A 1,101,633-nucleotide genomic window follows, 5' to 3' on the forward strand; every position below is an offset into this window, starting at 1 on the left:
AACAGGATCCAACAAAGTTAAGAATACACTTAATAATAAATAATATTAATAACATTTATAAACATAATATTTAAAAAATGCATTCAAAAAGAAAACAGAGCGGTATCTAAATCCGGAAATTAAAGATAAATTATAGCTGAATGAACCTAGATAATAAGCGAAAACAGCATACAATATTAATATTTGACTTCAACGATAATTAAAAGTAAAATAAAATAAATAAAATGATAATCATTTGAAACACGTGCGCATCTCTAAGTGGCTGGCTCTATGCATATGGCTGCCACCTCAAAACCCGCAGCCAACGATTGGACTTGTCGATTAGCCGTCAACTGCCGGTTGCCACTGCCACTGCCACTGCTGCTGATACTGTTGGTGTTGTTGCTGGCAACGTGCCGCCAACATTATTTGAAATTAACATTTTGTGTTGCCACGCTCAGACAGCCAGGAAGACAGACTCAGTCAGGCAGAGTAGATGTGGATGTGGGTCAGGACCAGTGCCAGTGCCAATGCCATTGTGGCAGCAGCGATTGAATTAAATTATCAATCTATGGGTCATGCAGCAAGCAACACAGGCAGCGACAAAAGCGACAAGAGGAAAAGGCACAATCAAATTGATTGTATTTATTTTGACACCAACTTTTTTGTTGCTTCTTATTTTATTTTCAGCCACCCACGGCCCTTAATCACGAGACTGAATGCATGGTCTGCTAAGTAGGAGCTTGAGGGTATTATTTTTGGCTTCTTTCTTGGCTCCTTCTTGCTCCTCTTTGCGCGCTTATTTTGGCTCCTTGGCATTGGCACTGCCCCCAATTGAACCTAAATACGGTTTTTGGCTCGTTAACTGTAACTAACAAGATGTCAAAGTCGTTTCGAGGCAAAACGCTTCTATTGTTTATATTTGTTTTGTTTTATTTTATTCTTTTTTATAGAAAATTTTCGGAGAACTTCAATGGGTTTGCAGCAAAAGTAAACTTTCGTGAAACGATAGAAGGTTATAAATACTGTATAATAAGGCAAAAGTTTTGCATAACAATGTAGAAATAAAGTTTTTAAGCAATATGTTAAAGAGAAGAATAAAATTAAATGTACTTCATTAAAATTACAAAAACAATGTAAACACAAATATAATTTCATTTCTTCTCTTACTTATTATTAAGTATTATTTGTATTTTTGGTTTACTTTCAGATTAAACTACATGTATAGTATATATTTTCTTCAATGCTGTTCATATCAGTACCACATTCCCCAGTTTTCTCTTCTTATCCAATAATATACATACAAGTATATATGGCCTCGAATACAAAACGCATTTGGCAGCCAATATATTATGGCGTACAGAGGCCCCTTTTTAGGGAAACATTCTTTACACATATATATACATTTATATACAAGTATGTATATAACTCCCAATAAAAATACATGAAATAAAATGCAATGCAATATAAATAAATAAAAACATAAAATAATCATGTCACGTGCGAATTGATTGAATTTCTTTTAACGCCATTTCGTCGCCTGCCAGTCCCTTTTTCTTTGTTGTTGCTTCTTTCGTGGCCAGCACTCTTCACACAGTTGTCGCTTTTGCCCGGTCGTTTCTTTTAATGGCCACAGACAAAAGGTATTTAATTTAATGCGTGCCACTTTTGCAGGTAATTTGAGCTATGTGTGTGCGCATCGCATAGCCACATAAGCTCAAAAAAAAATACCCACGAAAAATGGGCAAGCCAAGAATGCCAATATTCACGGCACAATGCGTGCAATCAAAACTAAAACCGCGACGGCGAAAAGAAAACAATCCAAAATTTCAATGCCCTGCACCTGTTCAACTGCTGCGCGTCGCGAAATTGCCAGAGTTGACAACGCTCGTATTAGGCACGAGCTGTGAGTCATTTTTTCCCTCTGGCCAAATGTTTTCAAATGAATTTTGAAATTATCTTCTTTCCTTTTTTTTTGGCATGAAATCTGCAACGAAATTGCCGAAGTCCGTTGACAAGTGTGCATGTGTGAGAATTTGTATGAATATGTTTGTGTGTGTGTGTGTGTGTGTGTGAATACAAAAGCCAACACTGCCAGCACTGTGATGCTCCAGGCCCATCTATGGACACTCCACACTGAGCTATGGGCGCGAGCCATGGGACAAAACTGCCACCGCTATTGTTATTGTTTCAGCTGCAATGAAGGTGTCATCATATTTTTCAATTTTTGCAACTTTTTTTCTCCTTTTGTTCATTTTTGTTGCATTTCTTATTGCTACTGCACTGTAAGCTCTGAAATATGGGCAAATGGAAGTGTTTGTGTTTTTTGCTTACGATTGGTAGTGGCAGACACACAAATAACCTGCTTTATGAAGGAATGTTATGTAAGTATTCAAGATCGGGCACCTTTATTATAGTCCACAAATCGTACTGTTGAAAATTATACTCGATCTAGTTGCTAATTGCAATTATTTAATTTATTTGTAACTTTTTTTATTTTCTTATGTAATCAGAAAGAAACTCCTCAAAATATTCTTAAATTCTCTTAGAAATATGTATATTGTTTCGAATAGATTTGAGTTTATTGAAAGGCAATTGATTGTGGTTTTTATTGAATTAAATAATAAAATGGTGCTTATTAATTATTTTCAAATTATTCTTTTTATATCATTGTTTAGTAATACATTTTTATTCAAACGACTTTTCTCTGTCTGTCTTTAAATGAATTTAAAAAATGCAGTACGGTACTAGTTACCTAAAATATATGTATAGTTATTTTATTTAATTTGACGATTCATTGCAACTTAGCTTATTTTGAACTTTGCTGACTTGTTGCCTTTCTAATAAATGCATTATTCTGATAAGTAAATTAAGGTTTACATTAAATAAATACTCAAATTTATTTGTGGAATTATTTAAAAATGGTAGGGAACTGCGCTACTTTGCATTTAGATGGCTTTAACATAAGCTATCAACAAGTATGTCATAATGTATGTCAAATATGTATATAATGAAAATAGTTAAAATTCCGGGATTCATCGACAATTAACATTGACTTGTTTTCGTAACTTACTAATTGCTGAGAATTCCTTTTATGCATTTAATACATATTATATCAAATTACTCAAACACTCTTTACAATTTCTAAAATAACCAACTTTAATTGCCTACCTTACATTGTTTAAAATGTGCAAACACATAAGTTTATTATCTGCACTTTCCTTTTCAATTGTTTGCTTAGGCATTTTTTAAAGTTCAGGAGCCATTCTATGAATAAGAAAACCAAAATCCCTTCTTACCGTCTTTCCCTTCCCACTAAGCACAGCTCATGGCGCATTTTATGCAGCTTTCCATCTACGTAGCGTATTCTGTTCTGTTCTGTCAGATCAAGAGCAACAAAAACAGGAACGAAACGCGCAGAAAAGTCAGCAAAAATATGGGCGTGTATCGAAAAAAGAAAAGAAAAAAATGCTTGTTGCACTTTATTGCTCAGACCGAAGCGCAGAGCGACAGTAAATCCGACAACAACAACAACAACAAGCAAATGGCAGCTAGATGCGTGAGAAAGAGAAAGTACAATAGAAGCACGCACGAAGACAAACTAAAAATGCGCACACTTGCAGTAAAAACACGAAAAACTCGTTACAAAAACCGTTAGTTTTTCAATTATGGCGCGTAGATTAGTATTTGAAAGCAACCCGAAGCTGAGGCTCCTCTCCATGTGTGTGAGTGAGTGATTGTGTGTGCTTGTCTGCGAGTGTGTGCGTAAATCTACCACAAAAGTGCGCACAACCATTATTGAATTTTGGCCAGCGAAGGTGACGGCACAAAAAAAAAATAGAAAGAAAGAAAGAAAACTTTCTGACAGCATCACAATAACTTTGAATGAATGGGGGCGCAGTAAAAAAACTTCTACAACGGCAATAACTTGGCAGCTGCAATTTTCCTTCCCAGTTTCCCGCAATGGGCGTGCCATTTCTAAGTTTTTCGCCCCAACCTTGAAGTGTTTAGGCGTCAGCATTGCCAGTGCTCTGCTAATTTGCGCGCATAGTGCTCAGGTGCGCATTGCGTATACGCCATGGGGTTATATGTATACTATGCTTAATCTGCCGAAGTGAAACATTTGTACAAAAGCGACTTAAATAGTCAAATAAAATACTAAGCGTAAAATATGCTTGATATAAATTATTTGATACTTAACTTATATATAGACGTTAATTTGCCAAAGTATTGATGATAAATTAGCTGGCCTTTTGGCAAATAAAGTTCCCCGCCGAGTCGGATATTGTTTATCTTTAGTTTTATCTAGTATAAGTTCTGTATTGTTTTCATTTTCTTTTTTTACATTGACAGCTCTGATTGCCGATAAAATAAATAAAAAAATAAATAATTTCAGTCGAAAATAGAACAAAAGCACACTATTGAGTGTGAATTTGTACTTAAACATTAATTTGTTGAGCTACAAGATTTTCATTAATATTCCTAACTAAGGCTGCAGTTCATTGCATAACAAAAGCATTGAAACTTCAATCGCACGACATCGAATTTTTCTTTCGATATTTTTACATCTTTGCCTATTAGAATCATTTTCGAAGGGTGAAGTATGTACAACATTTATTAATTTAATTAAATTAATTTAATTAATTTATTATTTAAAAAACAAAGCTAAATATTTTGCAGTGAAATATTCTTCACCCTACTTTTAAATGAAACAAAAAATCGCAAAAATAAATTTATTCGTTTCGAAGAAGAATCTGTAAGCTATTATTTCTGCTGCAGGAATGGTTTTTACTGCAGATACATCTTAAAGATAATAATAATGTACATAAACAATTAAATGAAAAAATGGCATATATTTGTATAGTAAGCTGAAATTACAGGACCATCATGTGTTAATGTGATTTTGTTTTGCACTGTTATTGTAAATAAAAAGATATATTTTTGTCAAACACAAAGATGTATCGACATCTCTAAAGTTTTGCATTTCTTCATTAGTAATAATTAAACTGATCGGTAGAAATTAAAATTTACATAATCTTTGAACTGATCGAACATTTAGGTATTACCTCTTTCGCTAATTTAAAAACACATCTTTCCCCGCCTGCTTACAAATGTTGCCAGTTTATGTCGAAAATCGAATAGTAATAGCTAATATTTAGAGATACTTGTAGTTCCATCAATGCAAAGCAGCTTTGCTTATATACTGTTACATTCACTTATGCAAAATAAATGCACCCATACTGTGCTTTTCAGTATGCGAATAGGTAATAAAAATTGTCATACATACATACACACACCAAATACGTTCACACCATAGCGACTTGCTTTGATTTCCTTTTATGAGTTTTCATTGTCGCAGCTGCTTGTAAGCGTAGCCATTGCACTTGTCGTTGCCATTCCTTTTACTGACCCTCTTGCTGCTGCTGCTTCTCCTCCGCCGCCATTTTATTGTTCAATGAACGGACTTACGTGTGAACTAGTGCCAGGCGACAACAACTTATGCCATTTCCGTATCCGTCCGTGCCACAATGCAGTCAAAGCAATAAGCAATGGCAAGAAACGGAACACAATTGTGAGGTCATGTATGTGACAAACAATAAAGGCGATAACTTAGTGCGCTTACGGAAAGACGACGAAGTTGTAAAGCACAACAGCAGAAGCAGCAGTAGCACTACCAACAACAACAACTACTACAACTACAACTACAACTACTGCAACAGAAGCAGCGGAAACGGAAGCGAACTGTGACGCTGCCGCTACCACTGCCTCTGCCTTTGTACTCTTGCATCTGCAGGTGTGTGAATAAGCACACTAATCTGCATATGTATATTGACAAACGCCAATGGCCATGCCAAATACCAAATCCTTGCCGTCATGCAGACGAACGGACAAACGGACATGGCTATACTGACTAGCGTGTACTACACATTTGCACTGAACTCTAATACCCTTTTACGTTGCATTTCAGTACAGAAGAGTCTGCATCGCAAATGAATAGGTTGTAAAGAATCCTACTGATTGTTAATAATAAACGATTTAAAAGTAAAAGGCATGTAGAAACCACGAACTTCAAAAAGTAGAAATGTTGAAAAGTATCTGAATCGACCTAATAGCAGCATTCAAGCACTTCTTATAACATTTCTTTTAAAATGTTGCAATAACGTTGTTTAAAATATTTGTATTAAATTATGATTACTCTAACATTTATATTTATATTTTAGTTATTGTATATGAATGAAATAATTCCTTTATTTAATATTCTTACACTCAGATTGTGAGTTGTTCCGCATACAATTGCCGCCTATTGTATCTGTATCTACAACAGCTCCCTTAAAAAGAAAAAATTAAGTTTTTGTCGCGCTTGCCTAATGCGCTTTTGGCTCACAAATATATTTCAAAAGCAAAGTTTATTTTGTGTGAGCGTTGAAAGAAAATATGGCTGCTGTCCTTTTCTTTGCCTTTGACTTTTGTATAGGTGCTCGGCAAGTAACAACAGCAACAACAACAGCAACAACTACTGCAACAACAATGTCAACAGCGTGTCTCTCCCTCAGTTGCCAGCTGCAAGTTGCTGCGACTTGGGCAAAAGTTTCGCTTGCCCTGACACTTAAAAAGTCGTAAAATGCACATTCAACATAAAAACCACAGTTTGGAATTATGGCCTCACTGCATAAACCGCGCCCAAGTTCTCCAAGTGCGTGTATGAATGTGTGTGTGTGTGTGTGTGTGTGTGTGTGTGTGTGTGTGTGTGTGTGTGTGTGTGTGTGTGTGTGTGTGTGTGTGTATGTTTGTGCCTCTTTCCACCTCTGTTTCTTGTATCATATTTTCTACTTTGAAGTTACGCTTCGCTTTTATCTTTAATGCATGTTACGTGCACTTTGCCTCTTTATTTTCACTCAACACACAATGGCAGTTAGTTTATCTACAATGCATCGTTGTTTGTTGTTTTGAATTCAATTTATTGGCTCTGAACGCATTAACATTTGTTACGAACTTGCTTCTTTTCGTATTCTAGGTGCATATGTTGCAAATATATTTCAATACTGCGGAACCCCATTATTTCTGATCGGCTTAATAGATTTTATTTATATTTGTTGCATTCGTGGTTTTAGAGAAACAACAAAATTCAGACAAAGGTTAATAAACTTTATAATTGGAATTTGACAGCACATATGTTTTCCATCCCAACTTTGAATTTATTAGCGGATCTTCTTGTATGTGAAATCATTCTTTAAATTTAATATAATAATATATATAATAATTTAATATAAATTTTTTACTAATGAATAAAGAAGACAATTTGAATAATGTTAATTTTTTAACTTTTTCCATAAACACTTGATTTACGTTTCTATTCATATTATATTCATTAAGTGGACATGTGGACAAATAAATTAACTCAAATTTAAAAAAACATATTTTATATTTTAAGTTTCTATTGCATTATATAAAAGCTTTCAACATGTTTATAAACATAATCATTACAAAATTTGATAATAAATACCAACAATTTTTTATATTATTCTAAGTTGCTTGCTAAGTGCTTATCAGGTTAATAGTTTCTCTCCAAACCGTCGATTTAGATTTTTCGATAAGCCTCGAGACAAAAGTTACAATCCTCTCTTTAGTACTTTACCTGAGTTTCCTGGGTTTCAAAACTTTCTGGTAAATGAACAACAATATCTTAATGTTCGATTTTTTTCTCAAAAAGAATTTCTATTGCTGGATTTTCAGCTTTCCATTACTTTTCCAAACACTCAATTGGACAGTAGTTGGTGAATAGAGATTTAATGTCAACTGAAATTGAACCAACAGATATAGACATTTATGTTTGTGTTTGGTTTGTTTTTGTTTGATTGTTACTTGGATCGGTTTTTGTGCGAGTTTTTAATAATTTAAGAATGAATAAATAACTTCTTTTTTCCTACGTGTTTTGGCAGCATTTCTTGTCCTAATAAAATTTATATTCAATTTACAAAAATACATTTGTACATATTATACATATATAATATCGTCATTTAATGCACGATTTATTGTGAATAAGTAGAGGTAAAAATTGGTTATAGTTTTGTTATCACTAAAGACTCTCTTTTTTCATAATAAAGCCAAGCAAAAAGAGAATATGTTTTCTATCGTTTAATAAAGCTAAAGAAAAAACATTTTAATTTGTGCCGGAATCTCTGAACAATATAACGGAAAAAGTGACATTATTAATTTCAATCAGTGCCAAGCTCAGCCACCATCAATAACCTGAAAATTGTTTGGACTCAATGGGCTAATCAAAACTTGTGGAAAACATTAAAACTTAGTTTAAACACCTGTCGGCCGTTCGTGGACATTGACATGGCCTGGTTAGGTAATAACAAACAATTTATGCGCCAAGTTGGCCACGGGCTGCGCCAATATAAATAATTTCAATAATGTGCTGCTAATACCAACAACAACAGCAACAACAACAATAACAGCAACCAGCAACCACCAACGTTTGCCATCAGCAAGATAAGCAACATCGGATACCTGACGCGTCGGTCAAAACAGTTAGGTGGCAGGCGAAGGGGGCTTTCAATCATGGTTTACACTCGGCCATTACCATTATGGAACCAAAGTTTTCGCTTACGTTTACGTTTATTATGCGAGAGTTAATGGGCAACAAGCGTTGGCCTGAGAACGTAAAAATCGTAATGTATTAAAAAAGTTTTGTTTTGGTGTTAGTGTCCAGGTCGGTGTTGGCTCTATGGTCGGTTGCTGGCTGATGGGGCAACAGGTTGTACAGTATGGTCGAACGAGCCCCTGCTGCTTAATTTTATGAATTCCGTTTTGGGGTTTTCATTTTCGTATCTTTTTCTCGGTGCATTTCTTGTTTATTCGCTCAACATACTTAGGTCAGCAAAGAATTAAACAAAAGTTGAAGCAGAAAAAGGCGAGGCCACGACTTGACGCGAATTTAGTTAAATGAAGTTGCAAACTTTACTTTTAACTGAGGTTACAGTTCAGTGGTTCAGTGGTTCGTTGCTGTTTGGCTGGAGCTGTGTTTGTGACTTAGCTCGTGCTTTTCAACATGGCTGGCTACATGTTTTTCGTGTTTTTAAGTTTTGACAGCAAAAATGTTGACTTTCTCAGTACTTACTAATAATGTGGCTTTAAGGAAACTGCTTGCAACGATGTTGTTCTTGTTTCCAGAATGTATTTCGAAAATGCTTAATGATGCCTGTGCACTAAATGGATGTTTTTTTTTTACAAAAAATACTTATGTTGTATAAAGTTTATTTCTTTCCTTGGCGGGTGCCGACTTAAAAAAGGAATTATGTACATTCATTTTGTAATTGAATAAAGTAACACTATTCTTACCTTACTTGACAAAAATTGCTCTTGACATATTTGCCATGGAGCACAATTTCCACAGCCAATTAACTAAAAACATCTCTAATAACAGAGCAGCCATTAAAAGTTAAAAGTGTCACCATTCTCCAGTCAATTTATCAAGCATGCACTCAATGTCGGCCCTGAACTGCAGCATTGGCCCCGAGAAAGTCAGAAAAACAGATTGTTGCACGATTTTTAAAATAAAATTAAGTGGAATTTGTCGAAGCAGGCAAAAGTTGCCTTTGTTGAAGTGTCCTTGCATGTCAGCACACACACACACTCACACACACACACTTGCATGCATATACTCGTATATGTGCTCGTACTATAATACTGACAAAAGGAGCGAGACAACAGAAAAGTTCTAACTGAAAAGTGCAAAAGCTCAAGCAGCAAGTAGCAAAGAATACCACACAAACACACTCACACACACACCTACGAAAATGCCACAATAGACACACACACACACACACACTTGCAATGTCATTGCTGGCATTTTTTTTTCTTGCCCTGGCCAACGCTTGAGTAGCAGAAAAATATGCCACAATTGCAACATAACTTTGAAGCTTATTATTTTTTATTGCAGCTAATAAGCTTGACTTGCCAGTTAATGGCGCATTTCCGTTTCCGCTCTCAGGCCCCGACCCCACCCCACGCACACACACACACACACACATAGACAGAAACCCACACATGAATTCATACACGCGGACACCCGCTCACAAAACCTGTCGTAAAGTTTATAATGAAAATATTTCCAGCTTAGTGTGGCTGCCAAGAAAGGACTAGGAATAGCACTAACAGCAACAGCAGCAGTAGCAGTAGCAGCAGGCACGACAGCAACAGTGGCAGTAACAACAACCACAACAACTTGTTGTTCAACTCCCACAGCTGCCAATGCAGGAAGACTCTAAACACCAGAGCTGTGCGGCTAAATCGAAACTTATAGTTCTCCTTACAAAGCTACTGAACTAGCTCAGAAATTAAGTAACTTAAATGCAAATAATAGCAAAAAAATAGCAATAACATAATTAACATTTAGCAGCTATACAACAATTAGTAAAAATACACATGAAGAAAAAATAATTATCATCCTTTTTAAATCTTTGTTATAAATCTTTGAAAATTTGCTCAGAGATTTATTAAAAATATTCAATATTTCATTTTGTTAAATTTGTATTTGTTTTATAAAGTTGTACAGCGATCTCTTGTTAAAATCGCATCAAAATTAAGAGAAACATTAAGTTATTATTTATTTATTCGTAACAATAATGCTTAATTGTTTATACATCATTTAAACTAATTGTTGGATTAATTATTTATTTATTAAAAAAAATAATAATAAACTCGTCCTTTCTCGGACATAGGAGAATCTGGATGCCAACTTTGGTTATTCTAGCTTTTATAGTTTCTGAAATCCTTGCGTTCACCCAGACGGACGGACAGACGGACGGACGGACGAACATGTCTAGATCGATTTCTCTCGTCATGCTGATTCTGATATACTTTATGGGGTCGGAGATGCTTCCTTCTGCATGTTACATACTTTGCACAAACCTAATATACCCTTTTTACCCTACGGGTACAGGGTATAATAATTTTCTTAATACATTTGATTTTCTTAGTGACGTTTCAATTATTCTAGGTATGATGATTGTTCAGAGTATAACAAAAATATATACATTTTACATCGAAACTTTGAAAAACTCCTTTGATCCTCAGATGTGTCGATATATATTTACATCACTATTTGGCACTATTACTTAAAATTATGTTTCAGATTTGTTGGCACGAAATGCCTTTCTTTGTTAACCTTCTGCTTAAGAAGGCTGTCAAAGAACTCTAAAAAACGCCTTTGAATTATTTTAACCAACTGTTTTTGAATCAATTTGAAGGTGTCCTTACTTACAACTTAATAAAATAATAAATAATAATTGGGAATTTAAGGACTGCAACGGCCTAATAAGATAGGTCTTAAGCAACATTATTTAAAATAAAAGTTTGCATTTAGTTCCATATACTTAACGGCTTTTAATTAGGATTACTGCACACTCTTTGGTTCCCATTCACTGCTCATACCACTCCGCACTCCTTAAAACTTATAACTAGTTAGAGCTAAACTGTCAGAAGTCAAAACCCAACCCACACACCCTCTGTCAGGGTCAGACACACAAACATCCACACAACACACACCCACTTAGTGACACTTGCATCTGTTTTTTTACTTTTAAAAGTTTGCCTCTCTGTTTTTGAATTCGTTTTTGTTGCCTTTGCTCTTTTATTTTTACTTTTTTCTTGCCTTTAGCTTATTAAAGGACAATTTTGCAATATTTGCCATTTATTTTATTTGCATATATTTCCTTATTGAAAGTTTTCCACCCAGCGTCTGCAGCGGCCTTTGTCTGCTCTGTTACACTTTGTAGAAGTGTCCTTACAAATGACCTCATTTGTTTTGCAATAACAACAGCAATGCCAACAACAATAACAATAGGAGAACAAGTCGGACACATTGTTGTTGTCAGTTTATTGTGTTCTCATTGTTGTGTTTGTATGCCTGTGTGGGTTTTCAGCTCATTTGTGTGTTTGACCGGAAGTTGTGACTACGCACACTTAAAGACACACACATACACACTTATGCTGTATTTGTTTATAGTAATGTACTCTGTTAGGGAACTGATGCAGAGACCAACAGATTTAAATATTTAAGGTTCTGAATGCCTTAATTTATTTCAGTATTATATTTATTTATTTAATTGTTTATTAATATTTATTGAAAATATCAAACAGATTCCCTTTGCAAAGCAATATTTTACATCTTTGAAAACTGTTTCTTGTATGAAAAGGAAAAAGTTATATATCGGCATTCTCCAGTAACATGCTACATAACAAATATTTTAACCAAAAATCCCTGCTAAATATTAACAAAACTCAATAACCCAGCCACTGTCGATGTTCTCATAAGAAAAGGTTACAAGCATTTGCTTTTGGAAACGCTGATTAGATTACGGTTTTATCCCATTACGACTTTATTCCATTAAACACTTTTAAAAAAGAGTATAAATGAAGAAGTCAAAATCTTCGAGCCGAGGTTTGATAGACGTCTGCATATTTTAATCGATTGAGCCATTTTTAGTATTCAAATGGAATAGTTCTTAGTAGTAGAAAGAGCTGAAGGGTGTCTCCCTAAAAGTACTGTAGGTGAAAAACTGAAATTTGACTTATTATAAATATTTTTTTCAATCACACAAAAAAGTAAATTGACCTTTCTATCTTGTTAACACACATTTTGTATTTCTTTAAATAAATCAGCACAACGAACTGATGCCAAAAATGTTATTAACAACGTCGTACAAATAAACGTTGTAACTGCAAATTCAATTAACAATTTCAGCCTAGCCGGGCTTATTTCCTATCTTAAAATACCTGTTTTTGTTTTTATATTTTTATTATTTTTTCTACACTATCGGCTTTTAATTGTGTAATTAGCCCTCATTAATGTTGCAATTAATCGTGTGATAAACACATACGAGTATATACAAATTTATACTATACTTCTATAGATACATACTTTCATATTTTCGTGGGAAAAATTAAACTTATTTATTTTCAAAACAATTTTAAAATTTTTTACACATTAAAAGTGGAAACGTTTGTTATTTATTTTGACATATATATATATATGTACATACGTGCTCCCCAAGGTTGTTTTTATATATGCACTATTTTTACGCCACAAGCAACAATATATGCGAGTCCTGCCAGGAATTCCCGAAAGCACGCGATACGAATGCTTTCTATATACAAATCAAAAAGATATAAGAGCTTTTTTCCATACAGCTGTGGGGCAATTATTTACATTTTTTTTAAATGTTGTGCATAATTTGTTTAATTATTAGGCATTCCCTTGTCCATTAGCAATAATAGTTATACTTATGACTATTGTGGTTACTGTTAGCTTGATTTGAGACAACATAACTCGAAACGTGTTCAAATTCTGCATCGAGCATACTCCAACAGGATTGAACTGTTGGCGTGCTAATTGCAATATTTTTAAATTACTAATCGTTTTAAATGCTACTCGTATAGCATCAGCAGTAAACTCTTTAGTAGGTTAGGAGTAGTAGCTGCTTTCTTGATTTCACACTCCCAGTTGCTTGAGAAATTCGCAGGTTAGTTCAGTCTTAATCGAGTGATTGAATAAAGAAGACGTTCTTTTAATGTAGTGGCTTGTATTTCATCACTAATTTAACATTTCATAACTAGCTGCAGACGTAACAGAAACAAAATGTGTTTAATGAGTATTTCAGCGATTATAGAAATATTTGAATATACCAAACAAGTGTGTGATATAATTTTAAAAATCATTTTTAAAATTCAAAATATATGATGTACAAATTTGTGGAGATGAGGAAGATGCATTCAACACATACTATTCAATAGCTCTGCACTTCTTAGATAACAAAAACGGTATCTCGACATGGGCTGGCGAGCAAAGCTGCCACTGAGGGACATGTTTTTTTTTATTCCAATAAACTAGATCTAGCAACGAGAGACCTGTTTCGTCAATCAATAAGCCAACCAACTTATGACTACAAAGTTCGCAAGAAATGAGAAAGTCACCACATTATGACTTCTCTTGGAAAAACCAACACTTAAAAAATGTAAAATTAAAATTTCAAAATAAAATCCAAAAGATGACATATTCACAACTGGTTGCAATCGGGGCTAGCAAAAAAGACATTTTAATTCAAAGCCCTGAAAAATATAGGTCATTTAAATAATTAAAGAAACTTCCTTAAGTTTCTTGCCAAGCTACAATTCATTGCACTCCACTTAACTGCCATCTCCACTTTCCACTATCTTTTCGAGCATCGACTGCAGCTGAATTGTTGTCAAACCCTTGCCAGTATTGGCCTTGAGCCAGTTACAAAACAAAAAGGAATTTCCACGAAAAAGTTTGCAATGGAAATTTCTTGTGACCGCACAGCGCAAAAAAAAACTGCAATGATAAAAATGAAAATGAACAAATCAGTGCCACTTCTAGCCATTTTCAAATTGATGTTAGCCCACGAGAAAGAAAATAATTGTGGCCTCTTGCCTCTTTGGCAGTTCCTCTTTTCTTGTGTATGCCAGCTTTTCTTTCTTTGTGTGTCAAACTTTTTTTGGTCTTTATGATTTTTGCACAAACTTTTGTCACTTTGGTGGATTTCTTTTGGATTTTTTGCCAAACCATATTGATGTTCACTGCTCTAATAAAGCACAAATTTCTTTTATTTTCAAAGTAGTTTGTAACACATTGCTTTTTGCAATTGCAATTTTGCAATTGAGTGACAAACCGGCTGCAAAGTTTAGCAACTTAAAAGGGGAACAAAAATATGGTAAGTTGAAGATATTCTCTCAGTTATATGCATTTACTTTTATTTATGGTTAGACAGACAAGCAATCAGCATTGCCAAAGTTTCATCATAAAAGGTGAAAGTCCCACTGCTCTCATAGGACAAAGAGCTTTGAATACGCATGCTAAGCGGCAGCAGCTGCAAAACTTCATGAAAATCAATTGATAAAATCACAAAGGACACACAATAAATACACCTAGTCAAGCCTCATCATCACACCAATGACCGAAACGCCTGAGACAGACAGAGAGGGGGGGCGGACTGGCAACTGGAACGCACAACCAATAACAATTTATATAGCTCCGGCAACATTTTAACTGCGGCCAACGAACGTGTCGCAATGGAGCATGGGCAGCATCTTGAATAGCGTCGTGGGAGCAGTAAGGGTGTGGGGGAAGGACATGGACACATGTAGAAGGTGCGACAACCTTGCTGAAGACAGGAGCATTTAGAAATTAATGATAATTGACACAATAAACGACAAGTTGAGCTGCCGCCGACATTGCCGCCAAAACGAAAGCATCACGAAAGCAACAGCAACAACAACACATTGGACACTGGGTGTAATAGTCAATGACATTAGAAGCCAATAAATAAGGGAACGAAAACAAACAGCAAAGCGGAACGTGCACAATACTGCGCAACATGGCGTATGCGCAATGTGAAACGAATGCGGGACTCTTGAACGAAATCAAATTTTTGCCAGCTGCCAGCTGGATATATATATATGAGCCATTACTTTAATAAACAAAAACTTAGTGTTATTTATAAAGCGTGTGACTTTGTGACTTTTTTATGTTAATGATTAAAAACAATTGTTGTATTGTATAAAGCTTATTAATTGTTGACTACAACGGTAACATCGGTCGTTTGTAGCCATAAATTTACTGTTAATTAAAAATATTTTATTTAAACAAATATATAAAAAGCTTGTTAAATATATTTTATTGATTTTTTCAAGTGTTCTAAGTCATATTTATCGCTTAATTACTTCTGAGCTCGAATGCAAATGCCACAGAAAATTTCTAATTGGACTGCGATATTTCCTGCGTGTTAATTTCAGGACCTACGACTTCCTCCTCCTCCCTATCAATCATAAACGTAAGTGCTCTACCTAAACTCTCGTCACGCTCTGTTAATCAAAGCAACGTTTGGCGCCGTTGTTCTTTTTCGTGTTTCTGTTGTAGTTGTTGTTTTTGTCGTTGCTTACGCCCATGCAGTTAGGTACGTGTGCTTTGAGTCTAATGATGGCAGCAGCAGCAGCAACAACAACGGCACTAACATCTATAAAATGGCAGCCGACACGTATGCGCCATGTTGGCTTTTATTAAAATAATTAAAACTGATTTGTTGTCAATTTTATTAGGCAGCCATCATTACCAAAGTCATCGTCTTACGCAAATTAAATCCCTACTTTCCATTCCATTTCGTTTGTCATTCACGACTTTGTCATTCAATTATGATGGCAATAGGCAGCAACGAATTACAGAGACGTGACTTGTGGTTTTTCCTGTTGTTATAATTTGATTGTTCAGATTTTTGCATTTCATTAATTACCAACTTTTGAACTTTGTCGCAATTCGCTGTATTGCGATTATACAAATTCTTTTTGTGTTGTTCAGCTTTCATTATATTTTGAACAACCATGTTCAGAAATTACATTTATTTACAAGCCAGACGATTTAATTTTTCTTAATTTTAAATAAAAAAATCATTTTCGAAGCTGAGTCCTTCCTAAGCCACATGATCATTCTGTAAGAATAGGCTTCTATGTCTACAAATGATACGTGTGTTTGAAGCCGTCGTATAATGCATGCATTATTAGGCATTCATAGGCAAATGCAACTTTCCCAAAAGTGTAAGAATAAGTATTGAATTGCAGTATTGTTTCTAAACGGATTATTTTGTCTAAAAATCAGACACAATTGTCGACCGATGAGACGAAAGAAATGCTTACTTAACAGAAGAGAATGCTTCATTCGTAGTTATTTTTGTTAAATTTAAACCGATGATTTGGAGATATGTATCTAATTATTCGCCCATTTTCTGAAGACTACGGCTGATTTTAATAGTCATCGCATTTGGAATGTAATGCAAGTCTTGCACTTCGAGGTAGTAATGGATCTAACAAAATAACCGACCATATCGATTTCTAATGGTTTCGATAGTCTAGTCTTTACTAAATAAATGGAGGCTAATTAAATAACTGAAGAATTTTAAAATATAAAAAAAAGAAACCCGTCCCAATGCATTGCAATGCTACCAAATAAGTACACTTTTATACTTTAAGAATAGGTACATTTGCAATATTTAAAAAATTATGCTCCAAGTACATTTCTATTCCATTTATAACTTGTTGCTTAGACTCATGTAACCTGCTTTTACTTACATTTAAGGCTGGACATGTGAATGTATGGGGCTGTGTGTTTTGATGCGCACAGAACCGGAAATGAAACTCTTAGCAATTGAGTTATGGACATAAAATTGCACTTTACTTTGTGCCTTGTGCCCATATGAATGCGTTCGATATAGTAGTATGAGGATAAGACATCGAAGGTGCCTTGATGCCTCCTACATTTTCGTACTTGATTTGTTTGCCTTCTTGTCTGTTGGGTGCGTTGTGGGTATTTTCTCATTTCTTCCCAAGGCTGGAGAACACTAACTTCTTATGGCTGCTTTGTTATGATTTTGGTAATTTTTTGTATACTCTGTACTTGAAATGTACAGGAGTATATTAGGTTTGCGCGAGCTGAAAAATGTAGCAGGCAGAAGATGGTTTGGCAGACCCACACAAGTATGATCTACAGATGTCTGTCTGTCCGTCCGTATGTATTAATTAAAAAATCTTCAAAGACTTTTATTACTTAAATATTTGTGTTAATATACGAGTGCATACGCAGGTATTTTACACACTTATGTGTGTACGCATAGATATTTGTATATCCCACCAATTAAATATTGCGTTTATTGTGATATATGTATGTATATAACTTTAAAGCAATATTTAATAATTAATTAACTAAATAATACATGAGTAAATAATCATTGTTTATTGTATTACTCGTGTTTGTTTGTTTGCAGTAGTATTGAAAATATTTTACTTAACAACTGTGCCTTTAAAAATCTGAATGAGAATGAAAAAAATCGATTCATCGAAGTACAATCGATGGCACTTGACGATAGATCGATTGTTTGAAACATCGATGTTTTGTACTTTATTTACCACCCTAATTAGAACAAAGTTATAAAATAATTGTATTGTCATTAGTCCTTGACCCCTGTGCAAATTTTCAAGCTGATCACACTTCTGGAAATTGGTAAAAATTACGCTGAAAGATTCCTTTACATACATACATACATGTGAAGCTAATAAAATCGTGATTAAAATATAAGCGGATTGCACAAAAGTAAATACGTAATGCCTATCTGAACTTACGATTTAAGTCACAGATGACAGCCGACTAAAATGTCAATTTAATTCGGCGAAAATGTTGAAACATTAGACTAATGAATACGGAGAAAACAGAAAGTGATATGAAAATACAGTATTATCAACACATCGGCAAGCAAGTTATGCTAAGCACGCGGTCACTGAAACCGTTATTAATTGGAAGCGTAAGATTAACGAACACGACACAGACGCTGCAGCAAGATTTTCTAACAAACATGCCGTTAGGTCAAGGCGTTGGCGTACATAGCTTTGGACGCATTATCAAGGAGGTGAGTTGTATTAGGGACTGTTACTTTTCAAATGTGTAATTAAATTAAGGAGGAACTAGAAAAGCAAAATAAAGAATGGCACTTCTTGCATAAAGCTAAGAACACAGTTTTGGTCTATTAATTCCATTAATTTACTACGTGGTAATTGAAAATAAATGCTGTTAATATATTTTAAACCATTAAAATCGTTTTAAAAATAACGAGCACAACAGTTATATTCCGCAGTCGCCTAGATGGCGCCATCCACTACGACATCTAACGGAAACAAATTGTATCTGCTATATTCACCTTTCACACCTTTAGGTGAATTTATTTACCTCCAGCAAGCTCTACAAGCGAAATATTTATCCATATTTTTCTGCGGCTCACTACGATCTTGTTTTATTTAAAATGTAAAATCTTATAATTTAAACTAATCACTCTCAGTATCAGAAATCTGATGCACCTCCTGCTCCACATGCTTATGCTTCCCACCACCAATATCACCATCATCATCTTCATCATCATCGTCGTCTTCGTCGTCATCATCACCATCATTTGAAGGCGCGCTTTTTAATCGTGCTATCAACTCCTTGGCAGGATTAAATATTCCATGGGTTTGTACCGTACATATAGCGCAACGTTGAGACTTTTTGTACTGAGCCAGAGCGCATTTCTCGCAAAAGTAATGCTTGCATCTGCAAAAGTTTTTGTTTAATAACTGGTGGAAGTAACAAACCAAAAATGTACTCACTTCGTCATCACAGGATTGACAAAACTTTGTCTGCAAATGTGGCACTTGAAGGGCAAGGACTCCTCGTCCGAGTGTATCTCATACTTGTGGTCATCCCCATCATCCGACTCACAATCGCCACGCTGCTGTGCTTCATGGTCCATTTCCATTTGCCATCCCGCCTTGTAATCGCTGCGATCGTGCAGGAACTTGCAGCTATCACCAAAGCCACAGTAGCCCGTCTCCTTGTAGTCCTTGCAAATGTCCGGCTGATAGTCCCAACGTACAGTCGCACGCAGATGGGCCGGCGCTCTTATTGGACCTCTGCGCACCATACCCGAACTAGCATTTCCTGCTGCAGTGTCCTGCTTCTTGTAGTATTGCGCATAGTTGTTAATGCCTCGATAGATCTTGTCGTCCGCCTTGCCTTCCAGCTCCTCGTTAATCTTTAAAGAGCGCGCGTGTATTGCCTGCGCATCGCGGTCAAGTTCCGTTTCGACCTCATTGATAGCCGTGGCACCCTGATCTTGCGGCCCACTGGGCAAGGCTTGACGCTTTGATTTGTACGCCACGCCTACCTCCACCGCCGCATCGTCCGCCCCACTGGACTGCTCGTCGTCATTCTTTTCACTATGACGTTCTCTTTTGGCCAGCGTTTTGGTGCTCTGGAAATTGGGATTTGTACGTTTGCGTCGATGCTCAGCACGAACCACAGCGCTCAGTTTTTGCTTTTGCTGATCATCATCACTGCTGTGTCCTGTAAATTAAATATGTATGTATTTAAATATATGTATGTATGTATATGCACGCATGTAGCTATCCAAAGATAATGTTTCATGATGCCCGCCTACCAGAATTGTTGTTGCTGCTGTCGCCGCCGCTGCTGCTGCTGGCTTTTTTACGTCGCATGGCAGCTCCTCTATTGATGTTGCGCTTCTTAAAGCCAAAGACGGATGTGCTTGGAGCCTCTTCCGACATTTTTTTCACTAATTTATTATTATTGTTACAATTTAATACAAAAAACACACAATTCGCGGCCGGTTGTTTGTAACTTCTTCTTCTTCTTAAGTATATAGCAGCGCAGCTGTAGTTTACAGTGCTGCCAGATCAATGAGATTCGCAAATGAACTGGCACAAATGAACAAAGTTCGGTTTCTATGAACTTGTAGCTGCAAACAGCCGGCGCACCCACACCGTAGTCAATTTTGCGTAAATTTCCATTATAATACGCCATTATAGGCAATACTAATATGCTCTTTATTTGCAGAAGATGTCGCTAGAATTAGTATCCACAACAAAATGTTTCGAGGGCGAGCAGAGAGTATACAAACATCGGTCCAAAGAGCTCGATTGCGACATGACTTTTGGAGCCTATCTGCCCCCGGTGGCCGTTGAAGATAAGACCGCCTGTCCAGTGCTGTATTTTCTAAGCGGACTGACTTGCACGCACGAGAATTTCATCCAGAAGAGCGGATTTCAACAGTTTGCTGCCAAATATGGCATTATTATTGTAAATCCTGATACTTCGCCGCGTGGCGTGGAGCTGCCTGGACAGGACGATGCCTATGACTTTGGTAGCGGCGCCGGCTTCTATGTAGATGCAACGGAGGCACCCTGGTCCAAGCACTACAAAATGTACAGCTATGTCACCCAGGAGCTGGTAGAGCTAATTAATAGCAATTTGCCGACCCTGTCAAGCAAGAAAGGCATTTTTGGGCACAGCATGGGCGGTCATGGCGCCTTGATATGTGCCCTCAAGAATCCTGGTCTCTATCAGTCGGTTTCGGCCTTTGCGCCAATTGCCAATCCTACAGAATGTCCGTGGGGCAAGAAGGCCTTGGCTGGCTATTTAGGCGCCGACACAGCCAAATGGGCTTCTTGGGATGCCACCAGCTTGGTCTCCCAATATGCAGGTACACCTCAGGAGCTCTTCATCGATCAAGGCACTGCGGATAATTTTCTGGTTGCGAAGCAACTGCTGCCTGAAAATCTTTTGAATGCGGCTTCATCCAACGACCACATCCAGACCGTATATAAGCAGCGTGAGGGCTACGATCATGGTTATTTCTATATCGCTACATTTGTAGGAGAACATATTGCCTATCATGCCAAGTTGTTAAACGCCTAAAAGCTTTGAGGAATAAAAACTGTACAGATTGTTCGCATCGGAAAATGGTTTTTGTTACTCTTCTTATTTTTTTTTACAAATTAAAATGCTATTGAATTTCATGATATTGCAATATTTAATATTAAAAATGTATTTTATATAATACAGATGAATAAATAAAACTGCAGTTTAAGAGCAAAGCTTTATTTACCATTTACATTTAAAAATGTGTATGTATACTTCTAAATATGTAATGTTTATGTAATTTTCATTGTAACTATTTTCCATTTCGAGAAAGAAAACATTCAGCATCTTTTCATTCAAATTGGATATTGAGAATAGCGATTTTGTTTGGAAATTTAAGGTACCTATCAGGTAGCTCAGACAATTACATATTAAAACTGGCTTAAAAATGTAAAAAAAAACATTTATCCAACAAACAATAACAGAGTACATATGGCTATTGTTTAATTTCGTTTACTAGATACGAAGTTAATTGTTAAGCCCAAACCCGAAAGAATATTGAAAACTCGTTGTTTTGATCGTTATTTGAGTTAAATTACAAGTATTTAATGAAGTCATACTTTCCTTAAAAGGGCATATTTTTTGTTATTTTTAAAATTCCTTTAAAAACGGAACATTCAATTGTCCGTAAATTTGATTTATGTTGAAGAACCACGTAACATTCACGACAGGAGTCAATATATTGGATTTACTAGAGTAAGTGAGAACGTCTTATCGTTTCGATTTACTTTAATACAGGGAGACAGCAAAGACTTACGAGCTATTGATAATACATACATACTTGCACATACGTATCTAGATTAAATAATTAGCTGGTATGTTTTAAGCTGTTCTCGAATGTTAAGTGCTTCGAATGTTAATTAATAAAGTAAATAATAACCATATTAGTATATGAAGTTAATACAAATTAATAAAGCTTCCGAGAATAATGAGATGAAGTATAATAAATTATTATACTTTCTTCAGTTTTGTTATAAATCATCAACAATTTGAATTATTGAAAAATAATAATAATATTACGTATAATTGTTGTACATTGTACATTTTTATTCTAATTACCATTCTGTATTAACCTAAAAGAGAGGTTGAGGAGACAGATTTTCAATTCTAAATAATTATTACCTATTAATCATTAACTATTAATAATCTAACAGCATCTCGACGGAGAAGCTTCTTTGAATATCGCATAGCATTTTGGCTTTTGATTAACTGACTAACAACCCCAACCCCGAGATTGTATTTGGGGTGGCTGCACCAAAAGCTCGATTCGTAGTAAAAGCTTCGCTTTCATCAATGTGTGCGTGCGTGTATGTGTGCACGTGTGTGTGTGTGTTTTGCCACAGCATCTGCGGTCCATAGCTGGCGCGCAAACTTTCGGTAACACAATGCAAGGTTGTTTAGCAATTTTTTGGTTCATTCATCTCGCAGCCAGCGCTGGGCAATCAGTTCAACAAATACCGTTAGATTGCACAGTTGGTGGCTGCCACGAGCACGCATTTGTCGACTATTTTCGACGACATTAATGACGACAAGAAGTACGTCGCCGCTCAGCTTGGCGCCATATTAAAGTGTTTGTTATAGCGCTTGACCAAAAAAAAAAAAAAAAAAACAAGAAAATAAAACGCGCGCCATTTTATATGCGTGTGAGTGTGCGTGTGCCTCTGTTTCTGTCGCTGTGTGTGTGTTTGTGTGTGTTTCGCGCGCTTTTGTGTGAATTTTTTGGTGTGTTTATCTAACGGCTTTAGCCCGGCCCTAAGGGTCCACCACAACAGCGGCAACCCGAGTAAAGGATTTGGCATATTTCAGAGGCCATTCTTTTTGAGTGAGATTTTTCGAACAGACGATTCGATTTGGACAACAACTGTTGTGACAATGTGCGGCCCATGTTCAGGTCTGGCCTGCGGCAGATAAATTAAATTGAAACCTTAATTAGGCATTTAATGGATGGCAGACAGCGCAGGACAACGGCAAGAACAAAAGTCGCTCAAAGTTCAAAACTAGCCAAGCACTCATTGTGGGTAAGTGCGAATGTATGATGGGAGCGCGTAGGTGTGTGTGTGCATGAACCGCACAATATGTTTGCAAGCTCGATGCAGGACACACGGCCCAGCATATAAATCAATTATGGAGTCACATTAATGCCACTCGTCCGCACTTAGGGATGAACACGTGAAAAGGGAAAATTATAAAAATTTTAAATTAAATAAAAGCCGACTGCTAGAATTACATTGCTGCCTTCTTTGTCAACTTTTTATGCAGCCTTATTTAAAAGTATTCATGGCAGTATTAGAAACATTTACATACTCATGCGATTGCTAATCAGCAGACAAAATCTGTCACTTTAAGTGACTCTTAACTGTCACTTAAGGTGACAGCTCTCCACAAGAAATTTGCCAGTTAATGAGCTCCTTAGGTTTGAATATTCACTTGGGACACTGTCCCTTAGTGTAGGTTATTGAAAACATCTAGTGTTACTAAATAATCGAAGATAAAATATGATTACTTTGCTTTAAAAAAAACCTACCATGACAATCTGTAGAGATTTCTAAGCAGGCAAACAATTTGTTTTATGAATTTCACTAATATCCTCTGCTTTTAATTGTAGAAAAATTTATGAATTGCTTGCGGATTTTTTAAATATATTGATTTTATAAATATTCAATCAATGCCTCAAATCATTTCAACATGCCTTATAACTTATAGATAATATAGACGTATGTAGATAATTCCCCTTCGGTGAGGAGGAAGCAATTGGTTGTTTCAGATAGAGAAACGTGCCTTACATGGAAAATATTTTGCATCATTTAAAAGCCCTTAAAAAAACAATAATGACAATAATAATTAGCACTCTTAATCACGCAATCTCCCCATCGCTAGCCCTCTATAAATACAGTTACGTTTTGGCCCTCTTTGGATAGCTGGATGTCAGTAGGCGTGTTGGAGCACACACTTCAGCGATCAAGGCCGGCGTTCACCTTCAAATTTCAATTTTTTAATAGCGCAGTCAGGCGACGTTTTTTATGGCCACCACATTTGTGCGCCTTCATCAATTTCGTATGGACCAAGAAGAGCGATAAAGTGCCACTGTTTACGCTGGTTTTATTGCATGTTGATATTTTATTACTATATTTTTACTTTTTTATTATTTTTGTATTTCTTGGCCGACATTATCGCTCCATTTGTCACATTCAGGCGCACTTTTCAGCAGTATGAGCAACAATTTATCATTCAAATGAACTTAAATGTTGGGACATTGAACCGCCGAGATTCTAGGGAAGCCTGGTTAGGCGAGCCAGATGATTAAAGCCACTTCAAGGCATTTGATTCTTTATGCTGATCATTTGCATAATATAAATTAGACATTTGGTGCTGTAGAAAACAAGAGAGAACGCTACAGTCGAGCAAGCCCGACAGTGTAATACCCTGTACCCAGGTAAACTTCCGTCACTGAGTTATATGCGCCCATAGCAGCAGCAAAAAGAGGAAGAAGAAGAGCGAACTTGTTGCTGCAGTTTGGTGGGGTTGTACTGGGGAGAATTTGTTTCGCTAATAACTTTTCTTAGAATTGACCGAATTGAATAAAATTTTGAACAACAGTAGACAATTATATATAAATTATGTGTGCAAAGTTTGGTTTAGGTAGCATTTGAAATGTGGACGCTATTGACGAAATTCTGTAGCGGGGGAAGGGGGGGAAAATTAAAAAAAAAAAAATAAACTCGTCCTTACTCGGACCTAGGAGAATCTGGATGCCAAGTTTGGTTATTCTAGCTTTTATAGTTTCTGAGATCCTTGCGTTCATCCAGACGGACGGACAGACGGACAGACGGACAGACGGACAGACGGACGGACATGTCTAGATCGATTTCTCTCGTCATGCTGATCAAGAATATATATACTTTATGGGGTCGGAGATGCTTCCTTCTGTATGTTACATACTTTGCACAAACCTAATATACCCTTTTTACCCTACGGGTACAGGGTATAATATGCACTCTTCTTCTGCGTGTCGTTGTTTTTCCCCCATTTCTCATACAATATAAACGATGATTGATGATTGGCATGTTGTTGCTGTAGCGCGGTGGTTGTAGCTGTTTTTTAGGCCAAAGGGGCACATGAATGTTTTTGTTTTGTTTTCAATTTGGGTAATTTGATGGGCATTAAAATTTGAAATTCAAAATGCCGCGGCAAGTGTCTATAATGGCATTCAGATAGCAGACACAGAGCTGGGGAAAGCGTGGGTGTTAATTTATTTATGATTTACTTACATTTTTGAAATTAATGCTACATTTTAAAATAAATTAAATGTTTTCTTCGCAAACAGCTTTTACAAATTTTATAATATTTGTGGAGATAAACATTATAAAGGAACAAAGGACATAAGTAAGCAAAAATAACACCGAATATCAAAGCAGAATAGCAGAGAATAAGATATAATAGACCCAGCGGCAAAGGTTTATAATACACTTTTATACGAGTATTAAATAAAATAATAAACAAAATAAATATATAATTTTTTAATATATATTATATTTACTTAGCCAATTCAAAGCTTAAAAAAGTTAAAATTAAATTGGACCGAAAAGAAAAAAATTGAGATTTGTTAACTATTTCGATATTTTCGTTTATTTCTCAATTTATTCTTTTGTCAAACTAAAAGGTTACAAGATGTGACGCTTTCTTATATTATATAAAAATTCTGTTAAAATTCTATAGCCCTTAGTTATTTTAAATATGATTTCCTTAAACTTTAATTTTCCTTCAGTTTTCATTTTAAATCAGACTTACAATTTTAAAAACACATTTTGAATCCCTCCACAGATTAATGGAGATATGAGTCGCTATCAAATAGCTAGGGCGTAGGCAGCTTTTACCAAAGGGGGGCCAAAAAATTAAAATTTTGATTTAATAATGCACGATGCATTTAAAAAAAAAACTTATGCATATGATCAATGAAAAAACTTCAACAAATCCACTCCAACTCCATTTTAAGGCGAAATAATAAATAATAATAATAATGAACGTGTGGTCGACTTTAATTGGCAAAATTTTGTGTGGGGGGCAACAGCCCCCTCCCCCCTGCACCCCCTGCCTTTGCCCTTGTAGCTAGTTATACTTTGTTAGGTAAAATATTGTTTATTTCATATTAAAATCGATTTTTTGAAGACTTTAAATTCTACATAAATATTTTAGTCCTGAACGCTGCTCGTGGGTAATGGGACTGAACCTTCATATATTACCCCTTCGTGTTCATTTATAAAAGCAAGCACTTAAAGTTTTTTATTAGCATGCACATTTTGCTTTTAGTTTCGCAGTTTTCTGCATTCAAATTTATGACGGCATCGCTCAAAATATTTCATATTTTATTGTGCTATATTTTACTTTAAATACGCTGTAAGGAAATAAGAAAGTATGGCTTCAAGTGGCTCCTTAGAAAAAAATGCACTGCTTCCTTCGCATCTTGCCCAATTCGTTTCGCACATGAACGAGTAATTGACAGTGTTCAGCCAGCTTTTGGAAGTCTAATTACAATACACTAATCCCTGCCGGAAGCTCTTCCCTTGCGATTCGACAGCCATTAGCTAATGTAGTGCAAGCAAAGAGTGAGGGTGATATGTACATATGAGATAGATTTCTACATCGTAGTTTTATGCCAATATGAAGCGTGACTAGAATGGTAGACATCTAGTAACCAAGTAATTTGTAAGCCACAACGTGACTAGTGACTTAAACCGCTGCTCCTACAGTTAAAACAAAGTTTACATACAAGTATGTTAGACAGAATAATGAATGCAACCGTGCATTGATTCGAAAAATTCGACCTTAGACTACAGGTCGGCTTCAAATGAAGTTCAACTTTTTTAAGGTGAAAGAGAAAAATTTAATGAGTTTGCTTTAAATTGAGGATAAATTTTTGGAATAAATATAGTAGTTCATACTTGTATTAGTCTCTTTTCAACATAAATGAAAATTCAAAAATGTAATAATACAAAAGTTCGACAAAAAGTCATTTATATAAATTATAATCTCTCCATTATTGTTGCTTATCTATTGAGCTTTTTACATTCCCTCAAACATCTCAATGACAGCTAATAGCAAATGAAAACAAAGGACGAATGACTTCCAAGGGCAAAAATCATTAAGATACATGCTCGGAAAAAACAAAGTGAAATGCCATTAACACTCCGGCTAATGTAGCGCGTCGGTGACAGCGATACACACATATCTACGTATGTTTATATTTTCATGTTGAATCCATGACTGAGACACAGATTTAGCTGGCAATTAGGCCAATGATGAGAAATCACTCTTAATGACAAAGTCGAACGGATGGAAAAATCCCATGAGAAAGAACAACAACGACACATTTCCATATGCTCGTACATATAGAAACGTATGTTTAAATTGCTGTATTGTTTTAGCATTTCAATGGCAAATAAGTGATGCCGCATGGCTTCGCCATATGCCGAATTCCTCCACATGTAAGCTGCTGCAGTCCCAGACAGGAACGCGCGCTACGAACAGGGCACGCAAATTCAAAAGCAAATGTACGCCATCAAAATAATTTAGACAATGGCACTCGTGCGCACACGCCCGTTATCCCTGGCATCCAGTGCCAGTCCCTGTCTCCTACTGCTCCAGCCACTCGTGGGAACTCTCCTTGAGGGGCACCGAATGTGACTGCTGACACAAACATGCACACTTTCACGCACACTCACACACCCCATGTGTGTAGGAAGCAAAACAATACTCGTATAAATGCAAAGAGGCGACAAATTTAGTGCTATTTTTGGCCATTTACACACACACACTTACTCACATAGATGCACAAAAGGATATGGGAAGCTATCAGACAAGTGTTTTTGGCAACTGACATATGTGTAGAAGCCATCACATGCACCTATTTCCTGTACAGTGGGAACTACAAATTAGTTTCGGGTTATAAATGGATGCTGGGCAAAGCAATCTCATTCTTCGATGAACTTTTTTAATCAATTATTGAAGAGCAAAATTGTGTTTTCATACTTTTTCTATTTCCTGTACACCAAAACCACAAGTGAGGTCCGAGTTCTCAAATAATATAGTAATCAATCAGTCAAACTAATAAAACTTTATTCATTAAAGGGAAATTAATGTTATGCAAGTATTTCTCTTCTCTGTTAACTTCAGGACTTTGGAAATGATTGTTGAATGATTGACATCTAATTTTAAAAGTACAGCTCGAATCCTTCAACTCAACTCAAAATTCACTTACACTCCTTCTACATAGATAACAACAAACAAATATAAAACCTTTAACTAAATGCATTTTACAATTTGTTAGTGTATAAGTTTTGCTATTCATTTCACAATCAATCATTTCAGAACTCTACTAGCTTTCAATTTATTTGATTTCTTATGGAATTCAATTTATTCATCTTCTTATGGAAACAACTTAAGAACATGGGACGTGAGTCTCATTTATTATTGCTATTTTGAAGTGTAACGAGTCTCTACATCAAAACCCACTTCACAATTAATAATTTATGATTGTATGTCATCGTTAAATACAATCTTCTTGTCATCCCAAATATGAAATGCTATCGATGACAGCTAACAGAAATGTTTGATTTATTTAAAGAGACTTTCTTAGTTGCTTCTTCACAACTTGTGAATGTATACTTACAAGTTATTGCACTAGTCCCAAAACTTTGAAACTAATCCAATTAGAAGTGGCTTTAAACTAATATTTAATACAGAAACAGTTGCATGCAAATGATATTCCTTTCCTTTCAAGGATTGAACTTTTTTCAGAAAAGCTGTACTGTTGAAGTGATAGTCCGCTAGTCCATCCGGCACCTCAGATATCTTACAAGCCTGTATGACAGTCTTGCTTGGGATGTTTGCCGGGCTTGAGGATAAGAATCAATCTCTACAGCTACCACTTTTAAGCTCATCATGTGTCTGTGAGACCTGATGGGATCAGTTTGCTGCTGGGAAATGTCAAATAAGCAAAAGATACTACTCAGTTCTGCATAGTCGATATTTATTCCTCTAGAGAGTTCTACGGCTAGTGGCCGTTGGGAAACAGTCACCCTCTACCGAATGACATATTTATTTATCAATTTTCATCTATTTATGTTCAATATGTGCCATTGATATTGTGCTTTGATAAAATTTCGTTTTATTTAATGTTTTACTTATGAAACTTTTCGCTAATTCGACATCGCTCGTCCCACAATATGGCTTCGAACATGTTGGTAATAACCACATAGCCTTATGCTACCGGATGTACAACATATGTTTGCAACTCGGCGCTTCCTGTGCAGATTACGGGGAAAATTATCTTGTTGTGCCCTACACTCAATATTCTAACGCCCATGCAACGTGCAGGAGTTTACAAACAAAATAAAAAGCAAAAAAGGGGCACAAAAACTTTTGTTATTTACAGCTGTTATTGTTGTTGTTGTAGCTGTTGGCCGGTGTTCTTTATGCATCAAGTACAGTCGTTCAGCTTGTTAAATTGTTTTTTGAACATGTAATTGAGTTTGTGCGCAGAAGTACGTGCATAAAATTAAAAACGAAGTCAACATTAAAGCGCAATCAAATTTTAAATATTTATGAACTACACAAATTCTTTACAATGCGCAAAGTTGTAAATTTGTTCTGGGTTATGTCGATTAACTCTTGCTACATACAACAAAAGTTTCGTCTCGTAATTGTGTATATAAACAAAGAGTTTAATTCAATTAAGTTCTTGCCCAACTTTCGTGATTAGGTGGTGAGCATGTTTTGGGCCATTGTTAGGATTATGTGAGATTTTCTGGCAAATCCAAAACAAAAACTATAGAAAATACTTGGTATACAGCTACAATAAGAGAGACTTTAGTTCAGTGCTTTGGCAAAAATACACAATAATATTTGGCCAGGATTTGGTTGAAAAAGCGGAAATATTTTAATGTTTAATTCACATATTAAATATTATTGTATTTTATTTTACGATTTAAATAGTAAACGACATGCGCTTTCAAGTTTCCATGCTCAACAAGGCAAACAGCTAAAACCAACATAGTTAAAAGTTTATACAATTTATTTGCGCATACAATCAATTTTGTTTGAAATTGTAAACAAAAATGCTTCACTTTTGTACAACTTTTAATTACTTTAATGCAAGTTTGGTGTACACTTTTTGGGAAGTGTTTTGGTCATGAAAGTGTTTGCCTTTCTAACACCTTCCAAAAAGCATTTAGCGTTTCCTATTTCCATTTAAGTAATTTAATAGCTTTTTATAGGTGCTTCAAACTTACAATTGCTAATCTAGGTAAACGATAGCAAGGCTTCTTGCCATTCTTTTCTCAGAACTGGCTAAACGACGTCAACAAATTTTATTAAAGCAGTTACCATAGCAATTTATGGTTCTGCTATTTCTTAGCTTAAGCGTTGAATATGTCAGAAAAAAAAAAGTTCGGTATTTTTAGCGTTAACCTTTAGTTTTGTTTTTAACGCCAGTGCCACTTATAATTATTTCCTGTTAAATGCACCCTTATTCGCATTAAACTTGTAGTTGTTTACGTCCTGTGTAACTGAATTTGCATTTTCTGTGCAGGCGTCGGGAAACAATGCTACCAAATTGCATTTGCCGCGATCCATTTGCCTTCCACGTTTCAAGCCTGGCCTGTGTGCGTGCCTGTCTGTTATCCTGGCAGCCTAACAGCCTTAACTACCTGAAATGCAATAACTAAATTGCTTTATAAATCAAGCTATGCTCAAGCTTGTCACCCACAACCCCACTCGTTATCCATTGCCAGCTTTTCGCCCACGTTGCCATTGCACTTGCAGGGATTCTCGAAGGGCCCGCAGCTAGCTGCTCACGAATTGCTTTCCTTTCATTGGCCACACATAGTACGACACTTGACACAAACATAGCCTCACATAACCTCATGCATAAGTGATGCGAACAATGAGAGTGGCAACAGCATTAGCAGGAACCAAAGCTACTTACACTAATTACGCAAATTGAACGCAATTACTTATTTGGCACACACACACACACACACACGCACACTGGCACATGTTGCCAACAGATATTCTCAAAAGGCGTCGGCTCCAATGGATGCTGCAATCTCTGACTCTGTCGCTGACGTCCTCAAACGCGGGGGGTTCAAGGGTGTAGACTGCCGGTTAGGTGACAGCAATTTTGTTAATATAACATGCATATTAATTATATGCATAATTACACGATGGCTGGCGTAATTAAAACAAGGCTGACGTGGCGTATACGCAACATGACAGCTCCACTTCTACAGCAGTGTGTCTGTGCGTGTGTGTGTTTGTGTGTTTGTGTATGTGAATTTGTGAGATGGAATCGTGATAAATTATGTATATTAATATTCCATAACAAATTAAAACGAACTAAGTCGCACTTTCATTGAGCAGAGAAATATAGAATTGTTTTATCGAACAATTTTTAATTAGGTCTGTTCCAAATTCCTCGAGTTTTTAGCAAATATGGGTGCTATTATGGGTGTTTTAATTACACTGCACAAAAACAACGATTTTTAAGCACTTCTATACTTTGTTTTTTAAAACAAAAATTGAATTGAATTAAAGTTTTATTTTATTTTAATAAATCAACAAATTGTGCTGATGATACAGATTACTCTATAATATGTTTAATATTATATTATAATATATGATATTACTCAATAGAGTTATAAAATAATATTAAATATGCTATAAATTCAACTCAAAAAAAAGTAAACCTTAAAAATAACTATGTCTTTAAATGCCTCCGTTACGTTAGAGGAATGTTATTTGCCATTTCGCCTGATATGCCTTGATTCACAATCATATGTGGGCAGAGACATTATAGACCTAACAAACTTTAAAAAAAAAATAGACCAGAATCTTAATTTTACTTAGGAGCTAATTAGATAAAGTAAAGACAGTAATTAATTTTCTTTAAAAACTTTAAAAACAAATGGATTTTGAATTTTTTGTATGAAAGTTCTTATACGAATCACTTTAAATCCAAAAAAAAGGACAAATTCTATTTCCCTTCAACTTTTGTGTAAGTTATTTATCTTATCTTTCAATACCATCTCTGCCTATCACTTGTGGATTCTTGAATGCACCGAATATAACAATATAATAGGTCCATCTCTAGCTTGATTATACGTCAGTATGTTTATACTATGATATATTTTTTTGCCTTATAGCTTTAACATGCTTTTGACAGAGTCATTAACAAGTCAGCCCAAACACCCAACATTTATGCTGATTTTACAATTTTTTTTTTTATTTTTCGCATCTTTACAGCGCACTTGAGAGCTCAACTTCCGACAACAATAACAATAACCATAAGCAGATCAAGAGCGCATCAACGTTGAGTGTTTTATAGTGGCGACCAGCAACACAGGAACAACAACAAAAACAACACGAACAACTGAAACAGGAAGTAGCGGCAAACGAGTCCTAGTCAAGAGCATTTGCAGGCACGCATCATAAGAACATTTCAATTTCAATATGGCCGGCGGTGGCAGAACGGCCGGCAAATACGGTTATTCAGACAACAATTATTACAGTGGTAAGTGGCATGCACAATAAACAGACCAACAGACAGGACCGGGACCGGACACGGTCCAGAGCAGTACAAAACAAGAGCCGAATGCTTTGTGGTGGCATTGCCGCAACGCCTGTTGTGAGTACTTTGCACTGTGCACACTGCTTCATAAACTCGAAAATGTGTATAAACGTAAACTTTTCTTAGAATTGACAGAATTGAATTTTAAACAACAGTATATAATTATATATAAATTATGTGTGCAAAGTTTGGTTAATGTAGATTTTGAAATGTGGATGCTATTGACGAAATTCTGTAGCGGGGGAAGGGGGGCGAAATTCCAAAAAATAAAATAAACTCATCCTTTCTCGGACATAGGAGAATCTGGATGCCTTATAGTTTCTGAGATCCTTGCGTTCATCAAGACGGACAGACGGACAGACGGACGGACAAACGGACGGACGGACGGACATGTCTAGATCGATTTCTCTCGTCATGCTGATTCAGAATATATATACTTTATGGGGTCGGAGATGCTTCCTTCTGCATGTTACATACTTTGCACAAACCTAATATACCCTTTTTACCCTACGGGTACAGGGTAAAAAATTCCAGCTCTCTACTTAGAAAAAAGACCTTTGAACTTCAAAAAATTATAACACATAGGTTCGTTTTTAAGGTATTTAAAAACTTCTTTCTTTGTTTTCACCATTTTGTTAGGTTTGTGCCTTTAGTGAAACAATCAAAATTATTAAAGAAATATAATTTAAGTAATTCAAAAAAATTTTCAAAAGAATATCTATGATTCTTTGACCTGACAGATTTTTACAGATTACAGATTTATACGAAGTTGGTTATGGCTTCTCCACAAAAACTTGCACCTATTTCAGAATATAAGTAGATTCTAGAGAGAAATTTCTGCTTTTTGTTTTGTCATTGCTGATGCCCCTCTGGTGGCTTTTATGTACTTTAAAACTTTTGTACTATTTTTTTAATAATAATTCCAAATGTTTCCAATCTTCTTGCTTCTGTCTTGCTCTTTTTTTCATCTTTTTCGTTAACAGTGAATGTAAAATCGTCAAACATTAAATAATTACTGAATGTGCATCTTAACATCTATGGTTATTGATTACAAACGGAAACCAATAACTTATAATTTGATAATACTTTCTAGTCAAGAAATCTTTCCTACGGAATAAACTTCTCAAAAAATATGTCTAAATGTAGAGGTTGAGACTCTGTCGTAAATTGTTTCCTACTTAATTTCTAAAACACGTCTTCAGAGATTAAAACAAAAGTGACAGTATCCTCTGGCGAAAAACCGTCGATTGAGTCGATTCTCAGAAAACGAATTCCGTGGTCTAAAGCATTATTAAATCGTCTTATACATTTTTTATTTTACAATTTCAAAGTTGGTGAACCCAAAATTCGAACCGCTAGCTAAATGAAATTATTAGCAAACTTTATTTTCTCATTTCATTTCTCGCATAACTTTCAAAAGAAGGTATGGAAAGGCACAGCGATTCTAAAACGATTTGGGGTCATTTTTGTAAATTTATAACTTTTTCATATTTCGAATTTTTCATCTCTGTGTGGGAAACACTGTGCCGTAATGCCCAACTCCTCTGCATCCCTCGTTTTACAGTTTGTTTACGCGTGCGAGCGACGCCATTGTCTATTCCCTCGCCATCGGCGGTTGTTTCTTTTCTGCCTTTCCTGCTACCATTTCAGCATTTGGCATTTGCTTTGTTTGTTTCCTTGGCGTCGCCATAACCGTCTTCCTTATCATCATCGTCTTCATTGTCGTCCTGACGTCTATGAAGTCCTGCATACTTCGCAGTAATCAGTGTTGAAAAGCGTCTCTTTATGTGTGCGTGCCTCCGTTTCTGCCCTGCTGCCTTTTTATTACATTTATTTCGGTGCGTTTCTTATTCATGTGTTTTTCTGTATGCGTGTGCGTAAGCGCGTGTCTGTGTATTGAAATGTCTTTTGTATGCATGCTAGGTGTGCGGGAGTATGTGTGTGTGTGTGGTATTTGTGTACGTTTTTATGTAACATCGCACACTTGAGAGATCATTTGCATGGGTATCGGCAGCAGCAGCTTCGGCAATTGGGGCCAAATTTGTGCCTAGTCTTATCTATCCTATACAAATAATCTAAATTACGAATTATATTGAAGTCACGCGCAAATGATAAATAGTTTCTCAGAACCTATACATACATGTATAATCCTCTGATTATACAAGACGTACTCATACATAAAAGGTATTTTAATATAACGATTCGATATTAATGCATTCGAATAAAATTTATAAGCAAATTTGTTAATTAACAATAAATTCCCTGCAAAAAAAGTCTCTTCATTTTATGGAAATAAAATTTCAGTTAGAATTTAAAAACTATATTCACAAGAAACAGTTCTTAATAGCTATTAGTATAATTTAAACTCTTCAATAACTCAACTATTGCATTTCAAAAAATACTGCCATTTCATATTTTCAGCGTGCATGATATGAGTTCAGTATTCTAGTCCAATATCTGCTCACAGCATCATGCATAACGACTTTATGCTGTGTTTGCATAAAGTTTTTCTTCTTTGGCCCGAAATGCCCCTAAGAGGGCTTAAGCCCTCATGCACGTCCCACAATGCCGGAGGCGGCAACATTTAAACAATGTGCAACGCTTCTGTGGCCAAATAGAACTTACATTTGCAGACGTATCCTGAGGAGAAAACTTTATCATAGTTTTTGATTGCCACAAATTGTCCGTAATTTATGTGTTTTGATCTCTTTGGCCACAAAATATGAAGAGACCACCTGCCAAGTAAAGTTTTGTGGTTTGTGGGTGAGGTATTAGGCTGATCCTTGAAGCTTCCCTCTAAGCTTGGCATATTTGCATAAATATGTGGGTGTGTGTGTGTCTATGTAAGGACTTGTGGGTGGCATAAAAATCACATTCCATACGATACATATATATGCAAATAGCTACGTTTATGTGCGTGCCTGTGGATGGCAAGTTTGCAGCATGTTTTCCATATAATTGAAAATAAATATTTATTATGCAAGCATGTATTGGTAATGTAACGATTCATATTTTATTAATATTTAGACTTCTGTTCGTCTAGTATTGACTTTGATTTACAAATTGAAATTGTTGATGATTGCATTTTGAGTGTTTGATTGGCATTACGTGTTGGCCACAAATTAAGCGTGCATGTTATATTGAGTGCTGAATACTGATAGGTCCTGTGAAATATTTTGCTCAATTTGGAAATCCTTTACAATAATAATAGCTAGCGCATTTATTAGAAGCTTAGTTAATTTAATTTAATTATTATACCCATTCTAAAAACCATTAATTGCGCATTAGTGTTGGGCTTCTTTGGCCCAGTCTGGAAATGATTTGGTAGCCGGAAAAACAACTATTCCCCAAGTAGTGGCATTCAACAAAACCATTGCAAAGCCCCAAATGGTGGGTAGAATTCCGGCTACCGCCTGAATTCGATTGGAACACAATTAGAAGCAATTCAAAAATAATTAAACATTCGAAAAAATTACCATATACTTGGTCTTGATGCCCGCATATCCCGATATAATCGCGTTTGGTGGTGTGCTGACAGGCAAATGATAAGCCATACTCATCGCCAGAGCCGACGGCAGTGTCAGCTTTAATGGATGCATTTTAATTTTAAGTGACTGGGAAAATATATGGACTAAGTAGGATAGATGTAAATTATCGTTTGGTCGTACTTACCACTTCCGACAATATGGGAATGAGCACATTACAAACGGCTACGTTCGAGCCGAAAGCCGTACAAAATATACTTAGAAAAGTGGCCACACCTTGAATTACAAGACCCGGCATGTTTTCGGCAAAACCCATAACATCGGCCAACATCTTAGCCATGCCACTTACCGTGCTGCCTTCAGCCAAAGCAAAGCCTCCACCTATTAGATAGAGTCAAATAAATATACACAATATTAATTAAATTTCACATCAAAATTTAAGTATCTTAGTAACAGACTACCCATGAATGAGAGCTTTGAGGTTTGATTTGTACTTACCAAGTAAAAAGGCCAAACCAAACGGTGTATGCTTATCAACAAATACCCAAGATAGCAAAGCATCCATGGCACGCCCAGGAAATGGCGCTATATAAGAATTGTAATCTCAAATTATCTGCTGGAAGAAGCCCTCTGGACACTCACCTGATCCGAAACAATATCTGAAGAAGGTGTACTGTGTTGGCAGTGCAAAGCATAAAATGAGGGGTAACATGAGTGGAGAAGAACTTCCAACAGATCTGAAAGCATAATATGTAGATATTTTATCCAAGTTGTAGGAAGGCCAAAATTGTCTGCCAAGAAATACAATTCAAACAAATATTTTATGAAATATTACATCCTAAACAATCCGAATTTACGAAATTAAAGTATTTAGAGATTTCGTTTTAGTTATGTAGCTGATAACCAAATAATTATAATTATAATATAATTATATAATTATAATTGTTATATATATAATTATTTGTACAGCCAAACGAAAAAAGCCATGACAACTTACGTAGCATTGAGAAAATCTCCCCAGCCTTTAATGAATCCTGGCTGCCGGGTGAATAAAAGAAAAATCATCATCGAAAACAGGATAGTCAGCTAAATGGATGGAAAAGTTTTGGATCAATGTATATTTTGTTATCTTAAAAAATTCAAAATATGAAAAAAAAAAAAAACTGAAGGCGGCAGAATTTAACGCTCGTGTTAGTATTTATAGAATTCAACGCCATATACCTTCTTCTATCTATAACCCTAAGATATGTTCAAAAAGTACATAAAACCTGAATCTCATGACAAGTCATTGCGCCCAGCTCCTTATAGCGTTCCTTCACAACTGCGTGCAGAATTGCCTTATTTACCGTGCCTCGTTTTACTTCCTGTCCAATTTTGCTATTCGGACGAAATAGTCCCATGTGTGTAACTTGTAATGATATATATAATAAGATCGTATTGGCTACAACAACCAATGGAATTGCGTACGCCATGAATATGGGAAAATCAACATGCTCCGTAGACATCGGGAAGCGACTATAAAATAAAGAGGAGTTATTACTTTATACGAAAACGCCTCATTCATAAATCTTACGTATCATATAGACCCTTAAAGGTGAGATTTGTTCCAGTGCCAACGAGTGTTCCGCAACCACCAATTGTCGAGGCATAGGCAATGCCAAAGTAAAATGCCATTGCCATTTTGGAAGGATGTGGATTTCTGCAATAAATAAGTAATACATACGTATCCTCCCTCTTTTTATATTTTAAAAAGAAATAAAAACCTTGAGTCACATGTTAGATAAAAATTTCACCACATGAAACCGACCACACATACATATATTATTATGGCGCACTATTTCGCCTTAAAATGGTACTGAGTTGGATTTGTTGAAGTTTTTCATTGACAATATGAATAAACTATTATTTTAACACATCGCGCATTATTTAATCAAAATTTAATTTTCTTTTTTGCCCCCCTTTGGAAAAATCTGCGTACGCTATTGTTAGAGATACAGATTAAATCAGATTATTGTTTTTAAATACAAGTGTACTTGATTTTTAATATTTTCGTTTCGAGCATTGTCAATGCTCTGTTAGTTTTGGATTAGGCAAAAAATTCTTACACTATATAGTATACCTATTATAAATACTGAATAATATTGTTTTATAATAATTCTGCGTTTTTCAAGATTTCAATTCATTTCTTTAATACTCACTCGCCCTCCTCGACAGGCTCCTCCTCCTGTGTCATGTAGACCTCGAAGATTTCTTGCTGTAATACCCCCGAAAAAATCAATAACAACATCAAAGCTAAGTAAAGCGATACATACTGTCTCCATTTCGTTAAGTACCGCCTTTACAATGGGACACATCATGGCTGTGGCCGCAGAATTGGATATCCACATTGATATAAAAGCAGAAACCAAAATTAATCCTAAATGCAAACTATAACATTATGTTATTCGATCTGTTTGACATTATTATAAAGCTATGACGACTTACCGGCGCGGACTACAACCGACAATCAAAATAGTTCCCAGCGCTATGCGTTGATGCAGATTGCTATATTCTATGGCCAGTGCTAAGAATAGACCGCCTAGGAACATAACCAGTGTATCCGAAAAATAGAGACCACAAGTGGTATCAGAATCCTGTAGCACAACAGCAATATGATTAATTGTATGCTATAGATTGTGGTTTAGTCCTTTCTTACCAGAATGCCGAAAAATGGGAGAAAAACAATGGGAAGCAATGCTGTCATATATAGTGGTATGCACTCAGTTATCCAAAAAACTGCCATAACTACGACCAAGAACAAGCATTTGTATGCCTGTCAAGCATAAGGCTGTCAATGTAATAGCTCATTATTAATACATCTTACAAACGTACCGCTGAATCTATCCTATAGGCATATATTAACAGGGGTGCTAATGCTAATGGTATCAAAATCGATGCTTTGCCTTCCCAATGATGGATACAGCAATGTCCAAGACTTTTGCCGAATGACAGTTTCCTGATAACAAGAAAAAATATAGATATTTATTTGATATACTAACGAATACCGTACTCTGGTTCTTCCATTATGCTTGCCTCAATTTTTTGAGGCCACTTTCAACTTTTTTAGGTTAAACTTTGACACTTGAAAAGATGTGAATGATTAGAATGTAAAAGCACCTATAAGTTTTTTAAGACCAGGTGTTTCTCAACCCAATTTATTTTTTTAAAGACCATTTCCGGAAAATGCGTTAGGTTCTTCTTTGTGACCAATGCGCCAAAAAACAAGACGCATATCGCTTCACAACCACGCAACATTTTGACACAAATGACAATAATCGAGCCTAAACGAAGAAGGTACTTTCGACTGCTTTGGGAGTTCAAACAAATGGAGAGCTCATGTAAAGAGTGTATGCATGTCTATGCGTGTCTATTCGTGTCTGTGTGTGAATATGTATGCAGTACAATGATGAACCAAAGCAGCAACAACAACAGCTGTGCATTTATGGCTATAACTTCCTATTAAATCGACCTATCACAATGAAACTTGGCACACGGACACGTTATCAGTAATTGGAGGTAATTGCTAAACTTAAGTTCGAAATTTTAGGAACTGCAGGATGAGGTGGGAGGGAGGGTAATTCAAAAATACAAAGTTTTTTCATTACCCGTACTACCCGCAGCTGTTGTTGTAGTTGCTGCTTTACAAGCACATACACCAATACACACAAACACGCATAAACACGCATAGTTATACTACACATATGTAAAGAGCATTTCAATGTCGGGGCACCCGACCTTAGCATCTTCACTTTAGCTTCTCATTTTCTTCACTGTTAACTGTTCACAATAAAAGTATACTGCATTTTTCCTTTAATAATTAAAATAAATAAATTATTTTTTCAATTTTTTTTTTATTTTTGGAATGTTCATTTAATTAATTTAATAACATAATGTATTGTCTGTGATTTTATTTTGGCTTATAAGCCTTCAGCCCATTCTGGAAATTTAGTGCTACCGGGATAAATTATTTTTGCCCATGAAATGGCATTGAGTAAAACCAGTAGAAAAGCCCAAATAGTGGGTAGGATGCCAGCTATTGCCTAGTTAGAATTGGGACAGAATTAAAAAGAACTCAGATTTGAATACAACCCCTTACCAAATACTTTGTCTTGATTCCTGCATATCCAGATATTATGGCATTCGGTGGGGTGCTAACAGGCAAGTGATAGGCCAAGCTGATCGCCAGAGCGGGTGGCAGAGTCAAGTTCATTGGATGCATTTTAATTTTCAGTGCCTTTTTAAAAATTAAAAGAGAAATCATTTTTTAATGTTCTGGTCGAGATTGTTCAGCTTACCATTTCACAAAATATGGGAATGAGTATGTTACAAATGGCCACATTCGAGCTGAAAGCGGTACAAAAAAGTCCAAGGAAAATTGTCAAAGCCTGTACACAAACATCCGGCATTTTTTCAGCAAATCCCATTGAATCGCCCAACATTTTAGCCATGCCGCTTAACTTGCTGCCTTCAGCCAAAGCGAAGCCACCACCTAAGAAGGAGAATGCTAATTGAATTTCTAGTCACACAGACTATTTTTTGGACGTACCTAGCAAGAAGCACAAACCAAATGGTGTATTGTTATGCAGATATTCCCAAGATAGTAGAGCATCCATGGTACGACCCGGAAATGGTGCTACACAAACACTTCGAATAATAAACCTCCAATCAACTAATGGGAGCCTTATTCGAACTCACCTGAACCGCAGCAATACTTGAAGAAAGTGTACTGTGTGGGCAGCGCAAAGCACAAAACGACGGGTAACCAGACCGGACAAGAACTTCCAATAGGTCTAAAACCAAAAACAATGGTCGCATGAGAGCTATAAACTCAAGACCACATCCACTTACTTGGCATTAAGTAAATCTCCCCAGCCTTTAATAAAGCCTGGCTTACGGGTGAATAAAAGAAACACCATAAAGGTGAACATAAAAGCGACCTGAAAATAACCGAAGGTGTTAAATTATTCTGTTCTGTGTGTTTTGAGTCTTTTGTGCCCTTGATTACCGTATAAAGCATACAGAGGACTGTTAAATCAGAAATAGAGACTTATAAATTATGAAAGCCTATGAAACAATCATTTCAAAAAATAGTTAGCAAGTTTTATCTTAGAACGTGACAAATTCGAACAATTAGCGGAGGAAGTCTGAAAATGTTATTCATTAATTAAGGACCTATAGGCCGAACCTTGTCCTGTCTATTAATCTAGAAAATCAAATGAATAACCTGAATCTCATGGCAAGTCATGCTGCCCAGCTCCTTATAGCGGTCCTGTACAACAGCTTTTACAATGTCCTTATTATCAGTGCCTCGTTTTACTTCCTGTCCAATTTTGCTATTCGGACGAAATAGACCCATGTGTGTTACTTGTAATGATATATATAATAAGATCGTATTAACTATCACAATTAAGGGGATCGAGTACGCCATGAATATGGGAAAATCAACAGCCTCTTTAGACATGGGAAAGCGGCTGCAAAATAATGTAAATACTGAATCTAGATAAGTACGTAGATATAATTACAACTCTTACGAATCATATAGACCCTTGAAGGTTAAGTTTGTTCCTGTGCCAATGAGAGTTCCGCAACCACCAATTGTGGAGGCATAGGCAATGCCAAAGTAAAATGCCATTGATATTTTGGAAGGATGCGGTTTTCTGATAAAGACAAGCAATAGTACCGCAAAGCAATTTATGTATGCGGTATGTTTATTAATAATTAACTTACTCTCCCTCCTCGACAGGCTCCTCTTCCTGTGTCATGTAGACAGCGAAGATATTTTGCTGTAATACCCCCAAAAAGTTAAATAAAAACAGCTACTTGTAAGTTGAGCGATACATACGGCCTCCATTTCGTTAAGTACCGCCTTTACAATGGGACACATCATGGCTGTGGCCGCAGAATTGGATATCCACAATGATATAAAGCACGTTACCGTGATCAACCCGCAATGTAAGCTATCATAATAGTTTATCAGATTTTGGGACTCACACAATAACTTCTATATGTCGACTTACCGCCGCGGACTACAACCGACAACCATAATAGTTCCCAGTGCGATGCGTTGATGCAGATTACTATATTCAATGGCCAGTGCTATAAAAAGGCCTCCTAAAAACATAACTAGTGTATCCGTAAAGTATAGACTACAAGTGGTATTTGAATCCTGTGGGACAGTGTTCTTTCAATTGGTTTTTTTTTCGATTTTAGTATTCGTTGCAGTCTTACCAAAATTCCGAAAATTGGTAGAAAAACAACTGGAAGTATCGATGTCATATATAGTGGTATGCATTCAGTTATCCAAAAAATTGCCATATTTCCCACTAGATACATGCATTTGAATTCCTACCAAGCAAAAAGTTTTAATTCGTTACCACTATTTACTAAAATTACACACGCACCTGTGAGTTTGCCCTGTATCCATGTATTAGAAGGGGTAACAACAATATTGGTATAATAACGGCCGCCTTGCCTTTCCAATGATTTCCGCAACACTGGCCAAGGCTTTTGCCAACCGAAAGCTTTCTGTTAAATAGGAAAAATTTAGATTATCGGATATGAACTTTTCTTTGATGCCCAATCAATCGTACTCATCCTCCATTTTGGCTGTAGAGGGCTTTTAGTTCTGCTGCAAATTGTCACGGTTAGTAAATGTATTTTTGAGAACCAACTTTTCCCAAATATTTCTAATAATAATATTCAATCACAAATTTGGCAATGACTCTAAACAAATTCAACACCTACTTGCTTTTAAATACAAATAAGCAGTAAATAAAAAACTAACTGTCAATAGTACGAAGCTTAACAAATTGATTGATTTGGTTTCAAAATTTAAATAAAATGTAACTCTAAAGTATTCAATAATGGTCCTTCCGCTTGCTCTTTCTGCCTATAAAAGCTTCAAATGGAAAAATCATTCACTTTGAGAAATATCCCATGTCTTTTTTTAGGATTATCGATGCATTTACACTATGATTTAAAAATTTTAATTTTTATTCATTCTCTCACAATTTAAAGATTATTTATGAGTTTTTTTTGGGCAAACAAATAAAACCTACATTGTAATGTTTATTCTTTAAGTTTGATTATACCCTGTACCCAAAGGGTGAAAGGGTCAGCAAAAATAAACTTCAAGTTGTAATTATTCCTGCCTTTTTCATAGAGCATAAGGACAACATTTATTTATATATAATAACACTTATAATGATTACAATCCCTGGTTTCTTTCTTTTTTATAACATCATTTCATGTTTTATGATGCTGTTTGGCTTATTTTTAGCATCTTTGATATGCTTTTCTATTTGCTGTCATTTTTAAGCCCTCCCTCTGGCTACAAAGCTTTGAAGTTGTTTTACAATTTCCTGTCGCAATCGCTGCAACAAACACCAAATGGCAGACCCTTCCTATATTGACTTCCTTCCCAATAATCCCACCTTCCCCTCTCTTCATGGAGAGCGAAATTAAAATTAAGGCTGCTATACAGCATGAGTGACATTCAAGAACAATTTAATTCCCCATGCATATGGAGCGCAAAACACACACACCACATAGCTTCAATCGGAGTATGCCAGGAACTTTAAATGGAATTCCTTAATGTTTGCTAGCCGCACAAGCCATTGGCCACAAAAGCGTTTGCCAAATGACTGGAAAGTAAATGCCAAAGCACCAGTCGCCAGTCAAAGCAAATAAATGCAAATGGTTTATTAGAGCTGATATTGAACAGCAACAGAAGTAAAAAAAAAGCTAACGCAGTTTTTTTTTTTTTGTTTTTTTGGCAAAACAAAAGTAACTCCTGTAGAGACATGCGAGCAAATAAAGAAAATTCCGCGCCTTTTGTCTGGCCCGAGGGCGACATGAAAAATGTAGCATACTTTATTGACTGTGTGACATTTTATGTGTGTATTCTTGGAAAACAATAAACGAAATTTAATACAAATCTCAACCCACGCACACCAACAAATACACATTAAGGAACAGAGAGGAGCACGCCACTGGGCCGTTGTCAGGCCCATATAATCGGTCTATATTTATAATTCACGATTATGTTGGGGCATGCCAGTTTTCATTTGGATTTCAATTTCTCCACTCGCTTTTATTTCCATTTGCATATGCTACTGCGCCGCCTATGCTTCGTTATCCCTACAGCAGTGGCCCATCTCAAGTTTTTACGTTTGTCCAAATGCCTTATGAATTATTTCGTGTGCATGTCCGGCTACAAATTTTCTATGAACCATTATTGCTTACATAGCCGAGGGAGCCCCACTTGAAAACTTTTATTGCGCATTTGATATTTTCGCAAAGAAAAATAAAAGAATTGCCATACATAGTACTATTCAAAAGTTTCTGCTGGCAGATAGGGAAATAGGAGAGGCAGCTGTTTGGCCTAAAGTTTAAGTGGCTTCAATTTGATTTTTATACAAGCATTTGTTAATTGGACATGTTGCTAGGCAATGCAAAGCGTTTCCATAATATCCTGCTGTATGTATGTATATATATATTGCACCCCAACTTGACATCAAAGCATCCAGTTGGTTGGTTAAGTTTTGAGTGCCAGGCAATATTCGTAGACAGAAAGCGACAATTGAAATTCACACTTAAGTGGCAAAGTGAAATTGTTAAATTACAAAATGCGAAACATAATGCGTTTTGGGCACGAATTTGTAAATTTATGCTAATGTTGACAGCAGGCGGACATTAAAAACAGATACTATTTACTTTTCATTAAGAGGGCACTACAGAGTTCGCTATTTGCAAAGCGTTTTCTAGTTTCTAGTTGTCGGAGAAACAAACTGCACATTTGGGTTACAAATTGTTTAAATTACAAAATTTTGTAAAACTTACCAATATTGATAATGAATAGGAAGAACATCTAGAAATAAAAATTCATTTCATTTCATTTTATATTGAAGCTATGATTTTTAAAAGCAGTATGATGGATAGCCTTGTTTGGGAAGAGACATCTCTTAATGCCAATTATTTTTATATCCAATGCCATTTATTTTATTTTATATTACACCCGACTTTAATAACCAAAGAAGAGAATAAATGGTTATTAGTTATATATTTGCATTTAAAGCAAGGTTGTAGTTTATTTTATGGTCATTAAAGAAACTTAAACCGTTTTTCAAATGAAATTGCATTGATATAGCTCTGCTGGAAAGAATTTAAAAGAAAACAACTGCGGTTTTTTGCTATATTTTTTGAAAACATTTCCAAATGCTATATATAAAAAAATCTTCTTCGAAACGGCAATAAGAAGAGTAATGATCAATAAAAACTGAAATAAAAAAGCAGTTAATATTCTAAATTTATTTTACTTTAATATTACCTATATATGTATGTATGTATAATAATTATACAATTTTTTTTTAATTAAACATGTTATATTGTTAAACAATAAAGGCGATTGATTTGATTCTTATTTTTGCTTAAAGATGCTTGAAGTTTGTTAAGCTTTCCAGCTACAAGCAATTAAAAGTCTCCACACTTAATTCGTGAATAAATTAATTTAACTACAACGACTTAAGTGAATAATTTATTTCAGACTTTTGAATAGCTTGACAGATTTCAGTTCTTCTCCCAACCAAGGAGCTTACCATAAATTACCCTGAAATTTGGAGCATGTAATAAATACAAATTCATATTAATTTATTAAGTCTTTCAGACCGGTTGACAGCTTGTAAAAAAGTATTGCTTACATTTTGGGGCGCCCAATATTGTAGCTCATTAAAACACTTCATGGCGCCACTATAATCAAACGCATTAACCACACCATTTCCCCAAGATTTATGTCAACACACACATACACACATTTTGCGTCAAGCGGGGCTAAAGTTTGCGTTGTAATTAAAGCCTTCCAATCAGCGCACAAGAAAATGTTCGAGTGACTCGGCAAATATGTGCCTGTGTATGTGTACATATGCGAGCGTGAGTGTGTGCTTTGACTGCTGCTGTAAACAAGATTTTAATTTGTCCTTAAGGCAGTTCTATTGATTATGTGTTAAATTACGCAGAACAAACATTACAAGCCAAATGCTTGGAAAGAAAGCTTTAGCCCCACTATTACCAAAGCAACTGACAAGCAAAAATATAAGTATAAGTATTCGAGTATGTATGTATGCGTATGTTTGTATAAACACTCATAATTACATACATTAATATGCACTTAAGGAAGAAAAATATACGCTGAAATGTTTTGGCAACGGTAATGTTCGAGCTGTTGAAACAGCTGTTGTAATAAAGGCGAATTGCAAATCCGATTTTCATTTTATTTTTATTCGCTTTACTGCTTTCCTCCTACTGCTCTTTGTCTGTACAAATACGTTTATTGCTATGAAGCGTACGCACACATACATATATATATGTGGCGGTGTATCTGCGAAATTGGTTATGTATATGGTCGATATGTATGTGGCCATCATTTTTATTTATAACAATGCATTCATCAGGATTTATGCGGTATATTGTTGTCTGAATATGCATGAGCCTTGGCAGCAACCCAAAACAATGTGAACAAAAATATAAAAAATCACAATACCAAACAGAATTACTTATTGACAAAAAACGGATGTGACACATGCATAAACACACACACACACATACACTTGTACACAACATGACAATGGCCACCTGTCTGCCAAATGTCGGGGGGCCTAACAAATGAGTGCCTAAAAGTATGCTGCGCAAAAGCACAGCCAAACAACAACAAGACTAATTGACTTACATTTATCAATTTGCTATCAGATATGTGCACGTGACACAACAAATGGGCGCGTGAATTACATTTACTTTTTCCTTAACATACGTAAAGAAAAACATAAAAACATAGCTTAACTCATCAATTCGGCTGGTTGTGTCTTTTGAGATGGATAATGGAGCGACCATCAGAGAGGTGCCTGGCCAGTCGTTGTACCGGCTGGTGAGCCTGTTAATTTGGAGTTCCACGGCCTACAGAATTTTGTTTTAAATAAATTTTCAGTCTGCAATATAAAAACATTAATTTAGCAGAATTATACATAGCCTCTTGTCAGGCATTTCAAATAAAAAACACACATAATAAACAGGATTATACATATATAGACTTTTCTCCAACTTGTTAGATATTGCAAATGAGTTTAATTGTATTTTAAATTGATTTGAAAACTTAAAAAACAACAACATATAAAATTCTAGAATATTTTCATTGTTTATATATTATATATTAATATCGAAGTCTTTCTAATTATTTTTCTCCTTCAATTATCTTTACAGGTCACTCGTATAAAAGCATCAACGATGAGATTATTCTGGTTAGCATCATCATGGGCATCACAATACTGGTGTTAATCACCATTGCCCTTTGCTACATTGCCTATGAGAAATGTCACAAGAAGCGCGAGTATTATATCAACGCCTAAAGAGGCTCAAGTCTTTAAATAAATAAACGCCCGCACACACTCTAGTTTTAAACGAAATGCTAAGTCAACAACAACATGAACGACAACAAAAAATGCGTGTCACAACGCCTGACACTCGCCTATACCCGACCCCAACCGCAAACCTTTTCCCACCCAAACTCAAACCGACATCCGCAGTCGCACATTGGCTGGCAAGGTCAAGCGGCAGCGCTCCATCAACATTGTTGACGTTGACGATTTAGTTTTAGCTCACTGGCTGACTGGCTAGCTCGTTGGCCAACATCAGTGGCTTGTTTTGCCACTATCTGTGTATCTGCCATGCAGGCATCACGCACGCACACACACACACACACACACACACACACACACACACACAGAAACACACATCCACTCAACACAGACACAACTATACCTACATACTCGTACATGCAATTTTTGTTCTGTTTAAACGTTTTTCATTCTTTCCCATGCAATTTCAAGTGCCAGCAGAAAAGTAGCGAGCAAAAGGATACAAAAAAGTAAAATAGAGGGGAAAAACTAAAGCAGAACATGACTTGTTTAGAGCGCAATGTGCACTGTGTACTCGAAATGGATGAAAGGCATGCGAATAATCTACAAAGGTTGGGCTTACAAAGATATATGAGTTTCCCAATTATTTGTTCGCAGCAGAGTTTCGCCATAAAAACGAATTTCTGTTAGCTTTTTCAAAAATTTCATTTAATATTGCATGCAGAGGTCTGAAGTACAACAAGTTTTGGAAAATTTAAGTCGGAAATGCATGAATCAGAAGTACAGAAGAATTTTTTACTCGCTGGAGAAAAAACAATTTAAAACTTTATACTTAATTTAGCTTCTGGTGTTTTTATACAAGGACCACCATCGATTTAGTCTGCGACTCACTTTCAAAAACAATACACATCAACACGTTTTACGAGCGTATTTCATTCTGGATCATTCTACATAAAACCCATAAATATTAAAACAAACTTAATATTAAAGGAAAGCAATATTTAAGCCATGCCTTACTCGCAATTCGTTTGATCACATACTCGTATAGTCAAATAAATAGATCACATTTAGAGCCAATTCTAGCAAGTCAATAACAATCGACTCAATCTCTGATAATCATGGTGTAAATTGTACGCGTACATTTTTATTAAGGACGTGGAAATTTAATGGCTGATTTTTGTAGATTCTCCAATTATTTTCGCCAGCTAAAAGCTTTTCCAAACAGAAGTTTTGTTCATTTATACAGTTTTAACCACTATCATTGATCCACAAATTATTCCCAAGTAAACTATTCCTAAAGTAAACTTAGCCCTAATCAAACAATTGGGTGTGGCCTCCAAAACAAATGCGTGAGCAATTTTATAGATTTAAATTTGGCTTCAAATCAACGAAAAGTTCTGGTTACTCCAGAAATTCTTGTGCTCTTATAAAATTGTTTCCAACTCAATAACAATATATAAGTTATCGCAAATAGCATTGAACAAATTTGTAACCATTGGTAAGCTTTTAAAATGAAAACTTGTTTTTTTTTCCTGTTCAACAACAGAAATTCCTTCGATATTGCTCTTTAATATAATTTCGATGAACAGGGATATTTTTTTCTTGAATCCAAAGCTTCAGCTTAAGAATTAATTAATTTTTGTTTTATAAAAGCGCAAAGTTTTTTGGAGTTTATTTTTTTACCCAAATTAAAAAGTCGTCGGTTGAATTTAATACCCCTCTTGGAATATTCAGAGTAAATCACAGCAATCAGCAAATCACATCAGCTTTTGTAATTTTGCACAACATTTTTTGTATTGTAGATAAATTTTCGTAAACTTTCTACCATTTTGTGAGCATTTTCAGGCAATTAGCTCAAATATATACACGCAGAAGATTTCTACCACCAAACTAACAGCCATAGAGTAAAAATTCAAATTTGCTGCCTGGCACATCCTTTGGGGTTTTTTAATTGTGCTATTGCTTGCGTTCGTAGCTTCAAAGCTTGGTCTCTTTTATAAGTCAGACTAAGAAATGAGGGAGGATGTAAATTAGCCAGTGCAAATAAATGGCCTTCAACATTCAACTTCAATTGGGACGCACGTCCAGGTGGACTTAGTGATACAACATTTCCTTCCGGGATGTGTTTATTCAACGTAAATATAACTTGCTTACGTTATTCCTAATTGCGTTATTGCTTTAATGGAGCACTCATTGAATACACAATTCAATTAATTAAGCACTCAATTCAAAGGTAGACAACAGTGCACTAGTATGTACGAACACATCTATTTTAAAATTAATACCTATCATGAAGAGCCATAAATATTCATTCAATGGCCAGTCAGCATAATAATACCATAAAAGCAATGTCTCATTCAATTGTGCGGCGCAGCTCTATTTCGGGTCTTCTCCTACCCCAACGACTGCAACAAAAACAACAGCCAAAGGGAAGTGAAAGGGAAGGGAACTTTCAGAAAGAAAAAAAAGCTAGCATGCAAGTGTGTGCAATGTCGTTCTGTGTTGACTGCTCGTATATAGATGCCAATTTCGAATATTGACAGCGTGGGAGCATTTAACCAAACGAACAAACCAAGCCAGAAAGCAAGCTCTGCGCTGGCTTTTCCACTATTTTGTATGTAGGTTTGTGAGTTTTCTGCTTTTTCTATTTGTGTGGGGTTTGAGGCTATAATAATAGAAACAGTAGCGGAAACTTTGCCACCCCACTCATGGGAACAAAGCGAGCAGCACAATCGTAAAGAAAAACTATAAAAAAAAGGAAGAGAGAATCGCATAGCAATTGTGCGATAACAAAACCTTAACCGAAAGCGAAACCAAAGCGTATCCGAAAGGAAAACCCCAGATGATGGGATTCAGCAAAATCAAAACCCACAAATGAACTCGAAGGCAATGACCAAAACGAGTTGTCATTCAATTAAGGCACATGAAGCACTTTTATGTTTGAGCTTAAACCAAAGTGGACGAACACCCACATCGTGTTGAAATGTGTTGCCTACATTTCGGCGCAAATTTAAGCTTACTTTTTCAAGGCTTAAAATCTAGCTGTCTAGCAACAGAACATAAATCTTTGGGCCAAAATTCTTACAAGACGCTGTCACCCATACACACACACACAGCACAGCTCGTGTAGAAAAGCAAACACACATGGGGTATGCTTAATGTTAATCAGCTTAACAAGCCAGTCGTGTCGATTCAACGTGAAATGTGTTTTTAGGACCATAAACAGTGTTGATGCCTATAAGAAGACAACAAACAAGCATACACCCACTCTCTTACAAGCCCACACATACACACAGACTTAGAAAGAAAATGTATTCAATAGATATTGAGGACATATATGCTTTTAAAAATTAACCAAATGAAAAATGGCAAAGTTCGTTCGTTGTGGCCAAAAATTATCGGTTGACAAATTGTCAAGCCATCATATGAGCTCATCAACTGCAGATGCCTATCAGCACTGGATCTAAAAAGTTTATGTGGGGGCAATGAATGAACAGAAAAGGCCATTTTTTCTATCATTAATCTTTCTCTTTAACACACTGTATAGCAAGTAAACGGATTTATAGCACACACATTTTTAACTATAAAAAGTAAGAGTGTGCCAATCCGTTTCATTTTATTATTTGTTTATATAAAATTGTTAATTGTTTTTTATTTGTTTATTTTTAGAACGATTTAACATTGGATTACTTAGAATGCACATTCTGTTTGACAACAATCAGGTTTATTTAATTTTTGTAAGGATAGTAGGTATACTTATAAATACATTTCAATTATTTGTTCCTTCGTGTTCCTTTTCATTTTTGTTTTCTTAAAAAGCTGTCTTTTTTTTCAAAATAAATGTAATATAGATTTATATTTTGGCAGTATGATTTCGATGGTATAATTTAAAAGTTTATTGAATTTTCGTCAACTTGGTTGTTGACAAAATTATGCCGCATTTTGTTGGCCAGTTTTTGAATATTTATTCATTTGGCTGCCCCACATAAAAGGCATTTATAAAACTAATTTATGGGTTCAAAACAAAAACTATCGCCCTCTGCCTTCTGCCCTCGATGCCAATGAACTTTGCTCGTGAAATTCTTAAGCTTTTTTATGTCCAAGATTATGGGTTTCTTTCACTACTTTGTGCAGCTCTGTGCATTTGCAAGTCACATCCACTTTTTACTACATAATGTTAAATTTTTAAAGACGTCATATACGAGTTGTACTTGTATATTTGTAGATAACCCACTATCGGGCGGGCGGACGTTCGGAACTCATAAAAGCCCAAAAAAACAAAGAACTTTACTAATTACACGTTTATAAAAGGGAAATCCATACATAAAAATCCAAACACGCGCACAAAAAGCAGCAATAAAATTTATGACAGCTATAATAACAGTACATAGTGAAGCACAGTGGATGATAAAGTATGTAAGAGAAAGAGAAAAGCATGCTGCACTATTCTGAGCACGCGGCGTACATCCTTTGGCGGAAATTTAGTAAAGTTGCGTTCAAAATGAATGAGTCGTGCAATTTTTAATGAAACCTGCACACAGACACAAACACTCACAAAATCAAAAATACACACGTATACACATAGTTTATGCTCCTTGCGGCATCGCATACAACTGTACTTTACGTCCATTTTTATAGGTTTTTTTTTGTATTTATTTTTGTGTTGCGTTGTAACTTGAATTGCCGCATCAGCTGACGAAGGAAAGACAAAAAAAAGGAAAGCGAAATTAATTTATTGTCGCTGGAGTACGTGCTAAAATGCACAATATATGTATGTCTATGTGTGCATGTACTCTGTATGCATTTATGAGTAATAAATTGAAATTCACAATAGCGTTTAAATATGTCTATAATGCGAATAGATGTGACCAGTTATACACCCAATGAACAGTTAAATGTACTCTACTTATACACATACTACTTATAAATACTTACATATACTACTTATATACTTTATATATATATAGTAGGATAATGTGCAACGCGCTCTTTTCTTCGTGAAAAAGAGGGACCAACGACGATACCACGAGATAACTAAAGTAACTAAATGTAATCCAATTGAAAAATATTTACTTTATTTTAACAAACGGAAATCTATAAATGTTATAAGCAGCCATCTTTAAATGTTATTTATATTGAATTCAACATAAAATTGTAGTAAATTGTTATATTTAATATAACTATATATGAATGTATAGTATGTATAGATGATGTATAACACAATAAAAATGGTTTGTGCATGTTAAATAATTGTTTTCTTTATTACTAGCTAGCTTGTTATGCAATAATTATTGTTGGATCCTTTAAAAATAAAATGTGGCGAACTTAAACTGGATTATTACTTGAAATTACCATTATTTACTTGAAATTTAACAAAAAGATTTTTTTGTCTGGCCTTTAAAAAGTAAATCTTAAACCCTTGCTACTAAACTTTAAACTTTGAAAAGTGTACAGATTTAATTACAACACATTAGTTTAAAAGAATTGAAAATGTCATTGCATAAATGCTTTCGAAGAAAAATTCAGAAATCAACACACATTTTAAATGTTAAATTTTAAATAGTGTAACTTGTTTCAACAGTATTGCCGACGATCAATCAATACTATCGCAAAACATTCCTAGAATTTTACAATAAACTGTTAAATTGTTTTATTATATAATTAGTAATGAATTAATTGAGAGGAAAGCTATTTGAAATACAATTTAAATTCATTTCAAATATTTTATAGCAACTTGTGTGGTCACATTGGGGCATTCGAGATTTCTCGATAACAGGTCTATCGCTATCGCTCCAACTGCCGTCGCTTATACGAACAACAAAAACAACAACAACACACGACACGGAAGTCGCGCACAAATGTAAATAGACACTTCTTGCTAAATACATGAAATTTAAAGCGAAAAACGGCCAACAAGTAAACGCCAGAAAATATACACGCTTAAATAATTGAAACGCATATTTGGCTAAAGCGGCAGTGTGCAACAAAACGTGTAAATTAAATGCGCATTAAAATGAATTGTGCTGAAGTGCAAGAACAACAACAAAAACAGCAGCAACAACAAAAGCAGCAGCCCCAGATTAACAACAACAACAAGTTGGAAAGCAGCGATGATGACGCTGACGATGAGGAAAGTTGCAAGACGGCGAGGCAGGCAACAACAACCGGACCAACAGTTACAGATGATGAACGAAAAAATCTGGAATTTGCACAAAAGTTGGGCTACAGCGAGCAATCTATACACACGGCCCTCACACGCCTTGGAGCGCAGGCAAAGCAGAATGAGCTACTGGCCGAACTCATCAAACTGACCGCGGATGCGCCCCGACCAGCAGCGCCAGCAACAACAAATCACAACAGCAACACAAACAACAACAGTAGTGGAAACAGCACTTCACCCGCCCAGCAGCTACGTCACATAGTCATCGATGGCAGCAATGTGGCCTTGGCCCATGGGAATAATACGCTCTTCTCCTGCCGTGGCATTCGCATCTGTGTGGATTGGTTTCGTCAGCGCGGACATCGCCACATCACCGCTTTCGTACCGAATTGGCGCAAGGAGTCGGCGCGCACCAACATGGCCAACAATAATATTACGGAACAGGAGCTACTCTATGAGCTGGAACGTGAACGCGTGCTGGTCTTTACACCCTCCCGCCATTTGGATGGTGGCAAGCGTGTCGCCTGTTACGATGATCGCTATATTCTGAAGCTGGCGGCCGAAACGGATGGCATAGTGGTGTCCAATGACAACTATCGGGATCTGTTGCTGGAGAATAGCGAGTATAGGCGTGTGGTGCAGGAACGTTTGCTGATGTACTCGTTTGTAAATGATCGTTTCATGCCGCCAGATGATCCCTTGGGACGTTCCGGACCCACGCTGGATATGTTCTTGCGCGCACAGACGCAACAAAAAATGGCCGATGCCCAGCAATTGTGTCCGTATGGCAAAAAATGTACTTATGGCCAGAAATGCAAGTTTCGTCATCAGTCAATGGCGGGACGCGTGCCTCTGCAGGCTTCACATAGCGCTCCATTGCACAGTAATGGACATCATCTGAATGGCGGTCTACCGCCACCTGCCACAAACAACAACAACAGCAGTAGTAGTGGAAGTGGCAGCAACAACAACAATGCCAAGCTATCGGTATTGAGCAATCGCGAGCCATTGGGACGCACCAAATCGAATACGATTGAGCAACAGCTTTGCCAAGCCTTTAGTAGTCAATTGGACTGTGAACCCATGGAGAATAGGCATAAGAAGGTGCACCGACAACAGGCGCCAGCAGCATCTTACCGTCTACTCGGACCAACATATAGCGCTCCCTTAATGCCACCGCAGCCAGTGCCGCCATCGAATAACTATTCTCCACAACAGCACCAACAACAGCAGCACCTGCATTCTCATCAACACTTGACACGCACACCCTCGGCACCAGCCACAGATGCTTCATCCGCCTCCAATCAATCGCCATCGCTCGCTTCGCTCTCGCCAGCCCATAATTTTGGTCACCTCTCCGCCTCCGATTCTCGTCTGAATGAAGAACTGCAGCGCGAGGAGAAGCGACGACTGTTGCGCTACCATCTGAGCAGCCTCTTTCCCCAGCACCAAGTGCATGCAGTGCTCCAAATGTATCCCGAACAAACGGATGCGAAGGCCATTTGTGCAGCTATACTTAATTTATTTCCGCATAATTAATTAGACTAGGACTTAGTGTTAAAGTTATTTAAGTACATATGTGTATCTTTATTAATGTGCAGTTTACAACTTATAAGTGATGGACGCTAAATCGAACTGAAGATGGGAAGTTTTGCAAGCTATCGATATTTTGAGACTTAACCCATTCCCAGCCATTGTACCTGCTTGGGTACAAGAAATTGAACATTTTCGTAAACTGTATTTCCAAGCAGAAACAAAAATTGCACAAATATATTACGCAGTTTTTTATATACAAAATGTGCTCTATAGGGATATGAAAGGAAAGTAGAGATTACGTATAACGGCAATCAGAATTTTGCGTTTAGTACTTCGATCAATTTTCTAATTTTGAGTGTATCAGTGTGAAGTTGATTGCATGTGAAGCATGTGGATCGGTTAAATAAAAACAAATCCTTTGATTTGCATATTAAAAAACGTTTATTTTTCAAATTTGAAATTTTTTAAAGACTGCGAAGTCAAAAGGTAATGTACTATTTATAAAATTTTATAGAAAGGCATCAAAACACAACCTTCTATGCCTTATACTTATATTTCACCAGATTGTAATACAAATGAAGAAAACAAAACTGTGTTGCAAAAGAATTGGAAATATTGTGTAGAAACACAATATCACCTAAAAATTGTCACGTAAATCTTCTGAGTTTAAAATGTCGCAAATCGAAGAAAATTGTAGGAATTAGGGGAAAGCTACTGATTGAAGTTTTAGACAGAGTCGCCCTACGCATTTCGACAAATGTCCATGACTTTACTTTTGAGGAAAGCGCGTTAAAAACCTTATTTGATAGTTTGTTGGTTATCCTCCAATGACAAGAAAAAAGAAATGTATTAGACGAAGATACATAAATAGCATTTCTTACAAACAATGTGTCGCAAAATATATTAACGGTATCAAGAAATATGTATATCGATTTTCCTAACCATAATAACTTGATTTCCAACGATATTATTATAATATATATATTCTATGAGACATTCATTGAAACAATTAGTTTCATTGCACTTTTATTCGTCATTACATTACATTTTAGTCAGAAGACGGTGGTTATTCAAACACTCGGTCATTTCTATCAAAACTATTTCGACTAGAAGACAAAAATGAACGTCCTTTTCGCTGTCTTTGATTAATATGTGAACAATGTGACATAGAAGAGACGAGTTTCATACCCCGTGGGGACAGGGCATTAAAAATCTACACATTTTGGTTTTGAAAGATCTTGCACTTTAATGGGCTAACAATTTCGTGTCTTTAAATATTGATGAAAATAGAATAACGAATGAGACATTGATCTTAAATTTAAAAATATATGTGGAAAGTCTCATTTGCTGCAAAGTACTTGAAGGCGTTATCTCGGCAGTGGCTTCATCATCATATCGGCAACTTATTCTTCCGTTGAGATTTGTTGAATTTGAAGCGTTCCTTCTATTATCTTGATTTGTATAAAGAATTGTCTACTTGTAGAATTGGCTACTCCAATGATTTCTTTAGCTGCTTTGTAGACAGCACCAATCTCTGATTCTGTTATTGAAGTGGCTACATTTAGGCTAAGAATAATTTAAAGAGCGTACACGTAAGTTATTTATTTCAAATTTTCTCTTGTAAGTCTGTCTGGTTGTGTCGTATGTGTGTGTGTGTTTGAATATATTTATATCTGTATGTGTGTGCGTCTGTCCGTCTGTTCGTCTGTCAATTTTCTTACAATTAGGTATTTTATTGGAAATCTTAAAACATGCCCTCCACTTTATCAATCTCCATTTTCATCGTCTCCATAGGTGAGGAAATCATTTCGCAATGAATATACGAATTGTCCAGTGCCTCACGCACACCACGTCGCTCGTGCGTAATCCGATGATTGCGCAATTTGTAAGCCTGTGGAAAGCCTTTGCCGCAAATGTCGCAACTGTCGACGAAATGATAAAAAACATTAAAAAATATGAAGTGTTACGAAGACAGAAAGAAATTAGCCCCAAAATAATGCCGATCTAAGCGGTGTTCCAAATATCTAATATTCCTTGCATCATTTTCAGGCTAGAATAAAGTAATTGGTGGGACGGAATAAAAACTAAACTTGATTCGTACATTTTTAATATCGTGAGTTCTAGATTATATCTGATATCGACCATTTTATATACAAATATAGAACTTACACATGTGGTTTCTCGCCAGTGTGAATCATCTTGTGAAACTTCAACGTGTTGGTATAGGTAAATGTCTTATGACAGACATCGCACTCATAGGGTCGCTCATTGGTGTGTATGCTGTAAATGATTTTGCAAAATAATAACAAATGTGATTTAATTAAGTCTGAAAAATCAATATCTAGAGTGTTTGACTTAAATGTTCTCACCGCTTAGTTGCTAAAGTCTAATAATTTTATGATTAAGAGTATTAAAAATACCTAATTTGATAATTATAGACCATTAAAAAGCATTTACAGAACCGCCGAGAACGAATTTTATGAAGCACAGAAATTCTGGACATTTGAACTTTTCTTTAGAGACATTGAAAATATATTGTAATAAATGTAATTTGTAATAAAATCTAATCTAGTTGACTTTTCTCAAAAGACATTTCATTTGAAATCTGTTCTATTGAAACTTTTCTCTGCCGAATTTCCTTCAATTCTTGTATCAAGTTGTTAATTTCGAGTTTAAGTTCATCAATATTAATACTTTTACGGTTTCATTTATCTTCATTTTACTCAGAAAAGTAGAGATTTAACACAAGTTAAATTATTTTTAATGGCGAATTTGCGTTTTCTTTATAAAAGTTTTCCATTTTTATGATATTAAAATGTTCAATATTATCAACAACGCGCATAAAATGAATAGCGATATATCTTATCAATTTGTTGTACAACAAATGTCTAAATTCATGACTTACCGATGATGTTTATTGCGCGTGGAAAGATCCGCAAAGGCGGCCGGGCAATAGTTGCATTTGTACGGGCGATTACCTGTGTGGGTGTTCATGTGTCGCGCCAGCTGCTGCGCCTGTGCAAAGGCATGACCACAGATCCTGCGATAAAGCGGAGAAATGAATTAGCAATAGCAAAGTTTGATTGGAATGAATGGACATACTCGCACTCGTGGGGCTTTACGCCGGAATGCACTTTGATGTGCTCTGTGAGACGACTTTGTGATGGGTACATGTTGCCACATATATCGCATATATACTTGTACTCCTTCTTATCACTACTGTTGCCGACAAAGATTTTGCGACCGCCGCGTGTCTTAATGCCCGGCATTTTACGGACAATTGTGTCGCCAATAGTGATGCTCTCATCGGGATTTAGGATGACATTGGTGCTCACCGTGGTACGTTTTATTTTGCCGGTCTGCGCGCTCTTGGCCTTGGCGGCCGCATTCTTGCGATGTTTGGCGGCAGCGGCACGTGTTGTGAGTCCCCGTTTATTTGAGGCACGTGCGCTGACGGGTATGAACTCCTCGTCGGAGTAGCTTTCCTTCTTGTCATCTTTTGATTCGAGTTCATCCTCGTGTGCACTTTCTGTCAGTTGATCCTGATCCACCTGATCTAGGTATTCGATGTCGCCAGAGAGACCTGATAGCTCGGTCATATCATTTTCGTCATAAACTTGCATTTGTTCGATTACCACTTCCTCTTCGCCTTCATTCTCGTACGATTCATAAACGCCGTACAGCTCTTCGGTAACTCCCGTTTCCTCACCATCACCCTCCTCGCTCTTCACGTGTACTATGAGCTCCTTTTCCAGATCAACCAAGATTTCATGTTCAATCTCATCGGGCAATTCTTGCGCCTCCAGTTCTGCCAGTGATTTTGCCTGCAACTCTTCCACCCCCTCATCCTCAACGATGTGTTGTTCCACTACCACAGGTGCTATAAATTGACTTAAATGCTTGTAGGAGCGCTGACAATTACGTCGGAATTTAAAGGCAATGTGCAAACTTTTCAAACATTTGTCACAGATTTTATCTGGATAATGGTCAAATTTCTTGATCTGCCAAAACAAAAATCAATTAATTACAATTACCCAGTACACAATTTAAATCAATTTTCTTACGGGCACACCACCACACTCCAGTATCATGTTAGTCAAATCTTTGGAGGCATCATCATGAAATATGACGGCCATTGTTTCCTTTGGCTGTTGCAAACACACTCTGCACACAATCCACTTTTGCGTGACAGATGTCGCCACTGTTTGTGTTGTTGCAATGTCTTTCATTTTGTATTTGTGTATGCGCGATAATTTTATAACGATTGGTTGTAATTTTTGTAATTATTTCGTAAAATAAAAGAATTAGACGCCAAGTGAAATGCTGGTAAAACAAGATGCAGTTCACTGTGAATGGTTTCTACGCTTATTCTATGCATGAGGCAAGGTTACCATGCGCATGTCCACAAGCAAGTATTGGTATTTTGGTTGGTATTTTTTCCCAGCCGTTATCGAAGCCCTACCGTTTCTATTCATTACAAATAAAACTAGTTTTCTTGCAGACTATCCATGATTAAATTGATAAGCTGACAAATAATTTGATGCCAATTTACAATAGATACATTTATAAAAAATGAAATTACTAAGCGCTTTATTAAATGTACTAAAAACAATCAAAAAATCATCTCAATACCTTGTTAAAATGCAGGCTTCAGAGCCAAAAAATATTGTTATCCATAACAAAGTTATAAAAAATTAATAAGATTTTAATCTTAATTGATTTTAAAGTTTAATTATTATTATTATTTAAAATGATATTATTTCACATGTTCACTGTGAATGATTTTTTTATTTGGTATTTTTCGCGATGCCACATTATTAAACAAATCGTACGAGCTGATGTGAATGGCAATAAAAAAACAACGCTCTGACTTCAGCTGTTGGAATCCCAATTTTAACAAGAAACGTTAACGTAAAAGTATCATGACAACTGACCGTGATGAGAAGTGGGTGGTGTGCCGTGTGTGCTTGAAGAACCCGAACGATGGCGATGGGGAGCTGCAGGATATCTTTAGTGCCAGTGCCGCAACGCGCCTCGATCAAATGCTTCACATTTGTGGCGACATACCCGTAAAAAACAAACTTTTTCATGCTTTGGACGATGGGAATCGCATAACATTATTTTTATTTTGAATTGCAGATCAGTGAAGACGACAAGCTTCCGGACAAAATGTGCAGCAAGTGCGTGCGTTGCCTGCGCCTTGCTTACAAGTTTCGAATGACCGTCCAACGATCACATCAGCATCTCATGGACATGATGAAGATCGATACGGATCAGGCACATATCAGCGATGAGCTGACTGTTGATGATTTTCCCGCAGAAACCATTGTGTGGGACTGCGACGAAATGAAGGTGAAAATCGAGGAGGAAGAGCTTAAGGAACAACAACAACACCAGCAGCTGGTGGAACAGTTGGAAGTGGATGAGGGTGTGCGCTATTTGATTGCCAAAGATGTGGGGCATGGTGAAGAAATACTCTTCGATGAGTTTGTCGAAGAGGCCGAGGCTGTCGAGAATGTGATTTATAGCAATGCTTCGGTTGATGCCATTGACGAAGATGCTGAGAATTGCACAGAATACGAACAATTGGAAGTACTCTCCACAGAAGCATCCGCGCTTAACACAGCATACGAACTTCGCACCAGGCAAAATGCCCACATTAGCGTAACCGATGACGAGGCCGATGTCCTCTCGTCAGACGATGAGGAATATAAGCCGAATGTGAGGGCAAACAATACAACGCAACAGGCCCGCAAATCCAAAGTAACGATGGTAACGCTGACAGAAGCCAAGAAAAAAGGACGCAGACCACGCGACAAGAATTTAAATTATATCTGTGATGTCTGTGGCAATATATATCCCACACAAGCCAGACTTACGGAGCACATGAAATTTCACAGCGGCGTTAAGCCCCACGAATGCGAGTAAGTTAGCTCTATAAGGGGTAATTGTGATTTATTGTTTTTAAGTTCTATGGAGGTAATAGTTTTCGATTCACAATACAGGATATACCGCAAATATAGATAAGTAGTGATGTGTTTGGTTTTAAAAATACATTTTAGACTACAATTCTGAATTCTATAAGGCATAAATAACGTTTTATTTAAGATATGTATCCCTTTTAAATTTCATTTCGTTAAAGGTTTCTTTTAACATATAAATTATTTCCTCCCATTATAGGATTTGCGGACGTGGTTTTGTTCAAAATCAGCAACTCGTGCGTCACATGAACACGCATACGGGTAATCGGCCATATAAGTGTAATTTCTGTCCCGCTGCCTTTGCCGATCGCTCCACAAAAACTAAACATCATCGGTAAGTTTTTTTCATTTCATTCATCCATAGACCATTTATAGTTACAATCGAATTTTTAAACTCACAGCATTCACACAAAGGAGCGTCCATATGAGTGCGATGTTTGCCATAAGACTTTTACCTATTCGGACAATTTGAAGTTCCACAAAATGATACACACAGGCGAAAAACCGCATGTGTAAGTTACCCTTTTACCTACTCTCCTTACCAGTTATTTCAATATCAAATCGATTGCAGGTGCGATATTTGCGGCAAGGGATTTGTGAAGGCTTACAAAATGCGTTTACATCGCGTGACGCATGAAAAGCGTCCGTGGAAGCAAGTGAGCACAATGGACGTTTTAGAGGATGAGGAATATGTAGATGAAACACCTGAAACCATTATTACTTAGTCCATCGGCTTTTAACATTCATTAACAGATTTAATATATAGGCTAACAGATTTATTTATTAGGATATTGTGAGATTCTTTTGCACGCCTAATTCCTCATTAGAAATCAACGCGATGGGCACATTCAACTGAGCATGATTTATATGGGAACTGGGAATATATCCACAGCAATTTCGTTTTAATCAAGTTCTGCAAAAAAATTGTACATTTCTATAACTGTTTCTTTTTTTCAATATTATCAATTACCAACAATCTGTTGAATAATATTTCTATAACCTGAACAGTCAAATATTTGTATTTAGAATTAAAGAAATACATTTAATGAGATACACGTTTCAGTTTTTAAATTGTGGATTTTTTTTATACTTCTCCCTAAAAGTTGGGTTAAAGAAGTGAACGTTTGTTATAAAAAAAAGATCTCCGAAGACGACAGAAGCAGATATATTGAGAAGCAGAAACTTAAGGCACTATTTACAACTGCATCAATTTCTTGAAAGTTTAGTTATAAAAGAAAGAAGGCATCGAAGCCTCGATTAGCTTTACAGTGCAAGAAAAATCAATTAAGACCTCATCAAATCGGCATCAACATTTACCTGCAATAGAAACGCTTAAGCTTTGGTCAGACTGACAAATTATTTGCAAATAATTTGGTCATATTTATAGAGCGATACTATAATCAATGATTTATTTATAACAATACTAGAGTTTCCTGACAAAATAAGCATCTTTAGAGCTTGACAATTTAAATAGGACAAGTCCGTGTGCAAATTATTAAACTGTCTGACCGTCAACTTTACAGAGAATTTTTTAAACAAATTTATGATAAGCTTCATGTTATTACGCATTACATTTTTGCACAATTCAGGACTTAAATATTTTATTAGTTCTCTCCTTAGACTATAAACCCTTTGCGTTACGTTCGTGAACGCGCTCGTGTGCTTTTTTATGGTGCAGTTGTGAAAAGCGACGATCGCAGAATTGACAGCTGAAGGGACGCTCACCCGTGTGCACCATTAGATGCACATTTAGGACATTCGAATAGGCAAAGGACTTGCTGCAATACTCACATTTATACGGTCGTTCGTTTGTGTGAATGCTGTGGATAAGCAAAAATTATAAAAGTACAATATTTGATACTTTATTTTAACGCACCGTTCATGTTTTTTATGTGTTGAGGGATCGGCGAAACGAGAGCTACAGAACTTGCATTTATAGGGTCGCTGGCCAGTGTGCGAGTTCATGTGACGTGCCAATTGTGGTGTCTGCCGAAATCTTTTTTGACAGATTCTGAAATGACAAAGTAATAAAGAATTTATTTAGAAACAATAGATTTATATTGAGAAACTTACTCGCATTCATGTGGCTTGTATTCGCTGTGCAGCTTCATGTGTGCCGTCAACTTAACTTTATCTGAGTAGACATTGCTGCAGAATTTGCAAACGTATGAGACGCCCAGCAGGTCTGGAGATTTGGCTTCTAAGGCAGCATTTTGAACAGCGATTGAAATTCGTTTGATCTTTAAGTATTTGTTTGTTGTATCCTTAACAGGCGATTTGTTATTTTTTAATCCATTTAATTTTCCTTCTGCTGCTGTTTCTGCATCGTTTGTATCGCTATCGCTTTTTATGCTTATGGTCAGTTGTTCCTGGGATCCTTCATCATCCGTGTTCAGATAATCCAAGTGGATTTCGCTTGCGCAAATATCCTCATCATCGTCCTCCTCATTTTCGCCAAAGGCACTACTTGCCTCTTCCACCACCTCCTTTAGATCAGGCTCCTTCTCCAGCAGCAGAAATTCTGATCTTAGGCGCTTGTCAGCCTGTTCGCAAATTGTGCGCAACTTGAGCGCCGCTCGCAAAAGCAAAGCACAACTGGTGCATATTTTGGTGGCTGTTTTGGACGCGTGCATCAACTGTAAGGCATTAAAACAATTTATATAAACAAATTGTAAATGGGTTTGTAAGCTTTGTTGTTACTTGCAGTCGCAGTCCCGTGCAGAGTTCTATCTGTGTATAAAACTCGTCATTTGTGGCCATTAGCGATTCATTTTTTGGCTGCTCCAGACAAATTCTACAAACAAGCTCCAAGTCCATGTTAAAATCCACCTTATCCTAAGTTAAACTCGCCTCAAATATTGGCGCTATTGAGAGGCAACAAAAGACAGCTGAAGCTGAAGTACAGCTACGTTATGAATGCGTTTCATTGCGAATAGCAAAATGAATTGGAGTGACCACGCTGCAGGTTTTTCGGTATATGGTATATGACATGCACTTCCATACATATGTATAAGTATGCTATATTTGTATGTATTTATTTGAATAATATATTTAACATTTGTTAGTAAACAATTAATATCTAAAATAACTTAATATAAATAAAAAACGCATTTTTAAATTTGATTGATTGTTTCATTACACAAACGGGCTCATTTATTATAAATGCAATACGGCAATTTAGTTGTTTCTTCGTGAAAAATTAATTTACGTTACTCATTTAATAAAATGATTTAAAAAACAGATTGAGACCATATTGTACGTAAAAATTCAATATGACAAAGGAACTGGATACCATCTACATTTTATTAGGGATTTAAACGAAGCTAAAAATATACATTGTTCCTTTTATAAAGGAATACCACTAACTGGTCACCCTGCCAGTAACACACACCATTTATTTTAAATGCGCCTTCAATTGTTATTGTTCTTAGAGCTGAAGTTCTTCAAGGACAATGGAAACAAATGAAATAATGGTGGACTTGTTCTCGGTTTGCCGGATTTGTTTGCAGGACAGTGAATCAAAAATGGTGTCCATATATGAGCGAGACGGTAGCAATGAATTAAGCATTTCATTATGCGAGAAAATCGAAAACTGTAGCGGCATAAAGATCGGCGATGCTTGCACAATTCTGCCAACACAAATCTGCGTAAAGTGCAGGGCATTTTTAACACTGGCCCACAAATTTCGTCAGATTTGCAGGCGTTCCGATGTCTTCCTTCGCGAATTTGTCTTCAAGGTGTAACGACGCTGGCAGTGAATATCGTATTTTTTTTTTATTGCACTACCTTGGTCAAGCAGTGCTTCGGCTGCTTATGTACACACACTGCTTGTGTAGTTACGATTTGAATTAGCGTTATGTTTTAGCGTCAACTGCCTACGATCACATTTTTTTTTTGGCCTTAGTTAACAAGATAAACAAATTTTCTCAATTGTTTTTACTTATTTTAAAGGGAGTTAATTTTCTGCAACCGCACGGCTATCGGCCACCTATTGTTTATTTTCATTGTTGCACAGTGGCAATATTTGCGAGTTGTCAGTGGCCCTTTCTTTAACCTTGACCTGTCGAAAGGAAATTGTCAAAAGAGGTGTGAAGCAATTTCCGTAAAAGAAAGTTTTCTTGCTTGGCCTTAGCATCCGGATCTTTCTTTTTACTTCGAGATCGCCTAGAGGAAGGTTGTGCATTATCCACGCTAACGGGGTTATCAACTTTTTGGTTATACAGATTATATTTGTACCTATAACCTACAACCTAATACAGCAACGATAGTATTAACAGCGAATAAAAAAGTATATAAATTGGCGAAAACTAAATTGGAGGATTCTATTGTCGAAAGGATTTTTCTGCATGGTGCCACTTCCGGACATCGGGTAAATTTTATTTTTCTCGTTTCTTCGCATTTGGAATGCAAATTCTAATTCACATTTTTTTCGATTTACATTGTTTTCGTGCAGAATTGGCACTTAATAATTAGTCCAATCCAATAGGGCATTAACCTTTGCCTGTCGCTTTGATGCGCGCATGCTAATGCAGCGACTAGGCTAAGGGAGGGGTACGCCAGACGAAGGCGTGCCAGAGGTAAGATCGGCTTTCCGATCAGGCCACTGGAACGGCGAGAAGAACCGTCTCTGCAGTTTCGTGGGTCATATCGTCTATGACGGACGTCGCCTAATAACGGAGTGCGAGTGATTTTTTTGTGTTGTCTTCGGTGAAACCTGTGCCTGGGCAATTGGCAAAGCCCCGTTGTGTTGGTTGGAGGCCCGTGGGAAAGAAAAAGGCATAAATTAGCCTACCCCAACCTTTAAAGGCAACATTATATATATATCCACATATATATTTATATATGTGTCCAGCGCAAAAATGAACTTCTCTAGTGCGCTTATTATTCTTTAATTTTTTTTTCCCCTGTGTTAAATCCAAATTTAAATGTACATATGTGTAACCACGCGAGCAAAGCAACTCGGCATGGCGTGATGAAGTGGGAAAGAATATACCTAAGTGAAAACAAAAAAAAATAATACACAAAGCAAAATTCGTTAGCTACAAATGTGTATGTGCATGGCGACAATTTTTTTTCTGGTTTGTTTAAAAAAAAACACGTTAAAGCCCACCCAGTAAATATCGAACATAAACTTTAGTACAAAAAAATTATGCATGCAAGCAGCGGTGAGCCCACACAGCGCGTCCCCCCCGAAAGATCTTTCGACGTTGGACAAAAACTGTAAGTACAGCCGTTTTAATTTTTATTTTTCATACTTACTTGCGTGCATGCGTACGGAAGTGATCAGCTGTTCAATTGGAACACAGGCTTGCCTGCTAGGCATAAAAACAAACTTAACGCCTTTATGCCAAGTCTTGGCTTTTGTTTCATAATTCTCCTATTATCGGCACGCACATAAACATCCCAAAAGGGGAAAATGCATGAATTTATATAATTCAAATATTTGTTTATATTTTCTTACCCTAATTTCTTTAATATTTGAATATAAATAACCATTTCTTCCAGCCACGCCAATTGCTCTACTCACTTTGCTATACCTACTTATATATATATTTTTTTACTACTAGATATTTAATTAGAAATGTTCATAGGCTTGATTTCGTCGTAAAGGTTAAGGCGAAAGACTTGAAAACTAGTTTTAACTTGCCGTTGGATAAAGTTAGGTTATATATGGAACTTCGAAAAGACAAGGTGTTCAATGAATTTAGTTTTTAATAAAAACATTATAATGATTGCTTAAATTTTCCGGTCTTATGATTTCCGCTAGCCGCAGCATGTAGAGGTTTGAAGGGGTCATTCGCATAATTGTTTTAGGATATGAATGACCAAGGATGGGTGGGCCAATACTTCCTCAACGTCAACAGAGGAATACCAAAGGTGTGTCCACTTGTGTCCTGTGATCTGCAAACCCAGCTTTCTTCTTTTTGTCCTATTTGTGTCAACTTACCGATTTTTATGGCTTTTCCGATAGCACGCTTTGTTTTTAAATAATAAGCTAATTAAAAGGCCGTAAGATATGAGAGTCATCGAACACCACCCATTAGCCGACGAGCCCGAGCCGGAACATACTAGCGTGCGCTCTCAATCTTACACCCACCACCTCGCCTACACTAATGGGCTATTGTCTATACCCGTTACAAAGGATCTGCTGAAACCAAAACAAGAGCAGGAACAGGAGCCGGATACGGACATTCATTATGAACAGCTTGAGGTGCTGGAGGAAGATCTCTGGTCGAATGATGATCTAGTGGTAGAGGTGGCAACTACTGAAGCTGCACCACCTCCTCCCCCTCTACCACCGTCTGAAACAATCGTCGCAATGACTGAAGCAACTAAGGCAACTGAGGCATCCTCGGGCAAGCACATCTGTAATATATGCGGCAATATCTACCCACGGAAGAGCACTTTAGACGCCCATATGCGACGACATCGCAACGAACGCCCCTACGAATGCGAGTAAATACATTATTTGCTACCTCTATTATTGTCAGAGAAATTTAACATTTTTCACCCTCCGTTCCAGAATTTGCCATACAAGTTTTCATGTAAACTATCAGTTGATGCGCCACATACGCCATCATACTGGAGCTCGTCCATATAGCTGTCAGTATTGTCAGCGCAGTTTTACAGATCGCACGGCGCAGGTAAAACACGAGCGCATCCATCGCAACGAGCGTCCTTATGCCTGCAAGACTTGTGGGAAAACCTTCACCTACGCCAGTGTTCTAAAGGTTCACTATAAGACGCACACAGGTGAAAAGCCGCACGGGTAAGCATCAAATTGAAATCATCCGACTGCCAAGTAAAACACCCAAATCCTTATCCTATTCCGTAGATGTCAACTGTGTGATAAGCGTTTCGCCCGAACACACAACCTTCTGGCCCATTTGCAGACCCAGCTCCATCACAATGATCCAAGAACAGCAGGCTATATACAGGCCCTCAAAGCTGGCGCTACTGCCAGATAGCCAATAAGCGGCTTTCTTTTATTAAAAGATCGGTTGCAATATTAAATGTGCTTTTTGTTGTGCAATTAAGCTAAAAAAAATCAATCCATTCAAAAAACAAATCAGTGTTTTTGATTTGATTATATACATACATCGGTAGAACCAACCCAACTAAATAAATTAAAATTTTTTTTTTTAAATAACTAGTGTTTTTTTAATGGCGGCTTCGGTTGTAGATGTGTAGGACCAATTGATTTTATATTTATTTTGTAGTTTATTGTAAATAAAAACCAAACACAATTCATTTCAACGTTTATTGCGCTTTTGTCAAAGCTCTTCACAATTTTACAACTCTTCATTGTTGTAGAAAAAATGCTGAATTGTAGAATTGAAAATTTGTGTAGTATATAGAGCTAGAAATTTGAACATCATATTGGGTAAGAATCGTAGACATTTTTAAAAAATTAAATAACAAAACTTTATGCATTATGCACGCTACGTAAATAGTATGAAAAGATTGATTTTTTTGTTTGTTGTTTTTTCGGGTCTGTAACTATGGGATATAATTTAAAAGCTTCAGCAGTGAGTTTAAAAACAATTGGACGCATACTTTGCACAGCAAAGATAGCAATGACTTTTCCTTCCCTATCTCCCTTCTACTTTCCAACCATACGTATTTTGTCTTTTAACAGATTTCTCAGCTCGGTAACAAGAAGTTCATGTGATTCCTTAAATGTGGACGAGACATCCCCAATAAGCGTTGCCTCCACTTCCGGCTTCAGCGACATGTCTGCCATAAACGAGTTGAGGTCACGAGGTAGTGCGGGCGCTTTCCAGTTGCCTGAATAATTTAAATAATTAATCAATTTTGGTGCCTTTAAGTATTAGACGAAGTACTCACGTATGGCAGCATCACAGTCCTCCAGCTTACGTTTCAATTGACGCATAAGTTCCAATAACATTTGACTGCGCTCTTTCTCGCTGATTGGCTGCGGCGTATCGCACGTTTTATTATCCGCATTTGGCTTCTTTTTAATTTTTGTCTTTCCACTGCTTTGAATCTTGTCATTAAGAACGGAAAGCAAGAAGGCATAGAGTGAGAGTATCTGAAAATGTAAAGAAGATTATTAGATATGTTGAGCTTAAAAATTAACTCGGTTGGGGGAAACAACGTGGCTAATTTTATAGATATTTTGTTAGATAAGTTATGAATTATTTCAATTAATACGCACCTCCAAACAAGCAGCAACCTTTTGTTGTTGATTTCGTCGCAGCCAAAGGCCATCGGACGCCTCATTGCTTGCATCGATGGTTTGCACGCATAGATCTTTGAGCCCTAACACATTGTCGCTGACGGCTTTACAATGCAACGTCAATTGGGGATCGCCCGTATAGAAGTCTAACACCAATTGCGCCAAATCATCGAAGAACTTTTCATAGGGTACCTCTAGCAGCAAATGCAGGCGTGTGGGTAACAAATTGACTAGAAACCGATTTGAGAGCGGCTTATAGTTCATGAGACGCAGGCGTTGAAAGAGACCGATCCATGATTCGCGTAACAATTCCAGTGTTGCGGTCTCTGTTTTGTGTGGTCTGTCCTGTGCCTGCTCCTTTGCATTTGGAGCAGCAAACTTGGCACTTGCCGTGGGATGATACAAGTCCACGAAGGAGGCGAATAGACGCAACATAAGGGAACGTACTTGCAGCACCTCAACCTCCTGATCAAAGGATTCTTTGCGTTCCGCCGTTCCATCGACCAAATGCAATGGATCGAAACGTACAACGGCATCCAAATCCCGATTGTCGCTCAATTCATGCCACGAAATGCGATCATCTGCCGGCTCAATGCTCATGGCCACATAGGCCGACAGGTTCTGTTGGAGATTGCCATAGCAGGTGACCAGATCGCATAGTTGCGTTTCTACCGAGCATGCAACATATTGCAAACTATTGGTTAGACGTTCCTTGAAGTCCATAAACTCCTCCATTTTGGAGAATGTGTAAAAACGATAGGTTAGTGCTATATATTCCAGGCGTTCCTTGTAGCTATTCGTAAAGAACTTAAGCGTAGCATCGTAGCAACTTCGAGCGCCCGCAAAGCGACCGGACAAGGGCAACAAATTACAATGAACATAGCCCATGGAATCCAGCTGTATTTGCTTAATATCCAAATAGTCATACATTTCCTGAGCGCCCAGTAAACAGCCAAACATGTGATATATCTTGAGACTCAGCAGTTTCACATGGAAATTGCTCGTGCTATTCCGCAAAACATATTGTAAAAGACAGAGGGCCTCAAACAGATGATCCGATTTCATTTCCCGTAACGTAATATCGTACATAACATTTGCTGCCAATAATGCATAGGCATCTGATGGTCCCATTTCCGTTGCCAAAAGATTTTTGCCAAATGTACTCAATCCGTGCTCATAGTGTAGTTTCAGAGCGGTGTAAAAGGCCAACAGATGATCCACTGGCAGTTCAATATGTGAACCACAAATGCGTGAAATCTGTAGCGCACAAATATGTTTCTGCATTTGCTCCTTCTGCAAATAATCAAGAAAAATTGCAACGATTAATTAAATAGACTTCAGAGCTAAGGATCTGAGCTAAAGTTCGAAAAGCACTTTTTGGAAATTAGAATTTTTAATTGATGACTAAAACTGTCGATTTCTACTCACACTTTGTGGCAGCGAAGTCGAGCTAATGCCGCTCTCCAAGAGCAATTTGCTGGCCAGCGCCTGACGTTGCTCTATGCTAATGGAGGGTAGGAAGAGCGCAATGTCGTGTGTACAACAGGATTTGTCGCCAAATAAACGAAAGTATTCAATGATTAACTCATCGAAATCGCCCACCAATTGCTGCGGCTGCAGCTGAGCAACACGCATGCGCTGAAGCAATTCTAAACGGGCCAGATAAGGACCTCGTTTTTTGCGCTCCGAAGACTCAATGATTCGCAAAAGAAACTCATGGCAGGAGACGAGTGTAAACTCGGGCTCTGTGGAATCCGGTGATGGTGGCACTTTTAACAATTCAAAACAGCTTTGCAAGTATTCCTTGTAGTAATCCCAACGATCGTGACTGCCATTATGGAAGGACAATAGATAACCAGTTCAAAAAATAATCAATAAAATAAACTCACTCTGCTTCGAGTAGCTGCATGAGTAGCGTATTTAGCTCCTGCCATTTGCCTAGCTCCTTGAGAAGTTCAAACTTCATGCTTACAGGGGCGCCAGGATATAGTTTAGCACAAAGTTCGCCATTTAGAAACTCCCAGGCCTCCTCGTATTTGTTTTGCAGCTTCAATATGTGCAGATAGAGAAAGGCTTCCTGTTCCGTCTCCAGCTTTCCCTCCTTTATGTGCTTGTCAACCATACGCTGAGCCAACGCCAAGTACAATTTACGCTTCTCCGGGATCATGGACTCCGGGCCACGTATGCCTTGAAATACGACGCTTATGACGGACCAGAAGTAATAGGCATTTTTGGGTTGCACTTTGTAGAGCTGAAGGGCCACCGCTTGTTGTGCTTTGTAGTCCTCCACTCGCACATGAGAGATAAATAAATGAGCGAGCATCTCCTCATTGCCAGGATTCTGTTTGACTGCATGCTTATATAGTTCAACAATTTTGTCCACTGCCGGTGAAACAGGTAAGCACAAAGAAATATATATAGTATATACATATATAATTGGCTATATATAGACAAAAGCAGCTGTTTTTCTTGGCATACGCACATGGGCAATCATTATCTGAAAGTGACTTGGGCGGCAGTTTTAATTACCCGGTCGTGTGCGAGTGCCAAAAATACACCACAAAGTATACAAGTATACACAAAATATGAAGAGCCCCCGTGTGACAGGCACAAGTGTGTTAGTTAGTACGTACATTGTTCCGTTTCCCGGTAGCAGAACGAGAGCACCTGCAGCGTTGAGTCGTCCACGGGTTTCTCTTCGGCTACTGCCTCCAACCAAGTGTGGCTCTCCTCATAGCGACCCAAACGAAGCAGCGACAGGCCTTTCAGCGCACGTGCGCACAATAGAGTTGGATGCTTCTTTAGCAGCTTTTCTGACTCTTGCAGCGCCTTGCGATTGTTCCCAACCTCCAGATTATCTTTAATTGAGGGGAGTTCATTTAGATTACGGCCGGCAGTAGACCTCGGACTCACCGTAAACAGGCCGAAGCCGTCGCTCAAAAACTGCCGAGTCCATTTGCTGTGCCATGTAAATCGTCGGATTTGATTAACAAATTCTTCAGGTCACAAGAACACGCGCACACACACGTACAAACGTTGTCGTTGCAGTTATGCCGCTGCTTCTGTTTTTAACCTAATTACAGCGCGCCGCATGCACCGCCACACGCTTTTGGCCCCAAACGCTGCCGTTTTAATTACCAAGCAAGAAAATGAAAACTGCGGCAGGTAGTTTGCTCTCTTCGCGTTTGGGGTGATGCGTGCGCTTCTTTCCAGCGGACCTTTTGCAGCAGTTAGATGTTAAATAACGTACTAAAACAATAAATTATAACTAATTTCATACAAATTGGTTCAATAATACTACAAATTTTATTCAAAAACCTCGTCTCGGTCTTGGAAACTCTGTTATTCCGTTGTCGCTATGCACACACTGGCAATATGTGAGTGATGCTTGTTCAGCGTGGGAGCAAACGTCAAAATCAGCTGTTTATTTTTAGGGCCCACCGTGCTTAAAATATGTTTTAATATTAACAATACTGATTAATTGTTTAATCTGAAATCTCATATTAAACTTAAATATGCCCTTAGACGTTCTATAAATTGCAAATAACCCGTTGGTTTAATGCAGCTGCAAATTGATGTTTTCGAGCACTGTTCTGCCGGTGTGTACACATCAGAGTAGGGGAAAGGGTCCCCGTAGAAAAACGAAAACACGCAGAGAATGTTGAGTTTATAATTTAAGAGGTGTGCGGATGGATTAAAGCCGTTTCAAGTATTAAATTACACCGTCGTTTTTTAGTGTTTAACCTAGTGAAATTCATTCTTTAGGACGCCAAGCTTTTTAGGTACCAATTTATTTTGTTCTCATATGTCCATTTTTGGCAAACATTTTGGCCAAAAGAAACGCCAAAAAAACAACGTCAACGCAATGAAATGAGATTTAACTGGCTGAGCGAATACTTGGCCCAAATTAATACGAGCGCAATTTACGAGGCGACAACCCAACGCTGGACGCAACTGAGACATAACGCTGAAGAGTTGTTACAACTTCAACAACAATTGAGCCCTCAAGCCATATACTGCCGCATTAAGTCAACGTCAGCCGAAGCGCTGGAGCATATTTTGATTGTATGTGCGGTATACTTACTAGTATGCCTGGGCCTATACAAGTTGACCTTTTGGCTGACGCCAGGCGCAGGCACCGGCAATACCAACACCAACGAACAGAACAACCGCCAACATCGTGGAGGAGGAGAAGGTGACGCGGGGGCCAACAGTCTGCGAAACTTTCTACAATCGGGTCTACGCTTACGTAGCGTACATCTGCCTCATGCAGCGAAAATGGGGCGCGTGCTCCTTGTTACAGCGCATCCCGATGATGAATGCATGTTTTTTGGCCCGCTAATATACTCGTTAACGCAACGCGATGGCTGCCAGGTGTATGTGCTTTGCCTCTCGAATGGTGCGTTTAACACTTCCACGTCACGTTTAGCATACACACATATGTATGTGCATACTATGTGTCTGATCTAAAACAGTGTCGGCTCTCTTTTTAGGAAACTTTGAGCAGCAGGCGCAACTGCGTCGGGAGGAACTTTGGCGCGCCTGCAAACATCTGGGCATTCCCGAGTCCAATATTGTGTTGATGAATGCCACAAACCTTCCCGATGATCCCAATGTTGAATGGCGACCGGATGCCGTAGCTAATTTGATATTACATACGGTCGAGAGTCTCGATATACAAGCAATTTTCACCTTCGATCGTGACGGCGTCAGCTCGCATCCAAATCATTGTGCCGTTTATTATGCAGCAGCATCATTGTGCTTGGCCAATTTATTGCCTAAAGGTGAGTCACGGGTTGCTAGCCAACAACAATATAATCAACAACAGCAACAATAATAATAGCTGCAGCAGCAGCTACAAAACAGCAATCACGATCACACACATGATAATTGGCATGTTAATTGCAGTTTGTTGTTGCTATTATAATCTAAATTTAAATCAGATCTGTAATTTTTTGTGTGTTTTATCTTTTTTATGCCATTTTAATGCAGCCTGCAAGTTTTATACGCTAGACACAATCAATATTGTGCGCAAATATTTGTCCGTTTTCGATTTGCTGTGCACCTGCTTTATGTCCACGCATTGGTATGTATAGTAATGTTTTTATTTTACTATTTGTGTGTGTAAACAGCAAACACTCGATATTGTCCATGCTGTTTTCACAAAATATTTGAATTTACAATATCGAGTGTCTGTAGACCTTTCCAACTAATTATATTTCTAATTCCGTCCCACAGGTGCATCTTAAGCTGGAAAGAGGCGGCCATTGTCAGGCGCGCCATGCTGGAGCATAAATCACAAATGAAATGGTTTCGTTGGCTTTACATTTATACATCGCGCTACATGTTTATAAACTCGCTGCGCGAAATCAATCTCTCGGATGTTGAACTGGAAATGCAAATACATGATAATTAGTGAATGGATTTTCCGTTCGTTGTTTAAATTTTTGTTCTCTTTAGGTTTGTTTAAAGCTAAAAACAAACAGAACACCAAAAAGACAAACTACCTTCGTAAAACGAAAGCTTGGCCCTTGCGTCAAGCCTTGACACTGACGATTCTACTACTACTTATTAGCAGGTACTACCTAAAACTTTATAGGCATTACAAATAAAAGCGCTTTGAACTAGCCAAATTCTATAGAATTTTTTGTGGTAGCGATCATAGAAAATCCAACCAGGGAGCAACTACACATAATTATGATTACCAAACCCAATAAATATCATTGTTAGTCACATATACATACACACACACACACACGTACACACATATCTATAAACTAGACTCACTGCAACATTATTATTTAAAGCAATGTTCCAAAATGTGCGATAAACTTGTAGTCATGTGTAAAAAATGAAACTGTATGCATTATGATTGTTATTATTATTATTATTATTATGAGTATAATTAATTTATGTTTTCATGTACATTAAATAATTACCTACCTTAGCATACATTCTGTGAGCTCTCTAATTAATTTGCGTATGTAAATTGTAAAATAGTTTGTTGTAAGCAGCGAAGTACAATAATTTTTATATATATGCATAAAATACATACATACTTATGAGCCAGGCCGTTAAATAGTCTATAATGAGAGAATTAGAGATGCTGAGAACGTGTTAAATATTGAGATATTGTATTTTTAACTTGCATAACTATGAAACAAACAAAAAAAAAAGCACTTTTAAACTTAATGTTTTTATTTATTCAACAACATGGAATGGGACAGTAGGGAAATCGGAGAGGACTACAAAACTGGACTGACCAAAGATTGTTTGGTGTGACTTACGACCCATCATGTTTAATTCATATATCCAATGAGATTATATGATTGCAATGAGACGTAAAATTCAAAACTTATGTACATTCTTCAAGAAAAATGAAGTATTCTTAAGATGTTTTAAATATTTGAATAGTCCATCTATGAAGCATACTTGTATAATATACATGAAGGAATTTAACTTCTATTAGAGTTTTTCTATCAGTAGTAAACAAAACGAGATTAAAAGTTAAAGCAAAGCTTATTTCCTTTCTAGCAAGTACTCCAGGTTTCTCAAAAATGATTTATTCATTTTAGTTTTCCTCAATGTTTTTGCTCGAATTACATGTACATCTTACAATTTTTAAAGAAAATATCCCTAATCTACAAGGTGCGGCTCAAATCGTAATAATTTAAACAAAGTGTCAATTTTTTTATAAAAATATTTATCAACGTTTATTTGTCTTGTACACAGCATATTTGGCTACTTCCATCCAACTCAACAGAAAAAACGAATCCTTTGGGGATTTAGCATTTTCCCATTGTTTTGTACAACTTCGCAATATCGCCCTCATCCGCACTGTTTATAATAATCTTTCGTAGTCCCACATTCGACTCGTGCTGGGCACATCTGAATGCCTCCTCCGCCGCAATCCACTTAAAGGTATTGGCAATGAATTTGTGCATAGGGGCACGACCCGACTTCATGAGTTGTAGGGCAGTGGGGAACCTAAAAGATATATTATAAGGATTTTGAATAAGGAAGAATCTGGAATTGGATTTACATGTTGGTTGAGCGAAAGCTTGGTATGAGTCGTATGTTCTTCATTAGTATGTCCAGTGCATTAAAGCTTGCGCACTCAGATTCGCATTCGGCGAGGACACAAACTCCACAAGGCTGTAGTGCCATAACGGCCAGGTTCATGGTCATTGCGGATATCGCACAATTGATGACACAGTTTGGCCAATCCTTGAACTTGCTGTAGATGGCTTCCAATACTTCACCAAAGAGCGCGTTCGAATCGAAATGCACACTCTCAAACCCAAAATCCTGCTTCACAGTGTCTAGCATGGAACACACAGTTCCAGCAATGGCCACACGTTTCGCTCCAATGGCCTGAGAGCACATCGCTGCCGCCACCGCTGTGGGACAGGAGCCAATGATTAGCACATTGCTGAGGGGCGTTATGTTGGCCTTGAAACAAGCTTGGCAGCCCATGGCCAGTGTTTGCGTGAGTGCTCCCTCCTCCATGCTAATTTGGTCGGGCAGACGATGGCACAGATCCGCCGGATGGGCCTGATGCGTGGCCATAAACCCATTGTAGATCAGGCCCCCGCACATATTGTATAGACCCTGTTTGCAGAACTCACAAATGCCACAAGAGAGTGCCGATTCCATTACAACGCGATCACCACGACGCAAGTGGTGGACACATCTGCCCACATCCTCAATGAATCCGGTGGCATCGTGGCCCAAAGACATTCCATCGACGTCCTTGTTGCCATTCTCATAGACATGTATGTCAGAGCCGGAAATAGCAATAGACCCGGTGCGTATAAGCACATCTGCGAATAAAGTGAGAGACAAGTTGTCGCACTGGAGGCGTTACGAATAGAGAACACCTACCGAAATCCTTAGGGCACGGCCTAGGCACTTGAACCTTGCATATTTTATAGCATTCCGGTATTCGTAGAACTTCAGTTGCCTCTTTCAGCTGAGTGCATTCGGAAACGTCCTTTTTTTCCACTTCTGTGCAGGCGCATGCCTTCGACATACAGCGATTGTGTTCCTGGCAGGAATCGCTGTAGCTCCGTATCTGGATCTGGCAGACTGCTGATGGATCCACGCCTAGCAGCTTATTTCTTTCTACCTTAGAATAGAAAAAGAAACGGTGTTAGTTGATTCTTGTTCCTTAGTGGCTATGTTTCCCATCCACGCACCCCCTCTGCCTTGGTCGTTCTTTTTCGACTTCTTTTTGGGTTTGCCGCAAATTTGTTCCTTCTTCTTGTCCCATTGGGTCTTCTTTGCCTTCTTCTTGGCATGTCGCTTCTTGTTCTTGGTTTTCTTAACGGGCTCGCACTTCTTGCGTCGCTTTGGTACTGGTCCACAGGCACCACTGCAGAAGCTCTTTGGACACTCGTCGTCCTCGAAACAGTCTGTGCGCAGCTCTGATCTCGCCTTCTTGTCCTTGCCACGTCTCAGGGGGCGCTTCTGTTCTAGGGCACGGCACTTACCAGTGGGATCGAGTTCGTCCTTCTCCTTTTCGCTAGAGTATTGGCGGCGGACTCGCGTCGAGTAAACCACAAATCGAGGTCTTTGCATTTTCACCATTTTCCGCAGATCTGCCAGGTGGCAGCTCAGGCGACGCGGGGTCTTGCTGACCATGTCCACGTAGTGGCGACGCAGACGCGTTGAGTAAACCGGGAAGCGTGGGCCCCGCAGGTGCTTTAAATTATTAACTCCAGCTTTGAAGGTATGACTAGCGTAGGTTGAGTATTTCTTTTTGCAGGGGTCCTCCTTCTTGTCCTTATTGAATTTGGCACAGGGATCCTTCTTCTTTTTGTCTCCACATTTATCATCCTTTTTCTTGTCCTTCTTGAATTTGGCACAGGGATCCTTCTTCTTTTTGTCTCCACATTTATCATCCTTTTTCTTGTCCTTCTTGAATTTGGCACAGGGATCCTTCTTCTTTTTGTCACCACATTTATCATCCTTTTTCTTGTCCTTCTTGAATTTAGCACAGGGATCCTTCTTCTTTTTGTCGCCACATTTATCATCCTTTTTCTTGTCCTTCTTGAATTTGGCACAGGGGTCCTTCTTCTTTTTGTCACCACATTTATCATCTTTTTTCTTGTCCTTCTTGAATTTTGCACAGGGGTCCTTCTTTTTCTTATCATCTTTTTTCTTGGCGCAAGGATCCTCTTTCTTCTTTGCGCAAGGATCTTCCTTCTTCTTTGCACAAGGGTCCTCCTTCTTCTTCTTAAATTTGTCACAAGGATCCTTCTTTTTCTTATCATCTTTCTTGGCACAAGGATCCTTTTTCTTATCGTCTTTCTTGGCACAGGGGTCTTTTTTCTTATCATCTTTTTTCTTTGCGCAAGGATCTTCCTTCTTCTTTGCACAAGGGTCCTCCTTCTTCTTCTTAAATTTGTCACAAGGATCTTTCTTTTTCTTGTCGTCTTTCTTGGCACATGGATCCTTCTTTTTCTTATCGTCTTTCTTCTTAAATTTGTCACAGGGATCCTTCTTTTTCTTGTCGTCCTTTTTAGCACATGGATCCTTCTTTTTCTTATCGTCTTTCTTCTTAAATTTGTCACAGGGATCCTTCTTTTTCTTGTCGTCCTTTTTGGCACATGGATCCTTCTTTTTGTCCTTGCCACAATCACTCTTTTTGTCACTACATGTTATCTCAACTGTTTTTTCTGCCTTGCGTTTGCGTGGCTTGTCCTTCGGCTTCTGTTCATCTGGTCGCTTGCAAGGGTCCTCTTTGCACGGATCATCTAGCAGGGGACATTTTCCCGGGCACTTCTTCTTGGGCTTAATTACGGGATGTTTGCAACCGTCTCGCAATTGCGGTCCTTCAAACTCGGTCTCATAGATCTGAGGTACGGCGGCGGTGGCCATCGTTCGACTCTTCGGATCATATTTCATGGTGGAATTATCACTAAGCATGGTGGCCTCGTCTATCTTCTTCGGCCTGGCTTGCTCGTTTTTCATGTGCTTCATCGCCTGGCTACGCTTCAGAGCCATTCTCGACTGAGCAGACACACGCATGGCATTGCCCACATTTGAGGAGGAATCACACTTTGTATGTTCTTCAGATGGTTCGTATTTGGGCAAATGGGCATTACCTGGTGACACACAACCTTTCTTTTCTGTACCAACGCACTTGATGTATTTGCTGCGATCCTCATCGCCCTTCTTCTCGTCAGACTGCTCCTTGGCACACCTGTCTTCATCACTGCTCTCGGTGGAAGAGATCGCACGACCTAATAACATTTGACGGTTCAGATCAGCGGGAAAACCTTTTTGCAGTGCCGTGCTACAAATGTTGGCGGCCAGAGAAGTCACGTTGTCATGGAACTCAGGCACCTGCGAATCTGACATCTGATCCAGGTGAAGTTTCTCGGCATCGATGTCCACCTGGCCCGTGATCAGCGCATTGAACAAGAGTGGCAACGTATTTTCCGGCTTATAACCGCCATCCAGCTCGACTTTGGTCTGCATAGAGAAGGTAGAGTCTTGGCTTTCTTCCGCTTGCTTCTCTTCGTACTCGAATTCGCGTTTCATCAAAGCATCCCGTATGTTGGTCATGTCCATCTCAAACGACAATTTCATGGAGGAAATGGCCATTTCGTTCAGACGTGCCTCCAAATTCGCGGGCACATTGATATTCACCTCGTGGTGCTTCTTTTCCTCAGATTCTTGTTCTGCTGCGGCATTGATTTGTGGTGCCACCTTTGGCTCCTCGAGCGGCAAACCAGCAGGTTGTGTCGGCACAGTTGTTGGTGTAACGCTTGGGCTGGTGTTTGGCATTTGCGGTATATTGGGGGTGGAGGGGCTGTTGGGTGGCTGGGACCATTCCACATTGCATAAATTACCACTGGGCTCCGTAGATGCTGAGCTCAGGCCTGTCGTTGCTGCTTGCTGTTGATGCTCCTGCGGCAGCTTCTGGGATGCAATATCAGAGGCACTTGCCTGGGCCACAGCATCCACTTCCGCATTCAGCGGTGCTGCTGTGTAGGTTTCCCAGAAATTCAGTTCGTCGGTGGGTGGTAGTGCAGGTTCAGGTGCGGGGCTAGCGGCAGTAACATCTTGCTGTGCCTCAGCTGTTTCTGTATTCATGGCATGGTAATCATCGATCATGCTGGTCGCAAACGTATCGATCTCGTTCGCGTATTTGCGCAACATATTGATCGATTCCAGCGTAGTCTTCAATGATTCGCTATCCATGCCAGCAAGATCCAGCGGCACGATGACAATTTTCAGATGCTTATCATCCTTGCACTCGGGGGTTATGATGCCACAAGGCACTATTCGCTGCTTGTCCGCTTCGCACTCACCGGAGCCAGCGGGTGTGCCCGAGAAACTAATCCTCTTGCGCAGCATATTCATCCGGGCATTGAAGGTAAAGACGTTCGTGGGCTTCTGTGAATAGAGCTGGACTCGCAGAACAATCGGCAGAGGGGTCAGTAGGGTGGATGGCGTCTGCAGCATCTGCGACTGCAACAGGCCCGGTCGATACATGACGCTGGTCCCGATACTCCTCTTCAGCTGCCTTCCACTGCTGCTACTACTACTGCTGCTCCGGACATCCCGAAGCAGTGGGGCCCTACATAATGGCGCATGATAGCTTAGGCACCGCGATATCTGTGTAAGATACGGCGCCATGCGATTAGTACGACCGTAGGATTCGTGGACCCAGCCCAGAATCCCTCGCATAGTTGGATGGTTTGTTTTTCACTATTCACAAATAATTTTGATACACTACTGTAGGAATTTTTGAGAAACCAAATAACTTGAATGTTTACATATGAGAGTTAAAACACAAAAATTTTTGTTCACTTTCCAAAAAAAGGAATAATAAAAAAAAAAAAATTTAGAGCACTTTTCGTCTGTGCCCTATGATGTGTACAAGACGAATGAATTGTTTTCGTATTTTAAATCCAAATAATATGTGACCTTAATTGTGTGGCCTACTAGGCCTGCCTTTGGTTTTTTAATGAATCTAAGCATATTAGTGGGGCTACTTGTTTTCCTTTTTTTTGTTCTTGAGAGAACTGAAATTTCTACTTAACACACCCACTAGCTATACTTTTAGAGCTTAAGAGATTAGGCGACGTTTTCATCATTGTCGGAGCTGACTATGTGTTTAACACTTGACATTGAATTTTGTCATTTTTTTATCACCCTAATACTGTATTGTAGCTATTTTATACAAAAAACACTTTTTAGCTTGGAGTGAGGAAAAGCTTTGCAATCCATTCACGGATAGGAAAAGGTTGGGCTTAACGCAGATCATTTTTTTTTTTAATTTTTGAAAACGTTTTATAGTTACCTATAATAATATAATAATACATATTGTATTTCCTAGAATCATCCTTTAACAAGAGAGAACGCTACAGTCGAGCAAGCCCGACAGTGTAATACCCTGTACCCAGGTAAACTTCCGTCACTGAGTTATATGAGCCCATAGCAGCAGCAAAAAGAGGAAGAAGAAGAGCGAACTTGTTCCTGCAGTTTGGTGGGGTAGTACTGGCGAGAATTTGTTTCGCTAATAACTTTTCTCAGAATAGACCCAATTGAATAAAATTTTAAACAGTAGATAATTATATATATAAGATGTGTGCAAAGTTGGTTTAGGTAGCATTTGAAATGTGGACGCTATTGACGAAATTCTGTAGCGGGGGAACGGGGGGAAAATTCAAAAAATAAAATAAACTCGTCCTTTCTCGGACCAAGGAGAATCTGGATGCCAACTTTAGTTATTCTAGCTTTTACAGTTTCTGAGATCCTTGCGTTCATCCAGACGGACAGACGGACGTACAGACGGACGGACAGACGGACGGACGGATCGATTTCTCTCGTCATGCTGATTCAGAATATATATACTTTATGGGGTCGGAGATGCTTCCTTCTGCATGTTACATACTTTGCACAAACCTAATATACCCTTTTTACCCTGCGGGTACAGGGTATAAAAGGAAGAATTTTTTCTAAATTATCATTATATTTAGCTGACTATCCTAAGACTACATAGGTAATGGGTATCCAACTTTCATGAAATTAAAGATAGTATATAATACAAAAAGCTACCAATTGGCTTATGGCGAAGTAGTCCAGATCATGAGAGATTTGCTATTCTCTAATGTATTCCTAACTCAACGTTACTTGGCTTAAGAGGCATACTCCCAACTCAATTTTCATCACCTTTCCCAGTTATTGTTCAACCAATTAAACAATCCATAATATAGTAGTAGCCCCAAACACTCACATGTAGAATACGCGAAATTTTGCAAAATAATCGCATATTTTTCGGACTCGAGCAGACTTCTATTGCAACCGATGATTTTTTAGTGGTATGGTTTTTAGTTTTTGTCAAAAGGGGCCAAAAAACTGCATCTATGATAATTGAACTAAAATTTTGAAATTTTATCGAAAAAATGTATTGTTTTTACGAAATGTGCTTACTGCTAGGCTGTGTACACAGAGACTGAATAGCTTGACAGATTTCAAAGGCGACTTTCATTAAAAAGCATACTACATAACTAATATTAGGGATTATGGAATTTATGGTATATATATTTTGTCAGAATATGTAGGTGCTACTGCCAATAGCTAACTTTTATTAGATTCTTCTGTTAGTTTTCCTTGAAGGCTACTGTGATTTTAAATTCTTGTAGGTATTGTAGTCTTTTTTTTATGTGCAAGGAGATATAAAGGGGGAGAGTTGGAGGGAAGCTCTAATCGAGCTTTGTAGAGTTCTGCAAGTCTTTTGAATAAACAAATAACTTATTTTACCTACAAAAATTGTTTGTACATTTCCAGCATATTAATTAATCGAATATTGCTCGAGCTGCCTTCAGCTTTTGGCGTTCAGATCGATTTTAAGTCAGTCTTTGTGCGGCCGTCGAGCACTTGACTTAGTTCGATTTTTGCGTTTGTTGGCAACGGTTTTGAATTAAAGCTAACACTAAGTATTAACAAACCAGTGACATCAATTTTCATATATATATAAAGACATTAATTTACATATATCATTGACAATGTCGCGTTTGTCCAGTTCCACATATAGTTCAATATGTTTTCTGGTGCTTTCACATGTAAGTGCGTTTGCGTTGTAGTTCAAGGTATCTCATGTTATATAATGAGTTATACAATGAATAAAAAATATTAAAATCAAATAATTAGTGCTCTTACTTCTTTAAAGTCTTTGTTTAGGATTAACTTCATACTCTTCTGATAGATATTCCTTACTACAACTACTTGTAGAAGCATAGTTCGATATACTTGTAGGAATAATGCCTCTTGGAACCCATTGCTAAATGATGAAATGAAATAGTTTTCAAATAGCTTGATTTATATATTAAGAATATGTACATGGTTTCTATTTCTACCTTTTTTATAGGAGTGCATATATTCCTCTCTGAACCACTTGGCAGCCTAAAAAAGGAAATTTCTGTTTAAATATTATACGAAATAGTGTTGTCTCTAATAAAATGGAGTTTTAAATTGAATTGGTTTTCAAAACACAATCAACATTCACTTTTGCTTGGCATAGACCTTGACAAACAGACACTATACATACATATTTGTATATATGCTGATTCTATGTATGGTGTAATAGTATTCCCGACTTTCATGGCATTAGCTGCAATTTCATTAAAGCTGTACACACGAACCGATCACCAGCATTGCATATAGAATGCCTCATTATAAATCATGCACATACCTAGATACGCACATGTTCTCTTTGTCATATTTTTTAAAAATTAATAAGCAATGAATGAACAAAAAACTCTATCATTGAACAGATCGTGTGGTTGTTGTTGCTGGCAATTACAGCAACGGCGAGACCAGCCAGCGCCGCGCCCGCCAATCAACATATCGTGAGCTTTGTCAATCAGACGAATACGATTCCGGTCCACAAGGAGTTCGATTTTGAGCAGAGCGAGGCGGAGGCCACAAATTCTGTGCACGTACAGCAGCTCTTCAGCAGTTTGTTGTCCTTGACAGCACCTCAAACCAACGATGCACTGGACAATAATTTGGATATGGATCTGAGCTTGGACGATGCGCCGATCAGTTCCAAAAATACGCTGAACGATGAGCTCACGCTGGAGATGGCCAGTGAGGGCTCCACGAAGGCACCCGACACTCTGAATCGGGTGAAGCTGAACATTCCCGTTCTGGAACCGGTTAGGCATCTGGTGAATGCGGTCGGCGGTGGTGCCGTCAATGACACGCATGTCCGGAACAATCATCATCGTCTTTTGGGGCACAGTGGTGTCCATCATGCACCACATCATAGTAATGGCAACGAGTCGTCGGCCATTGAAACGGAAGAGGATCGCGAGACGGCAATAGAGAGCACAGGCTTTGATCTGCTCGAAACATTGGGCACTACGGGTACAGTACTTTGGGGCTTCCTACAAAATCTGCGACAACTGTTTGCAGCGAGTGTGGGTGGTGCGAGTACCGCTTCGTCAGGTGGTGGTGGCACCAGTGGTACGGGCTCTCAGTAGAGTACGAACTTGTCTAGTGTTCTGTGATTAATCTCCTTGTAGGGCTCGGATATGTTTTACTAATTTTGAATAAACCCAGCAAATAAATTGTAAAACTAAAATTATAAATATAATTTAAAAATGTTCAACTTGGTGTTATTTTTCCTTTGCTGGAGCAAATAGTGAGAGATTATTATAAAATATGCCAAGTGTGGTGTCTCTAGGTCTTATGCCTACACAGTTGTAGAGGTTCATACAGACAGACATACTTGTATTTGGTGATTACAAGGAAACTGGGTTTTCACATTTATTTAGGAGTTTGAAAAGAACAGCTAATATTCTTAAGAATTGCCTGTTTCCAATCTTCATTCGTAGCATCTGGTGTGGAGATAACGCAAAAACTCGGGCATTAGTTGCTGTCTCCAACGTAAATTCAGCTGCACCTGCTCCTTGGCACGTTGCGCGCTACGCGGAACGCGATTGAACAGATCCCGGTGCTTATTGAAAAAGTCCTGGAGTACCTGATAGTCCCGACTTGTACTCATGTGCTGAGCGATCTGTATAACCAGTCCAGCGAGCTCCCGAATATTCGGCTCAAAGCTATATGAAATTGAAAAGGAATAACCATGCAGGCATACATAAATTCGAAGTATTGCTTACAATTTGCGCAACATTGCAAAGTTGCTAAACAGATAGTCTCTAGCGAATTGGCTGCCGACATCGCTACGTACCACGCCTCCAAAGGCCAGGACTGCATCGTGTTTGCGTATGAGGGACGGTGGCTCGAATATCAACTTCATGTAGCGCTGAAGCAACCATAGCTGGCGAGTGCAACCCAGGCTTTGAAGGATAAGACGCCTCTCGCTGGCCACTGTAGCGCTCAGATAGCGCTGCCACAGAAAGTTCCAGTCGTCGGCATCGCCTTGATGCATGGCCGTGCAATAGATGACGGATCGTAGATTTTTTGGTGTTGGATTCGATTTGTCCGGTGAGTCAGATGTGTACCAACGTTGATAGTAATCCATGGCGACCTGGAGGCAATTTTCCTGAGCCATCCGACAAGCCCATTGGGCAATGAGGGTTTTGTGCGGAACATGCTTTACGCTCTCGTCATCATTTATGCCCTTCAAGTGGCAATAGATGGGCTCCAGCAGGTGTTGCATAAATTTCTACCAAAATATAAACATTTTTCATTCATTTAGGCCTGACTAAGTTATAGACTTACCTGCCTTTGCAGTCAGTCACCCACCTGGAAGACATCGAAATCAGAAGTTTGTCGCATAATGCGATAAATGGCTATCAATTGATCCAAGGCAGCACGCCAGGGCATAAACTCGTTTTCATGTTGCAAATATCTCAACAGTTCCAGAGCCTGTTTATAGTCCATATGACCGCTCCAGGCGAGCGCTAAAGCATCATCTATTAGCTGTGCACGATTCATGACATGTATGCGTCTAAATTCTTTGCTATATAATGATTTTGTAATGAGATCCCAATTGCAGGCATCATAATTAACACGATACGGAGTCGTGAGCTGTAGATTGAAGAGCAGCCATTCATCCTCCTCGGGGAGCTTGTAAAGGCGAAGGGGTACAGCCCGGCCAGCATTGTTACAACGCAGCCAGGCCTTTGGAGTTGTATCTGAAAAGTTGGCAATACTTTGGATTGTATAACTAAGTGGTATAAACCAACAATCGCCAGCTTTCCTTTCGAAGGGCTCAGAAAATGGTTCATGCAGTCTCGCAGGTCCATGAATCACGAAACGTCTTTGGCTGACGTTCGCTGCATTATGGATATAATCCCTTTCCACAGTGACAAGCGGATAGCCAGACTGCAAGGTCCAGGTGTCCATGATGGTGCCAACCGAGAGCTTGGCTGGGATTCTGTGGCATTGATGCGCCGCCTGAGTGAGCGCTTGCCATAAATCCCTCTGATTTGCATTGCCATAAGCATGATGTTGCAAATAGGTCTTGAGACCCCTGCGAAAAGCCTCATCTCCAATAAAATTATGCATCATACGTATAATGACAGAGCCTTTCCGATATGTGATGGGATCGAACAAATTACCAATAGTGCTGGCACTGCCCACAGCCTGCGATATGGGACGCGTGCAATAGAAGGCGTCAGTTGCAAAAATAGCCAGAACATTATCGAGGGATTCCTCCTCATAAGCATGCCATTTCTTGCAGAGCCTCTGCATGCCCAGTGTCGCTACGTAAGTGGCAAAGCCTTCGTTTAACCACAGATCGTTCCACCATTCCATTGTTACCAAATTACCAAACCATTGATGGGCCAATTCATGGGCAATTATATTGGCTACGCGTTGTTTGTCCTCCAGTGATGAGTCTGCACGTGCATAGAACAAAGCAGCCTCACGGAAGGTAATGAGACCCCAGTTCTCCATGGCGCCGGCACTGAAGTCGGGTACCGCCAACAGATCCATTTTTGGTAGTGGATAGGGCATATCAAATATCTCCTCATAGTAGCTGAGCAAGCGAGGAGCAATCTCGGCTGCATAATGGCATTGCTCAAGGGCTTGGGAACGAGCCCAGGTGGTAAATTGTACTGGATGCGAAATTTTGCTGCTCGACGCGGTATACCCTTCAAAATTATTAATGCTGTAGGCCACCAGATAGGTAGACATGGGTACTGTCTGTTGGAATTTGCTCCAATACCAGTTGGGACGACCACAGCTGTAAGGAATTTGAATTTGATTTACTATAGTTGAGGGAATTTAAAAGACCTTAGATAATGACTTTAAAGCGAAAAAGAATTCTAGCCATCTCTTTAAATAAATATATTTAATATATTTTATAATTCAATAAATTAGACAAAACCCACGGCTTACTACTCACATGGGTATCTTCTCTGTTAATGGCATATTGCTAAGCGCGTTAAAATCCGATGGATGACCTAAAATTATATCAAATGTTGCTTTAAAATGGGGCTCATCGAAACAAGGAAAGGCACAGCGTGCATCCGCAGGCTCAAATTGGGTAACAGAAATATAACTATTGAAGGAAAGGCAAGTTACTTTTAAGGACCAAGCCCCAAAGGTCTTACTTGCCTGGTTTCATTCGTTTCCATATCTTTATAAGAACTGACATAGTAGCCAAAAAGATTTCGATTAAGTGGGGCCCAAAACTGCAGCTTTATCACATAGAATGCTGCCTGCAATGGTTTCACGAGATGAATTATATAGTAATCATGTTTCTTATAGCGTTCCACGTTCTTAATCCCAATAAACCCCTTTTTATCCCCACTTCCGCTACAATGTTGCAAACGCGTGTGATTATCAGCAATTTTTAGCATTGAGGAGGCGTGCAAAGTAATATTGGTGGTTTCCTGCAGCACACGCAACTTGATCTGAACATCACCTGTAAAGGATAAACGTCGTGCATCTTCCAAATGCGTGAGTACTCGCAATGTATAGTGTAGAGGTTGCACAGAGTGGGGCAGTCGATAATGGTCGTAGCAAAAAACAGTAATTAGGGCGCTGAATAGCACTATGAATTGAATTCTCATGACAAAATTCTACTTTTCTGATTGAAAACTCACAGCTGTGCGCATTTGAATTGAACTGAAAAGTGCGCGCGCAACAAACGGAATCAGTAGGTCCGGAGCGTGCTGGTTCAATGGTTGCGAATGAGCTAAGACAAGAGAAAGAGCAATAAAAACAAAGCCGCTCACAACATTTCAGTGGATTTTGTGTGTGACAGAGCAACAACTAACAGTGGCATTCTAACTCTCTGCTGTGTGAGAGAGATACCGACAGCTGTCGTCGTCCACACATGTGGAATTTAACTCAGCGCCTTCTATACAATACATTGTTAAAATTGCTCTCGAACCGTGAGGGTCGGCGTTCGCAAAACGGGCGCAAAGTTGCGGCGTGTTTATTAATAAAATTCTAAATTAAATATACGCAAATCGTTAATAAATTAAACAAACTGCATTATAATACATTTTAGCAATTGCGTCGTGTGTTGAAAACCTTTTTAAGCACAGTTTACCTTTCCTATTTGTGTTTTGTTGTCTTACGAGTGGCGCGGCGCTTTGCGACTGGCGAATGTTGTGCACAAAGCAAAAAGCAAGCTAAAATTGCTGGCTAATCTAAAAAATATACAAAAATTTAAATAAATTAAAGTGTCGTGCATCACATATTGTTTATTAACATAAAGTCCAGCTTAGTTAACTCAGAGTAAGTGAATTATGCATCAAATTTACCAAACAATTTCATTAAAACTCGTCCAGTGCGACACATGAACAGCTGTTTTTTACGACTGCGCTGCTTTGCGTCGACAGCAGCATAGCAGCACCAGCGGCAGCGGCGTATTCACAGTTGTTGTTTTTGTTGGCAGTGCGTGTGTTGGTTTGTTTGTTTATAAAATGTTTAAATGGTTAATTCTTTTACATATATCTTCATGGTGGGCATTTTGTTTATTATGTTACGTCAGTGGCTGGCCGTACGCAAATGCGATTTAGCTTTTAGTGTTAGCCTTGTGCGCTTCTGTCGTTGACGTCGACGTCGACAAACGCTGCACGTACAATAATATTAACACTTGTTTGTTGTTATTTAAGCAATTCAATGAACTAACAACGAGAAATGCATTAAATAAAGTGCGTTTTTGTTCTGAAAGTCAAACATATGTTTGTGAATGCCTTTAGCAATAGAGCTGCAGTGCTGCATCTCCAGCAGTGTTGTCGCTTTAGCTTTTTTCCCGTCAGTTACGGATTTCGAAAGTTAGAAACGATTATTGAAAGTTTAACTGACTTTATAACAAAGAAGTAACAAAAACCTGTATCTAGGTGTATGTGTATGTATGTAAGTTGACAGTTTTTACTTATCAGAGTGCTAAAATATCAGTAGCAGATATTGGAAGTATTAGGTGAAATATTTATTTTCATGAAGATAATACATACAAAAGTAGTGGATCTAAATTTGTTTATTGTTCCTGCAAACCAGCGGTATTTCATTAATAAAACGGCTTTATTTCAGACGGCCTGTTCAAATAACTTCATCATACTTTAGTTTAATTTCGAAATATTGTCATTTCAGTTTATCACTAAGGTGCTATGTTTATAACTACCACATTAATTGCATTACTCCATATAACCAAATACAAATACCCCAAATTGAAGTTTCATTAATGTTAGCTATTTGATTAGCTATTATTAGCAAATGGAAGCTATTTTTAGCCTTTAGTTTTTGCTGTCCATTCAGCTATTTGTTGTAATCGAACGTTATTTTTGCACATGTAGGCAAAAATATGAACGAGTAAAGGGAAATGTATGGCTGCGTACTTTAAACAACTAAAGACAGAGGTTTATATTGATATTGCGGAAATTGGAGCAGCCCACAAAGAAACGAGACGACGTCACGCCGTCATCATTACTCTTGCTCTTGTTGTTCTTGTTATTATTTCTGTGGGCATCCACATTGGGCGTCAAACAGACTGCATGTTGGCGACTGTGGCTGCCAGTTTGTCGCTACTGTTTAATGTTTATTTTTTCATGCTTGTTTTTGTTACCAATTTTATGATTTATGTACTTTTATTATCTATGGCCTGTCGCGTAGTTCGTCTTTTGATATCAATTTACAAGCAACATTTGGGACACCTCTGCATTTTGTTTGTTTAACTACACTCACAATATATGTCTAGATTATTGTATACACTTCATTAGTTAATTGAAACTGCCAACAAATTTTGTTTGTTTGCTTTTAATTTCCTTTATAAATTAATACTGCAACGTTATTGCGATGTTTGATTTTCACCACATATTTTATGTCTCTATATTTGCTGATCATAATATATATGGATGTTCTTTCATTCAGTTTTCCAGCTTTACCAACGTATATATGTTTTAAAGTTGTCTGAGCAAATTTGATTCTATTGCTACAATAAGTCGAAAACCCTATTTTTTTGTCCGTCCGTCTGATCACCGTGTACTTTTGAGCTGTAACAGCTAGGGACACTAAATTTTGTTTGTGGAATAGTCCTATCCATACTAAGAACAATTTTATAATAAACCATATATGTATATGGGTAGGGTCATTATTTTGTTTAGCTGCCATTGAACCGATCGGTGGAAAAATCATTTAAAGAGTTAATATGTATGCTGACCATTTAAATCAAAGTGTCAATATATTATTGAATGCTTATCAACTGAGCGCACCCAATTAGAGGTCTTATCAACAAAATTTGTTAAAGCGCTCATTAGGTATATTTATATTTTTTTTCATTTTTAATTATTTATTTATTTATGTACTCTTTTTTCACACTGCTCGCTGTTTGAGTCAAACATGCGTTTGGAAAAACTCTCTTATCTTTGTTTATTTTGTATTCATTGTAAGCAGAAACTGAAGTTTTTCTGTTATTGTTTTTACAGCACAACTTCCTGTGGCGGTACTAATTGCATTTTGAAGAGGCCAACTCAGACGCCAGCTACTGCGGCAACTTTGTGTGGAAGCATATATAAATCGATCGTTCAGATTGGTCGCCGTAATGTACGCGTACGTGTTGAGTCGATGATGTGATTGTGAAGTGGCCGGTGGGCGGCGAAGTGCGGTTCTTTCGTTTTCGTTTTTTTATTTTTATAATTTTTGTGTTTTTATCGGGCAATGACATTGCATCGTGGAGGTGGAAAAACTGACCACATTGATGATGATGAGCTTTGAGGTTCGATTTTAAGTTAAATGTTATTTTTTTGTTCAATCAATTTTCTTACTATCCTAACCATATTACCGCCTTTTAAAACTTGTCCGACTATTTTTGTAAGTAAAACGCGTTAAAAGCTAAACAATTAAAACACATCATAGTTTTTGAATGAAAAATATTAAGCCACATGCTATGGAACATGCCCGTGGATATGCATAAGAACGTATCCGTACAAGTTGACAGTGATTTTGCCTTATTACTACCAAGCGGCGTTTATGAAATTAAAAAAATGGAACCACGCTCCAAAATACGAACAATTATAGTGTTTTGCCTATTTCTAGCCATAGCTGGCATTATCGGATTTGGCTACTTCTGTCAAGATCAGGTAAGCGATCTGTTTTATTTTTTCCCCCTTCAATTATTTGACGTAAATCCATAAATTCCATTGGCAATTTTTTGTTTGGCGCCAATGCAAATGGTCTAGCAGCCCATGAAATCAACCAACAACTGTTAAATTTCATAATTTATATTGCCGTTTGCATTTAATTAAAATAAATTTGTTTATGAGACATAAGCGAGGTTTTCAGAAATTCTTTAGACAAACTCGTTTAGTACTTTTCAGCTATTTCAGTTAATTTATTGGCAATTTGTTAAATTTGTTATTCGTTTTAAATAATAGCAAACATTTCAAGAGGCTTACAAGCTTTAAATCGCGATTTTTAGTTATAACAAACCATACATATCTCTGTAGATATAATTATTTATAACTTTCGAGTATTGCGTGTTTCAATGCCCATCATTCAATTTGTTTACATGCCAAAGTGTTAAAAATTTGTTTACTTAATGCCCAGTTCCGTTCTGTCTGATAAATCTCATCATACAAGTAAATTTGCGAATGTGCAGCATCACAACAAATTGTGATTACTTTTTTGGGATTTCTATTTATACAAATTAAGAAAAGAATTTATAAGAAAGACAAAGCTCTACACAAATATTGTATAATAAATTAACAACTTTTGTTGTCTGCCATCATTTAGTATCAATGCCCATTCATTAACAGAATGAAAGACCACAGAAAGAGTTCACAACAACAATCTTCTACGCATGGTTGTTAATACTTGTATAAACTTGAAATTTACCGATCAAAATACGAAACTGAGCCTTTCTTTGTAAATAAATATAGAAATTTGTTATCGATTCCCTCTTCTCTTCAAATACAATGCATACTTTTCATTCATGTTAACGCTTTTAGGTACAAAGAACTGTTATTCAACAATTAACCATCTGTAATCTATAGAATTTAGTACATGTAGATTACTTATTTGTATATTTATATATATATCGATTTAGTAACCATTATTAAAAACAACAATTACAATTGTGTAGACTACTGTAAGTACTATATTATTAGTTTTAACTCTATAAAATCTATAAATGCATGTGATTATGATGTTAATATTCAATTTTTGGAATGCACATGTATGTGATTTTGGATATGATGTAAACAGGACCCGCCCTTTCTGGTGGACCACATATATCTAATACCGGCATTCGGTTCAAATTTGTACGCAATCGAATGGATAGAAGTTGATTTTTGGTAACACTGTGCTTATGATATGGGTGCAAAACATTGTTAGAATTAGAAAAAAAGGAGAACATAACATCTACACAAAAGCAACTCATGATGAAATTTAATGTTTTCAATTTAATTATTTTATTTCATCGGATTCGCCGCATTCGGCCCGATAAACAATCTCCATATTCCCCACATGTAACTATTTTGCTTTCGGAACATTTTTTTTTACCAATAAACGGCAAGAGCTTAACATCTTGTATCACCACTCTGAAGGACACGTTACACTGAGTCGTATGGTGATTGTTTTGCATTAAATCTGTGTTCTTATTTTTGAGATGCATCATGTAGTATTAATTATAATCATTCCAAGTTGCATTAATTAAAGTATTTGAATTGTAATATAAGAATGATGCAGTCGGCGAACACGCAAGGCTAAATTAAAACATATATGCACGCTGCTCCGATGCACCACCGGCTTTATCTCTCTGCTGACTTCTGCTTCGAACGATTCACGGCTGATGACTTACTACAACTTGGGGGTGACAACTAACTACTTAGTATATTTACGATTCAGTTCTTAGAAAAAACTCATTCTCACTGCTGCTGGTTGTCGCTGCCCTTCCTTCCCATCTTACATGTCCAAGTATTTCTGCTCAATATTGAATGACAAATTTGGAAAGTGCTCGTTTATCAAGTTGATTTAGGAACTATACTCTGGGATTTTGCATAGAGTGTGTAGCAATAAATAATACATAATTCTTTCAAGTCTAATCTCTGTTTTCTGTTTTCTAATTGATAAGTCTTTCCACTATTTATGTTCAAGTTCTCCATATACTTTGCTTGATTTAATGGCCGAAGTGTAAAGTGCAATGGCTCATAAAAAGTGTCATCATTGGGAATGACAGTCGTTTGAATGGCGCCCCCGAGGCACTCCATAAACCAATACAAATGCACAGTCATTAATGAGATTTATGAAAATGGTTTTCTCCGGGTATGTGTGTGTTCATTTATCTCTGGCTCTAGTCAAATCTAATATTAGCATTTAAATGTGTTTTGTTTTAGATCATCAATGCAGCATTTGCTTCATAATTAAATAAGTTTATATTTGGAAAGCTATGATTTCATTTCAATTTGCAAAAATGTTTGCAGCCTAAAAAGAAAAGCAGAAATATCAAAAATACAATTTTGAATATGATTGAATCAAATTGCTACAAAAGCGCTGAAAATATCAATCGGATGAATTAAATAAAATTAAACATGCCGCCGGCATGCGCTGCTCACATTTGTTGGTGCCTGTCAGAAATTTGGTTGGAAAAATCAGGAACATCTAAACATAAAGCCATTTTATATACCCTCGACTTTGTTGCCGACGGCGTAATAAAATCTATGAAACACAAGTGAGGGGGTTGAGTTGGTTTATAAATATAAAAATCTTAAATTGGTTCAAGGTCAAATATAGACGGATTGTTAAAGCGATTCAGGTTTTATTTCTGACTTCGATAGTATATATAATTATTGAAATATTTCCAGCCTATTTATTACTATTAAACTTAATTAAGAAATATTCGGCGAATACACATTTATATATGCTGGGGTTGCTGAATTTGCAGTTAAATAATGAATGTACAGTTAGCCCTCAATAAACAACGAAGCCAGATTTAAATTTCTTTTTGGTTTACCCAATTAATATGGAAATATTGGAAGGGAACAATTTAATAAATAGGCCTAATATAATAAGTAAGCAAAACTATTTAGTTAGGCAAAGACGTGCAACACTTACTAGTTCATAATTAAAATTGTTATTTCTTTAAACTAAATTTTAACGGAAACGTAAACTTCCTATGCTTAGGCATGAGAAAAATCTGTGTAAAAAGTTTGGTGGTTCCACCTTTTACTTTTAATACTAAAATAGGCGTTCAGACCTTCGAACAGAATAATAAGTAGACCAAAAGCTCTTATAGACTTCTTTATTTTTAGAAATGTTATGTAATCAATATGTTTAATGTTTGTGGTTAATTGTACGGAGTTTAGACTGTATAGTTTATTTTTCGGCATTAACAAATTGTTATAGTGCGCAAAGTGACATTAATTGGGCACAGCTGCCAGCTGCGTCGGCGATTGTTACACGCGATCTTAAATGCTCTGAATCTCTCCTTCTCTGGCGAGACATGTTGGCAGACAGAATGACCAGAGACGCAGACTATTAGACCTGAAAGAAGAGCGGGGCGTGCCAGACACGGGCCCTGACAAATGGGCACTCCCAGATGTGTTTCTCTGTGCATGCGTGCTTCAGAAAATGTTGTTTCAAAAATAGCTTAATTAGTGGCGCGTTACGAAAATTGAAAAGTGTAACGAAATAAACGGCAAGTAGTTGGGAAAGTGCGTGGGTGCGAGGCTTGCGTGTCCAATAGGCGACTTAATTTTCATTAGTAATTTATATTTCAGCTCACTTACTCATGTGTGTGCATGCAATTTTGTTTCTGGTAACTTGCCTTATTAGTCGTACAGCCAATAAATTTGGAGTAGCTTTAAACTAATTAGCAGCGATTCTGCAAGTTTGTGCAGGGCTTCCTTAATAAAAGTATGTTGGAATAATTCAAGTTGAATGGAAAAGAAAGATGATCAAGCTAATTTTTAAGAAGTTTGTATTTTTCTATTGTCGGTATTCAAGGGATTCCAGATGGCTCACTATGTGACGCATAAAAAGTAAGAAATATTGAACAGATACATATAGTATATGCAAGTTTTATTAATTGAGAACAAAAGTGCTTCTTAACGAAAATCTGCGTCAATAAATTTGATAGCTCCGCAACGGAAGAATAAACAGATTGGGTCAGATTAGAAATGAGATTTAAATTCCACAAGATAATACATATGTATATAGTTATGATAACCATCGATTTAGTATCAGTTCAGTTCATTTATTCAGTATTCATAAGTAATAGTTTTCCATTTCTTATCGAAATTAATATTCCCCATTGGCTTGTACATAAATGTAGCGCCAACAAAGAAATGTGTTAAACTTATCAGGCAGTAAACAAAATCGAGCACTTTTATCGTATTTTGAATATATTTAACTGAGCTGAACTATGCAGAGCTGACTTTACGATTCCCTGTTTATGGATATATGCAAATGAAAGTAAAAAAAACAGCAAAACAAACAACCAAATGATAAAAACAAAAAAGCAAAAGACAAAAAACGCGCTGAATATTTATATTGTTTTTTTTTCTGAGTAACCAACAACTCATTAATTAAATGCTGTAGTTTTTGTTGTTGATGTTATGAAGTTGAGTGAACGTCGCAACTTTACGTAATAATACCAAAAAACAACAACTATTAATAAATAAACAAACCACAATGCACACGTTTGTTTCATTACGCCAGGTGTGGCTGTATATTGCTCGCTTTGTTGTAGTAGTTGTTGTTGTGAAATCTATTTTCTATGTCAGCACAGTCGACTGCATTTTAGTCTATTTATGCTGATTATTTTGTTGTTATTGTGGCTGTTAAAATAAAATATTTGACACATATTACTTATAAGCATCTGCATACCAAGTTTTGTAGCCCTATTTCCCGGACTTTTCAAGAGTCAGTCGATCAGACATGCAGACATCTATTAAATGCTTCCTACTCTACCAAAATAAATCAAAATATCATAAAGAGTGCTAGACTTACAAAATTTTTAAACCCCTCGAGTCTCAAACTTTTCAAAAATTATTCGTTCAGATATGCAGACATTGAGAGTTAGTTTTTTTTTTTTTTATATTAAACCAATCTTATATTATCGTGGAAAAAATTGGTGTTACATTTAAAAATCACCATAACTAAGCAATTCCCTACGCCAAGTTTTGGGGTCGTAGCCCCCAAAATTGTCAAAATACTGCCGTTCAGACATTCAGACGTTTATGGACTGCTGAGGCAAAGCCGCCTCTTGTTTCGTGTTCCACACACCTGCATGATTTCGATATACCATTTTATGTTTTGGTTAGAGGGTGTAAAAATTATGGCACACCCGTCAATGATTTTGTTTTGTTTTCTGTTTTTACGCAATTTACAACTGTCGGTCGACCCGCCGACCTAATGAAATGTAAAACTATTTACGACTTTTGTTTTGTGTTTTAGTTGCTTATCGTAAAAAGCTGAATGTGTGTTTGATTTTTTGAAATATGCGTGCACTCTCATAATGCAAATGTTTTGTTTTATTTCTGCCTAGCTTTGCCTTCCGTTTCTAATACGTACAAATTTTTATTGCCTGTACATATTTATGTGCCGAACTTTTTTGGTGTTTCATTTCTGTGGGCCAATTGTAACCGTCAGTCTTGACCAGTTCGATTGGAGCCAGAGTTTCCAATATTTATTACGAATTTATTGCTCTATTAAAACTACAAACACTTGTTCGATTCGATATAGCACGCAACTGGGTTTAGAGCTGCGTCATAAAAACAAAAAACAAGGAACAGCAGCTAGCGAGCATGATTTCCGATTCATTTTAGAATGGACATATATTTCATCTCGACATTTTATTAGCTTGGATTTGCTGTTCGGAGCTGATATGTATTTTACGATTCAGTCGTATTGGAATCGCGGGTAGTGTCGTCTTTAATGCTTGTGTTAATGTGACATAATTCTAATCAATTTAATGAGCGTGGGATTAACATGCATACACTATATGTATGTACGTACGTACATATGTTTACTTTTCTTTTTTAGTAGCAGTGCTAGAATAGCTGAATGAGTTATGGGAAAGCGCAATCACCATTAACATGTTTTTAATTTTTTTATTTTTGCTATAAATAGTCTCCACTTTTTGCGATATTTTGTGCTCCCATTCTCTCTCGAAAGCTGAAAAGATTAGCAATTTGTTGACCCACTTTTCAATTGAAAGCTGATTATATGAGTATACGGCCTTTGTAAATTAGAAATCATTTCTTTTCATTTGATTTGAATAACAATGATTTTAATAATTTTATAGCTATTAAAAGATGTTTTGTTCTATGGTTAAGTCTATGCTTATTCTTGCGGTCAAAACAAGGTCGGGTCAATGTAGCTGCAAAGCTGTTGTAAATAACATTCGTTCTATGGGTAGACTTTAATTAAAGCTGCTTAGGTTTTTAAAACACAGAGAACTACGGCTCTTTGCTTCGCTTTGCCATATGATGATCAGAACAATGAGAGGAATTTCTTTAGACCAGTTTCCGACACAAGAAAGGGATGAGAAATAAATTAATAAACTAAAACCCAGATACATATGTATTGTGATACATAAATATGATCTTTGAACACTTCAAGTCGTTTATTTTCATGGAAAAATTGCATGAAAATTATGAAATTGCACGTTTAAGTAAATAAAATATTTACGAACAAACAAAACAATAATAAAGTGTGTTTGTATTGAAGCTCGTAATGCTTCAATTGATCGCATTGCATAACTCGCTGCTACTTCCTGCACACACACTCTATAGTATTATTCCAGACACACCCATTTTCGCATGCTCATACAATTAGCATCAATATCTTCATAATGAAAATAATGGGTAAGCATACTCGTAGTTTGCCAAGCGACGATTCATTTGAAAAGAGCCAACGCCGCGACGACTCAAGACCAGTAGCGCAGAAGAACACAAAAACAAACAAAACCGCAAAAGCCATAAAGTCAACACGAAGAAAACTCCACATACTACTATACAATACATATCAGCAATCTAAAATATGTGCAAAGAATATATGTATGTTAAGAAATGTGCGTCGCAAAAACGGGCAAACAAGTCAGTTGGCGAGTAAGTAGTTATGGGTATTGTAGGGAAGGGGAGTGCAGGTGGTTTGGTGTGGTGCGATGCGGTGCTGTGCGGGGTTATAGAACACAAACCGCACATGTCATATATGTATGTAGTCGAATGCCACAGAGACGCGTGTCAGCGGCACTTTAATGTGGTGGTCGGTCGTCTAAGATAAATGAATTTAAGATTAGCGCCAACCTATCGTACTATACATATGGCCGGCCGGCAATGTCAGAAATACAGCCAGTGGAGTTCAAACGATGATGATGCTTTGAAAAGATCACTGTACATTATTCACGCTCGTTGGCGGCTAATTCGTGTGCAGAAGATCAAAAGCGTATACGCCGAAAGGACACAGCCCCCATTTTTTTTTTTTTTTTTTGCCTCAAAGATAATGCATCATATCGGCAGCACAAATTAGCCAAAAAAAAAAAAAAAAAAAAAAAAAAACACAACGAGTCAACTCATTTATGGCACAGGCTGTCCCCGTTTGAGCTGAACGTTTTTTGATAAAAGTTTTTCGATAGCCCGCAAGCTGGATAGGACGAAACTGGTTTTTCTGTCTGGCAAGTTATAATAATGCCTGTGTGTTTTGAAGTTTTTATTGAATGCCTGGCGCAGGTTTTTGTCGAAAGCGCGGTTAGCTGATGGCTGTCGTTTATGAGCTCAAATGGAGGCAATAATGCTGCGGCAGGTACAGACAATGGTCAGACAATAGCTGTGGGGTGTACGCCTCAAGGGCAGTTTATCATAGAGGGATAACCCAAGGTGAAAGGAGTTTTCAATATACCATTAGGGTAGCATAAATTTAATAAATGAGCACTTAAACAAATGATAGACACAAATTTCTAGAGAACCAATAACACTGAAAAAAATTAATTTGATTGAAAAAAAAACAGTAAATATTTTATTATAATAAAGAATTAATAGAGCTTTCATAGTAAAGCTATGCATGCAAATTATTTGCAGGCAACTTTGACCTATTATGAAAAGTAAATGCCAAACGAGCAAAGAATTCTCAATGGATTTAATTGAAGTTGCATCACTTTCCTGATATACTCGTTTGTAGTTTTGCAATTCCATCAATGATATTCAATTTATCTTCAAGATAAATTTCAAATTTGTTTGAATTTTTTAAATATTCGTTTAATTTATATATATATTTTTAATAGCAATAATAATTCATAATTAATGAAGACGGTAATTATTTCAATAGTTGAATTTAAAATTAGATAAAAACTGCAACTACATATTCCGAAATTATTAAAAATTTATTCAATTTAATGATGCTCCTTTCATTGCAGTTTTCATCCATTTTACATTTGATTTGTTCAAATATTTGTATCATCATTTATGCTATTTGAAAACCGCTTTCCACACATTAGAAAATGTTATCTATAATTTATTAATGTGCAAAAACTGTTTGTTCACAATTATGAACAAATGCCAATTGGCAATTATAAATTCAATTCAAATGTTTTGTGCAAATGTAATTAGTGTTTTGGCATTAGTGTTTCTGACAACGACATCGATTTTAATTGCAATATTTTCGTTGGATGTTGTGTTTGTGCAATGTGTGCATTTAAGCCATGGCTAATTGGGCAAATTTGAGGTCAAAAACATGAAAACATTTCGCCGCATTCGTGTTAATAATATTGGACGCTCCATGCAAGCACAACATGAATAAAGGTTTATAAAAATAGGGACATAAACTGTTCATAGCAGCTTATGTGTGAGTGTAGAGTCCATTGATATGATGTGTGGGCTATTTTTGCATGGCATTGAACATGGCTTAAAGCGATGCAGGAAAACAAAAAAATAGTACACAGTACATATTAGTATAGAATATCATTGATAGAATAGAAGCAGAAAGGAGCGTGATATTTGTGTAGCAGGTGGATGGAAAAATAAATTTATTTGTGGTCTGAGAGCAAGTTTGTTTCTGATGTTTCTGAAGATATTCTCACTATAAACTAATTGGCGACTAGAAATGAACAGAGAAAGTATGAGATATATCATTTTTTGCATATAAAAATTTTTTTTAAATAAAAATTGCGTTCAACCTTAGGGCCATGGAATATTGGAATTGGAATATACAATTTCTTTTTAAATTATAACTATATCATAATAATAATTATATATAAATTAACAAATTATACGCACAAAATTTGGATACTTTAAAAATTTAAGAAAACAGCTTTCTAAAGGTAGTAAAAGTATTTTTTACAATTTTGGGGCATATAGTGTGATGTTCCAACTACTTACGAAAAATGCTCATACATTTTTTTATAAAGCGTATCTATTTGTGCTAGCTCCAAAGTAATACTTTAGATCGAAGCGTACACTCTTTAACAACTAAACAAAATTTGTTTTAAAATAATAGTCTTCTTGTTCGTCAAAGTTCTTTCTCATAACTCTATATAGATCTGTCTGATTTGCCTCATTATTGCTCTGCCTGATAACTATGATAACTTTGAAAGTTCTTTTACGGGCTACGAAAAAGCAAGTAAATTTTCAAATAAGCATCCAATTAAAACTTTCTGCACACAATGCAACCAGCTGGCAAAATCTAACCAACACAGTGCCGAGAGAGACGCACAGCTAGATGGTAGGGACAGACTTGCATCAAAGAAGAGAACAGGGCAGGGAGTAGGCAAGTCTGGCGGCTACTGTTACAAGCAGCAGCAGCAGCAACAACAATAAGAACAACTGTAATAACATTCGTACAAAATCTTTCCATTGTTGTTATTATTCTATAACTCTCGCACTCTGTCGCCTATTTAACGAGCTGCAAAAATGTAGTGAGCTGCAGAAGCGAGCGCATTATACTCGCATACATATACTATATAGTATAGTCTGTATAGAGAAAGGATTTCCGCTTCGCTGCTTGAAATATGAGCGGATTTTGACAGCGTTACACTCTGTGTGTGTGTGTGTGTGCGCTTTTCTATGCTCCCAGGTCAGCTAAAACGGCACAAAATTTATTATTCAATGGAAAATGTGTTATGTTTCTTGTAGACAGCGCTAGACAAGAATGATAATCTGCACGGCCTATCATAATGCGAGCGATGGTGATGATGATGATAATTATAATAAGCCCCCTAAGTCCCAGGCATCTATATATAGAGAGGCTTGTGTCAATGTGAGAGGCGTGTTTGGATTTCACAATTGTGCAATGTTGTCCGCTAATACGTTTTTATGTCTCTAGTGCATGTGATAAAAATAAGTAGCAGAACTTTTTGCACACCAGTGACTGCCCGCTCCCCCCTTCGAAGGCTATAAAAGTTTTGGATATCGACTTACGGCTCAAGCCCGTCGCGACATTGAATGTCTCGTTAAAGCCAAGTCAACCACTTGGTTCCCTTTGTGCAGACACATACATCAGCCAGTGGAACATTGTTTTGCACTTGGCTATGGGTTTCGGGCTTGAGGTTTTGGGCATTGGGCTTGACTCCTTCGCTTTGTCACATTTCCCAGTTTGCTCACGTATTAATTGCTCGAGTGGAAATGGCCGGCGACATACTCGTAAAAGTTATTGACCGAGACATGTTTTTGATGTTTCGCTCAACGTTGAGCAGAGACAGGCAAAGGAATATTGAAAATATTTACGAAACTCTGCCGTCGCAATAATATCCTTAATGGTTTTTTATTCTGGGATTGATTTATGAACATTTGTGCCACCTTTCTGATACGTGAAGGCAGCGAAATAGCCGTATTAGTCGTATTTGCCGTGGTCATAAAGATTCTAAAAATAACCAAATACAGTACTTCTTATTTGCAATTACAAAGGTTCGATTTAATGGTGATTAAAAAAGCATATAAATTAAAAAGGATATGTGAGGGAAAGTGGTTTATTTTAAAATGTATTTAAAAATACACCACCTATGTAGATGTAAACGCTTTATAGCATAGGAATAATAGGATAAGATTAATAGCACAAGTATCATAGGATGGGAATGATACTATAGAAATGATAGGATAGGATTAATAGGATACGTATGATGGGAATGATACGATCAAAATGATAGCCTAGTAATGATGGGATAGGATTGATACAATAAATACGATAGAAATGATATAATAGGAGTGATAGGATAGGATTAATACGATAGGTATAATAGGATGGAATTAATACGATAGAAATTATAGGATAGGATTTATATGATAAAAATCAAAGGATAAGATCTAGAGTAGGATAGGAATGATGGGATAGAAATCATAGGACAGGAATTGGCTTTCATGAGACAGACTTCAAAATTCACCGGAGATATTTTGTATTCCTTAATTTTAATTTCCTTAATTTTAATTCAGGGGGAATTTAACATGAGCATTAACTTCATGCCATCAAATTGCCATTAAGCGAATGTAAAACGAGTATAATAAACAAATTTTATACTTTCCGAGTTTATTAATGATAGCTATCGTGGGAACTATCCTCTTCCATGTATGTATTATTTATTACCGTGTAAATCATTTGCCAAGCTCGGCTAATTTTAATTGTAGACACTATTATTCATGCTCCTCTTTCCGCTATATTTTTCCTATACCCCAGACGTGCCAACCAAACTGACTTTATTCTTAGCATTTTTGCAATTTCCATCATCTTATAAAGCATGCGTTGCATATCAAATATACACCCATATGCACACATTTGTATTTAAATCCAAGTCACTTCATGAATGCCGATTTTTATGTGCATGGCCAATCCCAATCTCAATCAGACACACACACACACATACACACAAACACACATACTTAGAGGGCGAAGTTAGCCACTGAAATTCTTCACGGAAGTCGTAAATCCCGGCCAGACATGTTGACCGACAGTTTTGTCGAACGTCGCCGCATCCCTACTTCAAATGTCATAGTGCGAAGTAAATGTTTGTGCTAGCTATTTATATGGAAATATCAAAAGAGTCCAGATAGTATTTAACCCATTAATGCCGCACACACTCGCACATACTCGCACACATCACACGATGCATTGAAAGACAATCTGTTGCGGTTCAATAGCTCAGCGCTTTCATCTTGACCGACTCTATGCCATAAACATCAGCTAAGACCAGCTGCCGAGATGAATGCAGCACAAACAATTCATCATCAGCATGAGATGTGCATTTCTATGCCATCCGTGAAAGTTCTTCTATAACACATTTCAACGGTCTATTACATAGCACTTAAAGGCTTAAAACTCACACCCGCATCATATGTATACTATATAGTATATGAGAAAATGCCACACTTTTGGGCACGAATCTTCAACAAAATGTGGTACAGAATGTGTTACGGAAATGTGTTTGCATATTTAGCATTCAATCAATTCAAGTGCCCATCCGCTAACAAAGACAAATCCGCAACGGGCTCTACTCGTAGAAGAACCAAAAACCAAGCAGGCAGCCATAGCAAAGTGCCGTCTACAGATTTTAAACCCTTTACAAAAATAAAAAAGACTTTGTTTCGTCTGAGTATGTTTATGTAAGAGTAATACAAGACTTGTTTCTGACTATGTTCAACACATGTTGACAAAATGTAAACTCTGGAAAAGGGGCTGGCCGAGGCACAGACAGACACACATGTGGTGCAAAGGGCAGGCAGTTGCAGCAGTGGCAGAAACAGAGAGTGATGAGAGAGTTTGTACACTCAGACAAATAAAATGGTGTGATGTTGAACTTTTTTTAAGGGACTTTTGGATCTTGTTAAGTAAAAATTGAAGATTGAAGTAAAAACTATAAAATGCTTTATCATTTTTGTTTGGAATAATACCATAATACAAATAACGTTACGTATTGTATTTATAAATACAAACAATTTTAGCACTATATTTTGAGTAATAAAAATTGTTAATTCCAATTTTTTATTTTAAGAATTCCAATTTAATTCTGAAAAACAAACGTACTTCTTACGACTACGATCGAAATATGTTGTCAAGATAACCACAAAAACGGCTATAAATAAATATAAAGTTGTTTAGTTTTCTATGAATTATTTTTCTTACTACATATGTGTGAATGAAAAACAAAATATAATTTAAATGCACCAGCAGAAAAATATACATATACAAGTATGTATGAGTACATGCGGAAAAATATGGGGTCTCGTAAACTGGAAATAGGCCGATTAGACTATCACACTCCAGTTATTACACAGATTAAAGAAATTATATATTTACAGTTTATAGTAAATAAATTATGACTTAACGCCTTAATTTTTTAATACAATAATTATTCTGGCTATTTTTTGTGAGTGTATTGCCGGGACCGCACATGAGGTACATACATGTGAAATGCAATTGAAACCCAACGGAAGCGCGTTCATGGCTGTGTCTGTGTACTTAAGTATGTGTGTGTACACTTATAAATGTGTTTCCTATATGCTTGGCAGATTTGTCGCTTAGATTTTACTTGGCATTATGAGCTTTAACGTTTTCTCTCTTGTTGCCTATAAGCTGACAGCTTGGCAAAACGCATTATAATAATAATCATTAAATTTAATTTATGTTAATTTTTGTTTCTTTTTCCAACATGTCAATGACAAGAGCCGATCCGAGATCTCTCCCTCCACTTCCCTCCTCCCTTCCCTTCAGCTAAAGCACAAAAGCTTTACAATAACACGCGCTTTGCCACTTACAAAGCCCATTCATTCACTTAACAATATTTTGTGTTCTTCTGTACATACTATAGTTCATTATTATCAGTGGTTTGCTTGTCTCGTTAATCGTCGAGTTGAAGGCCAGCTGTGCGAGGGTGGGACAGAGAGACATAGAGAGAGGATGGGAGGTAGAAAGCGAGGGTCTAATAATGAGTATGCGGCGATGTAGTTACTGGTAATGTGGTTGACTCCGGGGGTGCGGGTGCTTTCAATTACAGCCAAATGTTTTGGTTTGGTGGTCACAAGAAAGCTTCTGCTTGTTAATTTTGCTTGGATGCATAACAATGAATCCGGGGGAAAGAGTAAAAGTATTTGTGCTTTATGTATTAGAAATGACTATAGAGCATGCACAACTCTGTTATACACATTTTAATAGTCTTTGAGAAGTAGTAACTTAAGTCGCTACTTATCAGGAATGAAATTTTTTTCAAAATAATGTGGCTTTTAACGGACCCCTTATACCACGATTTGGATAGTTCTATTTCAAAACTGCACCGATACCATGATACTTATTTGTAGAGGATGCACTTGCCACAAAAGATAAAAATTCCCAAAGGGTAAAAAAAGTATATTTTTTTGTGCAAAGTATGAAAGAGGGAGAAGGGAGAATCTCCGACCGCATATGCATATATATTTTCAATCAGCATGACGAAACGAATAAATATAGCCATGTTCCTCTGTCCGTCTGCCTGAATGAACGTCTGGATTTCGCAGAGGACTGAGCTCACATTTACAAAACCTGGGATGTAGATTCTCCTAATATCCAGACAAACCAGATCAAAATTAAACCTCCTCCAGTATGGCTATACTGTCCACATTTCGAATTAAAATTATAGAAACTTTCCACACGTAATCTAAATTGAATACAAATTATTATTAGCGAAACAATTTACGTCTACAAACTGCAGGAAGCGGTTCGCTGTCCTTCTTCTTTTTGATTCTGCGCCGGATGTTTGTTTGGGTATTACAGTGCATTTCATTGTCGGGCTTTCTCGACCGCATCATTCTCCCATGATTATCACATATTTTTTCATATCTTAATCAGTCCATAACTAGTTAACACATACAATTAGTTCCATATAAGAAACAAATTGCATTTATTTGCCGTATGCGTATATTTTAAATACATTTCCTATGCCATGCTAAATTGGATCACTTAGTACTGATATTATAACAGAGATGTCAACTTATTGGCTTCACCTGACGCTATGGATTTTCCTATTCTTTAAGATGTTCGTGTCAAGCAAAGTTGCGACGCCGATAAAGAGCATTAACCGTAATCGATTTGAATACATAGCTAAGCCATTTAATAACGTACTGAATACACACAGGTTGTTCCCCTACGGAAATATACACATGTCGATTTTGTTTTGAGCCCTCTTGTAAGCAGGTGCTATACGATAGTGAACCATGCCCCACAAAATGTGAAATGGTTTGCAACTGTTTGCCTGGTTATGTGCGTAAGAAGAAAGAATGCGTAAAAAAGGAAAAATGTTGCGTTGGTCACATATGCATTACCAAAAAGGAGGAGGATATGAAAACGAAAATTTCAGCTATAAATTTTATTCCGAAAAAGCCATGAGTATAAACTTTTTTTTAAACGAAATATAGCAGATTTTTCAAAACTCGAATGTTTGGTTCTTTTTTAAGTTCTTCCTTCCATATAAGTTATATATATATATATATATATATATATATATATATATATATATATATATATATATATATATATATATATATATATATATATATATATATATATATATATATATATATATATATATATATATATATATATATATATATATATATATAGCCTACCGATGGGAAAAAAAGTATTTTTTAAGACTTCTGTAGAAGTTGCAACAATTAAAAAAAAAAAAAAAAAAATTTCGTACTTTTCCAAAGCCCAATGCTATGTCACAGAGCTTGTAGATCTAGACGCTGGCACTACTAAAGATTTAACCGTGAGTCGAAGCAATGTAATTTGAGTAAATTTAATGTTATGGTGTGTAAAATATTTTGCAAAAAGTAAGGCACCCCTCTGCGCTCCAAGTTGCATGAAATTGGCATTTATTTGCTTTTATTTAATGCACATTTTTGAATAACTTTTCCTATACCTTCCCATATTTGATCACTTATTACTGATATTATAACAAAGATGTCAACTTATTGGCTTTACCTGTCGCTATGGATTTGCCTATTTTTTAAGATGTTCGTGTTAAGTAAAGTGGGAACGGCTGTAAAGAAACCTTTACGTAAACGATTTGAATACACAGCTAATCCATTTATTAACGTACTGAATACACACAGGTTGTGCTGCTGAAGAAACTGACGGATGTCGGCCTTGCTTTGAGCCCTCATGTTCCCAATTACTATACGATGGTGAACCATGCCCAACAAAATGTGAGCTGGCTTGTTTCTGTTTAAAAATTTATGTTCGTAAGGCGAGAAATTGTGTGCCTATAGAAAAATGTTGCGTTGGTAACATGTGCTTATCCAATAAGGAGCAAGTTGTTAAGGCGAAAGCTTTATCTTTAAATAAACCGTGATTATAAACTATTTTTATACCCTGTACCCGATGGGTAGAAAGTGTACTATTAGGTTTGTGCAAAGTATGTAACAGGCAGAAGGAAGCATCTCCGACCACATAAAGAATATATATTCTTGATCAGTATGACGAGAGAAATCGATCTAGATATGTCCGTCCGTCGGCGCACGTTAACCATACTTGGTATGCAGACGCTTCTAGTCCCTAGTCTATACGAGTTTATTTTATGTTTTTGATTTTCCCTCCTCTTTCCGCTCAAAAGCTACATAAACCAAAATTAAATTAATAAATATACAATAATCTACTTTTGTTTTGTATTACATCCAAATCGGTCAATTCTAAGTTATTAGCGAAACAATTTTACTCCAGTATTACGCCCACAAACTGCAGCATCAAGTTCGCTCTTCTTTTCAATTTTGCTTCTGTTAGAGGCGCATATAACTTACCCAAAATTTAAGCAATTCCGAGCAGTGGGTACTGTAGCGTTCTCTGTACTATATTAGTTTAGGACGAGTCGAGGCGATGCCCGTCCCTCTCTTTACGAACGCACGGATCTTAAAAAGAGCTAGAATTAGAGCTAGAATGACCAAACTTGGTATCCAGGTCCTCCTAAGATCGAGAAAGTTCAAAAGTACGCTACAAGTAATTTTCCATAACTCCCATAAACCAGTTAGTGCTTATTTGCTATCGTGTTAAGTTTAATCAAAATGTAGCCTCTGCCCAGATGGAAATGTATGCTATTAGAACTGTTTATAAACATGTGTATATCTCTGTGTATTTACCCAAAGGGTAAAAGGGTACACTAGTTTTGTACGAATGTATGTAACGCACAGAAGGAGGCGTGGCAGACCCCCCAAAAGTATATATATTATTGATTAGGGTGACAAGCCGAGTCGATAAAGCCATGGATTTCAGAAAGTATAAGAGCTAGAACTACCAAACTTGATATCCAGATTTTCCCGAGTCCGAGAAAAAACGAGTTTTTGTTTTGTTTTCTGATTCATCACCCCGCTCCCCCGCAATTAGTGATTTTTCATAACTCTGGTAATTCTTGGAATTATTAGCTAAAATTTGGTACCTTCGCCTATTTAGTGCTTAGTGACGTACGTATGTCAAGTTTCATCATGATAGGTCAATTATGAAGAAGTTATAGCGATAAATATAGTCTCTGCTCAAGCTCTGCCCGCAGCTGTTGTTGTTGTTGCTGCTTTGGTTCAACTTTGTGCTGCATAACATACACATATATAAATAAACATGAATACGTATGCATGTGTTTAATATTTTATATCATTTTTTAATTTTTTTTTTTAAATTTGTTTTTGTGGGGTGGGAACAGGGTATTTAAGAGTTGAGCCCGCTCAAGTCTAACATTCCTTTCTTGTTTTTATTAGGTGTGTATATATACCCTGATATAAGAGTTGGGCCTGCTCAGAACTAGCCTACCTAAAGATTATAATAGGAGCAAAAATAAATATAAATATAATATAAATTACAATCTTAGTAAAAGTTGCATACATTGAGTAGTGATACAAAATTCGGCTACTTCTTCCAATGCTTTGTCACAGAACTTGGAGACTTATGAAATACTTCTTTGATTATTTGTAATCAAACATTGATTTAGCTTGACTAAACTTGAAGTTATGGGCAGTAGAATATTTGGCAGTAATTCCAGATTACGCTTTTTTACACACATCTGCACTTTCCTTCTTTAGCAGCACTTTAGACTACACAAGATTTTGGTTTTGCTTCTAGGCCGGTTTTGAAAACGGAATAGAGCAAAAAAAAAAACAAATGATTGAATAAATCTGTGTCCCTTTTTACTGATGAGTGCCAGCTAAAAAAAAAAGAAGTAACGGTAACAGGAAAAAATCAATGAAACAAAGCAGCTAAGCCTCGGCAGGATACGTGTGGATTGTAAACTCAAACTCAAGATGTGCTGCAACACGCGCTCAAAGGGCGACGCGTCGGCACAAACAATAAGCCACGTACCACTGCGTACGATGGGCATAGAAGTGGTGCCCCGCAGATCTTATCGCCAGCTATCAATCCGAGTTGTTTTGCCACCTCCGTCTTCTTCTCATCTCCCTTTTAGACAGTCTGCATTGTTGTTGTTGTTGTCGTCGTCGTTGCCTTTGGTCTTAAGGTCCAGGTGCAGGCGTTTCGACAGCGCCAAACCAAAAACGTGTTAATAGATATTGCCATTGTCGCTTGGGATACGCTTATGGTCGATTGTATTGTTGTTTTTGTTGTATTTCTTCTGCTTGGCTGCTAATACTTTGGAAACAGGAAATCAAAGCGTGACAGAAATTTATAAATGCTTTTAAACACAAAATATATGCTGGTTATTTTTTTGTGCATTAATAAACAAGTTGCTGGGAGGTTTTGCTTTCGTCTCGGTTAATTGTTCGCATTGTTGGTAAGAACTTTTTCATTTTATTGAGCCCACCTAGTTGGGTGTTATCCCAAGCATACGAAATTATTACAAGATGTATAAACTCTTCTATGGAATCAGGCATGTTTCAATTTTATTGATTTTATTCGTGGGACTCTTTTAATTTTTATGCGTTACGTGATAAATAGCATCAATGCTTTAGTAGCTATGGATTCATTATTCTATTGCAGCACACAGCAATTAAATACAACGGAAAAATTTGGTTGCAGTTCAACATTAAATTTTATGATTTCTAACCATTTTCGTTCTCAGAATATGGCATCTAATGACCAATAAAATAATATATTTACCCTGCATAACTCGTATATAGAGACAGATTCATTGGAAATATAATCTTAATGTCGATCGAGATTTATACATTTTAAATAACAAATTCTAAAAATATTTAAATTATTATAAAATGTCAATAGCTTGATGGAAATAAAATCTGATTTCCGAGCTATTTAAGGCAGATACAGAAAAGTAGAATCGATATTTGAAACTTACTTGTATTTGCTATTGTTTTGTGATTACTTCTATGAGTTTTTCTTTCGAACTATCATGATGCCGATCTTTAACGAAAATTAGATCTAATTACTATAATAATAATAATATAATAATAATTTATTTGAGTGTATTTTGAAGTATTAGCAATGTTTTTAGCTATATTTCCCCCCTTAAAAAACTTCTTTTTGACACATTTTCTTTATTATTTATATTTTATTTATTATTTATATTTTATTTGTTATTTGTCAAAAAGGCGCAACTTTTTCCAATTAACAATTGTGTCTGGGTTTAAAGTTTTTTCTAATTTATTTTTTTTTTCACATAAAAAAATTAGCTATGCTGAAGTAAGAATTGCGTATTTTTTAAGACGTAAATATCCCTTCAGCAATAAAGCTAAAATCATTTATAAAAAAGCTTATAATCCGTTTTTAAAACCATTTAATAATAATTGTATATTTTTGTTAGTATGAAGATAGTACCAATTTATTGAATTTGAAAATATAAGTGATTTTTCCATTCGTAATTTGTTTTTTAATTTTATTTAAAAAAAATGTAATTTTATGGTGAATTTTCTTTTTTTTTTTTAGAAAATTGTATGGGAAATGAGTATCTTAAAGAATTTTACTCACTAATATTAGTAATGCTAACGACTCAAATAGAACTGTATTGAGCGGAGCAGGATTGGTGGGAGGATAATAATACGCGACAAAGTTTTGTGGATGAATGAACAACGTCGATAGCTCGACTGCTTTATTTATATATAAATTCTTATCCTAGTTCTTATGCTATCGCCTACATACTATCATCGATTCCTTATCTTCTACCATGTGTGCGTACTTTATCAGGTAGCTCATGTTAGCCAGCCGCAGCATGCTCATCCAGCGCGGTGGCGAGCCTGAGCTAATGATTTGTGTACTTACACATCCTTATCTATTAAGCTGGCGCCTGCCAGCTACGAAAATGTTGGTGTTATGTTCGGCATCTAAGGCCGAACTCATTATTATCTGTATAAGAGAGCATGTCTGTTTATCGAGGTTTTATCTATAACAATATGATAATGTACCATTCGTGGTCTAGACAGAGCAAATCTAGCTTATCAATTAATTTACATTTACTTAGGATCTCGTTAGAATTGAACATGCTCCCCACCTTGAAAGGACTCCCTTTCAACTAGTATTGTTTCTTAAGGTTAATTTTAATTATACACGATTACATATATTTTCTTAGTTTTTAGGATAAACGTGGTAAGGCAAATGTTACGGGTAGAAATTGGGTAGAAAGTTGACACATCTTTTTAAAGATGATAACGATCGCCACGATGAGACAAAATCCGACAATCCAGGAGGTGATGCTGATACCGTAAAGTGCCATTTGATGCGTATCGAGATGAATCGGGAAATCGAAGATTGTTTTGATCCTTGGGATATCGCGTACCTTATATGTTTTGATTTCACCCTCTACCTGCATATGGCTTATTTCAGGCAAATGGCTGGACAGATTTACTGTTGGTAGACGGAAGTTAACATCCATAGTAGTATCCTCGTATGCCCACAAGTTGGCTTCTTCAGTTTGTAGGAAGCATCCTGTATTAAGTTGAAGGATCCCTTGACCAAATATGGTGAGGCTTGTGATATTTTCCTTGCAATGCATTTCCGCTGTTATTTTATTTGGCAGTGAAAATATCCAGGAGTTAGCCTTGTGAAGTTGAGCCCAATAATTTCGCGGGTTCATCACGTTTACCTGGCAGGTCGGCGGTAGCGTTTTTGTTTTTTGTAAAAGTAATATGTCGCAATTTGTAGCAGCGTTAACGTTGTATATTGGGTGGATTTGCGGACATAATAGCAGCCTTTCCATCTTTTGGCAGTAATTCAGATTTCCTTCTGTTAGTCCATAGAAACTGGCTGAGTTGTCATCGACGAGTATTTGAGTAAATTCGGGCTGAATACTGACGAATTTTCCATCGTGTAATGTGGGATATGGATAGATTACATAAGCTCTCATTTTATTGTGATTTATTAATGGGATTCTTATGTTAAATAACAGTGAGGTACTTGTAGCCCTCGTCGTTATTTTTGCAATTTTACCCAGCTCGACGGGATCCGTATCTGGTAATTGGACGCCCTCAGGCATATTTAGAGCCATGACTTGAATCTGCTGCTCAAATTGCTTCAACGGCATCAAGCTCCCCAGAAAATTCCCCTTAGTGTTCCAGACTACTGCGATGATGTCCCGCTGCAACTCTTCGAAGGCATCCATTCCAATTGAAAAGCTTTCTAATGCGGAAAGAATGTTATCGTTGTCTAGTTTCTTATTTATAGCACTTGACAACGTATACATCGTGTTGTTAATAACTTTGAAATTGTCCCAAATGACTTCATTCTGTTTCCGCATAATGGTTATTGTAGAATCCTGCACTGATGACTGGTTACGAATTAGGTCCCGGAGATACTCCTCGTTGTCTCTGCTCTGGTTGATTTTGTTGAGCAATACGTCCGCATGGTCTTCATCCATTAATCCAAATACGGCGTGGAAAACGTTGCCCATGAAACTGAGCGGCGCTCGAGGTTGTCGTTCTTTCTTGCTCCTCTGATTTTGAACAATAATGTCATTATTTTGTTCTAGCCTATTGAATTTGTTTTCTAACAGCTTCATCGTTGAGTCTAGAGTTGTGTCTTTTTGAATCTTCTCCTTAAGATGTAGTAATACGGACCAAGATGCTTCTATTCGATGCTTAAATGCCCAATACTCATCCAGATCTGCGTGAATAATTATATTCCATGATGTCCGCGTTAATCCCACGTCGCCAACGTTCTCAAAAAATATCCCTGCCTTATTTTCTAAATATTCTATTTTTTGACTCTTAACATTGTTAAATATCGACAAAAATGTTAAAATATATAAAATTACATTCTTATTTTTTAACTTTACAGGCTTGGGTTTATACTGTTCATTTTCATAACTATTTTGTATTTTATTTGGGTTACTTGTTTGTATTGCGGTTGTAACTACCGCAGTTGACGAGTTATCCTCGTCTTCGGCAGGAAAAGGACAAACATTGTGCACCGACCTCAGCGATATTCCATTGCTTGTCCTTACTTCTACCATTCTACAAAGGCCATCTTTACCTACAATGGTCTTTGTGACCCTGCCCCTCTTCCAATGCATTTGGGCCAGATTTTCTTCCTTTAATAATACAAGGGTTCCCGGTTTTAAATTTGGCATTACTTTATCCCACTTGTAACGCTTTTGCAATTCGGACAGATATTCTAACGACCACCTTTTCCAAAACTGTTCTTTGTTTTCTTGAACTGCCTTCCAGTGGTCTCGCAACCCTTTATAACTTTTACTGTCTACTGAGTCTACTATTGTAGAAAAAGACTCTCCCAATATAAAATGCCCTGGGGTTAGAACCTGAAGATCATTTGGATCTTCTGACAGCGGAGTTAATGGTCTTGAATTTAGTATCGCTTCTATTTCTATCATTAGTGTGGTCATTTCGTCAAAGGTCATTATTCCTTCTATAGAACGCGTAAAATGTTTTTTAACGGACTTCACGCATGCTTCCCAGAGTCCCCCAATGTGGGGAGATTTAGCAGGAATATTTACCCATTCAATTTGCCGCTCCACACAAAACTTGTCTATTGTATCTATCTGAATTTGGTCTTTGAATAATTTATATATTTCATTCAGACTATTTGCTGCGCCTATAAAATTCGTTCCATTATCGCAGTAAATTTTTTGTGGACAGCTCCTTCTACCTACAAATCTTTTCAGAGCCCCTATGAAGGCTGCAGAAGTCATATCTGACACAACTTCTAAATGCACTGCCTTCGTAGCAAAACAAACAAATACACACACATAGGCTTTGTCAACTCGTTTTCCTCTGATTTTATGATGAATGGCTATGGGCCCGAGAAAATCTATTCCAATATTCAAAAACGGACGTGTTCGAATTACTCGATCTTCGGGCAGGTTTCCCATAAACTGATGTATCTGTCTTGGGTGTGCCTTAAAACAGCGGATACAATTTTTTGTAATTTTGCTGACTATTTGCTTCCCTCTCAAGGGCCAAAACCGCTGCCTGATTATTGCAAGTAACCCTTGAGGTCCTATGTGCAAATGTTTTTTATGAAGTTTAGTTCCTAGGAGCTCCACCCATTTATCTGCATACGGCCAAAGAACTGGATGCTTGGCTTCAAAACACAACTGCGAATTTTGAATTCGTCCCCCTACTCTTATTATCCCTTTGTTATCTACGAATGGAGCCAAGGACTTGATATTTGACTTTCCTGGCAACTCCTTTTTATTCTGCAGAAGAGATAACTCCTTTGGAAAGTGGTTTTTCTGCACAATTTTAATTATTAGTGTTAGCGCTTCCTTTTTATAGCTTATCCATGTTTTTACTTCTGTTTTTCTGCACTTCTCTGTAAACATTATTATCATTGCCAGCACATTTTGTAAAAAATCAAAGTTGTTTTTGTGGTTGATCTCATGAAATATGGATCCTGTTTTAACAAGTAACGCATTATATGTAATTTTTTTTATTTCCGGGATTTCCTTTAATGTAACTGAATTATGTCGAACCTGGTGATTATTACTTTTTAAAAATAATGGCCCTTGAAACCACAGCTGGTTTCCTATTAACTCCGATGGGTATTTACCTCTAGCCACGATGTCCGCTGGATTCTGCTCTGACTCAACAAACTGCCAACATGCAATTTTTGTTTCTGTTTGAATAAAGTTAACTCTATTTGCCACAAATGTTTTTAATGACGCTGGGTCAAGTTTTAACCAGCTACGCACAATCTGTGAATCGCTGTAGTAGAAAATTTTGCTGAATTTGATTTTCAAACTATCTCTAACCTTTTTCGTTAACTCAACTAAAAGTACTGCGGCGCATAATTCAAGCCTTGGTATTGTTAAAAGTTTAATTGGCGCTACTCTGGATTTGGACGCGGCTATGTTAATTCTAATTTTATTGTTACAATCTATTGATTTAATATAGATTACTGCACCATATGCTTTCTCAGATGCATCACCGAAACCATGCAACTCTATTGTTTTGGCGTTGTTTCCAATTAACATTCTGGGTATTTTCATTTCATTTAGTATTGGGAGTTCTTTTTTTATTTTTTCCCATGCCTTTACACTTTCTTCTGAAGGCGCTTGGTCCCAGTCTAACTTGGATTTCCATAGATCTTGCATCAGAATTTTCGTTGTCCCTGTCACTGGACTTATTAAACCTAAGGGATCAAATATTTTCGAAATGTCTGACAGAATGCTGCGTTTGGTTACCTTACTATCACATTCCCAGTTGCATTTAATCGAGAAGTCATCCGTTTCTGGTAACCAGGCAACTCCTAATGCTTTAATGGGATTAGCTTGCTCTATATTAAATTCTACTTTCATCCCTCTATCTGCTACTGACATTGATTTTAAAAGGTCTACGCTATTTGAACACCATTTCCTTAAATGAAATCCATCTTTTTTAAGAGTGCCAGTTATTTGTTTTTGTACTTCTTTTAGTTCTTTTATTGTATTTGCCCCAGTCATTAAATCGTCCATGTAGAAGTCATTTTCAATTGCTTCAGCCGCCTTAGCCCATTTATTTTTTATTTTTTCTGCGGATTTTTTCAAACATTTTACTGCTAAATATGGCGCAGCTTTTGTTCCATACGTTACTGTTTGCAAAGCGTATGTATTTAAAGGCATTCCCTGTTCCCCTCTCCAATATATAAGCTGATACTTTTGATCCTCTGGCTTAATCCAAATTTGTCTATACATTTTTTCTATGTCTGCTGTAATGACATAAGTGTGTTTTCGGAACCGAAGTAATATGTTAAACAAATCTTCCTGCAGTCTTGGACCTGCATGCAATACGTCGTTTAATGCTATACCATTAGACGTTTTGCATGATGCATCAAACACGACTCTCAGCTTGGTAGTAGTGCTTTCCGGCCGTAAAATAGCGTGATGAGGGAGATAATATTTTGATTCCAACTTTTCCGCATTTGCAATTATCTTCATATGCCCTAATTCGATATATTCTTTTATGAAATTTGTGTATTGTTCCTTTAGGCTTGGGTCTTTATTGAATTTTCTTTCTAATGCCGAAAAACGTCTTTTTGCTTGAGATTCAGAATATCCTAAGTTTTTCGGTGTATTTTTAAATGGCAGAGCAACAATATATCGTCCATCCGCTCCTCTTGACACATTTTGTTCAAATTCCTGTTCACATTCTACCTCCTCCTTTGATAATGTAATGTTTTCTGTCATTTTTTCTTCAATTTCCCAAAACCTTTTAAGTTGATGTTCAATTCCAACTCCAGAATAGGTCACTACTCGACCTTCTTTTGAAGGACTCTCTAACTCTATTTTACCGTAAGCAGCCCAACCAAAAAGCGTTTCTCGTAAACGCAATCTTCCTTCGTTCAATTGAATCTTTCCGGATTTTTCCGTTTCATGCACCAGATCTATACCGAGAAGCATATCAATACCTTGTGGAATGTTGAACTGTGGATCCGCTAACTCTATGTGATGTTGAATATTTCCAATTTCAAACCTTTTCTTTGGCATATTAGATACAATTTTTTTACTAATTAATACCTCAATTTCGGTGTTGAATTCTGTGGTTTTTGATCTAATCTGAACACTCATACCTTCGTTTATTTGAGAAAAGTTATCTGAAAATCCTTCAATTGTTTCCTGTACCTTTTCTGCCTTTAATTTTAATTTTCGCTTAAACTCTGTAGTGATGAAATTTACTTCTGAGCCACTGTCTAATAATACTCTACAGTTTTGCCATTTGCCTTCTCCATCTAATACTTCAACGACTGCTGTTGATAGCAAAACACATTTTTTCTCCTTTTTGAAACATTTTGAGCTAGTCACTACTGAATTGTCTATGTGTAAAAGCATATGATGTGGACCGCTGCATGTGCGACAAACCCAATTACAGGTAGCAAAGGAATGTCCCATCTGCAAGCATTTTCCACAAATTTGGTTCTTTTTTATTATTTGCCATCTTTCTCTTATTGTTAGTTTTTTAAATTTCTGACACTTATATACGGGGTGATTATAATTGCATTCCAAAACACAAGTCTTTTTTTCTATTTTGTGATATAAACTTGGCTTTTCATTTTTATTCTTCTGCGCATTGCTGTTACCATCCATTTGGCAAGCTTCTAATGCAGAACATTCATGCTCTAAGAATTTTAACAGGGGGTCAATTTTTTGAACAGTTTTAGGGTTTTCCAGGGATTTTTCATATCTAGTTCTAAGATTTTCGTTCATTTTTTTTACTAGTAATGTGTTAAAAAGGCTTTGTAGGATGAGTTCTTCAGACAACTTCATTGCTTTTATAGCCTGAATATTTTTGTTAATTATGCATAAAAATTGCTTTACGCTGTTTACGGACTCACTAACCGAGGGAGCTTCAATTATGTTGTTCAAATAAATAGCCAATGTTGCTCTAGGGTTGGTAAACTTGCTATCTAACAGGGACCATGCTAAATCAAAATTGTTCTCTGTTGACGGCAAATTTTCTATTGTTGCTGCAGCATCGCCCTTTACTTTGGTTTTCAAGGCACACATTTTTTGTGTGTTCGAAATGTTTGCTGAGCCAATCAACTGCATAAAAAGTTCCTTGAACGTATTCCACTCTGTATAGCTTCCATAAAAACACGGTATTTCAATTTTTGGCAAGTCGAAGTTCATATTTTCCTTTTTTAATTCCGGATTCATATCCAATTCGTAATATTGGTCTGTTAACCTCTCAAACTTTTCTTCTAACTCTCCTATACCCCATTCATTTGAATATTGATAATAAAGATCATCTGCACGGGTTTTAGCTGTTTTGATTTCACTTAAATCTTTTCCATCATATCTTTTTAAGGACATCTTAAAACATTTTAATGCATGTTCTATCTTTCTAACAGCCGTACTTTTTGTATTATCTGGGCCTACTAATGACTGCGATTCTAGCAAATCAGCATTCCTATTTATCTGTTTATTCATTTGCCCCAATAATGAGTAAGTAACTGTAAAAAGTTCACTTACCTTTTCTCCAAATTTTTCTTTAAAATATGGTGATTTCAATATTGTCGCTGAAGGATTTTGCAGTCCGATTTTATTTGCCTCGAACTGGATCCTCAGCTCTTCTACCTTGCGGTTCCACTGGTCCAGCTGCTGACCCGATCCATCCCACTTTGCCGCTGCATTGTAAATGGCCTCCAAAACTCTTCCAATGCCCTCTTGCTCTTTTATTATTTGGGCTTCGTTTGCCATATTGATTTTTAGTGCAGTACTTTTAAATTTCCGCACAATATTTAATCATTTTATATTGGTATAAATGATTTTATTATTATTTTTATATATATATTTGGTTGCTGTTGGTACGGGTGCTGGGTGTTTAAGTCCACTATTTACTTTTTAGGGACACACGGCAGCACAACACAACACAACACTTTTTAATTTTTTGGCTGAAATTCGCACGGGTGCTGGGCTTATAAGTCCTTCTTTTGATTTTTAAGGACAATATAAATACACACCGCACAACACAACACAACACTTTTTAATTTTCTTTGAGAGCTGGATGTTTTAGTCCACTATTTTAATTTTTAGGGACACAACGCAGCACAACACAACATAACACTTTTTAATTTTCTTTGAGAGCTGGATGTTTTAGTCCACTATTTTTATTTTTAGGGACACAACGCAGCACTTCTTACACTTGTGTCCTTTTTATTTTTTAAGGACAATATATTATCACAGCACAACACAACACTATTTAACTCGCGTGTACTTTTCGAGGGGTCACCAATGTATTGAGCGGAGCAGGATTGGTGGGAGGATAATAATACGCGACAAAGTTTTGTGGATGAATGAACAACGTCGATAGCTCGACTGCTTTATTTATATATAAATTCTTATCCTAGTTCTTATGCTATCGCCTACATACTATCATCGATTCCTTATCTTCTACCATGTGTGCGTACTTTATCAGGTAGCTCATGTTAGCCAGCCGCAGCATGCTCATCCAGCGCGGTGGCGAGCCTGAGCTAATGATTTGTGTACTTACACATCCTTATCTATTAAGCTGGCGCCTGCCAGCTACGAAAATGTTGGTGTTATGTTCGGCATCTAAGGCCGAACTCATTATTATCTGTATAAGAGAGCATGTCTGTTTATCGAGGTTTTATCTATAACAATATGATAATGTACCATTCGTGGTCTAGACAGAGCAAATCTAGCTTATCAATTAATTTACATTTACTTAGGATCTCGTTAGAATTGAACAAGAACTATTTATGAGATCATACCATATCATTAAAATACAACCTCTTCTTATTAAAACTGCCAATTTGTGCCGTAATGGAGCAACCATTGAATTCAATTTTGTTCATTAAGATAAGTGAGTAAATGTGCAAATTTTTTATTTATTATTCGATCGCTCTTTTTGTTTTTTTTTTATGTCATCGATGATAATAAAAAAAAACAGCTGTGCCATTTGTCTTCAATTGCAAATTCTTACTCAATTTCAGACGTGCCACTTAGAGGTGCCTCCGCCCTGTCTCTCAACCATTTGTGTCACTATTTTCTGTCTATTTTTGTATGCGACTAAAGTGCATTGACATTGGCAGGCCAAGCCAATTTTAATGTTTGTAGTTCCTTTTTTTCTTCGTTTGTCTCTTTTTTTTTCTTTTTTTTTTGAAAATAAATTATTTTCTTTCTACTCAGCCGGCATTTGTTGCGCTTTCGTTTTGCTCTCAAGTGACGACATACGGCTGAATGCCAAATGCCAGATCAGGCCGACGGGGCAACGAGTCAACGCTCCACTAACTACTTCAAATGCCGCGTGACGCATAGAAAATGTTTCGACGATTTTGATGTACTTATATATACGGATATTCCATATACATATAGTATATGTATGTATGTATGTATATTTGCATGCATTTGCTCAGCATATTTAGCATGCCTGCTATGGGGCTTGTCGCGTCGTCGACTCCACACTTGTCCAGTTTTGTGGGGCGCACATAAAGTGCACACTATTCATATTCATGTGACAATTTCTTTGTACTGGTACTGCTTCTAAATTTGCATACGAAACTATGGAGTGCTATAATAGACGACTTGGGTTTTTCCATGCGATTGTTTCTAATTTGTGTTACGCTTCAAGTTGCAGTGAAAGAAAGGGAGAAAATGCACAGAACTGCTGAATCGGTTGAGAACGGAGGTAGATTCTAATGCCTCGTGGCTTTAAAGCTAAGCAATTTCTAGGAAGGAAGCACATTGTATGCTTCAATTGTGGAATTTGTATAATAAACACCCAACAGAAAATACATTTAAGGTAATGAAACTTTAGCTGCAATCATTTTACTTAGTAAAAACCGTTTTTTAATTTAAATATAAATGTTTTTTGGCCCCATTCAGCGCATTCCACGGAACGCATATTGGAGTTGCGAAAACACGAAGCCAAGTCTGCGAGCACAGTTACCTTCACTATTTCGATGTTATCGTCATTAACATCTCTGTTAGACAACTTGCCATCTCGAACTATTCTGAAATATTTGAAATGTTTCTACGGAAACATTAAGCCATCTATTTTTTCGCGTCTTAAACAAATAGTAAATGGACAATTTTAGATCAAATATCATCTGATAGTATACAAACACCGATTTCGTATTAACATTTTCAAATTCTTAAAATGGTACAGCATTTGTTTTTTATTTTTTGTATAATAATATGCATAAATAAATGCTTTTAGGCTCCCTTTAAAAAATACAAAGTATCGAATATTGTATAAAAATGTTTGCATTTGCTTGTTAATATAACGAGATTGGGTCGTTTTTTAACAGTTGCCTAAGTATGGAGGTCACAGATTTGTCTAAAATTAAATCTGTCTGCAGTCTTTAGTAAAGAGTTCCACAACATAAATACAACATGATTTTTCCGCCTCAACATCATTCAAAATGTCACTTAACTAAGTGTCGCGCCGAACGAATATTTGTGTGTGTGTGTGTGTATTAGAGAATTATATTATTGAAATGTCGATTATCTTAATCTTGCACTCAGGCATTCATCAATCATGGGCCTAATGCCACTTCAACGTGTCCGTTGCTGTTGTTGTTGTCGTTGTTGTTGTTGTTGTCGTTGTTGTTGTTGTCAGCGTCTGTAGCATTTGTAGCGGCAGACTCCCTAGAGAGACTAGCGAGGCCGGCCGACAGACCCATGGGTCTCGCGCCTCTCGTCTCGCTCCGTTTGGTTTGGTGCCACAATAGAAACAGAGCGGGTTAGCGTCCACACAGAGGCAGGCGAGCACATAATGTTGACGTTTGTCAGCATTAACTACACTTAATTCAAAATGTCAGCAGTGTCAGCGTGCTGTTGTTGTTTTTCTTCTTGTTGTTATTGCTGTTGTTGTCACTCACGCACTCAGAGGCCTAAATTGCTGTTTGGCTCTAACAAATGTGCTGATGTCCATTTATTCAAGTTGCAAACTTAGTTTTTGTTGCTGCCCAGTTCCAGTCGCTGGTCAGTGTGTGCGTTGCATAAATTACGCAATAAAAATGTCCAACAATTGGAATGCTATTGTTGGTGTTAGTGTTGCTGTTGTTGCTGCTGCTGTTGCAGTGGCGTTGTGCGTTAAATTGCATAAAATGCAACAATTACTGCATGTTATGTGCGCCCTTTGCTGCATTTTGTGTTGCAATTAATGACAAAAGTGTTTTATTTTGCTCGCTACTTGAACTTTTTGCCCACTTCTCTTTATGCAAGCTGATGATTAGAGTTAATGCGTTGCAACAGTGAGTTCATACGTATTTTCTTTTGAGCATATACTCGTACACACTACATACTTATATAGTTTTTGCCATAATGCCGATGGTGTGGCGGCATTTGCCCGAAGGCTTCCATTTTGTGCGTCTTTAATGAGGGTATAAGCGACTTAATTGCTTTTCATGTTTGTTTTTGGTGCGCCCAATCCACAAAACGCTTTCATAAATACAGACATAAGTGTTAAAATGCAGTTGCTGGCTGGCTCTTTAAGTGCGGGCATATTAAATGGTCCAACTAATTGCATGCAACCGTGTTTATGGCTTGCTAGTTAAACTTTATTGGTGTTGTTTTTGTGTTTTTTTTGTTTTGTTTGTTGGTGCCAAGACGAAAAAACTACGAACATTATCTTTGGAAACTTGCTGTTTTATTCTGAATAGCGCTCCTTTGGAGTTAAACTGTTTGCTTAAATTAAATTCAAAGCATGTTTTATCTGTCTATAGGCTCGACTGTTGATAGTTCAGACTTGATTCATTCATTTAATGCACATTTTAGACTTTTTAGTCCGGACTCCAAAACCGAATGTTGTTTTTTGCATTTATTTACTAGGCTAACGATTTTGAATTGATTTCTCAGTTTATCGGAAAATGCAAAAATCGAGTCTAAACGTAACTCTTTAGTTTCCAAAGGTAAACTAAAGAAGAAATCGATACTAAAATGTGGTACAGGAAACTTTTCAAAGTCGACTTGCGGATAAACGCAAATTTGTGTGCAAATTATTTAGATGTCTGACCATAGTATATATTAGATTTTTTCATTGTTATTGTATACTATGTATATGCGATTTACACATTATTTTATATTTTATATATTGTTTTCATTATCACATTTAATTTACACCCCCTTTATACATGACATACCCCTCTGTTTTCAAACATTTTGCCGTTCTTTTCAATTTGCTTTATTGGCGATTTATTTTAAGCCCATTGACATATCTTATCTATAGATATATTGTTGTTTGCTTCGCTTTTTTATATGAGTATGTTAATATTGATACTTCTTCAATTTATGACTGTGTTGGTGACACTCTCTTATCAATAATGGTCTTAATGGGTTTCGGCAAAATTGGTTCTGTATTTAAAAACAGACTAGATAAGAATTATCTATTGCGGCTTTATTCTTTCGTTCTGCATTCGCTGTTGCACGAACTGCAAACTATTTGCTTCCTTTGTGGGAAACTGCACAAAACGTACATTGTGGCTTACAACTTTAATGGCTCGATAGGATGATAGAAACTTTAAATATTTCTTTTTGCCAAACAAATTCCAAAAGATTGCAGTAAATATTATACAATGTGGTGGGCAACTAAATTATTACGATATGCCATACCATATAGCTGTCCACTTATGTACCGTAAGTACATGCATATTTTAGCCAAAGCACATTGAAAATGTTTGCCCTCTCGAAATTCTGGGCAAATGAAAGTTCACGATGCCTATCAAAATGACAGGCAGGAGTGGTGAACTGCGGACGAAAGGACGGACGGACGGCATCGACCCGAATGGGGCTTGGCACGCGGCCTTTTGAAAATTATCCCATGCTTTACGCGTAATAGCAATTTTTTTCACTGTCGTAAACCAGGCGTAGGCTATTAATTTTATGGGACTTGAGACAAACGGACAGATAGACGAAATGAAGACGGGCAGGTGGAAGCTATTGGCGCCATGAAAATGCGCAAACGGTACAAGAAATTTTAATAAAATCTCCATCCTTAAAGCCGTAGTTCTCTTCTCTCTCTCTCCCTCGCTCTCTCTCTCTCTCTCTTTCTTCCCCTATGTGTGTGTTTTATTTTTTTGTATACTCTTACGAACGGCGTAGCATAGGTTTACAGCTGCATTTTGTGACTAACACTTAAAATAAAACTTAAGGCAACTAGTGCCTTTTCGAAATGTGTTCAATTAAGACAATAAGCTGGGAACTGAAAAATATTTCTTAAGACCAGAACGTATTTTTTTTTTTTGCAATGCAGATATTTATTTTCTTCAGACTATGAAAACTATGGGGGAAAAAGCCATGATGTTAGAAGTATTTATTGCTTTATTAAATGGAGCATATCAGCACGTCCTCGTACCTAAATACACTACTTACTTTTAAAATATAATGAGATATTTTGTATGAATCAAAGAGTTTTATATAGTTTTAAATATTTTATATATATATTTTGAAATACAATTCTTCATATTTTATCAGTATTTGTTTTTACTTCTAAGTAGTTCGAAAGCGTATGTTATATTCGGCACTCAATAGCAATAATTGCTTAACACTTTTCGTTGCTTTTTTTCTAGTTGTTTCTAAAGTAATAGCATGTTAAGACCTAGTAACGTTTTTCATAATGTACATTTTATGCTGATTTAATGTTATTCTACTCGATACGGCGCAGATTGAAGTTGAGCGGCGCGTTAAATGAAATGCCGCCCGCTGGTTGTTGCGGCATCGTGAAGTCTAGGTGGCAACCCTGACCAATCGATGTGCGTTAAAGACTATGTGTGTGTGTGTGTGTGTGTGGGAATGGTTTTTTAACTCACTTGCTGGCTTGGACGCTGCCTCACACTTTGTGGAATTTTGTCAATCAGCCAGGGAATTGTTTTCTGTTTATGCCCATTAGCTACAAAACCTAAAATTGTTAATTAGAGCGCGTAACAAAGTTACGGCATAGATCTTAAGGGAACACGCCCGCTACTATTTATGTGTGTAAGTTTGTTATGTTTGCTGCCACCAAGAAGGTTATGAATATTGATAAGACGACCCACAGAGTTTTCGCCAAGAAAATCTCATAATTTGATGCTTTGCTTGTCGTTTGTCGTAGTCGTACGCTTTTTGTTAAAAGACTAATAAAAGCTTTCCAAAGATTGAGTTTTGGCAATTTCATTTGGGATTACACCCCCCCTCCCAGAAGACAAACACCCCCGAAACGGTCGGGCAAATACTTTGAGGGGATGTGCGCATGTAAAACTAATTGCCTTTCGCACAAAGGTAGAGCCAGCTGGAGGCCGACCAGCAAGCAATACAAATGCAAATACATACATATATACATGCAGAGTATATGTATATGTGTGTGTGTGTATGTAACATGTTTAAGCAGTGACGAAATTACCGTTGTGTGGCACTTAAAGGTGTTTAATATGTGCAGCTCTTAGGAAATTTGTTTAATGCGACATCGTCAAGTAAAATGCTTGAGGCACAGGTGCCTGCTTGCATTAAATAAACACCCTTGTGTGTTTATATGTATATACTCGTACTCGTATGTATGTAATATAGTATGTGTGTGTTTAAATGTATTTGTAGATAAAAGGCGCATACGCAAATTACAACACCATTTAGTTTAATTGAATTGCCTTTGACACGTGAATTGATAAGATGTTTCAATATTTTGCTATGCAAATTAAACCAAAATTGCAGCTCATTGTAATTGGCCTCAAGTGCGAACCAAAAAAGGTAAGCAAGATCTTAAAGCCATATTTGTTAAAGAATTAGATTATTTGGATATACGTATTGGCAAATGTAAAATAAATTTAATTAACATGGTGTTTGATTAATTTTTATAGAACTAGATTGGGCAAAAAAAAAAAAAAAAAAAAACATTTGTACATACATTTGAATGTATTTTCTAAAGAATTTCAGTCGTTTAAAATTCTCTGAACCATTTGTATAAACTAAATGCCAAATTCTACAGAGCAGTTTCAGAACAGTCGACAGTTGCTTCAGTTTATTTATCTGCCTTTCTCGTCAGTGACTTTTGTGTTTTCGTTAACAACTTTGCCTGACAAGCCAAACTTTAGCTGCCAATGCTCATTAGCTTCAAAAATGTGTAACAATTAAGCTTCTAGTTGGCAGCCATGCCAACCACATTTTGAATACCACAAGCACTTTTCCATGAAAACCTATATACATACCTATATAGTATACATGTAGTATTTGTATGCAACTCAAAGCAGACTAAGCTAAATGTTGCAGAGCGGAAAGAGTGTGCAAAGCCTCACTTCTCCATTCCATTACAATAACAAGCTGCACATGCTCTTCAGCCTGAGCCGTAAAGTAGCCCACATAGTCATTATGAGTAAAATATAAACACCTCAAAGTGCCAAGAACCCTAAAAAATTAACCAAATATACAGTACAATATACAGAGAGTAAAAGCGATGCAAAAAGCAGTAAGAATATAAGAACTGAATGAACCAAGTCAAATACTTTTACTTGTGTATGTGCATGTGGGTGCTGTGTAGTTGATGCTGGCGAGGCGTTAAAACGAGCCACAGTTTTGGTAATGGTCTTGGCGTACGCTTAAGACTGGCAACGTACAATGTGGCGTATGTGTAATATCATGTGCAAGTGCATGTTGACTTTGGCTCTAACACAAGCCCCTGGCAGCTAGAAAGCAGGCAACTAACAACAACACCACCCACACGATGCTGGCTTATATATGTATGCTGTTAGGTATGTGAGCGTGTTTGTATGTTGGTATATTGTTTGGCCACACACACGCATATACACACAAACAAACACTCGCTTGACCTACATAGTTCATGCAGAGCGACTCCACATGGAGAAAAATTAACAATAAACTAAAATATTAATTAATAAGTATTAAATGCCTTTCCATTAATTTGTAATTTTTAAATAAATGTAACTTTTATTTTATATTTATTAATGATTTGTTCTTTATAGAACTATTATGATTTTTCAAAATTAGGGAATAAAAACTGATTTATTTTTGTTATATTTTTTTTAAAATTATACCGTTATATTTATAACTTATAGTTAAAAACTGATATGTTTCATGTATGTAAATTGCATTATGTCTATACCAAGATTTGTTAGTTTATATGCAAAGATAGGTTCAGTTGATGGTGCTTGTTTAAACGACTTCGGTGTGGGTTATTGTCGAGCAATTTTTATTTTGTATTTATTGAATTGCAATCCTTAATTCATTTTTATAATCTATTTTTCTAAAATATTTATAATTTATGTTATATTAAAATATTTTATTTATCAGTTTTTAACTTTCAATTTGAAATATCACAATTTAGACGTAGACCGTCACAGATTTTTCAGTGTACGCTGCTGGCATTCATTTTGAGGCACGTTGCGAACACTGTTCTTGCCATGTTGTTGGCCCGCATGGTTGCTAGCGCATTTCCTGCTACAATTTTCCTGCTCGACTTTGTTTTTTTCATATTGCATATCTTACGGGCTGTTTGAACTGCGTTTTCTTTTCGTTGTTGTTTTGTTTGCTTGCGTTTGAATTTCTTTTATTTTCAATGCGCCTCCATCGCTGCAGCGAGTTTTAACTTCTGCCGCTAAATGGAGGTCATGGCTTCCGGTTATTATATTTCTACTTGTAGCTTTTTGCCAGTTACTTTTTTTATTTTCCGTCCGGTTCGCGTTGCAATTGTAGCTAGTGTGGAGAAGTAGAGTGTGTGTGCGTGTGTTTGTGTGCGTGTGTTTGTGTGCGTGACGCGTATTTAGTTAATGGAAATTATTAAAAATGAAACGTAGCAGCTGGCAACGAGCGTGAAACGCGTGCTGGAAGGCCAAATTTGATTTTTCCATTCTGCTAGGCACTGCAGAAATGCAACGAGTCGTAAAAAAGCTGAATTCGAAAAGCGGCCACTGGGCGACGAGCTTATTGCCAGCGCCTTCGGGCAGGCAATAAAAATGTGTAATAAAGGGAATTCAGTGCAAACATTTGTATACGGCGCGCCAATTCCAATTTGAAATATTTAAAATAAATGCTAAAGTCTGAAGACTGATTAAACAAGCGGAAGCAAAGGATTGCCTTCGAAAAATGAAAACGGTTGAAACGTAAGCAGCTTCTGTTTGCTTATAAGCCTTCCATGATGGCTACTAAATATTAAAAATTAGTATGACTGTAAGCTATTTGAAAAATACAGCTATAAGTTTTAGAGAGAAAAAAATGTAGGCCAGATATAATGTAGAAATTCAATTTAGGAACTATTCATACATGTGTTAGGAAATGAGAAGAGTAAATGGGAAAAATAGAAGTGATTCAGAGCAAGAACTTTTCTACTAAGTAGAAAAAGTAATGAATAGTAATTTCAATAATAAAAAAATATATATAATAGAAAAGTCGAAATTCAATACTGAAAATGGACGATAGGAAGTAGAGTGTAGTGCCAATAAGATAGTTCCATATAAATAAGAAAATGAAGAATATACTTTAATTATTAAAATTTATACTATAAGCTTACTGCATGTATTCCGCTTCGTTTAAAAATGCTTATGTTAAAAATAGTTTTCTATTTTTTTCTATCTTCGTTTCAACGCATTTTATTAGTTTATTTGTGAGATGTCGATTCCCGTTTTTTCTCTTTCTATGGAGTTTCTGTCACTGCATGTATGTTCGGAAGAACTTATATTTTTTTTGTCCATTTTACATTTCCTGATGACACTGTGTTGTTGCGGTCAAAGAGATGCCCGCTGCTTAAATAGACATAGAGAAGTCCAAAGAAACCAGAATCCAAACTCAATATGCCAAAATTTGACAACGAAAAGAAAAAGGAAAAGCAAAACAGAACTGAAACATAAATTATGTTGGCGCCAAGCCTAAAGCTCCCGACTCTATTTTTTGTGTTACGAGACATTCATTAAAATCAAATAAAAGCAGCTAGAAAATCTCAAATAAAAGCAGCAGCGCAACAACAACAACAACTTGCCGCAATCAGCAAAATTGTGAAAATGTGTTAAGCATATGCAAAAACTCGATAAGCGCCACGATGACTAACCGACCGACTGACTGACTGGCTATCTGACATATAGTATAGTATAGTATAAGCTGACTGTCGTTTGAATCATAACAATCAGAGACGAGACGACGAGGACGTCGCGACAGTATCATTAATTTTGTTGTTATTCTTGTTGCTGTGGCTTTAGTAAAATATGTTTAAGCGATGCCTGATTGCAAATGATAATTTATCTTTTAAGATGTATGCATTGATAGCGAGTGAGCGAAATGTGTGAAGTGATAAAAATTAAAAGGAGAAAAATATCAATAAAATTTAAATAGCTGCTATCAAGTGTGGACATTTTTTAAGGTGTGGTGAGGGGGGATGGTTGCTTAATAAATCATTTCGTTTATGGTGGCGTTGTCGACGACAGCGTCACTGTCTTCTCTGAAACATTGGCGACAATGTGGCAGCGATTTGCAGACGACAACGGCGACGGCGACAATGACAATGATGATGACGATGTCGGCGACTGGGCTGTGCTGCATGCAAAGCAAAAAGTCAGAGTTAAAGAACATGTGGCTGTCTGCTGGGGATATACTCGTAGTATGTACGTGAATACGAGTATTCGCCGGCTCATGGGGATTTGGCTATTTCTGAGAGTGTGCTTTTTGCCATACGATTCCCAGACTTTGCTATTAAAGTTGAATGACCGTGTACTTTGCTAGTTTTAGCCAAAAACAAAGAATTAGCATCAATAAACGAATAAGGCCTTGATTTAACCATCTAAAATAAAATATTTCTTTCTAACAACTTTGACTAAAGTAACATTTCAAATGAACATTCTTGACTAGTAAAGCTAATGGTATCATAACATTTTACAATATTAAGCCCCTATTAAAATTAATTCCTTTCAAATACGTGCTTACAAATATATATCTATTTTTTGCAATTAAAACTCTTTTTTTGCTATCAAGTTCAGGCACAAAGTTCTCAATGGCACACCCTTGTCTGGATGTCTCTTTCATCGGAAGCTTGCCAACCATTTGGGCGAAGTGAACCCTTTGGCTTAGGTTCGCCGCTTGTTTATGGCCAAACTGAGCCAACAGAACCCAAAAAAACTTTTTTGTTTTACCTTAAGCTCTTAAGTACTTTGTAAAGTTGAAGAGCAGCTGCCTATTATTTTGGTTTTTTTGTTCGACTGTGTTTTAATAAAACGCTTTGAAATAAAATTAATTCCTTATACTATACATCAAGTAAAAGAGTTTGTGTCTCTTTGCTTTCAACTACGCACCAAAGCCAGGCCTGTCAATAGAACTAATTAGAGTTGCCTTCTTTTTTTTTGACCTACCTGACAAAAGTTATGTTAAATGTAAGGACTTATGTAGCATAGTTTTAAACAAACGTAATTACTATGTTAAAACGCAAAGCGGACACAGTTGCCAACATGTTTTCAGTAGATTCTGTTCATTTTCCCGCTGCCATCCTTTTCCTCTTGTCCGTCTGCCTGCCTGTTTGTCGCTTTGTCTCTTCGGGCTATTGTTTCCAATGTGCAGTTCTCAACCCAAAGCTCAACTCCCTCTCCCAAAATATTTTCAACAACTTGCTATAGTTGTAATGCCATTTGCTGGCTGTTGTTTTTGTTGTTACCGCTGTGGCTACACTAACAAAAATATTTGGGTTATGTTTTTTTTTAGAAAATAATGTAATTGTTTAATATTTTGTAAAGTTGTGTTCGATATTAATTTATTATTATATTTAATAGAGTAAGGCTCAAGTAATTAAATGTTTTTTTTTTAAAGGACGAAGTACGACTTTCGCGTAGACTGCTTTGTCGATAGCTAGTAACGATTACACTTCTTGCATTGTCCTGTTCTGTAGATTTTTTCATTCCGGAAAAATCTCAATCCTTCTCACTCCTTTTATAAATTCTGCAGCTCTTGTTAGCCTTCCTTCTCTACTTCATATGTTCCATGGATTATTTTCACAATTTTTTCTTTGCATAAATAACATATTTTTAATTTTCGAAATTGTAAAATCTATGTCTGTTCTTTTCACAAAAATAGTTTTTGTATTTTAGACAATGGGTGCTAAACTTAACAAAAAGTTTTATCTAATTTTTTCGCTAGATTTAAACACAAAACTTGGTCTAGATTTGAATATATCTTCTCAATTGTGTATTCGAAAATTGTGTAAAAGTCCTTTTTCTCACTGTACCGCTATTGTTCTTGCTTTTTCCTATTCAACTCGTTATTTCTGTAGCGTTGTACGTTTTCCTTGTATTTGGTACGTAATTTAATTTGCGGTCAACCGCAGTTGGCAAACGTGGCGCAGGAAAAAGGAAGCATAAAGAGCACTGACAACGTCGGGCTCAGCTACTTTGCTTTAAGTAGCTCCCTGGTTTGGGTCGTTCAGCCTAATTTTGAGCTTTCGTTTTTATATTGTTGCATTCTTGTGCGCCCGTGTATGTCTGAGGACTAAAAATAGCAAAAGAGCACGCCATTTGCCGTTTTACGCGGAAACTCAGTCAAGTGCGTCGATGTGGCACGTGCGCGGACATTTTCCATTTTTTCCACTTTTCTGGCACATTTTTCATTTAAGAGCGCTTTGTTCTCTGCTACGTATACGCGTGTGTGTGTGTGTGTGTGTGCGTGTGCGTGCGCCTGTGTGTGAGGGCGTGATTGACACTCTTTCTGCATTAATGGTATTTCCCGTTACAATTTTCTATGTTGTGTCATTTTATAATCACATTAAAATTTAAATATGCCCAAACACAAGCTTAGTCTGTTTCAAAGCCCCTTGATGCCTAAATATGCTTTGTATAGGCACTAAATGAGTATACCTTACAATTCCTAAAAATAAAAAAAATAATAACCAAAAACAACCAGCAACAACAGCAGCAGTTTGAAAAGAAAATATTACAAAAACGGTCAGGCTGCCAAGCGTTTTATGCCTCCTACAAAATTAAGGGTCGTTTAGGCTCTTGTTCTTGCCCCCGGCACAATGCTTACCCCCGTTTTATCCTGCTGCCGGACTCTTGTTCCTTCTTTCATAATAGGCTTTTGTGCCAGTCTCAGTTTTTGTGCTTATTTCTAGCTTTAATACGCTGTCTCTGAATATATATATATATATATTGTTTTTTCTTCTTTTATAAACAACATTTTTAATGATGAATTTTTCTTTTATCTATGCCGTGTTTTTCTTTTCCATCTTTTGCAGGTAAGCACGAATTTTGTTTTTGGCTATATTTCATGAGATGCCGTGAAATTGTGACTAAGAGTAAGTAAATAGACACTCGTATTTTGTAATATGTGGGGTGACCGTTTGTGTTGATTTGATACGAAAGAAATGGTCAACAGTGGGTGATAATCTGCCAACACAAAGTGTATTTAATGTAGTTTCAAGAAATAAGTTCGTTAGAAATGATAGCAAAAAAGGTAACATCCAAATAATTAGGACTAATATAAAATACGTTGTTTGTAAAAGCATAATTTTTTTTCTACTCCGAGTTTTTGAACGAAATTGCTCAACACTTTCGAACATATTTATCGAATTTACACACTAATATTCCATGTTAATAGAACATGCTTATAAAGAATGTGTTAAAAAATTTACTATAGTTAATAATAATATAAAATTAGATCGAAGTTAGTCCTTGTTTTATTTATGCAACATTTTCAGAACAATTTGTCACTCAACAATACTAATGTGACGCAAAAGTAGAGCAGTAAAAAAAACTCTGTTACAGATATGTTCTGGTACTTCATATCTGAAGAAATGTGTATATAGGCTTTTAAAAAAAATCATGTTTCACTGAAAATCAAATCGTCTTCCGTTTGATAAAATGATTCGTAATTAATTAAGGGCCAGTCATTCAGTCTCTATGTGCATTATAAGCACTTATAACCATAAGCTGCCATTCCCATATATACATATAGTACAACCTGAGGGCAGGGTAATTTGACGCAACAATCCAAAGTCAAACAATTAGGGGAATCAGAAAATTGAATTTCGCGCGCCCTGCATTTCATATTAACATCGTTGACTTGTCAAATAAAACACCATGCTCGAGTCAAAGGCAAACAATTTGCCAAACGCAGTCATGCTCACTTACACACACGCACATACACATGCAAACATATATATACATACATACATACATATATTACGTACATACTATACCCAATTAGACCATTAAACCTAATACCAACACGATTGCAATTAATTACCAAAGAAATTAAATTCTATGCTCAACACGTACCGCAAATATTAAGCTGACTTCCCATTGGCTCTGCGTGTGTCTGGTGCTGGCGCCTGCCGGCAATGGGAAGCATAGCGACATGATGCCATAATGGTCGCCATCCACACCCCCTGCCCCCTATGCGACCGCGCAAAGTGTTGTCTGCGGCTCGACATAGTCGCGTTAATGACGCCACATGGCATGAGGCAAGGCTGCACTTAAGCGTGCTTCACATGTTGTACCATTACCATTTGTTCCCGCGTTTTATCTAAATCGACCAGCACGCAAAAAATATTAAACTTTTAATATGTTTTTATTGTACTTTGGGTATACTCGTATAGGTATGTGTATTCCCCCAACAAGCCAAACTGACACTCGATTTGGTGGTATACGCAATTTTTATACTCTGTACATGAAATGTACAAGAGTATATTAGGTTTGCGGGAGCTGAAAAATGTAACAGGCAGAAGGAGGCGTGGCAGACCCCACAAAGTATATATATTCTTGATCAGCATGACGAGACGAGTCGATCTAGCCCTGTCTGTCTGTCTGTCCGTCTGTCCGTCTGTCTGTCCGTATGAACACCTGGATCTCAGAGACTATAAGAGATAGAGACACCAAATTTTGCACGAAGATGCGTTATGTGTGTATTCTATACGAGTTTGTTTTATTTTTTTGATTTTCCCCCCCACTTCCCCCCTATGGGGGTTTTCCCGATTTTCCATTCGTATAATCGCCTATATCTCGGAGACTATAAGACCTAGGAACACCAAATTTTAGTCCCAGATGCCTTATGTGAATACGCAGAAAATGTATATTTTGGAATTCCCCTCCCTCCCCCCTCTACCCCGCAAATCGTAACTCCCGTAATTCTTGGAATTTCGAACTAAAATTTTGGAAATACCCCCAGTTAGTTATTATGTGTCCGTATGCCAAATTTCATTATGATAGACCGATTTAACAAGAAGTTATAGCCATAAATATATTTGCTGATGCAGCGCTGCTGCAGCGCTGCTCAAGCGCTGCCCGCGGCTGTTGTTGATGTTGCTGTTTGGTTGACTGCGAAAATGCTTACACAGACACGAATAGATGCGCATAGGCATACATACACTCACACAGACGCAATTGCTATGTAAATGTGCAATTATACACCCTTTACGTGAGTTCGAATACCGAGAGAGGTAAAATCGATCAAATTTTTTTTTTTATTTTCTTAATTTTTTTTATTTTCTATAATTATTGTAAACATATGTACAGAGTATTTCAAAGTCGGGACACCCGACTTTAGCTTTTTTACTTGTTGTAATTATATTTCAGTGCAATAAATAACAAACAAAGTTACATTAGCGTACATGTTTAAGCAGCAACATAATATGGTCATAGATGGCAGTCCATGTAGTAGCGAATGCATTATAACATATACTCGTATTAGCATAATGTGCTTAAATGACTGTACGTTTTTCACATTTTTCAATTAAATGAAACGAATGCATTTTATATGCCTAAATGCACATTTTTGCCAGTTTATAAAACTAAACTAATAACTAACCTAATTACAAATTACTATAGTTAATTATTTTCACTCGCAATTTTTATTTATAGCTCAACGAGTTGACAGGAATCCCACAATGTGTGTTCCTATTATTGCTATGGAATTGGTATATTCACTTCATATGGTTTACATATTTTGTTCTGCTTAAACAAAATTTAATTTAGATATGAATAGGATTGGTAATAAGAAAATATCTTTTTAGAAAAAAACGAATTTATAAAATTAATCTTTGCTCACAATAACAAGTATTTATAAAAACTCACTTCCTTACTGATTTTAAATAACAAGAAATTATAAAAAAGTCACTTCCTTACTGATTTTAAAAAATTTTAAAAATAATTTTCCAACGCTTTTAGTTATGTACAAAAGTCAACTTTGAAAAATTCGTAACATTTAATGATTTTGTCGATAGGGATTCCACAAAATAACCGCACAAGCGTATTTAAATAGTGTTTTTTAACAAGCCTATTGCTTTAATTGATTTGACTTTGTGCTTAAGCTGATCTTAAACCGGCTAGCTTTCATGTCGTTAATTAATACGTTGCTGGCTCTAATCAGTCGCGCTTTGTGCGCAGTTTAGCAATTGGTCAACACGTTCTACAATACTTATCTACATATACTTGTAGTGCATATGCGTGAGTACGGCCAGACTTGAGTGCCAACTACTGGTTGGCTCGTTCCTAATGCGATTACAGTGATTAACATTAATAATATGTATGTATGTATATGTGGCTAGTTTGTTTGATTTCCGAGCTTCAATGCCGCAAATTTGTCAAGTTGAGCGCCGTGGGGTGGAAGTGCGGTCGATTCTACCTCAGGTCTGCTAAGTGTATAATTGAGGGTTTAGCTTTTAACTAGATGTGCGTGCTTCATGGACTTTACTCTGGCATATGTCTAGGCAGGTAGGCAATGCAAATACATGGGCTTGACTTGAAAATGTTATAATATTAAGATTTAAAAAACAATTTCTGTTTATAGCTAAGCACTTCTAAAGCAACTCTTTTATTGCACTTTGACACGCGCAATGATCGCCTAAAAAGTCACAACTTAGGTAGAGTAGTTTTTGAAATTTACATTTTAAACTAGTTCCTAAATATATATACTCAGAGAAAATTGATGGGAAAATTTTGATAAATATTTTTAATTGATCGCTATTGTTCTCATAATATTAAAAATACACATCAATTGCTTTTTTACCTAGAACCATAAATTACGAATAAATAATACAAGTCTCTAAAAATAAACAATCGTAGCTCTCTTAAAACATTTGTTTTTCACGTACAAATACCGAGGCGCTGAATATTTGGCCTATGACTTTTTGGTTTTTAAGTTTAGAAAATGTGCAATAAATTGAAAATGATTGATACATATCGAAATTAATAGAAAGCAAGTAGCTTTTATTTCCTGCGTTTTAATTTATAATACTATAATTAGTCATGGACAGTCCTACAACTTATATTAATATTTTCAACTGTTGAATCAAAATATTCAACCACATTTTATAAAAGTTTTCAGGCCAAGCCCGAATTCAATCGACAATAAGCAATAAACTGATTAATTTTGAAATGAGTAACCAAAATTCATTGAAAAATTACAACTAAGGCATAATTGAAAGGGCAAATGATGCTAAAGGATTGATAGGAACTGGAAATGGCAACATAATAGGCACATGGATAGGCTCTTAGACCGGCAGACAGACAGGAAAGTGGCAACTATTTGCCAGACTTTTGACAGGCCTTGAAAACCTATTTACAGTTCATTTGCTAATGAGCCAATGACGCATTTATGAGCACACGCGCCACTCACAGTTAAGGATTTCGAAGACTTTGCATAGCTCTTTCTTCCTACTACCCACCTATTATGGTGCCTGGATTGCGGGATTTGTGGGGGCATTGTGGGCTGTTTGAAGCCTGGAGTTTTGTGTCAAATTTAACACGTTTGACAGCGTCCGACACTGACTGCCCACGGCCGCAAGTGGGGGAGACCGGCTGGGCTCAGTTTTTTGATTGGCAAATACCAGTTGGTATTTCTCTGGCAGCTGCAGCAAAAATAGAAACGGAAACGAAATATGCGGCACGTTTTTTGTTTGGCACTTTCTGCGTGAGTCTGTAAAAACTTTTGTGTGTAAACTGCTCGTAGCTTGCTGCGCTCCCATTTTAGAAACGTTGCAATGTTTTGCTGAATTGTGCACATGTGAACAAAGTTGATGTCGAAATGAGGTTGCTGCCATAAAAGCTTATGTGTCTTGACATTTTGAGGGACGGGTTTAAAAAGTATGACAGCGGCGTATACTTTTTGCTTGTAAAATGTGGGGTTAAATAATTATACAATTTTGTGAATGTATCTAAAGGATTCGTTAGTTGGAAAGGAAAAACACACGTTATTTAAGGAATTGCATTGCAGTCTGGAATGTAGATATATTCCTCAGTATATCCTCATACATGGAAACAAAATTAAAGAAATACGAGTATGATTGTACTTGAAGTTTGTAGAACTGTCGATAATACTTACTGTGGCATGATCAATGGAATGTGAAAATATATTTAATAGCTGTTCCTTTTAATACAGCTATCAACGTAAATAATAACATTTTACTTTACTTATTCCTTAAACTACCTGAAGGCATTTTGCCAATCTTCAATGAAATAATCAAAGTCAAACATAAATTCACGAGCTGTTATTCGGCCAAAGTAAAGTGTTCATTTAATTACTACCAAGCAGGCTTAAATGCCTGTAGGTAATGGTAATGGCTAAATGGGCAACAACAACAGTCACTCATTTAGCTAACTTTTTATGCTAATTGCACAAAACATTTTCCATCAAATTAATTGCGAACTTTTACGTTTAAGGCACAAACACACACAAGTTGAGTTGGTTTTTGCCTTTTGCTCTTTTCGTTCGCAGGACACCGCATCCTGTTGTTCGAGTTATACACAAAATACGCAGCGACTGTTGATTTATTAAATTACGTCAAAATGATTTACATGCACTTGAACACACGCATACACATACATAGACACATACACAATCATTTTCACGCATGTGCGAAAAGTTGATCTAAGTGGTAAATAAAAAACTTCATACGGCAAATGCCAGACACCCCCCACATACTTTTAGCTTCAACGCTAAATTAAGCATTAAAAGTATTTAATTAAATTTTGCTAAATGCAAAGCACAAAAAAAGTTTTTTGTGTGAAAAAAGACTAACTTCGAAGGCAATTATGTTGAAACGCAGAAAGGAAAAAGAAATTTCATTAATTTCATACTTTTCATGCACACTTTTTGACACGCCCGCCAATCCAATTCTCAAACAAAAACACACGTGCAGGTGTGTGCCCGACAGCTGTATAAACGTGAAAAACAACAACAACCAACAACAACAGGCCAGTGGAAATCTAACAGCAAAATAAAAATGGCAACAAAAAGCGTAAAGCACACAATTCACGGTAAATCATGTGAAAAACTCTTTGAACAAAAATTGGCCATAGAAGTATATATACTGTATATTTCTCTTCCTATATATGTCCATACAAATAAAATATATAGAAATAGCAAAGTGAATGTTTGTGTGTGCTGGTGTGTGGATGACTTGTTTGTTTACTTGCTAGAATTCAATCGAGTTGGCAGCAAAGAAAGTCCGGCGTTTGTTGACAAGAGTTTCTGAAGTTTCTGCAGATTTCACAGCATACTTTCAGGGGTACGCCTTGCAGCCACAATATGTCGGATGATCGATGTAGAAGTGTTATTAGAGAAAGACTAACATAACAAAACATATGCTTATATTTATAAGAACGTTTAAGAACTTATGCTACAAATGTGGCTGTCGATAAAAGCGAACATAAACAATACAACAATAAAGTAATTTTTAATTCAATTATTGATAACGATTTAATTTTGAAAACCAACAACAACAAAGCTTAACAAAGTAATAAAAAAAACCAACAATTAATTAAAATTAAATAGAAAACATAACAAAAGTTAAAAATGTAACAACAAAATTACAGCTATAAAATACAACATTTCAAAAATAACACAAAAAGAAATAAAACATGATGAAATATTAAAAAAAATATTGAAATATATAAAAAAAAATATTTAAATAATATTATGTAAAAATTCCAAAGTGAAACCAAAGGAATATTTTTTTTTATTTAAATGAAATGAGAAGCTTGTTTTATTATTAAGAAACATGCAAAATAAAAGGTAACAATAATTCGTCGAAATGAAATACAAATGTAATTTATCGTAAACTATCTATAACTATTGTAGCCAGTATTAATTATGTAATCAACCAAGAAAAACTGAAGAATCATGATTTGACGTACCAGAAATTCTAATATTGATCATTTATTAAAACTAATATGATTAATTAACAACAACAAACTTAGCACAGCATAACAATAGAAAAATTAAGCAAAATTAAGCACTGTTTACTAATTCTGAAATTTGTGATAGTTTTGAAATTTTTCCACATATTTAAAGCTTAAATTGTTGCAAATAATAAATTATTTATTTTTCTGTTTTTCTTTTTAATAAATCACTTTCATATTTTAGCATTTGCCCCATCAACCATTCGTTGAAATTGTTATTTATGTATGCTTTTAGTGTTTTTGAAACATAAACTTTCAAGCTGCCCTGTTTTTGCCATTCTTCAGGTGTCACGGCCTCATAAATTATTATTACCAATTTATCAACACTTGCACGTTGCATAAGTGAAAATGGTTTTGGGTGTGGCCTACAACACAATTAAAGTCATTTATTAACTGAGCGCTCATTGTTTCCCTCTCTAAGTACGAGTAAATGCTCAGGTCTAACACAAACCTGAACATTTATAACTGTCCATTTTGTGGCCGGCAGCTCGCAAAACCTCGACAATAAATTTTATAGTAAAACCTGAGCGACAACCAACAAAATAATTACCAGCATATTTCGAATGTCTCACAAAGACAAGAACAAGGAGAAATGAGAGCATCGTTGAGGCAAGCGCGCACATTTATCTTGACTCTGCCAAGACATTTCATAACTCAGACCCTCGAGTCATTTATAAGCTGGTGTTTCCGGCATGACTGCCAGGCCAAGTGACTTGGCGGCCGCCTAAAGACTTGAACTTTTCATTTAACACTTTAGCTGCCAAGCACCGCAACGCCCCACAACGCACAATGGGAAAAAGTCAAACTGCTGAAAAATGTTGGACCACTAAGTCAGAATGGTTAACTCGCTCGCTGACTGACTGTTTGCTCTTTAATAGAGATGGGATTGAGTGTAAAATGTGGAGGGAAAAATCAAACTGAATGCAAAAACTCATACGCCAATACACAGAAGTTATCTTTCTGTAGTTTAAGAAAAGTTGCCTTAACTTTTCTCACGCTTAGTACACAATTATACCTTTATCTCGGAAGTATCAATTGCCTGTATTGGTTTTAGATGTTTTCAATCTTATTCATGGCTAACAATATCCAATTAATATCACATTAATATCCAATATTCGCCCGATTAAGATTTCCTCAGCATAACTCTGCTGCTATCTTCTTCGTTTCTAAAGCTATTTTTCTTACCAAGAAGCTATGGTTTTTAGCCTGTGTGAGCATAGTGTAAGATGACTGAACAATTTTTTCTTAGCAACTATGAGTCCTGCATATCTTTCTATGCCGTCTACACCGTCTTTCTGAAAATCACGAGTAATGCTCATGTCTAAGTGCTCTTTGGTGCAACTAACATAATCATTGAAAGTCAGTCATTCATTGCAGTGCGAGAGAAGTCAGTGAGACAAGCTGGCTGGCAGACAGACAAACAGACAGACAGATAGAGCGAGAGGCAGTCCGACATTTAGATATTCAGGCAGCTGGACCTGCATACACACATACCATATGAGCGCACTAACACACTTGCACATCCGCTCTTGAGACGATGGCGCCAAGTGTGCGTGCATGAGTGAGTGCGCATTGCCTGAGTGTATGCAATGGTTTTGTTGCCGCTTCTGATGCAACTTGAAGTGCGAATGTTAGTTGGTGCATAGTTTAGCGCTGTCAGCATTTGTGCTGATCTGTGTATACATCTATGTATGTATGTATGTGTGTGTGGGTGTGTGTGTGCACAGTTAAGCATTGCAAACACGTATTTAGTAATTAATTACACTTGTGTCGCACACACACACACACACGCACATGAGCATACGCACACATGTGGCAACAAACTTGTAGCTCAGTTTGACATGCGATTATGCGCTTTTAGCATATGCTGGCAAATTGTTCCCATACAGGATGCGAAATGCGGCTTGCCAGGCATACCAAACAGTCACACAAATGCTTAGACATAAGCCAGCTGCAGCCCTTGCTCCTTCTTGCTATTTGTCGACACACACTAATGAGTGGCGTCATAGTTGTTAAATCATCTTGTTGCCCCGACGCATAATGACATGTTTTATAATTAGTTGAATTTCGTTTAATGCGCACATTTGTGCGTATTTGTTGGTAAACTTAGTATTTTGGCTTTGTATGGGGGTGAATGATGTGAATTGTGAGTTCTGAATGGGTGTAAAGTTTGTGGAGCACGACTTGCTTGCACTCAGCTGACAAAAGACCCGGCGACCTTGTGGTAGTAGCAGCTATGGGCGGTTGAACAAAGTGATGCTCAGCTTAAGCATGAAATATGAGCTACTATGGAATTTGTTGACAGCTTAAAATAGTTTCAGTATTTTCATAATTTAGGAAGGAGTCCGAGTGCATTTAATGGGCATGTAGGGAACTTGTGATACTAGTTAAAGTAAAATTTGGTGAGCGGAAATGCTTGAACTAAAAGCATGAAGAACTTTAATAATTGAGGAGCATGCCTGTGCGAAACCTTTAAATTTAACTCAACTTCATACTATCTGTTTTCTTTAACATTTCACAAAATGTAATGGAGTATCAAGGGTGCCTTATATTTATTTATTGCCCTCTCATGACCAAAGGAAGACTTTTGTGTAACTGACTAATAAACAATATATATACAGCTTTATCCTATAGTTGCCACTCAATAATGCCAAAGCCAAGTCAACAACTGTTACTGTTCGAATGGGGAAACGATGGCTACAGTTCATGACAACGGCCCTTCTGGCTGCCAAGTCACCACAATGACAACCCATGCCAAGTATTTGGTCAGGCCATTACCAAAATTGAACACTGGAAAACCAAGTCAATTGCTAATTTGTTCGGGCCACATTTTGAAATGGAACAGGTTGCAATGTGAGCCATTTGCGTTTACTGTGCTCGAAATGTCAGAATGCAATTACAACATATTGCCCCGACACGCCCGATACTTGACACTTTGCGGGCGCAGAGATGGGAGAAAGTGGTGGACTCGCCCTAATGCCAAGCGTCAAGTGCAGGCAAAGTCAACGGGCAAGCAAACAAACAGACAGACAGACAGACATGAAAATAAAAAAAATTACAGGAACGGCAACAGCAAGTAAAGTGACACTTGAGGCAAAATTGTGTGTATTGTGGTTGACATAAATTGTACAATTTTAATCATACTTGTAATAACATGGTGCTTGACATTGACAGGTGGACGGGCAGAAAAATATACAGAAAATGAGAAAAATAAATAAGACAAACTGCGTACATAATAAAAATGAAACAAAATGCCACGTAATTAATATTCTTTAAGGCTAAATCGAAACGTGCAAATGACAGTTGGTTTTAAAATTGTGCTCGACAAAAATGCAATTAACATACCTGTCGTATGCGTAATATAAATACAAACTGTATCAGAGGCATGAAGAGCGCCTAGAGGAAATTTCATTGTAAAAGAAAAGCCAATTCATTATCGAAAACTTCTTTGAATAAAAAAGGAACGTAAAGAAAGAATAGCCACGAAATACAATTATATTGATAACCGCAAGTGTTGTAATTAAAATTAACGTCGGTGCAAGTAACTTACGAGTTCATGTACATGTTATTGATTGCACATGGTTACAGAATTGTTGTTATCCGAGGCGGGAGACTGCTCCTTTGGTTGCAACAAAAAAGTATTGGGTGATAGGGCTGCCAAAACGATCATCGCAGTTGTCGACCAAATGAGGTGACAATGCCTGAGATGGTCAATAAAATCCTCATAATGGTAATGGAATGTGCGCTTGCTAAAAAAGTTTCAATTAAGTTTTTGGGTGTTCATTGCAGCGATTTATTCTTTCTTTTAAAATACTTGTAAGTTCATTAATATGAGTTTATAAAAATAATAATTTATATTTGATCATTAATTAGGTCAAAGTTAGGTTTAACCATCTATAAAATTCCAGCAAAATAAATTATTAAATATAAATTATTAAATATAAATAAATTAAATAATATATACATCTTAACAACTGCAAAGGCTATTCAATAAATTTTGCATGTGACATCATTTCGCTTTATAAGCATTCTTAAATACTTACTAAGCCATCACTTTAGATTCAGAGCATGCTAATACTCTTAAGCAAATGGATATTTAACAAGTTCCACTTGTTTAATTTCACACTACAGTACATTAAAAAGTCTGGTCATCAATATTTACGAGCCATTTAGAAAAAAGCATAGCACACTTTTGAGCGTCGCTGCATTGAGCATAAAGTTTTGTACCCACGTGTCGGGCAGAAAAACCGCATCAATTGCTGGAATAAAAGTTTTTAATTTGCCAACCAGCGAGCCGGTCAACCAACCAAATGCCCTACTCTGTGCCCCAAGCCTTGTTCGCATTTTAATTGCTCGACTAGCAGCATCAGAGCACACACACATACATACATAGACAAAAAAAGGAGGTTCAATGACTATGCGCTGGAGATTGGGCGCCAGCTGCCTCTACTCTGTATGTAGGTCGCCAATTGGATTTCAAGCAATTAAAAACGGATTAAACCTGCAGCGCACACGGCAAATGAAAACTTTTCTGCGCTCTTTGCAATGCAATTGTGAGTCTCCCACTGGTTTTTTATTGTTGTGTTTTGTTAAAGTTGTTGCTGCCTTTGCAGCAGTCAACGTTTTGCGTAATCTGATTGTGTTATTGTCATGGGCCAAGGCTTTGGCTAAGCAGCAAAACAAGCAATATGCTTGGCATTGGGGGCGTTCACTTCGCTTTGTCTCACTTGTTACACATTTTATTCGCATTAACAAGGTAATTGTAGCAGCTTTGAATGGCTTAGTGGAGCAACGTGCTGCTTTTCAGCTTGCTGGCCATGATATACTAAGTATATACGAATTAGTGACGCGATTTTGCAAAATTTGAATGCGCAGGCAACGTTGAAGTGTTGTGCCGAAAAGATTTAGGAGCAATTGGTAGACGCTCTTTGGCTCACTGAGTGGGCACGTTTTTGAATGACGCTTATTGATTGGAAGGATAAGTTGAAAGTCTTGAGGAGCGTGTAATTGAATTGCGTTCTTGGGTATTGCCACTTGAGTAGAATGAGCTTTTATGCTAAATGCGAAATGAATTGAAATGCAATCGCATTAAAAGATATCACTTTTGAATTGGGTAGAAAAACTATTAAAATAGATTAAAAAAAAAAGTGTAATCCGTGTTATTCAGTTTTTCATTAATACTCAATGGAGTGAAATTTTAGATAATTATGCCTTTAATATAATTAATAGAAATTATTTATTTCGTTGCTTTAAATGTACAAGTACTCTGCATTCATGTAATTTGTATACATTTGCAAAAACTTAAGCTGATGTTTGTTATAAAAATAAACAGGAAAACTTTTATGCAAAAATTAACGCAATTAATTCCTTAAGTAAAGACTTCAACCGAGCAAGTTGTTAAAACTTTGTTTGTTTTTGTTATGAGTGCAAAAAAATGAGGCACTTCATTTCGAATTGGAGCAAAAGTAAACACACATTTCAGCAAATTTTCCACTTGTTTTTCCAACGCCACAGTGTTTTTTAAAACTATTATTTACGTCGACTGGCTACCACTTTTGAAAAGCACTTAAAAGTGAGTACTCCCTGATTCAATCAGTTTATGATTTACTATTCTCCATAATGTTCAAAAATAAGGAAAGCTCTAGAGCAACACACTCGCACTCAATTCTGATGGGAAGTTTTCTAGCAATTATTGAAAAGTTTCCGGAGGGTGTTTTTTTTTTCTCTCTTAAAGCTATGGCAGAGCATTAAGTGTACGCAAGGCATAATGTTTATGCATCTATAATACGTTACAGAATATGCCTGTGCCGATGTGAGCAGCGGCCCACAAAAGTATGCAACAAAGTTATGAAAAGAGCAGACGAGCTAGGGAGCCAAAGCAAATGCAGCCCCACTTCAAAGAAAAACTAACAAAAGTGCAAAATTGATGCAAAATGCTTTAAAATGGCAACGAAGGCGGCAACGGCAACGCCAACGCTACTGTTACCGTCGCCGGTACTGACAAACACACAATGTAATGGGTTAAAGAGCAAGTTGGAATGCAGACACGCCTCAAGCGCTTACACAAACAACATCACATGCAACATACCAGCTGGGAAAAAGTTCGAGGCACTCGAGACATTGGCAGTCAACGGCAAACTGGTGGCGCACGGTGGTAAAAAATGCTTGAGCAAAGTGAAATATTAAGTAACTTAAGCTATGTTTGTTTATATTAAAGCTCAAAATTTTTCATCTTGTAAGCCGCTGTTTTACCTTTTAAGAAAAAGTGTAGCTTGTTCTTCAAGAAACCACTGACCTGCGTAAAGTGTATTACCGTAAGAAAAAATTATGAAGAATATTTATCGTACAAAAAGTAATTTTATACAATGCTTTATATTTGCAATGCTATACACATATGACATTCTATGAGACGTTTAAATAGAAAATAAATGTGTTTTCCCATTTAATAGACCTCGATATGTCAACATTGTTTACATAACCATATGATGTGTTAAGTTGTTTTGTTGACATAAATGTGCTCTTCTTAAAATTTTGCACACTTATTTACAAAATCCCACCACCGTCCTGTTTACGGAAGCAAGGTAATGGCTTTGGCGACATTATGCTGCCATGTAACAAGATGCAGTTAAAGATTTTTTCACGCCAACGTCACACACAGACACACTCACCTTTGCTAGGAAAAAATTGCTGCATGTTAGCAAAACTATTTCCAGACATGGTTTATGATCCTCGTGCGGCAGCAAATGTCAACTTGTTTGATTTAGTTTGCGCACGCGCTTGAGAAATAATCAACATAAAAATATGTGCATGGCAATTTCTCATGTACCAATCAGTGCCTCATTACATGCAACTTTCTTGCAACTTGCAATGTTACCTGCCCTCGCTTTACTTTGGCTGCTACTTGAGGCCACTTGACTGCCTTACAGCAGAGTATCAGCTTCCGGTGCATAACACGCTGCCGTGTTTCCGGCGCACGGAGCACAAACGTAACGCATGTACTTCTTCCTACATTTTGTGTGATTTATGGTATCCCTCTTTTTGCACTATTTTTTTTATCACGCTGCACCCATTTCGCAGGTGTATGTGTGTATGTGTTAGTGCAGGGCTTTGGAAAAGTTTGCCACAACGTGTAGCATAATTTTTAGGGTCTCGAGAGTAGAAATGAAGCAATGGCAGCGAAAATGTAGTGAAGCGTTCTTGCATTAAATTGGCATTCATCTTGAGCAAGACAAGCAAAGACACCTGAACTTAAGATACACTCAAAATATTCTCCTGCCCCTTCTTAAGATATAAATCTGCCAATATCAAATGAATGGTTTAATCATTCATTGTTAATCGAAATGTGGTTAAAATATTTATTTAATAGGATCTTTTATTTAGCTTGAAATTTTATTATGAAGTGTTGATCTGCAAATAGAAAAACAACTATACATATGTGTACGGAAATAGTATTAAAAACATTTGAATTATAGACGTATATGTTAAAGTTAGTTTTAGATATTCGAGGATTTTAAATATTATTTTGTTCAACACTATAAAAGATATTATAATATTGCCTTTTAGTTCAGTTGGAAAATTACATTTTTAAGTAAATAAAAACTAAATAATAAATTTAGTGTTAAAACGCAATTTTATGTAAGAAAAACTCTACATATAATTTTCTAGTCACATAATATATAAATACGACACGAAGAGATTTGTCATTAAAATATATTTGCGCAATTATTAAAACATTTTGTCTGAGTGCAGTGCTATGTAGCGCCTCCTGTGGGAATTTTGGCGCTGTCAACGTGTCGTATGAGTTATGGGTGCTATCAGTGGCGACAGGCTAAGGACGGCAATGCACCCGGCAAGCGATGAAGTCACTTTTGCCTGGCGTTTTACTATTTTCCATTGCTCATAATTACATTGTCCATTGTCTTTGCTTTTTTTCCATATCACGTTTCACCTTCGTGCCGCCTGTTAATTAATTTTTTGGCCTGGTTCTTGCTTTATCAGCTGTTGGCTTCATCAGAATTGAGATACTTAAACAACTTAATATATCAACTTCATGCCAAGTCAGCGCCTTGATTTTGCGCTTGACTAATTTAAACTTTCGTTTTTGTTGGTTTTCTGTTGGCTCTTTTGTTATTTTTTTATTTTATGGTGATTTTTTTTTTTTTTTGCTCTACTTGTGTTGAAAGTTTGTGAAAGTTTTTCGCGCCTGCGTTTCCTTGTAAAATTAGTATTTGTCGTCGTTGTGCTCGTTGCTGCCATCGCTTTATCTTCAACCTCATTGGTGGCTGCCGACGCTGTCGCTACTGTGGCACAACATTTTCCAGCAACAATTTGTTTTTCGCTTTCGCAACGCTTTACATTTGATAAGCAAACTTTTGCCAGCATTTGTGCTTGTTGCCATTTTTCAATGTCTTCTCTAAAGTGGCGGTAAAAGTTACGCTTCGTTTTTAGTCACTTGTTTAGTTTTGGTGCTCTTTGTAGCGAAAAATAATATTATCGTTAATTTTAATTGCATTGTTGGCTGGCAAAGCACTAATATTGTATCTGATTTTTTTCCAATTTTGTCTTTCCAGGTAAGCGATAACTTATTGGGCAAATGTGGTTGCTGCGAGCTGTATATGTGATTTTGTGGTAACGTATTTGACCCTTGTTATTGCTTTTATACACTAATGCCAAATACATAAATGGTAGTAGAAGTCTTTTGAAGTCTTTTGTAAATGACCGAAAATGTGATAGTTACATGCAGATAAGTCAGGCGTTTCAGGGAAGTGATTGTTAATTTTGATTATCAGCCAACGTATTTTCAACAAAGCATGAAGGAATTATAAAATTTTTCATTTTAAATATTTATTTATGTTTTACAATTTGTTGATGCTGTGCACCTCCAAAGAATTTGTCTGATATCGTTTTCAACAAAAGTCAGAGTATTTTTATTATATTCTTTCCAAGAAAAATGTTTTTTTGGTTTTTCTGTTGAATCGGTGCTTTAAAATAGTAGTTTTTGAAGTTCTTCGCCATTGAACAAAACTTGCCATTAATAAATCAAGCAACCACAAAAAATCAATTTACTATGGCACTGCTTAAGTTTTCTCAGCTTTGCCTGCCTCTTTCCTCCAGGATAGTTTTTCTGTTTCAACTTTTCTTTACTTTAACTGACTTGCCACAAGCTGTAATTGGAAATCGGATTTTTGCAAATGGCATCAAATTCATAAATGCAAAAATGGACAGAACTTTCTTTGTTTTCCATTGAAATTATTAGGAAAAGTTGGTATGCTCTTTGTTACGCGTACATTGAAAAATCATACATTTTGATTCATTATGAAAAGTGCATGATATATTTTGGCTCAAATTTTAAATTCCGACTAATTGAATGCCAAGGCAAATATTTAAAGCAGAAGTTTCGCAACAGAAAAAAATGGAGGTGGGAAAATAAAAAAGAAAAGACAAAAACGTGCTGTGTGCGCTGTAATTAAAAGTTTGAGCTTTTAAATAAAAAAATCAAATAAATGGCTAGAGTTTTTTAACCCTTTAACAAAACAAAAAGGAAAACGCACAAAAGGATGGAAGTTCGAGTAAATATTTGTGTGGCTTGGCAAGGCATGAGAAGAATCAGCATAATGCTGCTGATGATGAGTACGATAAACTAAATGAAAGACAGCAAGGACGATGATAAGGATGAGGATGAGCAAGGCAAGCATGTGTTGTCGTATGCGAGTGTGTGGATGTCTCTATCTCTATCTGTGTATGTCTCTGTGCATGAGTTTGTTTGTTTTTCTAGGCATGTCCTTAGGGAGGGAATCTGAAAGTTGTCGTCGTCATCGTCGCTGATACTGTCGTGGGCTGTGCAATTAATTAAAGCCGCCGCCATTGCTTCCCTACCGTTTCCATCAACGTCATCGTCAGAGGCGTCGTTTTGGCGCTTGCATAAATTATCAAAAGCACAAACCTTTTAATATGCGCGCGGCTCTCGAAGCGCGCTTCCTGTCTCCCAACCCCTTGCCCATCCTTTTGCCTTTTTTTTTTAAAGCCACAACATTTCTACGGCTGTACGAAAAAATGGTAGCCCACGAATTTTAAAATGGCACGTAGCGCAAATATGCATAAAAATTAGAATAGGAATTTAAATTATAGATCAACAACAAAAAAAGGCTTTGTACTTGTTTCCTAAAATACATTTTTAAGCAGCCTTTGGCAGCTTACTTCTTCAGTATCTAGGCAATTAAGAGAGGCGCCCAACATTTGCCACCAGATTTAAAACGCAAACTGCGCTAGAAATGCGCGCCACAGTATTTTTGTCTTAATTGCCACGTTTTCTCTGCCCATTCACCAAGATTTTCATTTGCTGCCGCATTTTAGGCTGTCGTTCGTCGCATTTTTCACGATTTCCACTCACTGCTGCTCACTGGCTTGGCATTTAAAATATGCACGACATTTGACATTTTAATCAAGCATGGCAACACAAAATGTAAAGCAAAAGTGCAGCCAGCGAATTGTGAAACAAACTAGAAAGCGAGAAGGAGAGAGAGACAGAGAAGCAGGGAGACCAAAAGGAGAAAAAACAAACGAAGTGAAAGAGCATGGCTGGCAGCCTGACAACAGGAAAAAACTTGAAAAACTTGCGGAAATTTCTTAATGAATACAAATGCGCTTGAATGTTTGGTGCGCAGACCTATTGCTAAGAGTCTTTCCCTCCGACTCCACTGCTGAGCAAATGGCCACTGGCCACTGCTCTGGGAACCCTTAAAACCGTCATAAGGCTGTCAAGTGGCGGAAATCGATGTGGTCAACGTTGAAATTTGAAGTTTTTTGAGTGCAATTTTGTTTCTCAGCAAAAAGCAATTTCGTAAAGTCAAATTAATAATTTCATTTACATTTTTTCAAACGAAGATATGCAAATAGCTTTATCCGGCTACTAGGAAAATAAGTTTTTGATGAAAGCAGTTTGATAAAAAACTGTATTTTATTGATAAAACATTAATAAAGAATGATCAGCGTTTCTTCCCATAAATAAGTCATATTCCGATTTATTGTCTGCTTCTAAAGTCGCTTAAGTGATAAATTCGTTCATGCTTAATTTATGCTTAAGTAGCTTTTAAAGCTTAGTAGTCTTTAGTTTATTTAATAAACAATGTACATAATAACCAAGATACATGTTTAAATGTATTAAATTTAAACCTGTATATAGCTCATGATCATGTCATTAAAACTATGGGTTCATTCGCCCTATAATCACATTCTTTTCTACAGTAATGATATGTATTCGAACCAATTTCATAGCATATTTTCTCTCCATTTCTATGGGCTTTCTTCATCGAGTTCGGCACAATTGGTGTTGGCAGCCTACTTGCAGCTTTCACCATTTTTGCGTTATCTGTATCTAATGTTAGATCGGAACAATAGAAAAAGAAATTCTTTTTCTCGCACAGTATTTTCAAACGCGGCCTACTTAGGGTACTGTTTTTCTCATTTGGGTTTTTGTCATCTATAACCATTCGACATTTTACTTTTACACATAGTGTCCAATAGTTTTTATTATGATCGTAGCATATTTCTTTGGGACGTTTGGGAAATAAGTACACGATTTGCGGTGGTATCGGACTTATCGAATTGTTTGGATAAAGCATGAGTGAGTGGGAACGTTTCTTGGGATCTGACATAAGCACTGACAACTTCAGTAGCAGTGGAGCTCTATAATGAAAGAATTCATTAGTTTTGATTATGGTTTTTATTTATATACAGATATACTTTACTTTGTAGTACTACTCACTGTTTTCCTTGCTTTTATGGGTGATGGATGGACTATTCGCTTTACCACAGCTATGTTTGTAATGAAAGTATTGGCTATAATAATGAGAGTAAATAATTTAAACATTGCAATTGCTTCTGAAGTGTGTTGTGGAAATGTAACGCTCGCTTCGCTGCATTGGAATTGCGAAGAATATGAAATGGATTCGATGTGGTCTTGCAAAAATTGTACGATTTAGTATGCGTATTTGTTCCAATTTCAGGAGACTTGAAAGAAATTTTACGGGAGCACTGTTATAATAAATTCTCAAAATATAAGGTTTTTAAAAAAATTATAAATAAAATAATTTGTTTCTGATAGATTTGAACAAGTAATAATGTTTATTCAAAATTTAATAATCAATTCAATGCCAAGATGATAATTCCTCTAATGTTAAAAAACCCCGGCTTTTAACATAACTCTAGGGCCTGGCATTGCTCAACAAGCTAGCAGGAATCCCTCTGGGCTCGAATTACGCCGCAACCATCATGACAGAAGCATGATTAAAATTTTAAAGCTATAAAGTGCTATATTAAAGTGTAATAATCGTCCAATCCGAGACACATCTTAAATAAAGATTAAAGTTTAAGAAGAAGGCTTTACTAGTGCTGTTACATATGTATATACTTGTACTATGCTATTTCGACAAATCCGTCAACTCAATTTAAAAGTCAACTCCCTACTTACCTGCAGCTCTACTGAAAGTTGTCTTAAACTTAAATATCAGTGTTCTTCGACTATTTCATTACAAGCTTGCCCAAAATACATTAAGTGCTAGAAAACTAGTTGGAAAAGTTAGTAAAAAGCTGCTGCTGTTGCTAAAACTGACATGTAAAAGTTGTTCGAATAAGTGAGTGAATGAATGCCATTAAACCAAGTGGAGTGTGTGCATTCGTAGAACTGCTGCTGTACACAGCCATACTAGCATACAAAAAAGTGTCTAAAAGTAATTTAATTAATTCCAGTACAACAAATTGAAGTGAAATCAGAGCTCAAGAGTGTTGGCAAGTGATTTTTTGGTTGCTTGTTTTTTCAGCAATTTTTGCTTGTCTTTACGAGTAATTTCATTTTGTTGTGCAATTGAGTAGCACAAGTGTTGGTAGCATGGAAAACTTTTAAGGAATCGGATATAGTTGTTTAGCCTTAAGTACGTCAAGTGATCCCATTAGCAAACTATGCTGCAGTCAATAAAAAGTGCAATTATCTATAAAATTTTGATTGTCGCCTGTGTCGCATTAAAACTTTACACATTTTCTTTTCAATTTTCATCGTAATACATTCTACTAACCTTGACCATTTTGGCAATGGCCAATGGCCAATGACCAAATGACTTTGACTTTTCGCAGTGCCGCCGCCGTCGTTGTAATTTATGCTATCGCTTTTCTATTTTCTTTCATTTTTTTTTTTATTTTTATTTTTTTTTTTTTTTTTTTTGCGTTTCGTATCGTACAACAAGTCGTCGAACTTAAGTGCTGCCTTTTATGTGAGAAGCGCGGCGACAAGGCAACTGACGATAAATGCAGAAAATATGCGCTATAAGGAAAAGCCATGGCAACAGGCACATGATTATAAAGCCATGACACATAAGCCGCATAAATACTATACTATGCACAATGGTTGGTTGCCAAGCGCTGGCCTTGCGAATGACATTGAGCTCGACAGCGGCGTGATTGATGCTCGAAGTAGGCTGCTTTAAGTGCTTGTTTTTTTCTCTCTCTTTTTATCCATCAATTGCCAATCCAGTAATGTGTGTACAATAGCCATGAAAATTGTGTGTAAAATACTTGATTGGTAGTAACAGATATTTTGATATCAAAATAAGTAAGTTCTTGTAGTCATTGTCTAGCCGTGTGAGATTTATAGAATGAAAGAAATATCCAAATAGAATAAAATAAAATGCTCCTTAGAGCGCTTTAATGTAACTGACAGCTGGGAGAACCTCAGAGAATGACGTATTAAAGTATACCAGCAAGAACCATGTATATGCATATCCGCTTAATTTGATATGAAAAGATTTCAGTGTGAGAGCTAGAAGGTCGCATATCCAATATTGACAGCATTATTGGCAGGCAGCTAATGTCTCTTGTCGTTTTAACAACGTGCCAAGCAAATGTCAGTTCAGAGGAAATGCCTGTCTGTCTAACAGACTCTGTGAATGTTTGTCTGTGTGCAATTTGATACGAAAATTTAATTACGTGCACATTGTGCGCATTTGTGATATGTGACGACAACTGGCGGCTGGCGACAACTGCTGACTGCCGACTGGTGACCGGCGAATGGAAAATGGTAAACCGGCGACGTCGCTTGCGAATGTTAATTTATGGATTAGAACAATAATGGCTGCCAAATATGCTGCCAAGTGATGCGGAGAGCATTTGCTGTGCCAAGCAGATATGCCATGCATTGTTGATTGCATTAGAAGGAGTGTGCCATTAAAATAATCATTATATGAAATAGTAACGCCTGTGCATATGCAACACATTGTGATAATTTGCAGAATTTCACGACAGCTGCAAATGAGCTACCATTTAAAATTTTTCATAAATACCATTAAAATTGAGTAAACATCATTTATATGCTTAATTTGTTTTTATTTAAAATGTACAATAATTACTTCAATAAAAGCATCAATATGTAGGTAATAGGCCTTAAACATTTTCCATGGGATTTGAGTTCGGATGAAGACACCATCCAAGACATCATTTCACTGCTTAATGGCATCTTCTCTATTTGGCTCAACAAAAGCAAGAGGACTTTTATCCAATATATTAATATATTTCCTACCTTTTGTTCGGTATAGATGTTCCTATTTAAAATTGAATTGCAGTCGAGGGATTCCCAGAGACAAAAATGTGTAATCTTCGTATTATGCAAAAATTGCGGCTTTTATAAAACTTTCGCTGTTTTAGTTTTATTCTTGAAGTAATATTCTTTAAGTATATTCTGATTATGAAGCGCACCTTATATTTGTTTCTTAAACTTATTATTTGGCTAGAAAGACGTTTGTAAAATATGCTGGCTTGGATTTAATCCAATACACATTAATGTTCAAAAATGCAAAAAGGACGACTGTACTTGAACTGGCGTGTCCGCAGTGCGCCTGCGCAGCATCATTAACGGCGGTTTATGTCACCACAACCCACCACATGTGACATGAGGCGTGGAAAGTTTTACATTATGTTGCGCTGAAAATGTTAGAGTCCATACCCCCTCCCCCCATGGACTGAAGCCCCACTTCTCATACGAACTTTTTGGCATGACTGAAAATTTCCTGATAGAAACGTTTGCAACACAGTGATAAGCGTCGTGGTTGTGGCCGCTGCCGTTATGCTGTTGCAACTTTGCAGTTGCACATAAATCACGCGGCAACGTGTGGCAGGTTTTGGCTGCTTGCCCACGCCCTGCTTGACTTGTCAGTCGCTGACATTTGCGGCCTGACACTTGACATTTGTCAGTGCAATGCTTTTTTTCCCATATACTTTTTCCTTCGCTCTTCCTTCCTTTCCTTTTCTTTTCTCCTGCAACGCTGCTCTGTAATTCCGTTTTCTTTGCTGCGTGCCCATTTTTTACCATTTGTGTGTGTGTGTGTGTGTGTGTGAGTTGGTTTGGTGTAAAAGGCATAACACAAAATGACACCGTGACGTACAAAATATGAGCAGTCATCATCGGTTTGGACATGCACACAAAGCACTGCCGGCAGCTGTAATGGTGTTGGCGTGGATTTATGCATTTGAGGATAACAGCTGAAGAGCGGTCGCAGACGTGATAGGGACGGAGGCAGGGACAACAACAACAAGGACAGGAAAATCAGCAGCACTGACATAAACTGACAGAAGTGTAAGTTTCTGTGCTTGTGGCTGCTGCTGCTGCTGCATCATGAATATGGGCGACAGTGGCTAGAAAAAACGGATATCAAAACAAATTTCGTTAAAAGTGTGGCGTTTAATCTAACGATGAGCAAATTGTTGACAAATCTGTACATATTGGACTTTACAAATTAGATAGAAGTACTATTTTAAGACTAGGTGTTGAGGTTAACAAAAACTAGTAGAGATAAGCTGTGATAATATGGTAGATAAAAAGAGTCAATTGGGGCCTGGCATAGGTCAACGACTCGGTTCGAACAATGCTATGAACGCATTAAACATTATTTAAAATTATTTGCAGTTTGAAAAATTCTGTATTATAATAATTAATTAAAAAACATTATCTACAGCTGAAATATAGTATAATCGATATCTAATGAACAGTTTCAACAGTCTGCTGGTCATTAGGTAAATTTTTTATAAATATTATTAGCATTTGAAAAAGAAAAAAGCTTCTGAAAATGTCATGTTATTATTTGCGGATTAAACGCACAAAACAAGGTCAATTATTTATTAATGTGATGCACATCAGTTAATTTGTATTTAAATTATAATTCTATCGTCTGCATGAAAATCATCTCAAATGAAAAATTAAATACCTTTCGGCACTAGTTGCAAATGTTTGTACGCAAATACGTTAATCAACACTGCTAATTTTTCATTTCGCCAATAATAACACTTTTAAATAAACAAGAAGTCCCGAGGCCCTAGATCTGATTAAACAAAATAAATGCATATTATTTTATAATTACGTACTTTTCACGTGCTTCTACAATACGCATTATTTACCTGCATTTATTTACATTTTGTTTCGCTTTGAACGCTTTTGCATGTATTCAGAAGCTGCTTATAAGCAAATAAGTAAACCATTAAAATTAATTACAATGCTAATTGTTAATTAAATCATTGTGATGATTGTGGCATTTACACTGCCATGCACAAAAAAAAACTTAATAAGCCATGCGATAAATATACGCTACACTGCATTTAATGCCAAACATAGTGTGTAATTCGCATGCGTTTACACGGCGTATACGTAATGCAAATGCTGTACTGCCTTATTTTAATTTGAAATAAAATGAATATTATTGCAATGCAAACGACGAAGCAGGCAGCCCTTCCACATGCCACTACATTGTCAAATATATATATATTCCACAAAGACACTTAGAGAAAATTCGCATTCGGCGTATGTCGAGTCGATTTCAAATGGAGAATTTGGAGACTGGAGGTATTATTTATTATAAGTGATTGATTAACAATTTCTACTACAACTTTTTAGTTAAGCTTGAAAGTTTTAATAAATTTTAATAATTTCAAAAAACAGGAATGCTTGCTGTTTTTTTTGCAGTTTATCTAAAGCAGCCTACATATATACACATAGAGCTCCAATGGTATTGATTATGTTATGAATTGCGTTGCATTTGCAGAAGTTTTGTTGCAATATTTTATTTGATTAGCTCGCTGTGGTTGGGTGGCCAAGAACCAGTAGTGTGTCCCCATATATGGATGTGTCTGTGTAGGTGTGTTTGTGTTGGTGTTGCGGTTGACCACACATTGCCATGCGCCGCTTCATCCAACGCAAGGCATTGGCAATACAAATTGCTGGCGTTTATTATTACTTGTTTGTTGCTGCTCCTGCTATCGTTGTTGTTGTTGTTGTTGCCATTTATGTGCGCTTATTGGCAGCTATTTATGCATTTTTGTATGTGTGTTTGTGTTTCTGAGTATATCTCTCTCTGTGTCTATGTGTGTGTTTGCATAATAAATTTCTTATAATTTTTTTTTTGTGATGCCACGCGTCTGCTTTTGTTTCAGCGGGCGCCACCGCACAACATAAACAAAACAAATTGTGGCATGCAGCTCTGTTTGGCATATTTATAGCTAATTTTTTATAGAGGAAAATATTCGTATAATTAATCATCCACGGCATGTTAGTTGCAAGGCGTTGTCGTTACCGCCGTTACCGTCGTTACCACCATCGCTGGCGGCTGTTGTGGCAATCAATATTTGACTAGGCATTTATTGGGTTCGGAAAATCATGCGGCGACCCTGTGGAATGTGCGGCATTCGTTGTGGAAATTATGCGCAAATATTTACGGCGTGGAGTTGAATGTGAACATTTTCATTAGCTGTGATATGTGAGGGTGGAAAGACTCTTATTAAATATTCAATTTTATAATGAAGCTGGGCAATTAATGCATTTAAATAATGAACGCTTTAATGACTTTCAAAATACTTACGCATTATAATGAATACTTAAGTATTTAAAAGAACTGTCTTTTCGATAATTGGAGGAGAATTTATAAAGCTTTTAAGTAATATACAAGTTTTTCGAATTTGCAGCAAAAACAAAAAACAAAAAAAAAAATAATGGATCCATTAAAATTTCCCCCTTTTAAAAGGTTTTAATTACCTTTAAAATAAATTTATTTTGTATGTTTTTTTAAGGGGAATGTTTTGTATTTATAAACAAGAGAGAACGCTACAGTCGAGCAAGCCCGACAGTGTAATACCCTGTACCCAGGTAAACTTCCGTCACTGAGTTATATGCGCCCATAGCAGCAGCAAAAAGAGGAAGAAGAAGAGCGAACTCGTTGCTGCAGTTTGGGGGGGTTGTACTGGCGAGAATTTGTTTTGCTAATAACTTTTCTTAGAATTGACCGAATTGAATAAAATTTTATACAACAGTAGACAATTATATATTAATTATGTGTCCAAAGTTTGGTTTAGGTAGCATTTGAAATGTGGACGCTATTGACGAAATTCTGTAGCGGGGGAAGGGGGGGAAAATTAAAAAAAAAAAAATAAACTCGTCCTTACTCGGACCTAGGAGAATCTGGATGCCAACTTTGGTTCTTCTAGCTTTTATAGTTTCTGAGATCCTCGCGTTCATCCAGACGGACAGACGGACGGACAGACGGACAGACGGACGGACAGACGGACGGACATGTCTAGATCGATTTCTCTCGTCATGCTGATCAAGAATATATATACTTTATGGGGTCGGAGATGCTTCCTTCTGTATGTTACATACTTTGCACAAACCTAATATACCCTTTTTACCCTACGGGTACAGGGTATAAAAAAAGCAACAGCTTTTCTATTTACACTTTGTTTACTTAGACAGTAAGTACTTAAATTTCTTAAATTCAGAAAAGCAAACTTGTTCATATTTGTAGGTAAAATGCTATATTTTGCATATTTTAAGCCACAACCAACACATGGGTTTCAGTTACTAAACACTAATGCATTACTTTATATCCGTGAAGTCCATTCAAAAATATATTTTTTTATTTTTCATTTTATTATTGTTGTAATCGGCTTGAACATTTGGCCATTTTGACATTTTTGTACATCTGTATATTATGTATCCGCATTAAGAGAATTTTTAAAGCTGCAAGTAATTTTTAAATTATGCTTTATGCGATTATCGTAGCGGCGCGATTCCAGGCGAGTCCTATACTCAGGAACGAACTCACTTTGTGGGATTCCAGTTTCATAAATAATGAAAAGTTTTTTCCAGACATTATAATTTTTGCATTATTGCTCTTACAGTTAAGTTTACCAGCTACGTATAAGACTGGTTCGACTGTTGTTGTTAGTACTAAAAGTTAATCAAGATTGTCATATAAATGAAATTTATTACCGAACCGTTGATAAATTGCTAGCTACCTGCCCTGCGCTCTCATAATAAATCCATCTATTGTCGGACAAACAAGCACTTTGTTGAGAAATTCAATAAAAGCTTAGTCCACAAGCTCTAACAATTTGGGATACAAGAAAATGCGACACTAAAACCTCGAGTACACAGTGCAGTGTGAATGTAAATGTGACAATTGAGTCTGAGCACGCAGACAGTATATACATTTTTTTTAATGTATTGCCTGGTTTGTGTGTATGTGGGCCATGTAGCCCGTCTGCGTCAATTTCAATTTGTTCGCCAAATGCAATTGTAGGTTGGTGTGTGTGTTTGGCGGCACACAGATGCAAATAGATTAGCTTAATTAAATAGTTGTATGCTTAGTGCAGCATACTTTTCAGCGTTGCCTTCATATCGCCTCATCGCATGAGTGCATGAGTTTGTGTGTGTGTGTGTGTGTTTGTGTCTGTATCTGTGTCTGCTTTCAGCTCACGACATTTGTTCAAAGGCAAATGAGCGCAAAATTGCTGGCTACTTACAAACAAGCAACTCGTTAGTGTCTTTTGGCATATGGAAGTGAATGCAGGGACTGCCATTTAAGCGCTCTGTTTGTCCGGCTATCTAGCACTGACCAGGCTGTTCTCCATGCCTCTGTCTGCTTGCCGGACTATCATGTGCCTCATTTGTAATTCCGGCTTAATGGAATTCGTTTGAGATTGGACAGTTTGAGGTTTTGTGCCTAATGTGAGTTGGCTATGTTGTTCTATCCAGTTTTTGTGCTGCATGCTAAGTGGGTTAATGAAATCGAGTACTCAACAACAACAGCAAAGAAATTACTCACAAATTGCCGGAATGCACAAAGTACTTAGTAAAGGAAGAGTCTCTTAAAGTTTTCAAAAGTGAAAATAATGTGAAGAGAACTTTTGCATCAGAATAATTTGGGAGATTGCTTTTTTTTTCTAATATGTAATTATTTTTGCTTGCATTCTGCTTAAAGTAAGATATTTCTTATTAAATTTCGAACTGCAAATCAATTTTGTTTTAAACATTTCCTATCATTATTCTTAGTATAACTACAACTGTAATTATAATAACTTATTACTAATATTATAAAGATGATGTTATAGATGAGGGTTTCACAAATATATTTTACACTTTAAATATATATTTTAAAAACAATTTATAATTAAAAATTAAAAGAAGAAATAATAGACAGATTGAAAAAAAAACATTTACATTTGGCTGCATAGGAATTCGGTTTCACCTTTTTGAAATTGTTTGTATTTAAAAACATTCTTTTAATTAAACACGTAGGAACTTCTTGTTATAGGGACATGCAACTTGGATGGCATATTTATTGCTGAAATATATTTTTAATATAAATACAAAAATTTTTATTATGTATCAATCTCTAACAATTTTATTTCATTTTATTTTTTATTAATCTCTAACACTAATTTTGTACTCTAAGGGTGTAGAGGTCAATACATACTTGTTACCTTTTTAGCTAAGAACATATTGTACTAAGCATGCATTATTCACTTTCCCCTACACCATACTTTATTTATTGGAAAACTTTTCAAATAATCTTATATATTACACTATCCTTTCTAAATACAATTTACATGGATGAAAAGGTATGCGTAGTATACAGCTGGAATGCATTGAACGCTAAATAGTATTCGTGCTGTTGCAGCTTTAATAAACAAATGGCAGTTTGCTTTTACTGAGACACCCGAAAGCAGGCAACAAATTTTGTTAGCCACTAAACTAACACACTCACACATACAGCCGCACACACATATTGTGTTTTTGCGTTTTACAAACGCAGCTGAGAGTGTTACGCCCACAAAATTCGGAGCATAACAAAAATAAACAAACACTTTATGGCCTTGCAGCCGCGACCAATATATAGTCAGTAGAGTGCGTAACACAGACATTGGCACATAAATTGCGGCATTTTGTGGGCAGGAACATAACTAACTGTAATTAGCTGGTTTATGTGACACACTCACACACACGCCCACAGGCACATTTCATATGCGAGCTAGAAGTGCGATTTTATTGCGCCAGACCGCAGTTTATGTTCACTTACTACTATATAGTGGCAACTGTGCCTGCTCTTTTGTCTGTGGTCAATTGGGAATAGCAATTAACGCATAGTTTTATTCTTTATTGCTTCGTTGAGGCCAAACGCCGCATTTATTTTGCCATGAAAATAAATTCCTTGCACCGTCTACCCATAAGGACATCAAGCTTAAGCATTTATTTGTCTTTGGACTTGAGGTTTTCCCTTACACTTCAGCTTAACTAGAGTAGTGCTTGTCGTTGTTAGTTTGGCCGGACATATCTTATTTTACTCTCGTTTCTTCCTTTTGATGTCGGGGACAACTCATAAATATTATATGTGGCATAAACTGTCTGCAAATGCAAATTTTTCTCGTTGTTTTTTTTTTGTTTGTTCCTTGTTTTCGTTTATGTTGCTTGCCGCAAAAAAAAGAGCAGAAAAACATGAATATAAAATAAATAAATAAATGATGCCTGGCAAGCTGCGTGCTGTGAGTAAATCGGATTTATGTTGCATTTGCATTTTTAAATAAAACATTAAATATTTTAATGCATTTGCATTGCCAAGCAATTGCTGTTGTTCTCTTTTGTTATTGTGGTCAGTCTAAAATTCAGAGCCTTAAGACTTTAAAGGGGTTACGTAGAGAACATTAAATTGACATTCTAAAGTCAATGTTCTAGTTGCAGTTTTTGAGGAATTTATATATTTTTAATCTACAAATATTTACTCACAAAAGCACACAATTAGAAATTTATTTATTTCCAGGAAAAAATTGGTAAATTCATAAAAATGAACTGAAGATAGAAGTTCAACAGCAACTTATGATTGTGCAGTAAATTGTTAATCATGTATATAAAATACAAGTATGCTTCCTATAGACTCCGAAACCATTCAGCTTCGATTCGATTTGGATCACATTTTGTGGCAATATTCAAAATAGTCCTGTGTGTGATCCTGTGAATTTTCGTTGTGATTGGATAAACATATTTTTTTTTTTTAGATTTTTCAATTTTTTTTTTTAAAGACTTGGCTTTTCTTATAAATTACTTCATTAGTGAATTTTTTGTTTGTTTCAATACAGTTTAAAGCGGACCAATAAAAATATCTTTTAGGGAATAAAACCAATCCAAAATCTATAAATCTGAAAACTAGTTATGCTTGCAACTTGTTGATATCGCAATTAAATAGACTGTTTTCGGTATGCTTCAAGGATAAAATGCAAAAAAGTAACTTTTTTTCCAACGTGAAGGTGTTCTTTTATCAAAGTTGTGTTCTCATCTGGATCTGAACCTTTACAAATATTGAAACGTGAACAGCCAGTTCATTGGCCTAAAGCGAATTATATTGATTATGTTGCCATTTTCCATTTCCACACTTTCATTTCCGGGCTGTGTCAAATTATTCAAATACTATACATTCCAGCTAACATAATACGATATAAATGCACATAATCATAAAAATTACCAGCCATAAAAATTATATTGTGTGCACATTTCGAGGCATATAGTAGTCAAGCACGTGCTTAAATTTGCAATACAAAGCAAACACATTTAAATGCAAATTCAAATATTGCAAATACCATAAATAAAAATGCAAATACATGTGTACAAAGGTAAAAAAAACTGCACAATGCCCAATAGAACACACAAATGATGACGTTAAAATGCAAAAATATTTTTTCGCAGCTGTCGAAAGCAGACAAAACTTCGACGCTTCAATTACAAGCAAATTTCATGCGCATAAACTAAAAGGCCGGCAACGCCGGCAAGGGATGGAGATCAGGTCACAGGGCACTGTGCTGAGGAACATATAAATTTCATACACTCACACACACATACACATAGAAATGTGCTATGGACGCAATGCCCAAAGATAACATTAAATTTTTAGACACTTGCGCGGTTTTTATTATGTTATTTTTTTTCGACTTTTCGCACGGCATAAAAATGCTCAAGCCAAGGCAAGTGCGGGAGATAGCCGCTACACAGTTGAGCAGCAAACGTTATAAATTTTAAAAGAGAATGTGGCGTAGAAGATAAAGCGGGGGTGTCTAAGACACAGACAATAAAAGTTGCGTACAATGGGCAATTGAGGTTCGTAGATGTTATGAAAATTTGGAGAAGCTATTTCAAAACTAACCTAACTCAAAACTTTATTCTCGCATTTGTACCACTTCTGGATCGAAATGCCTTACAACAATGCGCTTCAGGGGTCTTCCATATTAATCTCTTTTAGTAAGCTAGCGTAAGATTTTATCACTGGAATATTTTAATAAAAATATATTGTTTATTTCTTAGTTTTGTGAAAATTTGCCGTAATACGCTTATATAGTTTTTACATTTTCTCACTTTTCACAAATTAGGTGGTTTACATTGCGTACAGTGCGTACTTTTTCAAAATTTGCTCACGCGTTGCTCGTGGGTACCAAATGAGCTGCTCAATGAGCAGTTTCTACACCCCGAACCCTTCGTTCCACAAGTTATTTATGAAATATCAAAGATGAAAAGGAAAGTTGAAATTTAGTCCTAAAATTGATGGTTGATAGAATATTTATAATTTCAGTAGCTCTATACTATTAATAATGCTTTAAATATGATAATTTGTCAAAGCTTAGGGCAAATAAAAATTACAAATAAACAATTTCCTCTTAAGATAAAAATAACTTAAATATTTGAAGTTTTTTGCATTTGTAGTTGTTTTAAATGTATTTCTCGTTGCTGAAAATGATTATAATTTGAACGAAAGCAAATTAATATTTGCAGTTTTGACTACCAAAGTCCTTCATCAGTTGAAAGTACAGGGTGCGCCATCTTTTATGTATTAATATTATGTACTATATAATATTGAATAACTTTGTCATTAGTGAACCGATTGACTTGAGTAGACCAGTGTTGAAAATCTAAGTTCAAGAAATTGTACAGAACCAAATTAAATAAAAATATCTCATACTTGAAAATTGGTTGTTTATTTTCAAAGATATTCAATGTTTACGTTCATGTTCATGCGAGTAGTAAATGAATTGCATAAGTGATTTAACTTTTACAATATAAATAATGGAATTAAATAAATGCAATAAAATAAAAGTTTAGAAATACGGTATTAAAATTGAATATTGAAATTGTATCGCAAATTGCTAATCGAAGAATTAAAGGTATATATTTTCAAACTGTCCCACTGTGCAACGACCGCAGCACATTGGCACCTGGCTGCTGAAGACGCATAAAAAATGTACTAAATGGAGTCTGGCGCGCGCAAAAGTGTGTCTATATATAGTACAAGAGTATGTGTGCATCGCGATGTGAAGCTATTGGTGGCCACATTTTCAATCTGTGAGGCCAACGGCTTGGCCATGAAGTGGGCATGGCAGCTGTTAATGCATTTTATTTTCGTATACATAGTGGGGTCGTTCCCGAATTGCAATTAAATGTTACGAAAAATTCTAGCTGCAACTAAAATATTTTGTTTTAATTATAAAGTTGCTCATTGCAAGAGAGCTGACAGTTTGAAGTTCATTAAAAATAGCACAGACACAGGCACACACATACACTTATACATAACAAAATATACACATAGGAATACTACTACATATATGTGTATGTATGCGTGGGCATGGCTGCTTTATTTGATGCTCATTTAAGTTAATAAAATGGTGCGCAGACGACAACATGCTGGAATGCAGCTGAAAAAAAGAGAATAAACCGGATGCAGTCTATGGCTTGTGCGGGTATTTAGTTTCTAAATTAATTAAATTGCTGTGAAAAATAATACCAAATTGGACAATAGCCTTGTTCAGGTTTCATTGTTGCCAGCCTGTGTGCGAATGAATCCTTGAAATGTGCTTTAACATAGAGGGAGAACTTTAGTTAATGGTCGCATAAATAACTGCATTAGCTGAGTTAATGATTGGATCATTGATATAGAGATTTAAAAGGGGAGTGAATAAAAAGGGGATGTTAAGCTTAATTATTTGAGAATTTCCATAATTTTACTTTGACCACTTCTACCTGTTAACTGAAATAATAGGAAGCATAAAAGATGCGTTCTTTTAAGAATTTGCAATGCGAGTTCAAAAAGTATTTCTATTAAATAAAGTTGAGGTGAAGTAGTCTTATCTGGATTCTGGATTTAGAAACTGATAGAAAATTTGGAAAAAATCCCAACAAATTGTAAAAACTTTTTCTAATATTAATTACATTCAACTGTTTTATCATTATTGTTAACTTAACTGCCTTGAAATCCTCAGTAACATGACTTATAGATTATGTAATAGGTATCAAATAAATACACAAACGAGTTGTTAACTAATGAGTTTATAATGAATTTGAAATCGATTACTAAGTATTTGAAATTTTCAATTCAATTCAATTCAGTTTTATATTGTGGAATGTGTGGCTTAATTTAGATGGCTAGCATAAGATTGTATGATAAAAGAACCCTTTTTCAATACCTTTCCAAAACAATTTCTAAATACTATAATTAATTGCAGCGGTGAGAGCACAAATCAGTTTGATTTTCTAACTAAATAAATGTTACTTTCCAGCAAATATGTTGCCATCTCGTTTCACGCTCTGTCTTAATTTGTTGAAAATGCAATTTCCATACGAATAATATCATATGCATATATCTATATATCTTTATGTACGAAGCTGTCACAAATCAAGCAAACTAATTGACTGGCAGTAATTTGCTTTTAGCCTCGAGTGTTCAGTGCGAGGAGCAGCAGTTTTTAATTCAATATGTCAAACCGTTATCATGGTGCCGCGACGTTCTCATGCTCATCCATTTTGTTGTTGCCATCGTCACCAGCAACACCAACATGCAGGCGTTTGGAGTTTGTGTGCGGCATGCAACAGCCGTGGTGGCCGATGCCGTGGCCGACACTGTCGTGGCAACCATGATAGACGCAGTCAACAGCTGTCAGTCAAGCTAGGCGCGTTTTGTTCGGTTGAGTTGGCTGCCCTGCTCGTTGGCCGGCTCGCTCCCAGTGCGCTCGCGTCAAAATGCCAGTCAGAGTAGTAGACATTCAGTCAGTCACTTAGTCAGTCACTCAGTCATTCAGTTAGTTAGTTAGTTAGCTAGACTTGCCACAAAACCATCGGAGTCAGGCATGGACGGCAGCAAATGGAAAAACTGTTGTCTGCTGCAGTTGAAGCCTAATTTAATTGCTGCACGCGCAACTAAAAGTCCTGCCTTTAACTAAAATGCATGGCTTATTATAGTTGTACTCCGGCTGTCCCAATTAAGGTAGTGCATCAAAAAAGGTTCTAAGGTTTTAAAGGTATAAATACATTTTCAAATAGATCTGGGGTTTATCTATAATTTGAAGACAAATAGGTGGTGGTTTCGAAAATATTGGTTTTGTATAATGTACACAAAAACGAAATAGGATTGATATTGCTAAAAATAAGTCCTTAAAAATGTTTATTTCATTGAGTGATGTATCAATATTATGTTTCATATTTTATTCGGTTGTCCATGGCTTCGTTTTTGGTCTTCAAAGTATAACAATAATATAATATAGTTATATATATACTTATTTGCTGTTCAAAATTAAAAAAAAAAAAATCATATACCATGTTTTGATTGGACTATTTTGTTTCATGTGTATTTAATCAAAGTATTAAAAAAAATATTTATAAAAAACTCGCCACTTACAGGATCAGTTTTTAGCATAAATTTGTTTATCCCAAATGTAATATTTTTATTATTTAATGAAAATGCATCTAGTATTTCAATTAAAATATTGGTGAATCCGATTTCATGAGCCCATTTCATAATACCTATAAAATGGGCAATGAGCCATGAATGCCGGCGTTTAAGTCAAAGGCACTCTGCAAAAATGTGTGAAAAGGCTTCGGGTAATAAACTAGACTGATAAATTATGGGGTTTAATATAATCAATAATCTCAATTCCACAGCCATTGCCATCCATTGTTCATAACCCGCATATAATTTGCACTGCCTTGCCACAATATGCAAAACATTTAAACATTTAAATCACGCAACACTCGACACAATGGGGCAACATAATTTGTATAAATCGCTGTCGCATAAACAGAAGAACAAAAGGAAAAACTGTGCATATTTATGAATGTGTTTCCACCGCATTGCGGCGAAAACTTCAACAAACAAACGAAGCGAATACATTTTATAAAATATGCAGTAAGCGCTGATATTAAATCATTATCAGCTAAAGGCAGGAGTTAAAGCAAAAACAAAAAACAAAAAGAAACATAACGGACGGGGCGGCCTGACAGTTACAAACATATTACAAGTAATTCAACAGCGTCGCCGACAAGAAGCAATAACAAAAATAACACCAACAACAAAATACGTGGAAATGATGCCAAAAGCAGTGTTGTCGCGTCTTTGAAACGGAAAAGAACGGGCGTCGAAATCGGGCGGACATTGTACGATAAAGTTGTCATAGTGTAAAACAAACAATTCATCAGCGTCAATGTGATAAATTATATTTCCACCGCACAGAAATTACTTTAAATTTTTATCATGCCGAAGAAGGAAGGGTCGACAAGGAGACGAACGGAGTGAGGCACTGACAGATAGCAACTGTGGAGCTGCAGCAGAAATATCGAAAAGTAGCCCATGATAAATGACTTGATTCAATTGAATTATAAGCAGAAAAACAGACGAGCAGTCAAACAAGAGACGAGAAATTGCTGCAACAAGCGAATATTACAAACAAGTTCATGTACGCAAATGGAAAGAAATGCTGCGAGAACCCAAACAAATTACTGTTGAATTTGTGTGGGAAAATACAAGTAATACAAGCAATAAAAAATGCTGCCAAGTGTAAAACCGTCAATTAAATAAATGCCAAAGTGCAAGATTTCTTGAGACCGCAACTTATTGCCTCGAGTTCAAATTATACTAAGCTTGAGGGAGTATGTCGGTTGTTTAATGAAGGATGTAACGAAGAGCATTTTTTTTGTTTTTTTTTTTTTTTTGACAATTTATTTATTTATTTGTAACTATTTAATTGTTTTTTTTTTATGTGTGATTGTTTGCATTTCTGAACACCCCAAATTCATAGGTATTTATAGAGCTTAAATTTGTTGTAAACATATAGATAGTTATCATATAACGATCATAGAATGAATTATGGGAAAATTTAAAATATCAATGGTCGTGTTGACGCCTCGTAGTGGTAGTCATTAGTTACTTTAATAGCTGCGATTTGCGAATATTTGCAGCTTGGCATATTTTGCATATTTCTGGGGCCTTTATGCAGCTCATATATGCTTCAGATTTAGCTATTATATCATCTATCGGCAAATTATTCTTGAATTTGTGAGATCAAGAAACGATCAACAACTAAGTTAGGACATTAACAAACAAACATATACAAAGAATTTTTCTATGCCCTATTTATTCTTCCTTCAAAGCTTATATTAAATCTTTTGCAACTTTTGTGTATTAAGGAAATATGTTTATTTATTAATTTAAAATAATTAAACCAAACACAAATTACGTTTCAGGTTAACTCAACTTTCGTTGTTTTTTTTTTTTTTTTCATATAATACTTAAAAGAGACATTACGTTTCCAAATATATGCAAATTGTTTATGAAACTGTCTAGAATAATAAAGAGAGAGCATTATATAGTCTAAACTTTTGTATTCGCACTTTTCTTTTGGACAGTTTTCGCAGAGCTGTCAAATGCAATTAAGCTGGGCGAGTTCTCCAAACCACAAAACGCAAATAAGATGAGGCAATAACAGCAACACCAACAACAATAACAACTGTCTAATGCAAAAGACGTTAAGACAACAAAATGTCCTTTATATATATTTGTTTGTTTGTGTGTGTGTGTGTGTGTTTTATCATGACCGTTCCAATTAGATGATGTTGCCGCTTCTTATTGTTGTGTATCCTCGCTGCTGTTGCCACCATTGTTGTTGTTGTTGGCATCATCTCATCGTCCTTGGTGTTTATGTAGCTAAAGTCGCTTTTAATGGCATTCTCCTTGTTTTTTTTTTTTTGCTTTTGGCTTTTCTTTGAATTTTTAATGTATTTTCATTTTGAAAAAGTCAGTGAAAATGACAAACAATAACGTGGCGGCTGCCTTTGCCATTGCCGTGGCTTGATTTTTTTTCACCATCGAAAAGTGGCAGAGAAATAAGCCCTAATGCGCATCAGCTTCAAGTTAAGATTTTAATTTGGCGCATAAATTATAATAAGTGGCGCATTTATTTATTTATCGCCTGATTTTTGTGCTACTTAAGGGATTTGTAATTTGTGAGCTAACAAATTGTTAGCCAACAACACAGCGGAAGCAGTGAAAAGAGAAAACCGCTTGTGGCTTAAATGGCGCACTAAGATTCAGAACAAAAGAGCAGATACTGATGGTTTTCCTATACCACGTACATCTACAAAGTTTGCATGTAGTTTAATAGATGTTCGCCATGCCAAGTTGTTACAAGTTATGGCCTTTATGATAAAACAAAAGTTTCTGACGAACTGTTGTTACGCTGAACATATTGCACAGATAAGAAGTTTCTTGCAAAATGTGAAGATTACAGCAATAATTGGAGAGCGATGGAACAAGTGGAGTGTCAAATTGGGAATGAAGATATGGATTAGAAATGCGTATTATATGCTGTAGAAGACTAGAGTAAATTATTAAATTTGAAATGTTAAATAGTGGACTGTGCTTCACATTTAACTCAATTCACAATGCAATGTTAAAGCATGCAGCAAATTAAGTTTTTGTCACACCTAATTACGTGTGGACTCGTTACGAATACGACAAGTATATAAAGGTCTGTTACACTCAGTGTCGAACATTAGTGGCTCTCAAGGAATTTTTAACAATGCATCTCTTTCGTCTATTCTTCATATTGAGCTTATTTGTGGGTTTCGCTCGAAGTCAACTGTGCACGTGTTGCGTCAAAGGTAACCGACCTATTGTTGTACTCTGCTCCGACACGACCTGTAAAGGAATTACTCCAATAACTAAATCGTTAAAAACACCGATCTCCGCATTGTGTCCATAATGAAGCCATTTGTTATGACTTCTAAGAAATAGTCCGGAACTTGACGGCAGGACATGGCCTTTTAATTTATATATTTTATATAATATGTATGTTAAATCAATTAAATAAAGCTGCTAGTGTTGCGCATCAAAATCAATTCATGTGTTATCCTATTTAATTCCAAAAGACTAGACTGATTCGGCAAATGTGAAAAGCGAAATCATATTTAAATATTTGAAAATCCGCTTGTTACATTTAGTGAGCAGAACTTTCACTTTTTCATGCAAATTATATATTTTTATCACGCTATAATGATCCATTAGACTCGCTGATGAGATTAAATTTCCAGACTATATCACAAACCCAAGGAGTTGAACGAAGTTTTGGCTGTTTCTTAAAATTGACAAATCCAGAAACAAATCGAGCTGGTAATTTTGATCTAAATCTTTCAGTTTATGATCAAAAGAAGCCTTCTCTCTACCCTCGGTCTCTCGTATTTATCAATGCATTGTTGCCTCGTCTAGTCAATAACAATTTGCAATGTGCGTAACTCAATTGAAATTGCCAAACTGTGAGGCTATAAGTATGTGCTTCACAACCTTACACATGGCAAAGGCAACTCGCGACCAATTTGTCGACGCATAAGCCATACATGCCACATGCCGCAAGAAAAATACGAACAACAACGATGACAGTACTGAAGAAAAAATCTCTGTGAACAACATTGAGTAGAAAATTCAAATTCTCGGCAGCTTCAAAAACTTCAATCATGCATAAATTTTTATTGAGAAGCATTAAAGCATATGCTGTCTTCTTTTCAAACATGACGTCAAGCCATTACCAACACGCCCCATGCACAAATTTATGATACCGAGTACAGTTCTTACGAGTATATATATATAGATGATATTGCCTCTTCGTCGTCCTCCCCATATTTGTTGCTGTTGCTATCGTTCCTTCTGCCACTTGTTCTCAATAGACTTGTCTGTCTGGCAGGCTGGTCCGTCATGTCACTCCTTCTGGCGCCTCACGCAGCATCATTGTCAATGTTTTTACATAGTTTCCTGCTGTGTTTGTTATGGCAACTGTTCCTTGCTGCCGCTCCTTGTATCGTTTAACTTCGTACACACACATATAAACATAAACATATTCAACAATTTATGCGCACACAAAAAACTTTAGACAAAAATTGATATTTTATGGTTATGAATTATTGCCTGCGATTATCTGCCAACAATGCCAACAACAAAAAGATTCGCATAAAAAGCGATTTATGAAAAAAATGTGACAAAATATGTAAGTAAAACGCTCAAAATATAAAACAATCTATATATGTACTTATATATACATATTGAATGAGCTTTTGAATAAACGGCATAAACGTATGAGCTGATTGTACAATACACCTGCAATTTATATGAATGTGTGAGTGAGTGTCTGCGGGAAAAGTTTCAATTGAATTTACGCAAACAGTTTTGAAATGCAATACAGATATGGAACAATTGCATAACATATTGCAGTACTCAAATGTAATTGTTCCATGTATAGTGTGTGCAATGGATTAGAATGGATTTTGTGCTAGTAGTTTTTTATTGTTGCTGTAATATGCGTATTGTCTGTGTGTATGTGCCTTTATGATAAATTTGTGTTCGAAATTGTAACTGATCTCAGTTGATAAATTGTTCTCGTCAATAAATTTTCAAATGTCAATAATGTTGCTTGCAATAAATTGATGGAATGTGTGCTGTTGAATAGCAAGTCAGTAAGCAATATTTACAAGATTTTTGTTATTCTTCATATTTTTATTTAAAACAAATATACAATTCGTTATTTATATATTTAACCACTCGCTTAAGAGCAGTGCACAAGCCACTATTAATCCGTGTATTAAATGTATTAAAGAGAGATATTGTCAATAAATTAGATTCAATAAGTTTTGTGATTTTCTGACATTTTTTAATGTGATGTTGGAATAAAAGTGCAATTGTTTTGAATACAAAATCTAGTCTTAATGGATCCGTTTGTAAATAAATAAATACTCATAACATTTTTCTTATTTTTCTTACAGGTACGTCAAACCTTTACTTGTAAATGTAATTCTGATGAGTGAGTAATTATCAAATGCCAAATCAATGTGCTTTTAAGAATACATTTTAATCGTGTACAACATATACTTGAATTTAAAACTAATTTGGACTACTATGTCATAGAAACAATCTAGTTTGATTCTGATTTAGGACAGCTATATCATTCTGTGTAAATCCCAATTGACACAAATTGATATACAATGTCCTATATAAATTGTTAAATAAATACATTAGATCTGAATTTGAATATAATTCGACTAAAAATATATTTAAAAAATTAAAGGAGCCAATTTTTTATATGATTTATAAAATCTATTAAATTGATAGCAATTGTGTATCTTTGTCACACATAATAGCGTGTTATTTAACGCCGAGAGTCTCTTGCTTCTATTGTAAAGGTTCCTGTACACTAATATCAAATTGATTCTAATAAAAAAACGAATCAACCGCTTGGCGCCTGAGCTGCGTGATATGTGCACTAATATTTAATCACCTTTCATTTGTCACCCCCAAGTCGTCACCCCAAGCCGCATTCTGCTCTGTAAAAATAACGTTGCCTATTTATGGGCTGCAATTTAGCTACTCTCTGGCCTATTGGTTCGTGCCTGCACTCCATAAAGCTTTACAACAACCCTCGTTTGTGCTCGAAAATGCGACTTGTGCCAAACAATGTGCGTTTACTTTCATATGCAAAACCTTTCTGCCAACAAAGTCGCCTCCATAAATCACGCTAAACATAAAATTATGTGCACAGAGAAAAAATTGAGGAAAGCAAGTAAATCCTTGGTGCGATGCCAGCCTGCCTAAGGCAGACAGAAGCAAAGCGAAAGCTGCTACAATTATGTGTTTAATGCATAAATCAAAAACTCATTTAAAATTAAATCACGGCATTCAACAAATCACAAAAACAGAAACAAAAACACACATGAAACATACTACACATACTATGCGTATATGAGTGTGCAATTATATAATACAAGTGTGCCTAGGTGTGTGTATATGTATAGTAAGTGAGTATGAAAAATTCAAAAGCTGCGTACAAGTTGAACAACAGCACGAAAAGCAGCAGTCAACGACTGTATAAAATGTTTATGCAGAAATAAATTGAATGCCGCTAAAAGTAAACGCGTTGAATGCCTCGCATTCTATCTCAATGTTGCTGTTGCTGCTGTGCTGCTGATGTTGCTGTTGCACGGCTATTAAAAATAATGTGACTGTATTTTATGCCAAACACCTACGCACATGCATACTTATCAACAATGTTCTTTATATACCCTGCTGCCAAAAATATGAAATTATACAAAGTATTTACATTTTGCATTTGTGTTCTATTTATTTTTATTTTATTTTATTTGTTTAAGGTTTTTATTTAAATTTTAAATATTTTTTGTTTTTCAAATTTATTTAATATTTTTCAATTTTTTTTTTACTTTTTTAATTAACAATACAATGTTTCATGTCGTCTGGTTAGCTGCTGAACTTATAGCGAACCAGTTTTTTTCCATTATTGGAAATCCAAATGAAATAGAGACTAGATTTTAAAATCCAACTAAAACTTTACCAAAATATATTTCCTTTTCGGAAAATAATTCAACATGTAAATCAGTTTAGCAAAAAAGAAATGTCGCTGCCAATTATAATTGATAAAGAATAATTAAAAATAAATTTATTGAGCTTGATCAAGAAATTTTATTTGTTCCTCATTAAAAAAAAAAAATTATGTTAAAAAAGCAATAAGCCAAAATTTATGTTGTGTTATGCCATCTTTATTTTTTTTTTGCCTGCTTAAAGGTCCGACTATAAGACAAAAGGTATTACGATGTCTACCCGACTCGACCTTAACATTCCACGTTACATGTTTTTATTTTTAAAGAAGCAACATTGCTGACGCCATTACATATATTGCCATATATAGTTGAGTGTTGGGGCAGCTTCAGCTGAAGTCGAAGGGTAGGCATGAATATTACAGCGCGAAGGGAACAATGTTGCTGTTGCTGTTACCACCGCCACTGCCACCGCCACATGTCAACTGTCAGCAGTTGTGCACATGAAATTCATACACTCACACTCACACACACAGAGAGAGTGACGCAACACCTAGACAAATGAGTGTATGTGTGCGTTTGAATGTGCATGTGTGTCTCAACAGGAAGTGAAACGTGGAATGCTCGCCAAGGGGCACTTGACAAGGCTTGCTGATGAATTGGAGAAGGATAAGGAGAGTGGACGGGTAAGAGGTAGAGTTTCAGGCTCATAGACTGCAGCTGTGCAACTTCAGTTAAGACTTAAGAGTGCGTGACTCTGCACTTTGGCACAGTGGCTGCTGCTTTTGCTGCCGTCGCAGTTGTTGCCTCTGCTGCAACTTTTTGTTGCTTAAAAAATGTACGCAAACATGATGACGCCTGCACATGGGCGTTCATTCGTGTCTATAGCATATATATACATGTGTAAATATATACTTTCATGAGTGTTGGCTTAGCGCATTTTGTGCCAGTTAAAGTGCTGCAACAAAAGAAAATAAATGAAGTAGATATTAACTAAAGCCATTTATGCGTAAACCTACAACTAAGTTCTTTAAAGATCCACTTAGCAGAAGAGAGCTTTAAGAGTTAAGAGTTATTGCTGACTTATTTAAGCTGTTGTTTTAATTTTTGTATCTCAATTAGCCTTTTTTATAGCGCATAGTTTAATTATAAATGAATGATTACATTTCTTTGTCCATTTGCAAAGTGTTCTATCAAAAATAAAAGCAAGCAGCCTAAGAAAAAAAGTTTACAGCAAATGATTTTTTTTTTAATTTATAAAATTTGATGAAAATGAAACTAATTTCATGAAATAACTTTTATTAGCAGAAATACTTATAAGTGATGGTTTTTCATCGCAAATATTGAAATTCCAAAAATGTTGCATACCATAGGGCGCTTGATGCACAGAAGGACTCACCAATTCAAACAAATTCCTTTACGAACAAGCTGAAATCATTAGTGTTTTTTTATATTTTCTTAATTTATATAAATTGCTTCATCATTTGATTAAACGATAACCATCTTAAAATATATAGGTACAAAAATGCATTCATTAGTTATGAAATTTTTCCTAAGCGCAGTGTTATTTAAGGCATTTTCTCTATCTATGTATTTAGCACACTGTCTTCCTGCTGAAAGTATTTTGACGCATTCTGTCAAAGACGCTGACGTTGCCTCATTGTCTGGCTGCCTGCCCCTCCTAGCTGTTAGCCAGCTCGACAACCGCTGTGCTTGCAGTTATATGCTCGTATATATACTTGCTTGCTGGCCTGTCAGGCTAATACTTTTAACTCAACTGCTGCAGCATGCCGCCTGCTTGTCATTTTTCTCTAAACCGCACGCAGTTTGCAGTTTGTCTGACGCCCGCTGCCTTTTGTCTTGTCTTTACTTTACACACACACACATATCATGGTTATGACGAAGACGAGAACGACCTTCTCTCACATGACAATTGAACTAGATATGCTTGTAGGGGAAAGTGCAAAGGGGAGAAGGAAAATCTATTATACGAGTATAGTAAGTGCTTGGCTGCCTCAATAGAGCTCAACTAGTATCTAGAGCTAACATGAGTTGCACAACATGTGACCATGTCAAGTGTTTTCCATAAGTTTAAAGGGTGTTAGTGTCAAAAAGGCAAGCGACAGCATTTGTGCTCGATTGCAAAGAGCAAATGCTTTGTTTGATAGTATAATAAAATATATATATACTTGTATATTTTTACAATAGAAGGTGTAAGTATATGTAGGAACTTAAAGAATTCAAATGATGTGAGTGTATTAAGAAATATAAAATTTTAAATTAATAATGATTTGTTTCTAACAGCATGCATAGATATTGATACGGATATACAATAAATATACGTAATCTATTACTCCCTTATAATGATTAGCAGCCTCATTTAAATAATACATAATTGGGACTACTCTCCCCCCACTTTCAGACTTGCTAGTAGTTTACTCTTACTATACATACAAGTATATGCATAAATATACGTATTTGAGTTCCATTGCTAATATGCCATCAAATATTATCACAGAATTTGATGACAAGCAAATATTCTTGGGTAAATAAACACTCCTTTATAAATTTGTAATTTGTGCACTGAATTGGTTGGCTGGCTGGTCAGTCAAAATTTAACTTACACCACTAATCAAACACAAGTCAAGTGACATATGAACCATATTCGTACGAAAATGCCAAGTAAATGTTTGTATACAATTTGATCATGCATATTGAAATGGCAACACTGACACCATAGTTTAGAAAATGTTTGCTCAAGCACACACATCCTTACATAATCCTATTAAAAGTATGCAAATAAACTGACATACACCTTACCAAAATATTCGTTTTAGAGACAGTTCTATCTCTGCTGCCCTGTCACATAATCCTAACTAAATACTGGGCAAGCCCAAGGCGTGTCTGACAGCAATTAAACTAAAAGCAATTAAATGCACAAGCAATAAAAATTAAAATTAAAATATTCAAATTTTCTCAATGCAAATAAACGCAGAAAATTGGCGAAGAGTGAAACCCAACCAGTTGAGAGGCGATGGGTGTACGAGCTCAGTAAAATTGCTCAGATTAGCATATCAATGCTCTGCAGTGCTTAGTGCAGGCGTCTGTGTGTGTGCTATAAAATTTGTGTTAAGCCTTCATTCAACTGTGCAAATGTGTGCGTGTGTACGTATGGGTGTGTAATTGAGTGCAAAGCACACGAAAATGTTGCATGAGGAATATTTTCAAAGGCTTTTTCCATTCGTTCGTTTATTGTTTATGCGCTGCTGCCTCTAAGCAGCATGCTAAGCTAAACGGGTCCTAAATTTTGGGTGTGTTTAGTTCTCCTTTCAACCTCAATCAAAATCATGTGCGTGCCTCGTTTCACAAAAGCAAAACTATAACTCCGATCCCTCGAAAAAAAAGAACAGAAATACGAATAATATGAACGGCAATAAAAAATGAACAAAATATATTAAGTAGCTACGTGAAAGTAACCCTCGCAAATACTGACCAACAAATTTATGAGCCGCAAGCCACTGCCTGCAAAGTGATTTTGGATTATGACATTTGTCAAATAAATTTTTTATGGGCTAATGCATGGATTAGTTCTGATATGCTACGTCATAGTGGTGCCGGTAGTAGTAGTAGTTTAGAAAGGTCAACGCAAAATGTTGGCAGACCTAAATAAAGCAACATACGTATACATATGTGGGACGATAACGCCAAGAAAAAATGTGGATTTAAGAAAATCCTCTGTGTAGCACTGAACCAGAAAATATAAGCTTCTCAGCATTTCAATAAATTTTCAAAGGGTCGAAGCAAAACAAGTTACCTTTTTTTTTTTTGAATTGAGCTGAATACTTCAATTCTATGTATATTATATTCTTTTTCAAAGTTGATACCGATCGGTATTATACACATGTACTTGTATAATGTTAGACAACCCTGCCGACAGGGCTAAGCAGAGGTGATAAGTGCAATTGGGGATTATTATTTGAAATCATATTAAAGGCCTAGATGCATAATTTCTGATAAAGGTTTTTTTTTTAAAGTGGCAGAATTTCATAAATTTCTCAGGACATCTCAGGTCGTCCGCTTTTATGTAAAGAAATTTTAAATGATAAAGCAAGTGCTTTCTTTTTAAGTAGAATTGTCTTAAATGTATTTTTAAAAATCATTTAACTTTCGTATTTCGTTATAAAGTGTAATAAATATATTATAAAGCATTTCAAATATATTACTTGTAGCTTGGAAGTCTCTACAATTGGTCTATGTACTATAATTGACACTGCCCCGTATGCAAAAACTTTTATATTTTCATCAAAAATGGTTTGACTGCCTAAGCTTCAATTTCTATGTCCATAGAAAGGTCAACATTTGTATATACTTGTATGTATGTATGTGAAAGAAGCCATAAGCTGATTTTGGTGCATAACAACATTTTCATTTTCAATTTCCAATACCGTTGCTCTCTTCCCCGAAGTTTATTTATGCAACTTAAAATGTTTGAAACATTTATGCTTTATTGCTATTTTGCATACATAAATACAAAACACCGTCTTGCCAGCCATCAATTTTGTGTGTGTGTATGTTTGCAGGTTTCACAAGCTGTGTTCATCGCCTGCAGCGATAGTAACATCGGGAACAACAAGTACAACAACCATAGCTAGCAATGCCCCCCAACTAGGTCACGTTTCTTCCTTCTACACAAACTACATAGAGCTTTCAATTCGTGCTGCATACTTTTCGGCTGCTACGTTTCATATGTATGGAAGATACGTTTTTCTTGTTCATTGATTCGCACACTTTTCATGCGCTTTGCCATCAGGTTTCTTCTCTTATTCGTACACACTACTTGGTCTTTAGATTTTCTTCTTTTTCAGCTTTCTTTTTCTTCTTTCTTTTTTTGTTGTTGTGATGTTGCAGCGATAAAAATTCAATTTTGTTTATAAGCAATGCTTTTCTGTTGCTCTAGGTAAGAAGCACAAGGGCTGAGCATATTTCTGAAATGAATCTTGTTATTCATGCACTGCACATTAGTCGATGAGCTGGGAGCTAAGTGCTCAGAGATGGGATGTGTTGTGGCTAAACTCATTTAGTGAGTTTGGAGAGAAAATAAAGCGAAAAGCTGGATGAAAATGTGAGTGTGCTTATGTCTGTATATAATGCTATTGACTCGCTGCTACTCATTTGATTATCACTTGAGCATCATGGAAATGCTATTTTGTCTCTAGAGGAAAATTCAGCAGTGCGGCAATTTAATATGATTAAGCAATATAAGACAAATTGGTCTTGAATGGTCGTATAGTCAATTGAATTTGAAGTTTGAATAGAACCGAAAAGTACTTGCTAGAAAAAATGATTTATTTCTGAGATTTACGGGCATTTGTCGACGAAATTATATTCGCAAAAATCTTCGCGAATATTTTGAGCACAATATAAGTATGAGATGAATGTGAGCATCAATTTACAATTGCTATACATAGCTACCAAATTTCTAATTGGAAAATTCAATTAAGAAGATCACGCCAGAAAAAGTACAAATTGTTCACAATTACTGCACAGACAATAAAACTTAAAAGTTGGCGTCAATATTGTCTAAAATATTATTACTGTGAAAAATATTCAGCTTTTCTAAAACGAAACTTAAAGGATAAATAAAATTGTATGTTTCCAATTTTCTAATTAAAAACGTATTAATTATTTATGAATCGGTTAAGTTGGTTCAGTTTGTTGATATGTCAATTGTGAGGCATTGTATCTTTTTTAAAATACGACTATTTAATCCTAATAATATATCTTTTGTAGGCGGCATATGTTGTGTTGTTGTGCTATATTTCAAATAAAATGCAGCCCCTACATAAGGCATTAATGAAATGGTTCTAAAATTCAGTGGCAGGACTTGACCCAATTGTTGCTATAAAACAAAATGAATGTTATGGTTTAATCATTTTGATAGCATGAAACACTCTATTTTATTTGCGTGAGAAATGAGTTTATCATATGCGAAATAATTTATCATATTGAATTAAACACCTTCGAAAACAATGTGCTGGCCATCAACTATACACTCACTCACGTACACACACAGACACTTTAGCATACCTATCAAAATATTTATTTAATTTTAAATAAATGTCGGAGTCAAAATGCGACACCTTAATTAACATGTTGCGTGCACAATACGTAATAAATTTAAATAAAAACAAAAAAGAAAAAGAAAATAGTTACAGCTTCATACAATTGATTTATGCCGCGTTAATTACATGCCAATAATATGCCAGCAAATACATAATTTACATAATGCGTCCATTCAGACATAAAATAAAGTGCAATTAATTAAATGCGTACATAAATTGTCAATGTGTTAAATAAAAAGGAAATAATCAACGATATGTTAATGCATTTAAACATATGCCAAATACTCGTACTTGTCAATTAAAAAGAAAACAATGCAAAATGGGGAAAAGTGAATTCAATAGTGAGCCCTCAACTAAAATGGGTCATAAAGCGAACTGAAAAGCTGCAGAAACGCAATCAGAAAATGCGAAAATGGCCAAAGTCACACCATTTTCATTTTCAAAAGCAAGCTGTGAAAGTGTTCGAAGTGCCACTGGAATAATGTGTCAATAATGTGCGATTATATCGAATACAATCAAGCACGACCTAGCGGAAGGCTAGCAAAAAGGAAATGCCAAGGAAAATATCCTATAAGAGGGTGTTGCAAAAAATGGCACACACAGCACTTGGTGTAAAGCAGCTTTTGAAGTTAATAAAAGCAACGCGCCTTGTGGGCCTTTTCCATTTTCGCCTTTTTGCTTGCCATTCATTTCGCTCATTCGTTTGAGTACTTATACTTATATGGTGCTATACCAACATATAATGTACATACATATATATGTATTGTTTTTCTACAGTCAAAAGTCACGTATTTATTTTTATTTTTTCGCAAGAAAAAAATCAATTGCGCGCAAATTGAGTAAATGTCATTCAGACATCCGCATCCTGTCAGCAACCAACAAACAGGCGCACAAGAGCATTAACAAACAATTGTTAAACACACACACATATATATATATATACAGATACATATATGCACATCCACTTACTTACTTTCTTATTCGACAGCTCAAGCTGGAAAAGTTGAAAGGCAAAGCGAGCTAAGAAAGTGTGACAATGTGGTGGCATATGATCTCCAGGCTAGAGATGGGCGCGTGAATTGCTCTGAAGAAATAAAACTCCACGACTAAATTAACAAGAATAGGTTTCAAGGCCTAATTTTATAGCTAATTTCAAAAGCAGTTTATGTTTTTTTAAAACCTATTAAATGTAATCTGAGCTGTCGTGTGTAATGTAATTTTAAAATGCTGGAGACTGAGGCGTTTTTCAACATTTGCTTTGTTTTGGAAAGCTAGAAATCGAAAACACAAGAACATCTGGCAATCCTTAAATACGTAATATACATAGCTCGTCATATAAAGCTGTGCTTTGCTCTCATTATCATCAACAGCGACAAACAGTTTATTAGAAGCATTCACAACATTGGGTTAAAACAAAATTTTAAATCTTTTTCAAAATTAAGAAGGCTTTCTAATACATAAATTGATGCCATCTTCTTTATAAGTAAACTAGTATGCCTAGTATGCTTTTTTCCTTTGGGTGCAGAGTATAAAAATAAAGTAAAAGCCTTAAGATACTGAAAGATATAGTAAATGATTATTATCGAGGCAACTCCTGGGTCCTTTTTAAATGATGTTGTGGAAAATGTAAAATTTAAAACACGTTGTAGCTTAGTTTTAAATTATATTTTAAATATTTTTATAAATTACAATATTCTTTTTTTTTTTTGCTAGAAATTATTCAGTAATAATCCACATTTCATAAGCATTCATAATATGACCAAAAATCATGGAAACATTTTCTCAAGTCACTTACTATATAGTACACTTAAGGTTACATTCTAGACCCATCTCTTATTACGACACATATGACAACGCATGCATAAATATATAAGTAGACAATTTCAGAGCATTATATATACATACATATGTATGAGGCGTGTCTAGCTGTATGGGTGTATGCCTAACCACTTTAAACACAATCTAATGTCAACAAGACACACATACAGCAAACAGACAAATAGACAGACAGACAGACAGACATACATACAGAAGGACAGAGAGACGGAGAGCTGTACTTATAGAGCTGCAGAGCAGCGAACATTTCATTGCATATGTATGCCGACTTATAAATGTGGTGGTTTAACTTCTATTGGTTTGCATGTGGTGTGGTGTGATGTTGATGTTCATGGTGTGGTTTCTGCGTATCAATGAAGTTGTTAGTTGGATAGATATATGCAGACATATGTGTGTCTGTGTGTGTGTGTGTGTGTGAGCGTGGCTGACTTTATTGGATTATCAGGCAAATTTTATAGCATATACAGTTTATGCAGGCATATTGAATTTCCTGTCCTTTTGCTGCTCCAACTGGCTTTCGCATAAATGGCTTCACTTTAATGAGTTTTCTCGCTTACATTTCAGCTCTATTTTAAATGGATTGTGGGTGGTTGAATATTTCTGGCTGCTGACATTGAAGCATGTCATGAGGTCGCATATGCATTGCGAGCCTTTTGTGTCTGTTTTTTTTTTAAATTTTTATTTAATACTTTGAAATTGGATTAAGGCAAGTTGAGCAGGGATAATGCGGAAACGCAAGTAGTTTGGGCATATGAAGCAGGAAATTAAATGCTATAAGGGAAAGAGAATTGAAATGCGTTATCATTTGAATCAGGGATAGCATTTAAAAAAAAAAAAAAACAACTTTGGTATAAATTGAAAGCAGTAGCTAGAGAAGTGCAGTAAGTTGTGAAAGGTTTTAATGGGCAAGATTTTTGTACTATCATAGTTCAAGTCGACAGAGTAGGAACTTAGTGCTTTAGCTTTATTAAATGAAAAAGGTGTCTATGATAGTTGATTCCGCAACTTCCAAATCAGGTGCGGATCGAAAAATCTCGCAATAAAAAGCCGAATGGCTGCTGATTCGACTAAGTCGGAAAACGAGTTTTATTATATTGATGATGCTTAGCCTAGGTGTGGGCGTGTGCCTTTTTTATGCACACAATCGATACCTCCAATACATTCGATATCTGCTACATTTCAATTACATTTGTGGGTTTCTTATCAATCAGCTATTTACATAAACCACGAAATATCGGTTGAGTAATTCAATTCTGTTTACAATACTACTAATTATAACAAGGCAATTACATAAATATTCTCCCGGCCATGAGGAATTAATGTAAATTTAACTTATATCAGCTTTCGGCGTCAATAATAGTGTTTTTGTGTATATGCGCTTATTGGATTATAATAATAATGCGACACTTTTCAAATCTTATCCTCGCCATACTTCTGCCGTTTACTTAATAATTGATAAACCTATTAAGACCTTCTTCAGATTCAAAATAGAGTACGCAACAAAAAAAAAAAAAAAAAAAAAAACTTAATAATATATAGCAGCGCTTGGGCATCAAAAACCCGATCCACAAATCTGAAAACTGGAATTATCAATACTTTTCTAAATCATATGCTGTACTGGTTTTAACAAAGTATGGGAGGGATTTTAAAAGCGTAGTAATTATGTTACGTACTCTATTTTGAATCTGAAGAAGGTCTTAATAGGTTTATCAATTATAAATTTAAAAAAGTATGTCATCTTTTTTAAAATAGTTCACATAGTAAAGCATTATAACAGTTTTCAGAATAACAAAATTGAGTAATACTTATGCAATAAGTATTTTAATACTTTTATGAATGAATGCCGCTCAATTTAAAACCTTGAATTATTCCTTTCTTAAATATTATTAATTTTTAATACAATATTACAATGAATTATAAAAATGCAATATGCTATGGCAATAGTTTTGAAAACAAAATAATAATAAATAAATACACTTATCAATAAAAATTGAATTAATCCATTTAAATAACACTTAAATAAATTACTACTTGTAACAATCGAAATGTGGCTTATAATAAATGGATGAGTTAAATAAATGGTTTCATTAAGAGTACGTTTAAAATTTTAAGCAAAACAAAGCATAAGCAGAAGCTACTTTGGTTAATTTTATGATTTGTTGGTCCTTTATTACTCGTTCATTATTATTTGATTGACAGTGGAAGAAGCAGTAAGAAAAATGAAATAATAAATATATATTTTATAATGCAATAAATAAATTAAGTCGCTTCATTGAAAATGCATTAAATATTATTCTGCATAAAAAGTCAAATTTGAAACCACAAGCCAACATTTTTTAAATACCGTTTCATTAGACTAAACAAAAGTCTAGGGAATAACCAACGCTGCATATAATGCCAGTAAAAGTAAGCTAACATTTTGTACAGATTTACACGTACACAGGGGTAAATACCAGTACACACACACACACATACACACAAACACTCCCACATAATGACTAACAAACGCCCAGCACGAAACGGTTCGTTTTAATTGTTGAGCCACACAAGTGCTTACACTCAGACAGACCAGACAGGCAAACAAACCTACGAGCTGGCTGGGCCACAACTCCACCGAACACAACACACACACAAACATATCCTAAATGCACTCACATACCTACACACATATATATATAGCGCCAAAGAGCAAACGAACATTTTGATTTCGTGGCATTTTTTTCTGCTCTTTTGGCTACACTTTGTTTAACCCAAATGGAGAAATCAGCTTGAGCTGCATTTTAATTTACACACACATACATAGAGTATATATATAGGAAGCGTAATTTTCTTACGACAAAAACGACAAGGACATAAATAAATACAGCCAGCACTAAAAACTAAAACAAACTCTCTGCTTGACTGTGTCTGTGACGTTGGCAAATATCAGGCTATGTCTGTAAGGTGGTATGCTACAGAGATGTATTTGTGTGCAGAAATTCGTTTTTGGCCAAAAATGGGGGGAAAAAGCAGATGAATTGTGCGCAGCAAGGATGCATTGCATTTGAAGCTAAATCGTTGGAAAAACAACGCCAGCAGCATGTAAATCAGTTCGAACGCGCAAAGGTGTAACGACACAAAGCCAAAGCCCCCAAAAGTGAGAGAAAGCAATTGAAGAGTGTTCGAATAAGTGCTCCTAGAGATGAGCAACTTTTGGTAAAGCTAAAGAAACAAGTTAATAACATCTTTATTCGCGAAGGAACGCGACACAGACAAATTTGTGAGACTAAAATAATAAAAGGAAGATAATTTTTTAATAAACATATATTATTTATAATTTAATCGGCAAATAAAGACGGTCGGCATAAAGTTCTTTAAAGTATGCTTACGTATTATAGAAAGCATATAAGAATTTATCAAAAGACAGTAATAATAAAACAAACAAAAGTAAACATAAAAAGCATTAAAGACTAAATAAGATAGCACTTTTTTGGGGAACCTAAGTCGAGTATTCTATCTGATTCAAAAACAATTAATATAAACGATTCCAAACGCCTTGTATTATAGTCGTTTTTGTATTGTATTCGTTTGAAATTTTGCAAAGCAAGTTAAGGAGTAGGAAAATTATAAATCTGATATCGGCAACTTTTATGAATATAAGTAGTAGGTGTAGTTGGACAGACAAACGGAAATCCAGGCTAAGAAGCCTCAAATCTAATATGAGGGTCTAATTGAATTATAATTTGCTTATTTTAATCAATATTTAGGTTTTGTGTTAAGTACTATGTTAAAAATTGATATTTTATATATATAATTATAAATCAACTTATACTTTTTAAACGAATTGGATTTAAGGAGTCAACTTCTCGTGGTTCTACGAATTATCACGCTAGCATCTCTAATGGCCACCGCTCGTGCATCACCTGCAATTGCCAAAGCCACGCTGTGCATGCAAATCGGGAGCGCGCTATAAATTATAGTCCCTGCACGGTGGCTGGCGACTTTCTGAAGTCCCTTGTTGCCCTGCTCCTACCTTTGGTTGCCACCAATTCCCGCCGCCCTTGTTCACTCACTCGTTTATTTGTACTAACATTTCTTTTTTTTTGGCTTTATTCTGACAATTTGTTGCTCAATTGAACTCGGCGCCAACAAAATGCCAACGGTTGGCAAAGCGCGCTTCTGCAACTGTCGTTGCATTCAGCGACTGTTTTGCATAAGTTTCGACAGTTTTCTATGTATGGGGGGCACTAACGAAGTCATTCAGCGTTTGTCAAAAAACGTGACAGTCACGCAACCGGCAGCCGTATAAAAAGCTTTTCCACACATACACACAAACACACGCACGCACACAAAACTACCCGAAAAAGTGTCACGAAGTTGCGTTCATTATGTTTGCCGTGTGGTTGCAGCTTCCAAAAAGTGCATGTTGGTTGTTGTTGTCATTGTTGTTGTCGTTTTTATTTGCCTTCCATTGTTGCTGTCAGAGTGCGGTGCTGCTGGTGTTTTACAGTCCCTCTGATTTATGTTGCCAATCAGACATTTAGCTTGTGGTTGACTCGGCACAGCGTGACGTTTGATTTGTTACTCATACGCCACGTAAACAAAGTTGCAAATGAGCACAGATAGTGTGACAGCCGAGCATGCAGCTGGCAATTTGAAACTATCTGTGCAGTTTTAAACAATTTGAAGTACTGATGCTGTGAATGCCTTTAACATCTAATCATAAAATATAAATATCAATATTGCAAATTTTTGCTACTTACTTGTAGACTTATCATTTGGAATATCAAGAGGTTTGATTGTTGACTAAGCAAATATTATTTAATGAAAAATTGAAATGGAGTAAATTTCTTTTTTTAAATCACGTCTAATTCGGAATAACATTCATTTAAAAAATAATTTGTTCATGTTTTTAGAACCTTTTTAGTTTATTTATGCTTTTTTGAACAAAGTACATTATTTACACAAGAAAATATTACCTGAAGCAAATGCATTTAACTTTTGCTCATAGAGAAACTATTTACTTATAGAGTTTCTTAATGCACCTTTCCTCAATAATTTATGCTGAAGATTTGAAAATTTGAGCATTGAATAACACAACACCTCTTAATATTTTTAAACTATTGTGATATTATTTTATATATTTCATGCAAACTTTCGCACGAAATACCTTAAACATTGATCTCAAATAGCAAACTCCAATGCATTGAAGAACAACAACTTATGAATATTAAAAATTTTTCTATAAAAGAGTATTACTTTCTTTTTATGAACTATTGTTATTTGTTTTGTGCATAAAATATTATTTATTTTATTATTTAAACAATCATTTCCATTTTTTTCATCAACTAAAAAAATTCATAACCCTAAAATAGATCCTTCGAATAAAGCACTTGTTTCCATATTTAATGCAACCAGTATGAATTAGCGACAGCCTGTACTAAAAAGAATTGAATAATCTTAGGCAAAGTCGAAGTCAGTTAATTTAAGTTGGCTGGCTTAACTAACGGATTTAAGGCAATATTAAATATGGTATAGAAATTAAAGAACAGGCACGATTACCGTTCTCCTATGTAAGCATTGTTTCGCAAATCTTGCACACAGCAATAAACCCATAATTCAGAAGTTGGCCTGAACACAAAATGCTGCTTGGCAGCCAAGCTATCTGGATGCATATCATCAGCGCTCACAACACGCTGCCACAGTTCCTGGCAACCGAAACCTGTGCACCAAGTTCTTGCCACAATTTTCATCCTTCTTATTGCTTACAACGAACAGGCAAAGTGCATTAGAGTGCAACAAATTGAAAAGTGTTGGCACTATAATGGCGCCATCAGCACTTTAAGGCAGCAGTTCCAAAAAAAGTGGCTATTAAATACTAGCAAACTTTTAGTGTGCCTAAAAGTTCTCTTTACTTTTTTCACTTTATTTGCTCACAGCACAGCATTTTGATTAGAAATATACTATATTTAGATAAATCGCCGTCATCCGATATGTGGCTACCATCTGTCACGTTTACATGCATGGGCGCACGTGTGATGAATACGACGGCAATTAGGCGGTCTGCCGCTTTGTCAGACACACAGTCAGTCAGTCAGTCAGTCAGTCAGTCAGTCCGTCATTTAGTCCATCTAGCTGCCTTGTCTGCCTTTCATGTTGACATAAGCAGCAAGAAATCAGTTAGGCTACAGCGTTGTCATCAATTTCGGCTGCCAATGCAGCGTACCTATATAGATTCTATATATAAATATTTTATTTATTTACTTTGCTGATTTGAGTCATTTTTTCTGTGTACATGTGTGTGTGTGTGTCTGTTTAGCTAACGTATTTACGTGTTTTTTTCGGGATGCTACGTGCGTAAAATGCTCAAACGTTTTAAATGCTTTTAGTCGACATATTGTCTATTTTTTTTTTTTGGGCTAACGATAAAACGAGTGCAGGCGCCCAGATTTTTGGAAATTAGTCTGATTTGGAGGCCAAAACATTTGTAAAAAGATTTTCTATTATTGATTTTTAAAGTGCCAACAAACTTGCAGAAAACTTTATTTATTTTTATAACTTGAAATCAAAGTTAAACATACACGTGTAGTATGTTGTAATTCAATATATTTTCAGAAAATTTTATTTTAAAAGATTTCGATTGACAGGAAGTCTTGAGATGAAAGTGAAGTGAATTAAAATGTATTATACAAGTATTCTCGAAGTATTCGGGTTATTTTATTAAAAATAGTAGTTCAGAATTAAATACAATTTAAAGATTCAGTAAACAGATATAAAAGTTTACGAATAGACTTCAAATGAGGCCTTTGCCTTTAATAGTTTTGAAAATAAGTTTATACTGTATGAAGAATATGGTTTCTTGACATTTTCAACTTAATAATTATTGCATTATTACAGTTTTACAGTTCATTTAATTATTACAGCTTAGGCCTTTAAGATTAATTGAAAAGAAAACTGGTCTTAAAAGTATTGAGAAATGCTGCACATACTTGTACATACGAATAAACAATAAACCAACTATGACTAATGCTGACAACATTATTCATTATTGTTTTTATAAAAATGTACATTCTTCATTCACGATACTATATTTTCTTACTAATTGTATGAGAAACTTTTACAAATCAAAGTTACAGTAATCCCACTAGTAGTATATCAACATTTTACAACAAATGTATATAATAATAATATCACGCCACCTATGCAGTTTAAAATATGTATTGTTAGTTTTTGTATGTATTTGGTTAGTAACATGTGTAATAATTTTTCTTCTTTTTTATTTACAGGTATGTTCTGCTCATTTGCATTTCTGCTCATTACACACACATGTAAGTTCTTATCTACGCTCTAACAAGCAACTACAATTATAATATTTAACAATCGACACAAAAAACGCATAGAACTCAAATCCACAAGGCATGGTTTAGACACACGCAATGGGACCATGTCAGCAGGAAAAACAGGTAGATGGATAGCTAAAGAAAAAAGATAAAAAAAAAGAAAAATGAAAAAACTGAAACTGTGTGATTCCCATAAGCTGCCAGTGCAGATGTTAATCCCAAAGCATTGTTACGCACAACGCCATGTCACGGACCACCATAAGCGCAGCAACAACAGAACATGAAAACATTACTCAGACTACCAAGTTGATGATAATGATGAGTGCCTGCACTTGGGGATGGGAGGAGTCGCAGTCGTTTAGTAGCCACACACCCTCCATCCTCACACAAACACAGACACACACTCGCATGCACACGCACACACACACGCAGTTGTAAATTGTTGGGTAATTCAATTTGTGGTTAAACGCAAGTTAGTCGTAAGCAAACACACAAACACAGACACAGTCACACACTCATATGTATGTACGAACGACTCATATATATAAGCAACAAAAACAACAAGTCGGTTACGCACAGCTTGAATAATGACTAAAAAGCTCGCGCCAGACGCTGTCGGGACACACCGTGTAATTGGGGAATAGAAATAGAACGCAAGTTTCGCAAAACCAAACCCGAAAAACTCAGCAATAGAAAAGCAAGTTGTTGAGCAACTCTAAGTGGTGGAGTGGGTTGGCGAAGAAAAGTTGGAAAAATGGAAAACTAAATCCCTCAAGTGCAGCTATCGCTATCGTTGCTAACGCACTAAGCGCAAGTGTGTGGCAGTGAGCTCAATTGTTTTTGTTTCTGTTTGGTGTTGGCATGCACTGAGAAAAAATGGAAGTGAACTAAATTATTGACAGCCATTTTATTTTAATATGAGTTCCATAAGTGGAGACTCTAATCGCAACTATATTGATTAGTGCTGCAGAAAAATACTGTAGTGTTATCCAAATGCAGTATATAGTCCTACAATATCTAATTTACTTTTATTTTATTTTTATTTTTTTAGAGATGTAATGCAAATGACTGTCAGAGAAGCCTTGATAGTAGGGATAATGCACGAGTTACCAAACCAATATAGCAAACAAATAATAGTTGTCAACAAAATTTTTGAATGTTTTAGGACTCAAGCAGCATCTAAAAAGTTGTGTATAGAACAAGAAAGTAATTTTTATTAGGAAATTTAAATTTAACACAAATAAGACGGATAACAATACATATTCATTTGTTATATGGATTAGAACTAGAAAGTTTTTAATTGTTAATTTTCTTTACAAAATCTCGTCCCTAAAACAACCATCTCACAAACTGAACAGATGATGAGTAATTTTACTTAAAACTATATTTCGCCCTAGTTTGGAAGTATTCAAGGTGTTTTCACCCAAAACACTATAACTTTCTTAATATTTAAAGAACTTAGAGAAAAGTAAAGCAATTGCTAGATTTAGGTTTTTCTGCTTCCTGAGGGTGTATGCAGAATAAATTGTGATCACGAAATAAAATCTGAGCTTAAATTATAACTAATTAATAATTTCATTGTGCTTACCAAATATCTAGAATTTTTAGTGGAGTGTTAGTATTTTAGAATATTTAGTTATTCATCTGCTGTTTTTGTGTCAGTGTGCCAGCGTATTTGTTGTCTCTGCTCGGTGTATTGTATTTGTTTTTCAGTTCCACTTCGCTACTGCTGATGCTTTTAGTGCTGCTTTTGTTGTTGCTCTTGTTAAGAGTACGTTATTTTATTTTTTATGAATTTCGAGTTCCCTTTGCTGCTGCCACACATGACGTATGAGTAATCGCTTTAGCTCCGCCACGTTTACCAAATACTCAAACACACGCAGACCCACGTAGTGCATTGTTTATTTTTCGGTGAGCATTGCTTTCGATCGTAAATGCAATTCTTTGTGCATAACTATTTCTTCTTTTTTTTTGCCAAATTGGTTTGTTCAAATTGAATAGTTTTGTTAACCAAAAGTAGCAAACATTTTGTGTTGCATTGCTTTCGCTTGCAAATTGAAATATTTCTTGATATACAACTGCTGTTGAAGAACGGGTATTAAGTGGAAGTATATACAAATAGAAATGATTAAGAAGTGAAAAAGAAAAACCTGCTGTTATTGACACAACAATAAACAAATTAATTGGGAAAGTCGATAGGATGCAGTCAATATAAACTTCTTTGCTGCAGCAAGGTATGCAAGCCTTAAATATAAATGCATTTATTTTGAAAATAAAATATCCTTAAGCCATGTGCTTGAACATAAACTGCTACAAAATTTGATAGGATTGTTGCGTGACGTGCCAAACCATAAATGAAGCTGAAGCTAAATCTGAAGTTCTTGTCAAAGCCAAATGTAACCCCAAAACCCCAAGCGAACTTTCAGTAACAGTCAAAGCAAAGGCAGAAAGTTTTTGGCAATTCTCGTTAGTACGCAATACTCGTATAGCGTTTATTCCAGTTCCGTTTCTATTCTGTCTAGGCGAAAGCCTTTTGTCTCATTTCTTGGCAAGGTTCAAGCCTCCTGCTTCATATTTATATAATAAGTTTATGTTTGTTCTGTAGCTTTTGGGTATTTTAAAATAAAGGCAACAAAAGTAACAACAAAATACTTGCGAAAACTTTGGTAAAACAACCCTAGGACAAAATAACAACAGCAGAAGTGATGGCAACAGTGACAAGAACAACGACAACAACAGTCAAGTGAAAAAATATAGCTCGGCGTAACAAAAGGCGCGCGACAACGCACAGTGATACAAATCTTAAACTTTGTTGTAACAATCATTCCTTTGACAGATATGCGATATACAAGCAATGCTCAGGCATGCAAATTTTCTCCAGATAGCTTGATAAACAAAAAATGAAGATATAAAAAAATTAGTTATACTTGTAATAAAGTCGATCTGCTTTTATATAAGACACGTCTACAATCCAAGTTTGTTGCCCCTAACTGTTATGCGTTGAGAGCTTTCGGTGTTCATACGGTCGAAGATCCTGACAGACGTACATTGCTAAATCGACTCGTCTCGTCATGCTAAACATACCTATATACGATTATCTATACTATATTTTCTAGGTTAACTTTAACGCTTCAGATAAAGGGTATAAATATATTGATTTAAAAAACTTCAGTTTTAAAACGAGTTTGTTTCTTAAATAAATCTGCAACCAAAGAAAATTTATGAAATATCAACCACTGTGCCTCAACTCTAGTTTCATTTCTTAATGCCTTGCTGCCATTTTCTGTTTGCTTAGCTTACGAAAATAGCAACACATGTGCGTGTCAGCTTACGAGTATGTGTGTGTGTGTGTGTGTGTGTGTGTGTCGGTGTTTGCTTGTAGACAAGTCAAAGTTGGCTGAGAAGCGCTCAGAAACGCGCAACTTGAAAACAAGTAACAGACATCATTGCATTGGCAGCCAAACAGCCTGAAGGTAATTTACACTGAAGTTGTTTATTTTGAAACACTTGCCGAGGCGAGTAAGAGAGCAGCAGCCGAAAGAGCTAATATTTGAGTGTGCCAGTGCAGCGCAAAATGGCGTCGATATTTTCACAGCGGAAGCGGAAATGTGCATTATTTGATATGACTTTTTTTTCGTCGTTTTTCGTCTTGTTTTGTTGTGCAAACACATTTTCATTATGCTCGAGTCAAGTGAGTGCTTTGTCAAGTGGCTGTAGGCGTTTGTCGAGAGCGTTGAGCAAGGCATCGGAAAATTTTTCGTTTCTCGTTTGTGAGTTTCTTTTTTTTCGTTTTTTTTTTTGTTTTTGTTCTTTCTGCTTTCATTTCCTGCGGTTGTTGCGGCATTTGTGGACGCCGGCAACTGAGCGCGAGCTGAGGATTTGGGTCATTGAACTGAACTGATTTTTTTACACTTCATTGTGTAATTTAATTTTATATCAATTCCTTTGATTGTTTCTCTGCTTTATATTGATGTTTGGCTGTTTGTTTGGGATAAGCTAAATGTTCGTTTTTAAGAGATTTATATAAGTGGACTATTGAGATTGTTGTCAGTACTTTAAGGCATTAATAGACCCACTTATTTATTGTAATTGAATTGCGTTTTATCTGATAGTGTTTCTTTTCAATTTTAAATAAAATAGGCAATTAAATAACACCTGTAAAATCATTTTAGTCATTTATTTATCCATAAGAATAGTATTACAGTGAATAATTGTTGATAGACATTCGTCATTCATTGATTATTAACAATGATTGCCTTTTTAGGGCATGCAGTAGTTTGCACCAGTAGTTTGCTATTCTATTTAATAATAACAACTACATACTTAGAAGTTGCACTGATTGTTTTCGACAAATCCTACTAAAGAAGTTTAAAGGCAATCGAGAAGCGCTTCCCACCCCAGCTTAAAGCAAAGCAATAGATTTATATTAAAATTATACTCTACACATACACGCCACACCCAAATTGGTTGGCACTAAGCGACCGAAACTAATTAAAATCTGTAACTTTTACCTGCGTTGAAACTATTGTGTAGTGGCAAAAGCTGGAACCGAAGGAACACGGCAACTTTTACCAACTACATAGCCAATTTAAGGGCAACTTTTGCGGCCAGCTTTGGCGCGCAACTGAAACTTGTACAATAATCCCAAAGCCAAATGCAAATACAAACAAACTCATCTGAGCTGAGCGGAGCTGAGCAGAACATAACAGAACAGAACAGAAACTATGTAAAGTTTTTAATCACGGCAGGAGCAAATCAAAATCCGTTGAACTTTATGGACAGGCAGGCGAACCCACCCCCCTCTTATATGTGCACACAATAAATTTTGCGAGCTTTAAACGTTTCAGAAAAATATTTTGAAGCACTGTCTGTTCTGGCATGGTTCATGGCAAGAATTTTCACGCAAACACGCTAAAGTCGCAAGCTCACAAATTTGCAGCGGTACCTGCACCCGAAATTCATTTTGGTTTTGAGTTTGTGGGTAACTGTGACACTTTAAAAAAAATTTGTTGAAGAAAGTGCCCATATATAGTGTAAGAAAATAAAACTATAGAAAAACATAAAAATTCATAAGTTAATCTATTGTATTTGTTCTAAATTTCTGGTCAATGTCGGAAACTCGAACTTCCTCTGAGAATGGGGGTAAACGATATAAGCTATTTCTTTTTAAATTATCAAAGAATTTACATACATTTTTAATTATTAAATGTTATTAAAAATATTATAAAAAGTAAATAACAAACAACATACAAAGCTAATTTGAGCTATTTGATCTTTCGGATTTGCTGAAGTGTATGCGTATGGACGGGTTAGTGTAATGCTTGAACAGCGCGTGGTCGCTTCGGTTTGGGGCGAATCCAATTAAAACCTACCACAACGCCTCACACGTCGTATGCGTAACGTGGAGCCAACATTTTGGACAGGAGGTGAAGGCGCCGAGGCGAGACACAACTGTGGGAACTGCCAGCCAGCATTTAGCGCAGAGTTTATTAAAATTGCGCGAAAAACTTTTAATTTAGAGCCGTGCCACAAAATAGAGCGATTTTGATGCACGACGAGGTGCATTCCGTAAAAGTTGCCGCTGGCGTATATTTTTTTCTTCTATCCTTTTTTGCATTCCTTTTTCTTTTAGATTTTTGTTCCTGCATTCTATTTGCTCTTTCCTTCAACTTTTTCATGTTCTAGTGTATTAGTGTAGTGGCCTGCCAAAGTTTTGAGGTGCTTCACATTTCCGTTATGTACTCGACGCGCCCACAAAGTTTTGAATATCAACTGCCGCTGCGGTTGAATGAAGTCGACTGTGCTATCAAATTTCGAAGACTGTCAAATGCAGTCAGCGCCGCAAGCCACTCAACGAATCTGTTCAACTATGTGTGAATGTTTGTGAGCTTACTTATACATATAAGTAGTTACACAAAAAAGTAAGTTTTCCAGCCACACAACAGCCATGCAAATTTTCGTGATGAAAGTTGAAGCCTGGGCGGAAAAGCTTCGCCACGAGTTTGGCGCATATTGACTTTTATTTTAAAATACGTTTTTGAAGCGCAAAAAAAAAACAAAAACTATGAAATTTAGTTGCGGTAATAAACTAGTTAGGTTGCTTACATGAGAGAAAATAAATAAACGGGGTGAATTTTAAAGCAAATATAAAAGAATGTAATAATGGTATTAGGGGGTAAAAACTAATATAAATGAAAACCAAAAAGTAAATAAAAACAAATGAAATAAAATTGCACATAAAAAAACTACGAACTACTACGAACCTAACATAATTCATTTAAGGAGAGATTTAAAATTCTAAAATAACATTACAATGTTGCTTTATATTTTATGATAATGAATCAAGAATTTAGTGGGCCTTTGAGAAGAATAAGAAAAGAATAAGTGCGACTGTAGCCGATATCGATTTAAATAAACCACTCTATATTTAGTTTGAAGGTTCTCTAATCTCCAAGTGGTTAGCATGATTCGAATTATACAACGGAACTTAAAATATAGTTGCAGTAAGCTAAAAGACTTGAGTTGTTTTATTCTATTTATATACAAAGAGCAGCAACTGGCAAATAAGCTGCTAAGCTGCGGTTTAAAATTATTGTTTAATGTAAGATTTAGCTCTAATACATGAAGAGAACTGAATTGGAATTTTGCATAGAAGTAATTCTTAAGAATCAATAAACGTAAAGAGAAGAAGCTTTTGTTGCTTTGTGTTGCTTGAAGATGATCTTTTTTATCAGCTTGATGAAGTTAAACAGATCAATTATCGATCAAAAAAAGTACCAGGGAGCATTCGAGAAAAGTAGAGACAGAGCAAAAAAGGGAGAAGACTAAAATAGCTACGAAATAAAATTAATTTCTGTTCATCTAACAGTTATCAAAAATGTTCAAGATATTGTATTTTAAAGTGTGCGGCCAATAAGACTGAAATTTTAACTGAGCTCACATTTTTTTATGTTCACAGGACAAACCATCCAATTCGGCTACTTTTTCTTTAAATTAAACGAAGTAAAATCAGTTCTAAGCTAACAATAGTTCATTTATTCTTTAATTTATTGCCACAGCCTAGTGCTCTTAGTGTCTTTTTCATGTAGATCTAATCAATCTTATTGAACAAACACATTTTACTTACTTTTCTGAACATAAAATTTACACACAACCTATCAGTTGTCTTACTTAATGCTAAACACACATTTCATATTCATTAGTAACGAAAATTTTAAGGACAAACGAAAGCCTTATTTACGTTAGTTTTCTGTTGTATAATTGCAATTCTCGAGATTTCATATGCACTAATGAACTTCTTAGATGCCAAACAAAGAGCTCTAATTACATGAATTTGGAAAATTGAGAATTAAACATGTTCAATGATTTTCTATCGTTCATTTACAATACACACACAATAACTTCAATTACAAACTAGAAAATAGATTAAATATACAAGGGGCAAATTGTAACTAAAACCAAATGCACATAAAGATAACAACAAAAGCAAATACCTTTAAGTAATCAGTAATGAAAGGCATTTGTTTGTCTGTTTATGATCATCGCACTTGTTGTTGAACAATGAGATTAACACATATTCGCACACAAAGTCAGCCACACATTAGCAATTAATTAATCATTTTCAGCAATAATTCATCGAAATGCTTGTGCTTTAATCACTTTTAATCACATCAACACAACGCCGTGCGGACCAATCACTCTTCTTTGCTCCCGATTTCTCGCACCCTCAATTTCCCAATCCTGCTCATCGCCTTTGAAAGCATTCACATATATGTGGCATACTTTAGGGCGTCGCCTTTGCTTGCGTTTTTTTTTCTGTTGAATAATCCCAAGGCATATTATATGGAACGTTTCTTTGCGTGGCCTCTTTGCGCGTGTCTGTGTGAGGCCAATTGACGCCACTAAAACAGAGGAAGTAGAAGCGGCAAAAGCGTGAGCAGCAGCAACAGCAGCAGCCGCAGCTCATTTGGCTCGCCTTAGCTTTTGTATTTACTTATTGGATTTGGGATTTTATGCTGATGCAGCATTGGGATTTATATGCCTCCTGCCTTTTTATTTTCCCAGCTATTACACGTAGAACAATTTGTTGTTTTGTGTTGAAACTTCGAGAAATAGTAAGATTGGTTGGAAGAACTGTCAATGAGCACCCTATACCTTCATTCTATTGATAAGAATTGTCTTTATTTATAAATTATTTCCTTAAATTCTATATTTTTCAAAATTTGATAAAATTCATAAATTCAATTGATAATAGTTTTCAATGCAATCTAAAAAGTTTCATAACAAAATTAGGAATTATTTTATTTGAGATTGTACTCGTTATCAATACAAACTCTCATTTTCTAGCTTTGACCGATTTTTGTTGGATGCTGTGGCCATTGTTTAGAAATGTTGTTGTTTTACTATAAATACTTGCATAGTTTTCAAAATATTTCAGTTCTTAAATGCGTTCGAAAATGAAAATAAAATAGTAAAAGTTATCAGTTTTTAGTAAATTTAAGAAATATTACTATTTTCACAAAATTAAATCTTATTTTATTTCATCTACGTTCCCCATTTCATTCTCAGCTAGATTCCTTTTGGAGTTTGTTTGTTTGTTTGTGTTTTTGCAGTGCATGTCAATTGCGAGTGCTCTTTTGCTTCAATGTTTCCTCGCACCAGTCCCTCTCATATGTAATGCATATAATTAAGTTTGCTTTTTGATGATATATTTCTTTTATACGCTCCCTAGCTGCTTATATTGGCCTGACACACTCCTGCGGCATTGGCGACCTCGCATTTCTATGCAAATTTGTGCAAAAAAAATAAAGGGAAGAAAAGAACAGCACGAAAAATAAAATAGGTAGACGTTTTTTTGTTTTGTTTGCACACATATGGCAAAATGTGAAAGAACGTGCGGTCACGTTCCTGAAAAACTTGCGACTGTTGTGACTACTTCATTTCATTCCTGACAGTTGCTACACAAAACTCGAGCAGAGTCAAGAGAGAGACTGAAGTTCCCCCTCATATTCAAATGCATATTGATTCTGCGGTCCATCAGGTTTATGCTGTGTGATTTTCCTGCTGCTTACTGCTGACTGTTTACCTTCCCTTCCCTAAATATCTCTCTGCCATCTGTCCGTCTGGCTGTCTGTCTGTCTGTTTACAAGTGCCGCCATTCACGATACGCATCGGAGAATAAAAAGCAGCCACGTTATGGCAACCAAGCCCCCAGCAGCAATGGACATTCACCTACCAAAAGCAACAATAACAACAACTACTACCAGTTACCAGCAACAACAAGTGCAATAACTTTTTACAACAACTGCGAAGGGAAATGTGGGGAACATACGGCCACGCATTGATCCAAGAAACTAAGGAAACAAAATCCCAGTCAAATAGACAAAAGCTGGAAAAATTTGCATATTTTTCTAGTGGTGCTTGCATCTCATTCGGTTTGCCATTTCCACTTGTGTTTTGTGTTTTGTATTTTGTGTAGCTTTTAAACCCAATGCCCCAAGTTGATAATACTAAAAGGTTCTTTTGGTCGCTTAATGACAACAAAAGTACATGTGTGCCAGCTTGAAAGCATGTAGAACACAAATCAAAGACCATGCCAAATGACATGGGTTAAGCAAATAATGATTGACACTTTGTGCTTCCAATCGAAGCGAATGCCAATGGTAGAAAATCGAATAAGTTACTGAACCTTATCTGATGAAATATACTTAGGATGAGCTGTGTTATGGTGACGAAGTAGCAGTTGTTTTTACAATTTATTTATAATTTTATTTGTAAAGGAAACCTGTTTATTGTATGTATCTTTGAATTGAATGCTTTTAAATCAGATGTACGCATTTTTCAGACTTCGAGAGACAGTTTTTCTTATCGGTGCGACGAATCTAAATAATTAAAATTGAAAAGTGCTATTTATATTGTCACTAAAGTTAGATTTCGTAAAGAGCTGACAGAGCAGCTCCAGAGTTTTGTGTTGTATCTAAAATTCTTGTCGACCTTCATTTCTTTTGGTCAATATAAATATTTTGCAAGATATGTATATAAAAATATAATGAAATATATTTTGCTATGTATTGAATGCTTTTAACAGCTACTTAGCAAACTGAAAACTGAGACTAGATTATAAACAATAATGCATTCCTGCAATGAATTTTGTTTACCGCAAACGATTGTGTTGTGTGTATAATTAATTTTATTGTAGATCAAATTTCAATCACGAGTCAGTTTTAAAATTGAATCATCATCAGATGCTTCTGCTGCTGTTACTGAAAAACAAAAACGTGCTAATTGCACTTCAAAGAACCTCCTGTCCAAGTATGCGCACATGGCCATAAATTTGCATGCCACTTGATCATGGAAAAATCGTGTGCGTCTGCTTGTGGGTGTGTATATGTATGTGTGTTTGTGTTACAATAAATCAAAAATCTGGTGCAATTGCGAATGCAACTGCAACCACAACTGCCAGCAGTTGTTGCAGCAGAATCTGTTATTCTCGTTGTTCTGATTGTAGCCGTGGAGCTGAATTCACGCGCAAACACGCACAAGAGAAATGCATTGCGCATGCAAACACTGAACGTTGCACACATTATGTAAACAAAAGTGAGATGCATAAAAGAAGGCAGCATGCCGTGATGCAACAACAGCGAAAATCTACCAACCCTCTCAACTCTTCAGAAGGGAGTGCCTACCATTCCGAACAATGACGACAATTTCTTTGCATTGCCAATGGCTCATAAGCATTTACGCCCTGAAGATGACACTTTTTTTCAACTGAATTGCAATATAATAACACATTTGCTTTAATAAAAGATAAACCTAAGTTGAAATCTGTAGTTCAAACAAGTCTGGCATTTACCTACATAGATATGTTTTACATTAATACTCGATCTGCCCCTGTTCTTAAAAACTTATTTATTGTTTTAACAACGTAAACAATTGCAATTTTATTAAGGAAATACGTGTTATTGGTGGCGAAAGGGCATTATTGATTTTAAAATAAAAAGCTGATATATTTTTAGTTCTTGGTGAACGAAATGGGTTTTATTTATGGGTTTTCAAATTGTAATTCATAATAAATTTAAAACTTTTATTGACTTCACATTTCACAATAATTATTAATTAATAAATAAACCATGCAATTAAATGTTAAAATCATAATCTAAAGACCTTATTGTTTTTTTTTTTTTTTTCTCACCCACCCATCTCTAATGCGCGCACACACTCCAAATTGAATTCCAGTGACTGCTGCTGCCGCTACTACTTCATGGCGCAATAATTGTTAAGCCGGCATGTGTTGCATACTTCAAGGCGGCAGCAGCAAGGACGACGACGACGACGCAATGCGCATGCCATTGGGCCATTGTTAAAGACGCGCTTCGTCATGCACCTTTGTTGCTGCTGTTGCTTTTGTTCTTGTAATTGTTATTGTTGTCAGCCCTACATGAAACCATTATCGCCAGATCTCCCAGAGCGGAGACTGTTCAGGATGGGGGTGGTGACAACCCTTCTCTGGGCATGAAAACCCCCCAGCATTTTGGGCACACGTGTAAATCGTAAATTTCCGGTATAAAACGAATGGTAGCGACCGTACTGCGGATATAGACGTCTGAATATCTATAGCTACCTCAATATACATATATGTATATACATGTGTGTTTCTGTGTGTGTGTGTGTGAACAAATACATATAAACTCTATTGTGCATGCGTTGCAATTGCCCCGATGAAGAAATGCAAATTTTATGCGATGCAATTTTGTTCGGTGCCGTAACGGATTCACTTGCTATCCATGATTGGGTAACGGTAACTTACCGTGCACTGCGCATCGATTTAAGCTGAGTGCTTGTGTGGGTGTGTGGGTGAGTGTGTGGCATTGTCTGTTCATGTTTGTGGCTGTACGCTTGTCGCGTAACTCACAGTTTGTGGCCTGTAACTGTGGACAGTTTGTGGCAATTGCCGATTTTCAACGTTTCTGTACTCTATAAAAAATGCATTACCATATAAGCTTCAACTGATGCGCTTCAACGAATTGTTTATTTATTTGTTTAAATACACAGATGCATGAATAAAAATATATGTACTACATACATACACGATGTAGTGCAATTTTATTTATGTTCAAATGTTAAAAGGAAATATTTAATAAGTTGTGGAGGTTAAGGAAGAAAAACTTGTTCAATTTTTACAGATATTGAAAAATATATGTAGTCACAATCTGGATTATAAAAATAGTTTCATATAATAAATATTTTCATGGCAGTCAAATTTGAAACGAACTTCTAAATAGAAATGTATATTTATTACAAACATAATTATTGGGTAATTTAAATTTTACAAATTGGATTCGAATCTAATCGAATCTTGAATGGTAACAAATAATAAAATGATAAACAATAATTAAATATTAATTAAGTTGTGGAGATTAAGGAAGAAAAAATGAGTTTAATTGCTACATATGGTATAAACTGGTTTCTAAATATTATCATTAGATAATGGAAATTTTACAAATTGGTGTAAATATTAAATGCAACTAAAAAGTGAAAAATAATTGATTTAAATTGAACTTAAATTAAATTAATTATTGAATTAAATACGAATAAATGCATTGCTTTCCTTAAGTTCAAAATCAAAAACTTACTTTCGAGGACAACATGGTAACAACCCCGTTCATGTTATATTAAAATGTTGTATAGTTTCAAATTCCATTGCTCCTTTAACGACTGCCATATATACAAACCAACTTTCTAGTGTCACATTAATCGTTTTGCATATTTCACCACGCAATCAGAAGAACAACAGACTTTAAAATGCACAACAAAAATACATGTTCTTACCTTTTTAGCCATTACTTCTCCTGCTCGTCATACTAAATCCAAACGTAATCCTTTGGGGATGCCAAGTTGCATTGATGCTGTTGGTCCTGTTTATGTAACTGTTGTTGCAATTCACTATTATTTCCATAACTTCTGTTCGTCCCTTGACTGACTGCTTGTGTTGCTTGTTATATATTGTCAACTATGTATAATTTTCACGCTATTGCTGTCGCTATTGTTGTTCACACCATTGTGTTGTTGGTGTTGTCTTTGCCACTGGCATTTCACTACTTTCTCTCAATTTCTCGTTATGCTTGTTATTTTAGTTGAGCTATTGCTGTTGTGCCTTATGCCTGATTTGATTGCATAGCTATTCGTTTGTAGCCATCATATGCATAAAGATTTTGTCAAATGCTTAGAGACTGAAAAACTCTAAGCTAGGAAACTAGGATACTGAAATGCGCTTACTTCTGTAAAATAACCAATTAAAAATCTTTGCTAAGTAAATAGAAAATATATTGCTAGTAAAATACATTAAAGTGTTTCAAAAGTTTTCAGACGTTATTTGCTCTCACACAATTCTCAACATATTTTCCATATGCATGGCCGCTGCTACTGATATGTATACGGCTGCTGCTGTTGTTGTTGTTGCTGTTCGTGCTTCTGGCTGGGCAAAACAATTTCAATTTGCTGCCAAACGAAAACCACATCGAATGGCAAAAAGGATTATTTGGCACTTTGTTTCAATATAAATATGCATGCATGCATGCATCTTCCTCTCTCTTTCACTTTTTGTGTGTGTGTGTTTTGTGAAAAATAGAAACAACCAACATTTTGTTCATTGCTTTGGCATTTTATTGCCTGTGGCTAAAATATGCTTTGATTGTGCAACAGCAGTTGGAAACTATTTGAAAATGCAGAAATGCAATGTCAATCTGATTGATTTCAAAATAGTTTCCATACAAGATGTGTGTCTGTGCTTTAAGGCCTTTGAGTTGACAAAACTTGTTAGAAAACAAACAAAAACATACCAGATAATCCAAATGGAATGTGAAACTGTGCAAAAACTCTTGTTTAATACACAGAGCGCAAAAATGTAGTAATTACAAACTTGCTAAGAAATGCCACGAAAAAAAATTTCACACATTTTCACTATGAACGCTTCATAGCTGACAACGCTGCGTATGCGTCATATTAAAAGCAAAAGCAAAGGCAGAGACAAGAACTATAGCACGCCTTGGGGCGCACTCACACAGAGATGCACGTTTCATGTGGACTATGCACGATGGGATAAATGGGAGCCATCAATGAAATTATATAACACATTAGCAACCAAATAATGAGTTTTGTTGATTTTTAAAACAAAACATGGTTTCTTCAAATGAATATAGTATATATACAATGAAGTCAGAGTCATTGCAGATCAGAGCTGAAGTGTGAATAGAAAATGATGAGATTTCAGTATGATTCAAGAAAATTCAAAAACACAAATCTTTGTGTTTTTAAGAATATATTGGAATAGAATAAAAAAAGGCTTTAGGAAGTTAGACAAAAAGAAATCATTTAGAAATTGTAAATACTGGTTCATATTGTATTGTACATTAAATTCCAAATTAAAATAATTCCAAAACGTTAAATATTTTTCAAAAATATTTGCAAAAAAATGATAAAGTGCAGCAATGAAATATCTTTAAAAAGTCATAAATATTTAAATCCAAAGAAGCTGTAATTGTATGCCACAGAAAAGGTTCATGAATAAACTCTTTGCCATAGTACTTTTGCAGGCATGTGTATTATGCCAAGCTCTCTAATTTCTTTAGTTTCTCTTCCCATCTCTCTCCTGTTCCATAATAATTTTCGAATATTTGCAGAATGCTTTTTGTGTTGTTTCTCTCGTTTTGTTGTTTTTGTTAGCGCCTTGAGAGTATAAAAACATTTGCTGGAAGCATGTTTTGACTTTTCATGTTCTGGCCTTAACTTTGCTTAGTAAATTATTTTTTGTCCTTTAACAAAATTGACTCCTTTCAGCACAAATACACACACACACACACGCATACTATATTTTAGTGGCATTTCTATTGTTGGGGCTAAGCTTGTAGTTTTTCTCGGCGATTTCAATAGCCTTGACTTTCGTAAGTACTCGTATATGCATGTCCTGGCGACTTTTCTTGCTTATGCGCCTTGCATTGCATTTTAATAAAACCAAATGGAACAACAATGGGCCCTGTCAAAATCTTGGCTGTCTGGGCTGTCATGATATATACAACATTTATAATAATTTGGACTGGTGCTCCCTTCGTTTCATTTATTTTTCCTTGTCGCCTGTCCCGCAATCCCATTCCATAAATTATTTCATATTTCATTTCCTCTGCGTGTGGAGTCAGCAAAAAAAAAAAAAAAAAAAAAAAAAGAAAATGAATAAAGAACTAAAATACTGTATGCAGACTGTCTGTCGGCCATCCCCGCAGCATTGCAATAAAATGTCTGCTATATTCGTTGCTGTTACTTCTGTTCATTTCTTCTCTCCGCCACTCAGTCAGGTTGCTGCCAAAGCAAACATAATACATAATAATTTCAACTGCACAACTTCAATTTCTTTCTGCACGCTTAAACTTGTCCATATTGCAGATGTGCGTGGCTTCAGTTCTACCCTCATTTTTTCGCATTTAGTTAAAGCAAAGAGCAAAGAGGAAAAAATAATAAAATGAATAAGCTGGCAAAATGAAAAATGTTTATGTGACGCGAACTTAGTCAAGGGCCCTTTAGTTAGGGTCAAGCCAATAAGCATTACATGTTTCGGTGAAGCAAAAGCGATTTGCAAATAATCATAAATTTCATATTTTACCGCCTCTGCAAGATTACCTAGCAAGCTCAGACATTTTAATAACGTTTGTTTGTGTGGCTTATAGCTTTTAGCGCGACTTTTTAAAATTAGCTTTTGATTAAAATGCCACTAAAATAATAGTAGGTACGTGATTGTTTTGTGGACTAAAGTGTTAGACTCTTCCAAGTGGTAAAAAGAAATTTATATTTTTCATTGCAGAACAAACCATTTCAGTTATTTGTTTTGTTCTTATATTTTTAATAGCTTTTAAATTTATTCTGCAATACTTGCGAGAGTATCGATTTTGCATAGCTTTTAGAAGCTTTGATTTTTGAAAGCACTCTGAATTCATCGCTGCGGCAAAATCTCACCTTTTTATAGGTGTTTCCTTCATTGTTTTATTTTGTAGTTTTAATTTTAAATACATACAAGTGGTTTTTTCAAAATCGTTCTATGTATTATATGCTCAGCGAATATCTTCAACAATCAAGTTTTATTCAAGCAGTTTTGTAACAACAAATAAATGTATGTATATTAATGTAAAGTAATGCAAAAAATTATGACAGAACTAATCCTTTTTATACCCTGTACCCAAAGGGTACAAGGGTATATTAGTTTTGTGCGAGTGCACATGGAACACACAGAAGGAGGCTTGGTAGACCCCACAAAGTATATATATTCTTGATCAGCATGACAAGCCGAGTCGATATAGCCATGTCCGTCTGTCCGTCTGACCGTCTGTCCGTCTGTCTGTCTGTATGAACGCAAGGATCTCCGAAAGTATAAGAGCTAGAATAACCAAACTTGGTAAACAGATTCTCCTGAGACCGAGAAAGGACGAGTTTGTTCATTTTTTCTGATCCACCCCCCCACTCCCCCCCTATTACCGATTTTCTATAACTCCCGTAATTCTTGGAATTTTGAACTAAAATTTTGTAGTCATATTAGGTTAGTTATTATATAACCGTATACCAATTCTCATTATGATAGAATGATCGGAAAGAAAGTTATAGCCATATAACCAGGCCCAATGCACACATACATACATATGTACAAGTACACAAACACGCATAAGGCACGATTCTGATGTAAATGTAAATGTATGTATGCATGCATGGAATATTTTATATTTAATTTAGTTAATTAATTAAATTAATTTAGTTAATTATTTAAATTAAATTAATTAATTAATTTAAATACTTTTTTATGGGGTGGTACAGGGTATTTAAGAGTTGAGCCTGCTCGACTTTAGCATTCCTTTCTTGTTTGAAATAAGTACCCATGAACACGTTTTCTGTCCACCTATTTAACGAAATAATTGGGTTGGTATGTGTTATGTGTGAAGCTGCTCATGCTGTCACATAAACCACAATGAATTTCCAAGTTAATTGCAAATTTTTAACCACATTCTCTTGCACTCTGTCTCACACACTCATGCAGACACCTCCTTTAGTCTAGACTTGGTTTCCTTTTGCGGTTATTGTTATTTGTTAACGCCTTGGGGTTTGACCAAATTATAGTTTCCATGCTCGTAAATCCTCTTGACACAACCTTAAATCGCAATTTATTTACTCGTGGAAGTGGTTTTCTGCGGTTTGCAAAGCCATTTAAACAATGTACATGCTGTTGCGGTTGAATATTTTAAGACTGAATTATTAAAGGAACTCAGCATTCAACATTAGAGACTTTAATTATACGAAAATATAATTAGAGAATTATTGCTCAATTTTGTCGAATAGTATGTGCAAATTATAACAGACAGACATTGTTTCAGCATTTTGTTGTTCGTTTTGTGTCTAGTTGAAATTAGAATTTTGTCATTATTGTCATTCGAATTGCTTGCAGTTTTATTTAATTGTTAATTTGTTGCTAAATAATGTAAGCTTCTCATGCTTACAATATTCAATCAATTTTTCAACATTAAATTCGACAGCTTCTGATTAATATACAATATAATTTAACGCTTCAAACACATATTTTTAACTCCAAAATTTATTTTTCTTTTCAGGTATGCATATGACAAGAATTGTGCTTCTTTTTTATTTCGCTCGTAAGTAAGTTAAATAAAAATGTGCTTAGTATGTATATATATTCTCCACTAATTCAACTTCAGGGTTATTTTATGTTTCGTGTGAGACTGTGTGAATAAAATCCTACTTTCTAATAAGTATTTTATGCTTCCTTTTTAATAAAAATTATTGACTTAAACATCTACAAGAGAGCCCTTATTTAAGCTTCAAAATGATATCTTTATAAATTTCGAATCGCAACCCTTTTAAGCACACACAAACACCTATGTCCTTGGGCATTCGCATAGAAAGAGACAAGTAGTTTAACCGAAGCTTCGAAAGGAAAAAAAAAAAAATAAATTTATTAGATAAACACTTCGAATAAACACATTATAGAAGCTAAAAGCAGCAGCAGTAAAAAGAGAAGTAACATAATAGAAGGCCAACAAAAACAAGAAAACAACATCATATATGGAAGTGTGTTTTTGTTCGTATTCGTATTCGTGTCCGTGAGCGGCAACATACTATATAACAAACACGCACATGCATGCTAAAATGTACAGACAATTGCATGCCTGCTTGCTTGAGCTCCTGCGGGTGTGTGTGTTGGTGTATGCTTTCGAGTATGTGTGTGTATGCGCGTAGGGACGAGCACTAAAAACGCCTAAACAAATATGTTTGTTTTTGCGCCTAAAACGCCCACACAATTTAGAACCAACATACACTCGGAAAAATATTGCCTTAGACATAGGCAATTCAGAAAGGAAACTAGCAGTTAATTTTTCTTATACTGTAAGTTTTTTGTGCTATTGTTACTGTTCCTTATTTTAATTGAGAATTGTTTTAAGCACTGTGCCCATTGAGACTTACTTTATATAACGCACATCTTTCTAAATTCTGGGCTTTGATGTCTCTAGAAAAACGAGCGTTTTATGCCTTCAAAATCTACTACAACATCTGCCACTCGTATCTGTTTTACTAATAAATTTTTGCAGCTTGGAGTTGTAATATAAGGGGGGAGTCCCAACAGTTCTAAACACAACAATATGCGCTAGATTTCAAAATAAAAAATTAAATCTTTGTCGCGTTCTTTAAAGATGTACGCAAAGATGTAGGAGACATCTTGTCATATTTATTAATACAATTTGTTTCAAGTGTATTATATTTACATTCCCATCCTTTCGCTTTCTAGTTCACCTACTTGCTTTCTTTATTTTGGGCGCCTGTTGTCATTTGTCATGATTTGTTGCGGCATTGCATGCAATGGCATAATAAGCTAAATGCACACATTGACACAGTATATGCCTAGACAGACACAGACACACAAACACACACACACACACACACAAACACATATTTGTGCACTTGACACGGCATTCAACACTCATACGCCTCGTTGCACGCCTTTGCTGCACGACTCGCTTTATTGTTTGGCATATTGTTTCAACATTTTAAGCAACAAAAACAAATACAACTACAACTATACTATAGTTGAATATCAAATACAACTACAACTATAGTTGAATATCAAGTGACTGGACTGCTTCGCATGTTTGTCTGCAGATATGCAGATATGCTTAAACAGAGACAGTCAGACACACACAGAGAAGGAACGTGTCTGGCATGCAGAAACTCAATTTCTGGCAGCTTTTGTTGTTGTTGTTGTTATTCTCTGCTGCAGCAGACTCAGCTGCAACTTTCTGCATGTACTGATATGTTAACTCCAATATGTACACATGTGTTTGGATACTCTGCTCCGAATTTAATTAAAGTATAATTGAACAATCTCAACATTTGATGTCCAGTCTTTATACGCTTTCATGTCTACAGTAGTCGGCAGAAATAGTTGGACATGCTTCAGTATTTAAGAAATGATAAACGGCTTCTTTTATGCACGAGATATGGAAGGACTTTTAAATGCTTGTTGCCTTTGCATCAAGCTTTCTATTTAATTACTATTTTGTAGGATTTAGTAAAAAAGATAAGCATATTGCATGTGGTAAATCAAATGATAATATGATGTATAGATTGGTTAGCGGTGATGTGCAGATGCTCTTTACAATTTCAAAATTTAGTTTAATAACTGTTAAAAAATTCGATTTCCAAGCTTCTCTACAAAAGTAATTAATTTCATTTCAAGCAAAAATCACAGTCGAAAACATCTGTCAACTAATATATATTTTATTTAAATTTAGAGTTATTTTATAGCTATACAAAAAATTGCCCACCCCTCTAAACACAATTTTTGATTTTCTCGCTAAATTTCTTAATGTCAATTACTTTATAGTTCTTGTTTAAATTTCCAATCACATTCCTGTCACATTTTAATATATAATACTTTATACTTCCTTCTCTAAAGAATGTTTGATCTTACTCTATTCTGGATATTTGTTTATTTTGTATCTACACCTTTATATGTAGACCTCCCTTGGACTGGACTGCGATTCCTCTCTCAATTTTTTGCTGGTATTTTTGGATCGATTTATCTCCTGAGTTAATTAAATTGTGAAGCTATTTAAAAAAAAAAAGTTCTTGAAAAATAATATATTTATAAATTGAAATTTTATCCAAATACATCTGTTGTCTAATGTTATATTTCTTCTGCTGCCATTTCCTTTTTCGCAGTTTAAATTCAGTTATGCTTAAATGTCTGGATTGCTAGCTAGACACACAAGTTGGTTCGTAGCAATCGAAAAAAAAGATCTTAGATTTTGTTTGTTTGGCCTGTAAATTTTATTATAAACCACAAAAAAGAAATCAAAACAGGAAAACACTTTTGCCATTAGACCACATGGCGTATGAGTAATGCGTTAAGTGCTTTTGCTTTTGCAACAGCCTCCCGGCCACCGCCTCACCGCCTGTCAAAGCCTAAGCAAACAAATGCTCAAAGAGGACACGCAGGACATATACTGGCAGCTGCTTACGAGATTAGCCTGCATTTGATTAAAGTGCGAACATTCACCAAAAACGAAACGATCGGGGACAATAGGCCAGCAGCCAAAAAAAAAAACAACCAAGACATAAAACCAAATCAAATCAAAGCGACAAAGAAAGAACGAAACAAAAGCAAAAACAAAATATATAACCCGAAATAAAGCAAACAACAAACGAAGCGTCATATAACAAAGGCAGACATCCGCTCGTTTTTTGCTCAATTTCAATCAGCATTTTTCATCACCCCCCAAAAAAGTAAAATAAAGCACACAAACACAAACACTTCCGTCAGCCATAAAAAAAAACCGTCAAGAAAATGTCATTAAAACAAAAAACGTTTGACCAGTTTTGGTTGTTTTGTTCATGTCTTTTATGTTTCTGTGTATTTGCTTGTGTTATAAAAAATTGAGTTCCTGAATGTATGTATGTATGTGTAGTATGACCTGTGCGTGTGAAATTAAATTGTGTTTACGAGGCGTGTGAGTAATATTGCAGGCTACGCGGGCAAAATACGTAAGCGGGCGGGAAAAATATGATGTTCGCTTAAAAAATAGTGTATGGTTTTAATTGCGTTTTTCGCCGTTTTGTTAATTGTTTATAATAGTCGAATACAGTATAGCTGCAATATAGTAAACTCATCAAAGGCTGTACATCGATCATAGTTGAAAGGTCTTGAGCACCATGTCCAATACTTGGAGTTTTACTTATATGACCTGAGCTCCTTATTGTCTTGGTGGATGAAAGATTAATAGATGTAAACAAGATGTGTGTATCTGATGGTAGAATTGTGTAATCCTATAGAATATATTTCAACAAGCACCGTTTATTACAGCTTATAAGTTAAAATAATATAGAAATACACTTTCAGCTGTAAATGAATTTAAGGCTTAGTTAATGTTAAAATAAACTCATCAAACATTTTAAAAATCATTTCATTTTGGATTATAAATGGTTTACGATTAACTATTATGTTAGCTTTATAGATCTATACATATGGGCATTTTTTCTTTATAAATCCATGTATCGATTCTTGAGAGAAATAAATAAATTTGTTGGATAAATATACAGTATGCAGTTTAATCTCTAATGCTTGTAGCAAGCCAAACATTTTAAAGAACTTGTATAAACATTTACACTCGAAGGTAAACATTTCTGAATTACAAATGAATAAATTATTATTAAAGCATAAGAATTTTTATTGTGTACATTCCTCTCTCATTTTATGAAAGGCTTAGAAATCAATAATTTTTGTTTATCAATTTTACACAATTTTATCACAAAAGCCTCTGAATAATCCCATCACTTATATGGATTTATACTAGTAGCCACTACATCAACTTGTATTTGTTGTTGAGTTTGTGTGTGTGTGTGTGTGTGTGGGTGTCTGTTTCAATAACATGTTAAAATATTTTTAATAAATAAACTTGCATTTTCTTTTTGAGCTTTGTAGCTTGGTCAAGCGATAAATATAATAATAATAATATAATACGTTATCATACATGTGCATGTATATGTGTGTGTGTTTGTGAGCGTAATGAAATTCCAATAACATTTATAAATCCACTTTGGCTTGTAATATTTACACTTGAATATTGTATGTGTTTGCTGTTACGTTTTTGCAATAACAAGTAAATTGTTTATCATGAATTTGTGAACTGCGCTAAAAATTCAATTTCAATTCTGACAGCTTGACAATATTCATAGCTATTGACTTTTAATTTGATTGAATGTATACTGTTTGGTTATTTATGGCTAATATACTAAATAAAGTTTCCGCAACTGCTCTTGTTATAATTCCAATTAGGTACAAAACAAATGTTTATGTAATGTGAATTGAATTGAGGAGCTCAAGAAAACGCATTCTTAAAGCATGTTTGTAATTGCAGATGAGCTCAAATATATTGCAACAAAACTCTGCGAATCTAATACACTTGTAGATGCAAAATAACAAATGAAAATCGTTCTTATAATACAGAAAGTCAAAAAAGTTTTATTTAAAAAAATAAGTTTCGTTTGCTTGCCCATACAACTTTTTGATTTATAAAGTAAAACGTGAATTTCTTACTGAATTTCCTTAAGCTTAATTGCAAATATGAAACCAGCAAGCTAACACATACTTGCCGGCAAACAAAAAACATTTTCATAAAAGTTTATGTCCCCTTGACGGAAATATTTGAAAAATTGTCTGATATCTGCATCAACTTTAAGAATCTCATCTGAATTCGTTCGCCAGCTTAAGTGCAATAAAAGCAAATATACTATACTTACAAATATATACACAACCAAGAAAAAAAGAGAACCAAACCAAAACTGAAGCCAAAACCCAAAAGTCCAAAAGTCCACTTAACAAGAAAATTATTTATATAAGCTCGCAGTTGGGCTTTTTGCCGGACGCATTACAGGAAAATTTCACGCCCCTTGCCTGCTTATTAACCTTAAAACCGGGTGTGTATGTGTGTGTGTGCGGGTGTGGTTGTTTGTGTGTGTGTGTGTGTGTGTGTGTGTGTGTGTGTGTGCATACTTTCATACTTTGCACATTTTTATGACGTTGACACCACCGTGCACCACTGCGCCGCTTATTATGCCGCACATTTTTCACCGAGTTTATGAGCGTGCAAAAAATTGTGCGAGGAGTCACCGAAGGAGTCGCCGAGCAGTGGCGAGTTTAAGAATTTGTGTAAAATAAAGTAGCATATTTATGCGTTTGCCGCAACCTGAAAAAAGTGCACAACGGGAAATTATGTAAGACGACCTCCTACAGCGAACAGAAGAAGGCCCGTGAAGCAGAAGAATGGGGAGGAGGGGAAAGCCAGAATAGAGCAATTAAAATGTCAGGGCGGCTGTGGCAATAAAAATGCCGAGTTGTACAAGATAAAAACTCATTTTCGAGCAGCTTTGACAACGAAATACTCTACCGACATTTGCGGGTTAATATTACAAGTATTTTATTTTTATTTTATAAACAAAATATGCAATTAGATGATGAAGGGAGTTTTTTATGTGGTTTCATCGTCAATATCAATCAACCAAATGGGCAGAAGAAAGTGTGACTCGGAGTCTTGATCCAATGCGATTGAAAACAATTAGGTATATAGTACAGCCAGTAAGATGCCGTTTCGAATGGAGCAAAGAGGAAATTTTCTGATGAGAATTAAATAATATTGGTATTACTATAGAATTATCATAATAGATGCACAATGAATTGTATTATAACTATAAAAAAAGGAAAACCCAGTTAAACTAACCAGCAGAGAAATCCCACAAACAATGTTTTCCATTTAGTCCAATAATTATACCGCTGTAAAAAGAAAATATGATATTGGCTCTATTTACATTTAGGAATATAAGAGTGCTTTCAAAATTACTAAAAATTAAGAATGAAAACTTCCTGCAGGTCTTCATACAAATGGAACAATAAAAGCATCAATGAATCAAATGCAGATTACTTGTTACATATATTGCCTTAAAACGAATATACTCTTCCATTTTTTGAGGGAAAAGATAGCTAAATGAAATTTAGAGGCACCACAAATTTCAACAACTGTTGAGAACTGATTGCAATATTTTTCTAGAGTTTCATGACGTCGTTTACGGTGTTGACTGTGCGACTTTTATGCGCCATTTCAAATGCAAAACAACAATAAAACGAGAGAAGCAACAAGAGGGAAATGCGTAAAATGTATATTTTAGCAAAGACATGCAAAAATATGACCATTGATTTTCTTTATCATCTGTTTCAAGCCATTTCACTTCATTTCGTTCGTCTTCAGAGTTGCCAAAGCCACAAAAACACAGACAGACGAACAAACGAACAGACGCGCCAGAAAGGAAACAATGCCAAATGACGGGGCAATAAGTGAGAAGAAGGCGAATGCCAGAGGCCAATGTTGAGGAAATGAGGCGCGCTGGGACGGAATAACCTAGAGGGAGAGTGAGAGATGAAATAACGCAGCCAGAACGCATTAGGCGTCAGCATCAGTTGCGCTTCATTGTGTTTTATTTGAGAGCCTGGCAACGTTGTGGTTCCTGCCTAAGATGTTTTTGTTTTTGTTGCGGTCTGCTGCTGTTATCGTATGTTAACACTTCATATGAAATGCGCCTCCATCATCATTGGAATGACCTTTATGTAACTGGTAAGCATGCTACTTGCTTGCTTGCTTGCTTCTTCTTCATCTTCATCATCTCGCTGTTGTTATTGTTATTATTGTAAGGTCCTTTTGGGCATTTGGCACCCAATTGCCAAGAGACTACGAGAAAAAACAGAAGCGCAAGATTTTGCCATTCAACACGCTTAGTTAGTTTTTGAAACGTTGGCGTGCAAAATGTCAAAATATATTTTAGTTGAATTTATGGTCATTCTCAATGTGTGTATGTGTGTGAGTGCTTGTAAGTGTGCGTGTGTGCCTGTTCGTGGGAAATGGATGAATGAATAGGCTCCTAGGTTAGTGCTTTGCTAGAGATGGGTGCAACATAAAATATGTTGTTTTTCTATTTGACATCATGTGTTTTTTTCTTTTTGGCACACTACGAATGCCTAATAAATAATATTAAATTCTCAACAAATAACAATCCTTCATGGGCTTTTTCAAAACAACAATAAGTATATGCGACAAAAATTCAGAAAAATGTAAATCTTAAATCATTGCAAGTCCATGTTATTTCCTTATTTTCGCTTGAGTTGAGTTGACACGAAATGAAGTATAGGATTAACTTCTCATTAAAGTGTAAAGTGGTTTCAAAAACAGCAGAATACCCGATAGAATGTATATTCTTTTGTTAAGCTGCTTAGTGCCTCTAGTGTGTTTATTAAAAACTAGAATAACAACTTTGCACCAAATTCATAAACCATCGCACCTATATGGATAAATCGTCCGTCAATGTCACAACATTTACAATTAAAAATAATTAATTGAAAGCGATGCAGTCAAAATGTATTGCTACGATTCCTTTCTACAAGCATAAAAGGACATGCGAAAAAAAATTTGTATAATTAAGATGTATTAACCTGATTTTAATAAGTCATATATTAATTAAATGCCAACTTAACAATGTTATTTGAGTTTTTTATGTCTTTTTTTGAACGACTATGTATTTTTCTGAAAACTCACTATTATAAGCTTCACTTTATGAAAAAGTTCTTTTCACACTCACGATTAACGTACATCCCCACCTTGAAGCTCTTTCTTGTCGTGCTTGACCATGCCCTTGTGTGTGTCTTTTAGTTATTTTGGGGATTTACACGCCGCTTATTATACACACACACCATAACATGCTCGTATCTAAAAAAGAAAATATTTTCTACATTTCATGAAGGCCCACATACACACACACTCACGCATACACACGCACACACATGGCAACTTTAATTCGATTTTAGTAACATGGTTAGCAGCCATATTAAGTTTGCTCAAACGTTCGTTTCACAGCCACTTAAAATAGATTAGCTCTCAACAAGGCTGCCAGTAAAAAAATAATAATAAATTGCTACCATAACTCTCATCTGCGAACGCTCTATGTCTTTATTTCGTAAGCAGTTTTTTTTATTTTATTTTTTTGTTAGCCTCCTACAAATAATAGAAAATCCATTGAAAACACAAGCAACTGTCAATGATTTAATGCTTGAAATCACAAGTTTTTGCAGCCCAAAGTCAAAATGGCAGAAAATATGCGTGACAGGAGAGAACGCAAAGTTCAGAGCCCACAATTTGATAAATGAAATGACAAACGCTTAAACACAACATTTCAATAATGGATGAAAGGCAAACGAAAATGAGAAATTGGAAATAGGCGTATAAATGAAAACATCAAGTGGACGAATCTGCTTTGGGATTGTGCTCCATGTGTGCCATATTGAAGAGGTTCGAAAAGGCTAAAGGTTTTGAATTTTGCTTACCTTGAGAAATGAACATACTACAAGTTTACAATATTTTTTGAAGATGTATAGTATAGCTACATATATTGTGCGTCCTCTTTTCTGAGTGCTGTACTTGACGTACATTAAATTTTGAATTTAGTTTTACAATTTTAAATTTTATGCTTACTAGAGTGTCAGTTTAGTTATAATTTCGTTTAGTTATCATTTTGTAAACATACATAAACATAATGTTATAACTCTTCTAAACTCAGACTTTAAAATACATATTATTACAATACTATAGTATGTAGTAGTGTTACAAAGATTATTGTTGGACTCTGTGGGATACATTAATGTGGTTGAAGTAAAATTTTTGCCGTCGTTAAACATATCATTAAACTAGGAGTGCGTCAATATTCTTTTTTAAAACCCATGTCTCCATTTAAAGCTCGCTTTCATGTTGGAATAGTGAAAACGCAAAATTTAAACCTTCGCAAAACTATAAACTACACACCAATGAGGACCTTTGCTGGTATATTTTTTATTTTTCTTTTCACACGCTAGCATCGCCTTAGGAGCCTTGAATTTATCTTTGACAATACATCAGCATGCTTAAAGAAAATAGGCTAAAGGCAAAGGCATTGCTCCTCGCTCCATCACTACCACTTTTGAGGGCAATCAGTATACAGCTATGCCGGCTGTTGTGGGTATAATGTTCACCTAAAAGGAGAAAAATCACTCATTCCGTCGTTTGGTCGTTTTGCCAACAAAAGGTCAACATAGGCAGCCCAAACCGAAATGCCAAATTGTTTGCTTATGCAAATTTTCGGGCTGGAGAAGAGCAAGAAAATGCAGAGGCCTCTTGCTTTCGAGCGATTTGTTTTGTGGCAAAGAACTGAGACGAAATGTTGCTTAGCAATCTGTGTATTCGCTCCTCATGACGATGCTAATGATAATGATGATGATGCTGATGGTGATGACGATGATGAATATACCAATATCATCGTTAGGTCTACGCAAATGTTTAATAATGGCCTAACACAATATTTTTGTAGGCCAGGGCAGAGACAGCACAGCACAATTCTTATTTATTTTATTTTAAAATGCGCTCAAAAGCGCGCTATGAAAAATTTGCGGTTACATCTAATGGACTGATAAGAAAGCAAGAACAACGAAATAAAACATTTTGCATGTAATGTGCACACTGGCATGCCTTAATATCATAAGCAGCCATGTCATGCAATTTTTATGTCGTTCCTCGTTATTTCTACTCATTTGTTTCGCACACAGAAGCAGAAACAGAAGCAGACACACTTTAAAGAGATGGAAAATTATGGTTTGGGGGCATGCTTGTACTATATTTTACTATTTCCTTAAACGATAATAAAATGCAGACTATGCCATCATTTATCACTTGCATGTGTGTAAATTTATGATTTAGAGCTTAGTTATGAGCGGGTATTGCCTGCGCTGACCAGTTTATAGCCTACCTGGCCTACCTGGCTACATAAATCTCTATTTTAAAGTCGCCTGCATTGATTTGGATGCAGTAGCTTAACTAAAAATGGTAAACAAACTGTTTTGCGGGTTTTGTAGTTTGATAAACACAAACTACCCTTTTCATTTGTTTTAATAGACTATCAAAATTAATGATTTTGGAAAACCAAAAAAATATGAAGTGGATGAACTTTAATATAAATATATTTTGCAAGTAACTATGTTGAATCTTTTGAACAATTTGTGTTGTAACTTTTGTTAAAAACGAAAGGACAAATTTTCGAAAGCGAACATTAAATTATATATGTGTATAAAGAAATAAATATTTACAAGGCATCGAACTCAAATATATTTGGAAAGGAGCTTTGTGGCCTTTTCAACAAAAGAGTCAAAGTATATGTTGTGCTTAAGAGAGTTGAAATGAGGAAAACCTATTGTGTATGCAAGCCTGTATGGAGAGGTATTTATATCAGATCAAATAATACTTAGCTACTTATTTAAGAAAGACTCTTCATAGCAGTTGTCTAAACCAATTTAAATTATTCGCTGTAAACTAAATAATACGAGATGTGTGTATTATTGCAAACATTTCCACTACTAGTTTAATTAACTATCGGCGCTTTTGTTTAAGATATAATATTGTTAATGTACTAATCCATTTAATCCAGTTTCGATATACACATAAGCTTTAAATGTTGAGCTTCAAACATGCAAACTTTTGCCGCCCTTTTTGTTGTTTTCTATCAAACTCTTTAAAATGTGATTAAATGGGGCGTTGATGGACATGCTTTCTCGTCGCATTTTATCTGCTAGTTCAGAGTTTGTCTTTGAAGTCAGTCACACGAGCGTCAAAAGGGCGACCTTTTTGTAAATTTCTTGTAAAGGTCATTGAATCACCATAATTAACACGCGCTCTGCTTTAAATTTAATGAGTATTGCTTAACATTTTAAATAGGACACATAGATACGTCTTACTCGTTTTTAAAGCAACTATTTGTCACACTTAACGTCACGGTCACGGTGTAATTTAGTGGCAATTTAGCATATCCCTAACCAATTGCATTTACACACAATTTAATTTGTCATAAAGTTTTCACTAAGAGCTCGCAAGTGCTATTCAGCCAAATAGTTCAAATGGCGATGTTTGGCGCACATAAAACTTCAACTTTATCGCTGCTCAGCGGTTGCTTTTACTGTTGGCTTTTATTGGTACTTTTAGCGCATGCTGCGCCCCTGTCAGAGAATTCTGGACGTATGTAGAAATAATGAGAAGCCTAGGCTATACTCTTAGTTTAATTAAAAGTGTTCACCGTCTTCAAACAGCTTGTGGCAAGAATGAAGAGCGCGCCTGTGTAGCATGCGCAGAGCCCTCCTGCAACGTGCCGTACATATACGATCCTGCATGTCCGTATTTCATATTCTGTCGCCTCGGGTGTACCTGCAAATTTGGATATTTGCGGGACGACAATACGAACATCTGTAAGTCAGCTCAGGAGTGCAATATCTTTGACAGATTTGACAAAAATGACATCGATACGAAACGAGGCATGAAACTCTCGCTTGAAGCAGCCGAATCCAATTAATTTATGTGAAGATTATAAAACATCTTCACACTTGCACTGCATTCCAAATAGAAACGTCTTAAGTAGTTAACAAAATGTCAGCACAACAATTGCTGGTCTTAACAATATTCCTTTTTATGTTTGTGAAATGTTTGTGGGCACAGGAAGGAGACCCTCCCATATACGAACTAAGAAATAAAACACGTGAGTGATTTGCCATTAAAAAATATCTGGAATCTTATTTTCCTAAATGCTATTTCCATATTCTTTGATTTAGTCTGCATTGATGAGGTGCTGGGCTATGTGATGTGTTACCGATGAGCTTATTCGATAAAAACCCTAATTATTTTGTAAAAACAAAAGCGAAATGAATGAAATAAAAAAAAAATGAATAACACAACTTTATCTTAATGGGCAGAAAAGTCAGCTTTAACACTAAGAATTGCAGCGTGAAGATAAGGTCAATGCAAGGCAGCATTTGTTTATTATTATAGTTTTTAATTTTTTAGACTCTTTGCAACTTTTTCTCTACACGAAGAAATTGAATGTACAGATTTGGAATACACTATCATACAGATCTTATACACGTGAGAGTGTTGTATTTAATTACTAATTGTGTAACTTTTCTTAGTTTTGTGTCCGTATTAATTTTCTATAAATGGTAGTAGAAATTAAATTTCTTCCTAATAAACATAGAGAAAAGAATGTAAGTTTGTGTTGCTTGATGTGTTCTGACTTTGTTTATAGTCTAAATTATTTTTTTTTTATGAATGAATGTATTGCGCAGATAAGGTGAAAAGTAGCTCGTGGGTCTGGAAGCTACTAAAGAACTAATACAACCTAAAAGGACAGAGGAACCTACACTTCACGCAGCAATTTGTTGAAGAACACAACACCACAAACGACAGCAGGTTAAGAAGCAGCAGTGTGCTAGAGTAGAGTGAAAAGACTGCAATACGTATCGAGGGACAATTTAAAGAGCAGCAACAGTTGCCACTCTTCGAGCCCACAACTAAATAGTAATACTGTCAGGCCCACAGGGAGAACGAATGTGTTTTCATATCATAAGTATATCATTGGGAATACAAATGTTGTTCAGCCAATGAAGTACAGATAAAAGACGCAGAAGAATACGTGAATTTAAAGGAAATTTTCAAATAATTCAATAATTTCTCTAATCGAGGTAGTTTTCACGGGTCTGCCTTATCATGGGAATTAAAAAGGAAAACTAAAAAGTATGCAATAGAATTTTTCTTGCCAGAAATCTGTACTTTAAATTAGAAACCACATTTTCTTATTGGAAACGACAATGGTTTCCTATGGGATTTATCAAATTCAAATTGAGAGAGAGCAGATCTGCAATTCCCCTTCGGGTTTGTGTCCATGCTAAATAAAAGTCGGTTTGCAGAAGCATTCGCTGTTCCGTCATTTTCTGCCATTTTATTATCGCGTTTTTATATTTCTCGCGAACACACACAAGCACACACAAATTGTCGTGGCGTTCCGCAGCACTGACACACATTTACAGACATTTTTTGTTTATGTATTTGCGTTTGCTACTCTTTATGGCTGCCACAGTCAAATTGTATCTTGAGTTTGTTTCGCCAAAGTTTTATTGTTTATTTTTGTACGCTTAAAAATTTATGTGTGCCAAGCACTTTGACACAGTTGTGTGTACGTGCGTGCGTGCGCATGAGTCTATGTGTGTTTGTGTGACTAAGTAAGTACATAAAGCATTCAGATATATAGTATGTACGTAAGAGCTTGTATGGCGATCTTAAATCTCAACGCACTCACACAGACAGGCATAAATATTAATTTAGTTGTTGAAAGTTTCGACTTTTGTCGCTCATTTTATTTGACTTTTGCTCTGCTTGCACTTTGTTTATATACATAGTACATAGATAAAAATTATGTCTTGGGCATAAAAATTGATGTGCTCTGGTTTGCACATTGCTTTTAAGCTTGTTTTTATTGCCGTTCGCTTGTGGCTTCTTCTAGGCATTTGTCTTTGTTTGTGTTCTTCTTTTGTTGTGTTGGGCATTTTAGCTTAATGGGCGGCTGGCAAGTGGTTTACTTGCAACATTTTGCCAATTTGTAAACTGTCCAGGCCTATTCTTAGCCGACGAGGCAGAAAATGGAAGGCATTAATGGAACGCAATTATTACAAGCCACATTTAGTTTGAAATTAAAATTCTCGAAAAAGAAAACTCTGTTTTCTTTATTATGTATTTTTAAAGTGAGGTATATAACTACTTAAAATACTATTTTGTATTCGACCAGTATGCCCGAGGGGATTAAACGATGCCCAAAAGCACGCTATAATTTTACGCTTCTAGTATTTCGTGTTGACTCGTCAATACATGAGCACGTTGGTCAATTTGAAAATAGTTTCGCGGTAAACATTTAACATCATTGTGGTACAGACAGACCTAGACAAATGGCGCTCGCTAAATCAAACACCGTAGAGTATTATTACACATCCTGTTTATTTAGGCTGTCGATCAATACTCATCTAACGAGCAAACATTACTTTTGAAGTGTGAGCGATACAAGCAGCATTTATGCATGTAATGTGCTTTGCAATTTTTTGTTTTGCTATTCACTTATAGATCAGATAAGTTAAAAAGTTAAAAAACTAACAATTAATGTCAACATACAGACCCAAAAGAGTCACTTCTTTGTCTGATATCTTGTTTTTGTTCCCAAATTATTTACATGTATCTATCTTTCATACTTTCAAGTTATAAGCTCAGATCTGGTGATCTCCAAATAACTCAATATAATTCAATATAACTCTTTCAACGGGATCCTACTTAACTGGAAAAAGAAATTTGTTAAAATTGTGCTCTTTGTTTCCAAATTTAATTGTTCATTTCATTATAAAAGCCACGTCAGACTGTTAGCCAAACTACATACAAGTATATATTTAAAAAAATATATATTTACACAATGACCTGATTGACTTGCAGTTTTCGTTTCCCCTTTTCAAACGAAATTCGTTTTTTTAATTTCTTAGAAAGTATGACAGTAAAATCCGCTATAAAGTTAAATAATTATATAAAAATACATTGGTTATAATTTTTATGAAATATAGAAAAACAATTGTAGAAGGTACGACTGTACTTTGCGTTTATGGGCATGTTTCTCTGCATTATGGTTATGTTCAACACACATGCTTAGGCACATATTTCATTTAATAAACTTCAACAGCAGTTTAACGGCAGGGTGGCTATGAGTGTGTGTTTTTTTCGCACGCCTGAGTTTCTATTAAATTCGCCATAAAATGATTATTATTATTATTATTTTATTATTTCGTCATGTTGCCAGCCGTTTAGGCAACTGTTCAGTTTTTTTTTTGTTGTAGCCAAACATAAAAAGCAATTAAGGCAGCTAACACATAACAAGCACAGCTGTATATTTTTATGTATATGTGCTGAATTTTGTGGTTATTTGAGTTTCATGCTCATGCAAGTGTATAAAAGTCTGCATTGGAATCAAATCAAATGACCAATTAGTGGTATAATTTTTTTTAATTTGCCATTAGTTGTATCGAAAATGCTGTGAAAAATATATTAAATGTTTAATAGTATTCTAAAAAAAAGATGATTAATTTTTATGCAAAGCTAATTTGCTTATTATTATCACAATTGCAATAATGAAGTTCCTGAAGCTTGATTACAATATCTATATCCACCAAATTGTTATAATCGTTAAAAGAGTAATTTGTAATTGATATCGATCCAAGAATATGCACTACTTTAGTTACTACTTTATAGTTACTATTTGTGGACAAATGAGCAAATCACAGCCTAAGAATGAAGCACTTCACAGCAATTCAGCAGAGGCAGCTCATCAAAGACTCAAACGAGAGGGGACGGGGGTTTGTGAATTCGTGCTGAAGATATTCGCACGTCCAGACACTCTACACAATAACTGGCTGCAAGGTCGTTAGAAATAGGGCCTGTGGACTAATACAAACAGGTGAAGCCGCTGCCTAAGCACTACATGTTTTCCATTCATATACAAACGTTCGCATTTTAGGTTTATGTCAAAAAGAAATCAAATCATCAAGAGTATAATTTGCCATTGTTATTTAGGGACAAAGCAAAAGACATATCTTTCTTTAATTTACAATTCAATTTATTCTTAATATTTTCATGCCGCACTGCTCTACGACTTATTAAGCTTAATATGGTAATATCGAATGGCTTTCATTTCAGTGCCTTGCGATGCATGGAATTTTGTCTTTAGCTTGTCCCTTGAGTTATTTGTTACCAAATTACATTCATATTTAATTCTTTATTAGTTCTTTGAGGTTCGACTGTATCTCAATATGTTGGCATTGGATTACGTGCGAAACTTGTGCCTTACCTTCGAACAATTCGACGCAACTCTCAACGCCCTCAACGCGGTGACGCACTAATGTGAGCATGAGGGCGTGTAAACTTGTTTCATAAAAACTTTCGCATTTAAATTGCCACAAAAGTTGAGCAGCAGCAGCAACAACAATTGTACACGTTAAAGGTGTTTTTTTCGTGTGGGCGGCAAAGTTTTGAATTTATTGGTGCCATGTTGAGGCCAACAGCAGCCAAAATAACAACAGCAACTAAGTGGAGCAAGCGAATTCGATTATCGGCCCCAAAAAGGAAACTGCGAAAGCAATCGGCATTGTTAGTTGTTCACTAGCCAGCCAGGCCCGCTTAGCCCAGTCCAGTCCATCCTGCTTGATTCTAGACTACCAGCCTGCCAATACTTTTTCTTACACTTTCCTGCTCTAATCCCCTGCTGCGAATGCGGTAACAACAACAATTGCTTCGATTTATTTGTTGTTGATAAATTGTTGTCGAGCAGCTCAGTGGATTTGTTGTGCTTAAAGTTGAACCATTTAAGGCTTAAATTGTTGCAAAGCAGCAGCGATTAATACGCGTGCATGCAGCCATTAATACTCATATGTACATTCTTGCCTCAGGGCTGTTGATAGATAGTATTGCTGGAAATACCTACAAGTATACTCTGAAAATACAAATAATATTAAAACTGAAAGTTCAATGAAACACCATCATTGTGTTTTAGAAATCTGCAGAAAAGTTTTCCTTCTTTGTCTTCCCGGCACATAACACAACAGACGCTTTTTTCTGTGTTATACGAGACTTTTCAACATCTGCAAGAATAAATATTAAATACACAAAGCTATGTTTATTTATTCTTGATTGTACATTTATGATATACAAACAAATGCAAACTCTTTCGCGTAAATTAAACCTTACTTTCGCATTTTCTCATCTCAAAAAAAAAACAATGCATAAATTTCTTGTCAGTTGGATTCCGAAATACTTGTAGTTTTTTTTAATGTCTGATTAAATCTAAAGAGTATCTCGTTTACCGACACAGGACCTCACAACAAAAAAGTATCCATATCCACACTCTTCCGAAGATTAACCCTGAGATTAATTGAGTGTGATTGCGACGCCAAAAATATTTAATGGAAATTGCAATCTTTTGAATCATATTGGTTGGTAATAAGCGTACACCGATTTTTAAATTAAATATATCTGTTGGCATCCCTGAATAAAGATTGTTAATCTAGTGAATTTTTAAATCAAGTTGGATAATCAAATACATGCTTCCAAAACGATGTAAAATTTAAAGTAATTGGAATGACTGTATAATAGATTTATTCCCTGATTTTAAAAAGGCGGTTTTCATTATAAACATTTTTGCGATTTCTTTCATAAAGCCGTTGTGCTTTAGAATTAGTTTACCAAATAGTTTTTAAAGTATCATAAAGAAGTGCTTGGGGAAATTAACTTTAAATCAAATTAAAGCAACTAAATGAAATATTATGCGCTGACTGCTGTCTGCTTGCCAGGCATGTATTTTATTTCATTCGCAATCATATATAATGATTCAAAAAATATGTACAAATGGGCAAGCATGTTCGTATTTATTAATGAATGCCAAACATAATAAATAAATGGACAGCAGGAAGTGTGGCTGACTGACAACGGCAAACTTTAAACGACCGCTTGAGCAGCATAGCTGCATTTTAAAAGTAAATATATGCCTTTAATCCTTAAGAGCATTTAATTAATACTCACAAAAGCACAACAAAAACGTTAAACACCAACACACACACACCAACACACACCCACACACACCGACACTGCACTTTGAAGTTCTCATGTAATTTCGCAGTCAATAAATTTAATTTAAAGCCAGCGGTCAATAATGGCAATGAAAAATGTAATGACTGTGAACATATTACACTTCCCACCATACACTGTGAGAAATAGTTATTTTGAAAAATTTGTATTATTATCATTATGTTGCAAATCGGCCTTAGAATCGGAAACTTAGAATATTTATTTAAGTAACATTTATTACAGAATTTTAAAACTGCAAGTAATTTTAACTCAGGAACGAACTTACATTGTGGGAGTCTTACTAGCTCTTTGAGTTATGCCAGGCCACCATTAAGGAACTCAATAAAACATCTTTGGGAGTGTATGGAAAAAATTCAGGGAACATTAATATTTATATATATTAATATTAAAGTAATATTTATTACGGTTTTGATAAAGCAGTTCATCATTCCTTGATTTTAATTTGGTTAAAGCTTAGGTATATGGTATTAAAATTTATTTATTAAAAAGTACATTATTGTTTTGAGTGCATATCTCGTTGAGAGATGACCACCGTGTTTGTTCTTTGCTCACTTTTGCACATTTTTGCCGCCCGCAGGTGTGCGCATTATCGAAACGCGCTGTGATATTGCAATCCTCGGATATGCTGGCGTACAACGAACTGCAGCCGGCGGCGGCGTCGCTTCATCAGAGCAGCGGAAGCAGCGGCAGCAGCAACAACAACAACATAGGAACCTCAATTTCAGCCAAATCGGCAGCACCACAGAATATCATCGCAAATGCCGGATTAAGTTATGAGGATGTGCTCAATGATGACTTCCAGTTCGATATGGATGGCCACGATGTGATGGTCTTTCTGCACATCCAAAAAACAGGTGGCACCTCATTCGGCAGGCATTTGGTGCGAGACTTGGACTTGAAGGTAAGTCTAAAATTTAAATAGGAAAATTTCAACTACTTGTATTTACACTTTTTGAAAATATATTTAAGTTTGCAAAGATTATGTTCCATCGAGGCTGTTAGGAATAACTCAAACTAGAGTTGAAAGATATTGAAACTGTCCTAACAAATTTAATATATGAAGCAGAGAAAGTATAAGAGTAAATTCTGTGCACTTTAGATAGTAGTTCTAAAGCTGAAATCGTTTTGAAATATTTCAATTATATTTCTTTTCTGTAGCTTAGCAGCCCTAGTCCTAGCTTCAACTTTTAAAAAATATTTTTTGTTTTTGTAAATTTTAATTACCAACTCGATTGATTTGCCTTCAAAATAAAACTGCTTTAAATTTTAAGAATTGTAATTACTCTAAAATTGAAAAATATTTCAAATTTCCACTTTTTAGAAAATACTTATTTGTAATTTTATTAATATTTTTAAAATTGGCCGACCAATATAATTGCCAATCATTACTTACATTTGTGGCTGCTTAGTCAAATGGATTTATAAAATCTTGTATGTAAAAAATATGCATTCTATATTGAAATATTTCTTTTTTAAAAACTCTTACACAATTTTATTCAAGGAGAGATAATTTTCAATTCTCAGCAATTATTTTAATTGATCAATAATACTGTCTGAAATAGTATATATACTTTTACCAAAAATCTGCTATTCCTTGTTCGTTTCAACAAATAAAGCTTTACTTTTCCTTTAGCGTCCTTGCGAGTGCCAGCGTCAACGCAAACGCTGCTACTGCTTCCGTCCGCACCGGAACGAGAACTGGCTCTTCTCCCGGTACTCCACGGGCTGGAAGTGCGGTCTGCACGCCGACTGGACCGAGCTGACCAGCTGTGTGGACGTCGAGCTGGACAAGAACGAGGGGGAGACTGCGAAGCGACGATATTTTTATATATCGCTGCTGCGCGAACCGATCTCACGCTATATGTCCGAATACCGACATGTGCGTCGCGGCGCCACCTGGAAGGGATCGCGTCATTGGTGTCTGGGCCGACAGGCAACCGCAGCCGAGCTGCCGCCCTGCTATAAGGGCAAGGACTGGCTGGATGTGGATCTCGATGAGTTCGCCGGCTGCGAGTCAAATCTGGCAGCCAATCGACAGACCCGCATGCTGGCCGATCTGGCGCTCGTGGGCTGCTATAACAAATCCTCAATGCCGACGCATGAGCGCGATCGTGTGATGTTGGCCAGCGCCAAGCGAAATCTGGCCGCCATGGCATATTTTGGACTGACGGAATATCAAAAGGTATATGTCCTGTAGTTGCACCCAATTGTTGGTATATTGTAACTGTTGTTTTTTGTATTTTATTTGGTCTGGTAGATGTCCCAATATATATTCGAGGAAACCTTCAACCTGCGCTTTGCCATACCATTTGAGCAGCACAATACAACAATTTCGGCAGCTGCTGTGCAAAATCTGCGACCCGATCAGCGACGTCGCATTGAGAAGCTCAATAGTTTGGATGTTGAGCTCTACGCCTTTGCCAAGAATTTGCTCTTTCAGCGGTAAGTAATGAATTCTATTCATAGCTGAAGAACCTGGAGTTTTATTGCAAGTAACTCTAAAATGAAGCTATGACCTACAAATTCTCGTCTATCATTCAAATCTATAAGTCTGTCTGGATGAACATAATTATCTAGGCATAATCCAAATAGTAGTCAATAAACTACGTATGAAGGCAGAAGTAATATCTAGGTTGGTTTACGCAATAGAATTATTGTTTTATTATTTTTGAAGACTAAAAGTCTAAATTATCAAAAGCCAGGCCAGTATTTCAAGAGCTGTCGCCTGCCTGACCATTTGTCTGTCTGTATGACCGCTAAGATTTCGGAAATTTTATGAACTAATGTCGTAAAATTTGGTATGGGGGTTCTTCTATAGTAAACGCAAGTGCTGGCAAGTTATTAATCGAGATATTTGACTTAAAATGTTCTTTAATTGAAATCTAATTTAAAAGAGTGTTAAATATTCTCTTTGAAGTAATAGTGTTATTTTTTGCATCAAAAGAATTTGACCTACCAACCCAACCTGGCCTTTATGCTTCGCTATATTCTAAATGCTAGGTCGATGACACATCGTTTTCTGTCTATGGAATAAACGAGGAGGGTGCGCGCACCCTTTGACTCACCTTTTGTGGCTTTGAACAGTTGTGTTTTGTGTTGTCGACACGGCCTATTGTTGTCCATAAAATGGTCTACATTTCACAATATCCTTGATGCATTTTCTGCAGAGTAATCTAATTAGCATTTGTTATGCACAAACATGGCGTGAGAACATAGAGACTGCCCTTCAAATCTAATGGATTTTATTTGTGAAAATACTACGTATTATACACGTATAGCTAACAAATTGATGTTATTTAAATGATTTTTAAAATGTGAGAAATTGTGATTTGGTACTTGATTTTTGAAAGAGAAGGCCAACAACTTTAAATATAATTACCTGTGTTTGTATCCAATAAATATATGATATTGGTAGCTTTTACTTAAAAAAAAAATGGTTTTATTAACTATAGTAAAGTATCTTCTTCTCATATGATATCTTTGTATAGTCAGATCTATACTTTAAGTATTTTTTTCTTCATTATTTGAATCCTTCACTAGCAGATATATACCAAGATTTTCCGAGCTTTCGTCTCTATTATAACCATTAATCTATATAGATTAATAAGAACTGTATTATTGTATACTTTTCTGGCCCATTTACACCTAAAGATAATGAACAATAATTATTTTACGATTTTTATTAAGTACTTTTTTAAGATTTTCTAATCAACAAAAGATTCTTGAAGGTCATGTCTTATAAAATATACAAGTTATGATATTGCATCTACGAGCTACTACAATATCTAGATGATTTTGAAAAGCAATGTGCAGAAGATATGTCTGTATAGACTTTCCTACAAAAAACCCTCGTAAATTTTCCATTTAATCAGGAATTTTTGATTTATAAAATTTAGAAAAGTTACAACAACTAGAACAAATTTAAAGTTGTTAGTTTTTTAAAGAGCGCCAATCGGGTGTCAAATATAATTAAAAATAATAAGAATAATAATAAGAAAGTTGAACTAATTACACGATTAACGTCTCTAGGTCTGGGCCTATTCCAGATAGATTTGTTATACTCAGCTATTAAAACGAATAAACTAACATAATCGACTTGATTCTTAGTCAAGGGCTGTGCATAGCATTTCTTGCCCAGCAACTATATTATTTGCCATTCATACAACAAGTCAACAAAATATTAATTTAATATGCATTTTGTTTATTCACACGATTAAAGTTAAACGAAATGAAATATATTGCATTTATTTATTTAATTCTATGGTCTGCCACGTAAATTATTTGCGCAACAAATTTGTTCATTTTCACAAATACGCCATATAAATAAATAATTATTGTAAATTCAATTAGAACTACTGTCTCTTGAATACTAATAGAGTTTTGTACTCCAGCAAACCACATGTGTTTGGTTTGGATTTTCAAAACCAAATATTGAAATAGAATGCCTTGTTGTGCAAATATTGTTTACTTGACAATAATATTAGTTAGAAGCATGCTTTACGGATTGGGGGTCAACCATTTCCACAATATTCATGCAGTTGCTTTGTGAACAGCCGAGCAACAGCTCAGAGAACCAGCATGGTAGCTACCACAGGATCAGCAGGCACCATCCGCTTTAACCACCTATATACACACATTCTATGTACACACGTACATACTATACTCGTACATGCGTGTCTCACATACACAAATCAATTTACCTTTAGACTGATTATTTTCCATGCAATTCAATTGAGGAACAGTCAGTAAAGCGGGAACAGGGACGCGCCCCTTTCCGCTCCGATCACATTATTTTCCTTCCTCGCTCTCCTAATGATGCGGGTCGAGTATCAAATGCAACTTTATGCTGGTTGCTAGTTCCCTAGACAGCTGGTCCGTTGTTCTATTTGGCTTGGCGACTAACGCACAAAATATGTCTAGGTTGGATTCTTAATGGGTTCCACTGCATTTACAAAATGTGGCTGATGATGGTGAGAAGTTTCCTTAGCAGGTTAGCAATTTAATATTACAATAATTCATAGATATTTTATAGATGTAAGAACAGTCTTCAGATTTGAAATTGCTTGCCTAATAATGATAGTTGAACTCAATGTTTTGTTATCCAAAAACGAATTCCCAAAGATATATTAATCGTCAAAAATTAATAAGGATACTCAAGCCAACATAATCTATTATTATTATATTACTCCTATAAATTTTTAGTATACATGAACCAGCCTACCAATGGATCAACCGCACAAACTAAGCCCAAACTACTAAGATATTCAAAAGAAAAAAAAAAAAACTAAATGCAGACAAAATTCCAACTTAAAAGATCAGAGAGATCCGCAATGATATGTAATGTATAATAATGTCTATTAACTTTTTTTTTGCAAACCAAACGTTGTCAGAGACATTATTAGACCGAGAATACGGTATTAGTTCAGATTAGCATCATTAACACCATTAATTTGATTCGAAGTTTATTTTGATAATGAAGCATTGCCGCCAATACTTAAATTAATCAAGTATTGATGATACATTTGATAAATGTTTTTCCAATTAACAAACTAAGAAACAAAACATTATGAGTGCTTCGTCACTGCATTGATTTTAGCCACAATATTGAGCTAACTTCCTTGACTAATGTTGTAAGCGCTGTTTTCTTTAATGAAACCGAGTGTTATCTTACCGTTAAGACATCGAGGAAGATATCTAGGAAGTATTTATTTTAGTATTTTAGCAATTAGACTGCAGAAGAATAATGGATGTTGATGCTTTATTTGAAAAACTAAAACCAAGGTTCTTTAATGCTAGTAATTGAGAAATATATAAATTGTAACTATTAAACAATGCCTGCCCTCAGTCTGAAGAGGGATTCTGAGTATAATTTTTGTTAACTGCCTTCCTATACTTATTTGTGGACCAAATACCAGAGCTTTTCATTATTAATTGTCTTTATTATATATTATTTTTATTCCTAAAATGAAGACTTAAATGAAATGCCAATTCTGCAGCGTAATACATGTATACTGCAATTCTGCCTTGAGTTCTATGTTTTCCAAGACCACCTTTGCGCGTGATGAAAAAAAGCACCTTAGGGGAAGGTAAATAAATCTTGCTCACATTGAAATAAATTCGTTACAGGCAGCTACGTCTGCATATAGAGTATATACAAGTATTCTATACTTTGGCAATTGCAAATGTAACAAGCAGACGGCTAAGACATAGCTGTGTACATATGGAACATGCGAGTATATATGTAGAATATAACATAGATAAGGCAGTCAACCCTCCCAACCAGCTGTCTCACACACACAAACACATTAACACATTTTTGTTGTTGGTTGGATGGTTGGTTGTTTTTTTGGTGCAATAACAAGCGACGTCTTTTGATGACAATTGCAACATTTGCGCGCGCTAATACAAATTTCTATAGTTCACCGACATCGTCGTCAACGTCGCCTCGTCTTGACGGAGGGAACAATAACAAGGAAGATAAGAAGAATGGATGTGGCACGAACCACCACCAAATCCCATGGCGATGCATTTATGAGGGGTATGCCATGAGGGTTGGTTCTTACCTGTGCGCCGGCGCGCCGTTTCGAGACTTCAGTTAGGTTTTGACAACAGAACGCGTAGGTACAGCAACGATCGACGCTGTAACGAGCACAAGTACGGGGGATAAGGAATCGGGCGCGACGACAAAAAAAAGTGACAACAAAATTGAAACGGACGCGTTGAACAGACGAACATTTGTTAAACAATTTAAATACGTTGTGTTTGCTACTAAAGTTTAAATTTATATTATTTGTTGCTATTATACTCGTGCGTATTTATTGAGTTTTTGTTATTGCAAATTAAAGCTGAAGAAGAAGAAGTTATTAAATTAGCAACTAAGTGAACTTGAAACCAACTTGAAAATGTCCTTCTCGAAAGCCAAACTAAAGCGCTTCAACGATGTGGATGTGCTGTGTGGCTCGCCAGCCGCTGGCAACTCAACTTCGACCACGTCGAGTGGCTCCTTGAACTCAGTAGGCACAACATCAACAACCACTCCAACAACAGCAACGACGGCCACATCTGCGCAGGCGCCGCCACCGGAACGCAAAGAACAAATTGAGAAGTTCTTCAAAGATGCCGTGCGTTTTGCCTCCAGCTCCAAGGAGAGCAAGGACTTTGCCATACCCAAGGAGGATAAAAAGTCCAAGGGCCTGCGTCTGTTTCGTACGCCCTCCTTGCCGCAACGCTTGCGTTTTCGGCCGGCAGCGCAGACATCGCACCACTCTGAGGCTTCCAGTGGAGCCTCTACAGCAGCCTCGACGCCACTACACTCGGCAGCCACCACACCCATCAAGGAGGCCAAGTCAGCCAATCGCTTGAAGGGCAAGGAGGCGCTCCAGCAAGAGATTAGGTCCAAGAACGAGCTCATCGAGAGCTATTTGAGTCAGCTGGATGTGTTGCGTCGTCATGTGGAACAGTTGAAAGAGACCGAGGCTAAAATGCGAGAGGAGCATGAGTGTGCGTTGGCCAAAACCGATCAGCTGGTGCAGGCTCTCACGAGCGAGAATCGTGAGCAGAAGGAGCTCAATGAGCAGCTGAGTGCCGAGAATACGCGCCTGCTGGAGCACTGTTCGGGACTTGATGCACAGCTGCAGCAGCTACGAGAGCAGCATGAGAGTGAAGTGCATGAGTTGACGCAAACCACTCTACTGCTGACGTCACAGAACGAGCAACTGAGAGGCGAAGCGGAGGAGCAGCTGCAGACGCAACAGAAGCTTCACATCCAGCTCCTCTCCCTGCAGGCTGATCTGGAGCAGTCGCGCTCCCACTGCGAACAGGAGAAAGAGAAGACGGCGGCCAACTTGGAGCTGGTGGAGAATCTGAAGAACTCCAATGATTCGCTGCTCAATGACGTCACACAACTGAAGGAGCAGATCGAACATGACGCGCTCAGCTACGCTCAGGAGACGAAGGTTACGCAAACAGAGTTGGAATGCCTGCGTCTCGAGCGCAACACGCTCAAGAACGATCTGGCCAACAAATGCACACTCATTCGCTCCCTGCAGGATGAGTTGTTGGACAAGAACTGTGAAATCGACGCCCATTGTGACACCATACGCCAGCTGTGCCGTGAGAAGGCCAAGTTTGTGGAGCAGGAGCGTGTCGAGGAGCAGGCGGCGGCCAAAATGCAGCAACTGGAGAGCGATCTAGAGAGCGCCATCGAGCGCGAGAAGAGCTACTGGCGTGCCGAGCTCGACAAACGCCAGAAGTTGGCCGAGAACGAGATCATCAAGATCGAGCTGGAGAAGCAGGATGTGATGATCCTGCTCGAGACCACCAATGATATGTTGCGGGAACGTGATGAGAAGCTGCAGAAGTACGAGGAACAACTGCGCAATGGCGTCGACTATTACATCCAACTGACCGATACGCTGCAGAAGCAAGTGGTGGACCTGAAGCAGGACATGGCCAAGACCATCACCGAGAAGTACAACTACCAGCTGACTCTGAACAACACACGCTCCACAGTCAACATACTGATGGAACGCCTCAAGAAGTCCGATGCCGATGTGGAGCAATTCAAGGCCGAGCTGGAGTCCGTCCAGCTGGCCAAGGGCGCCCTAGAGCAAAGCTATTTAACGCTGCAGGCGGATGCGGAACAGCTGCGTCAACAGCTGTCCAACTCAGAGGCCGCGCTTACAACGCTACGCACCTCCTCAGAGCAGCTTCAAAGCGAGGTATCGTTAAAAGAAAGCATGCTTCATCAAATACTATCCAGCGAGGCGGAAACATTGGCCAAATTCAATAAAATTGCTAACTCGTTCCAGGCGCGCATCGATACTGACGCCGATGTGGCCCGCTACTACGAGCTCTACAACGAACTGAAGCGCAAGGACGATACCCGTGAGCTCTACATGGCCGACATGAAGAAGGCGCTCGATGAATTCGCCACAGTTCTACAATTCGCTCAGCTCGAGCTCGACAACAAGGAGCAGACGCTGCTGAAAGTTCGAGAGGAGTGCGAACAGCTGAAGCTGGAGAACATAACCCTGAAATCCAAGCAATTGGATGGCATTGCTCTGACACCCAGCAAGGCGGCGAACAAACCGAATACCACAGACCTTGAGAAAATCGAGGATATGCTCATCGATTCCGAGCTGCGCGCCGAATGCGACAAGATTACGTCTTGGCTGCTCAATTCTTCGGAGAAATGCGTTCGTCAGGATAGCAGCAACGAGTTCTGCGAGTTGCTCAGCAAGCCTGTAACGCCCAACAAGGCGCGAACCCCCAAGGCGGCCACACCCAAGGCCATCACCCCCAAGGCGGTCACTCCACGCACTCCGCGCACCCCTCGCACCCCCAAAACCACCCAGACAACGCCCAAGAAGACGCTCCTCTTCGCTGCCACCGGCAAAGAAAACGTCCCCAGTCCCCCACCGAAGCCAGTCCTCAAGGCACGAAACGTTTAGCTGCAGGCATTTTTAGACGATTTTCTCTACTTTTACAACTAGGCTAAATTTTACACTAGTCGGCATATGTATTTTGATAACTTAATTGAAATTAATAGCTAAATATCCTAATCCATAAAATATATATTTAAAATTGAAAGAATATTGATTGGAAAAAAATATTATAAAATTGTAAATAAAAAAAACATCCAAAAAGATTTAGGATTACAGCAGCTATGTTTCAAAATATTTCGATCGACAAAACCACATTTTTCCATCAGAAATGGATTTAAAAATCTGACAGTGCAACCTGAAAACTATCTTCAAATATTTGAAAAGAGTTGAAAACAAAGACACGAAATTATTGTATAATATCGAATCTAAAATTTTGAGAGTTATACTATTTTTCAAAACTTTGAATCATTAATCTAAAATATTAACTTAAATGATATTTTTGGCGTTAATTTCATAAGTCTTCATATTTTATGAAAACAAAAAATATATTATAAAATTTTTACAAAAAATATTTTAAATTTAAAAACTAGTAATGAAACAGGTGTAAAGGAAAATTTTAAAATAGTTTCAATTCGAAATTTACAATTCCGTCACTTAATAGCAAAAGTATTATAAAACCAAAATTTAAAGAACATTTTTTATATTTTTAGCTTTCATTGCAAAAGAAACACTTTTCAGAAATCCCAACAGTTTTTTAAAGAATTCCTAAATTGAATGCTGTTACATTAATCAAAATTCGAAAACATTTACCTAAAACAATTCTTTTGGTTTCTAGATTTTTAAAACATAATTATAAATTATTATCAAAAAACTTAGACAAGGCAAAAAAAAACTTTAATTTGCAATTTTTTGTATATTTCTACTATATTCGATTTAAAACCATTTTCTAACACAAAAAATCATTCAAAAATGATTGTTAAATATTTCGATAAAGAATTTTGGAAGCTGCAAAGTTTTTTCAACACTTCAAAAACTAGCTAAGATTTTGAAAAATGATCAAGAATCATACTCTCTTCAAAAACGCATTAAATATATTTGCATTTCCGCTTTTTATTTGCAAAATTTATTACGCCATTAAAAACCTAAAACATATGTTGATATGCAAAAATATGAAATATGTATTTATATATCGGTACCTGCTATTTTTCAAATTGAAACGAAATTATATCAAAAACAAATAAATAAATAAGAAAGTTAAGACGTAGAAAAAAATCTATTACCCTCTTAAGACCAGCGAACAGGTGTCGAACCTTTTACGTATGCCGACTAGAATATACGTTACATTATACCAAAACAATCTAGAGTTATACTTTTAGTTAAGATCTATGCAGATGGTGATGAACATGAAATATATTATATGAGTGCTGGGAATGGAATACCCGTAACAAGCAGAAACAAACAAGTTTTGATTTCACATTTTCCCAGGCTCGACAAAAAAGACGTTATCCATTTTGTTCTTCTTTCGGTTCCGTTTTTTTTTTATTTGTTACCTTCTCTATTTCTAGTAAGCCACCCCAAGCCAATTGCGACGCTGATTGCGCACACGTGTGAAGTTATGTGGATTGAGGAAAGAGGAGCGACCCCTGCGCGTCTTCCTCTTTCTCTTCCTGCACTTCAACTCAACTTTTTTACTGTGTACGAGTACGAGTATGTGCGCAGTCAATGGAAACTTGGCAACTTGCTCGACTAACTCGCTCCCTACTTGAACTTCCTTTCCTCTCCCCGTCTTGTGGCTGTTGCTGCTGCGCAATGCACCGTAACGGCAGCTGGCCAGCTGCGCATGCGTCGTGGCGCGTCGCCTCGCTTCAGTTCTGGCGGCCGGGGGCTTAGTTTTCTTTAAGGGTGGCTCGTGTGCATTGCGTCTTAAGGTTCAAATTTGCTTATAATGTGCCATTAACTGTGACTTAAGCCATGGGCGAGTATCGGACCGCAGCACACTCTGGCGACTCAACGCACAGCTTCTGTTTTGGAAATCCCGCTGCCTGTGCTGCCTTGGCTGCCTTGGTTGTCTTTGTTTTCAATTTTTTGCCTCAAGCCATTTCAATTTTGCCTTCGGGTTGTTTGCGACGCTCGAACAATTGAGGCTTATGACCTTTGACATTTTGCTTGGAAGAACCAAGACAGCCCAAGATACCAAGTATTTGTGTGCCTCACAGCTGCGCCTCAACTGCAGCTGCATATGTGCGAGTATATCCATTCAATTGAGTTTTGATTTGTTGCCTTACATAAGCAGCAACTGCGCTTACATAGCTCACCCAGTGTGTAGTAAATAGTCTTAAGTAAATAAGTACATATGTACATAAGAAACCTTTGCAGGGGCTGGCAGCTTTTGAGAAAACACCCCTAGAATATTAAAATGGAATTTCTGCGAAGGGTGTCGCGCAAAAACTCTGAGGTACGACTTCAAGTTATTACAAAGAAACAGGTATATGGGAAAGGGTCGTAGGTAAATTTTCACTTGAGTTCAAATCCTACTTAGTTGCGGATCCACAACAGGCCTGCGGAAAAAACGCTTATCTTATATACGTACCTGTAATGGGAAAAGAGATCCGCTTGATTTAAAAGCTTTGTAAGCTATTGTTGGTTTAGACCCTTTCATTTCAGCCTTCTTTTCGGAATTGGATTCATTTAAATCTGTTTAAACCTGCCCAACTGGGATAGATAGTAATAGAGTTAAATTGTTTGTTAGGCTTCATCGATTTGGAAGAGTGTTTTACATGAGGGGAGAAAATATTAAAAAATAAAGTAAACTCGTGCTGCCTATAGCCTAGCAGAGTCTACATATCCCGTTTGGTTAATGTGGGCTCAGTAGTTTCCGAATTCAAGACGTTCATCCAGTCGAACAGGTGAAGGGACAGAGGGACATGCCCAGAACAATTTGTCGTATTATGCAGATTAAGAATAGAAACACGAATATATGAAGTCGGGAACGCTTTCGTTCTATTCGATATAATAATACTTAGCAGAGAACTAGAAATAGACTTGAAAACCTCAGCTGAACTAAAGCTCTGGCTTCTTGGAAGATTTATATCGCTTTGAGAGAAGCTGGTGGGTCCAACTGGTGCTCATTTCTGCATATGCTGGTTTGGTTGTCCTTTAAGGATTCATAATAATAATGCATTTGCTTATCTACATATGTCGATTGATTAAATAAATAATTGAATATTCCCGTCCCATTGAAGATGTCATAAATAATGTTCCTTTACATACCTTTTCCTTGCAGTTTTGAACATCTGAAGGCGAAGGATGCCAATTTTGAGCAGCGCTTCGCCAATCTGGGCAACATTTTCTATAAGCAGGGCGTCACGGAATTCAACTGGGACAGCAACATTGAGGATGCATTAAGCACGGATCATTGAACTCGAAACCAAATATTAAAATGTAGCATTTAGAATTAGAATAGCAATAGAGCTGATGGAATCAATGCATAACTATACATACATACATACATACAAGTAAGAGGAGCTAAACGGAATCCAGCATTAACAGCCCCACACATACACACACACACAGACTTTGAATTAGTGTTTAAGCATAAAGTTAATTAACATAAAATATTAATAATAAACTAAACTAATTAAACGGAGGGAGGAGCAGCTGAAAGATTAAAAGAGAGAAAAGTTTGGAACAAATGATGATGATGTATAAATTAATTTTAATGTATTCAACTATTTGTTTAACAATTTTGGCTTCCGTTTTGTTGTCGAAAACGAATGAAGAATGATCGAAAGAATGTAATCTCGTAGCGTGTATTTATTTAAACAAATTGGATTAAGAAGAGAAATTAAAATCGCACTTGAAACATCACTGAGCCGCTGACAACAATTGACAGATAATTTAGTGTAAATACTACGATCCACTACTAAGCTTAAAGTTAGTTACTAACTGCATTGAGTTGTGAGGCGGGGCGGAAGCACATAACGCTACTCGAAACTCTTCACAGCGCATCAACTATGTCATAATTAAGTTAAATTAGCATTAACAACAATTGAATTTCGTTTGTATTTATGTGTTCTTTGTTTTTAATTATGTATGAATCGTATGCCAAATCCAAATCTAAATCTAAATTTAGTCCGTATCTAAATATAAATAATTGTTAGCTGGCCAGATACAGATACACATTATCGATCTAAACACATGCATTTATTTTATTTAATTGTTTAGAGACCCGCCAACTATGTAAATATCGTATATAAGCTTCAAATCTACTGTAACTCTCCTTTTATTTTATACACACATTTTATACCGACTTACTATATTGTTTGCAAACATTTATAAACCTATAATACCGGCATTACATTTAAACAAATGAATGTTACGCGTTAGTATTGTTAGCTGACCTAATTGTTTAAGACAATAATTCATAACAAATTACAAAACAAAAAAGAAAAAAAAACCAACCACAAACCTTAACGAACAAAGAACAACCATTTAATGAGTGCAGTGCGTAAATTAAATTTAAAGGAAACAAAACAAACAACAAAACAATTGACAAGGCCAACGAAAAACATACAACAAATTGCGTTAAAACGAGGCAAAATAATAATAAATTTATGAAAATATTGAATTATACACATTTCGAATAAACCGCACACACTACATCAAATAAATGGCAGCTCAGCAGTGCCATTTGAACGCAAATCAAATATAAATGTATATTTAAACACAAACAAAGAATAGCAAATAATTTCCAACAAACAATTCTCAATTATTTTCCAACATTATTTTTACATTTCACATATTTGTAAACAAACAGAACGAATTGTGCAATTTGTAGTGAACGGACACGCATTTTCAAAAGCATAACAACAACAAATTATTATGCAGCAACAAATTAAATAACTGAATAAATACACTTACAAAAATATTCATACAATTGTTGAGCATTTCGTGTTTTAAATTATTTGGCTATATTAGACAAATTTTGATAAATTGAGTTAAAGATGGAGATGAAAATGAATTCAAAATGTACCCGAGGACTTAAAGCAAGGAGTTTAAAATACAAAATGCTTGTTATGACCATAATCAGGCGTAGCATTACAGCATTTAGTATCAGCAGGACAAAAGGAATCGATATAGGCATTACCTTCAGTCTGTTCGTTCATTTGTCCCTCTGTTCGACAGTATGAACACCTAAAACATTTGAACAATAGCAGCTAAGGACTCCAAACTTGGTATGTCAACTTGCCATATCCGTATGTAAAATAAGTTTATTACAAACGATATATAGTGGCTGCCATAGGACCGATCGGAGCAAAAATCACACCTCTTTAGATAACTAAGTTACTACGACAGATTTCCCAGCGCTTGCACGTGTCGAACACCAATAATGAAGGCATTGACAGATATTGAAGCGGTAATCGAATATGGGATACTAGAACCAAGTAGCAATCACGGTTTGTGCTTTGTTTTATTTGCAACGATTGAAAGCGGACTAAAGTGAGATTATCCTGATCTTAACTGAGTATTTTGTTGGCTTTCGGACAGGTATAGTCGAATCAATTGAATACGACGAATAAAAATAAAGTAAAACGTCTGTGGTTTAATCGTCTGTAAGAAATATGATACAAATTTAAATGGCTATTTCATCAATAAAATAAATAGGAATTTCAATGTGAATGCTCTATTATGCATAATATATACTGATAATTTACCCATAAAGACAATTAGGGTTATAAGCTTGCGATCTCAATCGAGGTGGATAGCATTCTTCTCAAAATCATTCCTACACCTATTCTTCTGGATCCGCAGTTGTGAATCTCTTAATTAGTCAGTATTCTTATAAGTAATCTCTTCCTCAACTTTGTTTGCTTGATAGCTGCATTAAAATGGTTTCCACAGTCAAATTGGTCAGACTAATACCAAATCATAAATAATGTGATTACAAAAGTTGTTATAATATTTGTAATTGGCAAATCTTAATATAACTAATATAATACATTACGCTCTTGTCGTTAATTAATAATCAACAACTAAGTAAGTAACTGAATATTGAGTAATTAAAACGTTTTGAAGCTGTTGAGTTTCATCAACCTTAGAGCGTCAAATTAAAGATTAATCTATTTTAAGAAATGCTAACTATTTATTATTATCTCTCTTCCCCTTTTGTTTACTATTTGTACAATTTTTCGCAAGTCGACACGAAATTTTCTGCGTCATCGATTGGATAGGAAAGATTGTTAAATAATTTGCACCAATTTAATGGAACTAACGAGTAAGGTAAACGCCGTTTTCCACCTCACTGTCAAGTTGCTTCGATAAATTAGCGGGCTCAGTACGCACGGGAACGGCTGCGTGTAAGCAGCGCTCTGATTAGGTCTCAGCTCCCTTCTTCCCCACCGGAATGTCAGCAAAAGGTCCGAGTACGCACCCACGACAGAGTGAGGATATTGTGCAACAGATTAATGGAAATTTTGGACCTTGGCAGCTGCGCACAATATTGCTGATATTTCTGTGCAAGATACCAACGGCATGGTTTATGGCCTGCATCGTATATACGGCACCCACGCCCCGAAAGGGCGAACTGGTATGTCGTCCTGCTTGGAATGAGAGCCATTTGGAAACGAGCAATCAGCATACACAGGTGGATAGCCATTGGGCTGATGAGCGCATCACAGATCGGCATTTCAATCTCGAGGTGTGCAATGCCTATGCGGAGAGCTTGTCCAAAAGTTTTGTGCATGCTTGGAATGCAAGCGGAAATTCCGGTATTTCCACGACGGCTCTACAGTGCGCCCATGTGGAGCACAATGCTCAATATACCTCGTTGGTCACACAATTCGATTTGATTTGCTCGCGACGCGTTCTGGTGGCTGTTACGCAATCCTCTCATGCTCTAGGCGGCCTCATCGGCGGACTGATCGCCTATCAGGCGCTAAAGCAGTGAGTAAATGGAATAAAGAAAGTGGTAGAATTAATGGGAATTAATTTTGTGAAATAAATAAAATTATTTAGTTTTTTCTGTAACCAATTTTTAAGCTTGATTAGTAGTTCGCGTATGAGTTAAATGTTGCGATTTTTCAAAAACCATTCTGTTTTCACAGTTTTTTGAATTACACTGGAAATAAAGCTAATTTTTCATTCCTGAGGAGTGTCTCACAGAAGCTAAAGCACCAGGCACTGCGGCACTATATATTCTCTTATGTCCCAATTTGTATGCTCCCTACAAGGAAGAACAGTTCCCCTTAGCCACTTTCTTCCTTAAAAGAATCAGAAATCCATAATCAAATGCTAATATGTATCTCGTGGCGAAGATAATTCGTTCTACTCCCAGAAGGTTCCAGCAGAACCTGCTTCTTTAGAATTTATAATTTGACAAGGAATTTTCAAATTGATTTTTTCCAAAATATAAAGCTTTGTAAAATTATTTATAAGAATCCACCACAGGATCTCATGGGAATGAAAACACCGCGGATTTAAATTTTTTATACATTTTATTTGATTAATGAAGCAGGAAACATATGCCTAGAATATTTAATTATTTATTGTTAATACATTTCACAACACTTGTTGTTACTTGATTTATAATCAGCTATGGCTTATATTGAATTTAAATTTGTGCTTTCTGATTTAAATATCTTAGAATTAAACCACATTATGAAAATTGTTAAATGTTAATTATTAAGAGGAGAAAATTAAGAATGACATGAACGCGGACTATGAATTTAAAAAGGTATTAAAGTTTGTGCATCTGACTATTTCCATTTAACAAATAGTAAAGCAAGCACAAGAGTCAAAAGTGCGCCTTAGAAGCCTGGTAATGCAGGAATAGGTAGGAATAGCAATAGCAACATTTCGCTCTCAAAGTCCTCTCTATCTAGTCTACATTTTAATCAATCGTATTCAACTTTAGCTTCACTTTCTATTTGCAGCTTCAGTCCTCGTCGTCTAATGCTGATGGGCATGTTGGGGCAAATCTTTTGCGGCAATCTCACCGGCCTTGTGGACACATATCAGCTACATATCTACTTTCGTTGCCTCACCTCCGTCTTCTGTGCGCTCATGTATACCTCGGGCCAACATATACGTAAGTGAACAAAAGACTTAGAAAACAAACTTGCAGTTTCTCACTACATTTCTCTTTCAGTCAACGACATCGTTGCGGGAAAGGCGCGCATAATTGTAGTCACACTGTCTGAGCTTTTTTGGTCGCTCGGCCTCGTTCTATTGCCGGCGATTTCTATATATTTCGATAGCTGGAGCTATCTGTATGTGGCGATATCCTCATCGCTGTTTGTGCTTGTCTGGCTGCACCGTTGGATAGCCGATTCGCCCCGTTGGCTGCTGCGGCATCAGAAAACAGAGCAGGCGCTGCAACTGCTCCTCGAATCGGCAACTTATAACAATCGAAAAATTCCCCTCACACTTGACGACGAGTTGACTGCCTACGCTGGCCATTTGGCAAACGAACAGAAACAGAGCTATTGCCAGATTTGGGATGGCGACACAAAGCGCAGCCAACTCTTCTACATTCACTGCAGCTGGGGATGTGCGATGGTGTTGTATAATCTGATTCTGCTCATGATACGCTCCTTGGGCGCTGCTCAGGTCCATGTGAACACGGCTGCCTTGGGGTTTGCCGAAATGCTGGGACTATTTGTGGGCCTCTATTTTATACTCTACACGCGTCGTCATTGGCGTTGGGCAGGCAATCTGATGATCATAGCCGGTCTCTGTAATTACTTTGTCTGGCTGTTGCCGAATACACGTGAGTAAATCAAATGTTTTCTCTACTATTAAATTTTTCTTTATAATTGAGTGGCTTATAAACGTTTTTAACTTTTGAGTCTAAAAATTTTTCTAAGCGTTCCAGATACTAATTATTTTCAAAATATTTTAACTTTTAATTTATTCTAAATTACAATGTTATTAACACTGAGAAACTAAAGCCTTTAGGCTGTCATCCAAAATAATCATAAACAAATCTACATAAACAGGAATGTGTCGAATTTTCTTTTCCATATTCCTATGCTCATAAAGACTGTTTTTATTGTCAAGAAGCACTTTATTTAGGCAAAAATTTGAGAAATTTCAGCCTTAGGCTTTGGGCAGACAGGCAAATAATTTGCAAAAAACATCTATTAAATTTCGCAAGAATGTTAAAACCAATTTGTTAACAAAGCTCTTTACCATTGAATAAAGAAATATAGACGTCGAAAAACACATTACAGTTTCGGGTAATTGAATTTTTAATCAATTATTATTTTTTATACAACTCTCTCTCACTTAAAAAAAATATTTTGTACAAGTAATTGAATATTTATACACATTTGTATATTAAATAATTAAAACATATCTACCGTTGGAAGGCGACATAATTCTTTATCTAATCTAAAAACATTTAATTTAAGATTTTGTAGACTTAACATTTATATGAATGACTAATACATTGCAACACTTTTTTAAAAGCTACACTAATCTTTTATCTTATCACGAATAATACTGTTCTCATTTATTAAGAAATAATTCTTTCAACAATAAATCATGAAATATATATTCTCCTTTTCAGCTCGTAACTCACGTCGCGTGGGTCTGGAGCTCTTCTTCTGGCTGCTTCTCAAGTTCGCCAATGCGGCCTCAATTGCAGTGCTCAGCACCTGCACCGGAGAAATGGTGTCTCCGGAGAAACGGGTCTTCATGCTGCTCTCCGTGGTCACTTTTAGTCGCCTGTGGCTGATCTTCTCCCCATTTATATCAACGCTCACTGTGGTGCATCGACTGCTGCCCATTACAATTCTAGCCACCATGGGCTGGATATATGGCCTTGCTTTGCGGCGTCTGAATCGATATTATTGGAATACGGAGCAGCCGCATAAAAGCCAGGTGCCCACTCCTCGCACCTATCGTCGCTGCTCGACTACCCTAATGCGACGCTGCAGCTCCACGGGCTCAGAGATCAGTGGCAGCAGCACCGAAATAATTCCCATTCCCGCCACAGCTGTCAGTATCTCCGATCTGTGGCAAATCAATTTTCAAACAATCACCGAGTGTGAAAGTGGCGCTGAAATGGATGAGATGAGCTACAAGAGGAATAGCTCGAAGAGTTAGCTTCTGGGTGCGATTACGAATCTCTCGCTACTTATTGTTGGTCACCTGTATATTCCCTATAGTATTTCTTGCCCATTTTTAGAGGCCACAGCCATATGAGAGAGTTGACACATTAAAGTTGAAATAAAAATAAAGTAAGTTAGCAAGCAATTTATTTTATTTTTTGATGAAAAGCAAATGAAAGAATGAAGAACTATGGGTTGAAAATATATATGAAAGGAATATTTGTAACTCACAAGCTTTGCTTCCGTTTGGTTTAATGCTAAACATAAAGATATCTTTCTTCTATAAATGTCTTGAAGAAACCAAAATACGATTATCGAACATTCTGATGACCTCGTTAAAAATAAGCAATAAAAGTATCTACATATAGAAAAAGCTTCATAAGAATTGTTTCAACATACCTCAGTAAAATAATTATATGTGTCTTATATTTTTGTAAGTTTAAAAAAGTACTCGTGCAAGTAAAAAAATTTTAGGTTTGCAGTTTTATTGCTTATAGTAATGGAAAGCAAAAAATAAGAAAAAAGTTAAAGAAATCGTATTTCAATACATATAAAACTTAATGTAAACTTTTTCTTCATTATAAATAATTATATGTGACTTTTCATGATATGCTCAACTTATTGGGATTAATCAACTTAAATGAATTGAATTCGATATAATTAAGTAAAATTAATAACTAATAGGCTTTCCACTATTCATTATTACAGAACTTAAGCGAAATGGCATGGAGTTAATTAATGATTTTAAGTGGGATAGGTCAATTTTCATTCATTTTCATTTCAGTCATTCTTGCTCTATGGCCAATTTAAGCTCTTTTGCTGTCTCAAACTGCCGGCAATTTTTGAATACTTCAGCAGATAGAATACCCCAGAGATCCCCAATTGGATTAAGGTCCGGACTCATTGCTGGCCACTTTAAAACTGGAATATTTTTCTCGTTAAAATATTCGGTGGTCAGCTTGGCACTATGTATTGGAGCATTATCCTGTTGAAAGGTCCACTCATCGCCGTATAACTGGCCGCCAAACTCCACTAACTCATCGTCCAATAGGTCAACATACATTTTGGCATTCATCCTAGTGGATATACAACACATTGGACTCTTTCCTTTGTAGCAAAACGCAGCCCATACCATTACCGTCCCACCACCATGACCACGCTTATAACAGGTGCGTCGATCCTGTCGCATATCGCGCCAATATTTTTTGCAACTATCAGGACCGTCCAGATTAAACTTTTTTTCATCACTGAAAATGACATTACGCCATTCCTCCTCCCAGAATTGGTATCTGTGTGCCAACTCAAAACGTGCCTTCATATGGCGAGGTAAAAGCTTAGGTTTAGATACCATGGTATTTGAATAATTTTACTCCTTGTTACATTGAGTCCCAATTGAGCCTTAATCTGTCCACTGCTCATTAAATCCACGGCTGCAAGTCGCTAGATTTGACGCTTGCATCGGGTGTCAGTATCAGTTTTCCGTCCGCTGCGTGGTGTTGTTTTATATTCACTCGGATTTTTGAGGAAATTACTAATAGTATTTTTATGACAATTGAGTTTTTTAGCAATTTCAACATTTTTGGAACCGCTTTCATGCATTCCAATGATTAATCCTTGCTCATACTCCGAAAGGCTATTTCCACGCGGCATTTTGCACAGTCTAATACACCAATATTTAGGCAAACGCATTTTATAACATATATGTATACTCACGTTTAAATTTAGAATAAAATTCTTGTAATTAAACCTTTTAAAACCAATTAATGAAGCGGAGCAGCGAGCGAATTGTAAAAGACACATATAATTATTTATAACCAAATACCAAAGGCACGGGTACTTTTTAACGGTAAACCAAATATGCAGAGAACAAGGAAATGATAGTTGTGTATACATAAGAAGAGATAAACAAAACAGACTGCATTCTCAAAAATAAAGTGCCGTTACCTAATACGCAGAATACAGCAAAAATAGTTTGTCACATATAATTATTTTACTGAGGTATAATCGGCTTGACCGGATGTTACACTGCATACTATATAGCTATTATGTTGTTTATTGAAGAAAATCACTTTATAACAAATTATTATTTATAAATAACTTCAATTGAAAATCAAATAGTTTGTTGTTTGATTAAATGGATTGAGCTGGCAAGTACCTTTTAAATCATTTGAATTCTGCTCAGTTTTTCCCTTGCTAATAAAATTAGACGGCCGCCTAAAAGTATGCTGCAGTTCCCCGACACTGCATAAAATCAACTGAAACAAAATCTGAAGCCATTTATAAATTTTATTTCATGCACTCTGGCGTATACACATTATACTACATAAAAATAAATAATCTTTTTTTTTTACAAATAGGAACAAAATTACATTACTGCCTTATTTGCGCTGCCATTTAACGCTTATCGACATATAAGCAGAGTACAAACAATTGTCTGACAAGATTATCATTCCGATAGCTGTCTGAGACTGATAAATAAGCCTTTATAGCGCACAGATTACAGCTATATGATATATTAATCAGTAAATGACAACAATTGTATTATTACATACCTATTAGCCCATGCATTTTTTGACTAAGCCCGCACAATTCTAAAAACCTTGCCTGTGAGTCGCCGATTCCACTGCATTTGATAATGGACTATATCAGAATGATTGCAATAATATTGCATTACAAATCAGGTCACTTTTCTTGTGAAATTGAGGCAAGTGGCTCAAAGTGTCTTATGTGATCATCAGTGTTGCGATAATCCAATGCTAATGAAAGTAAATCAATTTATGGCTCACATTTCAATTAATTTCGGCCTAATGTTTATGCATTCACTTAGCATTGCTTAACTAATCGAAGTGGTACAGCAATGATACAGAAATTCGCGAATTAGCAGAATATGGGAAGGTGTGACAAATCCGAAATGTAAAATACAGAGTTTAAGAAATGTAAAAAAAAAAACAAGAAAGGAATGATAGAGTCGAAAGGGCTCAACTCTTAAATAACCAGTGTGCAACCAAATTTGATGCCAAAATTCCAAGACTTAGGAGAGTTGTAGAAAATCGCGATCAAGAATATATATAATTTGTGGGGTCTGCCACGCCACTTTTTGCCTGTTACATTTTTCACCACGCACAAAACTAATATACCCTTTCACCCTTTGGGTACAGGCTATAAAAATTATGCAATAAATATTTACTAGAGAAAGAAATCACAATAACAATTGTTATGAAAAGAAATCAAAGGCGATCACATTTATTGCTTATAATAACAAATGTGAAGGAACTCTTTCAGAGCTTACAGAATATTCCAAAGTAATATTAAAGAACAAAAAGTTAATAAAGGGAACATATTAATTATCATTTAAAGTTTTTTGGCTAAAAACCAATCAATTAATTTCAACATCAATTTGTGTTAAATATTTGCTTGCTATTCATATTAATTTACACTTTTTTTGTTTTATATTATCATTTATTTTTCATAAATATTGTGAAATGTTTACTTTCTGAACACTTTACAAAAGTTTCTCATTTTATGTTTACTTCAAGCAATTTGTTGATTATACATAGTACATTCATTTAAATGAGACACATTTCTTTCTGATTTATATTTTAATCTGTCATTCGATTAATTACTTCTTTGAATTTGTGCATTTGCATTGCAGTACTTGGCTGCAACGACATATGTGGGCCATTAGACTACAAAACAAAGCGATGCGTCATTAAATAAAATAAGAAAACATAAATAAAGATCCGAATCGAAAATAAGCCTTGCGCGATCAAAAATAAAACGTATACGTTATTTACTAAAGAAAGGGAAATTAACATAAAAGAGAGACGTTCAACCAGTCGCCTATATGTCTCAGTAATTGAAGTGCTGATAATGTGCCTTTTAATTACAATTACAAGCCATTAATGCAATTAAAAGAAAAGTAATGCGCTGCCAAGTATCAAACAGATAACTGATAAGTCGAAACATATTACGATAATAAAAAAGAAGGGAAACAAAAAGGGAATAGCCGCAAGTGGTGTCGGCAATAAAACTAAGTAGTTTATTGATTGCTGAGTCACACTGCATTCAATTAAATTAAATATTAAAAGCGCAAACAAGACGGAACTGGAAGTGAAGCGTAGGAAAACAAATTCCTAGGTCCCGAACTTGAAAGGCTAGGCAATCGGTAAGTGTTAAATGTAACTGAAGACAATGTAAATAGGGAATGTGAGTCAAGACATGCGATGCAGGCGATAATCACACTAGACAACAAAGGTTTACGAAAGCTTTGTTGTGGTACCCTATTTAAATAAATTGGACAAATAAAAACAAGAGAGAACGCTACAGTCGAGCAAGCCCGACAGTGTAATACCCTGTACCCAGGTAAACTTCCGTCACTGAGTTATATGCGCCCATAGCAGCAGCAAAACAAGAGAGAACGCTACAGTCGAGCAAGCCCGACAGTGTAATACCCTGTACCCAGGTTAACTTGCGTCACTGAGTTATATGCGCCCATAGCAGCAGCAAAAAGATGAAGAAGAAGAGCGAACTTGTTGCTGCAGTTTGTGGGGGTTGTACTGACGAAAATTTGTTTTGCTAATAACTTTTCTTAGAATTGACCGAATTGAATAAAATTTTGAACAACAATAGACAATTATATATAAATTATGTGTGCAAAGTTTGGTTTAGGTAGCATTTTAAATGTGGATGCTATTGACGAAATTCTGTAGCGGGGGAAGGGGGGGAAAATTCCAAAAAATAAAATAAACTCGTCCTTACTCGGACCTAGGAGAATCTGGATGCCAACTTTGGTTATTCCAGCTTTTATAGTTTCTGAGATCCTTGCGTTCATCCAGACGGACGGACAGACGGACAGACGGACGGACATGTCTAGATCGATTTCTCTCGTCATGCTGATCAAGAATATATATACTTTATGGGGCCGGAGATGCTTCCTTCTGTATGTTACATACTTTGCACAAACCTAATATACCCTTTTTACCCTACGGGTACAGGGTATAAAAAGAGGAAGAAGAAGAGCGAACTTGTTGCTGCAGTTTGTGGGGGTTGTACTGGCGAGAATTTGTTTCGCTAATAACTTTTCTTAGAATTGACCGAATTGAATAAAATTTTATACAACAGTAGACAATTATATATAAATTATGTGTGCAAAGTTTGGTTTAGGTAGCATTTGAAATGTGGACGCTATTGACGAAATTCTGTAGCGGGGGAAGGGGGGGAAAATTCCAAAAAATAAAATAAACTCGTCCTTACTCGGGCCTAGGAGAATCTGGATGCCAACTTTGGTTATTCTAGCTTTTATAGTTTCTGAGATCCTCGCGTTCATCCAGACGGACGGACAGACGGACAGACGGACGGACATGTCTAGATCGATTTCTCTCGTCATGCTGATCAAGAATATATATACTTTATGGGGTCGGAGATGCTTCCTTCTGTATGTTACATACTTTGCACAAACCTAATATACCCTTTTTACCCTACGGGTACAGGGTATAAAAATAAGTACAATATAAAATCCAGTACATATTGCAAACTTTTTAAAGAAATACTGAATTAGAAAGTGGGAAATATTTCAATTCCAAAAAAGGACTACCATGTAATAGAACAGTTTTTTATAAAACCCAAATGTGTTAAAAGCAACAAAGTACATACTCATACTCATACTCCTAGATCAGTTACAGAAAAAGTCGTGTAAAAAAAGACATTGATCATATGCTAATTTAAATCGTGTTTAATATTTAATTTTCAAACCGTATAAAAACAGAATTAGGTGTATATCCTTGTGATCATCATAACAACACGGGTCCTTCTGGATGTACCCGTCTGTACAAAGACAAACAAAAACAAGAAAGGAATGCTAAAGTCGAGCAGGCTCAACTCTTAAATACCCTGTACCACCCCACAAAAAAGTAATTAAATTAATTAAATTAAATTAATTAATTAATTACATTTAATTTATTAACTAAATTAATTTAATTAATTAACTAAATTAAATATAAAATATTCCATGCATGCATACATACATTTACATTTACATCAGAATCGTGTCTATTCGTGTTGGTGTACTTGTACATATGTATGTATGTGTGCATTGGGCCTGGTTATATGGCTATAACTTTCTTTCCGATCATTCTATCATAATGAAACTTGGTATACGGATATATAATTACTAACCTAATGTGACTACCATTTTAGTTCAAAATTCCAAGAATTACGGGAGTTATAGAAAATCGTTAATAGAAGGGGAGTGGGGGGGTGGATCAGAAAAAATGAACAAACTCGTCCTTTCTCGGTCTCAGGAGAATCTGTATACCAAGTTTGGTTATTCTAGCTCTTATACTTTCGGAGATCCTTGCGTTCATACAGACAGACAGACGGACAGACAGACGGACAGACGGACATGGCTATATCGACTCGGCTTGTCATGCTGATCAAGAATATATATACTTTGTGGGGTCTACCAAGCCTCCTTCTGTGTGTTCCATGTGAACTCGCACAAAACTAATATACCCTTGTACCCTTTGGGTACAGGGTATAATAATACTGCTATAGTCACCAAACTTCGAATACGTACTTTTCTTAGTCGAAGAAATGACTAGTTTATCTTTATTTCGATGAAATTCCCACAAGCCTTTTTTCCCCTCTCCAACGCAAAAAAGTAATAAATAAAGCAATAAATCAGATATCCAGCAAATTTAGATTTATCTAAATCTAATAATCCTTTATAGCTCGTTCTCAAATTTTGTAATTTCTAAACAAAATTTTCTGTTGCCTAGTGTAATCAAAACCGAAGAAAAGAAGCAAAAGCTTATGTTCTAATTGTCTATAAAAAAATATGGAAGCTGAGCGATTGTCAGTCAATTAATAAGTTTTTTTTATTATATGTGCAAATTCATTAAGAAAATTAACGCGACGAGTTGCCGCGAGTTTTTCAACATAGTCTGCTAGGCGGGGCCCCAATCGCCAATAGCCTCAGTTCCCATTCGATTCTCAATCGGTCGAGACGCGTGCCCCGGTTCGGCAGCAAAGGCAACGGGCCGTGCGAGTTGCAAGCCACATGGCATGTTGTTTATTGTTCAACAATTCAATTCATTTAAATTAATTAGTATGCAATAAAAAATAAATCAAGAACAATTGCTGTGAAAATATATCAAAACGAATAGTCCCCCAACCGAATATTAGTTTTAATAGAAAGGAAATTCTTTGCAAAAAGTAAGACCTTATACTTATAATATATTAAGAATATACTGTAATTAAAATGGAGGCTATACATCTGAGCCGCTAATTGTAATGGCTTGAACAATTATTTTTAAAGTGCATGATTACAAATTAAAATGCGAAATATATTAACGATGTATGAGCACATATTTCGTAAACTTAAAAAAAAGTGTGAAATTTTATAGTTTAGATATATTTTACACTTCCAAATTTAATTTTTAATTCGCATATTTACAACTTTTTAGTATCAGAAAATAAAGCATTTGGACTAAATGGGGATATACATTGAGAAAGTATATGTAGAATGTATATTATAAATATTCCGCTTAAATGTATAAATTAAAAGGAAGGGACTACTAATTTCAAAGACTGTATATTACATAGTTGAGGCCATTTAAAAATAATAAATGGAAAATGAAATGAACAGAAAACAAGTAAAATAAATTAAAAAATTAAAGTTTATAGGAAATTAATTCAACCACCACAGTAGATAACCAAATGAGCAGAACTCTGTGTATCTCTAACAATGAAAACAATTACTATGTTTTCATTTTTTCCAAATTATTACAAAATGGTAATAGTAGTATATTATTATTATTACATTATTATTATTATAGTATTCTTAGCAATTCTGAGGAGTTCGGCGCTAAAGCTTCAAAAAATGTTGCTATCAGCATTGCTAATTGATAAGAGTTTTTGATGCAAAAGTGATTTCTTAAATAAATTAAGACTTGAAAATTTCAATTCGGGCTATTCGCATACCAAAACCATGATTGAAGACTCAGTAAAAACTAATTGCTTACCTTCTATATTTCCTTAGCCATAAACATAGAACAATATTTTTAAAGAACGCTGATGAAATGAAGTGATAAACTACAAAGGCAGTAAGAGCTCGAGTTAAGTAATTATTTATGTACTTTATTACTAAGTATAAGTCACAATTTTTAATGAAACCGTTAAAAAGTTAAATAGGCCGGCTTTCTACCAAAAGTAATGCAAGAAACAGTTTCAAGTTGAAGATATAATTGAAGTTCTTACTTAAAACAAAAACTTTTAATAAATAGGTAAGAGTCTTTTAATGAAAAAAGTATATAAATAGTAGACAGAAATTCAGCAAATATTGTTTTTTTATTGTATTAGAGATTTTTCCCTAATGAAATTATTTATTTAGTGATAGAATTCGCCTTAAAAAATACATAATTTCAGCAATATTTATTGTTTTTAATTGTTATATGTGGAAAGGCAGGACCAGTGCATGGTCCTCGCTGTTTACCTTTGCCGAACAGTTTTTGCTGAGCGTTGTTATCTAAGAGTAACCTATTTTGTAGTTGACAGACAATAAATCATGTTTCCCTATAGGTTTACTTCAAATCTATAACAAAGGAGAAGAATTTATTGCATTTGTATACTTTAAGTGCGTAGGGTTCTTATTTTTCTGTAAGTGCAACATTTTTTTATTGCACAAACAATGAAGCCACGTGTATTTTTGCAGCTTTTGTGCTATCTTTGCTATAGTTACGATTTTATAAAGTCCGCGATAGCTAATTTACACCTGCGGAAAATCACAAAACAAGTCATTCAACTTATTGCACGACCCGCCTCTTAGCACCAATCCGTCATGTCCGGCCCCAAATTCAAATAAATATGTATCGACTATATAGTAAGTGACCAGTTCTGCCTTCCATCGAATACAACCAATATTGTCGCCCATACAATTAGCACCCTGACTTTTCATACTTGGTATTAAATAACGTACAAATTTGCACGCCCGAAATGTCGTTTGACAGGTCTGGAGTAATGCGTCTGGCTTGTTGATTTTCCGTGGCAGCTGAACTATGCCGACTATGTAGAATTAACACCTAGCGATGGGTTGGGGTTGGAGAGGACTTCACAACACTTATTAGCACTGTCGTAACTTGGTTAAAACAAAAAGGAATTGTCAATATGAACAGAAAATTAGTAAACATTCTGGTGCGCAAAAAAGATGAAAAACTGAAAAATGTGTGGTTAGAATTTCTTTTCCAATCGATTGAAAAAGTTATGCCATAAAACCGCAGATTCTTTAGGATTGACACAAAAAGTAATTCATTTTGATTCCATTTCAAAAATCATAAATAAATGAATTCCTTCACTTTGTGCTCTTGATATGTGATTAGAATATTGAATTGCGTTGTGTTTTGTTGATTTTCAATTCATTTTCAAATTGCATTTAAATATAAAAATAAATATGCTATTATTTTCAATGTGTACGATAATTATAATAAATAAATTCCCCAATGCATGATTTGGTGGAACGTTGCGTGTTGTACTTTTTAGGGAAGAAGAGAAAGTGGAAAAAAGTCAGAAGTGCATTTTCAGAATTAAAAGCAGTTGATTATTTTATATTTATTACTTATTTTTACAACTATCTGCTTATGTATCAAGAATTCAATTTACTAATGAAAACCCAGTTTTTTTTTAACATTTCCCATTATTAAGCTTTCTTCATTGTTTCATAAACTTAAAGGGTAGAACCCGTCTATAAAAGTAGACTAAACTTATTCTTAAATATGGATTAGTTATACTTGTAAATAAAAACCTAACTGAGGTATAATATAGATTAGATTAGGTTAGGTTAGTCCGGTGCCTGTTGTCAGGCATTGGAGATCAGCTTAGAATGCTACCTCTTTCTTGACAATATGAAGAGTGCTTATGGAAACCATTATTCATGGTATTATGGATTCCTTGCTTTTGAGATGCCCCGGTGTATGGGAATCCGTATTGTCTGCGCATACCTTATCTAGTGCCTCCCTGCTCGCCAGGATTCTTTTGTGAACGCCTGCAAATATCTCTCTCCACAAAATGATGATATGCTGTTCGCAATTGGTAGCTTTAGAGCCCCTTCCATTGCCTTTCTAATGGCAAATACATCCTTTCTCTTTATCTCAATTAATGTACGAGCACATCTTTTTGACGGTTTCGCAACTTGACACAGTTTGGAGAGCGATTGTAGTATCTCCGCTATAAAGTGAACTGTAATACAATACTTCTGCCTTTCAAGATACAATCCAAGCTGTCGATAAGACTGCCAGCAATTTTTTATAGATATAATTTATGACTTGAATTGTTATGAACCTAACAAAAGAAAAAGAGGAAATCGACATTCAGTCTACATTATAAAAAATAAAACTAGAAACGTCAATATATTTTTTCTTCCTCATTGATTATGGCTTTTAATTCAGGTATTGATTCGTTTTATTTCTTCAACAAATATAATAAATGCTTTTAAACTTTATCTGTGCCAGGGCCAGGCAAACACACATGTAAAGAACTTTATGATTAGCCTTGAAATCAAATTGATAAGCTGCTGGAGTTAGGCGTCACTTTCTCCCTTTTATTGACGGCAGCACAACTTGCTGTATAAAAGCCAACATATACTCATATATGTATGTGTTCTGCTATTCCGTTGGGCATTTGAAGAATTTTGCTTGACATTCAATGCCGTTGTCATCAGATTTTAGCTGTAAATGCCTTCAATTGATATCAATTGAGTGGCAGTCCCCAAATGTTTACACTGTCCACGTTTATTTATTTATACAAATGTATTGAATGTGCTTCAGCATAACAGTATTAACAACAATAACAAATACTGACTATCAACATGAATGGTTTTGCTTTCAATTTCCAATATGCTAATGGTTTGGTGAAATGTTTTTAAAAAGGGTTGAACAAATTGCGGGCCCAATAAATTGCTTAAATAAATTCAGAAGAAATATACATTTTTATGAAAATACATTTCATTTCATGGAATTGAGTTCGGCTCCTAAATACCCTTTCTCCACTATCGCCATTTTATTGAAATCAACTTTGTTGTACCAATCAGTTCTATTACAGATGTGTAGATGAAAACGTTAATCTTTTTGGTAATTAGTATGTGGCCCAATAATTTTTATTTATTTTGCTTTTAAGTACAAATTTTCAACTCCCAAATGAGGAAAAATGAGAAGCGAAGTATAAATTTCTGCAACCCAGCCTAACTAGTAAGGTTAAACCTTGTCCAATCGTCATAGTTTCTTAGCAAAAAACAAGCTATACACTCTGGAAAACTATATGCGAATCCTCCTCCTCCTCTTTTTCAAATGTGTGCTGATTTTTGTGGCATTTGGGAGTTAGCTTCGCTTTAACTGCTCACTGACTATGCTCTTTTTTTCAATTCTATTTCCCCAGAGCCCAAGCCAATCACAACATGCGTCAACATGGTTAACCACTCAGCAACAGCAACAACATCAACAACACTGGGCGGGCATTGCAACAATTTGGCGATAACGCCAACGCCAAGCCCCCAATTATCGAAGCGCAAAATCTCGCACATTTACGGCGCTACGCCCCCACCGACGCCCATCAACGAAAATGACGGCCCATGGAATGCATCGCTAACAGCAGCAATACCAGCAACAACAACAACAACAACAACTGCAACAACTACAACATCAACAACAACAACAGCTGCTGCACCAACAAGCGATATCATTGGAGATGTTGTGGGAAACTTTGGCATTTGGCAGCTGCGTACCATCCTCATCATATTTCTATGCAAAATACCCGCCTCCTGGTTCATGGCCTGCATAATGTTTACGGCTCCCGAACTGTATCCGGGCACGGAATATAGCTGTGACATCAGCCAGTATGGCAGCAGTTCCGCCAACCTCAGTGTCACTTCCAATCAGTGCTTTGTAATAGATGCGTCCTCGGGCAGTCGCAGCGAATGCGAGCATTTCAATTATATGTCCAGCTTCGACTCGCTTATCATGCAATTCGATTTGGTTTGTCTGCGCGATATCTTCATTGCCTGGACCCAGTATTGGCATCTGTTTGGCGTCCTTGTCGGCGGACTGACGGCCACTTGGATGATGCGCACCATAAGTCCGCGCTCTACTTATTGTGTGGGTGCTGTGGCCCAGATTCTGTGTGGAGTGGTCACAGGATATGCGCGCGACTTTAGTCTCCACTGCGCCTTTCGCTGTCTCTCTGCGGTCTGTTGTGCCATTATGTTCACGGCCGGACAAACTATATGTGAGTGTTAAAACAATTGTGGGTTGTAATCGATTATTTATATGTATACTTGTACATATGTACCTCTCTTCAGTTGTGGACATAACGGCGGGCATGCATCGGATTGGCGCTATTATTCTCTATGACACCTTCTGGTCGATTGGTGTTATTTTATTGCCTGGCCTGGCATCATTCTTCAGCAGCTGGACCTTCATCTATTTGGGCATTACGTTCCCCACAGTTCTGCTCATTTTGTTGCTCTACTGGACCCCAGATTCGCCGCGTTGGCTCCTCAAAAATGCCATCGACCACCATTCCATTGACTTTGTGGAGCGAATTGTGCGCGAAGGCGCTGAGATCAATGATCGATCCTTCAAAATACCGCCCGATTTCAATCAGCAACTACAGCGGTTAAGTGAGAGGCTTAAGGCACAGCCTCCAGCGGCTGCTTGGCGCCAACTGTGGAGTGGAAAGCGGGCCAAGACGCACATGATCGCCGCTCACGTGGCCCTCGCCTGCTTCATCATCAACTTCATGGGCATGCTGCTGAATATTCGCTCCTTTGGGCGCGAGTATGTTGTGCCCAATTCCATTGCCATGGGTAGGTTGTATTGAAGGGAGCAAATGTTTCTCAATATTATTTGAAAAATTTGCACTAATCTGCAGGTTTCTCGGAAATCATTGGCTGCTTTCTGGCCCTACATTTTACGCTGCAACACAATAAATGGAAATGGCAATGGGCGGGAGGCTTCAATATCATTGCGGGCCTGCTCGGCTGTCTGGGTTGGCTGATCTCAGGCTCCAAATCTCGTAAGTTTTACAGTATTATAAAATAATTTTAAAATTTATAGAAATAGAAGATAGCATAGAATAAATAAATCTACTTTCGAAAGTCTTGTTAGTATATTATTTTAAAATTAAATTAAACTTTACATTAAATACCTTAAATAATCCCAAAATTTAAAATAGGTTAAGTAGGTAATCAAATCGTCTTAAATGTTTTTCTATTAAAATTGTTTGTTTTTGTGACTAGTGCAGTAATTTATAAGAATTTTCTTGTCACACTAGGAAATAATAATAATAAATAAATAAACTGTCATAAAATTGTAAAATTGAAAGTTCTTGTAGAAGCCCTAAGCTCCCAAGTGGAGTAAAAAGGAATAAAAATTTCACAAAATTAAACTTAAATTGAAAACATTTTTTGTCGGTTCTCCCTTTATTTGTTTATTTACATAAATGCACGGATTCAAATAAATTTATATGAGTTTAAGAATTTACCAATTATTTACAAAATATGCCAAATATGAATATGTATGGGGGAACCAATACAAAAACACTGGCCTTTAATTACAACTTTACTTTATCCAAATAGTTTCTTACATTTTATTTGACGCTTTACAAACGGTTTATCACACTTTCATAATTTATTTCAAACAGTTTCTTATAATTTTATAATATCTTTTCAAATAGTTTTTTACACTGCGTCTGACTTCGAAACTCCGTTAAATCAGGTCATCTTTTAAGACTCTATGAACCTTTTTAAAAATTATGGCTTAATAAAAGAGCTTATATTGAAATTAATTTTTTTATTACAAAATTGTATTATTATTAAACAAGTAACCTACTACCTATCTGACAGTTTAATTTGGTTGCATAATGTTGAATCTGTTAAATAGAAACAGTGGCATTGTTAACAAATCAACAACAAAATATATACGAGTAATCTGAAAAGAATGTGCCTAGCTATTTTCATAAATTAAGACCTATTATAACTTTTAATACTACATATTATTGGGATTTTTCCTTTTTTTTATATGTACATATATATTTTTTCAATCATCATAGCTTATCTTCTCTTTAATATTTAGAATAGTAAAGAATATAGTGTAGTTTATATAATCTTCCCCAATATGATAAAATTTTCTTCTGCCTTGCAGTAAATGCTGAGCTGGCCGTCACACTCTGGATGATCCTGGCGACGATATCCAAGTCGGCTGTCTCCTGCGCTCAGTCCATGATCCTAGCATGCATGAACGAACTAGTGCCGGCCAACAAGAAGCTACCCTTTGTCCTGTCCGTTGTCACCTGGGCTCGTGTCTGGCTGCTCTCGGCACCCTTTTTCAATGTACTGAAGAAAATCGACACGGCCCTCTCCTTGACCTCATATTGTATCTTTAGCATTATTGGCGGCATCTGCACGTGCCTGCTGCTAACGCCAAGGACTCACGTAGCCCCAGTGTCCACCCAAGCAGAGCTGTGTAATAATAAAAAGGAGCAGTCGCCATTGAATGCGCCCGTCTGGACAATCGAATCGGATGTTCATAATACGCGTTTGTGAATGACTCAAAGTACAACTTTGAGATATAGCTTTGGTTCGGTTCATAAAAGACCATTCTCTGTGATTAGTTTAAGTGCAGCTGCAAATTTCAGATACCCCTGTGAGGCATTATAATAAAGTACTCAATATGTTCGAAAAGAATTGTTTTACTTTCTGTTAAAGCCACAAGTTGTTTTAATAATAATATTGAAAAGTTCAATGGAAAAACTGGGCATTTTGAGAATTCCATTGTTCTAGAATTTCAGCATTTTTTAAGACAATTGTATATGCCGCAAAAGGACTAAATATTGGGTTTGATAAGATTTCTTTGTTTACACAGTGTTGAGTAATATATCGACTGCATTTCCTTAAATATATAATTCATTAATAAATAAATTTGACAAAAATAACAACAATATAGTTGGAATTCAGTGGAAATCGATAGACAAATGTCAGATGTATTGACTCTTAGGTATAAACTGAAAGATCTTAATATTACTTCATATAATATAAAATTTATTATTTCCAACCACTATTTTTTTTAAATTTATTCTTAAGTAAGCTTTCGCTCTCAAACTAATATAAACTTTTACCAGTTGTTTGCGATCAAAAACAATTAAAAGTCTATACATTTTTCTTGTGCTTTGATTTGAGTGTGTTTCTTATTATTTCCAATTATATTTATTCAATTTTTAACAATTTTTTTTTTTTTAATTTTCATTGCTTGTATGTTTTTCATTTTCCAACTCTATACACCGAAAATGTTTAGTTAGCTTCTCTCACCATAGCAACCTTTCGCTAGAACTTGTTGTTAATTCCAGCAAACAAAAAGCACAACTGAATTATTGCTATTTACGAGTAAAAAAAGAGAGAAAAGTACATTTTTGGAAAATATCTTAAAAGGCATCATGAATATCAGCTCAACAGTATCGTAAGTTTTCCATAATCGCATCAGATGGCATTGCAATTCATTTTTCTTGCTACTCAGTTGGGTTAACACGTGGGAAAGTAAGACTTTGTGCAATGTCGGGCCAGATGTCCTGTGTCTACGACAAGGAAATGTCGTCAAGTTCATTAATCTGCAAACGAATGCGACAAGTTATTTCAAGGCTGAGACTGTGGCAACCGGTGTCTATATATCCGCATTTGCCGGTCATTATCGTTTTCCACTTTTCGCCTTCGCTGAGAGCGTTCTCCATCCACAGATACATGTCTACAAATATCCCGATTTTACTAAATTCAACACCCTTTCACGTGAGTAGCATGCGAAGAACCACTTACCACTCTCTAGATACTAAAATATTAGCAATTCTTTACATAATTCCATAAAAATATTTACATTTTCATAAGGTCTTTAATTAATCTTTGTTTCCCAGCTTCTCTGCTTAACTATCATGATATAAGCTTCTCCGAATATGATTTGCTTGTTGCCATTGGCGGTCATCCAAACTATCCGATATGTGTCTTCAATTATCGGACTGGCATGGTTCTGGTCAAGCAGGAAACATACATTATGGTACTTAGGCGCTCCTTTGTTCTGTCGAACAACAATTTTCCCACCATTGTGCAATTCAATAGGGAACATTTGAGTCTGGCGTGCTATGAAATGTGCTTCTTGGAGAAGATGTCGTTCCTGCATAAAATATCAGAGGTGGAACTGGGAAATAATTATATAAAATCTGCCCAACACTTCATGACCTTCGGCGATGACAACGGACTGTACGTGGTCAATGACTTTGGGGTCTTCTCCCAAATCGATATCGCCTGCTTTCTAATAAAGCAGCGCTGGGCGCCCGCATCAGCCGAGTTTGAGGAGTTGGATCAACATCCCCGAGCCCATGGTCTGACTGCACACAAGATGGGATTTCTACTCTATAATAGCAGTACTGCCTATTATCTGAAACGGAGGACAGGACAATTTGCCATCGAGTGGAAAATTGATGAGCTCATCTCTAATATCAATATGTTCGTGAGCAACTCGAATGGAGAGCTCTATGCCGAGAGAGAGTTGGGCAGCATTTATCATGTGCACGTGACGGAGACGGAGGGGCGACTCGAGCAGGTGGTGAAGACCGGTGTTCCCATCAAACTGTTTCGTCAGATGCACGGCCTGAAGGAGGAATGCATTGTGCTGCTGCACGACGATGGAGTCTCTATATTGGATCTGATGCGGAATATCATTGCAAGCGATATTCATATACCCCGAACCAGCTATATGTACGCACATCATGTAATGCCCTACGTGGTGGTGAGCACCTTTGACGCGCGCCTCATTCTGTTGCAGTACGAACGAGCCAGTCAGGGCAGCATTGTCTTTGATCTTCAATGCGATACACCGGCCATTCTTTCCCTGGCATACTTCGACAGTTGTGTGGTCTTTAAGGACGAATTGAAGATCTTCCATATAGTGTCCGTGGAGTATCGGCCTGCCAAAATGTCACACTTATATTCGTTTCAGGACGATCAAATAGTGAAGCACGTATTCGTACATTCTTATCGCCTGCTCGAGGGCAATCGTCTCATGGTGTTCATCGCCCGGGACAAGCACATCAAGAAGCCGGGCCATGCCGAGGAGCTGTGGCTCTATCAATGGACTCGAGATAATCGTCTGCGCCGACGCGAATATATTCTGCCCCACACCTATGCCTTCACGTACTTGCCCTTGCCCACTGGACGTTGGGTGCAGATCGAATTTTTTGGCGCCATTGCGGAGAGCACCGCCTTCGATCACCTGATACTGACCGATCACAACGAATTGCACCTGCTGGCCACCATTAAAACGCCCCACTTCGGGTATATTACGGGCCTGGGCATGACCAAGAATTTGTTGAGTTGGGGCGTCGACGGCATTATTATACATTTTCGTACCCACAAACGCTCCCGGAAACCGTTCATGATATCACGCTTCCTAAAAGTACTTTTCGCGCCAATAAATGTGCTAAGGGCCCGAGAGATATACAACTCCAAGTGAGTATGGTTGGGGGAATGATTGGGACTTATAAAAAGTCCGTTAATCTCAATTAATAATAAAATGTTTAGGCATGAAAGATATTTCGACGAAATATAATTAGCAGATCAACAGTTTGTCCATCCGTCCTGCCTTCCCTCCATCCGCATAAAAACTTAAAACGTTTGAAACATTACTACTGGGACATCGATTTAGCTATAGAGAGTTGTCTTATCCAAAGGAAGATCAAGTTTATTAAACATAAACATATAACTGCCACGGGATCAATTGGTCCAAAAGCATCTCTTGATCAATTTTATGTATTTATGCTTTACACAATCATTTAGCTACCATATTGATTGATTCATTTAAATTGAAGGACTAAGGCAAAGAGAGAGGTGGGAACAGGCAATACCAGAGTTAGACTTGTCACCCTTTAACATTCTATTCCCAACTATTAATAGATATCTTGTGGTTCACCTACCCGGCCGGCACTTGCGTGTCATGCGTTTACCATCTCTGGCCGATAATGTGCGGGAAAATAAGGAATTGCCTTTACCGCAAGAGGGTGTGAATATTATTGAACAAGCGAATGAAGTTATCTTAACTGTCATTCCGCTCGCCACTAAGACGATGGTCAAGGAAGTCGAGTTCACTCAGGCGGATTTTATGAAGCGCGAGCGTGTCTTCACCATGATTGCGGAATTCGCAGCCAAGGTGACGGCTCTGATAGACTATGACATGGAAGTGACTGGCAAGTCTCAGGGTATTTTCAAAAAGTTCTGCTTCAACTACGAATGGTTGGACGCAATCACCGATGAGGCCCACAAATTGTGCGGCCTGGAGCGGGAATCGCTGGAACTTGCGATCAAGGATCAGTCCCGTATACGTGACTGGATCATGCGATTGGTGACTGCGATGGCCAGTAGCATCAACTACAAGGTACGTTCCATATTTGCCGATGCCAATTTCGAAAGCTTTGCCTTGCTACGTAAGCCGAATATGGAGCTATTGGACAAATACCGATTCTATGACCTCGAGGATCATATGCGCATGTCTATTATGTCGGATATGGAACTAGAGGAAATAGGCCCTCCACAACATGGACCGCCACCTACCGATTTCGATGACGAAGGTGAAGAAGAGGAGGACGAACAAAAGAAGGGATTCAAGGAAATGAAACCATTTGTGGTGGAAGGCGACAGCGTCTATGAACACATTATGGCGCCAATCTTTCGGCTCCAAGATAAGAATCTAGTCACATCCAATCAAATCTACAATGTTGCCTGCAAGTATCGTCACTACTTGAATCTGCCACTGAAGCAAGAGTTCAATAAACTGTTTCACGAGGCACAACAAATGAAACAGGAGACCATTGACAGTGTCCTGAACACTAATTCTGTCCTCTATAAGATTTATGATAACATGAATATAATGCTCCGTCTCTTACAAATGGACATGTTCGATCCCCCCGCACTATCAGTGCCCCAGCTGGCCAAAGACGAGGCCATCAAATGCATTATGGAGGTGGATGATTCGGAAATCAAGGCCGTCAACCGACGTAGAAAGAAGACGATTGATCTGGGTGGGAAACGAGGCCGTCTACTGCTCTGGTCCATAGAGTTTTGGGCCCGAGCTCTGATCATCATGATGGATGGTGTCATAGAGAAGCTGTGGGAGGAGGAAATAAAGAAGGATATACCCTTGCCAGAGTTCATGGTGAAGAAACAGCCGCATGAATACAATCTGGAGGATCAGAAGATGTTTCGCGCCTACGAGGAGGCTGTCCGCCAATTGGGCGAAGATCGCCGCAAATACCTAAAAATTTTGCACGAAAACGAAGCCAAAACCCTGGAGCTGAAAACCCAGCAAATCCTGAAGCTGAACAAGCGTGTAGCCGAGCTCATGTTACTCAAGCTGAAGTATGACTTCGCCATTAAACAGGAGCGCTTACGAAGTCTGAATCTGAAGCGCATTAACTTCCAGCGCGTCGAACTGCGCAAGCGCATAAATCTGTTCTACAACGATGTGGAAAAGTTAAACCAGTATATCACTAAGTACAACCAGCTGCTGGAGTTCTGGGAACGCGGGCTGGCGGACACTCGCATTCGCATGGACACCCAACAGACCAGAGATCGTGCCGTGGAGCGACAATTTCGCAACAATTTTCTAAACACTGTTCCCCATGCCACACACGAGATGACCAAGCTCTTCAAGAAGCGCCCCAAACTGCCTGCCAAACTCTTCCCCTCGGCTCTCATCTGTATGGAGACGGCCCATAAGTTGAGCGGCAAACACCAGCAGCGCATGACATTCCCATTGCCAGCGGAAGTGCTCGAGTTTCTGGCTCTTATCGATGACATCGATCAGCCCAAGAATTGTCCGCAACAAGTTGACACCAAAAATTGGGAGGCATTCATCAAGCTGCGACGCCAAAAAGTCGAAAGCGAGCTGAAATTGAAGGGTCTGGGATATCAGATGGTAGACTGCCAGGGATATTTGAATAACATCACCAAGGACATCGCCGGACTAAAGGATGCAAAGCTTTTGACTCAAAAGCACTTGGAGGACGCAACACAGCAATATGTGAGTAAATTTTTACTATCGATAGATCGGATCTTTTCTATCTCTAACTATTCTCATTTACAGCTGGAGGTTATGCGAAATAGAACGCTGCAGTTGACGCTATCGTTGGGTCAAGTAGAGGTCTCTGTCATGAGAAGTCCCAAAGCACTCGCCAATAGTGTTCTCATGCATGTGGACGATATCAATGGTGTGAATCGTATGATAAAGGTGGGTATAACTCAGACATCTAGTTCTGGGCAAATTTATATTTGCAGGCGACTAATTTTTATCTCGAACCTTAGGAAGCTGGCGACAAGAAGATCAAAGCCATGCAACGAGTGGCCGTCTTTAGGCGTCAGGTCATCTTCAAGGAATGGGAGCACAAGCTCTATAAGGCCAACATCGCATATTTGAAGTACATGCTTGATGCCATAGAGCATTGCAAGGTCACCATTGAATTTCTCAACATCCTACGCAACTGGAACAAAGTTAAGGCCGAGCGTCAGAAGTTTATGGCAGCTGGTGCCATAGAACGTGTGATAGAACAGAAAATATCGGCCTTCAAGAAGCACATCGAACGCGTGTAAGTTTAATGCCTAAATGCCTCATTCAATAGATCTATTATCATCCACATTTACCCAACAAAGTAATGCCAAGATCGATATTTGCAAAGCGAATACGCTGGACATGAAACGAGATAGCCATGCGATCGATTCCAAAATCGAACGATTTCAGGTGGAGGTGTGCTTTAAGGGTTCGCTGCGTGATACCATGATGGAGGAGCGACGCGATCGCGAACGAGATGAACGGTATATAGTCCTATAAGTAATAAAAATCTACAGTATCCTAACCTAAAATGTATTCAATTTCTAGCATGGCGCAAATCATAAGACATCGTCAGGCTCTGGACAAGGTGCGGCGCCATTATGTGCAGGTCCTGGAATTACAAACCATATTGGAGCTTTTACGCCTGCGCACCTATCCTACGTTGGGTCCACCATTGCCCCAATGCCATCCTCCTGTGCCGGAACATATACTTAGCTCGGTGCCAAATAATCCATAAATATTAATTGCTATTTATTTGTGACTTTTGTAAATACATGTAAAGCGCTAAATCAGCACATAAATCAGCAGCATATAGGAAATTAGGTGCAGGAATATCCAAAGCCAGTAGGTTCTGAAAGCGAAGAGTCAATACATGAAAGGGGACAATACGCGAAAGACTTGCCGATATTGCTTACTTTGTCACTTGGATTTTATTTGCATCCACATTAAAGTTTTCACGATGCAAATATTTGTTAATGCCGATCATGTGACGCCGCACATAGTCATCGTAGTTAAGCTCATCCAAATTCCAGTACAGCATGGGAAAGGTGCCATTCTCAATGAGCTCTTGAAAGTAGTAGCGACTGCTGTTCTGGAATATCCATTCGTTCAGCGAGAAAAAGCTTCCTGAAAATTAAGATTGGTGGTTAGAAAGGAATAGCATTTTCAAAAAACTTCGAATTGACAAAGAAGCCAAATGAAAGGTATTTTTTAATAAAATTTGATTCCAATTCTTCAAGAACATATATTCAACCTAATGAATCAATTTAAAAAGTTTTGGAAAATGATAATTTCAGCAAATTTTAGATTATAGTATTGAAGTAACTCAAATGAATCTCTTGAATAAAATACAGAACCAATTGCCTAAGTTGCAATCTCTTCAAATATAGTGTAATGGATAATGACGCACCTGCTAGACATGCCTGTCGAAATTTCTTGGCGATCGGGGTCACCAAACGTTTCTTCTGGCCCAAAAGCAACGTTCGCAGGTCCATCAAAATCGCAGGCCCAAAATGTAGCATCCAAACCGCCAACTCGTGTCTCAGAGCACCTCGACGATATTTGAAATTGGGAAACATAATCATACGCTTTGTGGGATAGATACGCGACCATTTCATAGTCAGATTGCCCAAACGTTGCCAGCTAATGGGATTTGTCACGCCCGAAGTGGCATTACAAATGCTAATGCTGCAAAGAATTCGAAAAGCTATATACATACGATTACATTTCTACAACTAGGATCTTTCACATACCGGCCCACCACAGCCTTTTGGGCCATCATGATCATGGCATTCACAACAAAATCGACGGGGATTATATCACATATTAAGCGGCCGTCGCCCAAAATACTGCTGATGCCACCTTTGCCGATTTCCATCATAATGCCACTAATCGCCTGTATATTGTCAATCCAACCGGGATACGGCTCCCGATAGGCTGCTGTCACAATCGAGGGACGCACAATGACTATGGGCAGCAGATCCTTGTAGGCGTTCACAATCTGTTCGGCTATGGATTTGGTAAACGTGTAGGTGTTCACATGCGGACCCGTAATATAGTCGGCCAAACGATTTAAGTAATCGTCGGGTATTTTGCGAGTGCAGGTCAAAAATTGCATCCAATTTACAGGCGGCAGTGTGGGATAAATGCGCTCGTCGACATATTTACGACCTGGATTGCAATACGCAGTCGACACATACAGGAAGCTCTGCGGACAACATAATTAATGTAATTGAAGTAATTGAATACAGTGATTGAATTGTGGTTACCTTTAAGCGCGTCATTTGTTTGCAGAGCTCCAGCAAATTGTAAGTAGCCACGGAATTGACGCGCGCTGCCACTTTCAAGCACTCATTAAAACGCACCTGTCATTTGACGAAATAATTACGTTATTGTAGGGTATTAAGAGGGGTCTAAGTTACTGCCCTGTAAAAATAGTCATGATAACCCACCAGGAATAATATTTAGAGAATCGAAAATGTATTACTCTATGGTATAAAGGAGGTCTTCAGCCATTGTAATTACTACCCTATGGTTTGAGTACTTCTTCATGTATGCTTTATGAGCTGACAAAAGATGTGGTGACCCACAGAAATAATACTGGCGAATAATAGCAGAAAATAATCTTGAATTACAGTCCACTTAAAAGAATAATCAGTATCGTCTGCTTAAATATATTTGAAGGCACTAATATTTTTTTTAACATTTATAATTTTTATACATCTATTGGGAAGGTTAATAGGATGTGACCTTTTCAGCCCCCACTATTCTTCTTCTTTTTCTTGACCGTTTCAGTAGGCGTCTTGCTAATGCTTTTTCGTGGGGGCACTAATAAAGATCTGTATTGTTATTTAAAACACCTAGAATAGATCGTTTCCACAGTTTTTATAAAAAAATCAATTAAATTTTTGTATTTTTATTTTAAGGTAAGACGCCTATCCGTAGCATTATTTATGTTCAATAATCAAATAAGAACTCTGCCCAAGTACAGATTTCACAGATTTTTCCAGCACATTCTTAAGAGTAGGCCTTTTTGCAAAATCCAATACTTTCTCTAATTTTGTTGTTTGTCTTGGTTCTGTTGCCTATTCCCTTACTATTTAGTAGTACTCTAATATTTTAATGCTACTTACCGTTGCCGCGCTGTGGAAAATAATGTTCACCTCAGCACATAGCTCAGCTCTGTCCAGCTCATTTAAACCTGTCCAGCAGATGGCCATTAGTTACTATTTTTTATTGGTATGCCACTAACGGGTAACTCACCAAAGTTGTCATCCTCTATGTTACCCGCAAGGTAGGAAATTTTATTTAGCCGTTCCGGATAACTTGCTCGCAAACGCTCGAATATGCCATTCAGCAGAAAGCTTTCGAAACGCTCCCGAACGCCAATACCCGCCTTGGGCCGTATGAGCATATAAATGCGATTAATTTGTGGAAAACTCCAGAGCAATTTCTCCAGCAATGCCTTGCCCACAAAACCTGTGGCGCCTACGAAGAATTTGTTTAGAAACTTATAATATTGGAGAGGAATGGGTTTTTGGGTTTGGCAATACCTGTTATAAACACCACAGCATCGTCGTAGATATTCGGCTTTTGTTCCATCTCAGCAATTTGAAATCTTCCAATGTGTTTGCAAAAAGTAGTTCACCGTTGTTGCCGCTTTGGCGCCATAAATGCAACTGAGGTCCACACCTTTCCACGCATGCCACAAACCAGTTCGCTTCGCGTTTACTCAACTGGGCAACAACTTATGATGGTTCGCCAATGTGGAAAAGTGAAAAGCGGCTTCGCCTCGCTCCTGGGAAAACAAGTTTTCATGCTTTCTGCGGCCGCTTGTTGCACTTTGCTGCAAATTCGCTTTTGAATGAAGTCGTCCGATAACGTGCGAGTAAACACCACCACACCAGACACGTAACCGCTATTGCCAGATCTTACATCACTTTCCGACTACTCCGATTGTTGATATTGTTGTGAAGTTCATTCAAGAAATTGCAATTTCTAGTCCGCAGCAACGGTCTGCTTAATATATAGGAAACGAGGCAGTAAAGTCTACGGTGTTTACTTCAAAAATCAACAAACCATCAAATTATTACATGAAAATTCGCAACACATTATTTCTGGGTTCCCCGTTGTCTTCAGCGCCTTAAATATACGTTGACTGGGAATTTCACCTCTAATATTATCAGCACTAACTAAGAGTTGTCCAATTTAATAAAAAGCGTCATGGTTAACATAATTCCAAGACAGACCGCACATTTTGTAACGCCATTGATGTAATTTAGCAATCATCCCACCCAAGCCAAATCGTGAATTTTGACAGGACTGGGTCCCAAGCGCCTCTACAAAATCAACCACAAGATGATGCTTAGCACTGTGCGCCAAGGATATTGATACGCATATCGAATCATTGCCCAACGAGGATAGCTCTACTGAGCTGCAGAACCGAAGCTTTTCTAGATTGGAAATTGAAAATCAAGAAACCGCACAGGCTCTACTGGGTACACAAATAACATTAAAGCCCAGCACAAATTCTAAATCTATAATTACTACATACTTAGATTATAATAGTTATTGAACAATTTTAGGTATCTAGCTTGGATATATCAAAGTATGGAATGTATAAGAATTTCCCCCTTATAAACACAATCTTTAGCGGTTTGTAACTAAGCTTGAGCTTTCTAAAATGAAGTTGTGATTTAAATAATTAAGATATTTCACATTACACAACAAATATAACAAAAATTACATATAAGGATTTGCAGTTGACAATATTTTAAGATTTAATTCAGAAATTCTTCAAATCTTCTTACAATTCACAACTGGTTGAAGCCAATCTTTAGGAACTGTTTACCTTTTGCAAGTAATTTATAATAACTTTACTTTACTTTTTTAATTTAATTTAATTTATTTTTTAATTGGAAAATTCTTTACTTTCATCTTTTTTATTTATACGAATGTGTGGAAAATGCTGGAGAATTAGTGTCTTTACCAACAATTTGTTTTAAAATTTCGTTTCACAACCAGGTTTTACCTTAAATTTTAAATATTTGTCATTCATTGAAAGTTTATTGCTTTTTAAAAATCCTTCAAGTTAGTTTTAAATGAAGCTGCTTGAGAGAATAACAAATTAGCATTAGAGAAATAATAAATATGAATAAATTTAAAAGGAAACTATTATGAAATAGGAATGTCACATGGAAATAAAGAAATAAATTGGTAATCTGAGCTTTAAAAACAACTCGTGCCAGACACATACATACAAACAAGCCGCTATTTACACAATCGTTTAGGAACACAAGTACGCTATATGTATATACATATATGCACATATTTGTACAAAATCGAACAATAGAAGCGCCAATTTGATTAACGACGATATCGTAAAGTGGTACGGCATTATGTTTACCTGCTTGAGTAAGCCCCAAGCGAAGTCGCAGTCATGCTGGAGGATTGAAACTATTAAGACGTCGCTACAAAATTCTATATGTACATATGTATCTATCGATAACTGAGACATGATGCAGAATCAAGGCTTCAAGCCCAAAACGAGACGCCTATCTCCGATACCGAACTCACATTGGCACATCCTTACCCATCCCGCGGCATCCACGGAGGATGTGCGGCAGACTGAGACAGTCCCCAAGGACATAGTTCACCATATACTGGGGGATTTCGGAATATGGCAGCTTCGTGGCGTTCTCATCATTCTGTTATGCAAAATACCCATTGCATGGTTCATGGCCAATATTCTGTTCACAGCCCCGGAAATTTATCCTCGAAAGGAGTTTAGCTGCGATGCCAGAGCGTATGGCGTGAATAGCAGCATTAGTGGGGATCAGTGTTTTGTTTTAGTCTCCCATCCTGGCCGCAACTACGTCATGCATCATTGCCATAAATTTCAATATGCTCAGTCCTTCCACTCCCTCCTCATGGAGTTCGATCTCGCCTGTCTGGGAGACATCTTTGTAGCCTGGTCCCAGTATTGGCATCTCTTTGGCTTACTCGTCGGTGGCATTGCGTCCACTAAACTCCTGCGAGTGCTCAGTCCGCGCACTGTCTATGGCCTGGGCGTTGGTTCTTTGATCGCATTGGGTCTAATCATGGCCTATTTGATACAGGATTTTAGTCAGCATTGCGCCCTCCGTTGTCTCTCCGGCGTCTGCTGTGCGTTAATGGGAGCTGCTGGACGAATTGTTGGTGAGTTTTTCATTAATTTACTTCAATTGGTTTTGATGTCTTAAGGATAATATCAGATATACGAAAAAATCACAATAGCTTACATTACATATTTCCTAGGGAAACAGATCGTAAAATCTAAAAATAAAAATAAGGGAGCAATTTTATATTTTTCAGAACGTTTTCAAGAAGTTATTAAATTATTTTTAATTAAGTGTCTTTACCAAGATGTGAATATCTCCGGTTAGAGTTTGTTGATTTTGAAAGAAAAATTTGTAAAAACAAATTGTTTTTTGGAATAGAAACAAGCTTAATAGAGTTAATAAATTGTTTATCATCTGCAACAGTTTATTAGCATCCAAGTGTTATGAATATAATATTTTTTCGTTCAAGATCAATTACTGTTCTACGAGTATAGTAAAAACAAGTTGTCTTCAGAAAGATACTTCCTTGGGATTTACATTTCGTGAAGAGAAGTTCTTCTTACTTGTTATTTCTGTACAAATTGTTTGCATGTCTGACCGTAGCTTCATGTAAGGATTAGCTTGACATATGTTTTGTATTAATTAAAAACCGATTGATCATGAAAGTTTAAATATGTTTACTTGAATTTATTTAAATATATGTATATTTTTTAGGGCGTCTTAATAAACTTGTTTAACAAAAATGTCGCTAATAAAAATACAAATTCTACGGAAATTTAAAGGTTTACATATATCAGCAAATACTCAATCAACGTAAATGAATTATCACTTATATATGTCTAGACAGTTTAAATAAATTTACTTCAATTTATTGGCAAAAATGTCGTAATACTAATTCTATGTAAACTTAGCAGAAATAAATGTTTACATATATCAAGAAATACTCAAAGTAAATTAAAATATTACTCATATCTGTCTGTTTGCTGAATAGGTTTAAAAAATTACCTGTAAAATGTTAATCGTGAATGCTTTTGGGGAACCGATTAAGCTTAAAAAGTTGGTGCTTTAGCTTTAACCTTTTCTTTTTTAATTAATTTATTTCATTTTTAGGATTCAAGTTGTGGTTGATTGTTTTGAATACTTTTGTGGTGTGTGTGGAACGAACGTTCAAAAAATTTGTCTGTAATACTTTTGATAGCAAACTCAACTCAATCCAACTCACTTATTGCCGTTGTTCATCATTCAAGCTATTTCTAAATCTTCCTTTGTATATTTAAAAAATTTAGAAATGTTTTTTTTTTTTGAAACCATTTAAAAAAATTAAAAATCTAATTATTATATATTTATATATTATATTTCCACAATTCGTTTTGAATTTCTAAACATTTTCATTTCCATATACCAAAAAATCAATATTTTTTTATTCAACCTCTTTAATTTTTTATGTTTTTCATTCCTTACTTTCATTTCAGTTGGCGACATTATAGCTGGGCGGCATCGCTTAATCGCTCTGCTGCTCTACGATAGTTACTGCTCATTGGCTCTGTTGCTGTTGCCTGCAATGGCCTCCTTGGCTTCCAATTGGCGTCAAGTTTATCTTTATATCACCCTGCCTCTATTTGTGTTACTTATTCTGTTGCCATACACGCCCGAGTCGCCGAGGTGGCTGTTGCAGCACTCCAGATATCCGGAGACACTGGAGCAGGTCGGCAATCTGGTGTTGCAGGCCGCGCACGTTAATGATCGTTGCTTTAAGATACCCGCCGATTTTCATGAGCAACTCCATCAGTTGCAAGCACATTTGCAACTCGCTGATCCGCCACCGGGTTGGCTGAGCCTGTGGCAAGGGAGGGGCGCCAAGCTGCAGACATTTGCGGCACACGTGGCACTCGCCATGTTCTTCATAAGTCACATGGGTCTGTTGTTAAATATACGCGCCTTTGGACGGAAGAATATGACGGCAAATATGCTAGCCATAGGTAGCTATTAATTAATATCTAACTCTCCAAATTCTATCTTTTCAAATAATTTTCAAACTATTTTCTTGCCTTACACTTAAACATTGTTTTTGTTTTTTCACCTATTTACAGGTCTTTCCGAGCTACTGGGCTGTGTTTTGGCCTTAAATCTGAGCTTTAAGCGCAGCTCCCACAAATGGAAATGGGCCGGCGGCTTAAGCATTTTGGCCGGCTGCCTGGGCTGCCTGTGTTGGCTGAATGCGCATCTGCCAGCACCTTATGTCCAACTCTCTTGGCTGCTGCTCTCATCCCTGCCCACAATTGCAGTTTCTTCGGCCCAGGCAATGCTTTTGGGTAGTCTGGAGGAGCTGGTGCCTTCAAAACTGGGCGCTACTTTTGAGTTCTCACTGATCACATGGTCGCGTCTCTGGATGCTCTCTGCCGCTTTTCTTACGCTGCTCAGGCAATGGCATGTGGCAGTGCCTCTCAGCATTTTCTGTACTCTACTCATTGTGGGTGGCATCTGCACGTGTTTTTTGGTGACGCGGCCTCGGGAGGAGCGGCAGGTGAAACAATTGACTGGGCAGCGCGCTGGCAGTGACTGCTATAGCTCCGATACACACATATAAATGATGGCATAGTCTAAGTTACGCTCCAAATACATAATAATAAGTTACTGACTACTGAGCTAGAAATGTGATTAGTTTCATAATAAAATCGTGCTGAGTCACTAACTTGCTCTTCATATCTATCCACTTTCTTCGTACCTCCAACAAGTCTACGAACAGCTTATCGTCAGCTATGACTAACCAATTGGGGGTCCCAGTCTAAGCTCTATAACAACCTAATAAGTATGCTATATATATATATATTTATCTACATACTCGTACATCGTAGAGACACTGATGCGACGTTAAATAGTAACAGTTTCATATTTTCAGACTCCGCTTGTTTTCTTCTATTTTGCTCAACCTGTTTATTTAAGGTTCGAAATCAATAATAAAAAAAAACATTGTCAAATAAGAGTATTTTTTCATTTTTTTGACATATATCATTTATTGTTATTATTTGCAATAACCTAAATTTAACTTATAGAATAGTACAAATTCAAATTAAACTAGGAGCTTAGATTTATTGTATTATTATTTATATTTTATCGAATTTAATTGACAAGCCTGACGGGATGTAGCCTTTTCGGCCTACTACTGTGGATCCTCCTTTCTTACAAAATTCGTTTCACTAAGGGTTTAACATGGGTTTAACTTGCGCAGGCTGCTCGGCAAGGACGTCATTAACTTTTGGTACTCCAAGATCCTTTTCGATGTTTCCAGTACTCTTGTACCAGGCGGCATCAGTCAACAAGCCAAGGGTTTTGACTTGCAAGGTTTGAAATCTCCCTAAGTGGAATTTCGCAGCGATTGCGCCAGATAGGAGCAATGTAGGACTTGTATATGGGAATTTTGTTGTTGAATGAGAGCTTTTTTCTGGTTAGAAGTCATCTTATTTGGTTAATTTTGTCACTAAGTGTTTTATAAATAAAAAGAGTTGAATAGGATATGTTATTTATTAAGCTTAAGCTTCTAATAATAATTTAATAAATTGTAAATAATTTTTTATAAATGAAAAATCTAAAAGTGTGCTACGCTCAGTTTTAATTATGTTTCAAAAACAATTGTTATTCGATTAAGTCGTCTCTCCAATAATATTAATATTATTGCAAATACATATAATTTTTTTTGAGTTAATGGAAACTTTTAATGAATTTCAAAAAATTTCATGATAAGTACAATTTTATTTAACAAATACTAGCCTGCCTTTTATTATATTCCTTATTCAAAAAAATCTAAAAAGAAAAGGGTAAAGCGTAAGATATAATGGGTTTCATTAATAGTAATTGAAATAATTATTTTCATAAGGATCCGCTTTATTTAACAACTAATCCAAATCTTATAACAATCTTCGCTATTAGCTGTGGCTTCGATTGTAAAGCAGTATAGTTAGAGCTAGTGCTTAACTTTCTACCGATTGAACTGTATTCGTAGCTTTATTAGGCCAAGCTTTCTGTTGCGCCGAGTCCTTACGCTGTCTTCTTCGCACGTAGGCTTGCATAGCTGTCTGGAGAAGCAAATGTTCAGAGCTTTCTTATAATACCAATATTTGCTTAAATAGAGCTGTATTCAACAAATTATAAATCGTACTTAAAAAGTTGTAAGTCTAAGAACTTTGCGTTTTTTGCAAATACTTATTTGAAGAGAATCTTTAACTGAAAGTATAGTTAAAACATAACATTGCATAAAACTCAATAAACTTCTGTATGTTCTTATTCAGTTGGCAGTTAGTTCATACAATTATGTAGTATATAGTCTATTGTATTTTAAGCTCATTGCTCTGCTCTGGTATGCAAGCAATTTTAGCCCCCACCTGCAAATTTGAAAATCGATTGAAGGGAAACCTTACAACCGGCACACTGACACACAAAAGTCAGAGCCCCTATATTGGTGGAACTCTTGAACTCATTGTTAGATCAGCAATTGCCAAGCGACGACGTCGTCGCCAGCAATTTGGCTTTTGAAAACCGCCTCAGCTGTGCCATGAAAGCCAAGAAGTCGGCCTTTGCAAACACATCCACAGGCTACGGCAGGAATAAGCACAGCAGGACCAGCAATTCCAACTCGAACTCCAGCAACAGCAATCCCAACTCCAAGTCGGAAAATAGCAAAAAGAAATCGGGAAAGTCAGAGGCAGATGGCAAAACCACAGTCGACCCCAACAAGGATGAACACGATAAGGATCTGAATTCCGGCTTTGGGGATTACCTACGCACGCCGGAGGGTCTGTAAATGACTTACCTTGCTAGTACCTTGCTTTTATCCTTAAATCCTTACAGCATTTGAAATGATGAAATTGTTTGTCTTCGCCAACACGGTTATGTTGATTGTGACTATGGCTTGGCCAAATATTCGTGAGCAATTCTTTTGGCTGCATCAGTGGTGGGAAAGCGTGCGTTACGAGCAACAACTATAGGGAATACCTTACGTCTAGTAAATAAAATAAAGAGTAGAGTCTACACAATGGTTGGTCCATTCATGCAGGGCTTTCTGCTCATTGGCATCATCTACTGGTATTCCAAGGTAAGCTATTCGAACTAAAATAACAGTTTTATTATACTTGGACTTATGTAATTCATGTAGGGCATGATGTCCATGATCAATGATTATTATCGCAGCGAATTTCAACGCAAGATACAAGTGGAAACGACGGAAAAAACAACGGAGAAAGCCCCTCTTAATGTTGATAATTTTATGGATTATGTGCGAGAATTGGATGAAGGCGTTGTTGGACAGAGTGTGAAGTCAATTGAAGAGTGCTCCATTAAGAGGGATTCAGTCTGCAAATCCCCTTCCCTGCAGCTTTGGACCTTTTTGCATATAACTGGCGCCTGGCCAGCCAGGAATGTTTGTCGCATAGACAGTTATCCTGTAGAGGGCGCTCTAATCTAGTTAGGAGTATATTTTCTAGATAAACTAAGTTTATAAGTTCACATAATACTTGTATGTGTGGTTTGGTTTCAACTTACGATTTTCAAACTTCGTTTAAACATAGGGAATAGTGATACTACATATATAGCTATACATGTGTGCTACGATTTCTTTCTTTGATTTAACGAAAATAAAGTCCACTAACATGTGTTCCAAACATTTTATTTTGCATTGTTTGGGCACAATTTCTTTTAATTATTTATTCAATACAATTGGTAGCAGAATATACGGTTTTTTTTTTTAGTTTTCAACTTTACATTTTGAACTCACAAATTACAAATTCTTTTTGCCAGAATGTTATACTCTATACTATTCAATTCTGTAATATTTGGTATATAAATTAGCTTCCACTTTTGGTCTGTCCTATATATGTAGATAAATTTCCTTTTGACATCAAGTTCCCTGACATTTCTAAATATGTGTTCATGTTAATTATGCTGCAGAAATTTTAAGTGTTTTAGTGGTAGAAAAATAGTGAGGAATAGGATTGTAGTAGGAATTTGAAGCATAAAGCAAATACGTGCAGATATTGAATAAAGATATCAAGAGCGAAGAATTACTCATATCAGGTAGTTAATGTGGCATATTTACTTTTCACCTGAATAATTCCAATTAATTACTACTTAGAAATATTTATTTAGAACTGCAGTTCAGTTATACAAATTTCCCATAAACCTCAGCAATATCTTAGGTAAGTTTGTTCATAAAAGTGCTTTATATGTGAATGAACCCAAAGGTTAACGAGACGAGTTCATTTCAACAGCGAAATATTTAAATACTCGTTCTGCTTAAGTGGATTATTTAGACTTGCTCTATGATTGCACAATGCCGATCACTAATTTATATAAATGCCTCAAAAATTGCGATTGCGATTACCACCAAAGCTCTGTAGCATGCATTTATTTAAATAATATTTTGAGGTTTTAAAACAAACAACAAATCAGATGTAATTGTTTTCAAAAATCATAAATTTTTTAATGTATATTTCATATACACAACAAAATCTTCATACAGTTTTCGATGCTCATTTTTTGTAAGCTTCACTATCAAAAATTAATAATACAAATAATAATAATAATAGCATTAAAAGTTAATAAAGCAAATTACATCGTACATAAATAAAATTGATAATTTTCATAATACACAAACATACATACACATAACACACACATGTTAATGCTCCGAATACGTATTTAGAATTTAAATAAAATAAAATATTTTAGAATACATTGGTTCCATGTTGTATCATTCGCCCGAATTACACATTAAAGAAAAATCAATTTTCAATTCAAATTAAATTCTTTCCTCTGCTTCACTAAAAATCACATGAGACGTTGTCTTTCATCGTACAATGTTACAAAAGCAAAGCAAAAATTAAAGGAAACACAAACCTTTTTGCTTCTTCTGTTTTCTATCACAACCTTAAATAAGGGATTTTCATTGTTTAACAAAATTAAAAACTGTCGACTTGGGGTTTGCGTTCAGTGGGCAGCAGCATTTTAAATATTAAGTTTTGTGGATTTTCCACAAATGAGTTACAGACTACATACTATGTATATATATTTGTAGGTATATATATAGATAGATAGCGATATCATTTGATATATGCATATAGTAGTTATATGGCTAAACACATACAAATTAAACTGCAATGCAAAGCATTTCAAAATACAAATGCAAAATGCACACAAAACTAAATTTGTTGCATTCTATTTAACAATTTTTATCTCCTTGCTCCTCTTATTCTTGTTATTGCTGTTGCAAGCGTTGGCGTTAGCCTTTTTATTATAGTTTGACTGCCTTTTAAAAAATTAATTACATACTGTGCGTGCTCGAGTCTGTGGCCAACGCAACTTCATTGCGGTAACAACAACAAGTCTGTTGACTATTAATATTGTATATTATTTTTTGTTTGCCTTGCATGAGTCTAAATACAAAATTAAAGTTTTTTGAAGAACTAGTCTGCCTGCTTGCGTATTGTGGGCGGTGGCGGCGCTGGCACCGTTGGCCTTTTCGGCGTTTGAAATGAGTTTGGCGATATGGGCGTGGTTGGTGTTGGCTGCTGCTCCTTATTGCTTGTCGTAATTGTAGTTGCTGCTGCTGCTGTTGTTGTTGTTGTTGACTGTTGTGGCGGCTGCTGCTCTGCTGACAGAAATTGTTCATGGTTATTGTGATTATTGAGCTCCTTTGTCTCCTTTTTCGTGAAAGCGCCAAGTAATTCACCGCCACCTCCATTCGTATCACAATTTTCCTGCCGCAACTTATCAATAAATTTTTCCGCCGTATACCTCACCAAGCCGCCATTGTTATCTATTTGTGCCTGCGTAGGTGTTGTTGTGCCTTCATCATCGCTTTTGTTGCCACTGGGCGCTCCACCAAAGTTCAGCACTGCGGGTCGCTTTGGCAGTTGTGGTTTCTGTGGCAAATCGGGCTTCAGCTTGAAGGAGCCAATGCTATCTGTGCTCTTCCGATCTGCCGTTGGCGAAGGCAAATTGTCCAGGCCAAAGAATTGGGTGCGGGTCATTGGCACGGGTTTGGCGGGCGTTAAAGGCGGCGGTGCTTGAGCTTCCAGTTGAGTCTGCGAGGGTTGTTGCTGCTGCTGCTGCTGTTGGTGTTGCTGGAACTGCGGCAGATTTGGCAGCGGCGGCTTGGCGGGCTTCTCTGGCTGTCGCTCCTGCTGCTGTGGGAATAGTTCCTTGGCATGCGGACGATGTGCGCTATCCATGCTGCCTCCATTTGTATTTGCATGTGGCGTGGCATCATTCTTGTTCGGCGGCGAGGGCGCATTTGGTTTTTGGCGACGCAACGTGCCATAACGCGGACTCTCCAGAACTTCTGTGGGTTAAGAAACTTACAATTAATAAACGCTACAGCTGTGTTGCGGGAATCGCTTCAAAGAAACTCCGACTAGAGGCCAGAACATTGTAATAAGCTTCTGATTTAAAACGGGTGGAAGGTTAGAGTGAAACTAATTAAAACCAAACCAAGCCTATAAGATATACTTCACCAATTTTTGCAATAACTCATTTGGTTACATTATCGTTATATACAAATGTTCCTATAGTAGCTATATAATTTAATGATGCGATTTAAGATTTGCCTTAAACTTGTTTTGCATACGGTTAGGATAAGTCTGTATTCCGAATTTGAAGTCGCTAGCTGCTATAGTTCAAAAGTTCTCGACGTTCATACAGTCGGACAGACCTACAGCTTATCCGCCATTGAGACAATTTATGTATCTACAATATAAGGTCTGCTACGCCCCCTTCTAACTGTTGCATATATTTCTCATTCTGTGCCAATTAATGGGCTATCTGACCATAACTTAAGTATACCCTGCCAACATTCGGCTGATCAAACGCTTAAGATGTTTTTTGACACGGATTCTACTAATTCATTATTATATTTATTTATAAAGTTCACAAATATACAAAAATTATAATAAAAACATAGCAACTCTAAGAAACTAAGCAAATAATACAATATCTAATAACGCTTCTGACTCGTGGGGGGAATTGTATTTACAGTCGGCCCAGACCTGGTCAGAGGCGTATTAGACCTAACAAATATAAAGTTAGTAATTACAATAAAATATGAATGCAAGTACAACAGAATAATAAAGTACTAGTTGGGTAAAAATTATATAAAATTCCACCCTCTGTACTCACCACCGTCATGTTTATCTAAATGCTCGTTCGATGAATTCGATTTGCTTTTGCCCTCCACGAAAAGTTTAAGTCGCTGCAGCGTGACAAAGAAATCGACTTCGCCATCAAAGAAATACTCCCACTGACTGATCAAGAGCTCGACAATAATATTCGCCGCCGATGAGCTATTCACTTGACCCAAATAGTCCGCGGGGGCATTACTGCTCTTGTCGACGCGTGGCCACAGCATATTGGGGGACATAACAATGGCCAGGTTCTGGGAACTCATCTTGTTCTGATCGGAACGCTGCATGACTAGCCAGAGAAAGCGCGTGAGATAGCGAAGGTTCGCATAATTCTCTTTGGGCAGCTTGCCTAGAATGGCTTTAATCTCCGTTTTGCGTTCCGCCTCGCTGTGGCGCTCCGCAATCCGTATGAAGTCCTTGTAGAGGGCATAGGTGAGCAATGGCTCGGGCAGCTCCCGCAAATAGAGCTTCAGTATGGAGCCAATCACATGGGGGTCTTGATATTCGACTGGTAACGGGGTCTTTACATGTTGCGCCTCCAGCGCATGCTTCATGCGTCTCAGCTTAGTGCTGGCACAGCCCACGCGCAGCAGCCCCTCTTCATCGAGTCCATTCTCCAGCAGGCAGCAACAACAGAGCTCGACAATGTAGGAAATCTCACGATGCGTTGAGCTGAGATGCTCCTTCAGTGAGGTGCCAAAGCGTGACTTTTCGGTGCCCTGTATGGTGTCCTGAATGCGCGCCAATGAGGCATTCACATGCTGCAACGCACGCTCGTGATAATTTCTTTGGTTCAGCACATAATCACGTATGCAATTGACAATCTCATCCTCTTTGGCAATCAGCTCAAGCATTTGCGCTGCCCAAGCATCGCGCTCCTTTTCCAGCTTCAGTTCACATTCCTCCTGCTGGCTCTTAATGTGATTCACTTTGGCAGCGGGCTCATCCAGCTTCAGGGCGGTCTAAAAAATAAAGAGAGAGTTGTTATTACAATATTATTTTAACTATGAATTGTTTATAGCAAAAGGAGTGTGGAACCTTAACTTTTACAAATTATCTTCAAAAATTACTTAAACAAAAATTTAATTACTAATTTGTCGAGGAAAAACGAATAATTCCATTATAGTATGAAATTTGAAAACATAACTTCGTTTCAGAAACGGAATCAGGCCTGTCTGGCTTTTCATCGTGTCTTAAATGAATGACAATTTTAACTTAAAAGTATTCACGTCTATGAATCAACTCTAGCCCCATTTCATATTTTATAATATTAAATCATCTTTTTATTGGAAAGCATACATAATTTACTGTTTCATTGAACCCCAGCAGCAGTCTGTCGGACTTCCCGCCCGATAAGACACGAATGTGTGACGTGCTTTGTTTGATCGCCGCTTCTTATTTTAATTTTCTATTTGTTGTTGGCTTTTGTTTTTTGTTTGTTGGAAGACTTTGTTTTAATTGCTCAAATGTCAAATGCGTTGGCATTTCACGCCTCACTTTCACGCACACACAACTCTTCACAATTGTCTGTGCAGACTGCAGCTGCTGATTCTTCAGATTCTCGCTGCCTCAGTCTTTGCCTCTATCTTATCGTTGTACCACCCACCCACATAATAGAAAGTTGGAAATGACTAAACACAGCGTTTGTCGATTGTAACTGGCTCTATATACTACATACATATATATGTTAGACTTGAAACCTTTGTTCCCATGCATAAAGAGCGAACAATCGCACGTGTAATTGGGAATTTAATATGCATCGTTAATGGTTGTCGAGCATTTTTCAATTACTGGCGGTTCGTTATGTGACTCAGAAACAGAGATAAGAAATGGTTGCAAGGGTTTTAAGAGTTTCTGTTTTGTTCTTATATGCAAATAATAAGCATACGGGTGGAAATAAATGGAAATAATAATTGTTATCAGTTTTGTGGGCAAGCCAGTTGGATATGATTTCCTAAAATAGTCCGCCTTACTATTGCCACTTTAAAAGCTTATCAAGGTTATAAGCAAACATCCAAAATTCATATAAACTATTAAATGAACGTTTTTTCAACAAAACTATATATTACTATACTAACAATAATTTTTATATCAAATTGTGCAAAATCAGAGCTAAATGGCTATTAAACATGCCATTTGTAAGCCATAAATTAGACCTTTTTAACCCTATACAAATATAGTTCAATTGATAATGTATTAGTTAATCAAGAGTTATATAAACTGACTGGCCGAGTAGTAATTAAGTGTTTGTAGCATTGGAATACTCAGTAAATAAACACAAGCTTTACTTTTCATTTTTCTACAATTGCCAAAACGTAATCCATCTATAAATAAATTGTAAACAAATCGTGACAAGTTGATGTTTTGACGTTTTGATGTCTTAACAAACAATAGCAATCAACGATTTATTTATGCCCAATACAGAAACAAAATCATCTTCAACAGCTTCGTGACTCACCACCACCACCACCACAATCCCTGAGTGCAACCTCAAATCACTTAAATCAGAAACAGGCAAACCCACAATACACACATACATATATACTCGTACATATATATATACATATATAAATAGGTACATAGTAGAGCATACCTAAACAAATTCCAGCATATCAAGGCTTTGCACATTACACATTCCCAACACACTTGTACATAGTTAGCACCACTTTAAAGGAATTCCGTGTATAGAGCCACTCAATTAGACCGCTGCCAGTTCCACAACTAGACATTTATTAGTTGTCGGGCCAATACTGCTAAGGTGGACAAATAGGCTGTCAATAAATACATCAGACTGCCGATAACAACAATTAGAAAGACGATTATTTTATTCGACTTGATTTCAGGGGCATACTTGTATAGGTAAAGGCAATATATAACGCAATTCAGCGAATTTCGATTATGATGTCACTACAAACAAGTCAATGAACGTCTTCCGACACCTTAAAAAGCAGCTGAGCCAACAGCAACAACAACAACAACTACCTGGCGACTCTAGTCATGTCCGCTGTCATCGCCTTTATATGGCACAAGACGTCGTGTCGAGTTGTTTTGAGTTATAAACGGAAAGCAGAGCCAAAACAATCAGACATACTCGCAAAAGCAGCGCTTGAAAAACTGTCTAGTAATAATGCACCCATACAGACGAGTTCGAATTCGAACACGAACACGAACGCCACTCCGAATATAATCCAAAGCTAACGGCAGATTGAGCGAGCAAATAAGCAGAGCCAATAAGTGGCGCAAATCAAATGTCAATTTTCTGATACCCAAAGAAATTGGAACGCCAGCTACAACACAAATGAGCCAGCAAATGAAACGAGAGAAATAAAAAAGAAAAGACAAGGAGAGATGATTGATAACACTCTTCTCCACTAGACAAAAGTATATCATCAGTTGACGCCAACGTAACTGAAACGCTTGCCAATAAGATAATTGCAAACTATAGATAGAAAATAAAAGTAGATTGCTCTATATTCATAGACACTAGTTGATCCAAGCACAGTGGATGAAAATTGAAAGGGCAACATAAGTATCCAGGATGACGAAAATAGATATAATCTAAGAATACCACATCCTACATAAATGCAGTTCCTAATTGGACGTCATATACGGAACTATATGGAAATACTTAGAGCTAAAGAACTACCAATTTTTAATGATTTTATTTCATTTCATAAACTATAGATAGAAATTTAAAGTAGATTGCTCTATATTCATAGACACTAGTTGATACAAGCACAGTGGTTTAAAATTGAAAGGGCAACATAAGTATCGTGAAGATGGATTACAAATAGGTACTTAACCCAAGAAGACATCCTACTGGTGGTTGAATAGCTCACAAAAATTTATACATATATACATACATATATTACAACTGAATAAACCTAAATTCATTGCCTTATCGGACGTAATATATGGAACTATATGGAAATACATAGAGCTGAAGAACTATCAATGATCTTGTTTCAAAATAAAAAAGTATGTAAATATTTGCAATTCATGGATTGATCATAAAAATACAGCAAATATAAGTTTTAATCAAGTTTTATTAATTTAGATAGCTTTGTCAACCAATTTTTTTAAATACCTATTAAGGTATAATTAATTAACTTTTCGACAAAGTGTCAGCTTTATGATTGAGTAGAATTGGATCCACGAAAATCAGTTTTATTTGTGTGTAAGTCTTTTAAAAATCTAATTGCATAGAGAGAGTGAATTTTCTCAGTATAATCAAGAAATATGGGCTTTCCCAATTTACAAATTTGTTTCACAGTTTCACAATAAACTCTACTTAATGGCAACACATAAACTTCGAAGCAGTGTGCCATTTATAAGCCCTTAATCATTCGACAACAACAATCCCAACAATCAACACAACAGTAGTCTTAGACAATGACCATTTGTATAAATAAGTATACTATGCCACTATTGTTGTTTGTCAGTTCCACTTTTATTCTGTAATCAAAGTAAATTTCTCAATTGAATAAGTTTCGGTTATCGCAATGCGAATAGGAACAACAGCAACAACAACTAACAGGGCACCTATGGGGAGACTCCCTTCATCTCTACCGCAACGCATTCACTAATTAATTGGCCAAACCGGTTGGTCGTAATGAAATGAAAAGAAATGGGCGCCTAATCACCAACAGACAACATGAGGCGGAAACTCAACATTTGCCAGCTGGCGTACAATCCCCATAATTCATAAGCGAGAGATTTATGCTCATTAATGCTCGGACTTGAACTCGGACTCGGACTCACCTCATAACTGCGCTTTAGTGATGTATATTCCTGTAATGTGCGCGAGACATTCCGCTTTGATATTGAGATCTCTTGTATTTCTTTTTCCAAGATATGTCTTAAACGTCGCACAACTTTGGTCTCCGTTTCCAACTCATTTTCGATGATGCACTCGGCAATTGTTTTCTCCAGCTCGCCTGCAAGGAAAGAAGCAAAGCATAAAATTACACTATATGCTAAAATTAGTTGGACAAGCGGTTATTAAAACATAAACAAATTGTTGCCAAAAACAAACTATAGGCAACAATATTATATGTTGAGTTTTAAAAAATGCTATTCTATACTACGGGTATATTTTTGTTAAATAAAGCATATTAGATCTCGATATAAAAAAAACGGGAACAAAATATATATATTGCTTCTAAGTCGCAAGATCTATTTACTTTATCGACATCTGTACAAATAAAAAAAAAAATAGATTTTACAGATAAAAGGAACCGCCAGCAGAAATTTGGAGTCACACAAAAATATTCGGATTTAACATTTTTATTAATCTTAAAATACATGAATGGAAAAAAAGGTTCGCCCACTACAAATTATTTTCGGAACAATCTGTCCTGGGAATTCATTTGGTTTTTAAAATGAAAACCTAATATTTATATAAAGATCTCTTTACGACAACTTGATTTCATTTTCCCTTTCCGTACATTTCAAAGGAACCATTGTTTACAGAAAACTAAATATGTCAAAGTACAAATGAAGGGCAGTGTAGGCAGCTCGTCTGTAGGCAAGTCATTTAATAGTTGATGCAAAGTCGTGTGTCAAAGCATCTTCTCTTCTTTTTTTCTCTCGCTTTATAAGTGCAACTCCTCGGCACAAGTGAGGAAGTCAATGCTTATTTAAGACCTTATAGCAGACGGTAGCAAAGATATAAATGGGGAGGGGATAGGGAGGGAGGGCAGGCGCTTTGCCGGTTGTTGAGGCAGTGCGCTAATGTGGGAGTGTGCGGGCGCGCTGGCGAGCTGAGTAAGCAAAATTGTGATAATTGTGTTGAGTGCGACGTTGGCAGCACAACTTGAGGCTTCACAACAGCAGTGGCAACCAACTATAGGGAACACACATACAAACAAGCCCCTATATAAGCGTGTGAGAGTGTATAATTTTGAAGATATGTATGTATGTACTTTGGCGATAGTAAAACGAGTTGAATTGAGAAGCATCGTCTGGCAGGCAAGTTATGTTGCTTGCAAAATACAATAAAAGGGTGCCCCTTTGGCACAGTGGGGCAACAATAAATCAGCCATGCATTGCTCATGCTATAAGTATAGGTATGTCGTGGTTATGCAATGCTTCTTCAGATAAGCTTTGGCATTCAAGCTGCGCACGTATTCACACAATTGAGGCACACATTTGCAAAAGATGCTTATTCTTCAACACTGCACAGCATAAATACTTGTTTTATATTGCAGAAATAAACGAAGAGTATTAAGTCTGTTCTTTTCTTAAAGGTAAAGGAAAACATTTTCAACTTTATTTCGTCCAAATTAGAAAACTAATCTAAACTTATTTGGAAAATTTTGATTAAAATAGTGAACGGGAAACGACCTGATAATTATTTTATAGACATCAATACAATAAAATTAAATTTTTTTATTACATGTTCCATTTTATTTAGTTTGGAGCAAAATCTTCCGACAATTGTCTTTAGGTTTTTTGAGATTTTATGGAAAATTGTTTACCTAACTAGCTACATGCACTTCAAAGTCTAGTTTGTTGTTGTTTAGTGTAATCAGTTGTGCAAATAAGAATACTCATTAGTTCTACACCACTGTGACTGACACAAAACTGTGAATTATTGAACAATTGATGTGTATGTATGAATGAGTAATAAGTATGTATGGGTGTATGTATGAATACGGGCGCCAAGTACATAAACAAACGAACAATTTTTAGAGATACACACATACATATACATAAATATGGATGCATGTGTGTAGGGGGTTATATGATTAGGTTTTTGGCTCAACTTTTACTTTTTCTGCAACATATTTTAATTATTACAGTTTACTTTTACTTGGGTATCGTTTTGAGTGTTTGTTTAAAAATTCAAATGAAATGCACAATAAATTTCATAGAAAATGGGCAATCAAATTTGCGCTATTTTGTGTGTGTCTATTAGTATGGGTGTGCGTGTGTGTGTCTGTTTATATTAAGCAGGGGGCGCGAAATAAGCACAAATAAAAATACAAAAGTCGAAACGCCGCAAAAAGTCAAAACACACGCACACAGTCAACAGCCAACCGCAATAGCAGCGAATGAATTATAAAAGAAAGCAACAACAAAACAACGACATAATAAAAATTATTATAATCATTAAAAAAAAAAACGCACACCACATAAAGCAACAACAACAACAACAATGCATCAAAAAAGCGACGTTGAGAAATGTAAATGCCACAAGGCCAAGCGCAGAGACAAGGCGAGGCCGCAAACACACACACACACACACCAACATTCGGCAAAACACGCAAGCCCATGACACACACACACACTTGTCATGTAAAGCTATTTTCATATACACATGCATATAAACATGCATATCTATGAACACACACCTTCTCTTCTATGTATATATGAATGTGTTTTCTGTTGGCGCCCAAACAATGGGCACCACTGTGCAGTCGCTACGCCGCTCTTATCACTAAAACTTAAACGGCGCAGCGCGGTCGACGCCAACGCCCACAAACAACGTTGCCGACTGCAGCGGCAGCCTCTAACAGTAATTGTAAATCGTTTACTACTCACCGCAATTTGCCAGCACCTTTTGCAATGCCATATCCTTGGACAACATTTGAGCGGACTCATCCAATGTTTGGCCTATTTTGTAGTGCGTATTCTTTTTGATGCGTTTATCGTGCTCCTCAATGGTAACTGTTCCATTGTTGTTGCTGCTACTGCTACTGCTGCTACTCAGCGCTGGCAGCTTACGAACTATTTTCTCAATGGTATCACGGTATCTATCCACCTGCTTTTCAATCGTCTCCAGTTCATAATCTTTGCAGTCCGTTTTATTTGACCTGGCCAGTGGAAACGGAAATCAGTACAAATGCCGTTAGGTCATCAGCAGCGGCAGCAACAACAATAATAGCAGCTGACAGCGACGTAAGCGTTGTGCTTTATTTTGGCATTGATGTTTGTGCTGTTGTTGTTGCTGCGCTGCGCCGTTTCGATGAGGCAATAACAACACCTGCCCGACGTCTTCGTCGTCTTACTTCTTGGCCTTTGAACTTACCTTAAATTTTCAGCGGCAATTTTTATTTTTGCAAACTGTTTCTTCATGTTGTTTTTGTTGTCGTCGCCTTGCACACAGTGGTCGTCAGTGTTTGAACGTAAGATGCACTTTATTGTTGTTACTGTTAGTGTGTAATTAGCTCGACATTCAATATAGTTAACAAATTAGTCATTCTCCAGCGACGTTTGAACGAAAAATGATGTAAAGCAATGTTGCAAGCAGTGATGTGCGCTACCTGAGCTATCGAGAAATTTTATTGCTGTGGCAACGCCCTTTGCAGCTGTGTTTAGCGGGCTGCCAGCTGTTTACTTTTATTGCGGTTGCACGTGTGCCGCGCACAGAGCATTAATTTAATTTGTTTTTTAAGAATTGTGCTGCCAAAATGACTGATACGGACATAGTAAAACGCATTAGAGAATACTACGATCGTGAGAATGGACTGGAAAACTCCAAGAATGAGAATTTAATCACAAACGTAAAAAATTTCCAGCTACAAGTGCTCAACATATTGACAGACCATCTCATACCTTATTCTTATACCAATAATGGTGAGTGCATCCGAAATTAACTTAAAAACGTCGATCCAACAATTGCTAAAATTCTCCCTTTAGATGAAGAGGAAGACGATTATGAGGAATACTTACTACCTGACGATGAGAAGTCGGCGAAAAAGAAACGCAAGGCGCATTTGTTAGCCGTCAAAAAAAATGGGAAGAAAGCATCTGCAGCCACTTCAACAATGTCAGACAATGATGGAGAGGATGTTGACGAGCGTATAGCCTCCATCAAGAACAAATTGCGTCAAAAGAAACGACCGACTACAGAGCGTGCACAAAGGAAACGCGAGGCCAAGAAACTTAAGCGCAGTAAAGGAGTACAAAAAATACTGCTATCTTCCGCGAAGTCCCTGAAGAATGAAAATGTCAAGCAGCAAAAACTGAAAAACGGTTTCGTCAAGCTGGAGGAGAACGGTGAGGAGGCGGATAGCAAAGCTCAAATTAAACCTGTCAAAGTGCAACCAGTCTATAATGAAGAGGCAAAAATAGTCTACTCGAAGGTGGACTTCGCTGCAAATCCCGGCGGCAAGACAAAGAAGTCCCATCAAAATCCTCGCGAAATACTCAAAAAGTTAAAAGACACACGGAAACAAATCAACGAGTTGAAGGAGCAGGGCGAGACAGAGAAAGCTGCTGAAATGCAGAATGAAATAGCCTGGAAGAAGGCTTTCGAAAAGGTTGAAGGCAAGAAAGTCAAAGATGACACAAAACTTTTGCAAAAAGCCATCAAAAAACGCAAGGTGGAGAAGCGCAAGTCTAAGGTCAAGTGGGTAGAACGTAAGGAGCGCGTCGAACAGGACATTGCAAAGCGACAGAAGAAACGACAAGAAAATCTAGATAAACGCAGCAAGGACAAAAAGAACAGAAAGCTGAAGAAAGCATCGAAGAAAGGTCGCATCATAGCTGGTTATTAGAATCCATGGGATCTAATGCTAACATTGTATAATTGATTAAAATAAGTTAAAGAAAAATAAAACTGTTTAACCTCCAAAAACATATTTTGCTTTGATTGGATACTTGCCGATGGAGCCAAAAAATCAAATTATATTTTATAACAAAACGCGAACTTTTTTACATTCTTCTTTATATCAAATTTTAAAATAAATCTATTAAAATGGATGATTTTTAAGGTTCCTAAAATAAATATGAAGTTATAGGAAAACAAATATCTAAGATGGAATTTTATTCGTTTCAAGGATGATATAAAAATGTGTTTGTTTACTTCACCAATGTGTCGGGTGATTTTGAAACTCGGAACAGACAAAACTAGCTCAAAGAATTTTAAACAATTCGACTCTAAACCCGCCGTTTTTTAAAATAATGTAAAGAATATAAAGATGGTTATGTAAATTTCATCTAAATCCTGCAATCTCATACCACCCACACTTGATGCTATCCCCAAGCAAAACTAATCAGCTCGACAATTAGAAATTGAAGAAAATCAATTGAATTTACTTGTTTTTTGAATTACTTGTTTTATTTTTCGTTTTCTAAAATTATACATCTTCCGGCATAAAAATAGTCCAAATTCCATGTGTGCGATTCGAAAACAAAATTTTCACATAGCCCAAAGAAATCCCCCGGCCTAATGTTATTGTTTGTACCACGGTACGTACCGCAGTCAAGAAGAAGAAGAAGATATAAAAGCAACAGCTGCTATTGAACAGCTGGTCCGCGATACTGCTGTACTTTGAGTGCGCACCAAACACAGCGTGACTTGCACAGCTAATTAAAGACAAGCGCTGAGATTTTCATGTTGTTGCGGATTTAACAGTTGAACAACTTGAAAACGCTGAAATATACAACGAAGGGTCGGACAACACATATGACCAAATAAAAAATCGCGATTGCTTAGTGGGCAAGAAGAAGCAGCTGGTGTGCAGCAGCAGTACCAGCCGAAACAGACGACAACGAGCAGCGCGCACGAAACGACGTGTGTAGAAGAAATCAAGAAAAATCGGCACACACTCACATAGGGAGAAGAAGATAGAGCGCAATCTATTTTATTCACATTTCCACCGAAAAAAGGCAACGGTAGCGAAAGAAAATACACAATTGCGTCGTACAAACAAGCCAAATAGAAAAAACGGTGGAAAAGTTAATACTTGTATGGAAAATCTGTGAAAATCAGTGTGCAAACGGCAAGAAAAATCAGCAACGGGAACTTACGCACCTCCCCTCTCACGCATGTAAAAGACTCGCGCGTATTTATGCAACCAAAATAGTTAAAGAACAAACTGGAACACAATAACAGTGTGTTTGCGTGCGTTGCGAGCGTGTGTGTGTGTAGGTGCGTGCCAGCTGAGACTTCCGTAACAGCGGCACAAATAACAGCAACAGTGGAAACGGTCTAAGCCGGATCAGCCACCACGTCGTCCAACACTATGAGTATGGTGCGGCGAATCATTTTACTTGGCCCAAAATACAGCGTCTGGGCCAAAGGTAAGCGAATAACACCAACAACACACCACACACAAATTTTGATTTGATTTTTGTTGTGCAAAAATCGCATACGTAACTGCGTCATTTGCGTCGCGCGGGCGTCACGTATCTACATGCATACATACACGCATATGTATATGTGTTTATTTGTAGCTGCTTTTCGGCTGTGCAGTGTTGCCAATTCTTGAGCAGCAAAAGCTAGATCAATTGATTAACAAAAAGCTAGAATGCTTATAATATTCCCAGCTTGTATGCGGCTTCAGAATTGTTGTCACACTTAAATCTACGATCATCAAAATTATTTCTTATACATAATATGCTTACTTGATTTAAAAAAAAGCCAGCTGATCTGCCGAAAAAGTCAACCAGCTGCAATTTTTCAAACAGAAACAGACAGAACTATCGGGAAAATAGCTTTATTTCGAGCGCGATGGCGTCTTTGTCCATAACAGAGTCGTCAGTTTTGACTGTGAGAGTGAGAGAGAGAGAGGCAAGCAGACAAAGAGGTAGGGACGCCTATTTGCTAATTGAAAACAATACAAACACCTTGCTCTTGCTCTTTCTCTTCTCGGTCTTTTCTCTCTAGCTCGTTTGCTTATCAGAAATTTCTAGCTTGCTTTTATTTTATTTATTTTTTTTAATTGTTACATTTAAACACTGTTTGCCACAGCAAACGCTAAACGGCTCATGGCGAAGGTCGTCATGTTTCGATATCAGACAGAAACAGCTTTTCTCTCTCGAACTGAACAGCAGTGCCTTAGTCTAATGGGATAGATAATTATTCTTCAGATAAGTCGAATACAATATTATCAACAAGTAAAAGTAATTTAAAATAAATTGGGCAATATTGTTGTCTAAACACCACTAAGTTGAAGGTCAAGTCTACGGCGCTGACAGCATTATTGCTAATAATTTTGCTTACGTTTTTCCAATCAGAAAACGCACATAATATAAGTCTACAGCGATTGTTATTGTTGTTGTGGCCGCTGCTGCTGCGACGCTTGCTTGCGCATTTGAGCTGAACTTGAATTGTTTTATGTTTGGCTTTAATTATTGCGTTTTCTTGTTGTTGCTGTTGACGCAATGATCTGGTTGGCGCACTTTTTTCATTCACGTTCGTAGGCCAAGTTTATTTCGTTTTGTGGCTTGTTGTGGTTGTATTGATAATAGATATTAGCTAGTCATAAAAAAACTGAAATCGTTCGACAGCATCAACAATGCGGAAGTTAGTTTTCTTCGATTGATAATCTTGCAGACAATGGCTAAACACTGACAAAAATAACAGATGAACTTTGAAAAAAGAATAAAGTCCGCAACATTAAAAAAAAAATTATTTTATATACATATACATACATACTTATGTACTTATGTACATACTTATGTATGTATGTACATATATTTAAAAGAATAATTAAAATTTAAGTTAAAAAACTGAGTTTTCAAGCCAATCATATTGTATCAAATAATTCCATGAGAGTAACTTGAAGTAAGCCAATTGGGTTAAGGTTTAGGCCACCGAATGTATGTATCTTTGTTGTACAAATCCAAAAACAAGCTTTAAAAATAATTTTAGTATCGTAAGCGTTGTGATGTTATAAGTATGTATATAAAAATGTTGCCATTTTTTGTTGGCAATTTTAAAATTGTGTCTCAAAACAATGACTGGTTTTTATTAGGGTTAACAGGTTTTCACTGTCAATTTCGCTACCGTAACGAAAAGTAGCCTAAAACATTTCTCACATTGAGAAATCACTGAATTCAAAAAAAAATTACGTATCTACATACATATGTATGTATGTAATAAATAAATAAATTAAAAATAAATAATTGTTAATGCCAACTGCTGAGTGCTTCCCCTTCTCTGCACTATGTAAGTGCTAATTGACCTTCGCTTTCTATTTTATTTTCGAATAATTTCTTAACCATTTAAGCACAATCGATGTGCGGCCATATCTCGCAGAAAGTGACCCCTCAAGTCAAATTGAGTTTATTGCATTTATTTTCGCCCTTAATCACTGGCACGAGTATTTATAGAAACAATTGTCGTCTACTGTCCACGTTAATGAGACATGACACATATAGTGGCGTTGTTGACCTCGAGTTCAATGCGCTCCCATATACGAGTACATATGTTTGGATGCATATATGGATCTAGAGATGGGTGTCTGATGTGCATAACAAAATTGTTGTATTTAAATTCAAAATGGGAGTGATGCAAAAATTGTCGTTTATTTCGTGACCGCACAACCTAACCGGTTGATATAATTACATTAATGTATTTAAACAACGCAAACTTTTAACTTGAAGTAGAATATGCGGCCCCAACAACATATATGTTTGACGCTGGATATGTGCATATACTTACATAAGTAAAGTGTGTTGAAGCCAATAGAAGATGCATTGGAAGAATATGAAAGCTTTCCACTTCCAATGTTCCGAAGCTAAAAATGATATATTTATTTTAGCTATAGATATCCAACAAATAAAGCCAATAATTTAAAAGACCATTTTTTTAATCGCTGTACTGTTCGTTGGAAAAAGGCTTACAATCCCTAGTTATTTACACAAAGATCTATAACAACAGATTAACTTATATCAGATAAATATTGCTACCCTTACAAACTTCTCTGCAAATTATGTTTTCACGCTTCCATTTCCATCATTCACAATTAAGTTGTTTCTATCAACTCATCAACAACTGAAATTTCATTCAATCTAATTCTCCTGCACTATCTCTTTTTGATTTTAGGCAGCAGCGTGAACAACACACAGCATGCCAAATACGTTATACTGAGTACACGGGCGATTGGTGCCCGAGGATTTCATCTGGCCACTCCAACATGTGCCGCAAACAGGCAACTGAGGCTCGAACCGGCATTGGCGATTCCGACATACATCGATATAACAAATGCGGTGACCATCAAAGGGTGCAGCAGCAGCAGCAGCAACAGTTCCAGCAGCTCACTAGGCTCCGGCGGCGGCACAACATCGTCTAAACCGCCAGGTGTGCCAGGAGGTGGTGGTAGTGGCGCCAGCACCACCAGCAGTGGCGATCCGCCTGGTGGCGGCGATAAGATGCTCGCATGCCCGAAATGTGGCAGCGCCTGCACTCAGGTCGAGACATTTGTGAGCTCGACTCGTTTTGTGAAGTGCGCCAAGTGCAATTACTTTTTCGTGGTGCTCTCCGAGGTGGAGACGAAACAGCGCGTTAAGGAGGAGCCAAAGAATCAGCGCAGGCCGCCACCACCACCCCAGAAGATCATGGAGTACTTGGACAAGCATGTGGTGGGACAGGAATTCGCTAAAAAAGTGCTCGCTGTGGCCGTTTACAATCACTACAAACGCATCCACCACAATCTGCCTCAACTGCAACATCAGGGTAGTTCGGGAGGTGGAGGCGGCGGCATGGGCCTAGATGGCATACCCCGACCAGATCTGCTGCACATCACAGGCATCGGACACACGCTTAACAGTTCATCGGGCAACGAGCTGCCGCCCAAGACGCCTGCTCAAATGGGTCTAGGTGGTGGCCCCGGTGTCAATGGCTCTGGTCTGGGTGGCTTTCACAATAGTGGCGTCCATGGTTCCAGTCGCGGGGAAAGTCGCAGTGGCTCTGAGATACTCGATAAACAAACGAATGACGTCAAGTTGGAGAAAAGCAACATCATTATGCTGGGACCGACAGGTTCCGGCAAGACTCTCATTGCGCAAACCATTGCGCGCTGCTTAGATGTCCCCTTTGCCATTTGCGATTGCACCACGTTGACGCAGGCCGGTTACGTGGGTGAGGACATTGAAAGCGTGATCTCCAAACTGCTACAGGATGCCAATTACAAGTGAGTAGACAGCGTTCACCAGCCGATGACAGAGCTAAACTATTCTATCTGCAGCGTTGAGCGCGCCCAGACTGGCATTGTGTTTCTGGATGAGGTGGACAAAATTGGCGCTGTCCCCGGCATTCATCAGCTGCGAGACGTGGGTGGTGAGGGTGTGCAGCAAGGCATGCTCAAAATGCTGGAGGGCACTGTGGTCAATGTTCCCGAGCGTAATTCGCCGCGCAAGCTACGCGGAGAGACCGTACAAGTGGATACTACAAATATACTCTTTGTTGCCTCGGGCGCATACACCGGGCTGGATCGCCTCATAGCGCGTCGGTTGAACGAGAAGGTAAGGTATTATAAATAGGTAGTGATAGTTAATTAAATGATTGGCAGCAAGAGAACTAAATGGTTTTTATGACTTCCACCTTTAAGTGGGTTCAAACTAAGTAAAGTTACGAATCGATGTATCTTTGTTCGTCCGTCTGTATGAACCTCGAGATCGTTTGAACCATAATTGGTAGAGACACCAAACTTGTCATAAAGACTTATCGTTTACAACTACAAATCATATATAGCTTCACTATTTTATACAGTTGTTATGGGAACGATTAGTGAAAAAAATCACAGAAGAAAAACATTTTTCCTTATTGTTAATTTTATAAAAGTTTAAAAACTGAAAAATCGGTCAAAAGTATTGATAAATAATAGTACTCCCTTATTTAGATAAAGATTACAGAGTTAAATATTGTTTCTATAATATTTTGAAATAAATATAATATTTTTGTAGTATTTGGGCTTTGGTATGCCCTCAACCAGTGGTTCCGGTCGCCGCGCCGCTCAATCAGCCGCAAATCCCATGGACAATGATCAGGAGGAGCGTGATAAATCCCTGACAAAGGTGCAGGCGCGTGATCTCGTTGAATTTGGCATGATACCTGTAAGTACATATCGCAAACAAAATATAAACAATCACTGAATACTGTCTCATATTTGTTTAGGAATTCGTTGGTCGTTTTCCGGTTATAGTGCCCTTCCACAGCTTGAATATAAATATGCTGGTGCGCATACTCACCGAACCGAAGAACGCTTTGGTGCCACAATACAAAGCGCTCTTGGGCCTGGATGAGGTGGACTTGACATTTACTGAAGAGGCGGTCAAATCAATTGCTACACTGGCCATGGAAAGGCACACGGGCGCACGTGGCCTGCGCTCCATTATGGTAATTAGACGTCAGCATCTATTACTTAATCAATTATATATCTAAAAAATGTTTTATAGGAGCAACTGTTACTCGATCCCATGTTTATTGTGCCCGGCTCGGACATCAGAGGTGTGCACATAACGGCAGACACAGTGCGCGGCAAATCGACACCCATCTACAGTCGCGACACAGACGACGCTACGGCGAGTAGTGGATCAACGGATGCCAGTTCGGAGAATTCAAATGATGATAATAACGATAAGAACTTTGAGGATAGTGAGAAAGTACGACTTAAGCAATAATTGCAAAAAGTCTAAACACAAACAACAAACAACAGAAACAAAAAAAAAGCTGCGTCGCCAACCAAAAAAAAAAAAGCAAATCAAGCATTGCAATGCTTTTAAATTTGATTTAGTTATTTAGTTTGCGCTGCTATTAATTTTAGACTATTCTTGTTCGCTTGCGCATAGAAAGCTCTGATGTTACACACTTAAATGCTTTTATTTATGCGTCATTTACAGTGCTGTGCAAACTACAAAATAATTACCAACATACTAGCATATACTGTTTTCCACCATACACTATTAATATGTTACTATATTTTTAGTCTTGTGTTTCTGATACTTTGGTTGGTGCGTAGCCCCGACTCCCAAGAATGCGTTGCAACTCATTTTGAACGGCTCACTGGCGCATTGTGAATATTTGTGAGATGCTCTGAAACTGATGCAGCGAGCCCCTTAAAGCAAAGAAAACCAATTATTTTGTTGCGCTTTCAAGCCCTTCAAAAATCGAGTGCAATGTTAATAATTATTAACAATTTCTCTGTGCTAAGCAATTGTAAAAAAAATTTTCACTAGAAATTTATACCGAATAATAACAATAAAAAAAAACATTTTTAATTATATAAACAATTTGATAACAAACAAAACATACGTATGTTGATATAGCAATTATAATTATCATAACTCCAAACAAATGCATTAGTTAAAGAGTTCAAAATTTTTGCTAGTGTATTGAACGACGACGTGAGATACAAATATTTTAAATTAATTAATAAGTTAAAGAAAATGAGAGAAAAAACAATAAATAAAAATTATAAAATTAAATTAATTTTTGTTACATTTTTATATCAGCTCCCAAAACATCAAATGAACATTTTAAACAGTTTTTTTTTTTGTTTTTTACTCTACATGAAGAATTTCTTTCAGCCTTCGGCACATACGAACTTGACAATACATATGTACCTTCTAAAAAAGCATACCGGATGGGACTTTTGCATATCTCCCGGAGCCGGCATTATACAAACGGCATTGGGCCAGCAATTCTGGAAAATGTGCAAAGTAAATCTATTGTCGAGGCTGAAAAAGCTTGTCTTCTCCAATACCCCAAAGAAAACAGATATTAAGAAATAGGCGCTGCATGTAAAACGTAATTGCATTGTTTTTGAATTAAATTAAATTTTTATTCAACTAAACAAATTTGCACAAATTCATTTCACTAACTACTACATCATAAAAATTTGCTCGCTTTTTTATTTTCGTTTTTCAACTCATAATAAATAATATTTTAATTTATTGCACATAAGGACTAAAGTTGATTTATTTTTTGGGGTTTTTTCCGTTCATTTTTCTCGTAGTGTATAAATTTGTATAAAAATTTGTAAGTAAATAAATATCTTTGTTGTATAAATTCGCTGGCAAACAAAAATTCAATTTCCATTGCGAGCTCTAATCATTCTCTTCGGTAATGAGCAGTTCGTATTCTTGTGCCGCAAAACGATCCCAGTCCGAGGTCTATAACGAGAAACAATTTTAATCAAATTTCCAAAAAGACTTCCTTAATTCGCCTCCACTTACATATTCATCACGCTGCGATGCAAATGGATCCCGCTGTTCGTGATCCAAATATTTCTCTAAATTGAAGAACGTATCGAAGAAGACGTGCGTCATTTTACAGCGCTTCAGATCGCCGAGAGTAATGCAATCACGATTTGCTGGCTTTATCATATCGAGCATCTGCAACAGATAACATATTCAGTTTTAAAGTAACTCAAAAATAAATTGAACAGAAATACACTGTGTGCAGACAGGCAGATAATCTGCACATACTATAAATTGGAAGAGTAAACCTTAAGGAAAATGTAACCAACACTTAATAATAGAAAACTTTCCTTTTGTATAGAAATTGGAAATCACAAAATTAATTTTGTGTCACGGCATTTGGAGATTACAGATTATAGATCCTTTTATAGCCTTTTCAAAAATTAAATACTTCTTTACCATGTCGAAATAGTGTCACTTCATAAAATTAAGTTTAAAATATGTGTTTGAATATAGAGTGCGTTTTTCGAAAATGTCGTCGGGATGTCTATTTTGTTCATTAAATAACAATTTGCGTTATTAACTAAAAACTGCAAATCATTATGAGTTTTATACAATTGCTTTATCTTGGGTGTGCCTGGGAAATTTTTCAAATCAATATGACAAGCATTATTTTTTTACACTTTGTAGTTCCCATCCTTCGAGCAACTGCAATTAACCGTTTTTTAATGTCGAGAGACATTGGCTTCAGCAGCGGAAAAACTTTAATTATGTGGCGGCCAAAAAAAAAGTACAAAAACCATATCCCCAACTTGTACTTCATATAGACAAAAGTAATATTTTGTAGATCCAAGGGATTTTCAATATTTTTGTTGTCGAAAATTTGCTAAGCTGGTCTTTTTTTAAAAAGATAAAAACAATGTAGACAACATTTGAAATATCTCTAATTCTAATAATGCTTTTATTATTTTGTAGATAGAAAATATTGTGTGCATTGGAAATGAAATGTTTAAATAAATATTTTTCCAATTGTCTGCTATATTCAGAATTAAACAGCCTTAATTTGATTGACTTGATATATTGAGAAGTCTTGTGAGTGGCAATGTTTTTTAATTTACGCCTCAAATTTAAATCACAAATTTTATTTTATTTTCGTCAATAATTACTTATTAATTTTTAGCTTGGATCAGAGAAAATATTCTCAAATTTGATATGGTTTTTTTCTAATACAAACTTCATTTGTAACTTTCTATAGCTGTCTATTATTCCTAACAAATAACATATTTAGTTTTTTCACTTTTTCAAAAATTTTATGATTGCACGCAATTAGACGCAACTCTAATAAGCCTTTTGATTGATGCGGCATTAAATAATAGCTCAATATTTGAGAAATTGATATACTTGTACTATTGGGATCAATTTCTCAAATATTGAGCTATTACACATTATTGCCTGAAAACTTAATCAGTTTCTCTCCCAGTTTTCTCAATTCTCACCTGACACAGACAATCCTCAAAGGGCAAACACTCAATGCCAATGCCCTCCATGCGCTGCTGCTGCTCCTCGTAGAAATATTCCAGCTCGTACATGGAAAGCGCTCCATCGCCATCGATGTCCATGCATCGGAACCAATACTCGATGGCCGTGGCTGTGCGTTTATCCTCCTCGGAGAGTATAAACCAAACGAAATCTGTGTACGACATTTTGGGCTCATCCTCGGGCGCCTTTTTATTATCGGTGCGTGTCACACAGCCCGAGAAAATGCGCTCCACAATGCGGGTGGAGAGCGCATGATCACTATGTCTCGCCAAATCCTCCTGATTGATGAGCAAATCGTGATCCTTATCCAATTCCCAGAACTTGCAGTAGATCACATAGAAGTGCTCATAACTGAAGAAGGCCATTATTTGATTGATGTCTTCTTCCTCCTCCAGCAAGCTAATCATCTGTCAAAAGAAATTATATTTTAATCATTGGCATAAGATCAATGTCATCCATTTTTGGAGAAAATAAATTGGTAAAAAATCGTGATTTCTTGCTATTTTTAGTCGTACTTTCAAAACAAAAATGTCTATATTTGTTTTTGATCGAATCGATTGGGTTTGAAAGCAAATAAATAAGCTAAATGGCAAATGTTATTTTTGGCGAGAGTCTCAAAGGGATAATAGCGTATTAAATTGAGTTTTAATTTAAATTTAAATTAAACCAAAATTTTAAAACCCCAACAACCGAAAATCCAAACTTTTCAATGCTTTTTTTCTTGAAAGTTCTTAGATACAGACCCACCGAAAAGTTTCAGATTTAATTTTCGTTTCATCAACAAACAGCTACAACATTTTCGAATTTGCAAATATTTCATAAATCATAAGCTTGTGCTATCAGTTTACGATTTAAACTTAGAAAAGATTCTTTGTTTATATAGAATCGATAATATATTAACAAACAGATCTATTACATACACGTAAAAGTATCTAACTCTCAATTCAAATTCCACAGCAATGAAGATACTTTGAGGATATTTCAATCAATCCACAATTAATTTGGAAACAAAGCATAGTTTATTGATTCATTTTTTGCAACTTAGATTTGTTCTCAGAGTGTTTCCAATTTGGCCTTCAAGTTTTAAAATCTTTTAATGTTCGATTTTAAGCTACGCCCCAACTGTGTACTATACTTTTCTGCTATTTATTGCTATATTCAAATATGAAAATGTTTTAAAAGAGCTTACCTCCAGCAGATCAGAGCGCTTTAGCTCTGCGATTGTTATCCTTCCGCTCCAACTGCGATTCACCGAATAAAAGATGCGCGCGATGACTGTGTGCACGTATCTGGAATGAAACTCGGTGGCTTCTTTGAGAAAGGCCAGTCCCGGATGCGTATCGACCACGTCCTGCACCATTGGCACCAGATCCTCGCTCACAATATAGCTGCGAAAGCGTTGACCCCGCGACAAAATGTAGACAAAACGCGAGGCAGCCTCATGGCAATAGACGTTCATTCTGTGGAATAGAATAGTTACTCGTCACTGAAGTAATTTTTTAAAGGGTATTTAGAGCTGATCTATCAGCTCTATCAGAAAAGTAATCCTGTCATATACTAATCCAATATGGGTTGAGAAAAAAAATATTTCCAACGTAAGGAACAGTTATCAGAACTACTTTCTTTTTTGTTAGGTTCTGTCACTGAAGGACAATTTACGCATTTAGAGTTATCAGAAATCAATATAAAAACAATGTAAAGGCATCAATTAATTTATAAAAATGCTGACACATTAAAACAATTTTTCATTTAGAAGAGAAGTTTTTAAAAAATGAAAAGAGAAAAAGAAATGTCCGTTTTATCGAATCGGCTCAACAAACTCTATTCAATTAATATGAATTAAAATAATAATAAAATAATATAATGATGGAAAACATTCCATTTTAGTAAAAAAATAAATAAACAAATTTACAAATTAATTAATAAATTAATTTTAGAAAATATTATAGACTTCTTTTTGGAAAATTTAAAGCTCTCTAGTGGAAGGACTTACTGTTTCCAGAACTCCACGAATCGCTGACGCTCCACCAGACCCGTGTTGCCTGTCTGACAGAAGACCATGACCGGCATGCGCCAGTAGAAGGGCAGTCCGCACAGCTTGAGGATGCGCGGCAGCTCGTCTTTGGTTACCTGATTGTTCGGAAAGGAATCGAAGGCGGACAGTATGCCGCGCAGCACCCGCTCCATCGCAATGGTGGGCTGTGGCTTGCCATGTGGAAAATAGAATCTGGATGAAACGAAATTATTTCGATATGTTATTGGACTCGATCGACTCTGGGAATACTTGATGCACCTACCTGGGTATGTAAACGCTCTTTGTGTTGCGTATTTGCTTTTGTAGCGAGTTCTGTTCCTGTGGCGGCGGTGGCGGCGTTGCGTGCAACTTAACCTGTCAGGAAGCGGGGCAACAAGCAACAACAAAGCCAATTAATGTTTATCGACGCATCAACATGCCTACATACTTGTACTATATGTATTCTATGTATAGTACCTATGCGTGTTTTGTTTACAATTGAAATCGCAAATAATTCGCATGCCATCTGAAGTCAAAATATTTGCCACTCAATAAAATTTTGAAATTATTTTTTTTTGAAAAATTCTACGAATACAATGGTTCCTAGAATTATTAGCAGCGGGAATGGAAGAAGAATCGTAGCACAAGAATTCGACAGCATTGAGTCTGGGACTGAAATGCCACGCCCATTTCAAATGAATAGCCTAAAATAACAAACGCCTCTTTTAAACACACACGCACACCCAGGTAGACAGACAGAATGCCCAAATTAGAATTTATGCTAAAATGCGCTAATTAAATAAACATATTTCCTCTGCATCTATATTTAGGTATAGTACGTAGGTGAAAGGCACAATTAAATTTGTTTAAATTTACTCGTCAGCCTGTCTGTAAATATTAATGGGGAAATAGAAGAAAACATCGCTCGTGTCGAAAGTGCAATGTGTGGCAGCGAAATATAAATATTGATATACATACTATATGTACACATGTACATACATACATACATACATCTGTACATGTTAAGGTGCTTCAGACAAGGGTCTGGTTAGTAAACATTTTACAAAACCCTGAGCACGCAAAACTGAAAAGCAAAACAAAAATGTGTGTAAAAATGCATTGAAATTGAAAATTTGGAAAACGAAATGCGATTGCAAGGGGATTGTGTGTGTTTTTTGCTTCATGTAAAGGTATTGACGAGTTCTTGGAAGTGAATTAAAGAGCTCATTTGAAAATGATTGTGTATTACAAGTATTGTTGTGACTTGTTCTACAAATGAAAACTCACAAACATCAGAATGGGTTTTCCTCAAAGGTCAAATTAACTCTACAACCTTCACTTAAAGCTTTTAGTCAGTGGATGGCGAATAGTGGTCATACCAAGAGTAAGTTGTTCCCCTTTTGTAGAGCCCAACAGACAGCTCACTTGTGGCATTAGGCATTAAGTAAGATATAAAGGAATATTAAAGGGACTAAGAATAAACAATATTTGGAAAGTTTCTGATATACTTGTAGGTTGAAAAATAGGTTTTTTGATATTTAATGGTATATTTTATTTTAAGCAAAGCCCGCTGGCCGATTCATGGAAATAGAGTGGCTGTAGAGGAATGACTGGCCAACTGGCGCCTCGAAGCCACTGGAAACTAAACATGTTGCTTTAAAACTTAATATATGCGATTGCCCTTCGCTATGGTCTAAGGAGTGCTATGACCTACAGTCTTATAGTACCCGTGCATATAAAACTCAAAACGTACATTCTCCACTGAAATTTAAATATATAGTCCCTTTGTCTATATGTATGCAACCATAAACCCAATTCGGACCCAATTTGACGTTCAGCTATAGAGAATGAACCCAATCTAAAATTCTGAAAATCAATACTAAAGCAAATTCGCAACAAAAATTCCCACAAACACCTAAACATTCGAGCAATAAAAACATAAAAAGCCTCAGACTCAACGTAGATCATTCGACAAACTAGGTACGCATCAGATCCACTCTACAAACCCATATCGAGGCTGCAAAGAAATCACCACCCAGTCTAGTACCTGAATCTAAGAGCCGTTTAGAAAATATTTCTCCAGCGCAGGATAGTTTGAATGACTCCTATACTGATTTTTTCAGCTGTAGACTAGGGATTAATGCAACACATTTTGCATTATTATTCACATATGTACTCGTATATAAAAGAAAAGAAATATACACAAGTGAGATTTGGGCCAATTTAAAATAATGGAAAATTTCTAATTTGGTAGACTACTGTCGAATAGTTTGACTTATAATCTGATGGATCTGCATTATTTATAGCTTGTGCAAATAGTATTCAGTTTTAATATTATATATATATTTTTGCAATTGTGTACATTCCTCAATTATTCAATCGTACAACAAGTCACGAATGCGAGCTTAAAGGTACTTAAATGTTTGGAGTGAAAAGTTGAATAATTTTTGATTAATTAATTAATTTAATGACTTGATTGAACTTATTTCTGAATTGATTGATATTGCCGAGGGTTAATAAGCGTGCATATTCGATTTTAAATATAAACTTTAAATAGTTCTGTGCAGTAATTAGATTTTTGTACAAGTGCTATTTGAAAATTTAATTATATAATTATAAATATATTTTCAACTTTTATACAAAATATTTCACTTAGGTTGAGCTGTGATAGGAGACTTATAAATCAGCTCATTTATAATTTAAGCTTCAAATCTCTCTAAGACTCTCAAAATCTCCAAATATACCCGTAGTTCGCATTCAAACTTACATAGCGACCTCAGATGTATGGCCAGTTCTTAAATTTATGCACGATATTAAAACTGTCAGCGGCGACATTAAAATTAATCTTCTTTATACGTAATAATGTGAAACGAGCCGGCACAGTATACAACTACAACAATAATGGCATGTCTGTGTACACACATTACGTATACGTTGTGTGTGTCGATAGCAAAAATATTGCGTATACGCCTAGTTGAGGAGCTCGTAGAAAATATGTGTAGAACAAACAAAAACTCAATTAAGTATGCTAAAAGTTAATATAAATAACAGCAAATATAGCAGCTGTGAAGTATTTTGAGGAATGTATTGATTTAGAACTACTCGCAAAACCCAATCAGCCATGGAGCTGGGAAGAAAACAAATTGAATTCATTTTCTGCACTTACTCGTAGATCGCCAAGTTCAAGTCATCAGATGTGTTATGTCATACTTGTAAGCGTCAGAAATTTCATATTATATTGGACATCATCATCATTAATATATGAAAGCATCGACAATATTTAAAATGTGTTTTTTTTTCGGGGAGATACACTCATACATACAAACGTGCCTAATGCATAACAAAAATGTTGTACGGAGAACAAATCAACGTGTAATTAAATAATTAAACAATAGCAAATAGCAGCAAAAAGTATAATGCGCTCAGCAATTATATGTGCAGCTTGCTTTGCTCAAATTAACAATTACCTATATACACATAGAGTGCCTTTTACTTGTATTGTAGTTAGGGTGATTACACATATGTACAAGTATATATATAGTACGTATATATTTATATTTTTGTTGGCTTTCTGTACTTGCTGCTGTTGGTGTTTTGCACGATCGTGCTGATCGTAAATGCTTGATTTGTTTGGTTAGTTTGTTTATGCATATAAGTGGCCATAGGGGCAGTCAGAACGGGGGTCTTTATCAATCAAATCCTATACAAAACTAAACACTACACACTTATTACAAAGAATTTGTGCTAAATACGCAAAAACCGTTTGTTGTTGAGCAAGCTTAATAGCTCTATAAAAAATCTATTATAGAAAGTTTTTAGAAGATAAAAACAGATTTTTTTTCTGTGCCATACATTTTCATTTAGCGAGAATTTATTTAGTAATCTTCTTAAAAAACACTTATGTGAAAATATTAATTTATAAAGTTATGTTCCTCTCCCCAGCCAACAGATGTTTCATTTTGTTTGTAAAAGTTAATAATAAAATTTAGTATGTTAAAAATTTGTCCTTAAAAACTAAATAACTTTAAAACAAATGATAATTAATTTTAAAATCCTTTTTAAAATGCAGCTTTTTAAAAAACTACTTTTCATCAATGGACATTATTTTAATAATTTATTTAATTTGATTAAATTAGTGAATCAAAGATCTATTAAATTTCATAAACACATATTGCTTCAACGGTCCCTATCAGTTATTTTTAGGAACTTCAATGTTTGTAATTCAATAAGTTTCATTTGTAATTTGGAGCAAATGTGAAAAGTTTCGCTATTAAGGGCTTCTTTCACTAAATGTTGTACGTTTAAATTCTAATAGCTAATGTAAGCATCTCTTCGCTTGGTTTTCATTTTGGAAGTCCGTTGTCCAAATATTCATTACAAGTCTCATTCCATTGTTCTACTCTAACGAATATTTTTAACAACAATTTTTTAGGCATCTCTGAACTACTTAAAATTCATAAAAGTGGCAAAGGTTCACTTTAAATCTCCTATTACATGTGATTCGGAAATATATACTTAAATTCTACAAAATTCATAAACAAAACTATTGTGCAAGTAAGTCCGAAAGGTTGAGAGTTTATCAGAAGACTCGGAGTTTAAACATAAAATACAACTGTGTTAAAGGGGAACCCTTTCAGCCTACATAAATTCAATCAGTTTTCGGACATTGACCTAATTCTAAAAAATTTCAACAATAGATGCCAAAAATTCTTTGCAAGAAAACAAACAAATTTTTAAGTAGTTCAGTTTCAATTTTTCAAAATTTAATGAATGTCTCTCAGTTTTCTCAAATATGACAGCAGGCATATGTCACAAACGAAAATGATACCAAGAGGTGTACGGATGTTTTGTTGCATGTGCCTGTGTGCGTCGGTCAATAATTGGGTTAGTCAAGGTTAATACTGAACTGTTCCAATTCTTGATTTTTGGGTATCATTCTGCCATCAGGTGTTGTTTATTTAATCTCTTGCCAGCCGGCATTTTTTGGGTATCCCTAATGCAATTGCTGCCCAATACTTTGCCACTTGGCAATTGTATCTAAGTATGTAAATATTGTATGTATGTATGAGAGAATCTCTGTGTGTGTGTGTGTGAGTGTGTGTGATCGTTTGGCAAACGAAATAAACGTGGCGTTTTGGCGTAACCTTAAATCAATCAATGATGTTGCTGCTGCTGTTGCTGCTAATGCTGTTGTTGTTGCAGCGATAACGAGCGATGGCGACTAAAGCACATGCCATTGTTGTTGCTGATATTGTTGTGCCGATTTGCACAATACACACACACATATATACATATTATATACATATATATATATATGTACATATATATAAATTTGCAATTTCAATTGTTATCTAACACATTTCACTTAAAAGTCGATCAAAAATCTTGTATTTTTGTTGTTAATATTTAATTTTTTCAACACCTACCTTAAGTAAACTTTTGGGCGGTGTGTCCACTTCGGGCCGTTTGATATTCAAAAACGAGTTGCGAACATCCGGACACTTTTCAAACATAAGCACGCGCTCAGCCACAGAACCGCGCGTCAATATCGGACGACCCACTAGAAGGTAAGAGGGGGGGAACACACTTATGAGTTTTCACTGAAATTTTCATATATTTTTTCATTCAACAATTACAATTCTTATCCTGGCCATTGGTGAGAGCTGCACGGCTGCCGCTTGTTGGTTTGACTTTATTCAATGTTGGCATCGTTGTGTTCGCCGATGTTGCTGACGTCGCTGGCGACGCATCCATGGATGTTGCTAAGCTGCTGGCAGCCATGTTGCTAATGTTGGTGTTATCAGTGGGGGTAGTACTGTTGCTATTGCTGCTATTGCGATTGCTCGCTCTGCGTGCCACGGCAGGCTTCTCCTTAGTCGCCGGCTTCTGTTCAGTGCTGCCACTTTCTTTGGTACTCTTTACTAATTTACTAACTGATGCTGTTGCCTTTGTTGTGCTGCGACTCATGACCAGAGCTTCACTATTTTTATTTTTATCAGTCAACGGCTGCGCATCCACAACGTCTACATTACTCGGCACTTGCGCATTATTCTGAATTATTGCATTATTTCCTTTTGTTGTTACTTTCTGCGCAGGCTTCGTAGATTGCTGTTGCTGTTGTTGCTCTGTTAATTTGTTGGCAACAGTGCTGTTTGCAGTCGCAACATTTTCTGTTAGCTGTTTGGCTACACCATTGCTGCTCTGTTGACGTTTTTTCGCAATGCTTGTAACAGTCGTTGGCTCTTTTTGTTTTTGCTGCAGCAATTCGCTGATTTTGAGCAAATTTTGCGTCTGCTCTAAAGCTAAATCTGTTACCTTAGTTGCGGATGCAGCTGCTACTTTTTTCGGTGATTGCAGCGGCTCTGTTGTAAACTTTGCTCCTGTTGCAGCCTTAACAGTTGCAGTCGATGATTTGTTGCCGCTGCCGGCTGTTAATGAGGGGGAGCCTGACTTTTGCAGCGTTGCCGACGATAATGAGGTCTTCTTTGGCTTGCCATTAGCTTGAGCTGTCGCTATTACTTCCGCATTGCTCGCCGGCGACTTTTTCACACTATTTTTGCCTCTTTGTTCTTTGTCCTTGATCACAAAGCTATTGACCAACTTCTTCAAGTCTTCTGTGCTGCTGCTGTCAGCGGAAGCGGCCGAAACCGCAGCAACATCGGAAAAGTCGCCAACAGTCGCCGCATTTGTGCACATCTCGAGCAGTTGCGCCGGTTCTAGGCGATGGGTCTTCCATGTGTGATAGATGGCATCGGCATGCTCATTAATTTTCTTGGAGAGCTCGGCAATTTCGGCGTTGGCATCGCTGGATGTGGACGTTGGAGAGGTCGCTGCAGTCCTTGGGGATTTGGGGCTGCCTGTTGTTGCTGCTGTTGCTGATGCTGCTTTGCGTGTGTTTGTTGTCGTTGTTTTTGTTGCACTCGTCACTGCCACAGAGCTGACCATGTTGCCACTGCTATTGGTGCTTAACTTTTTTGTTTTTGTTGTTGTCGTTGTTGTTGTTGCCGCTTGCATTTTGAAAACAGTGCAGCGAACACGTTAAATATGTTTCTCGTTTTTCTTGCTGTTTTTGCCTTTATTTATTGCCTTCAGTCCGCAATGTTAAACACGTTAACAATTTTCCTTTTCACGCACAAAAATTTCGAATTTTCGAAATTCACATTTCGTTTCATTGGATTTTATTTATTGTGTGTGTTTCAAACTTAATTCAATTTCATTTATGTTGTTGTTTTTAATGTAATAAGTTTGATGTTTATTGATATGTATGAATATATGATGTGTTGTGTGTGATACAATATAGCTGCAGCGAATGCGTCTGCTTCGATCTACATTCTTAGAGAGACTAACTTTGTTAGTGATGGACAGATGAGTCGATACATATGGTTTGATACATTTCAACACTTCCCCTCAAATCATATGTTCAAGAATTTCATTTAACATTTTGTTAGTAATTCAAAATTTTATATACTTAACGTATACCCAAACCCATCATGCATTCGATGTGCTTCTTTCTCGTTAGGTTTTTAGTTAAGGCGTCGGCTCGCATCTCTTCTGTGGGGATGTATTCGATGATGATTTCGTCTTTCTCCACTAGCTCTCGAATAAAATGGTGACGGATATCAATGTGCTTCGTTCGGCTGTGAAATACAGGATTTCTAGTAAGTTCGCCGGCACCCTGGTTGTCGTTGAAGATAACGATAGCGCCTTTCTTGCCCAAAACTTCTTCTATGAACAATTTCAGATGAATTGCTTCTTTTGCTGCGTCGGAAATCGCCATGTACTCAGCTTCGGTTGTGGATAATGAAACTGTGCGTTGTTTACGGGATTCCCAACTGACGGCTGCGTTAGCATACATGAAAGCGTAACCTGTGTACGATTTTCGGTCGTCGACATTTGAACCCCAATCGGCGTCGGTGTAGCCGAATAGGTCCTTGCCTGTTCTTTTGAAAATGAGTCCTTCTTCTGCGGTGCCTTTGAGATATCTGAGGACTCTTTTCGCTGCTTCCCAGTGCTTTCGGCCAAAGCATGAGTTATACTGACTTAATACGCTTACTGCGTGGGCTATGTCTGGACGAGTGCAAACTGCTAGATACATTAGCGAGCCTATAAGACTTTGATATGGGACGTTCTTCATATTCGCTTCTTCTGCCGGTGTACTTGGTGACATTGTTTTTGATAATTTTTCACCTGGTAACATTGGGGTGGATATGGCTTTCGCATCTTGCATGTGGAATCGATTGACGACTTCATTTGTGTACTTTCGTTGGTGAATCTTTATCTGGTTTGTTTCTGCGTTCTGCTCGAATTCGATGCCTAAACAGTATCTTAGGGGTCCCATATCTTTCATGTCGAAGGTTTTTGCAAGTTCCTTCTTAAGGTCGTCGGTTGCTTCTTTGTTGTTTGATGCTACCATGAGGTCATCAACATATATAAGAACAACTGTAAGTATATTCTCACTTCGCTTGGTGTATACACAAGGGTCTGCGCTGCAAGGTTCCAAACCAAGCTCTTGCAGCTTCTCGTCGAGCTTCTTGTACCATTGACGTCCTGATTGCTTTAGACCGTAAAGTGCCTTTTGAATTTTGCACACTTTGTCTGACTTGTAGGCCTCTTGTTCGTGACCACTGAGAATATGCTTTAGTTCTTCAGGTATTTCCACATAGATGTCTTCGGTAATTTCACCATTTAGATATGCGCTTACGAAATCGAGTTGTTGAATTTCCATTTCCAATTCAACGGATAATGCCATGAGCATACGTATGGAGCTCATTCGTGCAACAGGAGCAAATGTTTCTGTATAATTTACACCTGGTGTTTGTGCAAAACCTTTAGCGACGAGTCTTGCCTTTCGTCTCTGGATTGATCCATCCGCATTTCGTTTGGTTCGTAATACCCATTTCGTTTCGATGACCTTGGTGTTGGGCGGACGATCTACCAACTCCCACGTGTTATTTTTCTTCAGTGCCTGGTATTCTTCTAGTAAGGCTGCTTTCCATTCTTCACCTTCGGGACGAGCGAGTGCTTCTTCAGCGGTTTGCGGGTCCGTCTCTTCAACGTGGCCTTTTTGTTTAGAGGTGTTACGTGTTTCTGCTTCTTCAATTATACGCCTTGGCTTGGGTGGTCTTCCCCTTTTCGGCTTGGTGGTGACTGGGGTACTTATGATTCCATGATCCTTCGCATCTTCAACTTCATTTTTCATATTCACGGCATTGGTTGGTTTATTTAAGATTTCGACCACTATTTCATGGTTTCCCGTGATAAGCTGCTTTGCGTCGATGAATTCGTCATATTCGGAATTTCCTTCAAAATGATCTGTAAATTTTACATCTCGGCTCTTGAAGATTTTTCTCTCATCTGGACTCCATAGTCTATACGCTTTAGACTGGTTTTCGTATCCAATAAAAATACATCGTTTTGATTTTGGCTCGAATTTTCCTTTTCCAGGTTTCTTTTCTAGCATGTAGGCGATTGTGCCAAATTTCCGCAAATAGTTAACGTTTGCCTTTTTGCCGGTCCATAGAGTGTAGGGTATTTCACCATTTAGACTTCGTGATGGACACCGGTTTCTGATGTGATTCGCCGTGATGATCGCTTCAGCCCAGAAACTTGCTGCAAGTCCACTTTGAAGTAACATGCAGCGCGCCATATCGATTAGAGTTCTGTTTTTCCGCTCGGCTACTCCATTTTGCTGTGGAGTATATTCAACAGTTAATTCATGCTTTATACCAGCTTCTTTCAGCAGCCGAGAAAATTCAGAGTTTACATACTCTTTACCATTATCAGTACGCAACGTTTTGATTTTCTTTCCTGTACTATTCTCGACCATGCTTTTGTATTGTGTGAACTTACTTAATACTTCGTTCTTTTGTTTGACAAAGTATACTTCACACCACTTTGATTTGTCGTCAATGAATGTGACAAAATACTTCGAGTGACCATTGGACTGGGTGCGCATTGGTCCACAGACGTCGGAATGTACTAGTTCAAGGAGTTCATTTGACTTTGATTCGGAGTTCGGAAAGCGATTTTGTGTTTGCTTCCCCTGAATGCAGACCTCACACTGCTGCAAATTCTGTTTGACATCGGCCTGGATGCCTACCACTTTTTCAGTTTTGATCATACCTTTCAAATCGGCCTCGTTGAGATGCCCGAGTATTTCGTGCCATTCTTGAAGATCCTTCTTTTGCTCAGTTGCTTGAGCGACGTTGCTGCGCGATGGCGGCTCATTTATGTAGTACAGATTTGATTTTCGCAATGCTGTGACTATTTTCTCGCCTGTTTTGGGATTTAGTACTACTGCTCCGTTACGACGAAAGATGACCTCGAAGCCTTTATCTGTAATCTTAGAAACAGACATTAAATTTGATCTTAAGTCTGGTACATATAACGTTTCCCCCAAACTTGCAGTTCTTTTTGAGGTCTCTAATAAAACTTCTCCGCACCCTGCTATTTTAGCAGACATGTTATTTGCGAGCTTCAGTTTTTGGTTTTCACTATTTCTGACAATATTTTGAAATTTGTCCTTTTGAGAACACATGTGCGATGTGGCTCCAGAGTCTAGACACCACATTCCTTTTTCACCACATATTTGAAAAGCAATAGCGGTATTACTTGCGTTTTCAGGTCTTTCACGCTTTTCTTTGTTTTTGTTATTGTTTTCGAATTGATTTTTCGGCCTCGATCGGCATTCTCTGGCTTTATGGCCTATTTTTCCACAATTGTAGCAAGCTAATTTAAACTTTTCAGTAGGTTTGCTACTTTTCACTTTAATATAACTTTTTCGTGCAAACAATGCGTCACTGGACTCGACATTGTTGCGTTTTCGCGCTTCGTATTCTTCGAGCATTTTCGTTTTTAACGATTCCGGATCGGGTAGTTTGTCTTGCGTTTCGATCGCGACTCTAAACTGTTCGTATTCGTCTGGCACACTATACAATAGTAATATTGTTACAAGATCATCCATGATTTCCATGTCCATTTCGCGAATTTTGTCTACCGTGTCAAAGAAATTTTGCAAATGGGTATGCATGTCCCCACCATTTTGCATTTTCAACAAAATAAGCGATTTCAGCAAATGAGCTTTGCGCGCGGGACCTTTTGATTGGTATACACTTTTTAATTTGTCCCATAATTCCTTGGATGTCTCACAGTTTTTCACTTGTCTCAATTCTGTCGTAGAGATTGACAAAATTAAGTCGGATTTTGCTTTAGAATCATTCAATTCCCATTCTGCAACTTTTTCAGCAGAACTATTAGTTGGCAGCACGTTCTGGCCACTTACATATTTCCAAACATCGTTTTTTATTAATAACGCTTGTATCTGTATTTTCCAGGTATCATAATTGTCCCTTCCGAGGGGATCAATTTTAATATTTGCATAACTCATATTGTCGCACTTTTTCAGCGATTAATACTGTACTTTTGTTTTTCTAACACACTTCTTCTTACTTTTTTTTTTTTTTTGCGTTTGTTTACGTTTCGTGTTTTCGTTGATCGATTATTCGATAGTTTCACCGTGTACTTTTTCAACACTTTGATTTTTCACACGCTTTATGTGCTTAACACTGATTTGTGGATTTCAAATTTAAACGACCACTTTGTTGGCGTCAGTCACCAATACACACAAGATTTTTGCACATACACATGTACGTATGTACGTCTACCACATACACACATTTACATACAATTATGCGTCTATTGCATTGATTATTTCACAATGAATTCGGCATCACCAAAACTTTTATTTATTAGGTTTCACTAAGGTATATGAGCGCAGTGGAAGCGTGCTGGGCCCATAACCTGTTGTTGTTTTTAATGTAATAAGTTTGATGTTTATTGATATGTATGAATATATGATGTGTTGTGTGTGATACAATATAGCTGCAGCGAATGCGTCTGCTTCGATCTACATTCTTAGAGAGACTAACTTTGTTAGTGATGGACAGATGAGTCGATACATATGGTTTGATACATTTCAACAATTTAATTTCTTTAGATGTTTGCCAACATAATTATTTGTGTTTTTCACATTTTTTCCACTGCTTTACATTTGATTTGATTGTACAATTTCATGCGTTTCATTCACTTTTCACATTTTCCGTCTGCTTCTTAACTTCTCTCCGTATGGCGAATTCTATTTATAATATAAAATACCAAAATTTCCTATTTCGTTTATTTCAGACGCCGAAATGCTGAAGCGCCCAGAGACGCACACACAATTATATATGTATGTATTTATATGTATATACCCAGAAGCATACGTAAAAGCGCGCACACGGTGGACAGTGGTTGAAAAGCATGCAACATATCCTGGCACAGGAAAAGGAAAGTCCCCGCACTTATGAGAGATATGCCAGAAACGTAATTTTTCAAATCCAATTTTGTAATTTGCGTTTTGCTCGCATATAAAATTAAAATATGCGAGTACTTCTCTCTTTTTTTATATTCTAATAGACCTAGAGTGAGATCTTAATATTCTAATATTTAATTTAATATTTATTATCCAAAATTGTTTACTATCTATGGTGGAATCTAAAACTAGTATAGCCTTTCACCCTTTGGTACAGGCTATAAAAACAGCTATTTAAAAACCTGATCCTACTGATTAAATTAATAATATTTATATCTGCTTTATTTTCATTTAAACATTACAGATTACAAACACTTTAAATAATTAGTATTGTAATGTTATATTTGTTATGCTGTAAGCGTTTAAATAACAGATTAAAATAGGAGGATAATATTATTTGGAAAAAAGAATTTTGTAAGAGTTTTCTAATATAAGACTATTCTTTATAGTTTTCATTTAACTTGAATTTAAAGCAATTATAATTTAAAAACTTTTGAGCTAGTTTTGCATAATCGCTATTAAAGTATGTACGGTGTATATTGTATTGATATAATATTTGAATATGACTCAGTTCTACAACACAAATCCAAAAATTTATTACATTTCAAAATGTTACATAAAGGTATAAAACCTTGAACGAAATTGATAAACATATTGAAACTAATTAAAAACAAACAAATTAAATACACGAAAATATTCCAATCTACAGCACAAATAAAAACAATTCTAAGCAATATTATAACATAATGTTTATAATAATAAAAACTACAATATGATGAATTAGTTGTACTCCTCTAATAAACTACAAATCTCGAAAAGAAACTAGAAAATAAATGGGATCTAACAATTTAAAGTAACCATAATTTTTTATATACTATATTTGCAATGGAAGCTCGAAGGAATTTATGAAATTATCAAATTATGTTGCTCTTTTATTGCCAAAATAGAAAGAGCCATTAAAGAGCCATTAGTATGCATGCCCATAGATGATGATTGTTTGATTTCCGCAACATATCAGTTTTAATTGCGCCTCTCTGTAGAATTTCTAATCAAATTACTTAATCAATTGAGCAAATGAAATGAATTGAATAATTTCATTATTGCGACCCAACTGCAAGACTCCCACCCACTGTGCCACGCGTAGGAAAAAAGAGGAAAGAATTAATGCCGACGCAGCTAGTGTTGTTGCTATATGGGGTTGGGGTTTGTTGTTGTTGCTGTTGTTGTTGTTATCGTTGGGGTTTTGTACTATTTGCCGTTTTACGTGTGCCGCCGCTGCTGCTTCAACTTTGTACTATTTATTCGAAAATAAAATTTCGAAGTAGTTTTGCGATCGCCCCGCTTGCCACACATTTGTATCCGCATTTGTAATTGTATTGCACTTTACGTACATAGTATGCATCCCACAGATACTTTCGCATGAGTATCTTGATGTCTTGTCTGTTTTTATTAATGATTTAATTGCTTGTATCTACGCCCGGTACCGTCCGGTCCGCTTCGGTTCATTATTATTATTATTATTCTTTTGAAAGGCTGTCGTCATTAATTTTGGACAGAGGTTAACAAAAAAATTTGCACTTCATTTATGTATGCATAAAATATACTATGTACATATGTATGTATGTACAAGTATACTGTTAGCGAGCTTTGACACGTTTTTCTATTATTTGATTAGCGCATTTCTGCGGGCACTTGGCTTGAGAACAAATACCGAATAACAGCATGCGGCTGCAGTTGCTCGCGTTGGAAAATCTTTTGGAAAACTGGGCGCGCACATCAAACTCGGGAAAAATTAAAAAAATAAAAATACAACATACACAGGCACACGGCTAAATTTACGTACAACAACAAGAACAGCTCGTACTACCACATAGAAGAGCGAAAACGAAAATACATCGAATTTGAAGGAAAGAAAGAACCGAGCGCATTGCACGCGGGCCGCTGCCGCTCAGCTTCGTGTTGTTACTGTAAATTTTGCCGTGCGCGCTTGTTCTGACAGCTGAAAATAACATCACTTGCTGTGAGTGAGAGGCTATGTGTGCCTGTGTGTGTTGTTAGTGTGAGTGAGCAGCAGAAATGATCTCACTCTCAGCTGTTGCTGCTGCCACCACTCATGTTATTTTGTTGTTGCTGCAATGCTGCAACGCTGCCCTGCAGTAACGGGCGACAGTCCCTCCATAAGTGGAACAACAAATTTTGTTTGCAAGCGTTCGTTAGCAATCCGATCGATCAAAAATACGTCCCTTTACTTATTTGCTTTACTTATTAATTACCTCATGTTTTCTTTATTTTCTTTATTATTTTATTACATTTGAGTCCACGATATGGCCCTATAATTATTTGAATTTTCTCTATTATTTATAAATTTCCTTATGTTTTCTTCATTTTCTTTGTTATTTTTATTATTTTCGAGTCCACGGTATGGTGTATAATTATAATTTTTATACATCAGACCCTAAGCGCCACCAAACAATACATTCATTGTCATTAAATTTCGTCGTGCCAAAAGGAAAAAAGTTCTTTCTTTTAGTTTTACATGTTTACTTTTTTAAAAATATTTTTACTTTAAATTTCGCTGTACTGTCGAACCCAAGACATGAAAATTGTTTGCACAACATTTTAAGACGATCTAAGCAACTATGGTGATTTAATGTTTTAATTATTTTTACCTTTATAATTTTTCAGAAATATTAAATTATAGACAATTGCTTATATCCGCTTACTTATCGTCCCCCAAATTGCAATCTCTTTTAAGTCGATGTTTGGAAGACACTGTCACCAGTCACTTGGTCAATAAATTACAATCCCTTTAGTAGACCACTAGTTTTCGCCAACTACAGTTGTCTTTTTCAGTACTACAGGGTAATGACACTCATCAGCTCTTGCACCCACACACTCGCACTCGCATTCGTACGATCGCACGTTTAAAATGTCTCGCTCGTCACGCCATCGCCATTACTTTGGCGTTATTTGAGCGCCATTTACTCAGCTCCAGCTTCTCGCTCACTTACACATACCCCCCACACGCACACACACGCGCACACACACACACAAATACACGCACAAGCAGACGCAGAACCGACCGCCAAGTGCCAAACGCAATAGCAGACACGACCACGACACTTGCCGACGCCGCTGCCGACGTCGTGTACCCACACATGCAGTTGACGTCGACATCGACGCCATCAACCCATTGCCATTCAACAAAAATCAAATGATAGGTGTTTGCTGATCACATACCCTCACCTATTAACAGAGAATGTTAATAAATCGTAGTACTTAGCATTTTAATATTCATTCATTCATGAATGGGCTTTAACAGAGAATGTTAATAAATCGTATTCGTTAGGGCTTACATTCATTCGCTTAACTTTATTGAATAAATCTTTAAAAACTTTTAAAAGAAATATATTAAAATTTAATATACATATTTACATATTTAAAATACATTTTCAATTTAATAAAATTGATACACAAGTGTATTATTGGGATTCTAATAACCTTTTAATACTCAATTAGAACTAGAATTAAAATTAGTGTTTAAAGATCATAAAAGTATTTTCAAATAATGTATGATATTTTTACCATGTTTTGATAGGTATATTTACAATTCTAATTTGTTTTCTGATTAGTCTTCTAGTTTTAATGCCTAATATTTCCGGTTACGTATTAAATATGCATATTTCTTAATGTAATATTAATATTTCTGTTATTCAAAATTAATATTACTCAAAACAAAAAATTGCTAAAGAAAATGATAATGAGTTAAGAGTTGTTGAATATAAAAGGATTGTTAAATAATAAGGTTAATTTTATTACTTTTTAATAACTTGTTATTTTTACAGTTTAATGACACTTTTAGATATATGTATTACTTTATATGGGAATCAATAAATCTTGAAGGTACAGAAATTTTTTGAGAATTATAGTGAATCTGGTGGTTGTTTGTTTGTTTTTTTAAAGTAACACAGTTCATTCAATATTTGATTAAAAATGGTAAGTGTATTTAAGCTTCGCATTAGTTAATATACATAATTCGTACAGCCCAACAAAATGGAATTTTAGAATCAACAAAAAACTTGAAACATTTATTTCGCTTAGCTAAAAAACTATTTTTGTCGCGTTTTTTTCTCTCATGATGATGTTTGCTGCATTGTTTGTACATATGTGTATTGTAGTTGTTGTTATTGTTGAACTTGTCTATATACTAAATGTGTTGTATAGTATATTGTTGTTTATATTAGTATATTTTGCAGGTGGGCGCTATTGTTTATTTGTCGAAGAAAAACGAACTTTTTGTATCTGTCTGGCTGTCACATAAATTATTTGTGGCATCTTTGCTATTTACCTGTTTGTTGTTAAATCTAACAAGCATACATACATACATACACCGAGTATATACACACTTACATATGTACTTGTACATAGAAATGGCAACCGCAAATGTTGCTACTGTGTGGCGAACGGAGTGCAGCTTCCGGTTTTGCGTTTGCGCATTTGTTTACTTGCTTAACAAAATTTTGTATTCGGTTTTTTTTTTGCAACATGCTGTATATATGTAAGTACATATGTGTGTTTGTGTTGTTGTTGCTGCTGCTGTCATTTTTTGCGGTAATTGATTTTAACCAAAAGATCTTAACCTTTACACATGTTGATTGTCACATCAACTGACAGTCGTTTGTTTGCTCGTTGCTCTGCATTATTTATTATTTGGAGATCAGCCTTATATGGTTGGATGGGCCATTAGCTCGAGCCCGAGCTGGCTGGTCGAGCGTGGTGGCGCGTGAGCGTAAAGATTAGCTCTATATGCAGACATAGATATATATAATATATACTATACTTAAAGGTACATAAATATTTGACCCATTTTAAGCATGCAAATGCGTATGTGGCGAGTGACGTGTTGAAAGCGTGACATAAACAGCTAATACGACAGCCAGACAGAGAGACGGACACATATATAGTAGAACACTGTTTGCGACAATTACTCATGCATATACGAATACATTAATTTTTTGTACTCTTCCGTCGCACTGATGTGCAAACAATTGAAGTGTGAATTGCTCGATCTGTGGGCTGTGCAATGATATAAGCGGCTTAAGCACAATTTTTAGGATTGGTTGGATTATGGCTTATGGCTTTATGCATAATCAAAACAAATTGAAGAATTAGTGCGTGAATTACTGAAAAATACGCGTGCGAGGAGCTTATTTTATAAAGCACTTTAAAAAAACCGCAAAAAGTTGGTTTACAATTAAGTAAATTTTAGTTTCTAGAATCCCGTAAAGCCCGGCAACTTATTAAAATTTGCAGCTTTAGAGCTTAGAAATTGGTGCTAGACAAAGGTCTTAGGGAATCTAAAGAAACTAAAAAAAAAACCGTGTAACGAAATTGTATGCCCACATGGCTATGAGCCACGAGCTATGTCTAAAGCATTACGTATTACTATCTGGTCATCTAAAGGCGCCAATTGCGATCCAAGATGCATCGAAATCAGATATGACTACAACGTTCTTTTATGCACTATTCTTGAATCAATTTTATATATCGCAAACAATCGGACTTACATATTGTACAAATCAGCTGTGAGCTGCAAATTTAAAGATACTAAATGTAGTGTTAAGTCTCAAAAAAGTAAAAGAAATGTGCCCGTTTATATGGAGAAGATATTTTAATGATTTTTCCAAGTTTGGTGTGGCTGAATTGAAAAATATGTTATTGAAACAATTGCAAGACGTCTAACATTTTAAGTTAATTAAGTTGTAAGTAAAGCTCTTTCAGGTTGAAAATTAAATTGCTTTTGCTCTTAAGCTTCGAAGAATTAGTCTCAATTTTTAATTAAACAAGCTGCTTTTATTCATAAAAGAATGCCTCTCTAGGTTACAATAATATCTTATAACAAAACCGATCTGTTGGATGAAATTATTTGGCTGTTCGTCTATTTATAGCTAAATTCATATCACAATGTAGTTAAAGGCATAAAGTAACGGATAAAATAAAGACTTAAATGGTAAATAAATTTTAAAGTATGTATTCCCCGAAAGAAAACAAAAATATTGCTGTACGAATTACAATTCCTTTAATTTATTTTCTACAAATCGAATTACAATAAAAAGTTAATAAAAAATATAATATGTGGATAATTTCTGACTACTGGGCAGATTAAAAAGCCCATCCAACAATTTTAAGAAATATATATACTATAAGTATTAGGCAGCGCTCGAACTGAGAGCCTCTGCTCAGCCCAAAGTTGGGCAATTAAAAAAATATAGGCATAGATTAAAATTAATTCAATAAAGAAAACGATGTTTTATATATTTTAAAAGTATCTTTAATGGTGTAGCTTTCTTCAACTATTTGGCAAAATTGAAGTCTCCTCGAGACATATCGATTCTTTCGTGACATAATGAGCGTTGCATTGACATATTAAAGGCGTCCACTTCTTGAACTGTATTGATGGCAAAAGATGGCAATGTCAGCGACCAAGTCGCTGAATACTTAAACACTTGCATATTCTGGAAGCCATTTAAGTATCTCAGCTATTGACATTGGCCCGCAGCGTTGTGCATATAATTTTTTATATTTTATATTTTCACGATGCTTATATTACAAGTATTAGTATTATAAGTCCGGTGCGGCGACAGTATCGGCGTGCTTTGCTTTCAACGCTTGGACATGTCTCTGGGATATTTTTAACCATAGAATGTGAATGCAACGAACGCTGAGCCGCGTGCGATGTCTAATTGAATTTGTGGCAGGGTCTATAAAAGCGTCGAGTGGGGCAGGTGAAGCCGCAGGTTTCTAACGACCAATCGCCGCGAATAGTCCGCTCCAGTGAAATATTCAGCTAACCGAAATTTGTTGTGTGAAAAGTGTTGAAATTTTTTAGTTAATTTGCTGCTTTTCACACAGAAAACGGTTTAATACCTCAGCGAGAGCCGGGATATAGTGATATACGTATAAAATACAAACTCAAAATTTAAATTCAAAATGGAGAGGTAGGGCAGGGCATATCAATATTTACATATGTATGTAAAGCATTGGCTAATGGATTTATGTTTGGGTTAGCTTTGCAGCAGCAGCCACACAACTGGGGCCACATTTTGCCCCACTGTCAAATGGATCTGTGGTTGACAAGGTGACACCCGATATGGCCCACCTGATCAGCCCATATTGGAATCAGTTTCCCGCTATGGATCCGATTTGGGCGAAAATTCTCACCGCCTACATGATTATAATTGGCATGATTTCGTGGTGCGGTAATGGGGTGGTCATTTACATATTCGCCACCACAAAGTCGTTGCGCACGCCTGCTAATCTGTTGGTCATTAATTTGGCTATCTCCGATTTCGGCATTATGATCACCAATACGCCAATGATGGGCATTAATTTGTACTTCGAGACATGGGTGCTGGGACCCATGATGTGCGACATTTACGCCGGTCTGGGATCGGCCTTCGGTTGCAGTTCCATTTGGTCCATGTGCATGATCTCGCTGGATCGTTATCAGGTTATTGTCAAGGGTATGGCCGGCCGTCCGATGACAATACCCTTGGCATTAGGGAAAATTGCGTACATTTGGTTCATGTCGTCGATTTGGTGTCTGGCGCCAGTATTTGGCTGGAGCAGGTGAGCGAGCTACAATTTCCAAGTGAAGCTGAAGTCTTCAAACCTTAAATGATCCGCTAGGTATGTACCTGAGGGTAATTTGACTTCCTGCGGCATTGACTACTTGGAGCGCGATTGGAATCCACGTTCATATCTGATTTTCTACTCGATCTTTGTCTACTATATCCCACTGTTCTTGATCTGCTACTCGTACTGGTTCATCATTGCCGTAAGTACTAACTAGAAATAGAAAAATTATAAATAGCCTCCAAAAAATGATTATTAACTAAAAGATAGCACAATTTTTTGGGCTTTCGTTTTGTGTGTGCAAATCATTCGCCTATTTGACGGTATCTTTATGGAGCTGCACAACACTGATGCTATTCTTTTTTTTAATACTCATTTAGGCCGTATCTGCCCACGAGAAAGCCATGCGCGAACAGGCCAAGAAGATGAATGTCAAATCTCTGCGCTCGTCCGAGGATGCCGAGAAGAGTGCTGAGGGCAAGCTCGCCAAGGTTGCTCTGGTCACCATCTCACTGTGGTTCATGGCCTGGACCCCATACTTAATCATCAACTGCATGGGTCTATTCAAATTCGAGGGTCTAACACCATTGAACACCATCTGGGGCGCTTGCTTTGCCAAATCGGCTGCCTGCTACAATCCAATTGTTTATGGCATTAGGTAAAGCATTCATTCAAATTAGCTATCGAATTCCCTACAATATAGAGTTTTCCTTTATAATAGCCATCCCAAATACCGATTGGCACTGAAGGAGAAATGCCCGTGCTGCGTCTTTGGCAAGGTCGATGATGGCAAGTCGAGCGATGCTCAGTCTCAGGTCACTGCCAGTGAGGCTGAGTCCAAGGCATAAATTGTTGGTTCTTCCACAATAACAACAACAGCAACAACTACAACAACATACGACAACAACAGCAATAAAATAATAACAACATCAATACCAACAAAACAAGAACAACTACAACAACAACAACAGCAAGAACAACTGCAGCAACAGAACGAAACGCTTTCGAATAACAGCATATATAAAAAATTTGTTAACACATATGTAAATGGCATATGTGTAACTGCAATGTCACTAAAGACTAAAAATCAAAAAAACAAAAAAAGAAATTAAAGGCAAAGAACTAAAAAAGTTACAAATCGATCAAATCAATGATCAGACGTTGAGTCGGGTTGGGTTGAATCGGTAAGTCCATGCCACCCATTCTTTATCTGCTAATATAACTGTTGGTGTGTCTGTAACTAACACTAAAATGTTAAGCATTGCAGTCGCTGCTAACAGTCGCTGTGATTGTCAGCTAAGTTTTAGGAAAATTGTTTGGCAACCGATCGGTCGAATTAATGATCAAACATTGGGTTGGATTAAATCGCTAAGTCCCCCTACTGTTTAGCAGTAGCCTGTGAGGAACCCAGGAAATGGAGGGCTTTTACAGAATATAACAACATTGATGTAAATGCCGCACATTCTTTATCTGCTAATATAACTGTTGGTGTGTCTGTAACTAACACTAAAATGTTAAGCATTGCAGTTGCTGCTAACAGTCGCTTTGAGCTAAGTTTTAGGAAAATTGTTTGACAACCGATCGGTCGAATTAATGATCAAACATTGGGTTGGATTAAAATAGCTAAGTCCCCCTACTGTTTAGCAGTAGCCTGTGAGGAACCCAGGAAATGGAGGGCTTTTACAGAATATAACAACATTGATGTAAATGCCGCACATTCTTTATCTGCTAATATAACTGTTGGTGTGTCTGTAAGTAACACTAAAATGTTAACAGTTCGTGTAAGCGCTGTTAAGGTAACGGTGGAACTGTTAGGGGCACACAGGCTGAATCCTGTGAATTTTAAAATCGAGCTTATGAGCTCCGTGCTTTGAAGCCATCAGTAGATTGGTTGAAAGGAGAATAGAAAAACGAAGAGGTAAGTTGTCTGGTCATCACACATTTGTTAAAAAATGTTGATATATTCCATTATGTATTAAACTAACATTACCATTGATTTTTTGAGGTCACTTGTGGAATGGAATGAATCAGCCTGTTCCAAAAATTTGGATCGTTACGTTTTAAATGTAATTGTTTATATTACAGTTATTCCGCTTTTCGACATTCGGCTACATAAATAAAATAAGACGCCGTCTTAAGTTCAAATCGGGCGTAGTCCGATTTTAAATAATACAAGTATACGCATGTACAGAGTATAGAAATTACTGGCCATCTGGATGATGATTAGTTTCGAGCTCTTCACTAAATGCAAAATGAGGTATAAAATGATGGAAGATACATATTGTGTTGGTACATTCTGCAAACGATACCCGTTTTGAAGTAAAGCGAAAGCGGCAAGGATGGCTACAAAGAAAATAACCCCGATCATTATTACGTGTCTCTAAATGGACGAATAGTATTTTGGTTAAAATATCTGTATCTAATGACGATATTCTAAAACATCTCACAAGCTGAGGTTTTATTGCATTTCATTTTTGAGTAACGCGAACTTTTGTTGTTTGGAGAAACGATAAAAGCCAATGCGAACAAATGCCAATTATAGCCATTATTTGCATATTTCATATATTTATGAGAAATGTTCTTTAATGGTGAGTTTTCTTAAAACTTGAGTTAGCTATTCCTTAGGGCATAGAAAAAAGAAATAAACAAACGATAAATCACATTTCAAATTCTTCACAATATATTTTCAGGTTTTGTTTTTGTTTTAAATTAAAGGCACTTAAAAGTTAACAGCATTCTGCAATAAAATTCATTTGCTTAATATAAGTTACGCGTAACATGCAATTTGTAAGGCGCTTCAGGCATAATAAACCATTGCCAGCGGTTAGTAGCACAAATATTTAAATTAACATTAATAATTAATCAGTTGAAATAACAACAATAACAACAACTACTGGTATTTGGGTAAATATTGCAATGGCAATCAATTAGCTGCCTTCTTCAATCGTCAATCAGTACACGAATCATATTCGCTTTCGCTTTTCTTAATTTTAGTTTTAAGCAAGTCATCGACGCTGGATATTGTTGACGTTGTTGTTGTTGTTACAGGCTTGCGGCATACTTGTATATCCGATTGTCCACTATCCGTAAAATCTGTGGTGCAGGCACGTTCCTGTATGATGAGTTTCCAAATACGCACCTCAACGCCAATTCTAAATAACAGAGGACAGTCAGCCTAATATAGGGTAATTCTTAATTTCCACGCTTACCGCAAGCCCAGACGCATGAGGTCCATTTTCTCCATATTATATATGAAATCCTCAAATGTGAAGGCTTCGTTCAAGATGACCGTTTTTGAGAACTCGTCAATATCATGCTGGGACAGCCACTGCTCCAACTGCTCGTCTACTTCGTGTAGACCAAAGTTGTGCTTGCTCAGAGTCCGAATATTATTGGAATTGACATTGGCACCATTATTATTGCGCTGCACAGCACTGCTGGGATTCATTCTATGGCACTTTTTATTAAAGGTGTTAAAGCTGCGTCTGCAAAGAGAAAGTCATCGTCATTATCGTCATTATAAATTTTTGATCATTAAAGTCAGTTTACGACTAGAGGTTAAACTTTTTTACTGGAGAAGCAATTAAATGTTATTTTTGTTTCCCAAAATTTTGATTAAATTTAATATTTTAAATCGATACGATAAAAACTTTACATTTAATTCGTTGGGCAGTTAAACAGAGACCTCAATCAACTCAATTAATTGATTCGATGGAGTTTTCAAATAAACAAGTCAAGCTATTTCTGCATTTCCACGACTTAACAGTTTAGTAAAAACAATCACCTGGATCGCTTGCGTCCGCCCATATAGATGTGCGCCAGCTCATGACTGATATTGTGGAGGGCACGCAAATTCTGACGCTGATGCTCAATTATCTGACGACGCAGTAGCTTCTGATTGTCGCGTATGTCGCGTAAAATGCGCACACATTCCACTGAAGTGTTCATAGCACCCGCTTCGCTCTCCATTTGTGTCAAGCCGCTGGCGCTGTGACTGGCGCTAATGGGCAACGGCTTATCTAGACCTATCTGTGGCTTCTCCTGACTGTCCGTTGACGTTTGCTGGGCTGTGTGCACACTCTCATCATCGTTGCCAGAAAGATCCTTGTCGGCCAAATTGGCGCCGAGTTCGGGTGAGAAAATGGTGACGGCTGCTTGTACAGCACGCTTAACCAAATTATCCAATGCAAACATCCAGTGGGGCTTGATGCAGTGCAGCCGCAGCACCGAAACGACAGCATCCTGAAACGAGTATAGCGCCAAATGCAAATGATCTAATGCCACAGCATCGTTGTTCAGCTTCTCCTTTAGCTCATTGATTGTGCCTTCCAAATGCTTCTCATTTTCATTGATTATATAGTCGCGTAGTCCACAAATTAACAGCTGCAGATCACTTTTGCGTATGACTATGGTTGCATTATGATCGGCACTGATCTTCTTTAGCCAAATATCGCAGATTTTGGACTCATCTAGCGCCAGCACTTTGGACAGCGTTGTTCGACGTTGTGAGTCCTTTTTCAATCTATAAAAGCCATCTGTTTCGCTTGTCTCACCAATGCTGGTACGCAATGAGGGTGTGGTCGCTTCAATTTCGGGTGACAATAGAAATCCAGACGAGTTTCGACGATCGAACACCAACTGATTGGTGGTCAACTCATCAATGTCCACCGAGGAGGTGTGCGTGACACTGAAAAAAACAATTTTAGGTATTATATTACACCAAAATATATAATTTTTTGATGCACTTACTCCAATTCTGGCGTTGTCGGTGTGTTGCAGGTGGTATTGTACATCAGAGGTGGTGTCGTTTTGTGCACTAAACGATCGGCAGGCACGGATATGCTACGTCCGAAATCTGTATTCAGAGGGGGTATGGGTCGTTTGCGCTGCTTGCTAAAAAAAATAAAGAAAAACGAAATAGATATGTTAGATACTGATTGGTTTTACCTACAATTTAAGAGCTTTCTTTAAGGGTGAATATACAAATATTCCAAAACTTACTCAACTAGAAAAGCGTCAGCAAGCAGCTGCGCGGCTGATGGTCTGTCATTCACGCTGATAGCAAAGCAGCGTAGTATAAAATTCTTCGCATTGGACGACAGCTCCTCGGGTATTCCAGGATGCTTTTTATAGAAGCCCACTTTAAACATTGCAGCCTGCGCACTGCCCAGCTCAATAAATGGCGGCTTGCCCGTTGCCATTTCCACATTGGTGCAACCAAACGACCAAATATCAGCCGCCGGTCCATAGCCACGCACACCCTGATCGATGACCTCGGGCGCCATATACTGCAACGTGCCCGTAAACGTTTCCGTCATGGGATTGATGCGAGCCAAGCGCTTGGAGGTACCGAAATCTGATATTTTAACCACTCCGCTGTATGTGTTGACCAACACATTATCACCTTTAATGTCACGATGCACAATATCCTGTTCGTGCAAATATTTGAGGCCCTCCAGTATTTGCTTCGAATAGAAGGCCATTGTCGACTCGTTGTCCTTCAGGGGTCCCCATTTGGTTTTGAGTAAATCCGATAGTGAGCCGCCGGGCACTTGTTCCATGAAGATCTTGAAGAAACCCAACTCGGAACGTGAGCCCAAATACTGTACAATATTGCGATGACGGAGTTGGGAGTGCAGCTTGATTTCCTCGTGCAGAGGCTGTACATCCTGTATGTTCTTCTCAGGCACCTCTTTGATGGCAATGCGAACCTGGGTCTGCTTATCCCGAGCGGCGTAAACGGTTCCATAGGTGCCCTTGCCCAGCACTATTTTACGATTCTGATCGTCGTAATCGTACTCGAACTGCAAGCAGAAGAATCGAAGTAACAAATAAATATAATGTAACTTTTGACACTTTTGTTTTATTTCGTACCTCTATTTGGGCTTCATCGTTGCTGAGATTTACAAACACTTCCTGATCGGCAGTCATGTCTAATATCAGATTGTAGAACTTCTTTCGGCATTCGGTGGACGGAAAATAGATTTGAAAATCATCTGAGTTGTGGTGCACATATAAATAGGCGCATCGATCGTCCCGTTTATAAAGACTGACTGATTTGATTTTGGACGCAACAAATAAAAAATCATGCAGCTTTTTGCACTCATTTTTTGAATGCGCGAGACATAAGTTAACTATCTGTATGGACTTTTCGTCCGCATCCATGTTAATGGTCACATAACTGGGCATGTAAATTTTCTGCGGTTCGAGTATCTGTAAGAAAAACATCATTAAATAACTATCTCAAAAGTGTCATATTAGGCCATACCAATATGGGAAAGCGAATGCTATTAATCTCCTCTGTGTTGGTGGCACCTAGAAAGAAGTCCATCCAGAACTGAAATATTTGCTCCTCAATGGTGGGCAGACGATCCTCTGGCTTCTTACGAAACCGATGTATGAGGGAAATGTTGCCAATTGTGGACTTTAGATACCAATTAGGAGGCTTCAGTTTAAACATACATTCGGCTGCTTGTATAGCCTTTGCATAATCCTCGGCCAGCACAGATATCTCGAAGAATGTGGCCACATCCCAATACTCGGTCAACGATGCCAGGCTGCCCTTCTTCCCAATGAGATTATTCAGCGTCATGCCGATGTGTTGCAATTCCTCTGTATTGCTGAACTCCTTGCCCTCAATGACCAGCAGTGTAGCCAAATTAATGCCCGCATATTCATTTGGCTGCACTTCGAAGCTCTGGCGATACCATTTAATGGCTTGGGCTAAGCTGGTGGCATCTGTGCAGTCGGATTCCACGAAAATATCCTTGTAGATGCGACCGCACAGGCACAGCATGTCGGGAAAGTGATTTTCTTTCTTTTCTAGTGCGCAAAGGGATGATTCCAAGGCCTTCTCGCGGTCACCCTTCCGGTTGCGCCGATTCAAAGCAAAGGCGTAGAGAAAACTCATATTTCCTGTCTCCACAAATTTTCTGGTATTCGGTATGTTTTTTAGATCATTTACCAATCGCACCATCGCATCGTAGTCCTGCACATCCCGAAGGGAGCACATAAAACTGTGCACCACTTCACCAGACAGCACATGTGGATCGTCCAAACGCTTTCGCATCTCATACAAAACAGCCTGTAGCTTGACACCATTTGTGGCATGAATATCACGTGCCGTACGCAAGTCGCTCAGAAACTTCTCGCGCATGTGTGCTCTAGGGAAGAACAGATAAACTCGTATTGTAGAAAAGCTTCGATTTTTTACTTTACTTATAGCACTCACTTAGACTGTATTTCGACGTCTTGCAGGATGCGCTTGAAGCATGACTGTAGCGTAGGCACACGTCCTTCGCTCGAGGACTCTTTATTGCCCAGATTAGTTAGGTTACATGTGTTGGTCTTTGTGTTGAGTTTGTAGGACAGAAATATGTAATTGGCACAGGAGAGCTGAAAAGATATAAAAAATGCGTTAGTCATGAAATTCACTACAATTTTCATACAACTTAATTCAATTATAAACTGCAATATTAATGGAATTCGAATCTTAGTAATACTACTTAAAATTACGATTTATTAAATTATGGCCTTAGACTTAAACCTAAATCCGGCAGGCAATGGCGTCTTAAACTTATTTGGTTTAAAAAAAATCGTTTAAAAAAGTCCAATTACATATATAAATGATTTTTCTCTTTTAAGTCTATAACAATAATTTTTAGTGATATTAAATAAAATAGCTGACTAAAAACACATTTTAAAATGAAATTCTATTTGAGCTCTCCTCCGCGCTTCTCATACGCAGTACCTCAGTTTATGTTATTATTGTAAATACGTGGGTGCTCCACTTTTTATGGCGGCTGCTGTGCTGCACCACAGTTTGTGCGTTTATTGGTGCCGATATGTTGTGTGTTTATAGTATATGCATGCATGTGTATGTGTGATTATAAGTGTGCGTGTGGTTTCGTGTTTTTGCGTTGGCGGGCCCGATTTTGTTATTGTTTTTCTCAGGTTGCTGTTGCTTGCATTTTATATACCAAAACAAAAATAACACATTTCAACGGAAACACATCTGAGAAGCAAAATGTAAACTAACTACACCAACAACAAGAACTTATGCGGTTTGGAAAAGAAAAGCAAGCATTAAATTGCTTAGTATTTATCTTATCGCAGAAACAGCGTCGATTATGTGATATGTTTTTCTTGTTGCTGTCGCGATTGCCTTTTATTGCCAATAACAATATCTGACAAATCAAGAGCAGCTGCTTAGAAACACAATAAGTATAAATATAGGCATATGCATGTATTAGTATCCATACCTTAAGACTGAGGGTCTGGCGATCGTCTACATCGTTGTAGATGAGTATATTTTGTTTCATCCCGAAGCTTTCGCGCACACCATAATGATAGGATAGCGTGCTTTGTTGTGTCAGGATGCTTAAGTCTATGATGGCAACATCGGCATTATAGAATATATCCAAATTTTTCGTCTCGCCAAAATCCAATCTTTCAAACTGTAAGACGCGTTCAAGATCAATGTTATTGTATAACATAATGTTAACAAAAAATGTTTAAGCTCTAAACAAACGCACCAGCACCCGCTGAAAATTAGCGCCAGCTGCCTTTACGGCCAGCTTCACCTCCTCCATGGCGCAGGTGCGCTGCTCCAAATATTTATCGACGGTTGTATCAATTACACAAACAACATCCATGTTCTTGCTGTAATAGGCACTGGGACGCAGTCGCGAGGCACAAAAAATAAAGACGCAGTGTTCTAGCCTGATTGCTTTTGCCTGCGGTTTGCTTGTGTGATATTGCTCGCAATGCTGCTAACTGTAGGCAGCTTCATTACCACATACTTGTTGCATTTGCAAAGTGTTAATTGCTTGCCGCGAATATATACACAAATAAATATTGAATATTGTAAAAATGTGCACGGTCTACGCCACAATCACAATTGGCTGCGGTGTGGCCAGTTTGTTGCCGTTTGTTTCGCGCTTCTTGCTAAATGGGCAACTCTGACCGCCCACGCAACCTATGGATAGTCCGATTGCCGTAGAGCTGCCAGATCAACGTATGCGAAGTGATTCATTAAATTCAGGTTCATTTATGAGCTGAATTTTATTCTATTTTGGGTTTTCAAATCAATCTTTAAGTTGTGTTTAGTTTGAATAAATAAATAAGTTCCGATCACGCAAATCCAAAGCCATATATAAATAATAATATCGTAAATAACACAGCCCCCAGAAGACTAAAATAATGGAACATCCTCCCTATTTCAATTCAAGAAATAAGCTATATTTTACTTTCTTTCAATGATAATGTAACGTCAAGTTTGTAATGACAAGGTTACATCTATAAATATATGTAAAGAAAATCGTTATTTCAAACCGAAATATCGATTCATTACTTTTCAAAAAAGAATCGACCCAACCGATTCTTAATCGAATCGTTCCCAGCTCTAGTTCATGTAGTTCATTTGAGAGAATAGCATTCGACGTGAGCTGGCTTCGCCCGCTGCTGTTACTGCTGCACGAATGAAAATTTAAAAAATTTAACTGCTAATGTAACGCGCTCAACGGCCAATCGTAAATTAGTGAATTAAGCTAAAAGTGTGTTTAAGAGTTCAAAATATTATCCCACTTGAGTGTGGAGAGTGCAAGAAAAAAGTGCATTGCTGCAAGCGCAGCTTCAATTTTTCTCAATCACTGCTGTGTTGTTGTTGTTGGCAGCAGGAAGCAAGCAAAGTATAAACGAGTGGTGGTGGCAAAATAAACGAAGCATTTTTTATATAAAATAACGCGTAACCAAAAAGGAAACAAACAAAATGGGTCTTAACGGCTGCTGTTCGTGTGTAAAATACTTGATGGTCCTTATAAATCTTTTATTTTGGGTATGTATCGGAGACAACCAACAAACACAGGCAGCAAGCAGTAGCAACAACAACTGGAACACACATATGTACACACACACATACATACATATATTTATATACCTCATTCATTGCTCTTCCTGTGTGTGTGTATGTGCAAGGCAGCAGCACTCCCTACGCATCTTTTGTAGGCTGCCGCGCACGCTCCGCTCTCTGCAAGGCATTTATATTGTTGTTGTTGCTGCTGCTGCTCCCTACTCTAATAAACAATAGAAGTTCCTCTCTTGTTGTTGTTCTTGCTAGTTGTGGGAGCATGCGACAGACACCCACGAAGTTATGCAGCCGCTTCTCCTTCCCCTTCTTCCCAGGTCTCTTGCCACAAATTCAGGCCGTAGTATTTGTTGTTGTTTTATTGTTATTTTTTCTTTCCTATGCGTTTTCCTGCTGGTTTTTATTTACGTGCATGTGTGTTGGTGTTTGTAGTTAAGTTTGATTTGATTTGATTTTTTTTATAAACCGTCTCTTTTCCTTCGTGCTTTCGTGTTCGTCTGCTCTTATCTTGAACAAAGTTAGTGTATACGAACATATGTATGTATGTATTGCATATATGTGGCTATGTGTATGTGTGTGTAGGACCTACATTTGGCGCCTTTTAGGTGCGCCACCACCAAACTCCCACTTTTCCTTTTTGCGTTTTACAATTCTTTCGTCGTTCGTTTTGCCAGCAATTGTAAACGATGATGGGTGGGTGGGGAAGATAGGAGGGATGTCTGCCTTTCAACAACGCCCCGCATGAATTTTAAACATCAATTGCTTTAAAATTTTACAATTTTTATTCTTTGTATTTTTTGTTGTTGTATCGTTTATGTTTTGTTTGGCAATATACATACATATTGAACATTTTTGAGTAACAATTTAATTTTGTGCTGCCTTTTCATGTTCTACGTTAGATATTCATTTAGTTGCCTTTTCGATTTTTTCGTGGCTATAGTATTTATTAGTCAAAATCTATTTTCGAATGTTAGAAAAACAACAACATATGTATGTGCCGCTATTTCGTGCTGTTGTTGATTTTTCTGCTGCTGCTGCTAAGGCTGCTGCTGCAGCGGCCGTTTCTACGCCAGTGGCAGAAGCAGCGACGACGGCAGCGGCATCATAGTTGTCTAATTGCACTGTGGCACAAGTTTCAAGTTTGTGGGTGTAGGCGCGCGTTCACATGTTCCTTTGAGCAATTTATAACCATTAAAGTCTATATTTAAATACGTATGCATATATGTACATATGTACATATGTTTGTATGTGTGTGTGTGTATATGATCGATGATGTGTTTTAGATCTATAATAACATGTTGTCGAAAGCATCAAGGCAAGTGTTTATGATAGGCATAGCATAGACTAGAACTAGATAGCACTATGTGCATGGAAAATGTAATGAAATTTAGAAATGGAATAAACAAAATTATATCAGTTTAAATGATATAAAATATGTATGCTAAAAAAGACCACAGCCATGTGCTTGTAAAGATATTAAAAAGTTTATTTTAATTCGTTCACAACTCTCCAGTTGTAGTCTCAAATCGAATTATTAATTAATTATTAATTTTCAAGTTCTGAATCGTGAATGACTGAAATTTAAAAAATAGAACTACCTATTTAACAATGTCCATGCTATTACATCAAAAATGTGCAAGTTTTTGGCGCGCGCGCTTGTCTAATAAAAACTTTGTAAGCCCCACACCACTGTGCCAAATCCTCGTAGTTTGGCGTAGTGCTCTGATCAAGCGCCACGAATGGGTTGACGTTCCAATGCTGATGCCGTCGTGACTGACGCTGATGCTGACCGCCTGGCCATCTTAAAATGAAAGAGCGTCCGCCCACCCGCCTGACAATTAATTTCAATGTTTTTTTCCATCCATATATCATTATGTTTAGTATTTCACACAATTATTCAAATTGGAGCTTGCCTCAACATTTTTCATTTTTCATTATTTTGAAAAGTGCTGCAACATAGCGGTTAATCATTGCTGTTAATTTTGAGTGCAGTTTGACATGCAACGGCTTAACGACGGGGTTGGGAACTTTGTTTATTTTAAGAATTTTTGCAGTCATAGTAAAAGTTATGTGCTCCTTTCTGCACTCTTCTCTACCTATCTTTCTCGCATTGTGCAATTTAACGAGCAGTAATGTAGGTCAGTCAAGGACTTTGCACTTTTATTAGCCATTTGGCATACATTTAGTACACACACGCAAGCTGTGTATATGCATACACTATACGTTGTATATGTATGTATGTTCATATACATTTCATATGTTCTATGTGTGTGTCACATGTTAGCCACATTTCGTATTTGTTGCCACACAGGCGTGGTGCTATTCCATGTTTTTCAGTCAATTTGTAGCAAAAAACTGCAACATGCAACTTTGTGTTACACGTTTCGTGTAAAACTGTGCATATGTGTGTTTTTATATAGGTACATATACATATGTACATATGCGTGCATTCACTTGTGTGTGACTCCTCCATTCAGCAACTAACATACAAATCCATAGTCCGCAGTCTGCACCATGCAATTTGCATTGCCATAGTTTTAATATGCGCTCTCTGCAAAGCGCGCTCTTTCTCGTAAGCTCTCTTTATCTAACAGTGCATTGACAGATGTTGGCAGAATATGTATAAGTGTATACTTGTATGTATAAGCCGGGCTTATGTTGCGGTTGAACTAACCACTGTTAATGCGACGGCGCTGTTAACGTTCACATTACATTACATTGTATGTAAAGTACATACATAAGTATTACATTACGGGTTTGTCTGTTATTTATTCCCTTTTTTTGTCCTTTGCGCTGCTTACAGTTTATTGGCTCTTCCTCTCTCTCTATCTTTCCTTCGCTCCGGAGCACTGTTTGTAGTCGTTGCCTTTTTTATTCCCTTAGCTATAACATTTTGTGACACAGCAAAAATGTATTAATTGAATAATCGAAAAGCACAAGAGAGATTGTAGATTACCGAGCTGCTTCCCAGACGACCTTCTGTCTCTCTTTCTATTTGTGCGCAACCGTTCTGTGTATTTTGTCTTATCAGCCACAAACTGAGCTTGAATGCTGCAGCTTGAATTACAAACATGCCAACACGCATGCATACATGGTATATTATCAAATGCTGCGAAATTACGTAAGGAACTGCAGAGCTGCTTATATACATACATACTTGTATGTACTTACGTATGTATGCATGTATGTATGTACATACGTATATAATATAAATATATTGCGAAATGGTAGCTGATAAATGTAATCCCACGAAATATACGACCGAAATTTGTTTGCACAAAATGCTTTTTATCTGAGTTTGAATTCCTCTGGTACTAAAACAAATAAGTGTTTTGAGCTCACCAGAAAATAAATATACTGAAATGTCTCCAGATGAATCAAAAGACTTGTAATCTTAAAAATTTACAGTACCTCACTCTTAATAATTTAAACAAGTAAAAAAGCTAAAGTCGGGTGTCCCGACTTTGAAATACTCTGTACATATGTTTACAATAATTATAGAAAAAAAATAAGAAAATTTAAAAAAATTTGATCGATTTTACCATTCTCGGTATTCGAACTCACGTAAAGGGTATATAATTGCACATATACAAAGCAATTGCGTCTATGTGAGTGTATGTATGTTTATGTGCGTCTATTTGTGTCTGTGTAAGCATTTTCGCAGTCAACTAAACAGCAACATCAACATCAACAATGGGCAGCGCTGCAGCATCGCTGCAGCAGCAAATATATTTATGGCTATAACTTCTTGATAAATCGGTCTATCATAGTAAAACTTGACATACGGACACATAATAACCAACTGGTGGTATTTCCAAAATTTTAGTTTGAAATTCCAAGAATTACGGGAGTTAGAGAAAATCGCATTTGCGGGGAAGAGGGGGGAGGGAGGGAAATTCCAAAATATACATTTTCTGCGTATTCATTCAAGGCATCTTGGACTAAAATTTGGTGTTCCTAGGTCTTATAGTCTCCGAGATATAGGCGATTATACGAATGGAAAATCGGGAAAACCCCCATAGGGGAGAAGTGGGGGGGAAAATCAAAAAAATGAAACAAACTCGTATGGCGTACACACATAGGGCATCTTTGTGCAAAATTTGGTGTCTCTAGCTTTTATAGTCTCTGAGATCTAGGTGATCATACGGACGGACGGACGGACGGACGGACGGACAGACGGACAGACAGACAGACAGGGCTAAATCGACTCGTCTTGTCATGCTGATCAAGAATATATATACTTTGTGGGGTCTGCCACGCCTCCTTCTGCCTGTTACATTTTTCAGCTCGCGCAAACCTAATATACTCTTGTACATTTCATGTACAGAGTATAAAAATGAACTTCGTGGAAGGAATTTTCTTGTATCTTACGATGTTCACGCTAAAAAATGTTTCAAGAAGCAAAACTTCAAAGTATGTATGTACATCCGGTCAAAAAACAAGCTTTATTATGAAACTGCTTGTTTTTGAAATATATGTAGGCTAATGATAGCGAATTAGTTTTAAACAGAAGAAGAAAAATTTAAAATTTTAAAAGCATAGCTCAATCAGAAAAAACAGTAAACAAAATAAATACATTCTTTCTTGGCCTCACATCATTCACAGTGTTCGGCGTAATTATCTGGCCTTCTGCTTCATTCACAAGCTGAAGGGAATTTCTAATTTATTGTCGCATTGTTTCTGGGCCCCGGCACTCCCTACATGGAAATGTGTCTCTGAAAAATTAATGAGCTATTATACAGTTCGGTTACATGCCAATTACTTTTCCACACTTATATACAGCTGTTTTTTTTGCCCTCTGCTATGAATATAAAAATCTAATAAAGTTAACCACGCCTACAACTAAGTGTGCCAGTTCATCAAAACCTATTTAAGCAATTTAATTCTATTCTTAGTTCGTTGGGTCTCGCGAGGGAACTGCTACAAGCTCTCTGTATGCGTTTTTTTTTTTCATATATAAAAATATAATAATGAGCAAACGCTTTTTCCTGTCGAATGACGCCAGCTGAAATGTATGTAAATGCAAATTTGCTGGGAAAATGAATCAGTGTATATTATTTACATTAAAAATGTTTAGGACATTGCTCATTATAAACCAGAAAAGCGCAATTATAATAATGCTATATTCATAAGTAAGTGCAGTGGTTAATCAATAAAGGCAACAACTACTTGTATTCATCAGAGCATTACTGAAATGCACAGATATATCATAATAATATATAAGAGTCCCGATACATAATTAGAGAGCTGAAACCTTATCGCAAATTAATCAATGAACCTATTTAAAAATGTATATAGATTCTAGAGGAATTACATTTTTAGGCATCCATTTTTTCTATTTACTTAAAACAGATTTGCTTTTATTCATTGTCTTTATATAAGATCAGTCCTTAATGGATCTTTATAAAATTTTATGTAAGCCTTCGCTTTCAAAAAACCTAGCAATTTTTGATAAGTGGGGAAAGATAGTATTTAGTATTCAAAATGTTGACCTAACTATGGTCTATTGGAGTCAATAAACGTCTATTCAATTATTACGCAAAACTATGCCATTCACTTATCTCATAGCTTGGGCTCTCTGAAATACCATATATCTTAACTTGTATCTTCGATTTTTACTGTTTTTGAACGATTATTATGTATCGTTGAATGAATTGTTTATTGTTGCTTTTTGAATTCCTGTTAATAATCATTTAGTTTCCGTTCAGTACACAAAAAGAGCTTGCATCTAAATATTCAGGCGAACAACTTAGTATTTAATTGAGTTAAATTGTTTTCTTACGCGAAATCCAACAGCTACGCCCGACTATGCCCGACTCCCAGTCAACACTTTCTTATATTATGTGTGTCAAAGTGTTACTCTTACCGATAACCCCGGCGTGATAATGATAACAATGGCTTAGCGCTGAGTTCAATGCCTGGGCAGATTGTTTTTTACTACTATATAAGAGAAAAAAAAACGCACACATTAAATGCATTAATATTTTGACTGAAAGTATTTGCCAAACACAAGACTACACACACAGGCAACATGACAGAAAGGCAAACAGACAGTTAGAGACAAACACAAAGAAACTCATTTACGGCCGTCGGAACGGAACACTTATTAAAGATTGATATAGAAAAATTGTGTCTGTCTGCTGACATCATAAGTTACATACAATGCTTCATAATGCTACTGGTGATGCCTCGAATTCGAATATGCTTGGGAGGAGGAGGGAACTTGGGAGGTAGTTGGCACGACTTGTGCTGCCGCCACTTTAATTGTCGGGCCAATGAGCAAGGCACATGGCGTCATTGAAGCGCGTAACTGCAGATGTGTGTATTCGATTCATTGCCCGAGATACCGAAAATGTGGCAAAGTTAGCTAATTATTTGGGTCAGCAGTGATAACCCATAACTTTGACCTACTTCCTCAACTGCAATTCTAATTTGAACTTTCGTTTCGTTACAGATTATTGGCCTCACAATTGTGGTCACCTCCGTTTGGATGCTCACGGATCCCACCTTTATGCTCTCCATGACGCAATCGTATAACCATTATCACATAGCACTCTACGTCTTTCTTGGCATTGGCATTCTAATCACATTGGGCGCCTTCTTTGGCTGCCTGGGCGTTTGTCGCGAATCGCAGTGTCTGCTGATATCGGTGAGTAAATGTACTCAAAGTTATTCTACCTACGCTCAGATCTCGCCAGACTGCATAAAATCCAATTAAAAAAGTGGAAGCCCACACCAGTCTGCTGGGCTGTCTGCACAGCCTACGCCTCACTGAAGTTGCAATTTAGTGGAAAATTGCTTTTTTTGAGGGGCCTTTTGACGCTATCGTGATTTAGTGATCGAAGAAAATCAGCTTTTGTTGGTGTAATATAGTTCCTACTAAAAACGATCTGAACATTCACAATTATTTACAATTTATTCGTATGCCTGAATTCTCATATTTTTTAACAAAGTGAAGATTTATACGAGTGGGTAAAATATAATAAAATAAAGATCTAAAATAAATATCTGATGCTTAGATAACTGATGTTTCTTTTCATGTTACACCCCACCATGAGAGAGATTTGTATGTTAATTAATATCTGTCTGATGAATTTTGTATTTTTAAAAATAATTGAAACATCTTATACCAAGAAATTAAGCTATCATTGATTACAATTGAATATTTTTGTGACAAACAAGAGAGCTTTAAAAAAATACTATTGTTTTAGATGCATTGCATAACAACAAAAAATTTGTAAGATACAGTTCGTTCGACATGATCGAGTGACTGTACACTTTTGTCACGCACTCATCTCTAGCCTAAGAACACCCACAACTTACATAAATCTCTTCTATAACATACCCTTTTTTCTCCCCAACTCACAGTTCTTCTCCGTCATACTGATCGTAATGGTGGCACAAATAGCTGCCGGTGCCTGGGCCTTCCATAACAAAGATAAACTCGACGATATTGTGCGCGCTGCAGTTAAATATTCCGTCCAGGAGGAATATGGACAGTCGAGCATGAGCTCACGCACAGTCACCTTTGATACGCTGCAGAAGAATGTAAATATTTGTAGCACTGTGTTGATTTATTGACTGACTGGGATTTATTTGTTTTACAGTTGAAGTGTTGCGGAGCGGACGGACCTGGAGATTGGGCCACGAGTCGCTTTAATAATGTCGATCGCACGAACATTGTTGACATTGCCATCTCCTCGATGAACGTCTTCTATAACATACCCGAATCGTGCTGCAAGGAGAACCTTAAGGAGAACGATTGCGAGTTGTCGCGTCGTTTGAAATATGGTGGCCCTTTGAATACCGCCATTTATCAGCAGGTAAAACAATATGTGTTTAGGTGATGACATTTTATCTGCTAACCACATGTAAATATTCCGAAGAGATAGGCATGATTTCGAATTTTGATTAGGGTGGATAACAGGGCTGTTCCGAGCTCTGAAATATGTTTCGTTTTTCAGAGAAAACTGATAATATTTGAATATTTAAATTCAACCCCAAATCATATATACATTCAACACTATTTGTAAACAATATGTTTCAAAAGCTAGAGCGCCTCAAGCGTTTAAGCTATAGTACAAATATAAAAATAAATAATTGATTGATTTAAAGTGGAGTTTAAATAATCTTTTTGTTCTTAAGTGGCAAGCATTATAACAGAAAAGGTTCATTAAAAAATCGATCAAATCTAAATCGGTAGGTGTGTCTGAGAACAGACTTTATCACACAATTGTTGCCCATTGATGGACCTATGGCGACAGTTGGGGAATCATTAAGTGCCGGGCCATAAAACTTAATAATCCTTTACATTGGCGTACGATGTGGGGTCGTTCGACGTTTTGCTAATAAAAATTCTCCGCCTGTCATGCACAGAAAGGCAATAAAAATAGTTTAATTAATATTGATATTCTGCACGCATTTCTTAATGTGTGCATGGTATGGTGTGGTGTGAGGGGTTGCAAGAGCTAGCGGAACAAACAACAAACAATACAAAAGGCAATGAATAAACAAATTTAGACTTCAGGCTACAGAGAATAATGGAAGTTGAAAACGCTCTGCTTAATTGCAAAAACAATTGCTAATGCGTGCATATCTTTGTCTTTTCCAGGGTTGCGTCGACAAACTAATCGATATTATTTACGAAAATTGGATCACGATCTTTGCCATAACTGTGATTATTATTCTATTAGAGCTGATATCGCTGACCTTTGCCCTCACCCTGTGCTGTGCGGTCAGACATCAGCATTACAAGGCCTGAGAATTACAGAACTCCCATAGGGAAATAACAGACGATGAGAAGTACTAACAAACCAAATGTAAATTAAAGCATAAGCGTTACTAAACCAACAACAAGAACAGCAGCAACAATAAGAACAACAACAGTAAGGCGGCATAACATGGTTTGATGGACAAAAAAGAAGAAAAAATTGAAAGAATGGCAATAAAAAGAGCCCAGTGTGAAAATGCATTTAGCGGAAATGGCAAAAGAAAATAAGATGTTTGAGACGATCAGCTTGAATGGAGGCAGAAGAATTAAGCGAAATACTTTAAAACCAGAACAATTTTGTAATACTTTAAATAGCAAAAAGCAGCTAGGAATGAATTGTGTGCGAAGCCCGAGGTACGGAGTCAAGCGATATAGTTTTGGAAGCTTTGAGTACCTCACAAAAATAAGAAGTAGAATGATATATTCGGAAGAATATAGGAAATTCTCACAAGTAAGTGTTTGTCTCGATGTTAATCGTTGTACAATACTATATTTAACCTTACAATTTGGAGCCATAGAGCTTTAGAGGTCCTGCAATAAAACTGTGACTATATCGAGTTGTTACTGTATGTGGGGTTTTATGTATATATTTTAAAATACAAGCAGAGGCATTAAGTTTTTAATGCCAGACGATTTGTAAAAGATTTGAGAAAGCCGTTGATGAAAGCACAAATATTGTTAGGAGGCACAGTAAAGGCCGCAAACAGACATACTTACATACATAAACACATAACGACTTAGAAATAAGACAAGCAAAGGCAGAAACTTTATATGCAACAACTTTTTCTAAAATATTTCTACATTCAACAAATAAAACCAAAAGCAAAACCAATACAATACAATATGAGAACATAGACGCGTTTTTACATAAACATCTACATACACGTACATACATAAAAGCAAACTCTGCATTACTTAGCATATAGACATAAATAAATAATAGAAAGAAAAAAACAAACAACAGCAATACATCACGTTTCAACAGCATAACACTTTTAGATATATATAATAACATACTACTATAAAAAATATATCTAGCAAAGTAAGAGAATGAAATATGAAAATTGTCTTTTGCCAAAAATTGATATTTATAATTTGTATTATTTAATCTACTTGCTTTATTGACTTCCGTTATTGATTTTTGTGGCCATTTTTTAAGAGACAATTAGAATTGCCAAATTGCTAAAACATTGCATTCCACAAGCAAAAATGATGAGTTATACATACATACATACAAGTATATAGGAAAATATGTTTATTTCCATCCAAAGACCCAACAACAACATGCAATCATTTTTCTTGTGCAAAAAATGTTGTGCTAAAGAATCTGAATAAATTCGTTGAGCTTCGCGAAATTATATGCCAAATATTTTATGTACTATTTAAACAAGTTTCTTTTATTTTTGTAATCCAATCCTGAAAGCCAATTTCAGAGGCGCACCACTCACATGTTAAGCAACAGCGCTCTGTTATCTGCACTGTTATTTAACAGCGCCATACCATGCCCTGCCATTTGTTTTATGCAAACAAACGCTCGAATTGTTAAACCTTTAAGAGAGAAATACAAAACGAATGAATTTCGAACGAATCTACTTACCTGCATTGAACACTTTAAAAATAAACGTTTATTTATTATTTATATATAGGAAAAACTATTTATATATTAAACATCAAACAACAACCAACCACATCACAAAAATGTCAAAGCAAGTACTAAAAACAAAAGCAAAACAAAAACAAACAAAACTATATTTACTAACACAATTAAACATGCAATACATACGTATACGCATGTGTATATGTAGTTTTATCATACACTAATTTATAAAGAAACACTCACCTGCATATATTTTTTGTACAATTTTCATTTTTTTCCACACAGAAACACACACACTCGAAACGAATTTGTATTTTTTTAATTGTTGTTATATGAATTTTGTTGTTAGTTGAAAGTAGCCTGAGCGTCATACTTTGTACCCTTCGATGAACGTTTTTTAAATAAATCAAATCTACAACCAATCCAATGACAACATCAAATGCATTAAATTAAATTTACAATATACATACATACACATATATAAAAGTATATTAAAATTTACATTCAACAAATATATATATATATATATATATATATATATATATATATATATATATATATATATATATATATATATATATATATATTTGTTGAATGTAAATTTTAATATACTTTTATATATATATATATATATATATATATATATATATATATATATATATATATATATAGACTTATATATATATTTAAATAAATTTTTAATACGTAAGTAAATTAAAGTTTATTTACATTTTTCTAGTACCTAAGCGTAATTTCATTTTAGTGAGGCACACAGTTAAATGTTTGCTGTTTAAAAACAAAGCCTAGCATAAGTGAAACATTTCATAAATGATTAAAACGCATATGTAAAGGGTGTTGAACAAAAATGAACACCAAAACCAACGTTTATGTGTTGAATTTGTAGCGTTCACTATACGTATATAAATATATTCGAATCCAATTGACTCATGTAGCAATGAAAAACTACCAAATACCACAAAAGTAAGATTCAAATGTAGCTTAAAATTTGAAGCAGAGACAACATTTTCCAAAAGCCATCAATCAAATCATATAGAATCGTAAAAAAACATTCATAAATCAACTTCATTAAAACAGAAATAAAATTATTACGCCGATGTGCAATAATTAAAATGTTTAGTTTTAAGTAATTGGATGTTAAGAATGTTCTAAGGCCCATTAAAGCAGCTCGACTTAAAAAGAGGAGCTTAATACAGTATGGAAGGAGGTACGAAGGAATGTATTTGCAAGCTATATGTATATCGAATAAGCATGTAGTACATTTATATGAACAAATTTCGGCGATGGTCAATATATACTATATCTTCCAAATCTATTCTATCCCTTTATGTTTTTATCGTTGAAATGAGAACAAAACTTTATTACACTGTGTGTGCTGTCAATGGAACACAGAAATAAAGAAACCTTTTAAGATAAAAGTGTGGATAATTTTTCAGAGCAATAAATCTGAGAATACTTTTAAAATGTATTAAATGTATTTACTTACATATAAAATTTGAGACAAATTTAATGTTTAATGTACTTGAGTCATTCAGGTCCATTCGTTTGAACATTTAGTCAAAAAAAGTGAAGTATAGTAAATGAGTAATGAAAAATAATGAACAATTGCTGAGCAATAAATATATATTCTGTCATTATTCAATATGAACTCCTTTTGGATTCCAGCGACTTCTACAAAAGATAATTTTTTAGAAAGAGAAAAAGGCAAAATGCAATAAATAGGAATACAAAAATGTTGATATAATTTCGTATTTGTGTATCTGATTTCAATTCTTAAGACTCAACTTTTCTGTGTCCTTGGGACACTTTTTCTCACAGTCTTGTCGGAATAAAGGCTTATTGTAGTGAAGGGCCAGATACATACCGAATTATCATATATACGAGTATAGATAAAATATGTGTATAAAATATCTCCACAGTACATCAGTTTTGTCTCAAAAAGAAATCTATGATTAATTAACATCCCCTATTTCTATTTCTTAACACAGTTTTGTTCATTGTAGTCACGAATGCCTCGACACTAGAACCGGTCTATCAAAACTCACCTGTTCGACTGAACGTCAGAAGGTTTTTAATTCGATTTCAATTCCTGAACATTTTAAAAACATTCGATGCGACACTTTAAATTGTTTGAAAACTGAATTTGTTCTCCTATAGAAGTTTAGTAACATAAATCTAGACACTCAAAACTAAGCAATATGAAATAATCTTGAGAATAATTAAAGATAATGCTCAATTTAGAAACAAGAAAAGGAAAGGAAACACAAAAACAAAAGCAGCAAAAGAGTATAAAACTTAAATTTAAATCACAATACTTACCATACCATTAAAGAAAAAATTGCATAAAATTCACTTCATAAAATTTCAATGAAATAAAAAAGCAGCGGCATACAATTGATATTTAAAATAAACTAACATTTATTAAACAAATGTGTGGAATGTCTTTTATCTCTATAGGCATGAATGATCATAGGTTTCTAAAGCATTGAAGTAATTATTAGGAAGTTTATTGAATCTCTCATGCTGGACTCAAGAGCAGGAACCAATGATAGTTTGCACCGCAGTCTACTTTCATAGTCGTTGGAAATAAAATACTAAAGTTTATAGAAACAAAAAAAAACTTTCTTACATATAACTGTTTTTTGCGTTCCAGAATTGATTTTTGCAACATGAGGCGTAGCAGATCCCATGTTGAGACGAATGAATATAGACATGTCTGACTGTCTATCTGTCCGTCCGTATGAGTATCGAGATATTTTCAACCACCACAGACATCTTGGTAATGTAGGTTTTTATTCGAGCGCATATTTATATACCTGCCAAAGGACGATCGATGTAGGAATCTATCATAGTACCGTTTTCTTTATAGCGACATCTTAGTCTGATTATTTGGTTGGATGTAGGGTATTCAAGAGTCGGTTGCGCACGACTTTGAATATTTTTAAATTTTAGATATAGCAATATTCCGTAAAAATTAATAATTGGATTAATTTTTCCGGGAACAAGTATAAAAAGGTGTGCCTGGAACTCAACCTCTTGCTTGTCTTAGAAATCGGTTCACTTTTTTCGGCATTATTGGATTCGCATGACCAGATGGCTTCCGTTGCACAATGAGCTGCAGTTTCTAACACAATATTTAATGAACATATATATATACTATATAATGATAATCAAAATGAGACCAGTGCTGTGAACGATCCAGAGCTGGACAAAGGCTGCAAGTTAAAAATGTTTTGTATAATGATGAACGCAAAGGTTTATCTTTCTGCGCTATATTCGATTTCAAAGGCAATGCAAATAATTATATCCAATAAGATATTCAGAATATTTTAGCCAACACTGTGCCATCTGTTTTGGCCGCCAGCTTCAATATATAATGATAATCGCAAGGACAGACAGGTGTATGTTGCTGCTCTCTAATCGATTTTAAAGGCAGCCATGTGCTTCGGCAGTTCCCTGTTTAATTTCCTGCGACCATTGCTGGGTAAGAAATAACAACCGAAACAACCTATGCACATATGTAATTAAATTTTATTTTTATTAAAATGTGTTTTTCTTTTTGTTCATGAAATCATACAATAGCACAAGAAAGTACATCTTCTAAACATTTTCTCCACTTATTACTATTATTTTTGCTAAAAACTAAACGTTTTATTTGAAAGTAAACTGCAATGATGCCGAAAATAAGAGTCTCTCGGTAACACTATATTTGAACTAACAGTTAATAATGGGAATGTTCGAATAGTCTGTGACTAATAAACTGAATAGCAACATTAATGCTTTGCCATGATAATAATAAATAATAGTTCTTTTATGTACTTTTCATGCAATTAGTTTGTTATTTGACAAGGAGCTGCGGACGCGTTCTAAATATTGAACGGGATTTCATGTTTTTTGTTGTTATGTATATATGTATTTTTGTTTTGTTTTTAATTATAAGACAATGAAATAAATGTAATTTAAAGATGTCGCATATTATAATAAGTAGTATGTAGTTTGCTTTGTTTAAGAATTACTTTTAGTTCGTTATTATGTGTATGTACTTATGAACAATCCAAATCACTAACCACGTTTGCTGTTGTTTTTAAATTGTATTTGTTTTGCAAAATAGTTCTTTTGCAATATTTGTAATTCGTAGGTTTTGAATTGAAAAGAGCGTAAATGAAGGACTTTGTTATCTTTTGTTATCATGATAGAAGTGATGTGCAAACATTTTGAATATCATTTAATTGCCTGCGCTCCAATTGGGTCTATACATTAAATTTAATTTAAATAGCTTACATTGAAAAATTATTATCATAATTTACATTTACTAGGTACATTTTGATTTAATTTAGTTTCAACTAAACGTACGAATTTAATTTAGTTTAAAATTAACTTCCAATTCAAAGGACTCTCTATCCAATTTCGAGTTAGGGCAATGGCTAAAGTCCCTGCTAGCTAAAACATGACTAAAAATGTAAATAGTATTTAAATATGTCGGTTATTTATTTCTTTTGCTTAGCTAAGCCAATACGAATTAGTAATTGGATTTCATTTTAATTTAGTATTTATGTTTTGTTTTCTTTCTTTGGAATAGCTTCTTAGACACTTAAACAATTTGTTTATTTTTTTAATATAATTTACTCATACTAAACAATTAGCTGCTAAAAATAATCAAAGTTCCATATTTAGTAAAATAAATTTTGAATTTCTTATGTAAGCGTTTCGTTTTCAGTATAGACGTCATAATTTCTTTATTTACTTTACTAGACATTTAGGTGTATAGTAGGTGTTAATCATTGATTCCATCAACGCAATCATGTCATCATACCTAGTGGACAGTGTACAAGTACGTTAATATTGCATAAATTTGTTACTAGATAGAATTTAAATTGCCGGGTGGTTTACCAAATAGGTCGCATAGTTATCCATTGTAGGGGTTAATACTTATACATATTTAGTCGGTATGTACTAAGTAGGTATGTATGTGCTAAAGCGTTCTCTCAGTATTGCCAATTATTTGACTTGATCATGAAATTGCAGAAATACAGTGACCCTATAGACTGTGGATTGATGTGAAGGAAATGAGTGAGGGTGGACTTAAGTTAAGTTGCTATAAAGCTATTGTGTGCCTAAAATTGCTTTAAAACAAATATTAGGCTGTCGAAAATGGTCGATCAACTGCCTTGAAAAAGTTGAGTCGTGGTCAGACATGCGAATAATGTGTAAACAAATTTGTTTCCTATTCAAAGTTTGTTGCAGCAGAATGCTTCATTTTATTACATTTTTACTTGAAGCTGCAAGTTAAGGACTACTATGCAAATCATTTGTCAGTCTGACCATAGCTTCAGTAATTTTCGAAGCGGGGAAGATAGTGTATAGAGAAAATAGTTAAAAGAGTTTTGAAATAGTTCGTATGGTGAACTTTTAGAGGAATGTGTATTTCATATTTGGCAGAATTTCTTTTAGAAATCTAAGCTAGACCTTAACAAGATAATAGCGTTGTAATGAGTATTGAATGTTAAGCTGGAAAGTTTGAAATAGCACAAAATATTCCACAAGGTACATAAAAGCTGATATAGTGCTTTCAGGAATTGAATTTCAGGCAAAGATCTCTTACTTAGTTACTAAATTGTTGTAATACTTCACATTTTGGACAGTCAATTAACATTTGTTTCAAAGCAAGCTTAGATGGTAAACAATTGGCAACATAGGAAGTTAAATGCCAGTATCTCAGGCAGCACACAAACATTTTCCACCTAATTTGTAGTTCATTTAATTTATTTTCAGAGTTTTTGTAGTTTTTTGTTTTTGTTTTTTTTTGTTTTTTTTTGTTTTTGTTTTGTTTGTTAGAGATAACAATGGAAGATCATGTGTATGTGTAAATGAAAGGAAATATCAAACCACATTGATTGTCTTGACTATGTGTTAAGTACATGCTTTGAATGTAAATATTGCTAAAACCTTTTGTTTTGCAACTGTTTTTTATTATTGCATGTCTGATATGCTAACTTTGGCCAACAAAATGAATAAAATACCTTTGAAAATATTGCACAAAATGTGCGATGCAAATAATTGATGATGTGTTGTAAGGATCATGGCCTGGGCGTTGATTTTCACACAACATGAAAAATCGAAAATGCAAATTGAATTTCATGGTAAAGGCAGGCTGTGCAGTGCTTTTTGTAGTTGTTGTTGTTCTGTATAATAACAAAAGCTGCTTTATAAATATTAAATAAACTGTAATTGTCAGGTGCTATTTCATATACTTAGTATCGGTGGTTGGCTTTATTTTTATTTAACAATATTGTTTTAATACATATAAATATTTCATAGGAAATCTGCGGCTATTATTTTTGCAAAATTTCCCCTTCAAGTGGTTGTCGTCGTATTTTGCATAATTCATTGAATTGTGGCGAAAAAAATGCAAACGTTTATGTTGAAAATTAATTTCGCATATTTCTGTTATTATTGATTCGATAATGGAATTGATTTCCGAATGTCAAATATGTTATTTATGCCATAATTGACAGCAAAGTTGCAGGAAAGTGAAATAATGGAAATATGTGTTAAATTTGAAGTGTAATTAAATAATAAAATGTTACTTTCTGCCTCCCTTCATAAGTACATATATCAGCATAATAATTTGCTCTTTCTTTTTTAATTCGAAATATGAATTATGAATTTTATGAATTAGTTTCTCATAACGAAATTGTAAGTTAAACTTATGTTATGATTATTTGTTCAGTATGACAAAATTAAATTGAAAATGTGGTGTGAAATGCATTCAATTCAGTTGAAATTTAAGCTACTTTAAGTAATTTAAATCACACATATACGTTCTGTTCTGTTTTGGTTTTTCTTTGCGCTAAATTACACTTAGTATTTATGTAATTTATTCATATTTTAGCGAGTAAAGTAAATCGTGTTGCGTATTTTGTTAAATTTGTTCTCCAATTTACCAATTCCTCTTCTGAACAATTCATTTATTTATCTTTAGCTTAGTGTATTTGTTGTTGTTGTTGTTGCTGTGTTGTTCTTCATTTGTTGGTGGTTTCATTTTAATTCCATGAAATTAAGTTCACATAGTTATATATATATTTTTTTATATATTTATAATAAATACATATAAGACCAATTCGCTCTTTACGGCAGGATTAAATTCATAATATGCTCAAAAATTACATATATATATACTTATATATTTTGTTAGTTTTATCATTAAATTTGTTTTTCATTTTACTGTTATTCTTCATACTCGTCTTTTCTTCTTCTTGTTGTACAATTACACACACTCATATATTTTTAGTTTCGATATTTCGATTTGTTTACGTAGCTGCCTAAACTAATGTTAATTTCTATAATGTTTACTTCTCTGTTGCATGTTTCTGGTGTTTGTTTTGCATTTTGTTGCACATTTTGTCTTAACTCACTATAAGTGCCTGTCTGCAATACGACATTGTGTATTAGATTTAGAGATCTATAAGCGATATTATAGTCCTGGTATTGCGTATTTCCGGCTCATCTGCTTGTCATCAAAGGTCGTTGTCGAACATTTGCAATGAACGCGTTACCAAATCATCCTTAAGGCATGCTTCGAGAAACTCTTCAATGGTTATAATGCCATCCTGATTTAAGTCCAATTTGCGAAAAACACGATCGACCTTAAAGAAAAATGTGTTAGGATTAACAAAGTGTGTTTTAAAAATGAAAGATACAAGGAAATTTCATTATTTCTCGGCTAAATAGCTATTGAATAGCAATTCTCAAAACTTTTTAGAGCTTTATATCTCAATCATCACACAATTTACCATTTGTAATTCTAAAAAAAATATTCAGGGTATTGTAAAAATTTGCATTGCAATTATTATGAAAACTAGTCTAAAATTGATCCCAAAAAATGAATTTAAAGCTCTCCTCTTTCAGCATACAAATTATAAAGGAAATTTGTTGTTGAGTTTTTAATTCATTTCTTTTCCCTAAGTCCAACATTTCGTACAGATCGTCTCTGGCCTCGTTTAATTCATTTCTTAATCAAGAATTCATAAAACGTGAATCCTTAAAGCAGAATTTTCTATTTTTGCAATATTAAAATACCAATCCAAATTAAATACCAATCCAAAAATGACAAACATTTGTAATTGCACAAAGTTTTCTTAAAATTATTTTCCATTTTGACCTTAGGATAGGTTTTGGAGATACTTGATTTAAGGTTATTATTTGCTCTTAGAATTTAGCTGTTGGTATTGTTTTTGATTTATCAAAATCGATTTGTGATTTACTTAATCATACTATTCAATGAAATCGCACTTTATTAGAAATACCCCAATATCGAAAAAATCAATCCAAAAAGCTAAACTTTTTAACGCGTTTATCTTATTCAACAAATAGCTGACAAGCTGACAAATTATGTAAATAAGCTGATAAGCATTTTATCTATTCAAATTATATAAGCTCAGATTGCTGCATCAATCAGAATGTCAATATATAATGCACATGGATTTTTAGTGTAAACTTTAACCTTTCAACCAGAGCAGCATTCGCATTGCAATTCCACTTCACAAGCACACTTTGCATTTATCAATAAAATGGCGTAAAACCTTCGTCATTAAATAAAATATCCGCTGCAGTTTCCGCACACACACACACACACTCATACACACACTCATACACACACTCATACACACACTCATACACACACTCATACACATACTCAAAGCTTCCGCTGCGTCATTGAAATGCAATCCTCTTGAGTGAGAACACACATGAATGCATGATTATTCCTTTCAATGTGCTTTAATGTGTTTGTGATTGTGTGTGTGTGTGTTTGACTGACTATGGGTTTGTGTTTATGTCCGCGGCGCACACAATTATAATTACTCATACGCAACGTGAGCCGCCCTGTGACGTATGCTTTATGTTATGTCAAGTGTTGTGCCTGCATAAAAAATGAAGCATGCAAAAGAGCGCCAGCATAATGCAGACTCTGATATCGAAATACACACAACTAAACCAACCCCCACCCCCATCTATACAAATACATATATATACAAGTATATATATACATATATATATAGGTGTGTGTGTATATTCGTGCTCTGCTCATAACTGCGGACATATCCTTTCACATTTAATGAAGCTCTTTGTGCGGCCAGCTTGAAATGCACTGAGGCGGCAAAGCTTATCAATGGGCGGCATTGTGCTTATGTCTCTGACTACTTGACATCCCAATGACGCCTGTGGTAGGGCATTGTTGAGTCCAACCTAATTGGATTTAATTGATTAACAAACATGGATACAAGTGCATCTGTGATTGTGTTAATTAAACAGATTTATGTGGGCATGAAATCGCGAAATTCATAACAAACATTGCAAATTTTCATTACCTCTCTGCCTGAAATGCATACAGATATATTATGAAATATTCAATGTTAAAAACTTCTAATCAATAAGCACAAGGTAGGGCAAAGGTAGCCAGATCCGTCTGCCTTCCAAATAAATGTATTCTATGTTAATGAAAATTAGCAGGGCAAACTTTTCTGACCTGCTTTCGCTGTCGACATTTTTAATTAAAAAGTGAGGCCGGAGCTAATATAGTATTTTTATTGCGTGTATATCATTTCAGATCTTTCAAAAGATTTTGGAAAGTTGCAATAGCGTTCTGAGAGAGTAAATGGAAGAAAATAGCTTGTAGTTTGTATTTAATTGAAAGGCGAAACATGTAAAGCATGTTAATTCCAAATTTTAGAATTGTTAAGCTATATGTATCCTCAATATTTTATATTGCTGCCTTAGATTCGATTGCTGCAGAAATCGAGTTAAACTCCAAAAAGTATCGTAACAAAATTAGTTATTTTTGAGTTTTTAAAGTTCTTCATCATAATCTGAAGTTCAACCCATATCGGGTTACTAATTCATATGATTAGTTCAACAAAAAGCAATGATTATAGCTGAGGCTAAAGGGCGAATAAAGTCTATTCGAGAGTCGGACTTTTATTCACAATAAGGTCTCATCATATTACAAAATTATCAATAATGAAATCCCCTGAAATCACCCAATGGACTCAAAAATGATTCACACCATTAAGTATGTTTCGAATAAAGTCTATAAAATGAATCTATAAATCTATGAGTATTTCAGAAATTTTAATTAAACACCTTTTTCGAGATATTTAAGGAAAAACAAGATAGAACACTACAGTCGAGCAAGCCCAACAGTACATTCCACAAAAAAGAAAAATTAAAAAAAAGAAAAATATTAAAAAAAAATTAAACTATTTAAAAAAAAATGTAATTAATTTATTAAATTAATTAAGAAAATGTATTTAATACATACATAGAAGACATCTTTATGTACAGTTTTACATTTACATTACTTGCTTGTTTATATACGTGTATATATAAGCAACAACAATAACAGCTGCGGGCAGCGCTGCAAGCAGAGCATGGGCAGCGATTTTATTTATGGCTATAACTTTCCTCAGAATTGACCTATCCTGATGAAACTTGGCATACGGACAGATAAGCACTAACTGGAGGTAACGACTAAAACTGAATTCAAAATTCCACGAATTACGGGAGTTATAAAACAAACGTGAATTTAAATTTCTAACTATACGTCAATGTGTTACTATTTCTTGTTTTTAATTTCAAATGACTTTACGGTTCATGAGTTTCTTTAAATAATGATAGCTATATAGCAGCTATGCAAATTGTCATGTAATTCTTTAACTTGAATAAACTGTGAAGCTTTGCAATCCTTAAGAAATATCTGCAGAGTGAATAGAGCTAAGAAATATAGAGAACGTTTCAAAAATTCTAAATCATTCTCTTTGATATAAAAAACAACTAAAGCCCTATCTAAAAATCAAAATCTGTTAACCATGTGCTGATATTGGAGGATAAAGGAATTTAAATTTCTAAATATAGGCCAATGTGTACCAATTTGGTGTTTCTATTTTTTAAAGCCCTTACGGTTAATGAATTTCTAAAAATATGAGTGAGTAAACTATGAAGCTCTTTAATTCCTTAGAGGCAGTAAACTCTTACCTGATCCCTCGCTTTGCGATCCTCCTCCGGTTGGTGCGGTCTCCTGCCCATAAGCTCGTGTATAGCTAAAACGATTTCGCTCAACTCGCCGCGACTGATGCGTCCATCGCCGTTCAAATCGTATAGCTTGAAGGTCCAACGCAGACGCTCGTAAACTGAGCCGCGCAGCAGTGTGGACAAGGTGACCAGTAAATCCTAATGGAAGGGCAAACAATAGATGTATGTATAATAGGTTTAGCAGATACACACACACACACACACACACACACACACACATCCAATAACATTATGAGTCTCATTTAATTACCCGAAAACTAATGGCACCATTGCAATTAACATCGAATGCTTTGAACACATAATGTGCATATAAACTGGAATCTATAACGAAAATAGAAAATTTGGCAACACTTCGTTAGTAATGAGCATATGAGTGTGAAGAGTGAGGGTGAGGGGCTCAAGCGGCTGCAGGGGCTCATAAATGAATTTTATTTAAGTGGCGCTTTATGGAGCGCAACTATAAAAAGCAAAAGCTAAAAGCACTGAACGAAGGCGACGGACACAGTCAAGGAAATACTCACTGCCATGTGGAAAGAATTTGGCGTAAATATCCTTAAAACAATCCTCGTGCACCACACCCTCAGGACATTCCTGCAAGTAAAGAAAGTGCTATGAAATATATATGTGACAATATAGTATGTTGGTGTGTGAAAGGCGAAATGTAATGAAAATGAAAGGCGCGCCAACTCAACCGCATCCAGGAGAGTTACTCTAATGCTGAGTTATGAGTGCGGCGACAGGAGAGATGTAACGAAGAGAAAGAAGTATGTGATTTGATTATAAAACAAAGTGAAATTAATGATAATGATTATCAGCACCGATTTTAGGCAAAACTTCAATTTGTAAACCAAACATTAATTGTGTTTTATATTCATTAAAAAATATATAATATAGTTCTTGAAAATTTATATGATTTTATATAAATTATTAAAAACAAAGAAAGAATGGGACGCTTGCTTTTAACTTTTTAATGCGGAAATGTGAACGATTTGGCAACAATTGTGCTTGTATATGGTTCTATTTTGCAACTGACTTCAACTTAGGCTTACATGCTAAACTAAGCCTAAGGCGGCGAAAAAAGGGCGCGAGGCGACGTCCGCAAACGGCCGCTCTCGCGCTCTCTTTTCGCCCTAAACTAAAATTCAAATAATTCTCTTAAACTATCTTAATCTAAAGCAGCATCTGCGCCAACAGTTCTTTAAAAAAAAAAAATAATGATATGGCACGATTCTTTGAAAGTTTTTACTTCCAAATGTTTAGACATTCAAAAAGCACTTCGGATAGCACTCTGCCTGTGAAGTTATACTTGGAATTTGTGAGAAAAGGCGATCCTGGATAGCATCCCGACTTAGGTTTTGTTATAGGTTCTTGTGGACATCTAGTATCTCAGCTTAGTGGCAGTTTTTGGAGCTCTTGTTGTAGCTTGGAGTCAATAAATGGTCGACATCGGTTTTTCCAGAATAACATTTTGGTTGGGATTTGATTTTCTTTGTTGTTGAGGATAATTTATGAAGCCCCATTTTATTATTTATTAAAATTCGAAATTTTTTCGAAAAGTGTCGTACTCAGAGGTTGTTTAGTCAGCAAACTGATTTGAATTTTGCCTAACCGGAAATGAGCGAGCGTATTTGTAAGGTGCTTTAATTCCACGTATTTTCTTAAAATAATAATCCAAACATTAACATATATCTTAATTTATAAATAACTAGAGACTAACTTCCACATAAATAGCCGTGAATGGAAATTTGTTTCAGAATCTAGAACTAAAATATAGGACAGTCGAACGAGGTTTTTTAATGCAATTTAAAAAGCATTTTATTTAATTACATAATTTGACTAAAATAGTTTTTTTTTTAAAGAGAATTTAAGGAATACTGCAAATAATTGGGGCGCTAAGATAAGATAAGATAAGATAATAGTTTTATTTTCGCTAAAAATAATCCCTTCGTTGCCCTTTTTGTGGAAAATTATTTGTTGTTGATCGCAGCATGAAACTGAATATAAAGTTTAAATATCAGATGGTATAAATTAGAATTCTGATAAGAATTTATAGTTCTTTTACAAAAGTGTATAGTACATGGAAATATGTACATCGAAGCTAAATGTGAGAAACACAATGCACACACGAAGGTGTGTGGGTTTGTGGCTTGAGTGTCTTATTGTGGTGTGCACACATATACAGATATACTTGTACTTATATCTGCAGTATATCTGCAATGAAATTCAAAACGCACGTGCATTAAAATGACGGCCATTTATCGCTCGTTCTTTCCCAACACGGCCAGCTATCGCGCTCATGGACCACATGGCTTTGGCTTTTGTTTCCAGTGCGCTTTTTGTGTAGCGTTTTTTTTACAGCTTCTCATAAATTTGAGTGCTTTACGCTTGCAAAGAGTTTTAGTGTGAGTGTGTGTGTGTATGTGAGTGGGTGAGTGTGCAAATTCCCATTTACTACTCGTATATGAATTATGATATATAGTATGTGCCATATGCGTGTATACTGTATCTCTGTCTGACAGAATCTCTCACACTTACCGTTTTAAATCCGCGATACATGACGCGGATTTCCTGTTTTGTGAATTTCGTTTGGCGGCACAAATCTTCCAGGGCTACAGGAATGGGTTTAGGCACGCGTGTGTGTTCCAATTCATAGACCACCTCCTCGATGGGACTTTCCGGTGGTGAGGCCATCTTAATTTAAATATTTCAATCAACCTTTCCCAATTAATTTTATTGTTGATTTCTCTCTTTTCCTTTCTTCCTTTTCTGGGAAATACTCGTAAGTATCTACAGCTTTCCTTTTTATCCCTTTTTTTTAGCTTGCTGGCTTTTATTTACAACCTAATATCAATTTCCATTTGCACGCTCGTAAATTCCCATAGAAAATATATATTAATAATAACTCATTAGCTAAATTCGCTGGCAAAAATGTATTCAGTTTCCTGGGCTGTCTTCCTGCGCCCCTGTTAGCTCTTCCTTTTCGCCTCGACCATTTAAAGTCGACGGTTTTTGCTTTCACGCTGCGCTAAGTCGTTAATGAAGCGAACATCTGCGAAAGACGAGGGAAGAGAAGAAGTGTGTTAGAAGGGAGCTTGAGAAATGTGCTGGAATACAAAATTACATAAATCAGTGTGGAGATGGAGGGCTAAGAAAATTGCAAACTGCGCGCTTGCTCTTGGCTCAAGTAATTTCCCAATGGGGGGAGGCTGTGGCTACGGCCACAGGGATGGCAGCGTGATTTAATATTTTGCCACGCTCATATCCTTAAAGCTTACAGCTGTATTACAGAAAAATAGTAATTGCTTTGCTTACAATGTACAGCACAGTTTAATACCTTAGAAACGAATTTTGTAAATGTAATAAGCAGACTGCACCTCTTCAACAAATGAAAGGCAAATAATCTGAGTTCTAAGCCGACGTCTTTATACTATTGATAATATCGGGTCAGAGATGTGGAGTTTTATAAAAGTAATTAATTTTGGCATTTATTGACAAATCAGAGGCAATTTAAAAATAATATTTCCCCAACTTTGAAGTATAGATAGTAAAAAATCTATAGATAGATTTTAATTGACAATTTTGAATGGTTCTATAAAAATATCGTTTTTAGTTAGTCATAGCTACAAATATGTAAATTGTTAAGATCTGCTCAATTTAAAGTCTTTCTTTATTTACGCTAGAATTTTTTTAATCTGAGCACACAACATTCAGGTATATTCAAAACTGTTTATAATCAGAATTTTTAGTAAAACTGTGAACTATGTTTTGTTGTTTTTATTATTGAAGAAAAATAAATAAAGTAATTATCAATTGTTAATGCTTATAAAATTGTCGACTCATTTTCAATTACCTCTCAATGAATTGTCTAATAAGAGATATCTATAGACTAGAAATATAATGCTCCCAATATTTAAGAATTTTAGGTGAAAAAGAATTACTTTACGTACTTTATCATAAATCACTTTATTTTACGACTATTAAGCATTTTTATTTCATTTAAATGTTTATGTTTGACTTTATTTTCTAATTTATTGTAAATAAATAAATAATATACTTGATATACTTTGGTTCTGAAGCGAATTGATAACTTAAGGGCTTTCCAATAGTTAGTATTATGCACGACTATGGCTTCTGTGCTTAACATCAACGTAAATCTAATAATTTCCATTTTTTCAAAAATTCGAATATATTCATATGCTTGTTTTTAGTGTAAAGTTCTTTCCCTACCGGGAAAATCAAGTTTTCAATCCAATTCACGAACTTCTCGCTCATCTCCAGCGAATGGAGCTGAATTCACCGCCGCCTCATCATTGCGGTGAATCTGTATGTGTGTGTTTGTTTGTGAAAAGAGCAACTTGCTGCCGGAAGTGCAACTTGTTGTTTTTGTTATTTCTGCTGCCGTTTCTGCTGCGCTTGCTTGTTATATATTAAGTATACGCCGTGTTGTTTGCTCTATTCGCAAATGCATAAAGTTTTGTTGCCGTCACGTTGTGGCAGCCTCAGTGCATGTGAGCGTGTTTGTGTGTGTGTATGTGTGTGTATGTGTGTGTGTGTGTGTGTGTTGGTGGTGTATGTGCTTTGTAGCCAACTGAAACATGCAAATGAAGATTATTATTGCGCGCCATAAATCAAACTCAGGCATCGACTTATGCTCGCACCATGGCGAATGCAACAGCTATTTTCGCACATCGTCTATTGCTCGGTTATTTGGTCTACGACTTAGCTATTAGTTAATTAGTTGGTTAATTGATTGCGCGGATTTAATGAGCTATACTATGTGCCACAGCATTGCACATCGAATTTCAGGCTTAACGAGGGGCTTGATATAAATAAAAGCAAAGTAAACTAAAGTGGAGAAAAGAGCCGCACTGTGTAGTGTAGAGTAGTTAGTTGTTGCTAAGTACAATGCACTGCTTTTTTATGAATTACTAGTTAAGTAGCTTAGTGAAAAATTCAATAAATAACAATTCTATTTCTTTTGTAACAAAAATACTAAATATTAAATAAAAGCTGAAGCTGATTAATTAATGCTCACACATATAGTTTGTGCTTTTCATTACCTCCTATTAGAATTCTTTTCATAACAATTTAAAGTATTTTGATGACATTACTTTAGCTTAACACTGCGTGGAGTTTTAAATTTTGTTCATACATTTAAAAAAAAAAAATAATTAATAAAACTATGTGTTTCATGAAAAAGCGTACTACTTAATATTTATTCGTACCATTCAATCAATCATTCCGCAATCTGCTCAATCTTGTCTCTTTTGGAAGCAAACATTGCTATTTTCATTTCTGTTTTGACAACAAATGTATATTGCATCTTATATTTAGTTTGTTTCGTATATTATGGTTATGATACATTATATATATATATTCTGCATGGACTCTCTATTCTCTCTTCAATTTTGAAATTTGATTGAATACTTTGAAGGCATTAGTAATATCGTATATTATGGTTAAGATATAGTGTATATATTCTGTGTGTACTTTCTATTCTCTCTTAACTTTTTAAATTTGACCGATTTGAAATATATTTTGAAGGCATTAATTATATCACTTGTATTTCAGCATGCCATTTGTAGCATAGTAACAGCTGCTATTCTTAGTTATTCTTTATTTTAATATATGTTTATAATATCTCTAATTACTATTTGCTGGAATTATAAAAACAGTGTGCTGGCGGGACACATAATTTATTTTTTCATTTTCATTTAGTTTTTATCTTGTTTTTTTGTTGCGGGAATTTTAATTTATTGTTCCTTGTGTTTTTGTGTGCTTATGAAATAAAGAGAGATATATTAATGAACTAAATATAAGATGCATTTTAATTTATTGTTCCTTGTGTTTTTGTGTGCTTATGAAATAAAGAGAGATATATTAATGAACAACATCTTGTGGTAAGATTTTATAAAGAATGTGGCAACAATAATTTTTGCCAGCTTAATAAAAACATGTCTTCTTAAAATATCTTGAAGTGGCCGCTAACTGTACTAAGAAACCGAAAATAATTTCAATTCCCACCTCTTTAATAAAGTTGAATATCATTATTGAAATGCCACTCATTTCACTGTCTGCCGGCCAGTCTTTACAATCCACTCGGTAGAGCTCGAGTTCAGTAAAGTGCAATTTATTGCTGGCCTTATTGCTTAGTTGCAACGCGCCCCAAATTCGCTTGAAAAGTTCTTGTCCAGAAGTCAGAAAGTTTTACGGCCACCCATTTAAGTTTCTTGATATATATATTTTTTTTGCCATTCCATTTGCACGATGTTCGCACACAGATACATACACTCGTACATACATACCAACATAAAAGTGTGCTATCAAAAGCTATGCAAACACACGCGTTGCAAACAGAAGTTCCGGCGACGTCAGAGCGATTTTTCAGTTTCAGTTGGAATTGATTAAGGAGCTGATACACAGAAATAGGTCACAACGGAAATAGCTTTGACAGCTTTAATCCAGACGAATATTTTTCGCAGCTCACAATTTGTTAGCTTCGATTTCCTGCTGTGCAATGCAAATACAAATGCGATTATATCTTCATTTCGGAATGTAAGGGTGGACAGATAAATGCCAAAAAGTGTCTCCGGCCGAGTTAATAATAATTGCCTGAATGAGTGTCGACTCTAAATGCTTTGGCCAATCGGCTTAGCCGATGCGATTTTAGCTTTCATGCAATTTAAATTTGTTGCAACACTATAATCGGCCAATCCTTTTAAATCCTGAATAATTTATCTGTCACGTCAATGTCAAAGGAATTTTGTAGCGTTTCAAGGCACATTAAGTGATAAAATATTGAACGAGTTGGAGCAAACAATGGCACGACAATAATAGTTTGCATTCAGAATGAGGACATCATTATGAAAAACTATATAGAATGAAGTATTCTTCAAATGTAATTGAAATTTCTGAGCGACAGTTAAACACAAGAAACTGCCAATGATAATAAAATGAAGAAACTCAATTGAAATTCAAATGGAATTGTTTGAGTTAAGCATAAGAAATCCTTAGGAGTAATTTATAAAAATGAATTGAAGTGTCACGACATTTATACTTCATATATCATTAGAGCCGTACACTTAGGAAAAACATGAATTTGAGCTGGAATATTTTAGACAGATTGGCTTGACGTCTGGGCAGTTTGTAGTAATTTTATAATTCAATTTCTCAGCAAATATGAATTTTTAGCACTTGCTGTGTGCTGCAAAATTATTTAGATCTGGTATGAAGTAAGTGAATTTTAATTAGTTCATGAATACAATCGATATCTATATATATATTTACTTTCTGATTGAATATAGAACTTAAATCGACATACTATATTTTTATGGAAGTTTTAAGTGCCATTAAGCCGCTACTAGTTTCAGTTTGGGAATGAGGGTGGAATTGCGAACGTATGTAATATTCAGTAATATTATTGGGAAATCGGCTCTGAAGAACCTCGATTCGATCGAGGGGTTTTGCCAGCCGTACCGCAAATTTAAATGCCCTCTCTGTAAGCAGGAGTAAATATCGAAAAAATAATTGTATTTTAAAAGCTAAAAATATTATAAAATAGAATTTTAATTTCTAAGTTGCTCTGCCTATTTACATTTGATTTTAGGTTGAATTCTAAACTACAATAATGTTAATAAATAAAATATATTAAAATACAAATTTAGATTGTGTGGTAATGAAGATATATGTTTGTTGTGTTGTGAAAATTCTGTTCCATATGCGTTATTTTATAGTAGCGCATTAGTTTGTTCACAATACAGTACAATTTTGATTTATCCGAAAACTAAAGGCAGAGCTTCCGATAACGGAATGTTTGAAGACTAATAACAAGTTATGAGTTTTACACACGACATACGTGAGGTCATGCCGAACGTAAAGAATATTACAACGCCTGAATTTGTTAAAAATAATATACAATTACTCATTTGGAAGGCAAAAAGGACCAAAAGATATTCGGCTTGGCATTTGAATAAAAAAACCGGGAAACCAAATTATATAGAGCTACAGCTTACAAAGAAAAGGTCGACTTAAAGTAATGGTCAATTGTTTCTCAGAGCTTAAACATTTTTAATGGAAATGTAAATATATATTTGTATTTTTTATAGACAAAAGTTTGATAATAATAATTTAAAAAAGCTAAGCATTTTTATACCATTTACAATTTACAAAATACACACAAACCATTTTCACAAAACAACATAAATTTAGATTTTGAAGGAAGAGACAAAATACGAAAAATTAATCAAAACTTATTTGACTTAGTTTTGAATATTGCAATTTTTAGAAATTACGTTTTGTTTAAATTCCAGTAAAAGAATAATTTGACTTCATCTAGGTATAAGAGTATGGAAAGGAATATGGTAAGGAGCTCAAAAATGTTACAACATTTGTTGAGCAGTGCTCTTTATCGATAGGTTTAACAATATCTTCAATTCCACATTTACTTTATTATTTAAATTGGCTCTGAGGAATTGCCCTAGTTATTGTAATTATAATAAGTGGTTGTTGCAAATAGTTGTGGTCTTTATTTTAGAAATGAGCTTCGTTGCATATACTTATTATGTAAATAACAAATTTATTTACCAAGCATTTAGATAAGGGCCTCAACAACAATAATAAGCTGTGTCGCCAATGTGCAATGCTATTTTCCTTGGCCATAAGTACATGATGCTCTAAATATAGCCATTATAAGCTAGATTCAAATTTAGTTCAACAAACGGCAAGGTGCTGGGAAGCGTTTCCGGTCGTCCTGCATGCCTCGCTTTGGCCCACAACTAATTTCATGACTCTATTTGCACAAAGTGGTTGGCAGAGAAGGCGGTGTGCATACATATTAGAGCATTTTAATGCCGTTTAAAGAGCGGAAGCAATGCCAAACGCCCCTTCATGGCAGTTTTGACTCGCGACTCCCTACTCCCTGCCTTCCTCCCTCCGCATCATCCCACGCTCTTTTACAGCTCAGTGCATTTAAATTGCAAATGCATTTTAGACTGTTTGCAATGGCGGCAATGTTGCCCTTTTTGCCTCTCGCCTTTCGTCCGCTCTGCCGCTCGCCCCTTTTTTCGACTTTCCAGTTCCAATGCAAACGCTGTGCATGTTACGTGTTTGTCAAATATCACGTATACGACATGTGCTTCCGCACACCACGAGCATGTGCAGCAGTCAAATATATAGCATATATGTATGGCAAGCTGATAACATAAATGTGCCATTACGCAACATTCGATAAAAATCCACACTAATTAAGTATTCAATTGGGTCAACTTTTTGAACAATTTAATTTTGCAAAAGTTTGGATTGTACATTTTAAGAGCTGGCCGAGGTGCAAATATTTGCATTGCAGCATTCAAGCTGGCATTGTTTCATTGAAATGCCGCCCGTCCGCTTAAATAGGTGTGGCCTGCATGCTAAACCAAAACCATTGTTGTTAGCATATGCAAATTGAAAAGTCAGTCCCGGCTGCGTCGCACTCGGACGCTGCAAAAAGTTATACAAAGAAGCTAGGCCGGCTAGAGATGGTAACGTGCTCTGGCCGTGACTGAAAATGTGCAGCTTTCTAAGTAAAATGATAGAGCAACGAATCGATATTAGCTTAGGGATTGTTACAAAAGTCCACATGAAGACAAGAAGCATCATTTCTACTCATCAGGAGTTGTTCTTTTGCTCATGATTAGCAAAAATTGTCATTCCTTTTGCCAGCACGCTCACTTCTCTAATGCCAACTACTGTTATGTTTATTCATTTGTTTAATTGTATCGGTGTGCGGGTGTAAATGTGTGCGTGTGCGCGCTTTGGTGTGCGTGTGCATTGTGCATGTCAGGCTTTTAACTTCTAAATAGCAACGACAGCAGCCACATTCACAGCCACAGCCACAGCCCCAGCCACAACCAAATGAAGGACAAGGCTCGGCCTGCTGCTGGGCTTGCATGCAGTCATGCAATGCTACTCGAACTAAACAAAAACAACTAAAACAAAAAGAAAGAGCGAATAAATAGCAGCACAATGCCAATGCTCTCGCCCCCTCTACCATCGCCACGGAGCGCGCCCATGTCCTTTGGACGGTCCCATTGCGCGCCTTTGTCATTTCCTGCTGCTTTCATGCCATTTTCATGGACACACAAAAAGCAAAAAAAGGAACAAAAAATAGAGGAGTGTCAGGCAGGCAGCCAACTCGGCACATACTCAAAAGCAACTAAAACTAACTAACTATCTAAATAGAAGCAGACGCCAACACGCAAGCCTAAAGAGACACAAGCCCCCAAGTCCTGTTTGCCAAAAACCGCATTTGTGTTATTAAATTGCGGCAATTTCGCCTTCTTTACAATTGCACAATTGAATTCTAGTTGTTTTTATTTTCATTCGTTTTTTTTCCATTTTTTTGGCACGAGCGTGCAAATCTCTAAATCTAAATTCCTTTGGCCCACAAAGACAATAAATCAACGCCAATTATAGGCATTTTTTCGAGTTAAATGATATACGACTTTCGGCGCCTTTTGCCAGAATGCAAAATGTAGCCAAGAAAATATAAAGAGTTGGCAAGTTTTTACATTTTTCGGGATACTCTTTAATGTTTAATTATACAGCTGATATAGTAGGCTTAATAAAGTTGACGCAATTTTTGCAAATGCAAAGATACCTAAGTAAATAAGAGTATATGCATAATTTAGTTGACTAAATAAGGTTTATAAGAATGGATGTATTTTAGGTATAGTTGGATTGTTTTGACATTCTGTAGTCAAATAGAATAAAACTTCATTAGCTTTATTATATTATTACATATATATAATATATATTTTATTATACTTCTGACACACTATAGCTGACAAAATAATGTTGGAAAAGCTGGAATAAATTCTTTCAAGGTCTCCAATGACGTACATACTATATATACTTGTATTATATTGCATTCCGATCTCGATAACAGTTTTAATAACTAAATTTTTAAAATTAAAAGTACCTTTCAAAGCAAAAAGCTACTAAATCTTCAGCAATATTAATTACACTATTTTTTTGATTTTGAGCTAAGAATTTTTGTCAATTTTTCAATTTTTTGTAGATTGTATTCGTTACGTGCGTTTGCTTTTTATAAATGTTTAGTTCAACTTTAAAAAAATTGTGCATTTAATTTTTATGTTAGCAAGAGGCTTAAAATCCTGACTCCACTTGATATTTCTTTATGCCTTCAGTGGCTGGCAACAAAAGGACACGTCCGTTTGCTTCCTGTTTTTCCACTTAACTACATAAAATTTCATTTACATTTTATTTCTTCTTACACCTACACTAACTAACTGCACTTATTAGCTATGCTTAAGAACTTAACCTATGGTCGTCAGCCTATTTAATAAGGACACAGCAACCAAGGCCTCGTTACATCAATTAGTATAAAATAAAATGTAGGATTTGATTTGATTAAATGGAAATGCTATTATTGTATTTTTGTTTTGTGGACTCAATTTTCTTTTAAACACTTAGATTTAGACTTAGTTACTGGACTGCTATTTTGATTGATGGTTATTTGAAATATACTCGTACTTAAAATTAAAATACATTCTTTTTTTTTTGCAGCAATTTGTATTTTAAGAAAATAAATGAAACTTTCGATTTTTATTTAAATTATCAAGCTATTCTATCCTATTCTAAGTAAAGTGGTGTTTCCATTTCCGAGTTCAAAGCATTTTGAATTTTATAAAAATAAAAAGCGGTAATGGAAATCAATTAAGAGGCAAACATACTCAACATATGGTACGGAGACATTTAAAGAAAACAAACATAACTTATTTGCGAATAGTACATATTTAAGAGCTATATTTTAAGCAAAAGCAAAGAAGTTGTTAGGGGAAAGGGAAGGGAAACAGATTCAAGTTTGTTCCTTTATTTTAATTAAGTGGTTTCAAGTATGTTACTTTATTTTAATTAAATGATTTCCAGAACTTATTTTGCTAAAGTTAAGTTCTCGGATATTTTTGGTGTTATAGGAATGAAATCAAGTTTAGAGGAAATTCCGTCAAAATTTGAGCCAACAGTGAAACAGAAAATCAAACAGACATGTCTAACTTCCTAATATGTGTAACATACAGAATGATAAAACGAATACAATCTTCCGTTATGTATTTGCAGAGCATATATACACGTAGTAGAAAAAATGTACAGCTAAGCTGCTCAACACTTTTCAATCTGTTCAATGGTTTTTTGTTATTTTCTGCTGCAGTTGACTTGTTTTTGTAGAGCTTAACTGATGTTTGTCTGATCCAGTTGGAGGAAAATAAATAACAAATGAAAAACGAAATGGCTGGAGAAGGAACTGCAAAATAATGAACAGTTGGCACTAAATTCTCGCGTGATGACATGTGAGAAATATTTTTGGTTTGGCTCGCATTAGCATATATAAGTGGATGCCAAGAGCTTTAGAATAGTATTAGAAATTGAAATGCTAATGGTTGGGAGTGTGTGTGTGCGTGTGAGTGTCAAACATTTGCATACGCTTCGATGCAATGTTGTGTGCAAGCAGCAGAGTGTGCGTGTGTCTGCAAGTGTGTGTTTGTGGGTGTGTGTGTGTGCAATGTTTGTGTGTTTGTATTTGCGGGCAGACATTTCGCCAAAGTTTGCTGCTGATTTCTGTCTGCGGAGACTCGACATGATGGTTGTTAGCTCAGGTAGAGAGCAACATCGAAAACAGCAACAACAATGCCATCAATGAGTGCTTGCAGGTGTCTGTGTAATTGTGCACCCGTTTGAAAGATAATCGCTAATTGTTAAATAATATATGGCTACATGCGGATTGAAAGCCATTAAAATGAAATACGTGTAGTGTGCGTTGCAGCTTGATTATATGGAATTTAAAATGCATTAGCCGCATGTTGATTTGCCAGCTTATGTATATGTAGACAAGCAGAGCACATTAGTCATTTGAAGGCAGTCATTGGATGGCAAATGGTCGTTGGGTGTTTTCATCACTAACATAATACCGGATCGATAAACGTTGCACTGTTTCAGAGTGGATGAGCGTAGCTGTGCTTATCAAATTAAATGAAATCGTCACGAAGCACTATAACTATTTAGAATACCATTGATGTTCTTGCGAGAATGAAATGAATTCTTATGGCTTTTATTTTATGCTACTTTCCCCTTTAATCATATTTATTTTTCTATGATTCCGTTCTTTACATAAATAAAATCCAATAATATTCAACATCCGATATCAAGACAACTATCAACAGTTTTCTGAACTCGAAAATTTACACTTTTCAACAAAGTTTAACAACAACAAAAATTGATGCGGAAATTTCAAATGCAACAAATATTTCTATGTGATTTTTTTGATAATTGTTTGCTTTCTTTATGCCGTATTTAACTAGTTTCTCTTATTTGTTTTAATAATTTATTTCAGTTGTTTTAGTTGTTGTAATAAACGAATTTGAGTTTTTTTAACGATTATGTTTGCTTAGACATTAGTGAACCTGTGTTTTAGTAAATCAAATCAAAAAATATTGAAAGAAAAATGTAAAATTTGTAATGTTTTTTTTTACAAATGAAAACATTGGAAAATACACAAACACAATTTAAGTAAAGCACCGCTCTTCCAAGAATTGGAAATTCAGAAGCAATGGGTCTAAGCCATTGTTATAGATAGCTGTTAAAACGTTAACCATCACTCCTTTTGAATAAGACAGGCACTATGTATAATCTCTAAGGGAAATTATGAAGTCTTTACAAGCTAGATAGATCAAATATTGGACTATATGTTTATCACAATAGAACATTGTGAGATGTTTGCTCTACATTCGAGTTATTTGTTAAAAAACTACCGCTATTAAGAAAAAGGGAAAAACTTAAGAAAGCAGAAATATTTAAGCAAATTTAATGTTGGAATTAGAATAAAGTTTGTACCACTTAGACCGATATAACAAATACCATACAATTATATGATAAAGTTATATAAAGTAGTTGTAAAAAAACCGGTTCATGTAGGGCCCTAGTTGTTGCTGCGATTCTTTTATCTTTTACCCAAAACAGACTGACATCATGGTATTTGATTGCAACAAAATACCGTTTGATTGAATATTTTATCTGCTGCAAAAACTAAATAATAGAGATTGTGTTACCACAACTGACCACATTTAAAACCGAAAAAGTAGTTATACTTTAAAACAACGCGCACTACCATTATTTCGCTTACATTTAATGTCGAACACATCCATTACAATCACAACATATCATGTTATTTTCTTTTTGCTGGTGTTGCCAAAACTATATATCGATACTATAGTGTTCATATCGCCAACACTATTGACTTGCGTAGCATGAGTTGGGCAATCGACTATTATACTAATATTGTCATAAAACAACATGGCGTGCAATTAAATGCTGCACTTGTGCCAAAAAGCCATCGAGCTCCCAATCTTTGTCTCTCTGGTTATAGAAAACCATAGATAAACTGTTGGTTATTGGACGTTGGCCAACTGAAGCAATATAAAATGAATGGCCTATAAAAGTTCACGAAATAAGCTGCCAAATTTATTGTGCGTGCCAAAGCAATTATTTAATGCGAGTTGCTGCCAAACTAAATGAATTAGAATGTGCACAACACTGCGTATGCGGAATGTTTCAAAGCTCATTATGCAAATACACAATGCTTTAAAAACTATGCAGACTAACACAACAACAACAACAACAAATGTAACAGCAACTATATAAATAAATGCTGATAAAACTTTAGTTTGGCGACGCTCCAGGGAAATCAAACTAAAAACCGTTGTTGCTGATGAGAATGCAGAAAAAACAAAAATTAAAACGAGAACGCACATGAAAATTTTGAACAGAATTTTGCGTGCATTGTTGCTATTGTTGTTGCTGCTGTCGCTGATGTTGCTTTAAGATATAGACAATCAAAAGGCAACAAATGATTATTTAAGAACACTTTCAAGTTGTGCTCCGCACTTTTCATCCCATTGGGCCCACTCGCTCTTCATATGCCGATAAGTCCTGTGCAACAATAACAAATGACTCCCCTGAGTACATATGTGTCTGTCTGTATGTTACTGTCTCCCTCTCTCTCTCTCTCTATGTATGTATATATCTGTGTGTGTGAGTGTGTGTCCTTGGCTTGTGCACTAAAGTAAATTTCTGGTAATTTTTTAGTTAAATATTGTGGCAAGCCCTGCCCCGAAAAGTATGCTATCAATAATGTTGGACGCTCTTATTAGCAGTAGTAGGAAATTTGAAGAAGGCATACCAAATGCTATAACGACTATAGCATGCACTCATTAATCAATTTCAAAGCAGACAGATGTATATTATGAACATTCATATGAATATTCTATATATTTTATTCGATAATTCAGCGTACAAGTTAAAAAATATGATCTCTATTCAAAATAGGTTTATTTTTCCTAAGTTTGTCATTCGTTACTGAGATATTACGTTAAATAAGCAAAGTTTCAAATTAGAATTATGCTTTTATTTCGATTGCATTGTTGGGAAAACTATTCTGAGCACTCGAGTAATTTGATGGCCTATGTGTAACTAAAGACTGCAAATTAGATTATAGATTTGAAATGCTTGCTGTGTTACTTTTTTAAGTATACAATGAAAATGATGCCAACTTTACGGACTTTCTAATGGCAAGAACTAGGTCTAGAACTAAGAGAGAGTACCTTTACTAGATCTGCTCATTCATTTACTCAACCTAGAAACTTTCGATTTGATATTTGAAAACAAATATTGTCCATTATTTGTTTTTGTTTGGTATTAATGGCTCCTTTGCTTATAATACAAACATCCATAATTAACTTTTAAGGCCCCATTTGTGAAGAGTATCATGAACGCTAATGTCCAAACGCACTTCCTAAAGCATAACATATAATTGCTGGCCGCGCCCCAAAGGGCAGTCAAGCGAATGTTGATTTATTTTTCGCTTTGGATGTTTTTGTTTCTGTTTACAAAAATAGTTTTAGATTCTTGGCGCAATTATTTCGTCAATTTCTACGCCGGGCGACGGAAGTAAATTAAAGCAGCCCATAAATTTAAGCAATTCAAGCCGAAAAACTAACTGTCCAGTGTGACTATTGTGCTCGCACACTTACACCCACACACACACACACACTCACACCAACACCAACACACCCACAAAGGCACATAAATACAAGTTGGCCAAAAATTATTGTAATGCCAAGTCGGAAGGCCCTGCTGTTTTGCTACCCAAGCCAAGTCAGCAAGCAAATCGCACTTACAAGCCGCTTGCGACTTTTGCTTTTTGTTTGGCCACCAAAAAGAAATAAAGCGAAAGAAAGAAAGAAAAATGATTCTCTAGAAGTTTGCGCATATCGTTGAACCGGAAGTGCTGAAGCCATAAAAACTAGCGGGTGGGTGTATAACTATACATATATAAAATCATATATACATGCACTTGAAAAAATAGAATATATTAGTATTGAAATTGTATTACAACATTTCTATTGAAGAAGAAAGTAGAAAGTTTTACAAAATGCCGCTAAAAATTAAAACACAAGTATCCTAATATTTTATGGTTCTGATGTGGAACCAAAATGTATTGAAGATGCAAAACTACAATCGATTTATGAAGAATTTAGTCTTAAAGAAATGTATAAAATTGAAAATAAAGTCAATAAAATATATATACGAATTGCTAGCTGTGAGAGTCGTGTGAATATACTTAGGGAGAATATACCTAGGGAGCTTTCAATGAGAAATTGTTAACTAAAATCCAATCGAGGGGAACAACTCCAAACGGCAAAATGAAAATATAATGGTAAAAACTGTCTTCAAAATGTTATAAAATTAGAAATTGTTTTTGTAAGCATATTAACGTGAATAAGAAATATTACAAGGCACTGCAAAATTGCAACAAGTTTAGAATTAATTTCAAGTTATAAAGATAAAAAAAATGTGTCTTAAAAAATAAATGAACTAATCATGAATAAAATATTAGTAATAAGCTTGAAACTTAAATAAGTAGGTATAGTTTTAAAATTTGTTACTTATATCCGCCATTCGTTCATAACTGAATGTTAACTTTCCATTTGGTTTTTGCCATAAATATATATCACGCAATATTTTTAATTATTTCTCGCACTTATGTGGATATAACATAACATACATGGTTATGAATCGGTTCATAGTTGACCGCAGTTTCGTTAGCACAGAAGACTCGGATCGTTATTGTTATTTAAGGATCTATCCGATCGCAAAAGGAATGGAAATGGTTCACATTTATCGACAAAAAGTTAAAAAATTGTATTGATGGTGATTTCTGTTATCTTTTTAATTCTGATGAAAGTTCAGAATTTATTTCCTAGCATAAACAAGCAATATATAACAAACCCATTCTATTGTCAATCCGTAATTTCCATTTCCTTTGTAGAATTGACAATAAATAACTAACTGACTAATATAGCAAGTAAAATTGTATTTTCAAATTGTGCTTCTCTTTTTATTAACAATCTCAAATTGATTTTCTCAGTGTATATATGTATATACGCATATGTATGTGCACACTATATGCATGTCCTTATGTATATGTGCGCTTAGCCGCCAAAGCGTCGGCGTTTTATGGCATTTTATTGTCGTATATTTCGCACAGTCTGAATACCAAATGGCCGCCGTGCAAACTATTTTGGCACTTGGCCGCTTTTGAGCCAGCCACAAAATAAACTAGACTGCTTCTTTTTTTAGCCAACTTTTTAGCCAGCCAGTTGCAGGCAAAGTTCTTTCTACAGTTCGGCTGACTCTGTCAGTTGTGGGAGTTTCTGCTGCATAAACTTCGAAAACGGAAACGACTACCCTGCATTAGATTCGCCCACAGATATTATTTGGCTTTAATTTTTACTGACCTTTAATAGTCCTGCTAAATAGTTCTGCCTGTCTGTGTCTGTGCGGGCAATGAACAGCTCTTGGATTGCTCAAAAATTACGCTTCAATTTATATGTACGGCCAGTTGTTAGTTAACTTATTCTTGTTGTTGTTACTTTGCAAACACACACACATACACACACATATACACACACACATTAATGACTTTGACATTTGCTCTTTTTTCCTTGTTTTTCCTTTTTTGTTGTTTGCTTGCAGCTGTTGTTTAGTTTTCTGATTGGATGCTTAAAATACTTGCATGTACATTGGACAAGTGTTGAGTGCTTTCTCTTGAATTCCTTGAGCCTTAACATAGAAATAAGCGCTTTTAGATTAACTAACGCATATGTATCCGCTTCGAAAGCTTTAAGAGCCAATCTGCAATGTGTATTAATGCCTAAGAAGCACTTCCGACATTTGCCATTAATGCGGTTATAGGATGTGAGTCTGGTTCGATGTGTGTTGATATTTTAACGAACTATGAATCCACTTTATACGCATGTTGTATGCACAGCGAGTTGGAATATCAATCAATCAGAAGCATGGCATATGACACTGTCAGAAGCAATAGAGTGCATATTAAATAACATAAATTGTCAATATATTTGACTTCATAATGCGAAACAAATGCAGTACAAATTTGTTAATTTATGTACATAACTAAAAGAAAGTAATAAGTTCATAATGAACAACAAAACTAGAGTTGATCATTTTATATTTCAGGAAATAAATAACCGTTTCCAAATTAACCAACTTTATGAAATAAGTAGAAACTAACTTTCAAATACTTATTTATTTTTACGGTTTAAAGGCTTTTGAAAGTATCTAAATTATTCAAAAAAGAAACATAATTGACGTCGAATCAATTTTAGAGCAGAACATATTTAAGATTGCTAGATCACCCTAAGGCCATGGCCAAGACGCGAGCTCTTCCGACTTCATAAACAGCCTTTTACAGTTCAGGTCATGAATAACTATTATTTTAGGCCAAACCTATTAAGGTGGGTCTTTTAATGCCAAATTTAAATGCTGCTTTCAACATAATTTTGATATTCTTTATATCTTAATATAAGAAAGTAAAATTATATGAAAAAACAACTATTATCGACAAAAAAGCTGCTTCAATACTTTACTATAAATTGTCCATTTTAATTTAATGAGCTGATGGTTTAAAGCACCAAAAGCACCTCATCGACACTAAGAAGCATTGATTTGTGTAATCGTTGGTGGTATTAGATGAGTTAGCAAAATTAATTTTTGCATATTACATTATTTATTCAAATTAGCTTTTAAGCAAACATTATTAAGCAGAAATGCTTGCATAATCGAAAAAGGAATCTTAAACATAGCCTTTAATTATATTTGATTTTTTATTATTTAAGTATTTAAATTTAAGTTTATTATTTTAATCTTATCTTACTTCTTCTCTATTGCTATTTCTTTATCTCCAATTGTTTTTGTTAGGTCTAATATCGGATCTGACTACTCTCTGCTGTGAATCGGGGCATACATAGATGGCCGTTTGGCAACTACAGTTCCCCAACCGAGGCGAATTCATTAACATTTTTATTTTTATTTTTTTTATTTTACTTAGTTTAAGTTGTTTATTGTATTGATTTTTTTCACATTTTTTAATGGACAGCTTTGTTTGTTGATAAAGTAAATAAATAAATGTGCGATAAACCAATGCCCCCACATGTTAGCAGTTTGCTTTTCCCATTTAATTAAATCTTAATCAGCCCAGCTGACAATCTCATTAACGTCAAGTGCCAATTTAAAATAAAAATTCTTCTGACACAATTTTATGCAGGAAATTAAAAAAGGGCAAAGTTTATAAATTACTTTTTGTTTTACGGATATTTCATAGTTATATGAAAAGTAATTTTTAAAAAATCAAATGTGTCACAGAAATGCACAAATCTGTAACTATTTGACTTATTATATAAACTTTAATTGCATGACAAAACTATAAATGTTTAAGTGCCGTGAAAAGCTTTAAGAAAACAGAAAGTTTTCACACATTTTTCCCTAACAGGATGCCTTAAGAAACTTTTATCAAGTATCTAGTATCTTTTAACTCCGAATTCCTGAAACTAACTTTCTGTTACAATTTCAGTTCAAACTTTAATTACGTTAACGCATTTCTATCCATCAACTGAGTTCTACGAGAGCTGCAAGTTTGCAAATTGTCAAGAGTATAGTAAATGTACATACATATATAGTACTTGTGTAGGCAATGAAACACGTGCTCGTAGATATGTATATATTTGAAGGTCAGTAGTGTGTGTTTATTGTCCAGCATATGTGTTTATTTATTTTTTGTTCCCTAAATGACTTCATATATTTCACCACTAACAGAAATGGGTAGTTTTTTTGGAAATGTTTGTTCGGAATTGGTATGAAAGAACTTTTACATACTTTACTTTACTGTAACGAAATGCGTTTTTTGTGTATTTTTGTGTGTTGAATATTCGCAACAACACTACAGACGTTCAAAGACCGGACGCGCCCACGCACTGCAAATATTGTGTGTGTTAAAAAAAAAGCAAATGAAAGAACTGTGCAAAAGTTTTTACCTAAAATAAAGCAACAAAAAACAACAACTATGTACAGCAGCAGCGCACACAATAATAAAAGAGCCAACAGCCTAAAGGAATTTCATGCAAAAAGTATGCACGGTGTGCCCAAAAAAGTATGCTATATATTTTTCTCTCAAAATGTCGAATGACTGGCTTGGTTGTTGCTCGGTTTTTGTTGTAGGCTCGGCGCAGTAATTAATGCTTGTAAGTGTCACTTGTCATTGTGTGCGTGCGTGTGTGCGTATGTGCGAATGTGTCAGTGTGTGGGTTGCTGTATTTGCACAGCGTTGCCACATCTCGGTGCGTCATGTTTTGCTACTCTTGCTGATAGAGAGGGCCACTCGTCGAGAGATTGGGAAATTGTTCATTATCTTTGTGTTTTTTTTCTTACAAATTTATATACAATTTATTAAACCAGATTTCTGCTAGTTCATTATCTTAAAAATGTTCGTTATAAAAACATAGGGCCTCCCCAACAGCACCACAACATGTTCATTTGTAAGCTTTAATAAAATAATTCAAACAAAATTGGCATGAAAAGAAGTTAGAAATAATATGAAAAATACCTTTTTTTTTGAAAACTAAATAAATAATAGGGTAGTTTAATTTGTATTGAAATAAATAAATAAATTATTGAACTCATAGAAATTGTGCAGCTTGAAATATTTAAACAAATAAGCTACAGAATAATTTTGTTGAATAATTGATTGATTGTTAAAATCAAGAATTACGGATATTATGGAAAAAATTTAAACTAGTGGAGTGTGGAAAAGGAAAGAAGGGAAGGGCGAAATTTTCTCTAGCTCTTATAGTCTCCGAGATAGAGATAATTATACGAACGGCAAACCTATTACACACTTCTATCTTTGGAGTACAGAGTATAAATATAAAAATAAAGCTTGAATGAAGGCATAATTATTTGGACTGTGGCTTAGCTTAAGCTTGGAATCAGAAATTGAGATTATTTCCTATACTAGGGTCCAAACGAAGGAGGGTTTTAATTTATAAACACCGATAGATATTTCTTTATATTGTGATCTTCAAAAGATATTTATACGTATACCATTACATCTGCTAGTGATGAGCTGGAATGGCTATGAGCTCGTGAATTATTTTCACTTTCTTTCTAAGTTCTCATAGGAATTTTAAAATTTTTAAAAAATGACCAACACTAACTAATGTGAGTTGCAAATAGGGGTTGAGTCACGCTGCCATCGCTAGTTGTCATCAAGATTTTTACTCGAGCTTGTTAATTGCACACTGCGAACATATGTTCACTTGTTTCTGTGGATTTCTCTGTGACAGCAAAATGGGCAGCAATTAAAATGAAAAAAGCCATTTTACAAAATCTTTTGCGCGCAATTTTCTTCCCTCTCGAAATTGTTAAATGCAGCAGCAGCAACAACAATTTACCAGCTAACAAGAGCAACCGACAGCTATTAAAAAAAAAAACGAAAAAAGTCAAAAGACATTTAACTTTGGCGCACACATGGCGTATGCGTGTTTCGGCTGCAGGCGCTAACTTCGACAACTTTCCTTTATCAGCTGGCGATAAAACCAAGAGAAGGAACAGAAAAAAAGCAGAAACCAAATAATCGAAACCAGCAGCAGGCGCTGAAAATATATATAAGTTTTATAGACATGTGCCGTTCCATACGCATTTTATGTGGGCAGAAAACAACTTTGTTCTTGTTTCTCTTGTTGTTGTTCCTGCTGTTGTTGTTAAAAGTTAAACGTTCATTTTCTAGCTGTTGCATATGTTTTATGACTCGACACACATGCGTGGGCATTGAACAGCTTCATGTTCTTTGAATGCCATTTGCTTCATTTTGTTTTTGCTGCTTCGCTTTGATAAGTTGACCAATAATGGACGATATATTCCAAGAATTTGGATTATATGCGTGCATATACTCTGTGTGTATGTGTGTGTGTGCGCGTGTAGCCACATTATGGCTTTAGAAGTGTGAGTAACTGCTGTTAGAGCTTGTGCCTTGATGAATGTTTGATGTCAATCTATTGCTAGGCAATGTTCATTTATTAGGTCCTTTGACTGCCCATAAACAAAAGGAAATGCAAAAAAGTGTAAAATTGCGAAGGACAGCAATACGAGGGATAAGAATTGAGCATACATATGAGAAAGATATGACAAAAGTTTTAACAATATGTTGTTCTCCTGAGTTATCTGTGATTAAACACTGAAATACAAATTACGGCAAACAAATTTACATTCAAACGAAGTGAATTCAATACTGGAATTGAATATTTAAAAAAATGTTTAATGCATTTTAAACAACTATTAAACTATTTTATAATACACATATAATTCAATAATATTTGCTCAGGCTTTAATAAATATGAAAATTTCCGTCAAACTTTTTGAATTAAAACGAAGCCTTTATTATTTCTGTTTTATATTTGTAAAGTATTATTATTGCAGCAATGTCGAAGGCCGCTAAGGCTATAGTTAGTTAGTTCACCAGGCTGTCAAATCTCCAGAACTTAAGGCTTCGATGCAATCCCACGAGAACTACCAAACTCATACGGTTTGGAAAGATCGATATTCGGGTAATATCAGGAGTTCTAAATAAGTACAGCACTTTCGGTCGAATGGCCAGCGGGATGTAGTGAGATGAGAAAGATTTATAAAGCATCCAACACTTTCTATGCGACTGCCCTGCATTTCTTAGAAAAGAAAGCCAGTATCTGAGCAAGCTATTCCATCAAAACCTAGGCTGCCTGGAAAAGCTGCCACTGATGAAACTGGGCTTTTTATTGTTGCAAAGGGGTACTAATTTAGAAATCTATACTTTGAACTAATATAGTTCGAGGACTCGAGGAATTGATTATGAATAAAGCAGAGATAAAGATCACATCTTTGAGAGAGGGCACATTAAACATGCCAAGACCTAAACATCCATGAATAGTAAAAATTGAAACAATAACAAATGTAATTATTTTCAATCTCTACACTGAACCATGCATCATCTTTTATTCAAATTATCATTAGTTGTGAGCCTCCGAGATAGTGAAGGAGATAGACTGGAAATGTAGTCTATATTTTAAATCAAAACCATTTTTCTCTCCTCTTATGCATTGATCTACTTGATATTCATGCATAAGAGAGTATCTGTTCTCGTATTTGGATTACTATTTGTTCAGTTTGAATAATGTTTTAGTTCATTAGATAACAATTAATGGTTAAATCATTTGACAACTCATCACCACAATTTCCAAGTGCCTGGAAGTTTACAATCAGTGCCAGAGCCCAGCTGTCTGGTCTGTCCTTCTGTCTGTCTGTCTGTCTGCCTGTCTGTCTGTCTGACTTCAACAGCATTAATACAATACAAATAGAAATAGAAGTAATTGTGTGCTCCCTCGTCTTTTGCTATTCCATTAATAATAATAAGAAAGCAATCTAAATATATTATGTGTTTGCTCAACTGCCGTCCACTGGTTATCAAATGAAATTGTAAGACACGCCTAATTGATTACAAACGATAATTTAATTATTATTGTTATCACAAAAATTGCCATTAAATGCTGATTAATTTTGTTTTAATTTTCATGCTCGTCCTGCCCAATGAGACGGCAGCAAACCATCGGGCAAGCAGGCAGTCAGGCTGGCCGGGAGGCACACACAAGCAGTTATTCATTCAATTTATTTATCATTTTATTTTTAACATTTCCATTTATTGTATTTTGCACTTTTGTGTTTTGTGTTGCATACCAACAGGCGCCCACTCAAATCAGAGGCAGCCACTTTCCTTCCTACAACTATGTGGGTGTGTGAGGGCTAGAATAGAACGCACCTTGATGCTATTTATAAATGCCATACAGAGCAACAACAAATGTCGCTTAGTTTCGTGCTAAGTGTTTTTTCATTCTTTCATTCGCTTGTGCAGCTTCCCCCGTCTTGGTTTTATTGCTTGGCCTTTTGTCATTGCCAATGTTGTTGCTGTAGCTGTTGTAGGTGTTGTTGTTGTTGTTGTTGCTAGTGGCAGCACTTAAAATAGTTGGGCAAATAGCGCTGAGCGTTGTATAAATATGTCGCAGCGACAGAAACGTTTTCTCCCCATACCCTAAACATTTAAATGCAGCTGAAGAAAAAATAAATGCGGTGCCTTATTCATAGGAATGCGAGCACATGTGGGTGACAGAAACACGTGACGATAAAAGTATGCGCCTTTCAAATAAAATATATGCATTAAATTGTTTATTAATCTACTCATCGTCAAACCAAAACTTTATAAAGAATCAAGTTTAAAAGCTACAAATATAATTGTGTAATAACTAAAAGAATAAATTAATAATTTTAAGATTTTTGGCTAGCCTTGCAAAAAGTGGAAACAATAGATTTATTGTGACAGTAAAATAAAGTAGAATGTAAATTATATAGAGGAGGGGCTGTTAAAGCTAATAAAAAAAGACAAAATAACACATACACTATAAATAATAAATAATTGTTGTTATATTTTGAATGAAAACGCGTATAAAAGCCATTAATATTAGGTCTTAAATCCTTCGTATTATATGTTTTCAAATAAGGATTCATAAAGGCTTTCTAGTTTCGAAGAACATATGATTTATTTGTATTTTAATTAATTAATAAAATCAAAGCCATTATTTTATTTAATAACTATTAGAATGAGAGAATGCTTATAAAGAAAACTAAATACACAACATTGTGTGTTTCTTGACATTTATTATACAAAATGAATATTAAAAAAATAGTTCGTGCATTTATTTTTACCTTATATCTTAAATAAAACTGTATTATTCAATATGTTATATTTAAAATAACTGTCATCGCATGAGTATAGGCCTACAGAGTAAACCAAATAAGAATATACAAACATCAATTTCAAAAAAATTATTTACACTTTATTATACATAGCTTTTTCATGGCCATTAATACATTATTAAGAGACTTAACAAAACATTATTTTTTAATTAAGATCTTTGGTTTCTAGGTCCATTTCTTCTAACCTCATTATTGCAGTGCAATGATCGAAGGTTCTTCAACTTTGCCGTATACGTATACTTTGTGGTGTGAGTGTGAACGTGGGACTTTAGAGTGGCAGGTGATTTGTGTGAAAGGTGTGTTCATGCACATGTGTTTTTCGTGGAAGTATGTGTGACTGTTTCTGTTAGTTTGGCGCCTAGTCAAATAAATCGCATGCGATTAAATTTTTATATAAATAGTTTCAGACGCGTGCGTTTTGCTTCGCGGCTCATTCCTTTACCAGGTTTGTTGTTCTCTGGTTGCTTTCACTTTTTTATGGCGACTGGCGTCAGTTAAATGAGTTGTTGTTTATAGTTTGTGTGTGTGAGTGTTTGTTATTTCTGCTCACAAAATAACAACAACGCAAAATTTGCATATGTAGTACGTTAAGTTTTTGTTTACTTTGTAGGTTGGCTTGTTTGCCAAGTACATATATACTTAAGTAGCTATACATAAATATAACTTTACATACACATATATATGGTTATATGCATGTATGTGTGTGTGTGTGTGAGTGTGTGTGTACATATATTTACCTTGGATGCCGACGACGACGACAAGAAGACGACTACGACGACGAGTTAACCTCTAAAACATGCTTGACTCTTAAGCAGCAGCTCTTGACTTTGCCTTCCCAGATTTCTGGCCTCTGACTTGTTATTATTTTTCTTCCACTTCTTCCTCTCTTCTTCTTCTCTATGTGTTTGTGTGTGTGTGTGTGCGCGCGCTTTGCGTGTTTCGTTTTAATTTGTTAATGATTTTGCTTATTAATTTATTTGCATTGTTGTTACACTTTTTTGTTTTTGCTTCCTTGCTGTTGTTATTTCTGCTCTTTATGTTGTTTGCTTGTTGTTGTCATTTTTGTTGTTGCTGTCGTTGTTGTTGTTGTTGTTGTTGGTGGTGGTGGTGTACTCGTCACTCGAGCCTGTACAAATTTTTGGCAAGCTCCCACAACTTCAATTTCAAGTGCTTTGTCTGCCTGCTTATACAAACACACAAAGCACACACACACACACACACACACACACACACACACACACACACACACACGGATACACAGAAACACACGCACACGCACATACAAGAACGGGGAAATTTTCTTTAGTGTGCTTACGGGCTGCTGTTGCTGTTGCTTTTGTTATAGTTGTTGCTTTTCTTGCTTTTACAACAAACTGAATTTAAAAAATTGCACAAATGCAAAGCAACGAAAATTTGGCAAACAAAAAAATGTTTGCCAGCCTGTTTGTGCAAAAAACCAGCAAAAAAAACTGTAACTTTTAGATCCGGGTATATCCTTTATCTCTGACAACAGCAGTAGCAGCGGCGGCGGCGGCGGCGTTGTAGACGTCGACAGTGCTGTTGCAGCGACGTCAACAGCAACTGTAACTGGCTTCTTTTTTTTTGTATACTGGCGAAAAAAAATCAACGCAACCGTTTAAACAATTTGCAAATGAGGCAGCAACAAAACCAACAACAGCAACAAGAACAATGTTGGGGCAGCAGCGCTTGTTCGTACCATAAATAAACATGGCCCAAAGGCAGAAGCAGAGGCAGCAGCAACAACAACGGCAGTCACAGCGGCAGCAGTGAAGAAGAACAAACCGCGCAAGGAGCAAAAAGGACCAGCAACGAAAAACAATTTACCGTTCCGCCTTCTCGTTTACGACCAGGACGCGCGCGTGTCCTATACACAACTGATTACAGTTGCCCACGACAGGCGCTATGTTAGCATCGGCATCGCCATTGAAGTCGACGCCGATGTCGACGTCGGCATCGGCGTCAGCGTCAGCGTTGCTTCGTCGTCATCGGTTACACTTCGTGCGAAGCTCTCGCAGAAGAGGCAGCCAACGAACAGTTTCTAAAAATTTGGCTAAGCACAGCTTTGAACAGCCGCCACAGAAACAGAGACAGAAGCAGAGGCCGCAGCGCTAGCTTCTCATTAAGCTCTCACCAAACACACACAGAGACGTGCAGAAACTAAATCTGGCTGGTGCTTTTACAGAACGACTGGCGCGTGTTTGTTATTGTTGTGTGTGAGTACGAGGGAACCTTGTGTATGCGTGTGGGTGCGCATTCTCTCGGGTTCGTTGGTTTGGTGGATTTGTTGCTGTTGTTGCTAAAAGTGCTGCCAACGTCCCGTACAGTAGACAGTTGTGCGGTTTTCTGAAAAAAAAAACAACAACTAGATAACAGTCTTTAAAAGAGATAGTAGTACACTATTTAAATTATTGAAACAGTTACGTTACACTATTTCAATAATAAAAACTATTACGTTACACTACGTACTACGTAATAACTTTATTAAAACAATAACGTTACAATTTATATCGAAATTCTTTGAATTTTGTTTTCTTCAGTTTTTTCCTAAAACAAATGTTAACGGACTTGCAGAGATAAAGTAAAACATTGAAAAGCTTAAATTAAATTTGAAATTATTTTGAAAATATGTATAATTAAAATAAATAGAAATGTTTAATGACATGAAAACTAATTGTAATAGTTGAATTTTCTAACTACAAATAATTACAACTTTAAAGTACACCTTATTTTGTTTTCACATGATTCCGAAAAAAGTCGTGTAAAAAAAAATGCGTAAAGAAAACATTGTCCACATATTATTTTTAATCGTGCGAAATGGAACAAAGTATACAATTTTTAATTTTCAAACCGTGTTAAATCTAAATCGTGTAAAAAAAGACCGTGTGAAAACAGAATTAGGTGTACATAATTACCATCATTTAATGACTTTAACATATTTAAACATATACATACTATACTTGTAAGATAAAATTCTATACAGGCATTATTTGTTTTTAATGCATTATTTATTAGCTGCAGCAAAGTATTGATTCATTTAAAATGTTAAGTTACTAGAGGACATTATCGTATTTTAAAACCAAGAAGATACGTTATGATTGGATTGATGAACAAATCAAATGTCAAAAATAGAGAACAAATTTAATATGAAGATGAAGGTAGGATTTTTTCAATTTCAGTTTAAATTTATTCACATTTCTTAAAAATATTATGAATTAACAAGTAAGGTAAGGATATCTTAATGTTAAGAGTACAGGCAGCTTAGTCTTTTCTACTTAATTAAACCAAATGGAGGAATAAAAATGGTTAACAACAGTCGACAGTGTAAAGCGGGAATAATTGAACAAAAAAACCAATAAAGCTTAATGACTTAAACCTAACTTAATACTAAACTAACTTATACAAGTTGTTTAATATTTATAAATTATATAAGATAGCATTTATTTGAATACATATGCACATAAGTAAGTAGTACCACCTTTAACTGAAACTGTGATACTGTAAACTTGATATAAATAACTTCATTTCGCTTACCGCCCACTGTTTCGACATTCACCCAGTTTTAGAAATCCAAATTCTGCTCCCCACTCTTAGCAACGCTCACCAAAATATAACAATCTAAACCACCCACTAGGTGCCTCTTTATCTCGGCCACTCTCTCTTTCTCTCTCGCTCTCTCTCTCTGTGTGCGAGCTCCTTCGAGTCAAGCAGTCTGGCAGCACCTTCGATGGTTCCTGCTTGTCTGTGCATTGCGTTGGCGTTGGCGGCATGTCCCGTTCTCGTTGTTGGGTCTCCGTTTGGGTCTCGTCTTCAACTCGGGCATATGTTGGCTGCTGTTGCTAGCGGCAGCGACGCTGCGTTCTGCGCTTACGTCGACTGCGCTGTTAATGTTGCTGCAGGCGCTGTAACAGAAGCTGAAGGACCTCTCTTTCCTCTTCCTGTTCTCGTCGTGTTGTCGCATCCTTCGCAGCCTGTCGCTTTGCCTGTCTACGCTGCCGTTTTTGCCAGTGCCTGAAAAATTACACCCAAGAGCTTAGAAGCGCAGCAACCGAGCAACCCGCAACCCAAGCCCCCGACCCCATCTCAGCCCCTTTTCTCAACATGCTGGAGTGTTGGGCATTGCCACACTTTTCACCAACGACAGAACTGACGGACAGACATCGTTTTACAGCCATATGACAAGTGCTTAGTGTATGACTGTTGTTCTTGTTGCTGCCGGGCCTGCTGCTGTGCCTGGTGCTGTTGTTACTGTTACTGTTGTTGTTGTAGTGGCTCGCATTTTCATTTATCAACCTTCTTGTTGCGCTGCCAACAACAACTACAAACAGTTACAATAACTAGGGAGGGAACAGCGGCGTGATCGTCAAAGGATAAGACAATTTAAAAATAATGCAAATTGTTTTTAGCAAGTTTTAGTTTGAGCTTGTTGAGTTATATTTATTTGTTAGATATGTCTATTATATTAAGTATTATAATAAAGAATTATTATTCAGTTGCCTCTTCTATTAATTAATTTTTTTTATAAGTTAATTTCACTTCCTCGTTACATTACTCTTTTATTTATTGATAGTCTGTGAGACCTCACCTCTTCTCTGACCAGATGGCAAATACTAATTCTCCAGATATGCATGGTTTTCTAAACTTATTTTTTTACATTTATTATATGTTAGGCTTCATTCCAAGAGTTTAATGACCATCATGATTTTAATATTAGGATTCCCCTTAAATTTGTTTACTTATTTTTATTGAAAACAAATTAATGAATAAATAAAAATATACAACTTGTATTCTAAGTTTAATCAAATTTATATGATTGAGTAACATTTTCTTTCATTTCATTTGACTTATCTATATTTTATTTTTGAGTGATTTTATTTTAGCTCTGCTTTGAATTGTGTTTATTTTTAGACTTCATAAGCATTTCTGAAGATATAATGGAAGCTTTCTCACCTCCTGATTATTATGTTTTTTAAAAAAGACATTTAAATTCTTCAGTTTATATTGTATAATGTAATGGCACTAAAAACATTTATTTAAACCAATATGGGCGCTTCATTGCTTTCAGATTAAAAAGTTTTACTTTGCCAACTACAGCCATCCAGTTTTGGTATCGCCAGCAATATCTGTGTTTGTTTGAGAATAAAACTCATTACATTATCGGCGCTCCATACACGACCTGAACTGACATGCCAATTTTTCACGCGAGTCCCAACTAACTATGTATGTAAATAAAGAAATGTCCCCACAAGTCACAGCAGGCATGCAATTTATTTAAACGCCATTATCGTTTACACACACCATTTGTTTTACAAAATGCCTGCTAGTTCTTATTGCTGTTCTTATTGTTGTTGTTATTGTTGTAGTTGCTGTTATTGCTGTTGTGGCGCAAGTTTTTCAAGTCAGCTGCTGGCAATGTGTGCCTTGATAAATGCAAAGAAAGGCAAAACTTGCCTGCAATTAAGTTTGCGACGCAAACGTGTCGTATACTTAATGGCGTTGCAATTTGCCGGCGCGATGCTTGCCAAGTGGCCACACACTCACACACACACACACACACGTTCTTATTACGCTTTAATAATTTTAAACACGCAGCTGTCAATTTAATGCCTTTTCCCTTATTTTGCTTAGTTATTTATTATTATTTAGTGTTTAAATATTTATACGCTGGCTACGTGGCGTATACGTAACGGCAGCAAGGCGCTGGCTCCAAAGGCCCAAAGGATTGACCCTCACACACACACACACACACTTCACATGTGCTTAATGAAGCCATTTTGCATTTGTAGCAGCACTAAAATAATTACAGAAATTAATTTAAATTGCAAAAAACGCACACTTGACCACAACACTGTGCCATGGGGAGGGCTCAGGGCTGAGGGCGTGTGAAAAATGCCAGCCACACTGCACATATGTATGCACAGCTTACACCCACACCCGCCCACAAACACTAAAGTACGGGTATCTGAGTGTGTGTGTGTGTGCCGGCCACTAAGCAGCTTCAGGAACATTTAATGAGTTAATGCGTTAAGTTTTGAAATTCGCGCAAGCGTGCGGCAAGTGGGAAAATCTCTTATTTCCTAGCATTGTTGTAGTTGTTGTTAGAGATGGCAGCGTGACTGAAGCTATGAAGCGCAATATAATGCGAATCGCACTCAAAAGTTAAGGAAAGATAAAAGCTTAGAAATCGGGTAATCCTTTTATTATAAAATTCAGCAGAAATGTCAACTCAACGAACAATCAAAGACTTTTTTCTCAATCTATAGTAATATTTGAATAATCTCGAAAATTATGGTTTTATGTAGAATATTCTACAATTAAGTACATTTGTTTCAGTCTCAAAATGCAGATTTAATGCTGATGGAATACCGGGGCGACTAAATCAAACTAATCATAGCACTTATACGTTTTGACCTATGAGGATTCGATAAGAGGTTTATTTTCATCCGCATATATAAATATGTTACACTTTTGCTATTTTATTGATATACTTGGCAGCATCCAAAAGCTATTCACTTAAAAAAAAGGAAATACAATTTCACGGTAGTTCATTCGCTCCCTGCTGCAAGGATAAATAGAAATCTAAAAAGGCCAGATTACAATATATTAGACTTCCTCCCAGCTTTAATTAATAACTAATCTTGAATAGAACACGTTTCTTTCAACTAGGCATAGACAGCATATTTGAATTAGGTTCGTTTAAAGTATTGTATTTTTAAAACAATAGATCTCCATTAAAATAAAAAAAAGCTGAAACAATCCTTTCAAAAATGTATATGTTAAATACTATACAGCCTTTCATTTGAAAACTAATATTCCACTATTGTTGCAATGAAATTCCATATATTGTGGTTTTTATCTCTAAAGGGCATATTCTCAAATAATAAAAAAAAAACGGTTGTTTGTTTTTCAAATAAATGTATAAACTTTTACTTAATTTGGATTACAATTACTGCAAAAATCTGAATAAATAAGTACGTATAAAATACAATAAATAAATAGTAGTTGTTCATGTTATACTGTTTCCATTATTATTATTCAAATTTGTTGTTGCGCTAAAGGTAAAGTTGAGTTCGAAGCACGTATGAATTGAAGAATTGAGTGCTTAGTTCTCTCAGCCTCATGCTTGGAGGCGGGACAGTCGTAGGCATGGCAAGTATTAGTTTAGGATACTAATCCGCATCGATAAGTGCCGGCACTTCCGACAAATCAATGGGCACTTTTTCGGCAATAGCTGCAACATCGGCATCGCCGGCAGCTTCAAGAGATTCGGGCATGTTGTCCTTAGAATCTGCAACGGCTACAACAGGCACAGTTTCCTTCTCGCCATTATCTTGAATGGCATCGCCAGCAGCGGCAACATCCAAGGCAACATCGTCGACAGGCTCAGTTGGCAAATTTGGCGATAGTTGCCCCTCCCCTTCCTCCTCATTATTGTGTAAATCATCCGCCACTGGAGGACTTCCATCCTCCACTGGTTGTGGCTCAGCTGTGAGCAAAGCATTGGCAGCTGCTGCCTTGGCCTTTGATTTGGCCTTCTTTTTGTTGTTGTTCTTCTTCTGGGCATTCGTTGTGGGCTTGGGCTGCTCCTTGTTGGCCTTCGAATCGGCGGCATTGCTGCCACTGGCACCCGATTTGGACGCCGGCGCCTTGCTTTCAGTGGTTGTCAGCAGCTTCATTTGATTCTGCAGATTAGCCAGCGTTTGTTTCAGTTCTGCACAATTGCGCGTCATCAGCTCCATTTTGTCCTTGTCACTGTTGATGGGCACAATTTTCATGGGCTCGGGCTCTGGTGGCAGTGTTGGCATCGCTGGAATCTCCAGATTATTATCCCGCAACTGCTTGTGCAGAGCTGTTCGTTCCAGCTGCAAGGCTCGCAGCAGTTTCTGCAATTGGTCCACCTGCTTGTTGCAACGCTCGGCATGCTGATCCCGCACCTGTTTCTCTGTGGCCAACTCAATGACGATGGCATTCGATTTCTCATACCTTTGACGCCATTGCAGCGCCTCCGTTTCAATCTTCTTCGTGTATTTGGACATTTTCTCCAGTTCCTGTTTGTAGCTTGTGAAGACATCGTTGGATTTCTGCAGAGATTGCTGAAACTCATCGTATTTGGCGGTGTAGATATTCAACTGCTCCTTCAGCTGATGCTCACGATCTGTCAGTTCCTTTATGGCACGCTGTGCCTGCAGCAATTTTTCCAATCCAATTTGGTTTTCCCTATAATTGACAAGTTCTTAGTAACTGAAAAATATGTTACACATAGCTGCAGAATTTGAAAGGGCTATAAAAAACTAATCTACAAACTATAAGTATTTCGAAATAATAAAAAGCCATAATTTATCCCGCTAGATGCGCATTAAAAATTTCTAATTTCCCAATAAACTTCTAAATATAAAATGCCCGCCAACGAGCATTATGTTTAGGTATGAAGCACCACCTACTTTGTCAGTATTTCCTTCTCCATGGCCGCCTCCACCATTGCCTTGTTGAGCTTGGCTTGATGGAGTTGGGTCTCGAGCTTGACTTGCTCATTGAGCTTCTCCAAATGTTTCTCACGCGTCTGATACTGTTCCGCCAGCAGTTTTAACCTAAAAGCCAAACACACACATATAATTGTATATAGACAGATATAACACATGGCATGCAGTGTCTATAAATAGACAGCGCACACCGGTGATCGCCCCAATTGGCGCCCCCCGCCACTTACTTTTTAGTCATTTCGATGTTGTAATCACGCAGTTTCATGTTCTCCTCATTGTTTTTGGTCAGCGACTGTGTGATCTCGTTGAGGGAGCTCTGGAACTTGGTCTGGCTCTCCTTGCGCCGCTCCTCCTCCACCTTGATCTGTAGCATGCTCTCGTTCTTCACCGACTTGATGATGCGTTGCTGCTCGCGGCAGACTTCCTGCAGCTTGTCCCTCATCAGGACGCTCTTGTTCAGCTCCCGCTGCACTTGCTCCTTTTCCCGTAAGTGGGAGCGCAGCTCATTTGTGAGTCGGTTCACATTTTTCTCGCTCTCTACGTGCCGCTGCAGCAGTAATTTCAGTTTATCCTCCGGTGTGCTGCAGTCTTCCAAGGTTTTCAGCACCTGTCGTGTCACGGACACCATACGTGGTTGCCAAGAGTGTGTGTGTAAATGGTGGACATGCATAAGGACTACAAACTTACGACTTCCTCCAGTTTCTGATCGCGTTGCTTCTCCTCGCGAGCCTCTCGCTTGCTCTTGCTCAATTTTTCCATATTACTTTTGATGCCGTGTGTATATTTGCGTAGTTCTTTACTTCAAAATTTTATATCTGGTCGGTTCCTACGATTTTGTAATGGGGATGCCAACACGGTCAGTTGCGGCTCAAAAACGCGGCGCTGCCACACAAGTAAAAAGAGAACAAAATGAAGTTAAAAGGTGAGTACGGCAAGCAGTGCTTTGGAGTTGCCGCATAGTCGAAAAGCAATATTGTGGCCACATCGAAGTGCTCGTGTGTATATGTGTGTGTGCGTGTGTGTATTCGTCGTCATATGACAATTTTCACAGTTCGTGGTCACTTGTCTTTTTTCGCTTGTCTTGTGTAGAACGCGCAGCAATTAATTCCGCAACCATTAATCGCAGAATTGCTGTTAATTTATAGAAAATGGCCAGCCAAACGCAAGGTATCCAGCAATTGCTTGCTGCTGAGAAGAAGGCCGCCGAAAAGGTAGCTGAAGCCAGAAAACGTAAGTACGCCCATAATTTACGTTGTATTTTCTCGCAATCAACGTTATGCGCTTTCGGGTCACATGATACCAAAAACCAAAGTGTGACTGTAAATATGAATCTTATAAGAAGAAATGTTGTGACTTATTCTTTGGTGCAGGCAAGGCAAGGAGATTGAAGCAAGCCAAGGATGAGGCCACTGAGGAGATTGAGAAATTCCGTCAGGAGCGCGAGCGAGCCTTCAAAGAATTCGAAGCCAAGGTTGGTAGATCAATCGCTCATTGACAATTGTTGTATCCACATAAGCTAACCTCTCCCCACCCCACACTCCTTTCCCTTAAACAGCATATGGGCTCCCGGGAAGGTGTTGCTGCAAAAATCGATGCCGATACGCGTGTCAAACTGGACGATATGCAGCGTGCCATACAGACGCGCAAGGAGCCCGTCATTCAGGAGATCCTGCAGTATGTCTACAATATCTCGCCTGAGGTGCACAAGAACTACAACCGAAAGTAATAAGCCCGCTTCTATTGTAAATTTGATGTCCAAGTTCAGCTCTACAAATCGTATAATAATAGTGAATGCTACAATATGTTAAACACTGCTGTATTATTATTCCATTATATTAATTAAAAAATTTGTTGTCGTTCCCAAATTCATTCGTAAAAAGTCAAAGCTTAATCTGTTTATCCGTTATGCTGGCTGTATGAAAGTAGCTGGCGAATGTATTGTTTTTGTTTATGTTACATTAGAAACAATTTGTTATACTAGTTGCCTAACTATTCTTATTTCATTTGATTTTTAGTTGAATTTAGCAAAATCGAAATCCAAAAATTGATTACATTGTCAGCTGATAAAATTGGGTGTGGGTGTGTGTACACGTGCAGTCTGTGCATGATGTGAGCAGGCAGGCAATGTTAAGGTTTGACAGCCACTGAACAGTCTACCTTGATAAGCATCATTAAGGTCTTGAAGCGACTGTTCTCTGCCCTATGTTGTGACGTCTGATAAGGACTGTTAAGTTTAAGGCATCCCTGCAGCTCATATGGTGATAAGAGCATATTAGAGTCCTTATTTATCATCTACTTCTTGAGTAGGAAGGACCAATCTAATACTTTTGAAGCGAACTTACCTCTTAAGTTAACTTATATTCATATTTCTGTCTATAAATCTATAAAAAATGTTTTTAAATGGATTTTTTGGATTTCGGATTGCAAGTTTTAATTTTTTTTTTGTTATTCAGAAATTGTAATTATAGTATTGAAGTGGCAAGCAGTCAAAACGACAGTATCGTTACAATAAACGATTTCACAGAATTACTAAATGCATTTGCCTTCCTCAGGGCTGCAGGGGATAGACAAAAACTTCCTCAACAGCTGTTACTGTTACAGAATTATTGTCTCTGTTACTGCGCATTCGTCGTTCTGTTGTTTGGCTGTTCGGTTCGCATGTGCGGATTTCTCCTTCCCGTTGTTCGATTTTCGTTATTTTTTCGTGCTAAAATGTGTTGTATTAAGCCCACATTGTTGTGGCTGCCTCAAAATTAAATACATTTTGAGTGCAAAGTGCAATGATTACATTTTCTAAATGTTAACAGCCATGCCGGGCTCAGATGAAAGTTGACCTCGCGCGGATTTTTCTTCGCTTGGTTAACAAATATTCTGCCGCTCACACACACACTCACACATATTACACACACGCAGTCAGATAGAAGCATATGCCATGTGAAAGCAAAACCAGTCCAATAACAACAAATAGTACAACAACATTCGCGTGAATTTCGGTTAAAACAAAATGCTAAATTTAGACAACGCCACTGCGACCGGCAAAGGCAGCGACAGCAGCATTGACGATGATGAAGCGACGTCGATGGAGACGTTAACGGTAGCAGAGAATGCAGCGCAAGAGCCAGAAGAGGAGTCTTCTACGCTGCTGGCAGTTGAAGCTGAGGACGGAAAACCCGCCACCACCATGAAACCCTTAGATATAGAGCCGCCTTTCAGCGCTCCTCTCGCTCCCTACGACATGGAGCTAATGCAACGTCTCGGGCTGGGGGCCAAGCTGGCTGCTCGTGAAAGCATCTGGGGTGGCGGTCCGAGCAACGGAGAGGATGCGGACCCCACAACACTCTTCATGCAGCGCGAGCGGGGAAAGGCCCCAAAATCGGCATCGAATGAATCACTGAGCTTGAATGATAAGCGCACCAGATTCGCCGAAAGGTGAGACACAACGAGACAACGTCCAAGAGCCATAGAGTGTGTAAGGTATCACATGTGTATGTATGTATGTACGAGAATGTGAGTGTGAGGAAGTGATCATTAAACTCAATTACACGTTGCTTTAGTGGGTATTTGTGAGAGAACGAAGCACAAATAGAGCATGAGTAGTAAATAAAATTCAAGCACATGGATGATGTACTATACATATGTATATTTGTTTTTTGTTCATTTATGAATGTCTGTATGCACGAGTATGTCTGTGGATATGGAGTTTTAACAGCAATAAAGAAGAATCTGATGTAAAGAACAGGCAAATCAAAAAGCAGAGGGCTGTGATAGTTGAAAACAATAAAAGTCTGAATTAAAAAACATGCTCACCACAAAAATAAAATAAGTTTAAATATAATTCCGGCAATGATTCTGGAATTATTGGCAAATACTTGCTTCCGTACTTCTCATTTACGCCCCCCTGGTTGCTTTATAAATATTAATTTTCATATTTAAATAACCTATCAAGTACCGAAGCATCCAACCTTGATTTAGGTATAAGTATATTTATCTGTATCTATCTATAAATGTCTGCAAATCTGTACTTTCGTATTTATTGAGTATTTCTTCTTCTATGGAAATTAATTTAATTCCAATACGCTGTTCAATAAATGATTAATCAATATTTTCTCCAAAGCTCATGCTTTAATGACCTTTATGTGCACACAATTAATATTTAATTTGTTGGCACAATAAAAAAAAAATGTATTGATTATCAAGCATATAATCGACAAGATTATTACATTTATTGGCCAAACAAAACACACCAACTAAATGATGGGAAAATTATACCTCGGGAGAATGTAACGCATACATAGATAGGAAAGTACTTGGAATAAAATAAACACATACATACAAGTATGTATGTAAAAAATCAAAGGTGTGTGCGCACGCCGCGGAGTGCGGCTGCACTTTGCTCCAAAAGAGATCAATGCTCAACAAGTGCAGCTAATCCTCTCTCTAACTCTCGCATTGTCTTCTGCTCTCTCTGAGACGCCAAAAACAGCTGTTTGGACACTATGGGCAGGCGTGAAGTGAATTAAACGGCAAAAACCGGCAGAGACCCCAAAGGTGTATTTTCATTGACAGACGCTTGACTCATTGCTCCCAGCTGTTGCTCTTGGCCTGCGTCAACGTCAGCGTCGTCGTTAGCGTCATTATCGCTGCCGCCTCCATCTCTTCTTTTCAGTTTGTTGTCGTTGCTGCCTCGCGTCGGCTGCTTTTGTTGCTCCGTCACTTTTGCCGTCGTGGAATTTGTTTAATTTTCTGTGCACGGTCTTGACTAAGTAATATATATGTATATATACATAAGTATATTTATTTAATAATTCGTGTGGGGAAGCGGGCAAACATTTCACGTATTTTATTGGTTTTCTCAATATTCTGGTTATATGTACTTGGTAGGTTTTTAAAAATTTGCCAAAAGTGAAAATCGCGTATGCTTAAAAGAAGAAGTTTATTGTTTCAATTCCGTTGAATTTGTGTCTCATTCATTGTTGTTTTTGTTGCTGCTGTTGGTGTGTATTATTCATGCTTGTCCGGGTTGTCAAGACCGGACAAAACAATTGGCTGCTCGTCCCTTTTCTGTATACTTAAGGAATTATGAAAATATGGTACTTGCTGATTTGACAGATCAGTACGGAGGCTGTTAATACTATATATCTACAGTACATATAGATTGGGCTTATCGGCTCATGCTCATCAGTTTTGTGTGTGGTGGTGATTTCAATATTTGTAAACAAACTGAACGCTCGACTTAATAAACAATTATATATGTAAATACGAATATGCATTGCGATTTGTAAAATGTAGTGCAGATTTTCGACATAAATTTCATAGAAATTATTTTGGCCGTCTGTTTGGCTTTCGGCCTTGATTAAGCATTGAAACAAATGCTGTGGGTTTCGTATACTCATATAAGAAAAAATAAAAATGAAAACGTGGCAACCAAATTATATGTAAATAAGTATTTAAATATAATATGCGTGTATGGCTGTAAATGTGTGCGTATTTTTGTTAAAGAAGTTAAAGTTAATTATTGTTCGAGTTGAAGGTCAGTTATCTGCGGTATAGGCCTATAAACAATAACAACATATTAGTGTTAAGCTTTAAAATCTACACAAAAGAGCTTAAGTAACGAAACGGAAAAGCCGCAAAAGTACTCCGATTTTGTGTCTGCTTTGAAAATCAAATGCATAGCTCAGAATTGTTTTTTTTTTGTTTTGTGAATATTTGTCACAAATGTGAGAATAAATTTTAGGTATACACATTTTCTTAGTTTGATTTATAGTGTTATTTTCGTTCAAACAAAATATAACAATATGCGAATGTTAATGCTGTTAGCACGGTCGGCTATTGGATTTTATGTTATTCTACGGCTTTGCTGTTTAAAAGTAAAGTACAGTTTTCGCTCTAATGTTGAGCAATTAAGGTCGATAGTATTTATGAAATTCATACATATTACATGGATATTTTAACGAGAAAACAAGTGTTTATTTTGGCTGGAATATCTGAATAAATCAAATTGCTGCTTTAAAGCTATCCGTGTTCGTTTCAATAGCAGCGAAATAAAATGATATATTTATCTTGAGTTATAAATTAAAAGGATATTTTATATATATTCAAATTGCAAACGCATATTATAGATTTAACACCTTTTTGGTATAATAACGATTTTTCTTAAAATTGAGGGTAAATTTAGGATGAAATTAAATTGTATAGATATATGAAATGTTATTATTCAATTTTTTTTGGCATATTAAACATAGAATTTTAAGTTTGTTTAATAAAGACAACAAAGTAATTTATAGCTAAAGGAAAATAAGAAAACAGAATATTAAATATGAAATAAATTTTAAATAATAATACATTTTAAAAATGAAATCTTTACATATAGTATGTTTGCTATTAAAAACAGATTAAAATAATCGGAAATCACATAGCGCTCATTTTTTCTTATCAATAAAATGTGTTAAAATGTAAATAATATTTCAATTAAATGTTCATTAATCTGCAGCCACTGATAAGCTCCAGAAATCTGCATTTTACAGCTGTCAATACAAAATGCAATTAATATAGTTTTTATTTTTATATTTTATTAAATGTGTAAATAAACATGCAGAATTTTTTTCACATTACTTTTCCATTTTTATCGCATACATTAAATCTCGTAAGAGAAATGAGATGTCATTTGATTCCCAATTGAATAATAAACATTTTGCATGACTGCCTATTCTGCTAATCTTGACTACAAGTTACTCAGCTTTTAATGATGTCGGGGTAAATATTTTTCATAATGATTCATTAGAGATTGTGCTTAACTGGGAGAGCTGGAGAAACTGAATCACATGGCTATTTGCGTTGCCAATATAAAAAAAAAATTGTTTTACAGGTGAATGTTAGATGTAGTGTTCCTACAGTTCGACTTATTATTCGCGAATTAGCACATCTAGTTTATTTTTCCACATGATTCCCCGACTCTTCATAGAACAGCTGTGCGAAGTGCTTTCAGAGTTCGGTGCATGTCAGCAACAGGTTGTTTGGTTTTAGTGATCCATTTTCACATCTATCTATTTTAGCTATGAAAACAGGGCTTTTTATAGATAAACAGCTGTGTGTATGCTGGTATGTTTGTTTTCCCCGACTGCCTTATCTTTTGTACATATACAAGTATGTAATTTAATTTGGCGCCTACTTATGAACTTCCAAAACCTTCTATGTAAACTGTAAATGGGTCAAGCCCAGCGATTTTTATGCGTCTCGTTAAAATTATAAACATGCTACTTTATTATTGACCCATATGGACGTCTTTCTGTGTGGGGAAGTGGTTGCTCCTATTATGGCGCTCTCCTTCATTGTTTGGGACGGTTGATTATTACGGGCGCTCAGCACGCTCAGTGGTAGACGGTCATTCATCGCCCGAAGCTCGTTAGGTGCGAAATGGGACCGTCAAGTCAATAGGGAGCCACAGTTAGAGATGGGAAAGCGACGTGAAAGTGAAAACACATCATGTATGGGAACTCTTTATAATCTATTGGATAAGGAGAAGTTACAAGTTTAATGCTTAACTCGATGTAAAGTTGTATCTTAACGAAAAGAGGAAATTTTGTAAAGTTTTGAAAAGGAATGCTGTATGTCGTCGTATAAAAAAAACCGTGTTAACAAATTTGTTGAACAAAATAATTTAATTTACATTCAAACCATGTTTCTTATAAAATGTTGTATTATTTAAAGTGTTTAATATTTAGCAATTACTCTTTAATTGTTATAACATAATACATATATGTAATGCTTAACTGCCTTATTGGACCCCTCCTGCTCAGCGAATATGTCCGCTTTTGGATTATCGTACCAGCTAAACTACTTATAAACGTATTAGTAATAAACGAATAGTTCTATCATTTTTAAGATTATTTGCAGTTGGTCTTAGCCGTTGTGTTTCTAAAACATTTTCTGTAATACTTGAATCTTGTCAATGTAAAAATTAAAAATCTTTTTTCATGTACTTGTAGACCTTTTTCTTATAAATGTCAAGTTTCGTTTGATACTATTATAGCCTTACTTTAGAATAAGCAGCACAATGCATACTCGTGAGCCTTGCGTGTGTCGTTACGGTTGTTAAAGAGCATATCGATATTTTAAATATAAGATTGTATTTGTTTACGGAGTGCCTTTAATATTTAACGATAATTGATCACGCACTCATCACTAACAAGTCCCAAAATTACAATTTATTCATCAGTGATAAAAAAGTTTACTGAGTCAAAAGCAAAGCTTTAATTCGGCTGCGTGAGTTTCTAATTATTTCACGAACTCATTACTAGGCACACATTTTCCATGCTGGGGTAGTCTTGGGTCTGTTAATGATATCAACAGCAAAATATTGTATTATTCTCAAGCTGCGTATGCTATCAACATTGAAAGCATTCTAGTGTAAACGCTCCGCTCGCCAATTTGTCTAATTTTATGTCGGCCTATATAATATGAAAAGCAACTAACGCACATCTCATTACTCTGCAGCAAACACGACGACTTACAACTGCCATTTGTAGCCGGGCAATTGCCAAACGGCAAGCATAGGACACCCAACCAAAATAGCAATCGGCACACTACAGCCACACCCTTGCTGCCAATGACTGAGCCACATCTGGGTACCACCATCAACAGTTACGATGAACGCGAATGCAGCTGTCCGCGTGAATTCTACGAAAGAGAAGAACTGAACACCTCATTATTTTTCGATGACTGCAAACGATCCATTGACTTCGTGCTGGGATATAAAACCAACGCTCATGATGAGACGGAGGCGGAGAATAAGGAAAAACGTCGAGTTTTCGAAACGAATCTCAGAAATCAGGGACTGGAATTGGAGGAGGTGCACAAGCTGAAGGAGCAGTTACACTTTGTAAAGGTAAAGAAGAAGAAGATGAATGATTGTTGTTGAGAATGATGATTATAATTAAATTTTAATTTCAGATACATGCGCCATTGGAGGTGCTGCGTAGATATGCCGAGATACTTAAGCTACGAATGCCCATGAAGGAGGTGAGTTTTGGGAGAGTTGCTGACCCGCTTGGGGTGCATAGACTGGATAGTTTGAGAAACAGTTCTCAAAAAGAATTTATAGGATTAATCGAAGATTTACAAATACTTCTTTTAATTTTTGGATGACAACTCAAATTTCTCCTATTTTTTATTTTCCCAAAACTATGAATAAATCCAGTCTAAGGCATATCTGCACATCCATTTAAAATGTGGCATACTTTTAGGCTGCCTCTGAAAAGTTTCTTGAATGTTGGGTGAATGATAAAAGTGATAATACATTTATATTTTTGTAATATCTTATCTGTTTTTAGTCCTTGTGTATTATGCGCATTAATGAAAAATCAAATCGTCTGCACAATGCGGCTCATTATCTATCCAAGAAGGTTCGCCCAAAATAATTCTTTATACATATGTTATTGTAACCCGTAATTTCGTTAATGCTCAGCTATACGCCAACTTACCTCTAAATGCAATTATCAGCAACTGTAAATAATTCTAAAATAATCTTTGTGTTTATTTCTGTTTATTATTGCTTTCCCTAATGCATTTACTACTTCATCCTCTATATATCATTTCTAGATACCCGGCATGTCTGTGGTAAATCGCTCAACAAAAAGCGTCCTCTCTAGTGTCAAAAGCGTTTTTAATTTTTTTTTACATAACATTTACGTGGACGATGAACATTTCCCTAAACGTGCACATCGTTTTACAGCCATCTATAGTCGTGATAAGGAATATTTGTAAGTATCACGATGCACTGTTAAAAATTTGAAACTAATGTGTGGCCATTTTTGGAATAGGTTTGACATACGTCAGGACTGTTTTTTCACCACAGCAGTACGTTCGCGCATTGTGGAGTTTATTTTGGATCGTCAGCGTTTTCCTGCCAAACACAACAATGAAATGGCTTTCGGCATTGAGCGGCTGGTGGCCGAAGGCGTTTATTGTTCGGCGTATCCCCTGCATGATGTAAGTCAGGTTAAAGGAAAATCATAGAATTAACAATTTCTTTTCTCCTGTCATTCCGACTATCGTTTGTCTGTCTGTATGAACCACAACATCTCTTGAATTATAATACCTACGAGCACCAAACTTGGCAAGCAGACTTATTATTTTCATACTCAAATAAAGTTTATTGCAAATCGCATTATTTCATAGAAACAATCTGTGCGAAAATCATTCATTACCATTAATTTGTTTGTATTTCAGTGTATTTATAAATTGTTTACAAAATCTTATTATACTTTAAAGAGTGGTCGGAATTGTTGCACTATTAGCTTTATTCATTCTTCTATGATTTCAGGGCGAAATTACGGAGTCTGGTACGATGCGTGCGCTGCTCTATAAGCATTGGGCCTCGGTAAAGAAATGGTATCGCTATCAGCCCTTGGATGATGTCAAAGAATACTTTGGCGTCAAAATTGGTAGATTGAAGATAATTTTAATAGTAATAGTTTGGTGACTAAATCTGTATTTGTTTTATTGGTTTGCAGGTCTCTATTTTGCCTGGTTGGGATATTATACCTACATGTTGTTGCTGGCCTCTATAGTGGGCATAGTTTGTTTTTTATACTCCTGGCTCTCGCTCAAAAACTATGTGCCTGTGTAAGTATGTTTTGTATTTTAATTGATTCGCTCCGCTAAACAATTATCTTTGATCCCATAGAAAAGATATTTGCGATCGTCCGAATGGCAATATCACGATGTGCCCTCTCTGTGAATGGTGCGACTTTTGGGACCTGAAAGAGACCTGCAATTATGCCAAAATCACATACCTCATTGACAACCCGAGCACAATTTTCTTTGCCGTCTTTATGTCCTTTTGGGCCACATTATTTCTGGAGCTGTGGAAACGTTACTCCGCAGAAATCACGCATCGTTGGGATCTGACGGGGTTCGATGTGCACGAGGAGCATCCGCGACCGCAGTATTTGGCGCGCCTGGAACATATACCACCGACTCGCACCGACTATGTGACAAATATGAAGGAACCCATTGTGCCGTTTTGGAGAATGAAACTGCCGGCTACAGTTTTTTCCTTTTCCGTCGTACTACTGCTAGTGGCGCTCGCATTTGTGGCGCTGCTCGCTGTCGTCGTCTATCGGATGTCCATGATGGCGGCCCTGAAATTGGGCTCCGCTCCCATGACGACATCGGGCGCTATTGTTGTCGCAACCGCATCCGCTGCATTTGTCAACTTATGTTTGCTTTATGTGCTAAATTATGTGAGTAACTATAGCGTGTGAGGACATTTTAAGGAGAGGTAAATAATATCCCTTATATACTCTACTCCACAGCTATACAGCCACCTGGCCGAGTATCTCACCGAGCTGGAAATGTGGCGCACACAAACCCAGTTTGATGATTCGCTGACCCTTAAAATCTATTTGCTGCAATTTGTCAACTACTACGCTTCCATATTTTATATAGCCTTCTTCAAGGGCAAGTTTGTGGGTCATCCGGGTGAGTATAACAAAGTCTTCGACTATCGACAGGAGGAGGTAAGTCGCTGTTTGAAGTTTATGAAAACAAAACAGAGAACTCTAATTTGCCTTCCTTTTCTTTCAGTGCTCCTCGGGTGGTTGCCTGACGGAGCTTTGCATACAGCTGGCGATTATAATGATTGGCAAGCAAGCCTTTAACACCATCTTGGAGGTGCTTATGCCTATGTTTTGGCGCAAAGTGTTGGCCATACAGGTTGGCCTGTCGCGCCTCTTCAACAATGAACCCAATCCACACAAGGCCAAGGATGAGCGTTGGATGCGCGATTTTCGACTCTTGGATTGGGGTGCGCGCAGTCTGTTTCCCGAGTATTTGGAAATGGTGCTCCAGTACGGTTTTGTCACCATATTTGTGGCTGCCTTCCCATTGGCACCCTTCTTTGCGCTTCTCAACAATATACTCGAAATGCGTTTGGATGCCAAGAAACTGCTGACACATCACAAGCGACCGGTTTCGCAACGTGTGCGGGATATTGGTGTCTGGTATCGTATCCTGGATTGCATTGGCAAGCTGAGTGTAATAACAAATGTGAGTTTAGAAGGACAGAGGAGCAGAAGGGCGAGCTCTCTGAGTAATTACTTATTTTACAGGGCTTCATTATTGCCTTCACTTCGGACATGATACCACGTTTGGTTTATCGCAGCATAGTGTCCAAGGATCATAGCCTAAACGGTTACTTGGACTTCACCTTGTCCGAATTTCAAATCTCCGATTCGCCCACGTTGCGCAGTCTAACTGGTGATGTATCGAACAGAACCATGTGCAAGTAAGAACATATATCTATTACCTCTTATTGAGCGTTTTTTAAGGCAGAGTTTATTTTTGTTTTCCTGCAGATACTCGGACTATCGCCTGCCGCCTTCATCGCCTGAAAAGTATCATTTAAGTAGCATGTTTTACATCATACTGGCCTGTCGTTTGGCCTTTGTTGTGGTATTCGAGGTGAGTTCTATTTTTGCTTTATTGTGTACTTTATTTTTTAACATAAATGCTCGATTTGACACTGCATTGTATTGAATTCCGTTTAACATGTAATCCGCTTAAATAAGTTTGCTCTCTGTTCGTTCAAACAAAGCGCCAATTAAAAGTTTGAACCACAAACACTTAAACCTTGACATGCTGAAACATACCCGAGGTCTCCACAATGCTCTCCTGCAGCGCTCGGTTCTCATTTGTTGATGCTTTCAGCATGCGATGCAATGCATAAATGGCATAGATGAAGAGCGCATTTAACACTAGTGGGGGAATAGGGCATTAATTGGGGATTTTATAATTTAAAAAAGTATGTCACTTACCCGTAAAGACGCCAAAGAGCACGCTGCGTGCTATGCGTTTGTCCAACGAGGCATCAACTTCGTCTATTTTCATCTCCAGACACACGAATATGGCAATCTCAATGACCATCGATACGCCAGTATTGATTAACCATGGGGCAATACAAATTAGACGTCGCTGCAAAAGGTATATTAACAGATCCTTGTCGAACTTTTACAATAGTTTGAGTTACCTTTTTGATGCCTTGCACTAATATGCAGGCCACCACCAGATTAATCAAAGCCTTGATCCAAACAGTAACCGTTAGTATCATATAGAAGGCTTGTGAGAACTCATGCACCAACACATAGTCCACTAAAAATACAAGTAGGTCCTCTAAGCCTCCCATCCACATGTGAGCACAGATTCAATTCACTCACCCAATGTGGCCACATCTGCGCCGAAAGGACTGAGAATCTGCACGTCGTCCTTTTGCCATTGGGAGAGATCCGTAAAATCATTGTACAAATGATAGCTGCACAGAGCGAGAGTGCCAGCTGCTATCAATATGTCCACACAGGCTATGCTCAGGCCAAAGGCGCGCAAGTTTAAGCAGGCCAGCCGTTTCATTGTGATTGGTTTAAAATAATATTCGTTATTAAGAATTCGAATGTTTAATTAGGAGCTTCAATGAAATTGTTTTTAAATATTTTCTTTAAATTTATGGTTCTTTGAAATCATTCTATTATCTCATATTATCCTTTGGACAGCACTGTTATCCTTTTGATTCTTATTTTATTTTTTTTTATTTAATTTGCTTAAATTATTTAGAACGCGTGCGTTCGTTTCGAAGTATTGGCCACTACTAACTAACTAGACGCAGCAATAGGCCAACCATTAGGGCCGCTTTCCTCATTAGTTGTTGCCATTTTCGCTTTGTTCTCAGCTCATGGCATTTGCGAGTACGGAATTTGTTCTGATTATGTTGCGAATCGATCTTCGTATTGATATTGTTGTGTTTGTATCTGGTTTGTGCCTTAAACATAATCTGGTTTTAATGAGCTACCATAGAAGATTAATTGTTGTGTTCTCGTTAAGTAAATTCTATAAGAATACTTCATAACTATTTAGATTCAAATGGCTTTTGATTCACTCATTTTATTTTTATATTATTAAATCATTTTAGATTTAAACAAATTTTAAATAAATAAATAATGTTTCTGGTAAAAATATCAAATATTTTGTTAAACATCGCCACTTAATTATTTGTATTATAAAAGTGAAAAATGCTTGAGAAATTTGTTTTCTTATTTATTGTGAGTTCCTATCGGGGTTTTAAAATATCATAGGTTAATAGAATTATTTTATATTTTTGAAGTCAACCAGTTCGAAGTGAAGTGAACAAAGCTCTCATGGGGCATGATCTAAAATCGAAGCTGTGGTAAACCAAAAAGATTATCACAACAAATACTAAAGTTATTAAATATTCTCTTTTTTGTTAAATTAAAATTTAGTTAACGCAGTGAATTATATAAGCTGTAACATGGAATTAGACAGTATTTTGTTTTTACTCCATATTTTAAAAGACAATAGAACTTCTGTCAATTTATATCTGTCTCGTTTCAACTGACTATCTTATATAGTTTAAAAAATATGGCGATTCAAAGTTTAAAAAACCAAGGGTTCAAATTAGTCATGATCGACTGATTTAACAAATAAAGCGACATATTAAGAATCGACATCAGTGTGAGCAATAATTTAGGAATTTCAACAAATAACTCGAAAAAAAATGGATTTTTTCCATTTTAATATTTGTTTGACCGCAAAAATTTATTTGACTATATACTTACTATACAAGTACATATACATTTGCTAACATTTTGTTAATTCACACCTCGGACAAAGGCAAGAGCTGGCCCCCAGCCCCCAGCCCCCACATGACATGTGTCCTAAATACGCGCAACATTGGGGTTGAGGCTAACACTTTTCTAAGCCTTTTAATGTAGACTAGTCGCTCCAATTTGGCGCATCAACTTACTTGGCCATTGCTGTGGCTTCCGAGTGACCCCAATTCGAGCAAATGTTGGTAACTGAGAAATGCTGACGAAATGTTGCAGAGAAATAAGTGTTAGTTCAGTGTAGACAAGGGCCTTGGTAGGCGACATCGAGAGCATATAATATGAAATGAATCATTAATTTATATATCTTCCCTCTCTGTTGTAGAACTTTGTGGCCTTAGTGATGATATTGGTGCGTTGGTGCATCCCAGACATGAGCGTAGAACTGCGAGATCAGATCAGACGCGAAATCTATATAACCAATGAGATAATCATCGAGCAGGAATCGCAGCGCGCACGTTTCGGTAATTAGTTATTACCAAATATATTGAATATCAATTAATTAATTATGCTTTTTGTTCACAGAGCGCGCCAAGCGTAGCAATTCAATGCTACAGAATCGTAGCACAGATGATCTGGATATGGCTGCCGTGCAAGAACCCAATGCACAATTTATTAAAATCGAAAAGCTACTGAATGCCAATCTGTCGCAAATTGAAATGGACACAATAATTCATGGCGACAATAAGATAACTGGCATTGCGGGAGCAGATTGTTGAACGTGATTTTGGAAACTCAGAAAAGCAAAATGTGCTACAAAACTTGACTTGACTCTTAGTTTTAGGTTTTATTTGAAATGCTTCATTGTGTTATGCTCTAGTTCCTTTCGAAACTTAATTAGTTTGTATGGAAATTATATATTTTACAAATGGTTTTAAGCTTTACTCATGCAACACAAAATAATCAAATTATTGACATTAATCCTGTACCAGTGCCAGTGCAGGTCCTCGCTGTTAATATCACAACCATTAAAGTCCAGTGAGTGCCAATGTGTAATACTTAATTGCGACATTGCGCTTATTTTATTGTCATACTTTTAAGTAGAACATTTTATTTCGACTAAAAAGCACCTTTTTAGAAGTATTTTGAAAGTGAGTTGCATTACCATTTGGAAAATGGTAAGCGTTTGTCAAAATCTCTTGACAAAATCAATCTCATTGTCATTATCTTGAAATCTCCTTCATCGTCTCAGAAAAACTATCTCACAAACACTGTGCATAAATGTGAATTCAATTTACTTTAAAACTTTAATACCCTAAGTAGTTTCAAAACGTATTGTTATTGCTTTGAATGTATTGTATATTGGTGTTGAATATTGAAAGATATACAGCGTGTTGAAATATTTGAAAATAAATGAATTTCGATTTTTATAGAAATACAGAAATTACTTATATTGTTTATTATTCTAGCTTGACTTAGAAATATAACATTATTGTAAAACGAAATTGAAAAAGAAATTACTTGGCCCAATGGACCGGCCAGAAACATATCGGACTGCCCTCGTAACTATAAAAAATAGTTGTGTAACTGTAATTATTGTTTTTAGTTAAAAGGCTGTATTCATTCTGCCAATACTTTAACGTTCTATTCTTTTATAATTGAAAAACTTAATATTTTATTTCTATTTCGAATATGTATAGATTCAAAGATGTGCTTATTTTTTTGTTAAAAAAAATAGAGGATATTATTCCTGGATGTAAAAAAATGATGGAGTTAAAAAAATAATAGGAAATTACTTTATTTGTCTACAAAATATTATTTTTTCCAGCAGTTGAAAAATAATATAAAAATAATATAAAAATTGATTAAGATTAGCACACTTTAAGTTAATTTTTACCATTTGGGATTGGGTTCTACTTAATTTTTAAAATTTTTTTAGTTATAGTAAAATTTGGAATTTTGTGGATCCACCACAAGTATTTATTTTTTAAGCAATAATTATTTAATAATCAAGTTCTTGTGGCTTTTTAAAAATTACAGACATCAACTTTAAATTGCTAATGTTTATAAAAAATAATTGTTTTTATTCAGTTATTTAGTAAATAATACCAAAACTCTATTAATATATTTATCCTTGTTACATGTGTTTGATTTGCAGCTAACGATGTTGTTGGGCTTTCGTGAATATAGATTTCCCTTACATGTAGATATATACATGGAATTTGTAGAATAAAGTCATGCTCGTAGTTTATTCATGTTCTAACGAAATAATCTCATTAAAATGTACAAGAAACAGGCGAGTAGGAGAGTAAGCAGTAAGCCCTCAGAAGTAGCGCACCGGATAGCAGCAACCTCCACAATTTGCACCCTTTTTTGGGGTAGAGACCAGGAGTAGGAGCAGGACGGAAGGACCACCGGTTGATGGGGCATGGTGCGCGGTGGCAGCGCAACAAGCATGCACCTTATGCGCTCAGATGTGCGGAGCACGTTTCAGAGAGCTTGTTGTTCTACCAATATACTTGTATAGTACAAGTATAATATATTCAGCCACGAGTAAGTCGCGTGCCCGCAGAGGGTGCGAATGAAATGAACGATGCTTGTTGGCACGTTGACGAACTCTGAAGCGCATGTCACAAAACTCATGACGTCATGAATGAAAATTCTCTCTCTCCCTCTCTCTCTCTCCCTCTCTCTCTCTGTTGTGTTGGAAAAATCATTTTCTTGCAGCTGATTTTGCCGCCATCGGCATCGTCCGCGTCGTCGTCGTCGATGTCGTTGTCGTCGTTATTTCCGCCGCTGTTTGTGGCCATAAAAATAATAATGATTTTCATTCGCTTGTTTCATTTTCCACAGTGCGGTTCGCCGGGCATTTCGTCGAGTGTATTTCCCTGTGTGCTCTTGCTACTTACCTCAATGAAAATGTGACGCTTCAGTTAGAAGTACAAGCTTCGCGTGTAAACAACACAAAACAGGAAAAAGGCGTAGGCTTCACAGCAGCGTACAATGGCTTGGCCAGAGGCTGCCAATGTGCGTTTCATCCAAAAGCCTCGTAAACTTCTCTGAGTGCCACCGACGGCATTAGCATTGCCTGCATTGTTTGCATCAATTGAGGAACCCACGCGCGGTTGTCCTGGGAAACGCGACTTCAGACGTACTTTATTCGAACACTCACAATTCTGAAGAAGGAACGAACTTTGTGCAAATTAAATTCCAAGACTGCGGCTGGCGAACATCTCAGGTAGCTAATTAATTTCGGTTTATTGTTTTGATAATTAAAAAGCACTCGGTGGCTGACAATATCCAACTCAAGCTGAAGCTGGGCTGCCACAGCTCAAGTACCATTGTCATCGCCCGCCCTCCCTTCCCCGCCGCTCCCTTCCACTTGTAGTTATAATATCATTGACCTTTTCGGCTGGCTATCTGTCGCTTGGCGGGTGCATTTGTTCCGGTTACTACAACTACCACAACTATTGATTTTTGGCGCCGGCGCCGGTTGGCATTTGAGGAAGTTTCGGCGATTTTGGCGACGCTGCATTGTGCGAGGAGAGGCGCCTCTTTGTTCGAATGTCTCAGTGGGCGGTTCAACACCCCCTGCTGACTGCATTGTAATTTGTAGAAATTTCGTTGTCAAATTTTTGCAATTTGTCCTTGTCTTGCGCTTTGTCGCGACAAAGATTTCTATTTTAGAGAATCAAAAGAAGCATAGATGGCTAGATAGCGTCAATACGCATAAATCTGATTATAATATTAATTTAGAATTTTATTGTTGTTGACAAGTGCTTCTTGCTATTCGCATTAGGAATATTAAACAATGGTCAGGCGGGCAAACAATTTTCACACAAATCTTACAAAAATACATAGAGCTTATTCGCAAAACAGCAAAAGAGTATTTCACTAACAGAAAAACTAGTTTAGTTTTATTCTTTCTGGATAATTGAATAATTAGACAAATGTGTGTGCTAATTATTTGTGTGGATTAATTCATAGACAGTTCAGTAAATAAAGTATACAATGGTGGCTGATTTTTGGTATAAAATAATCGTTTTGTTTTTATAATTTTGGCTTATAAAAGCAAATTGATATTAATTTAAACAAATCTTTCATCGCAATGGCGGCGCTTTATTAATGTCTATATTGACTTGTTCTTCCAAACAAACTGCCCAAATGGTTACTATCTATATTAAGATACATAATTTAAGTTAAGATACATTCCACATTTTCTTTTTTTTTTTTAAATTATATGAATTATTTGTAATGCTATGTTGTTCATTTCTGCTTTTCACGTACCAAACAATAAGGCAATGCATTTATTTATCTCTACTCTAAATAATCGTAAGAAAATTGAAAAATCTGGTTCACTCTTTATAGTTATAGTTCCTTTTCTATAATAAGTTTAAATCCTTCAGTTCACTCAAGTGGTCCTTTTGTTTACAAACAAATTTTTAATTTTTTAATTTTCCTTTAGCAGCTTAAGCTTAAACGGACCAGTTTTGTATGCCTTAGAGGTTAGAAAACGATTTAATTACAATAAAGAGTAAATAACGAGGGACACATATATACATATGTACATGTTTAAATGTTATTTAAAATATAGGTCGGCATCATCATCACCCCCGCCATTTCAACCTAACCTAACCTATTTAAAATATAAACAGTGAACTTTTTCCCACAGCAAAGGGGTTCTTCAAAAGAAACTTTTTAGCCAGAAAGGCACACAATTCTCCAAAATCTTCTGGCATGGCCACCCAACTGTAGAATAATTCTTCCTTTCCTCTCCATCACTAACTAAGCCCAAAGACCTATTTGAGTAGTTTATTTCAAAGCATCGATCATTTGAACTAGTTCGAGCGTAAACTTTGGTAAATAATGAAGAAAGAGAAGAAGCACACAAGCTATGGAAACTCTTCAGCTACCTCAACATGGCCTTCGGCTATTATGAATTTATTTATTTGCGTATACTTGTCGACTATTGTTTGTTTGTCCCAAGCCTTTGCCAAAACTTTCAGACCTTGAATTAATGACATTGTCAGCAACAATTGTTGATAACTTTATTGATTTAATAAACGGGCGGGTTAAGCAAATATATATCGCACGCAACACAAGTATGGTGTGTAGGCATATTTTTCGCTGCAGCTATTAATAGTTGACTTATGATCTGCCCATATTTAACAATATTAATTATACGAGCTCACAATTAATGACTGGCATTAATTTCGCTTCACTCTCTATCAGTTTTACTTATGTAAATTTGTATATAAGTAAGTATACACACATATATATATTTAGTAATTATTTACTTCGGTTTTGGTGTGTGACCTGAAAACGGTTGTCTGTGTTTAATTGCCATTGTGTGGCATATGTCCAAACACGAGCACACACAGAACAGAACCTTCAACTTTTGTAGGCCATCGACGGCATCGAGTTACAGAGTGCAGCGAGCGTTGCGCCCTCCAGCACCTGCCACCCACATCCTGTCACTGAGTCTTGAATAAGAGTGTTACGTGAAAGTTGTCTGTTATTTGTTTGCATATTCCGCTCTATTTACAGTCGCTCATCTGTGATGAGCATAAGTTGTGTAAATATTTGTAGAATGGACATAACAGAAATGTGCGAGCTGTACTTGAACCTAGATATATATTTCTTTTCAATAACATTTGAAAAACGATGCTATGAAGCAGCTCTTCTGCACTAAAATCTCACCAAATTTGGGAAACGTTGCTTAAATAGGGGCAATATATTTAATAGTCTATATAACATATATGACATCATTACCCACAAATGTACATTCATGCATGTGCCATTCGTTCGAATTGTTCAGGGTCAAGTCGTTTTGGGGCAGGCCTCCTGCAATTCCCCCAAAACACGGAAATCAATAGAACGTTGCGTATACGACACGTGAGCCGAACGCATATATCACATATACCCTGGCATATTCTTCATTCTGTCACTGAAACGCTTACACGGTTTTGATTAATGGCCAGTGCTTTATTTTCTTAAGCATATTTGTATCCACGGATTTTAATATTGGCTCGTCCTTGTGACTAATTTGAACAAGAAACTGAGTCATAATATTGCCGCAAGTTATTTTCGTATTATTAATATAATTAACAACAATATAGGCTGACATGTTCCTATTAAATGCGCAACGGGTTGCACCAATTTATGGCTTTCATTTAGCCAGTTCGAGTGCTTTCTACCCTTCCTTACTCTTAGCAATTTAATTGGCAGGAAAAAGTTAGTTCATAAACAAATATTTATGAGCTTTTATCTGCCACTTACAAATAACTAACTTTGACTTGGCTTGAACAAATGAGTGCACTAGAATTAATTTTGCGTAAACAATCGTTAGAGTATAAAAGACAAACTTTACCTTAAAAAACATTAATATAGATTAAATTTGTTTTCTTTCTCTTTAACATTGTCAAAATGTTCAAACAAGCTGTTCAAAAGTATAAATAATTTGCATTTTACAACAAGTACAAATGTTTGTATATTTAGAAACAAATAAATTATTACGTATACGCCATGTTGTTGATTTGTGCATTTCCGCTTTTGGAAAACCAGTGAAAGCTTGTGCTAATTTGTTGGCATGTGCGCATAATTATGATTTATATGCATTCTGCAGTTACATTATGCTAATTATTAATTTTAACTTTAATTGATATATGATTGTTTCCATTGCATTTCTGTGTTTAAATGAATGAAGTAAAAAATGAGTTAAGATCGTTCATTTAACATATTTTTGTTGATTTGCTAATTAGTTTACTTTTAATTAGAATATCACGCCGCATATTTTATAAGTCAGTACTCTACTCATTTCGAGTTGCTTGAGAAGTGTATTGTTTCTTTATAATTGTGCATAAATTCACACATCTTAGAGGCATATTATTCACGCATTTGATGGCGTTCTATAGAATTTTTTGGAATTTCAAAGAAAAAATTTCCAAATTCAAATATAGGAGAAGCCAAATAAATTCAAATACATACCGGAAAAGCATTAATAAATTTCAAACAAAATGCGCATACTATGTATAATAGAATCGTCTTAGCTTTCGCGTAAAGGAAGCCGCAAAGTCAAGTCATTTTTCTAGCAGCATATACACATACTCTTACATACATATGTACATGTGCGAAAGCCCAACAGGAAATTTGACGAGGAATGATGAGCTTCCATTTATCTCACATGGTAGAGTACAGGCCAGCCAGTCCAGAAAAATGCAGATTCAGGTTTTTTACATTTTTAATTTTACATAAATCGTACAGTAAAAGAGACATTTATTTATTAATATCGCTTATTTCTAAAAGAGAACGTTTCTGATTTATATGTTTCCATAGTACTCTTGTAGATAGCTTTTACATTCAATTGATTTTATTTATATGTTTTATTGATTCACCTTTGCTTTACAAATAATTTTAATGAAAGTATTTATTAAGCATGCTTAATTTTGATAACTAAAATCTGCGTAGCGCAATAAGATTAGTGAATATTTGTAAATTTTTGTAAAAGCTACGTAAATGATTTAAACAACAAAAATAGATAACAGATTTTTACAATTAATACAAAATATTTAAAAGTATGGATTTGTATTATTTTGGATGAACGAAAGCTAAAAAGTAAAATTGTTTGGTGATGCCGAAATTGACAAAAAGGAAATATTGGGAACCATCAATCAACAAAATGGAGTGAATATAATCAGCAGTCAAAAGCTCATATTTTAGTAAACGAATTTTCGGTTTTACGGTCGCAGTGTAACTTTTTTAAATTATAGTTAATGTTTGTTAGTTTGTAAAATGTATATTTTTAAGACTGAATATCTGCTTTAGTTGTGAGTCTGTAATGGGTTTTGCATATTTAAAGAAACGCTGTTCCAAGCCTCCTTGCTCAAATTTTAATACTATTAGTCAAACGATTTAATTAAATTAATTTAATTTTTTTTCCATTAAAGTGCATTTCAAATCGTTTTTAAGCAAAATTTAAAAAATTGTGTTTACGAATGAGAAGAAGTCTTTTCACTTTTTTTTATTATTACTATTATTGCCTTTACAAAACTCTCTATCCGAATCAGTACATGCCAGTCTCTTCCCCAGACTTAAGTGTGAGGGGCTTATTAAAATAATTGCAGAGCTGAGTACTGCAATTATTGTTGAATGAGCTGAACTTGAAATAATCCGAATTAATGAGAAAAGAAATGCCTTGCTTTGCTATTGCGTTCTATTAATAATTAAAACGTCTAATTTCTGCAAAAAGTCTCGAAGGAATAGTGTGGAGTCAAGTAGTTGAATCGGCAGTAAAGGGTGTCTTAGTTTTTCATTGAAAATTTCAAGTAAATAATTTATTTTCAGCAAAGTTTTTTATGTTAAATATTTTCCAAAATAAAATGACGCTAGAATACGCTTTCATATATTTAATCAACCTTAGCTTTATGTTTTTGGTTTGTATTTTATTCCAAGGTGTTTCTCAAAAAATGTCTCTAACATTCCAGATAATCAGTTATGTGCTGATTTTATTTCATGCGGCATAATTAGCTGTCATTGAAACATGAGGTTTTAATTTAAAAACAGAAATGTTTAACAAAAATCATGGGCAGGTATTTTCGTTCACCTATATACTTTACTATATAGTAGAAGGCACGCGATTTATGTGTTCGTATACTATAATATGCGACTGTGGTTTTCTGCAACGGCACATACATATACTACATACTTGTAGTATATAGATATCTAGATATCTACTCGTAGTTGTCCTTCGGTTTTATAAATAGATCCAACGCCAATTTCATTTACATGCTAGAGTTGTCTGGCGATGCGACTCTCGGCCATTGCCAATGTCTGTGCGTACGGGTGTGCATTGACATTTGTAATTTGCACTTCTTGTATCGTGTTTGTGATATGATTTATACACTTCTAATTTGATTAATTTCATGAAGCGTACGACGAGCCGTAGAGAAAGTGTCCGGTTTAAATGTTCGGTCGGCGCATGGAAAAATTGGATTATGTGCGTCATGTGAATGTTTTGATTGAAGTCGTAATTAAAGTTATGGGATTGCTAAATCACTTTCGAGTTTTTGTTTTGAATTAGCATGCGCATAAACCGAATTTAAGTTACGAAATTGCGCAAAAGCAAATGCCAATCCCATTTGATTTGGAATTGAGCTGCGAAGACTGGGAATTTTCCAAGCTATTCGCACAGCAATTCAGAGCTTACCTTTAAAATTTGTTTCATGAGCAGCATTTAAAGAGATTCTTAAGGAAATTAATCATAGTCCCCCTTCTGCAGATTCATTTCATTTACAAAGATTTAGCAGCATTTAATGATAAATGCTTACGGGTTGATTTTTATTGCAAGCTTCAATTGCTTCCTTTTGTCTCGGTAATTGCTTACAATTTTCTTTACCCTTGGCAACATTCAGTTGTAATTTAATAGCTTCAAACAATGTCTAACCAATGGGCAATTAAAATGTTATAATTTCCGCTGAACAAAATTGATAAGCCTCAGACCCTAAACATTCAAATTGGAATTCTTATCAGGTAGATATTTTTTCTTTGGCGTGTTTTGAAATTGTTGATAGACAAGCAGGTGCCATAAAATGCAGCTCGTGAGCCTCAGTCGCCGTCTTACTGCATTTATTTATGTTGTTAATAATACCTTTTGATATGTTTTTGCCCATTAGCTGTCTCTTAAGTTATTGCGACACACGAGTATAATTGACGTACTAAGTCTGTCGCATTTAAATATATTTCAAGCAAAAGGAAATTAAATAAAACGAATGCTGACACATTTCATTAATTGGCTCTGTGGTTCGAACCTTGTACGAGTGACTTACACACACACACATACATACAAACTATGTGTGTATTTTTAGTTTTGCATTGAGTTTAAATTTCAATGTTAAGTAAAATGCACAAATGGGTTACTAATTGTTTTGTTTATTCTTCAAAGCTAAATAAAACTAAGTGTGTGGCATGAGATTCTTTCATTTGCTTTTTTCTTAGTTTAATGCATTTTTATGTGACGAAGTCTTTAGAAGGATAAGCCCTGGTGGAAATATTCTATTCTTTATTTGAGAATTTAAAGTAATGAATTATTTTGCAGTGTTAAGTTAGACGCACAAACGAGTGGGTTACTAATTGTTGAGCGCTGTTTTTTTTCAAGCTATAAATAAAATAATTTGCAGTGTGGGATTCTTTTATTTACTAAATGTTTGAATATATATTCGTGACAGTTTGTTGGTGTTTTGGTTAAATTCTTTGCTTGTGTGCTCTGGGATTAATTTTCATCGATGCTTTACGAACAGATAGATACATATAGCTTCCATTAAAATCCTCACAAATGGACCAGGATGCATTAAGTTGAAGTGTTGGCCAGCAAATGAAGATTTCTGCTCCTGAGAACCTGTTATGAGTTGTGTAGTGTGATCCACATTTGAATCACTATTCTCCTACATTCTTATATTTATATATATTTATATTTTTAACTATATTGCATCGTTGGTTGTTAGAAGCGCTCTAAAACGAGATAGATATTTGAAAATGGGCATATTGATGACTTCAAAGCAAATAGTGTTAGCACAAATCTAGCTTTTGAGGATTGCATTTATTATATATTATATTTATATATATTACTTTCAAAGAGAATTGATCTGTTGTGTACAAGGTGTAGAAGAAAGTAAACAGGACTTCAAGAATAGAGTATTTTCTCCTATAGACTATCAGTACAATTTTACATTTGCTTCAGACGAACAAAGGGTAAGTATTTAGTACGTTTTGAAGCTCGGCAGAAGTTTCTATTGTGTTAATTATATATACTTGCATATATTTACGATTCAAGAGTCGTCTTGATGGCTTGGTTTTTCTGGATTATCGAAGGTCCAGTCTAAAGAGTGCGTTTAAAATCTTCAGTGAAATTAATTGAAATGCAATTAAATATCACTAATCGCATTTAAATCCAATAATTGGGTCTGGTTGAAACTATGAAGTAATAATTTCTGCCAATGTTTTTAGCATTCATTTATTTATTCAATTCACACAACTTTTGTAATTAAATAATCAAAGAGACGGCATTAATATGTTTTGATATATATTATCTGTTCACAAGCTATCTTTTTTTAGTTCACATAGAAACTACAATACTTGTTGCTATGTGAAAGGCAATGAAAAATAAATGAGTCTCTAAAACGCCCATGCAAATAAGTAGTCACAAAAAATTGCAAAACAAATTTGCACATAGGCATTTACAGACATATAGACTACATGTACTATATACGAGTATAGATATTGCTCGAAATATGTATAAACATATATATATCTACGAATACATATATAGGAAAGTTTTTAAATGCCAAGAGTTGTTACTGAATTTCACAAAAAAAAAAGAAAACAAAAGAAATAAATAATTTAAATGTGTCTGCGGCACATTATACAAATTTTGTTAAATATGCATAAATACATACATAAGTAGATCGGTATGTTTGTTTACATATTCGGTAAGACTTTACCATTGATCTTGATCATTGACGCACCCCGACGAATATACATACATACATATGTACATATATACACACAGATATGCAGACATAATATAACTATAAGAAGTGTTGAGAGGGAGAAAACAACATAGCATGCAAAATTTAATTAAGCGCAGGCGACAAGTGCCCGAATCAACAAATGAGTAATCAGAAGGAGCTGCCAAAGAATCAGCAAAAGAGTGAGGCCAGAAAAAAGCTGTCAAAAAATAAAGACAACAAATTAAGTTGGCGAAATGACGGGGAAGGTCGTCGCCATTATCGGAACTCGTTGGTGGGAAGAGAAAGAGAAATCGAGAACGGAATAAGAGAATTGTTCGAGCTGAAATCGAAGGCACATAATAAACAGAAAACATATATAGTACATATGTATGTATATGTATTTTATGAAGTACTTGTGATGTCGACTGTAGGTACCCTACCCTTGAAATAATAGTAGCTGTTCCTACAGTTAGATTAAGGCGGCTGATTCCAATGCCACTAATTTCCATACATAGACAATATTTGACATTTACATTTGATTTCACATGTAATATGTAGAACAAAAAATATATATTTGCATAGAAAAACTAAAATGCTAAAGCACATTAAACCGGTTCAGATTGGTTATTGCGATGAATCAACGCAAATGAAAATCAGAAATCAGCATTAATTTGATTTATTATATATATGAGTATGTGTGTATATTTGATTCGATTTTCCATCCCTTTTCGTTTGCATGTTCATTCTTCGCCCGGCTTCGTGATGCAGCAAGATTTTCTTTATTAATACTGCGGCACATTTCCTCTTTTATTGATGCAGTTTCCAACTTGACGCATCACACAAAAGGGGGTTGTTGTAGTGCCATTGTTGTTGTTGATGCAACAAGCAGGCTATTCAATTGGAAGTTGGGTCGTAATGGATTTGCAGCTAATTTTACTTTAATTCTATTGCCAGACTTCAAAGAGGATCAAGTTATTGCGACTCATTTTCTTTTGAAATTCTCCCTGAGAAGGCAAAGCGTCTTGAGAAAAAAAGAAACGATTGTGCGCAATTGATTCCTTGGGGTTATTTAGGGTTAAAGCAGCAGCATATTTCCTGATAATGTACCGTAGAAGAAGAGTGTAGAAGCAAGGCTGGCCAGGAAAATAAAATTTAATACTTTAATTACTTATGTTGTTTTTCAGATATCGGACTTGATATATTAAAATAATATTATGGCATACTGAAAGCTTTGAGAAAGGGGTATATTTATCTAAAACAAAAATAGTTTTCACTCTAATTTATGAAATTTTCGTAATAAACTAATAAATTGAAACTGTGCAGAATATAAAAATATTTGGAAAATAATTTGGAAACATGCAAGGCAAACCTAATAATAAGAAGAAGTTACTGTTAGACAGCAATTTTCCCATATTTTCGAATCTTCAGGTATACAAGCACAAGAAAATAAAATTTTTGCCGAAATTTAATTTTTCTATTTCCAATGAGTGCGGAATGCGGATACTTATAAATAGAAATATTGGCACATAAAAGCAGTAGATACATAGATGTGACAATGCATTTTTACTTTCTATTCATTTAATTCTTCTACAACTTCTGATGTTAGCTGTAATAATTTGGGAATATATTCATTTTTGTTAAAGCCCCATGGTCCTTGAGATACATATGTGACCCACTCTTGAATGTATATTTATATATCTGACCCACTTATGTACATTTATGTAATTATAGCTACATATACTCGTAGTACTATATGTCCACATTTATGTCACTTCGCCCTATTAGCTGTTGGCAACATGCCAATAAAAGCAGCAACTACTCATATGATAACAATTGTCAACCCAAAAGTATAAGAAATTCCCTTAAGAGTGATGAGCTGGGCGTTCAGAACCGGTTTATACTGACCGGGCTGGCGCAGTGGGGCCCCTCTACGGTATGCACCAAATGCACTCAACAACAATACAAACAACAACAAGAGCGCTATTGTGTGCAGAAAAGACAAAAAGCAACAGCTGAGCTGCAAAAACAAAAGCAAAGCGAATCCGGCAGTGGAGGAAAATCAAATCTGAACAAGGAACAGTTTTGTTTTGTTTCTTCTTGTTTTTGCGCTGTTTGTTTTTATTCATTGCTTTTATTTCTTGTATGTTGTGTGTGTGTTTCAATATGTTTTCTATTTTATGTATGTGTTTCATTTCATTTCATTTTATTGTATTTCATTTATTTTCGTTGCCCAAAGTCATGGCCGATATTCGAATACCTGAGGAGCATGTGAAACAGTCGCACGACAGCGCTCGCGCAGCAGACAAGACCCGAATACGACTATATATACTTGGTATAGTATGTATGTATATTGAAATAATATAAACAAAAATGAGTGCCGCTGCATCTGTTAGTGACAGAAAATTATAAAATGAAATAAAAAATAATAAATATAAATTTCAATATTTGCCAAAATAAACATTTCATAGTTTTGTGGTGTGGTAACAAAAAGTTGAATAGAATTGGCGAGCAAAATGTGCGCTTCATTAATTGCTCAAGTGCAGTGCAGCAGCAGCATCAATTAATTGACGACAATTGAAGTGCAATAACAACACCAGCAGCAACAGCAACAACAACAACAACAATAGACGGCTCTTATTGCAAATTTCTTGGTGAGCGGAAAGTTTTTCGATATTCGAATGTGTCGCTCCCCATTAAAATAGCAATTAACAAATTTTTATGCAACCAACTGGCATAACAACAACTGTGGCAGACTAAATTTTATGTGCATATACATATGTATATTTGTGTGTAAGTGTGCCTCTTGTTAAAAATAAACAAATACATATGTATGTATAGATTATATATAGTATATTATTAATTTGTTGCAAACTGCAGCTGCTTTAACGCTTCCTATTCATGCATTTTCTCTTTCAATTGCTTTACTTCTTGAATAGTTTATTCTTCCTAGTCTTTGTTCTTTCTGTACCGCAACATCAACAACAATAACCAGGAGGAATGGGTGTAGGTGAGGAGGGGGGCGAGGGGAAACCACAGCACGTTTTATTTGGCGCCAACACATTTCGTTATATAGTATTATGTTCTGGCGTGTGTTTGTTGTTATTGCCATTGTCCATCGCTAAAGTGGCGCATGTTGGAACGAAGTGCAAATAAATGTGTAGAATCCGCAGAGCGCACATAAAAATGTTTAATGCCAGACCTTGGTCGTCTACACAACTTTACAAAAATATTACTCTTCATTTCTCTCTTCCCTCTCTCGTTCGTTGCACCCCTCGGGTTGTCCGACACTATCGTCGCGGGTGTGCTTTCTGGGCGTGTGTTTAAAGTTGGCCATTAAATGGAAGGGAAAGAGTTAAAACGGCTGTAAAAGTTCATAGTTCATAGCTCATTTATTTAAATGAAACCAGTTATTTAAATACTTTTTTTAAATTTTTTATTTAAATATTAGACGAAATGTCTATGTTTGTAAATTATCTTCAACTCACCAAATTTTGTATGAAGTTATTTTGAAACACTTATTAAACTAGCTGTTTTACATTTTGGAAATTATTGTTCAATGCCTATATAATAGTATTTCCTTTCATCCGAGACGGACCAAATATTCTTAATATAATTTATTAGCTCTAGTGAAATCGAGCCTATAAATATATCAGTGGAAATGGAGCTATCTACTTTTTCTATCATATTTATTATATCATATTATTTATTTACTTATTCTATTTATCAAGTATTTTATAAACCTAAAATTATTCGGCTTAAACAGTTGTAATATAAATTTGTGTAAAGATATTTCGAAATAATGCTTTGGGTGTTTCTATGAATCTTTAAATGTAGTCTACCAAAGATCTTGTATACCTAAAATTATTTTAATTAAATTATGTGAGCTTACATATTCAATAAGCTGCCGGTACAAAATGTGAATGAGAGATATTTCCCAGTTTCTTTTATTTTTTTGATCAAAAAGTTGTGTAGCGGAAATTTTTCAAATGCTTTGTAAAAGTAACTGGTTAACAGATATTTAGATATTTACTTTATCATCTTTGGATGATACAGCTTATCGCTTTTTAGGATTTGTTATCGTTTCAGTAATTGTGCTTGATAAGCATTCTTCTATACTTACACCTCTCCTACACTCCGATTCTCCGTTATTGGGCCTCGAATTTTGGGAGGCTTCAACATCAAAATTTGTTATTTTTGCAGATAAAAATATATATAAGAGTATGAAGATAAATACTAATTTGTATATACATACATACATACCTAAAAAATTGTTTATTGCAGTGCTCAACTACTTTTCAAGCATTTCTACAATACAAAATATTCAAAATTTAGCTACAAACTCTACTGCTTTAAACAATAATAGTTGACAAACATCTTTGGGTCAATGGGTTGCCAAGTACGACAACAATAGCAGCATTTATTTAGCCACTTTTTTATTGGCGAGTTCAATGACCAAATTGCAAATATTTTAAAGTCATTTTATGACTTTTGGAGGGCTGACATACTTAAATGAAACCGGTAAGCATTTCTCAGAAACGACTGTAAAGTTAGGGTTCATAAACAAAAGCATTGCATTTGGTGTCTCCTTAACCTGCTCGGTTGCTGCAATTCTTAACACCTGCCCGGCACGTGCACGATGACACTTCACATTTACGAGGCTGGGGAACAAAGAGGCGGACTCACTATTCGAGTATACTCGTAGCTGTGGAATTACAATGTGTTCTAGGTAAATGGCAGGTGAAGCGCAATCAATTATTTCCGCAACGGAAAGGCAAAACACAAAGAACGAGTATTGACTTTGATAGTATCTCTTACAAACCAGTTGCAACTGGAATATGAAAATGATAATTTTGTTCTTGGAACTCAGACATGTACGAGTAGTAATATGTTCGCATATATGCAGTAATTATTAAACGATAATGGCAATGACTGACTTCTATTTTGTATTCTACAAATCACAACTGGTTTCTTAGCGAATAAATAACATTTGATTATTTAATTTTTATTTTAAGTTCATCTATTTGAGCCGATCATTAAAAATACATTTGTTGAGGAAGGTTGATGATATATTTCATTTTGAATGCTGTACTTTTTGTTTAAATTATTGGTCTTCAAAATTATATAAATATTTTATAGCAAATATTACCAGATCTGGCTGAAAACTAATAACCAATAGTTCTACTTACTGTCTTTGCATTTTTTTCCGCTTTTTAAAAAACATTTTTCAAACAACATTTTACCCACTTTTTTCATTCACTCCCCGAAAATTTCAATAAATTTGTTGCTTAATTTAATATTAAACTAGAAAAATGCCATATGCCATTAGCATAGCTAATTTGCAAAGTAGTCTATAACATTTGTAAAGCCCCATTTATTGTCAACAAGCGGCATGATTTTGAATACTTGTAGAAAAGAAAATTATAAATTCATAAAAATGTATTGTCAACAAGCGGCATGATTTGAAATAGAAAATAAGAGAAAAGAGAACTATAAATTTATAAAAAATACTTTAGTCACGTTTTTGACTCGTTTGTATAGAAATCGATTGAGCAGACAAAAGCAATAACAATGTCAGCCCCTTTATTTATTTTGTATTTGTTGTTTGATGAATAATAAATATTTATCAACTAAAATGGAAAAAACGATCGCCATATTCTAATGCTTCAAGCGTTGTCTACATGGGCCCCAAAGTGGTCCATGGTCTGCCACTCGCGTCATCAACTCATATGACACGCCCCCCTCCAAGTGCACCAATTCTGCAGTGCTGTTTCTACTTCTGAGTACCCTTCCCAAAGAGGTATTATGGACTTCTTAATATTTCTGATACGTTAAGTATTTGAAATAAATGGTGATCGGAAAAATAAATACTGTATCTAAAGATTCATTCTCAATATTGGCCATGCTTTTTTTTTTTTTTTACTAAAAAGCTACTTTTATGAATTCATTTGCAGAATGTGTGTTCAGGACCTTCGGATTGAAATTTGATCAATCAAAACGTCAAATTTAGCTGCAGGGACTTATTATAATTTGTTCAACTTCATTCAAACGACTGCTTTCAAATCGATTTAGCCCTGTATAGTACATCTTTTTGTATATTTGTTTCAAGAATCAAATAAGTTTCCTAAAGCTTAAATGCATGTACTGGCTTCGATTTCATCGGATGCATCAAAAAAGATTATTTGTAATTAGTTTTAAAAAATAATACGGTACAATTTCAGGCTAAAATTGGCAGGCCTATAAATGAACTAAACAAATTTATAATAAAACTTGTAAAAGCTAAGTTCAAGTTTGCGATTCTGGAAAACTGATAATATGATAACAAAGGATTAAACTAATTGTATTTAGTTAAAACAAAAGTATAAATATTATTTTCAAAATGTATTTTGATTGTAAAATATACTTATGCTATAAGCAATTATTAATATAGTATAAGTATTGGAAGCCTATTTTTATATATTTCTACTATTTTAGTTAGTAAGAGGGGCTTTTAAAAGGTTGTTAGAATGCAAAGTTTTCTCAAAACAAAACCCGCATATTTAGAAGAGTATTTTTGGTGTGGTGTGGTCGAAAAACTGCATTTCCTTTTCTATTTTCGTGATCGTTTCTTGATTGAGGGTCAGCGGCTTCAATTATTTTGTACTATTTTCTTGCCCCTGCAACCTCAGTTGGTGCAACCACAGTCCCTCCTGCCTTCCGCCACCCCTCCGCCTATTCCTATCTATAGCTTCAATTGAACTTTGGCCGAGTAGTTTAGACTTGGTGTGTTGAAGAGTTGTTTAACGTGTTTGCTGAACTAGCTAGCTGCCTAGCTGAACTAGCTGGCTGGCTAGCTGGCTGTCTGGTAGACTGGCTGCTTATCAAAGGCAATCATTGCGTGAGCCGGCGAAGCCGTTGCTGTTGTTGTTTTCGTTGTTGTTGCTGCGGCTATCGTGTGTCGGCCGACTGGCCGATAGTCGCTTGTTTGGCTAAAAAAAAAAGAAGAAAGGAATGCTAAAGTCGGGCAGGGTCAACTCTTAAATACCCTGTACCACCCCACAAAAAAGTAAACTTATTTAATTTAATTAATTTAATTAACTTAATTTAATTAATTAACTAAATTAAATATAAAATATTCCAACATGCATACAAACATTTACATCAGAATCTGTTCTATTCGTGTTGGTGTATTTGTACATATGTATGTATGTGTGCATTGGGCCTGATAATATGGCTATAACTTCTTTCTGATCAACCTATCATAATGAAACTTGGTACACGGATATATAGTATAATCACTATCTGGATGTGTCTACCAAATTTTAAAATTCTAAGAATTACGGGAGTTATAAAAAATCTCGAATAGGGGGTGAGTGGGGGGGGGGGGTGCATCGGGGAAAATGAACCAACTCGTCCTTTCTCGGGCTTAGGAGAATCTAGATCCCAAGTTTAGTTATTCTAGCTCTTATACTTTCTGAGATCCTTGCGTTCATACAGACAGACGGACAGACAGACGGACATGGCTATATCGACTCGGCTTGTCATGCTGATCAAGAATATATATACTTTGTGGGGTCTGCCACGCCTCCTTCTGTGTGTTACATGTACACTCGCACAAAACTAATATACCCTTGTACCCTTTGGGTACAGGGTATAAAAACATAATCTGTGCTGTCTGGCTATCAGCTGTTGTTGTTTTTGTTAGTTTGCTTATTTCACTTTATTTTATTTGCTTGCGATCTTGGCGAGGATCATTTATAGTTGGCGTTTTTTGCTTGTTTTTTAATGTTGTGCGTTATTGTTGTCGTTATTGTTGTTAAAACCGATTTATACCAAACCCAAGCGGTTGATTCGCAGTAACAACAACTATGACAATAACGCTTGCTGAATAAAAGCCGATAGGCATTTCTCTTTCACTGCCAATTGATTTTGTGATCTCGCCTTTTATTGTCGCATTTATTTTTTTTTAAGTTTTGTATTCATTTGTTGTTCTTTCCGCATGTGGCGGCTGGCTATACTTTCTATACTCCTTTGTGGCTCGATTTCAATTTGTTTATGTTACGCACTTTAGTTCTGTGGAATATTCCCAGCACTTAAAGTACTCGAACATCTCGCCAAACACCATGAGATCATTTGCATACACGTTTAATTGGTTTATTTTGATATTTGGCGACACTTGGCTCCACGCTTAAATTGTTTGTTTATGCAATAATTGAATGTTATTCTGAATGAGAGCACACATCGCGTGTTTCGATAAAATATTAGTCACGCCAACTGATTGCTTTAAAATCGCATAAAGCCAAGGAACAACATAATTTTTTGATCCAAAGCTAATAATAAATACTAAATCCTCTTTGAAAGGTTCTCATAATTGGATCATTAAATTTCTTATTGTGGGCAGTTTCTCACATCTTTAGAAGCGGAAATTGTTTTTTCAAAAATATTTCTTTCAAGAAGTGCTATAGAAGTGGAATCTTTGGTTTCATAAAAAGACTATATTGATGTAGTTGCTTTCATTACAAAAGTTGGTTTCTTATAAAGACAGCTATCATAATGAGATCTTTGGTTTCACATATAAAAACACATTTGATATACCGTTCCTATTTATAGAATTGGCAAGTTAGCGACATTTCTTAGCAGCTGTGAGATATTTTCATTAACTCTAGTCTTGGAATAGTAATTATAATTTTTCAAAAATTATTATTCCTGAGGCAATAATCTAATGGCATGAATACGCCATTGTTGGAACTGTTTCCTTTAAAGACAGCTCAGATGTGGGATTTTTCGTTAAAGCCTCATTGATCTCTGTTCTTTCTTATTGCTGAGATACATGTCTAGATAGTCAATTGTGTCATAAAAGAAATTGTTTCTTCTTAATTGCCAAAAAAAAAAAATTTTTTTTAAATAATCGCTCTATCAAATCGTATAAATATTTATTTGCTTCTAAGACAAAATCTACAATATAAGGCATTTCAATAGATTTTTCTTCTCTTATCAGGCATTTATTTTTAATATTATTATATACGAAACATTCTGTTCGGTGTAGAGTGTACTTGAAAACAACAAAATAAATGTCAAGGTCTGTTGACTAACATCCAGAAACCAGAACACAATCAGACTTTGAAGAATTGTGTAACAGCAACGGCGTGCTTTTCAGCAAGGTCGTCATTGTTTATTATTCCGGAGCCTCAAGGCTTCCAGATCTAAGATCTTAGATTTTCCCCAATTTCCCCCAATTTTAGAAGCGCACGTTCAATGGTGGTTGGCAACAAGCATATCGACTCGAGTTCCTCCCACGTGCAGACCCAAAGTTTGTGTATACTTGTAGATATCGAATTAGCCGGCGTGTGCCGACAGTTTATCGCGGCATTATCGCAGTGTCAGCAAAACTGAAATGGGACCGAATTTCGAAGTAATAGTCTGAGACGAATCGTACTACCATTCTGCACAAGTGACGCCATATTTGCGTCTATGAGAGTTCTCCAAAGTGTGTGTGTGTGTGTGTGTGTGTGTGTATATGTGAGCGTGAATGTACGACTCATGTATATACAAGTATATATAGTACGGATACGTCTGGTAATTGGTTACGACTGACGCTAACCAGTCTGCGGCAGCCACATTTGGTAGTGTTTTTTTTTTCGTACTACTCATACATACAGATGGCCCGTACTTTGCTATATAAGTACTTACACATGCATATACATATATGTAAATATGTTTGTGCGAGTATGTATGAACATTGTTGGCATATTTCAAGCACGGCCTTATCAATTCGTTCGAGGTGTGGCAGCCAATGCGAAATGCCTAGCAGCAGACTTCTTATCAGCGGGATCTATTGTAGTTTCCCTTTTATATTTCAAGTCCACTTATTTAGACCCATTTACAGCAGAATTAGCCCCATTTTGGATCTCAAGTATGTGTTTGTTCTGCACTTCATTGCCTCGCAACAGTTGCCAACTGCCAGGGGAAAATACTAGTGTACTAGGAACTCCATACGATATAATCGTGTATTATTATTGGTTCCGGCATTCGACACCACATTTCTTATCTTATCGGACGACGAGGTACGGAACGCTGGTTAAACAAAAGTTTGCGTTTTACGAACATCATTTCAACATAACATAAAATAATCGCAATTTCGCCAATTAAATTTATTTCACAAGCTGTCATTGGGCTTTGAGGGGCATGAGATCATTGAGGCATAATCGTGTGTGGATATAAAATGTTATGATACCATTAGAAGCAAGGATTTTTGTTGTTGTATATTTTGGTCTTAGAGGCAATTGGGTGCGGTTTCTGTTGATGACTTCAATGCTTCATTGCCCTTTTGGTTCACAGATCAATGCAATTGTTTATATTTGCATACTTTTATTTAAAATATGTATTAAATAAAATACAAAATATTATATCTGATATATTACGGAACGATTTCTTCATTGAGAGCTTCATAAGGACTTGCTTTCATAAGTTTATACCAATAGAATCGGCATTGTGTAGTCCAGTCCTACTTACTGGCCTTGTGCCTTGATAATTTTCTTTATTGGTATTTAAATACTCTGTGCATTTTACATTGCTTTTGATTTTGCTCATCTTATAAGCTATCTTCTTAAGCTATTGAATATGTTTTCTATAATAAACTTGAACATATATATGGACCAACCGCCGTTCTCTCCGCTTCTCAAAGTAGTCACTCTTGTTCAGCATTGGAAGTTTTGTGTTCCTATTTTCTCATTCAGGTCTGTATATTGTTATACCATAAAAAGTCGAGCACTGCATTCATTGAAGTATTTCAGTTTTCAAGTCAGATAACCCGACAACCCGCATTCGCCAGTGTTTCTTGGATACACCAGCATTAGTTTTATCGCGGCATTACATTTCAATTTGTCGGACTTCAGTCACTTTATATCTCATGCAAATCCAAACAAGAACGTGCCGCCATCATAATGCAGAGCTCAAAGAAAATAAATTTACCCAATTCTAAATGAACAAACAATTCTCTTTATGCGCATATAAGTTTAATTGACACCAACTGAATGGCCATTGTTGCTATTTATATACAAATGCATAATCATTTTTTGTGGCCCCCTCATATGCAGATAATAAATAGACAAGGGAGGCAAACAAAAACAAACAAACATCATAAAAAATTTATCAGAAATAAACAAAAGCAAACATTTACCATTTAAAACAATTAAATATTTATGGAAGAGAACATGGGGAGCGAAATGTTTGGGTGAGGCTGACTGCCAAGTGCCTTACACGGTGACAAATAAGAGTCGAGAATAAGAGAGAAGAAGTTGTTATTACTTGTATAACTAGAAAGATGGGCAAAAAGTATGTACATATGTACACGTACGTATATTTGCTATGCAAATCGATTGAAGGTTAAGTAGGTCGATAGGAACTTGGACAAATATATATGTGTATAAATAAATATTCAGCCTGAGTGGAAGAAAAAAGTTACCACCCATATTCAAATGTATGGATTAGAAATATCGAATGGTAACGTTTCCGCAAAAGCACGTACTATACGAACCTAAATATATTTATTAACAAAGGTACGATGAACGATAAAATTTTCAATTTTAAACACAAATCAGCTGAACTCTGTAAAACTTAGTTCTAATTTTGAGAATTTGAGTTGTTTATATAAACACCAATTGAGCCAGTTTCCTTTTTGTTTTTGCAACACCATACGTACCCTTGCCGTCTATCGGTCTTGGTACCCATTGGGTATGCGGGTGCTCATCAAATATTTTATCAATAATTCAAAACCATTTTAAAGAGGTTGGCCGGCGTTGTCTTGGTACAGAAGCTTAACTACATCTATGTTCAGGAATCAGTTGCTCCTCTTCTCATAAATAAAATTAAATGTTCATTCGCTTCAGCATACATAACATTTAATAATGTGCGTACGGCAGCACGTTGCATGTGCCTCAGCATATTTGAGACATAATGACGCCATATCAATAAAAGTCACACAAACACACACACACACACACACACACATATATACACAGATGCAATTGTCAACGCAATGCACTCTTTCAATGCAACTAAGTCGACGTTATGTTTGTACAGTGGACGCACAAAAAATAGAAACAAAGCTAGATTATACTTTTTAAAAGTGAAAGAGCATTTAAAGCGTATTTAAAAAAACGTGTGAAAAATGTATATGTAAGAATTTCACATTGCGTAAGAGCTATTGAATATTCAAAGCCTATTTCGAAACAAATTTTGTGTATTTAAAAACATGCTATTGTGTTTTTCTTAACATTGGGATTTTTTAAAATCTTTAATACGATTTTTCTATTTTCTAATTTTGAGAGAGATTAGTGAGAGAGATCAGTCAACAAAGCCAACTTACTGTAATTCAAAAATGATGGAGTATTTTGCTCCAATGTATAATACGATTCGTATTTTCGTTAATCGTGTTAAATAAATGCAACGATGATATATCTTCTAAGTCTCGATTCATGGTACTTATCTATATTCCAACACTTAATATAAGCATCATTAATCCGTTACTCTCTGCCATCAATATTTAAAAAATATGTTTTGAATTTTTAAAATAATTGCGAAACATCATTTACGTCATCATCTAACAACGGATCACATATAAACTAAATTGAATTTATTTGAAGAGCTTTGTAATTAAAAATATAAAGTGCAAATCAAATGTAGAAATATAAATTGTATAATAAATTCAGTTTTTTTTAAAGAAATAACTCTTTTAATATAACAGAAAGAATGTTTGAATATTAATAATAATTAGAATGAAAAAGGTAGTTCAAAAAGTTAAACCAATTCACAATTCAAAACTCCGTTTTAACCAGTCCTCGGACATTCAATGCAACGATTCTAAATTCCGAATATCGATTTCTGAGCGACCACTGTATTTGTGTTTGTGGAACTGTTAGAGGCGCCAACTTTAACAAGTTTTTAATGAAAAGCGTGCCTGGCTCTCGAAGTCATTGATTTGCTTGGCCCGCATAATGCTTGAGCACACACACACATATATGTACTTATATGGTTCAAATAAATAATGAAAGAACCATTACACATACATATGGTATATCTACATATATTGTTTTAAATACATACTTGTATGAATAGAGAGAAGCATGGCGAGCCATGTGCATGGCAATTTGAAGAAACTGTCACGCAGAGCATTTAAAACCGAAGCAATTCGTTGAACTTGAAGTCAAAACGCTTCCAATTGTCACGCGAGTAGCAGCAGATCTCGATTCCGACTACGAGTGCGATTACGAGTGCGAGTACGAGTCGAATCGAATCGGAGTGTGTCCATATGCGTGTGTGTGTGTGTATCTGTGTGAGTGCTCGACAAAGCGCTGTGAGATACGCTGCATACGCTTTTGAATTGCCGTTGTTGTCGGTTGTCGGTTGTCAGCGCCGGGCTAGAAAATTGCTGGCTAACATTTTCGAATTGGAATTGTACTCGAATATAGGCATATTTAATTCTGGTGTTCCTGCTACTCCATTATCAGATTGTCAGAGATGTGAAAAGTGTGGCAACTCTTACAAAGGCCCAGCAAAATAAAAAATAGAATAAATTAACAGCTGGCCAGCAATTGTGTCCGCTTGTGTGCTAAGCATAATAAATCGAAATTGGCAAGGTAAATAAGAAAATTTAGACTGTTATAAAATACGAATTATTTCACAAGTGTGTGTGAAAACCAAACCACAATAATCACCCATCACCGAGAGGTGTGCCAAGCAGCAAAAATTTTGTGTGTGTGTGTGGAGAGTTAAAATGTGTATTTTTATTTGCGTTTTAGAAATCTGCAAGAGCGCCAGATTATAAATTTAAAAGATACATATATGTATGTACATACATATAAGTATGTTAAGCATCCACCAAAGCCTGCAAAGACCTCACGGTTACTAATCAGTGAGCAATAGAATTAAACTTATGCCTGCGTTGTTTTTGTAAAGCGATAACCAAATGTGCGTGAAGATCAAATGTAATTCATATTTCCGCTTTTGATGTAGAAATTTCCTAAAAGCAATTGCCCATTATTGTTTACTTCATACTGCTGTGAATGCTAAAAAGATCTGCTATTTTAATTACCTTTTAGTGGAATGAGCCCCTAATTAACTAAGACTAAGGCCAAGTATATTGTTGTTTGGTTTCAAAGGAATCGCAATTTTAAACAATTCCCCTACAGCTCATAAATATGTCATTTGTGAAATGCTTGAATTTTTCGAATATGAATAAAAAGCAAAGTGGAAATCCTTTTGATGCTACATTAAAAAGGCAGTGAATGAAAAATAATCAATTTAGAAGAAAAGATTGTAGACTTTATTTTACTGTACTGTTCTTAAAACATAATTTTTATTGTTGGCGTAAGAATTGCTGATCTTTACGTACTATTGTGATTCTTATCTTAGTATATCGTGTATTTGACTTAATTTTCAAAGTTGCATTTGAAAATATATTGCCAGGCTTTGCTATGCAAAGAAGTCTTAAACCAATTAGATATCAAAGAATGGTTTGGAGCATAAAGCCGTGATGGTATTACCTGATAATGAATATAAATTGAATTCATTATGTTATATACAATATAATTAATAACATCTAATCACTTAATCCATGTAATGTGGTTGTATAGAATATTTTGAAGCCTACAGGCACATTTATGATTTTTCGTTGCTTTCCAAAAAGAAAACTGATTGATTAATCAATACTTAAGTGCTAAATATAATACATTTAAATGTTATGTACTCATTGAAAATATAACTCGTTAATGTAAAAATGTCAATTGGTGGGAAAATATAATAAATGTGTCGCTCTCTGTACCAAGTACGATCGGTTATTAGACCATAATAAAGCGCTATTATTAGCTATAGAAATTAATATATGTTTCATAGTACATGCTTTTGTATCTGTGAATTTTTTGTTAATAGTTTTCTCGTGTTTGATTCATCCTCCACTATTGGCGCGCCTATACTATTATTATGTAGGTGTAAAAATTAGCAAGCTGCCGGATGTGTAAAAACGATGTGCGATACCAGAAGTGTCGATTGGAGTCTATTCAAGTGAACTACATATGGTAATGGAAAAGGAAACTGTAGCATCAGTATTAATCATCACGAAACTACGACTCTTTTCGCAATGGCAACGCGTCGTATGTGTGATGGATTATGTGTTATTTATTCGCCATGAATCATTGGGGGTATTTACCATTTGTCGCGACATTTGATAAAGATTTGCGTTCTTATCTTTATCGAATAATTTGTTGCAGTAGCTCTTTGTTGTTGTAGTTTTTGTTGTTTTGTGGAATTCCTCGTAGGGCTTGCCCTCCGACTTCTTTGTTCTTTGTTAAACAACGGAACAAAGAAAGTGTAAATATTTGTCTGCGCAATAAGGAATCTGTCTGCAGAGTTAAGCAACACAGTTGGCCTACAGTCGCGACCGGTACAGTTGGCCCATAAGTGCGGCTAGGAAGTGGCTAGGAAAGGCAAATGTAGCGAATTAATATCGCTTTATCACGTTTTAGGTGCCTGTACTTCTGGTCATAATTTGCTACTTAAATGCTTACTGAGGCTGACTATGTTTATGGCTCCTTCATTATCTAATCAATATGCTGATATCGGCCACGCTTTTTTATTGAGCTTTAATTATGTAATTAGGGTATTAGCCATGAGCTTTGATTTAATGCGGTTCCCCTGAAAGCGACAATAACAATTATCCACGAGATTTTGTGTTTTAAAATTTGAGTGGCGATTGATTGCGGTTATCAAATAATTGGTATTTTTTGTCGGCCCGCAGTGAAAGTTGGCTGTCGGTTTTTAATTTGGTGTAAATTAATCCACAATCTTGTTGACAGCAGAAAGAAATTTGGAATTTAATATTAAGTTGCTTTTAAAGTTAAATAATTGGAGAAGGGTTGCTAGAAATTATAACATTGGTTCAAATAAAGAGAATATTTAGAAGAGAAGCTTACATCTATTTACTTGTAGAACAATTCTGGGCAATTTTTTGCATGATTCAACTTTAGATTGGCGCCCTCAGTAAATAAATTAATATTTATTAACCACAAAAAACTCGTTGCAATTTTAATTAAAAGCCATTAATTAACACTTTAATCTTTACCAGGTGATCCCATGATGCAGTGAGTAATTTTTTAACTCTGCAATAAGTTGGATTTCAATCGAATTGGCGCACACGCACTAAACAATGTCAATAGCTTAACAATTTTCACAGCCATATTTTTTGAGCCGAGATCTAGAAAATTCCCCACTTGCAAAATTGATTTTGCAACTGTTGCGTGTGCCTTAAATAAATCGGAAATTTAAAACTGATTTTCAAAGAAATCAATATTTATTTTTAGGCCAGGCCAACAATCATCATATCAATATTAATAAAATGTGGTTTTTGTAGTGTTATATATTTATATACATATTGTATAAATTTAAAACTGGCGAAGCAATTTGCAGACTAATTTCTCACTTGCGAATGAAATCGTATCGAATCGGATCAAATCAAATCGAATTGCGCATGCGCCATGTGGTCGGTCAGTCGTAAAGTGAATTAAAAACGTATTTCGTTTTTGCGGCTGTGCGGTTGTTTGTTTTTCGCAGCTTTTGCCATTAATTAGGACCCCCCGCCAACGCAGATCAGGGCCCCAAAACTTGTTCAAACAGAGCAGCGTTTACAGTACAGCCACGACCCGGGACGCGAAATCGGCGCCACACATTATATGGCTGATGTTATTGTCGTTTTATTTCGGGGCCGAACAGCTGTTTGGCATTTTTAATAAACAAACTTTGGCGTCTGTGGGCTCAGTATGTGAAAAGCATTTCGTGGATACACATCGATATACATCAGAGCTCGTTCGCACGCTAAGAGTGCGCGCTCCGAAGCGTCCGCCTGACTGCCTGCTTGTCAACCAAAAATTAAACAAACTCTACTTAAATAAAAAAACATTCAACTGAACAAAAACATAGTGTTTGAACAGTGATTTTGTTAACAAATTTGTTGTTTGCCCAACAAATATTAGACTGCTGGCTCTGAAAGTTTTGAAAACAAAAGAATTTGTGTCTACTGCCTGGGCAAGCCGTTGAACTCTTAAAACAACAAAGTAAATATATTTGTGAAAAAATAAAAAACAGAATCAACATATTCAACAGCGAGCAGTGCCAACGGAATTTCATTTGTTTTGATTTTGTGGAAAACGCCTCGCAGGCAATTCGTTCATTTTGCGCTTCAAATATTGCCCATACATTATACTATACATATCTGCTTATATGTATATAGAAGTAGTATAAAGCAGCATTCAACAGGTAAACAAACTCTTTTGTCTTGATGCTCAACAACTCAAGAGAGCTTTTGAATTAATTGAAGCCAACAAAGTTTACCCAAAAATCAATACAAATTACAAAACACATAGAATTTCTGTTAAACTTGTAATTGGAAAACCTTGAAGCGCTTTTAAGCAAGTGCCTTGTGATTTATACAGAAATCTCGAAACCAGTTGCTAAATTCTGACGGCGCTCACTAAATAATTTATACAAAATGCGTGTCTATGGCCAGACACTTTGATTTCCACTTCGGCCAAAATACGTGCCTGCAGTGAATTGCAAAATTATTGTAAATTATGCTCAGACCCCGGCCATTGAAACCATGCCATTGAGGCAGCCCCACACGTGTTTAGACTCAATTAGAAGTCGATTGTTTTCGGACTACTTGACAACAGTCCCAAGTCGTAGCGCTCTCGGCCCCGCTACCAGCTGCTCTCTTCATGCTAGTCGGTCGTGTTAGTCAGTCGTTACACATTAGTCAGCGCTGTAGTATATCAGTGCTAATATCTAAATTGGCGCCAATATATAAATATTTTTTTCACTGATAAGCCACAAAATATGTGCTGCCTGAATAGTTGATCTTACTAGCCAGCCAGTTGAAGTTTCTCAGTCTTGTTCAGACACGCGGGTTGCTCTGCCTTGTCTGGCGGCTGTTTCAGTGCGAAAGTGCGTTTAAATTTAATAACTAGGAATAGTACAGCTGTGTCAAAGCCATGGAACTTCCCAGCAACTAATTATTATTATTGCTGATAGTTATTTTGTTCCTAAGCGACACCAAGTGTTTCTGCTGCTGTTTCTAATTTGTGTTTTACGGCTGCCTCAAAAAAGATAAAACGAGCAAAATAATCAGTTGCCGGAATACACATATTATTTGTTTATATTTTTTAAGAGCCGTACGTGATCGACATTGTCTGCAAATCTACAACAATTAAGTGATAAAGATTTTAAACAATTACTTTGAATTTTTTGAACGTGTTCAGAACGTGTTGCTTCATAAATATTTCAATATTAGATAAATATTAGAAGTGGTCTAAATATTTCAGACTAAATGAGCTAAAAAGTTAGCTATTTATCCTTCACTGTGTCAACACTTTATTCCTTCATGGTTTTTTAAACAGCATTTCGCAGGGTCACCACTCGCGACCCATTAGTGATGTAGAACCTTCAGTTATGACTACATTGACAGTATTGTCAATATGCCATATGGTTTTCATTGGTTTTTGATAGAAAACTATTTCTTTTTAAATATCGTTTCAATGACAGCTCTATGATATAGTGATCTGGCCAGGTCCGTCTCGACATATAACATTTTCCAGTGAGGGGCATATAAATTCTAAGCTAGAGCCTACGCAAACGTTTAGACAGGCAGGCAAAAGAATTAGTTCTATTTTAAAAGTATGCCATGGAATGAACAAACCTTCAAAGTTTCAAAGTTTTTTTGTACGATGCACTTTTCAGAACCTTTTTGTAAATACGTCAAATTTGTGTGCAAATACTTGGCATTAATTGCTTGCAGATTGGCCGCTTGTGTGCCCGCTCCTTGGGCATTAGATTATCTATGAGAATAATTTCAAATAATGATTAGCCTGCAAAATAATTTGTGTCAAAATATTCATATTTCATTAAAGAAGTTTTAATTTTCTTATTGTGTTTATATTTGAAATATCAGATTTAAATGTTTTTTTGATATATATTTTTATATTTTTTTTAGCTTCAGTATTTTTATGCGAATATATAAAACTTTTCTTAGCTTACCAGTTTTCGGATCAAAATATTTATTTTAGTTTTGACATCTTTTTTTTTTTTTTTTTTTAAACGAAACTTTCTCTGCGCTTTATTATGTACAATTTGATTAATGTTTTTTTTTTCTATTCAATATTCAAAAACCACATCATTTGTCAGCTTAATTGACTATTTTTTAGAGCTTCTCAGAAATCTTTTTTGAACACTTAAAGCAATTAATTAAAGACTTAGCATATAGTGCAGCTATAGATTGCTTATACTTTTGAATTCATTATTTATTTCTAATGTATGTCCAGTGTTTTGTCACCACCAAAAAAAAAAAAACAAAAAACCAGTAGTCAAATGAGCCGTGTTTTCTCATTCTCTTCGCTTGCGCATTTTTAATAAGTGTGTTTTTGTTTAACTTTGTTAAGCAGGGACTGATAAATAAACCGGCTTTATTATCTAATCTGGGTCTTATTTAAATAAGGCAGTTGGGTTTATTTGTTTGTTTCTGTATCTCCAGGGCTGTAAAGGAGAGCAGAAAAAATGATTGGATGTGCATGGTTTATTATTGTTTTCGCAATTCCAATGCGCATTTACAATTTTATTATTTTTATTTAAACAAAAGGGAAAGCATTTGCATAGATATTTATTTATGTAGATTACACTGTCGGCTTGATGACCCCAATTAATGACCCCAATGCGCTCTCTCTCATTACAGCAAATGTGAAACATATTACATAGTGCGTGACCCCCCAAGCTTCAGAATATAGCCGAACACAATACAACAACTAATTGCTGAGCCATTGACCAACAACATTGTGCTTTATGTTTAGCCCAAAGGCAACAACAGCGACTAGCGTTCGGCATTCCGGCGTTCAATAAATTGGCTTCCCTTAACCACAACAAAAACAACAACTGTCTGAGAACAACTGAAACAAGTGATTGCCAGCGTCACAACAACACACCCCGAAAAGAGTACAAATAACGCACTTATAGTAAAGCTCACAAAAACCACAACCACAACAACAACAACAAAAAACAAAAAACAAAATGGATTTCGATCAAATTCTTGCCAAATGCGGCGATTTCCATCGTTATCAGTTCATGATACTCGCACTCTTCGGCTTTATCAACATCATCGTATCAATGGTGAGTTTGAAAAGGAAATATCCCAGTGCCAGGACCTCTTAAATGATAATTTGTTTTATGCCGCAGCACTACTTCACCCAAACTGTGATAAGTTTTGTGCCCGACCACTGGTGTTATCACGAAAAACTAGTGAATATGACTTATAAGGAAATAGCTGAGATCTACACAAATCCGAATATCACAAATCCCTCGTGCACCCGTCTTGACGACATTATTGGTCACAATGTGACTGTCAGCAACAAGACTTGCGAGAAATGGATCTATAACTATGATTTCGGCTATAGAAGCATGAACACCGAGGTGAGTGAGAACCCAGCAAAGATTACTTGTATGTACCCCTAGTTCTTAATAGAATAGCAGGGCATGGCTGTAAGAATTTTTAATTCGACGCCAAACAAGTTACAAGATTTGCTTTTACACATTTTGTTTTTTTTTATGAATGGGTTCGAAGAACTTTAGCTCGAACTTCAAGGCAACATTAATCAACCTTAACATTTGTTGTTCGTTTAGCTACAGACCTTCTACTCTAAATTGCTCGCATTTCGATGAAATAAATAAGGGACAAATAAATTAGAAAACAGCTTTTAAAGACATTGAAATTTCAAATTCACTTTTTACCAAGCCATAAATAAATCAAAGTAAAAACATTTTAGTTTTTCGATTTGTTGAAGACTGCTTAGATTTGTAATCTTTATGCAGATACTTATATCAATGTTAGTCGAAAAAGTATCCTTCAAAATAAATAAAAGAAAGAGATCAAATGATATGTGACACTAATAAATAAACAGCCTTTATGTTAAAATTAAATTCGTATCAGAATACATTATTTATCACTCTTTACGATTTCTAGCCATAAATAATATCAACTTGGTATTGAAAAGTGGACTGGATTGATAAAGAAATATGATAATTTACTATTTAAAATGTTTTACAATATTCCAAAATATTCAGAATGTTTAGTGTCGAAATGAAGGAAGAAAAAAAAAAGATTAGAAGGTAGATTACAAGTGTTCATATAATGAATAATGACATTTTACAAACAATGCTTAGCCATTGTTGTTAGAACAACCAAAAGCTATAAACTGACAATCATTTCTTGAGCACCTCATATATTGTAAAGTTAATTGATTAAAAAATGTATGTATTATAAATATTTGCTCTCTTCACAGTTAAACTGGGTCTGTGATTCAGCTTACAAGGCGCGTGTGGGACAATCCTTGTTCTTCATTGGCTCCGTTGTAGGCACCTTATTCTATGGCCTGTTGTCCGATAAAATCGGACGAGTCCCTGCACTGATATTGTCAAATTTCTGCGGCTTTGCCGGAGATTTCTCAACCATATTCACAAAGAGCGTGGCGACCTTTACGCTCTGCCGTTTCATATCGGGTCTGGCTGCCGATACCAACTTCTATCTCATGTATATTATAGGTAAGTGTCGCAAGTATAAGCCTCTGACCCGTTTAGATTTTTATTATCTTTGCTACGTTGCAGTTCTTGAATATATAAGACCCAGCATGCGCACACTTGGTCTCAATATGGCTGTGGGTCTGTTCTACTGTATGGGTCTGGTGGTGACACCCTGGCTGGCTGTGTGGGCCGGACACTGGAAGATATATTTGGCCTGCACCTCGCTGCCCATTCTGCTGGTCACCCTCTACTACTTTGTGGTGCAGGAGAGCGCCCAATGGCTGGTCACACGCAATGACATCGATGGTGCCATCAAGCGACTCAAGCGTGTGGCTAAGTTCAACGGTTGTCGTGTCACGCAGGCGGAGTTCGATGAGTTCCGGCGGCATTGCCAGATCACCAGAGAAATGCAGGGTGGCGATGATAAGAAGCATGCGACCCTGCTGGACATGTTCAGGACGCCGCGCATGCGCAAGAATACGCTTATTCTGTTCTTCAAGAGGTGAGCTTATAAGAGGGGCTTAGCCTTTATTTTGGATATAATTGAGATTTTGTCATAGGGAGAATAGCTGAGCTTTAAGTTGTGTGGGATTGATCTAAAATGAGCCTTAAATCTAATATAATTGAATGTAATATAATTGTTATTCATTATCAAGTGATATTAAGTTGATAAGTTTAATAGTCAAACGAATCCATTTAGATACATTTTTAAAAGCATGGTCAAGGGCTCCAGAATAAAAGAAACCTACCTACCAACCTATATTTCGATATGTACAATGTATAAGTTCTTCATTACTTTTCTTTATTACTTACTCTCAATCAATGCCGGGCTATATTTTATCTGACATTTTCTTAACTTATGAATGAATTAATCTTCAATCATTAATTAAATGCTTAAAAATAGGAACTACTTTTACTCGATTTAACCAAATAAGTGTAATTTATTTATAAATTAAGTATGAAGTATTAATGATAATGTTTTCAATTAAAACACTTTTCAGAGTACAAGTATGTCTAAGAATTCAAATACTAAGTTTTATGATTTTTATTTTCCAGCATGGTCATCACCCTCTGCTACGATGCGGTATCCCGAAATGTGGAGGGCATGGGCATCTCCCCCTTCGTCATGTTCTCACTGAGCGCGCTGGCCGTGTTGCCGTCGAGCATTTTGTTGGTCCTGCTACAGGATCGCATTGGACGCAAGGGCATGGCCTCAGGCTCCTTGTTGGTGGGTGGCTTGTTCACGGCAGCTGCCGGCATTGCCATTGCCTACCAGCAGCATAATCACAATGCCATATTGCTGGCCTGTCTGACGATTGCGGCGCGCTTCGGAGTGGCCATCTCGTATGAGTCGGGCAGCCAATATGCCACAGAATTAATACCCACTTGTGTGCGAGGGCAGGGCGTGGCGGCGGTGCATGTGGCTGGATTTGCGGCCTCCTTCCTGGCACCCTACATTCTATGGCTGGGCACGTTCTTCAAGGCAGCGCCCTCCATCATATTGGGTGTGCTCTTCTTTGCGGGCTCCTTTGTCTGTCTGCTGCTGCCCGAAACACTCAACAGGTAAGTGGCTTAGAACTTAAGCCAATGGATGATTCAATTAATTGTTTGGCTTTTGCAGAACGTTGCCCACCACCATTGAGGAGGGCGAAGTCTTTGGCAAGGGCGAACGTATGTTCGACTTCCCATGTCTGAAGCACCATGATGATGACGATGATGATGACGATTCGGAACTGGAGAAGTACAAGCGCAAGCATTCACTCATTGATGCCAAGCAGCAAGTCGAGTCTGGTCAGTACAACAAACGCAAGCAGTCACTGATCGATGCCGATCGCGAGGAGCAAGCCCTCAAGGATGCAAAGCATTGAGAAATGTCGTCAAATGTAAAACCCCTAGTTTATAGTTTAGTTAATCAATTTTTGTCTAGACCACACACAACTGAACTCAACACCAGAATCCAGAATGCAGAAGCAACAAGCAACAAACAAACCAACAAATCAACCCAAGCAGCAAGTTCCATTTAAATGAAACAATTCAAAACTTTTTCTCATAATATTCAACACCTTCAAAATGTGCTCAGTATGAGGTGAAGACGCCTTTTTCTATACATATTATATACATATATATATATATATAGGCTTAAGTAATTATATATTCATATATATTTATACTTGGTACGTATTTAGGGAATAACTGTAAATGCTAGCCACAAACAAGTGCATACAATATATAGTATTCGCACTGTAGAACCTTTGTTCGTTTTGTATAGAGAAACATTTTTCCTTTTCCTTTTTCCAAATTACTCGTAAAAAGTGGAGGTGTAAAGAAAGAAATCGGATAGTTAACATTTAAGCGGCACAATTTCACTTAACGATTAATGAAATACTTATGTACTATTTCTTCATAAGTAGTCCCTAGAATGTACACGATTTTGATTTGATGCAAAACTACGCTAAACTCTAATACAAAATTACTGATAATAATTAAAGAAATAGGAAAAAATACATAACTACAAAATGATGAGAATGGTGTAATCTCTTTAAAGAATTAACATTTTCTAATTAAATTGGTTATGGTTTGTTGTTTTTCTACAAAGTGTTGGCATACTTTTAGGAGCTGTTGGTGGAAACAGTGACTATCGATAGTAGACAATTATCGATACATACTACTATTGCTGTTTGTGATGAGAGATTAATACTTATTTGGTCTCGGAAATTATTACATTTTGAAAAGTTGGAACAGGTTTAGTGATGTGTTGATGTATTGTTGTTTTTAAAAATTTGCTTTTAGCTGAAATGCAGCTCCGTAAGCGATTTAATAACATATGTAAAAAGCCATGGTTATTATAATTCTTCCAATCGTTAATTAAACCATCTTCGTTCGTTGGGGAAACAAGCTGTCCCCCGTGTACTTACAAACTCATCGCTTATCCCAAAACCCCAAAGCTGGCAATAAATCTTCAGATGGTACAGAAAATTTATGGTGTGGAAAATTTAGCTTATGTTCCTATAAAATGTTTAAAGCTATATGTGCTACGATAACACAAAGCTAGAAAACGATTACCAAGTTATTGTGTTGAAGTAGAGTAGCTTATGAGGCATTTTGGTTGTTTAAATGCATTAGACTGATGCAATCCTTAGATCAGATATTCCTAAGCATTGCATGGAAACGTGCTGGAATAAAAGTTTCATATTTTCGCTCAAAGTCAAAGTCTCATTCTCTTTCGTAAGTTCTCCATAAGTTCTGTTTAGTGGATCTATACTATAATCTCTCGGAAGTTCTTTTCTACTCTGTATTATAAATTTGTTATTACACACTGTTGAATTTCTTTAGACTTTTATTCATATTTATTTAGATTTAAATTAAGAGTGGAATACAAAGTTTAGCATGATCAGTATATAGGATTAATATATGTATATATGTATAACGGTAACGCTTTAATTACTATGCATTCTCTACATGAGTAATTTGTATCAGACCATTGAGTTACAAGAACTAACTTGAAGTTAAGCTCATCATCAGTTTTCATATCAGGTTCATTTGTTTCAGTTTTAGTTTTAGTTTCAGGTTGTGGTGGTTCTGGTCAACAGACCCTCTGGGTTTCAGACTTATCAATAAAATTCGCATTCTTTGTCAAGCTCTCGCGACGTTTCCCTAAACACGGAAAATAGGACCAACGCTCATTGAAAGCAAATCGTTCGCCATCGGCTAGAGTTTCCGGCAGCTTCCTAAAAAGATAAGAAATTCATTTCGTATTTAAATAGATCTTCATTCCTCCAAGATAATTTCCCCACTTACTTGTGTAAAGTTTCCGGCAGCGTTAGACACAACAAAGCACCTATGATCAGCAAGCAGCTGATGAATAATGATGGCAACGGCTTATAGAACTTGGCCAAGTAGATGACATAGAAGGCTAGTGAGCTGGAGGCCAAGCCCACGACATGCACATTCGACACGGCACGTCCACGTACGCTGGTCGGTATTATTTCGGCGGCATATTGAATTTCGGCATCGTAGGAAACCGTCACACCATAACGGCCTAGTGCCACCATAATGGCCAGCAGCACGGCATTCTCCTTGGGATCGAGAATGGCAATGAGGAAGCCCGTCACTGCGGTGATGATTCCACCGGTCAAGAGTGAGGCGCAGGCCATGCCCTTGCGTCCGATTATATTCTGAAGTAGGAGAATTGTGCAGCCTGCCGGCAAATAAACCACAGAAGTCATCGAGAAGAGCTTGAAGGGTGAGGTGCCCAGACCCTCCAGATTACGACTGATGACATCGTACGAGAGTGTGATGATGACGCTATAAATAAAAATATTAATTGAAATATAATTTAAGATAGTTGTTAAGTGTTGTTGCTATCTCGTCTTACTTGAATCTCGTTTTACATACTTATGAATAAAAAGTGTTTCAACTTCAAGTTTGTAAAGACCTTTATACGAACGATAGGGATTCATCATATTATTCAAAAAAGTTCTTCACAAACATTCTATCATTTCTCTTCCTTCAGGTAAATGTTATAAATATTTACGCAAAGGCAATGACATTTCTACAATTCCTTCAAGAAGGCAAGAAAAATAAATGATAAGATAATGGTGTAATTTGCATCTCATCAATGTGTTTAGTTTTTTTTTTTTAACAGCTTCTTGAATCTTGGCAATAATTTCCGACCCTTTACAGAATTTACTTAGAGCACAATTAATTTTAAAATAATTGTTGGTTTCAACGCCAGTCAAGGTTAACACTTTTTAAAATTGGTAGAATAACTTACGATTTAATGAGGAGCGTCAGCGTGAAGCGTCGCAGTCTTGGCGTTCTAAACATGCCCATGAATGTGTCCTCTTGGGGACACAGTTTCTGCTCCTCATTAGCCTTCTCGCGGTAATGTTTGACGAACTCATCGAATACAGAGTCCTCCACTTGGCGGCCATTGAATTTGGCCACCCGTTTCAAACACTTAACGGCCCGATCGTATTTTTGTTTGGTCAACAGCCACTGAGCACTCTCGCATATGAAAACAGGATAGAGCATAATACCCAGGGTTGGGAGAGAGGCTAGCCAGAGGTACTGACGCCAATTACCAATCCAAATAGCGCACCAGGGTGAAGTGATCAGACCAAAGCCATAGAAGGTTGCAAGTATGATGTTAAGCCCGAAGGTGCGACGCTTGGGACTGAGGTACTCAAATACTGCAAAACAGCTTCAATGAATGTGCGGATCGGCAGGACAAATCTGTATTATTTGCTTACCCAAAATGTACATTAAATAGTACATGGTATCGGTAGACAGGCCCGACACAAATCTCGAGAAGGCAAACCAAGGTAGCGTATGGACAAAGGAGGTCATAAAATCACCGGAAGCTCCAGCTAAGGATGTCATTAGCATGGCAGGCAAGCGTCCGATGTGATCCGATAGGAAGCCAAAAGTTATAGTCCCCAGAACAGAGCCCATGAAGAAAAAGGACTGGCCCACAGCGGGTTGAAAGGACTTGTCGCACACCCATTTGAGCTAAGACCAAAGGAAGCCGTTCAGCGTTCATCCACTACTCCTTCATTTTCAAAGCTTTTAAGCTCACCTCCGTTGTAATGCTCTCATAACCATTTTCACGATCAAAGATCCAATCGTTGCAGCGCCCCACATCCGCCACAACTGCTGAGCCATTGATAACATCGTCCAGAAGGGTGCAGGAGGGTTGGGATATATTTGCATAGACATCTCTCACCTCGGCCAGACTCAGATTACTGAGTTTATCGTGTGAGCACCTTTTGGAAGTACCAGAAAGTCTTGATAATATTCAAAGCATACGAGTATGATGACTTACCAATGCTCTGGCGTAAAGGTAATTAGGGTTTGTGAAAAGTAATGCAAGGAACTTATTATGTTTGTATAGCCATATAGAAGCAGTAACACGATTTGAAAGCGATTGAAATTTCCGCACTTCTCGAGCACACGATCGAAATCCATATTGAAGACTTTCTTTGGAATTACCCTAAGCGCAACTTTTGGGCAGAGAAAACACGCAAAGCACTTTCAAAACTCAGTCCTGCTCGCTCAGCTACATACTCGAACCGAAAACACTTTGACTTGATCGGTAACCAGCCTCCTGTTGCTGCTTAGACGCGTAGAGTTTTGATGTTCGGACCTCAGTGATACCTCTATATATAGTACAGTTAGCTTAGGAAATTGACTCTGCTTATCTCAGCCTTATAATTATACGTAAATCCTATGTCAAATAGATGCTACGCCCGAACATCTCAGCAATTTTGTCGCTACCGACTGGTATTTGTTCTAGAAAGGCGTTTCTAGTTGAAGGTCCCAGCCAGATTTCGGTAGCAGTGACCGTTTCTGAGTTGAAAAACTAGCATCGTGGGGGGCCGGGCCCGCTTAAGGGTCTTAAGGGGGCTTATGCGAAACGTCAAACCGAGTGGGCGTCTTCTGCGCACATTTGTTGCCAACGCCTTATCAGACATTTAACTTTACTTTCGGCGAAACACAGCTACTTACCCACATAATTGCCCGGATTTGAAAAATATGTACTCAGTCTTAGGTTTATAATACACAATCGTAGAGTTAGCTGCTGTAACTCACGCCTTACGTGCGCGTTCGACTTTTTCGCTTTCTACTTTCTGCTTTGTTCTGTTGTCGGGATTTGTCGCACCCAAATCTTTATTGAATAGCTTAGGTACATAGTATAGATTAGGTATACAGGTTGGCATTACAGCTGGCCGAGATGGCTTTTGCCAAACTCAACTCAAAAACAAAATAAAGCACTCAGACTGAACAGTAAAAGTTCCGGAACCATAAGCGCAATCCTCATATCATAAAGCCCCGGAACCACTCGCGTGATCATTATATCATATCATATTTTAGTCTAGGCAACTATAAGGTTGCTGTCAACAATTGTGATATATAAGCAAAGTATAAGGTTTATATAGAAGATTCTCGGGATAGCTCAACAATATTTGCGTTTGGGTAGTTGCATAATATTAAAAATGTGCTACAAGAACTATTGCCGGTACTATATAGGCTGAGGAGAGATCTGACAATTTTGAAAAAAAAAACATAATAAATAATGTAAATGAATTTTAAAAAATAATAATTGTATAAAAAATAATCAAAGGAATATTAGCAAGAGTTTCAAGAACATCGCTTATTAGGTCGGAATAAGTGTACTATTCGAAAAATCATAAATCAGCCGTTTTAGGTGTTCTTTTTTTTTATTAAGTTATCATTAATTTTACAATATTTGTTGATTGCGTTGTTCAAGTGAAACTCAAATTAATATTAAAATTTCCAATCCTGATTCCTGACTGTTATGCCGCAAGCACAGGAAACAAATATCATAACAGTCACACAGCTGCTTAACAGCTGTTCAATCACACCATCATTCACAATATAAAGGGCATTCGAAGCAGTTTCCACAGTCACAATAGTAGTGTCAGTTACAGCTGTGATTTTAACAGAAGTCTCAGTAATCTTGGTAATTTATAATCTGAATAACCATACATATATATGTATATTATTTCATTTCGATCATTTCTGAGAACAAAACAAGATTACGTCTAATTAAAAGTTAATAAAATAAGATAATTCTTTGGAACATTATAAACAGAAATGAAGCTTAATGAAAAATAATGTAGTAACATAGTCACCGTTGTGGACGCTCGTCAACAATATAGGGGGATTTAGCTATACTTATAGTTCAATGATCGGCTAGAGGAATCTTAAAAAATGTACCACAATACAGACTAGTGAGACGCAGTTGCTGTTGTGTTTCAGTGATGCTCTCAAAAATTATAAATAATTTTCACTTTTAACTTAACCTTTATTTTTCATAATATTATACAAAACTTTTGTGAGATTGTCAATAAGGCCAGCCTTAGTTGAGTCAATATTTATCATCTTTAAAAGGTAAAAGTATTAAACTTGTTTAACTCATTATTGCCACTTTTGCTTGCACTTGAGATAATAATGGTGGACACAGCAGCTGTTGGGAATTGCTCTTCCTTCTGCCGTCGTCTGCGGCTGAAGCAGGAGAAGAAAAACCATTTCTCCCCAATGCCAAAGATTTCGCCATCAGCTACAGTCTGCGGCAGCTTCCTATAAGTTAAACACATAATATTTCTATAATTGTAATTTAAAATACAATATTTCCACTCACTTGTTTTGAGTTTCGGGGAGTGTCAGGCACAGGGCCGCCCCAATAAGCATCAGCACACTGATGAAGAGCGCTGGAAGGGGCTTATAAAAGGTACCCAAATAAATAATGTACGAGCTGCAGAAACCAAATCCATATCCTATGACATGTATGTTGGCCACGCCACGTCCACGCACACTTGTCGGTATGATTTCGGCAGCGTACTGGGCCTCGGCATCGTACGCAACTGTAGCCCCGTAGCGAGCCAGACCTACCATGAAGGCCATAAGAATGGCATTCTCTGCGGGATCCAAGGTGGCCAACAAATAGCCTGTGACGGCAGTAATAATGCCTCCAAAAAACAGGGAGGCACAGGCCATGCCTTTGCGTCCAATGTAATTTTGGAAGAGTATAATGGTCAGACCCGAAGGTAGATGTGCAATGCCTGTGTAGGAGAAGAGCTTAAAGGGTGAGGTGCCAATACCCTCCATGTTTCGACTGATAATGTCAAAGGCCACGGTAATGATTATGCTGTGAATAATAGTTATAAGTCAAATAATCATCGATAGTTACATTATTTTTATAGGTAGCTTACGATTTGATCAGCAGTATTATTGTAAACTTGCGCATGCGTGGAGTTCTGAACATGTCCATAAAAGTGTCCTTTTGAGTATTGAATTTTGCCTGCTCCATCGTTTTGTTTCGATAAAAGTCCTTGAATTCCTCAAACACCGACTCATCGACCTGTCTTCTATTGATCTTGGCGATGCGTCGCAGACAATTTGCAGCTTTGTCGTATCTTTGCTTGGTCAACAGCCACTCGGCGCTCTCGAAGACTAGACAGGGATAAGCTAGCACTACTAGGGCGGGCAGTGAGGCCACCCAGAGATAATGGCGCCAAGTGCCAACCCATATGGCCAACCAGGGAGAAATCATCAGCGTCAAGGTATAGAAGACGGCCGATACGATATTGAGGCCAAAGGTGCGACGTTTCGGGCTCAGATACTCGAAAACTGAAAGCAATTTGAATATTATGTTGTGTGGATTTATTAATGTACAAGTATTGAGTACTTACCCAATATAAACATCAACATATAGACCGTATCTGTGGAAAAGCCAGATATAAAGCGGCCCAATGAGAAGAGCTGCAAATTGTTCACGAATGAGGTGATAAAATCGCCAGTCGCCCCCATTAGGGTGGTCAACACACAAGCAGGCAAACGTCCAAATCTATCGGCCACATAGCCAACGGATATAGTACCGACCACTGAGCCCAAAAAGAAGAACGATTGACCCACGGCCAGCTTGTAAGCATCGTCACACACCCAATTCAGCTGTGTACACATAAATGGGGGAAGCGAGTGTAAGTTAAGGCCCACAAAGTCCACAAAATCCTCTTTTTACCTCAGTTGTTACGCTCTCATAACCGCTCTCTCGTTCGTACTCCCAGGCCTGGCACTTCGCTGCCATGTTAAGCTCTCCAGTATTTTCATTTAGCTCGATAAAGCTGCATCTTGAGAGCGTGTTGTTGTGGAAGATTTGAAGTCCATTTGATGCTATTTCGGGTTGGACGCAACTGTATTCAAAGAGTTAAAGAAATTAATGAAATGGGTGCTTTAAAAACTAATTTCATGTTTTTTAACAAATGTAAAACCTATTCTTAATTAATTACAGCATTAGATATAAAATCGATCTAGAATCTGACCAAATCTGTGCATTTTAAATTTTAAAGTGGGAATGAAACGAAACGAAGAAACAAAAACCTTACAAAACACTTATTTGCAAAAGGCCACATTTGATATGAGATCCCATTCGCATTTGAGAGTTAAGAGTAGATCCACAACAATATTTTAGACTCATTATTTTAAAAAATATTTAAATTCAAAATCACAGAAATACATTTTTTTACAAGGGCTTTGTTGTGATGGAATGGCTATAAGTGGGTTGGTTTATATAATTATAGTAATATGTCTGGTGATTGCAGCTGTGCAAGCATAAGTTAATGTCTTTCCGTGTTTCTTTTATGCAACAAAAAAGAGAATCCCTTTCAAAAAATCATCAAAATACGGAATGAGGATAAAGCGGTAAGTAAGGAGAATTACAGTACAAGTATCTTAATTTTATGTTGAACGCATCCATAATTGGAGGAAAGACTCATTGCTGTTCTTTTCAAATATTTGAGAGCTTTCATGGCATCACAAAATTTAATTTGTTTTTTTTTCCATCATATTTCAAACAAGACACTTGAAGCGTTTTCTTAATAATATACGTATTTTGTTTAGCGCTCACCTGTGCTTTGGCGTAAAACTGATGATGGTTTGTGCAAAGTAATGCAACGAGGACAGTATATTTGAGCAGCTAAATAGGATCAGCAGTAATATCTGATAGCGCCCGAAGCTGCCACACTTATCCATAACCTGCTCGAAATCCATTCTGTCGCACAATTTCTCACCAGAAAGCCAGCCAGTTCTAAACGCACCGATGCTCACATCGCTTGGAATGCGACTGGCGAAAAGATTTGATAGCCACTTCCTTTTATCTGTTCCTCGGATGATTCCTATAGCAATTTCTTTGTTCAAATAGCGTCTGCTGCTAAAGTAAATAATGGTCGGGCGTCATGCATTTTTGATACTACTTAGGAAACGCCAAAACAAACGTCTAAATGAACTTACTGGGTGGAAGCATTTTTTAGACCTTTTGTTTTGTTTTTTATCTTGATGACATAGTCTTAAGGTTTTACTGCTCGGTTGTTTGAGTACAGCCTAGTTGCTCCATAAAACTACTATATATTATGAATAATGCGGCTAAGGTTTTAATGTCAACTCATTCTGAATTCATAAAGCTCTACTTAATCCTAGAAATGGGCGTCAGAATGAATGAGTCCTCAAAAACTGTTGCACTGCTAAGACCCCATTCGCTTTTTGTAATAAAGCTTAATAATTGTAATAATCTTTTATTACCAAAACATACTTGTATGATCTTTTGAGTTCATCTCTTGCGAAATTATTAATTTCATGGTTAAATTATTAATTGAATGATGAAATGTTTCGAATAATTCAGTAGACATATTTATACTCTATATATGTGTGTAACATAATAGCAGGCTTGGCAGACCCTCTCAAAAGTATAAACTTATACTCTTGGGCAGTATCCGCTGTCTATTCTGGTTGTTCATCTGTAGGAACAAAAGCATGTAGGGTATTCATATTTTCCTAACTCCTAGGCAGATCAAGTTTATATTTATTTCTTTTGTTTATTTCATCTAAAGAGAAATGTAAAAATGTGTTCCAATATCATAAATAATAACGTCAGCTAATAAGCAAAGAATAAAAATTAAAAAATGAAAGCATAAAGGAACTCTTTTAATTTAATTTAATATTTTCATGCTCCGAATTTTTATTATATTTTCGCTTTGATGGAAACGTACGAAAATGTTGCCTTTTTAAAAATAGAGGATTTATATCTTACTTTATATCTGGCTCTGGTTGTTTCAAACATTAATAAACATTTATTAATGAATTGGTTACTAATAAAACAGCTTCATCTAAACTACTGTCTACAATATTATACAACAACTTGTGAGAGATTGTAAACAAGGTAAATATTTATCATTGATAAATAGTTGTATTTATTTAGCTTAAGGTTTGCTGGCACTCGAGATAACAATGGTAGACACAGCAGCTGTTGGGAATTGCGCTTCCTTCTTCCGTCGTTTCCTTTCGAAGCAGGGGAAGTAGAACCATTTCTCCCCAATGCCGAAGGTTTCGCCCTCCGCTACAGTCTGCGGCAGCTTTCTAAGAGATAAAATATATTATATTTCTATAATTGCAATTTAAAATTCAATATTCCCACTCACTTGTTTAGAGTTTCGGGAAGTGCCAGGCACAGGGCCGCCCCAATAAGCATCAGCACACTGATGAAGAGCGCTGGAAGGGGCTTATAAAAGGTGCCCAAATAAATAATGTACGAGCTGAAGAAACCAAATCCATATCCCACAACATGTATGTTGGCCACGCCACGTCCACGCACACTTGTCGGTATGATTTCGGCAGCATACTGGGCCTCGGCATCATAAGCTACCACGGCCCCGAAGCGCCCCAGACCCACCATGAAGGCCAAGAGTACGGCATGCTGCGTCGGATCCAAGGTGGCCACCAAATAGCCTGTGGCGGCAGTAATGATGCCACCTATAAGCAGAGAGGCGAAGGCCATGCCCTTGCGACCAATGAAGTTTTGAAAGAATATTATTGTGAGGCCGGCAGGCAAATAGGTAATGCTTGTGTAGGAGAAGAGTTTGAAGGGAGAAGTGCCAACGCCCTCCATGTTTCGACTGACAATGTCAAAGGCAACGGTGATGATCATGCTTCGAATTAAAATATATACAAGTATATCGATAGATACAAATTTTTGAAGTGTAGCTTTAGTTGAACTCACGATTTGATGAGCAGTATTATTGTAAACTTGCGCATGCGTGGAGTTCTGAACATGTCCATAAAAGTGTCCATTTGAGTATTGAATTTGGACTGCTCCATCGTTTTGTTTCGATAAAACTCCTTAAACTCCTCAAACACCGACTCGTCAACCTGTCTTCCATTGATCTTGGCGATGCGTCGCAGACAATTTGCAGCTTTGTCGTATCTTTGCTTGGTCAACAGCCACTCGGCGCTCTCGAAGAGCAGACATGGATAGCAGAGCACTCCTAGCGCGGGCAGTGAGGCCACCCAGAGATAATGGCGCCAAGTGCCAACCCATATGGCCAACCAGGGAGAAGCAATGAGCGCCATGCAGTAGAAGACGGCTACCACGATATTAAGGCCAAAGGTGCGACGTTTCGGGCTGAGATACTCAAAAACTGTGAGCATATTTAATGGATTTCATTAACTGGCTTTGCTCTTAGGGGTATTCAGTACTCACCCAATATGAACATTAAATAATAGACCGTATCTGTGGATAAACCAGATATGAAGCGGCCCATTGAAAAGAGCGGCAAATTGCTCACGAATGAGGTTATAAAATCGCCAGTAGCTCCCGTTAAGGTGGTCAACACACAAGCAGGCAAACGTCCAATTCTATCGGCCAGATAACCAAAGAATATAGTACCGACGACAGAGCCCACAAAGAAGAAGGATTGACCCACGGCCAGCTTGTAAGCATCGTCACACACCCAATTCAGCTGTGTACACATAAATGGGGGACGCGATTGTGAACTATTGAGCGATGGCGGGCAAAAGTCGTCACATACTTTTAGGCCGAGAACTTACCTCAGTTGTTACGCTCTCATAACCGCTCTCTCGTTCGTATTTCCAGGCCTGGCATCTCGCCTCCTTATTAATCTCCCCAGTATTCTCATTGAGCTCGATGAAGCTGCATCTTGAGCGCGTGTTGTTGTGGAAGATTTGAAGCCCATTTGATGCTAATTCGGGTTGGACGCAACTGGATTAGAGGAGTTGAAGTTTTTTGATTAAAACCATATTTTAAAAAGCATTAATAATATTACAAGCGAAAGCTACTATTGTAATGTAATTTTCATCATTAATAATTGAATTTTAAGCAACAAATTTAAGAAGATAGTGCATATAATTAAAACATGCAATACTTTGGAAGCATACATTATTGTCGACGATATGTAGAATATAAGGAATATAGGCAATGAGTGCAATAGAAGTCAAAAGCAGAACCTTTTTGCTTATGAAATATAATAAAAGTCTCATTAAAAGGCCTGTTTTGTGGTTCACGACGAAGAATGTAAGCAGAAGCATGTTCAAAATACTATTTGAGCTTTGATTTTATTAGAAAAACGTCCTTCGATATGCAAAGAAAAAAACTAAATAATTTTAATTCAATTTATTTAACGTGCGTGCTTTGATGTAGTCCCGTAGGTCTAGTTCATACTGTGCTTGTTCATAACTCATTCCACAAGCTGTTATCAAATGTCTAAGTGCAGATTTCAATCTTATCACAAAATTTAATGCAGCTTGCTCTTGTTTTTATCATATTATAAATTTAAGTTGTTTCCTGCTTGTAAAGTTATATTTTACAGATTTTATTTAGTACTCACCTGTGCTCCGGCGTAAAACTGATGATGGTTTGTGCAAAATAATGGAATGATGACAATATATTTGTGTAGCCATATAGGATCAGCAGTAATATCTGATAGCGACCGAAGCTGCCACACGTATCCAGCACCTGCTCGAAATCCATTCTGTCGCACAATTTCTCACCCGAAAGCTAACCAGTTCTGAATGCACCGATGCTCACATCGCTCGGCCTGCGACTGTTAAAAAAATTGTTGAGCAGTTCCCTATATCTGAATCTAAGTGGATTCCTATATCAATTTCCTTGGGTAAATAGCGTCTATGGCCAGCCAGAGACAAAGGCAAGGTAAACAATCAACTGCCTACTGGGAGGCGTCTGTGCATTTTGGAGACGTCTGTTTACGGCCGAGACGCTACTTAGACGATGGCAATACAAATGTCAAGAGCAGCATGCTGGGGGCCTTCAAATGGCAAGATTTTAAAGCATATTTTTATCTTGATGACATAGTCTTTAAGTTTTATTGCTCGGTTGTCTGAATAGAGTGTATTCACTCGTATTAAACTACTATATATTTTGGATAGCGAACTTGAAGTTTAGAGCGCCAATTTATTTGGATTTCGTATATCGATATTTCTCACTAAGGATTAGCTTATGCTAGACATGGACGTTTTTAAATAATATTCTAAAAAGCATCAGTAAGGTTATATGATGTTGGATGCGTTTAGAAAATTCTCGAACTAAGGCGAATTGGAAAATGATTTATTTGATAAAAGTTTTAAAATGTTAAGATTGTTACGACGCCCAGGTGACCGTCACAAAGTGTTGGCATCAAGGAGTAGGATTGTAAGGATAGTGTGTAAGTAGAATTGGGTATAAAATGGACTTGTTAGCTCATTTCTGAGCTGCAGGGAGGAATGCTGACTGTGGACGCATTACTTTAGATCCACACTAATCTGCTTCTTGACGCAATCTGAATGGCTCTTTCCAAAGAAAGGCTTCCCAACATAGGAGAGCATACCCTGGCCGGAGCATCGTTGCAGCATCTAATAACGCCTTTTCTAAAAAACTTGCCCCTACTGTATTTATTTTCAATAATTAAATAATAATAAATCTGTCGTTAAGGCATTTTATGCCAATTTTCTTGAAAAAGCGACCACTAATAATAATTATATTTTATTAATATTAAGTAACCATAAAGGTTTGTAGTAAATACAAAATTTACGTTTTGCCACATCTTTGGAAATAAGCTTACAATTAATTACATTTATTTACATTATCTATAAAACAAATATCACCAACGAAGTAACAAAAGAAAATAAGTAGAATGCAATTCTGAAGATGTTGTTTTTAAAAGTAAGCCGCCGAATCGACAGAATTGGAATGTGATTTCATTGTAGAATTCTGCGTGGCTAATGCAGCCACTGACTGAGTCCGCTTCTCCATAAAACTGAACGTGTACCATTTCTCATTTTTGCCAAACTTCTCGCCATCCTCCAAGGACGTGGGCAGAGTCCGATGCAGTGTCTCTGGCAGCAGCAGACACAGGCCTGCGCCCAGCAGTGAAATGAAGCCCAGAATAATTTCGGGCAGTGGTGAAAATATAGTCCGGGTGTACAAAATGAAGGCGCTGAAGAATGTGAAGGCATAGCCCATGACATGGACAGCACCCACGCCCTGACCCCTCACACAAGTGGGAATCAGCTCGGTGGCGTACTGAGCGGCCGAGTTGTAGGCGACCGTAATGCCAAAACGACCGATAACCGAGAGTGTGACGAGCAAGGTGGCACCTGGAAAGTGAAAAGTTACAAATATGTAGAACTAAACTTATTTAGGAAAATATATAGGAGGAAAATATATAGAGGGACTAGGGAAAGCAAATACAACGGAACCAAAGCTTTAAAGTCTTATTGTCTTATTTAGAGCTGCGTTTGTTTTAAAATAAAACAACTCACAATATATTGGTTTCAAATGTGTTTATCTGTTGATAGGTAATTTTCTTATTTTTTTTTTTGTCTTAAAAAAGTTCTTAGTTTTATTACTTTTTAAAAGTATTTAATTTATTTCTTACAAATTTAAAGAAAATCACTTGATTCCATTTGATAAATTTTGAAAAACTAAATCTTGCTTGAGTTTTATTTAAAATTTAATTAATTGATTATGTAAGCTAGACATTTTAATATCTGAATAGAAATGTGAACTTATAATTGAATTAATTTTTCTTACAAATTTTAACATTCCATTAAAAAGATAGCATTACTAAATTGCTTGAATTTTGTTAAAAATCTTGAATTCGTTTATTTGAACCTTCGAAAATAGTCGTAAGCCATCGAAACAAAAATATTTTATTATGGAAAAGTCTAGAGAAAATTGATTAAAAAATAGGTTACAATAATTTCGTACAACATTTTTGGATACTTAGTATAGCCTAAGGGAAAATGTTGTGATTTGTTGCAATTGCAAAAAAAAGTGAAAAAGTTAGCAGACTTTTAAAGATGTAATTGAAAACAGATTTGATTTCAGAGTATTTTTATCAGTCGTGGTCCAAATACCAAAAAAAAATCCAATATAGAATATCATCAAAAAAATCGACTCATATACTACTCAAATACTTAATGATCTGAATTTTATTTACAAAAATATTAAAGAAATTACTTTTAATTAATTCGACTCAAAGAAGGAGAATAATATTTATGAAATATCAAAGAACGTGGAATGAGAACCATAATTGATATTAAACCAAAATCTTGCACATCAGTAAACACTTCAAAGATCTTGTATTATAATAACTACTTGTAGTTTAGTAACTGTTCGACTTACTGCGTTCTGCGCTGGAGGCAACAGCAAAGAGTATGGCGCCCGTCACCGAAATGAAAATGCCACTCAACAGCAACGAAATGGAAGCCATTGCCTTGCGTCCGATCCGATCTTGCAGCAGAATTATTACCAGGCAGGCAGGCAGTATGGTCGTGGCGCTCAGCGTGAACATGACGAACGGCGAAATGCCAAGACCTTGGACATTGCGGGAGACGGCATCGTAGCAGAGTGTAATAACCATGCTGAGTGGGTTGGGTGGATAATTAGTGGAGCATTTGTAATCGATTTGGGGGGGCACTCACGACTTGAAGAATAAAATTAACGTGTTGCGGCGCAGGCGCGGCGTCTTGAAGAGGTCCAGCAGGTTGGGTGCCACCTTCAGGTGCTGTTGACTGAACTTGCATTCCTCAATAAACTCCTGGTAGGCGCTCTCCTCCACCTGGCGCCCATTGATGCGGGCCACTCGCTTGAGGCAGGCCACAGCCTTCTCGTACTCCTGCTTCGAGATCAGCCACTGAACGCTCTCAGGCACAATGAAATAGAAGAGCGGCACCAGGGCAAAGGGCAGCGAAGTGGCGATCAAGAAACCACGCCAGGTGCGGGCCAGCACCGCGATCCAGGGTGCGCCCATGGACCCCACACAATAGAAGATGCCAATACAAATGCTGAGGCCTACAGTGCGCAGCGAGGGACGCATGTATTCCATGACTACAAGTAGGTAGGAAAGAAAGGAATAATTTGAATTTAAATTGCATTTTGTAGTGGAACTTGTTTCTCCATAGGATGGTGGCTTCTATTATCACCAGTTTTGGATTTGAAACTGTGTTTATTTAAATTTGAAATGCATTTGAAAGCTAAAATATCAAAGAATGTGGGAATTGCATGCAGTCTTGCAATCAAAATAGGCCATTCATTATATTCTATTATACGGTTTTGGGGTTGAAATGTTTATCAAACGTTAATTGTAATCACATTTCAATGAGAAACTCTTTATATTTAAATTTGAAATGCATTTGAAAGCTAAAATATCAAATAACCTGAAATTCAATATATTCAGAATTCGCTCATAATCTGTTAAAAGGATATCTCGGATGTAGCTGTCATCAGTTCCAACCGGATAGCAGAATTCTTTAGAGTATTTGCTTGAAAACCCCCCCCTTCATGACTTAAGACTAACCGGGGAAAAGGGGGATAAAGGAAAAGGTGTCCTATTGAGTGGGGTTTTAAAACATTCTCAAGTCAACATAAAACCAGAAGATTTGATTCAGCTTCCTGCCACTTTACTCACCCAATATGTACATCATTACAAAATTGCTGTCTGTGGCAAAGCCCGATATTAAGCGGAAGAGGCAGAAGAGGGGCAAGGTGGTGCCGAAGATGGTCAGCATGTTGCCCCCCATGGCTATCACATTGGCCACAATCAGGATGGGTAAGCGTCCGACTCTATCGGCCAGATAGCCCAGCAATAATGTGCCAACCACAGAGCCGACAAAGAACATGGACTGGCCGATGGTTAGCTTCCAGGCCTGATCGCATATCCATCCCATATCGCTGGCATAGCTCTCGTAGCCCATGTAGAGTTCGTAGTCGTAGCGCTCACAACTGTCGGAGGACGTTTCGTTGTAGTCTATGGGCAGGCAGCTGGACTTTGAAGGCGCCTCCTCGGCCGAGGCCAAGCCATCGGCACACCTGTAGATGAGCGTATAGGGTGTTAGGAAATTGGAATGGGCTTGCGGTGAAGCACTACTTACCAATATTTGGGTAAAAATGTGATGATTGTCTGCGAATAGTAGTGCATGGCAGACAGCACGTTGATGAAGCTGAATAGGAAGAGCATCAGGAACTGCAACCGATTGCAGTCCCCGCACTTCTCCAGTATTTTGTTGACCTCCAGCATGGTGTTCTTTCGTTCGCGGGCCACCACTTGCATTCACCGCCGGGGTATCCTTTGCCGCAATCTGCCAAAGGGAAAGTCTAGTGTTAGTGGCAGTCCACTGCTACGGGTACGTCCGAGTCGGACAATGGGTTGCTGTCTCTTGAGGCCGGGCCTGTAGCTGCAATTGCTCATCCTGCACATTGCGCGGCATTTAATTTGCTTAATTGCGCTGCCCCTTGCTTAATTACTTAAGCAATTAGTGAGCTGGCCGCCTCGGAGACTCAAAGTCTGCACAGTACACCAGAACTGTGTGTTCCTCTGTTTCTGAGCTTATTTAAGTTTCAATCTAAATTGTGTTTGACAGCTTCAGTTTTAAGAGTCTACGTCTGAGATTTCTCGCATACGCGCATAATGAGATCGAGCGCTGCGATTTCAATTTTCCAATTACGAGCGTGTGGCGGGAGAGGAAAGCTTCGTAATTGCACAGCCGGAAAAGATTCTCTGTATTCTCCAGAAAAAGTTTGACTGGTGGAGATTTGTTATGATAAACAAAACTACGGGGCTATGTTAAGACAAAAACACTACAACTGGTTAATAAGCACAAAATATATATTTAATTTTATAAAAAAAATTAATAGTCAAATGAGTTCTTTTAAAATAATATTTAGGCTTTTTGTTGAAGTCTTGGTTTCATTTAAAAATGATTCGAAAAAAAGTTTATAAAGCTTTAGAATAAAAACCATGTACTATAATGTACCATATCTGTACCATATGAAATGATTATTTCAATATCGACGTTTTAATCATGGCAGTGGTTTATTTTCCACTGATTTGGAAAAACATTACATTTATGCCAAAAGTTGTTTGTTCTTTATTTGAGGCTTCATTCTCAAAAGTGTTTATTTAAAAAAAATCGTACATAGTAAAAGATATTTCTGTGTCTGATACATAATTTTAAAAGCATTTCAATGGACACGAAGGTCATATATGTGATAATTTTATAGAATGTAAAAATGAAATAAAACAACAAATATGAAATGTGTTTATATTCCAAATGCTATAGACCTTTCATTATCAGTCATTCGCAGCAGTTGTTTCTTTTTTTTTCATTTTGAAAAGCTTAATACGATAGAAGTTCATAAAAGAATGGTAATTTAATTCCTATATGATTGACTTCGTATGAGAAAATGTGGAAAAACGATGATTGTTTAAAACAACAAATAATTAGATAATTCTTTGCAGAGCTTTGTTAAACATTTTGCACAAAATAGGCATAGGGAATAATAGGGAATAATAATGTTATGCTTAAATTGAAAATTATGAAGCATAGCTCAGCACATGTACATTACGAGTGAAAAAAATTAAACTCAAATGTTCTTTAACTCCAAAAATATGTTTAGTGCATTGCCGCCAACGCAATTCACCTTCTTGTGCGATTCCAAAATCGTTTTGAAATACAGAGTGAAATATTCTTTCACACTTCTCTATTTTTTATATTTTTTATTAGGCAATTGTATGCGATTTATAAAATTCGAATAATTAGCTGCGTCACAAAAGGACTTTCGTGTTTATAAAAAAGTACAACTGGAAACCTTTTTTTTAACTAAGTACAAGTACAAAGGAAAGTTGACAATTTAAGTGAAATGGATATTTGGAGCTAAGTAGCTAAATATTTAAAAAGTTTCAACTAAAAACTAAGTGCTGCTGGAATCATCAAGTTATTAATAAATCACTCTGGAATGGCTTCGCCTAATTTAGTTGTTTACTTGTTTGCTGTTTCGTTTATTTCGCTTATTAACTAGCTTCGCATGTAATGAATTATTCCACTTATACAAGCAGACACACCAAAATATACACTATTTATAGTTATTTAACTATTTTGCTTTGAGTAAACATGCATGATGAAGGGTATCAAATTTCGTTTAAAGAGGAATATCAACTATTCATTTCAAAAGTCAAATAGTTAATTGGAAACCACACAAGTATTAATATTCACAAATTTAAAGGCACCATGTGTGAGCTACAGATTCACTTGAATGGCTAAAAAGCATCTTGTTGGACAGTTTTTGAGTTTCATCAAATTTCGATTAAAGAGGAATATCAACTATTCATTTCAAAAGTCAAATACCTAATTGGAAACCACACAAGTATTAATATTCACAAATTTAAAGGCACCATGTGTGAGCTACAGATTCACTTGAATGGCTCAATAGCATCGTGTTGATCAGTTTTTGAGTTTCCTTATAATGTGTTATATATTTGTACGTTCAACAGTTTTGTCAATTAAATTGTATTCTTTTTGTTTTCTTACTGTTTCTCTAGCACCGCAGCTTCTCTCTACACTTTTCTCATTGGCTATTTCATTGTAAACAAATTCAAGCACACGGAATTACAAACACAACACAGCACCGCACAATTAGAATGGTTTTCACAATTTCCTTATGGCACATGCTCTTTGCCAAAACGTGGCCGAGAGGGAGAGGCAACCTACGCGATTCTAGGGCAACTGACGACTGGTCGGTGGTTCGGAAGCCACTTGTTGTGCCACCGAGCCGCGAGGAAAGCAATGCTGGGCAATTGCTTAATTGCTAGCACACGCTCGAAATTTTGAACGATAAGAAACAGATTTTTCACAACAAAACAGCTGAGTGGCGACCCAGCGGTAATGGGCACTAAAAATCAACTGCTTTTCATGATGGTGTGGCGGTGCTGCTGGTGGTGCTATTGGTGGTGGTGGTGGTGGTGGTGGTGTGTGGCACCCAGACTCATGTCGTGCTAGGCACAAGAGTGCAGTGCCTGCCAAATTATTGGTGGAGGGGGTGCAGAGGTGGCTCTAATCCGTAGTCAGACTCACTCCGTGCCTGGCACTAGAGAGCAGTCCTCGGCAATTTTTTGTTCGTCGACTCTCAACCGCAGCGCTCGAAAGTCAAGTTCGATTTGGAGGCGAAATAAGAATGAAAATAAAATGAAAATTTTGGTTGCGCTTTGTTTGTGCTACGAAGAGATAAATATAGCTTTCGAGCATTCAGATTGTTGGCCCCCCAGTTGCGCGCGATGTCGGAGATTGGCAACATCGGCGATGATAGCGTGCAATGCAATACGTTTACAGTTATTACGGCGGCATTTGTCATTTGTTGACGTACGATGTATATATATATATATATATATAGTATACATACATACATGTATAGAAATATAGCTGGGTGGGTGGGCAGCTCGCTGATTATAGCACTTTATCCCTGGCTATTGTAAAGCTACTTATAATCGGAGGTGCAGGCCAAGTCAATGGCTTTCATTTCGCATGTCATGCCAAGTGACGAACTCAGCCCTGTGCGTGCTTCTTCATTTGCCCCTTCCCTCGCAATATCGCACTGGATTTTCTTTATTCAAATATAGGCAAATCAAGTGATACGACGCATATAGATTACTTAACAAGCCCCATAAATAAGTGTAGTGTTCCCTCCCTGCAGAAGATAAATACATATAGCAAGACAATTAACAAATAAAAGAGTATTAGGGCAGTATTATTATAGTGATTATGTTTATAATTGTAGTATTTTAGTGCTAACAATAATTATTAAAAACAATTTCTTTATGGTGAATATTTATTGTCGATTATTTCTCGACTGATAAATTCTATATTAATGAGTTCAAAATACTGATAAAGGAAGAGAAGGAGGGGTATAATGATATGAAATAGTTCCTAAACCATCGATTTTATCATTTAGTTAAGATGGTAAAAAATTTAACCATTTATTTATTTATTAGTGTATGTCATTTCTTTCTGTATTATATTTGCAGTGAAAATGTCGTTTTGTTGTGAAATATTGTTTATTAAGCTGGCCTTTCATCTTTAATTCCCTCTTTCCTTTAAATTATGATTTAGAATTAAAGGATTGTTTTACTTTTTCTGGGTCTCTTTTTGACTCTCTTGACTCTCACTATTAGAGTTTTATAAAAAAAAAAATATAAAAACTTGTAGATTTCACATTTGAACACAATAGGTTCGGCCGATAAGTACGGTGTATAATTAAAAATCAGCTCAGAAGCTTTCACTTTCAACAGATACCTAATATAATGTGAAGCCTACTAAGTTAAAGAAATAAAAGGAATTACTTAAATTTCACAACAAGAAGCTAGATTATAAAAGCTGCCACTCTCAGTGCCAACACACTATGTTGTTGATATGAAATGTTACTTAGAATTAAAACTAACACCCCATAAAGTAGATATTTAAATACCCAGTTATCAAGCCATTAAAGATTAAAGTTTGATAAAAGTGAACATGTTTGTCAAAAATACATAACGAGGTCAATGTTTCATGTTCTGACAACATTAATGTGTATTCAACACATACAACTAAAGCACTCACTAGCTATTGTAATTAAGCTAGAAAATTGTGCAATTCAGTTTATAAGTAAGCTATGATGTTAGGCATAATCCATCGATCCATAATTCCATAATTCTTTATCTAATTAGCTCTCTTCTCTGCCTGTTTGTCTGTCCCTATGAATGTGAAGGTCTTGAAAACCTTAAACCTAAAACTAACAGATACTGATAAAATCTTCTAAGCACGAAGGGCAAGCTAACAATTTGTTTGTAAAAAGATAGAAATCGGCACTACATTTTTTTACAAATTACTTAAGGTTTGAGAATAATTGGAGAATGTGTCTCTGTTTCAACTGCTTGAGTATACAAGTAGTTTGAAGGTGTTCTTTAATATTTAAATGAATTATACTTGTATTTAAAATTTAATGCTGGAAACTGTAATACTGGGCTGCCCCAACCACTGCAGAAGTCCCCAAGTCCTTAATCGAAAAAGTAACTTAGTTAAGTTGGGAAGTGTCCTTAGAGTCCTTGCATTTTCTAAAATACTTTCATTCGGTGTGTTGACATACTATATAGTATGTATTTCTTGATCGAAATATGTAGTCTCATCGATTTGGAGTGACATTTCATTTATGGATCCGAAAGGTCTTAATTTGATTTTCTTTGAAATTTTGCACATCCTGCCATAAATTGAAATTCTTTGATATTTTTTCCGTTTATGATTTATTCGCGTTATTCGTAACTTAAGCTTGGGATACAACAGCACATACTTACAAATATACATTGTAGATAAAACTTATCAGATCTTTTAAGAATAAGGCTTAAGCTTGCACATTAAACACATAATACTTGCAACATACATTCCCAATAATTAAATTCTGACATCGCAGATAGTTTCTAGAACAGCGAGAGTTTAGTCAGACAGAAAGACAGTAAGAGGGAGAATGAGAGACGAAGAGAGTGAGAGAGAGAGAACAAGTGTGAGAATGAGGGATGAGATTAGTTTATTTGCAGATGTGAAGCAGATGATAATGACAGCTAAAGTGGATCGTCGTCGTTGTCTGGAACTTGCCGAAAGAAGCCTAGTCGCGCTCATCAGTGGTGATCAGTGGTGCGGATGATGATAGTAATGGGCATGGGGGTCAGCAGCGGGCCCGGGCAAGGCGGCGGAATAATGTGCATAGGGGCTGTGGGCTAGAGCTGGGTAGGCGGCATGGAAGTGCGCCGAGGGCAGTGGAGCAGCAACGGGCACAGGCACGTGGGCTGGGGGTGCGGGTGGCGCAGGCGCACTGCGATGGTAGGCGGTCAAGGCCAAAGGATATGATAGCACTGGTGCCGGCGCCTTTGGCACTGGAGGTAAGGGCGGTGCTGGGGCTGGCGCTGGTCCTGGGCCAGGGACATGCAGCGAAAGAGCATGAGCTGGCTGTGGACGAGGCGCAGGCGCTGGAATCGGCTTATAGGCTAGCGGCTCCTTGCGCACCACCGCATTGAAGCCATGATGCGGGTCGGCGGTATAGTCCACGGTGCGTTTGGTGCCATCGGGATCGACCACAGAGTAGCTGCCCTTGACCACGTCACCGTGGCGGGTCTCGTGCTGGCTCTTCAGATCGCCGGTGTAGCCATCCTGTATGTCATAGCCAAAGGAATATTTGGGATCAGCATCGTAGGGTTCCGGAGCAGCGGGCTTGGGCGCTAGAAGGGAAAAGAAAATTCATGAAATGAAGAAGAGATTCGGTCTATACTTGTACAATAGATTTTTCCAAAAATAATGAAATGCTCGAATGGAAACCGATAGCTTCTTATATTTTAAAACCGAACAAATTCGATTCGGATACGAAAAAACTCATACAAGTAGAGCTCAGTTCTGAAGATCAAGGCCGACTCAAAACTAACATCTTCTTTTTGGGAAAAACCGACTATATTTTAAAAATTGGCTGTGGTTTGAGTACTTTTGCTTTGAAAATGAATTTCTATTGAAAAAGAGTGGATGTGTAGTGGAAAATATTATTTAACTTTTAGATAGATAATTCATTCTTTAGTAAAAAACCCATCACGCCCTAAGAATTCGATTTCAGCTGAGAAGTCGAGCAGATTTGCAGCTCCACAAAAGGCTATCCTTAGAGCAAAGTATCCTTATTCCTGTTGACTTACCAGGCGCAGCATAGGGTGCTGGTAGGGCGGCATGATGCGGTGCATAACCTCCATAATGATGCAGTGGGCCGGGTCCTGCTGGTCCGCCATAGTAGGGGCCGGGCCCAATGACTCCCGCGTACGCAATGCCGAGCACAGCGCTCAGCAAAATTATCTGCAAGCCAAGAAGTTAACACACAGTTAGCACTTTTCTCACATTCACACACACACACACACACACACACCTTTAGCATTAGCATGCTATTTAGTTGTACACGCCAATCCTTCTCGATCCAATGCTAACTCACTGGCCACCAACAGAGTGTGGCAGTAACTTGGCCAATGGAGCTCGTGCAGCACAACGATGGGCGCGCAAGTAGAAACCACGACTGCAAACAGCGTCTTGGCGTTCTGCCAATTTATAGCCAAAGCCTGCCGCCAAATGTCGCCTGCTTCACATGGCCAAAGACCAAGCGCTGAAGAGAGGCGCGCAGACCTATCGAGCCAATGCAGCCGGCGCTCTGCTCATTGCACATGGCAGCAGCCGCCACAGCAATAGCAACAAAAACAATACCTACAACTGCAGCAGCAACAACAAAAACAATACCTACAACTGCAACAGCAACAACAGCCACAGCTTCAGTTGTTGCCAACAGTATGCGTACAAATCGAAGGCAGTCTTTAGTTTGCCAGAAGAACTGTAGAGTTGGGATTAAAATAAAAAAGTGTTACCAACAGGCTTGCCCACAAATGTTCTAAATGATTCTGATTTAACATTATTCAATTATTAATAATAATAAATTATACAGAGATATTGTGAAACATTCTAGAATACAGATATGAGTTTTAATAAATGTGTTCCCATATTTGTATAAATGGAAATTGAATTGCCAATCAGTTAAAAATATTTATATTATTCACCTTTTAAAACATCATTTTTTTGTTTATTTATAGTGTTATATTTATAACCTAAATTAAACTTATAGTTTAAGGCAAATACAGTCTTAATTACAATTTAACATTTATAATTTATATAAATCTGTTGGAACATCAGGGTTGCTTTTCTAGATTATAAAAATTTGCTTTGGTTTCAATTAGAGCTGCTGGTGGTTGGAATTAAAAATGAGTTAAAATGTTTAACTTTTATTTAAAAAAAATAAAAATAAATTAAATTTTTTAAATACAACTCGATAATTCCCTTGCTTAGCTCATGAAGGGATGCCTGAAACGAAATCGAACTTTCAACTTGCGAATTGTGCTTTTAATTAATATCAGAATAGTGGTATGCAAAGGTTTTACGAATACTATTCAAAACTGCTGTAATTAACCAACAAGCGGGAATGGAAAAGTGAATAATACATTAATAACATCAATAACCAAAAAATTATTAAGCAAAACTGAACCAATATATATAATAATTCTAATTGGAAGTATTTCATTACAAAATCCCACATAATTATAGCTCTAAACAGATTCTCTAGAGGATGATAAAAGACGTCTGGCCAGAATGAACTTAAGTCACAATTTGTAGATAAATTTGTGATATTTTAGGAGTAGGGCTTAAAAAGTAAATCCAAAAGAAGTTTTTGGAGCACACAAGTATTACAGTGCCATCGATTGTTTTTCCACCTCTAACAATTATGTTTAAGTAGAGAACTATTTTGGGTATTACTTGAACTATCATGCCAGCCCAACTGTAATCAAAATAGAGGACGAAAAAATACAGCGTGTTTAATTGTAAATGTTGCATGAAGAAGCAAATGCGGTCCACTTACGTGTAGCGCTCAGTGTGCGAACAGAGTCGGCGGTTGGACGGTGCAACAGCAACCACCTGGCGGCAAGTCGTGTGATGTGTTGTTGTTGCTGTTGCCGTTTCAACTTTGGCGTCGTGTCGACTTAGAAAGGTTATTCTTCCGCTAAACCATTTAAAGGGACCCACTCGGTGCTTGCCCTTTCACTTTTCTGGCTCGCAGACCGATTTGCACAATTATGTGAAAACTTATTTCGATTCACACAATTGAAATGTTAAATTATTATCTATTAAGTGGCCTCGTTACGCGCTCGCCTCGAACTCGTCACAGTGCGGCATGGCTGTTGCAGTTGCAAGCTATTGATTTGCATTGAGTTGCATGCATAATTAGTGGCAGCAACAGCAGCAGCAGCAGCAGCAACAACAACGGCAGCCAAACGGAATGACAGGCGAGTAGTGACGATGTCGCGCATGCGCAAAAGGTCAGACAACCGCCTGCGCCAATTGAATTAAAATGCCCGTCTCTGTCTGTAAAGATCAGCCAGCCAGTAATATATATCTATACTTATATATATCCAACAAGTTGGCGAAAGGTCAACGTGCCCGTCAGCCTCAGGCCCCTGCCACACATTATTGCCGATCAGCCGATCTGCCGACCAAATAATGCCATTAATTTGATGTTCTTCGGCGCTACTCGCGCTCTTAATTTATGGCCACAAATTTGTACTGAACTCGTAATGCCACAAAAGCGTTGACAGCCAACTATTGCAATTGTTTTGCGACTCGCGGAGGCGACAAATCTAGCAACTACGAGAAGTACTTGTATATATGTTTGTATCCAAAACAGTCGTGCAGTTTAGTTGGTCGTGTCATGTTGCAGCTATTTTTAGTTTTAAGATCAAAACCATAGATCAAAATAATGTCAGGCAATGTTGTAATTTTGCAGTTAAAGATCGAGTTCGAAAAAAGAAGTTGGCATACAAGGAAGTAAGACAACTACTTACGTTACCACTCGTACATACATATTTCCAAGTGACAGTTAACGCTAATCGGTATTTTAGCAGACAGCTGGAGAGATAGGAACATGTCGGCTCACAAATGGGAAACAGTCGCTCGAGCCAAAGGTATTGCCAGAATTTAAGCTTAAGCCAAAATACAAATTATGGACTAAGCAATAAATAGGAGTAATTATAAAAGAAAACAGGAAAAACGTTAATATTAAAACTGAATAAATGTAGAAGTTGATTCAGAAATAATCAAAAATTAGCCCTGCTTTAAATTAAAATGAAAAATAGTTTTAAGTTCAATTACATTTTAAATATATATTTTAAAATATAAATGTGATGTCAAAACGGACTTTAGAACAGACCAGCATACTCACGATATAATGGAACACATATCGATAAAAGTCGTAGATAGTTAGTTAGTTGATTCAAAAGTGAACTTCAATTTTCACATCCCAACTACTCTAAACAAGGAATTTCTAGATCCTTGTCTAACTAAACGTCTGGAGACTGCTCTTGCTACTCTGTGCTGGAATACTGCTCATGCGTTTGATGTCCACAGTATATTCATGAAGTATCAGGAACATATTTGTCCAAAGGCAGTTCTTACTCGTTTCCCGGTGGCTTTTTCTCAACTTTCGTTTTCCATCCTTAGCAAGGACTGTTCTTGGTGTAGTTTTTCTGCCCAAGTTGCTTTTTGGCGATTTATACTTTCTTAGTAATTATTTTCCTTGTCTTACTTACTCGCAGCAGAACTCTCTCCCTACTCTCTCTCTCTCTCTCGCCATGTCAACAGCTCATATTTGTAAACCTAATAAAGGATAAGAAAAGCTAAGCAAAGGATAAGTCGTAGCTTTAAATGCTTAGAACAGAAAAGGATTAGTTGTAGTCGTAGCTGTAGCGTTTAATCTAACCATAAGAATCAGGGTTCTTAGGTAATCTGTTATTGTGTTCGGTTTTAATTAACTCTGGCAGCTATATCAGCTATTTATGTAAATAATTTCGTTCAATCCTCTTATTAGGCTCTGATTTTCTGCTTTCAAATGCAAATCTAGGTAAACTCCACATTTCGCATGAGCATTCAATATTAAAAATAGATTATTTCTTATTTATACTTATTTATTCAAAAAAGCACGCTGAGCGTCAAATCCACTCTAATCGCTGTTTGCACAAATACTTATTTCCCAAGTAAATCAAATGTGTTTGTACTTTTGTAAAATGTCATTTGATTGCCTTTAAAAAAAAAAACGAATTTTAATAATTATGGTCTAGGCTAATCTGCTATAAGCACAACTATATGTATTTCAAATGAGTGTTGTTTTTTAAAAACTCGCCTCAGTCTACATAGTTTGGCGCATCGGGCAAAAGCTAATTGAGAGCGCTATAATGTTTCGAGCGGCAGTTTTAGTCTATACTACGCTAATATTTAATAATATACTTCGGCAGATGTTTCGTTGCCCTCAAATGAAACGGTAGGTGATTGCAACATCAAACAGCAACATAGGTAGATTGGTTCTAGAAAAAGTCGTGTAAATAAAACCCTCTAAAAAAGACATTAAAAATACATTTAAGACCTATTAAAATCAGTGGAAAAAACAAGGATCTATGTATATTTTATTAAATCATGTCCATAACGACCCATATAAGAAGCTGTTTTTTTTTTTATTTTTCATTTTTTTGTGTTATTTTGAATCGTGCTAAATGAAATTTTTAATTTTCAAACAGTGTTAAATTAAGACCGTGTAAAAACCGAATTAGGTGTATAGATATAATGTAACTTATTTTCAGCTGTTGGTCAAGAGCATCAGCAATGATGTCCTTTCAGTGCGGTTAGTGGGGACGCGTCGGAGGTAGAATTTGAAACACATAAAGCTAAGGCACAACCAATTAAATTGCTTGCCCTTTTCAGTGCGGCAATTAATGAGCTAATGAAGGAGCGTGACAGTTCTATCCTGGTCGAGAAGTACTGTGACCAAGCTGCGCAGCCGCAGATCTACGGCCAACTCGCTTCGTAGTGGCATCTATCAGTTAAACATCCTGTGCTATAACATGCCACCATTTATGGTGGTGGAGACGCAGGGCGGCGCCTGAAATGGATTGCCTTCTTTTTTGTAGCAATTTAAACGGCCAATATTTGCATGGCGCCTACAATGAGAGCCTCTACGCCAAAGGTGTGGTTTGGCACGCATTTCGTGGACACTATTACTCATTAAAATTAGTTCAAATGATGATAAGACCGAAGAGGTCATGAAGGTCAGATATTACGCCTTTTTATCTTGGACTCAGCATTTGAGTGATGGATTAAAATTTAAATACAATAAATAAAAAAATAAAAAATAATAATAATAATACAATGAACTATAGGCTTTGGACAAGGAGTGTCCCTCTGCCTATTACATACTTTGCATGAAGCTGATATACTCTTTTTACTCTGCGGGTGTAGGGTATAATCATCGCTAGAATTCTGAGTATCGTGTATTTTGTTTTTGCATCAATCTGATTGGCTGGCGACGACTGCATGTATTTTGTTTTTGTAATCTCAACAGAATTCTCTCACGTATTTATACCCTACATAATGGGTAAAAGGGTATACTAGTTTTGTGAGAATGTATGTGACACACCGCCAACTTTTAAGAGGTTAATATGTTTATAATATAGGAATTACATAAAATACTATTAGAAAATTATAAACTTGCGAGCATTTAGTTTAAAGCATTGCTTATTGATGTCCTGCTCCCAATATAGCCAACTTTAAGTGACTTGCAAGTCCTTCATATATGATTGACTTCCACTTACTCTTTTAATCCGCGATTATCTGTACGATCTGTCATTAAAAGTCCATTACCTTAACGCAATTTATTTGGTTTTATTTATTGTATCAACTTTGCTTACTTGTCGTATGTATATGTATATATAATATGTTTTATATATATGTGTATATGCATATGTATAATTGTTTCGTTACATATATATATATATGCATGTATATGTGTGTGTATATAAACGTTGAATATGTCTTGTTGATATTAGTTAATGCATAATTCTTGCTCGATATATGTTGTATTTAGTATATGAATGATGTGTGCGATTCATTTGTGTGTGTGATCCATAGAACAATTCATGGTGAATGAAATGAATCCATTTGCTTCGATTACTACGATTATAGTCCTTAGTTTTGTAATAAACGGAATCAAAAGATAGGTACAATTGAGTTCGCTTGTGCCCAGGCGCAAGCTACTAAATTAATTTTGAAGCATTTCTCGTTAAATAATCATTGATTAATTAAAGCCTTGTGCCTAAGATTGTTACACATGTACATAGTAGTAGGGGCAGGGTAACTATCTGTTTGTGTGTAGGTGTGCACCCCTTCGTGGTTCTACATACATATGCATGTATATAGAGAACGAAACCAACGCATATTGATAATAGAAGAATGCTTAATACATACATACATATACAGTACGTACAAGTATGTATGTAATCATCCACTGTTTAGCTTAGTATAAGAAGCCAAGGTGCTTGGGTTCGGGGTGATGGTCATTTAACTAAGGGTAAAGGTTTGCCGAGTGCCGTGCTCTTAACTTTTACAATTTTGGACTCAATTTCGCTAAAGAGAGTTAGACATTTAGGTATAATTTTGTAGATTTGCTTTGTTTGTAGAAAACACTGACATGCAATTGTATTTCATATTTAGAATATTTGATATATGCTTGTGTATATACTCACTATATACTACTATACGTGTATATAGTATGTGGGTATATATTTATGCAATAATTTTACGAAATAAGGGGCTAATATAGCGCACACAATATTCCTACGATTAGTTTACGATTTTCATTTATAACTAATTAAGTTTTCGTTGATTGTTTGGCTTTGTCTTTAGTTTTATATGATTTATAAAATGCATTATCCATAATCGATAATTCATATTCCATAATCCGTATCGTAGACAACCACTTGATGATGCACTGAAGACTATTTTGGGATATGCTTGAATTGCTTCACTTGATTTTTCTCATTTTTTGTATAGTTACTAAAATAAATTTAAAAAATTGGCAGCTTTAGTATTTCGAAACAAATTTGTGGCTTTCGTATTACAAGCGGCAATATATATTTATATATATTATTATAATTTTTCTTTTCTATTTTGCGATATGTAATCAAAAATGCGACCTCCCCAATTATCGGCTATTGTTTGAGTAATGAATGCATGCATGCTTCTAAATTCGTAATATTTAAAATGTAATTTCATATTTTATGGATATGTTTACTAAGTTTTGTTTAGTTGCTTCCTTTCTATTCGTATCATATAATTAATTTTGCATTTAATTTAAGCAATTTGTTGCATTTTTGGTTCATTTGTTTATAACTTGAAACGGAGGGCTTACAACTCTTGATTATTGGTAGGTTATTTTCTTCGATTACAAAAATATGCATAGTGGGGACATTTTACGTTTAAGTTTTTAGTTTTATTCGCTAGCTGATTGTTAGTTAAATAAATTATTGGAATTTCTTTAGGTGTAAATATTTCGTACTAGGCTTTTATTGAGCTTCGCTACGTGGTATCAGTTACAAAGTTAATAAGTGTGGGGAATTGTTAGTGCGCGAAATGAAATGAAGTTACAGTTGGTATGAAGAGTGTGGGATTTGTAAATCTACTATCAAGCTCTACATAGTTTTTGGTTCTTTTTCTATTGTTTCAATGTTTCCAGTGTTTCTTTCGAATTCATAATTTTTCATTCCACTTGTTTCTTATTGACAAATTTATATGAAATAGTAAGATTTAATTTCATTTGACGCTTTGAATTCAAGGAGATTTTTTTAATAGTACATGAAGGATGGGTGAAACTCTTTCCCAAAGCAATTGAAATTGTGGAGTTTTAATTTTAATTTGTTTGTCATCATCTGAGACGTATCGCAATTGAGTCTAAGATTGATTTCAATTTCAAACTCTTCCATCGTTTACTCAACTGGGACATATGGAAAAGTAATTGAATTGATGACTGATTTCAATTTTTAGCTCCAAAATGCGTCAATTCTACTTGTTCCTTATTAAAGGCTTCACTTGTAACGGAAAAGTTAACTTTTAAAACAAATTACTTGTTTCTTTAACCTTTAAACGCATTGGAATTGTTGAAATTTTAATTTCAATCTTCAACTGATAAACATTGGACTTAAAAGTTGATCAAATATCAGATAAGGTAATACGAATTGGTGCCTTGTTGTTATGAAGTTTCTTTTTAAGAAAAATCGCCTACGTTACGTCTACGGACTCGGAAACTATACAGTTATTCCTCCTTCTTGCTTTTATGAAATGTCTAATTTTTAAATTGTGGATCTTTTCTTCATGTTTATTTATCAGCTATTTGTTTTCATTCCGCACACTTAATCGGATGCCACCTTTAGGGGCCTACTTGTAGTTAGCACGTTTTCTTACAGCTTTAACAAATTTTAGATAAAGAGTTTTATATTGTCCTGGATTTCGTTTTAAATTATAAAATTTCTGCTAAAGCCAGAAGAAGGTGGAAATCATAGATAGTACCAAGTAGAGTGAAATTTTAATTGTAGTTTTTCTAGCCCACATCTGTTAATTTTTAACAAGTCACTAATCTTTGTTTATAAGTTATCTACTTAGAATAAAGGTATCTGAATCCTATGAGTTTATATAGCGGTCTCTTGTGTGTTCAGCACCTCAAATAGATTTGAAACTTTTGCTTAGTTCATTTATTTGTATTTAATTGTAATTTGTATTTGAATTATTTGATTGATTATGTTGTTAATGTGTCTGTTAAGGTCTATTGATATTAATGCTTTTGATTGTTTAAATGGCATATAAATATAATTATTGTTTATGAATTATTACATTTGATGTAAGTTATAGGTGTGTTATTAGTTTTTAGACATCGAAAAACGTTGGATTATTTGTTGTGGTACATAATTGGTATTTTAAAGCGACTTGGGGGTTATCGCATAAATAGAGTTGCACATTTGATAAACACGATATATATGGCATATATGATATATCTTTATATCTTTTTTGGTAATTTTAGCTAGCACGTTAATCGTAATGAGAGGGATATTGATTTATCTACTCTGTAGGCTTTACGCCTTTTAAGAAGATACTTTATTGATTGGGTAAAGAGCATATAGAAAAGGTGGTCCATTTAGTGATCGTATTCGTCAGCATGATTAAGTTCAAGTGTTTACTGAGTTCGGAAAAAAACTTGAAAAAATGAAAAGAAAACACAAGTCAACAAATTTATGTAATTATGTATATATATTCTTCTCAATTAATATAGTATGTATATTTTGTTTTGTTTGCAACTACGAGTAAAAAACATTTCAGCACACTGTTTAGTTAGCATAAAATTGTTTATAATATAATAATAATAATAATATACACAAAACGCAAAAGAACGTAATGGAACTAAAATAAAAGTGAATAATAGTAATTGTTTATTGCTCGATAAGTAAGCGATTTAGCATTGAAATGCTTCACAAATTAGCACTAAAATTTCTAACTGTATTTATTTGTTTTGTTTTATTTGATTCGTTTCTTTTTTCTTTTGATATGAAAAACACAGTAAAAATTCCGTTAGTTGCCTGCCAGCCTGCTCGTAAAAACTAATTTATGCCAAAGGTGGAAAAGAGTTCATCTCCTTATCTTCCCTTCTTCTTTTAAAAATGAAACTTAAGTTTTCTTGTTTTTTTCTAGACATATCGATAGAAAGTGCTCGTTTTAACAATCTTGCATGTACTTGTAGTTATGATAGATATATTATTATTATTAATATTAATGTTATAGTTTATTTGTATTCGTATTTAAGACTACGCATGAATTTTCTGCATTCCTTCCAGCTTTACTTATTAGTGTTACACATGTGGATTATTTCTGCTCTAACCCGCTGCCTAATTACAAAAATGTTGCACATCCTTCCTTCCTGCTGTTTAGGCTATGCATATCGTATAAATATATTGTAATATGAACTATTTGTTTTTGTTGTTGTTGTTGTATAGGTATATATGTATATGTAAACTGTTTGGAATTCGCATGCACGCCCTTCCCTTCCTTTAAGTATTGCCTTGCATTGTAGTTTAGTTGGTTTTGTTTTAATTTCCATTTAAGTAGCGTGGATTTATTTGTTTAGTTGCGTTCCAAGCAGGTTTTCTCAGTTGTGGCGGTTGTCGTCGTCGTTGTCGTTGCTGTTGTTGTTGTCGTGCTGCTCGATTCGTCTATATCTTCAATGCTGGGCTCGATCTCCTGCTCGGTTATGACAGTCACCAAATTACTTGCAGCTCCTGTTAAATATTGAATAGCAATAAGTTAATAATGGGAATTCATTTGAGACTAAACTGCATGGTATTTTCAAAGACACAACAACTAGTTTTCAATTACCGGCTGTTCAGAAATTTCCGCTCTAGGCATGATCTGCGCAGGCATTCGAGAAGAATACAAATCGGGGCAAGAGAAAAGGCAAATTAGTTATCTTTTTCATCAACAAATAACCACAACGTTCAACATTTAGACGACAATGCAACTCAAAGCAGGCAATACACTTATACTATATATACAAACTACTATATGTATAGGGGGAATCAAAATTAAAAATCAAAACTGGAACCGAGGCAAATGACGAACTTATTTCCAAAACTCAAAAGCAAAGCAATTTCCGCACCGTTCAGATGTTGTTGCAACAGACTCGAGTGCGGCGGCGGTGGCGGACGTCCGTCGTCGCCCAAAAAACCGGATATGCCGTCAATGCCGCCATTACCCGTTAGTAGACCACGCTGTTGTTGTTGCTGCTGCTGCTGTTGTTGTTGTTGCTGATGCAAGGCGTTCAAAGCGCCACTCAATTGATGTTTGGCAGCCAAGCTGGCCAGCTGCTGTGGATGTGGCGGTGCATGCGGATGTTGTTGTTGCAACTCATTGCTCAGACCGGGCAACATAATGCCCTCTATATAGGGTTGGCAAGACATCATCGAGGCAGAGGGGTGTGCGACAATATGGCAGCGAGCAGGACAAACAGAGAGAGAGAGACAAAGTGAGGCAATGGGAGAGAAAGAGAGAGAGTAAACGTGGAAACGTGTAGACATTAATACGACTTGGTTCGCAACTGTTCCTCATTCACTTGAATAGGTAGAAAAGTCTTAAATCGCGCGACAACACAATGGAGATTTGTTTAAAATTTTAACAAGTTGCGTTCCAGCATCCCACTGTTTTTATTTGTTCTCCATGGCCTTCAACTCATTTCCCTAGATATCTGGTGTTTTCCTTCGTGTTCTATTCAATTGTTTTCAAGTATTCTCCACGGCGTTAGACTCATTTCTTTCTGGATTATTCTTAACTGATTCGATATTTGAAATAGCATTTAGTTTTCATTTTCAAATGTTCTTCTATCTATCTGGTCTTTCCTCAATGTTCCATTCCCAAGCATAGATACAAACTTTAGTTTTAAAATAATTAACTTTACTGTAAATGAAAACTATTTTGTGGTACAACTGGAACTCCTGCTTAATTTAATTTTTTATAATTCTTTCGTACTATTTTATGCTTCAACTTTTTCTTACAAAAATATATTGTGTTCCAGTTTTCTAGGAGGAGCTTCAATTCCGTTTGTTTCAAATAATAATTGTCAATTGAGTGGAAGTGGAACACATTTTAAGCACACCATGCTGCCTATGGTAGCATGCAAGAATTCATTTGCAAACGTTTATTAAATACTAAGAATAGAAACAAACGATCTTTTTTTCCCCCATTTAAAAAAAATATTTAAAACGATTCTATTAAGCTATCATAGACAACTAATTGTCTTCCATTACCACTCAAAGGTTATCACTAAGTAATAAAAAGTATGAAAGAAATATACAATTTATTTGATAGCAAACATTGATATTATCTTTTACGATCTTTTACGATTCCGCTATTATTCCAAATTCAAAATCAATCTTGAATTGCCAAATTTTTGAGAATCTAAAATCCCATCTGAATAAAATCTTATCCATAAAATGTCAAGGTCCTTGACAAAGTTAATAAAATCGATCGGGTATACAAACGTTTATCTTTGAAGCTAAAGCGACTAACTTTTTATCTGAATTAATATTGTTTTTATTCTTTGCCTGCCTTTTCCATTCAAGTGAACAGCTTCAAAGGTTTTGTACAAATGGTGGCATTCCAACATTTATGGGTCGTACAGGCTCTATATAATTATTTGCACTTTATACCTATAAGTCCCCCTTGGTCCATGCATATGGACACTGCTGCAGTCGTTCGTATTCTAGAGATATAAGAACTGCAAAACCAGTTAGGGACCTTTCATTATTGGCGCACGCAGCGAAAGCAGACGCTTGGTTTGTTTGTTTCTTTTTTCTTTTCTGCAGATCGCTTGGATCGGTACTCACTTGAATTGTGCTCGTAGTGCCCATTCTGTTGGTTCATTTTGGCCGGAGAGTCCGTGTTGAGTTGCGAGGCAGTCACCGATCGTGTTTGCAACGTATTCGGCTTCGAGTTGAGGGCTGAGCCGGGGGCGCTTGGCAAGCCGCTGCCCGCTCCGCCGCCGTTGGGCTCATCCAAGAGCTGACGCAGTCGCTGGAGTTGTGCCTCCAGCTGGCGATTGTGATCCTCGAGTATCTGCATACGCGCCTCCAGACGACCTTTGTGCTGACGCAACAATTTGGCTTCAGCCATCATGTCCTGAAAGCAGAAAGTTATCAAGTATTATCAATCAGTTTTTAGTTTAAGAATGTATCTAATTTTGAAATAGATATTCTTTTTAATTTCGATTTTAAGTAACAAATCTATTTAATCGATATGGTTAGTGGAACGTTTCATTCATTTTCAGAAAATCTTTTCATAGTTTTTGGTTGAAGCAGAGGCAATTTCTTTGAAGCGGTAATTAATATTTGAAATCTACAAGTGATTTTTTAAAATTGTAATTTAGAATCAATGGACTGCGTTTAAGTCTCGGGAAATTGGTAAAGCTAGTTAAAGTGTGAGCTAACCATGTTAATTTTTGAAATTTTATTCACACATCCTTTAAGACTTTGATTATTTCAATTGGCACAAAATTCTTATTAGTTTCGTTAAATCTAGAACACAATACTAAAACGTTTTAAAAAGTATTTTTGGAAGCAAAATGAATGCTAGTCTTCTAAAAAAATTCCATTTAGTTCCGTAAAATTTTTGAGGACTCTCAGCAGATCATTGCTCGAGTAATTTTTTTTTTTTTCGATAAAAAGTTTCATTTCATTTCGATAAAAACGCTATTTGTAACAAACACAGTTCGCAAGCTTTTTATCGATCTATACTGTATGCTTAAGAGTTGCCACATAGTTGAGAGTACTATTGCCTTGCCTTACAGACTGATTACTAAAGTAGTTAGTCTCGTTTCGTTTCGTTTCGATTCGTTTCATTTCATTTCCACCCACCTGTCCATGTTCGCCTTGTGTCGCCAGTCCCGCCATATTTGAATTGGAATGCTGCATGCCATTGGCGGCATCTTCGGGCGTGCCACTCTGCTGTTTGCTGCACAGCTGCTGATACTCTGCCTGTAGGCTGGCGTTCTCCTCCTCCAGGTCCCGTATGATGGCCTCCAGTTCTTCGCGCTGTTCCGCATCCATGGCGGCCATCACTTGGACGGGCGACTTGGGCGCACTGCCATTATTGGTGGGCAGGGCCTGACAATATTGGGCGATCAGCTGATGTTCATCGTCGCTGTCGGGCGTGGAATTGGAGCCCGTGCCGCCATACTCGACCTGGGCCAAGCGAGAGGCGTACATTTCCAGTCGCGAATGCATGTCGTGCTGCAACTGATGTGTGGTGTGTTGGGGACTGGGTGCGGGGCTTTCCAGAGCATCGCCTGAAAGGTAAATATATCTCTCTAGCAATTCTGAATGGTTGTGATAGTTTTGTCTTACCCTCCAGTACGCTCTGTACGGGCAAGTAGCCGACGCGTGGGTGTTTCTTAAAGTATTTGCGACTCTTGAACTTATTTTTAAGCGCGCGCGTAAAGTCGCGCACATCTTCGGTGGATGTGGTCTGTGAAGAGAGGCAGCGAATAATTAATAATCAGATTACTTTTCCAAATAAAGTTTGTTAAAGAAGTGCTTTGCTTAGAAGTAGTTTGTATTTTTGAGTTGTTAACATTTTTCCCTTGAGATTCTACGATTTCGATTATTCATACGCACCGTTGTACAGTATTCGTGCATGGGATGCGTTAGCTTGTGGTTTTTGGCATTGCGTCCAAAGAAGAAACACTTTTGGCACATGTCGAAGTTGAAGCACTTGAGGCAGCGATAGCGAAAGCCGACAATGGGATACTCTTTGCAAATGTTGCACTTGGCCTGCGAATAGAGCGAACAGCATAAGTGATGGCTCGTCACACAAAATGGCTGCCAATCCGCTTACCTGATGCTTGGCCGCCTCTGCGGCAGCGAGCCGATGCAGCACCGGCAGCCAGACAAGACTCTGGGGCTCGTGCTGCAGCCAGCCCAGAAAATGTTGCAGCTCTATTGAAATATCCTGATTGGCATCAATGGCTGTCAAGTGGTTGGGTTGGATGAAGGGGAGAGCAGGGCAGGGCAGGGCAGGGCAGAGAAAATTGCGTTAGTAGTGCGGCACAGCGTTCAAAAAACGAAAGCATATTTACCTTCCTGCGAAATGCCAGCCTGTTCGAGACACGAACGCACCGATGGCTCTATGTTGGAGCCCCCAAAGGCCGCCACCTCGCCCAATTGACGCGGCACCTGCGACAAAGTACACACAATTAGACCGAGCGGCAGTGTGCGCTTTTCCGTGGCACTCACCTGTATGCAGTCATGCAACAAAAGTCCCAGACGACGTTGATCCGCTCGCCGTTCAGTGTCCGCAACCAAGCGGAATAAGTAGCGATACTTCTCCTCCAGATGACCCCTGCACAGGAGGACGAGTCCCACCTTGAAGCTGAGCACGCGTATCTGGCCCGTGCGCTGCGAATCGTAAACATTCAGTATCCAGTTGATGGCCAGGTCGAGCATTAGCGTCAAATCAATTTTATCGATTGTCACGTAGAGCGAATGTAGCACCGTAGTCATATCGGGTATATCGATCAGTTTATCGTTCTGCGCACGCAGCCCATGGCGATCGAAGGACTCGCATGCCGTGGCCATGGTAATGCGATCGAGTGCTATTAAATAAAAGCGAACATATATATTTTTGGGAACATTATGGGTTCATGGAATTCGACGCACCCAAACGCTTCTGCACGGACCGCAGCTTCATGGCCGTGCGATAGGCCGAGAAGCGTATTTCATTCAAATCGGCCAGGCCCTTCATCAGCTCAATCATCTCGGGGTGGTCCCAGTGTGTGGTCTCGCGCTCGTGGCTGCAAAGCAAACATTTGAGTACATAGAACCCATTATCGCGTGGGACGGACACTCACTCAATGTAGTAAGGCACATTAGCGGCCGTTGTGGCACGCTCCCAGGGCGGCTTTACACTCTGCCCTAAATTCGGCAAAGGTCCAATTGTGCCGCTGTTCGATGTATTCCGTCCATCATCGCCATTCTCGTGCGTGTGATTAGCGCCGGCTGCGCACAACACCTTCTGTCGTTCATCCATCGCAATTTCCAGGAGTTTCATTCTGCAACAGAAACAATATTAACAACATAATGCAAACAGTTCGCTCGCTAATGGAGGGGGGACTACCAACCGTGTATTGAGGTCCTCCAGCTTGGACAAACAGGGCGTTGGCACCAGCACCTGATTGGCTGTGAAGAAGGCCTGTTGTTCATTGCAGTCGTCCAGCAAGGCGCTGGCCGTCGTCATCTTATCCCGGAGCCTCTGCAATTGCTGCATCTGCTCGTTGGCCTCGTTAACAGACGCGGGCGTTTGCCACGCATTTTTCGTCTGCTCCGCCAGGGCGACACGTGAGCTCAAGTCCTCGAGTATCTTTTGGAATTGGCGCATTTTCTGCAAAGACGAGAGCGAAGGGAGCGGGTTAAGAGTGTTTCGTTACTTGCATCATAAATGAGAAGTGAGGAGAGATGTGGCAGGAGAAGAGAGATGGTGGGGTTTTCAACGATTTCTTCCCATATCTGTATCCGACTTAATTATTAAGCCAACTACCAATTACTTCAAATAAATAGCAATAAATCTGTGGCTTAACAGTTTGTTAAGAAAAGAGTGAAATAATTTTGTGTTTGGGGCTTTAAATTGTTTTTAAAAAAAGTACATTTTCTTATTTATTTATATACAGCTTAAAGATAATTCACATTACAGATAAGATTATTCTTATGAATTTATTATAATGGAGTTATTTACGGAAATAAATGTATGAATTTAATTATTTCGGAATTAAACTTGATGCTTTAAGAATCTTAACGAATATTTTGAAGTTAACTTTGGACGAACAAAAAAGATAATAGGTCGATGGTTGGGAAATAATTCTGCTGGCAGCAGGGGGGGCCTTCAGATAAAATGTTCTTTACTGAGGTAGGGGAACTGGTGTTGCAGAATTGGAATAAAAAGTATTACTATGAGTTGTTTTTTTATTTATGCAGCATCAGAATTATGAAAAAGTTGATCATTTTTTAAGAAAGAGAACTTAATACTCAACTTAAATTTTTGAGACAATTAAACTTTCACTTCGTTTTTATAAGTTGGTATCATAGTTGGTATCAGCATTGCACATCAATATTTATTATAAAAAATAAATAATTACAATTAGAGTGGATGCCTTTTTTGTTAAAGAATGGTATAAAGTTGTTTCTATACATTATTCAAGGCATCTTTTAAAGAGAAGAGAGAGAGGAAAACGAACAGAAAGAAGTCCAGCAACGAGAGTTCAATTTCCACCGCCTAGTCGAGCAATAAGTCGGCGCGTTTCTTTCTTTTCATCGTAGAGCCAAAGCATGTGCTGGCTTTAACTTTTAAATTTGTTACTAAAACAGTCTATGGCTTATTTTCATTTGATCATTAAATATAAGCCGATATTTAATTATTATAAATAAAGCCCCCATATACTTGTAGGTTCAGTTCATTAATACTACATACACTTCTTATTAAATAAAAGCCCCTGAAATTCTTTGCATTTTTAACTCAAAATGTGTGCCCGGCATTGTTTGCAAGGCATCCTTTGAAGCCTGCACACATCCACCAAGGCACACAGCCAACGAAGACGGGGAAAGACAACACAGACAGGATTTGCCGCTCAACTTTAATGGGACTTAGCGTGTCTCACTATATTATAATTAGTTTTGAAGGCGCCTTTATTACTATCACTACTATTATGCTATTATGCCGAGAGCGCTTTTCATTCCTTTGCTGCTCTATTCTCTTCTGTGCGTTTCGTTGCGTTGCTTTGCGTTTGTTTTAATATTTAGTTTATGTCATAGTCGTATGCACAAAACTTAATTTGGCGCACGGCATTGCAAGGGTTTTTGTGCTCAGACAATGCGAGTGGAAGGAAGAACAACAATAACAATTACAATAACCATACAATAGCCTGTTACTTAGTTTTTGGCAAGCGAATGAGTTTAATTTTCGAATGCCTCGACGTTTGCTGCAGTGGGCGACGACTTTGGTCGACTCGAAAATTTTGCATTGCATACTTCAGGGCGGGCAGTTGATTTCCGGGTTTGTTGGCATTCTGCCACACATTCTGTTGTTGATGTTGCTGTTGTTGTTATTGTAATTAAATAACGTGCTCATTTCTGTTTGAGAACAGACGCTTCCCACAAGCTGTGTTTAAGCTTGGAAGCTTGGTTTTAATTTCTGTCGACAAACATAGGCTTTATGATATGTTAAAAAAAGGCTGAATAGGATAGATCTAATAAAATTACAGGAATATCAATTTATTTGTTATTCGACCAGCTATGCCTCAAAAAATCCCTCATAGGGATGTTATCACTACTAAGTTGATTTTTAATCAAAGGCCGATTAGAGTACTATTGAGGAGAAAACCGAGGAATCTCGGTTGTTGTGGAGGTAGATTTATTTGATTTATTGTTAATATCTGCAGATAGCTGGAAAGCAAGGATTTTAGAGCGGTAAGAGAGGATTCGATTGAAAGCAGGTGGGAAAGATCGGTAAAGAATTTTGAAATGCATAACCAGTTGTGTATCTTTTAAGGAAAATATTTGGTGGCTTGATCTGAGCAGTTAAGACGACTTAAAAGATGAGAATCATACAGGATCTCCCCACGTGGTTCCATATTTAATCTACATTCATACTATGATAAGCATATTCTATAGTAATTTTTAAAATATTGTAAATTTTTAAAATATTGTAATAATAAATTCAATACGATAGTTTTATTTTATGGACAAATTTAGTATTCACTTTTAATGTATAAACTAGATTAAACTGTTAAAAAAATAGAGTACAAATTCTTTATAAAAAAAAGATCGCAGAAATCTACCAGTAATTTGTAAAGGAACACAACAGCCAGAATAGTCCTGCGATAGGCCAGTAAGAGGAAATTTATTGGCACAAGACTGCCTTTCTAGCGTGGAATTTTGGACCCCAGTTTAAGCCAAAAAGTGGATAAAAGAGTTATTGTTCCGGAGCTGACTTTTTAAAACATTTTGAAAGAATTAATTTAAAAATAAAAAGTAGACTTAAGTATCTACTATATGTAATGTACTTAGTATTTTTATGAAGACTTCAATGAAATAATTAAATATCTACTTTCAAAACAATTTTTTTTTTGAGTCTCACTAAATATTTGTTGTTTAAATTCAAGGCTAGATTATTTTATTTATTAAATTTATTTCATTTTAGCGCCAGCATGTCAGCAAAATAGTAACACATTTCCATTTGTTTATTGAAAAATAAATAAAGAAATCAAATCTTCATATTTGAATAATTAAAATTAGTTTTTAAATTGTAAGCAATACCAGCTGTTTTACTTAAGAAATGTCGGCTTTATGATGATTCTTAATTAGAAAATTATATAAATGCAGATGAAATTGAAAGTTACTTATGTTTTACAAATATTTTGTATCAAATGAAATAGAATTTGCACTTTCTTTTGAAATAAATAAAGAAATAAATAATTCGGAATTTCTTTCGCTCTTCCGTTTCCTTCTCCCTTCAGCCTTTCATGGCACGCTCTTCATTAGCAGTAAAATGCAAAAAATATCATATAGAAGTGGAGAGACCGGGAAAGCGAGACAAACGAAATGAAATTTAAGCTTTTCTATGCCCTTTGCATGCGTGTACCCTCACTTTCGTTCGAGCTTTGCCGCCTTTTCAGCACTCCCCGCACTTTTCACAGTTACGCCACTTTCCGCGTTTCCCGTCGTCCCAATTTGTGAGCTTTGTAACTGTAAACTGAGGCGGCAGCTGAAGCAACAGCCAGCACGTTCAATTTGCCCATTTTCGCTTTTCAATTCCAACTACTACTCTCCTTTTCCCCATTATTCAGTCTCAACAGAAACTCGGTGCTGGCGCCTTCAAGTATGCAACGCGCTGCGTTTCCCTACGCTCTTCTTTCACCACCACCACCACCACCACCACCAACAACAACAACAACAACGAGAACAACAAGAGGGGCAGCTAAAAGGTAAAACTTTTATTGCTGTCGTTTTTGATCAAAGAATATAGTATATATGTATAGTATGCATGCAGGCATGTATATGGATGCGAGTGGTATGCATATAAAAGGCGAATGCATTTTACCTTCGCAAAACTTTAAAACTTCAAACGTGATGCTGGCGGGTGCCTGCCACGCCCCCGAACGCCCTAGTCGTTCTCGTCGCCCGCCATTTACTTTATTATTTCATTTAGTTATAGTTTTCGCTTTGTTACTGCCGCTCCTGTTGCTCCTGTTGCTGTGTCAGTTATTTTTTAATTTAGTTTTCTTCGAGTTTGTGTTTTTGATTTTGAACTTTGTTCGCTTTGCAACTCCCAGGCGTAAGTTTATGCTTCATAATGCCAGCTGCACGCAGGATATACTCGTACTATATTCTTCTCGGTGGTAGGTCGGCAAATTGTAGTTCAGTTGGGGTGTTTCCACTCCAAGGACTCTGCCCCACACTGTCCATTGGGGTTAGTATTGCTGCTCCTTGAAGTAAGGCAGACCCGTCTGTTGTTTCTTGAATTCCTATTTGATTTTTAAAGTCTTGAATTATTTTTCTTTCACGCAATTTTGTCGCATTGTCCATTGCAACGAATATAAATTAACTTTAATTCAAGCTGCTACAACAAACTTCATTGCCATAAGATTAGACAACTTGTTTAGAAATGGTTTGCATTTGTGACTGTAGCTTTAATATTTTAAGCGAGCTTTCTAAAAGCCTTTGCCATCTGAAACTTAATGCTACAATAGAGCTACGCTCTTTGGAAGACCTTTTCTAACTTCCTTCAAGATTGAAAAATGTAAATAATAGTAGAAGAACTAAGTTGGGATTTTCTAAATTGTAGCTTCAGTTGAATATCCACTTGATTGATATTGCATTTATTTTGTGCTTTTCAAACACAAACTGAATATTTAATGATCATTTTAAAAGATTTCTCCACTAATTATTTGTAATAAAATAATTTTAGGATATAATGTGTAACATGTAGCATATTTGTCGGCCTCCAATTAAAAAGGCCTTCAAAAAACTATTGATCCTTCTTCAGTCAAGTATAGCAAAGCTATTGCTATATTATATTATTTTATTCAGCTAAAATGTAGGGCTAGCCAATGCGACTTATCTATTTATGAAAATGGGATCCAAAGAATTCAAAACTAGGAAACGATATTTCGAAGGTACTTAAAGAAACGGCTATATATAACTATTTACTAAATATATACAGTATTCGCGCTTGCTATCTTTATTTAGAAAGCATATTATTGTCATTAAGGTTCAATATTCGTGAGGTCTTTGAACGATACATGCATTTAGAAGAAGACAGAAGGCAGCTCATTTATAAATGAAAATGAAGGAGACCTTCAGGTACTCAAGCAGTTACTTAAAGACATTCAAAAATATTCGGCTTGACATAACTTTTAAAAAATACTCAATAGTAGCGTGTTTTCATATAAGTTTTGTTTTCGGGAATTCCCGGAAGAAATGCCAAGCAAAAGTATTCATTAACACGCATAAGAGATATACTGAAATGAGAGCAAACGAAAGCTAAGTTGTTCCTGAAAATCTAGTACATTCTAACTATGCCACTTAATTAAATTTGAAAAGCTTCAACTAAGACTTTTTAAAAAACCTCAGCTCATCAATTAAATTCTCGTTCTTGTGTTTGTGGCAATGCAGTCCCTTTGCCAGCTTTCTCTCCCAATGCCCGATGCTAATGATTAGCTTTTCACTGCCATAGAAAGCCACACCCTCTGACAATTTCCCCTCTTGATAATTATTAGCAAACCTTTGAGGCATGTTGCAATATGGAGCAATAAAGTGGCAGCTGCCGCTTTTGATTTGCCACTACGTTGCTTCACCTCAAACGCGTCTTTCTGTTTCTATTTTTATTTTCATTTTTTTTTAGAGGCGTTCACTTGCCCGTAACTGCAACTGCAACTGGAATTGCAACAGCGAGTAGAGATTGGAAGTGGCCCTCGATTCTTGTTTATAATAAGTATTCAACATTCTTTGTTCGAGGGGCCGCAATCAAAGCAAGGTCTGCAACGCACTTCATCTTCATAGGAGGGCTAATTAAGCGTAAAAATAATTTGCAGTTGCAATTTGCCGGCGCTTTGCCTTTCTTTTTAATTAAGCGCGTCATGGGAGTCATGGCAGAGTAAGGCAGAGCCCCGTTGACGCAATCAATAATTTGATGTTTACAATAAATAACGGTTAATGTGCACAAACACACACACACACACACACACACACACACCCACACACACACAGTTACAGCATTGCACGCATACATGCACAAAGTTGCACTAATTAGTGGCAACATGGCCACAACAAAGACAAGGCCTGGGTTGGGGTGAAGGTGATGATGATGATGAGGAGGGGGGCGTGGTAAGGGAATTATATCATGACTGGCAACGAAGTTGAATGACTATCGTCCAATTACAGCAACAACGCCCACTAACTGATAAGAGTGCAATGCACTTTTAAAGCCTCGCTCGCTGGCTTGCCAGCTGCCTAGAACATATCCATAGACTTCATTGGTATGTATACCTCGTACATATGTATGTATGTACATAGCTAGTATATGGCTTTATAGCTATGTCTGTACCTACAGTACTGGCGTTCATGTCACAGCAAAAGTTTTGCAGTTTTAATCAACGAACAATGCACATTCAAAGAGCGCGCCGCAAAATCTGGGTGGGAATCCTTTTAAAGCCAACTCCCAACGCCCAACAGGTGTGGGTGAGAAGTTATTCCCGCTGTTGTTGTTGTTGCACTCTAGCAAAAAAATAGCATTAATTTAGTATAGAAAATAAATTCTAGATTTCAACATTTGAACAAATTTGCTTAAGATTTGTATCGAAAATTACTTAAGGCTCCATTTTTTGAAGGAAATCTAACATTTTTATTATTGTTGCCATTTTTGGATTTGAAGTTTTTCCTTTTCTATTTAATGCACGGAAATACAAAGTTCTACTAGCATTATTTTTAAAATTAAGAAAAGGTTTTAATTTTAAATAGAAACTGAAGAACATTTTCGTCCATATTTCTTAACATATTTTAACATTCTTTTAAATTTATTTCTCTTTTTGTCCATTTAGTAAAGATTTAACTTATCTTTCTCATTTAGTTCACCAATCAACAGTTTTTGAAGAACATTTTTCAGATTTTTCACTCTGAACACGGTTTTCAAAATTATCAATTAAATATTGTGCAGAAAGTTCTCTTAAAATATTAATTTTCATGTGTTAAGCCGGACTAAACAGAAATGTAAATAATTTATATACAGTTGCTTTAAAACTAATGATAGGAATAAATCTTTTGTCCTGAAATTTGTTTCCTTTCTGCCTTGGCACAAATGTGCACTAATTTTTGTACAGTGTACTTGTTAGTTGGCTTGCTTGCCTTCGTAAAAAGGGCAACAATGTGGAATTTAATACCTTTTGGTTGTCGCGGCGTTGCCAAGAACAGCAGCAACAACACCGCATGTTTGAAACGAGGGCTGCAGGAAAGAGGGCTGCTCCTTTTGGGAGCTACAGGGGGTGTACATAAATAAGCAAAGTTGTCGTCATGTTTTCTATGGCATCCTACACTGACAAAAACAAAGTGAAGCAGGCAATTGGAATTTCAACTAAAGACCCACTTAATTTGCTCACTTAAACACGAATTTGCCAGATACTTGAGTTACGATTTTGGGTTTGTAATTCAATATATTATAAATATTTATTTTTCAGTACTCGTTTCTAGAAAGAATATGAATATATGTGTGCAATTGTTATTGACTGAACCATGAAGCTGTGTGCTTTCCTACTATTTTTACAATTTGTAATGAAATTTCATTTGAAAACCACACTATTTTGTTGAAGTGTATAGCTGCCGTTATCGCGTTTTCTGTACTCCCAGCGAGCAGCTTATTAAAAATGCCGTTATTTGCTTTTTAAATGCGTTCTGGTCGTACAACATAAAGGGTATGTGTGTAGGTGTGAGTGTGTGCCGCATTTTATGGCCTGCACTTGCAATGTCAACTGCATTTAGAGTCCCGACAGCACTGTTGTGCCATAATTCCCGGCACGGCTCTTGAGCCCCTCTAAAGTCAGCTACAGATCAAAAAAAAAGGTGAGCTGGAGTGTGAAAATGTAATTGACGTGCAATGCTGGTCGCTAGAAATGACATGCCTTACGGCTATTTTTCAATTCCAATTGACACTCTTTCGCTGCTAATGGTCGAAATTTGAAATTCAATAGAGAGTGTTTGTGCTTTGTAATAAAATGATTTGAAAACTTGCAACTTTATAAAAGAGAAACACATGAATTCAAATATTTATTTAAAAAGGCAGAAAACGAGTTACAGAAAAGTATATTTTTTAGTTTGGTTTGAAGAAAAAATTATTATTTGTTTAATACTTTGTTAATGTTTTATTTTAACATAAAACTTTATGAAAAGCCGAATGAAATGTATTTTGTACAGACTGTTGATTTCAATTCCAGACTATATAATTAATTATAAACCAATTCAGATTGTTTTACAATACTTTTCAGCTTAAATTGTATTTAAAATGTTTCATTATAAGTAATAAGGAATTCTGTTTATCCTGCTCTATTACAATATACGACTGGCATTTATTGTGAAATTATATCGATGTGCTTTACATTTCCTTTGGCATTTCCATAAGCATGTAAATTAAATGCTGGCGACACGACATACATGAGAAACTGTGTCGCTTAAAGGCAGCTTCGACGGCCAATGAGCAGCACACACACACAGACACACATACACACACAAATGCACGGACATCAGTGACAGATTTAATTACATGCGTAAATCACAGCTATCGCTGCTATCGCGTTATGAATGCACGTGTATTTAAGCATGGCCCATCATTCAATTAAGATTAAAGTAAGGCTGCGATACGAATTGCATTGCAGTTGTTAAATTAAATGTAAATGTCACAAAACAAACCTCATTTTCGTCGCGCAACATGCCGACAATTTGGAGGAACATGCGTTCCGCATCATTCTGTGGATCGCATGTGGAATAGGTGTCGTCCATGAGTGTTATGTCGCCCAGATTGCAATGCAATTGCTCCTCCGAGGCTGTTGAGTAGATCGATAGAATGTTGCGACGTCGTTCGTCAGCAACATGTTGCAGCGCAACATCTGCCGTCACATTGAGTGAAGTTGTTGTTGCAGTTGCTGTTGAAGATGAAGGCGCTGCCTCATCATCGGCTTCCTCATCAACATCCACATCCACATCTACATCAACATCGCAGCTACCCACGCTCTCATTGCTGCTGCTCAGCTGAGAGTAACTCAGACTCAATTGGCTGCTCTCCGCGGCCGAGGTGCGACTGTAGTCGTGTTCGTGTCCCAGCTCTGTGCCGCCGGTGCCGCTGTCGCCGCTCTGAGAGCTTGCCTTGGCAGCGCCATTGGATGTTGCTGCTTCCGCCGCTGCCGCTGTTGCTGCGACATTGGCTACCACTACTAAATTGTAGGCTTGTGAGTCGCAGCGACTGCGACTGCCGCCGCTACTGCTGCTGCTGCGACTGCGCCGTTTCAAGGAGCGAAAGGGCGCAAGCAGGCGACGGCGTGCGCTCAAAGTGGGCGTGTAGGGCGGTGCTGCTTCATGCTGCTGCGGCGGCGCACCGGCATAGCGTTCCAATGACCTTGACTTCAGATTGCTGTAGATCGTGGCATCGTTGATGTTGACTTTGCTGCTCCTCTGCCTGCGGCTCAAACTGCTGTTGTTGCTGTTCGCGTTGTGGCCAACAACAACAACAACACCGCCACCACCATCATCACCAATGTGAGAGTTCTCTATAATCTCGCCAGCCTCATCGCCCGAGCAGCTGTGTGGCGAAGCTGCTGCCGTTGCTGCAAACAGACGCATTGTTGTTGTATTTTTGTTGTTGCTGTAGCTGTAGCTGATGCTGCACTGCTGCTGCTATAGTTGTTCTTGTTGCTATTGCTGTGGCCGGTGTTGTCGAGTTAATTAATCTTTCTTTATGCAGATTTCAGGTTTCGTTGCAATCTTCTGCTCGTGTTTCGTTTAGTTACATCGTTTTAGGGCACATTCTTGCGTAATGAATGCTTCTCTTCTATTTATATAAACATTTTCAATACCAGTTTGGCAGGATTCACTGTATAGATACGGAACGAGCTCGATATAATGCACAATTACACTCTTAACTTGTTAAATTTTCTTAGCATTTGACGTCGGAGTCACTTTTGAGTTTCTTAATCAAAGAATGTAATTGTTATAACTATAGTACTAGTTCAATATTTTTACGCAACCACTTCAAATTATAGTTTATAAGCACTCAAGCACTATTATTTGAATTAAATATAAAGGTTTATTTAATGTTATTTATCTTTGAATTATTTATTTATTTATTTATTGTCTTGGAATTATTGTAATTGACTTCAATTAAAGAGGGAATTCATCAAGATGAGGCATATTTAAAAGAACAGAACTGAATTGCAATATTATTTGAACTTTTTATTCTAAAAAGCCAGCTGTTTTGGAATAAATTTCAGATATGTCTAGGCAGTGAACTACCATTTATTCAAATTGATTATGTTTTTCATAATGGCGGTTCTTTCACAGAATAAGAGATCGCAGCTTAAATCAAAGCTGAAGGTAAATTTTGTCCATTAATTCCAAAGCTATATTCAATATTTTCAAAAATTAACATTAAAACATCAATTCTATTTGTTTATGTTTGTGGTACTCTGATTGTAATACAACTGTTTAACAATTCAATTAGGGAAAAAAATTGTTTCTAAGCATTTCAAGCTCTTCATTTGGTTTCTTTTGGCAAACATACAAGTATCAAACAACTCTCTGTGCAACTCTAATTCTAAACGCAAATAAGCCACCAGATTACGCCGAAATCTTTAAACAGACACGCCCTCGCCTTCTCGCCCGACATCAAATGGAGCGCTTGCCCCACCTGTTAAAACCATTGCCCTTCCCCCCTCCCATTGACCGAGAAAAGGTTAACTGCATTTTGTGTGCACAATTGCTGGGCGTGTAAATTATGTTGAACAATATTTGTAGAACTGAAGATAAGGTCTTCCTATACATACATACATAGCTATAAGCAAATGTTTAACAGGCGGTTGAGCTGCATTGTTGAGTTTTAAATCGAAGCCATGGCATTGTTGCCAGCACTGTTTATATTTAGATGGCGAGGTGTGTGAGTTGTGCGGGGTAGGAAGGAAGTTCAATTTTATGGAACTTAGATTTAATGAGTTTTTAGGAAAAGCCAATAGAAAGGTGCGAAAAAAGAGGACAAATCCAAACTCAAATTGGAGAAATAAGAAAGCGCAGGTTGTGTCATTGTGATAAATGTATGAGCATGGAATGATGACTTAAAAGCAAATCAAAAAAGTGTCTCTTTAGGCAGCCAATTAATCAGCTTAAACCCTTAGGGGTTTAATTCCGCCAATTATCAGACAAAATTTCATCTGCTGAGGCGATTGAAGACAACAAAAAGAACAACAACAACAAGCCCGCAAGTCAAAGTCAAGAGCAAGTGAGGCTCATTAATGAAACCTCAGCGCTTAGCGGTGCAAAACTAATAAACAACTTCTAGTGAACAACTTTATTTTCCACAAAAGACCAACAACAAAATGTCAAGAACAAGCCACAGTAGTAGTTAAAAATTAAGTAAGCAAAGCAAAAGGTAGAAAAAAAATGCGACAAAGATGACATTTCAGAAGAAGTAAATGTTGTGTGCCGCAGACGAAAGCTCATTAAAATTCTAAGCCGTAAAGCAAAACAAAGTTTTGAATAAAGTCAAGAGAGGGACGGATACGGCGAGTATGAAGACTTGCAGACAAGAAGGAATGAAAAAATAAATAAAAACAACCACAACAACTAACAATCCATTGACGGCCGGTGTGCCATACGAGAGAGCGAGCGCGTGCGAGGGATAGGGAGAGAGGAGGGGGAGGGCGAGAAAAGAAAACAGTCAAGTAATGCTGGTAATGACATTGTAACGGTATTTATTACAACATTACGACGAATGACAAGTGTCTAATTAGTTGTGGCAACATTTTAAACATGACCGCTCTCTCCCCCCTCTCTCTCATTCTCTCTCACTCTCTTTCTTCACTGAACTCCACAAGCTCGCACACAAATTCGAGTTTTTGTAACTGTCTCTGCGTTTGTTCGTTTGACTTGTCTGGCAGCTCCGCGCAGTAATTTCTTTTGTGTAATTGAAAAATAGAGAATAATTTATTTTCAATTTCGCACAAATGTATGCAATTTTTTGCACTTTTTGCGAGCGCTTTGATTGCAATTTATGTGCAAAACATCAACATTGTGTGCGGTAACAAAATTATTTAATATTATATATTGTATTACAAAACATTTGCTCCAACTCCCAGCGGCCGTCAATATTCAAAAAGCATATGCGAGCGCATTGCATTTTGCATATTGAAAGCGCAGATTGAAAGCGGGAGGGGGCGGCGGTGGGGAGAAAAATTCATTTCAATATGATTGATGTACTTTGCGGTACGTGAGGGAAATCTCGATGAATTTCATTATAATTTTCACTTTTTTTCCAAAGACTATTTAGTATATGGGGGGAGAGAGAGAGAAGTACGTTCTGACTTGCATACAAAATCTGTGCAATTCATGTTTGTAGTGCTATATAGATAGGTGGATAGATTTTTAGAATGTTGTCGTTGTTGGCCGACGGTTGTCAGTTGATGTTTATGTGATGTCGTTGTCGTTGCTTTTTGAAATGCAAATATTTTTGCTGCTGATGCTTTCGATTTATTTTTTTCTCCATTCCCTGCAGAAGTTGTGGGGAAGTTAGCCATGTGTAGTGCTCTCTGTTTGTGTTTTTGTAATTGAAATGCAAAAGATGCGCTTTCTTTATGGACGAGCGCTAGAGTTTTGGCATACGCCATATGATTTGTAATGCATATTGAGCGGTACTTTCGAAACCGGGAAGTGAGAGTTGCACCACCAAGGGAATACATTTCAAGATTTAATGCTGGGAAAGCAAAAATGCAAAAATGAAATCTTTTAACAAACACGAATCGATTCCCGAAGTACGAATTATGCTTCCCATATCAAGCTGAGAAAGAGGAGAGCGGAGTTACACATATGTAGATAGACAATTTATGTAAATTTTTAACTATATTTATAACAAATTTTAATTTCCATTAGAATCGCTTGAGCATTCTAGCATTTAAAGCAAATGTCTTAAAGAATATATTTCAAAATCAAAATAGTTGTAGGCAAAGCCTATATAGATAAGTATATAAAGTAAATAAATTTAATAAAAAAAAGAATTCTCTTTGAATATATAAAAATGCAATATCTTATTAGCAAAGAAAAATATTCTTTCTATGTGCTATATACTATATATCGATATTAATTATATATTATATATCAACAACCCTGCTTCGAATTCAACTCTGTGCTCAATCCTACCACTCACTTACTAAATGCTTTAAGAAGGAAGCGCATAAACAGAATATAAACAACATTTTATAGCTACATATATAAAATCTGTCTAGATCGTAAATTATTTCAAATCGATGTAGTATTTATTAGCTGTTGACTGAAACTGAAATTGTTTTATGTAGTATTAATTGCTTCATTTCCCATTCTCAGCACAGTTTGTGATGCCCAGCGGGTGTTAGTTCCGCAATTTCGCCAATTTAACGCTCGCCAATTTCACTTTCGATGCGATGTGAAACAAAAAACCCGCTAATGCGATATTCAAAGCACATACGGGTATGCCAAAGTTTTTAGTGATTAAACGACTAAACACAAGAAATAAAAGTATACAACAACAAGCAAATAAATAAATAAATAAATGGACTTAATGCGGTAATTTATGAGCAGCGCCACAATAAAATCATTTATTTAAGCCACAATTTCAGGCATCATTCCACACGCCACACATATTGTACACACTCGTATGAATTGTAAATTGCGTAGTTTGTGGTTTATCAAGAAGAAAAGGCTTGAAAACTAATTAAGTGGCCAGTCTTAGAGAGCAGTAGCCTCGATTGAAGGCCCGCTGCCGCAGGGCACACGAGCGGCACAATGGATAAGAAATGAAAGCCCTCTACAAATGCTCGAAATCTCCGTCGGTTGTAGAAGTAGAGCCGATTCGTGAAACTTTCAAAGTTCAAATGTGCGAGATCAACAACCGTGACAAGAATTATAATAAAGGCATAAGAAGCAACAAAAAGAAACAGCAAGTAACAAATAAATAAAAAAGCCAAAGCGCATGCGTGCAATTGCCTGAGATTATAAAATGCTGATTCATGGCTCGCAATGAAATCGTAACAAAAATTGTGCACATAAATCACCAACCACCAAGCTGTGGTGCGGCACGAATCGAATTTGTGGCGGCGCATGCGCCACAGTCTCCAAAATAATAATAAAAACCACACCAACTCTTGTCGGTAACCAACTTCTAAGCCAGCCACCGCTTCCAAAACTTTTTGGTTAAGTGTTCCTGGCGTGTCTGTGCTTTTCAACTCTTATAACTCTCTCTACTACAGATATTTAAAATCGTAATGGAATGGGTTTGGTATTTATAGAATTGTTTCGAGCTTTTGTGTATTATTTTAAAACTAATTTAAATGTTTGCATTTAGCAGAGTTGACAACAATTCATGCCACGGAGTAGAATGCATTCCCTGTTCGAGTTCTCTTCCACAGATCGTTCCGTAATCTGTTCGGAGCTGCATTTTATGTCTAAAGTCACTGATAGGGCCTAGAACTAGCTGCGCATGCTCACATGGCTCAGGGGCACGTGCTGAAGATAATTGGGGATTGATTGAGCTGCCAGCCAAGTTAATGAACGATCGCTTCAACGGCGCTATTGAAAATTGTGAAAAGCTAAAAATGATTAACAGGCATGTGGCGTGTGCTTTGCATTTCTGATTCAATCGCCCCAGCACTGAGTTCTTCTGATAACTGGCGAGGCATGGACGTGGAAGACAGCAAGCGATGGCAATTCTTTTAATTCTTTCAAGACAGACAACGCATGCCGCCAACAACTTTGTCGGGCATTCAACTTTAAAATTAATTTGGCAGACAAGAAAGCGTACAAATAAACATTTTGTCGTACATTTAATCGCAGATTATTTATTTATATGTGTGCCAGTGTGTGTGGGTGTGTGTGTGTGTATGTGTGCCGGAAATTTCAACTGTTTTAATTCACTTTTTTCTTTTCTATGGAAACTCGCTGCGAGGGAACAAAGTAAAAAAAGTGAAAAACTGCATAATGGGCTGCTGACCCTCATTCCGGCTTTTGTTCGTCGTGGTCGTTGTGTTCCGCTTGGCGTTTGTTGTTTGTGCATTTCAAATGAGGCAAATGACATCCATAGGATGCCCAGTTTTATGCATGCATATGGAAATGGAGAGTTCTTTCGGTTCGTTCAAACACTTCTCTCAACTGCTGCTGTAACAGTGCGTAGATTTTTGGGGAGAAGTGCATGGGAAAAACAAAAGCCGAAAAGTTCATGTGGGCGAGACATGTGTAGCACGATTAGGTCTGCTGCAGCATGGTTGGGAGAACTGCCACAGGGGAAATGATAAGCCATCTGCAGAGTTAGTTTGATGTCAACACAAATGAATGAAGCAGTGAGTTAATGAGTTCGTCTCAGCATAACAGTCAAAATTTATTGGGATTTGTTAGGCGCGTAAGCTGATGACCTAATTGATAAATTGTATAAAGTATATGTATAGCAGACATGCGAGATGAATTCATTAAATACGAGAATATACATTTTATTTTATGCTAAAATAAAATCAAAATAAAACAGAAGCGAAAGTCAAAATATGCTTCTGATACAATTGAGAGTGATAGGCCAGGGATCGAAAACTGACAGGTGTGCTAAATAAATAAATAACTATTATTGAAAGGGGCTGGATATTATCATTTAAACACCGAGTTTATTTATGCGATATAATCGTGAATATTAAGAACTGATGCAAGGAAATTATTTATTTATTTATATATTTCAACTATTTTGTGGAATTTTAATGCAGTTTTATATTAGTTTTGCCAGCATTTTTGGACTACACTAAATCCCAATAAAAAATCGGAAAACAGTTTTCATTAGCAGATAAGTGTAAAAAGAAAGACAAATCTATTCTATTTGAAACAGTTATGTAAAATACAAATTGTCTTCTAGTCTTCTTTGAAACAATCGGCCATGAAACAAATACCACAATCTTTTAAAAGGAATTGCCAAAAATGCTTGCAAAATGAACGAAAATGATGAATGCATGGAACGATTGGAAGTAGAAACAATAGCTCTCGCAAACGTTTGAAAAACGAACCAATAACTAAGTAGTAGAACCCATTCAAGGCATATATCTCCAGCAAAAATACTGCAAGCATCAAAGGAAAAGTTTTATAAGAGCAATTTTTCATTTAGCACAATTGAGTTTAAAATAAAACGAGAAGTAGGTGTATTAGAAATAGACTACTCTACTAAGTAAATACAAACGATTTTATTATAATTATTTGGGAATTTAGGGAAACGTAGTCTTTGTAGTGGTAGATCTCCATAGAGAGAGAGATCATATAATTTGTAATAATTAATGATGTTCTGAAATTAAAATCAACGGGTTAATGATAAATAATTGCCACATTGCTCTAAGAATTGCATTTATGTTTGCAGTAATGTAACAAGCTGTTTTAAATGATTTTAAAGTGATTTTATTTATTGAGTTGCCAACTTAAAACTCTTGTCAATTATTTGCAAATCCATTTAAAAGCTTATCATGTTTCAAAGTGTGCTCTGCCAGCCATTCTTTGTGCAGCTCTGTTGCAATTGCCGAGATCGGAAAACAATTCGCCATCAACGCACGCCCAGGCCACCCAAAAAACAGAGAAACAATGTAGAAGAGAGCTCCGCCCATTTTTCAGAACAAACGCACATTTAAATCAAAGCCATTTATGTCCAGAATAGGCAGACAAATTGCTAGCCTGGAGACCTTTTCTTTTTTGTTTCCTGCACGGCTGCAATTCAATAAACAAGTCTTTAAAGTTCTGGGCCAGTTTCTAGACAGCCAAGCCAGGCGTGACTTTGTATATGGACCTTCGATTCGAGCGCAATGCGTTGCAAGCAATTTGAGGCAAATTGCAGCAAACGCACACACACACATAGATAGCTATATAGGAGTGCTGGTATGTATGTAGCTGCTATGTGTGCGAGTCGAGGTGTGGAGTGGCAGGCAAGCTGGGCTGATGGGTTGTATGGAGGCAAATCGCATTTGCAACTTTATTTATCGCAACGAAAACATCTTGTAAATTTTCCACGTTATTTTCGCCTCAAGAAGCGCCAAACCATGGCGAACGGAAGGACGAGGAGTAGGAGCAGAAGCAGGAGCAGGAGTAGCGAGCGAAAATGGGGGATAAGGTACCAATGTACCATGGAAAATGCAACAATTGATTTCATTTTATTCCACCCACCATTTTGTGGATGGCATGGCAAGCGAAATTGATATGAAAATTCGTTTAAGCAAAAGCCTTTTAAGCTCAATGCAAACGCAGACCGCCTTTTTTGTGTGCCACACCCCCCACTTCACGGCCAACATCCTTGGGCAACAATTGTGCCACGCTCCGTTGCAGCCTTGAATTCTGAATTGACCTCTTCAAAGGCACTGTGGCGGCGGCGGAGCTTGTTTCTCAGATCATTTGTCAGAGATATATATTTCCAGTCATGTCCCTAGCTTGGCACACTCTTCGACTTTTATGGGCCGAGGGCCTTTTCAAAAATAGTTTGCCTTACATTTCTATTTCTATATCCACTGTAAGTATGCCTGTCTGTCTGTCTGTCGCTATGTGTGTGTGTGTGGGTTTGTTGTTTAGAAACTGGGTAAGTCGGCCCAAGTGAGTCACTCGGACTCGACAAGTAGTCGAAAATATCACTTGCCTTACTTATACGATATCATTTTTCAACGCCAGTTTCAGCGCAACTTGCATTTTTTCTTCTCCTCCTGTTGTGCTACAGATGTACAAAGCAGCATCTTATATATATTTCAGATATATACACATATCTGTATTCTAGTGCATTTGTCGCTTGCAAGTTGCGTCTGTTTATACTCTGTACATGAAATGTACAAGAGTATATTAGGTTTGCGGGAGCTGAAAAATGTAACAGGCAGAAGGAGGCGTGGCAGACCCCACAAAGTATATATATTCTTGATCAGCATGACGAGACGAGTCGATCTAGCCCTGTCTGTCTGTCTGTCCGTCTGTCCGTCTGTCCGTCTGTCCGTCCGTATGAACACCTGGATCTCAGAGACTATAAGAGATAGAGACACCAAATTTTGCACGAAGATGCGTTATGTGTGTATTCTATACGAGTTTGTTTTATTTTTTTGATTTTCCCCCCCACTTCCCCCCTATGGGGGTTTTCCCGATTTTCCATTCGTATAATCGCCTATATCTCGGAGACTATAAGATCTAGGAACACCAAATTTTAGTCCCAGATGCCTTATGTGAATACGCAGAAAATGTATATTTTGGAATTCCCCTCCCTCCCCCCTCTACCTCGCAAATCGTAACTCCCGTAATTCTTGGAATTTCGAACTAAAATTTTGGAAATACCCCCAGTTGGTTATTATGTGTCCGTATGCCAAATTTCATTATGATAGACCGATTTAACAAGAAGTTATAGCCATAAATATATTTGCTGATGCAGCGCTGCTGCAGCGCTGCTCAAGCGCTGCCCGCGGCTGTTGTTGATGTTGCTGTTTGGTTGACTGCGAAAATGCTTACACAGACACGAATTGATGCGCATAGGCATACATACACTCACACAGACGCAATTGCTATGTAAATGTGCAATTATACACCCTTTACGTGAGTTCGAATACCGAGAAAGGTAAAATCGATCAAATTTTTTTTGTTTATTTTCTTAATTTTTTTTAATTTCTATATTTATTCTAAACATATGTACAGAGTATTTCAAAGTCGGGACACCCGACTTTAGCTTTTTTACTTGTTTTGCTTTCATTTTTTTATTTTTTTATTTCATACTCCTATGGCTTTGTTTTGTTTTTCTTTTGGGCCTGCATATTGATGGCGCATATTTTGTTCAACTGTCTTGTTGGCTTAGCTTTTTATATCACTTGCTCCTTTTGCTGCTACAAATGCTGTGGTGGTTGCAAGCTGCGGCGCATTTGTGGCATCTGAGTTATGATAGAAGCCGATACGAAAGGCTAAGTTTATTTTTAAACAAATTGCAATGTCGAGCACTTTTTTTGAAACAGAGAAACCTCTTAGTAATTTAAAAGAAATATCTGACGCATGAACATCTGACGTATTGCAAATCTGATGCCTTTTCTCTTTTCTCTCCCATCACCATTCACTTTGCTTTAATCAAAAATAGTAATGAAATGCTTTGTCTATGAAGTCTAAAAGCTATACAAAAACAATAAAACAATAACATGATTGTAGTCTGGTTAGGCTACCAATTAATTATAACTAACAAGGCCCGATTTCTTAATAGCAAGTCTGATTACTTTCGATAAAATAGGGTTCAGCTAAATAGCAAACACAGCACATCTATTTTGTTTGTTGCAACAAAAGAAAAGAACAATTCTTTCTGCTTAAATTTTGAATTAAATGTATAATTAATTTTCATTTTCATTATCTTCTTCCATCTCGTACATTTTGCTTTCCACTTTAAGAGCTAATTTGCAAATTCCTTAACTCCTTTCGCATTGGGGCATGCAACAGACAAAAGGCTTCGGCTTCCTTATCAACGAAACTGCCAGCTTATGCAGCCAGAAAGTAATTCTCACAACTTTTATAGCGTCGCATTTTGATTAATAATAAATGCAAAGGCAAAAATTATATGCCATCAGACATTCGACATCAGCTATGCATGGCAATGTTTATTTTTATGAGCGAATGCCGTCAAGTTTGTTGTTGTTGCTCCTTGTGTTGGGTGTTAAGAAACGAATAATATGCGAAATTTATGACAATAGTAAAATGTTATACCCAACAAAAATGCCTGTGGGTCGGTGGGCGTGGCAGGCACACACACACACTTACACACACACTCAGCCATTTATGGCTGCAGCTGCATGCGAAATTAGCCGCCGAAAAAGGGAAGCAGAAGTCGAAAACTTTTGACGAGTTAAGAATTTAAAGTGCGCCTTCAGAGAGCGAGAGAGAGGTTGGGAAATTTAAGAGCTTTAACAAATTTAAGCTCAGCAATTATGCAATAAACACTTAAAGTGTAGTTGTGGACAATGAACGGCCATTAGAAAAGTTTGGCCAAAAGCCAATATGCATGGCTGCACGTATCAAAGAGTTGTTGAGGCTTCTGTGCATCCTTCGAGTCGATTTGTACGTGCAGGCGCCGCTCGAATGCATGTCCCTTTTGTTTGTGGAAATTATTTTATAATCATTTTATCACATTTTCAAACTAAGTGCACAACCAGCTGCCAACAACAAAGACAACAAGTTAGCTGGAAAACTTTGAATGGCACACCTGATGCCTTCTGCCTGCTGCTTCTGAACAAAATAGAGCAGAACTGAACAGAAACGAACAGGGTTGGGTGGAACAGAGCAGAGTTGCCAACAAGTTTTGCTGCTTATGTGTGTGCGTGCGAGGGATGGAGAGCAAACATGTGTCTGTGTGTGTGTGTGTGTGTTCAGCACACGTACAATTTCTGTTGCGCGTTTATGGCATTGAATCTTCATTTTCGTTAGACAATGACAAAAAAGGGAGGATAATAGATTAAATGAAGTGCAAGGCGAGTGCAGTAAACAGCACTCTAGATGCTCGGCATCTTGGCATGCAGCATAGACATGGCCGTCGCTTCCCTAATAGCCAAGCACATAATGCCAATAATAAAGTGTTGTCTATGGCCTTTTGAAATAGCTGTGTTGATGCTGCAATTGCATTCTAATCGCCGATGTCTTTACCGAAATGACTGTTTGTTGAAGTTTTGTGCAGTGCAGTGTGGCAACTGTACGAAAGTGTTTGGCTGCCGGCAGGATATAAATTTGGATTTGTATTGACGCCATATATATTAATAGCCAATTTAATGGAACTTAAGAGCACATTTATTTAAGACAACTTTATCCAGACAAACTTAAATGCTAAGTGTCTGCAATGCTAGTTGGTGGCAGCTGCTCTGCTCATAAGTATATCGAATGGCAAGCCACTTATCGTTTGTTTTTAGACTAACAGATGTCCTTAATATCAAACGTTGCGAAACAGCGCTAAAAATTGAAGTTGACTTTACATATATAACTCTTTTGTATATAATAGTAGTACTCGTAGGCGTAAAATTTATGCTTGCACTTTAGTTTTGAAATTCTGTTTAGTAGATTTAATAAAAAACTGACTTAATTAATTAGAAATTAATTTTGGTTTGGTTTCAACTTTCTCTCTTTCCTTTTCCTTTCAAATTCAATCCATAATCATTAAACAAATTGAATTAAACATTATGTCGAAGCTCTTTCGCTTGCAAACCGAATAACTTTGCATATCTAAAGGCTGCCTCCTTTCCAGTACCTACTATTAAGTATGCTGTTGCCTAAAGCAAAGTTTTCAACTTCAATAAGAGTAAAATATTCTGAAATGTTCGATAAACACCAAAGCCACCTCCTTTTTTCATCAAATGTATCCACAAATTTAACGCAAATTTCGTTTGAATAACTTTAAAAGCAAACTTGCTGAAAAGTGCTGTGGGAGTCAAAAGTGTATCGCCCTGACCCTTAAACGTTTCACACCTCAGATAAGTGCGTCCCACACCACATCCTACTAGACTTTAACATTACATTCCATTTCATTTCGTATTATTTCGGCCACAGTAGCCAGTTGGCAAGAAAAAACAATAATAATTTTAATGAGTGATAAAAGACGTTTTTACAACTCCTTCAAATAAGCACTTTGCCATTTCCATTGTTGTTGTTGCTGTTGTTGGCCGCGCTGTTTTTACAGCCAACGCGTGTTGTGCTTTTCAAAATACTTGCAATATTTTCATTACTTGTACTCTGCGAGAGGCATGCAGCCGGGCTGGACAAGGGAAAGTGGGCCGAGCGTGTTGCCTACTTTGTGGCGTGGTGACGAGCCGCACGAATCGGCACAACGCCTCGCCTCTCATTTGGGTTAAGCGCCTTTGGCATTTTATTGTTGCGAATCGGCACACAAATGCGGGTCGCATTCTGACTGGACCCGCCACCATTAACCATTAAGCCAACAAAAGGTGCCAGTTGTATGCCATTGTCTTAAATACTCTGTGGAAAGGCGCTGTAAGGCCTTGTCCCCCAAATGGGGCGATTGTTTTGGGTAATTGGGGAAGAAGCACAATTTACAAGAAGAACTTTTACATAACAAATATGTGTTTATGTTTGAGTTGAGAACTTAGCTTGGAGTTGAGGCTCAGCACTGTTTTGCGTGTAAACACGTCTTAATGGACACCTCTTTTATCCGGACGCTCTCTTCGGCGGACACTTTTTCTAAAACATTCGATCGGTGTGGAAAGTATTTAAGTATCCCCTTAAGCGAACACTCCCCTTGGTGTCCGGCCAAGGGAGTTTTCACTGTATAGTAGTGGCAGCTACAGCAACAAATTGAAAGTTGGTGCAGCCTGGGCGCGCATTTATATCACATTGCCAGTACACTTTATAGCTGAATGAGCAAAAACTTGCAGTCATTTCCGTTTTTCCCACTTCCGTGCCACGCTGGCCGTCAATGAGGCGCGCCCACAAAACAAAAAACAAAAAAAATAATAATAATAATAATAACGCTCAGTGCACCCTGAAAGCAATGAGCCTGTTGGGCCCGTTTCGCCATTGCTGTATTTGTTGTTATTGTTGCTGGATATGCGTGATTAAACACTGGAAGTTTTCAGCACCAAGCCCTGTTTCGCGCTTGGCGGCTGCTCAAAAATGATAAATACGCCTGAATTCTATTTCAATATTGGGTGTTTGTGGCAAATTGTAGGCGGGTGTGTCGCTTAATGGCTTTTTCAGTTGTCGAATGCCTAAGGAATGAGCTTGTCAGCCACTGCCGTTTCAACAGATTGTTCATAGCAATTGGCTTGGGTGTACGGTGTTATTGTTAGATACTTCGGTTGTGCGCGAGTTCAAGGCAATTGAAAAAGTTGTAGAGGCAGGGCAAGGTTAAAAAGTTAAAGTGCGTCTTCTGATGTTAATTTCGGAGAGACAATTGAAAACAGATTAAAGATATACTGCATAAGCAAAGCATAAAGAGAGAGGCTTGGCCGAGAAATTCGAGAGTAGCAGTATCGATAATATTGATCTTTACAGCACTGGCCCAACGATAACGTATCGAATTCAATTCGCTGGAAGTTGATGAAATGAAAACATGTTAAATATTTTTCCGTTCCAATGTAATAGATTTTTGTCAATACTTGTATATCAGAAATAATTATTTAGTTTTTTTTTTTAGAAATTATCAAACTGAAATCAAAACAGAGTTAAACTCGAAATTTTAGAAGCTACAGCTTTTATAATTTCAACTAAATTTATAAATGTATAAACTCATTAAAAATGAAATTCCTATTGCTATCTCATGTAGCTTTGTTATCTCTTATTTAACTCATCACATTACATTTCCTATCTATTCACAACAGAATTAGTGTGTTAAGAGTCAGTAGACGATTTCAATTGCTTAGCTGTGTAGAGAGGCTTAAAGTGTTTTCATTTTCCACTGATTCAATAATTAAGTAGCTGTAAGCGCTTTTCAAACAGCAGATACGCAACTAAACCGAACAGACGACGGAATACTTTGAAAACTTCATGGCAGCGATACCAACACACTCGTAAGCACTCACTCATACTCGTACTCGTACTCGTACTCAGTCGACTAAGTATGTTACTCGCTGGCAACTAGGAAGCAGACAACGAACCGTCTGGCTGGCTGGATGGCTGGCTAGATGGCCGTTCGTAATATATTTGCATTAACCCAGTGACACATTTTGACATAATCTGATTAATTGGCGTGTAAAAGAGAAATAAATTGAGCGAGCTAATGAAGCGCACACGGCACTAACTAACAGACCGATATACTAAACTACGTATATACCAGGAGTACTTGTATGTACAAGTATGTACGGGTACGTCGCTAAATTGAAGAAGAAATAGAGCGAAGCAGCTGCGATGCGAACCCTGCCTGGACTTTCCATAAAGCAAACTTGACTGGCGCCAAGCGAAGCCAACGCCCACCACTCATCTATATTTATGCACTGGCGATCAATTGAATAGAAGCAATACATATATATTTTACTTTACAACAAATTAGTAAAGCAATAAGCAATATTTTTTAAACATTTGGCGCTTTCACAATGAAAAGTAGGTAACAAATAAAATTGTATAACTCATTTGTTCGTTAAGCTTTATCACGGACTTGCATTGTAGCAACAATGTTTTAAGCTCTCCAGGGGGAAAAGTGCAACAATACCAAATTTTTGAAAACAAGAAAAGTTTTGAAATAATGTTGAAATTTTCGGAGCATAAAAAGTTAGATTAATTTAGAAGCTTTGTTCAACTTTAATTTACATTTCATTTATATTTGTAATGAAAATAAATGATTGCAGAAAATGCGCTCTCACACTGAAAATATTTACATAGTGGCGCAAAATATTATTGCGTCCTAGAATTAAGACTAAGATCTCATAGAGTCGAACTACTTGGGATTTCAAGGATACATATGTTCCATAGTCCCAACACTGCCATAGTTTCCCTGACAAAAAAAAACTTGTGTTTCCGAATTAGTTTTGAGCTGACTAATTATATAAAGGAACATTGCATTTTTCAAAGATATTTTCTATATTTAATTTAATTGCATTTAGAAGATATTTCAATGTAAATTCTGGCTAAGAAGAAATTTTGTGTTCTCAAGTCCTATATAGCCACCACAGCAGAAGAAACCAAAAACTCTAGTAAAATCCCTGCATTTCGAAATAGCCTTAACTGCACATTTTATCAGCACAATACTTTATTGTGTGGTTTGTCCCAAAAAGATTCAGTAGTAAATGAATTATCTGCGTGTGTAGAGGAGAAGGTGTTAGGTAGTTATAATTCATTTCCAATTAGGATTGAAGCTGAAGAGAATAGCCCGATCGCGATTATTATGAACTGATCGATATTGTAGACTGGCATACTTGTATAACAATAATCGTAACCGAATTGCTATAAATAATTATACTAATCGACGAGAAAGTAGGATTAGGAAAGAGTATCCCACAAGGGCAAAACGATATTATAGTAACTAAGAAAGAGAATGAATTGCAAACCGACTTTGAAAAACAAAGAAACCCTATATGGAATAAGTTGGCAAGTTGGCAACAATTGTAATCAACTCTGTTCTAGACAGCTGCCCCGTTCAGCCGAATCTATTCAAATGCCCGTTGCTGTGGCTAGATAAGCGTTTAATAGCAATGCGGCAGCTGCTGAAGATGAAGTTAAAGTTGAAGATGAAGTTGAAGAAGAAGGAGCAGCAGCAGCACGTGTGGGAGTGCTATTGAAGTGGCTATATAGCGCAATAATTTGTGGCCGCAGCGCAATAATTTGCTTTAATCAATGTTTTTACAATTAATTTATGTCAACGCGACTGCAACCAGGAAGATTGAGCAACAAGCAGCGACCACAAAGCGGTTGTCGTCTCTGTTGTTGCAACTTCTTCAAATGGCTTTGCTGGCGTTGATGGCGTCGGCGGCATTTGGCTTTCTTGTGGCTGCCATACTCGTAAGTCTGCCAGCTTTGCAGTCTGGCAGTTTGGCGGTCTGTCAGTCTGTCAGTTTCTCAGTTCGGCACACCAGCGATGCGGCCGCAAAATCAATCAAGCATCGCATGCCATGCACACTTTCCATGTGAATTAGGCGCAGTAAACTCCTCGTCCCCACACCCCACTAAGCATTTGCGCCCCTCTTTTCTAATTTATTAAATGACATTTGTTTGTTGGCGCTGTTGTTGTTTTTTTTTTAGACATATTTCTCCGCTATGTGCCCTCAAAGCATCAATTTTTAATTTCATTAGCGAGTGAGGCCGCAGGCATTACGCCCACGCCCCCATGTGGCCCTCTTTTCTAGTAAACTTTGGTTTTTCATTATCTGTTTTTCCAATTGCATTTTGCCAGTGTTTTGTGTTTTCCGGTTCATTTTTCAGCGCCGCGCATTTGAATTTAAAATGCATATTGATTTTCCTCTTTTCCCTAATTTTTTTGCTGTTGTTGTTGTTTTTGTTGCTTTCGTTATTGTGGTTGCCATTCAGCGTATCAATAGGGCTGGGAGATGGGAGCAGATGGGGCATAGTTCGTGGCACACTTTTGTTTATTTATAGTGGCTCGGCAGAATTAAAGCAACACCGAGTTCAGGGCCAAATAAACTTAGTGACTGCTTTAAATAGCCGACAGCAGCATTTAAGGGCTTGTATCAACAAATTAAAAAACGCACGAAATAAATGGCAAACAAACATGTTTCGAATTTAGTCAAGTCTTCTAAAATAAACAAATACATACATATGTGGCATATGCCCATGTAGGCCGTATGCCACAAATGAAGGTTAAAACGTATGTACAAGTATGTGTGTGTGTCTTGCCAATAAACAGAAACGCAAATAGACAACCACAGGTATTTTTCATGTCCATCAGTGAGTGAATTAGTCATCGAGTGTGTCTGCATTCTGATTGGAAATAAACACAGTGTCTTGGGCGAGAGTTGTTCGGCACAGTGGGAGACTTGGGATTCGGTGGAAATGAATGCCGATTCAGAGCCAATTCAATGGCTATTGAAAAGCAATTTCTGGATATGCGCTGGCGTTGCTACGACTTTGTACATTCAAAGTCTTACTAATATGATGTGAAGTACATAACTGAATATTGCTACGTTTAATGGAAGTACGGCCAGTATCCCCGCTATGGGTATTCAAGAATATTTCCGCCTGTTCATCAAGTCTAGCTAAAACGTTTTCAGTTCCTGTGGTCAAAACTTGCTAGGATGTGGAAGTAGTTTTTATTTTTATTTCGTCTGCCTGTCATTGTTGTTGACAATTGGAATACTATATTCATACGATATGAGTATATATGAGAATATTGGCTATACCATTTTTTTTTACCATCCATGTTTGTGTTGGCTTTTGTGACCATTCCACAGGGGTGCTAGCTTTCTTTGTAGGAATTATTTTTCGATTGTAAATAAGCAAAGACTTTATGGTAGGCGATTTCTAGCTATGATAATGGCATTTAAAAAACCATTTTCTGAAAATCTACAAATAAAGTCATTTTTCCATAATCGCCTGTCTTTTAAAAGTTTAAATTTGTTTCTAAGCTGAATAGCAATTTTTTTTTTAGTTTCAAATCTGGAAGTCAATTAGACTTACAAACTAGCAGCAAACCAAACGGCTATCCAATCCCTTATCAAGGCCTTCCATATTTATTCTATAAGCAAAAATAACAAAACAATATCTGCAGAAAATAGTTAAATGAATTGGCATTTAAATGAAAACGACGCGTCTTCAATACTATACTTATTGCTTATATGAACTTAATTTCTCAGTCCAATTCTCTTGTCTGTAAAACTGTAATGCTAAATGAATAACACATTTTCAAACCCTAAGCAGAACATAAAGTAATGAAATCAAATCGAAGTAACATATAACATAGGTATATTGTATTACAGTATTTTAACAAAAATTTCCAATACTTTAGCCACTTCTATCAAATTGGCTGTGATGAACAAAAAAAAAAAAAAAAAGGAAATCAAGATTGCCTAACCTACGCACCTCTGTCTGATTCACAAACACACATACGAGTATAGTGTGTATGTACAGATGGACCAATCATAATAATAACAAAAACAAGTTCGAGAATAATTTCAATGAAGGTAATTCAAAATGTTTATAAAATAAATAAATTGGAAAATTGCGCAGCACATTTTTCCGAAAGCAAAACAAAGCAAAGCATTGTGAATATTTATTGTTGGTATTTATTCAATTAAAATAACCATAAAGGAAAATATTTATATAAATGTGTTTGATTAAAATTTTGCACGCTTGTGCGCCATTTTCCATGCCCTCCAGCCTGCTGCTGGTCAGCCATGCAGGGCAGTTTCCACCTGCAGTCAGCCGGGAAATGAATGGCATGTTTAGTTTTTATTTTTTGATTGCTGCATCGATTGTGCGCAACCAAAAAATTGATATATATGCACATATATACATATATCGGTTTTATTGGCCACATAAATTTGAAAATTTGCATACCAGAGCGGCCAAAGTGGATAAATACGAATATGCATTGATTTCATTTGGCAACCAGAGTGCGGAATAAAAGACGACTAAATCAAGCAACTACTTGTAGTCCTTCCACTTACAAGTACTGTATTGTGTGTTTGAAGAATGTTTAATTTCTGAGCCACAGCAGCATCTGCAGTCAGGGTCTTAAGCTGGTTGTTGGCGATACGCCTGATGCCCTTTTTCATTTCACGGAATTAGGGAGCCAGCTGTGTTGGCTCATTAAGTGAGTTTTAGTGCGACACACTCATTAGGGTTTGTGTCTCGGCTTACAATTCGTTGTACTTTCAAAAGCAACATAAATATATATACACTTATAAGTATATATGTATATAGGTATGTATGTACTTGACAAACTTCAAAACACACTCGCAGCTGTCGCAGCTCATTAAAGTCACATTAAAGTGACATTCGAAATGCTTTATGCGCCTTTTCTGGTAGCGCGGGTTCGGGTTCGTGTCCACGCTAAGGCTTGGCAGTAATCTTTTGCTTTTACTTTCTTCTGAAAAGAAAAGAGATTTCGTCTTTGTTGTCGCGCTGCGACAAAGGCCATAGAAAATAGTTTCGTTTTTTAAAGCTGTTGTTTCTTTTTCCGCTTCTCTATTTTGTTATTGTTATTCGATGAGCTAATTGTTGTTGTTTGAAGTCTTAAGGCTGCGTGCCAGCTGTTGGAGCCAAAGCGCACTTGACGTTGATTAATGAGGCATTAGTGGATATATATTTCTTTTTGTCAGGCATTGACGTGACACAGACCTATAGGCTGAGCACAGATTTCTATTGAGCTTTCAACAGGAATTTCTAGAAAAAATTAATTCATTTAAGTCTCTTTTTTGTATTAATTTCGAGTGAGTCTTGAGATTTATTTTTTTTGATTAATATTTCCAAAGCGCATATCTTGAACAATTGGAGAAATGGTTTTATAGAATATTATTGACTAATCGCATAAATAAGTCCAACAATAATGATAATCTATACATTTTATACATCAGTATTTATTTCATTCAATATTTCTTTTTTAATCAGACAACCAAATAATTTGTCCCACAAAATAATCCAATTTTACAATAAAGACATGCATTTGTAATCCCAAAAAGATTAGTTGTAAGAGAAAAGTGTCATTTTGTTTTATAAAAGTTTGATAAATTCGATAAATTTGTGAGTAAATATTTTATCCGTGTGACTATAGCTTTGCTTTCCTTTGTTCGTTGGATTGACAAATAATTTGATTAGCTGAAATGCTTATTTGCCTTTTACGATGTAGATATTGTTGCCCAATTTGTTAGTCTCGCCCGATTTGTTGCCATATTCTGTCTAAGATTAACAATTCTTTAGAAAAAGTATAAAGCAAGTATTAAAGAAGCAAAGAGGAGTGAAAAAAGAAAAGAAGGGCGGAATAATTACATACAGCTTAACAGTGTTTTATCTTAACAGTGTTGTAGCTTAACAGTGTAACAGATTAACATAATTGCAACTGAACAGTGTTACAGTTTAACAGCGTCAATCCTTAACAGCGTAACAGATTAACAGCGTTAACAGTTCTAAAGGCCAAAAAATAAACAGCATAAAAGTGCTTCAGTGTAAACAGATTTTAGGCGAATAGTATTATAACTGAACAGTGCTTTCAATAGCTTCACTATGCTACTTCTGAAAAGTTTCACCAGATATCAGCATTACATATCAGTTGTGTTATGCAGAAACAGCTTTAATAAAGCCCAATGCGATCGAGTGAAATTAACATTATTTTATAGCTCATGAATAGTTTCTCTGGTTTCAATTAAAACTGCAAATAAGATTCCACAAAACAGAAGAGTTTCATTTGATTTCCTGTTCCCCACAGATTTAGTGCAAACTCTTCTTAGAGAAATGGCGCACATTTAATCAAAGTTTGCAGCTTATACTCATAGTTCTGCGTATACTAGTAGTTGGTTTAATTTGCTTTGCATTTCTTCACATTCTCTTTGTTGTTGTTGTTGTTGTGTTTGTTGTTGGCCATGTACATTTTCTGCTCAATTAAGTTGTCAACATTTGACAAACATTTGCGCTCATTAGAGCGACTGGAATTATTAATACATGACTCTCAAATGAAGAGGCATGGAGGCAGGCAGTCTGCCAGTCCGCCAGTCTGGCCGTCTTGCCGTCTTGCTGTTAGGCTGGCAGGCAATTTGACTCAGAGTTGAGGACTGGCTGCTGCTTCAGTGATTTGCATAAAATGCTCTGATTTTCTTTACTGACTTCTTGTGTTCGTTTTTTTCTTCACTCCAAGGAGTGGATGGCTACCCTCTCCCTCTAGCGCCTCAACTTCCATCATTGTGGGCCTTTTGCTAATGTGGCAGGCGCGCCCTTTTGTGTGAGAATGCTAAAGACTTGAAATGTTGGGCAAACTCTCGGGCTGCTCTCCCCCTTCGGCCCTGAGACATGCCTTTGACTGACTGCTGATTTGAATTATTTCATTTGTTTGCCTGTTGATTTCTTGGCGTAGTTCAATGAAGCGCGTCAACTGTGCGGCGTGGGTTTAAGGCAAATGTTTTGATAATTCGTTCGACTGGGTTGCTGGTTGCTGGAGTGCTGGGGTGCTGGGGTGCCTTGAGTGGCATTTAAGTGACGGCCAGCAGCAGTTTAATGACAGTAGCAGGGCAGGGCAGGCCAGGGCAATGCAATTTGCAATTCAGCCTGAGGCATTTAAAAACGATAAGCTCAACCGATCTAATTGCAGCATAGCACTTTTTGTTGCACTGTCTAATGAAAAGCGCTTTGAGCGAAAATTTAATTGAGTGCAATTGTTAAATGCGAACTGTCAGCCGGTCATTTAGTCGCTTCATTATTGTTCATTTGAAATGATTGTGTCAGCTGTCGAAATTCAGTGCTACGGAGAGTATGATAAACATGCGACAATTAGTGTGGCATTTTTTAATTGATTGCAATGGCGCCGCGGGTCGAGGCATCGAATTTCATTGATAGTCGCATCGCATTGCGACTACTTAGTGGCGTGCGTGCGTCCAAGAAGAATATCGACTATCAGCGGAAATTGACGCGCAGCTGTGCGGGTTCTTGGCCAGAACGCCGATAAGTAGGCTTTAAGGTGTTATTGGCAACGAGTACGTGTTTATTGCTCAATTAAAGGCTAACCACTGTCCACTCAAAACACACAACTGCACCTCGATTATTATTTGATATATCTTATTGCTGCGCTTCATATTTTTCTGTTATCGATTGCACACGTAGCTCATTTATGGTCATTCGAATATATACATATGCGATTCCATCTATGGAGAGATTTATTTTTGTTTAGACCAGAGTGAAGGAAGGCAGAGTAAATAGATAAAACAGCTACAAGTTTCATTAAATTGTGAATGCAGTTTCGATAAAAAGAATACGACAACATCGATTAATTGCATTGAGGCCAGAACTGATAAGAACATTGATTAAATATGATATGAGTTTTAAAATTATCATAAATATATGGGGCCTTTATAGATAAGTTTCTCTTAGTTTCTCCAATTTAGACTAGATTTAGTCTGTTTTTAATAAAAAATTAGTCTGTTTTTAATAAATACAGATATTCTAATACAGAAATTCAGAAGAATATGATACATTTTTGCATAAAAAAAGTGTTAGCTTAACGTTTTTTTTTTTTAAAATCAGCATCGCCATCTATTGACGAACTATATGATTTTAGATCTGTGCTTAAAGGGGAAGAGATATAGAGTATAGACTCTATTTGTTTTATAAAAAACTCGAAATTCATTTCTAAAAGCGAAATTGGTTTCATTCATTACTTTAATAACGAACTTTATTTCAATTATTCTAATCACCCCTCATTTTGCTGCTTTTTCGACATACTTGTGTGAATATTAAAAAGCGATCTAAAATCGAATCTTTAACTTTCCATTTCGTAGGAAGAGTCTTTGGTGAATGCTGTTTTTTTCCTCAATGGAGAATTTATAGTTGTGTTGAGACTAGTACGCTGAGCTCAGAAAGAATAGGGAATAATTTCCACAATTTCTTCATTCAGGAAGAATCTTTTGATAGGAATGCTTCAATGAATCTGTCTGAATATATAACATGTTCATTCTAGGTGCATTCCAATCTTTGAATGTTCACAAGATTATCAAATTGAAGTCTTTGTAAATGATATTTAATAATTTAAATAAATATTAAGGAATACTTTTTGAGTTTGGCAATCCTGCTAGGTAGAAAGTCTCTTTTTCTTTGAAAACAGCTGCACTTTTTTGTAGAGTATTGTAACTTTAATTTGTAAATGGTTTCTTAATATATTTTTAAATCCATGCAATCTGCATTTATGCAGCAACTTTTTTAACTGTCCTGCCACCATTTTTTTCAACGTTGCAGACCTACATTTTACGTTTTATTTATTTGCCGACAAAATACGTTTTGGCAGCCAACAATCAATGCATTACATGTTTGCCATTACCAAATACTATTTTTGCCAATGACAAGATACTTTTTATGCAATGAGAGCTGCAGATACATTTGTGTTTGATCTCTGGCTATCGCAGTATTTGCAAATACGTAACTTTTCACTTGACATGCAAAATGTGCAGAGCCCGACACATGAGCTGCCATTCTTTTGCTGTCGCCTGATGTTGTTGTTGTTGTTTGATGGCATCGGTGGCACCAATCGACTGCAATTGAGTTGCATCTCCTGCCTATAAATAAGCATGTCAAGCAGTTAACACCATTAACTGCATATTAATTGGCCCGAAACAAATGCCAACTTGAGGCTGGCGACGCCATTTGACAGGATTAAACGCCAGCCCAGACTACCAACTACTGATGGTGGCGACTCTGGCGTCGTCGAGACATTTGCCTGACATTTATACCAAATAGAAAAAAGCCAACAACAAAATTGAGGAATAAAACCATAGAAGGAAGGCGTCACACTGCCTCATGGTGGACGCTGCCAAACATGAGCGTCCATACACGCAGAGAAATAATCGAGGCTTCAAGAACAAATTAGAGTCTAGAAAACTTTCAACGCAATTATCAGTTTGATAATTAAAGTCCATATCCATATTGCATTTGTGGGACCACAACTATCTAACTTATTACGAAAACAGACTATGAATCCGTTTTATTTTATATCTATTTATAACGAATTCGAACTTGATATGATATTTCTTTTGCTTTGTAGACATAGTCTCTGGTTTCTGTTCGTGGACTTTAAATATTGATTGTATATCAATGAAAAAACATATGTAGAATTACAATCTTTGCAGAATCGGCAATATTTTTGTGAAACCTGTTCGAATTCGGTAATCAAATTTGTTTTTACAAACATCTTTTTGTAACAAGTGTGGAATTGCGTTGGTTTTAATTGTAATTTAAAACCGATTAAGGGAGGAATCTACTTTTGAATGCTATTTTCAAATATTTCGATGTTAAATATGTTAGCAGAAAATAATTGATTTGAGCTTAAAGTGTTTTTCACAGTCTTCTCACATTTACTTTGCTGTTTAATATGATATTAGAAATTCATACAATTGTTTTCCTAAGAAAGAGCTCTTTATATTCTAATTATTATGATAAATAATTTTTCAATCGACATAATTGTTTAAAAGAATGCAGAAAGTTATTGTAAAAAGTATCAAAATACGATTGAGTATTCAAAAATTCGAAATTAGTTACTAACATTAGTAGAGTATAAAATCGAATTGACAACAACAAATAGCCAAGTATGGAAATAATTTTTAAAAATGTTTGTTCTATATTCGGAAAAGCATCGATATTTTGCTGATTATCGATAAGATTTTCAGTAATGATGAATGCAAGTTTCTAGGAATATATTCAAGGACGTCCAATATTTTGAGAAATTAAGACTATTATGTAAATTGAGTTTTGCCATAATTAGGACTTCTTTATTCGCAAGTAAATGAAACGAAATTAGTATCGATAAGTGAAGTATCGAAATAATTGTCAATAATATTGGGTAGAAGATGATTGCAAGATTCTAGAGCGATGTTTGAGCAGGCCCAATAATTTAAAGTCAAGTACTGACCAGTATGTATAGCTTTCGAGATTGGGAGAGCTTTGCAAGATTTTATTTCAGTGTAAACGAGGCCTCAGCGTCAGATGTCTGACGTGTCTTTTTTTTTTTTGGTGCTTCGTGTGAAGAGCCTTAAATGGCTTTTGGCGTTTGCATGCCACGTCAACTGTCTATGATGTCTGCGTCTGTGCGATAGTTGCATTCTGTTGCGGAGTGCAGAGATAAAGAGGTGGGGCACAATTGCATATCACATTACCGGCGACGCCAGCGCTGCTAGTCCCTCCTAGCCACCCACCCAGCAACCCGCCGCCCCCCTTCGAGCATTGGCAGAGCATGCAAATGTCAAGCTCTGTGGACAGTTTGGCCGCTTCGGCAACTTCGATAATTGCACATTTGAGGCACGCAAAAATTGTTAGACTGTTGTGTTGTTGTTGTTGTTGCTATTGTTGTCGCACTAATAAATATCAATTGTATGTGCACGCATTTGCCAACAACAACAACAACAAGTTGAACAGCATGTTGCCTTGCATTTGGTTTTGCTTTTATTTTTCGAGACACACAAAAGATTCTTACAACTTGTAGATACATTTGCATACACACACTAGAGCATAACTACATACATATGTACATTTGTAGATACATATGTATGCATGTATGTATATGCTGGTATGCATTTATGTACGTTGCCGCAACGCATGCATAAATTAAACGCAATTAGCATAAACAATTTTCTGCTTTTAACTGTGCGCCAGACGTTGTTGCAATCTAGAGGGGGGCGAGGTCTGTGGTTCCTGTGGTCTCGAGCAGCCTCAGCAAAAACAGCAACAACAAGAACTACAGAAACTGGGAGGCACATGCTTATATGGCATACGCAACTATTTGGTGTTTGCAGCCGGGAGTTGTAGGTAAGATTTTCAGTTCGGTGACTGGCTGGCTGGTTGGCTGCTTGGCTGTTTGGCCCGAAAATTCAGATTTGAAAGTTGGCAAATAAATGTGCACAAAAGCTGTAAATACTAGTAGGTAGTTGCGTTGATGTCCACAGAGTGTGTGTGTGTGTGGAATTGTTTTCATTTACATAGGAAATTATATTCTCATTAGTTGAGGTAAGAGATGAAACATTTGAACATACTAGGCAGGCGATTAACTTCCTCTTTAAATGCATTTAAAAGCCGTCTACTAATTACTTTGTTAATAAGTTGTCATGATATGTGTTTTTGGACTTGTTCTGCTGCGGTCAGACAGGCAAATAATTTGCATACAAAAGCTTCAAACGTTGCAAGTAGGCCATGCATATATTTATTTTTTGAAATCGCATTTAACAAAAATTAAAACAGCTCATGCATTTATTCGAATTTTTAATGAAACCCAAATGAATTCCTTTTTGAAGTATTACAAAAGGGATTTAAACATATGCAAACTATTTATTTTAAACACATTTAGTAACACTTTTGTAATTATTTCAAGAAATGTATGCCGTTCCTAATGCCACAAAGAACAGCATAAAGAGCTCCTCACTTACAATCAGTTGTATATATCAGATGCGCCCTTATGTTGCAATGCGAGCTCTATACTTTTGGGGTCCCACTCATTTACTCACACACACACACACACACACACACACACATGGTAAGCATTATATGAAGGCATACATACTACTTATATGTATGTACTTTTATGTACATACAGACAGCGACTGATGATTTCATAACGCAACTGCTTTCAGGCGACACAAATCAAGGTTTCGCATGACACAGTTCCAGAAGCTCTAGAAGGAGGTGAAGGAGGTGAAGGAGGCGGGGGAGGAGCAGGAGGAGGACAGTAGCCCGCACATGAAGCTCTCGTCTGGATTCCTCCTTTGCGTCCCCTACTCGGTGTTTATTTACAGCTCTGTGTGCATTATGGCAAAGCCACTTTTCGTACATCTTTATGATGTTTAAATAATATTTAGTAGCCTGAAAAATGCAAAGTAAACGAGCTCACAGCACATGCTTCTGTGCCAGACCCACGGCATATGGACGGCAAATAATCGCCAACGTTAAGTAAATATTTTGCAAAATAAATTTGTGCACAGGTACAGCTTTTTATGTCTTGCCAATATATACACTATATACAAGTAGTATACATAGTTATGTATTTCAGTGTCAGCCAACGAACATACATATATTTCTGATTAAATTACTTTCAAAAGCAAGCTGATAAGCGACATCGTTGGGTGGGAAGACAGTGTTTAGTTACTAAAGAGGGGCAAGCCTTTGAAAATTGTGCGCACCCATAAAAAATTGTGGGTCGCTTTTACAATTCATGCGTTTGTCAAATTGTTTAGCTGAAAATGATGCATTTAGTGCTATTACGCCAGACTGTTAATTATAGCTTCATAGCACTTGATTATTACTCGTATCAGTGGAATTTGGAGGCAACAATGAGCTCCGTTTCATGCTCAATCATTTAAATAGAGACTTGTTTGCACACATGTGTCCGCATGTTGAGTGATTAATGCCAGCTGTATTAAGCATTTCATAAATTCCAAGCCTACTACAGCCGCTCTACTTCTCCGCTCTAATTAGTCATTGTGCTGCGGCTGCTGCTGCTGCAATTCTTAATAATTAAAAGCTTTTGCGCCGAAAACTTAACAAAACTAAACAAGAGGCTGACTAGAAATCAAAATGTTTTTAGTGCAATTGACTTTTTGAACTCGATTCAGTCTTAATTGGAAGTTTGGCGCCAGCTTAATAAAACGCAACGAAGCTCCAAAGCAGTTGAGTCAGCTAAGTTTTTTAGGTGGGAATGAGACGTTGGCTACAGTGGAAACGTGTAGAATTTGAATACTCTGTAGTCACACTTTTCCACGGTACGGACATTCAATTAAAATGAAATTTGTTGAGCCAATCAGATTAGGAAGAAGGACTGTAGAAATCGCATAAAGACCAATTTTGGTTACGATATTATAATAAGCAATAGAGTGGTTCTATGATTTGATTACTGCAGCTATCGTTCCTTTAACAACTTAAATATATAGTTAGCCGAATCACATCTACAGATTAGGAAGAGGAAATATTCAATTCATAATTATGAAATTTGTTTATGATATCTTCAAAATAAAATAAATATTTTAATAAGTGTGAATTTCGCATAGATCGATCCTATGGCAGCAATATATATATTTATGAAGCTATATATCATTTATAATAAACTAGTTCTGCACATCAATCAGACAAGTCTGCATATCAAGTTTGGTGTCCCTAGCGCTTATGACTCAGAAGTTCTCCGTGTTCATACGGACGGACAATCGACTCCGATTCGTGGTCGCATGCTGATCACATTTTTTGCATTTTGAACTATTTAGTAAACCCTTAAACCATATTTCATGTTTGCAAACTCTGTTAATTTTTTAGATCATTGAGAAGTCTGTTACTATTTCTTATATTAAAGTTCTATTCAACAAAATCTAATTGCTTTTATTTGGTATTAATTGAATAATCGAATTGGAAAGACAGTGACGAAATTTAATTTGGATTGTTATCGATAATGCATTTATGCAACCCTGAATTAGTTTTAAATGTGATTATAATATTGTTAATTGTTGTAGAGTATTGCTGTGTCAGTAATTACCAGCTCTGCAACATCTCTCTATTCGTTTAATTGACTTGGCATGTCTGTGAGGCGCTTATCTCGGCCGTTGCTGCCACAATGTGGCACCCATAAAAAATGGGTCAAAGTGTCTGCTTGTTTGTGAGGATTCCAGTCCCTCCTGCCTGCCCCAATGAATAAATGTGTGTCGCAGCATATGGGCTTTGGCCATAAAATGCAAACATTAAAACGCGGCAGAGCTTTCCATTTCGTCTGGTGGCTTTAATTCTATGTCTCTCTACTTCACAACACCATCAAACAGATCGTAAAAAGCAATATACTATATCTACAATATGCGAGTACGAGTATGGCAACAACAAGGGACAAACGAATGAATGAATGAATGAGTGAGTGAACGAGTGAATAGCGATGTGTTATCTAAATGTTAGATAAAGTTGTTGTACTATTGTTTGTTGTACGATTGAATGAGTGAGATGTGCATTATTATTATTGTTATGATCGGAATTGATTGCTGCTGCTGCTGCTGCCGCTGCCGCTGCTGTGTGATTTATGCGCCCAAGTTAATAGAAATGTGGGAAATTATGTGGGTTTTCATGTAACAATAAATGGCGACAAGTGAATTAAAAATTAGGAAATCAAAACGTACTTTGAGCGTGTTGGAAACAAGAATTTCAGATACAACTGAATTTGGCTGCAAAAAGATAAAGATATATTTGTATAGATAGCGAGAGAAATAGATAAGCAAAACGCTAATTAAGGAAGTACGAGTATGCTAAAACTATAAATAAATAAACTAAATTTAATGTGTTCAACCACAAACATTTCACAGAATCCGCCCTTTTCATCTCCCAGATGCGTTTATTTGACACATTACTTCAGATGGCTGGCAACACCATATGTGTTGGCCATTTGCCATCCAAAGCGGCCAACGCAGCCATCAATGAAAATTCTTTGCCACTTCCATGCCACACATTTCGTTTAATGAACTGCACAGACTTCGCTCGAAATGGCCACAAAGATGAGTTCAACGATCAAATAAATGTTGACATCATCGATGTCCAGACACAACTCTGATGTGTGGAACAGCAGGCGGAAATTGAATTGAAGTCGGGCAAGAAATGGAGCAGAGGGGCGAGGGGACGAGTACCCGTCACGTATTAGTGGTGGCTGCTCGATGAACGATTCGGCAGATGTGGCAAAGAGTTCAATAATTTACAAAATGGGCGTTTTAGTAGCGTTGGGCAGCTTAGAGTTTCGATGGAATGGCAGCTTTAATTTGTTAACACAATCAGCGAACGATTTCTAAGAGACCATTTGGAAGTGTATTTCAAAAATAAAACATAACTTTTATGAGTCATAAAAGAGGCAAACTACATTTTTGAACAAGGAGGATATAAATTGTACAATGAATGTATGTATAGGAGATAAGAAGTTGTGCATAATGCTATATAAGGTGTCTATATATTAACAACAAATAATACATAACATCTCTGCTTCATTGTATATTCAGAATACTTGAAAGATATGTTGCAAATTCAATATCATCATTGAAAATGTTGTCTGAAGAAGGATGTTCTTCATACTCTTAATTCATGTATATAAGCAATAGAAAAATTGTCTATTTAGATTAAATAATTTATTTATAATATATATATATATTGACAGTGTTAGAATTAATTAAATAGAAGAATTAGTTAGGCAAAAATATTCCAGCGCATTATGACTTGAGAAATCCAGAGAAATTTTAAATGTTTTCAGCCAATTTCGAATTTTCTTTTCTTTAGTAATAAAAAGAGGATTTTTTCGTCATTGACGGTAATGCTTTTAAAAGAAATTTTCAGTTCAAAACATAATCACATTCAACTCTTTGCCAAAACTGCATTTATTGACTCATGCAGAATACTCATCGAAAAGAAACCTATTGGTCTCAGCTGATTCTGTCAATCCAAAATATGTTTACAGTTAACTTTTTTCTAAAACTGCAAATATTAATTGACATATGCATTATACAGAAATCATTCCTCTATTTATTTAAAAGCATAAAAACATATTGCCTCATTTGCTAATTGCTCATTAAATTGCTTCTGAAAGCTCACTCATCAGCACAAACATAATTCATAAAGGCCTTGAGTTGAACTGAGCTGAGCAAATTCCCACATGTTGCATGCAAATTTTTGAGTCATATTGTCCCAATTAGCCACCGACAAGGAAGACATGCGAGATCGGGGTCTGCCCCTTGCTCCCTTGTGTCTGGGTTGGTTTTTAGTGCAACAAAGATTGGCGGAATATGCATAAAGATAAGCAAACAGAAACACACTGAATGAGCAACAACTGTGGGAGATAAAAGATAAAAAGTTGCCATTGTAAGACAAGACAAATCCACTTATGTACAGCTCTCTATATATAGAGATGCACATACAGCGTTGTACAAGTATATGAGAGACGAGGCGTTGGAGTAACACGGCTCCCAATGCCGCACAAAATGATGACAAAGATAAAGCGGGCTGAGCGCCTCTGACAGGCCGACAAGCAAATAAAGCGACAACTTTAACAAATAAACTGCAGGCAACAAGATGATGCCGATGCGAAGCCTTCGACTGTCTCCTCCCTCTCTCTACCCTGCCTTCCTGCCACGTCTGCCAGCGGCGGTCGACAGTCGACAGTCGTATCTTGTATCCGTAAGATATATGCGTGTAGCGGGCCCAAGCATTTCGGCAACTAAATCTCTGCTCCTGATGCGTGGCGGCGTTAAACAGAAAAATGACACACAAAAAAAAAACAATACCGACAACAACAACAACACCGACAACAACAACAACACGACAACAAAAAATTCAATAAAATGCAAAGCAAATAATAATAAACGACCTTCGCTGGCTGCCACTGTTGCCGTCACCTTCCGAGGGTTTTCAACGCCAGCCAGGAGGGCGGGCAGGCGAGCAGGCGAGTAGGAGCAGCGGCCCATTGCCTGAGGCGTTTGACAGCAGCGTGGGACATTCAAAGTTTTGGCTGAGCTTATTGCTGATTTCTGTGGAGATTCTTGTTTTTTTTTTAAAATTATATGCACGCATAAATCTAGTGAGTAGTTTTAAGAATTCCTTTGGTTCTCGTCCTTGCACGTCATGCCGGCGAATCAGATAGAGATGTTTGTATAGATTATCCCAATATTTTTTTAAATAATTTTCAGAAATAGTATACCCTTGGGCTGCTTGTTGCCAAGACTGTTTTGCATACGACGAATTTTGTGGACAATCGCCTAGTTTGATAAACCTCTCGATACGAAGATTTTCTTTTTTGTCTAGAGCCAAGTTTTTATGATTGGAAGGAATATTCTAGTGCTGTTTTGTAAAGAATATTTTGGCAACTATGCAGCAGCCATGATTTGCCGAAATTATTGTACATTATTTCTAGATCGAAAAAAACTACCAAACCACAATTAAAAAATGTGTAACTAAGATGTTAGGCCGCTTGACGGCACTTTTTAAAGCAAGTGTGTATTTAATATGTTCATTATTGATATTCAAGTATCATTTCATGGAAACAAATACAATAAAGTAGACTCCCCGAAGAAGGCAGTAAATGTGCTAAAACGCGTAGGAGGATACCTAAATGATTCTACTTCAATTATTAAACGAGAGCCACATACTCGTGCCTCCATAGAGGCCCAACACAACAACACAAGAAACGTAAAACAAAGCTGGTTCTATCTTTATCCAAATAAATATAATATTTAATATTTACAAAATCAAATACTCAAAAAATGATACTCAACAAAGGACTAATATGTGTGAGATCCAAATACAAAAGTGGAGACAACATCCATCCAAAAACAATGCAGTATTGGAAAAATAATGGTATAATGTAATTAGTTAAATTAGTCAATTAGTCTATTCACGCTGTTTATTTAAATATCAGATTAAGCCCTATACATCGATGGCAAGGTTATCAGCATATTATTAATCCTAAGAGCTGGACCAATATTTAATTATGTTATTTCTGATAATAGTTTCAAACTAATACACAAAATGCACAAGTTTAAAATAACTTCAAAGCTGATCCACTATTTTCAATTGGAAAATGCTGCATAATGCTCCCATATAATCATATCTTCCAACCCTGAAGCCCGACTTTTATTTTCTCAATTTTTGATATTTCGAGAATATGTTTCAAACTTGAAGCTGCTTAATGCTTGAATTTTAAGAGGTTGTTAATCCAATTGAGTGTTTAGCACTTCAGATGTGGCCAATCAGAAAGGGTTTATTAAGAAAAGTGTGTTCCCACTGATATTGTAAGTATATATTGTTAATAAACATTTAAGCGGAGTTGCACAATTTTCGCTTTATTGTGTTTGTGTTTGCCATATATGCTGCAGGCTTGAAAAATGGGCATGATTTTTAATTTATTTCACACGAAATTGTTGTTCGTTCTCTGTTTAATTTAATTATAAATTCATTGCAGTCGATGCAGGTAGTAAGTGCAATCGAATACATATTTATGCCTGTGCGATTACTTATTTATGTAAACGAAAATAAACTGGTAGCTGTAAAAAGTAAATTTTCGCGCATGCAGCAATATTTGTTAACGCCGTCGCCCAGAATATTCCCAAAAAATAAATATATCTGCAGCCAAAATACAGTGTATCGCAGATAAAACAACAACAATGAGAGTGTGGCAAAAAAGATGCAACACAATATACCGCAACGCGCACGAAAAACAAACGCATTTCGGACAACAAAAAACAAAAAGGGCGCACAATTTTAAACGTGACAGTTTCAAAGAATTTCGTATCATTTATCACTGAGGCACACATATATACACTCGTATTTTAGAAAATTCTGCCCTGTCGCCAGAGCCGACGTTGACAAAATTATAAATTCGACCTTATTACTCTTGTTACTTTCGTTTGCATGTTATTTCTTGTGCATATACTATATGTATGTTTTCTTATTTTATTTTGGTTGCGATTATTTAACGCGGCTTGGGCTTAAGTTTGGGGTTTCGTTTTACATTTCTCGAATGCACATCTTGAACTTGACTTGGGGTGACTTAAATGCGCTAAAATTTGTAATATTTTTTTTTGGAGAAATTCTTTGTGAGTAAAGCAATTCCCGTGGTATAGTTACTATATGTGTAGTATTTGGTTTTCAAGGGCACTAGAGACGCGAAGGGAAACACTTAAGCACTTGAGTTGCATCCTTTGTGGTGCAAGGCAACAACACTTGCCGCTTAATCGCATGCACGGGCACACAAGTATCTGGCGAATACAATAATTGTATCTTTTGTTAGTTGCCGGTCGTTCGGATCGCATCGCTCTGCGCAGCAAACGCAACCAACTTACGCGCCGACGTTTCGTAAACTGATCCAACAACAATGCCGGCTCCCGGTGCCTCCAATGCGGTTAAGTGAAGTGCCGTCGTCGACAGCGCTGCTGGCGTCGGCGTCGTCGTCGCTATCGCTGTCGCTGCAGCCACTTTGCGCTCACAACTCCAGCAGCAGTGTGGACGAGGGGTCGTCCAAATGCTCAGCATAACGAAACTTGTTCTGCACTCACACACACACTCACACACACTCATTCGCACACTCATTCACTCACTCACGCACTCACTAACTTGTTGCTCGCTGTTTGAGTTTTGTTTACGCTTATTTGTTTATACTACTATGTTCGTGTTCTTTTTTGTTTCATTTCCCGTCTGTCCCCGTCCCTCTCCACCATCTGCTTGTGCTCATTTATCTTTGCTCTCTCCGGCCACTCATTAAGTGCTTGTGTTGTTGTCATGTTGAGTGGCTTGTTCGAAATCCAATTGAGTGCCACTTTTGAGTGTTGTTATAATTTTTCAATGTGCTTTTCGATTTGCTTTATTTATTGCCATCGCTTGATACGAAATTTTAAATGCATTTCAATGGGCTGTTTGTCGCCTTTTTGGTTTATTTCCCGCATTTTTGTTTGTTTGCTAGGAGTGTGTTGTTTATTTTATTTGATTTTTATGGCATTTTCACACAAACATTATGTTTTCCATGTTTTATTTTTTTTGCGTGATCTTTGATCATTTTGTTTTATTTGACTTGATATTTATGAATGTAGTTTTGTGTGTTGCTTGTGAGTCATGGCACGGGTTGATTGATCTTTAGGAGCGGTGCGTAACAGCAGTTTGTCAAAGAATTTATGCACAAGTTGGGAAAAGGAATGTGAATTTGATTGTTGAGGAGGAATGTTGAGGCAATGGGGCTTTGAACGCTCCCCCATATGTTTCCGCTAGCTATGCTTCATCAGAATTTTGTAAGAGGCTGTAAATACCCATTAACATTAAAATGATAAATTTGAAAATATTTAATCAGGTATATAGCCGCCCACAATTTGCGAGCTGAATCCTCGTAGAGGCTGCTGATTGCTGTTGATTTTTTTGCAGTATATATAGAACCTTTCAAAAATTCTTTTATGGCAATTTTGACGTATTCTTCTTATGGTTGCTTGGCGAAATTGTCGATCGAATTTTGCCAAATTTGAGTCTGTGCTTCAAAAAACTTAGTAAAGTAAATAGAAATGTGAAACATATTTGCATGATTCATTATGAAAATATCATCTTAAGAACATCCATTTTATTTTATTTAATGTAATATACACTTCATGTGCATCGAATTCAACATGTTTTGCGAACAAAGCTTCTTATCTCCCATTCTTACAATATTTAAGATAGGGTCGTTCATACAGACAAACAGTCATATTTTGCTCATTTTTTCTGATTCTGCTCCCGTTTGTTTTATTTCTACCCAAGAAGCCTGCAAATATTCCTATTCCTATACAAAATGCGTTTATATCTTAATAAAATTGTATTTAATTTGATCGATTAGTAGGCTTGATATAAATAAATAAAAAATAAATAAATAAATTTATACGAAATAATAATGTTACTTTCTAAAACGCTCATAGCCATATCTGATAATAAAGCATGATGAAATGGTCGATGGTTTATAGTCAGTACTAATGCGTATTATGTTGGGTTCTATGTCCTATAAGAATAGGAGATCAATGGGCAGATACATGCTTTAAAATTCGTTTCGCAACACTGCTCTTGGACTTTTATTGTTTTGCTATAAGATAAAAAAGAGCGCGTTAAGCTATTTATGTATTTAATTTCCACTCTTCCTTGGGAAAGTAGATGCTGAGAAGTATTTGTAATACATACTTATTTAGTACCTAATGTTTTTTATTTCATTTATGTGCATTCAAGTTTTTCAGTTATGCATTTAAGGCAATATAATTCTAAGCGTGCAACGCATATCGGAAATGCCATTGAAATAAGTTTCCAAAAGGTCGCTGTTGTTGATCTCGCTGACAAATTGTGTTCACTTGCTGCAGATACTGTGCTCGGCTCATCGCTCAATTCAGCTCATTTATTCTTCCGAATTAATTGCCGGCAGCCTTTTTCAACTAAATCCACCACAACAAAATGAAAATGAAGCCCGTAACATTCTAATCTAATCTCGTGCACTTGGATATCCATTTCCTGTACAAACTGTTGGCTCTATTATTTTTGCATTTTTAATGCCAACTGCAAAGAGTAAAAGACGAAAAGACAACCACAACTTCGGTTCACACTCTACACTATATACGTATGTATATACCCGTATATATGTATCTAGTGTCTGCCCAGCCTTTATCCACTTGCTGTGCACGCCCAAAAACTGAAATCCAAGCGCATAATTTTTCTTCCGCACGAAATTGTTTTATTAAATGGACAAAAAACAAAAAATGGCAGGAAAGAAAAGCAAATGTATTTTCTTTCTTTTTTTCCCATTTCCAGTGCACAGTTGCCGGCAAACGTGTGACAAAGTGTGAATAATGTGGTGCCCGTAGTTTCGAGTGCCGCCGAGCGAACGAGTTGGTATCATAAGTGAGAAAATGTCTCTTTGATTTCTGCATTCGTTTGCGTATTCGGGGATTTGCATGCGAGTTGGCGACAAGGCTAGAGAGGCTGGAACGAGCCAGCTTTTGCATTACATGGTAACAAATTTATTAACTGCAGACGCGAAGGACGGACTACAGGACTAGCCGGACGGACTTGGCTTGTCTGGCCTCTGTGGCCGCCAGTTTTTTCCTTTATTTAAATATTTTTGGTGGAGTGTCGCCTGCAAATCTATTTTTGAGCGCATAATTTTTCACACTGCCACTAGATACGAATATATATACATACATACATATATATAAATATATATATATGGACATGTTTTCCTCCCATTTTCTTGTGTCTATTTCTTCTCCATGGAGAAGTTTGGTTATTTATCTTCGGCAGCAACGATTTGTCGACTGCATGGCAGATATAAACATATATATAGTATAGGACTATGTGTGTTTGTCTTTAGCGTTTATTTGTTTGCTTGTTTTTGTTGTGACTGTCGGATTTCCTGCATTTGTAAATTGAATTGCATATTGCATTGTTTGTGCTAATTGTCCGCTCATTGTGTGGGTGCTGACTCGACTGGGAATTATGATAAGTGTGTTGGCAGTTGAATGTTGAAGTGCCTCTGTGTCCTGCACTCGTAAGCTGATTTGTTTAATTCAGTTTCAGTTGATATTTGAAGTTAATTAGAAGACTTGCAAATTGTAGTAAGCCGATTAACTGATTGAAAGCAGCTAAGAATGTGAATTGATTGCGTAGCAGTGCTTAAGTAATTTCTACTCGCCTTAGACACTATTACAAGCTAATGAGAGGCGTGTGTCAGTGGCAAGTGTTTTCATTTATCGTTGCCAATTGAGAATATGGCAAGATTTAGGCTTTTAATCTAGTATTTTAAGACGCCAATTAGGGACTTTACTATGCTTGAGAGTTTATCAAAATGTGAAAGGAGATTGCAAAGGCATTGAAAGGCTGTTGGCTGGCATTTGCTTAATTATTTGGAAATGTATTGAACTTGCTTTCTTTAATAAATTTCACAATAATATGGTAAATCATTTAAATTCATCATCTTCAAAAACTGGTTTACTGCTTTTTGGCACTATATAGTGTTTCAATAATGGTTAGATTCTTATTCAATTCAGTTCCTTTTGAATTTCGATACTGTTTGATGCTGTATCGATACCGCTTTGAGTCTATTTTGATTTCGTTTTTACTCGGTTTTTATGCCGATGCGATACTGTTTCGATACTGAATCTTTTTGACACTGTTTGTCAACTGAATAGTTAATAGCAATCAGAAGTCAATAATAGTTGAAAGCTTTAACTTATATTGAAACATTTCTTTTCGCTTTGGTCTGTTAGCCAACTCTGACATAATTAGTCTGTAAATTAATTGGTGTTGGATATGTCCTTTTCATCAAAGTTGCATTGAAATTGCTTGTAATTCCCCATTTTCCTTTATGTTTGCATACCCTTAGCTCTAATCCACTTGCCGCCCGAATGCGCTGATCTGTTCATGTGAATTGTAAATGATAATAAATCACTATTTGGAAACCCCACTTGGTTGCCCGCACAATATTGGCTCCAGCCAATCAGCACAAAATATTAACCCGAAACACACAGACGCCCGTCAAATGAACAACAAAATATTTATGAAATAAAAACCAAACTTGACACATTCGAATGCTGATATTGAACAAAGTTGCCAGGCAGACAAAAAATGAAATCGAAACAAAAAGCGAGAAGAGTGCAACCATGACTGTGCAAATGAATTGGCCACATGCTGCCATCCAGGACCAACACAGACGCTCTCCCACTTCGCCACTCACCCACTCCCCTACTCACCCACTCCCCTACTCCCCAACTCCCCTACTCTCCCACTCCCCTACTCGCTGTATGCCAATATATATACTCGTATAACGCAACAACACGTTTGACAATTATACACGGTTGCATTTCGTGCCATATTTGCACAACACAAACAAAATGAAAGACAAAAAATACAAATGGCGGTAAAAAGTCAACGGTTTGGTGGGCGCGCAATGCAAAGCGCAATATGCGGTTTCAAATTGATTGCACAAAATGGGTGGCAAATGGGCAAAAGGGGTGCTAGTGCTACGAAACGGACGATACGCGACTGGGGGACGTTCCGCCCGGAAGGGGATATGGGTAACGACAGTTTGCCGCCACATGACAGGCAGTCATAGCCAAAGTAATCATACGCAAATACACACACAAACACACATACACACACACACAGTACAGTGGAAAGTGCACTCACAAAAGAAAGTGTTAACTTGTTGCACTTTTGAATCTTCATAAGACATGTACAAGAATAGAAAGTTCAGTTTTTAAACTATTTCGGTCAATGCCGATTTGAAAGATGTTTGATACTGTTTTCATGCTGTTTTGATACTATTTCGATATACTTTTGATTCCGTTCCGATGCTCTTTAATACTCTTTCGATACTTTGATATAGTTTTTGGATACTTTTACGATTCTGTTTTGATACTTTTTTGGATCTTTTCAACAGTGTTTCGATTGTTTTGCTGTTTTTCTTTCTTAATAATCTTTCTTTAATATAGTTGTGATACTGCTTCGATTCTACTTAGTTTCATTATAGTTTTGATAGCATTTTGATTTTTTTAGTGCTTAGATGCTTTTTAGTTGCTTTTAAGATGCTGTTTCAATATATTTTTGATACAGTTTCGATGCACTTTCGATACTGTTTCCAACTCATTGATTTTAAACATTTCAATGACTAAGTAACTTACTTTGTTGAATTAACTGTCAATACCTTTATAATAGCTTTGCGATAACAGATTGTGGAATAAGATTAAAATCTGTTGACTAGGTTTTTAATGGAACTGACAAACAAAAAAGACATTAAGCCTTTAACTCTTCATCAAATTTTAAAGGAAATAATAGTAAAATGCATTATGTAGATTATAAAACAAATTATAAATTTCGTTGCCCGGATAAAAATAAAATGAGTATCTCTGTGTACCTTTGTATTAGAAATAGGAATAAAGGGAGTCCTAAAAATCGCTTTAAACATACATTAGTAATCGAGTCAAGTTAGGTAAGCAGGTAAGGAATTGAAATAATTTCTCTGAGTGTGTCGTGAAACACACTGACTGTCAGAGAAATGAGAACCAAACCAAAGCATTTCAGCGTGACAATCAATTGATTTCCCAAGCGGTGTATGAGATTTTTTCTCCACTTTTTTTCTCTGCAAGTCTTTGTTGCTTTGCTCACTTTTTCGAGCTTTACTTGCGGTTGTTCATTGGCTTTAAGTGTCGCCATTTTTCTTTGGCATTTGCCAATATTTTTTAATCAATGTTTAAACATCTAATGGCCTCCAATGTGTACGTGTGTGTGTGTGCGTGTTCGTTGACAAAGTGTTCAATAAAAGTACACATAAATCATTTCACTGACATATTGCTGCGCGGCATTGTCGTTCCAAAAGCCAATTTAGAAGCACAACAAATGCGCGGCAAATTATCAACACAAACAGCAAAACAAAGGAGCCCCAGAAACGCTGAAATAAAAATCCAAAACAAAAACAAAGGATACGGCGTAAAATTAAAGAGCAAACAGTGCAAAAATAAAAGAGAAAGAAGAAAAGCCGTTGACATACTGGCGGTGGCTCAAATGAAAAATGGCCAGCTGGTGTTTTTGTGTTTATTTATTTATTATTGTCATGAGCGCCATTTGTTATGCTGCAAGAGTTTTCACTGTGTGTCCAAAAATATATATTTCACACAGAAATTGCTTTGGTTAAATGCACATTAATTATGTATGTTAATTTAATTTAAATATCAGTTTAAATAAATAAATTAAGTATGTGAATTGCTTTTAATGTGTTTGTTTTTATGGAAAAACAAACAGCTTCTTAAGTGTTTATTTATGGAAATGGGAACTGATGTTGGTGGATGTCTGTGCTGCTATAAATGAGCAGCTGCATTGCTAGCCCAGACAACAACCTGAAGATCAGCTAATTCGAGCATCAGAACAGAGCAATCGGTTGTGGAACCTACATCATGATCGCGATCATTTCGTGTGTGTGTGTGTGTGTTGATTAAGCATTGATGGAGCTAGAACACACATTACAAGTAGTGATCATGATTCTATAATCAAGGCGTTTTTGTTTAGTGAACACATCGTCGAATTGTCGCTGTTGGTAGAAATGTCAAGCTAACTATGCTAAGAAAAATGATTTGGCAATAATGGAAATGATATCATAGCGATAGCATAGCAAATATGCAATTGACAAGTACGAGTAGGTTGTAATAAATATGAAATATGAAATAAAGTTATCTTTGCTTTAATGTCCTAACAATTTATCAGAGAGCAGTGTTTCAATAAAAGGTATTATTTTTCAGTCCGATGCACAGCAGTCTTGGTCTTCATATGAAATACACAGGACAAATAAAAAAGTTGGATGCTCACAAATTATGATCAACAATTTCTGGGACCTATTCTTTAAAAGCTATTGTTATCATTATATGAACGCTCTTTTCAATTGTTATTGAATTGAATTTTGAAGTTTTCCATTATTTTTGTGTTATGTTTTCGTTTAATTATTAAGGAACATAATATCTTAAGTATGCAAGATTTTTGTTTAGTTTTAATGTAACATACTAGTATTGTTTAATAAATTGATGCATTAAAATGAATAAATTTTGAATGGAAATAATGGTAAGTATATCTGAGTAGCATTTGCTGAGCCTATTGACTTTTTTGTTCTTTTAGGTCCCTCTGTCTCTAAGACTTCATGCTGCCCATATCGGATACAAAGAAATTTAATCATCATTGCTAATAAATTGTTAATAATTTTATAAGCTTTGTTTTTAATAAAAATATAATAAATTTGTTGTAGTTCGTGTAACACAATAGAACCCCATTGGTTGCTGTCATTGCTAAATGAAAGAATGAATAAATTGAAAATGTTGTAGCATGCTTTTAGGCAGCAGCTCTTTACAGAAGCTGCAATTTTTCAATTAAAATGCTTACATAATTGAAAGAAAATTTTAGATTACTGAAGATTTTCATGTCATGTAGTTGGATTTCTGAGCTCGACCAGAACATTATTCTCTAGTTTGGCCAGACAATATAAATCACAGCTGCCAGTAGCATGCAGTGCTCTTAAATTTCTCACGTTGCGTATGAGTGATTTATTAAATGATTTTCTACAAAAATAAATTGATTTTCATTGTGCGGCGAGTGATGAGGCCACATAAAAGATGGCAAATGCAGCAAACATCCATGGAGACATTTCTCACAGACTTAAATGACATTTTTAAAGCACAAATATAACCGCAAAGGCAACAACAATGACAACAATAACAACAATAAGAGGCACAGCAGCAGGAACAACATCAACTAAATAAATGAACTCAAGGACAATGGAGAATAATGGCAGCTGTTACTACTTCTGCTGCTGCTGCTGCTCCTTAACAGCAGGAGTGGCCCCATGAAACCGAACACAGCAGCATTTGGTCATAAGGGGTTAAATGAGTTGACCAGCTGGCTGCAGGCCATGCTGTAAGGGTGTATGTGTGTGTGTGTAAGGCTAGCGTCAATATCGACCACATGCGGTTAAATTATGGGAAAAGCCAATGCAGTGCGAGACCAAAGGAAACGACGTTCCTATGTATTGTGCGCGTCATTGAACGCATTACAAACTTGTGGCAAGCAAGTGCGGCGCTCCATCACAGTGTGATAAATCTCATATTTGGGTGAAGAAAATAAGTGCTAATGGGTGTTCTGCTAGAAATTCTAGACAGGGCAGGGTCTATTTATATGAATCATAGTGTTTTTGCTAGCGATATACCTATGACGAAATCACAACAAGTTAGGATAAAAAAAAGATAGCAACAGGGAAAATAAATATTATTACATCACAAATCCAGAATTAGTTTTTAAGATTAGTACAGTATTGCTGTATTACTTATAATAATTCATTCTGTTTTAAAATGTTTCAAGATTCCTCTTTTATAAAAAAAAAAAAAAACGACAGTATGATTTGCTATTAATTTTCAAATTAATAAATATATAATCCCTTTTGATTCTGTGCACTCATCACACAGAGTATCCGACGGAGTGCGACCACTTTCCCAATCAAGCAATATTTTCATTTTGAATCCATTCTTCGATCTCAACAATTTCAAAGAAGGTGGACACTCGAAGCTATGATGAATTCAATAATTGATGATACACCCCAACTAGAATCCTAAGCTGCGTTTACCACCCTACTCCAGTAGACTTCTTCTTCTGCTTGCGTTGGCTCACCATAGGATATTTTTTGGTATTCTGTTCTCCTCCAGAAATCGTTTGTCGGAAATATTGGTTTCTCTATGCTTTTGGATTTTATAAATTTTACTGTATCTTCCAGGCCAAAAAGAAAATGTTTGCCATTTCTACTCAACAGATCGTATTATGCGTTGATTATAATACTTTTTACTTTTTACTTTCAAGTGAGCTTTCTCTCCCCTCACTGAAATCTTCTATTATCAGCTACCTTTGGAAGAATCACTGATCCGATTACTGAGAGTAGGGGACTTGCCGGACTGGCTAATAAGCTTTCCCCCATGGGTTCAGTGATTCTCCATATTTTAGCTGTTTATTATATTTTATCTTTTGTTATTTAAGTATTTAAAATTCCCCCACGGACTCGGAATCGTTATTAGATATTTTTGTAATTTATATAGGCTTTTTATACTTTAGTTTTATTTAGTCTAAGTTTCTATTGTACTGTATAAATACAAGTATATTGACAGCTTTGGTTGTGGAATAAATAATTAAAATCAGATCGAAATACGGGACCCCTAAGTTACAAAACTTGCTCAAAGCATTAAACAATTCATGGGGGAAGTGCAAAGAGAGAGGTTTAAATGTTTCTCTCACCCACATTGGAGCCCACTTCAATGCAATACTCTCTCAGGGCTTTAAAGAAGGCTAAATATTTATAGAGCATGCATTTCATTTTTTAAATCATTTTAGCCACTTGTTTGTGCAAATGATCACATCGTGCATTGTTGTTAGTGTGCCCGGGAATGCGATGCTTTATTTTTTTATTTGCCACAATTTATTTGTTTTTTGTTTTTGCTGTTTTTACAGGAAATCAATGAAACATATTTCAAGCTGAAAAGCAATTGCTTTTTAGCGGCTAGCCGTGGCGCTGAAGGGCCCGAAGAACGATTTTTGTGGTTTCATTTGCTGCTTTTCAACGCATTTAACTGGGTTAAATGGGCCGACCCTGTTCGAGTTCGAGTTCGTGTGTGTGTGTACTCTCCCTATGTGTGGGTGTGTGTATGCGTGGTTTTACGTAAAAGGTTAAGTGGCAGCACAATCGGGTTTTCGTCGAGTGCGTCCAGTCGACCGGGAGGCTCGGAGACCAGAACACAACACAACAGAGCAGAACAAAATTGAACAGTGGCGAGCCGAGGAGGATGCCACGATGTTCCGCACATTTGTTGCTGTTGCCATTTTGAAATGCTGTTGTTGTTGTTGTTGCTGCTGTTGTTGTCACAGTTGTTGTTGCTGCTGGCAAGTTAACTCCATAAAATTCAGCATGCAATCCCCCCATTATTTGCTAAATGAGCCAGAAGTAGTTTTGTGGCTTTGCATGCACATGATGGAGACAATCCCTCCAACTAGCTTCCACCTCCCCCTGCCACTTATAGACCGGCAATGCAAGTTTGAATATTTTGGCACACTCGTCTCGGCCATTGATGAGCTTTGGCTGCTTGAGTGATGTGTTGTGGCCAAGCAAGCTTCATTAGCATTGGCATTGGCATGCATTTTGGATCTGGCATTGGCTTTCGTCAGAAGCAGCGTCAAACGCAAGTGAATGTCAATTGCCTGAGTAATCAGTGAAGGAACGAAACATCAAGTATTTAGAAGGACTCGTATTCGGATATTATTCCATTATCGAGTATTTGTTAAGGACATATATAGAGTGTAGTATCGCATTTGAGCTTATTTTTAAAAATTACTGATTTAATTGATTCAAAGTTTTTACCAAGAAATTAAAAAAGAAAAAAATTAATTGTAAAAATGTTGAAAATAGAAATGTTGGAAATTGCCAAATCTCTTTGTACTATAGGTTATAACATAATGTTACCAAACACATAGCTAATGAGCTTAAATTATATTTAAATAAATAAGATGAATATGATAAGTATTTATATTAAGTTCCATCATTCAGCGAGAATTTGAATATACATATTATTTGAGTATCGAAATCATAGTAAATACTTAGCTTCGATTATGAATTAATTATTTAATAATAATTAAGCGGTTCAATGTTGAATATTAGTGATAACTCAACTATTTTATAATACTCAATAACATTCATAATAAACACGCATTAAAAACGCTCTCTTTTATGAAAAAGTTTAAATATAAAAACAGTATTAATAGTTTCTATTCATAAGTAATAGAAGTCGCAAGAAGTGGAAACATTATTCAACTAAAAAAATTACATACATAAATGAATAACAAACTGTTACTTGTATATGCATTGCAGGAGCGAAAAATATATAAATACTGTTAAAAAAGGTGATTTTACGTTTGAATTGAGCGCGAACACACATTATTAAATAAATATTCTGTAATAAAGGCAATTAAAAATTAATGAATATCATTCATGCCATGAGTTCATTAAATTGATTCAATATTAATTGCATAAACAATTACATTTTAAGCTGATATCATCGAATTAACGCATTAAAACTTTGCCACTTCGCACATACAAAGAATACAAAACCAACCACTTTGTATCTTTTACAACTCAGCAATACTTTCCCTCCCACACACACACACACACACACATGCATATAAGTATATATATATTAAGTGTGTAATTTTTAATTACCACTGACATGGCTTAATGTTAACAATGCCTGGCAATGCATAACCCTTGCAGATGCCTCTGGCACTGCAAGCCTGCCACAAACAGTTGTTAACAAATTTTGCTGCCTGGTTTCTTTTTTCTCTCCACTCTGCTTCACTTTTGCCAACAAAACGTACATCAGTCCGTCACGTGCAGAGTCTCTGCGCCTTTTTAATTTCATTAACATTATGTCAGCAATGCAAACAAGTTGGCAGAAAGTTAACGGCGGCAAAAAAAGGGAAAAGATAGGGAATGGCAGCGGGGGAAAGAGCATAAGAGCCAAAAATATGAAAGGTGCAAAAAGCTGCGCACGTGGCATGCCATTGACGTGGTAAATTATTTTATGTCAGCGGTTTTTTTTAACACCATGCTGCTCTTCATAGAACGAAATCCGGCTGCAGAGCACACAAATTTAAATGGATACGCATCCATGGCGTATGCGTGATATTAAAAACCTATGGCGGCCTGCAAGCCAGCATTCAAATACATGCAAAAAATTGTCAAATGCAAATTGCATTGAAAGTTTCGGAAAAACGTTCGTTTAATTAATCGAGGGCGAAAAGAATTCAATTTCCCACGAGATGCGGTCGTGCGGTCAATGCACAGTGTCGGGAACGATGGCAACCCTGGAGCAATGGAATTTATATGCCAACTAGTAGTAGTTGAAGGCTGCTTCATTTAACACACTCGCCAGCTCCGCTGCCTCATTTACTTTCTGTCTTCACAAACTACGACTATAAACCGTTCATTTTTCCCAACGACAAGTTTCCATTTTATTTAATTTTCTGCTTCTCCTTTTTGGCCACATTTCCTTGTAATTGTTTTAAGTTGCATTTATTTAAACTTTTTGTATGCATTCTCTCCCTCTCTCAGCTTTGCCTTCTTTCTGTTCTTTTTTTTTTTGTGCTACAAACTTTTTATTTTTATTTCTGCACGTTGTTAATTTTGTTAAAGTTTTTCTTATCAGTTTTTGTCGGTACATGTCCAGAGTAGTCGTAGTTTCTGCGGCCCAACGACCTCTCACACACACATACATTGAATACACACACATACATATACAGCCAAAGTTCCCTGCCTGGCGTATGCTTTTCACAGCATAAAATTAAAAATACATTTTTGTGAAGCACGAAAAAAAAAGGATGTTTGATGCAAAAATAGTTGAAAAACTTTGCTCGTATTTTCATTTTTCAGGTGCTTTTGTTTGCATTTCATAAAAAATTAACATTAAGTAGTATTTTCATAGTCAGTTGCACTGCAATGGCTGTAAAAACCATAATTTAAATGTTACTCGTCGACATTAAACCCATCAAAGGGAAACACTTAAAATATTTCATAATTTTTCCAATTAATGCACGATTATAGAAAATATGCATTTTCTGCCATTTTCAGTAATTTGTGATGTCTTCAGCAATTGCTTTGCAGTTTTCTTTGAACATTTTCATATCTATTTCCAAAATTTAATTTGGGCAGCATAACCAACTGCCATATACTCGTATATAGGTCAACAATTTCTTTTCAATTGAAGCCAATTTCCCAGCCTAGCCGACTTACAACAAATGCCTAGATTTGTCTCTAGTCTTCTCGGCACATAAAATTTGACCCAATAAAATGCAAAGTGCTCCCCAATGTACAATTTATAAAAATAAAAGCTGCTTTTTGAGCAATGAATGGCTGCAAATATGGCAGGCAGCAAAAAGTAAACACAAGTACATACCTAGGCCTGCAAATGTGGGGAATTATTTGTGTTTCGAAAAGCTTTACTTGAAATATCGATTTTCGTTTTCAGAGCTAAAATGTTTTGTTTCGATTGCTTGGCAAAAAAAAACAAAGTACCAATAAGACTTGACTGAGAAGCCTTTTACATGTTGAAGCCTTAAACAAAGCATTTCAGATTTGTTGCAAGTAATTTTCACAAAAAAAAAAAATACTTTTTGCATAACTAAGTCTGCTTCTGCATGCCGCTTAGATGCTGAAGCATTTGCCATGCATACTTTTTCTTAGAATACAATTTATGCTAGGGAGTATGGAATGGTTTTAATATTTTAACGTAAATCTAAACAAAATTGAAAAATAATATAAATTCCTGGGTGGATGTCGATACGATATATCGATACGTTTTCAATCCTTGATTTTTAAGGACAACTACTACTTTCTAATATATTAATATTAATATATTTGATGAGTGTAGAATACTATAATAACATTAATTATTTGATACATTCGAAATTTTATTTTTACATACATATTGAAATATCTAATGTATATGAGTATGGAATAATAGAACTCTGATGCCAATTATCAATTACCCAAATCGATAATTTATATGATGTCAATTCAATACTTTCATATAATCGATTATAATGATAATGATTATTTATCGATATTTGAATAATGTCTTTTAAAAGTAATACGAGATATTACTTTAAACCTTTTTGATATTCAAACTGGATATATAGTACAATATCATCTCAATGTGATATTAATTTCTGACTAATACCGATGCCTAATTGGGAGACGATCAACTTTTCAGTATTATTTCTTTTGTACATATTTCAAATACTACACTACTTTCTACACATACTATAATACTTGTTTGCTTTTTCCTATATTATAACGTCTTTCTTAATAGCTTTTCCATTTTTGATGCCGTTTCAATATTTATTAATTGTTTTTTAATGACAAACCTCAAATAATATTTTTGACTTTATAAATTTATCTTTTTGATTTATTTATTTATTTAAGTAGATTTTCTTTGAATATTTTTTTATTTTAATGCTTCATCTTTTTAAATTTTGAATACGATTCAAATCCATAATTTTGAATGTTTCATTAATGGCAACACTTTGTATGTACGATCGCTTTGTAAAAGATTAGAGATTACCAAATCTATTATATTACTATTTATTTATATATTGACACACATCTTGGAGCAGTGAATTGATTTGTTGTTTGTCCCCTTCTTCAGCAGACCACACTCTAAAACCATCAGTGGTCCTATTTATGCGCACTTATGCGTACTTTGTTGCAAATATTTTTCTATTGCCTGATCTGCGACCTCCCCTCGCCAAGTCAGCAACACTTTGTGTTTGTCCGTACAGATGTCTGTCCGTCTGCATATTTCTTCGTTTTATGGCATTGCCTTTTGTCATTTCTCTCAGCATGTATCGTTTTTGTATTGATTTTCCTTCAGATTTTTTTGCTTTGCGTTGCCTAAAAGAAGCACATACAGACAACGCATACAATATGTGCATTTTATGCGCTTTGATATTTTATACATTGTACGTATGCGAGAGCTTGGAATGCCCCTGGCCACGCCCACATCGTGTATATATGTATGTGTGTGTATATATATAGCATTTGCCATTGTCTGCAAGCGCTGTGACATTTTTATGCGGCAACTTTGTATGTGTGAGTGTTTTCATCAAATTCGCGCTGGGTCTGAGTAACGAGTTGAGCTTCCCTTATGCTGTCACATTTGTGGCAAAATGTTCTTGTTGTTGTCTTTATAAATCCAATCGCAGTTAGGGGCAGGGGTAGCCGTAAAAAACACACTTGCATTTATTGGCCATAACAGAACCGAATCAAAGCCCTTTGCTGTAGCTTTTTCTCAATGTAGGATAACAGAAGCAGCCGCTTCTCTGTATGTTGTGAATTGAAAATTGTTGTTGTTTTTCTTTCATCCCTGTTGTTTGCTTTTTTATGTGTTTATTTAAATGTAATTGAATAAAGAATATAAGAATTTTCATGATAAAATCAAAGCATAGAAAACATATTTATGTATAACTTTTTGCTGATGTGATGATTCAATATACATACAATATACAATGTACATTTTCTAAACAACTAACTAAGAAAGACTGCTCTGATTTAGAAACCTATAAGTTGTAAATCAGGCTAGTCTGTGTTTAGAATAAATAACTGTTACAAAGCTTGTTGGAACTGCATGTTCGATAACTCGTTATCGAGGATCATCACAAAATTTTATGTTTTTTAGAACTGTACATTGTACACAGATACTTGTCTATACCTGAATGTGGTTGCTATAAGTACTAATATAACATAACATAATTCCTATATTTTCTCCATATAATATCGATGCTTTTGTCAGAGAATCTAAGAATATAAACCTTCCTACCACTATTCAATCATTCGCCGAGTGGCTGATCAATGAAATAACATTAAAATGATAAATTTTGTGATAGTTGCAATAATTTTAGAAATATATTTTTAAAAATCTAGAATATTTATTTAAGATCTGGACAGTTATTAAATTTTAAATACATAAATATTAATAATTTCGATTGCTACTTGGCACTCTAGCTTAATAAATTATCGATAAATTATTTAGAGCAGGTATCATTGAAAAAGCAGGCGACCAGAAACTCGTATATAAATACTTGTATACAGATAAAAATAAACGAAGATAATTAATCTTCTGTTTGCAGCTCTTGAGAATTGCTTCAGGGGAAAAACTTAGCCTATAGTTACTATAGACTTTTCTAATTGTAGGTATAAACTCATCAAATCCTACAGCTACGGTCACACAAGCATATCATTCGCACGCAAGTCTATGGAATGTTACAAGTATACTCGTGTCAAGAAAATTATGTTTTTTGACTTGAAACCAGAAAAATTCTATACTCAAATATTGCTTTCTGTTGCAACAAAGTATGTTTCGGTTTACTTTTAAAATACGCTTAACTTACACGAAAATTATTTGCGAGTGTGACCGTCACTAAGTAAGACGTTTGGAATATTTAGAGATTTCAAACTATTTTCTTTGATTATATACTAAGAGCGATACTAAAACGATACTTTTTCTGCAAATACAAGTATGTCTCTCTAAGACATTCTTAAAAGGAGAAAACGAATTGTTCGAATTTAAATTCTTTAAGCCTAAGAAGTCAAATTGATTTGGTTGTGTCGAACAGAAAATTGAATTACAAATATACGTAAATTGCTTTTTAAATTGCTGCTTCAAAAGTTGAGGGCGTCGCAAATAATTGCACCGAAAAGTTGCTCGCGTTTCGTGCTCGGAACTCAACTTAACTTAAAAACAAATTGCGAGCTATAAAAATTATGCCCCGAAAAGTCACGCCGGCGTGCGCCCCAATGACTCAATTCACATTTCAGTTGGGTCCAATCATGAGTTTGGCAAAAACAAAAAAAAAAAAGAGAGACACGAAAAGGAAAACGGCACATTCAAGTCATAAGAAAATTATGAAAATGTAACTTTTATGTGTAGCAGCGTGTCAGGAGGACGGAAAGGCAGACAGGCGGACAGGCAGCCAGACTGACAGTCGGACGAATGTAGAAAGGAAGAGTCAGGCAGACTTACCGTCATGTATTCGTCCAAACGATGCTTCCAATTGTCAGATCTATCGATTAGATTGTTCCATTGCTCCGAAAGTTTTGCCACCTCGCGCCGTATGCTGCGTGCCAGCTCCCGGCTTTGCTCCTCAGCCGACAAGTAACGGGAGTCTGAATCATGGGCGGCTGTAAGAGGGAGTAGAAAATTGACAGCAAAAACAAAAATCAGTAAAATCGGCAGACAGACTGGCAGGCAAATGTGTAATGCACGAAAAAAAAAAGGAAAAACACAATTGCCGCGCACAATTTGAAGGCTCAATGCCCGGGCACGTTCTGTTCCCAGCCAAGTTTATGAATTAGAAATGATATTATGACTTTTAATGCCAGACCCGATCCCCTCCCCCCCCACACACCTACACCATAATTGTTGGCTAAAACAGGAGCCACGATGATTATGCTGATGAGCAGTGGCGTCGATGTGCCAGCTCTGATTACTCTGATTGCACGCAGTGATTAAATTTGCAATAAAATAATTGCACGTTGTGTAAGTGTCGAGTAAATATTTGAATATAAATTGCTGTTGCGGATGTAATGGATGAGTGAGCGAACAGCTGAAGAACAAAGGAGCGGTCCCTCATGTAGCTGATGAGGAATTGCAAAGTGATTTAATAGCCGGGCAGTGGTGAGGGAGTGATTAAAGGAGGCAATTGAATCAGGAAACATCAATTTAATGCCACTGCATTGAATATTGTATTGGGAGTCATCTAACAAAAGAATTGTTTTTAAAATATCTTCATTTACATTAGTTTCGGTTTTTATTCCATTACCCGTGCAGAGCAATTGAAAATATGGCACTAAGCAGTGTTGAGAGATCGATGAAGTGACTTTTAAAATCCGTGCTTGAGAATTTTCAATTCCAAACATCTGTATTTCATTTTCCGTTGCAATCTAAACCGAATTCTAAACTCTATTTCGTAAAAACACAGATGTTTCCGGAAATGCTGTGTTGATTTGTATCTTAGGGGCCCCGAATTCTAAATATACAATTTTTCATTACTTTATTGTGGGAATTAATGGTAATTTTAAAACTCTATGTTAAGACAAAATCCGTTCAATTGAGTTGAATAGCCCCAAATATTTACATTGATATTTAATGCATTTTAATGCTTGGTGTAACTTGAATATATTTTATTGCAGAACCAAACACAAACGTACAAGTATTTGGTCCACAAAATGTACTGAGGAGTTGTAAGATGAAAGGAAAGTATAAATCGTCAGTCGGAAAAATTACACTAAAAGGTCTGATGAACGATGAGTAGCCAAGCCTCATAATGATCTGCTGATTGAGATTAAATCTTCGTCTATGCCGACATCATTGACTAAATCGGATCTGTTTTATCTCAAAATATTAAATACACAGTTAATTATTAATTATATTTAAAATAATTGAAATCTATTACATGTACGAATGAGTCTGTCTGACAATTGTAAAAGAACTGTGAAGAGAAAGGAAGAAATTATGCATTTGAATATATATAGACCTGATTATCTTACTATTCCATTTCGATGAAATTTTAATTAATTAATTAATTTTAATGAAATATTAATTAAATGCGCTCTATTTTTGTTTGAAAAATGAAAAAGAAAAGCATTGTCAATCTGTAATGCTTAATTTTTCGACGATAGTATTACTAATTTGCATATCTTCTTTCTTTAAGTGTATAATTGTTAACGTGAAAAGCAGTAGTATCATAAAAATATTTTCTTTTATTCTGCCCTGCTTGGACGGGGTATTAGGGCTCAACAAAAAGCATACACTTTGCGGATTAACTGTAGCTGTTTTAAGTCACTTTTGAATATTTCAGTGGCTTGTGAGTGGCCACAAAAAAGTGAAGAGACGAATAACAAAGGACTGAAACGGAAAGGGGGGGAAAAAATGTACAACCCATACGATGCGAAGCCAAACATTCGAAAAGCCATTTTTCCCATCGCTTAGTAAAATAAGCATTGGCAAGAGGAAAAACCAAAGCTAACCAGCAACCAATATACAAGAAAAATGTCATGAAATTTGAAAGACAAACTGATGCGCATGTGGTGGCAGCCCAAGACGAAGCTACACACAGTCCTGTCCCAAGGATGAATAGGAAGAAGGGGACGATAGTATGGGTAAGAGAGTGACAAGTGGCAGCTAGAAAGGCAAGCGAGCGCAACGGGCAGTTAGATGGCACAGTGACACGAAAAAGTACGACAACAGCAAAGCCAATACAAACATGCACGAAAGTCGGATGCCGGCAACTTCGATACGAGCATCAGGATAAAGTTGAGCAAATCTGAATTTAATTTAATGCACGGACGGAGACGAACAGCCAGCTAGTCAGTCAGGCAGTCAGGCAGACAGGCAGACAGTCCAACAGACAGTGAGTGAACAACTTTTAGGACCCGCTGTTACGTCTGTGGACAGCTGGTAATATGACGCTAAGCAAATATCGAGTTAAATTCTTTGCCAGCGACAAGTTTCGCGGGCAGTTGTTGTTGGTGTTGATGTTGGTGTTGCTGTAACATTCAAATTCAATTTAAAGATTGAGTTTATCGTGTCGTTGTTTTCTACTTTTTGCTCGCTCCACTGCATGACGGAATGACTGCGGGACTGACTGACTGACAGACTCGCTGAAAAGAGCTGACAGACAGTTGTTCAACTTTTCGTTTCGCATGGATTTCAATATTTTATGCGACTTTTTCTTTCACAGAGACAGCGGGGCAGGGCATAAGTTGGACCAAGAGGACTGACTTTTTAGTGAAATTTAATTTCGTCACAGATGAAATTTGTTATTTGTGAGTTCGTGTGGAAATCAATCGGGAGAGTGCGAGAGAGTGTAGAATAGTTACCAATGCGTAAAATATTCGAAGAAAATAAAAGTACAACTTCAAAACAAACACAAGTTTAATTTTAAAGCTCTACAGTTCAAGTTTACGAAAATAGTGTCTTCACATAAATAAATTTACGAAACTGAAGCAACGACAAGTAGTGCGAATTATTAGTCAAAATAAGCAGCGAATAATCTTAGTTTAGTTACTTAGTTCGAGAAATACCTAATAAATAAAAATCTCTGATCTAAAAAATTGAAACATAATCAATAAAAATGCATAAAATTGTTGTCCGTAAATAAATTCTATTATATGCCAACTAGAGGTATGATAAACAAAATGGTGCACCTTAAGAAATATAGGCACCCCTTTTGAATAAAATTATGTTCCACAACATAGTGACGAAATCTGAATTGCTTAGCAAGCATACCAAAAAACAAATTATTTAAACTATTTTAGGGAAGGGAAGATGCATACAAAAACACATTTATCAAATTAAAATCAGAAACATTAAAAAATGAAGCTAAATTGCGAATTAGTTGCTATTTATGTATGTATAATAAAGCAATTAGTAAAGATAAATAAGATTTATCAATCAATCAATCAAGGCATGTCGTAAAATGTCAATCTTATTCTCTAAATTATAAATAAATCAGTATGGGAAACGAGAGCTTGAGTTCGTATATTGAAACACCGCCAATACAGATTCCAAAATTGTTGTCAGGAATAAAGTCTGATAGTCCTTGTTCAATAATCTCTAATCTCTATGCTTAAAAAAGAAGGAAAGTCACATCTTCTGGAATATGTGCAATGATTTGATGTAAAGTTATGTTTATTAAGATTTGAAGAAGCTTTATACTATAGAGTAAAAAGCGAGGAGGACGACAGTATTGCAAAAGGAAACTCAAAAGCCTATACACAGTTAAGAAATGATTTAAAACCCGAAGGCAATAAAGGGGAATTTCAAATTCAAACTAAAAGCTAAGATACGTTATTTTTATAACAATATAAAATGATTTTGAAATTAATTTAATTATTTTTCTTTGCAAGAACAACTTTTACAAAATAATTTCCATAAAACAAAAAACTTATTGTTATGGCTGAGCTGAGAATAAATATTTAGTAAATAGTAAAAGATATACTAAATTAATTTGTTTTTAACATTTCAATTTGTCCACAAAAACGATTTTAGGAACCTCAATTGAATATCAAAAGCACATATCAGCATATTAAAGGCCTATTATCCACAGACAGATTTTGGGTAATGATTTCTTCTTTTGCGTTGCCAGAGATATTCACCTAGATATTTCCTTTTTGAAATTTGCACTGTTTTGAAATAATTTCTAAACTTAATTTAAGAAATAATTACAACATTTTCCGTTAAAAGTTATAATATAATTAGCAATATAAATGAGACGAGCTTGAAGATGTACGAAGAAAACTACAATTTCTTGCCATTTCTACAATTTTTTATATGCTTTAGTTGTCACTACAGTGAGTATTTAATATGGAATTAGTTGAATCATTAAAACAATTCTCATTGGAAAACTTTTCAATTGCTAAAAAATTCAATTAATCGCAACAGCATGTGTCAAACCACAAAGACCACAGAAAAAAGCGAACAAATGAAATAATTAGTTCGTGCTATAAAACCAACGATGCTCTAATATTTAATTGCAATAATCATAAAAATTAATACAGCCCTGTTGGTTGTTTGCCACGGAAATGCAATGAAAACTTACAAACTCACACACACACACACTCGGGCACACACAGATACAGACAGCCAACAAATGTTGAGCCACAAAATAAACATCAATGGCTAAAATCAAATGTTAGATAAAACCAGCTAACAGTGAATATATACACACATACATATACAGACACACACACACACACAATGATGCCAGACTGGCACTAATAGCGCACTAATCGCACTAATTGCTTTGGCCGCAATTATCGTTGACGCCTTTTGCCAGTGGCTGTAACTGTAGCTGTGGCAACCACTAGGGTGGCTGTTCCTGTGGCCGTCTCTATTGTGAGCTCGAAACATACACACACACACACATAGATAGACATCCATTTGGTAAATTGTTAAATACAGCTTACACAAAAATAAAACTAAACCGAAACGATCTGAAAAAAGGAAGAGGCGGCATTAAAAGTGTACGATGGCCAAAATTGGGTGTCGTGCCTTTTGGGGCCTCGAAATCAATTGGCAAGGCGGCTGGGGGCTTAAGCCTTGCACAACAGTTGTCTACTTTTAGGCGAAACTAACGGCTTTTCAACAGCGCTCACGTACCAGCCACCGCTTTAGCTGTGAATGAATGAGTTAGTGTCTGCGTGTGTGTGTATTTTTGCGTGGGTGAGTGTGTGCTGTGTGTGTGTGTGTGTGTGTGCTGTGTGCTGTGTGGATTGTTGAGCTTTTTGGTTGCATAGTTCAAGCGAATCCTTACAGCGAGTTTGTTTTGTGCGTGTGCTGCTGGGATCTTTGATTTGTTTTTATTTCTATTTTTTCATTTGTTTGCTTGCTGTTTGTTGTTTGCTTGTTGTTTGTGCTCTTGGCATTTAAGTGCACACAAATTCTTTTAAATTGGCTATGGGGTGTTTAGTACGCTCTAATTGTTGAATGCTTACACAAGCAGCAAAGGCTACCTGATTGATTGGCTTATAAAAGCAATCATGTACAGCAAACAAATTGAACGAATGTGAAAGCCAATCAATAATATTAGAAGCTTGCGTCTAAGCTTATTCTAAAAATAAATAAAACAAACAGGTATATGTTTTTATACCTGTATTTGTTTTTGTTTTTTTCTTATAATATAGGTATTATTAACATTTATTAGGATTTCCTGTTTAATTTAAAATATATAATTGGGGCTAGTACGTTCCAGCGATACCAAAATCACATCTCTAAACAATTCTTTAAACTTGAATCAAGTCTTGAATTTTGAAAATATTAATTAATATGCAAAAAACACTTTTGCTGATTAGATTCTTTAAAAAACCAAAATTTAAAAATTAGTATTGCGAAAGTTTAGAGTTCTTAACTAATGCGCAGTACTCAGTTCACAAAAAATCTTCCTACTGGGCTTGGACAGCCACTAAATCTGCAAAGCTAACGATGTCATAATAAGATGGATAAGATATATAATTTTACTGAATACGAATATTCCTATAAAATATAAATTATATTATTATATATTATTATATAAATTCCAATAGTAAGAAAATCTATAAAACTAATCCATACCTAATTAATAATTAATTGGTTTGTAATTAATAGTTCGAGCTTTGTTTAGAGTTTTTTAAAGAATATAACCAAAAAATAGATCAATTGATGATTTTTTATGTTTTTAGTAAGAGGTCTTCAAATCAAAGGCTTTAAATATGTATCCGCATATGCTTGCCACAGCAGCAATATTTTGTATTTTGTTCATTCTATTCTTTATTTAAGATCTTTCCCAAGAACTCTTGACTTTGATCTCATGCTTCTTCGATGATGATTGCGGCTCTAATATGGTCAATGGTATTTGTTTTAAGGATTTTAAGGAAGGATTACCGTATAATATTTTTCTATAGCGGCACGATATTAAAATGAAGGCATAACTATAACATCAGAGTGGTGCTTTTAAGTGAAAGAAGGCTAGATTCTACACCTGTTAAAAATACGAAGCAAACACTATCCTGCAATGCTGGGCTGGGCAAGTGCCGCTGTTGTGATCACAAGTGTAGGTGTCGGGGGGCATCCTGGAACTAGGCTCTATTTAAATATAAGCCTCAACTCATTTAATCAGACCAAATGAGCACGTTTCATCACATGAAGTTCTTAATATTTTTTAAGCAAAAAACATTTGAAATTTATTTCCAGGTGATTACAGATCAGTATTATATATCTTTAGCTTCTATCGATGCTGCTGAGCTTCAACTTAAATGCTGCTGTATTTATGCTTGATTTATAGTGTCAACTTTTATGGCTGACTTACAATTTCGATTAAACTTACCCTCCGTATCGCTGGCATCCGAAACGGGCGCCTCGCTGGCTATATACTGACGACCGCTCGTTAAATTGCTCTCAACAATTGGGCGTTTATCTTCCAATTGACGGCGAAAAGCTTTATGATCGTCCTGCAACACAAAAAAGAACGAAAAGTCATGATGAATAACAAGGATAAAAGAAGAGGCAAGTTGGGCGGAGAGAGGGGTACCGCGAGTAAAATGCAGTCAGCGCTAAAGAGATTTATTTATTTGAAAATGAAGCAGCCATAAATATATAGAGAAAAGAAAAAGTATGATATATAAAATAGTTTCCTTGCGGCGGCTCCACAAAACAAACTCAAAAGGTTATTTCTGTGCAACGAACGTCATAAACTAAAATAGCCCAAAAGTACGAGGCGGCAATAACAACAATAATAAACCAACCAACTGCTACACAAAGACACATACCCACATTCATATACACTATAGTACTATATACTATGTATTCGTGGCAGCAACAATGCGCGAGTGGCCGGTCAAGCAATTCAAGTGGTCAAGTGGTAGACGTCGCCGGCCTCGGGCTCCATAAAATATCATAAAATAGTCAAGAGTCGAATGCGCGTTGCAATAAATTTCGCATTTAATGCATTTAGTGTAGAAATAAAAATGCAACAATATAAAAAAAGCGAGCGATATGCTATTGCCTCGATACCAACTCAAATATGTAAGGCGGTGTGTTTGTGTATGCTTTGTATGTTGAGCCAAAACAGCCAAGGGCCTTCGGACCATTTAGTGTGCTCAGCGTCCACAATTTGGCCGGAAAAAAAGAGGAGAGAAATCTTCAAACCGAAATGTAAATGTCCGGCAGACCGTAACTTAGTGGCTGGCAATAGATTTACAGGACTGGGGGTGAAAGTTGCCTCATTTTTTCATCGCCAACGACCACGGGTGGTGCTGAAGTGTGTGGGTGTTGGTGTTTTGTTGGTGTGAGTGTGTGTGTGTGTGTGCATGAGTGTGTGTTAGGGGTAAGTGAATTTCGAGTGGCCCATGCTGTGTTAGACAGTGTTTTTCCATTTTTGGTTGCTGCGCCTGCCTCGCATCTTGGCATCTTTTTTCTTTCCTTCTTCCTTAACAAACCCTTAAGTGATTTCCGGCGCGCGAGTACCAAACATACCTACATACATATGTATGAGTGTGTAAGTGGGCGTGCGAGTGTGCTAGTCAGTGTGTGTGTGTGTGTGTGTGTGTGTGAGAGTGCTAGTGCATGTTTTTGACGTAACAAGCATCATTTAACAATTATTTAAGAATTCTAAGGACCACTAGATCTAGTAGCGGGGAAAAACAGTCGACAGTAGAGGGTCCAGTTAGCTGGGCAGTTTGTTCAATGGAATCGCCGGCCGGCCGGCCATCCATCCGTCCGTCTGCCTAGAGATATGGCCCCTTGAAGGCGGTGCTCGCAAATAAAGTAAACTAATGTGGATATGGATATTAAACCATTTGATATGGGTGCTAGTGCTGCCATAGAAGAGGAGGCAAACACTTAGAGGCTTCTCCACAAATTTTGTATGCTCATATGCTGCTCACGAACGAGCTGCCCAACTGTAGTTTGTGGCTCTTAATTAATGCAGTAAGGTTGTTTAGACCGTTGCAGGCCAATAAATATGATGTTGGCAAGCTCTTGTGAAGGAGTAAATAAATTATAAATGCCAGCTTCAATAATGTCTAGATAATTACAATTTACAAAAAGTTTTTATTATACTTGTACAAAAAAAGGTTTGATATTCGAGCGACACTTTATTTGAAATCCTTTTTAATATACGAAAGCATTTAAATCACACACTCAGACTTAGTTTTGCAACTTCTTGGTGTTAATTACAAAAGGGTGGGTGAGCTGCATTCCAAAGCTGAACCTTTTACTAACTCTAGAATATATTTTTAGCAGAGTCATCAAATGTTGTTTATACAGAAAAAATGCTTGTCTCTTAAAGAAACTCAGAATCTAATTCAATTGTTGGTCTTAATTCTTACTAAAGATATGCTGCTGTTTACACAGAAACATGAAAGGCGACCACTTTTTTCGAGTATGGATCACATTTCGAATCTTAAGCTTTTATTAAGCTTTAACGCTAATTTGTAAAAATAAGTCTAAGCACACACACCTTTTATTTGCAACTATGCACAAATTAATACAAATTTGTTATCAAAGCTACATTTCATGAATTAAAATAGTCGAAGCCCATCAATGTTCATTAAAATGTTTGCTCTGCACATCACCAAATATTTGCATGGGCTTAACTGGCTCTGAAACGTACTTGGGACAAATATGTTTGAATTATGTGCAGCAGCTTAGTTGTAATTAAAATAATGATTTGGTAAATAAACTGCTAATTCCATTAAAAAGCAACACTTAAATTACTGCCCTAAATATTTGTTTAAGCTGTTACTGTGACTATTTAACCCACTGACCTGTTTAGTGCATTGCTGAGGCATACAGCAAGAAACGCTTTGGCACTCACTTTATGGAACATAAAAGTTCCCTTCTGGAAAAGGGCTGACACTCGCAAACAATTTGCAAATTGTGCCAAAAGAAAATGGCACTGAAACAGGCAACGCCTAAAATTATGCTACACTTAGATGTGTGTAAGTGAGTGCTTGTGTGTGTGTGTGTGTATGTGTGTTCTTCTTTCCACACAATTAGGTGGACCACACAAATTGAGGTGCAGTGCCTTTCTTCATTTGCTGGCGCTCTGGGCATGACAACACAAATGAATTTTGGGGCATAAGGACAAAGAAAAGGTTAAGAGTGTGTCGTTGGCACAGATTTGAACAGTACACTGAGAACATTTATTACAGCGAACACTTATAAAATTGGTTAAATATAGAATAGAAGGCAATGTGTTTTGTGTAGCATTTTTGAAGACTGTTTGTTTCAATAAATTTGATTGCTTATTTCAATTAAAGCTTTTGTCCAAATGTTTTATAAATAACGGCCAAAAATCGTGCAATTTTTATCATTAAATTAAAATCAGCAAAACATATAACGATTTCAAATTTCTCTTCATTACAAAATATAAAATAATTTTCAATAGGGACTACCAATTAATTGATACAATTTTTTCTCCAAGTGCAATTGTCCTCCTCTCCAACTTGGCCAATTATGCTGTACTTACCAACTGTTTTTGCAAACTGGCCGCATCGCCACGCACTGGTCCCAGACCCAAGGTGCTCAGTTCCGTATCCTTGCGTATGACCCATTCGGTTAGCTCGCGCAAGGACAAAAGCAACGCGTTCCAATGTTCCGAATTTGATTCCAAACGATTCCTGCAATAACAAACAAGAAAATCAGCATGAACAAACTTTCTAGACGCTTTTATTTTTTATTAGCGGGCAACGTTTGAGAATATTGTCCGCCATGAACAGGATTTAAAAAAAATGTAATAGGAGTGTTAAATTTAATTTGCACTTTAGCGGAGCTGAGGCCAACTTGTGTTGATTATCAGGCCATGCAACGACCGCAAAATGTCAGTGACAATTTGTCTACGACGAGGATGCTGACAATCCCAAACCCAAAGAGATCCTCCAGCCTGTCTATTAAGCACGCTGTGCCAGAGGGCATCACAATGGGAAGGAACGACGATAAAGAGGACGATGATGTGGCAGATGGGACGGGACAGGGCGGGCCGGGCCGGGCCGCGGAGTAGGACAGGAGCTCAGGCCCAAGTGTCTGTCGTCTATGCTAAATTTCAGCTGTCGCCATAATTGTGAAATGCGCTGCAATTTAATTTGGCCGCGCCAGCCCCCACCCCCACCTCCCGTCCAACACTTGTAGCCATATCTCGGGCATATTTTTCGTTCTTCTTCTATTATTACAGGAAAAGAAATCTGAAAAATCTTGCGCCGGTAACCAACAATAGTCCGCCGTCCCACCATCTGTCTGTCTCTTGGTCGCCTTTGTCGCATTGTGCTTTTGTCTGTTTATCTTTGGCGAAATTCTTTGCTCGTTTCCTTTATTATTATATTTTTTCTTTTGCTTTTCGGCTGTTTGCGTTCGTTTGTAATTAAAGGCATGGCAATGGCAGGGTATGTAATTGAGGCTGCCCCAGAGCCGCGGGTGGGTGGGTGTAGACATAAAGGGGAATCCACAAAATGTAGATGTGGGTTACGCTGCTCACTTCCAGCGCTTTCAATTTCTCGGCTGTCCCTCTCGTTCTCTTTCTATCAGTGTTTTCATGCATATAATAAAAGAAATAACTTGCGGCGGGAAATACGCTGGGAAATAAGTTATATTAAATATTTTTCGCATTTCCATTCTCACTAAAGTTTTTCTCCTCTTTTCCTGAGCTCATGGTAATGCATGGTCGGATTTTAATGTGCCAACTTCTGGAGCTGACTGACAAAGACAATTAGTGAGGGGATACGACTGCAAATGACAAGCAGGAGAAAAGTATAGAGTTTTAGAAGAAATAAAGGGACTTAAGTAAAGTTTTCTAAATAAGATGTTTCCCTAAATATATGTGTAAGACGACTCATTATAAAGCATGAGCGTGACCTTTTAATATAATTTAGTTTAATAACAGACTTTGGAGCATGAACAATTTTACAATAAAACACAGCAGAATTTTTGACAGCACCAAAGGGGTGAACAAATGTGAAGAAAATGAGGTTAAAGTAGGGAACATTAAATGAAAGCTAAGACGGTAAACTTCAGAAATGGAAGTAGAATATAGTAACCCGAAATCGTTGGAAATCCATTCCAAAAAAAATTGTAACTAAAACTGATAACAATGCACAAATGTAAACAAAACTAAGTTTTCCACAACTGCAGCAAAAAAAATAAAAATTAAAATAACAATAAGTTAATATTGATTTAAAAATTCTATTTGCTTAAAGAGCTTTGACTTAAAACATTAATATACTTTTATAATAATGCAGTCAATTAAATAAATGTAATGTACTAATATGCTATATCTAATGAAAAATATAATATAAATAAAATAATATATAGACATTATATAAAAAGCAAATTGTTTCTATAGCTGCTATAAACGAAGTTCAAAAATTTCGGAATATACTCGAATAATACATATAGTACAAACGTTGATAACACCCTCCGCTATAGAACCCACCCTTCGTATGGCAGGAATACAAAATAATGATGCTATATAATAAACCTGCTACGACTACGCAATTCTATGCTTTAATATAGACTAACAAACGGACAATCAAGCGAAAATGGCTACGCAGAAATGTCTGTATGGCGTCTGCCAAATAAATTTTCAAGGCTTAGTTTAGGACAGAGCTTCAGACTTCCTAAAGCGAATAGTTTATACAATAATGTATTTTTTTTTTTTGAAGAAACCTTTAATACGATGTTTATTATAGGAATAGCTCACATCTAAGCGTGCTGCCAAAAGCTATCCACCACATGGGAAAATTTCACATTAATTCACCAAACTTTTGCAAAATACGTAAAAGATATTCCCAAAATCCTAACCAAACAATCCGCCCAAATGCAATCTAGAGCTAACCAAACATGACATCGCCATCCGCCAAGCCAAGAAAAACAAACAGAGCAGCATCATATCAAGCGGGTTCATCAATCTTCACGGCAATCAACCCGACAAGCCATGTGCCCGCTCACACACCTGTAGCCGCCGCTCAACAAAAGACAAACGACACAGTTCAAAGTTTCACGATAAACACACACACACACACACACACACACACACACACACACACAATCGCCGAAAAAAAAGAACAACACAAAAGTTCAAAGCCAAAGAAAAACTTTACACATAAATGACCCAAAGTCAAAGCAAAAGCTTGGCTAATACAACACAGCGTAGGAATCGCAGAAAGTTTTCAAGTGTGTCCCTGCTGCAACAGCCGGGGAAATATTTTATATAGGAATTTATAAGCTAGAAAATCTGTGCAATAGCAACACAAATAGAAGTAAGCGAGTGCGGCTCTGCTGCTGGCTAAAACGGAAGCGGCCAAGTTTGGCAAACGGAAATATGCCAAAATGCCAACAATGGGCGAATAAATAAAGGAAGCGGCCGGCGCTGACTGACAAAGAAAAATCGCGCAAGCATTGGCATTGAGAGTGCAAACAAAAGCGTCGAAAGTGTCCAGAGGCGACAACAGAAGCCAGCTGGGGGGCACTTACTAGAGATGGACCAATGACCAGAAAGTGAAATGGAGGCACTTGAAAGGTGAAATTCAAATAAATATTAACTGCCTAAGAAATCAAGAACTAAACTAAAACCAAGTAAAACTGACTAAAAACTTCGCAAAAACCACACAAAGAAATGTCAAGAAATTAAGGAGCATGGAGAAAAATAAATATCGAACTTGCCAATAATTTATGTCCCTGACCTAAACAATAACCATCCGCGAAACCTCCTATGAAGAACAGAACAAATACCTCACTAACACACACATTAGACAGACAAACCTCTATCTAAATACTGCCCTTCCTGCAATAACACGTTATAAACGTTGAACACATCCTCACCTCATGCCCTTCCACATATATCATTTGTTCTCCCAAACATTAGCCCCAACACTATAATTACAAACCCATCGATACACTACTCTAATCTCAAATTAAAATATTTAAAAGCTACAAACACATCCCATAAAGTCTAGGACATACATATGTATCCTTCTATTGTTTTTTCTTCTTTAAAAAGTTAAAATCTACATACCTAGTTAGCTGAAGGCCCTGAAATTTTAAGCTAGCTTTATTTAAACAAATAAATAAATACCGAAATGGCTATAAATTAGACAAATTTAAGATTTAACTTAAACTAATTTAAAGTTGTATTAAAAATATACAAAAGTAGAAGAATCATTCAGCCAACGATAATTCTAAGTATTTATAATAAATAGAAAATGAACGAGTATGTTAAGCCAAGCTATTATTTCTATATCGTGAGAATCTCTATTCATAAATAAATTTCGAAGTACGACATTAATGTTGCACTGGAATTAAAAAATTTTAAACATAAAGTCAAAGACAATTCTAAATAATTTTGATAAATAGATGTATATTAAGCTAAGCCTTCATTTCTATATCGTGAGCATATTGCCCACCGTTTTCATCTCTAGTCGGCTGCCAACCATCATTACTCATCACAGTCGAATACCAACATAATACCGATGCTGCACGGCCGTGAGCTGAGTTGTTGTTCACATCTACGTTGTTCGCGGCACTTAAGGTGTCATTTGTCAATATTATGACAGTGGTCGCTCAAATTGAAAAATGCTTGAAATAATGTAAAACATCCAATGTCGAAATGGGAATGTGAAAAAAGCATTGCCTACTTTTTTGCGTTGGCGGTCAAATTGAAAGTACGTAAACGTCACGTTGAATTACGGACATAATTGGCATTGATATTCATTATAATGGCACCGCTTGTTTTTCAACATACAGCAGCAGCGACGTACTTTCCATCACCATGATTCCACAAGCATCATCATCATTATTCATTTCAACCCATGGCATACAGCGGGCTTTGACTTTGTTGGTTACAACAGCAGCAAAAACAACAATATTTGTATAAGCCAGCGTGCTTTATTTATGAAATGTGGAAATTACAAACACAACAACAACAATACCAACTACAACAGTGACGTCCATGCTGACACGGACGATGTGGACAACACATCAGCGTTGCTTGTTTGCACTCGATTTCATCATATTGTTGGCAGCTGCTGGACTCCATCAGCCACCGCCACAGACTCAGCATTGGCCACATCAATGGCGCGTGCAGCGAGAAACACAGTGACACAGTGCGATAAGTTCCCATTACTCTCTCCTGCCGTGCCCCCCATCCACCATGTGGCCACTCATCTATGTAGAGGGCTGTGTGTTTCCGGCACTTTTCACGCGTTTCGTTTTTATTGATTTTCATCTCGTTGTCACAAACGCCGTTTGACGGGCAGACAGAGAGAGACAGGGACAGAGATGGCTTTCTGCCCGACCAGGCGTAAAGTGTTGTTTCTGTTGTTGTTGTTGTCAGGCTGGCTGCTCTGCTTGTTTGTACTGTTATTTTCGCATTTTCATCAACACAAAGTCTCTTAACCCGCACCCGCCCTTAGTGCCTGTCCAACAAACGGCGACGTTGTCTCTGGCAAGTGGCACACTACTTGACTTTAATTTGGTTTAATTAACGCGTCAGCTTGCCAGGCGCCCTTTGAGCCGGCCTGAAGAGCCGGGCCAAAACACTTTAAGGCTATTTAATAACAGACAAAAAAAAAAAAAGAAAAAACGTGGGCTCAAGGAAAAGCAGCCAATTCAATGCAAAGAAGAGCTGTCCAAACGAAAAATTCATTTATAAAGAAAAGCCTCGTGTTCATATGTGAGGGATGTACTTGTATGGTTGGAGGCAGCTCGTATTTACGCTCAGCATAATTAAATATTGGCAAGTAATGAGTTTTTATGCAGTAAGTTGAAAAATGCTTCCTTTTCTTTTACATCTAGAGCATATATAATTGAATTTTATAGCTGCTGGGTATTTAACAAAAGAAATCAATATTGCGAGGATCTTTGATTAATGAAGTAAGTCAAATAACTTTTTGATAAAATTGTGCTTTCTTTTTGAACTTACTTTAAATTGAAATAAGGATCGAATTGTGTTTTTAAAGCATGAAGAAATTTTAATTTTTTTCATAATACTAGTGCTGGAAGTAATTACATATAGTTTTTGCAGGATAGGCCAATAGATCATTTCCCTAAGAATCTTATATTCAATTCTGTTAGGGTTCTTTTAATATTTCTTACTGTATCCGTACATAATTTGTTATTTCTTTTTATGTATTTTGTAGCTTCTTTTCATAAGAAATGAAAAAATAAGTGGTTTTCTCATATTTCATCTGCTACGTCAAGCTAAAACACAATAGGAAATACAAGTGTATACACTATAATCACTTCCTATTTTATCCTTCAAATTATTTTGGCAGCATTTGTCTAGTGAAGTCGCACGTTAGTTTAAATATTACAATACAAGTATAATTTTTGTTGTGTTTTGGAAAAAGTTGAAGCGATTTTACAATATAAATATCAACTAATATCAAAACGTATTTCAAATCAAATATACTTGTATTGCAAATATAGCGCAGGACTCCACCTCCATTTATAGTGCCTGCTTTGATATTATTCATACGCCCCGTGACCGAGTTTTGTGTACAGCTTGCCATTAGCCACTTTATGCAAACTCTCAACTATACGTCCGTTTAAGCAGAACGAAAAAAAATAAACTAGAAAAACTTCCTGCAACTACATACAACTACTTAAACGTTAGGCATTCGTTCGTTCGTTCTCAATATCAAGCATCATCGACGGTAACATCGAAACTACTGCAACAACAACAACAACAGCAGCAGCAGCTTCGGCAGCAACAGAGGCTGAGGTAACAAAGGCAGTTCGGCATGGCTAGGAAAATGAAAAAAAAAAAAAACGGGTAAAAGCACTTACCTGATTGCAATACTTTTCGATTTTAAATTATTCCAACGTTGATTCATTTCATCCAGGCGCCTCTGCAGCATAACCGCATCCTCTTGTGAGGTGAGCGAACCCAAAAGTTTGCGGCCGGTGCCATCGAGACGATCGTAAACAACACGATGGGTTTCAATTTCCGATTGTAGGTCCTGCAACGAACAAACGAGCCAGAGTGGCACCAATACAAAATAAGTGAGTGGGAAAAACACGGAAACGTTAATAAATTAGTATGCGAATATTTATTCATAAGTGCGATTGCGATGGCGATGGCGACGGCAACATCTGTTGGCCGCTCGTTTTCTCGCTTTGTTGAATTTCATTTGGTGGGGAGGGCGGAGGTGGCTTCTAGAAAATTCAATTTTCCGAATGTTTGTGTGACTATTTGTGGCGCCTAAAAGTATGCAAATGCTTTTGAGCGCATGTGCCCGTCAGGCGACTGGCCTTAAATTGATATTAAAAACATGATATGCAAAGCTGTTCTTAAATCAAAAACAACATGCCGGCCCCCGAAAACATGCAAACATTTTTGACAAAACAATCTACAACATAGCCGTTAACACACACATACATACACGCATACATATATGTATGTATTTGTGAGCAGACAAAACAGCTTGTCGGCAATGACTAACGGCAAATGCCCCATTGCCATGAAAAAGATTAAACGGCTGGCATTTAGAGCAACGAGCGAGTCATGAAATTTTAGCCAGGGCACACACACAGGCAGAGGCTGGGCATCAATAAGCCGAATAGGCAGCTTACTAACTACACCGAGCATAAGTTTGTATTCAAAAAAAATTCTACTTGTAGTATATGAAATATAAGTTGAAAGGTTTTTTGTTTTGCATATCTTTGATCGATAGATGGATGGATGGAAAAATACTGACTACACTGAGCCAAGTTTATTCAATAAATAATATATTTGAGAGCTTGTATTCATTTCCAATGTAATATTAAATTTAAATATGCCAATGAAGATCCTTTATCACCCAATAGAGTAAATATCCTGCAGTTAATTAGCAGTTAATCAAACAGCTAAGCTTTCTGGGAGAAGTAAATGTTTAACATGAATATATTCACAAAAATAAATAATCCCTTTCTGAATGAGAAAAGCCGAATTTTGAGTCCTAAAAATACTTCCAAATGTCGTTAAATTTATGAACTGAAAACTTTATAAACAAGACCCAAAAAACATAGGTTTGATAGGATTTTTAATTTGCATTACAATATTCTAAACTATAAATTGGTTATTTTTTGCAATACTTTTGTATTCAGGAAGAGTAATTGAAAACTTTTTCCAAGTGCATTTCGCGTGGCTCTGTGTCTTTGTCATGCTGTGCTGTTCGTGGAACACTATGGGACGCACGTGAGTGACAAGTTTTTAAGCTCCATTGGTGCCATGCCATGCGCTGGGGTCGGTTTTCAAATTATTAACCGCATGTTGCTCGTTGGCCGAGCCTTCTCTCATAACTCTCCAGCACAGTACAGCCCGGCACAGCCGTCAGTTGCCCAGATCGTAGCGTCCACTTTTCATATCTGGTTGTCATGTTTGGCTCTACAACTTTCTATTTGTGTGCATGTTTGTGTTTATGGGATACCAGGTGTTTGTTTCCCTGTTTGTCAGCCCGTTGTTGGAGGCTTAAAAACATTTTGCTTTTCAGTTTCTAGTGAAACAGGGAAGCGGCAAAAAAATGTTGCCGCTAGTTATTTGGTGTGGTTTTGTTTGCTAAGTCGCTACGGCCACACGTTTGGCATCTTCAAACTAGATTTTATGGCCTGAAAGTTTTGTGTGTGTGCATCACCCGGTCGGCTTTAACTTTGATGTGGCTAGGTACGTGTGAGTTGTGAGTTGGGCCAGAGGATGCGACTGGAGATGTGAAATTTAGATTATGCTGAAATAATTTTTGTCTGCAAAACTTTGTTGCAAATTTGTTTTATGTATTCTGTGGCATTGTTGTTGTTGATCTTTCAGATTTATGGCAACTTGGGGGACAGTTTGTAATTTAAATAATTTGCTTTTCAATATAAGAGTGGTCGACCTCACAACTTTGAATTGCTGCAATTTAGAGCGTTTTTAAAGTGAATGTTGCTGAAGAAAACTGCAAAAGATATGCATTTCATTAACTTAATAATTAGCATAAATGTCTTGGCGAGCCCCTGCTTGTTGTGGAAAAGTTAACTGCCGGGAAAATTTTAAGTTCGCTGGAATATTAGCCAGCGGGACATAGAGGGACTCTCTAGCAAAAATAAGGAGCACGAAAAGAAACTGATCTCCCCTGGAGCGTTCTCAACAGCTGGAAGCAATGCTTGGTAGCCGCCCATGCAAAAAAGGTTGACATAATTGCAGGTTACAGAAGCTGGAAATGGAGCCCAGGAACAAGAAGCAATCGAACATATAGGATTGGGTAACTCCAGGCTCACTTAAGAAAACGGAAAATAGCAACACTAGAGACCAACTTGCGTATACTTAATGTTGCCAAGGGGTATAAAATGCAATACGAAATCTTTCTTAAAACGTGCTTTTGAAGACAGAATTCTGATGCAAGCAAGGATATAAATAAATAAATTGTGATTTTATTTAATTTATATTCATAAAATAATATAAATTATTGTGTACATTTTTAAATTCGAAATAAATAAAAAATAACAAAACTAAAAAGCAAGAAAAAACACAAGACAAGAAATTAATGTAATATTACTAAAATATTAGATGAAACCATCTGCGAGTGTTTGACAGCACTGGGAATTCTGCAAGAAAGTGCGGCAATTCACAAATAAAGCTCACTTACAAATCAACAAGATTGTAAACGTATTCAAACAAGTTTTCAATGTTTTCCCCACTTAAGCCCAAACACATTATATTTGCGGCAACCCTGAATTTGTAACAATTTTATTGCGTAGCCTTGAGTTTAACCTTAACCGCCTTTTTTCTGTCCCTAATACCAGGCATTTGGTTATGTTGTTTTTCTTGTTGTTCGCGTTACACATAAAAATGCGCGCATATTCAAATTCTAACCCTAAACCCTTAAGCGCTCACAGGGCAGCGTTTAAAGCTCTCTCTCTCTCCTCAATAAACAAAAATTCTGTAATGGCCACCGCATAAAACACCCCTGGGGATAGAATCCCAACGGCAACAACTATACCGGCAACTAATACAAAATCCGCCTGCAATTTTTTTCATTTCTCTACTTTTTATACCCTGTACCCGTAGGGTAAAAAGGGTATATTAGGTTTGTGCAAAGTATGTAACATACAGAAGGAAGCATCTCCGACCCCATAAAGTATATATATTCTTGATCAGCATGACGAGAGAAATCGATCTAGACATGTCCGTCCGTCTGTCCGTCTGTCCGTCTGTCCGTCTGTCCGTCCGTCTGGATGAACGCAAGGATCTCAGAAACTATAAAAGCTAGAATAACCAAAGTTGGCATCCAGATTCTCCTAGGTCCGAGTAAGGACGAGTTTATTTTTTTTTTTTTAATTTTCCCCCCCTTCCCCCGCTACAGAATTTCGTCAATAGCGTCCACAATTCAAATGCTACCTAAACCAAACTTTGCACACATAATTTATATATAATTGTCTACTGTTGTATAAAATTTTATTCAATTCGGTCAATTCTAAGAAAGGTTATTAGCAAAACAAATTCTCGCCAGTACAACCCCACCAAACTGCAGCAACAAGTTCGCTCTTCTTCTTCCTCTTTTTGCTGCTGCTATGGGCGCATATAACTCAGTGACGGAAGTTTACCTGGGTACAGGGTATTACACTGTCGGGCTTGCTCGACTGTAGCGTTCTCTCTTGTTTTGTTACTGAGAAACTTGTTTTTCGGCCAACGCGCAAACATTTTTAATTAAAAAATATTTTTACAACAGTTTCATGTTGCAATTTTTTGTATGCATGTTTGGTGGGCACTGCTCCATATTTGCACTTTTTTGCTTCATTTTTTGTAGTTTCTGCCCTTTTTTTCCACGTTAGACAACACTTTGGGGGCTTATACCCTTATGTTTGATAAATGAGTTGCATAAATAATGGTAGCTCGTGTTTTTCGGTAAACATTTTTATTTGCAATTAATTAAGTTTGCTTGCAGAAAGGAGAGAGAAAAAGCATGGCGGAGTTGAAAATAATAATGTCAACTCTAATGTTTGACCAATTTAAATGCGCACGGCACACGTTGCGTATGATTAATATGAATTTATATTTTATTTATGGGCACTGCCGTTGAACTTTCCGCTCGGCACTTGACGGGCGTTGAAGTCGGCATTGTAGACGACGCATTGAGGCATACAATATAAAACAACTGGCACTCGGGGGATTTGGGTTAATAGCCGCGCCAGCCAGGCAGCAGTAGGCAACTAGGCAGCTGGCAGCCCGTCTGGCTACCAGGACTAGCAAAGACTTTATATGAAAGGCAAACCTGAATGGGCAGCCAAGGTGCTCGGGCGTACGTGCAAGCGTCACAAAATAATAATGCTATTTTTTCCTATGTTGCTGTTGTTGTTGTTCCTGTTCTTGTTGTTGCTGTTATTTGCTTTTTGTTGCTTTGGCGCTCCATAACAAAAGCCGAGAGGAGCTGTGAGGCTGTTGGCAGCAGAAGCAGAAGCAGCAGTAGCAGCAGCAGGAATAGCAAAAACTCAAGTCAAAGGCAAATAACAATAAGCTGTCGCTATGTGTGTATATGTGGAGGAGGCAAACGTTGTAGCAGCTTAGCAGTTGGCTAGAAGTTGACACACTGAGCCGAAAGCGCAGCCCAAGTCGAGGTCGTAGCCAGAGCCGCTTAACTGCTGCAGGATAGTAGGCTCTGTTTGGGAAAAACCAACATGAAAAATGGTCAAGATACAAACAAAACAACAGCTGCTCCGAAGCGTGAGTGGCTTAGGGCTAGTGTGAAGCCCATACCAGAGAATAGGACATCAGGGCAAGAAGAAAGCAATTTTTAAAGTTGCTGACAACGAATGCGCAAACTTTATTCAACGCACCATGCGAAAAAGTTCGAAAAAAATAAGACAATAAGACAACCATTTTTAAAGTTGTTGACAGGGAATGCTTAGAATTTATTCAACGCACAATGCAGAAATGTTCAAAAAAGTAAGGCCTATTATTATTCAATAAAATTAAATGAAAATCTCAAACAACTTTTGAAGTATTTCATAATATTGATATTTTTTAAGGGACAAAAAAAAGGCAACATATCAGCAGCAGCTCCAATATTATGAAAAAATCATAAAACGAAAATGCACTATAGATTAGGGATCGATCACTATAATGAAGGTTACGTTTTATAAAATGTATGCTTAATGTTTATTAATTTAATATAAATTTTAAAAACCAAAAAGAGAGTTCCTGATAATCGTACTGTTTGAAACTTTTGCAAACATAACTCAATATTTTTCAATGAGATAAAAAGCTGATTCATTTGCATAATGTACAATAATCAGACAACTAATAAATAAAATACAATTTTATGGGAAGGACTTTATTTTATAATTGATAAAAAAGTGATAAAATAATGCTAAAAAGTCTAACAATTGTTGTCCCTTTCACTCCTTAATATTCTACAGAGCTTAATCCAGTCTAAGAATTCCACCAAATTATTATTTATTTATTCATTGACAAGCACAGCCGTCGATGTAAAATAAAACAATACAGAAATCGAGATTATTTGAACAATTTACTCGTACATGTAATTCACAATTGTTTTATTGTTCGACTTTGTCAGCCTTAGTTTAAAGGCTGCCCTGTTGTAAGCCATAAGAATCTTCAAATTGGGTAAGCAGCAAAATAATCTTATTATTAATTTAAAACTTCCAAAGCTCTTTGTCCATCTACAAATATGTCAGCTTGTTTTGAAAATACTTTAACAGATATTGTTCTTTCTGTATACATACCTTCCAAATAGCTACTAAATGATGTGACATTTTGAGCCACTGTAGTGCATTAAAACTAGCAAAAACAATAGCAGAAGCTATAAAGAAAAGTGAGAAGCAGCAACACAGAAGGGGTAGCAAGGACTCCACAGCTGGGTAAAAATGACTACAGTTGAGGCAAGGAGCTACGCAAAGGAGTCCAAGCACATAACGAGCTGAAAAAGATGCTTTGAATACAAAACAACGATATAGAGGGAGCAAACAACAACAAAAACAACAGACGAATATGCTAAAAACAATAAAGGCGACACAGAGCAAACAAAAAGCAGAAAAACAGAAAAATATGCTGACTAGAGGCACAACATAAGAAACAACTTGGTGTCTAAGAGGGTGGCAAGTCAAGTCTTAGTGGAGTCGAGTCGAGTCGAGACGAGTCAGTGGCAAGGTGCAAAAAGGATTACAAGCAAAATGAAGACAAAAACAAAGGCGGTGAATGAGCAAGAGAGAGGATTGAAAGAATAAAAGACTATATGTGGACAAAACTATTTGCTGAGGCTTCTTTTTTTATGAGCTCGGTGTGTGGACTCACAACTGCTACAAAAGTAAGTTAAAGTTTTGTGTGGGTGTGAGACAGGACATAGGCTAGAGGGAGAGAGAGAGAGAGAGAGAGAGAGAGAGAGAGGGAGAGAGAGGGAAAGAGAGGGGCACTGGGAGGGGTGGGGAGCGGCAAAGTAGGGATTTTGTAAGCCAACACCAACGCATGTGTGCAGCTGCATAATAATGTAAAGCTGCAACAAAAACAACTTCTACTACAAAGCCAGGCACTAAAAACCAAAGGTATTTAGCGTAGCTAACCTAAACGGAAAGTCCAGTGAGTTACAGATGGGATGGTTGTGTGGTGTGGTGTGGTGTGGGGGAGGGGGAGGGGGAGAAGGAATGGGGAATGGGGCTGTCAGCAACTCAGCGAATGCGCTTAGCATGCTTAACCGCATTGATTTGGTTTGGTTAGGTTTGGGGCTCTTTCACCTTCCCATTGACTCTGTTGCTTTGCTTCTTTTTCCTCTACCTGCAAAGAAAAACCACTTGCCAACGTGGTTTGCTTCCTGATTACACTCATATGAGTACACTATCTACATGTATACCTATGTATATACATATATGTATGAGTGTATTTGTGCCCACTTGCCTGTCTACATTATGTGCCCAGTGCAGCGTAAAGTTAGCAGATAAGTCAAAGCCAAGTGCAGCAGCCAACTTAATATTGCATGCGTTCAAGAACTTCTCAACTATAGTCATACTGGTACTCGTATTCTTATTCGTAGTCTGCCCTCAGCTTTTGCTCAACTTTCTGAGTTTATGCATTTCTGATTTGCTTTGGCTTAGTTGCGTTCGCAACAACAGCAACAATAATAACAACAACGATGCAATTTACCAAATTGACAAACAACTTGTGCATTTGCTGGCTACAACTTTTTTGCCTTTTGATGGAAAGTTATCGCAAAAGCTATGAATAAATACAAATAAACAGGCTTGGCTCGGATTTTTAAGAGAAAAATAAATAAAATATGATTCTGGCATATGTTACGTAACTATAAAATACAGTGGATATTTTCATAGACATGTCCAGAACAGGTAAAGGAGAGCGCCTTTTGAGTCGTCGAAAAGAGGGATAAAAAATGCCAATCACGACTTCAATGAATGGAGTAACATTGTAAAACTAAAACGGCCCTCACTTAAAAAACATATTTAAATTCAAGTAAAAATATTCTTCAATAGAAAACCAAAAAAAATAAAACGAAGCACTATGGAATTTTATATATGTACTATATACTTGGAAAATATACTTCACTACAACTTGTATACCAAATAAAATGCAGTAATATTTTACTAAATTAAACAAGTTTAATTTTAGTCTTTATAAAGACATAATTTAAATAAAGAAAGTGGATGCATTTTTAAACAAGATTAATCTAAATAAAGCAGTATAAGGAATAAAGCAAAACCTTCAAAAAATGTTGAACTTAACATTATTCAATTTAGAAAAATTGAACGAACAATGTAAATGGTCTTGTACATATAAAGTGTGATGTGTTTTTTTGGTCCATGCTCGCTTATGGAGAACATTACTGTTATATATGTGAAATTCCTTAGAAAAGGTTGTTCTGGAGTCCAAGTCCGAGTCTGAACAATAACAGAGAAGTGCTTTAAGCTTTTCTACGTCTCAGAATATTTACAGAAGAAATCATTGAAGGAAATGTCAGGACTTAACCAATTTCTATTTTCAACATTTTTAGTTGTAGGTGTGGTTCTCTACAATCTTGTACTTTTCCAGCACTTTTGAGCCCTTATCTGAGCGTGGCCTAAAGGAGACTAGTGGCATTATTTCCAGTTAGTCTGTCCTGCATTTCCCCTCAACGCATCAATTTGAGGATATGTGGAAGAAATATGGGAATTGGCATGACATTTGCCATGAGTGGAGAAGGTGTTCTAAAGCTTCCTGTATTATGCTATATAAGCTACTTGGCAATAGGAAATTTTTAAATAGGAAAGAGCTAGCCACACTTGCCTCCCATGACCCAAAGCCGCTTAAAGCTATGCTTAAATGAAAAGTTATGCGTGTATTCCCAGTAATGAGCTAACTTTCGAATGTGTAGGTCAGCATTGGAAAGAAGTTTCACATTATATATTCACATATATATCACATATATTCTCCAAAATGGCTGCACAAACACTAATTAGTAGTAAGGGCAAGAGATCGTAATATATATTGTCATTCAAATTTCCAACCTTAAAACAAGAGAGAACGCTACAGTCGAGCAAGCCCGACAGTGTAATACCCTGCACCCATGTTAACTTCCGTCACTGAGGTATATGCGCCCATAGCAGCAGCAAAAAGAGGAAGAAGAAGAGCGAACTTGTTGCTGCAGTTTGTGGGGGTTGTACTGGCGAGGATTTGTTTTTCTAATAACTTTTCTTAGAATTGACCGAATTGAATAAAATTTAATACAACAGTAGACAATTATATATAAATTATGTGTGCAAAGTTTGGTTTAGGTAGCATTTGAAATGTGGACGCTATTGACGAAATTCTGTAGCGGGGGAAGGGGGGGAAAATTAAAAAAAAAAACATACACTCGTCCTTACTCGGACCTAGGAGAATCTGGATGCCAACTTTGGTTATTCTATCCTTTATAGTTTCTGAGATCCTCGCGTTCATCCAGACGGACGGACAGACGGACAGACGGACGGACATGTCTAGATCGATTTCTCTCGTCATGCTGATCAAGAATATATATACTTTATGGGGTCGGAGATGCTTCCTTCTGTATGTTACATACTTTGCACAAACCTAATATACCCTTTTTACCCTACGGGTACAGGGTATAACAAGAGAGAACGCTACAGTCGAGCAAGCCTGACAGTGTAATACCCTGTACCCAGGTAAACTTTCGTCACTGAGTTATATGCGCCCATAGCAGCAGCAAAAAGAGGAAGAAGAAGAGCGAACTTGTTGCTGCAGTTTGGGGAGGTTGTACTGGCGAGAATTTGTTTCGCTAATAACTTTTCTTAGAATTGACCGAATTGAATGAAATTTTAAACAACAGTGGACAATTATATATAAATTATGTGCGCAAAGTTTGGTTTAGGTAGCATTTGAAATGTGGACGGGGGGAAGGGGGGGAAAATTCCAAAAAATAAAATAAACTCGTCCTTTCTCGGACCTAGGAGAATCTGGATGCCAACTTTGGTTATTCTAGCTTTTATAGTTTCTGAGATCCTCGCGTTCATCCAGACGGACGGACAGACGGACAGACGGACGGACGGACATGTCTAGATCGATTTCTCTCGTCATGCTGATTCAGAATATATATACTTTATGGGGTCGGAGATGCTTCCTTCTGCATGTTACATACTTTGCACAAACCTAATATACCCTTTTTACCCTACGGGTACAGGGTATAATGATGCGAGTTTTAGGCCTTTGCTTATGAACGAGCACTGTAGCTCTCGTAAGCACTTCGGCTGCAAAGTATGCCATAAATATGCATCTAAATCGAATCAAATAAATGCTCCCATTTACTCACATCATCGACCCAATCAGCCAACCACAAGTGCGACACGCAAGCTTACCCATAATTTATATTGCCTACCACAGTGCGTATGATGAATTTTCCTTTTCTCTCGTCGGCCCAAATCAAAATTGGTAAGACGCATGACACAAAAAAAAACAACATCAAGAATATAAAGGAACACACGAAATCATATGATGTCAGCATGAATTTGAAATCAAATTTTTAAGTGTGCTGATGGCGAGAAAAAAACACAATACCTTTGGGTGTTTTTGTCATAAATAATAGCGTGCGTAAAAAGCAACAACAACAACAACAACAGGAATAAGAGCGAGCCAAATAAGAAAAACAGCATCAAGCGGCAGCCGGCAATACAAATAAAATGAAAATGCGTTTATAACGCGCTCATAAATATATTAGAGGTACATAATAAACACATCAACGAGTGATGCTGACAGGGCGGGGCGGGGCTGGGCTGGGCTGGAGAAAGCGTCCCAGGGTCGGCGACGTATGGGAGTGACGAATGTTGTTGTACAAGGCAGCGGCAGTCACAACATCCCCTTTGGGGCTTCCCCGTGCCCAGACAGACGCGATCCGCTTGTCAGCGGCGACAGCGAGCTGTCAAGTGGGCAAAAGGCCCGCAAAAGGCGTTCAAGCGGCACTGACAGGCGGGGCGCCAAGTGGGCGGGGCGGTACTAGGACTCGTGTGTTTGTTTATGTGTGTGTGTGTGAGTGTTTGTGGAGGTGTGGGTATACATATTTTGGGGGCAGATGCCCCGAAAACAAATATACCAGTAAATTTAAACAGACCCCAGCTTAGGCGGGCAATCTTTGCATGTGGGTGAGACTACACTCAGAGAAACAATTACTGCAGATATTCAAGTAGGGAAATTGTAATCAAAAGTAAGCAGGCGAACTTTCTAATTGAAATGCGAATGCAAACTTCTAAATACACTCGTAAATTGAATTAATAGAATATATACTATTTATAAATATAATAAAAAACTTGCTTTACTCAAACATTTAAACATGTTAAAGAACGATTCCTACAATCAATGGTGCTATACTATACAATTATGTATATATATGCTGTATGTAGATTAGTTTAATAAATAATTAGTATCATATAACTTTATTAATAACCTGGATGTGCCAGCTCTTGTTGGTTATAATATGTAGATGTTCAGTTCAGTTCACCAACATGGCTCCATTAGCTCTGGACATAGCACAAGGACATATTGTGACAAACATTTTTAGTTGCATACATATTTTAAGATATGGGGTTCTTAAAAATATTATAGCGCCTCACCATCACCTGAAGTTTAAATAAAATCTGTATACCATATTATTCAGTTGCTATTGAAACTACCTCTACAACTAAATAAAATTTAAATTTAAAATTTTAATAGTTTCAGCTTCTTTAAATGATGTTTTAGAAGTGTCCTTCTCCCAAATATTGCTCTTATTCTGACATTTTACAAATTTTCATCACGAGTGCAAAGAAAAAAAAAACATCATCTAACATGCGCCTTGCTCCTGTTTACAAGCATGTAAATCCTTTATGGTTGGCATTGTCAAAAAAATAAGAGAATACTGGAAAAAAAACAAAATACAAAATGAAATTTGATTTCCACGTAACAGCAAAATGTGTTGAAGTTGTTTGCTTTGCCGCACGTTTTTCCTCCGACAGTAACTTGTTTATTTGATTATGTTTATTCCTCGTGTTACCTTTTTGTCTGTAGGTGTGCGGATGTTTGTGTGTGCGTGTTAACCCTTACATTATCACGTGCATTATGAGCCATCAGACAATTCTCCTCTCTTTGTCAGGAGCAAACAATGTACAAGTTTTTGGGGTTTGTGGGCATGTGTGCCTGAACTTTACACTCGTGCATTTGAAATGCTAAACAGGCGTATGCGTAATGTGCCTTGAAATGTGTGAAGGTGAGAGAGGGAGAGGAGTGTTTAAACAATAATTATACTTAAATTTGTACGCAGAGCTTGGCTTGAACTTTATGGAATGGAAACCAATTTGTTTTGCTAACAACAGTTTGTGAAAACATTTAAAATAATTTTAAATCTTTTGTTTGAAAATGATATCGCTCCAACAAATTGCAATTTAAATGAAGGGCAATGAAGAAAAAGCAGCAATTTTAAATGAAAGGAAATTTTTTTTGTATTTATGTCCAACAATTATAGAAGGATGTTAATAAAATTACCTAAATCTAGTAGCCCGCAAGCAGTTTTAGCTGCCAAGAAACGTTTAATATTTTACCAATTACTTAAAAAACAATTGACAATAAAATTAAAATTATTAAATACCAAAACACCACATAAGCTTTTCTAATTTACTTTTCTTATTGGATTAAAATACATTAAAAAAAATTAACTATAAGTGGTTCTGTTTAAATAGATAATAAAATATGTAAACTTTTGGTCAACTTTTTAGAAAACAAACCTCGCCTCGACATCCAAAACAATTTGCTAGCCAAAATTTATTCAAAACTTATTCAATTTTCTCGTACATCGCAAATAAAAGCAAGCAGCAAACTATTTAAATTTCAGGACGTGACATCAACTTAGAGGAGGCGTACAAGCAGGCCTTGCCACGCCCACACTGCATTTGAATTGCGTCGCGCATGCATGACATAAGCTAACAAGTCCATGGCATTTACTTAATAGGGGCCTAAAACTGCAAAATGCGGCGCACACATTCATATAACATACATACATAGCTCGTATAGGTGGGTGTGTGTATGTCATGTGCATATGTGTGTGTGAGCTTAGTTACGCTAGCAAGGACAAGCGGCGGAAATGTGAAAAATGAGCCAACAACAAAAAAGAAAAGAAAAAACTTAAAGCGTCGCAGGCAGTATGGCATTCAGTGAGGCAGACGTTCTAAAAAGGTACACCCACGGGCATAACTGACACACATACATAACTGCAAACACATACATACAGCATATGTATATAAAGAGCTATATATACAAGTATGTATATGAGGTACATAGGGGCAGTGCACAAAAGAAGCGCTCATGGCCCTCAAATGAACGCATTTTTATGTGTAATTAATAAAATAGAAGGGCAAACGAAGTTGGAACGCCAGCCAACGGAAATGTGGGAACAAACACACACACACACATGCATGCATGCTAGTGATGGTACGAAAACGTGAGTGGGGAAAATATTCAATTATGTGGAAGCATAAACGCCCCCAAAAATGTTTGAGTTTGCTTGTGAAATAATTAGAAACGGAGAAATCGTGAAATGTATAAGTTTTTAAAGCAGGCTAATTGTGTTTCCCTAAAAATTGAAGTATCGATACCAATTCAACTTTCTATACTTTTTGATATTCGAATATTTAATAATTGTAGTGAGAGTTTTCACAAATATTTTTATTTTTTCTCTTAAAGTGAAATGAAATAGATATAAATAATAATATTATGTTCCTCCTTGAGAAAAGTAAGAATTCGTATTGTTCTTTATTTGTAAATTAATCAAATCTCGCCAATAAATATACAAGTATCGACATAAATATCATTTGCAGCTCAAACTACAGCTATAACGATACTTATTGATACTACTCGAGAACTATCTCAGTCCTCAGTCATATATATTATGTTTCTCCCTGAGAAAAGTAAGAACTAGTCTTCTTCTTTACATGTAAATTACTTAAATATATAATATCGATATAAATATCATTAGCAACTCAAACTACAGCTGCAACAATACTTTTTGATACAACCCAAGTAGAAACTCATCGCTAATACATGTATGCAGCTCTCTGAGAAAAGTAAATATGTGGTCCTTTGCATGGCAGTAAATTCTGGGCTTTTGGCACACAAATTAGCAGCATTATGGGGCTAAATGAGTATGTGTGTGTGTGTGTGTGTGTGTGTGTGTGGGAGAATGTAAGCTCGTTTAATGACTAAATGCAGCGCCTGAAACTGTGACTCATTATTATATTTAACCCACTTTATGTGATTTAATCAATTTAATTGATTTAATCGGCTTTTAAGCACGATATGGTGACCAAAGCCAACAGAAATACGAGTATTTCCAAGTCTCTGCGAAAGTGTCGCCATTTTGTCAAATACACACACACAAGTATCCACACACACACACACACACACACACACACACACACACATTTGCAGCTGCTGCTAGCGCTCATTAAAAATCCTACGGTGCTTTATTTATTTGTTGTTTGTTTTGTGCTATTATTTTAATGCCGGTCGATGCGCATTTCCGCTCTATTGGCGTATAAACAATTTTTCGCATTAATTGAATTGGTGTGTGTGTGTGTGTGTGGGAGTGTGTATTTGTTGTGTTGTGGATGTGTTGTGTGGCCCATGTGCGCACAAAATTAATTGGGGCTCCATTTTTGCAGCCCCCCATTGAAGAAGAAGTCGGCGTACTGGAAGAAGCCGAAGACATTGTAGGCGTATTTGTGTTGCGTTTGATTTGTTTGCAGCTGCACACAAAAGCAACAAAAACTGTGATCGCCTAATGAAGGTTTAATTAGTAAGCACACACACACACACACAAATATAAATACAAATACATATGCACACTCATAGACGTCAAGTGGCGCACAGCATGCATATTTCCATTGCCAGGCAACGTATTCGAAATGGAGAAAAACAAAACGTCAACTCCTTCCTTGCTTTTCTACAATTTCCTTCCTTTTTTCGTTGCTGTTCTGTTTTGTGTGTGTCACTAATTCCACTTTTAATTAGTTTATTTGGTACATTTTGCGTGATTGATTGATGGTTTGATTGAATTAGCAACTCTCTGGCTTTTCTTTTGGTTTGTACTTCAATTTCGTTGCTGCTATAAAATGAATGCTTGCCATTGGAATGAAGCAGAAAATGCATGCTTTAATAAATTAATTGATGCTCTTGACTTTTGAGTAATTGATTATGGTATTGTGAATGGTCGCTTATATTTTGAATAATTAAACAAGAAATAATTTTCATATTTTATATTCGAAACTGTGGCTTTGACTTTTGACACCATAATGGAATTAGTATATGTTTCAAATTCAACAAAAAATCAACAATTAATTTTAGCTACGAAAAAAAAACTTGTGTGAATGCAAGATGTTTGAAAAATCCATTTTAAATCGTGAAATAGAATAAACATAATGCTGGCTAACAAACTAACTTATAATTTTCAGAAAATAAATTTAACACCTACCATTTATTTTTTTATGTATCCTAGTTTTTGATACTACAATGAATTAAAACTTCGAAAAAGAAACTTGTGTCTGTAAATATGTTGAAAGTAAACAATATGTTTGAAGAAACCATTTGAAATCGCGAATAAGAATAAGGACAAGGAGGTAATCCAGGCTAGGTTCATATTTTGTACACACTCTAAAGTAAATTGTTGGTTTTACTTTTTACAATTCTATTAATAATCTCACACACACTTTTGAAGTCAATTTCGTAGCCTCTTCCACAACAGCTTACATATTAAAATGTAGTTTCCTTAAATGTTTACATAGACAACAAATACAATTTAGTAGCTATGCAAATATGCAGTTGACAAAAAAAGGAAGGCTTTGCCTTGTTTGCCAACGAAATTGGTGGCACGTTAACGAATATTTAGCAATGCTAACAAACAGTGTTGGCAACGCCGACGGTAACAAGAATTGACGCTGGCACTTTTGGCCAAGTTGGCAACAATTTTGTGGGCTTGGCACACAATTCGCCCTCGACTGCAGAAATGCAGAAACGCAGGAGTCAGGCAACAATACACTCTTGTACAAATGAATGGCAAGTGCATGTGTAAAATGCTAGAAGTGGAGAGAGAAAGAGAGAAGGGGCTCCTGTCATATTTGCATTAAAGATTTCGCGACATTTTTGCAAGGCAAACGAGAGAAAAGCACCGCAAGGCATTCGTTGATTTGAAATTCATAAGCGTTGCATGTAAATCGGGAGGCGGAGAAGAGAAGCCGTTGGAACAAATTGACATCGTGGCTTACACCAAAATAAACTCAAATAAATAAAATGCCGACGACTTCTCTAATTGCGCAACAACAACAAAGGCCATGCTAAATTTGGCGCATATCCTGTAGGGATAATAAAAAATTCCACATGCTGAGACTCGAGACGGCTCCTCACTGGCAACGACAAAAGAAGAAAAAGAGGGGGAAAAAATGGTAGAATATAGTATAATATAATTGCGAAATGTTTGCTGTCAGTGGCAGAGCATGTGTGGGGAGGCGTGGCACTCTGGATTTCCTGGCATTTGCTGCAGATGTATGCGCACAAGCCAAAATAATAATCCTCAGCAAATTAGGAATTTATGAAGGCGAAGGCTACCAAACACACATCTTCCTCTCTTCCTCCTATCTCTGCTGCTGTAGGTCGGGCATGCAATTAGAAGGACGTATGCGGTTGCCTTAAAGCAAGCACTCAAAATTGAGCAATGCAATTATGGCCAGCCAGTGACTTCTAAAGGAATTTACAAATATTTGCCCCAAATTTAAAAAAACAACGCACAGATAAGGAAGTTCAGAGTGAATAATGAAGGATGGAAGTATTAGGAGAGTGAAATAAATTCAACGGGAAGAGAATTCAAATATTTCTACAAAAAAAACTCATTCCAATCATAGTACAATAAGAAAAGAGCTACAATTAATTGCAAATAATTGGAATCAAAAAAATGTTAAAATTAAGTAACCGTTTTTCATTAAACAACTTATAGAATTTGTATTGAAAAAATAAATTTCATTTGAATTATACAATTACAAAACGTTCACAAAAACATTTAAATAGCAGCTTATTTTTAAACAAATAATAGGAATTAAGAAATTGATATAATTGTCCTAATTTTGATATCAATGAAATAAAATAATCATCCTTTAAAATTCTTACAAAAATATGCAAATGTCAGTTTGTTTTTCAATGTGAAATATTAAACACATTTAAATGCCAGTTTGTTGCACAACATAATGTATTTTTTAATAAAGGGAAGAAACAAATCCAATTTTTTAGTCAAATACAAATTGTCTATATTAAATATTTTATTTGTGTAAGACAGGTTATGCAAACAAATGAAATACCAGTTTGCTTTTTTGAGGTATAAATTAATGAAGAAGGAACAAGTTTGCCAATTAATTTTTAATACTAATAAATTTTTGTAAATTTTCAATTTAAAAATAGTTTACGACGGCTCAAGGTGGCAGGAACTGGACCGGAAATATACTCAGCTTATCCAAAGCTCAAGTTATCATATAAGTTATCATATAAGTCTTGTTCTTAGTAAGACAGTGAAATAAGTTCTGAAGCTAATATTTACAAAGAGTGCATCAATGTCCTAATGGACGGCAACGATATGGCGGATCCTCTACTTAAAGAGACAACAGAGCGAGTCCAAGTAAGCAAGAATAGTATAACTGGTGATCAGTAGGAAAATATTGTGAATTGGAAAATTTTTGCACCGGAAAAAAAATTAACCAACAATGCTTGCTGCTTTACGGAAGAAAATGCTCTTCCAGCGCCATTTTGACTTTTCTAAGCACAGCAGGATTGCTCTCTAAACTGATCTTCATTATCCAGCCACACTAAGGAACAACTTGTGGCCAACAATGGCCATTCTTTATAAATTCAAAGTAAAACAATTAATGCATGCTATAATAGTAATTGCCATATCTTAAAATAATCTAATGATGCTATGTAAGACGCTCTTTTTATATTTAAATAAAAAGAGTATAAATAAACATAACTTTCCGAATAAAAACTAAACCAATTCGTGTACTTTACTTTTAATTTGCTTTAACAGAGTTATATAAAATTAAAAGGCAAAGCCTCACTGCAGACAGCAAGTTTAATTTGTTTATTAAACTTAAACGAGTTTTGCACGCTTGTCGTCAACGCTCAGGGCTTGAAGCTTGCCAGGCTCATCATCGCCCATGAGAGCGAGAGGTGCAGGACACTTTTAAACTACTTAAACTTTTCTGTCTGTCCTGACTGCACCTCCTCCCCCCACGTCCGCCTCTGTGTTAATTTTGACCCATGCTGAGTGTAGATTTCAGCCCACTTGTGCATGTGTTACCAGACCTTACGAGTATACGAGTACTTGCTGCTGTCTTTATCTCGCCTGGCATTTAAACAGCATTTTTGTGCCCATAAACAGAAAAGTTTATGGTACAGGTATGTACTTGTACCCCAAAAAACGAAAGAGAGCAGCAAAAAATCTGTGAAAAAGTTTACAGCTCATGTTGCTTGGGGGAACGGCTTTTTAAATTAGTTGCATGTAGGTACATAGGTATTAAATAATTAAGCATATGACATATGTACACACACTCTGTTTGGCTTTTGGGTTTGTTTGGTTTTCTGCTTGCCGAAGCGCAAATGCAAATTGCAGTTGCTCCTTTTTGTTGTTGCCAAAAAGAAAACTTTTTCTGCCACCGGTAAATAGTAAACAAAGTTGACAGCAGCATCAGGAACAAACAAGTTGCAACAGCAAATGCCATCAAAAACTAAAATTTTAAGCCAATTTAAAATTATGCCAAAGTTGCAACATTTTCCATTAAACCACATAATAGAAAGGTCACAAGATGAAATAACAACCCAAAATGAAAGTTCAAAAATATGCTGAGGAGTACATGCAATAAATAAACTAGCAAGTTGTTTTTATTTTGAAATGACAAAATTTTATATGCAAATGAATTCTGTTTAACGCAACAGACTGGAATATAAATTTCATTTATTTTTTAGCTTCAATCGCAACTAGAGCGCTGATCAAACCTACAGGCACAAAAAAAGCTGCCTTCTCTGTATGCGCGCTAGATAAGATAAACAAATGCATGATGATTTGCTAAGACTTCCAATAATTGGAAACATCAGCGAGAGATATACTTGAAATACGTAATGCTTCACCAAATTGATCAAAATACAAGCTAAGGACGCAGCTAAGAAAAGCGCATGGATCTGCAAAAGTATAGGCTTTAAAACTGAATTTCTGTTCTTCGTTATGTATTTTGCTCTCTGTTTCCTATTATTCAAGGTATATGGAATGTGAAATTACAATACACAGGAGATCTGTGTTATTGTGAGACCAATAGCTCGGTGGCAGCAAACGATGAGTCTCAGCATTTGTAACTGAATTTGTCATATACATAGTATATCCTTTCTGTAACCTTATATATAGATTGTTCAAATTGTATTGCTATTGCCGTTGAGGGAAAAAGTGCTTGATCCTTCGTAAAACAATAAATCATTTAACATTATTTTTGAATTTAAATTATAACAAAAACAAACAACAGAAACTAATTTTGAGCTTATTGATGATAACTGCAAAATATATTACACAAGAAGTTGCTCACAATTGCATAAAAAAGTAGTTTAAATTTCAATATAATTGGATAAATACTTTTAAAAATTTAAATATCGAACCAATGTATGCTTAAATTGACAATAAACAGTTCAAAATTGCATTCCATTTCTACAATTAAAATAATGCACTTCTCAAATCAATTATAAAAGCGAACAAATAGTTAAGTCAAGTAGTTTGTTGAAAGCCAGCTCCAATTTAAATAAAAGCTCATAAATATACATTTCTTCATTTCCCAGCAGCAAATAGTACCCCATGTTTTTTTTATGAAACCCCAGGCACGTTCGCTTGTTACTTATTGCCCAAGAACTGTTCACTTTGATTTCTGACATGCATTTTGGACACAAACAAATGCCTAAAGGGGTAGAGTTGTGGAGAGGGGGGAAGGAGAGGCGCATGCACTTCATTACATCGTTTTCATTTAGTCAATTTCCACATTTTGTCCATTTGCTCAGAGACCTTTTTTCTTGCTACTTTTTCGTACTTGTCCAGAAATTGAAATGTATGGCTATGCTTTCGTTGCTGCTGCTGTTTAGAACTGTCGGTATTCTTGTTGTTGTTTTGCTGCCCACTGGCAAGCTGAAACGCAGTCCCAGGCACGAGGCACGAGGCATGACTTGCATGGCTACAACCAGTTGCACTTTGTCTTCCGGGCCAGTTTATGCTGCCAGTTGGGCCTGCCAGTTCGTCCTGCTTTTGCCATTCAATATAGTTATTGTCCACCCCTTTGCGGCCCCTGCTTCCTTTCTGCAGCTCCTGCTTCTGTTTGCATGCTACTTAATGTTCCCTTTGTTGCTATTACAGTTGTTGTTGTTAGTGTGGCTGCCACTACGTGACTTTGCTGTCATCATAGCCGTGAGCGTCTGCCAAATGACTACAATGTGCCTTTATATCGCTCTCGTTCCTCCTAACTATGTTACTCGACTTTTGCTGCTTTCCTTGCTTGCAGCCATCATTCTTCGTTTACATGTTTAGTAAGTTAATTAAAATTTTTTAACAATTAGCTGCCCTTTTGGCTTCTGTGGTCCTCCTAATGGCCATTATTTTAGTGAGTTATCTTCGTTAAGGAAAATATAATAAAAGCCACGGGATTGAATTATCAAATAATGTTCCTCTATTTTTAATAAACTCTGATTGATTGCTGTAGCTTAAGAGTGTTAAGCTCATTCAAATAATTTAAAGAGAGACATAACAAAAATATAATATTTGTTGATAATTGTGTTATATTGTGTTTAAAAAATATGTAGACCCGTTTTACTTTTCCTTTAAAATGTTCAGAGAACAAATAAAACCAATATAGGCAGTTGTGCCGCCTTATGCAGAAGAATAAATAGCGTTGCTATGCATATTTTAGCAGTATTCGAAAGGACCTAAAACGTACGTGAAAAAAAACTCATAAATAGTTTGAAAACAAAACTTTTGCTCTTACGCTTAAACGTCTGTTTAATCGCCTGTTGTGAATCCAATAGAAACTCGTTGAGCGAATGTAAACAAGAACTTTTTGAGTTGCAGCTAAGAAGTTTTGGGGAGCGGGTACAGTAAATGGTAGAGATTAATGGCAACAATCAAAACGCCAATAAATATTCAAATTAATAGGCATTTTACAATTAAATACAAATAAATATGCCACACCACTGATACTTCTCACATATGTCATTTCATTTAAAAACTATTTATATGTCATTAGACGTGTACCGTTTTTTTGTATTGTTATTTTTGTGGCCTCTTTAATTTGCCATTGCATTTTAAAATTGTTGGATTTTGTTATGATACGGTAAGAAGTTATGTGGATTGCCGTATAAAAGATTTCAAACATCATCAATGAAAGATTCAGATAATAGGGCTATTTTCTTAACCGCAGCTAACATAACATTTTATATTTAAACATTAACTGATTTCAAATAGGAACGAGTTTGTTCCTTTTCAATTTGAAATATGAAATACATATGAAATATGAAATAAATAATATGAAATAAATATGAAATACATTTGATAGTAAAGGGTACTAGTAATTGCATATAAATATCATAGTCTGATAAATAAAAATCATTGTACTTATATTATCAGCTCCGTTTTAATGCATTCACGTAAGAAAAAACACAAACATTTAAACTAAGCCTCAAAAAGTGTCACTTTCCATTTTCCATTTCTCGTTGCTGTGGATTGCACAAATATTTGAATTAAAATTGCTAACACGTACATATGTAAGTATATGTGTTTCTATATATGTGTTAGTTTTCTGGTTGATCGCGCAGTTACAGCTGAACGCATAGCGTGCATTGTTTTGTGTCAATTAAGCGTCATAATAATATTTTCATAGCATACATTTGTGCGCGCCATCGAGAAACAAAACGAAATAAAATATTCGCAACTTAGCATCTCCCTCTGCTCTTCTCTTTCGCCCGTGCTATTAAATATGCAATTCAAATTAATTTCGCGTTAATTTGTTTTGTTCGCATATGTTCATGAAAATAAATACACACACACACCAACACAAATATATAGTACGTAGTATTTATATGTTTAACAACCACTACAACAATTTATGCAATTAAAGCGCGCACACACACAAGTGCAATACATGTGAAAATGTGCGCGCACAGTTGCATGTGTTGATAATATTTATTATTAATTGCCCGCATAAAATTACATGCACGATTTTATTCAATTTTTTCGCACATTTCATCCACCAATGATGGGACTCTTTGAAATATGCTAATAAGCTCGGCTCGGTGTTTGTTATTTCAAAATTTGGCTGCATATTTTGATTTTGTGTTATATTTAGATTATGTTTCGTAATTTTAGTTGCATTTATAATTAGTTAGCAAACAATTTTCATGCTATATGCATCATGTTTTCAAGCATTCTTCACTCCTGGCACACAGCTTGCTCAGCAGCAAAAAATTAAACGAAGCAAATGATAAATTATTATGACACGTAAAAGGCGTTAACTAGGAGGAAGCGCATCCAGCATAAATACAAAAAAAAAATCTACGACGACATCAATGCAAACAGTGTAAGGAGATATGTGGGGGGAGAGCGAGCAAAATATGCAAAATGGCGTTAATTAAAACGGACAGCTGTCAGCCATTGGGTGGCTTTTTATACCCTGTACCCGTAGGGTAAAAAGGGTATATTAGGTTTGTGCAAAGTATGTAACATGCAGAAGGAAGCATCTCCGACCCCATAAAGTATATATATTCTGAATCAGCATGACGAGAGAAATCGATCTAGACATGTCCGTCCGTCCGTCCGTCCGTCTGTCCGTCTGTCCGTCTGGATGAACGCGAGGATCTCAGAAACTATAAAAGCTAGAATAACCAAAGTTGGCATCCAGATTCTCCTAGGTCCGAGAAAGGACGAGTTTATTTTATTTTTTGGAATTTTCCCCCCCTTCCCCCGCTGCAGAATTTCGTCAATAGCGTCCACATTTCAAATGCTACCTAAACCAAACTTTGCACACATAATTTATATATAATTGTCTACTGTTGTTTAAAATGTTATTCAATTCGGTCAATTCTAAGAAAAGTTATTAGCGAAACAAATTCTCGCCAGTACAACCTCCACAAACTGCAGCAACAAGTTCGCTCTTCTTCTTCCTCTTTTTGCTGCTGCTATGGGCGCATATAACTCAGTGACGGAAGTTTACCTGGGTACAGGGTATTACACTGTCGGGCTTGCTCGACTGTAGCGTTCTCTCTTGTTACATTTAAATATATAATGCACTTTAATGTTGCCGGACGTTCATTTAAGCAAAATCGCTCTCATAACTAATAAACTCTGGGGTGAAGATAAACAGAGCCAACACAAGGCAGCCACAAAAATCAAGACCTCATTTCGAAGAAGAAGAAATAATTATCATATAATAGGATTATCAAGTAATGAGCAACTATTTCTGTGAAAAAAGGATTGAGTGTGGAAATTGTTCTACAAAATATACCCGTACAAGCAGGGCTTATTTTTTGGTTTGATTTTTGAGTGTGTCTGTGCATCAATTTCTTTCAAATTTGAAATGCATTTTATACTCTGCACATGAAATGAATACGAGTATTAGGTTTTCTGGAGGTGAAAAATGTAACAGGCAGAAGAAGTCTATATAGCCAATTGCCCGTTTGTCTGTTCGTCAGTATGGCAAGGATCTTAGAGGGTACAAGAGCTAGAATTACCAAACTTGGTATCCAGGTTCCCTGAAGCCCTAGGCAGATTAAGTTTGTTAATTTCTTCTGATGCGCCCCCATTTCCCTGCTATTAATGATTTTTTATAACTCCCATAATTTCATCCTTTTTTTTATTATGCGTGCGGCTCATGATAGATCGATTATCCTTGTTTTTTTTTTATCAATTTTAGCTGAGAACACATAATACTAACTTATTATTACAGCATAAATAATATTACTTAAAAGACCAATGATTCATTTTTTTCGAAATTTATTCCTTACATTTGTCTTCCACCGAAAACTAGCTGCAGAAACCGCCCTATATAATAAAAGAAAATAATAATAAAAGTAACTAGCATGAAAAGCATTTTCAACGCCATTGCCAACCGCACTTGGAGTAGAAATAAAACCGCAACCACGTCAGAGTTGGAATATGAAAAAAAAAAAAATTCTCTACGACCACGACACAATAATAATATTTTTCTTGTAAAGTGGCAGCAAGGTTCACGCTTTGCATTTTGCTTCGACGCCATTAAACAGGCGCCGACCCGCCCACTCACACACAAGCAAACGAATATATAAATCTACAAAAAAAAAAAAACTTTCACACACAAACACTCACACAAACATATTGTAATTGTTGTGTTTTTGCCTGGCTAATATTGTACAGTGGGTCAACTTTAGAAATGAACTTTTTACTACTTTGCTACGACTTTGTTTTAAGTCAGTTTAAAATTTTTTTATTTAGAACAGATTTTGAAATTTAGTTAATGACAGTTTTCTATTATTTTTTTTATATTTATTTCTTTGCAGTTTTTTTATTTTCTTTTTATACATTCTTACCACCTGAATCTCCTTAAGTTTCTCATTCCCTTTTCCAATACAATTCATTTTGGATAACTTATGTTAATACCGATAATTTTATTATTGCATTTCTATAATTATTCGATACCTCATGCATTATAATTACATTATTTCAATGCATTCAAACGGATCTCTCCGTACTTAGCTAACGGGGAATATTCCGCAAGTATTAATTAAAAACAACAAAAGAAACTGTCTTAAAACAGTCGACAACATTTCCCAAGACTTTATACAACAGTTCCACTGTGCATTTTCGTCATAACGTGCTAAAATTTATTTTTCCCACTATTTTCTATGGAATGTTTCTTTGGAAAAACTTTACGCGATTATTTTGTTGTTATTGCGGTTCACATTCTGTGCATCTCACACTTTCATTCTCCCTTTGCCCATCTCCTTTTTTGTTTGTTGCGATTATTTGCACAATTTCATTATGCATTTTTTATGTAACCACAGCAGCCGTTTAAGTTTTTTGTTGCTGGCCACATTTTCATATAAATTAAGTTAATGTTGCATGCATTTAGAGGCATGGTTTTTGTGTCCTGTTCCGTTATTTCCCATGCGTCAAATCGACAATTTATTTTTATAAATTTAATTACCTACATTATGTGACCCCAAAGTGCGTTTTACGCGCTTTATACTTCCCTCAGTGCATGTGTGTGTGTGTGTGCTGTTCATGTGTTTTGTTGTTGCTGCTGCTGTTGGTGGACAACATTAAACTATTTGTCTTTTTTAATTGCGTTGCTAAGTGACCCAAAAGTTGAGGCCGCAGAGCGCCCATCGGCACGTGGCGAAGGTGTTGACCAGTTTGTAAAACTTTCATTACATATATTTGTATTACATAATTGCACGCGCATGTGTGGACGCGTACAGACAAGCACACACGCGCGCCCTCCTTCCGAAACGTGTTTTCAAAGTTGTGCGGCAAAAAAACTTTTAACAGCGTGTGTAATTTCTGTTGGTCAGGCCATTTTATAACAAAGTTTCATTTACTGTCCGCTTGTCTTTCTGTACATATGTGTGTGTATGTGTGTGCGTGTGCAATAATTTGTAAAAAGTTGGTTGCCCACCCTCGCCAATTTACGTGTTTGTTTGCTTGACTGCGGGCGCAATTCAGTGTGGGAAATGACCGAAGTCAGTGTTGGTGAGTGAAAAGTTCGCTCAAGTTCTGCTGTTAACAGCAAGGAATATTTTTTATGACAGAAGTAATCAGTAATTCTGGGATTGTAGGAAGTTTAAAATTAAAGCTGAAAATTTAATAAAAATGTAATGCACTACGGTTTGCAGAAAATATTTGCCACAAGTCCATCAACATCTAATGACATTTAAGCAATACAAAATTCATGAATGTACAGGCTTATAAGCGACTAAAGTAATGCGAGCTTGGACGATGGCTCATAACTGATACAACCAACCAACTCCCCTCTAGGAAAGGTGCAGCCTCAAAGTACCACCAAATAGTAACAATACTGTTTTATTCTCATCAATTGAGACTGGTTCAGATAAAGATAAAGTTATAGCGAATTTCTTTGAATAAGTTCATGATAACAATAATATATATCATTTAAAATATAAATAAATAAGTCACATAAACAAATGTTATTAAAATATGATTGTTTTTTTTTTACTTTTTTCTATTTTTTTTAAGGTTTCCCTTTTATAATTAATAAGTAAATCGTAAAATATATCAATATGATTGTTTTGGTAGGGGTCCTTCTGTTTTATCATATACATATTTGTTATATAAATAGCAATATATACTTAAAGAATCCTAATAGCGCTAAGACCATTGAGACAACCGCAAAATTGAGTTAGTAATCAGCATTCTGCTGTTTGATAATTACAACACAAACTAAATGTTTTACAGAAATATTTATTCATAAAAGTGGAATAAACTTAAAAACTACTTTTCAAAGTAGTAAGCTTGCAGGAAAAGTGCATTTAAGCAATTAAGTAATCTCTTTTTAGGAGCAAAAGTTTATTCATTAACAGCCACATTTCCAAGTACAAGAGAGCGTAATTTGAAAAGTAAAAATAGTCTGGCGTTGAATGACAGCCAAAATGTAAATAATTCAATTTCGAACTACGGGCGGTTTTTCAAAACAAATAATTTTTAAAAGAGGAAAAATAATAGCAAACTAAACGATGCAGCTTGACGGCAGCCCAAGGCTGAGGAGGCTGGCAGACAGACGAACAGAGAGTTAGACAGAAAGGAAGTTATCAACGGCAACAACAAAAACACTTATTAGCTTCGAATAAAAGGAGACAGGCAATTGCGACATAAACAGCCACTTGAAGCAGCAAACGAAGCAGTCAGCAGCAATTGTATGCTTATCACAAGGATGAGGAGGGGGAGGAGGAGGAGGAGGCGGGATGAGTAGGCATAAGGGGCAGCTGTTGACAAAGTGCGACAGAGCGACGATGACGATACCAAAGACGAGGACGATGTTGGCGCTTTAGCTCTGACAAAGTTTGAATTTGTGTTTTGCAAACCGCAAAACTTGAAGTGTGCCACTTAGGCAAACAACTTTATCGCTTAGACAGAGGGAAAGAGTGGCAGGCAGCGGAAGCACGAGCGGGGGTAAGAGATTGAAAAAGCGAGCCTGATGCGGAGGAGAGGAAGAAAATCCAAAGGAGTGGCGGCCACTTTTGGCTTTGTAGCCGGCAGGCATCAGACGACGCTAGTTGATTGCCAGGATTGGCTAAAGTTGTGACTGCAGCCTACCGCCCCCTCCCCCCGCTCACACCAATACATCACACAGCAACACAAAGCAGTGAGTCATTCACTTAGTCAGTTAGACGGCTCTACGGCGCTCGAAAGTAGACTAGCCAGAGTCAAAATGCATGCACTAGTGATGGAAGTGCGATCGTGAATGGGTCTGAATAATTATTTATCAATGTATGAACTAACTTTAAAGCAATTACTATATTTGAAGTAACAGAGAAATGTTAAACTATACAGATTATGAGACTTAAATGCCGAATGGATGGAATAAAGCTGTTATTTGTAGATTTATTTGCAAGACCCCTGAATCTCTTCCGAGAAATTTAATAAGAACCTTTTTTTTATTTTGCCCGAAACAGGCGAAACAAAATTAGCTATCAAATTATGCCAAGCAAAGTTAATATTAATTGTTAAAAAATTTTCGTTTTTACTGAACTGCTAATAGTCTATATTTATCGGCAGATCTTGATGAAATGAATACATCATCATATAATTATAGTAAGTTGTAAATAAATGGAAAACTTTCCTTAAATGCTAATCAATGATTTCGATACTGTTCTAACTATGAAATTTTCTTGTTAATCAACAATCCTTAGCCAAAAATATGTACTTTTTTCAGGCAAAAATTTGTCGAACTTAATTGTCGGTTGGTGAAAACAAGAACTGAAGATAATGTCAAGTCTCGCAAATCACTTATAAACATATATGTATCTGCTTCTTTTTTTTATTTTTTAATTGCTTCTGCAATAGAGTCAGCTACTAATAGGGAATTCATTTAGAGAAGGAGAACTCTACGTTATTCATTTGCGAAATAAAGTATTTATTTTTACATTTTTGTAGCACAAATTGAACGGTTTAATTCAATTTTCTATAAATTTTACTTCAAATCTGTTTTAGCTACAATTTTCATTTTCAATTGCCTATCAACACATTAAAACATGTTTTTTTTTAGGAAAATACTGTTGAACTACAGCAAAGCTTCTTCGAAATTGCTTACCAAAATGTGTGCACATGACGTTTTTAATTTTCTTTGCTTTCTAGAAAAGGTTTCCGAATCCGTAAATTTGCAATTGTATTTTCATTAATTTTCGATTTGTAATACATTTATAGTAGTTGGTCGGGGCTCAAAAATAATGTACGATTTTAGGAATAATGTACAAAAAGTTATACGCAATTATACAATTTTTGAAAAAGCTTTTAAATAAAGAGAAAATGAAAATCTGTTTAAAACATCCTCTAGCTGTCTCGGCAGCACTTTTTCCTTCCCATCTTTGGCATGCAAAGCAATTGCTAAAGAGCTGGAGTGCTGAATTATTTTCCCGGCCTGGTTGCCTGCTTGCCTGCCTGCCCAGCAACGCAATTTGTTTATTGTTTTTATTACCATAATTGATTGCCTGATTTGTTTTGTTGTGTTGTGTTGCACACAAACACATACACACACAGACACACTCAAAATTGTTATTAAGAAAGTTGTGCGCCTTGGCTGTCTGACTGGCTGGCTGTTCGTGGAGCTGCAGCAGCTGATGCTTTTGGGAAGCTGCAGCGGCGAACGGCAAAGGAAGTGAGAGACTAGGAGACAGCACTGGCAGCTACTTAATGCCTAGGAAATCAGCGGGAAATCAGCAGCACGCTTACACTTCCTGAAAGCTGTGGCTTCAACTGCTACTCTTGTCTCGCCGCTTTACTTCCGGCCGCAGAATTAAGTTAGCTGTTTTATCCTTCGCCGTTCGCACTTTGCACGTTGCCTTTTTCTTGCGTCAGCGTCACGTGATTGATGATACTCATTTGTGTGTGTGTGCATGTGTGTATGTGTGTGTGTGTGTGTGTAACACATTTTTCATCAAGCTGCAGAGTCGCCCTTGTCGCGCTCCCTGCCCCCTTCGCCCTGCCAGTCTGTTCAAGTTAGGCAAAATAATTTTGTTTAATTTTAAATCAGTTTGCAATTTGTTGCCATACGCGTGCACACTTTCTTTCTTCCTCACTTGGCTTTACTTCGCCACACTCCTGCGGCTTTTATTGTTTATTGTCTGTGCGTGTTTCACAGGTTGCGGCTAAGGCGTAATTTAGTCGTTTGTTTGCCCATTTGTTTGTTATTTATTCTGCTGTTCCTAAAAAGCTTGCGCATGTTTATAATTTTTAAGCACACTCACGGGTAAAATTCTCCTCAAGCTGCCAAGTTTATTAATGTGCATTTATTTTTTTCCTTGATAGACTTTTTGGCGTTTCAGAGACACAATTCTGCTTCCCTTTTTTGTTTGTGGCCCCAAGCATGAGTAAAACAAAAGAAAATTTTAAATATTTACCAAGTGGCAAGGGCGGGAAGTTTTCTAAACACATGTTTAAATATGTGGCACATATATCAAATGCCTTGGGGCTTTTGTAAGCTGAAAGCTATGCAAAATTAGGCACGGATGTTAATAAAATGTTATATTTCTTAATACCACACCATACTTAATATATAAACATAATGCTTTATCGGAAGTCATTTAAATAATTTATATCTCTTTTATCTATGCCATCAACTTTGACTTCCATTTATTTCAGTATTAACGCAAATTATATATAAATAATGTTCTTGGTTTTCTCCAACTTTTTTTGGGTCTGCTATATTTTTGAATTGTGTTAGATATCCGCAACCTTAAAATTGAAATTGTTCCTAAGCAGCTCATATTAGTATTGTAGTGTTTCTACTTCCATAACTATTAATTGAAAATAATGTTTGTAATATTAAATGGTCATCAGAAAACTAAAGCTTAAGTTCTTTAATTTCAGGGGACCATTCAATAAATGTTCAGAAAATGTTGAGGACTTCTTGCTATGAACATCAATTTACACTTCACAATCATTTCTGAAACTTTATGTAGAATGCATAGACAGTTTTAGGTATTTTCGATATTTCCAACTTTCAATTCATTATATTAAATTTAATAATTGTCCAACAAAGGATAGATCTTAAAAAGGGACTAAGCAGATAAAACAACAAATCTATAAAGTCGTTAAGAATAAATATTGAACTTATTTTAAAACACTTACGAAGGTATTCATTTATTAAAAAAAATATTCTTCAACTTTGAAGCTAAAATATTTTGAGTAATTTGGGAAATTCAATAGAGCCTATGAGTTTCCCTTGATTGACATGACCAAGTTTGCAAAGGGATCTTAAGATAAGTACGATGCATAAACTTTGTACTTGTGATTATATATATTCTAGTCTGAGTCTATACAATCAGTGCTGTTAAAGTTAAAGTTAATTGTAGTAAAAATTATTCCTTAATAGAACTTGTTAAAATTCATTTCCATGAGCATCAAAGCAATTTTGTTCTTTTATAATAAATTCCACAATAAATATGTAGCTGGTTACAACTCACGCTGCTCACCTTTCTTTTTTTTCTACAACGCCCACATATTCCAATTAAATGCAACACCTCTGCTGTCAATCCATAGCTCAACAGCACTCACACATGACTCAAAGGCAGAGCGACAATTCTCGTAAATACAAGGCCTATGATATTAAATCATACATGCAAACAGATTAAACAGTGCTCAAAGAGCACATAAATTATGATGAATGGCTGGAGAGCTCAAAAGCAGAGCGCAATACAAGCGACATGCAAGCGTGTGGATGAAGTAAATCTTACAACTCATGGAACAACAACAATAGCAACACCAATAACAGACAGTTCTGTGCGACTATGTGTGTGTGTTTGTGTGTTTGTCTGCCAACAATGACAAATTGAGCAAAGCAAAAAAGATGAGGAGCGTGGCAAGTGTTGAGCGCATGCAGCACGCAAAGTAACTGGCAAAAAGACAAGGGTAAAGTATCTCACAGATACATGTTAACAACGACAATAACAAGTTACGAGTATGAAGCAGAATAGACAACAAACAACTAACATACAACACAAAGCAAATGGCTTAGCACATAACAATAAAATGCAAAGAAAAAGTTGGCAAATTTATTTCGAAAACTATTTCGTAAATAATAATAAAGCGTCTAGGGAGTAGAGGCGAGTGGGCGGGGCCAATGCAAAAAGTGCCAGCCGAAAGTTATAAACATAATTCATAAGCGAATGAACATCAAATGGGAGTAAAGCAGAGCGAAGCCAACAAGGAACACATGTTGGCATGTTGATTATGTGAACGCATTAGGTTTTCGCAGTCTACTTTTGGGCGCGACACACACCAACACACACAGACACACACACACACAGATATAGAGAGGAACATGAAACATGTCACGAGCGTGGCAGCTGCCGCCAGCTCAGCTCAGCTCAACTGCTGCTGCTTTGTGCAGATTATCCGCAGACGCACGACACACTCCCCATTATATACACACATCTCCTTACAGTATACAGTTAAACCTTTCTACAAAGGATGTTTCTGACACTGATCCGAAAAACCCTAAGGGAAAACGCATGTGCAGTATTCTTTGTTTTCATCAGTAGCATCGATTATCAGTGTTTGCAAGCATTACTGAGAGGCTTGCATTTTTATTGGCATTTCAATATAATTAAAGAAACTATTTCGCCACTAGTGGACATTTAAAATTTGCTAGTCAGACCTGGTATAGCTTTTATCAAAAATTACGATCCTTTTTCTTTTCTCCGTTCACAAATCGATAAACTGTAAAAGAAAGGTTAATTCGTCACTAGCGTTAATTTAGATGAAGCTGGTCGGACCGCATTACAAAAACAATTGTAATGGCCATAACCTGATTTTCATGATTCTTTGGAGGGTCTTACAGTAGTTGGGAATAAATATATATTTGCTCAGAACAGTATTGGAAATGGATTAAATAATTTTATATTTCCAGAAATGAACAATTTCCGGTTAATTTTTCGAACCTAGACTTAATTTCAAATGTTTGGTCTCTAAGATTTTATTTCAATTATGAAATATATTTTAACAATTTTTTTTGATTCAGAATGAAATTTATATTTGTTTAAATGTTTTCAAGTTTATTCTTTATCTAAAGCAAATAATTTGAAACCAAACCATAAGATTATTAATTATAATGAAATTCAACAAAATTTTTTTTTGTTAACAAAGACTCTTTTAATGCAGAAAATGTTTGCAGAGCTTCTTTTTCTTGAATTATTTATGCACTACTATTTTATACACTCTTGTGCTACATTTTAGCGTTAGACTATTAATCAAATGCCCTATTATTTATGAATACAAATATGATTCGACTTAGACTACCAAATGTATATTTTTTTTGGATTTCTAATACAGCACTCGTGCTTATTCGTTTTAACGAAATTCTACTTGATACGGTAGTCCGAAGCAGGGCTGTCATGCAATACATGGAAAGCCACAGTTGGCGTGTTTTGTTTGTCCTTGGCTAAAAGTATTTGCCAACTAGATTTTTGACTTAACATTTACGACACCGTTAAGCGTTTTAGCGACACCCACACTCGCACACATATGCACACATACACGGACGAACTAGTGTACATTTGAAGTGTATTCGCTGTAGTTGCCTGCCAGCCGCCGTCCTGTCTTCTGCTACTTCTGCTTCACTAGCGCGCTAAGTCCTTTGACTTGTGAATATACGAGTATGTGAATGAGTGTGTCTGTGTGTGTGTGCTAAGAAAACTTTTAGTGCAAGGCAGATCCTCATATACACGAGTATGTATGTAAGCATGCATGTATGAGTGAGTGTTCAGCCCTTCTCCAAACCACAGGCAGCACATTAAGCTGCCCATGTATGCGGACAAGTCTAGTATGTGGGAAAGCATGCTATTGTATGTGTGTGTGTGTGCGTAAATCTTTGAGTTCGTGCGCTTTTTATGCGCTCGCGCCAAGCTTAACTTTGATTTCTGAGCAACTTTCGCACTTAAATGTGCGCCGCACGAAAGTTGAAGCTGTCACGCCATGGAATTTGCAAAACTTGTCAAGAGTTATCATAGACTCAGGGTCTTCCAGTATTTCGGGGTACATTTGAATGGGGCGTGAAACTGAGTGTATAAATTAAGTCGAGACGCTAATGCTAGTTTGTAGACCAAAGCTAAGCGGGGGAGGACAGTGCGGTCTATGAACGATGAACGCATAAGAAATGCTGTTTAAATAAATGTATAAATTATCTATTTCTTATCCAATAATACGAATGAGTAGCAAATTAGTGACAAATGATTCAGAAAGTAATGCACTTTGATAAATTTACACAATAAGCCTAATAATGAATTACAATCGAAGAAACAATTCATAAATATTATAAAATAATGAATAAACGAAATGCGACTGCATACCAGTTAATAATGAATATCATATGAATGAATAAACAAGCCAAAATGATACATATTGAAAATTTAATATAATAAATAAAATATAATTGAGCTCGGTGAAATGAATAATATAGAAATTATGAATGCATTCAGAATAAATTATGAGCAAATGAGACGTAAATTAGCAAAGGAATGTATAACTAATGATGAATAGCAGATGTATTATGAATAACTATTTATCATATATACATCAGTTATAAATAAAAAGCTATTTAAAAAATTGAGTGAATGAAAATTAATGAATGATGAATGCATTTGCAGTGAATCTAATACGAATCATGAATTTGTATAACATATTAATTATAATCAATATTAATTGTAAATCAAATAAGCTTAAAGAATCGAGTTGATGAAGAATGTATTACAAATAAATAATGAATGAATTTCCAATAAAGCTATTATACGTGCCTATATACATCGTGAGTAAATTAAGAAATTCAAATGAGTATCAAATGACAAATGACTTTGAAATTCTCAAAACAAATAAATTCATTTTCTTTCTCGAAGAGAAAATTAATTAAAACACTATTGTTTAAAAAACTATTGTTTAAAAAACTATTCTATATAACATGAAAAGTGAATGATTAATCGCTTAAATATATAACGAATGATGGATAACGGGTGAATGGTCACTTCTATGAAACCTATTTTCTCAGTGACACAGCTTAAAAGAGTCAGCTAACCATGCTCCATTTATCAATTCCTCGAACTTTGGTTTGCCAAATCTGTAACTTATCAAACGAAAAGGTCGAGCAAACATAAAAGAATGAATTCTTGTTCATCAGGTAAAAAACCACTGAGTAAACTGGCAGAACAGATGATCTAAAATCTCTCTGACCCATGAAGGAATACACACGCACACATACACCTACCCTGGTTTCAATAAATTCGTTGCCTTTTTTAAATATTTATCATTGGCATGGACAATGTCCAAGGCCTTTTAAAGGACTTGTGGTTGCAGCTGGGCTTATTGATTTTACCAAAAATATTTCGATGCGGAGGATGCGGTGTGGCATAAATGTCAAAATAAATACAAATGTAACACAAGTAAAAATGAAATTGGACATGGATGTAAAAACAAGAAAGCCGCAAGGAAATATTTACAGCAAAACTTTTGCCATTCGAAAGTAACGAAAACCGAAAAAGGAACTTGAAACAAACAGACAAGGACGATGAACGGATACATTTGTAATGTGTACATTGTCTCCTGCGTGTTATAAGGGTCGACAGGGGGGGGGGGGGGGGGGGGGGGGGTGGAGGCGGGCATGGGTAAATGGGATGCCATTTGCGGTTTTTACAAGCAATTGAAGTGTGGCAACTACCAAGTGAGCAGATAATGTTGTTTATCGCCTGCTGAATAGTTTTGTTGGCAACCCTTTCGATGGAACGAGAACAACAACGAACAGCACAACAAGCCAGATGGATAGAGTTTTGTAAGCTCGACAAAACAGCAGGAGCGACCATTTTGAGGGGTCAACTTGCTTACAAGAACCACTGAGATTGTCTGAGCACATACACTCAGAAAAACATATCTGTAATGGCTTTAAAATTTTAAATAGCCGCCTTTTAGATACAACCAAAGAAGGAAAGCCATTTTTCTAGCCCCGAAAGTTAGGGAATATTTTCCATTTTCTTAAAAATTATTTGTAAATAATGAATTTTTTTTCAATATAAAAATTAAATATTTTCCAAGTGTATGTACGAATGTATAGATGTTTATGTTTGTACATATGTGTTTGTGTTGGCGGCCTTTAGAAAATTCTTTAAATATTAAAATCTTGATTAAGTTAAATGCGCATTCGGGGCCGCAACTTAAGTACATATTTGGTATGCACATAAAGTGATTCCTTTGCCATATGCCCACTCGCCCACCCACCCCCTCTACCTTCGCTGTGTTTCTGAAAAGCCTTAGATGTTCGACCAAGCCAGAGGAGTCCGGAGCATACAAGAAATCTGCGCCCACATTGGATGCATGTGCGGGCGGACTGGCGTGTTTTTGTTTGCTTCGTGGCTTTTCGATGCGTGGGCGCACGGACTGGGCGCAACAACTTTCTTGTTGCCACTGTTGTTGTTTTGGGTATAAATTTTAACAATTTTATGCACGATTTGGGAAATATGCTCAACAGCCGCAAAGCACGGCGCGCGCACTCGCCCAACTCAACTAAAGCACCTTCGCGTCCCTTTTCAACCGCCTGCCTGCCTGCACGGAACCTTTAAAAAAACTGCCCAGTTAGCGCTGCCCACGGCCACGCCCACGCCCCCTTCAGCCACTTGCTGGCACACTTGACACAAAAAACGAAAGTGCCAAATGCGGTTGCTTGGCTGCCTGCTTACTTGGCATACCAAATTTTCATAATTGTTTTGCCCAGCCGGTTTTTGGGCCATCAATTTCAATTTGCATGAAGTTAAGTTGAACATAGTTGTGGGGGAGGGGACTGGGTGGAATAGTTACGCCAGATTTAGGGGGCTACCAAAAAAAAGCAATGAAGAAGCTAAAAAGCAAAAATAAATAGAAAAAGAACTAAAATTTAAGTGTAGGGCTTAAACAAATTAACAGTAAGTTGAGTATAATTTAATAAAGTCGAAGAAAATGTTGTGGAACGAAAACAAAAACTTTACTTTTTCTATCTTTCTGGGAGCAAACATCGACGGCATAATCTAATAATCTATAATCCCCAAAATATACTACACGTTGAGGTAGGTTCGTTAGGCTTGTTCCCATCATATACAACTGTATTTAAAAAAATACACTATCCTAAATACACCTTATCCGAGCCACTTAAGATAGAACTTTGTACTCTCGAGATGTAAATAAAATATTCAATTTTTTTTTACATTGACAAGTAAACAAGCTCTATTCTCCTTTTTTAATTTCATTTATTTTATTTTTTAATGTTAAATATTATTTTTAATTTAAAAATTTGATTGAAAAAGAACACTCTTTGTTTGGCATAGAATTAAAATATTGTTTGCTTAATTTATAGCTAATTGGCAACTTTTTTGAGTAATTAATAGTGATTGATTATATTGTTCTCAATTCATAATCTTTAACACAAAACGAATTGTTGAAACCACATACTCTATACAAGTAGTATACGAATAAACACATAACTGTCAATTATATTTCTATATTATTATTAAAAAGATAAATGTTTAAAATAGTTGCAAATAAAAGCCTCCTTAAGTCTAATCAAAACAATATGCCGTAATTCTATTTGCTTCTAGAGTTTTTTGTCATTTCCCATTTTATTTTGCATTTTATTTTAAACTTCTCTCTCTGCCAGCTGTTCTTTACTCGTTGCTTTGGTTCAGCATTTATTTTACATTTTCCCATTCGTGTAAGCGAAGCCCTACTTAACTTGTCATTCTGATTACTTTTGAAGCTTTTTGAAGCCTACGCCCATTTCTCATGACCCCTGTCTTGCCAGCGTTTCTATCCATGCATCCATCATTTTGCCAGACTGTCGCGGCAAACACAATTTTCATTCCCTTTTCACTTCCGTTTTGCTCACTTTTTTTGATTTTATTTGAAAGCGTTGCCTTTTCAGATTTGCAAAAGAACAATGCAAGTATGTTGAATGTTTAATGCCCTCACAACATTTTTAAAGAAATTTTGAATGAAATTGAAGAAAAATATATCTCAAGTTCTTCGAAAATATTAGGAGTGTAATTGACGAACTAACATACTCGTATATACTTGTATGTAAGTAATTTTATTCTTCTACCCAATTTTCATCGGCTGATCATTGAGAGCTATTTTTAATTCAATCGTGGTCGTGTTTTAAAACTTCCACTTGCACAAATCTTTCACATTATATTTGGGGCATTAACTTGTTTAGAAACAGATGGACAGCGGAATGGAGCGACGGATGCGTTAACAGCATCGGATTTGAATTATTATGCCCCTAGCAATGGGTATCAATGTGGAAGAGAAAAATGGCCGTTGGCAAGGGGCAAGCAAATTTGGCCCGCAGTGCAGCCCACATTTCAATGTGGAATTATTGAGTGTCACGAGCTGCTTTCAGTTTCACTTTTTTCCAATTGGATTGAGGGCAGCTACGAAAATCTGTGCTGGCCGGGCAGCACTCGTTATTTTTTCTTTCCCCTGCCAGTTGATATTAAATCCGATTTAAATTCAATTAGAGGAGAGCACGAAAGTTGACTGTGACAGGCATAGATTTCTAAACTGGCATTGCCAGAGTGGTTTCTGGTTTCTTGGCAGCTCAAAGACATGTCAAATTGTGTTGTGTTGTTCTGTATATTTGGAATACACATATGTTTAAATATTAGATATGGTAGTAGAAAGACTCTGATTATAATATAAAGTTAAGCTCTTTAGAATCTATTAGGTAAAGTAAAAATGCCATCTTAGGCATTGGAATTTTGATTTAATTTAATTATAGATTTAATCAACTTGTCATTACCACACATAAGTGTAAACAGAAGAGATTGAATTCAGGAGCAAAGGGAGCTTTTCTTTAAATGTGTGAATACTTAGCTCGCTTTGATTTTCCACTCCACAACCCCTGTTAAAATGCTGTTCTGTAACTTGAGCTTTTCAATTTAATATTGAAAGCAACATTTAAGACACACTCTTGGCTTACCTGTAAAGAGAAAAGGAAAAATAAAGTCAATTTATCGTACGTTTATCGGAAAACATTTATTAAAAAAAAAAACTGCCAGCTGTCATAAAAAAAAATTGACCAAAAAATCGAAAATGCGTACAAGCATTTTATAATATGCCGCCTTGCTCCGGACATAGCTGAAGAAAAATAAATTAACTGCTTTGTGAAATTCCATTAAAATATTGAAGCTTAAAATGGTGTGAACTTTGATTTAAACAAACAATGTCGTGGCATACAGAAGAAGAGGAAGAACAGTTGACATAAAAGCCAATGAACGATAAAATAATGGCCAAAAGCTGGCCACACACGCAAACATGTCAAAGACATCAGCAGCGTTCGAGACTTTCGGTTTTTTGTGCATGTGCCATTCAATTTCCTCAAATTTCCGTTCAAGCACGAACCTAACGAACGCCTTAAATTAATTTTAGAGTTGAGTTTGTTGTTGTTGCAATTGTATTTAAACTTTGTCTTTTGACGGGTATTTTTGTTTTAAAAGGCAAGAACTTAAATTTAAATTCTATCGTAAACTGTCCATTCTACTACTTGTATTTCCTCAAAATAAGAACAGTATAATTAAAATTGTACATTTCCTCAGTAAATAATGCAACAAACACCACTGCAACCGAAAGTGTCATTAAATTTCAATAAAATATTTGTTACTTTCAAATTCTTCAATTCGGGCAAACAAACAGCCAGCAGAAGATGGTGACAAATATTTTTATAGAGCACCATAGCCTAAAAGTATGCAATGACAGGCGCGACAAGTAACAGTGGCAGCTAGAAATGAGCATGCGGCAAATGAGATTTTTAGGTCAACAAAGTCGGCGATGCTGAGCAACTGCAACTGCAACTGCAGCAGCAACAGAAGAAAGTAAAGCAAACCACCGGCATGTGTGTGTGTGTGTTTGTGTATACACATGTGTGTGTGTGTGTGTGTTTGTGCGTGTTACCGGTTTGTGTGTCACTACTCAGTGCGCACTTTCTGCCTCGTTCATTTTTTTTCTCTTTGCTTTCCATTTTCAGCCTGAACGCTTTGATGCTGTGCGCGCACCTCGTTGGCCACGTTTTTATTTTGCATTTTTCCCTTGATTTTTACATTTTTTTTTTTAACCAACTGTCGCTTTATAGGCTAAATAAATACCGCAACATTGTAGACCATGCGGGCGGTCGTGAGGGGCGTGGCACTGTTTACGGCCTGACATCACACTTTTGTGTTGGTTGCCCGCAGGCTGTCAGGCAGGCAGGCAGGCAGATGGAAATGAGAGCACACTTTGCGGGCTCTACTCTGCTTTTCTTCCATCTAAAGATGGGCGCGTGTTGAAATATCAAGAGTGCGAAAATTGTTATCTCCATACTCGTAAACTCGACTGATTGGTGATCAACAGCGAAAAAATGGTAAGAGCGCTAAGAAAATTATTCAAATGGGAGAAAACGGGCTTTAACGTTTGAATGGAAAGTCTAAATATTTTAATCAATATAAACTTCTTCTAGTAAAGATGTATTTAAATATTCAAAGCATTTTTAAGTGTAAAATAATTGTTTTTTAAATACAAATTAAATATTTTTTCATTGCAGCTAAAAATGATTTGTATAGCTTCAGAAAAATATGTATGTTGTTATTATTACATTTCTACTATTATTATACTTTTTTTCATAAAAAATGTGTATACAATTTATTAAACCAGTATTCTGCTACCAATATGGCAGCTTAAACTAGTTGAACATAATATTATACTTTAAATTAATTGTAAATTTATTTTTGAGTTTTTCAAACTGAAACGCTTTCACATCTCTAACACTTTTCTGCTCAGTGCGTTGGTTAATGAAACAAAAAGCTTTGGCTTGCCGTAATGTGCCTTACCTGAGCAGCAACAATGTTGTTTGCTTAATGTTAATGTTCTTGTTGTTGCTGCTCGGGCTGCAAGAGAAAGTGCATGGCATACTTAGAGGCAGTCAGAGGCTAAGGCAACACTTATGTGGCACATTAGGCAGCTGACCTGATTTTTAGCTGCTAATATTTGAATTGCCGCCACTTGCAGTCTAAATCTGCGAGCTATCAAGAGCAAATGGATTTTATTTTATACCGCAATGCACAGCCTAAGGGCAGGCAGGCAACGATTTTTGCAAAGCGATACCAACAGACAAACATGCGAGTACACACATACAAGTATATAGTACATACATATAAAGTAGGTTCGTTGGTTGCCTCATTCAATTTGCAACTGACAGAGTTCATTATAATTTCACATCATTACCAAGTCAGCAGTTACAAGGCAGACAAGGCAGACGATGAGACAGAGAAGGCTATCGAGGTGCCTGAATGGTGGGTGGGGTGGGGAGGTAGGAAATTGGCAGGAGCAAGAGCCACATACAGACACTTCTGCTATAACTATGCTAATTTTAACTCGTTTTCAAAATAACAAACTCACACATACACCCCACCAATACACATGCATGCGAGTATCGCTGACGAGTCTTGTTAGCGTGCGTTGCTTGTGCATTGATGGCAACCAGCCAGCCAGTCAGCCAGCCAGTCAGTCGGTAGGTCGGTCGGTCGGTCCAGGCAGCCACAGACGTCTAAACTGTGCACAACTGAGCGTGATAGACAGACCAGCATACACCCCAGCTATATACACATTTGCATGTATGTATATAGTATGGGCAGCGTGCGCTTGTTCAGATTTCCCATGTTGCATGTTTTGCAAGATTTTTCTTCTTTTTCCATTTTGGCTACACGCTTCCCTCAAGTTTGATTTTCTTTATTTTTTTTTTTTTTGTAGCTTTTTTGCAACATATTTGCCTAAAATTTCATGTTTGCTCAACGGTGTACAACGGCACGTATGTGTAATATTTTTGACCATAATGAATGCACAAGCCTGGCAACCGACTGTAAACTGGCTGTAGTCATTAATGTGCAGAAATGTGCGGAGCCTCAGAATGTTATGTGTATATACACATGATTTTGTGAAGTCATTAAGAAAAGCTGTAATGAAGCTGAGGATTTGAGGTTTGCATTTAAGCAAATATTTAATGACTGATGACTGACACTACACCTAAGTACTACTTGTATGGAAATGAAAATATTAAAAAACAGATTCTGCATTTTCACAAAATATTTTAGTTGTTTAGAAAAGTGACACTAGATAATGATATGGTTTCTGATTTTCATTTAATTCGTGAAATTACTTTTAAACTTGTTTTTTCATTGAAGGAGTGTTTCATAAATTTCTTTGCGGCTTTACAAGAAATTGAGCAGTTCGTAAAAGTTCAAAAGAAGTGTTGATTTATCGAAAAATGCAATGTAAAAGCAACTCAAACAAACATGAGTGTACAGCCTAGAGCTGTAAGAACTCCAGGAACAGGAGTTTTTATTATGAATCCCCTTCATAACAATAAAAAGAACTCGTTCTTTAGGTGAAACAAAATTTTCATTAAAAAATAATGTATAAATTATAATAAATTAGAGCACCTTTTACAACATTTGCAATTAAAATTTTAAATTGATTTTCATGCCAGCACAGAAAGTTATTCGATCGATTAACCTGATTTACTTAACTAATCAAAGCACAGGCAAATGTATATTTTTTTTATAAAAAAAAAAATTTTACTACATACTATGCGTAGTTCATTGCAACCAATTCAGTTACACAGCCTCACTTATACACACACACATGTTTTTTCGCCCACATTCGCAGTTGGTTTTCATCTGATTAGCTATATCGTATATGTCAGACACAAATTTGTGAGTCTGTCAGCTTGTCATGAAACCCGCACCAGAGACCCGAGTCGACTCGACCGGTCCCGACAATACTCAACCAAAAGGCCATAAATAATTGCAACTAATTTCGGCACAACTTTTAGTTTAGCTGCCACAGACACATGTGAACCCAAAAAAGTATGCTACACGCACATAACTAATAATGCCAATGACACACCGACATTTTTGGCAGAACACACACACTTATATATATACACAAATATAGAGAGAAGCAAAGACACACTTTCATGGCATATAATCACATAAAACTAATGAAGTCCGCAGAAGTGGTCGACTGTCCACAACAACAAAAAAAGCTGAAGGCTACATGCGGAGAGAAACGCCTTTCATTCATAATGGTTATGTGGGTAGAAGTGCGTATGTGTGTGTGTGTGGGAGAGTGTGTGTCTTAGTGTTGGTGTACGACTATCAAACGCAACTCAAGCGTAAATGCAACACAACTTTAATGCAGTTAAATAGCAAGCAAAAAAAAATTAAAATAAAAATCACTTGCCAGCATGTTTTGCTCAGAAAAGTGGCAAAATAAAAGTATAGGGTGCCTTTTTTCTAGAAAGGATACTGTTTCTTTCTAAAAGGAATAGTTAATGCAACATCCCAACATAGTTGCAAATGTGTAGCGAAAATTGTAAATTAAATTAATTTGAATCAGTGCCTCCTTTTGTGAAGAAAGTAAAGAAGAAAATACGCAGTTAAATAGGTTATGTTTTAGATAGAAATATGGGCACTTAGTATCTTTTCTGCTGCAAGTTTTCCAAATTATATTAGAATCATCACTTCTTCTATTTCCTTAGCTTCTACCAATTCAAATCGTATTTGTGACATATAAAAAAACACCCTTTATATAAAGGAATATATTCTTTATGTTGACAGCAGACAAGAAAAGAATTTTGTGTAGCTTTATTAGTGTGTACAGTCACATGTCAGTTGCGAACGTTGTCGTCATGTTGCGGGCAGTGGCTTTTGGACCCTTTACCCCTCAGTTGTTAGCCGTCCAGTATCCCCAGTTGCTGTTGACCATGTCCGTGTGATGTGGTCATGTCATTGCTTCAACATGCTGATAAAAAATGTCAACTAACTTTTGAGCTAACGACAACATTGTGAATGACACACACACACACACACACGCAGCAACAGCCACACACTTAGTGTGCATCTGTGTTTGTGTGTGAGCGCGCGTTGAGTGTCTAACGAGAGTGTGTCCAGAGAGCTATCCCCCGCACTGTGCGGTCTCACACGCTTTTCCACCAATTTTCGTGCCCGCCAGACGCCAGTCATGAAGCAACTAACGTTGCCGCCATTTTGAAAAATGGCCAAACACTATTAGCTTTCTCCTGATGTTGTGTGGAGAGAGAGGTGGAGGTGGAGAAGCTTGACACGGGCTCGCAATACAACAGCTAAAATATTAGTTGCAACATTTTTCGTGTCATAAAAGTTTATTTTTGTTCCTTTGCTCCTTGTCCTGAGTCCTGCAGACTGCTTCACAGCTGTGACAACGAAAATGTTCATAAATTTTTGCCACGTTATTCAGTTGTGGAAATTCCATACAGAGAATGTTGTAGAATGCAAAAATGTGTTGCAAATATTTAATATAGATTTATGATGCGGCAAGGATTGATGGATGGCATTTTTCCAAATACACTAAATTCAATCAGCGGCAATGCATAAAAATCAGAAATATTTGAAAAATAACAAATAGGGGAACGTAAAAAGAAGCAATTAAAATATTAACAGAACGAAATAGGATCTAGGAACGAATTTGAAACAAATAAGCTTAAGTATTTAATATAAATATAAATTCAATGAGATATGATTGTAAAAAATATGTGTTAGCTAAGATAACAATTTTAAAAATACTAATTTAACAATTTAACAATTTTAGTAAAAGAAATACAAACTAAAATTAATTTCAAAACATATTTGACAAATAAAAAAATGATATGAGCTAGGATTTCTTTCTTTTTGCGACTGTGTATCATTTTTCAGAATCTAGATCTCAATTTATTTTGCATGTTTATATATATATACATAACTCTGGTAATCAAAGTTTATGTTTAAAACTTGTTTTAATTTATTAAATTGGCAAAGTTTAGCTCGTTGCTTTTAAGAAAGGAATGTCTCTTTTGTTATAACATTAAACAAATTTCTTGTCTGATCCTGCAGTGCCAAATAAAATCATTCAGATGGGCCAAAACAAAAAAAAAGCAATACGGAAAGTAGTGAAGTAGAATTATTTATCGGTAATTCGTTCCAAATAACCAAACGATTGGGGCCGTGTTTGCTGATTTGTCTGAATACATTTATTTTATAACAAGGAGTAGTAAGCAAGAGCATGATTATTCAATGAGACTTTTGCTCAAATAAGTTCTTAGAGCTTCACATACTTATTAGATGGTGCCTATGAGTGTTGAACTTGTCAAATTAATTAGTCAGTCGAATCACAGTACTTAGACTATTAACTAAGGGCAATGTTTAAAGTGTTTTACCACTGAGACACCCTTCACACTACTCTCTTGTTCAAGTGCTGCGCAATCAGCTCATAACTTTAACGCCAAAGTCTTGTTGGCGGCTCATTAACACTTTGATATTCCTCAGCATGTACGAAAAGTGTAAGCAAAACTCTAAGATGACAAGGCACCGCAAAACTTTCGAGCAGCCTTTTCAATTTTCCACACAATCAAGCAAAAGACTAAACAGAAAACTATGCAATGTGTTGATTGCGCACACAAGCTCCTTGCTGTCTCCCGCTCTTACAAAGCAAATCCCTTACTTCAATATGTTTCTAGCACCCTCTTCAATCCCATATATTGCCATAAATAAGCAGACTTTTCAACACATTAAACACAATAAATCCCAAGCAGAAGGAAATCCCCCCCCCCCCACACACACACACACGCGCACATGCTGTCGCAATGTCTGTGTAATATGAAATGCTTGCATTTGGGGGCGTGGCAAGGGCGTCCGGCAAAGTGCAACAAACTCGCACAAAGTAATCAAAAATCTCTGGTAATGCTCAAAATCCAATTGAGTTTCGTTCCCATTGTCAGTATCATTGTCATCAACATCGCAGCAACGTTCTCAGTTTTGGTCTTTCTTTAAACAAAGTTTCGAACCGCAACACATTTGCCAGAATTAGCGAAATGACAATTATGTGACTGCCTGCATCCGCCTGTGCGCCCGAAAAGTAGGCAACGTAGCTAGCTTTGCAACGCTTTGCCAACAGTTGAGCTGCAACGCTTAAAAGTTGGCAATAGTTGGGGGTAGAGATGCGGCCAGGTTCGTGCGTGAGCGTGAAGTGCCAATACTGCCTGTTGTCACGAACTTTCAAAAAATATTAAAATAAAAAGTAGCGCTTTTTGTAAAAACAAAACATATCATTATTATCATCATTAAATTGTTTTGTTGTTAATTAAATTTGTCAAACCAAATAGTTATTCAAATATTTTATTTATTTTTTTATGAATTTATTTATTTATTTATTTATTTATTTATTTATTTATTTATTTATTTATTTATTTATTTATTTATTTATTATTAGGTCCTATCGCGACAAGAAAGAAAAATTTTAAAGCAAATAAAACTGGCGCTCGACTAAGTACAAATAAAAAGTAGCGTTCAAACTAAATGGGTTTTTGAATTTTGTTTTTCTATGAAATACAGGTTTAAATTTATTTCCAGATGCAGGGGAAGCTACGTGTATTTAAAAGAAAAGCTGCCTGTATTTGAAAGGCAAGCCACTTATATAACCCATTGAGCCTACTTTATATAGTTTTAGGGTGTGAATAACTTCTATTTACGCTTAGTCATATTTGGTAATTGTGTTTTTTTTAATGACGACACTTTTTAAATTGAATATGTGGAAGGAAATAGAGGAAAACAAACCTAAAGTAATTTCTGTTTGATAAGTTACTTCTCATTCTATGGGCCACAATAACAAGTTTACTTAATTTAATAATAATATAATATATTTATCTGGAATCCAAGAGCTAAAATAATAATTTTCTTTTAATTTCTCATTGTTTTTAAACCAAAAATGCTTAATAGCTTCCCTTTGATATTAAAAGCAATCTTAGCATAACATTTTTCGTATTTCGATAAAGGTGTACACAAAAATCTTTTGCATATTGTTGTTTATAGGCGCGAATGTTTTAAAGATGAAATCTAAATATCCTGCTTGAGACTCACGGCTTTTTTGTGTCACATGCACATCCCTAATTACAAGAGTTATGCACGCGGAAGCAGCAACGTAAATAAGTAAGAAATATGACAACGAGCTAAGCTGCCAACGAGATGATGACACACTCACACACACACAACCACAAAGAGAGAAAGACACACACACACAGACACACTTGTCATGCACTCACTGGCTTTAATCAACACACTCGACCCGTCTTGACTTTGATGTAGTGTGTGCACACTTGCAAAATGTCAAGTTTTTCATTCCCTTTGTTTGAGTCGCTCTCTGGCCCAAACTAATAATGCTAAAGTGTCAACATGCCAGGGCTTAAAGCGTCAAAAAATAAACTGGCACTTTAGTGAAAGTTATTTAAGGCATCGATGCGACCGTAATTGCACACCGATGCAAATTTTCGACGCCTAACAAGCAACACCCTGCCAGCAAGCCAGTCAGCCAGTCAGCTCATCAGCCCATCAGGCCGTCCAACCCAACTTCCACTTCACATAAAAATGGAACCGTGTTGCCATAGACTCGTACTCGTATTCCCCAAACTGTCAGACCACCCCATTGTCTGCAGCTGAGCTCCTGCTGACAACGAGCTCCAAATACGAGTACGAGTACGAGTACACATGAACATCAGTTCATATGTGCACAATTCAATTTAGCAAAATGTAATCGATGCTAAGATGTGCAGCGAAAATACACAACACGACTGAGGAGAATGTATTTTTCACATTCTCCAATGCAATGCGACGAGCACTACATGGACGGGGTGCCAATGCAGGAGGGAGGGTGTAATGCAGGAGCATTTCTGTTATTTTGCTGAGCACTGGGTGTGGCTTAGTTTGCTATTTTTATTTCAGATGAGTGAATAAATTTTGTAACATCGCAGTCTATATCCGTCGTTATGTAAAAGTATTGTAAAAATTGAAACTTGTTACTACACACAATCCATTGTAAAATGCTTTCACACCACAATAACAATAAAATGGACAGAGACTAGACCATTAAGCCGATGTCAGTGAAGCTATTTTTTTTAATAAAATACAGTATTACGCCAACCCTTTATGGTTATTTGTTCGTGACTATCTTGGGCTTTTTATAAGGGAGAGAGGATTTCGCCACTTTAAACTATCATCGAATACCTTACCTGAGATGTCCACCCACAAGAACAAGTATTTCTATCAAAGTCTACTTATTAACCAGAATGTCGGTTGTTCCATTTACAAGGCCCTCTCCAGTGTCTATGTTTAATAAGTATAAGTACACAGATCTCGAATTTCTAAAATCTTCAAAGTATTTTGAAAATTATATCTATTAGATAGTAAGTACTTAAGGAGTGCAATACAGCCCCAAATCTTTTCGTGGTATGGCAGTACATTCTACACTTTCCATCTACTTCACTAAAGTCCCAGGAGAGCAACTGCATAGCCGACGAGCTGGCAAGACACGGTACCACTGTTTCTCTCCTTCCGAATAGGGAAAGCATAATAAGCCGATGGCCAGACTTCGACTTCCCTACAACGACGATGAGACCCATTTTTTCTGCGACTAACCGGCCCTAAAACCAGACACCGGTTTTAAGAGCCAACTTCCACTCCAACTCTTCAGCACTATCCTAGAAAAAACCGAAGAATATATCTATATTGATCCAAGCTTCTGGGTGTATTTAAGATATGCGTAGAAACGGAAGATAGCAGCAGCAATGGGCCTATCTACGCTACGCAATAATAAAAGATTTTATATACGTATTTCTTTTAAATAAATAAGTAGCTTTTCTGGTTATAATGCCGGCAAGTACAATTTATCTACAAAAAGGTTGAGTATTCTCATTGGTCACTTAAGCAAATATCATATTATTTAATGCTTGAGCAAAAACTTAATTCCCCTGCTAACTTCTGTAAGTTATGTCTATCAATGAAATGTTTGCAATAATCATTTACTGACAAAACTTCTATTATATACATACTTGTATGTATTTCTTTTTCCACACATAGGACTACTATTTTGTTTATTAGCGGAGAGAGGATACGAATATCTTAGCTATACTTTTTATTCGAAGCTAAACAGTAATTGACAAAAAATAAAGTAAGTAGTAAGAACCACATTTTTTTCAGTTTTAAAATAATGTTTTTCAAATAATTAAATAATAGATTTAAGGTCAGTCCAAAACATTTTATGATGGACACTATTTAGAGACCTGGCAAACTATCCCAAAATAATTAAAATATTTTAATTTTGTCAATGATTGGCAGCTGTGTATTGTAAAAAACTTACTTAGAACAGCGTTTCATTAAAATATAAAGTTTGAGTATATTGTCGAAGCTTGAATTTAAATTTTTTTACATTATTCATTGTTTACAAATTCTGTAAGATATACACTTTTAATAAAGTAAATTTTAACTTCAATTGTAATATTTGGGTGATTGTAATTTTAATGACTTTGAAACCTGAAAAGTGTTACCAAATCGTAGCCAAAATATTCAAATTCTGATTTCCATTTAAAACTATTTGCACATGTGAATGCAATCTGTAAAGTACTTTGAAGCTAATTTTATCTATCGACGTTCGAAAAGGACTCTGTGTGCAGTTCACAATTTAACACTTTCTCTCTCACCCACTTTCTCAAGGCAAATAATGTTGCGCCAACTACTCGTGCTATGGTGCTGTTGGCATGAAATGCAACACAAACAGCTCCCTGCCTATCTACTTTCTTAAGGGTGGAGGAGTAGTTGGAAAAAAGACTGTTAAGCAAACAATTTCATTTTCGCCACGTAACGCTCTCACTATAAAATGAAAACGAAAATCTAAGCCGACAGCAACGTTGCAGACAAAATGTTTGCATACTTTCAGGCGCTTGTCTGTCTTGACATCAACGTCGACGGCAATGCATGGTGTTGCACTAAGTCGCGGTGGCAGGCTGACAGAGTGCGTGTGTATGTGAAAATTCGTTGCTGTAGGGCCAAAGTGCAAGCGATTGAAGGCAGATTTTCCTTCCATTTTCATGTTTGTTTTTGTTTTCGTTTTCTTTTTTTTTTTTTTTTTACTGATTTTTGACATATTTTCTCCAGCAGCGAAGAGCAAACAAACTAACAAACTTCGGGGGGTTGTGCGTGGCATGTGTGCTTGCAGGTGCAACTAGGTTAACAGTTATCTGTGCGAAGGAGAAGAAGCAGCAGCATGCCAAAAAAAATGTTACATGGAAAAATTGGAATCGCTCGATCAAAAAAAGAAAAAAAGAAATCAGAGTATGCCGTCAGTAAACGAAATGTGTTCAACGTTTTCGCAATTTGTTTATTTTTTTCTTTCACACCCAGCCGCCCAATCCCTCCCACTTCCCCAGGTTTATGCAACTTTGTTACCGGCATATGCAACAGCTCAATTTTTGCATTGTAAGGCACACCCGCATGTACAGTCCATCATTTGCCGCTGAGGATCCTTCTGCTCCTTCTTCTGTCTTCCTGCCATATTGCCATCGCTTTTGGCGTTTTTGAATGGCAGCTTCATTAATCAAAATATGCAGGCGCTGCATTCAACGCGTTCATTGAGCCGCATCCATTTTTTTTTTATATCCACAGCTACGTCACAGTTGCCAAATGAATTTATAGCGAAAAGTTCATACAAATAAATATGTAAACAGTGTGTGTGTGTGTGTGTGTGTGTGTGTGTGTGTAAGTATGTGAAATAAAATTGCACGCAATTACTTTAATGTCTTTGGCAGCTGCAGCAACGACTGGCACACTCGTTATAAAAAATGCAAAATAAAAACCGCAACTCGTTTGCGGTTCGCTTGTAAATTTGTGGCTGCCATTATGTATTGGAAAAGGGGCGCAGGATTGGGGAAACACACTCGCTCGCTGAAGTTGGAAAGCAAAATAAACCAGTTTATCACATCAATTTGGCCATAATTCAGTTTATTGATTGCATGCTTTCAATAGCATGCTTATAGGCAGTGTCGACGCTTCAGGAATGCAATTTATGCAAAGTGGGTGCAGCAGCAGCAGCCAGTAATGGACTGCTCAGGAAGATTAAAATACCAGACACCTCCAACACCACCCACCTATTCATCAAGGAGTGGGAAATGGATGCGTCTTCTGCGATGCATTGAAATTTTAAGCAATGTTATGATAAGGGTATTAAAACTGTACAAAGGCATCGAAATGAAAACGAAAAGTGTTCAGGTTGAAGTATGGAAACATTCTTTGCTGTTGTTATAGTTACATTTTCTCCAGATAGCTGTGTTTGAATACTCTTATCAATAAAGTGTCACTTTTGAGCCATCGATCTTGCAATGAAAGCAAATATAAGGAATATACTTTCTCTCAATAGTGGACATGCCTGTTCAGCAACGACTGCCAATTAATTAAGAGACAGAATTAAGAAGCAAGATTTTTAATAAGAATTTTTAATTTTGTATTGCAAAATTATTATGCTAAATAACGTGATTAATTAAAAAAGCAAGCTTACAAAAATACTGATTATAAAGCAGTAAAATTTAGCGTTTAGGACATCTCTAATTTAGCTAACATTTTCTTACTGGTTAGGAAGCTGTTTATTACTTTAGAGATCAATAATCCTACATCTTCTTTTCAGTTGAAAGATTACTAAATTTAATGTGTCTTTGATTTGGGTAGCATTGTTGTACTTTCCACTGATTTCATGCTTGAATAACCAAGCCACTCCAGAGTTAATTAAGTTCTCATGTAAATTACTTAAACCAATCTGCCAGCAGACTCCCCCTCCACTCACTAGCCTCATGCGAGCTCTGGAGCCAAGCCTGATTAACTACTTCATGGTGTGTACTTTTTTTTTACCAACAATCCCAGCTCGGTAGTCCTTAAAATGGCGTGACTATGTTTCACTTACTTTTTGAGGCCTTTAGCCAACTTTTCTGTTGCTGAGTAATGAAGTGCTTTAAATATTAAAACCAATTTACGCGACAACATACGCGTGTTATGACGCTTGTTAAACGCATTGTTGTTGTGGCTCGGTCGAAAAAACTGCGGAAAATAAGAAGAAAAGCTGTAAAATGGACAGCAGCTGACATATTTTCAAGAGGCTTGCTGCTGGGTCTGTGTGTGTGTTTGTGTGTCTGAGTATGGGAGTGTGTGTAGAGTGCGCCTGGCCAGTAAACTTTTGCAATTAATCAAGATAGGCAAGTGAATGGACGGCCAGGACGAGGACAGTAAAGCGCATTTACATGAAGCCTGAGCTGGCGGCACGGTCCAGGTGTATGTGTGTGTGCGTGTGCGTGAGCGTGTGGCTGACTGCTGGTAACAAAGATTAATAATAATAATAACTGTGACTAGCGGGGTCGCATGGAAACGCTGGCATTCGTTCACCAAGTGGCATAATCATGATTTATGACATGCAATTAATAAGCGAGACGCCTGCTAGGATGCATAAAGGACCTCGCAGCAAGGAGCCTTATTGTCGTTGGCCAATTGAAAGTTGTTGACAACCCGCCAACGCATATACGCGCTTCCGTTGTTAGCCATAAGCAATCGCCATTATTTTAAGCACCATCAGTTGAGCTTGCATGCACAGTAGGCGCTAAAACTATGTGTACATTGGAAAATTTCCAAATATAACTTGTATTGGCATAGAATCTATTAATTCATTAATTGAACGATAATTAAGTCAAGCTTAGCTTAAGTGGTTGTTTTCCATATTTTGCTTATTTTTTTATTAGAAAATGTATATGTACTATATCTTATCTTATAATGTGCTAGCTTAAGCCAGTTGTACATTAAAGGGGAATACACCAATTGTCTATATCATATACCTATAGGATTGCAATTAAATGTACATAGCTATACAAAATACTCAACTAGCTTAAGCTGCCATATTGGTAGTAGAAAACTAGTTTAATAAATTATATATACATTTTTTACAAAAAAATATACAAAATACGAATTATTTATTTTATTTTCAAATTGTTAAAGTCATCACCAACCTTAGGAATACATAGATCCCTCTCAATTTTAGCTTGAGCAACTTTTATTTATTTAGTTTATTTTTCTTAACTTAACTAATCAAAATTTGTTTAAGAATTTAGTAAAATATTTCCTTGCTTTGCTGCGTTGTTTTATAAACTCCTAATAGAAAAGGTTACAGTTTAAAGAAAATCGTTGCCTGCTTATGAAGGCTAGTCTCAGCTCGTAGCATTCTTTCTATTATTCTATTATTCTTTCTATCTATTATTATTACTGTAAGCTCTGGCATATTTTAAAGTAATTATAAAGCTGAATAGCTTAAAAAAACTATAAGAGCATTAACTCTTTAATGCAAATAACTTAATCGCTGTACTATTTCTGTCAAAATAATTAAAGTATTGTTAAACAATACACTTCTGTGGCTTTAGAACAGATTGAAAAAGTTGGACGGACGGACGCATAAAAATGTTGTTCTTTTTTATTGATATTGTTTTTATTGTTGTTATATAGCTGCTAAGTAGGCATTAAAAAATCAGTTGTTTTCACGCCTAGGCCTAGGCAACCACAAAATTGCATTTATTAATTAAAGCCCAGAAGTGAACAATGCAGATAGTAGTTGCTGCTGTTGTTGTTGTGTTTTCACAACTAATTAAAATAAATGGCATTTGACAGCGGAGTCAGTGAACTGACAGACCGAATCGGACAGATTGGTGGGAGGAGGGTGCAACTGTCGCGAGCCTCATTTTATAGTTCATTTGGCAAAAAGTTCATTTGCGCAGTTTGATGGCCGGTTTTATGGTCAGAAACAAAATGGCCGTCGACAAACATGTGGTTGGGCATTTGTTGTTGTTGTTTCGGGCACTCAAATAGCTGAAATAATTGCTTTGTAATGTAAATTTGAAAGGCAACAAACATTTTCAATTGTTTGCACATTCGTTGCCTACAAATGCAATTACTTTACTTGCAGACAAGCCCCTCCTTCTGCTCCTGCCCCCATCCTCCCAAATAGTCCTTATATTCATATTCTTTGCGTGTGTTTGTGTGCACGTAATTATTTGCAATTACATTATGAAAAGCATACTTTGCGGGGCAGTCCGCACATTTAAACTTAATTGTTAGCTTCTGCACAGATACGAGTGGAATGCACAAAAATGTTTGCAACGAAATTAAAAATGAAATTAAAAATGGGCATTCAGAACTCATTTCGGTTTATTTGATGCAGTCATAAATTAATTATTGCCCGCAACTATGCAATTATTAAATGTTCATTTGCATTATGCGCGCATTGTTGTTGTAATTAAGCATGCAATAGCGCCTGGGCAATACGCCGTTGGGCATAATCACAACTCACACTCAAATATTTACTTGTGTGGGTTTCAATTATTTGCACATTTGCGATATTACTCGTAACTGTGTACATGTGTAAGGCTTTTTTGGTACTTTTTGGACGCACAAGTTATGTAAATGAAGAATTAGGTCTATTATAAATATATAATTTGGTTAATTTTACGTTTTAGAACAAACATTATAAATATATAATTACGTCAATTTTGCAAAGAGCAAACTTTTCTAATTATATTTATTCGAAGCACTATTTTGAGATTTTACAAAGGAAAATGCAAATATTTATTGAATACAAAACCCATGCAGAATTTTCAAAACTATACACAAGTAACTTTTTCCCTCTTTAATCGACAAATTCTGTTTTGTTTAGCTTTAGGCCTGTAGAGTATTTTTTGAATGGCCTACCGATTTATTGTCTGCTTCAGGCTAAAGAGGTCACATCCTGTTGCCAATAGATATAAATTGTAAATGTAAAATTTAAATACGACTAAGCTCCTACTTTATGTTGTAATCATATTTCTCTTTAAGTTTAATTTAAGTTATTGTAAATAGTAGCAATATAATTATTACATTATTACAGCATTATTATTACACAAGTGCGAAGATCGTGGAAGCTCGTTCTGCCGCATTTAATGACAGGGAAATAATAATATGTTATGTAAAGGATTTGCCAACAATGAAGAGGTGGTGGTGAATAAACATAAATTAAGCGCTAAAGATAATGACTATATCTGAATCTAAAATACAAAAATGATTAGTGCTAAATATTTTATATTTGCAAAAAATTAATTGCCTTTAATAAATCATTAAAAATTTTGTTTATGAAATTCGTACTCTGCCATTAAAGGATTCTTTGAAATTCGACAAATTTATTTAGATCGATCGGAACAGCTTAAAACTGTAACTTTTTTTTACCAATAAGTACAGGCCTCATATCGACTGCAATTCTCATTCATTTTCTGATTCACAGTAAATATGAAGTTATAGCTTTAAAGAGACCGATTTCAGGACACCATTCGTCTGAAATGTTACTTTTTACTGCACTTATCACACATCTGTGAGCAATAGCAACGTAATTTGAAACTGCACATCACGTTAGCTATTAAACTGAATCATAACTAGCCAGTAGTGTACTGGCACATGTATTTGTAAGCCCCAATTAGACTTTCGAACTTGGCAAGAAACTGACACGCCTCGTGCATGTTTTGATAATTTTGAAATATATGACACGTGCTGAGCTTAAAGTTCAGGGCCGATGTACGAGCAGTCGTACGGAGCTCGTGTGCTCTGCCGGATGACTTACAGCTGATTAGCATCAATCAGACGGCTGCAGGACGAGACTGCAAGAACGGAATTGGAGCTCGAGTCAGAATCAGGTTTAGGTTGGCCAGAACCAGTCAGGCTCCAATTAAGCTTACACAGGAGCAAAGGGCACACACAAACACACACACACACACGTTTGTCGTCATTAACAATATTGTTTTACACACACACATACAAGTATATGTATATACATATGTATATTTACCACAGAAGTGCGTGTCCTGTATGTCAGACTATTTGCCTAAAGGGGTTGCTGGTACGAGTATTTCCATTTGCCGCTTCATAGGCGTGCTAAATTGTACGAAATTAGCTCTCTGATTTATTTTGCATATCAAATTTTAAGCACACACACACACACTTGCACTCACACATACACTACACGCCCTCAATGGCAAGTCAAATTTCATATGTCAAGTGACTAGTAAGTCCGGATAGGAGGCGCAGGCGGTCCTAGCCATGATATGCTCACTGATTAGCTACTTTTGGGAATTTTCGTGACTTGTCGGTTGATTACTTTTCCCATTGCCTGACTACCAGCCTGCCAGTCTGCCAGCCTTGCCAAAATTTTACGACACACCCACACACACACATACATATGGGAAGTAGGGGGCAGGCACATCATCCACGTAGACTCATCATCATGGACTTCGTTAAAATTTACTGCCTTTACAGAACCCACAAACTACAGCGACTTACATGGCTTGTGGCCGTAGTTTTAAACGCTTTGCCTTTTAATGCAGGCAAGAAATTTGATTAAAATTTCAATTTGTTGGCTGCGTTTTATCTGCTGATTAGCATTGAAATTAGTTTGAGGTTTCCCAGGCAGAGGTTTCGCTCTGGGCTTTTGATGTTCAGCTCCGGCAGCTTTCGCATCAGCATCAAAATGACTTTGTAGTTTATTAAAATTAATTGCTGATGTTTTGCTTAAGATATTTGAAAATTGATAGCTTTTGCGGTTAAAGTTTAAGCTTTATGGGTCATTAAGTGATTTGTTGGCATTCGCATCTCCTTCAACGCAATGGAGCGTACGTGTATTGTGCGGGCTATTTGAAAGCCATTTGGTTGGTTGGTTGGCCCAGATAAGCTAGACCGGGTAGCATAATAGGCGATGGAACAATATTGCTAAATACTTGGCGCTAATTTATTAGAGGTGGGGAAAAAACAAACCTTGACCATTTAGTAAATGGGAGGGCAAATCTATAGCTTTCTATATAAAGGCCCACTAGCACTTGTTAAGACATAAAATTTGCTTAATTATGCTTAATAGTTCAAGTTTCTAGGCGTTGTTTGTGATAATAATTTTGTCTATGTAGAGTATTTCTTCTATATTTGACAACAAAGTTAAATTTGTAAATTGGTCAATTCTTTTTTACTTACTTAGCGCATGAATACGAAATGTTTGACATACCTGCAAAATATATAAAAATATGAACATTTTAGAGATAATTCGTATAAATATAAATAAATATTATATATAAGTTCATGGCATAAATTTCGAATCTGTGATATCAAAATATATATTTTTTTATTCATTGTGTGAACAAGTCTTAAATTTATCACTAAACGGATTTAAAAAGAAATGACCACACCTGCTGACTCCTTACCAAATATTTTATATTAGTTCACGGCATTAATTTTGATTCTGTGAGATCAAGAAAATATTGAGCGCTAATACAACTGATCACTTCTTTGGTAACCTCACACATTATAAATTAATTGTGTGAACAAGCCTTAAATTAATCACTAAAGGTATTTAAAAAGAAACGACCACACCTGCTGACTCCTCACCAAATATTTTATATTAGTTCACGGCATAAATTTAGATTCTGTGAGATCAAAATTTTTTCACAGATTATAAATTAATTGTGTGAACAAGCCCTAAATTTATTACTAAAGGGGTTTAAAATGAAATGACCACACCTGCTGACAACAAACTTATACGTATATATTTACGGCATAAATTTCGATTCTGTGAGATCAAGAAAATATTGAGCGCTAATACAACTAACTTAAGTGTACATGTTAAGAAAAAAATCATAATCCTATAATGACTTTGTTCGCTTCCACAGTATCGTACTCACCTGGCTCAACCGATCCTGACTATCGATAATATCGATAAAGAGACGCATGCGATCGTCCAGTATTTGAAAGCCATTGCGTGGTTGCAGAAGTAAATTTTGCACCGCCTCTCGAATACTGCCCGGAGTGGTGCTGCAGGAGCTGCTATCATCGCTGCTCAGGGCGCCGAAACCATTTTGTAATTGATGCTGTTGCTGTGGTTGCTGCTGCTGCTGTTGTTGTTGGTGCTGCTGCTGCTGCAGATGTTGTTGGTGCTGTTTTAGCTGCTGGGAGTGTTGCCGCAAAGCCTCCGAACATTTGCGCAAATAGTCATAGGAACCTTTCGATTTGTACTTATCGGCCATGGCCTGGAAGCTATCCAGTATTTCATTGAAGTCAGTCAGCAGGGGTGCGGTCGAAGGTGTTGTTGTTGCACTCGAGGGCGTGGTCCCCGTGGCCGCAGACGTGAGGGAGCCATTCGATTTGGACATGACCATTTGTGGGGAGGTGCTGTACGGTGAGCTCGTGATGACCCGCAGTTCGGAGGTGAGGGAATTGGTGGTTCCATTGGCCGCCAGGGCCTTGAGACTGCCACTGCTGGCCGAGCTGGGCACCACTCTGCTGGGACTGAGCGCCTGCAGGTCCTCGCTCATGAGACGCAGATTATCGGAGATTTGATGGAAACTCTCGGAGGTAACGAGCGAATGTTCGCGCTGCTCCAACTTGTTCGCATTGGCCGGCAGTACGCTGCTCTTGGGTCTCCGACGCGTCGGTAATCCACCCGCTACTCCAGGTGTACCGGAAGTCACATCCGGCATTTGCAGGGGCTTCGAGATGAAGCTGTCTAGGGTTTGGGAGTTACTTAGCTTGGGCTTATCCGCATTCTCAGGTATTTTATTGGCGCGTATCGCATCTAGAAATTGACGCAACTGATCTGAGGGTGTGGGTAGCTCGGCCGCTGTCGAGGTGGCGGAGGCGGCGGAGGTGGCTGGTTCGCGTTGTGGTGAACCCAAGTTGGCAACACCACCTCCATTACGCTTCATGGTGGCGGTGAGTGGTGCTGGCGCTGGCGAGGGCTTCAAAACATCGTCCGGCATATGTTGCTGGTATTCCTGACGCATGCTGCTGCGTATATTATCCAGGAAAAGACGCAGCTGATTCGAAGGCGTTTGCGCCTCACCTGCACTATTGGTTGCGGAGAGCGAAGCTAGCGATTTGCTGACTATTTCCGGCGAGATCATATTCGATTGAAAGTTGTTGTTGCTATTCGTATTATTACTAGCATTGTTGTTGTTATTGGCACTGGTGTTGCTGTTGCTGTTGCTGTTAAGCGGATGGCTGTTGGGTGTCAATAGATTAAGATTCGTTTGACTTTGCTTCGCCAGCTGCTGTTGTCGCTTCAATTCCGACAACAATTTCGCCTGCTCGGAATATTTTCGCACACTCTCGGTGATGGTGCGTAATTGTTCCGAATAGGCGCGCAACTGATGCTCCAGATAGGCCTGATCGGGTCCGGAAACTGGCGCAGCACCGAACGCATAGCTCAGTGGTCGTTCCTTGGCTGTGGCATCGTTGTAGCTCGCACTGTCGCTATTACCGGCGGCAACATCTTGTGGATTGCTGTGAAAGCTTAGTGAGTGACGCATAGTGCCGCTGGCGCTTGTTGTTCCTGCTGCTGTTGTTGTGGTTGTTGAGAGGATGTTGTCAATGCTGCTGCTCTTTTTGGGGCACAAGTCATTCAAGTTGCTGCCGCCAGTGTTGTTGTTGCGCGTGAGCGTGCCACCATTGCCACCATTAGTTGATTGCTGCTGCTGGCTGGCCATGAAGCGACGGAGCGGTATGGGTGGCGGCTGATAGTTAGCCTGTCTTGTGGGCGTGACCGCCTCTGTCTGACTGCCATTGAAGCGATCCAGGCTGCGTGGACGCTGCACAGCATTGGCATTGCCGTTGCCATTGCCATTGCCATTCAGTTGGGCATTCAAAGGCATGGTCAGTGGCGTTGCTGTTGTTGTTGCTGCCATCGCCGCGGCAGCCGATGTGGGCTCCATTGGGCGTGGCGTGCTGTGAGAGCGACGTGGCACTATCGGCACTGCAATGGCGGGTGTTGTGTTGGCTGCTGTTGCTCCTGCAGGCTTGCGATGAAGCGGTATTGGTGGTGCTGCCACTGTGGTGGGACTTTGACGATATTGCTGAAATATGGCCGCATACAGCGCTTCCTTATCCACACTGCTAGTTGTAGTTGCTGCTGCTGCTGCTGCGGCATTCGTTGTTGCGGATGCGGATACTGCTGTACTATTGGCCACCATACTGACGGCATTACGCAGCTGTTGCTGCTGTCGCGAGAGCTGCAGCAGCCGTTGCTGTTGCTGCTGTTGCTGCTGCTGCTGTTGTTGCTGCAACGTACCATAATCCATGAAGCCGGAGCGTGTAGCACTGGCGCCAACTGCAATGCTATGCGGACGCTGCTTGAGTCCACGCAAGCGCTGCGGTTCCGCATATTCGGGCATTTCATAGGCCATTGTTGTTGCTGGCGCTGCCACGGTCGCTGTTGTTGCTGCCGCTGCAACACTTGGCAGGGCTTCTGTAGGCGAGGGACTGTTGAGGAACGGATTGTTACCTTTGAGCGCGATGGGCGCAGGTGGGCAGGTGCTGGACGTTGATTGCAGAATGCTGGTCAGTTGTGGTGGTGCCCCCGGCGATTGATGTTGCTGTTGCGTGCTGCCAGGATAAAGCAGCGTTTCGCTAATGTGCAGGTCCAATTCGTGTTCGCCATTGCGCACGGGCTTGGCATAAATTTTGTTGATGCCGCTGCTGCTACTATTGTTGCTATTGTTGTGCATTTTACTGTTGGGCGTAGACGAATTGTTGGTAGTCGTTGCTGTTGCTGCTGCGGCTGCTGGATATCCTGTAATACGAAAACCATTCATGTTGCTCGTAGCCGTTTGTTGTTGTAGCTGCTGCTGTTGTTGCTGTTGCTGTTGATGTTGTTGCTGTCGATGTTGCTGCTGTTGTGCGCTTTTTGCCGTTATTGTCGTTGTCATTGCGCGTTTTTATATTTTTTCTTGCCTACTCTTATATATTTGGCTTGTGTTGTTTATTTTCGGGTATGCGGCCATTGTTGTTGCTCATATTGTTGCCGCCAGGGTTGCCAACGCCGACGACTTCAACATGAATCGCTCGCATCCGCTTGCAACGACCGCCATTTTATTGTTAGTGTTGTATTTTTCGTTTTTGTTGTCTCTTCTTTTTTCGCGTTGAATAATGTAATCTGTGCGTCGGTCTTTTTTGTTGTTGCTGTCGCTGGTTGCTGTTGCTGTTGCTGCTACTGTCGCTTTTGCTTAATGACACTTGCACTTAAGTTGTTTGTGTAAATTGTTCGATTTGTGCGCCATCAGGCAATCAATCACTCGCTCACTTACCCAATTGGGCAATGTATTTGAGGCTGCTTGCCTTTGCTTATCAATTTAACTGCACTTCAAGGGGCAATTAGTGAAAATGTTGGTGCGTGAGTTAATGTCCTGTTATGCAAAATGCAGAGTTGTCGAGTTATAGTTAAGAAGAGAGTTGGTCGCGAACGTTGTTGCACGTATTGCGACAATGTCTTGTGTATTTAAGTGTGTGCATTGCATAATTGATTAAAGTTGTGTGCCAGTTGAGTAAAATTTCTAGAGCTATATATTGCTTGTAAATATTAAATACCAAATTTTGGAATAGGTGCTAAAACACCCGACTTCAGGTAATTAAAAGGACTTGAATCGTTAGAATAGTATATTTTTTATATCTTTAGAACAAAACTCTAGTAGCTTCCGATAAAGAATGAAATAAAAAAGTCTACACGTCATATATAAGCCCGTCAGATGTCTACACTTTAGAAGTCTACATATCTACATTTTAAATGTCTACACATCAGATATCTACCTTTAAGAGAATTAAGTAGACGTTAGATGTCTACACGTTAGATGCCACATCAGCTATCTAAATTTAAGACGCTTACACGTGGATTTTCTACGCAACAGATGTCTCCACATCAGATTGTTACAATATATATATATATATATATATCCGAATTTAATTCTAAAACACTATATTTGAAGAATACTATTTCTTTGAGAAAGAGAAAACACATGCTTAGGAGTAAGAATTCCTGTAATTTGTCCATTCATCTTTTATACAAACAGTAAAATGCATTTGTTTAGCTGTCGGCATAATGCAAATATGTGCCCATGAAATCAATTGAGCCAACTGCCTATCAGAGAGATAAGCAATCACTTCAATAGCTGAGCAATTTGTAAATTCAGGCCGTCACTCTACTTGAGCCCACTCAATCAAAGCGACCACACTAAGGCAAACCAATATGACGCACACAACCAATACATATATGAATGGAAAAGTTATACTTATACAATGCCAGTGGCAACTAGCCGACCAAACATAATGAGCACCACAACTGCATGGTAAATCATTAGCCAGCATTTGGCACCACTTGAAAGGATCTGTGAAATGAAAACCGGCATATAAATATGTTAATTGGAGCAAGCCAAATCATCGTACGTTCAAAGACCGATGCGTGTCGTTGTCGTTAAACAATAGAATCAGCATACATATATTAAATATATAGTAGTATAATCGCCATGCAATTTATATCAAACGCTCAACCAAGGAGCCACAAGCATATCGAATGCATAGAGGCATGCAACGAATTTCGTTTCGAAGCCTGAAATGCAAATTGCCATTTTGCATTAACTGCAAATAACAAATAGCACAAATGCTTTTACCTGCACTGCACAAATCGAAAGAGACGAAGGGAGAGAGGGCGAACTCCATTATTTATGCTAGCCAACAATTTGCAGGCTAAATTCCAAGTGAAATGCCAAAGTGAAAGCACACCATGAAAAAATGTATGCGGGTTTTTGCAACAATTTCATCAATAAATTAAATGTAAATTTATTTTAAATCAACCGAACATTCCAAATTCGGTATATTATTCTAAACATTCCGAAACACATTCGAAAGGTATGAAAACAAGTTACATTTTCCATAAACAAAGCTAAATTAGCGCAATTTCGACATTTCTTTGAATAAATATGAAGCGATTTAATGGTTGGAATACATTTTTTTCTTCTGTTTAATCAAAGCATTGAAGCCGTTCATTCAGATTAGCACCTTAACAATACATTTTTACAAATATAAAATAGCCAAAGCTCGAGCACTTCCGCGCGAGGATTAATAAGTTAGTGGTGGCTTATGCTTATCTAAATGTTTTGAAAAAACCTAATCGTACATTACAAGAATGTGATCCAAAAATATGTTTTAAATAAAATCGAAAGCTATTCAATTTCATTTTAATAACTTAAGCTTGGTGCATTCTATTTTGTTTAAATTATAAAAAATTTTCCATTATTTTTTCCATTCCCTTTAAATTTATTTGTTGTGCAATAATTCGAAATTAAAATACGCTGGAGGACTTCTGAAATTGGAAATATTTTTAAGGTAAAAGAAGTAAGACCTAAATTAAAAAATTACTTTTTTCAGTTTTCATTCATTTTTTTAAGCCGTTTTTAAAAGTAATTAAAAGCCTTTCCTATTACAATTGTTGGCAAATAATTTTTGCCAAGCATACACTTGGTTGAAATCTGATAATTATTATCACATCGTTGGTGCTAACATGGAAAAAGGTTTTCCAGCAAACTTGATTGGCTGACGTACAAAAGAACATTTGCTTATGCTATCTTTAAGGAAAATTTGCTCTGTAACAACAACATGCAGAGATTGTATACCTTACAGAGAATTGGGATCGTCTGTTAGAACGGTAGCATATAATTTTAATTTTAACAAACACAAATTATCATTTAAATTTAGTCCAGAAACTTCTGGATATCATTTTTAACTCTAGTACAGCCATAGTTTCTTAACTAACACGAAACATTTTTTTTCTGTGCACGAACACAGAGTCTGAAAGCTTGAGAGCCGGGCGTTTGGTTAGACAAAACTATTTATGACAATGTGCCACTGCAGTCCTTGCCCCCATCTCATGACAACTACGTGTCAACAGCATTATGTGCTGCCACACAAATAAAAGACACACACACTCACACAAACATAGACAAAATAAAACAAAACCATCAGACAGGCGGCAAGCAAGAAACTGAAGAAGCATTCGCACGCGCTTTAGAGCATAAATACATCATAAAGGGAAATGAGCGCGTGGCAACAAAAGGATAAACATATACAGCGCTATATGCATACAAGGATATGTGCGCGCGTTTGTATGTGTGTGTGTGTGTGTGAGAGAGAGAGTGCATGTATGCATGATATATGCCCCGTGTGCCGGGCTAAAACTCAGCATAAACATAAATATTTAATAAAAAATGCGCATAAATTATAAAATACAAACTTCGTTGAAATATTAAAACAAACAAACCAATGCGGAGTGCGATGAGCAGAAGTGTTTCTCTGTAAAAGAGCGGGCGAGCGAGCGAGCGAGGGAGAGAGCGAGATGGCTTTGGAAGTGAGTGATACATGCCTTGTGGGAAATATGCGAGAGTTCATGATAAATACACATGTGTGAGCGGGTTGCTTAATTTTCCTGTCCGCTGATACATCGCAATTACACTGCGGGAAATGTTGGGGAAATGTGTGAGAATGGGGGACAAAATTAAAAACGTAGCATACTTTTGAGCGCATTTTAAGCGTTCGTCCCTTCCATTATTTCTTTTTTTTTTTTCATATTTAGTTGTATATGTTTTATTATTTGTATGAATTTGAATTATTTTCTGTAATTTTAGAACTGATGTCTGATTATTAGGCTAATAGTCTAGGTCTGTTTAAATAGTTTTTCTTTAAAATTTTATTTATTTATTTTATCTACTCTATTTTAATCAGTTGTGCGTTTTCTATTATACTTATCTTTTTTATACGTATAAAATGTAATATTTATTAAAATTGTATATTTTTAAAGATTTTTGGAAGCAAATAAATAAAAATATAAGTTCTAAGAACTACTTATGTATATTTGCTGAGAAAGCATACTAAGAAAGGTTTGACAAAGCATAACAATTCATGAAATTTCTTTCAATGCAAACGATAAGGAAAAGTGCCTTAGAATAGAGACAAAAGTGTTGTAAGACATCACACATCGTAACTACGAATATTATTATATATTCTATTATCTAAAGCATTCAAACATCATAGCGTATTATTTGTTGGCAGCTTTTTTAATTGCGAGAAAGTTTCAAAATAGTTAATTTGCATTGCTGAAGCAACACAATAATTTCCTCCTCTGATATAAATTTTAAGCTTTTAAACAAAGAGCTTTCATAACAATAAATGCTACATTTCGTTTGAAGTATTTGGAAATTATTATTATTTTTGTTTTATTCAAATGGCTGCCAAGCTGTCTATCCTTTGTGCTCGTCATATTTTGACATCATTTAACTATTTTCAAAATATCAAATTTCTATTTGCACAAAATCCTACAGCTTCTATAATTATTTGTGCAACCGCACGTTTTAATTACAATCTTAATGCTTCAATGGCTCGTCAATTGTTTGATTATTCGCAAATTTATTAATTTGGATTACATTGCAGGCATTTCGGGCTGTGTAAACAATGTTGCAAACTAAGTTGCAACACATCGTTACTGCAACTACTGTTGATGCTGCCTCACTGCTGCTGCACTTTGTCAACTCGTCATGCTCAGCTGTCTGTTGTGTGCTCAGCTGTCGTCCTGACTGCCTGGCAGACTGCCCGATTGTCTCTCTGTCCGTGAGTCTGTCGTGGTTTATGACTAGCTGAGTTAAGCTACAATGCATGCAAAACACACACACACATACACACACACACACACACACACAAGCACTCATTCAGTGAGTTCGTCAGTCAGTCACTCACTCAGCCAGTCAGTCAGTCAGTCACGGAGCTCATCACTCTGTGAGTGTGTCACTGTGCTAAAATGTACGGGACAGTAATAGCAAAGGGCCAAAGTAACTTGTATCAACACTTTAGCACATGCACGGACATGAAGTGCGCCACTCACACACACACACACATACACACAAAACACTTGTACACCATATAGATTCACCTGCCTTGGCTGACCCTCAGAACATTGCCCCCTAAAGCCGACTAGAAAGGGCTGAAGCTAGTGATGAAATGAGCACATAGAGGTTCAATCAAATAGTTTAAGGTGACGAATATTATATGGAAAAAAATTACAAATATTACATAAAATTATCAATATGAAAAGTTACAAAAGTAACTGACAATCAAAGCTAACTTTAGATGAGATTTTTCAGCTTAGACTTTTGCTTATAACTTTAATATAACAATTAATAAATACAAAAGTTATTAAACATTTGTTGATAATGATTTGAGATGCCTCGAAATATTCGATATGCACGAAGCTTTTTACGAAAGTTTCGAAAAGTACCAACCAAAACAAATAGAGCAATATAAATTAGTATATATAGTACTTGTATGTGAATTATTATTTCCTACGAACAATCAACTACTGCTATATTTTCTACATTCAAAGAAGGGCTTCAAATTACAAAATAAAACGCATATTGGCTTCATAAAGGATCAAAGGATATATTAAGTACTTTGTTATGCAAGTCATGATTACGCACAATTATATGTTCATTTAATTAATTGGTTATCGATTAAATTTGTATTTATTTTGTGTAACTTTATCTTTTGACATCCACCACAATAATTTCCCAACAAATTTCTTTTAGAAAATAATCAATTGTTCAGTTCATAAGATCATCAGATTATAAGGAAACTATAACGTATGGGTGCTATTCCAATATTTCATGTCCGTGCAGACTCACGAAAAATGACAAAAGTGTCTTCCATTTCTCCTGTTAGCCATTCTTATGGACGACTAATTCTGGCTTTGTCAGCATCTCATAAAGTATGTTAAATGATTTGGGCTCATAACTAAAAGTGGTGTTGAAAATCACGCGCTCATCTCTAATAGAGAACGGTGGAATGAGCAGAAATACGCAAAATGCCAGCATGCTTTATTTTGGCATATTTAGGTTAGCTGGCTTTTCTATTGTTTCTAGTCTTTCGTTCTCATCATTAGACATTCCGCTTAGCTGCGTGAGAGTGTGTGTGTGTGTATGTATGTGTATGTGTGTGCGTATGTATACGTGCATGCGGCAGCCAAGATTTGAAAATGCTTTCGAATTTGCTAATGAACATAACTCAGAATGCTGGCGCACTGGCCGTGACTGAATGGCAGGGGCAAAGGAAGCGGTGTGCGGTGTAGGACGCCGGAGGGAAGTGAAGGATTGGGACTCTGGACCGAATTTGTGTTTGTTTAAGTTTAAAATTAATGACAGCATATTTACTTGCGGTTGCCTCTATACCACTCTGTTTAACTTGCACTTGAGACACCGACCAAGACAGCTGAGACCCACGAAAGAGCGTAGAAGTAGAAGTTGAAAACTGAAGACGAAGGTGGGATGGGACGGTGGGCAGAAGGAGGAGGTAGGAGTGGAGGTTTCTTCTGTCACAGTTGTTTGCTGGCTGACTGGCTGACCAACTGACTGACAAACGTAAAATAGATTAACAAAAATTAATGTTGCGCTCGGCGTGGATGGGTGGGTCTGGAGGGTGTGGAACACTAGGGCCAGTTGAAATTAAATAAGATTTGTGTGTGTGTGCCGTTGATGAATCTCTTTGTTGGAATTTGATTTAATTTGTGGCTACTGAAAAGGCAGCGTTTACTGTTGTTTTGGTCGAGGGTTTTTGTGATTCCATGGAATTAATATCATTTGTTTGCTTTCTATAAACATGCTATAGCTTGACAGGGTCACAGTTGGGGTCGCAGTTGGGGTCACGCTTAAGGGGAATGCGAGCCTGGCCTTAATTTTAAGCTTCCATGCAATGCAGTTTTGCATTATTCTTCAAGAAAAGGGTATAATAACTATAACGTATTCGTTTTTAACTTATCAGAAAGCTAAAGTAAAAGTCTGTTTGAGCAAAAGAAAAATAAACAATTTACAAGAAAAATAAACAATAAATACAAACAATACAAATTTACTAATTTTAAAAATCTTAAGCCAAATTATGAATTTGTTTTAGTTATTGCATTATTTAAGATCCGTCCTAAAATAAAATGAATAAATTATTTCATGTGCCTTAAGTGGGGAGATCTTGCCAGATACAATACTGAATTGGACATCTCAGAATAAAGTTAAAGACTAGTTGACTAGTTGAATGGCAGGTCGAGCGGATGGAGTCTTTTGGAACGTCTGCGATGTTCGCTTTTATGGAGGAGATTTGATTATTTGTTCTAAAAATCTTTAGCAAAGATTTGAATTAAATTCGGCAAAGGTCAACTGTGTATAAGCCATCGCGAGTAAAGATATCAGTGGCCTGCCGGTGATGTAGAGTTTAAATGTTCAATAAGGTGTAATTATCATTGATACATTCCCTCACATTCCATATAATTACTTCCCCAATTTCTTGTTTACCAATTTCGTAAATAAACTGTTATCCCCAGCCAGTATCTAGTCAAGCAGATAGAAGTGTAATGGCTTATACAGGGAGCCATAAATTAATTGAAAGACAACAAATTACACAGAATACAGCAGAAACCCATCCAATGATTTTCAATTAATGTTAGAGTGCAATCAACAATAACAAGAACATCGCCGCTGACCACCAGGAAAGGCAAAAGCAAATCCTCACTGGGCTTAGTGCAATTTTTTATTTTAAAAACAAACTATCGATTGAGGAGCATGCAAGCAGCAGCGAGAAGCAACATTCAAAAGTGAAAATAGCACACACACACACACACACAGAGAGAGAGAGATACATTTTTATGGATGGAAACAAAAGCAAACAAGGATAACAAATGAACAAGGAGTTGGGCGCTTGTGGCGTCTGGTCTTGTATTACGAGTACATACATACAACACACACTAAACAAATAGACATGATAAATTAAAAAGCAAAAGGAATGAAAAGCAAATAGCGAGCCGGGCACGCAGCAAAAGCCCAAGAAAAATTGCAGCCTCCAAATGTGGTGGGGTGCGGGTGGTGCGGGTGGTGGCGGCAAGTTTTGTAGGCGTTTGGCACGAGCACGTTGTATGTGTGTTAAGTGGCATGCCCCGGAGGCGGAGGCGCCACTGAAAGCAGCCAGCTCACGAGCTGAGACGCGCAAGACACGCAGATAAATAACAAAACGACACTGATAGAAATAGCGTGACTGCAAAGGGATAAGCTGCACGAACAAGCAGAGGTGAGCTGTGGGCGGAACGGGGCGGGGCAGGTCGGAGGGGTTGTGTGGTGCTGTGTGGCGTGTTTGGGGTGAGCGTCGGGGCATGCAAAATAGCCAGGCAGCCCTGCTTTGTGGTTCTTGTTGTGGGCGGTTCTCCGTCTCCCTCTCTGTCCGTGGGTATATGTGTGTGCATGGTTTAGTTGGGTGGCAGGTGTTGGTGCGATGTGCAATTTGCATATTTAGTTGTATAGAGATGTCACAGGGTTGTCAACACAACGAACAGGTCAAAAATAGTTGCAAATGTGTATTTCGTATGGAAAGGAATTCGCAACTCATAACATAAATTGCCAGGAAAATGTGTTCTTTTTGAACTCATTTGAGTGTTTGGAAATATAAAATATTTGTGGCGCAGAATGCATGAAAAATAATTCGAAATTTTTATATACAAGTTCTGCTACCCATGTATTGATTATTTGGACAAAAAAATTGCCTTTAGAGTTTAAATGAGAATTCTTTTATCTATCATGTTCAGCAAAATAGTTCTTACAAATTAAAAATATTTTGCCAAGGGATACATTTTGAATAATATCATTTACACATACACATTATCGGTAAAGACAGCTGCAGCACCATAAAACATTTCAGGTGATGAAATGAATTGTTTTACAAAATGTAAATTGTAAATGTAAATAAAACGATTAATTTCTGCACTCTAAATCATATTTTTAGTTCTATCTGAACTTTACTCATAATTAATTAATTTATGGTCTGCAATAAAAATCATCTCATTATAGTGTTTGATGGACATGAATAATCTTATAACAACAAATTTTCACTTATATGCGAGAACATGCGGACTTCATTTGAAAATAATTAAAAAGGAATATTCGGCTTATCGCACCAAAGAAATATTTCCAAAAACCCTCTATTTTGAAATTAACTTTCTTTTTAGGCAACATAATTTTAAAGTAGTTTTGAAAACACCTGGCGTATTATTTTTCAGAATAAAGTTAAAAGCTAGTTGACCCGGAATGGCAGGTCGAGCTGAAGGAGTCTTTTGGGACGTAATATTTTTGTACCGGTTCATAAATGCAAATTTTTGTTTTGCAGCAGCCGAGACATAATCCTACCCTCATCATTTAAATATGCTTCTCTGGATAAGTCGGTCTCAATCGAATGTGTGCCTTGTTCCTCTGCACTTCATAGCTCTTCGACAGCCCTAAGACCCAGCTCATTGCCCGGCCATACATCAACATCGCACCTGTGTGGGCAAGCACGTCCTCCTGCCTTTGGTGGCAATGGCCAATAGACATATCCAACATTGCCAGCATAGAGGCAGGCAGACAAATAGACAGATGGAACGACGGAGAGACAGTGCAAATACGCAGCCAGGTGAGAAATGAAGACGAGTTAGTTAAGGTGGCCCAGAGATAAGCACGCTTCGTTGCCTCCACAGCGTTGGCGACCGAGCACAAGGAACGAGGACACGAAACGCAGCAAGCCATGTGCTAAGCCTCAATAGCCCCAACTGTGGCTGCTAAGACGACAGCATAAATCAGTTTGGATGTAAGTAGCCAGCGAATAGGGGCTGGAGGTAGAGCATAGAAGTTAGCCAAGAAACTAACCAGACAACGAACCGGAGCACTTTGCGGGCAGAAAGGTAACCAACACTGACAACAACAGCAACAACAACGGCAATGGCAGTGGCTACAAACCCAGTACCAACACTAATTGAAAAGCAAGGTGAAATTAATGGCTAGGGAAATGGTGGAAGCCAAAAGTTGGTTCGCATAAGAAAAATTGAAAAAAGTAAAACTGACGCGTAACGGTACTTAAGTTAGCCAATTAGTAGGGACACACTGCTCTCCCCTTCTCTCTCTCTCTCTCTCTCTCTCTCTATGTCTTTCTCTACCCTGACCAGCTGCTGATAAAAGGGATAAAGCATTACGAGTAGGACACAAGAAAGAGAATGAAGTTAGGGCAGTCGGATGAAAAGAAAATTTGTGGCCAGACAGGCAGACGATACTCGTATCATGGTGTTATAGAAAAACAAGATAGCAGATATGTATGTGTGTGTGTTACACTTAGGCAAAAATGTGTTATCTTCAGGAAATAATAATATTTATTTCTTTCGTTGTTGAAAATAAATAATTCTTATGAATAAAAAGTTTAAAAAAAAATAGTTCATTTTTGAACAGAAAGGGTATAATTTATGGGACAAAAAGAAAAAAAGTATTTTTTCATGAAGATTTCTGTAAAAAGTAAACAATATTTATGTAAATAGAAAATAAACATATTTTTATTTTGAAGTTTTTAAACTCGAAATTGTGTTTTAAATCTTAAATAGCTTTTGTTTTTTGGACCAAAATTGATTGACAACCAGTACTTATGGAGCAATAATTGGGTTTCATAAGGTAATATCTCTAATGACAGAGAACATAGAAAGAAAGCACTAATTCTTTTCGGGCCCAATCTGCATTTATAAAAAGGACAATAAAGAAAATGTGAAGTTGCAGTAGTTTCAAAAATATTCCAGTTCTCATTCCTGCAAAGTTTTAACTATAAATAAAATAAAACTTAATTAAGAAAATAACAAACATTTATTTATAATTCAAAACTGTTTCTGATGGAACTCGAGAGAGAGCTTTCATATGATTTCGTGAGACATTTGGCCAAGTGTAGGCGGCCGCCACATAATAACTAATTCAAGCGCTTGGTTAAATATAAAAATGAGTTCTTCCTGCCATGTCCCCCACTGGTTTTGTGGCGAGACAATTTTGTTAAGGCCTAATTGACACACCAAAATGTTGACGCGCCCTTGGCATTTAATGAACAAAATCGTAGCTCTCTGTCTCTGCATGTGCACAATAATTAAGACTTGGCACTAATTATAATGTATTTAAGTGTTAATAACATCGCCCGAATGGTCGAAAGATAGACAAGCAAGATGTGTGCGAATAATACTACATGTTGTTAAAGCGGAAAAGCTTCTGGCCTTACACTAACACTTTGATTTCACGCCATGTCGTAAATGTTGCGTGTCCATTTGATAGCCACTTACATTTCTGCAGCTTTTATTTGTTTCTACTTGTATTTGGTTTCTATTTTGTTTTGCGGTTTGTGAAAAGTTGTGGCGCGATTTTCGATTTAATGTACCTGGCACGCGAAATGCCGAAGAAAAGACTTTCCTTGCTTTTCGTCTTTCGTATGAGAAACATTTACATTTACTTTCCCGACTCCACGGCTTATGTTAATAATTTGCAGCTTGAAGCCCAAAGTTTTAATCTGCTAAAAGCCGATAGCGAAGGGTGCTTATATGCTTTTGGCATGCCATTGACACTCGTGTGACGAGCATCGCATGTGGCATTTTTTGTTGTTACCTCATTTTATGGTGTGTCGTTGTATCGCCCCTAATGTCGGGGTAGGTGCGAAAAGCTAAGTGCCATAAAATGCGGCTTAATGCTACGCGCCAGAGCCCCAAAGAAGTTTCGAAGCAGGCATTATCAAGACATTTGTTATGGGATTCCGTTAACGATGGGTTTTTCATGAGTATTATGGAAACACAGGAAAAAGTCAACAGTGGATACAGATTTATTGCAAGTCAATTGTTTCTATTAAGAAATTTGAGCATTATCAACAGCTGAATTGATATTATATTATATTTAAATTGAGAGAAATATATGAGAGAAACACATTATAACTACATTCACTATTGATGTTTTGGATTTTAGATAAGTTTAAGCTTTTCATAGTTATTACTACAACTTTTTGGACAACCTTTTAAATTTTAATTAAATTTTACAAGCTGCTTCAGCTTCATTTACCTAATTTAAAAAAGGTTATTTTTCAGACGTTTTCTTCTCTATGACAAACGTTTTTGCCACTAGAATTCGGACAGTGATATAGAATTTCGCACAAATATGAATACCATTGTGCGCATAAGACACTCGTCTGATTTTTTACTCTATAATAATCTATTACAATAATCTTTTTGTAAATCTGCATTTCTTTTCAGAAGAAACCCAAAGGTAAGGCATCCATCTTGGCTTAGAATTCGGATCAAATTGTTTCCTATTAGCTTTGATCTCCTTCGATATAAATAATTTAAAAGCATCGTTCTTGATTCATATTCAAGCTAAATTTTTGCTACAAAGTTTTCAGTTTCTAGATTTTGATAGAAATTTAACCTGACAACCTACACGGCGTTAAAAGAAGAAAACTTTTCAGTCATACTAGTTTTAAATAAGCTTTTAGGAGGTGGACAAATAAAAGGGTATTACAATAAACATTCTTTGCGCCCACCTTTCTTCAATTCAACTTTCTGCGTTACTTCAAAATAATTTCCAGAAAGTAAAAATTCCCATGAATCAAATATATATTTATAAATATAATAAGGACTTCAGGCAACTTGAAATATTATATTGCGTATACGCCATGATAACATTGAGGGCAGCATTCAGTTTTAAATTACACAAAGCGACTGCCCCCTTACAACAATAACAATAATAATCATAATAGCCATCATAATAATCTTAGTAATTGCAAAAGTTGAAAGAAACGCTACAAATTGTAACCTTAACCTAACCCTTTTTAGCCCGCTGGCCGGCCCTCGCAATGCATATGAATATAATTTATTTATGCCGCCTTTGAAGTGCGTGCTCGGCCCTTGGCTATCGCATTAAAACTCTATTACTTGGCCAGACGTGCAAGGCAAGTAAATACAAAAAAATTATATATATACTTGTATATACATTTTAGAAGAAAATATATGAGCTTCTGGTGCTTTTTTTTAGACATAGACGCCATAAAAACTTTTCACAAATAGCGTTTAAATGTGCGTTGCGCATTTTATTGAACATTAACTATTTATTTGAGCAACCATAATTGAAATTGAGAGCAAAGTAGTGCGCATTTTTTTATTGAGGTCCATTAATTTGCAAGCAGTGGCACTGTGGGAGCAAAATAAAAAAGAATGGGTCACATGCCTGGCAATTGGCAGCTGGCAAACGGCGAGCTAAAAGTTTTGGGCCGCCCGAAAAGTTTCGTTTCATTGTAACGCCCTCAAACACTTTGCCAGCCATTTTAACGCTACACCCACACACACACCCACACAAGCACACACCTACATTGAAGGGAGAGCAAAAGTTTTGCGCAGCTTGTCGAAGGAATGCCAAAAATAAAATCAAATAATGTAATTGAATTTAACAAATCGTCTACAAAACTGTTCGCAATGAAAAGAAAAGTCAAGTAACAAGGGCAGTTGGGTGAGGGAGGGGTACAGGGGGTGTGGGGACTGTGACGTACTCTGCGTCAAATTAATTCCATTCACTAACAATAATAATTTGCACAATAAAAACGGCAACAATTGAATGGACAAGCAGCAGCAGTTTTTGTTATTCCTTCTGCCGCTGCGCTGTTTTTGTTAGCCCGTCCCCTCCCCTATATAGTATTTCAGTTACAAGGAGGAAGTTGTGCAAATGGCTGAGATTTAATCACACAATAGCTGACTGGGTGACTGGGTGAGTGGCTTTCGGGCTATACTCCCATATTCTAGACCCTGCTGAATGCTGCCGAGCAACCAAAGTAAATGCTTGTGCGACGTGCCACCAGCATTCGAAATGGCGGCGTGTATTTCGTATTTCGCATTTCGTGATGGGTAAGCAAAAAGTTTTCCCAGTAGTAGTTTGTCGTTGTTCTTGTTGTTGTTCTTGTTGTTGTTCTTGTACTACCTAAATTAATGAATTTGTTATGCAAAATCGACAACTAACAACAAGAAGTACACCAACATCGAACAAAACAGCAACTGTAACAAACAATTAAGCAATCCGATTTCGTTGGGTGAGTTCCTGGGGGCTTCGGATTCGAGTTAAGTAACTTTCTGCAAATGTGCTACCTGAGAGTTGAGCGAAACTATGCTAAATGACTCAAGTTGTGCAGTGTGCAGCTGAATGCAGAATTAATGAAATGAATGTTGCAATTGAATAGCAGTAATGCAGTTGACAGTTAAAAAGCTACAGATTTATTAAGCAATATATAATTGAACTGGGTGTATTGTAGAGGTGGCCCAGGTAGAAAACAAACACATTACAATAGCATCAAATTGCTCTTAAATGTTGGCAGTTCTTAACTACTTATAAGGCATTATTCGTATAATGAATACTTGTATAATAAACAGGAAATTATTATGATGTCATAAGACATCATAAAGGTTAATCGACGTTTGTTGCACAATTTTGTCACAATTATATTTCAAACTAGATCATATCCAAAATTATATGTGCACGATTGTGTCTTCTTTAATGTGAAAAAAGACAAGTTAAGTACGATTCCTCTTTTCTTGGCTTAACTCTATATAAATATGTTAAATCGGGAGGTTTTTTTTGTACATATACAAAAAAATATTTCAATTTCCCTTCACGGTTAACCTATCCCTGAAAATGCACCTGCATACACACATATGTATACATACTTATATAGTATAGTATATAGTATAAATAATATAATAAATAAATATTAAATATTTTATTTGGAAATTAATTAATACTTGCACTATTGTTTTTAGAAGTATCACATTTTTTAACTATTAATTTGTACGAAGTTAAAATAAATCTTAGGTGCTGGATGGCGGTAGTTCTATTAGAATATTATTTAAAATTTTTTTACTTTATTGAAAATGAATAAAATTTGCTTTTTGCGCCACATTATAAATACATACTTGTATAAAAACACCATATTATTGCCCCTTAATAGCAATGGTGCCTGATTAAGCCCAGCTTAGTTCAAATTAGAGCGCTTTTATTTACAAGAAGTCGTTTTAGTTAAAGCATGAATCCAAGCAGAACTGCACATCTTTGCCTTTCGAGCAAACATAAGCTGTTTTCTATTGAATTATATTTAATTAAATGTTTGCAAATCATTCTAAAAACTATTCTTTGTGAATTTACAATGGCATTAAAGTATAGAAGTAACAATAAGCCGCATCTTCTTGTACTTTCAGTTCCCTAGCGCATCATCGCAATTCTTTGTGTATCAGTATTCATCATATTAAAGATTAAACTACAGCCCATTTCCACTTGAGTGGAATTAAGGAATTGTTATTAAGTGGAAAGCAGGCACAACTAGCATCACGCGGATAAGCAATGCAGCGGAAAATAATGCGAAGCAAATAAGAAAGGCTTTTGCTTGAAAGCGAAAGCAGCAGAGAGTTTTCTTGAATATATATAAATATATTTAAAATATATTAATAGGCTCATGGCTCTCATTTTTTTTTTAGACATCTGCAGCGGTAAATCGTTTACACATGAATACTAAGCAATAATTTATAAGTATATTTAAGATAGGCTGTTTTTTGAAAGAAATTTTTGATATAACTTTTAATAAATAGTTATCCTGATCTACTATATATGTCCTTTTTTGATTTTTTTGTATAACTTTTTCTTGAGGCAAATGTTCTTTCAAGTATCGTTTCTAATTCATAAGATTAACTATTTTCATTTCTCTCCTTTTAGAAGCTGTCTTTCTAGAATTTAAAACGACTTATTAGATTAAAAAAAATTCACTAACAGGCAAAATTTTAACGGTTTTGTTCTGTTGCTCTTTCGTGAATTTATTCATAAATCTTGACAACAGGTGTATATAGTCGTAGAGCTCTTGCCATTGTTAAAATAAATAAGAGTCTTTTTCTAAACAGTACAATAATTAGCATCTGGATTCAGTTTATTTTCGACGATTTGCTACAACTTTAAAGGCGAGTTGTACACACATCGCGTATGCGTAATCTGAAACTTTCCAGAACATAAAAAATACGAATACGCACTGGTTTACAAGCATGGTTTCGTCGTGTTGCAAATTCCTCTTCCTTGCCCACGGCACGTTTCAGAACTGCTTACAGGCACCTCGACCCTCTCCACAAGTCCCCACTTTATTTTTATTTCATACCGCACCACAACGTCTTGTACACACACACACAGACACACACACACAGCCACACAGCCACACAAACACTACACTTAAGTCCCAATTCGTTTTGGGTGCCAACAACAACGTGAACAAGCAACATAATGCCCCAGGAATCACAGCAGTGACCGATACATGAATGCCAATACACGAGAGAGATGCGTCGACGGGAAAACGGGAAAAGGGCTGGAATTGTTGGGCGCACTTACTTAGCATGCATGTATGGATATTTTATTGATACGCAACCAAGTGTGTGTGTGTGTATATATATGTGTTTGTGCAGTTGGGTGTGTGTGCGTGTGAGCAATGTTCATGTGCGTATATAATTCTTGTACGGCTTTTAATGCCTTTGCAATGCGCCGCTGGCATACAAGCCGACAAACAAAAAGGAGGCGGCAGGCACATGTGAAAAAAAACAACATTTTTATACAACGAGCCAGGAAAAAAAAAGCATCCAATGGCCATGAAAGTAGGAGCTACACGAGGAACGAGCAGGGAGAATAGCTAGAGATGAGCGTTAAAATAAAATCAATAGCGTAATAATCAATTAGAAATGGACTATACAAGTATAGGCAATTGCAGAAAACATTCTATATTTTAAAAGTTGTATAGAAATATGTATAATTTAAGTTCAGCAACATGTTATCGATGGATGGATGAGCTAACAGTTCCGAAATTATCAATGCTTTTATATCTATCTATCTATCTATAATTTTATATTATTATCATACAAGTGCTTGCAACATTGTTGATGTTTTAAATTGACCTTTAAAATAAATAAATAAGTTTCGCTTTCTACTACTTATTAGGGCTATCGAGCTGTCTGAATCCTTTCAAAACAAACTTTCAAATATCTTACAACAGCTATGAAAATGCGAAAGAAAAACATTTAATAGCTTCATCTATCTAGGATTGGCAGGGTGGAAAGTGATTTTCCTTATATGTTTTGAACATAAGGGATTGCGTTTTAAAAAGCACAACGGTTATGCGTTTGGGCAGCCCGTCTTTAAATCTTAAATCTTAAAAATCTTTTTAGGTCGATTTATAAGAAATTGAAGAAAAATTGAAGAAAGCTGACAATGAAAGCTTCAAATAAATATAATACGTTAAATTTGCAGCATTAAGTCAATTAAAAAATGCTATTTAGAATGTCTGTAATTTACTTCTAAAGGCAAATAATGCTAGAGCATAAGCATTAAGTCTGATGTAAATTAAAGCACTCTCTAATATCTAACTTTGTTGAAAGCCTAGTACTAGTACTTGAAGAGGAACTTAACTAAAAGAATAAAAAATTTAAATGAATTTCTGGCAAATAAAATTATGAGCAGAAATAAGGCGTTGGGAGCAGCTCTAACGATGAGAAGGTTAGGTGCAGAAATCAAGTTTTGAACAGAGATCTTTAACGTAGCTTCGGTATGGGGAAGAAATTAAAAATGATCTCGTAAAAGCGACAATTATTCATAAGAAACACCGATTAAAATCCATTATCAGAAAATGATGATAAGCCAACACCAAACCTTTTTTAAATATTTCAGAATAATAATTTCCTATTATTGATGACTTCCATTTCGGCACAGTTCCGTCACGCAATCCACTCTGAATGAAAACTGATCCAAAATTGTTGCTAGCCAGTCATATGGAAATCCCTTCGCTTCGAGCTCAGAGCTCGCTTTTTCTTCACCCCTTACCCCTTACCACATTGCTGACGCCATTTTCACACTTGCGCTGCCCATTTTCGTTTTTCATTTCGTACGTCAAGTGATTCATTCATCTTCTTTGGCATGGATTTCAGCGTTCGTGTTGCACAGAGAAGGAACGATTCGCATATAGCCTGCTGGCAATCAATAAAATTCAAGTTGCCTTTTTTGTGCGAGTGCGAGTGTGTTTGCAAAAGTCATGTCGATGCTGCCTAGTTTAGATATTCCTCTAACACCCCCACACACCACTGCGGCTGTCTGACTCCTTCAGTATATTGAATGTCAGGGATTTGCAAATGCCGCCTGATTAATGATGCAATAATTGTTGGCACACGCTGGCAAACGAAAAAGGATATTCGGACCAACAATGGTAGAGTACATATACATAGATATAGGGTATATGTATGTGTAGGTTTAAGGTTTTGTTTCTCAGCGCGTCTCATTGACAAAGTGCTAAAAAATTGACTTTTGTCCGTCAGATTTTGCAGAGTCCTCTTGGCCTGCTACTCGTAGTGAGAGCACTCCGTCTCGGCTGCCTGTCTGCCTCGCCTACTTGATAGGATTATTATCGTGTTAAATGCGCCTTTTGGCATTTGGTAGTCTTCGATTTTGTGGCTGCGTTGATCGCATTGTTGGCGTTCCGTACAATTTAGCAAATTGCTTGAGTGGAAATTTCAACTATTTTTCTTGCCATTATGTATTTGATTTGGAGATTTAACGAGGCTTGGCCACTTAAATGGGTTCCGTTTGGCTTAATGATGATTTATGCGCCAACATTTCGGGATTGTGGACTGGCACTGCCTGTTGATTGGCTGATAGCTTGAATTGTCTAGATTGGTTGGGTTAATTATGTGAGAGTGGCAAATGGCTTGGGTGTGCACATAGTGATATAATTAATATCAATAGGCCACACGCAAGCAAATAGTTTGAAAATGCCTGGCGGAACAAGTACTATTGAGTTTTGAAATGAAAATTGGAAGACTTTAAGAGAATATACTTACAATAATTTAGAAATTGAAATTCCTTAGCTAAGTTTAGAGGCTTGTAAAAAATATTTCTATGTATATTTTAAATAGACGGAGAGTTGCTGAGATAAATATTATAAGATGTGAATAATACCAAACCAAAAGATAATGTTATATTACAGTAGGATCGAAAGAGAAGAAAACATATCTGATTGAATTGAACTCCTCTATATTTGTGTGTAGTTGTAATGAAATCTAACACTTTAAAATTTACATATTCGTAGTGAAAAGGTATCAGAAAAAGATTAAGTAATATCATTAAAAAAAGTATGTGGAATTAAACGAAGAACAAAATATTTTGCAATAATGATTTGTATTCTTGAACATTTTTATGTCAAAATGGCATTTAAAATATAAACTAATACATACAATACAATTACAAAGTATCAAAAATAGCCTCCTCACATTATGAGAATACAGCTAACTTGTTTTGCTATTCTAGGCCCCAACTATATAAATGGTAAAGGAGATGTTTAATATTCATCTCAAAATATACCCAATCTGTTAAGAGAACTCTAAGTTATCCAATGAAGATATTATATTCTGATCAAATTGGAAAAGTAATTATGAAAGGTCTAATACAAATGGTAGAAGCCATTTTTCAGAGCGTCCCCAATAAGCATGCAGATAAACAATGCATTTATTTAGACTAAGCAATAGAGAGACGCACAAGTAAAATATTTCTATTTCTAAATGTACGCACAATAATTATTTTCCAGTTTTTAGTGCACAACAATATTGAAAATTGAGGCACGTCTGCGAGCATACGTCGGTATATAAAGTCGTTATCCATTCAGATCGTAATGCACATGCACAATGGACTCGCACTTGCACACTTTCATTATTTACTGCTGACACAACATTTTAGAAAAATATGAAAATTTTTACAATAAATCAACAGCAGAAATGCAACCAGAAATGTCCGACCGGCACTGAGTTGAGCTGAGCTGAGCAGCGCAGAGCTCGTAAAGAAATGTTCGACACAATTCACAAATCACAATTGGCAAACGTGTCATGGCAGGAGCAGAACCAGCAGCTGCGAATGGTAATGGAAAATGCAACGAGCACAGGCAGAAATATTGGAATTGAAAAATTATTTGGATGCCGAAGAAACGAACAATAAAACAGAAAAATATTTTGACAATGGGGACATGCGCTTGTCAATCACATAGGGAGGCAAATAAACAAAACTGGAGGCAAGACAAATACACACAATCACATATGCATATCATATTTTTTTGATCTAAATATGACTGCAAAGATGGAAGATAATAAAACCGTGCCCACAACAATATTTAACATAATGCGAAAATGTAAACAAACCATAAATATGTTGAAAGCCCAAGCAGAGCACAAAATGTTTGATGTCTAGGCCAACAATATTTCGACGCTGCTAACCAAATTAGCGCGCATGACAAAAACAAAAACAAAAACAAAATACACAAATTTTCTGCACTTGTCAAAATGTAAAAATAACTAAAAACCATAAAAACCGCACACAAACCCAAAATGTCAGTTTTACAGCCACGCAGAAGTTACAGAGCAAATTATAAGCGGCATGTGGTTGTTTGGTGGCAGTGACTGAAAAGGGTGGGGAGAGGGAGGGGTGTAGCGTGCCACAAAATGTGGCAAAGTGCTGTCATTTTTAAATAAGTGAGTGTAGGGGGAGTTGGCTTTTCGCTGCTGCCAGTTCGCCAGTTCGTACACTCTTTCTTCTACTGTTTGTTTGCGCGATAAAGTTTACAACTATTTGTAAATGTCGGGCAACAGACATAACAAGAACAACAACCATTCCAACCATTCGAGAACTACACATATGTCAGCAGCTATAACGATAAAGCTTATCAACAGCAGCAACAAAGCACAGATAATAAAAGCTAATAAGATAAAACTCGTCAAAAATAAAGTAGAAAATGCAAGCAACAGTTGTAGAGTGTTTCCTAATATGCCTAGAAACTACACTCAGCGAATTAGTTGTGATATTTCAATTTAATTCACTTTCATTTTTAGCTGAAAACACAGGTAGCATTATATTATGATAATCAAGAGTACAGGTTCAGGGCAAATTATCTACCATATTGGCTACTATGTCGCCTTTAATGCCTGCTCCTGTACAGGCCAATCATAAAGACCTATTATAGACCTTTGGCATCAATCATCTGAAAAGATTCCATCCACCTTATCTTCTTTCTTTCAGCATACGGCTGTTTAGAAATTTTATCTAAGCGCTCTTTAAGGCAACAAATGAAAGTTTCCACATCGAGAAGCTACATTTTAAACATTTTCTGCCCTATTTCTAACAAAACTGGAGCTAGAGTGGGGGGGAGTTTAGTTTACTTAACCCAATTTCTAGCACTTTTCCATTGCTCGACGCAAACTAGTATTGCGGTTAATTAAATATGCAGTCAAATAACGAAACAAAAAAAAAAAACAAAAATTAATGCGCCAAAGAAAGTGAGCTGCTTTAATGGGAAGGGAGCCAACACAACAGCAGGCGGCAAAGGGTAAATAAGCTCATAAAAAAGGCCAACGGGGGATGGGTTGCGGGGCAATGGAGCAAGGAATTATTTAAACACGACCAACGGCAGCAGCCAAAAGGCAATTTAAATTCTAATGATAATGCCGCAAAGCCGCCTTTGGGATCTCTTGAGGGATGTGCTCACTGATGTGCTTTGTGTGTATGTATGTGTGTGTGTGTCTATGTGCGAGCTCAACAAATTAGCGCACACCTTCTACTACTACTTGTTCTTCTTTTACTTTCCGGGCTCTTTGTGCGGGACTTGCCGTGGAAAGGACCTGCTATAAATCGCGCTAGAAATTTGTACTTCATTTCCGTTTTGCATAATTTCCAGCGCCTTTTTTCCTTTGCTGCCTGCTGCGCCTTCTTTTGTTAATTATGCTTTGTTTACGCCGCTTATGCGCATTGTGGAGCACAGTCTTGATGGTGTGTGTGACTGCTTTTTTGGTGCTTACTTTTTTTTTTGGAAGGTTTTTATTTTGGCAGACAGCGACATTTAATTTTGCTTTTATCCATGTTTTTTCTAGCGTATCTGATGAGGGCTTACTTTTTTAATTCGATATTTAAAAGTGCATTGCATAATTGAAAATTCATATTTGGGTCAATGTTTTCCCCTGAAATGGTTGGCTTTCGTTAATCACTAAAAAATCAATAATCGATTACGAACAAGATAAATTACACTTTTTAAAGTCTGCTTATACTCGTAAGCAGATTAACGTTTTTATATCCTGTACCCAAAGGAATAAATTGGAATTCTAGTTTAGTTCAGTATGCGGCACAGCTTTGCTCTCTCTACTACATGGTGTACATATAGAGACATGTTCAAATGTTTATTTCTAATATTTTAAATAACTTAAATGTTCTCTTCTTACTTCTGTCATTCCTGGAATCTATCTGACAAACTCTTGCCACATCAAACAGCCCCCGTGGGGCAAAACTATACACTTAGATTTTATCTGCATCTCAATAATAATTACTTCCATGTGTAATTCCTTCCAACAAACACCACCATACACCTCACCCAAGTGCGAGAATGAATGAGAACTTGCCTTGCCGCATGTCCTGATATTCTGTCTGAGTTTCCGTTGCGGCAACTAACAGACACAACTCCATTTTGTTTGTTGCAGCAATGCTGCCACGTTTTATTTTTGTTGCTGCATGTTATTGCATTTAATTTGTGTGGCAGTGTTGGCTGCTGTTGCTTCCTGTTGCCTTTGCCGCATAGATGGAAACAAAACAAAATACAGAAAAAACTCCGAGTGCGATATGTCGAGCGATGTGAAATGGAGCTGGAGTTGATATTGCAGACAGAGCACAGACAACACGACACATTTACAACATTCTTTGTTATCTGGCGCTCTTGCTTCTCCATTCACCATTCACCAGACACCCACACAACACACGCACACATTCACAAACGATGGCGATGATAAGTCGCGGCCAAACATAAAACAAAACATTGCACCAAGATATTTGCGAAAAACAGCGAACGAAAAAAAGAGATGATAAAATAATGGTAAAAAAGCAGCAAAAGAAATGCTCGCGAATGCAACAAAATTAAATGCAAACTTTATGCAAACAGATACAACACTATCTCATGCACACACACACACTCACACGCACTGTCTGTGTGCTGTGTGTGTCTGTTTCACAAAGAGATGTAGACCTAGAGATGAGAGTGCAGCGATCAATTCAAGATTTCCTGATTAAAGAAACTAAAAGTAACATTTTGTAGTCAATCGCCCAAATGCTAATAAAAATAATTCGAAATTATTCCATTATTATATGTACTTTTCACCTGATAGTTAAATTTATAATTCAAAATTAACTTTCAAAATGAAGACGATTGTATTTCATTAGACAACAGAAATATCGAATCTAAAACACGTCGGAATCGGAAACTGGAACTGGAACTTTGACTTTCTTCACAATTTAATAGCATACAGGAACAATAAGCAAAAGACGTTATTCAAATACTAACATTACAGCTTGCAATTTATAATAGTTAGCTTGGAAATATATTGATCAAGTATTTATCAATGGCCGCATATATTTTTTTTGTGAAATTTATTATAATTTCTTAGCTATAGAAGGCGAAAAAATTTAGTTTGCAACACTTTGCAACTTGAGAGCTAGGCCTAAGTCATTCTTTAATTTAGAAATTAAAAAGCAATTGGCTAAATGAAAAAAAAGAGAAAAATTGTTGAACTGGGAAAGCGCTTTTTTCTTTCTTTCGAATTGAGAATTGGAAAATGCATGCAAAGGCATAGTAAAAAAATCAGTAAAATTTTGAGAAATGTAAATCAAACACTTGATTCATTTGCAGTTAAATATTAAATAAAAATATGCGTCACGCGCTCATCGCTATTGCAATGATTGCACTTGTTTAGTTATTGCAGCATACTTTTGTGCGCTTCGAGTTTCTTCACACACACACACACACACACACCAATACACACTTGAACGCAGACACACTCGCACACACACCATTGCATGTTGTCGTCTGCCGTCGTTTCCGTTTTGGTTTTTCAATTCCTTCCACTTCATTCGTTACTGCACATATATTTCGTCCTCTCTTTTTTCTTTTGATGCCATGCTTTAGCTGGCAATGTTAACTACCATTTCGAATGTTTTCGCTTGCACCACATGCATCGCAAATGTTATTTATTTATTCCTCTCTATACACACACACACACACACAAACACATTTTTCGGCTCAACTATTCTGTGTTGAAAGCGGCAAGTTAAGCGTTACATGCTTTATACACATTTTGTATTCTTTTAAGCAGAACATGCAATGGAATTATGCGCATATTAAATTGCATTCACATTGCGGCCGACGAACTGCATTTCCATTATATTTTGAAGGACAGCTGGTCTAAAATATAAAGTGCTTAATGGTGTTGCATTTTCTGAACTTCATTTGAAATGATAATAGGCGAACAGTTTTTAAAGAAAGCATGAACATACAAATATTTCTAAAAGTGCAATCAAATGAAATAAAAACCCTAATTAAAAGTTCCTACATTTATTTGTTTAATTCATATCATATCATATTTCATATCATACTGCCATTTTTTAGAGCAAAGAAAAATCTTTAAGCAATATTAAACCGAATTAAATATTAATTAAATAATATTAATATTTTAATAGCCGAAATAGGCCGCTGTGCCCCGACTTATGTTACAACAGAAGTGGCAGCGATAGTGAAGGTAGATATTAGAAGGTCGATATTGGAAGCAGACGTCGACTTGTCGACTTGTCTTTATTCTGGATCAATTTAATCCGCCGCAACACATTTTAAAAATTAATCATCATAATAATGAAAAATCGCAAATTATAGCCATGAGAGTGCTCAAAAGTATTCGATTTCTGTTTAGGATTGAACTAACAGCAAGTTTTTGAAAATGTTTTGAAAATCAAGAGTTTATTAAAAAAAAACACAGAACAGCACATAACGCGATGAAGGCCACTAGAAGCCGTTCATAAATTTTCTTTAAACGTTGGATTAATATTTCTAACAGTTTCTTTTAAATGAAAACTCAATAACTCAAGTACTTAAAAGTTTGATAAAACTATAGGAAAATTGGTGGAAATGGAAAATAAATAGAATAAATATTTAATACCCAAATTAACAAAAATTAAAAATAGACTTTTAAGCGAAAGAGTGGATGTTTAGTAAAAATTTATAACTCTACAACCCTTTATCATAAAATTGCTTTAACATTTCAGGCTCAAAACAGTCAAGTCACTAACTAGACAGGCACAATACCGAGCAGTCCAATTTTGACACATTTCCTCAGGCGTTCCAATTGTAAACATCACTTACTAGGAGTCCTATGTCCTAGTCGTTGGTGGCTTCATTTAGAGGGCGCAACAACAAACGCACACTACTCGTTCCCCTTGGGCATAGCAAAGCGAAACATAGAGAGAGAAAAAAAATCAAATGCCGGCAAATGGTGTCTGTCTGTCTGAACTAAAAACTAAAGCAACAAAACTGCAGAAAAGAAAACCAGCGGGCCAACAAACAAACAACCAACACACACAATGGAGAAACAATAACAAAGGGCTTTGCCAAAAACAGCAACCCAACAACGACGCAATGCAACAACAAAAACAATAGCAATAGCAACTTGTATTCTACAAAACGAGACACCTCAGCCGAAGGGACGTCGAGGATGCTGAGAATGCCGGCAACGAGGACTACTGAATGTTTTCCTGCCTGCATGCCTGCTTGTGCATTGTTTATTGTTATTGTAGTTGTTGCAACATATATATCAGCGTGTTCAACATTTATGTTGCATGCACACACACTAACACACACACACACACTCAGTTATGTATCGCATACATGTTCATGTATTTAAGCAACTAGACAATCAAAATATATACAAAAGTTACATATGTTTAATGGAAAGCCTATGCATATTTGAATGCAGTTTGAATGGGAGTTTTAGGAATAGTTTGCTAACAAAGCTGATTAACTTTCTATTTATTCATTAAATGCGCGAAAGTGTCTGTCAATCAAACAGCTGTTCTGTTTCTGAATGAGGAAAATGTTCAATTGAGGATAATTTAAAATTGTAAATAATGCAATTATAATTTTAAAAATATGGAAATCATGCTATTGAAAAAGAGTAGAAAACTAAGAGTTCAAAATAAACTACTGTTTAGTGGCAACACAATATTTTGTATTACTTTTTATTATTATTTCAACATGAGTTCTAAGAAAGAAGACGTTCAAAAACGTATTTGGCACAAACAACAACGAAATTGCAAAATCCCTATTAATTGGAAAATCACAAAACTCCTGAAAAAATTAAAATAAATTGATTGAAGGTTCGCCACCCTTTAATTAGTTATAGCTTCGAAATCATCATAAATATTCGCATGTGACCATATTTTCAATTCCGCAATTCAATATATTGTTAGGCACATTAAGAAAAATATATTTTGATTCATACCAAGAGATTATTTATAAAAAGGCAAGCATCATCAGCTTTTCAACATTCGAAAATATGAAATATTTGTAGCAATTAGTACAGAAAAAAATAAAGGTGCCATACAGTCTAATATTAATAAATTTTGTATTTTGTATATCCTTATATTCAAAAAAAATAAAAACAAAATAAAAAAGATTGAAAATTTAAATAAATACATTTTTAGTATTTAAATATTTACTTTCCATTTATATAGCATTTTATTAAGCAATTATTCTTGAAATTGCATTTATATAAGTGGCTTCTTTTTTAAATATTTAATTTTATATTACTTCCCTTACTTATTGTAAAGAAATTTCTTAAATTTCTCGAGTCAAGCTCTTGCAATTAAATTTGAAGGCTTTTCAATTTAAATGCCATTCCTTACCCATAAATTTTAACGAAACACCAAACACATTGCGCGCCTAGAATTAGGCAACGCACAAACAGCAATCAAATAAATCAAAATGGCGACACGAGCATGCGGTCTGTAAACTGTCATCCAAAAAACAACCGACAAAAAACAGAAAGGAGAGGAGGAGAGGAAGTTAGAGGCGAATTTTTGCAATTTCATGTCAAGCAGTTGGGCATTGTTTTTGCAATTTGCAATGCACAGACGTCTCTAGTACGATGCGCCCAGAAGTGTGCTACAGTTTTCTTTTTTGTTCTCCCACCCAACGCTGACTGACGGACGGACTGGCTGCCTGCCTTCCGCAATGGTTGACTGACAAGTGCTCTTGAAACTAGTTACTGTAGTCAGCGACGCGAATGTTGACCGCGGCACACGTACACACACACACAACCACACTTAAACATACACCAACACACCTCACACATACATACTTGTGCATTGTGTTTGCGGTTTTAATAGCCTTTGCCACTTGTACAGCTGCTGACCAGAGCCAGAACTATTCTTCACTCTCTCTCTCTCCCTCTCTCCCTCTGGCAGAGCAGAAGTCAAGTGCTCTAGTCTCTCACTCGTCTGGTCCTCAAGTGCTATTCCATCGTTGTTATTTTTTTGGTTTGTTTCTATATGTATTTAAAGTTTTTCCCCACTTTCCCGTTTGCATTTTTCGTAGACTATATTTGTTTTTTCATTTTCATTCCCATTTTCGGTGCACGCTTTGCGCGGAAATGTAAATTAATTGGTCTAACAAAGTGCACTTGAATTCTGCTGCGGTCATGCAATGCTGTCGTTGTTGTAAATGTTATTGTTGTTGTTGTGGTTATTGTTTTTGGGGGTTGTTGCCACTCGCGTGGTCATTAAAATAGTCGAGTGCAGCGATAATAGGGAAAACGCAGTACATCCCAAAAAGTTCGGCATAGAAATTTGTGTTTGTTTGACTCTTTGACATTCTACAAAATAATTTTAAATAAAAAAACACTTATGGGAATTGGTCTTGAACTTCAATTCTTATGCATGCTGGTAGTTGTAAACTCTTTTGTAAATCATCAATTGTTGTAAGTGCTTGGAATATTCAAAAATTGTCATCATCGAAGTAGAATATTAAGCCCGAAAGAATCATTTCGGTTTCACTTAAAATTGCATTCCATTTCAAGTTGGCTTTAATTTACATCAAATGTTTCATAAATCCGTAATCTTTTACCCAATATGTCAGAACACTCATCATGCTGCACATTTAAGTCTCAGAAAAAATAGCATGTCTGCTCGCTACCCGATCTAAAGGCCACTAAGTAATGTTTTTTCGGAAATAGTTCTTAAGTGTATAATAAAAGTATTGATTCAATAAACGAAGTAATTGTAACAAATATAACATGTTTTTAAAATGCAGTTTTAAATATTTCTCATTTTTATACCCTGTACCCGTAGGGTAAAAAGGGTATATTAGGTTTGTGCAAAGTATGTAACATACAGAAGGAAGCATCTCCGACCCCATAAAGTATATATATTCTTGATCAGCATGACGAGAGAAATCGATCTAGACATGTCCGTCCGTCTGTCCGTCCGTCTGTCCGTCCGTCTGTCCGTCCGTCTGTCCGTCCGTCTGTCCGTCCGTCTGTCCGTCTGGATGAACGCGAGGATCTCAGAAACTATAAAAGCTAGAATAACCAAAGTTGGCATCCAGATTCTCCTAGGTCCGAGTAAGGACGAGTTTATTTTATTTTTTTGGAATTTTGCCCCCCTTCCCCCGCTACAGAATTTCGTCAATAGCGTCTACATTTCAAATGCTACCTAAACCAAACTTTGCACACATAATTTATATATAATTGTCTACTGTTGTTTAAAATGTTATTCAATTCGGTCAATTCTAAGAAAAGTTATTAGCGAAACAAATTCTCGCCAGTACAACCCCCACAAACTGCAGCAACAAGTTCGCTCTTCTTCTTCCTCTTTTTGCTGCTGCTATGGGCGCATATAACTCAGTGACGGAAGTTTACCTGGGTACAGGGTATTACACTGTCGGGCTTGCTCGACTGTAGCGTTCTCTCTTGTTATATAAATAATAGAACCCTATAGTGAAATATAAACTAAATAAAACTACCAATGATCTTTCCATTCTAAATCGATATGCACATTAAATAATAATTACAATTAGAAAATTTTCATATTGTCCGAAAATTGTAGACTGATGAATGTATAAAATGTTCATAATGATTAAAATTATTATAAAATGACATAAGACTGTGTATAACTTTAGCCAACAAACAATCAATTAGCAACATAAACTGAGCTGTTTAAAAAGAAAAGTTGCTAAAAAGATCTGAGTATATATTTATAACAAAAGAGTTATTATTTGCCCGATACATAAGAAATGTTTCTGTAGCCTGCTAAATAAATTATTAGTTGTAGCAATAAAATACTAATTTAAAACGAAAATTCATTTACATGCTGTAAGAATTTAACTCTTTAAACTTGAATTCCTATTTTTATCTAACAATATAACAACCTTCAAACAAATAACAACGTTCTACTTTCTAAATAGTTAAGTGGGGGCCTAAAGGCTTTAAAGTTATCATAAATATTACTCAAATTTTTAGAATCAATAAAACAAAACTCAACCAATATCCCTTTTTAATACATATAGGTATTTTAAATAAGAGTATTTTAACTAAAAGCAATAGCGAGAAAATAGCTTACAAAGTTTCCAAGAAATCTGTTAGACCTTTTTTGACTCCCACTAACATTTTACGAGACTTGTGCCCTCGTTAACTAATTAGTTTTGTTTTTTTTTCTTATGACATGCGAAGTTCACTTTCCATTTTATGGAGGGGCTACCAAAAATTTTTTATGAATGAATGCTAATGCGTTGAACGAATTCGATTTTCTTTTCAATTTAGGGCTGATGTGAAGTGCTTGCAGCTGTGCGGCTTCAGATAGTTTTTTGACTGCCGCCAAAACTCATTCAAGCTTCATAATTTTCGAGCTAAATAGACAATTAATACTCAAGTGGCGTTGTCTAAAAAAATATATTGCCGCGTGTTAAGCAAACCACAGCTTGAAGACGAAGAAAAAAACAAACTCTTGTCTATAATCAAACAACTTTGAGAACCCACGCAGCTTCAAAAATGAGAGACGCTGCGACAGAAAGACAGACTTGCAGTCAAGCAGACAGTTGGGCAGACAATGTGAAGTGTTTCTAAGCCGCCAAAAGACAGAAATAACAACGGCAACAAAAACAACAACAATAACAACGACAAGTCTAACAACAATTTTGTAGCCTACGCACAATTTTTGTTTTCGAGCCGTTGCGTTTGGCTTTGTTTGCGTTGCTTTGCTTCGTGAACTTGTTTATTTTTTTGTGTTGTTGTTACTTCTTGTAGCCATGTACAATATTTTTTGATGTTGCTGCCGCCACCACCGCCGCCACCAGCGCCGCTGTCGCCACCACAGCCAAGCGTCAACAACTAAACATGCAGCGCGACGACGCATGTGTGACATATTTGTTGGCACAAAGCAGACGAAGCTGCGCAGGCGCATTGCTGTTGTTTGTTGTTATTGTTTTTGTTGTTATTGACCAAGTTGCATGCCCCCAAAGCTCATAGGGCTTGCATATTAGCTATTTGACTTAACCCTCTAACGCCATACTTCAATATTTGATAATAACCAGCTTCATACAACTTTTACACAAATTTAGTTTTTGAAATAAAGTTTCCTTCTAAAGCTTTATCAAATTATGAAAAAAAAAAAAGTTTTTAACAACAAAGAATAATCAATTTTCCATGTATAAAGACAGATTTTCAATACAAACTCTAATCGAAAAATATCTTCACTTTCAAAAGCACAGAACCCGCCAATTATTTTTCTTCCCCAAAATCAAATCGAATGGTTTCTTTCTAAGCTCCTTTTAAGAAACCGAAACTATGTATTTCCATATACGACACAGCGATTAATGGGTTAATGGGATATGTCGCTTCGTTCCATTGACTTTTGTGTCAAAATTGTAGCCGTAACCGAAACCGTTTTGGAAAGTGCGGAAAACACTTCATGAATGAAAATGGGGCCTCCACAGCATTTCATTCAACACTCGATAGTCTTGTTCATCGGGCTTGCTTTATTTTAGCTATTCATGTCTGCCTTTGTCTCCCTTCGTGTTCGATGGTCTGTTGTTATTTGATAAATAATCGGCTTTAAGCCGCATGCTAAATCTTGTTAACATAAATTGCCCAACCGCAGCACAACTGCAGCTCAAATCTCTTTCTATTTGCTGTCTGCACATTGACGCATTATATTATATATATTTTAGTTATAATAAACTGAATCACAGATTTATTGACATAGTAAGAAAATTCATTTCCCAAAAATAATAATGTGACTGATTAGTAAGTGGGAGATGTTACAGCCTGATTCCATAGCAGTTCACAAATATTGAAACAACTTGATTGTCAACTAGAGTCAAAAGCCAAGCAGATAAAGCGTTTAAGAGACCTTTAACTATATTTCCCAGTAACGAATTTAGGTATAAACCTGCAGTAGGAATCTATACAGAACAGCTCGAAGCCGAACATAATTCATTATTCATAATGAAAAAAATGCATCGTACTCGTATAATCGCATATACGAAGCCCTAATTAATGTGCTTTCATGAACTAGCTGTTTTCGTTTGCTGTTACGTCATATAATTTAAAACAGAAAATGCCAAAAAACAGGTATATTTAATTTTTTTAATAATGGCATAAGCGATTCGAACCGATATGAAAAGGCTATATATAAAATAAAGTATATGCTAGGACTAATTAATTAGATTTACTTGTGAATTAAATTTTCATTTTAAATACATTCTTTCCAAATCTATTTAACGTTTTTAAAATATTTGTTTTTGTAATGTTTTATTTTTAAGTAGCTGACCTCAAAAATAATAACGAGAAGTTATAAAAATAAATTGAAACCCAAATAAATCAGGAAAATTTCGTGGTCAGTGGTGCTCTTTCGAACTCTAGAGTTAGGAAGGGTATAAGTGCGAAAGCCTTGAATAACGTTGGACAACAAGATTCCTGCTCTAATATATATATAAATATATTATTGTATATATAAATAGATTTAATAATATCATCGTCAACTTCAACTCAACCTTGAATATAATTTAAAGGCCTTATGTGTTCAACTCATCTCTTATTTTCCTGCTGTCATAAATTAATTGAATTTCCAACAATTAGATGAACAATTCCATTAAAATGATTACAAATTTCGAAACAAAGTAGTTAAAGCGTTTTAAACTACACTCGTCACAATGGCAATCACCTTTTCACAAACTTAACTTTGTTTGGGAAATCTAAACAGCTGTTGATATTTGTGAGGCCCTCACAATGAAGCAATTGTTTCATTTGATTTAAATAGAAAACGCTTTTAAGCATTCTCAGAAATTCACAATTATTAGTGCCATTTTCAGATGGGTTTGTCACAGCTTCTAGTTAATTGCGTAGTTTTTTGCGATTGATGACTGTTTAGAAAAGAAAAAAAAACAATAAATGTTAAAGCCTACTTAGACGTAGAACTTTAAGAATATCATAAAATGTTTAATTGCCGCTTTCCAAAAAAAGGCAATTGACGTTAAGAGATGAAATGTGCCTATAATTGCTTATGTATGTTGAATTTTTTGGAATTATATACTTAGGTTAATCCCTTGTGTATTAGAATTTGCCTATTATTTCGTATGTGCTGGAAATAGAAAAACGGTTAAATTTATGCAAATTATATGCTGATTGCAGCTTCCTAAAAGAACGTTTCCTACAACAATCGCCTGCCATTATAATAAAGTAATGGATCTGTTATTCTCATTTAATGTGTCCCAATTTCGTATTCCATATGCCCAACATGGCATTAATTAGTATTAAACATGTGTGCAGAGATTTGTTTATGAAAAGGGACAGCATTTCTTTTTTCAATTTTTCATAATTATAGCTCAGAAAATCCACAATAAATTGCAATACTTTTACTCAAATGACGGCACAACTTTTGTCAATTAGGCATACGAGTAAGCAAATGAAACAAAAAATTATTCAACACATTTGTGTGCGTAAACACAAGTCAGTGTCATTAATATTCATTAATTATGCATTAAAAACAAATACAAATATAAATACATATTTGTGCGAGCCTTTACCAACAGCTCTTCCTTTTGTTGTTGTTTTTTTTTTTTATCTGTCTAGGGTAAACATTTAATTAATTTGCGCAGAAAAACATCTGTATATAATTTTTATGACACTGTCGTGTGTGTTTGCGTATTTTTGGCACAATTTTCATTTAATTTTCATTTCACTTGTCGTGTGTGAATAATGAATGCATTAATTTCACTTTAAAATGCACGCACACTAATGCACTAAGACGTTGCCGGCTTTAAACAAAATGGCGACGATTGCAATGCTGTTGTGGTTGTTGTTGTTGTGGCTTTTACACTCTTTGCCTTCGCTGCTGTATTTGCTTTGTGACGAGATTTGCGTTTAATTGTTGAATGGCGGATTCAATTTGCATGTGTTTGTGCGGGCACACATTAACAATGTATATGAGTGTGTATGTGTATGGGATTCCGTGGGTGCAATGCACGCCTGCAAGTATGCAATGCACTTCTCTTGTCGTTAGTGACAAACTTTTGCCTACCATTTAATTTATAATTAAAATCCATTAAATTTTTCGTGTCATTCTCGTTGCAACTTTTTTATGTGTGTTTTTTTTTCGTAAGTAATTTCCTAATGAATTTTTAATAACCACAAAAAAGCGTTTGTTCTTCTCTTCAATGTGTCGAATTAAATTCTATGACTATGCGTCCGCAAACCACACGCGTCTCGGCGCATCTCAAAACACGAACTGAAACCAAAATTTCGAAACGGCAACCACAGCAGCCGACAGTGATGCCAACGATGTGGACGACGACGACGACGACGCACACGAGCTCCAAAGCAGCGACGCTGGCGACGGTGATGCCGACGCCAGCATCCAACAGTCCAGTTATCCAAAACAGACGCCACACAGTCGACGCGCGACGAGATAACAAAAACAGAGAACAAAAACAAATGCCGCCACCGTTGCCGATATAAGCGCGTGTGCAAGTGTAGAGTTTTCTCTCTCTCTCTTCCTCACACACACACACGAGCTTGCATGCTGGCTCTCGCGCTCTACACTTAGCCGGCATTTAACGGTACTTATGATGTTGCCGGCACAATGCAAAACATGTTTGGCTTGCATTTTAACAAATGTGCAACAAATTTCGCATTTAAGAACGATCTTAAACAGATTTATTCGTTCGAAATTGTATAATTAATCGTGCGATTTTTTATATACAAACTGGAAAGTAATTCTTCAATTTTTAATATCGGTCAAATCAAATCCAATCGTCGAAGAAAAGGAAGAATAATAGCGAGACGGAGGCTGAAGAGGGCACCCCTATTGACCTTCCCAACAGATTTATATAAATTATAAATGTTGAATTGTAATTAAGACTGAACACCTAGTTTAAGTTGTATTTGCATTTAACTATAATTTAAGTTATATATATATAACAGTATAATTTAAAAAATAAATCGGACCATATACAAATATTGAAAAACCTGCATTTCAGCCTATCTTTATTAACAATATTGTACGTGAAATTGTTACTTTAATTTTTATAATGTCAATAAATGAGGTTACATAGATAATTTAATCTCTGCTAATTCTGCCCCCATTCACCCGGAATGAAATATGACGTTTAAAATTTGAATTTTTAGATAAAGATAAGATTAAGAGACCTTAGTAACATCTACACGTATATAATTTCTGTTTCAGTCAAAAAATTGTTTAATGAGCCCAAGTGGTTGAGATACATTATACAAATGTAATATACGGCCTAGTAAAGCTATCAGTTTGAGTAAAAACGCGCCAAAAATTAAACGTTTTGTAGACTTTTTACATACAGCTGTTATCAATAGACGGCATTGCCAGCACAAAATGAGAGACAGAAAGCTCTTTCATAAATAGAGAGGCAACGCCGCTTTGAAAGTAGATGCGCATGAGCAGTGTATAATGTTCATGGACAACTATTTTCAACTAGCATTATAATTTTTAAGGCTTTATCCTGTACAACAACCAAAGCTTTTCAACACAAACGAAAGTTAGCTGTTATGAAAACAAGTTGTTTTGTTCTGATTTGATAGAAATTTAGATTATAAATTCATTGACATATAATTTCAAAATATTTACAATTACGAAAAAATTGGATTATGTTAAAAATATGAATAAATATGAAAACTATTTTTATAGTAACTCAATAACGTATTAGCTGTTTATACCAATATAAAAATAATATAATTTAATCAAATAGTATACGTGTATATTCTACAAAACGATGATGGTGGAGTCAAAGTAATTATATTTAATTACAAAAATTTGTTTGTTTAGGCTTGTCTTATTTTTGAAATTAATCAAATAATGCCTAACCGAAATTTATAAATATTTTGAATTTCAAAATTTTTACTGCGCTGTTTTGCATACCAAAAATGATACAAACTTTAGTGGAATTATCGGAATCAAGTACCCGGATAATATGATCAAATGGAAAGAGGGAAATACGCTTAAAGGCTTTTTGGATTTGATAGAATTCGAGCATGAAAAAACATGATTGTTATTAGACAGAATTGGGTGAAAATTATTTGCCAGTCGTATATACAAGTATTTGAAGAATCCGAGATAACTGAAAGACACAACTGTAATATGAATTCTATTCAATAAGACTACATTTAAGAGTACATAGTAGTATACAATTTCTATATGTATGTTTCTTTACAACACATTATTGTATGTTCCACGAATTCATTTATCATCAAACCAGAGAAGTAAAATATGATAATCGAATGTTGCGGCTCAACGAACTTTCTTTAGTAATTCAGCTTTCCCTATTTTCGCGTTTGACAATTTCTAGCCTTCTCTTGAAATTTAAAATGCTTTATGGCTCGCTTTTTTCCAGCTCGGCAATTTTTGCAGCCTCAATGATTTTCAATACATGCCGTTGGCCGACAACAACTTAAAGCAAATGCATTGTGGAAATCAAAAGCGTTGCTCAATTTTATTTTGTTTTATTCGTCGTTGTTGTTGTTGTTGTTGTTCTCGAATAAGAAGCCATGCAAGAGTCGAAAGATTTTCCGCCATATGAAAAAAATGAGTGCGCGAGCAAAAATAAAAAGCATTGAGAATAATTATAATTGAATTGCATACTTGAATGCTGAATAAATGCGTGGGTGCGCTGAGCTACAACAAGAAGCGTATTGAATGAAATAAAAAACGAAGAGGAAACTGAAATGGAAAAAAGAAAAGGGAACACGCATTTACAATAATTGCCTTAAATAGGCGAATATGTAATTACAAGAAAGTGGAGGGGATTCTGGTGGATTCTGCGCTGACCAATGATGCTGCAGATGATGATGTTTGCTGCGGATGATGATGTTTGCTGCAGATTATGATGAAGCTGATGATGCCGTCCAAACAAACAGACGCCGCACTGGCCGGTGATGGCGACGACGACGACGACGACACACAACACACAACACACTTGAAAAACACGCGTCGCCTTGCGCACGGAAGAAGAACGCTGTTGGGACAGGAAGGGGCAGGAATGAAAGGGAGACTGGTGTTGCTGATAAATGCCGAGGCATACACGCAATGCATAAGAGTGTGTGGTGGCATGTGCGGCATGCCCAACTCATTTGTAGCTACAATTGCAATTCTGATTGGAAATGCAATTGAGCCATTAAGTGGCCATCCAGCCAGCCAGCCAGCTAGCCAGCTCTTCCTGCCTCCACTTCCTCACTCACCATTTGCTCATCCACAACACACGTCACAATGTACGCAAATTCAAGTGGATTACGCTGGAGGGAGCACTTGAAATGCAGCTGATAAGACAAATGGGTTGCCCAGCACAGTGGCGGTGGCTGTATCATTGGTGGAAAGGGAGTGGATACCAAATTAACTGATAAAGTTCAAAGAGCTCATTAGGCCCGGGCAATTAGGTTAAATTTTGTAGCAACTGCGTCTGCCCCGGCGAGGCGATACAGCGCAAGTGAAAAGAAAATTGTGTTCTTGTTTGTTTATGGATCTCAATTTGGCTATTTTGGCACGTAACTGTAGTCCGGGCCCACCCATGGGTGCCAGCGACAACACAATAAAAAGGCGGAAAAAGAGGCGTCAAAGCAGCACAAAAAAAAATAATAAACAAAACGACAGCTGCACAGTGAAGCAAAATTGCAATTAAAGCAATAAAAATAGATCACTAATTAAATTACATTTTGAACACTTGCGTATAATAATAAGAAAAATTCTAGTCAATTAGTGGATTAAAAATTGCATTAATCGATAAAGTTACCAATACGATTTTATCGATAAGAACGATTAATTTAATGGCACAATTAGATATTGAATTTTAATATTTATACCCTGTACCCAAAGGGTGAAAGGGTATACTAGTTTTGTGCGAATGTATGTAACAGGCAGAAGGAGGCGTGGCAGACCCCACAAAGTATATATATTCTTGATCAGGATGAGAAGCCGAGTGGATATAGCCTTGTCCGTCCGTCCGTCCGTCTGTCCGTCTGTCTGTCCGTCTGTCCGTCTGTCCGTCTGTCCGTCTGTCCGTATGAACGCAAGGATCTCAGAAAGTATAAGAGCTAGAATAACCAAACTTGGTTTCCATATTCTCCTAAGACCGAGAAAGTACGAGTTTGAGTTTTTTTTCGATGCACCCCCCCACTCCCCCGCAATTCATGTTTTTGTCCATAACTTCCATAATTTTTAGATTTTCGAACCCAAAATTGGCATATACCTCCAGTTGGTGATTATGAGTTCGTATGCCAAGTTTCATTATGATAAGCCGATTTTAAAGGAAGTTATAGCCATAAATACAATCTCCTGTTGTTGTTGTTGCTGCTTTGGTACAGCCTTGCATGCACATACACATGTATGTATGTATGTAGCCACGCATAGAAATGGATGTAAATACGCAATTATATGCACATGTGTATGTTGCATGCACGATGAAAAATTAAATATAATCATATTTACACAAAAGCAACTCTGTATACATACACATGCGTAACCACCATATGTACATATGTATGTACTAATGTACGTATTTATATATTACAAAATAATTGTTATTATCGATAAAATGTCATAGTGCGGCGCAACAGCTGATTACGCCGCAGCAAAAGACACAAAATTGAAAAGAGCAATACAAACACCCACGTGTGTACACTCTTCACATTGATATAATATTGTATAATTGTGGCTACACTTAATTTGCCAGAGTAGAAGATTATTCTCTAAAACAATTTCATCCAATGAACTTAAACCAAGTCTGAATTTATTTAAATTGAATTGTTCGCTAATATTGATATATATATAATTGCAGAGTATGAATGCTTCCCCAAAGGTTTGTTGTATTTTGTTGTGGTTGCCACGTGGTCACTTTGATATTGTTAGCTGTGTCGAAGTGCTGCCAGTTCTTAACCATCCAAACAGAAGCTAGATCAGCAATTGAAAAAAGCTTACAATAGTTAAATGAATTGGGTCAGGTCTAAGTTAATATTAGTACTTAGAAGTATTACGGCCAAAAACACAGCGTTCCTTATGTTGGGATATTTTTGCTTAGGAATGTATGTTTTATAGGGATATATTTTTTAAAAATTTGTGTCGCAGTAGCCATTAGACATCACCAGAGCTAGCGGGAAATGAGCTAAACTGGCAACACTGACTACAGATGGCACGCGACAAGTGAGAGAGTAATTAACAGAGAGAGGGAGTAGGTCAGTTGCATTGAACTTTTTCATGCAAGCGCATCTTCATCTCGTGTCGATTTTGGTTTTTGGCATCGAATTGTTTATAATTGCATTTAGATATTCCGAATTAGTTAATATTTGTTTTAAATCATATTTCATTAAGCCGATTACTCATAATAAGGCCTATATTTGTTGCCAAGTGATTCGTTTGAAAAAAGCACATATTTTGGCGCGAACTCTTGGCGCAAATTTGTGGCGGGTTGTAATACTGTGCTGTTTTTTTTTTACACATTTTACGGCATCATAATTTTACGGAAACGTAACCCCACGGGAGTGATTTTATAGTGTGTCTTTTAGGTAGACGGTAGCATCAACATACTCTTGCTGAAGCTGACACCCCTCCCCTTTTCCCTTTGATGTCGTCGGAGTAAGTACGCTCCAATTTTATTTGCAACTAGCGGTGAAATTAATCAAGTGTGTGTCGACATTCATTGTATTTGTTGTTAGTGAAACCGTTTTATTGGCAACGCACGTGTTAGTGCATTAGTTTGTTTGTCTGCTACTGTCTGTTTACTGTCTGTCTGTTTACTGATTTACGTGTATGTGTGCACATCTATGTGTACACAAGTACAAATTTACTCAAACAGTTTCAGTATCATTTTTTTTTTTTTTTTTGGCTAATTTTGTCCGCTTTAAAACAATTAGCACATATCCAGTTGGACCGTCATATAGGATTTTTGTAGGAAATAGAACAGCTTCCCAATTTTTAATAAGTCTTTTTAAAGACTGCTTACTATTTAAATTATAATTGTTAAATTAGTTATACGCTCTATATTTATATACTAAATTCTTATTTCATTAAATTACAAGTATCATTTTAAGTTATTGTATTTATTGTTTATAATATAAATATTTTAATATAAATATATTATATAAATATAATATAATTATTATAATATTTACACGTATTTGTTTTTTGTACATTATAATACATAAATTATAAATATTTTATTTAATTATGCCTCGCGTCAAGAGGAAATCTGCGTTAAGTAGAACACAGAGGCAAAGAGAGAGAAACCAGCTAAATAGGTCAAATTTAGAATATAGGCAGACCGAAAATCATGTTAATGCAGAATCCCAAAGAGCCCGTAGGATAAATCCGCTGTATAGGGAAGCCGAGCGTCTTCAGAATAATCAACAACATACAGCTCGGCGAAATTATGCAGAAGTCAGAGAACAAGAGCAGGCAGTTGATAATGTGCGTCGTGCAAATCGTAGACAGGACTCAGTTGTCAGGCGGCAGGAGCAAATAGATAATACTGCACGACGTAGATCTCGTAGACAGGACTCAGAAGTCAGAGAACAAGAGCAGGCAGTTGACACAGTGCGTCGTGCAAATCTTAGACAGGACTCAGTAGTCAGACAACAGGAGCAAATAGGTAATACTACACGACGTAGATCTCGTAGACAGGACTCAGAAGTCAGAGAACAAGAGCAGGCAGTTGATAATGTGCGTCGTGCAAATCGTAGACAGGACGCAGTAGTCAGGCGGCAGGAGCAAATAGGTAATACTGCACGACGTAGATCTCGTAGACAGGACTCAGAAGTCAGAGAACAAGAGCAGGCAGTTGATAATGTGCGTCGTGCAAATCGTAGACAGGACGCAGTAGTCAGGCGGCAGGAGCAAATAAGTAATACTGCACGACGTAGATCTCGTAGACAGGACTCAGAAGTCAGAGAACAAGAGCAGGCGGTTGACACTCTACGTCGTGCAAATCGTAGACAGGACTCAGAAGTCAGAGAACAAGAGCAGGCAGTTGATAATGTGCGTCGTGCAAATCGTAGACAGGACGCAGTAGTCAGGCGGCAGGAGCAAATAAGTAATACTGCACGACGTAGATCTCGTAGACAGGACTCAGAAGTCAGAGAACAAGAGCAGGCGGTTGATAATGTGCGTCGTGCAAATCGTAGACAGGACGCAGTAGTCAGGCGGCAGGAGCAAATAGGTAATACTGCACGACGTAGATCTCGTAGACAGGACTCTGTAGTCAGAGAAAGGGAGCAAGTAGATAACACTGCACACCGCAGATTTCATAGACAGAACTCAGAAGTTAGGGAAAGGGAAAGAGATAACGCACGCATACGACGGTCCCACGCTAGAGCAGACCCAGTTCGTAGAATTATAGAGCAGGCGCGCAACACACTTGCAAGACGAAATTTACGTTTGCAAATTAGACAAGAGGGCCTTGTAGCCAATAGAAACTTAGCGCAAAGAGTTAGTCAGTACAGAAGAATTGAAGAAAATAGAATAGCAGTGAACCGGCAAAATGCATCTCGAAATAGGCAAGAGCGAATGAATACTGAACAGAATGTCCAAATAGCCTCTTTAGCATCTCTCATTCGCGTGTTTAATAGGACAGTTAAGCAAGGTCCAGATCAACTTTGCCTCTGCTGTAAGGGCTTGTGGTTTCCAAAACAAGTCCAAAAATTAAGCCGTCATACTATTGAAAGCAACAACAGTTTTAGTTCGGAAATATTATTTCTCTCCAGTCAATTTCCATCTTCTGACGACACTTATACTTTTTGCAGAACATGCGCAGTTTCTATTAAAGGTCGTAGAAAACCTTTAAATTCTATAACAAACAATTTAGACTTTCCAGCGCTTCCCGAATGTCTTAAAAGCTTGACGGCACTAGAAGAAAGATTAATTTCGCCCCGCCTTCCATTTATGATAATAAAGTCTCTAGGGTATGAACGCCAAACAGGGCTAAAAGGAGCTATAGTTAATGTCCCTATTCCTGTTGCAAACATAGTTTCTTCTCTTCCGAGAGCTTTTAATGAAGCCGAGGTTGTTCAGCTCCACCTCAAACGTAAAATGGAATATAGGCATTCTTTTATGGTGGAAACCATAAGACCTTCAAAAGTTTATGCAGCAATAAACTTTTTGATTAATACTGAGGTTTATAGAAAACATGCATTAAGTATTAATGACCAATGGATGGCTTCCTTTAATTCTGATGTGGTTCCATTTGTTGCATCACCACTTGATAGGGAATTAGTTCAGGAGTTAGCAAGCACCCGGTCAGAGCAACGCGACCAATCCGAAAATCTAGAAGAGGAAGAATTAAATCCAGGTGGGCAAGTAACATTGCTAGATAATATTCCTGTAGAAAATATAGATATTGGTAGGGTTATTATAGCACCTGGTGAAGGTCAAAGGCCTTTGAATCTTATTACAGATTCCCATTCTAAGGAGTTGGCTTTTCCGACTATTTATGCAGGTAACGAAAGAAAAAGCTCTAGAAGCTTAACTAATATAGTACGATCAGAACTTAGGAATATAGATAGAAGAGCCTGTAGGCCAGATAGTTTATTTCATGACTATAAGTCATTAGAAATGATTAATATTAGAAATAATATTTCTACTTGCTTACGTAAGCATAGCGCCATTATAGGGATAACGGCTGGAAATGCCCTTAATGAGGATCATATGGACAATATAATTCGCCACGATGATGGCTATAGAGTTTTGAAAGGTGTTCGTTCGTCTCCAGCCCATTGGGAAGATGAGAAGAAAAAGGTACTGGCCATGATTCGACAGTTCGGCCTTCCTACCTTTTTCATAACTTTGTCGGCTGCTGAGACTAAGTGGCCCGAACTGCTAGTTATTCTTTCCAAGGTAGTAGATAATATTGTTATAACTGAAGAAATAGCAGCAGATTTAACTTTTAATGAGAAGGCGCGATTAATTAGAACAGACCCGGTCACTTGTGCTAGATATTTTGATTTTCGTTATAGAGAGGTTTTAAAATTGATGAAGAAAAATGGGGGAATATTTGGTTGTCATTATGTTACTAAATTTTACTGGCGTGTTGAGTTTCAACATAGAGGTTCACCCCACATACATGGTATGTTTTGGCTTGAAAATGCCCCAAAATTAAATTTAAATGATGACGCTTCAATTCCTCCTGTCATCGATTTTATTGATCAGTATATTACAACTGATATAAATGACGAAGCCATTGGTCCGTTCATAGGATACCAAAGTCATAAACACAGTAATTCGTGTAAGCGTAAAGTTAAGGAACAGCTTATTTGTCGCTTTGGTATACCTTACCCTCCTATGCCTAGAACAGAAATTTTAGTTCCATTGCCTGAAAACTTCCCCAATATTTCAATTCATAAGGCCACATTTGAAAAAATTAAAAAAGTATTAAATGCTGATCTCGATTCAGAAATTGTCAATTATCTTGATACATTTGACAACTTTCTTTCACACATCCCTGTGAACTATGAAGACTATAAATACGCGCTAAGATCGAACCTTAAGAAGCCCCATGTTTTTCTAAAAAGATCTTTTAAAGCGCGTATGACTAACGCCTACAACAAGCACCTTCTTTCTCTTCAAAGGGCTAATATGGATATTCAATTCATATTAGATCCGTATGCTTGTTGTAGCTACATTATTAATTATATTAATAAGTCTCAAAGGGGTATCTCAAATTTAATGCGAGAGGCTATGGACGAAGTTAAAAGGGGAAATTTTACAATAAAGCAAAAGCTACAGCACTTAGGTCATAAATTTATTTCGGGTACAGAGATATCCGCCCAAGAAGCCGTATATTGTTGTTTAGGAATGCAACTTTCAGCAAGCAGTAATGCTGCAAAATATATAAATACTGGCTTACCTAGAAATCGAGTTAGAATGCTCAAATCAAAACAACAATTGCGCAACCTTCCGTCTGATTCTACAGATATATTTGTTCTTGGTCCATTAGATCATTATGTTCAACGCCCCAATGATCTTAATAGCTTGTGTTTAGCTGAGTTCATAGCATTTTATACATTCAATAAAATTGAGCCAAAACGAACGCCTAATGACACCGTTTATGCCCTTATTAATGGTAGTGGGTTTATTAAGAAAAGGATAAAACCTCAGGTTATTAGATATAGACGATTTAATTTAAATAGTGATAGAGAGAATTACTTTAGGGAAATGGCAATGCTGTATTTGCCATGGAGAGATGAGCAGGTAGAACTTATAGATAGAAATTGTGAAGAGGTGTGTAGTGAGAATCAAGAGTTGATAGATGATAATCGCAAACATTTTAATGTTATTAATGATCAGGAGCTACAGGACGCACTCAGGAGTGCAAATGAAGATAATTTAACAGAACAAAACATTGAGGAAGGTAATTTAGAAGGAAATCAGGCCGTTATAGATGATCAATTCAGAGTTTTAGGCTTGCCTGAAATAAATTCTCAATTAAATGTTTTAAATTTAGAAACGAATAATGAAAATTCAGATTTGTCCGATAATAATAATATCCGAATTATAAAACTTCCTTCTTTGATTTCTTCCGAAAATTTATTAAATATTATTAAATCCCTTAATTTAAAGCAGAGAGTTTACTTTAACCACGTCATGCACAATATGAGAACAAAATCAGTTTTTCTGGAGATTGTTGGGGGTGGTGCTGGCGTTGGTAAAAGTCGTCTAATTACAGTTATTTTTCAAGCCCTTTCAATGTACTTTAACAAAAAGCCAGGTTGCAATCCGACTTCTACTAAAATTCTTCTGTGTGCACCTACGGGAAAGGCTGCCTTTGGCATCAGCGGTTCCACATTGCACTCAATGTTTTCTCTTCCGATTAATCAGTCCGGTTCCAACTTAAGACCATTAAGTTCCGACTTAGTTAATACTTTACATTCGAGATTAATTGATCTCAAATTACTCATAATTGACGAAATTTCTATGGTAGGTGCCAAGATGTTTGCTCATTTAGACTCACGACTTAAACAAATTTTCAAAAGTCCAACAATATTTGGGGGAATTTCCGTCATTGTTTTCGGGGACTTGAGACAGTTGCGTCCGGTAGGGGATAATTGGATATTCGATTCCAATCCGTCCGATCCTTATAGTGTATTAACTACACCTTTGTGGGATAATTTCAAATTCTTCGAGCTAACAGAAATTATGCGGCAAAGAGGAGATCAGGGTTTTGCCATAGCATTAAATAACATGGCATCTGGGAAAATGACCCCTGTTGACATTGCATTAATTCGCACACGGATTGTCGAAAATGCAAATGTACCTATAGATGCCATACATCTTTTTAGTACAAACGCGGCCACTGACTTTTTTAACACATCTAAGCTCAACTCAATTCCCACTGTTCAACATATTTCCTATTCCGACGATTTTATCAAAGCCACTCATCTAAATAGCGCAAATAGGAGTCGGATTTTAGAATCCATAAAAAATTTCAAAACTTCTGAAACTCAGGGCTTATGCAACTCTCTTATTTTAAAAACCAGCGCTAAATATATGATGACGGTCAATATAGATACTGCAGATGGCCTTGTTAATGGAGCAACAGGCATACTTATGCAAGTAGATTTCAATGAATCCAATAGCCCTATTACTTTGTGGATAGACTTTTTGGAGGAAAGTGTAGGTGCAGTTGCACGTTCGAAATGTAGAAATCTTGCACAACCTTCTTGGACCCCCATTCAGAAAGCTCTTCGAAGCTTTCAATATAAGAAAAACGACAACGTTAATATTGACCGTAGGCAGTTTCCAGTTGTACCTGCAGAAGGTATAACTATTCACAAAAGTCAGGGAGCTACTTATAGCAAGGTGGTGGTCCACACATGCGCTCGTATGCAACGTGCATCAATATATGTAGCTTGTAGTAGGGCAACTAGTGCGTCCGGTCTTTTCATAATAGGAGATTTTCATCCTCCATGTCCTCCTCACGCTGAAGATAAAGTGGAAAAGGAATTAAGTAAATTGCGTTCAGCTAAATTGCTCCATACACACTTCGACTATTTAATAAATAGTCCCAATTTTAACATTATTTTCCACAATACACAAAGTCTTCATTGTCACCTTAGCGATGTTCAGTCCGATAAGTTGATGCTCAACGCGTCCCTTCTATGCTTCGTTGAGTCTTCCACATTCTCTAACGAAGTATACGAAATTCCTGGATTTAGCCCAGTCGTACGTTTGGACTGTCCTGTATCCAATACAGTACGACCTAAAAGGGGCATTTTTATTTTTATAAAAAATGAATTGTTAGGAAATGTTAGTCTTCAGCGTAGTTATCGTTATTGTAGTGGCTTAGATGTGTTTGAATATGCCGTTTTTAAGTACATGTCTTTAGGGGTTTTAGTTGTTTATAGAAGTCCCAATTATCTATTTTCTAAATTTAGAACTGAATTTGAAAAAATTTTTACTGACCATCCCTTTTTATGTAGCGATTCTTCAATTGTATTAGGAGATTTTAATTTGTGTTTGCGAGATATGACTTCTGCTAGGGATACCTATAGTTTTTTGCAAAGGACAGGCTTTAGTTCAGTGTTAGATTTGAGTACGTCAACAACCAACTGTGATACACACATTGATTGGGCGTTCTCAAATATTAGTGATAGGATGAGCGCTAGGATTTACCCAACTATTTATAGCTATCATGATGCGGTATCAGTTAGCGTTAGGGATATTACTTAGTTTTAAATAGATAGATTATGTGTATATTATGTATATATATTTTGTATTTGTATGTTAAGTATTTAATGAAAAATTTTTGTTTAATTTAATTATTTTAATTTTACTAAATTATATTTTTGATTATATTTGATTGACTTTTTAATATATTTTGTTTTTAATTTATAGTTCCCTTGTGGCAGACCGCACAAAATATATATTTAAATTTTTGGGGAATAAGGGGGTGCTCCAATTATAAAATAAATTATATAAATTGGGGCACCTCAAGTCGACTCGTAGGTCCCAAACTTTATGTCAAGGTGACCCTATTGCTCTTGCAGTAGCCTCCACGTGGTATTCCCTGGGTATCGATACTAGCTTTCTAAATCGGTAGCGAATTCGAGCGGCGCATTACATAAGTCATTTTTAACTATCCTGTAGAAAGGAAACTGTTATTCCAAATTATAAAATTACGATTTTTATTTATTTATATTTTTTAATTTTTTGTTTTCTTTTTTGTGGGAGTGTGTACAGGGTATTTTACTGTCGGGCTTGCTCGACTGTAGCGTTCTCTCTTGTTTTGTTATGGAAATGTATTTTCCATGTGCGTTCCCAAATAAGTGTTCATTCTTTCCTTGAATTTAGTGGCATTATTCACTAATCGAAATACACCCAATCCTACATAATACTATTATAATTACACTACGACCATAAAAGGTCTATTTTATGGAATCACAAATACCCTTCAATATGTAGAATACGAAAGCAAACTAGGGGAATATATATTTTGATTAATAATTAAAGTTTTAACCAAATATACAAGAGAAATACGAAATCATAGATAGCAGGAAATATACAAATATTAGTTAGAGCCTGAGATGTTTCGAATAGTCCCCCAAAAAGTGTTTCTTCTAACACAGTTTGTTTCTATTTCAAAACAAATTTTTGATTGATAATGGATTTCAATTATATTTTAATGCTAGTTGTATTGATAGTTCTGCTAAACTAAAGAGAAAATATTAAACAATATTTCTAGTTGATCGATAATGAATTATATAAATATATAATAATGGACAAATTAAAAAAATTAATGGACCAGAATTATATAAAATTGCCATAATGGACAAATTAAAAAAAATTAATGGACCAGGCTTTAAAACGCTTATATTAGGAGAGAATACATAATTTGCGCATTGGGTAAAAAAGAAATCTGGAATATAAATGTGTGCAAAAATATTTCAGGGTAAAAATAATTAATAATTGGAACTGAAAATCTTAACGAGAAATTCAATAATTTTCTATCGAGCCAGACGTTTTTCTAGAATAGGCAGATTTTAAATATTATTGTTATGTCCAGTAAGCACCATCTATTGCTTTCTTCACCTGTTGTTTATTTTTTTAAGCAATGCATTAGTCTTAGATATTATACACATTTAAATATAATCCTTAAATAAGTGAATACCCAAAACAGCACAGATTTGAAGGAAATAATAATCAGTTGTTTCTTTTTAATCTTTTATCCATATCTTACAGATTGTACCCTGCATTCATCCCAGCAGTTAATTTATGCCACTTTTCTCGATTCCCATTCCACTGTGCGGCAAGTGTGCGGGAGTGTTCAGCATCTTTCACAGACAGCTGCCGACCAGCCCGATGGTTATTGAACTCTATCCCACATACAAATAACAGACACACTCGCACCCAGTGGAATGTCTATTCAGGGCATAAATCTGCCACAAGAGTGTCGGCAAATTGTAATACAAAAGGCCTATATAGTATGTGCTGATCTGCATATGCAAAGCTCTAGCTTGTCAGCGGTGTGGTCAATTAGTTAATAGAGGTCAAGATTACTAACTATAGTATAGTTCGTAGAATAATAATCGTGGGAGGATGCACTTACCTTGAACATTAATGGATTGCGATCTATATCTGCTTCAGCGTTTTCACATAAAGTTTCCGTCTCAGATAGAAAAGCGAGGAACTGCAAAGAAAGGAACCGTTTAGGTTTCTATTGCTGGCAACTTTGGATATAATAATCGTACGCACCTGATCCATAGCACGATCGAACGATTGCAGACTATGCACGGCAGCATGCAACTGTTTGCCACGATTAATCACACCATTATTTAAGTTGGAGTAGCTGTGAAGGAAGAGGCAGCAATTAAGATTAGATAATAAGTGATTTTTTAATTTACATCCAACTTGTTAAAATCAATTTGACTTCGTTTTCCAATTGCTACATAATACAAAACTTTCTGGAAATAACTTTTTTCAAAATTTGTATAAAAACCGGAACGGAATTTTGAGCTTTTATTTCATTTATTTCAGATACGTAAAAATTCCACATAATCTTCCCTGAAATGGAAATATCTCATTTCTTAAGTCCCAGTGACTTTCTTAACTTGGTACGAGGCCTATATTTAAGTATGTACATTTTTTAAAATCAAACTTCTATTATAAACAGCTTTAATGTTTTTAATATTCTTTATCAATGTCAAGAGAGAATGCTACAGTCGATCGACGACCACAGTGGATACCCCTATATATAGGCGTCCATAGCAGATGCAAAAAGAAGAAGAGCGCACCATTCTTACGTTTCTAAGAATTGACCGATTTCAATCAAATTTGAAGCAGCGGTAAATATGTAAGTATATATTTATTATGTTTTACAGAGTTTGGTTTATGTAGCTTCAGAATTATGAGTATTGGTGAAATTTTGTAGCGGGTGGAGGGGAGAAAAATAAACACGTATTGCTCAGGGACTGAGAGAGTCTACATGAAAAGTTTGGTCAATGTGGGCTCGGCCGTTTCTCTCGATTTCTCTCGTCATACTGATTAACAATATATGTATACACTTAACGCGGTCGGAGACTTTTCCTTCGAACTGTTACATACTTTTCAGAAATCTAATGTTCCCTTTTTACCCTACGGCTATAGACTATGCTTTAAATAAAATTGATAGAGCTATGCTTTAAAGTAGTTATTCTATCAAACACATATCTATAAAGTCTTCTAATATTTATTTTTTTATTTAAAGGTGCGTCTCATTAACTCATATACTCGTATACATTGTGAGTTATTCCATCCAGTCAGCTCATTTAAATATAAATTGCACAACTTTTTGCATATCATTAGGCGCCAAAGCAACTTCGCAGCACACTCACCGTTGATTAATGGCTTCCGTCATCTTCTTGATTCTCGAAGTATCATCGTTGGGATAAACTGCAATTAGTTTCTGTGTCAAATCATTGAAGAGCTCAAAGTGCTGCTTGTTTTGATGCAACTCGGCATGGAAGGACTGTGAAAGAGAACGGGAGGGAGAAAGAGAGAGAATGAGAGAGTGGCATGATTTCATTTAGGGCTCCACTCACTTTCTGCTCCTTTTGCTGCGCCTCAAGGATATCTGCCGTAGTCGCCACTGTTCCCATTCGCTCGGCTCGCTGTTCCATGCGCGCCAACCACTTCTCGAGCTCTAAGCGCTTGGCCTCAAAGCTATATTGCCAGGAAGTTAGACATTAATAATTAGGTTGCACGGTAATGGAAGTGGAAATAAAAATGGAAATGGAAATGAAAATGAAGTGCCACCTACCGCTGTGAGTCGCTCAGCATGTTCTTCAGCTGTGCCGCTCGCTGCAGCACGCACTGTGAGGTCTCATCCCAATGCTCTCGGAGACGCGTGACTGTGGAGGAAACCGATTCAGACCAGACTAGGGTTAGTTATGTATGTACTCGCTTGTTTACAGTTGCTTGGTTAATTCAACAAATAACAACAACAATAATAACACAAGATTATAAGTACAACTTTAAAAAGTAACAACAAATATTAGCTCAACTATTGCTTCGGGGGGTTTACATAGCATACGGGGTCTTGGATCTGGTGGGAGGTGCCACCGCTGCAAACAAACCCTTCAGTGTTTCAGTTTATTGATCAGGAAATAATATATAACCAAGGTAACACCATGCGATTGAGATTAGCGTTGCGTTAGATAATTGCGATTCGAAGTGTTGGTCAGGAGTTTAGATTGAGTTTGATTTGGTTTGATTTGTTAGCTGATTGCACAGTGTGGTTAAAGAAAAGATGGCATTTGGAATTTGTTACCTTTCAAGCAGCAACGCATATAGTCTAAATCAGCTGAACAATGCGGTGCTAGAGTGAACTGTTTTAACTCTACAGTCGTCGAAGAAGGAATAAAAATATAGCAGAGTTACAGTAAAGAACAGTTGAATTTGGCATTACTTAAGTCGATATAAAGCTAGACAAGTTAGTGAAGAGTGAAGTTCTGCAAAAAAGCATTGCTCTTAAAAGATTTCAATGATTTACATTTAAATTAAGCATAATAAATAAAATGCGAACTTAAATAATAATTGGTAGAGACTTATAAAGTTGAGTATAGGGTGCTCAAAATTTAATGTGTAGTAAAGAAAATGTACATTAATCTTTATATTTAAATTATGGATACAGTGCACTACTGTAGGGTTGTGTAGGTCTATTCGCAATACATAGTTTCGATAACTTGTATATGCCTTAGATTATCTTCTGCAAATTAAAAATTAAATAATAGGAAAAATAAACAAAATAAAGCGTTTTTCTCACTCGGTATGTTTATTTAAATATAAAAAAAAAGATCCAACACAGTTATTAAATTGAAAATAAGTCCAACATAAAATGAACATGAAAATTTAATTTGTATAATCTTCATATTTATTCGAGGTTCTTATTAAATTAATCTATTTATTCGCTCTTTCGAAGCATTGATTTGATGTTGTTGATCGAATAAAATACTTTTTAATCGATATAATTAATTTATGTATTAAACTGATATAAATAATTGACGATATATTATATATTCAATCTTTATTTTCGACCTTTGCATTCATTCGTTATATTCAATAAAATTTTCAATCATTACATTCTGTTGTTATATTGTAATTTATTTTGAACTTTATATATTCATTGAATAGGCCAAATGTGTAATTTTTTAAAAAATTTAATTTTAATTTATCGTTAAATTCAATCTTTATTTTCAATCATTACAATCAGTGTTTACATTCAAGCAATATTTTTGATCGTTTAAATAATTATAATACTTAGAAATGAAAAAAAAAAATGAACAGTTTATTGAACGAATTGATTCAACTCATATATAGAATGTTGGTTTATTTAAAATATAAATAGATGCAATATATTTAATCATTATATTGAATGGGTGTCATAAATAAATATGATATTGATAAACAGATTTATTAAGACCTTTTTCATGCAATATAATGATTCTCCCAACCAATGCAATTTAACCAATTTATATATGTTTATTTATTAAACCTATATTGATTTTTTATATGTATTTGTTCAATTTAATATTTATTGATTGTTTTAACCATTTAACTATTTTTGAGATTTATTAAATATGTTTAATCGAACCGTTTACTCAACACACTTATTAAATATATTTAATATTATTTATATTTATTTATTATTGAGAAAATCAATGGGTGCTTTATTAATGCTTTACGATCATTTTTAAATTGATTCGCCTTATTTAATCGATTTCTTCATTAATAGATAAGAATTCGATATTTTATATACACATCACATATTCAATGTTTACAATGAATCGATAATTTTAGATAACCAGTCGATAAATTTACAACACCTACCCTGCATTCCGCCACCGGCTGCTTGTGTCATCTGGGTCTCATCATGGGACGAGCGGCGACGCATACGCAACTCCTCGCGCGACAGTCCAACACCTCCAGCGGCCTGCGCGGCAGCAGCAGCGGCTGCGGCAGCGGCCGCACGCGACTGAGCCTGATGCTGTAGGAGAGCGGCAGCAGCGGCCGATCCGGGCGACTGGCCCATATTGTGCATCACTTGGGGGGGTATGTTGCCCAGCAGTTGCTGGCGAATTTGCTCTCGAAACTCGCTGCTCAGCGGCATGGGCGGCTGTTGCGACTGCTGCTGCGACGCCTGGTGACCACCGGCGGCATTACCGGCGGCAGCACCTGCACCACCAACGCCACCAGCACCCACAACTCCAGCCAAATTGTTTTGCATGCGATGCCGACTGTATTGGAGTTCTAGCGGCAAGTTGCGGTCCAGCGAGCGCATGTGGTGCTCAATGGTGGAGCGCATCGATTGCTCCACCTGCGAAGCGGAGGTGGAAGAAACGGAGGAAGAGGAAGAGTTGTGTAGGGATTGCTGCTGGGCTTGCGCACGCAGCTGCTTCAGCTCCTCCAATGATTGTCGTGAGTCTCCGGCGCGACTTTCATCCAACGACAGATTCCTTTCGTAATTGGCGGTGCGCAGATTTACGGAACCACCGCCCAGGTGGCGGGCACTGGCTGCCAAACTGGCCTTAAAACTCAAGTCAAAATTGTTCTGCACCACCGCCTCCATGGAGCGCAAATTCATTTGTTCCTGCATCGCACGCTCCATGTTCCGTAAACCACTCTCGATGCCTCGCAGCGCATCTTCCGAACCAAAATCTTCTGTGGGTGAGACAGCGGTGCGTTTTCCCAAAGACTGCTGTTGTAGATTATTCTTTTTGGCCTCGCTGGCACGTGTGGGCGCTGGCGAGGGCACCGGAATTGGATTTGCGGCGGCAGCAGCGGCGGCGGCAGCGGCATTCTTAGCAGTTTGTTCACTCAATGCAGCCACCGCAGATTGTAGCACCAGCGGCGGTGGTGGTGGTGGCATCTCGAAGGGATTGGAGCAGCGACGTGCAGCCATGGCCTCGGCGGAGAGTGTGGAATGCTTTTCCGGTGGTGGCGGTGGCTTATCCTTGAATTTCAGACCTGCCAGTGGTGAGTTTTGTGCGCTACTGTGTGCCGAGCTATGTGCTGATGCAGGCTTCTTGGGGAGTGGCGGTGGTTGTCGCAAGGGCGGGGGCAGACCAGGTACCACCATTGTGCCACCATCGGGCAGACTCTTCAAACTATGTCGCTTGGGTGGTATTTCGGGAGGTGCTGCGCCAACAGCGGCCCCACGTGCTGGTATCGCGGGCACAGGGCGCGCATTGTGATGCGTCTGTGGTGGCAACGGTGGTGGTGCACCACCCGAACTTTTGTGTGGCAATGTGGCAGCACCGTGTTCCTGTGAATTTTGTTTGCGTAGAATCTGTTGAGCACGTAACGCCGCCTGAGCTGCCAACTCTGAATTGATACGTGGAATTTCCGGCCCCAATTTGGGCGCCTGTGCTTCATCGGGTAAAGTGGGTGGTGGTGGTGGCCTGGCAGTCATTTTGTATTTAGTAAGTTGTTGTTTTTGTTATTTTTGTCACTTTTAATTATTTTTTATTGTGCGCGATTATTTTGTGCGTTCATTTAACAAGAACCGCTTTTTTTGTTTTGTTTTTTTTTCTTACTTTATTTTATTTCGTTTATCACGTTTTCGGCCCATTTGATATGTAATTGTGGGGTAGTTGTTGTTGTTCTTTGCTCAATTAAAAACGCGCACTGCCTACTTTCGGGCGCCCGCAATACGCTCGTCGCACGCCAGCTGACATTTTCTGTTGACATTGGTAAACATGTTGAAGGCGTTGGCGTTGGGCAAATGAAACGACAGACCGGCATGCCAGCGGGCCGGTTAGTTGCATTCACCATTCGACCCCCAAAATGGGCAAACACTGTGGTCTGGGTTTGTTTATAAAACGTGCCGCATTCTCGCCATGGGCTGAGCGCAAACCAACACAATCCAACTCTCTGTCTATTCCTCTCAAACTCTCTCCCTCTCACACCCTCTCCGTACCATACAAGCTTGCCTCGCTCTGAATACATTACGCTCTATTATTAGTTGTACTAGCGCTAGTTTATTTGCTCTTAAGTCACACTCTCACGCTCTCTCTCTCTCTCCCTCTCTCTCTATGTGTATGATGCTCTCTGTATGTTGCTCTCTGGTTCTTTCACCACACTTTGTCTATCGTTCTGCGCCGGCTAGGCAGGCACAAAACACCGCCTGTCCAACTTTGTATACTTTTTGGCGCTGTTTTCGTATGTTTTTCAAGCATCTTAGATCTTAAAGTTGAAAGGCGCGTCTATAGCAAACGCACAAACATTCCAGCTCACAAGTATTTCGACAAATCTAACTTTGTTTTCTAATTAAATCTTAGAGCATTACTTAAAGACACATGGGCATCAGCTGTTAAAATATTTAACAAAAGCAGATAACGCTCTAGAACTGTTCAATGAAAATTACACTACTTTGCAGAAAAATTTAAATTATTGTAGTATTAAGAGTTTTTTTTTATACAGTATTCTCTTCATGGCTTAAAAAAATGGCATTTACTGTGATTTTTTTTTAGGAAGGTATTGTAGAAAAAGAAGTAATTAATTCAACATTTCAAACAATAAAATATGTTTGAAATAACATATTTTTAGTTAAATACATATAAACATATACTAACTACCAATGATTTAAAGAGATTTGAAGTGACACAATAAAGGAATTGTTTCAACTGTAAACCTAAGAAAGCATAGTGCTGATATATACTATATACATATCTAGTATTCGGTAATGTATTAATGTTGGTCGAATATCCGTAATTGTATTTAAAACGACTTCATTTTATACATTTTGTCAAAACCATTAGCCTTCGAGTCTATACACCTAATAGGACATTTATTAAAGAAAACTAAATTTAATGCAATTCTGTACATAATTATTTATAACAATAAATAGTAGTATAAATTGAAAAAAAAAAAGATAAAAATCTTCTTATTTATTTTAACATCCTATATTCAATTTTTCTTCATTTTTTGCTAAGCACTTAATTTTGATTTGTCCAAATACTTATGGCTCATGCTGTAAACAGCGACACACAAGACAGTTCAGTGCACGCTGAGCTAAACATGACTGCGCCTTAAACCGTGCAACAGAAACTTCACGCACAGCAACCTAAAACTTTGCATTCACACCTGCTCGGTACTATCATTCGCAACAACAACAATAACGGCAAAAACAGCAGCAACAATAACAGCGACAACAACAACATGCTGCATGTGATTGTTGTGTTGTTGTTCGAGCTATTGTTGCTGCACTTCTTTTTTTATTGTTATGCCCGCGTCGTGCAATTAAACGCCAGCAGCTGCATTTAACTTCTGGCACACCTTCAAATGCACACATACACACACACACACACAAAAACAACAACAAGACCGATTTACTTAGTTGTCGTTGTTTTCAGGCATTATTTGTTAGACAGCGTGCGCTGCACATTTTTATTGTTGTCTGCCACTGTTGCATACTTACAGGCGCCTCCTGCCCATTCTTTCTGCTTGTCTTGCCTGCTGTTGTCTGCAGAAATGTTTGACTTCAGTCAGCGCACACTTTTGTTCCCAGTTAATAGCTTTTTAAACAACGTCGTTCCTCGTTCTTTATCTCCCCCCACACATACATACTTAGTACTTTCTATTTATCTATCTGTGAGCTCAAAAACAAGCAATGGCCATTTTTTTTTTTTGCTTTTGCTTTCCTAATTAGTTTCTACCAGCCAGCTGTTAATTTATGTTAAAAGTTGCAAATATTGTTGCCATACTATGGCCGCCAACTTTTAGTTTCCGACTTTGCAGACAATTGTGGAGAGAGAAGGAGAAATAGCGCTGGCTAGCCAGTTTGAATAGCAAGTTGAAAGCAGCTTAAAAGTAGGCTATACTTTTCGCTGCAACTTGTCATTTTAATTAGCAGCAGCAGCGGTAACGATAGCGGTAGGTTGCTTGAGTAGAAGGCTTTCAGCTTTAATTGCAAAATTCATAAATATTCATGTATGCAGATAAGGATTTGAAATGGTGGAAGTTCCAAGGAAATAGCTCTGATTTGTTTCTAAAATATTATAAATAAAAGAAAGCACTAATTAAAGCCCGCAATATCTTCATTTGTAGGTAAATCTTGAAAGTTGTCCCATGTAAAAAATACTGCCTCGAATAAATTTATCATTCCAAAGGAATAGAGAACATTTTTTTAAATTTAAATTAAACTAGTTCTAAGTTCTGTAGCAATGGATATAAATGGAAATATCAGGAATATAGTAACATGACAAATAGGTGGAATAAAGGACATTTTTAGAACAAATGAGCAGCAAAATGCAAAATGTGCAGCAGAAAATTAAATTTCAGACATTCTGGAACCGAAACTACTTATTACAATAAAGCTTTATTATGAAATTCTTCTGAAATCGAAGAGAATTAAAATATATATATTTTTAATGAATTTAAAAAGCAATAGAAGTAAACAAAATATTAACTTTATTATCTGTTAGCTGCAGCATCAGATTAAGCTTAGTCGAAACGAAATAGAAATGCAAAAACTGTTCGGAAGTTAAAGTATTTGTTTTTTTTTTTTTTTCAATGTATCAGAGTTTTGTTGCATTCCCGTTCAAGTTTCATTTTGCTTTAAGCTTTGGTCTGATAAAATGTATATGAAAACGGCAAATATAGAAAAAGACCTAGAAGTGCAGAAAGATCGTGACAATACATGGGTCCTCTACGAACAAATGTACTACGGCGCAGCAAAGGAATAGCTACAATGAGAAGGCTAAAGAGGTCCAACCAATAGTTTTTTTTATATAAATACAAATTTTAAGAAGCCTAAACTTCTAGTTTAAGCAGTAATTATATTTTTCCTTGAATTTAATTTAAATCATTGTAAATAGCTACAGTATAATTAAAGTATAATATGAAAAGGATAAAAATTTGCTTCGTGTGTTATGAAGTTGTTGTTCGACTTATGACTGGCTATTTCCCCATTCTACTTTAAGGCAGATCTATTTGATTGAAGCTATCAATTCCGCTTTCTTCCAGTTCAGTTCCATTTCAAGTAATTATTTATATGTGCATTTCATTCATTCCTTTTCCGTGTAGCCATAAGTTTCCATTTGCAATGCCACTACCTGGTGAAAAATGTCGCTGAGCTTTCATCACACATACACTTTTAATTCCATAAGTAAAAGAAACCGCCCACAACATCGATCCGAAGCCAGCTTATTGACACTAAGCACTTTGTGGCTGACTCTCTAGTTGTACAACATTTATGACCTCAATAATGCGAGTAATTTTTCTATGACACCTAATTGACACATCTATTGTTTTCGTATAAGACTAACCATTAATCATGCTTGCCGTACAACTCGCTACCAATCGCCCGACCCCACTACACTCTATTCCACTCCATTCCAGCCACCAAACGCAGGGCGCTCGCAATAAGGCTAACAAGTGTCGACGTAACACTTGTACTTTACTGCTTTTATATTGTGGCGCCTTTGTTGCTGTTGTTATTGTTGTAGTTGGCGTTATTACTAAACAATATTGACAGTTCTGAATTAATTGTGGCAAAGTTCAGAAAAAGTTCAAAGCCAATGACCTTAAAGTAGACCATAGATTATTGAAATGTTCTGCCATTATAAAAGAAAAAAAAACTATTTTGCATTTTGGGCATAAACTTTGACAATTTGCGCGCCCCTAATGCGCCCGAAAAGTATGCTAGAGTTTATGTTTAAAGCCTATTAGGTCCAAATATTGTTGCAAAAGAGCAACAACAGAAAAGTTGAAAGCATAGCGAAAAACTTCATTGTCTTGATTCGAGTTAACCAACAATGTTGGCGGCGAAAACAAATAAACAACCAGAATGCGCAACTGTGAATGAATGAATCGAGCAGTCAGTCAAGCAGGCGAATAGCCAAGCAGGCGTGGCATGTAAACGACGCTAGGCACAGTGCTTTCATATCAACAAATGTAGGACAAAAGGAATTATTTGCGATTATGTTGCACTCAACAAGTTTTGTCAAACAACAATGTCTTCACAAATGTTTAAATTTTGGGAATTTTTGATTTATGGAGATACTAAATGAAGTCTTACTTGAGTAATTAACGAAAATCTTGCTTTAGGCACAAAAAATTGATTTTTGGTTAAAGCTACAAGTCATATTTTTTAAGATTAAGGGTTTGGAATGCTGGATCGGCAACCTTTTCTGTGACGAAATCAATATCAAGGTAACAGGCGCACAAAAATGAACAGCAAGTAGACCAGCTGGCGAAACTGAAATTATGAATGTATACAAAAATCAGCTGTGGTATGAAAGTGCGTACATGAACCTAACGGTATAATCTGAAATGTAATCAAACTTGATGTTCCCCACCTATTGGTCATATTTCACAACACATGGTTGCACGAACCTAAATGTGTTAGGTCTTTATATTTAAGGATCGCCATTTCTTTTTAATGCGAATTAGAATTGCGTTATCTGAAGCTCTAGAAAGCAGGATCGGCAATCATTGTTGACGGCCGGTTTTCTATATATTTTAATTGCGGCGGTTCTAGCCATTTTCTACCAAAGTTTCCATCTATTTTTATCCTACACCTTTTGTGGAGGCTCCCCTCACCAATCTATAAAAAAATTCGCTCAAAATTAATCATTCCAATACAACCATTAGGTTTCACTTCTATCGTGTCGTGTCGCCCTGACACACACACTTTTTTCTAAGAAATTCATTTGAATATTTGCTTTCTCCGCTGATACAGTTTTTGCACCACTGTGCGCCAAGTGTGGTGAAGGACTGGTTGTGGGAGTTGTGCTGGGACTGATGGTAGCATCCGCAGTCGGTGACGGCAAACAACTTGAAAACTATTTTCATACACAACACGTTCGCCAAAAGGCGGGCGATATAAATGAAATGTTGTTTTCCGCCTAAATGTATGCAATCAAGTCAAATAACTCGAGTGTGTGTGTTGTTGTTGCCATTTGGGTGAGTAAAACTTTTTTTTTGCTGCTGCTGGCTTTGCTGTTTTTATGCCGTTTTGGGAGCTGCTGCCGCCAATGAATTGCTTCTCACTACAAACATACACACTGCCACGCATACATACACGTGAGGATACGCTCCACGCGCCTTAAGTTATGCTACAAATTTTTTCTACCTTTTGGGTTATTGTTTTTGTTGTTGCTGCTGCTCTCTCGCTTGTGCGCTTGTATAATTTATTGAAATACATTCATTTCGCTATGATGGAAAAAAGCCATAACAACAACAACAATGCCAACAAATGGCGCAAAAACAGCAAATTGTTTGTTGTTGCTGGTGGTGTTGCTGCTGCTTCTGTTGTTATTGTTGTTGCTTATGTTATCGCTACACGCCCATTAGATTTTTCCACAGTTTTTGGTTTGTTTTTGTTTTTTTTAGCTCTCTCGCTTTATTGAATATTTATGTAAATTTTTTTCTGAATAGAATTAAAACGCGTACGCACATTAAAATTAATTATAAGCCAAACAATGTTAGTCATTATGCTGTTCTTTTGGGCTGGGTCTGCATTAAAGTTTTTAGCGAAAAAGTCAGAGCATTGTCAATAATACAATGGATTTAAATAAACATATCCTCTTATTGCTTATTCAATTCGCTTTTATGTTAATGATTTTTATATCAATGCTGAGGTTATACGATTTCCGAAAGAATTATTGAGCACGAGGCTGACATCTGTTCGCTTCCCTGCACTTTTGATTGTCTGTTTATTAATTTATCTGTTCCTTTGTTTTTCTTTCTGTTTGTCTATCAATTTATCTGTTGATTTTTCTGACAATTTTTCTGGCAGTCTGTTTGTCTCTTTTGTGTCTGTATCTTATTGTCTGTCTGTCTATGTGTTGATCTGTATGTTTGTCTGGTCGTTTGTTTGTTTCTTCTACCTGTTTGTTTGTCTGTTTGTTTATATGTTATTTAGTCTTTTTGTTTGTCTACCTATTTCTTATATATCTCTGTTTCTTCTCTCTGTCTTCCTGTCTATATATATCCATCTGATTGTCAGCATTTCTGTCTGCTTTTCTTCCTTTCGCTCATATATCTTTTGTCAATTTTCCTGTCATTTGCCTGTCAATTCTATTTTTTTGGTTGTTTTTTTCTGTTCATTTGTCTGACTGCTTGTCCATTTGTTTTGTCACGAGCTAGACCCTCAGTTTTAAAGTTAGCAAAAGAGCAGTCATATATCAAAAACGGTTTTCATTCTCGAAATGCTTCTTGGGATAAATATTTCATGAATTAATAAAATCCATTAAAAGCAATAGTCTGCTGTTATGCGTAAGGCTTTTTAGTCAGGCAACCCTTATTTTCTAGCATAGAGCAGAATATAAAAGTAGAGTGACGGAATTTTATTAATTTTAGATAAACTAGAAAAAAGAAACTTTTTGGTCTGTCGAAAATGGTAAATACTTGAAAAGTTTTTCAGTTGAGTTTTATTTTGAACATTAAATCATGCTTTTAGTTTAAAGTTGAGAGAAGACTTTTAAAACAGTTTTGGTAGAATTGGTAGAACCAAGAAGTTAAGTTACGTTAAGATGACTCTTTTTAAAGCTAAATGGTTAGATTTTGTAGAAAACGAATTTCGTTTATTCAGATAAGAAAATAGGGTGCCAAAATTCTACTCTAAATCTGAGTAAAATGTAAACAAATCTGTAATTAAATTATATATTTATTTGATATGCAATAGTATGTATTGAACGTGTTATTAAATGCTCCATGGGCTTAGGATTTCAATTATAATAATTTATTCAATTGCTTTCCCAATTGCTTTCCACACTACTTGAACGCCTTTTGAATTATTTGCCACATTATTTTAATTAATTAATACATTTTCTTATCAGCACAATTAAATAGCAATTCATTACAATAATAGCATTGCGATTAATGCCGCGCACAATGCTCAATTTATACTATATATGTACATATATAAGTACATCATCAGTTGTATTCATATATATGTATAGAGATATCTGTACTGTTGTTTCTCGTATATTTTGGTTTCTTTTGCGTTTCGTTCGACAACATTTGCGGCTTTTGCCACCCTCACGTTTATTGATTTACAAAGCAGAGACAGCAACAACAACAACAACAGCACGTTGGGGTTGCAGCACGGGGAGCCGAAGAGGTTGAGGGGCTGGGCAAATAAGCCGCCGCAGACGAAACTTTAAATGCCGTTTTATGTGGTTTGACTTTTGCTCGCTCAACTAAACTGCTCAACTAACACACACAGGCACAGAAAAAATGCACACACACACTGGTGGATTCGATTTAATTTTAGGCATTATTTTAGTAAATACATTTGCATTTTTACGGCATTTAAAATGTGTTTTTTTTTTTGCACAAGACTTTTTCACGTATTGGCCGAGAATGTTGGAGACGAGAACGGCGGCGGCGGCGACGACGACGACGACGCGGACAACGCTTTCGAGTCGAAATTCACAACCGTGTGTACGCAGTTATAATCCACGAATGTCTGCGCCGCTCTGTGTCCTGTATGTCCTGTGCACACTGTCCTGGCTGTTGGCTTTCGGCTAAAGCTTGGCCGGAACAAAGAGCGCGTTTTCAACACGGCGACAATTTACTACGAACTGCTTTTCGCAGTTCTCTCCACGCACACCACAAAAAAAAAGAAAAAAAAATTAGAGACAACAGAGCAACAACCCCCAAATGGGTAAACAAAGATGCGGGTATACAGGGAGAGTGCGTGTGTATGTATGTGGGTGTGCAATAGTATGTGTGTGTGTAGAGTGTTGAACAACCCCAACATAATTACAACTCACTCGGCCCCCAACACCAACTAACCGCCCAACTAGCTCTCAATTTTCTTCTCTCTCTCTCTCTCAACACTTTTCTCACCTGTCATTTTTCGCTCTCGCCGGCATTCCACCACAGCGAGAGGAAGAGAGTGACAGAGAGAGTACTGCAATTTTTTGACGTTTCTTTCGTCCGTTTTACGCTTTGTTTTGCTTGATGTTTTTGGCCGTCCATCGTCATGCGCAGAGCACCGACCTCCAAGGGACCCAGCCATCAACCTCGCACCACCCGCCACGAATGCCACATGTTGTGCGTGTGTGTCCAAACCTTGACAACTGATAAGAAACTTTTGTGCTTGTCTACACCCGCACCCCTCTGCAACAGGGTTGCATTACAGGCGGCGAATCATTGATGGAATTTATGTTATGACTACTACTACTTTCACAACAACAACAAAACCAGCAACAACAACAACCAAACCGGAGGAGATTGTGTGCCCCTTTTTGATGCCGAAAACGGCAAATGCGGGTAATAATGCGAGATTTATGGAACTTCCGTCGTGTGCATTGGCCCTAATGAGCACACGCCAGAAGGGGTGCGCACTGAGAAATATACATAGTATTAAGTGCTTGTCCAATTTCCTGGAATAGCAGCACGTTAAGCGTCTGCTGAAGCTAAAGGATCTGGCACGCTGACAATTCTGCATTAAAGTCTCAGAGATTAATAGCAAGAATTCCAAAACACTAACTTCAAAATATTCTTGTCTTGGTATTCAGCTTTAAGCTTTCGTTTTGTGAAGAATGATGAATGAGGATTCAATTAAATTAATAATGTAACTAATGATTTGATAATTAAATGATGTACGAGTATACACGTATTTTAAAATGTAATCTAAAATCATTCTACAATTTCTATCTTCTTAAAAATCAGTATTTTTATGTAAGCTTTGACTTTAAGAATGTTGAAAAATGATTCGTAATAATAATTTGATTGATAGCAGGCATAGTTCATTGCTTTGTTGAAAAATCCAAAAAGTTACTTAGTATATTACAGTAAGATGCTCACGTCATTGTCCCTTCAATACGATATATAGTATGATGATACCGACACCATGCTGGGAAAAGCATTCACAAACCAAAATTGACACCCCACTTAGTAGAAACTGCCATCACTGTTCTTCGAACTCATTGAGTGTCGCAGTTAGGATAAAAAAAAATGTTGAATTTGGTCTCATGCGAGCACAGGTTATTGCGGCGTTTGTTTAAAGGCCAGAAAATTTAAGGAAACTTCCTATCAAAATTCTTTTTCAAATGAACAGGCATTTTCCTGTGACTCTTTGCTTTTAAATTGTTATAATTCACAAATATTAACATATATATTTTTTGAAAGAGGGTGAACTATTTGTTCGTTTCTTTTGCCTTTTTCCCTCTGGTTTTAAGCTTTCAAACACTTCAATAATTCGGTTATTTAATAATATTTCTGAATTCATTTATATAATTGGTTAAGTAGGCTTCAACAATGTTAATCACTTAATACTTTCCAGTTAATTTGACGCAACAATCAAAATATAAGTTTTTAGAAACATATTTCAATATTGAATTGCGTATTTAATTATATGAATGACTGTTACGATGTACTTATGTTTCACTTTTTAGCTAACATGTCAAAAGAATTCTGTCGACAATATCAATTGTTTATTCTTTGATTCACTAACTTTGTTAAAAAAAAGCAAAATAAAATCAATTTTAAAAATATTTCATTAAATTGTTTAGTTTGCTTGAATACATTTTGCAAATATATGACTTATCTAAATTTGTATAGCTTTTAATGTTTACGTTATAAGCGACGCTTTTTAAACTTTAATAGATGATGACACTTTTGATTTTTCTTGCTTACTTTATCAAGTGCATTATCAACAAATTGATGTTCCTACTCCATTACACTTATAATTGTAATTAAAATTCAATGATACTTATTATACAAGCGGCATAATGCGATGCTAAAAACAAAGCACAGAGCAAAAAACTCACAACCAACTCGCCATCCACTTGCTCGTGCACAGTGTCTCGTTTGAATAAAAATGGTCGAAAAAATTATAATTTTGCTGATGATAAACTATAATTTATTGATTAATGTATGATTTGATTGATACCCATTTAGTTTGTGATGCTATTAAATGCAAAGCTGCAGAGCTCACTTTTCAGCTCCGTGGTTTTTCTTATATCAAAAGTTTATTTTATTAAATGAGTCAAAGGACTTGATTATTAAAAACAATTCAAGTATTCAAATTCATATGAATTTTATATATATTCTTTCATGTTTTTATTTTTTTCGTCAGGCAAGGATTTCATTAGAAGCTATTTACGAATAAAAAAAAATCGATTGGCTTACCAATTATTTGTTTTTAAATAAAAGTTTGCAGATAATAGGCTCGACCTTTTTAAAACAATTATTGAACAAAAATTGTGGCCACAAAGCAGCAGTATATGAACCGAAAAGTATTTAAAACCCCATTTATAGCAAAAACGCTACTTAAACTGACAATGAAGCTCAGCGGCACTGCTCAGTGAACCTTGAAAACAGTTGCCAAATTGTGTGACATACTTATTTGGATTTCTGTTTCACACCGAAATTGTGGGCACTCAGCCAAATGACAGATTCAACTTTGGGCTTTGGGCTCCACTTTAAGGCCCGTGATTCATGATGGCCACTTAAAACTGCCATCGTCGGCTATTATCACAATATCATGAGACCACAGGCACGCACACACGAACACGCACACACATACTCGTGCACACAAAACAAAATCAATTAATTACGTATTTTGTAACCTGACGCTTAATTAAACCATTATTTATTATCTCATATGGCGAACGAACCGTAAAACGGGGCCAATAAGGTGGGTGGAGTGTGGCATGTCGGGGCAGGAAACTCTGGTCATGGGGCACGGCCAAAGTTTCTTATCACAGAGGCAACGGGGCAAGCGGCATAAATAAAATGCCAACACAAAACAGAATGCACCTCCTCCCCTCCCCCCTCCCCCCTTCCCCTCTCCCACTCTCCCATTTTCCACACAGAAAGGACAGTCGAAAAACCAAAGCACCGTGTGCTGTTGGTGTTTGTGTTTCTGTATTGGTGGGTGCTGGTGTTGGTTTTGTTGTCGTAAATCTGTCTTTGACATGCAATTTCAGCTGTGAAGCAACAGCAACGGCTGTTGCTGCACTTTCGGCTCCCTTACAACAACAATAGGAGCAACAACAACAACAACAACAACAATGGTAATAACAAATATTATCTGAGAGGACAACGCACTTGTTTAAGAGCAGGCTAACCAGGCACCCAAACCAACAATACGACCATTCGAGCACAAAACAACAACTACAACAACAACAAAAACAACAGCAGAATTACAGCTACAACAGCGATAGCAACAACAACGTCCAAATTGCCTCTAATTGCAGTCTGTGCGGCATTTGCAACCCCTGGTGCACAGTTACACGCCCGCTTCACGCCATTACACGCTTTAATAGGCCTTGCCCAAGCACCCTATGCTCCTTAAGCCTAAGCTTGCTGCCACCATAGTCGATAATAATAGAGATGGGCGCGTGACTAGAAAACTATTACGTGTAGTGTCACGCGCTCAGCGTGTAAAACTAAACTTGAAAGAATATTTTCGAAACAAAGTGAATCTAATTAGCTTTCTAAGTCAATTACCGCAATTATTTGCCAATTTCGAAAGTAAAGTAAAACTCTTATTTTGTATAGAATTTACAGATATACAGCTTACAGTTATAATTACTGACATATACCTTAATTATTGCTTTCAAAGAGCACTTATATTGACGTTGGATTCACTTCCCATCTTTTCTTTTTCATTTATGTAAAATTTAATTTTTGTAAGGTATTGAGAGTCGTCTGTTCTTTTTTTCGCAATTTCTAATATTCTGCGGATTTCAAGCCATTATTTTAAACTTTACAAGAGAAGCGAGAAAACAAATAGAAAAATCTGTATTTTCAATATTATTTCATTAGTTTTTGAATTAATTTTGTTATTTTTTCTATCGATTTTAAGTGTAATGCAGTTTTTCAAAACCTAAAGTTTGCATTGTTTTAGATAATTCTCCCTTTCTCAAGTCACGTCACGCACCCGTCTCTAAACTGTGTAGCTGTAATTGTGTCTGTGCGCTGTCAAGAAGTTCTTTTTGTGTTTTTTAATTACTTAAAAGTGTAGTCGTGTTGCCACCGTCATTGTCGATGTGGACGTCGTCGTCGTCATCGTGGTTGTCGTTGTTGTCGTTGTTGTCGTCGTCTTTTTCGAGTTTAGTGGGCCTGGCCCGCTTAACCTCAGACCTTTGCTGGCGGCAATTTTGGCTTTATGGAACTTGAGCTGCCTTTCAACCCTGCCAGTCTCCACCTTCCGGCAACAGTGCACACTCAACTTAATTTATCTAATAAAAAAATAACGTCTTTAAGTGAAGCATAAAAGAGATCTAAACAATTTTCAAAATATATTTAAATTTCTGTAGCATTCCTCTATGTGTTTCCCCTTTATAATACGGAGCAGTGTTCACTCAATGGAGTATTCACTGTCTGTGTATTTAAAGCAACATAAAATTAAATAATTGTGATGCCAGGGCTTTTATTTAGCATCTGCTTAACCCCTAGTTGCCTCGGCATCTCTCTTTTATCTCGCTTCTTCTTTTTTTGGGTTATGCCAAACTATTTGAAAATAGTTCAGCGCTGACATTTTTGTGCAGTGAGTTATTTGCTGTAGGAGCGCATGCTTATATAGTATACTATATAAGTCGAGCTTGTTGTTCTCAGAACTCGCTTTTGTGCATTTTATCACTTGAGTTATGTCACCAACATGCTAAGTGGGAGTCCGGGTCCCATGGGTGTGCCTGCAGCATCATACAAAACTTTGCCGGCGCAGTGAGCTTTTTTGTCTGCACTTTCCTCTTTGCAGTGCCTGTCTATTTAAATTCATACGAGTTTAAGCTGGGGAAACACTCTCGGTCATTACGCAAATTGTCTTGAGTCAACTGTACCCGTTGCTCCTGCTGTTGGGGACCTCCGACTCCTTTGACTCCTCTTTGGCCGTTTGTCCGCTCTTAACTTGTGGCTGCATACATGATTTATAGTTCATTATAATTAAATTCATTTAAGGCTTGTGACTTGAAACTTTGCGGTCAGTGATATCTACATTGTGTGTTTGTGCACGAGATTAGATTACACATCCTTATCTGCTGCTGAAATGTGGGGGAAGTGCACTTTTGTTGCATATTAAAACTAAAATAACCAGTTCCGATATCTGTTAACATGGGGATGGAAATTGTTATTTATACATGTATATGTATTTATACATTTATACGAGTAGTTAAAATTGTGCTGGGGCAAAATTTTAGTCAACATTTTAATCAATTCTATTGAAGTTATGCAAGATATTTGAATATAGAAAGGGGTTTGAAAAGTATATTAGAAAATAAAATAAACTCGTATTACAAAGGGACTAGAATAGTCTAGGAATCTAGGCGTTCATACAAACGGACGAATGGACAGGTGGACCAGTCTAGTTCAATTTTTTTCATAATGCTGATTGAGAATATATGCTTGAGCTTTCTTCCAAATTTGAAATAAGAATTATGCATTGGATATGATAGTATTTTCTTTATACAGCGGAAAAAGTAAATATTCAGTTTAACAAAAATATTCAAATGTAAACAATTGGAAATAAAAAGTTTAAAGCTAGAACTGTTGATAGACACTCAACTTTCTTTAAATTCAGATTTATGTTCTAGAAATAAACAATTTATTGCCCCCATTACCTGATAAGGAGTATAGAAGTCTTTTGTCACTACATCGAAATAAAAGTTAAGTATTTAAAAGATTTATTTGTCTAACGAAGATGAAACAATGGACTCATTCACCAGGTAGTTTCGATTTACAATTTGTGGTTAATGATTATCGATTGATATTAGACTCTGCAAAATGGCTAGGATTACTGATGATAATATTAGCATTTGAACATTGTCATCATATTCATGTCGAAAACATTATTTAAAAACAGCTTTATATCACAATCTTCCGCCAGATCACGTTCTGCCCAATCTGAAATCTAATCACGCACTCGACTGCTGCTTCTTTCATGGTACATTTCTTTTACCAATTTCTGCGGCTCTTTGTCTCATCACTCACAGCCAAGTTGTAAGCATAAACGTGTCCATAAACTGTAAGACAAATTGCAACCTCAGCCAGATTCCTGCAGCCAATGCTATGAAAAATTAAATTAATATCAGAAACAAAGTGCATACCCAAGTAGCCGGCAGGGCCAACAAACTCCTCCCACCCCCACCCCAAAACCACAACAATAACATACACAAGCCACAACAATGCAATTGCAAGTATCAGGGAGGCAACAACAGCGGCAACAACAAAACACGAGTACAGCCGGTCACATTTGTAATCCGTGCAGCGACATGGACTCACGTACGATATAAACTCGTCGAGTCCTCGGCTAGAGAGTCGGTGCAAGTAACAAATGTTTATGACAAACCAAACATCATAATAATCTGTAACAACATGCATGAAAACGACAACTCGAGGCAACTACAACAGCAACAACAATAGCAAAAATATGAACAACAATGAACACTGCAACGGAATGTCCAATAGCCCGACCCTCGACAAACAATGACATAAACAACAAAACTATGTAAGCTCCTGTTTTGCACAGCAACAACAACAACAACGACAACAAGGATGCATAAAAATGTGCACCACATGCCGCATTGCTTGTCAATTAAATGTCAGCATTAAAATCCCCTATGGGGCAAGCGCAAGGAAATTACAGAGCATCAAACTGCAGCTTAGCAATACGAAGTATGAATACCCTTTCAAAGCCAGTCTTTAAAAAGACAAACCCAATTGTTAAGCACAAAAAACCATCCTTAAGGGCAAATACTTCGTTTTTCAAATTACTTTACAAAAATGTGTCAAAATCAGAGGATCTTCAAAAAGAAATTAGAAAATAAATATGATAATTGGGAATGTTTCGATTAAAAATCGATATGAAAGCCGTTTTTTAAATATCGATAATTTTTTGTTTTGGTTTCATTACAAGCTGGGAATTCAAGGAGTTTAACTTATTTCTTCGATAGGAAGATGGATAGATTTTTTGTTGTCATCTGATAAATACTAATGATGTAAAGAAGATTTTCACAAGAACGATGAACTTTTATTTTACTCTAAGCTTTGGAGTGTTGAAATCTCTAAGATCAATAGTTTTAGAAAATTATCGAACATTTCAAAATAATATACGTAAACCAAACAATTTATGTTTCAATTTAAACTAATTCTAATTAACAAGCCATATCTACATTACTTTCGAAATAAAACTAGAATAATAAAGAACGGAATATTGCATTGAGAAGTTGTTTCGCCAAAAAAAAAAACAAATTTTATCCGCCTCATTTTTTAAAGATTCAAAGAATAAACGTTTACGGTTTAATACTTACTTTCAATTAAAAAAAACAACAAGTAAAAAAGCTAAAGTCGGGTGTCCCGACTTTGAAATACTCTGTACATATGTTTACAATAATTATAGAAAATAAAAAAAATTAAGAAAATAAAAAAATATTCAATGATCGATTTTACCTTTCTCGGTATTCGAACTCACGTAAAGGGTGTATAATTGCACATTTACATAGCAATTGCGTCTGTGTGAGTGTATGTATGCCTATGCGCATCTATTCGTGTCTGTGTAAGCATTTTCGCAGTCAACCAAACAGCAACATCAACAACAGCCGCGGGCAGCGAATATATTTATGGCTATAACTTCTTGGTAAATCGGTCTATCATAGCGAAACTTGGCATACGGACACATAATTACTAACTGGGGGTATTTGCAAACTTTTAATTCCAAGAATTACGAGGGAGGGAAATTCCAAAATATACATTTTCTGCCTATTCATACAAGGCATCTTGGACTAAAATTTGGTGTGCCTAGGTCTTATAGTCTCCGAGATATAGGCGATAATACGAATGGAAAATCGGGAAAACCCCCATAGGGGGGAAGTGGGGGGAAAATCAAAAAAAAAAAAAAACTCGTATAGAATACACACATAACGCATCTTTGTGCAAAATTTGGTGTCTCTATCTCTTATAGTCTCTAAGATCCAGGTGTTCATACGGACGGACAGACAGACAGGGCTAGATCGACTCGTCTTGTCACGCTGATCAAGAATATATATACTTTGTGGGGTCTGCCACGCCTCCTTCTGTCTGTTACATTTTTCAGCTCCCGCAAACCTAATATACTCTTGTACATTTCATGTACAGAGTATAATAAAACAAAATTTACTTTAAATTATAATCAATTGGTATAAAATAAAAATTAAAAATAAATTCATATTTGTATTGTAATCGTAGAAAATCTTTTTTTAATTTTTTCAAATTCTCCATAGCAAGACTAATGGGTAAGCGATTGATTTATAAAACGAATATAATTAATACTTGTTAATTCTGTATTATTAAATGTAATATGGAGCTTTTAGAAAGCAAGAAATTCAAAAGAAAATTTAAAATATTTATAGAAAGAAAAATGTATATACAACAAAAATAAATGAGATGTTAACTTCGAGACGTTCTGCTACCGAATGAGATGATTTGGGGAAAGCATCAATTGCTTTATATTGTGAAAAGGCAGAGCATACTTGGTTTCCAAAAGTTTGAAAGCTTTTTTTTTTTTAATGTTGCAGAAGGTGGCATCGCCTCAGCGTATGACGGGGGAACATTTTAAGGCTTATTTTATTCAAAAACTAATTCAATATATCACTTTTATTAGTTGTAGTGCATAACTCCCGGTAAAGGACACTTTGAATAAACACATTAAACGGACTGCACTCATCTCTCTTGTCAAAGAGAAACTTAAAGGAATGACCGGTTATTACAGGTGTTGGAGCACCATGTATAGTTTTTAAGTCTCTCTGTTGCGCTCTCTATCGCGCCCTTTACTGCGCTCTCTTTGTGCATTACCTTTTTTATGCCGGCCCGCTGACTTGTAGCGGCAGCAGGCAAAATCACTTGCTAAATAATTCTCGCATATTCAACGTCGTTTGTACAATTATCCAAGCCATTAAAAGCCATATTAATAATCGAAGAATACCGCGTCTCATTAATAAATAGTTAAATCTTGTTGTCGTTTCGCTAAAAAGCTAGCGATTTTTCATTGGCGCCCGAGCAGGGACATCGGTTTTCAGAAGATTATTTCTTTGTTTGTTTGCGGTCTTTGTGGCTTGGTTTTTGTGCGCGGTCGTGTGATTACCTCGTTTGATTTGGATTTGGATCTGGATACCATATACATACATTCGTTTGGACTGTGGAGCTGCTGTCTGCCCTACTTGTGCATCGTTTCGCTTGGCTAATGGGTGATCGTCGCTCGGAATCCAGGGAAGTTTCGGTGGACTCTTTCGAGAGCTTGCAGGTATTCTGTGCCAACAATTGAGCATAAAGCACTAACAAGTTTAATTGCTGCAATTCGTGCAAGTGCAAAGTGGAGAAAAATCTATTTACATACATACATACGTATGTACATATAGTACGTGTGTGCTGCCGACTCAATTTTTGGCACTTGATTTATTTTGTGCAACAACATTACATACACAAATTTTATTATACATACATATACACACATACACCACACCTTGCATACATTAACATAATTATACACCCTCATAAACATAACTACTAACAAAACCTCGAGGCAAAACAAACCACAACAATTAAAAAAGGGCTACTAAGCTGATTTTAACATAAACAAATATTTTGAAGTTATTTTGTTTGTATTGTGTTGGTTTTTGGTGAAGATTTGTTGCATCAGCTGCATACATAGAAACGTAGCTTTTGTTGTTGCTTGCGCCGCTAGCGTAGCAAAAGAATTTTGTCGCTCTCTCCTTTGTGCGCGCCTTTTTTCGGCTACACTTGTCGCTGGGCCAACGAACTTCCCCCCGCTACCCGTTCGGATTAGCGTTGCCTACAAGCGTGCTTGCGGTAATCGACGCCTATTTTCTGAGTACAGCTGAGACTGCTTGCAGATTTCGTTGTTGTTTGTGCGGTCGCTTGGACTGCTACTTTGCTTGCGTGCATACTGTATTGAGTGCGTGTGTACGTAATCTGTGTGCATCTCAGTTGGTCGCTGGCTGTTAGCGCGTTGTTATTTGCGAGGGCTGTTAGGAAAGTTCGGTTTTCAGTGTGTTTGATTTGCAACTTGTTTAGAGTTTATTTGGTTATACTCTACCATGTCGGAATCTGAGAAGCACCAAGTAGTAGCTAAATCTAGTTCTAAACTAGTACAATGCTTGCAGAAATTTGATAAGGTTAGCGCTGATATTGCTCGTATGAGAACAGCATTTCAGTTAAAGACAATTTCGTTTGAGCAAACAGAACTCGAGTGTCGTCTCGAGCTGTTAGAAGATTACATAAAGAAAGCTATGGGGCTTCAGGCAGATTTGGATAGTCTCAATCCAAGTAACGATAGTAGAGGGCCACTTGAGGATTTGTGCATTTCAACTAAGGCGTTGTATGTGAAGGCAACGAAACAAAAAGTTGAAAGTCAGACGTCTCATGACTGTTCTATGATGGCCAGTCAACGGTCCCAGTTACCCAAAATGCGGCTGCCTACATTCAGTGGAAAGCATGCCGAATTTAAGAATTTTATGTGCTTATTTGAAAGCCTAGTTCATGACGATCCTTCGTTGACCAACGTCGAGAAGTTTAATCATTTGGTGTCGTGCTTGTCAGGTGAGGCTCTAGGAGTTGTGAAACCGTTTCAGTTAACGGACTGCAATTACTCGAAAGCCATTGCTAGCCTCAAGTCTGTGTACGACAACAAATGTTTGATATTTTTCGACACTATCTCGCAATTGTTTGACATCCCAAGTATGACCAAACCTAATGCGTCTAGTTTGCGGTCCATCATTGACACTGTTTCTGCCATTTATGCGTCTTTAACTTCGTTGGGAAGTGAAAAGGACATTTCGAATGCAATGATCATACATATGGTTATGGCCAAAGTTGATCATGCAACCAAATCTCGTTTTGAGGAACAGCTCGATTATGACAAGTTGCCTTCTTGGGATGACTGCGCTAAGCAGTTAAACAGGCGTTACCAATATTTAGCGGCTGAAGAGACAACTCGGGTTAAAAATAAACCGCGAGCCGAACCTGCAAGAAACAGTAAAGCTTCGTTTTCTTGCACAAAGGGTCCTTCAAAGCCTGCAAAACCGATCTCGAAGTGCACATACTGTAGTTCTGCGGAACACAATATCTATACTTGCCCTTCTTTCGGATCTATTCCCGTTATGCAGCGATTTGAGTTCGCCAAGACTCAAAAAATGTGCCTCAATTGCTTGAATGTGGGTCATGTAGTTTCCAGTTGCAAAGCTTCCAAGTGTCGGGTGTGTTCAAAACCACACCACTCGTTGTTGCACAGATACTCTGTAGCTGTGCCAAATTCACCCGTTCTACAAGCGGTCGCACCTCCAGAACCATATTTAGGTCACGTTTTAAGTGCCGACCAAGTCATTCTTGCCACAGCATTGGTGAATATTAGAGATAGATTCGGCCACTACCATCCTGCACGTGTGTTGCTTGACGGCGGCTCGCAGTTGAATCTCATGACTGAGAACCTTGCGCAGCGCTTGCGACTAAAGCGTGAAGACACGGCAGTGAGTATTGCAATGGCAGGTGGGACCACAACTGATAGTAAGCACAAGGTGTGTGCTGCTATTCAATCTCGTTTGAATGCACACAACTTTGCCACTGATTTTTGGGTTCTTAAATCCATATCCACTTGTCAACCTTGTAACTTTTTGCCCACAACGAGCTGGAAAATACCCGAAAATCTGGAGCTGGCTGACCCAGAGTTTTACAAACCAGCCAAGGTTGACATTCTTCTAGGCGCTGAATTCTTTTACGGCTTGTTGTGTGTTGGGCAAATCGAGCTCAATTCTGGTCTTCCGTTGTTGCAGAAGACCTTGCTGGGATGGGTTGTTGCTGGTAGGTACACAGGACAAATACCTCGTCAACAACTTAGTGTTAATGTTGCCGCTCAAGTTAGTGAATGTTCTCTCGACACATTAGTTCAACGCTTTTGGGAACTCGATCGGAGCCCAAATGAGTCGAAGGCTGTGAGCCAGACAGCTGAACAAAAGGCCTGTGAAGCTCACTTCACCAAATCAGTACAGCGCCTGTCTACAGGACGTTTTCAAGTCGAACTTCCGTTCAAATCCGATCCCACTGTACTAGGGCTTTCCTTTCAAACTGCTGAAAGACGATTTATGCAACTTGAGCGCAAACTCGCAAGAGACAAAACTCTCCATGACATGTACCATGACTTCATGAGAGAGTATCGTGATCTTGGGCATATGTCTGCTCTTGAATCCCCTCCTCCAGGACAGCACTACTATATTCCTCATCAGTGTGTCCTGAGACCTGAAAGTACCACAACCAAATTGCGTGTGGTGTTTGACGCTTCTAGTAAAACGTCAACGGCCCTGTCATTAAATGACACTTTAATGGTTGGGCCGACTATTCAGAGGGAGCTTTATTCAACACTTGTAAATTTTCGGTTGAATAAATATGCAATTACTGCCGACATCTCAAAGATGTACAGGCAAATAAACGTGTCTGAAAAAGACAGAAATTACCAGCTCGTTCTTTGGCGAGAAAGCGCCTCTCATGAGCTGCAGTCCTTTAAGTTGAACACTGTCACATACGGGACTGCGTCAGCGCCATTTTTAGCTGTGCGCTCGTTGTTTGAATTGGCAAATATTTATGCTCGATCTCACCCTGTAGCTTCAAATGTCATTAAAAATTGTTTTTATGTTGACGACATGTTGGCAGGAGCAGATTCTGTAGATGAGCTTAAAGAAATCTGTAATCAAGTACGAGAGGTACTAGATTCCGGAGGGTTCCCTTTGGCAAAGTGGGCATCAAATTGTCAGGCCTTGTTCGGGGATGATGGCAACATCATCGAAAAGGCAATTAAGTTTGACGACTCCACTTCAGTGAAAACGCTTGGAATGCGCTGGGCCCCTCAAGATGATGTATTTCGGTACCATCTAGATGTGGATAGCTTTATTTCATTAAAGCCAACAAAACGAAACATCTTGTCGGTAGCGTCTCGTCTGTTTGACCCACTTGGGCTGTTGTGCCCCATCGTCACAAAATCGAAAATTCTGTTGCAAGAGTTGTGGCGGTTAAAACTAGAGTGGGATGAAACTATTCCAACGAGTATGCATACTTCGTGGAATAAGTTTATTGAGACTCTGCGTGATCTACACAAAATTCATATTCCGCGATACGTTTGCTTAAACGTTTATGAGACAGTGCAAATTCATGGTTTCGCAGACGCCTCAAGTCAGGCATACGGTTGTTGCATATACATTAGGACTTGCAACAATGATAGCGTAGGCGTTTCGTTGCTTACAGCCAAATCCAGAGTGGCACCACTCAACGTAAAGACGATTCCTCGACTCGAGTTGTGTGCGGCACTCTTACTAGCGAAACTCTGGCAGCATGTTTGCGCCACGCTGAGTAAGTTTGTTATAGAAAGTGTAAACTTCTGGTCAGATTCTCAGATAGTGTTGTATTGGTTGGAGAGAGACTCATCCACGTTGTCCACATTCGTGGCAAATAGAGTGGCTGAGATCCAAGAGGCTTCTGAGAATACTGTTTGGCGTCATGTGCCTACAGACTGCAACCCTGCTGACCTAGTTTCTCGTGGGACTGATATAGACGAAATTGTATCGTCACTGTGGTTTAAGGGCCCTAATTTTCTAAAGCTCGGTGAAAATGATTGGCCCAATCTTCACCATGTTGAATTATCGTCAGACGTTAAGGCATCTGAAGATAAAAAGAATGCGACTGTACTTACAGTCATTCGATCAGACCTAGAGTCAAATTGCATATTGGACCTTATGCTGAAACTGTCGTCCTTTCCTAAATTAATTCGGATATTGGCATATGTTTTGCGATTTTGCTACAGGAAAAATCGCAGTGATTCTTTAATTGTGTCAGCTTTAGAACGAAGATTATCGTTTTTTAAGCTGATTGAAGTGCTGCAAGCTGATATATACAGCCGTGAGATCAAGTCTCTACAAAAGTCGGCGCCACTTCCCCCAAGTTTGCAATCTCTTAATCCCTTTATACACGAGTTCGAAGACACTGGGATTAAGTTTCGTTTGGTTCGAGTAGGTGGACGTTTGTTGCATGGTCCAATTCCTTATGACGCAAAATTTCCACTATTACTGCCTAAAGATGCACCAATAGTAGCATTGTATATCCGGCATTTACACCTCAAGCACTATCATGCAGGTGCAAAGGTATTAATTGGGCTTCTTAGGCAACAGATCTGGGTGGTGAATGCTCGTAGTGCTTGCTCAGCAGTTGTACGTAATTGTGTACACTGCTTCCGATACAAGCCCAAGTTGTTAGGGCAAATAATGGGAAATTTGCCAGGTGATCGCCTTCGAGAAGGTCGACCATTTAGGGTTTGTGGGGTCGATTTTTGCGGTCCTTTCCATGTAAGCTACCGCATACGAGGAAGACCGCCCGTTAAAAATTACGTCGCCGTGTTTGTTTGTTTTGCCTCGAAGGCCGTTCACCTCGAGCTGGTAACAGACCTATCGACTGACGCCTTTCTTAATGTTTTTAAAAGGTTCATCGGGAGACGCGGCCTGCCGGAGACGGTTTACAGCGACAACGCGACCAACTTTGTAGGAGCGAGCGGCGTGCTGAAGGAGCTGACGTCGGCGTTCGAGAGGAGCAAAGCCGCCTTGATGGACTTAGCGGCAGAGCGAGGGATCGATTGGCGGTTCATTCCTCCCAGGGCTCCCCACTTCGGAGGACTGTGGGAAGCAGCGGTGAAGGCGGCGAAGGCTCGTCTAGTCAGGGGCGCAGGCAACGCGAACCTGACCAGAGACGACCTGGAAACGCACCTGGTGGACGTGGAGGCAATTCTCAACTCCAGGCCTATGGTGGCAAGCGGCAGCGATCCCAACGATGGAGAGGTGCTCACTCCGGGCCACCTGCTCATCGGACAACCGCTTCTTACTCTGCCGCACGAAGGCGTGCAAGAAGGGTCTTTGAGCAGAGCCGGGTCCGGATTTTTGAAGCGGTGGCGGCAGCTGTCGGAGCTCAAACTGCAGTTTTGGCGCAGGTGGTCCAAGGACTACCTGCTCAGCCTGCAGCAACGGACGCAGTGGGCCAAAGGCGAGGCCAACCTGGACGACGGAGCAGTGGTGCTCGTCCACGACGACAACGCCCCCCCACAGAAGTGGCTCATAGGGCGCGTGGTGGGCGTGATTTCCGGCGAGGACGGCAAGGTGCGGGTGGCCGACGTACGAACCAGGACCGGCACTATTAGGCGACCAGTCCACAAGTTGGCGGTGCTCCCAATGGACTTGAAAGACCGCTAGTCTTTCAATGGGGCCGGAATGTTGGAGCACCATGTATAGTTTTTAAGTCTCTCTGTTGCGCTCTCTATCGCGCCCTTTACTGCGCTCTCTTTGTGCATTACCTTTTTTATGCCGGCCCGCTGACTTGTAGCGGCAGCAGGCAAAATCACTTGCTAAATAATTCTCGCATATTCAACGTCGTTTGTACAATTATCCAAGCCATTAAAAGCCATATTAATAATCGAAGAATACCGCGTCTCATTAATAAATAGTTAAATCTTGTTGTCGTTTCGCTAAAAAGCTAGCGATTTTTCAACAGGCTTCGTTAGAGGCGTTGACTTGACGGCTTTTTTACACTTCCTCACATTTTCCCTATATATGTATTTACTTCCGGTATCTTGAAAGTCTTCTAACTGATCATCCGCATATCTTATTTCGCAAGGAATTTGCTTGTTTTATTTTCTCAAAGAAAAGAGAACATTTACAAAATAAGCCCAAAAATTAGAATTCAAAATAAATTACATATTTTAAAAATAAAATTAGGTATAACTTTTGCAGTCATTCCCTAATCATTAACCATTTCACAGGTTTATTCGTATTAAATAATTTGCCAGAATAAATGTTCATTTTTTAGAGTTTATATACGTATGCATTTATTGTTTAGAAATAAACATCTCGATAAAATAGACATACTCTCATTTTAGCAGTGCATGCACCGCAAATGAGAACAGGTTTGGCAAACAACAAAAAAAGTACCAAAATGTAATGCAAAATAAAACGCATCAAAAAATAAAGCGACAGAAAAGAAAGCCAAACCGGCGCTTGATGTTGAGCATGCGCCTTGAATTGTGCTTAAAATGTTTGTGTACTCTCTTAAAACTCCCATTGCAGCATGCTCTTTGGCAATGCAGCTCAAACTGTGCCAGCACCCGTCTAACTGTACGGAATATTCACCACACCACATGCCGCTCTAAACTTCTTTCTACACGCCTTGTGGCCCTTGATTTGATTTCGTGTGCATGTTTTTCCGGCATCTCATGCGATTTTAAGTGTCAAACTCAACTGAAAGCAAGTCAGGAGGGTGCAAGGACATGGCTGTAAGTGTGTGTGTGTGTGTAGGTCCGTGCATTTGTTTTGAACTTTGTCTTTGTCTTTTGCTGCATTTGCCATTTGCCAGCGTTGACTTTGTCGCCTTGTTTTCTGTTATTGTTTTGCAAGGATGTCACCCAGCCAAAGGACTCAGCATCCACATCAGACATTGGGAGCGACCCCAGCTCAGTGTCAGAGGTGCGCGGCCCATTATGTAAATGTTTACTGTGCAGCAGCAGTAGCAGCAGCAGCACCAGCAGCCGACAACAGCCGAGTAGGGACAGTCAAGACTGAGGCTAGCACTTTTAAGTGGCCATGTCTGTGTCTGTTGCTTGTTTTCCTGCAACGCTTTTTCCATTCGCGTTACCTCTACATGTCCATGTGAATGGTAGGATATACTCGTATGTCTGTGTGCGTATGTGTGCATGTGTGTGTTGTCTCAACTAGCGGAAATTTGTTTGCACTAAAGTGATTTGGGTGAAAATGGAAAATGTATTTGGCTTGTTCGTCGCTTCTGTTGCTTTTCCCCCTCTTGCTCGGCTCGGTCCCGCAGGTGAACAGCAGCCGCATTGCACTGCATAAATGAATTTTAGCAGCAGCAACGACAAAAATTCATAATTAAATTTCATGTGTCATCAAATGCGTCCAAATAGCTTGCAGATAAAAGCTTTTCATTCGAATTGTTCATAGTTTGATGCAACAGGAGAGATGGTAATGGAATTCATATGCATGTTAAGCAAAATTAAACATTTCCACTCAATTTTTGATTTCCGTGCCATTTCTGTTTTTGAAAATGAGGGACAAACAGTACTCGTTTGTGTAAAGAGTAAATATTCCTCGAATTCGTGGTAGGATTTTCTTTAATTAAAGTCGAACTAACAGAAATGTTTGGCGATACTAAAATTTTATTTTTAATAATCCGATTTCCTTTCAATTTTATTCGTAATGAAAAACTGATAAATAAAAATGTTATCTATTACCTGATAAAACTATAATAATAGAAATGTATTAACAACGGGAAAAATAAATTAATTTCAAAAATGATAATATTTCACAGTAGGCTTAATAACTTTAAGAAATATTTCTACATATATTTATAATCCCGTTTTTATGTTTTGTATTAATGTAGGAGACATTAATTCAAATTGTAAAGCAATCTTTAAAATATGTTTTTTTTATTTTAGATTTATTTATTTTAATGTAAATTTTAACCTTATTGAAAATATTATTTTAAGGTTTATTTTTAATATTTGATCTATTTTTTTCAATTTACTATTATTTCTTATACTTTTCATTGAAAAAATGAATTGTATATAAAATTTGTTTTCAATATTTTGATAAATTTTGTTTTAATACTCGTTTGTTTAATTAAGTTAAAACTAAGCTCATTTCTGGCCGATATCTATTCGCATTTTTCCCAAACAAAGCCTTCTTTCTACCTACCCATATTATGCTGGCTATTCAAACACATAAAAATATCAATTTGGAAAACAAAATCAAGTCAAGGTGGCTTTTCTCTTTGGGACCATCAAGTTTGCATATTTTGATTATTAATTAGGAATATCTTGTGTATGTAAGTATGTTACATAGATGATTAAATTCTTGTTTTGGAAACCCGAGCTCACGAGCATTTCCTTTACAGCAGAAGTAATTCCACTACTTCTTCCCCTTTACCCACTTATCGCTTAAATCATCAAACTACTGTTGAGTTGATGGCAATACTCTACACAATCACAATCCCATGTATGTGTGCATGTAGGAAACATTTTCATTTTATTACGCTGCAGGTGGAAGAAGTATTCGTTAGGCAGAAAGCCTCAGAGCACTTAACTTCCTCTCAAGCTCATGTTAAATTGTGCATTGCGCAGTCGTTGATTTGCACTTTAAATCAACTGCAACTGTACTTCATAGCAATATAGTATACTACATATATACTCGTTTATACGTGTACATTCACAGTGAAGAGCATCGTTACGGAAAATAAATATGCGCCTACCTTTTTCCTGCAACTGCTGCCGCTTGATATCGCCTTTGAGGACTTCCGCGGTATGCACCAGCTCATTGAGTTGAGGTTTTTTCATTTTCAGTTCACGCAAAACTTTCTGCAACAGAAGAGAACAGAGCGCAATGAATGGAAAGGAGAAAAGAAATAAAATATAGTATGACAGTGGATGCAGGCAGCCATGCATACTCGTATTCGTAATGTTCAGATGCCCACCTCCTGCTTTTCGATGGCCAAACGCACGCCATCGATATCGTCAACGAGCACACTCTGTATCTTGATCATGTTTTGTTCCCAAGTCAGCCAGTCGGAAATTTGTAGAACGGACTTATCGAAGCTGCCGGCAAGAACTCCAGTGCCGCTCGGTTCGTTGTTATAGTCTGCAAGAAAATAGAAAACATTTCTAAAATGAGGCTGCGGTGCAGGATTTGGGTTAAAAAAAAAATGAAAGCATGCTAATTAGGAATGGCTGCGGCTGTGTCACAATTACGCTTCGCTTTCCACGATGCTGGGACATCATTAGCAGTCCGTCCACATTGCGGTTGGGCTAGTGCGGTCAGCTTGACCAACATTTGCACTTTTGTTGCATACTTTACGGCTTGTCTGCACGCTTGTCCACTTGCTTTCTTGCTTGGCATTGACAAACAATGGTCGCTCACTCATTTCACATGCCATTGGCCGCATAGTAAATGGCTCTACACCATCACTGGGCCACACACACACACATACTCGTGTATATATTTGTAAGCTTCTTTTTTCTCACCACTGTTGTTGGTCGATCATTTTGAAATGGCAGGGCAAGCAAATAATGGAGAGAAAAAGGAAAACTATTTCAATGAACCAAAGTTTCAAGTGGCTTCATTGAGCGACTAAAGTGCGCGTTGGGTGTTGGCAAGAGTGCAGCATGCACTTGGCACAGTGGGCACCAAAACTATTCCCAGAAAATATGCAAACACTTCTGAACTTTCAAGTGTAATCTCTTACGCACAATATGATAGACATTTAGATATAAATCCTTTTTTTCATTAATTCAGCGTTGTTGGGCGTTTCTTGTTACTGTGGTATAATACATAACTTTTTTTTTATTCTCTTGCTTCAAAAATGTAGTATGGCCGCTTAATAACCTTTAAATTGTTATGACAATTTTTCAAAATTATTTATTAATAATCATTGAACTTACTATTTATTAATAGAAAGTGAGGAATTTAACATTTACTATTCAATTTTTTTAAGGATTCCATTCTTTTTTGCAAATATAATATGACCCATGTTAACCGTCGATAGTGTAGCTTCCCAACAGTGAAAGAATCCAATAAATCGGTCCAGTAGATTCGGAGTCTTTTCAATTCAAACAAACAATCAAATCTTTCCTCTTTATAATATTAGTATAGATAAAAATATTTGCAATTTAATTATTTATTTGTGAGTTTTCTTCTACTTTTGAATACCTATAAATACTTTTAATATTTTCTCCATTTTTTTTTATAAATTTTTCCTATAGTAAGCGAATAAATGTGAAATTAATTGGTTTTTATTAAAAAACAATACTGACTCAATTCTCTAACTATTAAGCAGTCAAAGGCCTGCTAATAATAATAATTTGTATAAATAGATTTTTTGTTGGTGTTCAGCTCCACTGTGCTCCATTGGCAGTCGCAACAACTGTCAGTACCGTCAGTTTGTCAGGCCCATTGCCTACTTCAAGGCGAGTGGCACTTCTGAATGCACGTAATAATATTATTACATCTCATAATTTTTTTTGCGTCCGCACTCGTTTTAAATGACAATTTTGGATTGAAAGCCGCGTCCCTAACAGGCACATCCTCTGGCATAGGCACAGTGCACAAAAAATACAAATAGAAGGGAAAAAATGTGCACAAGTATTTGAAAAACTCAAAAGGCAAAGCAGTGAAGGAATATGAAAAGGAAACACTTGAAATACTTGCAAAACTGACGATGGGCAGAAGCGAATTGAAAGAAGAGCTTAAGAAGTAGCAAGTTTTGGCAAGCCTGCCGGCTGGTCTGTTGGGTAGGCGGCGGGTAGGCGTGGCTGTCTAAGTATTGAAATAACGTTGGCTTTGCCGGAAGCAATGAAAGTTTTTTGGGTTTGAGTTAAGCCGTGAAAACAAAACCAAAAACTATTGGACCCCATGTGTTGCCTATGGTTGTTGTTAGTTAAGTTGTGGTTGTTATTCTTGTAGCTCTAGCTTTCGCACACAGCAGGATTAAAGCTGTTTTTACGACAAGGGATTTTGGTGACAAATTCAAGACGTCTTAAGAAGGGGGGAAAAAATGCCAAACCTGTTCGTTTTTTCATTTTTTTTATTTGAGTAGGCTCCTGTCAAAGTATGCGGGCATGTCTACGAGTAGGTTGACTGAAAGCATTTAGAATGAATGAATGAATGAATGGAATCTAACACATACACACCCACACACACACACCCCCCCACACACACACCCGCACAACAGACGCTGTTAGGCAAATATATAGAAAAAGAGAAGAACGAATGCGCGTAACAAGCCACAAACAAACAAACACACTCTCATGTGCTCATATATACAATACAGACTGAAGTAGCAGAAGAGGAAAAACACGTTAAGTGTAAAATTTTCTTTTCACTCATTTTGACGTATACAAGACACACACACACACACACACATCAACACCCTTCAACGTCTGCTCGGCGTCTTGGCAGGTGCAAAATGGTTGAAAATCAAAATATACGCTCCTATGTGTATGAAACATGTTTAAACAAATTGAAAAAGGAAACTTTTGGCCGCCCTGATAACGTAGTCATCACATTTAGAAAAGAAAAAAAAAACATGTCATAATTCATTAAAAGCCAAGGAAAGCGTGAAATTTTCCCCTTGTCGTCTTGCTGCTCAACGTCAGTCAACGCCTCTGTGTGTCACACCAGAGGGACAAGCGTGCGTGCGTTCTGGAGACGAACAGTACTTTTAGGCATTGCCTACAAAAAAAGGAAGAAGGACAGACAGCCCGGCGATGAAAAACATCCAATCAGAAGCGTTAAATAATTTATTTTGTCTAGCGCTTTTTCCCGCATTTTGCCTGCGTTTTAAAACGCGTCTAATTTATGGTGTGTCCCTGACCTTCGCCAATTTTCGTATCACTTTCTGCACAATTTTCGTTTTCATGCTTTGTTTGGCACTCACTTCAGACGATGCTACTTATTATGCCTTTAAGAGCTGAATAGCTTGTCCCAATCGTCATTTTGTTACTTTTTATACAAATTGGTTAATCATTTAATAAATAAGTGTAATTCCAAGCTGAAACAATTTGCTCGCTGCTCACATCTTATGAGGAACTCGTTTTAAGGTGAGAAAAAGAAGTACTGAGGTTTTTGTTTTTAATAACACATTTCTGTATTAATTAATTAATTATTCAATTCATTTCGTTAACAAATTTAAATTTTATACATTATTATTATTTATTATTTTTAGTTGCTTATAATTTAATTTATTTTGTATTGCATTTTTCACCATTCATTTTTCACATTAATAATAATTCATATAAATTTTTTATGTTTTTCGTTTGAAAACACATTTTTAGTTTCGAAAATTTTTGAAATTTTATTTTAAGCATTAGTTTATTTGTCAAGATTTCTTTTTATTTGTCCATTAAGGTTTATGATTTTATGTTTAATTAACACTTTCATTCATTTCTCATTTGTCAACATTTATTTATGAAACCATTGGAAATAAATTTGTATGCTTGTTATGACTTTTATGATTTGATCTCTTTGAAGCGCAGGATTATTAATAATAGCGTACATTTCTAAAGAGGTTAATTCACATATTTTTAAAAAATTTTCCACATTTTTTAAAATCAGTTTTAATTAGATTTTATTTTCTTTTCAAAAATATTTTCATTAATTTCTGACTTCAAGTCCTTTCAACTTATTTTTTAGTTAATACTTGACCGTTGACTCTTTTCGCCCTTACTGTTTACTTCCTTTCCGCTGAACGTTTTGTTTTGAAATGTTTTCCGCTTCGTGTCGGTGCCTGTCTCTGTTTTGTGGCACAGCTGTTCGCAGTTCACAGTTAAGGAGAGAAGCTCTTGCTCGACTTATCATTGACAACCAAATGTAGAAAAGCTAAGGACGAAAGCTCAATGCCAAACTAAAGCTCTCAAACGCGAAGCTGTTTATCTATGTTGTCCTTACATTTAAATTTAGGCAATTGTTTGAAATTATAACTAAAGGAAAAATACATTATTTTTGATAATTACTTTAAACAACATCTATCCTTTACTACACACATAATTTTTTATATCAAGAAAAGCTTTCAAATGGGGTCATGTGTTAGTGCTATCACCACCTAACGGTAAAGTACAGCTATTTCACCACACGGTGAGTTCTCGTCAGCTAACATTATTTTTGATCTAGTATAGTCGTCTAGGAGTTGTCAAGGAACTGTCTAGAAAACATAGAATATAATATTTTTGTTTTCAACATTCAAACACAAGTTGTAGTACACCCGCACAGTATACCAAATACATCTTACAGTTCCGTCAACATGTTGAAGCTGCCAAAGAGATCAGCACTTAAACAGAAAAAGGAGAAGGAAAACATTCGCAAAGCCTTCGCAAAAGAGATTAGCTTTGAATCCCCAGCTGATATAAATATATCGCTCCGGGATTATGGCTTCATGCGTGTTACTTCAGATAAACGTGCCACACCCTATCCTCGTGTCGAAGTGGGCATTGATCCCAAATTGCTGAAGGCACGACTTCAGGTGGAAAACATGCGGGTTACTTCGAAACACAAAGTTGACATTACACCAACTTCGGATTCCAAAGCCCGAATGGTGGCCATAGGTGCTCTATCACCAAAACGAAATGACTATTTTATTGGAACGCCGCATCCCTCAAAGAGTGTGGCTGTAGATCCGCGCCGCCTTATCAAAAAGCTGAGCCACATAACAACAGATTATATTGATTCCGATAACCCCCCATCACCGACAATCACCTTTAATACAGAAGCTGACTTTGCAAAGGTCTTGGAGAAACGAAAGCAGAGAACTCCAAAAGGTCTTTTAACACCAACACCAAGCTTGGTGAGGCGCGTTTGTGTCAGCCAAATTGTGGAAGATATGGATGACATGATTGGGAAACCAGGTTCACTCTTTCCACAACAATCCAATATTACATCAGAAAGTGTACATTTGTTTGGTATGCGCGACGAGGACCAAGACAGCAATCAGGATTTCTACGAGCGTCGTCGCCTATTTTATGAGGCCGAATACACAATAGCAAAATTTGGTAAGAAGATGAGCGATTACGTTATGGCCCCGCCCAAACAATCCCTTGAATTCGAGGAGACACAAGGTTGGCTAAATAATGCTCAGAAGGCCAAGACCGAAATTGAGATATATATGCAAAAGATGGGGCTTAAGCGAACCGAAAATAACAACCTGGCAAATATACGCTCTATATTGCGAAATCAAAGTGATAATGAAGATGAAGATGATGTTCCAGATGAATGAAAACATCACCAGAAAATTATAATTCAATAAATATTTTAGCAAAGAATTGCAAGCGCGATCCAAAAACCAAAGTAATAGTCCAGAAGACGCCATTTTTGAAGGAGCAACATTTTTGAAGGAAAAATAATAAAAAAAAAAAATGTTTGGTATAGAGTAAATAGAATAAATAAAAAAAATGTAAAAATTATTTTAAATAAAGTATATGTAAATACAAATTTAAATTATTCAATGCCAATAAAACTGCCATCAATTTAATAATAAATTTAAATTTTTCATTAACTAATTTAGCATTGCCTCGCAGCAAAATTGCTATTTTTTTTAATTGGGCAGTGGTAAGTAAATTTAACCCGCAAATGAGTATAATTTAAAACAGCTGTCAAAGTTTTACCCTAAATCTTACATAGAAAAGCGCTAGGAAAAAAGTTTGGCATTTATAAAAAAAATATATATAAAACTTGAGAATTAATATAAATGTTTATTGTTGTACTCTAAGGACCCTTTTGTGGATGGAGTGGTTTCTATTTCCCTCACTTTCGGGTCAAATTGTCAAAAAATATCGCATTAGTAGGAAACTTTAGGGAACATTTAATTTAGTGAATGAGCAGTATATTATTTCTTACTTTAGGTGACGACCAATGTAGTATTTCTTTGCCAGTTTGACTCCAAGTGAGAAATAACTCTCTTGCCTGTTGTAAGAGCTTTACCTAAAACTTTGTGAAGCTATTGGAGGGAACTCTAGGTGAAGAAACTAAAGTACGAGCCAATTTATATACTAGAAGATACACAGATACAATATTATTAATTGCATGAATAAGCTTTGTTAAAGAAATAATAATAATTAGCGCTAATTTAATTAGCGTTTAAAAAATAGGGCTTTGAGGCGTCCTGTTTCTGCAATCAATTTATTTTTAATGACATATTTTTGTGACAGAAAAAATATATCTTGAAAATAGTTTATATGTATTTCTTTATGTTTAAATGTGAATGCGCAATATGGCACCAGATAGATAAATCGTTATATATATACAAGACTATTTTTGGATACAAATTAAAATTTATAGAGTCCCATATACTATATATTTACCATGAATGGCATAGATGTATGTGTGTGTGAGAAAAATGCGAAACCACTTCATGAGAAAAGACTTTTCAATAAGAAAAACGTAAGCCTTTACCCACACACAGGCTAATAACTCATTCTGAAACAAAACTAATATCAATTTTTAATGCTTGTGTAAGTTTTGAAATTCTTTGATTTCGATAACAACAAAAACAGCAACAACAAAAAAAAATACCACTCAAAGAAAGTCAACACCTAAAGCGTGCACACAAAATGTCAAAAGTGCCATTGACATTCCGCATTTGGTTGACGCCAAACTGTTCGGTCTGTTGTTGCCCCTCTCGAAAGTGCAGATACAAATACACACACAGAATTTGTAGTTGAAATATAAACAACAACCGGAGAGGGTGAAATCGAAATTGTAGCAATAAAAACAGGAAAAAATGCAACTGCAACCAAACCCACCAACCGTTTCAAAATACACGCAATAAAATGCAACAAAGTGCTGCCGGCTGCCTGTTAAGAGCAATGAAAATAAACTTTTCCAAAACAAAGCACAACAACAAATATGCTGGAAAAATACAAATTGAAAACAAAATTGAGAGATTGGTGCGTGCACTTTTCAAAGTTTTCAGCCAAGGAGCAGAAATCAATTTGAAAATTACATTTGATTTTATCGGAAAATATTTTTACCGTTGCCCGCCATCGATGCATAAAGATGTTTTTGCAAACACTTTTAAAATTCATTGCATGCCTAAAATTTGCATGCAATTTCCAAAAGGCATAAACGAATTTATTTCCATGCACATTTATCCCTTTGTTCTTTTTCCCTCTTACAGTTTTTCTGCATAAAAACTTTAATTAATCATTGATAGCAACATTCGATCGTAATTCAAATAAAAATAGTACTGACGACGCAATTTGATTTGAACTTCTCCTAACGTTTTAGAGATATTTCTTTTATTTATTTATACAAAAAATTTTAATTAATAATTGAAATCGACATTCGAACGTAATAAAATAAAAATAATACAATCCAATTTTTTTCAAATGTTTGAAAATGCATATAAAAAGGACACACGACTGACTAAAGAGTTACATGGAAGGCAGCGCCGAACAGCAAATATGTAGGTACAGGCGCTTCAGAATATAGCCTTATGGCTCATTATTGACTGCGAGTTTATAGTTCTTTGTGGAGCTCCAAGCAAGCTTCCACACTAGCAGGTATAGCTAGTCCTCAAAAATGAATTCACTAGACTGCTATCAGAAACCCACCTGAATAGTATAGTCCAAATCGTAAACATTCGGAGGGTACACCTTGATCAGAAGAATACAGATGCTGCTGCTTACACATTTTAGGATCATTACCTATTTCGGGGCCGGGCAACAGGAATCCCACAATATGTGCGTGTTCCTGAATATATGTCTCGAGTTCTGAGTTCTGTAAGAGTTCTTCCATTCCGTAAGAGTGGTCTTATATATACAAATGTCAAGCTACCGTGATATGGCGAAATATGCATGCCGATTCGCAACATAATAATACAAACTAAAAAATAAATTATCTATTTCATTGCTGGCTTTGAGTAAATCCAATAAAAGCATATGCTTTATTGTCTAATTTCATCGAGACATAGAAAATTTGCGGCCAATTCGTTGTCGCTTGATAAGGTAGATAACAAAATGCATTTAGCGACAAACTATCATGCACTTTTCGAACAACTAAGCTAAACGGAATTGCACTTAACACATTAGAAAGTTTTTTCACTTGACATATAGAAACAACAGGGGAAAGGAGAAGAAAAACTTACCCTTGCTGCCGCTACCATTGCCAATTTTCGCGCCATTTTTCAATTCGGTCAAAGAAAGCTCTATTGAATCCGCATGAGCAATCAAATTGTTTTTAGTCTGCAATAAATTCGACAAGAAAAAAATGTTAGGTGGTGGTGCCATGTACTTGTAGTGCCACTTGAATGGCACTCGCATCTAAACCGATAGTACGAACCTTTTCAATTTCATTCATCATGACGGGCGTCACCTTTGGCATTTGGGCGTTTTTGCCAATGGCGCTGACAATTACCTGCAAATCGTCGCGGCGTTCCTGCAAAGAGCATAAGAATCAGTTGGACAAACGGTGATATTTAAGTTTTTAAATTTAAGGTGAACAGCACACGTACTGTGATGAAAAATTAACGACGATATGTATGCCGGCCGTATTGGGACACAGTGTGTGCAAGCGGAAGCGGAAACTGCAGAAACACAAATGGACACACGCACACCCACACACACACACACACACACAAAGAAAATGGCAGTGGAGCTCTGAAGCAGTGCAGAGAAATGCAGAAAAATTGAATTCAATTTCAACTGCAATCGAGCACAAATTTTTCGCAACAACCCCCTCCGCTTGCTTCGAATTTCTCTTGGGAATTCGCTTCAAGCACTAAAGTGGGCGTATCGATGGCGGTTTGGGGCGGGAACGGAGGCGGAGGCGTGGACGGTATTGTGCTCGTTGTTGACACTCTCTACCGACGCACTCACAGCTTGTGTCAACCAACAAAATTGCATTTATGATGCAACGTTTTACGCAAAATATTTTGGCGCCAAGTGAATTTTCCGCGCGTAAAACAATGAGCGCATAAAAAGGGCGAGAAATTCCGGAAAATATAGCGGGAGGGTCCTCGGAAAAATAAACACGCGCGTTGTTTTGCCAACCGTTGCGTATTTAAGACGCTCTACGACTGAAAACAATATAGTGCCGCCGGCTAAGAGCGACCAAAAAAGATCTGTTATGCTTTAAGTTTACCTCGCTCTTAAATTTTTCATCAGGAAAAATTACTGCCCCTCTTTCACATTGGAAGTGGTCTATCTCTTTGTTTTAGAAAATGCTTCAGCATCCATCTATTTTTAGCATTTCCCCCACTTCTGTGTTTAATTTCGTGAAAGATATTTGTCGCCCATTTTCCGTTGTGCGTAAAAAAACTAACAAAAAAATAAACAAAAAGACAACGGCAGCTACAACAAACAAATGATCGCAATGATTAATGGCTGCGTTGCTCGGTGGGAGTGACGATAGCCAGGCGTTGGGGCTAAACTTGGGTTTATCGAACTATACATGTTTAAGGCGAACCGCACCGTGGCATACAAAATATCAAGAAACTAACCAACATTTATTTAATGTGTACATTTTCGTTATTTCATTTGGGAACTAGGATATTGCAATTTATATAGATTTTAAAATCATTCTGATTATCAAGAAATATATTAATTAAATGAAGAGCTCATATAGAAGGATATAACAGCTCCTTACATAATTTAAAAGTAAAAAAAAATGATTTTCGATATTGAATTCATTTTTTAAAGCTACAAGTATTTTTATCAGACAGGCTGTAATTCCGCTTTCAATTTAGCTTACAGTTCTAATTATAGGTGTTCTTAAGGTGCTAATCTGAATGCACGGCTTGAATGCTTTGATTAAACAGAAAAAAAGTTGTTCTTAAAATTCCACCTTCATCTGTCGTTCCTCCTAGTCTTCTACATATGGGTTTTCTTATACCATTAGTTGAATTAAAGTGTTACTTATTATTACTTATTAAAATTACCTACTTCAATTAGTCCATATACCCGTTACATTTTTAATAATTGACTCATCTTCTGTTACATTATTAAAACAGCTTCTTCTTGGGCCTTCTTCATTTCTGGCATTAAAGAAATATTTTAATCATGGAAACACTTTTTGCATCGTAAAACTACTTTCATATCGTATTTTGAAAAATCACAATTAGAATCGAGAGTCTGTACTAAGCAACTACTTGAAATGATTGTCGATGTTGAAATGAAATGAAAATATTTTGCAGAAAACTGTTTCAGTTTGCAGCACCAATAAAATAACTTGGTAATTTGTTTTTATTCTATGGTCTTTCAGTGTCAACTGTGTGCATGTATGAACTTAAAGATTTCGGACAATATACACACAAGAGCTAGCAAACTTACTAGTCATGTTCTTTGAAGCCTGTTGAATAAGCAGTTTGTTTGATTTTTCTATAAACTTTTGGTCAAAAGAAAACAAGATCAACAAAAGGTAAATGCTATTTGACTTAATGTTGTCGGTTCACTTTTACATTTTAAATTTATTTAAATTAAATGAGAAGTATGGCACACCACTATTTGTCGAATGCTTTATTTTTATGACAAGCTCTTGTTGCTGTTTCATCAATTTATTATTTTTCTTTTGTGCTTTATATATAAACTCATTAACTTTTCTGTAGAATTTGTGCATCTGTCATATTTCTGGGGCTGAATTTTTTATAATTTGACATGACATTGTGTGGTAAACATTAAACAAAATACTTCATCACACGGTGCCAACGACAAGCCTCATTCAATTGATAGATCTCTGTGTTCAGAGCACTACCCATGCCACGTCACTGGCCTCCTTCTGCCAAAGCAAAGCAACAATTACAGACATCTCTTCATTCATGCTCTTGTGGGATGCCAATCTGCTCTTCTGACCCACATAGCTTTAGAAAGAAATGCAACACAAATATGTACGTACTCCCCCTTCTGTTCCTCTCGCTAACTACACACAGATGTTGGCACGGCACACGACACATCCACGACATGGGCGTGCGTGTAACTATGTCAAAAATTTTATTTTGGGCTTTTTAATGGCAGCATTTAGTTTCTAGCTTCTAGCGGTCTGCCTTAAAATTCTCGAGAGGGCAATTAACTTGTCGGCGCAACAACAGAAGGAACAAAATGAGCGAACGAACCGTGTGGAGAGCACGATGTGCACGTCACTCGGTTGGACGCCGTCAAAGATTTCTAAATTAGTGCGCAAAAAAGCTTAAAGAAAAATATCAGTTTTGAGTTATGGGTCCGATTATAGCAAAAAATTATTTAACTGCGGTTGGCTATAGGCAATTAGTTTCTGATTTCTGGCCAGATGTTCGCTTGCTGTTGTTGTTTTATTTAAATTTTTCTGTTCTCATTGGCTCGCTGCCATATCCACTCACATTGATATCCTCCATGCGTTTTTCAAGTTCGCTGCTGGACTTCACATCCACAGGCTTGTCGATCAGGACATTGATGCGACGCAGACCCTTTGTGACCAGCTCCTCGATATTAATGCTGTCCAGAGTGGCGCGTGTAAAGGCTGTTGGCGTACCCGAAGTTTTTGACCTGTCAAGAGAAGAATGTGTTGATGAAGCTGAAATTTTGAAAGCTTATATTTAAATCACCTGGCCTGTTGCACCTTGAGGAATCCTTCGCGCAACTTTGCTTGCGCACTCATAACCAAATGCGATAGGTTGCCCGGCTTGCCATGAGTCTCCAGAACCAGCGAGTCACCCTGTGATATGAGAGTGGCCGCGTCGGGCGCTATCAACAGTCTCAGATCCTCGCTTCAATAGATATTAAATATTTGCAACTTGTTTATTATTGGTTTCAAGCAATTTTGATTGAAAAAACTTTATAAAGCGGAGGGAGTTAATTTAATTAAGGACTCTCATAACAATCTTTAAAATTCGCAGTCTTTTCGAGGATTGTAAATGCTCCAAATGTTTAACAAATTATTTGGGAAACGAATTCCTTGCTGTTCTCAAGCCAGTTATACGAATGCCTTCAAAAGTTAGGTCCCCGAACTAAACAGATTAAAATATATTGTCAAATTTTGCCCCAAATTTAAATTTTTCATTGAAATTAATTTGAACTCAATAGCATTAACTTAATAAAAAAAAAAAAAAACAAATTAACAACCTATCGAAAAATTGCTTGTTGATCATTTTACAACTAGACTCTGTCTAGTAAATAATTGTTATCGATTCAACAATCATTCCGAAAAAATCATGATTGTGTATTAAAACTAGAAAACCAAAACTGGAATATCTCTGGGAGATTTGAAGTAGTTTATTAGTTGTTCACTTTTACTTACGCTTCGCTCTCATGGCATTGTTCAATCTTAGCCTTGGTCATCTCCAATTTATATATCATCTGCTTAGCTAGCTTATCGAATTCCCTCACGCACCTCTCCAAAGGGGTTATCTGTTCACTCAGTCCGATGCAATGCGTCAGATTAGAATCGTCCGTTGGTGAGGGCATCGAGCTTAATACTTTGTTCGCAAATGAGTTGGGCTTCTTAATCGTTGGTGTTTCAATTCGACTCTGTATGTGATTAATAAAATTAGAGGAAAATTGTATTTTGATTACCCATACTGCATCTTTATAGACCGAGAAAGTGCAACAAAATTACCACATCACTATCGGATTCAAAGGTTGGTGTCATTTCCAAGGAGAAACGCGGTATTTCCTCATCGTCGGAGAATACCAGCGGTTCGATATCGAAACCTGCCTCCTTGTCGGCACTATAGAAACTATTTCGACCCGGCGATTCCGGTTCCGTGTCAGGTGTGGTGGCGTCCAAAGACGGCTGCAACTGGCGCCAACGCTTCGCTTTGGGCCTCTGCTCCGTAGCTGCTGCATCTGGCTGAGAGCTTTCCTCCTCGGAATCACGCAAAATATCGCGTTCATTTGCTATGCGTTTGCGTTTCTCATCAAAGGAGATTCGTTGCTTTTCCACACGTAGAAAGGGAGTGCTTGTATTTTCCGCGGATGGACGCAGCATAGCCTCCTCATCCGGTTCGTCCACATCATTTGACTTTGTCAGTGGAGACTCAGCCAACGAATTTTTACTTTTAGTTCGTCGTACTTCACGACCCTCGGCATCGACCCGCATGGAAGAGTCGGACTGTGAGTCTTCTGAGAGATCTACTATCTGGACAGTCTCCACATATTCGGGTACAAATGGTTCGACACTCTCCAAAATGTTGACAGTGTCTACAATTTCGCCCACTTGCGGCTCAAATGCAATGTTCTGAACAGACATTTTATCATTTTGTATGTTTTTCACTTTAATTTCTACGACCTGGGCCGCATCTGCCTTGCGCTTGTTCTTTGCTGGCTTAGGAGGCGGCATTGCGGAGATTTTTGACTGTGCGCCTGGTGGTTGGAGAGATATTTGAGAGAAGAGCGTACTAGACTCGGCCAAGCGAAAAGTTTGCGGTGGCAGCAAATCTGGAAGCACATGTGGCTGGGAGTTTGCATTCGAATCTTCGGATTTACTCTCCACTGATGCTTTTGGCGACTCTACGGTCGCACTTGTGTTTGCCGAACTGGTTTCTCCCGATTGTGGCGTGCGTGCACGGCGCTGCCGAACTGTGTCACTAACTACAACGATTTCTGTATCATCTTCCGGCGTTGTAGACTTTTGTGTAGAGTTATTGTTTGGTGCATTGAGTACGGACTGTTCATTGAAACGCGTTTTTAGTGTATCCTGTGCAATAAATGCATAGTTTTTGGTCAATTACAAAACTCTACAATACTCTTAAAATTAATTTTGAAAAGCACAGGAAGACTTATATGCGCCCAATGAAAAGGTAAAAGTAATATTTTTAAGTCTAGCTCAAACTCTCCACAACAACAGGGGGGTTTTGTGAGCATTGTGGGAATGTGTTGAATTATTTGATTTAATTTTTAATTGGTAGTATTGACTATGTGTAGACTTTCACAGTTGTCGCAGCCGCAACCAATACAACGCCATTTGTTTATACAGGAACGCAAAAACTCTACACAATTAAATTGAAGCGTGAAAATGACACCAACTTAAGCCCCTTTGAACTAGTGATACGGTGATTTTGTGGTTGTGGGTGATGTTTGATGGTATTGGTATTGGATTCTTTTTACGAGTATATATATTTTGTATTTATATTGGTGGTTTATTAGCTTGGTGGAGAGATTAATTAAGTATGTAATATTTTTATGGGTAGCGGCATGATATTGCAAATAAAACATATATATAAAGTAGTATAAAGAATATTGTAAAAATGAACTTATTTTCAGTTAGATATAATTAAGTAGAGCACCGTTGTTAGCATTTTAAGGAATGTGTTAAGGAATTCCATATGGCTGTAATACATACTTAGTTAGTTACTTTAAAAGTAAATAAGTCTTAAATTAACATCGTTACTTTCACACTTAAAAACAGAGGTTGTTAAAATTGCCACAAACCAAACAAAATCGTATAAAGCTTTTAAAGAAGGACAACCAAAAGCAACAGGAAAATTCGATTCCATTTCATGGCGAATATGTGCATGTGAAAATGTATTTGCAAAATGAAAGAGCAAAAGGTGTTAAGATGAGGAAAAAACCACAAGGCATGCACTGTAAATGGAAGCAACGTGGAGGCAGCAGAAAAGTAAAAGTATGATGTTGAGTGAAATGCAAATAAACAGAAGCTCAAAGGAAGGAACGTAAAAGGACATGATAAGGCAAATAATTTGATGGAAACTAAATGATAGACCCGCAGAGCAGGCAGACATCAGAGACAGACAGACAGGCAGTAAGGACGGCAAAGGAGACAAATCGATAAGTAAACATTTTTGTACAACAACTTAAAAGTACTTTAATAACATTTTCAAAACATATATACAATATATACATACGAGAACATAGAATGGCATAAGCTTGTTTTGTACTCACCACAACAATTGCAATGACTTGTTGCTGCAATTTTTCAATTTCCGGATTTGATGGCACATTAATCTGCTTCAGGTCATGCTCCATTGTCCTGCAATAAGAGACAACAAAGATAAAATGCAATCCGCTGGTCAATAAAGAAAATGGCACAAACTTTAAGGTATCCAGCGAAATGTTATCCAAATTTTGTAGAGTCGCTTTCATCTCCGTTAGCCGTTTAATAATATCAGCACTGGTTAATCGATGGTAGGTGGCTTTGAGGCCATCGATGCGCTGGCGTGTGTCCACCATGCATCCTTCATCACAGGACTTGCTGTATTCCGCATAATACTCCTCACAGCGTTGCAGAACATCCTCAAATTCTAGCAATATGGAGTTGCGATCGTGCATCTCTTGCGGCGACTCGAACCGACGTATTAGAGTATCCGCGGCTTCAAAGCAATCCTCCAACTGACCGGCCAATGTTAGCAGACCCTCCAGGAATGCCTTCGATTGGGTGACATTCTCGCCAAGCGCATTATAGAGATGCTTCAAAGCGTCGATGCGCTGACTCAGCTGCTTCGGTGATCTGGTATACTTGTCTTCACAGACCTTACGGCCTGTCTTAATGGTGCTCTCAATCTCTGCTTTTATTTCCGATAGTGTTCGGTAGATTTGCTGTAAATGGCAAAATATTTAAAATAAGTTATGAGGAATAATTTATAAAAGGATGAGTTCTTACCAGACACTTTTGATATTGTGCCTTGACTGTGCTGGGACCCGCGGATGCTACATCCAGCACCAAGGTTGAACGTTCCACATTACGCAAATCGGCATGGGCGCGATTCAAACGCGACTCGTATGCGGGTTGAGGGGCAGTGCACTTGTTAAGTTTCGCTTGGCAGGCCTTAAAACGTAACTCCATAAGATTGAGCTGTTCCTGCAGGCGGTTTGCCGCTTCGATTTTGCCATTACGCGTATGCTCGGCGATTAATTCCGGTATTTCTTTAAAGTTTTGTTCGTTGCTGGTAAATTCTTGAGCCAAGCGCTATAAATAATTTATTGGAGAGATTAGTCAGCAAGCTGTTGTAAGTGGAGAGTTTAGACTTACTTGAAAATCATCGGGTAGATCCTCAATAGTCACATCATTTTCCAGATGTTCGCTGAGTATCTCATCCACACGCGTCAACCAGGCCTCGAACTGTACAATGCACTTTTCCGACTGCTCTGCTTCGCTCACTTCTTGCTCCAGCAGTTCGGTGCGCTTTTTGGCCTGTTGCTGCAATTGTGTCCAGCGCGAGACAATGTTATCTATATCGGCACGCATCTCCTTCTCCATAAATTCATTGTCAATTAGCTCATTGCCAATCTCTTGAATTTTGTCGAGCCATTCGTCAGAATGCGCACGCAACACGTTCTCTAGGTCCTGGCAGATAGAAAATACATTATTTAGCTTTGTATTAATAAGTAACTTTTTGATTACTTACGTCCAGCTCCTCAATAATTTCCTCTGCATCGGCCGCGTTCTCTGGCGTATTTCGTATCTTATTCTCCAAACGATCTAAATATCCAGTCTCGCTGACCATAAACTTCTTAAACTCGCCCAGCTGTGTGGATATATGCTCCAACAATGCTGTCTTGCCATAGATGAGCTCTGTAACCGCTGTCCAACGCGCATTGAGGCGCGTAAACTGCTTCGCCAGCGTCGCATATTTTCCATCCTTGGCTTGTTGCTGTTGCAGTTCATCCATTTGGAGTAACAGTTCACCTCCAAGTTCGTTCAGTTCGCGGAAATTGGCAGTTTCACGTTCACAGGTCTCTTTAAGGGTCTGGAATTTACTTTTACTATGGAAGAGCTCATTCGAGCTGTTTATATCGGATATTTTCGTCTTGGGCGTATTCGTTTCTAGTTCGTTTAGCCAATCCTCGGTTTGCTGCAATCTCTCCACAATTGCTTGGGCTTGGGCTTCCAGTGCCGTGTGTTGCTGTTGTTGAGCTCGATGTAGGGTCACAACCTGCTCGTAAAGTGTGTTCAGTGCACGTATTTGGGACTGTAGGGCTTCTCGTTGTGGCACCTCTGCATCTTTTATCAGTATTTCACTGAAATTTCTCGCACTAATCACATCAATCTCTAGTTTGCGGAGATCGTTTGCTTTCAGGGTAGCGGCATTGTTATCCTCTGATGCGGCGGTTCGTAGTACAGCAATAATTGCATTATATTCGGAAGCAAAATGATTCAGATTTTCAATGGCGGTAGTCTGTTTTAAAATGCGTTCGCTTAGTTGTTCGGGTAGTCGCTGCCAACTGGCCACGAGTTCGGTGCTCAGCGCTGAGGATCGACGCTGTTGCACTTGGGTGTATATGGGCTTCAGTGCCTCGAGCTCATCCACGAGCTGATTGAGTAACTGCTGCTGCTTCTGCATGCTGGAGAGATCGGATACACGCACCTTTTCCTTTGAAACGCGCTGCACAAACTCCTGCAACTGTTGCAGTTGCTCTTTGATTATGTCTCCACCCCGTTGTTGAATTAACGCTAAAAGGGCCTGCTTCATATCATGCCAGCTATCGTAGAAGATGTTAAAGTCCTGTTTCCATTCCATCAGATCTGCGCTCAAAGCTGCCGTTGTCTGTTGTGCTTCAGCTATTTCACTGGACAGCGATTCCATATGACTAAGACGTTGCTCCAGCTCCTGCACGCTAGCCGTGCCTGCATGTTGTTTATACCAATCTCTCGAGTCGGCCAGCACCAACTTGAAACCAGTTAGACTGTTATAGTAACGCTCCTTGGCCAGGAGTTCGTTGCTATCTTTCTGTTGGCTGGTCAATCGCTTAGCCAGTAGAGCGTATCGCTCATCCAGCTGCTTTATGTGTGTGGCTTCCATGATTAAATTGCGTGTGGGCGCCTCCTGCTCACACACTTCGTAGAGCTTCTTCAGCTCGGGCATTGCAGTTGCTCGCTGGCTTGACTCTGTAAGTAAGTCCCGTATAATTTCACATTGATTTCGCAGACTCTGGCGTTGCAGCTGCTGCAGTTTTTCCTCCACTTCCTGCACGTAGGAAAAATGATCCATAATTTGCGTTTCCAGCTCATGGAAGTTGTCGGCATTGCGCAGCTTACGCTTTTTGCTTGCCAGCGGCTGAGCATCTTCCTTTCCTTCCTGCTCCTCTTCCCCTTCCTCGTCCTCCTCGCCGAAACGTATAATCATTTGATAGTCTAACCAGCCGTCGGGTCGCACTACCCGACTGTCATCGTAGGACGCTCGGTCACGGCCAAAGTTAAAGCCTTTGGTTTCAATGCGCAGTGTTTGAACCTCGACGATTTGCTTTAGGGCATCCAGACGATCCTCATAGCTCTCTAGCTGCATGAGCACGCGTTCACCCTTATCGTCCCCATCCTGCAATGTGGCTGCCACCATTTGACGCAAGTCGACAAGATAACGCTGCAACTCCAGTAAATCCTTGGCACAATAGTTCAGGTCGTTGATGCGCTGTGTAATGCCACCAACATCGGTCACATCTCTGCTCTCCATGTGCTTCAGATCCTGTTCGCGAGCGTCCAGCCAGCGAGAGATGCATTTATATTGCTGTAATTTCTCGGTGCGCAAGTCACTCCACTTTACAACATGCGACCAGCGCTCTCCCAATGCGCTTAACTTGTCCTCCAGATCATTGAAATTGCCCGACGTATCATTCACAATGACGACCATGTTACTCAAGCTATCCACCAGATCCTGTTGCTCGCTGAGATCTGCTTTCAGCTGCCTGGCCTCGGCCAATTGTTTCTCTGCCTCAGCCAGTGTCGGTCCTATGTCTGTCATGTGTGAAATGCGATCCTCAACATTGGTAAGAAACTGCCGCAGCTTCTCTAGCTTCTGTTTTTGAAACTCAGCCAGTCGCATCAGTATCTTTGCCTGCACGTCCAGAGCACGCAATCGCAAAGTTTCCCAACGTTCGTTGAGCAGCACCATTTGCTGTCGCACCTCGTTCTGATCGTCCTGCGAGAGGCCCGCACCCAATTTCTGTGATTCGTTGATTAAATTGCTGCCTTCTTCTAGCGCCTCGCCCACATACTCCTGATGTTCTGTTAGCTTAAGCATGAAATGCTCATTCTCGTGAAATTGCACCTTGGCGCTTTGAAAGTCCTGAGGCTCCGGCATATCCTGAGATAGCAGCTGCTCATCCTGTAGCAGGAGTGTAAGCACAGCCTCCAGTGCATCCTGATAACTACTTATCTCCAAACTAGCATTTGTGGCCGTGCTCAGCGGTCGCAGCGAACTGTCGCCGGCTCCAACCTGAGGCAAGCTCGGCTTTACATTCAAACTGCCACCGCTATCTGATGTATACAGCTCCTGGTTGCAGGGCGTATATTCTAAGGGCACCTCATCCAAATCTGTGATGCTTGTGCAGGGTGCACTCTCCGCTTGAGCTCGCATCGATTCCATTGCATGGTACAAGCACATCACATACATTTGTATGGACTTGTTATCTGGCTTATGTGTGTGCACATCTTCAGGATCCAGTAGCTTTTCGATCTTGTAATGCCGATGCGCTAAATCAAAAGCTAAATGCAATCGCTGTAGGGCATGCTGCGACAGCTCTTTCTCCAAATCCAATTCCTCCAGATGCGCATCCAGTATCATAAGGAAGGCACGTCCGTCTGCCCACGAGCTGGAGAAATCGTTGAGGGCCAAGCCGTGTGGTTCTGTGTATTGACGCGCCCATGCCAGCAAGGATTTCTCAACGCCATTGCTCGAATGACTTCTGACTAGATGCTGGCCATTGAACTCCAGTGCTATAAGCCAGATGAGACCCAGCGTAAGCTTGGGATTTCCACCGACAATATCATCACTGGAGATGTTGACCAATTTAACGCCATGCTGTTGTATCACCTGAAGCACCTTATTCAGATTGTTAATGTGATGCACACGCATGCGACCTTTTTCGGGTTTCTGTAGAGAAAAGACAAAATCAGTTAAAAGGAAACATTCTTATTTTGTAACGTGGTCGAAGCAACCCAATATCTTATTCCGTTTGGTGTCCCTAGCTACAGTAGTACTTTTTCTAAATTTAATTCAAATATACAGCTATATATCACATTTGTCGCAAACTTAACACTGTCTCGAGACTTCCAGAGCAGCTTTTAAAGCTCCTCCTAAAACTTGATATGCTACTCACCAGCTGTGTTTGCGTTAAAGTGCTCAGCAATGCCAACAAACGATGTCCATCCCGCAGATCCAAAAATAAATCATCCACTGGCGTGCACTGGGTTTTGATCAGATGTGAGTTAATCCATTTCGTAAAAGTTTTCTTCTGTATATGTTCTCGTTCATCTGCAATTAAAGAGAGAGGGGTAATCGATTAGCTGTGTATTTCAATTGATTGTTTACTTATTTCAGAGAGCACCTCTGGCGACATCCGCAGACTTAAGACTAATATTGTAGGCCTCCATTTCAAGTCAAAACGAGGTGCAGATAATTCAACATGCGTTGTGGTAAGCCCGTCAATTCAAACTGCGCCCAACCCAAAGATCCCAACTCTAATGAACTGCGCCAAAAACGTGCAAAATGGCTCAAAATCAATTAGCAGGCAAGTCTCAGCGGTTGCAATTGCATTCTCTGGCCTAGGCCCGACTCTGGTCGCTCTCATGTACAAGTATAGTATGTCTACGTCATTTGTCAGTTTTGTGTGAAACCGCATCGCAATCATAACTACAACGATGACGGTGATGATGGTGCAGTGCTTATGACTTGGAGCTCAGTCGCTTGATGGCTCGGTCAGAGTGTTGATTGATGGCGGTTTTTCTGACGCCTCCGTCTCGACGCTCCACTCGAGCCAACTACTATTAGTTTTTAGTTTACTGCATTTGAGACACCGAGACAATTAAACAAAGTGGCATGCGTGTAATTATTGATAGTTTTCGGGTGAGTGATTACCATAAAGCCATACAGGATCGGCTTTCCCAGTGTTGTTTGCATATAAACCAGCAAATGGCAGGTGTACTAGATGATAATTTGATCAATCACTGCAAATTACTTCAAGAGCGGATAATCGTCGCAATTTGGTAAGTGTGTGTTGTGTTGCGTGAATTGCAAAAATTTCATAGTGGAGTTGATTATCCGTTAAATGATATACAAGTTTTATAACAAGTAGTAGTAGTGTGTTGGCGATTTAAAAATTGTTGGCTTTTTTCCGCACAAAAACATCTATTTATGGCATGGCAGCCGATTGTGGTCAGAGTTGTTATTTAATTAAAAATAAGAGAAAAAATGTATATCCAGTTTGTTTATATCAAGTCCTAGAAGTTTAAGTTCGCATTTTATGAAAAGTTATTATTAAAATTAAATCACACACATAGATAATGTCTGTCGAATTTTGTAAAGCTTGTTTAAGTTTCCTATTCAAGCTCATTTCAAATGATTTACTTGCATGTCAAATTTTGTACCTACAGTATTCGCGCAAGTGCTCATTAAAAATCCACAAACAAGGCAAACATTTTGAGCTTAATCGAGAAGCACTTAGAGCACTTTAACATCCTGCAAGGCCGGCCCAAGGTCGTGCACGCGATTGAATATGAAATGCTTAAACTCTTAGATAAAAATATGGGTTGAGGGGCGTTGCCGCCAAGAGCGCAGGCAGCACTGGGCACGTCACACGTATCAAGCGCCTTTAATTGTCATATAAATGAAGGCAAATGCTTCGGCACGAAGCTGCCTAATTGCTAGGCAGGCCAACACAAACACAAACATGCACACACACACACACACACACATACATTTAGCACACACACTCATTATTGATTGACTGCCGCACTAATTTGCAACGTTTCGCACACAAACAAAACGGGTTGGAAGTCACGCCAAACTGTTGCACTGGTACAGGGGCCTATATATTCGGGACCACCAACGCCGTCATCGCACATTTGACCCATAAATGATACGAGCTGTAAGGGAAACACCAGTGAAGCGAACCTGGCCATCGGCAGCGCTAGCTAATGGCCTTTGACGTTGCACGTACAACTGTCGTCAGTCAGTCCAGTCCGGTCTGTCAGTGAGTCCCTCGTCATACAGTGGGAAGCATAAACACTTAACTAATTGAAAACTATATAAATATTTAAAGATATTGAAACCATTTAACTCGTTATGTGAAAAGGGGTGTTATATAAGCGTCTTCTTTTTATAAATAGACAGTGTACTCATATATTCTCATTTTGTCCATCTATTCAATTTACTATGTTCATCTCTTTCTTTAATCCAAAATCTATAAGTTTACAAAAATCCAAAAATACTTTTGAAGAATTACCTAAAACAATGCACACTGGCCGGATTAGCAAAAGATGGGGCATAAAATAAAATGGGGTTCGCAGTGACTTCCAATTTGATTGTAATAATATGAATAAAAATTGGAAAAAATTGTATGTTGATCGGACCACGCCCACTCTTATCTCCCATATTAACCATATTTAATTACTTTGTATTTGATACTAATGTATATATATTTTTTATAATCTATAAAATTTACATTTTTTAGTATTTATTTTGAAAAATTTGGAAAGACTGTATTGAAATTTGCAGTATTTGTAGCAGCTTTTTGGTTTTAGTTTCGATAAATTGAAAATATTGTAGTGATTACTTCAATCGGTTCGTGTTATATAATATTTCAATTATTTACAACTCTCTCTTATTACATTTTCTATTCAAATGTTATTGGGCACATAAATGAATATATATAAATTATGGTAACTAATTACTTTATTTTTTAATTAATTTATTTAAAGATAACATAAAGTTTTTAAAACAATTTTTTAATTTTTTCAATATAAAAGTGTTGAATTTTTGCCATTTTTTTAAAAGATGGGGCCAGAAAACTTTGTTTTTGCCTGCCAAAGCTGAGATTTAAATAATATTAATGCACTAACTGTCCCTTTTCAATGTGGGGGTAATACTGGGTCCAGCTAGTAAAAAAAATGATTCATATGAATATTTTCATTATTTATAGCTACCATTACTTTCTCAAGTCGTTTTTTAAGTGTTAGTATACTGTCTCTGGAGTTCAAATTGAACGCATATAAAAGTTTTGTATTAACTAAGCAGTTTCATATTTAGGTTTTTTTAGTTTTATAAAACATTTTCAGGTTATCAGTTCTGATAAACAGAATGTGTCTACAAGCCAACTAAAATTGACTTCCTCCTTAGTTCTCTTGCTTCTTACTCCACTGTGCTGTGTCTTGTGGCCATGTAGCCTCACTGAGTCCCAATGTGAATGTGGCAGGCAGGCAGGCAGTCGGGCGTTGCAGCTCCATCATTGGGAGCAGCGAGCAAGGCTTGTTCGAGTAGGTACGAGTACGAGCTGCCATTATGATTTTCAAGCGCTTTTGGATAATGTCATTGAGCAGCAATTTCCACATTTCGCATGCACGTAAACGCAAGAAGCATACCAATTAATTAGAAGCCCTCTTTATATCTCTGCCATCGCCCTCCTCTGTCCTAGTTGGCCACTCAAGTAAGGTTTTGGGCTGGCCACGTTCTACTTTGTCTGTAAGTAAGTGGCTGTGTATGAGTGTATGTGCGTGTGTGTGTGTGTGAGGCCCCTTAGGCGTCGACCTGTGGGTGCTTGAGTTCACATTTTGGACGCATTCTCGTTTGGCACTCGTTGTGCTAATTAAATGAAATTTCATTACTTGCATTAATTGAGCTCGAGTCTTTGCATAAATTAACTATGAACTTTTGCATTGACGGTGTGGGGGACGCACAGTATCCATGGTCTGCAAAATGGTCGAGCAATTAAGTAAAATTTGTTGTAGAAATTTGCTGGCATCGTACGTAGAGAAAATGTCCCGTCATCAAACAATGACGATCATGACGACAAATGCAACTCATCGAAGGCAGTGGCCGTCGCTTCCACAACACCAACAACTTTAGCTTCAGCTTCAGTGTCAATTACTGCAATTTTTTGCAGCAATCTTCTCCACTCCTCTCCTCCCCCTCCACACCCCTTATAATTTGTGTGCTCGTTTTTGTTTACCCGGAAATATTTTTGTGTGTCGGTTATTTGGCCCGATCCAATGTCTGCTATTAGCAGCATCTTTAACTGCAGCTCCAACATCGTCTTCTTCATCTATTGCTGCTGTTTGTTTTCCAAGTTGCTTGCAAATTGCTTTCTGCTGCTGTTGGCATCATTTTTCTAGGAAAACTCCTTCAATGTTAGTTCAGTTGAAGTTGGTCAATGCTTTTGTTGTTGTTGTTATTTTTTGTTATTGTTGTTCTTGTTGCATGTGCAATGTTTTGTTGACAGCTCGATTCGTTTTATTATTTTACAATTGTTAGTGAAAATAGCAAATTGCTTGAATAAACTTGTATTTCGTAATAGCAATTTATTGAATTCAACGCATTTCAGTTTTTAAACGATAATGCTTATAAATGTTTACTATATGTGTGCTATGGAAAGTCTTTGGTAGGACTTTTATAAACCTTCCGCGGCATATTTATTGTAAATTGTGGTGTAATTGATATTACACTTAGATTAACAATTTGAATTATTATTTATATTATTCATTGGCTGAATGGCAAAGGACACCCTTCACCCTTTAATAGTATTAAACATTTTAAAATGTAAAAACATAAAAATCAATTTTAATCACAATGAACATCAATTGCCAAATACGACGACAGTTAAATAAATACTATATCCATGCAAATACTTGTGTCAAGAATGCGGCAACAACAATTAAAAAAATCATCACATTTTAAATCCCGTTTCAGACGAGCGGCATTCGATACTTTTCTTTACGACTTACAAAAAGTTATAATGCGACATTCAAAACGATTTTGAATACCAAACACACAAAGCCATAAAATATCAATTTATTGTTTTATAATTGAAGGCAATAAAATTGTACAAAAAACAGCTGACGCTGCGTGGGTGTTGCAGGGCATCTGCGGGAGTGGGAGGGGCAGGGGCAAGGCACAGACTAGGGGGCCGTGACGACAAACCAATAAATAAAATGTGTGTGTCTGTATGGCGACAAAAGAAGAAAAAAACGACATATTCGCACAAATATTGGGCGTAATGACATCAGGCTGTCAATTTCGCAGTCTGTCAGTAAGTCAGTCAGTCAGTCGGTAAGTCTGTCAAAATTTCAATTGTATCGAATGGAAGTCAACTTTAATTATACAGAGACCGGCAAATTTGTAGTGTCTCTGTAGTGCATTGTTGTTGTTGTTGCGGTTGGTGGAGCGTGTTTGCTTTTCAATTTACAATAAATTTAAACTTGTTGAAATTTAAATTTAACAGCACAAGCAGGCAAAAAAATACACTAAACTAAAACACAATCGCAAATGTGAATTGCAAATTTTACGCTGTTTTTTTCTTGTCTGGCGTTTTTTTTTTTTTTTTGAAGGCTCTTGTTGTTTTGTTCATTTTCCGTAAAGCTCCAACGCTTTAGCTTCGACGTAGTTCATAGCTTGCCCTTGAAAAAAAGTAGAGTTCTGAGATATAGCAACTCAGTAAGTTATTCATAGACAAGTCGTATAAAACAAATGCACTGTATTTCATGCTATTTTGTGATTTAAACTAAACACATATTCATTCCTCTATCTATTGGCAAAACAATTATCTCGAAAATATTTGAAATATCATTTGCAATTGAGCAGAAATTAGATTAAAAATCAAAAGGAAATACTTATTCTGGTAATACTTATACTACGTTGAAGCTGTAAGCCCATGGAGAGCTTGAATGCGTTTTTCAATGCTTTATGGAATATCTAGAATATCACTGAAAATATATTTTTCAAATGCTGAATAAGTCGAGAAGCTTAAATAAACATTAGGTTTAACAGCATGGTACTCGAAATATTATAAACAAATCAAAAGCAGCATTGACAAAGCAATCCATTTATTTTACTTTTAAATATTTCTTTGAAATAAGATTTTATGATTCTTCTCTTTAGTATTTATTTTGCAAGCAATGTGTAGCAAAATATGCCAAATTGAAGCTTCAATATTTTTTTGGAGTTTATTTTAATTCATTGCTTTCATTTATTAACTTATTTATTTAGTAATGAGATTTTCAGAAATAACATTAAAGTGCAAGCCTTCCGCCTGAATACAAAAGAGCTTAATTTCACTTATGAATCAGAGTTTTATCTCCATTTCAATTCGTATCTAAATGTTTTTTATTTTTTTTTAAACTCTATATTTTTCTGGTATTAAATTTGATAAGAGTGTAATAATTTACAATTGGCATAACACGCCCTGAGTTTCAAAGTCTTTTTTAATATATTTATACATTAATTTCCAAGCGGGCGCTCATCTTTCTCAATTGTTACAAATATTTTTCAAATTCTCAATTATTTTATGTAAATATCTCGCTCTTCGAAATCACACTTACACTTTCAAAGTATACAAGTATATATCGCATTATTGAAATGTTTTCACAGCACGTTTTCACACGCCTCTGGTCATAAAAAAGAAAAAACAAAATCCGAACTCTGCTGTACACACACACACGCAAACACACACACACACATACACACACAAACGCAGACTGTATTCAATACCCCTATCAATCTAATTATTTCAGACTCATTTTTTGTTATTTATGCACGCTCCGCTTTCAGCTGGGAAATAATAAAACTAATAACAGAAATGAAAACAAAACTATGTGCGTTTGCATGTAAACAAAACAAGAAATGTGAGTGTGTGTGTATGTATATGTGTGTGTGTGTGATATAGGCCTGTTTATAATTGGAACCCCCATTTGGCATGTGCCTGGGTAGTCGCTTTGGGTCAACAGCAGTTCTCACACACGCACACGCACAGTTCGAATAAGCAAATATTTATAGTCGTAATACCCACATAGTCGCAGACGTACATACATATATACGAGTACAGTCATATGTACATACATATATACAAATGTGCGTGTGCCAGCCTACATGTGTGTCACGCACTACTTTGTGCCATCAAGGGTGAACCAATACTAAGGAAATCGAATTGGGTTCAAAGAACTCTTGATAGCTATGAAATTGATAAGCGCCAACATATAGACTTATCAGGCTTATGATTTAAATGACTGCACTGATGAGAACAGACGTAAACACAACACTGTCTAGTGTTACGCACCATTCAAAGCAATAGCTTCAACTACAATATCAAGCAGTACGATGGTGAATGAATAAAAACATTGTAATGAGTATGCTGGTCTTTAATTATTATGCATTATATCCAATGTCTTCCCAAAAAGTATAATAATACGAAGCTTAATAATAGATGTCATTTTTCTCTGACCTAAAACGTAAACAATATTAAAGTCAGATTATGATGAAGAACTATAAAAAACTGATGAATATCAAATTTGGTTAAGATATCGAAATAAATAGATGAGCTTTTTGTACTAATAATGATTTTTGAACCATTTATTTCCAACTTATAAATAAGAAATTTTTAGAAATTAAAAGATGAGCTAAGTTTGATTTCCGCACCGATCGCTATATGATATTATAGAGAATGTAATAACCAAATTTGTTAGAATATCTTTATAAACAAAAAAGTTATACTTGTAAGTGCGATTTTTCGTTAGATCGAACGGTTCAGTGGCAGCTATACAAAATAATGAAGCTATATATGGTTTCTAATAAGCTATATACCAAGTTTGGCGACCCTAAGTACTATGGTTCTAGAGTTTGCGGGGGTCATACTGACGAACATGTATATATCGATTCGTCTCATAATGCTGATGAACGCCTTCATTTTTCTGTTACATACATTTGGCGTTTACACTTTAAACTTTAGATCTATTGCTCTTCAATATCAAATCATGAGTTTTCTAATCCTACAGTAGCCACATATACACGTCTATACTCGTATATGGTGTCAACTAATCTCTAAAAACACCTAAAATAATATTTTATATACATATTGGGCTTAATTTTCAATAATTATCAAATTCTATCTACTTTGTTTCACTTCAACATTTAAACATAAAATTGCATAGGTTTTCATGTTAACTACATCGGCTTTTCTCACCCATAGTAGTAAGTATTCTATATCTCTGGCATACGCTAAGCCTTTTTCCTATTTCTTGTCTTCGCGTCGAAAACGATTTAGAATTTATAAACCTTCAAAAAGATAACGATAGATAATGATTATAATATGATTCATATGATTTGCATTCTATATCTAAGTAGTTGTCTATCACATGCGTTTTTGTCACTCATTCCAACCGAATTTCTCGACATTTTATGAGCTTCCCCACCTCGAACTGTTTACGGTTTTGTTTAGCACACTTAACGCTCCGGTGATTTTGTTGCTTTAACTTTATAATGACATTTCTATCTAGCCCAAAACATGGAGTTGAGTCGTAATCACAATCACATTTTGTGACTGTCGGGAGGCCTCCAGTTTTAATTACCTTTATATGGCGCATAGGGGAGATTTCAGTTTTAAAATGCGCTGCCATGCATCAGACTCAAATACAAAGCAGTATGTTTTGAACAACAAATGTTTCTCATTTTGTTTTTGATCAGACTTATTGCTTTACACTTCGATTACCGGCACTTTGTGTCGCATACGTGACTGTCTCAACATTTCGCCTGAATGTGACCGGCATTTCGATTGGCGACTCCACTTTATTTATTCCCATTTATTATTTGTGTAGTTGAGAGCTGCTATCCAATATATAGTATGTGTACATATATATTTCGATATTTCCATGTTATGCACTTTAAGTGTGCACTTCATCAATTGAATTTATAAAAGTTTGTCTCTCGTCTTTGGTAATTACTTGCGCATATTTTATTTACAAGTCAATAAACAAGGTACCTTAATATGCGTTCGTTTTGTTTGAAAAGTAAAAAAATTAATGATAAAAGAGACTTATATGTGCTTTATATTCGTTTGAAAGCATTTGAAAAGTTTGTGCACAAATTTGTGTTACAATTTTACAATTTGGCTTTGAAGAGTCAATTCTTATAGTATATATTGGTTTTAATAATAGTTAGCTTTACTTTCTGTGCAAATTACTGTCATGTTGGACCATACATTAAGTAAGTAGTAACTCTAAGCTTAATAAGTAATATAAACTAACTAACCATATACAAGGACAAAGCTAGTATTTCTAGTTTTCATAATTTATATTTATTTTGTTTTATTTTCATTAAGATGTTTCTTACATTTCTGTTATTTTAGATTTCTAACATTTGATAATCTCCAACTATATATTGCCGCTGCCTTTCTGATAAATTAAAGCGATTAGACATGTCCAGCACTTGCCCCTCCCTGCGTCAATCCTTTAAGCAATGACTTAGAATCCTTGCAGGTGCACCGATAAAACAAACTTTCAACTGATCGAAGGCGAGATCATCAGTTGCTCTCTGAAATCTAATCTGCCGTGCGTTCATTGCAAAATTTTGGAACTATTTTATTATTACACAAACCCAATCTAATATTACAGCTGCAATATAATTATTTTAAGCATAATATAGTTTATAAGCCAACAAGTATTTAGGATAGCTAGTTAGCTTCGTCTATAAAACTATACCGCATTCTTTCTCAAAACAATGAAATTCCCGACATTCCTGCATTTTCAATTAGAGTTCAGTCGAATTTTGTTCAATGCTTTCTTATCTTATGGCGCTAATCTTAGGCATATTTCATTGGTTATGCATAACCTGTTAATAGGCCAACAACTTTGCGCCTCTATTAAGACAAGAACAACAACTGCAACAGTAACAAAATTAAATGCATCATTCCGGCAAACATTTGAGAAACATTGGCCCGCATAAATTAGAATATTATGTGAGTGTTTTTTATAACCAACAATGTGAGTGAAAAACCTGTTCCCAACAACCGCCAGCATGTTCAACGAGCCACTTTCCGAGTGTTGGACGCATGCGCGCATGCAGCTGACGATTTGATGGAGACTGAGTGGCACACAGCTCTGGCTTATCAACGTGGCAAATTGCGGGGGAACGGAGCAGGCCACTGCAACACCACTACCAACAACAACAACTGACAAACAACAACTAACAGCACAAAATAACAAGCAGACGTCAAAGCCCCCACAATTGCCCACGTCGCGTCACAGACTTGCTGTTGAATCTCGGGTCGAGAGCGCTGCATTGTTGGACGCCCGCGCAGCCATCGGCTAGCGCTGTAGGGATGAGCGAATTATTGAATCGAACAATTTCAAAAATACACCAATTTGATTCTCAATATTCATCACGTAGTTAGAGTTATATATACAAGTATTTATACCCGTAAAGGGTAAAAGGGTATATTAGTTTTGTGCGAGTATACATGTAACAAACAGAAGGAGGCGTGGCAGTCCCCACAAAGTGTTTATATTCTTGATCAGGTTGACAGGCCGAGTCGATATATCCATGTCCGTCTGTCCATCTGTCTGTCTCTCTATCCATTTATCTGTCTGTATGAACGCAAGCATCTCAGAAAGTATAAGAGGTAGAATAACCAAACTTGGTATCCAGATTCTTGGAATTTGAAACTAAAATTTCGTAGTCACATCCACATTTAGTGATTATATATCCGTATCCCAAGTTTTATTATGATAGGTTGATTAGGAAATATATTTTATATTTAATTTAAGTAATTATTTAAATTAATTAAATTTTTTTAAATATTTTTTTTTTTTGTGTGGTGGTACAGGGTATTTAAGAGTTGAGCCTGCTCGACTTTAGCATTCCTTTCTTGTTTTAATACTTGGTCGTTATATGCCCTTCATTTCCACTTTTAAAGTTTGTTGATGCCCAAAAATCGAAGTACGCCAGCATGAATGAATAATTGCAATGTTAAAAAAATAAACTATTTTAATCAGAGTTTTACCAGAGATTATATTCAGATAATAGGTAACATTTGTCTTCATTTTCAATACCATATCTCCTTTTTTTGCAGCTCCTTTTTTTCTCCTTTTTTTGCAGCTATAATAGCAAATACTGCTCCTATTGATAAAACATAATGAAAATGGGCTACTACATAATAAGTATCATGAAGAATAATATCAACTGATGAATTTGCTAAAACAACCCCAGTTAATCCTCCAACGGTAAATAAAAATACAAATCCTAGGGCTTTTCAATTTTCCGTTTATATACATTTCACGCGCCCACCGTTAACAAAAAGTACCGCTTGCTAGCGGAAGTTTTAATTCATTTTGTTGTTTTACAAATATGTATTTTTATTCGTACCACCATCGCCATCGTTTGGCCAACACTTTAGGCGCTGTCGTCGGTCAGTTTGGGCCAAGTGGTTGCGCTGTCGTGACCGCTTCCGACATTTTGCGGCATTTGATTTGCATATGCAGTGGAATTGTCGCGCCTGACGGACGAATGCATGGTTGGCTTCTTGGTTGGTTGGTTAGTTGGATAAGTAAACAACTCGAAAAATTTGCATGCTACGATTTTGCTTTTGGTTAAAAGTATGTTCAGTTTTCACAGCTGTTGTCTGACCTTTGAAGCAAACAAAAGCAATATTGTTTAAAGAAAAACGTGTCTACATTAAAGTTTTCTTCACCTGTGTAATTTGTGTCACTTATCTGGCAATATTAAATGAATAATTTACCTCATATCTGTGCCAACGTCCCACTCAACACTTACGCCTTATTAAATTATGGCTGCCTACTCTGTAGTACATAGTATCTGCCAGCTATTTCTTTTTATTTATTTATTTTTGCTTCTTTCGAAAATTGATTACAAAACCACTTAGCTGCCGGTTTGACTTTGTCAGCTGGCAAAATGCCGCTTAAATTTTACGCATTCATTAATGTTGCGGATAATTGAATTTACTTATCGCTAAATTCATTCACTCATACATACATACATACGAGTACAACATATATTAATTGCGAGTCAGGCAATAACAACGTCGCCAACAACATTTGCAAATACTTGTATGGCACAACAACCAAAGATGATGACGCTGCCGATGATGTCGATGGCGATGATGGCTACCCATTACGTATATATATACTTATATAGTATGTGTGTATGTTTGCAGAGTCGGCAGACAACGGCAATTGACTTTAAACAGGTTATTCTTGCAGTTTATAAGCATATGTGTTTTGTTGTCGGCTTCTTATACTCGATAGGCAGAAAAAGACATGTTGGTAGTGCTTATAGCAGAAATTTTATTGTAGGTGGGCTTCGAAGGCATTTTGAATATTGGGAAAATATATCGTTTTTAAACAGATATACGCTAAAATCTAAAAACGAAAAAATCTAAAAAAGAAACTCGGTTTTGGTTTGTTTCAGTTCAGCTACGAATTTATTTAACTGATTTGGAAACTAATTGGTGTCGGAATTGTTCGCCAAATATGGTTTTTAAGGGCCAGCGGCAGCGGCAGCGGCAGCTGTGGCAGCTGTGGCAGAGCGTGAGAATAGCGCCATTCATACGAGTATGTTATTAATTTATGCGATGGTTCGCTTGCGAAATTATTGCAGCATGCGTTGAACAAATAAACTCAAAGTGGCCAGATATACACAATTATAACGAGGCTGTCTATATGTATGGCGAGTGTGTGTATCGCACATTTAATTCATGACAATTAACTATATTTGTTTGTTTGCTGCCAGGAGCAGTTGAACAACAGTCTGATAATTGAAGCGGGACTATCATTGACATTGCCTTGGCTCTTGAAACTTTTATGAGGCCTTGCGAATGGAGTGCGTTTTGTTTACTGTGTAGTTTGGGTTCTTCCTCATCAATTAAGTGTTATGTTTTTGTTTGGACATTGGACAAGCTTTTTTACCAAGCAATACATTTAGGTATCATATACAAGAAATGAAAGTGTGGAAAATGCGAAGGATTTGAGATGGTTTGTGGTTACAACAGCCGATTATCAAGAGATATACACGTTTAATAGACACTGTAGAGTGTTTTTAGGACACTCAGCAGTTTGTAACCTGTGGAAGGCCTTGAAAATTTAAAAAAAATTTAGATCATTGGTAATGTTTTATATCTTTTCTAAGAGAAATAGTATAATGTTTCTTTCCTTTGGAAGATATTAGAGAATTAAGATAGTTTGAGGTTATTTTTCTTACAAGAATACATAATATCAAATTATAAGGGGATATACATATAAGACATATATGTAGAGTATTTTCTGTCTAACTTTCATTTGTTCAAAAAAATTAAAATCTATTTAAAGAATAAAACATATCTCTAAATTGTGCTCTTTGTTTAGATAGAGGTATGTCTATAGACAAAGTATTTCTTAAAACCTTGTTTAATTAATTTTCCCATTTTTTCCGATACAGCTATAATTTTATCCTCAAACATTGAACTTTTGCACCAATTTTAAATTAACAGAGTATAGCGTGCTTTTAGGAAGAAATGACGTTATGTTTTTAGGGGCGATTTCATATTGAGTTTTTGTAAAGTGTGAAGTGATTTCTTGTAGTAAATAACTTTAGTTTTGCTAATCGGCAACACTTGCTTCACTCTGCTTGATGGCCCCAACAATTGTTGCTCGGATACTTTTATAACCAGTTGCTTCTCTAGAGCAACAGACTCAGCTGCAATGGCAGCTGCTTCCACAAGGGACTTCTTCATGCTCGAGTCTTGGTTGTGCCACAGCATTAGTTGGTTTTTCTGGTGTCTAAGGACTTTTGCCACCGACTACTGTTGAAATATGCTGCCAGAGCCAGCAGGCATGTCTTTTCACTTTTTCTCAGCTCTTTATTCTGTTATGACCATTAATCAGAGATCTATTTGGAATGTTTAATAATCGATCATGAACGAAACTATTTACTATTTAAGCTCAATTATGAGGCAAGGGGGCAACTACGTATGCCACAAGCCTAAACTAGTTATCACGCTTACACATTTATTTTGGTCATTGCTAAAATTTGAGCAAATTTTTCAAGTTTTTAGAGAAAATTGTCATTAAAAGGTGAATAAAGTAAATTATTCCTTACTTGTGCGTAGATATGTTTAATTTATACCATGGGAGTAATTAGGCTTTGCAACAAAAAAGCAGTTGCTGTCATACTCTTTGTTGGCTATTGCACAATGCCAACAATAAGAGGATTTTACCTTTAAACTCATTTGAAATCGTATGCAATGTTTAATAATATTATTAAGATGTTAGGCCATCAAATGAAACAAAAAGGTGCATTGTGGCTGCAACACAGTGTTAATCGCCCGTCAGGCAATACTATACATGAGCTCAACAACTGTCTCGTGCCTCACTAACATCACTCACGCAGTCATGCAGTCAGCCAATATGCTGTTCACTCCATCAATCTGTTAGAGAGGCTGATGCTGCACTCACCACCACATACAAGTTCGATTCATAACTCAAACTGTCTTATCAGTCACATTGATCGATGTTGCTTGCGTGCTTTTAGAGAATCGATGCAAAAAATACATAATAAATAAATAAAAGAGAAAGGGCGAGCTTTACTCAGCTGTACAATGTACTATATGTACATATTGTATGTCAGTCAATATTTTTATATATAAGTACAAGTGAGTGCATTGGAATGATCACTTGCATTCGTCGTCATCATCGTCATCGTCATGATCATCATTACTTGTATGATCTTCATCGTGATTTGTAACGCTTGAATGCGGTTTTTCATTTTCATTCGCTGTAAGTATTTTCATTTGTTTGCACAACTCCTTCACTGAAAAGACAAAACCAGCTCGCGTTTACGGTCAAGTGAGTTGCAAACATTTCGCTCTCATTGCCTCTTGACTTTGAGGAGCTTTTGCCATCATGCCACGTTGATAAAACTTGGCCACAAGATTGTTTTACTTTTCAATTTGCCATATCGGGCGGGCAGCGGCGCTAACGAATCGACAACTTTCCAATTACCTCAAATAGGTATTGACAGCAGTGAGAAAACCCTGGTACAGATGTTGAAAGAGAGAACTTTACTTAACTGACATGGCATTGCATGTGTTTGCTTGAATTGTCGATGACAATTTTGCAGTGTTTATTTATAGTTCCTACTTTAGTTGTTGCTGTTGTTGTTGTTATTTGTTAAACAACAGCTCGCCAGTAGCTGCACTCACTGATACTAAATGCTATTTATATGTATGCATAAATAACCGCACTCGATCGACAATATCATGTGGCCTGATAGTATTTACGTTCAATTTTGTAACTGGCCTCTCATTAAATAACAAAACAATTTATTATCAGTTCTTAGCAAAATATAAGTTAATCAAGCCATACTCGTATATAAATTAATTAATTAAATTAACTTCTAAAGCTGTTCTCATTTAAAATCTTGTATCAATTAATTATTTTTAAATATATTGATTACTCATTTAAATCACTTTTGAGATGAAAATTCCAAAATAAATAGTTAGTTAACACTTATAAGGTTTATTTATTTATTTCACACAAGGTTTTCTTTTAGACTAAATAGGCTTGAAGGCATAGCATTAATTCGGATAATTTATTTACTTTGGGGCGGGACAGACCCGCCTCCTTCTATTATATAAACAGGGCTGGGCAGAGACAGGAGCCAGACCGTCACGCCATCTTCTACTTAGTACAGAATTTTAGTATACCCGTTTAGTACACCGTTTTACTGGTTATACAAATGTAAATGTCTGTTATTTGTTTTGTAGTATGTATCTTTTCAGTTTTCTTAATTACATTGAATTTTCTTTTTACAATTGTATAAGGCGCAATGAGACGTACACTGAAAGTAAACTTATCACTTATCTGGGGAGTTATAGTCATTGAAGCGCTTAGTTGGGCCAAAATTAAAGACTTTGACACGCTCGTGCCCCCATTTCGTTATGCACACACACACACACACACACAAACACACACTCTCACACACACACACACACACATGTGTATTGAATTTCTTTCAAAAAAAAAAAAAATGCATGGCTTTTCTTTTCACAACTTCGAGCGTCTGTGGAACAACTGACAACTGTAGCCTGGGGCGGTGGCGGGTTAAGGCGTTTGCTTGAGCTCTCGCTGTCGTTGTTGGTGTTGGTGTGAGGCACGGGCGGCGACCACATGTTGCACACACACCCCAACAACAACAACAACAACAACAACAACAACAACGAAAACAGTAACAAAAACCAAACCTAGTCAGCCAGCCAGGCAGCCACATGCCGCATATATGCATCTCCCGAGCTCATTTGGTTAAGCATTTAATGATCAAACAAGCAGACAGGCAGACAAGCAGACAGGCAGACAAACAACCAGCAGCGGGCGTGGTTTCATTGATGGTTGGGGCAGCGTTCGCTTCTAAGCGGGCCGGAGGGTGGGGGCTCTGGCGGTTTCACTTTATAGGCATTAAAGCTATGGATAAATTCTACTGCATACTACGCCCGCCGCCAATAAACCGCGTAACCCGCGCGGCGACTCTAATGAGATACAAACAATATACATACACAGATCCAGCAAAATACTATATATATATATCGCATATGTATATGTATGCATGTATGTATGGTTCGTTTGTGTTCATCAGTAATTGAGACTCGATTTAAATCGAACCGCACCAATTTGTGCGACGCGCACATTGTCCGCCGCAGAGTCTAAACCACTGGCAATGCAAATGGTGTGTGGGTTCCAGTACCGTTTCCATATAAACACACACTCCCACAGACAGATAATATACAGTACATTTTCATTATAGGAATTCAGAATATGTTGATAACTTGATTTACTTAGGAGCAGATTAGTGACGATATTCTGCTCCGAACTCATAAATCACATCAATTTGGAGAGGAAAGAATGTTCTTTCTAGGAAATCATTCAAAATGAACATAAAAGAATTTACTTTCCAGCATTATCAAGTTCTTATATTAGGTAATGTTATCGGACTGGTTGACTTTGGTTAGGATTATGCATAGTATTATAAAAGTAAAAAAAATTAGTATCTTTAGTTAATAATTTATTTAGTCTTTATAAGGTTAAAGCTTGTGAATGTTATTTTTATAAATTACAAACAGTTTTTGAATTATGTATATTGATATAAAAAAATGTCGTGCTCACTTTTTAAATATTTTCGAAAACATTCTTTACAGCTATTTTAAAACTATTTTATTTGCAGCTATGTATTTCTTCAGAAAATAATCCTTTTATTATATTTGATATTGAAAAAAGATATCGAAACTAGTCTGATCTAATAGCATATTTACAGAATATACTATATATACCCATAAGTTTGAGATGAAGTCTGAAAAAAATAATAAAAAGCAGTTCTTTCACGAATAAGACCGATATATTTTGATTGTAGCAATATATCATACATATATATATCTACCATATAAACTATGGTATACTATGTACCTTCAATTCTTTTTCTCTGTATTTTTTTAGTATTTTAACACAGCTTTAAAGAAACCATATTTGAATCGCACTAGTAAAAGAGAGATGTGCATTAGAACGTTGTATTAAAAGAGAATATCCAAACATTTTTCAAACAGGTCGGATGACTATATGATGTATTTCATATGTATTTCAAAAGCTTAGTTGTTTCTACTAAGTGTGTTGTTATTTCCATTAACTGGAAATAAGTCTAGCTCTGTTCGAGCACAACTTTGGCTTCATTCAGCACCTGGACTGCCTTGTTGTGCGCGTCGGAACCCAAGAGATCAGCCTCGTCCTCCATGAACTTTTGTAGCAGTTCACACTCCCGTTTGAGCCTCCTCTTCGCGTCTGGCAACATAGCTAGGCACCCATTTATGACAACCTCCTGTTTGCGTAGCACAAACTCATCGACACCATCGTCTCTATATCTGTCCAGACGAGCTCTTTCGGTGATCACCTCCTTATCGTACACCGCCTTCTCCTTGGACAAGCGCTCAACAACACCAGTTTTGATATACAACTGCCTAATACGTGGATCAGCCATATTAGCGAGCTTTTTTTTTTTTTTTTTTTTTTACTTCAATTGACCAACGCTGACACGAAATATTTTTCAGTGTCAACGCCTGACATTTTTCGCAAAGCCATCTTTGTTTTTTAGTTTTGGAGGAACAAGAGGTCATAAAATAACACTGGAGTAATGGATGGCGATTTTTTTAGATAAACGACAACTTTTTGCTGATCAATATGAAGAAATCGACCTAAATATACAAATCTACAAATGGAATTTTACAAATTCTGATGGAATATAATACGATTGTTTTCATGTAATAATTTAGATATTGAAAATGCCAGGGCTACCGAACTTATAATTACAGTTTATTTTTAAAATTCTGATGGAATTTATTACTATTTGTATTTGTTAAAATATCACAACATGCTAATTTAGTATAGAATATTTTTTTAAATTGATTAAATAATAATTGTTGCTTTAATTACAAGCAATTTCTTTAATCGTTATAATGATTGTGTACTGTGCATTCACATTTCTCTGGTCTGTCTACCACGACGACCACGGCAACGACAACGGCCAAGAACTACCGACCAGCTGTTCTTCTTGGCTTCTGACTCGGAAGGCGCATTTGCATCTGGCCACATGTGGCAGCGAACCCCAAATCTAGAGCAGCACCACATAGTTACGAATGTGAGAATGTGCCACCGGACCCCAATTCGGTGCAACGAGTGAATAATGTTCACGCCCATAAAAATTACTCAAGATACAAGTCGCAATTTATTATTGCAGCACATTTAATGGACTTCAATTTGATATTTTGCATTGCTTCAAGATTGTTTTTCTTTTTTGTTTTTTGTACATGTTCGTAATTTCATTTCTTGCTGGCATTTTTCAATTGAAATGGAACGACAGCAGCAAAGCTTTAGAGCAGAACTCTACAGATGACAGCAGATAATTCTCATTTTTAAATGGGAAATATGGTAAGTGGTTTTTAATGTGGTAGAATATGATTTATATGGTCAGCTGATATATATATATATTTTTTAAATAATTGTGTACAACATTTTAACTGCAATAAAGTAATGTCTATTCTTTATAAATAAGTTTTCCTTTATCTTTAAGCCTCACTTGTTTTAATAATTTTATAAATTATTGATAATCAAATTTTTCAAATATGTTTATAAGTAAATAAATTATGTAACTTTCGCAACATTATTTTGTACAATTCCATTTATAAGTTATTTATTAATTACATTAATTGTTGTTGGGGGCATTACAAATATATATAAAGAACTTTTATTTAAAACGAAACTTGAGCAGATTTACGTGCTCTTATTAATATTTCCAGATGATGCCATTTCGGATTACTTTTCAGATTATGCTTACATATTCTACACTACAGTTCAGATTAAGCTTTTTATAGAGCTCATCATATCGCCCGAGCTGGATAAATTGAATAAAATATTAATATATACATATTAATACGTGTATACATATACGTTTGTTTATACAGCCCTTAACTACTGACTAAAAGAAAACGGTTAATCTTATTAATTAAGCTTTCAAGGTAAATGTTGGTGATTGACAGACAGTTAAGGCCAAGGCCATTAACTTAAATTATATATGCATGCAATTAAAAATGTTCGTTAGCTTAAACTGCAAATAAAAACTGCTTATAAATATAACTTTAAGCATAGTTTTTACAACTTATGTATATCAAATTCAATATTTTGAAAAATGTTCTAAGAATTGCAAATTGTAGCGTTGGCCGTTCAGAAGCGTACCTAGCCAGCTTTATGGCCTCATTAAACAACACTTTAACTATAGAGCCGATGATCTCATCTGAATACTTCTATGACTAATGATCATCAGCTTAGCTGAGGGCTTGTACTTATTTACTTACTAAACGTATACAGATGAAAGTATACATACATAAGTGTTCCAGATAATGCTCTAAATTCCCAAGAAAAGGAATCTAGATTCTGGTTCGAATTATAAAAGTAGTAATAATAATAATCTTAAGAACCGTGGAACTCACCAATTAAAATCGTTGGTTCCATTTTCGTTGGCTTAATCAAGCGTAGTCGATAATCCAAAAAGTCGTTTCGTAAGTAAAAAAAAAATTGACAATTGTTTCCAAATTAAAATACTCGTTGAATCACAGAGAAAAAATGCGCTTTATTATTGAATTTTATTTTTAAAATGCGCTATCGAATGTTTCACACACTCTGTTTCGTAACATTTCTGGATAAGTATTGAAAATTAAGACAAACACATCAATTATAATTCCGGATAAATAAGGTGTTAACAATATTTTAAAAAGTGACACCTGTGGCCGAATTCTGGCTTGCATTTTTTCACTCGACGATTTGTTGTTTTTGTTGTTTTTCTCACCATACGTTTGCGCGTGCGCAACACAAAACACAATAAACATGACGCAGAGACAAAATAAACAAACAAACACAAAAGCAAATGGTACGGCAAAAAAAAACTACCGTTAAACGGAACCATCACAACATTTTCGTTTTAATGAGTTTTCTTGTTTGTTTGAATTTTTGTTGGTGTTGTTGTTGCTTTTAATTTAACATGCTCTTTATTGTTTATTTTGATTGTGCACTGCTAGAAGTGCCTATGTATGTATGCATGTGTGCGTGTGTGTACTATTAACGTACGTTTATCAACGCATAGTTTGTCTTTTACATTCCTTTTTTGGCGGTGGCGTTCTTATCGCAGGCAGAGAGCACAGGTGGTTAAAATAAACAACAACAAGAACAGCAATAACGAAATTACAAAACAAACACCGGTTGAAGAGAGCGGAACGTTCGCAAGTGAAACACGCATAGCGATCGGAGGGAGAGTCATCAACCAATGTGCTATCACCATCTCGTTTGTTCCAATGCTATAGGAGGTACACGCGCATGGAAAGCGAAAACCAGAAATGCCGCTAACAATGGAACAAGCAACAGTTTAGTTGCGCTGACGTCGGCGCTGACGTCGTCGTCGTGGTTAATTTGTGAGTCAAAGAATAAGCCAGCAGCACCAACCAGTGTTGTCAATAAGCCTTCTTTTTCCCGCCAACTGTGGCGGTTGCGGCAAAAATTGTAAGGGTGAAGCAGTCGGGATTTCTATCGTTTTTTGGAGCTAAAGAATCAAGTTAAATAAAAAATCCTCTGCTTCATCATATATACAAGTAGTACTAATGATTCTAGATATAGTTTCATACATGAATGGGTCTATTAATTTGAACTTAGTAACTGCCTCACTTATCTATGATATTTGTTAAGTACTTTTTTTGTGTATGCAAATTTTGAAATATGCTTTGTAACCCAGAAACCGAAGCAGGGTAGAGGCCCAAATCCATTAAGTTCAGCCAGATTATAATAGTGATCATGATTATGCAGAAATAATTCATATGATGTATATTAAAAAGAGTCTTGGTTCGATATTCCATAACATAATAATAAATAATATTTCGCAATAAATACGAACAACTTCAAAAATAATTGAAACCTATTAAATAGGCAATGTTTTATTAGAATTATAATTTATAAAGCTAGTTCTAGCTTGATTCAATTGCTGATCTAGCCTTCTCTGACTCATAATAACTGGCAGCACTGACACCAACAACTGCGCGCTTGGCTTTGCCTTCAGTGCGCGTGTGTTTATGTGTTTGCTTGTGTGTGTGTGAGTGTATGTTCAGCAAGAAAAAGAGTTAAAGGCAGAAAGCAGAATGTGTGGAAAAAGAATTGTGTTGGGTGCGCAGAGTCTTTCCTTTAATTACTATACACAAAAAAATAGGAAGTATGTAACTAAAAACAATGGCAATTGTTGTTAACTTTTATTGGTACAAAGCTTCTTAGCTTTTTCTCACAGCCATTCGCGTCACTATACACTTGAACTTGTGCTGCCGCTGCCACTAAGGTGGACGTCGACGTCGACGCTTTTAATTGAATTTTGCACTGCGTTTGGCTTTGTGGCTGGCTTGTGGGCACATTTTGCTTTATATTGAAATTTATTTTAGGCACTTTTGTACACGAACGCGCCAAAACAATTCAACGCAGTTAAAACATTTTTTAAAGCTACCTTTTTGCGCTGCTTCTGTTTGGTTTTTTAAATTTTATTTTGCAGCAAATAAAAAACGTTAAACTCTCCGCGTTCTACTACGTTCGAAGTTGCTCGCGCGACGGCGCTCTCGTGACTGACTGATCTCTTGGAGTCGTCGGAGAACGGCTCAAAGGTTTCAATATCACGCGTTCCATTGGAAAAAAAAACCAATGCTTTGGCGCGTAATGGAACGAATTCAAATTGGATTGTTATTGAGAATGTAAACAATTGGAAAGAGTACGACAAAAAAATATAATTAAATGGTAATTTTAATTGCGATAAATTACCAAATGAAGTTGCCTGGTAATTAGTGCATGCTTAAGTCTTAAGATTGGATTTAAATGTATATGGGGTTTTATTTAAATAAATAATAAATAAATAATTTAATGTTCTTACTGGACTTTCATTAGTATGGGATTTACTAATAGGATTTTTGAAATATTGGACTTGTATACAAAAACTTGTTAAATAATTTCTTGCCCAAATATTGAATGGTCTCTAACTAAACAGAAGAAAAACAAATTTTTGTGAAAAACAAAACAAAAACAAAAAAAATTATGTTTTTTAAGCTTCTCTCTTCCTCACTAAGGATAGTTAGTTCCTCAATCAATTCATAAATTTATAATACGATATTTTCTTCGAAAAATTAAGTATTTTACGTTCGTATTTGCCTTGAAAGTAGAAAACGGCTCCTTTTTTTAGGAAGATTTCGTAATTTTTAATACTATAAAAATACATAAATGATATAGCGTTTCAATAATACTTGTTTGCTCTAAGTTCTGGAGATAATTGCTTCCACATTTACTGAGATACTCCCACACAATAATGATGAGATAGACAAAAAAAAAAAAACAGTCGAATTAAGGTTCATCCAACTGTAATAGCTATTCTTAATTCTGTTGCCTGCCGAACCCCACTTCCAAATTATATTGCACACCCATTTTTGCACTAATTATGCATAATTTGTGGGTCTGCCAAAAAGTGTTTATCAGAACGCTGATATCAGAAATGTGAACCCAAACCAAACAATGTACGTACAAGAATAAAATCATGCATAAGCGATAAGCGTAACAGGCAATGTCTATATATAGTATATAGTAAGTAATGGTATACCTAAAAATAGGCATGGGCCGACTTACCCATAGTTCTGACCATAAACTCATCGTAGCCCATGAGCGGTGGCCAGGCACCCGATGGTGGGGTAATAGCCCCGACGATCCGCTCGAGCTCCAGCTCCATGTCGCCGCAAACTGAGTCATAATCATCGGGATCGTGCATTATACTTATATCTGAAGCTCTTAACACTGTTATATACTTTTAGGCGGCTGCTAATTATAGCTTAAAACACAATACCAAGTACAGCAACAGTCGGTTGCATTAAAGAAAGTCGAACGAAGAATTATTATATGGCAGTTGGTTTCAAGCACTCTTCACTTGGGAAGCTTATGTTGTTTGCTTCTTGAATGGCATTTGAGGGCGGCTTTCGCGTCAAGAACTTGGCGAACCGCACGCGTTTGAATTTAAAACACAACTAAGTGAGGGCAACCAATGTTTAAACTGAGCCAACTGTTTGCCTTCTCTAATCAACAGACGCTTTAACAATAAACGGTGGCTGCCATAAAAAATAAGCAAATGTCTCGCTCAACAACTGATTAGAATGAGTATAAAGAAATCCAAGACAGTCTGCCTGTTGTATTTGCACATAGATTGTAATGCTGAGATCTCTCAGGAGCGCATTTTGGGAGGCCAGTCGATCGTCAGTCAGTCAATCAGTCAGTCAATCAGTCAGTCAGATAGTCTGTCAGTTGGTAAATAAATAATAAAACAAAGTAAGTGGGTCTCTCGCCCTCTCTCAACTATACTCTTGAGTCGAGTCAAAGTTCTGCTCTCCCATGTCTGTTGTGGCGAAAGTAATGCCGAGCTGTGCGGGCCAAAAAGCCATATCTTATCAAGTGGGCACAAATTTTGGCTTGTTTGGTATGTGGGGAAACAAGGAAAAGTGGCAAACAGCTCACTGATAGCGCTATTCTTTCCAGCAGCAACAACAACAACTACAACCTACTTAACTGAAATGCATTTGATGTGAAATAAATCAACAAATCGCAATTACTGTTTCAAACTACTTGCTATACTGAAACTTATTTATTCAACGCGACAATTAGAATGCATTTAAAGTTTAAAGTTCGTCGATGCCCAATTAAATTGTAATTGTAATTGTGGTTAAGTGTTATAACCCATTTTATACTTGCATTAAAATGGCAAATTGAGTAGCAGATAAACTTTTCTTCATATACTTCTCCATTAAGGGCCTTTCAAAATCAAGAGCTATTCTTATATGCCCAAAAGCTAAATAAATGCACACACAAATTTTGGTGTCTGTAACCATCATAGTTTTCTAGATCAAGGCGTTCATACAGACAAACAATGAACAAGTATTCGAACGGCGATTTAGTTTTTTCAATGCAGACGTTTTCAATAAGATTGCTAGTTTTAGTATGTTCTTGGATTCATTAAAAGTTAGTTCAAAATTGTCAAAAAACTCTATACCACTAGATTCGTACCGCAGATGGTTGTACACTCCTGATATGTTTGGGATCGGTTTCAAGTCGCTTCAGACGCAATTTCTTCTTCCAACTACCATTTGGTAATTCCCCCCACTTCAAGTAATTACACATAAAATAAATAAAAACAGGCTTAGTCTTTTTTTTAAAACGGCACACCAAAGAAATACCTTCATTGGAATGTTAAAAATTTTTATTTAAGTTGTTGCACTTTTAATCTTTAATCATATACACATAGAGATGTTGTTGTATTTTATAGTTATCGTGTGTATGTATTTTTGTCCTTCGTTTTTTTTTCATTCTCGCATTTGCTGCAAACATTAATTGAGTTACTTGAAATTGTTGTTAATTAATTGCGGTTGTCTTTAATTTAATTACTTTTTTTTTTCTTTTTTGAAGAGCATTTGCTCTTGTTTGCTGTAGAAGTTTTGCTAAAATTGTTTGATATGTTTATTGATATGTAATATATTTGTTGTAGTTGTTGCTGTGTGTGTGTTTGTCGAAAAACTATTGTTGGATTTACTTCGAATTACTATAATTATATTCAGCATAAAAGGGCGTTAAAAAATGCCAAAAGTTTGTTTCAATTTAAATAAAGTTAAGCTTAAGTTTCCATTTCCATTTTCAAGTAACAAAAGGTATTTCGAATTATTGGCTGATTTTGAAAGTTAAATAAAAATTGTTTAATTTCTTGTTGATAATAGTTTTGTGAAATTGTTTCAGCATTTTAATGGTTTATTGGGTCAGTTTTGGGCTTAAAACACTGAAACAAGTTACAAAATTTGAAAAAAACAGAAATTTTTAAATCAATACTTTTTAGATCAACGTTTTTTTTCATCTATACTTTTCACCGATATCATATCTGATATGTTTTCATTTGTTCAATCGATATGTTGCATATTTTTTTGCAATAGTTTATTAACTTGATTTCCATCCTTTTTAGCGGCCTGCTTAACTTTCTAAAACATTGTCTGGCAAGTCCGCCGATATGTATGCGATATAGTTTGTTTGCTTAACATTTACTCTCAATATCGTTAATATATAGTACGCATATATAGTGTTTATATTTTGCTTGTATATTGAATTGAAAAATTTTAAAAAATATGCACAAATAAACGCACAAATATGTTGCACAAATCGTAAGGATAATGTTTAGAGAGTTTGTTTTTGGGCTTCAAATAAATGAGGTGTAAAAAATTTGTTTTTGTTTAACAATGTATACATTTAAAAATACTCGTGTATAATATAAGTAGGTAATAATTTTCTTTGAAAAACTCAAATTATCACTTTGTAGTTTTCATGTTTTTTTTTTTATCTTTTGTGTTTTTGCGTTCAACGAACATTTGCATCCTCATCGAATCTGTAGTTTGTCTCTCTATTTACACGGGGCATATACACACATATAGATATTTGTTGTATGTGGATATATAGTATATTTACTTTTTAAGTTATAAGTTAATATTTGTAGGCTTACATTAGTAGCTTCTATATATATGTATACATATATTTATATATATATATATAGTTCAATGGATCGTTTTCATCTTTTATTCATTATCAATAAGTTTACTCTTAATTTGTTTAGTTTTCGCATTTTGGATAAAACATATAGTATATGTATGTTGTTTGTGTTTGTTTCAACTTTTAAGTAGACAACTAGTAGTTAAGGTTTGTTCAAATAAATAAGTATAGTTTACTTGTTAAAATCTTTGCGTTCTTCTCCATAGTTTCATTTATGTTACTAACAGCTAATTCAAGGTACTTATAACTCCATTATTTTAATTTTTTTGTTTCTAATCAGTGTTTGTTTTTTAACTTTTTGTTGCATTCATTTTGCTGCATTTCTCTATTATTTCTGTTAGGTTGTACTGCTCGAGAACGTTGGGTTCGTTTACTTTCTGCTCTGTTTTCTGCATTCTTCAACTTTCATTTGTGCTCTTCTTTTTAGTCACTTAGTCGCAATTCCATGCTCTTTTATTCTTTGTTTCAACAGCTTGTTTTTGGGCATTTGAATATATATTGTATACTATATATATGTATATTTGATTCTTAATTTTTAAAATAGTGCAACGACTTCCCTAGACTTTCTATATAATTTTTTGTCTGGGTTAAATATTTTTGTTAGAGTAGCCAATTTTGTCACTCGATTTGTTCGGTTCGTTGGGTCAGTTTCCTGCCACAAAATTGGCTGCTCAAACTTTACAATGAACTCTCGTTTTGGTTACCAAATTTTCTATATTTTTTTTACTAAATAGAAAGTATTTAAATAAAACTAATGAGAGTGGTCGGAAAAAGCAGCTTAGGCTATCGATTTAAGAACGTTAGTAAAGCGGTATAATTTTTTTTATATATTTTTTAAAAACATTTTTAAATTTTTTTTGTCATTTTATAGCTTGTTTTTGATTGAACATAATAATATTTATGCATATTTGTAGACACATTAGTTGGTTTGAATCCGTGAATTATGCAACCCAATTGTTCTTAATGGGTGTCTGTGTCTCTTCATTATTTGGGGGCGTTAGATGATTAGTAGCCCGGCGAAATTCTAGGGGGTTCCAAAAATGTTCTTGTTTTTTGGGGCGCTTTTGTCATTGAATAATTAACTTCCTAATATTTAGACAATAAATAAGTGCTGTAAATATGTATATATAAATAGATATGTATGTATATATCAACATTTATAGGTTGGTTGCACGTTGAAACACCGATGCCTGTTTGACAATCGAACAACAATAGCTGCAGGGCTTTCTAGTTACACTACTATGCTTAAGAATAAGACTAGTACGGGTATGTTTCTAGTGCTTCTGTTTCTGTTTGGACACTGATAGTAAAAGTTATCATTTAAATAGATAGTTGCTCCAAAAGATACTTCTCTAGTGGTTTTGGAAGGTTCATTACTGATAGCCTCGGTTGAAACATACAATAGGATATCTGCTTGTCTAGAGGTTCTTGTAAGCATTGTGAAACACTCGGATATACATAAGTACATAGATTGAGAAAATTACTTACTTATCTGTTTATAAGAAATAAGTCTGATATATAAACATTATACAATATACATATATATTTTGTTCGTTACCATTTTAGTTTTGCTTTAAGTTTTTGTTTTCCATTTTGCCGAACGATCCTGCTTCCACATTTTAAGTTTGCATGAAGTTTTTCTTGTAATGTTTATTTGAAATATTCGCGCATTAATTTTCTCGAAGTTTGACAAAAGTTACTTTATTTCCAACAAAATCAATAATGATATATAGCAGAGTATAGAAAAAACGCAGATGAAAAAGCGCAGAAAATTGGGAGAAAGCTTTTCTTTATATAATTTTGTAAAGAGCATTCGATTGGCTTATTTTTCTTCAAAACTTTTCTGATAAGTAGTCAAAAGTAGCATAAATAATTTTTTTTTTTTCATTTTTTCTATAGGTTTTGCAATTTTTTTTTCTGTTTTGATTTTGCGTTTTTTGTTATTTTTGTATAAAAAGTGTTTGGTGAGGTTTCGAAAAAGAGCAAATAAATGAGAAAAATGTTGTTGGGTAGGCTTAGTAAGCAAAAACTGAAAGTTTCCAAAATTGATTAACTCAACAAAATTGCGAAGAGTTTGAGAAAATATCGTGTGCATGTTTATGAAGGTCTGCTTATGTATGTGTGTGTGTGTGTGTGTGTGTGTGTGTGTGTTTGATGAGTAATGGAATTCGTATTTGGGGGAACACCTTCTAATAATTGTAGTTATCATAGGGTGTACCCAAATACGAATAGAAATTAGGATTGATGGGCTGTGAGTGTGCATAATAAAATCCAGAAGCCGGATCTGGCGCTACTCAGTCGAGGAAACCGGTGTTCACCAATTTCTCCAAGAAGAATTTCACATCACCGAGCTCCGAGTCCTTGATGCCAAGCGATTTCAACATGCCAAGATCACCATTTTCAACGGCCATAAAAACGGAGCGCAAGTGTTCTAAATCCGATCTGTAAAAAGGTAGAATAAGAATTCGTTATATTAGACAAACTAATTGAAAAGCTGAGCTATTTTAAAATGAGGGTCTTGTTTAAAGGTTTTTATGTTTAAAAATGTCAGCACTTTTATAAATTGGAATGGATAATCACCAAAAATAAAGTCGATGCCACGACATGACTATACTAATGATATATCTATACTAATTTGCAAGTGGTTCTCAAGGATAAAGCTCTATATAAGATGTATTTTTTTTTTATTTTCTAAAAACTTGCAATCAGCTTGACCATTTTTTAATTGTTCCAGGCATGTTCACAAAACTTATGTTTAGAGCAAAGGTGCACAGAAATCGATATTTTCGATATTTATTTCCTAAAAATAAAATCGATAAAAAGTAAAGTTTTATTCTCATTTTCGATAAGCTAATTCAAGTAATTATGTCCTATTGCAAGTTTGTATTTGAATTTATACGACTAATCACTTCTACAAGAATAAATCGATTTTTATCTCAGACATCTGATAAATTGGTTCTGAATCATTTTATTGCAGCTTGAGTTTAGTGTACTTATGTATAACAATCTATAACGATCAGCTAATATCGAAACATTGCAAAATAAAAATACATCTTATTTAAATTGAAAATGTTTACCCACATCGATGTGTCTATATTTTTGGGGGAATAAAATCGATGAATCCAACTTCTACTAATGGAAAATTTTCAAAAACTCTATATTAATGCTAATACATAGTGTATTTCATATTAAATAAATTAAAATAATTAAAAAGCCTAATGTTTCTTATTATACTCATCTTATTCTTATCCTTCTTCAGGTTTTCTCTCATCTCCAATGGAGTTGCTTTTTCATAATCTACATGCAATAATATCCTTCTATATTTATTAATTTTTTTTTATTATTAAATTAGGTTTTTTATTAGCTTTTCCCGCGACGTTTTTTTTTCAGTGAAAAGGTAATGAAAAACATCGCACATCAGAATAAAAAACATCGCTGTTCGAAATAAATTACAAAACGTATATCGTAGTATAGAGTTGAGGGAAAGAGTATGCATTTACTGACGTCATCAAGGTTTTCGTTTAATTACAAGTTGTTGTTACATAGTTGCCGAACCACTGTTCACAACTACCTCTAATAGCAACCTCTAAAAAGCAACATACACACACGAGGGAGTGCACACAACCACAGATAACAGCAACTACCACAATAACAATAACAACAAGAACAAGAACCAAACTTTTCTACCCGTACCCCGTACTCCTACTAAGTACAATGCCTGTCTGTCTGTACTCGTATGTGTATGTATGTATGGATGTGTCTCGCTTAATTAATCCCTGCAGGTGTCGTTTGTCGGTTTTGTGTTGTCGCCACAGTTCTTGTTTTTGTCCTCATTCCCATACATGTTGCCACATATTATGGTGGCTGTTGTTGTTATTGTTGTTGTTGGTTTAGCTCTGCAACTTCATTATCCTCATCCTCAACAAAATTACCCAAAAACAGGACCGAAATAAAAGGGAAAAACTGTGCAAAATACACATTAATAAAATTTGCGGGCTTGCGCTACAACGCGAACTGACTTTGCCGTCAGATTCGTCCCTCCTTCTTCGTCACGCTACAGACAACTTCGTCACAAAACACACATACACACACACTCACACATACATACACATTTACACAACACTCTAGCAAATGGCATTGCGGCAACTTATGCGATTAATTGTGTTGATGAAATTTTGTAAAATGTGTTTGGAGGACCAAGTCAAGCGGTTAGAGCTCTCCTAGTCCTTTGCCGCATCGAGGACGTGAAGTGTACGAACGTTTTTGCTAATTTATCAACATGTGCGTGAACTTTACGTGTCTGGTCTGTTACCTTGTTATTTTCATTATGCACGCATCTACATATATATGTACATATACACACCTACCCATACTATATATACGAAGTATACGAGTGTATTCGTATGTGGCGAGATTGTCTGACTTGTCACTGTCATTGCTATTATTTTTATTGCTTGCAGTTGTGGCCATTTCTTGTTGTATTAATGAAATGAATGTTTTCTTTTCTTTCTTTCTTTCTTTTCCTTTTGTCTGCATTTGTTGGTTTTGCTCGAATGTTGTTTTCGTACGAATTTTATAATTAAATTAAAGAGCTCCCTACAAGAAATAGCTTAAATACGTTTTATACTTTAGAGGATCATGTAAAAAAAAAAAATTCTATCTATCTATTTTTATTCTATACTCGAAAAGTTTAATCACGAATTATGACATTATTTATAATGTTAATCTTTCCATTATTTTTGATGATTAGAAAAATGTTTCATCACATTTTTAAAATATACCCCTATCCAATATATATTTAATATCGTAACAAAAATTAAATGTTGATTTTAAAGAACGTCAAATTTAGAATTAATTCAGAATTTATTTATTTTTGAGCTACAAATTTTCACGGAAAAAAATGTCAGTCAAATATTTTATAATAAAATAACAATTTTATTTTATCTTTTATTATTATATAATCAATTCTTTTATCAAATTAATAATAATTTACCTTGGTTTTCTTCTTTAAATTTATACAAAATTAAATTTTTACTTGGAATTGTTTAAAATAAATTTAGAAAGAAAAGAAAGAGTCTAATGATTTATTTTTAACAATATCAAATACCAGCTTGCAAAATTGACTTACAAAATTCAGTTCAAAGACATTCCAATTGTTACAAAAACTTTATGCAAACAAAAACGTTGACATTCCAGGCAAATAAAAACAAATAAATCCGACCATTGTTGCTCTTAATTAAGAATAGTTTTTATTATAAATATGTAAAAGCCTTGTTGCCATGCATTTGGTCAACGAAAAGCCCTAACAACAATCTACAACTAGGGTGCAAAATTTCTAAAATAAACACACTCGCGCAATAAACCTAGGGAGACAAATCCTCCGGCTACAGAAAGAAGACACTTTTCGAGCACACAAAGTGTAAGCATAATTCAAAGTTTTATGAATGTATATACATATTTTTAACTTTTGGTTACCATCCCCGAAGCGCTTAGATACATGTGAGTGGATGTGTGTACATATGTTCATAGCACACACACACACAAACACACACACACACACATATGTAAGTGTATAGTGTACATGTTGCGGGCACATGTGGTCAGAGCATTCAAGAGCATAGTCAAGGACATTGGCTTACGACACAGAGCAAGGAACAAGCAGAATTCCGAGTAGGTTGGATTTAAAAACTGGTCCGAGTAAGTGGGTAACAATAGCCAGGGGCCCCATAGGATGACAAAGCATGTACACACATGTGCTTGTACATGTCCTTAAATATCCTGTGACCCGTACGTACATAGCCAGACAATAAAGCGAGTAACATGGTAAGCCAAAAAATAGCTGCCAGCATTGCCAAATTTATTTAAGAGCTTTTATTATTTATAATACATTTTTGAATCTTGCTTTACATGTTTTTATTTCCACCCAAGGCGCCGAATATAAAACTTATCTCGTCAAACAAAAGGATTTCAACACACGACCAGGCCAGTCGGCAGTCGCAAATGCTTCATTAAAGCATCTCGGGCCCTCAAAGTGTACCCTCGGGTATTTTTTAGATTTCAGGTGCTGTTCGGGCGGCAGCTTCATTAAAAAGGGCCAAGAAGTTGCAGTCAAGGATATGAATTATGCAAGGATACAAAATCTTAATTCTTTAATGCTGCAAATAACAATAAATCCCCACTAATGCATACAACTGAATATGATATTTTAGAATAATAGAAAATAATTTTTTTAACAGTTAATATTAAGCAAGGCACAACATGTTAAGCAAACTTAAAAAAAAATCACACTTTTCTGAAGGCTGCTTTGAATTGGAAACTCTATTTTGAAAACACATTAAATTGTTAAATTTATTTAGCAACAAGAATAACATTTAATTCGTCGTATGAATATATCCTTGAGCTGTTACACTTTTCTAAAAGCAACAAATACTAATACACATGTATAATATAAAGAATTCGACCTTCAGAAGGATATGCACAAATTTAATTCTTTAGCTAAGTATTGACTGTTTTGCGTTTGAAGTGTAGTTGGAATTGTGTAATTGGGTTCGATTTGGTTCTGGCAGGCTTCTACAACATTTTATAACTCTAGGTAAATGCTGCAGATTGCTTTACATAATGCCCTTATGCCCTATCACACTTTCAATCTGCTCGATCTTTGATTAGTTCTGGCCGTTTTAAGTTAAGTTTTTTATAAATTTTTAAATTTAAATTTTTTCTTCTGGTGTAACTCTTTGAAGCCTCTATCAACCCATTTACAGACTTAATAAGGCAGTGAAGCAGTCCGACCATAAACCACACTGTCGTTGTTGTTCATATAGCTCGGGCTATTTGCTTTTACAAATACTATAAATATGAACAGCACAATAAAGCTGACGCTATTTAAAAATACATATTTAAAAGATCTATTAGTTAAGATGTCCCGCGCTAACAAATGTAATTTCTGTGTCTTTTTGGAATCGTTAATTTGTTTAAAATACTTGGACAAACCATTTGATCGAAATTTATTTCGTTCCAGAAAAGCTTATTCTCCTTTTGTAGAGCTAAGTATAGCATTTAATTTTCTTGGTAGCTGTATACAGAACATTGCTCTGATGATGAGAACCCATTTCGATTTAAAGTCAATAGTAAAGTCTGTCCTCACTTACCTCATTAGGTGCAATGCAGCGCCAAAGTCCTCAATCGTTTGCGATTCACTCAAAGCGATGGCGACCTTTTCGACCCCACCCAAAGGCGAGAGGGCGTCACGTGCCTTGCTGCCAAAAAGTTTCTCCAAATAGTTGGGGCCATGCGAAGCGATTAAGCTTTGCAAGAATGATGCAGTTTCCTCGACAGGCGGGCGTTTGGCTACAAAAAAAAAGGAGAAGAAATTTAAAAAAAAAGGTCAGTCAAAGTTGAGGGATTACAAAAAATATTCACTAGGTAAGGGTTATTCGTGAAACTGTGATAAATTTCTGGTAATTAGATTAAAGTTAAGTTCGTGTAAGTTCTCAAGTGCCGACAAGGGTAGGGATTCTTCAAAACTTCTTGGGCTTGGGTTACATATTTGAGACACTTTCAAACAAATGCTAACTGGACTAAGTGTGTACAGTTTCTGGAGTGGATAGAGTGGTTTTTCCACAAATGGAAGCTACTCTTGTGGTGTGAGAAGCGTTCAAATTGCTCTGTCAAAGTTTTAAATAACCTTCGATTTGTTTCTGCCAGTCATGCAACATTTTTCAAAGACTTTAAAATCAAAATGAAAATAAATGCAGTTTTTCTGCCCTCAATTGTAATTGGATTAATCAGTTTTTAATAATTAACATACGCATGAAAAAAGGCTGTTAATTTATTTTACACATCAATAGCATTTGTTGTTTTACAAATTAAATGTAATTTCATTTGATAGCCATATTGACAAGTGCATTTTTTTAGTTCATTATGGAATTCAATGGGGTTTTTTTTTTTTATTAAGTATGACAAGCTTTTAATGACACAGCTCATGATTAGTAAAAACAATTATGTTTAAGCCCTAGGATACTTAAAAGTTTTTCATATTTTCTGTATGTATAAATTCAGGTTGGAACGTTAAAGAACAGTTTGCTGATGGCCGTTTTCCTACTTATATTTATGAAAAAAGCAATTACGATAAAAGGGAGCGGCTCCTAAGTAATAAAGAGCACTAAATAAAACAAAAATTAAACAACTTAGAAAAACTTCCCTTAAATTTGAGCTTCAAAGAAGTTTTAGATTAATATAATTCTAATTGTGCAAACAATGGAAAAGAAGCAAGATATTTAGACATATTTGCATGGAAAATGGTTAATTTAAAGGAAGAAAGGTATTTTTCAATAAACTTCATAGATATCTTAACAGAAAGTTAATGTCAATATACAGTCAGCAATAAGTTGATTCGCAGTCTCGAAACAATTTTTTTTGCCTCTCCAAAAGCAAATTCATACTAGCTTACAGCTGAACTCTTTACAGCGAGTATGCTCTGGATTCGTGAAATTAAGCGAAATAATGTCCTGAATTCAATTTCGATTAAGCTTTAGAGTCTAGTGAGGATATATTCATGAACCACAAAGTTATCAAACTGAGTGAGTTTTTCATCGATAGTTTCTACAAAATAAGTACAATGTAATGAGGCTATATTTGGATTGAAATAAGCTTGCTCTGTGCAGGGATAAGGAAAGTCTATACACCAAGTTTGGCGTCCGTAGGTACTATGGTTCAAAATTTGCTTACTATATGTACCCTTCTTCTATCTGTTATATACATAAGGCATTTAGTTATATTTCAGTATACCCTTTCTGGTATATGGCTTTATAGGTTTTAATGATCAGACAGCAATTTAATTTTTACACAAATTAGTAACATTTTTCATTATAAAAGTTGTTTATTTTAAATGAGAGATTGCCCTTGATTTGCATTATTATTGTTGGCTTTTGAATGAAAGAAAATTGATTGAACAAAATTGCTGTAAAAACTATTTGTATAAAAAAAACATTGACAACTAAACATGATGGCAAAAAATTGATATTCGACAGTAAAAAACACGAACGTTCGACGTATTATAGATTTACATGAATTGCTTTTTTTATTTGAACATTTCTTTCGGTTTCGTGCAACATTTTCATTTTATTCCGATACATCGCCAATAACGAGTGTCTGTACTTGTTTTTTGTTGCAATTAATGTAAAATATGAATGTACATTTACGAAAATGAAGTACATTTATGGAAAATTCCATGAGCATGTTGTTTTCTTTTTTTTTTTTTTTTTTTTTTGTAAAAAATGTATATATAATTTATTAAACTAGTTTTCTACTACCAATATGGCAGCTTAAGCTAGTTGAAATTTAGGGAATACAAAAGTTGTCTATAGTAAGCATCTATAGGACGCAGTTACATCTATGTACATATATACAATATTTACAATGTTTTACATGAAAAATGAAATTATATTTTATGATATATACTATAATTTTATACAAGGGATCTTGTGGGGAGATCCTTTGGATGGCACTTCTTCTATGTTTTTTTCGATTGCGAATCAAAATTGTATTGCATACTTTCAGGTTCATAGTTTTTGTTTGGTCGCCTTTTTATCGTTAATTCTCCCATTTTATGAATCTTTCCATTCTGTTTTTTTGGGTATAATTGCTATTGAGTTAAACTTTTCCTTAATACTAGCCAATTAATAACTCTAATACTAATTTTTATTCCATAATTTAAATACAAATTTCGTCGAAAAAGAAAATAATGCAAATAATTAAATATATCTTTTCACCTAGTGTTGAATTTATAAGATAGCTTTAACAATTTAATATTCTCATTGCCAACAGCAGCCTCGAATAAATGGCTCTAGAACTGCAAACACAGCACGTTATCGTTTTCTTATATAAAATGGCATTAATTTAAGAAAACTCATTTAATTTTATGGGTTTCTTTTTGTTATTCCCACACACCTTTTGGATTCCCATGCGTGTTCTAGTTGCCCAAACAAAATGAAGTGCAGGTCAGCAAATAAAACTTTAATGCATTCTCACACATACTCGTACGGGAGTGTGGAAGAACTGAATGGGGCTAAAGGTCGGCAACTCTATATACTATATATTTTTTAAAAAAGGTGTTTTAATTTTTAAGCAGCCACGAAACGATGTTAAGGCCAGCAAGTTTAAATGCAACAGCAAGAGTGGCCAACAAGGCGTATGGGTAATGGGAAATGTAAATTAAAATTAAATAAATAGCTCTATATCAGCGTGCATTTATAGGTCATTCAAGTAGTAGATATGTCAGTCAGTCACTCAGGCAGTCAGGCAGTCAGTTTAACATATAAAAGGGCACATGTCGACTTCAGTTCACTTTTCACGTTTTTCTATTTCGGGGCCCTGCACTTGTTAACCCCTGTTAACCCCCACATATGTGTGCTGACTGTTGTTAGCATTTTTAATGGTTGCAAGGACACGTATCTAGATGGCAGCATACATATGTGTGTGTGTGTGTGTGTGTGTGTGTGTGTGTGTGTGCTTCTATGGACGTGTGTGTTGATTCAGTTACTGACTGTATTTGTTATGCAAATGGCCCCGTTTGCAAGTATGTCTGCATATGTATGTGTGTTTATTCGTATATACACATCGTATATGTATGTATGTGCAAGTACTGTTCGTCTATACGCTACACACTTGGGCCGACGCTTTGGGAACTCCATGTTGTGCCGCATGTGGCGTGTTCGTGTGTGTGCAGTGTTTGCCTTTAACTTGTTACATATTCCACCGATGTATATCTGTAGTTTAGATAAGCCAAAGGCAGTTTTGCATGAAACCCCTGCAGCTAACCCACTTTGCTCACGTGTGCTGCCACAGACAGCATATTAGTTACTTCCCAAAACTTGTAACAGTCAGAATTGGAGCAAATTAAATAATCAGTTATATCCGTAAATTAATGCAGATCTAAACAAAGTGCTTCTACCAATTACACCTTGTTTTTAAATGAATAAAATATTCATATCGGGAAGTAGTTCTCATTTAGTCAATCAATTCCATCGTTTAATAATTTGTTAGTAAAACAAATATTTAGAAATGTACATGACAGCAGTTGTGCAAGCGTTATATATTTGTTATTTTGTTGCAGTTAATTAATATTTCATGAGCAATTAGTATATTCATGGGCCAATTAATAATATGGTGAGGGATTTTAGTCGCTCTCTTTTTAGAGATTCAAAGGCTATACATTTCTTAAAAATAAATAAGTTTAATTTCAATCAAAATTGTGTAAATAAAAATAAATATTGATATTAAATAAATATCCTTACTTCATGTCTCTACCAATTTCGTTAATCTTCTTAGATGAATAGACCATTCGAAAGTCGACCTCACTTGACTTATGTCATGTTTATTTTCTAGCACTGCAGTATGTGCAAAAAAAAGCAAAGTTTCTTGTTGATAAAGGCGTACATTTGCACAATGTTCAGCCGAATTCATGTTAATTTCCCCCGGGTATTCGAGTGCAGCGCATTAAAAGTTTGTGTTACATTTACTCCTTTTTCTTGGAATAAAAAATGCTAGTTGTTTTGTCAAAGGCAATTTGGTAAATTCTATTGTCCTCAAGTTGAAGGTACTTATTGTGCAGACTTTAAATGCAATTTGTTCTATCAATTTAAAGTAGTGCTCTGCTAGCTAACTACCAGTTGTGTGGGAACACTTTATATTACAAGTAATCCTAAGCCACATTGTTTCAGGCACGAAATTGAAGAAGCCTTCGGAATACACACCGCAGACTGCGCTCTGCCCATCTCTAATTTATAGCCGAAAGCGCACATAAGCTCTGCGTACTAATTATTAGTCATTAAGAAACATTTTGGCTGCCCCCGCAAGACACACTCCTATGCAATTAGCCCGCAAGAACAATGGCCGCGGGAACAACAACTACAGCCGTAGGAAACATAAACAACAAACTCGAAATGCGTTAAGCTGCGAGCCAACAGCAGCAACAGTAATGACAACAAGAACAAAAGCTTGGCATAAATTGTTGGCACTAAAAGCCAATAGAATTCGCCACTTTCGACTGTTGCCGTGGTGTAGCCCACATTTTGGGTAACTTGAGATGCACGGAGGATGTGGGAAGCTGGCGCATAATTTATCAAAGACATGAAACGCAATAACTAATGCCAACACCAAGCCGGCACTTCCTAAATGATTTCATTGTCGAAAAATAGTTATTTTCTCTTTCATTTTCTTTGCCAGCAAACGCAACGCCACACTCTGAATGTACAGTGGTGGCAAATGCATTGTGGTCACAGTTTTTATTTAAATAGAGTGTTGCCATTACTTTTAGGCTAGAGTGCGAAAATATTAAAAATCCCAAAGCCTGAATGTGGTAGTCAACAAAGTATAAGAAGAGCATAAAAGGAATGTTATAAATAAGCCGATAGCTGAAATTCTTTTTTTGTGCATATTTGCAGAATCTTGAAAATTTGTAAAATGGAAATTAAAAACGGATCCAAGATGCTAAAGTGTTTGATTTGACCTGACTTAATATGAATAGGCCCATTTACTATTTTAGTGGCTCACTAGTGTATCAGTCGCGACGGTTGTAGGCCCTAGATGCTGGGTCATCCGAAAATTTTAAGGCTCTGCTGTTTCGAACTTTTCTTTCAAAGTTTTCTCGGAAACCTTATGATTCTGGCTAAACTTGAATGGTAAACTGCAGCTGTAGGAGCTGAGCTTAAGAGACAGAAGAGTTTCGCCATCAATTGTTGGACTCTAGTTCTCAAGTCGGCGGGCGTTCTAATAAATGGAAAATAGTTAAGAGAATTACATAATTACAACAAGGAAAAACTTTTTTTATTTTGTGGATATTTTCTTTGTTTGATAACAGTTTCAACTCAAGCTTTTCAACATCTCCAAAAGCTGTAGTTTCTTAGTGAAAATATATTTATGGCCACCACTGTTTCTGACTGACACATACATATGAACTATAAGAATAACAATACGTATAGCATTGAACAAAGCAAAAATGTTGCGCCATTGTGCCGGCTGGCTGTCTTTGCCTGCTGGCCTAAGTCCTCTCGTCCGCTCCAGTCTCCCCATTGTGTACATGGACTTTTCTGGGTGGATTTGCAGTCAAGTGTATTGTGGCAATTAGCCAGCAACAATTTGCTGTTTGCTTAAAGTTTCGCTTTCCGTTTGTTTTGTTTGGCTTGGCCAAAAAATTAGAAGCACAATTTGTGGCTCTATTGTTTGCACACAGTCTGGATTTTAAATTTATCACAAGCGCCCAAGTTATACGCTTCGTTCCACGTGGCGTATGATGAATGGAATGAATGAAAGTTGAATTTTACGTGCACATAACTTGCTTAATTGCTGGTTGGTCTGCTGCTCTTTCAAGCCAGTCGGCCGCTTTATAAATTTCATTCACAATTTTGTTCTTCATTGACTTAAAAGCTATAGGTTTTCATTTTGCCGATTCTTTTTGATTTTACTGCAAATTCATAAATTTGTTGTGCGAAAATTTCATTGTCATGCGACTTGTTTTAATTGCACAGCAATTTATTTAATTACTTTACTGATTGCATGCAATTGTGGGACGCTACTGAAAGTGATAAATCAGAGACAGAGGCTTTGCCAATAAATTGAATGTGTGCGATTGCCGAATACTGAAAAAGTTGAAATAATTGAGTGTGGGAAGCTGGGAAAAGTTTCAAGAGTAGTATAGTTTATGGAAAATATTCAATTATTAACGCACGAGCTCAATTAAAACTATCAATGAAGTTGTGGAATAAAATATAACAATGATAAAAGGAAGAACAATTTGTTGAAAGAAAAAGTAGGCTTCTTTATACCATAAAGAGTTAATGTTGAATAGGGTATCAAAACAGACTAAATATGGCTAAGATAGTGAGTATGGCAGTGAATATATAATTCACGTATTTGCTTTAATATTACTAGCCCAAATAATTAAGGCTTTTATCAATATAATTGTATGGCCTATCATTAGTCAGGTAATTCCTTAGCTATGGCCTTAAAAGGCATGAATTATCCTTATATGATTGAAAGCAGAAAAAGCGCCGAGCGATTAAAATTTCATTCTATATGAGATACAGAATTAAAATAAATCGTGGTAGTATTAGAAATAGGTATTGCAATTGCATCGAATTACAATAAAACTAAACCGACTAAACATCGTATAGATTAGCATTGAAGCAACATAAAGATGTCTGTCGATTAGCTATAATCATTATGGCGTCAGATGGCGAAAGTATTGCCTAGAAAAGCCATTGAGTTATTAGTGTTCTTATATCAGACACCGATTGAAATCAAATTTAAAAAGTAATAACAATTTGTACTAATTATTAATTAACTCGCAAATTACTTACTAAGATAGAAGAAAGTATCTATAAATATTTTTTGTTAAGCACTTTCGTTTCAAAGGTAACTTTATGCAGAAATTCAATCAAGTTGAAAAGATAATTTTATATACAAACATATTTCTTGTAACCACACACTATAATGTTGAAAAAAAACCCCTTTTTTGGTTGTCAGTCCAGCAAACTTCTGCAATCTGTGCCAGCTGAGCAACAATGTCAAAACTTTGCCGCATAGTTTACACGGCTATTCCCTTTGAAAAACTTGACCGCTCAACAATATGACAAGATGGAGAAACTTTTTGATTTGCCACAACTTTGCTGCTGCAGTTTGGCTAATTTAATTGGGTTCAACTGAGCAGCAGCATGTCAAAACTTCTGTGTGGAAATCTTGGAAAGTGCAGCAACTGCAGAGCCACAGACTCGGGTCTGACACAAACTTGGCTATAACTCATTTCATATTTCAAATAACCTTGGCAGATGAGGCACACATGCTTACCAAAATTGAACATGAATTTGTAATTTCCGGCTACATGTGGCTATAATGGGAAATAACGTAATGCTAGCAACTTGACAGCAGGCAGACAGCATAATAACCAAGAAGATGAGCACCAGCTAGGATGTGTGTGTGTGTGTGAATTGAGCAAATATCAAAGATTGCGCTGTCATAAAAATAATCCAAATTGCCAAAGGTATATAATTTTTAAATGGAATTACTTATATTTGGTGAAGGCAAGCAAAAGTGAAGAGTATAGTTTTGCTTTAATTACATGTACTTTTTTGATTTGGTTTGAAACTACAAATTTGCAATTTAAAAAACACTTTTTTTTTCAGTTTAATTCTTTATTATAAGTGGCCAGCAGCACTTATAATACTTGTATATTTTTGAAAACACATATATACTATATAAGCAGTTGGTGCGTTAGTTCTGCATTCGGCATTACTTGAAACATTCCTATACCTCGTAACCACACAACAAACCCACTGTTTATAAATTACAACAATTTCAGAAAATATTTAGAATATATATTCGGTTCCGATTTAGATGATATTTTTCGCTCTCGATTTGATTTATTTATACCATTTATAAAAACCTTCTTTAGGTTTTTGCGAAATTTAAAACTCAAATTTAATTCAAGCACTGCATTCAATTGATAAGCATTTACAATTTTCGCGAAATTTGTTTAAAAAGTGCAATGGGAACAGGTCTGCATATTTAAGAAAAGTAAAAGTATTTGTTGTTGAGGCATAAGATTTCTATATTTCCGAAATAATGTTTGATCTTATGTTCACCTATTCTTAACTACAACTTGGCTATTGAAAAATAAACATGGCTTTTGATTTCTGATTTCAGAGTCTAGAATAGTGATGTCTTTTCATCAACATTGAATTTATAGTCGGCTTCGCTGAGAATTTGAAGCTTCTAAATCTGTAATGCTCATTTGGAAAAGCGTTTTGGCTGAAACTCTATTAAAAGACTACGAAATTTTCACCTCTATAGTAAACATGCCAAGGTTTCTGAGACTTTAAGAACTTTTAATGGCAGTTAGCTTTGAGTGCGTCTCTCGAACTAAAATTTAAGTTGATCTCAGTGCTCTCATTTCAACAAACTATCAGGTGATATTGTTGCGCAAATATATCAACAAACAACAGCATGAAGTTCTGCATTCATTATTGAACAATTGAAACTGAAAGCAAACGCCAGCTTCTTAATAAGTTTTGCCATTTTCTTAAACTGCCACCATATTAAGAAAATAAAAGTAATAAAATCAATTTGCTCATTTAAATTCTTGAAAGCTAAAATAACTTCCTGATTAAACATCCTCTCAAAGTAGCCATCTTCTTTAGAATAAACAAAGAATATCCTTTCATTCGTGCACACATTTGCACCATCTATCCGGTTTAAACTGCCTCTTGACTCTCAGAGCTGCTTCAGACAGTTCGGTGCGACCACAAGACCACAAACTGGTCTATTTTTTCAGACTGGTGTTATAAATTGTTTTGATTCTGATTTGAATGGGGCGTCCCGTTAAACATTGCCAATTATTTACGACTGGCAGTTTGCATTCAATTAGCAGCAACTTTTGGCCCATAGGCAGCCTAAGAAGCCGAGAAATTCACACAATCTGCATAAAATATCTCCGACAATTGAAAAACACTTAAACTTACCCGCTGTGCAGAGACGCATGTCCTCGTCGTAGCCGTCGGAGCAATCGGGCGCACCATCGCATAAATATTGTATGGAAATGCAATTACCATCGCCGGGGCATTTGAACGGTTCGTACGGATGGCAGGCATCTGGAAAATAGAGGAAAGCCAACATGAGCACCAAACTTGTTCAAAAGCTTAAAGAGCAAACAAGAATTCTTGTGTGGACGGAGATTAAATTGTGAGCCCCGAGTAAGACATAAAAATGCAAATATGTATGCGCTCGAAAATTGCAATGGTCGTAAAGTAAGGAAATTATTGTTTAAGGATGAGATGGGATTGTCTCTCAGTGTGTGTGGCGTCAAAATTTAATGGCTGCCCGGAAAATTGTAATATTGTACGCCCATTTGTATGCAATGTTTATTTATTTTCGCCCCCTGTAAGCGGATTTGTAGGCTATCGATTTTTATCCTACTTTTCAAACAGACAGAACATACCTTCTGTCCTCTCCTTTTTTTGTGGCTTTAATTTGTGAGCTCGGGGTAATGTATATTCGTGTGCGACATTTGTGTAACAAGCAGGGGGAGACATGTTTGCTTTTATTTCTGTGGGGATTTGTGTTGCATTGGGATTATGTTATGTGTCTACTTGTGGGCTGAGTTGCGCTTCGGTGCGCTCAATTGATATTTGCAATCGAGCGCAACAGTTACATCTATGTGGGGATTAAAGTGCTTTGCTCGTTAGTTTAACTGCAAGCCTTCATTTTAAAAATAAAAAAAAGGTGAAGTCTATTAGAACCATCCTATTTCTTATGCAAAAACTGCGTTTCATTAAACAGCTTACTGACTAGATGCTGATGGTTTCACAGTGTATCAAAATCGATATAAAATAATACGTGTTTCCTTCATATTTTTAATAGCTTTGTAAATTTTTGTGTGTTCCTGGGAGGACATAAGATAAGCTATATTATTGCCGCTTGGAGTAGAAAAGGTTTCTAAAGAGTTGTGGTGAATAACAATATATTGGACTGAAATATAAAACGCGCAGTAGTTGGCCCTATACGGGAATATAGCAAACGAAAAACAAAAAATATTTATATATAATTTTAAGATATGATTCTTCCAATCACTTCCATTCGTTGGTGATTAGAAATAACAAAAAGGAAGAACGTTCGTAACTTGTAAGTATGCAACACTTAAGGATTAAGCTATTAGGGCTGAATTTTATACACATTTGATATTGAAGAAAAATATTTCTCCCAAATTTGTATTTGAAAATAAGGTTTTTAAATATTATAAAATAGCGAACGTTAAAAAATGTATCTCCGTTTTTAAGCACAGCGTAAATATTTGTATTAATGCATCAAGTAATTACCTTAACTACTTGTATTTACCCTTCATAGAGATTGCATAAAAACTAACTATGATTGAGCAAAAAGTTAATTTATGTTAATAAAAACAAAAAATATAATTGTATTTTATTTACGGCAGCGGAAACAACATAACAATAAGCTCTAAATTGAATATGTAGCTTTAAACAAAAGCTCATTAATTCACTGAAAAGAAAGCAACCTCGTTATTGTTTGCTGGAAAATAAGTGCAAAAAACAAGAGAGTAAACAATATTGTCTACGCGTGCCTAACCGAAAATTATCATACAATTAACAAAATGATTTTATTTTCTTGCTTGTCGGACTTTTTATTTCCATCTCTCTTTTTTTTTTATACTAATTTTCGCCCTTCATAAAATTGTGTTTTATGTGAATTTGTTGGCGTTGCTGTGCCATTTTGCTGTGGCGTGTCTGTCAGTCTGTCAATCTGTCTGTCTAATGGCGGCCGTCTTGCCAAACAAAAGCATGATATTTAAAAACGAAATACAAAGAGGAGCAAAAACATGGAGCAAGTTAATTGAATTTATGCTTTGTTGCTGTTGTAATTGTTTTGCTTGTGGTGTTGTTGTTATTGTTGCTTCCCTATACATATATACTCCACACAAAAGCTTGTGCCATTATAAAATTTTATTTTAATTTTCGCATGTTATTTTTGCCCCAATGTCCACACAAACCAGCCGCCCACTCACAGTCGACGCCATTTTTGTGTTCCTTTTGTTCAGCGCTCTTGTGTGTGTGTGTGTGTGTGTGGAAGTGTTGCTCTTGTTTGTGGGTATGTGTGTGGGTGTGTGTGGGTGTTTGTGTTGTGATTGTGAAATTTGCGGCAGTTCTTTTTGTTATTTGGCTGCGTAAATTGGTTTTATTTTGCATGGCACGTCGGTCACGACCACAAACCAAATGCAAATACATGCAATACACAAAGAGAGCTCTACGGCTTTTAGAAACAATTTTCAACCATTTTCAACAATTTTGAACAATTTTCATTTTTAACGCCTTGTTCTGCACTTGTTCGCATTTGTATATGTGTCCGTGTATGTGGTTTCGTGTGTAGGCTGCAGGTTGTTTATGCGTGTGGGTGCGCATTTTCGTTTTCACTTATGCTTGGCTTCAATGTGCAGCCCAAAGGAGCCACTAATATGAGTTTCTATACACTGCGAGAAAGTCACATACAATTGTTCTTGCAGTAATTATAATTGATACTTTATTTTTCCTAATTATTTGTTTCCCTTAATCGCAAAAAATTTGCAATATTCAAGCAAAAAAATGACTGTTTAGAAATCAACATTTAAATTGTTCCGACAACCAGCAATCTATCTAAATATCAAATTAACTGCATGGGATAAATATTAGTCTTAACTCACGCATTAGAATATTAATTCAACCGTTTAAGAAGTTCAATGATAATTATTTTGTATAATTTTTCAAGGAATTTAAAACCAGTTATTAAATAAAACACTCTTCATTAAAAAAGAACAGAAAAGCTGAAAAATGTTGCTCGGGGTAGATATATATTTAAGGCTGATGTCAATACTAAACAAATATAGAAAACGCTTAATTCCTCCAAATGTCGTTTTAAATAACATTAAACAAATATAAATATTGAAGAAAATATTTCAAAAGTTTTTAGAATTATAATATTCATTAACTATTTCTGTTGCCAATAATATCAATGAATTATATGAAATTGTTTTCAAACTAGAAACGCAAATGTAAAAAATTTAATAACAAAAATTTAAAAAATTGTTTTATTTTCTTTTCCGATTACCTAGATTAATAATAAAGGGTACACGGTTTTTTAAATTATAGCAGAAATCAAAATATAGAATTAGGATAGGGCAGGGCCTTGAAAGTGTAAGATATTAAAAAATATTCTCTATTTCTTAGACATTATTTTAAATGTTTTAGTCTTAGGTTGAAAATAAATATTTTAAAACAAAAACCAGCTAAGTAAAATAGAAGAAATTTTCCATTCTTAAGAATCTATGAAGAATTAAATTTCGTATAATTTTAAACATTGAAGCTTTGTGGGAATAGATTATTAACAAAATGTAGAATAGATTATTTTCAGAATAGGCCCAAGCTTTGAATTTTAGTTTGGAACCATTTAAACTTTAAATTTTAAAGCTTAGAAGTTAAATGTGACTAAGTTTACTCTACCTCTTAGTTTAAGTATACAACTATTCTTTAGAGTGTATTTCGCCTTCTCTGCAGCTTGGCAGCTTGGATGCCTGCCTAACTTTTACTTTATGGTTATGTGAGGTTCTTTTGGTTTCTGGCGAAAGGCAAAAACGTCTTTCAGAATTATTAGGCCACATTATAAACAACTTGGTGTTAACTGCTATGAATTTTATGAGCCAGCCACGCAACTTTTATTTAATTTGCTTGTTTATGCACAAATAAAATTGAAAGAACCAAAACCTTTAAAGGCAGCCAAGATAAGCGAAGGCAGTACTGCTTTTTGTTGCAAGTTTTTCATTTGCCACTTGACATGTTTTCTATTAAAAACTTTTGTGTAGCTGCCTTTCCATCTCTATGCTTTATTTTTATATTTTTTGCAGTTTGCTGCAAGTTTGTCTGCCAAGGGCATAAATAAAACGCCAACGTGCTGAAAATTGCTTATGCAATTCAGATTTATGTAACTCAAGCTTTAGAATATCAACAAAGACAAATGAAAAAGAAATAAACAACAACGTCAATTTATATGGAAGGAAGAAATTTTTGAATGCTAAATAAAATGCATATTTAAACTAGGAAGAAAATAAGTCAAGAAAGTGGAAGAAATGTTTTTTGTTATTTTCTTAGTTCGCTAAATGGCTCGGAATGTTAAGTAAAAAGGAATGGTTGAAAAGGTGACAATGACTTAGCTGTAACATTATTTTTGTTTTCAGTTAAGCTAATGCTTTGATTTCGTAATGTTTTGTTTCTATAAAAGCGAAAGCGAAATAAAGCTTCTTCGTGTAAAACCAGTCTTACAATTCCTTTTAGCTTGTTCAAATAAATATATTTATAATCTAAAGTATTTGATGGCAAAAAGTCCTAAACTAATAATGAAAGATTAAGTCTTTTATGTCAAAAGATCTCTGGGATTCTTAGAGAATAGCTGATCTCTAAAAGAACTCTCTTAACAAAAACCTTATATAAATCTCTGCCCACATTGTCAAATTAACAAAACCTTTAACAAAGATTTTATTCAATTTCAAATGCGTATACTTTATTCCTCTACCTCTTCAAAAGGAACTCATTCAAAAACAACCATTAATTTCATGCTCAAAGCTTTTCATTTCCTTCCGCGCACACACACACACACACACACACACACATCTTCATTTATTATTAAAAGCTGCCGTGTTCGGTGCCCTTTCGATGTACAACAGAGAAACAACGCATTACAAATAATAAAGAACATGTTTACAAAATCAAGTGGTAATCAATAGCTATATAAAATCAACTGCATATAAAAAAAGGGTTCATGAAAATAAGCAGCCCCAACAACAACAAAAAATCAAAAAAAAAAAAACGACAAAAAACTGAGTAAAATAAAATAGAAACTGTCCAAGCCATGCAAACGCAAATGCTTTCAGAGGGGCAAACAAAACCGAAAGTTGCTCCCCTTTTTGTCAGATATTGACATCAAGACGACTTTAAGTGGCGGCGAAAAGTGAAAGCATAAAACTCTTTATTCCCTTCGTCGTCTAACCCTTTAACCGCTTATTGTACCAACGACTTTTTGACCTTTCAACAAGCTCGTTAGCAGCGCACATTTTGGCAGCTCACCATTCATTTTCTCCTCAAACTCGTATGTACTTATTTTTCTTCGTTCTGCACAACAAAGAAAATCAGTTTCGTATGTGTGCGAGTATGTGTGTGCTTTGTTTGCTTTTCATATGCCAACGTAAAAGTGTTTTTGGCCATTACTGTGCATATCAACCGACGGCAAATGTCTATATATAGTATGTATGTTTGTATATCTACTTATGAATATACTTTTATATGTGTGTGTGTGAGTGCACGCGTCAGCCGTTTTGCGCCTGTTAGCCGTGAAAAAATGATTGGAGCTTCCCCTACGCTAGGCACAGTGGTGGACATTTGGAAATACATATACGCTGTAATCTGCCCAAGCTCGAATACGATTTAATGTGTCATTGCCTTAAAAAAATCAATTTTGTTCCCTTATAGATGCAACGAGCTGCAGGGCTAGCTTTTGAATTTTGGCTTTTAAATATGTGCGAGCTTAGTAATATTTTTGAATACTCTTAACAGTATATTCTCTATGTTTTCACCGTTATTTTTAGGACCGTACACTTGCTAATTAAAGACAGTGCTGCAACATTGCCTTTACACGTGAAACGAACTCCCTAGAATTTAACGCACAGCACCCATAGCTACTCTGAACAGCGTTGAGTATTAACGCTTCACCATGTCATAGCCCTCTCATGAATCGCAGGGCATAGAGATATTGAAGACAGCGAAAATTTGAAAGTTTAATAAAGACGTACGGGAACCACTGATCTGATCTGCTAAAGCCAAGCCAGCTGCACTTCCTACATTATAAAATAAAATAAAATTGGTGCTCTCTGCCGAATACACAGAACGAATAAAAGACCGGAAAGCTTTTCCAAACGTACAATTGATGAAATGACTGAAGAATCTTCAGTGAAAATAGAATCTATCTATTTTGCCACTCCTACCTTTATTTAAATTTAAATGTTTATTCAAATTTATAATTATGTATTTAAAACTATACCAGAAATTGCATAAAATTTTCATAATATCTATATTATATCAATGCCCTGTTTTTCTAAAGCCCTTGCGTTGCCAAATTATCCAAATTAAACGCTTTTTAAATGTTATGTTTTTGCAAACATACATATTTACTTTTCCAACATCAGTCACATGTTATTTAAATTAAAATCGTTTATACAATTTAGAAAAAAGCTTTACAAGTCTTTACAAGTCTTCTGCTGTGTCTAATCAAATGGATAATTGAATCATTTGCAACCGTTTAGGGCACAAATAAAAAACTAATTAATTTTGTTCAACTTTAAAGTAAGTTCTTGCTCACTGTGCCTTTGGCTGCTTTTCAATTAGCATGACGCACAGTCCACATAAATTTCAATTGTTGTGACGGACAATGAGAGCAAGAAAAAAAACCGTAAAGAAAATGTATAGCTTGCGGCTTACTTACAAATTGCTTTCCACGAAACCTGCCCGCTTCTGTGCATTACACTGACTGGACAGGAAAATTAAGTAGTCTGGCATGTGTTAAAATCGGTGAATAAACGCTACCCCACATATAGTAAGTACATATGTACATATGGATGTGTATGTGTGTGTGTGATATTTAGTTGAAGTTCAATCGATGTTCTTGTCTACTGAATGCCTGCCATTGAGTCCATCATGGATGTATGTGTTTTCCATTATTGAATTACTGGCCTACGACCGGACACATTGACATTTAAAGGCACGTGTTCAAGTGGGGCTTGACAGGTGTTATGTTGAACGAACAATGAACTGCGTAAATGTCAATATATATTTAATGCATTTTGAGCGTGTGTGAAGAGCAATGAAAGTACCCTTTAATTGAATCACTTTGTTTGATACGCAGAGCATTTAAATAGTTACGTGTTAAGGGTTCTAATGGAATCAAAGTGTAAAAGTATGTAAAAGCTAAAAAAAAGTCGCGTGTGGTCAGAAATTCCAGCAATTTCTGAAGAGGGAAGCTTTTAGAAAGTTTTTTCTAAAGAGTTCAATTGAGAGCTATTGGAAATGCATTTTATAAATTAAGTATAAAGCCTGAAAAGAACTGTGCAATGCATAATCAGTTGTACATCTATTAATAATAAGAAAAAGATAATTTCTCGAACTGACTCTGAAGCAACTACAAGACCAACTGCAACTCAATAAACTTTATTTCTTGGCATGCATTTCTTAGTTTTGTAATAATAATTAAATATTAAAGAAAAACTATTTTTTTATTTAAATCAATCACAGAAGGTTATCGAAAATTAGGCCATATATTTTTATTTGTCATTATTTTTTCATGTGTTCTGCAAAATATTGATTTAAAGGGCAACCAAAACATAAACTAAACTTAATTTGTTGTTATTAAGGTTGCCCGAGTCCAGGACAAATATTATTTGGTTTCAACATAAATTCAGGAGTTGAGCGCTTAATTATGCTAAGCTTAGATGATAATAGTGAAAAGAAAACATAAATCAAGATAAATCGGGTCGGCTTATAACCAGAATGTCAGGTCCGTAGGTTGATAAAGTTTCAGCTTTTTGTTGTCGAGCCAGTTTATGCCATTTGGGTCTTCCGCAAACCTTTTAAGCGTTCTTCTACAAAACCTCCGTATGTTTCATGGACCATTGGTAATAAGTATATTGGGAGCGCCAGTAATATGCTGAATTACCTCTATATTGAAATGACAGAGTGGTATGCTACATGGACTTTAAGACTTTAAGCCTTGTAAAGCAATAATTTATTTCCTACACTTGTGTGCACACGTATAAATATCAAAGGGTGTTCTTTCTACTAATCAACCACACTGTCATCACTCCTATTTGTCTTTCTTATCATCTAAATCAGGGCTCTGCTGATTTCTTTCTCTTCAAAGAGGGCACTCGACTATTTTTTAATTGCTTGCATTTCCGTTTGCTTAGTGCCGCATTCAAATGTTGCTTAGGTTCCGGTTGTTAATCTGAATATATCATCGTTGGCGTCGTGCCAGAAGGCTCACTTTTCATTTGCACAAAGTAAACACTTCGCATATAGATATGTGTGTGTTCGCCTAACCACAATACTGACGTCGTTCGTCGGAGCTCATATTAACTTTGAAAAAGTCTGCCTTTCATGCTTGTCAGACGGTTGCGTGCCGTGTGTTGCACACATAATGAATGTTGCATAAATGTCATAAATATAAAAGCAACACGCAAAAGCACACACACACACACACACACACACACTTGCACACCCAAGTCAAACACCAGCACACACCTGAGCGCCAAGTCTGTCTCTGTGGCAGACTTTGTCAACTACAGGAAAAAATAATAAGCCACCACTGTGGTTCATATTGTTGTTGCTACTTACTATGGCTGTTCTTGTGCGTTAAATTAAGCGCAATGGCGCCAAATAAATTATTAATAAAATATGTAATATAGGAGGCTTTAAAAATTAAATGCAATGCATGGTCAAATGAATTTCCTAAATAGCTTTATTTAAATAATTATAGATTATAAATAAATACTATTAATTGAAGGTATGCTAAAAACATTTTAATTATTCTAGCTATAAATACTTTAAATAATTTAAAAGTTTCAAATTTTAAACAATGATTAGAAAACAAAAGCAATATAGAGCTAATGCAATACTTTTAATTTTAAATTGGTGTCAAAGAAAATTGGAAAAGGCAACGCAGTCCTTCGTATAACAGCAGTTTTCCGCACATTTTTTCAGACCCTAGACACGTGGAGATTTACGAGTAATTGGGCAGCATTATTGGAACATTTTAATGATAAAATCAAGAAAAAACATGCTCGTTCAGCAAAGAAACACGTTATTTATTTTCACGACATAATTGGTGCCAAAATTTCATGAATTGGCCTACGGATTTCTGCCCCATCCGCCAAACTTTCTCGATCAAACTTTTAGCTATTTCCACACTTTCTCAAAAACAATGAAGTGAAACGCGAAACATATGCGTATGTTGAGTAGTTCTAGTAATTTATCAAAATTTTCATCGAAAGGTTCCAAAGTTTTCAGTGCAAAGTTTAAATCTGTCTTATAGTCACACTTAAAACATTTAGAGCTCTCAGCTGAAATGGAAAACTCCCAATTCTGCATCAATTATACAAAAACGGTATACGTGTATTTAAGAATGACACAAGTATTACAATTCTTTTGAATTAAAAGTGGTCGATTATGAAACATTATATGAATAATAAATTTAAAAGAAAATTTATACAATCAAGTTTAAAAAAAATTGCACAATGTCTGACTGAAATTTTTGATTTCAACCTCAAACTCTTTAAATTATTTGTATCCATAAGGGACAACCAAAATTGTTGCATTCTTTTAAATTGTCAGACAAAAATATTACTGACACTTTCGATTTCACCTGCTCAGCTATGTGGAATTAACAAATAAAGAAGAAGAAGTAGCCAATATAGTTCACGTAATAATTCAAGCATTTGCGAAATATTTAACATATATTCTACATCTACATAATTATATTCAACATCAATAAAATGAAAGACTGATTAAAGAATCAGTTAAGACCACAACCCTCTACACATATTATTATAAATCAATAAATATGTTAATTATCCTCCATGATTTCTCATATGTAAGATTCTTGAGACGCTCAATTTTAAGCGCAACAAACACATTTTCGCTTTCAGTGCACGCCGACACAGCACTTACTCATACGCTCATGAAACTTTTCCTTATGCGCGCCACGCATTTCGAGGGCCAACTACGCCGAAGTTGCAACAACAGCAGCTCGAGTGTCAGTAGCAACACGGCAGCAACAACAACAATAGCACTAATAACAGCTTTTGCTTCGTTCGCCACGGGAATTCATGGCACAGTTTTATTTTTACGCGCCTTATTCTGCAACGTCAACAAAAGCGTTACAGCACGGCACACGGAGCGTATGTGTAATGTGTTTGCAATACCAGCAGCTGCTGCCATTTTCTCTAGACTTATATGTTCTAAGCGGATGCCAACTGAACAGCAGCAGCAGCACCTCAATATGCTTGTCAAATGCAGCAGCTTACCTGGACACAGCAACAATAAAAGCAACAACAATCGCCCGGGTGTGTCTAGCACGGTGGGCGTGGCAAAGCCATTTGCAATATGTGTCCAACACTCGCCTCCACAATGTTTCAGTTGCTTTCGCACACCACGCAATAGTTATGGGCACAACGCAGAGCTGTCGGTGGGGGTGGAGTCGGGGTTTTTGTTCAGCGTGGCCTTAATTTATGCAACAGTCGAAGTGATGCAAGTGAATGCTGAGTAGATGAACGCCATTGAACGGCAACCAACGATGAGTACTTATGAAGGAATAGTTTCGTATTGGTATAGTCGGTTTAAAAGTTAGATAATTCCTATCTCAATTCCAATCTTGAGTAGTTATGAAGGAATAGTTTCGTATTGGTATAATCGGTTTCAAAGTTAGATAATTCCTATTTCAATTCCAATCATGAGTAGTTATGAAGGAATAGTTTCGTATTGGTATAGTCGGTTTAAAAGTTAGATAATTCCTATCTCAATTCCAATCTTGAGTAGTTATGAAGGAATAGTTTCGTATTGGTATAGTCGGTTTAAAAGTTAGATAATTCCTAGTCCAATTCCATTGGTATTGGTTAGTTAGATAATTTTTATCTCAATTCCAATCATGAGTAGTTATGAAGGAATAGTTTCGTATTGGTATGAATTATATGAGTTACTTAAAAATAAAATTGATAGAAAAGCAGACGAGTTATGGAATGAGTACAGCACTTGATAGCTTTAATTGCAGTTAAAAGATTATGTCTGATGGGAAACTTTACCCATTAACTGGTACTAATTATTAATTAAGTACTGCAAAATATTTGAAGACTGCATTATTTGCTTTCAGACTTAATGTTATAAGAAATAATTTTGAAATATCATTAAAATTGTTATTCACAGAGCACTTCGTAATTACTTAATAGTGTTTGTTAAAATAATTTATTTAAATTCATTCTCTCTTCATTTTCAATCACAATCTATTTTTAACGAAACCTTCATCTTCGTAAAGAAGGAACGGAAACTTAGAGGTATTTGTTTACAAATGTAATTCATAAATTTAGTAAACAAGCTGCCTCAGTTGGGGGCTACTTGTTTATTTAAAGCATTATGCTGTTTCGTCAAAATGTTATTATTAATAAACTCTCTAACATATTTAGCTTAAATCAGCAACAACCACTCCTACCATATTTCTAGTTTCATGCTCATCCTTAAGCAGAGTCGAATTCAAAAGCTGCCGCACAGAAGCCAACTGCTTTCTGTACAACATGACGTATGTGCAATATAAACAAAAATAATTGCACAGCAATCCAAGCCAACTAATGAAAATTACTTCATTCTACAAGTAAAGTAAACAAGACTGCAAAATGAATGTGCATGAATGTGTGTGAGTGTGTGTGTGTAGGATTACTTGTTTTTGTTTATTTCAATGCTTTGTTACTTTGCTGAACTAGTTTGATTGTCGAGAACTAATTGTTTTGCTTATAAATTAGCACATTTGTATGCAATACCACGCACACACACTGCTGACGTAATTTATTATACCAGTAGTGTGTGCGGCAGAAGGGCAGGGGCAGGAGCTTGGAGGTACAAGTAGCAGTATCACACGCAGAATTGGGGCAACATGCGACATCTTTTCGATTGTCTGTCTGTCTGTCTGGCCAGAGTTATTGACTGTGAACGTGAAGGATGTGAATGAGGGCCATAAAGCCGGATGGACAGTAAGCTCAGATATACATATAAATGTTTATGGGATTAGCAAGGGGCGAGGAGCAACCGAGCCACAATGTGCAATTGTGTGTAGACACATATGCTTGTCGACTGAGCCTAACAACATAGTGTACTAAAAATTTATAGCTTGGCGGTGGGTTTACGTGTCTTTGTGAAAAACTGTTCCATTCAAATGCTATCAAATTTATTGAAGTGAAGCTTGCAAATGAATCGACTGATTATATAAGCAACTTCGTTTACAAACTTTAAATGATTGTCATCCGAAATAGTTATTTATATGCAAAAAAAATTGCAGCTATATTTCAAATCAGCCGAGAAGTAGGTTTATTTATTTACTTATAATTTATTTATCAAATAAAATAAGTTAAGTTCAATACAATATTTTATTTCACTATCTATCTACCATTACTATTAGTGCCATTAAAATTTATGAATTCCTTTTGACATATCTTGTGCTGCCATAAATATTTACTTTTAAATTTGATTTACAAGCGGAAGCTGAAATTATTTATCTTTAATTCGAGATTTCCTTATGCGCAGTCAATTATATTTTGAGTTATGTATTGCAAAAATTAGCTGTATTTTACTTCATTCAATTTTATTTATTTTTGCAATGAAATAAATAATATAAATGGTTCTATTTATTTTTGATATTCTGGCTAATATTTAAAGTGATTAGAAGCAATTGATGCTCTCAAATATAACAAATACTTGTAGATTATATGCAAACTCACAGTAAGGCGATAATTGTAATTTATTTTGAATTAAGCCAAAAATCTATTCTTATTTGTTCATTAATCAAATGAGAAGGTTACTATACTCGTACTATGTTTAATATAAATAGTATATGCATTGACGTCACGTTGCGTGTTGTTGATGCAACTTTTTAATTAAGGCATTCGCTAAGTGGAAAATGTTTTGCAATCGACGCGTTGCTCGTGTGACAAACTACAAAGCAATATTCTGCATTTAATTATGCATTAATGGCCACAAGTGGACCATAATGTACAGTCAAATGACATTGTACACTAAAATATGCAAAAGTTTGTCACTATACGAGTATGAGTGAGGGTTTGTTTATCTATGTGTTCTGCTGGCCATGAGCAGCTTATTGTAAATTAATTACTTTGTCATTGTCTGTACACACTTTAATTAATTAAATTGTGCTTCTAATTTATAAAACTTGAATGTGTTTTCAAATGTCAGCATGACATGCCTATAGATATATAGCAAAACATTTCTATTTATAGACGCCAAGTTAGTTAATTAGCTGGCTTTGCGACTTGTCGTCTGAACAACTGTTTGTGTTAAGAAGTTGAGGAGCCAATTACGTTCAAAGAGCTTTAATTAAATGCCAGACTAATATTTGAACTATTTTATGCCATTTGTTATGGAAAGTTGGAGAACACTTCGTGTTTAAATTAGCAGTTTTCAAGCAAACTACATAACAATTTATTTAAAATAAAAGACATTTTTGTTCAAGTTCCGTTTACAAAAGTGAACTTTGTTAGAGATAGAAAGTACAGACAGTTTCTAAGCACAGCAAGTCTGTGCTAAAAATAATCCCGAGAAGCATCAGAACATTTTCCAAAATATGGAAAAAACTAATTGACGAACAAAAATGCTCATACATATAAGAAATCGACCAGAACAGCTAAATGGAAAGAAACCTACAAAACATATACAAAAGCGATTAAATCGTTAAATTTTCTCAATAAGCAGATAAATATTTTTATTTAATTATTTTCCAGTTATTACGTTAGAGACAATAGTTAGTAACAAGAATAATCAGAATTTGATAATGGCCCAGCCATTATTTTCATTCACTAATTCGTAACTAAAATATTCAGCAATTCCATTAAGCACTCCTACAAACAAATGGCACCATATTTTCATTGTAGTTGTTGTTGTTGTTATTGTTGTCACCATTTTTACACATTTCTCTGCACAGTTCTTTTTATGGCAATTTGTTTACACTTGTTTATGGCATTTGATGTTTTTCGCGTGCCCCTGAGCATTGTTTAGAAAAGCCAAAGCGCTGAAATGTATGCTATAAATTTTGCACTTTTATTGGCACATAAAAAATGCATTGCAGAACAAATTTAAATGGTTTCCGAAGGAAGGAGCAAGAAAAAACCCAAAGCATATGGCAAACTAACACCATAAATTACATTTTCTAATAGACTGTGGAGCGGAAGTGTGCAAAAATAATGCGATTTGTTAGTGAAAGGAAGCAAATTTGCCGCTCAAACAAATGCAGTTAAAAATGGCACATGGAGGTGACAAACGAGGAGTATTTTTTCCACCGATGATTGCTATGTGTGTGGTGTTTACGTGTATATATGTATGTGTGTGTGTGTACGCAAATCGTTGACAGGAAATGAACCGGAAATGAGCGCAGCATTAATGGTGCAAAGCAATTGCCGCATGCCACTGGCAGTCTACCTGCATAATAAACTAAGCGGAAATGCAAAATGGTTGACGCGTTGATAGTCTGTTCAGAGCTCATATTAAAGTTATGGCCAAGAATCTGATTGTGCTGTCCTATGAAGTTTGCAAATAATAGAGTTATAAAGGTAGTATTGTACTTTGATATTTTCAAGTAGATACTTGTAAATAAAGAAAAACGTGGTTGGAAAAACTAATAATCGATGCATTAAGCTTATAAGTAGTTGTAATATATTTAGGCGAAATAACCAACCAATAATTGTGATTGGGATTGCATTCCTATTTTCATTAGTATACGTGTATATAGAACGTTAACTTATTTGTGCCGCGACATGCTTACAAGACGATATGCTTTAGAGAATAAATTAAAGTTTATCCGTGCGACAATAAAAAGGTGATAGCCAACCTTTGTTATGTTATAGCCATAGGTGGCAAAATATAGTTAAGGAGATTGAAGGCAAAACAGCAAAAATTTGGCTACAAATATGTGCAAATGAACCTAAACCTAAAATGGTTTTGTAAACATAAGCAAACTACATTTGTGCATTTAATCCGATAACTTAAACAGAGCATGACAGATTCTCTATTCAAATTAATAAACTATCAGTTAACTGTTGAAAGATTTTCCATTATATAATAAAGCAAGCAATCTTAATAAAATGCACAGCGTTATTTAAAGTTTCAAATAATTTTGAAGTATTATTAAAAATTTTTTTATAATTCAAATAGCAATTTCTGTGAAAGTATAAACTCCTTAAGATTTCTCTGCAGATATGTTTGTGGAACAAAGAAATATTTCATTGTGAAATCCTTCAGCTAGATATCTGCTATTCGTTGGTAGTTGTGTCACATTGTGTTATGAATATAAAAACGTGATAACATACTTGTCAAATCGGCATTCACATAAGTAAATCTCTAAGTCATTTAAAATTCTTGTGACATCTGTCAAAATCGCAACCACTGCTTGTTAGAAGAGTAAAGATATCGTACTCACGTGAATATGTGTGAGTGATATCATGAGTTTTACTTGTAAATCAATAAATAGTCAATAGTTGTCTACCTAAAATGTGTAGAAAATTTCTTTGTATATGAATATTTTACTCATATACTATTTCCAGTAATTTAATTCATGAATTTTGTTTTCATCAGTACTTAATAAATGAATAAAAAAAACACCAACCATTTTCAATTATTTCTGCAAACACCATTAACAATTTAGCTTCAAAATAAATGTATTTTCCCCAACAATCAATATTTTTTAATCCAATTAAATTCCTTCAAATTATTCTATATATTTTATTCATCACAATAAAAACTTATCGCCTAAAAACATTTTGTGATTCATTTGAATATGTGCCACCAAATGAAATTAAAAATATTTGACTGAACAATACAGAAAATCCGGGCGTAATTTTCATTAATTTATTTATACATACGCGTTTTTATCAAAACAATACCGTCACATAGACGCACAACATACATACATATGTGTATAAAATCATTTGTTCTGTTGTTTTTGTTCGTACGAAGTGCAAACTTTTAACAACTGCCGGCTGTACTACAAACAACAAGCATTTTCAAAACATTTCGCTGCCATTCGCTACACACATCCACAAAAAATGTGTCATTAAAGTGAAAGAAGAAAAACAACAAAAAAGTAAGCGTAGACAAAAGTTTGTGTGTTTTTTGACTGCTCATCTCTGTGGGGCGTGTTTCAGACCGCAAATGTAACAAAAATATGATATGACTATATCATGACGAGGCAAAAGCGTCTACACAGGCAAAAAAAAGGTCAGTCTGTAATTTCTACATCTACATAGGTAGAGGATGATTTGGCAAGCTTAGAGGTTAAACCATTCTCGATCTAAGGCCAACCTCAAAACTGCGTTGTTTCTACAAAAACAAATGAGGGAATACAGAGTTTCAAACTGAAGGCAACACCTTGCCTGAACAGCAACAGGAAATAAAATGAAACGTAATTAAATGTTGCGCTTCAATATAAAAAGTAGCATGCGTGTAAAGAATTCATCTCGAAGCGAACTTTTAGTACAGAACGCAATGGATAGTCCAGAAAAATATTGATATTAGTAATTACTGGTGGGGAAAACCTACATTCTATTTAATGCACATTTCATTTATGTTTTAATAAAGGATAGGGACTTTTCGTTCAAAACGCAAGGGATAGTCTTGAAAAATATTGTTATTACTAATAACCGTGGAGGTACCCTAAATTCTATTTAATAAATATTACATTTATGTTTTAATCAAATCATTGTCTTTGGTCGCTCATATCTTTTCTTACATTTTTAAAATTGTAAAGTACTTGCTTATATCCCTATCCCTTCAGTATTTCTCCTCCATTGTTAATTAAATCCGAATAAAGAATTTCGAGTATAATGTGTTTTTAGTTCAGGAGAGATATCTCCGGTCGTACAATGTTAGTGTGGCCTGGTGGCTATACACAGGCTATGTGGCTGGGTTATTGTAAAGCCAACGGCTAGGAGCAGACCCCGGTGCTAATATCAGCATCAGAAATACATCAAAAATACGACATCGGCAATTGCCTAATTGCGTAATATTCAATTCATTTTATAAGACGTTGCATTGAAAAGACGTACATTTAATAATTTATACTCCCATTAGGTATTTGATTAAACATTCGTTATAAACTCATCCTTTCATACATATTTAGCTTCATCAATGTGCTTCAGCAGGCAAATGATTTACACACAAGTTCTTCAAAACACGGCAACTCAATCAGCTTTGTGATAGTTGAAAATTTTGATGAGGCTTCTTTATGTTCCTAATTATGATAACATACATGAAGAGTGAACGAATTTGTGTGCAAATTATTTGAACAGACACACAAAACTTTCTAGTCCCGCCCACATAACGTCAAGCGTTTATTGCTGCAATTTAGTTCTAAGCGATGGGATTCTGACATATATAGTATGTGCTGACAAATTAAATGTACTTAGAGAGACACATCGATCTACCTGAATAAATTGATAGGTGCTTCATCAATCATTTCTGTCAGTGCATAAATGCATTTTGTCTGTGCGAGTCATTTTCGACAATCATCAGAACTGTCAGCTTCAGCCACGGCTTAGCTCTACAATTGTCATTGTCTGTGGCCCGTTTTGCTTGTTAGAGTGTGGAATCGACCGCAGAGTAAATAGAACATACGTTTATCAGTCTGTGCTCACATATGTGAGTACATATGTACATACAAGTATGTATGAGCCTTACTGCAGTCAAAGTTCGCATTAGGCGAGCGCGTGGCGAACGAGCTCAAATAGAAATCCCTGGGTAGAGGGCAGAGGGACGAGCCATAATGAAAGCTAAACTCCAAACCGCAAAATGTAATTGTGAGTGTTGCTGTAACTGTGGCGATGGCTGGCGGCAATGGCGACAATAACAACAACAACGACGAACTGTAAAACGTTTCACATGATCCTAATCACCAATTTGTTCGGTCGGCCCTCTGGCGTCCCGGACTTTTTCATCATGCGCTACACAAAGCGAACGTGAAATGTGAAGGACTCTTACGTTTTCATAACAAAATGTTATGAAATTTTTGAAAAACTCATGTGCTATCAATATATAGAGCATCGAGCTTCGGACTTGATATAAATGCGAACCAAACGAAGCTCACACTCTTCATCTAAAATAACAAGATGTCCTCCATAAAAAGGAGTAAGCTATCTCAGTACAGTATTATACTTGTATAACGAACTGAATTGAAGCCCTAATGTTAGGAAAATTGTGTAGAAAAGTTATAAAGCCACTTTCCACATCAGAAAAGCAGCTATACAACATTTTATCTTTATTTATAATATAAAATACCTTCGACTTTTTAGCAATTGAAAGTTTTCTTGAAGTGAGGCCACTGTAGGTCATTGTTTGCCTTAAAGAACGGTCCGACACACAAGCAACAAATGTCAGACACATGCCTAATGTCACGACCGTCCATTTGCATTCTCGTACGTATGGGTATGAAGGTATGCCGAGGCAGACAAATGAGTGCAGCATTTCATTTGCATATGGGGAGCATTTTGTTTGCATTGCAGTTTAGTTCTCACTTGATATGCGTGCTGCGAGCAATTATCAAAACAATTGACAATACACACACACACACACATCCTCGTACATAAAGATAACGGTCTATCGCATTTAAAAGCATAAGTGAAATGACATTAAGTGAGCCCTGACGCAGCATTAACCACACAGGCACGATGACATGTCGGTCAATGTCATTGTCAGCTTTTTTGTTGTCCGCAGGATGTCGTTTAATTGATGGAATTTCCGGTTCCTGCTTTTACTCGTGCCTTTATGCATGTATATATTCGCTGCAGCCTTTAATGCTTTAATGCTGACTTTAATTGTTATTACGCCGCTTTCTCTCGCTTCTTCGCAGAAATAAAAATATTAACGACGCCTCAATTGTTTTATCCTGACGCGATAATGTGGGGGGACTGTGGTGCAATTGCCACTCCTTGTTTTATGTTTAACAGTTTATTAAAAGTGTTATTAAATCGATTCATTGAATAAATGACAATCGTTTGATCTGTCGTCAGTCACTAGATGACGTGCCTGCCTCCACAATTCCTGTACTTGGCAGTCATAACGTCGCCTGTTATTTGCTGTGATTCGCCATTGAAAGATCGAGTGGTGTAAACATTTATTGCCCATTTAATTGTCGCTTTATTTAATGGGATTGCAGCACTTAGTGAGACATTAAATGCGGGTAACGATGTAAGCAGTACTTACAAGAGTGCAGGAAAGAAAACTAAACCAAGGCAGTTGCAGAGCATCTAAAGGAAAGGTCAAACAATTCAATTTCTTTGCTAAGTTAAATATGAACTCTTGCTATGAAATATTTCTTTATATACTTATAACCTTAACCTTTATCAAATAATTTAGGCAGCTGAGTAAGAAGGCAAAAAATGAAATGAACCTTTTAATTTTGATAATCTTTACTTCTATCTATTAATAAATATTAACTGATTTGTTGGGATAAGCGACGAAAGTTTGATGCAAAGATGTATTGGAGCTCTCATCATGTGCTATAAAGTATTCCCAAAAATATACATACAAGTATTTGTAGTTTTGCACATTTATTTGTACTGAACAGATTCCTACATAAGTACGTATTTGTTTGTCAAAAGCGAATTTTAACTATGGCCGTGGCTTCTAACTGATGCCGACCGTCTCGAAATAGATTGTTGTTTCATATTCATGGGATACTCGTACACACTATATGTATACCTTGACCGACTTACCGCATTGTATGCGTTTAGCAATATGCCTCCACATGCATAAACATTTTGCATTTCACACGTTTTGCATATGCGGTATTTTCCCTTTTTGTGCATTCCGCTCACATTTCCATGCAAATGTCAAATAAAGGTCTCCAAGGCTGTGAGCCCTGTCTTAGTGACACATTTGTGGGGCCCGAGTTAATTGCAACCACACTGTGTCAGCCGCAATTGCGTCACTTGTGGAACTGGGAGCCTTGCACTTGACGCCATTGTAAGCGCCAGTGTCGACCAGCTTGTGTTTGTGGAAAATGCTGAAATAATTACCACTTGAGTTGGCTTGGAGCTGGTCCTCGCCAAACGACGACAGCGACAACGATGGCGACATTGTCGACGTGCAAGAAATATGACAATTAAGTCAGCCCAGCAGCGTACAAAAATAATAAATGCTGCAGCTTTAAGTGATGTTGTCGAGCAGCTAATGCATAATGGCAGGGCAGCAAGTCTGGGGAAAATTGCAGGACAGCCAGACGGGCATAATTAAAGACAAGTGCCCCGAGGCATTATCATTTATTCACAACGCATAATGCGATTAAATTGCAAGCAATTAAAATACTGCGACTTAATGCTGCAAACATTTTTATAAAGGCTACAAAAGTACTTATAAGCTAATCGCACAACTTGTTGCAGAACTCATTTTATTTAAGCTTGATTTATGAAATCACTTCAAAGCCAAAGACTTATGAGAATTAAGTATACAAATGAGCGTTCTTAAACAAAAAGCACAGAAAAAGAGCTCTTAATAAATAATAAAGTTTTTAAATGAAATTTCAATTCTTTTTTCAGTATAATTTTTCACTAGAAAAAGAAAGTGCCCTGATTAGAGACTCTATATTTTTTGATTGAAGATGTTTAAGCTCCACAGAAAGGCACTGATTTAATACTTGAGTTTAAAATTTATACGTTGGATCATTCTTACTATATCTGCAATAATATTGATGTATAGATCGAACAAGTAAAGGCATCTCTGTTGTCTAATACAGTGTTTGATAGAATATCTAGACAGACAAATTTATCTCTAAATAATATACGAATAGTATATATTTTGCCTGATTAAAGTCAAAGTTGCATGGAATTTAAAGCACAAGTTTTAAGTATAAAGTCGAAGTTATCAATATATATCTCTGAGCTATCAATTTCCATGCCGAAGCTCATTCTTCCACTTGAATCATTTCATAGCTTTTTTTATAAAATTTTGAATTTGGAATTTCTATTTTTCGCACCAAAATTCAGAGTTTTCTCTTTTAAGTTATCCAATGTTTGATTTTCTCACCCACTTCTGCTTTACTTCCCACTCCCAATTAAAGGCAAGAGCCTCTTAGCTTTAAACATTGATGGCCAGCTCGAATTAGTACTTCCGGCTTGTTTAGCGTTAGGCTAGGTTATGTGTAATTAGCTATTCAATAGCAATCGATAAACATTTCGTGCATTAACATGAGACAACAAACTGCCAAGTCCTTCGCAAATATATGTATACTTCCTGAGCTGCAAGACATTATGGCATGGTTGGCCAAGCTAACAATTAATGAGCGGTAATCATGAATAATGTTTTGCAAATAACAAGCGGAACATTTGCAACCATCCCCCATCCAGTAAATGGTTGTTTCATCCTGCCTTCCTATAAATTCTAGCAATATTTACACGAGTTTGTCAATTGCCGAGGCCGCACATTCTTTTAAATTAGACCCTAATTGGGGGAACGTTCAGCATTTTCTGTAGATTCCACAGTTGCTATAATATTCATGTTGGCACGGTAATTGATAAATGGGCCTGACATTCATTTTGATTAGAGGCAGCGGTTTTTAGTAAACACAACCAGCCAGCAATGCCAAACGATGGCCATTTTATTTTGGCATTTCGTTTATTTGCCTACTAGCCTTTTGCACATTTTGTCGCAGACAGGCTTTTAAAGTTTGTCGCACAATAGAATAAAAACATGAATTTCCAGTCAAATATTTAGAATATTTGTGTCGTTATCAACACTGATCTTAAAGTTCTTGCGAGTCATAGTACAAAACTAAATACAGAGAACTAAATACAAAAGCTATTGAGTCGCTAAGAAAAACTGTTCTCAATTGGAGGTGAGTTTTAAGATAAGAACTGTCAAATTTTGAAGAGTTTTTATGTATCTGAGTGAATTTATTAATAAAGTTAGTGTAGTATTAAGTTAGGCTTAATTAATTAAGCTTTATGGGTGTTTTGTATAATTTTTCGCGCTTTAAACTATCAATTGTTGTTTAACGTTTTATATTTAACCATTTTGTTCAATTAAGTAAATAAGGCTAAGCTGGTTGTACTCTTTAGATAAAGTATTTTTATCTCACTTGCAAATACTTATTGTTTTAAGAAAAGTGAATAAATTAAACTTAATTGCATATGGTGTCGATTTTCCGACATGCATTTGAATATTTCAAAACTCAACCAACGCTTAAAAATTATAATAGAGCGCCATTAAAGATCTTATTTCTTAGAGCGAAGAGTTCCTTCAGACTATGAATTGTTTAGAACTTCAATACTAATCTAAAATCTTCACTTAATTGATATTTTAATTTTGTAACTTTACCAATCTAAACTTTGTAATTCACTTATTACTAGACTTTTAGGCTAGTTCATAACTTTTTATTCCACCGTTGATCACTCGGCTTGGCAGGTGTGGTATGGTGTGGTGGTGGCATGTTTTTGATGTGTTTATGTGGCGTTGCCTACTTTTAGGCGCAGACACTTGTCGCCTGAGTGCGTGCCTGTGCCACTCGGACCCTAATGAAATTGGCTTAATTAAAGCCAACTTAATGCGGCGCGTCTGCCACGTTTAAGTAACTTCCACAACTCACTTGCTCATTAGATGCGCTTTGGGTCTGGGTATTAAATATTAATCATACGCCATGTTTGCTGGTCGTGCGTTTTGCATAAATTGAATTGGCTCTCTTCTCGTTTTCTCTCGGCTTGTCTGTTATTTTCGCCGCTGAAGAGTTTTGCGCAAACAAGCGCATAATTTATATCGATTCAGTCGCTTCGGTGCGGCTTTTAACTTTTCAATTTTCTGGAAAACCCTAGAGCCACAAAGAAGACGCCGAAACAGAAGAAGTTTACGTATTGTTGCGTTTTATGCATCGCTGGATCAAAATTAAGTATATGTATGTGTATATATGTATATGAAGTATATGTAGTATGTGTGGGCTTAATTTTTTGCTCTCTCCGGCTGGCACCTGCCCGTAATCATGCGCCTGAATAAACAAATTACAAACGTCCTGTGAGATTTTGCAACTGTCATTAAAACGCGACTCATGTTCGGCTTCTGTTAAAGTCTGCTTGTAGGTATTTACTTTCACTTTTCATAATAATGAAATGCTTTTGACTCTTTGACATTTAATGCTCTTGTGACAGCAATTTGAATCGCGTCTCTAGGGAGCCGCCCGTCAAGCAGATGGCTGCCAGTTGAGCAACGGCGGGAGGGAGCTCAGTCTCCGGTGTTGATTTACTTATTTTGCTCAAGTTCAAGTGTCAGCATTTTTTAATAGCGTGCAAAGAGATAGGATGTGTGTTTACGCAAAAAAAGTCAGGCATGAGTTCAGTTGAATTTAGAAACAAAGCATAGCCTTGAAGTCAGAAAAAACAGAACTACAGCTGATGGTAGATGCAAAGGAAGACAAATGTCAAGATAATGAAGGAATCATAATAATTCCTCATATTATTTATGCAAACATATACGGTTAAGTTATTTCCACGAGGCGAGTAAAGATCGTTTGGCTGTGACAGTGACAGACAAGCTTTAGATTAAAAGTAATTTACAATCGATGTGATTCATTTCTTTTCTGCTTCTGTTTACTCTTCACCTTCATCGCGCGTTGAATAAATGAACTGCAATCCATAACACAAGCACCTGCTGTCCAACTAAAATCAATCCAATCACAAATCAGCAATCCCTTGTTTCACATAAGACCCCACACTCAACAAATCCATCCACTAAATTGTCAGCTTAATGCTGTGCAGCCTTCAATGCCAAATTTAAGCACCTGCCCCATACCTGATGCACATACTGGATAAAAATCAGCACTTCCCCCTCAGAGTCAGTCTTGGGTATGCCAGCAGCTTATCTCCGTGCATTTCCATTGTCATGAGTGGGTGTTAAGACACCAACCATATGCTTGCCGGAGGGATAAAAAATATATGTATGTACTCGTATATACAGTGCCTGTAAATATGTAAATTAAATCCGAATACAGGCAAGCAGAAGCCACAAACCAGCAGTTCACACAGACACCTGCACGTTTTCCTCCGTACATGTGGCACGATTGCGCGAAGCACACAGGTGGGCGACAATAGCAACAAAAAATTGTAAAACAGTTTATAAATTATTTATATTAAAATGCCACGCAAGGCACCCACACACACACACACATGCACACACGCATATATACGCACATGAACATGATAATGTCGGGGGCGTGTTTGAAAACAGCATTGATGTAACAGCTCGCGTGCTCAGAAGAAAATCTAGAAAAACGTCCCAGCTGTGTTGGTCGCGCATAATCAGCACAAATTTGGGAGACAATGCACACTTGAAATATTAATGAGAGCTAAAAGCAGAGTATCTGTTTGGCAATGAGACACAACAGCTAGCAATTGATTTAAGGGAGAAGAGGTTCGAATAAAGTAAACGCAAAATAAAACCCAATTAATTTGCAACTGGCAAGCCATTTTTTGGAAGCATGCTTTTTTGACACAGGTGGTTTAATAAGCGAAGCAATAGATAATTGATTTAAAAGAAAAGAGGTGCGAATAAAGTAAACACAAAAAAAAACCCAATTAATTTCCAACTGGCAAGCCATTTTTTGGAAGCATGCGTTTTTGTCAAACTTATGCTATCAGTTGGTTTAATAAGCGAAGCAAAAGCTAACAATTGATTTAAGGGAGAAGAGGTGCGAATAAAGTAAGCACAAAATAAAAACCAATTAATTTCCATCTGAAAAATCATGTTTTAAAAGCAATGCTAGGCGTTTTTTCAAACTTATGCTATCAATTGGTTTAATAAGCGAATCATTTACACATTCAATTTCATTTGTTTAAACAGAAGAAATGGCGCTTATAGGTGAAATGAAAATGAAAATAATTGTCACAAGCTGCATGTGCGACGGCTTTTCTAAATGCCAAGCCCAAACAAACGTTCTGTCTGACAAATAAAACGCTGCAAAAAACTCTGAATCCAGGCTAATCAGCCACACATAAACCACAACTTAAACATCAACCAATGCTTAAGAGCATAACCTCCTTCACACTCCTTAAATTTAAAAATTTAACTTGCAAAAAAATTAATTTACTAAAGAAAATAAAAAATTTTAAGGCAGAAATCCTTGTTCAATAGCGTCGAAATAAAGCATCCTTACCACACCTAGAAGCCAATCGGCCCTTTTTCTCTACTTCATCAGCTAATCATAATTTTTGTTTCACTTCATAATTTTGTTGCCTACTTTGGGGCTTTTCGGTTGCAACAAAAGAATCGGCAGACACGCGCCAAAGCATAAATGATTAGCTGCTCGGCACAGGGCAAGACGCGCTCAAATATTTATGACAAATTCATTTAGCCATAAGCAAATCAATCAATCATTGAACAACTGTGCCACATGCGGCTGCTCGCCCCGTTGCCCCGAAAAGTCCCTTCTGCCGCCCACATTGTCAACGCATAACGCCTGCCAGCGAGCATGCCACGCCCCCTTCAGTGCGACATTGCGTGCCAAGCGGTAGTCCCACTGCAAATGCCGAAGGAAAACGGATTTTTTCGTGTATTTATCATATCATTCAAACATCAGCATTTGTTTCGCGTAGACGCACATCAGTCTTCTTTCGATTCTGCTACTACTCGTAGTACGTTGTATTTGCGTTTCATCGGCTGGCATTCGTCCTGCCCCGCTCAATGCCTCGAGCGCTAAATTTTGCGTTCACAGCACATTTATCAGGCAATTACTAAGTCCCCAATTTATGGCTGACGCTCGAGCGCTGACAGTTGAGCCAACAGTGTGTACTTTGTTGTTTATAAATGCACTTTCAGAAATAAGTTAAGATTGAGGTTTTTCTTGTATCTGCCACCAAAATGGAGACTACAACCAATTGATGCACAAATCTAGGCATCAGATGGAAATCTAAAAAGTCCAATTTAGTGATATCTAATGAAATAAGTCTATAGATTTTTACAAACATCTTATATACTCGTATATTTATAAATAATTTCTATATATTGAAGTGAACACAAAGGGTTCTTAAATCTAAACTATGAAACACTGAAGAAACACACCTAACACCTTCATACAGTCAAGCATAGGGTTACAAAAGTTAAACATGCTTACAATATAGAGTCTAAGTTTTCGGACTACTTTTATTTTTAATTTAAAGCTTTCGATATTGTTGCCAGGCGACAATAATGTCTACTATATTGACTAAAAATTACTTTATTCATCAGATTATTTAGACAGCTTTTCTTCGAGTGTTTCGAGTCACTTTTTCTTACCGAATTTTTCAAATATGCTCGCCGCTGTCAACACAACACACAGATATATCCATCATTTAGTTTATATATGAAATTTGTTGTCTCTGTAACTTTTTTGGTGCGCCTTTTAATGAGCCCGTTCGCTTGCCATTTGCCATTTCAATATGTCGCACTGATTGAATTACATGAGTTTTGTGGCAGTGCGGGCGTGTTTTATCCGTCATTTTTTTCTTTAGCGCGCCATTTTGATTACCCAACTTAATGGCTTTCTAATGACCTACGCTTATTGGCCGGGTTGGCAACACTTGCTTGCACTTTGCCAGCAAAAAAGGAAGGAAAAAATAAAACAAAAACGATGAACAAGTTGCTCAATCAGCGATGGGCCAAAGGTGGCCTCTATTTGGCAATTAGTTGTATCGCCATTTGTCATTGTGGATTACTGGGAGGTTAGACAAGAAAATTGTATATATTGATTTGACATTATCGTTGGTGCGGGCAGTTGCCTCAAAGGCTGACCTCAGTGGTCGGGGGTGGATTAGTCGCTCCAGATTGACTTTGGTTTAGTTTGAGGGTGAGCGGTTGTTGGGTGTAGATGAAAAATCAATAAAACATAAATACAAGTATGTGGATGGCCTAAAGTTCAAAAAATGTAGTACGGCAAAGCTTTTATATTGAGTTGATTTTGGAGTTACTGGCATATTGTATTGTTTTGGAAATTTCGATCACCATCGACTTAATAAATTTGTGTTACGAACCTTGGTCAGTCCTATGCTTACCCAGCTTCCAATCTAGGCACTCCAACTGAAGTTCTTTACAGACTATTTCCAAACTATTTGAGGACACCTATTATGATCAGCACTTGCCGACCAAAAGTCAAAAACGACCTAATAAAATAAATCCAATTGAAATGAAATAGCAACAAATTAAAAATTTTTTAAAACCCCTATAATTTTCATTCTAAGAGAACTTTTTTTTAGCAAAAAATCTCGTTTACGAATCAACAGAAAGTTTCTTTAGTCTCTAAGGCAAAGAAACTTTCAAGCTGAATGGCTTTGACAAATTCAACTCTCTCTTTATTTTCATTCTTTTGACCTTTATATACACTAAGTATCATAGTTAAAGCAATTTTTCAATGCGTTTACCAATAATCCATTCTTAGTAAAATGTGTAATTGTTATTTTTTGAAAATGTGGCCAACAATATCTATCTTCTACTATGTAAAAGCCATTAAAATCGTCTAAAACAATGATGCGAACAGCTATTTAAGGCTTCATACTAAACATCAGAAATTTAGAAATTTAGACCTTCAACTTTGCCTCTCATTCAAGCTGAAATCAAATTATTCATACCATATACGGTTCATTGCGGTTTCAGAATGTGAACGAAAAACAAATCGCTTTATTGGTGCTCCTCATTAAAAAATTACATTTCATTCATCGAATAGCTCATGCGAGAAACTCATTTCATATTTAAAAACCGCTAATCATTATCATAGTAAGTATAACCAGTTAATACTTGCACAATTATTACGAGCATTTTACTATTTCCACAACATTCTTCTAGCCACTTGAATACGTATCCTTTTTGACTTATGCAAATTCCGTTTAGCCATAACACAGAGCCACTGAGTCGGAGCAGGGGCAGGGGCATGAGCAGGGGCAGGCAAGCAGCTCAACTATAAAATCCCATCCAGACTATCGCGCTGTCTAATAGTATAGCACCGAGAGATACGTTTTAACCTTTTGTGTGTGTGTGCATGAGAGGGGAAGTGTACTTTGCGCTTCAGCTTCGTTCGCGGCAAGAGTCCGGCTTATTTTTAATGCATAAGCAGCTTTGTCTGTCAGTGGCATGTTGCCTTAGCCCTGCCAATCTCATAAAAGAAACGCCCGTCGGCATGCACTTACATGCTGGTACGCACACAATGCAACTTTCTTTAAATCGTGGCATCTCTCATAATGAAGCAGCGAGAAATGGAAGGAATAAAAAGCAGCACTACTAGTAATAAAATTTTTAAAGCTCAGCTCAGCACTACGAAGCTCATAAAACTTGAGCATTCGCGCATAAATCTACGGCAGACAAAATGGCCAACTGTTGTCTGTGGTGGAAAAGTTTCTCTATTGCCTGCGTACGCAATAAAAGGCAATGGCGTGCAGCGGACCCGTGAGTAGTGGAAAAAAGAGGCGGCGATTCATGTAGTTTTAGAGTTACTCGCCTAGTTGATGGTAGTTGATGGCCAGCAAGCTAAAACTTTGATTTACATAGATTTGAACTGCGCCTGAATTCTGGAAACACACACCTGCCATGACTTGCCAGAGGCAACATTTTTTAACTTTTGCAGAAAACTGTTGAAGCACTACAACAACAAAAAAAACCTTACATGTTTTTGCAAATTTACAACAAGGAACAACTTTTTAATAACAACTTGTGCGCAATGATGAGACAAGGAAAATTTTAATAATTAATGAAGCAAAATGATGGAATTTAAGAACAAATTGTGAACTAGCTTTATACTTGTATTTATCTGAAAGCTATAAAATGGGAGTATATTTGAGTAGTGTTTGCAATTTATTGAGATTGTTCTAGTACCCATTGAATAATTCACTTGCAATCATTGATATCTATCCTGCCTCCTGCAGGGAGTCAATTTATTGTTTCCAGTGTCATCATCAACACTGCATCTATATTGCATTTTTAATTTGTGGGTTTCTTCCCTGTATCGTTGGTTTTTAAATTTAATTTTTGTCTGCTCATTGTACGTGTTGCTGTGTAAATAAAGGCCGCCCTTGCAGTGTTTTCCTTTGGCTCACAGTCTCTGTACCTTGCTGCTATATTCGTACAAGTAGGTTCTCTCTTCTTCCCCAATGTCGGATATTCATATAGTCCCTTGTTTTTGTGTGCTGTTGTCATTTTTTTCCTTGTTTACATCACCTTTGTGTCCAGCAATTCTTGTGCCCAACACTCGTTTCCACTCTGTTACACGTCTCCTCATTCTTTCCATTGCACTTGGTCTCGTATATTACATTTTGTTATTTTTCTGTGCATATCTTGTATTTTGTGTTTGTAGACATTTTTCTTGCACATATTTTAAAACACTTTATATGCGAGCATTAAGTGCTTGGAGTGGACGTCTGTTTTTTGCAACCGTTTGTCTGCTTATTATGTTTTAAATATATGAGTTTATTGTTATTATCTTGGCTATGAATATTGTTGGTGACGTCCGTTGATAGCATTATATTGTCTATTAGCTTATCCGAAATTTATATATATCCGTATTTATATAGCAGCCTAGGGCCCAATAGAATCAATAATCGAAAACCTAACAATACAAATGCATACAAGGGAGAACAAAATACAAATGGCTGAAGTAATAATTACTTTTGAAGAGAGCACTGAAATGAATCGCTCGCCCAATAAATGAGAAGCGGATATCCAAGATGAGGGCTCATATCGAATCAGCAGGAAGAAGATGAGAAGGGAAGAGGAATCTGCGCTCCAAGAATGCCGAAATATTCTTCGCATAATGAGAGCTGCTACGAAAGTCCAAATAAATATAAGCAGGAATGTCATAGAAAGAAGTTGACGCTTATTGACGCTATTCGTCGTTAAATATAAAGACGTTTTTAATCATGGTTGAACAGTCTTCATTTTATTGTTTTTTGTCACTTGTGTAGCTCAGTGTTCCGACATTCAATCGTTAAATAATAATTAAGATTTTTATTGTAATTATAATATAATGCCCAAAAATTTTTGCTTGAAATCTGCTGAAAAACGTGTTAAACTGTTCACTTGCGAGCCTTGATTTTTAACTTCAGAACAGCTCTCATGTCTTTTAAGTTCACCGCACGCATGCACATGTGAATACGCATACTAAATGACTTTTAAGTTCCGCTTGGGGGCATACGAGAGGAGAACTCCCGCCGTCATGCACATAAAAAATTCCTTTAATGGTTATGCAGGCACCAATTACCATTAAAACGGTCAGCATGCACATGCACAAAAGTCAACAAAAAACAAAAAAGCGCAAACAAAAACATTTGCGAAAAAAAAATCAATAAATGTTCACATATAGCGACCAGTTGCAGCTGAGATTAAAATTCCGCACGGTTCGCCATGAAATACGGCCCCTGTTGGCGTGCGGGAATTTCATTCTGTTCTTCCTTTTTTTGGGGACATGCAGAGAGGGAGATAGAAGGAGCACTTAAATCAGCAAATGTGATAAATGGTCATAAAGCATAGCGTAATGTTTATTTAAAATAATGATGATGATATGCGAAAGCAGAAATGCCCGCACATTGCCTTCGTTACTGTGTCCTTTTTATGAGTACACGGTACCCTCCCCCATGTATTTTTTTTATATATATGCCCTCGTACAGCACATTAGAGCACAAATTGCTTGTGTGTGAGTGGATGTGTGCATAAATAGCTCCTTCAGTCACAACCTTTCAACTGTCAATTATGCATAAATTGCGCATACGTCTGCACTCATTACGCATACGCAGCGTGGTCGCGTTTTATTTATAACTTGAAATAACGTTTGCGCTCACAGAGAGGCAGCATCTGAGAAAAGTGTATGACAGACATATTAATTTGATTTACACATGCCAGTTATCCTTTGTCGTTTGTCGTTTGTCCTTTGTCCTACTTGGCATTGCCCCGGCATTAGCATAAATTTCCATAACTTAAGTGTTTGACTCCGTTCTATGCTGGGACGTCCTGCTCGTCATCATCTTTATCATCATCCCGCTGATGCGTTATACAAATATTTTAACACACACACACACCCACATACCTGTGGGTATATCTTTTGTGCATTTCAAATTACTTACACAACACTGTGTAACTTTTGGCTTACTTCTTCTTTTTCAAATGCTCAGCAGCCATATAATTTACGCACGAAATCGAAAAACTTTTGTTGTTGTTTGTATTATTTGTTTGCCCTGCTGCTGTCCGTGGCTGCCGCCGTAGTTATTGTTACGCGGATTTGCATAAGTTGGCTTTACGCTTGCCGCATTATTCGAGGTAGTATGATGAATATAAATGGCCATTTGAAAGTGACCAAAGTTTGCAATGCATATTTATGTGTGTACTTTAGCTTGTCTTTTTCTTTTTCTTTTTGCTGAGCAAAGTCTGCACAGAAGTTGCAGATTAAACAAACAAAATGATTGTATAAATATCAGTATACAGAATACTTTATATTAAGTAAACACCTAAAATATAAACGTATTAAAGGCTTTGTGAAAGGTTTTCAAAATTTTTTCCTATGTGGCTTAAAAATGATTGATTTGATATTTATAATATTTTAATAATGGCACACTTTAATTAATAATTAATTGCTTAATATTTTAATTTAATAGTACACATTTATATTAATTTATTAGCAAAGTTATTGTACTTCTAACATTTTTTATAATTTTAAATATGTATTTCAGTTTTTGATATTTAAAGAATAATTTTTGTTGTGTTTGGAGGAAAACCAATCAATCAGTCAGTTTGTTTTGAATACTATGTGTATTTATTAATTTATGAATGGAATCAATTAACTTATTATTTAATGTATTTTTATTTTTAATATCAAATTCGCATTATATTTCTGTTGTATTCTCTATAATATATTTTTAAGGCAGGCTTTCTTTTTATGCAGTATTTTACAGTCGCTTTAAAGTAACAACTTTGTTATCTATAGCATTAAATCTAGAAAATCAAATGTCTCAGTATTTTTTTTTCTATAATTTTAATTTTCGGTTAATTAATTTTCATTCAAAAGGTTAAAAAATCAATAGTTTTTAACAACAACAACAGACAGATTTATTTATTGATCTCCTCACAGCATTTTTCCCACTCGATTTTCTAAATAAATGTTGAAAAAGCGCACAACTTTCAAATTGATTTAAAAATATATAAACCTTCTAATGCAAAGAACAATTTACGTGCGTTGCGTTAAAACAAAACAAGACATTAAGTGCTTACAGACGTGCTTCAAGTGCCTCATTCAGCCTTCGTCCTTGAACCTTGCCACAGCACCCTCCCCATCTGCAGATATACTCGTATATCAAACAATGACAATATTGACCACAAATCCAAAAGCCGTAACCCCGGGTGATTGGTCAAAAGTAAAGACAGCAGAACACACCGAAACTGTTGAAATATTTGGAATTATAAGCAACATAAATGTCAGTTAATTTGAATTTGCACTAAGCAACCCTGTCATACTAAGTTTGATATATATTGTAATCTATCGATAAGATGCGCGTCGATTGTATGTGAAAATCGCGCGCAGTTCGCCTTATGAATTCAACCAATAAACACCTACGTTCCTTTCATTCAAACTAATAAACTGCCAACAGTGGTTATGGGCCCAGGTACAGTTACTCACGGTGAATAAAAGGCTTCGGTGAAACTGGTGTTTTTAAACAAGTTAATTTAGCGTCCGATATGTCCGGCTAAATAATACAGAAAAATTAATTCTTGGTGTGTCCAAAGTTAATTCGGTGTTAAACAATAAAGAATAAAAATTAATTCTTGGTGTGTCCAAAGTTAATTCGGTGTTAAACAATAAAGAATAAAAATAAATTCTTGGTGTGTCCAAAGTTAATACGGTGTTGTTAGTTAAAAAAAAAAAAAAAAAAAAAAAAAAAGAAAATTGCAAAAATGGCAAGCAATTTGTACGCAATTGAGAAGTTAGACGAAAATAACTATGACGTATGGTGTGTGCAAATGCGTGGCGTGTTAATTCACTCAGAGTTATGGAAAATCGCAAGTGGCGAAGATGAAAAGACATTGGAAAATAGAGTGATATGGCAAAAGGCAGACGAGAAAGCACTCGCGTCAATAATTTTATCTGTGAAACCAACACAATTAAATTATATAAAGCATTGTAAAACGTCGGCGCAGGCATGGAATAAACTAAAAGAAATATATGAGCCAAAAGGGCCAGCTCGAAAAGTGTTGTTGTATAAAAGTTTAGTAAACCTTCGTTTAACAGAGAACACGTGTGTCGTGCAGTATTTAAATGAGTTTTCAAGCGTAGTAGATAAATTAAATGAAGTCGGAATTTCGCTAAGTGACGAAATTGTTGTAATTATTCTATTATCGAGTTTACCAAAATCTTACGAGAATTTTGTAATTGCAATTGAAACAAGAGATGAACTTCCAAATTACATTAACTTGCGAAATAAATTACTGGAAGAAGCAAATCGTAGAAACCAAGCAACAATAGATAAACGGTCAAACGGTGAACAACAAGCGTACATGATAAAAGGGAATAGCAAATCTGTCCTTGAAAATGACCAACGGAAAAAGAACGGTAAATGTTTTGTGTGTGGCAAAATCGGTCACTATGCAGCCGTATGTCGGCAGCGGCCGAGCAACGTAAAAAACGAAAAAGAAAAGAATGTGCATAAGCAAAAAAACGAAAGATCGTTTTTGGGTGTATCAGCAGCTAACGTCAATTTATTTTGTGGTGATTATCCGTGTATTCGCGAGGGTTGGTTAGTTGATAGTGGTGCTAGTTGCCATATGGCAAACGATCGTGATTTATTCACAAATTACACTGAAACAAAACAAAAAGTGGTTATTGCGGGTGATCAAATGTTGAATGCAATCGGAATTGGTACGGTGCATATAAAAACTAATAAATCGGAATTTAACCTTAAAAATGTTTTACACATACCGGAGTTGCAAACAAATTTTTTCTCAGTGGCTAAAGGTGCTGAAAATGGACTACAAGTAATTTTTTATAATAAATGTGCGATTTTAAAAATAATCGATGAAAACTTTGTTATTGCGGTGGCAAATAAACAAAATGGTTTATATTTTTTCAAAAATATCTACAATTCGGTGAATTTAGCAGCGAATAAAATCATGGTGAAATGGCATAATCGATTCGGACATATTAATACACAAAGTCTAAATAAACTTGCGTCAAATGAAACGGTGTATGGAATGGAAAAGCTACAAGCAAAAGAAAACTTTAAATGTGTATCATGTATGAAAAGTAAAATTTGTTCTCAGCCATTCGAAGAATCAAAATATCGCGCTAATAATTTGTTAGAGATAATACACTCAGATGTGTGTGGACCTTTTAACGTAAAGTCAATTGGTGGATCGCAATATTTTTTGACATTTATTGACGATAAATCCAGATATGCTACGGTGTTTTTTATAAAAAATAAAAGTGAAGTATTTGAGCATTTTAAATCATACAAATATGAGGTAGAAAAGCAAACTGGCTATAAAATAAAAGCACTCAGAAGTGACAATGGTGGAGAATATGTGAGCAAAGATTTTAGTGAATTTTTGCGTGCCCAAGGTATAAAAAGACAACTTACAGTGCCTCATACTCCCCAACAAAATGGTGTTTCCGAGCGGTACAATCGAACAATTGTAGAAATGGCTAGGTCAATGATGATACATGCAGGATTAGAAGAAAAGTTTTGGGCTGAAGCAATTAATTGTGCAGCATATATTAAAAATCGGTCTTCAACAAAAGCGTTAGAAAATACTACACCTTTTGAAATGTGGTATGGTCGGAAACCAGGGGTGAAACATTTTAGAACTTTCGGATGTTTAGCAATTGGGCTAGATAAGACACAGAAAGGGAAATTCAAGGCCAGGGGCAAAGAATACATATTTATGGGGTATAGCAGTCAAGTAAAGGGATATAGGTTATATGATCCAGAACTAAACACGGTGGTAATAAAGCGAGATGTAAAGTTTGATGAAGATTTATTTATGGGAAACAAAAATAACATTGATTTTTCTTACATAATTGGGCGAGAAAATGGGTCAGAAATTATGGAAAAACCACCACGCACTCCCTCCCCACAAACAGACTATGAAGATGCTGAAGAGTTTATCCAGTCGGATGAAGAAGATGAAACTCCATCAGAAGAAGATTCACAGAATGAAGACCAGGATGATACAATGGTAGATGCAAGCAACCAGGGCATCGACACTCCAAGGTATGGTCCAGGGCGACCACGTATCATTCGAACTGGCACAAGCGGTAGACCGGCAAAGCAAAAGCACAGGCTTAATGTCATACAGGAAATAGATGAGGTACAAATACCTACAAATTGTAAATCGGCGATGACTTGCAACGAATCGGATAAATGGAGGAAAGCAATGCAACAAGAATATAATTCACTAAAAGAGAACCAAACGTGGTCACTGGTGGACCTTCCTCCTGGCAAGAGAGCTATAGGCAGCAAATGGGTGTACAGTTTAAAAAGAGCACCTAACGGCAACATCGATCGATATAAGGCAAGACTAGTTGCAAAAGGTTGCAGCCAGCAATATGGAATCAACTACGAAGAGACCTATTCACCTGTTGTACGTTATGCGACAATACGCATGGTATTTGCTCTGGCGGCGGAACTGAAATTACATCTGCATCAAATGGATGTATGTACAGCTTATTTAAACGGTGAGCTGAGCGACGAAATCTATATGAAACAACCGGATATGTTCATAAGCAAAGAATATCCAAATAAAGTAGCAAAACTAAATAAAACTATCTACGGGTTAAAGCAGTCTGGCAGAGAATGGAACGCGAAATTGGATGCGGTTCTTAAAGAATATGGATGTGTTCCATGTACCAGCGAGCCATGCTTGTATACGAAAATGGTGAACAACAAATTAAACATTATTGCAGTCTACGTGGACGATATACTAATCGCAAGTACAAGCAAAGAAGACATGAAGAGCATCAAAAACTACATTGGTAAAAAGTTTAAGTCCATCGACAAAGGGAAAGTAGAGAACTTTCTGGGATTTGATGTTGAGCGCATTGGAGAAACTGGAGAGATGTTTGTGAGCCAAACAAAATACATTGAAGAGTTGTTGCAACAATACCATATGCAGAACTGTAGAGCAGCAGCAACACCACTAGAACCAGGATACCAGATAAAAGCTCCTTTAGACGACTCAAAACTGGTGGATGCGACGAAGTATCAGGCGTTAATTGGCAGCCTGATGTATATAGCGATATCCACGCGACCCGACATACTGCACTCGGTGTGCAAGCTATCCCAGATGAACAAAAATCCAACTGTCGAGCACGAAGTAGGAGCAAAACACGTTCTTCGTTATTTGTCAAGCACGAAGAACATGAAGTTACATTACCATTTGACAGGAAGACCCATGGAAGGCCACGCTGATGCAGATTGGGGTGGTAATTTGATTGATCGTAAATCTTTCACAGGTTATATGTTTTTCCTTGCTGGAGCGGCATTTTCGTGGGAGTCACATAAACAAACGACTGTGGCTCTAAGTACTACTGAAGCGGAGTACATGGCGTTGGCAGCAGCGGCTAAAGAGGCGGTGTATCTCAGACGTCTTTTGAATGAGCTCAACTGTTTCCAAACCGATCAACCGATATGTGTATATGGCGACAATCTCAGCGCGCAACACTTGGCCAAGAATCACATGTACCACGCAAGAAGCAAGCACATCGACATACGATACCATTTCATCAGAGAATTAGTTAATAACAATGAAATTATTTTAAAGTATGTTGATACAACAAATATGATAGCAGATATTTGTACTAAAAATTTAAGTAAGCAAAAACATATGAAGTTGTTAAACATGACAGGCTTAAAGTTACATTTTTGTTGAGATGAGGTGTTGAAATATTTGGAATTATAAGCAACATAAATGTCAGTTAATTTGAATTTGCACTAAGCAACCCTGTCATACTAAGTTTGATATATATTGTAATCTATCGATAAGATGCGCGTCGATTGTATGTGAAAATCGCGCGCAGTTCGCCTTATGAATTCAACCAATAAACACCTACGTTCCTTTCATTCAAACTAATAAACTGCCAACAGAAACATATTGAAGAGGGAGAGAGAAACAGAGAAGAGAGCGGGAATGGCGGAGTGCCAATAAGGAACATTTGCCAAATGGAAACATTTTAAAATAAAAACTCAAGTCAGGGCACGATTTATGAGATTTATTTATGTTCTCGACGCAGCAACCGCAACCCAAGGCATTTATTTTATGGACCACATTGTTGCCAACCTTCGAGGCTACTTTCCCAGTCTGTGGTGTGGTGGCTCGGCTTTTTAAGTGAGTGAGTGAGTGTGTTGGTCAGCAGGAGCTTCATTGCCTTTGCTCGACCCGTTATTTTATTTGACAAACTAAATACTGAGCGACATAGCGAATATTTTCCAACTACATGAGTAATGGCAGCTATATTGCTCATTTCTGTGCTGGTGCCCAGGTGGAGGAACGAATGCGAGGAGGGTGGCAATCGCTGCTGTTAATGGTGACCAAGCATTTCTTGGCGACGTGCCACCGAAGCTACACTCAGAGAATTACATTTTAGGAAATATAATAAATTAATTATATAGCAAAGAGTAAAGAGCAAAGAGGAGTAAATAAAAGCTCCAGGTCCTTGAGTGAGAGATTTGTCAAAATCTATTGTTTTACATAATTAAGGGAGACCCGAAAGTTGTGACTAAACGACTGGCTACAATAACTAGATATACAGACTATACATTAGTAGATTTGATGTTAATGGTTATTATGTTATTTGCAGGAAAAATGTGCTCTAATAATCTCTTCGTAACACTCATACTATAGTGGATGGATGAAATAAAGGTATTTAGAGTGCAGGAATATAGATAAATAGATAGAAAATTAGTTAATATGTAAAAAGTCGGATATTTACAGATGTTCCGACATTTGATTTTAGCATCTGAAGTGGAGGATATCTCCCTCTTTTTCGTATCAGTTACCACACAAAGCAGACAGAGTTATGATTGGCCTTTCACCGAGTGGAGGGGCTATAAAAGGAAGGCAAGCCAGGTAAGATATTTAAGAGTAAACCTAACGCAATGGATTTTATAGACATGCAAAAGGCGAATTAACCCATTTATGTTTAGAAAAAATGGAAACAGATCTAAGTATTTACTTAAATATTACATGTTCATATATTTTTATCAATTTTAAAAATGTTTATAATACTATTTAAAATAGTTTGCAAAAATTATTGTTGTTGCTTAAAATTATTGAAATATAAATAATGTAAGAAATGCTACTTGTTTTGGAGAGTATCTTATTTTTCTCTGAGTGTACGCCCTGCTAACTTCAAGGCAATGTCTTTGATTCTGTTTGTCATTTCTGTTTCTGTTATTTTTGTAAATATTTTATATTGTTTTTTCTTTCCATATATTTTATTATGTTTTCCCCTGTTTGCAACTTGTCAACGGAAACGGATATTGTGGCGCCTGTTGACACAACGCATGCTTAATAAACTCAACATTGATGTATTTGTTTAAGCTTAAGTAACCAATGCTGACGTCTAAGCAACAGATATTGCGAAGCGCTCTACCCTATCCCCCGGGAATGGCATTTTCTATTTGCTGACATTTTCATATACTCGTATGCCATTAGTTTATGTCTCTATGTTGACAACTCAATTTTGCATGGCAGGCCAGAGCTCTTAGCGTGTCACAATTCAGCAATCCATCCAATTAACAATAGCCCTTATCACCCAATGGGAAAATGTTGCGAAAAATTGTGCATGAACCCTATACTATATTCATGCTTATATTCAAAATATTGCATATTTATAGCTGTGGCAAAGCGCTTGTCTTTACTTGTGGCTTGGCATGGGCTAAAAGCATAGCTCAAATATTTGACTTGTAGACTTGTAGACATTTTATGATATGCAGACACACTTCAACACCCACGCATGTATCGCAGCTTGTTTGAGAATCTTTTAAGTTCGATGCTTCACAAACTTGTTGAGCTGATAAGTGTTGCAGCCACAATTTATACTTGTGTTCAAGTCAATGTAGAAAGCAAATATTTTTGCTCTCTACTGGTATATCAATCAATAAAATGCAAATATGAGGATGGAAGAATGCTGAGGTGGTTGCTGGCTTGTGGCTTTTAAATATTAAAAGGTTTTTAGTATACATTAAAGGGATGAGCAACTTTTTGAGTTTACATTGAATTTTTTTAATCTTACAAGTTTATCTTCAGATATTGTGTCCCTAATAGGTCAGACTTGAAGAAACATCCAAATAGCTTGAATTCACAAATAAAATAAGTTAACCCAATTTTCCACAAGTCAACTCCCACAAACTTGATTTTATTAACTTTAAATAACTTCCAAATACAGTGAATTTTGTTCTTAAAAGAAATATAATAAAATATAATAGATTCAATTTATTGCCACTTGATTCGATAAAAGAGAATCAACTCATCCGATTAAACAGACATGCCTTTGCGCCTAACTTCATATTTTTAGGAAATGTTCAGTATTTCGTTTTACATTTGACTGTTTGGCTTGTCTAGATAAATAATAAAAAAAAAATAATACAAAAAAATTTACACATTTCTGTTTTTTCATTCATGAAATTCAATGTTTTAAAAATTAAGAAGAAAAATTCGCAAAAAATTACAAATTTGTAAGAAATGCAGGCACACCATGCCATGCCCGACTTCCGCTGTCGCAACAATTGCCAGCACAAGGAATGCCAGCGCCATGCCCCGCTCGGAATCGTCGATCAGCATACGCAATGCAAGTGTCTGGGGGAGGTGAATGCCTCGTCCATATTCCTGGAGAATGTGCTGGACTTGGCCAACACGTTGGCTCAGGTCATGATGATATGTGGATTGCACGAATGCAAGGCCAGGTCCACGATAGACATCATCAGCTACGCCTTTCTGCATTACGATCAAGTGTGCTATTGTCTGGACACGACGCCCAAGAAGCGACTGAGGAAGGAGGATATATTCCACGAGCTGGGCAAGAAGTCGCTGATGAACAAAGTGGAGGCCCATTTGGCCTATTCGATCATGAAGCGTGGCTTCAAGGCCTTCTACTACGAGCCCAAGCAGGAGCTAACCTACGATGAGCAGGGACGACCGAGTTACAATGACGAGTGCGTTTGGGTGCATGCCGCACGCAAATCAGCCGAGAGCTTTGCGCGCTTCGACGGTCTCTCCTGCAATGAACAGATGGCCGTGGAGGCCAAGGTCAAGATTGTCTATAAGAAGTTCTACGATCGCATGCAGACCCGTAAGCGTCAACCGGAAGGCGACGACTGCAACTGCTGCTTCTGTGCCAAGAAACGCGGACATCTGGTGTATGCCAAGGAGCCGCCACCATGCAGCACCAAACGCAAGCCCAAGCATGTCTGCCCCTATTGCTGCAAGAAGAAGAAGAAGTCCACCTATGTGCATCCAGCCCGCCAGCAGGCCAAGTGTCCGAAATGCCACAAGTCGCGCAAATTCTGTTGCTGCGCCAAAATGGACTTCAATCTGGAGTGGGTCAAGAGCATCTGGGATCGTCCGGACTTCAATCAATACTATAAGAATGAAATTGATGCGATTGAGGAGCGTCTTGTCAAGGGCGCGTGCTGGCTGCCTCCTGAGCCGGTGCTGGAGCACCTTGACGGCGAGGAGGGTGAAGAAGAGGGCGACGACATGAATATGCCACCCGAAACAGAACTGGCCTTGGCCGGCAAGAGGGCGGCTCCCAAGGACAATGCAGATGCCGGTTCATCCAAAAAGGGTTCTCTGGGCTCGCAAGTAGCGTTCGAGGGAGTCACTGCCTCGGCATAAATAGCAGCCGCCATCAGAACAAGCACAAAACTGTCGTAGCTACTTTGCCAGCACACTAAAGAAACTAAATTGAAAGTAACAACAAATCAAAATAAAACATTTTTAGAGGCTCTACAGGCCTACGAAAGCAATGTCAAATTATTGGCTTAATAACCACTAAGGTTGGGTTATATCGACGAATATAAAAATTCTTTAAATAAATAATAAGCTCTCCACATACCGATAGACTTTTCTATCCTAACTGCGTATAGATGAAAACCACGCGATGAATATATAATATTGATATATTCTTACCGTTTGAAAATTCAGGTTTACTTTAAATTTCATTCAAATTGGCAATATTTCTATATGAAATTAAATAGTATTCACCATCAACATGCATATTAGCAGAAGGCTCTAATATTAACAATCATTATAAAGAAAAGCTATAGTATTCGTTAGAAATCATACTACATACTTATATATAAAACATAAATAAGAATTTTAGAGATGTTAAAATTAAATTAAATGTTTCTTAAAATCGTAATGCGTTATTTATTTCTATAAATATCTCAAATAAGCATTTTAATTTTCGTCTTTTTACAGATGATATATTTTAAGTTTTCCATTCTAATAGTTTTCTCCAATATTTCTTATTTATTTAATAACAGAACTGTCTCATTATTTTTAAAAGAGATGTATTTTCGAACAGTAGACTGCCCTAAAATGTACAAATCTGAGTAGACATAATGAATTGAAAATAATCTGACAACGATTTGTTTAAGCAAATGCCTTTGTAAGTGTATTCTGCGCTGGAAATATTTTTAAAGATATAAATATACATATGTAAGTATTTATAGAATGGCAATTATTTGTGTGACGTCCTACAGCACTTCAAAGTTTGCGCTGTAGCAGAGTTTCCCTTACCGTGTATATGCATCTACAATTTGTTATTAAAGCAGACGTTTCTTTGACTGCAATGCAGACAGCTATTCCGTGCCACATAAAGGCCAGTAATTTAAAACACATTTCAGTAACTGACTCTATCTCTCTCGACCTAACTCTCTTCGCTGCACGTAATAATCCCCTCATGTCCTCAATGCACTCGAGTACGCTTTTCAACACTGCCACAAGCTACACCGTCTCCAGCGACCGTTTGTACTCGAGCACAACTGTACCAGCGTCTGCTATATATATGAGTAGGTAAATAGCTGTGAGGCTCTCCTGCGTGGCTCCACATTTCAATTTCACTTGATGGCTAAGCTCGAGGTGCTCTATAATTGACCATTGTACATAGCCTAATATTACAGAGTTATTGATGCTTACATAATTTTGCCTCTTGCCATATTTGCTCGCCAGTCGGCGAACCGAAGCACAAGATTCCCTTCAAACTCACACCAACACTCATACTTGGCTGCACACTAATGTGGCAGCTGCCTTTAAAGTCGTTTGCTGCCATGCAGCGGCGAAAGTTTTTCTTCGGTTTATGTCGCTCATTTTCACCCTTCTTTTATGCAAAGAAAACAGGAAAAAAGAAGAACAAATCGCAAAGTTTGCTAAGTGCATTTGGTACAAGTTTTTCATTGCTGGCCATTTGAAGTTTTTGTTTACGCTGCATTGAAAGCAAATGTTGGCAGGTCTGTCAAAAAGCGAAATATGCTTTGTGGCATCAAAGCGGAAGTTTTTCTTTCAAGCACTGCATTAATCATATCCCATCCACTAACAGCATTTCCACGAGTATTTGCCAACAAATGTTTTCATTTCCACACAATTTCCACAACGAAAATGTTAACAAGTTCGAATGCGTTTTGTGGCTTTTGCTGTCCAACTGTCTAAAATTTTGGGCCATAAATAATGGATTTGTGGCTTTTGAAAATGTATTGCGTGCTAATTTGTGCGTTTCGACGCTCACCAAAGACACGAACATGAACATTTGAATAATTTACAATTGTTCTGGGAATTAACGTTTCAATGCACATGTCGTAAACGGCTCAAAACTACTATGGCATTGTTTTGATTTATTATTATTTTATGATGCTTATTAAGCGCAGCGAATATTAATTAAATTTAATGATTATCAGAAACACAAATTACAAATTGCTGTTGACATATCAACGAAATGTGTTTTAATGATGGCTTAATTTCCATGAATTGAAAATTTGCATGAACTCTGGCATAAAATATTCGTAATAATAGAAAAATGTTAGGTTTTGTTTTTGGCATTCAACTGAAACGAGCGCTTAACAGCATTTAGCTTCAATGTCTGACCTAAGTCAGTCAAGGCTGAAATCCTTTGCAAATATTATACAATTTTCTTGGATTTTCTGATAGTCAGTGTCTCGTCCTACTTGGTGTTTTCTACTCTACTTTTATGCTTATAATCAAATTTTTATAATATTATAGACGAACATCTTCCTCTTTTTGTAACTAAATAATATTGTCAAGGGTTTGAATTTGTCATGAGCTATAAAACTTTGAAAATTATCATCAACTTGACAGTTCAGTTCGGTGTCAGCGCAGCCCTCAAAAGTATACTATATTATTTAGTTTTCAATACAACCTAACTTAATGACAACCTTTTAATTTTGAGCGCCTAATTAGAAAAGTTTTTATGCCGTTAGCATACACTTGAAAAGTTCAGTTCAAGAGGTTACAAAATGGCCACTCAAGGTAGAGCTTATTAATAATTAAAATCTAATTTCAAGTGCAATAGTTTAAAATCATAAATTTAAACAACTTTGTTTCTCACACGAATATCATTTGGAGTGGTGCCAGCAGAGAAACGCACAACAATATTTACAAAGAGACATCAGACAGTTACCTTTATTTTGCACATGAGTGCAAATTGTCTAAGAGTTTGGAAAATGTGGAAATATTGTGCAAAATGATGGCACAGGCATTAAATATTCGTTTGGTTGTCAGACAAAAAACAAAAGTGCCTCTCGAACTAAAATAAACCAGAAATTTGACAAGCGTCAATCGGCAAATCAATTTGCCAACAAATAACAAAGTGTTACAAATGTTATGCGATATATGTGTATAAACCCATGCACAAATCGGCATATTGTATATATATATATGTGTGTATATTGAAAAAAGAGATGGCAAAAGGGATTCCCATTCGCACACCTGACCATCGCACGTGTTGGCTTATAAGCTGTCATTGCATACCACAAGGTTCGCAGCCACTGAAGTTGGCAGCCAACTTAGGCGCCACAGATAGATATTGAATTGCTTTTAATGCGCACAGCTAAATTGGATATTCAAACCCAAATGCAGTCACCTGCAGGCATGGCACAGTGTTGCAGAAATTACCATAAAATTCGTGTAGTCTACATTTCTTCATAGACTCTTAAACGGTTTTTAAATTAATTTTCAGCATTTCGCAATTAAACTGTTGCTTGGTGGCTTGTATAACTTCTGTTCAGATAGAATTTAATTTTTTCTGAAAAGAAATACTCACTTATTTCAAGTCATTTGATTGATAAAATTATTAAAAGTGATAAACAGGAGTAGCAAAACAAAAAATAAATTTTAAAAATGTGTTACGCATTTAAAGGCCACAAAATATAATGGTTATATTTCACTACATAGCTTATAGACTTTAGTATTGATGGTAGGAGTAAGTACTGCTTAAATATCTTCAATATTTAGCGAACCTATTTTAATTATGAATCGGTTTTACCAGACAAATCTTTTAAAGTATTTAATAATATGGAAGACAAACAAGGTTAAAAACCAATCAAAGCGTGTTCTGAAAAATTAAGGTCATATGCAAAATCTCAACGCACTAAAGATCGCAATAAAGTATTGTATAAATGAATGTATTTGCAAAGAAAATTTTGCATTACCATCGAAACAAAAACAAAACTTAAGAGTGAAAAGAACATTTCGAACTCAATTACAAACAAATGAATTAATTGCAAGAGCGAAAAAAGCAAATCGTAGATAATTGTTAGAAAATATATTTGATAACATTGAGAATATTCGAATGATGAATTGATAAAAGTGAAAATAAATTCCAATCAAATGAGACCGCAGGAGAGCAAGTGAACACAAATAGACTTAAGAGGAAAGGCCATGTATAACAACAAATCCATATATGTACTGTTTCAGGAACAGGTAATGTATAATTCTTACAGTTGTTGTATCTAACTAATGTAAAGATTTAAAATATAAATATTTCTCTATGTTTTAGATAACATCTTGGAAATTAACTTTTTGTTGTTGGCAATTTTTCACATTTAAGGCCACACTGTGCAGCAGCCTTGGCATCCAATGTAACACGACCATGAATGCCAACAACTTTGCATAACTCGGCAAATGCGCAAAAGTCACAAGTGGATCTGTTTGGAGTGCAAATGCAGCTTGAAAGTTGGCTACGTGGTGAGCGTTGCGTTTGCATCTCTGGCTATAACATTTTAAGGCGAATCTGAGATGTGCTCCGCAACAAGCCATTTGAACGGAAACAGAGCTTACTCCGAAGGGTTATGTAAGAGTGAGTGTGTGTTCGTTCTAATGTTTTAGTTTTAGTTTTGGATTTGTTTTTTTCATCCTTTTTTCTTTTCATATATTGCACAAATTGGATTTTATCCCACAAAGAGCTTCACATTGCATTTTATGTACATACAAGCATGTATGTGTGCGTGTGTGTGCAATATTCTAAACATACATAGGACTATGTACATACATATATAAAATGTGCATAAATATGGGCATGCATGTCGTTATGGACCGCATGCTGTGCGGCTTTTTGCAGCAGCTGCGGGATTGCCAAATTAGATTTTGACTAGCTTTGGAGAGATTTGGCAAATTCTTGTTACAAAATAAATAGTCAATATATTCGTATGAATTCAAATTGAAACGAGATTTTTAACAATGCGGCAATGTTGGTGAAATGGCTTTATTTCAATATTCGTATCATTCATCAAAATCGTTGAATGAGTTTTGTCCAATTTTGTTTTGGCAATTGTCAGAAAGTCGTTCTACTTGTATGTTGCTGGCAGAGAAATGCAATTGTTATTCACAAAAAATATATTGAATATATTTGCATTCTCCAAATCTTCTAAATATACTACAGCTTGATTCATTTCAACAGTTCATACTGCATGCAATTAATATACCTATTAAATGGCAATCTATTGAATATAGTACAGCTCGATTTTATTTAATATTTGATACAGAAATGAATGCAATTATTTATTAATTGGCAAAAGGCTTGCCATTTACATTTCTTTGATATTAATTTAATTATTATGTGCATATAGATTTCAATTGTTTGATGGAAAGTATTGATTGCTTTGATTGCTAATTTAATTAAACTGAAAATAACAACAACTTGCAATCCATTTTAAAATATTATATGCGACATGTTATCGAGCGCGACTCTATCTTAACTGCTTAGGCGCTAGTCATCTCAAATGCCTTGGGACAATTTGTTATTTGGACGATGGCCCAAGCAGCTTATATGATAAAATTGTCACCTTGAATGTCTATTTTCCCCTTTTTCCCATCAGAGCCTTCGCTATTGAAAAAAGAAATAAATTTACAATTTCATAAACGAGTATGTACTTTGGTTAATAATTAATAATTAACTGACAAATGTTTTGCACAAAAACTCTGCAACGATGTAACTTGAAAACAGGAATTTTGTTTCGCATTTATTTCCCTACCCAAAACATTGCTTCCTTCTGAGTCTCATTGAGTTTGAAACGCAATGACGTTAGTCCTATCCAATTTGCATCTTATTAAAAATTTGTTAGCAACTTTGTTGACATGCTTCGGAAATCGTTTTGTAAGTCAAGTTCTAAGGCCAGAGGTCAGCAATTATCGATTTTTGCACATGTCTCATTACTCATGTCTGGATATAGGTTCCAGTTTGTATCCAGTTAGTATATGAAATTACAAACTGAGTGGAGGGTGCGACAGCACTCAAGTAGGCACATTAGTTCCAACTTTAGGGCTTGTACAAGCAGCGTTTAATGAGCGCAAGGAGATGGTGACGCAAGACGCCACATAACCAAATTGCTAGAACATGAGTTTCACTTACCACAATGTGCCTTTTGCTATTTTTATTGCGCAATATTATTTTACGATAGACATTGGATGGCCACAACATGGGCAAGTTTCTGGCCTATTCATATACCAACACTACAAGTATAATACCAATACTCTACCAATACTATAAATAAATGCACAAACATACATACTTATTTTATGACTTGTCAATTTTACGGCCAGCAGACGAACTTGGAAAATAAAAAACAAGTTATAGTACATGTGTCTAGTGCCTTGAGCTTCATATTTCATGCTCAAGCTGATGGTGTGAAGAGTGCAAGTAAAATATTTATTTATCATTGTTTTTGTTGTTGTTTTTGTTATTGTTGCTGTTGCTCCTTCTGCCTTTGTTTCGCATTTATTATTTATGTGACGCGCTCTCGCGCATATCACTAGAAGTTTCTGCGCGCAAGAAGCAGCAACAACAACAAAATCAACTCATTAAATATGCAAAAGCGCCAACGGACAGTTCATGAGTTCGCTGTGTCTGTCCTACAGTCCGGCAGGTTGGCGTTGGGCAATATTCTGAACCGTTATAAATAACATTAAAGTGGAGTGTGCAGCGACCGGCGGCATTTTTCATTAGTAGAAGTGACGTAAATGTGGGAATCGATATTGATTTCTCCCATATAAAATATGTGCCCAAAAAAGTATGCAACAGTTTTTGAATAATATAATAAAATAATATAATAAAATTCTAGTTTAATACTACTGTTCTGCTACCAATCAGGCAGCTTAAGCTAGTTGAAAATAATATAATAAATACATAATTATATTCGAATATAGTTGTTTTTTTTTTTGTGTAAGTTGATTTTTTAAATATTTCAGTTATTGTTAAGTTTAGTTTTTAATCACCTTTCATTCACATTTGATAAAAACTAACTTACTATTTTCGTGATCATTTTTTTGCAATATCGAACAAGAAAAAATAAAAGTTTCAAACAAAAAAAATTCTTGTAACTAATATTTTTTTAAGCCCATTTTCCCCCATTGCAGGTCGAATTTTCCCAAAGCCTTTCTTAGTGCTCACATACACCATCAAAGAGAGCTTTTGTCCAAATTTCAGCTTCCTAGCTCTTACCGTTTCGGTTTGATTGCGAATCAGTCAGTCAGTCAGGACAAACTGTTTTATATAAATGTATATAAATGTATATATTTATGTAGTTATAATATAATCGGATTAATAGAAAGTTTATTTTTGAATAATTTTAAATTCAAACGATATTCATTAATTAGCTTCCTCAGCTAGTTATTTAAGTTTATTGGACAAGAACTGTGGCAGAGGTTTAGCTCAATCAATCATACAAGTTGTCTGACTACTGCAGTGTTTGCCAAAACGAAGAGGTTCTAAAGCTAACAAAACTACCAAAGAGCACATAAACAATTTTGTGAATATCCAGGCAGCTTTAAAGTCTTTGCAGGCGTCCATCATCTGTTCGAAAACTTTACAGGAAGGCAGAAGATAAGCAAAGCAACGATACAGCGGTGCATTCCCAGCCACAGAGGCATTTAGGGCGTCGAGGTGATGGACACTCTGGCAAAAGAGGGCGCCGTGCATGGCGCAGCAAGCACGTACGATATGCTTATCTCTGATGGCTGGACGCACAACTTCTGAACGAAGGCAGGTTAGCAGTGGAAAAGCCCTGTAGATGGGTAGAGACAGAAAATTCACACAATATTTTCTGCAACTGCAACGAATGGAATGCAGTCTCATAATCGGCCTAATCACAGATCCATCCTTGATGGCCGCACAGATGCACAAAATGCAAGGACCCAGAAGTGATTGGAACGCGCGAAAACACTCCCTGCACGGTCAAGCAATTATAGCAAATGGAGCAAAGCCACTCAAAGCACAGAGGGTGGTCTCATTAATGATGAGGGAAGAATGCTCTCGCGATGAAGCACAGCAGGATGCTGATGGACTAATAATCACTCTTCAAACTGATATTCAACACAACTGGCTAACATTTCTTTACTAGTGTGTGGGGCTGCCAATGGCGATTCATCGTTATTTAATGTTGTGTTTTGTTTATTCCACATTCCTATAATAGTTAGCTGTTATTCTGTAATTTAATTTCGTCTCACTTAAATGCTTATAAAATAATAATTTCATTAAACAAAGTAGTTTGCTATTCGAGATCTTGAAATGTAATTAAAAGTTATTTCAATAAATGCCTGAAACAAAAATGGCTAAACAGTTTGTGCAAATACTTCCATCGAGTAGTGTGTGCTGTAGAATATATTCAATGAGCAGTGATTTCTCGATACTCATAGACCGATTAAATGACATTGATATGCAGAACAAGCACGTGAACAACAGCAACAACAATGGCCGCCATGATGTATGCCACATAATTTGCATACGAAATGAAAGTAATACGCCATGGGCGTTACTTTTGCCCAATTTTTAATGCCATGCGTGTGTTATTTATGTGTATGTGAGGGTAAGTGTGTAAATGCCACAAAACCACACGTTGATGACAGCTATTTTGATGAGCGCCTTCTGCGTTTCCAGTTTCAGCAGAAACGGCAACAATAACAACAATGTGGCAAAGGATATACCAGTCGCTACAACAACAAGCAGAACATCAACGTAAATAAGCCAACATTGCAGATTGCAGTGTTATTGTAGGTGCGGTTGTAAAACGAGCCGCATTTAATTACGGGCAAGTTAACACGGCGTATACGCAACATTCGTTCAAATGTTTTGGGGGTCAACATTTGCATATCAAATATTTTCATAGATTTGCATATCAATTGCCGGCCAGTCAGCCAACGAAGGGGCGCGTTCGCATGCATAAATCATTGCAGGCACCATAATTAAGCTGTCGGCATAATTAAATTTATGCTAAATACTTATAAGCCAGCAATGGGCAGCATATTGAAACGTTCATAACTCAAGACATAGCAGACATTTTTATGACTCGATAGCGCCCTACAAGCCCCACTCCGGTTGGTGGTGGCAAGTACATGTAATATCTTGTAGCGCTGCCACAAAAATATATTGCACAATTTATAGGTTATTATATATGTGCTGTCTGTGCAAATTAGAGAGCTCAAAAATGCTGTGCGTGCGCCCTGCAATGTTTTCTCTTTTTTGGCAATAACAATAAATAATTCCTGCGTTTGTTGCTGGAGGCTGTGAGGATGGGCAATGACTGTGTATGATAAGTATGAGTGGCTTTGATATTAAGGTACATTACCAAAACAGTATATCTTTAGACTGTCTTGGCAGGGCTTAAGAGATATGCTTGTATTTATTTGACAGAACACGTAGCACATGCTGTGATTCTGTATTGAATTATTTTTTATGTGATTAAGTGTTTGGCAAGCCATGCAGGTGAAAACCTTTATTCTATACATCGATCGTAGTTTCCTGGGGACTATTATTTATAAGAATATCCAAATAAAACAAGAATTATGACAGGGCCAATCTATCCAGGAGATGAACAACTTTAAGGCAACAAGAAATGCACACAAAATTCAACAAATTTTGTGTACAGTTAATTATAAATGCAATTAAAAAGTTGAACAATTTGTGTGACAACGCCTGTTTTATTTTTTAAATGATAATGGAATTCAATTCAATTGAATTGAATAATTTAATTAAATGAACGAATATAAAACTTTATAAAATGAAGAGTTTTTGTGCAACTAATAAAAAAAACTTGAATTTGACTTCAGAAACGTATTCAACTTTTTAAATCCTAATCAGTTTACAAACTTACATTTGACAGACCTCCACAGACAAATCTATAACATTTGAAAGGCAATATATAGCACGACTTTGTTACATTTCTAAACAGTCATTTGTTTTTATAGCAAATGAGATGCTTGAAGTATTCGTAATAAATGTAAATATTCTTCAAATTAGTCACTGCACAGCGACATAGCGATTCATCATCGCAACAACTTTGTTTGTCTTGACAAACCAATTAGTGTCACTTGTTTGCTTAATAAGCCCACTTGCCTAGCTCTATGAAGTATTTAGTACAGTCCTCTTCACTGTTTTAATTGCGATTGACCAAATTGGAATTAATATGCCATTAAAGCAATTTTACGCGCAATGAGCAGGTACATGTTGCAGGCCCCACTACCCAACCCTTTTAAGCCTCGCCAACACACTCAGAAACAAATACACACACGCACACACAGAAATTCATTAAAAGTTTTGCTGCACGAATTTCGTACGGTTTGCTTATTTATACTTAATGAGGCACGCAGCAAAACTTGGCAATGCCACACACACACATATACACATACAAACACACAAAAAGAGATATAGAAATTTTGGCTAAAAATACGAGCAAAGAAAATTAATTACAAAGCATTTGCTGGCAGAACTGACGATGATGGCGACGACGGCAAAAATCATGCCATGCTGAAGTTTTTAATAAAATGATGGCAAAAATGCCAGGCAGTATGGCCAATGAGCCACTACACAATGGCTGTGGCCAAGGCGTCCGCTAATAAGCTTTATAGTTATGGCCAGTAGCAGCGGATATTGCAGTTCAGGCCTTATAGCGTGGCGTAGCCAACGGAAATGGGCGCCATAATGCGCGGTAAGCACGTTTTACTTTTTGGCAAGAAAGCGGCTCGCTACTTATTTTATATTTTTGTGGCCCTCTCTCCATTTTTATATTATTATTTTTTGCTCGAACACTGCACTGCTTAATGCAAATTTCATTTTGAAAAGCGTGCAAGTTGCAGCTGCAAATGATCACGTAAATGGGTTCCGTCGTTGTTGTTGTTCCATTTGCTGGAAACAATCGGCAGCTGGTCGTGCAGAGACGAGGCACGAGTTGGCCCTCGAATAATGGCAATACAGTAATAACTCGATCAGGCAAATAATATGCTAGAACTTTGGAAAACATAAGAGTAGGATAGCTTTGTTACTGTTTCATATGAGATGCCTGATTCAAGTAATAAATTCAAGTAATAAATTAGAATTTTTCGGAATTCTGAAAAGCATTTCCGTTCATTTCACATTTTCCAATTACTTCAGCTACGCTTAGTGAACAAGTCAGTTGAGATCATGAATGTTTACTGTGGCCTTGTCAGGGGAAATTGCACTAGAAGCCGCACCACGTGTGTGACTGACTGTAGTAAGTATTTGCATGTGTAAGTACGTGCGAGTGGCGCCCAAATGCATGCTACGTTTTGTTTGCCATTTGTTGCCGCAATACAGTTTATGAGTGCGGCTGGAATAGACGCTAGGGCAACAGTTAGAAGCCGACAAGCACGAAGTGTAGGATGATGAGTTAGTCCCAGACGTGGCTGCGGCTTTTGTTGTGGCCAGCATAGAATTGTGTGCGGGTACATATTTGTATAGTTGTGTGTGTTACTGGCACAATAGAGAATGCTCAGCGCCATGTGCCGGACCATTGTTTTTGCACCAGCATATGCGCGCAAATATTGGCTAGAAATAAATTAAAGTTTACATAATTCATGGCACACATGTGCTGCTCAGCTTGTCAAGTTAGCATCGAATTTGGGCTTACGAGCTTCAGATTGCCATCAGAGCAGTCGAGTTAATTGAATTGCTAAATGAATGCATACATGTATGTATTTATTGCGCAGCACTGTTGCTCGTAAACAAATTATTAACAGAGCGCATACATAATAAGTCAACGAGAATATAAGTTTCGTTTATGCACACAAACAAGTTGTAATTAAACGATTTTGGCAGGCGAAGAGTAAGACAGTTCTGGGCATTAAAAATTAAGGACTTATCTGTGTGACTTGCTTAGCCTTACCATAACTCTAATATATGCAGAGGCATTGAATAGCAGTCATAAATATGAAATCATGAAGTGTCGTTCTTACAAAACAAATTTTGCTGAAGGTTGTTTGTTGTTAATTACACAATATAGTTATAGTTCATCGGCAAATTTCTTTGTAAGTAAAATAAATTTGTGAGTTTCCACATAACTTTAACAATATTCTTTAAAACAATAGACAATGGAAAGCCATCACAATAAACGCACTGATATAACAAATTTAGCTATGTTATTAATAATAAAAAGTAATGTTTTTGTGAAAAACTAATGAGCCAAATTTCGTTTTTCAAAAGCAATAAAAAGTTGAGTTCAATTTAAAGCTATCAGCCTGAAATTTGGTAATACATACATCAATTGGTCATAAAATGTATGTAAATGTCATAAAATTCTATAGTAAAAGGCGACTTAAAAAAACTATTTTCATTCATCCAGATTGGAAAATTACATAACACACACATATACACATAACATTATAGCTGCTGTAAGAGTAGCTCGCTTGCTAAAAATATTAGCACTAAAGTTTTTGTTCAATCAAAATTAATTATAATTACCTTTGACATTCATATAATCGTATATGTTCAAATAGGTATACTCGCTGGGTATTGCCTTCCTAAATGTCAAAAGTTTCAATAAAACCACCAAATCTTTTTGTTAAATTACTTTGATCTTTTTGTTGAAACTCAGCAGAAAATTTAATTAATTTAAAGCAGCTCAACAAGGAACACATCTATAACCTTAAATGTGTTAAAAGTAACCAATACGGTTATGCAAAAACCACTAAATATTATTCTTTGTTGTCATCTAACAAGCTGTTCTTTCAATCAAGCACAGGAGTATGGCGCATAATACCTGACAGGCCACTTAAATGTTAAAAATGCTAAAAGTTGCCGCAATTACCTTTTCCAACTGCCACAGAAACCCTTTCAAAACTGTCAACCCTGCCGCTTTGTTGCACCAAATTGTGCGGTCTGGCGTATATTTATTAACTGCCATTGCTGTTGCCGTTGTTGTTGTTGTTGTTGCCATTGCTGTGGCTGTCGTTTTCGCATTGTTGCAGTTCAAAATTATTACCACCGGCCAGCATGAGGAGCAGTCGCCAAGAGTCAGTAACAAAGGCAGTCAAAGCCAAAATGTCACAAGCACAAGAGCAAACCACAATAAATAAAAAATACAGGGCAGCAAAAAGCAAAGAAGATAAAGCACAGGGAGCAAGGACATTGTCAGGGCTGAGCAACAATATTGCATTGAACCGATTCAGTAACGAAACTAGCTAGTTTTTATTTTTTTTAGTTTCGACTTGATCTCCTTAAAGTTAAAGGTTTGAATTGTATTTCCTTTAAAACCAATTAATTGACTTAATTATTATTTGTCAAAAGCTCGTTTAACAACGAATCGAACAACTCAGCCTTTTGTAATGCAAATAACTTGAAATAACTTTGTAAACTACTTTAGTTTTCGAAAAAGAAGCTGTCGAGCCGTTTAAATGCAAACAAATCTATAAACTAGAAATCTACTTTTGTTACGCATGTAGTATTATATAAATCGAACCTGAAATCACTTTGAAGCCCTTTTGAGTCTGTCGCATGCCTGGTAATACTTTTACTCTACTGCTTCAGAAATATGGCCAACTAAATAAATTTTAAACCGCAGGCACTAACCGGCAAACGAGCAAGCCAAGAAGCTGCTTTTTTTTAGTCAGCCACCATTTTGTGGTGCTGACAGTTTTGTGTAATGGATTTTCGCTGAACTGCAATTATGAGCTGCATTTGACGTACCGGAAAGTGAAAATCCCAGCCAGGTGCGCTTGGAATGGGTCGGAGGTATGCAATGGAAAAAAAAATGCACGCTATTGCGTTGACAGCTTAATGTGCATAAAGAAAATTCTATTCTTGTGCTATTCTGGTCTATGCTCAGTGCTATATTTTCTTTTCGTTTGGTTCTGCTTTTGAGATTGCCCACATGCCCGGAAATTTAATTAAATTAGTTGTACGGCAAGAGAATTGTCGCTCAGCAGGCTGCGTGTCCCACAATTTGTTTAATGAGTCAGTCAAGTTCCGGCGACGGCGTCTGCAAAGTTTACCTTTAATTTGTACAACCTGAGCTAATTACTTTGACTGTTAAATCAGCAGGCGCGGGCTAATGATGCCGTCGCTCCTTCCACAGCTTGGGCAAATATTAGTATTGCCGTTACTCATACGCACAATTAAAGTTTATTTTTACAGCCATATACTCACATGCCTATATTGCCAGCCGTGTTCGTAGCAATTAAAGCGCAACAAAATGTGCAAATATTTGCCCAATAACTTTTGTTTATCTTTGCCTTTTTATTTCCAAGCTGGCGGCTATTCTGCAAAATGGTTCACTGCATGGCTTCAATTGCTTTAATTGCTACCACAGTCAAGCAAATGTCAATTGTTTTGGGACTTGTTCATTTGTTGTTGGCAATTAAATGCACGAAGTTAATTAAACGGAGCTCAAATCCCGGATAAGTTTGGGAAAATTAATAGCATAATACAAGTTGTTACTTATGACTGGAAGACTAACGTAAGTAAGGTAAGGTAAGTCAGCAAAAATATAACGATAGCTAATATTTTAATTTTCCATGAAATATCTGAGTAATTGTAAGACTTTTCTCCAAACGTTTCTTAATGCTCTTTAAGTTTAAGTTCGATTCATTTCTGGGAAACCTTTCTGCAGTAAACAGTTGGCTTTCTGGGTATTAATACATATGAGCCATTTTTAAGAAATATACGATTCCAGAAAGGAGCCTTGCTTATTTGTAAGCAAGCCAGACAAAGCAGTTTGGCAAGAACATGTTTATGAAAAGTTGAAATGAAGCTCAATTTCTTCTCCAAAAACTTTAATCTTTATCTTTTTTAAAAATAAAACTTTATCACTTCAGTGAATAAGTTTTTATCTATCTCCTTTCGTTCAATCAATCACTGTCTTCAGCTAATTAATTTCCATTTATGCCCAATTCCAATACTTCGCTCTAAAAAACATCAATATATTATATTCTTTATTTAATTTACTACAAATCTTTACTTTTTTCTTTTTGTCAATAAAAATATTTAAACTTACTTTAAAAATATGCAAAATGTATTAAATTTTGGATTATTTTTCACATAGCCACCTTCATTAATATAATAAAACTACTGCCATGAATTAAGAATTCCCGCCCTCTTCTTTCTCAAAAACCCATAAGTTACAAGGCCAATTACTTCGGACTTAAAATGCCTCAGATGCTTGTCCATTTTTCCATTTTATTGCACTGAGTGTTAATTTAATTATATAATAAAACTGCGACCTAACTCTGAAATTCCAACACGAAACGAGCACTAAAGGAAATCGTCTAGAAAGGGGCAATTAAAGAAACTGCATAAGCCAGCGGCAGCAGCAAAATGAAGGGCTTATAAAAGCGAAAGCAAAGCTAATGCTAAAACTGATTTATATCTGGGCGGCTAGGCTATAAACACGCGACTGCAAAACTTTTGCGCATTTCGCCTGCCAACCAAAGGCGTAAGAAAAAGAAAATGAAACAAATACAATAAATAAATAAAAATAATAATGCAAAGCCTAGGCATGAAACAGAGTAAAAAGATCTGCACGTGCAAATAAAATGAAAATTTATTTAATGGCATTAAAGGCTCAGTAGCGACATCAATAAATGGCCGGAAAACACTGCAAGCAACAATACGTGCGGATTAGGGATAGGGGGGCAGACAAAAAGAGAAAAAACAAGGTGGAAAAATTATGTACAGTGACTATGAATTGCACTTCCAATTTCACTTTTTTTAAATACTGCAGGTTTTAAAGACAAAGTGCAATAGGTTTATAGCTTTTAGATGAAACTTAATGTTTACGATTAAATTGAATCGGGGCCGTTTGGCAAATAAAATTCCCCCACCGAATTGGATTCGTTATTAGACATTTTTGTTATTTCTATAGGCTTTGTTTTTCTCTAGTTTTATCTGGTTTCTGTTCTGCGTAGATAAATAAAAAAAAAATTAAATTAAAAAATTAACGACAGAAGCCACTTTAAATTATATTTTGAAATATATATCCAGTTCTGTTGTTGATGGCATGATAATATCGAATATATCTTTTGACAAAGTATTGTAAAAGGCACAAATTTTATTAAATTTCCTGTCGCCCGCAATTAAAAACAAATTGTGTACCTTTTGAAAACAGTTGAACAAATTTATGCTGGAAAGAGAAAAAGAGTCTGTATGTCTCGTTTGATGTCTGTGTTTCTGAAACAACGACCTCATACCTTATATACAAATTGAAGCACAGATGAACAAGTAATGGTCAAATTTCTGAGCAACTAATCTGCATTGATTTGGTTTTTTTATATTCCAAGAAGTTAAGTCGATGGCTAATTCATCTTCACTAAAAGACACGAATTAATGCTTTTGCACTCAATATATTTAAGATGAATGTTTTCATCTATAGGAGAAAGCCACAATCTGATACAAATAAATAACTTATCGTTGCAGAAAATTATATATATTCTGTTTTATAATGTATCAAAATTGTTCGTTATTGTAAAAAATGACTTGAAGATTTGCTATTGATTTTGAAATAAATAAATATCGTTCTATCTAACATTTATACTTTTCGAAATCAAAGAGTTCACCCAGCTTAGACTTAATTTGCTTTTAAAATAAATGAAAATGGACTCTAAATATGTTTCCAAATGTAGACTGAGCAGCCAAAAAAGACAGAGTGAATATTTATACGTTGTCGAGACTTGTGCTTGAATGTTACCAACATTTTCAATAGTTGAACATACTCTTTCAGTATGCAGGTACATGAAGCTAAGGAAACAACAAAAAGGATAATAAGTGGCAAAAGTTGCCCCTTTGCTTCATTGGTTTGCCACAAACACACACAGAGAGAGAGACACACAAACATCTAAGATATGCATGGGTACGAAAATAGTCGTGTTTTATGCTTTGGTTTTATTCGATTACGTATAGGGCAGGTGGTATTGAATATCTTAATGACTTTGTTGGGTTGTTTGCACACTTACCGCTACGCTTCTGGATCGGATTTGCCATATGCCCGTACAAGCGACTCAAGTCGATGGCATTCGCATTGCTGCCAAACATGGGCAGCAGCAGCAAACAGACGAAAGTTGGCCAAATCAAACGGCCCATGGCCAGGGGTGATGCTGGTGGCGGTGGTGCCACTATTGATGACGACATGCTCCTGAACAGCTCAGAGTTCCCCAACCACTCACAAACACTTGGAAGTTCTTGAAGAGCAGCGAACGTGTCGAAATTAAAACACGCGCTAAGTTTCTGCGTTGCAGCAACTTCTTGAGTTTAGTTCACGCTCCCTTATTTGTGCTTCTTCCTTTTTTTTTCTCAGTATTTTTGTTCACACGCGCACGTCTGCCACTTTATACGAGTGTTTGAAGAAGTTTTCTAGTTATATTCAACGTTAAACTTCTTGCACAATTCTCAGAGGCCGCCGTCGGCACTTGTGTACTCTCTCTTCTCGCTCTCCCTTGCTCTCAACTGTCTGTCCACTTTGTTGGGTTGTCTCGCTCACTCGTTTAACTCGCCGACTGATTGAATTATCCTTGACGTTGCTCTGGCTCTGGCTCTGGATCCAGTCGAATGCAGTTGCCGGCCGGCTGGCTCACCACCTTGATTTGTGGCCTCCAGTTGTCTCTCTGGACAAAACTTTGCCCAGTTTCGTTGGCTGCTCCTCCGTCTCGCCCGTCCTTCCTATGCTAATTGAGTTCTAATGGAGTTATACGCACCAGAAATTAGCTCTAATCCTAATTTACGTTCGTTACGTTGCCTTATGCAGTTGTTTGCTTAAATATTTTTGTTGCAGTTGTTTCGTTACGTTTCGTTTCGTTTACTAAATAGCAAGCTATTAACGTTTCGTATTTAATTATTATTGGTTGTATTTTATGTTTCGGTTGTCGTTTAAAATTAAAATCGAAAAGAATTTGTAGGCAAACAAATATGTGTTAGTCGACTTTTTACATTTTTCTACACTGAAATGAGAAAAGGAAATAATTGGATTAGCTAAATGCAAATTAATTAAATAATTTAAGAGCTAATTAATTGTGATGTTTTGTTTAAAATTACACATTAACAACAGTTTTTCCCATTGACATTCAGTACAAGGGATGCAAATCGGGCCACAATTCTAAGTGAAAGTTCAAACTGAAAATTCCAGTCACATTTCATTCAACACATCGCACTCAAAATATAAAAAAAAAAAATCGTAGTATATTGGTTTTTCAACAAAATTTGAACGTGTTTAAATGACTTAGATTTCGTCATTCAAAATATCAGACAGCGTATACTTTAAATACCAGGAGGTCAAGCTAGGCCTAAGAATTTAACAAATTAAATGATTACAAAAAAGAAAAAGTATTAAAGGAAACAAAACAAAATCAGCCAATAATTAGGCAATTAACAGACAAATTTTAAGTAAACGTTTGCTAAAAGTTTCGCGCTCTTCTCAATAAAGAAACACCACCCCTTCAATATGCAATTGCGTATAAATTTAGTGGCTGCCAATAGGTAATCAATTAAATTTAAATCTTAATCCGTTTTTTAGGCATATTAGCATACGATTGTCCCCCACTTACCCCTCTACGGCGTACTTAGTACCTATATTAGTTAATTCCAAAAGAGAATTTTCAGACTACTAATCTAATACTCAAAATTATTCAAGCCAATTGCATAATTTCTAGCTGCTTTCCTTCTCTTGTTTTATACTTCGCACCTAGCTTTATTTAAATAATTCTCAGCAGTTCTTTCTGCCTGCAATCCTCAAGCACTCAACTAAGCAGCCACAATAAGCAGCTGGCAGAGAATTTATCTTGTGCCTCGCTTGAGCATCTCTACTGCAGCCACTACAGCTAATTCAGCTAATCAACTCACCAGCAAAAAAGGAGCAAGACGAAAAGGATAGTTGGCTTCGTGCCAAACACAATAACTCAGCGAATTGTGCAAAGAACAGCACGCTTCTTCCTTTAGATTAGCTCTTGTTTTTATTCCCATGAACTCTTTTTTTCAGCTCTCAGGTACTTAGCGCGATTTAAAGCATGTTTTGCTACCTTTCGCCTTTAAACAGTTTTAAGGAAAGGGAGACTGGGAGACTAGTATTTGCTCTCTATCCGGTAAAGCTACTCAGTTTTTATTTCTGTCTAAAACATCCTTTGCTTAATAACAGCCAAAGCTTAATAATTCTTTAACTTGATCCTTTTAGAACTAATATTCTGAACACTCCTGTTGCCCCGACTATTGTTTTTAGAATTGGTCCAAAACTTTTGATTCTTTTGTGCTGTTGGAAGATCTGATGGTGCTTTAGTTTCCAATGGCCTGGCCAGATCGCTATGGTAAAACCTGACGAAAAGATCTATTTACTATCTTCCAATTTTCATGTAAATAATTCTATTATATAAAATTTCTGATGAGCAGAAATTTTTTGATCAAATCGACCACGGTTTACTTCATTATATGCTCTGAAACATTTCGAAATAGGTGTTTAATTTAAAGTAGTGTTGTAAGACTTTAGAGCTGAATCTGGATTTCCTACAATCTTGTTCCCAATTATATTCAAAATCCCGCAATATCTGGCCGCCCTCTTATGGCATCATAACTTTTCTGTTTCCTGTTCTTTTAGTTCGCATTTACTCTACTCTGCCGCTTAGAAAGGTTTCTCTATAACATATCGCTATGGATAGGGGCATAGCTTTCTAGACAAGCATATTATAATGATATATTAAATTCTGAAGCTGGCATTTTTTGACGAATAAATAAAAATGAAACTGCATATTGTTTCCAACTAAAATTGTCACCAAATTGGTTCTCCACAACTCGTGCTCGCACACTAAAAACCTCTCTACGATTCATGCTTGACTCGAGGAACTTTGGGTCAGTATACGAATATTAACACTCACACGGCCAATGCCAATGCCAATGCCAATGCCATTTGCATAGACAAATAAATAGTTAGTGGGATAAGTTACTGCCAAACTGCTTGTAGGAAACAATTGAAACTTTGGCAATTTGCGGTGCTATTTGAGGCTCCAGCAAACATTAAAACAAACAAGCGCTCTTAATTGCAACATTAAGAAGTTCACACCAAATACGCACTCAGCACGCACCTGAAGTGTAAGTCAGGCCTGCGAGTATGGCACACATGTGAATCGACAGCAATTTACACACCAATGCGAACTCAAAGAGGCACCGGCGTCTAATAAGCCTAACGAACTTTAACATTTCAACAACAATTTGGGGAATAACACATTACACACCCGACCAAAGATAAAAAAAAGAGTTTAACAACCCTTTCAACACTTGCTACACTCACACACGCCATTTTGTCATACTCGGGCGACTTTTAATGGCTCTCCCGGGTACTCCCAACACGCCCAGGCTAGATTTTAGTTAAAGCCAGGGATGGTAACAAATTCAAAACTAAAGCAAAAAGGCACATGGTTTGAAAGGCAAATTTATTATGCCTTCTTTTATAATTCTATTTTAATAAGAAATTTTAAACATTTTAGGGAGTCCGAAGCGTACAATTCTTGAAAACTACAAACCTAATCTTTAAATGCATAATTCTAAGCATTGTACAGATGGGTAAAAATTTTGACTATATTCAAGTATTGAAAGTTATGTTCATTAACTAGAAAACAGTAGCTGTTTTTATAAAAATAATGTTCTTTTTTTTGAACACAACTTCAAACAAATAATTTAAAATCAAATGTTCGATATCCTAACTGCATTAGCTGGATTTACAGGGGTTATACGATTATTGTGGTCCTTAGGCTTTATTAATAGTGTTTATATACATGCCTCATTCGTTCAAGAACCACTTAACTGATTGCATCTTGAAAAATTCTCCCATGATTTCAATGACAAGATATAAGTAACAGACTTGAAACTAAACAGAATCAAGCTCTTATTGATTATAAAATAAACGCTTTGAATCAGCTATATTGTCAACTCTAGAATTTATTACCTAATCAAGTCATATTTTTTCTAGATCACAAATTAGTTTGCAAAATTAGTTCAGAAAAAAAGATAAAATCCCAACAACTGCAGTGCTTTATTTTCTAATCACTTCGTTTTCGATTTCGCTTCCATCCCTGTCTGCTGCTGTCCGCAATTTTCTAGATTCAAAGAAAGTAATGAAAAGGCTCTCTGTTGGCCAAGCTGCTGGCAAAAACCTTTAATTATAGCCAAGTTAACCCTTTTTTCCCATATATAGCCAAATGGGACACTGGGTAAGGGTTCTTTGGGGGAGTATGAGCTCAACAGCCTCAACAAAGTGAAGTCAAACAAGTCGCAACTTTTATCATACTTTCTGGCAATCAAAAGTAGACATGAATTTTTTGTGCACTTTATGAATTCATGCAAAGAATATAAAAACAAAAACAAAAGGAGCAAAAAAGTTTTTCCTACCCCAACTGGGATTAAATGGTGGGCTTGTGGTTTAGGAGGGTTGCTCAACAAATGAAAGTCACCTTCGACCAAAATAAACGGCGGCATATTAATTAGTCTGCTTTCACTCTGAGACTTGCTTTTTACGCATCTACAGAGGCTGGCTGGTGAAAGTGGAGATTTTAGTCATTTTTCCCTCTTTTTTTGTTCTTTTTTCCATTTGAATTAAAAAGTTCTCCACGCTGTCCTTGACGACAGCATAGAGTCTGGTCAAGGTAACTTTTTTCAGCTGCCGAAAAAAATGGTTTCATTTGCATTCCAGTTGACAAGGAGAAGGACAAATTTGTAGACAAACTTGATATATAGCTTGATCATTCATAAGGGCTGTAAGAGTGTGGGATTTCGAAGCTGACAATATGCATTAAAAAGAAAACAGAGTGCGGAGCGACAATTTGGTAACACAAAAGAGAAACAAGATGTTAAAAGAATGCAAAAAATAGTGACTAATATTTAAAAATGAGTTAATGTTAAAGCAAGCAAAATTTTCACAGCTTAGAAAGGTTATGGTTCCTATGATATCTAGAAAAGGTATTATATAAATTAGAGAAAATAAAGTACACTGAAGAGCGCTCAGAGCGGGCTTAGGTAAGACGAAAGTGTTGCGTTTTTCAAATTCCGAAAAACAAATATAAAAATAAATTACTTTATCGTTTTTCGTTTTCATTTCACCATAAGTTGATCTAATAAGGGACCGGAAACAGGCCTGAATATGATGAAAAAAGTTTTTATATATACGTAATTGTGATCCTTTTCTTTGTTTTAAAGGCCAAACAGGCAACTTCCTCCAGGGCAGAGAATACGGCAAGCGAGCCCCAACGTGTCTTGATAAGACAAAGTTGGATTCTCCTAAAAATATTGTTACATACTTTTATGTAAGTACTCAAAAGGACTTTCAGTAAAATTATGTGGGCATAACAACATGGGTCGAAGCCCATAGGCACAGAACATACTTGTATTTGCAGAGGCACGCAACAGAAGGTGCTTATATAAAATTCCATGGGTATGGGTCCACAGGTTGAGGAATGTTTGCGCAGCTAAGTAAGTAAAATTAATAATTAAAAAAGCAAGAAAAAAATACACAATGTTTTCAAATTCGTTTCATGTCTGAGAACTCAACAATCTCCCAAAACAAACATTTCAATGAGATACATATTTTCATGAATAAATCCCGGCAATTTCTCACTCAACTCGGAGCCGTTGTCATGTCCCTAAGACTGCATGTAATCCTTTTAGGTTTACACAAAGTTCAGCAGAATTTCCATAAAGTTAAAGCCAACTTAACATAAATAAATGAAGTTGGGTGAATGCAGTAGCGCGATAATTACTATAAACAACCCCCATGCAAGACATTTTAGCTGGAAATTTGTCGCTCATTCCCCGCGAGGGCCGCATCGTAAAGCTTTCTTTGACAATTCCCTGGCAAACATAAACTAAATACTGTAAGTAACTTCGTCAGACCCTACCCCGCACACACACACACACACAAACACACACATAAAAGCGAAATAAAATACTTTAATAGACTAAAAATAAAACTTTTGCGCAACCGGTTTATAAGCAATTTCAAATAAGAAGAGCACAGAAAACAGCGGCTGCCAAGCGACTGGGGAAACACAATTTTCCACTAAATTATATACACTAGAGAGACAGGGAGTCAGAAAAGGGAGAGAGAGATAGGGTGTGAGACAAGGAAAATGTTTTAAGACTCGTTTCAGCGTTTAACAGCCAACCTAGACGACCAATATGGCCAAATAGAATGAGTGCGTAACTTTGTCAATAATCCACAGCCACCAGACACACACACACATACATATAAGTAGTATGTGCGAATAGAGGAAAACAGTGCTGTATACTAAGGAGGAGGGCAAACGAAAAGTATGTGAGATATGGACTCGGCAATGGCGGCAAATAAAGCGGCACAAATTGCTTTAATAAGTCGGAATGGACTATACACAGAGACAAGTGTGACCTTTAAAAAGTAAATGAGGCGACGAATCCGTCATAAAGTCGAGCATCGGACTGGAAACAACTTATCAAGTTGAATGATGAAAAATTCTTGACAAGAACAAAGGTGAAGTAGTGCTAAGAGGAACTCAATTTTCTTGACAAGCCGACTATTTGATACCTTACGTACGAGTATTTACTAAGCTAAGCCAAAGAATTAACTTGTTTTCATTTCACTTTTCATTAGCAACTATAGCCAATTCAATATATTGCAATCTTAATATCTTAATATATTTTCCAAAACTGAATTGAAATTACGTATGCGATTCATTAAAGCAAGATCAGATCAAAAACTTTCTAACTTGGTCAATAAATTTCTTGAATTGTAATGTAAAACTATTTTTCAAATAAAAAATATTTAATGATTTACAAATAAAAAAAAATGTAAAAGAAAGCTAATTTTCGCAGGATACAAAATTCGTTTTGGTGTGCCCAGAAAATTGTGTTACAAACGAGACAACAATAATAACAATACCTTTTGGGCGAAAATGCATGAATAACAAAAATAGGACAGAGACCGGCAAAATCACAAACAAACATTAATTTGCATAATTTACTACGTTTTCTGGACAAACGCAACAAAAACAACAAGAACTGTGACTACTGGCCACAATATTTTCACCGGGCTTTTCCATTACGGCCCCGAAAACCAAAAACAAAGGAATGATTCTTTTGCAAAATGTTTTTCTTCGACTTTCTTAATGCATAATTTAACAGCAGCAGGATGTGCGAGGGGGCGAGAGGGGTCGCCGTAGGCTGCCGCCTGTAACCTAAATGTAGACATAGCAACAGCGCACAAAAGTAGGCAACAATAAAATGTGTGTTGTTATTCAAAGCACACGCACCCCACACACACACACACACACACGCACACATATTGTGCGTATACGCAACATGAATCATGACTTAACTAACGAAGCTGTGTGTGGACTGGGACGATGAATGTTATGTGTATATGTGTGAGTGTGTAGGTACGCTCATAAGAGCAGTCTACTGTCGTTAAATATTTTCACACAACATAGCAACATGCTACCACTCACACAGGCACACCACCACACACACACACACACACACACACACGCCCACAAACACACACGTACAAGCCCTTATGCTTGTTGTAAAAATTTTGTGTTAATTTTGTCACTTGATTTTGCTCTCTACGCTGCTGTTATTATTTTTATTTTTTTGTTTGCCTTTGATGAGAAGCGGCATGTAAAATACTTTGTACAGGCACACTAACACCAATGCACACACACATATACGCATTTAAATTTATACAGCGCCATGAAATGCTCGCCCTTTTTTATGTGTTTTATTTTGTTTCTTTTTTCTGGCGTTCATGTCTTCATGGACTGTTGCGCGCCTTTCGCTTCAAAGTATACAAAACACACACACCGATGTATATATATATATAAAGACACACACACACACACACCCATATATATATGAGAACACACGCGCCTCAATTGCAAATACAAAACATAATATTTATTTATGCATTTCTTTGTGTTTGTATAATGCAAATTTTCATTTTTCTACTTATTTGTTTGTATGTGTATATAGCCTATGTAATAGTTTCTTTAAATAAAATTTGTTACAGTACGTTTGAGTACGAGCCAACAACTCGAACAACTATTTACAACTCCGCTTGAGTGTAAGTTTCAAACTCGACTGAAGCATTGAGCGCTTCGCATGCGACTTTTAAGCATTTCTTTTCACTCAAAATGCCGAACTCGACGCTCCGATGCTCGACGCTCAACGCTCAACGCCCACGCTCTACTGTCGTTTGTTTCTTTGTTTGTGAGAGTGTGTGTTTGAGCGTGCGTTGAGGCGTCCTTACGGCTCAGAAACTGCTGCCTTTTTGCTCTCTCACTCGTTCTGGCAGATGTTTTTTTTTTGCCCGGCAGCTTTCCGTTTCTTGTGGTATTTCAGCCACTCTTCGTGGTTTTCTTTCTGTGAAGCGCCAAATGTGATATATGAGTGTATGTTGGTGCTATCTGCATATATTACAACAAGTTGTTACACTCAGCGAAATTAGTCATAACGATTATTGGTTAAATTTTTTGAAATAAACTAAGAGAGACACAAGCTAGTAGCCGCCCTTAATATGGATTAATCCCGTTTTTAATACAAATATATTTAAATATAAGTTTTATAGAAAATGCATTGCACAAAAAAAAAAGTAAAAACTGAAAAACGATATATATTTTTAAGGAAAGCAGAATTTGTTATATAATTAGACTTATATACGCAGCTTAGCCTAAGTGCCGATACACACAGAACTCAATGGAGCTTAAAAAAACTGAAATATGTAAGCACACGGGTTTTATTCTTTCCAATAACTAAATAAAAATTGGAGTATTGGAAAGAAGGTTTTTAAGATTTAGATTCTATAAGAAATCAACGATTTTCGGCAACTAATCGTAAGCTACTTATCTGATTTAATTTTTATTAAGAAGCTTATTGAATGACTATTATTTATGGTTGCCTCTTAACATGATCCACATTTTGAATGGAGATAAAAGGAATTTAAATATAGTTCTACAAGAAATTAAAGGTTCTCTGATTTCAATTGCTTGGAGTTGTTGGTTTATTTGTTTATTTTTTTAATGATAAAGCAGAAAGTTTGTCTGCAAAATTGGTGAAAAAATATAAAATAAATTATAAGGTAAAGTTGAGTATAATAAGTTAGTTGAGACATATATGGCCTAATCTAATAGATCCGCCTGTGGTATGGAAAAGTCCGAGCGAGTCTGCTGCAGTGAGCTATTAGCGGTTCGTTGTAACGACTGGTACTATTATTTATGATTGCTCTTTAAATTATTCATAATATTGTGTAATTTGTGAAAGAAATAACAAAACCATTTCAAAAATTAACTCTTATAATTGATCTTGAAAGCCTAACTATCGGAGATGCCTATTTTTAAAGAGTTACATTTAAATATATTTTTCAGCGATATGTGAGTATATATTGTAAGTAATGCCTCGACATTTTAGCAGGAAACATTTTACTAATCATATAATTAAACCATTAAATAAGTAGACTATTGCTAATAGTGCTCTTTCACTTTCCACAATTTTTGAACTCTTCTCCTGCATAAATTAAGTCTCTCAATATTTAAGAAGTCAGTTAAAACCACATCTGTAGGTCTCGTTAATGATGTGGAAAAATGTCAAAGTAAAAGGTCAAGTCCTGCTCCGCCAATTAGAGGCTTGTGGGCGAATGCGATAATCCTTTTGCAATGAAACCAGAGAGTTTTGTCAGCCTTGATGTCGTCTACACACACACACACATACATGGCAAGGAATGTTTCGTGTAATTTCGCAAATAAATGAACCAACATATATTAATTAGTGTGCACATTTCTGGCTCTCTTATCACAAACATACGCTCGACGAAGCAACGCGTTCCATGTTATTACTTCCTGAAAGGCAAAAACCAAAACACATGCTGCTGCTGCTGCTTCTGGTGCTGGTGCTGCTGCTATCCGGCACACACAATGAAATGCCTCACAATGAAATATAACCCAATGCTATCTTATAATTTCGCCCCACAGCTACCACAATTGGCAACCAGGAGCGTTAGAGCGCAAAATCCACTCACCGTGCAATATGGCAAGAAAAAAGAAGGCAGCAACGACTAAAAAAGGCAGCCAGCAGTAAGCGCATAGCTGGCCACCGCCCCGCCCCGTTTACTGCCCACGCACACTTCTCCAAGCCGAGCTGTATCCAATAGTTTGCCAACGCGGCTCCCTCCGAGGCGCCCACGCAATGCAAATGTTGCCGCTGATTCGCTCAAAACGAAATGCGCGCTCAACTGGCGATGTTTCCCCAACATGTGCTGCCAACTGAGTTGACGTTTCACTCAAAGCTGGCAGGGGCAGAGAGAATGAGAGAGGAATAGGGAGAGAATGTGAGAGTAAAGCTTTAACCCCAGCAATGTAATCCCCACTCGTAAGTTGTTATAAACTTTTAAATGCTTGGATTGCAAATGCAATTCTACTCATAGTTATGTTCACTTTTTGAAATCAATTTTATAACAATTGGCAGGCATTTAATTTTGTAAAATAAGTACTACAGTGTTTATTGTTTAGTTTTAGAAACAAAATAAACATTTGTCTTCCGCACTAACGAAATTGTAAAAATTCATAAACCAAATCAAACGATTTGGTAGTTTAAAAATTATTGTTTTTAAAAAGAAACCCATGTATTTTTACAAAACCATGCAAAACCATAATTTTGTAAAAACTAAGAAGTCAATGCTTTAAATATACTCGTACAATTGAAATAAAAAATATGCAATGCTATATGCAACTTTTATTTTATTTTATTTTATTTTTTTTATTTTGAAGGAGGCCTTAATATTCATATTTTATGGAAAGAAAGTTTTACATTATTTATGCAATAGGAAGTCCTAATATCAACGTTTTTTATTTAAGATAGATAGAAGTTGGTATTTTATACATAATTATTCATATTTTATGGAAAGGAAGTTTTACACTATTTATGCAAATGTAAAAACTCTAGCGTACAGCACGGGCAACAAAAATAAAATGCAAAAAAAAAAAAAAATTTGCATGCTTGTGCGGCAGAGCTTGCTAAGTAGTTTTTGTTTTTAAAAGTTTCAGTAAAATGTGCAATTTAATGTTGCGTTAAAGTGGAAGTAAGGTATACTCCAAAAATAAGTAGACATTTTTGTTTAATAAAGAAAAATATGATAAAATTATTTTACAGAAATTCAACAATACCCGATTGCTTTGATTTGTTGATTGCTGTGAAAAAGAAATCAATTATGTAAGAAAGTCTTGCACTATATTTTAATAGAAAGGAAAGGAAAGTCTGTTTATTCTACTCCATTCATTTTTATAGCCAAACTATGAATATTGTAAGGCAGCTTTTCTTCATAGCTATGTCAGAACATATCTCTACAATTTTTCGTTATAAGTATCCTCGCACTGGATCACAGATACTCTGCTTTAAATCTTAAGTACAATATTCTTACTTTGTCCCTCTATTTCCATATTTAAAAACTTTCTTTAAGTTTTTTTATTTTTAAAATATAAAATAAAGAGAATAGATTTTGCTAAAAACTGTGGATATATTCCCACTTTTTAAGTTTTTCTTAAACAATTTTGCTGCTATATTCAATGTCAAGTAATTATCTTTATTTAATTTCAGCACCCACACAGTTTTCAACTCATCAGCATTCAACTGACCTTATTAGTCTATAGTAGTAATTGGCAACCTTTACTTAACATCATTCATCAATATGCATATTCATTATAAATGTCATAATTAGCATAACAACATACTGACATAAGGGTGGCAATCGCTTCATTTGGCATAAAAGAGCCACGCGGCCCCACTGATATGCTCAGTTCAAGCTCTCCACACCATGAAGTGCCAATCTTTGTTGCTGTGCCTCCTTGGCTGCTCTTTCGCCGAATCAGCTTCCAATCCTTATCGCCGCAATTTGGAACTGCTGCTGCAGGAGCCCAGTTCTGGAGCCTATTCGAAGCACGAAGCAGCACAGGTGGAGGAACTTTGGATGACCCAGAAACTGGATCATTTCGATGAGGCAAATAATCAGACCTGGCAAATGGTATGACCTCCACCTACTCGTGTGAAATGCTTTACAACTCTTCCATTTGCAGCGTTACCTTCGCAATGCCAAATACCATAGACCCCTGGGCCCCATTTATATATTTGTGGGTGGTGAATGGACAATATCGCCGGGTTTTTTAAGCACAGGACTAACACATGACATGGCTGTGGAAAATGGCGGCATGCTGTACTATACGGAACACCGATATTACGGCAAAAGCTGGCCATTGGGGTAGACTGTAAGCCAAATGAGATTGAAGCTTTATTAAATGATATTTCCCAGCAGCAATGACAGCTTAAGCCAGCTGGAATATCTTAGTGTGAGGCAGGCTTTAGCCGATCTGGCACACTTTATAAGCTATCAAAAGTCCCACTCAGCCCATCTCGCAAATGCCAAAGTCATCTTGGTGGGTGGCTCCTACTCCGGCAGCATGGTGGCTTGGATGGCGGATCTCTATCCCGAGCTCATCGATGCCAGTTGGGCTTCCAGCGCTCCGCTCTTGGCCAAAGCGGACTTTAATGGTATTCCTTAGTGTCATTGAATTCCACATATAATGACTTGAATATTTTCAGAATACATGGAAATGGTTAGCAACTCCATAAATCTGAGATATGGCCGCAAATGCACGCAACGCATTCGTAGGGGTCTACAATACTTGGCCCACATACTCAATGGGAATGAGTCGCGTGAGGTTCTGGAGCAGCTCAATGCCTGTCCACATTTTAATGTCTCGGATCAGCTGGATCGCGCGGCATTCTTTAACGGTATTGACAATTATTTTGCGCTCATTGTGCAGAGTTACAGGTGAGGAAGTCCTGGGCAGCCTAATTAGATTTAAATGAATCTAAAGAGTAGCACGATTTCTTCTATTGTAGCTCCTATATACCAGACCTGTGTGAGACGCTTATGTCCCTACATCCCACAGATGAGCAGGCCATGTTTAAGTTTCTCCAGCTGCTCTATGGCAAGAATGGCAGCAATTGTTTGGACTTTAGCTACAAGGCCATGTTGCAGCTCTTCACAGACCTGAGCGATCAAAATTCAGGCAGTAAATTTAATATTTTGTTGAACAAGGGCAACAAAGCACTCAAGATATCCTTTCACACAGCACGTGCCTGGTTTTTTCAGACCTGCAATGAGTTCGGCTGGTATACGACGACCGCTGGCAGTGGGAGCAGCGACTTTGCCAATCAAGTGCCTTTGTTGTTCTTCGAGTGCTTGTGCCGGGATGCATTCGGGCGGAGGCAGACGGCAGCCCATTTAACCGACGGCATTGCACAGACGAATGCGCAATTCGGTGGCCTCAACTTCAACCAGACCGTAAGGTACCGGCAAGTTTTCTTTACGCATGGCGAACTCGATCCCTGGCGCGCCCTCGGCAAACAATTTGGACATCAAGCGCTGCTCATACCGGGTGAGGCCGTCCGCAATTAAAGCATGGAGTTGCATAATAATTTTAACTGCCTGCAGGCTACTCACATTGCGAGGATCTGGGCAGCATAAATGTCGGGCAGAGCATACCCATGAATCTGGCCAAGCTCCGTGTCATGTCCTTCCTGCGACGCCATTTGTATTCGCAATTGCATTGAGGAAATATGAAAATACAAGTGCTCCTTGCAACTACATTAATAGAACTTTTACGTAGGCGTCCATTCATTTTGTTGATTTCCATGCCATTGTTATGTCCGAGCACCGGACAAATTGAGTGACACTTGGTCCTAACTAAGATAAGTGTGTAACGAGCAACTGTGGTGCAACAATGGCGGCTGGCTGGCAGGCAGACGATGGTGGACGTAAGTTCAGGTAAACAATTTGTTCAATATGTTGACACTGGGGATTCTTAAAAGCAATTTCTCTTGATTAAGAAAGTGCACTTGTTGAGCAAAGTGCAGCACTTGCTTGTTGTTCTTTTCGTTGGTAGTTGTGTCAATATTACTGTTGACTTAGGGTGTGGCAGGAAATGAGTAAAGACAAATATCTGGGTTGCTACAATCTCCCAGCTTGGTAACCAATACACGCTGCCGACCTATAGGCATCCATATACAACACCTTAACATCAATAATTCAGGGGACTAGTCCCTGTGAAAGCGGTTCTTTAATTAAAGGAGGACACTGCTTATAAAAAAGTCTCTTGAAAATCTAGCTATCCAACGCAACAATGGGTTAAACCTGGATTAAATCTAATTTCAATTAAATCTCATGCCTGTAACTGCTTCTGGCTTAGTTTTCGGAAAAAGAGTGGAGGAATCTGCAAAAACTGATAAATAGCCTGGAGAGAGTCAAATATATTAAACGATTTACGGCCAACAACGGAGTCAATATAGATCAGTAGTTTAAAAATGATTTGAGTTTCCAACGGCATCTAGCAATTTTGGAACCCTTTCTTCAAAAAATAAAAGTACAAGGTGCGTTCCAAAGTAAACAGCGCCCCTGGTGGCGCTATCTATATGTCGACTGGTGCGTTAGAATCTGCTATCTTTATCGATTGTCCAGATTGTCCAGATTGTCATAACATTTCATCGATTGGAAGTGAAGTTATTGCGTTTTAAGTGTCAGTACAACTATGTTTGCATTTCCAGCATCCATCTTTCATTTAATGTAGCTAAACAGAAGTGACAGAAGATTGTTTCGAAAGCGCGATAAGAGTTTGAAAATTTAAAAAAAAAAAAGCAAAACGAAGTGATTTTTGGCGAACAATACCAAAAATATATAAAAATTATACAACTTTTTGCATTTTTTTGAAATATAGAATGTTTCATTTGAAATTTTTAAAAATGACCAATTTAGTCAACTTTGTACTTTGCTATGAGAATTCGGTACGAATAGGTTTTCAATCATATTCTATATCCAGAATATCCACATTACAAGAAACTCCAGACAATAACCCATATTCTATTAACTACCTTCATGTATTTTTTCAATATTTCTAATATTTCCAACTCAATTGTGCTTAGTTGTATATAATTATTTAATTTATATTTACGTAGGTAGGTAGGTAGACCCTAAGAATTGGCCCGTTCTGATACCATTTGTCTCTGGTTATCTTCGTTTCTTTGCATATGTTACATCCATCCAGATGCTTGGTTGAATTTCTTTTTTGTATGTAAAAGCGTTATTAAATTATTTACAATAAATTGCATAATTAGAAAAAATTATTATACTGCCGAAATCTTCAACAAATTGTCTTAAAAGAACCATTTTTTAACAATTAAAATCCAAAATAAAAGCTGTTTTCTGTCAAAATTGTATTATACTTGTAATTATTTTATTTGCCATTGATATGCATAGCAACATTTAAATACCTATACTATATGACTAAATTTCAGTGAGGCATATTTTTTTAAAACAATTATTACGATAAATTCTGCTTAAAAATTGCTCATTTCTATCCCAATTTTCTAACTAGATCCTATTCCTGGCCTGCACTCATAATTAGCCGTAACTCTGTCAAGTCATAAAACGCAGAACACAACAGAACTTTATGCCTTGTTAGTCCTCGCCGCATTCCCTGTACAACATGCGCCACTCTTCCTCCATATCTGACAGCATTACACGTTCTCTGTTCCTTAAAACCAACACCCACACACCTGCCAAAGCTACACCTGCAGCTACTTCTTGGTTTAACATTTTATCACTTGCGGAAAAAAAACAATGTATATCACTGGCTTTCAACCTTTGCGCCAACACGCTTCTTCTCTGACGCCACGTCATCCAATGTAAACATTTGCTTGTCATTTCGCTAGGGTTTAGTAGCTTTAAGGACCGCCGACCGCGTTGGCGTATACGCAATGTCAATGCAGTCGCAATGTCGCAAGCAAGTGACACAATAACCGACAGCGCATAAAATATTTTTACACCGCTGGCAACGAGAAATCATAAAAAGAAGAGCGCGAGAAAGTGACAAAACGCAACAGGAGAATGCAAGAAAGGGAAATTGGCATATTACTCATACGCCACGTAGCCGCCCAGCTGCCGCCCATCAAATTTAAGTTGTGTGCGTTTGTTGCGTGTCGCTGCTGCCTGCAGGCACAGAAGAACTCTACGCAACATCGGGAAACATGTGTTGTGCATTAAAAAGGATTGCGCCTCACGTTCTGCATATGTATATGTAAATGTAACATAAATTGCGCCTTAAGCCGCGACAATAGCATAAACGGGATTTACACTGCACAAAATCAAAGCAATTGCAAGTATAATTCTACCGTTTAAAACAATTTGAATATAAAGGCAATTGTTATGCCGATATCTAAACTAAACATACGCTGAATAATATGAACAAATCAGCCCGCAGGCTTTAGTCGTTCTGGCTATAAAATAACATAGGAATTTAGGATTAGTTCTCTAACTACCGATTAGGTAAGCAAAATAAATGAATAATGAGTTTTGTATTATTCAAGATATGTGTCTAGTGTCAAAAAAAAACCCCCCAATCAATTATGAAATCAAAAGCGGATTTTATTTACTAACAAAAATATTAATAATATGCATTTGGGGATAAAAAGTAGTAATTTATTTGAATATTAGTACGATTTTTGATTATAATTGACTAAATAATTAAGTTATGTTAAGACTTGTTTAATATTTCTAGGTCTTAGGTGTAAGGTCTAAGTTAAATGACGTCAATGTGATGTTTCTTTTCAGAATTCAACGGAGTTACAAAAATTATAACAACCCAACATTTTTGTATGGAAATTATTATTATATTTTCTCAGGACTACAAATGGCAAACTAATAAATGACGAGAACTCTCAGACTATTTCAATTTTGCACACTTGAAAAAATGGTTCTAAGAGATTGGCAACAATAAAGGGATGGAGTCTGCGGTTGAAACGCATTCTGAGAAGCCCGATGTTTTAAGCAATAAACAGGCCATCGAAGCTATTGAGCATTACTAATAATCGAACTATCGAACGAAAAGGAGAGAAAAGGGGGAAAAAAAGGTAATTTTTGCCAATTCATCGCTGAAATAATGTCATATCGATGTCATGGCTACCAGGGCTGGGCTGCCGCCTTTTTGATTTGGAAAAAATTCTGTAAATATAGAACAAAAGCCGACAAGCATTTTTATTTTTTCTTTATACATACTTCATTAATTTGACAAATTCTTTAACTCGAATATTAGAACCATTGAAAATGTCCACACACCAACGATGCCTGAACCATATGGTTTACTATTTTACGCGCTTTCCAACACTTTTATTTCCTAGTGCACACATAGACAATGCAGAGGGTAGGGTAGCCGGGAAATGCGCAGAACAAACAATTGCAGAGCAAATGGCAGGGCAGTGTTAAATTATTGAAGCACGCCCATGTAATTCAGAGCAAGTGGTATGAGACCCTAGACATATGTATATATATCTTCACACTCATGCACACACACACACACACTTCGAGGCTTCCTCTTGACTTCCATAGCCGTTGTGTTCATTGGGGGGCGTTTAACGAGAATGACGCGCTATGAAAAGTTATTACTATTGGCACTCTTTGTTGTTGTTGTTGTTGTTATTATTATTCTTGTTACTGTTGTTCTTGTGCAGAATGTGCAAATTGCTTAAATCGCACAGTTCATGTTGTTGTCGTTGTTTCTTCCGTCCTTGTTGTTGGTTTTTGTTGCCTTGTCATAATGTGCCTCAAAAAAGGATTATCTGCTATAAAGCCAACCCACAGGCATTGTATTTCCATCTCATATATACATATATATGTACATATATGTATTTTTTCTCTTGCTATTTTTGCAGATGCTTCTGTAAAATCGGCAACAAAAATCATCAGCATATAAATAACATTTTATATGGCAGGCACAGCTCGCCTGTGCATCCAACAATGCCAACTGCAGAGTACGATGGTTCGATGGCACGATGCTGGAGAGGGGGCGGCATAACAATCGAAATTTCCATTTTTGAATATTTAACAGGTGGCAGTGCTCATGAGTTTTCATGTTAAAATGGTATAAAGAATGAGTGAGCATGTGCTGCTGATGGCCATTTAATAAATGCGTTTATGTGATTGTTTGTGGTTGTTTTTTTGGAAAGTAAAAACTAAACACTGCCTTTAAAGTATAATATTAAATGCAGTTTAAATGTAAATAACACTCATTAATTATGTTCACCACAAATGTGAAACTATGTGGTTGGCCTTAATTGAATTTAATTTAATTTAACATGCATGCCAGAAAAAATTAAGTTTTGTGCATGAAAACTTGTTTTAATTTGAATGCAGTTGCATATTTATATTTGTTTAAGTGTTTAAATAAAAACAATTTGAATTTGATCGAGGCACTAAGTAATGTCACCAATATTTTTAAACTATTGTACGATTTCTATAGCATAAGTGTCGGAAAAAATAGACACTGCGTAGCAAAGGTAGCAGGAGTTTAAATAATATGAATTAAATGTTGTTATATAAGGCTAGAGTTTCAAACAATAAGACCGGTGTTTTCATTTCAGTTAGCATTATTTTGAAGAGCCTGATTCGATATAAGTATTAGATTTAGAAAATAAAGCAAAGAAACTTTTATGGCACAAGCAAACTTTCGTTTAATTCGATCAATTTCTGTAACTAATACTAGTTTTGTACATCAAATACTTATGGAGATGGCAATTAAATTTTGCTCAGTATCAACAACATTAATAAATAATTATTGCATCTTAGTTTTGCGAATGAAAGAGGAGAAATTGACGGCACTAATAGCATTTTATTCTCAAATATAATAGCGTAACAAACTTTTTAAGAATTTCTTGTTAGCTAGTACTAAAAAGCGGATTAGTTGCTTGCTATCTTAACTTTTAAAACCATTGCAGCTTACAAAGTCTAACATTTAGCTTCTTTAACGATCGCCTTTTTGGAGCATAAAATTTCCATATATTGTCGATTGTTTGTTTGAAAGGACCCAAGGTGGACTGGAATTACTATTTAATACGCGCTTTTGTTGGATTTTATAAACTGACTTGGTTCTAGGTTAATAGATAATACTGAACCACGACACATCCAATTTCGCTACAATAGTAAAAGGGAGAAGAAATTGTAGAATCGGTAGATCGTTTCTATGTCCGCTACTTACAGGAAATACTGGATCTAGTTGGCCGATTTTAACAAATTATCTGCTGGCAGACTAATTAGAGTTTTATTTTTAAGTTGAGAGTTTTATTTTTAAGCATTCCCATGCAATCCAAAGTTTTCGTTATTCATTTTATAAATAAATTCTTTTTATATCCTTTAATTTCTTACTTCCCTCTTGAGTAAATATCAAACAATAATTCATTTGAATTTTAAAGTAATATTTGTGCGCTGTTACTTACTTTCTAGTTATAATATTAAACTTAATTGCGTTTTAAAAGAACCATTTTAATATCCTAGGTTGCGCAACATAATTTAATTGCGATAATATCAATTTAACCTTTTTTTGCGCCGACATTTGAAACCGTAATTGTAATATGCTGAAATATGGCAACGTTGCAACACCCACACGAACATCCAAATGTTATCAAGACACCCACGTGCTCCGTGACATTTGAAGGTGCGAAAGCTGTGCGATGTTTTTCCACTCGAAAGCTCAGCAACCCCTTTCGAAAGCTTGGGAGCGCTCACCGCTGGGCTCTCTTTCACTCAAAAGCACAGTAAGGCGCGCTTTATGAATGGCCTGTTGCTTGGAACAGATAACAAACAGGTGGCAAGGCTTTGTAGTATGCGCCAAAATGTTTGCTCGGGCGTGGAAGACAGCTTTAATGGGGCTGTTGATGGGCAAATGTGGGGGTGCTCCTCAAACCATAAATGATGGGACTGCTCACATTTTTTGAGTAAGCTTTGATTCGCCCTTTTTTGCTGCTGCCGCTGTTTTGGTTCACTTTTTCTTTTTTTTTTTACCAGACACCTTGACACTGTGACACACAAACACATTTGAGAGCGTCGAGTTTAAATTACAGCAGCAGCAGCAGCAGCAGCAACAACAACAGCCAGAAAAGTAAAGTCAGCGTCAGCCTTGTCTCAGGGTTGTTGCCTTGAATTTTGTTTATTGCGCACACAGCGGGCAATTTGTTGTTGCCGTTGTTGCTGGAGTTGTAATTTTTGTGTACGTGCTCTAAAATGCAAGCAGGGATTAGACGACATGGCTACCTGGTCGTAGCTTATTGTTTACAAGATTCTAGTGAAATAACACACCACCAAGTGGATTAGTTCTCATTTAGTTTATACAGCGCTCGGCTTTGTAAAGTCGCAAAGTTAATGAAAACGCTGAGCGCAAATTTGCCGCTGGCCATTTAACAATAACTTAATGGGCCAGCCGTGGTGGCCTTTTTAAAGGGCTCAGTGGTCTGGCTCATGGAAGCAGGCTGTATTGACAGTTTACATTTTAATTAACTAAAATAATGTAGGCCCGTTTCTACATCAGCATTCGATCAAGCTTTGAGTAACTGAAACTGAAATAATGAGCTATTCGGTTCACAAAGTGTTAAGTCGAACAATAGTGTGATAACAGTGGAATAGCAATGAAATAGTCGTGAAATAATAAAATATTATTAAAGGAATAATGGTGTAAAATTATATTAGCTTAATACTGCAACAATAGAGGCCTAATAGTGGAATGGGCTTAGATCTGCGTATCTAATATTATTGAATCGCTTTTTATCGTATAATTTAAAAAGTTTCAGCGATAAAGATATATTTCGAAACACTATGAAAACTACAATAGATCTTATTACATTATTTTCGGATCAAGCCCCTACAAATATCTTAAAAGTAACAAATTCTCAACAAAGTTCTGTTTCGTTTCTTTCAACGAAACTTACTCTTTATTGCTGAGCTATCTTCCTCAATTCTTCAATTCGTTGCTTCCATTTACTACGGAAATATTTTCAAATCCTTTAAACACTCGAGTTACTTTGTTACTCATTTTATAAACACACGTTTTAAAGTCAACAGATTTTTGTTTAGCATTTTTATATATTTTTATATCCTGTACCCAAAGTGTTAAATGGTATACTAGTTTTATTATATATTTCCATTGTTGCTAATTTATAAAGATTTGCAGTGAAAGATTCTCGCTTGCAGACAATTTCTTCTATGTATTTGCCTCGGTTCCTAATATCTGCACAGCTTTTAAGTTTAAAAGATAGCTTCCCCTCTTAAATTAAAGTAAAGTATTCACAATTTCATTCTCATAAAATGGAATCTTTTCGAATCCTAGTCGCGCCATTGGCTTCGATTTTCATTCATCTTGATGAAGATATTTTTCAAATGTTGTAAATGTTTCTTGAAACTTGAAACTTCACCCTTTATCCTCTTGGCTTATAGCATTTGAAATTTCAACAGTTAATGTTTAATTCAGACTTCCGTCTGCTTCAAAATTGTGTCAAGGGCGTCAGCACTTTAAATAATTTATTTAATTTAAATAATTTGTACGTTTGGGGCCCAGCTACTTATTCGGAAGAGCTCAGCGTTTTCAGTTCATTTTAACCTTAAATGCTAATGGGCTCATAAGCAGCTCTAAATTTAGTTGAAGCCTAGAACTTGACTATGACATTGGCTTTGAAGTTAAGTTACCTCTCACCCAAGGACTCACGCACACATACACACACACACACACACACACACCCACACAACGTAGAGTAATAAGCAGGATTAAATGCGTCCCATGCGAGTTAACAGAGATTGCTGTTGCCTCTGAACTTGTTCGCTGCCGCGTTTAATTAGCCATGTCGGCGGGCTAGCCTGGCCATACATTTAGCCATTTTTATGCCTGCCAATAATTTCAGGGATTTTAAATAGAATCTTGTTGCTTTAATTGAACATTCAAATTGCTGAGAGGTTGCCTTGCTCTTTAACTTTTGTTATCCACATATTTTAAAATATCTAATCTTTGCACATAGCCCGCGGGCTGGCCAATTTACTTGTAAAATTTTTTTTAAAGAAAAATCAACATTTTTTTAAGTACACAAATACTTATTTTGCACATGCAGTTTGTTTAACTTGTTCAAGTTTCTGAACAGAATATTTATTGGTTCCTTTAGGGAACACGCATGTGGACGTTGATTCTGACAGATTTAAGAAACGTGTTGCTGTTTTTAATTAAACAGCTGAACAGTTTTGCCAAACTTTAAATAAACCCATTGGCCTTCGATGTATGTATTTGGCATATATCAAAACTTTGAACGAAACTTACGCTAAATTTATGCCCATTGGCTGGCAAGGTCGTGGCACTGAAGATATTATGTCGAAGTAGCTGACCGGCTATTGACTTTGTTCTGATTTTCATAATGAATATAAAAATTGCTATCAATTCAACTGCCTAGAAAATCACATAAATACTATTGAAAATCTGAATGCAAATGATTTTTATTAGAAATCAACACATATAGTATAACTTCATTTATGTTTAAAACGTATGCTGACAAATTCAAATCAACTTTTTGGAAAACGTTTTAATTAAATTTTTCATCTTTTAAAAAATATTCATGTTCATTCATCGTGCAATTCAGCAGTTCATCTCCAAAATAAATATCTTTTCAACTACATATCGTTAGAATTCTTTAATCTATGTTTTCATGTTCATCATGTTTCTTATAGGAATTAATCTTAAAAAAAACTTCACAGGAATTCCAAAATATCTTGGCAAGTTAAATTTTTCAGTTCAGATTCGCCAGAGAGATTATTTATTCTCCAGTTAATTTCGTAAATAACTTTATGAAACAGTAAATATTCCAAACATCTTGTGTTTAAAATGCAAAATAGTTGTATCAGTACACGATATATAAAAAAAAAGTAACCGGAAATCAGAATTTAGATGCTTAGTTGCAGTCTGCAATAAAAAGGAATCAAGAACGTGGAACCGTTTCGTCTCAATAAGTGAGTGTTCAAATAAACGTATTTCGATTATTCAACATTTCGTTTATGTTTTTGTAGAAAACTATTCAAGCATATAGTACTTACTTATCTATTAATAACTAGGTCAAAGCCTTTTAGCTCTCTATAATGTTCATATATTTGAGAGTTGATTACGGCTAGCTTTCAGCTTGCTTTTCAGATGGCTTTTCCACAGTTTTTGTAGCGGACGGTTCCTTCTGCTGAGCTCCAGCTTTTGGCGATGCAGTCTGTTCTTGCTCCTGCTCTTTCTTTTCATTCTTTGGCTTTGGTTTCCATTTCTTCTGCTTGAATGGTGTATGTTTTTGAGATCCGGGAGCATTGCCATTTGCTTCCTGGGGTTTTGCAGAATAATCCTCCTGCTTAGGCTGTAGTTTCTGAGGCTGATTTTGGAACCCAGACGGACCCCTCTGTTTCCAATATTGCTTGCCCTTAATTACATTAAAAAATCCATTATTTGTCTAAAGTATAGTTAAGGCGAACCACATTTACCTGAGCGGGATGTATCATTGGCCCGGGCTGCTGCCTAGCGGATCGCCAGTTTCGGTGATGGCCAGTTGGGTTATCCAATTGCATTTTCTCCAGCATCTCCAGTGCTTCAGCATATTGCTCGCTAGTCTGAAGATTTCGTTGCTCCCAATGGAAACCAATATGGGGTTTAAATGCAAAAAAATTATCCGCAGAGAAATCGCATCCCTTTTGATTGCATTTAATTGGAGCTGAGAGAGAAAGTTCGTGCTGTTTTTTCGCAGGCATAGGCTCGATAAAGCCTCGACAACACAGCTGGGCGCAAGCATAATCAAAGTTTAAGAAGAGCTCTGTATTAAAGTTATTCCATTGGAGTTTGCCACGCAATAAGGGAGAATAGAAATCATTTGAGATGACGTGCATATTGAGGCGATCCATAAACTGATTCATTTTGAAACCCACTAGAAAATTGCTCAATGGGAACGCGCTGTACTTCGCCACTGCCTGATTTGCCAATTCTTCCATATGATCAAGTAAATCCAAGTGATCCCGTGTTAGCTGCAACAATATAAGTATGTAATACAAATTATTATCTGCACCCAACTCATCATTATCTTCATTAGGAACGTATTGTTGATATCTACCGCAGTTACATTCGCTATATCCTCCTTCGGCAGCACGAGGAAATGGTATTGTGCTTTTGGTTTTACGCTTTTCATCACAGCAGCGCGATCGGTTTCCATAATTATATGTTTACCCTCCAACAAGTCGCGAACCAGCTGGCCTCGTTCGTGTGCCAGATTTTCTTGTTCTCCAGCCTCTGCCATTTTATTTTTCGTCTTCCCGTTTATTTAGCTGGAAATCACAGAGTTTTATTTTAGTTCGGGCAGAACTTCATGCAGGGCTGATTAGGGATGTAAATCGAAAGAAAAACATCGGTGTTGATGTACATTGATGTCTCTTTATAAAAAATCGATGCATGGTCGAGGCATCGCATACAAACATCGATGCACCGATGTTTTAATAAATTAACTTTCCATAGAAAAAAAGGCTATTAGGGAGAAAATCAACACAGATGTTTAAAATAAGAAATGTTTATAATATAAACTTTATATATCAGAAGAGAATGTCATAGCAATTTACTTAATGTTTTTAATCAATTAAGTGCTCGTAATATTGACTTTTAATGAACTTGTATGGCTTACTTAAAAAAAGATTATATACAGTTTTAAAATCAACGACGCGTTTTAGCTACGCTTTTTAATTATATTAACTGTGACATTATATATGAAAAACGAAGATCAAATGTTTTACAATCTAAAATGTATACAAGTATTACAAAATACACATTTTAATGAAAGCATCACCCAAAAAAACATGAATAATGTTCGATGTTTGGACAAACATCGATGGATCGACGATGCATCATTAGCAAAAAACCATCAGAAAACATCGATGCATCGTGGTAAAAAAAACATCGTCGATGCTCGATACATCGATGTTTCTTTACATCCCTACTGCTAATGCATTGAGTGTATCGATAATGCATTGGTCTTAATCGATAATTCTTATCGAATATATTTATAGAGTAATGTTTGTAACGCATTCATGAACGTTTTTTCTAGCTTCGGCCTAATACATATTATTACAAATTAGAACTAATTCACACTAATTCGCCTTAGTAATAATGCAGGCTGGGGATGTAAGAAAAACATCGATGAATTGACCATCGAAATGTTTTTAACACGGTGCAAATTTTTTTTTCTTGCGATACATCGTCGATCCTTCGATGTTTGTCTACAAATCGAACATTGTTCATGTTTTGTTGGGCGGCCACATTTATTTGTGCAGTTCAGCGGAGAAGGTATATTTGTATTTCAATTTTTTTTATGTTTTCATTAATATGTGTTTTTTTTGTTATTCATTTTAGATTGTTAATAATTTGATCTTCATTTGTATATAATGTCACACTTAAACAAACTTTTAAAACTGTATATAAGTTTATTTTTAAGGAAATCAGACAAGTTCATTAAAAGTCACGATTACGATTACTTTATTAGTAAACAACATTAAAATACAATGACAGCCTCTTTTGATTTCTAAAAATTTTTGATTTAAAACATCTCTATTGATTTTCTTCCCGTTATGACTCTCTTTTTACATAAAAATTTATTTTTTTTAAACATAGATTTTTTTAAAAACACATCGATGTTTTCCCTTTGATTTACATCCTTAATGTATGCTGCATTTCCCTCTAATTACAACTTTGGAAACGAGCTTTAAAAGCTTTTCTGTGTCACTTTTCTCTGAGAGCTTTAATCTGTTAGATTCGAGAGAGTTAGATTAACTGAGCGAGTATATGAGGCGACTTTTTGATCTGTAGAAATGTTTACAGTAACTTGAGCGCGCCAAAAATGATTACTCAGCGATTTTGTAGCTGAGCTGCATGTAAACATCTGTTTCTACAAGCGAATACGTTAACTATAAAAAATATTTTAAAAACGCAGAAAAAGAAAATTGTACATATTTTTTTTGGTCTTATAGTCTCCGAGATATGGGCGATTATACTAATGGAAAATCGGGAAAACCCCCATAGGGGGGAAGTGGGAAATCAAAAAAATAAAACAAACTCGTATAGCGTACACACATAAGGCATCTTTGTGCAAAATTTGGTGTCTCTAGCACTTATAGTCTCTGAGATCCAGGTGTTCATAGGGACAGACAGACAGACAGGGGATCGATTCGTCTCGTCAAGAATATATATACTTTGTGGGGTCTGCCACGCCTCCTTCTGTCTGTTAAATTTTTCAGCTCCCGCAAACCTAATATACATTTCATGTACAGAGTATAAATATTAAATATTTGTAATTTTAAAATATTTAAATTGGTCAATATAAGAACCGTACACTAACCTAAAAAATTTTTTTAGGAAAATATTACAAACGTAGACAAATTCTTTTGTTAGTACCTCTATAACAACAATAGTTCATCAAAGTGTAAATTTCAATTTATAATCATTCGAAAAGTGTTTTGGAATTTCACTTCTTGGTATTGAAATTCATGGAAGATGGTCCATGGGTTGAACTTTGACCCTGATGATTACCATCGGATGGAGAGTTTTCTTGTTTGTTACCATGGGATGATGGGGATCCTTTAGCTTGATTTTTTTTATATGGTTGCTTCGGTTGCCACTGTTTCTTTATAAAGGGTTTTCCGTTTTGACTTCCGGCCGTATTTTGATGTGCCTGCTGCTGCTGTTCTTGCTGATTATTAAATTGTCTTTGATTCGGTCCGGGCGGACCTTTCTTATATTGATTCGGGGGCTTCCAGTTTGCTCCGCCCTTAAAAGCATTCGGATTTCCATTGGGTGCAGTTGAATCAGAGCCTTTCAGAGCCATATATTGCCGAAAGGGTCGGAAACCGGTAGGCGGATTTCCAATAGGTGTCGCCGCATTTATTTGAGCTGAGTGTTGTGGAAATGGATTGAACTCGGAATTCAAATGATATTCATATTGTGGGGTCTGTTTAAACGGATTGAAATGCGTAGGTACATGTGGTTGATTGGGCTCGAACTGTTTTCCATTTGGCATATGGTGATGAATCTTCTGAAATTGCTGCTGTTTTGGAACCGCACCTTGCATTTGAAAGTTCTTGCTAGAACCAGATTGCTGACGAAAAGATGCCTGATTTTGCTGTTCATTCTGCCCAGCATTTTGATTGATTTTGATTTTTTGATTGCAATTTTTTGGCTTTGTAGTGATTTGATCATTTGGCATAATGGCGTTGGATTTATCTATTTCACTCACTAGATCTTCCGCTTTCAGTGTCGTTGTAGTTGGTGCGTCATTCAACTTGACTTCATCCATCATCTTCAACACTTTATTAATGTGCAATTTGTTCTGTCGTTGCTGCCAGTGATATCCCAAATGGCCTTTTAACTGCACCAAAGTGTCTGAAGTGAAATCACATTGATTGCATTTCAATGGCAAGGCCTCCCACAGCTGCTCCACTTTATCGTGGGGCAAGGGTTCGATAGACCCTTTGACCCTCAACATAGCGTAGGCAGCACGATAGCTTAGAAACAAATCCGTATTGAAGATGTTCCAATGGCGAACACGACGCAACGACAGTGAAAAGAAATCATTTGAGATGACATGCATGTTTAGACGACACATAAATGGTTCCATTTTAAAGCCTATAAGGAAGTGGCTCGATTGTATCTCATCCTGCCTTTCAATCACTTTATTCGCCATTTCCATCATGTGATCAAGCAAATCCAAATGATCGCGTGTCAGCTTAAAAATAAACAAGACAATAACATATACATATTTGCTTCAAATTTGTGTAATATATTTACCTCTGTTACGTCTTTAATCTGCTCTTTCGTTAGCACCAAAAAATGATACATTGCCTTCGGGTATTTATCTTTTAAGACTACGGTACGATCGCTTTCGAGAATTATATTTTCTTTTTGTTTCATTTCGCGTGTCAATTTCTCACGTCTATATTCATATTTCTGTATAGCCCCCATTTCGAGATGGGTTACAAGTATTTACAGCGACAGGAAACAAAAAAAACTTTACAAACTTAATAAAATGTTCAGTGCTGTAAAACGACCAATACAGTTTTAGAGTGACTGAGAGTGCTCCAATAGATGATTCTTTAGAATTGGTATATTTTTCGCTAGAAACGCACACTGATTGCATTTCAAAGGGGTCGCTAGTAGTTCATCAATTAAACTTTTCGGCAGACTGTGTATAGAGCCGTTAGCAGACAGTTGAGCGTAGAGGGCTGGGAAACATTTAATTGATAATTCATAAGATTCTTTTTTAAAAAACAAACAGTTGTTTTCTTAGAAAATGCAGGGCGTGGTGCTGAGCACGTTTTTCAAACGAAACTTACCATCGTACGATAAAAAGAAGTCTGTATTGAAACTATTCCAATGCTTTTTGGTTTTCAAACCATCCAATACAAAGTCCTTTGAAATGACGTGTAAATGCAAACGTTGCATACTCGGCTGTGCATGAAATCCAATTTTAAAATTATCGAATTGTTCACCGCGTACCTCGATAATATTGCAAGCGAGCAAATGCAATTCCTCCAGCAGCGGAAGATGCGCTTTCGTTAACTTAATGCAATAAAGAAAAGCTATTAGTGATGAGAAAAACTGTGAATTATGCGCTGCTACTATAAAGTGCATTGCCGGCTAACTGCGGCTACTACGCAGTGACTTTTAGCAACTCATCACAGGTAGTGATTTTGGCGCATCTCTAATTGGTTATTTGTTTCAGACTAATGTGCAACATGTTGCAACTTACTTGGAATATGCTTGCAATGTCTTCCTTTGGCAGCACCAAATAATGATGGCGCGCCTTTGCATATTTGTCGGCAATAACAACAGCTTTGTCTGTTGATATAATTAAATTTTGAGCATCCAAAATAGTTTTTATTAAGCCGGTTTGCCAAGCCATTGCCACAGCTGTTATGGGTCGGTTAAGAGTGCTGGAAAGCGTTGACCAAATTAATTTAATATTGCCAGATGGGCGCGTAAGCACAATGATGCGCGCGCGCGTTCATGCACTATAAATAACATTTGTTTGAAATCTAACTTCAGAATGCAATTTTTATTAAACGAAAAACATTTAATGATGAAAAACATTGGATGTAAAAACAATTGAGTATTAGTAAATGCATTAATTCATATATTAAGGCTGAAAAGGGAATTCAGTTTAAATGATTTTCAGCACTGTAGAGCCAAAATGCAGCTCTGTCCAAACGTCAAACACGAAGCATTCGGCAAAAACAGCTGACTCGCGCGGAAAAATGTATGAAGAGAATTTATATTGTTTGCCATCCAAATGTGGGTGCGCAGCGTGGTACAAAGCAGAGGTGCAAAACATTGAAAGCAGGGCGAAGCAAGAAGAAAAAAATTGTACGCATCGTATGCGAAAATTGTGCTATTACGTGATAGAAATTTTCGAATTGCGATTCGAAGTGCAATTTGCAGCGCCACAGAGTAACGGAAATTTGCATCGGGGAAGCGTGCAGGCCAATTAGACGCTATCGTGAAAGTTTTAGGTAATCGGCAAAGTCCAGAGAGTCTCAAAATGCATGCCAACAATGTAAAATCACGTCAAATGGCCGCCCCATTGCACATTCAGGTAACTTTAGCACACTAGCTAACACATATTAATTATTTAATATGTCAACGAATTTCCAAACAGCGTCTGGAGGCAGCGCTAAATATGCGTCCGTTCATGGCCATGGCACGAGAAGTGCTGAAGCAGCCACTGAGCAGCGCCGAGGAGGAGGAGGAACCGGAACGAATACCCACGGAGGCCGGCGGTGTTCCCGAGGATGCCGCTACTGGCGACACAGACAACTCCTCCACAGTGGGCGTTGTAAAAGTTAAGAACAAAAAACGACGCCGTCAACTGCTGGGCACTAAAGAGGGTGAGTGTGCAATTTAATATGAATTTGCAATTCATAAAACCATCTTAATGGTTGATTTCGCAGAACGGCAGAGCGTCAAGACGCAGCTTTATAACTTCAATGATTTGACCAGTGATCGGGAATGGCTTTATGATTTGCTCTTAAGTGACACAGACAGCGAAACGGATTTGAGCGACGAGGATGCGTATGTGCAGCAGCTGCTGCGGGAACACATGCGGGACCAGCGGCAGCGCAAGAATTACTACAAAAAAGCAACGGTAAGTAAATGTCTGTAACAACCCGAGGACTGCTTTTACCGATTTACGTATCTTGTGACATTGCTCAGAATGCGCAATATGCGTACTATTCTGGCGGATTGCTGTCAAATCATGATATTTTCGCTGAACGCCAGCAAGCTACGGCGGGCGTCCGTAAACGGAGACGTCGCACCAAGCAAGAAATATTGTTGGCACGCCTGGCAGAGGCGCAGGCGGGCCCCAAGCCGCCCAAGCAGCGACGAAGGGGGCGCAAAAAGCGCACTTTGCTCGATTCACCGGAATCGGGAGAAGTGCCACCCTCAGAGCTTGGCAAATATACGTTTGGGGATACACTGCCCGGCAATGATGAGGACGACGAGTTCGGTGACATTGATGGCGAGGTTGATTATAATCGTGAACTTGCCGACTATCCCGAAGAGGAGGAGGAGGTCGAAGAGGAGGTGGATGTGGTGGGCGGCCCCGATGGTCAGGTGACGCGTGTGCGTCGCAAGCGAAAGAATCCGGCGGCCTTGGCTGCTCGCCGACGTCGCATTTGGCAAATCATGTCGAAGAAGGAGTCAGGTCGATTGCAGCGTATCAAGAGCACAAATCACAAAGAGATGCTGGCTAATTGCAAGCGTGTGGCTGGCATGTGCGCCAAGGTGGTGCGTCAACGCGCCATCAACTCACAGCGCACTATGAAGGAGACAGTATGGCGGGCAAAGCGACTGACACGTGAAATGCTGACCTATTGGAAGCGCTACGAGCGTGTGGAACGTGATCAACGTAGAAAGCAGGAACGCGAAGCAGAGGAGCAACGCAAACAGGATGTGGAGCTCATCGAGGTGAAGCGACAGCAGCGAAAACTCAACTTCCTTATCACTCAGACCGAGCTCTATGCTCATTTTATGTCTAAGAAATTGGGTCAAGGCACGGAGGCGGATCAATTACGCATTCTAAATCAGTTGGATGAGGAGCAGAATCCTCGCTTGGCTGCCTACGATGACTACGATGCGGACGAGATGAAACAGTTGGCGCAGGCTAATGCCCAAGCTGCTCTGCAAATGGATTTGGATAAGGCGAAAGCTTTCGATGTACCTGTAAAACGGGAAGAGATTATAAAAGAGGAGCCACAAGTCAAGGATTTACCACAACCGAAGCTCTTTAAAGGCACACTCAAAGGATATCAGATTAAGGGCATGACTTGGCTAGCCAATATCTATGATCAGGGAATTAGCGGCATATTGGCCGATGAAATGGGTCTGGGCAAGACAGTCCAATCGATTGCCTTCCTCTGTCACATCGCCGAGCACTATGGCGTCTGGGGACCCTTTCTAATCATCTCACCCGCCTCCACACTGCACAATTGGCAACAGGAAATGGCGCGTTTTGTGCCCGACTTCAATGTGGTACCCTATTGGGGTTCGCCGAATGAGCGCAAAATATTGCGTCAATTCTGGGAGCAAAAACATCTGCATACACGCGAGGCCAGTTTCCATGTGGTTATCACTTCATATCAACTAATTGTCTCGGACTACAAGTACTTCAACCGCATCAAATGGCAATATATGGTGTTGGATGAGGCGCAGGCCATTAAAAGTGCCGCCTCACAGCGCTGGAAACTCCTGCTGGGCTTCAATTGTCGCAATCGCCTTCTGCTAAGCGGCACTCCCATACAAAATAGCATGGCAGAGTTGTGGGCTCTGCTCCATTTCATAATGCCCACGCTCTTCGATTCGCATGACGAGTTCAATGAGTGGTTCTCCAAGGATATTGAATCGCATGCCGAGAACAAGACTGGCATTGACGAACTGCAAATTTCTCGCCTGCATATGATACTGAAACCCTTCATGTTGCGTCGCATCAAGAAAGATGTGGAGAACGAGCTGTCTGACAAAATTGAGATCATGGTCTACTGTCCACTCACAATACGCCAGAAACTGCTGTATATGGCATTGAAGCAGAAGATACGCATCGAGGATCTGCTGCAGTTGGCCAGCAATGGAGGCGGTGGCACCTCAGCCGCTGATGGATCACATGTCGATCGCAATTTCACCTCAAATCTGATGAATTTGGTTATGCAGTTTCGCAAGGTTTGTAACCATCCGGAGCTGTTCGAGAGACGGGATGCCAAAAGTCCATTTAGCATGCGTTGTGCAGAGTATGTTTTACCCCGTCTGGTCTTCAATGATGGCCTGCTTCAGCATGCGTTGCCTAGCAAGCGACATTTGCTATACAATCGGTGAGTGGTCGAAAATATATAAATCCATGGAAATAATATGTCCTCTAAGGAACTAAATCCTTTATAAAGTCTAAAGTCTTCCTTTAAGAATTGAATGCTAATTTTTAACATTTTCTAGGAAACTTGAATTAGTTTGGTTATGAAAATGGTCTAAGCGTACGAGCTTTACACATAAAGCTAGTTTTTTGGTAAATGGGAATTTAGTTCGTTATTCGTTATTAATTTTTTTGAAACCCGGTTTTAAGGTTATTTTAGTATCTACGAAAATTTAAAAAAAAAACAGCAAGTCATTTTTTTGTCCAATAACTCGGCTTACCCTTAAATACCGAACATAAAGTTACCTTAACAAATTTGTCAATAAAAACAGTCTATAGATTGTATAAATTAATACTATGTTTTCTAAAACATCACCAGCAGAACAATATAATAATTTTGATTAGTTGTATTGCAAATAAAATGACAGCAGCTTATTGAAAACAGAACATAAAGTCATACATACGAGTTACTTCCCTATTAAATCAGAACTGAAGAGTATTATATGTATATGTAAGTTCTTAAAAGAACGAAAATAATAATGTTAAAGTAAAAGTTGTCTCAATAACAAAGAATCCTTTGAAGCTCCTGCGCAACTAATTATGATAGCCTCTAGTTCTTTAAAGATGACAATATTGCTTAGCAAAATTTCTAAATATGTTATTCATTTGCAGGTTCAACATCTTTAAATCGGCCCACATACAACAGTCCCTGTTTGGTGGCAGCTATGAGGACAGAAATGTTAACAGCTGCTTTAGTTTTACGCGATTTTGTGACTTGTCTCTTGCCGATATGGAAGATGTCACGTTGAATGGCTTAATTACATTGTAAGTCTTGATAGTCTTGGAATTATAGAGTATATACAATTTTTGATACAATTCTACAGTTTGCTGCATTATCGACGAGTTCTGGTAAAATACGCGTTGCTTGCCTATCGTCGCCAATGGTGGGCTTTCCAACATAACTCCCGTTTTCAACTGCTGGAGCCCACATTGGAACGCACACTGATGACGGATTATTTGGCTAGTCACAGCGACTTGCGGCCTTTTATTTTTACAGCAATGGTGGGTGTTTAAATAGACAACAAGCACAGCTCTCCTAATTTGTCTCATCTGTTTAATCTGTAGACCGCTAATGAGAGCAGTGTTTATGCCTTTGGGGACTATCTCACTGTCAATATGCAGGAGACCATTGAACACCGCGTTATACGCTCCAAAATACTCAAGCAAAAGACCAAACTGATTCAGGAAATGGGGAAGGACGAGCAACAAGCGCAACAGAGTGAAGATTCCATTAAACAGGAATTGGAAATTGAATCTGTGGAGGTTCAAACGAAATCCAACACCAAGAGTGATGTTAAAGTCACAACTCTGCATTTATTACCCGAGTTTCCGCATCGACCACGTAAACCTCGACGTTACGAGTGCGAGCCATTACAAATGCCACGATTTCTCTATGGTCTGGGACAGCGTGTGCAGGCTGTGCAGCGTCATCTCTAGTAAGTATTGGTTAGACATAAATAGGATAAAAGCAAGCCTATCGACAATACTGAACAGTTATAAGCAAATGAATTAGAATTTTCCGTAAATTAACGTTTTCGTCGCGATTCCAAATCCCAAATATATGTTAAAACCAAAACAGACTCTTAAAAAATGTAAAATTTAGGTGCTTTTGTCACTTGTGAGTCTAAATTAATTTGTCAAATATATAGTAGCTTAGGACTTAGTAATGATTAACTATTATTTAAAGGTATTGTAAAAGATCGTATTTTAATCAAATATTATTCCCTCAGCTGTGAAAGTCGCGCCGCTGCTTGGACACAATTACGTCATCTACAATGCGAAAATAGTTTGGGACGAGAGCTGGTTACCACCGGATTGACTCTATGCAAGCCCCGCAGCGGTTGGTCATCGATTGTAGTGCCGGATAAGGAGACGTTAATCACGGATGCAGGCAAACTGTTCGTCTTAGATAGTCTGCTGACGCGTCTTAAAGCGGAGGGACATCGTGTACTGATCTATTCGCAAATGACCAAAATGATTGATTTGCTGGAGGTGCGTTTGAATAAGTTTCGAAAAAACTGAATTACTAAACTCTGGGTGTGGTTCTTTGCAGGAGTATATGTGGCATCGCAAACATCGCTATATGCGTCTGGATGGCTCGAGCAAAATATCAGCGCGTCGCGATATGGTTGCCGATTTTCAAACGCGTGCCGATATCTTTGTGTTTCTTTTATCAACGCGTGCCGGTGGTCTGGGCATTAATTTGACCGCAGCCGATACGGTAAGTCAAAGATAATTACACTATGCATATTTTATAAAATACATCATATTTAAAAATGAAATAGGTTCAGTTGTATGTGGTTCGAAGAACTTGTTATAAATTATTTGTGTGTGCTCTAAGCAAATATGATTTTGTTTAGCTACATACATATTTTAGGTGCATCTTTTTAAGCAAAAGCTAGTCTCAAACCTTTAAGGATATGCTATATCTGCAGAGGTATATTTAATTGATAATATCAGCAATAACTCCCCGATCAGATATCTTTACGTTTATTACTTTTATTCCAACTTTAAAATGGTAAATGGTTTCAACATAAACTAAACATTGAAACAAATCAGAACACTTTTCATATGTCATATCGAAAATAACAGAATAGTTACATAAGAGTCTGTGTAAAATAATGGCTTGTTTTATAAAGCTGTTAAATATTTGAAAGGCATTTGTGCTAAAATATTTTGCTTAGTTAAAGTCTGATTATTATATAGCTGCTGTAGAAACTATCGCTTTTGAAAGGAATCGGTGTGCAAAACATCTCCGAACCTGTCGTGTATATATGTATATTCTTGGTTAGCATTACGAGAGAAATCGATCATGTCCGTCCGTCTGGATGAACGCCTGGATTTCGGAAACAGTTAAGCGCACATTAACCAAACTTGGCATGTGGACGTTCCTAGGTACTAGTTTATACGAGATTATTTTACTTTTTTGAAATCGTGTTGTAAAGTTAGTAAGTGTATCCAATGACGAGAACTCTGTCTGTTCACGTGCGTTTTTTTTAAAAGTCTTAAGAATACTTGAAGCTCTTATTGCGCCCATCACCCCCCATTCAATTCAATATGATCTCCAAGAAAATTGTCATACATCTCTAGAAACACCTTTAAACAGTCAGTAAAAAGTTACAATTATTTGTTTACCTGCTGGCAGGTAAAAATATTATTCCTAAACAAAAATGCTGTAAAAAACTTAGATAGTCAAATCAAAATTCTTGAGTCTTAACAATCAATTGTGACAAAAACTAAATTCGCCTTGCCCGTGTAACATTGGCCAGGAAGTTGCTGTTAACTGACCCAACTGATCTCAAATCAAAATGCTAAGGAGCCAGCCTATTGGCCAATGTCAGCCATACAACCTACGCTATCTGCCAGCATCGCTGACATCCCGTCGAGCGGTGTCAGCGCCATCGGTGAGCGTTGACATGCCCTTGACATGCGATGCCGCAGAGCTGAGGCGCAATGGCCTGGACATGCAGATAGGACTGACTACACCAACATCAACCAAAGCACCACCGACTAAAGTAAAACGTTTGGCAACAACCACCGCTACTGCGCCACTGGTTATTGATAGAAATCCATTGGTGAATATTTTGAAAAATCCCGCGCTGAAGACAACAGCAGTGGTGCCCACAACCACAATATCAGTGAGGGTGGAACCCAAACGCATGTCTGGGTTCGAGCGCATGACTGAACCTAAGGTTGTGGATATGGGAAAGTCTCCAAAGTGGTTAGCCGGTAAACAGAGACAGGAACAGCAAGGCCCTTCAACGGATGGTGATCGAGCCTTTTTAACGCCAGCTAGCACCGAGAGGCTACATCTGAAGGGCCTATTACCAGAGCTGGGCTGGGCCCATGAATTGCGCCTGGCCGTGCACACGGGCGGCGGTTCCATCAATTTACAAGAGAATGCTCTGCTGCGCACCAAAGTCTCCGAGTTCCAGCGTTTGAAACGCTTAACCAGCAATCTCATACATCGCATATTACGCGAATGTGAATACTACGAGCGCGAGCATGCGACGTATGTGATATATTTGGATTTTTGCCACCATGAGGCCTCATTGGTCTGCACAATACGCACCGATAATTTCCTGCGGTTCAAACGCAAGTTGAGCGCCACCTTGCGTCGCTATAACGCCCGATTCCATTATCCCGGCGATGTATTCGAAGAACTGGGCCTCATCGAGGTTATAGTCTCGTATCAATTGACTGTCGAATTTAAGGACTTTATACGAGTGCTAACTTATGATGTCGCCAGATGTGGTGCCCTAGGCTTCGATATTGTAGACTACTCCATGGGGAAAGTGCTTTTCAAGTGCAAAACAGCAGATATGAAAACAATGGCCGCCGACTTGAAGTCACGCGGCTATAAGGTTCTACAACTGGAGAGAGGTTTCCAGGCTAAGCAGTACATAAGCCTGGCGCAGCGCCATTTGCGTCGCTATCGGGAATTTTTGGACGCGCTGCGTGATCAACCAGACATTGTGCATATCTACGATAATGTGAGGCAGGCGGGGACGACAGAATTGGAAAGGCCATTGGAGCGTCTGTCGCTCAAGTGAGGACGACAGCGCCGAAACCTATAGAAGTGACAACACATAAATGCCAGAGTGTCCATCTAGAGATGGGCGCGTGACTAAATTTTGGTTCTCAAAATATATTTACGATCAGAACTTAAAATTATGTACCGTTTTCCGATATTCAGAAATTTTTTAAAACATGTTTAGAAGGTTTTTCAATATAAACATAATTGTTGAAAACATAAAGCTTTTCATTTAACAACATTTAGGAAATAAGAGATCGTCAATAAACCTTTGCGCTCACTTAGGAATAAAAGGTTAGATTTCTTTCTATATATTTTTAATATTAGAATACTCGTAAAAAAGAAAATAATTCGATGTTCCCAATTATCATACAATGTTTTGTCTTCCGTTAATAATGTGTTGAGAAAGGGTTATCAAGTGTCATCGCATTCGACTGAGGCGACTGTTATCGATCACGCCTATTTACATAGACCATCTCTAGTGGGATCCATCGGGTCGGATGTGATCTGATCTGTTTTGTGTGCTAGCTTGTATCATTTAGCTCGACTACTTGTTTATGCATGGCGCAGTTGTTGGAGCAGCCGTGTGCAGAACATGATTTACACATGTGATCTTTATCGGCCACCAACAGCAGCGACAGCAATAGCAACAACGACAGCAACAGCAACAGCAACACAGCAAAAACACCAACAACACCAACAACAGCGTCAGCAACAATGCCAATGCCAAAATCACTAAGAAATTCTCAGGCAAAAGGATACAAGTTTTCAATGTCTCTTTGCATGTTTGTCTTTGTGTTGTTATTGTTATTGCTTTTGTTGTCGATTCACTCGATTTGGTCGCTTTGCTGCGACTTTTGTGACTTGGGTTCTGGAAACCATTCCCAACTACTCGCAGCCTTCGGCTTCGTGTGAACATTTTTGTTTGGTTCTTAAATCATTTTGTCACTGATTTTGATTTGTTATTTGCTGGCTTTAAGTAATTTGATTTGTCTCCTTTTTATGGTTGGTTCTCAGGCTTCTGCGAGAGTGTTTGCAAACTTTTCCGTTGACTAATTCGTTGGTATTTGGCCATGCATAGCTTTGAATGCATCATTAAGTTATTTGACAACGGATTCTGCTGAGAAATCTATGGGATTATGCTGGCGGGTATTTATACGCTGTACCTAAAACTGGAGAAGTATGCTAAGGTGCTCGTAATGTATGTTACAGGCAAACCTCATTTAAGACGACTTATTCCTTAGTCCGACTGTATGAACATCGACAGATTTTAAACCGTAACACCTAGCAACAGGAAACTTGGCATGTACACTTGCCTTTAAAATGTACAAATGAAGTTTAGTGAACATCATATATAGCTTCATTATTTTATATAGCTGCCATAGGAACGATCGGTAAATAGGCATTCTATAACATAACTTTTTTTCTTATGTCATTAAAGTCATTATATATCTCTTATACAAACGGTTAATTATTTCAAATAACAAACATTGGATGTTTCAGTGCCAACATCAAAAAGTCATTTCATTATGGCCTGACTTTGGCGTTCCACTTTGAATACGAATCCACAAAGAATGTTCTTTCATTTCACAAATACTCCAATTTCCAACAGCTTTTTAAAGAATTCAACGCATTTTTATTTCGTGTTCCATATAATTTCCTTAAAACATGGTGTGAGCAACTTGGTAAGCTGAAAGGCATTTCCAGTTCATGTCTCTTCGATGCATACCAATATAATTTGCCATTCGAAGCTCAACAGCTTGGCATTTATTTTTTGCTTGTAACGGAAATTGTTGTCCCAAAATGCGACAGTTACATTTCAAATTATATGTTGCCGCCTCTTTAATTGTAATTTTTGTGCCATTTATATACAAATCGTATAGAAATTTAACTCGATTTTCATGTCATTGTAATGCGTGCCTTGATTTTGGCTGCCTTCAAGATTTATGACATTTTCGAAATCGTAGCGAAACCACAAAAGTCGAAATGTCTTCAAGTAGCCGCTGGCCATTGTCCAGCACTTTAATATGCGATGCACGTTTATGAATTTAGTGCAATTCACTGGGTGTAGTATAAGTTTTTGTCGCGTCTATTTCGTCATGTCTGCGACGACTCCATTGGCTACCAATTTACTGTCTAACTGGTCACACCTTTTTGAAAAGAAAAAAAAACATTGTGATGGATTTGTTGGCCACATAAATTTACGTTTTTTATTGCATCATATTTGCTCAGTTTTATTTGTCATCAACGTGTTAAACAGCCAAATTTAAATACAAGATCATAAATTCACAGATTTGATGATCGTCAAAGTAGAAATAGCGTCACAATTTTATATTTCTTTGACAGTCTTTCAAGAATATGTGGAATGTTAAGTTCTTAACTCCACTTTGCATTAAGACCTAAAAATGGCTGCCGTTGACGGTCAGACAAGAAAATAATTTGGATCGAAATGTTTACATTTTTACAAATAGGCTTTGAAAAGTAGATCTCACCAAATTGTGGAAAAAAAGTAGATTTTTGCTAATGCATTTTAATTCAAGTAAAATTTTAATCATAGCACATTTGCTTAAATTATTTGCTTTACAAAGATCAGCAGCTGTTACTCAGATTCTAACTTTTAAAGAGACTTCATTTCATGACTTTTAACCACCGCTTTTAAAATATTATTGCTTCTCCTTCTATCTATAATCAACTCATCTGGACTTGGCTGCCTAAAACGCCTGGCCAATCCTGATAAATATTGGAATTTTGAAATAATTTTGAATATCCCTGAATTTGCTAGACACTTACTTTTATTTGACAGTACATATTTAGAATTTTGTTATTATTTGTTCCGAATTTCCAACTTAACGCATTTTTTAACCGACTTCTGTTTTTTTTTTACCTCGGTACACTCGACTGGGTGAACCGTTTTTGTTGTATTCAGTGGTGCCTATCCCCCAATCAATAATTAAATAAATCCCACTTAAAATGGGCATATCATATCTGGCATTTTTTGATTTGTTTAACGACCCTTCTGTTAATTGCCTTTAGATAAGCGTTAGACTTTTCAATTAATAATAAATTGATGTTAGAATTAAATAGCTTTATGAAAACCAATAGTAATATTTTAAACCAGATCGAATATAAAAGTATTGTAAAACTGTACTTTTTAAATCATGTTAAAATTGTAAACTAAACTAAGCTAGCCACTTACGTACCAACAGGGCCAATCGCAATTTGGAGGCACGCATCTCGGGACTGTCGCTATCGCTAATCGAACCGAAGTCGGAACAATGCGAGGCATAGGGTATAATGGTTGCGTTCTGTTTGACACCAGCACCAACTGTATGCCAGGGATCCAAGCCACCTTGGGTGAAGTAAACGTTGGTCACATCGGGGCTAAGGCCACCGAATTCCTCGTTGGTCTGGTTAACGTTTGCTTGAATTTGCACGGCGGTATAGTTGGTGCTGAAGACATCGTGGCATTGGTCAGTGTATAGGGTAGCAGGGAAAGTAGAACCGAATGGTTGCTGGCTGCTCCCCGATGACTGGTACCAGCCGAACTCATTACAAGTCTGAAATGTCCAAGCCAGACCAGCTGAAAATGTCAAATGTGGTTAATCCCTATCTGAACTAATTCTACAAACTCATATCAGTCTTCACTTACTGCCATCGTAGTTGTCCATGGACCATTTATAGTAGTTTATAGTGCTCTTGTATCTGGCACTGACACATTGCGGATTATGCAGACGCCATTGTATGAACTTGGATAGCGCCGTAGCATCATCTTCATCGAATTCACGGAGCACAGAGCAATAGGCCCATAGGTCGCCGGCTCTTAAGAACACATGGAATGTTGAAATTCATGTCTCTTGGGTTGACAGAAGACTTACTTTTGATATTGCGCAATGCCAGCAAAGATATTGGCAATGCTGCTGAAAATTTGCCAGCGATCCTGTTCGCTGTCCGGGTCGAAATTATCGCACAGATTTAGTCGCTCCTTTGCCTCAGCACCTTTGCCAGCCGAAAACAAATCCTCGTAATACGAAGTCGCGTTTTTAATTATATCGTAGCATCCCGGTGTACCCAGCTGGTCATAGGCATCGCCCACCACTTTCATAAACTCTACACATGGAATTGGAAAGTAACATTTAAACTGATAACAGACAGATCGCACCCTGACATACCCTGGAAGTCCACTTTGGCAACCAGGGGCGCACTGGATGCCCAACCACCGACTATGTCGTTGGGATAAAGACGTCTGAACCACACCACCATAGTTGCAGAGTAGGAACCACCTGAGATCACCACCTTAGAATCCTTGTACTTGTCCTGTTGCTTTAGTGTTCTTATAATATTGCGCACATCGGCCAGAGCCTGGTGTACATTCTGATACTTCTCCAGATTCTCGGTGGATAGAGGTCTGCAGATATAGTATTTCTTAATTGTGCATCGCTCGGCAATTCGTGACGCTTACCTTATCGGTATGCTCAGGCCAAAGAAACGATGTTCCGTATAGAGGAGCGAGCCATTGTGTTCCTTTGCTATATCCACCCAATGTCCTGAGTTAATTCCGCTCTCATCGATGGCCCACTCACCACCCAAGTAAATAAATATGGGCGAACCATCTTGGAAGTACGCTTCATTGATCATGACTCGCTAGATTTCAATGAGATTTTTAGATGCAAGTACGATGTAAGATTCCGATTCTTGTCCTTACGTTGTACCAGACTCCTGTGTTGTTGTTGTCAAAGTTGTCCAGCCATTGGGGGAACCAACGGGTCTCCACATTTGAAGTCATTGTGGTGGGAGGAAGCGGTGGTGCACGATTTAACTCCTTCAGTATTTGTATGGAGGCCGGCACCGACTCCTCTTTGGGCAACAGTCCTGGATCATGATCAGGCAGACTGGTTTCATCAGACAGAGTCACAAAAGAGACTAAAAGCACTGCAAGTGAATATTTCATATTGTTAGTGGGTTGAAGACTTTTCAAATGATTTCCTACCTCAATAGGCGGACTATTTATTGAAAAAAATCTGCCCTGCAAGAATACTTGTAGTATATAGTTTTGTGTGCAGTTGAGATAATGTTTTAGAATCGTTTATTTAATTAAAAGGCAAATATTAGCAATGGGTTTAAGTTTAGAGCTCCCAAATGCATATACTCGCATAACAGCGATAAAATTAAGTGGATTCGCGGTGGTGCTCGGTAGCTCACGTTTTACATTGATAGGCTAGGTGGTTGCGTCCAGACCTTGAATGATGCAACCTCAAAGAAGACGCACAAGCTGGGAATTATTTGTTCTTATAATTAAATTGTAAGAAACTATGTTAAACAGAAATTTAACATCATTTGCTATAAATATATAAGTATTTGCATTAAATATTCTTCTGAATATTTGCCATTTAATCCGAGTTTGAAACCAATTCTGTAAGTTAATTATGTTATGACTAATAAATGAGGCATTTTTGTTGTGAAACATTTTGAAAAGAATGCACGACTTAGTGATAGAAGCCCTCTAGCGGCTGAAAAAAGAACCACAGAATTGATAGACTTGATTATCAACTCGATCTATTTCAATTTAGTTATCAGGTACAATTCTACTCAAATGCTTTGCTTATTAATTTCTCTTTTGTGTACTCTTTTATTCTCTTAGTTGTGGTGAATTGTGGGTCTTACCTATCTGAGGTATAAACAGTGCTATCTTAACTTTATGACCTTGTATGATTACGTTTGCGCTATGTAATACTCTGCAGATAGATGGATTTGGGAAGGTCTTCGGAAATGATTCCTTTAAAAAGAATTTCTTTGTTTTTATTATGAAAACTATGACTTTTTAGAAGCCTACAAATATAGGCCTGGATTTACTGGAGACTTTTATGTAGTACTCATTTACCTACAATTTCTGGAATTTCGTTCTCTGATTTCTAGTATTCGAGTCATTTTTTCTATTTCTTGCCAACTCATAAATTATATGGAAAGACTTATATGTTTTCGAAGGAATTCCCAACCCCCAAAAGATTAAACCAAAATTACGCTATAAGGCTAAGGCATGATATCAAACCATAATTTATTTTCCAACATTATCAGTTGAAATGGAATTAATCTCGATCATATATTAAGCCAACCACTCGCGCACTAATTCGGAGAGCCGTTCCTTAGCGGCACGCATTTCTTCGCTGTCCTGGCTACTGATCGATGTAAAATCGTTGCAATGTGAAGCCTTTGATATAATTGTGGCCCCCTCTGCAGTCCCCAATCCCATTGGGTGCCATGGGTCCAAGGCGCCATGGGTCACATAGATATTCTCAACTTCGGGCTCCATGCCACCAAAGTCTTCGTTCGTCTGAACGGTGTTCTCAACAATTTTTTCATTGCCGAACTGATGGTCGAAGACATCGCTGCAAAGCTCAGTATAGAGGGTGGCCGGAAACTTGGTGCCAAATGGTTGATTAGATGAGCCCGAGGTCTGATACCAGCCGTACTCATTGCAGGTCTGATAATACCAGGCACGTGCTGTTAAGAAAATACAATTAGCAACACTCCTTTAATGGAACAATGTAGGAAGATTATTGCCTTGGACTGGGTTTACTTTTCAACAAGCAGTTAAGGCTAAGCGCCACTTACATTCATCCAAATTATTAATGCCCCACAAGTAATACTCCACGGTCTCCTTATAGGTCGGATCAAGGCAATTGGGTGAGCCCCAAGCATAATAGGCGAAGTTAGCAATGGCTGAGGCGTCGTCGTCAAAGCTAAGCAGATAGTTGCAGTAGAATTCAATATCGCCCTCCCTGCAGTTATGGAAAATATTGTGAATGCAAATCTCTATAAATCCCTTCATTATTTCCAAGACTTACCTTTGTGTCTGTGCAATGCCCGAAAATATGTTAGAGATACTTCCAAACAGCGACCAGAGATCCAAATCGTTGTGCTCATCGAAATTGCTGCACAGACGCAACATAGCGCGAGCCTCGGCGGCGCGTTTATTATCGAATAATTCCTCTAATTCGGCAATTCCATTCTGTATGCGATTGTAACATTGTTGGCCGCCCAATTCCAAGAAAGCCTTGCCCACCACCTCTTTGTATTCGACGAAATTCAGCTTGGCCAGTAGAGGAGCGCTCGAGGCCCAACCACCCACAATGAGTTCGGGGTAGAGACGTTTAAACCAAACAACCATGGTGGCCGAGTAGGATCCACCTGACAAGAGTACCTTAGAGTTGGTCAAGTTTGGATTTTCAGCTTTAAATGTCTCAATGAAGTGCGCCAGATCGGCCAATGCCTGCTTAACATGCAGATATTTTAAATTTTCCGTTGAGAATGTGCTGCAAAAATAGAATTCCATATATTTCCATATTTGAAACTTTTCATAACTTACGTTGTTGGCAAACTCTCTCCGTAGTAGCGGTGTTCGGTGTAGACTAAAACTCCATTGTGCTCCTTGGCCAGATCGTACCAAAGACCGCCCTTTACCATACTTGGCTCTATTTCCCACTCACCACCTACGAAGATAAAGATCGGACTGCCTTCCGTTTCGAATTCATCGTTGACCAAATAGCGCTGTGTGGAAACGAACATTTATTGACCTAAAATGCTACCCCAAGTGGCTTTCTACTTTACCATTTGATAGGTATCCGTATTGGACTCATCAAAGTGATCTATTTTCTGTGTAATCCAACCGGTTACTGGCTCAGCACGGCTTTTCATTGGTAATTGAGGCGGTCCTCGATGCAAGTCCCTCAAACTCTTCACAAAAAAAGGCAGATCTCTACTGGAGGCCAAACTGGCCAATAGGACCAGCGTTATAGCGACCAAACCGAATGCGGACATTTTCCCAAATGAAACGTGCTCCGACCAGCACTAAGCATTTAAGTCAATTCGTTGATTGCTAAAAATTATTTATTACATCGCGGGTTTTACGATCACGATAAGACTTCATAAATTTTTGGTATTGATAAGTCCAATGCAGAACATCGATTGCTACCGTGTTTTATAATGAGCCGACAAATTGAGTTGCCAACGCTTTAGGCTCTAAGAATTTGATTTTTTTTTCCAAATTCTTTAAGTAAAATCAAATCCCTCTAATTTGGCTCGCGCTGCAATAAAAGAGACACAAATGTACCCCCACTAGTATAGTTTTCAATCACTGACTACCCATGGTTTGGCACTTAACTACAAGATTGCTGTAAATAGTAGTTTGATGATTAAGTTCAAAACCACAGCACTTCACCTTTACTGAAAAGCTATTGTACCGCCTTTGATATCCTTGATACGTATTATTCATTAATAAAACCAATTAAAGAGGGTTTAACCTGTTAAGTTTGGGGGTGAATGTAAAAGTACAACTCACAACTTTTCGAATACTTGTGTATGCTTTTCTTTTTTATAGATTTCTTTTCGAATTATACAGATATCATCCATTTAAATCTTCATAACTGCTATAACAACTTCGTAGGCTTTATCTCAAATTAAATATTCTGAACAAAACTTATAATAAATTCTGATTGAGGCATCATACGGAACTGGAATTTTAGAGCAGTCCCGCAATAAAAACAAGTGTGTGTCATAAACCCATAAATAGAAACCATCACAAGCTCTTTTGATTGATGCAGAATTCATCGGATACTTAGGTGTAGGCAGATATAATTCAACGAGCAACCAATAATTTAAGTTGGTTGTTAAATTTGATTTTTTATTAAATTGCGGGTTTCCCATTGAAGATAAGCCGTAAGTGATTGTGTGCTGATAGGTTTACCAAAATGTGATAATGAACAATTTGATTAGGTGTAGTCTTAGGTAATGCCACGATTGAGAAAGGAACACCATTTTAAATAAATCACATTCATGGTTAATGTGAATAGAGTAGTTTCCTTTACATTCACTTCAACCACTCACGCACCAATTCGGCTATGCGCTCCTTTGAGGCACGCATTTCAGACGTGTCGCTATCACTGATCGAATCAAAGTCCTTGCAATGCGCATAGTTTGGAATCATTGTGGCCTGACTCTCATCCTTTATGCCCATGGCATGCCAAGGATCTAGCAGGCCGTGCGTTAAGTAAACATTCTCAACTCCTGGCTCTAGTCCGCCAAACAACTCATTTGTGGCTGCCACTTGATTGTTTATGAATTCATTGCCATACTGCGAACCATAGGCGTCGGCGCACATAGTCGTATAGAGGGTGAGCGGAAATTTGGTGCCGAAGGGTTGATCACTTGAGCCCGAGGTCTGATACCAACCATACTCATTGCACGTTTGATAGATCCATTGACGCACTATGATATTGAAGAGGTTAAACATGCTGGCTACTTTGCAATCAACTACTTGTAGTAACTTACTTATGTTGCCCGTGTAGGTTGACTCCAAGAGCGAGGAGATGATGGCATCGTAGCTTAAATCGTTACACTTTTGACTATTTCCAAATTCTCCAAGTATATAGCTGCTAACGCCTCCGACATCAGTAGACTCGGCCAGAATTTTCTGACAAACACCTTCGATTTGGCCCGTACTGCAAAATAAGCGAGACAAATATAGTTCAAGCAGAAGTATTTTGAAATAGAGTTTGCTCACTTGTGGGTCTGCACCACGCCAGCAAATATGTCGGATATTTCACTGAACAGGGTCCACACATCCAAATCGCTGTTCACATCAAACGGTTCGCAGAGCTTCAGCATAGCTTTGACCTCGGCACCACGCTTCGTGGCGAACATATTCTCCAATTCTGCAATGCCGTTTTCAATGCGGTTATAGCAAGCATAGCCGCCCAACTGACTTATAGACTGGCCGGTCACCTCCTTGTACTCTAATATAAGTAGATATAGACGTATATTGATTTAATAGAAGAAAGGTACTGAGTATTTTTGAAGGACTCACCTACAAAGTTCACCTTGGCAAGCAAAGGGGCACTGGACGCCCACCCACCAACCACCAAATCGGGATATAGTTTCTTGAACCAAGTCACCATTGTGGCCGAATATGATCCGCCCACAATAATAACCTTCGAGTCAGCCAAGCCCTCGATGGTTGCCTTTTGTGTAGTTATGAAATGCGCCAAGTCTGCCAAAGCCTGCTTCACGTGTAAGTATTTGATGTTCTCGTTCGATAGGTTCCTGAAACATTACGAAGGGTGAATCATTTTATTGGAATACCCATTACAGCTAAGTCTGTTTCTACACGGTTTTGATTGAACACGGCTTTGAAAATTAAAAATTGTACATATTGTTACAGGACTTTATTCCATTTAGCACGATTCAAAAAAGCACACAGCTGGCAAACAACTAGAAACCACATGCTTATATGGGTCGTTATGCACATTATATATGTGATTTAATAAAATAAACATAAATCCTTGACTTTTCACTGATTTTAATAGGTTTTAGAGACAGGGAACCAATCAAAAACTTTTTCACATTTCTTTTTTACACGATTTTGATATAACACGGTTTGAAAATTAAAAAGTTCATATATATTTCTTTAGATAGAAGGAACCAATCACTTCTTTTTGCATAAGATCAATATATTTTATACACGTTTTATTTTTGGAACCAATCTATCGTGTTGAAACAGAATTAGGTGAACTTTGCTTTACTTACGGCAGTGGTCGACTTTGTCCATAATAACGGTGCTCAGTGTAGGCCAGCAAACCGTTATGTTCCTTGGCCATATCATACATGTGCCCACCGGTTATTCTACCCTGGGATATTTCCCATTCTCCGCCCAGAAAAATAAATAGCGGCCCACCAGCTTCAAAGTACTGTCTGTTGAGCATGTAGCGCTAAAAGAGACTCTGAATTGGATTGTATCGTTACATAATACAATTGGCTTACCATCTGCCAGGTACGGATTTCGTTTTCATCGAAATGGTCCAGTTTCTGTTCGATCCATAGTGTTTCTACAGTGTCGTCACGAGCCTGTTTGAGCGGTAGTGGCGGTTCCTCATGTAACTTCTGGAATGTACGCTTGAAAATGCTGTCTCTAGCCAGGGCTTGAGTCAGCCCCAGTAGCAACAGCATAGACCCGATCAGTATACGGTGGTTCATCGTTGCGAATTGTGCGAATACTGAGAACTCTATGGATTCAACTAGTGCCATTCAGTCGTGACCCAATAAAAGTTTTAAGGCTCAACGTAAATCTTATCGCCTTTAATTACAGTTCTATCATTGAAATACGCATAATAGACCATAAATAAAGGCAACAATCAAGTAGAATGCGGCCTAAAACCAAACCAAAATTGGAGTCCAGCGGCGCTTTATCAGAATAAGTTAGTGGGCCAGCTACTAAGGCTGTTTAAAGTACTTATCGCTCGTGTAGTTTCACTCAAATACTTCAAGTTCTCAAGTGCTAATGAGTGGTTGTAGTAGTAATATGACAAATTAAATTAGTTCCCCATATTGTTATCACAAAATGAGCAATTGATACTCAGTCCTAGCAAAAAAAAAAAAAAAGTTTAGATTATAAAATAAATAATGCAGATAAAGGTCTGTTCAGACGAGGAAAACATTCAAAATAAATGCTTATTTAGACTAATTGTCCCTTGCTTCAATAATAAACTTTTCTGGGGCATAAAATAAAAATATTTAAAATGTATTCTCAATGAAATCTAAATTTTAAGTATACACCTAATTCTGGTTACACGGTTTTGATTTAACACGGTTTAAAAATTTAAAATTTTATATATGGCTACACGACTTTATTCCATTCCATACGATCAATGTATTTTTTACACGGTTTAATTTTTACACGACGTTTTTAGGAACCAATCTACCGTGTGAAAACAGAGTTAGGTGTAGTTGCGAGCAAAAAAATAGCATAAATGGGGTGAATAATTGGCTCAATTTCGTAGAGAGATGTAGTAATATTTACTAAAAAGAAAAACTCTAAAAATTTGCATTTTGTTTAACTTTAAAACATATTTAATAACATGGAAAATTTGGGGTTATTATTTGTCTGTCTAACCGTAGCTTCACCAAAAAAGTATTTGAAACCAAAAACTCCAAATCAAATGAGTTTTTGTGTCGACTGTTATTAAAACTTTTTTGCACTATAAAAACAAAATGCTTCATTCTTATATTTTAGTCATTTATATTTAAAACTTTGTTCATAAACAAACATGTTTGATGCTTACGTTTTAACTTCAAGCGCCTTAAATTTCTAAATACAAGAGTTCATTTAGTTAAATAATATTGTAATTTTAGAGTACAGCTGCTGCCGCTAATATGCTTTCTTTAAAGGCTCTCATCTGCTTGGAGTCATGGGGACCGATGGGCCTCAAGTCTTCGCAATGTGAAGCATCTGAAATTAGTTGGAAATGGAATATGTATCTAACTTTAAATGCTGTCTCCGTTTTAACCTTTTAAAAGCACAGCCATTGAATTATTTTGCAAGCCGACTTCCACCCAGGGATCCAAACTGGCTCGGGTAAAGAATATATTTCCTTTTGGGCGATTCTCATCATGTAAATGCTTAAAGATCGCATTCGTGCGTTGCACATTCTCCTTTATGCGCTCTCTAGTGAACTGCTCTCCGAAAACCATGTAGCAGGTTCTTATGAAATACTTCAAGGGTATTTTGTTGGTCATATCCTTATAACGTTTCTCGCTTGTCGGAAAATTCCCGAATTCTTTACATCTCTGATAGGTCCAAAGGCGTTCTGTGACGGTTTTAAAAGGTGTATTCGTTGTAATTTCAATACAGTCATCCAATTTACCTGAATCTGTGGTATATTTTAGAATTTTATGATTCTCCACACGTGTCTTAAAACTGTAGTCGATGCATTTCTGGGATTTATCCTTAAGTTGCTTCACAATATATTGACTAACTGCCTCCACATCATTCGAACCTTGCAAAATTTCCTTACAAACTGCTTGTATGTTAGTGCCACTTAAATTATATATTTTAAAATTATTATATAATTACATTGTATCCAATTAAGCATCACTCACGTGTTAAATTGGACCAGCGTGCCAAACACAAGAGCCATTTTGTGATATACATTCCAAAGAGCAAAATCATTATTAACATTGAACTTGTTACATATGTTTAGTAATCTCATGGCTTCTTCAATTTGGTCCTTATCGTTTAAATAGTTTGCCAACTTTTCAGTGCCATTCTGCAGACGACGATAACACTCTTGTCCACCAATTTGTTCCAAAGTTCTCGCCACTATAATATTATAGCGCTCGTACTCGAGATGAAATTGAAAGGGTGCACTCGAGGCCCAGCCACGATCTATTAAATCCGGATATAGTTTGGCAAACCAAGGCACTAAAATGCCCGAATATGAGCCACCAACTACAAACAGCTTTGAGTTGCCAAAACGCGATATATCCGATTTAAGACTTCTGATGAGAGCTGCTACGTCTGCCAGAGCCTGACGTGAGCTTAAAAACTTTAGATCATCCAAAGAAAGCTCGCTAAGTGCAATAAAAAGTTGTTAAACAATTGTTGTATAACAATATTTTTTGGGGGATATAAGGAACGGATGGAAAAGTTATTGGCCGTATCGAAAAGGGAGAAATTCTCTAAGGTTTGTTTACAATCTAATTTTTAGAATCTGTATATAAAAAAAATATTCTTATTGAATATAATATAATTATTATAAAATAATCAATCAATTAGATCGAAGTCTCAGTGTTTTTTTTATGGAATCTGCATAGTTGATTGATAACATAAAATATTGATCGATTACATTTAAATATCACGGGTGCCGATGGGTTAGGACATAAGGAAATAATTAACAGAATCGTGCAAGGATTATTAATGAATGAAGCTGACTTCCATATTATTTGCAACTGTTGGCTCGTTCATTCGCCATATTAGAATTATGGAGGACTTTGTGAAAAGATATTTAAGGACTGAAAAAAACTATAAAGCAAAACAAAAATTGTGCTCAGAAATAAAAAATAATTAACGTATTAAACTGTCCTAAAAACTAACAAATAATTATCGGTTTATGCGAGTTTGCGATTGTTTCAAAATTTCTGAATATACAAGTGTATCTGATCTTACGCGGTTGGTTTACTTTCTCCATAGAAGCGATGTTCGGTGTGTATGAGGTATCCAGCATTTTTCTGCGCCGCATCATGCATCAGACTGTTGGTTAACATAATGTTGGAAGCATTGGTATTGGGCGAGAGTATGGTGCTCTCGCCACCCAAAAACAAATATATCGTTTTATTTGGCTTAAAATATTTCTCATTGACCATATAGCGCTAAAGAAAAGAGTTGTTAAGGATGATTAGAAATGGAATAATATTTTGGAGAAGATCTCACCATTTGCCAAGTTCGTTTGTCGCCATCGTTAAAGTGATCCAACTTTTGATCAAACCATAGAATCTTGATGCCAGCATTATCGAGACTAGGATTAACTTGCTGGGCCTTAGCCGAAGGGATAAGTATAATCGAAATTAAAAATATATATTTCAGCATGATCAGAAATATCTACAAATATCTATCTCTGTAGATTAGACTGATATTATATTTCGAATATCGTTGCGAATTTTAATGTTCGGTATTACTTAACACATTGGCACTAATTCGATACGAACGGAGCGTGTAAATTGCTTTAAGACGTACGATGCGAATAGCCTATTTTGCAGACAGTAGTAGAATAGCTTCCATTGTTCAAAGATGAACTTTTATTTCATTTTACTGGCAGTCGCATTTACAATTGCCACGTCTGAAGCCCATCGTCATCCAGATGTTCCTCCTCAAGCTCGGGATCAGCTTCAGCCTAAGCTTCATTCTCAGTCACATGCTCAGGCTAAAGCTCAGGCTCTGCCTCTTGCTCAGCCTCATGCTCAGCCTCATGCTCAGCCTCATGCTCAGCCTCATGCTCAGCCTCATGCTCAGCCTCATGCTCAGCTTCATGTTCAGCCTCAGCCTCATCCTCAACATCAAGCTCAGGTTCTTGTTCAGCCACAGCCTCTTGTTCAGCCTCTTGTTCAGCCTCTTGTTCAGCCTCTTGTTCAGCCTATTGTTCAGCCTATTGTTCCGCCTCTTGCACAACCTCAAGCTCAGATTCCTGTCCAGCCTCATGTTCAGTCTCAACCCCAAGCTCCACCCCATGGTCAGCTTCCCTATCCTCCACCATACCCCCATCATGAGCATAAAGTAAAAATTCTTTGGATTGAACAAAAATTGGATCATTTCAATAAAAGTGATACTCGGGCCTGGTTTATGGTAAAGTTTTAAAAAAATAGATAATACTCAAATGTTTTCAATTTGCTTTCTCCAAACATTTAGCGCTACATGGTGAATGATAAATTTTATAGACCGCATGGTCCCATATTTATCAATATTGGTGCAGAGTGGCCCATTGTGAATAGCAGCATTACCAGCGGCCATTTCCACGATATGGCCGGAATATATCACGCAATTATATATTATACTGAGCATCGATACTATGGAGAAAGCCGACCCACAAAGTAGGTGTTCACTGAAGTATTGAAAGGGATTTCTGATTGCACTATCTCCATGCAGCTCTCTGAGTACGTCAGATCTTCAATATTTGACTTATCAGCAAGCTATAGAAGACTTGGCACATTTTATTAGAGTCATGAAATCACAACCGGGGTTTTCCGCCTCAAGAGTGATAATGTTGGGCTGTTCGTATGCAGGTAGCTTGGCCATCTGGCTTAAACGAGAATATCCCGACTTGGTGAATGGTATATGGGCAACTGGTGCGCCCGTATTCTATAAATTTGATTTTTCGGGTAAGTCGGGTAAATGTGAAATGAACATTCCGGGTACATTCTGTTTCTACTATTAGATTACATGGTTAATGTAGGCCGATCCATTCGTATAGCTGGAGGGGAAGCATGTTTTCAGCGCATACATCAAGCAGCCTACGAATTGTATCATCTGAATGACTCAAGAATTAAGTACGATCTATATAGACTTGGCTATTTGGAGCCGCTTGAGGGCATGGAAAATGAAATTGCGTCCGTAGTCCAACATTCTAAGTGGGTGAGCTGGAATCAAGTCTTGAGTAAATCACTAATTTTTGGTTTTTTGTTTTCAATCACACAGTGGGGACGGTACACGGGATTTTTGCAGAAGATTGTTAGAAGGGCACAATGTCTTATTTACTTTGGGAGCTCTCTTAAAGGAAAAGAGCTATGACGCGGCAGGGGAGCACGACGTGAGAAACCCAAACTACACCAAATACATTGGTATAATCCATGTTATATATTTCGCGTGTCAAGATATCAGATATTTCGATTTTTCAGGACGTCAGTGGATGTATCAGGTCTGCAGTCAGTTTGGTAATTTTCAGACAACCTCATCCTTTTATCACCCCTTTACAAATTCCGCACCTCTTAATTATATGGCTGCGGAATGTAAGGCTATTTTTGGTCCACAATTCACAATGGACTTTATCAGTCAACAAATTGAAAAAGTCAATTCTCTTTACGGTGGTTTTCACCCAAACATTACGAATGCTTACTACACGCATGGCCAATTAGACCCATGGCGTACGACGGGAATTATCCACGACTTGATGTCCTTCACACTGCCAGGCAAGTGGTCGAATCGGCCCATAAATGACAGATTCAGATATGTACTATGTTTTTAACAGATGTTTCACATTGCGGGGATACGAATTCTATAACTATTGCGGACAATAATGAGTTGCGGGCTTCGAAGGAACGAATTTCTGCTTTGGTTGGTCAATGGATTCGACAGTGAGTGTCGCTAAATAAGCTGTCTGTGTATATATTTGTGTTATAATTAAATCTGAAATTTATAAGCTACTTTTTTTTTTTTTTTTTTGTGAGTTTTAAGTAGTTCCAAAGTAAATGAATAAACATTTTACTACAACGATTTCGTGTTTTAGTTAAAGCTTCAAACCATGCAAATGTTTTCAAATCCTCATCTGTTGTTTAAAATATGAGGAAAGGTTAAACAAAAATATAACAAACAAAGAAATTCTAGTTGCAATTTGCATTTCCTCTCGCATTGAATCCGCTTCCAACTACATCTTGCACTCATCAGCCCTTACATTTGGAGGTGCCTGCCCATTGTAAAACACGTGTTCCATATAAAATACACCCCAAGTGTTCAATAATTAGGCTCATCATCCTCAGCCGGATGTGTCAGTCTTTGGAAAAGTCCTCCAACTAGAGTGCTGCACACTTGCAATCCAATCACGTACCAAGTGCATGCTAAAGGAAAAGAGTTTTCCCCACTCTAGATAATAGACGAAATGCCGAAAACAGGAAAGGCGTAAAATTCGTGACCCAACAAAGTGGATTACTGAACTCATTTGCCAAGGAGGGAATAATTGATATGCGAGTTGGCAAACACAAAAGCGCAAGATATCAAAGGATATGGAAAGAATTTGCATAAAATTGATGATGCTATTGAATTTTCGAAACGAAACATAGAATATTTGATCGTATTACATACAACTATGTTAATTTATAGTGGAAACGGAAGTTTGAAAACAAAACAATGTTAAGGTAGCACACTCATTATTCCTATTAAAGAAGCATTCAAAAATTGAAGCCATAAATGTTTGTTCTTACAGAAGTATAATATTAAGTATAGAATTGTTCTTATTGCTTATCTGACCCAAATTTCAGGAAATATAGTTTTTTATGTGTAAGTTCTAGGTACAGAGATAACAAAATAAGATGTGTATTAAGCATATAAGCTCCTTATGAGCTTGTAACTTTATTAGAAAGTAGTTTATATTCAGTTTTATAGCAAACATTTTAAATTATTACTGAACCATTTGTATATAGCTTAGACAACATCTTGGAATTCCAGGATAGGTAAGAATAGAACAGCAAGAGGCTTTCAAAGAATTGTAGCAAACAATGGAGAAGAACAAAGAGAAGCGACAAACCTATTTATATAAATATTTAAATACAATATTTTTATATTTCCAATAATATTAGCATTTTAGAGATTTTTGCAATCCATGCCTAAGCCACGATTTTCATTTTCTACTTTTAGGTCATTTTCTATGATTCCGACTGGAATCCCACTGTCGATCAGCAGGCCATGGACCGGGCACATCGCTTGGGCCAAACCAAACAGGTGACAGTCTATCGTTTGATCTGCAAGGGGACCATTGAGGAGCGCATTTTGCAGCGTGCGCGCGAAAAGAGCGAGGTAAGTGAGGAAGACTCGTACTCGCATAGCCAGGAAACCGCAAGAGCCGCAACAAAACAGAAACAAGTCGTAATTGTTGGTGCTGCCTCGGTTTCTTGCTTTTGTTTTGCCGCATATTAGGCACGTGCGTCGCCATGAATAGACTTCCCCATGCCATCGACAGGCATGGGCCGACGTATTGTTGCGCCTCTTTAAAAATGCTAAATGAAACATGAGCAGCGCCTCAAAACACTTGTGGAACACACTGAGCATTGTCTGTCCCAACTGGCTGTCGGGTTAGGGGGTAAGACAACACCGGAAATTAATTGTACAATTGGGTAGGCGACATTTTGGTTACGCCTTCGAGTTCAATGCAGTTGTGCATTTATTAGTTTAATTGCCAAACCCACGATTACCATATAAAAGTGCAAGGACCGACACAGACGGAAGTCCTAAACAGCCCTTTAGGGCGCTGCGAAGTGTGCGTGTTTCATTTCATTTCCTGTGTGTCTCGCTTTGATTGCTTTTATCAATGCATGTTTTAATTGGATATTTGGGATATGTTCTTGGTATTAATTTTCTATGATCTTATCATTGCAGATACAACGCATGGTCATAAGTGGCGGCAATTTCAAACCCGATACGCTAAAACCCAAAGAAGTCGTCTCACTGCTGCTGGATGATGAGGAAATCGAAATGAAATGTAAGTTTCTCTTATGAGTTAAGTGATTTTGTCTCAAGACTGGGCGAAATTGGGGCAGCTTCCGAAAATGAACGTGATGAATCAATTAAGTCTAAATCAAGATTAGGAAGACCATTTCAGTTGTCGAAATGTGTTCAGTTCCGAAATGATGTTACGATTTGATGGTAGTGTTGAAAACCGCGTCGAAGTCTATTTTCTACTACATAGGAGAATACTGATATTTTTCATATACATAATAAATAAAAGCCATAAAAGTTAGTTATGTATTGCTTTAGCTGAAAAAACAATCAATCCGCATTAATGGTTTCATTGATGAGAAAATTGTAACGCATTATAAAGTTAGATAAAACCCGCATAATATGTGGCAAAAAATTGAATGGTTAATTGTTTTCTTCGCTAATTCATGCATTTGATAACATTTTTAAAATTTGTTTTTGCAGATCGCCAGGAAGCTAAGCTGCAATGCAAGCGGGAGCCTTCAAATTCAGCCTCACCTGTGATGACAGCCACAACAACAACAACTGGCAGTGAACGCAAGCGGCGTAATCCAAATAAGGTAAGCGCGTAGCCCAAATGAGGGCAGCTAATTGCTTAATTAATAGGCACACACACACACACTCACAACTACACCCATACACACAAATATACATACAAACAACTTATGCAAATAGCTGCGCGTAAATCTTAAAGACTTCCGTTGTGGCTGCTCTTTATCTGGCATAGAAATCTCCACTCAGCTTACTTTTTCACGCATGATCCATTTACGTTTACCAACACTGACGACAACGACGACGTCGACGACTAATGGCCGCTTATTAGACCAAGTTTACACTTGTTACACGCAAAAGAGCAGAAAGCAAGCAATGCTGCACTTGCAGCAGCACTTGCAACAACAACAACAACGACAATGATGACGACAACGACAACATTTTAGTCTTAATGAAAGTAAATGATCTTCCGAGTGGAGTTCAAATTGCGTTCGCCATATACAGAGAGCAGAGGCGAGACAGCGTTGAGCCTGTCGTTGGTTGTATGTTGGTTGTTACGAGCTTTGCTGTTCTTAGTCATTGCTGCCTCGTGGTCATGGTCACGTGATTCATGCAACATCAGCAACAATAACAACAAAAACAGCAACAACAACAAAGACAATTCAATTTGCTACAAAACTCTCAACTCATCGTTGGTCTTGGTCTACTACGTAGCGTGCTTTGAACTTACTGCTTTGGCCATATTTGTGCTGCCGTTGCCATTTCTTGCTTATATTCATTCATCTAAGTGTTGTGTTCCCCATCTAGATATGGGATCGTAAGCGTGAAAAGCGTGAATATCTACAGAGAGCAAAAAAAGCACCGTAACGCATGTTGTTAATGTTATTACACAACCGTCACTGTTTGACAATTATCATGAACAGGAACTTTTCTCTTCTCCCTATAGAGTCTTATTACGCTTTTAGCCCAAATAATGCTGTTACTTAAATTTTCATTTAATTTATTCACGAAAAATTGGCTCATAAATTTGTCCGTTTCTATTATCAATTAAAGATTTCAGACCTTTTCTATTAAATAGATACTTTTTTTTAAACATTTATGAGTGAAGGAACAATTTCTAATATAGAACAAAGATGGAGGAAATTTATTTAAAAAATCCCATACTAACACTTAATTTTCTTGCTATCTATTAGTTTCATAAAATTCAATGCCTGTGACCTCATTTCATACCCAAAAATTCTAAATCTTTTTAAAATTAGTTAACTAGCTATAACTTTTAAAAAGTAGCCTCTAATGTCCTCCTTTAAAAATCTTAAAAAAGCTAGTGATTGTTTACTGCATTAAAACTTAAAAAAAAAGGTTATAGGCAACTTTTTTTGTAATAATATTATCTGATAACATTATCAATATTAGCCAAATGATGATAGATCTAATCAATAATTTAATGAGAAACTACATCTGAGATATAATTTTTAACATCTAACAAATATTAACAATCTTTATATAACGCATTTTATTAAAGAAAGTATTCTAGTGTCTTTTACAACATATTTCCTTCCATAAAAAAATAAAAAACATTCGAAATGTAAACACTTTAAAAATTTTGTTGCAGTGCAGATTTTATAAATTTTTGTTTTATTCCCAAGCATTAGCTGAAAAAACATCTGCATCCGATTTAATATTTAAACAACTTACTAGCTTTCATTACTATTCTTTCTATACGAGTATGATGACCACAATCAAATATTTTGCTCTATCTGTCCGAAATACGTGGCGTTTATAGGTTCCATCTCTATTCCCTATTATAGCTATATATCTATACCTACACCTTTATATGTATGATGACCAAAAGCAAACACTTTACTCTGTCTGCTTACCCTACTTGGTGTTGCTCCTCGCACCACACACAAAGAGTAGACCTTAAAAAAATAAAAACAAAAACAAAACAGTTTCAAGTGCTTTTGTGGGGTGCAGTTCGACTCTTCCTCCAGTGGTGGTGATGCTTCTGCTTCTTCTTCTTCTCCTTCTTCTGCTTATGCTTCAACTTCTGCTTCTTCACCTTCTCCCACTGCTGTTGCTTCTTTTCGGTTTCGCTAAATGATTTTGTGCGTTCAATGGAACACTGATTATGGTCTGTTGCGTCTTTTCTCTCTGTTTTTGGTTCTACTTACTACCGGAGCGGTCTTTACCGGCCGGCCGGTCGCCGGTTGGCGGCCAACGGACGACTCCGACCGACCGACCGACCGACTCTTGCATATGCCACATCGGAGTCCACTTTTATGGCACGCAGCCATGTTTTTGTCTCATTGCTAAGGCAATGTCTGCCTGTCAATTCATTTACGTTGAAGTTCAAGTTTCAAGTTTGAGGTTAAGTGCATTGGCCATAGGTATTACTTGTTGCCGCTTGACAGACTTATTCGTTTGGAACTGATTTCTTCTGCCTGTGTCGCAGTTGTTTATTAAATTTTCCAACGGTTTCACATACACTTATAGCAATCATATCATTTAATGAACTGAGTCCTCCTCATATCGTCCCACATTGTTCAGTTAAGTGCAATAAACAGTTATCTATATATGTGTGTGTATGATCGGGGATTTGCAATATATTATAAAATCACTTGTGATTTATGGAAAAATACTTTAAATGTTCACATTTTGTGTTTCAAAAGAGTTCAACATTAGTCTAAAGTTTAGCGTGGTGTCATTAGGTGCTAGGGATTTATATAGTTTCCTCAATAAATATTACGGTTTCTAAATATTACAATACAATGTTTCGACCAAGTCTTTCTATCGCTTACAAAATATTGCTATTATGGTGGCTCTGCAACTATATTAAAAAGGGTGTTCCTTAAAAGTTGACCTATACTTTTATTAATACTTTTTGCCAAATGTATGAAAACATGGAACATAAAGATAACTTCTGTCTCAAGGCATTTAAGTTTATTAAATTTATTTAATATTTTTTAGAAAGAGAAATATGTACACTTGGGGCAACTAATTATAAATACATTTATTATTTTGCTATCGTAAAAAAATCATTTGATAATTTTTCCATTTTGTCTTCATATAAGAACCCTAGAAATAATTTGTCATAAACAGAAAATATTATTTAGCAATTCAATAATTTTAGTACATTTCACAAAAATGAATATCCCTTAAATCATTAGATCAGTAGTTCTACTTTCTTCCTTACTTCTAAACCCTCCTGTCTTTGCCTTGCCACCCACAACATGTTGTGGTAGCCCAACTTAATTGGCTACTGTGCACCTATCTACCGCTATCCATTTGAAATCTGTGCTAAATTTATGCAAAACTCTTTACCCTACTTCCAAAGCATTTCCTCAAGCATGGCAATTAATCGCGCACCCTCTGAAAACACGGCCTGGTCGGCCCATTTTTAACACGACCAAACCCTAAGCACGCCCTAGACAAGGGCCATAATTCAAGACCCAGACGCGTTCCTCGACTCTTTGCCGTAAAAGTTTGGCATGAATGAGTTTAAAATGCAGGAACAAGAAGAGCTACCAACCGTTTTAGAGCTGCACATAAATTATAAGACTGTCCAAGGCTACTTGCCCTAGAGGGTGACCAATATGTGGCTATATGTAAGATAAGAAGCGGCAGATATCACATTTCCGTTGCTCATAAAAATGCTAATTGATTTTATTTGTAGTCGAAATATTATATACATAATATATCCTATCCTATATTTTTATTGACCTTCATTTGCAGGAAACCAAACCGGGCGGCATCACCATACCAGCAACAGTTAATGCGGCCGAGGACGATGTGGCCAGTTGTAGTTCGAATGCCAAGCGAATCAAACAGGAACTAGACGAGGACTCGATAGATGTGGGCATTACCTCATCCACATCGAGCATCGGAACAGATAGCAATAATCAAGCGACTAGCCAAGAGACTTATGTGCCGGGCGCGACTTGTGTGCAACAGACCGAAGATTCCGATAACGAGGCTTTGGTGGTGGATGGCGAGAGTCCAGAATCAATGAGTAAGTGCTCCGCTATTATAATACTATATATATACTATATAATCAGATGAATATAACAAAAACAATGATGTTGATTGTTGGATCTTTCGAAATTGCCGATTTTGTATGTAAGTTTTCTCTCAAACCATTTTCATAATTTATGCAATCATATTACAATTTTTAATCGCATGCATTAAGCCAACATCGAGCCAACGTGTCTGGCACTTGTGGCTTTGCAAACAAGTTGCTGGCTTGTATGTTGTTGTTGTTGTTTTTGCTGCCGCTGCTGCCAATCGCATGTGGGATGTGCAACAAATTGTTGCGCAAATAAAAGCAACAACTGCTACATGTCTGCATGCGATTTGCATTCGAAAATGTTGAATATCTTGAGCAAACATTTGAAATTTGTTTTACAATTAAAGGCAATTGAAAGTACAAGACGTTGAAAAGTAGGCAACACAAAAATGTGATGCCAAATCGAGACAACAAGTGGCAGCAGTAACAGCAGCAACAACAACAACAACAACAACAACGTGTGCCACTTTGATGCCATCTGTGAGTGGTTTGGCCAAATTGTTTGCTCACTGATTGGCTGTTCATTCCAATTTTCGAACGCAACGAACAAATTTTTCTCCTTGTCGCTGTTGCTGATAACATTTTCATTTAGCTGGCAACTGGCAGCTCTTTTTTTTTTGCTGCTCAACATTTCCCAGCCATTTGTTGTCTGGCTTCGATTTCAATTTAAATCGTACGCAACCCAATTTAATATAAAACGCTGCAGTCTAGAGTCTGTTGGCTGCCTGGAAATTGCCACAAGTTGATTATGTTGGCCAATGGGGCGCGCTTGTCAGTCAAGCATGTAGGCAAGGCTTGGACGTATTTGTTTTTGTTGTTGTTGTCGCTGTTGTTGTGGTTTCCTATTGATTTTGCTTTTCCTAGTGCCTGTTTGTTTGTTTGCTCGCCTTTTTTGTTTACATTAAAAAGGCCGCAGCGTAAAAAAACAAACAAATAAAAACAAAAACCAAAGCGCTCATAAATATTTTTTCTATGCCATTTCTTTTTTGTTAGTCAGGGTCTGCCTGCCTGCCTGCGAGCCTATCTGCCCGCCTTTGATAATGTGCACAAAAACATTTACTAATTTAATCAATGACTTCACGTGCTGCGACTACATAAAAAGCCTTGATTTGTTTTTGCTTCCCTCATTTTCTTGCATTGGTTTCGTAATTTATCTTGACATTTATGGGCTGTTTATTATGGCTGAAATGAGATTTGTACATGAATCAAAGCGAAATGGTCTGCTTTGAAGCAAATGAATCAAAGTTTGTCTTATTAAATAACAAATAATGCACATTTATTTGCCGACATTGTTAATTTTTTTTTTGTTTGTTTACCAAATAAGTAAAGTTTGGGATCAGTAACATGATACATAATATAAAAATTCTTTTGTCCTTCCTTATTGCAATTGAAATTAGAAGTGTTGGAACATGCTCGTAGATAAAGCTTTGAATTGTGGTATGAAGGACTAAAGATATTTTTGTTTATACTAATTCTTTATTTATGATTTGATGGTCCTGGATCTTGGGTTGCCTTTATCGTCCAGTTTCCTTCTCAATACAGTGATTTTTATTCTAGATTTGCTCAAACAGTCTCTTTGCGTTAACATTTTTTTTAATAGAAACCTTTTCAATTCTTTGTACCGCAACTTGTTATAAACAATTCTAGTGCGTTGTTTTTTTCGGTTAAGATGAAGTTCAAATATTATTGAAAAACAATATTCTATAAGCAAATAAAACTCAACTCTTTGAATATTGAGTAGACTTTTTTAAAAAAATTGTGCTGTTTCCCAAGAACAGATGAAACCAATAGGATGAGCTTTATAAAACACCCACGGTTTGGAATTGGTTTGGAATTTTGTTGAAAGAGATTTCTGTGCCATGCCTGATACGTTCGATGCTTCAGAGGCTTATTTCACAGCAAAAAGAGTATGTAAAGAGAATTCTGTGCCATTCCCCATAAGCTCAATGTTTCAGAGGCTCTCCGATACGAACTACTGACAATATCGATAGTTTTGCAGTTATATTGATCCTACTTAAGTTTCTATAACAATTCAGTAATACATTAATGTTTCAGAGGCTCCCTTTTTGCTAGTCGGACCTAAAAACTGCAGCCCAATCACTTGATTTTCTAGCTCAGTTCATTTGTCGAGACAAACGTCAATAAACACTTGATGTGGTGCTCTGTTTTTCCTAGCTCACATTTTTTTGTTCGTTTAATTTTATGCAGCTGCATTTTGTTTTTTCCGTCTCCTTGCCACAGCATTTTTCCAGCATTTGCGGGCAATTTTCCACATTTTCTTTGCACCGAGCAGCGGCAACAATGCCAGTTACAAGTGCGCTGTCGATTCAGTTCACAAATCATCTTGGCAGTTGCGTGTTTTGGGCTTTTCCAGTTGATGATGGTTGTATAACATGAGAAAAACTGCTCAACTATTTGTTGCTTAATTGATTTTATTTAATTTCATTATCCGCGTGGCACGTGCCATTTAATGGTGGTAATTAAAAATGTTACTCCTTACTGCCTTACACAAGCTACTTTCACGAATGCCAATACTTGAAACTTCGGGCCAAATATTGAAGTGTTTGTTGCTACACCCAATCGAGAAATGTTTAACATTTACATGCAATATTAATTAGGCGCTGTTGTTCTTCTTGTTGTTGTCATTGATCCTTGTCCACTTTGTCATACACATGTCGTTACATATAAATAATTAAGCGAACAAACGCGAAACATTTGTAAACATGCGAGCTTACTTAAACTTCACATTAACTCTGCCAAAGAATCGAAGCAAAAAATGTATCTCATAGAATACAAGTTAGCCATGAGTTACAATTACGTTGCAATCTTAACAGCAAATCAAAACTGCGAACAAAAACGCGCTTATGGGCCACAAAAATTCACACAGAAACAAATAATTACACGATCGCATGTGAAGAAAAAAATAATAATATATTATATACTATAATCGCAACACTCAAATGCCAATCAAAAGGCATACGAAAAATGTGCGTCTTGCTGCGCTTTTATAGAAATTAACAATAAATTGCACAGCATTGCTGCTGCTGTGGTTGTTGTTGTTGTTGTTATTGTTGCTACCACGGCTATTGCTGCTGGTGCTGCTGCTGTTGGGGCATAAATTTACACCTTATTGGCCCCCATAGCGCCCAACTGAGCTCCAATAAGCGTACGTGCCTCCAACAACTTCTATCGGAGCTGCTGAAGGGGAACGGCGGGGATAGGGGCTGCCTGCCACTTGTCCATTTGATTTATAAAACTATATAATTAAAGTGGTTTTGACTTAAATTGGTTAATCATATTTATACTATGTATGTGTGGTATAGGTAGATTTAAAAAAAAAAGCTCAACTGCAAATAAATTGCAAATTCAATAGAATGTTTGGGATTGCTAAGCGCATAATTTTAATTCAAAGGAAAGAATTTTTGTTGGCTTGAAATGTTGGGCGTAATGACTCAGGCATCCATATAATGTAGAATTTCGATAATGGAATGCACTTTAATTTTCAGTTATGTAATCAAAATACTATTTTTATTTTTTTGAACTTTTTGCGTTGAAAAGAAAGGGGGCCTGACTGATGAATTATTACATACCTTATATAAAAACGACATTTTTAGACTTCTTGAAGCCCAAAAAAACAGCAGATGGCTTTTTTAATAAGGCCTTGTAAAACAATATTTTAAATGTAGACAAAATATATATATATTTACTTGTATTTATATAGGCAGGTGTTCTGTAATAATCGCTGGAAGCTAAATTATTCAACAATTTTTGGAATAATTTTTGACTCTACTCTTAAAAATATTATGAAGAGTCTATGAGTAAATTGCTATAACTTCTCTTAAAATTGAGCCATCACGGTGATCGGGATGTAATGTCAAGAATAACGGGAGTTATGAAAACAACACTTATAGCAAGAAAAATACTAACTTGTCCTTTCTCGGGCTTGGGGGAATCTGGATAACTAAGTAGTTTAGTTTGGTTATTTTACTTGTATAAGACCATCGATACATAAAAATCAGAAATTATGATCTCTTATAATCGAAATTTATTTGTCTATGTTGTGTCGAATTTTACCTCTGTTGGAAAACCTCTAGATAGTATTAATCATTCCGACACCAACTACTGACAATATCGATAGTATTGCAGTTATATTGATCCTACCTAAGTTTCCATAACAATCATACATTTATTTAATTTTCCAATTAAAATTCATCGCAAAAGTAGTCTAATTTCGTATCCTTCTGCTTTGAAATGCTTTCTTCACGGCATATTTCATTTTCTGAATAAATAGTGTTTTGCGGCATAAACTCTCGATTTGTTTTAATAGAAAAAGTATATTTCTATGGGAGCCATAGTGTTTAAATAAGGCTCTCACATACTTGTATATATTTTTTCACCTAACTGCTAGATTCATAGTCTTCGAGTATAAATGAATTAATTCTTTCGACATCAAATCGTTATCAGATATTTTGTGGGTGCCTGTGTAATATCCGCTATTAGTTGTTTGGCCAATAAGTTCTTGCCTCGTCAAGAGGTATTCCTCGTATTGATGTTAATTTTCTGCAATAAATACTCTAGCTTCATCTTATTGTTCAGCCTCAAGCAAATGATTGAAATGATCATTATTTGATTGGCCTGTGGCCAAGTCACAATGAAAACGGCTCAATCATGGCGTCAATGCCAGCCAAAGTGCAACATATGCCATTGCGGCAAGCGCAACACGCATTTGAGGTCATAACCCAATTCCTTTCATAGGCTAGCTGCCTGACTGCTTGACTGCCTGACTGAATGTCCAACATCGGGCCGCCTGCCCAGTGAGTCCAATACTGTGTTTGTTTGTCGTCATCAATAGCAACTGTATTTCTCGAATGCATTTCGTTGCTCCATCCATTACTTGTATTGTTGTTGTTCTTGCTGTTGTTGTGGTTCTTGGCTGGTTTCCCCAATTGAAATTCGGTGCGCATTGCAATTGATCGCACTTTTTGCCTCTCCTGATTGTCGTTGCGGGCATACCTTTCTAACATTCGTCGTCGTCTCTGGCGCTGGCGACGTCGTCTTCGTCGTCATCGTCGACATCGTCATCGTCATAGTCGCTGGCATTGTCGCCCATCTTCATTATCATCAAGAGCCGCGTTCGGTCGGCTAGCAGCCGCGTGTTGCATTTGATGATGAGCCGTGCCAGCACCACACTGCACCACCGCTTCGTAGAGCTTGTTGTTGTCGCCATCGTCGGCATTTTGTACGCTGCCGTTGTCATGATTTGTTGTCGCCAGTTTCTAACTTGGCCGTCATCGCCATTGTCGTCGTCGTCGTCTTCTTACCACGATTTTTGTCTAGCTCTGCTCTTACTGTTGTTAGTATAGTATATTGCGTTCCGTTTGGCGTCAGCGTTGAGCCAACGATGCCGCAAGAATTTCAAATGATGCTCACACTGAATGCTGTTTGGCATTGAAGTCATTCCAGCGGCATTTCCTGTTGGCTTTGCACAGCCGGAACAGGACCCTCCGAAACCGCAAAGTACTCATAACATGTGTGAAATTGACACCCAACCATACTATACTTTACTAATTTTACGGTACATTTGCTTAATGCAACACAACCCTCACCAGCACAGGCAGCTGCCCGGATTCGAATTGGGTAAAAAATGTATTTTACACAATTGGATTCTTTATTTTTTTCCAAAAGTGTCAACTATCGCAGAAAACATTTTTCAACGGCAATGAAGCAGATCTTTTGGGATTAGTACGTTTTTGGGAACTATAGAAATTACATGACAAATAAGTATTTATAAGAGGAATATTCTATTTTATCTTTAAATTTATTTCAATTGACTCAAATAATCACTGCTATATCTGGCGTCTAGTTTTTAAGAAACAATGCAAAGTTCATTCTCATATGTAAGAAACTTGGACCATTTAAGATAATTTATTGGTATAGTTTTAATTATTTCGGCACAACGTATCACAAATTTAAGCACTTCAGTTTATTTCTTGATATTTTTTGCAATAAATGTGTTTCTCTGAACTTTTTATTTTCCTATATTCAGATTCTAAGTATTATTTAAATAAACATTCGAATGGTAAAGATTTTAACTTTTCACAACTGTTCTGATGCCACATAATATGTTCTTATAGTTAGATTTATAGATTTTTTTACATTAATCGCTTTATGGTCAAAATATTTCTGAGAATCTCAACCAATTCTCTTCTTTCACTTTCAACTTTTGTATCTTCCTTGTATTTTAAAAACTTTATATTTTTCTTATATTTTGGATAGAGATCCTTCTTTCTTTTTACAATTTCACTTTATACAAATTTAGAGTTATTTGTTTTCATCAACCATGTTATTAGTGTTCTAAACAGATGTGTTTCAGAAACATGTGCTCTAGGGAGCTCTGTTCCAGAAAGATGTGTTCTAGAGAGATAAATTCTAGAGAGATGTGCTCGAGGAAGATGTGCTATAGAAAGATATTTTCTATAAAAATGTGTTTCAGAAACATGTGTTCTGGAAACATCTGTAATCTGTCGATTTTATTCATTTCGGGCTAATTCTAAATCTCAGCAACGAATGCTTTTAAACTCCCTAGGGATAGCATTGTTAAGTCATTTGTAATCCTAAAACAATATGAAATTAAAGACACATAGCTGCTGTAAAAGACTTTGTCTAGAACTAAATGTTTGAATAGATGTAGAAACACATAACACTCGTATATAGTAAACCATGACTTCTGCGTTAACTTCGAAGCTAAACACTCAATATTGTACAAAATATTATTCTCCTGCCTGAAATCCAACAATCTTTGACAAACATGATTAAAAGCCAACGCATACAAAGCACCAAAACTCTAGCACAAAATTATTTAAGCCACAATTATAAATTTAAGCGTAAACTCTTGAAACATCATTTTAACCAGTTTCAAAACTTTTCGGCCCACTACGACCCACAAAATTCCTAGTAGAGAATGTCAAAGTTTTGCAGTAGTCTCCACTCCAATCGCAGCGGTAGCCGGAAACCACCATGGAGCGATTGGTGTGAGCGTAACTCGAGGCCCAAGCCCAGGTTTCTGCCGCCTGCCCGACCGGAGCCGACGCGTTGGCAAAAGCCCGGCCCAATGAGACGCCAGGACTGGATCAAGTTTTACAAATGGGCGATGGTGAATGCCCAGCCAGTGGAGTTTGTCCTCCCACCAGAGGAGCACCACTCTGAAAGGCCAAGAGCCCAATGCAGTGAAGAGACGCTAGTCAAGCCAACATCTTTGGCCACATTAAGCACACCGCGTTGGCCGCGTCAAAAGGTTGAACCCTCCTGTCCACAAGACTATCCCTATCGACCTGTTCAGAGTGCAAAGAACCTGCGACCTCGTCGTCCCGAGCCCACACGGCCAGTTTGTAAGCCTGTGGTACCCTGTTGTTTCCAGCACGAGGAGCTCGAGGCCGATTTCTGGTCAGAGTTGCGTTTCCCCGTCTCGAAACGTGCCCAACATGCAACGGCCTCCAAAAGAATCGTAAAACTGGCCAAGCCCAAACAGTATCCAACGAAACCTCTACACGAACAGTGTATTCCAAAGAAGGAGGAGGTGAAAATGCCGAAACGGAAACGCATGAACTCCCGGCAATGGCGGGATCATCAACAGCGACTCCAATATCTGTCCAAGCCAAATGCTCGTGTCTTGGCCGAGCTGGCTGAAATGTATGGCGAGTGCGAGGAAGATTCCTATTGTGATGAGTATGATCCGTATGAATGTTGTTACAACTAAGTTCTGCGGAAATTAGCAAGTAGCGCTACCTTGTTAAGCAATTTCCCCAATCACTTTTGATATGAGTGTGAAGGAGCAAATTGTTTTGCAGTGTAGCGTCGCTTGCTTATGGATTTGCTGCCACACTAGACATTTTTAATATTTTAGTACACTTCGTTTCTTTTTTTAATAAATACGGACAGTTTTAATACAAGCAGTATTATTGCCGACTACTTGTAGAGCTTTCAGGAAATATCTTCAACAGTTTTGATCTATAGATTATTTTTGTAGATTCTTAAAAATCTCTTGTGTCTTAATTATATTGTACAATAACTTAGCTTGTACGATTAGAATTTGTAGATGAGTTAGAATATCATGAAAGTTATATATTCTCCATTATCAATTAGCTTGCAGAATCAGAAATTGTAAAAAATTTGGAATTTCTTTACAAATTAATGTTCTCTTCGCGTCTTTAAATTAGCTTTTATATTTAATGAAAGCGAAGAATTTTGTTTTATTTCATCTTGTTCTATTCCATTACAGTTCAATCTACTTGTATTCCATTGTAGATCGTTCTAGTCCATTTTATTTCTCTTTATTCCAATATATTTCATTCTATTCCATTACATTTCAATCTAGTTAATAGTATTCCTCTATTATACATATTCCACTGTGTTCTGTTCGATTCCATTATATTTCATTCTATTTCATGGTTTTATCTAAAAAATGTTTCAAATAATATTCCATATTGTATTGAATTGCCAAAACATGCCTTGCCTTGCCCGTCGTACCATTCCGGTTAGTCACAGTTTTGTTTTTTCCGTAACAACATCAAATTAAACAATTTAAAAAAAAAATTAAAAATTTATATTTTTAACAATTGGTACAAAATTTCAAGTAAGCATTTTGTAAATTCCAAGTTAAGCCATGAGCACCAATATAGTGCACAACACACACGATGGTGGTGTTGATTATGTGGCTTCTACGGAGGAAAAAAAGAAACCGATGCCCAAATGGTACGCCTGGTGTGAGCGCAACTCCAAGCCCATCAAACGCGTTAGGCCCAAGGTAGTGAAGGAGCCAACGCCATGGCAAAAACCCGGTCCCATGAAGAAGAAAGATTGGAAACGATTTTGTGCCTGGGCCGATACAAAAGCGAGGCCGAAAGAAAAAGAATATCCCCCATTGCCGGTACCGTGTGAAGCTGATTATCTGCCATGTGGCCGTACGCCCCCTAAAAAGGAACTCGCCGATCTCCTTGACAAAATGGAGGAGCTGTCGAAACCGCTCGAGCGCAAGAAGAATCAAAAGCATGAATATATTTATGACAAGCCCACCTATTCCCCCGTAATAGTCTGGGGAAGGCCGCCTCTTCATGACAAGGGGCGTCCGTTTGAGTTGGTCAAGAAGCCAAAATGTTTTGTCAATCCAGATGTGGAGAATGAATTTTGGTCCAATTTGCGTTTTCCCATACGGCCAGGAGCTCTAAAATTTCGGCCCTCTCCACGCATCCTAACTTTGGCCAATCCGCGCGTAACGCCGCCCTTCCCACCACACTGTGAGATACCACCAAAGACCCTATTGCCGCTGGAGGTGCCGCCACCACCGCGAAAAAAGTTTACACCACGCGGCTGGCGCCTACACCAGATACGTCTTATTTATCTGGCGAAGCCCGTCTCGAGACCGGACTACGAATATTTCTATTTATAATTGGGGCCCCAAAGCATGTTGCAGAAGCCTATTATTTATTGGTAAACCCGTTTGTAAGCATGGCTTTAGTTTAAGATTTGGGTTGCTATCTTCGGCTTTCTCATATTGCGTATTAATTAATGACAAAACAAATACAAACAACTTAACTGCAGTGTGCGTCTTTCCTATATTCTTTATTTTTTTTTTACAAATCGCCAAGCAATTACAACTGTAAAGTTGACAATACGAAATGGCATTGGGCATGTGCTTAAAGCCAGCGCAAATCCCCGCTAACAAATTAAGAATTATTCTCACATGCAAACAAAAACGTAATTTATTTTCTTTAGACACACACATGCGAGTACAGTGGGACTTCTCTAATGATAGTTAGATGGGAGATAAAACAACTGTTCGCAACTATTTTTCTAATCAACTCTCTGAAACTCTCTGGACGATGGGGAGAAAAGCGAAGGCTATTTTTCATTGTGCGTAACTCGACCGAAACTTAAACTCTTTGGGCTACTGACAGGATATAGTTACACTCAATTGTAAAACTCATCAATCTAATATTGCAATTTATATATCACTTTTGTCACTTTTTCAACTACGAAAACAGGAGCCATACACAATTCGTATATAACGATATCCAGAATGTACCCCTATTAGTAAATGTCCTTTACACAATCGCATGTTTTTAAAACCCAAATGTTTATATACATTAACCATAAATAAAAATAGTTGGTAAAACAAGTTCTGAAGCTAAAGCTGCTATGCTTTCGAAAATCCAGACGTTCATACTGTCAAACATCTAAAACGTATATTTTTGCACATTTCATTCCTTTTTTTTTAACGCGTATATTATTTTTAATAATTTTTGAATTTATTTTCGTAAATAATAATTATTTTTCTTCTTCGGTTTAATATTTTTGTTTAAAAAAGTATTAAGAAACAATTTGATAATTTGCTTCCTGAATTGAAGGAATGAATTTGTCAACAATACAGTTATCTATCGATCTACAATTATCAATATATTAAATTAATAGAAAATGAATACACTTTCTATTAAAAAAAATCTATTTAACTGCACATGCCAATTGATAGTAAACGAGGTATCTGGTTAATAAGTTACAATTCATTTCCGTCTCCATCGAATAGAAATATGTCTATATGAATAATAGAGATATTTGTTTTTGAGTTATCGACTTTATTTGCATTGCATCGGCAATATGGGAGATATAGATGCAGAAGAAGGCATAACACCCACCTTTGGACTGGATAATCAAAGCTAACTAATTTGTTGTAAAAAGTCTATTGTTCAGTTAATCAGCGTACCCTAAATTAGCAATGATTGATAGAGAAACGCTTTACTTAAGACTTTGTTACAAAGCCGGTCTCTGCAAATAATTCTTGTACGAGGGACTTCCACTGTAGCCAAGCAAAAACAGTAGCCAGCTGAGCCGTCAAGCCAAAGTTGCGCAAAGTAATCTAAGCGCCCAAATCTTTTGCTGCTGCCCAGACAGCCGCCCAGCCGTCCAGCCGCACAGCCGCCTGCCAGCCAAGCGTTGCACAAAGAAGACAGTCATGGTCGCACAGTCAAAGGTGAATAAGATATTGCCACAGTAGTGGAGAGCGCTCACATCTTGAGTCTTTGCTGCTGCAGCAACGGCTTTGATTGCCACTTCGGCTTCTGCCGCTCTGTGCCGCTCTGTGCTGTGCCGTGTGGCTTATGAAGCGTAACAAACATGCGTCACATTGACTTTGGTTGTTGGCCGCAAACGATGTTGAGCGCAGGGCAGGATCAAGGTTCAAAAATGATCATCAGTCAAATCAATTAGATAATTGAATGAATGATTTGTAAAATCCGATTATACGCGCATCTCCATGCCCAAAGAAGTTTGCTTTGGCTGCCTGTTTGTGCATCTTAAAGATATTCTTCTCTTTTTCTTAAGCCTGCTCAGCTTTAGTCACATGCATGAATTTACGGGTATTTCTGGTTGCATTTCCATATACTATCTGATATGTATTGCCATGCAGTTGCCTGAACTTTTCTATCGTGCTCCTGTGCAATATGGTAGAATGGCGGCAGTTCCACAACAACTATCGTTGTTGCCAGTAAAAGGAGAAACAAACATATTTGTTATTTATAACGATGGTTGCAACTGAAATAAAAAAGGAGCAAACATTTGCGTGCAACATACATTTAAATGCAAAAGTTGTAATATACTATAACATGAAATAGACTTACAGCTGTATTGGAAAAAAAAATTCAGCGAAAAAGTCAGTTAAAGCCATTCAGCTAAAAAAGCTTTAATACTTCTATGGTGCTTCGATAATATAATTTGAACTTGAATTCCAGGCCATTCCAATAGCTGGCGTTGAAACAACTGGTAAAACGAAATGAAGGAAATCCTTTTAGCCTACTTACTATTTCCCACAATAAATGAAACTCATTTTTTTCGTTTTTGAAATGGAAAACCATTTCTTAATCTCAGGAGAAGATGACATTATTAATTTCTTAAGTTATGTTGTCATATTTCATTTAAAAAACCTCAGCTTTACCCTAATTTTATGCATTAATAATATAAAACTATACCTATGTTAGTATATATGAAATAGTTTCTTCAGACTTACGCACTGATTGCAGATCGAGGTATTAGCTGTGAAGCCAAAATTTGGATACAAGTTTAATATCTCAGTATAGCTGAGCAGCAAGAAAATTCACACTCCAAAAGGAGTAAAACGGACTCCCTAGTTTGTATGCAAAATCTGCATTATTCAGTCGATTAACTTCAATTTTTGTTTGTTTCATTTAAGAAAGAATTCAAAAACAATTTCATTCGCTGATTATTGAAATAATTATTGGGACCAGATTTTTTCCCTTGTTTGGTATAATTGAAATAACACTAGAATAATACGATGACAATCAAATGATAGACTAGAAGAAACTGCCAACATGTGTAGACTCTTTGAAATATCATTAATTTATAATTTGTTCAATATTTCAACTCAGTTTTTGACATATTTTTAATGCCTAACAGAGCTATGTTTGAGTTTAACTCGAACACCACATTTCAACATAAAGTCTTACGACCTATTTTTTCGGCCATTTGCATTGAACTTTACGTTTTGCTTTACATTCCTACCTCCACCCCCCCTTTTTGTGTTGACAGGCGAAATATGCTAAAAAACGAAACTTTGCCAATGTTTTATTATATTGTGTTGTGTTGCTGCATTGCCGTTACATTTGACCGAAATACATAAGTATAGAAAAAACAACAGCAACGAATTGCCAAAAAGTCGCATATATATAGTATTTGTTGTTGCTGTGTGTTGGCTGTGTATGAAAAAGGATTCACTTTTGGATTGAATATTATTGATAAAACTTATGCCGAACCGAATGAAATTCAATAAACTAGCACGTGCTGCCTCTGCAGTGTTGTTGTTTCTTTAAAGGAATTCATTTGTTTTGTTTTTTTTTGGCAATTGTAACACAGTTTTAGTTGCAAGTGGAATTATAAAAGAGGGTCAGTCGCAGCACTAAGTAAGTCGATTGATTTATTTCGCTTTGAAGCGACTCATTAAAAAAGGAGGAGAGAAAATAAAACTGTACAAGAGCTGTAAAGCACTGGCAACAAAGTTGTTGACAATTCCTCAAAGACCAACAATTCTTGTTGCTGACGGTTGCTGCAACCTTTTGGTTACATGATTATCGCTGGTGGTGGTTGGTTGGACGACCATGTCGATCATGCGGTTGCGTCTGTTGTTGCGGATGATGATGATGTTGCTGCACTTGTGTTGCATACCAAAATAGCAAGCGCCACGGCAATGTCGCCAGTGGCTGTAGCAACATCTGCAGTAGCAACAACAACAGCAACATTGTTGCTATTGTCGTCAGTCGGTCGCTGCTGTTGTACTTGTAGTTCTTCTGCTGCTGCTTCTTCTGCTTCTTGTCGTGTTGCAGTTTGGTTACTTTTTGTTTTGCTATGAATGTTGCTCGAGTCTGTTTTATTTATGCGATTTACAGTTAAGTTTGCCGCAAGCAAAAGGGAAAAAAACGACTGCCACCGAAAATCGCAACAGCAACAAACATTGTAAACAAACCAGTGAGTGCGCCACTCAAAATAAAATATGCACATTCACATTGTTGCTATTCTTGTTGCTGCTGCTACTGCTCCTGCTGTTGTTGTTGTTGTTGTTGTTGTTGCTGTTCTCCCCGCACGACAACAACTACAAAAAGGAATTCTCATCAGTTAGCTTGAGAATTTGTTTGAAATGTAACACATTCAAAAATCAAATATGGTCATGACACAGTTAAATGTGTCAAGAAGCTGAATTCAAATGTTATGACGACGGCAGTCAAGTGAGAGGATTCTGAATGCTCTATTAAGTACAGTAGGGCAGCAACTACAGGGTGCGCCACCTTTATGTCGGTATGTAAATATTGAATAACTTTGTCATTAGTGAACCGATTGACTTGATTGATGTTGTTTTCAAAAATTAGTCTGAAGAAATTGTGCAGAACCATATTAAATAAAAATATCTCATACTTGAAAATCGGTTGTTTATTTTCAAAGATATTCAATGTTTACATACCGACATAAAAGATGGCGCACCCTGTATGTAACAGCTAGGTAGGAAACATGAAAAACATAAATACTAATCTTTAATCTTTTTCCAATAAATTTACTAAAATGAAAACTTAATCCTAATCTCATGGGAAAAATATCATACTCATATACGATTTTACGATTAGTTCAAAGGGAACATTTTTCAATACTATACAAATAAATAGTAAAACAAAATAAATTTATTAGAGAAGATTTTTTAATTAGTCCGTTAATCCAGACCACCAGCTCAAGCTATCTGAAGAAAATCATAAAAATGAAATAAGACATAAATTATAATATACTAGGTTTTTAGGAAATAAAGTGTTCCCCAAATTTTGGTTTTTAAAATTTAGGAAGCTACAGTGTTGTGTAATCTGACGCGATTCTAGCTTTAAAAACTCTTAAACAGAAAGAAGAGCTTAGAAAACTCTTAGTGTTGTATAATCATGAACGATCTGAAGCGACTCTAACCTTGAAAAACCCTGTAATTAAGTAGGAAGGAAGTAAGGAGTAATTCCAAAGGCATAAACGCGCACCTTAACCACTTTTTTCTGTTGCTCAAGAAGATAAACCGCGCACAGTGTCTGCCACAGATCCTTATCAAACACAAGGCGCACATCCCGCTGCCATCTTACACACACACACCAATAATTACAGAGCGTTGAAATGAAATTTTACGGCATTTTTATGCCAGCGCTAGAATATAGAAAAATTAGATTAATGTGCGGTAGAAGGAAAATGGAAATGCACAAACGTCGCCAAGAAAAAGCAAATGTAACAATTTTCGACAATAAGTCGTTGAGTTTTTTATGTTTGTTTTGCGGGCGAGCGGACAACAGTTGCCAGTTGCTTCGTGCCAGCTGCTTGGCTCGAACCATAAACATAAACCAATCGAAGCATGTTCGTAATTAATCAATAAAACCATTATTCTTTTGCCGTTTGCAGACTTCCTCAACGATTTTAGCAGCTTTTCGCCAGCCCGGCGACGCCATCATCCGCGCGGCACGAAACGCGGCCGACCACGTGGCAGCACCAGACGCGGAGGTGGGCATGGATCGCTGCAGCGTGTCCTGACGCCGACCTCCACAGGAACCTCGCCGTTGCCGCAGTCGGAAGTTGAGGGCGCTACACAAATGCCAGCCAACGAAGAAGGTAAGTCCTAAGAACTCCTAAAAATACAGACCATGGCTACATAAAATGAATTTTAAATTATTTTAAAACACTACTTCAAAGCATAATGCTTAATTCTTTTATGCTTACAAATATCAGACTGTTGTCCATGCTTCATGGTGTGTGGGGTGTAAGAACCCTTACCTTTGAGTGTCACTTGTCTCACTAATCGTTGTCATAATCACGTTTGTTGCATCGCGCTGCAGCGTGGCGTTCTTTCACATTTCCGGCAAGCCTTCAAGTACAGCCCCGCCCCCATACCGCCACCGCCGCCCTCGCAACAACGAACAATCGAGCACTTGAGAAGCGTTATCTGAACCGCTTTGTGGTTGCGGCTCCCCCTCTTTTTCAGTTTTACTTTTCTTCCTCCTTTTTTTGTACCGTGCCCGCATTATGTTTTTGGGGTTCAACTTTTGTAGTACGTGACAATTTTAGCGCATGCCTTTTGCGGCTTGAAACACAGCACTTTTATTATTTAACTGCACTTTTCTCCCCCCTCCCCCCACAAGTGTATATCTCATTGCTCTCCCTTTTTTTTCGGGGCATTATTGGCTACCCCTGCTATGAGAGCTCAAGTCAAGTTAAATGTTTGTTTAAAGATTTACATCTGGCTTCTTATCGTTGATTGAAATCGCCCTTCGGTGGAATGTGTTTTGAGCTAACGGTAGAATTTCCAATGCTCCGAAATGATTAGAAAAAGTGTGCTTTGGAGAGGGGACTGCAGCAGATGATTATTGTATTCTAAGAATGCTAGAATTTATTTGTAAACTTTTCGCTGAAACTAATCTGTTTAATGCAGGAAATCAAAAGATATACAAATTTGCTATACTCTGATGGCAGATGGAAAATAGGTTCCTTTAAAAAAAATAGGTGAAAAATAAAGTAGAAATTTGGCTGAATCAGCTAATTCCGAGATATAGACAACCTAATTTTTTATATAAGCTGCACATTAGTTTCAGAAAATATAACGCACCCTGTATTCCGAAATATATTCTGCCTAAAAATGTTGATCAGGCGGGAATAATGATCGTTTGATCGGTTCTTTTGTCATAATACTTTCATCCAAATACTTTTTATTTTATAAAACAAAACGTTGCATTTCATTAATTTATTTTTAAAAGGTGGGAGATAATCTGTAAATGTTAGCTTGAAGGTTTAAGACCTTTAATGCTTTGTGGATCCGGTCGATTCTTGGCAATTACTAGTCTCAAACGGTTTCATTGTTAACACTAGAGATTCGAATCCAGTGTTTCAGCCCATTTTCCATCTACAGAAATGAGTCGATTTTATTCCGTTTTGCCAATGATTCGCAGATGGAAATTCAATCCCTTGTCTTTTATTTGCGATCCAGCCTCTTCTGGACTTAAGCTCTTTTGTGGTCAATCTTGATCGAAGTTACCAGTCTGCTTCCTTAATTTCCAAAATTTTTGACAGCAAACCAACACAGCGCAGAACTGGCTGAGACGCGTCTCATCTTTTTAAATACATATTGTATGGCAGATAGTGTAATATTTTCCAGCCATTTTCCATAGGCCATTTAATTCTTAAAGTGTTTGCTCAAGCACGTACCAATTACGTAAATAAACGCGTTTCCAATTCAAATACATTTCTGCAATTATCGATGTTTGTTAATTGAGACAACAACTAACAGCTGCCCATTTGGCAAATTATGCGGGCCTGTGTGTAAAACCGTTTAAAGCCAAAAATTAATGCACATAACGGAATTGAATGAAAATTTCCCATTTTTGAAAAATCTAGAGATTTTTCGTTGAATATGTGCGCGTTTTAACTTCTTTTTTTTTGGTGCACATGTCAAATTGAAACGACAAATGATAATTGCGTAAATCGGCTTAAAACGGCTCAGACACACTGCTGCGGGCGTCAGTGGAAAACACGTGACAGAAGACAGGAAAACAGGAAGAGGAACACTTTGCCGACACATGCCAAATGGAGGCATAATCGCAACGACAAATACGCAACGTTGCATAAATGCCACTTAACCACGATGTTGTCGGCGTCGGCATTTGGCAATGTGCCAGCAATTAAAAACTGCACAAGTTACGCACAAATGTATGCAACATTGTTTGCCAAATCCGTTGAACAAACAGGCAGGGGTGCAGGATACGCGCACAGGACGAGCAACGTGGCTTGGCAAACACTGACGGCATTAGCGACAATGTTGTCGACTCCTGTATCACTTCTCTTCTCTTCTTTTTTGTGAAATTTGCATGCAACTGGAACGACAATAGTTGCTGTGTTGAAGTTGGTGGGAAAAATATTTGAAAATTTGCTGAAATGTTGCGGGAGAGCAGGCATGTTTTAGAGAAATGCTAGCTAGCCAGGACTTTCATTTAAATTTCCTCATTCGATCAAACAATGTGGGAGGAATTGATTGCCCTGATGGTTTTACAGTCCGTTTTTGTAACCATATAAGTTAATTGTTAATTTAATATAAGACTTAAGAATTAAGATTTTCATGAAACTTGAAATTTGTGGGAACAGACCGGATAGAAGATAGATAAACTGATAAATAGAAAATGGAATTTCTTCTTGCAAATGACAGTAAATTATTAATTCATTAAATTTGATTTTATTCAATATAAAATATTTGTATAGCAAAAGGGGAAAATGGTAAACTAGTTTATTTACTATGTATTAATTCTTTTTTACACGATTTGGATTTAACACGATTTGAAAATGAAATATTTTTTATATGGTTGCACGTCTTTATTCCATTAAGCACGGTGTGTTTTTTACCCGACTTTTTCTGGAACCAATCTACCGTGTAAAAACAGAATTAGGTGTACTTATATATTTCTAATATTCCACTTATTGAAAAGTAAATAAAACCAAAGTATTGGCAATTGTTTGTTCTTTAATTCCCTTCTAAATATCGCTTTTTTTATCAAGAGCTGATTTCATAGCAATAATTATTTATTTACCATTTTCAATCTTTCGTTTTAGATGTAACTGCCGTACTGCTAGCCCAGCCCAGTGTCACAGCTCTGACAAGTTCTGCGGTCAAGCGTGGACCTGGACGACCGCGTTCGAAGACTGCAATGCCCGTGAGTCGTGGGACACGTGGTGCTCCGCGCGCTCGTCGCCCAATGGGTCCCCTGCTGGTGCCGATTGGTTGCAGTCCGGACGCCACGCCCCCCGGAAGCAGTCCGGCCACTAGTCGGGCGCCCAGTCCTGCAACTCTCATGGAGAGAAATGCTGCCAACTTTGGAGATACCTAAACCTAAAATACTCGAGATCTGAACACTTTCAACGCAATTCCACAATAAACACAATTGAAATGTTAATCAGTGTTGGGACTATCAGAACCAAATGTAGTTTTTTAAATTAACAAAAAGAAGAGATACACGTCATTAAATGTAGAAATGTTAAATCGATAGCATTTTTTAATATTTTAAGCTAAGCTGTAATAAAATGATTTTAGAAGCAAATTGCGGATATGATAATAAAAGACAATTTTAGCACAAAATTGGAAGAGTTTTTAATTTGGAAACTGAAAAGTTATGTGTGTGTGTGAGGGTGTTTTAAACTAAACTGAATCGTTTACAATTATTGGTTCGCAATACATTCAAAGGCAATACCGTTTTGAAAAATAAAACAGGCAGTAAATTATAAAATGTGGAAAATTTAAAATGATAAAAAATAAGGCAACTCACCGAAATAAATTAGGATTGTTATTTAACTTTCCTAAAAAATTAAAATAAACACGACCTTAAAACGAAAACACAAAAAAAACAATAAAATCCCCTTCCAGCTTGCTATGTACACATTTTCCAGCGATGCTTCGATGAGTTCTACTCTTTATAATGAGAAGCGTCGCGCTTCTAAAAATAGCTACCAGCCATTCTTTTCATACAACAATAGTATTCAATATTTATCTTTAGAATTTTTCAGGATTTCTAAGGCAAGCCATCCAAGTCATCCATATTTCTTATTTTGTTCTTAAACTCACAATTCTTCTTAAAAATGATCAGCTTGGGTTTATGTAAAACGATAAATAAACTATATCATTTTTTTGGATCATAATTATATGTAATACGAAACTTTCATAGCAGAATACTTTCAATAAAAGTTGAAATTGTTATACCTTTTAAGAAAGTTGAAGAAAGATAAACCTCTAATCGATTGACATAGTAAAGAATATTGAGAGAATTATAATATATTCCTTAATTTTTGTATCACTAATATTTGATTGTTGTCTTCAACTGCTTACGTCTCATGAGTTTTCGTAGTATGTATATCATATTTAAGAAAGGATTAACTTGTGTGCGTGTGAAACGACAACTATAGTGAGAAACGACGTAATATCTAAAAAGTATTTATTTGGCGAGTCATATTTTCTAGGCGTTATATCAAAATCTAAAAAGAAACGACGTAATATCTAAATAGTATTTATTTGGCGAGTCATATTTTCTAGGCATTATATCAAAATCTAATAGTTTTTGCTAGTCATCTTGTCAGAAATGAATCGTTTTAAGGAACTTAAATCGCTTCCGTATCAGCGCACAAGCAATTTGTGAAGCCTGTCTTCGTTCATACCTCCCGCTGCAGCCTTGACTGCTGACAATGACAACAGGCGAATAAAAAATATCATCAAAGGACAGCTGCCACTCAACGGAGGCAAAGTTTGTTCAAAAGCATAGACAACAGCTAAGACGATATAGGCTCTGTGGAAACCATTATATCCATTATGAGGCCATGCGCCAAGGCTGACTTTGTCTAAAATAAATTGAATTAGAGACGGCGAACGCGCACATTCATCATCGATGACGGGACGACGGCATGTGTGATAGATACTCGTATGTGTGTGTGTGTAGTTGGAGGGTTGTCTTAAAAAACCAAGACGAACCCTCGCCGGCAAATAGTAGGAGTAGACGTTTTAATTTCCGAAAAATAGCCAAGATGAAAATAGACTGAACCATACGATCAGTATGATGAATGGGAGCGGAGTCCATGATGTGTTTTCTTGAGCGTTTTAAGTGCCAGGACTTTGATGAGGACGCGGGGCTGCGGCAACTGAAGGGTAGGAGTGGGGGAAACTAGAGCATGCTGTGTTTTTTAAAGACAAAGCGAAAAAACGCTGCTGCATGCCAACGCAAACATCTTTGAGATTCTTTCGGGATTCCTTTTTTTGTGTGTAAGCCTAAGCCGCAGTAGGCTGGCCGTCTGTCTTGTCTCCTTTCTAATAGTGTGTTTGTGTGTGTATGTGTGTGTTTGTGTGTGTGTAGGCAGCGGATGCATTTCGTCTAGGCGTAAAGGATTTAATCCTCAGACAATTCAAAAAAGAACACAAAAAAGGTGTATGCTAGAACTTAAATTTCCTTTGCGCCACGTCTGTAGGAGTTGCCTTAAAGAAAATTTAATCCTTTTGCTTATTTTTTCAAGGTGTGGCCATTCAATCTGCGCTCCGGCGTCTGCTTCGTTATTGTTTTGATTTATAGACCGTACCGCTTGTGTCTTGGATATTTTGGTAGCAGAAATTATGTGGGGAGCCGAATAAAAGGATTTAAGTCAGCAGTTTGTGGCTTATTAGTTGCGCTGGATTTAATCACAATGAGTAGAAGTGTGCGGAAGCAGCTGCAGATTGGGTTTATTCCTCCTGGCCAGACGCTACAGCTGGGCAGCGGCAGCATTAACAGCAATGTACTAAGATTATAGAGACAGCACTCGTTTAGGCTGCCGAAGGGCAAGCTGAAGCTAATAGAATATGCTAAAAATAATCAGAGTGTTGAGTAGTATTTAAAGCAGCCTAGATCCCTGATGAGCAAATGATGGACTATTCATCACAGCAGCCTAATCGTGTCACTCATTAATGATGAAAAATTAAATGATCCATTGCTTAATGAGAAGTGATTGAATCATAGCAGGTTTGTGGCTTATTTGCATGCAGCAGGCTCTTTAGATCAAACATCTGAGCACTCAAATGCAGCAGTGTGGGTCTTATTTAAAAGATTAGCTCTCAAAGGTCTGAGATGATATCAATGTGCATATCATTATTTAAATATAATTATTAAAATGTTTCCTAAATCCATTTTAAGTATGTTGCAAAGGATTTTACTATTAGTTTAAGTGTATTTTTTAACGCTTTCATGGAATGATTATTTACTTCCTGATTACTTAAATTTTAAGCATAATTAAGTAATAATAATTTGCTTATTTGTACATAAATTATTGTGATCCATTTTTATTCAGAAAAATATCTAAAAGAAAACCTGGAACTATGACTAACTATTCGAACTGATCATGTGATCGAAAAGTTATCTATTTCTTTAATTTTTTATTATGTTGATTGACATTTGTCATAGTATTGGTTCTTACTCTCAGAAAGGAAGATCTGCAAATTAATATTTAATTTGTCTAAAATTGTTTGTTACGAAAGAACTTTTTATGAGCCGATTCGCTTAAAATATTGCAGGCAACCTACACAGAAGGACTTTCGAGTGGTACAGATGGCTCAAAAATGGGTTTCTTCAATCTGGTTGTTAACATATTATCAATAAAGTGAAGAAAATGTTGCTCTACAAACGGCATTCGTGAAAGTGCGAAGATATTTTGCTTAAATATTTTAAGGCATGGAACGCGTCTTGGCTCGGATTGTGTCAAAACTTTCAAAAAGAAGAGTGATGCGTGCAGTTGGAGATAATAACGAAGGTACTTGTTCAGATCCCCATATTCTGCAGATATAGCTCCATGAAGTTTGTTCTCTTCCCAGAACTCCAATTTTTTCCAAGCAGAAAGCGACGATCAGTGAAGAAGCCCAAGATAATCCCTCCCCTGACTATACATATATAGATAATTTTGTCAATAGTTAGCATACGTACAGAGTCTCTAAAAGTGTACATATACGCGCATTTGCTTGTGTTAACATTTTCAGAAAAAGTGTGTAATGTTCTGTCCCGCTCATTAACCCTAAAAGGTTTTAGCCAAACTTACTTGTTGAGCTTTCTCTCGGAAATCAAATAACCTTAGCCTTTTCCTTGAATCTATCGTTACATGCATCCCCAATCAAATTAATGCTAATGCTCAGAAATTAAACATTTAAATGCTGAATTAGCGCTGAGCAATGACCACACCTGTGTGCCTGGAGCCTCGCCAAACTCCCAAAAGGCAACAACAAATAGCGGCAATTGGAGAAAAAAACTAACAGAAGCTGCCAACTGTTGGCAACCTGTTGCCTTTTAAACAATTTCTTTTCCTGACTGACTGGCTGACTGACTGACGACGGCGACGGCGACGACGACGACGGGGCAGAGTCTGAAATGCTGTTTGTGATTTTTAATTGAAGGAAAAATGTACAAGTGTGCCTCGCTGTCTCTGTGTATGGGTATGAGTGTGTGTGTGTCTGTGTATCTGTGTCCACTTGTTGGCTGACTGGCTGCTAATTAATAAACGCACAGTGGAAAAAAGAAGAAGTGAACGACGACATCGAAAATTGCAACGACAACTGCAACTGCAACGACGACTCCAACTCCAACTCCGACTACTGACTGTCGACTGGGCCGCCAAGAAGATGCCACTTGGCATAAATGCACACTTTTAAAATTGTTGAGATTCTCCAACTGTAGCGTAAAACGTGCAGCTTATGACAGTCGTCGTCTACTTCGCCGTTGTCGCCGTCGTTGTCGTCGTCAGTGTCGTCGCCAACTGGTCGCTGGCTGTTGGTATTGCCAACAAACAATAATAATAAAACAAAAAAAAAAAAAAAGAGAAGAAGTTGCAGCAAACAAGTTGCAGGCAGCAGCAGAATATTAAGAATTGTCATATTGAAAAGTCAAAGAGATGCCAAAGCCAAGTGCCGTCGTCTGCTTCGGGTAATGCCAATGCCAGCGTACATCTGTTGACAACAACAAGCAAGTCTCTGCAACAACAACAACAACAACAACAACAACAATCAAAACTGCGCCAATACATTTGTTGCACAACAAGTTTTGGCTCATCCCGGAGAACTCTCTTTGTTTTGGTTTGTTTTTCGCTGTCCTCCAATAGAATTGATAAAGGGTATATGGGTTTTTGATGATTCGCATGCTAGCATAAGTAATAAGTATGACTGTGTTTTTTTTTTTTTTGACAATGATGTCCAGATATATTAGATCAGGTTTTAGGACTGTAATGTTAGAACTGTGTAGATGGCCAACACAATTTAAACTTGTAGGCCATATTCCAGGCTGCTTGAGTACCGAACATTGATGATTGTTCCAGTAATCTCCCTGCCCTGCCCATCTTACATTTATTCTTGAAAGTCTTATAATATCTTAAATTTAATAATTGCTATATCTAAGCATTATTAACCAACAAAATAGTGAATGCAGAGCATTGTAGAGTCGTTTTGACACTCGACTGCTGCCTTCTAACTTGTTCTGAGTTATTGTTTGGCACAAAAGCGTGTCCTGTTTATTTGATTAGCGAAACGTCCGTTCGTCTCTGCCCCTCCACTTCCATACAAGCATTTAAGCATTAGCATAATTTCACCGTTAAAATATGCATAATACATATGTCTGTATATGTTTTGTTTATGCTGCTGTAGAGAATCACATTTGGAACTACAGATACTCGCATACACATAAAAATCATGCGCTGTAACTAATTGCCAACGAAAAAGTTTTCACTGCCTCCAAAGATTTTCACACACACACACACACACACACAGAAAAAGCCAATGGCGGCGGCGGTCAAGGCGCGTTTCAGTTTCTTAATTTAATTACAAGTTTGCTGGGTTGTTGTTGCCGTGCTAGATTGTTGCACTAATTTAATGTCATGCACACTTTAATGCCCGCGCCTCTTCACCTGCCCCAGGGCTCGACGGCTCGAGCGGGTGTTGATTACAAACAAAATTATTTTGTTGCTGCCATCAAATAACAAATTTTTTTATTACACTCATTTGACGTTTGTAGTCTACAATTATTTTACCAGGCGATGCGTGAATGCGTCGAAAACTATGTGTGTGTGTGTGTTGTGAAGCAATTTCTTTGGTTTGTTTTCCATTTTGTTGGTACAAAAGACTTAGGCAACGAACTTGCTTTAGCTAGCAAGGCCTTGATTTCAATTAATGTTGTGCAGCGCGAACGGAAATACTTTAGCAGCTTTACAAGTTTATTAATTTATGTTTTACAATAAAAGAGGAACAATTTTCAAAAGTAACGAACTTTTTTATGAAACCAAAGTAATGCTCGAATGGTTTTATTGTGTGTGCCGAATTTTCAGGTTTCAGGTTTCATGGAAGACGTATTTAAAACAAACCAAATTGTAGAAATATTCAATACCAGAAGGAATAGTCTGCCTTGGCGGTTGAAGAACAATTTGCTAGAAATTAGAATTTTGTTAGTTGGTTGGTGCTTGTATACAAAATGCTAGAAGATAGAAAAATGATAGTAGAAATAATGCTGGATTGACATCGGCATTATAATCCACATATCTTAAGACAAGTTACAGGATCTTTTTGCCGTTGACGAAACTAACTCAGGCTGGTCTATGGTACTCACACCAAACGATAATATTGATATTAATAAATAAATTCTACAGAATTGCTTAAAAGCTACACAATTTTTCATAAGAGAATAAAGCATAAAATTGTTTTAAATCTGAATTACAAACAATATGTGCATATGCTGAAAAAAAGTTACATTCTCGCGTTCCTAAAATGGTATTCTGATGAATTCGATGAACATTTAAGCATATATTAAATATGTTAATTTTGTATTTGTCTAAATTATTAACATCATTTTCTTTATCCATATCTCCAATTTGTTATGCGTGCAATATGCAATATCGGGATAAGTTTTACTTCAATTATATGTGTTTTCACTGTTTTTCACTATATTAATGTAAAGAAGTGAAACATAAAGTTTCTGATTTTACTTCTGTGTATACAATTAATAATGCAAAGGAAGGATTAACCCTATTTACTGAATTTTTATCATATGTTTTTTTTTTATTGAAAACTGTCTTGAGAACCCAAATGAATTATTTTCAATTCGTTGAGCCAACTTCAACATCCCGAGTATTAGGTGAACTCGACTACTTGCTTGACCTATCATTGCTACATTTGCTTCACAATTGATCACAACTTCGGGCGTTGTTCACACATTATCAATAGTAACACCCCCTTGACGTTACGCAATCGATTATGTTCGCTGTAGAAATGTGTGTCCAGCATATCGTCATCAGTCATGACTGGCCGAGACAATGCATTGACATTTTGGCTCATGTTTTTGGGCGTCGGTGAACATTAACTCGCCGACGACGATTGTCAACAAGCCGAAGCCAACATTTATAATGTAAACAATCAATAAGAGAATGCGCAAACAAAAGCCAGCAAAAATAACAACAACAGCAACAATAACGCATGCCTTGTACATTGTGCGTAGTAGTAGTGTGTGAATATCAGTCTTCATGTTGACTTTGGCTTGCACGTTTTTGTCGATGTTGTTGCTGTTGCTGTTGTTAGCGTGAAATAAACGCAACAATAGCGTCATATATTTTCCCAATATTATAAACGTTCGAACTCCTAACGGCCCTCTGTGCTAGGATTGTTGTTGTTGTTCGATGATGCATGTGCGCCCGCGCGCTTTATCTAACGGCTCGCGAATACAAAGGACTTGGGAAACGAACTTTTGCCTTTGCATAAGTTCAAAATTGCAATACGGGCTTTGACTTAAAACAAAAGACTCCGGAAGCAAACTTACTTATTCAAAGAAAAGTTCTAAGGACTATAACTGTGGCGGAGTCTTCAATATTATATGTGTCTACAAATGTACATACTTCAGATAACAAAATTATATATATAAATACGAAAGAACGTACTAGTATATGTACAAGTATGTTGGTTTGGAGAATAATCTTAAAAAATACAGCTAGATTGCAAAGCTGAATAAATATACGATTGACTTAGTCAGCAAAGTTTCTTAATATTAAAAAACTTAAGCAAGAAGCTGGAAAGCTAATAAGTTCTCTAGGATTTGAACTAAGATCAAGCTTATAATGCCATTAAATGTTGATTGGTTTTTATAGAACAATTAAATAAATTGGCTTTGAAATTTTCATCAAACCTCCCATAGAATTTCATTTAATTGTAATTATTTATTTTAAAATTTATTAAATATTGACAATAATAATTCTTGTTTTTACTGACAAAATTTATTTCGTTTTGTTGAATCAATTCTTGTTAGCAATGTTTTTAAGCAACACATTTTCAACTCTAAAAACATTAATTTTTGCAAAATTGTAGTATGAGAGAAATTATAATAGAATAGCACATTTTGAAAGCTGAAAAGTTTAGGTTTTAACGTTTGCCATTACATAATCCAGCATTTTAAGCTCTGCTCATTGCACTAAACTCACACACACACAAGCACACACTTCTTACCGCTGCTGTCAACCCTTTCACTTGGGCCATGGCAGGCACTCGAACGCGTACGTGCCCGGCCACACAAAACATGGCTTAAATTCGGAGAGCTGGCCAGAAGAGGCAGCAGCAACACAAAGCCAACTGTCAGCAGCAAAACGCTGAGAGATTTATTATATTAAATGCACGCATTTAGCGCCACTTAAGACGCCACCATGCAACGAAAGCGCGCCACGCAACATTTGTTCGAACGTTCAGCTCTAAAGCAGGAAGTCAACATAATTCTCATCAATATCAATAGTGATTTTTTCCCCTTCTGCAGCTTTCATTACATTTCGTTTTTTGTGCTGTTGTTGTTGTTGTTGCTGCTGCTGCTGACGATCGTACACAATGATTGTTATGTTTATATTTACGTAGAGAACGCCGTGAGAGCAAACAGTGAGGCTGGAAGCACAGCTCGTAGTCGCCAGTTGGCGAGCGCGTGCAGAGCCAGCGCCAGCACCAGCGCCAGCACCAGCTCCAAACTTCAAATGACAGAAAGCGGCAGCACAAAAAACGCGGCATAAAATAATAGTAATAATAACAATAATAATAACAACAAACAATTTCATAAAATGCTGCACGTTCGCGGACAAAATCGAACTTCAATGACGAGGACAGACAAGACGAGACCAGAGGAGACCAGAGGAGATGCGGTCGTTTAGGCAGTGCAAGAGCACGACACTGGATTTTCCTTGTGGACCGCACCAGCAATTGAAGTCAATAACAACAACAATAACAGGAACAGCCCTAGCAACTGGATTTGAAATTGAATGGAGTGGGAAGTGGAAAGCAATCATGGACATGAAAATTAAAAACAAAAAGGGCAGCGTAAATTGTTTTAAGCAGCAAATGAAATTAAAATACTTTCTTTGTATTTATAAATCAATTCAGAGGAATTTTACAAAACAAATTAGAATATAAAAAAAATCGAAATATTTAAAGATAAGCTTTAAATTAAATTAAATGGAGTGGGAAGTGGAAAGCAATCATGGACATGAAAATTAAAAACAAAAAGGGCAGCGTAAATTGTTTTAAGAAGCAAATGAAATTAAAATACTTTCTTTGTATTTATAAATCAATTCAGAGGAATTTTACAAAACAAATTAGAATATAAAAAAAATCGAAATATTTATAGATAAGCAGCATAAGCTAGACTAAACACAGCGATTATAGGAAACTTCAGCACTGGCACTCTGGCACTGGTAAATATATCTTTATTATTCACATTAATTCCTTCTTAGAAGTTCCAAATTATTTCAATTTTCAATGTTTTTAAACGCAAATTCTTTAAATTAAATTCAATGGTGTCGAAATTGAAAAGCAATCATGGACATGAAAACTAAAAACAAAAAGGGAAGCGTGAAATGTTTGAATAACCAAATGAAATTTAAATAATTTCTTTGTATTTGTAAGTCACTTTTTGATTTAGCAGAAGTTGTTAAAGCAAATAATCCAAATATATTTAAATCTAATCTGTCTAATCTAATCTTAGCACACACATCGATTATAGGAAACTTAAGCAAATAAGCGAGTAAATATTAAATAATATATAGAAGAACTATTATACACATTTATTCCTTAGTTATAATTAATTATTTCCATTTTTAAAATAAACGAAAATTAGCTGCAAAATAAACAGTCCATATGCAGCTTTTTGATAGCAACTGTAAATATACTTTAGAGTGCGATTTTTTCTATTTTCCAATTACGAACAACTTTTACTTTCTAGTGCCGATAATGGTGGCAATTGGTAGCTGCAACTCATTTCCTCGATTTCATTTCCCTTTGCCCATTTTCAATTAGGCATGCAGCGCTAAGTTGCAACCACCTTTCACACCAGAGTTGGTCGTGCGACTTTCAGCCACATTGACATAACACCTCATAATTTGCGTTACATGTTGCAGACGGGGGCCACGCCCCCCTTTGACCAGGCATCGATGCACGTAATTCACATGCACTTTCGCCTTGAGAATTCTGCTAAATGACCAGCGGCTGCCACCGACTGCAAGTGCAAAAGAAAGTGTCGTCATCATCAACGTCAACACTCGCAACCTGTGTCCAGGCAGCTGCTGCCGCTGCTGGTGCATTGTCATTGAGACTGCATCCACAGGCAAGCCAACCGCTCAGTCCCAGTGGCAGGCCCATCAACAGCTACACCTACCGGTGTGGTGGGGGGCGGTGCGGCGTGGTGCACCACGACGCTTGGCGCTCTCATGTCGCAATACCACACCCCAAAAACATTTTACATGTCCCGCGGCTACTGCAACGCTCGCACTTTCTTTTGCGCGTGCGAAGTGTGGCGCGTCTAGAGGTGGATGCGTGATGCACTGTAATTGAGTTATTCAAGGTTTTGCAGCTTCTAATACATACATTCTATAATATAAGTTATTTACAAGGCCTTACTGTAATTAGGACTTACTCTTTTAAACTTGAAGTAATTTAATTTAAGAACTTAGTTGTACAAATAATTTGTATCCATCTGAGATTAAGGACATATGCTTCATATTATCTCATTTTCAATGATTTGCTCTTAATTTTAACATTTTATATTTTTGTTAAACTTGAATAACAGTTATACCTCTCTAGGCTGGCCACTCACCGTCTACCAAATTTTGCCCGCTTAAGAATATACCAAGAGACTTGGTAAGCCAAAACGAAAAAGAATCTGTCCAAAGATATGTGCATCTAAAGAATTTGCACTGAATTTTTTTTATTTTATTTATTTTATTTATTTATTTAAAAATATTTAAAATGATCTTAGCATTATTTTTAGACTTCTACAAAGTTTCTCACAGTTTTTTAATTGTTTTGTTCACTCGTCAGCTGTAGAATATTTTTATAAGATTACGATAGCAATTTATTTATTTATATTTATGCCCACAACTGCCCAACTGTCGAAAAATCATAAATTAAAAAAAACCCTTTAAGCTGAAAAGCCTAAGTAGGAGAAATCTAATCAAATTACAATAATACCTAGTAAAACGCCTCTGACCCGGTGGGGGGATATTGTTGGCATTTTATTATTTAATTTGATTTAATATTATTTAAAAATTGTATTCCTCTACACAAACTATCTAAACACACTTTGTGATGAATACTTTATTTTATAAAAAATTGAATCTTCGATTGGTAAAGTACTTATACTTGTATTGTATAGTTTATGTATTATTATAGATATAACCGACTTTTGGATAATTATTTAATCAATTTCATTACGTAATTTCATTTTCTGCATAATATTCATGATTAGTTTGCCATCATTAGTTTTTTTTTTACCTTAATTCATCAAAACATATGCATGCAATGCAATTAGTTATATGCCCGCTCACGATCACATCACTAACACATCTCCTGCCCATACCCATATACGCATTGTTTGGTCAGTTGGTGTTTCGGGGACCTCGACTGATGTTCACACTTTAGGAAAGTTGGTTTTCATGGTCGTCGCTATCTGGCCAAAAGGTGCGAAAACATTGCGAGCATCATTGTCGCCATCGTCGTCGTCGTGTCCGTCGCCATGGCCTGAAGTGTGGCTGCCCCATCGACTGGGATTGCGCACATTATGTTATCGGGGGCATAAGTGTATATAATTTGCATGGAAATTGCTATGCACGCATGAAAATAATGTTATGCATTTAATGGTTAATTTATACTGATTTTTTCCCTCTTATTTTTGCGCTGAGATTTTATTTTGTTTCAGGGAAAGGGAAATGTTATCCCAGGCCATACAAAAGACTTAAGCAACGAACTGACATCGAACTTATTGTGGCTTGAACCATTTGCGATGCCCTCTGCTAGATGTGTATAAGAATGAATAATTTGGACCACCGGGTAGCTGTCCCTACTCATCAAACATGTGTATAAATATTGCTGCTTTTGGCCTCGTAAACATACATATTTAATTGTTCATTTACATTAATATAGAAAACTTAAAAAGTTGCATTAATGCCATGCCAGGCATAGCTTCATAAATTAAGACACCACCGCCAGCTCCAACAACTGCCAAAAGTCATTAGTTGGCGCCGCTCTAATAAGCACAAAACAGGCAACCGAATCAGAAATGGTCAACTTTACAGTGGAGTTGAAAGGAAAGCAATTAAATAAAAACTAAAGAGCGATTCAAATATTCTTATAAGTATATACTTGTATTAAGAAAATTAAACATTCCAAAACTTCTTTTAAGCTTTTGGAGACGATAATTTTACTAGAATAAGGAGTCGATTTAGTTGGTATTCAAATACTTCTTTGGAACTTTTAAAAATAAATTTATAATAAATGAAAATTTGTTAAAATCACATTAATGTAGAAATAATAGGATAGTTTCTATTGCCTAATGCCTTGAAATAAATAAAACAGAATTTATTTTAGAAGTTTGAAGAAAAAATCACCTTTCTTTCTTCCGTTTCTATAATTTTAGAAATCCATTTACCACTTTAAATACATAGTAGTAGCAACAAAATCTTATTAAGCACAACACAAAGAAGTTTACCAAAATGTGAGCCAAAGCGCACCATTTCAGACCACAGTGCGGCAAAATGTGCAAATGTGCAACAATTTCGTGCCCAAAAATAATGTAAATAAATTTGTTATCATATTTTATATGTAATTAGAGAGTCGAGAGCGTAGATGAACAAAGGGGTAGCCCTTTTTTTCTTTCTCCGGGTTTCAATTTTGCGCACGCGAAAGTTTCGGTCGCATTTCAAATTTCATACGAAAGAAATGGTTTTCTTCATCATTTATTATTTTAATTAAATTTCTGCGGAAAAATTGCATGTGGCGCCAGCTCGACGCTGGGACTGGCATTGCCAAAGCCAAAGCCAGAGTTAAAGCCAAAGCTAAAGCCAGAGCCAATGCCAATGCATTGGATGAGTTGGCTTTGACAGTTCTGCACTACGTGCTTAGCATATGCGTGAGGAGCGCTATAATTAATTATATGCGAGTATTATGAAAGCCGGCTGGCTGTTGTTCGACGACTAAGTTCAACAGCGACTTCATGAATGAAATACACAAATATAAGCCGTCTAGGAATGGAAGAGAGATGACAAAATCGAAATCAACATTGTGTTTGTGCTGCCTTTTTTTTATGGACAATTCAGGAAATATTAATTTCAACTAATTGGGAAGCAACATGATTTTTACGATGCTCTAAAAGTGATTAAAATATTGTACAAAAGCGACAAGAGGCATTAAAACAGTTTCAGAGACGCGCTCGCCACTAATTTGGCGTCATTTCTCTAGCATTTGTTTTTATGCAAATGAATGTTGACTCTTTTTTTTTGCCTATATCAAAATTTTTAACGACCGAAAACAAGATTTTCTATTAAGATAAAGCAGTCACCCTCGACAGCACTGAATTGAAATGTTCGGCGAGTTTTGGGAGAGTCTCAAACATCTTGGCTCGAAATCTTTGGCTCATTTGCATGTGGTCAGCGAAATTAGGCGCCACCTGAAAGGAAAGTTGCAGCTTGATTTCAAATACTCTTATACTTGTGTTATATATTATTTTGCAAAAGTCACACGCTAAGGCTGCAGTCATAAAAAGAGACAATGTGAATACAATTTAATTTGCCAACTTTGGATGTGCAATGCCATTCACATTTTTATTTGGCGTAATTACAGCAAACGCCCCGATACGTGTCTGAAGGGTTACCGCAAAATTGGGGTCAACTTATTGCTCGTTGTCCTTCTGCTCAATGGGCATGTTGCATGCAATTAGAGCTGGAAGCGTATTTGTCAAGTTGCATGCACTCGCAATTTGAATGGATGGCCAGGCGCGTCTCCTCGCTTTTGTATCCACTGCCATTCAGATCAACAGGATGCGATATGTTAATGATAAAGAGCGTTGCAGGGGGCGCAGCCAAATTGAGTAATTGTTTTCTTCTTCTTCTTGTTGTTGTTGTTGTAGTGTATCATTGTGGGGCAAAATATTCAAGTTTGACTCGGAAGAGTGCACGTTTTGAGGCAGAGAGGCACGAATTAAGTGCAGGACATTAATGTTGGTTATTGTTAAGGAAACCTTCTGACAACCGAAGTTGTCATGGAAAAGCACAGAAGTACATATTCAAAAAAATATACAATTAACATTTTGTAGACTACTACTTCAGACATACATATATTAATGGTGCTACAAGGTTGTAGAAGAGAAAAATATTTTGCGTTAAAACGAGGCTGCAAGCCCTTTCACTTTTCTATGTATTCCGTTAAAATCCTGTCGATGCAAAACAGAATGCTGACGGAATAATAAATCATTATCCAAACTGATATCCAACAACACTAGGGACCTACTTGTGGCTGTCTTTGGGGGTTAGTTCGTTGCTGATCGATTTTAGTTAACAAATATTGACAATATTAATCCATAATAGCGTTATTTACCGGCTTAAATATTGATGCGATAAGTTAAAATTCTACAGTATTTAATGAACCTTCATAAAATAAATGCAGAGCTCGTATTTTCATTGCTTTTTGAAACTATTTCCATTTTTGGTTGAATAGTATTTCCTAATTAATTTCTCCTTCTCCTAATCTATAATCTAAGTTTATTTCGTGTATTATACGACATCGAATAATAAATCATTTCATATTATTATATAGTCTTAGTTTTAATTGTTTCTTGTTTCTAGGCATAACTGTAAGGCTCTTCGGATTAATCTTTTAATATAAAAGAACATATTTCTTACTAACTATTACTAGCTATGTGGTTATTTTGGTAGTATACATCGTATACCGGATCGTATACGGCTTCGTTTTACAAAGAAAGGAACGCTTGAGAGTCCCATATTCGAGTTAAAAGCATTTGTAATCTTAACTAAGTATTTATTTGCCTTAGAAGTAGTTGAAATAAATTTACATTTCAATTCCACTATCTGCGCTAGAAATAGTTTAGATTTATTAAACATTAAATTAGAATGAATAAAATATGCAGCAAAAGCTAATAAATAAATTTGACTGCAAGTTGTTGGTGGCATTCCTTTTTCTATTTTTGAAATTCCATTAAACAGTAGTCTAAATTCAGTCTTGAACAAGCACAAATTCCATAAAAGTATAAACAAGTCGTATGTAAGAGGTAACTTATATAAAAAATATGTTTTATGTTAATAGGAGGACATCTGCCGTCTAGAGTCTAGGAAAACTCTCAATTTGAAATATTTTTTAAGCCGTTTAGTTCCACTGCCTCCCCCGTATACTCATCACAGCTTCCAGTTGTTCGACTTAATTGATTTCGTGTTTTTGTTTTTGGCTTTTACGCTAGCCATAAAAACTAATTTAATAATGAAAACATATCAATAAAGCAACACACACTACACAACAGGCGCCGACAAGTGACGGCTTTCAAAAATACACGATGCCTCATCTTACAAGTATAAGCCACGGCTGCGAATCGCAAGTTGCGAGCTAAGGAGAAAAAAAGAGCACAGCATGCAGCTGACAGGAGCAGGAACAAAAAGCAACAAACAGGCAACGACTGCAACAACAATAATTAAAAAATTTAATTGATGCATTAAAACTGCCGACGTGTTTAGTTGTTGTAGCTATTGCTGTTGTTGCTATTGTTGTTGTTGTTGTTGCATCGCAGCAACTTTTTATGCAATGCCTGGCGCCCGTACACAAAAACTTGCCTAGAAAAACAAAAGCAACTTTCTTGTTCACATTGCGCCAGTTGTCTGCGTTTTTTTTCGCTCTCATTTGTGTTATAGCAGTGCACTATTTTTAACTAGAAGTCCAAGGAGGAACAGGAGCCAAAGTATCATTAGCCAAGTGAACTAAAAGCCGCATAGTTCGGACACACGAGCAGACAGACGGCGCCGCCCAGTACGGGGCGACCTTTACTCGTATATGCCTGAACACGAGGCTCTTAAATATTTACTTTATCGCTGTGCACACATTAAAATTGTTCACTTTAACTTTGATGTTTTTGCTAACCAGGCAATTGCCGTTTAAGCTTTGATGGCTCTGCATGTAATGCCCTGGGATGGCGGCTGCTTCTTAAGTCTGACTATGTAAATGACTGAAATAGTTGTCTGGGTATTTGAATTCATCCTGCTAAAGAAACATGTCAAATGATTCAGCGTTTAGAAATAAATGCAAAGAATGAATGAATGCATGAATTTAATATTTTATGGAAATGACACAAATACTTATGCAAATTCTGAATGGTGTTCGTATTAATAAGGAGCTTAATTATTGTGTTAAAATACTTGTAATATTGAAAATAAATATATAATATTATTTACAAAGTGGAGCTGCTTGTTGGACCAACGACTGTTCATATTAAGTAAAATGCATACCACAATTGGCAGCCTATCTAAAATATAATAGCCTGGCTCCCGAACACGATGCTTATCAGATTCTTCGCTAACATCCCTCATGTGGACGATATCATATCGGCAAGCCACATGTCCAACTACATCTAAACTACATTTATTGTTGTATATGGATTTCAGATACATATTCAAGAAATGAAAGAATTTCAGACTTGTGGCTGGAAGGATGTTTAGGAAAGCTGTCAGGATTTATTGCTGTTTTAAAAGACAGACACGCTGAATTGAAATCATTTATCCAAAAAAAATGGACACTAAAAACTTAGTTACATATTTATGATTCTCTTTGTAAAATTGAAATAATATATTACAAAGCTTAAATGCAATAAAGGGAAGTAAAATCGTTGTTTTTATGGCAAATAAACATGGTTTCTAAGTTTAAGTTTTCGACTGATACCAGAAAGTGGGTAACCATTATGTACACGATTGATTACCAACTTAATTTAAGTTCAAAAAAATGCTCGAGGGTGAACATTATTTGCATAGCTTATTAATCAATTCTTGTTTCTAAAATGCCTTAGATAAGCTATCTGTTTCTACTAAAGTTTCCGAGAAATGCATGAAACCATGAAGCCGAATCCTCAAAATTAATAAGGTACCATAATTTATAATGATTTATTGAGAATTGCATTTTCTTTAATCAATTTACTTTGTTTACAAAAATATGGCTTAAAGCAATTTGTAATTAAATCTTTTTCTTTCTCAAAATCAGCAAATGACGTGCAACTTTCAAATGAACACCAGGTACTAGTGTTGAAATTTTCCAGTTCTGGCCAGACCAGTATTTAATAAACATTGCTGGACTGTACACCTTTGTTTAAACATAACTACGGATCTAAGAAGCAAACTAGAACTTAAGGAACCCAAGAACATACATATGTCCCTTCACAACAAAGACGAGGAATGAAATGAGGAATTTCTTGCCCAAACAATGTTTACAGTTATCGGGCAAGCAATAAATATTCTACCTTTCCCCATCATCGCCGCCATCATGAGCACCCGCGCACCCACAGCTGTGTGTGTGTGTGTGTGTGTGTCTACAGAATGTGCCCAAAATAATGTCAACACAGAAGTCAAGAGAACAAAGCACGCGTTACAATGCGCTGCCAGCAGAGAAATGGAAACGGTGGCAATATGTTGCCGTTGTTTACAACGCCAAGCCCTCGCCATGGGATTCTTGAGAAATTGGCGCATGCTGTGAGTTGCGCAGACATATCTATTTTCTACACACACTCACACACACACAGACACACACAAATTCACTGCGATTCAGTATTGTCCATTGCGTTTGGCTATTGCTTTTGTTAGACTTTTGCATGCTTTTTTTTATTTTCATTCACGCCAACCAGCCAACACCGTTGGGATTGGGATTTTTTGTTCTTGTTGTTGCTGCTGGTTTTCTGCTCACAGCAGCAGGCGAGCAAACAAACGAAATCGCCTAGGGGCCCCTTTTTATTTTGGATATCAACGATGATACATTATGCGAGGCGACGACGACGACTTTGGATGCGGCTCTGGCATGCCGAATGGTCATGCTCCTTAGCTCTCTAATCTTGGCTAGCTGGAAAGTGTCAACAGCATGGCGCGCTACCGTTCTACGTAACTCGTAAGTCAACAGCAGCACAGAAGCAGCACAACAGCAACAACTTTTTGCATTTCTTCATATTTTGCAAGCAAACAATTTTTCGCTGGAATTTATCTGATTCTGTTGAGTCATGCAATGTCTTCGCCACCGTTTGAATTATGGAGATGATAATGCGTTTGAATATGTGTGTCTCTGACTATGACTTCGACATGAGTGTCAAGCTATAAGCCAGCTAGGGAAACACTTGGAAACATTTTTCAGCATTTTGACAAAAATCGCAGAACAGTTGTTAGAAATATATATTTTTTTTATTAATGTAGAACATTTAACTAACTAAATAATAAACAATAAGCGCAAAAAAATTACAAATTATATCATTAAATTATATATATCCTCTAATTTATTTCTTTTTCTGATAGTTCCTTTTTTCTCAGGCTATAAAATATTTTTAATTTTTTCTAGCACCATTTACTTTCTTAATATAACTTCTTGAAATATTTTGTTGTTTGTTTGTACAAATAAATTTCTAATATCAACAATATGGTTACAAGCATTTCAAAAATATTGATAAATTGCAAAATATTTTTAAAACTAATATTTTTAGAAAAAATATAATTTGTATGCGAATATTAATTTTTTTTTTTTGTATTTTAGAAAATCCTTCTCTAGAAAATATAGTAACCTTTAAGTATAACTAAAAGCCTCTTACAAATAAATATGAAGAGAATGCTCTAAGGCTACTAATTCAGACAACCAAAAAGGCAGAAAGATGAGAACAAACCGCACAGCAAAGACCGATAGACGAGAAAGGACAAAATAGGAAGAAGTACGGCAATATGGGTTAGATCGGGACATATAAGCTTCAGTAGCACCTCTTATATATATTCTACACATACCAGACTACTGTTATCTGAGAATTTCTGCATTTAAACGCAAAATGTACATTTTTTCTAATATCTAATAGAATTTGAAGCAACTTTATTCAATTTAAAAAAAAAATTTGACTATATTCTACGATAATTTTGCAAGCTCTAAATATTTAAGGATATTTTGTTGCTTATAGTACTCCTTTTTAAGAAATTTGTAAAATAAATAATAGAAATGTTCTGGAGAATTTCCCAAATCAAGACAACATATTTTTTTGAGTGCAAACTATTGCTCTATGCGGACCACAAGACGCAGCAAAAATTTGCATTTAAATCAGTAGCCAACGAAACGCAAGACTTAAGCAACGAACGTTTCTTTTGTATATTTTGTTGTTGTGGTGGGGTTTTTTTGTTTGCCTAAACCAAGTGGCTGCTTGAACGGAGCAGGCAATTAAATGCCTTGTACTTGGGCACCCCTTGCCAGCCTGCCACAAACATTTTTACCCAAAACTGGGCACTCGGACACGCGCACTGGCAACTTAATTGAGTTTATTAGCTCGCTCCCAGCCATTGCCGTCGTCATCAGTATCGTCGTCATCTCCACCACCATCGCCATCGTCATTGCCATCGCGGCTGTCCTCGTCAAAACCGAAAAAATGAAGAAATTGCCGCTGACATGCGCTTGAGAAAATAAAAATATATGAATTCACATTCGCAAACATGCTACGTGCATATATAAAGCAAAAATAACGGTAACATCAAAAATATGTATTTTTTATTTTACAACTTGTCGGTGGCTCTTGTTGCTTGACATCGGCATCGGAGGCGGTGTCGGTGGCGGTGGCGGTGGCGGCAGTCCAACAACATTGGCAGCAATCAACGGCTGTCCAACTGTAGAGGCTACCCTGCCTCCTACTTTCGACATATCAGCGCAAATGTTGCAGATGTGCGCGTGACTCAACATGTCAGCTTAGAATCACGCAAGTTCAGAAGTCCGACTAGGAATGTACCTTGCATTTTAAATGTATTTTCATTTATGTGTTGTGGGACTACAATATCAGATAAAACATCGGTATATCGGTATTTGTTTTGAATAGTAAGGTATTCTCAGTTGGGCTCCACATTGTTATTCTGCTCTATTATCTATTCATCTACTTGTATAAAAATCCTTTTAACACATTTAGTCGAAGATATAGTTATAGTAATTTAAGGGCGTTCAGAGTTCTTACGAAAACATTTTATCTGGGAGCCTTGAAATACCTCTTTTACAATATCTTTCAAGTTTATTTGCTCTTCACCAATAGCGTCGATCACGCACGAATTCGTGCACATCTCTATTAGCTGCCCGCACTTCGTGTCCTTCTCATAAATTAATGACACTCGCGCGCAATGTAAAAGGTGTGTGAGTTAACGTGGAATGGAATGATATAAAATAAAATGCAATTTTGGAAATAATTAAATATGAAGTTCGTTTTGCAAAACGGGGGCAATGCAACAGTGCGTAGTATTCCTTGGCACGCAAAAAAAAAAGAAAAATTCTTTAGGGCACACACATTTCAGAGAAAAGTTTATTTACAATTAGCTAAAAGAGAAACTTCAACTTCAATAACACAGTGATAATTTTTTTATGTTTTCTAATTGAAGCAAGTAGTTATTTAAATTATTTGTATATTCATTTGATGTAGCATAGCACAGAATATTTTAAAATTTCGAAATGTACTTTCTAGTTGTATGTATACCCTGTAGTTGCAGGAGTGAAAGTCTGAACAACAAATGCATGTAACAGACAAAAGAAATCGTGGCACACTTTATGTTATAGGTGCTTAAATTAATAACAAATTATTTATTGTCTAATTATTTATTAATCAGTAAGTATGGTTGTGAATACAATGAAGACACCATTAAATTAGAGTTGTTATTTGAATTCCCAATCAGGTGATTGAATGAGCAAATCTTGTTGAATATTTAAATGAAGGGATCCAATTGGAAATAATAGAAAAAGTTGCTTGTATTTCGTTGTAAGTTATAACATTTTTAAAATACTTACAGTACATGCAAGATATGATGTGAAATTTTTAGGCATTCTTAGAAAAAAACAATAAAAAATATACTATGTGAATTAGCTTTGAAAAAAATTAAATTAGATATATGCTATATATATACTACTTTTTTTTGGCAATTTTAAGAAAATGTTTGTTGTACAGTGATCCCAAATTATATATACGATTCGAAGCACACAATTGTATGAAGTAGTTCCCTTTAATAAATTAAGTCTTTCAGCGATAATAGTTCGATTGCTTCTCATCAAAATCCAGAGCTCAAAAGAAAGTTTAAAAACAAACGGATATGGATATGGAGTGTTTGAATTGAAAGATTTTGTTTTATCTTCGTATATAGTATAAACATATTCTATACTGCAAGACTAATTTGTTTAGAACAGCACGTTTCTTTGTAAATCACATTCGCTATCGTGCTTCATTCATATCCGCCACACCCCATTAGACGCTTTTCTATAGCAACAAAAGATTTTCAAAATATTTTCATATTCTAGTCAAATCGGTCAGATGATTCGCTACCTTGTTCTGTTTTACGTAATTTTTCTCGTATTAATTCAAGTCGGAAGAGGTCGGATGTATGGCTGCTGCGAGTGTAATAAAAATTGTACATTGACTTATTACTGTTGTCACTATGGCAAATGAATGGAAAAATAAACTATTTTAATTAAATTTCATAATATATTGTTCTGAGTAGAAGTAAGTCATCTATAATTGGCATTGCAATAGAGTTAATGTAATCAGACTTTGCATCCATAATACGTTAAAGGTTTCGTCACACCCATAAGGGTATATAAGATCGACAATTGAATAAACTTTGAAAACTTTTCGAGGACAAATTGTTGTTAAATTGTTGTTGTGAGTAACGGCTTAAAATAAGTTCTTCAGTAGTAAATCATCAGAATTAAATCAGAATTAGCTTTGCAACAGAGTTCGCGTGATCAACTTTTGCATGCATAATGCGTAAAAAGGTTTTGTCCCACATGCGGGGCTATATTAGTTCGAGATTTGAACAAATATTGAGCAATTGACAGGATGAAGCTGTGTATATTTTGGATCGTTGGAGTTTTATTATTGGGCAGCACAAACGCAATGACGACGCTCAAGTGCTGTGAATGCAATAGGAATTGTATGTTCTATTCGGAGTGTTGTGATGTGAAACGTTAATGGATTATTACTATTAAACGAGAATTAAACAGCTTTTGTTGAATTACATATTTCTGGGATAAGCAATAAATATTATGAAAATTGAAAGTCTATAGAATAATTATAAACACTGACAAAAATTAACAAAAGTGGCAAAGCAATAATAATAATAAGTCTTAAGATGTTCTGTTGATCTGTTATTCTAGAAGTAGAACTTGAATTGAAATTGGAAGGATGAAGTTGTCTGTCATCTGTGGTCCTTGGGTTCACGTGGGTTCTGCTGTGATTGCGATTGTCGTGTACATATTCATTAATTGCTGTAGGAAATGAAATATATGTTTGAAAATTAAATTGAGCATGACAAGATTAAAGTGTAAAGATTCGAATATTACTGATTTTTAAATAAGTAATTGAACATGTTTTAAGCTAAATTTACGTTATTTGTTTTTGATTTAAATACGAAATACTCATTTTAAAGATGAAATTTTTTTATGTGTATAAAACGATACACATTTATAAAGCAACTAATAAATAAATAAGTGATTTTAATAAGTTTTACCAAAACATCTTAGCAGGTTAAAACTTAAATAAACTAACAACGTCAGTTAGTCATGAGTTTGAGAAATAGAGTCGAAATCGCTGTGAAAACGTTCGTTTCTCATCTTTTAAGCGCATACGAAATAGGTTTAGGGAAATTATGGTGTTACTAATGGTTAACTCTAAATTTTTGAAATTTTTGTCCTTTTGGTTTTCCGTGTGATATACTTCTAATGTTCTATCAAAACCACAATAAGATTGGTTTATCAGATGAAACGTTTATGTAAAATGCCTATCGAGTTTTTTTTAAAAAGCTTAAAATTGGTTCTTTTTTCGACGCTCATTTCATTCTCCATTTTTGTGTTCGGCTATTAATTCAATTGAAACTCCACAAAGCTGGAAAATCTTATAACAAGGGTATTTTCTACGCTTTCATAACAGTTAATGTAAATCCACGGTTAATTTATTTATTTTCGGTACAGCTTTATTAAATGTTCTTTCTAGGTATCACTTAGTGTCATCGTGGCCCACCGACAATATGATTTGGTTCGTTGCTCTTTTCTGCGGTCTTCTACTTCAACAAGCCACACAAATTCAAGCATTTGCGTGCTGGAACTGTGATGCAAATTGCACGCTGCCCTATTACTGTTGTCATCGTTACTTTGAGTGATACTATTTAAAAAATACAACTATACTATTTTTATCCTTTTGTCCTTTTGGCTTTCCGTTTGATATACTTCTAATGTTCAATCAAAACCACAATAAGCTTGGTTTATCAGATGAAACGTTTATGTAAAATGCCTATCGAGTTTTTTTTAAAAAACATAAAATTGGTTCCTTTTTCGACGCTCATTTCAGTCTCCATTTTTGTGTTCGGCTATTAATTCAATTGAAACTCCACAAAGCTGGAAAATCTTATAACAAGGGTATTTTCTACGCTTTCATAACAGTTAATGTAAATCTAATGACAGAATTATGCCGTAATGCCGTAATTTCCACGGCTGATTTATTTATTTTCGGTACAGCTTTATTAAATGTTCTTTCTAGGTATCACTTAGTGTCATCGTGGCCCACCGACAATATGATTTGGTTCGTTGCTCTTTTCTATGGTCTTCTACTTCAACAAGACACAAAAATTCAAGCATTTGCGTGCTTGAACTGTGATGCAAATTGCACACTGCCCTATTACTGTTGCCATCATTACTTTGAGTGATACTATTTAAAAAATACAACTATACTGATTTTAAAAAAATGTATGTGCTAATATCGTGCTGAAAATTGCATAAAAAATTTACAAAGAAAATACCAATACCCAGTGTTCTTTCTTAAAAAATTTAATTTAAATTTATGAACCAATTTTTACAAATTCTCAAGAAAGCAAAGGAGTTGGGTTTGTCTTAGTCCATCATGGGCATATATATATTCGAATCTATTATAAATGTGAAGTAAGAAGAGCATACTTTTGGGAGTTACGTTTAGATTTAACAGCGAAGTGTGAAGGTACTTCTAAAAAACAAATATATTTAAAAGGCATTAAACGAGAATTCCTGCAACTAAGTTGAATTTGAGAAACGATTATGTGCATTAAATATTTGAGAATTCCTTTTTAAATCACTTTTTTCCACCGTAACGTTTTAACCTAAATATTTTAATAATACTGCAAAACGGTACTTAGTAAAATATTTCACACGCGTATTAAAAAGACATTTTATTAAATGGCGACCATATCAGAATGTGATGATAACTTTAAAATGTACGTTGAAATAATTAGACATAACATAGCGATATGCATTGGGAAAGTAAGTGTCAACACATTTCGGATTTTTGTTGTCAAGGTCAGTCAGCTTGACCAATCTGTCGCATTCCAAATTTATATAATTTTGGATACGTATCAACGATTATAAGAACTTTTACTATTGAACTTCGCAAAACTTCACTCTTTTTGGTTTTTTATACAGACAGACCAAAACACAAAAGGACAGATGGATAGATGGATATAAGTATGTAACAAAGTCCACACCTCGCATACCTTCACTATTAAGTACATAGTATTATTTTCAAGCCTAATTAGTTAACAAATATATCTACGTATCAAAACGATGGCAACTTTCAGACTGAACACAGTTCTAGAGTTTTCCTAGAACATTCGTCTTCTAAGACAGCAAATTCCTAAATGACAAGACATCTATTAAGTTAAGGAAAAACTACAAATTAATGAGTTCAACTTTAAGGAGAATGCTGCAAACTAATAATAAAAAAAATAGACAAAGCACTTGCCTCTTGAACCTTAGCACACATTAAACTACAAATACACACATACAAGTATATAGAAACATACGAGTACATACGGAGCAGCTGCATGAAAAAAAGCATCATAAAGTAAGCTGAGAGTGGAGTTCAGCGACCAAAACTCTCACTAGCCACTTAAAAATTAACGCTTTTGACAGCTAAACGGACTTTCAAATGTACAAAGAGCAGAAAGCCAAAAAAAAACAAGAAAAAATCTAAAAAAAATTATATATAAAACTGTGCGCAGCCGACACAGATTGTAACGAAGCGAATGCGCAAGCGCAACAAAGTGTCAATGCGACTGGCAGCGAAGACGTTAACAAGATTGGCAGCGACTGCGTCTGCAGCGACAGAGTACTGTGGTCAGCATTGAATATTTAACAAATTCAGAAAAAAGAGAAAATAGTTTCACATTTTATACAAAACTTCTGTCAAAATGTTCAGTGATAATAGCTTAAAATAATTTTTATTTTGACAAGCCGTTGAAGGTAACAATGTGCTCAGTCAGATCAGAAAATGAAACCATAAGTTTATCATCTTATACTACATGTTCAGATGTTTATATTCCTCCAATCAAAAATAAAGCTAATATATTCTTTTTTAAGTTTGAAGAGTTTGTGGTCAATTTAATATTGCCTGTGTTCTTTTTAAGCATTTCAAAAATATGAAAAAGCTAAGACTGAACTGTTTGCTGTGCTATGATAATATTATCTTGAATGTGGTTAAGCATAGCTTCTCAAAATGTTTGAGTTAAGTTTTAGTTTTTAAATACACTGCAACGTAGAAATAGGTGGATATAAAATTTCCTACTAAAAGGTTTGAAAAATTTGTTTGTTTAAATAAAATGTATGCAAAAATTACAAAACACTTATGTTTCAATATTTTCTCTTTTGTAGACCTAGAAAAGAATCATATCATATCATGATATCAGTTTTTAATTTATTTTCACATAGCTTGACACTTTATATTAATATTGTTGATCTAAAGAAAGTAATGCTCTATTCCAGCATTTAGCTTTGTATTCTTATTGCTCCATACTTTCGAAATGTTTAAATTGTTTATGTTTTGTACAATATGTTTAGAATAAGCTCACCATGGATATTTATAGAAAATACAAATAATTTCAAAATTCAATTAGAATATATTTGATTTATGAATTAGATTTTATATGATTCTGGTTTTTTTAAGTTAAGGGTGATGATGACCACCTGTTGCAGCCGAATTAATTTTATGAAACTTGTTTCAAAAAAACTAAGATGTTAGGCGTCATTTGTAGAACATTTATAAAAACAAACTTGAGTAAAAATAATAACAAAAAAGTTAAGAACATTTTCCACTTCAGTGCGTACTTTCTATACCTTTCAGTTTTCTACATAGTAAGCTAGAATTATATTAATAATAATATACTCTGGGGTTCTACATCATAAGAGTATTGTCAAACATTTTATAAAATACTTTAACTAATTAAGTGAAACTTAATAACTAATGGACTGATGTTTTAAAATAGTTTTTTGATCAGTTTTGATCAAAAATACTGTCATAAGTATTACTTTAAATAGCATACAAAAACAACTGAAAATAAATCATAAAACCAAATAGTTAACAGCAAAGAAATAGCAAAAAGTTAAGAAACAGTTCATAAGGATTATATGATTTAAGAATGAATTTATTTCAACTGCGTTTTAAATGTTAACCACTGTACGGCGCCGTCGTCTACGAATGCGGCAGATGAGACGGCGAGCAATGTTCAGATTTTCTCATAAGGTGCAAAATCTTTCAACATCGTAAAAAAAGTAACAACAACAACAGCACAGAGAAAAATACACAAAAATTAAAGCATTGTTGTTAACACGACCGACAGTCGACGCCGCTCATAAAAAGCCGGGCCGCCTCTTTTCTCGTAATTTTGGTTTGGTCTTCATCTGCTGCTGCTGTTGTTGTTGTTGCTGTTGCTTTTGGGGCCGAAGTTTGCTCCTAATTAGTCGGAGACTGGCCATGTACCCTGCGGTCAGTTCTGCAGTTGTTGCTGCGCTTCCAAAACACTCACAAATACACAAACATCTCGGCATACTTGTATGTATGTTCTTGAAAATTGTATTGTACGCTTATTCTGCAGCAGAAAAAGTGCCAAAAACGCGTCGCACCATGATTCCAATTGCTGCGCTCAACAATGGACCACTAAAAATCTGCAGTAATAAATAAATTAACTTCTTTACGACAACAACAATCTGATATTGCTTTCATGTCCGACGCCGCTCAATGACTCAATTATGTTGAAGCTCATTGTTTTTAAATTTTTCTTAATTTTGTTATGGTTATGGCTGTTTTGTTGCCCTCTTCGCGTTTACTTATCTGCCTTGTTAGCCGACCAGCTGTGTCTGTTCAAATTGCGGAAATTTGTAGCTTCCAACCAAAAATGAGCAACAACAACAACACTACACAACAGCGAACAAAAACTCAATTTAAATGGGGTCATAATTGCCAAATGCTTGCGTTGAGGGTTACTAACCTGAAATTCTGACATTGTTGGAACCATTTCGTTGTAATTAAGATTGTAATAATATTTTTGTTAATGCTCTTAATTAGCTAATTTGCAAACAATAAAAAATAGACTCGCTTTTTTCCCCTTCCTACACGTACCTTTATTTGTTGTAAATAGTTTTTCATTTTTTTCCTTTATTTGTTTAAGGCGGCTGTAAAAATTGCAAAGTCATTTGATGGACATTAGATAGCCGGGAAGCATAACATTATGAATGAACGAAAAATTTGCCAAGAAAGTAAAATAATTAAATGCGTAGCTACAGATTTTTCATTTCATACAAATGTGGAAAGTTGCACAGATCTTTAGATGACTTGCGATTAAAAAACTAAAATATGCAACCGAAATAATAAGTTTATTAAGAAACGAAAGTAATTGAAAAGCTCTACATAAACATTAGAAATCCGACCATAGGGACTTCCATTTGGTATATTTTTTACTAAATGGAAACATTTCTATGCATTTGAAGCCACTCTTCTTTACTATACGTTCGTTACCTTAATTGCTTGAGGTCCTTTCAATGTAAAATAAATAAGCCATTTGGAAGCCATTTTTCAAGACTGTTAAGAGGATAAATTATTAATATTAGTCATAAATTTAATTGTGATGGATGGATTTGTAAACAAATATGATTCTATTAACCTTTTAAAGAATTTTTAAACACTTTGAAGAGGTGCACCTAACTTATGGGAAAGCTCTACTCTAAATACTAAACAATTAAGAAAACGTTCAACGTGTGTAAATGAAAAAGCGTGAGGCATCCAAGCCTATACTCGAGCTCGATAGCATTGAGCACAATCCTAGGTAGTGCTACACACATACATATGTACATATAGTATGTATGTACGAGGTTGTTGTATATGTGGCACATAGTAGTGTTGCAAAAATTCAGCTCAGTTCCCACGTTTGGCAAACTAAAACACTTTCATGCTATACAATATAAAGACATAAAAACCTACCCACACAGACACGCTGCACTCGCCTGAGAACATTTTATGCTGTCCACCTGCAAAAACGTTCACTAAACGGAAAGAAGATCTGCCAGCATATCTCCCAGCTGCGTGCAACTCACAAACAGTTACGCAGAATATTTCTTTTTTTCTGTATGGCAGGTAGCTCGTCTCTCTTTCTCCAGTCTAGAGACGGGCTCATTTTCCCAAAACATTTCCGAACAATTGAGTTTTCAAAATGACAATTTTTTCTATTTTTTTTTTATCATGTACAACGAAATAGAACAATGCCTTCTGACATTGCACCTGAGAGTCTATTGTGTCGCTTTTTATTGTCTATAGAGAAAATAATGGTTAATATAATTATAAAAAAGGTGGAGTGAAAAACTGCGCGTATAGCTCAAGCACGAAGCAGCTGCCAAACAAAAACAAAAATGTGTCGAAAACAAGTTCGTTGCTTAAGTCTTTCGTATGGAAGGAGAAGAAAAAATGAAGTTTTTTGACTAAGCACAAGGGGCTGTGCCCAAAACTCGATTTAACGCTTCACTACTGACAAATGAGCAGCATATCCTGTTGATCCTGTTATGAGGAAATAATTATAATGCCGACATACTTGGGGCCAACGTGTGAATGCTTCGAGTGCGCAGCGAAGTTTAATTGCAAAAATAATTAAAAACTCATAAATTACCAGAAATGACAAAAAGCAACATATATTTAGGCGCAAAAACTGGACAATGCGCAAATTTAATTATGGCCAGCTTGACGCTGCTTCAATAAGCATTAATTAATTCATTAAACAATGCGCTCTGGCCCACTGGAGCAGCAGCAGCAGCAGCAACAACAACAACAACAACTGCAACAACACCACGCGCAGCTAAATCAATCAACGCCAAATTCAGCCAACATGCATATTCCCTAAGGACATGGACTGCTCTGTCAGATGTATATACACTAAAAAAAAAGATGATATAAGTCATGCACTGGTATTGAGAATTTTTTTTTAAAGGCTGAAAACACTACACGCTTGGATAAATATTCCAGCACAGAGCCCTTTGTACAATAGTTAATACTTAGATAATGGCTTCATTTTATTAAAGTGGAGTCTCAACTAATTCAGAATCTTTTTGGGACGTAAGATTCAAAGGCAACTTAAACTTTATTTTAGGCCACGTTTTTATACTCCATCAAATATTCCAGAAAATATATTCCAAAAATAAAATATTTATGTCAACTAAAGATAAATAAATAAATATTTAATTTCTTTAATTTAGCAAGAACCTTTTTAAAATTAAATAGATCTACAAAATAAGAATTTAAATAAATTAGCAACATTCGACTAATGGAGGATTTTTGTTGTTGTGTAATTCTCGCACAACCCAACCGGTTTGCCCAACACTTGCTCCTGTCGCATCCTGAGCTCGCTGGCACTTAGAATATGTATTATGCAACTTGCAGTGGCGACTCCGTCTCTCTGCTCATAATTTATTGATTTTATATGGCGTCACATTTGTCTCGTTGTCTCGTCTCGTCTTGTCGCCCCAGCTCCAACTCCAATTCCAACTGACCGCTGACAGTTTTTGCCGCCGCAGTTGAGACTTTTTGACAGTTGCAGGTTGTTGCAGTCGTTCTCGTCGTCGTCATCGTCATTTCATACTGAGTTTGCTGTCACTTTAATTGCAACTGACGCGTTGCCAAAAAAATAAAAAATATATATATATATATATATATATATATACAAGTATATACATTCATGCAGTGCTGGCAACGCCAATGTCAGTTGTCAGCCAAATCAACCCTACAGCCACAGTCACATGTCCTTTGTGCATCATAAACTCGCCTGTCATTTCAATTTTTCATGCTGCCAAAAATGTGCCGCAACTCTCGCAAGGTGTATGTGGCTAGGCAACTTTTATGCCGTTTCCCTTTATTATTTATACTTGTATTTGCATGCGTTGTCGGTCAATGAGGGCGATCCTCCACGTGGTAGTTGGTTACATGTATAATTAACAGAATTGGGAGCAGGAAACATTAATATCTGAGTCTGAGGTCTCCATTTAAGTTGATGCTAACTATGCAACGACTATTGAATTAAATGTATTTTTAAGGTAATTGTAAAAAATAATATTTATCTGTGTTGCTAAAGAAAATCTATTTAAATATTATACTGGAGCAGTTGATTAAAGTCGATCTTCTCTACGAGAAGGGACAGGAGCTACCAAACATAGCGATTAAGCCACTTTAATACAAAAATCTGGTTTCTTTCCGATCCAATCAGACACTTTTTTTTATCTGCTCATCAGTATTCCGGAGCACTATTTTAGCAACATATTGAACAAAACGTTAGAAATATTTACTTCAAATACGCAACCGGAAAGCCCACGGCCTACTGTTTATTGCAGCAAAGCCATGAAACGGTAACAACTATTACTATTTGCCACAGGACTTTCAACAGATTTATATAAATTATAAATGTTAAATTGTAATTAGGACTAAACACCTAGTTTAAGTTGTATTTGTATTTAAATATAAGTTTAATTGTTGTTCGTGCGTTGCTTAAACTCAAATATTCCTCGACTTTGAAGATAAGCACACAATGAAAGCAATAGATGCAAAGTTTTTCAATTTTTTAAAGTTATTTTTTTATTTTTTTTATTTTTAATTCATTTAGAGTCTTTCTATGTGTCACGTTTAATCCTAATAGCTCAGAGGTTAGGGTTATTTAATTGATTACTGAGCCTAGGACAAGCTCTGGCATTGTACTCGTTTCAGCAAGATCATTTTGTAAGAAAAGAAAGAAAGAAATACAAGTAAAGTTGTTAAGGTGACATTGTCCTACTACTGTTGCATTTTTGTACATATCTAACCAACTAAACCTCCTTCTGCAGGAAAAGTATTTAAATGTAATTTCTTTTGGTCATATTTCATGAAACATGTCGGGTACCGCTAACATTTTCGTTTAATTATATCGCTGTATTTAATGACATGATATGATAGCACCTTTCCCGACCCTTTCGCATTTTAAATACATAGCCGCCTAGCCGTTAGTTATGCCTCACAATAAATTTGACTTGCACGCAATCTAAAATTCAGAAAAGCAACCCTTTCACTAATAGTTCTGATGAGCAGATAATAAATTACAGAAATGCAGACGAATTTTAATTAAAAGTTTAATACACACAAATGAACATCAAACAACCAACCCCAAAACCCTTTTAGAATTATTGGTATTCTAACAGAAAACCTCTCGCCCATTTCCATGCCACACAGCAGGTGCAGACCTCAAGCCACAACAAAGAAGTTAAAGAAGTGATAATGATAATACAGGTATATATAATAAAACGACGCGACTCGACCCGACGCTTAACAATCAAAAGCCATTATCAAAATGTTAAGCCCCAAAATGCAAAAGGCAAGTAAACAATTAAAATGCAATTTCGTGCAAATCCTTTAGGTTAAGCAGCCCCCACGAAAACTGAAACTGTAAGGGCGTTGCAGCTGCCGCAACCACTGATGCAACAACTGCTTCCGATGCAGCAGCAGCAGTAGCAGCAACTTGTTGCAGATGCATATCGCGCTGCTGCTGCCTACTCATTAGTCGCTTAAATGTGTAGCGAAGCGCAGCGTATTTATTTTATTAATTTTGATACCGAAATTGTTTTCTTATATAACTTGTCGCGACAACGCGCATGCAACATGCAACACACAATGTGCCAGTTTATGCAGCGTGACCATTTCCAAAAAGTTGTATTCGGTCAACCCCCTCAGGAAGCATTGGAATAAAGAGACAAAACAACTCAGTTTGCATGTCCGTCTTACCCTATCCTTAATACGGAGTATATTCTTTAATTTTGTATTATCGCCGGTCAGTCGAAATTACATTAAAAACTATGAGCGTTTCAATTTTGGCAGCGTGTCGGTGTCGTGTCCCGGCGCCATTTCCACAGTTCGATTCCTACACGCTTTCTGCTCACCAACAGACCCGCAGACCTGCAGACTGGCAGATCTTCATGATCGAACAGGTGTAAAGATTTTGGTTTGCACCTTGACTTCTGCTTCCGTTTTGGAAACGCTTGTCAATATAAATTCTGTTTTCTTCCTTTAATTCTGTTGTTGTTGTTGTTACTGCCTCTTTTTTTCGGCTGGGGGATAATTTTTGCGCATTTGCTGCCTCGCCATGAACAGTTGCATTCATTTGTGAGTCATACAGGGTGCCCAGCTTTAATTTTTCTGGCCCTCCATTGATTTGGCAATGGTTATAGATTTTCTTTTGGCCTTTTCTGCATGCAAAGCGTTATAATGTGCTTTGATTTTAAAGGTCGCACCATCTTACCCAACTCCTTCAAACGCTTGTGCTCCTTGGACTCGGCATCCACACACAGTGAGAGCACATAGTGCAGTATTGGTATAACAACAAAGAGTTTTGGAAATGTGCGCCAGGAAAAATTCATGTTTTCAACTTTTCTGTGTGCTGTCATAAAATAATTTATAAAATATGGTCTACTTATTTAAAACAAAAAAACATCTTTAACATATATTTATATTATTTATATATTTGATTTTTAAACGCCATAAATAACTTATTTTAAATAACTTAATATATATAACAACTTTTGACTTTCTTCAATAAATGTAAAAGTCTATCCGTTCAAGTGGTTATCTTTATCCTATCCATCGTTTTCCTATTCTTTCTAAATTCTCCAGTTTTAAGAAGAGTTTTGTTCGAATAAAGTATTGACATTACTTCAGCAAAAATATTTTAATTTTGTTAGTTAGTTTTTTGTTCCCTGTCTGATGATAGCTTAATCCTCTTTTCAGTCATTAATCTATATAATTTTAGTATTCTAAATCAAAATACACACACAAATGCCTTTCAGAACTCTACTATTAAGACACCCGGTATAGCTCTCCCCTTTTTAATTGTTAACTTCATATTAAGGACTTCATTATCAACAATGTAATGTAACCAAAGGAAACCAGAAACATTTAGCAACACTGAGAAAAAGAATTGGACTACATACGAAATATTATAATGAACAATATTCATAAACGTTTTAAATGTGCACTTTAATGTAATGAATAGTAATTAATTAGAGAAAGTGTTTAAAATTGTGGATTTTGATTAAACAAAAGTTAAGAACAAGCAATGCTTTAAAAACAAGCATTTTATAAATATATATTTTTTAAAGATGCAAACCATTTAATATTATCACAAACTTATCGAAAAAGGAATAGTTTCATAATTTATATTCGTGCGATGAAATCGTTTCATTATATAATCAGTTTCGTTGTAAAGCTTTAACAAATTAGAGGTACTGGTACCTCTTCGTCTTACTTAAAGTAGAACGCAATTGGCAAACCCCACATATATACAAGGTAGTCCTTATTTTAAGGAGATATTGGACATTAAATAATAAAATATTTATATGTGCAAAGTAAGAATATAATATACTCGAAATTATTATTATTATTATTATCTACATTTATTTCCGGTGTAAAACTGCTAATGCAGAGCTACACACAATACAACCACAACATGACTTCCTCAATATAAATCATTGCGCCTGTTTTAATGTCTTTCCTACCCCCATAAAGCAACTTTCTTCATAAGGCCTCCGAAAACTGCTGCAACAGAAAGCTGCTATCTTCAGGTGTTACCAGAAATAAAAAAGCTACCCTTCCATTAAAGAGGGGGAAAAAATGATATATTTAATCCGTTCGCTCGTACATTCGTTCAAGCGTGTATTCGTCTTCGATACAACAACGACAGCAATGATAAACCTGATATGAAACACATTTAAGGGCTTAACTTGGGTAATCTGCAGTTTGTTGAAGTAGAAATAACAACAACAACAGCAACTACGGCAAGCAGCGAAATTAAAACATGAGAGTAAGACGCTGAGATGGACGTGAGAGGGGCACTTGGCAGGCGGGTGCTTGAAGAGACGTCGTCTCGTCGACACATGTGTGCAGGTGGATTTCTCAAGTGGCCGCGTCCGCTTTCTTATGTCTATATAAGAGAGAGTACATATAGTATATGTTTATATATGTGTGTGTGTGTGTCAATACAGCTGAAGCCAAATTGAGAACAAGAGCAGCACTAAAAGCAACTGAATACCGCATAGAGGGCAAATCTGCTTGTACTTTTAAGTGGACACAAGTGTGGCTACATACATACAAACGAGCATATATACTTGTATATACTATATGGTGGGTATGTAAGTCCGAGTAGTAAGTAATTCTTTGACATTTGATGTGCTATGCCAGAAAATGATTAACACATCTATACAAGTATGCGATTATAAAGAGCAGCAAGAAAAGAGACTAATAAAGTTGGCTGTATTTCTAATTTAATCATATCGCAATTATTTGTATGCATTTATTATCTTATAGCGACATTAATTGGATTATTGTTGAATTGTTGGACAGCTTGGAAGCCAAAATTTGTCAAGCAGCCTTTTAGCGGGATTTGAAATCTTTTGATACAAATTAATTTATACATCAGTTTTTTAAGTAGATATTCACTGTAAGACAAAGATACCTATAATCTATAAAAGAAATGTATATTATATTTATGTAATTTAATTATGAATTGAATTATTAATGAAAACAGATGTCTCGATCAATTTGATTGTTTATTTATTATTTTATTGAAATAATTTCAGTTTTAAATCCAAATATGAAACAAAATTAAAAAAATAATAAAATCGAAATCCTGAGCCCTTCATGTTTAAATGATTTAATTTCATTTCTGCTAACAAACAACGTTGTCGAAGAATAAAGAAAGCATTGTTAAAGAAGTCTTATAGTTAAAAATAAATGACGAATAGAAAATCAATAAGAAATTAAAAAGGCTGTCTAGATGGAAGAAAATTATTAGCTATTGCCTATTTGTTCTTAATATTTTATTTTTTGAAGCGCTATCTACCTCATATTTAATAGACATCTCAAATCAAAGTTCAATAATAGGGTTCTTAATTTTATATTCCATCGTCCAGCATTACAAACAAATTAATTTCTAATCGTAATCATATGTTTGTTGGCGCCAAAAAGCGGATTTTATTTAAGGCCACACTCTGTCTATAAGGCCAGGCAAATCCAAAAGCTACATTATTATTGTTATAAGAATAAAATTTCTATACCTATACTTACCTGGATGTAGCAACATTTTGAGCTTTCTATTTCGGGATTTGTGATTCGAAACTGGTGTAGCGGAATCATTGTTGATAGTTACCTGGTAAGTAATAATTAAGATTTAAATAAAAACGGATAATTTTAACGATTAATAAATAAAGTGAAAATCAGACAATAGCCCCTGATTGTTTAAGTGTAACTTTTATATCACTTTTAGGGTATAAGATCGAAAATCTAAATTTTTCTTGTTACAAAAATTATTTTTTAAACACTTAAAAGAAATGTGTGCAGCTTTAAAATGACAAGTGATCGGCCAATTTTAACAAACCAACATGCTGATATTCGTCATCTATTTAGTCAATCGAACAGCCTTGGGTTTTATTGGCTCTTCCATTTATGCAAAAGCCAAATTTCTAGATCTCTAATATGCAGAAATGTAATATTTGAAAGATGTTTTTCATAAATTCAATCTTAGACAACTATTACAAATAAGTTTGGTAACGCAATCGCAATTTGTGTGCTGAACAACAACAAAATAAAAGTGCTGCTACATGCTTATAGAATTTCGAAAAAACATTTTGATTGACAGCTGGAAATCTCAAGACCATAAACGTTTCCTATTACCATTTACAGCATCTGTGTAAGCCTCATCGCATTTATACTATGCTCATTAGCGTAACTTTTACGAGCACGCTGGCTGGCCGGCATTCCTCAATAAAACTGCCTCAGAGAAAAAACAATCCCAGAAATAAATGTCAATTTAGCTGAAGCTGAGCAAATACATTTACGACAGCAGTTGTTACCGACATTATGTATGCTAGCTTAAGATTTGGCAGTCAAGATTTGGTCCAGAATTCAGCGGGGAATACACAATTGTGTGTGTGTGTGTGTGTGTGTGTGTGTGTGTGTGTGTGTGTGTGTGTGTGTGTGTGTGTGTGTGTGTGTGTGTGTGTGTGTGTGTGTGTGTGTGTGTGTGTGTGTGTGTGTGTGTGGAGTGTCAAAAGTCGCACAGCAATCAATCAATTTAACAGCCATAGAAAATCAACAGAGGCACACAAAAAGTAGCACAGCGCACAGAAAATAAATTGTAGAAAATATATCAAAGAAAGTCGAATACATACAAAAGGACATTCGGGCAGTGGTTGAGAAGATTTCCTTCGAGCTGCTGCTGCTGCTGCTGTTTGGCTTGGCCTCTTGCTCTCCTGGACAAGCATAGGAAATGCGACAATGAATTATAAAAGTCATCTTATAAAGGAAATCAGCATGTAGTCGGCAAGGAAATGGTGGCTTGTTTGCGCAATGTCAACAAAAATAGTTGGCTTGTGCAAACATTTGCCCAAAAAATTTGATACAATTTGCCCGCCAGCTGTTGCAAGCAAGAGTCAACAAACTGTGCGGCAAAACGCGTGCCATATGCCGAGCTCGCAAAAAGATAGTCGCTAAAATAATGCAATGCAAAAAAAGGGGCAGGTTGACAAAAACTGAAAACTGGCCGGCGTCCTGCCTGACGTCATGTAATTAAAAACCACACGCTTATCATTTATTTATGCATGCCCGAAAATCGAGTTCCAAATCAGTCGGCGATACTTTGTCGTCAGCGTCGTGTGTCGTCGAAGTCCAACCTGCTGCCCTGATTTTGATTGGCTTCGCGGCCAGCATTAAGTGTCGCATATAAGATCCTGGCAGCCGGTCGCTCCACTCCACACAGTCCATCATCAGCGGGCATTGGAGTTTCAGGTTATGCTTTGCTTCATTTTCGGATTATTTTCTTGTTGCAGTCCGCTCTTTGTGTGGGGCAGCGGCAACATGCCACAAACATTCCACTCGATAAATTTTAGCAATAAAATTTAAGCTGTTGTTTTCTTGTTTTTTTTTTTTTTTTGGTTACTGCGTATATAATTTGCTCTTAATGTTGGCTGAGTATAATGCGCTGACAACCCCTTTTGGGCAATTAAAATGTTGTACCGATGGTAAAATAATATACAGAGAGGTTTCCCAATGACAACTGTTCATACAACTTGGCTAAGGGCGTGTCTGTAATGAAGTCGCCTAATTGCGCCAGAAGCAATGCAATTACGGAAATTCGAAGAGCCCGTGGCATGGGAATCTTAACAATTATTTTTATTGGCTCTGCAAAGTTGCGCAGAGTTGCTCAAATGGAAGTTTTAGTTCAGGACTTTCCAGTGCTTTTCTTTATATTTTTGATTCCAAATTGAACTTAATTCTTCGCATCTAAACTATTAAAAATGGGACTAAGGGGTACTTGGATTAATTAAGCGCTCGTCCAAAGAATTAAACTAACCATTTGCACACTTCTCAAGTACGCCTTGTGCTTGTATATTGCTTAAGAATTTTGTGTCTGCGAATAAAAGGAAAGAGAAGAAATTTCTACATTTTGTTCGCCATAATAGTTACAATTGCTAGCAGATCATTGAAGATTGACTCTGTATTTAATTAATTTTTTTTAAGCCTGCAAAAATATATTCTTCAGAAGATCGTCCTGACAACTTCAATTCACATTATTTTATTAAAATACATATGTCAATAGCGAATATCTCTGCTTCTTTTAATACTATTATTTGATAAATTAAAATGGTTATTAAACTGTTTCTTACTAAGATAGATCGAACATTGAAACTAAAACACAACTGGTTAAAGATCATACCAATTGCACGTCACATTTCATTTATATTCGAAACACAAAGAAGAAAGAAATTCCAATTCAAAATGATTATTATTAATAAATAATAATTAAAGAAAATAATAAAGATACTATATAATTATATATTATGAAAAATATAATTTGATATTATTTGTGAACATGTTTCTGTTTTATTTGAAACATTAAATCGAAATCAAGTTGCCTTCAATATTATAAAAACTAAGAACAAATTACACACAAATTAAACATTTTTTTTTGCAAATTTTAATAATTTTTCATTGAAAGAAAAGCAACAACAAATCCTATTATGATCTGTTCGCTGCAAAATATTTGTACAAAGAAATGCATTTAATTTAGCGATTCCTGATTTAGGGCCCAATAAATTTATTATAGTCTTCTTATTAAGAAACCTCACTGATAACAAACTAACTAAATCCTGTTCGCAAAACTATCACGATATAATTTCCAAGGCGCTTACATAACAATGTAGGCTTTAAATAAATTCTCAAAAGGCAGAGCACGCAAACGCCATCAAGACGCAGTCGTCGTAAATTCAATGGAATCGGCAACAATTTTGTTTGAACGCTTTTAAATTGTTGGGCGGGCAACGCATGCGCATTATAAACAGCAGACGAGGAAGACGGCGACATTCTAAGACTCAACATCGACAACAACAACAACAACAAATTAATAATGTAAATAATATTGGCATGTTATGACGAACTCGGCAGACGATGAAGCCAACGTACGACAAACTGATGGATGACATGCGAAATGAGTTACAATATTCAAATTTGATTTTACAGACAAGACAGTTAGACATTCTATAGCATAAAGCACACACACACACACACACACACACACACACATACATAGCTACGAATGGCCCAGCACACCCAACAATGCATAATGTGCGCAGGCATGTCGCTTACTTTAAGTGACACCAATTGAGTGTGTGTGTGTGTGCTTGGAAAGTTAAAGCAACTGTCTGCGATGTTATCTGGCAAGGCAACTGTTAGACAGACACGATATCCAGCTATAGTCTATAGTCTTTATCGTCATCGTCATCGTTGTCTGCTGTGATTGCGACCATTTTCTAAAGCGAATGCAGCAGCTGTCCAGCAACAAAGGCAACCAGAGTAAATCTGTCTGCTAAAAAACAAAAAGGACTAGCGGCTGCTGCAGCCTGTTGCACGCAGGATGCGACTGTGTATTATCCTCACAAAGTACCTGCTGTGCCAACTGGCAATACAGCATTGTGATTCGTTTCATTTGTTGCATTTGTAGAGACCCATACAAATGCTCAGGCTCAGACTCAAACTCCGGCTAGGGCATCCTTTTTGGGACCTGCCTGTACCTGCCTGCCTGCGTGCCTGCCAGCCAGCAATCTGTTGCTTTGCACATGTCCCTGATTCGTCGGCTGCATTTCCTCTTCGTTTTGGTTTTTTTCCTTTTCCATATTTTGATTTAGCACAGCAGCACAGCGTAAAAAATTTGATGCCCTCGCAAGGTGTTCCACTTTACCACACTGACCCTGTTTCTCGGCGAAAAACTTGAATTATTTGTAAACAACATTTGGTATTCCATATGGGCATTTCAATGAGCGTGCAATTCGAATGCTGAAAATGAGTTTCGCAGAAAGTGCAAGCGCACTCAGATATGATTTGTAGTTGGCCATAGAAATTTCCAGCATATTGTCTGACACACCAAAGCACATGTTGCACGAAGCCATTAAATGGATGGCTGTGAAATGCGATAGGATAGTTGTGGGTACAGTTTCACGAAATAGTACCAATACAACTGTACTTTTAAGAGAATAGTGCTTGATATCGATTTTTTGGGGCACCTTATGGTGGTGTACTTTGCAAGCCGAAGTCCACTTCGACTGCATTCGATGTAAATATTTTAAGGTATTTGATAGAAGAGATCGAAGCCTTTCAAGGCTACGATTCTCTTTATAAATTCTTATAGATATATATAACTGTACAGTGTAAAGATTTTTTTTCGATTGCATTCGATGTTAATGTTATTTGTTTGCTTGGAAAGTCGAAGCATTTCAAATATCACCACTCTTCACATAAATTATTATAGATTGAAGCAAATAATTTGGATATTACCAGCTTCGGTAAATAGAGTTTTTTTAAATCTCAAAGAGGAAACCTGAACTGCTAGTGCCACTCGTGCCACAATAAATTTAATATCAAAACAAACATTAAATAGATATTTAGTTTTCAATTAAGTATGTATTATAATCAAGAGTTTAAACAGCAATAGATCCCTATTTTGAATTTAAGCATATTGCAAATCCTTAGCTCGTTTTTGACCCTTTCATTTCAATAGAGTTTTAAATGAAAAAGTTAGGCTTGGAAATGAATCTGGTGCAATGGAAGTATGGTTTGTCACTTAATAATGATCAATTTCAAGTTCATTTATTGCTTCTTTTCTAGTGGCTACTGATTTCATCAAATGGTGTGTATTCATTGAAAATATCTTTTACTTAATTACCTCAAATATTAGACCAACATTTCAGGCTATAAAATTACATTAATTTGCGTTATAATTGAAAATGAATATATGTACTATGTATCCTACTTTTAACCTTTGAAGACGTTTCTGATCATTATTGTTCAGCTGGTGTAGATGTTGGAAAACTATTACAATATTTTCACAAGTAGCGATATCGAATATTCTAATAGCAGCTATAAGAATCATGCGTATCTTTCTGCTCCCTTAAAGTTAATTTACAGTTATTTCAATTCAAAGTACTTTATATTTTCATAAAGCTTATTTACATGCATTTCAAATCTAGTATTTGTGTGTTCTATTATTTGTTCTTTCTATAAAGTAAAGCTATTGATACAAGTATTTCAACAGACATCATAGGCTTTAGAACAATTGGAATTTATAATAGCTGCTTGAGTCTAATTAGTAATTTACACATTATGTCCAGCTAAGCACATATCTGTGGCATATCTTTTATGCAATGCTCTCTAATTTATAGTATATTAGACTGTTAGCTCTTATCACGTGGTTCTTCCACTTTTGCTTTCTAGATCTCAGAAGCATACATACTTGTATATCAAATGTTTCTTCATGCACATCCTATTAATTATTTTGCATAAAGCTGCTATTCTGCTAATGAAGTTGTCATTTTGGCACGATTAAGCAGTTAGCTCTAACATTTTCTCGTTGGCCGCACGTACGATGCCACCAACAGCAAACAACAATTACCGGCAACAGTCATTACAACAGTGGCAGGCAAAAGTTGGCCATTAAGCTAAGCGGTGCTATAGCTCCGGCTATATAATCATAGCCAATAGTCGGTGCAAAACAAACTGAACAACAAGCGCAGACACAAACTGCACTCTAAATCAATTAACAGCACGTCAAAAGTGTTGAAAATTGGAGCAGCAGCAGCAGCAACAACAACAACATAACCAAGTCCAAGAGCATGGGTATGGGTACGGGTATGGGGCAGTTGCTAATAGATATAGTGGAGTCCAAGTTGAAGTCGCTGGCTGGGAAAGTGAGGTGCAACCTGTCTGCGTCGATGGCTAATCAGCATGCAAATAGTGTTGCCGCCTCTGCAAGAAGATTAAAGAGGCATGTAGCAGTGATAGGGAACGAGACCGAACCGTGTTGGGGAGACTTGGAACTGGCACTAGCACTGGCACTGGAACCAAAGCTGTGGCTGACGCTCTGGGACGTGCTTGGTGGCAAGTAAACCAGTTACACGTCGTTGAGAAAATTATTGAGTGAAATGAATTTGTTAACACCTAGCCAGTCAACGAGGCGGGCGTGGCTGCCAACCGAAATGCCCACCAACAGCCTCAGCTTGATAATTAGGCACACGTCACGCTGGCACTGAAGAGTAGAGATGAGACCGTGACTTAAAGTGGATGCTGGGCACTTGAATTATAAATTGTGAAGATTTTAATCAACATTTTATAGTTTTATTTAAAAAGCAAGCCAACAAAATTAAAGCTCGTGAACAACTATAGTTCAGAACGATTTTTGGAATTAAAACTAATTTAAAGGACTTAGTATAAATAAAGATTAATTATTAATTAATTTTTAATATGTATGGTTTAATTAAATATCTTCAAGTGTTAATTTATATTTAAAACTTAATATACTTTTATGAAAATGTTCAAAAAATAGTTAATTTAAAAAAAATGGAGTTTTAAAAATGGTTTCTCATTTTACGAATCATTCCGAAACGTTTCAAAACGAAAAATTTTTATTTGTAATCTCTATCCTGACGTTACAAGCATTTGGGTACTTTTAAGTTACTACGCTAGTCAGTAAGTGTTGAATTGTAAGGCAAACAATTATTTTCAATCGAAGGTTTTCGTTATAAAATAATTCAGCTTAAAACAATCAAGGCATTCTAAAAATTTTACACATTAAATAAAGATAAGATTAAACGGTTTCGTATAATTTGTGGGTAAAAATGTTGAAATTTTTGCAAATATTCACATTAAAATGTATTTTATAAATTCAATAATGTTGGAAATGACAGAGTCTGCCATTTATCTGGCATTATGATTTAAGGAATAATAATATGGAAGTTGATCACAAATAAAAGTAACAAGGAAAAAGTAACCAAATGAAAGCTATATGTAAGAATTTAAGTCATAAATAATTCAAAATTAACATTTCACTTTAGGATTTATAAATATAAGCTTATGCTGGGGATAAACCCCATGAAACACATAGCTTAGAACTGAAACCGAAATATCTAATTTAATCATAATATTGTTGTTAAAAGCTCATAACTACAAACACTTTGAATCGTCTTGAAATGATTTGGCATTTCTTCAATGAACATTTTTCCATCAATTTTGGCCTATCATGCTGCCATCTCTAGGAGGAAGCATCTACATATATGGAGCTGCGGTAGCTGAAGCTGTAACTGGCGATCGGACAAGCAGGTTCTGTCTGTTTGCTGCCACATTAGCGGGCGTGCGCGATATTTAAGCGTAATTATAACAACAACATAAGTATTTATGTACAATAGGTATGTATATCTGTGTATATACTACACTACATACGAGTATGTAGTATGTGCGGATACGTATGCAACGTCTTCATTAACGAGCCGAGCTGACCAACTCAACTGGCCGTTGATTTGTAGCCAACAGATACTGCATGTAATAGAGTTGTTTAATAACATTGTTATTGTTATGATTATTTACCAGCATCCGTATTTATTTGTTTGTCATTTTGATTGGCATTCACTCGCCACATTGCCACATTGCCACACGGTGCACGGTGCACGGTGGCAAGAGAAGATGGAGATATCGAGAGGGCAACAACGTTGCCGTGGAAAACTGTAGCGAACATTTTTGTTGAGTTTTCTCTCTCTTTGTCTGACTGTGTCGCGCTAACAAGTTTTTCACTTTTATTTATGATGAAGATGTCAATCTGTAGGCCGAGGCTGTCGCTTTTTCTATTTGTTTTTCCAATTGCTACTTAGGTGGCTGTCATTGTCAGTGTCGCAGCAAAAAGAAAAATACTTATACGTTTATGTGTGTGGGAAAAGTTGTGAGTATGGAGAAGGTAATGCATATATTTTGATGAAGCCATTGATTTAGTTTTTATTTTTTAATTGGATGTTCGCATTGTGGCCAGATGGACCAGACTACAGCTTAAAGGCGCCATTTAAGGTGAAGTGATTTGTAGATACGAGTACTAAGCTGTTATTTATCGCAACAATTGCAACATTTTCGCGAAAATGGGGTTTGCATTACTTAAATCTTTGGCTTTGAACTTGCGTGGTTGCCTGGGAGTACAATTTGTTTTGTTTTGAGAATGAATTGAAAAATTACTAAATTTATTACAAATATAGTATACAAATATAAATATTGCACTTAAAGCACATTGTAAGGATCTTCAAGATGCAAAGATGGAAAAGTTGATAGTTTTCCATGAAAAGTTTAAGCCCGAATGATCGATTTATGCCAACATTTAAGGTACAAATCTCACTTACTGTGCAGGCTTTGGCTTTAAAGAGAAAACAGATTAATTTTCTCATGTTTTTATAAATAAATATTATCCCTATTCAGCCCTTAGTTAGAAATTAACTGTATTTACGTTTATAGTTAAATACGTATAATGCTATTTCTGTAGATTTTGAAGAATTTTGAAAATGGAAATTCTATAACAGTTTGCAGAGTATTATGGTTTTCTATCTGATCTCCCGAATGATTATATTTTACAGCCAATATTCACTTTATTTCCTTAGGAAAGCTAATTTGAAGAATTAAATCTAAAATTTGCTGTTGCCATATCTGTTAAATCAAATGAAAAGAACATTATTAAAATATTCAAGAATCAGATATGAATTCAAAATTTATTATTTAATATTCAGACAAATAACTGTTTATGCTTCTTTAGAAATATTTCTCATATAATGAAATTTGGCCAGTTATTTATTTTATTTAACTAAAATTCACTATAAAAATTTGTTTAAAAGAAATATGTATAAATAAATAGCTTAGCTTTGTTGTGCAGAGGGTTTTAAAAAGAAATTAAAACGCCCCCGTCCCTATCTGTGAGTCGAACATGTCTGTAATGTTATTGAACTCACGTCAGCATTTCGGAAATGCAAATGTGTTCATTACATTTACGATAAACAACTTTTACGGCCAAATTTCATTGAACAATTTCGTATTGAGTGGGTAATTTTAAGAGGCCACTAACTACGCCAAACATGGCTTTTGAAGGGGCAACCAACACGTGTCGGTTTTACAAATGAATGCGCTGGGACAGCCGGCTTAGGCTGGGACTGCGACTTGAACTGCGACTGGGACTGGGTCTGCGACTGGGTCTGCGACTGGGTCTGCGACTGGGTCTGCGCCTGGGTATGGGGGCTATTAAGTGAAGTCGCTGGCAAACGGTAGTCCAGAAAGCATCGCCGAAAAATGCGGCATCGTCAACGCCATGTAGTACGTGTTGTCACCACTCACGAAATTTGGTGTGTGGGGCCGTCGGTCGTCACCAAAGAGGCAACTCTAGAGACCCAGCCAGATAGCCAAGTCGCAGCGCACGGAGTTGAATTCAAGCGTGCGGCTATTTTATGTCAAAATAATTGTTAATCCGCAAGGCGCAGCTTTGGAAGCTTCGTCATCGGCATAGCTCTCAGATATATTTACGAGTAGCTGTTGCACTCGAAACGTGACAAGCTTATGAAGATTTATGGAGTTCAGTGCCGGCTGGCGAACGCCAAGCCAGCAAGGCAGCCCAGCCAGCCAACCAGCCAGCCAGTGTCGCCTTCCTTCATCGACTTCTGCTGTTTACTGTCTTCTGTCTCTTGTGCCTGCGCAACCCTATTTTGCGGTCTTCGTTGCCATTTCCATTCTCACGATCGGTGTTCGATCGACAGCTTATCTTAGGCGTACAAATTTTTTCGGTTAATTTAACTTTAAAGTACGTGTCATTGGCAGACGAGGCAAGGCATTGATTTTTAATTTGTTCATTAAAATGCAATCATCACGCCCCACAACGTCGTCGTTGAAGTCGAAATCACAGTCCAGACATTGACGTCTTTGGTGTTTTTGTGTTTTGTATTTTTTTTAAATGTCTCATTATTTGTTGCAATTTATGCCTCATTTCTTTGCCTTTTTTATCTCTTCTGCATAATTTCCCCTTTTGTTGTTACATTTAATGTTGCCTGCATTATACGAGTATTTACAATTTTAATCAGACATGCATCGTATGTCTGTAACGCAATAAATTCGCATTAACCATTTCAATACATTAAACTGCTCCATTTTTGGGCTGTCGGGAATGCAAATCAGCAGAATGTGGACGGACTTTTAATTTGTGTCGAGCGATTCAAGAGAGAAATAGAACTGTTGGCTATTCTGGGGAAATGATATTTGATTTAAAGTACATAACATTTTATCGAAAAGATTTTGAAACCTATAAATGATTTGTCTACTGAAATTTTAGTTTTTCGTATTCTGTGTTTGTCCAGTATAGCTGTATTATGAATTTGACGAAATACCACATGATTAGTATATATTTTTATTTGTCAGAAAATATTTGCAAACTTTCTCTAATCCTAATCAATTTTCTATGAAAAATATTAACCTATACTTTCTCCAATCATAATCAATTTTCGTTGAAAGATATAAGCCCTTTATCAGTGGATTCTAATATGTTAAATATTGTCAGAAAATATTTGTATACTTTCTACTATCTTAATCAAAAATATATACTTGTTGGATTTTAATAAAATAAATAATTTCATTAATCTTGATATTCAATTTTAAATATATTTATATCTTTTAAATCCTTCCTCTTTTGAAAGGATAACTGAATTTAATTAACTTTTTAAGGCCAAATAAATGACAGTTGTGTGCAAAACAGCATCTTGGCAGCCCTTAATTCTTTTGATTCATTCGTCTGCTCCATTGGAGTTTTTTATTAGACTTAACACTTACTGACCCAGCTGCCATAAATCCTGCTGGAACCTTCTGCTCATTAGCCATGCATAGATTCAGGAAACACACATGTTTGACATTATCGAACCGCAACATCCTCTACAACTGCTTCTGCCATATCCACCTACAATATGAATTCCCTACGCACAAGGCAGTGGCAACAAAAATTGAATGCTAAACAACATGTTGCATGCAGCAGCAGAGAGAGAGGAACAGTGCAGGAACAGTGCCAGGGACAGCCGTAAAAATGGAAATGAATTCAAAATACAGTCGAGAGCAGTTGTGATTTCGTTGTTGTTGTTGTTGTTCTTGTTGCTTTACGGAGACAACTGTTGCACAGACTGCTGTTATTTCCGTTTTCTCTTCTTTCATTGTCGGTTTTGTTTTGATTCTGCGACTGCGTCTGCCACTGCCTCTGCCACTGCCACTGCCACTGCGACTGCTTACTTCCGCATCCCCATTTGTTGTTTTTGTTGTGAGCCTGTAGTTCAGTTTTTGCGCATCTGTCGCCATGACAGGTACAGTGAAAACAACAACTTGCTTGTTCGAGCATTTCCTCTATTTGGGCAGACCGGAAGCGTTTATGTCTTTTGTAACTAATCGTTAGGGATCACAGATTTCGGCAAATTACAACTAGGCGGGTGGTTAATGTGCACGAATACTGTTCCCAAAATATCAGTTACAGGTTTTTCCGGCAGTTCAAAGGTTGGCCTTTTACCAAATTTGCATAGTTTGGCCCGAACCGGAAGTGCTTGCTCTTTTGCTCTATTCATTGTTTGCCAAAAGATTGAAAATTGATCTGCCAAGTCATGTTGTTTTTCATTTATTGAATATGGTAATGAGATTTCTTGAGGCTACTGAGAGGGAATATGTCAATGAAAAACAACAACAAACCAAACCACACAGGAAAAAAGAAATGAAATAATGATCTGGAATTTATCAAAAATGAAGGGGTGCTTTTTTTTACTGAGACTAGTGTGGTGTTTTGTGAAATACGTACTTGTGAGATTTTCTCAAACCATTTCCCATAAAAAAAGTTGTCGTGCTATTTAGTTTAACTTCAATGATATCCCTTGAAATGCTTTTTATACAAAAAATATTTCGTATTGCTGAAGTAACCATAGGTAGCCAGTAATAGTCTTTAGTAATCACTTTTTAAGCCATTTATTGAAAACCTGTAATACACTAAAAAAATTCAAAAATTTCATAAATGAAAGTAAGAAAGAATGAAATAAAAGTCATTAAAATATGTCATGCTCAATTAAATGGTAAACCATATATTTTATTATTAAAATGTGGCTTCTTTGTGAATCCTACAGCAATCTATAAAGAGATGACAATTGCATCCACAGCACCCATTTGATTGAGAACGATCTGCATTTGTAATGCCCAAAAGTAAAAGTCCAAGGACCACAGAAATAAACAACTTCATCCTGTCAATTGCACAATTCTTGTCTTTGTAGGGTTTGAAAATTAGCCAAAACATTGAACTTATATAGCCCCGTCACACAGTATGTGTGACGAGACCTTTTAACGCATTATGCATGCAAAATCTGATCATGCGAGCTTTGTAGAAATGCTAATTATAGATGATTTACTTATAAGTTGTACTTATAGAAAAAGTAGAATATAATTCGAGGCCGTTACTTAACGGAGCATCTTAAAACTTATTTTATAACAGAAAAATGGTTTTTATACCCTGTACCCAAAGGGTAAAAGGGAATTTTGGAATTTTGTACTCAGATTTGGCAAATTCCACCATTTAGACATTATGGGCCTGCATGCCAAATTTCATAAGGATAGGTCAATTATGAAGAAAGTTATTGCCATCAACATAATCTCTGCCGAAGCTCTACCCAAACAAACCAAACCACACAGGAAAAAAGAAATGAAATAAATATCTGGAATTTATCAAAAATGAAGGGGTGTTTTTTTTACTGAGACTAGTGTGGTGTTTTGTGAAATACGTACTTGTGAGATTTTCTCAAACCATTTCCCATAAAAAAAGTTGTCGTGCTATTTAGTTTAACTTCAATGATATCCCTTGAAATGCTTTTTATACAAAAAATATTTCGTATTGCTGAAGTAATCATAGGTAGCCAGTAATAGTCTTTAGTAATCACTTTTTAAACCATTTATTGAAAACCAATTTGTATAATGAAATAAATGTTGAATACTAAGAATGTTTCTTGTTCGAAGTACATTTGGTACTTTTTTTTTTTTTGCTGTCAATTATATTTATCAACAAGATAGAGATTGAATGCAAAGTTGATAGAATTAAGTATTGGCGAAGTCCCACAAATAACCACTAGTTATAAGTTATTCTTCAAGTTTTCTATAATAATAAGTATCAGAAGATGCTTCTGAGATATTAAGCCGAAATAAATACTGCATACAAATCTTAAAGTCTTTTTAAATTTCCAAAGTAGCCTCCAGTAACCACCAGTAATTAATTTTATTTTAAATTATCTAGCAAGCGCTTGCTTGAAAATGTTGGACACCTATAAACTCATCAACTTGTGTTACGTAGATTCAATTTTAAGGATAGCCCTACTACGAATAGTTCCCCCTTTTTAAAGCTGGAACACCAACTACAAATCAATCGATTTTAATGCCCTTCTAAACGGCTTCATTTTGTCCAGCAGCCCACACGTAAACAACAAGGAACTTGCGTCCGTCTGGTTGTGGCACAATTGAAATCAAGATAAGCCGTGCAACAGGATAAAGCTGCAGAGTAGCGAGCACATCGGCGTAAACACAGAGAATGGCAACAAAAGCGGCAGCAGCAACAGGCACATGTAGAGGAGAATTATGATATAAATTATACAATGCACATTGCAACATTTTCAGTGCAGCCGGTCCTATGGCCAGGACTCGAAAATCGAGCAGGACAATAGCGTGTACAATAACTATTCTCCACGTACCTGCTAGCCCCTGCCGGTTTTCAACCTGCCGATGCTTATCGTTGGTTTAAAGCGTTTCAAATGAGTCGTCGCCATTACCGCAGTCCTTTTCGTCCTCAACCTCGTGCTCGTCCTCGTTCCTTGCCTGGCCCCAGCATGACGACAAGGTGAAGACTCCGTTTGCCAGCGTGACGTGCGATTAGAGATTAGAGCAGCGTCTGCCCAGACCCAAGGACGATACAAACCGGCCAGTTGACCCCTAAGTTGGTTACGGCTTTCATTTGTATTTTTTTGTGCGGGGTGATTTCTTAAAAAAAAACTATGTCTTGCTGTTAAGACAAATGCCCCTTTGCTGCAATTTCCACGAACACGATGTGTAGTTACAAATGGAATTTCTTTGATTGTTTGGTGATCTTTTAAAGACCATTTTTCAATAATATCGTGATAAAAAAGAATTAATGCTCGCATATTCTGATATATGGGCATATTGTCACATGTCCTTAATGTCTTTTCACAATGGATTTATTTATATGCAAAATCTTATACTATACTACGTATATTTTAGAATTAATTCCGCACCACAATAAGCTCTACAGTAAATAGAACTGCTATACACTAATGGAAATTGAAAATTTTAAGTTTAAAATATTCTTGAATTTAAACTTGAAATAGTTTCGGGAGATTAATTTGAGAACCTAAATCTAAGGACAACAATCTGAAAAGTATGAACAATCATTATTGTATTTACAGCACCGCGGCCCTCGCTCAGAGTTTGTGCTGCCCAAAAATAAAAGTCCAAGTATTAAAGATATACAAAACTTTATCTTGCCAATAGCCGAATTTTTGTTCAAACCTCGAACTTATAGAGCCTCTGATGAATGATGAAATTTGTTAGGTCATTATGCATGCAAAATCTAAACACGAGAACTCCGTTTTCCATTATAATCTCAGATGATTTTCTGCTTTGTTTTGCTTATGGAATCGCCTCTTAATTTCTACAAATGTCAAATTTAGTGATAACCGTTAGTCATACTAGTATATTCCAAAACCTATTTCGTCTGCGCTTAACCATAACTTCCACTAAGAGTCAAACGTTTTCACAGTAATTTCGACTCCAAACTCATAAGTAAGGTAAGAATTTGTTGGTGGTGCAACGCCCAAATGGGGTTGTTAGTTTATTTAAGTTTAAAGCTGCCAATATTTTTTTCTAAAACTTTCTAAAATCACTTAAACACTTTATAAATGTGTGTCCTGTAATACACTAAAAAAATACAAAAATTTCATAAATGAAAGTAAGAAAGAATGAAATAAAAGTCATTAAAATATGTCATGCTCAATTAAATGGTAAACCATATATTTTATTATTAAAATGTGGTTGCTCTGGTAACCTTACAGCAATCTACAGGGTGATGACAACTGCATCCACAGCACAAATTTGATTGAAAAATATCTTCATTTGTAATGCCCAAAAGTAAAAGTCCAAGGACCACAGAAATAAACAACTTCATCCTGTCAATTGCACAATTCTTGTCTTTGTAGGGTTTGAAAATTAGCCAAAACATTGAACTTATATAGCCCCGTCACACAGTATGTGTGACGAGACCTTTTAACGCATTATGCATGCAAAATCTGATCATGCGAGCTTTGTAGAAATGCTAATTATAGATGATTTACTTATAAGTTGTACTTATAGAAAAAGTAGAATATAATTCGAGGCCGTTACTTAACGGAGCATCTTAAAACTTATTTTATAACAGAAAAATGGTTTTTATACCCTTTACCCAAGGGGTAAAAGGGAATTTTGGAATTTTGTACTCAGATTTGGCAAATTCCACCATTTAGACATTATGGGCCTGCATGCCAAATTTCATAAGGATAGGTCAATTATGAAGAAAGTTATTGCCATCAACATAATCTCTGCCGAAGCTCTACCCAAGCTCTTCCGCAGCTGCTGTTGTTGTTCCTGCTTTGACTTATTTCTTTACTGTAAATGTATGCTGTTGAAATTGTATGTATGCATGTGTGGAATATTTTATATTTCTTTCAATTTTCATAACTTTTATTGCCTTCTGTTTTCGTAGATTTTGAAAAGTTTGCCAAACCGTCGAGCTTATATAGCGCCCGTATGTGTGACATGACCTTTTAACGCATTATGCATGCAAAATCTGATCACGTGGACTCTGTTGGAAAGCTAATTATAGATGTACAGATAATTTAAGCCAAATTTAACATTATGGACTTTAATGCTTTTCATTATACATTGAAATATAATTCAACATTATCGCAAGCCTGTGATGGAACTAAGCTAAACTGAAGTAATAGATGCCTAGAACATGCTTTTCTTCTTCTTGTGCTTGAGGTTTAAAGTACTTCCAACACGGATTAGTGTCTTGTTTAGAAAATGGTTTCAACCAGCATATTTTTGTATGAATCTATAGTTGTTCCATGACGATGTTGATGTTGGTCTTTAATTCCTCATAATAACTCATCGTACAATTCTATACATCCTAGTACGTCCATAGATGGCAACTAAACTGACAGACAGCAGACGTCACTATCGCACACCCGCAGGCATCTGCCGACATGATACCTTGAAGGCGTCGGAACAATAGCCAAAAGATTCTTAAGTCGGCGGGCATTGTGCGTGGACAACATCCCATGCTCCGCCAGAAATTGTTCAAGATGCGTGGCACGGGGAACAATGCTCCACAATTTTTACTGTGACGCACTAAAAAACGAGTGAGCGAGTGTGACAGAAAGGTAGAGAGAGCGAGAGAGAGAGAGAGAGAGAGAGAGAGAGAGAGAGACGGAGAGAAAAGACGACAACTAAGCATAAAAAGCGAGCAAGCGGCAGGACGAAATGAAGGACTGATCATGCGTGGTGTTATTTCTGCTTGCAGCCTGTTGAGGAAACATCTGCCCCGCTCAATTTTTTGTTGCTTCAATTCGTGTCTTCTTGGCATTGTTGCTTGTGCTGTTGTTGTTGCTGTAGCTGTAGCTGAGCGTACGCATGCACGCAGGACATTTGGAACAGGATACTTAAAAAAGGCGAAGAGCAACACTAAAAAAAAGAAACGAAGACATAACTAGAAAATAATAAGCAGCAGGCGTTCCAAGACAATTTCTAGCTAGGTAGGCCGCACTATAAGTATGTACATGTGTGTGTACTCGTACTTTTGACTCCAGGACTGGGCAGGACCGGCTGTGTACAGTCTCGAGCTCGAGCGCCTATTAACAATGTCAAGGTCAAGCGCTAAGGAACGCGACGTGTGCCGCCTGCGCGTTTTCTACTCATAGAGCTGGCATTATTTTTTAATAGGAAAAATCTGGCACTTTTAAAAGTGCAGGATATGCGTATCCGCATCCTGCTTTAGTTTAGTTACGTCCTGTGGCATGTGCTACGCCAACGCCAGCTGTCACTAACGATGATCGTGTTGTCCTTTCATTTGGAAGCGTGTCATTATACGCTTTGGCACATTTTTTTTCTCCACATCTTCATCTTCTTGATGAACAACAAAAAGCGACAGAATAGTGAAAAAATAATGTGATATTTTTTAATAGAATTTTTGAAGCATTTTTTAGGCTATTTCCTGTTGCAACTATCAGCTGCTATCCCATACTGCGTATACAGCTTTCAAGCTTTTGACGTCATATGAAATATTGTATGTTTATAAGCCTATTGTCCTGCAGGAGCACCCACATAATGTCCCATTAAACTGAAAGCAGCTGCCGAAGGGCTTAGACATTTTGCCAACAATTTTATACAATTTCTGCACAATTTTTGTGTTCGCTAATCCTTTCGGCAAAAGGTGTTCTCAGCTGACAATTCACTCGCTTGACGACAGGCCTGAAATTCAAAGCAAACATAATCCTTCGTTGCGCACACTCCATAGAGAATATTGTCACATCAATCCTTCTATTGTTTGCAAAATATCGCTTCGCTGTTTACTCAATTCGCAATCCTTTGACGACATTGCATTGAATATCTTTTGTGTTCATTGCGTTCATTTGAAACCCTTTTCAATACACATATGTGGATTAGTTAAAATATTCAATAACTTATGCAAGAAGTTGGAATAACAAAGTGCAGTTGTTTGTCTTTACAGCTTCAGGCTAATTGGATTTTAGACACAAAAGAGATTGGGGTCTTCGTTGTATCAAAAGGAATAGATATACAAATATTTGTAGAGAAGTTGAAGGAAACTGCTCTTTTAAAGTCGAAAGCTAGTTTCGATCAAATGTAGATTATAGTATTGTGTAGTTTTTTGTGTGCTCGAAGCTATTGAGAAATTATAGAGAGATTATAGCAAAATAAAAGGAGACATGGGAACAGAGTAAGCACAATAGAGAGGCTTTTCTCATTCAATCAGAATAGAAAGAGATATTGTAAGTGTTTTACAAAATTTGTTGAAGTAGTTTTAATCTCAGCTAAATGGATTATCTAAATAGACTTCATATAAATAAATCCAATATATAAGTTTTGCGTTTAAGCCGTTTTCGATATAAAGACGTTCCCATTGACGAAAACCATTAACGGAAATATGAAAAATGATTGTACCCTTCTGCTGGATCTACTTCTATGTATGTATATCTAATTTAAATATTTAGAATTAAAATATTAAATACTATCTCTAGCTTTTGTAGTTGCCAAGATCGAAACAATGAGTTTAATAAACACATCGACTCTCGACAGCTCTCAATGATGATTAATGTTTCTAGTTCTTTCAATAAAACCATAATACCCTAGTAAAACGGTGTCCCTGAGACAACGATATGGATACTATGTCTAGTCTCAAAAATATTTTTAAATTAAGAAATAGGCATACGTTGTCTTGCCTCGAGCATAGTTTATTCGACAAGTACTGTAAATTCTTTTAGGTGTTTTCATTTTTAAAAGATATTAAAAACACAGCCATACTAAAACATATCCTATTCAGAATTATTTGGCAACTATCGAATAAAAGTGGTACTGTATTTTGCGAGTATTGGAATTTATAAACTCTTTTACTCTAATTTTTAAATATTGAAATGAACAGGCATTAAAGTACGGCAAAACACTTCCTCTTATGAGGTATAGGTTTATCTAACCCCTCCGAACGAAACCTTTATCATTAATATCAGCTGCATTTTCCAAACACATGCACACCCCCACAACACATACATATAGGAGTTTAAACACTAGTCATAGGGGCGCTGAAACTCAATTAACCCCTTGCCATTAATCTAAATTACCAAACCCGAACAACAGACGCCCTCAATATGCAATTCGCCACAATTTTGCGACAATTTTGACAGAGTTTTTGCAGCTGGAAGCTTGATTCGTCATATCTATGGTTGTCAAGTATGCACCTTTTTCAACTAAGTATGCCAATTGTTGGAAATCTATTGCGCCTGCATGTTTGCGCAAACATGACCTATAAACATACCCTACGGCCCCATCTCTCGCATTGTCACCAAAATTGACAATTTCGCTTTGTAGTCAGAAATCCTTTTTGCCTTTATTTTGATTTCTTGTGCCTTATGTGTGCTTGTGTGTGTGTGTATCTGTGCTCTGTCATTGATCCGCCTTTTGATTAGCAGTTCTTGTATTGTCCGATTGTTGAAGCCTTTCGCCATGGCTTTTGTTTAGATTTTTCTTTTTCTCTCGGTGATATGCCAATAGATAGATAGATAGACAAGAATGAGCGCGAGTTTTGTTTGTCTTATCAAATTGCTCGAATTCTGTTGATTTTTCGACTCGCCATCTGCATAGGCAGTAGTTTAATTTTCTTGAATTTGAATCGAACGTGCTATTCGTGCATCCTTTGGTATATGTCAGCAGCTTCTGAGAAGCCACAGAGGACTCTATTATAAAGCCATTGCGTGCAATAAAAATGCCATAAATCGTGAACACCAATTCACATGCATGCGTGATTTTTCCTACAATTATAAACAGGCGATGTGTGAAGACTCAACTCTAGCATAGCCTCATTATTATGCAATGCTCTCCACCAGTTGTTTATCCTTAGGCCAAAAGACAAGCAAACACATCTGTTCTGGCCACTTCACCATTAACCGAATTCCACTCAATAGGTGAGCGCTCAGTGTGCGAGTTTTCCAGAAACAAACAAGAAAGCAGCATCTTTATGGCTAAAGGTGCAACACGATGCAAAGTACGCACAGTGGCTCGAAAGTAATTTACATTTGGATCTTAAAATGTTTAAAGTTTTGATATAAGACTGCAACTACATTCTTTAAAGACAAATAAGTCTGTTAGAGTATTAGGAACCAACAGAAAATCTTGAGCATTTCTTGAGTTACAAATTTCATGTAGATTTGCTCTAATTTATTTTAATTTTAATCGGAATACGAACAACATATGTTTTTGGGCCAAACGTTATTGTTTTTTGTTTACAGCAGAGTTTAATTTCTTAGCATCATCAGGACAAATAAACGGCTATAATATACCTATAACATATCTATAATCTGTAACATATCCATACATCTGAATAATATTCATCTATCGACACATATTTGGAGCATATAATAATTTATAATTTAATGTAGAACAGAATTTAATGAACATTAAAAACAATATACAATTTTTAATTCCTCGTATTAAGAGCACAGTTTATCTTGTTATTCTCAAATAAATTGGTAATACTTGTATAAAAATGTAACATATTAATACTTCCTTTATATTATCGATATCCAAAATGGATATGAAGATATTTCCTTTCTCTAATCGATTGAAGATTACTTAACCTATTGAGCTTGCTTAAACCAAGCTGTTTTAAAAACTTGTCTTCAAAAAGGACAAATCGGTTCCTTTCTTTAAAAGTGAAATCAAAAATATGAATAGGTCTGTAACTATTTAAAATTTGAAGTACTAGCTTCAAGATCACATATCTTAACAAAAATTAAACAATATTTAAGTGTAGTTGAATGATTTAAAATAACTTTATAGTTTTTGGTGTTAAAATACCTGCAATAAACAAATAAATTAGAAAATATGTACTCATTATATACATTTTTAATAATTCGTTTTAGAATATGCTCGATATTACTACAAAAAATACTATGAACTGTAGAAACTGTTCCATTTGAAACGAAATAATTAAAACTAAATTCTAAACTTTTTAAAAAATTTTAACTTGACTACAAATAGCATCTAATGTTTAACCATGGTCCTTGACTACAAATAGCATCTAATTTTTAACCATTTTCAGTTAAAATAATGAAGAATACCCAATTCATATTTAATTATTTATTGAACCACTGTGCAAGACGCCCACGCTGAGCACAGACACACATTATCCTTGGCAATGGCGAGCAGGTTCAATGCGTGCTGCTATTCAAATGATCGTCTCGGCTTTTTGTTGGGTACGCACTCTGTAGACTTATGTATTTGCTCTATTACTTTGCACTGGTCTGCCTCAGTCCGACCCTATTGTGTATTTGATCCTGTCGCCAGTTGCCGGCTGCCTGTTGCTTCGCCTGCGGTTGGCTGCACACGGCCGAGCCGGCTATTGTTTTAACAGAAATTTTGCAGCTGCTACGCACTTTCTGATATTTGCATATGCGTACACGCACCGTGGGTGTTGGCCCGACCCTCTGAACAATGCCCGACTATTTTACTTTTTACGCTTCACCTGCCCGGACACAATGGCACGTGCTTTGCTGACCTTTGTAGCGTGCAACGCGAAGGACAAACAATGCCAAAGGTCACTTCATTTGAGCCCAAAGCCAGCTCAACTTAGTTACCATGGTACGAGGGCGATTCGTCGTGGGTGTTTTCCACTCAGATTCTATCTATATTCAAATTTTGTACAGCGAGAGCTGAAAGAAACTAATTCGGAATCATGTGATTTAGATAAAAAATCTAAAGCACGGGATATTTGCAAATTTAAGAATACAATTTGTTAGCAGTCGATTCCTAAGAATTCAAGATATGATCAGCTATTTTTCCAGGCAGCTGTTAATCCAGAAATGTTAGCATATTATGAACTTCAAAATCTTTTGTTATATTTTCAAAATAATTTTCAACTCTATTTCAGTGAAAACTTGTACTGGAACTGCTGTATTATGATTGTGTATTATAAAGCTCGATTCAACATAGAATTTCGTATTCAAAGTTAATAATAATAATTATTATTATTGTATTCCGATGTCTAAAAAATATTTTTCTTTTTCGACGTTGAACGTTGAACGGTAATTTTCAAATTTGTTATGATTATTAACAACAAAATACAAAAATATATCATAGAAATTCACTTAAAATCATTTTCTTTGACTTATTTTTATACAAAAGAAAACAATTTTGAATTTTTTTGAAAACTTTTTTTTTTCATCAGTATCCAAATTTTAAGCTACACGAGGTTTTGCTTCAATTAATGATGGAAAGTCTACTGCTATAAGCAGTTCCCACTGTTCTAATGCTTTATGCAAATAGTTCATAACCGATGTTTTTTTTTTAGAATCGTAATAGAAATATGAACCAATTAAAAGCATAATTTTATGGTATTTGGAAAACCAGAAATATACAAATAATATCTATACTTTCAAATTGAAATCTATTTCTACATTTTCTTTTATTTTTTATAAAGAAATATTTGAAAATAAGTATGTGTTTTTCTATTAAGCAACATTCTTTCCTTTATTCCTGTTATTCCATCACATAGATTATCTTTTCAATAAAGCTGCCTGCACTTTTTCTTGTCAACAACATTCCGCATCGCCACTATTTCTTTACAATCTCTGGCATTTCAATGGCTTCCTCATCACTGCCTGCTGCTACCCTCATCAATTGCCTACGATTTCATAAATTGTAGCCCCAACTCCAGACTTTCTTCTATTTTGACACCATTAAATGGACATTTTCGGTTGCACCCATGATGTCGTTGCACATCGTGCGAGTCGTGCGTTCTAATAAATTTTATATAAATTTGACAAACTGAATCACAACAATGGGCCAGGGAGCAACAACGACTAGCGAGCGGTGCAAGGACACGCACGAAATGCTAAACAATTGCACACGACAGGCGGTGGTGTCGGCGTCGGCATCGGCAGCGACATCGGCTGGACAGAACCGACGACAGCAAGGACAATAGGCCCAAGTACTTGAGTATTGGACAGCCAACTGGACAATGCAGTGACTTGATAAGAATAAGAAAAGGCAACGGTGACGTGATGGCAGCGGCTGCACACAGGAAAGCAGCACGAGTCCTGTGCCTGCCATGCAGCACCTGGTGTTTGTTGTTTACAGTCTCAGTCTCAGCCTCAGCCTCGGTCTCAGTCCGCGTACCAAGCACGCATGCAGCGAGGACAAACGAGTACAGTTGACCAAAAAGCAGACAAAACGAAGCTCAAGATGTACGCATGCGCACGTGCTGTGCAAGTCAATGCAAGGATCTGCTAAGTGGCTGCCTACGCAGATGGACAGCTGTCTCCGTGAACTATGAAGGAGTCCGGGACACTGTTAGGCAAAATATTCAAAGCGAAATATTAAATGATGGTTTTCAGAAGTACGAAACCAGGGTTTTATTGCATTTAAGAATCACACGTTTCATTATTTTAGTATCCAAGTATCACATTGTAATTATGTGTTATTTTCTTCTATATTTTTGATTATTTTCTATTAATTATTGATATCTTCATATTGAATTAGAAGTGCTTCAAGAGTAGAAAGATACATATTCCCAGTCAATGCAATGTTTGCTCTTAAAAGAGGCAACTGTCTCCCAAACAGCCTCCCATTCCTGTGGTGGAATTAAACAAATCTTGATCTCACTATTGCTCGAAGACTTACCTGGAAGCCCCACATTGTTGCTAAGCGGAAAGAACTCAACAAGCAGCTTAAGAAAATGAACTAACTGTTGGGTAGAAAATCGAAGCTTTAGCTAGGATACAAGCTTTAGCTTTACAAAATATCTAATGTTACAATCGGTCAAAGAATTCAGAACAAAGTACTGCTGACAGCATCCCTTCATGCCTTCATTACCCGATTTTGTAATTTCTATAGGCTTTTTTACTATTTAGTTTTATTTAGTTTAAGTTCTCTATAGTATTGACGGCTTTGTTTGTTGATTAAATAAATAAATAAATAAACAATTAATGAAGATAGTAACTTGATATTCTTTATATCATAGACGAAACAAAAGTACCACTATCAGAAGACTAAAAAACATTAGAACATTAAACTAATTACTACTAAACTAAATACATGTAGTCCTATCCTATTCTATCTTCTATATACATATCTGTCAATAAACCCCTAATTGTATTATCAAAAACGGGATAATGCAGTGATTAGATATTATTGTAATTTTATTAGATTTCTCCTTCTTAGGATGAGATGTTTTTTATAATTTTTATAGATTTTCCTCTAATGTCATATGTTTGTTGACATAAATAAATAAATAAATAAATAAGTAAATAAATAAATAAATAAATAAAAAAGTAAATAAATAAATAAAAAAGTAAATAAATAAATAAATAAATGTACAATTTCTTCAGTTCACTTGTAAAAAATAAATATTGAAATTGTCAAGGTATTGTTAGAAACTGTGCCCATAATTTAAGTAAAAATCACAAAAAAAAACATTTTTTTTTATTATTTTATATAGTTTTTTGTGCTGCCTAATTTGACTGCAAAAGTTAGCAACAATTAAAGGAGAAGTCCTTTGTATTACCTTTCATTAAATTCTGTACTGAAAAGTAATAAAAATAAATGGAATACCTAAAATGAAACTGAAGAGTTGTTGTGGAAGAGGCATGACATTTGTTTCTAATTGAAGAAAATATAAATTACATAGAAAAAGTGAAGAACAGACGTCAGTTGCTTTGTGTGTGAGAGGGCACAGCTCAATTATCTGCGTTAAATTAAATTTTGGTAACACGTTCCCCAACCCTTGCTTTGGGCCAAGACAAGTCAAGCTGCTGTCTAGCCTTCTGCCGCTTATAAATAATCCTGCCGCTGGTCAGTCCAGGTGGTAAATCCCTAACATCATGCTGCCGCTGCCTCTTCGTCCTCTTACCATTCTTCTGTCTTGGCTGTCTTGGCCAGGCCCGATAATTGCGCCATGCGCCGTTTGACTGACTTTGACTGCTGCTGCTGCTTCTGCTTCTGCTGCCCTCGAACCCTTCGGCAACTGTTTCAACGATGCGTGTCTCAACTCCAACTCTTTGGTTTGAGCGTCTGCTGCTATAATTCGGTGGCATCTGTAACCCGAAAAGTTGTCGAGGGTTTTTTCCTCTCTTTCTCTTTTTTATTTTTTTATTTTTTTTTGTATTATTTTTTGTAGATTTTCAACAAGCGTCGTTCATTAGTTTCTTGTGGCCAGGCCCAGGCTCAGGCCCTGGCTACTTTTTAGCCCTTACCGACAGTATATTCTTCTTCTTTTTTCTGTATTTTTGGCAGTTGGTCATTACGCATGCATTGGCAGATGCTCTTTGGATTTTTTCTTATGCCTTATGCAGAAGGGTCAACTGTTGGCCGCCTGTAAACAACACCTTTGATTTGGCTTGGCAGCCAAATTGAATTTCTGCCGCTGCCTCTACTGATCGCGCGTCTGCTGCCTTGGCAGTTAGAAGGGTTTGCTGATATGTTGTGGGAGATAAAACCAAAGGAGTTGCAAGCTGGCAAGCTGGTCAAGCAAATTGAAACAACTTGCAGCCGTTGCCTCAAAAGTCTAAACTGCCGTCCTCATATGTTAGCCAGCACTCATTTAAATGGAAGCTTTTAATCCAAGAAAAACGTATTCATTAGTAAAGGCTTAAAACGTTTTGAAGCCAAAGTGTTGTGTGCTTATTGGCTATTTTAGAATATTGAGACAAACTAGCGCTGAAAACCTAACGGGAGTTGTTGCTGTGCTTCCATAAATAGTCGAATAAATTGATTGTTTATTGTGTTAAATCTTAGTAGAAGCATCCTACGAACAGCAATTCCATTACGTACCTTAAGCAAAAACAAAGAATGTGAAAACATGTTAGCTCCACGACAAAAAAATACTTGAGGGTCAAAGGAATTTCAATCGCTCTTAAAAATGTCTTTGCCTTTGAAGCCAAATCTTCAAACTTGCTTGGCGGTCATACGTTGCTTCAGATTTTTAGAAAGCTTATCGTTTTATCTACTTTCTTTAAAAAAAATTAATTTAATTTAGAATGTAATTATGAGAATTCTTTTGTAATTATATGATTTATCTTTTTTTGTTATAAGTATAAACTAAATTAAAATCTAGGAACTTCATTGTAAATATTTGTTATAACAACTTAAATACGACCTTTAGATTGAAGGTTGTTTTCTTAAAATGCATACACTGTTTTTTCAGATTTATTTTTGGAAAATAATATACCATATAAGTGAGAAAAACTGAAGACTTATGGCAACAAAAAGCCATCTAAAACAGTGAGAGCTCTAATTGGCATTTTTGAGTAAACAGAATATATTAAAAATGTCAATAATAATTTGTCGATTGCACTTGCTATAAGTAGCTTCTAATTTGTTCACAATTATTTAGAAAAGCTTGAATGTAGAAGTTATAAACTATAGTGCTTCTACTCCTTTTTAGCTCTAGTAATTAAGCCTAGCCTTTAATTCCTTATGGCATCATTTTTTTAAGAAGCTCCTATTTCTATTCATATTTCCTCAAACTTTCCTTTTCTTCTAGAGAATTCATTTTTAAGCAATACCTGGTACGGCAACTGTGCAAACAACATTGTCTGTGGAACGCATTACGCATAAGCCTGCTTGCAAAAACAATGACCGAATAAATCATTTACGTAATTTTTCTTCAAACAACAACCAAGAATTACGACAATTGGCAAGAAGTTGTCACCAGCATACAAAGCGTGGACAAAAATAACAAAATAAATTTACAAGAAAAACTAACAAAGATAAGGTCCAAAAGGCTCCTCTTTCGGTCAGTAGCCAGAAGGAAATCGTATCGTCGCCTTCATACCTTCAACTCAAACAAATGTTCATTGACATATGGCCGCTGCCGTTTTGCCAATTTTCTATAGAACTCGACGAAATACTAGCCATTGGATAGATAGCTAGCTGGCTGGATGGATGGCTGGCTGGCTGGCTGACTGGATGTCCTGGTCAGTCAAGCATCCATGAAGAGACAGCAGCATCGATTTCCCTGACGTTACGCACTTTAAGAGCCCAGCGCCGTCTGCAACGCCGCATGTGTCGGCGTCGGCGTCTTGCGTATCGTTTACCAGTTATCCTGCACAAAAGGACAGTCCTTAAATCACTGTCTGCTGTAGGTGTTGCCTGGCACATCCCACCCATGCGTTGGTGTCTGCCATCCTGCCCGCTTGCCTGCTTTCGTGACTGGCTGTGGTTCATCGTTTCCATTTGTCATTTTTGTGGTTTTCTTTTGTCTCCTTTTTTTTTGAATATCCTTCGTCCTACTGCTGCCTAAATTGTTTTCGCATTATCGGCAATAATTTGTAGCAATTGTTCGCCAAATTTTTGGTTATTTTTGATAGTAATTGAGTTGGTTTCTCTTTTCCAAAAGTATCAAATGTTGCGGATTTTTTTCAACAGCTGTCTAAAACAATATTCACAGTTTCGTGAAATAATGTGTAATAAATACATTGTAAATGATTTAATTGTGCCACTTACTAATTTAATAAATAATTTTGTGTATTCCTCTGTTTGGTAATTCTATATACTTTTAAATTGGGTAACATTTTAAATGAAAATATATTCATTTTTAACATCATTATCATTTCTAAGGCTATTTTACATTCCTAATACCAAAATCTATATTTTATTGTTATAGTTGTATCTATATATTTTATACTTTGTTGTATGCATGTTTGTAGGCTTTCTATCTATATTGGGACGTTTCGAAGAGACTTTAATATTCAATTGCCTAGCAGCTTTGAGTTATCTTTAAAGTACACATAATCTCTAGCTAGAGATCGGAAAGATGGCTTAAAATTAAATTCAAAACTTGTGCCTTCCAGACAGCTTATCAATTCACAATTTTCATACTCATTATATTTTTCATCAGGAGAAAACAGAAGGGTATTGGATTTCCCCAATCAATCTATTGCTTCCAACTAAAATGTCTATGGAAATGTAAAATTAAAAACAAATATTCAATTCAAAAATAACCTTAAGTTCCTTTTGGACTCAGTCCATAATTTGAGGTCCAACATCTGCCTAAGATGTATCTAATCAATCGTTAGATGGCTTCTGGCTTCAGAGCTATCTAAGAATGCAATTGTCCTGCAGGTTTTGGAACAGCAGCAAACTTTTCCATGTGTTCCCACAATTAGCTTCAACATATCCTTGATCGATTCGCAGTTCTTTGGCAAATTAGCTTAACAACCGATGCCCTAAACATTTCTTACAGCCGACAAAACGAATTAATAATTCGAAATTTAGCGTAGCCAACACCTCAATTTAAAGAAGCGACCCCTTTGTACAATATAAGTATAGCTGCCATCAGCAGTCCAATAGTCCGGCAGTCCAGTCCTGGCCAGTCCATTCCAAGCTCCATGGAATACCTTTCAAATTACCAGCAATCGTTGGCTCAGAGTGCAAAAATAGAACATATTGCTGAAAAGCTCGTAACAGGCGCAAAACGTCGGTAAGCTACAAACATATATACAGACATATATGGAATGAACGTTGGCCTGACCCCGCGGGCAACCCTGGCGGCAAGGCAGCCAGCGAGGCACTCCGACAACGACGACAACAGTTGGTGTCTGACAGCAACCTGACTGAGTGACTCTCGACGATCACCAGCAACAACGAACAACCAACCAACCAAGCAACAATAACAACAAATCGAGCAACCTGCCTGTGGAATTGCAAGCGCGCACAACAACAATAACAGCAACAATTTCACATTTAATGATAATAATGATGGCGATAATAGGCTAAAATTAGTTAAACACGAATTATAAGAAAAGCAACGGCAAGGGCTTTATGTGAGGGAGAGAGATCAGCGCTGCACTCCAAGAAAAAAAAAGCGAAAAACAAGCTTATATGATCTTGAGAAGCTCAAAAAATTATAGAATATTAAGCCAATAATACCTTATATTCTGCTGGGGGGGACATTTTATTTGAAAAGTTGTGTCCACGGACATAGTTAGTAATCGTTGTTTAAGATCAACCTAATAAAAAGAATGAAATAAAATGACAATAATATCTATTATTCTGCTGATGGGACATTTTATTTTAAATAATAAATATTGCTCTCAATAAACTACTTAATACGTGTTTTAGTTTTTCAAAATGTGGACTTAGTAGAAAGGTAAAACTTTCACAAAAACCGCTATTAAATTTGTTAAAATAAAAGAAAATATTATGAAATAATGTAATTTACTTTAAATCAATATAGATAATGGATATTACTTTAATAAGCTGCGTATCTCAATTACGCTATTAATTTCATGTTAAAATTTAAATATTTTGGATGTTTTCTTTATTTTTTAAAATGTTCTTCAAATATAATTTAAAATTTAAATGAACACCAAAACTAATTACAATAGAAAAGTAGTTAGCCCTTCGGAGAAAAGTGTTAAAAAATATTGAGTTTTCGGTTTTTGATAATAATTGATAATCCTTTTAATTAATAATTTAAAAGGATGGTCGAACATATAAATCAATTTTTCAAATTTCAAAAGTATGTTTAAAAAGTTTTAAAGGCAATCGAAATTAACTTAGCTTTACTATATTAAGTCAGGGTATCCCAAAACCCAAGGGCGTACAAAAAAATGTTTCCATATAAAGTCGACCACGCGTTCATTATTATAACGCCCTATTTCGCCTTAAAATGGACCAAATGCTTCAAATTTAAATTTCAAAGGAAGACAGATAAAGGCATGTTCAGACAGGCAAATAATTTGTCGAAATTCAAGTGCTTGTGAAAATTATAATGTTATTTTAATTACATATAAGAAAAAGAAAACATGGGTTTTTACTGCAAACAATTATTGTGGGACTTGCATTTGAAACTCTACTTGTAATATAAAATAAATTTGTGTGCAAATTATTCGCTCATGTGACCGTAGCTTAAAACGGTGAGCAAATAGAAATAAATTTCTAAATATTTAAAATCAATGAATTAACCGCCAATTCCCTTTTGAAAACTGTACTATATATATATTTGTTTCTTCAAGTGCATATAGCTTTTGAAACTATTTCCTCTGCGCGCTGTTTCTGTTTCTGTTGCTGTTGCTGATATTGTTGTGTTTGGATAAAGTGGCCTAAGTGCCGCCAGCTGTTGTTGTTTAGCAGCAGCTCAGCGAGATTGGTTAGCCGGGGAAAATTACTCGACTTTACTCTTTACTTTGGCCAACTAATTTGTCTCAGGTGGCGCGGCGATATTCGCCAGAAATCGACGAAGACGACGACGACGAGTAAGGGAAACGATGGCAACAATTTTCAGTTGCCGGCAGTTCGGTAGGAAAAATGTATCAAATGTGAGTGAGGCCATGTGAGTGATTGAAATGACGCGTCTCTCGCTCATGATGATGGCAATGATGACGACGTTCATATGCTACATTTTGTGGCATGAAGGGTTTGCGATGGGAAGCAAGCCCTAATAGGCAATATGTTGCTGTGCGTGCCATTAGCGGAAGCATTCGCCCTGAACCAAAAAATATATATACTCCTATAGTATAAGCCACTCATAACAAGCCAAGAACCAAGAACCGAGAACGGCACTTTGTGAGTGTACGAGTATGCTTTAAAAAACTTTTTGTCACGTACATACGTTTTTTCCAACATACCAGCGACTTAGCCTGAGTAGGTATACGAGTATATATATTTTTTATGACACCAAACGCATCATTAGCTACTTCATTTACGGGTTTCCTCGAGCTACTTTTGACCCGGCCTTTGGTTTTTCTTTTAGTATTTGTCGCATTTTTAACAACACCCGCCGGCAATCTTTGATGTTACCGCTGCAGCGACTATTCATTTGGGTTTGCTTTAATGGGCTACGTGCCCATTTCTGTGGACTGTCGTCGACTGATCTTTACTTTTCATAACTGACCACACGCAATTAAGACTCGAACACTATTTACACACGCAGGTTAGTTCTAATGGCTAATATTGCTTATCGTGAACATAATTTATAGTTGGACCTCCCACCTGAGCAGATCAGCAGTGGCGAGATGAGAGACTTAATGAGTTGGAAATTGATTTTAGCTTAGAACTTATGATAAAAGCTTTGTAGACACGATCATAATTCTAACTATCAGCCAATGCTTTTAAAGTCATGTTTACTACAAAATAGACAGTTAGCATGAATCGCTTATCTTAAACCTTCTTGCCATTAGCTCTTTTGAGTTGATCTTTAAGAACTAACTTTTTCCATCAATTCTTATGCAAGCTATAAAATTCAAACACTGCTACCTTAAGCTATAGTCATAGCTGTAGGTTCCCCCATAATTGCAAAGCACTTAAGGCAAATACACGTATGTACCTATATTCCATTTATAACATAAAGTTGAGAAAAAGAATGTTGCATAACTCCCCCAACGGTGAGGCCGGCACCAAAACTCGGCCCTTTTATTGACACAGCTTAGGGGAAATTAAAAGAATTCACTTTTCGCAATTTTGGCGCGTGCTGAGCTTTTGGCAAATGTCACAATTACGCGTAAATAAAGAAAATATTTTCTGAGAAACATTGGGGTTAAGTTCAGTCCAACAACAAGCGATCATGCAGGCAGGCAGGCAGGCAGTCAGGTACCGAGAAATCATCGCTCCAAGACATGCTCATGTTTTGAAGCCCCAGGCTGACTGATAAGCGACAAAGCGCGGCGACTGCCGATAAGATAAAGACAAAATCTAAGCAAATACCGAAAAAGGTATCGATAATAAAAAAGTAACGCATTCAACGAGTTTGGGTTATCAGACGCACATTTTTATGCGGCAGCTGTTGCTCCGACTCGAGGACTGTTGCTCGGAGGTACAAAGATAACAGCAGCAGCGGCACGCGCGATATTCTTGCCTCTTCTGTTTATCGCGAGTGCCGAAAACTGTTTGCTCTCGAGGTGCAATAAAATGTTTCTATTACCCAATGCCAGCATATCCTTCCGCTTTTGCATCTGACAGTCGGCAAAAAAAAAAAAAAAAAAAAAAAAAAAACGAAAAATATACTAAGTATATAGTATATAGAAATAAATGAAATTTTTATGACATTGCGCGCTTGCGCAACTTTTATGACGCTGATTATCCTGTTGTCGAGGGGCCAGACTTTGTTGCGGCTCATTAAATGGTAGAGGCAATCGTTTTTATTACGAGCAGTAGTTTCGAAAACAGTTGGCTCACGACGACTTCTTGCCTCAACAGTTGGACATGCCTAATGAAATTTAAATACTCGTATATCTCCTTGAAATGAGTTTATGCGTTTTTCATAGCCAGCTAGCTAGTTTGGCGGCAAACACTCAGAAGTCAAACGGCATATCGGGCTACAAATCTTCGTTTAATAGACCACAGAAGCATATCAATGCTGACAAGCTGCTGCTTCTTCAATTCAATAATGATCCACTGAAGCAAAAATTGTTTGTTGCGCCTACGCGACAAATACTCGGAGAGTCAAAGTCAGAGCATTGCTAGCCTAAAGGACCAACAAAAGCAGAAGCAGAGGCCGAACAAAAGGATCATAGAGCATTATGCCTCTGCAACCCTCGGCGTTGCGAATCGAGCAGATGAGCGCTGTCTTGGGATGCGTCAATAATGCTGTCGTCAATGTGAAAAGAATGAAAACTGGTAGTCGTTCAGTCTTGCCAGTCTTTTATATAAAATGTTATACATTTCCCATTATTCCATTGTCTGGGAACTAGACTTGAGAATAGCAAAGGAGCGGCAGGACCCAATGAAGCTGTCTGTCAAATTTTCGACTGCGTGTTGCCTTCTGTTTATTGTATTTTGTGGTCGATCAGCGAGCAAAGATAAGCAGGAAAATTGGAGCTCTGTCAGTCCATCATAATTATAAGGATAATCGCTTGATTGCTTATCCATCATGCAATATCTCAATTCCAATCCAAAGGTTATAGTTCAAGCTGTTTTCTCGTCCTCTTGCTTGAGTGGCTCGTTGAGTGTTTGTAATGCATTCTGCATTAGTTTTCATCTTGCGGGAAAATTGATATGATAGCCCACTGTTTTCTAGATTATGGATCGTGGCAATTGTGGGCTGTGTGGGATAATGTGCGATCAGCTGCATGATGGAGAGACTGCTATTCATATGTATTTAGGTTAAGTATGAATTACAATGCGCACTCGAAGGTACAGTTTTGCCCAAAAACATAAATAGGTTTGTGGTTGCGCAATAATAATAAATAATAAAAATAAAAGTAGCTGCATCAAATTTTAAACAAAGCGCTATTTAAGTTGCAAGATTTTAATACAACATTTATTTAGTGAGAGTTTTCAAAGAATAACTGAGACAACTTTTTCATACTTTCCGTTTTCCATTTTTTGTTTAATTCAGGTACATCAAGTTCTTTTTACGACTGCTAATCCGTCTGTTGGGTCTATAACGTCTCGCCATCAAATACAAGACTGATTTATTTGATTTGTGTCCCTTATGCTAATTATAGAATATTAATGCTGTCTTATAAGAACAATATGTAGTAGAAACCAGTACAAACCAGTGTACAACTGCCTGACCAGAGCGTTCTACTTTATTTTTCCAAAACATAGTTTTTTTTTCGAAAAGTGACTTTAAAATGGTGACATTAAAGAGTGGTCCTTAAAGTAAAGTCTTAAAAAGTTAAAAATCGTTCTTAGGAGTTTTTAAAAACATGGAGTAGTTCCTAAAAAGGGGTTCTGAGAAGGTGCTCCATGCAAAAGAAATATAATGAATTGATAGGCCTTATTGCGTGATCCTAAACGTTTGGTCTTAAAACCTTAAATCCAAAAGAGTACCCGAAGAATGAATATTTTGAAAGAGCGAATGACTATGGAAAAAACCTTAATAAAAATCATAGATCACCATCTAATTGATTAATCATATTCCGCATTTTATTTAGTGTTTTTCAAATCAATCGCATACTTTTCAGACTGCAACAAATACAGTTTTTCGGAAATTGTATAAATTCGTATTCTATATATAGATAGATACATATTTATATATTTCTTATTTGCGAACTGTTAGGGACAGCAGAATTCGTGACATGATTATATTAAATTAAATAAAATTGTTTAAAAGTGGATTTGTTTAAAGTTCATTGTAGTTTAAATACAAAATAACGGACTAATACTTAGATGAAATTAGTTTGAGAAAATTCTCTCAAATTCTCTCTCGAGCTCAGCACCACAACATAAGTCCCTACTAGCCTACAATTTCCCGTAAAACACAACATTGTCGTAAAAAAAAGCCCGAGACACGTATCCACAAAGGATAAATAGTAACTTGCCCACAACTTCTGCATTCAGGAAGAAACACATATAAACGTTAAAAAAATATACAGTTGGAACAATTCTTTAGAATCCACAACGCCTTAAATAAATTGTATTTATTTATTCTTTTTTTTTCTTATACAGAAACTATTCTGCGCTTAATAAACTCGTTAAGTTCATGTTAATACGCCCAACCGAATTACGCAGCTTATGGCTAAAGCAGTAGCTTCATGGTTAACCTAAACAAAACAGGTACAGTTTCGTCAAGGCGACAGTAACAACAACAGCAACAACAACAGCAACGGTACATATGTAATAACAACGTCAAAACCGATAAAGAATAAAGAAGTCAGCTACATATATCGTCAACAACAGAGTCGAAAACAAGAACAACAACAACAACAACAGCATACTTGTAGGTAGCGATGACACCGAGTCCAACCATTCCAGCAACTTCAAGCTCTGTTTTTTTTTCATCTTTTTTTGTTGAACGTGCAACAAAGAGTCGCAGATAATCAGCCCGCATAAATACAAATTAAAGTGCAGGCGACTTACGGTTAATATATGCAGCAGCAGAAGCAGCAACAACAATAACAACTACAGCATGGATACTGATAAAGAAAATAGCATAAAAATTAAATTTGTCGCGTGTTTGTCGTTATTGTTGTTGTGGCAGTTGTTGTTGTTGTAAGAGCATTAACCGAAAAACTGAAGCAACAAGTTGAAAGCAACTGAGGCGAAGCCAAGCAACGGCCATACGATCCAGTCAGCGACTGTCAAGGTATAGGTAACAGCAACAACAACAACAACGGCAACAGCAACAACAACACTCATTGCTAATCATGGTAATTATGGCAATGAAAAAGTTGAAGCAAAAGGCAGATCCCAAACCAAAAAAAGACAACAACAACATAAAATCAACTTGGGGAGCACTTTTTTGCGATTCTGGGCATAACTTGTTGTTGTTTCTGTTGTTGTACGAAGAAGAAGAAGAAGATGGATAAAACAAAAACACAGTAAATACACCTGTTGGTGGCAACTGTTGGCGCTGTGGAGTTCTGTCTGCCTCTGCCTCTGACTTGTGACTTGTGGCTGCGCATGCGCAAACGCAGTCAAAGACAAGCTGCTAAAGAACACCAACAATAACAACAACAAAAACAATGCATGCAACAGCAATAATAATAACAACAACAACATATTAACAAAATTACTGCCAGCGTAACTTCCAGAAAAACGGAAGTTTGTGCTTATAATAAGCGACAACAACAACAACAACTACAGCCCAAAACACCGGATGCAGCTTGCTTTTTTTTCTTCGCTCTCTCCGAATCTACTCCTGCTCCTTCGTCCGTCAGATTATTGCAGGACACCACGAGATATTAATTTTACTTCTTTTTTTGGAGCTGTCCAACCTGTCGGCCTGAACTTAGCTTAATTTGTTGTTGTTGTTGCTGCTTTTAAGTGATTAGCACTTGAAACAAACCCGTTTGCTTATCTGCCCCCCAAAATAAAGAAGAAAAATTGCAAATTCCCACAAAGAGGGAAAAACTGAATATAAGCTCAGCATTTAGTTAACATTGTGGCCGAAAACTTTCGTGAACTTAATCGCTCCGTTGATACAATTAAGTTTTGCATCAGATTTTCATTACACTTATCGGCAGACATTTAAGTTATTCATTAAAAATGACAAAACGCAGAGCCCCAGCCCCAGCCCCAGCTCCTGCACGATAATCCTTTCCTGGTGAAGGGCTTGAAAGTTCAGTTATTTGGGCCAATGATTAAGATTGCGCTTATTGCCAATGGTAATTACATTTGACATGTGGATAAATGCATATAAGTGCCTCTTTAGAGCAGAAATATGAATGCTGGCGAAGGGCTACTAAGATAGGGCAAGATTTAAGTAATCATGACATATTTTTGTGGCACTAAGGTGTAAGAGCCACGTGAAACCCTGCGTATTGAAGACGACTTTGTATAGCAATTCAATATGATAGAATTTTCAATTGCTTTAATTTATTAATGTGGGAATATCAATCGAGAAGATTGGGACGATTCACCATTTAATATGGATTATTCATATTTTCAAGACGATAGAACTAGGCTTGACATTTTTTATGCTACATTAAAGAACTATTCCTTCTCATACATAACACTAAGTCATATACTTGCTCAGAAAAGCAGCGGCATATGAAAACCAATAAGTGCTATTTTGGTGAGAATATTCGACGTGTTTGGAAAAGGAAATAAGAGCTCATAGTCCAGAGGCAAGAAACTACACACCTGGTTTACAAATGAAACGGTCCAGCAAGACTTTACTTTACGACATTCAGCAAGGATACAAATAACTAAATAAAGTAGCAATGAAATATAATATAAAAATATATAGTATATATACTTGTATATAATTAATTGTAATGTTTAGTAGCAAATAAAACCTATTTAAATTAAATTTTAAAATAAATATGTGATGACTAGCGTAATTACTGAAAAGTAATCTGATACTTGTAACGCTAGTATAAGGTTTATAAATAAATAAATCAAAAGAATTCAAATATAGAATATTGACTCGTCAGTAATATATTTAATGCCAACAAAGTGCCGAGCAAATCAGCCCTGAATTAAGCCCGATTTGAAACGTCTAGGAGGAATTGAAATGTTGAACTGATATCGAAACGTAATATTGGTCCAGACTTGCTGAAAACTTATCTATAGTATCAGACTGGTGTTAATTATAATCAGAAATTAGTGAAAAGAACTCACTGGCTTTTAATTGTATGGCTTTGTGGAATTACTTTGACCAGCAATTTGTTTACCTTATTGCTCGCAAATTTATCATTTAAACTGAATTATTAAACTGTGCAATAGTTATGGACTACTGTATTTAATAAAAGAGAAAGTGAACTGGATTTTATCTTAATAATCACTAAAAATGTAATAATTATTGAAACAGTTATTCGAAATCTTAATCGTTAATCTAAGACTTTTGCTTAGCTTTCATATTCATCTTCATTTTTAGACCCAACACTAGCAGCAATAGAGCTCCTTAAAGTGTTCAGAAATTCCCGTCCCAATGTTTCCAAATCAGTACCAATCGATATGCTCGACATAATAAAGCAAAACATCCGTTGATGCACATGTTGCAGGATCCCAGAAGACACTTGTTGTTTTTGTTTGTTTAGACTGAGCCCCGAAATGCCTGACCAGCAACATCAACATCCTTATTTGCATGGCAATGGGCAAAACGCGATACGCCAACGGAAATGTCCACAAGAAGGATACAACGCTCGTTGTAAGGGCAAACCAAAAGCAGAAACAAAAAGAAAAACAACTACAAAAACGAGAAGAGCAACTGCAAAACTTGCTGGCAAGCCAAAAACAACAGCTACGGGTACCTGCTGCCGCGACTACGCGTCCTTCGCGCAAAACCGGAAGTACCCAAGGCTCAAGGTGCAAAAACAAGCAGCAGCCGCGGCAGCAGCGCCGACCATGTGGATGATGGATGGCTAGCTGGATGGTTGGATGACTGGATGGTTGGCAGAATCTGCAGCAACGCGTAATTTGATTCGCGTTCATAGGCAATAATATTGTCATCTCTTTTCCACGCTTATCCTTGCGCCACCCGCGCCTTTTCCTTTTTGGCGATGCTCACAACGGAAGGAAGTGGAGGATACGATTGTTGATGCGGCTGGGCTTCTAAGAAATTCCCACGAGCCCGAAAAAAGAAAACCAGAAACTGAAGGCTTCGCCAACCTTCCGGTTTTTTCATTCATAAATGTGTTCCTCGATCTGTTTACGCGAATATTTTTACGCATTTCAATTTTTATGAATGAAGCGCACGAATTGAATGAAGATTGCGCCAAGTTCCATAACAGGATGTTTACTCTGTCACATCAGCTGTAGGTAGAGTATGTAGAGCGAAAGGCTTCAAGTGCCAAGGACAGTTTTGGGAACCCTTTTCAGTACGTTATATCAGTGTGTGTGTGTGTGTGTGAATGCTGACCATGTGCAGAAATTCCTGGAATTATTTGAATGGACCGTTGTATATTTTTTGAAGGAAAATGACGAGAGCTTTATTGAAGTAATGCTGGATAAAGGGCGAGCCTTGAAATCAAATCATCTGGTTCATAATACAGTTTTGCTTTAGTTTTAAAAGTTTGAAAAATAAAGTTAAAGTAAAGTTAAAGTAAAATTAAAGTTAAATTACATTTAAGTTAAATTTAAAGCTAAGTTAAGTTCATATTTGTAAAAATTAGAGCAATCTGGAATAGAGAATTCGATTAACATCAACATACTCCATTTAACATGTAATATGAGTTTATAAATTAGAGATAATGCAGCTTTCTAGAACTTGCCAATTTTTCAAATCAAGTTTTGAAAAATGTGAACTATATGGCAACGCACTAATACTATATAGCGCCTAACAAGAAAAATTTAATCTCTCTATTAAGATTCAAAAATGCACTCCGATTTATCTATTATTAAGAAATATATTGAGTCAGCAAGCTTTGTCCGTTTCGAGAATTGGATACATATTTTAAGAAATATTTTCAATAAATAATAATCGAATTAATATAAATATGCACTGTTTTTTGTCAAAATATTATTAAAAATACTTAATAACATTTTTATTAAGTCTTATGTTAAATTAGTCTATCACAAGTTCGAAAAGCTCAATGAAGATTCCAGAATGCTAAGACATTATAATGTATGGCTTTTAAAAATAAATGTTAATATCAGGGGTGTCTTGGAAATATCTAGAGATTGCCCGAAAAATTTCAAAAGAATTGGGTGTTTAGAATTAAAAAACAAAAAATGTGTATTTGCATTCCTAATCTAAAAATAATTTTTGATAAAAGTAGCTTTTAAAACAATCCTAATAGCAATGGTTTATCTCTTAAGATTTTGTCTTCCATTGGTTTGCAAATCGCCCTAAAATTTATAGAAAAAAATAATTTTAATTAAATTTAAAGTAATTTTGATCCAAAAAAGTCTATGGTGGAGTGTTTTCTTGTCAAAATAAAAACCATTTAATACCTTTTTGTCTCAGCTTTGAAAATAATTTGAACAGGTTTGATCCATTTTTTGTATGGTAAGTAGTATATTGATGTTCCTGCATTTTAAATGATTTCCCCATTGAACTCAAAACGCATTCAGCCAAAAATTTGAAAAATTCACTACGACTTCGTGTTGCGTTCGTTACATCTTTGAACAACCCTCCAAGGCAGGTGTTGGGCACAACATTTTCTCATAGCCTCAAGAAATTATCTAACGTTTCCCACAACAGGATGCAAATGCAACAGAAACACAAAGCAGAACCAACCAGAGCCGAAGATTTTTATTTGGTTTCATGCAAAACACACAAAAAAGGAAATCAGTGGCAGCATCACGAAGGAGACTCAAACATCTTGCGGGCACCAGCGTCAGAGCTCGATCCTAGGAGCTGAGGGACATGTGTGCTTCCCACACACAAGAGTGTGTGGAACAGGCAGCAGGTACATTCATTTCTCAGCCTAGAGATAATTTTTTATGCTTCGCGTATACTGCAGCATAGATACAGATACATTTTGAGTGGTTCCCAAGCGACTGACGGACAGCTGGAATCGGAGATCTGCTTTATGACTGATCGTGCGATGAAGCTGAGCAGAAGGTGTTGATATTTTTACTTCCGTGTGAAATTTTTTTGCACAGAATCCCAGCATTTTGGCAACAGCTGGCCAGAACCTCGTTTCTAGTTGGCTGACTTAATCCTTTCGCTGGCGATTGTTAGAAACACTGTCAGTCCTGTCTCAGTTCTTTTAATTGGCAGCAGCAACAGTTGTGGCTCTGCTACTTGTTATTGAATTCAAAGCTATCGCCAAGAGATCTGGCTTCGATTTTTGCCTGAGAACGGAAGCGTATCGTTAAGGGTGCGCTCCTCAGCACCCTCGCCAAATACATATTTCATGCCAATGTGCGAGGGTGTCCTGCTAGAGGATCAACATCCGAGCCAGTAGAAATCAGGTGTATTGCATAATCCTGCTGTGGGAAACGCTTCTGAGCTCTGTTGCCAAGCAAACGGAAGTTGCTTAGCGTGAGAAATGCTGGAGATTGTTTATAGAAATCAGCTTGAATCAAATAATAAATAAGTCTGGAGGATCCAATCTAAAGAATCCAATGCATAATGCAGTTGGAAGAATTAAAGGTTGCTAATGACCTTTTTCCAAAAACGGGGGACCTTCTATCCACTTTTTTTTAAATTTTATTAATAAATTAATCATTTTTTTCCAGTTTAGATTTGATTTTGAATATTATTTTATTTATAAGCACATTTGCTGCATTCAAAAGAAAACACTAATTTTGAGAAATTGCATTCAAAAAGAAAGCCCCAAATGGTTTCCCTTTTCTAAATAGAATGCATAACAATTGTTTTTATTATTTGTAAATTAAAATACTTTTTTAAAAATTGTGGCTTACACAGTTTGTTATATTTTATTTATAAATAATTAAATAAATTACTTTCAAAATCTCTACTTATTTACGATTCAAAGCTTCTGTATCGCTTGCAAAGTAATTCGCTCCGGATGCAATACTTTTTAAAATCCTCGAAGCAGTTCAAAAATCTTTTTCGATTCGATTTTAATTTTTGTTAATTGATATGCACAGACGGGGATTTTTTTAAAAAGTGAATACTATGGTTTGTAATGACGCGGTTTCTACATTTTATAAAATTATATAATTTATAAACTTGTGGTATTGACAGAGTCTGTTTATCGAAAGCCTTCTTCTACATTCTTAACGTTTCAATTGCAGAATTTTCATTTTTTACACAAAAATTTAATCGAACGTCTTCGACTTTCCCTGAGCATAAGTCCACATGTCTACGGAATGAAGTAATTTTTTAATCTCCTACAAACTTGCAGTGTCAGCATGGCGAAAACTGAAGTCTGACAATGTCCAGGAGTAGATCAAGAAATCGACCACATCCTGCGTCATTCCCATGGCATCATAAAGACGGTCGATCTGAGGCCCGATATTCCCAAGGATACACGATCATATGATCCAGAAGGCTATCAGTTGCTGTCTGCAAGCACTTGGAGTGTTTTTTTGAGCATAAGTACGACAATTTCTTTCTAATTCTGGTCGAGTTCAGGACAAAGAGCGTTTTTTAAATATGAATACAGCACTGTGTCTATTGGTTTTATAATGATCGTAACATGCGTCGAATATTTCGAAAATAAGTATAGTACTATGTATTTCCAGTGTTATCGAACTTTTCGAGTTGCCCGGCTAAAGCAAGGGTTAGAGGGAACATATCTTGAGCATCGATATCTTCAATAGTTAGCTCTCTAATAAAGCCATTTTAATGCTTTCAATGCTTTCTTTGCCCTTATTGGTGATTAAAGGACAGCTTCTATGCTATTAAAGAAAGCATAAGCTATAAAAAGGACAAAAAATAATACAAGTATGCGAATACCTTAAAAGCCACCATTTCCCATTCGCATTTCAATTTGTTAACATAGCATTATTTCTTCAACTTGCTTTCTTTTTATAGCCTGTACGCAAAGGGTGAAAGGCTATACTAGTTTTGTGCGCATGTATGTAACACACAGAAGGAGGCGTGGCAGACCCCACAAAGTATATATATTCTTGATCAGGATGAGAAGACGAGTCGATATAGCCATGTCCGTCTGTCCGTCTGTCCGTCTGACCGTCTGTCCGTCTGTCTGTATGAGCGCAAGGATCTCAGTAAGTACAAGAGCTAGGATAACCAAAATTGGTATCAAGGTTCCTATAAGCCCTAGGCAGAACGAGTTTGTTTATTTTTTCTGATACACCCCCCCACTCCCCCGCAATTCGTATTTTTTCTTATAACTTCCGTAATTCTCGGAATTTAAAAATCAATTTTGGTAGGTACATCCAGTTAGTACTAATGTGTCCGTGTGCCAAATTTCATCATGATAGGTCAATTCTGAAGAAAGTTATAGCCATAAGTAAAATCGCTGCTCATGCGCTGCCTGCAGCTCTGTCGGCAGCGCTGCCCGCAGCTGTTGTTGTTGTTGCTGCTTCTGTTCAACTTTGTGCTGCATACATACACGCATATGAACACGCATAGGTACGTGATGTAAATGTATGCTGTTTAAACTGAACATAAACATGTATTCTAATTTAATTAAATTAATTATTTTAATTAATTAATTCATTCTTTTTTTTTTAATAATTTAATTTTTTTTTAATTTTTCTTTTTTTTTAATTTTTCCTTTTTGTGGAGAGTACAGGCTATTTTACTGTCGGGCTTGCTCGACTGTAGCGTTCTATCTTGTTTTTTTTTAGCAAATTGTCTTCCTTCTTATCTTACTTGCATATCCTGCTGTGCCCAGCCGGCTAAACGGCAGACAAAACATATTTGCCAAGCAATTAAAACTTTCATGTTATTTCAACTAATTGCCAAATGCTCTAAACGTTACAAAAAGGACAACAGGAACCTTAAGTAAACAACATTAGCAACTCGTGCCGATATGGCGACTCTGTCTAGACAGGGCAGGTCGCCAGGAATTTCGAAAACGAAAAATTATACCAACATTTGAAGGCACCTGCCTCGCCGCTTTGGCAAGCGCCCAACCAAATTAATCATTTGAATTGTCTGAAGTCATGTAACAAAATTACGGGGTAGCCTGTGGAGGGAGGATCGCCAAACACCCACATCGGCGGGCGAAATCGCAAGCATAAATGGCCAGAAATGAGAGTGCAGAATGCGGCTAAAATAATAAATCTGCCGGCAATGCGCTTTGTCGGCACAAAAATTTCATTTTTAAAATTTAGAAATTGAAAATTGAACGCAGCAGGTTTCGTTTCGGGATCTTAGCAATAAATCGGATCGGATCGTCGGCGGCACAGTTTTTGAAGGCGTGCTTAAGACGGTCCAGTCCCCGAACACAGTTACGTGTCCTTTTCAGGACCCTAAAAGTGTGTGTGTGTGTGCGCATGGGTTTCTCCATCCAACACAATTAACTGCAGTTGGGTTTTGGAAATGCCTGCAATGTGTTTGGGAAATTCATTTGCTTTTTAAAATGCACGTCCTTAGTAGGAGTGCTCTGGAAAAAAAAACAAGCATGTGTTGGACATAGTTGCAGGCTCTGAACAATATGCGATAAGACTCGATTGTACACTTGAAGTGTTTGGCATATGTTTGATTCGAGGCACTTGAGTTAGTGAAGCGTACTTGCGGATTCTGGCTTGTGAAATCCATAAGCAACTGTCACTTCATATCGATAAGATTCATTTTTGGGAAAGTAGCAACAAGCATACATACATATTTATATAGATTGGAGAATGGGAGCTGGTTTGAGTTTTCTCAGTTGATGTGGGTTTTGAATAGAAATGGAAGAAAGTCCTCTCCTTTCTACACACCCTTTCTAGAGCACCTTAAGCCTGGTCTCTATCGTCTACTACTGCCAAAGCAACGATTTATTTTTTTCAAATTTTAATTGTTTTAATTTAAGGAAGAACAAGATTTAATACTTAACAAAAAAGTCAACTAGAAATAGATAATCAAAAATGAAAAAATAAATATTTTATTTAATTTTTAACAGAAACATGACCTAAATTGAAGGTATTTTTTTTATTTTTTATAGCATGTTGAGCCATCTTTTTGCTGCAGAGCTTTACACATCCAGCTTGGAAGGAATGCATTATTCGATAGCTTGGATTCGGGTATTTTCGAATCTAATTGCCCCGATCCATATTTCTACTTAATATGTCAACCATCTCCAAACGTTTCCGATGATATTGTTATTCGCTGTTTGTTTGCTTATTTAATTGTGATATACATATATTTATGAACTTTTTTATAACGTGCTTTACATAAAGATCAAAGAAACCTTTTCAAGCCCGTTTTCATTCAGATCATTTTATTATTAAATTTGTGGAAGGAAAGCTCTTTGTTAATGAATAGCTTCTACATCCAAAGGGCTTGCACCGACATCCCGAAAGCCATCCTCGACATTGAACAAAAACACTCGTTCAAAATGCTTTTAAAACATTCAAAACACTGTATGGACTCGGAAAGAGACTGTTTTGAATTAAACACATTCATATTGCCAACATTTTTGTTCAGTTTTCTTATTTTCCTTTACAATATGTAAAAATAAAAGTCCAACGATCAGACTTTTGTCGTCGAAGAGTGTTTATTTAAATGTCGAACTTATATAGCCCTTAAACTTTTCAACGCATTATGCATGCATAATCGGACCACGCGAACTCTGTTGCACAACGGATTTAAGTTTATTTACGAGTTAGTTCTTATAGAATAAGAGTATTAATGTGTACAGATAATTGAAAGACCTGTTGTAAGCCGTTACTTCCAACACTACAATTTTGTTTATTGTTTTGCCAATTTTGTTAATTTTTTGCAATTTATATAATTATTCTACGCATAGGTGTAGAATATTTGAAGCTCTTAATTTTCATAATACTTATTGCTTATCCCACAAAAATGAAAAACAATAAAAACTTTTTAATGCCTTTTTAATAGTGATAATCCATTAATGTTTACAACAATTGAATTTGAGGGCACAATAATTATACAAAAATTATATACAAAATTTCATCGTGTCAATTGCTCAATTTTTGTCCAATCCTCACACTTATATAGCCTCTGATGTATGACGAAATTTGTTAACTCATTAGGCATGCAAAATCTAAACCCGCAAATTCCATTTCCAATTTAAAATAATTTTCTATTTAGTTTTGCTTACGAAATGGCATTTTCATTTCTCCCCCTAGAAGGGGGGGGGGTGTAATTCCAAAAAATAAAATAAACTTGTCCTTTCTCGTCCTTTCCCTACATTGTTTTGCCTTTGGAATGGCCATTTAATAATTCCAAATGTAATATTTAGTATCACCTATTAGCAGCACTAGTATTTCCCTCAACCTATTCCTCTGCCCTTAAAAGAGTGAGGAATTATTCTATGCAAAGAATTGGTTGATGGTCCAACGCCCAAATGACGTTGTTAGTTTATTTTGGTAAAACTTTCTAAAATCACTTAAACAAAGCGACAAGGAGCCTTTCCGTGTGTCATTTTTTACATTTAAAAAAAATTGCACAGTAAAAATGAATATTTAAACGGCTTCAAAAAAGGAGAAGGTCATCAATTCGTCTGTATCTTTTATTTCAATTCAATATTATAATCGTATTTAAATCGAATTTATGGACCGTAAATTTAACTAAATACATATTCAATTATTCATTTATTCAGTAATATTCAAAACTTTACACTTTAATCTGGTCTTTAAAATGTTAATGTTAAATCACATATCTGGCTTACAGCAATTCATTTTTATGTGACATGAGCATCCACAGCACTGCAAATTGTTATGATATCTTGCATTTGTGATGCCTGCATTTGTGATGCCCAAAAATAAAAGTCCAAGGACCACACATATAGACAACTTCATCCTGTCAATTGCAGAACTTTTGTCTTCGTAGAGTTTGAAAAGTTTGCCAAAACGTCGCACTTATATAGCCCCCGTATGTGTGACGAACACATTATGCAATATCTGATTACGCGATCTCTGTTGCAATGCCGATTTTAGATGAGTTACTAGTTAGTTCTAGTTATGTTGTGTACTATTCTGAACGTATTGTCAACAAACGCAGTACAACTTTCTTAGACTGTTATATTGTTAAAAGGTTTTTAGACACTATTATTATTTAAAAAGTTAATTATTCAAGATTAATAATTCAATTCCATTGAAGTTTTTAGGTGTTGAAGCATCTCAAACAACAACAACAACATGTTTTAGATCCTTTAAAGTATTGAACTGCCTTTCATTGGCATAAGCCTTATTTGAAAGAACACCCAAAAGGTTCTCCATTGTCGATATTTCTATCAGCAAAGCAAAGCATTTTATAAAGGATAATAAACATAATAGCTGAGTTCAAACTATAGGGCATATCGTAGTCTCCTTCTATTGAATTTAAAAGCGTCACAGTTAGATATTTACTTTCTAATGGTTATACTTGGTCTGAATGGTTATAAGTCATACATGAGGTAGTATTTATTTCAGACAAACGTAGATTATCGGTCTTGTTCAAAATAAAAAACAACATGGCTGAGAAGAATGGCTTTTCAAATCTTAGCCTGAAAACTGATTCAAGTACTTTTTAAACTAAATTCATCTGCAAAATAAGTGCAGCTTTAATCGAAACACCAAATGATGTCGAACTTGTTAATGGAATTTAAAAAATCATCAATTCGAAGCCAAACTGCGATTTTCGGAAGATTAATGCCCAACTCCCTGGCTGGGCAAACATTGTAAATCATAATGCGAAGAATTCATTTAAAAATCTCTGATAAATGGACTGCCAGGCACCGTGAGCGGCAGAGGGGGAACCCCTTTGGGGCGCCAATGAAGTTGTTGAACAAAAAATTTGCGCATTAAAATCACCTTTCATTAATTTTGATGCCATTTCATTGCTGTTCCGATTGGCAAACATTTGCATAACAACAACAACAAAAAAACCAATCAAGTCAACACCCAATTTTACAACAACAACAACAATTTCACTTCACTTTCAGGCGTTGGGCCTAGGGGCGGCACGTTTTTTATTAAAGTCCTGGGAAGCAACAACCGAACAACAACAACAACAAAAAGAAGAAGTTCAATATTTAAACAAAAATTTTTCGCGCCATAAATTTGACAGCAAAAAGACAAAACCGAACTGCAGAAGAAGAGTGAAAAGTTTTTAAATTAAACACAAATTTATGGCCGCTAAAAAGCTGCGGGCTGTGGAGCAGAAGCAAACGGCAGCCGCCACACGAACCGCCGAGGACCAGCTCGAGATCCAGAGCCCTGCGCTTGCCAAGGCACCTGTAAACCGGTTGATGGTTGGATACCTGCCCGGGTACCTGCCTGCTCCAATACTACTGCACCGTGGACTGAAACGGATATGGCTACTTTAAATAACGACATAAAATCGAAAGAGAAAATATATTGCCAAAGAAAGGACAAAATGTGAAGGATATGGTTGAACCCTTCATGTTTCACAATCTCCTTTAGAGATAATCTTCAGAATAGTAAAAATAATTTTTATTCGAATTCATCCTTTTTGGAAGCTGCTGAAAAATTTCCGTGCAGAGTCTTAAATACTATAAAAGAAGGTTAGATCTATTTTATTTATACCTCTAAGCGTTTTTTGTGTTATAATTAGGTCTGTCTACTCATTTAGAATTTCAATTACAGCTCAGGCTTTTACAAAACATGTTTCAATCTTGCGGGCTAATATTCCACTTACTGCCTAACACGGTGAGAATTTGGAAACTCCTACGTTTGTATATAAGAAAATCAAAATCATATTACAGAAAACCAAAAATAATTTAACATTCTGGCCCACTTAATGGTTTATTTCATCAGAATGTATTTAATGCATTTAGTATTATATTTATGGCTCACAAGAAAAATCATACATACATAAATCATACTCTAGGAAAAATTTCAAATATACTTCAAATGCAGTTTATTTTGTATTCCTTTTTAGAGCACACAAACCAAGTTTGAAGTTGAACGAATCAAAAATTCAGATTTATCATACAAAGCCAACTTGTCCCCATTCGGAGTTCGAATTTTCCAATGATTACTTATTTATAATATATCTCGCTTAAAAGTTAATAGAAAATTATTTCAGCTAAGAAGACCCCACTAGCTATTTCTAGTATGATAGCATTGATACATTGGCGTAAATCCTATTAATTATTAACTCAATAGAAAAATATTTAGAATCTGTTACACCATCAGACAAAATTTAAGTTTGAAACCAATATGCTCAACATACTTGTATATATATATAATTAATTGAAAAGAGCGCAGCAAAATTTGAAGACTAAAATAAACAAGTGTTCTTTGATAAAACACAGGAAATTAATGAAAACTATATGTTAAATAAAAACTAACACAAAAGATGATAATGAAGAAAGACTAGCGAAGCAAAGTGTAGATATCACTACACGTATGTATCAAATAAAGACTAAGGAACAGAAGATGATAATGAAGAAAGACTGATGAAACAAAGTCGTTTTAAATTACTCTATTATTATAATCTTTTAATTTAAATATATGTACGTACTTTACGTATTTTATTATAGTTTTAATAAATTAGTTGTCGGCAACAACTTCACTCTTTGCTACCACAAACATTGCCTATCGATATCTTATTTGCCAACTTGTTTTCATAACTTATTAATCGTTTTACAACACTTATTATTATTCGTTTTTAATCTTTTCAACTTCCAATAGCTTTTGTTTCACTGAATAACATTCAGAAATTTCCAATTTTTTCAAATTTCTATTAAGTGATTTGATTTAGTAAATAATATTTGTTTTACTTGTGTAAATGTGTCAACGTGAAACGTTAACTAATTGCATTTCGTGTGTGTCCTGTGGTTGTTTATATTACTTTTCTGTCGGACAATGGCTTTATATTTCTTCCCTTCACCCCAAAGCTGAAATAAACACCCTTTCCGATAAAAATTTCCCCCATAAAAAGCTAATGATGATTATTAAATGTTGATCTCTATTCAACCCACTGTAGCTAAACGCTCTGTCTGTCATTTGTGCTGTTGTTGTTGTTGTTATTGAGCCCAACAGATGTCCTGCTGCTCCAAATTGAAAGCACCACATACATCATCCTTCAAGGGTGCCCCAAACGGCCGCACCGCCAAACCGCAGAAGGGCGCCTTGCAGTTCAATGTTGTTGCTCTTGTTCTTCTCATTGTTGTTGTTGTTGTTGTTGCTACAGTGGAAACACATGCAAAAGAAATTGGGGTCATGTACTCCACGAAGCGGTCGCCAATGCAAAACTGTATTTTTTGTTTCTCCTTCTCAGTTTGTTTTTTTTTTTATAAATTTTGTATTCATGGCTGTCGTCGCACGCACATTTTGGTCAGTTTGCAGCTTGTCCTCTGGTTGTTGTTGCTTTTATGTTGAGCTGCCTTCGCTGCAGACAAGCAACATCTTTCACTTTGCCGAAGACTCCAACAAGTTGCCTCAAAAGTTGCAAGTTGCTGCCAAATTATGCAGCAGCCGCTTGTAGTACTTTATGTTATTTCCTTGCCTCCTCTTCTTCCACGTTTTTTTTTTTCTTTTTGTTTTCCGTAATTTTCTTAATGCGTGCTGTTGTTGTTGTGGTTGACTTGAAAAACTTGAAAATTAGGCGCGTGGCGGCGACAATCGAAGGCGTATGGGTAAATGAATACGAAAAGGTGACGTGCGAGCTTTATAAACTGTTAATATTATATGTAATGGAGCGACCTGATGTTGTTGTTGTTGCTGCGATTGTGGTTGCACAGGGGTCGACGGAACCCAATTGCATTTAATTTGAATTGTTTTTAGAAAACACCTGACTTTCAAGACAATTTGACAATGTTCTTATGCCTAATAGAATTATTCAACACTGGTAGTTTTATTTACAAGAAAAGGTCGAATACTGTTTTGCCAGGAACTTTATACTTCAATTGTTCTAGAAAAACTCCTGCATCTGTTCTATTGTCTATTTGAATTATACAACACTGGTCATTTAAGTTTACTTATTTATTCGCCGACAAACAAAGCTGCCGATGTACTATAACAATCATATATCGCATGATCGTGTGACTCAAAAGAATTGTTCAACACTGCTCTCAACTCATTCTTCTAGGAATGAAATTTCATTTTTCACAAAAAGCTGAATTCTTTTTGGGGAGTCGTGGAGGGGGACTTTGGCAACCAAAATATAATGCGTTAAATAGTGTTATTATAATTCACTTGACAGATCCTTAAAAGTAAAAAAACTTATGATAAAACTATGATATGTCTATGAAATCGTTAAAAAAAAAAAAAAACAGGACAAAGCACGTTTAATGCCTGTGCCTTTATGATAATAAAATAAATAAATCAAATAATTAATCAAATTAAAAATAAATAAACAAGCTAAAGAAGTTTTAATTTTAGATATTTTTGTAGAAACTTTTCATACTTTGGAATATATATTGGAATAAAGAAATATTTTAGATTCAGATTCAAATATTTTGGATGCACGCAGTATAGAAGATGCTATTCGTTGAATTGTTATGCTTAAAATATTTATTTACTCAGGTTTTTTTTTCCTTGCTTTAATAATTGGTTCAGCCTTCATGATGAACATTAATTCCTGATTGCCATAAAACTTTGATGCTATCTTTATTTTTTGCATAACAAAGGGGAATGCTTTAATCAAGAGGAGATTCTTGATACCTTTTATGAAATGTCAGTAAAAGTAGTGACTGTGTCGGGTGAAGGGAGCACCTTCCCACTAATAATGAACAACTTGAGACTTGGGGAAATCGCTGTAATTATCTAAACAATTTTGTTTGTACATTTTTTTTTTTCATATTTTTAAACATATTTTTAATCGGAACAATTTTGTGTATTTTTTTGTGCATATTTTAAAACATATTTTGCTGTCCATTTTTAAACAGTGTTTGTCTCTATAATTCGAGCGAATAAAATTTTTAAAAAACAAATTCAAAAGCCTTATAATAGATTGTTTTAAGACTTTAAATATTTGTCTTATAGATTGTTTACAGAATTTAAAGAGGAGTCGAATAGACTAAGAGCCATATTTTTTCAAAAATGTTGTTCCTTTTTAATAATTTATGCACTTGCCTCAAAATCACAAACGAAAAGGCATTTTAGAGAATGAATCTGGACAAGCTCTTTCCATTCCAATTATAATATATATACATATATATACAATATAAATTTGGCACTGGAACTCCAACTCTCACCCCTTTTGATGATCTTAACTACAATTTAAAATCCATTTGCAAGGCATACATACTTAATGTACATAATGCACTCATATACATAAGTACAAGTATATGTGTGTAGCTGTATCTACATCTGTAGTTTGTTTAAGTTTACTTTTCTTTTATTCCAAATTTTTGGGCGCCAAAAACTGTGCAATGGATCGGTATGGCCAGTCAGCCCTTTCACATGCAAATGTTGCCGGAGCAGCCATAAAGAGTCTTAACACACACAAAAAAAAAGAAATCCTTTTATGCGAATTTCCTGCCGCCTATCTCTGCCGAAAACAACCCTTTTCAGCGCAAGGGCTACTTTGTAATTGTGCCGGTCAGACAAAATGCGCGCGTAAAATTTGCTTAAATATGCTATAAAAATACTACATTAAAGAAAGGGCTTACTATGTATCTACTTTCACGCATAAAATAATTTTTAAATAATTCAAACTAGTCTCGTTATTTGAATTCAGCTTAGCAGCATGTTGCCTGTGGCACTGGCAACAAAGTTGCTGCAACATATGAGAGTAGAGACAGTGGGTCCTGAAACACACTAAATAAGCACGAAAAACGCGTTTTGACTCACCAGCTGCTGTGAGCAACCACCATAAAGAGAACGACTCTCTTAAATTACGCACTGGCACAACAACAAAATGCACGCAAATGCAACATAAATGCCACAGCAGTGGTCTCGCTCACACACACGTGCGCAGGCTGCGCGCTCAACTTAGCAACAACAGCAACACTTAGCATAACAACAACAACGAAACAACCCCGGTCTCGCGCTGTCTCTGCCGGCCGAAACAGCGACGTCGGTCTCGTCGGCCCTCACATTGCGTTTACAGCGCGACGCTAACGGCAGATTCGTTTTGTTGCTTACGTCGTGAACATCGTTGGTCGTTGTCGCGCGGCGGTACAACAATATTTTCAAATTTTTATAGTTTCAACAAAACTCACACAACACCGAACAACCAAACACTGCATAGCACAGCAGGCGAACTCGCGTCGTACGAAGTAAACAAATTTTATTCAAATTTATTTAAAATGTGCATCAAGAAATTTAAATAAAATTAACAAGCATGTAAAAAAAAGTGTGCAAAAAATTTATATAAAAAAGAAGCTGCCAGCCAAAAAGAAAGCAAAGAAATAAATTCACAAATATTTATAAAAAATTGCAAATGCAGAGTTCTGCTTTTCTGGTAGCTTTTAGAAAAAACGTTGCTCGACTGCTTTATTCAAATGCTATTTTGAATAATTCGAAATAAATATACAAAAAATAAAAATAGTGTGAAATACACATAGCTTGCATGTGTTTCTCATTTTTTATATACATACATACATACATGCATACGTATAGAGAGCACTTTGGCATAAACCGTTAGTTTAGTTAGGCACTCCGATACCGACCCCCGCCGCATAACATAACTCACACGCGTGCGTGCGTGAGTGACAAGGCGCCGTGCCGTACGTGTGCCTCCTCTCCTCTGGAATTGTGTGTGTGTCTATCTATCGTTTCGTACTTCAAATAAAATAAACAGCCCGCCAATAAAACAACAACTATAACCGCAATGTGGAGCATGCACGTGTAGGAAGAGAAAGAAAATTATCATAAGAAAGAAAACAAATTTTAGCTAGAAAATGCCAACAACAATAACAAATTGCAAAACCATGTGCCGCAGCTAGCTGCGTTTTAACAACAACAACAACACAACAACAATATCATAAACATATTTAATTGTTGGCTAAATAGTGTGTGTGTGTAGTGCAACAACGACAACAACCACAAGCCGCCGAACAGGATTATTACACGCCACCACGACCACAACAACAACAACATACACATTTACACTCTAACAACAACGACAACAACAATTTATTTATTACACCAAAAACCGCAGCAACACCAACAATAAACATGCATTGGATAAAGTGTTTATTGACAGCATTCATTTGCTTCACAGTCATTGTGCAGGTGAGTCTTACTCTTCCTATTCCCTTCCTACTCTTATCAATCCTCTTTGTGAGTTGTTTCTTAGCTATTATTTTTTTTTGGCAACTTTGCTGATATTCGCGCTTCTTTGCGTGCTTGCTGATTTGTAGTTGCATTCACATACATACGTATGTACATATGTTTATGTGCGTGCGTGTGTGTGTTCGTTAGAGAGGCATTGCCAGCATTGAGCTTTTTAATTGAAAGTTTGACCAAACGGCATGTTCAGCAACTAATTATGATTGAGAGAGCATGTGTGTGTGTGTGTGTGTGTGTGTGTGTGTGTGTGTGTGTGTGTGTGTGTAAATGATCGACTAACAAATCGAGTAATTACTAATTAATGCTTGTTTCTTGAGAATAGAATAAGAAAATAGGCACGTTTTAATTAATGGATCTGTGTCTGTCTAACACGAAAAAAGAAGAATGGTTTTCAAACAAATTTTGTAAATAATTAACAAATAGTATGAAATTAATTTTGCTTAACTTAAATTTTAAAAATAGCATTAAAACTGATAAAAACTTTTAAAAAATAAAGCTTAGTTTATTTAATCATAGCTAATTTAAACATTTTTGATTTGAAAAACATTACAAATTTAATAAACAAGAAGTTTTACAATTTATAAAGTTTGAAAAATTATAGCTATAACTTGAATACTTTTCCTGGAGAGTTGACAAGAATTAAGAATTAAATTTCTCACCTCCCCTAAAAAAATAATCTAACAAAATTATAATAACTATCAGATCCACAAAAAATCGCTTCTGCCTAGGTTTTGAGAACACTATTTTCTTTGTTATAATTTACATTTTTTAAAGTAATTCAAATTGTGTTTTCGTGCATTCTAGTGTCGAATTGAAATAAATTTCCAACATTTGTTTTTGATTACACAGCGCAAATGCGCGTAATCTGAGATTCTGATCCTGAGGCGGCCCTCCACACCACAGCCCTGCCTAAAAACAGCTGAGCAAACCAGCATAACGACTGCACAGAGCAGACTTTATATATATTTTATATATGTATGTATGTATGTATGCTGACTGAGGAGGGGTGGTTTTTCGGCCACCCTTTAACAAGTCAGTCAACTGTTAGATAAAAGAAGGAACACAAAAACTAGTTTTGACTTGGCAGGCATTTGGCAAACAGGTCAAAAAAAAAAAAAAAAATATTATAAAAATTATATAGCCTAGCCATAGGCCAACACACATTAAAAATTACCACCAACGGCGCATGCCGAGGCAAAAATAAAATATGTTGAAGAACTTTGCCTCCACACACACACACACACACACACACACACACACACACACTTTTTCAATATACAACTTTTCAGCAACATCTGCCGTACGGTTGTTTTATGTCAATTTTTTTATTTTTGCATGCGCTTTTGGGTGCGATGCGTAGGTCAACGTGCGGCTGCGCCAACAACGACGTCGCAGCCTCGGTTGCTGTTGCCGGCAGCGTCGCGCCGCGTCGATGAAGCTGAAGTCAAGTCAAGTCGTCGACGACACATGCGCCTCGATCTTCACAGCTCGATGTCGCCTCATGCACAATTTTTTCTTCCTCCATCTGCTTTCATTGATCAGCATCCCAGTGTGCTGTGTACGTGTGTGTGTGTCTGTTTGTATGTGTGTGTGCGTGTCTGGGGCTCAGGACTCGACTTTGGCACGTTGCGTGCTATACTTTTTAGTGACGTGTATGCAGGCTGCTATTTTATTTTATATTTTTTCTTTTCAGTTTGCTGCTAATTTTAACAACCAATTTTTTAAAAGAAGTCTTTCAAGCTGCAGGAGGTTTGGCTCCCGAGCAGCTGAAATGTTGCAAGTCTTAATTTTGTATTTAAAAGAAAAGTGCAGCTGTTGTGTGGAGTGTGTGGAGAGTGACGATTTAATTGGAACAGTTTAAAGTTTTACTTTTCAGGGGAGGAAATTTCAATACGTTAAGTTTATTACTTAATTTTGTTGTGTTGAGGTGCGAAAAGTTATTACTAATACTTGGATTGTTTAAAGTAGTTCTAATACTCGATAAAAATGATGTTCAGAGATAAAACTGAAACTTTTTTCATTTTCATTTTTCAAAGATAAAAATTAAATAAATAAAAAAAATCACATATTGAACACTCTATTTTGTAGGAATCTTTTATCTTAAGCATGCATGTATTTCTCATTTCATTCATCGTCATGTATTTCCCATTAACTCGGATCATTTTATAAAATCTAATCCAGTAGCCCATTATCAAATAATTATTATGCAGAATCTCAATTTTTATTCTGTATGTTTTCCCTCTTTTCCTCACCACTTATCCATTTCTTCCCCCATGTTTCATTCTCATTAATTTAGAAGATTTCAAATGCTATTCAAAATATCACAAATACGTTCTAAAATGATTCCAACAATGAAATATGCTGCATTAGTTTGTCAACTTACCGTAACATAATTCTTGCATTTATGTCCCTCCATGCCTCATCATCTTCGTCTTTACTCGGCTCTGCTCTTTCATGTAGCGCTAATTTCATTTAACTATCAAGTAACCGTACTTGTGTGCTTGTCTTGCATTTTTCTTCTACTCAGCACATGTTGCTCTTTTCATTGTTATTGCTGTCGCTGCTACGTTTATGCAATTTTTATATTAACATTGAGCATGTGACGGAGTGAGGAATGATTGTATGAATGAATGAGTGAATGAATGCAGAGTGTGTTTGTGTGGGTGTGTGTATTGGCAGAGTTATGAATGACGTAGACGCTCTTCTCTTCTCTTTCTCCTCCATCTCCATCCATCCATTCTCAACCACACCGCCGTCGTCGTCGTTGTCGTCGTTGTCGTCGTCTTCGTCTGTTCTCTGCCATCTTTTATAGCATAATTAATTGCAATTTAGAAATGGAGGAGAGGGCGCTCCCACGCAATGATTCACTTGCGCTTATAACTGTTTTAGTTTGCCGTTGCGCGAGCTTGCCAACTTAACGGTTGATTATGATGATGCATTTAATTTATTAATAAACACAAACGTGGCAATCAAAAGGGGCACTCTCTGTCAGCACAAAAAAAGTAAAACAAACACCTGTAGGGAAAAGAAGCGGGAGAGAAAGACAAAGAAATAACATTAAAATAAAATGCGTGTGTTCATACATTTTAATGTCTAGTTTGTTGAAGAATTTATGCAAGTGCTAGTGTGTGTCAGAGTGTGTGTGTGTGTGTTAGCTTTAACCCACAACATCAAACTGTCAGTCAGTCAGTCAACGTAAGTTGACGTGGAAGACGCAAACAGAAATGGCAAAAAAAAAAAGAAACAGCCAAGTAAACGGGCTGGCAGGTCGAGGTAGTCGGCCTAACTAGTCGTCAAGCTTGAGCGATCCCTTTAAAAATAGCAGTACGTACACACATCTATTCACACATACGAATACATACCTTTAAAGTACGTATAAATTTACAATGGCTCGTAAAAACAACAGCAAGTTTCTGCTGCTGCTGCTCTCCTAACTCAAGCAAAAGGTAAACAATGCAACGCACTATTTTCTAACACTTTTAACAAGTGCCTATCTGCGTCCAAATGTCCACTCTGTCCGTCTTGGGATAGCTGTTAGCTTTGGCATTTCTGCTTTCAAGTTCTTGATGACTACCAGTTTTTATTTATGTGTGCCCAAAGGGTCTTCAAGCGTAATAAAGTTCATAGTTGAAGGCAAGAACTATAACCAGGTGTATATTTTCATAATTTTTCAGATTGAGCAATGCAAGCAATATGTTACCACAATATTCCCAAGTGAGAAATTTCAGATATGACAAGAATTATAACGAATCATAGTATATTTATACATTTTTGAGATTAAAACAATGCAAATGATCACAAAATTCCCAAGAACTGATTTAATTTTCATTAATTTTTGGTTAAGGCAAGGTAAATAATTTGTTTTTAACAAATTTCCCAATAATTCCCTCCATTGGGAACTTTAAGATCTATCTCTATTTGAACATAAAAACCAATATAAGGGTGGGCGCGTGCATTTTAACATTTTTCTTAACATTTATTTCAAGTGTGTGAAAAAAGTGAAAAATATTCAACTGTCAAATTGTTTTTTTTTTTTACGAAATCTTTTGTTTGCCATGCCGTTGCACTTATCAATGACACCCAATTTCCCAGCATGTGGAAATGTTTTGGTGTTATGCAAATTGATTTTCTTTGTACGTATATTTTGACAACTGCTGTGCCTTTGTTTGTGCGCGCTTAAAGCTTTTTGTTTGTTTGCATGCTTTTTACTCTGTTAGGCGGTCCAAACCAAAACAAAAAAAAAATAATAATAACAAAAAAAGTGTTGCATATCTAATATGCACGCTAACCTGAAACTTTCTTCAAACAAAAAGCAACAACTTTTACGCTACACTCTGTTTAAAAACAAAAAAAAATGCAGCCAAGATCTACACTCCTGCCTCTTCCTAACCTTCCTTCCGCTTATTGCTTTTTCTAACATTTCTTTTGCAAGTTTTTATTAATGCAGTCGACAAAAAAACTACAACAACAACAATAGCATAAACAATAATAGCAGCGGCAGCATCAACGCAGCATCTTTGCAACTGCGCCTGCGCGTTGATCGGCTATCAATTTTTTGTTGTTGTTTTTTGCGCATGCGCTTAAAGCCGTGTCTGTTCGGCTGCTCTTCTTCTTTAAAGCGCCGTTCAAAACAAGTTTTCTCTCTTAGCTGCTCTCAGCAGCATCAATAGCAGCTGCCAGCTGCACTTTGTAAAAGCACTAAAAACAACAGCAACAACAACAACAACAAATACCACTCCAATTCACTTTTAAGTCACGTTTTGCTCTTTTTGTGCTTTTTTGCTGCTCTTTTGATTCGTTGGAGCCTCCACACCAGCTGACAAATGTTCTGTGCGCGCTAAACTGTTATTGCCTTGGGGGCTTATGCGCCGTTTTGCGGCAACTTGCTCTCTGCTGCTCGTGCACTCTCTCGCTCATTCTCTCTTTGCGCTCTTTCAATATGGCTGGCGTCTGTAGTGCAGTAGAGTCGCTGTTGTTGTTGGGCCGCTTCTTCACCTGGCGTCGTTGCTTACACCTTTTGCTTTGCCTCCGACGACGACAACGACGGCCACGACGACTCACCGACAGTCGGTGGGTCTGCCTGTCTGTCTGTGCGTCCCTCTGTTTGTCTCTCTGTCTGTCTTGCTGGCTGGGCTGCCTTGGCTTGCCAGCTCGCTCGCTCGTTCGTTCGTTTTAGCCATCAATGTTGACCGGCAAAATCGTATGCCGTGGGAAACAATTCGGTTTTACTTGTACATTTTTTCAACGTTTTTCTTCTGCCTGTTGCCGCCGCCACCGCTGCCGCCGCTGTTGTCTACGTCGTTGTCGTCGCTGCTTCTGCTTCTGCCTCTGCTGCTGCTTCTTTTTGCTGCTCTTTTTGCCATCCGCTTCATTTTGTTTAGGCTGCTTTTGCCGTGTGCTTTTGTTTTTGTTTTATTTTTATGTGTATTTTGTTTTTGTTGCTTTTCGGCCCGCTGCTTATTAATACACGTTTTGTTGTACGTATCGCAGCAGCAGCAGCAGCACCAGCAGCAGCATAAGCAGCGATGACGACGGCGGCGTCGCCTTTGACTGCATTTGTCTGCGTGCACGTTCGTTGCTTAAGTCTTTCGTTTTGCGTGTGTGCAACTTCATGCTTGTGGACTTTTGCATTGCACTATTTGTTTGATTTGCTCTTTATGAAGTGTTGCATTTGAATTTAATGGGTGTGAATGGTAATTGAATTAAAATTATAATATTGTTTACACATCAATTTAAGCCAGAAAAAATGTTTGTAATATTTATTCATAATTTATGTCTTGAGATTACTGATAAATATAAAAAATTGGGAACAAACCTAAAATATGGTCTAAGAATTTTCCTATTTAGATTCTTTAGCTTATTCATCTTCTTAAATGAATAAGTTCAAATGAAAAACGTTTAAAAGAAAACTTTTATGGCCCTTCCAACCACCGAAAACTGTCCACTATCTTCATATTTCTACCTGTGCTGGGCCACACTTCACAATTACAATTACAAGTACAATTACAAAAGCTTCTGACCAATGTTAGCGCCAGCTCAAGTCATTAAATTATAGTTAAGCAGCTTTGCTACACTTTTTATTTGTTAAAGGCGCGCACGCACCTACCTCGACTTGCTTCTTTTTTGTACGTCATTTACACCTTATTTCTTTGGGGCTTACAATTACACCTGTGCGACGGTCATAGCATAGCTCATACAGCATCTTCGCTTCTACTTAATTGAGCAATTAAACACCCATGTTCATACACAAAAGCAGAGCAGCAGTGAGGTTGAGGAGGCAAACGAGAAGAAAAGAGAGAAAAAAGCTAAACTTCCCAAGCAAGCAATCGCTGCCACATGTGGAGCACTTTTTATGCGTGTGTGTGTGTTTGTGTGCCTGTTTAAATGCTGACTGAAAAAGACGCCTCGCATAGAGACTGGTGCTGTGCTCATGTCGTGTTAACAATTAAATTGTCATTTTAACAAGCTTCACTTGTTCGCTTGTGTTGTTGTTAAAATGTTAATTGCCGAACAGTTATAGAAAACAGAGCAGCAATCAGAGCAGCAATAACTCTAGCTCGCCTATTTTTGGGCATTGTCTTGTTAACGTTGATTCAGTTTTTGTCTTGTAGGCACTTGTAGGTTGTTGGTTGCACCATTTATGGGCGCTGTAAAGTCATAATTAAATTTTAAGTGCACATCGAAGTCATAAAACCCCTGACCATATACGTTTAAATGCTTTTATAAAAATTTCCCTCAAAATTACCCAAAGCCGGGAAATTTGTCAAACACCCACTTAAATGCCAAATCGACTATTTTAAATAAATTAACAACTAATTTTTAACACACGCGACCTAGTTTTGACAATTTCCCTCACACGTTTGGCACATTTCACACTTGAGCATCGTAAAAATCAAACAAGTTACAATTTGATTAACAATTTATGACAATACAGGCATCAAAATTAATTTGCAAATCAAATTATGCAAATGGGCGGTGCGCTTCAAAACGAAAGTTGTGCGCAGGTTAACGTTTCTTGAAAGCTTCCCAAACAAAAAAAAAACGATATACGAAACAAAACAAAATCAAAATTTATTACAATTTGCTTATCGAAGGGAGCAGAAAGAGAGAGGGAGAGGGGGAGATTAAGAAAAACGACCGCTCGCTGTGAATTTGTCAATTTGCCTCGCCTGCTGTTGTTATTCTTTTTTGGCTCTTTTATATTTTAAGAGCCTCCTGTCCTTTGCATGGGTCGGGTCTCCGGTCTCGGAGCACCACCAATTGCTACTCGTTACTTGGGAGCCACGCCAGATTCCACAAAGGCGTGCGCGACTTGTTATTGTATTTTTCTGCAATTTTTCATCATCATCATCGTCATGATCGTTGTCGTTGGTTTTTTGTTTTTGTTTTTTGGTTCGATTCGACTGCTCCTGCTTTGGCTTCTGCTGCACTTTTCGGCTAAATACCATGTTGAAAGATTTATCGTCATGTTTGATGCTGCATTCTTAGTTTTTATAGCAGCACAAATATCTACCTTTTCGAGTCGGTAGACGACTACCTCGCAAAAGAAAAAAAAACCCAAACTTGTTTTCTGTATTCGAGTGAAGCGTCAACTTTAATGAATTGCTTTTTAATTTGATTAGTTTTGTGGCAAGTTTATTGAGTTGAGTTTTGCCCTCGAGCCAAAGTTATGTGTATTTAGTGTAGCTTAAGAAAATAATCCCACTAAACTAATATATTAATTTCGTATGCTCTTTCTTCTCTTTCTCCTGCAGGTTCACAGTTCCGGCAATTTCGAATTGCGCCTCAAATACTTTAGCAATGAGCACGGTCGCGATAACGAGGGCCATTGCTGTAGCGGTCAAACGGATGCGGCGACGGGCAAGTGCATTGGCACATGTAAAACGCGATTTCGTGTCTGTTTAAAGCATTATCAAGCGAAAATCGATACCACATCGCAGTGTACGTACGGTGATGTGGTTACGCCCATACTCGGTGAAAATTCGGTTAATCTAACGGATACGCAAAGCTTTCAAAATAAAGGCTTCACGAATCCCATACAATTCGCCTTCAATTTTGCATGGCCGGTGAGTACAAGAATGAATATTTTAAAAAATATTTTCAGGGAATGACAAAGGGAGGAGGGGAGGTGTAGAAGCACATTTACACACATGTGTCTGCGCCCACGGGAGTACGAGACACATTTTCTAAATTTAGTTTACGGCTGAAGCAGCGCCCTAACATTTCACCAGCCCCACAAAGAGACGAATGTCGACGCCACTCACTCACTCAGTCAGTCAGACAGTCAATAAAATATCGCCGCCGTGTCGCACTTCCTCTCTCTCGTTCTCTTTAATTTTGCTTATCTTAATCTTACCCTTACTTGAGTGTGATGTGTGTGTATAGCATGAAAAGAAAGCATGGCAGATCTCATGTTATGCGTATTTACACCCGACTATATCTCTCTCCCCCTTTTGTAAAATTTCGAATAAAGCTTTTATGTGCTTAACTATTAAACTTAGTTTAAGAAATATTAGAAAAAATCACTCGCAAGCAACCTCTAGGATATATATACTTGGCACACTCAAGTTTCTTTCTGTAAATCTTAGTCTAGAGCGACATATTCGCTAATTTGCTTTGCTTTTAATAGCAGCTCGCATTTTCTTTTTTTTTTATTCCCTGTATTCCCTGTTTCTCTTCGCGTAGTGCATTGATCGTGTCCTTGTCCTGTGTTAAAAATTCTTCTGTGCGGCACAAATACAAGGGTGGTTGGCTGGCTGGTTGGCTGGCGCGCACACGCCAAGGCAAACATCTGTCGGCTATTAAAATGCGCTGAAAAACGCGTGCGCGCACCACCAGCCAGCGACAATTTCGAGCTGGTTGAGTAAGTAAGCGCGTGTTTCAAACTTATAATCAACCCCTGGAAAATGTCGTTACTTTTTCTCTCGCAACTTTTGTTTGCTCTTTGCTTGGCAAAAACCAATATTTCCCTTAACTGCCTTCAGTCAGTCACTCTTTGCTGATATTTTTATTTGGCCATAGCCAACATATACAAAAAAATTTCAGCTGTCACCTTGGCGTGCTTGAAAGCTCGACTCGTCCGTATTGGACTGAAATTGCACGCCCACCCACCCAGAGCCGCACTTGCCTCAATTATTTATGCGCACGTGTGCTCAATAAATTGTTGAAATTTGAAATGGTGCTGCGGTGCTTGCATTCAGTTTTTCCGTGCATTCTCCTTTGTGCGGGTTTTTAAATTTTTATGCTTGAGTGCGAAACTGACTACCAACTAGAAGAGATTGCCAAGAAAAAATACCAACTGCTGAAGACTTAACGTGGCATGCATTTCTTAATTATTTTATTGTTACACATAAACATACAAGCATACATACATATACTTATATGTACATATATTTATATACGAGTATAGATGCGCACATGCCACCCCAAAGAAGAGCACAACTTTACCTTCAGCTGTGGTTACTCAAGCTTCAAACAAATGAATGTGGAGAGCAGCTCACATTTTTATAACGTATTTTTTTTCCACCGGAGTCGACGATAATACGTATACACTATGAATTATATGTCAGTGCGCTCGCAGCGTGTGCGGGTTACTCTTGAGGGGTGTTTTTCTGTTTCATTCCTCCTCTACATTCCCTGCACTTTACTTCCTAATTGTTTGTGGTTGCTGTTGTTGTTGTTGCTGTTGCGCATGTGCAACGTCACTATTATCATTATGAGCGTCAACAGCAGCCGCCGCATTGCCGTTGCAAAGTAGCAAAGTCATGTTTATGCCCAGGGGCTAACTTATCTACAATGTGTATATATGTATGTACATATGTATGTAGCGCAAATGATGTTGGCACGTGAAATGTGTAGGTTGTTTATGTATTGCATAAATTTTCGCACTAAAACTGCGGGCTGAGTGAAAAGTTTGCATAAATAAGCAATTAGCAACAGTTAGTGCGTGCTATTATAAAAATTTCCCATTGCGGGATATTTTAAAGAAACGCCTACACATGCACATTTCCTTCTAAAGCATATTTGGTGGGTTATTTAAAAATTGCCCCTCACAGCAACAACTATTTAAAATGCGCTTTTAAAGCATATTTGGCAGGTTAATTAAAAATTTCCCCCAAAAGGGAATTTTCTATTTTAGTACAGCAACAACTATTTAAAATGCGCTTAAAATACACACTTCATTATATGCATGTCTGCTGCGCGCACTTTCAACTCTATAGATATATTTCTAGGTCAAACTATAAATTTAATTTTAGTATCAGACTAGACGCTACTCCATTCTGCAACAGCATAGCAACTGCAGCAACATCAACTAATTTAATGTTGCACTTAATTAAAACGACCAAGTCAGGCCAGGCAAGTAGGCAGGCAGGCAAGCAGGCACGCATGCTTGACAACACGCCAAATGTTGTTGAAGGCATGGGGGTTGCCACCGCCACCGCCACCGCCTGCCCAGCTCATCTGCTTTGTCTGTCTGTCTGATCTGCGCACTGCTCTGTGCCTAAAAATAGTTAACAGCGAACAGCAACAACTTTGACGACGTGTCTTCTTCTGTATGTTGTCTGTATGTTGCCTTCGTTGTCGTTTCTTCTTGCTTGCATGTATTGAACTTTGTTACTTTTGTCTGTCCCGTCCCTATCTTCCGTCCGTCTTTAGTATGTCTGTCGTCGGCGGGCGGGTGTCTTGTCTGTTGGTTGCTACCACTCCTACTCTTGCGCCCTATGCATTTGGCATGCACTTCACCCTATGCGCCAGAGCTGATATTGACGTTGATATACCGCACTGCCGCACGCGATACTCAACGTCGCATAGACTGCTGGCTATATGTCGTTCATTTATTTTTGGAGTGCGTCTCTGTACTTATATAGCGTAATACATATGGGTAGCTGGCATTTATCTTTGTGCTAGGTAGAAGCAAGCTTATGCTAAAGACCTTAGCTATATACCTCTGCATTCGAAATTCTTAAGCAATAACCATCGAAATAGCATGCAACTCTTTTAAATATTGAACTACTTGTATGCTTATTTCTAATCAATTCCAAGGCCAGGCAAAAATATCCCTTTTCGGGAAATTTTTTACATTAAACTTAAATACATTAAACTTATACATGTATACATAAGCTATATGCTTATTTCAAATCAATTCCAAAGCCAAACAAAAATATCCCTTTTATGGAAGTTTTGCTATGCTATATGCTTATTTCTAATCAATTCCAATGCTAAACAAAAATATCCCTTTTAGGGAAATTTTTTACATTAAGCTTAAATACATGTACATGTACTCAACAGTTCGGCTACCACTTGAAAAACTTTATTTCTGCACAGTATTGCAACAATAACAACAATTGCATTGCATCGCTTCATTACATTCGTACCTCTCTTCATTACCCATTTGCCATTGTTTGCCTGCTGATGATCTATGTCTGATTTGTTTCCTGTCGTGCCCATAAATTTAATGTTGACTCGCAAAAAATACTGCAACAACAACAACAACAACAACAACAAAAGAAGACTACCAAATGGCAACAAACAATTTTCAATGTCTGCCACACGAAAATGATCAAAAAGAGTCTAGCCAATATGCAGTGCTCCATTATGCAATCGAATGGTAAAAAGCTTATCAACTAAATTAATTCTACATCTCTCATAAAAAAAACGCCCACATGCGAGCGCGGAAAATCGAAAGTTAGTCAAAAATTAGTCATTTACATGCAATGCGAAGCGAACCGAAGCTACGCAATCTACGCCCAACTAAGCAAGCCAGCTAGGCAGCCAGGCAGCCAAACCGCTACCGCCTCTGCAAATAGTCAACAAACACAGTTGTGGCTGCTGCTGCTGCTGCTGCTGCTGTATCTGGCAGATACACACCAATGCATATGCATATATAGTTGAATTTTGTGTCATCTCTGCCGGTTTTTCCAGCATCGCCATAGACACACACATGTGTATTTGTAATCAAGTGTGAATTGAGGGCGCTGCGCATGCGCAGATTTGCATTTCAAATGCCTTATGCCGTTTGCGTGTGCGCATATTTTTGCCCAGCTTTGAAATCGACGACGACTTCCAAATGCAATTCGATTGCAAGAGCCCAAGCTCAGCTGTTGCATGAGTGTGTTATTGCGTGTGATACGTTGATAGTGTCTGTCTGTCTGTCTGTCCGTCTGTGCATGTTTGTGTGGGCGTCTTTAAACATGTTGCCGTTGCTGTCATAATCTCGTTATAATGAGCTCTAGTGGGCTGTGGCAGCTTGTTGAAGATTTAGTTTGGCTTTCATGCTATTAGTCGAAATTAGTTGGTGTGATGATATCTTTATAAATAGGTGATTTTTTTTTTTGTTGAAAAATTATAAACCAGGTTGACGCGCACTTCCGCAACTGTTAGGCGTGCGAGTAAAGTGGCAATTTCCTGTTTCGATAGCCAGAAACGAGATGTGTTTGGATGTTCTATAGGTTAAGATATTTATATATTTATTATTGAATTTCTACTAATGTAAGACTTTCTTTTACTCTTTCTTTCTCCTCTATTCCAGGGCACTTTTACGCTGATCGTTGAGGCATGGCATGATACGAATAATACCGCAAATGCGCGCACAAACAGTAAGTTTTGGAAATTACGTTTGAAAATAGTTATAAGAAATTTTTTCACTAGCATAGATGGACACTCTTTCCAAGCTATACTTTAGTTAACAATTCTAATTTTAGCTTTTTATTTAAAATATGCGTAATTTTTTCACTACACACTGTTTGCCAAATTACTTGTACCTTTGGTCTGATCAGTGCACTGCATTAAATTGCTTCCTGCACCCATATATCCTTTAGGCAACGTCAACCATATTAATTGTTTCCTTCCCAAAATATGGCTCATAATTTTTATGCATAACTATCCATTGTATCCTGTTTCCTGTGGCTTGATCGAAAGCTGTCAAAATTTGCACGATCCACCGTCCGAAGAAGAGAGTGGCAGAGCGAGAGACAATGTCCTGCGCCACCAGACAACCACGACACCTGATACTTTGCTGACGACGTGTGCAGCCGCAGCCCCAGCCCCCGAGTGCTTTCTAGTTTCGCTAACTGCGCAACTAACTAAACTTCGTCACTATGTGCGTGCGTGTGTGTGTGTGTGTGTGTGCCAAGATTTCCGGCACATTGAGTGGTTTTAAATAACCCAAAACAACACACATCGTCAGCGTCGTCGTCATCGTCCGCTATGGTCGTATCCCTTCTGGTTTTTATTCAGGGATAAACCACGCCAAGCCACAGAATTGCTCGTACTTGTCGCTTTTGTTGTCTGGCTGGCAGTCGTGCTCGTTTGGAACGGAAGTGTGCTGAGGTCGTCTCGCCCTTGTCTTCGTCTCATTTACTTAAATGCAATTAAAGTTTTTTCCTTTCCACTGCATTGGCTTGTGTCTGTTTTATGGCTCTGCCAAAATCACGACTAGAGCTTAGGTTCTTTTTTGTTTTTTGCGCTCAAGAATTTTAAGATCGTGTTGTGCAGCAGCAGCCACCTTGAATTCCTCCCCCTGCTTCCGCCGCTTCTTGTAATCCATCTTGTCCAAGTTCTTTTGTATTGGAACAGTTTAATGGCAATGTTTTCAAGCTTCGGCTTTTTACAATGCGACATGATTTGTGCAATGTTCCATTGATTGTCCTCTAGAGATAAGGATCAGCCATTTTTTTGTTCATCCTCTTGGCTCTATTGATGTGGACCACACACGCAAGTTCATGGCGGCTGTGGAACAATTCCCAATGTTGTCAAGGACATGTTCAGATTAGCCGCCTGCTATCATCCTCCATTACTTCCCTTCATGTAATTCTTCGTTTTTGTATCATTTCTTTTCTTTTTTGTAGATTATTTTTCTTGCATTTTCAATGCACACTAAAAGGAAAATGTTGAGCTGCTGTTGGTTTTATCGAAAGACCCGCCTAATTTTCCCACACACTCGAATATCCATGCTACCTGCTTGGGATTTTAATGCTTACCTGCCATCAGGTTGTGTATTTCTAATACTTTCTTGGGCCTTTCTCAAGATTTATGGAGTTTTCATAAGAATTTTTACTGCCACACAAAACAGACAAGTTTTTTGTTTTGGTTTTTTGTTCTTTCGTCACTAAAAACCTTAACTGCGTTCTTTCCAAATCTTCGCTTGGGTTGGTTGGCTCCTTTTGTCTATAGTCCGACTATTTTTAGCTTGATTTTTATTCCTTGAGGAATTTTAATTGTTTTCTCATTTCTTGTTGTTGTTGCTGTTGCTGTTGTATGCATCCAAGTCCATTCATGTTGCTGCCGTTCCTTCGATTTTCACTTTGTATCCTGCTGTGCGCCCGCTTCACTACTAATTTTCAAGTACATGCCTCCTATCTATGTCGGCTAATAGATCTTTATCGTTTACTCAATACACACGCACAAGACGTCGTTATTGCAATTTCAATTTTGTACAGATTTTTCGCTGTACGCGCTTGTCAAGGATTAATTTCATTATTTAAAAGTATGCAACAACTTTTACATGCCACAGAGTGTGTCTGAATCGGTCTCCCGCATACTTCAACTTGCGTAGCAAGTTTACGCCTGTCCGCCAGCGGGACAGAGTCGACTCCCAACAAGTTCTTATTTCTTCCTCTTTTTTTTTTTGCTCAGTCTTTTTGTTATATTCATTTAACATAAATTACACAAAGGAGGCGGTAAACGGGAGGGGGCAAGCTAAAAAGAATCTGTGCAGCAGCGCACGCATGCAACACACCCGATCTACTACTACACAGCTCGATTCTGCTCAGGCCTTCAAGTATAGGCACGACCTTTTCGCCAGGTTTTCGGGCAAGTTGCCTTTGGGCCAGGCATGGCCTGCTAGTTGCCTGCCAGCCGCGCCTGCTGGGCTGCTGGCCGCACACACACACACACACACAAACAGCTTGACCGATCGTCCGTCTTCTCTTGCATTTGCAGTCGCAGTCGCAATGGCATCCTCATCCTCAACTTCGTCTTCATCCTTCGCGTTCGAGGTGCGCGTCGTGCAAGGTGATTTTTCCCTTGATGCGTCCAAATCTTTCAACTCATGCTCTTAAGAGTTTATTGTTGTTGTTGTTGTTGCGGTTGTTGCTTGAGTCGGTGGATTTTTTTTATTTTTATTTTTTTCACCTATCCCTACCTACCAATTAATCTCTGCCAATGCCAAAGTTGTTAGTTGCACGCTGTTGTTGTTGCTGGCAATGTTGTTAAAATGCTTATCTTTTAATTTTAACTCATTGGATCAAGCAGTCAGAGCCCAGCAACAGAGCGGAGAGCGCAGAGAGTCGCAGCATCGTCTGCTTGCCACTAAACTTGTTGCCGACGTCGTCGTCATCGCCGCCGTCGTGTGTCTTGATAAAATGGTATTTTAAAAATTCCTTTAGTTTAAGTCAGCGTGCTGGTGTCTGTGCGGCTAAATATTTGTCAGTATGCATGTACTATATACATATGTATATATAAGTCTGTGTGTGTGTGTGCCACAGAGTCAAGTTTGAAATTCTTGTTGCAAATTTGTTGCACACAAATTTCACTCATTTGTTGCGACTGCAACAATTTGTTGTGTGTTTAGGCAACTAGTTTTCGAGTCTGGCGACAAGCCTTGCAGCTGCTGGTGTTTCGGTTAATTTTATTTTCTTACAATTAATCAAAGCTAATGAGGTTTAAATAGGGAATTTTTTAAGCTTTTCCAAAATGTTCCGTGAGGGGACATTTTTATTGACACTTGCAAATGATATTTCCGCACTTGTCGCGCATAAATCAAACTCTATTACTATCAACTATTTGCAGAAAATTTCCCCCAAATGCGAAAGTTGTCGCACGCAACTTTTCACTTGAAGTGGATTTTCGTTGTTGTTGTTGTTGTTGTTGTATGCATCTAAGCGATAATTAAAAAATGCCGCACACACTCAACAGTCGGGATAATTTTTGTGTATATACACAAAATTATTTCTTTTAATTTGTTTATATTTATTTGCAAATGTGCGCACCATAACTGGCCAGACTGCATTTGTAAAGTCAAATTGTGCGTCTTACTTGTAGTTGCCGGTCGCAAGTTGCCGCGTCTAATAACCTGTCATGCCACAAATCCAATGGGCTTCACAGTGTGTGCATATCTGTGGAAACAGCAGGCGACTTAACGTGCCACATGCCATTGCCGCTGCCGCTAGTGTGGCTGCTGCTGTGGTGCTGCTTTTGTTGCTGTTGTTAGTGCAGTTGCCGTGCTTTATCGTGTGTTGCAAATGTAAATAAAACTACAATTCAATTTTATTTTTTCGATTTTGTTTCTTGTTTTTGGCTGCCAAGCAAAAATGCCAAAAAGTACATTAAGTACTCTACAACAAACAGACTTTAAGCTCCATTTTGGAATGTTGTTGTTTGGTGCGATTTTTGCATTTTGTAGCTGCTGTCGTTGCTGCCTTTACTGAGCGCTTTTCCATGTTCCACCTTCAGCAGGTGAAGCAGAGCGGCAAACACAACACACGACTTTGCCAAATATGCAACAACTGGTGGCCAACTGGCTTAGAATTTTGTCAGTTGTTTTGTTTTTTGTTTTTCATATGCAATTGCATATTTTTGGTAATTAATTAGTTTGTATATTTTATTTTTATTGGAAATCTATTTAGTTTTTGTTGGATAACTAGTTTCGTCGACCAGTTGGCGCGCTTGTCAATGCAAGCATGTAATATATCTTTGACAATATTGAGATACATTTTATTTATTGGGTCCATTTTTTTTTTTTTTTTTTTTTTTTTGAGTCCAGTTGCAAAGCCGTTGAGGTAAAAGCTGTGGCGTTTATCTGAATAATCACGTATCAATATCAAGCCATACAAGTGTTCTACTATGTTGGAGAATTTTTAAAGAAATCTTTAGATTGTATTGCTGAATAAGAGAGTTACTTGTCTGCTTTCACGAAATTCCTATTAATGCATCTAATATGCTTGTAGTTGTAGAATTATTAGGCACCTTTCGGGGGGCCCTCCCTTGACTTAGAGTATTATTACAGTTTCTTTGTATTTAAATTTGTTCTTCTTTAACTGTTGATCTTCGTAACAACTCCCTGCCACTATGATTATTCAAATCCATCAGACCGATACCATCTTTACCAAAAAATCTCATTGCTTGCACTTTCACTGGGCGCTTCTTCTTCCACTCTCTTTCTCTATCGATGGCAACTTTTGCTTTTATATGTTTGCTACCCTCTTGCCCCACTTCCGCTTCAATTGCTGCCGTTTCTGTGCCCCATTTGTGCCACAAACCACAACGTGGCTTAAGCAGAAGATTTTCTCCACCAGCAGAGATCAGTTTGTTCTTTTTCTTCCACAGCATATTTATTTATAAGTAGTTTTCGAATATTTTCTGTTCGCTTATTTTGGAATCATATTGCCGCTTTGGCAATGCGGGAGATTTATGCTGTTTTCGAGCTTACATACCACCGCTAACGAAAACTCTTGAGCCACTCGTCGTCGATCGCTTGCTTGGTTTCTTAGTTGGTTGGCGGTGGTTGCTCGCTCGCTGCATGCAATTCGAATAGTCATGCACCTGCAATTTACTTTATAGACCATGGCATAATGTGGCTATATTTATATATGTATATACAATATACATATGTATGTACATAAAGGCGCGCACACACATAGCCGAGTTGTGCACTGCCATCCAATACTTGTAGCTTCAAAAAAGACCGGTCGCGTCGGCTTGAGTCGTTCGCTTGTCAGAGAGACTCTCGAACAGCTGAAAATGTTCCCTCACAATTTTTGTTTTTGTTTCTGTTTTTTTATTTTTCGAGTCAGAGTCGTGTGCATGGCTGGCTGCTTGGCTGCTGGTCTGCCATGCCCCGGCATCGTCGCAAATACCAAGTGCCTAGGAGAGTGCCGTCGCATACCTTGGCTCGGCTCGGCTCGGCACGGCACTTGACTTGTGCGCATGCGCAGCGAGTGTGACAAGCAATTGCATTTGGGAGTTTTTCGTTTTTTCCATCCATCCATCCACCTATCTATCTGTTGTTTTTCCTAAATTTTTTTCTATTCTTTTTTCATTTTGCATTTGCTGCTTCATTTTTTAAGTATACGAGTATATACATATGTAATACTCGTACCTGTATTATTAAGCATTCCCTGCAAGTTGCCGGCAGCGCCAGCAACGACCCGCCTGCTCCTCTTAACTGTAACTCTTAACCCAATTAATCTTCATTATGCTATCTACGAACTTGTACCCTTTTTCACATGTGCATAGTATATCTGTATCTGTATCTCAGCACTTATCTTTATACCTTGTGTTTCTTTCAGATCTACTCATACAACGTCTGTCTGTGCAACAAGTTTTGGAGGTCTCATCCGAATGGAAAACGAACAAATCCGAATCGCAATACACTTGGCTCGAATATGATTTTCGCGTTACCTGCGATCCGCACTATTACGGAGCGGGCTGTGCAAATTTATGCCGGCCCCGCGATGATCAGTTCGGTCATTATACATGCTCAGAGACAGGTGAAATAATATGCCTTACTGGCTGGCAAGGCAGTTACTGTGATAAAGGTGAGTAGTGTTTGTGACACATAAATATACTAGTAAGCCTTTTTATATCCGAGTGTTGTATCTTATTGATAAATTGAAGGATAGGCTCTAAAATACATTTGCTTATACATTGAAAAAGTTATGCAAATATTTGTTTGCGTCATTTACGTGCTAGGTTCTTTCCTAGTCGGTTTTAATTATGTATCTTAAAGATACTTTTCCATCTGAAGCAATCTACATGTTTTTCAAACGACAGCTCAGCAATTTTGAAGTCTTGGCGCGTTTTTAGCTGACTTTAGCAAAGTATCTCTTAGCTATCTTTGTATCTTCACATACAAATTGGTTGATGTACGCTTTAACAACAGGCAGCATAAACTCTAAAAAGATTTTCAAAGCCTTTTGGTTCATATTATGGACCACCAATAAATCTAATTGATAAATTACAAAAAATATTTGCCTCAAAATTTAAGAAAAAAAAAACGCGCACTTAGGCAACTTGTGTATCTTTTTTCTGTGCTCCATTCTCCAATTTGGTGCCAACGATTTTACATTTATTTCGCTGAACCACTTGGGGACCCAGGCACATGTTTGTTGTTATTGTTGCTGCTGCTGCTGCTGCCGCACTGCGATGTTTGTCAAGTGGACTACGCGCTTTTTTTCATTTTATTGTGTCTTTTGGCCGTTTCTCCACACTTCACTACTCATTATTATTGAAAATCACTTGCTTGTCAAATCAAATGAGATGATTGTACAGAAATAAAGGCAGGAGTCTGCCGTGGCTTGGGCTGAGGAGAGCTGAAGCTTGCAGCTTGAAGGCTGCTATGGGCAAACAAACGAATTAAAGTGTAATTATTTTGAATGCGTAGAGAGCGCGCAACGAATGCCGATCGATCGGGGCAAACGCTGACGATGATGAGTTGACGATTTGTGTGTAAACAATTTAAATAATATCAGGAACAACAACAACATAAAGAAAGAAAAAAAATCGAATCGAGTCAAACAAATACATTAAAAATCAATGAATTTTGAATAACGAACAGCAACGACAACAACACACTGCTTCGGGAAATGCAAAGCAACACGGAAAATACCAATGTGCCTATATAGTACCTTCGATATGCATACTATATAGTGTGTATGAAAAGTCATTTGTCATCGGGAGCGCGCAGAACAAACAGCAGAAACAAAACGTCTAACGAACTAAACAAAAGAGCGCCTGCAGCAGCCAAAAAGCGAATCGGGCAGCCCTTTGTAGTAGCCAACGAGCTACCTTTCAACAATTTTGGGGGCACGCACACACACACACACACACACACACTCGCTGGCTCGCACACTGTGAATCAGAGCACACACACACACAAACACAGAGGCAAAACTTTAGAACAGAAAAATCTTCCCACGCCAAGTGCAAGGGCTCAGGCCCAGGCCCAGGCCAAGGTGTGGTAGATCTTACGAAAACTAACACACACACACACACGCACAGATACATGCATACGCATGCGCACATGCATATAGAGGCAGCCTGAACTTCATCATCATGACGTACCTTCTCGTTGCCGTCGTCTTCTTCGTCGTCTGCTAATGCTCCACTGCATGCCGAGCATTGCTCAGTAGGATGTGGAGACGAGCTCAGACGATGGCAAGGCACAGTGTCTCAACAGTAACAACAAATTAGGTCAAAAATTAAATATTTGCTCAGAGTTTCAAAAGAGAAAAGCAAATTATTAGACGAATTAAAAGAGTCTGATGTTATAAATTAAAATAATGATTATTTTCCATAAAATCCCTAATAACAATACAAATTTCAACTAACTTTTCTTTCACTTTTCGAAGTACTTAATAATTAAATAATAATTATTAAATATTTTATTCAATTCCCAGAAGATACATCATTTAATTTGTATTTTGTGAAATATCGGCTATCGTTCACCAACTTTTTAAACTCTTAATGAAAATTTGTTGCTCAATTACTTTAGAATAATACGGTAAATTATTTACAATATTTGAAAACTCTCTTATACGGTATTTAGCTGCGCAGGACTTTTGCTTCAATGTGCTGTTTTTGGGGCAGTTTGCGTGTATCTGTGTGTGTGTGTGCGCGCAGGCGCAGCAGCCAGCTCGGAGAACTTCCTTTAGGGTTGGCAACGGCTGATTACACCTTAAATGTCGTCGTCTGTCTGCCAGTGCCTGATTGTATTCCCATTTTTTTGTTGTTGTTGTTTTTTTTTCGGGCAGATAATTTTTGTGTCGTCCTGCACATGCCGCTCTGTTGCCGGTTTAGCAACTCGGCTGAGCTGAGCGGAAGAGGCAGCCAAATACAGCTGCTGTTGTTGCTGCCATCACCGATATTTTATTTTCAAGTTAAATGCGCAAAAATGAGCTTAAATTAAGGCACACACACACACACACATGCACTTGTGTGAAAATTATTTTCCAACAGCAGCAGCAGCAGCAGGAGCAGAAGCAGGCAGAAAATAAAAAGCCAAAACGTGCGGCTGCAAAAAAGTTGCTCAAGTGGAAGTGGCTGCAGCCTCAAATTGGCCCAAAGGGCTCAACTGCCAATTCTTTTGTACTCTTGCTTTTGTTTTTGTTTATGCGCAACTAATTTTGGGCAAAGTGCGTATGAATGAAGCAACGGTGTTTGCATTGGTGTGTATATGTGTGTGTGTGTGTGTGCGTTTAAATTTCAAGGAAATAAGCTATTTTGAACTAAAGTTTAAGTTGTCGTATCTTTCCTTTTTTTTCATGAATGAAACAAGTTGCCTGTGACAGGATCAATATGCAGGTAGCGAGAGCAGCTGCAGTGCACGTTAAATCGAGGAGGGTCTGCTGTGGGTGCGCTTTAGCAACTAATTAAAGGGGTAAACTAAAAAAAGAAGAAGACAAAACACAAACGATAATGCGACCAGATATCTTGTAAAGAGCTGGAAAGGGCGTTTAAAACTTGACTCGCTTACTAATGAGGCTGAACCAACTGTTTTTTGCTCTAGAAATACTTGTGTATCTGTAAGATACATTTAAAAATTTCAGCGCAGCTCTGACTGTAGCTTACTTATTTAGCATTTGCGTTCGTTTAATATGCAATGTGGCCTTAAAAGCTGCCATAATTACAAAAGGAAGCGAATGGCCTCTTTACAGAAGTGATTTGTAGCGAAAGATAGTTTTGTATCTTTCGGATATTTGTTTTATAAACATTTTCCCAATTAAAAAATATATTGATTACGCCCAAAAACTGATCAACTGAAGAAAAGAAAACATGTTTAAAAGTATAGATACACATGTATCTTGCAGTTACATTTGTATCTTTCAGATACTTTTTATTAAATTGCGTTTCAACCTTTTTAATGAGCCTTTATAATGAACTGGCAGCATTTACTTTGCTCCTTCTTGCAAAAGATACAGCTGTCAACTTGAAGATTGTTCTCAGTGCCGACAGTGAAAGTAAGTGCCTATTCCCCATGCAGGCAAACTGAATTGCAGCCTTTTCATCATAATCATTTGAACAACAACAACAACAACATCATTGAGCCTGCGAGCATGAGATACATTCGCCAGAGTTGCTTGCGGGCGTGTGAACTTGCGCAGCAGCCACAGAACAAACGATAAAAACGGCGACTATGTTTAACATACCACAGCATGCTCCTAAAAGTCGAGAGCGGAACAGCCCAATAGAGCGGCAGCTACCACGAGTAGCTAACAACCAACCAACCGACCATCCGCCCTAATAGACACAGCAAAATGAAGAACAAGAAGTAGAGGAAGAGGAAGAGGAAAAAAGGAGCTCAACTCACTTTCAGTGCGGCGGCAGAATGTGAAAACTATTTCAAGGGGCTGACTGAGCTCCCCAACGACTACACACAAGCGACCTAGCCCAACCATGTAATAAAAATCATTGCCAATTGCCAATATTACGCTTTAAACTATAAACTACAGTGCTGATTTGATAAAAGAGAAGCTCAAAGAGTTTTTTTTATAAATTATCAAATTATTTCTACAATTTGTGGTTCGCTCCCCATTTAAAGCCTAGAATTTGTCGATAAGTCTTCTGTATATTAACGGTCATATAAGGGAAAGGGAAACCAGCAAACAATGTTTTAGGACAATTAATAGAGCCGCTTGAGTTTTAAAAACCAGAGCATTTGGTTGCATATGACAATCAACTATCAATTAAAATATTTTACTATTCAGCAAGATTTTCAAATTAAAAATGCCGGGTGATATTTTTGGGGGAAACTGATTTGCAATTTAGATTTGTCAGTGCAGAAAATGTTCATGTAGTGGAAAATTGTTAAGGAAATTTCACTGTAGCTGCACAGACATTGTGTGTGGACAGGAGAGGCGTTGCAAACGGGGGAGTCAAATTAAAAGCGCACTGTCTGTGGACGCTGCAGAGAAGACGGCAGCAGCATCGGCATCATCAGGAGCAGTGGAGAACACGTTTTTGTGATTTTCTAGCAATTTTCCTGCAGAGCAGCCTATTTTTGCTCAATGAAAATGGGTGATGGTATGTGTGTGTGGCTGCCTGTTTAAAGAGGAGCTGAGCTGAGGAGCTGTGCAACAACTTACACGCCTGACTAGCCTTTTTGGGCTGCTGCTGTTATTTTTGTTGCTGACTGCAATTCACAATTTTCTAGCCCTTCTTTCGGGGCAACTCCCCAACTTCCTGCCAAGGCGGCGAAGGCGATGGCGACGACGACGTCGACGAAGGAGGCAGCCAACAAAACATGTTTGCCACATTCTTGACTTGGTCCGGCGATGCGGCTCCAATACAATCGAAGTTCGAACTGAACCTTTTGAGAGGAGCTTGGGAATCTGTGTTTTTTTTTTTTTTTTGTTGTGTGTTGTTGTCTTCTGCTGCTTTTCGGGCTGCTCTTTATGATGCTGGCAGGCAGGCAGGAAAGGCAGGCAGTCAGAGGCAGAGGCCGGACTTGGGTTGCTTCTTTTATTTTGACCATGGGATTATTTCATTTTGTGTGTTTCCTTTTGCTTGCTTTGCCTTAAGTCTGCGCGCTGCCGTTCGTGTATATTTGCTTATTAGAAACAAGTTATTCCTGATCGCTGCTGCTTGGCAACAGTTTTAAAGGCATTGGCGGCATCAAATCATTTGCGTGCATTACGGCCATGATTCATGATACACAGATTTCCATTGGTCAGCACAATTAAACGTCTTTGCTTTTTATTATTATTATTATTATTTCGTCTCTATTGTTTGTGAAAAATCACGCGCTTTTGTCTTTGACGCGTTTTAAAGACGTCTTCTTTTTCCAAGCAATTTTAAGCAGTTTTTTTTAGAGGTTTTCAGCTTGGAGGTGAAAAAGAAAGTTTTCACTTGGACAAAAATTGCTTCAATTTGACGCTTTTTCTATGTAGGTTGTTGGCATTGTTTTTGTTGCGTGTGGGCGTCTGTTTTTGTTGTTGTTACTTTCCTAAATTGTTTGTTTAAACTCTGTGGCAGGTGTAACTATTTTCTACTCAACTATTTAAGTTGAAGCATTTAAATTCGGATCTGGGAACGTGTTTGCTTATATAAACAAACAAAGTTGCACCATTAACTTTTATTTATACTTTTATGTAGTTTTAAAGCTGCTTTTGTCATTTGAAATTGTTACTAAAGCATTTTATTTCGGTTCTCTCTTTTCAGCTAAATGCGCCAAAGGTTGCGAGCATGGTCACTGCGATAAGCCCAATCAATGCATGTAAGTATCTATATAAACTAAAAACTATTTATTTTTATTTAATTTGTTACTATTTTTAATCATTTTAACAATTGCCAAACTTTCTTGGCAGAAACGCCTAGGCGCAACATTGTGTGTCTGGCGCTATTGGCAACATGTTGATATGACCAATAAACACACAAACCAGTAGCAACAAATGTTGTTAATTAGAGTAGGGCGAGCGCAACTCAATGTCTAGCGCTATTTCTTTTTAATGATGAGTTTTTGTTTTGTTTGCCGCACGTTTTTTTTCTTGTATTCGCCTTTTTCTGTTCAATCAGTCTGTCAGTCTGTTGACGTTTGTTTTTGTTGCTCTATCTAGTCGAAACACGCCCGCGTCTCGTCATCAGCACCAACAAATACAAACACAAAAACAACAACAACTTGCAAAACGACACACCTTTCAAAGCAATTTTTGTTGCTACCAAGTTTTTCATGTGCTTGTTTGTGTCTTAGAGTTGGGTCGTTTGGGAGAGATGGAAAGATTGGGAGGAGGAAGGGGAGTGCAGCCACTTTGTGCACATTGTGTGCATTTTGTAAAGGGCAAAATACTTTTTGTGTTTTTAGCGTTTAAGTGCACGTTTTGCGCGACAAACCGCAAGAAATTCTTTTGGTTTGTGACGACGTCGACTAAGACTTTGGCGTCGACGTTTACGTTGACGTTGACGCCGCTGCTGTCACTTGATTGTTTGAGGTTTTGCATTACAATTTTGGCTGTGTACATTAACAATAATGAAGTAAAAGCAAACACACACACTCACCATTAAATTGCATTACAAAGTTTTCCCACATTTTTCATAAGGCAGCGGTCGCCGCCTTCGTCGCTGTCAGGTGTAAGCGAACACTTTGTCTACGCTCGCAAATAATTGCTGCATGAAATTTCAAGCGCAGCAACAAACTCACACACGCACACACACATCCATACAAATGCACAGACTGGCAGGCACGCTCTCTCAGCTGTTGTGCGCAAGTGTTGCCAACTTAGTGCGCAGTTTGTGTTTGATTTTTGTTAATATTTTTTGTACATTTTCCAACCAACGGCAGGATGTTGCTCATTATTCATGCATTATTGCTGTTGTTATTGTTGGCTGGCCGACAGTAACGGAAATCAAACATTTTGACTGCGGTCAATAATTGTGCCAAAAACTAAATTCAACATCTCATTGCCGCTGGCGATTTATTTCTTTTCCTTCTATTTTATTGTTGTGTATAAATAGGCCTCTCTTTTACTGAGTGATTCGTAGAAAACCGCAAATGCCTTTTGAACGCTTAAATATGCGTGCCAGCGTTTGAAAATTGTATTGGCCTTTTTATTCTGTCGATGGTGGGAATATTTTAATAATTCTAAACGCGTACGCGCACAACACATCAGCCGCAACTAAAAAAACAATAACAACAAGCACACGCGCTTTTTGACATTTCTGCAGTCGTGTACACACTGCTGCATATCAATTACCACCTCTCTCCGCGCGCTCTCTTGCCATTCACTCTACTGACTATGTCTGCTTTGAATTACTGCCAATTTGATTATTTTGTGGGTGAAGGCTTCCTTTGTTGTTGGTCTAATTGGGAATGCATTTGGCATTGTGCACAGTGAGGGCATGCGTGCGCAGACGCATCGTTATGTGCTGCATAGGAAGTGTCGCTGCCAGCAGTAGACTTGGGTCGTTCCGCTTCGTGCAAGCTCTCCAAGAGGAGATACTAAACTAGGTTTTGGGCTTATTTTGGCTAAGAAAAAATTTTCATTTTGAAAATAAATTAAAACGGAATAATAATTCAAATATGATGACTCAACGGCCGTAGTAACTAAGGGAACTAAAGGAATAATTAGAAACTACTGAACTAATTTCCCCAACTCTCGCCGGCACTGCCTCCCTTTTTTAATGCGCGCGACCTCTTTGATCGTGAGAAATGCAAAAACAAAAAGCTAAAAAATGAGCAATAATCTTGTGACTGACTCCTCCTGCTTAGAGTTTCGTCGTCGTCGTCTTCGTCAGTTCTCGAGGCTGCATTTTGCATGACGGGCGCACGGATATGTGCACTCGAAAATAAAAGACGTGGTCGTCGTCATCGTCATTGTTTGACTCTTTAAAGTTGACAAGCACCCCCCGCATCCCCCGCCAGCTGCATGTCTGTCTGTCTGTCTTTCTGTCAAGCGTTCGTCTACTCTTCCCAATCGCACAAGCACTTCAAATCATTGAAGAGGAGCCCCAAAGTGACGCAGAATGAAAAGTGAGGGAAAGAAATAAGCAAAAAAGTTGTCATCTACATATACTTGTACATATGTATGTGTGTATCGATGAGCGTTAGGCTGTGATCAGACATGCAAATTATTTGCACTAAAATTATTAAAATTTATTTAGAAAATTCTTATTATTTTATTATAATATTCTGGTGCAACTCAAAAAAGTTGTATGCCAACTAAGTATTTGCCAGTCTGACCACATCTTAATTGTGCAATAGGACACAGTTGTGTGCAAACATTTTGCCTGTCTGATCATAGCTTTAATGTGCCCTTTGCTGCTTGGCCAACTCAACCAACCGTTGCAGGGCACACCCACACAGGCAAACAAAAACGCATCAATTACAAACCTGAAATACACACAATACACCAAATGTGTGCACATTGTATGTATGCATGTATGTGTGTGTATGTGTGTGATCTGCTGAACAGGTGATTCGTCTTCTTCGGCTTTCACGCAGCCAGCTTCAAAAAAAAAAGAAGAGAAGTAAGCCAGCGCTCAAGGCGCTTCAATAAATGCCGTCGTCCGTGTCCGTTTCTTGGCTCTCAGCCACAATGCATGTGTGTGTGTGTGTGTGTGTGTGTATAAGTATATTTGCATATTTCATTGATTCGCAATGCGTTATGGTTGTTGTTGTTTTTATTGTTGCCTTCACTTTTTGCTTTTAATTTCTTTAAAGCGCAACAAAGTTATGTTTGTTTGTTTGCTTCTTTAAATTTGTGTAGCAACCCACTTGGCCGAAATAGTTTTTTAATAACATATGTATGTACATATTTGAGCAATCACTAATTTGCAATGCTTTCGAAATATGTATGTATAACTTTACCAAATTAATGCGCAAATATTGTGTTAATTGGATTTATTTTATATTTCTATTTCTATTTCAACGCGGCGAAACGAGTTGCGCTCTGCTCTGCACTTATGGGATGGGTAGCACTTTTCTAGCTTAATTGGTAGCATTGGCCATCCTTTTTTGGAGTTCTTTTCTATTCAAACTTGTTCGGAATTCACTCTGTAGCTTAATTGAAGAGTATATCGCTTAAGTCTGAAGAAAAATCGCGAATTAAATAGATTTTATTTATTTAGTGTTTATTTTAAATTGTTTAAATGTTAATTTTGTTCACCCTTTTCTCCAATTTTTTACAGTTGCCAAACGGGCTGGAAGGGGACGCTGTGTAACGAGTGTGAAGCATATCCCGGCTGCATTCATGGCACATGCAACAAGCCCTGGGAGTGCATTTGCAACGAGGGCTGGGGCGGTCTTTTCTGCAATCAGGACCTCAACTACTGCACGAACCATCGCCCGTGCAAGAATGGCGGCACCTGCTTCAACACCGGTCAAGGACTCTACACCTGCAAGTGTGCGCCCGGCTTTAGTGGCAACGATTGCCAAACGGAGATCAATTCATGCGACGGCGAAGTGAATCCTTGCCAGAATGGCGGCACCTGCATCGATGATCCCAACTCGAAACGTGGCTACAAATGTGCATGCCCCAAGGGCTGGAATGGACGCATGTGCGAGGATAAGCTGCTGACCTGCGCCGATAAGCCTTGCCATCATGGCAGCTGCCGCAATACAAGCACAAACAACAACAACAGCAACAACAAGCAGGGGTTTCAATGCGAATGCCCCACCGGCTACAGTGGCGTCACCTGTGAACTGCATCTGGACAATTGCAGTCCCAATCCCTGTCTAAATGGCGGCAATTGTCAACCAAGTGGCAAGTGCATCTGTCCCAGCGGCTTTGCTGGCGCCAAATGTGAACAGAATTTGGATGATTGTGCTGGCCATAAGTGCCAGAATGGCGGCACCTGCATCGATCTGGTCAATCAGTATCGTTGCCAATGTGTGCCCGGCTTCCATGGACCGCGCTGTGCGAGCAAAGTCGACCTCTGTCTGACCAAGCCCTGCGCCAATGGCGGCAGCTGCACGAATCTGAGCAACGACTACCAGTGCGACTGTCGTGCGGGCTTCACGGGCAAGGATTGTTCCATCGATATCGATGAGTGTGGCAGTGCTCCCTGCCACAACGGCGGCACCTGCATGAATCGTGTGAATAGCTTCGAATGCGTCTGCGCCAACGGCTTTCGTGGCAGGCAGTGCGACGAGGAATCCTACGACTCGGTTACCTACGATGCTCATCAGTATGGAGCGACGGCCCAAACGCGTTCCGATGGCCTTACCAATGCCCAGGTGGTGCTCATTGCCATCTTCTCGGTGGCTATGCCGCTGGTGGCCGTCATTGCCGCCTGCGTGGTCTTCTGCATGAAACGCAAACGGAAGCGTGCGCAGGAAAAGGACGATGCGGAGGCCAGGAAGCAGAACGAACAGAACGCGGTGGCCACTCTGCACCACAATGGTGGTGGTGTGGGAGTGGGTGTGGGTGGGCCCGCCGTTATGGGCACCCTGGGCGTCAAACGGGGCAGCAACAGTGGCCTGACCTTCGACAACAGCAATCCGAACATCATCAAGAATACATGGGATAAGTCAGTCAATAACATATGCGCCTCAGCAGCAGCCGCCGCGGCAGCAGCCGATGAGTGTCTGATGTACGGCGGCGCCTTGTCCAATTATGGAGCCGACAATAATGCCAATTCCGAGTTCTGTGGCGTCGGGCAGATAGCGCCATTGCAGCGCGCCAAGTCGCAAAAGCAGCTCAATACCGATCCCACGCTCATGCATCGCGCCTCCCAGCTTCTCTCAGCGGGAGCAGCAGCCGCAGCAGCGGCGGCGGCGGCAGCCACTGCGTCCTCGCAGTCCAGCCAAACCAAAGACTACAGCGGAGCAAGCAATGGTGCTGGTCCGGCTGAGAGCAAACGCATCTCGGTGCTTGGCGAGAGCTCCTATTGCAGTCAGCGATGGCCCTCGTTGGCCGCAGCGGGCGTCGCGGGGGCGTGCTCCTCCCAAATGATGGCGACGGGCAGTGGTGCCGCGGCGACGCAACGCACAGTGGTCTGTGGCACGCCACATATGTAAAATACTTCTAAAAACAAAAAACCAAGGCTGAGAGTATCAAGAGAATAAGCTGAAGAGAGAGCGAGTTTGCGAGTGATAGAGAGAGGGAGAGAGAGAGAGAAACGGGGAAGTGAGTGGAAAAAAGGACGCCAAATGAGCCGCACAGTGGTGCGTGACTTTTGTTGTTGTTGTTTTTTGATTGATCAATTGATTGATTGAAGCAGTGCAGTCGTCGCAAGGAGTAACAGGCAGCCCTCACATCGATCTATACTTATACCCTAACTTATTGTAATTATACTATAACTAATGCCTCATTTATACGGGACTGATTTTCTCTCTGTGACGTCACAAGTTCAAAAGAGACCCAACAGAAAATGTCCCGTATAGATGCACGGCATTGGAATTATTTTGTTTCGCATGGACTGACGTATGCATAAAGTACATTATTATAGCAAGTGTATGTATATGTGTATATAAAAACGACATTTATAAATGAAACAAATCTCTGCTGTTTCCCCCCCACAAAAGAAGATACAAAATTTAACACAACAGAAAATCTAAAAACTTGACCGTGAAATTAACGTACATTGATTATTTAAGTCTTGTAGCGTTGCGGCTGTAAGTTTTGAGGACAAAGCACGCTACGTAAACAAAAGTTATAAACGATACTTCGATACTTTTCGATACTATTATGTTTAACGCGCACTGCCAATGAAAACTTTTCTCCATCATCACATCATGATCAGGAAGAGAAAAAACACGCCTGCCATTTAAATATAATCATAACGGAAAGTATTATAGTATCGTTTTTCGCTATTCGTTCATATAACGCTATCAAAATTTCTATATAAAAGAATAAAGAATTGTTTCTAGAATACTAGACCTTCACCTTCACTGACGTTTTGCATGTTACCGAAAAATCTGCTTCAATGTAATTATATATTTTTCCCCCAATTTAGGTAAAAAAAAAATGTGCGACAATTTGTAAATAGTGCATAAATATCATAAAGAATTATGTAAACTCTATATATAGTAAACGAAGAGCAAGAATTCCTCATTGCATACGAGTACTTGACAACTACTTTTTTATGCAAAGTAGTGCCCAGGCATTTTGTACATAGTATTTGATAGGAAATTTCGATATACGAACAGATATAAAATATATAACTATATGAAAAATTGACTATCTCGCGCTCTATTTTTAGTGTCTAATATTTAAATAATAAAATATAAAAATATCTATATATATATATATATATGTACTTTTAAATCTAGCTTAATTTTATAGCCTACACAAACAAACAAGCGAAGACAAACAAAACATTTAGTGATTCTACAATAAGTGCTTATTAATTACACTTTAAAAATTTAACACTTATTTTAAAATTTACAGTTTTTTTTTAAACACATTTTTATTTTCTACCATAATTTTTGGACTTTTTTTTAATTTGGCGCAATGAAAGCAAAAAGAAGTCAACAACAATCTATATAGTTAATGAACTTAACTGTAAACGAAATGTATTGAATTTATAAATTTAAGCGAAAATTAAAATTTGGATGAACATTGAAAACGGAAAACAAAATTGAATGAAATATACAATACATATAGCTACATACAATATAAAACAAACAAAAAGTCTTCAAAGCAAAATAGTCTTATTAATTTTGTTGTTTAAAATGCATAAAAAATATGTTTACATTTAATTTTGATCTCAAACCAAACAAACAAATAAACGAACATGTGTAGTGACCGCAAAATGAAAAACTGTTTGCGAAATTCCAAAATATCAAAATTAAATCTTCTTCACAAAAACGACACAAAAGCTCTGCAGTTACATTGCAAATGGTTCCTCGATAGTGCGTAAAACTAGATGTAAAAGTGCTAAAAAGAAAGTAAAGCGAAAGAAACGAAAACGAAACTGTGCGGCAAACAGGCCAGATATGGCGGATATATATATTTTTATACATTTGCTACCTAGAAATCGAATAAACACACAGATCACAAATTAAACACAGCGCTCATTTATTATTCAAACTGATTTTGTAAATAATTTAAAACTCTCTACCATACTTCTTGTTATCTACGCTCATACATTATACTAAATCGCTTATACAGCCTATACACATATATATTTTTTATAAATATTTAATTTTTAAACAGTCGTTTTTAGTAATTTATATTTTTATTGCAAAGGAAAACCTAAAAAAAAAATACACAAAAGATTGTAAAAAGTTTATAAGACCTATTACACATATTTATATATATACAACAACAACAAAAACGAGAAAAAATAACAAAAAGAATAGTAGCTACATGCATACAATTGTAATTTAGTGTTGTACTTACGATTTAGTCTAAACAATTTTATGAAATTTTTTAGTAATTAAACAAATGAATTCAAAAAACAACAAGAAAAATGCAAAAAAATGAACAAACAAAAAAGCAAGTGAAAAAAACATGAAAAAAACAATAAAAAATTTTTATGAATGAATTATAAAACAAAAACTGTTTTCTTATTTGGACTTTGATAATTAAAGCGGCTCCAGAACGATGTACTATAAGAAAACAAACTATTCTTATTTGAATTTAAATTCCTAGTTGGCAGTGTGGGTTCACTGATCCTCCTAAGCAGGACAACACTGCAAGCAGCTAGATTGGCAGCACTGCATACTTATGGATATCAGTTTAGTGGCGGACAAAAGTTCATAGCTATGGGCACGAAGGACAAAGTGCAAATGCATATTAAGTGCGTTTTAAAAACTATTTGCAAATCATAAAAAGAAGCAAAGTGCATAAACAATAAGGAAGTGATGCGGCAAGCAAATATTGGCTAATAAATAGTACTAGACACATAAATAAAAACATTTTACGAGCGCGCAACAAGAGTGACGGAAAATGCCAACAATAGTAATACAATACAATAACAACAACAGGTTGTAAAATGCAACAACAACAACAACAGGAATGGCAAGTAAGTGCAGAGCAAGACATTTGTCTTAAACATCGAAATGAAATTTTAATTACAACTTGCAATGCATTCCATACCGCAAAAATGCAACAAACCTAAGACATGACAGGCGACGCGAATTATTTTGCAAGAGTGCGGCAAAAGAAAGTGCATAATGATGTGGTTGACATGGCCGAGGGGGATGGGTAGAGTGTGAAAAAAGAGCACGAAATTAAAAGCCAGAAAACATCAAAGTTATACTTGCTAATGTTGTTCTTGTAGTACACATATTACATATGTACATATGTATGTATGTATGTTCGTACATATACTTTGCATTCGTTCAGCCTCTCGACATGAGGTGCTTGGCAGCGAGGCGCGGCGTCAATGCTGCTTGTGCCACACGCACAGTGGGTTGAACTATATGTTTTGTTGTTGGAAATGCAACTGTTGTTGGAAGTGTGGCAGTATTTCTGTTGACTATTGATTTAAGTTGATGCAAAAGAGTATTATTTAAAAATTACAACTAATTTCTAGTTTTTATATATATAACTATAACTGAAGGATGAAAAGTTTAAATTACGTATATTTTCCATTGAGGAAAAATATGTTACATGCAGTACGAAGCATCTACGACCCTATAAAGTATACTATATATATTCTCAATCAGCATGACGTGATAAATTGATTTGGACTTGGCTGTCCGTATTTCTGGATGAACGCCAGGATTTCAGAAACGGCTGAGCTACATTAACAAAACTTGTTGTGTAGATTTTCCTACTCCCAAGGGAAGACGATTTTTTCTTATTTTTGGATTTTCCCTCTCTTCCCCCACCAGAGAATTTCCTCAAAATTGAAATTACAAATCAAACTTTTAAGGCAGAGTTCTCACAAGAAATTTACAGATTGAGAAATACAGCTTAATATGAAAAACACAGAATTCTCAGGTGTCCGGCTGCTAGATCCGCTGGCTTTTAATCTATTTTTTACAACTTAGTTCAGTTGAGCCCACTGTGCCTGTGGGATTGTTATTACAACTCTGCATATTAGGCTACGTTGCCAAGTCGCTGCCATCACAACAACAACAACAACAATAGCAGCAACAACATCAACAACCGGCAAGCAACAAAACATTAACAATAAATTCTCGCATGCCATTGTGAAATTCTCACAATAATCATAAATAATACTTTATTTCTACTTTTGTAAAATGCGTTGCGGCCTCTGTAACGTAGTCCCTGTACCCTGTACCGTCGACTAAGGCGGCTGCGTTCGTATTAATGAAGTTGTCGAAGTGCGTTTGGCTGATTTACCCGAGATGTTAAGGCGGCTTCTCTTCCTCTCCTCTTTATTCTGGTTATGGCCTTTTTCTCTCTCCCTTCGCCTGTCAACATGGGCCACAAATATCATAGACACATGTATGGATATGTGTTGCCTGCGCGCCGCCTAATTAAGTAACTTTAAACTTTGGCGCACCGCGCGCTTCCGACCAACTTCAAAAGTGGCAAGTCATTAGGCCATGGCCAGCAGTAGAAATGTTAGTACATAGTTATACTGACAAACCACAAACACAAAATTACTTGCCAAAGTTGTGCTACGAGTATCTTTACACTTTTTTGGCGAACTAGTTCTTGAAGTTCTCTATAATAATATGTTCTGAACACATCCGAGCATAATGTCGCTTGAAAGTTTTTAAAAAGAGTTAAGATAGCTACGTTATAGGCTTTGGAAGAGATCTAGGAGGGAGAGCAGGAGTGGCATAAATCCATAACTCTTTCGACAACAGATGGTTCAAAAACATATCTTAACTAATAGTATGGTCTGAATGGTGCCAGAATGGATTAGAATCAGGAAGTAATAAGTCCATTTATAATATTCTTTTACGGCCCGATCAGTTTTCCCTTTTCAGGACCATAGAAACAAAAAAGTAAGAAATTAAAACGGCCATAGATTTATCTTCGTCTGCGGCCAAACTTTCCGCCGTTCACTATGTCTTAGAATTTTATTCCCCCAAGGTATACCCATAACAGTTTCTGTTACCTTTTATTAGAAAGTATTGCCTACTTATTTTGCATTTTATCTTTCACGACTGATTATCAGATATGACTACGACATTCTCAACACATTTGTTTATTCCAAAAACTATCTTTAGGGCATATCGATTCAAGGCCAGATAAAACCTATAATGGATTTACTATGGTCTGCCTCGAAATTGTATTATATACGATTAGGTCCGTCAAAAGGAAGTCTCAGCTTTAAAACTGTAGGAGAAGTAGTGATTTAATTAGACAGATGGACGAATTGCCAGGGTTCCTCATATAACATGTTGTCTTTTTTCTTCTGAATGTTACGAACTTACACTTAAAAACTATTTATCGAGAATGAAATAAAAACTCGAGTAATTTTGTCTGTAAAATGGGCGGCTGAAAAAACACCCGGACGAAGCTAAACTTCCTCGGGTTCAATGAAGCTCCATACTAGTTTCGAAATCCATTGCACAGACAGATGGAAGAACAAAAGAAGAGATGTGGCTTATAAGATTTGAATATGCTTTGTAGCTGCTTCCAAGAGATGGGGTTCCCTTATCGTACTAAATAGCTCCTTCAACTAGTAGTTCACATCCTATAGTCGCATCTCCAATAATTACATATTTTGACGACTTTATTCCGCTGTTCCTTTCCAAGCTGCGTGTCGGCATATCATTTAAAAAACAATTACGCATACGTCAAAAAAGCAGTGCCGCTTCGAACAATCTCAGAGATATATATCTATGGTGTGCATATACTTAGGTATGATACGAGTAATGTATGTACATTATCTGTATTCGACGTTCCGCGATCGGTGTTAAACCATTTAAATGCACTTAATTGCGGCCTATGATAATATTTTTTTAGGTGCCTCTCGCTCGACACTTGAAATGCAAACAGGCCGGAGCGACGCGACGCGACGCGACGTCTCAGAGTTTCCGAAAACCCATTCAATCCATTCAGTTTTTCGAAGGTATTTCCCTTTTGTTTGTTTATCAAGTTGGTTTAGTCTACATTTTGTCATTTCATGCTCCATGCTTCAGCATCTGCATCTGCATCTCTTCCCCGCTCCCCTCCCCTCGCCGCCACACTCCACTGTTCATTCTGTTGATTGTCCGGCGAAGATCTTTTGGACTTGCAGCACCTAATTGTGTTTACGTAGGCGTCGCGTCATAAAGTGCCGTCGCAAACTCCAAATTAACTCATTGAGAACGCGTTTCAATTATGTTTAGACAAACAACAGCAATAACACAAAAACCACTACGACAGCGTTGACAGTAATAATGCCCGTTTGTCAACGCGATCACAAAAAAGAAAAAAATAAATAAAAAAGAAATACAATTTTAGTAAAAAATCTCAGGCAGCCTTTTATGCTTTTGTTGTCTGCGCACTGAAGGCAGTTGAATATTGTTTGGCTCAATTCTCATAATATCGTTACGTATATACTACGAGTATATACTTGTATACGGGTAGGGTATGCACATTGGCCTGAAGCTGGAATCGGGCCGTTCTTGGTCTCATTCTCTTCTGTTCATTTTGCGTTGTCGCGTATTTAAGGTTTTCCTTCGTTCGTTTTTTTTTTTCGTTTATTAAATCTTTTTAGTTTGGGGCCCCTTTTGAGTCAGTCCATCGTGCATTCATTGTCTGCGCTAATCGCCAGCCAAGATCTTTTCATCTCTTCGTGACGTTGTGCTGCGTTGTTGATCTTGAAATTTTCTGTAACACCAGCAGGGCAACAACAATAATAAAAACAACTACTATAGCAACAGCAGCCGTTTTCAAAATAGTAAACTGAGCAATTGCTTTGTTGGATTTGTGTACGGCTCTTATTTATGTGATCGGAAAATGCTTAAGTTGTAAAAGGATTGCATATACACTGCCACAAATTGTGTAGAACTAGCAAGTTTTAAAATTAAATTGATAAAATTTTGGGAAACACCTTTGGTATGTTTTCATTAACATAAATTGTAAGCTGGGAAAACTATATGCAGATACTACTATTTTGTGGTTCGCTCAGTGCGAGCTGACAAAGATTGTTTCTGTATTTTAATGAATAAATTAATTTTATAGAAGAAAAGTTGAGCTAACTTCTATGTAAATTGTTATGTAGTTTAGAAAAGGCACCTTGTAGACATATGATGCGACATTTCATGTTAATACGTTTGATTTAAAATCAGGCACATAGACACCTAAAACTTCGGGTAGGGATGGATATAAAAGTCAGATTTAAACACGTCAGATTTAAAAGCGTCAGATTTATATACATCAAAAGTCGGGGGGTTATTTCATTCCTCACCTGAAGCTGAGTAAAAGACATTTTCGCTAAAGCTAAGAAAATGATTAAAATATTTATTTTTTCATCAGTAACTCCATTATGTGGATCAATTTTTGTATTTCTAGAACAAAAGCGAATCATATTTAATGAAATTCCATATATTACATTAAAAGGTGGATCCAATCAAAGGGATTCAAAAGTATTTTCAGATTCGAGAGGCATTATTTGGTATTCTTTAGAAGTAAAACCTACTACTTCTTATGTATAAAGTATAACTTGACATTGATTGTAATCTTGGTAAAAGTATATTAACTACATCATGAAAAACCCCTGCATTTTGTGCAGTGTACACTACTCGCATTTCAAAATCTGGTTCAAAAATTCACACATACTATACACACACTGACAATTACCCCTCGAATAAATGTTCCATAATTTAATGAGCTTCATTCATTCATTCAAAAACCGAGCTAGAGAAGAAACACAATACAACAACAATAACAACACCAATGTCTACAAAATGAAGAGGATGAAACCGAAAAAACGAGTAGAAAAAAGGTCATCTTATCATAAATAAACTGACATAAAATCAAGAATCAAATTCAAAGCGAAGACAAGAGGCGAGACAAGAAATCCGTGGCCAAAAAGTACATTGTAGGGAATTACACAATAAATGAAATGCAGACCAATGGAGCGCGCACAGACAACGGGACAGCGGGCCAGATGGACAGAGTGAGACTGTTGGTGAGTTGGAGATTGTTGAGACGATGGGACGATGGGACGGACACGCGATCGCACGGAAAGACGCCAGACAAAAAAGCGCACACAAATGATTCACTATGGAATTTTATGAGCTGAGAACATTTTCGATGCGCCATCGTTGTCGGATTTCAATGCCAGAAGGGGCAGCAGCTGGGGCCGACTGAATGAGGATGAGGTTAGAGAGGGTGGAAGGGGCAGCTCATAAGTTGAAGTTAAGCAGCTGAAGTAGCTATTAGAGTTTCTATCTTAGCATCGCAAACGAAATCGATAAAATATTAAAGTAAATGTTTACAGATGCTTCCGATAAAAGTGCAACTTATTGAAAGTTGGGGAAAATACTTAGCCAGCCAGCTAATTGGGTGTGAAGAAAAGTTTAGCTGAAAGCAAGCGAGACAGAGAGAGTACCGGATTAGTGGTTAGTCAGGCCAGGGAGTTACGAAAAATGCATTCAGGTAGCATTCCAGCTAATAAATTTTAGCTAAACCGAACAGAAGACAAAACGTTTGACTTAATTTTCTACTGCTATAATTTATTTCAGAAGGAACAACGTCGAAGCGAGGAACAGCAGCTCCATTTAAGATAAGCCTGGATGAATCTTTTGCTGTATTTTATTTTATTTCTGTTCATTTTTTTTCTTCTGAGCATTGGGGCTGCGTTTCAGCGCTGCATAATTTGTCGTCGTTTGTGTTCTGCTGGCCAGTATCTTGTAGATACATTTGTAACTCGGTTTGTACTTTAAATTCGTTTGAATTTGGAAGCTGCCCCAAGATCTGCCTCCAACCTCATCCTCAGCGTTGTCGTCGTGTGTGTCTCTGCACTACTCTTGTTGTTGTTGTTGTTCTTATTGTTAATGTTTCGCTGTTGATCTCTGCTGGTTTTCTTTTTTATTAATGATGTGGGAACTTCTGTTCACATCGTGCGCCCAGGCAGCCAAAAGTTGTTGTTGTGTGTGCCTGTATTTCTTTTTATTTTTTTATTATAGCTTGAGCAGTGATTTTTTTGTTCGTCTGCTGCCTTGTAATGCGCTCTGTAAATTTCATTAATTATGACTGATCATTTCATTAATAATGTATGTATGCGAAAATGCAACAACTGTGCAGCTTAAGCTTTAGCAGACAATTCGCCAAATATTTGACATTAATCGTTTCGTTTTCGCATGTGAATTCATGTGACCTAGTTTTATTTTTCTTTAATTTAATAACCATGCGGCCTATCAATGAAGAATTAAAGATTGAAGTAATCCTCAAAAAATGTAAAATCTCTACTAATATTAAAGTCCCTGCTTCTCAATTGCTAGGCATCTTAACAGAACTTCTCAGCTGACTACTGTAGAGCTTGTAACCCGCCTCATTAAATAGATTCCGGGCTTAGAATAATAATAAAATAAAATAATAAAAATAATAATAATAATAATAAAATAATGCGATAACAGAAAACAACAACTTTAAAACTCTTATCCCAAATCATAGTAAATGTGAACTCTGGTAAATAAGCGGGTGGAAAACAGATCGAGGGCTTTGTGCTAGACTTGTAGGACCCAACATCAGAATCAGATCCGTTCGAGATTTATGAAATAAAGATCTGCTTCAAACTGATACTCAGAGAGGGCCTTAGAGAAGCTATTCTTACTATACAAGTATTTTCTATTAACCATGAGAGCAAAAACCTCCAAGGAGCTAACATCTGCAGGTTTAAAAAAATTAATAATCTTTTCAGTTATTCTAAAGACTATCGCTTGGAATCACTTTTCATCTTGACAGCTTTTCAATAATAGTTATTGTTGTCTACGAAATCTGTCAAGGCTTAAAAAGCTGTTCCCATAATAAATTAATGGCTTAAGCATGTCCTTTGGTTTGTTTGATTAGGGCGATTATAGTCTGCAATTGAGAATAGCTTTTATCTGTGCCATGAATGTAACCATCCCTTTAAATGCTTTTCAACGAGCTTGACATATGCTTTTCATATTCCTCCAATGGATATTTGTAGGGCTCTTTAATAACATAATATAAGTACTGGAGTTATCAAGTAGTAGTATCAAATATGAATATAATATTTAATAAAAATATATTGTTTTCTTCTGAAGAAAATGTTTACAGCTTCTGCTAGCGTACCTATCTATTAACCATCCTTCCTTAAGAGTGCATCGCAAATCATAGAATATATTTCTTGTTGGATAAAAGCTTTTTAAATATGAAAAGCAAATCTTCTTCTCCCTGGAACATTTGTTTATTATTTTACTTGAATGCATCTTTAACCATAATTTCCACACCAAGGTTTGACCCAAATACTTGACTAACTTGCAACACACACACAGATCGAAATGCAATAAGCCAACAAGAGATGAGAAATCAAATATTTATAAGTAAACTCAATTGCCAAAACATAACTTCACACTTCTTCGTTCCCGGCTAAGGGAGCCGGGGGGAAATGCCAGAACTGTAGAAAATTCAAAAACTCCACAAATTAAAGTGAAGTTAAAGACAAAAACTGGACAAAAGATACTGACTGAAGGTTCAGTAATCAATGCACAAAACGGTTTTTCGTTTCGTTTATTTGCCTTTGACAAACATATCCAAAGATCAACACAAACAGTACAGAGGAGGAGCAGAGGTAGGGAGAAGGAGAGAGGGATGGAGAAAAAACTCCAAATAAATCAAGCGCACGGTGCAACACATGCCACATCAAGTGTCTCCGTGGGTCCAATGAGAATGGAAACTTGACTTGACTGAAGCGCAAGTCTCATAATCATATTGATGTATTACAATAGTTTGTGGAAGTACCTACACGGCCAGCGACTCGGGGTAGTAAAAAAGTCATAAAAACTACAAAACATTGTGAAGAGCCGCAGTCGCAGGCGCAGCAAAACGTAGCGGTGGAAGGTAGAAAAAAGAGTTACAAACCCAAATGAGTTATATAGCATGGAAAGTATTTACCTGCAGAGGCAACTTTAACTTCAACTTCAACTTTAACTTCAACATCAACGGCAACGCAACGGCAACCGTTTGACATGCGTATTATGGTTGTTCTTCTCAAGCTTCAAGACAATATCCAACCATGAGATCGGCTGCTAACGATCGCGGTCTTTGAGGGTGTACGTACACATGAATGCATAAAAGGGAAAAAATGCTTACTAATTAAATTGTGAGAACCTTTGAAAGAGCTCGAATGGAGCTGAGATGCTATCGCAGCTGTATGATACTCCTCTGGCAACAATTTGCATTCAACACTCGAAAAACAATCAACATCAACACGTTTTCGATTACATCAGTCGGTAGGTGCAGTGAAATATCCAACGAGATGCTAATTATCATCAACTGGAGGCAAGCACATGGAACACTTTTTGTCATTCTAATTGAAAATGTCAATAAAATCTCAGTGCCTTCTGATTGAGGCTAACAATGTAGTATCGTTCCTTTCCCTTCTATTTCTAAAAAGGTTTCGAAGACTCTGTTTCATTTAGCGCATTTAGACTAATTGATTATAATGAGCAGCTGGTTACTTACAAAATATTTAAACGGTTGAGGCATATTTGGAATCTAGTTAGTGATTAAGAAAGGTAGGCATTTGTTTTTCGTACCTTTCGAAAGCATTGTAGGTCATCGAAAATGTTCAGATTCATTTCTATTTACATTATTCACAACTTAAGCAATAGGTTGCACTGAGAAGGCAGACATTAGCGGTTAAAAAATCGAGTCTTTTGTCAATTAAAAATTTGAGAATCACTATACTATATTTGATTAAAATTTAAATTAAAGAAATACATATTTAATTAGTTTATTAGCTGCTTTATTTTAACTGGAATTGTCGTCTACAGTTGCATCATTTTCAAGGATCTCTTTCCAAATTATTTATTTCTAATTATTCGATTGCACTTTTGGATTAAATTATTTTTATTTTAATCACAAAACGATTCACAGCTAATTGATTTCAAATGATTTTTTTTTAATGCTTTTGTGAAACGATTGAACAAATACTATTGTTTAATTGCCAACTATTTATTGATATCTTAGAAAAATATTGTGGTCTGTTTTTTATATTTAAATAACCGTCGATAGTGTAGCTGCACAACAGTGAAAGAATCCATTAAATCGGTCCGAACAAACAAACAAACAAACAATAAATTCTTTCCTCTTTGCAATAATAATATAGATAAACATTATATTCTTAACAGAAATTGGAGACTAGTTAGTTAATGATACTTAAGGGCATATTTTATACTTGTAAACAGAGTGATTTCTTTTAAAATTATTTTTTTTCACCAAAACGATTAAATATATATTTAATCTTATTTTCTAAATTCGTAAATTCTTAAAGAAAATATTAGAGCTATCCACCATGCAGACGAGTTTTTCTCTAACTGATTTTTACTTTGAATCATTTCTTATTAAATACGATAAATTTCTAGAATTTTCATTTTCTAACATATGACATCTTTTCCAAACATTTTGTAAATATTATTTATTATACTCTGTCCATGAAATGTACAAGAGTATATTAGGTTTGCGCGAGCTGAAAAAGTATATATATTCTTGATCAGCATGACAAGACGAGAAGAGTCGATTTAGCCCTGTCTGTCTGTCTGTTCGTCTGTCCGACTGTCCGTCTGTCCGTCCGTCCGTCCGTATGATCACCCAGATCTCAGAGACTATAAGAGATAGAGACACCAAATTTTGCACAAAGATGCCTTATGTGTGTACGGTATACGAGTTTGTTTTATTTTTTTGATTTTCCCCCCCACTTCCCCCCTATGGGGGTTTTCCCGATTTTCCATTCGTATAATCGCCTATATCTCGGAGACTATAAGACCTAGGAACACCAAATTTTAGTCCAAGATGCCTTGTGTGAATACGCAGAAAATGTAATTTTGGAATTTCCCTCCCTACACTCACATAGACGCAATTGCTTTGTATATGTGCAATTATACACCCTTTACTTGAGTTCGAATACCGAGAAAGGTAAAATCGATCAAATTTTTTTAAATTTTCTTATTTTTTTTTCTATAATTATTGTAAACATATGTACAGAGTATTTCAAAGTCGGGACACCCGACTTTAGCTTTTTTACTTGTTTTTTTAAGAACATGTTACAATTTCAAATAACAAATGTCAGAAGTATTGTTGCTTTGCTTCTAAATGCCCGTTCAATTGAAACTTCATCTAGAAGCAAATTATGGGATTTGCATTTCGTACAACTGCCACATATGTCCGCCTTCAATATGAAAATCACGATTTGCGGATAATTCGCAACAAGTACAAAAACACTAACCACAACCACAGCCACAACAACCACAATGACAACAACTTAACTTTCAACACACAGGCAGGCGTGGAAGCTTTTCTTTCTCCTATTTTCCTTGCGATTCCTCCGATTCCACCACCAAAAAAAGCACCAACAACAACAAGAACAAAATGCGAACAATTGACTTGGCGGCAAGTTTTGGGAGCCTTTGGGCGTCTACCATTGCCACTAAATGCAAATGGAAGGAAGCTTCCAAATGTATTGTCATTTTCGGACAAAAACAATAACAACAACAACAAAAACTAGAAGAAGAAGAAGAAGAACGAGTATAGCAACAACTACGCGGCTCTGTCTCTGTCGATGTTACCGATCTACAATGGCACACACTGCTGCCCCCAATACTCACGACGACGATCTCCAACGACTGACAACTTTGAATGTTCACAATAGAACCGCGGCGTCCGCAACATTACGGTACTCTCTGATCATTGGCAGCCCCATGTGCACCGACCGCTATGTTCAGTTCCTTTTGGTAAATGTCCAAACATTGTCGGAAATTTGTTAACTTTAATTTCGGTTGCATTGGGACAGCATTTGAAGCAGCCACATTGGTGCATGATCATTAGAAGACGCCTTTGGATAGGCCTGAGAATGAACGAATGAACGAATGAAAGAATGAAAGTCGCGGGCGTTGCGCCATTTTCACAAACATTGTTTTTGTTTTTGTTGTTATTGCTAACGCTATGGCTATGGCTATTGCCATTGCCATTGCTATTACTATACCTATTCCTGTTATTGTCTTTTATTGGTCCATTCTGTTAACTAATCGAAAATATGACAATTCTGACAATTGCTTTAACTTTCGGCCAAGTTAGTTGCATATTACCGTCGTTATGCGATAAATTTGTTTGTCAATTTGCCTGAAAGAGTCGTTGGGGAAAGTTATTAGAATTTTTTAGTGCTGCCTAATGGAAGATTACGTGGATGCTTCTATGGATAAGCTGAGTTAAGAAAATCAGAAACAAGTTGTTGTGTTTTACCAGACAGCCGATAGCGATTCAGTGAATTAAGAGTTTAGTTTCTAAATGACGCGTTACAAATGGCTGATGTCCTTTTAAAATTGTTAGATTTCTTTAAATTAAAGAAGTTAGTCTTGTATGTGTTGTCTGGAAAGATTTGTTCATAAGGTCTTAATTTATAGAAATGTTTTCAAGCGACTCTTTAAAAAATACCCGTCATTACCCATACATTTTTCAATACAATTTTTCTTTGTTTCGATCAGAAAAATAGCGATTTGCGATTTGTGATTTTTGATTATCGCTTGTTGATTCGCCTCTGCCGACCGCTTGTGATTACTGTTTTAATAAAATAATCTGATTTTAGCATTTTTGGTCAAAATTTTACAGCTTGCTGGGGTGCATTTTGCCATTTCATATATTTCCGCAAAGGTCTCTCAAAATTCGGACTATGTAGTGTGGTTTCGATTGACATTTATATTTATCCGAATCACAAATCGCGGCGGTCAGCAGGTGAAATCAGTAATGATCGATCACAAATCTCAAATCACTAGGACCTGCTGCTTAGTTTTGATTCATTTTGAAGTTTTATATTTCAACATTAATTTTGATGCCAAAAGACTTTTAAGTTGAGATTGGTTTAGAGCTCTACAATAATTAGCCTTAGACTTAGACTATCGCTCATAGAAAGGTATTTCGTGAAATTAATTTTTAAAATGATTCAATTAATTTTTCAACTATTAAATAGAATTCGAAGTTGTATTCAAATATTGCCCATTTATCTCACGAAAATAAATTTCTATGGCATATAGGTTTACAAATGTTTTCTTTTTAGAAACTAAATGTTTCAATATATTATTCCAATCAGAATAGTTTAACAAATGACAGACAAAGATAGTGGCCACAAAACCAGATTTGCCATATCAAGCTTTCGATTGAGCATTTTTTCAGCATTCCTCATCAACATCAACATTTTGCATTCAGACAGAAGTCTATTCACTTTATAGATGCCGCCTTATTGCTTGAGATGGCAGTTCATAAATTGTCTACAAGTAGAATAGCCCCAACAAATTCTGTACAACTCTCTTATGAGTAGGCCAACAAAAAGCAGGCAGACCATAAACGGAAGTGGGAGCTCATCAAAAGCAAGCCATACAAAGTGCCACTCAGCATAGGTGACATTTTTAAAATAGCCAATTGAATATATAACTGAAATATTTTTAGTTCGATGCAATACGTGTAATAGGGAAAATAGCGACAAAAGCTTTCTCACAGCCTTTTAAAACTAGTTATTACAGCACACAAATCAATTTAACGATGCTTTAGCCCAGTTAGTGGCTGCGCAACAAGCACATCAATCGCTCCTCCATTCACTGCTCTGCACTGCACAGCCGAGCATCAAAGAGTGGAGAGATCGCAACTGTGATCGCGTCAAAGACCGAGGCCGTGTGGCATTGTAGCGACTTCCTGTTGTCGCGTCATTATTGTCCATCATCATTTCCATTCGTAATGAGGCTACTAAAATGAAGTTGATCTTCACTTCATTTAGATGCCGCCGCAAAGCGACCGATCGGCGGGGGCCGCACGATCGCGGTCGCGATCAGCTGAGTGTGCCACGGCGAGAGGATCACCACTTAACCACTTGTGACAATTTCTTGCTCGTTTCGTAGGACAAGGAGGCAGCTTTCAGCGTTCAGCTACCAGCATTCAGCATCCCAACTATCTATAGTATAAGCAACCAGTGGAACCAGTGTCGGCGATCACAAAAAAAGTGGTATAATGTATGCGCCAGAAGTGGAGGCCCAAGTGCCTCCGAGCTCTGCTTCTTCGACTTTATGTACAACATTTACTATGTTCGCTGACATTCCTCGCGTAATTCTTCAATTTCAATTGCATACTCCGCTAGTCGCTAGTCGCGAGTTGCGAGTTGCAAGTTACGAATCGCGAATCGCGCATCGGAGACAGAGTTGCAGTCTCTGCCACATCTTTTGTTCGCTGCCATTCGTTTCGTTTTGTGGCAACAATTGTCGCGACATTTTTCTAGGTAAAACTCACGATCAATTGGCGACACGCTTCTTCTGAGCGTCTGCGGGGCGAGTTGTCCATTTCTGGCAAGGAAGGAAGCGCGGTCGGTACGAAGCTAAACCTGTCGACTGCGTGAGTTGTAGTCGCAGTCATAGTCATAGTCACAGTCATAGTCATAGTCATAGTCATAGTCATAGTCATAGTCATAGTCACAGTCAGTCGTCGTCGTCGTCGTCGTAGTTGATCGTAGCCAATGCCAAATGCTTGGGGCAGCATCTCAGTACATCTGCTGCCGCATCAGAAGCCTCAGCATTGTTCTTTACAGAGCATTTCGAAACAACTTATGGATGGCTAGATGCTCGAGTTGAGACGAAACGAAACGAAACGAGTTGACTCGACTCGAGTTGAGACGAGATGACGAATACAAAGACTGAAGAATGAACAGCAGCGGCGATAAAAGTGTTTATCATGTTTGCAATTATATGCTAAAATTGTAATTGCAAATGTTTGCCTAAGCTGTTCAGATAGACAACCACAATGTGCAGAGGGAGGCGATTGGAGGGAGCTGCAGCTGAAGCTGGAGCCGATGGCGATGACGATGATGCGCTAACATGTGTGCATGTGAAAATGCACGTTGCGTTCACTTAGCAGCCTCACTTTGAAGTGTTTCGTTGTTTAAATGGACTTCTTAAACGGTTCTGCTGAAGATACATACATACATACATACATACATACTCGTATTTACCATTTCACAATACATTTTACATTGTACATATACATATAGTATGTATAAACACATGTCTATACTGAGAACCGGATGTGAAAGAGCAGCACTTCAAGAGTAAGTCTGAGGTGTGAATGACTCACGGAAGCGTATGACGTTAACACTTTGATGTTTGGACTAAACACTTACGAATCAAATAGAAATTAGCTTCGGCAACAAAGGATTAGATGCGAATATGTCACTGCAATCTATTGATGAAGAGCACAGTGCGTATACATAACATTATTTAACAAATCCTTGCTGATGTTGTTAATATAATTCTGAGCAATATGAAAATCTAACCAAATAATAATACAAGTATTATCAAATAACGGCATTTGTATTAACCTATAAAGTTAACTACTTACTTTTTGTTTTATAAAAAAGTAAGACACTTTTTCATCAGTTACTTTTTGTGTAATTGTAAGACATCTGACGTATAACTATCTGACGCATAGTCCACGATCGTGTGAGAAATCTAAAGAAGCTTTTTGTATTAACTTAAGAAATAAACTATTTAGTTGTTGAGTGAATGAGTGAGACTGTGTAATTCTAAGACATATGACGTATAAATATCTGACGCAAGAAGCTTTTTCGATAAGAAATTTCTAATTTCCACAAACTTTTAAATTATTACGAATCAAAATGTTCCTTGAAAAAACATCTTGGGTTTATAAAGTTCGTTTGGGTATTTAATATTTTAAGACCAAAAAAATAATTGTTCCCAAGCAGTGAGGCTTCGCATGCTTGTAAGGGCATGAATAGATTATAAAGTAACCACAATATCTGTTCTATTAGAGATCCAAAGCTTTTCAAACATATTTTTTGCCCTCCGTATGGTTTATTATTTGAGCTTAGTTTTCCTAAATATAATTGGTAGTTTTTCAAAATGTTTGACAGAATTTCCAGAAACCAGAACTTTTTAAATTGACTACAGTTTTTAAGGTCGACTGATTGTGGTTTTTAAGCATGACAAACTCTAACTAGTTTAGTTGAAAACCATTTTCAATTTTAATCATAATACCTACAATTGAGACATGAAATGAAAATTACTTCATTATAAGCATTTTTTTTATGATGTTTTTCTAAGCTGGAGGCTATGTTGTATGCAGTAAACTATCCATCAATGATCAAATCAGTTCCAGTGATGTTAGTAGATATGACACTTCCTCCCATATTTTCTTCGACATTCATATGTGTTGTACAAAATTAACTAAATGTGTGCCACATCTGAAAAGCAGGCTTTCTAGACAACCTTTCTACATTTATTTTCGTATCGTTGCCCGTTAATTGCGCCCACCACCTGAGTAAATGCAACATTAAGGCCATACATTGACTAACTGACCTCAGCACATCAACACTCCATCAAAATCTCTGCTGGCACTTAATGTTGTGGCCAGCCAAAGATGGTTATGATGCTATAACAGCCAGTCGGTCATAATGGCCTGTGAGCCAGCGAGCGCATCCGAAGTGCAGCTAATTTAAGGAAACGCTCACTCGAACCGACACGCATGCACCGGCACTGCACAAATACAGTTAGAGAAAAAGTCCGATAGTCGGACAAATCTTCAAATAAAAAATCTTCAAATATTTTCCAAAATTAATATAATTATAAAATTTTTCAATAAACTTAAAAAATCTCTTCAAAAGTATGGGATTTAAGTATAGTTTAAAAATATTTCCTAAGTTCCTACGCTTGATTGAAATTTTGATTAATTCAATTGTATTCTGAGTAGAAAGAGTTTTAAGATTAATAATTTTAATAAATTACTGTGTTGCAGAATATAATATCCATAATGAAATAAATTTTTAAATAATTTTAGTACCATACCATATGAAAACATTTTCCCTAGCAGACAATAGATCGAACTGAATACAGAATAGGTGATTATTTGAGGTTTTCGCCACTTCGATTTTAATAACATATATTCAAAGTCAAAGACGGAAAGAGGTCTTTATATTTTTCAAAATTAAAAGCTTGTTTTATAGGAATTATTGTTTGCTGAAAAATATATGCGCTATGATTGATAAAATCCATAATTTCAATGATGCACTGAAACATCCGCAAATTAAAATCGCAAGTTTTTTAAAAGTAAATGAAAACGACAATTGCTAACTGTTTTTTCTCAGTGCACGTGCCGGTATCCATGTATTTATGTATGGCTTGTCAGCTGCATTGCCTCCAATATGGAGGCGTTTACTACAACGGCGCGTGACGTCCACTTTTGGTTGTCAAGCAAATTATATGATTTTTATGTGACAAATGAGTGCCTTGTTGTGCGTGTGTGTGTTTGTGTGTGTGTGTGTGTGTGTGTGTGTGTGTGTGTGTGCTTGATGGGCGGCGCTCCACAGTGTTCGATTTTTGGCTCCAACTCGTCTTGGGCGATGTATGCATGTATTTGAAATTGCTTTTACCATTTAGTATTTTCTAGTTACACTCACGCATATTGACACGCTGACACACATCGCATACGAGTAGATCTAACAATTTTGTCTATCTGTCTGGGCAGCTAAGCTGCTCATCTGCCTGACACTTTATGGCTTTTCAATTTCGTTTTATGATTTTTTTTTTGTTTTTTGTTTATTTTTTTTCTTGTAAATTTGCATATAAATGCTGGAGATGTTTGTTACGCCCGCGCTTCTTGTTTCCGCCTTTCGCCTTGTTCGCTGCGTTGTTTGACAAAAGTGAGAGTTAGGGGTCTTGGGTCGGGGTCATCATAAACATCTAGAGATGGTGGCTAGCGGTCAGAGTTGTTGCTTTGATTTATGTTCGACATTTTGTTTACGATGTGTTAAATTTCTTGTGGTAGGTGTCTCAAGCCATTTGATATCCAAAGGCATTCCATCAAAATTCGGATTTTCTCTCGCCCAAGCAACATGAAAATAGTTGCTGTCAATGCGTGAGTGCACGTTCCCCATCCAACATTGTCATAATCAATTGTCACAATTGCGTCGAGAAGTATGTGGCAGACACAAAAAATGCTGCACGTTGACAAGCCTGATGCAATCGTTAAATTTGGCAAATATGGTTAAAGCGACAATTCAGAGCATTGTGTTTTCTGTTAGCCAAGCAACAACGAATGTTGAGCAAGAGAATTCCCTAGCTTTGTTTTAAAAAACGTGCATAGTATTCGTAAAAAAGAAGCATATAGTCATATATACTGCACTGTTTGTATATTTTGTTTTGTATGCTATGAAAAATAGTGGTGAAGATCCATAGCTTGAATTAAATTCACTGTAAGTGTTGCAGCCTTTCTTTCCTTGGCAGGTATAATTCTTTCTTTCAATAGCATCGACAAAGTTTTTTAAAAAAAGTGGAAGGTGATTGTGCACTTATTTTACGTCGTTGTTGGGGACAAAATGATGCTACTATGTTGGATTACCTTATCCATATTGCTGTTTAAGGATCAAATTATAAAAACAGATTATTATTTAAATAAATCTAAACACATTTATTCTATTGAGCATTGAAGGAAATTGTGTTATAAATTTGCCTATTTACTATTTATTTGCACGTTAAAAATCGTTGTATCATGGTCTAGCTTGGAGTTGACTTTAATTCCTATTGGAAAAACTAATCTGCAATATATGATGGACGATAAAAAAGGATAGTTTTAGCCCTTACATATCTTAATTAGTACTCTTCTTCAATATTCTTTGGCTTAAACATCTGAGTTCCAAGTAAACCTTATTTGTGAAAACTAGAAAATTGGTTTTTATACAGAATGCTGGCCACTTATGTACGGTTGATAAAAAATTAACAAAATAATAATATGTATAATTCTACCCTCAAATGGGTGAACATTGCATTAAAGGGAAAAAGACAATAACCTAAGAAAGTTTAACAAGCCTGAAAACTGTAGAAGTAGGCTTCAGAAAACTGTCTTTATGCATAAAATTCCAATGGTCCATTAGCTTACTTTGTTGGCTGCGTTTCTTTTGGTTAATTAGTTGAATTTTGCTTGCAACTGACGCATATTTGACCTCTAACTTGTTGCAAAAAAGGCTCTTTCCTCAAAGTTCCCATCAAATTCTAACATGTTGAACACGCTGTGCTGTGTCTGTTACACCGGCAGACTCATTACCTTAAACAATTTACGAGCGCTTCGAAGTGCAGCGAAGTGAAGATCGAGTCACGTTGAGTCCTTGATGCAATTACTGCTTGCTTCTGGCTGGCTACTCGCAACAGCTGCCTCTGCCATAAACAACAATTTATCGACTAGGACCGGCGACCAATGCCAATGGCTAATGGCCAATGGCCAATAGCCAAGAGACTATATCAACAAACAAACTATGCAGAAATTCCATAAGCGACATTATTCTCATAACCGGGCAAACCAAAAATGCCAATAGTACGAGTATCTTGAGTTGCGTTGCGGTTAGTGGCCATTTGGTCGCCAGTTTTTGAAGCGCCTATTAGCTAAGCCAATACTTCAAAATACACAAAGTGCTGAATATGTTGAGGCTGTTGGATCTACAGACTTGCCTGCCTGCCAGCCTGGCTGCCTGCCTGGTCCACTGACTGTGCCCGCTGCTGTTGACCATAAATCACTGTGACGACGATGCGACTAATTAAAAAATCGACACGCTAAACTGGCAAAAGACAGAATTAACATTTGCGCAGATACGCAGCACGCTGCACGCAGTATTACCGCGACTTCTTGGATGTTCCTGGCGTTGTCTCTGGGTCTGCCCAGAGGCGGCACATGTGGTTGGCAAACACCCGCAGTCAACAGAGCCAAGGGGTGGGCGCTGCATCGATTGGCAATCAGTCGTCATCGTCATCGTCGCTTCGTTCGTCTCTCAGACAGATAGCCTTTGTCTTGTCTATATGTTTGCCTTTGTTTGGTTTTTTCTTTGTTGTTGTTTGGTAATTTTGTTTATAGGATTTACAAGTGAATGTGTGTTTAGGGCTGGCTTTGCGTTGGTACGCCTGTTAAATTTAACGACAATAATGTCAACAAGTTTTTGCGTAAATTTTCCTGGGATTCTTGGGTTACGGGGCACTTCAGCTGCTGCCGGTGCTGATCGTCGCTGGCGTGCAAGTGATCAATGTTTGCGATCAAAAGCAGCAGCAATATCAACCGGAAAGGACGAGAGAATGAGAACGATGCCAGGTAACGCAATTTAAGCGCCTGAGATCACTAAGAGAAAATACTTCTTCACTAGAGAACTTGAAAGTGAAAGAATCTCGAGCATACAAATTCCAAAACTTCTAATGGAATTTGAATTTATCATTCTACAAGTATTCTGTAAATCACATATATCCATGCATTAGCACGTTTTCTACTATATTTATTCATGGCGTATTCAAGTTGAAAAATTGGCAACGGAGCTTCTAAGTAACCCAAGGAATATACGTATTTTCTGAAAATTAAATTTCAAAATAGTAAACGAGAAGAGTTATGAACTTTGGTCGTGTTTCATATTTAGACGCATTTTTCTATAATTTATCCAATTTATAGTTGTAGCTCACATATGTATGTATTATTGAAAACTATTTGTCAATCAGATATTACTTTTTTTCTGTTCTATAAAGTAAACCAATTTATGCTACGAACAAAAGAGTTATCTCTAAAACGTAGACCTATTTTCTATAAAATAAGGAACATATTTTCAATTACCTGGAAGAATCATTTTAAAGTAGTTAAATTATTTTACGTTATATTATTACACATAGCGATTTCATGGCTTAACAAATTCACAACAAAGAAGTAAATGAAATTAATTTTAAATAAATCTAAATGAAAATAAAAAAAAATTTTAAAATTAAAAATTAAAAATATTTTATAAAGCCAAAATGTAAAGAATATTAATATTTGCCAGTCAGTCCGTCAAGATAAAAGAAAACATGAAACTAAAAAATAAAAAAAAAAACTAATTATAAAATATTTTCAAGTTCGTTGAGCAGACCTGAGAGTTGACCACGTTATTCTACTTGTACATCTAGAAGTGTTATTGCTTTTGAAATTTCTCTCAGTGTACAGGCACCTTCTCCACCCATTGCCAGGCTCCCATCAGCAGAGCTCGCTGCTGATGGCATTAAGTCGATAATGCATAAAAATAAGGAATACGCTTCATTGGACTCTAATTGCTGAAAGCAAACAGCAACCACAATAACAACAACAACAACAAGAACGTACACAACGTGAAGATGACAAAGACAATTGGACGATTGGACGGACTGATGGGCTGAGAAACGAACGTTCCAACTGGCCGAAATGCAAGTGCAATGGAACTTTTATTTGATGGGCCTCGCACACACAGCCCTTTTTCAGACTTCAACCTGCACTCTACGTTCTCTCAATATCTTTGTAAGAGTGTGTGTGTGTTTGGATGAGTGTGTGTGTGTGTGTGTGATGTTGCGTGTAATTAAAACGCAAACTTGTCTCTCAGACTGCCAAGCCTGGCGAACTTAAAGGAGGGGAGTTACGAGTCGAGCTCAAGTAGGTGAAAGAGGCTTACGGTCAACGACTAAGCCAAGCTGATTTCTTGAAAGATTTGTAAACGCAAACTTTCGAAAAAGAAGCAGCTACAGCTACGAAAAGTAAATATCGACAAATGTCGGGTTGTCTTGCAGTTAAAAATAAATATAAAAACTTCAGAAAAGCTTAAATGAGTTAAAAATTCCACACAACTGCGTGAGAAGTTGCCGCCGTCGACGACGATGTTGAGGATTTTTAGTGCGGGATTTTAGGAACAAAGTCTCAGCAAAGTCGGCGAGCGTCGCATTTATTGATCGCAGCGTACGATCATTGTTTAAACTGTTTTCAATGCGTTTACTTTGTGTAAATATTATTTTTTCAATTTATGAGCAACGTACTACTCGTACCAATGCACTAAGACCAGGGAGTGCTGCTTAACCCACTAATAGCCACGTGGACACTGCTTATAAAGCGTTGTATATTGATCTTTATTGATCTCTTACTGACATTATCTGAATAGAAATTTTTCAATTATTTCAAATGCTTGTCAAAATAATGAATATGTTTTGTTAAGTTTTACTGAAGAAATTCAATAACTTATGTTTAACTTGAAATGTTGTAGAGAGACTATTTTTAAAACCAAAATAGCATTCAATTTACATCTAAATGCTTAATGTTTACATAAACGGTTTTGGTTTTTTAAATAAGTATAAATCTTAAACTATCAGTTTTATGTTAGTTATGAGTGAAAAGATTTCCCCAACCATTTTTTTTATTTTTTTTTATCGGATTTAGAACAATTGTGAAGACTATTTAAAAATAAATAATATTTCTGCAAGTCTCTACTGAAACCTCTACTGAAGTCTTTCCTGTTCAATAAAATTATTCTTATTTCGATCAGTGGGGCTTGTCCCACCCATCAGTGTCACATTTCTGTCTGCAATTCATTTAAACACCAGTTTGTTTGTATCCTGCCTAGGGAAGCATTTTATTTTCTACATTTTTTTTATTACATTCTATAATAATATTACAATACTCTATACTAATTTATGAATACCATCGTTAGGCAGTTAATGGAAGTTATTGAAAATCCACATAATTGGCTTTAAAGGGTTAACATACTCAGTCAGCTGTGCGGCGATAAAGATGCACCCAACATGCCGGATGACTCGGCCTGCCTGGTTGACTGACTGCATTGCGTTGGCGCGCAGACAAATATCAATTGAAAATCCAATGAATCGAAATTGGAAATCTTAAAGATACAAAATTAAATGCTCATCATTATAGGCATGCGGTGCGCCTTTTGGTTTTGTCTCTTCCCCTGTTTATTTGTCTGCTTGCATGCATGACAATTAAATCTGTTTGATATGTGCCGAATTATTTTAATGCTATTAATTTATTTTAATTTTGCCAAACTTGTTGCGATTTCGCAACCGCAACTGCATAAATGCATTATCGCAAATATTAATGGCTGTTGCTTAAATTCAATTATGGATGAAATCAATATTATGGAGATGTTCTCGTATGGGAAAGAGATCTTTGAACGCACAGTTCAGTAAGCATTTGAATTCGATTAATACTCACCACAAATGGGCTATGTCTGTTGACGGATTTCGCAATATCGAATACATTGAATGGGGATTTGCGAATATAGATAAGCTCCCTTAGTGGCTGACTATGGAAATAATTGTTAATTGTTATTGTAGGACAATCCCCCAGTAATCCATTATTGTGCTCTTGAAAGTCAAGATTTGTAGGCAAATAAATAAAGGAATACCATACCAATACATATTAGACTAATTTTTGATTTCGCTAAAAAACTCTTGAACTTTCAAATTAAAAATTAACAGTTAAAAGTTCACTGTAGAAAGAGGTTATAAGTTATTTGAAATGTATTTAATAATACGAATATTTTTTAAATAAATATAGAATTAGGTAAAAAATAACATATTTGTATGATGGCATACAATTTTAATCAATTTGTTTTCCGCTTTTCAATCCACGACTCCGATTTATAAACCATGAGCATATGATTGACTATATAGACTAGGCTACCTCTTTATTTTTTTTTTTTGAAGAATAGAATGGTTGATATGTGATTTGCTATCAGAGTGAGATTTAAATAAATTTAAGGACACATTTAATATATTAACTTGTTATAGATTTTATTACTTTAAATGCTTCTTTATTCCTCCTTTGGCACTTCGAATAAAGATGGGGCGGCGCACCCAGACTTGTCATTTCGATTTGTCAGCTTCACAAACCAATTGGAGTTATGGACATTGCCTTTCTGGCTGTGTTGTAACATTTAGCACGCACGTACTCTCATCCATTCAATCGCTCACTCAGTCACTCAGTCACTCTCTCAAATTGTTGGAGTGGCCGTCGTTGCCATATAGTTGTGATCTAATTAATAGGCTGCATAGTTTTTTGCACCTGCGTTTGGTGCGTGAAAATTTGTTCAGTTTACTTTCAGTTTTCCAAATGGCTCACACATCAAGTTTACATCCAACTAAGTATATACATGTAAGTGTCTATATATTTGTATGTACATGTAATTGTGTGTGTGTGTGCAAAAATTTGTGTGATATAATCGCATTGGGGAGGCGTGTTCTCTGCGATGGCAAGCAACTTTGCGAAGTTGTTTTCGTACGTGTCCACATTTATAATTGGAAATCTACAAACGTTACCGTTTCAATTGATTGATGGAAATCCATATTAAAGCGTTATTAAAGTCATGTTGCGCTCTTTGATTGCCAGTTGTGAATGCATGTAATTGATTTAAAGTTGACTTAAATTGGCGCTAATTTTTAGGGGATAGAAAGCATTAAAATGAGTAATATTGACACCAGCAGTCAAAGGTTGAAAATATGGAGTTTGTTTGCAAGTTTTTTTATGAATATTGTTTTTAAAGACAATGTAAACTATTTAAGAGTATTAACATAATTTTTAGGGGATAGAAAGCATTAAAATGAGTAATTTTGACACCAGCAGTCAAAGGTTGAAATTATGGAGTTTGCTTGCAAGTTTTTTTTATGAATATTGTTTTTAAAGACAATGTAAACTATTTAAGAGTAGTATTCCAATTGCATGAAATCGCATTCGTTATGTGAAGTGCGTGGTTAATGATTTTAAGTTCCTCTTCACGGTCTAAAAAACACATAACAATGCTTACTATTCATTCAAACCGAGATGAAGAAAGTGCTGATTATTCTCTTGCTCTGCGGCTCCATGATCCTTGGAGCCTCTGGCTGCTGTGAGTGCAACCATTATTGTAGAATACCTGACAAATGTTGTGAATCCTGAAATACAGAGGAAAATCAAAAGTTATTTGTAAGCAATTTCTCAGACATTCAATCTCAATTCAAATAAAATGAAATGATAATTCATGTATTTTTCATATTGTTTCTTTTATTCTTATACTAGTATATGCGTTGATTTAGAAGCAACATATTATTGGCTGAATGGAGTGGAATGTATGTGATTAGCGAGCTTCAAGTACGTTATTTCTTAACATTTTTATTTGTTTTGTTGGCAATTCATGTCGTTGATTCTTTCACTTCCTTCACTTTTATAAAAGTGTTGCTTTAATAACTACCCCTAAATAGACACAATTTGTTACAGTCGAATTTTAACCTCCACTCTCTAAATAATGTCCACCTCTTCTCTTTTTTCGCTTCGTCTTAAGTTGTCATTGTTAGCGCCTAAAAATTAGTTCTTTATACGTTTTAAAGATGCTTCAGCCACAAGAAAGAACACACCTCCCACATACATAGTATATGACAATTTCACCCATTTTTGGGTAAAAGTTTGCAGAAACCAGTCTCTATTTGAATTTCTTCTAAAATCATGATAAGTTTCTGTCAATTTTTAAAATCAAAGTCGTTAAATATGGAAATGAAATGTCCTTAACCGTATAACCATAATTAGCTCCATCACACTTTATGGCTAATTGGATGCTCACACTTCTGTCTGATTTGGGGCGGCATAAATGAGAGCCACTCCCAAATTGGGAAAGTGGTAAGCGCCAAGCGCCTAGGCGCACGCAAACAAGCAGGCAGCCAACACAAAACCAACGCTATCTGCCAGGCCAATGAGATCGTCAAGCAGTCCAAACAGCCAACCCACCCAACAAGAGTGCTCAGTAAATACACTGGGGGAAAATAGTCTGTGAAATATTCTCTTCATTTATATAATTATTTTCATTATTGTAACTTAATATTAATATAAAATTGCCATGTTATTTTAATGCCATAGCAACAAAGACCTTCAGGCTGTACAAAATATTACAGTTTAAAGCTTAAGATAAAGTTATTTCTTATCTCGAATGCAGATAATAATGTGATTTCGGTATTTAAGTGAAGTTTTTCCAAAATATGGTCTATGTCTTGAGGAAATTAGTTTTCCAAATATATGTAATTGTATCAATTCATTTCACTTTCATCCAAAATATATTATCTATTATCTTTTGTCTATATAACAAGTAACATTTATTTATTTATTTATAAGAAAATCAACAAATAGTGCTGTCGATACAACATAACTTGAAATATACGAGAATTTTATAAATATATTGAGAATTTAGTAGCATTCTTCAAGGCAGCAGAGCTGCTTTTCGCTCCAGTTGATATTCAATTAATTTTCAACGCGTTCTCAATGTGAAATCGGCTCGGGAACTTTTTATACTGTTAGGAATTTTATACTGTAGATATTTTTGTCATATTTATATGCATATATACATATAGTATATTTTATTTTTATATACGTATAGTATATTACCGCCTAATCATATTTTCTTAACATATATGATGCACAGTTACTGCTTTGAAAAATATCTGTTCCAAATTTCATACCGAAGGTTCTATTTGCTGTAAAGTATAGAATAATATTGCAAAATAACAACAATTTTAAAAAAATTTGAATTTATGTGAATTGTTGACAGTCATGAATCATGCAATCCACATTTCATCTTTTATGGACCGTTAAATTGAGTCTCGAAACACAGTTGTTTTTCTCCGTGTATGGATAACATGGAAAATTGTAACAAAGGCATTCATTCGTCATCACTGAAGTTTTGCGCGTTGATATGGTCAAGTTGGGCCAACGAAGACACGACATCTTGGTCGAGACTGACATGCGGCTCATTTTCCTGCGGCCCAAAAATAGGCATACCGATGTGTGCGCATGCGCGGAATTTATGGTGACATTTGAGTGATTCGCGCGACGTGTTGGCCAAAAGGATCGCACAGCGGCACAGAGTTTGGTGTAAAGGCCAATTAAATTGAAGGAAATTGGAACAGTGTGCGATCTTTGGATCTGGATATAAATACCTACCGACATATACTATACATACGAGTATATATTCGTAAGCACGCACTGGTTGGTCGATCGGTCGCTTGGTTGGTCGGTTTGTTGGTTAGTTCGCTGGACACTGAGCAGCATGTAATTGCGTTTAATGCGGCTAACTGCCAAACTGCAAGCTGTTTGCCTTTTCAACTCTGCCGATTAGTCCAGATAATGTTGCCGGCTGACTTGGCTAACTGGTCGTCTGGTCGGCTGACGACTACCTGGCCAATATAAGTGGCTCAAAATTAGCGTAATTTTCATGGCATACATTTCGTTGACGGTGGCGATGGCGATGGCGAAGGCGATGGCGAAGGCGGTCTCTCGTCCATTGCACTTGTCATACGCAAAAAGACAACAAAGTGAAAGACACTCTGACTCGTTCACAGAGCTTCTCAGGCAGTTCCTGAGAAATGCACACACACTTTCTGATCTTTGCATTGCGATAGCGCTTCTTCATATGGCACCATGGCACAGAGATTATTACATATTTACTTATTGTTCCAACTGGCATATTATTTGCACGATTAAATTGATCATTGCCAGCTGATGTTATTCTTATTGTTATTGTTGCTGTTGTTGTTCCTGTCGCTGATGCTGGTGCTGTTGCTGTTGCTGCAGACCCTTTGCTCTCGACCGCAATGTGCAGCTTTCAGCTTCTGCAGCAGTCGACTTCACGCTTCGCTCAAGCATCACCAAATAAATTTCGTTGAGCCTGCCTCGCTCGCCCAAACTCTTCCTGTGAGTGTGTGTGTGCAAAGCAAAGCGACGCACAGTGGGCCAAAATTACTTTTATTTAGCAAACATTTTCTTGCAGTTTATTTCAAGACATTTACTTACTGCTCTTAATAATTTCTCCTATACAACATGAAACATTTCAGTCTTAACGGACTTAATTTAGTGAAGACCTAATAGAATTTAAATACGTAAAGCCTGTTTTTACTTCATTTCGCAGCTTTCAAATAATGCTTAAATTAGGTCTGTTCTAATAATTTTATTAAAAAAACCCAATGCAAGAAAATATTTATAAAAAAACACGGAAGCAATTTACTTTCAGCCTTGTAATATTTAATTTCTAAATTTGAAAATATTTTAAAAATATATTTTTGATATACACTGAAAAACGAATTGTTCAAATTACTATTTCATTGTCAGTTCGTATAGCTATTAATATGAATCCATTTAATTTGATACATACCATTGCATTATATATTTAATTGGATTACCAGCTGACGAATAAATAAAAAACAAGAAAGGAATGCTAAAGTCGAGCAGGCTCAACTCTTAAATACCCTGTACCACCCCACAAAAAAGTAATTAAATTAATTAATTAATTAAATTTAATTAATTAACTAAATTAATTTAATTAATTAACTAAATTAAATATAAAATATTCCATGCATGCATACATACATTTACATTTACATCAGAATCGTGCCTTATGCGTGTTTGTGTACTTGTACATATGTATGTATGTGTGCATTGGGCCTGGTTATATGGCTATAACTTTCTTTCCGATCATTCTATCATAATGAGACTTGGTATACGGTTATATAATAACTAACCTAATGTGACTACCAAATTTTAGTTCAAAATTCCAAGAATTACGGGAGTTATAGAAAATCGTTAATAGGGGGGGGAGTGGGGGGGTGGATCAGAAAAAATGAACAAACTCGTCCTTTCTCGGTCTCAGGAGAATCTGTATACCAAGTTTGGTTATTCTAGCTCTTATACTTTCGGAGATCCTTGCGTTCATACAGACAGACAGACGGACAGACAGACGGACAGACAGACGGACAGACGGACATGGCTATATCGACTCGGCTTGTCATGCTGATCAAGAATATATATACTTTGTGGGGTCTACCAAGCCTCCTTCTGTGTGTTCCATGTGCACTCGCACAAAACTAATATACCCTTGTACCCTTTTGGGTACAGGGTATAAAAATATATATATATATATATATGTAAAAGAAATAGTATAGGGTATCTAAGCCTTTCTCTATGTCAGGCACCCTTCACGCTTGAATCACCGATATACTACTTCTACTCCTCTTAGTAACGAACTGAGCCAGATTTGCCAACCCCTTAACCGTTTGAATTCATTTTATTTGAGAAATAGCACGGACTTTTAAATTAGTTCAGAATGCACCAACATGTTACCAAACAAAGGCCATCAAGTATTTTTATACCCTGTACCCGTAGGGTAAAAAGGGTATATTAGGTTTGTGCAAAGTATGTAACATACAGAAGGAAGCATCTCCGACCCCATAAAGTATATATATTCTTGATCAGCATGACGAGAGAAATCGATCTAGACATGTCCGTCCGTCTATCCGTCCGTCTGTCCGTCCGTCTGTATAACGCGAGGATCTCAGAAACTATAAAAGCTAGAATAACCAAAGTTGGCATCCAGATTCTCCTAGGTCCGAGTAAGGACGAGTTTATTTTTTTTTTTTAATTTTCCCCCCCTTCCCCCGCTACAGAATTTCGTCAATAGCGTCCACATTTCAAATGCTACCTAAACCAAACTTTGCACACATAATTTATATATAATTGTCTACTGTTGTTCAAAATTTCAATTCAATTCGGTCAATTCTAAGAAAAGTTATTAGCGAAACAAATTCTCGCCAGTACAACCCCCACAAACTGCAGCAACAAGTTCGCTCTTCTTCTTCCTCTTTTTGTTGCTGCTATGGGCGCATATAACTCAGTGACGGAAGTTTACCTGGGTACAGGGTATTACACTGTCGGGCTTGCTCGACTGTAGCGTTCTCTCTTGTTCTAATACAAGGCCGTTTAAAGCACTCAAAAAAAATCAAGATCGCTCAATTCCGATTAAATAACAGTTTTAAAAACGTTTTACTATCGAGAAACTGTCGAATTTCTTAACCTAGCAAGAAAATGTGGCAAAGGCATGGAAAATGACTCAAAAATTTGTTTTTAGCAACACTGGCGAAGCAGGAAACAGAAAGAAATTTCTTTTTTTTAAATCCTTTTGATTTAAAGATAATATTTAAACTATATTTGTGAGTATAAGCACTACAAAAAGTAATCATATTTTTGTTTAAATTACAAATGTAAATCTGATTTTAAATTTAATTTTTACTCTACTAATTAAAATTTTACAAACAAAGAAATCCCAGTAGCTTAATTTCGCATCTGGCAGAGACAAAATGGGGTTCTTTCTGCCACATAATAATAAGAATGTTATGTATGTATATATGTTGGCTTTATCTCTTTATAGTATATTTGTGTGATGCGCTTGTTAACAATCTTTCAAACCTATGTTTTCTGTATTATATTAGCTCCGAATGTACGAGTATAGAAATTCTATGGACTGCAGCTTAATGTTTTGAACCATTTACGTTTGCATCTATATTTTGTTGGACCCTTACCACTGTGGCTAGTACGCTGGATCTGCTGCATGTGGCAAGACATTCCTTGTACTTTACCTTTACCTTGGCTTTTTGCTTTTGACCGTACTACCGACTGATCGAGCGACGGATTGACGGACCGTCGGAACCGTCGAGCAACCGCGAGACCGTCGGGACCGTCGGGACCGTCCAGACTGGCATGTACCAGCGCATGCTTCATCTGTTCTGCTCTTCTGGCTGAACATACTGAGCTGCAGCGTTGCATGTAGTTACCGCTTTCATGGCTAAGTGGTTGACTGGACATGGTCATCTTTTTTCTTTCATTGTGTTTGGGTGCCAGCGCCTTCCATGCCACGTCTGTGTCAGCCACAGCCACAGCCACAACCACAGCCCCATCGTCATCGTCATCGCCGTCGCCATCTACTCCTTTCGGCCGTTCCCTTTGCTTTGCGTGTCACGTACAAGCAATTCGCATGTTTCAAAAATGCTTCATACATGCTCTTGTCTTCCTTGAGTCCTACAGACTGCACATGTGTTTGTGTGTGTTGGTGGTTTTTAGGCGTGCATCATTGTTGGGCGGTTTTGATAGTCGCCGTCATCGTTGAACGGCCACATTCTGGGCGCGTTACTGGCCCTCACATACTACATATTCGTCGTGTCTGTACTTGTACTTTAAAAATAAATGTTAATTCTTTTATTTATTTCCATTGTCAGATTAAACGGCCTAAAGGTTATAGTATGTGCCGCGCTAAAATATCAACTAGAGGTCAGTAACGGCCACATTATTTGGCACGAGGATCGGGGCGGAGGAGGACTTTGCTAAATTACATTAATTGCAAATATGAGATTTTAATAAATAATAACAAAGATAGACATTTCGACATTTTACTTTTATGTAGCGGCTGTCCGTCTGTCTGGGTCAACGCCTGGATTTCGGAAACGGCTGAGCCCACACTGAACCAATTTGGTATATAGACTCTCCTAACCCTCAGGCAACAGGAGTTTATTATATTTTTTTGATCTCCCCTAGAGTATTTTACGTAGCATTCTTTCCGGTTTTATTAGCAATTTTTTAGGATTATTTGAATAAATTTATTGCTGTTCAACCATTATATTTCTTAATTTAAAAGTATCTTATTGGTTGCAGTATTAACTATCAGATTCCTGCCTCTTCTTAACTATCAATAGTATTATTGTATATCGATGCCAAAACTGTCGAGTGGGTGAAATACTGATATTTTTCCAACTTTAGATCAAAAACTTGAGCTAAAAATTGCTTAATGTAGACTTGGTTAATAACATATTATTATTATATCTAAGTAGATGTCTTATGCACTTTCTCATTGTTAATTATAATCATTATACAAATTTGATCGATGTACGAGTATAATATAATAAAATATTTGAATTTAGTTGATTAATAGGAATTCAAAAAGTTGAATATATTTACAATCACGCCTGCAATATAATGCTTTAGAAAATTGAATGTTTTTAATAATTCCTTAAACTTGTTATGCCCTTTTTTGTCATACTGTTTCTTTTACTTTTTAATCCGTAAGCTACAGATATAAATCTGTAATTAAATTTTTTTGTGGAGTTTACTGCTATCCAATTACTTTCTTCATGCGGATATACTGGTGATATAAATCTACAAATCAGCTCCTGTTTGAATCTATCTGAGCACAGACACACACACACATATGGGTTTCTAAATATACAAGTAAATAAGCGTTCCCATTCTGTCAACCCTATCAAGTGCGTTGCAGACAGATGTGTGTGCTATCGGAATCCCTAGGGCACCCAACCCATACCAGTTCTCACGCTGCGTCTACTCACCTTTCGGTCAACCAAAACCAGTACACATCAATCTAGCTGGTGGTGTCAACACCCGGCTGGCGACACCAGCTAGCAGCTAGCAGCCACCAGCATCCAGCGATCTGCAACGAGCAACCGGCAAACCTCAAAACGCCAGCAGAGACCAGAGATGAAGTAACAACAACAGCAATGGCCACAGAAAGAGCAGCGGCAGCAGCAGCAGCAGCAGTTACCACCAACTGTTACTCCTGTTGACGTGCGATGCCCTAAAAGGATATTGCACTCCTATTGACTTGTTAATGTGATCACTTTAACTGACCCAAATATAGTCAAACGTTTCAATTTGTGCAACGCTTTTGGGCAATTGATAGCCATTGTGGCGACAGTCAGCTCGACTGCCAACAGTCGTAGTTCATCGTCACCAAGCGGCATCCACAACCACGACCACGATGGCAGGCGCGTAACGCGGTATAAAGCGCCTTAGGTCTTCTTACTCTACATGGCGGTGGTGCTGGTGGTTGTGGTGGCGGACTTTTCAGTTAAGCTCAGGCTCGGCTTGAGTTGTTGTCTGCGGACTTAGATCGTCTGACGCCAGTTGACAGATTGCCCAGAGGCTAAAAGTCGTTGTGTGTATAGTACGTGTGATTGCAGCCGATTTGGGCTTGTTGCGAAAAGTATGTGTTTTAGTGACTGTCTCTGTGTGTGTGTGTGTTTGTGTGTGATTGCGGGCAAGGCGTTAATGAGTCACGCGTCGTATGAGCAATATTTTGTATGAAGATGAAAGTGCAGCAAAATGTATTTTCCCAGAGTAGTAGCTCCAAGTAATTTTTCATTTCTAAAATGTCATTTGAAATTATGTTGTTTGAATTCGAATTATTATTATATTTAATAGAATTCATACTTTCAACGTCTCATAGCCATCAAAAGTTTAAAAAGTTGCCCTTTGCAGCTTTTAAAACCTCAACTGTTTACAGAATTCAAACATTAGGTAAGACCTAATTATGTGATAGATTTTTCTTATGATAATTGTATGTCGTATTATAAAGTTGTTTTCCGGGTCTGTTATTGAACAAAGTCCTTAGTATTCCTGAATGTGAGTGAGAGAGGAAGGGCAATCATCGAAATATGTCAAAAAGTTTTTGGACAAGCAGAAAAATCAGCACACATTGTGAGGAATTCGTTTCTGGTGCGCTGTTCGTTGAAAAACTTTAAAAATGGACGATATAAATCAGAATAATATAAATCCATGTATAAATTTCTTAATTTGCTTCTTTATTAGTCAGACATTAATAAACCTATTAAAGATCACGTATTTCCATTTAAAAGTTTCTTTAATTATATTATATTTCATTATATTTTCAAAAACCACTTGTAGTTGTAGTTGACAAACTTATATTTAATGGTCTGTAAACGAAAAAAAACTTCGAAATTAGTCACCTTTTAAAAATAATAACTACTTCTACATTAAACTCAAACGATCTTTAATTTCTCATAAATACTTTCTTTACATGGCATCTCGGAATTGACTGATGATCATTATAAATACATATCCCCCAAATATTGGTTTCCAAAAAAAAAAAAAAAACATAGTTTCAAAGATCTGATCTTACCTGGTTAGCATTTACTAAACTCTTTCGACTTTTATATGAAGAGTAACCTCAACTACAAAATCAAATGCATTCTCTAACAACTGTGAGACAAGCACTTAGTTTTTTTAGGCCCCATACAATTTGTAGGCTTGTATCTAATTTTTCTTCTTTACTTCTGATCCCTGTTCGACCGCCACAAATTGCAACTTATTGCCTCTGCCTGTGTCCGTGTCCGTGTCCAAGTTTATGTTTGGCCACACGCTACGCTAACAATCATTGATCATCCGTAAACTTTGCTCATATTGAAACATTAAAAGAGGGTAGAAGGCAATAAAAACTCACAAGTTGCAGCCCAATACGAATACGAAGCTGTTGTGGAAGTCAAACATGAACAACATCATTGAAAAACTTGGCTAAAATGCATTTCATTAAGCCACAGCAGCACCAGCAGCAGCAGCAGCAGCTAAGACTGTCGAAAAGGAGCGACTGCCTGGATATACACACACGTACACACATAAATGCATACGAACATAGTATAGCTATATACACACACACACACACCTGTATATGAGAAGTTATGAGCGAACGTGAGTTGCCGCATGGTGAGTCGAAATACTTGTCAGAGTACACACACAAAGAAATGTGCAGTGGAACCTCTTAATAAAAAATCTTTATAGTCATAAGGTACTTCTCAGAGTTCTTTCTGTGTAATTCTTAGAATTATCAGATTAATTAAGAATTTAAATTAATATAGATACATATAGACATAAATTCTATATCTCCAAAATAACGTTTTTCTTTCAAATAATCTTCAAGTATTTGTTCAATGGCACATTTTTGATTTATTAAATTAAAATCTTATAAAATTTTATCACACCAATAAAATATTTTAAAATTACGTTCAGGCAGTTAAGTCATTTTACTTTCTTCAGAGCTGGTCTTACAAGCAATCGTTCGGTTTTAGTTTAAACAATTCGAAGCCCTGTCTTTATGTATGGTTTTTAAGAGTCTTCTTGTTTTTTTAATACACTTTCGTTATCAACCAATACAAAAACAATATTTTATTATCTTAAAAAGCAGTCCCTGCTGTTTAATTATTGATTTTTTTTTTAGAAGAATAAGCTAAAAAAGAATCTTCATATAAGAAAGTATAAATCGTGAGCTGAGTAGTGTCTGGAATAGCAGTAGATTTTTCAGAATATGAACCATTTATAGTCCACATAAAAAGCTGGATCAATACCTCAAGTTATATTTAACACAAAAACCCCCATTCTATGCTGCCATTTTAGTTTCCATTTAAAATATTCTGCTGTGGCAGTACAGTTTAAAGAAGTAGGACTGTGAAGAACTTAAAAAGAAGCGTAACTCACGTGTAATTTTTAGCAACTTGCTTTGGTCCCTCCTGCCCAGCCTCCTGCCTATCCGCTCTCCTAGCAGGAAATTATGCTGGGCATTTCTAAGATTATGAAAAGTGCATGGCCAGGGACTCGCTTGCCGGACTTGCTGGACGAACTTGCTGCGTGCATCTTCAAAGGTTCAAATGCAGCGAGGTCGCGCAATCAAGCGGCGACGATCAGCCAACAACAGCAACAACAAAAACAACAGCATTAACAACAACAACTAACTTAACTTAAGTACAACGCGCAGCATGTACAACCATTTGGTTTAAAGGGCTTCGTACAAGAGCGTGTGTGTGTGTGTGTGTGTGTGTGTGTAAATCCTCTTTTGGGCTGAGATTTCTCATGTGCTCTGTCTTTTACTTTTTTATTATTATTTTCTTCTCCTTTTTATTTTTGGAATGCTGCGTGCGCTCTATAGGTGGTCATTATCGCAACGTCGCAGAAACTGAAGCTGCATATGAGAGCTACGGTGGCTGTAGATTTAAGTTAAGCGTTTTTGGTTAGAGCTGTGCCACACAGACAAATAGTTGCAGCAGTTGTTAAATCTTCCAACTGCTGTTCTACTTAATTTGACGCTGCATGTGTTGCTGGAGTTGCCAAAAACAAGAGGCATAACAAGAACACCAACAACAACACTAACCCCAAACGCTTGCGATGATCCAAAAACCTAAAAAGCGGCATTACAGATAGGTCTGTGTTCGTGCAGATCACGCACCTCATTCAAATATATCCTAGAACTGAAATATAATGGTTTTTACTGTAAAAAGATGAAATATTTTGTAGATATTATCGCGTTTCTACAAATGATACGTAGTTATTAAAGCTGTGTTTAAATTTAAAGGTTATACCAACATATTTCAATTTTCTGGCTTCAAGTAATACTATTCATTCATTTATTTTTGTTAAGATTTCGCTTGGGTTGGAAAATAATCAAATTTTATGATAACTTTGAATTTTAAATCAAGCTTTAGTCATGATAATTCCTGTCTACTCAGGAACAAATTAAATCCTCAACTAATAATTGTTATGCTTAAATTTAAAGGTTAAACCAACATACTTGTATTTCAATTTTCTGGCTTCAAGTAATACTATTTATTCATTTATTTTTGTCAAGATTTGGCTTGGCTTGGAAAATAATCAAATTTTATGATAACTTTGAATTGTAAATCATGCTTTAGTCATGATAATTCCTGTCCACTCAGGAGGAACAAATTAAATCCTCAACTAATCCTATGCTTACAATTGTTATTCGAGTACTTGTTACAAGTATACCACTTTGATTTGTTTATAATGTTTTGGCAAAGGAAACATGTTTACCAAAACTATTAAGCAGTCATCTACACTGTTAAAGAGAGTTTTTCAGAATTTGTCAAAATTAAATAAAAAATATAGATTAAGCGAATTTTAAAAAGAAATGTATCGAAATAATTGCCAATATAAAATATATAGTATTAGATACAATTACAATTCTAAATTCTAGTTTTATAAAATCTATTTAATTTTTATAGAAAATTCACAAACATAATAGAATATTTCTGATTCCGGTTTTGAATTAGATTCACTTTAACAATTTTTAAACAATCTTAAAGTAGTTTGCTATTTGAAACGCATTCCACATACTTCTTGTTTAAATTACTCTCCGTGCCACATTTCACATTTTAATATTGAAAAACGAACACCAAATGAGATAAAGGAATATGCGAATAGCTTAAGTATAGTAATTACACAGAATGTCCAAGAAGTTTTGTTAGGAACTCCTTGTGAGTTTATATGCCTCACGAGCACGTTACGCACTCATCTCTAAAGTTCACGAAAAAGGAGCAGCCAAGAAGCCGCCGAAGACAACGACGCAGACGAGCAACAATTACCGCATTGCCAACGCGCCGTTGACTGACTGACTGAATGGCTAAATGACTGACTGGACTGTCTGTCTGACGGCCTGATGGCCTGACTGACTGCCTGGGGATGGTGGCTATGTTGGTGGTGGCGGCGGCGGCGGCGGTGGCTGTTGCCCAAGTGACTTCTGCGCCACTTTTGCGCGGCTGGGTTTTACTTATTTGATTTGTTTATGCAGATTAAATGCAAAAGATCTTGATAATGACATTAACCGACAGAAGACGAAGAAGAAGAAGAAGCAGCAGCAGCAGCAGGAGGATGCGAACGATATGGTAAGGGACACGAAAGCGATACTATGGTCAAGAGAAACAATAACAACAACAGCAACAGCAACAACAGAGCAACATGAACAGGCGTCTGTGTTGTGCGGATTGTTAACTTGACAGCTTTTGAAGGCAGTTTCGTGAGCGTTGGAAACATCATGGCAAACATTTTGCAGGCCGGCCTGGCGCTCTTATTTGGTCAATGTGCTTTAAATGAAATGCGTCTGAACTTTTGCTTTACCTAAGCTTAACTCCCTGGTGACCAAAGGACAAGAAAAGCCCTTTAAGGTAGATTCATGAATATATTAAAATCGTTCAGAAAAATAAAACAACTCTATGTTCGGTTTATAAAGAAATTATTTTTTTATAAAAACAAGCCAAAATATAATTTTAGATTTTATAAATTACAAAGCTCAAAATCAGTTTTAAAAACTTTTCATATAAAATATTTGTACTGTGAAACAGAAGGCAAACAATACAAGATAAGTTTTTAAAGCTGAATAAGAATGTTACGATATTTATTTAAAGAAATCTAAATGAGCACTCAATATCGTTCACTATTTTCCTGCAATGCACCCATTAGTGTTGAAGATTTTCAGAGTACCTTGAAGATTAGTGTCATGATTTTGCTATTATCTTTGAAAGGTACACAATAGTCTACATTGAGATGATTCTGTGCAACTAATTGCAGGATCATATTTTACTGTAAAGACAAATAACTTAAAAATAATTTCCTGACATTTCCTTTCCTTGCATTGCTAGTCTAATATTTAAATTTATTTATTTATGCTTAAATATTTGTAAATTATTTGTTAACTTTTTCAAAATTAAAATCCCAGGGTGTGGAAAGAATTAATGCCATCATCCTTCCTTCTTTGCAAATCTTCTTATGTTCTTCTTTATTCACGCAACTTGTAGCCTAATTAGTAATGTAAAAAAAACACCTTACATTTCGGGCTGTTGCCGTCTTCTGTTGCCTCCTGTTAACAAGCCGAAATGTCGCTGCTCATTAAAAGTTAACATAAGTATACAGCTACGCTTATAAAATGCAATCCATAAAAACAGGTCATGAACAAAAAATTTAACCAGCTTTACAACATCATACAACACAATAAACACAATTCATTCTAAGCATTTGACTTTATGGCTGAAATCATAAAATCGTTGAACAATATTTGCCAGACCCGAAACGTCAAACAAAATTGGCATAAAATTGACCGGCACTTAAAACTGCTCATTTATTAAACAAAAAGGCAACAACAACGACAACAACAACAACTGGAATGTGTAAAAACTCATCTGGCAACTTGCATTTTTATGAGCATAGCAAAGCGCATGCGCAAAACCACACCGAAGGCGCACTTTTTTTCTATTGATTCGACTCGAAGAGCTCTCAATTTTTTACTTTATTTCGCAGACTGCTTACATTTCCGGCGCAAAGTCAAAATTAATCAACAGCTTCATGGTTATCGTGATGATTCAATATCATCATCAGTTTCCACAGCCCCGGCTCCAAAAGTCATCAACCGCATCGGCTGTTTATATCACAGTCTTCATTTCATGATGTAGCCTCATCATAATTATAACTTGGACCTTTTTTTCCCTGCGCTCTGTGGTTCCATCAGCGTATTTGTGTCTGCATTTTGTTTGCACTTATGCAGGATTTATTTTTAAAAGGACCACACTACAGAAAATGTTTAACGCAATTATGTTTGTGTGTGTGTGCTTTGTGTTTTTGATTTTTTGTAGCTAAACTAAAATTATTATGGTCTGCATCATATTTTGAGCTCATTCTTTCGAAGTCGAACATGTTTTGCAGAAATTTTTCAAATACTTGTATTTATGCATTTTATATGCAATGAAGAAGGCATAAAATGTATAAGATCTTTCTCTGTAAGTAAAGAAATTTTGTTTCATGAAACTACGAGTATAAAAAATGAAGTATGCTTTGTAGTTAAATATATATATAGTATGCTTAAAAGGATTTGTGAAAGTGTTAAAATATAACTTGAATTCTCGATAGCTATTTTATTTTGTTATAAAAAGCTTTTATATTTTGGACGAAGCTCAGAAAATGAATCTTAAAGAACATATAACATTTAAGTTATTTATTTAGTATATAACATTATTAGTATATAACATTATTATTAATGGAAATACGACAATCTGGCAAATTTTGCGAACAATTTGAGAAATAAATTAAGAACAGTTCCAAGTTCTAAATCAAATTAAAATTAAATAAAACTCTTTTAAGCTACAGTTGAGTACAATTAAAAATATTTAAAAAATTGTATGAGCTTAATAAATTGCAAAATATTCTATTTAATGCATGTGTTTGATGATAGTATGAAATCTTTTCTATTATTCAAATATCCTCTTCACTTCATGCAATCTGGGTGTTTCGCTGTTAGCCTTTTAACTCATCGAACTATGCCCCATTGATCTTTGGGTCCTTTTTGCTTTCAAATTGAACTTAAAGTTCACATCTATACGGCTGTAAGGATGTTCTGGAATTTATTAAATGTTTGTCCAAGCAATTCAATGATCCTTATACAATTAAGCTTTTATACAGTTTTCTGGAATGCTGCTCTTTCTTTAGAGAAACGTATTGAGTAGGTCCAGAAGCAATTTTTACTTGTAATTCTCTGTAGCTTTAGCTGGGATTTCAACCTCCGCTTTCCATTGTATTCCAGCAGGCTTTTGCCATAAGGCAAAAATTATGAAAACCGCTCAAAAGCTTCGCATGTTTGCTTAGAAAGAAGGTTGTTATTTCGTTCACGTAACAGTTTTTTGTAGTATTATTTATTTGTTGTGTGTGCAAGTACCAAGCAGGACTTCGATAGCAGAGCTTATCGAGCTCCTAGTAGTAAAGTATGATTTCCAAACTCACTTCTCTCACAACTATAGTATGAAAAACATTTGCACAATAAAACTGCTGCAGACGCTATAAAGTGAAAGCCTCTCCGACAAGTTGTTTAAAATCAATTTAATGCCTGCATTTCATCTTCATCTAACCCCAAAAAAGAAACAGCGTTGCACAAACAAACCAGCAAACCGAAAAGTAACAGTTATTGAAATTCAATGTAAATCTTTGGTGATATGTCATACAGGACTAGAAATGCGCATACAGACAGCATAAAGCCGAGGCTCTCAGGCACCCAGGCAGCCAGGCAGTCAGGCATTCAGGCACTCAGGTGCTTCGGCCACGCTTCCCACAAATTGCAAATCGAAAGGCTGCTGCCACAGACACAGTCACAGCCACGAAACGTCATCGACATTTTGTAAAGCGCATTAAATATATTTAATTCAAACGGGCCACGAAAAGGAGAAAAAGAAGAAGAAGATGAAGAAGAAGGAGAAAAAAACAACACAGCTAGTTGGCCAAGCACTGAAGCATGCGTTCGGGCTTTGAATCGCGTGAGTCCGGCCAACAGGTTGCAATCGCATTGTGCAGTTTTTCATACGTCGAGCTTTGCGAAACTTGTCAAACGAACGCAATCGATACGAATATCAATCAAATATATCGCCGATATTTACAATAAAAACCACCAGGCGCTCTACTCGTACAAATGCATGAAAAACATGTTGACAACCGTAGGCAGTGCAGACAAAAAGCGCACAACATTTTGTAAATAAATAAAAGTAAAAATCAATAATGTCTCCATGCGGTCAGTTTGTTCGGTTATGCATATAAAAAATTGACTATTGGATCTGACGACTTCAAAAGACATTTGAAAATCCGGAAGCTATAAATTTATGTGTGTGTGCTACCTTTTTCGATTTCATGATACTTTTTTGTTTGTAGCTTCCCATAATTTTTTACGGCCGAAGGAACTTCGCTGTAAATTGTGACTCACAATCTTCTGTGGTATGATGAGGTGTCGCCATTGGACAGTTTCTACAGAGAGACAGACATGTTGTTGGGCATTTAGCTGCATTTTATGTGCGTATTTTGTTTTTAAAGACATTTTGTAAATGCTCAACACTGAGCTATTAAGGTATTTGGGTCATCATTTTTGGTCTGTGCGGTTCGTTGCGGTGTTTCTTCTGCTCCATTGATCGCCTGCTTGAAGCTTCCACAGATGCTACACAAATTAATTATGACAGTTTATTTATTTAATTATTTCCATCGACTTCAAACAAGATGCCGCCGCCGACTGGGCGTACAAGAGAATTCGGTGCTAATTATGTTGTGACTCAGTGGGAAGGATTAGCTTTGTTAAATGGAGGCATAAATGCGGAAATTGCTAAAATAGGTTTCACTTGGAAAGCTATTGTAACGCCTTCTAGACAAAGAACTCTTATACACAAAAGAAAACATCAAGCACGAGTAGTTTATTAATTTTTAAGAACTTTTTGTGTAGTTACCTTAATATTTTAATAATTCTATTTATAAGACCACTTTTAAGATTTTTAAAATCATGCTTTTTATGCGAATAGTAGCGCCATGATTCGAACCGTTTCATAGTCAGGAAATGATAAAAGTAATTATGTATGTAATTTATTATTGTGAGAATTTACAATGAATTATTCTTAAAATTTCAAGTTATAGTTGAATAATAAAGATTTCGATACAACACTTTTCAACACTTACAATTGGTCCTATTTAAGAATCTTCTAAATTTTAAGATTTAATGGCCTATATGTTAAGCATTCGTCCCTAAAGACCATTTCACAACTTCGCGTACTCCTGACTCTAAGTCTTTCATGGTCTATATGTTGTGAATTTCTATCAAGCTTTATTGAATTTATTTCTATAAGCAGTCCTGCAGCCAGGAGAGTTTCTTTACGATTCATTCTATAATTGTTTCCAAGCTTAGAATTTAGCCATTTCTGAAGAGTATTCATGGTCATGTGTGCCTTTAATTATGCAGCCGACTTTCAATATAAATACTCCAAGACATAATAAAACATTCTTTAATATTTCATCCCATCTAGAGATGATCAGATGATCCTATATCTTCTTTTCGCTTATAAACATCAAGCAACTCTCAAGTCATAATCTCTTTTTCCTCCACTCTCTTCACGATAAATCCTTCACACATAGCTATTCAAACTTAATATTTGGTACTAATAAGCTGTTAGTATGATCTCTCTACCTGAACTCGCAATATAATCCTGCATAGTGATTGTTCGTTTAGCTGATTCCCAAGACCAACTTGAAGGCAGTACCAACCAAAGCATTTCCATGGCAATTGTCTCGACTCCGCCTATTGTAGTTTTGTAACCAAAATGCATCTCTAATTGCTGGTTCTGCGAAACTTTGGGCATAACTTTCGATTTTGCTGCAACCATAGCTAAAGCTGAAGACTTTTGACATGCCAGCAAAACACAAAATGAACCTTCAAACTTTCACCTTTAACCAAATATTTGTCTTCATTTTGCAATGAGTCGACAATACATCAAACAAAACTGCAGCAAATGTCATATTCAAAGCACTAAACACACAAAACACTACAAGACGAAGATGGTAATGATGATGACAAGCCCTACAACCTACTTGTACAATCCAATACAAAGTCGAAAACTAACAACCTGTTGGGGGTACTAATTACCCAGACAGCCCCAAAACAAATTTGCAAGCATTGTCGGGCCACATATTTACATGGGGACCAGCCTCTAAAACGAGACCTCCAAACATACATACCCATACATATGTACGTATACACAGACATAACTGCAGATAATTTGTAGTGTAACATTAAAAAAAAAAAACACACTTTTTGCACGATAAACAGCAACAATAACAACAACAACGACAAGATTTAGGCGACTGCAACTCTATGGTGCTGATGTTGTCAGCCTCGGCTTTAGCTTCAGCTTGAGTCCCAGCCTCAGCCTGCCCAGCTATCAACGTGGGCTCATCAACAATAACAATATCGACGGCAACTAGACTCGACTTGAGTTTGAGTCTAGGCTTCATTAGCAAGCGGCGACGACGACGAGTGAAACCTTTTAAAGAGTGAAACCGCACGGCAACATCGAGCAGCTTGGCAGTTGACCTCGTCGTCTGGCTGACCTCAGATTGTAGCTAAAACAAACGCCCGCCCAACTTTAACTACAAGTATGTATGGTAAATCAGCATACAATCGCATACATGCTCGTACTACGAGTAGTAAGTATGTGCAGTACGGGCACTCTCATATACACTTGCCAGCTGCCTCCTGCCTCCTGCCTGACGCAGATAAGCGCAATCTGCAGCTCATCGCATTGGCGCAACAGCCAACTATGCACCTCGTCAGCCGTTAGTTAAATTAGCCAAGTTTGGGCCTTGACTATCGCTTGGTTGCATCTCTTAGTTACACATTTTTGCTGATTTAATTTTTATGTTTCAGGCCATAAATGTTGGACTGAGACTGACAACACTTCCAACATAACTACACTAGCGGGCATATGTATTTTGATCAACTAGGTTGTGATTTGGTCGCTTTCGTTTCGTTTTAATGCATTATCTATATGAATTATTTGTATATCTAAATCAAACTTAAACCACCAGTATCTAGAAACCATCTTCGAACCCAAGCTCATTTCATTTATCTATCAAAACCTCGGCTGTGATTCGGTCGCTTTCGTTTCGCAGCATCGTCATAAATACATTATCTATATGAGTAAATTGAATATCTAAATAAAACTTGATCTTCCTAAGCATATCTAGAGCCTAAGTATATCTAGAGCCGAAGCTTATTTCATGTCGGACCTAGTCGGGCATTTTAATTTCTCTGCTCTTTTCCATTAACTGTAGCACTAAGTAGCCTTTCTCAGTAATTGTCTGTATTGCATCTAAAAAAGAACACTTTACAACACTATTTACGATAGCTCTCTGAAGGCTACTAATTCGAGTTTCTGTTCAAAACATATCGTAACACTTCACCAGAGTTCTGTAATTTATTTAACGATTGTTTCTTGCTTTACTTTACTTTAGAAAACAAATTTCAATGTCCGATAATTTTGGGCGTGCTTAAACGGGTATAAAAAAAATGTCAGATAGAAAAAGTAGCCGTCTAAAAGTCTTAAGTGCAAAAATGTTCTTTATAATAAAGTTTTCATTGCATTTTTATATAACTCTGCACTACGCTCATGTTAGTTAGAAAACCTTTGTAATATTTTGTAACACTCTTTACATTTCCAACGACAATTCCATATTTTCTAAGTTAATAATAAATAATTTTATTAATTGTTTCATCTATAACCTTGCTGTTCATGAAAAATATAAAAAGAGTTTCATTTAATTTTCAACAGATTTGAATACATTTTTAACATTTTCCTTATATTGTTATTAAAGTTTATTAATGCCTAGAACAAAACATTCATTTTTAGAAATATATTTTACTTTTCAATTTAAGAAAGCATCAAGATATAATATCTAAACTTTTAAAAATGTAAATTTAAGTCCAAGTGAAATCTTATTAAAATTGTTATCAACTATTCCATTTTTTTTTTATAAAATTCAATCGTTAATTGAGGACTGTAAATATTTTCTTTATCCGAAGTGGAACGATATCTAAACTTTTGGATATTTACTATATTTTCCAGTGCTCCAAATGTCTTCGTCATACTCATATTTTTCAAATGTAGTGTACCTGCAATAACAGCTGACCACAGGCTTAGCTTGTGTGGTGTTTGTAGACTTTCCTTCGTCAATGTTGCGGCAAAGTGCATAATTGGTTTATTATTTTTATTTTATTTGGCGAGCAGCAACTGCAGCTTCCTGCCATATCGCTCGCATCGCTGAGCAGCGCGAGGTAGAGCGATGAGCGTGTGCTGCCAAGTCGCTCCCCCAGAGCTGTGGGCGCTTGTTTTTATGATTTTATTTCATTTTTTCTTTGAGCTAGCCCTACCCTATTTCTGTGCCGTGGCTCGTCTGCTGCTTGTGGCACTTGATTTTCATTCAAGACATCGTAGTCGTCGTCGTCGTCGTCGTCATCATCATTTTAGACTTCTTCGTCGTGTTGCTTGCCTGGTTTTTTGTCATCTTTGAAGTGTGTCTTTTTTGGTTACCAAGCCAGCCAGCCAGCCAGCCAGGGAACTAACCACCAGCCAACCCGTCAGCCAGCCAGCTAGGCGTGATTTAAATTTTTTCTTTTTGCCATTTCTACCTTAGTTTTTCTCTTGCTAAAATATTTGGCTTGTGCACTGACTGAGTTTTCCTTTTTATCGTGCCAAGGTGTGCCATCAATTGTCTGTGCGGTTGTGTGCTCTGCCATTGCTGGCTTTTTCCGGCTTGGCTTAACTATATTTTATTTTGTTTTTTGTGTGCCACACCAGAGCATGGAACACATAATAAGCATGCAGTTTCGTATTTACTTATTTGTGGGCAGGCTGTCGAGTGGAAATGGCAGAGAATTGCAAAGCTAAGCAACTAACCCAGTTACAAGCTAATGCCTAGGCAGAGAGCAATCTACGACTATTTACATAGCCGTTAACTAACCTTGAAAACTCGGCTAGATGAAGACTTAAAGCCTGTGGCATGGCGTAAGGTGGAGAAGTCTAATCGCCAAAGTAGTACTTAAATGACGCTAAATGCTCAGAGTTGCTCAAAGGAGTTCTAGGGGAAGTTCTGAGGGCGATTGGTACTTCAAAGAAATTCAGAGACAAATGGTTTGACAAAAAGTACAATTTATAACGTGCTTGTGGAATTTTAAAATGTTGTGTATTTGTAAAAAAAAAAATTAATTAAAAAATTAAATGTAGGTGCAAACAATCTTTATATTAAAGAGTATTTCCTGCTCAAGTGGTAAGAGCAAGGAAGCTCAAATGTGAACACAACCGTCCCTCCACAAAGAAAGTCGCTTCAAAGTTGCATACCATACTTGTTAAAAGGCTTAAAATGCGTTGTGTAGAATAATTATAAGTTATTTAATCAACTTTAGAGATAATAAATGTGCAATAATGTCTATTAACACCTCCAAAACGATTCAATTCAGAAAAAAATATTAATTTTAGTTATGAACTAATTATGGCTTAAGGGACAAATAAAAATAAAAATTTCGTCGTAGTCGGGCAACATTTTAATTATAATTTATTGCAAGTCCGGCTATACATGAAAAAAACCATTATAATTAGAACACATAACGCCATAAACGAATGTGCACAGCGCATCTAGACAAGATGAATGGAACATAATTCCTTTTTTGATCTAGAAGGAACTGAAAAGTTAAGATGACCTAAGAGAGCAGAGTAGTCTATATCACCAATAATCAGCTTGTTCAAGAAAACTACATCAAGAACGGTCCTACGAATTGCTAAGATGGCAGGTTTATGAGGCAAGCGAAGGTTGAGAGCCCAGCTTTGAGATATTTTTTGGGTATAATTTCGAATTTGAGGATATACTAATAGTGGACTTTCATAGCAATATCTCGCATTTCTGTAGCCTTCGCTATTTAATTTCTTATTTAATTGGCTTACTTGTTATTAACCTTGAAATCACAGAGCACGTCTATTGACCTGCAACCCATCATTACACACGTTTGTAGATTTTTTCAAGAATACCCAGAAACATCAAAGCCCATAACCCATAATCAACTCTGGCCCACACCCACCACCAGTAGTGACCACCCAGTCGAGGAATAAGAACTAAAACCATAGCCAATTAAAAAGCGGAAGCTCGCTAAATTATTGCATTATGCGCTAAGCCTTTAATTACACAGTCAAGGCAAAAGTTTCATCAATGAAAGTGATCATTCAGTTGTGTCGCTATGGGTTGGGAAGTCAATGGTAAGCCACAGAGCCGACATAAATCATATGACGAGCAGACGCCAGAACAGCAGCTGATATCTAAAGGCGGCATGGACTCTACTTTGAAATCAAAATCCTATTAATCAACGATATTCCCTAGTTGGATGAACAGCGGCGCGAACAGAACAAAAAACTAACACAAACAAAGGCAACAAACTGAAGACACTAGACGCTGATTCTAACACCCGCCTGTGTATCTTGTTAATTGCGTCTAATAAGCAGTTTGGCGCTGTTCTCACACACAAAACGGAACCATAAACGAAAACAAAACCGCAACACCAACACCAACGCCATTGCCAGCCATCGTCGTCGCCATCGCCATCGTCTAAAAGGCTGGACATGAAACCATCCGACCAAACAGCCAAACAACCTACCGGCCAGCCGACAATACCAATACCTGTGATTAAAGTCGAGGCAGCCATGTGTCGATCGTCGTGTGTTGTGCTCATTTGAATCTCTGCGCTGGCTGCCGCCTGCTAATCTCTAGATCAACACATTGGCCAGACAGCGGCTTCATAAAACAAATACAGTAGAAATCGTCGAAGTGAAAAAATAATTGTTGGGTCACCAAATTGTTCTACAACCACCTCTCTAAAGACTATGAAACACTTAAGCAAAATATTCGAATAAAATAGGAGTTAAACACAAAGGGGAATAGAGTGTTGCCTAAATCTGCATGTAAATTTGTATTTTTGTATTTGTATTTTTTTCTAAGCATAGTTAAATAAAATCGAAATATTTAAAATTTATTTTCATTTCTATTATTCAAAACAAATAAAAAGTAAACGCAAAGCGGAATAGAAAATACATATAAATATTATGAAATTTTATTGCTAAGCAAAGTGTAATTAAAATAAAAGGGCAATAGAGAATAGCATATATCTGCTTACTCTTTTTAGAAGTTTTTAAACTTTATTTTCTTTATCGAAGTGAAAAGTAATTGTTTGGTCAACAAATTGTTCTTTTAGAAACCATTCTAAACATGTAAGAACGAAATAGAAGGGATAGTAGAGAAAAGCCTTCATGTACTTCTAACTATTAAATACTTTTCCTATCATTCTATATTTGGAACAATTAAACAACACAATGAGAAGAGAGTGAAGCGTACATCTGTCTAGCCTTTTGAGATATTTGAAATTTATTTTATTCAAATTATATTTTTGTTGGTTTATTTTAAAATTTATTTTATTTATCTATTATAGATATTCCTGCTTAAATGTAATGCATCAATGTATTAACAAACTTATAACTTTTTAAAAATATTTAAAGTGTATTTAATTTCAAGTTACATACCAACCTATTGAAACGTACTTGGGAAAATAAATGTCTATTAAAGATTATTTTTCGCAATGCCAGAAATTAACACAAAATTACCAATCATCGCTAATTTTTTATTAAATAATATTTGTTTAGAGAAATAATTTGGTTACTTTTTTCTTCTTTGCATCACTTAACTTTGCTTTTAGCTCAATTTATCTGCTTTATTTTCAATTTCCGATTCCAATCGATTATTTTACATGTCTCCCATTTATGCTTTATTCTTAAAACCATAGATAACAGCAAAGAATCTGCAAACGCTTCATCCATTAATTCTATATTATTTTTTGCATACAGCTCTGATGGAAATTTAAAACGAATCTAAAAGCGATTATCCTTAAATACGTTGGGTTTCTTTATATTAATTTTCACTGTATTTGCTTTTTGGTGTGTGTTTTATGCTAACTAGTCGCCATCACCTTCACAATTGCAAACAGGCAGCATCATCTTCGATGCCGGCGACCATATCTGACTCTCTGACTGACTGTCAGGCTGACTGACAGACTCTCAGACGGACTTGGCTTACGGCTATGCAGCACTTCTGTTCATCATCCAAGTTTTTTGTGTTTTTTGTTGTTGTTGTTTCTTTATCCCGCTGCTCGATTTGGTTGGCAAAAGTTCTTTTTATTGATTTCTGGCGTCCAACAAACGCCGAAATCTGAAAATCTAATCATGCAATAAATTGGCCAATTGTTTTGCGCTCAGTTGAGCATTGGTCCGGACAATGGCCAAAACGGTGGCATGGGTTGAGGGGTAGGGGTATTTATCGTGTAGTTGGCTTGTTTGCACATGTTTGATTTATTGTATGGAAATAGTGTTTTTGTAATTGATAGTTGCTGTTGTAATTAATAAGCTTCTATTGTACCGAATGGGCGTTACAGAAACCGCTTCAGGGATTGCATTAATAGGCCATGAATCAAAACTGGTTGATATTAGTTTAATCTGTTCGTAGTGGAGCTTTTGTTGGTAACCTTTACAGAGAATAGATGCTAAGATATTCTAGGGACTTTTTTTTGGTCACTTTCGAAGAGGACTACAAAAATATTAAAAGGTAAGAAATTCTTCTTCTGCTTACCACAAAGCATTCAATCAAATGAAAGCGAGAATTTTAATTCTACAAAATTCTTAGTGATATTAAGCAGTTTCTGTTCTCCCCAGATACTTTCCCTTGTTCACTAGATTCTACAGGAATGTAATTCTTTTCAAGAACTCCCACTTGGCGGCAGTTGTTTGCCAAACCCGTAGACAACACATTGTCGGCGAATCTCAACTTGATGCACTTGTTACTCGCTCACCTATACAGTGCGCTTTAAAGTATTTATACTTATATTTTATTGAACACACCAGCCAATGCCCACTTCAAATGTCAACAAGTTAGATGATGATGACGACGACAACAACAACTGCGACTACTAAAGTCGGCATATTGATGCCGTTGCCTCTTTTATTTCCTAAGTTTTGTTGTATATGCGAAATCGATTGGCAACAATTTTCTAGCGACTGCTTGGGATTTTGAGCTTTTGCTATTTTGCCAGCCACTAACAATAATAACACAACAACAACTATAGCAACAACGACAGCAAGCAAAAGTTATACAAAAAGACAGATGAACATACATACATATATAAAGATTATTTTTAAGGTGCGCACTTTTGAGGTTTGTCCTCCTGATTTTCCAAATGCAACGCCTGTTAGTTTACCGTTTTCGAGATGTTGCATGCAACAAACGGGCGCTTTGAATCATGACTGCCAACAATCGAATATCAGCAATGCTTCACTGCTGCAGTTGCCAGCGCTGCACACTGGTCTAAAGTATGTAGAAAAAAGTAAACATATCATGTCCTCAACAGCTGCACATTATTGCTGCTAGCAGCAAAAAGAAAGCAACGAAGATTATTTCAAAAACAATTATTTAAATTAAGTTGTAAGCTAATATGAATGGTTCTCTAATTATCATATTTTTATACATTTCTAAAGACTAGAACTAAAATTTCCATTCTATTCTACATACTATATAAGAACTCTATATAATGCTGATCCTTAAGCTATTTCCGCTATCGTGGATAGAAGAAGAACTTACGAGACTAAAAACTAAGGTATCTTACAATACCTAGATTATGGAAAGGAAGGAAAGATGTCAAAGATGACTGTGGAAGTCTTAATTTGACCAAAATTCAAAGCCCGTCTCCTTTGTTGATTTATAGCTATTGGCGAAATAAATATCATACAACAAATAATTGTGTAATTTATGAAATGTTGTTAAATTTTTTAAATATTTTTTGGAATTCCTTTTTGCGCAAATTCAAATTTATTTAAATTATATATAAAGACGAGACTGTAAAGTGCTAAAATGGAGTCTGGCTTTTAAAAAATACATCAAAAATAGCTCTGATCCTCTTTGGTACACTAATACATAGCTAAGGAAATAAAATGATGCTAGGAACTATTTCGGAATTTTTAATAAAGCAATATGATGTGTGGACTATTTAACCGGATGCTAAGCGCAGTGTCAATAAATTCTGCAAAAGAATAAAATTTCTTTCTGTTACTAGCCCATCCAAAAAATGCAGTCGAAAACTCTTGACCCTTTTTCATATTTACAGTTTTTGGTAAAAAAAAAAGAAAGATTCCAAATGAACCACTGTAGCACGTCGGTGGTGGTGATGGCGGCGGTGGCGGCGCGTTCTTTGACAATTTTCAACGCCTTCGGTCCGAGCAGAGCAACAGTAAGCATGAGATGGCAACTGTTGCTGCCGCCCGCTGATGCTGCCGTTTGATGTATTTGGCTTATGGGTTTGAATTTTGGGTTTGGGTTTGGACTATGGGTTTGTTTAGCCACCGTCGCGTCGTCGCAGTCGACGTCTTCGTCATCTTAACTGTTGCTGTTGTTGTTGTTATTGTTGCTGATGATTTTATTATATCTACCATGCATTTCCTATTGAGTAATGCATTTGATGTTAGGCCGTTTGATTTGCATTCCAGCTGCTGAGCGCATCATGCAGCGCATTCTTCGGCAATGAGTTGCATTTTAATTAGATGCATGATCTATTGTGTGTGCATATAGTATAGACTTCTATTGGAGTACTTACCATTATATGTGTGTTTCGCCAGCCGCTGACCTTTACAGCGGCAACAAAGGCAACAAAAGCAATAATTCTTCAACTATTTTGGTTGCGATCCAAACATTCCAGCGCAGGCACAACAATTGTCTAATTGTCTTTATTTTTGAGCCACTTCCAAAAGAAATACAACAAATAAATTGTTGCTTATGTCAACAGCCCACAATGCCGAGGCCTAAGACAAGAAGTGCCCCCAGGCATTCATTAACACCTTTTTAAACAAAATCTCACACCCCCGTCAACTTGATTTGTTGTGCCCACTTTTAATAGAAATTCCATGTGTGGTTTCGTTAATTTTGTTTGCCCAATGTGTGTCCAATGTGGTAATGAGTTGTTGCCGAGCCACACTTGTTACCACTTGTTGGTGTGGCTTTTATTTCGCACACGGCTTGTAAAACGAAGACATCAACTGTAAAAGGCACGTTTCGTTCAATTGAACAGGTTTCTTGTTTTCGCAATTGTTAATTGTTCTGTTGAGTGATTTTCGTTGTTGTATCTATGATTCGGTTACTATTTTTTTTGAAAAGGAAATTCCTACTTTCTTCACAGCTGCTGATGACTATTTGACTAAAATACATGAACAAAGGTATTAACAGCACAATTCTGACCAAACATTAATCGTAAAAGTTTCAACCTCTTAGCGAAATATTTTGAAATTATTTAATATTGCTAAAACATTTGCCTAACCCTGGAATACGTTGTTATTAAGTTAGGTATCTGTTAATGAACTATTACAACTTAAGCACATTACAATACTCTTACGAGGGACAAGGTATGATAACGTTTCATTGAGTTACAGAAAATTCCCTGAAACAACAATTAATCTATTCAAAGCAAGCTTTGCGCTTTTCGAATATGTCTAGATTGGATTTTAAAACGATTGCTTATAACAATTAAATGCTTAACTAATTTCGCCTCAAAACTTGTAATAGCGCTCAATAAAATAAAGGTACTAAAGGTATTAGCTTCCTGTGCCAAACTGCGTCATAAAATACATTTAGAATACACATATACATTAGCTTTTACGATTGCTAAGTCGCTTCTACTTGAGCTCAACCCTAACTCAAAATTAGGCACAGTTGGCAAAGCAAAAGTTGTCATATTTAGTGAAAATATTGCACATTAGTTTTGGAAACAAAACACATTTCAGCAAAACAAATGGCACAGCTAATATGTATTTATGCACAACTTCAGTAACGCCTGCTGCTGTCAACGGCACAAATTTTGAATTCGGTAAGACGTGTTGTAACTTTTTTCCTACATCTTCAGAGTGCTGGCAAAACCAATTTGCAAGCTTTATGCCCAGCGTTGTAAATCAAAGTTGAATGATACTAAAAAAAACGACAGTTAACATAAAACATTGACTACCAAAAATAAGCGGGTACTACAACTATGCTTATGCTTATCTACGTTATTATGTGCATCCAAAAAATAAGCAGGTGGGAGTGGGGTTCATAAAAATGTTGCGCAGCATGTTGCTGCAGTGAAGCAACTTTTGATTGGAATATGTCATTATTAGTGCCAGGACCCAAGTGGATTTCAAGTTTGAACTGAACTTAATTTCTATATCTCTTAAAACATTATATTTCCATAAATTCAGAATAGTTACGTGTATGCCAATGTCTTTTAAAATAAACAAAGACGCATGTTTCAGGGAATTCATAAAAACGTTGTGCAGCATGTTGCTGCAGTGAAGCAACTTTTGATTGGAGTATGCCATCATTAGTGGAAGGGCACAAAATATTCAGAACTAGCAGGTATTGCCCGTCTTAACCCGGCTCAATATAATGTTTCCAATTGTATTTATTTTGTGTGTGCATAACCTACCCATATGTTTTCACCTTATAAGTTACCAGTACGAAGGCATTTAAGGTATTTAAATGAACATTTTCTGTTCTTGACAAAAAATTGTTCAGTAGTCCGTTACATTTTTGTTCTTGCCAAACTATTTTGTTAAACGAACATGACCACTATAACTAATATTTTTTAAAGCTCGTTTTCCCCCCGTTGGAGCTAGAATTTTCCAAAAGCCTTTCTTAGTGTGCTCTTACACTATGATGGATACTATGAAAGGATACTTGAGTCCAAATTTCATCTTCTACCGTTTGGGCTGTGCGTTGATCACCAATTAGTCAGGACAAACTGTTTTATATATAGAGATAACGCAACGTTTTAAGATAGACTATGTGCAAAAAAGGGGAATAATTATAAGGGTATATCCTAATTTTAAAATCACATTTGAGTCTTTTCGTGCCATATTGAGTCAATACGGTCACGCACAAACTCGGAATATGAAACACGGCACTCGTGTCAATGCCTTGCAGCGATGAGCCACGATCAAAAAGCACTGACAATTCTTATCTCAATTTGCTAGAGTAAAACTTTCGATAGTTGAAGCCACCGATACCATCAAAATATCGAAGTTTGAATGCAATAAGCAGAATATTTAAATAATAAAATCTAATTATTTATTGAGATCGATAAGAACAAATCATATACATACAACAAACATACATCTGCCCGCAATGCGAAGCAGAATATGCGTAGCTCCGTTATTCGGTTTCTGCTTTACTATCGCTTACGCAGTCGTTGCTTAGCGACGGTAACTGTAAACTTTTGGCGTTTTGCCTTTGCAATTAACATTAAATGGTCAAAACGAAAGAAGAAGTGCGAGCCAACAACTTAAAGTTGTTGTTGTTGTTTTGTATGTACATGCTACATACATATACAGGCATACATGCATATGCATGTACATATGTATGTATGCATGGGCACACATAGGCACGAACTGTTGCTTGTTGTATGTATGTGTGAGTGTGTGTATGCGATGTCCCCAACTATTTGATATATGGCAAGTAAAAAACATATTGCTATATTTTAATCGTTTAATGCCAATTTGTTGATATAGTTATGTTGATTACATTACCCAAATTTGAAATCGATCGGACAAAATTTATAACACAAACTATTCATTTGAAAAAGTGAATAAATATTAAAACCCCAATAATAAAATTAAATGCGATATATCGAAAATATCGATACTTGTGTTGATATATCGTAATAAATGTCGAATACAAATACATCGAAAAACATCGTTTGAGAGTTATTGATTATAATACTGTATTCGATTGTTCACTGTACACATATGTACATACATACATACAAATGTATTTGTGTGTGTACGGTAACTGTAAACTTTTGGCATTTTTCGTATGCAATTAACAGCCGTAAATTATCAAAACGAAAGAAGTTTTGCGAGCCAATAACTTGTTGTTGTTGTTTTAAAAATTTTGATTTGAAAACATAGAACACTATTTATTACAATTAAACAACAGTGTTCGATGGCCCACTGCATACATACAAACCTATATACATATGTATATAAGAATGTATGTATGTACATACATACTTATTGATGTACATATGTACATACTATACATACAGACGTATGTATATACATATGTATGTACGTATGTAATACATATGGTGCTGGTGTAATTCATAATGCGAAATTCTTTCTAAGGGGAGCAATGTCCCCCCTGCCCAACCTGCGTACGCCCTTGTAGTCCGTTGTCCTAAAAATCCCTTATGCCAAATGTACTAAACAAAGAAAAAATAACATAAAAATGTTTATGTTATAATGTTAATAATTTTTAATTAATTAACATTTCTTGCCCTATCAGTGCAAGACGAATGTACTTTTATACATATGTATGTATGTATATATGTACATACATTTGTACAAATGAATATTCACACATTAGTGTCTCACATTTTGCTTTGGCTACTTCAACCGTTTGCACGCAACTACACGAACAGCTGCTTGTATATATGTATGTGTGTGTGTATGTATACTTAGTTGTCCCCAACTGTTTGATATTTTGTATTGTTTGCATTTGTAAAATGCATATTTTAAAAATCGTTAAATGCAAAGTTGTAATTTTAGTTACGTAGATTATATTACCCAAATTTGAAATCGATCGGACAAAATTTATAACACAAACTTTTCATTTGAAAAAATGAATAAATATTAAAACCCCAATAATTCAAGCTCCAACACAAATTTCGAAAAACCGAGTATGCAGTTTTGTTTGTATTCTTTTATAGATTATAAAAACCAAATTTAAAGTTGATCGATTCAGAAATGCAGAATTTTCAAACAAACTTTGGAGCTACTTTTCCCCCCTTTGGAGCTCGAATCCCTTCTTAGTGCGCATCTACACCATGATAGGATACTTGAGCCCAGTTTTCAGTTTCCTAGCTTTTACCGTTTGGGCTGTGGGGTGTTGATTGTGTTTCAATTTTTCCACGGAAAACCCCCCTTTTTCATGCCCCAGGAGAAATGGTGCCCGTTTTCCCCCCTTTGGCGTTCGAATTTTCCAAAACCGCTTCTTAGTGCTCACCTACACCACTGAAGACAACATGTGTCCAATTTTCAGCCTCCTAGCTCTAACCGTTTGGGCTGTGCGTTGATTGCACATAGATTTTCGTTTACCGAATTTTCCACCGGAAAATCATTATTATTCAGGCCGCAGGAAAAATATTGAAAATCCAAGTATACAGTTTTTTTTGTATTGTGAGAGTATACAAACTAAGTTTGAAGTTAATCGGATAAAAATTGTAGATTTTTCATACAAACGTTGGAGCTCGTTTTCCCCCCTTTGGAGCTCGAATTTTCCGAAACCCCTTCTTAGTGCTCACTTTCACTATAAGAGGGATCTTGTGTCCAAATTTCAGCTTCCTAGCTCTTACCGTTTGGGCTGTGCGTTGATTGCCAATCAGTCAGTCAGTCAGTCAGTCAGTCAGTCAGGACAAACTCTTTTATATATATAGAGATAACACAAAAACAAACTTGGTATACAAAAATGTAAATGTTGCGAGCACTACGCCCACCGAAACATACAACAATAAAAATGGTTTGTGTTAATAGAAATCATAAAAATGTTGAGCAACATTTTGCTGCAGTGAGTTGAATTTTTGATTGAAGTATATTATAAAACACTAGTTCTTATCTATTTAAAAACAAGTAAAAAAGCTAAAGTCGGGTGTCCCGACTTTGAAATACTCTGTACATATGTTTACAATAATTATAGAAAATAAAAAAATTAAGAAAATAAAAAAAAAATTTGATCGATTTTACCTCTCTCGGTATTCGAACTCACGTAAAGGGTGTATAATTGCACATTTACATAGCAATTGCGTCTGTGTGAGTGTATGTATGCCTATGCGCATCAATTCGTGTCTGTGTAAGCATTTTCGCAGTCAACCAAACAGCAACATCAACAACAGCCGCGGGCAGCGCTTGAGCAGCGCTGCAGCAGCGCTGCATCAGCAAATATATTTATGGCTATAACTTCTTGTTAAATCGGTCTATCATAATGAAATTGCATACGGACACATAATAATGGCATACGGACACATAATAACCAACTGGGGGTATTTCCAAAATTTTAGTTCGAAATTCCAAGAATTACGGGAGCTACGATATGCGGGCTTAAAATAAGTAAATACTTCCTGTATTCTTAAAATGCAAAACATTGCAAAGAATATAGAAAAGGTGCCCATTAATGGAATAAAAAAAATAGCGCTGTGACTCTTTTTCTCCAGCATACAAGTAGAAAACCGATGAGTATACCTTCCGGATTCTGTACATTTTTACAGAGACGGATAGATAGATAGATACGCGATCTGAATTCACTTGTCTTTTTAATTTTGTTGGAACTCGACTTGGCTTAAGGGTTCGTTTCCCTTCACTCTTCAAGCTCTTTTCAAGGATAGCTGCAAATTCTCTTTGTTTAAGTTTCTTCACAGCTTAGTTCTAAGAGCCATCTTTTAATTAGCACAACTTAGAACACTAATCAAATATTGTTCCCACTTTAAAGCGACCGTTGCATATTGATTGTATGTAATACCATTAACCTGCTCTACTTGGGGCAGACACAAACACACAAACCACTTGAACTCGGTGCAGGCCAGGCAAGTACCTTCTTCTAGCTTGACATCAATTGCTGGCACCAGTCGAGCTCAGCCCAGCCGCCCACTCAACTCGAGGCGCGTCTATAATGTCTCGATAAAGTTGCCAGTTTAACGCCGCACAGTGGGCGAACATTAATAGACTAATATGCCATATATTACATAAATATTCGAAGAGATCGAGCATGTCTATAAAACAACTGCCATTAAAACTATTTGAATATGTATTTTTATATGTTTTGTTATGACTAACTTAATTGCATTCTAAGATGCTTGTCGCACTGGATACTGACTGAATAATTAATAATAAATGAGTTAATAAATACATAATTAAATAAGTTAATACAATTAACTTGGCAAATTAAAATTAATTAATTAAAAAAGAAATAGTTCTCTCTATTGTAGGTTCAAAACAAAACGGCGCAACAAAATAAAACTAGGTACGATGATAAGAAATATTAGACTGAGGAATGAGGTAAGAGAGGCAAATAAGAAATTGGCAAGTAAATCAGTCAGAAGCAGCAGAGTCGTTGTTAGCTTTTCCTTATCAAGAGAAACAGACATATACATAAAAATAAATAAAGGTTCTGTACATTTGATTGCCTCGCTTTTGTTAAAAACGTAGAGTAAGAGAATCGAAAAGGTATTAGCAATGCTGCAGAACTATTTATATTTTAATTATTTATTTCGACATTGTTTATGCCAAGCCTATTTTCTAGTTCAGTTAATGGATAGATATCTGAATATAAAGTTGGGGGTCCATTAATTTCATTTGCTACTCAATTACTCGTTTTCCTTAGAGCTATGAAATATAAAAACATCGCTTTGTTAAAATTTGTATGCTATTTTTGGTCGGTTTATTATAATATTTAATATTAGGATTTAATTGGAAGCTTAAAGTATTGTTCTGAACTAATAATTGTCATTAAGGAAAAAATTGCTTAAAGCCGAGCTTTCTTTTAAGACTTTAACAATTTTTCAAATGCCTTTTTTTAAAGATACTTAAGACCTACTAATCAAAAATCCTTAGCCCCAAAATGGCTTTTAATATATAACATTGTTATACATAGACCAGAGAATAAGAATAAATACATCCGCATTAGAATTAGGAAGCCAAATTTACAATTGCGATCACTGTGTGGCGAGTGTGGAATTCGTGTTTGGCAAATCGTGTCATGGCATGAATTTTGCAGCAAGTCAAGTAAAACAACGGAAGTGTCGGCACATAACAAAGTGGCCCCGAAGTACCCCCCCGCCTGAACTTTTTTCTGCACTCGATGGCTGCACTGCACCGTTAAAATATCAATATAATTGCCTAGCCGTCGCAAGGTTGCCGGGCCTGGCGTATCCTTGTAAATCACCAGCCCATAAGTTGGCTGCCATTGTTTTGTCACGTCATTGTTTGTTGTCTGGCTTCTTCTTTTTCTCTGCTTCTGCTTCTTCTTCTTCTTATTCGTTTTGTTGTTGTTCAGTCCTGCCTCTGCCGTGTGGCATAAACAATGCAAAGTTTCGACAACTGCGCCTTTTTGGCAGTTGCCTGCCACATCGAGCCGATAACCTTCGCTTGCTTTCTGTGCGCTGCACTGATTGGGTGGTGGGTGGCCGAATAGCCCCCATAATGGGTTGTTAGTACTACTTTGGACAAACATTTGGCAAAGTACCAAGCTCCTCAGGTGCCAGGCGGCAATTTATTTTATTATTGATTGCTGTAATTTAGTTTTGTATAATTCAAATTATATATTTGCATGGCTTTTTGGCAACAAGGTTGTGGCTTAAAAGATTGTCAAAACTAGTAATTTGTTTGTGGCTAAGAAGACAATGAAATTACCTTTGCAATAGTGTTGTATATGGGGCGTATGAGTAATTTTTTGATTGAACAAGGCAATGAAGAACAATTAGATTCTGCATATACTCCAAATTTCTATTGGGGGCAGTCAATGCTCCTGTTTATAGCTAAACAAAATTGGATCAATACAAGATCAAAGCATTGGCTAAAGCTCCTTGACATTTGTAACATGTTTAGAGTGCAGAGAGTGCAACAAAAAGTGGCACTTGAGCAGACAATGGGCGCTGCTGCTTGGAAAAGTTCAAATGCGGCGCTCACATATAGCCAGTCGGGCGACATAATGCAATAAGTACGATGCATAGTTAAATGACCCGATAGCCTTAAATGTCAACAACATGTAATGACGTCATATGCAAATATGTCAAGTTTAAAAGCGAACGCGCAATTAATAAACAACTGCAGCCTAACAACTACTACACACTTGTCTCTCTCTCTCCCTCTCTCCCTCTCTCTCTCTCTCTCTCTCTCTCTCCCCCTCTGTGCTGTGTGCGAGACAATGTTGTCTCTGTAATTAAAAATAACAGCAATGCATCATCAAGTATTGTCGACGGCGTCACTGTTCTCCCCTTTCCCTCTCTTTCCCCCCTCTCACTCTCTCTCTCTCTCTCTCGCCTGAGGTCATGCAACAGTCTATACATGTGTAGAAGAATAACACTAAATAAAGAAATGTAAATCATTAAATGATGTTGTGTGTAAAACAAATACAAAGAGAATGTGTCATGTGATCGGCTTGCAGGCTATAATAAGAGCAGGGTTTAAGAGCAAATATTGCCTTAGCCGAGCAAAGCGCATTGTTGTTGTCTAGGCAGTTGAGAAAAGGAAATGTCAAAGAACAAAAAGGAAGAGTAGAACGAGTAAGACAACGAGCCTCGAGAGAGCAGTGATGCAAGTCAGTCTGCTTCAAGAAGTCAAAGGCAACACTACCAGTGCGAATTGCTGTGCTCACGTAAAGAAAATGGCCGAACAGCGCGTCACGCCGCGCGAATTATCCAACCCTTCTCCGACATCAGAAGTGGGATCGGCCTCGCCCCAAAGACATTCTGACAATGATTGGCGAACTCTGTTTGAGTCACAGAATCGTAATTTTATGGAATTGATAAAAGTTATGCAAGTGCCATATGCAGAGTCTCATAAAGAAAAAATAATTGTGTTGCCAAAGTTCGACCCTGACGACACGAGCGCGGACGCGTCTGCATGGTGTAAAACAGCAGACATGATAATGTCCGAAAATCCCTTAGAAGGTAGTGCATTGGTCATCGCACTTAGCAGCTCCCTAAATGGAGGCGCATCGCAGTGGTTGTCCCAGATTTGCTATGCTGGAATAACCTGGCTTGAATTTAAGGAATTGTTTCTGCAGCGATACGAGGGTATAGAGACGCCAGCCGCCATTTTCTTAAACATTCTTAACGGCCGACCGAACGCAAACGAGTGTCTATCGGTGTATGCAAGCAGATTGGTGACGTCACTAATGACGAAATGGAAGCAAATGAGCGCAGAAGAAATAGCAGTCTCGTTCGTGCTGGCACATACCTCGCAAATTGATACGAGGCTGCAGCGTATGGCGTTTACAACGAACATCAAAACACGAAGCGAGCTCCAGCAGCAGTTGAAAGCATACGCTTTTGGTAAACGCAACGTGCAAATCACTTCGGAACACACATCTGGCCCCGAGAAGAAAAGGTACAAGTCGTCTTCTATTATGAAATGCCATTATTGTGAAAAACCTGGACACAAAATGGCAGAATGCCGCAAGAGGAAAATGGACGAGAGAAATGCACCGAGAACAAACCAGATGCAAAGCAATTCAGCAACAGCGAGAGAGCGAGGCGCAGTGACGTGTTTTAAATGTGGCAAGACTGGCCACATTTCAACGATGTGCACACGGGGACTAGAAGCAGCGAGCAAAAGCAACATACAAGAGAAGCGAGTAGATGTCTGCACAGTAATGGAACCAACGGGACTATTGTTGCAATTTGGTGAGCTCATTCCATTCTTCTTTGACTCGGGCGCCGAGTGCTCTTTGATAAAAGAGAAAATGGCAAATAAATTTGCTGGAAAGAGAATTTTCAGTACAGTTATGCTGAAAGGCATTGGTGAAAATTCCGTGTATAGTAATTTACAAATTCATACGACTGTTCAAATATGTGAGCATACTCTGGAAATATTATTTCATGTAGTATTGGATAAGTTTTTAAAGCACAATGTAATGGTTGGTCGTGAAATTTTGAGCCTTGGCTTCGGCGTTGCCATGGACGCTGAAAAGTTCAGTATTTATAAAACAAAGGCTGTCAACATTGTTTCAGATACAACAAATAGGTGCTATCTAGAACATTTAAATAATGATGAAGAATTAAGTGATGAAGACAGAAATAAATTGATAGAAATATGGCAACATTATGCTGAAAGATTTATAAGTGGCATACCAAAGAGTCGTGTAACAACAGGTGAACTAGAAATTCGTTTGATAGATCCAAACAAAATCGTGCAAAGGCGTCCATATAGACTTAGCGCAGATGAGAGAGAAATAGTGAGGAAACAAATAAAAGAGCTGTTAAAAGCTAATGTAATACGTCCGAGCTGTTCTCCGTTTGCCAGTCCGATGCTGCTAGTTAAAAAGAAAGATGGCAGTGACCGCCTATGCATTGATTATCGAGAGTTAAATGCCAATACTATAGCAGACAAATATCCACTGCCGTTGATATCGGATCAAATCAACAGACTGCGAGAAGGAAAATATTTTTCAAGTTTAGACATGGCTAGCGGATTTTACCAGGTTCCCATACATGCTGACTCAATTGAACGTACGGCATTTGTAACAGCTGAGGGTCAATACGAATTCTTATCCATGCCCTTCGGGTTAAAGAACGCCTCATCGGTATTTCAGCGAGCAATAACACGTGCCTTGGGTGAGCTGGCATACTCGTATGCCATTGTTTACATCGATGATGTTTTGATTGTAGCAGGCACTAAAGAAGAGGCATTTCATAGATTAAAGGTGGTATTGGAACTTCTGACCAACGCCGGATTTTCTTTCAATGTAAAGAAATGCACATTCCTCAAACCTAATGTTGAATATTTGGGTTATCAAGTCGAAGATGGTCAAATTAAACCTAATTCTCGGAAGATACATGCCTTGGCAGCGTTATCACAACCGCAATCAGTTACACAGCTGAGGCAATTTATAGGTTTGGCATCATACTTTCGACAATTTGTGCCACAATTTTCAGAGCAAATGAAGCCACTATATCACCTCACCTCCAAGAATGGTAGCTTCCATTGGAAGCCAGAACACGAGTGTATACGTCAAAAGATTATTACCATATTAACTAACGAGCCGGTTTTGATCATTTTTGATCCACAGTATCCCATAGAGCTGCACACTGATGCGAGCTCAGAAGGCTATGGAGCAATACTTATGCAAAAAGTAGAAGGCAAAACAAGGGTAGTCGAGTATTATAGCAAGTGCACAACCAGTACGGAATCCAAGTATCACTCGTACGAGTTGGAGACGCTAGCCGTATTTAATGCAGTTAAACATTTCCGTCATTATCTTCATGGAAAGAAATTTATAGTGTATACGGATTGTAACTCATTAAAGGCTAGTCGTTCCAAAATTGATTTAACTCCACGGGTGCATAGATGGTGGGCATATTTACAATCATTCGACTTCACAGTCGAATACAGGAAAGGGAATCGCATGTTGCATGCAGATTTTCTTTCAAGAAATCCTATCCCTGCTGAAGCAAAGACCGTCAAAAATATTACTGAGAAACGTGTAGACTTGGCTGAGCTGACTGACAATTGGCTGATTGCTGAACAACAGCGAGATCCAGATTTGTCTGTTTTAATTTCTAAATTGCACAATAATGAGCTTAATGAGGACATGGCAAGAACGTATGAAATGAGATCTGGTATACTGCATAGAAAGATTCAAAGAAATGGTAGAACGCGCTGCTTGCCAGTGGTACCAAGAGCATATAGGTGGTCCGTAATAAATCACGTACACGAAGCCATAATGCATTTAGGTTGGGAGAAAACATTAGATAAGGTATACACCTACTATTGGTTCGAGAATATGTCAAAATATGTGCGTAGGTTTGTAGAAAACTGTATAACGTGCAAGGTATCAAAGTCATCCTCGGGCAAGATTCAGGCAGAAATGCATCCGATACCCAAGGTGGAAATACCGTGGCATACAATACACATTGATATAAGTGGCAAACTAAGTGGCAAAAACGATTTGAAGGAGTATGTCATAGTACAAGTAGACGCATTTACTAAATTTGTTTACTTTTATCACACATTAAATTTGGACACGGAAAGTTGTATAAAAGCGGTCAAATCAGCAATATCCATTTTTGGCGTGCCTACGCGTATTATTGCTGATCAGGGTAGGAGCTTTGCCAGCGCCGCTTTTCGAGAATTTTGTTCATCACAAAACGTTAATTTACATTTGATAGCTACGGGAGCGAGTCGTGCGAATGGACAGGTAGAGCGCGTAATGGGCACTATGAAAAATATGCTGACAGCAGTTGAAACGAGCGAGCGTTCCTGGCAAGAAGCATTAGATGAAGTACAGTTGGCCATAAATTGCACGACAAATCGAGTAACAAAAGTTAGTCCATTGGAATTATTGATAGGCAAAGAGGCTAGACCACTAGGCTTAGTGCCAATGATAAATGAAGAAAAAGTTGATGTTGATTGTTTAAGAAAGCAGGCCAAAGAAAATATGTTAAAAAATGCTAACTATGATAAAGCTAGATTTGATCAAAATAAGGCAAAGATTGTTAAGCATAAGGTTGGAGATCATGTTTTGCTCAAAAGTGAAGAGCGGCACCAAACAAAGCTTGACCCCAAATTTAAGGGACCGTTTGTCGTGATTGAAGTGCTTGATGGTGACCGATATAAATTAAAGTCCTTGATAAGTAAGAGGACATACAAGTATGCCCATGAGTATTTGCGACCGTTACCAGATAGTCAAGTTACTGCAGAGTTGGAAGATGTGGAGGGTGGTAATGCAGAAGAAGGCATTGGCCAAAGCCCAAGCTCCCACCAGTGACGATGTAGTATTGTCATACACAAGGACCACGCCCGTACCACTAAGTTATACCGATGGCACAAGTGTAGACGGAGGGTGTCTATCATGGCGTGCGGCGCGGTTGTCGTGGTAGAGAACATGTGACTTAAAGTGATCATGTTGCAAGGGCAAGTGGAGTCCATGAGTTGTGGTATGATAGAGAGATATCCAGATGTTCGGGTTTTCGCAGAAGAGTACGAGCTACTGGTTGGCACAGCCGCAAATGTGTGTGAATGCCTGCAAAACCGTCATTTGAAGACACATCTTGCAAAGAAGTGTTAAATAAACGAAGTAACGATAAACTTATGGTAAATTGAAGCGCAATACTTGAATTGATTGACTATATATAGTATAATAAAAAAAAAAAAAAAAAAAAAAAAATATTGAGCAAGGCATGAAGCCGACGTTTGAATAAGTTTTGTTCGAATAAGTTTTATTTGAATAAGTTTTGTTTTGCTAATTTCATTATGATAAGATACTACACGAGGACGTGTAAGAGCCAGGAAGGCCGTGTAGAAGAATAACACTAAATAAAGAAATGTAAATCATTAAATGATGTTGTGTGTAAAACAAATACAAAGAGAATGTGTCATGTGATCGGCTTGCAGGCTATAATAAGAGCAGGGTTTAAGAGCAAATATTGCCTTAGCCGAGCAAAGCGCATTGTTGTTGTCTAGGCAGTTGAGAAAAGGAAATGTCAAAGAACAAAAAGGAAGAGTAGAACGAGTAAGACAACGAGCCTCGAGAGAGCAGTGATGCAAGTCAGTCTGCTTCAAGAAGTCAAAGGCAACACTACCAGTGCGAATTGCTGTGCTCACGTAAAGAAAATGGCCGAACAGCGCGTCACGCCGCGCGAATTATCCAACCCTTCTCCGACACATGCATGTATGTACATGCCTGCACTAATGCCAATAGTGTATTTAAGTTGTCGTTGCACTTGACATTTCTACACTATATATTTTATTATCTTATGGCGCCCTTTTCCACTTTTTGCTTTGCCCAGCACTCTGTATTAAGTTGTCTGCCCCTTTGTGTAGGGCGGGAGGTCGAAAAGGGAAACCACACGCTTACAAATTATGACGGCAACATTTTTTCCTCCAGTCATAAAAATCAAGTTGCAATTTTCTTTCAGCAAAGACACATGCGCGCAAGAAATTGTAAACGCGTCTTCAGTTTGAAACGAATTTGATATACCCTTGCAGATATATAGATACTGCATTTCACAGATAATATTTTGCAGATTCCTCATTTTTTTTTTTTTAAGTAGATGCTTTTAACAATTTTTTGATGCATTTCAAACGTTTATTTCGAAAATAATTGTAAAATTGTTTATGGCTTTAACTTGTACTTACACGTATATCAGATGAATACTTTAGTTTGTTTTAAAACTATTTAAAAATAAGAAAAGGGATACTTACTTAAGCACAATCGATGGAGCAATTCACACATGCAAAGGACTTCAATTTACTTACTTAGTCTCTTATCTTACTTACTTACTTTACTCTCTGCATACTTAATAAAAGGAAGCCCAAATTTTTGGAAGCTTAGACAATACAGAAAATTCATCTTAAACTTAGCAATATTAACAACAATTTCGTTTTTACAGACTGTTCACAATCATCTAATATTACAGGCTTTTACATCGCAACTGCAACAAATTGATTTAAAACTAGCAGTCTATACTACTATTCAATAATTTTATCTAAGAATTCTTAAAGAATTAAAAAATAAGGTCCATACATAGGCCAAGGAAACATAATATGTTCATTTTCAACATCATTTATGCCCTAAAAATTAGAGCCCTACTAAACACCAAATTAGAGGCAATGAAATAGTAACTCTATACCCAAATATACGCCCAACTTCAACTCCAAAAAATAATTTACAACATGCACTTAATTATTATAAAAACGTTCTGAATTTATTGGGAACGTTCGATAACAAAATTAGACCTATTTTAGATATTGATTTATATTATGGGTAAACATTTCTTTTAATTGGCCAAAGGTGAAATTGATCTTGCCCATGTACAGCTCTTATGCAGCCAGTATTTATTTTGAATAGAGTAACTGAAGATTCACAAACCAAAGCAAAAATATTTTAGATGCAGCGCAGAGACGGAAGTTTTAAAAGTTAATGTATGCTATGTGGCTGGTGCTATTAGTTTATATATGTTTTTCTTTTTTTTATATTTTGATGACACACAGGCATAGTTACGTCAATCGTATGAGACTATGATGATTAAGAGAAAGCATCAGCTATACTTTTAAATGACAAATTGAATTTGTTAACTTGAAGCAAACACACAATGAGCCGTTCATAGAACAAAAAACGTAGTTAAATAGTACTAAGTTCTAGTTAGATAAATTGTATAGTGTATATCTACATTAGACCCAAATTAAATTTAGTTTACTTTTCAGCATAGCACAGCCACACATACGAGTAACTTTAAAAATTACGGAATTGAAACACCTTTTGAATTCAACTTTGAAGCGGAACTCAGAGCAGAGATTGTTGACTTTCCCATTTTTTCATTGTTGTCTTATTGGCTTCGATGAGGGGGTTTGTTTATATCCTTCCCGGCAAAGTCGTAAAGTTTCATTTTCATATTTAATTACCAGCTAGACGTGCAGAAAACGAGGTAGAACATCAAAAAAGAACAATTTGCAAGAAAAAAGTGCAATGTGGTGGCAGTAGCGGTCATAAATGAGTCAACAACTGGACAACAACGACCTGGCCAACATTGAGGCTAGCTGATTTTGTATATACGTATATATAGTATATATATAATATATGTGGCTTTGTGCGTGTATTGGCCAACTTAGATGCGGTCCTGGCGTAGTTGGTCCATTGGCGGCAACTCATAAGCCACAATGCAGAACGCAATGAAATAAAGAAACAAGTAAGCCGCCGTCAAGATGCTAAAGATTCTAAAGAAATGTTTATTAAAGTTGCGGATTTTATGATTATGCCGCCTGGTGGCGCAGCCAAGAACCTGAACATTACCATCGTCAGCATCAGCAGCGGCGTCAGTAGCTGTTGCCGGGCCGCGGCCGCCGATGGCCTGCGTTGGCAATTAAATTGGCCAACAGACAGCAGCCACTGTCGTCGTAGTCGTCGTCGTCGTCGTTTGGCATTGCCGTTGCCGATCTTGCGTCGATGAAATGCCATTCATTTCATGCTCCCGCGACTCCAAAACGACCGGGCAGTCAGCCTTTACTTCACGGCTGCCGCCTGCCTGGCCTATTCAAATTTCATTTTCGGAATTCGACTTACCGGGCCAGCCAGCTAGCTCATTTGGTAATTATGTACACTAGCCTCCATATGTTTCCTGACCCGACTTCTATTCATACATTTAGAATCAGAATCTACTACTGGAATGGAAAAAAGTTACTTTTGAACCAAAATGAGAGCACAACCTATTTTTCTACAAAACTATATGCAATTTTTATGTAAGTTTATAAATAATATTTGCACATTATTTGTTTCATCAAATATTTGAAACAAATGCACGGAATCTATTGGCACCTTGAGAATATTTTGAAGTAAGTCTTGGATTTCGCATTTTCTCTTCAGCTACCAAAAAAAAAAAATAAATAAAAAAAACACGTTTCTTTTATTTAATTTTTAATTTTTGGTGTCAATGCAGAAAGTTCTACATATAGAAGTACAAAATAATTTATATCTTTGGTGACAAACAGATTGGGATAACAATTATTTGAATTTATTATTCCACCTAAAAACAATTTGTTTCTTTTAGACGTAAACTCTTTTTATTGATAACTAAAATACTCAGTAGCATGTAATTTATAATTTTTTCAATTAACTTTTTGTTCTACACATAATTCAAAAGCATCTCTGAAAACACACAAAAAAGTAACCCAATTTTTAGTCAGCTCTACTGATAAATATGTAAACACAAATGTAATAGGTGTTTTGTATTTAAATATTTGCAATAGATCGGATTTTAAGCGAATAATTAAGGAGTTAAATTAAAGTATATCCAATTCTTTTAAGGACTTGTAGCACTTTTGAAGATAGCTTTATAACTCCTTTCTCTGGTCCATGCTGCTGAAAAACTTCTGCAATTGATTTTAACGACAGAAAAAATCGAATAATGACTTGGCTCCGAGCTACTATATATGGTGAATGCATAAAAATATTCTAACCAAGCTCACTAAGTTTTTGGCAAGTCGTTTGAATATGAACTGACATTGTTCAATATTGGAAAATTCTGTTACGCTACTTAGCAATCCTTAGCTTCAAATGGTCTAATTTTTGACAGTAGAGAGACAGTATTGCTCATTCATGGCTGTTAGTTCTCTGTCAGTTTCGAAAATAAAAATTTATAAATGACAGCCTAAAAGAATTCTCAAGCTAGCATTTTTATTGGTCTATTTTGCCAAAGACAGCGAAATAGAAAAGTAGACCCTAAAAGCATGCTGTTCTGACTTCAACTTTGCACACAAGCCATCGGCAATGTTCGCCCATCATTCGGAAACTGGGAATAGCGTGCGATTTACTTCACCAATGTGTTCTAGTTTGTAGTTTGCATTATTTCGTATTATCAAGGATTGCTTTAATAGTAGACATATAGCGGCTAGTGTATGTGAAAATGCATTTTGGTGGCATGAACTTTTCCACCGTGGCAGTCGTGTTGCCATTTGGCAACTGCCAGGCTGCCAATTGTCTGCCGTTGCTGTCCATGCATGTCAACTTATTTAATTTCCTGCAAAGTGTTTAGCTGCCTGCCATTGACCAATTCTGCTGCTAAGCAATTGCTTAGCGATTTGGGTTGTAGGCTTGTTAGTAGCTGTCAGTTTTCTCTCCAGCTCAGCCACAACTCGTCTGCGCACTCCACTACTCCACTGGGAGTGTGTCAGGCCTAGTTGTCATATTTGTCAAAAAGTTGCGATTTGCTCACTGCCGTTAAAATGTGCTACAAAGCTAGGTAATTAGCATAAGTCGCGCCTTGACGTGCAATTAGTCAATTATTAGCTATTTGTAACTATTACGCGCCATGAAAAATGTTAATGGATAGACGTAATGCCGCATTTTTCAACGCCACAAATGTATGTTAATTTTCGCTTCACAAATAAAGTATTTGCACTGTTAGTCATTTCCTTGGCTAAGATACTATACTCGTATTCCCTCAACAGCTCCTAGGATTAACTTTCCTCCTGCTCCCCACTTTTGTGCGTCCTGCACAATAAAACATTGTTTGTTACACTTCGCGACAACACGGCCGGCAACATTAATTAACCAAAAACGCTTAGAAACATGACGCGCTACAAGCACATGCAACACAGCAGCCTGCCACAGTTGGACACTCTGTTGCATATTGCCGAGGGTAGCCCAAAGACACAACACTGAACAAATAAGTGGGAACTTACTGGTTGGAAAAGACACAAATCATACATATGAAGTACATCTTTGGCTAAACTAAACAACTTCCTCTTGATTCTAATTGACAGATAAATAGTTTAGATACTTATACTTGGGTTTTTTTTATAGGTTCGCTTACCACCACATGGAGTTACTAATGGCAGATCATTTGATAGGGGTTGGCCTGGGCCAGCTAAGTGCTAGAGAATAACCAAGAGGAATGTGCTCTACGTCTTGCTCCTCTTTTTCATCTCCTTAATTGCTTTACAAATCTCGTTTGCTAACCCGGTAGTGTAAAGTAATCCCACCTTTGTGGACACATGAATCCTTTTTAGCTTTAGAAAGGGTTTTCTCCTTTCACATTTAAATTGACGATAAATAATAATAATAACAAAAAGTATTCTATAATAGGTTCGTGCTCTTTTGTGAGATTATCCCAAATTTATAAACATCCTCATTATAAGTACGTGTGAATTGATTGATGGTTGATTCTTTAGGCAATCGATTTTAAAGAAAATCAGTCCTTTATAACAGAGATAATCACTTCACTAACCTAAGTAGTTTGTTGTATTATTTTCGTTAATCCCTAAAACATAACCATTGTATTTCCTTATTGTCCTAATGTTTATTTATTGAAAAACATTTCTTAGCTATATAAATAAATATTTTATTCGTTTATTTATCAAATAATGGAGCTTTATTACTTTTTTATGAATCTCAATTATCGCTTTTTGCTAAGTGTACATTTTGATTCAGATAAACAATTATTTTCCGCAATATTTGCATATTTTTCATACTTGCGAAGAAAATTTACAAAAAAAAAAAGTGTAAAAAGAAAGTAAGTGTAAACGCGATCCTAAACAAATGCCTAATACTCTTATAATTTGTTAATCAACTCTTAGCAACTAAGTATTATTTATATAGATAAGCTGACAGCCAAAGAAAGACATAAAAGATTCATTCAATATTTTTAATATAAAATGCCAAATGTATAATTAATTATTGGAGTTTTAGTTGACATTTAATTGAATAAAGAAATTTCTGCTTACACATCTGTACTTTTCTGCCAAAATGTTGTTGTATTAATGGAAATGAAATTTTAGTTTCTTTATTTGATTCCATTATGAAGAACCGTTTAGTAGGAGCATCCTGTTGCACAAAAGGGTATAAATCTATCGTGGCACTTTGCATGTGCAAAAATTTTCACAGCAGCTAACTGATGGCGGCAGCAGCAACTGAAGCAACTGCAACAACAATTCAAATAAGGAAAAATGTCGCCAAACTTTTCAATTCAACTGTCAATCAATTTGAGATAGTGGCGGACTGCAACTGAAACGATCTACGCCGTCGCGTCGGCAACAATAATGACATTTATGCAAAATAGGCGCGCGCAGTTGTTCGCCAATAGGGTGACCATCGCCGCCGACCAATTGAACTGGTCACCCCAGCAACAATAATTGCACTCGCATTGCATGCAAATCATCATTTCAATCACACGTTGCCACTGTCCAGCGATACCTGTTGACTGGCGCACTTTATTGGTCCCCAAGGAGCCGCAGGCTCTGTCCAGCCTCTGACAAAACAAATGCACGATATGGACGGCAACAGGCACACAGGGTTGCCAACACACTCGACATATTTTGCTCAAAAAGCAAAACAAGGCAATCAGCCAAACAATTTAAACGTATTTTTAATAATGTTCCATTGCACGATTTTGGCATCTGAGGTTTCATTTCATGGAATAGCTGATGAATTTTCTACTCCAAACCAAACTACGGTTATATTTATCATAATTTATGTTAAAAGTTTAAACTTAGCTTGAATGTATGTTCTTGGTCAATATTAAAACAAAATTTTGATTCTGAATATCTAAATAAAAACCGGCAAATAAGAGTGGGGGTGTATTTTTTATAGAAGTCGAATATTCAATCAACTCTTCCAAATTGGATGCTGTATAGACTGTATACTAGATATTTATAGAAATGTGTCTGGGAATGTTCATATTAAATTAAGACAGGTCTGTCAGAAATATTATCCTTTCTTAAAATTTTTAGAAATCTCAAAAAAAATCTTTAGGGTATTTCTCGGAAAACGATTTATCTTAGATCCTTGTGTTGGTTGCAAGTTAATTAGGCACCTGGCACCTGGTTGAACCATTAAAATAGAAACTCAAATACATACTTGTTTATAAAAATAAAAAACTTAGCATACATCTTTAAATATGCTTCGAAATGGGTCTCACAGCAGCACAGTGAAGAGTTACAAACCTTTTAGGAGGCTGGCAACACTGGCTGCACAAAGTTTGGCACGCTGGTGTGCCTTGAATGATCGATGTCAGCGTTTGCGTTTGATTGAAAGCAATTGGTGGCACCATCACTTCGAATGTGTGGGTATTGGCATTGTTTGCATGTACGAGTATGTATATGTGTGGGTGCTCGCCTGATGGCTGTGGCATTCTTTTCCACCCTAGGTAGCTAGCTATCTTTTGAAAATTATTGGCTAGTCGGGTCTTTAGTGCATATTGAAAATTTATTGCTTGCTTACTATTTGCGTTGGCGAACAATTTATTTGCAATCTTCTGGCCTAACGGCAAATGGTTTAATGCCCCATCCTGTAATGGTCATTGGTTTATGGTCACTTTATTACTTATGTTGACAATTTCTAATTGCCCGGCAAATTTATGTTTGTTTCCATACATAAGAAACATTAAATTTTCTACTTTTACCCAACTGGATAGTATTAATATCGTTTGTTGAAACTAAAAATAATTGCAATCTTCAAACCAGAAACTTAATAGCTTTTAAGACGCAGGTGATCGTAATTATGACATGTGTTTTAAGCAAGCCTAAAATAAACTAAGAGCTTAGAGATCAAACAATAGTTAGTGTTCGTCCTTTTACAAAGGATACTGTTTAAGCAGAGAAGCAGAAAAGCTGAGCCAAAAATATTATAACAGGAATAAAGAGCATTGCGATTAAGTGGCACAAAATATAGACACGATTCAGAAACATCGACCCGCTAAGGAATATAACGAAATCAGAAGATATATTTTCATGTCTGAGCTAAAAGCGGCTGATGTTTGTTCATAGTTTGAAGCAAGCAGATTTTCATTTTTAGAAAACGAGCTTTTAATTTGAAAATAAATGATGAGAGATATGATTAAACCATTTATAGAACTACATCGAAATTGTTAAGTTACATTTACGTTTGTAGATAGATCCATTTAAAATTAATATATGTTTATATTCTAATTTGAAGATAGAAAATTCTAAAGATCAAATATTTCAGAAAATGTTAAATCATTTATGGGAAAAGGTGCCCATCAACTGTTTATAAAATAGTTTGAGAGGACAATACTATAAACGAGCTTCATTCGATCGTAAAGGTAAGTTGTATTGCTTTAATAAAGACATTATTATATCCAGTAAACGGGTAGAAGACAAAATAACTAACATAAAACAGTTATTCAAAACATGAGAATTAATATTCATTTTTTAGAGTTCTTTGGATTCCTAACTACAGACAGCGGAGCCAAAGCAAATCCAGAAAAAGTAATACCTTTGCTGTCTTGCTTGTATGCCTTTCCTCTATTTTAAAATATTTCAAGATAGCAAGTCTAGCACTTCGTGTTTCAATGTTGTTCCTCCTAAACTCCTAAAAAATGCATAATTTTAGAAATTGTAGTCTTGAAAATATTTACAGATTTTAAAATTAAGAATCGAAGGAGCTTTCATTTTGTAGATAGTTATCATCATGTGCGGTCAATTGTTTATCCCTAACTTATTTCACACAATTTCTGAACATAAATCAGCAAGCATTTAGCCACAAATAAAACTTTGCCATATTCACACAAGAAGTTAAGTATAATTTACTGTACGCAAATCCGGGTAACAAATTAATTTGTCATAACAACAATTGCTGCATAAAGTCACACGCTTACAGCCACGAACCACGATCCATGACGCTGTGTAAGGGCCCAACACAGACTGACTAACTAACTGGCCCAATGGCTGATGCTGATGGTGAGCCTGATGTCTGGTCGGGTCTGGCCTGCTCTGGCCGGGTTGGGTCGGTTCTAGCCTGTAAGTGTTTCGGGTCTTGCCAGCGGCCCATACTTCCATACACAAACATAGACGAAAGCATGTGTTGCTGATGCTGTTGATGTTGCTTTTGTTGTAGTTGCTGTTGTTGTAGTTGCAGTTGATGCATTTCGTAGATTTTTAATTGAAAAAACATGTTTTACGAGCGTCTCTAACCACGACAACAACATCAGCATCAGCATCAGCAACAGAAACAGCAACAGCAGATACAACTCAGGGCGCAGTCGTCGTCGTCTTCATAGTCGTCTAAGCAGATGACGCTGTCGTTTGTTAAGATTTGCGCACTTTTTGCTGCGCCTAACAAGTAGACTTTAGGTACTTACTTGACTGGAGCTTTAAGTTTCTGCTGTTTTGCATTCCAAACTCGATGTTGTTTGCATTTGAAGCCCCTAGTCACAAAACATTGATTATACAAGTACTCCTACTTAATAGTGGAGCGCACAACGCACTTTAACCAATTCGACATACTTCTGTGAATGCCCAAATCTAATGTTTGCTAACACATTATGCATCCGATTTACGCCTAGAGTTAGCCCTCCTTTAACTCCACTCTTTTAACGCGATCTCGGTCTAGCATGATTATAAATATGTTCCCTTAACACGATGAAAACCTCGTTCTTACTCGATAGACGTTGAAAAATAGATAGAGTAGATAGAACTTTCAAAACATAGTACTACGAATATATCAGAGGCTCTATTCTCTGGATTTCGGATAAAACTGAAACTGACTCCATCGATGTAATCAGTGCTGGGAAGAAATATCCTATTTCCTTAAATTATTTACGATCTATTATTATTATCTCTAAAAGACCTTCAGGAGGCAACATTTAATTGGATGAAATAATGACAAGCGGTTGCTTAAAACCACAAAATTATAATTGACCCAATATGAACTCTGTGAAATTTAAATTTTCTCATTAATTTAAAGGTGCAGGATTCGAAGCCATGAATATCGGTGATGTTTGAAGACATTTTTTTAGTAAAATTGCTCTGCATAATGGAAAAAATTTAAAATCAGATTACAGCAACTCTGAAGAGCTGAATCTATAAGTCACTTAACCATAAAAAAAACTTCAAGAAGAATTCACAAAAGCAGCTTGGAAATACCATTCCAGTTGCCAAGAGAGTTGGATAAAATACGTTTACCTTATAAGGTGTACTACAAATATGCTTTAAAAGCCAATAACCAACTGAAAACAACTTTTTACTTGTCATAAGCATGAGGACGGCTTATATCTTAAATTTTATATAAAGCTGCTTTAACTTTTTTCACGCATTCAAACATTTTTTTTTTTTAATAAAATTAATCTGTTAATGGCAAATATTTAACACTCGGAGTAAATTTTTATTAATTTGAAAAATATTTGGACCTTAAGAACGGCGGAAGTTTAAACAGCAATACTTTTTTATGATTTTTTCGAAATCTAGAAGCATAGCCCAATATTTTTATCAATTATTTTCATGCAGGCATAGATATTTCTAGACTTAACTTTAAACGAATTGATATTAAAGTAAATATCTCAGTAACTATTATGAAAAGGTGTGAACTAACGCATTCACATAACTAAGAAGATGCTTTGTTCTTCAAATCAAACACTATAGATTATTCATATCTGCAAACTAATATAATTAAAGGCTAGTCTTTTGTTCCAATCGCAAACAACGAACAGTTACAGTCTAACAATTCATTTACGCGCAATCAACAACAACTTAAAGCATTTAAAATGCGTCACAGGTAATTGCTAACTTTTAATTAGCAATTAACAAGGAAGTTGTATAATCTAAACGCACAGCAACCACAAATGTCATCAAAAGCCAAACAGGTAGAAAATTGAACATTACAAACCACTAGTAACAACAACAGCAACAATATAATGAAGATGCAAAAAATGTATTGCGTTGGCTAAAGGCTAACTTAATACAAATTAAATAAAGAGTGCGGCAATTAAGCCCGACATGCCAGTGCCTGGCACTTTGCGCCGCTAATCTCAGCCAGACAGAGGCCAAGGAGAAACGGCACACGCACATTGCGCCACTTGGCGCATCTTCCAGGGAATGGAGCGAGTGGTAGATAGGCGATTAGCCTTAGCGACGGAGTCTCGCGTCTGAGGCTGAAAGTCAAGTTGAAGTTGATAGCCAAAACGAAGGACCAGAAAGAAAGTTTCTGCAAGTGACCCGGCTACTGAGGCCAGTTTGTGACACTGAAAAAAACCAACTAATAACCAAGCATGAGAAAATTTAAGATTACAAAGAAGGAGGGGCCTTGGAAGGTATGTATTTCTTTGTAAGAAAATTAAGATTTCAAGTACGATTTTTTACCTATTTTAAGTGATAAAAAAATGCAAACGAAATATTTTTTTTTTTTTTTTGCTTGCGATAGAAATTGTAATTTAGCTTTAAAGCCTTGCTCGATACATATATTAGTATAGTACTTGTATTCACCTGCGAATGCAGCAACATCACAAAAATCTTGATAAGCTATCACAGATGCCGAAGCCCGCTATTTTTTTGCAGTGTGGCTACAGTGAGGGGCAAAGCGATGAAAAATGTACGCAATGGCCTAACAGCAATAACAACACTAACGCGGGAGAGGGGGAGAGAGAGGCAGAGAAATAGGGAGAGCAGCGACAAATGCAAAGTAACAACCATAACTGAATGCAAAAATCAGGCAAATGGTAATAAAAATTAAAAATGTTCAGAGTGGAAAGCTGCTTGGCTGGCAAATCTATGTGCGTGTACTTATGCATGTGTGTTTGTGTCTGTGTGTGTGACTGTGTCTGTGTGTAACTAACGGATAAGCACACGAAAATTGACGCTGACAAGCGGCAGCAGCGTCAGCAATGTTTGAGGCCAATGCTGCGTATACTTAATCTGTGCATTTGCATCTTCCTGCCTGCTTGCCTGCCTGCCTCTTTGATGCGTGTGCGTGCAACTGTTGCCATGCTGTGACTATCATTAATTTTTCATATTCATAATCATCATCGGCTCAACGTATTTTAACGCGTTGCGCAGTTTTTCTTTCGTTTTGTTAATTTCGTATTCGTTTTTTTTCTCTTCCTATTTGTGTCAGAGCGCTATTTTCTTTCACATTTTTCACGCGATTTATGCGCCAAGCTCACTTCCTTTTAGTTTCCATCAGCAGTAGGTGCCTGTTGCCTGTTGCCTGCTGCCTGATAGTTGGTGTGCATTTTGTTTTATCGCACCTAATGCCTTACATGCAATGCCATTCTACTTGGCTTACCGACTTGAAGGGGATGGACCAAACGAATTTGGAAAGGCGCCTTTTTTGGTTGGGTGTTGATATTTTGATGTATGTGCGCCTCACTTTAATGTTAACAACTAAGTGGGATACGTGAGTGTGCTTTTAATTACAAAATTCATTATAGGATTTGGAGTTCGCAAGAGTGCAAAGGCAAAATAATGAGTTAAGTAACATAAGCTTAAATAATCTACTAAAATAAGCGAAAGACGGCCCAGTCTATTATTACCTAAAAGATTAAGACATAAATACGGGCTCTTAGAATCGTTTTGTTTTTAATATATTTATGCAAGTACATGCCTCTAATTTGTAAAGAAAAATAAATAATTTTCATTAATCATACATTAAATAGAAAATCTTAAATATTATTAACAAAATCAAAAAACAAACAACGAAAAATCAGACTCAGTAACCTATTTAGTGACATATTAGTAAAATTGTCTATAAATTAAAGTAAAAGAAAGTGTCAAATAAATTAACCAAATGGAAGTGTTAAAAAAATATAAAAAGCGCTAAGACTAAGAACGAATAGAGATGGGCAGAACAAAAATGGAATACAACGTTTTGCCCTTTTAGAATTGATCCTAAAGAGGAATTTAAGCACCAATTTATGATTTAGCCATATTTATTATATACATATTTTGATCCAATTAAAATAATAACCCTTCTCAGCGCTTGTCAAACCTAACGGAAGCCGCTTGAGGGATAAAAAGCTAACTGAAAAAGTTAGTTGTACAACGTATTTTTTTGCTTTCTGACAATAAATTTATAATGTACTAATATAATAATAATTTAATATATAAAAGGCCCTACTGGTTTCTGATGTATGAAGAAACTCCATGTATGAAGAAACTCAACTCTATCAATAATAAAACTTTCTAAAAATGGCCTAACAAGCGGACCAATTGGCATACATACTTGTATATTAAGGAAAGTACAATTGCAGCACCAATATAGCTAAGAAATTCTGGCGTAACAAGGCAAGCCGTGTCCTCAATTTACGGATAACTGCTTATTTGTTTGGATAACCATATTAAACTGTACAACTTGTAATTAAAATTAATTACAAATTATATGAGCAAAAAAAAAAATCGTTAATATCTAGAGATAATTACATGCAATAGAAACCTTTCCTCATAAAATGAATTTTATGTGATTTTTACATCGACCCATAAAAACCCTACACGTAGAACGAGAGTTTCGCTGCCACTGCCCCAATCCTCAACCGTTTTCAATTTCTTAAATAAATCAAGCATAAAACAATGCCAACAGCCAAACCCTTCGACTGGGAACAGTCTAGCCCTGCAAAAGTATTTTGTAAGAAAAAAATCTCATGTGCCAATTTCCATTGTAAGTTGAGCAGCACAGCAAACACTTTGCATTTTTTACACATGTAAATAAATAGCCAAACAAGAGAACCGACGAAATGGTCGAAAGACCGAGGGACGGAAAGACCGCCAGACGGATCGTTGGAGTAAAAAGTGCTAAAAGTGCGGCAATAAAAATCGCGGCGTTGAGTCGAACAAAATCGTTAAATTAGTAGAAAATAGTGTGAAAAACGACACGCACACACACATACTCACATACACACAGAAAAATGTAGGGGGGAACTAATATACATAGGCATACTAAAATAAAAGAAACTTTAAATGGCACTGGATGGATTTTGGACGGCTAAATGCTTCAATGCTTGTACTATACAACCGAAGACAGTTTAATTACGGCGTGAAGTTGCGCACTGAGTACCAGCCAGCCGAGAAGCTATAGCTTCTAAGTGTGTGTGTGTGTGTGTGCATATTGAAGTCAGTTGCCAGGGTTGCAGCTAGAGGTGGACATGTGATGTAATCGGGCGCCAGATCACTGTTAATAGCCGGATAACGATTTATAAAGTAACGATTTATAAAGTAACGATTTATAAAGTAACAATTTATAAAGAAAATATATTTAAATAAAATAAAATGATTCTCAAACTTTTGATTACTTATTCAAGCTCTTAAAGAAACTTTCATATTAATTCTTAGTGGATTGATTGGCTTGTGAGATCATTTCTGATTAAATGGATACCAATAGAGCAAATATTCGTTATATGTTATGGGAAGTCGCATCTGACCAATCACCAGGTCGACTGACAACAAGTGATTATTGAAAGTTATACAAGACAAATGAACACAAAACGGCTCCACTTCGATGTCGATGTTAAGGATGACTAAGCTCCCAAGTGGAGCAAAAAGGAATACAACAAAAATTATGGAATCTATATGTACCTATACTCACAAAAAAACAAGTATATCCGACTATGAAAAGAAAATACAGGGTGGTCCATCCATACTTCATCTTACGTAAAATAGTATACAGATAAAAAAAATGTATTGTCTTTTTTATTTTTTAAAAATAAACTAATTTAAGGACCAACAAAAAGAAACCACAATAAGGACCAGCATAATAATACAGCTAGCCATACTTAGTAATACAAATATTAATTTAAGGAGGTATTTATTTAGAATGTTAATGAATATAAATAATTAGATTAGCAGCGATGGCATTGTGAAGGTAAAATTAGAAGAATGGCTAGTGAGTAGGAAGATTAGCAGTCAGCAGTGATTCGCATTTGGTTAAAGCTACAAATCGGCATAAATGGCACAATATTGTGTCCTTAAGGCAGGAAGAAACTGATTTAAAATGCGTACGTTTTGTTTATCACGCGCTCATCACTAAGTGGAGCTGCATCTGGACCTGACCGGCGGTCGCACGTTTAAGCTGCCATCTCACTGCTTAGTGCGATAGTTAACTTAAGTTGTTATTGTTGTTGTTGTTTGTGTTGTCGCTTTGTTTCATAGACTTGTGTGCGATTTGTGTGTTAAGTTTACTTATGTATGTGTGTGTGTGTGTGTGTATGTTTCCCACTACTTTGATGAGGTTTTAATGCAAGCGTGAATCATAAAATGGCTGTTTGATGTTTGTTGGTGTCATGTTTTGTTACTACTTATATGGCACATGGTTGACTTATGAGTGGGTGCCATAATAATGCATTGCGAATTTCCCAGGCGAATTGCCGGCGGCGACGCTGATGACGACAAATGCCACAACGACGATGCCAATTTGACTCGGGGTCAGGTGTCAAGTGTTGGCCATTTTGTCAAGCTTAGCAAGGTACACATAGAGAGGGGGAGGTACACATAGCTGAGCGCTAGTGAAGGGTATTTGGCCCCGTGTTTAGTAAACTTTCAGAGGGCAGCTCAACTTCAACTGTCAAACTATTTTAGTGATATTCAAGTACTTTGCAATACAAGTATTTTCAAAAACAAACAGTATTTTTTACAGTCGCAAATAATTTTAAAACGTTTCTGTAACAAAAACAAACAAAACTGAAATGCAAATAACAATTAAATTTCCTATCAGGCTTGAAGGCTTATTTAATTAAACAGAAATAGAGAAGCAAAGAACATTTTATTATGCAGCAATAACAAAGCAATGCTACTAAACAATAATCTTATTCTGCAACAGAACTCTAGACTGCTGTTGTTTGAAGCAATATTTGAAGAGCCCTAGTCGGTCATTAACTCAGTCCAATCATTGGAATATTTTTCATATTACTAATAAATTTTAACATGCGTCCCCCCCATCCCATTTGTCGAAGACATTCCAAAAGATTTAGGCATTTTGCCATTGACTAATTACATTGACTAACGACAAGTTGCCATCATTTTATTGGCCACATTCAATGCGCCAATCATTTAGCATTCGAGCGATTCAAATGAGTGCTGCAGACCCCATGCCGTTTAAAGTACCATAAAGTTGGTACAAGGATGTAAACTCCGATCAACTGATGTGCAGTTTGTCAGTCAAGTTGGCAAATTAATTGCCAAGGAGCTGCAGAAATATGCGCAAGAAAATTTCCAATTCCAAACGGCCCTGCCAATAGATTGCGATAAGCAGAGGCAACAACAACCGCAACACCATCAGCTATGGGCGTTCAAGTTGATCGCTTTATTAAGCGATCCAAAGACAGAAGTCCAAAACAAGTTGGTGAGCAACCTGCAGTAGTTTTTTGCTCTCCCCCTCTCGGGTGTTTCTTAATAACTGAACGTTATGTGTTTCGTGCAATTAAAACTCATTTGGTGGTCCCCAGGCAACCGCAGCAGCAATAACACTGGCGACGAAGTCGCTTAATAAAGTTAACATTTGTATAATGTCTTGTCAAAAAGTTATTGGCATTTTTAGCAATACTGTTGTATCTCTTTCCGCCATTTATTTTGCGATTGTGATCTGTGGTATGCCGACGGAGTCGACGACTACGCTGAATGGCATGAATGGGGCACCAAGCGGCGACTGATTGTTGAGATCGTTATTGTTGCAGTTGTCGTTGTAGCTATCGTTGTTGTTGTTGTAGTTTGTGGGGGGTGTTGTCAATTAAGCGACCATGAAGCGACCCATTGCTATACCCGCAAGAGCAAGCCAATTGGCCACCATGCTGTTGTTAAGCAGACATTTGTATATTATGGCATATTTTTCTTAAGCCTTTTTGCATTGATTGCTGACAGTTAAGAGAATAGCGCTGCACTTTTACCGATTGCAATCTAACGAAACATTTCTTAGTCAAACGATTACACTAGCCAACAGGGAATTCAAATTAGGGCCTACAAAAATCCTTATACCGAATTGCTTCTTTATGTGAGCTGCTGAATAATTTTGTTTTTATTTAGCTTTTGTTCGAATTCATCAGGCTTTCGACATGGCCGACATCAAATCGAAATAAATCAATTCAAAAATGTATATCCAATGTTTTTAATTTTCTAAAAAAGAGCGCGTCATTAAGTGCTACTGAGAAGTCCATTCTGCGACCAAATCTTAACAGTCCAAGTTTTACGCAGCACTGAATTTACATATGTGTAATGTTTATAAGTTGGAACGTAATAAGTGATATCAGAAATTAAAATTGAAACAACATCAAAACTGAAATCAACTGCTGTTTTGCCTTAAACTCATAATTATAAAATATTTATTATTATTATTTTTAATTTTAAATGGCAATTTGGAAAGTATTTCGCTGAAGCAACACTTTCTTAAGCTAACTCAACATTTCTTATATTTCAAACAGTTTAACGATTTAATTATTATAATTTAAAAGAAGCTGCAAGTATCTTAAGAACTACAAGTATTATTGAAATCCTAACAAATACTAATCTACTAATTGTCGAGAAATATTTCTAAGCTAATTTCGACTTCTCACAATTTTAATTAAAACAACGTTTTTACGGAAGATAATCACAAAAATTATAATATTTTCGTAGCTATATTAATAAATATTATATATTAACGTAGACTCTCCAAACTTCACCCTTACATTTCAAAAGATGGGTGCACGATTCAGTAATTGGTTTCCTTCTGGAACTTTTCGGAAAGCCGATTCTCAGGTATAAAAAAGGACCTACTAATTAACATACACAGGCCTTTCCAATTTAATCAAATTTAATTTATTTTGTTACCTTTAAACACATTTGCTATTAAAATATATTTTAAATAGTTGCAAATCTTCCTTTATTATACATTTTTGAATGCAATTTGCTAGTATTTCGTAAATTGTTATATTTTTGAAATTTTCCTGCATTTTGTTGACCAACGTGTGTTGTAAGCTTTCCACTTTTTGCCATGCAACGATATCATCATCAGGCACACTCAGTCACATTGCGAATCGATTAAATTATGCAAATGTGTAAATGTGCGCATTATTTCACTGTAGACTGTAAACCAAATGCCTCCCCCAATCTTTGGCTTGTCAAAAACTAAAAAAAAGTAGAAACTCGCTATATTTTGATTCGTAACTGTGACAAAACTAAGTGAAAAAAATCAGCGAAATGAGTTAAAAGTCCGCTAGACTTTTTTGTTTTTCCTAATTTCCATCAAACGCTGCGCTTTGTTTTAACCGCTTCCTCCCTGCTGCAAAAAAAAAAGCTGATGGCTCAGGCAAGACGGCAAAGATTCTCATGTTGTCGTCGTTGGCGGCTTCGTCATCGCCTTTCGTCGCCAGTGTCGGTGTCGGTGGATTTTCAATTTCAAATGTAGTGCACGTTACGCCCTGAAGGGATTTTTATTATTTCGCTTTACGGTTTTTATTTATTTATGTTAGCCGTTGTGTAAGAAGTCCCACTGTGAAGCAAAACAGTAACTCAATTCATTAAGTTACTAAAAACAGATCGAGATAAATAAAGAATACAAGTTATATTAATATAATATATATGTAGTTGAATTTGTTGTTATAAAAATATTTCCGTATTCTCCCATTATGATTATAAATTTAGAGGATAGGTGCCTCAAACTAATCAAGATTTTCTTCATTATAATTCTAAGAAAAAACTATATATTTTTAAGTTAAACTCCATGGCTCGAAGCGGTTGAATAAATTTTAAAATTCAAACAATTGCCACAATTTGTAAAGCTCTTATAATTGGGATTACAGAAGGTAAATAATCCAAAGCAAACCAGTTTTAACTTTGGACAAGTTTCGGGAAATATTCAAGCATTTGGGATAACTTTCAAATAGTATTAGTACCATTATACGAGTATATTTAGTTAGCTCCGGGCCCCGGCTGTGGTAACAATTATTTCCCTTCATTATATCAGCAAGGGAAATGGGATCTGAATATAATACGCAAGGCCTAATTGAAAACTTTTACAATTATTCTATAACATTTATTTTTCTTCTGTTTAATCAAAGCATTGAAGCCGTGCATTCAGATTAGCACCTTAACAATACATATTTACAAATATAAAATAGCCCAACCTCGAGCACTTCCGCGCGAGGATTAATAAGTTAGTGGTGGCTTATGCTTATCTAAGTGTTTTGAAAAAACCCATAACATTTATTAAATTTCTTTTTCACCACACAATTCCTCACTGGTAACCACTGTGCGCACTCTGCACTTAGACCAAGGTATCAAACGTCATTTGACGACAAACTTCAAAACTTTAGCTTGCAATATTTTTCCAAAGTCATTTTTGTTGTCGTTTTTTATGGTTGTTGGTGTTGTTATTGCTGTTGTTGTCGTTGTTGTCTGTCTTGACTGCACACTTTTAGTCATCACCGTGTCAGCTAGGCAGCGAGCATTGACGTCGGCGCAGTCAGAGAGTCTAAACAATCAAAATGATATGCAAATATATGTAAGAGTACCGCTACAAAGAAGGCGTGGGTTAATTGTGACTTTAGTACATACCTGTACAGTACGAATCGAGTTCGAGTAGAGCAACAAAATTCGCAATCGAAAGGAAAAAATACGAATTTATTACAAATTTAAGCATAGAAATCGAGCGAACGACAATGGCGCGACAGCAAAGTCGACGATGCGGCAACTTATATATTTCGTCATAGTTGCAACGCCGTCGAACATAAAATAATAAAATTTGAAATAAACCTGTCAACCAGCGTCAGCACCCACACCAGACGCCGATCTGTGAACTACGAACTTCAGCTTCAACCGAGACACATGAAGGCGATGGCGAGCCGCCTTGACGGTGGGTGGGCGGCTCCAAAGCTAAGCCACCAAAACGGTGAAATATATAAAACACATTAACAGCCTCTGGTGGCTGGGAACGGAAACCGCCATGTGCATGACACTTTTCCCATACACCTCAAGAAATTGAAGGACAACTTTTTCAGGCTGCTAACAATTTCGAGCCTATTAACAATTTGAACTTCAATTTATTTGCACTTTTAGAACCTAAATAGTTTTGTGACTTAACAAAATTCTATTTAAATTCCATTGAAACAAAAAAAAATTGTATTAAAAGTTGATTTCTGAAATTCTACAACTGAGTTCTCTCTGGATCTCAGCAAAAAATCTCAAAGCTTCTAGCCCAATTATATACATCAAATTAACTTGAATTCTAAAACCATTAGATAATATCACCTCCAATCTAAATACTCATTGAAAATTGTATAATCTTTCCTATTACATTAGAATGTTGTCGAAATCTCGAAATACGGTTATAAATAGAATTCTCAATCGATTTCTTTTGAGTATAATATATATAATAGGTTTTTGAGCTCATTTACAATTTCCAAGATATACTATATATAACTCGTTATGTAAATGTGAATACTTAGCAGGTGCTGAAGCCGAACCATTTCTGGGTTCTAAAATTGTGAAATTTGAAGGCAAAACTAAAATTTTCCATTTTGAATATGTGCTTTTTAGAGTTTTTCATTGTCATGTTCTCTCAGTGTAGGTCACTCTTAAATACAGTTAGGCATAGAGCAGTGCTCATGTAATGCCCTGCAGTCAACATTTAGGCGTAACATGTTCAATTTTGATTTAATACAAACAACAACGGCAACAAAGCAAATTTTGTACAGAATCCTATGAACTAGTAACCCAACATCTCAGACACACAGTTCCTGTCTGTAGTGCAAACGAAAGCCGCGACCCACATATTCTGCATCGGTGCGAAAGGGCAATATAATAGGACCTGCGGCTATATCTTTCACCGTTGCATGCATGGTGAAATCGTCATACTCGATGCCATCATTGAAGCGCTCGCCGCACAGCCGCACCGAATTGATGGCAATGAAGTCGTCCGGGCAATTGAAGATGCCAGCACCAGCCTGGCCATCGGGCACCAGATCGTTCTCAGCTGCAAACGAAATGTGTGTGTGAAGCAAATAGAATTGGTGTACTATATATGGTTTATGGGCCTACCCTCATCCTTGTTAATGATTTGAAAGTCTGGCTGATCCTCACCGAGCTGTTCAGTACTGTAGGCCACACTGCAAACGTTTTTCGAACGTGCCAGGCATATAGCATAGTTTAGATTGTTCTGCAAAAGTGAACTTCAACAGACTTAATTATTCTTCAATGCTTAGAAACCACTTACAAAATATGAAGCCTCTCTATTATCGACAATTGTGCCATCCAGATCATAGTTGAATGACTTAATAATACCCTCACCATCGCTAAAGTATTGCAAGCAATTTGTGGGCGCTAATTCATCTTCGAGCTGAGATATTTTGATGTTAAACGAGCGTCCACCACTGGATACTTTCACAAAGATGGACAGATAGATTTTTCCCTCCGTAGTATCCCCAACGTGCACATAGACTATGAAGATCCAGATTGAAGAGGCTATAAAAAATGTAATACAACTAGTACTTACTATGCTGTCCTGTATTAATGCCACAAAGCACCGGAACATGGAAATTAGCATTTTGTCCAGATACAATGAATTGATCGTCCAAACAGTCGCCATTTGTGGGTCGACTCAGCTGAATGAACCGTTTTATATAACAAAAGCAAAGACGGTGGGATCAGTTAGAAATTTGTTTGTATGCTGGGTTCAGATTTTTTTTTTATAAAAAGTTCAAGAAGAACAACTTAAGAAGATGCAAAAAATATGGAGATCATCAGTAAATATTAAAATACTAAGATCTAGTCGGAATGTAATTAATTTTGTTTGTAATATGATCCCGGGTTGTCAACAAAAACTCAGTAACACAAAAAATATCTACGATCTGAACGTTTAAGTAATCACAAAGATCAACTTGTTAGAATTAAAATAATTATGCACAACAATTAAAATTGATCTAGATCCGATCAAGAAGATGCGTGATCAGGGTGGCATTTGGGGATCAGCTTCAAATAAACTAAGCTAAACTGCAACTACTACTTTCATATTTTGAAACCGATTGTTGTTGAAGATGAAGATCATGAAGATCGAGTACCAAACTATTTTTCTTATCAAATCATTTGCAAAACTTGGGCTATATTGATCATTGTAGGGTCTTAAGGCATTTGAAGTATATCAAGTGCTGGTGAAGCTCGTTGATCGAGACAAACACAGATGCAATCCTACCTCAAACATTTGGAAATCTAATCGCAACTGTTCCACACCTTTGCGCACATTCACGATCAGGACACAGACCATCATTTCACGCACTGCATGCGGATAATTGGGACTCTCAAAGTACACAACGGGCTGGCTGGTAACATCACCGCAACCGGTTAGAACTGAAAGTGAAAATACAATTAAAGCCATCGATGCACGATCGATGCGCACACAGCCCCAAACAAACCCACAGATACAACAAACGCCCACGCCCTCGGCACATCTTTCCGTGGGTATGCCGCCCAGGCTCTTGCACTCGAACTCATGATAGCAAACGCCCTCCATGCTGCGTATATCTCCCATAGCCACATGGCACTTGCTATTGGGGAACTTGATCACTTCGAAGATGTTCAGAAATCCTTTGCCCTTCGATTTGGGTACCGTCGGTTGCTTGCTGATCAGATTCGCCTCGATTGGTGAGCCAAAGAGCAGTTGTTTGAGTTTGTGGCTCAGCTTGCCCGTAAACGTTTGGGGTCTCATGATGGAGGTGCGTGTGGTGAAGGGCGTCGGTGGTGCTGGTGGTCTAGTCGTTGGCTTTTTAGTTGGCTTCGTCGGCATCTGTTCGGTGCTGCTCGGCATTGGGGGCATCATCTCTGTAGCGGACGGCATCTCGGGAGGAGTCTCGGCCGTGGATGTGGTGCCCATAGGTATTGGTGGCTCCGGCTCTGTTGGTGGTGGCCGGGTTGGCACAACTTCTTCTGGCTCTGGCATAGCGGTAGTTGCCGGTGGCTCCTCTTGTTGCGCAAATTTATTGAACAAGAATTCAGGCTTGTAACGCAACGTATAATAGTAACCAATGCCATCAACGGTGATGCCACCAGAACGCTGATCCGTGCTTCTACCGACCGGGTCGTTGGACTTAACGCCCACTGTCACAAAATCATCACGTCGGCTGTCGCATGCCACGCCCACATAATAGACCGTTAAAACGAAAGCGCTTATCAACGCATCGCGTTTTGACAACATTATTAACGGAACTTCACTTGCCAACTGTGCGCCCATCGCATGTTGCAAGTCTGCCTGCAACAAACCATCGCACAGTGGGTAAATTCAAATAATATTGGGGTATTTGTTATATATTTAAATGAGAGATGCAATAACTCATGAGGCTTTCTTTATAAAAGTTTTTTAAAGATTTTAAATGTTTTTTCATTAATATTGAAACATTTTGGGATATTATTATTTTACAAAGTAATTTTGGGTTACCAATTGTATTTTTTAGAATTTATAATAAATAGAAGACTTATAATAAATACAAAGGTTTTCATTTTTATATTTTTGACGTAGTTTAAATAAATATTTTAAGTATTAAACCGGTATTTTTTTCTTTATTTGGCCTTTTATAAAAAAATAGAGAATAAAACAACATCTTTTCATCTGAAATATAAATACATATATACATATTTGCAAGTGTATAGTGTAGCTGAAATATTGAAGGAAAAATGGCAATGGAAATACGTAAAATTCTTTATTATTTTTAAAATTTTTTTAATTTTTAGCTACAAATAAATACTTGAACATTTAACTTAAATGTTACCCTGGCTTCTGCAGCAACAATAATTGTGGCTTTTTCAAATCACACTGAAGCACTGTGCGCTGCTTCACGTAGGCCTAAGCATCTGCCTATACTACAAGTTTTCTTTGGCTTTATTAGAGCATTAATTGTCGTCGTCATCTTCTTGCTTTCATGCCAGCGATTTTCACATCTTTAGTGTGCTGCTAACCTTCACTTTTTGCAGTTTTTTTTGTTTTTTTTTTTTTGTTTTTGCCTTCGCCAATCAAACGAACAAAGTCACGCTATTGTGATCGTACATATGCCTCATGTTAATGTTGACTTGCTGACTTAGTTGGTTGTAAATTGCAGTTGCTGGTGTGGTTGTCGTGGCATTGTCTGTGAACTAACTATTCGAGAATAAATAAATCGATACAATGCTTCATGAATGCGATTTTCATTTAGAAACACTTTGACAGAATAGTTGAATCTAAGATAATAGATTATAATAAAGTTGAACAGTGTAATGGAATGTTATACCCGTTACTTCTCGTAATAAATGTTATAAAAAAATCGCCGATCCCACTGAAGTAAAAATAGTCGAATTAACAACATATACGATATATTTTACAGAGCTATCGACTCTTCAGACCATTTCATATCTACTTTTTGCATTGTTGAAAGAAAGCAGTCTAATAAAATGAAGGAACTACCTAAGAAGATATTGAGCCGAAAATTATGAAGAACTAAAATTTACCACAATCAACTATACCGATTTTCCAGTGTCTGGCATTTTTTTTGTGGATTCATTTGTTGATTACATACTTCAATAAATTGAAGAATTTGTAGTTTATAGATAGAAGAGCAAGCTAACAAGTTAAAAATGTGTGAATTATTCAAAGGTAGCCCAAAGGGACTCTGTCACCTACGTATACTTGTCTGTAAGAACGCAAGGATCTCGGAAAGTGTAAGAACTATAGCTGCCACACTTCTTTTAAGAGTTCTTCAACATAGAAAGAATGTCAAATTACTTTTAACATTCTTACTACATACTCATATGTATGTATACATTTGTCAGAGACTTCGATTTTGAAACCACGCTCGTCAAATTGCAAGTGTTGATCATCATACAACCAAATTCCATTTGAAACTCATAAAAACTCATGCAGTTTGCAATAACTAGCTGCGATTTCATTGCACCGCATGAGTGGCTGGTTGAATGGATTTAAGCGCCTTAACATCATTGGTAAATACCAACAACCCCATCAACGTCAGACTATTGAAAACAATTATTTTCATATAAATTATAAGCTGACGCCAATATCGATATCGCATTGCAAAATCGACATCAACAACTGCATAAATTTCGCGCTAATCGAGCCACCAGACGCCCGATGCGACGATACGAAATCAATTAAAACTTTCATTAATTAATTATGCAAAATAGGTTTCCCACAAGTGCAACGATACGTTGAGATATGATTATGCAAAAACAACCATTACCGAACGCATCAAAGTTGCTCAATCTGTATGTTTACGGTCAATATATTCGCATCAAAATGTCAGCTACACTCAATTCTGGTAGAAGCGCAAACATTTGGCCGACATTTTTGTGTGAAGTAGTCAATACTAAGTACATAGTAAACGAGTGTACTTATAAACGATATCGTTTGTGATGCATTGACAAACACTTACAAATACATTATATGCTAATTTTGGATAAAACAAAAATGCATATGCAACACTTGTAACAACAACAATAAAAGCAACCGCAGCAGCACTCACAACAACACAAATGTTCATTTAGCAGCCTTTTATTCACATGAGCGCTGGCACCTCCCGCTGTCTGATGAGCGCATCACAACCAACGCCAAGCCCACCAACTGAATGCATCATGCACAACAAGGTTGAAATTGTTAATTGTAGAAAACAACAGCAACAACAACACAAACAACAGCAATAGCAACATCAACAACAACCATAGATGCAATGACTACTGCGACAACTTCAATTGGTGCTATTACCTGGCAATGGCTAAGAGAACAACAACAACAACAAAAAAACACACTATAATATTAATCATGACTATCAGACATCAGACAGCTGCTGCCTTTTAGCGTCGGCGTTTGCAGTTAGCAGCATCTATGAATAGCTCGAAAAAATTATAAATAATTGCGCACTTGACAATTAAAAGCATATATATTGCTTACGTCTTGTGGACTATAATACACCCTTTATACCAATTACAATTGATAAAAATAAACTCAAAATTAAACATACATAGTACTTAGTCTGATCAAAAAAAAGGTGGCATTTTTTAGAATTTTTTTTGAAAAGTTTTTATTTATTCATCAATATATATTTTTCCCCCTCACCTTTTCATTAGAGCATACCTCGTATACAGCAATATGGGCGTAGCGAAAGGCAGCTGTCCTCTCTAGAATCGCTCTATCATCTGAACGGAAATTTTTACCTAATAAGTGTCTTTGAGAATAAATTACAGATTTCCAAATGTTTAATGTTACTTTAAACTAGAACAAATAATTTCATAAAGGCAAAAAAATCATGATAGATCCTGGTTACACCAATTGCAGTATTTTTAACAAAACACACCATAGTTTCGGCACACAATTATTATTGACCGTATTCCTGCAACATACAAGAAAAGTTTACGAACCAAAATATTCAAAAGTTCATTAAAAACTATCCAAATTGCCAAGCTATTTGACATTCGGCATAATGAAAAAAAGAAAAAATACCATAACTATTTCAAATTTAAAGTAATATTACTGGACTTACTTGCGAAATTGAGAGGGCATCTGTGCAAGCCCTGATGAAAATTGCCAGATCTAAAGTTCAAAAATATTGTTCAAGAAATGTTTTCAGTCTAGAATTAAGTATAAAAATCCCAACATAACTTTTTGTGTCAACAAAATACAGTTTTTCCTCTACACACGTCTTAATTTATGGCCATCTTTTTTTTAAAAAAACTATTTACAGCATTTAATCAGTTATTGGTGATGATAAAATATATAGACAAAGCCGGAAGAAGTGCTATAGAATTCCACTAATAACAAGAGAGAACGCTACAGTCGAGCAAGCCCGACAGTGTAATACCCTGTACCCAGGTAAACTTCCGTCACTGAGTTATATGCGCCCATAGCAGCAGCAAAAAGAGGAAGAAGAAGAGCGAACTTGTTGCTGCAGTTTGTGGGGGTTGTACTGGCGAAAATTTGTTTTGCTAATAACTTTTCTTAAAATTGACCGAA

The 1,101,633-nt window shown here is 36.5% G+C and overlaps 60 protein-coding genes and 5 long non-coding RNA genes across 100 annotated transcripts; 34 read left to right on the forward strand and 31 right to left on the reverse strand.

Annotated features, from left to right (window-relative positions):
* Positions 1-18,287: 18,287 nt before the first annotated feature.
* Positions 18,288-21,343, forward strand: LOC115623497 (S-formylglutathione hydrolase). Of its 2 annotated transcripts, none has more exons than XM_030517874.1 (2): positions 18,288-18,458; positions 20,438-21,343. In XM_030517874.1, the coding sequence occupies exons 1-2, from the start codon at positions 18,312-18,314 to the stop codon at positions 21,296-21,298; spliced, it is 1,008 nt and encodes a 335-aa protein (XP_030373734.1). In that variant the 5' UTR covers positions 18,288-18,311; the 3' UTR covers positions 21,299-21,343. The 2 variants fall into 2 exon arrangements, with proteins under 2 accessions (XP_030373734.1, XP_030373735.1); XM_030517875.1 differs by lacking the exon at positions 18,288-18,458 and adding an exon at positions 20,288-20,379.
* Positions 18,826-20,177, reverse strand: LOC115623496 (E3 ubiquitin-protein ligase RNF113A). Its single transcript, XM_030517873.1, has 3 exons — positions 20,022-20,177; positions 19,192-19,927; positions 18,826-19,135 (listed from the first exon to the last, which is right to left on the reverse strand). Exons 1-3 carry the CDS (start codon positions 20,146-20,148, stop codon positions 18,871-18,873), a joined length of 1,128 nt encoding a protein of 375 aa, XP_030373733.1. The 5' UTR covers positions 20,149-20,177; the 3' UTR covers positions 18,826-18,870.
* An 11,399-nt stretch (positions 21,344-32,742) lies between the features above and the next one.
* LOC115623630 lies at positions 32,743-47,869 on the forward strand. The gene is made up of 2 exons (XM_030518072.1): positions 32,743-32,867; positions 47,699-47,869. The coding sequence occupies exons 1-2, from the start codon at positions 32,807-32,809 to the stop codon at positions 47,842-47,844; spliced, it is 207 nt and encodes a 68-aa protein (XP_030373932.1). The 5' UTR covers positions 32,743-32,806; the 3' UTR covers positions 47,845-47,869.
* LOC115623628 (protein I'm not dead yet 2-like) lies at positions 36,120-39,537 on the reverse strand. 2 transcript variants are annotated; one of them, XM_030518070.1, is made up of 14 exons: positions 39,459-39,537; positions 39,281-39,404; positions 39,105-39,221; positions 38,894-39,042; positions 38,722-38,836; positions 38,608-38,663; positions 37,983-38,108; positions 37,678-37,924; positions 37,407-37,495; positions 37,052-37,146; positions 36,908-36,994; positions 36,597-36,790; positions 36,401-36,538; positions 36,120-36,337 (listed from the first exon to the last, which is right to left on the reverse strand). In XM_030518070.1, exons 1-14 carry the CDS (start codon positions 39,470-39,472, stop codon positions 36,209-36,211), a joined length of 1,680 nt encoding a protein of 559 aa, XP_030373930.1. In that variant the 5' UTR covers positions 39,473-39,537; the 3' UTR covers positions 36,120-36,208. The 2 variants fall into 2 exon arrangements, with proteins under 2 accessions (XP_030373930.1, XP_030373929.1); XM_030518069.1 differs by having other exon boundaries at positions 37,052-37,200.
* Positions 40,280-43,171, reverse strand: LOC115623629 (protein I'm not dead yet 2-like). The gene is made up of 14 exons (XM_030518071.1): positions 43,039-43,171; positions 42,850-42,973; positions 42,677-42,793; positions 42,466-42,614; positions 42,291-42,405; positions 42,176-42,231; positions 41,980-42,105; positions 41,673-41,919; positions 41,297-41,385; positions 41,144-41,238; positions 40,995-41,081; positions 40,744-40,937; positions 40,545-40,682; positions 40,280-40,488 (listed from the first exon to the last, which is right to left on the reverse strand). Exons 1-14 carry the CDS (start codon positions 43,047-43,049, stop codon positions 40,366-40,368), a joined length of 1,671 nt encoding a protein of 556 aa, XP_030373931.1. The 5' UTR covers positions 43,050-43,171; the 3' UTR covers positions 40,280-40,365.
* A 5,827-nt stretch (positions 47,870-53,696) lies between the features above and the next one.
* Positions 53,697-56,099, forward strand: LOC115623787 (probable ribonuclease ZC3H12C). The gene has a single exon (XM_030518329.1). The coding sequence runs from the start codon at positions 53,855-53,857 to the stop codon at positions 55,550-55,552; it is 1,698 nt and encodes a 565-aa protein (XP_030374189.1). The 5' UTR covers positions 53,697-53,854; the 3' UTR covers positions 55,553-56,099.
* A 1,026-nt stretch (positions 56,100-57,125) lies between these two features.
* On the reverse strand, positions 57,126-59,855 carry LOC115623732 (zinc finger protein with KRAB and SCAN domains 3). The gene is made up of 5 exons (XM_030518242.1): positions 59,614-59,855; positions 58,652-59,550; positions 58,455-58,589; positions 57,719-57,829; positions 57,126-57,471 (listed from the first exon to the last, which is right to left on the reverse strand). Exons 1-5 carry the CDS (start codon positions 59,776-59,778, stop codon positions 57,294-57,296), a joined length of 1,488 nt encoding a protein of 495 aa, XP_030374102.1. The 5' UTR covers positions 59,779-59,855; the 3' UTR covers positions 57,126-57,293.
* A 482-nt stretch (positions 59,856-60,337) lies between these two features.
* LOC115623932 (zinc finger protein 8) lies at positions 60,338-62,600 on the forward strand. The gene is made up of 5 exons (XM_030518492.1): positions 60,338-60,618; positions 60,689-61,473; positions 61,730-61,864; positions 61,932-62,042; positions 62,102-62,600. The coding sequence occupies exons 1-5, from the start codon at positions 60,472-60,474 to the stop codon at positions 62,253-62,255; spliced, it is 1,332 nt and encodes a 443-aa protein (XP_030374352.1). The 5' UTR covers positions 60,338-60,471; the 3' UTR covers positions 62,256-62,600.
* A 441-nt stretch (positions 62,601-63,041) lies between these two features.
* Positions 63,042-64,380, reverse strand: LOC115623933 (transcription factor Ouib). The gene is made up of 4 exons (XM_030518493.1): positions 64,231-64,380; positions 63,604-64,166; positions 63,407-63,541; positions 63,042-63,350 (listed from the first exon to the last, which is right to left on the reverse strand). The coding sequence occupies exons 1-4, from the start codon at positions 64,345-64,347 to the stop codon at positions 63,152-63,154; spliced, it is 1,014 nt and encodes a 337-aa protein (XP_030374353.1). The 5' UTR covers positions 64,348-64,380; the 3' UTR covers positions 63,042-63,151.
* A 1,246-nt stretch (positions 64,381-65,626) lies between these two features.
* LOC115623934 (zinc finger protein 552) lies at positions 65,627-68,638 on the forward strand. 2 transcript variants are annotated; one of them, XM_030518494.1, is made up of 5 exons: positions 65,627-65,899; positions 65,984-67,407; positions 67,502-67,986; positions 68,054-68,299; positions 68,366-68,638. In XM_030518494.1, the coding sequence occupies exons 3-5, from the start codon at positions 67,547-67,549 to the stop codon at positions 68,496-68,498; spliced, it is 819 nt and encodes a 272-aa protein (XP_030374354.1). In that variant the 5' UTR covers positions 65,627-65,899; positions 65,984-67,407; positions 67,502-67,546; the 3' UTR covers positions 68,499-68,638. The 2 variants fall into 2 exon arrangements, with proteins under 2 accessions (XP_030374354.1, XP_030374355.1); XM_030518495.1 differs by having other exon boundaries at positions 65,632-65,899; positions 65,984-66,750; positions 67,673-67,986.
* Positions 68,639-68,998: 360 nt separating this feature from the next.
* On the reverse strand, positions 68,999-73,054 carry LOC115624123 (phagocyte signaling-impaired protein). The gene is made up of 7 exons (XM_030518719.1): positions 72,644-73,054; positions 72,364-72,588; positions 71,620-72,112; positions 71,159-71,558; positions 69,710-71,023; positions 69,379-69,583; positions 68,999-69,318 (listed from the first exon to the last, which is right to left on the reverse strand). Exons 1-7 carry the CDS (start codon positions 72,696-72,698, stop codon positions 69,134-69,136), a joined length of 2,877 nt encoding a protein of 958 aa, XP_030374579.1. The 5' UTR covers positions 72,699-73,054; the 3' UTR covers positions 68,999-69,133.
* Positions 73,055-73,349: 295 nt separating this feature from the next.
* On the forward strand, positions 73,350-75,917 carry LOC115623577 (N-acetylglucosaminyl-phosphatidylinositol de-N-acetylase). Of its 2 annotated transcripts, none has more exons than XM_030517975.1 (4): positions 73,350-74,129; positions 74,206-74,514; positions 74,723-74,816; positions 74,969-75,917. In XM_030517975.1, the coding sequence occupies exons 1-4, from the start codon at positions 73,601-73,603 to the stop codon at positions 75,144-75,146; spliced, it is 1,110 nt and encodes a 369-aa protein (XP_030373835.1). In that variant the 5' UTR covers positions 73,350-73,600; the 3' UTR covers positions 75,147-75,917. The 2 variants fall into 2 exon arrangements, with proteins under 2 accessions (XP_030373835.1, XP_030373836.1); XM_030517976.1 differs by having other exon boundaries at positions 73,356-74,129; positions 74,224-74,514.
* A 499-nt stretch (positions 75,918-76,416) lies between these two features.
* Positions 76,417-83,127, reverse strand: LOC115623380 (titin homolog). Of its 3 annotated transcripts, XM_030517676.1 has the most exons (5): positions 82,983-83,127; positions 77,929-81,358; positions 77,615-77,854; positions 76,773-77,553; positions 76,417-76,717 (listed from the first exon to the last, which is right to left on the reverse strand). In XM_030517676.1, exons 1-5 carry the CDS (start codon positions 83,016-83,018, stop codon positions 76,516-76,518), a joined length of 4,689 nt encoding a protein of 1,562 aa, XP_030373536.1. In that variant the 5' UTR covers positions 83,019-83,127; the 3' UTR covers positions 76,417-76,515. The 3 variants fall into 3 exon arrangements, with proteins under 3 accessions (XP_030373536.1, XP_030373535.1, XP_030373537.1); XM_030517675.1 differs by lacking the exon at positions 82,983-83,127 and having other exon boundaries at positions 77,929-81,590; XM_030517677.1 differs by lacking the exons at positions 76,417-76,717; positions 76,773-77,553; positions 82,983-83,127 and having other exon boundaries at positions 77,712-77,858; positions 77,929-81,590.
* A 620-nt stretch (positions 83,128-83,747) lies between these two features.
* On the forward strand, positions 83,748-85,361 carry LOC115623381. Its single transcript, XM_030517678.1, has 2 exons — positions 83,748-83,811; positions 84,523-85,361. Exons 1-2 carry the CDS (start codon positions 83,755-83,757, stop codon positions 85,231-85,233), a joined length of 768 nt encoding a protein of 255 aa, XP_030373538.1. The 5' UTR covers positions 83,748-83,754; the 3' UTR covers positions 85,234-85,361.
* A 216-nt stretch (positions 85,362-85,577) lies between these two features.
* On the reverse strand, positions 85,578-88,737 carry LOC115623790 (aminopeptidase N-like). The gene is made up of 6 exons (XM_030518332.1): positions 88,280-88,737; positions 88,068-88,223; positions 86,905-87,905; positions 86,462-86,853; positions 85,873-86,381; positions 85,578-85,812 (listed from the first exon to the last, which is right to left on the reverse strand). Exons 1-6 carry the CDS (start codon positions 88,735-88,737, stop codon positions 85,578-85,580), a joined length of 2,751 nt encoding a protein of 916 aa, XP_030374192.1.
* A 342-nt stretch (positions 88,738-89,079) lies between these two features.
* LOC115623833 (heparan-sulfate 6-O-sulfotransferase 2) lies at positions 89,080-239,201 on the forward strand. The gene is made up of 6 exons (XM_030518378.1): positions 89,080-89,410; positions 91,600-92,253; positions 225,529-225,852; positions 226,585-227,133; positions 227,209-227,393; positions 237,621-239,201. The coding sequence occupies exons 2-6, from the start codon at positions 92,056-92,058 to the stop codon at positions 237,754-237,756; spliced, it is 1,392 nt and encodes a 463-aa protein (XP_030374238.1). The 5' UTR covers positions 89,080-89,410; positions 91,600-92,055; the 3' UTR covers positions 237,757-239,201.
* LOC115623835 lies at positions 107,046-107,501 on the forward strand. Its single transcript, XR_003995429.1, has 2 exons — positions 107,046-107,146; positions 107,202-107,501. It is a non-coding gene; the product is annotated as an uncharacterized LOC115623835 (long non-coding RNA).
* On the forward strand, positions 108,027-108,432 carry LOC115623836. The gene is made up of 2 exons (XR_003995430.1): positions 108,027-108,128; positions 108,184-108,432. It is a non-coding gene; the product is annotated as an uncharacterized LOC115623836 (long non-coding RNA).
* LOC115623834 lies at positions 218,842-219,181 on the forward strand. Its single transcript, XR_003995428.1, has 2 exons — positions 218,842-218,988; positions 219,062-219,181. It is a non-coding gene; the product is annotated as an uncharacterized LOC115623834 (long non-coding RNA).
* On the forward strand, positions 231,854-234,403 carry LOC115623832 (trichohyalin). The gene is made up of 2 exons (XM_030518377.1): positions 231,854-233,671; positions 233,762-234,403. Exons 1-2 carry the CDS (start codon positions 231,854-231,856, stop codon positions 234,401-234,403), a joined length of 2,460 nt encoding a protein of 819 aa, XP_030374237.1.
* A 525-nt stretch (positions 239,202-239,726) lies between the features above and the next one.
* On the forward strand, positions 239,727-244,444 carry LOC115623791 (solute carrier family 22 member 3). Its single transcript, XM_030518333.1, has 5 exons — positions 239,727-239,753; positions 240,714-241,279; positions 242,269-242,423; positions 242,484-243,104; positions 243,906-244,444. The coding sequence occupies exons 1-5, from the start codon at positions 239,727-239,729 to the stop codon at positions 244,442-244,444; spliced, it is 1,908 nt and encodes a 635-aa protein (XP_030374193.1).
* A 7,027-nt stretch (positions 244,445-251,471) lies between these two features.
* On the forward strand, positions 251,472-259,177 carry LOC115623961 (solute carrier family 22 member 7). The gene is made up of 5 exons (XM_030518528.1): positions 251,472-251,661; positions 255,874-256,719; positions 256,793-257,299; positions 257,365-257,508; positions 258,636-259,177. The coding sequence occupies exons 2-5, from the start codon at positions 255,903-255,905 to the stop codon at positions 259,034-259,036; spliced, it is 1,869 nt and encodes a 622-aa protein (XP_030374388.1). The 5' UTR covers positions 251,472-251,661; positions 255,874-255,902; the 3' UTR covers positions 259,037-259,177.
* Positions 259,178-259,923: 746 nt separating this feature from the next.
* On the forward strand, positions 259,924-265,590 carry LOC115623795. Its single transcript, XM_030518335.1, has 9 exons — positions 259,924-259,946; positions 260,004-260,269; positions 260,392-261,982; positions 262,427-263,855; positions 263,907-264,548; positions 264,612-264,755; positions 264,830-265,110; positions 265,175-265,336; positions 265,401-265,590. Exons 1-9 carry the CDS (start codon positions 259,924-259,926, stop codon positions 265,588-265,590), a joined length of 4,728 nt encoding a protein of 1,575 aa, XP_030374195.1.
* Positions 265,591-265,637: 47 nt separating this feature from the next.
* Positions 265,638-268,472, reverse strand: LOC115623797 (putative fatty acyl-CoA reductase CG5065; the record flags this gene model as incomplete). Its single annotated transcript, XM_030518338.1, has 8 exons — positions 265,638-265,704; positions 265,769-265,979; positions 266,263-266,540; positions 266,606-267,060; positions 267,122-267,217; positions 267,986-268,053; positions 268,116-268,340; positions 268,406-268,472. Coding segments are annotated over 8 exons (1,467 nt in total), but the record flags the coding sequence as incomplete, so codon positions are not given.
* A 1,895-nt stretch (positions 268,473-270,367) lies between these two features.
* LOC115623800 (solute carrier family 22 member 3) lies at positions 270,368-273,539 on the forward strand. The gene is made up of 3 exons (XM_030518342.1): positions 270,368-271,049; positions 272,425-272,931; positions 273,043-273,539. Exons 1-3 carry the CDS (start codon positions 270,368-270,370, stop codon positions 273,537-273,539), a joined length of 1,686 nt encoding a protein of 561 aa, XP_030374202.1.
* Positions 273,540-275,438: 1,899 nt separating this feature from the next.
* Positions 275,439-275,972, forward strand: LOC115624155. The gene is made up of 2 exons (XM_030518752.1): positions 275,439-275,742; positions 275,798-275,972. The coding sequence occupies exons 1-2, from the start codon at positions 275,502-275,504 to the stop codon at positions 275,932-275,934; spliced, it is 378 nt and encodes a 125-aa protein (XP_030374612.1). The 5' UTR covers positions 275,439-275,501; the 3' UTR covers positions 275,935-275,972.
* Positions 275,913-276,594, forward strand: LOC115624157. Its single transcript, XM_030518753.1, has 2 exons — positions 275,913-276,041; positions 276,102-276,594. Exons 1-2 carry the CDS (start codon positions 275,982-275,984, stop codon positions 276,408-276,410), a joined length of 369 nt encoding a protein of 122 aa, XP_030374613.1. The 5' UTR covers positions 275,913-275,981; the 3' UTR covers positions 276,411-276,594.
* Positions 276,595-277,660: 1,066 nt separating this feature from the next.
* Positions 277,661-288,336, reverse strand: LOC115623845 (rho GTPase-activating protein 92B). The gene is made up of 5 exons (XM_030518387.1): positions 288,155-288,336; positions 287,668-287,939; positions 284,884-285,059; positions 280,118-281,084; positions 277,661-279,284 (listed from the first exon to the last, which is right to left on the reverse strand). The coding sequence occupies exons 1-5, from the start codon at positions 288,199-288,201 to the stop codon at positions 278,407-278,409; spliced, it is 2,340 nt and encodes a 779-aa protein (XP_030374247.1). The 5' UTR covers positions 288,202-288,336; the 3' UTR covers positions 277,661-278,406.
* Positions 288,337-288,416: 80 nt separating this feature from the next.
* LOC115623847 (surfeit locus protein 6 homolog) lies at positions 288,417-289,640 on the forward strand. Its single transcript, XM_030518390.1, has 2 exons — positions 288,417-288,702; positions 288,766-289,640. Exons 1-2 carry the CDS (start codon positions 288,537-288,539, stop codon positions 289,623-289,625), a joined length of 1,026 nt encoding a protein of 341 aa, XP_030374250.1. The 5' UTR covers positions 288,417-288,536; the 3' UTR covers positions 289,626-289,640.
* Positions 289,641-290,178: 538 nt separating this feature from the next.
* LOC115623846 (ATP-dependent Clp protease ATP-binding subunit clpX-like, mitochondrial) lies at positions 290,179-297,603 on the forward strand. 2 transcript variants are annotated; one of them, XM_030518388.1, is made up of 7 exons: positions 290,179-291,153; positions 293,903-294,989; positions 295,044-295,320; positions 295,762-295,911; positions 295,973-296,194; positions 296,254-296,460; positions 297,385-297,603. In XM_030518388.1, the coding sequence occupies exons 1-7, from the start codon at positions 291,096-291,098 to the stop codon at positions 297,586-297,588; spliced, it is 2,205 nt and encodes a 734-aa protein (XP_030374248.1). In that variant the 5' UTR covers positions 290,179-291,095; the 3' UTR covers positions 297,589-297,603. The 2 variants fall into 2 exon arrangements, with proteins under 2 accessions (XP_030374248.1, XP_030374249.1); XM_030518389.1 differs by lacking the exon at positions 297,385-297,603 and adding an exon at positions 296,784-297,084 and having other exon boundaries at positions 290,182-291,153.
* A 170-nt stretch (positions 297,604-297,773) lies between these two features.
* On the reverse strand, positions 297,774-308,697 carry LOC115623844 (serine/threonine-protein phosphatase 2A regulatory subunit B'' subunit alpha). The gene is made up of 8 exons (XM_030518385.1): positions 307,186-308,697; positions 306,976-307,109; positions 301,833-301,924; positions 301,529-301,762; positions 300,725-300,995; positions 299,493-299,942; positions 298,033-298,191; positions 297,774-297,969 (listed from the first exon to the last, which is right to left on the reverse strand). The coding sequence occupies exons 1-8, from the start codon at positions 308,561-308,563 to the stop codon at positions 297,904-297,906; spliced, it is 2,784 nt and encodes a 927-aa protein (XP_030374245.1). The 5' UTR covers positions 308,564-308,697; the 3' UTR covers positions 297,774-297,903.
* An 11,991-nt stretch (positions 308,698-320,688) lies between these two features.
* Positions 320,689-322,629, forward strand: LOC115624351 (opsin Rh1). Its single transcript, XM_030519009.1, has 5 exons — positions 320,689-320,896; positions 320,967-321,527; positions 321,588-321,735; positions 321,914-322,191; positions 322,255-322,629. The coding sequence occupies exons 1-5, from the start codon at positions 320,889-320,891 to the stop codon at positions 322,379-322,381; spliced, it is 1,122 nt and encodes a 373-aa protein (XP_030374869.1). The 5' UTR covers positions 320,689-320,888; the 3' UTR covers positions 322,382-322,629.
* Positions 322,630-324,190: 1,561 nt separating this feature from the next.
* On the reverse strand, positions 324,191-330,402 carry LOC115624058 (mitogen-activated protein kinase kinase kinase 15). The gene is made up of 10 exons (XM_030518640.1): positions 330,068-330,402; positions 329,795-329,989; positions 328,765-328,928; positions 327,802-328,696; positions 327,408-327,746; positions 326,535-327,337; positions 326,283-326,426; positions 325,318-326,220; positions 324,743-325,018; positions 324,191-324,685 (listed from the first exon to the last, which is right to left on the reverse strand). The coding sequence occupies exons 1-10, from the start codon at positions 330,185-330,187 to the stop codon at positions 324,481-324,483; spliced, it is 4,044 nt and encodes a 1,347-aa protein (XP_030374500.1). The 5' UTR covers positions 330,188-330,402; the 3' UTR covers positions 324,191-324,480.
* A 601-nt stretch (positions 330,403-331,003) lies between these two features.
* Positions 331,004-342,205, forward strand: LOC115623514 (CD81 antigen). The gene is made up of 5 exons (XM_030517894.1): positions 331,004-331,368; positions 337,853-338,047; positions 338,767-338,946; positions 339,006-339,221; positions 340,010-342,205. Exons 1-5 carry the CDS (start codon positions 331,303-331,305, stop codon positions 340,157-340,159), a joined length of 807 nt encoding a protein of 268 aa, XP_030373754.1. The 5' UTR covers positions 331,004-331,302; the 3' UTR covers positions 340,160-342,205.
* A 6,904-nt stretch (positions 342,206-349,109) lies between these two features.
* Positions 349,110-378,980, reverse strand: LOC115624196 (Kv channel-interacting protein 1). Its single transcript, XM_030518798.1, has 6 exons — positions 378,857-378,980; positions 355,407-355,920; positions 353,393-353,462; positions 353,122-353,192; positions 352,815-353,009; positions 349,110-349,429 (listed from the first exon to the last, which is right to left on the reverse strand). The coding sequence occupies exons 2-6, from the start codon at positions 355,560-355,562 to the stop codon at positions 349,301-349,303; spliced, it is 621 nt and encodes a 206-aa protein (XP_030374658.1). The 5' UTR covers positions 355,563-355,920; positions 378,857-378,980; the 3' UTR covers positions 349,110-349,300.
* A 6,055-nt stretch (positions 378,981-385,035) lies between these two features.
* Positions 385,036-387,440, reverse strand: LOC115623708 (alpha-taxilin). Its single transcript, XM_030518187.1, has 4 exons — positions 387,305-387,440; positions 386,845-387,224; positions 386,579-386,725; positions 385,036-386,354 (listed from the first exon to the last, which is right to left on the reverse strand). Exons 1-4 carry the CDS (start codon positions 387,374-387,376, stop codon positions 385,307-385,309), a joined length of 1,647 nt encoding a protein of 548 aa, XP_030374047.1. The 5' UTR covers positions 387,377-387,440; the 3' UTR covers positions 385,036-385,306.
* Positions 387,441-387,688: 248 nt separating this feature from the next.
* LOC115624011 (V-type proton ATPase subunit G) lies at positions 387,689-388,486 on the forward strand. Its single transcript, XM_030518584.1, has 3 exons — positions 387,689-387,847; positions 387,988-388,088; positions 388,173-388,486. Exons 1-3 carry the CDS (start codon positions 387,766-387,768, stop codon positions 388,341-388,343), a joined length of 354 nt encoding a protein of 117 aa, XP_030374444.1. The 5' UTR covers positions 387,689-387,765; the 3' UTR covers positions 388,344-388,486.
* An 889-nt stretch (positions 388,487-389,375) lies between these two features.
* Positions 389,376-402,325, forward strand: LOC115623424 (anoctamin-1). 4 transcript variants are annotated; one of them, XM_030517746.1, is made up of 15 exons: positions 389,376-390,046; positions 395,114-395,504; positions 395,570-395,638; positions 395,950-396,021; positions 396,218-396,378; positions 396,439-396,607; positions 396,942-397,062; positions 397,132-397,243; positions 397,305-397,863; positions 397,936-398,139; positions 398,207-398,668; positions 398,731-398,906; positions 398,977-399,082; positions 401,618-401,756; positions 401,818-402,325. In XM_030517746.1, the coding sequence occupies exons 1-15, from the start codon at positions 389,622-389,624 to the stop codon at positions 402,009-402,011; spliced, it is 3,360 nt and encodes a 1,119-aa protein (XP_030373606.1). In that variant the 5' UTR covers positions 389,376-389,621; the 3' UTR covers positions 402,012-402,325. The 4 variants fall into 4 exon arrangements, with proteins under 4 accessions (XP_030373606.1, XP_030373607.1, XP_030373608.1 ...); XM_030517748.1 differs by lacking the exon at positions 389,376-390,046 and adding an exon at positions 391,312-391,380 and having other exon boundaries at positions 401,818-402,011; XM_030517749.1 differs by lacking the exon at positions 389,376-390,046 and adding an exon at positions 391,477-391,494 and having other exon boundaries at positions 401,818-402,011.
* Positions 399,245-400,024, reverse strand: LOC115624387. Its single transcript, XM_030519098.1, has 4 exons — positions 399,835-400,024; positions 399,648-399,769; positions 399,436-399,592; positions 399,245-399,375 (listed from the first exon to the last, which is right to left on the reverse strand). Exons 1-4 carry the CDS (start codon positions 400,022-400,024, stop codon positions 399,245-399,247), a joined length of 600 nt encoding a protein of 199 aa, XP_030374958.1.
* Positions 402,326-404,170: 1,845 nt separating the features above from the next.
* LOC115623370 (organic cation transporter protein) lies at positions 404,171-436,841 on the forward strand. 6 transcript variants are annotated; one of them, XM_030517656.1, is made up of 7 exons: positions 404,171-404,470; positions 432,484-432,914; positions 432,981-433,214; positions 434,084-434,342; positions 434,406-434,823; positions 435,378-435,884; positions 435,943-436,841. In XM_030517656.1, exons 2-7 carry the CDS (start codon positions 432,816-432,818, stop codon positions 436,187-436,189), a joined length of 1,764 nt encoding a protein of 587 aa, XP_030373516.1. In that variant the 5' UTR covers positions 404,171-404,470; positions 432,484-432,815; the 3' UTR covers positions 436,190-436,841. The 6 variants fall into 6 exon arrangements, with proteins under 6 accessions (XP_030373516.1, XP_030373517.1, XP_030373518.1 ...); XM_030517657.1 differs by lacking the exon at positions 404,171-404,470 and adding an exon at positions 415,083-415,387; XM_030517658.1 differs by lacking the exon at positions 404,171-404,470 and adding an exon at positions 415,420-415,526.
* Positions 436,842-437,640: 799 nt separating this feature from the next.
* LOC115623812 (organic cation transporter-like protein) lies at positions 437,641-440,428 on the reverse strand. The gene is made up of 6 exons (XM_030518356.1): positions 440,146-440,428; positions 439,900-440,086; positions 439,574-439,832; positions 439,096-439,513; positions 438,120-438,626; positions 437,641-438,049 (listed from the first exon to the last, which is right to left on the reverse strand). The coding sequence occupies exons 1-6, from the start codon at positions 440,286-440,288 to the stop codon at positions 437,905-437,907; spliced, it is 1,659 nt and encodes a 552-aa protein (XP_030374216.1). The 5' UTR covers positions 440,289-440,428; the 3' UTR covers positions 437,641-437,904.
* A 1,700-nt stretch (positions 440,429-442,128) lies between these two features.
* Positions 442,129-444,948, reverse strand: LOC115623556 (organic cation transporter protein-like). The gene is made up of 6 exons (XM_030517954.1): positions 444,751-444,948; positions 443,866-444,037; positions 443,537-443,795; positions 443,057-443,474; positions 442,486-442,992; positions 442,129-442,424 (listed from the first exon to the last, which is right to left on the reverse strand). Exons 1-6 carry the CDS (start codon positions 444,891-444,893, stop codon positions 442,229-442,231), a joined length of 1,695 nt encoding a protein of 564 aa, XP_030373814.1. The 5' UTR covers positions 444,894-444,948; the 3' UTR covers positions 442,129-442,228.
* Positions 444,949-445,946: 998 nt separating this feature from the next.
* On the reverse strand, positions 445,947-448,695 carry LOC115623557 (organic cation transporter protein-like). The gene is made up of 6 exons (XM_030517955.1): positions 448,520-448,695; positions 447,723-447,894; positions 447,376-447,634; positions 446,896-447,313; positions 446,318-446,824; positions 445,947-446,255 (listed from the first exon to the last, which is right to left on the reverse strand). Exons 1-6 carry the CDS (start codon positions 448,660-448,662, stop codon positions 446,099-446,101), a joined length of 1,656 nt encoding a protein of 551 aa, XP_030373815.1. The 5' UTR covers positions 448,663-448,695; the 3' UTR covers positions 445,947-446,098.
* Positions 448,696-449,740: 1,045 nt separating this feature from the next.
* Positions 449,741-455,672, reverse strand: LOC115624152 (organic cation transporter-like protein). Its single transcript, XM_030518749.1, has 6 exons — positions 455,499-455,672; positions 453,063-453,269; positions 452,600-453,000; positions 451,614-452,019; positions 451,315-451,553; positions 449,741-450,284 (listed from the first exon to the last, which is right to left on the reverse strand). Exons 2-6 carry the CDS (start codon positions 453,239-453,241, stop codon positions 449,845-449,847), a joined length of 1,665 nt encoding a protein of 554 aa, XP_030374609.1. The 5' UTR covers positions 453,242-453,269; positions 455,499-455,672; the 3' UTR covers positions 449,741-449,844.
* A 2,949-nt stretch (positions 455,673-458,621) lies between these two features.
* LOC115623801 (larval cuticle protein A1A) lies at positions 458,622-459,906 on the reverse strand. The gene is made up of 3 exons (XM_030518343.1): positions 459,892-459,906; positions 459,668-459,821; positions 458,622-459,208 (listed from the first exon to the last, which is right to left on the reverse strand). The coding sequence occupies exons 1-3, from the start codon at positions 459,904-459,906 to the stop codon at positions 458,622-458,624; spliced, it is 756 nt and encodes a 251-aa protein (XP_030374203.1).
* A 9,061-nt stretch (positions 459,907-468,967) lies between these two features.
* LOC115623747 (dystrophin) lies at positions 468,968-734,244 on the reverse strand. Of its 18 annotated transcripts, none has more exons than XM_030518263.1 (39): positions 734,106-734,244; positions 711,224-711,378; positions 707,536-710,997; positions 707,160-707,474; positions 706,791-707,096; positions 706,224-706,726; positions 706,073-706,160; positions 703,788-704,867; positions 703,470-703,699; positions 702,778-702,939; positions 702,553-702,718; positions 699,543-699,638; positions 699,349-699,445; positions 691,192-691,355; positions 690,970-691,075; positions 661,004-661,072; positions 660,494-660,584; positions 660,276-660,396; positions 660,069-660,202; positions 658,951-659,044; positions 658,805-658,885; positions 551,239-551,411; positions 544,931-545,081; positions 541,787-541,910; positions 534,946-535,103; positions 513,460-513,504; positions 475,090-475,349; positions 474,820-475,020; positions 474,629-474,762; positions 474,206-474,564; positions 474,049-474,145; positions 473,808-473,938; positions 473,588-473,743; positions 473,318-473,438; positions 472,829-473,259; positions 471,803-472,094; positions 470,080-470,358; positions 469,800-469,832; positions 469,574-469,702 (listed from the first exon to the last, which is right to left on the reverse strand). In XM_030518263.1, the coding sequence occupies exons 1-38, from the start codon at positions 734,242-734,244 to the stop codon at positions 469,822-469,824; spliced, it is 10,782 nt and encodes a 3,593-aa protein (XP_030374123.1). In that variant the 3' UTR covers positions 469,574-469,702; positions 469,800-469,821. The 18 variants fall into 18 exon arrangements, with proteins under 18 accessions (XP_030374128.1, XP_030374130.1, XP_030374129.1 ...); XM_030518267.1 differs by lacking the exon at positions 734,106-734,244 and adding an exon at positions 730,901-731,090; XM_030518273.1 differs by lacking the exon at positions 703,788-704,867.
* A 3,065-nt stretch (positions 734,245-737,309) lies between these two features.
* LOC115624338 (IDLSRF-like peptide) lies at positions 737,310-819,222 on the reverse strand. The gene is made up of 5 exons (XM_030518990.1): positions 819,169-819,222; positions 811,112-812,092; positions 753,563-753,691; positions 744,197-744,395; positions 737,310-739,490 (listed from the first exon to the last, which is right to left on the reverse strand). The coding sequence occupies exons 2-5, from the start codon at positions 811,284-811,286 to the stop codon at positions 739,343-739,345; spliced, it is 651 nt and encodes a 216-aa protein (XP_030374850.1). The 5' UTR covers positions 811,287-812,092; positions 819,169-819,222; the 3' UTR covers positions 737,310-739,342.
* On the forward strand, positions 792,987-794,477 carry LOC115624336. Its single transcript, XM_030518985.1, has one exon. The coding sequence runs from the start codon at positions 793,109-793,111 to the stop codon at positions 794,258-794,260; it is 1,152 nt and encodes a 383-aa protein (XP_030374845.1). The 5' UTR covers positions 792,987-793,108; the 3' UTR covers positions 794,261-794,477.
* A 4,108-nt stretch (positions 819,223-823,330) lies between the features above and the next one.
* LOC115623808 (putative serine protease K12H4.7) lies at positions 823,331-824,759 on the forward strand. The gene is made up of 6 exons (XM_030518352.1): positions 823,331-823,401; positions 823,456-823,691; positions 823,743-823,974; positions 824,046-824,218; positions 824,279-824,584; positions 824,641-824,759. The coding sequence occupies exons 1-6, from the start codon at positions 823,331-823,333 to the stop codon at positions 824,757-824,759; spliced, it is 1,137 nt and encodes a 378-aa protein (XP_030374212.1).
* A 9,277-nt stretch (positions 824,760-834,036) lies between these two features.
* LOC115624337 (aprataxin-like protein) lies at positions 834,037-837,593 on the reverse strand. Of its 3 annotated transcripts, none has more exons than XM_030518986.1 (4): positions 837,461-837,593; positions 835,137-835,347; positions 834,517-835,050; positions 834,037-834,455 (listed from the first exon to the last, which is right to left on the reverse strand). In XM_030518986.1, the coding sequence occupies exons 2-4, from the start codon at positions 835,317-835,319 to the stop codon at positions 834,165-834,167; spliced, it is 1,008 nt and encodes a 335-aa protein (XP_030374846.1). In that variant the 5' UTR covers positions 835,320-835,347; positions 837,461-837,593; the 3' UTR covers positions 834,037-834,164. The 3 variants fall into 3 exon arrangements, with proteins under 3 accessions (XP_030374846.1, XP_030374849.1, XP_030374848.1); XM_030518989.1 differs by lacking the exon at positions 837,461-837,593 and adding an exon at positions 835,698-835,739; XM_030518988.1 differs by lacking the exon at positions 837,461-837,593 and having other exon boundaries at positions 835,137-835,401.
* Positions 837,332-839,963, reverse strand: LOC115624335 (aprataxin-like protein). The gene is given in 4 exon segments (XM_030518984.1): positions 837,332-838,787; positions 838,850-839,283; positions 839,395-839,620; positions 839,811-839,963. Coding segments are annotated over 4 exon segments (2,070 nt in total). The 3' UTR covers positions 837,332-837,530.
* A 441-nt stretch (positions 839,964-840,404) lies between these two features.
* On the forward strand, positions 840,405-890,079 carry LOC115624352 (chromatin-remodeling ATPase INO80). Its single transcript, XM_030519010.1, has 15 exons — positions 840,405-840,653; positions 840,717-840,945; positions 841,009-841,202; positions 841,271-843,423; positions 844,131-844,283; positions 844,343-844,520; positions 844,584-844,954; positions 845,249-845,510; positions 845,572-845,739; positions 866,000-866,158; positions 866,738-866,840; positions 867,281-867,396; positions 871,061-871,337; positions 886,368-886,574; positions 889,557-890,079. The coding sequence occupies exons 1-15, from the start codon at positions 840,600-840,602 to the stop codon at positions 889,829-889,831; spliced, it is 4,899 nt and encodes a 1,632-aa protein (XP_030374870.1). The 5' UTR covers positions 840,405-840,599; the 3' UTR covers positions 889,832-890,079.
* On the forward strand, positions 846,692-848,269 carry LOC115624357. The gene has a single exon (XM_030519016.1). The coding sequence runs from the start codon at positions 846,827-846,829 to the stop codon at positions 848,069-848,071; it is 1,245 nt and encodes a 414-aa protein (XP_030374876.1). The 5' UTR covers positions 846,692-846,826; the 3' UTR covers positions 848,072-848,269.
* Positions 851,232-853,000, reverse strand: LOC115623740 (putative serine protease F56F10.1). The gene is made up of 6 exons (XM_030518253.1): positions 852,755-853,000; positions 852,512-852,693; positions 852,222-852,457; positions 851,928-852,159; positions 851,702-851,871; positions 851,232-851,632 (listed from the first exon to the last, which is right to left on the reverse strand). Exons 1-6 carry the CDS (start codon positions 852,998-853,000, stop codon positions 851,232-851,234), a joined length of 1,467 nt encoding a protein of 488 aa, XP_030374113.1.
* LOC115624356 (putative serine protease F56F10.1) lies at positions 854,067-855,867 on the reverse strand. Its single transcript, XM_030519014.1, has 5 exons — positions 855,658-855,867; positions 855,416-855,597; positions 854,895-855,362; positions 854,662-854,828; positions 854,067-854,550 (listed from the first exon to the last, which is right to left on the reverse strand). The coding sequence occupies exons 1-5, from the start codon at positions 855,865-855,867 to the stop codon at positions 854,153-854,155; spliced, it is 1,425 nt and encodes a 474-aa protein (XP_030374874.1). The 3' UTR covers positions 854,067-854,152.
* Positions 856,703-859,238, reverse strand: LOC115624354 (putative serine protease K12H4.7). Its single transcript, XM_030519012.1, has 6 exons — positions 858,865-859,238; positions 858,631-858,812; positions 857,912-858,147; positions 857,609-857,840; positions 857,377-857,546; positions 856,703-857,313 (listed from the first exon to the last, which is right to left on the reverse strand). The coding sequence occupies exons 1-6, from the start codon at positions 859,126-859,128 to the stop codon at positions 856,916-856,918; spliced, it is 1,482 nt and encodes a 493-aa protein (XP_030374872.1). The 5' UTR covers positions 859,129-859,238; the 3' UTR covers positions 856,703-856,915.
* LOC115624355 (putative serine protease K12H4.7) lies at positions 860,146-862,471 on the reverse strand. The gene is made up of 6 exons (XM_030519013.1): positions 862,310-862,471; positions 862,046-862,248; positions 860,980-861,450; positions 860,745-860,917; positions 860,388-860,687; positions 860,146-860,329 (listed from the first exon to the last, which is right to left on the reverse strand). The coding sequence occupies exons 1-6, from the start codon at positions 862,463-862,465 to the stop codon at positions 860,229-860,231; spliced, it is 1,404 nt and encodes a 467-aa protein (XP_030374873.1). The 5' UTR covers positions 862,466-862,471; the 3' UTR covers positions 860,146-860,228.
* On the forward strand, positions 862,657-864,792 carry LOC115624353 (thymus-specific serine protease-like). The gene is made up of 7 exons (XM_030519011.1): positions 862,657-863,218; positions 863,282-863,463; positions 863,519-863,751; positions 863,808-864,000; positions 864,068-864,210; positions 864,268-864,558; positions 864,618-864,792. Exons 1-7 carry the CDS (start codon positions 862,667-862,669, stop codon positions 864,725-864,727), a joined length of 1,704 nt encoding a protein of 567 aa, XP_030374871.1. The 5' UTR covers positions 862,657-862,666; the 3' UTR covers positions 864,728-864,792.
* On the forward strand, positions 867,797-879,340 carry LOC115624358. Of its 2 annotated transcripts, XM_030519018.1 has the most exons (3): positions 867,797-867,801; positions 872,105-872,107; positions 878,397-879,340. In XM_030519018.1, exon 3 carries the CDS (start codon positions 878,503-878,505, stop codon positions 879,145-879,147), a length of 645 nt encoding a protein of 214 aa, XP_030374878.1. In that variant the 5' UTR covers positions 867,797-867,801; positions 872,105-872,107; positions 878,397-878,502; the 3' UTR covers positions 879,148-879,340. The 2 variants fall into 2 exon arrangements, with proteins under 2 accessions (XP_030374878.1, XP_030374877.1); XM_030519017.1 differs by lacking the exons at positions 867,797-867,801; positions 872,105-872,107 and having other exon boundaries at positions 878,113-879,340.
* On the forward strand, positions 879,989-880,987 carry LOC115624359. Its single transcript, XM_030519019.1, has one exon. The coding sequence runs from the start codon at positions 880,054-880,056 to the stop codon at positions 880,834-880,836; it is 783 nt and encodes a 260-aa protein (XP_030374879.1). The 5' UTR covers positions 879,989-880,053; the 3' UTR covers positions 880,837-880,987.
* Positions 890,080-912,021: 21,942 nt separating the features above from the next.
* LOC115624276 lies at positions 912,022-912,619 on the reverse strand. Its single transcript, XR_003995442.1, has 2 exons — positions 912,522-912,619; positions 912,022-912,279 (listed from the first exon to the last, which is right to left on the reverse strand). It is a non-coding gene; the product is annotated as an uncharacterized LOC115624276 (long non-coding RNA).
* Positions 912,620-922,071: 9,452 nt separating this feature from the next.
* LOC115624257 lies at positions 922,072-922,741 on the reverse strand. The gene is made up of 2 exons (XM_030518881.1): positions 922,608-922,741; positions 922,072-922,554 (listed from the first exon to the last, which is right to left on the reverse strand). The coding sequence occupies exons 1-2, from the start codon at positions 922,723-922,725 to the stop codon at positions 922,496-922,498; spliced, it is 177 nt and encodes a 58-aa protein (XP_030374741.1). The 5' UTR covers positions 922,726-922,741; the 3' UTR covers positions 922,072-922,495.
* An 18,439-nt stretch (positions 922,742-941,180) lies between these two features.
* Positions 941,181-941,727, forward strand: LOC115624323. Its single transcript, XR_003995455.1, has 2 exons — positions 941,181-941,431; positions 941,505-941,727. It is a non-coding gene; the product is annotated as an uncharacterized LOC115624323 (long non-coding RNA).
* A 36,104-nt stretch (positions 941,728-977,831) lies between these two features.
* On the forward strand, positions 977,832-1,008,044 carry LOC115623809 (neurogenic locus protein delta). Its single transcript, XM_030518353.1, has 6 exons — positions 977,832-978,538; positions 986,350-986,661; positions 991,125-991,191; positions 996,883-997,131; positions 1,002,752-1,002,806; positions 1,006,214-1,008,044. Exons 1-6 carry the CDS (start codon positions 978,482-978,484, stop codon positions 1,008,042-1,008,044), a joined length of 2,571 nt encoding a protein of 856 aa, XP_030374213.1. The 5' UTR covers positions 977,832-978,481.
* An 87,329-nt stretch (positions 1,008,045-1,095,373) lies between these two features.
* Positions 1,095,374-1,097,838, reverse strand: LOC115623811. Its single transcript, XM_030518355.1, has 6 exons — positions 1,097,064-1,097,838; positions 1,096,840-1,096,994; positions 1,096,144-1,096,252; positions 1,095,865-1,096,088; positions 1,095,690-1,095,807; positions 1,095,374-1,095,624 (listed from the first exon to the last, which is right to left on the reverse strand). Exons 1-6 carry the CDS (start codon positions 1,097,836-1,097,838, stop codon positions 1,095,374-1,095,376), a joined length of 1,632 nt encoding a protein of 543 aa, XP_030374215.1.
* Positions 1,097,839-1,101,633: the final 3,795 nt, after the last annotated feature.

Source organism: Scaptodrosophila lebanonensis, unplaced genomic scaffold, assembly GCF_003285725.1.
Source record: "Scaptodrosophila lebanonensis strain 11010-0011.00,11010-0021.00 unplaced genomic scaffold, SlebRS2 tig00000053-arrow-pilon, whole genome shotgun sequence".
Classification (NCBI taxonomy): Eukaryota; Metazoa; Arthropoda; class Insecta; order Diptera; family Drosophilidae; genus Scaptodrosophila; species Scaptodrosophila lebanonensis.

Coding starts and splice junctions, on each gene's coding strand:
- LOC115623497 (XM_030517874.1), top strand. CDS start 18,312: ATGCTAAGCACGCGGTCACTGAAACCGTTATTAATTGGAAGCGTAAGA. Junction 18,459..20,437: donor TTGGACGCATTATCAAGGAG/GTGAGTTGTATT, acceptor CTTTATTTGCAG/AAGATGTCGCTAGAATTAGT.
- LOC115623496 (XM_030517873.1), bottom strand. CDS start 20,148: ATGTCGGAAGAGGCTCCAAGCACATCCGTCTTTGGCTTTAAGAAGCGC. Junction 19,928..20,021: donor CAGCAGCAACAACAATTCTG/GTAGGCGGGCAT, acceptor TTTAATTTACAG/GACACAGCAGTGATGATGAT. Junction 19,136..19,191: donor GTCAATCCTGTGATGACGAA/GTGAGTACATTT, acceptor AAACTTTTGCAG/ATGCAAGCATTACTTTTGCG.
- LOC115623630 (XM_030518072.1), top strand. CDS start 32,807: ATGGCCGGCGGTGGCAGAACGGCCGGCAAATACGGTTATTCAGACAAC. Junction 32,868..47,698: donor AGACAACAATTATTACAGTG/GTAAGTGGCATG, acceptor TTATCTTTACAG/GTCACTCGTATAAAAGCATC.
- LOC115623628 (XM_030518069.1), bottom strand. Junction 38,664..38,721: donor TACTTAACGAAATGGAGACA/GTATGTATCGCT, acceptor GGGGTATTACAG/CAAGAAATCTTCGAGGTCTA. Junction 36,791..36,907: donor TGGTTTGGCCTTTTTACTTG/GTAAGTACAAAT, acceptor TCTATCTAATAG/GTGGAGGCTTTGCTTTGGCT.
- LOC115623629 (XM_030518071.1), bottom strand. Junction 42,232..42,290: donor TACTTAACGAAATGGAGGCC/GTATGTATCGCT, acceptor GGGGTATTACAG/CAAAATATCTTCGCTGTCTA. Junction 42,106..42,175: donor GAGCCTGTCGAGGAGGGAGA/GTAAGTTAATTA, acceptor TGTCTTTATCAG/AAAACCGCATCCTTCCAAAA.
- LOC115623787 (XM_030518329.1), top strand. CDS start 53,855: ATGCGCATTAAAATGAATTGTGCTGAAGTGCAAGAACAACAACAAAAA.
- LOC115623732 (XM_030518242.1), bottom strand. CDS start 59,778: ATGAAAGACATTGCAACAACACAAACAGTGGCGACATCTGTCACGCAA. Junction 58,590..58,651: donor GTAAAGCCCCACGAGTGCGA/GTATGTCCATTC, acceptor GCTTTATCGCAG/GATCTGTGGTCATGCCTTTG. Junction 57,472..57,718: donor ACTGGCGAGAAACCACATGT/GTAAGTTCTATA, acceptor TTTCGTCGACAG/TTGCGACATTTGCGGCAAAG.
- LOC115623932 (XM_030518492.1), top strand. CDS start 60,472: ATGACAACTGACCGTGATGAGAAGTGGGTGGTGTGCCGTGTGTGCTTG. Junction 60,619..60,688: donor ACATTTGTGGCGACATACCC/GTAAAAAACAAA, acceptor TTTGAATTGCAG/ATCAGTGAAGACGACAAGCT. Junction 62,043..62,101: donor ACAGGCGAAAAACCGCATGT/GTAAGTTACCCT, acceptor AATCGATTGCAG/GTGCGATATTTGCGGCAAGG.
- LOC115623933 (XM_030518493.1), bottom strand. CDS start 64,347: ATGGACTTGGAGCTTGTTTGTAGAATTTGTCTGGAGCAGCCAAAAAAT. Junction 64,167..64,230: donor GCACGGGACTGCGACTGCAA/GTAACAACAAAG, acceptor AATGCCTTACAG/TTGATGCACGCGTCCAAAAC. Junction 63,351..63,406: donor ACACATAAAAAACATGAACG/GTGCGTTAAAAT, acceptor GCTTATCCACAG/CATTCACACAAACGAACGAC.
- LOC115623934 (XM_030518494.1), top strand. CDS start 67,547: ATGAGAGTCATCGAACACCACCCATTAGCCGACGAGCCCGAGCCGGAA. Junction 67,987..68,053: donor GAACGCCCCTACGAATGCGA/GTAAATACATTA, acceptor CCTCCGTTCCAG/AATTTGCCATACAAGTTTTC. Junction 68,300..68,365: donor ACAGGTGAAAAGCCGCACGG/GTAAGCATCAAA, acceptor CCTATTCCGTAG/ATGTCAACTGTGTGATAAGC.
- LOC115624123 (XM_030518719.1), bottom strand. CDS start 72,698: ATGGCACAGCAAATGGACTCGGCAGTTTTTGAGCGACGGCTTCGGCCT. Junction 71,559..71,619: donor ATGCAGCTACTCGAAGCAGA/GTGAGTTTATTT, acceptor CCATAATGGCAG/TCACGATCGTTGGGATTACT. Junction 69,319..69,378: donor GGACTGTGATGCTGCCATAC/GTGAGTACTTCG, acceptor TAAATTATTCAG/GCAACTGGAAAGCGCCCGCA.
- LOC115623577 (XM_030517975.1), top strand. CDS start 73,601: ATGAGATTTAACTGGCTGAGCGAATACTTGGCCCAAATTAATACGAGC. Junction 74,130..74,205: donor TGTGCTTTGCCTCTCGAATG/GTGCGTTTAACA, acceptor GATCTAAAACAG/TGTCGGCTCTCTTTTTAGGA. Junction 74,817..74,968: donor TGCTTTATGTCCACGCATTG/GTATGTATAGTA, acceptor TCCGTCCCACAG/GTGCATCTTAAGCTGGAAAG.
- LOC115623380 (XM_030517675.1), bottom strand. CDS start 81,430: ATGCGAGGGATTCTGGGCTGGGTCCACGAATCCTACGGTCGTACTAAT. Junction 77,554..77,614: donor GCCGTGCCCTAAGGATTTCG/GTAGGTGTTCTC, acceptor CTTTATTCGCAG/ATGTGCTTATACGCACCGGG. Junction 76,718..76,772: donor AGCTTTCGCTCAACCAACAT/GTAAATCCAATT, acceptor TATATCTTTTAG/GTTCCCCACTGCCCTACAAC.
- LOC115623381 (XM_030517678.1), top strand. CDS start 83,755: ATGTCGCGTTTGTCCAGTTCCACATATAGTTCAATATGTTTTCTGGTG. Junction 83,812..84,522: donor GTTTTCTGGTGCTTTCACAT/GTAAGTGCGTTT, acceptor ATCATTGAACAG/ATCGTGTGGTTGTTGTTGCT.
- LOC115623790 (XM_030518332.1), bottom strand. CDS start 88,737: ATGAGAATTCAATTCATAGTGCTATTCAGCGCCCTAATTACTGTTTTT. Junction 87,906..88,067: donor TTAACAGAGAAGATACCCAT/GTGAGTAGTAAG, acceptor AATTCCTTACAG/CTGTGGTCGTCCCAACTGGT. Junction 85,813..85,872: donor TTTGCAATGTTGCGCAAATT/GTAAGCAATACT, acceptor AATTTCATATAG/CTTTGAGCCGAATATTCGGG.
- LOC115623833 (XM_030518378.1), top strand. CDS start 92,056: ATGCTATGGAACATGCCCGTGGATATGCATAAGAACGTATCCGTACAA. Junction 92,254..225,528: donor GCTACTTCTGTCAAGATCAG/GTAAGCGATCTG, acceptor TGCCGCCCGCAG/GTGTGCGCATTATCGAAACG. Junction 227,394..237,620: donor AAGAATTTGCTCTTTCAGCG/GTAAGTAATGAA, acceptor TTTTCCTTGCAG/TTTTGAACATCTGAAGGCGA.
- LOC115623832 (XM_030518377.1), top strand. CDS start 231,854: ATGTCCTTCTCGAAAGCCAAACTAAAGCGCTTCAACGATGTGGATGTG. Junction 233,672..233,761: donor CAGAGCAGCTTCAAAGCGAG/GTATCGTTAAAA, acceptor AACTCGTTCCAG/GCGCGCATCGATACTGACGC.
- LOC115623791 (XM_030518333.1), top strand. CDS start 239,727: ATGAAGGCATTGACAGATATTGAAGCG. Junction 242,424..242,483: donor TACCTCGGGCCAACATATAC/GTAAGTGAACAA, acceptor TTTCTCTTTCAG/TCAACGACATCGTTGCGGGA. Junction 243,105..243,905: donor CTGGCTGTTGCCGAATACAC/GTGAGTAAATCA, acceptor TCTCCTTTTCAG/CTCGTAACTCACGTCGCGTG.
- LOC115623961 (XM_030518528.1), top strand. CDS start 255,903: ATGGTTAACCACTCAGCAACAGCAACAACATCAACAACACTGGGCGGG. Junction 256,720..256,792: donor CACGGCCGGACAAACTATAT/GTGAGTGTTAAA, acceptor ACCTCTCTTCAG/TTGTGGACATAACGGCGGGC. Junction 257,300..257,364: donor GCCCAATTCCATTGCCATGG/GTAGGTTGTATT, acceptor ACTAATCTGCAG/GTTTCTCGGAAATCATTGGC.
- LOC115623795 (XM_030518335.1), top strand. CDS start 259,924: ATGAATATCAGCTCAACAGTATC. Junction 259,947..260,003: donor AATATCAGCTCAACAGTATC/GTAAGTTTTCCA, acceptor CTTGCTACTCAG/TTGGGTTAACACGTGGGAAA. Junction 265,337..265,400: donor GATCGCGAACGAGATGAACG/GTATATAGTCCT, acceptor TTCAATTTCTAG/CATGGCGCAAATCATAAGAC.
- LOC115623800 (XM_030518342.1), top strand. CDS start 270,368: ATGATGCAGAATCAAGGCTTCAAGCCCAAAACGAGACGCCTATCTCCG. Junction 271,050..272,424: donor AGCTGCTGGACGAATTGTTG/GTGAGTTTTTCA, acceptor CTTTCATTTCAG/TTGGCGACATTATAGCTGGG. Junction 272,932..273,042: donor GGCAAATATGCTAGCCATAG/GTAGCTATTAAT, acceptor ACCTATTTACAG/GTCTTTCCGAGCTACTGGGC.
- LOC115624155 (XM_030518752.1), top strand. CDS start 275,502: ATGAAAGCCAAGAAGTCGGCCTTTGCAAACACATCCACAGGCTACGGC. Junction 275,743..275,797: donor TTACCTACGCACGCCGGAGG/GTCTGTAAATGA, acceptor AAATCCTTACAG/CATTTGAAATGATGAAATTG.
- LOC115624157 (XM_030518753.1), top strand. CDS start 275,982: ATGGTTGGTCCATTCATGCAGGGCTTTCTGCTCATTGGCATCATCTAC. Junction 276,042..276,101: donor TCATCTACTGGTATTCCAAG/GTAAGCTATTCG, acceptor TAATTCATGTAG/GGCATGATGTCCATGATCAA.
- LOC115623845 (XM_030518387.1), bottom strand. CDS start 288,201: ATGAAGAAACAGTTTGCAAAAATAAAAATTGCCGCTGAAAATTTAAG. Junction 285,060..287,667: donor AAAGGTGCTGGCAAATTGCG/GTGAGTAGTAAA, acceptor CTTTCCTTGCAG/GCGAGCTGGAGAAAACAATT. Junction 281,085..284,883: donor CACTAAAGCGCAGTTATGAG/GTGAGTCCGAGT, acceptor TTTATTTTTTAG/ACCGCCCTGAAGCTGGATGA.
- LOC115623847 (XM_030518390.1), top strand. CDS start 288,537: ATGACTGATACGGACATAGTAAAACGCATTAGAGAATACTACGATCGT. Junction 288,703..288,765: donor TTATTCTTATACCAATAATG/GTGAGTGCATCC, acceptor TTCTCCCTTTAG/ATGAAGAGGAAGACGATTAT.
- LOC115623846 (XM_030518388.1), top strand. CDS start 291,096: ATGAGTATGGTGCGGCGAATCATTTTACTTGGCCCAAAATACAGCGTC. Junction 296,195..296,253: donor GTGGCCTGCGCTCCATTATG/GTAATTAGACGT, acceptor AATGTTTTATAG/GAGCAACTGTTACTCGATCC. Junction 296,461..297,384: donor ACTTTGAGGATAGTGAGAAA/GTACGACTTAAG, acceptor AATTTCTTTCAG/CCTTCGGCACATACGAACTT.
- LOC115623844 (XM_030518385.1), bottom strand. CDS start 308,563: ATGCAAGCGGCAACAACAACAACGACAACAACAAAAACAAAAAAGTTA. Junction 301,763..301,832: donor AAGAGCGTTTACATACCCAG/GTAGGTGCATCA, acceptor CGTTTCATCCAG/ATTCTATTTTCCACATGGCA. Junction 299,943..300,724: donor AGCGCTCTGATCTGCTGGAG/GTAAGCTCTTTT, acceptor TTCTTTTGACAG/ATGATTAGCTTGCTGGAGGA.
- LOC115624351 (XM_030519009.1), top strand. Junction 321,528..321,587: donor CCAGTATTTGGCTGGAGCAG/GTGAGCGAGCTA, acceptor ATGATCCGCTAG/GTATGTACCTGAGGGTAATT. Junction 321,736..321,913: donor CGTACTGGTTCATCATTGCC/GTAAGTACTAAC, acceptor ATACTCATTTAG/GCCGTATCTGCCCACGAGAA.
- LOC115624058 (XM_030518640.1), bottom strand. CDS start 330,187: ATGGATGTTGTTTGTGTAATTGATACAACCGTCGATAAATATTTGGAG. Junction 328,697..328,764: donor GACGTCGAAATACAGTCTAA/GTGAGTGCTATA, acceptor GTTCTTCCCTAG/AGCACACATGCGCGAGAAGT. Junction 325,019..325,317: donor GGCGGACGCAAGCGATCCAG/GTGATTGTTTTT, acceptor TTCTCTTTGCAG/ACGCAGCTTTAACACCTTTA.
- LOC115623514 (XM_030517894.1), top strand. CDS start 331,303: ATGGGTCTTAACGGCTGCTGTTCGTGTGTAAAATACTTGATGGTCCTT. Junction 338,048..338,766: donor CGCAGTGTCTGCTGATATCG/GTGAGTAAATGT, acceptor CCCAACTCACAG/TTCTTCTCCGTCATACTGAT. Junction 339,222..340,009: donor ATACCGCCATTTATCAGCAG/GTAAAACAATAT, acceptor TGTCTTTTCCAG/GGTTGCGTCGACAAACTAAT.
- LOC115624196 (XM_030518798.1), bottom strand. CDS start 355,562: ATGGCCTCACCACCGGAAAGTCCCATCGAGGAGGTGGTCTATGAATTG. Junction 353,010..353,121: donor ATGGTGCCATTAGTTTTCGG/GTAATTAAATGA, acceptor CCCTTCCATTAG/GATTTACTGGTCACCTTGTC. Junction 349,430..352,814: donor ATCGCAAAGCGAGGGATCAG/GTAAGAGTTTAC, acceptor TTTTTCTTTAAG/GTCGATCGTGTTTTTCGCAA.
- LOC115623708 (XM_030518187.1), bottom strand. CDS start 387,376: ATGGAAAAATTGAGCAAGAGCAAGCGAGAGGCTCGCGAGGAGAAGCAA. Junction 387,225..387,304: donor ATCAGAAACTGGAGGAAGTC/GTAAGTTTGTAG, acceptor GTGACACGACAG/GTGCTGAAAACCTTGGAAGA. Junction 386,726..386,844: donor AACATCGAAATGACTAAAAA/GTAAGTGGCGGG, acceptor TTTGGCTTTTAG/GTTAAAACTGCTGGCGGAAC.
- LOC115624011 (XM_030518584.1), top strand. CDS start 387,766: ATGGCCAGCCAAACGCAAGGTATCCAGCAATTGCTTGCTGCTGAGAAG. Junction 387,848..387,987: donor GGTAGCTGAAGCCAGAAAAC/GTAAGTACGCCC, acceptor TCTTTGGTGCAG/GCAAGGCAAGGAGATTGAAG. Junction 388,089..388,172: donor TCAAAGAATTCGAAGCCAAG/GTTGGTAGATCA, acceptor TCCCTTAAACAG/CATATGGGCTCCCGGGAAGG.
- LOC115623424 (XM_030517746.1), top strand. CDS start 389,622: ATGCTAAATTTAGACAACGCCACTGCGACCGGCAAAGGCAGCGACAGC. Junction 390,047..395,113: donor CGCACCAGATTCGCCGAAAG/GTGAGACACAAC, acceptor ATTACTCTGCAG/CAAACACGACGACTTACAAC. Junction 398,907..398,976: donor TCGAACAGAACCATGTGCAA/GTAAGAACATAT, acceptor GTTTTCCTGCAG/ATACTCGGACTATCGCCTGC.
- LOC115624387 (XM_030519098.1), bottom strand. CDS start 400,024: ATGAAACGGCTGGCCTGCTTAAACTTGCGCGCCTTTGGCCTGAGCATA. Junction 399,593..399,647: donor TAGTGCAAGGCATCAAAAAG/GTAACTCAAACT, acceptor TACCTTTTGCAG/CGACGTCTAATTTGTATTGC. Junction 399,376..399,435: donor GCTCTTTGGCGTCTTTACGG/GTAAGTGACATA, acceptor TTCCCCCACTAG/TGTTAAATGCGCTCTTCATC.
- LOC115623370 (XM_030517656.1), top strand. CDS start 432,816: ATGGATTTCGATCAAATTCTTGCCAAATGCGGCGATTTCCATCGTTAT. Junction 433,215..434,083: donor ATAGAAGCATGAACACCGAG/GTGAGTGAGAAC, acceptor CTCTCTTCACAG/TTAAACTGGGTCTGTGATTC. Junction 434,343..434,405: donor CTATCTCATGTATATTATAG/GTAAGTGTCGCA, acceptor GCTACGTTGCAG/TTCTTGAATATATAAGACCC.
- LOC115623812 (XM_030518356.1), bottom strand. CDS start 440,288: ATGGATTTCGATCGTGTGCTCGAGAAGTGCGGAAATTTCAATCGCTTT. Junction 440,087..440,145: donor ACCTTTACGCCAGAGCATTG/GTAAGTCATCAT, acceptor TACTTCCAAAAG/GTGCTCACACGATAAACTCA. Junction 439,833..439,899: donor ATGAGAGCATTACAACGGAG/GTGAGCTTAAAA, acceptor CTTTGGTCTTAG/CTCAAATGGGTGTGCGACAA.
- LOC115623556 (XM_030517954.1), bottom strand. CDS start 444,893: ATGGATTTCGAGCAGGTTATGGATAAGTGTGGCAGCTTCGGGCGCTAT. Junction 443,796..443,865: donor ATGAGAGCGTAACAACTGAG/GTAAAAAGAGGA, acceptor ATGTGTACACAG/CTGAATTGGGTGTGTGACGA. Junction 442,993..443,056: donor ATAATACTGCTGATCAAATC/GTAAGCTACCTA, acceptor TATTATTCACAG/CATAATCATTACCGTGGCCT.
- LOC115623557 (XM_030517955.1), bottom strand. CDS start 448,662: ATGGATTTCGAGCAGGTGCTGGATACGTGTGGCAGCTTCGGTCGCTAT. Junction 447,895..448,519: donor AGTTTTACGCCGGAGCACAG/GTGAGTACTAAA, acceptor CCTCTAATCCAG/TTGCGTCCAACCCGAATTAG. Junction 446,825..446,895: donor ATAATACTGCTCATCAAATC/GTGAGTTCAACT, acceptor TTTAATTCGAAG/CATGATCATCACCGTTGCCT.
- LOC115624152 (XM_030518749.1), bottom strand. CDS start 453,241: ATGCAAGTGGTGGCCCGCGAACGAAAGAACACCATGCTGGAGGTCAAC. Junction 453,001..453,062: donor ACATTTTTACCCAAATATTG/GTAAGTAGTGCT, acceptor GCTCATCTACAG/GTGTGCCGATGGCTTGGCCT. Junction 451,554..451,613: donor TTAATTTTATTCTTCAAGTC/GTGAGTGCCCCC, acceptor CAACCCACTCAG/CATGGTTATTACACTCTGCT.
- LOC115623801 (XM_030518343.1), bottom strand. Junction 459,209..459,667: donor AGCACCCTATGCTGCGCCTG/GTAAGTCAACAG, acceptor TTTCCCTTCTAG/CGCCCAAGCCCGCTGCTCCG.
- LOC115623747 (XM_030518263.1), bottom strand. CDS start 734,244: ATGCACGATCCCGATGATTATGACTCAGTTTGCGGCGACATGGAGCTG. Junction 706,727..706,790: donor CACAATATCAAAAGTGTCTG/GTAAGAACTCAT, acceptor TGCCATTTACAG/CAAATCTACCGAACACTATC. Junction 661,073..690,969: donor GCAGCAGTTGCAGGAAAAAG/GTAGGCGCATAT, acceptor CGACGACTGTAG/AGTTAAAACAGTTCACTCTA.
- LOC115624336 (XM_030518985.1), top strand. CDS start 793,109: ATGCAGGCACACCATGCCATGCCCGACTTCCGCTGTCGCAACAATTGC.
- LOC115624338 (XM_030518990.1), bottom strand. CDS start 811,286: ATGTCGTCATCAATAGTGGCACCACCGCCACCAGCATCACCCCTGGCC. Junction 744,396..753,562: donor CATGCGTCTCTGCACAGCGG/GTAAGTTTAAGT, acceptor TTTTTTTTGTAG/CCAAACGCCCGCCTGTCGAG. Junction 739,491..744,196: donor GCTGCATTGCACCTAATGAG/GTAAGTGAGGAC, acceptor ACCTTTTTACAG/ATCGGATTTAGAACACTTGC.
- LOC115623808 (XM_030518352.1), top strand. CDS start 823,331: ATGGCTGTGGAAAATGGCGGCATGCTGTACTATACGGAACACCGATAT. Junction 823,402..823,455: donor GGCAAAAGCTGGCCATTGGG/GTAGACTGTAAG, acceptor ATTTCCCAGCAG/CAATGACAGCTTAAGCCAGC. Junction 824,219..824,278: donor GAGCGATCAAAATTCAGGCA/GTAAATTTAATA, acceptor CCTTTCACACAG/CACGTGCCTGGTTTTTTCAG.
- LOC115624337 (XM_030518986.1), bottom strand. CDS start 835,319: ATGGCAGAGGCTGGAGAACAAGAAAATCTGGCACACGAACGAGGCCAG. Junction 835,051..835,136: donor ATATAGCGAATGTAACTGCG/GTAGATATCAAC, acceptor ATATTGTTGCAG/CTAACACGGGATCACTTGGA. Junction 834,456..834,516: donor CAATGATACATCCCGCTCAG/GTAAATGTGGTT, acceptor AATGTAATTAAG/GGCAAGCAATATTGGAAACA.
- LOC115624352 (XM_030519010.1), top strand. CDS start 840,600: ATGCATGCCAACAATGTAAAATCACGTCAAATGGCCGCCCCATTGCAC. Junction 844,284..844,342: donor TTGAATGGCTTAATTACATT/GTAAGTCTTGAT, acceptor ACAATTCTACAG/TTTGCTGCATTATCGACGAG. Junction 844,521..844,583: donor CTTTTATTTTTACAGCAATG/GTGGGTGTTTAA, acceptor TTTAATCTGTAG/ACCGCTAATGAGAGCAGTGT.
- LOC115624357 (XM_030519016.1), top strand. CDS start 846,827: ATGCTAAGGAGCCAGCCTATTGGCCAATGTCAGCCATACAACCTACGC.
- LOC115623740 (XM_030518253.1), bottom strand. CDS start 853,000: ATGAAATATTCACTTGCAGTGCTTTTAGTCTCTTTTGTGACTCTGTCT. Junction 851,872..851,927: donor GGCATTGCGCAATATCAAAA/GTAAGTCTTCTG, acceptor TGTGTTCTTAAG/AGCCGGCGACCTATGGGCCT. Junction 851,633..851,701: donor CATGGACAACTACGATGGCA/GTAAGTGAAGAC, acceptor TGACATTTTCAG/CTGGTCTGGCTTGGACATTT.
- LOC115624356 (XM_030519014.1), bottom strand. CDS start 855,867: ATGTCCGCATTCGGTTTGGTCGCTATAACGCTGGTCCTATTGGCCAGT. Junction 855,363..855,415: donor GGAGAGAGTTTGCCAACAAC/GTAAGTTATGAA, acceptor CTATTTTTGCAG/CACATTCTCAACGGAAAATT. Junction 854,551..854,661: donor CATTAATAATTTGGATGAAT/GTAAGTGGCGCT, acceptor TTTTCTTAACAG/CACGTGCCTGGTATTATCAG.
- LOC115624354 (XM_030519012.1), bottom strand. CDS start 859,128: ATGGCACTAGTTGAATCCATAGAGTTCTCAGTATTCGCACAATTCGCA. Junction 858,813..858,864: donor AAATCCGTACCTGGCAGATG/GTAAGCCAATTG, acceptor AGTCTCTTTTAG/CGCTACATGCTCAACAGACA. Junction 857,547..857,608: donor GGCGTGGTGCAGACCCACAA/GTGAGCAAACTC, acceptor CTTATTTTGCAG/TACGGGCCAAATCGAAGGTG.
- LOC115624355 (XM_030519013.1), bottom strand. CDS start 862,465: ATGCTGAAATATATATTTTTAATTTCGATTATACTTATCCCTTCGGCT. Junction 861,451..862,045: donor GGAGAAAGTAAACCAACCGC/GTAAGATCAGAT, acceptor TATTGCACTTAG/CGAGCTTTCTTTGGATGATC. Junction 860,330..860,387: donor AATGGCTGTGCTTTTAAAAG/GTTAAAACGGAG, acceptor AACTAATTTCAG/ATGCTTCACATTGCGAAGAC.
- LOC115624353 (XM_030519011.1), top strand. CDS start 862,667: ATGAACTTTTATTTCATTTTACTGGCAGTCGCATTTACAATTGCCACG. Junction 864,001..864,067: donor TCCGTAGTCCAACATTCTAA/GTGGGTGAGCTG, acceptor TCAATCACACAG/TGGGGACGGTACACGGGATT. Junction 864,559..864,617: donor GATGTCCTTCACACTGCCAG/GCAAGTGGTCGA, acceptor TGTTTTTAACAG/ATGTTTCACATTGCGGGGAT.
- LOC115624358 (XM_030519017.1), top strand. CDS start 878,353: ATGTCAAAGTTTTGCAGTAGTCTCCACTCCAATCGCAGCGGTAGCCGG.
- LOC115624359 (XM_030519019.1), top strand. CDS start 880,054: ATGAGCACCAATATAGTGCACAACACACACGATGGTGGTGTTGATTAT.
- LOC115624257 (XM_030518881.1), bottom strand. CDS start 922,725: ATGAATTTTTCCTGGCGCACATTTCCAAAACTCTTTGTTGTTATACCA. Junction 922,555..922,607: donor CAAGCGTTTGAAGGAGTTGG/GTAAGATGGTGC, acceptor CTTTGCATGCAG/AAAAGGCCAAAAGAAAATCT.
- LOC115623809 (XM_030518353.1), top strand. CDS start 978,482: ATGCATTGGATAAAGTGTTTATTGACAGCATTCATTTGCTTCACAGTC. Junction 986,662..991,124: donor CCTTCAATTTTGCATGGCCG/GTGAGTACAAGA, acceptor CCTCTATTCCAG/GGCACTTTTACGCTGATCGT. Junction 997,132..1,002,751: donor AGGCAGTTACTGTGATAAAG/GTGAGTAGTGTT, acceptor CTCTCTTTTCAG/CTAAATGCGCCAAAGGTTGC.
- LOC115623811 (XM_030518355.1), bottom strand. CDS start 1,097,838: ATGTTGTCAAAACGCGATGCGTTGATAAGCGCTTTCGTTTTAACGGTC. Junction 1,095,808..1,095,864: donor ATAGAGAGGCTTCATATTTT/GTAAGTGGTTTC, acceptor TCACTTTTGCAG/AACAATCTAAACTATGCTAT. Junction 1,095,625..1,095,689: donor AATCATTAACAAGGATGAGG/GTAGGCCCATAA, acceptor TTTCGTTTGCAG/CTGAGAACGATCTGGTGCCC.